The sequence below is a fragment of the Rousettus aegyptiacus genome, unplaced genomic scaffold (genome assembly GCF_014176215.1).
Source record: "Rousettus aegyptiacus isolate mRouAeg1 unplaced genomic scaffold, mRouAeg1.p scaffold_m13_p_5, whole genome shotgun sequence".
NCBI classification, from domain to species: Eukaryota; Metazoa; Chordata; class Mammalia; order Chiroptera; family Pteropodidae; genus Rousettus; species Rousettus aegyptiacus.
In genome coordinates, this window is record NW_023416308.1 from 108,161,489 (window position 1) to 109,306,449 (window position 1,144,961).

The window sequence follows — 1,144,961 nt, forward strand, 5'->3', positions numbered from 1 at the left end:
TATGGGAGAGTGGTTGGCAAAGCCTTACCAAGATGTGGAGATTCCAATAACACAACTATTGGCTACAGGACGAATTTGCTTCAAGTCCCTATCTTGAGTATGCAGAGAATAGAGATTGGCAAAGACTAGCTTGTCTCTTTAAAAGAGGAGGGACAATTCTTCGGGCCACTCCCTCTTCTCATTAATATGAAATTATTGTGAATATTGACGTGGGGGCGTGGCGCCCCGGCCAGCTGGGCTAAACGGCCAGGGGTTCCCAGTTTCACAGAGAAAAGTGACAGAAGCCGAGCAGAGGGAGACGCAGAGAGAGCAGAGCGCTCGGCCGCCACCCTTTCTCGGGGGAGCGCTCAGCTCCCCCACCCTGGGCTCCCACCCTGTCTAGGGGGCTCCTCAAGCCCTCAGCCCCACTCCCGGGCTCCCCATGGAAGCCAGCTGTGTCCCCGGAGGAGCTGGAGGAGGAGGAGTCGGCTAAATGCCCGCGGTGTTCCCGGGGCTCCTGAGCCCAGCTCGCTGTGCACAGCTGCCCTAAGGCCCCCGCGCCCCCTGCACCCCCTACCCCGGGCCGTGCAGCCTCCGCCCGCCCCTCCCCCGGGGCTTCGCCCCGGACCTGCCCCGCCCGCTTGCCAGTGCTCAGACAGGAGCTCTGGGCCCGGCGCGCCGCCGCCCTGGAGTAAGGGAAGCCCAGCCGAAGGGGGTCTCCGGAGCCAGCCGCGATGGACGCCGTCTTAGAACCCTTCCCGGCCGACAGGCTGTTCCCCGGATCCAGCTTCCTGGACTTGGGGGATCTGAACGAGTCGGATTTCCTCAACAATGCGGTAAGATGAAGGGTCTGCGTCCCCCTCCCACCACTCCGCACCCCTCTTTGACGCTTGCCTGAGCCCCGAAAGATGGGGCTGCACGTCACTGGGCAGAAACAGAGGAAGGGGCTGACTGCATGGTCCCCCGAAGGGACACGTGCTTAGAACTCTGAGATTTGGTGACTAGATCCCTCGACACCTCCCTAGTCCCCAAGCCTGGACCAGAGCCTCTGAGCCCGTGCCAGTGCGCGCCGCTCCTGGGAGGGGAGGGTCCATCGGTGGATGCAGTGTCCCTCGCCTTCTAGGGGAAGGGGACGTCGAGGCGCTGAAGCTATCCGATTCTCAGATATGAGCTGGAGACACCAATTTTGTCCCAACCCGGGATTCCAGGACCAGGCTGGGCGCATAGTGGACCTGAAGCTGGTTCTCCGCTGGGAGGCGCACAGGGAAGCGTTCCGAGGGCCAGACACCCAACGCCCCTTCGGGGTGGGAAGCAGAGCCAGACCCAGGCTCCAAATCAGACCCTTAAACTTAGGGGTACCGCCGCGGCTACCCCAAAGTCAGACCTGAGATCCCCCACAGCGAGGGACCTGACACTCAGCTGGTCAGAGCAGCGCGGGGCAATCGCTCAAGAGGAGGAAGGTCTTTCTCCCCATCTCTGTGTCTCTAGGTCTGTTTCTCTGTCCCTCGTGTCTCACTGACTTTGTCTCTCTTTCCTTGACTATCTCTGTCTCTATCTCTGGATTTGTCTTCTTTTTCTTTCTCCCCTTCCCTCCCTAAGGAAACGTGGCTTCTCTCTCTTCTTCCTTCCCTCCCTCTCTCAGGCTCAGCTGAGGGAGGGGCATGGGCTCAGTAACTGGGAAAATATATTTGGGTTCAGTTGAAATGTGGGCAGCTTGGGGAATCTCATAGGATCCCTCCATGCAGTGACCCACCAGTCTGGGTGCACACACATACACACACACAAACACACACATCCAAATATCACCTCAAGGGTCTCTACTTGCTGACTTCTACCTACTGGAACTAATATAAACTTGGCCAGACAAGAGCCAAATGCGTAGACTTAAAGGATTGGGTATCTTGGACTTCCATCTACCTGTCCCTGTTCACTAGACTGATGGTAGGGAAACCAGCCACGGGATAGGAACCTAAGTCAGGGAGGCATGGGTATGAGGTCTCCTTGTCCTTCATTAGGCAACAGAGCTCGGTCACCATGCTCTCTGAGGAAGGCTCCTGGGGAGCCTTCTCCAGCAGACAGGCCAAGTGGAGGAGGGCTTGAACTGGTTGTGAGGAGACCTGGGTTCTAGTCTTGCCTCCCACTGTGAGCCTGGGCCATGCCCTCCGGCTCTGGGCCTCAGTTTCTTTGTCTATGAAGCGCGCAAAAGTTGGATCAGGTCTTTCTCAGGATGGCCTGGCACAGATCCTAGGAATAAAGTGACAGGGATCTGGGTTCCACACACCCTTCCCGGAATTAATAACAGATACTGGTCAGAGAGAGGAGGCTTGTTGGAGCTTGTACCCTTGCAGACAAGGGGCTTTGTGGAGACCTGATGTGAGGTTCCCTCGCCCTCAGCAGCTCTCAGTTGGCCTTTCTTCTGAATGAACTCTGCCGCCTACAGCCTCTTCCTGCTGCTCCATTCAGCCTTGCATCCCAGCTGCTCATCTGGGCCTTAGGCCAGAGCAGAAAAGGAGGCATGATCAGACAGTGGTATCCAGCACTGGGACGGGGTAGGGAAAGCCCTGCTGGGGAAGTTCTCGACCTGGGGCCTAGGCCAGGCCAGGCCAGGCAGGGGGTGAGGAAAGGATTTCTAAGAGGAGAGAGAATGAACTCCTGGGCTGGGAACTGGGAAATTTGGTTCTAGCTGTACTTCTGCCACCAGCCGGCTGGGCAGTTCAGACGAGCAACTTTTCTTCCTCTGGGCCTTGGATTCCTCATCTGAAAATGGAGATATAGAACCTTCCCCATAGTGTTATTGTAGAGACTTAGTAACAAACTTAATTAAAGATTAATGTAGGGTGATGCCTGGCAGGTAAGTTTTCATAGTTAACTTGCTCCAGAGACTAGAGAGGGTGGCAGTAAGGACTACTCAGGTAGAGGTTGCTATGTGACTTTGAGCAAGTCACTTTCCTTCTCTGGTGCTTTCATTTAGATGTTTAAGGTCTCTTCCAGCTGGGACCCCATGTCAACCCCACCCCCAACTCCCTCTTCATTCTGCATGAGGATAGGAAAATATTTCCAGGGTTAAAGATCAAAAGGGATGGAGTCTGTGTGCTTCTCAGTCTGGAAGATAAAGAGCATGGTATTCACTATCCTTCTGAAAAATCCAGATAAAGGCCAATAAGTCGCATGTGCTCTGTTGCTCTGTGCAAAAAGCAAACATCAATAAGTATGCTCACCCTGAACACTACTATGTAAGAAACACATATTCTCTTGGATAGAGACAGGAGAATAAGTAAGCAAAAAGTCAAGTGTGCTTGGAAATGGCCAGAGGTACTTTATTTTTCCTTCTGTGGAGATATCTTCGTGCTATTGCAATCTTGTCTATGTGATTCTCAGAGAATCCCTCAGAAGGGGCTGCCCTTCCTGCCAGATGTGGGGGCCTCTCCTCTCCTCTCCTCCCCACCCCACTCTCCTACAGCTCCCCATGTGGCCGCTCTAGAGCCCTCTTCCCTGTACTCTGTGATTCTTCAGCCCCCAGGCAGGTATGAGAGGATCTGGTGCTCAAGGAACTGGGTGGGATAAAGGACCAGAGGGAGAACAGGTTATGTCTCCAGATAGGGACTAGGTCTGTATCTTCTTGCCTCATTCCTCTAGCTAAGGGGAAGGGATGACTCTGGTTTCTCTAGAGGGAAAATGGCTTTAGATCCCAGAGAAGCCCCAGCTGGGAGGGTGTGGAGAGAAGGAGGAGGAAGAGTTCTGTTGTCTCAGAGGGGAGCAGCAGGAAGCTTGGAGGATGTTTGCCCAGCACACTCATATACCTCCCAGCAGCTGGGGAGGCCAGGTATGGGAATGACAGGAACCCAGGCACCAGCCCGGGAGAAAGGAGGTGTGAGGGCCAAGCTTGATCACTGCTCGCCAGCCCCAAGACTGGCTTCTCCTGAGCTAAATGGGGAAGCAGAGAACCACCATCACCACCACCCCAGGCTTGGGGGGATTTAGGGAGATTAGAGAAGTATGCGAGTTTGAATGTTCCTATGTCTGTGTGTGGGCCTTTCACAGCTTTAAATGGGGAGGGGTGTGAGTGTGTGTGCTCATGCATGTTTCTCTTTAAATTCTCACCAACAGGAAAAAGGACCCAAGGGCCAAGGCACTCTGGTCTCAGAATAGAATCTACTAGAAAAGAACTAATGGAGAAAAACTAATGAAGGAGCCCAAATCTCAGGGCTCCTATTCAGGAAGAGAGACTCTCCCTGGATACCAACCTCTTTCTCCTCTAAAACATTGAGTTTGTTTGGGACAGGGGGTTTTAATTTTGTTTTTGCTTCCCTTACTGGGATATGAGTTCCTTGAGAGCAGGGGTTTATTTGTCTTGTCCGCTGCTGTATCCTCGGTGCCACACACAGTGCTCGGCACAGAATAGGCCCCAACCAACCACTGCTGAATGAATGAATGAATGGGAGCCCAGGCCAGACCCCACATTTTATAGAGGGGAGGAAAAAGGGTGCTTAAGCTCATTTACTTCCAGCCATCAGAGTCCTGCAGCCTGCACTGTTTCTAAAATTCAGGACGAGCTCTGCACGCTTTCCAATGCGTTGTCATTGCCTTGAGCCATCCTGTGTGTGGCATAGGCCCCCACAAGCCCCTGGTTCAGGACAGCCTAGAGCTGACTGAACCACAGTAGATTTGACCTTGTGGTTTAGGCCTCAGACTTTAGCACTGGCTTCCATTTTTCCCTGTTTCTTCTTGTTCAAGTTGCTTTGAGACTCCTGGATCCACAATCACCAACTTAAAACTAAGTCTTTCGTAGCCCTGCCTCAGGGCCTTTGCACATGCTGTTCCTGCCATCTAGAGTGTTTCCCCTGCAGTTCGCTCCATCTCATCTTCCTCAGCTCAAAGGTCACCGCTTTAAAGAAGGCTCCCCAACCCCCTCAGTTGGGACCCTCTGTAATTTTCTGTTTCAGTCCTTTGGTTTCTTCATAGTCCTTATCTAAGTTTGCAGTTTTTGTGTTGATTTATTGTCCATTTCCTCTGTGAAAAATCACATTCCATGAGAACCGACATCATGTCAGTTTTGTTCATTGCCAGAAACCTAGCACGGTACCATGATACAAAATAGTGCATAATATAGTAAAATTCTACCATAAAGCAATAAGCCAAGTCCCAGTTTTCAATCATGTAAAATATGGAGTTATGGTATTATAGGATCAATGAAAAACAATATTTTTAGTGAATCTGTACTATCATAAAAAGCACAAAAGTAAAGATTGTGAAAACTTACTGCCTGTAGCAAACCAAACTGAGAAAGTTCTCAAGGAGCATGAAGCAGTCAATTCTTTATCAACCCCACAGATAAGAGTTTTACCCACCTTTATTTGAGATGCACCCCAGGCGTAGGACAGAAGCCAAGGTTTGGTCACATTGTAGTGGACTTTGCTCCATTTCAAAGATTTACTGTATTTGTAAAGAAAACTACTTCAGACCGGGACAATCCCTGTAAGGGAAAGGAGAGAATGTTTTTTTAAAAGACAGGCCTGGGTAATCAATAAGATACTGATAATTCTGGAAGGGGCCCTGAGGTTCTGGGCCTGGCCCTGAGGGTGATGGGGATGCTGGATCCCAGGAAGATGCTGTCTGTGCCCTGATCTGCTCTGAGGTCCCTCCGGCTTCCCTGGGCCAGCTGGGGATTCATTTGGTTGTTCCTCAGTACACACGTCTTGTCCTTTAATAACTGGGCACCGAAGGAGCACCTATGCCAGTCACTATACATAGTGACCTCTGGCCGCTCGCAGCTAAATGAGAGAGACAGAGAGGGAAAGAGAAGAGGCACCATGATGGAGCATTGCGGGAGCCTGAGGAGGAGCAACCAGCTGAGCTGGAGGTCACAGAAGGTTTCTCCGCGGAGGCGACCTCTGCACCCTCCCTCCCCAATGTCTCCATCCACATTGGAAAAGGAATTACTGGAAAACATTGCAGCAGGAAGAGCTGAAGCTATGCCCCTTTCATTGAGACATCGTTGTCCCCTGTGCTGATGAAAAACTGAGAATTAGAGAAGAGGGGACATCTTAACTTTGTTCTTGGGTCCAGGGTCCCATGGAGTGAGTCAAAGAAGGGGCAGAACTGTCTTTTCTTCTGCTCTTGTACTGGTGTGAACTTTGCTCTCTAGAGGAAGGAAAGTTTGGGATATCAGATATGAAAGGGGCCCCACCTTCATCCTCACCTACTCCTATCCTTGGGGTACTGTGGTCGCCTAGAGAGTTAGAAGCAGAGCGAGCAGGCTGCCTGGCCAGTGAGAGGAGAGGCCCCACATCCCATCCAGTGCCCTCTCCTCACGCTCACTCTGGGATGCTGCTCCCTCGCCCACCTGGAAACTCAGACCTTTGCTCTCTGCAGCTCCCAGGACTCTCCATCTGGCCTGGCTACGTGGCTACTGTGCCAGGAGAGAGGAAGATGAAGGACATCCTGCTTTGTGGCTTCCCTCCGCATTTCATGTGCCCCCATAAGTCTTGGTACTGAGGCCCTCCCACAGCATCCCCCTCTAGGGCCTGGCTTGCCCTTGAACCTCCCTCAAGAAACCAGCTCCAGATGCTGGAGAACAGGCTGTTCTTCTGGAAGTCTCAGCACTCCAGGGGGCAGGATGGAGGAGGAAGATTTGGGTGGAGTTATAGTCAAGACTATGAGCATTGCTCTGGCTGGAACACTATGTAACCCCCTTGAGCAGAGTAAGGGAAGCCAGAGTAAGTGGCAGGACACTTGACCAGGACTAGGGAGAAGGTAGGGGTGGGGGTACCTGGTTCAGAAGAAGCTGGGAGAGGCAAGATATGGCCCACAACTCTGATCATCAGAGAAAACATGCTAAAAGTACTGATTCCCTTGGACTGTCAAAGATCCTGATCCTTTAACCTCAACACACCATATCATCCACATGGCCAACTGGACAGCTGCAGCAATAATCGGCTTCCCTGCTACTGAGTTCAATGTGCCTCCTCTCCCAACTCTCCTGGGACAGAGCCCTCACTGCAGCTTCCTTGGCCCTTGGCTTTTGGCCCAGGAGCCACTTCACCCATCACCGAGAGGCTGACACATCTGGGCTGGGCTCTGTGGTCCGACATAACAGCTGGACAGCAACAGCTGTCCGCGTCTTCCCCTTCCAAAAGAATAACAAAAATGAAAGCAGCAGTGGAGTAAGACAGGCTCTTCAGGCCCCTGAGGAGAGCCAGGAGGCAGTTCTAAAGCAGCGATGGAAGGGATTGCTTCAGAGGCAGGCAGGCCCAGGCCTTCGCCCGTGTGTCCCCCTCTGCCTGGAATCTCCGCCCTTCATTTCCCTAACTCGCTGTGTGACCTTGGGCAAATCACTTCCTTCTTCTGGGCCTTAGCTTCCTCACTGCTGAACTAGACTGAGAATTCTTTGAGGGCAGGGAGTGTCGCGCAGTTATTTTTGTCTATGGGCTGTAGTTATAGCTATAGTGAGCAAGTGCTCAGGAAATGTTTATTTATTGGATGGCTGGATGGCTGGATCTAAGGAAGGAAGAAATGGTGAGGTGATGATGGATGAATGGGGTAGGTGGATGGATCGTGGAAGAAAGGGCACTGCCACACTTCCAGCTTCGATGGCACTTTTTTTTAAAGTGAAGTTTATTTATTTACTTACTTACTTACTTATTTAAATAGTGAATATTAACCCAAATCCCACATCTACCCTCACTTTACCATGATGGCCTTTTCTATTACGAAATAGATTGTTCCCATAAAAGAATATACATAATGCATGCATGTGAATTATAAAGCAGAAGAAAATGGACACCTGAGTCTTCACTGCCCAGCTGAAAAAATAGACTCAGCTTTGAATATCTTGGTGTCTCAAAGCCGCATGAGTCGGAAGAAGTGAGCTGGAAACCCTGAATCCATCCACTCTGGGCAGATTCTGAACGGGAATGTCTTGAGACCTGGCATCTACTCCCAGATCCGACCTGACTAGACAGCGAATCCACAGGTCAAATGGCAATATCTAGACAAGAATGGGGAGCTGAGCCTTATCTGAGGTGGGGTGGCATGGCCATTAATGGTCACCTTCAGTTGCTCAGACCCAGGAGCAAACCCTGGCTCTCACAGTTTGTCATCTGTGTGAGCCTGAACCGGTACCTTCTCCTCTCCCAGCTTATTTTCCTCCTCCTTAAAGTTGGAGTGATCGTAGAACGTAGGGTTCGGATGAAAATTCAATTAGATAACTCTTGTAAAAAGCCTAGCACAGTGTGTGGCACATAGTAAACCCTCTCTAAACAATAGTTGTTGTTGCTGCTTTTATCCTGATTGTTGCTCTCATTACCTGAAAGGAAGGTCCCCAGCACTGGAAAGCCCTTGGAAGGATGTCTCACCTTCTCCATCCCTGAGCTGAGCCCTGATTATAGGAACCTTATTTTCTTATCTATCTGACCTCTCTGGAGCTTGAAAACTCTTTTGGACAAAGCCAAGAGATGCTGGGCCCCTTCTCAGGGCTCTGTCTTTCTGGGCATCAGGAGAGGGATGACCAGGGATAAGCAAAACGAGGGCCCCAGTGAGGACCCAGTGCATGGAGTAGGCAGGGGGCCCATATTTTGTTTCTAGTACTGTACTAGGTGTTAGGATGGGGCAGCAAGGTATCAACCATTCCTTCAACAACCAGTGTTGTGTGTGCTTAAGAGCACAAGCTCTGCAATCAGAGCTTGGGTTTAAATTCTGGCTCAACCTCTTGCTAACTGAATGAACCTGGGTAAGCTACTTAACTTCTCTGTGCCTTAGTTTTCTCAGCCACTAAGGGTGGCACTAACAGTACCTACCTAATCTTCTGAAACTTAAATTAGATAGATACTGTGTGGAAGGAGCTAGGATAGAGCCTGGGACAAAAATGTTAGCTATTATTATTATCATTATTATTAGGAATTACTATTAGGCATATCATTACTATTAGGCCCTGTGTGAGGCTCTGTAGATAAACTCTATCCTATATCCTCCCCTCAAGGAGGTTCAAGTTTAGAGTGAGATATGGGTCCCATTATGCATAATTAGAGTTCAAGGCATGATATTAGCCAGTGACCTAACAGTCTATAAGTGCTATAGTGGTACAAGAGGGAGAGGACACTTCCAGCTGGGTGATCAAGGGAGGCTTCCTGGAGGAAGTGGCATCCAAATTGGGCTTTATAGGATGATAGGAGTTGGAATAGGAAGATAAAGAGCAAGGGCATCCAGGAACAAGGAAGGGTACAAGCAAAGGTCCTGCAACAGTGGAACTCACAGCAGGTTCAAGTAGCTGGGAGTAGTCATTCAACCAGGCTGAAGGGAAGACAAAGATGAGTGGCTCCAGCTATAGTGATAAGTCAAGGTCCTTTTACAACAGACCTTGAATGCAGAACGTAAGAGCTGGGAGTTTTATCAACTGGCAGGAGGCAGCCAGTGACAGTTTTGAGCTAGACATGGTGGTGGTCATAGGAACTCTGAACTGTCTTAGTGCTGGGAGAGCTAGAGTCCATTAGGGGGTTGTCAGCTGTCAGCCTGTCTGGATGATGAAAGACCCTCCCCGAAAAAATATAGAATTGTGAGCCCTCCCTGAGCCCAGAGCAGCCCAAGGCAGCAGCTGACTTCCACCCTCTGCCCTGATGTGACTTTCTCACTGGGCCAGGAGTACCAGTTCCCTTCTGGCTCGTTCATCCCCAGCACTCAGGCCAGGCTGACCTGGGGAGGTCTAAGGCAACTCCGCCTTTGCAGAGGGACAGGCTGTCCCTCTTCATGCTGAGAGCCCTGGCTTGAACCACGTCCTTCCTCCTGGTCCAACCCTGGGATACTAACAAGGTTCTCCTACCCCTCCTGTAGCTCAGGACCCTCCACTATCAGGCAAAGCATGCCCCTATTGGCCCCAGAGACCTAGAAGGATTTGAGCCCTCCTTCTGAGCCCAGCCCAGCCTGGCACCTCACCTCCTTGGCCCTCCCACCCATCAGCTGGGACTAGATGCCCAGAGCTCCTTTCATCATCCTCCCAGAGAAGAAGCCCAGCCCTGCCCTCTGCCGCCCTAAAGCCTTCACCCCTTCCTCTCCCAGGGCTGCAAATCAGTTCCACATTGGGGATCTGGCATGTACTATCTGCTCAGAACTTTCCCTCCCAGTTAGCTCAGGCTCCCATTCCCCCCCCCCACCCGACATGGTCAGCCCATGGGGTCTGCAGAAGCGGAAGGGCTCCTGCCTCCAGTGACCCCTTCAGAAGTCTGAGAGGGAGGTGGACTGTGGCAAGGCATCTGAGGGACAGTGGACTGAGGCCCTCCCATGGAGAGATGAAAGAGGAAGGACAGAAAAGGGGAGGGGTAGTGGTGAAGGCAGTGCTTGAGCAAGCATATGAGGGGATGAGGGGTTGGGGGTGGTGAGGAAAGGAGCGAGGTAGTTCCCAGCTCAGCACATTCCTGAGACATCTGGACGCGCTGGAAGGGCCCCAGCTGGCCTGCATGGCTGTGGCTCCAGATTCTCTGCTCTGTGATGTCAGGACCCAGCGTTTTCCCCCTCCTCTGAGTCCTACTGGCCTGGGGTCCACCTTGGGGCTAAGTGCTGGGTTCTCTTCCCTGAACCCCTTACCCTCAGTGAACAAGAAAGAGGCCCCCGGGGCAGCGGTGAAAATGCCCACCCCAGAGGAGGGCCTTGGCTGGTGGTAGGAGACAGACCTGGAAGACCCAGGGGTTTGCCCAAGCAACTGGCTCAAGGAGACTCCTCCTTTGGGCAGATGCCAGCCCCTTCCCTTCTCCTTGGAAGGGAGATGGAGACAGAGGAAAGACTCTGGAAATGACTGCTTACCTTGAGCTGTGTGATCCTGGGCGAGTCCTCTCAGTTCTCCTCTCTGTAATAATGACAGCTACATTTAATGAGAGCCTTCTATGTGTCCTGCATTGTATAAAGCTCTTTACAAATGTTATCTCATTTCATCCTCACAGCAATCTGGTAGGGTAGATATAAGTGCCCCTATTTTATAGCTGAGACTGAGGCTTGGACAGGTTAAGTAATATGCCCAAGGCTACATAATAGGTAGCAGAGCCAGGATTAAGACCGGGTCTGTCTGTCTCCCTCACTCATAACCATTGAACTACACTGCCTCTGCAAATAAAAGGAAATGGACCTAATGATGCTAGAATTCCTTTGAGCTCTAAAATCGTAATGATTTCTTTTGGCTATCATGGGGATCTTCAAGAAGGGCAGGGGCAGGCATTAGTCATACACTGAGTTGGGGAAGGAAGGCAGAGGCATCTGGCTGTTAAGCATTAGATGGGGCAGGGGTCTTTGGAAGTCCCCATAGAGGTCCAGACCCCAGGGGCTGGAGTCACAGCCTGATCCCCAGCCGGGCCCAGGGGTCCCACACCTTCCCTAAAAGAAGGGAGTAAATAAGGAGAGAGAATGAGCTTCTTCCAAAAATAAAACCTGAGGACAACTCAGACAGGCCAGGACGCTGAGGAAGCCAAAGCTTGAATGCTGAGTGAACTGAGGAGAGGGAAGAGGCCAAGGGAATTCCAGCCAGAGCCCGGTGGCAGGCTCCAGCCAAGGAGGGCCTTCCAGCTGGCCAAAGGCTGGGAGCGCAGTTCAGCCGGTTGGCCACTGGGCTCTGTTTATATTCTTGGACCGGGCCTAAGCCTGAGGCAGCTCCTCCAGTGCTGAGTAGGGGGCTGTGGTTCCCATGTACCTGGTCTAGCTGGGGCTTAACAACAAAAAGGCCTTGAGGAAGAAAAACCTGGAGAATGGGTACAACAAGCCCCAATAAGGAGGAGCCGAGGGACGGAGTCCAGGCACATGGAAACTCTGCCTGGAGCGCGAGCAAGCTGGCACCAGAGTGGAATTCAGGGCAGTCATTCTTGGAGGCTCAGCTGTAGAAAAAAGGCCTCAGTTCTTCAGCTCACTGGCACATTCCTTCATTTAGCCACTCATTCAGTCAGCCAGTCAGTCAGCAAACATCTGAATATCTACAATGTACTGGGACCGATGCAAGGCTTTAGGGATACAGATGAGAATTGGACACATCAGGACATAAAGACAACATGGCTGGATCATTTCAAGCTACACTAAGGAACTGGGAAACCATCTTAAGAGCAGTAAGGAGTCATCAATGGGTATTGAGCAGAGGAGTCCCATAGTCATATTTGTGTTTAAAGATCCCTCTTGATGCAAGGTGGAGAATGCTCAGGAGACAGATCAGAATTCAAGCCTTAGACCTACCTTCATAAATGAAGTAGTCACACCACTAGTCAGAAACCTTTTGTGAGCATGGATTGTTTATCTCTGTATCCACAGGGCTGGGCACACAGTAGGTACTCAGTAAATACTGAACAAATGAATAAACGGATGTGATGGGATGCCTTTATCCTCTCCAGAGGTCCCCAGCGCCAGCCCTGGCACTTAGTCTTCAGTGTCCTGAGCTGTCCCATAGGGATCCTCTGGCCACTGCCTATAGAACAACATCTCCGACAGCCAAATCGTGGGCTGCTGTGCCCTTAGTGGTGCCAATCACAGCTAATCCCAGCCCTGGGCGGCGGCACTCACTGCCATCGCTTCCTCTTGCCCACACAGTACCTGGCATCCACGCCAGGTTGTGCCACAGCACATGGGCTGCCTGGTCAGAAGACGCCAGGGGCTGGGTAGGTACCTGCAGGCCAGCTCTCCACTTTCCTGAGGGATCCACGTCCTGGCCCGAGAAGGGTCACCAGTGTCGGAAGGGGGAACTAGAAAGCCAGGCTAAAAGGGCTGGGGGCTGGAGAAAACGCACGCCCTCCCCCTGGACCCTGCTCTACACAGAAGCGACCTTTGGTGGGTGCCAACCTGCCCTTTCCTCTCTCCCTTCCTTTCTCGAGCGCACGTGCACAGAAAAGCTCAGTCCCTGCATTCGCATTCCCCCTTCCTCCAGTCCTGGCCCTCACTATCCCAGCCCCAGGCAAGCCTGAGACTCCCAAAACTCCCTTGCTGGGGGTCACATGATTCAGCCATCTCAGGCACGTGGCTTGGCGCAGTCAGCATTTAGTTCTGTGGTCGTGTGAGATTTTGCGGGCGTCCATGTGAGAGTGTGCATGTCCACATCTGTGACTGTGTCGGGGGTGACTGCACATGTGTGCACATATGGGAGCCTGTGTCTGTCTGATCACATCTGAGGAGTGTGCCCTCATTAGGTCTGTGTTAGTGCCTGCCTGTGTCCGCCTGTGTGAGTCCATGACTGTGCATTAGCACCTATGCCAGGCTGTATATGGAACTGTCTGTGTCCATGGGTGTGGAACTTACATTGGGTGATGTTTCCCTGTGTAGGTAGGAACCTCACAGCCCATGTCTGTATAGCATGTGACATGTGCACGCACACACACACACAGAAGCATTTCTGCTTTTTTGGACTTGGGCTCTGTGGTGAATAGTTCAGTAGAGAGAAAATATGAAACCTCAGCAGCCGCCTTCCCTGGGCCTGTGGGGAATGGGGGATGAGTGAGGTCGGAGGTTGGAACAATGTGCTCCCCTTAAGCCCCTGGCCCTGCCAGGAAGGCTCAAGGAGGGGCTGGTTTCTGGGACAGGGAGAACTGGCTCCATCCCTTCCTACTCCCCCAGAGAGTCCAGGGCAGCAGAAAAGAGCCTACTTTCTGAGGATTAGTTTATCTCATCGCCTGCCACCCTTGCCTCAACAGGAGCACAGACTATAATAGATGGGAAACTGAGGCCTAGAGAGAAAACGCCACCTGCTCCTGGGGTCACCTGAGTCTGAGTCCAAGGCCTTTCCCCTTCACAAGACAGCCTTCAGGTCTAGCTCTGAGAAGGCAACCCCCAATGCCTGGGTGGTGATGCTTAAGGACAAAGGCTTGACAACTGAATACCTGGGGCCCATCTCCCCTTCCCCAAGCCCCTCTGTACTCTCTTGACCCTACTCACCACACACACACACACACACACACACACTGGGCATAGCAGTGACTCACACTGATGGCCCTTTAGCTTGTAATGGGGGCAATTTTCAAGTGACCACGAGGCAAGTAACCGTCCAGGAATGTATGGGTCAGTGTGTGCATGGCGGGGGGGGGGCGGTGAAGAGTGGGGGCCCAGCCTGCCAGGGAAGGGAAGGGAGAAATGTAAGAAGACTCTTCTCCCATCTCTCCCTAGAGCTCAACTGTCTCAGAAGGAATGTCAGGGCCAGGATTCCCCCTGACTCCTTACCCCACAACTCCACCCAGACCCACTCTGGTCTCCTCCCTCCTTTCCCCAAGCAGAAACTGAATAAGCCTGGGTCAGGGGAGGGGCAGAAATCAGAGATGGGGGTGCAGGCATCAAAGGGCTAGGGGCATGAGGGAAGGAAGGGAACTCTCTGAGCCACCTCAGGTCAGGGGGAGACCCTTTCTCTCACACACATCCTCGCAGACAGCGGCACCTCCAGAGATTTTCCCTCTCCGCGTTGACCCCAGTGGAGGAATTAGGGGAGGGAACTGAGGGAAGCCTCAGACAGCCCTACTGCCGGCTCGGTAGTGTCCCCCCACCCCCGCTAAGGACCGACACCCCGCTGCCCCAACAATGCGCCCCATGGTAGGGTTATTAGTGAAGGGGCAGAAGTTGCTGACCAGAAAAAGCTGCAAGATTTGGGGTCTGGCCTCCCCCTGGAGCCGGGGCGTCCAAGGAGATCCATGGGACCTCCGGGCCCACCCAGACGATCATTTCTGCCTCTGCCCCAGGCGCAGAAGGGGGCACGAGGCCAGACCCAGTATACCGTGCTCTTCCTGTCCCGTGACGGTCTGTTGGACCCTCGATCCTCCTCGGCGAGAGCCCTGCCCTCCTCCCGCCCCCTCCCGCAGCCGCGGCTGCGGCAAGCAGGCTTCTCGCAGCTTCCTCCCATTGGCCAGGAGCTCTGCAGGTTCCGCCAATGAGCAGGCCAGCTTTGGGCGCGGGGCGGCCCCAAGTGCACGGTGTTAACCTCCTGTGGCTGCGCCCCGCGGGCAGGTCCCGGGTCCTACTTTAAATTTAAAGCGCCGGCGGTAGAGACCGGCTTAGGGAGGGGCTGCAGTCGAGCGGGCGGTGGGGGAAGGGAGAGTCCACGCCGGAGAGCCCCGGTCTTCTCCTCCAAGATAGTGGAGCCGGCGCTGGCTGCGCGTGGCAGCTCAGAAGGAGCTTATGTTGGCATGCCTGTAGGAAAAAATCTTTAACGAGGAGGGAAACAAATCATAATACAGTATTTCCTCTCTGGCTTCCCATTCTCCGCCCCCCCCCCGCCCCGCCCCGCACACACACACCCCAGTTGCCTTGAAAGGTACCTCTGTAGACCGCTCATCCCCAGTAGAACCCTATCCCCCTCTGAAGGACTATTCACGACCCCCTGCTGTTTGTAGATTTCTTTTACTGCTCCCCGCCCCCGATAATTTCCATCAGTCTGAAACCTGAACTTTTTGTATGTAAACTGGAGGGAGAGTTGGGTGTGGCTACGGTGGGAAAGAGGGGTCCTTCTGGAGCTGAGGAAGCCTGAGCTCTCCAGAGAGGGCTTCCCAGGCCTGGGGAGAGGGTGGGTAAACAGAGAGGAAGAAGTGAAAAGACAAGAAGGAGAAGGTACCCCACATCTTATCAACCCCAGAGCTGGGAAGAACCCCTTCCTTCCGCATTACCAGCTCACTGTGTGACCCTGAGTAGGTGGCTTTCCCTCTCTTGATCTCAGTTTCCTCGTTAGCAAATGGGGGAGGAGGGCGTGGACCGTGAGCTTTATCAGGTCCCTTCTGCCTCCAACTTGATGATATAAACCAACCATAACTGAGCTGCTAAAAGTTCCCCAAAGGGAGTCCCTTCTGGCATGCTCCCACAAGCAGGGGGCGGGCCCAGGGGGGGAGCGGAATGGCACACATGAGCACTGTTGCCACCAGAGGTGGGCCCAGCTCACAAGGAAGTCCCAAGCAAAGACTGGATTTTCCGAGTGTCCTCCACCCCCACCCTGCCTGCCCCTTGGCCGCCCTCCCCTTCCATTTGGCTCCCACCCTTTGGAAGCTCCATCCTGCTGGGCCTTGGCTGCTATTTCCAGCAGGTGAGGTGGGGGCTGCTCCCAAAAGGGGACCAACTGAGCTCCCTTGGCAGGTTCCTATAGGCACCCCAAAAGGGGTCTCTGAGAAGGACTAGGCCCATGTGCCTGGAGCCAAGGCCTTCACGGACCCCAGCTCAGACTGGAGGAAGCATCTTTCCTTTCCCAGGCCCCAGGAACGGGCTTGGCAAACCCTTATCGCCTGAGAAGCAGCTGCTGGAGAAATACCTTAGCAGCTGACTCACTGCCCTGTCCTCTCTTCACAACCCCCTCCCACTGAGCCCCACAGCAGGCCTTCGAGAGACCCTGAGAGAGAGAGAGAGAGCAGGGGCAAAGCTCCCCCAGCTGTGCTGGCTCAGGCTCTGCAGAGGGTGTGGCTAGCACAGTCCTGCCTGTCCCTGCCTGGGTGGTTTGGGGGGAGTGGTTGTACCCTGTAAATGGCCATCATCTGGCATCACAGTTATTCTTAGAGACTTGTTCAGCCGAGGCCTCTGACCTCCTCATACTGCCTCCCCAACCCAAGCATTGATGGACAGTTGATATACTGGTGGCATTGCCTTCTAGGATACAAGGAAGGCCTTGTCCCTCCAGCAGGTGAGCAAGATAGACACCCTGCCTCAGGGAGTTTACTGTCTGGCCAACGGCAGTGTCTGCCGCAGTTGGGGAAAGACTGAGCAGTGAGTAATGGTGTGCTTTTCCCAGTTCTACTTGCCTCCTTGGGTCTCTATCTGTCAAATGTAGATATGCAACAACTTCCTTATCTCATTAAGTAATTGTGAGGACTGCATAAAATAGTGCATATGAAGGCACAACAACCTGGGAAGAGGAGAGAGAACCTCAGTCATTTTTTTCTGGATTCTCTGAGCATGCATTGCTTGGGGAGATCAGACCACCTCCCCACACTGGCTCCAAGCTCAGCTCACTTTGGGCCCAGAGTTAAGCTTCTCATAATAATGGCTAACAATTACTGAGCACTCACTACATACTAGGCGTTATTCCAAGTGTTAGATGTATTTACTGCATTTATGTATGAATGTGTTATATGTATACATATGTTTTATGTATTTATTCATTTTATCCTCATAATCCTATGAGGTAACTATTAAGTACCTCACAAATATTGGATCCTCATGACAACATTATGAGGTAGGAACTATTATTATTCTCTCTTTCAGATGAGAAAACCGAAGCACAGAGAGGTGAAATAACTTAGCAAATAGTGGAGCTAGGAGTCAAGAGGAAGTCTGTCTGCAGAGCTTGTGCTCATCCCCTGCTCCCCGCAGACAGATGCACACGTGGCTCTGAACCTTATTCTCAGATGCCTTTTCTGCTCATCCCTTCTAGACTGGGACAGGCTTTGAGTATTCTGAGTAACTCTAGACCTCAACCAATCCCCCAGAAGCCAGTCCTTAACCATTCACCAGGTGGAACCCCAGGAACCGAAGCAAATCTCCCCCACCATCTCTTCCAACCCATCAGCAAACTCATTCAGTTGATCAATAATGAATGAACAATGGTAACATTTACTTGTATGTTTATAATTCTTTAGAGAGAAAAAAAAATAAGTGCCTATATGTACCAGCCATTGGGTGCTTTATTAACAATAAGAGGAAACATTTGTTGAGTAATTACTATGTAACAGGTATTGTTATAAATGTTTTACATATATAGTTGGTCCTTGAACAACATGGGCATTAGGGGCACAACTGAAAATCTGTGTGTAGCTTTTGACTCCCAAAAACTTAACTACTAATAGCCTTACTGTTGACTGGAAGCCTTACCAATAACATACACAGTTGATTAACATATATTTTGTATGTTACATGTATTATATGCTATATTCTTACAGTAAAGTAAGCTTGAGAAAAGAAAATGTTATTAAGATCATAAAGAAGAGAAAATACATTTACAGTACTTACTGTACTTATCGATACCAAAAGTTTGTATCATCTGTTTACAGGATGAAAAATATCCATGCATAGTGGGCCTATACAGTTCAAAGCCATGTCGTTCAAGGGTCAACTGTATGAACTAGTTTAATCCTCACAGTAATCCTAGCAGAGAGGAACTATTATCATCCCCATTGTATAAAAGAAGAAATGAAACATAGAGAGATTAATTAGGTTAATCAATTTTCCCAGCATTACGAAGACTAATATTTTTCAGACTTTTTTGTTTCTAAGAAATATATTTTACATCATTACCAAGATGTAATGATGTAAAGACACAGACATAATGGAGATTTTTTTTTAAATGACACCAGGTATTTAACTTTTCTGTCTACTATGGACTCTGATACTTTCTACTCTATTTTTTCTGTTTTATTTTTTCTTAAATTCTGGTCATGACCTACTAAATTGATTTCACAACTCGTTAGTGAGTCACCACCACAGTTTGAACGGCACTGAGTCATAGCTAGAAGTACGGAGGCCAGGATTTGAATCCAGATAATATGATGCCAGAGCCTAATCTCTTGGGATAAAAAATGACTTGGAAAAGGAAAATGCTGGAGGTGTGAGGACAGGTGGGGACTGTGCTAATATGAGGGAAGTGGATGCCTCGATAATCCCACCACCACGCATCCCAGCAAAAGGTAATGCCGAAGTCACTAACACTGCCTTTGAGGCGCAAACTTGCCAGCATGAGCACACAATTGTTCTTTTACTCAGTCCTCTCATGAAGGAAATAGGGTGAGCCATGGGACAGACTCAGGCAATCTAAGTGATATGACCAAGGTCACAGAGCCAGAACTAGGGCCCTGCGTCCGTCACCTGGTCTAGGGAGACTTTGATGCCATCCACAGCTTACTCTTGAGGTTAATGGTAGTGAAGCCGGAAATGGCAGTGGAGGTGGCGGTGGAGGTCATGTGATGACAGTGGTGCCGGTAATAATAGAAATGATAATAGTTGGTACTGGTGATGTGGGTAGTGGGGAGGTTGGTGGTGCTGGTGGTGGTATTAATGATGGCGGAATGAGTAATGGGGAAGTTGCAGGGACAGTGGTGTTGGTGGCAGGACTGGAGGTACCACCACTGCAGCATCTGCACCCCCTTCTCGAGCTCAGCTGATGCCCCACCTCTCCCCTCATCCTTCCGCAGCACTTCCCTGAGCACCTGGACCACTTCGCGGAGAACATGGAAGACTTCTCCAACGACCTGTTCAGCAGTTTCTTTGATGACCCTGTGCTGGATGAGAAGAGCCCTCTACTGGACATGGAACTGGACTCCCCTACACCAGGCATCCAGGCTGAGCACAGCTACTCCCTGAGCGGTGACTCAGCGCCTCAGAGTCCCCTTGTGCCCATCAAGATGGAGGACACCACCCAAGGTAAGGAAGGATGGAAGGGCCCAGGGACAGCCCGGAAGGCCCACGAGGGAGGGACGCCTTTGAGTGAACTGCAGAGGGGGCACTGCAGGCAGAGATGCCCAGAGGCTCTCAGAGGAGGCACCCACAAATGCCTCTCAGGCAGGCTGCCTCCTGCCTTTTGGTTCTCCCTCAAATCAAACCCACATGGGCATTTCTCAAAAAGAGTTTATTGTTGACTTAGGTCAGTGGTGTGCAAAGGATGGTTCCCAGACCAGCAGCATCAACTGGGAATTTGTTAGAAATGCAAATTCTCAGGTCCCACCCAGACCTGCTGAATCAGAAACCCTGTCAATAGGGCCCAGCCTTCTAGGTGATTCTGAAGCACATTTGGGTCTGGGAACTACTGACTTAGAGAAACAGTGGCTGGGTTGGGGGGTGGGGGATTAAACAATAAATGTGGACAAGTTACCAAGACTGTAGAACCTTCCCACCTCCTCATACTGAGATGTCCTGTGAAATGCTACCTGGGAGAGACTCCTGTGCCTACTTTTATTACTGAAAATAGGGTTCTTTAAAGCTCCCCTCTTTCCCTAACTCCCCTGCTTTTAAGCAAAGGGCCCTTTGAGTCTTTTGTCTCAGGTAATCAACATTCGAGAACTCCAGACTGTGCCCCACCTAAAAATGATTGGTCCCTTTGGGCATTTTCTACAGGCCATCCTGGCCCTGTCAAATTTGGCTGGGCCATCATGGATACATCTTGTGACCTTGATAAGTCTTAGTTTCTTCATCCACAAATAGAAATAGCAATAAATATTTCTATAGCACTTCCAGTTTACAGTGCTTTCATGCTAATTATCTCACTTATTTTTCACAACTCATAGGTAAAGTAGGAATCACTTTTATCATAATCTTCATTTGACTGATAAGGAAAATGAGACTTTGGGAAAGCTGAGTTGTCTATGTTATACACACAATAAAATTCTGGGTAGGGACTTGGGGGCAAGCAAGCCCCATGATTCTAAACCTCATACCCTTCCCACCATCACATTTGCCAGCCTTGAAGGGTAGCAAAGGGTACTGGGTTTGGAACCAAACAGGCTTTAGTGTGCATCTTAGGGCCTCCGCCAGCTGCTGTGTGATCTTGGAAAAGTTGCTTAACTTCCCTGGGCTTCTGTTTCCTCAATTATAAAATGAAGATAATATGTACCTTGAGAATTCTAGACATGATTTAAAATGTGTATATATATTACTCAGCTCAGTGTCCAGCACATAATATGTATCAATAATTAGTGGCTATTTCATTGTGCTTAAAAAGTCCTATTAATACTGTAATGGTTCTTATTCCTCTTTTCCTTCAGAGGACAATGGTCTTGAGTGATTTTCTTAATATTCTTATCCATTAAATGGGGCAAATTACAGTGCCTGCCCCATAGGATTGTCGGGATGAATAAATGAGTTCATATGTATCAAGGGCTTAGAGCTATGCTCAGCACACAAAGCGTGAGCTGATTCTGAGGGTCTTTGAGATTCCCCCAGGCCAGAGACAGGCCTCCATACTGCTCCCTAACCCCACCCCTAAGGGCAAGGACACCTTCTGAGCTTTAAAATGGCTCCAGGGCTTGTGGTCGCTGAGGTCTCAGCTTCCCTTGGTGCCCTGGCCTCAACCAAGCCTCTGAGTCACCTCAATAAAGACTCAGGCCCCAGCCCTGGAAAGGGCAGGGTGTGGGGTGGGCTCCCTCCCATGGCAGGTTCTTCATCCGCCCCCACAGGGCCAGCCCAGCAACTCCTTGGACACCCCAAGTCTATTTTTAGAGTAATTTGTGGGCCCTTTGCAGGGGGCAGCTTCCCGGAGGCCAGCAGGCTGGCCCTATAATTTGGGAAGATTGTGGGTGTTCCCGGAGCCCAGGGGCAGCCAGCATGTGGCCCAGAGCTGGGGCACTCAGGCTCCCAGCAGGGTGGGGCCTGGCCTCTGAGGTGGAATCAGGCAGCCACTGACCCCTCTACCCACCTATAAAATGTCCCAAAGGCCAGAGTCCCCTCTAGCCCTATCCCTGAAAACTGGCTTCCCAGGCTCCTGCCTTACCACTGCTTCTCTGGCTCCCAGGTGCTGGGGCTGCCATGAGCAGGGCTGACTTGGGGTGGAGGACTGTGGGCACCCATCAGCAAAAGGGGTGATGTCTGCCAGCCCTGTGGCCCAGGCGAGGCCAGGAGGACCATAAAATGGAGAGGAGGTGGATGCTCACCCCCCACCTACACAGCTCACACCCCAGTCACCAGGTCCTATAGATCCTTTCTTCTAAATTTGTCTTCAGAGTGTTCCATCCTCTCTGTCCCCACGGCGACTGCCTTTGCTCAGGCCTCATCTTCTCTTGCTGGACAATTTCGACAGACTCCAATCACCTCCCTGCCTCCATCCCTCCTGCATCCAGTCCAGTCTCCACGCAGAGGCAGAGCGATCTTTTTTAACATACAGATCTGAACATAACTTAAAACTCTTCAGTAACACCTCATTACCTTTAGGACAAAGTCGCAGCTCTGAGCCCAGCCTCCCAAGCGGTGCCAGCCCTGCTGGCCTCTCTGACCCCATCTTCCCTTTCCTTTCCATTCCAACTGCTCTGAACTGCTTATGGCTCTCTTAGACCCCCGGTGCCCAGCACAGTGCTCAGCAAATGCTCGTTAAATTATAAAAATCATATTAACAATAGCTACCATTTATTAAACACCTACTTCTCATCAGGCACTTTTACGGATGAGGAAGCTGAGGCTTCAGAGAGGTTAAGCAACTTGCCCACGGTCATACAGTCAGTCAGGAGGGGTCCAGGTCTGATGTCCAAGCCCATTCCGTAAGCTGCTAAATGAAGAAGATGCCCCCACTTCCTCTGGCCTCAGCCCCCTCCACTCTCCCTCCTCACAAGCGCCCGCCAACTCCCTGCCTGGTCCTGCCGGCCTCCAGGCATGCCCTAGCATCCCTGCTCAGTCCAGTCCAGCACAGCTCCCAGGGGATAGGTGGGGGCTGAGCCCTCTGCTCTGGGAGTCCTCTGAGCCTGGGTCCTGCCCCTCCCCCCAGACATGGAACATGGAGCCTGGGTGCTGGGACACAAGCTGTGCTCCGTCATGGTGAAGCAGGAGCAGAGCCCAGATCTGCCCGTGGACCCTCTGGCTGCCTCCTCCGCCATGGCTGCCGCCGCTGCCGCCATGGCCAGCACCCCGCTGCTGGGCCTCAGCCCCCTGTCCAGGCTGCCCGTCCCCCACCAGGTGAGCAAGGGGTAGGGGGAGGCGCGGGGGGACTGTTTGCAGGGGCTGAGAGAGCGGGGAGGGGCGGTGGGTCTCTGTGGGAAGAAGCGGGCTCCGTGAACTGGGAGCAATGTGACCCTCGGAACTGAGGGTCGGAACTCCTGGACGGACGGGGCCTCTACCTTCTGCTCAGGCCACCCTCGCACCTCCTAGAATGTGCACAAACCACAGAACCCTCAGCTGGGGCCATCACCGTGAGTGGAAAAAGGCTCACAGGGCCCCAGGCAGGGCTGAGTGTCAGGGCCCAGATTCAGGGTCCCAGAGGTAAAGAGAGCCCAGGCCACTTAATTTTCTCAAAGTGACAGCATTTTTTAAAAAGAAGAAGAAGAAGAAGAAGAAGAAGAAGAAGAAGAAGAAGAAGAAGAAGAAGAAGAAGAAGAAGAGCCAAATTGGAAATATAAAATTTGTGCTGTATTTCAGTTGTTGACATGCATGAGATGAATACTTTTAGCCCACACTCTCGTGCCACCAGCACCCCGCACCCATCAGTGTATAGGTAACAGCATTAAGCCATAGAGCGATCCAAAGTTGACATCTGAGGACACTTCTGGGAATGTGAGGCCCAGAGCCCTGGCGCCTGGGAAAGGCCCTGCGTGGGGCCCAGCTTGGCACTCTGGGCGCGTTGCCTTCCCTCTTTCTTCTGCAGCCTCCTTCCCCGTAAAGTGGGAGCATGAGCTACCTCTAAGGAGCTCCTGACCCTGAATCTACAATACAAGGGTCTCTCAAGTCCCCAGTGTGGGTTGAGCCACCCTGCCCCCTGCTGGCCACATGGCTCGTCTGATTGGAATGTGGCCACAGGCAGATGAGTCAGCTCCTCCCCACCTCCCTACCCCACCACTGTCCCCAAAGATCAATGATTGGCTACAGATGTGGAGGATCTTTTGTGACCAGCTCCAAGTCTGGCTCAGTGACGCCCGGGGCCTTGGCAAAGGACAGCAGCAGCCAGGGTCTTAGAGGTTGGGCACTGTGCCTCGGAGAAGAAAACTGAGGCTCAAGGAGTTCACCAACTCGCTCCAAGTCACGTGGTCAGAAATAGTGACAACGCGCTCCACACTCAGCCGCCAGACCCCGAAGCCTGCACCTTCGTTCCAGGGAGGTCTCGACATCCTAGTGGAGGCACAGGAGCCAGGAGCTGGCATGGTCATAAATGCCATCATTCTTCTGCATCGCAGTCCCCTCATCCGTCACTTGAGGGCTGAGCCGGGGTATAGACCAGGGAAACTCCCAGGTCCCTGACAACTTTTGTGATTTTTACTCATCGGCCTAAATTTGGGATTCTGTGTGCCACCCATAATGTCGTCCTCTCTCTGCCGGCGTTGGACCCTGAAGGGAGAGAGTCCTAAAACCCAGTGCCCGCCGCGGCGCCTTCCTCAAAGAGGACGCCACACACGTGCGTGTCGTCAGTCAGGTGTAGGGAGCCACGAGTGTTCCTGAAGTCCTTTCTGGACCAGCAAGTTGGAATACAGAGAAATAAGAATGCATGTTTATTTCGAGTGTTAATCGAATTCGTTCAGTCCCTTGCTTAGAACTCACTAGGGCTCCTTACTGCTTCAAACTTCTCTGTCTGATTTCTACCCCCACACCCGCCCACCCTCAATCTTCGGGTCGTTTGCTGCCACTCCAGTCCTGACACACACCCCGCACGCTGCACACCCTGAAGGCTCGCAGTTTCCAGAAGCAGCCATGCTCTGTCTGACCTTTGCAGATGCTTCTCCCCCTGCTTCGAATGCCTTTCCTCTCACTCACTTCCTGCCCCGTTCTTTATCTGGAATACTCCTAAGTGTACCTCAGGATTCATTTCAAACTTCACTGCTCGGGAGCTTCCTCAGCCCCCAGCCAGTTAATGCCTCCTTCATGTCTGCTGTCGTTACCAAACAGCTACAGTGTAGCAGACATTATTTCTCTTTCTCATGGCAACCACGTACCAAGGCCTATGTGGCCTTCACATAGGGTCAGTCTCCACCAAGAAGATGGCACTGGCCTCAGAGGCCACAAGAAGCCCTCCTTCTCCGAGCTTAAGGCCTAAACTATACTACTTAGCCATCATTCTCTTATCTTAGGTCTGACACGGATTCTCCAAGTATAACTTACCTCTGCTCCCTCTGGGTGGCATGGTATCAGCCTCAGGGGCAGCTGATAGAGCTGGACCCATTTCTTCCTCAGGCCCCAGGAGAGATGACTCAGCTGCCAGTGATCAAAGCAGAGCCCCAGGAGATGAATCAGTTTCTCAAAGTGACACCAGGTGAGTGTGTCTAGGGAGGGACTCTTTCCTCTCCAGGCTTGGGCAAACAGCATCCCTACTGCCTTGGTCCAGCCCACCCATCTCCCTCTACAGCCCCTCCTCTCCCCAGAATATCCTCTCCTCCCTGCCTTGCCCACGCTCCAACCCTCCAGTTCCCTTCTTACCCGATCTCTGACTGTCCTCGCTATTATCGATACACTCTCACCCTCTTTGCTAATCTCCATCCCACCATTCACCCACTGAAGCCCACTCTATTGCTGCCCATTCACCCATCCATCTGTCCACCTGTCCATCTATCCTTCCATAAATCTGGGCACTCTGTGCTGCCCCGGGTGCTCTTCCTGCAGCTAGGCTCTTGGTCCCCTGGCGTTCTGCTCAGGCCTCTTCCTGACCACCCATAGAGCATCAGTCTCTCTGGTGCTGTGGCCACAGAGGGTCTGCATAGGGGAGAGGCTGGGGAGAGCAGTGCTCCTGGCTGGTCTGCTGAAAGCCCGGTGCCTTCTATCTCATTACCCTGAAGTCAGAAATGGAAACCCTGGGGTAGTTATGGCTGAACATCTTCGGGTGGAAGGAGGAAAAAGACAGAGGCTGCTGCTTGCTCGGCCTGATCCTCATGGGTCAGACTCATCACTTCCTGGAGTTGTCAAGCAGGAGGCTCAAAGACCCTGGGCTCTGTGAAGTCAGGGATGGGAGGAGGGGGTCTCCAAGAATCCAGCCTTTGCGATATCCACACCGAGAACCAGGCTTAAAGGAGCCATAGAGTGGCACTCAGGAGTCAGCTTCTGGGAGGTCAGCTCCCATCTGACACTGCGGAGGGGCTCCAGGTGTTACAGCTGGTCAGGGTCTCAGCAGACTTGACCACCACGTTGGGCTGCCTTAGGCCCCTGCTCTGCTGAACTCTGAGGTCCCAGCAAAGCTGGGGTGCAACCCTGCTAACCTGGCTTCCCCTGCTCTCCCCAGAGGACCTGGTGCAGATGCCTCCGACGCCCCCGAGCAGCCATGGCAGTGACAGTGATGGCTCCCAGAGTCCCCGATCTCTGCCCCCCTCCAGCCCTGTCCGGCCCATGGCCCGTTCCTCCACTGCCATCTCCACCTCCCCCCTCCTCACCGCCCCTCACGTAAGCAGCTGGGGGTGGTCTGGGGCAAAACATTGAGTAAATCCACCCTCACACACGACCAGCAGGGAAGGGTCTGGATGCTCCCTCCCGTTGGAATTCAGGTGCCTCCCTGGCGACTGGGGGTGAGGGTCTTTCTATGCCGCCTCGTGGTGGATAGGAAACAAGTAGAGCTCCTAGAGGCCTGCTGAACCCACACTGTTACAGAGTCAGGACGAGAACTTGACATTACTGACCTCCGGTGGGATGGCCCAGGCTGCCTCCAAGGAGCACTGTTTGGGGAGCAGTGCTCAAGAGGCCCAGAGTCCCCCCAGGAAATATGGAGCTAGGCCCTGATCCCTGGGATGGGTGCAGAGCCTTCCAAGTCAAGATTTTAGGCATATGAGGGGGTACTGTTTGGGGGGCCCTGGAGAAGTGGGCTTTGAGGCAGTGGATTCCAGAATGGGACCTGGGAAGCTCCCCAGCAATGTCCAGCATGCCGGGCTCCCAGCACTGTCCTAAGCACTTGAGATATGTTACTGGGTTTAATTCAGATCCGCCCATTTTTCAGATGAGGGAACTGAGGCTCAGAAAGTTGAGTGCTTTGCCTGGGTCACACAAAGAGTAAGTGGCAGAGCTTAACTTTGAACCTGGGGCTGTCTGGTTCATAACCATCATGTCCTATTTCCCACAGAAATTACAAGGGACATCAGGACCACTGCTTCTGACGGAGGAGGAGAAGCGCACCCTGATCGCTGAGGGCTACCCTATCCCCACGAAACTCCCCCTCACCAAAGCTGAGGAGAAGGCCTTGAAGAGGGTCCGGAGAAAAATCAAGAACAAGGTAAAGTATGAGCTGGACCCAGCCCCTGCCCTGGGGCTTCCTCGGTACACAGGAGCCTCTGATCCTTTGGCAATGCCAGCCCTTAAATTGGCGGTGGAGGGGGGGGCAAGAAGTAGATATGTAGCCATGGTAACCCCTCTTTTGGGGTCTCTCCCCTCCAGATCTCAGCCCAGGAGAGCCGCCGTAAGAAGAAGGAATACGTGGAGTGTCTAGAAAAGAAGTAAGGGTCCTGGGTAGGATGAGGGGCCTGGGTCCTACTCCCAGCCTGCCCTGCTCTCCCCCAGTCCTCTCCCACAGGGCGCCAGGGGCAGGAGCCACAAGGGGTGGGATCCGGGTAAGCAGGGCTGGGGGTCAGCAGTGAGTCTGGGGGCTGCCCCTAAGCCTGGGCCTGCTTTCTCCTGCAGAGTAGAGACATTTACATCGGAGAACAACGAACTGTGGAAGAAGGTGGAGACCCTGGAGAATGCCAACAGGTGGGTGGTGCCACCTGCATCCTGCCCTGCCCCTGCCTCTGTACCCAGTGCCTGGCATAGCTCTGGGAGGCAAGAGAAAGGAGTGGTAACTGAGTTCACGATGACAAGGACCCCAGAAACAGGGACCTTGCAGCCCAGGACTCCTGGCTTCCTATTCCTCTTTACACATAGCTCTAGACACCTGACGGGGTTCGTGAGATGCTTAAATGAGGTGGCACAGAGCAGCGGTTTTCAGAGTAGTCATAAGAACAGCAGCAGCAACGGCAGCGACAGCATCCCCTGGGAACTTATTAGAAATGCTTATTGTCAGGCCTCATGCCAGGGCTACTGAATCAGGAACTCCAGGGAGAGGGCACAGCAATCTGTGTTTTAATTAGCCCTCCAGGTAATTCTGATGCACCCTAAAATTAGAACCACTGATGTAGATGTTTGCCACTCAAAGCAAGCTTCTTGAACAAACAACATCAGCATCACCTGGGAGCTTATTAGAAATGCAGAATCTCGAGACTCTCCTGGACTTACTGAATCGGAATCTGCATTTCAACGAGATCGCTGGGCCACTCGAGTTAGTGTAGAGCCAGCACAGCGCCTGGCACGAAGCAGCCACATAAAGTCGCAGCTCTGGGTTCCTTTCCCACTCGGCCATTTTAGTGATTCCGGGAAAACTGTTCAACATTTCTGGGCCTCAGTTTCTTTGTCTCAGGGGAGATTATAGAAGCACCGTGTCACAGGATTCATGTGAAGGTTCAATGAGACAGTGCAACTGAAGGCCCAGCACTGGGCTCGACGTTTAAGAATGCTCAATTCATGTTAGTTTTTCTTTTTTCTTTGTTGCTATTACTCTGATTCTTGATAGTACCCAGCCATGAGCCCACAGTAGGTCTTTAACGATCATTTGCTGGGATTAATTAAAATAACACAGACAAGAGTTGGTATGTAGCAAGTGCTCAGCAGAAGGCTGTTTCCTTCTTCCTTCTCCCCCAGCTCCTCCAGCGGAATCCAGCTACTCCCCTGATTGACCTGGAGAATGTCCCCCACTCACCTCTCACTCCTCTACCTCTGGCCCAGATTCCCCTCTGGCCCCCAATCGGGCCAGGCCCTTGGAGCTATTTCGCCACCTGCTGTACATTGTGGGAACTGCAACCCCACCGCCAGGCTGGCTGGAGGACAGAGACGATTGAACATTTGTTCACCAAGCGTGGGCGGAGCACCCTCTGTGGGTACCCGAAGGACTCCACACAGGGTGGGACCCAGTCCTCACCCTCAGGGAGCCCAGAGTTAGCTGAGGAGACTGACATGGAAATCCACGAATAAACAAAGTGTTACAGGTGCTGTGATAACTGCAAAAATAGCAACAAAATTAACAAAAATGGTAGCTTCCGTTTGCTAAGTACCAGACAGCTTCCAGATGCGCCCTTCTTCTCATGCTCAGGATGTTGTGGGGTGCAAAGGAGGGAAGGTCAACTTAGCTGTGGCTGATGCGGGGTAAGAAAAAATAGGTGCCCTCAGGCCAGGCAAGACAGGCCCTCCTCCAGCCCCTACTTTGGCTAGGAACATCACAGAGCACCCTTGAGCTCCCATAGGGTGACCCGGCTATTCGCCATGAGGCAGGCCACAGGTGCCTGAGCTATGCCACCGAGAAGCCAAGCAGGAGGTGACCTTTTCTGTCTTGCCTGAAATGGGCACCTGGTGTGGAAGCCAAGTCTGGAGTCAGCCCAGGCGCTCCCCCAGAGAGCTCCAGGAGGCAGAGGTGCCTGCTGGGTCAGAGCCTGCTGGTGACAGCTGTGCCCTCCTCAGGACCCTGCTCCAGCAGCTGCAGAAACTCCAGACTCTGGTCACCAACAAGATCTCCAGACCTTACAAGATGGCTGCCACCCAGACTGGGACCTGCCTCATGGTAGGTGGTACCCTCTCACCACAGGGCCACATGAGGACACATCTTCCCCAGGCTGGATTTCAGAGTGGGAGATCAGAGCTTTGAAAGATTGTTGGTATTGTGAGCGATATTACCGGGGCACACCATCCTGGTGCATGGTTGGCTGGCTCCAGTAGACCTCAGCCTCTTTCACAAAGCCCATGGAACTTTCTAGAACATGACCTTCCCTGAGCAATTCTAACACGGTGTGGCTGGGGAGTGACAAACATGAACCTAGCTAGGGGATGGCAGGGCAAGTGCCTCGAAGAGACAGCTTCCACACTTTGTGGAGCGAAGGGCTTGGGGAGACACGTGGAAGTATGGACTTGGTTCTTTCTGGAATGAATGGTGGGGAGACGGCTGAACAAACCTCTAAAAACCCAGAAGAGTGCCCTGCTGGTGCCCCCTCCGGCCTCTCCTGGAAACGGACAGCCAGCGCATTCTCTGGCCCCCCTGAGATCCTCTTGCTGCCAGGTAGCAGAGCCATGCTGTGGGTGGGGATTAGTTTGGGCTTTGTGACTCTTAGCTCCTCCTGCTGAGAATCTGGTGTCATTCTGTGTCACTTTCCCTTGCCCCAGCCCCAGCCCCCACCTACCTCTGTCTTCCTTTCCTGAGTCCTCCACCCTTACAAGTGATAACTGCATTGGCCACTTCCCACTTTTTCCCAGCACTGCCTGTGATTGTCCCCCTACAACGGGCTAAGAAGGCCTGAGCAGTCTCCTCCACCTCCTCCAGAGAGGGTGGGATATCTCACATCTGGGGGTGAGGAGTAGTTGGTTCTGGGAGCTGCTTTCTTGGAAAAGTACTGAGCCTTTTGCACCCATTGGTTTGGGGGAAGAGGACCAGGGGTGGCCAGATTGTAGCCCTTCCCTGCCTGGGATCTGACTACCGCTCTCTCTCCACTGCCAGGTGGCAGCCTTGTGTTTCGTTCTGGTGCTGGGCTCCCTTGTGCCCTGCCTCCCTGAGTTCTCCTCCGGCTCCCAGACTGTGAAGGAAGACCCCATGGCCACTGACAGCATCTACACAGCCAGTCAGAGTGAGTGCCCCGAGCCAGACTGCCCTCCCGAGCCCCAACTTCTGGGCAGAAGCCAGATACAAGAGAGGAGCCAAGTTTTAGGTTGACATCATCTCATCCTATCTCCTCATACCGCAGATGGGGAAACTGAGGCCCTAAAAGGGTCTGTGATTTGTTCAATGTTAGTTATGGAATTGGGACTACAATTCAGACCCCCCGATTCCCAGCCCACCCAGGAGTGGTTTGGGGGCTAATAGGTATGTTCCTGCCATAGCCCCTATATGACATGGTGCCAGTGGTTATAGGGCCTCTGTTAGCACCGTCAGTATTTCACTATTGGGAAAGCAAATGAATTTCAGCTAAAAGGTCATTTCTAATAAGATGGTAACGGCTTCCCGAAGCTCTATTTTAAGGACTCTGAGGCATCACTCATGACCAACAGGAAGGAGTGCCGTGGTCCATTGGTAATGTCTGCCCTGGGCGGAGTAGGGGTAGTGGTAGTGTGGGTTCAGATATTTACCATCTCACAGAGGACCGTGCAGTACAGTGGTTAAGAGCATGGAGCTTCAGAGTCAGTCGTACTTGTCACTGCCACTTGCTAACTGTGTGACCTTGGGCATGCGCCTTAAGCTCTCTAAGCTTTAATTTCTTCATCTGAAAATGGGAGTTACAGTTCCACATTTACTGAGCATGGTTGTTGTGAGACTAAATAACATGGCGCACGACGCTCTCAACATAGATAAGACATGTGGGTGGCAAGGGGAGAACTGGTATAGGGCGCAGTGAAGAACAGAAGGGCTCTCCAGAGGCAGAAGATACTTCAGGTAGACCTACAGAGGAACTCCCTGACTGTGCTTTGTCATTCTCCAAGTGCGAGTTATCTGGCACAACAGGAGGAGGAAGAGGAAACGGATGGGCAGTCAGAAAGCAAGGAGATAGGGAGAGGGAGTTTCAAGGAGGGACACGCAGGGAGGATGAGCTAGGTCTGCTGGACTTTGAGGGGAGCTGATCAAAGGGAGTGTTAGGGGGAAAGGAAGTGGAAGTGGGGAGTGAGAACCACTCCCTGCATGTGTGCAGCCTGAGCAGAAGAGAACAGGACAGTTGCTAAGGGGTGTGGGCAGGGGAGAGGCAAGCTCTTAAGAACCACGTGTCTTGTTTCTGAAGCCAAAGGGGCCCTTGTGTATTTGGTGGTTATAGACCCAGTGTCTGGGCAGGGTGAAGAAGAGGACACATCTGTGGCAGGAAATGCTTTTGGAGAGGCTGGCGTACAGAGCTGGTACATTGCACAAGTCCAGCTTTCACACAGCCACATAGACTTTCACATAGGTCAGGACTACAGGGGCTAGAAAGGTGGTGGTGGATCCTGGTGGGTTTGTCCCTCGCCTTCAGCTCAGACTAGGAATCTCAATGACCTGTTCTGTGACACAGGGCTAAAAATATCCAGTTCCTGATTTTCTGTGAGATGTGAATGATTTCATATAGGTCCAAGGGCTTTGCACAGTGCCTGCCACATAGTAGATCTCCAGCAAATGGGTCTTCTTTCCCTTCATTGTCCTGAAGAGCATTCTAAGGCCTAGAATGGGGAAGAGGTTTATTCCAGGTCTAATGAAAAGTGAGTGGTAGAAGCGGGATTAGAACCCAGCTCTCATATGCCCCGGCCTGGTACCCTCTACTTACAAAAAGCTACTTTCTCTGGATGCTTATTAAATATAGTTTCAATCACTTCTCCTTTATTATCTCATTTAAACTTCATATCTACATGATGTTGGTCCTAGTATCCCTATTTTACAGATGAACAAACTGAGGCTCAGAAAGGTCAAAACAAAGGCATGACTCACCTGGAATTGTTAGAGCTGGGATTCAAATCCAGGCCTGTAAGATTCCAGGGCCCATGTCCATACCTATGAGGCTATGAATGTGGCCGGGATGGGGAGGGAGCCTCTTGTCACCTTGGCTCACCCCAAGTTCCCTCTCTAGTGCCCTCCCGAAACCTCCTGTTCTACGATGAGGGGCCAGGGTCCTGGGAGGATGGCCGCAGCACCCTAATGCCTGTGGAGCCCCCAGATGGCTGGGAAATCAAGCCCGGAGGGCCAGTGGAGCAGCGACCCCAGGACCACCTGCAACATGACCACCTGGACAGCACCCATGAGACCACCAAGTACCTGAGTGAAGCCTGGCCAAAAGATGTCGGAAATGGCACCAGCCCCAACTTCTCCCACCCCAAGGAGTGGTTCCATGAGAGGTAGGTAGAACCACAAGAGGTAGGGTGGCCCCTTCCCTTCTTGAGTTGCCAGGCTCCACCTGCCCACTGCCCACCCTGTGTCCCCATCCCTCAGTCACACCCTCCCAAGGCCCACCCCTCCGACGTCCAGATGCAGCTTACAGAGGGGCGAGAGGGTCCTCACTGGACAAAGTCACCCCTGACTTCTCTTCTCTCTTCAGGGATCTGGGCCCAAACACCACCATCAAGCTCTCATAGGCCATGCCAAGACCCAAGACACAGGATGTACACCCCCTGGCACCTGGAAGAGGAGTTGTCTTGCTCGCTAACCCGGATCCGGCTTGTACTCCTGAGCCCTGGGGTTCCATCCCAGGAGAAAGAGTTCCACTTCTCCCCCAGTTCTTCTTTGCCCCAGATCTTAACTGGGGCCTCTCCTCTCCCCTTCCCACATTTGGACTATTCCTTGGGCCGACCACTCCATTCCCACCCCCTCCCTCCCACAACCATCCGTCCTTCTCAGATAAACCACTCACTGGGCTGTCCTCCTCCTTTCTCACAATGACCATCACGACCACTGCCTCCCTGCCATCACACACACACACACACACACACACACGTCAGCATGCCGCCACACACACACACACACACACACACATGCACACACACGCACACACCCCTCACCCCCCCCCACTGTACAGAGACCAAGAACAGAAATTGTTTGTAAATAATGAACCTTATTTTTTATTATTGCCAACCCCCTAAGATATTGTATTTTACAAGTCTCCCTCCTACCTTGACCCCTCCCTTGTTTTATATTTTATACAGTTAGTGCGGGCTTTGCTGCTCCCTGGCCAGGAAAAGAGGCCCCCACCCCACCCCACCCCCTGCCTCACCTGGCCTCCCCTTGCCGCTGCCCAAGCCGCTGGGCCTTTATAATTGCCAAAACGCTTCCCCTGTCAGCTCAGCATATGCTTTAAGAAGGCAAAAGTAAAAAAAAAAAAAAAGATGCAGCATCAATTCCTGACTTTGTGCCTTTCTTCATTGAGGGGAGGGGTAGGTAGGACTGAGGGATGGGGGAGTGAGAAGGTAAATTTACTCTGTATTCTGATAGGGGTGATTGGGAGTATGGGGGTGTGGGGTGTGGGAAGGCATTTCTATTGGTTTTCCTCTTCCGGCCAGATGCAGAATTCAGCTAGACTGTCAAAGAATTCTGCTGCAATGGCCCTACCCCAAGGCTTTCCCAAGTACTTCCTGTTGCTGAGTACGGAATCAGAGAAGTATATAAGCCACCAGGTTGGCCTTCAGGGATGGGAACTGCAAGTACTGAGTGCCTACTGAGCCAGGTGCCATGTCAGGCACTTTACACACAGTACACAGGTGAGTCCTCCTAAGAAGACCTGCCAGTTTCTTCATTCTCATACTCTTTGCCTCAGCTGGATTAAAGACACGGACTTCCGAGTAAGAAGAGTTGTATTTGCCTACTGGAACTGCCACTTGCCAGCAGTATATGGAAGGTATAATTCTAATATGGCCCCCAAGGCTCCTGGTCCTGCCGTACATGCCCTGTTTAACCCCTTCCTCTAGAGTATGGAGGGGACCTGCAGAAATGAGCGGATGCCATTCTCATAATTAGATGACCTTTTAGGGCCAAAGTAAAGAGATTTTGCAGATGTAGTTAAGGTCAAAATCAGTTGATTTTGAGTTAAACAAAAGTGAGATTATGCTGGGCAAGCCTGACTTAATCGGGCGAAAGCCTTTATAAGAGGGACTGGGCTCTTCCTGAAGAGAAAGTATCTCCTCCTGGCCTTGAAAAACCAAAGAGCTATGTTGGGACTGCATGGAGAGGGACCACCCGCAGGAGCTGAGGGCCTCAGTGTCACAGTGATGAGGCACCGAACTCTGCCAAAACCTGAACAAGCCTGAGAAAGGACCCCAACTCCAGAAGAAAGCCCAGCCCAGCCAACACCTGGACAGCAGCCTGGTGAGAGCCTGTGCCGAGGACCCAGCTAAGCCATGCCCAGACTCTGAATCCTGGAAACTGATATCATATGTGTGTTGTGTTAGGCTGCTGTGTTTGTGGTGATTTGTTACGCAGCATAGGAAACTAAGACACTATGTAACCGGAATCTCTCTGCGCCTCCACGTCTCTATTTTTAAAACCAGGATACAACTAACACCCAACGCAGGAGGTTATTGTGGGGATTCAAAGAGATAAATTATATAAAGTGCCTAAAACAGGGCCCAGCACATAGTGACTCAAGAAAGATTAGCTGTGCATTTAGAGGCAATATCAATACCACGTGCTAAGGGCCAGGAAAGGGTGCTGTCCTAGCACAGAGGAGCGTGCCTCCCCTAGACTCGAGCAGCGAAGGCCTCCTGGAAAGGGTGACGTGAAGGACTGTTGGAAGCAGGCAGGAGAGAGAAAAATGTATTGGAAGGTCGAGGGCCAGGATGCTGAGCGCTGAGGCTGGATGGTGATCAGGGGCCTCGAATGCCTTGCTAAGGCACTTGGACTTTAACGTGCAAGCATGATGCGCTTGTGCGCAGAATCAGGGGCACAGTGGAGGGGTGGTGCCTACGCCAGCTGCCCACCAGAGGGAAAAAACTGGACGAGACCAGACAGAATCACGGAACCTCAAAACTGGCCATCAGGCCTCATCCTCTTTCCCCTTCCTTCCACAGCCTCATCTTGACCACCTCATAGGGACCTCATTGCCTGCAGCACCCTAGTTTTTGACCTTGATGAAAAGTATGGCCCTTTCAGGGATTTAAAGGAAGAATGCTTCATCCTGAAGGTGATGGGGAGCCACCGAATATTTTTGAGCCAGAGAGTGAGATAATCAGATTTGCCTGTCCCAGGGCTCTGCAGGGGATGTAGTGAGGATGAGACAGATTCCAGAAATAATTAGAAGGAATTACCAACAGGCTTCGACATCTAATTGGCTGTGGGGTGCAAGAGAGAGGACGAAGCCTAGGATGACATTTAGGTGTCTGACTTGAAGGCCTGGGTAGATGATGAGTTCGTTCACCAAGACAGGGGATTACAGAAGGAAGAAAGGGCTTGGAGAGAAAGAGAACTCATTTTAGCACAACTTGCATTTGAGTTGCTGTAGAATGTTCACGTTAACAGGCGAGTCTGGGGCTTGGGAAAAAGCGATCTCAGGTGGAGATTAGGAAATTGTCAGTGGGAAAAGAACTGCAGGGAGGATGGACATCAAGAGACAGTGGAGGGAGAGGTGTGAACAAGACGCCTGAGAAGGAATGGCCAGGGAGGAGAGGAAAACCGGGAGGGGCGAGTGTCCCGGAAACTGACGGAGGAGAGCGCTTCCCGGAGCCATGTTCAGGGGTGTCAAATGCCCTCTGAGAGTTTGGGAAAGATGAGAAGACAGAGTGTTCATTTGCTTTGATGGGGAGGCGGTCACCAGTAACCTTGGTTGGAGCCACGTGTGGGAAAAGTGGGGCAGAAGTGAGAATACAAGGGACTGACGCGAAGACGGGGGATGGAGGGGAACTCGCTCGGGGAGCTCGCGGAGAAGGAACGGAGGGTGATGACTAGAGGGCACTGTTCTTTCAGATGGTTATTTCTAGAAGATAAAGAGCGAACACGGTGAGAACGATGAATGACTGGGGTGGGGAGGGGATCTAGGGAACAGGTGGAGAGATTTACTTTGGACCTGAGTAGCCTTGAGAGAAAGGGAGGGCGTTCTGTGAGCGAAGAATGTGGGGAAACAGGAAACCGAGGGAGCCCCCCCATGGTTGTGAAGTTTGAGGGCGGGGCAATAGGGATGATTGGCATGGGAGCTGAACCGCGGCGGGGAAAGGGGAAAGTTCGAAGTAGTTCCTCGGAGGAATGGGAAACGAAGCTGACATTTCGTGTGACTTCTCCCCACTCATTCACTCAACCAACAACCAGTGATGGGATGTCGCCTGTGTTCATGGCACACCGCTAACAGCAGAGCACAAACAAGACCTGGCTCCCGATATCAAAGTGCTTGAAATCTAGCCCTTAATTTTCTCGTTCTGTTATTGACTAATTTACTCTGTGCCAGACACTGGACTGAGAATTTTACATGTCCCAATTGGGAATCGAAATAATCCTAAAGGGTGGGTATTGTTACAGATGAAGAGAGTGGGGTTCAGAGAGGCGAAAGGACTTGGCCAAGGTCATGTAGCAAGTAGCGGCAAAGTTGGTATTCGCACACAGGTCTCTTTGGCTTCAGAGCTCATACTGTCTCTCCAGCCTTCCACCCCTCATCCCAGCACCCCCTCCTCTCTCCTCCGGGTGCCCTCCCGCTGCGGCCCAGTTTCTTGTTCTTGCACATGATCCAAGAGCGTTTGGGGTTCCTGGAGCAACTACCCCAGAGAGTCCAGGATTTGGCAAGCTGGTCCAGGTGTGGTTGTCTATGACCATCACCCCATGCTGGTCCATCCAAGGCAGTCTTACCTGCCTATGTTAGGACACAAGGTTAATCCACTCACACAAACCACCCGTTAACACACCACCTCCTCAGGCCACTGCCCCTGAGACGGTGCATCTCCAGTGCGCCCCAGGTGATGGAGCTACAGCCTCCGCACTCTATTTTCAGCCCTGGCAACCGGCTTTGTCTCATGCACACATGTGATGGCTTCCACCCCGCCAGTCATCCTGCTCAAACTGCCACAACAAACCCTTTGTTGCAACAAACCCTTTGAAACCAAAGCTCTGGAGGCAGGGAGAGCAGCTGTGGGCAATGCCTGGAGCTGGGATGGGCCAGGGCAAGGTTCCAATTGCAAAGGCCAAATTGGTCACATATCTGATGTAGGTAATAGGTGCCCCTTGGGTCACTGGGTGGGAGGGAGTGGGGGAAAGAGACAGGCTGGAAACTTCCCCCAAAGGAGCCTAAGTTGCTTTGTCTTCAGAGTGGCAGTTAACAGCATGGGCACTGATGTCTGTGCTGCATTTCGATGTGTGCCCTTGGCAAGTTACCTAACCTCTTGAAGCCTCAGTGTCCTCATCTGGAAAATAGCACCCACCCTCATAAAGTTGCTGTGCAGGGCGACTGAAAGCTTGCACATAAAGCTCTTGGCACAAGGTCAGTTATGCAGTAAACACTCAAAAGGCATTAGCTATTATTTTCTGAGTGAAGCCCTGGGCTTGAGATGTTCAGAGGAGTGAGCTGCAGCTGGGAGAGGCTGCAGAAGGTGGTCAGGGGAGGGGGCCCTCATTTTTCCCTTGGATTCTTTGGAAGAGGGCAGAGCCACAGCTGAAAAATAATGCAGTCAGCAGCTGGTCCTAAATGGGGGCGGTGTGAGGACAGAGAAAAGCTTCACTTTTAAAAGGATTGAGTGGGGAGCGCTCAGCAGGAAAGAGCTGAACAAAACACCAACCTGGAAACCCAGCAGCTGGGCAGCTGGTAAGGGAATGTCAAACCCAGCCTGCACTACCATAATTCATGGTGTAGGAGGCTCCCCTGGACCAGGCTGCTTAGAAATCAGCAATCTCAAGGGCAATCTCAGGGGCAACAACTAAGAGACAGAGTGCCTGAGGGCCCTGCCCACCTCCTCCAGCATCTGGGCTTCTTTAGAATTTGGCTTTAGGGAAGAAGCTCTCCTGTGGCCAGGAAGTTTAATGCAATTCCATTTATTCCATTTATTCTATTTATCCACAATGGGATTGCTGGACCCAGAGAGAGGTGGGAGGCAGAAATTAAGCAGGCCCCTTCCTGCCGTTTGGGAGCTTATAAAGGAGGGTAACAAGCAAATTCAAGGCCGCTACTGCGTGGCAGGCAGCATGGGGAAGTGGAATCGGCATGAGTTCTGGGGCCAGAAGACCTGGCTTTAAATCCTGGTTCCACCACTCACCACCTGAGCTGTCTTGAACAAATAAATCGCTTGCCTGCTATCTCAGTGTCCTCATCTGTGACATGGAGGAAATGATAGTATCTACCACCCAGAATTGTGGTGAGAATCAAACGCGATATTAGTTATTGTAAGAGTGAGCAGGGGAGTGCCAGGAGAGAGGCCCAGGAAATAGTTCTGGGGCCGAAGGAGGAAGACAGCATCTGTACTGGAGTATCAGGGAGGGGTTCAAGGGGGATGTGGCTTTTGAGATGGGCCTTGATGATGGACCGGATTTCCATAGGCAGGACAGAGAAGGGCACCAACTCCAGGCAATGGCACAGAACAGACAGCCACTGGATGGATGGTGAGAGTCGGGGGAGCCATGAGTGGCCCAGCTGTCTCCCTTTGTAGCCGATTCTCTATCTCTGTTAGTCTGGTGCCTCCCACCTTCTTGGGCTCATAGTCAGCAGGGTAAGAGGAGACACAGGCTAGACTAAACACCTGGTGCAGAGGGCAATGGGGGCTAGGAGGAAGGACAGAGCCCTTCCACTAGAGCTATCCAGGGAGACTTCCTGGAAGAGAAGGGGGTATTTGCATATAGCCTCAGATTTTGAAGTCCATCAATAGAAAGAAACTTCAGGCAGAGGAGACAGTCTGAACAATGCTATACAGGCCTGATGCCAGTTCCCAGAATAAGGAGCACAGATTAGCAGGAGGAAAGGGGCAGAACCAGAGGATAGAATGTGGAAAAATCAAGGCAGGTCTTGAATGGCAAGCTCAAGTATAGGCAAGGGGGAGCCCTTAAATACTGTAGGGGGAGAACAGATGCCATGGTCAAAGGTCAACTTCAGAAAGATGAGTCTGGGGCAGTGAATAGGAGAAGTTAACCAGGATCCCGCCATCGTCCAGAAATAAGGTTCAGGTGACAAAACACCCCAAGGACAAGAGGAGATGATTCAAGGAGGAACCATGGGATTTGGAAGGTTAAGAAAAGTGGGGAGTCTAAAACCCAAGAGGCTGATTCAACCTTCTGGTAGACCCTGGCCCAGGAGCCTCAGAGGAGCAGGTCATAGAAGGCAGCTAGGCCTTGAGGAGGCGTACGGACTCCAGGGCCAGGAAGTTCTCCAACCCACCCCCACCCTCACCTGGGTCCTTCCCCCTTCAGGGTCCAGAAAAGCTCCAAGTCTAAAGACAACGGTATCGGCAATCAGGCGTCCCTGAGCGCGTTCCCCTTCCTGCGCCTCTTCACCAAATCCAGTTGGGCCTCTAAATTCCCCGCGGCGCGGACTGGGTTAAAGACCGCTCCCGTCACCGCCCCCGCCCCCGCCCTCCACCTGCCCGCCGCGGCAGCGAATGCGGAGGCCGGAAAGCGCGGGACCAGGGTTGGAGGGGTGGGCATCACAGCCGCTGAGTGACGGACGGGAGGTGATTGGCAGCTGCCGAGCGGCAGGATACCGGGAGGGGTGCGGGGGGCTCTGGCGGGCGCCCCACACCCCCCGCCTCGCGCCCGGGGCAGTGTTCGTGCCCACCGCGGGCCGTGCCGGGCTCTCTCCTTCAGTGTTCCTAGCCCAGCTGGCTGGGTGGGGCGGCGCCCTCCTCCCGGACCCCAAGGGCTGGCGGGTGTCTCTAAGGTGACACTCCGGTGCGCGGCAGCAGCGGCGGCTGCAAGAGCGCGCTCGCCGCCCCGGCTCCCGCTCCGCCCGCCCTGGCGCCGGCTCCAGCCGTCCGGGGGCCGCCCCAGGGAGCACGACGCAGCACCCAGACATCCACCGAGGACCCCCCGGGTCGCGGGAGGATCCCAGCGCCTTTCCCAGGCGCAACGCCCAGCGTCTCACTGCTCACGTCGTCTGAGCCCCGGCGTCGGGAGGGACGTGCGGGACTTGGCGCTCCCTTCCTTCCCCGCTTCGCGTCCTTGGGCCCAGGAGGAAGGGAGACTGAACTTTAGCAGGGACTCCGAAAGGCCGCAGGAGCCGCGGGAAGAGGACAGCCAGCCGCAGGATGGCCGAGGGGCCGGGCGGCGGAGGGCCCCGCGGGGACAGGGCTGGCGGTGGCTGGGCAGCCGAGGAGGAGGTGGTGCGGCGACGCTGCCGGAGGGGGGAGGAGGCTGAGGTCGCACAGCCCTGGCCCGAGGGACCCCGGGGCATGGCCGCTGGGCCCCCGCTGGAGGAGCGGTTCCGCCAGATGCACCTGCGAAAGCAGGTGTCTTACAGGTAAGGAGAACCGGGCAGAGGGGAGCGCCTGGGCCCACCCCCCTTTTCAATTGACATTTATTGAGTGGCCGCTGTTTGCCTGATGTTGGGGACTCATAAATGACTACCAGGGGTCTCAACCCTCCGTGTACATGGGGGAAGGGGAGCTTCTGGGACCCCTTCCCTGTATAAACCGTGAAAGCTCTATTGATTCAGCATGTAATTACTGATACCAACTGAGTGCCAGGCACTGTACTGGGCAGTGAGAAGAGACAAGACCAAGACATGAGCTTTACAAACCTCTAAAGATGTGAGGAGAGCTGGAAGAGCTGGGAGAGCAGGGAGACCCCCCCCCCCCTTGGCCCTTCTTCTGGGGAGAAAGAGGAACCTTATTCATTATGCCTTACTTGAATTTTCCTGTGGGCTGATCCTGTGCTAGGTACTGGCTTGTGGAAGGGACTGAGATGCTTCCTGCCACTACGGTTAAGACCCTGCTGCCTAGAAACGGGGAAAGAACCCCTTCCTGGACCCCTTTGCCCTAGCAGGCCCTCACTGGCCTCAGTGGTAGACTGTACCTTGCACCCTACCTGGCATCGTCTTCTGCCTGTGAAAGATACGCAGCCTCCTTGGTCCTGCCATCTCTGCTTAGGGGCTTCTTGGAGGAATCAGCTGAAATGAGTCCCAGAAACCACTTTCATTACCTGAGACGGAGTAAGACAGGGCTGCCCCTCAAACAAGTGTGGGTAAGTTACATAGAGAGGGGAAATATGGAGGGATGCAGGCAGGGCAGAGGCAGCCTTTACCTTCCTCTTCCTCTCCCAGACCACAGCCTCAACTTGGACTTGCTGCCCTTGTAAAGCCACTGGACCAGAGTGACCTCCTTTGGAGGGTCCAGCAGGGACATTGAGGCATCTGCAGTCCTTGGAGCCATCAGCCTGGTTAGAGAGGACAACTTTCCTGTCTGTTTACCACCACGAGGACTTGGGGTGTGTCTGAGGCTGCCCTGCTTCTCCCTGGGGCTTCTGGGAAGGTGTTTCGTAAAGCCAGCCCAGCCCAGGGAGCTCCAAGGGCCCCAGTATTCTTAATGGCTATGAATCATCAGGCCTCCATCATTTGCAGGCAGATAGAGAAGGGGAGGGGACTTCTTCGCCATCATAAAACGAGATGCTCAGAATAAATGGGAAGTAGGTTAGGTTCCCATGGGCCCTACCTTCACTTTGGGGGGGGGGTACATAAAGGGCACTCTGGGCTCCATTACCAAGTTCTCCCAAACGTGACACTGACAGGAGGGCATTATCTGTCCCACGCCCTGAAAGTGCTTTGGTGGAGGAAAGCATGAGGGTGGAGGGAGTGGGGGAGCCATAAAATGTAGAATTCTGGAAAAAATTTTAGTCTGGAAGCCAGGAGACCTGGTTTGAATTCTCATTTCTGCCAGTAACTTGCTGTGTGTCCTTGAACTAGACAATATCTCTTTGGGCCTCAGTTCTTTACCTGTAACATAAGGAGGTGACCCCAGGATTTTTTTTGGCTGTGGATCAAGGCCAAACAGCATCTGGAGCTGGAAAGGAGGCCAGAGTGGGGCAGATGCTTAAAGGATAGGGAGCAGAAAAAAAATTAAAAGGCTGAGATAGAAGAGGCCACACACACACACACACACACACACACACGCACATGTGCACAAAGGCAGCTTCAGAGCTGGGATTCTCCCAGGTGGTTCCTGAATGGAGGCCCCTCCACAGCCTAAACTTGAAGCCTCTAGTCCCCAAGGATGCAGGGTGACCAAGCTGTGGCTCCTCTCTGGCTGTGAGGGGATCAGGAGATCCCTGTGTGAGAGTTGCAGAAGATAACACCAGGGTGGGCTCCAGCTGTCACCCCTGGTCAGATCAGGTAAGGCACCTCCTCACACCTGGGTTAGACCAGGAACCCAGTCTTAGAACCAGAGCTGGACTAGGCCTGTAGACAAGGAGAAACCCATGGGGAGAGGACAAAGGAAGCCCTGTAATAAAGAAAGCAGCCGTTGGTCCTCAAAAACCTTTCCATGCCCAGGGGACCCCAGTGGAACAAGGTGTGCTTTCTGGCTAACCCTTCCCATAAGGCTGCAGTTCTGAGTGGAACCGATGACCGATGCAAGCTCTTCCTTGCACAGGCTGCCCAGGACTGGCAAGAGCTCAGGCCCATGGTGGCTCTTTTCACATCTTCTGCTTGCCACAATCCCATGCCACACAGGCTCACTGATAAACCTCCCACCCTGCTGTAAGGAGTTGCTAAGAAAAGCAATTGAACACCCTCCACAGAGAGAAAGAGCTTTTGGACAAAAATGCAGGGGCACAAAAATCTGAGGGCCAGGGGTGGAAACAGAAGCAAGATTGAGGCCTGGCTACCTCTGATGTAGATGAGGACAAGGACTTTCAGCAGGACAGTAGAAGCCTTTAAGGATGTGAGGGTTTCTAGAAAAATAGGTTTCTATCACCCCACAGCCCCAGTGTGGGCTGGAAACAGCCCTGGCAGCTTTACAGGTCTGTACCAATAGAACTCTTATAGAAGGAGGGGATGGGGGGACATTTCGAGCCTGCATCTGGGTGTGAGGAAAAATATCTCCCATACACTTGAGGATGTTCTAAGCTATCAGGGTTGGGCTCAAGAGCCCTTTGGAGAGATGTCCAGCCTCAAAGTAGCCACAGGGGTGCAAGGGACACTGGGTAGGGTCTGAAAGAACCAGTAAGAAGACACAGAGCTTTGACCCCCGGAGCTAAGCCCAGTGCTTCCCAAACCAGATCACCTGGGGGAATCTCTTAAAATCATTTCTAAAGCCTTATCCCTGAAGCCCTGATGCAGGTAATCTAAGGTTGGGCCTGAGCATCTCAACTTTAAAAAACCTCTCCCAGGTGATTTTGATAGTCATATAGGGTTGGAAACTACTGGTTTTACCTGTGAAAAAGCTGAACGGTATTGGGGGTGTAAGATGTGAGCTGAACCATTGGTGTGTGGCTCGTAGGGGGCTTTCCTGTGGTAGACCTTGAAGGAGGACCAGCACCTCTGCCTGGGGTTCTGACCCTGGGCGGTGCATTGTGTGACATGAAAGTCTGGGACATGGTCCCTTCCCTTACAAAGGTATGATTCAGTACATGGCCGGACAGTAAATATTTCAGGATTTGCAGGTGGCACACTCTGTCACTCTGCTCGGCCATTAGACAATATGTTAATGAGTGAGCATGGCTGTGTTCCAGCAAAACTTTATTTATAGACACGGAACTTTAAATTTCATATCATTTCCACTGTCACAAATATTATTCTTTTGTTATTTTCCAACCATTTCAAATTTTGAAATGTCATTTTTAGCTCATGGTCCAACCAAAAACAGGCAGCAGACTGGATGTGGCCCATGGAGCCCGGTTTGCCGATCCCTAATCCAGTAGATGGGACAAGACAGAGACGTGGGAAAGACAGCCAATGGTGGAACTTGAGAATCAACCTGAGCATTGAGCAAAGGGCACGTGCATTCGCTGAGAGAGGCAGCGCAAAATATACGCAATGCAGGTTTCAGGGTCAGAGAGACCTGGGTTCAGATTCCAGCCCTGCCCTTTCCTGGCTGGGTAAGTCGCTTTCACCTCTGACCCGATTTCCTCATATGGAAAATGGGGACAATAATACCTGTACAAGACGGTAGCTGGGGAGATTCAGGAAGATAAATGATTCCTGACTCATAGCAGGACTATGACACAAATTAGAAGATCTTTTGCCCCTGAAAGCCGAACCTCCTTGTAGGTTTGGGGGGTCCAGGAAGGCCCCTGAAGGAGACTGGCCCTGAGCAAGGGATGTTAGTGAGACCTGGGGGTGGCAGAGCTTAACAGAGAACTAAGAGTGGGGCCTGAGCCTGTGTGCATGTCTCAGCCTGCCCTCCCCCCTCCACCCCCACGGAGGGGCTGGGGGAAAGCCAGAGGCGGGGCGCGGTGTGTGTGTGTGTGTGTGTGTGTGTGTGTGTGTGTGTGTGTGTGACAACTGGCAGGGGAGAGTGCCCCCTGCTGCAGGCACATAGCAAGCTGGTACACAGCTCCTCCTGGGAGGGGTACCTGATCCAACTCTCCCTGCTGCTATTTACCAGAAGCTAAAAATAACTCAAGAGTGACAGGGAGATGGGGCCGATTTGTAATTTAAATAGCAACAGGATAAAGCAAGGAGCTGCAAGAGATCACATTCTGTCCTGAATTAAAAATGCAAAAACCGGGGGCAGAGAGCTGAGCTGGAGCTGGAGGAGGGGGACCGCTGCCAGAGGAAGCCGGAAGCCGGGGGTCTATCCATTTTCCTTCCTTTGAGAAGGGCGGGGCCCAAGCCCAGCCCGGAACTCCTTCTTCCCCGCAGGGAACTGAGGTTCTTGCTGACAAGTGAGTCAAAGGCCAAGGAAGGCAGTGCCCGGGAGTGGGGCCAGGTTCGTCCTAAAGGCAGCAGTGCAAGGATTGGGATCTCAATGAGAGATCCCAATTTTGACACAGGGTGTTTGGGACAGGTCCCCCAGCAGCTCATGCTCTCCACTGCCATTTGGGCATTTGGAAGGGGCTGGGAGGACCAGTTCAAGCAGAGGTGTTTGAACAGGTTCTTCTCTGGTGTGCTGCTGAGAATTCAGCCTGTGGGCCAGGCAACAGGAAGCCTGGGCTGGCGTCTTATTTTTGGCTCGGAGCAGAGGCCCCTCAAGGATCCATTCGAGAGGCCCCTCAAGGATCCAGGTTCCAAAGATAACAGTTAGCACAAGCTGGGAGACCTCTCTTCAAAGATACACCAAGTAGGTTGGGTAGGCACTGGGACTAAGCCTGGCTTCTGCTGGCTTCACTGTGCTTGACCAGTGCTCTTGCCTGTTAATGCTTAGGGAAGAAAGACTAAGTAGGTTGCATAGACTAGGTGGGCATTTGAAGGCCACTGGGAAGCATCTTACAGATGAAAAACTGAGCCTCAGAGAAGGTTAGCAATTTGCTAGGTCACACAGCCAGTAACTGGTAGAACCAGGATCCAGACGCAGATGGGTTTCACTCCAAAGCCCTTTTTACTCTGTCAGGCTTCCAAGGGCCTAGACTTTCACCTTTAAGGTTCTTTTATTTTGGCTGTATACTAAGTGCACATATTCCTGGGAGGGACAATATGATAGGGAGTGTGGCAGCTGAATGGCGATGCAGCATGTAGTCAGGGCTTATGAGCCAACAGATGGAGGTGGGAGCTTTGGAGGGCAGCAGGCCTGCTGACCCTGCTTTGGGGGCTTGGTGTTACACTCCAGGCTGGAAGCAAAAGGAAGCCAGCTCTTCAGGGCAGATCCAGCTGACCCAGAGTGAGAGGAGAGCCCCCCTCTCCAGGCTTTTTACACCTCCAGTCTGGGGACCTGGGAGGTGCCAAAGGCCAATTTCCATGAGAGATCATGGTTTGAGGGACCACCTTCGACTACTGAGCTCCCACAGCTCTCTTGGCCCATTGGGAAGCTCAGCCCACTTCCAAATGTCCTCCTGCGCATGACTTTGCTGAGGCTGCGCAGAAGGAACCTAATCAAATTTCCATCCATCCCTAGCCAGTGGCTCCTGCAGGTGCCTCTGTCTCTTCTGTGGGGCAGAGGCCCAGCACCTGCAATTAGCAGGTGCTCTTAGGTTCTGGGTCACTTCCAAGGTTTCAGCAGGTACCTGGATCACAAACTTAGCTGCTTGGGAGGGATTTAAACTTAAAAAAAAAAACATCCTCACCACAGCCACTCATGCAAACAGGAAGCCAGTTCCCCTCCCTCTGCTCAGCTTGTTGCACACCTGTATTCAGCTCATTTCAACTTCCATAGGAAGTTGCTGAGCACATACTTGCACTCGGCGTGGAGCTGGGGACAATGTAGGGTTCAAGAACCCTGTAAGGAGACAAAACTAATGTACACAAAAGGTCACATAATATAGAAATATTGTTGAGAACAATATTGTCGAGTGAGCGTCAGAGATCAATCAGTGGGGTGGGAGCGCTGGCTCTGGAATAGCATTTGACACTTAGTAGGTATTTATAAAATATTTGTCAAATGAATGAATGAGTGAAAACCTAAAGATGAAGGAAGGCGATTCAAATGAAACTGTCAGAGCCGAACAGGATCTTGGAAATCATCTGGTTTATCATCTAACTCAGAGATGTTAAGTGACTTGCCCAGAGTCACACCGCAAGGGCTAGAGTTTGAACCAATAGGCACTGGTCTGGCTCTCTTTCCACCTCCCCACTTAAGATTTGAGCTAGGGTTTTAAAGGATGGAGATTTTGATTGGCTGAACATTATGGGCAAGGAGAGCAGCATAGGCAGAATGGAATAGCAGAGGTGAGGGTGGCATGTTGAAGGAAGTGTGAAAAAAGAGGGAAGAAATGTTTATTGAGCACCTACTGTGAGTAGGCATCAGCATTGTGTGAGCTGAGAGAAAATCTCTTCAGGGAAAGCCTGGATTTAGAGGCAAAAAGAAAGGAACCAGAACATAAGGAGCCTTGAAGGTTAGGCCAAGGAGTCTGGCTTGGCTGGTTTTGAGAGCAGAGGCTGTCCGGATCGTGGGTTGAGTGTTTGGTGCCCTGGTACATTTCTTTTCCCCAGCTCCCACTTGCTCATCCAGGCCACAGAAAGTAGAACATCTCACCCTCTGGGGCCTCAACAAAGCCCAGAATAATTTTCTTACCCAGATTCCTCTTCCTGTGCGTATCTGGGTGGATTCTGAGGGGTCCCCAGCTCCCCAATGCTGGCACACATTGTCCTAGGAACTGCCAAGGGCATATTCCCTAGCCCTGTACACCTGTCCCTTCCAACCTTGTCCTCTCCACCCCACCTGGAAAATATTGACAGCTTAGAAGAGTACAAGCCCAAGGGGACCTTGGTCCCACAGTCAGGACTGCTCTGCCTCTCAGAGCCTCCAGCCTGCCCCGCTTCCCCTCCAGGAGCCGCATTTCCTGCTCTCTGCTGCTCCAGGGCTGCCAGAAGCCTCAGATGGAAAACAAGCCCAGCCCCATTTCCTCTGTTTAACTGTTCGAGCTACTTGCAGAATCCCTGAGAGAGGAGCACAGGACTCTGCAAAAGCCTCCTTCCAGAAGAGTCCTTGGCTTGGCTGGCAGAACCTCTGATGGGCTACAGCATACAGGATCCACTTTAAGGGATTCATAGATGATAAGCTGGAGGGAGAACAGCTGGAAAAGGGGGTGTTAGGCCTCAGGGAACATCACCTGGACATGCCCCCAACCCTAGAGGGGTAATAGAATGTCTTTTTCAAGGACATAGATTCTTACTTCTACCACTTACCAGCTGGGTGACCTTGGACAAATGAACTTAGCAGTTCTGTACCTCAGTTTCTCCATATGTAAAAGGAAAATAAGAGAATCTACCTCATAGGGTCATTATAAAGATCCAAAGGTTTCTGGCACAGAAGCGTCCAAGAAATATTAGCTATTGTTCTATTACTGGGTCCTAACTATTAAACAAATATTTATTGAGAAATATTATGTTCCAGTCACGAGGGACACCGGATGGAGGTTTCTAATGGCTGGGATGGTATCGTGTACATTCCTATGTCTGCAGGTTCTATAGTGTAAATGTTTATTAAACTGAACTGAACTGACATTGTTTCTGTCCTTGAGAAATTTACAGCTTTCCTGGGGTAACAAACACATATAGAGCTAAAAGAAAAAAAAACCCACCTTATTATAGAGTGCCGGAAGAAGGTACGATGTCCATCCCAGAACCACCTCTAATAATAAAAGAGTAAGTGCAGGCCTTATTATGTATATTTGCCAAATCTTCATGATGGCCCCAAAGTCCAGCACAGTGCGACCTTCTTGCTATTATTCTTCAGACACATCAACTACACTCCCTTCCTCAGGGCCTTTGCTCTTACTGTTCTTTCCACCTAAAATGCTGTTCTCCTGGATGGTCACATCATTTCCTCTTGATTCATTCAGGTCTGTTCTCAAATGTCACCTCCTCAGAGAGGCTTTCCCCGAGTCCCCCTAAGTGGCACCCCCACATCATCATTCCCATCTCCTTTTATCTTGGCTTCACTTTTTCCTATAGCATATCCTATTACCTGACATTATTTTGTATATCGATTATTTGCTTTCTAGATGTCTTCCCCACTAGAATCTAAGCTCTGCGAGTTAGGGCCCTGCTTCCTTGCTCACTGCTATGTAGTCTGATACAGCGCCTAATACATAGAAGGCACTCAATAAATAGTTATTGAATGAATTCATTTATAAACCCTTTCACCTTATTTAATCCTCATGAAATTCCATGAGCTCAGTTATTATCATCACCCCTCTTCCATTTTACAGATGTGAAAACTGAGTCTCAGAAAAGCTCCCTAGCACACATATTCATCAGTTTATCTGTTTATGTCCTACCTTGTTCCAGGCAGTTTTTAGGTGACTCAGAGAGGTAAACCTCTCTGACCTGATCTGGGTCACACAGCTGGTAAGTGGCAGAAACAAAACATGAGCCCACATCTTCTGGCTCCATTATGATTCATCTTTCCACTCGGCTACTATCTCATGTACCTGACCCTTGTTACTTGGTAGATGGTGTGATGCTCACAGGGGTGTTAAGAAGAGGGAGTTGCGTGTGGGCTGAGCCCCGCCCCCCATCGTACCCAGTAGTTATGATAAAGTGGGAGACCACAGCTAGACCAAGAGGTGAAGTTTGGCGAGGTTAAATGGAGAGAAAGGCCAGGCTGGAGCCGAGGTTCAGATTCCAGCCCGGGCAGGCCTAGTGGCTGCCTAGCAGCCTCTGACTCTTGGGGCTGTCTCCTGGCTGCTGGGCCGGGCTTGTCCTCACCTGCCTCTCACTCTCCTGTGTAGTTCTTCTCCCTGGCCAGCCTCCTGTCCCAGCTAACTGAAGGCGCCTATGAGGACTGTGGTCCTATACTGGGGCAGCCGGCCGGCCTCTCACAGGGCCCCCTGGTCAGGAAGTGCCAAAAGAGGAAGAGAGTCGCCGGCAGGATGAGCGTACTGGGGGCTGGCCACAGTACTGGGGGAGGCTGCGATGAGGCCACAGCTCTGGGCCCCGCTGAGGCTCTGGGGACTGAAGAAGGGGAGCGGCCGGGGGCACTGAGGCAGATGTGGCGCTACCGCTCCTGGGACGTGCCACAGATCCCAGCTGAGGCCCCCCAGACACAGTAGGTATTCAGGGTGGCCTGGGAATGGGCACCTCCAACCCTCAACTAATCTTTTATCTGGAATGGGGCATTGTGGCAGAAATGGGGTTACCCATTGGTTGTCTAGCAGCTCAGCAGAGGCTCAGAAAAAGGCAAAGGGGTCCTTGGCAGGGTGAGGGGATCTCTGGTGTTTTAATTGTTGCGGGGTATGTGGTGGAGTGCTGAGCTCTGCAGGAGACTAAGAGTTGAGGGCATTAACAGTAGGGGGATCTGGGAAGAGGAGGCTCCACAGGAATGTGGCACTGGATCTTGGATGCTCTATGGCCTTGTGCAAACTCAGCGGGGTCTTTGGCAGCCTCTGGTCTCCCTCAGAGCTTAGGGTCAGAACCATAAGGAAACTTCCCTAGAGGGGCCCATGCGCCCCAAGAGGACTGTGTCAGGCCCACTCAGGGATTTCATTACCCTCCTCCTCACCATCCTAGCATCTGCTGCTGGCTGGAGGGCTAGTGCCCCACCTATCTGGTCAGACCTCCAGGCCCACAGGAAACTTTAAGGAAGCTGGAAGGTTCTGAACTTCTGTGTGCTGGTTATTTCTCAAAATCGCAGGCTTGACTCAGGTCACAGATCCCACCGTTGGCCATACATGGCTAGCTAAGCCTGGAAAACAAGCTTCCAGAACCCCAGAGGAGAGGGTGGAACTGAAGGTGACACAAGATGTGGCTTTGCAGGAAGGAGTGCTAACAGAAACAGCGGGCAGCCAATGTGGACATCAGGGTGACCAGGTTTGGGAGGGAGAAGACCACGCACTCCAGCTTCCAGATCTCCCTGTGTCAGGCCAGCAGAAGCTATCAGAGGCTCCCCGAGCTGCTGATTCCCAAGCACGTGCACTGGCTGTGCCACCACAGGCCACTGCTCTGGTTCCAGTTGCTTTCCTTAGCTTTAGAGAGGACAACCTCTTCTGCCCTGAGGGTGTGTTTGAGTGTGTCTGAGAGGCCTACTTCTGGCGGGTGATGTATGTGTAAGAGATGTGGCAACCAGTGTCCTGGGGGGCATTTGTGCATAGGAGAAAGGTGTGTATGATCTGTGTGGGTGTGTGAGTCAGTGAATGAGAGTGCGCTCTTTATGTGTATATATTTACGAGTGTGTAAGAGGTATGCAGGCAATTCTAGCAGCATAATAGATCTGCAGGTTTTGTTGGATGTTGGGAAAATGCTATTAGGAGTGTGCAAAAGGGTTGGAAACAACTGTGAATAGCTGTGGAAAGATGACTTTATATGAGAAATGTGTATGTTCTTTGTTGATGTGTGCGAGGGTCACTTTGGTGTGACTTTGGTCCTGGTATATATTTCTGAGTGTGCGAGGCTAGGGTGGGAAGTGTCAGTTTTGGTAATGAGTGAGTGTAATTGTGTGATAGGTGTGTTTGTTCTGTGTATAGGGAACATTGTTTGACTTTTATTCCCGTCGGTGTTATTTGGGAGAGCCAAGGGGGTAAGGGTGGAATTCTGTGAGTGGCTGTGAACGGGCACTGGGTGTGCAAGAGAGGTGTCTGTCTATTCCGTGTGGCTGTAGGAGAGGTGGTGATCGCTGCCCTCGCGGGTGTTCTCTAGTGAGCAGGTAGGTTGTTTGGTGGTGGGGAGGGAGGGTTAAGGGAGGGAAAGATGGTATGTGTCTGAGTGGGCACAGTGCTGCTGTGTCAGGCCAGAGATTCTGTGAAATCCAGCGAGAGATCCGGGCGGACCAGCGATTGTGGAGGCGGGGCCTCGGTTGTCCCGCCCCCTCAGCCGGGTCCCCTCAGGCAGACCGAAGCGGGCTGCTGCGCGGCAGGCAGCCGGCAGAGGGCGCCGCGGGCCAGTGCCGCGGCGCAGCCGAGGGGGCGTGCTTGGCGGCGGGCAGGCAGCAGCCCGGCCAGCTATGCGGGGTCCTGCTGCCGCGGCTGGCGGCACTTCCTGGAGCGGCGGCGGCCGCTTCCCGGGCACCTGGGCGTGGGGCGCGGGGCCGCGCGGCGCGGGGCGGGCAGAGCGAGCGCGCGCCATGGCCGCAGCAGGCGGCGCCGAGCCGGCGTGTTGAGCCCCGGCCGCCGGCCCGGCATGGGCGTCTCCCGCGGGCCCGCCGCCGGCCGGGGCTAGGGCCGGATGGAGCCGCGGGACGGCAGCCCCGAGGCCCGGAGCAGCGACTCCGAGTCGGCCTCCGCCTCGTCCAGCGGCTCCGAGCGCGACGCGGGTCCCGAGCCGGACAAGGCGCCGCGGCGCCTCAGCAAGCGGCGTTTCCCAGGGCTGCGGCTCTTCGGTCACAGGTGAGCAGGGCGAGCATCGCGGCACCGGGCGGACAGCGCGCCTGGCCCCGGGAGGCATTCTTGAGCCGCCCCGGTGCTGACAGCGAGTGGAGGTCACCCCCCGCGCACCGCCGGTACGGGCTGTCTTGGCGTTGGCTCCGCATGGGGGCCATCCCCCAGCGTCTCGGCGCTGGCACCGAGCGGGGGTCGTTCCCTGGCAGTGGCAGCTTAGCGCGTCTCCTCCGTGTTACCGAGGCAGGGTGAGCTTCCAACTCTCCAGCAGGAAGACAGAATCACCTCAGTCCCCTAGCACCCGCAGGTAAAGCCCCATGACTTGTTACTTACTCCTTCTTGGCGCTGATAGAACAGGGCTCCCTCGCCGCCCCCCTGGACCTCGGTTGAGGCCAGGTTGCCTACCACCACCGCATGACATCTGCAGAACGTGGTCTCGCAGATACTGTCAAGGCACATGCCTGTCCCGGAGCACTGGTCACTGATTTAATCGCTCAGCGTTTTAAGCCTCTCCTTGGAGTTGAGGGTGTCTGGCCACCTTTTCTACGGTGGTGCTCTTGATTAGCACGGAGACCCCAGCATCTATCTCTGCTAGGCAGAAGGCGTCTCTACCCCTACCCGCTTCCAGTCCTTCCCTTGCTGGGAAAGGGATCGTGTGGGTTGCAGTGTGGAATCTATGCGAAACCTTCAAGCTCCATCATGCCCCCTCTCCCAGCACGCTAAATCTCACCATTTTGTGCCTGTGACAGGGCTTTGACCGGGACCCTGGTGAGGATTTGGGGTAGAGTGTGGAAAGATTGAGTGCAGGCAGCCCATGGCATGTGTGTGGAATTGGCTGGGAGTGCTTCCTATCAGTGCAACCCCCGTGTAAGGTGAGGGAAAGTGGAGCCCTACGAGTACCCCACCTGGCTCCTTGGCATTTCTCCTGACTGTCCCCTGCCCTCCAGTGGTGGAGGAGCTTGCCGCCAATCAGCTAAGGACCCCAGAGCCAACTCAAACTGGACTCTGACCACTTGGAGTCTGCCCAAGGCCTCCCTCTTCACTTTCCTTCAGTTGCTCAGGCTTTGTGGCATTCGGCCTCTCTGAACTCTACCCTGTGCCTCCCCAAGGTAGACTTTACCACCAATAACGTGGGCGCTTTTCTCCTGTTGGCGTCTCTGTAATGCTGACCTATACCCTCTGCCTGCATTGCCCTGACCAGGTCCCTGCTCTTTGTACCTGCACTATGTTGCCAAGCACACTCAGAGATTTGGATTGTCACACTGGCAGATGGAACTCCGTGGGCTTTTGTGAAGCCAGGCAGGCTTCAATGTCTTGTAAAACGGGGCAGGGAGCAAAGCTTCCAGTACCTCTGTTTTGTCACCCACAGCCCTACAAGATGGAGCAGTTTACACCCAGCTCTGCAGGATGTAGCCTCCAGTGTTCAGAGGCTTCTAAGGGGGAGGGAGGAGCTCCATCGGAGGCTTCCTGTCTCTGCCCACAGGGTACCAAGTGTTGGGCTCTCCTGACCTGTGGCTGTGCCCCTTCTGACAGGCACAGGTTTGTGCATATGGGAATGAACCTCAGGCACATTTCAGGAGGAAGAACAAGAAGCAAGAGAACCAGCAAGTACCTTTACATCAGTGGTCCCCAGCCTTTTTGGCACCAGGGACCAATGCTCCCATGAGAATCCAATGCCTGATGATCTGAGGTAGAGCTGAGGTGGTGAGGCTAGTGCTGGGAAGCGGCTGTAAATACAAATGAAGCTTTGCTCACTCACCACTTAGCTTGGTACTGGTTCATGGCCTGGGGGTTGGGGACCCCCGCTTTACATAAGTCTCTAAAATAACAGAATAGGTGTTATTTCTCCATTTTTTTATTAATGAGAAAAACAGTGTTTCAAAAAATATAAGTAATTTGTCCAGAGTCACATAGTAAGGGGCAGATATAGAAATTGAACTATATTCTTATCCTAAAACCCACATTTCTATCTCTGTACTAGCTTCCCAAACAGAACATCACAATGACTTAGGGAGCTTCAGGAAATAGATTCCTAGATCTTACCCTTGGCTTGTGTGACTCATCAGGTCTGGAGGTGGAGCCTGATGTTTTTTTACCTCTTCTCAAGTGTTTCTAACGTGCTACTAAGTTTGCGAACCACAATATTACATCACTCTGGGGATGCTAAGTGATCTAAGAGGATGCTTACTGAGAAGAAAATCGAACAGCACCTCTAGAAGCATGCAAGGAGTGTCCCCTGTGTAGTAGCCCTATGCTCTGGCAGTGAGACATTCAGAAATGGATTATTCGGAGAACCCAGTAGAGTCAAAGAGAGGTCAGTGGGGGAATAGACTTAACCCCGCCAGGCCTGGGAGCTCAGAGAATCAGATGCCCACTGGGACTGACTTCCCTCCCCTTTCTCTGATCGGAGGACGCCGAGACAAACATTTGTAACAATGCATCTGCTCTAAGCACTGCCTATTTAATGCTGTTTATTTGGTCCTGCCACCTTTACTGGTTGCCAGTCTCAGGTAAAAGTCCCTAGTGCTCCACTTGGAACCCACACTCCATCTTTTCCCCAGACTCCATGCTCATTTTTAACCTGTCTCTTTCTTCTGGTTGGGTGTCCACCCTTTGCAATTTCCCCATCCTGCTCCCCTCCCCTCCCATACACACCTCAAATCTTGGGACTGAGGGGCCTGATAAGCGAATAGACAGTGGCTAGAAGGGAGCATCAAGGATAACACTAAAGACATGTTGAGAAGTCTGCATTTGGAGCCTGGCTCAGTGGTAGAGTTCTATAATCAATGAGCAGTCTCCGCTGTGGGCTTGGTGGGGCGGAGGCGGGGAAGTGATGGTAGCTGGGCATCACGTTTGCCTCCCTGGTCCAGTCAGGAAGAACAGTCTCTGAATGGCAGCCTCTTTGGAATCTACTTACGAGACTTTTCCTTAAAGCCAACCTCAGCTCCCCACAACTGACTTTACCATCTTATAATCTGGGGAGCAGTTTGTCATCTCCCCTTTTTTAGCCCAGTAAGAAACAAAGCTGAGTCATGATGTTCCCCAGCTCCATTCTGCCCCACCTGTCCTTGCTGGGAACCATCATCCCCCTCCTGGGAGAGGAGGTACAGTTTGGGCCCTAGTCCCAGAGTCTGGCTTTTCCTTTATCCTTACCATTCAGATTCCTTTGGCCTAAGGGGTGGTCAGTCAGAAGGGAGGGATGTTAATTCTGTCTCCTCTTCCTGTTCCAGGGCCCACCTGGAGGGAAGACTTGCTTATCCTTTGGCCCAGTCCTGGCAGCCTGACCCTGGGCAGGTCACACAGCTTGTGGATTAGCTGGTTTTGCACTCTAGGGGCATCAGTAATTCCCTGGCAGTTTACACATCTAGAGATAAAGCGCCTTGGCCTGCAGAGGTCCTGCAGAGCCTGAGCGCTGGCTCTGCCACCCCTGCCCTTCTTTAATGCTCTAAGTCAGTAGTTCTCTGAGGGCAGGAAATGCACCTGTGGAACAAGTTTGAGACAATAGGTCCCTTTTAGAGGTGATGCCACATGGCCCCGAGTGAACATGATCCCAAAGTCTAAGCTGGCAGAGGGTGCCTGCTGGGCAGCCTGAGTGGAAGCAGCCCTGGTCTGGGTTGGTTTTGCAATGATTGGGAGGGACATGTTGATGGATGCCTCATGCTCAGATACAAGAATCCCTGTCCAGGCACTGAGATGCCTAGAGGAAAAGGAGTCTCTCTGAGTGGTTTGTCTTGCTCAAGCTAATACTGGGAGTGGCCCAGGTGGCCAAGGGAGGTGGGTACAAGACAGTCCCTGGGTTCACACCAGTTTGGGAAGAAAAAGGGACCTCAGTGGCTGAGCTGTGCATCAGCTCACCTCACTTGGCCAGCTCCTCAAACAACATGTGCCAATGTGTAGCTGGCCAAGATCAGGAATTAGGGTTGGACTCTGTCTTCCCGCCGCTGCCACACACCCACCAGTCTCTGGCTTACAGGTCCGGGAGTGGTTGGGCAACTCTTGTCATTTTCTTTCCATGCCATATTCTGGAAAGATCAACTCTCAGGATGTGGAGCCATCCAGGACACTCAAGTTGGCAGAAGAGAGCACGAGAGTGGGTGTCCTCTAGTCAAGGACAGAGGAAGGACTGAGTGGTCTTAGAGAAAGCTTAGGCTCTGGGCAGCTGGAACGGGGCTTGGGGGCAGAGAAACAGACCTACCCTCCTGGGCTTCCTGGATCCCTCTCCAGAAGTCACCAGTCACCACCTAAGCAGAGGTGGAGGTGAGTGGGCATGCTGGCGCTGAGGCTTGGCCTGTGCTGGATCCTAGGAGAAGCAGAGGTTGGATCCCTATACTGCAACAAAGGCAAGAGAGAGAGTTTCGAGGTCCAGGAGCTGATGAGGGAACTTGCCTTGCAGTATCCTAGAGCAACACAAGGGGGCGACAGCCACCATTGTGGGAAGGGTAGGGGAAGAGATTCTTTCTCCTAGTCCCCTTGCACCAAAGACCTACTGTGGGTGGACCCATAGACACCTCCTACTGCTGAGTTACCTGATACTCTGGCTGCCAGGGTGGAGCCAATCAGAATTCAGCAGAAGGCAGGCTGAGCAAGAGCTTCCACATTACCTGTCCTAACCCCTCCTCCTCCCTGAAGGTTGAGGCCTATGCTTGTTTCCAACTCCAGGGCCATGTCAGTTTGAGCCACATCACAGAACCCCGAAGCCTTCCCTGCTCTCTGAAAAATCCCCATCTGGAACCTTTCAGCCTGCCCTCCACCTGTCATCCCGGAGGCTGCTGCTGCCACCTGAGCAGTTCTATAAGTCGGCATCGGGAGTGGGAATAGAAGAGGGATGTACTGTACCTGCATCTACTGTTACACCTGCATCTAGGCTCACCAGCGCCCCTTGTTCCTGGGTGGGATTAGTAGTGTGCCCCTCTGGGTGGTGCCGCATGTCTTGCTCCCCTGGATTGCTTCCTCTGTGTTTCACGTGTGGGGCCCCCGATATCCTTAGGCGTCAGCCCCACATAGAGCCTGCAATTTGATCCCCCCACCCACCCACTGTGGTTCTCAGCATGGCCTGGCTGGTAGTCGGTCAGTAGTAGGTAGGAGCCTTGAAAGGCAGTTTCAGGTGGGGAAAGAGTAGGCCAGAGGTGACCAAATGCCCGCGAGGACCTGTCATTCTGCAGTTGTTCCTTTTTGCCTTCTTCCTCGGCTAAGACACCAGAGACAAGGTTAGGTGATGGAGAGGAGTTTCGGGTGAGACCGAGGGCTCTTTGTCCCAGAGAGAGGAGGGAGAGGCCGAGACGGGCCTTCCTATCCCCGCACCCCGTACTCCCGTGCATCCAGGTGAGTGAGGTGCTCGCTCGTCGTTCTTGGGCAATTAACTTGCCAGAAGCTTATCAATCCATCAATTTCAGACAATCACAACAACCTTGTAGTTGGTTTTATTCCTATTTACAGATGAGAAACCAAGGCTTGGAGAGATCGGGGTGTGGCCCAGGATTGCACAGCTCTCACTGGAGCCCAAACCCAAGGATCTTTCCACTACACCAGGCCGCCCTGCTTACTAGCACTCTTTCCTTTCATTCCTTTATTTTCCCATCCCTAATCTGGTGGAGCCTAAAAAGAGGTTTGTGGGATCCATGAGATGCAGTGAGAGAGATTTTTGTCTCACGTGGGAGTAGAGTAAGAGCCATGAAGTGATCTGCTCCTGGACCACCAGGAAAACTGCCACCAGGATCCTAACTTCAGGGGGAGCGACACTGGGCTGCGGGAGACCCTTGAGTAGGGAGACCTGGTTGTGAGCAGGTTGTCCTGTGGCTCCCTGGCTGGATCTGGAATGCAGGGGCAGGTCTGTGACCTTTTATCTTGCTTTCAGAGTGCACTGGACGTGTTTAAAGGAGCCCCCGATATCACCCCGGGGTCATCGGGTAACCTCTGGCCTGGGGAGAGGTGCTTTAGGACAGCACAATACATGGAACCTCATTTGTACCCAGCACCTCTTGGTGAGAGGTCTGAAGAGAGAGGGAGGGCCCCAGAGCCCTCCCCATCCAGTTTCAGAGGCCTCCTCCCCCTTGCCCCTGGCAGAGTGCCAGTTCAGAGCTCCCACAAAGAGGCCTCTCCCCTGCTGGGGCTGAGCCCAATCACAGCACATGCCAAAATAGCTGTCTGGGAGCCTGGGCCTGCGCCTCCCACGCCCCAGCATCTCTCAGGTTAACAGCTTGCCTGTCTCTCCGCCCCCCTTCCCCAGCTTGCTGACATTTTACTGAGGCGGGGGCAGTTGTGAAAGGGGGCAAGCTGGTTCCTGCTCCCCAGCCCACACAGACACCCCACTGACACAACCTGCCACCCACTTGCCCTCCTCTGCAAGACATCTTTTAAAGGGAGACCTTCCTTCTGGCCCTGCAGACGTGAGGTTTCCACTATGAGACAGTGTGAGGAACACACTCAGGGTTCCAGGCCATCCTCGGAAGGCCCAAGGCAACCTCAGAGAACTGTTGTCCTTTTGGGGGTCTTTTCGAAAAATTATTCAAGAATCTTTTTAAAAAGCATTAAGTATTTTGCAATAAAAACGTACACAGAATCATGTAACGCCGCCACTTGGCTTGCTCAGATGTTGCCATTGTGCCATCTTTGCTTTGCACAGAGCTGGAGGCCCCCATGTTTCCCTCCCCCAAGGAAACCACAGTCCTGGTTCTGGCGTTTGAATTCGCATGCCTGTTTTAAAATTTTTCCCTACATAGATATGCATCCATAGCAACATATAGTACTGTTTTGTATGTGTTTTCTCTTGATTTGAATGGCGTACTGTGCATATCTTGAGTTTAGGTTTTTCTCTGTGTATTGTTTTGGATATTTGACCATCTTGAAACAGCGTTAGTGAACTCTGTTAACTGCCACCTATTCCTTCTTGTAATTGCACAGCAGCTTATTTGCTTAATATCCTGTTGGTGGACATTTAGGTTGTTGGCAGTTTTTTTGCCCTTGCAAGCAGTCCCTCACGTCTCCTTGTGTTCTCTCGCCATCCGTGCTTGGTCATAGACAGGGTGGTAATATCTTCAGCTTAGATAGTTGCCAGATAGCACCCCAAACTGGTGGTCCTAATTTTTAGGCCTCTGAGTTATTTTCTTCAAAGTTTTGGTAAACTGAGGAATTGGTTATGAGGAAGCACTTTTTCAAGCTTGCAACAGCCCCACAAGAGAGAAAAGGTAGGTGTTACCCCTATTTATCAGATGAGGAAATTGAGGCTCAGGCAGAGTAAGAGACTTGGCTTGAGGTCAGATAGGTCAGGAGTCCCCAACCCCCAGGCCGTGGACCTGTAGGTCTGTGGCCTATTAGGAATGGGGCGGTGGGGGGGGGGCCCTCCCCGCTCCACTGGGCGACGCAGCAGGAGGTGAGCGGCCGGCGAGTGAGAGTGAGCAAAGCTTCATCTGTATTTGCAGCTGCTCCCCAGCGCTTGCATTTCCACCTCAGCCTCACCTCACATCAGCAGGCATTGGGTTCTCATGCGAGCACCAGTCCCTGGTGCCAAAAAGGTTGGGGACTACTGAAGATCAGAGGCAGAATCCCTGTGGAACTTACAGTCCAAATCCTCAAAAAAGACCACTCAGAAATTTGAGGCACAGTTTCTGGCTCAAAGGCAAAAACCCTTGTGTAGGGTGAATGGGAGCTTTGGGGGCCAGGTGGACCCCCAGGAGCTGACAACCGATTGTGAGTTCTTCTAGAGGATGGAAGAGCGGGCAACATCAGCAGAAGTTTCAGAGGGGGAGTTAAATTTTGAATGCAGGGTGAAGGGAAATACTGCTCCCGGCAGATGAGGAATGGGAGCCCGCTACAGACGCAGGAGAAGGCAACAAGAGGGACTGGTCACAAGAGAAGAGGGGGCCAGCAGAGGGTCGGGAGACTCATAGGGAGACATATCCGGCATCCCATCAGGAATCAGTTTCAGTATGTGCCTCTGAGACACACGAGCTCAGCCCAAACCAGCAACTTGTGCACCTGGTGTGCCAGCTGCTGGGTCCCTGTGCCGGCCTAAAGTCCTTTGCTCTAGCTTGAGCCATGCGGCTGAGTGGAGACCATTTACTTTTCCCTCCATTCACTCTTTAAACTGCTTCCGGCACTTCTAGACCCTGGGGATGCAATTAGGAGCAGTGCCGGCCTTAGTGGAGTGGAGGGGCGGAGCCTCGCAGTCTAGTAGGGGATACAGACTTGTAAACCAGCGCTGATGGCCCAGAATAACTGAGAGCCAGGAGCCAGAGCGTGGGAGCAGCTAACCCTTTGGGAAAGGGGGCTGGGAAGAACTTTACAGCAGAGCTGATGTGAGCCAACTCTCGAGAGGAAATAGATGAAGGCAAGTTCACTAAGCAGAAGAGGGGAGTGGTGTTCCAGGTAGAGAGACGACCGGTGCCAAATGTGCAGGCACCAGGAGACCCACAGTGCTTTGTCTGGCAGAAGCAGCTAGAGGTTGAGAGTGAGGGGGTGAGAGCGCGGACCTGGAGCAGGCTCCTGGGTTGGAATCCCAGCTCTGTCACTTACTAGCTGCATGACCGCAGGCAAGTTATTTTATGTCTTTATGCTTCAGTTTCCTGACCTATAAAGTGGGGATAACAATACTATATGAAATTAAATGAGTTAATATTTATAAAACTCTTGGAACAGTGCGTGGCACAGAGCGAGTTATATATTTGTCAAATAAAATGTAGAAAGTATGAAAGGGAGATGGGGGAGGATGCTGAGAGGCCTGTTGATTGCTAGATCCAGGTCTTTGCATTTTGCTCAGCTGACAATAGAGAGCCAATCAAGGGTAAGGGGACACTTTAGAATGAATTCTGGTGGCAGTGGGAGGATGACGTGGAGGAGAGGCTCTAAAGGAATGAGTTATTTTTTTCCACAAATAATTCTCCAGGGCTTACCAGACCCTGAGACAGCTACTTAGAGCATGAAAGAGACTGGGGATGTTTTAGCAAGGAGCTCAGAGCTAGGGCCCTGGCCCAACCCTCACGCATCTGATGCTGCCCCTCCCCCCTTCTCATCACCCTCCCTCTGTGACTTCATGTCGCCAGATCCTGTGGTCCAGGTTCAAAAGGAAAGCCATAAAGAACATGGAGTGGCAATGGCAATGGCACCTAATCAGAAAGGGACCTCAGTTGTTACTCTTTGGATCTTTTGGAGAAGAGAGGAAGGTAACTGATAAAACAAAGGCTGTTGCCATCCCCTTGTGCCCAGCAAAGAGAAGTGGTCTGGGCCAGTCTGGGCTTTGTGGTCAGCTCTTGGGTACAGTACCCAAAGTGGAGGAAGCCCTTCTCTTCCCTTATGGCTCTGGCCCCTCCTCCACGGAATTCCCTGTTCCTTCCTCCTGAGCTGATCTCAGTAAACACTGACTCAGTGCTAGCACTGAGCTGGGCGTGCCCAGATGCACTGGACCTGGTCCCTGCCCCACAGGAGCTCGTGGTTTGGTGGGTGAGAGAAACGAAGTGTATGGATTTGAAAGAATCGGGACTTCCAGGGGTCTAGTGGCAGAGGAGCCACGTGGGTGGTGTGAAGCTATCACTGAGAGGGGTGTATTGTTGGCCGAGGCAGCTGTGAGCAGGTGGGATTTTGATACAGGGTGGGAAAGGAGGCCAGTATTCCAAGCAGAGGGTAGGCCATGCACAGGGACACAGTAGTGAGCTCGGGCACAGCTAGATTGGGGGACAGAGAATAGCTTGGGTTGGTTAGAACCAAGGGCTTGCGTCAAGGCATAGGAGGCCAAGTCAGTGCCACAGTGCAGAAGCCACATTTGCCAGACTGGAGAATTTGGGATTCATTCTGAATTAGTGGTTCCCAAAGTATGGTCTGGGGGAGGTGAGGCTGGACTCTCAGAGGATTGGTGAGGTCAAAACTATTTTCATAATAGTACTTTCAGAGCTGCCCCGGTTCAGGCCCTTTTCACCGTGTTAACATTTGTACTGATCGTGCAAAAGCAATGGTGAGTAAAACTGCCGGAACCTCAGCACAGATCAAGGCAGCGGCCCCAACATAAACTATTAGCCATTGTACTCTTGACTCCATACTCACAACAGTGACAAAAAATACTATAAAAGTATTAATTTCTTCAAGCCTAGACCCTTGAGTGTATTTCTTTTTGAATATTCTGTGAAGAATAGTGAAATATAGATAAGGCACTTTAAACCATGGTAGATATCTTGATAAGAACTTTCGTGTGTTACAAGCTGTACTAGTCACTTTTTTAAAGGAATACCATTTTAACTAGGACCAGAAGTCTGAAAGAACACCTGACAGACAAAACTCTTTCAACTAGGCTATTTGGTAGACATTTTTTTCAAAATGAATGAAAAGAGCTTGTCAGATCAAAAACAGCATCAGTGTTTAGTATTGATAATAAAATTTGAGCTCCTAAGGGAAAATTAGAATTTTGGAAACCTTGTATCCACTATCTAGAGGCTGACAACTTCCCAGGACTTAAGGAGTCTTCTAATGAGATTAGAATGTAATGTTAGCAAGTGTGATTTCTTTGGTACTGTATAATGAAATGTGTCAGCACGTGGAAGATCTGTATAACTCAGTAAACCAATATTTTCTAATGACCAGTACTTGTTACAAGATTCAGAATGCAAGACAGACCAGTGAAAAGTTCACTGGTATAGTTTCACATTCCACATAGCCACTAACCTTTAAGAAAGTACCACGTGTCGTATTTGGGTGTAGTAGCAAAGAAAAATATCTGTAATTGCCTGAAAAGGCTAGTAAAATACCCCTTCCTTTTCTAGCTACTTGTCAGTAGGAGGCAGAATTTTCTTCATATATTTCAAAACAACATATCGCAACAGATTGACTGGCAAGGGGAGACATGAGAATCTAGTTGTCTTCTATTGAGGCAGCCATTAAAGAGATTTACAAAACTTAAAACTTGCCACCTTTCTCGCTAATGTTTTTGTTTGAGAAAATATAGTTTATTTTTCATAAAAGTATGTGATTTATATTAACATGTAATGGGCTTATTTTTTTAAAACAAATTAAGAAATATTTTAAACATTTCTCAGTTTTAATGTTTAATATAGTAAATATGAGTAGCTATAACCTACATAAACAAAACCTTCTTGGGATCTCCAATAATTTTTAAGGGTGTAAGAGGCTCCTAGGACCAGGAAGTTTGAGAGTTGCCACTCTAGTCCCTAGGGAGCCAGGAGCGTAAGGAGGAAGGCTTTCTGGGTGTGACATGGGCTGGTCTCTCCTGTATACAAGCCAAGGCAACTCTGACAGGACCCCTCGGCAGGACTGGGAGACGCAGAGTCAGGAATCCCAGCTCAGCCACTTTTGAGCTATAGGCAGTCACTTGCCTCCACGACCCTCTGGGTGTCCTGTTGTTCAGCTAGGACCAGAATGCTGCTCTTGAAGGGGAATTATAAGCCTCTTATCTGATAATGCTTGTAAAAAAGTGTAAGTTATGAAACCCTTGACGTATTTATTTTTGTGGTTATTTTGTTGAGCCAGTGTTTAGCTATCTCAGATCCTTTCCTCAGATCCCAGAAAACCTGTCCAGAGGATGTAAGAAGGCATTATGTAGCCAGGAGAGAGGGAAGCTGGCCTGACCTCCACTTCTTCCTCCCCAGGCCGCCCCCCCGCCACTCCAGAGCTGAGGCAGAGGCTGTGCTATAAGGGGCACCAGGTAGAGAGGAGGCTACTGGTCAATCGCTCACCCTAGCTCTGGGACTTTGGGGAGCTAAAGCCAAGAGGCAAGACTCTTGCATGTGTGGTGTGTGCACGCGTGCGTGCATGTGTGTGTGTGTGTGTGTGTGTGTGTGTGTGTGTGTGTGTCTGTGGGTGTGTCCGCCCACCAGCTGCCTGCTTACTGCAGGGCCGGGAGCCACTGCTGGGAGAGGAAGTTCAGTCGGTTACCAATTGGGTTATTTTCATAACGGCTGTCTCAGGCTGGGGGGGGGGGGAGGAGGGTGGTGAGGGGGAGGGGGCAGAGGAGCAGCCACAGCAGCTCGCTCTCCAAACTAGGACTTGCTCAGCCAGAGCCCGGCAGCCTGGAGCTGGAGCCAGAGCCGGGGGCTCGCCTGCCCACGGGGACCCCAGCCCCCACCAGCTCGCCCACCTCCTGCCTACAACCCTGCCTTCCAGATCAGGTCAAAGGGGGCTCTCCCAACCCTTCCTTGCCTTCTGCTTTCTCTCTCCTGTATCTGTCTGGGTGGGTTTGGGGAGGGGTGGATCCGGGTGGGCCCAGGCACCACTATCCCTAGAAGAGGCTCCTGAAGCTGATGGAAAAAGAAAGGAAAAGGGAAAGTGTAGGTGGGCCACCTGCCCTCAGCCAGGGCGGACCCATTGGAGGTCAGCGTCACTGGCCTGGTCTCCTTTACCATGCAGACCCACCTGCTCCCCGCTATACATTTTTATTTGTTTTGTTTTGCTTTGTCAGGATCCCCTTAGTGAGTAGAGATGTGGAGAAGGCGGGATCCTGCCTTCCTGCTGTCCCCGCTTGGGAGCACAGCAGCCAGAGGTGGCTTCTGAGCAGCAGCCCCTTGGGGAGATAGCTCCAGGACCTTGCTCTGTGGCTGCTGGGAGTGGGGCCCTGCTTACAGCATGGGACAGGCACTCTGGCTAACCCCACAGGGAGTCCTATTCAGGCACCTCTAGAGGCAGAGGAGTCCCTGGGGGCCAGGCCTGGTACCAGAGGCAGAGGACAGACCTCACAATATGAGCAGACACCCAGGTACTTCTGGTTGCCAGGTTCTGTTCCTCATGTGGTGGGTGGTGGCACCCTGGGTACTCCTGCTTCCCTTTCTGGGTTCCCATCCCCACTGTGGGCAGAGACAAACTCCACACGCCTTGTGTCTGCTGTGGGTGTAGGCCCTGCCACACCCCCTCTCTCTGCCAGGTGTCATATAATCAGGTATTTAATACCATCATCTCACCAGAACGTCTGTTATACCAACCCTCTGAACTTTTTATAGACGAGGACACTGAGACTCAGAAGGTTAGTTGATCAGTCCAGGAAAGCAATGGCAGATGCAGGATTTCAAAGCCTTTGGGCTTTTCCCCTTGAACTAACAGAGTGAGATAGTCTAGGCTGGGAGGTGAAGAGTCCTGACCTTTCTAGCTGGAGCACACATGCCGCTCACCCCCACTGGCAGCTGCCATGGCTCAGCTGCCCGCAGCCACATTCACTGCTCTTTATCAAAGGTGCATAGCCAGATACTACCATACGTGTCTCTCCTGTAGCGTCCTTTGTCCTCCCTAGGCCCCCAAAAGCCAGCTGGAGGTTGATGGAGCCCATGAGCCCTCTCCCAGCCGGTCCCCTCTGGGTGTGAGAGGCTGCCCCCAGGCCCTCCACTGGGAGGCTGGAGGACAGCCAGTTTGCTCTGCTGTTGGTGTCAGAACCCTGTGGGGCTTCCTTCAGTGACCTTTACACGTACTTCATACTTTATAGTGTGTTGAAGGTGACAGCATAAGGTGAGAAGAAGCTACTACTCAGAGCTGTGCTGTGGGAAAAGGCTCCAGGTCCAGGCAGGAAAAAGGCTGAGACAGGCCTGAGGCCAGGCTGGGCTTCTGACCAGACCCTGGAGAAGCTTCAGCAGAGATAGAAAAGTCAGAAGTCAGGCAGTTGCTGACTAGAGGACAGAGGTTTCTATGGAGACCAGAGGAACAGGAAGCATAGCGTCCAGGCGAAGGAAGTATTTGGAACATAGGGGCTTGGGTGCCAGGTAGGAGAGCTTGTCATAAAATGTCAAATCAGCCAGTGTAACAGCCTCCTTGGACAAATAAAGAAACTGAGGCCTGTGAACGGACAACTTGGCACATGGTCACGCAACACTGGCCCGGCCTGCCCTTGCTCCCATCTCTGAGTGACTGTACCTAGACAGATGTGGACCTGGGACTGCCCGGCAATGTGTGGGCCAGGGCACTGTGGGAGCACCCATAAGCTGGCCCCGTGTTGTAAGGCAAGGCGTGCAGGCGACCTCATCCTTCTGGCCCCTCTTGTCTGTGGGGCTCTGGGGCAGCAGGCCGGGCCCAGCCCTCACGGCTGTCCACAGAGTGCCTGCAGCACCTCCCCCTCCCCTGACTGTGGCCTTTTGTTTTCTGGGTGACACTAGCATCAGGCGGTATGTCCGGGTGACTAATCTCCTCCAGGCTGGGCAGCTGTCACAGGCCAGCCTGACCAGACGGGTGGAGAAAGCTGACACCCTGGGGGAATGCTGGCAAGCCAGTGAGTGCCTTGGCAGCAGTGGGCCGCTAGGCCTTCAGGCTCCTCTTCCTGGGTGCAGAGCAGACCCTAAGTCAAGGAGACCAGGGTTCAGGTCCTGGTTCTGCCACTGACCAGCTGCATGGCCTTGGGCACGTTGCTCCACCTCTTCAAGCCTCGGCTCCATCATCTCTGCAATGGAGCCCTCGTCCTGCTGCCTCACGTGGTTGTGGCAAGGATCCGGTGAGATGGTAACTGAGAGTGCTCAGCCGAGGGCCTGGCACTTAGTAGGTGTTCAGTAAATGGGACCATTATGGTTCTTATTCTGGTTCCCTTCCCTACCCCGTCCCACTTTAGTCGCAGCCTCGTGGCCCAAGAGGAAAGACCCTACTCCCCACAGCATCTCTGGAGTGCAGGCTTTGCCTTCACAGAGAGTTGGGTTCCAGCATTGGCACTAAACTGACTAGCTGTGGACTTCGGGCAAGTTACTTCTTTGTGCCTTAGTTTCCCATCAGGAACATGGCGTGACGCAATACCTATTTAGGGTTGCTATGGCTTATTAAACGATATACATGTTTGTAGAGAGCTCCGCCCAGTGCCTGACACATGGGGGAACTCCGTAAGTGTTAGCCAAGATGATATTGATTTTAGGAGGCAGCCAATAGCTCTGTCCTCTGGTCACCCACAGAGCTTACCTCCTGCCTTCTTCCCTATCAACTGCAGGGACTGGGACTGTAACAGGCAGAGAGCAAGAGCCGGGTCTTGAACACTGCTCCCTTAAGCATGGCAGCCTCCACTCCTCACTGATCACGGGAGCTCAGACACCTCGGCTCCCATCTGCCTCCCCTTCAGTATCTGTGCACCCATCCAGGCTCTGGCCTGACACTGCCTTCTCGGACCCATGGGGCAGTAGAAAATCAAAGGGAGGTGGGCAGGTAGGTGGGTGGGAGGAGTAGACAATAGACATGCAGCGAGGCCTTGCTCCTCAAGCGCCTCATCTCTCGCTGTTTTTCCAGGGCTGCCACCCACCCTGCCTAACTTCTGCCAGACCCTCAGCAGGCAAAAGTATTTCTCCTGTAGCCCCAGGCAGATGCCCCACGGCCATGACTTGGACCTCCCTGTGGCTGGCAGAGCCCCGGAGAGCATCTGATGGAGTGACACAGGCACCCCTGGGCACTCCAAGGCATTGCCCCCACCAAAGCCTGCCAGGCTTCCTGCCGTTCCTCTACTGTTAGGGAGAGAGGAGGGCATAGGTGATCCCAGTGACCTGTGAAGAAGAGGTGGCAGGAGCAGGTGAGCTGGCGAAGGGAAGCAGAGCACATGTTCAAGACCAGTCAAGGGGCGATGGTTTGAGCAGGGATGGTTGCCAAGGGCCCTGCCTCCTTGGAGGTGGCTCAGGGCAGCTCAGTTTGCAGTTGTGAGATTTGGGGCTTCTAGCATTGGCCCCCAGGACAAGGTACAGTTCACAGGCACCCTCAACAGCAGAGCTAGGAGGGTTTTCAGCCATCACCCAGTACTTTCACACGAGTTGATGTCTGTATTGTATGTCTTCAGAAGGGTGAGACAGAGCAGTCTAGTTCCAGAAAAGTTCTTACTTTCAGCCCCTCAGAGACACATACAGGCATGCGCTCACACGCAGAATCCAGAAGGCTTTTTCTCTTGGCTCAGGCCTCTTGTTGCTTCCCATACAGAGCCCCCCCCCCCCGGGTGAAGACTGGGGTGGCTTCTCTCCCTGTGCAGCTGCCTCTCCAGGTCTCTGAGTGTTTTATTTCCCCAGTGTCCTTTGATCCTTGAGGCAAATGTCAGACCCTCTCCATTTCTAGGTGCCACTCTCAGCCTGACCCCAGGACTGGGGCCGAGAGAGTCAGGGGGTCTTGTCAGGGCTGTTTCTTTTCAAAGAGCCTTGTTTTATTACCATGGCTTGGTTTGTGCCATGGCCCTACCTTATGTGGGCGCAAAACAAAGGCCTGACCCCTTTGAGGGGCCCTTGGCCCCTCAGTCTGTCTAGGCCAACTCCGAGCTAAAACCCAGGACCCCAGACTTCCAGTTTCCTTTTTCTTTTTATCAGCTTCAGGCAAGCGAGTCTAAGTCCTTTAGGCCAGGACTTTGTGGATTATGGTGCCTGGACAGGATAAGCCAGGATGGGTAGCCGGAAGCCCCTCCTACACATTACTCCTGGGGCAGGCAAGGGGTATAACTGGGGACAATGCTAGTGCTTCCAACAGTGGTAAATGTGGGCTCCTGAGGATTATCTGGTACCCTCGAACACCCCATTTTCTGAGTCAGAGGGCATAGGCCCCCCACCCCAAGTATCTCCTCCCTGCTCACAGGGCAGAGGCTGTGACTGGGCTCCTGGGCACAGGATGGGCCATGGCCTGGCCAGCTCCTGATGCATCTGGTCTCTGTGCCCAACAGCCACCCGCCCGCCCCTACATGGCGACCTTTTTTAGGAGACATTTCCAGCGGAAGGCCCCAGGCCCTGGAGAGGGGCAGCGGCGTCCCAGCGGTGTGGGGCTGCCCACGGGCAAGGCCCGGCGCCGCTCCCCGGCTGGGCAGGCCTCTTCCACGCTAGTCCAGCGGCGCCGCTCCAGCGCACAGGTCCAGGGCTGCCTCCTGGGCTGTGGGATGCGGGCCCGGGCCACCAGCCGCCGCCGATCAAGCACCGCACCCCCTGCCCGCAACCCCCGCTTCACCGTGGATGAGGTGCCCATCCCACCGCCTGCCAGTGTGCAAGCCCAGCTTCTGGGTGCACCCCTGCCGTTGGCCAAGCTTGTGGGCATGAGTGAAGAGGAGGAGGAGGAGGAGGAAAAGGAGGGGGTCCAGGAGGAGGATGTGACAGTTGCGGCATTGAGTTCCACCCAACAAGGCACCAAGAGACCAGGGCCACTCCCGTACCGGGGCATCCGGCCCCTTCTGCCCGTGCCCCGTTGCCTGCGCCGAGCCTCTTCCCACCTACTCCCTGCCGACGTGGTGTACGACCGCGCCCTCTGGGGCCTGCATGGTTGCTATCGGCGCCTCAGCCAGCACCCTGGCCTTGGGAGCCGAAGAGCCTCAGGCACCACAGCTGGCCCCGCGATGCCCGCCCGTGTGCGCCCGCTCTCCCGCAGGCGCCAGGTAGCCCTGCGGCGCAAGTCAGCCGGACCCCAGACCTGGAGCGCCCTGCTCGCGTAGGTATAGCTGCGGCTGGCAGGGCGAGCAATGCAGCCTCCAAGGGGCTGGCATGAAGCAAGGGCCTCGAGGCTGCCTGGCCTGAGGGCACCCCACTTCAGAACAGTGCACCCCAAAAGAGCTGTGAGGAGGGATGAGTGTCTTGCAGGAATCCTCTCAGAGTCTTGGGCTGCTATAGAGGGTACTCTACCCTCCCTATTGCTGTCCCTATCTTGGCCTTGGGTTGAGGTCTGAGGTCACAGTGAGAGCAGAGGTCCCAGGTGAGAAGGGAAGGAAGCTGAGTCACCAAGTGCTCAGTTGGCCTCAGCTGTCTCCTCTTCTGTAGGAAAGCCATCACCAAGTCAGGCCTCCAGCACCTGGCACCCCCTGCTCCTGCTCCCGGGGCCCTGTGCAGCGAGCCAGAGCGGCAGATCCGGAGCACTGTGGACTGGAGCGTGAGTGGCTGGTGCTGGGAGGGGTAGAAGGGTACCAGCCCCTCCCGGGCTGTGGGCCACAGGAGCAGACAGGGGTGGAGGTGCTATGGGCAGCTGCGAGAGGAACCCATGGGCCTCTGGGGTCAGGGCGAACCTCCTGGGAGGTGGCCATGTTAGAGCCATGCCTTCAGGAGTAGGGACAGTGGGGAAACAGGATGGAGCAAAGTAGATCAGGGTAGCTAGAGCAAGTTTGTTTTGGAGGAGAGAGGGTTGGTGGGCCAGGGCAGGGCTGATTAATGAGTTGGGTAGCAGGTATGCGCTAAGCATGCTCATCTCACGGTCTAGGAGTCGGCGACGTATGGGGAGCACATCTGGTTTGAGACCAACGTGTCAGGGGACTTCTGCTATGTTGGGGAGCAGTACTGTGTAGCTAAGATGCTGGTGAGTAAGCTATGTGTGGCACGCTGCCCCCTGGTGGTGGAGCCAGGTCTGGAAGCCTGTAGGCTGACCCCTGCTGGCTGGATGGCTTGCAGCCCCTCGGGGGAAAGAGGGAGCAAGACTCTCACCTGAGCACCCCCTTCTGTGGGCTGCCTGAGGATGGAGAGAGAAATGGGAGCTGTGTCCTGATGCCAGGAGCCAATACTGGGGGTTCCTGGTACACACAGAGGGCAGCCGTGCTGGTGCAGATGGGAGAATTTCTCTGCCTGCCCTGGAGCAGCATCCAGGGATGGAGTTGCCTGGTGCCTTAGGGGCCCTCTCTTCCCGCAGCAGAAATCAGTGTCCAGGAGAAAGTGCGCAGCCTGCAAGATCGTGGTGCACACCCCCTGCATTGAACAGCTGGAGAAGGTGAGTGTGGTTGCTCAGCCTTTCTCGCCCCTCCCCTTCGGGTGCTGAAGCCTCTCAGAGCACACACGTGTGTCCGTCCACACATACTCATGTTACAGAGCATCGCTTGCCAGGAACACCCTAGTGAGTGTGGCGGTGAAGAGCCAAGGACCCTGAACCCAAAATGCTTGCATTTGAATCTTGGCTTCCCCCTTTATTAGCTGCTGTATCCCTGCTGCCCAGAACAAGCCTGGCACAGAGTGGGGGCATATTGACTGTTACTCGGCAGGATGAATTAATGAATGATGGCTGTGACACCATTTTATCAGTATCCAATCTAACACTTAGAAGGGGCCATTGCCTTGCTGAAACTTCATAACTCAGCCATGGTCGGCTTAGTCCTGTGTCAAAGCTAGGCTCTGTCCCTTACACACTGCTACTCTACAGACCTTTTCAAAAAGCCCAATGTCCACAGTGTGTCTGCATCTGGGAGCATGTCTGGGCTCCGTGCTGCTGGAGGGAGGTGGCAGGAACAGTGGGCAGGAGGATCCAAGCAGAGGGCGGGAGGGCTCCCCAGGCAGTAGAAACCCAGACCAGCATACAGGAAAGCCTGGAGGACTGCGAATGGCATGAACAGGCTGCTGTGGCTGCATCCCCCAACTCCTGACTCATAAGATGAGGCTTCCCTATAACTTTGCTAAGGTTGAAGTGGGGACAGTTAGGAAAAGAGAAACAAATGCAGCCCCAGGTGTTATTGACCCATCACCGCCCCCTAAAGTGAAAATCAAACCAGGGTTCCATAAATTAGCTGAAAGTCTCCAGGAACTGGTCAGCACAAGTCTGCAGGCAAGGACCAGGGTGCCTTCATGTGCCTAGGTTGGGAGTGCTGGAGCTCAAGGAAAAAAACAGGAGGAGGACACCATGGCAACGTTCTAGTGGGGGAGATGGACAGTAAACTCCCAGTCTCTCTCCCACCCCAAGACACTGGGCAGAGAAAGGAAAGGTTCTTTCTGGCTAGTGGAGAGGAGGCAGGATGCAGAAGGCCTCTGAGAAAAGGCATCACATTCTGAAGGCTCCCAGGATGATTTGGGGCTATCCCTAGCTTGCGAGGATGACTCTGAGTGACCCTTTCCTGCAGGGGGCGGCCATATGCCTGACCCCAAAGGAGGTTCTGATGTTTTGGTGGTCACTGCAATCTTTCACAGATAAATTTCCGCTGTAAGCCGTCCTTCCGTGAATCAGGCTCCAGGAATGTTCGTGAGGTAAGTTCCCAAGGTGGCTTAGGGGCAAGGAAACCCCAAGTTTCCTGAATGGACTTCTCTGCAGTGTCTCCCAAGCGCCACCAGCACGCTCAGCTCCTTCTAGGCTGCTCTGGGGCCCGAGGAGGTACAAGGGATGAAGCTTTGAGACCATTTCAAAGGCGAAGGCCTGGCTGGCCCTGCCTGCAGATGGGGTGGGGCACCACAAGCCTCCCTGTGCCTCCTCTGAGCCTCAGCCTTGCTCCAGGCCACAAAGAAGTCATTGGCTCCTTCACCTCATGCACAGGACTGTGGAGAGCCTCTTGTGGCCCCTACCCCTCATCACTGATACATTGAGGGGGGCAGGCCATGCTCAGGGCTTGTTCCCTCCACCCCTCGCTCACCCCAATGACACTTCTCATCCTCCACCAGCCAACATTTGTGCGGCACCACTGGGTACACAGGCGACGCCAGGATGGCAAGTGTCGGCACTGCGGGAAGGTGAGAGGCCCTGCCCACTAGGCCCAGGCCCTGGGGCCCCCGAGCCCCATACTGCGTGTCCAGTGTGGCTTGAGGCTGTGAGTGAGCCCTCCGAGAATCACGTAGACTGACTTAGTCATTAACTCCGCGGATGTGTTGTTTAGCACTACCTGATGGGTTCCTGCCCTCTTGGAGGAGGGTGTGGCTCAAAGACAGACCACAAACGGGCTTCGAGCCCCAAAGCCACAGCAGTTTTGTTCACTTATTTGTTGTTTGCTTCTTGTTTGTGTCCCACCGTAAGCATAGGCTCCAAAAGGGACTCTTGTCCCCCTTTCGTCCATTGACTCTCAGTGCTCAGCATAGTGTCTGGCACATAGTGGGCCCTCAATAAATGTTTGTGGACCAGGCAAGGGAATGACCATGATAGGTACTATAAAGAAATGTAAAGTCCTTTGAGAGAGAGCCCACCAGGGGGCCCAGCAGGGTCTGGGGTCTGGAGGGAGGGGATAAGCGGCAAGCAGGAGTTAGCTGCGGCCTCTCTCCAGCAGGTCACACTTTGCACCTAACTTTAGAGTCTCATGAGCCCCTGGCTCAGCCTCCTTGCTCTAGGGGTTATAGTTGTTGGTTTGTTCGTTGTTTTTAAATTTTTTAAAAATGCGCTCAATTTGCCTTGGTGGAGAGAGGTTGGCAATAGAAGAGGGGCTGGGTCTGCTGCTCTGGGCCCAGCCTCTGGTGCCCCAACTGCCCTGTCCACCCTAGGGCTTCCAGCAGAAGTTTACCTTCCACCCCAAGGAGATCGTGGCCATCAGCTGCTCCTGGTGCAAGCAAGCAGTGAGTGGTGCTCACCCCACCCCCACAGGCCAGTCCTCATGCTGCGCGCTGAGTTGGGGTCCCTGGGCACAGCTTGACCCAGCTTAGCCACAACCTACCCCCCTTCCCCCAGTACCACAGCAAGGTGTCCTGCTTCATGCTGCAGCAAATAGAGGAGCCGTGCTCCCTGGGGGTCCATGCTGCCGTGGTCATCCCGCCTACCTGGATCCTCCGCGCCCGCAGGCCCCAGGTGAGACCCGCCTGCATCCTTGACACCCCCACACAATTGGGGTTTGCCAGCTACCCCAGGCCACCCACCTTGTCACCAACACCCCTGCCTCCCTTGCAGAACACCCTGAAGGCAAGCAAGAAGAAAAAGAGAGCATCCTTCAAGAGGAAATCCAGCAAGAAAGGGCCCGAGGTTAGACCTGGGGCCTGGCAGGCAGCTGGAGGGGCAGGAGAGAGGGGCCTGTTCCTTAGAAGAGCCCCTGGGCTGATGCTGCCCGGTTAGCTTTTGGTGGGTCATTTTGGGGTTTAGGGCCCTGAGGAGTGTGAGAAGTCAGATCCGAGTTGCCGCCCTATGGCCAGGCCCCCCAAAAGGTCTGACCCAGGGGTGGTACATGAGGGGCACCCAGGGCACCACTGAGCGTGAGGGCAGGGTCCTCCGGGACAGGAGGAGTCTTACGGGCTCTCTCTGTCTCCAAGGAGGGCCGCTGGAAGCCCTTCATCATCAGACCAACCCCATCCCCCCTCATGAAGCCCCTGCTGGTGTTTGTGAACCCCAAGAGTGGGGGCAACCAGGTACTCACAGCCTCCCCACTCCACAGAGGGCCTGGGGGGATGTGTGGGGTCAAGCTCCCTCCACCCACCCACCCCCATCACCCCACAGCTGTTCCCATTGATTCTGAAAAAAATCCAATCCTGTCTCCACCCCTCGCCCCTTACTGGGCCTGGTTCCCACAGCCACAGCCTTCTCCCTTTGCCTCCCCCTGCCTCAGCCCACCATGGCCTGACTGCCTCTTCCCTGTCCCTCTTGGTTCCTGTCCCTCACAGGGCGCTAAAATCATCCAGTCTTTCCTCTGGTATCTCAATCCCCGGCAAGTCTTTGACCTGAGCCAGGGCGGGCCCAAGGAGGCGTAAGTACCTGCTAGGGCTCTGTGGGGCCAGTGGTAGAGACTTGCCAGGCACTTGGGGTTCGTCCCATATGCCCTGACTCCACTCCTGTCTTTTGACCCCAGGCTGGAAATGTACCGCAAAGTGCATAACCTGCGGATCCTGGCGTGCGGAGGCGATGGCACTGTGAGTTCTCCCGCCCCTCCCGGGCCTGGGCCTGGGCCTGGGCCTGGGCCGAGCTGGCCTGACCTGGCCTCTTCTGCTCTGCCCTCTCCAGGTCGGCTGGATCCTGTCCACCCTGGACCAGCTGCGCCTCAAACCGCCACCGCCTGTTGCTATCCTGCCCCTGGGTACTGGCAATGACTTGGCCCGCACCCTCAACTGGGGCGGGGTAAGAGCCCACTGGAGGTGGGGACGCGGGGGCCAGCTGTGTGGTTGGGGAGGTCTGTCCTTGGGAGGAGCTCAGTTCCTACTTCCTTCCGCAGGGCTACACGGATGAGCCCGTGTCCAAGATCCTCTCCCATGTGGAGGAAGGGAACGTGGTGCAGCTGGACCGCTGGGACCTCCGTGTGGAGCCCAGTCCGGAGGCAGGGCCTGAGGAGCGTGATGAGGGGGCCACTGACCGGGTGTGTCAGCTGGGGCAGAGGCAGCGGGTGTCGGGGGGCCTCTTCATGCCTGATCGGGATTCCCAGGACACCTAGGCTAGGCCCCACATTCCCAATTACGGGTACTGGGACCTTGGGCGAGTATCTTCATTTCTCCAAACTCTGTCTTCATCCGTACGATGGGACTGTGGTGCTCACCTCACAATAGAGTTGTTATTCAGCCACTCGGCAGATACTTAACTAAGTACATGTCACCTGCAGCCACTGTTCTAAGCAGTGAACAAGACAAAGTCCCTGCTTACACAGCTCCTACAGAATATGACACATCAGGGAAGAAGTGTCATAGGGGAGAGAAAGCTGGGGAAGAGACTGCCAGCAGGGTGTGGGCTGCTCTCGTGTCCAGGGCACGTAGGGGACCCGAGCGTGCGAGGCCTGAGCGGGGCGGGCGGGCTGGGGAAGAGCTTTCTGGTGGATCTTTTTAACTGTGGGAAAGGCCGCTGCGAACATGCGGGCTGAGCCAGTGTGGTGCCCCTGGGCCGGGAGCAGGGTGGTGTCTGAGTCACAGTCCTCATGCTGGACCCTTGACCTTCTTCCAGCTACCTCTGGATGTCTTCAACAACTACTTCAGCCTGGGCTTTGATGCCCATGTCACCCTGGAGTTTCACGAGTCTCGAGGTTGGCAAGCTCTTGCTGAGGCAGCCTAGGGAGGCCGGGGAGGGAAGGACAAAGGAGTGTCCTCCAGAGGGTCAGGCCTTGCCCTAACCCACCCCCACCCCCAGTAAAAGGCCTTCATCCCCAGCCCTCCCACCTGCCCCAGCCTGGGAAGCCACAGCAGGCCCAGAATGACTGACTGTCCCCATTTCTTGTCGCCACCCAGAGGCCAACCCAGAGAAATTCAACAGCCGCTTTCGGAACAAGATGTTCTATGCTGGGGTGAGTCTGGAGTCTGCCAGCCCAGCAAAACCCCTCTTCCCACGCCTACCTATTCTACCGCCCGTGCCCCCTGCCCACTTGTGTCTGCCAGACCACAGGACCCATCAGGCAGTGGCGAGGGAAGGTCCCTGTCACCAGATGGTGATGCCTCTCTCTCCTACAGACAGCCTTCTCCGACTTCCTGATGGGCAGCTCCAAGGATCTGGCCAAGCACATCCGAGTGGTGGTGAGCAGGCCGAGCTGGCAGGCAGAGTGGGCAGGCCCAGATGGGAGGGAGGCTGCCTTGGTACCACACAGGTACCCCCAACACTCTGCCTCATACCTGCCTCCAGTGTGACGGAACTGACCTGACCCCCAAGATTCAGGACCTGAAACCCCAGTGCATTGTTTTCCTGAACATCCCCAGGTGAGGAGGGGCGGGCTCTGTGTGGGCCCAGCGGTCTCCATCCTGCACGGCCGTCCTCTGAAGCCTGCCGTGCTGCCTTCCCTTCAGGTACTGCGCGGGCACCATGCCTTGGGGCCACCCAGGGGATCACCACGACTTCGAGCCCCAGAGGCACGATGACGGCTACCTCGAAGTCATTGGCTTCACCATGACGTCCCTGGTGAGTAGGCCAGCATGGGGCCTGCCTGGGTCCCCAGCTCTACTTTGTACCTGGCCCTGAGATACAGCCCAGAAGGATGGAAGGGGGGTCACCAAACCTCTTCTCTGGAGGGGGCTCACTGTCACCTCCTCTCTCTGTGCCTGGAAGAATGCTTCCATCAACCTCTGGGGAAACACCCTCCTTGTCTCTGTTTGGATCTTGCCCTCCCCTCCCCTTCTTGTTTGGGTTTCACCTTCCCTCCACTTTCTGTCGGGGTCCCTCTCTATTTCTTTGGCCAGAGCCTCCCCAGGCCCCTCCACCCGACCCCGGCCCCTGACCTGAGCCTTCTGTGCCCACAGGCAGCGCTGCAGGTGGGTGGGCACGGCGAGCGGCTGACGCAGTGCCGCGAGGTGGTGCTCACCACGTCCAAGGCCATCCCAGTGCAGGTGGATGGCGAGCCCTGCAAGCTCGCCGCCTCCCGCATTCGCATCGCCCTGCGCAACCAGGCCACCATGGTGCAGAAGGCCAAGCGGCGCAGTGCTGCCCCCCTGCACAGCGAGTATGTCCCCCACACTCTCCTTGGGCCCAGGGCCAGACTCTGCCCCTCTCTGACCCTTGGTTTCCCCACCCGGAAAGGGAGCTAACAGTCCCTCTGCCCCAGGGCAGTTGGGAGGGGACACTTGTTTTGGTGCCTGGGCAGGGCCCTTGCTGAGTTCCCTCCTGGTGCCCCTGCCCTTAGCCAGCAGCCGGTGCCCGAGCAGCTTCGGATCCAGGTGAGCAGGGTCAGCATGCACGACTATGAGGCCCTGCATTACGACAAAGAGCAGCTCAAGGAGGCTTGTGAGTGGCACACGGGGCTGGAGTTGTGGTGGGGGGCACCGAGGAGCCACCGAGGCCCCTGAGGACCAGGCGGTGAGGCACAGCCAGCTGCTGACAGTCTGCTCTGTCCTCCAGCCGTGCCACTAGGCACTGTGGTGGTCCCAGGAGACAGTGACCTAGAGCTCTGCCGCGCCCACATTGAGAGGCTCCAGCAGGTGAGGGGCGGGGGCCTGCCCTGTGCCGTTCCCTCCTACTCCGAGTTCTGTTCTCACCCAGTCCTGGCCTTTGCTTCTCTCAGCAGGACCCTGAAGGTGCTGGAGCCAAGTCCCCGACATGCCAGAAACTGTCCCCAAAGTGGTGCTTTCTGGACGGTGAGTGGCCCTAAAGGGCCAGCTCCTGGCATTCCTGGGCCACATGCTCCCCTCCCTTGGGGGTGCTGGGTTGGAGCAGCAGAATACCTGGGCCTGGACAGGGCTTCCCGCGTCCTCAGCCAACTCACAGTCTCCCCCACAGCCACCACTGCCAGCCGCTTCTACAGGATCGACCGGGCCCAGGTGAGCACTCGCAGTCCTGCTCCATCCAATGCTGGCTCCAGGACACCCAGTGTCACCTTTCTCATTAGCCTGGCGCTCCACAGATGGGCTCACCCCATCTGCATTCTCTGTAGTGCACTAATATTGTCCTAGGTAGGGCATGGCCCTGCCCACCAGGCCGGAGTGCCCAGGGGTGGTGCCAACAGGGAAAGGGCACTGGCATGCCCAGAAAAGGATTGCTAGGTGGGTGGGAGGGCCTTGAAGTGCGGGTGCCACCCAGGGAGACATGGAAGAAAAGGCACTTCTGGCCGGGGCCAGGTTGCATGGGTAAAGGCTTAGCAGCAGGAAGGGGCTGGCAAGCTGGTGGGCCCAGGACATAGAGATCAGGGTCTGGGCTCCGCCGGTGGGAAGGGAGAGAGGTGATTGGGGAGGTGAGTGGAAGAGGGACCAGCAGAGCCACTTGCCTGGCTGCCTCTTGTTAGTGTTCATACCCAAAGCAGAGGCTTCGCCAGGTCTGCTGGCCTCGCGGCCCTTCATTCCACCACCGGCTACCCCGGAAGGCTATGACCCTCAGCCCTGACCCTCAGCGCTGGCCTCCCTATCCACAGGAACACCTCAACTATGTGACTGAAATCGCACAGGACGAGATTTATATCCTGGACCCAGAGCTGCTGGGGGCATCAGCCCGGCCTGACCTCCCAACTCCCACTTCCCCTCTTCCCCCCTCCCCCTGCTCACCCACGCCCCGGTGAGTCCCAAGGCTCCTCCAGTCCCCTGGCTATAAGTCCCCCCTATAAGCCGGCAGCTCCCGAAGTCCTGCCTTCAGTCCCTGCCGCTTCCCTGAGCACCAGCCGCACACATCCTGCTGCCTGCCTATATGGTCCCTGCTGGAGCCTCCCTGGCTCACTCATTGGCAGCAGACAACCTGGCCAAGGATCTGGGCTTCCTCCCACCCCAAATCTGACCCTTCAGCAAGTCCTGTCGGCTCTCCCCCAACATCTGATCACACCACCCACCCAAGCCACCATGCCTCTGGCTTCCCTTTCTCGTACTCCCCAGCCTAGAACCATCTCTTCGAGCACGCTACCTACAGTGATGTACCCTCCCTGTGTACCAGATCATTTCATCATACGCAGCTTGAGCCTGCCCACTCCGCCTCCATCGCCACCCACAGTCCAGCCCCACTCGCCTCTCGGTTGAGGCCTCAAGTTTGCTTGCCTCTGGACTTGCCCTTGCTGCCCTGGACGCCTCCCCGTTCTTCCCAGAGCTGCCCCCTCCATTCCCACCTCAGCTCGGGGGTTTCTTCCTCAGAGAAGTCTTCCCAGGAACCCCGTCTGAAATTACACTACCCCACCTTGTATTCTTCATAGCACTTCCTGCTCCCAAAATACTTTATTTATTTGTCCCTGGCTAGAATGTAAGCTCCCTGAGAGCCAGTTCTCCATCGTCCGTGTTCAATGCTGTATCGCCAGTGCCTAGAGCAGCACTTGATCTATAGGAGGCACTCAATAAACTGTTGAAAGAATGAAGGGTGCCACGTTTGGGGTAAGGGAGGGTGACAAGCTGGGCTTGTGCTGAAGCGGTGCCATATCCATCTCATCCTGCTCTGTTTGTAGGTCCCTGCCAGGGGATGCAGCTCCCCCTAAAGGTGAGGCCTCTCCCTGCAGGGCCCCTCCTTTTCTCCCTGGTCACAGGAGTGGAGCTGGTGGGGCAGGTGGGCCCATACACCTTACACAGACAACCGTTGAGGGCCATGTGGTCACATTCGCCATGAACCCAGCCCTCAGCACACACGCCCCAGCAGGCCCCCTTCTCTCCACATCACGTGTATGTTCACACACCAACACGAGCCCAGACCTCTAGCCCTGGTGTATAACAGGCAGGTGTTCCTGCAGGTGAAGAGCTGGTTGAGGCCGCCAAGAGGAACGACTTCTGTAAGGTACTAGTGCCCGGACTCCAGCTTCCTCCCCTTAGCAGCCCCCTCAGGCAGTGGAGAGTGGGGCCTCTGGGTAGGTCGAGAGCTGATCTGTTCGGGCACAGTTGTCTGGCCCGCCGTGGGGTCTCCGTGGTGATTGTCCCCTTCTGCCTTGCCCCTGTCCCTGTCCTGCCCACAATCCGTGTCCCTTCATAGGAGCTTCCTAGCTCTGTTGGTCTGTCCCTGGTGCTCAGAAGGAGTGAGTCTTCGAGGAAGAGAGGCTCCAGGGCCTGGTTGTCAGTGCTTCTGAGGAGTCCATGGGCACCTGGGGTGGGAGAGGCTCATTGTCTCTCCCCTGACCCTTCAAAAAGACCCCAGTGGCCCCTAGGGAGTGACGTGTTTGAGCACACTAGCGTCAGGCCTGTGAGTTTGGCATTTCCATGACTGGAAAGAGGGTGGCTCAGAGGAGCCCCATTCCTGCTCTGCCTCCTACCCTCAGCTTCAGGAGCTGCACCGAGCCGGGGGTGATCTCATGCACCGTGATGACCGGAGTCGCACGCTCCTGCACCACGCGGTTAGCACCGGCAGCAAGGAAGTGGTCCGCTACCTGCTGGACCATGGTAAGCTGTGCCTCTGGGGCCCCTAGGCCAGGCCGAGGTGGGAGGAAGAGAGGCTGCCAGCCCTCTATTGACTTCCCTCTCTCCTCTCCTCCAGCCCCCCCAGAGATCCTTGATGCTGTAGAGGAAAAGTGAGTATCTGGGCAGTGCAGGACCCTGGTTACCCTGGAAACCATCCTGTCTTCATCTAACCCTCCCATTTGGTCCCGTGGGAGCCCATAAATCTTTCCTGGCCACATCTGTCGTCCTCTGGGCCACCCTCCTTGCCCCAGTGCCCCGAACTTCCTGCCCTTTCTGATGGCCCTCGGGAGACAGACGGGAGGGCCCAGAGGACTGGATGGGGTCCACAGCCAGCTCCTGTGCCCCCAGCGGGGAGACCTGTCTACACCAGGCCGCGGCCCTGGGCCAGCGTACCATCTGCCACTACATCGTGGAGGCTGGGGCCTCGCTAATGAAGACAGACCAGCAGGTGAGAAGATTAGCAGGGCAGGCAGGGAGTTGAGAAGGGAACTTTGGGGGAGGGCCGCTTCTGGGGATTTGAAGCCTTCCTCAACCTTGAGAAACCTGAGCCAGCAAGGAGTGGGGCTGCCCTGGCCAACCAGGCCTTCTCTCCCCCACAGGCAGCCAGAGGGAAGACCCCCTACCCTCCCCTAAGCTTGATGTAGCTCTTCCCTCCTCCAGGGAGACACTCCCCGGCAGCGGGCAGAGAAGGCTCAGGACACGGAGCTGGCCGCCTACCTGGAGAACCGGCAGCACTACCAGATGATCCAGCGGGAGGACCAGGAGACGGCTGTGTAGCTGAGGCCAACACAGAGGAGGGACCGGACTGGCCAGAGCATGACCCCCTCCTCACCCACCTCACTGCCACATTCCAGTGGGACAGCCACGGGGGGACCCATGTCCTGGGGAAGGAGCCCCGTGCTGCCCCCTGAAGAGCTGCCCAGACCTAGGGCTGGACTCTGAGGAGCTGCGGCATCTCACCTAAGCCCCAGCCCAGCCTGGAGGCTCACAAAGGAGCAAGAAGCTGGACTGGACTAGGCAGGCCTTGGGTGGCTGGACCAGGCAGAGTGCCCTCCTGGAGTTTAGGGGCCAGAGGGGAAGGGCAGAGGGGCTTGAAGCCCTGTCAGGGAGCCTTCCTTAACCACCTGGTCCTGTAGGGTCCCTGCTGAGGCTCCTGGGATCTCACCCCCCTCTCCTGTCCTGACCCCATCTGCCCCAGGAATTCCTCCTGGAAACCCGCTGCACCCGCCTGCCCTCTGCCCTGCTTGGCACCTACCCCACTGACCCTCCCCAGTCATTTCATTGCAGACTGTGTGGCCTGGGGGTTGGGGTGGGGTTCTCACGGTGACATGTTTACAGCTGGGTGTGACTCAGTAAAAGTGGATTTTTTTCCTTTCTGCTTTCTTTTTCTTGTGGGAGAGGTCTTCCCAGAGGCAGCAGGGTCTGCTGGGTGATCCTTAGGTTGGAGGGAACTGAACACTTGTGGACCCTGACCCTTTCTTTACTGGAGGTCCTGTTTCTTGTTAGGGGGTGGGGTCCCAGGGCCTGCCCGAGGCCTGACCTCTGTCAAGCTGCCTGGCCGAAGGAGGAGCTAAGTTGCTCCGGCTTCCCGCTTCCCGCAGGGATAACAATGGAAATGAAAGAGGTGGGGCGGGGGCGAGGCCTAGATTCTTTGGCCCATTCGCCCTGTGGCCTTTGGCAAGCCCTCGCCCTCAGGCCTGTTACTTTCCCTTTTTAAGGGGATTGGGTAACGTGATCCCCAAGCTCCCAGGGTCATAAGGGGTGGGCAGCCGCCACCGGGGCCGATGTGGAACTTCTCAGACGGCTCTTGTCAGCTCCAAGTCTCAGCAAATCCAGGCCTGCGGGTTCCTCCCACTCCCCCACCTCCGCCCCCGCAAACCTGCGCTCCAAGATGGGCGCAGCGCGGTCCCATCCCCCGCCGACCCGTAGGCTTTCTGCTGGGGTTCCCGTCCCAGACTCCCCAACACTGAGCAGACCACCTCCCTGCAACTGGTGAAGCGGTCCGAGGCGGGGCTGGTGTGCCCTTAAGCAGCTAGAGGGGCGCTGGGGGCCGAGCAGGCCCTGGGAGGCGGGGCGGAGCCTCGACGGGGTTAAACAGGGCATCGGGAAGGGAGCCGCACACAGGCCGGAATGCGGGCCCCGCGCCGGGCCCAGTGACACAACGGGGCTCCATGCTCCCTCCTGGTCTCCATCGAAGGCTATGCCGCCGGGGAGGCTGGAGTCCTTTGAGAATCAGGGACGGCCCCTGGGAGGGGGCGGAAAGCTGGGCCTAGGGCCGGGGACGGCGCAGTGGGGAGAATCCCAGAGCAAGACGGAGGCCTGGGGCCGGGACACCCCTGGCTCGGAAGATGGGGGGCCAGGAGAGCCCGGCGTCTGAAGGTGGAAGGCACCAGCAGAGGGAAGAGAGGATGTGGGGCCAGGCGGCGAGAAGCCGGGGCGGAGGCGGGGACGCTGGGGTCGGGGGCGGCGCAGGTTTGAGGGGAGGGGGCGGGGCGGGTCCTTGGTGGAGGGGGAGGGGGCGGGGGCCCATGTGACCGGCTCAGACCGGTTCTGGAGACAAAAGGGGCCGCGGCAGCCGGAGCGGGACAGGCCCGGCGCGGGAGGGAGCTTAGCAGCGCGGGCAGCGAGCGAGTGAGCGCGTGGGGCCCGGAGGGGCCACTGCCCACCTGGGGGCTGGAGACGGGGTGGGGGTCTGAGCTGCGCCCCGGGCTCTGGGCATACCCCCCAGAGACGCCTCCCGGCTGTGCGCCGGGACTAGCAGCCGAGGGGCTGGCCCCTCAAGTCTCCCCGCCGCCGCCGCTGCGTGAACGGCCCGACTCTTTGGGCCTGAAAAATGGGGAAAGGGGTGGGCGGCCCATGCACGCGGCTCTCCAGTGGGGAAGAGGACGGGGTGGGGGGGGGCGGGATTCTGACCCGAGTTCTCCCCCCAGGATGCAGCACCGAGGTTTCTTCCTCCTCGTCCTTCTCACCCTGCTGGCGCTCGCCTCCGCGGTGGCCAAAAAGAAAGGTGATGTAGGGCTTGGGAGGAGGGCTGGAGACGGGCAGGTGAGGCCGGCAGCCTCAGGGCTGGCCGCCTGGGTTCCGAGGCCCGGGCCGCAGTTAGGGGTCCGCGAGTGAGTCTCTCCGTATCCTGGGTCCTGAGCTCTGTTCTCCGTGTGTTTTAGACAAAGTGAAGAAAGGCAGCCCGGGGAGCGAGTGCGCGGAGTGGGCCTGGGGGCCCTGCACCCCCAGCAGCAAGGACTGCGGCGCGGGTTTCCGCGAAGGTGCCTGTGGGACGCAGACTCAGCGCATCCGGTGCAGGGTGCCATGCAACTGGAAGAAGGAGTTTGGAGGTAAGGTGCGGCGCAGGTGGAGGGCAAGAAATGGGGGCAAAGCCTTAATGAAACCTGAGTAGGACTGGAGGGTGGCCTCAGGCCGCCCAGTCTGACCCTGGGCGCTCTCCCGCCAGCCGACTGCAAGTACAAGTTTGAGAACTGGGGATCGTGTGATGGGGGCTCAGGCACCAAAGCTCGCCAAGGCACCCTGAAGAAGGCGCGGTACAATGCCCAGTGCCAGGAGACCATCCGCGTGACCAAGCCCTGCACCCCCAAGACCAAAGCCAAGGCCAAAGGTCAGCCTAGGGAAGAGGGAGCGGGTCATGGCAGGGGGCTGCCCCCACCTGTGAGGAGAATGGTTAAACCTGAGGGTTTGTGTCCTAGTGAGTGACTTATTGACATCACTGCATTTGGTTTCCCCATCTATTAGAGATACCTTTACCTTAGGTGAGCATGTACTGAGGTCTCACAGAGGTACTCAAGAGACCGTTCATCCTTCTGGCCACAGTAAGAACAGTCACACTGTTCTGTTGGAGCAGCTGGCTTAGAATCCAGTGAAATTGCTCGGGGAGGGCCTAGGTTTGTCACCTCTCCGGCGGTACTGACCATTTGGTCTACCCTGCCCTTTATAGTATAGGAAGGACTTCACTGTCTATGCTTCCTCCATCCCTTAGCTCATTCCTGACTCAGCATCCCAGAGAAGCCAACAGGGCAGAGGTGAATCTGCCCACTCTCAGATGAGGAGGCCGAGGCTGTTGTCCCAGGCTGCTGGGACCAGGAACTTGGAGTTTATCTGATCCCCAGTGAAAGTATAAGTTGGAGGAGTGGGCGATAATGGCAGCGTAATAGCTGCCCTATCACACTGGCTTTCGGGTCAGCTGGTTGAGAGCCACTAGTGGGAAGGATTTTTTTCTCCCTGATGTGTAGGGGGATCTTTACCGGGTCACTTGAACTCTCCTAATTGGTATTTCTTTCTTGTTTTACAGCCAAGAAAGGGAAGGGAAAGGACTAGCAGCCAGGCCTGAATGCCAAAGAGCCCCTGGCCCACGCACACCCTCCTGCAGACCCAAGATGTAACCCGCCAGTGCCTTTTGTTACTCATCAGCTTTATCAATCATGCCCTGCCTCCTTCCATTACCCCCCACCCCCACCCCAAACCGCCCAGAGTGGGGAGGGGCAGGGATTCTGGGCAGCTTGAGCCTTCCTCCCAAAGGGATTTGACTCCCATTCCCCTTTTGTTCTTCCCCACAATGATGCCATCCCTAAAAAACAAATAAGTGGTCTTTTTTTTTCCCAATAAAAGCTTTTTTTTTTTTTTTTTTTTTAATATATAAAAGCCCCTTCCGGGGGAGTTTGCTGTGGTAACTTGTTGGGGGTGGGAGGGTGTAGGGGGAAGGGAAGGTTGGAGAGAATGGTGACTTTCTTGGAGGCTTGGTTCTCCCCAGAGCTCATGGAAAAAGCTCAACAGTTAAGAAAATTTGTTTCAGGGCCCTCTACTGGCCCATGCCTGAAAGGGTGCCCCCATCAAGTCCCCTGAGCCTTTCAGTCTTGGTTTCTCTGGGCAGGGGGAGGAGGAGGGCACACCAGAGCTGGGGGAGGGAACCCAGAAGACTCACTAGAGCTGATACTCCCATCTCAGCCTCACCCAGGCAAAGGTCTTTCTCTGGTCCAAACCAACGCCAACCGGGAAGGCTCTATCCACCGGCAAGGCAAGGATGGCGGTTGCTTCCCAGGCTTACAACCCATACCCTCACTGGTACTAAAGTTATGTGGGTAAAGTCCATTCCATTTTCTTGTTACCGAGGCCTCCTCAAACTGCAGAGACCTGGGGGAACACTGCCCCACCTTCCGTATGTGCCACCTGAGATGAGCCCTCTTGGGGGAGAGGGGAGGGCTCTTGAGAATCATTTGGGTCACTCCCTGCTCAGGCTGAGATCCCTGACTTTTCAGCTGGCCCATCCTGAACCTGCCGGGGCTGTGCTGGAGGGGGGAGCGAGATTGCCTCAGAGCCCACCCTGCCTGGCCTGTAGTAAGCCCACCCACCCATCCAACCAGAACCCGGCCGAGTAGCTGCAGCAAAAGGAGATTTCTACCCCTGGTGTGGGATTTGGGAGGAGAGGGCTGAGCCTACATGCGGGGTGCAGGGGGCAGAAAGCACCGATTATAACGGAATGAGGGACCCTACTCTTCCATTCCCTTCCCGAGCCTTCTTTCCCAAGCGCTGGCCTCTGCTCCTCCCAAGGGGGGTCCTGGGCTCCTGCTCCCCTCCAGACGTCCATTCCTTCAGCTACACTGGTTGGTCATAGTGGGGCAGGTGCCCACATAGGCTAGTGCTCCCCAGCTCCCTGAGGCAGGACAATAGAGATGAGTCAGGCAGTCCCGGATCAAACATCTGGGGCTGACCCTCCTCAGCCCGAATAGAGATCTGGTCTGTCTGCATCCAGCCGGAACCTCTTCCTGAGTCTCACAGCGTCTTGGGAACCTCAGTTCTCCTCTTCGGCACACATGAACATGGAGAGGTGCTTCCAAATCTCACCCCCACTGCAGCTGAGCCATGTGGTCCCCCAGTACACACATGCGACCACCAGCACCTCCTACGGCACCCCTGCCTGCCTACCTGGCAGTGCCGATGTTCCGATACTGGCAAAGCAGCAGGTGCCTGAAGGTTTTTTTGAAGGTGGCATTGCAGAGGGCATAGCAGGCAGGGTTGATGGTACTGTTGACATAGCAGAGCCAGTAGCCAATGGACCACACAGTGTCAGGGATGCAGCTCTGGCAGAAGGTGTTCACCAGGACCATGACGTTGTAGGGCGTCCAGGTGAGGATGAAGGCCAACAGAATGGCAAAGATGGTCCGTGTCACCTTGCGTTCCCGGGCCGCCATCTGCCGCTTCTTGCGCACCTGGTTTCGGGCGATGCTGGCAAATTTGCGGGCCACGTTGGCTGCCGGACGCATACCAGCTGGTGTGGCAGGCACAATCTCGATGGCTGTCACACACTCATTGCCTGTCTGCTTCGTCACTATCTGAATCTTGGACCATTTGGAGGCCGGGTTGAGGGCCCGTGGCTGTAGGGAAGGGGCGGGTGTGGCAGGCGTGGTGGCCTCTGTGGTTGACAGCTCTGTGAGTGGTCGTTCCTTGGTGTTCTGGGTGGCACTGCCTGAGCTGGACTCATTGGAAGTGTCCTTGTCGGCCATCGGGCGCGGCGGGGGTGGCAAGACTGGTGGAGGGGCCTCCTCTAGTTTCCCGTTGCGCAGCTCCTCTCGAGCAGCTTCTCCCGGCGGGGGTTTCTTGACGCTTTGCTTCATGAGGGGGCTCTTGAGGAAGGCCAGAGTCTTGGCCTTCTTCTCCTTAGGGCCTTCGGGCCGGTGCTTGTGAACTCGGCTGCGACTGGCCAGGGAGATGTGAATGTAGAGCACCGTCATGATGACCACGGGCAGGTAGAAGGCAGCGATGGCCGTGCCAAAGGTCACCGCCGGGTTGGACAGGAACTGGATGAAGCACTGATTGTCTGGCACTGTCCTCTTGCCCACCACAAACTGCCAGAACAGGATGGCAGGCGCCCAGAGCACAAAGGACAGGACCCAGGCAGCGGCGATCATGAGGCCTGCCATCTTGGTGGTGCGCCGGGCAGGGTAGGTGAGGGGCTTGGTGACGCAGAAGTACCGGTCAAAGCTGATAATGAGAAGGTTCATGACAGAGGCATTGCTCACCACATAGTCCAGGGCCAGCCACAGGTCACAGACCACGGCGCCCAGAGGCCAGTAGCCTTTGATGATGTACACGGTGTAGAGGTTCATGGAGAAAGCGCCTATGATGAGATCAGCACATGCCAGGCTGAAGAGGAAGTAGTTGTTGACTGTCTGCAGCTGCCTGTTGACCTTGATGGACAGCATCACCAAGATGTTACCCACGACGGTCACCAGGCTCAGCGAACCTGTCACCGTGGCGATGAACACCATTTCCACCGTCTCGTAGCGGTTATGGGCTGATGTGACCAGCCGCACCGACTGGTTGCCAGAGCTGCCATTGACTGGTGTGAAGTTCGCCATCTTGGTTAGTGGTATGAGTGGGCAGTGTCTGGAAGGGAAGGAGAGAAAAGGGGTGAACTGCGGAAGTGGGTTAGAAGGGTAACATGGGAGAAACGCGAGTCCAAGTGGCAGAGGAACATTGTCCTGCAGAGCCTCAGAGAAACGTCTCATCGCTTCCTCGTTCGTTCGTTCATCACTTGCCCAGTGCCCACTACGTGCAGCAGTGAGCGCTGCGGTTACAGACGTGAATAAGACACGTCATGGGGAGCTCGCAGTCTGATTGGGGGAGATGTACAAACACATAAGCAGCAAAAGCAGTGCTGGAAAGAGAGCGAGGCACGGTGATAGTGTAGTGAGTGGATCGGAAGACAGACGGGTGTTCCCTACTGCGTCATCGGTGAAGGCCTCTCAGGGGGGGTGATCTGGATGACGACAAGAAGGCAGCCGCATGAGGTGAAGAGCTGCGGAAAGCGGCCTAGTCAAGGGCAATGGCAAGAGCAAAGGCCCTGAGGCACGCGTGAGGCAAGGACAGTGGGTCAGCGTGGGTGGGGAGCACGGAATCTAGGGTGGGGAGGGGATGAGTGGTCCCAGATGTCCGCATGTGACTCTGGTCAGAAATGTTCATCCTTCACTCCCTTGGTCACTTCTTAAGCAAACATTACCGGGGGGCCTGCTCTCTAATCCCTACAGAAGGTACTAAGCACAGAAACAAGAGTATATATCAGCAGCTAACAGGTACTTTCTACACTTTTTCTAAGTATTAACTCATTTCATCTTCACAACAGACCTAGGAGATAAATACCATTATTTTTCACTACTTACAGGTGGGGAAATTGAGGCACAGAAGTGTTAACCTAACTAAGGTTCCACAGCTCCTTGTTCCAGAGCTAAGAGTTCTGGCAGAGGGAGGCCCAAAGAGTCACAGGAGCCAGTGATCCCACCTGGAGGAGGGCACCCAGAGGACCAAAGGAGGTGGCATGGAGCTTGGAGCATTGAGGACGAGGAAGAGAGTGCCATGCAGAGAAGCTCTGGGAGGTACACACCACTGCGGCCTCCCTCCCTGAGCCTCACCCCCACCCGAGGACATAGGGATGCAGCACAGGCTAGCTGGCGTCTGTTAGCAGCCAGGGGCTGAGACCCTTAGCAATCAGAAGCTAAAAGGCCCATCAGCTGAGGAAATACACACATGGCTTCCCAGAGGCCAGGGCCAGCCCCAAGGCCTCTAGGAGAATCCAAAGTGTGAGAGAGTGTTCCAGAGACAAGAGAGGAGCCTGTGGCCTGACCCTGAGGGTGGCCCTTGACCCACCAGCGTACCAGGTGGGGGTCCCCAAGCACAAGGCCCTTTCCCTGGGCCTGCGCTCCTTCCCACCCAGGCTCCTCTTCATCTCTCACCCCCCCTTTCCTCTCTCATGCATGTGAAGGAGGCCCACGCCCAGTGTGCTGTGCCAGGGCAGCCGCTCAGCCCAGCTCCTTCACACCCGCCAACACACGCACCATTACACACACGCACGGGCCCCATCACAGCCCCACCAGTCCCGCAGCGCACTGTCATATACGCAACTCTGTGCGTCTGTGTGTGAGAGAAACAGAAAGGGAGAGGCAGTGGGTGTGGAAGGAAGGAGAGAGGGAGAGAGGAAGGGAGAGGCACTCACCCTTCAGCCGCGGCTTCAAGGCCAGCGTGGGGTCTAGCTGTGTGGTCTTAGACAAGCCACCTCACTTTCCTGCACCTCTCTCATTTGCAAATATAAAGGGCTCCTTCTGGGACAACCTCCTACCTGAGTAGCTAGGGGGATCAGGAACTAAACTCCATCTCCAGTGTGAAGATGCCCTGGAGGCTGCAGCCAAGAGCCAGGGCGACCCCCCAAACCTGGCCTCAGGCCCCCTAATCCACCATCGCAGACACAGGCTCAGCCTCCTGGCCTGGTAGTTCAAATTCACATGCCCAAATCCTTGGTTCACCAGAGGAGAGACTCAGAGAGGGGTGATGCCATCCCCAAGGTCATAAATGAGTCAAGGGCAAAGACCAAATATCGCCCTCTCCCAGGGTGTCTAATAGCCCCTTTCATCTCTGAGAGCCTCTGAAATGGCACCTCAGGGGACACCCTCTGAGCTAGTAGGGCAGAACCACCCAGCATGGAGAGGATGCCCTCCTCAGGCATAGGTAGGTGGCCATGGTCTGGGCAAGAGCAATCTGTTAGCCAACCTGAAGGAAAGCCTGGCTTTGGCCCCTCAGAGCCAGGACACAGGCTAGCAAGATCAGAACCCGGCTGGAGATGCCAAATAGGAAAAACATAATAGCTCTTGTTTATGGAGTGTTAACTATGAGTCAGGAGTCCCTCTGAGCTTTATATATAGATTACCTGGTTTAATCCTTACAGCAACCTGAAAGGGCAGGTACTACTAGGATCCTCATCTTTATTACAGATGATGATAGTGTTAATTAACTTGCCCAAAGACACTCAGTGTGTAAGTAGGGGTGGGGGCAGGATTAGAACCCAGGAGCCACCTTCTCAACCCCAAGGTGGTAATGCATCAGAGCTGATTTTCCTGCCTCTGCTCTCCCCTCTTCCAAACCACACAACTAGGGGTAGGTCAGGGGAGACCTGGGTAGGGTCCCTTCCCATTCCCCGCCAGCTTCCCCTACTTAGCTTTCCCGGGAAAGATCTCTCTCTCTTATCTGCATTGGGGATATCTTGTCTCCAGTGATGTGGAGGGTGCTTTAGTCCCGCTCTGGGTCTGCTTGAGGAAACTGCCAGCTGCAGACAGGGTGAGGCGCAGTGTCTCCCCACCCCTTACCCCAATTGTCTTTCTGGACCCCTCAGGACCTTCCACAGGCATTCTGACCGCAACACTCCCCAGCGCGTTTCTCTGGGATCCAGGCCGGCCTGGAATCTGGGGAGGCGAGCAGCCCCGCCCAGGGCCGTGCTCACCGCTAGATGGCAATGTGGATTCCCGGGTGCCTGCTCCGGACCCAGAGCGGGAACAGCTCTTGGCCACCGCCCCCAACTCCAAGACCGCGAACACAGAAGAAGCCTCCGGCAGGGCCTCCCAGAGCGGAGACGTGAGGCCGCCTCACCAGGCCCCGCCCGGGGGGCTGCGCTCGGCTCCGCGCAGAGTTCAATGGTGAGAAAGTTAAGGGCGCCGGGATTCCACACGGCACCCGGTGAGGAACGTGTGGGCGGGAAGGCGAGTGCGAGTTCTGTTTGTGTGTGCTTACTGGGGATCGCGCGTAGAAGCTAGTAGCTGTCTGCATGTGCGTGTGTGTGCGCGCTCAGCCACGCCTGGATACCAGTGCGCCCCGAGAGCGCGTGAGCACGCCCGTGCCATGTGGACACGTGCATGTGCATGCCTGTGCGTGCCTGGAGTGCTGTGGCCTGAGGGTTGCCCATGGTTCGGGTGTGCCTGTGCCTGTTAGCTTGTGTCACGAGCAAATGCAGGGCAGTGAGTGACCCGCCACATTCCAAACACGCCTGCCAGGAGACTCAACCCAGACGTTGGCTGTCTGCGTGCAGAGAAAGTCCGGCCAAGAGCTGGGGTTTGGATCGCGCCTCGCCTGTGGGCTGGGGAAGGGTCCGGGGCAAGACAAGGCCTGACTATGCTCTGCTCTGGAAGGTCCCCTGAGCCTGGGGCAACATGTTAGCCGAGGGCTCAGAGGTGTCGTGTTTCCAAAGCCTCTGTGCGAAGTCCCAGCCTCGGACTGACTTATGTCAAGAAGCCACTGCTAGTCTCCCCACCCAGTCTTGCGGGACACCAGGCTCTGCTCATCGTACCCTCTGCGTGTTATTGCCAAAGGACACCCACAAGAGGGTGCGGGCAGCACCCCCATAACCGGGAGGCCCTGTCGGAGCTTGGGTTAGGGGAGAGCAAGATTTTCTTCCCACACTCCTGACCCTGTCCCACGCTGGAGGAGCACCATCTTGGCCCAGCCGCAAGAGTGGGCACCGATTTCTCAAGCCCAGGGATTGGGTGAGCCTCGGGGGCCTGGTTGGAAGTTATTACTGGGCCCATCTGGAGGCTCCTCCACGTCGCCATGGTGGTCGATGGGGCTCTGTCTCTCCAGTGCCCCGCCCTCCCCCAGCCCCTTAGCACGCAGTTCCTGCAGCCTCTGGGCGTGGGCACCATGCTTTGTCGGGTCCTGGAGCTCGCCCCAACCCCTTTTCCCTACCGAATGGGAGCGCGTGCTCTGGATGTCTTTGGGGGGTGGGGTGGGTTCTTACGATTTCACGCTAGGGCTCCGGTAAGGCTGGGCCCCTGGACGTGTCCCTGGGGTGCGAGAGGAGACTCAGGAGTTCAGTGCAGGAAGAAGGAATACAGGGGTTTGGCACCGACATTGCGCCTGACACTTCAACCACGGGGTTCGGGGTTGAGCCCTGGATCTCAGCAGCTGAGTCTGGGCAACAGCGAAGGGGTAGTCCTGGAGTGGGGGAGGGGCGCAAAGAGAGGGCAGGAGTGCTTTCCGTCGGGGTTCAAGGTCGCTGATGGAGGATTCCATGGCCAGGAGTGGGCTGGCAGTGCCGGGGGTGCGGGGAGACGGCGGGAAAAAGGCCCTTTGGGGCTCCACCGCCCGGCGCCCTGCAGAGCTGACACTGGGAGGGCTGGAGTGTGGGGTCCCGTCCCGGACGGCTGCCCCTGGCTCCTTGGGGGCTGTGAGTGGGCACACCCTACGGACCTCCTGAATGTCCGTTCTTTCTCAAAGGCGCACCTGGAGGAGCATCCGAGACAGCCGGCCTTTCTTCCAGCCTGTGCAGCTACTATCACCGCGCTCAACCCCCGAACAAGCCTAGGGCCCCATCCCAGTCGGATCTGACTCTGAGGAGCCTCAGAGGGTCCGGGAGCCCCGTGTCCTTCTCCCCCAACCGAGTCCCCCGCCCCCGCGCCGCCGCGGAGTCACTTACCAGACACCTCCTCCCCGCTCCCCTTGCACCTGACAGACGGCGGGATAGGAGGGTGGCCCCGCGGGCCAGCGGGTGGGGCAGGCGGCCGGGCCGCGGGCCGGGGGCGGGGATGGGGTGCCGAGGGGCGGCCCTTACTCCGCCCGCAGCTCCGGGCGCTGTGGCTCCGACTCGCGCTCACGCTCGCACTTTTCCCCGAGCCGCGTGATGTCACGGGGAAGCAGCCAATCCTAGTGGAGCCGCGCCGCCCGCCTCGGGCCGGCCACCCAACGAGGACGCGCAGGGGGCACCACCCGGGTGTTGGGGACCCCAGCTACGCGTGCCCATCACTGGAGAGGACCAGTAGCTCCCCCCTGCTCGGGCACTGTTGGGGCACCACCCACAGTCGAAAGTGCTGCTTAGCTGGGGGCTCTGCCCTCTTGTAGGCTGGGGGGTGGGGTGGGGTGTCCACGTTGTCATGGGGACGCGGCGCCCCCTCGCGGGCTGGGAAGAGAGCTAGCAGACCCGTCAGGCTGTGCTCCCCGCCTCCGCTCTGACCGGGAGCCTAGAGCAGGAGGTTGTCTCGCGCCGCGCCCGGACCTCACTCCCTACATCGCCCGGCGCAGTTGGACCGTGGAGGCGGGAGTGTTTGACCCCAACAGGAGGTTATACGTGGGTGGGGTCCTGCCGCCACTGTTCCGTCCGGGCAGAGAGCCGAGGGCCGGCAGTTTCCAGCCTCGGGGCTGCTTGCTGGCCCCGGGACAGCCAAAGAAGAGGGGCGCCGTCGGGGTTTGGGGAGGAGCTGGAGAGAGAAGATCGGAGAAGGTCCACCAGGGAGAGAGGAGCCCGCCCACAGTACGCAACCCCTACTCTCGCCCCCTGGCTCCCTGGTCCCACACTCCAGGCCGGGAAAGGGATGAGCTCCCTTTTTCCATTCCCGGGATGGGATGCGCAGCCCATTCAGCAGAGGCCTGAAGGGCAAGTTCGCCGATGCCTGTGAGGGAAAGCCGAGTGCCCAAGGTTGCCTGGTGTGGAGCCCAAAATGAGACCCCAGAGGGCGAGCTGCTGGTCTATTCAGGTCTCTGGGACCCGCACGAGCCGGAGCCTCGGGACTTGGGGCCTTGCCTGCAGTGAGCGGGAGGGCCCGGGAGTCCGCAGCTGAGCCGTCCGCGAGACAGAGAACCGGGCGGCTTCAGCACCTCGGAGAGCTCCGCCTCAGCCCTGACCCTGCATGCTCTGCTCCGCGCAACCAGGCAGGCACGCGCGCTTCTGCCTCCCTCTGAGACTGTCGTCCCTGGTGACAGCCAGGGTCCGATTCGCCCCCAACGCCTGGACTCGTGACAAGTCACCCCAAAGCCTCTGAGCGCAAACACCTTAAGACGGTTGGCTCCTACTTGGAAAACCAACTCAAGTCCTGCCCCTCCTTCACCCTCACCCAAGGACTGGGCAGGGGGCTGTGCGTGGGGTGGGGGTAGGGAGGTGGAGGCGGGTACGCAGTGGAAGAGAGGCAGCAGGAGCTGCCAGAAAAGGGGCGGGAACGCGAGCAAGAGCCAGCGCTTTCGGAACTCTTGGTATGCAGTTCTTAAGCCCAACGCAGAGGTAGAGGGCAGAGGTCGGGTCCTCAGTGCCCCCAAAGGCGCGGGCTAGAATTGGCTGGCTGCGCTAGAGAAGCCATTGTCTTTTATATAATTATCTGGTTTTTCATGATCCTCATAACCAAAGATGAAAGCAGCACTATTGTTCTTGTCCCCACTTCACAGATGAATAGGCTTAGTTGGTTCACATGACAATTAGGTGACAGTTCTGCAGAATGTTAAGTGTGTGTGCACAGGAGTGGGATCAGGGGAGGCCAAATACTTACAACAGTCAGATGGGGAGACAAGAAAGACCAAGAGGCCACAGAAAACAGAAATGCCTCCAACTGTGGCCTTGAGTTCTTCAGAAACTCAGCCAAAGCGGCTCCAGTTTTTCTGAAATCCTTATTATAGGGTAGGGCCTTTGGCCTTCCCCATTCCTGGAATCCACAGCAGAACTGTGGAGAGCTGAGCTGGGAACCAGAGACCTGGTTTAGTCTTTCTTCTCTGCCTTTGATCCAGCAGGGTCCAAAGACAACTTGGGTCCATTCAACTTCTCTGGACCTACTTCATCATCTCCAAATGGGATTGCCAAGCTCTGTCCTGCTGACTCCACAACCCTGTTAAGACATGCAAGGCCCCATGAAGGTTTTACTCCTGGGGAGGCTCTATCTGCTTGGCAATGGCTTTCTATGGAAAGGGGTTGGTGTGGAGACCAGAAGGTGTCGACAGGGGCCTCCAATGGGTAGGGCTGGGTTCATCCTTGGCTAGAGGGCAGAAGTGAGGCTACGCAGGGCCAAATTTGGATCACCTCATCCAAAAAGCCTCATATCCCCTTTTCCAAAATAACAGCAATTCAGGGTCCTATCTAGATTCAAACCATGGCTACACTAGGTGTGTAGTCTGGGGGTAATACCACTACCTACATCAGAGTCCACTGTTATACATCACTTTGTGATGAGGATTGAGAGATAATACACATTGAGTCCTTGGCACATGATTTACATTCAACAAATTCATAGTTCTGTCAGACCAAGTTCTTCCTTGAGTGCAGTGGGGCACCCTTCTCCTTCTACATTTCAGTGCTTAGCTCAAGCCCCACCTCCATAAGGAACCCTGCCCTAGTGACCTCATAGCTCCGAATGATTTGAGATTATAGAGCTAGAAGTAATTTTGAGAGGCTGCATAGTATAAGCTCTGTATCCTACTACAAGGGAGGAGAGTCAAGCAGAGAAAAGGCAAGTGGCTTGCCCTTGGTCATACAGCTAGCCGATGTGTCCTTTAGTCCAGAGTCCACTGTTATACATCACTTTGTAGAAAATTCATGTCCGTAACTATATAACTCTTCATGTTGTTTTGTATTACTTAATTGCTCATTTAATCTTTTGGTTTTGTCTCTGTTGGGGCATAATCTATAATTCTGCATGCCCCATAGTGTCTGGGAGAGTCGGGCACACACAAGATACTCAAGAAGTACTCATTAGCAAGAGCCATGGGGTGGCTCTGATTTTCCTATATATCTCTGTAAGATTTGGGGCAAATATCCTTTTCACACTAACTGGCTAGAAACTTGACATGGCCAAGGCCCATGAATAAAGCAGGCCTTTCAGTCACCATAAAGAGGACACAAAGGGAGACCTGCACAGCCAGCAAGGGCATCTTTGGGAGATGCCTGTAGATAAGACCAAGCTTCCTGCTTAGACCGCCCAGCTTCCCATAATGGGTGGTTTCCCAGGACTGGAGGGGTCAAGCTTTTTGCCAGTTAACACCTTCACTCCAGGCCCACAGTCCTGGGGAGGAAGCAATCAAGATAAGAGACATTCTGTCATTCCTACCTACCCACCGGTCACTGTTTAGGTTGCCCCGATCCTTAGCAGGCCCCCAGGAAGCAGAAGGTGGTGGTACAGAGACATAGTATGACGCAGAGATTGAAGTCCTTACCTGAGTGGCTTCTGCTGAGGCATTGGACAGGGCTCCCCACTTAGGACAACAGCACTAGAAACAGTGACTGGGAGACCTGGGCTCAACTCAGTTCATCCTAGGCCTGTTTGTCCACTTTGCCTCCCAATCACCACCCCGTCCTCCATCCTCCATAAAAACAAACGAGAGGAGTTTGGTGAGGGGCATGTCATCATTTAATGATGTAGATCTTTGGTGTTTCCCTCATTAGCAGTCAGACTATCCCCTCTCCTCCCACCACAATGTTTCTATGAGTTACAAACAGAAATCACATTTTCATACTAAAAACAAAATAATCAGAGCCTTGATTTTCTCCACTAGAAACTACACGTACAGTTCAAGATTCTACATGCAACACCTTAAATCACAGACCAAGACCTCACATTCTGACCTGGAGTCTCATCCCCTCTCCCAGCCTTGGGCTGGCTTTGGCCTAGGCTCAGGTAATACTGACACCCACAGGTGCTGCTCTGAGGGCCTTGGGGGATGCGGTGGGAGGAGCCTGGTGGACAAGCCCTGGGGGCTGGCCAGCCCACACCCCCCACTCCTGAGTGAAGACCTGCCCACCATCCCTGGACTCCGCCCTATAACAGGCAAGCAGGCTGCCCCTTCACTCCATGGTTGTCCCCCATTACCAAGTGCAGAAGTCCCTGTCCTCAGGAGTCCAGTAGCCTGGCCTGGCCCCTGACAGTGGTCTCTGTGGGGTAAAGTGAGAGAGAGGTTGAAGCTTTGAAAGGCTCAGGGATGGAGATGGTTTCTGGGGGCCAGGCCATTCCTCCTGCTCTTGGGCTCCTAGTGGCTCTGCCCACACGACAGGTGGACAAGACAAAGCTGCCCATTGGCCACTGTCCGGGGTGGTGTGGCCCACATGTGGAAGACTATTCACCCTTCTGGGGCTCTCTGCTGAGGGCTGAGCCCCTTGAGTCCTGTTTCTAGGAGAAAGGGAGATTCATGGCAGGGATAACCACTTCTTCCTCCATTCACACTCAGCACAGCAGTGTGACTCCCCTGGGCTCCAGCTCCTGGAAGGTTCTAGTCCCCTGAGGCAAGCCTTGCCCATTTGACTGCTTCGTGCCCGCTGACTCTGACTTCCTCGGGACCCCCCACCCTCTCGCTCCTGTTCCCTGCTGCAGCCCGAAGCTCCTCCATGTGTACAGCTCCCAGTCAGCTGTGAGGTCCGGTTTCTGCTCAGCGGTCCGAGGGGAAGCACCAGTGCACACGTTTGTCTCTACCTGTTCCGTGGCTCCCCACTGGGGCCAGCAGCTTCCCCCCTGCTGCTGCCACCGCCGCCGCCAGGAAGGGGGTTATTATTGGTCAGGTCGCAGTGCAGGGTTGGTCCCTCAGTGCCGGGAAGGGGAACAGGAGTAGGGGCAGGGGAGGAAGAGGGCAGGGGTGGCTGGGGTGGCTCCCGCCCAGGGGTACCAGGCTGGTCCCAGGAGGCTGTCCGAGGGCTTAGGCCTCGCTCTGCCAGTTGTCCAGGTTCCGGGAGCAGTCCCCGAGAGGTGGAGGGCTGGGGCGAGGAGGTACGGGCGGCACTGGGCTCAGTGCCTGTCTGAGAGCTGCGGTGAATGCGGTGGCTGACGATGATGTTGTTGCCGAAGCCACCCATGGAGGCCATGGTGGTGCTCTGCTCCCGCTGCACCACAGCTGTCATGCCCCCTTCTGCCATCAGCCGCTGGATCCTGCTGAGGGCGTCTTCCCCACTTGCACCGTACTCTGAGCCCTCACCTGGAAGGTATAAAGCAGGAGAGAGAGGGAATTAGTTGTTGGCTTGGTCCTCTGAGCCAGGCAGGCAACTGCCAGCAGGAGCTGGGGGAGTCTAGGCTGAAAGCAGAAACAAGAAGCCCACTCCCGCACTCTGGGAATCAATCAGACGAGAGCGATGACTCCTGGAATGATCCTAATTCACTTCTATTCTAGTGGTGGGAATCTGAGGCCTAGGATGGCATGAGGCAGCCAAAGCCACTCAGCCAGTTAGACAGAACTGGACCAGAAGGCAGGTGTTCGGCTTGAAGCCTTTTGTCACCAGTGGCAGGCTTGTCATTAAGCGGAAGGCTGAGCAGGGCCCAGCCAGCTTGCTTTGCTGCCTGCTCCCTGTCGGGGTGACCGGGTAGCCCTGGGATAGGGTATGATGACTGCTCTTTGGAAAGAACGGGCAAACCACAGGGTGTGTGGCCCAAAGGCGAACAGTCCGCTCTGCTTCATTTCATAGCTGGGCTCTTTCCTCAGTGCTGTTTTGTTACTTCCTAAAAGTCCAGGAGGAAGACTGGATTCTAAGTGTCCCCTAGAAGACATCCCATTGCCTTCTCTCCTCCCTCCCCCAGCAGCCTTCCTAAGTTATTTCCCACATACTGTTCTCCTGGGGCTGGATGCCCGATACCCTCGCCTTTTCCTGGAGACAGGCAACTGCCCAAGCCTGAGGTTTTAGCCTGCATCTCCGGGGAGGGAGAGAAGGTTCTACTTCTTCCCCACAAGGGCCTAGGCATTCCCTTGTGTGGTAGCAGACAAGGCTTTGGCTCAAATCTCAGTTCTGCCACTCAGCAGCTGTGTGATCCTGGACAATCCCTTAACATCCACATCCTTCGGTTTCCTGACTTTGTAAAAATGGGATGGAAACAACCAGCCCGTGTGGCGCTGAGGAAACGAGAGAATGCTGTGAGGCGCAGGGCGGACACTCGGCCCGTGGTGGTGGTGGTGACGAGCTTGGGGTCTGGAGAGGAGCTCTGTCCTGAGGGACCTCCCCTCTAGCCTGTGCGCAGCCCAAGCTGGAACTAGTGACTTGTTTCCCCTGGCTACTTGCTGGCAGTTTGGGATTTTGCAGATTTGGGGCTTTGACAAGGAATGTTTTCTTTTTGGGGGTACTCGTTGTCGACAGTTATTTTTGCAAGACTTTCCTCCCTGCCCAGTGCCTTCTGTTTGTTAGAGCTGGATTTCCAGGCAGCCAGTGTCACAGCGTGGTGGTGTCTAAGGCCCCTTCTGACCTCTTCCTCCTTGCTGGTGCTCAGCAGCCTCACGGGGTTGCTCTTCCTCAGGTCTTAATGAGGCAGTTCTCCTCGGCCCCAAGCAGTGGGGACTCCGCTTGGGCTTTTGCTTACGTCCAGCCGGCTTTTCTCCAGATCTCCTGGTAAACTCAGCCCATCCACCTTCTGCCCTCCAAGGCAGCTGCCCTTACATGCCTTCCCCTCAGATGGCTCAGTGCCAACTTCCAGGACAGAAACAAGAACTTGCAGGGCTCGTTTTCTCTCAGGGGACAAACCATCCAACAGTGGGGCAGAGCAGCAGAGGAAAGGTCAACTTAGGGCCCTGGCGCCAGCATGAATGGCTTCTATCCTGTGAGCCAAAAGGGCTGCCTGGGGAGGCCCACGAGGCCCTCCCTGTGCTCACTGCCACCTGCACCGCTTTCTAAGAACTCTGCCCTGAAGGCCTCCCCAGCCCGGTCTGGGATGTGCAGCGGGCTGGCCCGGGGCCTGCTGGCATTGGAGCTCACTGTGCTGGGCTCTGTGCCGGGTGAACTATCAAGCTCTTTTCTAGGTGTAGGACAGGGCTGCGCCGGACCCTAAGGGAGCTGCCGCAGCCAGGGCCTCGGGATCTGGCACTCATATCTGGGCCCTGGTACCCTCACGCTGCGCCTGTGGCTCCAGTCCTGGCTACCTCTCAGCCTGATGATGGCCATATTTCCTGCCTCATCTTGCTTTTTATATTGTCTCTTTTTACCCAGCCTCCATGCTGCTTCTATTACCATTCCAATTAAGCTCTGATTCACTGAGTTCTGGTTAAATCCATACTCTTCAAAACCTAGCAGCTCCAAGAGCCTCCAAGTAGTCAAGACTCCTTAGCTTGATATTTAAAGATCCTCTGGTCAGGTCCCAGTCACTTTCCCGAGTGCCCCTTTTTCCTGCACCCAGTGACCTTACTAGAGTCGACTCAGTGCTGCTGTCTGCCTGCCTGCCCTGCCCACACACACACAGGGACACACTGTGGACGCTCCATCTGCTCTGCACTTGTCCACTGCCTCATGCCTAAGACCCGCTTATTTCAAGGGCCAATGCGAATACCAACTGTCTCACTCAGACTCCTGTGGTCCCCTAGCTGGAAGTGGCTGCTCCTTCTCCAAGCCCTCCCAGTGCCCATACCTCTCTGTGTAACAGTTATCTGTGGCAGTGGCATCACCTTTCTGGGCTGTACATTCCTGAAGGCCTAAGGCTAAGTTGTATTCATCTTTGGGTCCAGTGTCTAACGTGTGGTTTTGCACTTGGTGTCTATTTGTCAGATGAATGTGTGAGTGAATAAAAGGGTCTCCAAGATGCTTACAGGTGCTCCTGACTTAAAGTGGCTTCTGAAAACTGATCACATGCTCCTCTCTGCTGTGGAAGAAGCACGTGTGTCTGTCTCCTTTCTGGATTCACTTTTTGAGGCAGGAAACAGGGCTTCTTCTCTGAATCTGATTCCCTCTGTAATACTTTTGGATGCATAGTCCCCAGCATAAGACCAGACGAAAAGTAAGTGCTCAAAAAAGACTGATGGAAGAATGAAAGATGTACACACAACAGCTTCAGCCTAGGAAGCTGTGAGCTGTGCTTCTCTCTTGGGAATTCTAAGCCAAGGCTAAGGGCCACTGAAGGCAGCCAGCACATCCTTCAAGAGGAAAACACACTAAGGGCCTGAGGGAAATGGTGGCCATGGCCGAGGATCCACGTTATCGGCTCCAGAAGCAGTGATGGCCAGGGGTCAATTCTGCTGTCTCCTTCCCTGTAGCAAAAGCATTTCTTTTTGTCTTTGAAAAATGGGAAATTGATTTAGTGTTGACGTGAGATCTTTCCTTGGCAAGTTCTAAGATACACTTTGGATGCAGAGGCCAGGGTGGAACCAGCAACTTCCCATAATGCCCGGTAACCTCACTTAATTCTGGGGGTTTCCCTGTAAAGAAGAGGGAAGAAAGGTTGAGTCAAAGGAGGAGTTGCCCTTTGCTTCCCTCAGGGGCCACTGTGGTCTTCTAGCCTTCCCTTCTCACATTTGCTTTTCCCTGGTCCAGGGCCCAGGCTACAGCAGCTGGTCTGTTGTCTTCACCAGACAAGAAAGAGGCCCAGGCAACCTCTTCCCAGTGGTCGGAGGCAGAGCCATAGCCACAGGCTCCCCAGTAGTGCAGCACAGCCAGGATCAGGGTCAGGGCCTTGCCTCTGCTCAATTCCTTCCTTCCACATACTTCCCGAGTGCCTACTGTATGCCAGCAGGCACTGGATCAGAGCTGGGAGCAAACAGTGAGCCCAGGGAATGGGCTCAGTGACAGGATAGGAAAGTTTCAAAACTGGACAAGCAAAAGAGCCGACACCTGCAAATCCCCTCTATGGAGGTCTCTTCCTAGAAGTCCTAGAGAGGGCTGAAAGGATTTTAATCAACTTTTTATAGAACAAGAAAATGAGAAGTAGCCTGGGGGCCCTCCGGTGCTAGCTGATGGGAACGGGCTGAGGGAGGGGCAGACCACAGAACAGTAATTACTACAAGGCAAGCTTGTTTCCCACACTAATAATGCAGGTGCCCGGAATGTGTATGTGTGGGAGGGGGTCGTGCAGGGGGTAATCCCCTCACCCTGGCCCCACCGTCTAGCTAAGCCTAGAAGAAGGTTTACCAGGGTTTCTTCTACATGTCCCTACAGATGCGGTCACCAGCTTGCAACCGTGGAGAGACGGGGCATAGGTTGGGGTGGTAGTGGTTTGCGAAGCAACTGTGCCTGCCTACTGGATGGGAAAGGTGGGACAGAGAGTCTAAGCCTAAGAAGACTCTTGATTCCTGGTCATTCTAAGCCTCACTATCAGAGCAGCAACAGTGGTCAGTGGTCAATGGGGTTAGCACCTCAGAACAAGGGTCCTGGCCCCAAGAGAGAGAAGGCTGGCCAGTGACACCATTCGTCAATCTACACACCCTTCCCTCAACCCGTACCTCTTCTCCTTCTACTTATTTCTAGGTGTGGGGTTTTCCGAAAGGGACTATGATGCTGTGAAGAGCTGAAGGTCCAAAGCCACAGGTCAAGTTCACAGGGCTAAAGGCAGCCGCAGCAAGTTGAGAGCCTACTCTGTCAAGGCGCCAGCTCCCAACTGCCACTCCTGCTGAAGAGAACCTCTGAAGGATTCACTCTCTATCACTGGCTCTCCTTTATGGGGACAAGACAGGGAAAGAATGAGGTTCTGGCCTTCTGAAAGGGAGCCTCCTTCGTCTGCCAGCCTAGCCCCCAAACAGGAAGAAAGAAACTTATTACTGACTGGAGGTCAGCAATAGGCTGATGTTAATCAAGAAAAAAGTAGAGCAATCACTTGGTAAATTATATAAATGTCTAACCACTATACTGTACACCTGAAACTAATATAATATTGAATGTCAACTGTAACTAAAAAAATTAAAGAAAAAAAAAAAAAAGTGGATTCTCTGGGAGGTGAAAACTAGAAGATGCCCTCGCCAGCTGGCATCTGATGTACTTTACCTCCAGGAGGAAGGCCTCACCCCAACCCAGGTCCCTGTGATCTGCCCTCCCAACTCGTCCAGCCTCAGTTCTCACCATGAGCTGACAGGCCACGAACATGAACCTGCCAGTGGTCAGCTGTGTACAGTGTGATGTTTTAGAAGTTGATGCCCTTACAGGTGCTGTCCCCTCTCCCAGAAATGGCTCTCTCACCCCTTCCCTGACCCCACTTTGCTTAACTAACTCCTACTCACCTTTGAAGGCTCAGCTCAGGATCACCTCTTCCAGAAGTCTTTGAGCCCCACAGACTGGACATGGTCCCTCTTTTGAGCTCCTGAGGTCCTTATCACAATAAATATCTTCCTCCCTCTCTAGACTGAGTTCCTCGGGGAAGCATCAAGGCCTACCTGTCTTTGCACCTTAAGTGGCTGATACATGGTAGACACTTAGTAAACAGCCATGAGATTAAATGCGAGAGACTAAGGCTCAGTCTTTAGCCTAGGGATGGCTGGAGGAAGCTTCAGCTCTTTCTTCCTCAGAGGCCTGAAGCTGCAGCTGGCTGCGGCAGCCGGCACTGCCAGCGGCTTACGTCCACCCGAAAAAGAGTCATGGGCCTCAGGTGCAGGAGGTGGCCTAGGCCACAGACCAAAATGGGACTTAATTTTTAAAACTTTCGGTTCACGGCAGCAAGAAGGACAGTGCCTGTGGGGGGAATGTCGCATAGAAAGCTGTTCCCTAGGGGTGACACAGGCAAATTTGTTACTCTTTGCCTGATGTACACCATGGCCTCTCCCATGGTCTTTTCAGCAAATGGCTTAACACAGACCTAGAAAATGCACGTCTGTTTTGAGGCTGGCTTGTTTGGAGCTCAGACCAGCAAGGGGGCTGGGGTAGGGGGTAAGGAGAGTGACTGAGTGAGAACAGCCTGTTTAACACAGCTGCTAACAGACTCCAAAGTGGCTTGAGCTCTATCGCTGGGAAGTGCTAATTGGTTCTTAGAATTGGTTCTTAGAGGTGTGAGGCCGGCAGAGAGCCAGGGCGGAGGCTGCTGAGCCACACCTGAATAAGTGAGAGGTGGATGGTGCTCCAGAAGCACAAGAGGGCCTCACCTGTGGCAGTCTCAAATCTGCCACACCTGCAGGGAGAAGACAAGCTACCCTGTGGGAGGCCTGGGGCGCATGTCACTGGAATGAGAGTTTGTAGGAGTGAGTCTCTCTTGTACCCTTTCCATCTAGGCTGCTTCCTTCGATCTCTCTCTCTGAAAGAAGGGCCTCTGTCCTCCCAAGTTTCAGAGGAGAGGGAGTTCAGGGTACTTGGTGGAAAAGCGGGATGAGCAGCTCGGCTGGCTGGAATCAGTGACCCAGATCAGGGAAATGATGTTCTTGCCTGAGCGGACTCTTAATGCCACCAGGAGGGCCTTACCCAAACAGGTGAGAGGTCCTCATTCTGACTGGGGAGTGGCATTCTCTTAGCACCACCTGTCTATGTGCGGGGACTGGGAGCCTTTGGGGGGGTTGATGATGGTCCCAATCACCCACCTCTAGACCCAGTTCCCCTCTGGCATGACGTGGCTCTTACCTTCCCCAGGACCTGGAGCTGCTGTTCCTGGCTCCTGTATCTCCCTCTCTGTCTGTGTTTCAGCATTCTGCAGCTGGAGGGCCAGAGTTTGGGTGCCCTGAGATGTTACTGAGGTGGTGGGGTTCCGGGGCTGCAGACCAATTGCATTCATCAGACCCATGTCTCTGTCTGTCCTCCATGTGGCTCTGCTGGTTCTAGGGAGAGTAAGGCAGACATGAGTCAGGCAGGGCTTGGGATAGCTCCCTGCACAGGTCTCTGTGGGCTCCATGCCACTCCTCATGGCACAGCCTTGGCCAGGCCTGCAAGCCGAGAAGAGAAGCCCTACACTCCCACGGCTCCCTCCTGATGGTGGTAACTCGTCGGTGTCCGTTCTTCTTCAGATTAGTCCACACTTCTAGCTGGTCAGTCACTCCCTTAAACAAAAAGGGCCTTCCTGAGGAAGACAGAGGTGGCTGGCCTTAGAAGATTCAGGAAGACACCAACTGAAATCCATGGGGCAGACTGAGCAACAGAAGGACCTTTCTCTCTAGCTTTTCCTTTTCCTTCCTTCTAACTATATCTGACAGGACTCCAGTGTAAATTCCTGGAATTTCCACCAGATCTCCCCTTTGGAGAAAAGGCACCGGGACTCTTAGGAGGCTGTTCTGGGATCCTCCTTCGGGACCTTCTGAAAACAGACCCTTGCAGGGAGGCAGCACAAGCTGCTCCATGAGTAAGGCCCAGGCCTAAGGCCGGCACCCCAATTCGCTTTGGCATTTCCCAGACCCTGACCATTGGGAGAGCTAAAGCTGGCAGCAGAGGAAGCCCAGGACTTCGGAGAGGGTCAGCAGCCACTCACACTTCTAGCTGAGAACTATTCCTCTAGCTATGCCCTGCAATGCCTCTAGGAAGCAGTGACTGCCTTTGTTTTTTCAAAATGTTCTAGTCTTTATTAATGAATTAAGTGATACGAGAATCAATCCCAGGTTCCTACTCTCTAACTGGTCCCCAAGCTGACGCTTTGGGCAGCTTGGTCTCTGAGGCCCTGGTCACCTGGGAGATCATCCACACATTCTCCCTGGGTCCCTGCACCACACACACACTTCCAAGGGAAAGGATCCCTCTCCAGTGCCCTGTCTTCTCCCCTCACACCAGTGTGCCCAGACACCATGGCCAGGAAGGGAGAGGACCAGAGGGTGTCCTAGCCTGTTCTGAATCAAGACTCTGAGAGCAGAGGTTTTATTCTTTCTTAGCCATGGAACACTTTACTCAAATGAAATCATGTGCAAAAGCTCAATGCATGAAGGAGATCAAAGAAGTCACTTTGGATGAGGAGATACACCCAGAGAGCCCTGGATCGAGTCTGAGGGCACTACCCGAGAGCCCATCAGACGCAGGACGGACAGGCCCCCAGCCAGCTGCACTGCTCCTCCTCCACAAACTCACCCAGGCCTTTCACTGCTTCGGCTGTTGGAGTGGACAGTGAAGACAGTCTCGTTCAGCTGGTCCCAGTAGTACTCAATACCAGAGTTTGAGGCTCTGAAAATCAGTTGGGAAGGATGGAAAAGATGCAAGGTGTTAAAGAGATGGAATAGCCAGAACTCTTTACAATTCCAAGGCTTTGTGGACCGTGGCCTGGTAGCCCTCTTTTCTCTCTCCTGGGGCTGTGCTGAGACCAGAACCAGAGACACTCCATCAGGATGTTATACAAATGCTCAGAGGTGGTTTTAGCCTCTTCCTTCCCACAAAGTCTACGCGGTTCCTCCTTCAGGCTCAGAGATAGCAAAAAAAAAAAAAAAAAAAAAAAAAAAAAAAAAAAAAAGCCACACTGGACATAGGCAGTGGGCTGAGTGTTCTTCAGGCATAGAGAAGGCGAATGGCAGGACAGAGAGGCCAGAGAGGCCCTGGAGAGACAGGGTGCCACAGACAGCCCTGCCTGCAGGGAATGCTTAGTGCTCAGTAACAGAGGCTCCAGAAACAGAAAAGTCTCAGGGTCCCTACTGCCATGGGGCAGGGAGAAAGGAAAATAAGAGTGCCTTCGCATTCTTCATTTCCTTGGAGTTCCTGCTGAGCTGGAAAGGCCTCCATCTCTTTCTATTCTAGACCTGGAGCCTCCTTTGCCGGAGTAGGCTGGACAAGCAGTTGGGGAAGGTGATCCTTGAGCTGAAGAAGACCCTAGCGGCGCTCACAAACATCTTACAACAAGGAGAGCGCCTTGAGTGGTGATGGGCTGGACTGCTGACAGCAGAGAAGAGCTTCTATCTGTCGAGTTCTCCAGGCCGCCGCGTCCCTGCTTCCTTCCCCTGCAATGGGCTGTCGAGCAGTTTCTTCCAACCTCACAGGGGCACAGCTGCCAGGAGGGAAGCAGTGGCCTCCCATCTTCTATGCCGATTTACCCCCTGAGGCAGCAGTTCTGGCTGCTGGCGGCGGGTCTCAAACACAAGACTGCTTAGAATTTTAGAGATTCCTCCCTAGACCGGCCACCATGGTTGAAGGTAGGGTACCGTTACTGGTGAGAGCAGGGGAAAGGGGTCTCTTTGAGCCCTTTTATTGGAACTCCAGATCCATGTAAAGATCCTAAAAGATACCCGAAGAAGCCAGCTCTGCTTCCAAATGGGACAGGACATGCACATGTGCTTGAAGGGCTCTCCTATGGACTGAAGTGCGTCCCCCAAATGCACGTGGAAACCCTATCCTCCAATGGGACTATCTAGAGACAGGGTCCTTAGGAGGTCATTACGGTTAAATGAGGTTATGAGAGTGGGACCCTAATCCGGTGGCACCCATGGCCGTATCACCATGTGAAGACATGGTGAGAAGGCAGTCATCTGCAAGCCGGGAAGTGAGTCTTCACCAGAACCCAACCATGCTGGCACCTTATCTCAGACTTCCAGCCTCCAGCATTAGGAGAAAATAAACTTCTGTTAATTAAACCACCCCAGTCTATGGCATTATATTATGGCAGCCTGAGCAGGCTAAACAGTCTCCAACAACAGCCAGTTTTTAAATCTACAAGCCTGGGTTACCTTCCTTTAAATGACAGAACTTCTCCAATGAAGAAGAGAGCAATCGAAATCTGTGGGTTCTGAAGGGGTTAGCCAGGAAGAAATGAGTTGTGCGTGTGTATGTGTGTGTGTGTGTGGGGGGGGGGGAGGTGGTGATGTAAGGTGCTTCCTTCCTAAACAGGAGGACTAGACAGGACAGGGACCTGACAGAGCTTGGATGATGAGGGGCTGTTATGTCAGGGGGCTGTTACCACAGGCCTAGGCACTGAGCCCCCAAGCCTGTCTTTGGAGGGAAAAAGCCACAGCCAAAGCAAAAGTGCTCTCGCTTTCCCTGCTCAGTACTAACCCTCTCAGCAACTCCCAAGGGCCCGCAGCGCTGTGGATTTGATGTGATCTTCTACAGACCACCCCTTTAAAGAGAGCCATCTCCTCCCTCCTCCAAACACTCAGCTGTTTTTGTGGTGGTTGTCTGAGAACGACAGGGGCACTGGAGAGTGAAGGGGAGAGGAGTGGACTTGATGTTAGGGAAGAGGCAAATGGCCAAAAGTCAACAGCAGAGGCCTCCAAAAACAAAGCCAACACTGCCAGCTGCCAGGGAGCCTCTGATTTACAAACTTGTCAAGATTTATTGACAGGTGGCAATACCACATGCGTCCCTGCCAAATCCTTCCTCTGTAATTCCTGCTAGCCAGGACTGGTTAGTGACAACAAACCGTCATACCAAACCTACACCAAACTAAGTAGTGCATGACTGGGACTCTTCCTTCCTATCTCAGAAAAGAGGCCACTGAAAGTCCACTCTCTAATCTGGGACTGTCAGCCTGATACTAATGGTCAAAGGGTGCCCTCAGACACTGTCCATCTGGCAGCTTATGTCATCAGCTCAGAGCTGTGGACTCTGGCCATTTACTAACAAGGTCAACTGCAGTTTAACCAGAACGGGGGCAACGGAGACTGTATCAGACACACTGCTCCCATCTCCCCACCACCCGATCCTTTCTGGTTCCACCAACAGGACTAATTCTAGCCCTGATTTGTTCTGCTTTCTGTGGTCAGAGTAGCTCAACTACGACAAGCTCACGGATTTAAAGATTTGGTTGAAATTCTAGGTTTCAAGGAACAACGTTGAAGACACCTTCTCTGTGGAAACTCTTACCCTTCAATACCCAATATCACAGATTTCCACCTATGAGCTAAAGAACAGTCCCAACGATCTCCTTCCTCCTCGAGTATTAATGAGGATGAATGAATCACTATTTGCTCTAGGTTCTTCCTGAAAGCTAGGAAAACACACAAAGGGACGAAGAAGAATGGGAAGGCCAATCAGGGTCAGCCTTGTCAGATGGACTTCTACCTGACACCTGGCTTCTTTCAGCAGCACCTGTAAACTGTGCTTCTGGGCTTGGCTCAATAACTCCCTCACAGCTGGGACCTTCCAGACTCCCTGAACCCAGCTAAGAGCCAGCCTGGCCTCCTCAGTAGTGACAATGCTCTCACAAGAAACTCTGGCTCTGAACTTCCCAAGTTCTATGGAATATTCCCTTTGAGAATATTCTTGGCTACACAGGCTGGGACCACATGGTTGTCTCTTTGGGAAAAAGGACTGTTTCTAAGAAGACCAGTGTTTATCCCTGCTAGCTCTGCAATGTGAGAAAGAGCTGGCACCTGCTTCTTGTGGAGCAGCCTAAAAGTAGTCTCTGTGGCTCCCCCTTTGATTCAGAGGCGAACCTTTCCCCTCCTCGGTCAGTGATGATTGACTGTAATCACTGCTGACGATGGTAGCTCCCTCCTGAGGGACAGAGCTGGTACCTTGTCAAGGGTCCCACACACAGCCAAGGGGCCAAATTGCCCCACAGTTCCAGCCTACTTTTTTCTGACAGGAGTCCCTGAATTCCATCTTCTGAGCTGACTGTGAGAAGAAGTGGTCTTCCCAGCAACACCTCCTTCCCATTTGTAGGGCTGATCTATGAAGCCGGAAGTGAGCAAGCACCCCCTCACATCAATCTGGTACTTCACACCCACTGTGGTTATTGGTGGGGGTGTTGGCTCGGCTGGCGGTCAGCCAGAGGCACAGCACCAGCTTGGGAGGAGTGGCGGGTGGGGAAGCAAAGCAAAGGAGGAAGGAGTACCTCACTGCTAGGAAGGGTGGGGTGACTGGGCTATCAGCCACTGTAATGGCTTTGCACAGGGGTTGAAGGGCCAGTTGTTCATCTCCTCACCTGTGCTAAGAATTTCCTTCCCTGGAGAGACAGAGCGTTTCCTTAGGCCTTTTTCTACTGTCTGTGGGGTTTTAGGAGCACACCAAGAGATGCCCAGGGCGCCTGTTACCTCTGTCTTGGCGCATGAAGAGGGTACTGATGCTAAGACAATGGAGGAGAAATAAATAGCACAAAATGAGGTGCAGCTGCTTGTGCCCGGGACAAGGGCAGACAACCACCTGTTTTGGAGGGAGGGTTTTAATCTTGGCTCAGCTGGCTGGCTGGATCCTGTGCCCTTGGGAATGGGTGTGTCACACAGGGACAGGCAGCAATCCTTAGGCAGCTGTCTACTAAAGAGACAACAACCCTGAGCTCCTACTTGCCTATTTTGTTCTCATTCTAGGCCAGAGATCAGCCATATAGACAACACAGAGAGACCAACCTCTCTGTAGCAATCACTTGACGAGCTTAAGTGTCTCACGCCATCTAGAGCTGCATTCTTTATCTGAAGTCTTAAGAGAGTTATAAAGTTATGTGTCCTTGTGGTACGTTTTTCTGTGGATGAGTAAACACTGCTTTCATCAGAATTTTAAAGGGGTTTTTTATTGAGAAAAGATTAAGAACCAGCTACAGAACAGAGCTCTGGATTGAAATTCTCTCACTGATCTGCTGGGAGACTCTGGGTGAGTCTTAACTTCCTTACCTGAATATTGTTCAGTCTCCTCTGCAAAACAACCATACAGATATGAAGGTGACTGGAGAAGCTCTGAACAACTTAGGACAAAGTCTGTCCACATTTTAATTTGTATGGTACCCTTACATATCTGGCCCTAAGATTTGGGGTATTTGCAAACACGACCCAAGAAATCAGGAGAAATGGCAACACCAGAACAGACAGGCTAAAGCAGCTCTCTCTAACCCAACACAACTTGGTATGTGATGGGGATGCTGTTTGCTGTGTCAAATGCTAGTGCCACCTTGCTTATGAAAGAGGCTTGAGTTCCTGGTGGGTAAGGAAATTCCCCAGGCAGTCCAAGATGGCTTCAGCCTGCTGAGACTCCGGACAATGAAGATGACATATGGGGAGAAGAGCGAGGCCAAAGCCAGCTTGATGTTTAGCTGAGGTGTCTGTGACTCACACCAAGTATGTAGGCTGGGGTTTCAGACATCGAAGCCTTTGTGGGGCCATGACAAACTGGAGGTAGAGATTCTGCCTCTATAAGAGCAGATCACTTTTGCAAGGGAGGGGGCCAGGAGTCTGGCAGGGACAAAGGTTAGTGGCTAGATCTACAGACAAGACAATAATGCTGAAGAAAGATGTCTTGGAGAAACAGGGAAGGAAAGGCATGTAACTACAACATTGGTAAGAGTAAAATTATGGTCCAGAATCCTGGGCCAGTTTTGGAAAAACATATCTATTAGATTCCTCTTATAAATTCCTAAGAAAAGAGGAAGATATAAGAGAATCAGTCCCATATGTTTTGGGGAAAAAATATTTCAGGGAAGACTGATTTTGGGACTGTGACAGGCCAGGGGGAAGAGCAGGAAGTGACAGTCTTAGTGCCTGGGCTAACAGTGGTACCGTCGTGAAAGAAGCAGGCTGTGTGCTGGAAAGGCACAAGGAGCTAGTGAAAGGGGGTGTCTGGGGACAGAGCCTGAGAAGAGCACAGCTAGCAGACCCAAGCAGTCTCCCAGCTCCAAGAGCAGCCTGACTAGGTCAGGCTGAGCTAGCAGCCTCTCTTTGGGAGGGACTCTGAAAATCCCAGATGGACTCAAAGAGCCGTCCTTAGAACCAGGTTTTTTCTCCTGGGCGCAATCACTAGTCATCTATCAGGCCACAAGAACTGACTCAAATACATACTCTATGAAAAATCACCAAGGGCCCTATCAAAAGGCAACGTGGACACTCCCAATAGCCAGAGACCCTACCAGCAGTCACACCATGCTCTGTGGTCTGTAAAACACCCTTGGAGAAGACTCTACACCAAGTGAGGGAAACATTAGGATGGCCTGGAGGCAGAAGTGGCATTTAGTCGGCTGGAACCCAGCAGCAGCCCACACAGCAATCAGCTTGATCTGTTCTGAAGCACAGAGCTTCACACTCCACACCTGGCTGTGTATGGAATTTGATGACAGACCTGGCTGACTCCCCGGGTCTTGAGTGAAAGGATGCCTGAATAGACCTCTATCTTCCAAAAGCCAGAGGAAGGGGAAGGGGTGTCATCAGGACTTAAGAGAGAAATGCTTTGGTTCCCTACCCACTCCGACCTCTACTTCAAGACCAGATAATAATCATTTTGATTTTAAATTGAGCTTTTGAATCTGCGTTTACTATTATGAGCCAGAGCCCCAAGCAGAAAGGAAAACAGGCAGAACACAGACAGAGCCAGGCAATCAGAGATCAGTGGCTTGACAAATTAGGGCTTTAACAATACTCTATTTCTAATTTTATTTCTTAAGTTAATGTCCATGGAATTTACACAAACCCAAGATTACCTGTTGAATTTTTCAAAAAGGGTTTAGAAAAGAATCTTTGATAACCATGCTTTTTTGCCTGTGGAGAAACTTTTATAATCACTAGGGAACCAGAGAACAAAAGAAAACAAACAAACAATACTGCCTTCAATATAAGAAGACATGATAGCTATATCAGTCTTTGAAGATTTCTGGAATGAAGTGCTAACCCTATCATCCTCTAAGTGAAAAGGACCCTTTAAGGAGTGAGGGTGAGAATAAGGCAGGCTCTAGCAGGAGTTAGATTTCCCATCTAAAAGACCCCACCTCACTGGCCAGATCCACACTGTGGTCAGAGGTAGATGACCACCCCCCAACCACCCCTGCCACCCCACTGAGCCACTCACTCTGGTCGGCAGATCACCAGGTCTCCTTTGTTGGTGCCATAGGCCAGGCCGAGCCCAGGCTCAGGCAGCCAACGTGCAGAGTTGATGCTGACATGTCTCCGCTGGTCAGCAGGCATGGGGTAAAGGACGTTGAAAACTCTCTAGTGGAGGAGAAAAGAGAGAACAAAAGAGAATGGGAGGAGAAACAATGTTACCAAGAATAACAAAATCCGGGGAAGAAACAAAGTCCCTTCTACGGCCTGAAGCAAGTTAAGGACAGGGAGGAAAGGAGCCGATTAGGCTGGGATGGGATGACCCCTATGACATCTTGGGGTAGCATCTTACTTTAGGTGAAGGCTAGGACTCTTTCAAGAAATACTAGGGGCATACTCGGACTTTCTGCATGAAGCTAAGTTGTGCTTTCCTCACAGCCTTTTAGCACCTCTCACACCACTGATTTAAGGAAACCCCCTGGAAAGCCCGACTGAGAGCCTAGCTCACCAGGAAGGACCACCTCTAAACGTCCTCTGACCAGACAAACCAGGGAGAGCCAAGCTTGACCACACAGTCCTTTACCATGGAACCCACAGCACTCTCACTGCAGCGGGAATCAAAAGTAATAGCGAGGTGGGAGGGGGTGATAACACTGGAGAACATTCTTAATTTGTCTAATTAAAAGCAATGTTAAAAATGCTACTGTTAAAGAAACCTAAGAGGTGCAATAAGGTGTAGGAGGCAGGATAGAGGGGAATCTTGAACACAGAGGTACTGGATTTCTTTCTACCTCGTACAAAGCACCATTAGCTAGATTGTTTCCATTTCTCAAAGACTGAGAGTTTCCTTTCAATAGTCTACATTTTTCCAAAGCTACTCTTTTCCCAGGGGGCGGCTTAGCTACTGCCAGCGTTTGGGCTGAAGGTGGAGGAAAGCCTCCTAGTCTGCCTGGCCACGGAGCTACAGAAACAACTGTAGTCAGGAGCAGCGACATGGCAGTGGAAGAACGAAGGACATGGACTCTAGAGTTCCAAAGCCCTGATGTCACTGCCTAACAACTTCTCTGGATCTCAGTTTAAAAAGAGCTAGCACCAACATTCAAATAATTAGCCAGATTAAAAGAATCAATGATGGATAAAAAATGCCTGGTGTGATGCAAACTTATAAACGGTAACTCCAGTTATTACCACGAACCTGCATCTGGGGCTTTAAAAAAAAGGTTGTTAGGGCCTATGAAGAGGACAGGAAGCTGAGATCATAAACTGGAGTTTTAGTCATGATGTTTCTCCTTTTAAGCCTCCTCAGGTTTTACCCTATAAAATAGGGACGAAATTCATCTGTCTGTAAGAATTGACAGAGAAGAAAAAGAGACTAAATGAACAGTATAATTTAGAAACTAATATTAAAAAATGAATTTAGGGTGGTATGATAATAAGTATTTTCCTGATTATCCTAATGAGAGGTTTTAAAAAAGGGAAAAGTAGTAAAAGCCGATCTAGAGGACCACTGTGTTTCTGCAAATCAAGTCATAAGCTGCCTTGGATTTGGGAATGCTTGTTCATGTGCCTTCTGTATCTAACTGAATGGCCTTTACCAGAACAAGCTCTAGAATGGCATGTGTTTTCGATGTGCTGACACAGAGAATCCTGCTATGAATATTTTTCCAGGTTTTGTGGTGCTGAAAAATGTGCATGGGCCCTGCTATGGTCCTGAGGTTGAACAGGTCTACAGATACGGAGCTGGCTCTGGTTTGAGGCATAAGGCTGCCCCACAGCTGCTGCTTGGTGAACCTCCTGTGTCCTTCCTGTCTGACTCAACTCCAAACGTAAGAATTAGCCAGGGCTCCTTAAATTTATGGTCTAACTAAGGAGACTACTAAAAAAAGAGCTCAGGAGTATATGAATTTCTAAACTAGCCATCTAGAACATGGTTGCTTGATCTCTGGATAATATCTTCCTTGCATATATATATCCGGCAGGAGCCTTGAACAAATTCATGACACCACTCTCCACCAGCCTCACTGCTGACTATCCCTGGAGACAGCAACCCCAGTCTTTCCTCTCTGTACCTAACCAACCCTTTTCCTTCAAATCGGGATGGAGTATGGTGCCTTCTTCCTTTCTCACAGAGGTTTTTCACATTTCCAGAAGACAACCGTTTTTGTCCCTCTGACAGGCAATATGGTATTATATACACTACAAGGACAAAGTGATTGTGATCACACAATTGTGGCTGGAATCAATCTGCTGATTTTTTCCTTCTCCTAAAGGTCAGATGGTGTGAATGGGGTATACCCAGAGTTAATGAGGGGTGCGTGTTAGTTTCAGTGGGATGGCTGAGGAGAGCCTTGGTCTTGGCCTGCGGCAGCTCTGCATAAACCTCACAACAACCTCTCCCCTAAAATCACAATGATTCATAACTGCAGGGAATGGGGCAGAAGGGCCAGAGATGCAAGAAGGAGGTCACACGGTTAGTGAAATGGATGCTTATGGTTGTGCTGTTTTCTGATGCGGCGGGAGGGGGGGGTGGGTCTCAAAGAAAAGAATAAGAGAACTCTTTTCTAAAAATGTTCCAGACCAGGAAAGAAGAAAACAAATCTCTCACATGTCACAAATTTACTTTTTATAGTCTGTTGCTGCAGAGGGATTAACAAGCAAATACTATCAATTTGCTTCTAAGTACAGAAACCTGCTTTGGGGACAAACCCTCAAGAGGCCAGTAGGACAAATGACTCAGCTTAGGCGAGACAAGGTCAGAGGTATTGGTGAGAAATAATTAAAGGTTGAGACCCCCAGACCTTACTGCACAGATATATTCACAACTTCCATGGCTCTAGGAGTCATGGGGCATCGATTTGTCCTCTGGCTCTGGCAGACTCCCCCCATGCTCCCCCCGCTGAAGTCCTTAAACAGTGTTGAAAAAGCGACTCCCAAGTGCCCATCTCCTCCAATGTTTGGGCATTAAGCTAAATCCTGCTTTGTGGCAGGAAGCCAGAAAATGCCATGTGAAGATCAGCAGCCTCCGGGATTCCTGATAAGTACTTGCTTATCACACACTAATGTGGGGGTGGGAAAGAGGGAAATGAGGGCAAAAAGTCCGGGAGTGGAGATGAGGGTGAAGGATGAGTAGGGATCACCCATTTATAGGTTCTGGGAGGTCATCTTGTCCAATACTCATTTCACACATGCCTGAATCTAAAGGACTCCAGAGGAATGAGAATCTGGACCATTTTGAAAACCACTGAGATGTAGTTCCCACTCCTTTCTCTGGCTGGAGTTTAACAGCTCTCAAAGCACCTCACTGAGGGGGAAATACTCCTCACAATTAGCCCAAGAGACAAGAGAGTATCTGGGCAACAAGTTCCCCAATGCTGACAGATGATTAGGTAGCACTGTCTACTTCCTAACCATTTAAGGCTTCAGCCATTAGTCTTTCCATCTCAGTGACGGTATGATCTGTGAGGATCCTCCAGATTTCAATGGGAATTGGCTCTGGCTCTGTAAACCCATGACAAGAAATAAGATCTGAGATAGTGTAAAGCAGTGGTCCCCAACCTTTTTGGTACCAAGGACTGGTGCTTCTATGAGAATCTAATGCCTGTTGATCTGATGTGGAGCTGAGATGGTGAGGCTAGCGCTGGGGAGCGGCTGCAAATACAGATCAAGTTTCACTTGCTCACCTGCCGCTCATCTGCCGCTCACCTGCCACTCACCTGCCAATCACCTCATGTTGTGCGGCCCTGTTCCTAACAGGCCACAGACTGGTACCAGTCCACAGCCCAGGGGTTCGGGACCCCTGGTGTAAAGGACCGATACAGCCTTAAAGGCACCTGAACTTAAAGGCACCCTAAATATATAATAAGTAAAGGTTTCCTTAACACTACTCAGGTGCCATGGAGCTTCCCACGGGATGGGATGTTAAGGACAAAGCTGGATGGCCTGTCAAAATCCCTTTCTCCCTCTGACAGAAGTGACACCCTAAGCTACAATATCAAGTTCCATTACATTGGAGGAGGATTTATTAGGACCTGGGGACCTTTTGTGGGGCTGGATACACAACTCAGCTGCTGACTCATGTTTGCAGAGTCCTGGTTTCACTTGACTCAACTGCACCTGCTCCCTGGTATATGACGAATGCTGACAGAAAACCCCCTCCCCAAGCAGACGTCTCATTTCTGTCTAACATCTAGGAAGGGAATTGGAATCAATATGCCAGAAGAAGCAAACTTTTTCGAGTCAGTGCCATCAGCACATCAACAGGGAATGAGTCAGGTCGCCAAGATCTTTATGGCTCTAAGGGTGTGCGAGAAGGTAATGATCCTTCTACTTCTGGGGTCCAAGACAATCTCTTATACTGCTGCCCCTGCATCTTTCAAACTCTAACAAGAAGGAGTAAAAGAAAACAGTTCCTAGATCAAAACTAAACGGGTCTTATTTCTTGTTCAAAGATAGACAGGAAAAGAATGAGGCAGTCAGAGGAGCTCAGTGGGAAACCTTCCTCTCTATCCTTTTAAAATTTAGAGGAAAAATGTATTGCTGCCCTCACCGAGATGCTTTCTCTTCCATTGCATGTCAATAAAGCTCAGACTATTAGTCCAAGCAGCAAACTGCACTGCTCAGATCAGGCCAGGTAAGAAGCTAAAAGAGAGAAGTTTATGCTTATCTTGTTTACATTTGGGAATCTCATCATCTGCAAAGCTGGAACCTCACCAAGGAGTCAAGAGGTCAAGTGCAGTTGGCAGATTTACCTTGTTTTAGCTAAGATAATGGAAGCTGATTGGAAGAAAGAAATAACTGGACAGGGAAGCTGGAGGGGCCGTGGAAGAAGGCGCAAGCCAAGGGGGCTTTGAGGAAGAAAAGAACTGTGAGGAGGAGAAATGCTTTCTGGGTAAGGATGGGAATCAAGGGAGGCTTTAAGCTTTTAGAGAGGGTTACCAGAGAAGGATTACTCTCTGTGAAGAGGAGAAAATCAATGGAAAGCAGATGCTAAGAGGTAGCTGACCTTTCCATTGGAAATGGATGACTACACATCTTGACACAGGCTGAGAAATGCACACATCCCAGAGTAGGCAGGGGAAGGGATACTATGGTCACCTTTTCTTCTTTTGAGTTGTTGATTTGCTTAGATTCAATGAATTATTGGTGTATCTTCATCCTCTAGGAAAATATGATTGTGTTTTAGATACTTTAATTTCTTTTACTGGCTCCAAGCTTTCTTTATAGTCTACTCTGGAATTTAGAACTCGCAGAATGTTGATTTTCAAGTAGCTATTTTAAAACAAGAATCAGAATACCAAAACATCTAACTCTCCCCTTTATTCAGTTGAAGCAGGAACAAATCTGCCTAGTTAACTCTTGTCCAAACTAAAGTTCTCCCAAGAGAAAAGAGCAAACACCTCCTTTTCTTAACTCTCTGGAATTTGTGGCCCTCCACTGCTATTATAATCTACTGTCTTCAAGTCATTTCTAGCCAACCTCTTATGATTTGTTGAGACCTATAAACTTTGTCTTATTTGTTCCTCTCAAAGATTTCCCAAGGACAGTCAGAGGATAATAATTTTCTTCCGAATCCCACATCTCTGAGCATAGCACAAGTTCCTGCTCTTCCTTGGCTTTCTTTCTAAATCTCAAAGGAAATGGCCAAATGAATAGCTATTCTAGATAGTCACCTTGGATAAGAGAATCTTTCAATATATTTCAATAAATTCAGTACATTTTGGTTGATTCATATTTTTTTTTGAGAGAAGTACAGGATGAGGGGTCACATCAAAAAACCCAAAATGTTTTGCCTTTCACTTCTGAATCGATATGCTGGGAATCTCTTACTATGTCTCAAGTGCTGGGACTAGAACCCTGAGAAACCCACTGATACTGGGCAGAATTGTGGAAACGAGTCAGAAATTCCCTATTTTCATAAAGATCACCTCATTAATATTTTTGTTCAATCACTGTTTACTGAGTCACACGTTAGGCACAATAATGATGGTGTTGAGTAGAGGTGTATGTTCACCTATGTGCAGGAAATACATGGTACATAAGATTTCAAAGTGACACTATTCCTGGAACAGAAGCTGAGTGCCTCCTGAGAACCGAGCCCAGTAAAGGCCAGGAACAGAGCAGTGAAAAATCCAGTTAAGAAGCCAGTCATCTAACATTTTTGCATCAGAGCAGGGACCAGGTCCACTTTGTTCTCTGTATTCCCAGACCTAGCGATGTGCCTACACCATGATAAGGGCTCACTAAAATTTTGCTGAGCGAGAATAATAATGTAGTACAGAACGCACTCTACTAAGAAACCATAGAGGAAAGAAACTGTTAGAGTGGAAGGAATCTGTCATGGAAAAATTTGCCTAATTTTTGGCTTTGACTGTAGCTCTAAAGTTATTTTTAATTTTTTATCTTGCCCCCTCCCTTCTCTGACAAATCACATCAGAGACACCCCTGACTTCTCTCTTACCTCCCCCCCATTTTCTATAATGTGCTGAAGAAAGGAACTTTTTGAGGATAGATGCTTTGTACCGCATCTCAGAAGTCAACTTTAAGATAATTGCAGCGGAAGCAGCTTTTAATCAACTGACAGACAGCTTTAAGAAAATTAATGAGGACATAATCTTAGGAAGGAGTACGTCATTTCTGACAACAAAGCTGTCTCTCTTTTATCCCAATCTCCCCTTGAAGAAATAGTACCCTTCCAGGATACAAAAATAAAATAACTTCTTTGGTTTTTACCACTCCCAAGGCCAGTTAAGATTACAAAACTCAGCTCCCTTAGATTTCTATAGAATACTCTAGACTGAACTAGAGTTATAGGTAACTTTTGAAAATCAAACTTTCAGAATCTAGGGAAGTATAGATGACTCAATTATATCACAGACTAAATTCAGGGCAAGGAGGGAGCTATAGTGAAGATTATATATTGAAGAATGGGGCTAGGATAGTACAAAAGAGCCTACACGTGTTAGTTACATCAATGCTGGTCACTGCTGACAGTGCTGGACACCCACCCTGACCCATGATCTAAGCTACAAGTTATGATTAATTTGAGTATTCTGGATACCAAGTTTTTGTGGTTCATTTTAATAAACTTTTAAAAATAATAGCCCGTCACCACTAGGCTCTGTGAAGATGGCTGTGAAATGGTATAAATGAAAGCAAGCCAACTCATGTTTATTATCAGGGTGACACAAAGATACCCATTAATGGGTATCACAGTGATGTTTCTAATCCAATGACAACGGAGTTCAATGTTGGAAAAAGGAACTCAAGAAATACTCCTTCCTTCAGACGGGGATGGGCCTAAAGAGGGTGATAAAGATAATGCTTCCCACCTTTTAAGCCAAAGCATTTCTGTATTCTATAACACTTAGACAAAAAGGCATGAGGTTGCAGTTAAGAGCCCAAGTCAACTGTGGGCAGGTAAGAATTTTAATCATGGGAAGAAGCCTCAGAGCATTAGTACATCACTAGAATGTTAGCAAGATTCTAAATGCTTGAAATCCTTAGGGCAGGAGGGACTCAACTTCCTGGAAGTATCTGAAAGATCTGGTTACTAAGAACCAGAAAGCTATATTGATAGGTGAGGTCTAACTAGCATCCCCAGGCAGTCAATGATTTGTTCTCAGTCTTGACTGAGCAGTCACCTGGAGGGCTTGGTAAAACAATGACAGCTGGGTCCCTCCCTCAGAGCTTCTGAATCAGCAGGTCTGATAATCTGCATTTCTATTAAGTTCTCTGGTGATGTTAAAAGGGGCCCAGGGGAATACGCATTGAGAACTATAGCCCAGTTAGATGTGAGTAGGTTGTAGGTCCATAAAAACTGTTAACAAATCTGCTTTCTTTCTCTGCTGCCTAGGAACTGTTGAGGATGGGAGGGATGCACATCTCCAGAGCTAGAGCTCTAGAGGGAGAAGTACAGGATGGGGGTCACATGGGGACAGTCCACCGCTGAAGAGTAGAACTCGGGGGTCAAGAAGTGAGGGAGTGGGGAGTGAACAGGAAGAGAGGGAAGAGAGGATGGGCAGGGAGGGTAGGGAAAGCAAGGGCAGGCTCTCTTTCCAATATCCACTCCAATCTAACGATCTATCTAGACAACAGTCACACAACACTTGAACACAGTTTTACCACATAGCCACAAAGAAAAAGCTTTCAACCAAATTGACCCTTAAGTAGTTGAGGCTTTGCCTTAAAAAGCTGTTCCATGGAAAAAAGAGAACTAAACTGCTTTCTGTCCTAGAGCTTCTTCTCTCAACCAAGTCAAAGGAAGTGTCCTTGTTCATCACCCATAAAATGACCGGAGAAAAAAGAAAATGAGCACTGGTGAGATTCAAGCAACCAGTGCCTCTTGGGTCTGCAGGGATTATGCAATGAGGATCCTTTTCAGTTCTTATTAAACCACTTATACGCCTACAATTCCCCACCTATTGGGGGAATGGTCTATGCACCTAGGAGAAAGAGTACACACCGCCTATTAATTCCTGTGTTGAAAGTACTAATCCTTATTCTTGTTTCCTAGTTCAAAATGCCCTAGCACATTCTCCCTGCTCCCCATTGCTGGCTTTGCTACCATTCTTAGGTAAAACTGCACTTACTACTGATAGAAACTGGAAGAACAGTTTGGTATACGACTATTTCTGGTTTCATCAGTAATTTTATATTTTTGTTATTATGCTTTTACTTGGTTACAACCAAAGTTTTTATAATGTGCAAGTTGCCACTATTTTAGAAAATTAATTGCAGTTTTCTGTTATAATACTGTGCCTTGTTCCAATTAGAAAATGAAAGCAGAGAGGGAACACAGGCAGTTTAGTGTTTGAGAATTTAGAAAAACCTCAGCTAACAATCTCTAAATGCCTAACTTAAAAAAAAACAAAACAGAAGTTAACAAAAAGCCCTCCCTGGCTCAACTGTGAGTGAGTCAGCAAGAAAATAAGACCCTGAGTCATTGAGCATAACCTATCCAGTCTGGAGGAGCATCAAATGGACAGAGGGAAGGGGGAGATGAAATACATGCCTAGTCTTATTTTTCCTGATTTGCCAATAATACTAAAATTGGGAAGACTAAATAACCTCAGCAAGCAGCGACAGGATATATCAAAAGGACCCTAGACCTTGGAAACAAGGATAAAAATTAAAATGACTCCACATGGGAAAGAAAAGAATCCAGCACAGAGATATTCAAGGGAGAACCCTGGAAAGCAAAAACAGTTGAGAAGAAATGGGAGGTGAAGCACAGACAGCCAAAAAGCTAAAAGTTTGGTAGGAAATGGAACATAAACGCCACTACGCCTGCAACAAAATTAGCAAAGGTGATATCAAAGCACCATGCATAAAATCACAAGTAAACCTGAGACTGTGTCTCTGCCTTGCTGAGGAGGCTGAAAGCAGAAACCTAAAATGAAGAAAGTAGTCATTAAAAACAGCAGTTCTCAAACTCAAGTGCATATCAGAATCATCTGGAAAGCTTGTTTTACATACACAAATACCTGGGTCCCTCCTGTCCCATTCTTATTCTGATTTCAGATCTGAAGTGGAATCTGTACTTTAACAAGGACTCCATGTATTCTAAGACAGGTCATCCGAGTAGCACAGTTTGAGAAGCACTGATGCAGAGGTCTGAAGAACTGCTTAGAATAAGTGCACCAAGGATAAGCACAATTAGCAACTCATTTCCAGAAGAGTTTTCATATGGGATTGTAGAAGAGATCATCTCTTGGGGAGAGATGTCACTTAGTGGGAATTCAAATCAGATAAGTCAATGCTCTGGAGGATGTTCCCTTAGGAAAGTCTGTTGGTTCAACACGCTCATCTTCCTGAACGTTACCACAGTGAGTTCTAAGAGGTAACACCAAAGAGAAGGGAAATTCTGGGTTGAGAAGCTCCAGGAAAGGCCCATTACCCACAACAGCATTCCTTCAAGGACAGAGCTTGACATTACAGATGCAGACACCCACCTATACTTACCTGTGCAAAGAGGGAGATGCTCTACTGTCCCATTAAACCCTTGCTCCCTGTTCTCAGACAAAAATGTACTTCTTGCCTTAAACGGTGATACAGCACAGCTATCCAAAAAAGCTGGTGTCTTCCCTTCCACCAATGACTGAATTCAGGGACATGTGCTGAGTGCTTTGGTGCCTTTGGACGTAAGGGGCAACCAAGACCTGGAAAACCAGAAACCTTTCTGTAGCATGGGGGTTTAAAGTCAGAATGGGTGGACATGGTGAGCAAAACCTTGCTGAGAAGCCTGGATCCTGTCTCTTGGGTGACAGGAACACTTCCCAAATGGGAGCTTTCTAGTTACTTCAGCTCCCTCTCCTAAGTAGCAGATGGTGCCTATTGAGAATCAAAAAAGCCTCACTGGGAGGCCTGAAAAATAGCTCTTGTCACGAGGCATGCAGCAGCTGGCTGGTTGCCTTGAGCCCCTTAGCAGGACAGCAGTGAATTACCACATCTCCTCAGCAGACTTCTCCAACTGCATTTCCTGAGCTGCCAGCCCCATTCGCAACAACATCTTGGCTCCTACCCTGTAGCTGGTTTGACCTTAGCCAGATGTTTCTGGCTACTTATGGAAAAGAGGAACCATGCTATGACTGAGGACTGCCAGGCTGTGCCCAGGAACTGGGCAGGAGATGGTTTCCAGAAGAGGCTGAAGATGTCCATTAGTGTTGACAAAATCAAATACTGTCTCTTAATGATTATAAACAATTATTCTATAATTAGGCAAGAAGGGTTAGAAAAATAGCTGTGGGGATCAGGATTCTAGGTGGCAAAAAGCAGGCACCATCCAAATCATAAGATAAGCAAAATAAGAATATTAAAACTAAAATTCAACTTCGATCCTTAAATATCTAGATAAGAAAATAGGCTTGATGAACTTCCTGTGAAGTCCTCTCCTGATCACTCAATGCCAAAATTTCCAGTCATATGGGATCCAAGAATCAGAGCTTTCCTGTCATTTACGATGTCAAGAGCAGAGAATACCTTGTTTCTGCCCTTTGAAAGGCATGGTAGGACATGATGTCATCCATCAGTGGTGCTGCTAGTTACCACCTAGAAATAAGTGGGACACTGTCGAGATTCTCTTTCATTTCACTCTGCTTCTCCCGTCAGGTTCCCTATTAGGTACCTGGACTTCAAAAAGATGAAACAGACATGATCTCTGCGCTCAAGGAGTTCACAGTCCAAGAAAGGAGGGTGGCATGGAAACAAATAACTGCAATATGGTGTGGTGAGTGTTAACGTGAGTGCGGCTATTAGGTACAGTGGTGGCAAAAGGAATGATCGGTTCTGTTGAGGAATCAGGTTCCACACTAGAGAAGAGCTCGTGGGCAGCTGGGTTTGAGGGAGAGGGGAGTATTCGAGGTAAAGGCACACTGTTAAGAAAGAGCCTTATTAAATTCAGGTTGCCTGGAAAGCGATTCGGCAGAGTTGGCTAGAGCGTCCCGATAAGAGACAGGAGGGAGAAGAGGACGGAGACAACCAAACCAGGCTGCCTACTTTCTATCACTCTGTATATAATGGGTCTTATCTCTAGTTTTTTCTTTAAAACCAATGCTTCCCGTTCCAGGCATTCAATAGCACTAAATGAGGGTGCTGGGGGACATGCCCCTAAGAAATTACACTAAACCTAACTGGGTGGATTAAACATACATACCACACAGCTAAAGAAAACACGACACAACACACAAACAAGTGCATAAAACTATAAATGGCAAAGCACAAAGTGCTAAGGAAATTCTCAGGTTCTGAGCTTGAGATAGAGCTTAAATACTATGTAAATTGGACTCCTTTTGACAAGACCCTGGTCAAATGAGGCCCCATGGGGGGATGTGGGAAGCTCAGTGAGAAATGAGTTGAGTCCAGAAGACCACTAACCACACAATGCCCAGGCGGCTTTTATGGCAATACGAGAGGTCTGCTACAGACAAGAAAGGGTCCTAAGAGCACAGCAGCTGCCCAAAGTTTTTATCTTCCATCATGATTATAACCCACAGAAAAGAACATTGCATAGTATACTATCTTTTCTTATAGCTTGCTTTCTCAAAAAAAAAAAAAAAAAAAAAAAAAAAAATTAAATAAGCATTAATATTTCATTGAGCTCTTTATTCTTTATGTTGAGGTTAAAGATGTATTCAGTTTGGTCTTTACCCAAAGATCCTTTCAGGCCTCTGGGGAAGCTAGCTCATCATCTGTCTAGGGTGTGAGAAAGTCCCTGCCATTTTACAGCTCAGAGCTTCCAAAAGTAAAGCTTGCTGGTGGACCTGGATGGGCCAGACTGGAGTCCTTCCTTATTCCTTATGAGCATGACATCTCTGGTCCTGGCTAGGAGATCACCCATGTCCTTCATTAACCCTGCCAAGCCCAGGAGAGCTGCCATACAGTGAAGGCACAAGCAGTGACACTCACCCTCATGGAGGTCTCACCACCATGGGCTTGCTGCAGCCTGAAGACCTGGGCCACCATGTGTTCCGTGGAGGGGTGCAGCAGGATCCTTCGTGAGGCCAGGCCCACCATTACATATCGGCCCATTGGGGACAGGCTCACTGAAATGGCATTGGGACCTGAGGGTCAAGATAAAAAAGATATTTCTCAGAGTACTTGCTGTTATAAAGAAATAATTCTTCCCCTTAGTCTTTTCTCTTTTTCTCCAATCTGCATCTTTGTTGGGTCATCCTGGGGTTATCTCATAGCACTGTAGTAAGGGGTGAAATGAGAAGGCATGTGAAGTACTGAGTACAGTGTCCGACATACAGAAAGTACTAAATATAAGTTAACCATTGCTATCGGAGAATCACATTTTAAAAAGTTGGTATCATACTGCAAATACTATTTTGAAATCTACTTTTTTCACTTCACACATTCTGAACATTTCCCACCATTAAATATTCTGTAAGAGCATTTTAAGGACTGAATGGTATTATGTCCTATCAATGCACCATCAGTTATTTAAGCAACTCTTCACAACTTTACATTTTTCTCTATGACAAATAAGAGTACTGTGAACATCGTTGCATATAAATTTTTGTATAGTTTTCTGATTATTTCCTTAGAAGCGAGATTGCTGAACCAAAGAGAACATATATTTTGGGGGCTTTAAATACATACTTCCAAACTGCCTTGCAGTTTATGAGTGTGCCCACTTCCCCAAGCCATGACAAAAGCTCAATCCTTATTCCTGGCCACCACGACAGCGGCATATCAGTGATGCTATTGTTGTGGGGAGGACTCTTTTTCTGAGAATCCTCTGCAATGCTACCAGCCAGGACTCCTGCAAGGCAATCTTCCTCTGGTCTGCGCTCCACGGAAGCAGGGGTAGCATGTGACCATTACTCCTACCTAAGCCATGCCTCACCTAGGAATGGCCCATGTACCAGCATCCCTCTGTCACAAGTTGGGCTTCCCATCCCTTACCAAATCGCTTGGTGTAGAGCATTTCACCCAAGTTGTGGGGGGCCAGGGAGTATACTGCCAAGATGCCTTCATCGGGAAAGCCCCTTTGGCTGCTGGGGATGAAAGCTGCCAGGAGCTGGCCATCTGCAGAAATGTCACAGCTGGCATCATTGTAGATTTTGCAGTTCTGCACCAGCACATTCACTGAGGCTGCATTAGACAAAGAGAGAAAAGAAGGTAAGAAAGTTTGGAGGTGATGGCATAAACAATTCTGTGCCAAGAAATTTGGGGGCCTTCCTAGGGCCTGAATCCTCTCTAGAACTGCTAAAAGCTGCTTTGTCAATCAAACTAAAATGTCATGGAACGAGAAACACAAGAGACACAGAAGACATCTCTCTCCGACCACTTTAAAAGAAAACTACAGATAAGTCAACACAATACAACCACCTACTGAGTCTCAGTTCACACTTAGGAAACATCATTTGAGAGATCAGATAAGGAAAAGTTATTATAAATTGTTCCTGGAGAGACACTCAATAGCTGTTATTGTCCAAAAGATCAAAACTAAGATGAATAAAAATGTAAACCCACTGATTCCAAGAAAAAAGGTGATATAGGTAAAGCTTCCTTGGGGCAAGATTCCTACTCTACCTGTGCTTTGTGACCTGAAAGAAGGAAGTCATTTCACGAATTTGCATCTTACTTTCTCATTTAAGAGGACTGAACATTTAGAGATGTAAATCTTCTGGACAGTTACTTGCTAATACTACTGTCTAAATCCACAAAGCGGGATAAGGAGAAATAAAGCCTGGCTAGCTCCCAACTGGACACCTAGAGCTCATTTCACTTCTCACTATGCTCTCTCTATGCCTTATCCATACCATAAGCCAATGTTCCCAAGCAGCCCCAGGCTGCACTTGGCAGTTACTGAGAATGAAGCATGGGTCAGCCAGGCACCAGGATTAGCACCAGGAGTGGGGTGGGGAGTGTTGGAATGTCTGTAGGTAGAGAAAATCTGCTCTTCACAGACCGGGACTGTGCTTGAAGGCATTGTTTTGGTTTTCATTTGAATCCCTCTCCAAGGCCCACTGTGCAATTCTCTGCCAGGATGTGAGCCTGAGCCTAGAACAACAGTGCCCACATCATGGGCGCAAGCAGAACAGCACAACACATCCAGAGGGGCCGAGGTGCTCTGGGCTTTGTCTCATTGAGATCTACTTTATATGCACATGCAAAGAGACTTTACTCAAGATTATCTGGATGTCCACTGTTGGAAGCATTACGGTTAAAGAAAAAAAAAAAAAAAAAAACTGCCCTCAGCTGCCCTCACCAGGTAGGTATCAGGTGATCTACTGCAGTAAGCCAACAGGCATGACCTGGGAAGTCAAGGGCAAGTTTCCCCAGGAAGTCAATTTAAGGAAAACAAAATAAAGAACTGCTTTTCAGGGGCCCTGAAACTTATGAGATTTGGGTCTTAGAGTTATTTCTAAAACTCTACATTCATCCCCCTTTCCCTGTGTGTTGCTAAGGAAGCCACAGAGATGACAGAGTAGATCGAAAAAGACATCGGAGCACATTGATTAGGCTATTGTGCCAACTCTCGGGGGCTGACACCAACAGCACTATTACGCATGAAACCGAGGAGGGACCACAAGGATGGCTGTGTTTGCTAACTAATAAAATAATGACATCCAAATACTCATTGCTATCACCATTAGGGCTCTGTACTGCTCAACTTCCAACCCACCATCTGCTCTAGCCTGTATGGCTGGGTTTATCTAGTTAGCACAGAGACTGTCTGCTCCTTACTCAGGGTCCCAAGCCTGCTGCCAAAATGATGAGTCTCCTTCCCTGGATTGACACATGATTCCATTTGGGTATACAGAACCAAAGGAACTGGGGGAAGCTTTCAGGAGTCCATCTTGGTTTTCTAACCTTGAGAGGCTGTCACAATCCTTAGATAAAAAACTGATCATTTATACTCTAACCATCAAAGGCAGAGAGAGAAACCAAGTGAAGAAATCATAAATATTAAGACATGAAAATAAACAGGGAAGGAGATGGGACTTTGGGAACTCTGAGACAGTTTTGCAGTTACTATTTTATCCACATTGAATGTCTCAAAAATGCATGGCAGGTATTTTATGAAAGGAGGTTTTCTATCTTGCTGTTACACAGATCTAGCTCATATGTGTTAATGTGCAATTCAGTCAAACATATTGATCCTATGATGACACTCAAAACGTACCACCAACATAAAAGCAGCATTAAATTGCTTACTGCCATATTAATTTCTAGGAGGGTGGGGGGTGAGGAGGAGAGTACAAGTAAGGTTTTCCTTCTTCTGGAAAGCCTGGCTCTAAGCCCCTGAAAAACTGGGCATATAGACAAAAAACATTTTGACAGCCTCAAATCCAAGCCACTATGTTTGTGTTTGTACTATATTATGATGATTCCAAGTCAATGGCCATCTTGTAAATTCTGTCTCCTCCCTATAACTCCATCCAATTTCACAACTGCTCCCCATTACAACAGTGAGCGCAGAGACAGATCTGCAAATAACAAATGAAAAACGAATGCTGAAAATTAAAACAGAGCTTCTCCAGCAGTATGTTCTGTTTCAGAAACTGTGCAGCTAGTGATCTAGGGTTTCGCTTCCACCCTAATGAAGGGATGTGGCAGGCGCGCAGTGATTTGGTAGTCTCATTTCAGCAAGCGCTGGGTGGTGTGTTTACAATTTCATTTTTATTTCAAAGCTCCAATTAGCAACTTACATTTGCTGCCTGTTGTCTATTAATTTCCCACATGGAAATGGAAATGTTCAGTTACAATAGTGAGTGGTCACTGCATCAGTTCACTCATGCAGCTTCTCAGAAGGCTGAAATTTTGATGAGTTAATTTATACAGGAAGAGATTTCTTGGATCCCTGTTACTAGTTTTCTCGGGCCGGAGGAAAGTAATTCACTAATGACAACTCATTTTTTTTGGACACAACAATAATGTAAGCAGGTAGAGAAAAAGGTGAAGTGAAATATAGCCTAAGACACTGGCAACTCAGGTACCACTAGAAACCTCTGTCCTCTGCCTTACCACAGTGGTTCTCAAGTGTTCTAATGCATCAGAATCACCTGGAGGGCTTATTTAAAAACAGAATGCCAAGGTAGGGCCTGAGGATCTGCATTTCTAACAAGTTCTCAGGTGTCTCTAATGCTGCTGGTCTGGGGCCACAACTAAACCCGGCTGCATTACCAACTGTCCTTGATCCCTGAGCGGTAGCTCCAGAAACCTACCCTGCACTAAAAAACAAAACACATGTGAGGAATGATGATGGGGCAGTTAGCTGTGCAGCACAGACTGGAAATAAAGGCTAGAAAAGAAAGGATTTTTCAAATCAAAACTGCTTAAGAGCTTCAGGGGGCAGCTCCAGGGGGAGAAAAAACGATGCGGAAGACAGCAGGAAGCCATGTTCCAGACTCTGCAATGTAATCTCCTCCTAATTATAAATGATTTCCAAGTGAAAATGCCCTAGTAGGGAATGGGAGGGGTTAGAAATACTGATGCCTGGAGGAGCAGATGGCTCTGCCTTCCTATCAGCTCCATAAATTATAAACAAACACCTTGTACAAAGATCGATCTGTAGCCTGTTGCTGGCTAGCCAGATGAGACCATGGGAGTGATTAGCAGTTGCAGTGCTTTTGAAAATGCATTAGATACCAATTTGGAAAACCCAAAGGGGTTTAAATCAGCAGGGAAACTTCCTTTTGGCTGTCTCCCCTCATATTTCAGAATAAGACTTCCTCCACAGAGCTCCAGGTGACACCGTAAGTCTTCTCCAAAGGCACCAGTTACTGTATCTCCTGTAGTGCAATCTGCCCCACACCACTCTGGGTACCTACCCATCCAATAAGAGTTTACTCTTTCAAAGTGTAATTCGCAGTGAACCTAATGAGGTCCTTTTTTTTTTCATGAAAGTGGGTGCAAAACTATACACTTGAGGCATTGTTCACAAACCTTTACAGACAGTAATTCAGTGATCCTGCCACCCAACTGAGAGAAACGGGTGGCAAGAAAATGTAGCCTAACTCCAGAAAACTGTTAAATGCAATTCAGATATGTCAGATGATCAGCAAAGTAGTGGCTGCTGAATGCATGACTAAAACTCAGGACCAATGGATCCCAGGCATGGGCTGTGCCCAAGCCAAAGGCTACTTTCAACTGGGAAGTAGGTGATATTCAAAAATGAATCCTACAGCAAAACAAAATAGAGTACCACCGTACTCAGCTGACAGCTCAATCTATCAAGAGTGAAGACCAAAACTGTAACTAGATTTTACTGAGAAAAACAAGGGAACACAATTAGTTAAGAGCTAATGACAGGAACCTCAGGTAAAAGTGACTATCATTCCTGAGGGTATTGGCTGTCATCAGACATATGTGCCCTAAACTCCTAGAATGCAGGTTTTTCTTAAGGCCAAAACTCTAAGAAAAACAGGGCACTCATAAAAAGCAGAATTCTAATACCACAGATGATTTAAATGAGGGGAAAAGGTCAGCCAAACCGAACGAGTCAGTCTGGTTGCACATGATGCTCTTTGATCAGCTCAGGTTTTACAAGAGCCATGATCAAAAGATGTAAGAAGGAACACAGAGGGAGAATGATAGGAAGTGGTAGTCAGAACAAGTTGAGTCTTGTATAAAAAATGTTAAGGGCATCCAGAAAGGCCTTGTGAGCTATGCTAGCAACATATCCAACGCCTTTATTCTTCTATTTTGTTCTCCTCTCAAGGAAAATGATCTCCAACTGGGTAGAAACGACATGAAGAAGGATCAGAAGCCCATTACAGATGCGGCTACAAATTAAGGGAGCAACTATCTTGTTTACAGGAACATCACTCTCTATTGACCATTTACTATAGTGAATGCCAGGTGCTGTTCAAAGTGCTTCTCATGACAATCCTATGAGGTTGTGCTATTATGATTCTCATTTTATAGACAAGGAAACTAAGGTGTGGAGAGATTAACTAACCAAGGTCGTGCTGCTAGAAGGTAGCTAAGCAGAGATCTGAACCTGTACAGTGTAACTCAAGAGTTCATGTGCTTAACTGACCATCACAGGACAACCGACAGAGAAAGTTATCAAAGAACTACCTCTCCCTATGCCTGGAAAAAAGCATCAGACCCAGACCTTTGTATAAAAAGTATAAGTAATTCCAATACTAATTAAACTGTTTCAGACAAAGAAAATGAAGAAAAACTCCAAATGAAAACACAGGCATAACACTGATACCAGAACCCATAGATTTTAAAACAAGAAAAGGACAGATCTATCTCAAGAATATTTATGGAAAAAACTCTATTAACGAGCTACATGAAAGGAATTTAGCATTAAAAATACATCATGAACCAGGTGGGGTGTATTCAAGGAATGTAAGGATGGGTTCACTAATACTGAATCTGTAACATAACAACACTACTATTAAATCAAAGGAAAGAAAAAACATGATCATCTTCATAGATGCAGAAAAGGTATGACTAAATTCAATATCCATTCTTGATAAAAACTCTCAGTAAAACAGGAATAGATTACGTCCTTACAATGATCAACATAGTTCAACCCAAAAGCCATGCTTACTGGGAAAAAGCTAGACGTTTTCCCACTAAAGTCAGAAACAATACGAGGGTGCTTGCTATTATTGTTCTGATGGTAGTAGCCAGTGCATTTAGACAAGAGAAGAAATCACAGGTGTAAAACTTGGAGTGGAGGAGGTAAATTACCACTATTTATACGTAACACACCTAGAAAACCCGTGAGATTTAACTGAGTAACAACACTAATTAGTAAACAAATTCGTTAAGATAGGATTTTAAAAATAAGCTTATGATAATAAACTTAAAGAAATGAATAGGATCTCTATGAAAAAACTTTAAAACATTCCTAAGAACACAAGACAGACTTGAAATTGAAAACCATACCATGTTCTTGCATTGGAAGGTATCATAAAGATATTTAATCTCATGTTAATTTATAAAGTTAATGTGATTGCAATAATTATACTAATAGCATTTTTTCAGGAGGCCGAAGGGAAGAAGTAAAGTAGTTTTAAAGTCCATGCAGAATAACAAAAATGCTTGAGCAGGCAGGAAATTTTGGATTAAAAAAATAACAAGGTGATTAGTCTTACCAGATCCTAAAACATAAAGCCTCAAAACTTAAACCTATGTGGTTATCTCCCATGAATAATCAGACAGATCACTGGGACAAAATAGTCTAGAAACACATCTAAATATACATAGAACTTCTTAACAGGATGAAAGTAGTATCTCAAATCAATGTGGGAAAATGAATTATTCTATAAATTATTTGGGACAAATGAGTAGCTATATTGAGGAAAAGTTAGATCATACTCTGCTTCTTTGAGACCAGGTTAAATTTCTTAGTGAATTAAAGTTTTAAAGGTAAAAAACTAAAACATGAAAGTACTAACTAATCTTTCTAATGATGACTCAAAATCTGGAAACCATAAAAGGAAAGCTGGATAATCCTGACTACTTAAAATAAATTCTATGAAGAAATAACCTTCAGCAAAGTCAAAAGACAAATGACAACTAGGAAATTCCTATTATAAGTTAATTTTCTGATTTATAAAGCACTCTTGCAGAACCGATAAGGAAAAGACCAGCGACACAATAGAAAAACAGGTAAAGAAAGCATATAGACAGGTCAAGACAAGGCAGCACACATAGCTTAGTGTATGAAGAAGCACATAACCTGATTTTTAATATGAGAAATACAAATTTAAAATATCTACATATTATTTTTCCTATCAGATTTTCAGATACCCCAAAATATAATAACACCTTCAACAAGCAAGAGTTTAGGGAAACAGGCACTCTCATAAAGTGCAGGTGGGAGTATAAATTGGCATTACCCCTGCAGTGTGATTGATATAGCAGTATCTACCAAAATCACGAATGTACATACTATTCCTCCCTACAATTCCATTTCTAGGAATTTATCCTATAGATATACTTGCACATGTGCAAAGTGACAAACTGCATTACAGTTATACAGCAAAACACTGAAAACAACTTAGAAGTACCTCATCAGAAGACTGGTTAAAAATGACAGTAAAACAATGGACTACTAGGCAGTTATTTAAAAAGAATGAGCAAACTCTTTACATACTAATATGGAAAGATCACCAAGATATACCATAAAGAAAACAAAGTACAGAAAGCATGTGTAACACACTCCCATTTGGGTTCAACAGAAGATGGAAAATCATACATTTGCATTTGCTTGTATATACATATAATATTTTTGAAACAATATAGAAGAAACTGCTAATTGAGGTTGCCTATGGGGAGGAGTGCTGGGTAGCTAGGAGCAGGGCTGGGAAACTTTTCAGTGTATATCCTTTTCTATTTTTAAAACTTTTGAATGGTGAACAAATTATAGTAGTTCAGATTATAATTATACAAAGTAAACAAAATAAAGCAACAACATAACTAGAAATAAATTTTGGTGAAACATGATCTGGGCCAGAAATATGGAGATGAACATGCGAACTTGGTACTAAGTGAAATGGCGGATTGCGGTTAATTCTCAGCAGAATGAAAGAACAGATTATCGAACATGTGGTTTATAAGTACTTTTTAGAAAAAAAGAAATGATTGCTACTTTAAGTTTCACTAAAAATGAGACATAAAAAATTAACCTCATTTTCATTGTCTGATAAGGATACCAAGAGTGGCATATCGGGAAATGCCACCAACAGAGAATATCTTATTTTAAGGCACCCGACAAACTCAATACTCTGTAGACAGGACAGAAAAATGTGGGCTATGGATGTGAACACCCAAGCGCAGGGTGCTAATTCATGAATCAACATCAACACAGAGGAAATCTACAGTGACATATATCACAAGGCATGGTACAATGTCCTGATTCACCACTTTTGCAACCAGTCCAAAGGAAGACAGAGAAAACATGTTCATCAAGTTACTAGACAACGTAAGATTGTGAGAAAGAACTGACTCAACGTTCAGAAAGATGTTGAGAGGCAGGAACTAGAAACTGCAATTGACAGTAGTAAGATAAAATTTAATAGAAACAAACATAAACATGCTTTGGTTTTTAAAAGATTTAAAGTGTATAAAAGTAAGTGTGAGATAGTAGAGTCCTGATTTATTAACAATTATCAAGGACTTCTAAGTGACTACAAACTCAGTAGCAGCTTCAGAAAATGCTGCCGAAATCTTAGGCTGCACTAACACTGTCCAAAGCATCACTGTACTTATTGGACAGCTCTCATCTGGGGTTTTTACTCTGTGCTAGGCCTCCAAAACTAAAAGAGAGGACGAGAAGAATTGTTAAGAATCTGGAAACCAGATCAGTAAAAGCTTGGCCTGAAAAGAAAGATTTAAAGGGAAAAGGCAATTTATTTTCAAACACTGGAGGACTATTACTTAGAAGAGGCATCGTTAGACCTATTTTATGGAATTCAGAGGTAGAACTAAGACCGACGGGAGGAAGTGACAACTTGGTACAAAAACTGGTGGCTTGGTACAAGGAAGATTTTAACAGGAATTTTTGCAGTGATAGATTAGGCTGTCCTATCAGACAGTGTGACCTATCATCAGAAGTATTTAAGTAGATAGAGGCTAAACTGCCTCTTCTCTGGAATGTGTGCATCCTTCATTACACAGAAGGTGAAATGAGATGTCCGAAATATGATTCCAATTGAACGACTGGGAGATGGGACTGCGAACTTCTTTATAAGCCAGGAAATTAGACTGTCAGGCAGACATATTTGTAAACATATAAACATATCAGTCATGATAGTCGATTGCATTCCACTCAGATCTGGCTTAATAAATGAGTTTAATATCACTAGTTTTTCCTCAAGGGTCACGAGGTCAGCTCTCAATTCCAACACTCCTTTCTCTTTCTCTTAGTTCCACCTAAACTTTTAGTCTTAGGACCAAGAACTACTAGTCAGTAGTTCAGTCCTCAGGGCAAAGATATCTTCATTTTTGTGTCCTCTTTAGCACTGTTTCTAGTCCAGTACAGAGCACTGCTCACTGCTCAGGGTTGGTGCTCTGTGCATGTTTGCTAATTAAGTGTGGCAGACGTTGGAACATGGCAATCAGCTTTTCGATGAAACGATGAAAAGTCCAATGCTACATGGATTTCTGAGTTCTGGCTCACCTGTAAGAGAATCTCCTTCCACCAGCACCCCAAGTTCTACCCTGGCTTACCATTACTGATTTCTGGGAGGTCAAATTTAGTGAAGTCCCACCACTGCAGCCGGTATGTAGTATTGGCAATGTTACTGGCCACAGCAGACTGTCCGTCACCAATTACCGCCCCTGGTTGGGGAGAAGACAAAGAGAGTACATTATAGTATTTACCCACATGTTTCCATTACAAACATAAATCAATATTGGGATTAGTAGGGGAGGGAGGGGAAGAAGCACAACTAGGGCTGAAGACAGCTGACGGATGCCATCTGTCAGGTCCCTATCTCGAAGAGAAACCAGACATGTTTCTCAAGAACAATTCTACGTGGAACTATATAATCCCATTCATCACCTCCTCTGATCATTACTTAACATTTACTTAGTGCCAACAATGTGGCAGGTACTGCACATATCCTGTTTGGTAGGCTCACAATCTAAAGACAGAAATGAATTTTCACAAAAATGTGGGAAAGGGAAAGGGAAAAATGGGAGGATACCATCAACACAGAAAAGCCACACAGAAAAGGATTTTAGTCCCTGGATGTCTTTGTACTGAGCAGTGCTCTTTGGGAGAAAGCATCTCCTCCTCTGTATAGGACCTTCTTCCTAATAAAACACCTCAAAAGGAGGCTTCCTCTAGGGAAGAGGCAGCCACTATACAGCTGACTGGATAGAGACAGTAAAAAATAAATGAGGTAATACTTGTTCATTTCTTCTGGACCCCTGGCATGTAACACAACATTAATTTATGAGCCTAGCTTTTCAGCATCAAAATATTTTTATTAAGACAATATTTTATAGCTCTCCCCCCACACTACCTCGTGAGAATTTCCTTGAATTCAGATTCACTTGTAACATCTCACGGTTTAACTTTCCCTGAGATATACACTTCTGTATGACATTTTTTCCTTGGTAACCAATTAAATAAAAAATGGATTTTTAACAGGGTGACACTTTAATTTGCAGTTGTATTTCATTTACATGAACATGTCATTTCCTCCTCCTCCTCCTGAGGTGCATTTCATACACAACCACCCTTCTGATCAGACAGAGCCAAACCCTCTTGGGGAAATAGAACATCCTTGCACGCTAGGCAACCCAAATGGTGTTCTCTGCTGCAAATCAACTCCTACTTTGGGAAACTGAACCTGTTACAGCTTACTAGTCTCGGAACGATGGACAATTTTATACCTAAATTATTCGGTATCACCATTTTCCTTCTCCGCGTGTCACTGCGAAAGGGTCTTGTCATCTGTATTTTTTTTTTTTCTCTTTAGCAAGCTGCATGTATTGCTCTGCTACTCTTGGTGTTACCCTATTTTTTCCTGAAATGGTCAAGAGATTGTTCAGAGAGAATATGTCCTCCACACAAGCCATGAAATATGAGAAAAGTACTCTCCTTACTCTTCTCCTGCCGTTGCAGGTTACTGCATAAGAAGACTCTTTTCAACATTAGTTTACTAATAATGTCCTCATCCCAATTTCAATTTGTAAAGAAAGGTACAAATATTATAAAAGCTCCTTTCCAAGATGATGATCCTTCTAGGTTATGTATTCTCAACATGGGCACTACTGCCCCCATGGGAGTGAAAACTAGCTCATGGGGGAAAAATCTTAGTACAATCACTAGTTCCCCTTCAAAGTACCGCAGTCTAAAACAGATATACAGCATATCTGGGACATTAAAATTTCTTGGGAAGAGAGATGACTGGGGAAAAAATGTCTAAAAAGGATCCTTAGGAGGGTAATAATGAAATAAAGTTTGAGAAATACCATTCTAGAGAAAACAATATCCTCCAAACAACATGTTCTTCAAAATCTTGCAGATTCAAAGACATAGATCCAAATAGTCATGATCTCCCTGAAGGCCTGAAGAAGACAGCATTTGGGGGTGCTGTCAATGAGCCCACTGACCTTAAACCCCTACCAAGGGTCCTGGGACATATCATTCAAATGAGGTAAGTATATGCCCTTGGTTTTAACCTTTATAGAAAGTTCTATAATTATTACATCTAACTGGGAACTTCTGCTGAACTTCTGGGTCAAAAGGAGGGTAAGTATCCTATAGGACTTTCTTAGTAGGAACATCCTTGATTTTTTTAGGTCTCCTCGATAATGAAAATCATTTTTTAACTCTAAGGTCTACCATTTCCCAAGAAAGAATTATTCGGTTTCACTCTGACCCAGGCTCAATTCTACTGAGTTTATGAATTGTTCCCCTGGCTTGCTTATCTACTAAATGGCTGACATCTTTCTTTGATCACTAGTTTCTCTCAAATTACTTTATTTCCTTATCATTTCCTCCAACTTTTAATAGAAAAGCATATAACCCAAAATGGAAGAATGATAAGCTGATTTCCTCAGTATATGATGAATGGAATGCTAGTTGCTAAAAGAAGGTAGAAAATAAAGAAAGAAACCCCATATTCTAGGAGCTTAAAATCTGGGGGAGAGGATAAGAGCTATGAACAGGAAAACAGTTAAGGAAAATACCAGATGCTTTAAGAGTGCTGTGGATCTGCAACTGGGAACACAAATAATTAAGAGTCCAACCCACAGCTCCAGAAGATCCTGTACATGCCTCAAGAAACATCTTCTTGAGAACAGCTGTGCAATAAAACAAACATGTATGGTCGTACTGTGTGGAAGAGACTTGGGAGGTGTTCCCTGCCAACAGTGCCAGAGTGCTGGGGAAAAAAGGAGCCTGGCACCAGGGAAAGTTGGTTTTAGGTGCCGTGTAAATATAGATTAGGGAGCTAAAGATGCCAGCAACAGATTAAAGCATTGTCACCAGCTTCTCTTCTCCAAGAACTGCAGGCCAACATCAGGAAGAAAAAGTATCACGCTATTAAAAAACGCCAACCATTTAATAGGCTTTTGGCCACTAGGCTGAAGGTATAAGAAATGTGCCAGAATGAGTTAATGGACTAAGCTACAAAGTATTTACATAGGAAGCACTCAGCTTCAGAAACCAAGTCCTGAGAGACTGCTGAAGGATTTCTGAGGCCTCAAGATTTTCTTGGTAATAAAAAAAAATGGAACAAGCTAGACAGAGTTTCTCAATCTCCACTCTTGGTATTTTGGGCCACATAATCCTTTGTTTAGGGGGTAAGGTGGGTCTTGTGAATTACAGGATGTTTAGCAGCATCCCTAGCCTCTACCCGCTGGATGCCAGTAGCACGACGCCCCCTCACCTAGTTGACAATGTCTCCAGACATTACCAAATGTTCCCTGGGGATCAAAATCATCCCTGTAGTTTAGGAGACTCCAAGCTACACAAATATAGCCTACATTTTAATTCCGAGATAGATGCTCTTACTAAGGGCCACTACTGGAATGCCCACTGCCAAAAACACCAAAACCATCAATGATACTGATTTTAGAAAGAAACTAATCAAAGGCACAGCATTATACTAATATTCCCTTAGCAAAGTTTTCCATTTCTGCTATGGGTTAGAGTCTGGCTTGAACTGGGATCTTATGACTTCTTGATTGTTTTTTTTTGCATGTTTCAAGGAATACAGTCTTCAGAACCAGACAGATGTAATTTTGACATTTCTTGCTAGTACCTACAGTAGTGTGACTTCATGTAAATTAATCTCTGATAAAGGTTTTCTTTATCTGTAAAACAGAGTGGGCCTTGTGCACTATAGGATGTTTAGAAGTATCCCCGGCCTCTCCTAATAAAGAAATCTGTATAGGTATAATAATAATACCTACGACCTCTCTGCTGGTGCGAACTTTTACTGAAACAATAAATCTAATATAATGGCAAATAATAAGTGTCTAATAAATAACTACTAGTAAAATTATTTTGATCATTTACTCTTATTTCTGTATGCTTTTCCTCTTCAGGTACAGCTCGGTAATCAACAACAGCTCATAGAGGTCATTTTGTAAGAGACTGGCCCAAATAATGTGCCAGCATCAAGAAAGAGAGGTAATTAAGAATTAAGGTCAAATGTCTAAGCCCTAGACTCTTTAGTAATTTCTCCTTGAAAAACAGACCACATTCTGGGCCACACTGTAACAAATTTAAAAGGCTATAAATCATATAAAGTATGCTGTCAGACTACAAGGGAATTAAACTTTAGAAATCAGTTAACAAAAAGATAACTGGAAAATATCAAAATACTTGGAGATTAAGCAAAACACTTTTAAAAGCACAGGCTCAAAGAGGACACCCCAAGAGAAATTTAAAACTATTTGAACTAAATGAAAACGAAAATACAACTTATTAACATTTGTGGGATACAGCAAAAACAGTGCTAAGAGGGAAATTTACCTCATTGAATGCATACATTAGAAAGAAGAAAATATCTAAAATCATTTAAGCTTCCCTCTTAGGAAACAAAAAGAAGCAAATTAAATCTGAAGTAAGCAGAATAAAATAAATAAATAAAAATTCAAGCAGAAATAGATGAAACTGAAAACAAGAAATCAACAGAGGGAAAAAAAAAATCAATGAAACCAAAAGCTGGTTCTTTGAAAAGATCAATGAAATCAACGAACTTCTAGCCAGGTCAACTAAAAAAACAAAAAAAAGGAAAGAACATACAAATTATTAATATCGGAAATAAAAGCGGGGACACTACTACTGATCCTATGGACACTACGAGGATAATAAAGGATTATTATAAACAACTCGACATCTGCAAATTTGATAACCCAGATGAAGTGGGCCAATTCCTTGAAAGACACAGTCCACCAAAATTTACACAAGAAATAGATAATCTGAATAGGTCTATATCTATTAAAGTGAATCAATCATTAATAACCCCCCAAAAGAGAAAGCACCTAGGCCCGGGTGGGTTCACTGGTAAGTTCTACCAAACATCTAAGGAAGAAATTCTACTAAATGTCTATAATCTCTTCCAGAAAACAGAAGTGGGACTATTTCCTAACTCATTCTATGAGGTCAACATTACCCCAATACCAAAACCAGGCAGAGACATTGAAGAAAGAAAAACTACAGACTAATTATCTCTTATGAACATAGAAACAAAAATCCTCAACAAAATATTAGCAAATCGAATCCAAGAATGTATCAAAAAATTATATACTATGATCAAATGGGATTTATCCCAGGTATGCAAGGCTTGTTTGACATTTGAAAATCAATTAATATAATCCAATACATCACAAGATAAAGAAAAAAAAATCCTGTGATCATATGAACAGACGGAGGGAAAGCATTTGACAAAATCCAACACCTATTTATGGGGGGAGGGGAGGGCGGATGGGGGAGGAACTACCAGCACACTAGGAAAGAGAACTTTTTCAACTCCATTAGATTAAAAACAAAAACAAAAACAAAAAAACAACCCTATAGCTGACACAATACTTAATGGTGAGAAACTATATGCTTTTCCTTCAAGGCTGGGAATAAGCAAGGACGTCTCCTCTTACCATCCTCTTCAACACTGTACTACAGTCCTAGCTAATGCTATAAGACAGGGGTCCCCAACCCTAGGCCATGGACTAGTACTAGTCCATAGCCTGTTAGGAATCAGGCCGCATAGCAGGAGGTGAGCAAGTGAAGCTTCATTTGCATTTGCAGCTGCTCCCCAGCACCAGCATCACCGCCTCAGCACCACCTCAGATCGTCAGGCATTAGATTCTCATAGGAATACCAGTCCCTGGTGCCAAAAAGGTTGGGGATCACTGCTATAAAACAAGAAAAGTAAATAAGAGATATATAGATTAGACAAAAAGAAAGAAACTGCCTTTATTCATAGATGACATGATTGTCTATGTAGAAAATTCAAAGGAAAAAAAATAACCCCTGGAACTATAAAGTGATTATATCAAGGTTGGAGTATAAAAGGTTAATATATAAAAAGTCAACTGCTTTCCTATATACCTACAATGAACAAATGAACAATTAGAATAGGAAATAGAAAATGAAATTAAAAACACAATATCATTTACATTAGCCCTAAAGAAGAAATACTTAGGTATAAATCTACATCATGAAAACTAAAACAATGATAAAAGAAATCACAAAGGATATGAATAAATATTAGAGAGATATCCCATGTTCATGGATAGAAGGACTCAAAACTGTTAAGATGTCAATTCTTCCCAACTGGATTTATAGAGTCAGTGCAATCCCAATCGAAATCTCAGAACATTAATTTGTGAACACTGACACACTGATCTTTAAGTTTATCTGAAAAGGCAAAAGATTCAGAGCCAATGCAAAGAACAGAAGTCAAGAATGACACTACCTGACTTCAAGACTTATTATAAAGTTATAGAAATAAAGATACTGAGGCCTTGGCCAAAGAATAGACAAATAGACCAATGGAAGAGAATAAAAAGCTCAGAAATTAACATACAAGTATAGTCAACTGGTCTTTGACAAAGACATAAAGACAATTCAATAGATAAGTTACAGTCTTTTCAAAAATGGTGCTGGAATGATTGAACATTCACATGTCAAAAAAATGAATCTAGACATAAACCTTACACTTCAGCAAAAATTAACTCAAATTGGATCATAAACCTAGACATAAAACATAAACTATTATTCCAAGGAGATAATGTAGGAGAAAATCTAGGTGACTATGGGTTGGATAGACTTTTAAGATTTAATGCCAAAAGCACAATCCATTAAGGAAAAAGCAGACAAATTTAACTGTATTAAAATTAAAAACTTCTGCTCTGTGAAAGCTCAATCTTTCTGTAAACCTGTGACTGCTCTTTAAAAAGACACTATTAAAAGAGAACGAATGACAGCAATAGTCTGGGAGAAAATCTTTGCCAAACATTTATAATGATAAAGAACTGGCATCCAAAATATATAAAGAACTCTCAAAATTCAACAGTAACAAAACAACCTATTTAAAAATGGACAAAGGATCTGAACAGACATCTCACCAAAGAAGATATATAGATCGCAAATAAACATAATCGAAACCACTGATAATACCAAATGCTGAAGAGGATGTAGACAACAGGAGCTCTTACTAATTGCTGGTGGGAATACAAAATGGTACAGTCACTTTGGAAGAATTTGGCAGTTTCTTGGAAAACTCAACATACTCTTACCATATGATTCAGCAATCATGACCCTTGGTATTTTACTCAAATGAGTTGAAAGCACATGCCCATACACAGATATTTATAGCAGCTTTATTCATAACTTCCCTAACTTAGAAGCAATGAAGATATGCTTTATTGGAGAATGGATAAACTCTGGCACATCCATTCAACGGAATATTATTCACCTTTAAAAAGAAATGAGCCATCAAGCTATGAAAAGACGTGGAGGAAATTTAAATGTATAGTACTAAGTGAAAGAAGCAAAAAGCTACATACTATATAATTTTAACTATGTAACTTTGGAAAAGTCAAAACTATGGACAGAAAAAGATCAGTGGTTGCCAAGGGTTTGTAGGAGACAGAGATCTACAAGGAGATTTTTTGGGCAGTGTAACTATTTTGTATGATACTACAATGGTAGACATATAGCATCAGTCATTTGACAAAACCCAGAGAACTACAACACTAAGAGCAAAACCTAATGTAATCTATGGACTTTGGATGATAATGATGTGTCAATGTTGGTTCATGGATTATAACAAATGTACCACTCTGGTGCAGGATGTTGATAGTGGGAGAGGCTATGGGTGTGTGTGCAGAAGGAGGTATACAGGTGCTCTTTGTACTTTCCACTCAATTTTTCTGTAAAGCTAAGAATGCTCTAAAAAAAAAAAAGTCTAGGGCGGGGGAGGGAGAGAGCTGGGGAGAGGGAGCGTGCATGTGTACATGCGTGCTCTCAAGAATCTCATTCATATTTTTTTGTTTTAGGAGACCGTGGAAACAGCAATTGTCCATAAGAATACTGTTAGTCATGACAGTTCACTTTTTATCACACAACCACAGAGTTCTTCCCCTGGAGCCTCAGAGCAAAAGAGAAAATAAGGATTATTCTGATGAGAAGCAAAACAAAGGAGAAAAGACACACTTACACCCAGTCATCCTGGCCAACTACCAAGGAACAACAAAGGCAAAAACCAATCTGTCAAGCCTCATTCTCGGAGTCAGGTCTTCAACCTGTTGACCAGAAACCTTGGGAATGTGTCTAGGGATAAAATCTTAATAACCACGCCTGTCACATGGTAGGTGCACTCTACCAAGCCTGAGCGCCTGCATGCATCTCCCTGCTTCTCTCAGACTCCTCTCTTCTGTTGCTTGGAAAGGAGAATTAGGAATCTTTTTTCCCAAAAAGGCTTTTTTAGCCTCTCTCCAAGATGTTCTAGGAGCAGGGGAATGAAGAGTATGATTCAACAGTATGGTGAAAATATGGAACAATGGGAATCATTAGCAAATCTATCAGAAAAGCTAATTTGAGAGGGTAAAAAAGGGCAAGTTACAAAGAAGGAAACGATTAAATTATATTTTCGTCCTATAAAATTGTTCAACATGAGGCTGTCTCATTCAAAATGGGCATCTCTGACTGTGCTGCTGCTAGGAAGCCAGAACAAGAACAGGGCTGGGGGCACAAACACTCATCAGCCTGAAAACACAATTCCTATCTTTCTGCTAGCTTATGATATGAAGCCAAGAACCAGCATGCTAACTGGTCAGTAGAACTGAGACTAGAAACCCCAGGGCAAGTATAACTGAACTACTTGTCAACTATTCAAAATTCTTAGAAAGCCAGTCACAAAGGACCACATACTGTATGATTCCATTTACATGAAATGTCTAGAACAGACAAAGCACTAGAGACGAAAAGTAGATCAGCGGTTGCCTAGGGCTGGAGGGTGCAGGGGAAGTGAAGGGGGAAGTGAATGCTAATGGGTCTGGGGTTTTCTACAAGGCGATAAAAATGTTCTAGAATACATAAATAGTGGCAATGGTTGCACAACTCTGTGAATATACTAAAAACCAATGAATGGTATATTTTTGACAGGTGAGCTATGTGGTATGTGAAGTATATCTCAGTAAGGCTATCATTACAAAATACTATTCAGTATAAATTTGGGTCATTTTGTGAAGTAAAAAATGGCAATCCCATTTTTGGTATTCCTTTGCATATCTTAAATAATTTCCAGTATTGGTGCGCAACTTTTTATTTGTTTATTAGCTCTTTGTATTTCTTATGATGTACACTGCCTACCCACATCTTATGTGTATTTTTATATTTGGTTATTTTAAGTTTCTTCTTATAGATTGTTTGAGCTCTTTATAATAAGCTGATTTCTGTCTATGAAAAATAACTTCTTACAGCAATAATACAACACAGGATTATTTAAACATAAAAAGCATTCTTCCTCTCTATGTACATACTGAATAACATCCTAGAAAGAATTTACTTCTTTCCAAAAAGTTTCATTCAAATGCAGTTTTTATATTTGTTCTAAGAAGGGGATATAACTAAGCACTTTGTCAAACTCACTTTGTTACCTTATCACCACTTAAAAAGTCTCATCTAAGAGCACAGTCAATTATTCTATAGCCTGGGGACCTGGAAAGAATCCCTGATGGCAGTAAACAAGAATTCCTCCAAGGGTAGAAGTTTCTCTTAGTTCTCATTTATGGTTTTGACATTGAGAAAAATGACCAAATTATAGTTTGTTTAAAAATATCAGCTTTGTCTATACATAATTCACATGCCACACAATTCACCTACTTTAAGTATATAATTCACGGGTTTTCACTATATCCACACAGCTGTACAACCATGATCAAAATCAATTTCATGAGAACCATCACTGCTATCCAATTTCAGAATATTTTCATCTCCCCACCCTCAATGCCTTACCCATTAGCAACCACCCCCCCCCCCGCCCACTCTACCCCACTCCCTCCTTAGCCCTAGGCAACCACTAATGTAGTTTCTGTCTCCAGTTTTGCCTCTCCTAGACAGTTCATATAAATGCAATCATAAAACAGGTGGCTATGTTTGGCTTCTTTCATTTAGCATAATGTTTTCCAAGTTCATCTATATCACAGCATGCATCAGTACTTCATTCCTTTTTATGGCTGAATAATGTTCCATTGTATGTTTAGAAGTGAACCACAGGTTCATAAGAGAATAAGATAATGTTTTTTATTTATAGAAAATAGACTGCACAGAATCCAGCAATCATAAGTGTCTTAGGAAAACAGAATTACTTCCTTTTGAAGGAAAAAATGGGTTTTCAAAGATCAATTCTGAGTATATTACCTATAGCTGAAACTGAGTCTTCACTTTTTCCTGAGGCTAAAATAAAAAATAAGAATATTAGGGGACATCATTTTCTGTAAAAACACAAAAATAAAATCCCAAACAGGTATCATGTGGGTGTTTATAATTCTGACACAGGAAATGTTCTTAGTAAGGTGTGTAGTCTACCAGATTTAGGCTGTTTTAATAACTGCTCTAGCTGGTCACTTACACTGATGACAGTCATTATACAACATATGTTTAAAATATATTTAACATAAGTGAAAGGGTAAATATTCTGTAGGTATATATGTCAACGACATTCTCTTAGTGAGAATTGGGTCCCTAAATCAACAAAATTTTATTATTGTCCAATAGACTGAAGGCTCCAAAGCTCTTGCTCCTAAGAATACGAACAGCATTACTTCACACACAAATCATGAACTTTAAGGGACAGATTTGAGAAAGACTCTGTTGGGGTCAAAGGCATGGGATGAGGCCGACAAAACAACAAATGATAATATAATAGTCTGAGAACTCAACAAGGAACTTAGTAAGGAATATTTAAAATATACAATTCAAGGCTTTTGACAGTGTGAAAGGGAAAAGAAACAGCTATGAAATATGTGTACATATCACAGCCTCATCAAAACTTTCTCAAAACAATTCAAACCAGGATTAAGTAGCCATAACAGAGTAAGCTTTATACAGGCCAATAGGAGGAAGAGAAATTAATCTGGTGTTCATTATGCCCAAAGCAGAAATAAAGCTTTCCTATCCAGAATAAGTAGTGCAAAGAATCTGCTATTAACAGTATTTATAAAAACTGTGGTAAAAAACACATAACATAAATTTACCATTTTAAGTGTATAGGGTCAGTAGTGTTAGGTATATTCACACTGTTGTGAAACAGAGCTCCAGAACTTTTACCTCTTGCAAATCTGAAACTCTGTACCTATTAAGCAACTCCCTCAAAGCCAGCCCCTGGTAACCACAGTTCTACTTCCTGTTTCTATTAATTTGACTACTTTAGATCACTTGCAGTATTTAGTTTATAACGTGCCTTGAAAGCGGAGATACACAACTAGAGAGCGTGTACACAAAGTCATTTACAGACTTGGTGTAACATCGGTCATTTTCAAATCTACACAAAAGTAATTAGGTCTGATGCAAGAATGTAACTTCTAAGACAGGCATGGCCATTTTCCCTTAACCCAAGCCATTCAAAAGGGTCAAACAGAGCACTGGTGAGCTTCAGAAAGTCCAAAGGTGGTAGGCTGCCATAAGATTATTCTGCTTCTTAATTTAAGGGTTGCTAATGATTCAATCACATTGCCTCGAAGGTAATAATGTCATCCAGAGTTCAGCAATGTATTACCACTCTACAGCAAAGGAAGTAAGCTGTTCTTTGCTGAGTCCTCGCACTCCTTCCTCCTATCACATTAAAACCCAGAATTAATCTTGACTGTTGACAGGATGGCTGGTACCTCCTAGCTCTCTGAAGGCAAGTTAAGATGCTCTTGTGTAGGAAGATGAAGAAGCTGAGGCCCGTTTTCATCATCATTCTGTAGACCTGCCTGCCTTCGATATATATATGTCCTAATGAAGCAGTGATCTACACTTACACTAATGACGTAATTGGGACAAGTAATTATGAAAGCAGAACATGAATTTTTAAAGAAACGAATATCATTACCTTTCTTCCACCCACAAACATTATTTAAGACAGAAACAAACAAGCTCACAAGAACACATGCTACTGAAAAATTATTAGGAACAGCATTCCAAAACCCACAGCCTTCAGGAGGAATGGAGAAAAAAGCCAAACCCCAAACAAAAAAAAAAAACCTAGCATTCACTTCCACCAGACAGGGATTTCCTCAAAGCCTCTAACTCTGACAGAAGACATGCAGGTGGGTAAGAGTGCGAAGAGTTCCCCCACTTCCACATCCCCCACAACCTGGCATTTTCTATATTTAGGTCCCAGCAACCCCTGTTGCTGGGAGGACACTGACTTAGGCAGGAGGTCCCGGAGTGAAGCCAGGAGAAAGGAAAGCAGTTATCCTCTCATTGGTGTACAATGGAGCTGCTTAAGGGAGTGCCTTGGCAGCATAAGGATGGGGAGAGGGGTGGGGGGGAAGGACTGAGGGAGAGAGTGGTGAGAGAACAAGAGAGCGACTGACTGACTCAAACACTGAACAGCTCTCACCAATCACTTGTCTTAAATTGCTGAGACTCCTGCAGCTTTTATTGTTTGGTGGAAGCACCAGTGAGTGGAATTGGACCAGAGGGTCTTGGGCTTGTCAGCAGCAGGAGGGAAACGACCTTTATTGCTGCAGAGAGGATGCAGATTTCAAAAGCCTAAAATCTGCAAAGAAGGGAAATGGAAATGTGCTGAACGTGGGTTTGACTGGCAGCTTTCCTCATCTGTCGATCACAGGGTAATAAACACTGGGAGATGGCAGAAATGAAGATAAATGCTTTCAGCAGCACCATTCCCCACCCTCCCCTCCTCTTCCGCCCCCACTCAGCACATGACAAGAGAGTTAAAGCAAGAAAATAAATCAGCTTCTTAACCAATTCTTTTGTTAAAACTTTCCTTTACAGGCCACCTACACGTGAATTATTGCTCTATGAGCCTACATTCTCATTAGGAGGCCCAGTTTGTAAAGGGTGAAAAGCTCCTGTCAAATAACACCTGTACATTTCAGGGTACAGCCTTAGTGGGCTGTTAGTCAGGGCCGACATGTAAGAAAAAGGCCAGGCCTGCAGCCAGAGGGGAAGGTACAGAACCCCCCGAAGCCTGTGAACTCTCTAATCCACTGCCTGGCTCACTCGGTTCAGAGGAAACTTTGAACAGCATGGTGTCGCTTCACTGCAATCACCACCACATTGCTATTTGCCCAGGGACAGAAAGGCTCAACTCTGAGGGCTAACAAAGAAGCCCCTTGGGTTTGGAAGTCAAAGGTGAAGTCAGATCAGAAAGTAAACTATAGAATACTCTCGCTTGACTACCAACCTCACATTTACTTTAGAATGAAGGAAATATTTATAGGATCAATGATCTTATGGGTTTCCCATGAGTAGGAAAGTAAGCCCGAGGAAAATACTGTAAATTTTGGGACTTTGAGATAAGGCAACCAGCCAACTCGGTTTTTGTCAAGGGACTGCAGTTTTTTGAGCAAGGTCAAAAGATTAGGAATTCCTAATGCATATGGTAGGGTTACTTATAAGAAGATGGTTTGGTATTTTGTAAAACCTACATTTTGATTTTGCTAAATAGGAGCTTGACAAAAATCTTAGTAACTAGAACCTTCAAGACATTCTGCCCTAATGGCCCAGCCAATCTATGTTCCCCTAGATCCTGCAGTGGGAAAAAAGATTCTACAACTTTGTTCTAAAGTGGAGGCACCAACTAGTGGAAAGCATGGAGCAAAAATAAGTGGGAAAGAGCATGGTGAATGGGTCTGTTTAAACCATGAATAGTTCAAAAACCTGAGTAGTCCCCAGAGTCATACATATGTGCTGTGGGATCCTAGGAGAATAACACTTGTCACATAAAGATAGTTAATTTAAAATAGTTTCTATTTAAAACCCACTGTTCAGACATTAATATTAGGCACAAAGTGGGAAAGCATTATTAACAAGCCCTAACACTGCTAAAAGGATGTACCTGGAAGCAAGACAACAACCCAGATTAGCCTTTCTAGTCTTTAAACCTAAATATAATCTCACCTCCTCCTAGAAGCTTTTCTGAATTAGAGAGAAATCCCTGTCAACACGATGTTAGCTATTTTCATATACAAAACATTTGTCATCTTTTAGGTTACCTGTAAGTACATAAAGTTTGCTCTGAGTGCTCTGTGTATGCTTAGCCATCAATTTTCAGTTGGTACTGCATGGTCTCTTTCCTTCCTTAAGGTAGTGAACTCCTTGAGAGAAGGGCTCAGCTTTTCACTTGGTCATAGGACTTAGAATATCGTCATTCATAGAGTAGACATGAAATACACAGGGTGAGGAACACTAATGTGGGCTGCAATGAATGTCACTGCCGGCCTTATAAATGTGAGAAATTTATATAAACTCTATCGGTGAGATGATTATGTCTCAGACAGTCTTTATTACCTATATCTACGATAGGGACAGGTTGAATTATAGAGAACCAAATCATATGTTAAGGATATTTTCAGTCAGGTATATCTATCCAGAAATGGAACTAAGGAACTACAGTTTGCAAAAGGAGCTTGTCTTTGTAAGTAAATCTAAACATCAAGAAGAAAAGAGTTAAACTGTGGTCAATTATACTATGGAACACCATACAGCCATAAAAAGAATAAAGTACATCTATATGTACTGATACAGAAAGATATCCTTGATATATTATTCTGTATGATCCCATCTCTACTAAAAAAATAAATGAAGAAAACTATGCAGATGTGTAAATGTACCTATATGTTTGATTATGCCTAGAAAAAAACTGAAAAGATATATTGCAAACCAATAATCTTTTGGGGAATGGGACTGGAAATGAGTGGTAAGGAAACTGTTTACAGTACATATTTTGATATTATCTGAATTATTTGCAATTAACCTGTATTATTCCACAAATTTTAAAAGCATTAAGTGTGAGAAACTACCTTTACAATGACCTATTAAAAATTATACATTTTACTATTTAATATCCCCTATATTCAACATATATTTATTTGTTCCATGAAGCTAACTAGTTGGAAGACTTGAGAAAAAAACTCTTTGGTCCTAGGTTTGCAATAAAATCCACAAATCTCATTTTCCGTTTTCACTGAGTGCCAGCCAGAATGGTACCCTGAGATGCCCTTCATTCATCTCAGAAGGTATGTCTGTGCTATGTGACAAAAGAAGAGCCAACACAATTCTACCCTTGGGTAAACATCTTAGAGAAAACACCACATAAGGAGATGTGTGTCAGGAAAGCTTAAGGCATGTTGTAATAGTAAAAATCTAGAAAGTTTAATGTCCATCAATAAGGGAATAGATAAAAACAGTATGAATAAAATTAGAATAATATACAACAGTTAAAAGGAATAAATCCAATCAAACTATGTCAATGTGGTTTAATAAAAAACATAACATTGATTTTTAAAAGTTGTAAAATGACATATAAGTATGATACCATCTATACAAATACAACTCTTAAACTATCATTTTACTAATATATTAAGTTATAAAAGATGAATGCAATTATATAAAACACATTCATTATAGCGATTGCCTCCATGTAGAGAAGAAAATATTAATTAAGGAGGTCAAAGGAAACCTCGTTTATCTGAAATAATTTTGTTTGTAAAAACTGAGGCAAATAAGACAAACTGGTAACAATGATTAAATCCTGTCTGTGGATGCGAACATGCTCACTCTCTCACTCTTTCTCTCTCTCTCTTTGTATGTATGTATGTATGTATGTATGTTTGTATGTATGTGTGTATAAGTATACATTTCTACTTTTTGTATTTTTTAAATTTCTTAGTACTGAAGAAAGGGGGAAATGCGGGTAGGAAGGAAATAAATAAGCAAGCCAGCAACTGGGGACACAAAGGGAAGACCTTTAAATGACTGCCTACCATCTTAAACCTTGCCCAATAGGTATGGGAGAGACAGTAACTGGCTAAAGTGAAATACTTTGGGATACAGAGTCCCACTAAATTCCAAAGGTGGGCAGATATGGCCATATTCCATTTACTTGAAATTCCTGCCATAAAAGACTGTGCTCGGAAATATGCCCTGAGTCCTACTGAGCAAAGTTTATCCTGTGTAAAGCCTGGGCTACTTCACTGGTGAAACCATCCAGCAGGCAGTCATGAATGGCATATGGTCTCTCAAACTTTGTACCCACAAACATGGAGATGTTAAGGCCATGGGCCTCCTGGGTTCATACTAGGAACAGTCTGTGTGTACAGACGAAACGTACAAACAGATGCCCAGCTCCAAGCTTTTCTCTTAGATGCCATCTTGATGCCTTACAATATCTTACCTTGAAGAAGGAAGGCTTATTTTTAATGCTAGGTTAGATAAATTTCTAAGAAAGCCCTGTGGCATTTCAGGTATTTCACAAGGGAAAGCAAAAGAATTGAGATTTTTAGTCTTTTTTTGCTAGAGATGCTTACATACACTTTCAGACAACATTGGACCTGCTATCACACTTCAAGGATGCCTGCAAGCTACTGAGCATGGTGGTGTACATGCCTTTTAAAGACTAACTGTTGCTGGTCGTCATAAAGAATGCATGACAGCCTGCAAACTTTTCTATCAGCCTCTTGGGGTGTGGAAAACATTATTATATTATCTTGCAGTTAACACTAGGCTATGGGCCCTTGTCCCTTACAAAATCACCTATATTCCTCTCTATTCTTCTCTATCCAATCCATCTTGCAACGTCACATTGATTATTTTTAAAAGCAAAGTTTTGATTGTGTTGCTCATCTGCACAAAAAGCTTTAATGGCTCCTCGTTGCCTAAATTGACCTAGATTCCTGGGTCTGCTATTCAAGGTCCTCGACAATCTCTGTAATCTACCTTTCTGTGCTTATCTTCCACTGCTCGTCACTCACAAAATTTTGCAAATATGTTTTAGATATATCCCTACTTTTTTTTTTTGCTCACAGTGTTCCTACTACCTGGGTGCCTTCCCCTCTCCTTTAATAAATGCTTACTAAAATCCCCCCATTCCTTATTCCCCGTTCAAGGACTCTCTCAATTTCGTTTTCCAAGAGTTCTTTTCTGTACTCACTAACTTGTTACAATCTTCTCTTTGGAAGCCCCATTACATTTGTTTCTCTCTCTTATTCTGTCATGTTCCTTCTGCTCTATCTCCTGCCATCGTTCACTCTACTTTGAGGACAGGTATGAAATTTAGCTCGCCAGAGGACCAACTCAAAACAATCCAAGTATACTTGCTCTGTTCCTACTCCACACTTTCCCTGAACCTGAATCACCACAGTACACTATAAATAGGTTCTTGACAGGAAGGACACATGCAATTTTCTTATCTTTATATGAAATATCCTGATGCTCTGCCAGAGAGAGAATGCAATAACTCTATATTAAACACAGAAACAAAGGGTTACTGAGTATGCGTGATTCTTACTATTAGATTGTTAGCCCTTAAGAGGAAGGACTATCTTAAACCCCTCGGTAGCTCTCAGTCCTTGTGCCCTGAAGATCTAAAAGGCACCTTGCAAAAAGCACATGGTTGCAACTCAATTTGTTGAGTTGGAGCCAAAGTACCTCTGGCTTTGAGAAATATCCACTCAACCGGCAGAAGGACACTTCCAGGACTCCTAAAACCCTTTTTGCTTGATTTCTGAAACTCGCACCCAACCTCTGGAAATCTACCCAGCATAGGACTCAGGGCACTAAGAAACTGATAGGAAAAACACTCCAAGACTTTATTTCCTTTTTAGGTGCAGTCAAAACTTTGTAAGCGGGTAGGTTTTCAACTGCAAGTTCACGTAACATTAAAAAGTTTCTCCTCTGGAGGATCCAAGCTGGGAGCAGGCCATCCTCTTTGTCTGCCTCTGCAAGGCTCTTGCCTTGAGGCCAACAGGCTTAGCACAGCCATTTCATGCTCTGAAAAGTTAGAAAAGGCAAAATGAGAAGCTTTTCACTCAAGGAAATGCCTAGTAGTCAGACGGTTCTGTTTCTGTTCAAAAGATAAGTGGGGATGCTGAGGTTAAAAAGCAAAATTTTCAACAATGCTTAATGAAAGGTTTGGAGACAATGCACAGAATTAGGCAATGGGATAAACTCCAAGAAGAGAGGAGCAGGTGCCAGAACAAATATGCAGCAGAGACTCAGCACCAGACGTTTTCATGCATTCAAAAATTTCCATGTATTTAAAATGTCATCAGGACGCCCTGTGAGGACAGACTTGATGCTGCAATTAGGGAATGCAGGCTTATCCCTCTTGGCACAAAATACCCACAAATAAGTTCTTAGCAGAAAAGTCAGAAGGAAAAAGAAATAAAAGCTCTACCATAAAAAAATTGAGTAGCTGCTACATTCTTTTGTCTTAATAGATAATTAACTATAGACCTTCCTGTGTTCTTTTGTCTTAATAGATAATCAACTATAGACCCTCCTGTAAAGAGGTAAACTAAATTCATATACTGTATTCAGAGGCACTGGATTCAAGGTTTAAAACCCAACTTGGGTCTACAGACAGGCTTCAGGATATCCAATAAACCACTGAAATAGCAAATAAAACTGTGTGCATGAACATTATGTATTAACTGTGTCTTTCGTTTTCTATATTTTATAGTGCTCTGACATCTTGGGGGCCTTGTGGACTGAGGGACTGCCCCTTTTAATGAATTCCTAGAGATATCAAGCAACTTGACTACAAGAATACAAAGCAAGCAACCTAGAGCCCATAACTCCAACCACTTTATCAAACCTTCATAGCAAGCCAATATTTCCTCTGCCCTGATCGCCCCAGGGCCAGGTACGATAATTAGCAACCACCCTGTAATCCAGAACCTACCCATATTATCCATATCTAATCCTAAACTTACTCATTGTAACTACCCTGCCTCACTCATTCCTTCCCCTGAAAACTCCAACAAGGGCTCCAGCTTATGTTTTTCCCTTGCCTCATTCTGCCTCCTGACTAACCCTGATACTTCACTTGTAGCCCTGTGTGGGGTAGTGAGTCCCCCTTCTCTTGGGAAATGTAAGTCACAAATGATCTTTTCAATGGCGATTGTCTCCTTACAGTTGACCTTACTGTACCTGAATAAAACCAAAATCCTGGGTACACTTTAATACAGCTTTGCGTAGGCATTTTTTCTGAGGGGTGGAACAAAGCTTTTAACACACATTCTTATAGAGTTCACTGTCCTAAATGATTAAGAACTAGTGACCTAAATGTTTCAGGTCACACTGGAGCTCTAGCTCAGTGGGTGAGAATATATTTTGATGAAGCCTCTCCAGGGCACATCTAAAGCCAGGTGCTTGTTCTTAGAGAGTGCAGAGAAACAGTGGAGACTGCAGAGGGCTTTGTTTGTTTTCTGTTTTTGTGGCTCTTTGGAGTGCAGGGGATAATAAGGCAAGGGAGTATAAAGGCAGACGCTTCATAATCCCCAAAGTGGTGATGATAATGACAAATCAACATTTCTCTCAAATAAGACAATATTTATGAAGTGCTTAAACATTCGCAGAGTTTGGGATATTAGAGACTGTCCATGTTACATTTTTTAAAAACAACTGGCACATTGCGCCGACCAAAGACAGTATCACCAGCAAAAAGATAAGGCCTTGGCCTTCAACCTCACTAAGGCTGACAGAGATAGAGAGATTTTTAGACCAAACTACAGAGTCTTGAGACATGCCCGGAATAAAGAGTAGTGATCTCAAAACAGAAAGCTTTTTGATGGCTGAGTGATGACTGAATATTAAACAGATATCTATCAAACATAGCACTGTGAAAGATGTATATAAAATGATAATAAGATGTCCTTCTTGCTTGGTCAGAGCCTATAAAGCAGTTGAATAGATAAGACTTACATCAAAAGCATCACAAACAAGAAAAGGCAATGTAAGTATCTAATGAGTGATAATGGACAACTAGAGCAACAGCTGTTTAGGAGGGGGGGGGGGGTCACTGGGCTGAGGGAGGGGAGACCAGGAAAGCTTAGGAAAGAAATAGGAGCTAGGGCTTAAAGAAAGGAGCAACAGGATTTGGAAAGGAGGAAAGGTGAAGAAGAATGGTACAGGATAGGAAAAGGCTCCTTCTCAAGATGATTCAGGGTTCAAAGGCTATTTGTTATCAGTTTTAGTAGGAAGCAAAAGCTCATATAAAGAATACAAAAATCAGGCTGAAAAAAGACAAGGAATTTGTCATCTATGCAACAGAAAATAGAAATCCTTTGAAATTTTTGAGTGAGGGAACTACAAAGAGAATAGCTTTTAAAATTTAAATTTTTATTAAAGTACTACATGTACATAATTTTAAAAGTTAACAAGTATTACAAAGCTATTAAGTTAAATAGCAGCCTCATGCCCAATCCTCTCCCTTGATTTCTGCTCTTCAGAAACAATTACTTTTCAAATCTTTTAGCTGTTTTTCTTCTGGTAATTAACTGTCATAGTTCTACTGTTACTAATTTTTCAATTTTGGCTATTATCTACTGGCTTCCTATAATGGGAGATGATTTCTCCTACTCTCTTTCTTCCACCTTCCTCCCAAAATAGTTTTATCACATTTTTAGGTTAAATAATGTTAACTATTTACTGTTTTATGACTATGTTCACAGCATATAGGAATAATGTAATACATCTATATTTCCTCTCACATAAAATTTTGTTTCTTCTAGAGGATAAATGTTCTTGTCATGACTAGCTAGTCATCACCATCCTTTTCCCATTCTCTTTAAACAATGAGCATGTACTTTTTTCTAATTCCTTTACTGTCATTTTAAAGGGGATTTGAGAGATAAGCACACTTGATCATTCTGTCATGTTTACCAGAAGTCTCTGGTCACATTTTATAAAGAGTCGTCTATCAAGTTTTCAAAGGTGAAAAGACTATAAACATGGAGGTACCAGTTAAGAACTGCTACAATATGATAATGGCCAGATCCAGGGTAGAACAGTGAGAAGAGAAAGGAGAAACAATTGAGAGATTCCTTTACGTATGAATCATCTGAACATGGTAGGAAAAAGAATATAGGGTATCTTGGGACAAGTAATAATCCATAAAAATTTACAGGCCTAGTACCTGGTAGTGTTAGTAAAAATAAGGAAGGAAGACTATTAAATAAAAGGTTGTGTTTTTTTTTAAATATTCAATATAAAACGACTGTAGATCTTCCAAAATAGAAAGAATTTAGAAAAACTGAATTATTTCCATAAAAGTGGTAACTCAGAAAACTGAAGACCAAAGTAAAAAGCAGAGCTTGAGTGTAGCTGGTAGACTAAAAAGAGGGAAATCAGAAGAGGAAAGCCTTTCAAACAAGAAAGTGATCAAAGGAAAGTGTTTAAGAGAGGGTAGTTCTTCATTGGCACATGAATGTTCATGACTTTATTCGTTAACAGTCGAAAGAGTGGAAATGGCTCCAATGTCCCTCAACTGTTGCATGGATAAGATGAAGTCTACAATGGAATATTACTTGGCTATAAAAAGAAATGAAAGCCTGACACTCATGACATGGACGAACACTGAAAACATTACACTCAGTGAAAGAAACCACACACGAAAGACCACATGTTGTATAATTCCATTTATCTGAATGTCCAGGAAAGGCAAAACCACAGAGACTGAAAGTAGTTGCCAGGGTCTGGGTGAGAGGGGAGGTATAGAAAGTAATTGCTGATGGGTATAGGGTTTCTTTTTAGGGTGATGAAAATGTTCTGGAATTATGCAGTGGTGATGGTTGCACAACTCTGAATATGCTTTGAAAGAGTGAATTTTATATGTGAATTATGTCTCAATAAATTAAAAGAGAGGAAAATAAATGAGCACTAGGAAAAAATAATTTAGGGGTAAAGCACTATGAAGGAATAAAAAAGATATGAAATCATCCACATTCTTATAGCAAACACTGAAAACAGGTCAATACAGCCAAAGTAGAAATCTAGAAAAGAAGAAATCTAAAAAATTGCTAAAACGCTCAACCTAACTACATGTTCTTTAATTGTCTGCCCTAAGCATTTGAATCAACTCTAAAATCACTTAGTAAGGAATGGAGAAAACATTCTGTCAATTGTTAACTAATTCATTAACTATGCGTGAATGATAAAAATATGTAAGTGCAGGAACTTAATCAAAATGCAAATTTTTATAAGCTAAATTGGATGAATTAACTAGGGAATAGGAATTTGATCCCCAAACCGGAATATTCAGTTTACTTGGAAAAACATGACTGCAGTATTGGCTGTGCCCAGGCCACAGGATGGTGAAGGTACACAGGAAGCTCTTAGACATTTGCTGAATAAAGGAATGTTAGGCAAACAGTGCTGCCTTCCAGTGGTTCTGTGTATTTTAAGACAATGAGTGATAAAGTTGATAAGAATGTGCAGTAAGCAGTGTGTGCTGGCAGTCTTAAAAAATAAAAATAAAAAGGCCAATGCATCACTCTTAAAGAAAGATGTAATCAAATGCCAGATTTAGTTGGTTTAGGCTTTATACTTATAGTCATACAGCTGTAATATATTTTAAATGAAAGTGCCCTGGGTAAAAATGTGTTGTTGTATGTTGAGCTCTCTAGCTCCTAATTGCCTCCCCAAAATGAAACAATTGTTTTTATAACAGTATTTTTTTATGACTCTAAATGTCTTAGGAATACAACCCTTGTATTATAGCAAAATAAACTATAATAGAAACACCGGGGACTGGAAATATAATAAAGACGAGGTTCCTGTCTTGAGGAAATTAATAATCTAGCAGGAGAGATAAAATATGTATATAAATAAAAATACAAGGAAAATATTATAGATACATTATACATCCTTGGTACAATCTGAATATGTTATCCTGAGAGTAAAATAAATCTAATAAGATACAGCAACATACATTTCATTTTTAAGTTATAATCATCTAATATCCATACTTCAGAATCTTGTATTACTGAGCACTGTGATTTATATTCATTTTTCAAAAGTATGTCACAAAATACTTTATATACTAATCAGTTTTATAAGACTTCTATTATCTTCCTTGGAGCCAAGGAAAACTTCATAATTGTTACCATTTTCTAAATGCTTAGTATGTGCCAAGGGCCACAATAAGTTCTTATTCAATCTTCAAAATTACCCTAAAGGAAGCTTGTTTATTCATTCGACAAATATTTGTTGAGTGCCTAATACATGCCAGACAATAAACAAAACAGACTAAAAGTCCTGCCTTCATGGAAATTACATTCTGGGGGGAGAAGAAGAAATCTAATGAAGAAATGAGTTCATCACATAAAATGCTAAATTATGTTAAGTACCATGAAGAAATATAAAACAGGGAAGAGAAATGAAAAGTGCAAACAGTGATGTGTTGGTAATTTTAAAAAGGGTTGTCACTAAAAGGCTTTACTGAATTTCTATTTTACAGATGAGGAAACTAAGGCTCAGATATGTTAAACAATTTGCCCATGGTCAGCCAATTAGTAAGAGGTCAGATGAAATTTGAATTCAGTTGTCTTTACTTTTAAGCTACACGGCCTCTCCCCAAGTCAGTAATAAATTCAGTTATACAATTTACTTTATCAGATATTTCTTTAAGATTATATTGGCATTTTTAATCTCCCAAAGAGTTTTAGGAATAAATTTCTATTTTAGTTTTTGACGTCTTATTTCACATTTGCAATAACTTTGACATTATGTGCGAACGCTGGGCAAGTTCTACTTACTTCTTACTGCTGCTAGGACCACCTCTATTTAGTTCATCATGAAGTATTTATTTTATGTCCCAAGGGTACTGAGCACAACTCAGATGTTCTTTAGCAACTCCTTTTATTAAGCTGAGATGCATCCTTTTCAGCCACCTGAGCCTATCTTTTAGCATTGAAGTGTTCCTGTCATGGGAACATCTAAAGTTGGCAGTCCCAGCTTCTCTCAAGTAGTTCAGGTACTGCAAATAACCTGGGTGCTAAGGCATATATCTACTTTTATTCCTTCTGACTTCAATAATGCCTTTTTCAAAGGAATTGAGAGTGCTTTGCCATTTTTTTCCTACTTAATCCCTGGAAAAAAGCATGGACGTTAAGTACCATATCCTCACATGTCAAGTGGACAAAAGAGACAAAATGACTCATTCGAATTATACAGCGAATTACTGAAGGAGCCAGAATGACAAGGGCCTGGCCATCAAATTCTATAGTTCAGCTTCCAACATACAAGATCGGTAGTTCATAATTTTTTTGTATTTGCAACATACATTTGGGTACTAGTTTTTTTATAAGTATATCTGAAGGGATTAAATGACTTAAAATAATAAAGTCAACAATAATAAAAATATAGGCACTTTTATAATAAGGGAATGTCTCAGAGTGCCTATCTGGTGGCCTTTGGTACTGTGTCAATGAGCAGAAATTTCTCCCTGCTTAACTGTTCACTCACTCACTCACCGGGCTAACTTCTCACATGCTTAGGAAATACATGCATTCTGTGACACCAGCCCTTAACTCTCACTCCTATCTACCTGTATTATACTTCAGAATCCAGTGTGAGACTTCCACAGCCCCGAAGTCAACCTGATATTGCAATAACAACTGTAGCAAAAGTGCATTTTGTGCATTGATCAAAACTTGGTGGCACACCAGTGTGCTAGGTTATGCAAGGAAAGCCAGCCTGCCTTCTGGAAAGCAAAGCTGCCTCGTCGACTAAAAAGCCAACTTGAATTTAGTGGTTAATTAATACTTTAATGCAACATAACCAGGAAATAAGCAATTGATAAGCAGTGCCAAAGGCATTCATTAAGGACTACATCCTCCTGTATCCCATCAGAATGACAGCCTCTGTGATAGCCAGGAGGAGAAAACTGACTTCATCTAACGAAGCCAAGCTGGAAAGACAGTGTACTTCCCCAAAAAAAGTTTGTTGAGGAAAAGAAGACTGTTTAAGTCTGGTTTGAGTGGTAGAAACTTTACTTTGGGTGTGGTCAAGAGACACAAGGAAAACTAGAGAAGTGATAACATGCATTTTTGTAATACATTTTTCTGAATGGATAAGCATTCTATTGACATCTTTAAGTAAAGCCTCATAATAGAACAAAGTTAATTATTTTCCTGTTACTTGTGAGGAAAATTGTGATAGAGTGATGTAACGATCAAGGGTAAGGAATCAGATAAAATCTAGAATTTCTAGATAGAGAAGAACAGTATTAATTCAAATTACTGAAATGGTAGAAAAATATTAATTGAATCTGGAAAGATTCTTAGTAAAGTTGACTTAAGTTTTCTGTTAAAAATTCTGGGCACTTAGCATAGGACCTAGCACAAAGAAGTATATGCCATTAAATTTATTACACACAAAGTTCAAAAGAGGAATAATATTATCCAATTGAACAGCAATGCATATAGTAGTAAAATCAGTTTTGGTATTTTTCTTGGTTGGGTAATTTCATAGTGAAGTTAGTAAATACTAGAACTGCTGAGGGAAATAGTTTCCGATGAATAAGGGAATAAATGCACAAATAATTGTTCTGAGGTATCAGAGTGATATGAACAGAATACATTAATGCACTTCTCGAACACAAAGAGAAACACTAATTTCTACCCAAATCCTACCCTTTGTTCTAACATAGCTATACTATCTTATTGGACTGAAGGGCGAAAATATTTACAAAGGTTTAGTATTCATTCTAGATTTTTTTCCTATGGCTAGCAGATAGGATTAGGCTCAAGAAGAGAAATACAATACTGGTTCACAGGGGACATCTAATTGCTATCTACCTTCTCCTAAGGAGATGCTGAACATGGTCTTTAGAGCCAGCAAGATGAAACGGGCAAGTGAAAAAGGTCAAAAGAGAAGTAACACAGCGTACAGTTGAGAAATGGAAATTCTGAGGCTTGAGAAGGTCCACAGATACATACAGCACAAGGAGGACGACTACGCTATGTTCCCGTATGACCTGGGGAGGAGAAAATAAGTGGGGTAGATTGGACTTATCAATGGCAAAATGTTAAATAAATGAACACATAAATAAATAAAAATGAAAGTCTTTTAGGTCCTTTTGAAGTGGAATAGTAACCTGACTAACTTTCAACCCTAGTCAATCTAGCTGGGAGGCTGCCTCCAGGGCCCAATGGTACGTATAATTTGGAGTGCGAAGGATTAATCATGATTAAAAGAAGAGTTCAAACCTTCGGTTTCTTGCAAGAAAGCAGCTATGGGTGAATCCTTGGTATTTCCTGATATTCAACATTTAAGAACATCAAAGTCAAAGTCAAAGGACAATAAGCAAACAGTCAAAGTTTAATGTCCCAAGGTGAAAAAAGAAGAGAGGTAAACATTAAGGTCCAGTAGACTGGATTTTAATCTCACCTTTATTAGTCTGCAATAGTCTTCGAATTGATGCACAGAAAAGAAATCCTTTCCATCACAGACTGCCCAATAGAGAAAAGAAATGAGGAGCTCTGAAGATAATTCAATTTGTCAAAATTATAAGGTCTAAGGACTCAGAAGTCCAACATTTTCCATTAGAGGCAGGGCCCCTGAGGCCATTCTACTTTGATAGTTTCAGTTATCTTCCTCACATAAAAGTTATGAGTCATGTAAAATGTCAAACTGTCAAATCGTAACCAACACTGCTTAGCTCTTGATATAAGAATTCCATAATTTCTTACCATATACTTTTCACTTTTACTTTAAGGTCTCAGATTTGGAGAGGTAGAATAGAAAACTATGGCATTCAAAATAAAGGAAAAGAAAGCAGACATATTTAAATTAAGGCTATCCCAAAATACCAAGACTAGGATTATTTTTTAAGGCTTTCTAAACTCTAACACCTTCTCTTTTAGTGTCAGAAAAGAGCGCTGTCTCTCTCCACAGCTGCGTGAGGCTTTCAGACAAAAGTCCCTCTCCCACGTAGGAGAGACACTAGTAACACAAAAGCAATGGAGGCAACTCCATTTGGTGCCTGAAAACAAAGAACAATAAGTCCATGCTGACTGAAACTAAATCATGGGGTACCTGGAAATAATGGTAGAAAGGGACAAAAAGTATACATGAAGTCAAGGGAAATAAAAGCCAGTCAGCCTTTCCTCGGAAAATCTTAAATTTTTAGGGCAATTGCTCTGTTACTTCCACCCAGGGGCAGCTTGAGAAATTCCATAAATGAATCACAGGGCTAGTAGTTTAATGAGTGGCTGTGAGGACAGGTCAGATCTTGAAGCTGCCAGCAGAACAAGTTCATAGTTTTTACTTCAATGGTATAATTTTAGGGGTGGCTTGGGCTGGATAATAGTGGCAGAGAGGTATCCAAATATTCCCAAGCTCTCCCTTGGTTGGTGCTGGCTGCTTCTACCCCACAGGACCTTCAAATTCTTCTTAGGTAAGACAAAAATTAGATGAGCTGAAAACTTCTTCAGAGCAGGTGTCCTAAGCTGTCCCTGTGGTCTCTCCACCTAGAGCATGAGAGAGACGAAACTGGGCATTCAGAAACAACATATTTCAGCTTTGCACTGATGCCTTTTGTTGTGATTAGTTTATCTACTAAGCAATATGACACTTTACCACTTTCTCCCAGTTAACTCTCTTCAGAAAAATCAGTGACAATATTTAGACCAAGAAATGCTTTGTGGCTTTTATAAGTTCTCAATTGCTCTTATGGTAGCTGTACTCACTTTGTCTTAAAGGAAATCAAGTTCAAATTCTGTGACCCATGACAGATAAAGGTAAATGGAGGAAGGGAAGGGGCACCAAGGAGCTAAGGCAGAAGAAAGGAAGGATATTGGCTGAATCTCATCACCACACATTCTAACCTCTTATCAAGCAATAAAAGATGAGCACTGGTTTTATTTGGGGATATTCTCTGCCTCTTCAAACAGTCTGTACATTTCCATTCTTAGTACCATTCTTCCTTCCCAAAGCACACCACTGCTCCACCTCCTCTTGGGAGTGCTCTCTACATTTCCCCATCCCAGATTCAGCTGAGTGTGTGACTTCCCTTCACTTTCTAGTAGCAAACATGGCCACACACACATAAACACACATTTTAAGATATGGCAGCAGCTCCCTTCTCGCCTCACAGTCATTTCATGAATCCTGGCTAAGCTTCAAGGCAATGCATAGATGTTTAATACGCACACTAACCCAGTGGGTGCCCTGTTGAGCTGGATGATAAAGTTCTTGTCAAAGCCAGCTTAAATCTCCAGTGACAAGTATGCATCTTTTTTTTGTACAGAGGCTATCATATTTGGAATACAATTGCCCAGTGCAAAATTCAGTGTTCATTAACAGCAGAGCCTGCACCCCACCAGTCACTGAGATGGCTCTGAAAGAACATCAAAGTACTAAAATGGTGAATATTAAATTTGTCTCTATGTGTCCTGAAGCCCAATCCATGCATTCATATGTGAAGCTCATAAAATAGTTTTTAACCAACCTCGTTAATAACAAGGCTAAGCAAAAGCGAAATCCCATGCTTGAGAAGGACTGAATTCTAGCTTCTCCCAACCACTGGTATAAGAAATCACAATGTGCCACAGTGATTTGGACACACAAAGACCCCTTGACTTAGTTATCAGGAACTTTTCTTCCAAGCCGCTTTTGTTAAAGGAGCTGTGGATTTTAAATGATGCTGTGGGTACAGGTTCACTTACAGCCCGTTTAGTAAGTGCTCGCACAGTTAATTCTGTCAGTCTTACTCCTACACAGAAATAAATGTGGCCCCAAGGGGCCCAACCACCCACAGAGCTCTTTTGCACATCTTTTTACCTTCCAGCACACAGAAATAGTGGGCTACATCCCAGAAAACACCTAGAGAAAGAGAAAAGGTAGTTTCTCTCAAACACGGTGTCTACAAAACCAGAATCCAGCTTCCTATTTGGATATAATTTCTAAATGCATTCTCTCTGAATAATCCAAATAATGATCTAAACTGTTTCTCTTAAGTTCCAAATCTATATAGATCTATATCCCTTGGTATGCTGAAAATTTCCTTTCATGTATACATAAGGACACTTAGAATTTGTTTAGAGTGAACTACCCAGCTAGCTACCCCAGATCTCAAAAATCTACTTAGTTATGACATAAGCGTAGACTTGAAAGTACTTGTGCACTGGGGCCTGACCTCCTTTGTGCCTCTTTGGAACTCTAACTATGGAAGCATGAGCTAGCTTACTGGTGAATAGAAGAAAGAAAACAGACAAGTCATCCTAGTTGAGGCCAATCACCCTTCCAACTGCTAGATATGTGAATGAAGCCATTCATGTTAGTTTCCTATAGCTACCATAACAAATCACCACAAACTTAGTGGCTTAACATAAATCTACTAGCTTTTAGTTCTGCAGGTCAGAAGTCCAACACAGGCCTTGAGGCTAAAATCAAGATGGTGGCAGGGCTGTATTCCTTTCTAGAGGCTCTAGGGGAGAATCTGTTTCTGGCTGGCTATTGTCTGAGGGCCATATATTCCCATCTTCTATCACTTCATCTCTCTGACTGACCCTTCTGCCTTTCTCTTCTATTTTTAAGGGCTCATATGATTAGATTGAGTCCACCTAGATTAATTCAGGTTCATCTCCCAATTTCAAAATCTGTAACCTTAATCACATCTGCAAAGTTCCTTTTGTTACATAAAATAACATATTCAAAGGTTGCAGGGATTCATGCGTGGCGATCTTTGGCAGGCCTTTATTCTGCCTACTGTTCCAACCATGACCATCCACATCCAGCCAAAACATCAATTGACCACAGAGAACAGCTGAGCTGGCCCAGATCAGATGAACTGCACATTGGACCCACAGAGTTGTGAGAAACAGTAAATGCTGTTTTAAGCCAGTAAATGTGGGAGGCTTCGGGGGGCAGCAAAAGCTCACTGATGCCATGACTAACGCTATACCACTTCCGAGGGGTCTGTGCAAACCCTTACCTCAATAATGTGGACCTTTCCCTCTTCTCTGCTCTAGTTCAACAAGCATGCCCAAGGAGCTACTGGCAGTTTTCTGTTCTCTAAATCATAAAACAAAACAAATTACTTCTATTTCTTCTTCCAGTCCATATCTAGAGATTATTGCTGAAATTTAAAAGAAGTTAGCCTTACTATCTCAATAGAACCATAGAGAGACTTTTTTGTTCATGACTGGAGGTTACATATGTGAACACACACACACACACACACACACACACACACACACACACAAAACTATTAGTCTTAGGGAAAGATCTGGAGAGACATCTTTTGATAGAGCAAAAGCTGTTGATGGAAGATAAAAATTTCATTGTCACACAACCGGCTCTCCTCTATGCATAAAGACCAATGAGGGCTTTGGGGGACAGCCTATAAGCAGGGGTCTCTAACCTTTCATCAGCTAAATAAATTTTCTCAAATGGGCTCTCCCTCAAATGTGCTGACACTTAAAGGTCTGGAAAACCTCAGTAAAAGGAAAATGCCAATAGCAAGTTAATGTCTTCTTGGCTCTTTTGGCTGACTTCCCTGTGCCTGGGTCTTGCCTATTAATTGAATGCTATTCGGATTCCATCTCAAAAACAAATGAGGATAGAGACCAGAGGCCTGCCTTCCCCAGACTGATAAGCTCAACACAGTGCAATTACACCCGAACAGCTTTGTTTGGAATGTAATCACCACCCCAGCCTTCTTCCCAATGGGAAGGCAACAGTGTAATTACCTCTTCAGGATTCATTGTTTGGGAATGTAATTCTTCTACAAGGCCCTCTTTCAGGGGAAAGAAGCTGCAACAAGAATATAAGAGTATTCATAGCCCCCTCCCCAGTTGCAGTCTTGTGAGTGGAACCAATTATTTTTGTTTTCTTAAAGTAATGTCAAAAAAATAAGTAAAGCCAGGGTTTAAATTTCAGCATCTTCTCCCAATAAGAAATCACCCATATCCTATGATGGTTCTGTTTGAAAAGTCCCAATCTAAAGCTAGAATGCTTGAGCTCGTTTCTATTCTATCAAGTACTAACTGTGGTCTTGGGCAAATTATTTATCTCTTAATTCCTCAGTGTTCTCATTTGTAAAAATGAGTAATAACAGGACATCATTGGAATGTTATGAAGAGCCTGTGAATCAGCGTGTGAGAAGTACTTAGAACAGTACTTGGCCTATGGTTAATTGCTCTTGGTTTCTTGTTTGTTTTCAGCACATTTGAAGCACCATATTCCATAGCCATGACATTTGCAAATATGATCTAATACTAATTCATGGTCAAATCTAAGCTTGAATTACTATGTTCTTTCTTTCCACAACCCCTTTTACCAGTTTAGCATGAGTGGCATGTCCTAGATCATTTTAAATGCTGCTATAGAACTGTCATAGTCTCTGAGCTATTTTCCTAGGTAAAGCTTCACTCTAACGGGCAGGAGTGACTGTGGATATTTCCAAGTCAGTCTTTTCATTTGTGTTGCTAATGCAAGGGAAATGACAATAAAGAGGTTTGTGAAATCTTGCTGTTGGGAAAATCAACAAGTATTACTAAGAGCAGCCATTGGTAATAAGGCAGATTCTGGAGAAAATTCATCTTTCTAACCATATTTATTTATATAAAATAAATGGTATATTTTCCTCATATACCGACAGGATGCCCCACCTCCCTGGATAATACTCTCGTTCCTACTGGGAAGTCTGACCTTTTATCTCCTGTCCAGCTTTTCTCCTGCTCCTCTGCAGTCTAGACTAGTTAAAATTCTCTGTTTAGAAAGGAATTTTTGGCTTGTGCTTCACCAGTTATGAGTCACTAGAGTAAAAATTATGAGTTTGCCAGGCAGCACCAAAGAATATAGCCCCAAAGCTCCAGACAGGAGGGGTGAAGCTTGGCCCCTTCTACAGGGCGCACAGCTGCCGGAAGTGGGGCTACGAAAATGCCAAGAACTCATCTCAGTAGCCCCACAAGATGAAGCTACAGTTACAGGGCATCAAGCTCTGGGATGACACTCAGCTCCTGGCCAAAAAGAAACACCCCATGGAGTCTCAACACTCCAAAAGGTCCCTGGTCACCCAACTGCAGGTGCCTCTTTCCACTTCATAGCTTATATCGAAACATCCCTGATTGCTCTGTGGCTTCCAGCTGAGTGGCACAAGGACCCTGGAGAAGAGCTGGCCTTGTATATCAGCAGGTGTTAAGGAAAGGAAATTAACACCCACAGGTTGGCTCTACTTTGGTAGAGAGGGTGAGAGGTGCTGTCTGCCAGCTTCCATGGCATTTCCAGCCAGTTTGGAATAAATGAGGCTGCTTGAGGGCATGAAAAGCGAGAGGGAAAGAAAAGCTAATGTGAGCTCAGTTTTAAAAAGGAGGAGGTGGAGGGTTAGTATTCATACTGATCACTCAGGTAAAAGCTGATGAGGCAGTTGGGGCTGCCAAGAGGACTGTTCCAAGTCTTTCCAGAGTTTGTAGAAGATTTCTAATTTAAAGTGAAGATTGGCTGCTGTCTCCACTGGATAAAATGGGCTTTGACCTCACATTTGGCTTTTTCTTTCCTCAAATCTTCTCCGTAGATTTCTATATTGTTGTATCATTTGTTCTGAGGGTTGCAAAACATGTCAAAGCACGTATTATTCATAAGCTAAGTAGGAAGAAATAAAAGGGTCCTAGCATTACATTGGGTACTTTTAGAGCAGAGGGTATCTTCAACTGGCACCTTCAAAAGGAGCGGTATTTCTAAAGGAGTACACAACTACGGGACTTAAACTCTGAGATCACTCTAGGTCTGGGGAAGCCCCAGAGTATAGGAAGCAAAGTACCAGTGGGTCTCAATCCAGAGATGTTGATAACATTTATTTTTCAGAAGGAATAATGGGAAAGAGCAGGAAACTGGTTAAGAAGTTAGAAAAAAGGTTATAGGTCAATTTCTCCTAGGAATAAACTCATAGCTGAGTGGACAAGAATCTGTTGACCAAGCATAAAAGCTTAATGGGCTTCTATTTTCTGCTATAGAAATGCTGTAGGGTCCTGAGCTCTTTCAGCTAGCTTTCTGTTTATGCTTCTCCTTTACCACTTAGCATAATACCCACTGTCCTATATAGCTGTTTATGAGCATAACAGGCTTGTTCAGTAGTTGGTAAGCTTATGGAGAGCGGAGATCATGTCCTGTTCATCTGGGTACTACCATATACCTTGCTTATCAGTCAAGATGGCTGATACACCAGCTGAGCACTCTGTAGGTAATTATATTCATTCTTTCTTTCCCCATTACTAACAACTCCAGATCAAGAAGAGTTATACATCAGGGGCTCACCAGCATGAACACATCTTCTATTCCTGGTATGCACACCCCTTTAATGTGTTACCAAGTCATCTCTTCCCATTCCTCTGTGTCTGTTCTTAATAAGCTAATGAGTTAATCTAGACCAGTGGTTCTCAAATTTTAAAGTGTACCAGGATCATCTAGAGACTCTTTAAAATACAAATTCCTGGGCTCCACAACCAGAGTTTCTGAGTCAGTGGGTCTGGGGTAGGGGCCAAGAATTTGCATTTATAACAAGTTCCCAAGTGATGCTGATGCTATTGGTCCAGGAACTATACTTTGAGAATCCCACGTTGCCATGGTTACATAACTGCACCTGGTCAGTGAGTATATGCTTATTTCTTCAGTACAGGTTCTGATGTGGGACAGAAAAGTTTTTCGAATGCAAACTCTGTGACCCCTCTATTCTTCCCACTTTGGGTGACAGGCAGGGAATGTTAGTGGACACATTAGCTTGTCAAACTATCAACACAAGGACCTTCAGTTTGCCATCTGTTGGTGCCATAGAGCACAAGCTCTCAGTTTGTTTGTTTGTTTGTTTGAACTCACTGACCACACAGCAAAGTGGAGAAAGCCCTGCTTGGGACCCAGGAAGAGCACCACCATGAAGGAATGCAGAGCAGTGAGAGATCAGTAGTAAGGTTATACTCAGTGAGTAGATGGCATAGCTCTAACTTACACTGGCCCCCCAAAAATTTGTAATAAAAATTATAACAATGACAATAGCTAATATCTGTTGAACACTGTGTGCCAAAATATACTGTAAGTGTTTCACATATATGAACTCATTTAATCCTTAAAACGATCCTATGAGCTATATACTGCTCTTATGCCTGTTTTATAGATAAAAAACCTGAGTCTCAAAAAAGATAAAATAAATTAACCAAGATTACATTGCTGGAAAGTAGCAGAGTGAGTATTTGAACCTAGACAGTCTGGATCCAGAGCCCAAATTCTTTGGGCTGTAAATGGCAGCTGTCCTTCTCGAGCTCCACTCACTCTTGCTCACAGACCCACTCAAAAGATGAATGGGGACACATTCAGTTTCTCCAAACTGTGCCAAAAGATATAAATCCTTGGTTCAAGCCCAGGTTTGAATTACATCCCCCTCAGCTAATCTATCAGGATTGGCAGTTAAAGTTTCAGGGGGAATTATTAAATTTTTAGCAGCAGGGCCAAAACAAAACATAGAAAATTAGGCCACTCCCTGGCTAGACTGTAAACTCTCTAAGAGCTTAACCATTTAATTTTTTTGTAAGACTCAAAGTGCTCTGCAAAATGCTAAGCCTGTAGAAAGTGCTGCGTACATTTCAAAGTGACAGTACAGAAAGGGTACAGGTGTAAAGCATCTGTGGGGAAAGATTACAAGAAAGTATTCGGGGAGTGGGTAGGAGGGAGACAGAGGCACAGAAAAACTTAGTCACGTGATATAAAAGAGACAGAAAAGTTCATTAACAAGGCCCAATATTTTCATCTAAAAAGCCCAAGAAGCACAGACAACTCAGCTTAGAAACCGGGACAAGGTTCTCAATGAGCACACCTCTCACGAGTGGTGTGTAGTATGAGGTATGTGGGTACAGTAAAGGACTGGGATAGAGAGTACATGGACGCTCCAGTGATCGGTAGACACCAAATAAGTAAAAGGCCTGGGGGCTGTAAGGCAGGGTTTTCTGGGAGGAGTGCTGCATGTATTTCTCTGTTTCCCAGCCAACCAAGCCAGCTCCTTATCGCCTTCCCTTTCATCACTGGAACAGAATGAAAGGTAACAGAGTTAATTATTAAAGGTTCCAACACCAGAATTACTATTCATTACTATTCATACTCATTTAGTATACCATGATAGCCTTTCAATGTATTCACTACTATTCTTCTTTCCCAGATCTGTCAATACAAGTGAAGATCTGGTATACAGTAATTAAACAATTTGTTGTATTAGAGAGCTGTGATATTAACTTCAGAAGTCAGACTGATTCCTAAAAGTCAGCAGGCCCAAGGCCCCAGATGCCCACCTAGTTGGCCAAACTAGACTAGACAGGCCTCCTAAAAGTAATTCCTTAAGGTACCAGGGAAGCAGGGAACATTTAAAAGAGAGGTTTTAAAGAGATGAGAGGGAAAAAAGACAACCAAAAATGAAGTTAATATGGAAAAGTAAATTCCTGCAAAAAAGGTAGCTTTGTCTTACTTACACAGGCAACAAACAGAAGGAGACCTGGGACATGAGATTAAATAAAGCAATAATTATAACACTGTACTGTTGGGTCTGTAACATATATATACCTACATGTAGACAGATATGGATGTAACATATATGACAACAGCACAAAGAAGGAGGAAAGGAATGTAGCTACACTGGAGCAAAGTTTCTGTTTCTTACCAGGATCAAATCTGTTTAGTCTGAAGCAGATCTTGATAAAATATAGCTTAAAATTAATAAATGAATTAAAATGGTACATCAGAAAATAACTACTTAATACAAAAGAATTCACTAAAGAAGGAACAAAGAAACAAAAAAGACATTAATAAACAAAACAGACAAAAACTCAACTATATCAACATTAGGTAATAAAAAAGATCTAACTATATGCTTTCTAAAAGAGATATACTTTAGAGTTAAAGGGAAAAAAAGCTGGAAATTAAAAAATGGAAAAAGATAGATCATGCGGTAAGAGTTGGTGTTGCTAGGCTAGTACAAAAAATTCTAGACTTAAAGACAAACAATATTACTAGAGACAGAGAGATGTTTTATAATGATATAAAAGTTAATTCATCAGGAAGATATAACAATTATAAGCATATGTACCTAACAAGGTCCCAAAATATATGAGGCAAAAACTGACAAAACTGAAGGGAGAAACACAATTCAGCAAAAGTGACTGGAAATTTCAATACCGTACTCTCAATGACAGGTAGAACCACCAGACAGAAAATCAGCATGGATACACAAAACTTGAACAACATTATCAACTAAACAGATCTTCCTGGCATCAACAGAACACTGCACACAACTGACAGGATACATAATCGTCTCGAACACACAGGTAACACTCTCCAGAACAGATGATATGCTGAGCCATAAAACAAATTTCGATAAATTTAAAATAACTGTTCTCAGATCACAACAGAAGGAAATTTGAGAAATTCACAAATGTGTGAAAACTGAAGAACACACTCCTAAACACTCCTGGAATACACTTGTAGAGTTGCAGTAGCTTTAAATGTATGTGTACCTCTTTAAGTACCAATACGGAATTTGGGTTGTCTAATGGGTTAAAGAAGAAATCTTAAGAAAAGTAGAATGGCTGGGCACAAAGCCATCTGTAGCCCAGGACACTTGACCAGGCCCCAATGACCTGTGGCTAGGAGCAAGAAAATCCTGACACTTCCCATTGGTTTTAATCAAAATACCAAATTAAGTACATCAGGCCCACCATCTGCTAGGAACAGATGCTCATTAGGATGAAAGTCAAAAAGATTAGGCAGGCCAGATAACTAATACCCTACATTACCCAGGTCCTTATCCCTCAGAAGTTTTTTATTCTTTCGGTAATTACCAGGAAGATGTCAAATGCCAGGGCTTCTCATTTCACTTTATGAGGTCTCAAACATGCAGAAAAATATTATAAACTTAAGAATCTTTTGGCAGATACTCCCTACTTGAACTCAGGTGAAACATGGCACAGAAGACAGTACACAGTTATTATAAGCCAGGCAGGCAGACATGGTTTAAAGTTCCAGGCCTGCCTCTGTGTTATACTGGGCAAGCGATATAACTTGTCTGAAGCTCGGTTTTCTTCCCTGCAGAATGGAAATGCACCATCTACTTCACAGGGTTATCACAATGATTAAAGGAGATAATGTATGGGAAAACACTTAGGACAGTATCTGGTTCAGTCAATAAACTTCATTTCCTTATTATCAGTTGCTTCTCTATCATCGGAGCTAGAGCTGTCTGCTAAAAAGTCAGCAGGGGGAGCTCCTCGGACTTCAGCATGTTTCCCCAAAAAGATACCTGGTAGAGTTGCTATAGCTTTAAATGTATTTATACCTCTTTAAGTACAAGTTCGGAATTTGTGTTGCTGAAGAAGGGGCATGACATGGGTTGATGGGTGACTGGAGGCCACCAGAAACCTATAGAATTGTGGGGACGGGACCAAGATAAGGCAGAAGAGATGAACATTAACAAAGTATCAAAACACTTCTCTGTAGTAGCTTCTGTTTTCTATTATCACTCTCAGGTTCTTGTGGAAGGAAGTGGGCAGAATGGATCTTAATTTTCTGCAAATCCATTTTTGTTGATTCAGAATGGCTTTGGCTAGGGTCCACTGGAGACTCATTTGCTACCATAGTACTGATCATGCCTTCTAAAATTATAGGTGTGTATATGCTTTGTCCCTCTAGGTCTGTCAAATTTCCATCCTTCGCCCCAACAAAAAGCCACTCACCATACAGAGTTCTGCTTTGCGTTTGTAGCTAAGAAGCAAACAGCAAGACTGAGGTATAGCTAACCACCTAGACTTTGAACTACAGGAAGGCAGGGATCATGTCCGTCTTTTTCACTCTGTTAACCTAGAACAGTGCCTGGCACATAGCTGCAGAACAAATATCTGTCGAACATAACTGTTGAGACCATAACAACCACATTCTAATCATATAAGAGAAAAGTACCTTTCCAGGGAAATTGAGAGTACTAAAAGGCCAATTTGTCTTCCATTTTAAAGCCATTATTATATCAGTTTTATTACATGATCACAAGTGTAATAAAAAGCAAAACATCTGTATCCAATAAGATTTTCCTCAGCAAGCACCACTGGGCCATGAAAAGCTATGTCTAGAAGCCACTTCAAATATAGGCATACTTCGTTTTATTGTGCTTCAATTTATTATGCTTCACAGATGTTGCCTTTTTGTTTTTTTTAAACACACTGAAGGTCAGACCCTCCACCAGCAAAAAGATTACAACTCGTTTTATTGTGATGGTCTGGAATGGAAAGTACAATATCTCCAAGATATGCATGCCTGTAGAGGAACTAAAACAAGTAAGAAAAAGCCTGAAGATCAGCCAAGTTCCCTGGGAGCTCTTTCCCTCTTCCAGATTAAGGTCCCGGAAGGAGAGTGCTATTTTTGATGCTTTGTCCTTTAAAATAACCATGAGGAGGCAGACTAGGAAGCTTTGGAATCCCACTGCCTGGTTCAGTTCTGACTCCTCTACTTCTAGCAGCATTACTCTGAGCAAGTTAGCCTTCTGGACTTTAGTTTCCACCACTGTCAATTAGATAACAGCACCCATCTCATAGGATTACAGGGAGAAAGAAATGAAATATGGCAAAAGCCCTAAAAACACTCCCTAGTGCTCAATAAGTGTTAGGCTTAGTTTCTGGTTGCTGCTACTGTTATTATTTTTTGGTCTTTTCTCAAGAGAAGGAAAAAAATAAGACAACTGTCAACAGAAAATGGAGGGACAGCCAAATATTTACAAATGATGAAGGCTTTTAAGAAAAGACCAATGGGTACTCTATGACATGTATCTTGAGAAAATGGGAGAAACTAGTTTAATCGTGAAGGGGAACCATCTGCTAATCTAACTCCTGAGTGAGATCCTTGAGAGTCTAGCTTTCCTTCCCTTCATGGCACTTCGCAACCTCTGTTCGAGAACTTTTCTCAGTAGATTTCATATCTGTAAACAACTTCCTGCTGGAACCCCTATATTCAAAGGTACCCATAAGTGAAATTGAGTCATTTGGGGTCAGACCTCTAGGCATAAAGTAGGCAACAGGAAATGGAGGTAGAGTTATTAAATCAAAGGAGGAAAAAAACAACATACAGCTGTTCCAAAAAGGCTAAATGCCAAGAATCAGAGATTTTCCAGCAGCAGAGGAGCAGGAGGTGCTGTGTGGGGTGGTGGAGGCAGATGTCTGGAACAAAGAAGGGTGGAGAAGAGCTCTGTAGTACTGCCTGGCAGCAAGTGATTATCTGCCAGTGAGGAGCTTCCACACGCTATCAGCCAAGCCACACGGAAGCGCCAAGCAAGGAGAAGCACAGAACCATGGGGCCTGTTTACTAACTCAGGCCAGAGCCTTCCTCAGATATGGTTGTCAGGAGACCATGCTCCCCAGCCAAGCCTGGGCCTATGAAGTCCTGGTGTCCAACAGAGAAACCACTGAGGTTTCTGTGATTTCTTGGCTTGATGTTGGGTCAAGGACACTACTGCTTAGGGGATGCCACATCTCATGGCCCATCAGCTGTCACAGTAGCTTAGTTAGAAGTCCTGTTCTCCCACCTGACAGAGCCACTGCCTCATACAGATCCCTCCTTACCTTTATCCACTTTAATCATCACGAGGCCCAGATTTTCTAAAACATAATTTCATTTTAAAAAATTTTCAATAAAGTCATTTATTAAAGATCACTTATTGATTTTTATACCTTTGATGCCTTCACATACATAAATTTACAAGTCGGCAGTGGAGGTGGGAGGAAGGGAGGAAAAGCGTGTGATGGGGAAACAATCTTTGTAAAAAAAAAAAAAAAAAAAGAATTCTGCTTTGTTTCCACCTTTAAAGCTTGCCCACCAGCACACACTCAAAGCCTAGTCACGTCATGCACCTTAGCCCCAAAACACTGGTCACGAAGCTATTCAGCCACCAAAAAAATGCCTTAGCTGGGCTTTTCCAGCCCATTTTCTGTTCTGTGGAGATTTCTGAGCCAGCTCTATGGATCTCTTCTCCTTCCTTGGAAGATTCCACAGTGCCTGGAAACTCCATGTGCTGCCAGCAGCAAAGGGTAGGAGAGGTGTGCATTAAACTCCTAATTAAATCACAGGATCTGGCTCATGACTATCTCACCAACTGAAACATGAACAAGACACCTTTATCATTCAATTAAAAGCATAGCCAGAATCTAATTGTTGGATTAAAAAACGAATGGTTTAAACAACATCACCGACAAAATTTTAAGATGAAATAAGTGAGAATGGGTAAGAAAATCACCTTTCTGCAATCCTGCAGTTTCCTGCTTTGAAGTAAGGAACTGAGTACAAGACTTCAAAAAAGAATTTTCAGCCAGGTGCCAAACTGTTATCACATCAACATAGGAAAAGGAGGGACAAGCTTTATCTGGCTCCCTGCCCCTCCAAATTTTCAAAATCCAAAGAAACATTTCCTTACCTGCCAGGACCCTGTTAACAGAAGAGTGAGTAGCCAAGCCAGGCTGTCCACGTTCATGGAAAATCCCAGCATAAGGCAAGTACTCAGGCAGCAGGAAACGCCTATAAGAAGGAATCACATGTGAAAAGCCCACTAAAGATGACCCTAAAATAAGGGAGATATATTATGAATCTACCCTCTAGAATCAAGGCTAGTGGATCCACAGATGCCCAGAGTGGAATAAATATTCCTATGATTTGTCTTTTCACAGATTTGTCCCTCCTTCCTGATTTCTATTCTAAGGTTTCCCAGGACTTCTATAATTGAATAAGATGCTCCCAATGCTACTATTATTCTATCTCCTTTTATTGTGGCCAATCATCTTCCACTGAGTCTTTCAGTAGCAAGGCTGGACTGTAGGTTCATTAGGAAATAATTCCAGATATGGACAATCCAAAGAGAGGAAAGTGGGTTTAAAAACTAAATCCCAAGCTCTCTCATAAAAGCTCCCTTATATGTCTTTCATTAAAGCTGACTACCCAGTTCTTACCTTGGGACAAAGCGTCCAAGTGAAGGTGCAGACATCCGGGCATTGCGTGGAGCTCGGTGCCTGGATCTGTCACCATTGTCCCTAGAGAAAATAAAAAAGACTGCATATAAGAGAGTCACTAAAGCAGAATCAGACACAAGCCCAAAAAGACAAATATCTCCCAAACTAAACTCCTTCACTTAGGAGAAGACCCCATAGAAACCAGTGATCCGGTTGCTTACAGATTTGGGTAGCACATTCACACACAGCATTTCTGGGGTACCTCAACTAAAAGATTCATAAACATCTATGAACAGTTCAGCAAGAAGGAGGAAGGGTTTCCTTGAGTTAATGTGGTCTCTGAGCTCTGCGGGTTCTGAAATTGAAGCCTGGTTTAGAGTCTAAGGGATATATGTATATATAAGCATATATATAAGGGATATGTATGTATGTATGTACGTACGTATGTATGTATGTGTGTGTGCGTGTGTGTGTGTGTGTGCACGCGTGTAAACTTTTTTCTAGATTGAAAGATACAGAGAAATTTGTGTTTTTGGGGATCTTGAAGGAAGAAAAATCCTCCCATCAATTTAATCTGGTTATCTTTCGATGAATCTGTTTAGGTCCTTGGTGTGAAAAAAATCATTGACAAGTGAAACTGAAAGCAAAACATTAAGCAGTCCCTTCTTTTAAAGACTGAAAAATTGACAACGATGAAAAATATCAGACAATGTAAACCTGTCAGGTCCACTGAGTGAAAAGAAAAAAGTCTAGGTTTTTTTTATGGTCTGTAATAATCATCATTTATTAAATATCTACTAAGTTCTAATATAAAGGTTATTAATATGTTATCCCATTTAATATTTCTTGCTATCTCATGAGGTTTTATTATCTCTGTTTTACAAATAAGGAAACTAAGAACCACAGAGGCAAGTGCCCAAGGTCACACAAATAGTAAGTGGTTGAGGCAGGATTCAAGGAAGCTCTGACTCTGAAGCACTTGCTCTTTGCAGTACACTTCACTGCTTCCTACAAGAAAAGAGGACAGACTTCACATGGCTTAGTTTCCACAGCATTAAAAGAATAATAAGCCAAAGGGCACTGGCTGGACAGAGCAGTTAATTGGCTGCTTATCCAACTCCACAAACTAAATGTGCCTTTGAGAGCTTGATTTGGGATATTTTCTGAATTCTCCCTTTGGATTATCTACTACTTAATGAGATAATCTTCAAACCTGTCCTGGAACCAAAATTAAGACAATACTTTGGCTTTCAAATGGACCACTGGGAGCTTTAGAAGTCAGAAATGAAAGCCTAGGAAGGTTTATATATCTTGGTGGAAACAAATGCTGAACATTTAGAGACAAATCAATACCAGGGATATTGGAAGCTGATCCATTAAAAGTCAGTACTTGGTTTTTATTCTCCCTAAAGAGAAAGCATACTATTGTTTTCCTTAACGTATCCTAGTCCTTTGACTTGAAACTCTACAGATGAAGGGAGGCAAAGAAAGAGAGAGGTAAGAATATATGGAAAGTAAAAAGGAGATTAAAATGTACAATGAGATCAGAAGTTCCCTACCAGTACACTGCAGCTCTGGGGAGCCCACATATGATTATAAGGTAGCCACATGTACACAAGGAATAGCTGAATATGAAACAATAAGATAGCTCTCAAATTATTTTTCAAATACATGTAGGGTCAAGTTATGATCAAAGTACCAATTCATTTAAAAGTACAAGTGAATTCACGACAGCTTTTCATAATAGCATAATTTACTTATCACTGGTGCTATAAGTACAACTAATTATTACGAGAGGAGTCAGAAAATGTTTTGAAGTTAAAAAGGGTCCTAAGCCTTAAATTAAAAAGGTTGCAAACTAAGTTACAGAAAGAAGTATCATGGGACAAATCCAATGACTTCATTCTATAGCTGTGAGAAGAGCTGGCTTTCCTAGAATCACATTGTGGAGCTGACAATTACTTCTCCAAGGTCCAAAGAGCTCTCTCTCTCTGGACAACTGACAGTACTCTCTCTGGTGTTAGCAGAGCAGGGAAGGAGAAGCCAGTGCCCAAACATGAGCTTGGTGAAACAACACTAGAAGACAACCTAGAAAAATGGACAAACATCAGAGCTAGGGGATAAGTTGGGCTCCTATGACATATTTCATAAGTCTTTTTTCATTGTTATAAAACCTTTTAAAAACAATCGACTTCTTTCTGATTCAGCTTCTCCCACTATTAAAAAACAAGGGGATGGGGGTTAAAACATGGCCAGAGATAACAGCTTTATAGTATCTAGAGATTACTGAAGGATATTTACCCACATATATATAATAAAGAAATAAGAATGAGATCCGCTGGCTCAGATAAAAGCAATGTCTCAGACAGTTATGTTAGATATTATAAAAGAGGCAATATATTCAGTGATTGGATATGTATTTTCTGATCCTCAGCTTAACATCTTAACTAATGATAGAGAAGTAGGAGGTAAACAGCATCTTAATAAAATGTACAGCCTTCAAATTGAAAGTGTTGAGAACCCTAGCAAAGACGATATGACAGAATGGGACCCAGAATGATTAGAAGAAAAAAGGAGAAACATGGTGAACACGTAAATGAGATGCTTCTATAGGGAGAAGAAAACAAAGACATCAAGGAGAAAACAGCCTGTAACAAAAACAGCTCAAACATTTAGTAACCTGGAAAACCCTTGAAAACAGGAATAGGTAAGACGGCAAAGGTCAGAATGTCCAACCAAAGGACAAATTAGGCAAGAAAGGGGAAAGAGGTATTGGGTTTTTGTGCTTCTGCAAAAATCCTGACTAAAGACACAGCTCCAATACCTAGAGGTAAAAAGACCAACCAATGACTTTAGATTCTACAGTCTAGAAAGAGGGGAGGATTCAGAAATAATAAGGAGTTGAGATGGGGAAACAAATTTCAACGCCAAGGATATCTGTGGGGACAGTGGGTAGAAGAGAAGGGAGAGGACTATTGGTAAGAGTTCCAAGAAAAGAGTAAAAGAATTAAAAGTACTTAAAATAATGTTTAAAAAACTACACAGACTCTGCCATTCACTTCAGTGCTGATACAAGATCAACATGAAGCAAGTCTCCATGAGATGAAGGGGCAAAATTAGTCAGGTAGAGACTGAATACGGGTGAATTGGAAGATGTTTGCCAGATGAACAGTGGGAGAAAGGCAGACCCAGAGAGGGTTTATCTTAGGAATAATGGAAGGTGCTAAATGCTGCGGCCTAATATAGCACATGCCTTTTTTCAAGGGGGAGCTCAAAAAATAAAACAAAACCAATAAAGACAGCAGTATGCAAAATGCTGGTACTGCTCCTCCACCACAGGAAAACTCTTCCTCAACAGAATACTTTTCAGGGAAACACCAGAGAAATCCTCATCAGTTTCATCAGCCAGAAGCTGCCTTTAAGCCAGCAGGATAGACGCTGGCTGATTTATTAATGGCTTTCCCAGTTGTTGAACTCTGTGCATCTCTGATTAACTCGCAGAGGGGTATTTGGGAAGGAGAGAAAAAAAAATAAGATTTTCTCGTAAAAGATTTTATAAAGTAAAAACATCCTTCAAACAATCAAGCAACTAAGACAAGTGCTGAACACCATAAAATACATCTCTGGAACAAGGGAGAAACACAGCAGCAACTCTTTCTAAATGCCTGGGATTAATTGCTTCAGAGAGAGGTTGTAATTTAAAGGAATGAAAAATACACCTACAGACTGCTGTCTCAGTCCTGACCAGACAGTCAGGTTGTCATTACTCCTCAGTGACAAACGGCTCTGAGTCGAGCCTTTATAAATGAAGCTTGTGTAGCAAAGAGCTCAAAAGGCCACTGTCCTCTTGACAATACACAACTGGCTTTGCTGAAAATTAGACTATTAAAAACATACTCGTTCCCCTATGCTCTTCTAGTTTCTACTCAATCTCTAGGCAACAGAAGGCTTAGTGGTATTCCTGTCCCCGGATGGCAAAGAGATCTTGGCCAAGTCCTTTCCTTAATCAGGTGCTGTTAGGAAATGACACCCCAGCCTCTACTGCCAAGGACTGTGCATGCATTTAAAGGCTTAGATTTCTGGGAGAAGGGCACAGGCCCACCTGGATAACAACTAACAGATAGGTCTGTTGGAATTGCAGAGCCTTAATTTTTCTCCAAGGAATAGTGATATAACAGATAATTCCCATCTACAATTCCTCTCTTTGTTTATTCTACCTTTAATTTCATCTGCATACATTATGAAAATCCATATTCCTACTATGCATTTTATTTAAAAAATATATATATACACACACAGTATATCTAAGTGATTATGTCCCCCTTTCACCCTCTCCCCTCCCGGCTGTTTAATTCTCTTCTGCATTTCTCGTGATAAATATTCATATGTATTTTACTTGCCCAGAAAGAGTACTAATTCTAAAGTTGCTGAGCAATATTATATACTTCTAAGCAACAGTAAAGAGCTAGAACTCAGGTAGGCATACATTGTATAAATATTTTAGGGCTCTACAGATACCAGATATCTGATTTCTAGTCCTCAGAAATCTCCTCACTTTCCTGAGACTTTTCATTATTCTACCTTTGCTGAATACAAGGGAAATTCTTCTCTAGTGGTTAGCTCTAACAAAGATCCAAGAACTTTAAGGCTAAAAGAAACTTCGGATTACTTAATGTCATTCTACAGATCAGAAATTGAGACCTAGGGTGGGAAAGGGACTAACCCAAGGACAAATAACAAATCACAGGCTCAACCAAAACTAGAACTCAGGGCTATTCCCTAGACAATGGTTGTCTGGTTGTGGGGACCAGGAAGCTTTGACAAATGACTCCAGTTCCAATTACTGCCGTTCTGGGGCTCACTTGCTATTTTATAAACTCAGTTTAAAACTGGTCTCAGTAAGAGTAAAAAAAAACTTGGCACATTTTATTTGGAGAAATAGGAAGTGAGACGGCTGAGCTCATTCCCCCAGGACCATTCACAAACAGGCTCCACTCTTACAGAACACCAAGGCCTCTCACACACCATACTTAACATTCAGTCCTTGTATGTTCGCACCTGTGTTTCACCCATGGCTTTCCAACTGGTCTTCCTGCATCTACATACTTGCCACTTTAGGTCACCCTAATCAGTGCTGTCGGTTAGCCTAAACTACATATTGAATAATGGCCACCCCCAGATAAAAATAAAGTAAAAACTTCTCAGCCAGGCATTCCAGGCCTGCCACAATTCAAGCCTTTCTGATCTTCTCTCTCTCATATTACAAACAACAAACACCCTATAGCTCCAGCCACAGATCTAGGCAGGGTTTTCAAATAAACTCTGTAAATCTCCTGTTTCTGGGCTTTTACATAAGCTACTCATTTTTTCTAGACTCTCCTTTCCTACTCCCAACCTTCACATCAATTCACTCAAGTCCTATGCAGTCTTCACACCCATGTGAAATCTGCAAAGCCTTTTTACATCTCCACAAATACTCTCCCTTCATACATGCCGTCCAGTACTTCAGTGGTACCTTGTAACGGTCTATCTTGAAAGATATTTATGTAAAAACCTGATCGTGTTATTCCATAGCTTAAAACTCTTCAATGACTTCCTCTCACCTATGGGATAAAGTTTACCTCCTTTGCAAGGCACATGAGACTGTCAAAGATCAGATGCCACTAGCTCTCAGGGCGCATCTCCTGCCACAAATCTTGGACCTTACAGTCTAGCCATGCTTATCAACAAGGAATTCCTGAAATAGTCCACGCTGTTTCATGTTTCTATGACTGTGCATTTATTTGCTTTTCTCCAAAGTATATCTGGAAGAACAGTCCTATTTTAAGATGTAAACCTTTCTCTATTATAAGCCCGCCATGTAAAAATTGACCACCACAAAAATCAAATAAATAAAATTATATAAAACTATTTGGAAAAAACGAAGGGAACAGTTTCTTATCTCATCTCACTCTAAGAACTACTTCTGTGTAACACTGCCACTCAACAAATGTAGTCGGTTGCCTGACTCTTGATTGCTTTGGCAGATCCTAGTATATAAAGAGAATAGTAACTTTACAGTGTGTTTCCTTAAGAGTTTCCCTCCCTCCTCCCTCCCTCCCCCTTTCCCTCTCTCCCTCTCTCTTTCTCTCTTTCTTTCTTCCTTTTTTCAGAGACATTTATTAATTGAATGAGTGCCTTCTTTATGCCAGCGACTTTAGGTGCTGGGCTTATAGCAGTAACAAACAGTCAACATCCTGGCACAACCCTAAGAGTTTCTCTCACACTTCTAATGATAAAGAGTCTATGGTTTGTAAGTCAAAGGAAGAGACAAAAGCAACTTCATTTCAAAACAAAGTAGACAACATCTCCCTCTGAAGATTCTTCCTTTTTGTGGCTACAAATTACGTATCTGCTTTTAGAAGTCACTGACTCCCACAGGGGTCCTGGACATTCTGGGCACAGAAGAGAGAGTAGCAGCAAGCACCACCAAAGACATGTGGCTTCATTCACTGGAATTTCTAGCCACGAGAACCTGAAGCAAGTACGAGTCTCACAAAGCTGTCAGATTTTGTTGATAGATGACAGCAGTATTATTACCTGGCTTGTAACTATTTTCTTTGCCACGGCTCAACTAAATTTCAGTTATGCTACAAGGGCAGATGCATATTAAATTCTGAACTAAAGGCAAGCAACTTTCCCTGTGCCACACCCAATCACTGGCAGAACTGAGTGACAGCCTTCAGAACTCTCTCCTCAGCTATATCATATGCCAAGAAGACCTTCTAATGACTTCCTTGCCAGAAGGTGTCTAGTGAGGCGACCATAAAAGGAGAAGCTCTAGTTGCATGATGCTCCTCTTACATGTTTATGAGATATTACATCATGCCAAATTGAGGAACGAGAGCCCATCTCAGGTACCCAGAAATGACTGTCATACTTAAATGAAACATCTTTGCATATTAGACTACAATATAAATGTCTGAGTAAAGGGAACCAAATACGACCAGATAAATCAGAAGAATTAAGAAAAAAAATGTATGGAAAAAATTAAAAAATTAAAAAATAAAATAACTGTAACAGACCTAAACAGATTTCATCTTGAGGCTAAAAGACTAGAATTCTCACAAAGATATTTTCTCCAAAGCACAGCCCAGTTTCACAACTGTGAATGAGACTTGTTCTCTTCCATGCTAGCAACAATTTTTAAGAAGTTGCATATAATTATCCAATAGCTGATATGTGTAGTGGAAATATCTGTGACTGACCTAATCTGAGACTTCTCTAGTTCTGTCTCTCACAAGCTCAGGGTATCCTTTGCCCTGGACGTCAGGAAGGGCAGGAACATGAACTAGGGATGATTCTGACATCATAATCACATTTAGAATAACAATATGTGCAAGGGGGAACAATATGTGGAAGGACAGCTGGAACAGCAGTCATAAAGTCACTTACGCCGTCCCTTTTTCAAGCCTTAGCGACAACTGGGACACAGCACTTAACCTGGGCTTCATAAAAACCTCCCTCCCTCTTTCCAAAGGAATGGTAGAAATGGAAATTTTCTTTATGCTTATTTGCCATCTACACTCTAGCAGGCAGACAGCAGTGTCACAGGCAGCCGCACCTTTACCCTGCTTCTGAACATCTTTATGCAAAGACAGATGCTGAGGGCTTCAGAACAGACCCATTGACAGCGAGTTTCTGGATGTCCTGTTTGTGCATTCTGACAAACACACAGAGCCTGCAGTCTCAATCCTTGTCGTAGACAGAGATGAATGGCAGGAGAAGAGGCCTGCCTAGGAAAATGATCATTAATCTGGACCACAAAAGAAAAGAAAATTTAACCTGATGCTGACTAACCATTAAAGCTATCTTCCCTAGAGATAAATCTAGATAGTCTTGTTCCAGAGCAAGATCATGGAGCAAGGGCTCAAATACGGCTGCACATCATTTATAAAGGTTTTTAAATCTGCAAGACAATAAAAGTCAAGACACTAAATATGCTTGCTCCTGTTCTCTAATCTTAGACATGTCTGATTTTGGTCGCTCCTGTTCTCTAATCTTAGACATGTCTGATTTTGGTCAAGTCTCAGTATCCTCATTTAGAATACCACAATGGAGTAAATAAATATCTCGTTGGGTTAATATAAGGATTAAACAAGATTTAAAAATGTTTGTTATATATATATTAATATATTTCTATATACTACAAATATTTTATATATTATAAATTAGTATACATATGAAAATTATAGTTGATACCTTTCATTCAGTGGATGATGGAAGAGAACCAAAATGAGGGGATCTGGGCAATGGCTTGCCTTCATTTTCTGGGGACTCTCTACACCTGGATGGGACAAGCTAGAGAAGGGCAAAATGATCTACCGCTTTGCAAATGGAAGTGGACTAAATAAAGAGGTCAAAGTGGGGTGCCAAAGGCGGGAGCACGATGTGCTGTGAAGGTGAAGAAACCCGACAGAACAGTCCCTTTTAATGGTACCCTACGTGCATCAGAAGGATTTCCGGACATGTCTAACTTACCTGAAAAAAACTATAAATTATGACTACATCATGCCTCTAACTTTCTTTCTAGTTATTAAAGCGAAGGAAAAGAATTGGGGCAGAGAAATTAAAATGAGCTGGCACACCCCCTAATTTCTCGCTCTCTTCTTCCCTGGTGCACCTAGAAATTAAGAAAAAGGAGCAACCGCAAGGAGCATTCAGTTTACAGTGGTGGGGAGAGGGCAAGGAAGGGTGCAGAGAAAGAATGAACAGACGGTAAAGCAACATCCTTCACCAGAAGACCTGGACTACTAATATTGAGGTGACTAATTCACAGCTGCTATTAAAAACAAGATTACAGTCTGCATCAGCCCATTGTTACTAACCAAGGAACAATATAGGACCCTTAGGAAAAAACAATGGTAAGTCAGTGCAGGAAAGGTGAAGGCAATGTAAATTCAGGTCGCGCTGAAGCCAGAGGGGAGGTGAGAGCACAGGTGGGCTGTGGGGAGCACAAGGAGGAGGCAGTCTGACATAGGAAAATCGAGGGGGAAGGAAGGGGAAAGGGAGGAGGTGGTAGCAAAAGAGAAGGTAAGATGAGAACAGAACATTTTAAACTAACCCAGAACTCCATTGTGAAGGACAAGTCACGAGGCAAGATACAGCTCAAAGGCACGAGCCCTGGTCCCACCACTGCAAAGAGATAACACAGCCTTCCAAACGTGCAAGGAGAGGGGCTAGGCAATCTGCACCGAGTCCCAGAGCTCCACAGGGTTACTGAGGCTTTTCGGCAGCACTAAGTCCTAGCAGCCTCGGCATTTACATTGAAACTGCTTCCTCGAATAGATCCCGGGCTGAAAAAAATAGTCATATCTACAGGGGAACATATTTCACCACAGGTGTCTGTCTGGCTAAGGGAGTGGGGACTCTCTTCCCCTTCGCACCCACCTTTCCCTAGAGTGGACAAAAGGGAGAATGACGCATGCTGAGAGTCAGAGATAGAGGACCACCACCCCTGCTCCATCTGCCACATCACAATTCTTCAGGACATCCCTGCATCTCTTTCACATTTACATCTTCCTCAGACAAATGAACCTCCCATTTAGCTTTCCTTCTGCTTCCAAGTACACAGTTGCTACTGTGCTTAAGGATCATATCAGGAAGGACTAATGGTACAAAGGTTGTCCCTGCCTTTTTAGTCTTCTCTGGCAAAGAGATGTCTCAAACACATCAAAATGCTCTGTTGCAAGATGACTCCTGGGGAAATATCCATTCAACTCACGCAAGAGGAAGGCTGAGGGGAAGCAAGAACTCCTAAGATCCCAGACCTGACCAGGCTATGTCAAGATGGAGGGGAAAAAAGGAAAATGACTGACAGACTGTCCTATTCCAATACTGCCAGCAAAAAAGAAGGGGGGGGGGACTTAACCATCCTTTCTCTCTCTCCTGTTTTACATGTTGAGAATATAAAAATATAGGAATCAAAACAAGAGCCAAATGTCCAATTTGACACAAACTAGAAAAGCTCAGTTTCAGAATGAAAAGAAACACAATGAATAGCTAAAAAGGTCAGGAGCCAGGTCAGAGAAGGCAAAACCCAGCAGTCAGGTTGGGGAGCCTGGGGTTGACCCTGCTCCTTTAGCTCACCCACATCACCTAACCAAAGACAAGAGGAAGGAATCACTTCTCAAACCACTACATCAATTTGATAGGCAATTTTCGAAGGATTCTTACTGGGGGTGGAGGGAGAGTAAGAAAGTTTAGGAAAGGGAGTAGGACCTCAAAGGATCAGTGTGACCAAAGGTAGTACTAAGAGAACCTGCCTTTTAGGGAAATCCAGGTACTTTCTTTACTTTTAATCTCTCTATACCTACTCTGCTTAAGAGAGAGAAAACACCAACCCTTCTGCCTCCTTGATGTTGGGAAGACAGTGCATACGATGCATTTCCATAGTCACTGTTCGTGCAAAAGGGAAATAAAAATGTTGCCTGAACAGTGGCAGCCATCTTCTCCCGGTCTGGCCTGGGGCCCAATGGGCTGTCTCCTTCCACAGGCTCCAGTGAATCAGCAATGCAACTAGCAGAGGTGGGAGTATCCTGGGCATGTTAACCCTCTGCCCCTCACCCCATCCTATTACTCGTAAATAATAACTGAAGGGTGTGAAGCAAGAATGTCAATCACTGCTGCTCAGACAGAGGCCACTTTGGAAGCACTTGCAGCGTGAGAGGAGAGGGAAGACAGCAAGTCGAGTGTGTACTTACTCAAAGTCCTCAAATTCCAAGTCGGTTCCCTCTACTGATGGACCCTGGTTGTCTGAGGAAGAGGAGGAGGTGGAAGAACGAAGACGGTTCTGTTGGTAGCGCATGGAGCGCTGGCGAATACTGTCTCTCCGTGAGAGATACTGGATCATCCTCTGGGCGTAGTATGCAGCAGGAGATAATCTGAGAGAGACAGAGATGGACAAACACAAACTAGCACTAATGTGGGGAAAACTGTGAGACAGTAAATCCAGTTCTCCCATGGCGTCTCCCTGCTGAGGCGAACTCCGGAGACATGAGAAATAAAAGGGCATTTAACTCACCAGGAGGTTTGTGCTGCACATTATGCTTATGAGACTGCCACCATTACTTCTGTTTTGAGATAAGGCAAAGAGACTGTTTAATCAGTCATTGTCTGATCAATGGCGGCACCCTCTGAAAAAAACACTGGACGTTTCTTTTTAGTCTCTTAAGGGACCCCTTTGAGCTTCTCAGGGTGCCCTTTACAGATTCACGGCTTTACCTCAATCATCCATACTCAAAATATAAGAAACGCAAGGGACCACCGCCTTCATCTACATGGCATCTCTTCTTCCACCTTAAAGATGAGAAAGGTGGCCAGGGAGGGTAAACCTGAGACACTAAAGAAGGGTTTATAGGCATCATCTTCACCAGGACTCCTTTCCTCCCTAACAAACGACACGCTCCAAATTTGCCCTAGCTCCTTAAAATGATCTATTTGAACCTCTTATCTCTCCTTTACAAATTATTCATACATATCTGTAACAGAGAAAACATTCAGGATAGAGACAGAGCAAAATATACTTGGAAGAACAGAAAATGTGAAAGGAAAAAAAGGAGATTTTTCTATTTCTTACAAAACAGCATCAGAGGCTATAAGGGCACTGAGCGATATAGAAGGCAACCGTCATTCCCTTTTCTTCCCCCTTACTATATCTGTCCTTAATAAATAGTTTAGACCTATATTTTTCCCACTATGGCTTAGGTCTTCATACTCCATGAAAATGTCTAGTGTCCCACACAACTTGTCACATTTCCTTCTTTGTCACGTGTTTCCTCCATCTTCACAACACTATTACATAATTTGAGGCTGTTAACTGAGAGAGTGAGCGAAGAACAATAACAGAAGAATGTTGTATATATGAAGTGGATTACTAAGAAATTTCCAGACTTAAACCTGCCTGAGCTACACACTTTGATTCAACAATTCCACTAAAAATTTTACCCTACAGAAACAGGCAAGGATACAAAGATATATATATATACACACACACACACATAGATATGTAGATAGAATTAGTAAAGAACTGGGAAACACCTCAAATGCTCATCAACAAATTAAACTATATCCAAAGAAATATTACTGTTGCTATTAAGAAGAATAAATTATCCCTATATATATGCACAAAGAAAACCCTTTAAAATAATGTGGGGGGAAAGGAGAGGATTTGAATAATGGTATATATACACTAAAATGTATAGAAGAACACATTTCTGTAATTAGAATAAAAAAACTAAAAGAAATATAGCATTCCTAATAAAGATTCCTTGGGACCTTAATTTCTATAATGTTTAAATATAAAAGAAAAAAAGCAGATATCATTTTTTAAAATGGAAATCTGGAAAAACTGATTGAAAGTAGGAATAAAAACAGTAATATCCAAATGGTAGGAAAAGTATTTACAAACATCTTGTGACTGACCTTTCATTACCCCTGGACAAAGTCTCTGGGACAATCCTCAGTAAATATACTAACTCAGGCCAAAGGAGATCTATAGTCAACTGCGAATACCTCTCTGAAATACCTGACCTCAGAGGCGGTGTCTTTCTCGCCAACCATCAGATGGAATTCCCGAGCAGGCCAGATGACAAGCTTTGGAACTCAAAAGTCTATGTTACAGAACAATATGCTGCATTTGGCACCCCTGAGTCCAACTCATCTTTATATAGCTATCTTTATGCAGCAGGTGGATGCACAGATGCTTTGGCCAAGATCATGAGAATACAAGAATGATTATCAAAAGTCTCAACTTGTAGAACTTTCATTATCCATTTGGGCCCCTGTTCCTATGCATTTTGCAAGGATGAATTTTCAACAGACAGAAGTCAATACTCTTGAGCTGTTCCTGTATCTACTATAAATATTTATATCCAATATCTATATCCAATATAAAGAAACCTTCCAGCAGAAATTAACAATTGTTGGGTAAATTCTCAAGTCAATCAGACTAGAAAAGGATTAAAAAAAGTTAAAAGGAGAATGAAGATTCCTTTTTTTTGAAATGGTTGTGAAAAGGGACCATAAGTACACTTATTGCTCAGTTCATCATCTACTTTAACTAAAGAGAAAATTATATTATTAGTGATACAGGCAGAAATAATGTTGATGTTGACAATAATAAAGACTGCTCTTTTATGTAGGGGCACAATTTCAGCACTAGATAACCCCTTTTAATTTCACAGGACAGGAATTTCCTAAGCTACAAAACTATGCATCAATTATTAAAAAAAAAAAATCCTGGCACAATTATTAAATACGAGTACATCCATAGTCTCATCTTTTTAGGTATCTAGAAGGAAGCTAAGGATCTGAATGTAGAGATGTCTCACAAAGGCTCTGACCCATACATATTGTGTAGGGTGAAGTCTGAGAGAGAAAAAAATTAAACCCCCAGTAATGCAGTAACCATCATCCTCCTACTGAAGAACTGGGTAACTATCACACTCTTAAGTGTTCCAAGTGAAATTTTTAGATGTTTAAATAAATCCTCAACTATTCTTCAAGGAAGAATACTTTCCTCTCCAAAAAAAACCCTCTTGTGTTCAAAGGGAAAATGTGAAAATACCAACACCACAAAGTGTGACACTTTCTGTGATAAAGAGATCTGAGCAGAAATAAATAACAGGTTTATTACATGAAAGGAGGACAAAATGGTCTTTAAGAATCACTGTTAAATTCTGTCAGGTTAAAAATTCTGAGGATGAGATTCCTACTGCTATCAAAAAGAAACTGTAAGAAGTTATCTCTTTCAGTGTTTCAGAGTATTTGATCCATGTGAAAAATTTCCTTTTTCTATTTAGGGCTTATTACTTTCAAATATGATTAGAAACTAACATAAACTTCCTTGCTTCAGTCATCATCTAAATCATCTACCTGCTTTAAAATCATTAATCCCCATGTTCCTTAATCCTTGGATTTGTCACATCTGGGTTATGCAAAAGGAAGTAAGAGGATAACAGAATCTTTTTACTAATATCTCAGAAAGAATGGTTGGTATCATGACACATAACTGTGCCAACAACAAAATCATTCAATATCTTTGTTATTAATGTTGTCTAAAGGTTTTTCCAGACTTGAAATTCTTAATCTAGAGCAAAGCTCACTTAGCTTCATCTGACCTAATTAACCAGCCAACCCCACTACTGGAACCCTTTTCTTTTGGCAAAGCCTCACAATGTGCTCTGGCATTGATTAAATAAATGCGCAGGTTGTTATCATTCCCTTTTGAGATCATAACAATCACTCAGTCTGGCTGTGACAACCCCAAAGGGCTTCTCTCACTATAATATTAAAAATCAACTCAATAACCCAAATTTGGTACTCAGTTATCAGTACCAGGTAAAGGCGGGCCTTGAACTCATCTGAAATTTTTTTATCTCTTAAAGAATTTTCGAATGTCTTCTATAAATGTAAGGCAAACACTTTAATAAAATGCCAGTTTATTCAGTTACCATTTTGTCAGTCATCTCTTCCTTCATATAGTCTCCAACTATTCACCATCTGAGCTTGATTTCTGCCTTTCGATATTCTAAGTTCTCGCCCACATGAGAGCAAATAAGATTTTTTTTTGTTTGTTTGAAATTGTAACCTCTCTATTAATAAAATTTTTTTTTCTCTTTTGGCTGTCCATCTTAATGGCAACAGCCTCTCTGATCAAAGAAAAGGAATATATCCTACAATTCTGATAGTGGCCTCCTCAGGTCCCTCCTCTAGTGCCCCATTTACAGAAATGAGCCCCAAAGGACAGAGCTCAGTCATAAGCCTCTGTCACCAGAGGTTCTGTTCACTTACCTGCAACACTTCCCAATCACCTGAACCACCTGTCTCAAAATTGTAACTGAAGAGTAAAAGAGCACCAGGACCAGAGAGGCACAGAATGGGGCTTCCAACAGCGTGGCACCCCAAGGGCAGCCCCTCCCCCCCACCTAGTGCCATTTCTCACTTTGGCCTTACCTCGCTGGGTCTGGGTAAATTGGGTGCTCTCTGGATCCTGCTCCATCATAACGGGATAATGAAATGAGGGAAGACTCCAGCAGCCTCCTAGCAGAGATTAAAAAAATGGCAATAATCCCTGTCAATTACCAACTCAGAGGTCATTCATAAGGGAAAATGGGGGAAAGATAAATAACATCCCCCTTTGCAACTAGCTAACACTTGTTATTTGGGATCGCACCCTTCCTACAAGCCAAGTATTTAGAGACATAAATAAATAAACAGCTACAGAGCTCCCATACTGGATAGGGCCACTGTATTACGTTGAATACTGCTCTTCAGTGAGAAATGAACAAGTGCTTTAGACACATGGTCTTATTTCTATTTGCAGTACCTCCGTAGACAAATAGGTGGTTGGGATCAACACAAGAGGGGAAAATTAAGCATACACAGAGATTATCATGTAGTGCCAACATTTATTTTGGTGTTCAGTTCTTCCATGTCATCCTAATCTACAACCCCTTCTACTCATTCTACTCTGCCCACACCGTTTTTTGTAAGAAAGAGTACTCCTGGGGCTCTCTTAATAACTGACAAAAACCTTCCATTATATGTAATCTAGCCCAATCATAAGTTCAACTGATCATTTATAATATATACACATTTTACTGAGCACCTAGCACCTTTTTTTGATGCCAGGCAAAAACTAAGCACTTCACACATATTTCTCTATTTAAACCTCACAATCTGGAAAAGTAGGCATTACTATACATACATGAGAACACTGGGCTGTGTGGCACAAAGCTCTTAAGTGGCAGTGCCAGGCCTCCAGTGAAGGTCTGTCAACTCCAAAGTGCTTCAAACCACTATGCTATATTGCAGGACCTTCCAGGCTCCAGGCAGGTAAAAAGCGCATACACATTCACTGTAAGTCTAAGCTAGAATGTGGGCTCAGTATTTCTGGATCGTCCTATTTTTTAAGGGTAGCCAGAAATCTGGATTTTTGCATGAAATCTGTTAAATTTTTGCTAAAACTTTTTTTTTTTTTTTTTTGCCTTTTTGTACAAGGGCCAGCTAAAAACACATCTGATAAATGTGGCCCAGGGGCTCCCCAGTTTGCCATGTCCACTACGCTGCTTCCCAACTCAAATGTGCCTCAGCAGCCAGACAAGCTCCTGCCGTGGCACATGTTTCTACTGGCCTCAGGAAGATATGCACATAGTTCCTCTCAGGCAGCATGCTGCCCAGCTCCCCCCAGGGAAAGGACTGCAGCTCCCTGCCAGCGTCTTCCGTAAAACAGATCTGCAGAACAAGGACAGCAGCTACCAATCTTTTCCAATTGAGTTAATTCAATTCATGTTTATTAAAACCAGCTGGCTTTACGTATAGTCATGTGCAGTCACTTTATCGCAGCAACTGGGTCACCTAAGTATTTCCCCTAACAGCCTGGAGAAGAGGTACAGCAAAGGCTCTATCGACCTGGCTTGCTACCTTCCCATTCCAACCAACTATTAAATTCTGTTTCCTATCTAGACAGGGTATATAATCTCCACACTTAAAACACTTTAAACCAGTCCTACCGCTGAAGGAAGAGAATATAATGTAACCAATCAGGAAAAGAAGAAAGCAATAATACTTATTTCTCTAGCGGAAGACCTGAATTTTCAATGATATCACTGTGTACAGCAACAGAAATATTGGTTCATCTCATCAATTCTAAGACAACCTCCCCCCCTCACACACACACATGTGTCTGAAATTGGGATGCATTTTATAATAGTGTGATACAGTTTAGTTGACAGGATTTTTTTCTTTCATTGAGGTAAACAATGGCATGTCTTGAGTCTTGAAATACAGAATGTTTGAGAGAGAAAAAGGGGAAGGGGTAGTGACAGGTACATAGACTGGAGAAAAGAAGAAAAGTGAAATTTTGAGAAGAGTATTCAGGACACTTGTGCTACCTTATATAATAGTTATTCATCACTAATAAATTAGTTCTATAGGAATTAGGTGGGAGTTGAAGATTGGAAGCAAGACCTGGGAGCAGCTGACTGCACTAGAACACCCAGAAGTTTGTTCCATCCCAAAGGACTCTGGAGTTAGTCATGAACCTCACTGAGCCCTGTCATTTTATCCCACAAATGGCTGCTTGGTAATCAGAGGCTCTTTGGCAAGGAGCATCCTCCAGAGTGATATCCTTCCTAAGTACTTCTGCCTGTAAAACAATCCTGCTAAGTTAGGAAGCCAATATGACCCTTTATTATGCCACGGCAGTGGCAGTATTCAGAGAGATGAGATGACTCCTGTAAAGGAGATTCTTTAACTAGAAGAGCTGGATTAGATAATTTCAATTTTAATGACTTCATTTTATAATCCTGCGAATTCTACTTCCTGCCCTAACGTACTATCTTTTTAGAAGACTTCTTTAAATCAGAGTAAAACCAAAATGTTAAACTTTGTCTCTGGGGAGTCTCTGATGAGTTTCTTTTGGAACATGCATCCCCTGTGCCTACTTACTACAGATCTGTTGGCATCATTTGCTCCCCAGACAATACAGTGGGCTGGCAAGTCATACATATGAAGCATTTTAACTGCTAATACACAAAATCAAGAGAGCCAATTACTATGAATAACACCCCCTACATACACATATCACTCATGAAACATTAAGTTCTCCGCAGTTACAGGTACTATCTGAAGGAAAAAAATAAGAGTTTTCCAACTGGTGTTGAATAAAGAACTAGAGTTACTAGACGAGTAAATAGTAGCCCCACTCCTAAGAACGCCAAATAAAGATCTTTCTCTCCTACAGTTAGCTTCTTGCAAGAGCCACCAATGGAAAATGACACGAGAAAATGGGTTGTAGGGCAGCAGAGCACCTTCTGCTCTAGCCACCATAATTTTGACTTAACGACCTATCTTCAAAATTGATAATGCAAAATCAGGTGGGGCTTTGGAAGGGCTTAGACAAGCTCGTTCAAGTTTGCAGCTAACATTTCATTTTAACCTACAATCTCAACTTAGAAATGTTTTAAAGAGTCACAGACACTCTGACAGGAAAAAAACAAAAACAAAAACAAACCTTTTCTTCACAAATTTACCTGGGTCATTCTCTATATCAGGTGTGTCCAAATAAGGTACACCAGGGGTTGTGCTATTTTGATCCACTGGAGAGCAGGAAGAAAATATTAGAACTTTTGATTTATAATGTATAACCATAATGTGTATCACAAACACACACACACACACACACACACACACACACACACACTGCTCAAAAGCCTTTTATTAACAGAGGTGTTTTTTTAAGTTTGGAGTCCACTGCTCTATCAAACTACACATTACTATAAGAAAATTCAATATTTAAGAAAATATAATAAGCACAAATATAAAAACCATAAATATAAAACCATAAACATAAATGCAGAACCATATTCATACACAGAGAGCACAAAAAAGAGAATGATAAAGCAAATGTGGTACAATTTTAATATTTAGGGAACATGAATAAAGAGTACATGAGAATTCTTTGCACTGTTTTTGCAACTTTTCTGCAAGTCTAAAATTATTTTAAAATTAAAAAATCCAAAAATCAAAATCTAAAAGTAAACAACTGAAACAAAAGTGAAAACTATTCATTTTCAAAAGAATTACTTCTTAAAAAGGATTTCTTCAAATAGCAAGTTGCCCTACTGCTCTAATACAGAGGTCCCCAACCCCCAGGCCACAGACCAGTACTATCTGTGGCCTGTTAGGAACCAGGCCACATAGCACGAGGTGAGCAACTGGCAAGCTAGCAAAGCCTCATCTGTATTTGCAGCTGCTCTCCAGCGCTAGCATCACCACCTTAGCTCCACCTCAGATCATCAAGCATGAGATTCTCATAGGAGCACAGTCCCTGGTGCCAAAATGGTTGGGGACTGCTGCTCTAAGAGGTTTGGTAAACTACAGGCCCTGGGCCAATTCCCTGTCTTTATAAAGTTTTTTCCAAAGATAGCCACATCCATTCATTTACTGCTGCTTTGGAGCCAACAAGTCAAAGCTAAGTAATGCTGATAGAGACAGGCCTAAAATATTTACTATCTGGCCCTTTACAGAAAAAATTTGTCCAACCCCACTCTAAAATATTTGTTTACATAAAATTCCTTGAACAATAGAGTCAGTAAGGAATAGGACAAAAAAAATATTTGAAATCAAAGTATTACACACTACAGTGAGTTATCAAAAATGATTAGCAAGCCCTGCTAAAATCATAAGTCATTAGGAACAAAATTTTAAATGAATATAACAATTTCTTCCTTCTCTAATTAATACTCTGAATATCCTTTGATGACTAGGAAAACAATAAAAAATAGTGGACGCAAGCTCTGGAAAATAACAAAGTTGTCAGGGCAAATGAGATGGGTTATCCAAAAAATAAACAAACTGTTGTTTTGAGAAGCAGAAAGTTTGGGTACTGATCTATACAGAATAAACAAGCCAATGACAATTCTTCCTTACTAAACAATTATATCCTGAAGATATTCTTTTCACTAGTTGCCAGATCACAGGGAAAATCAATATCCTAAGGCCAACAAACATGTTCCGACCTTCTCCAATCATTTAAAACAACCGCCGGAACTCTGATCTGGAAAGCTTGCTCCTAGAAACTAAAATGCTACTGTTGCCCCGTCTGGGTGACACCTGCTATTTCAATTCAGGGAAGCCAAACCTAAACTAATAGCACCCTTCTGCCTAGGAAATAAAACCCAATTCGTCAGTTTGACATCCAAAGCTGCGGAGCCAAATTTCTCAAGTCCAGTGATTTTCAAACTTTTTGGTCTTGGAACTCCTTTAACACTCAAAAATTATTGAGAACTCCAAGGAGCTTTTGTTTATTGGGTTTTATCTATCAATATTTACTGTATTTGAAATTAAAACTGAGAACATTTTAATACACAAGCATACAGTTCATTAGTCATCAGACTGATTATATAACCTCATTATATATCTTTGCCTCTAGAAAACTCTACTGAACACTCATGAAAGAATGAGAGTGAAAAAGACAAAGGACATCTGAGCATTATTACAAAAACGGTTTTGACTTCAAGAATCCCAGGCCATATTTGAGAACCACTGTTCTAGTTAAACTAAACACACCCCCACTATCTCATATATATATTTAGCTTGGCCATTTCGTCTTTCTGGGAAGTTCCTCCCCATCTCTGCCTATAAAAATCCTTCAAAGCTCCATTACCTGACTCTGCCAGGCAGAAGTTCACCCTCTTCCTTGATACCCCATAACATCTGAAACCTCTTTTAAAAGGCCTTCTCCCAAGTCCCCTTATACTGCAATTACTTGTAAGAGTGTCTTGTCTCTGCTACTAGACTACAAGCTATGTGATAGCGGTTATTGGGTCCAAGTCATCTTTTCATCCCTATTAACACTCATATCCTAAGTAACACATAATTGGAGACCAATGAACATCTAAGAGAATAAATCAGCAGGCCTAAGTAAATTTGGAAGAATAAGCAAAAAGACATATCCGATTGCCCCTTATTGACCCTGTGACATTTAAAGACTGCTTGATGTTGAAACACTCACACTAAAATTCCTGAAGGAATAAGGTTTACATAATTGCTTGCATCACCCTTCATCCCTCTGGTCACGTAAGTTGCTCAGGTTTAAGTGCTGACACAGTTGTCCTCATAAATGCAATGCAGCCTGGTCCCTGAGAGGCTTGTTAAATCATAAAGTCAGAGACTGGCTACTTGCCTCAGAAGTGACCACTAATGGTCCAGGACAGCGTATTGCCAAAACAGACCTCACAGGAGAAATAGGGCAATGTTTCCAGAGGGACGAAGGGGCAGGAGGCCAAAGAAATCTGGATGCCCTCTTGCCCTCTTCATTTCTGAATCCTGCTCTCCAAGCCCCAGATCTCTGCTTTGGCGCATGCCTGGGCTGGGAGATGACAAGCCCTTATTCTTTGTAAAAAAATAATTGTGTGTTCTGAAATGACACCTCTATTATGATTTCCAAATTGACATCTCTGTTTTAAAGCGGAGGCATCCAAGCCTCCCCATTTCACACACTAGTAATTATCGTTTAAGTTATCCAACGATAGGCACTCATCTGATCGCTGCAGGGCCGCCCCGCCCCAGTTTAGGGGTGCACTTGTGGCACATGATGCAGTTGCCAGCAGAGCCTGGCAGGCAATTCCTGCCCCTGCTAAGAGATAGACCAAGGCAAGGTGGTACTGCTAAAAGGCTAACCTCAGATAAAAACCAAACACATTACAGAAAGAACTCACAGCACCCACTGTGTGGACTGGTTTTATTTTACTATCATCAAGCATAAACAATTCATGGGGCTCAAAACAATGCCTTTTCATTAGAAAAGCTTTAAAACATCTTTACAAAGCATTAATGTATCCCTCAATACCTTCGTGTGGCGAGCTACAGCTGGTAAAACATCAGAGCACATCATAATCACAGACACCAAAAGGGAAGATACTGGAAACAGAACTCATGCATGGTATGCAATTGTATATCTAAAGGAACAAAAGTCTTGCCTGAAAAGTCAGCCAGGTACCTTTGGGAACATCTGAACCTCTGCTAATTTTTTGGTGGGTGGTTATTTATTTATTTTTTAAAATTTTTTCAGAGTAAACCATGATGTTATTTAAAAAAAAAAAGTGTGTGTGTGTGTATATAATATATATACTTATATATATATACACACTTATATATATAAGCATATATACTTATATATATAATGTATATATAAGTATATATATTACATAAGTATATATTATATATATAAGTATATATTATATTATATTATATTATATTATATTATATTATATTATATTATATTATATTATATATATGTATAAAATAAGACAATTACAGCACAAAACCAGGCACCTTCGACCAAATCACCACCTCTCCTTGGATCCCTCTTCACCCTAAGCCTCTTCTTCCATATTCTCCTTCCCGAGCTGGAAGACACAGCAGATGCCCCAAAGGTCAGCACAAAGTACTCCCAGCTCGGGTCACTCTGCCCCTTTCTCTTGGAGTGCAGGACCACTACCCTTACTTAACTCCTGTTCTAAAAGATTTTCCCTATTAGGAAGCTCATTTTAAAACTCTAAGCCAAAAGGAGTGATTGCGGGAGAGAAGAGGGCAGTCTTCATTTGGAAGGTACATCCCTTTCCTGCTCCAGTCCCTGGCTAGGGGTTCTAGAAAAGGCTGGCAGTGGGTTTCATATAAGTCCATTAGAAGACTGAGGCCCTGCTTTACCAAGGGCAGCTCCTGCAAAGGCCAGGACCCGGGCTCACTCTCTGTGACTGCACGAACTAAGGGAGGCTGTTTGGGTTCAAGGAACATACATGCCTAACCCCATTACAAGGAAGAGACTTAGCCAGGAAAACTGATGAGTTGCACATATGGAAGCTTGAGTGAGAGATGGTAGTTTTGGGGTAATTTAGACAAATTAAGTTAGTATAGCAGAAGCTCTGAAGTAGCAGAAGCTTCTCACCTGGACTATAGACTGAACACAGGACAGCAGAAATGAGCATGAAGTCAGGCTAAACCTTAGAAGGATGCAGGCTGGTCTCCTCACACAGGCCTTGGTACTGGCCAGGACAGACTCTTACAGGCTCTAAAAAGGCAGAAGCCACTGTAAAAAGGAATAGGAGATGAGCAGGGAAAAAAGCAACAACTAGATCATTTTTGGCATTTTAATATCAAGACGATGACAAGCAGTAACAATAGCAAAGCAAAAAAGAAAAAAAAAGACTAATGTTTAACTGTCTCATCCATCCAAGTCTCACTCTGAAGTTCTTGCCCCATCTCCCCCATAAGCACCACTGAACTACAAAATCTATTTTAAAGCACCTGAACCAGTACAGACCCGCTGGAAACCAAGAGCCCCAGGCAAAGCTATCGCCTCTCTTGGGCCCAAGTAAGATGAGGGTTCTGGGAAAAGCACCTCATAACTCATGCAGAGCAGCGCGACACCGGGGATGAACTTGGGCTAAGGGCACTTGGGAAGGAGTTGGGTGGCAGTCAGTATCTGCGCTGACACGCAGGGAAGGGGGACTTCTTCATAATCCCAACTGTTTGGTACCACAGCCAAGCAAATGTGACTAGAAAGAGCTAGATTAGCAGAACTAGAACTCTGAAACAGACTGGACCATTCCAGCAGAATCCAGCCAGGGGCTGGAGAGATAAGGATAGAAGCACAAAGGTGATAAAGGCTGGTACAGAAGGGCTGGTCCTTCTTTGCAAGGACACTAGAATGCACTTTTTGCTGCTGGCTGATCAATCTCTAATGGCGAGTGCTGGCGAGGCAGCCCCGGCTCCGCGGGAAACTTAAAGCTGGTTCTCAAACCAGATACACTGTCCCCACAACTGCCTACCCCCCAGGTCCCTACTGGTTCCACAATCACCTGATTTTCACTTGGACTTCCTTATAGCTAAAATAGATATAAACGGCTAAACACAGACCCCAGAGCCCCTACCAGGGGGGAAAGGGAAGATTCTATTAATGTCATAGCCAAGAGGGTGGTTATTTTTAATACAACTGTAAAATGACTGGTTGGTACTATGCTTAGCTCTTGTATATCCTCGACATATTACACTACAATTATAAAACTTTATTCCATAATTAAAACTCACTTTTGTCGGCATCTGAATTCAAAGGCCTAAGGTGATCTAAATGGACATGTTTACTCTGTCTCTGAATCCATTTTCTCTGGGAGAACTGGGAGGTCTGCTCATAGACCAACGACATTTTTTTTCCCCTAGGAATTTACATCAGAGGCTTTTCACCTAAAGATGGGTATATCAATGATAACAAGTTCCACAGCTAGTTCTGATACCACATGCACATATACCCTCACAAACAGCAGCTATGATATACAGGTTTAAACTTTAATTAAGAGGCAGTGCATCCTAAATGACTGATTTCCCCCAAAATTAAGAAGACATTTATAGAATTAAATAATCCTGAATTCTCAGCTAATTTTATTCAGAATAACAGACAATTCCAAAATATCTATTTCTAGAACCACTAGTTCTACAAAGAATATATGGGTAGAATTATTTATTGCTTCAATATCCGGTACGTTTCTTCTTAGGTGATTTTTCACATTCACATTCCTGACCTGAAATTTTAAAAACCATTGACCAAGGCCACTTGCTCTTAAGTTACAGGCTACTCACACTGGTATGTTGCAAACACTATATAATATGAAGCAAAACCTTAGGGCCAACATCAAGAGGGCAAAGAGTAAGTGAAGCCTTACAAAAATGAGAAAAAAGGAATGCACAGTGGGCTAGGGCATTTATCAACCAGAGGCAAAGAGGCAGCCTTCTTGACATGTCTGTTCAAGTAATGAGGTTTCTGCAGTCTACAGAAATAGGCAAGAGGACAGACTCCAGCTAGGCCTCCAAACAGTCCACTATTAGCCCTTGAGCTAACACAAAACTCTAACTACAATGGCTTTTCTTATATCCTGGGTTCATTCTGAACTGCTTCTTTTAGTGGCCTTTGACTTTGATTTGCCTCTGGGAGTATACTACTCGCCCTTTCATCCTGATCTCGACTTCAGCAACCTTAATTCCTTTTGGACTCAGCATTTGACTCCACTGGAATAATTTCTCGACCATTTCCCTCTGTCTAGACAACATGAAATTGTTATAAATGACACCTAAAGCACAATTAGTAGAGAAACTGCAATTTCCACTCTCCTCCCCCGTTCCCCAAAAGAATGGCACATTAACATCCTCCAGCATGTCAATCAATAGTACCCTGAAGATTAACTCTGTGGAGCCTGGAAACCATTGAATTCCCAGCTTGCTAAATATTTACATGCATTTCCCCCCCGTATTATAAATAGAAGGTAAATTGTCTTCTTTTCACTAGCACTGGTTACAATCTCAGAGATCTGAATGCTGCTGAATCGATACCTGGGTAAAAAGTTCCACAGTTTGATTTAGGGGAATCACAGACAAACACAAACAGACAAGGCAAAGGAGGAGAGAAGCAATGTGAGAAAGGCATGACTCAAGATCACTAGAACCAGGCAGTACTATTTTAACTATTGTAAGAAAAAGATGGTTGGGAGCCACTGCCAGTTTCTTGTGAGATGTAATATTAAAGAAACAGCAAAATCAAGGACAGCGAATTATGAAATAACTTATCAATGGGTTTAAATGGGAGGGGATTCCCCCTAGGGGACATATGGCAATGTCTGGAGACAGTTTTGGTTGCAGCAACAGGGTGAGGGGAATGTACCTCTATCTAGAGGGTAAAGGCCAGGGATGCTGCTAAACCTCCTACAATGCAGAGGACAGCCTCCCACAATAAAGAATAATCCAGCCCCAAATGTTAAAAGTACTGATGCTGAGAAACCTTCTACTATATCTTAATGATCTGAGACTAACCAAGAGAAATTCTTAATAACTAATATAGGAAACGAGTCAGTGCTTTAGCTTTAGAATAGATTGCAATTTAAATTCATCATCTTGTGTCACTTACTAGCTTAGCTGTGTGACCTTGGGCAAATTCATTATCCTCAGCATCCAAATTTAAGGGAAATTTAAGGGGAAATCTCTCTTTCACAAGGTTGTTATGATTAAGTAAGAACATATGTAGAGTAGCCAGCACAAAATCCAATAAATTGCAACTATTTTTTCCTTCCTTAAATTACAACTCCCAAAGTATATATAGAGAACATGATGTGCCCTGGCCACCCAAGTCACTATGCCTAAAAAGGTAATTTCTTAGAAAGAAAGACATGTGTTGAAGGATGAGTACTGTAAAGGCATAATCAGGGACATCCGCACCTTAAGAATCACATGAGCCTCACTCAAACGAAACAAGGGTAATCAGTCATCTGTCTGTCCACCAATCTGTCTATTGGTCTAGCCAACCACTGATTCAAACCACAAATATTTACTGAGTGTCTACTTTGGGCTATACATTTGTATATAAAATAGATATGGTCCCTATAATAGCTAGTCTCCAAAGCTGGACCCCAAAGAACCATAATTCCTAATCTTGTTGCCTTGTGTGGTCCCCTCCCAAATTCAAACTGGAGACAGTTTTGGTTGCAGCAACTGGGTGAGTGAGGGGAATGTACCTGTATCTAGTGGGTAAAGGCCAGGGATGCTGCTAAACCAGCCTGTTACTTGCTTTAACCAAGAGAATGTGGCAAGCTGTGCCTGCTGGGCCTAGCCTTAAAGAGAACTGACAGCTTCTGCTTCTTCCCTCTTGGAACTGTCACTTTTGGAGACCCTAAGCGGCTAAGTAAAAAGTCTGGCTTCTCTGCTGGAGAGACCACATGAAGAGAGGAGTCCCTGAGACTACATGAAGAGGGAAAGAGGCCTAGCTGTCTCAACTGAGCCTCCAAATGACTCTAGTGAGACCCCAAGCAAGACCAGCAGAAGAACTTCCCAACTGAGCACAGTCTACCCAAAGAACAATCAAAGATGATAAAACTGTTATTTTAAGTTATTAAGTTTTGTTATGTGGTTTGTTATGCATCAGTAGATGAACAAAATAGTTCCTGATCTTGTAGAACTTTTGAGATAGTCACAACAGCAACATTAGAAATAAGTCCCTGAAGTTAGCTTACTAGCCTATAGTAATCACGTCTGTACTCAAAGGAACCTTGGCTATGAAAGCAAAGCACCACATGAGACATCTGGAAACAAACCTTTAACAATTTCATATATAGTTTATGAAATGCCAAGGGGCCTCAGTACACCAGAGATTTGGGGGGAAGAGGTGGTGGTATTGTTAAAGAGTTCCTAAGTGCTCTAAAACCTTCTCTAACTTAGTGTGTATCAAAATCGCCTGAAAACCCTTGTTGTAAATGAAGAATGTATGCCCCTTGCCCCAAGTTTCTGATTCAGCCGATCTGAGGTGAGCCTAGAAACTTGAATTCTAACAAGTTCCCAGGAGATACTGATGCTCCTGGTCTGGGAACCACACTTTGAGAACCACTGACCAAAGATATCAAAATAAACACATGCTGATACATTTACTCTCTCTGACCTTATCACATCCAAAATAGTACCATCTAAGAGAGCTGTCAAATTTAGTGGCTCTATGGAGGACTAAAAATTCAGCAGCTCTATTAGGATATCACAGCAATGGTCCTTTGCCTTCGAGGAGCTAACAGAAAATGATCAACCCAATTTCTGCCTCAATTCTTTCTGAGAACTTGTAAGAGACAAGTATTAAAAGGAATCAGACAGGGGATGTAGAGTACAGCACAGGGAATATAGTCAATAGTATCCTGATGGCTATATGTAGAGCCAGATGGGTGACAGAGTAATTGGGGGGATCATTTCATAAACTATATAAATGTATAACCAATGTACTGTATAACTGAAACTAATTTTTTTAAATCAAATTAAAAAAAAAAAGAAATCAGAAAAGCATGCAGAGAAGAGTGCCAAACTTCTAGGAAGACACTAGATTTTAAAAGTTTAAAGGAAAAAAAGCGTTCCTTCTTGTTTAAATTTTAAAATGGTTATGTCTGCTGAAAAGGAAATTAAGAAAACAATCCTATTTACAATAGCATCAAAAAGAATAAAATATTTAGGAATAAATTTTACCAAAGAAGTGACACAAATAAATGGAAAGACATCCCATGTTCATGGATTGGAAGACTATATTGTTAAAATGTCAATAATATCAAAAGCAACCTACAGATTAAATGCAATCCCTATCAAAATCCAAAGGGCATTTTTTGCAGAAAGAGAAAAAATATCCTAAAACTCATATGAAACCTCAAAAGACCCCAAAGAGCCAAAATATTGAGAAATAAAGAACAAAGTTAGAGATGTGGCACTTCCTGATCTCAAAACATGTTACAATGCAGTTACAGTAATCACAACAGTATGGTGATTACTGGCATAAACACACATATATAGACCAATGGAACAGAATAGAGAGCCTAGATATAAACACTTGTATTTATGGTCAAATGATCTTTGTCAAGGGTGCCAAGACTACACAATAGGGAAAAGATAGTCTCTCCAACAAACAGTACTGAGAAACTGGCTATTCACATGCAAAAGATAAAGATGGGTCCTTTTCAAGCCATATTTAAAAAATGACTTAAAATAAATTAAAGACCTAAATGTAAGACCTGAAACTCTAAAACTCCTAGAAGAAAACATAGGGGAATAGCTTTATGACATTGGAATGGACAATAATTTCTTATATATGACATCAAAAGCACAGGCAACAAAAGCAAAAATAGACAAAAGACTGCATCAACTTAAAAAACTTGTATAAAGCAAACAATCAACAGAGAAAAGGCAATCTATAGGAGAAAATATTTGCAAACTATCAGATAAAGGGTTAATATCCAGAAATAAAGAACATTTATAATTTAATAACAACAAAAATGAGCAAAGGACTTGAACAAACATTTATCCAAAGAAGATATACAAATGGCCAACGAACATATAAAAAGATGCTCAACATCACTTATCATCTAGGAAATGTAAATCAAAACACAATGAGGTATCACCTCATGCCCCATAAGATGGCCACTCTCAAAAAAAAAACAAAATAACAATGTTGGCGAGAATGTAGAGATATTGGAATCCTCATGCACTGTTGGTGGGATTGTAAAATAGTGCAGCTGCTATGCAAAACAGTGTAGAAGTTCCTCAATTAAAAACAGAACTACCATATATGATCCAGCAACCTCATTTCTGAGTGTATATCCAAAAGAATTGAAAATAGGATCTCAGTGAGATTATTTGTACACCAATGTTCACTGCAGAATTACTCATAATAGCCAAGATGTAGAAGTAACCTAAATGTTCATTGACAGATGAATGGACAGAGAATGTGGTATATACATACAATGGAATAATATCATTCAGCCTTTAAAAAGAAGAAAATCCTGTCATATGCTACAACATGGATGAACCTTAAGGACATCATGCTAAGTGAAATAAGCCAGTCACAAAAATACATACTACATGATTCTACTTGAGGTTATTGAAAGCAATCGAACTAGGAGAAAAAGGAAAAAGAATGGTGGATGCTAGGGGATGGAGAGAGGAGGGAAATGAAGAATTGTTCAATGAGTATAGTATTTCACTTATGCAAAAAACTAAAGTTCTGGAGATCAGCTGTACAACTATATGCACATATTTAATACTGTACATTTAAAAATTGTTAAGGTAAATTTGTGTTATGTGTTTTTTTATCATAATAAGGGAGAAAAAAACAAAATGGATTACAATTGCCACCAGAAGAAAGAAAAATTTAAAAGCCAGCTTGCCGAGGCGAAGTGATCCAAGGAACAGCAGGAAGATAGAGGAAAACTGAGAATCATATGTGAACATGTGTGCGGTAGGATAAAAGTAAAAGAGACAAAAAGATTGACACCCATACCCTTTGATGCAACAGAAGAAGAGGGCACAATGTTAACAACAACGTTAACAAGCTGCAATTCTCCTTCTATGACAAGGTCATACTTTCAGCCTCTGATTCCTTTATTATTACAAATTTCTATCCTGGTCTAACTTGATTTTTAATTTTCTGGCAGGTGACACTCAAATCAAGCAGCCTTTTCACCAGAACTCACACCTCTGTCCAGGCCATTCTGCTCACAGGGAGAGAGGTGCAGATATTCTTCTCCAAGATTTTACATAGTTCATCATTAAGGGAAGGTTGCTTTCATACTGCATAACCTGACATAACAGAGATCTGCTCAGCCGGCAAAAAGCTTGGCACCCCCACTTTCCCTCTTTGGAAACAGAGGAGGAGTTTATTAATTGTTGCTATTAAAAAGTCAGGCAGCTTCTCAGGTGAGGGGGCTGTCAGCATGTCAGCCTACAGCAGCAGCAGACCCCCTTGTGGATGAATTAGGTAGGATGGGCAGGTACTGCAATGTCCAGTGCCTCCCCCTGGTGGAGCCCAGGGATAGGGCACTTAGGAAATACTTGCCTGTACATAAACATCAACAGCACATTTTGCTTGCGCTAATGGAATGATAACTAATACAAAATTGGAATTAAGTAGGAAACTGAAATGAGTGAAGTCACCTCAGTACAGGCTAAGGCACACAGAAGGACCATGCCTTGATCAAAAGGGTAATAACTACTCAACTCCTGCTGATTGTTATTATGTGCGAGTACAAGCCAGGTCTAATTTTTTTCAATAGAATCCAGAAATCTAGATTTTTATGATGGAAGAGAACGCAATTTTTAGAAACACTGTGAGGGCCAAATAAACATAGCTGAAGGTTATTTTGCGATCTCCGGGTTAATGTAACAGGCCCACATGCTAAAGCCAAATTTGCACACATGAACACATTGTCAGATGTGTTCCCAAGAAGGAGCAGAAGTAAGATGGAGTGGATTCTCCTTCTCCCCAAAAATATGTAAGAAATCCAAGGGGATGAAGAGGAGCTACCTGCACAGCTCTAATGGGCTGGGACCGATTACAATAAGCAAAATATATTATGCAAACAAAATCCCATACACCTGGTGTTATTGTCTTAGCAAAACCTCCAACGCACCGTTAGAACAAATACAGTAAATAAGGTGATCTGAAGGGGGAAGAATAAGTACATGGGAAATTGCTCCCCATGTATTTGCAGCACACATATAGATCCCACTGAAGTCCCTGAAGCACTCCAACACTCTGAGCTGACAAAAGCGATTACATCTTTTCAAGTTCTTAGTGTGTATACAAAGCACACAGCCTGCTATACACCATTCAGCCCCAGAGAGAATGATGATGGGGGATAATTTAGATCAGCCTACCAGACGTTAATTTGACCTGCAGTGGGGGAAGGGTTGCCTGTCAAGCACACTGCCTGGAGGACCTCGAGCAGCACAGCCTCCCCAGCTTGCTAACAATTCCCAAGACAGATATAGAGCTAGGTTAGAAAACCTTGCTTCAGGGCAGATAGCAGAAGAAACAAGACTCTATGCACTTATGCCTGCTCTCAACTGTCAAAAGAACCTTACAAGAGCCAATACTTAGGGCATCTAGTCCACAGTACTGAGAGGAGACAACTGTAAAAGTCCCATACCTAGCTCTTCCGGGCTCTCATTATCATAACACCTTCTATTACTATAGCACCTGACTCTATCAAATCACGCTCTCATAAAGCAGAGATTGGCAAACCACTGCCTGTCAGCCAAATCTGGCCTGCTGCCTATTTTTGTACAGCCCACGAACTAAGAATGATTTTTATATTTTTAAATAGCTGAAAAACATCAAAAGAAGACACGTGAAAATTGCATTTGTGTCCATAAATAAAGTTCTACTGGAACGCAGCCAAGCTCATTCACTTACATGTTGTCCATGGCTGCTTTCATGCTAGAACAAAGGTTCAGTAGTTGCGACAGACACAGTATGGCCTACAAAGCTTAAATTATTTACTACCTTGCTCTTCACAAAAAAAGTCTGCCAAATCCTGAAAGAGAGGGTATAACCAGGGATCATAGTCAAAATTCAAACAGGCTCAAATAAGGAGTGACCAGATGAGCAGCGAAGGTGAAAAAGGTTCACCACAATGGTACCTCTCTTTTAACCTATCCTCACTCTCTCTGCCAAAGAGAGAAAAGGGTTTTTAACTACCCGTGAAGTAAAGTCAAATATCTAAATGTTATTGCCTTATGATGGGGCAAAGGATGCCTGGATTCCCTCAATCATTTAACAAGACCAAGAAGACTACAGGGCCCAAAGCCAGTAAATAGTGAATGCCACAGGTGGAACCAAGGTTATGTCTCCCTCATACAAGGATATGGAGAAGAAAGATATGTGACACCTCTAGGTGGCAAATATTTAGAATTACTAAAACAAAAGTCCTTCTCAATCTGAGGAGTAGGTTCCTGAAAAACCCAGTGGTAGAAGAATTTACTACTGAAAAACTTAAGACCTTATGGGAGAAGGGAAAAAAAGCATTAGGAGTCCCAGTCTATAAGCTTACAAAATATCTATGAAATTACGTTCACTAAAAGAGAAAATAGAAAACGTCATTTTACACATTTTAAATTAGTAATAATAAATAGTATACAATTAATTTTTATTTACCACTAACAATGTTGAAAATCTGTGGCCCCAGCAATTAGAACCTGTAAAAATTCATCCTCCTTAGAAACACTACAAATACACAAAGATGCTGCAGCATTGTTTGTGAAAGCAAACATAAAGAATCCAGTCTACCAACAGGGAACTGATTAAATTAATTATGGTGCATCCAATTGCTGGAATACTATGCCACTGTTTAAAGATCTGTATGTATCAACATGGAAAAATGTCCATATATTAAGTGAAATATGTAAATGATGGAACTGTACATTTAGCATGATCCCATTTTCACAAAAAAAGGAAAACTATTTTTATTTGCATTAAAAAAAAATCTAGAGTTAACACAAATTGTTAAGTGGCTAGTACTGCAGAGGACGCTCACTTTCTATGTAATACATTTCTGTAATGTCTGGATTCTTACAAATGAATTTGTATTAGTTCTATAAGGAAAAAAAAACAGGCACCTTAAATTTTCACTTTATGATCCCCTGCTCACTATAAATTTTTCAGCCTCTCCCTTCCTCAAAGTTTCATCATAGCTGGGGGTGAGGGAGGCAGATAGCAGGGGTTTGTTGTATATAATAAAACTAAGAGGCTTTATTTATTTATTTAGTTGGCAGTTCTTCGCCCAAACATTTAAGGACTAATTCTGACATAATCATGGACTCCTGTCTTCTTGTTTTCACTGCGATCTCAAGATACAAATTAATCTACAAAGTGTGTGATGTTGGCCTAACTTTAATTTACCGCATTTAGCAGAGCCTCTTCAGTCTATTCTCAATTAGAAGCCACAGTGATCTTTTTAAAATATAAGATCATACTACTCTTCTGATGGCTTCCCAAATCACTCAAAGGAAGAGGTTAAATGCCTCAAATGGCTTAGAAGGTCATGCATAATCTGGTCCCCATTACCTAACTTCATCTTCTATCACCTCGTCTTTCACTGTGCTCCAGCCAAGCATCTCAGGGATTTTACATTTGCCCATCTCTCTGTCTAGAATACCCTTGCCCCATTACCTACAGTTTACTCCCTTACTTCCTTGAGGTCTCTGCTCCAATGTCATCAGACTTCCTCTGATGACCCCGTTTAACACTGCAAACTTCTACCTCAGCACCCCCTATGTTTTAAAAGTTTTCTCCAGAGAATTTATCACCCTTGACATCTTAGATATTTAATTTATTTTTTATTTTCTTTCTACCATTAGAATGAAAGATTTATTGCTGGTCTTTAAATAGTTTCTGGTACGTAGCAGGTGCTTAGTACATACTTGTTAACTGAATGAATGAACACATCGACCAATCAGTTATTTCTTCACCAGCCCAATTCCCAGGGTTTTAAGAGCCACACTCACACAAGGGGCAGCCCTTGTACATACTCTTCAGCTCCTTCCTCTAAGGCCTGGGTTTACCTTTCCTCAGCTTCTCTTACCTCTGCTAAAACAGCTGCTTAATTCCACCATCAGCTTTGTCTCTCTTTGATTTCTCAAATACCTGGTTCTCTCTTTTCCCAGAAGGAACAAGTCACGATTTGCTCATACCTCAAATTAAAATCTCTTGGTTGAGGATTATTCTCTATTCTTGGTCATCTAATACCAAACTTCTGAGTAGGAACTCAAAAGTTAGGAAGGGTTTATTGTAACTTGAATACCAAAGACAATAATTCCACCAGTTTTTTTTTAGGGACATAATTAGAGGTAAAGCAAAACTCTCATCATATAAGAATCTAAAATCATCTCAAAACTAAAAAAAGATTATTCTAATAATGCATGGACCCCCCCCCCCAAAAAAAAGGGTACCCACTTTCTCAAACCCAAAAATCTTACTTCCAAATTCAGTGAAAGCCTTCCACAGAAACTACAAGAAACATAAAGCACCAATGGGAAACATTCCCATTCACATTTAATTTGGTTTATTCACATCTAATTTGGACTTCAGCAAGACTTTATTAAGACCAAGTATGCCATCATTCAGACTGCGAAGAGTCTTCAAGGAGAAAAGCAAAACAGCAGCACTGACTGGCAGAGATATTATATCACAGAGATGCCAAGCCAAAGACCTACAAAATGGTCTCAAGAGAAAGCTGTATATGATGCCAGTGCACTCAAGGAGCATGTAGGCCCTGAGTCATCGTGAGTGGGAGCCAGCGTGACCAGGTGCATGAGACTTATTACAGGTTTCAGGACAACAAATACACAAGTCAGAAACATGGCACGACAGTGAAATATCAGAGGAATAAATTCTAGGAAACTCGAGCTCAAGTTACAGAAGGTGTCTTCCACATACAACTCTAGGCAATGCCACCTCACTTATTCGACAAGTATGTACTGAGCCAACAACTCTATAAGACTAAAGGATGTGATATAATAATGGGTATTTTTTTTTCTTTTTTACTGGAAAAGCCAAAAGGTTTACACTGTATACTGGGTCGAAGGGATATAATTTCAATTCCATTTTTTTCAACTAAAGTTTACTGAGCACCTACTATGTGCCAGGGAGTAGTCTAGGTACAGTAGGGATACAGACATAATCACTGCCTTCAGAGAGTTCACTGGCAGAAAGGGAAACAAATAATTTTCTGTCATGGTGCCATATTAAAAAGAAGGAAGTATCTATTTCTAGTACATAAGCAGCAAAGAAGAAGAAGTGATTACTCGAGGCAGTTAGGGAAGATTTCCCAAAGGAAAGGTGATAGCGGTTCTCAATTTTGAATAATAAATTGCGTATACTTTCAATCCAAAGAAACTGGGAGGGATTTTAGATAGAAAAACCCTTTAGACCCAGTTAGGTCAGTGGTACAAAAAAACTACTCAAGTTGGACCCTTCTCTGTTTTATAATGAAGCTGAAAAGACAAACTTTCCTAATTTCTGGGTTGCCTTCTCTCTCTTGTGGACCTATGACTAGCCCTACTAGATATATCCATTTATTTCCCCCTATCAATGATGTTTCTGCTGAAAGTTCCCTAGATAATTCTCATGTGACTAGTGCTGAAGGATCAAACAAGTTAGCTGACCCGTGAAGTCTCAAGAGGCTTCAGATTGCTCTACTCCAAAGCAATTCCCTCACAACAGTCTAAAAGAAATACTTTAGAAATCTAATGAGGACTTCCAACTCTAACCTTTAATTATCTGGGCCAAATTGCATGCTATAACCATCCATGTCTTCCCCAATCTTCATTTATCATAAGGAAAAGTAAAGATCAAAAGACATCAGTTCTCAGAACATACTCAATCTTACTAAATACTTCAGACCTAAGGCCTTGTTACCCATCTGGAGGAGTAGAGAAACAATTTAGTTGGGGAAGATTTAGCCTATTATTGATCTCCCACATGTTGGGATTTTAACAGTGAACTTCCCTGAGATTACTTTAGAAGAACTAAACATACATTTCTATGGAAAAATAACTAAAACAGTGTTTCTCCTATGTCCCTAAATACTGTGTTGGTTACATTTCTACCCAGAGACAGTAATTACAAATGATCTTTGAGACCTCCAATTTCTTACAAAGGACCTGAATGAAGAGCCCCTCAGTTAATGATCTACTGGAGCAACTGAAATTTTGATGGAGAAGCTGCTGTATGAAGGCACTAATTTCAAACCAAGTGTAGGAAAGAGTGGCCCCTTTAGGACCCAGGGATTCAAATCCCCACTTTGCTACAAGAGCCTCTTGAAAATTATTTCCTGTCTCTGCATCTAAGTTTTCTCACCTGTAGAAAAAGAGGCTGCCATTTTAAGCTCTAGGCTTTTTCCAGTTTTAAGATGCCATTTAAAAGTTTTCTCTCTTTCCTAATAACAGCCTTTGAAGGCGACTCCTGCTTCAAGCCACACACCTTGATCTTCTCCTGCTAGATCCTAGGCTATTCAACCCAAAAAGAAGTTTCTTGTAGTGAAGCAAAGGGCCTGTCACCCAAGTTATAAGTTGTAAGTTGAAGTCAGACTACACAGAGCTCACCTTCCAGTGCCCACACGGAAAAAGAGACAAATTGTGTACCTGTTATTATTGGTAACATAGATCTACACTGAAATACACATTAGTGTTTAATAATATCACTATTTGCAAACCCTATCAATTATATCAGCAGCACTGAGGGTCAAAACATGCCTCTTTAGTCTCTCTCCCACTGCCAAAGAATAAATCGTCTTCCTTCAAGCAGACCTACATATATAGCAGGAACACTTTCTTTTCTACTCAATCTAGCCTGATGGCAGCAGCAGCCCAACACTGACACCTGCTGGGGATATCCAAGTAAGGGCCGGCTCATCAGCTAGAGCACGTTGGCCCCTTTAGAAGGTGGTAGAAAATGCAGATTAGCACCTGTCAGTACTAGTATTTACACTAAAACGCAGCCACTCAATTATGAGAAAGTGGTGGCCCTTCTTTAAAAGGTGTGCACTTAGAATATTTTACGATATACTTCATTTTTGAGTAAAATGTCAGTCTTCATGGTTCGTCTAAAAGTGACTCCATAAAGAATGTAACTACTGTATTAAATATACAATTTTACAATAACCATGTACTATTTGTACATTTTAAGATAAAAAAGGCATTTATAAAACTGTTTATGGCAAGATGACAATGGACTTTTTCACCATACATTTTTAAATACTAGAACTTTATTTAAACCACAGACACAGTATTTTTTGTCTACATAAATTTTTCATAGATTTTTAATAGTTTCTGGATTTTAAATGGCTTTCTTTATTCAGAAGTGATTATTAATATTTTAGTTACATGTGGCTATTTACATTTAAATTAAAATTGAAAAATGTACATGTAGTTCCTGTCGCACTAGCCGCATTTCAAATGCTCAAATAGCCACATGTGGCTAGTTGCTACCATACAGACTCCCAGGCTCCAGAAGTAAGGCAAAATATCCCACGCAGGACACCATGGATATAGACTATGTGATTGCTCTAGAAAGTTTTACTGGACAGCATTTCTTTAGAAAAACATATGGAGTATTTTCAGACAAAATTATCTGATATCTAGGTGGGAGGATTAGATAGAGAATATAAATGAAAAAAGGCTGGCCAAGTATTGATAAATTATGAATCAAGTAGTAAGGGTATGAGAGTTAACTTATACTTTTCTCTTCATTCTTATATGTTTAAAGATTTCCACAGTAAAAAGTTAAAAGAAAAATAAATAAAAATGGTTCTCTAAAAATGATGTTACCACAGTATACCATGGAAGGCAGCTTGGAAAAATCTTTAATCATGCAGACCGGAGTTCAAATCCCCACTCGGTGACCTTTAACAAAACACTTAACTTCCCGCAGCCTCACTTTCTTTAACTATAAGATGGAAAACTTAATACCTGCCTTGCAAAGCTGTGGGAATTAGAAATAATTAATTCAAAGCAAGAACACAGTATCTAACACATAGTAAGCCCTCAGAAATTGGTATCTCTATTATCAAACATTTACTTTAAACCACTCAGGTATCTCTCAGAACAATGAAGAGGTCCTGCTAGAATAGGACAGACAAAGGCTGACGACAAGCCACTCATGCTAAGGAAACAGGCAATGGCAGGATTTTAGAGCAGTAATTGAAGGCAGTCCCTTCATGGCTACCTTTAATAAGCTTTTTGAAGGCCTATTATGTAAGTCAGGCACTGTGCTTGCTACCTTCTCATCTCTTTTGACAAAGAGGAAGCACAGAGTCTGAGGCTTCAGATGTAAGACACAATATTCCAAAGCCAGGAATTTAGATGTTATCCAGAACTGGTCTCAATCACATGCACAGTAACAACCTCTATTACTTTATCTTTCACGTCCAACCAAGTTTCCCTTTGTTCCCCTTAGCAACTGCCCTAGGTAACCACCTGCTATCTTGCATACACCATGCCTTTTCCTCCCTTAGTATGTGCTCTTCCACTAAAGTAAAAAGTTCTTTTCCTCTCTAAACCCTACCCATTTTTCAAGACTTGATTTTGTAAAGCCTTTTTTGATACTTCCCTTTTCCTGAAATTATACTACATTTAATCTCAGTACCATACAATAAAGCATTCAATCATCTACATTTTTTAACATAATTTCATGTAAATAAGTCTTGCCTCTACAATAACACTGTTTACTCCCAGTGGGCAAAGGCCAAGTACTGACTTCTGTGTTCCTCACAGTGCCTAGCACAGTTCTGGAACAATTGTAACCATTTAACAAATACTTATTAACTGGGTAACTCTCTAAAGCATCCTCTTAAAATAACAAGTACATTATGTGCACAATCCATATTCTCTCCCTTGCTAGAAGCTTATGTCAAAGAAATTTCAGTTGCTCCAATAGAGGATGCAGTGCAGAGCAATATGCTGTTTGGATCCAACAGGCATATTCTGGGAGCTGGTGATTACGCTAGATTCGACCTTTACAGATTTACAGAAAGAAGTCCCTAATAAATAAAGATAGATGTGCAGCAAACAGCCATACGTGGAGCATGTGGTGGGCGACTGACTACACCCACTCTGTTTCTGCCATGAAAGAGTTGACTGGGATGCCGATCTGAGTATGGAGAGGCTTTCCTTCTATGAATTATTCTTCTTCCTCACCCCAAGGTGAATGTCCATCTGGAATATCTACTCAAGAAATCTTAACTAAGCAACTAACCTGCTGTCAAAAATATATATATACCTAAAAAAATAGGAACTTTCCTTGATATACATATGTGCTATTTTCTTTTCTCTTTGTCAGGCTGCAACGTTCCAAAAGATAAGATTTAAGAGGTGAACACAAAGCGACACAAGAGCCAAAATACTAACCTGTCCCAAGCCGGGTTCTCTTTCACTACTAATTTCTAGGTACACTGGGACATTTTCCTATATCACAGTAACTAGACCTGAACACACAACCCTTTCAGAAGGTCAAGAAGCAGGGCAGAGGAAGTCAATGGTTCTACCTCCTTATGCCTCTCTAACTTCATTTACACTCTCTCCTTTAAGGCTAAAGGTCACCTGAGTTTAACCAGAAAAGAAGCTAGCAGATCCGACTGACTCATACTGCTAGGCCCTATTGTCTCTCTGCCACCAGAACAAGATTTTCCATGAAGATGCAATGGAAGCTAGGGAGGTCCAAACCAAATGCGTGGGTCCCAAACACTCCAGATCCAGCCACAACATCTATAGGACTGAAGGAAAAGACATAAGGAGGAAAGTGAGGGATACAGGAGACAGGAAAGCACCTGCTTACCTCCTGAGTGAATCTTCCTCAGCACTTTCCTCGGGCATATCCTGATGTAAGGCCTCCTGTGATATAGTTCCAGATCTGCTGGATTGGGTGTAAATTCTTTCCCAGTGGCCTGTCTCCTGGTTGAAGGCCACTCCCACAGTTCTCTCCTCCTGCGGACTAGCGGAGCTGCTCAACTCCAGCCTGCTGGAGCTCGGCGTTTGGCCCTCAGTCCGCTCGAGAGGTGGCAACTGGCTGCCACTCGATGGCATGCCCTCAAAGGTACCGGGGACCTGCCAGGATGAGCTGGCCTCGCCAGAGGAGTAGTTAGGTGTGGTTCTTTCCCAGCGCAGGGTATCGTTGTTGAAGGTCAGGAGATTGTGGCAAGCACGGCAGCGATTCAGGTGGCCGCGGGACAGGTTGGAGTTGTTCTCACTGCTGTGTGGGGTAGGCTGATGGGAGGGGCCGGGCCTCTCAGGTTCAATGTTATTGTTTAGCATTTCCTGGGCCTGTTGGGTCTGGGGCGCTTCCCCATTCAGGCTCTGGTCCAGCTCCTGAAGCCGGTCATACTCCAAAAAGAAGCGTCTCAGGTCACACTGAAGCTCATGGCGAATGCTGCCTGAGTTGTTTTGGCTGGAGCCATTCCCTCCATCTGACTCAGTTGCCAACCCTGAAGCGGGAAAACCCCTCCCTTCTGTAGCTGAAGTGTACACAGATGCTTGAGAGCCACCTTCCTGCTGTCTCAGCACAGACAGCAAACTCACAGATGAGGCACTGGTCCTGGGCGGGGGCATGGATTCCGCCTCAGAGCGGGAGTTCAGACTGAGAACTGTCCGGGTCCACTCAGATCCTGTCAGCCCGGGAGCTATTTCTCGGTGATACCTAGAAGGGTGGCTAGACAAAGGGCCTCCCAAAGAGCGACGGGTGGGACCCAGACTGAGGTTGCGGAGGGTGTTGCCGGCAGTGCTGCTCTGGACTGTACTGAAGGCAGACGGCCGGTTCAGGAGGCCCTGGTCCTGCTGCGCTGATGAGGCCTGCTCCGGGGGATGGAAGGGCTCGGTCTGTACAAAAGAAAAGGAAGGAGTAGTAGCCCTGGCAGAAGCAGGGGGAACACTGTCCTGGTGTGGCAAGAGGGAAGGAACTCGAGTGCCAGAGCAGCGGCTGCAAAGGCACAGGATCCCAAGGTGCTGGCAGCACTCAGCTGTGGGGTAACTGACCCGCTGTCGGAGCCTGATGTAAGCGGAAGTCCTGGGGCGCTCCATGGAGGGCTGAGGGGGAGGCGGTGGGGGTGAGGGGGTAGCAGAATCTTGCACTGTGCTTTGCTCTCCCACCTGGATGCCAGAGGAGCGGGAGGACAGCATGTGCAGGAAATTGTGGAGGAGAGGTGTCCGGCGAACTGGCTGTGACTGCAGGAGGGCACGCTGACGGTAGTGGGATAATTCTGTTCCGTCTATGGGGATCTCTGGTTCATCGTCACCCTGCAACGTGGACCAAGGCGGGGTGGAGGGTAGAACAAGGAAGTTAAGTAGAACCTCCAGGTAAATCAGAGAAAAACTACTGATATCATCCAAGGAAAACAATTTTCATAGATAAGCAACAAGTCTAGCCCCCCGAAGCACTGAGAACTGTGGCTTCAGATTCAGAATCATCATATGGCATTAAATTATTCATTTCCAATTAGCAACATTTCTGAATGAGTACATCTGGCAAACCAACTCTCTTATAAAAGGCGTCTCCATGACATGGAGGCAGTGAGGGAAAGCAAAATGTTAACCAGCCAGAGGCACATGAATGACAAGCTATCCAGCAGTGCCTGTTTACTTCTAATGAGGCAATCACTTGGGGGTTTCAAAACTGACTCCCTTGTCAAGAATATGGCTGTAACTTTGAATACACAGTCTGAAGCTAATTTTGAATCTGGACTGGGAAGAAACACTTGCGCACTGAAAATTAAAGTCCAATATAATCAAAATTAGAGCACTGGTTTAGAAAATAACCCACAGTTTAGATGGAGTTGGAACTGCTGACTAACATACCTGATGATTAGAGGGGTTAACGATTGCTGTGAGTAAGTAGTGTCCAAGAGGATCAAATCTCACCAGACTGAAAAGAGAAGAGACACATATACACATAGAGAGAGTATGTTAACTGAGAAGAGGACAGCTGTGTTCAAATTTATACTACTCTTTACTGGTAATTGTGGGATTACCCAGATATCCACTTCATTCTAGAGACTTTCAAAACTTTCAAACAGATTAAAATAGTAAAGCTCAACACTTCTTGTTACCTCCTCACACTTGCCAGAATAAGGGAATTTGTATCACAAAAATAATTACAACAAATATCTAGCTTCCATCCCAGGAAACTGCTACATTAAACACACATTTGCTCATATCTAAGAGCTCATCATAACAGTAAAGCATAGAATGCTCCCATCCTCTGCCACAAGTTCAGCTCTTCCCTCATGCAGCAGCTCCACTGGCAAGAGGCATGAGTACTGGTGACAATTAACAGTTTCAGCATCAAACAATATAGCTGATAGCTGAGACTAGAAAATTAGCTTATATCCAACTGCAAAACCAAGAGAACCAAAGGAAAACAATGCATCAACTTGAATTCAGGCAATGTGTGTTTTGATCTGGAAGGCTAAGTAAATATCGACTGGCAGATTTGATGTATACTTACATCTCCATCTTCCAGTTTGATAAACACAGATAATCAAGGAGGAGCAATTACTCATCAAGCTACCCACCACCTGAAGACTTTTCAGGTTTTTCAAAGAAGGGGCTCTACCCCAAACCCAGTTAGTTTTGAACCTAAAAAAGATTCTAACAACTCCAGTCTAGAGACCAGAAGATGATGCCAACAATGAACAAATAAAATGAACAAAATGAGCTGCTTCCCAGATGACTGGCCAGTTGCTTAAAAAGGAGAAGCCATAGGAATAACAACCTACCCTGATCAGGAATAACAATCTGTCTCCTGAGATAATAGCAAGTGTAAATGATCTCCACCACACCAATCCTATGCTAGACATTGCTGGTGGGCACGACACTCACCGGACCCGTTCCATCTCGCTAGCTGTCTTCACCACAGCAAAGGGCTCCCGTCGACTCCAATCCCAGAAGTGGATCTCATTGGCAGTAGCAATCAGCAGGAGCTGAGCCGTAGGGTGGAAAGCCAGAGAGGCAATGGCATTGTTGCTATCTGTGAACCAGCTTTCACTGCCACCCTATGAATGAACCAATCCCAAAAATTATCAGGTCATAAGCTACCAGCAAACTGGGATATCAACTTCAAGAACGATCCATTTAAGGTAAAATGACTATTGTAGGGCCTACTTTAAATATGTCCTCTGCAAAACAATGTAGAAAATTAGTGATCTGGCAGTGTTGCCAATTTATCAGAAAAATATTACAGTTCTTCAAGTCATCTACAATCTACAAGCAGTAAGCATCAGCACAGTTTCTGTTTCTGAAGCCTAGGAAAACTTGGTACATGATATGGTGCAAAACAACCCACCGGCCAGTCACCAGGACAAGGAGCATATTGCTTTGACAATCATGATCAGAGTACAGTACAATCCCTGCTCTAGGACAACAATAATCCATCCTGAACACATCTTAGAGCCTCCTGTGCTATGTCACAATGGGCACATAAAAGAATAGTTATATAGAGCAGTAATCCCCAACTTTTTTGGCACCAGAGACCAGGGCTCCTATGAGAATCTAATGCTTGACGATCTGAGCTCGAGCTGAGGTGATGATGCTAGCGCTGGGGAACGGTTGCAAATACAGATGAAGCTTCACTGGCTCACTCGCTCACCTTCTGCTGTGTGGCTCAGTTCCTAACAGGCCACAGACCAGTTCCAGTCCCTGACCCAGAGGTCAGGGACCCTTGAAACAGGGTATTCATCACAGAATGGGGGACTATGGGCTAGGCTTGCTATCAATTAAGGGGACAATGACCACCATTTACTCATATGTAGTCCTAAGAACCGGGCTAGTCTCTCCTCCAGAGTTAAGAGCCCAATGGTAAATGAATCTCTGCACTAAGATTACCAAGAAAAGGAAATACTTACATGTAAATCCCAAATCCTAACCTCCCCATCTAGGCATCCAGAAGCAATTAGGCCTGAGATGGTGGGATGAAAAGTGACACACCATGGAGTGCGACGGTGTCCAATCAGAGAATGAACACACTTGCCAGTCTTCACCTCCGTAATGTAGATATTATGGTTCACGTGGGTAGAAGCTAAAAGAGTCCTAGGGAATCAAAGCGCAGGAGATGAATGCGAAGTCCTGGGAACGTAACTAACTTTATCAGCTTTGGACACAGAGAAAATTGGTACTGTCCCAATTCCAGCATGAAAAAAAAAAAAAAAACTACACCTCGATCATTATAAACAATAGACATAGTCTAATCTTTAAAAGCTTTTGGCTTCCCCACACTGTCCCCAAATGACAATTATCCTCTTCGGGGAACATTTTTTTCTAGCTGGGAAAACTATCACACCACTGGTGGCCTGTATTACACAAAGAATCATTATTAAGAAACTTCCTAAGTTTTGATCCTTGATAGTCATAGTTCCCTTCACTTACTCCCATTATATTTACAGTTAGCACTGCTCATCTACTTTCTCTCCCTTTCTTATGCACTGGCAAAGTTCTGTTCATTAACTTGGAAGATCAAGGTAGGCCAAATATACAGAAAGCAATGATATCATGAGTCTTAGTTAAGTTACAGATAAGTACCAGTACCTGTCTGGGCTGAAGGCCAACAAGAAAGTAGAGCGTGGACTATCCGGCAGTTCTACTCTCTGGGAAACAAACAAAAAGAAAGTTAAAATTAATTATTTATAAACCATGGCCTACTCTATCTCAAAAGCACATAAACCATTCTAGATTAGTATTCACAGTGTAAGTTTAATGGACAATAGACTAGTGGTTAACAGAGAGTGGGGGGAAGGTAGATGGGATAAAAAGGGTCAAATATGTGGTGACAGAAAGAAATCTAACTATGGGCAGTGAACACACACTGCAATATATATATGCCTTACTTTTGAACTGTACACTTGAAACTTACTGGATATCATAAAACAATGTCACCATAATTTTAAAAAAAAAATAGGGATATAGTGATCAAGCTACAAATTGAGAGCTAAATCTAAATTATCTTTATAAAAAACATCTAACTCTAAAAGAAAGATATTTCTATTCCATAAATTCTTCCAGATTTGTTTAAAAAAGTAAATAACTCCTTAAGTTAGAGTATATCAATTCTCCGACACAAAATAAGTTACACCCCAACTTTATGTCATTAACCCAATCTAACACCCCATTCTATTGTCATCCCTGCAAACCTATGTCAAAATAACCATTTTTCTTACCTTGCCCTCCCATTTCATCCACCGGGTTTTGTCTTCCACTAGCTCCTGCAGAAGCCGCTGGGCTCCAAAGGCCCGAGTGCCCCGTTCTCGACCCCAGAGTATCCGCACAGCGTTCTTCTCTGGAACAACCTTCATGGCGCTCAGAAGCCACTGTCACACCAGGCACAGGAAGAGAAGGAGCAAGCAAGAGCTCCACACACTGAAGCAGCTAAAATGAGGCCATTCAGGTCCTTGTAAGTTGTCTTCATGGAAATCTACAGTATGGACAACAGTGTCAAAGAAAGTGTATTCTGCAATCAGAGAAGCTTCCCACTGCAAATACAAATCTAGCGAAGATGAAAGTATTCTTTTCATATTTAATGACACTTTCTCAGAAAAGACCCTTCTAGAACTTTTCTTCCAAAAATATTTCATCCTTAAATTCCTCTCTTATCCTCCATAGCTCAGCCTCATATAGAAAAGTTATTGTAACTATGTTATCAGGCAGGAAGAACTTTTGCGACTAATAAAAAAGTCTAATAACCTGTCAAAAACAAAGCAAACACTAGCCCTCCCATTCCATGCCACACTGCTTCCCTAGTCGCTGACGCCCCTCCTTATCATTCGGACGGCCTCTAAACTAAAGGACAAGTTACTGATTTTAAAAGGCTATTACTTGAGGTAGGTTCTTATTCTATCTCCTACAGTGCCTAAGGACTACACTGGGGCACCTTTCTCACTCTTTCTCTCACCTCCACTAAAGTTCCAGAGTGGAGGATAGAGGAGGAAAGAAAAAAATATTTTTAGTTCCTTTATCTCATCCACCACAAGCCTTAAGGATATAAAATTGTCACAAAATAAAACTACTAAAATGTCGACAAGTAGCAAAATGCACACATGTACAATTGAAGAACTGTGGCTCCTCTATATAATAGAATACGCAGCCCAATAAAATGTCATTTCAAAAGAAAATGTATGTAAATATTATTCATTGCAGTACTGTTTCTTTAACGCTATTATGAAAAATTTCAAATATATAGACAACTTTTAAAAACAGTAGAATAAACATACTAGTCACCATTCAGACACAAGAACTGTTAATATTTTATCAAATTTGCTTTATCTATGTCCACAAATAGAGAGATGTCTATATATGGAATTTAATTTTTTTTTTTTTTCTGACCCATTTCAGCAGGCATCCAGACAGTCTAACCCTATCTACCCCACTATGAATCTCCTAGGATTAAGGGCTTCATAACTACAATATCGTTATCACACCAATTATCCTCCGGTGCTCAGTCCTCATTCGAATTTCCAACTGTCCAAAAAACGTCTTTCATAGCTGGCTTTTTAAAAAAGCATTCCAGAATTCACTCAAGACTCAAGCAATGACTTTGGGTTATCTCTTTAGTCTCTTTTATTCTAGAATGGCCACCAAGTTTTGCTTTGGTTGGTTTTGCTTCTTTACTGATTTATTTACAACACAAGGTTTTCAAAAGCACTGGGATAGCTGACTTGCAGAATGTCTTATATTCTAGTTTTGTCTAATTGTTTCTTCACAGTGCCATTTAGCTTGCCTCTCTATTCCTTGTATTTCCTATAAACAGATTAGGTCTAAAACACTGATTAGATTCAGGGGAACTGTTTTCTGGCAGAATGCTTCATAGGTGATGTTATCTATGTACCTCCTGATGCAGTGCATCAGGTGGCATATATTCTCAGACTGTCCCACTTAGCAGGACTTGGTAACTTATATAACCACTTGGCAAAACATGATCATTTGGTTGAGTATATAACAGCCAGAGAGAGCTCTCTTTATAAAGGTATATATTTCCTCTCTACAATTAGCAATCTGTGGCTGACATTTGGCACCATGTGAATATCCTTTTCCTTCTGAACCTTTTTCTTACTGGTTTAGCAATCACTGATGCTTCTTTCTTGAAATAGTTCATTTGGCGACTGAAAAAAAAGTTGATTTAATTTCATCATTATTTCTACATTTCTACATTTATCACCTGACATTCTTCTGGAAAGAACTTTCCCTTAACTGAAGCAGGGTAAATGCTTATTTTTCTCCTGTAATTACTACTTCTGTCTTGTTTGTAATAGCAAAAACTGGGGACAACCCAAGCGTCTATCTAAAAGGGACTGAGGACTAATCTATGTAAGAAAAATTCTCTGGGTACTGACAATAAGAGATCTCCATGATTGTTAAGAGGGAAGAAAATATATAGTAATGCGACCTTCTGAATAAGAGGAGAAATTAACAGTCACTATTACAGACTGAAAGGACAAGGAGACAAAGATGGAAGCAGATTTCTTTGTTGTTGTTTTACGTCATTTTTATTTTTGAAATGTATTATATATTAAAAACTTATTTTTATTTTAAAAAGTGTAATGATGTGATAAAAAGCATTTTAAGTGAAAAAAGAATACAAAATTACATACATAGTATGATCTTAATTTTGTTTTTAAAAATGATCTTGGAGAATAATGATACAAATAAAATATAAAAAAATACTAACCACAGTTATTTTGGGGTGGTGGGACTCTAGGTAATTTAATAATTGGAAAAGGCAGTATTCTTTTTACTTTTTAAATTTAAGAATAAATGTTTCTTGTAAAAAGTCAAACAACAAATTGGCTCTTTACATTTCATGGAAGGCTACACTCTAAAAAGTACACAACTAGATGCATTCTAATACAGACAGAAATAAAAACATTTATAGCCTGTGCAGAAAAGAGTTTTCTCCCTGGAATATTAAAGTTTAAAAGTCTGAAAGGTTCTAACAAAAGACACAACTCCAAATTCCTAATCACATATAGCACATAGTTCCCTAAGAAATGACAAAGGAACAAATTCTAGCCTGTATCTTCATGATATAGCTCTCATCCCTCATGAAATTGAATACATGACATAAATAAGTACACACTGACAATGTCAACAAGCTACAAGCCAACCTCCTGAATAAACAAACTAACTGGATGAACTATTTGGAAGGAAATAATCTCCTTAGTGACCCTGACAACTCATGGTTTAGGACCAAAAGTCTGGAAGTGAAACTGCCACAGAGCTTAGTACTAGCTAACCAGGCCCCATTAGCTCACCTTAACCCTTTACTGAGTCTGTAGCTTTTTTTGAGCCTATAATTCTTTTACCTAATATAGAGAATTTAGGAAGAAATGAGTTTTGAGGGCCCCTTGTTCTTACAGTGCAATATAAAAGTATTTTCAGAGAAATACATTTAAACCATTTATAATCTTATAACATGTGGTAAAAACAGAAGCAATCTAATTCCTAAAAGAATTTTTTAATCTGACCTCTGCTCTCATGTAATTCAAGAGGAAGAAGAAAATACAGGTCACAAATATCATATGATTCAGAAAACTGTGATGCAACTTGAAGATTGTAAAGGAATCACAAGGAAGAGGAAAGAGTTGCTATAAATACCAATTATCGAAAAACTAAAAAACTAGAGCTTGCTTATCAATTCCTAGGGACATAAAAAACCGAAAGTTCAAACAAGAGAAAGTCTGAGTCAAAGGGACTAAAACAACTGCAGTTTTTCTTTGGTCTGAAGAGAAATATTTGCTGTTTCTTTAAAAGGATAAGGAACTTCTCTCCCGATAAACACCTTACAGTCACCTGAGAAGAGGATTTTACTTGGTTCTCTATAAAGAACAAAAGGAGCTAAATCAAACTGAAGTCAGACAGGCCTGTGCTGAAAAGGAAGTGACAGTCAAGTGTTTTTCATTCTTCTTTTTAAAAAGGAGGAAGAAACGAGTTTCCCAATCTGTCCCTTAAACCAGACTGAGACAAAGGGTGCCAAGAATAGTCTTTGCGATGCCATTACAGTCTTCAGAATCAATCCTCAATCACCAAAAGCCTCAAGTAGAACCAACAGGATGCAACATAACACAAATGTCAAGATTGTTCTCGATTTTCACCCTCCACCCCATAACATGACTATCACTCTTTAAAATATAGGAAGGTAAATCACCTTGAATGATTTTCTCTGCTTAATTCTAGGACATAATTATATTGAACAACTACTAAAAACAAAAACAAAAAACCCTGAAGTATGCCTTAACCCAGTGGGAACTAAAAGTTGAATTTACAGGTAGGTTCCCCTTGTAATTCTGATCATCTTATGCCAGCAGTTTTGCTCCACCTTCTAGCTAAAAGACTATAAGCAAGTTACTTAACCTCTTTGACACTTAGTGTCCTCCTATATAAAACAGAAATTGCAGTATCTGCTTCATCAGGTAGTTGTGAGGCTCCAATAAGAATGGCAGATCATTCACGCTGTTGCTGTTACTACTGTCATTAGTCAATCCTCTTTGGAGTTCACTGTGGTTTCTCCCTCACCATACTGACAACTAAAACCCCAGAGACCTGAGATGCCACAATTCTTAAGAGAAGCAGATTTCTAAGAAACATTTCAAAGGCTGTTACCAGACAATAAAGTAAAAAGTACTCAGGAAAATAAAGTATATTTGTGAGGTTTGGGCTACCTGTGTATAAGTAAACTGAATTAAAAAACAGAACCAACAACTTAGAGGTATAACTGCAACCTGGCTAATAATTTAGACCACAAATCCTCCCTTCCAACAGCATCCCAGGGATGTGAATCAGAAAATTATTATTAGACCTGGAAGGGACTTAAAATGGAATCCAATCACCTTGTGACTATCTAAGTAACTGCGCCTCTCTCCACATCACTATGCCCAGGTAGGCAAAGTCTAAGAGAAAAACTAGCTATGTGTACCAACATACATCCCATAACATACGAGGTTTGGCCCAAGGTTAATGCTTTAAAAGAAAAAAAAAATCCTTTAAATGCTAAATCTAGGATCACTTACGTAAGTAAAGTTCCCCCAACAACTAGAAAACTAACTACAAAATGTTAGGCCTTTCATTAGAGGCCTAAAAGTGACCCAGTACTTTTTAGAAACTCTACGTGGATGAAAATACACAGGGTTTTCTACAATTGGCAGCTTTGTTTTCATCAATAGGACTTTCTACAAGGCATTTCAGGACACTTCAAATAACACCATTTGGATCCAAGTCCAAAATATGAGCCCGCAGCCAGCAATCATCCTTGCCTCCGTATAGCTCCTGCCTGATTCCTAGACTGAACTCAAAGAGGGGCAGAGCAATTTGGGCAAAGCATCACATATCTAGAACTGTAAACAGGTAACACATTCTGAAGGCAAATACTTTTGGAAGCAGAAAACCTTCAACTATTATCTGAATTGTGTACCTACTATATGCACACTACCAAAGAATATCCTACAGTTGTGCCAAAGCACTAACTGTAGCTAAATCCAGACAGATAAATTTTAAGTAAAGTTTATTTTATTTTTTATTCCATTATTTCAAAACCCATAAACTACTGTACTATTTCTTATAGGTACAATAAGAGATTAACAATAACTAATAATACAACAGAACAATTATAACAATATACTGTAATAAAAATTATGTGAATGTGGTGTCTCTCAAAATATCTTACTGAACTATATTCACCCTTCTTGTGATGATGTGAGATGATACAATGCATACCTGGCGAGATAATACAGTGTCTCTGTGGTAAGAGATACGACACCTATATCATGAGATGAAGTGAAGTGGAATTTTCCATTTAATATTTTTTGGACTGCAGTGAATCATGGGTAACTGAAACCACAGTAAGCGAAAGTGGGGGACTACTATACTGACAGTATGTGTATGACAGGGTTACCACAAGGAGTAAAAGATCATTATTTATTAACTCCAACACTTGTACTAGCATAATCATTTCATTTTGTAATGAAGAATTAAAATTAAAATGGCAATAAGAAAAATAAAAATTTTTAGGGCACAAAGTCCTGTAAACAATTAGACAAACTAAATTTCAGATAAAGTCTTCTAGGTAAAATAAGATTGTCCACTGTAGATGTCTCCAAACTACTTCACATAAAACATCTTGCCATTGTCACCTTTAAAAAAATAAAAACCATAAGATAACAGTTAAAATTAATAACACTTTATAATGCTTTTTTGTGCCCCAGGCACTATTCTTAGTACTTTACATAAAGTAACTCATTTACAATCCTCACAGTCCACTCCATAAGGTACATGAGCTCCCAAGAGAGAGAACAAGTCACACTGTCAGTGGTAGACTCAGGATTCAAACCCAGGCAGTCTGGTTCTAGAGCCTCAACACTTCATTACTACAGAAAACTCCCTACTGCCTGAGACAAAACCTCCTATACTGTCGCTCTTCTATTTCATGTACTAGTCTCATATGTATTAAGCCCTCAATCAATGTTTCACTGCCTTACAACATCAATTGGAAATCTGCTTGCTTTATATTTTTAATGTTCACTTCTTTGAAGACGAAGAAATTAAAGAATGATGCTAAGGAAAAGTGAAAAAAATTCTCACTCCTTCCTTTACAGCAATTCATTTACATAGTTTTTGTAATTTTTTGTAATTTTGAAATTTCAAAACTTTTGACAAGAAATCACTCTAAATTTGATAAAGTACTAAATGAAACTATATCATGAAATTCAGCTGCACGCATTATCCTACAAAACTACCAACTCCATCAAAGTAAGAAAAATTACCTATCAGAAAATAGAGATAGATGCCACAGTAAATTTACTTTTGTCTGGGAACTAGGGTAGAAAATAAACCTTAAAATACATAATCAACAGAGGATGTGATTGTGCATACTGTCAAATCTGTGCATACCCTTTTGTCAAACATGAAATATGACCCAAACACACTAAGAAAAAGAGGAGTCTTCATGTTATTCCCACGTCAACCCTTTCTCATCCACATGGCAGAAACAAGTGCTAGTGACCTCCTCACACTGCCAAAGTTGGTCTCTCAAATCAGGATGCCCTATAACTTAGTTTTCCTGCCTATGCTAGATCTTCTCCAAGGACAGTAGCCATCGATTCCTTCCTACCCTATACTCATGCTACTCAAGAGATGAGAACACGTTTCTCTCCTCTTGAACGTAGGCTGACCTCTTTTGACCACAGAATGCAGCAGAAGCAATTATGTGCCAGTGCCAGGCCTGGCAGCTTCTACTTCCACTCTCAGAAACCAACCATTAAGCTGAAAAGAAATGTCCTGCTGTCAGGATGTCTTGCTGGAGAACGTGATCAGGAAGACAGGCCTTGGATGATAAGAACCACTTGGAGAGACGGAGGCCCCATGAAAGACTATCAAGGTGCCAGACCAATGAGTTGAAACTCTATTAAACCCTCTAACCCAGCCTAGTCACCAGACGAATGAGTGACCGATCCCAACTGATGCAACAAAGGGCAGAAGAACCATCCAGACAAGCCCTGCTCAAATTTCTAACTCTGGAATTCAAGATTGTGAGAAATAATAAATCATTACTGTTTAAGGCCACAAATTCTGAGGTGGTGCGATACTGTAATTTATAATAAGAAATACATATTTGGTCTTCTTCCCCATTCCAGGCACAGAGCACCTAAAACCCTTATTATTTCCTGAGTAAAAGGAGTATCTTTTGTCATTCATAAGGAGACCCCTTTGAATTTATGCTAATGAGGTGATAGGGTAGTGCTCCTAGAGGGCATCGTAATGGAACTGGGCACCAGAAATAAGAAATTAGAGGGTTGGAACTTTCAGTCCCATCCAAGGACCTCTAGAAAAGGAAAGAGAGTGGGAGAGGGCCTACAAATTAAGCTCTATAAAAACTCTTGAACAATATGACTTGGTGAGCTTCCAGGTTGGTAAACACATCTTCATGCCAGGAAGATAATGCACCCCAGTTCTTAAGAAGCTTCTGCACTTAGGACCCTTCTGGATCTCGCCCTATGTACCTCTTCATCTGGCTACTCATCTGTATTCTTTATAATAAACTGGAAAATCTGAGTAAATGTTTGAGTTCTGTGAACTGCTCTAGCAAATTAATCAAACCCTGGGAGGGGGTCGTAGGAACCTCCTATCTATCACCAGTCAATCAGAAGCATAGGTGACAACCTGAACTGGGGACTGGCATCTGAAGTTGGGGGAGATGTTGCAGTTCTGTGGGACTAAGCTCTTAAATTTGTGAGATCTGACACTATCTCTAGTTATTGACAGTGTTAGAACTGAGTTAAATTGTACTACACCCAGTCAGTATGTGCTGAGAATTAAAGAACTTTATGTTGGTACTGGGGGGGGAAAAACACATTAGAGATGGTTTTTGCACAGCAAAAATTCCTTCTTAGGCCTCTTTGTTCCTCACTAAACTATAAGCTCTGTGAAGGCAAAAACTATGTCTAGCAGAGTCCCAGTACCTAGCTAGCACAGAGCCTAGCATTGAAAAGAATAAACAGAATGACTATGTATTTATATCCAGTTATGAGGAAAATCCAAAACAAACCCCAAACTCTCATAAACATCTAGATGGAAAAAAAAGAATGTGGTCAGCTCTGGGGTAATGTTAATGAGTTCAGGTTATAAATTCAATTTCTACAAGTCTACAGCGCCAACCACTGCCAACCCAATCTCAACCAGTCATTTCATTATGCACGTGCCATTAATTACAACAAGTCCAGGCAACAGAGTATGCACAGGGCAAATCCATCCCCAGTTCTACTACAGAGGGAAAAAACACAAAACCTAAAAAAAATACATATCTCAGAGATGGCAGTAAGACTTTTTTATCATGATATTTGAAACATAGCATATTTAGAACAAAGTACAGAGGCAGTGGATATATTCTCAGATCGGGGGTGGGAATACGGGATATTACATTTTTCGAGCTTGAGGATGCAGATATAAATGTAGTGTGATTTAATGGGTAAAAAAAAAAAAATACTTTAGAAGAAGCTTCAATGACTGATTTTTACCACTGAGTTGTTTTTAATCTTGGACAAATCACACTCTTGCTGAATTTCAAGTTTTCCTCCACATATGAACTGAAAGTAATAACACCCTCTTTCTAACTTAAAGGAATAACAACAAACTCCTAGCTTGGAGTTTGTTAGAAGAAATGGGTTACAAAAAATTCAAGGCAGGATTACTACTTTTCGAAGTAAAAGCCAAGCTAGCAACCAATGATGACCAGAATACACAATAAATGAAAGTTTGTACAAAGTGTGGCAACCAACAGTTCTGAGAGAGTGCAAAGGAAACTACAAAAGCAGAACCACAGAGTACTTCTAATTAATCACCTGACAGATTGAAAGCAAATAATTTGACAGAATCAAAACCAATACAATAAAAAACATACAGTTCCTTTATAAGAAGTCAAAAGCCCAGAAATAAAATGCTTATAAAGAAACCTGTACCTCTACTGCTTTATGTTCAGAATTACAAAGACTCTAAAATATAATTGGTCTCCATCTAGAAAGTCAAGCTAAGGGGTAATAAAGAATCAAGTATCTGGTACAAAGATTGTCAGCCCAAATTTACCAGGAGAAAACTAAGCAATGAATCTCTTTGTTCTCATAACCACTGCCACCCTCAATGTTTTATATATAAAAACTCAGAATAAGGCAGATCTCTACAGGGTATGTCACAAATAGGCTAACAACTTTATAAAATGCTTTGACGATACAAAACTAAATAAACTCTAATTACTGTTATTATAATAAATAGGAAGAAAAAGCACCAGTTTTTCTGCTACGGATTTTGCTTACTAGGGCTTCCTAAAGTAAGTGACAATTATTAATCTAATGTCTAAAACACAGGAAAGGTTGTGCTCAAAAACAAAGAGTGATCAAAACTACAAACGGAAAACTATAGGTCCCAAATTTGAAACTGTCAATCTTCCTTACTCCCACTTACCTCAGAAGAATGAAGAAAAAAGAAATGACATTTTATCTGCAAACTATTCTGGGGAAAACAGTGTGCTGAGAACATAAGAATCCCTGAAAACTCAAGGAAGAAACCACTAAACTCAGAAGAAAATGAAGCACAAGTTTTGAGCCCCAAGCTATCAACAAAATCAAGACGACCAGGAAGACCACCCATAAGTGCACAAAAATGGCAAGAGATTTTCTATAGCGAGCAAAGAAAATGGGTAGCTTTTGACGGAAGAAACTTCAGAGGCAAAAACAGTTTATCCCAGAAATGGGAAATGACCCCAACTGCCTCAGGCAAACAGGCCTAATGACTTTTGCAACAACATACCTTTCATCCACCAACACTATTTAGAAGGCTGAAGTGGAGCCAAATCACGAAGGATCACATCTTTCTGTTTTCTACAGTCTTTGGGTCCAACTCTCCCCGCTTGGAGTACCACATTGCTCCCAACAGTTCTTGGAAACCCCGAGAGCCACAGCAACAGTATTGTAAAAAGCTTTGAGAATGTAAACCTAGGAATACTCACAAGCCCCAGGACAGATGAAATTACTCACCAGACAAATAAAACAAAACCTGGAAGAGGTTTAAAAATTCATCTAGGTTCACAAGATGAGTCAGTAGCCAAAGCAGGATTTGAATTCAGGCTTTTCCTTTAGATACTATCAGAGCTTGACTCCCAGTCCCTGGCTCAGCAGATACTGTGCTCAGTGTTCTCCAATGTTAGAGTCAGCCCAGGTCAGGTTCTTGGCTGACTAGAATAGGGAAAGGAAAAATTTCCCTCAAGGCTTCAGGAAAAGAAGTCAAATTATTAAATGTAGAGCTCTTATGCTAAAAGGTCCAGATGCCCAGCCACCATGCCAATCATATTTCTCAGCCAATCAAAATAAGACACTGGATCTAAGAATCTAGTCATTTTAAGCTTCAACTAGAAGCTGGATTCCATTTCTCCACCTTCCCAAATAAAAACACTTAAGAGGAGAAGAATGCAAAAGCAATGATGGACGACCAATGAGTGTTCGTTGAACATCTACTATGTACTCAGCACTATTCTAGACTATTCCTGCCCTCAAGAAGCTTATGTGATTATGTAACAAAAAACAGATACTTTCAAGTACTGATAATATTAGGAAAAAATATGGAAAATAATGTTTTGGGGGGAGCTCATTAAAAAGAGGAAACCAATAGTTTAGAATTACTTACTATTTTTCTATGACTATGAGACTGAGAAAATATGAATAACCCAGGACAAACTTTAAAATTCTTTCATATAAATTAATATTACAATAAATGTAATCCAATATTACTTCTCATTTTTAAGTAATTACATATGACTAAATTTGAAATAACACTCAAAGAAAGCATCCTTACCTCAAAAATAAAAGCAATCTTAAATCCTTATAAGTACATGGCAGAAAAACCCCAATATTTATCCAATTATCCACAAACTGATAAAGACAAGTGGCTAAATATAACATATTTAAAGCAATATTTTTATCTAACATTTAATGAATCTTTGCTACATACCTGGCAGTGCTAAGCACTTTTTCACATAGTATCTTTTATTTTCCACAATGACACTACGAAGAATGGTACTATCATTATCCCCATTTCACACATCACAAAACTGAGGCTTAGAGAGGTTAAATGATTTTCCCACATGGAGAATTCAAAATCAATCCAGTTGCCAAAGTGCATGCTCTAACAATTATACATACTATACTGCTTCTATAAAACAGGTACCGAACCTCATACATAAAAAAAACTTCTCGTGTCCTCACACCTAGAAGGTCATAGGTCATAATTATACAGAGTTGATTCAGGAGATAGAGAAGAGAATGAATAAATCCAAATGAATTTGAGCCAGAACACAGTGACTCATGCTATATAACCTTAGGCAAATTCCATAACATCTATAAAGGAGCTAACTTCGTCATAGCTAACCATTGCTTGGGTAGGGAGTGTTAATTAATATTTGTAATATATACACAGATCATCAGATGAAAGAGACAAGGAAAACTATAGCATTATTGCTTTCATGCTAGAGCAAAGCACCAGAAATCAAGGTAAAATAAGTTATGTGCGCCAAGAATGTAGGGTTTGAGTACTTTGAAAAGAACCATATAATTATTTTACCTTCAACTTTTTTTTTATTTAAAAAAATATATATCATATGACCTAGCAATTATACTTTTGAGCATTTATCCCCAAGAAACTTAAAAATTTTCATTCAAATATGTACATAAATGTTCATAGCAGCTTTATTCTTCATAGCCAAGAACTGGAAAAAACTCAGATGTTCTTCAATGGGCAAATGATTAAACAAACTGTGGCACATTCAAACCATGGAATACTACTCAGCAATTAAAAAGAAAAGAACTACTATGGAATGTCAACTGAAATTGAAACATTTTTTTTAATTAAAAAAAAATAACTATCAATATGTGCAACTTGGATGATCTCCAGGGAATCGTGTTGAGTGAAAAAGGCCAATCCGAAAGGTTACATAGCATATGATTATATTTACATAACATTCCTGAAATAACAAAGGGAGACACATCAGATATCCGCCAGGGATTACAGATAGGATTGACGGAGTAGAAGATAAACCACCTTCCCCCCTGGGTATTTCCCCTAGATTCTCTGCACAAAGCTTTTGCAACCTGAGCCACTGTTCTATCAGATCATTATGATTTGAAGGTGGGTGTGACTTTAAAAGAGCAGGAGAATAGTCCTTGTGGAGACATTCTGTATCTTAACTGTATCAATGGTAATACCCTAGTTGTGATAGTGTATACTATGGATCTGTAAAAATGTTACAGTTGGGAGAAACTGGGGAAAGTCTACATGGGATCTTTCACACACATCTTTTCTTGGTGGCTGTATGTAAATCTACAATAATCTTAAAGTCAAAATCATAACACGAGCTCCTTATAATAAGTTTGTGGTCAATCTCCCTTCCAACCCCTCCCACTCCCACTCTGAGATAAATATGCAAACTCACTACTCATACAAACACGCATGCAAGTAATAGTTTGTTTTCTGCATCAAAAGGGGATCATATATACTACAAATTACCCCGCAGCCTGCCTTCTTCACATATTATCACTATATCAGAGAACTAAAAATAAAAAATAAAAAATCTTTAAGCACCAAGCAGGATGGCAGGCATAGAATATTTTCTGACTGGGGAAAATCTGACAAATGTTTACCATGTTAATGTACAAAATCTGAGTCAGATGCATTCAGTAGAGTAAAACAGAGTGAGTATAACATAGAAGTAACATTCTAAAAAGGTCTGCAAAAAACAAGGTCTTCAGCAGCTATTCTAGGATCCCATCCCCCTCTATGACTCCTGTGGGCCCACAGAGGAAGAAATGCTAAATGAGATTTCAACAGAAAACTGCAAGAGGGGATAATGCTCCCACATACTCAAGCCACAGCAGAAAACTTCTATTAAAATACATTCCTCCTTCAAGAAGTACAAAATACATTACTGACAATTTTTAAAACATCCATTTGTAATAACAGCTACTAACACTATTAAATGCTGTTTTATATACTCCATCTCTAAAGCCCCCTTCCACCCTACTCCCATTTTACAAACAAACCTGGCTCAATGTGAAATTACTTGCTCATGATCAAACGGCCAGTAATTGGTAAAACTGGTATTCAAAGATAAAACTAGTGCCTTTTCTACTTTATCAGGTTTTTCTATGTTATCACATGCCAATGGAAAAGTTTAAATAAATTTAATAAGTGTATTTAGGTAGAAGTCATTTTCTAATACGTCTGCTGACTTTGATTCAACTTTTTTCCCATTTAGCATATTTGGGGGAGGGGTTACACTCTGTGCCAAGCTCTACTGTGGGTGACAGGGACAAAGGGATAAAAACAAACAAACAAAATTTTTAAAAAAAAGAAAAAGAAAAGGCCTCCAACCTCAAAGAGCTGTCAATCTAGTGGGCAGACTGCAACTGCAATACACTGCAACTGTAACTACCATACCGAAATGTGGCAATTGTGGCAATTGTTTCCCTGCAAGGAAGTACAAAGTGCTATGGGTTTGAAGACTCCAGCTATCCTCCCAAAAGCAAATGATAACCTCTCACATTAGCTTTCTTACAATTGTTCTTAGTTTCAATTCTGTTCTGATATTCTATTAAGTCACAGATATCCCTTCTTGATCCCTGGACAAAGATCTGCAATGTCCTTCTATACAAAACACTGTCCTTGACATGCTCAATAAGTATGAATGGAAGCTTGCCAGCTCGAATCAGCATTAGGGTCTTTCTCCAAAAATAATTCTGTAATTTTTTTTTTTTTTTTTGAAATGTTGGCAATGAAAATAAAGTATCTTTAACCTCTGGTCAAATCATGGATGTACAGAGTTAAAAGTGACTTAGACAACATTTTGAACATAAGATGTTAAAAAAAGTTAAATTCACATCTCCATTGTTACAAGACTCAATAAGCTCTGAGACAAAAGCCCAGGTCTCTCTCAACTCATTGTATGGGTTTTCTTTCCACAACTGCTTCTTCTTTTTAACTCCAATAAAAATAAACTGAATGAAATTTAAGTTTTCTCATTTCATCAATGATAGATGCATCCATGAATAAATAATCATTCACAATTTAAAGACTAACTTTAAAACTGCAGTTTAAAAAATAACTATCAAAAACAAACATGCTAAGCACCCATCATGGGTACATACAGAAGTAAAAGACTGCCTAATCTTGATATGGCAGAGGATCTTCAGGTATCTGAGAGCTATTCTAAGATCTCCCCGCCCACCCACCCCCCCACCCCCCCCCCCCCCCGTCTAGGGAGAAAAATGTCAATACACTCAAAAAATCGCCATCAACATCATCATCTAGCAACAGCTAGTATTTTGGGGGTATTTACTATGAGTTAGGCACTTTACATATCATTTCTCATCCCCCCATTGTGTATTTCTGCATACCAGGTTTAAAGAAGTATCCCAAATCCCAGAGGTGGGGCAAGAAATCCAACTCTAGAGTCCATGCTTTTCCTACTATCCTTTGCTCCCTAAGAACAGAATAACTGCATTGCACATGTGGCTGTGAAATCAAGTCACTTCGAACTGATATAATTTCCTGCCTGGCTGTTAGGTAACTTAGCCATGTTTTCAATCTTCAGGTTGTTCTAATTTTCTTTCAGGAGTCCTCAGTGGTCTTCCAGATTTTCTTTTTTCTTTTCTCCTCTCCTCTCCTCTTTTTCTTTCTTCTTTAAGAAGCAAATCCTTTTTTCAAATGAAACCTTATGTAAAAACACCAAAATATAAAACAGATTCAAAGTTTGAGCTGCTCTGGGCAGAGTAGTAGAACCAAAGCTCTTCCTTATTCTCACAGCCACCTTAGCACCTCCAAAGAACACAGCTGGACAAAAACACTAGCTTGAAACAGAAGACTGCCTTTTCCATCTCAGCTTTGCCACTGACCATTTATACAACCTTTGGCAAGAAAGGTTTACTTTTCCTTATCACTTAAAGATACCACCATCCACTTTATAGTTTTGTAATGAATATTACATGAAGGAACACACATAAAATTCCCAGCGTATGGCAAATATTCAAAAGTTGGCTCCCCTCTCTTTTATCCTGCAGAGGTAACAGTTGTTGCCAATTCAAGAAAGCTCAATAGATATATTTGATGATATTTTCAGTAGGAGGGAAATGAACAAGTAAATGCTCCCATAGCTCAACTAAAATAAACAAACCTAATAAATCCTTCATTAAAGGTACCAATGGTAATAACCTCCATCCAGCTTAACTTCCCAGTCAATCAATGAACCATAGACCTCAAAGCATGATTTTGATAAGAGTCAAGCGATCCCTTACGAGATGCCTTAATGTCAACCCTACGTGTCAAATGAATGAGTTAATATTGTTCTGAGAACCTTAACTTTGGCATTTCCTGAGCAAAGTATTTAAACTGGAGACTTAATATTGCATTTAATGAATATTTTTATGTTAATGTTCTGCAACAGAATCTAATGTTCATTTGCCATTCTTCTGGGCTTCTATTTCTCTAGGCACCACAAACCAAAAATATGTTGTCACATGCATCTTCACCTAAGCAATTTTAACCTGGCCCTTCCTAAACTAGTCATTAAGAATCTATTACCTTAGTCTGTTATTTATAATGTGGTCCCATGTCTACATATATTACAGGAAGCCAAATCAATTTTTATAGGAAAGAGATTCTCAGTCCGAATTTAAGCCCAGTAACAACTCCCAAATCACATACTCTATGGGAGCTACAAATGTTGGCTTTGATCCCCATGGTTCAGGAAGAAAATCGTAACAATACATCACACAGCCATGAAAAGACTCATTTATGATGAAGAACACATCTCTGAGCATAAGATTCAGAATGCTAATCATCTATTTTACCAGGAGATCTTAAGCAGTTCACCTACTCTCTTATGATTATAGCTTCATAAGGAAAATGAAAATAGACTCATTAAAATGCCAGAAATAGTGTTCTGATTAATCATCAAACAACTATGTTCTGGAGTTACCAGGGACCTCAGCAAGTCACCTTTGTCATTTCTCTTATTTCTTAACAAGCCCAAACCTAAATCATTCTAGTAAGATAGTTACTAAGTCTTTGGGTGAGACATTTCACAAACTCCCTTGGTAACATTCCAGTATCTTGTAGTCAGGAAGTTCTTCCTAATTTGTAATCTATATCCCTTCTGTTGCAATTAAAACATATTCCCTCTTGTCTTGTCCTCTATGGAAAGAGAACATCTGCTTAACACCACCTGAACAATATCCCTTCTTCAAGAGATTATAAAATATAGGAAGCCTATTTCAAACAGATTCATGTAAATGCAACATGGCTTTAAATGGGTCACTTTAGACAAAGAACATGATTAAGAGTCTTAAATTCCCAGTTCCATCACTGACTTGCTCTGAAGATTATAGGAAGTTAAAATGATGCAGATGTTGTACCTCAATTATCCCATCAGTAAAATGCAAATAATAAAAACAGTATGTTAGGAGAACTCAGTTCCTCAAAAAATTAAACATACAGGAAGGAGATTCTTAATCTCAATCTAAGCTCAGCCAAAATTCTCAAATCATACTTTATGGCCCTGCAATTCCATTCACAAGTATATACACCCAAAAAACTGAAAACAAGTACATATACATGCATGTTTACAGTAGCACTATCGACGATATCCAAAAGGTAGACAGTCCATGTGTTCAAAGGCTGAATGGATAAACAAATTATGGTATATGCATACACAAAAGGCCACATATTGTATGGTTCCATTATATAAAATATCCAGAATAGATCAATCCATGAAGGCAAAATGCAGATTGCTGGTTTCCAGGGGCTGGTGGAAAGGGGGAATGAAAGAAACGGCTTAATTGGAAAGAGAGTTTATTTTTGAGTTATGGAAATGTTCTGTAACTAGATAGAGATAGCAGTTGCACAGCACTGTTAAATGTACTAAATGTCAATGAATTGTTCACTTTCAAAATGGTTAATTCTGTGTTATGTGAATCTTACTTTAACATTTTTTTCCCTTAAAGAATGCTAGGAGAACCAAAGGGGATGATATCCATAAAATGCTTAGCCATTCCCAGGACAGTCATCATATAAAATTCTAGGTAGAGTGGTAACCAAAATGTTTACTATTATTTAAATATATCCAATTAGACTGAGAATATGTAAATGGGAAACGAAATAGAAACCAAAATAAAGTCTAGAGTCCAATTATACAGTATCCAGTATGGACATAAGAGCCAATAAATAGGTGAATGAATAAAGAGATAAAGTAAATAACCAAGCATATCAATAGCAACAACCATAGGAAAGCAGTAAGAAAAAACAAGTGTAAGGAATGAACTTTAAAAGCCAATAATACCAAAATACAAAGACCCATTAGGTAGCAAGTTGAAAAAAGAAAGGCTAACCAAAGCAAAGCTGAAAACTACATAAGGCCACCTATAAAGCCAATGAGAATCCTTACTCTGACCATCTTGCAAATACCCTAATTCTCTAGCCCCTTTCTCTTTTAGTAAAGCCTCCTGGCACGACACCAAGGCTAGGCAGCCAAGGACATAAAAATGAAAAGGTACTGTTCCTAACTTCATGGACCTCATTATATTACTTCTCAAAAGTATTACTTTTTATGGGGAGACACACATGCTAATAAACAAAGTATACAGACCATCTTCTCTTCCTCCCTTCCCATTTCTTAAACCCACTTCAATCTGGCTTCTGGCCCTACATTCCTCCAACATTACTCTTGCTATAATCATCAATGATCTCTGTGTTGCTAAAATAACAAAATACAGGTAATCACTTCTTGAAATAAGCTCTTCTTTCCATTTGAGATTTTTTCTTAGATTCTTTGGAGCTGGGTCTTGACCACTCTTCTCTTCCCAGTCTACACGTACCTTTCCTCTAGGTAATCTCATCCATTTTTCTTGGCTGTAAATACCTGCTATATACCAAAAGCATCCAGATTTATTTCCAGCACCACTTCTGAGCATTAGCTGAAAGACTGCTTACTTGATGTCTCCACTTTTATGTTTTCACAGGCAACTCACCCTTAGCATGTCTAAAATTGAGGTCTTCATTCCACTTTCCAACTCTAGTCAAAATCTGCTTCTCCTCCAATGTTTCCATCTCAAAAATGGCAACTTCATCTACCCAGATACTCATGCCAGAAATCTGGGAATCATACTTGACACCTCCCTCTTCCCACATAGCCAATCCATTAGGTCTTGCCTGTCCTAATTCTAAAGAATCTATTGAATCTTTCTGCTTCCTTCCATCTCCACTGCCTACAGGCTAATCCAAAACATTATCACCTTTTGCCTGGACCACTATAAGACATCCTATTTTAGTTTTCTCAATTCCTCTCTCCACAAATTTTCCACAATTTCCAAATTTTTTTCCACAAATTTCCACAATATAGCCAGAGTAATCTTTAAAATCACATACTAGGTCACAACACTCATTCTTTAAACCTTCGAAGGCCTCTGATTATACTTATGAAAAAAAATTCAAAATTCTTGACACAGTCCTGCCTAGGTCTCTGTCCTTTTCCTATGCCCCATCCCTTCTTCTCCCACTTACTCACTATGTTCCAGCCACACCAATCTCTTTTCGGTTTCTCAAATGTGCCAAGTTCTTTCCCACTCCAAGGTTTACTACATGTTGTTCCCTTTGCCTCCCCTTTTCACCTTCTAGTCTCTATTTAAATATCACTTCTTCAAAGTAACTTCCCCAAAGCTCTAATATAATTCAAGTTCCCTATTACAATCTCTTTTTTACTTCTCCATCATGGGACTTTACACACTTTGCAATTATATATTTATTGATGTATTTTTTTTGTTTACTGTCTCTCCTCTGGACTACAATCTCTACACAGGCATAGACAACATCCATTTTTTTCACTCTAGTCTTAGCAGTTTAGAAAGTTTAGAAATGTTTAAAGTAGTTCAGAATCAGGATAATTTAGAGATTAAGAGCAGGGGACTATGGAGCTAGGCTGCTTGGATTCAAATCCTGGTTCTGCCACTGACTAGCTCTATGACCTTGGCAAACTGCTTAACTTCTCTGTGCCACAATTTCCACATCTATAAAATGGGGAAAATAAAAGTACCTACACCATAAGGTTGTTATGAGAATAAGGAGAATCAATGGCACAAAGCACGTAGTACAGTACCTGGTACAAAGCATTACAATAAGCACTAGTTCTCCTCAGTTCTTACTGTACTCTTACTTCCTACCTACCACAGAGGCAGACATTCAGAAACATTCACTGAATGGATGTCTACCTTTTTTAACTTAATCTAATCATTAAATAGTTTTTTTTTTTTAATGACAGAGCAGAAATATTATAAATATTTAAAGAAAAAAATAGTTAAGGCAAAAATGAAACAACCTACAACTTATAATAGCATAAAGAAATAAGAGTAATAAAAAACTTACTCTACTGGATTCTTAGTCTTGAGCACTAAGCAAAAAGAGGTTCATTCTTCAGAAGTTATAGCCAAGGTTATTTGCTAACTTTGACTTTTCTCTAAATATCATTCTTTCGCATGCTTTTAGTCAACTTCAAAATCCTTCAAGTACCAAATACATATAGATGATAAATCAGTTAAAATGCCAACATTTTCTACCTGTTTTGCAAAGAAATATTCTTTTGTTCCTCAAATAGTTCTGGCCTGTTTTGCTACATATATTACAAAATCCTCAAATTTGCCATCTATCTTACATTTGGAACTCTTTCGGACACTGCTGCTTTCTAGGTTTCTCTTTCCCAGTAAGAACTCATCCTCTTACTTTAATTTGAAGAGTACTGAGAGGAAGAAGGGACAAATATGCTGCTTTAACTTCAATCTAAGCATCACTATTAACACCACTATTATTAATTCTCCTTTCAAAGAACACATAATCTTTATCTTGCTTTAATAATATTGAAAAAGGCAATAGCTGGCACATACAGTGCTATCTGCTATTCTAAATACTTTACACATAGTAACTCATTTAATTCTCACAACTGTATGCTATTTTACAGATGAGAAGAGGCACAAAGAGGTTAAGTAACTTGCCTAAGTCGCAGAGTTCCTAAGTAGTAGTGCTGGGATTTGGACCCAGACTGCCTAGCTTCAGTGCCACTATGCTGTTATTCAAGAGTCTGGGAAGACTTATTTTTCTGCCCTGTTTTCACTGGTCAGCTAGATTCTCTCCCCAAATCAAACATGTGTTATTAATCCTCTCCAACTCAGCAAAATTTTAGATGTTTCACTGTATCATAGGCATATATACCTAAAACAAAGTAATTTGGGTTCGTGGAAGAATATATGTTCTATCCTGGGAAGCAGAAACGAACAAATGATGAAATCAATTCTACAGATAGAAATAGGATTCCAGTAAGTAGTAGTAAAAAATGTTTGCAAAATACTTTCAATTCTTGGGAGAAAGGCACCTAACAAGATTGTAGGTATTATTATATACACACTCAGCGGAGGCCTACATTTTCCCTCTCAATTCCATGACAATTCTCCTAATGCTCCCCTTATATACAACTAAGTACATCAGCTTATTCTCTACTAGAAAAACACCTGAAGGCATGTATCTAGTGTTCAAATCCATTGAACTCAACTTCCAAAGAATAATTATTTTGGAAAAAATTAATAAATGAGAACTAATTAAATTCAGGTCACATTAGAATTTAAAACGTAAACTCATTAATCAGGCATGCTGGATAATTATATTATAACTAAGCCATAGTCATCCTTTACTATGCCAAACCCAGTGTCATCATACACTAAGTAAGAAACATTACATGTAGCAATCTTAAATGAAGACTTCCATTGTGATGGCAGTGGGGGAACCTTAATTTACTGAATTATGGTATGTTGTGATTGTAACTTTTTACAAGGATTAGGGATGCCATGATAGGTGACTTCGATCCCCATGAAGACTCAGTGCTCTCCTTGCTCCTTCATTTCTCTGTCAGCCCTGGTTTGTTTCCTTCAGAGCACAGTCTAAATTTCAGTATTTATCAGCTACCTGGTCAACTGTGCTACTCACTGGAATAAACTACGTAAGAGCAAGAACACTCATGTCTACCTTTGTATTCCACCATCTAATGAGCATTCAATAAATACTTGCTAGATGAACTATAGTCTGAAAAGGTAAGGGTTAAAATACAAAGTCACAATCAAGAAATAGTTTCAAAAGGTCTGATAGGAATAACTCATACCTCAGGAAAAACACAGTACAAGAAAATACTCAATGAAGAAAAAGTTTAGATGGAGAAGTGGAGATTATCAATCCTAAGAGCAAAGGAAAAAGAAGACAAGTTAGAAAAGATACATACTACACTAACCTACAGACACAGAAGCCAGGACTAATTGGAAGAGAGGGGGTAAATATGCTTAATCTCATCCAATCTTAATATGCAGCATCTAAAACTCACCTTTTACTAGCATGTCCAAGCCCTTACTCCTTTCCACATCATGTTAGTAAGCTCCTCCAGTGCTGGTTTAATGTCTGTCACCTCAACCCTCCAAAACCCTCAAGCATAATGTTGCCTGAAAAGAAGTTGTCTAAAAACCTAGATGACATATGTTCATTGCCACTGTAAGATAGCATGGAGGTTAACATTTGAAGAGCACTTTATCTTTTCGAAGCAGCTTCATGTACTCTTTTCAACAGAAGTATTATGTTAGAAGTATTATCCTTCCTGTTCTTAAATACAGACTCATAAAAGCATTCAAAGCCTTAGATTTGAAGCCCAGCTCTGCCATACACTTGCTGCGTGATCTTGGTCAAATTATTTACTCTCTGGGTTCAGTATCCATGGGGAAAATAATATCTACCTTAAAGGATTATTATGAGTATTAAATGAGATAACACATGTAAAGAACATGACAGTAAATGCTCAATAAAGAATTGTAGTAACCTTCCCTATGGCCTCCTTAAATAATTTGTACAAGATTTCTCAGCTAGTAAGCTGGTAAGCCTAGGACTTAAACCCTGGTCTCCTGATTCTTTAATCTGTTTTCTTCTTACCACATCACTTTGGCAGACTGCCACATACTACTGGGCACATAAATACATTTTGACAATAACTGATCACAATTATCAGCAACTCACTTTAGCTTTGTGAAAAGGGAAAAAAAATAGATCTAATTAACTTGGGGGGGAGAAGGGGCTTGAAAATATACAATATAAATTACCCCTGAACCACAGGACAGGTCGTACCACCGCACTTCTGTATAAACATAAATTATGAAAAGAAACAGAAAGTTCTCTTTGAGTTTATGAGGAACAACTGGATAAAGAAACAAGAATGACTATGATTAAAAGAACTTAAGGTTTTTGTCTTTTTTTTTTTTTTTTTTTGGTAAACCAAACCACTGGGCAAAAAGACTTGCTTCCCATTCCAAAATGACTCTATCAAGGCTGAGACATATCTTTAAAAAAAGACTTAGCTGTACTAACAACAAAACCTTTTCTCCAGGTCCTTTAAGAGTGAGATAAATGAGTAGAGTGAAAAATAATTGTCAACATAACCTGCTAATATTCATGAAAACCTTAGAAGACCATAATGTATGGATTCGGTATTAATATGCAGCTTAAAAGAGATCAAAAACATAAGTTTCATAAGTTTCCTAACACGTGTTGAAAATATTTTGAAATTATACAGTATAAAGCTAAGTTACTGGTGTTAATAAAAATAACCACTTAGTTTCAAGTGATATATATAACTAATCTTTTTCAAATGATACACATAACTCCTTCCAGAGAGAGTTCCATAAGACATTCAAAGAAGTTCACATCTTTAATAATCCCCAAGAACTTTCTTATTAAAAAAGATAGAATAATTAAGTCACATTCTGAGACTGTAAATTCCTGAAAGAGAATGCCAGAAGAGAGTGTGATCTGGCATTGACAGAACACAAGATTTAACCAAGGTAACAGTTGAGTGAATTTCTATCACAAAGCAAAGGAGAAGCTGGTAAGCTCTATCTCTGTAACTTCCTATCATCGTGACAGAATTTCTTGCCCTCCTCAATTCAATTTAAACCTCTAATTATTTCCTACAAAAACATAAGAAAATGTTCCTAAAATGTTTTTGTGACACTCTTAGCAAACTCCATTTATTAGTTAGCATTCATTAGGAGCCACTGAGATATTACGTTAACTCTAAATTCTATACAGAACCTATCAATCCCCAGGGGATGTTGATTCCTCTCTAAATTATTTCTTCTGATATAAATTCTCTTCTATCATGAAAACTTTTTCAGAGATCACACATTCTAAGCATAACTTCCCAATCTAGATTCTCCATAAAGATTAGTCTGGTGGCTCTTCGTTAATCCCTTTCTAGGAGCACTGAAGTCCTGGTAACTAAGAAATCGCTCACGATCAAGTCCCCTTCGTTTAAATCTTGCTGATCTCACACACACACAAAATAGAGGAACAATAATCTTTGCAAAACTCATAAGAGAATTCTAAAATTGTTTAAGGAACACACGCTTGCATAGTTTCCATTCAAGGACTAGGCATTTAATCTATTCTCCCTTAAAACCATTCTCCTACTGATTTTCCATACTATGGAAATACTTATTCAACCTAGAATGACCATTCGGCTTATTTTTTTTCCAACAAAAAAGTCAAATAAATTGGGATCATGACACTGAATCCAACGAAAATAAAATAAGTAAGAACACTAAGTACTCAAAGTTTTGGGAGACAAAAGGAAAACATAACTGAGCTCTAAAGATGTTAACTTTCAACTTAAATATCTCAATATTTAAATGATTCCTACAAACAGACTTTTTAACTATATTATACACAGTAACTAAACCCCTAATCAAAAATAACAAAACTTCTTAAAAAGACTTTTTGGGTTTCCTTTGGATTCTTCCTAGAAAGCAAACTCTCAGGACAAATATCTGACTTCAAAATCTTGATCGTCTTCCGTTAGACATTAACCTCTTAACACTACAGATGAAAGATTTTCACTGAAAAACAGGCTGAAGGAAAGGAGAATAAGTATCAACGAGAAAGCGAACTGAGTAGAAAACACAATTTTCTATTAAAAAAACAGAAACTGTCATTGCTACTCTTGCAGAAATAACAGACTTTGAAAAGCAAAACCAGCCAAAAGATCACATGGCCCCTTTACTTCTGAAGTTTTCAGTGACAGACTATAATTCTAGGAAGAAGGGGTTACAGACAATCAAACGACAAATCGCTGTGTGTATAAAGTGACTGGTAAAATGAAAAAGTGACCAGGTAAATGACAAAAATGACTTGTGGTGCATTTAAATGTCTGCAGAGGATACGGGGAAAGTCACATCTCATACCTTAGCCTCAGTTTCCCTACCAAAAAAAAGACGAGAACATGACACTTTGCTCACAGAAGCCAGAGGAACTGGTTCCATATGTCTCCACCTACTCAAGGGTCCCCTGAAAGGCTGTTCTCAGAGGGGGTCCCCAGTACAACTGAGTCATGACACCGGTGCCTTTGGCGGCTGGGGGAAGAAAGGGAGGGTCAAAGCGCGCAAAGGTCTATCCGTTCCTGGAAAGTGATTATCCCCCACACCGGAGGATGCCAACGCTCGCCCTAGACCGAGCATCCCCTCCCTACCGAAGCACACCGGGCAGCCCCAGCATCTCTCCTTCCTTCCGGCTTCCCCTTCAGTTCCCCTGCCGCCTCTCCGACCGCGCCCCCGTACGCAGCCGGGTAGCTCCTCCTCGGACCGCGTCTCCGCAGCCGACCCGCCCGCCACCCGCCGGCGCCAAGGTCTTCTCACCCCGGCGGCGGAAGGATGCCGGACCGGGCCTCCCAGGCTCCTCCCGGGCCTACCTGCAAGGCGGGCGGGGGCTCGGCTTGCAGCCCGGTGGGTGGTCTGAGCCACAGAGAGGAAGAAGAGGCAGGAAGGAAGCAAGGGTCCGCTCTACCGACCAGAGGGAGAAAGCAGCCTGAACGCAGGGCCTCGCGGATAAGTCAGCCTTCGACCCGGCGCCGCCGCCGTCGCCGCTGCCGCCGCCGCTCAGGAGACATCAAGCAAGAAGACGGCGCAAGAGATCACCGAATGCACGAACGTCCCAGACATCAATGGGAGAGCGCAGGCGCAATCGTTCAAGGAGCTGCAGTCGAGCGCCGAAAAACATCCCTGCTCTAACTCAAAGTCCGGCTCCTGTCCAAGGCATAAATAAACAAACCCAGATCACAAACCACGGAGTAAAGGAGACTGTGTTTCTGCCATTTTCTGTGTCGGTTGCCGGCAAAATTGTTAAGACAATTGGAGTTTTTCTTGAGATTGCTGAAGATCAAGTTAGCACAGTAACACTTGTCTAACTATAGTTCAGCAACTACCTATGGACTCCCAACACACTGTCTCAACTGAGCAAGTTCGATCGTTAGTTTCCTCACGCAACAGTGAGATGAATGAAGGGTAAAGATTATAATAATAAACACACGTACATGTGACAGAGGCACAGAGAGAGAATCTAAACTGAGGAACAAAGTGAAAAATCTACTAAAGCTCCAATTTAGTCCCTATAATCGTAGCAAGGAGAAGCTAGGAAAATTTAGGATTGTGTAAACTGATCTAAGGTAGAAAATTTTTTTTTAAGCACATTATTTTTTTTAAATTTTCTTCCGAAGGCCCAGAATCGCAGGCATGCTTCTTACCTAATGATCAAACGTCTCTGGGTTCAGAACCTGACTAAGAGTGTTGACATGTTCATTGTCACAAGAGCCCCTTTTTGAAGTCTCTCAGTGGGCGAACGAATATGCTCAGCACAAATATAGATTGATATGTACATCCTAGATACAATTAAATAAATCACATAGATCACTACAAATATAGATTACCGAGTGTGAGCAATAATAGTTTACCCCACCTCCTCCTAAAGAGGGAGGAGACCTGGAGAGCAAAGTTATAAAAAGAAAATGATAGTCCCAGCCTTTGAAGAGTTTATAATCTAATCAAAGTAAAAGACCACATCCTTATATTAGCTTTACTTACAAATTATTATAATTTTTTAAAAAATCTCCTTAGGTCTGTGAAAATACTTAAAGGACAACTTACATATGTAATGAAGGATCAGACCAGCATCCATAATATGAAGAGGAACACCCGAGCTTTTGTTCTCTACCACTGTTTTAGGATACTTTTTAAATGAGTAAACATTATAGCAACATTTGTGAAAGTCTAAAGAAAGAGTTTAATAATCTGCTTCCAAAATGCAAAGTTTTAATTTGTTCATGGTCCCTTGTAATCCTTGGAAATATCCTACATTATTTTTAGAAGTTTAATTTAAATACAGTGTTGTTGTTTTACATTATATCATTTCTCTATTAAAGTCTTTAATACTTCATTTTTAACAGTTGCACTGTATTCCAATGAGAGGATACAGTAATCATGCTCCCCATTGTTGCTTCCAAACATTGCTACTCTTGGAAAGAGGCAGTTATAACCTTACAATTAATGCTTAGAACCTATCACACATAAACAAAAAGAGTAAGGAAGTAGGGCAGAGGTTTACTTCTCTGTCACATAAAAGAAATCCAGAGATGTACAGCCTGGGGTACGGTGTGGCCATTCAGTGTCAGGGGCCAGGCTTCTATGTTGTTGCTTTGACATTTTCCCTAAGTGGCTTTCATCTCAGGTACAAGACAGCTGCTCAAGCTCTGGTTATCGTGTCTACATTCCAATCAGCAGGAAGCTGAAAGAAGAAAGGCATATCTCCTAGCCATAAGGACACATCTTGAAAATAGCACTGGACATTTTCACTTATATACATTCCACTGGCCAGAATTTAGTCACATCGCCAACCTAAGTGAGAATTAGTCTTTATTCTGGGCAGTTATGTACCCACCAAAAGTCAGGGGCAAATGGATTTGAGGTGACAACTAAATAAGCGTCTGTACCACATTCATGTAGCTGGTTGAGGAGGGGGCAAATAGACTTTTCTTTGCTCTCACCCTAGAGCTGAGTTTCTACTTCTAGAATACATGCTTTAGGAAAGCTTCCTTCTTGGAGAAGCTTGTGGAGCATAAATGTCTGGAACTACAATCCTCATTCAGACTTGACCAAATAACATAATTTTGAAACCTTGATTTCAGGGAGAAAAGCTAAAGAAAATAATTTTAAAGCTACAAGAAGTTTTCGGTTTTTCAAAAGCTAGAAACTTTTATTTTGGGGGAAACACACCTGAAGGTGATGCAAATATAAATCTTAAGCCATCCAAAAATGGAGATTTTGGAGAAGCTGAGGCTAGAATTCTCGGTGAAATCATTGAAAAATATATGGCTATTCTGCAGGAAGAGTTGCTCTCTACTGATAAATTTCTTGAGAGAACTATTTATTTTCAAGTATGGTTTAAGCTTCAATCTGATAGTACACTACTGCTTGTTTTCATGAGAGGTCTATTTGGATAGAAGAGATCAGCTGAAACCCTCAACCCTACAGGAATCTCCTCACATGGGAGGAAGACCTGAAAAAAGAAAACCAGGTGGGCAGAAGTAAAGATCATCCTGGAATACCCCAGTGATGCCTACGTGTTGGTATTAAGATTTAGTAACTCATCCTTATGTTGATTGTTGTGTTCTGATAGGATTCTCCTGGAGGAGCCACCACCTTGAAGGTAAGACAATGTTTTCCTGAAGTAGAATGACCACTGGCCCTGTTTCCTGAGGACTAAGGGGTTTCCCAGGACTCAAGAATTTCAGTCCTAAAACTGTGACAGCTCTGGGCAATCCAGGACAGTTAGTCACTCTATGAATGGATCTAGCCACTATTGATCACATGGAAAGAATTTGGAAAGACTAAACCAGGAAAAGAGGATTGGGGCATGTTGAACCGGGAACATTGCCTAGATTGAAAGGTGAAGGCAGGAGAAAGGAGAGTAGAGGAGTACAGAGGAGAGAGTAGTTCCTTACCTTGGCTCTGAGCTCTGAGAAACAAATCAGGCCTAAACCTAAGATGAGGTAACTCTAGCAGTAACATAAGTCTTATTAGGAAGCCCAGGAAGAGGAGGTAGACCTTAAGCAGCCAAAATGATGAGCCAGTGTAGGTTTCACTGTTGCAATTCTACTTTTGTACCCTGGTCTCACAGCACTGTACATACAGTGGGCTAATGTACATACTTTGAATGGTAAAGTTAGAAGCAGTGCGGTGATGTAGGAGCAACTCAGATCAATCCTGAAATGTATGAACATTTTAAGACTAGAATGGCAAAGAAATCAGCCTTTCCATAAAGAAAGCTGTATATGTAAGGGGTAGAGAAAGTCTTAACAGAATGATAGATCCCCAAATGTTTTGCTTAGCAAACATGGAGATTCCTTTCAAACACTTTTCCAAATTTACTAATTTATGATTTCAAGGTCTACTTTCCTTGCTCCTGTTTAGTATCAAGAGATCTTCTCTCTCGCATTTATCACAAAGGGAGTCTTAGATTGTAGTTATGTTTCTTAAAAAAAGCCTGTGAATTTTATGTGCCAGAGAACTGGGGTGTCCCCAGCCTTCAGCTAGCATTTTACCCTTCTTCCTGCATGGACATTTTCAGTCAACAACGTCTTATTTAATTCTGAGTCCATGATCTTTCTTATTTACAATTTTGTAAGATCTAAGTGGGATCTAGAGGGCAATATGGACCCTGGGGACATGTGAATGCACAATGGTTAAGACTCCTTGATTTCTTATTTTCTTGTCCTCATCCTCAATTTCCCTACATTGCCAGGGAAAGCAAGTGCTAAGCTTGGTCTTTGAAATGTTTTCAGTTTATTGTTTCAGGCAGGGCTACAATTGTAGTGTCTAACACCTGGTTTAGCCTCTATTTTGCCCCTTCCTACCTCTTACACATCTTCACTGTATGACTCCATTAAAATCGTGTCTTGTTTTTTGTTCCTAAATTAATTTACTACAGACCCTTACAGTCCACAGGTCAGGAAAGGAGCTCCCTGTCTGTTCAGTTTTTAAACTAAAAATATGTTTATGATCCCTCTTTTGTATAATTTGGAATTAGTAAACCAGTGATGACCCAATAGTAGTTTTCCTTTAACATACCCTCAGACTTTGCTATCTTGAAATATCTAAGGGCAAATCTGAAAAACTCATGCTGGTCAGATGGTCATCTATGGGAAGATGAGGCTTACATAAGACAGGCAAATTCTTGACTCTTGCCCAAAACTGTACCAGGAAGACATTATAAAACCACAATAAGAGCCTCAAGAAGAGAACTCTCAGGCACTTAGAAAAAGATTCTATGAGCAAATTCTTGGCTATTTGAAAGTACAGACCCTGATCCCTTCCCTGGATCATTTTGGGGAAAGCATAACTGTGAACTGAAAAAATCTTGGCCTGTAAAAATCCAGGTCAAAAAGAGATTAAAGGAAAATATTTGAACAGTTACTCTGTAGAATTATTAGGAAATAAAATGCTCCCGGGGAAAAACACTGCCAGTCAATGTTTGGTCAGTTCAGCACTTAGAAATCATCTTCAGTGTGCAAGTGATAGACTTGAAATTACTTTTGAAATCTCTCCAAGACTGTCCTTCCCACTCAGCCTTCATGTCACTATCTGGTGAGTTAAGTTGTGAAAACTCCAATTTTCCTTTAATGTAGCTTATTTTAGGCTAAAATACTAGGCACTTCCCAAGGCCACACTCTACCTTGCTACTTATAACATATGTGTGGTAGTAATCCTTTCCTCATACAATACTCAGAACCAAAACTTTATAGGGAAAAATCTCCATCTCAGGAAACTTGTAAAGACCGTGAGAGTCAAAATACTGCCTTATGAATGAGAAGACTAAGCAAGCTTGAGTCATAAGTTAAACTTTACAAATTAAAAAAAATATAACAGGGCACCTCTACCGCACAATGAATAGAGCTAAAGTTTTCAGTCACCTTTTTGTTGTCCTCTGCCATCTCAATGACACATTAATTCAACCTCATGCCAAATGGACCCACTCTTTATAGAGCGGATGATGATGGGAAATAGCATTTGGAGTAGAAATAAACAGCAGATAATAATCCATAATTGTGTTTAATCTTGAGGATGAGTCACCCTCAATTTATTTCCAAACTTCTCTGTCATCAGCTGTTCACTTCTTTACTTTGAATATCACCAGTTCAACGCTGCCAAAGGCAGGTAGGAAATGATCCAAGAGGACAATTCAGAGGCATCACATGGTGAGTACATGAAAAACTGGGAACAAGACAATCCTCAGGAAAGTCTCTTTTTGTCCCAGCAATGGCACAAATGTGTGAACCTAATTTACACTTTCATTATTCCAATCAGTTTATTTTTATATTAGTACAATTTTAGAACAAGACGTGGTGGGAGATCATTTTCTCGCAAATTCTGTCCATCACTTTGTACATAAGATTTTCAAGTAGGTCTAACTCCAAAATTCGTTTCAAATGAAATTATATTCTTCTTACTTCTCCTTTCTAATACTTTCATATGCCTTCTTTATTCTCTAAATCTTCCTTCTATATAAAGAATATCAAAGCTGAATGGCCAGACATTCTAACACCATAATCATAAGAAATGTGATCTAATGTGACCTATTTAAATGTAAGCTGTCAAAACTTGGATACATCTCCTCTATCAACCTATCGGGGTCTTTAGAGCTCCTGCAAAATGTAAGCTTGCTACTTTATCTATACTTGTCTTCTTTAAGCTGATTGTGTTTTTAAATCCACTTAGTATCTAACTCTGACTCAGGGTTGGAAATAGGAGTTGGAGTCCAGATGTTCTCCCTAGCAACTAAGTCCAGGTCATAGTACCATTATTGCAGAAAGACTAAAGATGGAGGTTTCAGACTGTCCCTAACATCCTCTTAAAAATACAAAGCTGCAAACTCAGATTAGTAGTCATTTACTTATGTCAGAAGACCATTCCCCAACTTAAATTCACTTTTTACACTTGTCTCAAATTATTCCTATAGGCAGCAAAATAGAAAAGCTGAAATGCCATCCAAGTAATTCAGGACAAGTAAATATTATTTTCATTTGAAATGTCCAAATAATTGAAACAAATAAAAAAGGTATCCTGGCTAGATACCATTTCCCCCTTTGCTTTAATTTTGTAGGTATGATCACAAATGTCTACAACCAGTGAGCTTTCACATGAGTGGTGTTCAGCCTGGAGTCTAATGCATAGTAGGGAACAGTTGTCTTGGTTTTGGTTTAGTTAATAAAATTGCAAACGAATAAAGATATTCTGGCATAGCTCCAACCCTTGTAAAACACACAGATTAAATGTCTATTTGTGACAAGTGTCCACACAGTCATGCTAAATGATGGAATTGTATAGGGGGTGATGAGGGAGGAACTTTGCACAACTCTTTCTGGAAAGTTTCCCTCCTCCTCACTTTCCACATTAGCTAAAATGAGTGAGCATCAGCTCCTGACGAATACGATCAGCCTCTGGGTCCAGGGACTCCATATGTTCATACTCTTCCTCAGGGGGCTGTTCCATGGGTCCTGTCATTGGAGAGGACCAAACATCCATCCCATGTTCCAGGGAAATGTTGTGGAGGACACAACAAGCCAGGATGATATGGCTGGACTTCTCCGGTGAGTACTGCAGTGCCCCCTTGGATCCATCCAGGCAGCGGAATCGGGAGCAGAGGGTTCGGAAAGTCTTCTCGATCACACTGTGAATCGCAGAATGGGCCATATTATAGCGATATTCGGCTGGAGTTTCAGGAATGTGAAGTGGGGTCATGAGCCAGGTACGGAGAAAGAAGGAACTGTCACCTGTGAGGAAGGCCCAAAGAAATCACGAGTGATTATAACTAGAATACAAACAGAAAGGAAAATCCAGGAATATAAAGAGAATGAACTAGAAAATGCAACAGCCTCTGGAGCCAAAGCACACCAGAAAAATCAAGAAGGAAAGGGAATGCTGTGGTGAAGAGAAAGCATGCCATAGTCATAAGCAGGTAGGTGTGAGTTTTTGCTGGGAACATCCTTGGTTAAAACCAACAGAGAACAAGACTGATAGCTAAAGAAAGCCAAGTCTGAAAAGGTACGGCTCTGGAGGAAATAAAATTCCTAGATTTTCTAAGCTTAGAGATATTTTTCTATAATAAAAGTTTAGTAAAAACTATCCCATAGCAAGCCAATATTCAAAATCTTGAAAGAGCAAATGTGCACAAGAGAGAGAATTCTGACACAAGATCTCAAAAACACTTATGAAAACAATTTCTAACTTTACCATTAAAAATGTCAGATCTGAAAGCGCTACCTGGGGATTTCAGATAATTCTTTCTCCCAGTGCTAAGAAAAATAAACGTGCTAGCATCTGTGGTAGACATCAGAATTCACGTGTTCTGCCTTCCTTAATACAACGTTCACTGAAAGAATGACTTTAAAACAGAGGAACTGGTAGAATTTCACATTAACAAAGAAAGCATTAATATAATGATGCAAAAGTAATAGTCAGTGATGAGGAAACAAAATCAGAAATCAATTAAAATAATACACATGAAGCATTTCCCTTAAGTGACTTCCTTATCAAATGTTCCTGGGAAGTGCTAAAACAAAATGCAAAACTGGGGTACAATGACCTAACACAACAGTACGATGTTTCTATAATGTTTAATTGTCCTGACTCACTACACCTGGCAGAAAAAATGTCTCACACGGAAGCATAACCTCTTAGAACTGAGATAAAAAGTACCTAGGAGTACCAACTTGCACAATTGCTGTGTTCCTGACCCAACAGCAATTTCAGTAAATAGTTATGGACTGTTCAGAGAGGGTTCGGCACTGTTCCAAAACATATAGTATTCTTCTCTTTTAGAAGCTTACAGTTCCGAGAACTGGATTAACTTTGTTTTTAATAGTTTTTAATTAAAATTTTTTATTGGGATATAATTGACATACAACATTAATTTCAGGTGTACTGGATATACTTGAAATATCTAAGAAATCTCATAAAAATTTCAAATTTTAATTTGGTTGACTTTTTTCCTATTTGCCCTAAGTACAACCTATATCTTAACTGAACTCACCACTACTAAATACTACATTTAAATAATCGATGTTGTAAATAATTAAAATAATATCTTTGCCTCACTGAATACCTACTGTGCAGTATGCACTGTGCTAGGTAATTTAAAAATATTATCTCTTATTATCCAATCCAAATTCTGCCAGGTTGGATATTATTGAACTCATTTTACAAACGAGAATATCAAAACAATCAGCCATCCTTTAATATGTCAGGCAAAGGAAAGGGAAGAAGCTAGTCACTAATGCTAATATCAGACTCAGAATCACAAAAACAATAGTGTAATTCTGTAAAAGAGATACCAAATGATATTTGTCCAACATTTCTGAGAAACAGTAAGGGCCTTAAATAGGGGAGACATACAGAACAAACTAGTTAATGTAGAACTTTTATAAAATACTCCATGGTCATTAACTGGTTATAACCGGTTACAATCCAAACACTACTGGAAGACAGACACACTCAGGAGGGGATTAGGATCCGAATTGCTAAACAGATTACAATTGCTTACATGATCAGTCATCCACAAGACATTCTGGCAGATCTTACCAAAGCTGCTTAACAAGACTAGACCAAGAGCTGAAGAAATAACTCAGCTGAATTGTTTGTAGGAACAGTTATATTTAGAGATGGAGAATTGGGTAATGCACTCTGAAGTGACAGATGAGAATGAAGACATGAAGGGATGACACCCACAGTAAAATATGCTAAACAAACAAAAAGGGAATCACAGCCAATCCTAGATTTGACAAATCTAGAACTATTCCACAAATCTAATGGTATCAAGATACAACTAGCCATCTTTTTTTTTTTTTAACATATTTTCATTCCTCATAATCTTGCCACTCTTCCCCTACATTCATTACCCCTTTGTCCACACATTCTCTAAAGACCAGTGTTTCCCAAACTTATGTATTAGGATGAATCATTTAGGGCACCTCTTAAAAATGGATGTCTAGATTCTTTCCTTGAAAATTACCACTCCCAAAGTTTGAAGTAGGGCCCAGTGATATACGTTTTTAATAAATCTCCAGATGACTCTTTTGATCTGGAAAATTTGCAAAACACAATACTAGTTCAGGGGTCTTCAAACTACATTTCCTGTTAGAATTCATGGAGGCTTTCCAACAGGTATGTGCCAGAACTGATAGTACCAAGAAAATCAATTTCCACTTGGGTCTACCTTCCCTATCCTTAGTGCCTAGCATGTAGCCTGGTACCAAAACTGGGCTTCATAAACATTTGTTAAATGTTACTGCAATATCCATCTCTCCCACTTCCACTCTTCCTGTAAAGAGGCGAATCAGAAACATATATAAAAATTTGCCAGAGTTTTTACTTATTTTCAACTATGTCCTGTAAACGACTCAAAAACTACTTTAAAGCCATGATTCCAACTGAATCTGAGGTGCCAAGATGTGAAGAGAAAGAAAATCAGTAATTCCTACACGACCTCGAAGTCCTGAAAAAAATAAAAATATCTGCCAAATAATTTCTCATATGATCTAGCTTTAAAACTTGAACATAGTAACTTAAATAGTCTGTGCCTTAATTTCCTCATGTGTAAATATATTAATATTAGTATATAACTTCCTTAAAAGTTAAGAGTTTTATAAGGATCCCAATGCAAAATGCTTACAACATTGCTTGATAAATTCTAAATGCTCAGTATATTTTAGATGCCTTTATAGTGAGGGTTCCAAAGTGATTTCACAAGAAATGAGCTTGGAACTCAAGTACTCCACAGCTGTGGAAGAAGTAGCTAGAAGAGACACTTGTAAAATCAACTTTCCTTCACTTCTTGGTGTGAGTTGTGGAAAATTTGAAAGTTCAAAGTAAGCACAAGGTGGGATTAAGATAAAGGTCCGGTAAAGTGAAAAGGTGGTGGTGCACTGCAAACAGTATGTAGAAGCAATAACTCAAGAAAATCATTAAGTTTCAAGATGTTACACATGGCACCCTGGCAGTGCCAAACCAATCAGTGCGACAGCAGTCTCTTCCTACTCGACAGGGAGGTTTCTCTTTCACGAATCAGTGAGCACATTAAAGAGCAACAAAACCCATTAAAGAGAAATAATTCCTGGGTGTCTATTACATGTTAAACAGTGTGTTATGAATATGTACAGTACACATATGATTAGTGGTTTTGAAAGAGAACTCCTCCAATCCTTAACGTATCATCTCTCACATCATGTTGTGTACAAGATAACTCCTGTTGCTCACATCAGAGCAGTACTTTAAAACACACAAACAAGCCAACAAAACTAAGCTGCCAGGCTCAAGGGTTTTATCACTGTTAACTAAATGCAAGGCTCACTATGAATGGGTTCTTGTCCTACTCATATCACTACACCTGTCTTTCCAATGGCACTTGGGCAGATCTGTGAAGTGAGTTCCTATAACTGTATGGTCTACTATCTTTTTCATATAGAGACAATCACCAACGGAAAAATAATATCTCATATTTATACAATACTCTATAGTGAACTTTCCTATATATTACCTATCCCTAACAACAGGTATTACTGCTGTTGACATTTTTTTCACCATTTTACAGATGATTAAAATAAGGCTTAATTGCATGGATGTACTATATTTAGCCAGATCTACTGATAAGTATTTTGGTTATATTTAAAGGGAATATTTTTGCAGGCTTCTGGTTTTCAACTACAAACAGTATTATAATGCAAATTCTTATATGTAATTTTGTTTTATATCACCAATGCTCATATTTATGAACATGCACCTCCAATATAAACTCTTAGAAGATCTAGGTCAAGTAATATGCTTTTAAACTTTAATATATTTTTTAAATGCTGATTTAAAAAAATTACAGCTCAGAGTTCTCACTTGAGGTCTCAGTAAAAAAAAAAAAAAAAAAAGGACAGGACTGAGACTAAAGTCTATAGACTGCCATATTTCATTCTAATTTTTCTATGGCTACAAAATGAAGCATTTCCCCCTACAAAACTTACCAAGCAGCCAGCTATCTTTGTGCATCCCGGCTTCAAACTGACTACTGAGAGAAGATTGCTGCAGCACAGCATAGTCCTGTAGGCTGCCCGGCCAGTTTGTCTCCACAGTCATTAGTGCCCCTCTGATATCACACACCATTAGGCAGTTTAAAGAATGCAGACCTTTGCGGTTCACATAGGAGAGGTCTTCAGCATTTGGTGCCTTGATTGCCACATGGATACAGTCAACCACCCCTATTACCCCTGGCATCCCTGCCAAAGCAAAGAATTCATCCTTCAGAGCCTGCACGGAGGCTTCATCAGCTGGAAAATGAATGAACTGTGAGGCTCTTTCCACAAGTGCTTCGGTGACATTGGCAACACATCGACTCATAGATGCCTGACTGATTCCAATAGCATCTCCCATCCGAGTCTGGAAGGAACCTGAGGTATAGAAGCCCAGTGCTGCAAGGATCTGTGTCTCTGGGCTAATAGCTCTAGATCTCTGAGTAGGTCTAGAAAGACTTGCCCCCAAGAGCTCTACCAAGTAATAAATGAACTGTCGAGGAAAACCATAAACAGACATCAAGTAGTCATCGGTCACATCATCCAGTTTAAAACGGTCCAATGTCCGGTGACCTCGGCCATACAATAAGAGATCACAGTCAAGCACTGTTATCGGTATAGCCATGGTACATGTAAATATTGACTCTCCTTCCTTCTGCTACTTTTCCTAAACTCTTTCCAGTGAAGATGTTGGTGCAAGAAGGTATTTAAAGAAATGTCAGAATTCGGCAACAACCATGTTAAACGACTCTGGCATTTATAATCTTCTCTCTGTAAAAGTTAAAAAAAAAAAAATTAGAAACATAACCAAAGACTTTAAAGTGATTCAAGGGCTACAAAATTCCTTTTCTCAAATTTCCATTTTGTTCAAGCAAAAGATGCTATACCTGTAACTCTGGTTTTTTCTCCACTAATTCATGGCTGCGCAAGACAGTCTTGTTTTTGGATTCAAGGACAATGGGAGTTGAATTTCGGTGGCTCATTTAATGCCTGGCATCTGTACTGAGAAGAGCAAAAGATTAATGGAAGTGTTGGCATAATTATCCACAAAGTAAATGAGGTCTGCTCCTAACTATCCAGGCCATGAAGCAGCTGACATAGGTCATAACCACCCAGGGCAGGAATTTAGTCACTGCGGGTTTCGTTACTCAAAGCCCTCCGGCTCCACCTGGTAAGTATAGGATGGATGCGAGAGGTGCTCCAACCAGTCTAACAAGGGAGGAAGGGCAAAAACACCGCCCACAACCGGGCCCGATGGACGTAAACTGTGTGCTCTAAGACTTGCGATGCTGAGGAAGTAGGGAAGACCCACAGGTTGGAAGGAAGGAAGGCGCGGAAGAAGAGTATGGGATAGTTAAGGTTAGGAGGCGACTCCGCCGCTTCTAAGAGGCACCTTAACTACGGAACAAGAAATGTTCCGGAAGTCTGACTGCGCCGGCCACTCAAGGTCAGCTAAAACCAGTCACCCACCTCTCGGAGGCTACCGGGTTACCAGCCGCACTTCCCACCCACCCATCCAGGTCCTGCCCTCCTCCGGAACCGGCAGTCGCACACAAGCCGCCACGGTGCTCAGCACAGGCACCGCCCCACTGCGTCAGCGTCCGCCCCACGCCGCGTCCTCGCTGCCTCTGTCGCGGCGACCGCAGGTTCGCCGGCGCACATTCCACACGCAGCCCAAACGTTCTCGCTGTTTTAAAGGCCTCTTCATTTACGTTTTTCTTTTCTTAGACGCTTGAAAAAAAATTGGCCAGGAAGCTCTATACAGGCAGGAAGCCAATTTTTCTAGAAATCTCGAAGAGGAAAGAGATTAAATAGGACGTTCATGCGTAGCGAAAGTGCGGCCGAGGTTAGACAGCAGTATTTCCCCCGTAGCCCTCTTCCACCCCACCGCCTTCATCGAAGCGGATGAAAACAAACACTAACGATGGCGGCGCCGGGAAGCGACCGGCTGCAAGGCTTAAGGCAGGAGTGACCGCCTGAGCGGTAAGGCGACGGTTGAGGAGCTCCCGTCGACGTGAGTGCGACAGCTCGCTCAGTCCTGAAAGCTAAACGCCCGGGGCCTGCGAGCCGCGAGCCACCCCTGAGGCGTGAAGTGTCTATCCGCGACCCGTGCTGTCACTGCAGCCCCGCGCGGAACCCTCAGCTAGGAGGCGCAGCTGGCCGGCCCCAGGCCCCGGCCTCCGTAATGAGAGCCCCGAGCCACTGTCTGTGTCGCAGCTTCGCAGGTACTAACTTTAGAGGAGACACCCCCACATCTCTCAGCGCCCCCGGGTGGGAGGCTGTGGACGTGCGGCCCGTCAGGTACCTCTTTGGGAAGCTGAAGCCGACCAGTTGCAGTTCCGACTCCTGAGCTATCTTTGGAGAGTCGGGTTGGTGTAGGCCTCATTGGCCCCCCCCCTTAATGGCTCCCAATCATAACAGAGATCCCCTGAGCTTTTACCTTCACCTTCTCAGTTCTTTGGGTCGAGTCCTAAGGCTTTTTGGAGATAATTTGTAGGTCCATAACTTCGGGGTTGGGCACCAGTGTGAGTGAGGTAGGTTTTCATTCAATCAAGATTTGTTGAGTGCCAAATATGTACTCCGCGTGTAGGTGAGGGTGACTGTTGACTAGTGAAAAAAGGGACCCAAGGTTCACGACTGTCTTCTTACTGGCAGTGGAACGACCTGTGGAAACCTGCGATCCATTCTCATTAAGTAAATCTCTGGGTAAGTGGCTAAGCATCTTCTTGGGCTCATCACTACTAACTCATCTCAGTTTTCACTTTCCCGGTCAGTTAGTGCCCAGTTTGCCTAGTCAAACTGCTTAGCATTTTACTTTCAGTATTTCTTCCTTTTCTGGACATACCACTGCCAGAGAGAGAGAGAGAGAGAGAGAGAGAGAGAGAGAGAGAGAGAGAGAGAGAGAAAGGGATATGAATGAATGACTATTAAAGGGAAAAAGCACCTATTTTCTTATTATATTTAGTTTAAAACTCATAAAGTGGTAGAATTTATTGGAACACCTTCAATAGAAGATGTACAATAATAAGAAACAACAGACCCTCCCTTTACACTAAATTAACTTCCAGATTTTCGTGTGTTTTATAAGTGTTAATTCTTTTCATGTTTGAATATTGTGACTCCAACTAAATTATAAGATTTTTGTTTTCAAATCCAATTTCAGCTGAGCAGAAGTCTTATAAATAAATGCTTGTGGAATGGAATCCCGAATTAACATTTTTAATACACAGTGGATGATAAGTGCCGAAGCAAGTGTCATATATACTGGTCTGTATAGTAAGATGCATGTAGTTAATTCAAGTACTATTTTCAAATTATGCCTCTTTGAGTATAAAATTAAGAAGGCTCTGGCAACCTTTGAGATTTATTTTTCATAAAAATTGCAAACCACTGGGTTTTCCATTACCGTACTTAACACTTAAAAGTTCTTGTATATTCGTATTTTTTTAAAAAGAGTGCTTATTAAAATTGAAGCAAAAGGCAGCTTTTTAGCTACTAAACACTCCAAATTGTTTTATTTAAGGACTAAATCAGCTGGGCACAGTGGAACCCTACTACATAAGCATACCGGAATTGTATGACAGTGGGAGCCATACATCTCTTTTATTCCCATTGTCTTTTCTGTCCCCAACTGCATTAGCTTATGATTTCTGTGACTCAGAGCAGGATATCCATAGCCTTAATGCAAAAAGTAGCCTAAGGCATTAACTTTTGAACTTCCAAACACCCGAGTCCTACTAAGTAAGTGATTTTTCAAGGATAATTTTGACTTTGGAATAAGTACCCACTGTAGAATATATTGCAGCCACTCAATAAGGTACATTCTGAATATTCTGCAATTATATTTTGCTCCAATGGGAATAGAAGGTATTTGTTTCAGAATTTTTACCTGGAGAGAAGTTATTTCGTCTTAGTTATGCCTAGATATCCCTAAAACTTCATTTTTAAATATTTCTTTTAAAATATTTTTTACTTTATTGTAGAAGAGATGAATAATTGCATTCATAACACTGATTGGAGTGCTGGTTAGATTAGAGGATATACGTCTAAAAAATTCGTCACTGATATGATCCTTTGTTATTCAACTTAAGTTTTTTTTTTTTGGTTTTGTTTTTGAATGGAAGAAAAGTATAGAGACTCAGTGAATAAAAAATGCAGGGTGTTCAACTAATTTTCAGGCTACCATTATTGTTTAAGGCTTTTTTGGCTTGTATGTTGACTTGAGAGCCTTAAAGTATGTATACGTTACTAAAAGTTTATTCTTGAACAAAGCTTAACTAAACTGTATGTGTGGATGATTTGGATTAATTTCCAACTTGGGGTGTTGAGCTGAGTAAGGTGAATTTTCGTAAGGCATCATTTTTTCACGAACATTTTCAATAAAAGGAAGGGTGCGTGGGGTTGCTGGTCCTTGCTTCCTCTCTGTCAAATTGTGGAGAACAACTGCAAGCAGTCCCTGATAGGATAAAGGCACTGTAGCCAGGAATTATGCAAAAGAGATTATTTTATCCTATTTGCACTGGGGGAATCTAGAAACTTTTCTTAAAGTTTAGGTTTTAAATCTTTAAAGGATTTTAAATCTTTAAAGGGATTTAAGATTAAATTTAAATAATTGTTTTTAAATGTAAAGTAAATGTGGGCCAGCTTATTAGAGAAATTCTCTAAATGCCAGTGTAGGTGATACAGGAAATTTGTCTTGCCCTAGTGATGTCCCCCATCTGCCCTTGGTTACAAGAGAAAAGATTGTGAACCACCGCTGCTTAGAAAAACAGCTTAATTAACAGCACAATTGACTGTCCCGCACCAGTATCTTCTTAGTATAAGTACAGGTAAATAAAGAATATAGAAGTAATGACTTAGTATTGTTATTTTTGGGAAATACTGCTTTTACTTTTGACTTTTGATTCATACAAATGTGAAAGAAATACAGAGTTAAAATCATTTTATAGTCTTTCCAGTCTTGTTCCTCCCCTCTATCCCTCAATTCCTTCTGCCTACAGCTATTATGTTATTAGGAGAGAGATTATGTGAAGAAATACTTGTTGGAATTTAGATGTCCTGTTTTAAATATAAGTGTAAGGGTATTTTTGCCCCTTCATCTGTTTCTGTTGGAATTTTCAAGAAACCAGATATTGGCCTTATTCTTTGGACTGGTTTTTGAATTGTTCCTAGTAAATTAAGCATGGCCTATATCTTTATTCCCACCTCCTATTTTCTTTTGGTTTATTTTACTTTCTGATTTCTTAAAGTGAATACGTATTTAAGTCTTTTTAAATTATAAAGACATTTAAGGCTGTAAATTTTCCTCTGAATTCTCCTTTTGCTTTATCTCATTTGTTTTGTCAAAATATTCTCCATTTTGTTAATTTTAGATAATTTGTAACTGATTTTTATTTCAAAGCTTATTTAAAAAGCTTCTTAATATATGTGTGGCTAACTTTATTGTTTGTTTCTGATTTATTGTATTATGGGCAATAACATTTTGGAACTGTTTTTTATGATCAAGAACATGATCAGGGAGCATTTGAGATCATTTGTTCCCCACAGTATCTCATCAGTTTGGCTAAAATAAACTCTTATAAAAATTTTAAAAAGAACATGATCAATTTCTAGTGTCCTTGAATCTGAGAGAAGAGTGTGAAAGGTAAAGTTATGTAACTAAGCTTTATTGAGAATCTCATATGTGGCAAGTACTCTTTATAAGAACTATCTCAGTTAATCCTCACCACAATCCTATGAGGTAGGTATTATTATTTATCAACATTTTATATGAAAGGAATGTGAATTACAGAAATATTGAGTGACTTGCCCCATGTACATTAGACTTGGTTTTATTATTCAGGTCCTCTGTGTTTTCATATATATCTGCTTGAGTTTTCAAATAGGTGTGTTAAATCTTCAGGTATACTTTCAGTTTTATCAAGTTCTTCTAGTATCTCCAGGAATTTTTGCTTCATGTATTATATTGCTATATTGTTTATGTATAAAGGTTTATGGCTATTATATTTTCAGAGATTATTGTTACTCAGTATCCCTTTTAATCTCATTTCATGTCATCACTTTTGGCCTGGAATTCAGTTATAAATATCGCCATTTCTGCTTTCTTTTCTTTTTCTTTCTTTCCTCTTCCTCTTTTTTTTTAAATTAAGTTTATCTGTTTATTTTCAAAGCTTTCTTCCTAACTTTTAAGTAAGAAGATGATTTCAGTTGTTTAAACTTTCTTGTTCTATTTATCATTTGCTACAAAGAACTTTCTAAATATAAAACAGGATTTTAGAATTTAGTAACTTCGATACCTGAAAGTGGGAAAATTACTGTTTTGTTTTCACTTGAACTTGTGCTTAACTTTTTTTGTGACCTGTTCCTAATTTACCAATTGAGCTTTTTAAGCCTGAATCCAAATATTAAAAAACTATGTTGTGTTTTGTTTGCCTGCATATGAAGACAGCACCTTTTCCTTTCTAATATATATATTTTTTTATTATTATTATTTTCTTGCTTTACTGGTTAAGACCACAGTACTATTTTGATTAGAAATGGTATGAGTGAAAATTTTTTGTTTTATTTCTAATCATAGGATAAAAACATTCCATAATATTAAATATCAGCTAGTCGTGGATTTTCTGGAAACGTACTTTATCAAGTTGAAGACGTTATCTTCTAGTCATAGTTCACCAATAAATTTAACATGAGTCCACATTGAATTTTAAAAAACTTTTTTCTGTACCTGTTGAGATGATTAAGTATTTTAAGTATTCTCTACTTTGTTACTTTAGACAATTCTATTTCCTTTAAATATTAAACCAATCTTGCTTTTTTTAAAAAAAAAACAGTTGGAAAACACAAATTATTTTTTCAGTAATTGATGCTAACTTCTCAGTTTTAAGGGCTGGAGATATTATCTAGTTATTTTTATATGATCTCTTGCCAAGTTATTCAGTTGTCTTTTTGAAATTATTTGCCCTTCATTTTTTTTTGCTGCTACCTTAATCCTTTGTGTAAATAATCCCACATTAATTTAGTAATGCTGATATTGCTAAACTACCTTCCTTGCTGGTCTCTCTGCTTCTTAGTCCCTTTACTTCATCTTTCCCTCTCTATATTCAAATTGATGTCCCTAAATATTTACCTACAGGAGAGTGTACAAGGATTCCCTATTAATCTGGCTAGACTGTACTTATCTACTTTATTTTTCTTTATCTCTTGACATGAAAATTCTGTTATATATTTCCTAATTTTGCTTCTCTCCTACTATTTCCTCTCTCTCTCTCTCTCTCTCTCTCTCTCTCTCTCTCTCTCTCTCTCTCGGACTCTAATTATACATATGTTAGACCTTTCCCTGTATCCTCAATGTCTCAAATTTATGTCTTATTTTGTACCTCTTACCATGGTATGATTAAATACCTTAAATAATGCCATTTCAGTCCCCAGAGTATCCCAGAAGTATATATTTATTTTGTGTCTCGTGTGCAGTTGTCTCTATTTTCTACCCTTTAACCTCTCTGTACATTGTTCTGGATATATTTCCTTTGGCTTGTATTCCCTTTCAGTATTTCTATCTTCTGTTGGTCTAATCTGTTAAATTCCTTTAGTTCTTCAGTTAGTGTTTTTTGTTTTTCAGTTCTAGAATTTCTGTTTTGTTCTTTTTATAGTTTCTAATTCTCTGTCAAATTCTCAATTTTTTGCTTTATTTAATTGAATGTATTAAGTATATTTTAAATTCTGTGTCCGATAACTCAATGTTTCTAATGTCTGTTCTCTCCGTTGGATTTTGGTCATTTGGGTTTGTCTCTTTGAATACCTAGTATATTTTAATATGTGCCAGATATTGTATATGAAAACTTATAAAGATAATATGTGGGCTTGGATGACATTATTTTCTTCCAAAGAGAAATCATGTATATTTCTGGCAGAGGCTAAAGGCAGACCTTATCTCAACTGTTGAAAGTCATACTTCTTTAATCACCTTTATTTTAAAACAATTCTTTAGCCTTTTTTCTCTTTATAAGGTTGACATTTTTGAAGAGTACAGGCCCATTATTTTGTAAAATACCCTGTCTTTCAATTTAAGCTCATCTGATGGTGTGTCGTGGTTAGATTTGTGTTACAGTTTTAGCAGGAAAGCTACATAAGTGATACATCCTTTTACTATGAGGGATGTAATGTCAATCAGTTGTTTTAATTACTTTGTTACGATTGTGTCCACCAGGCTTCTCTTTGTAATTAATAAGTAATCTTTGGGAAGATAGTGTAAATGTCCTATTTGTTAACAAACTTTCATTCAATGGTTTTATAATTGTTATTTGTTATATATTTACTAATTGGCCATCTACGATAAAGAGGTATTTAACCTTCTCCCTCCACCTCCACCCCCATTTATTATACAGCTGCTTTTGAAACCAGTTTTTGGGAAAATGTGAAAATCCTTGCTACAGAAAAAAAAATGACTATGGAGAGGAAAGATTGTCTCTGCTCCTCCAGTGTTGGCTGGAGAAGCAAATATAAAATTGTCAGTTTTAATTTCAGTGCTCCCCAGACCTACATATTTTTTCATGACAAACAAGCATTTAAAAGCACAATTGGTACAAGGTGTTATTTAAATCCTTGTTGATCTTGAAAATAATGTTTGTGCTGAGCATTTGTCAGCAAGTTTGTTTTTTTAATTGCAGACAGAATATGTTATTACCTCTGTGATCAGTTTGAGGTTGTATTTTGTAGTTTATGTGAATAGAAATAGGCATTATATGTAAATATGAAAACAATATTGTTAATATGCCAAGAGCTGTTACTCAAAACAACTGAATTTGGTTACTAACATTCATCCTTAAAATAAGTCAAGGAAATGTTAACTATTCAGTGTTAGATTAGTCCATATATAAACTCGTTTTTTAAAAAAGGCACATCTGATAAGACTATTATCCTCATAGATACAGACAACAGGATGGTGGTTACCAGAGGGGAATGGGGGTTGGAGGAGTATCAACAGGGTAAAGGGGGTCAAATACAAGGTGATAGAAAGATGAGACTTTGGATAGTGAGCAGACAGTAGAGTATACAGGTGCTGTATTATACAGTTTTATACCTGAAATGTATATAACGTTATTAACCAATGTTACCGCAGCATATTTACTTTAAAAATTAAAAAAAAAAAACTTACCTAAAACATACAAAAAGATCTTGAAACACAATACAATAGCAAACCCCATTAAAAAATGAGCCAAAGACCTTAACAGATACCTCACCAAAGATATACAGATGGCAAAGAAGCATATGAGAAGATACTTAAACATTATTTGTCATCAGTGAAATACAAATTAAAATAACAATGAGGTGCCACTACACACCTATTAAATTAAGATGGCCACAATCTAAAACATTGACCCCCAAATGCTTCTGAGGATATGAAGCATCAGGAACTTTTATTCCTTGCTGATGAGAATGCAAAATGGTACAGCCACTTTGGAAGACAATTTGAAGGTTTCTTCATAATTAAATATACTTTTATCATATGATCCAGCAATTGTATTCCTTAGTATTTACCCAAAGGAGTCGAAAACATGTCTCCAGCAGGAGATCGGAGACTTCTCTGGAGAAAGTGTTCTGAGAGGGTAAATTCACATAATCCTGTTTCGGCCTCATCTGCCACCCTACTTTAGAAGATATTTGGTACTGCTAATTCCTTAGCCTTTCTTGGGCCCTTTGGTTCAGAGGAGCCTGCTTTGTTTAGGGATTCCCTCACTGCTAGCTCGGATATTAGGTCTGCTCTGCTCAGTTATCTGTTCTGCTTTCCATCTTCCAGAACTTTGATTTTGTTATCTCCATGCCTGTTCCTGTCCATGTGTATATGGCTTTTTAGGCCCCCCCACCTTTTTGCAGTTTTAATAATGTTAAATCTGCTTGCTTAGGAGTAAGCAGAAATAAACATTGTAGCCTTTATATTTAACCAGTCACTTTCCTCTCTATGTTTTATTGACATCTTTCATTCGTTGTTTCCTCTTCTGAGTTTATTTATAGCTTTTGTATTTCTGCGCTTTTAATTGGAGATTGGGAAGATAGTTGAAGTAAATATTTTTATCTGCCTATTTAAGTAGAACTCATACTTTTTCATTTAAAATTAACATTTCAATATGAAAATAAGTAAAATGTCAAGAGAACTTGCCTATCCAGTTAAGCGTATTTTTCCTTTAATTATGTTATTTACACTTGAGCAATATTATAGGATCGTCTGTCTAATATTTGGGTACTGGCATTATCTACATCCACTACATAACAATGAGAATTGATTTAATGTTATCTTTTTTTGTTGTTAAAATATGAATAACAATTTACTGCATTAACCATTTTTAAGTGTTCATGTTGTTCAGTGGTATTAAATACATTCACATTGTAGTGCAGAGATCACCACCATGCATCCCCATAACTCTTTTCATTTTGTACAGCTAAAACTCTAGTACTATAAAGGGTCTGTTAAATAATTACTTTCCATTTTCTCCTTCACCTAGCTCCTGGCAACCACCATTATACTTTCTGCCTCTATGATTTTAACTTCTATAAGTACCTTATAGAAGAGGAATCATACAGTATTTATTTTTTTGTGACTGGCTTATTTCACTTAGCATAATGTCTTCAAGATTTATCTATATTATAGCTTGTGTCAGAATTTCCTTCCTTTTTAAGGCTGAATAATATTCCATTGTATTTATATACCACATGTTTTTTACTCATTATATTACTAAACTGTATGATACAAGTCTGTATATGTTCTAAAGACTTTGGGAACCTCAAAGGTTTATTTGTTATGAATTTCTATTAATGAAAATGATGTGCAAAGAATGTTGTTAAATTTAAACTGCTATTCAAGGTCCAATAAATAATTTTTGTTATTTGTTAAATGTCTTGAAGAAAAACCTTGATTAATGAGGTTTTTAGAGAAGAAAAACTATAATTGATGAGTCTGGGGAAAATGGGTGTTGATGAAACATGTAGGGACAGCAATATTAGTGGGAAGCATTGTGATGTATAAATATGTTTTTGACCTGCTTAAACCATTTTAGAAAAGGTGACACACTAAATTTAATCAACTATATGTGGTTGGGAACTACATAGAATTTTTAGTAAATATCTGATTATACATAGTAATTGGGTTATGTCCTTAGGGCAAAATATTTAATAAAGTAGTAAGTGGCTCTGATGAACTTACATATTTAGCATATTATCAGGAAAGGGACAACAAATGTGAAAGCTTATAGAGGAATTTGCAACAGAATCTAGAGACTAGAATGCTAAAAAGTAAAATGGCCTCGACTTGAACTAAGGTGATACTAGTGGTAACCGAAAAGCTCTACTTTGGCTTACTCTGTCTGACAGCAGCTGATGAATAGCCTTAAATCCCATCCCACCAGGGATTTCTGCCCTTAAGGTGAATAGTCATTGTGGCGATTATAACTTGTTGGTGACAGTAACTAATATAAGCAGTAATCTGCAAAGTCTAAAGAAAAGAAAATCAAATACATACATTGTCAGGTAAGAAGGCTTTCTAGACTCTTGGTGACAAAATTCAAACTTGCTTGCCCCTGAGGTGGAGAAGAGTTTATGAAGCTCATAGTGGAATGATACCAGTTAACCATCTGAAACCATTTTAGTTTCCTAAAATGACCTCTAAAGAAAGGTAACATGTTGATTGCTTCTCTTATGTCTGCTTGGCAGTTTTATTTCCCAATTAATAATTTGGATTTATATTTATAAACTGTCTCTTGTAACTGTCCCCAAAACCTTGACTGAACTAATACAATTAGTTTCCTGAGCATGTATGTGCACGGACTGGAACCTGGTCCAGGGTTACCATTTATTTGCTGTTTTCGGTGACAAAAACCTCACTTGAAAGTGCCAGCAGGCCTCTGATTACCTTTTCAAAATCACTTCACCTATTTTCCCTGATGATTTTGCATGAGGAGTCTTGAAGGTCAGACTGAGGAGTTTGCCGAAAGCTCCGGAGCATAAGAGCAACATGATGATATAATGCTTTACTAAGCTTATTTTCAGTAGCTTGCCTGAAGTTTACAGTATAATTTATAAGACAGAGTTGAGGAGGAAAACTTTTCCTGTACCCTCTTAGGTTCAGTAGGTGGGGGCCAAATTAAACTGACAAAGACACATTAGCAAGAGAAAAGACAAGTTTATTAACGCCTGCAAACTATACACCACTGGAGTGCTCAGTGATGACTAACTCAAAGAAATGGTTAGAATTTGGGCTGTATATGCCTAACTTAGTAGGAGCATGGAGTAGAGAGAAATGGCTTTTATGGGAAGAACAAATATGTTTCTTTAGGAAAGACAAATAGGTTTTTATGAGAACAAAGGAGATAAAAAGTCTGTGATAATATTTGTTTATGTAGGTGCAAAATAGTCTTTTCATCTTCTTCATGACCATGAAACTCCTCCAGAGAGGGGAATTTATGGTAGGTGTACTCTTGGTCTTTCTCCTGGGAATAGACGTCAACCTGTAATGGGAATTAATGGCAATCTTTCTCAGAAGTTTCTGTTTTTAGATAAGAGACGCTCTGAGTAGGTTTCTACATTTATTGAATCTCAAATGTCTTCATCTTAAAATAATCTTTATGCCATAGTGGCATATTTGGGAATGGCATATCCTGATGCTCTTCAAAGGTAAAGTAACTAACCAAGTGAGTCTGTTTCAGATATAAAATGAGACCTGGGTAAGGTGGCATCTGTGGAAATGAAAATGTAGCAAATATAAAGGATTTTGTACAAGCAAGAGTTTGAAGGATTTAGTAACTGGCTAGTATAGTAAAGGGCAGAAAAAAAAAGGAAAGAATTCAGTTGTATATCTCTTTTTATGTTTGTACCAAATTTCTCTTATTATTCCTTGGAGCACTCAAAGAGAAATTTTACAAAAAGCAAAGCATAGATAGAATAAATCTTATGTTAACCTAAAGTTGAAAAACTGAAATGAGAGGAAATAAAGTATTTGGGGTCAAAGAATTGTAATTCAAGGAGCTCAGATTCCAACCAAAAACCCAAATAGTGTCCTCATTACAAAGTGAAAGTTGGGTTTAAAAAAAAAAAACAAACCAAAAAAAAAAAACAGTAAAAGGAAAGGAATGATTACATGAAAAGAAGAAAAAAAATCCTATTGGTGCTAACAAGCTAAGCTTAACCTTGGCTATATGTGATTGGTTACTGATTCTAACTTCAGATTGAAAGTCCACAATAATCAGCCCTTGTGATCAAAATGTCAGCATTTTTGCTTACTTTAAAGATAATTGTTTATCAAACAATTGTGGTTTAGCCCAGTCCAAAGGTTTGGCCTAGTCCAGAGTTTCAAGGAACAAGATGAGCAATTCACTTGCTCTGGAATGGCAGCTCCAGCTCCATTTATGTTGTGGTTCTTAATTATATTACACTTATATTTTAAAGAATGAAGATTAGGCCCTCAGGGAACAACAAGCTCTGATGCCTGAGAGATAACTTGCTCCCCAGTGGAGACCTCACCCCTTTTGGCTCAGTAACTAATTCTGGTTACATAATTTTAGCGCTTTCAGTGGTACAAATTCACAAGAGTCATTGTGCCATTATAATATTTGCATTGGTAGATTCTCTGGTTGGTGGGCACACAATTCCCCACTTCAGTGTGAACTAAGAGCTGCACAGTCCTCTGGCACTATTCTTATCTCAGATCCTCAGTGTTGCTTCAGGGCTGTGAGCTGTTTAACCCTTTAAAAGGTCTTTTTATTTTTACTTTAACATTTGTTAGTATTCTTAACCAAAATTACGAAGGTCTGAGGGGGTATGTGTTTCAAATGCTGTCAACATACAAGTGATAGGCCACAAAAGATAAGTCCTTTATAATTTGGGTCACTTTAGACTTTAACCTGTTATTGATCACAGTGGACTCTCTTGTGACATCTTATTGTGACAATTATTTCTTCTCAGAGGCGTTTCTTTCTCCTTCATTGGTTTCTTCCCCTCCTTATAAATTTGCTCAGATATCCCTATCCTACAGGGAAAATTCTTTTAACGGAATAATAGCCTAACCCTTTTCCTGTCTAATTTTTCAGAAGAAGCTGAATCCATTTCTCACTAGCGCTTTAGGAAACCATCTTTTCAAAGGTCGTTAGCAACATAATGTCAAGTGCAGTGGCCTTTTTCTCACCTTTTGAGGATGAAGGAAACCAGAATATGTCACCCCAAAATATGCCTCTTTGACATAAAAATTATTTTGAGCTGAAAGTAAGCACTGAATGCAGACGAACCTCTTTCTACCCTCCCCCCTGTCTGCCTAAAGACAGGTTATAAATTCTCCTTTCACTGGACACAGACATGACATAGCAGCCCTGAACTGCAAACAAACCTTTAATAGTTTCCTCCCATTGTTTACCTTCCCAGGCTTTGTGGCCCATGCATGCCTAAAGGTGCTTTTGTCCTGTCATTGCTCTACAAATTTATTGTTCTTTGTTTATGATCCTGTATAAGCTGCAGTTGTATGCCGGCTTGAGTTATTTAAATTTCTCCTGGGTGACGTGTGCTGTACTTGTATATAAACTGTTTTCCTTTTGTTAATCTATCTTTTTGTTAAGAGGCCCACCTGAAAACCTAAGATGGGTTAAGTTTTGCCTCCTCCACAAGATCTTTATGTTGTTTGACCATCCCTTCAATCATAAAACTTTCATTTCCCTTCTATTTCAATGAAAGCTACTTAGAAATCACTTTGCCTATTCGATTAGTTCTTGCATTTCTCTTTATAGTTCTTTTATGCAGATATTCCCCTAAGGTCGCTTATTTTCCGTTTTCCATTTTATCCCTTGGTGATGTCATCTACTGCTATAGCTTTATACCTACTTTTTTGAGAATATCCACTTCTGTCTCCTTTAACCTCAGTCTTAACTTTTTCCTTCAGTTCCAGACTTGGCATTTTCAGATAGATCTTTAGGTGTGTCTAACTTCACCTATGAAAACTGAACTGATTGGCTAAAAATAATGAACTTCAATCTCAAACTTAAACCACGTATAGAAATTAATTTGCAAGGGTTCACGAATCTAAATGTAAAAGGTAATAATGCTTCTAGAAGAAAATGGAGAATGTTTTCATAACTTTGAGATCAGCAAAAAAATTATTAACAACACAGAGTGCTAACCATCTAAGGAAAGGTTAATAAATTGGACATGTTAAAGTTAAAGTAAAAAGACTCCGTAAGAGGCTACTACTCAGCAATAAAAAGAAATGAACTATGGACACAGAATACAACATGAATAAATGTCAAAATAGTTATACTGAGTGAAAGAAGCCAAACAAAGCATGCATAGTATATGATTTAATTTATATAGGACTAGAAAATGCAAATAGTGATTTATAGTGATAGAAAGCACACCAGAGGTTGTATAGAGATGGGGGATTGAGGAGGGGCCAAAGGGAAGGATTACCAAGGAATGAAGAACCTGAGAAATAATGGGTATGTTTACTATTTTCGTGTGGATATTTTTACAGTTATAAATAACAAAATTTATCAAATCTTACACTTCCAATATACTGTTTATTGTGAGTTATACTTCAGTAAGGCTGTTTTTAATGTGGAAATAAAGACCACCCAAATGAGAATGGGTAAAGGTCATTTATTCAGAGCTTATGGCAGACATTCAAAGGCAGATAGACCAGTAGGAAGCTTCGTAATAGAAAAGGGAAGGTATGTTCTGGTTTAGGACAATTGGCAGGGAGAAGCTATAGATAGCCTAACTGAAAGTGGGGGCATCCTGTGTGCTTGGTTAGGGGTGTATATTTGGCTTTCTACGGTTGGTCATAAGTTGGAAGCAGGAGCAAAAATTAGGGCTGCTGTCAGTTATTAATCAAATCCTGGCTGTTTGGGGCCAATTTCTATAGGGGTTATTGTTTGGCTTCTTGGACTAGTTGCTACAGATAGTCTGACTTCCTTGACTCATTACTATAGATAGTAGGCTGACTTCTTGAACTAGTTAGCGGAGTTATTAAGTTGGCTTCCGGGGCTAGTTTCTGCAGGTTGTGGGTCAGAGCTTTATTTTTATATATGTGATCTGGCCATTAGTATATTCAGACTTTCATGAAAAGAACAGTCCATAAGAAAGATAAGTCACAGACTGGGAGAAGATATTTGCAGAACATATCCAACAAAGTACTTAAATTTACTGTATATATTTTGAAAAATCCTACAATTCAGTAAGAAAAAGACAGCCTGATTTTTTAAATGAACAAAAGGTTTTAACTAGCACTTCACAAAAGAAGATACCCAAATAGCTAATAAACACATGAAAAGGTGCTAGTAGGAGATATGCAGTCATCATGTAACCACTAATTTAATCATTAACTATTTAATGCAAATTAAATGAGATACTACCATACCCATATCAAGATGGCCAAAATTAAAGACTTAGCAGTAACCTTGAAGTGGTGATACAGCTGTGCAGCAACTGGAACTCTCATACCCTGCTGTGGGGAGTGTATATTGGTACAGATTCTGGAAAAACTGTTTTGCAGTATCTATTACAGCTAAACGTGTATATTCTGTCACTCAACATTAAAACTCCTGGCTTTATGTCAGGTAGCAGTGAGTGTTTGTGTCTACCAAAGACTCATGCAAGAATATAAGCTAAAAAATAAAAAAAAGAAAAGAACATAATAAGCTAAAAACAAGAGACAACCCAAATATTTATCAACAGTAGAATTTAAAGATTATGGTATAGTCATAAAATGGAGTGCTACATAGCAATGAAGAATAAACACTATGTGTAGCATTATAAATGAATCTTACATATAAGCATACTGTTGAATAAAGGAAGCTACACACAAAAGAGTTAATACTCTTTGATTCCATTTATAAGAAATTCAAACAGATGAAACTAATCTATAATAATAGAAGTCAGAATAATGGTTCCCTTTTGGTGGACTTATCGACTGAGGGGACACAAAGGAGCCTTCTGGATTATTAAAATTCCATAACTTGGTCTGTATGTGGTTATAAGGGAGATAACATATAAAAATATTGAGCTGTACACCCAAGATTTGTACATTTCACTACAAATGAGTTATATCTCAATAAAGACATTGGGTTTTTAAAAAATACTTCTACTCCTTTCCTATTTCAATACTTTTGTTTACACTTTTCCTTAAAACTAGTTTTCTCTATAGCTTTTTGGCAGAAACCCTGTTAAACTGCAGTCAGTCCATAAATCCTGTCAGCTCTTCCTTTAAAATATCTTAATACTATTTGCAAATCATGTCTGTACTAGAGTTTTAGCCTTGACCACAAGCCTGAATTCTTGCCATGTACCTAATTGGCTTCCTTGCTTTTCATACTCAAAACTATTCTACAATATGCCAACTAAACTGTCTTTATAAAGCACCATTCAGATCCTAGCACTCTGTGTTACTTCCTCTCCTCAAAAGCCTTGAGGGGGCTGCCATTTCTGGCATACTAGAAGCAGATCAGGCTCTAGCATTGCATTTAGACTCTCATGGTCTGGCCCCAACCAACCATACTACTTCCTTATCCACACACAATCCTTCGGAAGACTGGAATACTTAATGGTTCAAACCCATCTTGCTCTCTGTTACTTATACCTCTGTTCAAGCTCTTCTCTTGATTAATGCTTTCTTCCTCAGGCCAGCCCCATTTCAGACCATTTCAACCATGTGGGGAGGAGGGAGTTAAGCTGTGCTTCACGAAATCCATGAATCCCCTGAAATTATATCCAACTATTTCTATACATGTGCATTTTTTTGGAAAAAAGAACTTGTCTTGCCATCAGATTCTCAAAAGGGGTCTATAAAGCCCCCAAAGTTAAATTGATTTAGTGCCCTTTTGAAGGAACGTAGATGAATTCATTTTATGTTTTAACAAAGATTTTGTCTTATTAAAACTTAGTTCTCAATATACTGGGTAATAAAACTTTTAAATAGATAAATTGTATTTAAGGCTTAGTTTCAGATTCAGAAAAATGGCTTGCCTTCATCCATTTTTTAAGTTCCTAGATTTAGCTCCTTGTGTGGAGTTTATTTTCCTCAAAAGATAGTATCTTAATATTTTTCACTTTGGTATCTTTAGCTAGGGGGGAGATTTTTCCCCTCTTCCACATGACTGTTTATGCAGCTAGTAGACAATACCATCTCTGTATGCTTTGCTGTAGCAATCCCTTTTAAAAGGTACTAGTCACATTTTTCAACTTTTTGTTTGTTTGTTTTAGATTATCATAGGCAATGGAAACTGATCTCAATTCCCAGGACAGAAAGGACCTGGACAAGTTCATTAAATTTTTTGCCCTCAAGGTAATATATCCATTCTCTTGAGCCTAGAACTGTTAGAAATAACTTCCGTGCTTTTCCGTTTTTGGAAATACAGCATAACAGCTTGCAGCTTGCCCATTTTAAGGAATACTTCTGTCTGTTGTAAACCAAACTGTGAAGTTTGGGGGTGGTACTGGGGGTGTAACTAAAAAGTAGCTTCCAATTTTCCACAGCTATTTGTTGTAAAAAATTTATTTTGCAAGGCTGTTTGCAGAAATGTCAAACTATTATGCCAGGTTATTGGCACAGTATGTCCCCTTGGGTGGGAACAAAGACTGTGGACTGGAATGGACAGCATTTTGAGCGTCTTTCTCAAACCATCAACTAACTCTGAAATGTCTAACTTTCATTTATGGCTCCATTCTGGGTAAATGAGGACTTCAAACTGAATTTTGAATGCTTTGGAAGTTATATTTTCCTAAATCTAAAAATCATTTCCACCTCTGTCACTCCCTCCTCTCAAACATTTGCCATGTAAGAAAATTTCATGCAGTAGGTTCTGGTTGTAAAATTAGTTGGAAGACTTTTACCATATGGGCCAAAAGATGAATAATTGTGGAATCCTTGGTTTAAATCTACTATGATTACATAAGTGTATGGCAGTGAATATTTAAACCTGCGGTTTGACTTGTTTCTTTATGAAAGTCAGAGCCACCATGTGCAACTTTCCTTCTGCCATGTTAGAAGATTATAGATTCCAAGCCTCAAACTATAATTCCTCTAATTGGTTGGTACTATATCTTCAGGAATATTTACAGTATTCTTTTTGTGTAGCATTTTTTCTATCTGTTCTTGAACGTTTTTAGTTCCTAAAGTATAGTTAAGATCATTGGCATCTTTTTAAGCCTACATTGGGAGGGTTTTAGACCTGATGGGGAGTCAATTTCTCTTGTTTGGTTGTTTTTTTTTTAGACTGTTCAAGTGATTGTTCAGGCTCGACTTGGTGAGAAGATTTGTACTCGTTCATCTTCATCCCCAACGGGTTCAGATTGGGTAAAATTCCTGTTCTTTGCTAAGGGGTATACTGTGGCATTTGTCACAACAAATCACAGTGCAGTAATAAGGAATACTATTAATAATATTACTAAATCATAACATTAAAATATCTAATTCTATTTGATTCATTCACTAGGAAAGTATTGTTCTTAATTGAATGTTAGTCCTGGATTTATTTTGGCTCTTGGCTTCCCACTGTAATAGGTGAATAGCTTAGTCTTTAGAAAACAAAAATACCTTGTTACCTAATCCTCGTAATAGGTCATTAGCATTTCCAACCACAGTTTGGGTCTAATCAGTCAAAGCAATACCTGCAGTACCCAACATAAAGTCTGACAACTTTATGTTTCCATAATGTTCCATGTGTGCACTTAACCCAAAATCTCTTTTTTTTCTAGTTCAATTTAGCAATCAAAGACATCCCAGAGGTTACACATGAAGCAAAGAAAGCACTGGCAGGGCAGCTTCCCGCCGTTGGGAGATCTATGTGTGTGGAGATCTCACTTAAGACTTCTGAGGTAAGGTTATGGCCAGGATAGGATCTTAATTTGACACTCAAAGCTCTTCACACTCTGGTTCCAGCTCAGACTGATTTCTGCCTGTTTCTTCTCTGAACTTCTCATTATTCTTGAAGAGGGGCGTGGTTTTTGTACTTATTCTTCCAACCACCTGGAATAGGCTTTGCCCTCATCTTCACATATATCATGTGTAATTGAGATGCTCTCATCCTTCAAGACTCATATGCTCTAGAGAATCTTGCCTTTCTAGAGTGAGGGGTAATGTTTTCCCTTAGACTTCCCATGTGCTTTGTTTATATTTGTTCCTGGAGAATAATTTGCTGTATTGTGATTTTTAAAAAATATTTTTTGCTCAATGTATTCTGTGTCAGGATCGAGGCAGATAGTGTTACTCATATGTGTATTAACTTTTTCCATTACAAGATTGTGAGGCTGCATGGTATAATGAAAGACAGATGGAATTTGGTGCTATATAGACCTAAGTTTAGGTCCCAGCTGAATGACTGTGGCCAAATTACTCAATCCCACTCTCACCAACACCATCAAACTAACATGATGCTTCAGTCTTGCAGGGCTACAGTATTTTTTCATTTAATCCTTATTTGTAAATTGGCTAATATGATATACAGTAGGCGATCATCATATGTTCCTACTCGTACTTGACACTTTTTTTCTGGAGGTCAGCAGCTATGCCGCATCTTATTTATCTTTGTAGTTCTTCAAATTCTTTTCTAAATGAGGCAGGGTATAAATAAATAACCATCTCTGTGCCTAACACAATGCCTAGGATGGCACATAGTAGGCTCTCAGTGAATTTTGTTGAATGAATGATGTCACTACTTATTCCATGGAAACCTTAGGACCAAATAAAAAAACTTCCTATTCTTCTTTATTGAATTGCCAGTTTACCCTATAATTTATTTTTCTTAGTAATCAATAGGGGATCCCAGAGGAATCCTTAGAAGGACTTTCTCTTCTCCCAGGCATCTGTGAAATCTGACTCTTAACTTCTGATTGTCATAGAGAAACCACACCAACTTGTCTTGGATTCTTCATGCTATCCAGTCATTCCTTAGTTCTTTTTGCAGTGGAGTGAGAAGGATATATACTAAGGATACATATTTAAATTTGATCTGGAACCAGTAGAAGTTCTCTGTTCCACAAACAGATCCAAGCTTACTCCCAATCCTAAAAGAATAGCCCTTTCAAACTAATTCGTAAGAAGGTTACTTGTTTTCAAAGGTATGGGACTATCTTTCTCACTCAGTGACACATAGGATTATAACCGGGTTGAGAGAGATTCTGGCTTTAGTCTTGTTTTTTTCTTTCCCATCCACTAGACTAAGTCTGTTCAGAGTAACACAGGGAAACTCTGAATAGTTTGGCTAAAGACATGAGATAAAAACATTTTAAGACGCTTGTTAAGGTATTCTTTAATTGTGGCTGTCACCTAAAAATACCCCCTATAGAGTTGGAGGGAAAGGCTCTCTCCATCATTGAAAGTGTAGGCCTTGTTGAAGAGTATATAGCAAAAGTCTTCGAAGTATGAATATTCTTTGATCTAACAATTCTAATTCTGGAAATTTGCCTTAAGAAATTAGTTCAGAGTGTGTGCAAAGTTTTAGTCTCAAGGCTGTTTATCACAATGTTGTTTGTAATAGTAAAAAATTAGAAACAACCCGTATGTCCAAGTATGGGGGAACTGATTGGATATAATGATTGCCTTATGGTGGAATACTATGCAACCGTTAAAAATAATGCAAAATTTTGACTTATAAGAAAAGTTCCATGTTGTATTTATTAATAAAAAATTGATAAAAATAGTATATGTTGTATAATTTCACTTTTATTTAGAAAAGTGAGTGATTGGATTATAAACTGATCTCTTTTTTGCTTATTCATACTTTCTAATATATTTTATAGTGACTATAAATAGTGCTTTGTTATAAGAAAAAAGAAGGTAACTAAAAAAATAATAGAATGAATATTTTTCATTGGTTCTGTCTGCAGGGAGATTCCATGGAGCTAGAAATTTGGTGTCTTGAAATGAATGAAAAGTAAGTGCTCTGTTTTAGGGTCGTTGGTTGTGGTGGCTGATGATAAAGCAGTGAAAAGCAGGGCTTCGTTATCAGCCCTACAGGGTGTTTTAACCACTTAAAACCAGTAGGTCTTTGCTACAGTTTGCTTCATGCTTGGCTTCCAGCCCAGGCACAGAGATGACCTTCAGAGGGAGTGTCAGTCCAGAGAGACTCAGACACCACAGGGAAAGGAGCAGAAAGAAAGCTAAAAAGGGTTTCTTGTTTTTCCAGAGTACAGATAGTTCTTTGAGTAAATCCTTTGGGATCTCTCATAACATGACTTCTCTCTTTTGTCTGTTTTCTATGTGGCAGACATCCAATAAGATGTCCCCTCATGACTCCTTTTTACATATTATGTTGGTCATAGGTTGGAAATGAATGTTTTTTCCCTCCTACATTTTCTTCTTTCAAGACAGATTAGCTTACTTCCTGTCTGAAGTTTCACTTTTCAAGAAGAGTATACATATAGGAAAATTGAGGAAATAGCAACACATCAAAAGAAAATTATTAGTAATAAGTATATGTGGTATGGACATTTTAAAAAAAGAGAAAGAAATTGCTTGGATAAAGTCCAAAATTTTAGTACCAGACTTTCCTTCAGATTTCCTGTTAGATATATAGAAGTAGACAGCTCATGAGCTAGTACATTGAAATTACGTTTGCACCTTCAGTAATGTAATTGCAACACTGAATTACTGTTTTTAAGTGTGTTTCTTTAATTCTTAGATAACTGCTTCAGAGCTAGAAAAAAACGTATCAGTTGCCTTTTGGGACCTATCTCCTAGTGTCTAATGCATAAGAAAGTGAAACTTTGGCTTGTCTCAACAATCCATTGATAAACTGACAAAGAGCTGTATAATAATTTTACTTTTAGTTCAAAGCATGTTTTCATAATAAATTTAATCTTATACAGTTCCAGTGCTTAATTTGCAATGATCTCTATTGACTGTAATACTCTGAATAGTATATTTGGACTACAAAGAAGTTTATGTTCCATCAGAATTTAGGAATAATGCCAACAAATTCTTCATCACTAGATGGAAAATAATATCTTTATATCATTTGCATTTCTGTTTTTCGTTTTACTTCAGTTGAATAGGAGAATGCTGATAGTTTCTTTGTGCTCTGCAGGTGTGATAAAGAAATCAAAGTTTCCTACACAGTGTACAACAGACTGTCGTTGCTGCTGAAGTCTCTCCTTGCTATTACTAGAGTGACACCAGCTTACAGACTCTCTAGAAAACAAGGGCATGAATATGTCATATTGTACAGGTAAACAGCGTGGCTGCTCACTTCTTGACTCACTGGTCGGCCTCATCATTTTGCATATTGCCTAACTGGCATTCAGGTATTATTCAGGTATTCTGTGCTTAATTTTCAGATGAATGATTGGGTAGTTGATGCTATAGCTTTACTTTGATTGTCTACCCATCCTCCCTTATGAACCTCAGCTTTCTAAAGCTACCAAGTTCTTTGTCCTTTTGTATTTTGTCCTTTTTGGATTTTGAGGTCCTACTGATACACATCTCAAAGCTGAAAAAGGAGCTTAAGACTTTAAAAAATAGGCTATTTTGGGAAGAGTCCATAGCCTTCTATATTCCCAAGTTAAATTAAAACTTTTTGTCTAACGAACTGCTGATACGGTTTGTTTTTAGTTAGTCATTTGTGGATGTAAAGAACCAAGTATCTTGGAATATTTTACTCCACACCTATTTATTGAGTACTTTTCTAAAGTAAGCATTGTCCTAGGCCCAAGGAAGAACTATACAGAGGCCCTACCTTTCAGGTCTTTCTAATCTAATGGGGGAAATAATTTGGTACTTGTATAATTACAGTAAAAAGCAGGATTTGAAAACTGCATAGCAGTATCAGGAAAAAAAATACTGGGAGAACGCAGGAAGGGAAAGTTTGTTCTGGCCAGGAGAAATGAGACAGGATTCATGGAGGAAATGGCCGTTAAGCTAGACCTTAAGGCAGAGAGAATTTCAGCTGGTAGAAGTGAGAAAGAAAGATCGTTATGGGTGAGGAGTACAACAGATGGCAAGGCACAGAAGTGGGGGGAGGGTGTGAGCTGTACTCAGATTGTCCAGTAGACCAGAGTGGTGTTCTAAAGGATATGTAGGAAATTGTGAGAGCAGAGCATGGAAAGCCAGTTCTCAAATCATCCAAGACTCTCTTCTTTCCTATTAGTGATGAACCATTGGTTTTAGCCTTTTGAGTACATGTATAGAGCTGATTTTGAGAAGAATTATAGTATAGTAGAATGGAAGGACTAAGAGTTAGAGACTTAACTAGTTCTGTTGAAACAATCCAGTATCTGAGATAATTATCAAGTTATTCTTTAACTTTCTTAGCAATAATCTAACAACCCTACCCATGTTTATCTTTCAAAGTCTTTAGTACATTTTTGTAGTCTTTCCTATAGTCTTCCTAGGTTTCAAGTTCAATATTCCATTTAAAAACTACTAGACTTTTCAGATACAACAGAAAGATTATTTTGTAACTCTTACCTCTCATTTACCTATGCTAAGGCCCCTTCACTTTTTTTTTTTTTTTATAAGTAGCCATACTACACTACTAGTCATCAGCTTAGTTAACTAGGACTTCTAGTTCTTTTCATATTAGTCTTTAAAGTCTTCTTTTATCCTATATCTCTGGTGTAATACAGTATTTATTACTCACTGTTTGTCATTTAGAAGTACTTTTGGATGCAAATAACTGTGGTTTAAACCATAGAAAAGTGGTTTCAGAGGTAGATTTGGCTCCTTTTTTTTCCATTTTATACTGTTGTCAACAGGTTGGCAGTATAGCTTTATACCATGAAAGAATAACCTTGTCTTTTTTTAAAAGCCGTGTTATTATTTTTCTCCTTGACCCTTTAGTCATTATGGAATTACGTTGTTATAAAAACTCATCCTGAATTTGTCATTCAAAACCGAATTAATGTTTTGTACTCTACTATCTGTGAAGAAAACTTTTGCTTAGCATCTAAATGGCATAAAGAGTCTAGCCAAAGAAAGGTTTAACATGATTAGGTTGTTTTAAGCACTGTACCAGTATTCAAATTTGTAGTGAGCTGATTAAGCGTCAGCTTTCATTAGAGGTTATCTAGCAAAATCTCTTTTGGCAACACTTCATTAAAGTCATTTCTGTATCACTCTATGGCAGGAGTCAGCAAAGTAGCCAACAGACCATCTTGCTTATTTTTATATTTTAAAACATAGCCGCCCTATTAGTTTACATATCATCAATGGTACTTTTGTAAGACAACAACAAAGATAAATAGTTGCCACCAACTGTATGGCCCAAGCCTAAAATATTTACTATTTAACCCTTTTAACAAAAGTTTGCTGATTTCTGCTTTATGGTGCTGTCACTTCAAGCATGTATTTCAGATATTTTTTCCCAAATGGGGCTATAATCTGAGACCTAGGATTCAGATTTATCCTGAAATTCATCCCTGAATTATCCTTATCTCATTTGTAACACATAACCATAGGGCTTTGTGTATTGTTGTTGTTTAGTTTTTAACAATATTACTTGAAAAATATATTTTGAGTGTTTTCTAATTCAGACTTTTAGCTAACATAGACTGGCCTTCCAAGATTTGTGGAAAGGTTCTATATATTTTTAGAATAGTCTTAATTATTCTATGGTGGAAAAGATTTTCCAATTTCTTAACCAATTTATTTTGGAATGACTTGACCAGCACAGAGAGCTCTTTTTAATTGAAAACCACTCTTCAAAATCTAGTACCTTCTGTTGCATATTTTAAAATTACTAAGAGATTCTTCTTAAAAGTTCTTATCACAAGAAAAAAAGTTCTATAAACTGTATGGTGACAGATATTAACTAGACTTATTGTGGTGATTATTTTGCAAGATATATAAATATTGAACTATGTCGTACATCTGAAGCTAATATGATGTTGTATGTCAATTATACTTCAATGCAAAGAAAACTAGTTCTTTCTGATATTAGTTCCAGATCTGTTTGCCAATTTTATTTATATATTCTTTATTATCTAGTAGATATACTTTAAAAACATGTTGCAGAAGTGGGAAGAAGAAACTTAAATAGTTTCCACTTGATTATTATTTTCCTCATTTTTTAACCAATCCTCTCTATGTACACTGCTAGGAGACGTGTTCATACAGATAAGAAGGGTTTATTTTGTTTATTTTGTTTCTAGGTGTTTCAGCTATAGAGGCCCTTAGAATAAAGAATCAGGTAACATTTCTTCTTCTTTCTTCCTTACAGAATATATTTTGGGGAAGTTCAGCTGAGTGGCTTAGGAGAAGGTATGTATTAGGTTAAAATGCATTTGTCGTGTTAAGAGCTTGTGTATTGCCCGTAATGATATGTACATTGTGATTTTAATATGTATAATATGAGTAAGATAAAGACAGGTAGGTGGTCAAAGAGCTGCCAGGGAAATGAGTGCATAATTTCCCCCATATTCCAATAACTCAGTATTCTTTCTTACTCTTTATACAATTGTTGGTTTCCTGATTTTCTACAATGAGCATGTTAAATGTTTGCGATGAACATCAGTTTTGAAAAATTGGAAATGAAACCAAGAAAACCAAGAAAGCTTGGTTGGAAGTATTACCTGCAAGGCCCTGGCTCTTTTCCATACTTAGTTCTGGGGTGGCAGCTTGAGTGGACTTGTGGTTACCTCTTAAATGTAAAGAATCATATTTACAAATATAAATATGAGTGACAAACTCCTAGTGCCTTTTTGCCATCTCATTGGGCATGTGACACATCTGGGCAGGGTTGGTTAGGACTCACTCAAGCTTCAGTATTAATAATTGTTTTATCTCTTTGAAGGTAGTTTTATCTGCAATTAGAATGCTGTTTCTCCTGATAATATTAGTTCAGTATAAAATTAATTGAAAGAAAAAATAATTTAATATACACACACACGGAGACATACACACGATATCAAGACTGCTGCCCTCAAGGTGCTAAGTGGATAATGCCAGAGATTGTATAAGTCAAATGATTCACAGAATGACAAGGGGGCAGGGGTAATGTCAGTATTCTCTGGGAAAAAAAAGCTAATTGTTTATCTCTTCTCCTAGGTTTCCAGACAGTTCGTGTTGGGACAGTGGGTACCCCTGTGGGCACCATTACTCTTTCTTGTGCCTACAGAATTAACTTGGCATTCATGTCCACCAGGTGAGGAACGGCTGTTGGAATCCAAAAGAACTCTTCCAAAGATATTAAAGTTTTTTTTGCCCAAACTCCATGGCTAAGCCTACAGTTCAGCTTTGCCATTGCTGAAATTAGTCCCCTTTTAAAGTATAAAATAGAGAGTTCAGATTCCAGATGAGAGAATCCGAGTGTTGCAGAGCCAACAATATAGAGATGGTGGTTTATATTTAGAAGTGCAATAGTTAAGGCTCTGGTAGTTCCTGCTAATAGGTATTGGGTGAGGGGCCTTCTAAGGCCTTCAAGGGGGCTGGCAAGCCATTCTAACAAATATCGTAATCTGCTTATTGCATTTCAGGCAATTTGAGAGGACCCCACCTATCATGGGGATTATCATTGATCACTTTGTGGACCGTCCCTATCCCAGCTCCTCTACCATGCACCCCTGCAATTACAGGTGAGGAATGTGACAGGTACCTTCTCAAACTGCTAGGCAGAAGCATCCATTTTTCACAGGTACATAGAGCACCTTTATTAGCAGTCACTGATGGACAGAAAGCACAGTTGGAGACGCCCCAAGGAGAGAGAAAGAATGGCTAGCTTCCCTTCTTGATACTGCCTATAAAGCACACCAAGACTTGGGGTATACAGAATGTCTCAGGAAATTTTTGGACATGTTGGATCTTGACAGTAGTGATTTGACTTTTCATTTGATTTTACCTAGAGACTATAAGAGTGGCAGTAAGTTATAGAATGCCCTTTGCAAATTAAATGGTTTTCGGGCTGCTATTTGTATAATTCAGTTGTACATCAGACTCAGACATCTCTAAGTCTAGGTCCCAGAAAACAGTATTCTCTAGAAGTTGGGATAGATGTGTATCAGGAAGGATACTACCTGCATGTGAAAGACCTGTGAAGTTGCATCGGTTTGTCTTTGGAGTCTAAACTTTTGTTTCCCTGAATTGTGTTGCTAACAGTTCTTTGGCCCCAACACTGGCTATGCCTAAGAAAATACTCTCAAATGATATGTCAGATAAGATGTTCGGGTTTAAAAAAAGCCCTTGTCAACCTCTTGTTGCTGCTTTCTGGAAATGTTTGAAATTCTAAAGGACAACACAGCTCTCTTGCCGTTGTGAACTTTGCCTGAAAGAATCGTCGTCACGGCTTGCATCCTTATCTAACCTCCCTTTGTGTTCCTTCTAAAATTGATTGCCATCACCATAAAATTCATGATTTCTTTCCCCCTCACTATAGAACTGCTGGCGAGGACACTGGAGTAACATATCCTTCTGTGGAAGATTCTCAAGAAGTGTGTACCACCTCTTTTTCCACCTCCCCTCCATCCCAGGTAGGGGGAAATGTGTTCTGTGGTGGTGGTAGTTATTTGGTTCATATATGGGCCTTATGAAATGGTGTCAAAATTTAGTTTCTTTCTGTGGTGGTAAGGGCGATTGTTTTGAGGGGCTTCTTTTAAGAGATGAGGGAGATCCTTTTATCCAGTAGGTAATATTGCAGTTTTTCTAGTTTGTAACCATTCTTAACCCGTAAGATTACATGTAACCTTTACCTTCCTGGGGACATCTTAAAATTCCCTAGAAAATCAGTCACAGAATTCCACATGCATTCTCATACCAGGGAGATCCTCTAACCTATACTTTTTAATTGGGTAGCTACTTCTCATTTGAAATGGTAAATATGGTTCCTACTAATGAAAGGAGCACAAAAGGAACAAATAACTGTTTAGCATAAATTGCCAGTATGAAGCCAGTGAGGCAGTGTTTCTTAATAGTTTACATAGATTTTTGTCTATCTACATCCTCTATCTGAACATTTTTAACCATTAACTTTTCCATTTGAGTCCATCTTCAATGTCAGACTGAATTTCAGGCCCCAAACAATATTAGCTTCCCAAGAGGAGGTACCTATGTAGCCTTGTTGTATAATATACATTCTATTGAGACTGCTTCAGCTAAGGAATCATTTTTGCCAGCCGACTGAATTTCAAGGCACATTTCTTTCTTTCTACCCTGTCATTCATCACCTGCCTCATCGCCTGCAGATTCCTGTTCTACCTGCCCATGGTCTCTCTTACTCCCTCTCCTGTCTTTCACTTCAGGCACTAGACCAATTCAGTTCTACTTTCCTTTAAACTAGCTCCAGAATACTCCTTTCACTCTCTTATTTTGGAGACTCAGCAAATTAATCGGCTATCTACAAGTTATTTTCTCTGTTTTTTAAATTAAGAAAAAATTTAAATTTATCTCATCCTGGCCATTAGGAGATACTGGATTACAATTATGGTTCTAATCCATTTCAAAAGTAGAAATTAGGCACAAAAACTAACTTAAATATGTGTGAAGGACATTACAGAATCCACCGATATTATTATTTCTATTGTCCCAATTTAGAGTTAAAGAGGTTCTTATTCTAAAGTTGCCTAATAGGTTGGCTTGGGAGGTGGGGGTGGGGATTGTTATTCCCCTCCCCCCATCAATATATGTAGGCGTGAGTGTTGCCATTGCCCTGGGAGTGTAGCTTCTGGCACACTACTGACCTGGAGCAAAACCGACCCAAAATGGAGGGAAAGTCCACTTCCTTAATAGTTCACATTAGTGAGAGTAGATTATTTTTTAGATAATCAAAATGTGAATATGTCAAGCTTAATGTTTATTAAACAGTTTTATTGCGTTTTACAAGTGATGAATTTATAAACAATAAAGTTGTGAACTTAGGAGCTATGAGGGATGGTGAAGCTGGGCCTTAGTAAATCAGTTTATCTCTTTCTCTGACACAGTGGACGTTTGAGCCACTCCAAAAGAAAAGGGAAGTTCAGTAGTTTCTGATGTTTTCATAAAAATTTGTTGACCTGTGTAAGAAGAACTTGTATTTTTCATGGATTTAGTGTCTTGTCACAAGTAGATCACACCAGATCTTATCAATATTGAGCACCCTATGGGTGAGCTCTTTTCCTATTCCTGAGCACCTCTAATCAAGCTGGTATAGTTCGGTGTAGAAATACTCATTTTGAACAGAGAAAATCATTTGCCATCAGGTCTTCTCATTCCTGTAAATACTGAAATTGTTTCTTCTTTGGTTTAGCTTAGGAAATTGCATAATTGTTCAACAACTTCTATTTGAGCTTTTGCTAGAGTCCAATAAATACATGTTAATGTGATGTTTATTTTGCCAACAAAATAAGGATCATCGTGTCATTTGGGCAGAGTTGAGTCAAATAGTTGTGACCTTGACCCTGCTGTTGTGACTTAAGGTTCCCACTGCAGTACTAAGCATTAATCAGCTAATTGGTGAGACCTATTAAAGATGGAACAGCAAGGTCCAAAATAATCATCATGTCCAGAATTCGCTTTGAAATCATAAGAGTTTTGAAAGTGCCCAGCTCTTACTCCATCAAGTCCTCCTACACCATCAGGGACTATAAGAACACACAGAGTTCCAGCCAACAATGTCAACTGTTTAAACCTGTCCCTGAAGATTCTGGGTTTCCAGAAAAAGACCTTCACTCTAACAGTTTAATCTCAATATCCTCATTCATCTTGAGCACACCTTATGTCTGCTCTCGGGCCCTTCCTATTGGAGACTGTTCTATAATGTCCTCCCAGTCCTTTTGACTAAACACACACCAATGCTTGGTTCAGGTTTCCCTGATTTGCCAAGTCATTCCAGCTTGACTCAGCTTTGTTTTCCACCTGTTCCTCAGGGAGGCATGCCTGCAGTGGAGCACCCTGGGATAAACGTCTCTTCAGACCCTTCCAAGTTGTCCTTTTGGGAAGGCGGTCATGCAGCTTTCTCCCTGCTTCACGCCTGACTTCCATTGTGTATTTCAGCTTCTATTGCTACTGCCCCTTCGGAGTTTTTTCACTTCTTTCTCAAGTCCTTTTTCTTTTTTCTTGTTCTCCTGTCTCTGTTTGTATCTGTGCACAGTGTGTGTTTACTGTCACAAAGGCACATTTTCAGACCCCTACTCCTGTGGTGACGGATACCCTGAGGGTCCCCATGGCTGGACTGGCCTTTTCCCATCAAGTGAGTCCGTACTGGGAATAAGGGGATATATCAGATGGTATCTTTTTATTTAAAAATTGTAAATAAAGTATAAAGTATAGCTATTTAAATGTCCCCAAGTGTTCTGTGGGTTATTTTGAGGCTTGGTAATTGATTTTTAACAGGACACATCCCTAGCAGAGCAGCCTAAAATAGGATTTTTCACTTGTCTCTCCTCCTCCTACCATTGATGTGAAAAATACAGGGAATTATTTATATCTTATTTCCAAATAAATAATCCATGAGTAGTATTCTTTCTTTTTCAACATAAATAGGAGCCTTCCCATACCCAGTGGCAATGGAGGGTGTGATTAGAGAAGACACCTTCTGTTTTAAAGGGTCCTCAAGGACAAAGGAGAAAATAGAATGGCCTGGGAAAAACTGATGACTTTGGCTCCAAGTTCTGCCCAGGCTTGTGTTCCACATTCTGCTTGGCTGGAAACCGAAACAGTTAGCTGAGCCCCTTTGTAAAGGAGAGCGAGGGGTTCATTTGAGGCCTTCGGAAGGCTGCAGAGCCAGAAACCTCAACCCCACTGCAACAAGTCTCTGATGTTTCATCTACAAAGTAATGACCTGATCTGTCTTGAATCCTTACATCAGGCCTCTGTACCATGAAGATGTGGGCTGGGATTCATTCCTCACTTCTCTACTGATCTGGATCATTAGTCATACTTCAGGATTGCCTGTTTTGTCCTCCTCCTTTCCTCTGCCCCTCTTTGTTTTTCTCTTGCTTAGCTCTCAAGCTCTCGCCTTTCCTATCAGCCTGCTGCCCTGGGCGTTGGATCAGCTGACCTGGCTTATCCAGTAGTGTTTGCTGCAGGCTTAAACACCACACACCCTCACCAGGTATCTTTAAAGATGGGGAGGACCCTATGGGCTCCTGTGCTGCCTCTCCCGCCCTGAGGCAGTTGAGGGGCCTCTTGAGACATCAGTTTTATTCTAAGTGTTTCGAAGCAAAGTTCTTTTGTGACTTTGGAGAACTAACATGACTCTGAGAAAAAGGGACCTGTTAGACTCCAGAAAGGAAAGAACAGCTTCCCAAGTGTTTTCTCTCTTTCCTTTTCCCTCTGTAGTCATTGCCTTGCATGTCTCCCATTAACTGAGCCCCAGAGAAGATAAAGAGCCAAGGCCTCTGCCCACTGGGTGGCAGCATTGGTGATGGAAAAGCTCGAAAGCAGATACCATCATGCTAGGCTGTGAGTGTCCCCTCCTGCCTGACACCGCCACGATTCACTGTATTTTTCCATTTTTCCCCAAAGCTAATGGTTCCTGGGAAGGACGGTGGGGTACCCCTTGCTCCCAACCAGCCTGCCCACGGTGCCCAGGCTGATCAGGAGAGATTGGCAACCTACACTCCTTCTGACGGGGCCCACTGTGCTGCCACACCTTCCAGCAGGTGAGTTCCCGTCTTGGCTCTGCCGCTGCTCAGGCCAGCGAGAGGCCTCTCCTCCTGACATGTGCGCTTATTTGCTGTTAGGAAAGAGTAGCTTTCAGCATTGGCTCAGGCTTGGCCTTTGCACCCAAAATGTGGAATCCTTTAAGTTCCTGATAAGAATCTTATACTGCAGCTGGTATGTAAGGAAGCTAACAGCAAACGGCAGGTGCTTGGTTCTTATCTTCCTTCAGTGAAGGGGTTTTTCAGATATTTTTCTCTTACTCCAAGATTTATTCCCTTAAAGTCAGTCTTCAGTGTTTCCTGAGGACCAGAGCAAGGTATTTATCATAATCCTGAAGCCTGGAGCCACAGTATGCCTGCGGTGGTAGTTGGGATTGATTTTTTGGTATGCAAGTGCCTCATGGAGATCCTTTAGAAACAATTGTTTTTACTCATTAAAATTGTTTTTTTAATTTTTGTCTATTTTGGTTACAGAAGTAATATTTTCTGTGAAATTCAAATTATAAAGACCGATTAGGTAGAAAATGAATGTTCTTATAATTCCACCCTGCATCTCCTTTTTAAAGACAAGAGGATCCCAGAAGGGTTAAGTAATTTGCCTAGAGCAGTTAGCTTGCAGAGTGGCCAGACACAAGCCTAGCTGTTTGGACTATAAGTCCAGCTCACTCTTTCCATTACACTCTTGAGTTCTCCCGTGGGAAGCTGAGGCGGTCTTGATCTGACCTGTCCTCCCTTGACTGGAAGGCCCCAGAGATAATGACGTTAGTTGCCCCACCACATCCTCATCCTCAGTGAACTTTCGGATAATAGAAATTCCTGTTATATATTTTTTTCATTCTCACAGTAGAGTGGTGGGAGGGGAATTGTTTGGGAAGATCTTTTTGCTCCATCCATCAAGAAGAATAATTACTTTCATTCCTGATTTCCCATACTTATCCTTCCCCCTGTTAGTAATCAGAGGAAGATCCTGTCAATCATTTTATACTTCAGTTTTCTGAGTCTCAACTCCTGGGGCACGTCTGAGGGTAGCTAAAGACGGTATCCCGTGTAGGGGATTCTTAAATGTGGGTGGTCCAAGCTCAGGCCTTTCTTTAGTGCAGGTCTTCCCTGCTGGCTGGAGTCCAGAGGACAGTCGGAGTGCACGGTCCTCCTCCCCACTTTTGGCTAGAGGAGCATTCCTATCCCTTGCTTCTTGAGGGCTATGACTGCTGGTCTGGCAGCCACAATATGGGTCCCTGTTTCTGCTGTTTGGAGCCTTCCTGTCATCCAGGATTCAGCATCAATCCGGAGGGCTGGAGATGGGGGACAATGGGAGCTGCCACATTGAATGTGTCCTTGCTAGACCTTGCTGAATGGAGGGATGATTGGGGGTGAGGAGAGGGGAAGGAACATGGTACAGAGCATGGAGGACCTCATCCTAGGTGATTTGTCATGGGTGGAGAAAGTTCTGGCTTTCTAGAGAGTCAAATCTTATGTAAGGTTTATATAATTGTAACACTAAATTTCACTCACATGTGTATAATTGTTAATTGTTCCAGGGAATGTAGTCCTCTGCTTTCAACTCCAAAGGGAGAGTGACAGTGGCAGCAGCTAGACCACATACTGCCATTTCCCACACGGGTGGGAAGGTGGGGGGTAACTCCTGCCCTAGGCTGCAGCCTAGGTGGATTTATGGGCTCTGCTGTGGTTTGAGAATGAGTACCAATGTTACCTGTCTTCTCCAGTGAGGATACCGAAACTGTGTCAAACAGCAGTGAGGGACGGGCCTCTCCCCATGATGTCCTGGAGACCATCTTTGCTCGAAAAGTGGGGGCTTTTGTCAACAAACCCATCAACCAGGTGATTTTTCTGCCACTGCCACATGTGAGCATGTCTGAGCCTTTAGAGTGAGGCCTTTACAGGCAGGTCTCAACCTGGGATCTGTACAGCCACTGAAATGACATGCAGATTGTGTGTCTGTGTGTGTGAATTTTTTGTGAAGAGGATTAATAACCTGCGACATCCCTCCAGAGAAAGTTAAGAACTATCGTTCTGTGATCTGCTGAGTCTCCCATCGGAGAGGGCGACTTGACGCCATTTAGTACAAACACAGTGCACTGATGTGTTGTTGCTTCAGCCTAACTCGAAATAGGATGTTCCTCCTCAGCTCTGCCAGTGAAGAACAACTGTGACTGAATACCTGGAGTCTGGGGGCCTGCCCTCTGTTTATGCTGTGGTCGTGTGATGAGAAGTGGAGGAGATTGGTGGGTTTCTGCCAGCACAGGAACCTGAGGGAGGTGTGGTCAGCCTGGGTGTGTCTACGTGCTGGACCTCCAGGCTTCTGGAGGCCTCTAAGGAAGTGTGCCAGCTAGTGGGGGGCAGGCTCTAATACTTTCTTCTGTGTCTCTTCAGGTGACCCTGACCAGTTTGGACATACCCTTTGCCATGTTCGCTCCCAAGAATTTAGAGCTGGAGGATGCCGACCCCATCGTGAGTCCACCATTGACTAAAGTTACCAGTGAGACGGGCAGAGTCGTCCTCCTTCCTGGGGCAGTCACTGTTCCTCCACAGACTGTTAGCCACACCCCTTAGCTTATGCATTTGTAGCCAGTGGTGGGTCCCCTCAAAACTCGTGATTATGAACAGTAACTTGCAACCAGTGCACAGAACCAGCCTCTACCTCTACTTCTTTCTGAACCAGGTGAATCCTCCAGATTCCCCAGAGACTGAGTCTCCTCTCCAGGGCAGCCTGCACTCTGATGGCTCCAGTGGGGGCAGCAATGGCAATACCCATGACGACTTCGTTATGATTGACTTTGTAAGTTGCCGTCACCTTCCTTGACCTCTGCTGTCCTGGGGGAAATAAACAAAGAAGCATCCATTGCACTCGAACCAGACTTCTTTCACAGGGATTAGATGGGCTGGTGTAGACAGAGGGGATGGAACAGGTGAGTTCCCCTCCCATGCAGTGTCTGTGGGGAACCTGCCCTCAAACCCTGCTTGGGGAGACATTTGGAGGCCAGTGAACAGTATTAGGCATCTTGTGCCATGCCTTTGGTTGAAATTCATAATGCAATTCAGCTCTAAAAGGGGATTTTCCACTGGTAGCCACGTTGGTCCTGATCATTGCCTGAGTGGATGGTCCTGTGGTAAGGAAAGGAGTTGGAAAGAAGGGGGCAAAACCCCAACCAGGGGAGAGGAATGTTCCTACCAGGATTAGAATTCAGCTATCTGGAAGGGAAAGGCGTAGGACTCCTCTCCCTCAGAGGAGCCCGGAGGAACCTCTTCTTTGATACTTGCTGGGAGGAATGAGGATTATTCTGTTTTTCTTCTCTGATTTTCCTCTGTGGTCCAAGGTAAGCTAAACTGAGTCTGTCTTGTTTTTGAAGAAACCGGCTTTTTCTAAAGATGACATTCTTCCGATGGATTTGGGGACCTTCTATCGTGAATTTCAGAACCCCCCACAGCTGAGCAGCCTCTCCATAGATGTCGGGGCACAGTCCATGGCCGAGGACTTGGTATGGAATCCTTCCCCACCCCACCTCAGCCCCTGATGTCCCTTCCCCCTTCGATGGCCATTCCTTTTCCACAGACCTAGAAATTTCTTCTTTACTTCCCCACTCCCACACCTCACATCCTCCCTATAACAGGACAGAGACACTTTTAGATTACATGAATCCAACAACCCAAAAGGTAGATTTTCTTATTATCCCAGTCTACAGATGAAAAAATGGACACTGTGAACAAATAACCTACCTATGGTCCCACTGAACCTGCAAAACAAAGCTTTGATCTCAGAGAGTCTGGCTTCTGATTTTAGGCTTTCAATCACTGACTTCCCGGCCTCTTATTTGAAATGCGCTTGGAAGGAACTGGAATCTGAGTCATGCTGCCAGTACCAGCTGTTGGCCCCACCTCCCAAACCCACCCAGGTTGTCTTGGTGTATCTGGGCTACTTTATAAATTCTGAGGCAGGAGAATGTCCCACCTCTTTCCAAATACCTTGTGCCTGTCAGGAAAAATTCCAGGATGGTTTAAATTCTTCAAATATAAATGTATCAGTGGATTAGGATCAGAGTTTTGTGTTTGTTTGTTTGTTTTTAGTTTATTTATACCTAAAGTACCTGGTCTTCCTAGGTGGAAGGTCTCCCTTCCTTCCAAGTACTAACGAGGCCCAGCCCTGCTTAGTTTCCAAGATCAGACATCGGGCTTGTTCAGGGGGCATGGCTGTCGAACATGGACCGTGGCTCTACTGGGCTGCAAACCCAGGACCTTCTGCATGTAAAGCAGACATGCTAACTGCTACACTATGGAACCAGGGCCCATGGATCAGAGTTTTTCGATAGTTGATACTTCTTGAGGGCAGTTAAACTTAACTCCTCATGTTTCTTTCTTCTTTTATTCTCTCTTAACCCCCTCTAGCTCACCCCCTTCTCAGCTAATATAAAGATGCAGATTCCTAGGCCTCACCACAGACCTGCTGAGTCAGAATCTCTTGAGAATGTGGTGCGGACTGCCTTGTTCCTGTGCCCCCTGGGGATTCTGATACTCAGCATAGGGTGTGAAGAAATCTTTTTGTAAATTTTTCTTAGTTTTGAGTATTCTAAACATAGTTTTATTCCACTGTCAGTCTAATCCTTGCCAAAGATATTTCACATTTAATTTTTCTGTGTCCTCCTATTGTTGGTGTGGTCCTTTTCTGTCTCGTTAAGAGTATGGTCCACTTGGATTTCCTAGGCTGTAGTGTCAAACTCGCCTCCCCAGCCCCCATAAAACCCTGCTGGACATAAGCCCTCTGTACGGTGCCTGCTCAGCTGCCCTGAATTCTCCTGCTCTCCCAGCCTAACACTGCTGAGCTGAGCATTGTGCTGCGTTCCTTTCTTCAGCCCAGGGTGACTGGACTGGTTGTCTCTTCAATGCCCTACCTGAATGAGCAGCTCTTCTCTCCCCTCCTCGTACAGGATTCACTACCAGAGAAGCTGGCTGTGCACGAGAAGAATGTCCGAGAATTTGATGCCTTTGTTGAAACCCTGCAGTAAAAGTTGGTGTCCTCAAGTACCAGCAGCACCCCCATTTTGCGATCCCAGGAGACAGAGAGTCTCCCACTCATCAGCTGCTCCCATCCCTCATCCTGCTCCAAGCCAGGTGGAGGGGAGGCTGGATTCCCCGATGGGGACCCAGAGGTCCCTGTTCGTGCACTTCCTAGAGACTCCATGGCAGCAGTCAAGCCCAGTAATAGCATTTGAGAGGACTCACCCTCTGGCCTTGGAGATGGGAAAACCCTTTGTAACAAAAGGGCCCTCTGCAGGGCCATCTGCTTTCACCACCCATCAGCAGCTGCTTCACAAAGGCTCTCATCTTGTTCCTCCTGCTGCTGGCCCCCTGCCCTGGGTCTTCCTTACAACTGGCCCCTCGCCTGCCTGCCATTACCACCAACCATTTGACATTCCAGCTGGTGGCCCAGAGTGGTGTGGAGGCAGAAAGAGGAAGGAAACAGTTCTGGGAGGAAGGAGGAAGGCTCTTTGTTGTCTCATTTAGTTCTGGCATCTTCCTCTCTCTCCCCCTCTGCCCCTGTGCCTATACTTTTGGCAATATGACAGGCCTCCTGCCCAAGATGATGAGAACTCCAAAGTCAGCCATTCCCCCCCTTGAAGGTTGTATTTTGCCCCTCCCTTAATAGAGGGTCCGAGCAGCCCTGGTGGCTGCCTGTGCTCAGCTCCTCAGCGACATGGAAACAGAACCCTGTGACTCTAGGGTTGGGAGTCACAGCAAAGGTTCTTTTCCTCTCCCGCCTCCCCCTGTTGCTGCTCCTTGGTTATAGAACATGGTAAATATTTATTACTTTCAGAGAACTCAGATATTTTATAGAGAAAATATGTTTGAGTTTAGATGTTTTCAGTTGGGGAAGGTAGAGTGCCTCTTCTTGGGGCAGGGCCTCCTGTGGGCGTTCCTCAGATTCTCGGTTGTTGCTCTGAGGATCTTCCTTCTCATATATATAAGGTGGGAGCCAAGAATAGGGCTGGCTGAAGGCAACGGAACCTCTCAGACTCTGCATTTGAACTGACAACAGGCTTTACCTTGGACACCTACGTATTCCCGGTGAGAGCCTTGGATCTTTCACAGCTTCTGTAAAGTGACTGACTTGGTTCTGGCGGCCCAGGAAGCCTTGGGTGCTAACAGTGATGACTCTCTAGAGTTTCCCAAGGGGCATTACGTGTGCTGTACTGGTGGGTCTGGGGAAGGCCAGACAGGTTCCCTCCTTCTAGGACACTTGTTCCTATTTCTCAGGGCTGGGTTATGGGCCTTTTCCTTCCTTTGATCCCAGGGCCTATACACTGCCCTGAAGTTTACTCATTGCATTGGTTCCTTGTTGAGAAACTAAAGCTGGGCATATGATTGACTTAACCCTTCAGGTGTTGTTACTTGAGTAGGTCAAGTGCCTAGTCTCACCCACCTACTATCTGTCCCTCCCCCAGCCTAACTGGTAGTCCTGACCTGGAAAAGTGGGCCTTCCCCGTTCTTCCTGGTCCATCCTGGATATTCTTCGGCAGAGCTGTTCTGTAGAGGGGCATATGGCCTTCAATTGCTTGTTCGACAAATGCATGTGACATTGTTCCCACCTAAAAGGCTGATCTCTGAGGGCTGGACGGGGCTCCGATGTCTCAGGCTGAGCCCTGCCCCTTGCATGCATTCTGCTGCCACAAAGAGATGTTCCCAGCAGTGGTAGTGAAGTAGCTGTCTTATCTTTGGGCCAGAGCACACCCACTGCCTACTGAATAATCCAGATTTACCCTCAGGGTCCCACCACTGAGAAGGCTGGAGGCCCATTGTAAGTTATTGATTGTCCCCTCGCCCCTCCCCCTAATGTCTCAGCCATTGCCCTTCTTTGAGGCCAAGCATGTGAAGGCCCATTAGCCATTGTCTTTGACTTCTAATTGGCATGTGCAGGCAGCAGCCTTTCTTCAGGACTCCATCAGTGAGAGGCCAAGGAGGCTGAGCCCTGACTCTGAGCTGAGCCTGGGAGGAGCAAAGCAATTGTCAAGGCTGGCCCTTACCCCTCAGCCCTGTTCAGTAAGAGGTATGAGCCCTAGACTGACTTCTGTAGCACCCTGGGACAGGGTGGGGACCAGTCATCTGTCTCCAGGTGGCGGAGTCCCTCCCCTCCTCCAGCCTCCTTGTTTGGGAATATTGAGTTATACTTTAAAATGTATTCAAGAGATTTCCAATAAAATTTTTTCTGTACTTTACAGTTTTCCGTTCTGCAAGTTGTCTAAAATCCTTGCCCACTGCTTCCCACTTCTGTGCAGGTCCTGGTCAGGTCCAGGTCAGCAGCAGGCTCCGGGGCAGGGGAAGAACAATGCAGTGGGAAACAGAAAGGCTTCCGAGTCAGGCAGGCTGTTTTGAGTCTTGCGGGGTGGGCCACTTAGCAGCTGTGTAAGCTTGGGTGTGTCATGAAACCTCTTGGAGCCTAGTTTTCCTGGGCTGTAATGCTCCCATTTCAGGGGCTTGAATGGTGAAAATTAAGTGAGATAATATGACATACACCATGCACATGAAGTACACGCATAGTAAATTCTCGGTAAAATGTAAGCCGTTACCATCAGCTCTTTCTTCCCCCCTACACCATGCAGCACACCACTCAGCCTGGAGGCGATGGCTTTTGGATTAGAGGGAAAGATGACTAACAGGTCTCTGCCACGTTTCTAGCAGAAGCAGGGCAGAGCGTGTGGGGCTCCTTAATTGTCTGTCTGGGATCCATTTGCCAATCAGTGTGATGGGCTGTGGCTGAGCAAACCAGGCCAAAGCGGTTGAGGGAAATAGCAGGAAGTCATGTGCCTGTGCCATTTTAGCTGCCCTGATCTGACAAGTTAAGCCAGGGTGGCCTTGAGGAGCCATGGAAAGTAGAAGATCCCAACAGGGACTTCCTGTTTGGCCCCTGAGGGCTTCAGCAGACATCTCAGCCCTGGCAAGGCTAGCTCCTGCCTTTCCATAGATATTGGGGCACGTTGGGGTAGTTTGTGCCCACAATGAAGGAAAGGAGCTGAAGGTGGAGCTGGTGTCCAAGAGGCAGAGGTGGTTCTAGAGGCAAGAGACCAACTGCCTGACACCCTGGCAACTACTGTCTGGGTTGCTTCCCCACCCACTTCAGGCTGAAGCCAGGCCCCAGGACAGAAATAGGCTAGTTATTAAAAATTCTAAATTCAGACCAACTGAAAAGAATAGGGCCCATCCACTGTTGCCACTGTGGGCCCTGGGAGCCCTTGCCTGTTAATAAACTGCAGGTGACACTGACCATGGTGCCTGACTGTGCAGCCAGTTAGGATAGAGTTGGCCAACCCCTGGGTCAGAAATGGTAGACTGTCCCTGGTGCCCTCACCTCAATTGCAATTCCCCAAAAGCAAAGTGTTCTGTTTCCCCATGTCTGACGATGGTGCCCTATCCCTTTAAAGCATCTCCTTATACTCCATCCCCAGAGACCTGCTGTTGCTAAGGCAGGGGTAAACTGGCTTTGCACTCCGCAGAGGCCCTGCCCGCGGCCCAACCCAAGTTAACAGCTGCCTCTGGATCCCCTCCTCGTTGCCCTGGGTCACAGCCCTTCTAAACAATCGCCCAGCTTAGAGCAGAGGAGAGCCAGTGAGAGAAGCCTCCAGTGCCTTCTGTTCCGGCTACCTGGATGAGGGCCACGGTTGTGCAACGGACGAGCTTCCCGGAGCTCAGTGCCTATGTTTATAACCATCGTCTATCACTGCCTGATCCTGCAGCCTCTGGTCCACCTCCCCCAGCCCAAGTAAGCAATGAGGAGAAAAAACAGGCCCGACGGAGGCCACCAGAGCCTCCTGATTGCAGTTGGCAGGCAAGAAGCAAACTGCTGGAACTTGACCACTGTGCCAGGCTCAGAATTACGATCACCAAGTGAAACTCTGGCCTGCCATCCCAGCGATTTTTAAATTATGGTAAAATATACAAATTTTACCATTGTAACCTTTAAAGCACAACAAAACCTGCTCAAAAGAGGAAAGGAAAACTGGCTCTTTCATAGCCTCTATGTGACTAAGTGGCGGGTGGAAAGAGCTGAGGCGCTCAAGCCAAGTGGAGGTGGGAGAGGAATGGAGTGGTTGGGAGGCGAGGGCTTCGATCCCGGCTGCTACACAGGTTGGGACTGTCACTTCCTTCACCTGTGAAACGGTCATTCTAATTACTACTGGACACTCCACCCCGTGTTATGTGCTGTACACATTATTTCTGATCCGAAGAAACCGTCTCAGACGGGGCCAATTATATGACTATCACCAGCTGGAGCTGGCAGTGAGCAATGGAACTAGGATTCAAACCCTGTCAAACTCTAAAACCCATACTGTTGTCCACCATAGCCCACTGCATTTTGGAGACAGAAAAGGCCCTGGTCATAGGATACAGCATATGGTTGTCAACTGGAATGCTGCAGGTGCCCAAAATGGAAGGTGACTTCGCACTTCTAAGCCTGGAAGATGGTCAGAAAGCTGGCCTCATACCCGCTCACAAGTGAACGAGATGAGGAAGGGGGTCACATGGACTTGGGAGGGACTTTCTGAGGCCCCATCTGCCAGTTCTAAACCTCCACGCCCACTTCCTTAACAGCCAGATGGGCAGTTTCCATCTCCATTTTTATTTGAAATATAAAAAGTGCAAAGGTGAAATACATGATTGGTGCCAAGGAAGTCATTAAGTGTGAATGTGAACACTTGATTCACAGTATAAGCTCTTCCCCTGACCCTTCCCCTGCCAGGTAGAGACCAGTGGAGCAGGGACAGGAGAAAGAACAAATAGATCCACAGGCTCCCCAGCCAAGGGGGCTGCGAACAACATCTGATATATGAAGGAGGAAAGCAGAGGCCCGAGCCCAGGCTAGAGCCACAGGGACTGACAGAACCAGCAGCCATGTCAGCGCCCTGGGGAGAGAGGCCCAACTCCCCGATGGAGCTGGGCTGGTGAGGACCCCTATAGTATAGGCTTTGGTCAAGGGGGCAGGGCCACTGCAGGTATTTCCCTGCTGCCAGGGGACAAGGCTACAAGAAGGTGGGTGGGTGGGGGGAGAATTTCCCAGCGTTCAGCAGGAAGGAGTGTAGTTCTAAAAGACATAGCTAGAAGGGATTTGCCATCATCATTGGGGTCTAGGTTTTCTAAAAGACAGGGCCCTGGGGCCCAACGCTCCCTGGGGGAGGTTGTTAGAACTCACCTGAAGGTCGCCAATCTAATTAGCAAAATCTCCGTCCAGCCCCTTCAGGAGTCCCCAGCTGGAGAAAAGAGCCATCACAGATTCTGAGGCACTGAGTCCCCTCTGGTCAGCGCAGGGACCAGTGTGACTCCACAACAGATGTGTCCCTAAGAACCTTAGGCCTAGGATCTGTCCTTAGGCAAAGCGTGGAAGCTGAGACTGCTTGTCACTGGTCTGACCAGACACTAGGGTCTCTCAGGGGAGGGAGTGGAGTGTCTACTCTGAATGGATGCTGGACTCAGCATGTCATCCAAGCTGCCAGTACTGGCAGAACCAGTTTAGAACATCCTGGGGAGCACTACCACTTGAGAAAGGCTGACCAGGATGTGTGGAAGAGAAGGAGGCGAAAATACCCAAGGCTGAGCCGGCAGAGGGGAGGGCAGGAGCAGGGTGCCTCTACTCAGGGCCTCACCCAGATAGGGAGGAGCCTCAGCAGGGCCCGCCTAAGCCAGCTCAGCCTTTCATCCCCCAGCAATAGAAGGAGGCGGACTGGCCCCTGCTACCAGCCCAGCCGGCAGTGATTTTGGCACCTGCAATTGCCAGGGAGAGGCAGGAGAAAGCAGGAAAGGGATGGCAAGAGCCAAGGCCAGCTCTGCATAGTCCCACAGGAACCAGGGATTCAGGAGGCAGTGAGAAGTATAAGGCGAAGAAAAATGTCTCATGGTAAGAGAGGCCTCCAGGGCCAGTGAGGTGGGCTGGACAGAAAGGGAGGAGGACTTGCCCAGTTGGCTGGCTCCAGCTTCTATCTCCTGGTGTCACAGAAGCCCTGGCCTCCTGTAAGGCTGATGCCAGGAGTTAGAGTCCAAACGGGGGCTATCAGAGAAGGGGGCTGGTGGGGCAGGGGCTGGGCTCAGAGCCCCTAGGAGTCAGGGCTAGGGAACAGCTCCGCTTGATGATCCAGGAGGAACTTGGTGAAGGTATTGATGGGATTAATGGCCTTCAGAGTGATGGCAGCATCCTTGGCCCACAGCAGGTTAGGGCCGAAGACAACGGCCAGGTTAGTGTTGGTCATCTTATTCTGGTCACTGTTGGCAGAAACCTGTGGAGGGAAATCAGAGAGCTGCAGCAGGCTGCCACAAACCCCGCCCCCACACCTGGCAACCAGCTGCCCTGGAGCAGCACAGGTGGCGGCTCCTCCCCGCCCCCCTCCAGGTGAGCAGCAGAGGCTTGGCTGAAGTCTCACCTGCACCAGGAAGGCAGTGAGGAAACGAAGCACCTGGTAGTTCTCCTCAGGCAGTGTCTGAAGGACCTGCAGCGTCACCTCCACTCTCTGGCTCTCATCAATGTCTATGAGGAATAGGGGCCCAGGTTACAGGGGCCAAGGGCTGGGCTGGTTCAGGAAGCCCTAATGTGAGGCTAGAGGGGAGAACCCAACCAGACCGTCCTTAGAGGACAGGCCAACCCTCCTGCTCCAAGTCCAGCCTAGATCCAGCAGAAGCACAGAGCTGCAAAGGACAGAGAGGACACTCACTAAGGAAGCCCACAACGTGGGGGTAGAGGTCAAAGGTGAGCAGGGGCTCAGGAAGCTCCCGCAGGAAGGTCTTGAGGATGACCGCTGGCAGATGCAAGTCATACTGGTTGAAGTCCACAGGCAGCCCTGGAGGTGGGGTGGGAGAGGGTAGAGACGAGCTGGGTCCAGCCCAGAAGCCAGCCCGGAACCCATCTCAAGGCCAAGTAGGCCTCACAGTCTGACTTCCCCTCAGTCATAAGCCTCCTCCCAGAGAGCTGCCTCTTGCACCCGCCTTCCCCTCTTCCTCCATGACAAGGGGACGCGGGTTCAGGCCATCTGGGTGGAGTGGGCCCCCCCACCCCGCCCCAGCACATACTCCGTTATTCCTTGTCTCTGAATGAACCTGAACCCAGGACCCGGGAGGCTGACCGATGAGACGGCAGGCCAGGTAGGAGTGGGACTCATGTAATTACACCCATGTCACAGAAACCTCTGACGGGAAATCTCTGACAGGAACAGAATCTGGGACCCCTGTTTAGAGGGCAGCCGGAGGCAGAGAAGTTCCCTAATAGTCACACACATGTCCCCAGCCCCACCCCCATCCACACACACGCCCTGTGGGCCTGGGCACGGCCCGGGCCGCTCACCCATGTTGTACTTCTGTTGCACTTCCCGTACAATCTGCGTGTTGGCCGACCTCCGGAAAATCCCCTCGGTGCTCAGAGCTGGGAAACAGTGGGGCCTGGTGAGTCTCGGAGACCTGGGGAAATGAGACTCCCCCACCCGCTCTCTGTCTTGGGGTTCCAGTGAGGGTCAGTGCGGGTGCTGGTACACGTGGAACCCCCCTCGGCCTTGCCTGGAAGTGTCCCGAGGGGAGCTGGGAGACCCAGCTGAGGGGGGAGGAGGGACGGGTGCTGGAGGCGCTGCGACAGGGGGGCCCTGGCTCTCACCTTGGGCCTGCAGGTAGGCAACGGTCTCCTGGAGCACCAGTGGGATGGGCTCCTGCTCTGGGCTCTTCTCCTGGAGGCTGCGGGGATGAGGGCAGTGAGCGGGGTCTGTAACCCTTCCCGGCCCCCAGGCACCAGGCTGCCCACTGCATACTCACTGCTGCAGGGAGACCCCAAACTGCTGGTTGGGCAGGGGGGGCCGTGGTGGCATGGGCTTGGGGGCTGTTGCAGGGCTCTTCTGTGTGGATTTCAGGAAGTCATCATACCTGGGGGAGCAGATGAGAGGGTCAGGCCCTCTGCCTGCCTCTGTACTCGCCACGGCAACCCTTGTTTGTCAGGCACTTACTATGCTATGTATGTTACATGGATTACTTCATTGAGTCCTCATAACAATTCTGCTTTACACATAAGAAAGTGAAGACTTTAAAGAGATTCAGTCACATAGCTTTTAAGTGACACACATGAAATTTGAACTCACTCTCTCTGACCCCATGTGCTGTCTCTTAATCTTTACACTTGCTTCCTCTGTTTATCCTGAGGTTCTCAAGGCTTTCCTCTCCCCTTGGCCGGCACCTCCTACCCGCCCCCCAAACATGATACACGTGTCCACAGATGCCATCCAGTGGGCACACACAGCCCTGCCCCAGCCTCACTTGAGCACTTGGCGAGGGATCCCCAGCTGCTCCAGCTTCACATGCTCGCTCAGCTCACTCAGGTAATTCACATAGAAGATCTTCTGCCCAAACTTGAAGCTGCCGACAGGGGAGAGCGCATGGGTCAGGGAGCACACCTGCTTCAGCAGCCTGCGCTGTCCCCTTGGCAGCACCCCCAGATCAGACAGAGGCCTAGCCCCAACTGCTCTGTCCCTAGGATGCTTGGCCATCTCAGGTGTCTGCTTCAGAGTTCGAGGCGAAGCATGAGGAGACTACCACCCTGTCCTCAGCCTGCTCACCTAATGATGGGCTTAAAGAGGATGAGCAAGGTCTTGATGATCATGGTGGGGTGCACGATGTACAGGGCCTTGATGTTCTTCTTGTACCTGTGGAGGCAGAACAGGAACTCAGGAGTGGGCGTGGCAGGCAAGGCACAGAGCTGGGTCCTTAACGCACATTTTCTGATGTGACTACTGGTGGCAGCCTGCACGGTAAGTGCCATTGTTGCTCCATCTTATAGATTAGGAAACGGAGGCTCAGGGAGGTTAAGGGAGATGAAAGGTCCCAGAGCGACTAAGCAGAGAAACTGGGATTTAAGCCCAGGCTCTTCCGACTTTAGATTCCTTACATTTACCCAGGTGGGGGCACCTGCCTCCTCACGCCATGGAATAAGCTCCTGCCCAAGCAGAAGGCAGCCCAGAACCCAGCAGAGCTGCTGGCTCCAGAGCCACCTGCCCCCCAGGCCACGGGGCCTCCAGGACCCCGCCCTGGAGCCCAGGCACAGGCCCCAACCCACTTGCGGTCAAACTCCCGGTAGGCATCCCGAAGCCAGCTGAGGGAGGGCTTGTTGTCGCTGGTCAGGCCGTGGTGCAGGTAGAGCAGCGTGTAGTCACTCTCCACGTACTGGTCCAGGGTGTGCTTCAGGTACCTTCAAGAGAAAAGACCTGCTCAGGCCTGCCCTGTACACAAGTGGGACCCCAGTAAGACAGAACCTGGCACCCCAGGAATCTCCTGCTTCTATCAGACCCCCTGCCCAAGAAATCCGGCCCTGCACTGTCTATCCTGGCTGCGTAATCAGCTGCCATGTTGTGGAGGGGCTGGAGCTGAGCTGGGTGGAGGAATAATAACAACAGCTCTCAGTTTTGAGCACTGACTAGAAGTCAGGAGACCAGGACTCTAAATGAAACCCTCTCACATACCTGCAGCGAAAATGGGAATAACATTTCCCCCACAGGATGGCCCTGAGTCAACAATAATGATGATAGTCACCACTAATCAATATTATGCTTTTAGTGTCTGCCAAGCACTTTGCATATATCATGTTATGCCTTCCTCATAACACCTGAGGCTGATATTATTCCCTTCTTACAAGTGAGGACAGTGAGGCTCGGGGGCTCAAGTGCTTATTCAAGGTCACACAGCTTGTAGTGGAGCCTGGAGGTGAACTGTCTAACTCCAAAGCCCATGTCGACCACAGCACAACTCTGCCTTTTTAACACGAATTCCCAGCACAGGTTATAAAGCACTGTGCTTATGAGAGGGGACTGGGTGGCCAGAGGGACCCCTCCCCTGCTCTAGTCTCTGGGCTTTTTGTGGACCAAAGACCCACATCGCAGGTTGCCTATGCTCACAACACAATACCCACCACCTCCAAAGAAGCACACACGCATGCACACACACACAGTGTTGAGCCCACCTGAGGTGGAGACGTATGAAGAGACTGAACAAGAATTCCAGAAAAGGAGAGGAGCCCAGTGGAATGCCCTCGTTCTGGCTGGCCAAGCCCATGCCTCAGCAGGGTCACCTCCACAGGCTGGGAGGCAAGAATGCTAAGGGTTTCCAAAGGAGGTAGGAAAGGAGGCAAGAAGCCTGGGGAAGTGCCCAAGGATTTGACTAAGTGCCCAGATGCCACCTGACCTAACCTGGAGAGAGTAACTTAACCAATGGGCTGTGGGTGCCAGGCTAGGCCAGCACAGGTGGCATGTGAGGTGTCTGTCTAGGGCTGGATTAGTATTGTGATGCCGATCATTATTACTACACAGCAACTCACACATCGAGTGCTTTGCAGTTTGCAAGGATGTAGTACATAAAAAGGTGGCATTTTTTTCAACTATAAAATAGCAATAATTGTGAAGATATATTTATCCTTTGATGGATGTTATGACCTTTAGAGGGGCAATCAAGTGATGTCCATTAGAAGCTATGAGATGTTCCTACTCTTTGACCCTGTAAATATGTACAGGGATTTATCCCAAGGAAATAATCAGAGATGAACAGAAACATTTTTGTAGAAGGTTGTTCACTGAAGCTTGTTTTATAATAGGGGAAAAAAAACCTAAGTGGCAAGCTAACTATCCAATAATGGAATTGGTTAAATCACAGGACATCCATAAATAGAATAACCTCACAGGATGCTTCTATAGACAGAACCGATCTGTGAAGTTAGATGTCAGAACAGTGGTTACCCTTTGGAGCAGAGACTGGAAAAGCAAAGGGAGGTTTGCGGGTGCGGCAGGCATGCGTGGGTTCAGTTTTTGCAAATTCATCAGGTAGTGTACATAGTGTTCACTTTATACATGTATGTCAATAAACATTTTTAAAAGATGTCTTTGAAAAATATTTAATGCTCAGGAGATAAAAACATTGTGTAAGATACAAAACTGACCACACAGTTCTGAATGTTACAGAAAAAAGCAAGCAGCAAATACACTAAAATACTAATAGTGGTTTTCTCTCTGGGTGATGGGTTTATGGGAGACCTTTCTATATATAATTGTCTATATTTTTTCTTTATAGCTACCTGCCTTTTAAAAAATTCTTGAAATTTGTAACACTTTACAAAAGAATACAATGGCATTTCATGTATATATGTTATCTAATGCCCCCAACAACCATGTGAGGTGGGCACAATTCTCTTTTTCTATAGGGCTCAAAAGAGACCTGCCCCCAGGCCCACAGCTAGTAAGAGGCAGAGCTGAAGTTCAATGGGTCTTCTGAATCCACACTTCTGACACTTTGTTTCGACCCCCAGATCTGGGTGGACAGCTAGGAAAGCCAAATTGGAGATAATCTACCGAAAACAAGAGGACAGGACTGATCTATCATGTAGGCACCTCCCTGTTCCCAGCAGGGACTGTGACCAGGTCAGGTGGGGGTGGAGAGATCCGTGTGGGAAGGGATGGAGAACAGGACGGAGGACAGAGGGCTTCCTGAAGCCAGAAGCAGCCCCAGAGTGGGTGCCACCTTGCTCATCACGCTCTCTCCTGAAAACTGGATGCTTTCCCAAACCCATCCTCCGACTTCCTCCTACTTGGACTATTATCGGGCCAGGAGTCTGTCACCTGCCTTGTCAGATGTGATAAAACCAGAGGAGAGGGCTTGTGACTCAGCTACCCCCGGGCTCAGCTCCTTGGCCTGTTCCTAGCGGGGCCACATGGTGGGCCTGGACAAGGCTCTGCCTGCCTGTCTGAGGAGCGGTAAGGAGGAGGGTCAGGAGGCCAGAGAGAAAAAAGTCACAGGCTGGAGGACTGGGGCCTGGCCCTGGCTCCCTAGGGCCACAGAGACACTGCACTCAGCCCCCCTCCCTTCTACCGCTGTACGCCTGGCCTGTCCCTGACCCCTCACCACGTCCTAAACACACAGCACCATTCAGGATCACCCAGAGCTGGTATGGGCAGTGAAGACATTCTAAATTTCAGGGAGTGCTTTAAACAGGTCAGAAAAGAAGCGCGGGATGGTAACTACACACACTGAGGCTGATCAGAGGAAGTCAGCTTCGTCTGTCTCCGCAGAGGTCCCACACATGCTGTGGGACCCGTGCTGGCTCCAGCGGCTCGGTGAGGAATGTTTACTGGAAAAGGGTTTGTCAAAATCCCACTTTCAATCGGCCTCCAGACTTGCATTAGATTTCTAGATTATCCAGACCTACTATATATATCTGGCTAACAGAATCTAGATACAGAAGTCATTGGTGCAAAATTTGGCACAAAATAACACTAACTATTCATATAAACGATGAACTGCAACCGCACCTGACATCGTATCATTATAATAACCAGCTCTCACATTTGGACAGTATTTTAGCCTGCAAAGCATTTTCCTGTGCTGTATCTCACTCCTGCAAGGAAGTAAGGCTGTATGATTACCCCTCAGAAAAGTGAAGAAAGAGAGGCTTAAAGAGATGGAGACACTTGCCTAGGTCACACAATTTCCAGGATTAGAAACCAGGTGTGACTCCTAAGCTAGGACTGACCCCTCCAAATGTCAAACAGCTCCCTCAGGAAAAGAGGGAAGGCATGGAGGGAGGTGCCTGGCACCTCCATGCAGGGAGAGACGGTGAGAAAAACTGCATCAGGCCAAAGTGGGGATCTGAGCACGGGTCCCACCACGTTCCCCATGAGTACTCACGCCAGGAGCTTGCTGTGGTCCAGTTGGTGACTTGGGGGCATCCGGCAGGCACTAAACACAATGATCTTTCGCCCATACTTGTCATCTCCTAGATGCAGAGAAAGATGGAGCATGGCAGGTTAAAGATAAATCAAGAGAAGTAGAATCCGCAACTGAAAGGTATGAGGCTGGAGACCATTTAGTACAGGGGCCAGAGTGGCCCATGCAGATATACCTCAGGGCAGCTACCTGCACTCAAAGGTATGTCACTGAAGAAAGAGGGACAGGTTGCTCTCAGGGCTGCTGAGCTGGGGTGTGAAGAAATAACGTGACTTTAAAAAGTCACGCCTGATGGAACAACCCAAAAGTCTATCAATGGATGAACGGGTAAAGAAAAGGTAGTATATCTATGCAATGGCATATTCTTTTTCAGCAATAAAAAAGAATGAGTACGGACACATGCTACCTTGTGAATGAACCTTGAAAACGTCAGGCTGAGTGAAAGAAGCCAGTCACAAAGGGCTGCATTGTATGATTCCATTTACACGAGCTATCTAGAGCAGGCAAATCCAGACACCGGAAGCAAATTACTGGTTGCCAGGGCCAGGGGGGCGGGCAAGAACAGAGACCGACTGCTAATGTGTACAGGTTTTGCATGGGTATGGATGAAATTCTGGAACTACACAGAGATATACAACATTGTGGATATGCTAAATACCACTGAATTATATATACACTTAAAAATGGTTAATTTCAATTAAAAAAAAAACTCCCACCCTCCAAAGCAATTGTTGTCTTGTCAGTCATCTCAAAAGTCCATGGTTATTCCAGAAGCAGCCCCTCTGAGCAGCGTGGCTTTGGGAAGCTACCTTCTCAGCAAGTCTGAGGCCACGGAGGAAATCAGCCTGATTACATAATGGTCATGTCTCATTCCTGACCACTGACAACACTTTGTGATTTTATTAGAATTATTGACCACACTTGGCTCTAACTTCTGGACATTTTAAAAAATCACAGCCTTCTTCACTAAAAAAATTATTAAGAACATGAAGTTGAGAGAAGTTTGTAATGCTGTAGGGAAAATGTTCATTTGGATGGAATCTCTCAGGGATGTTTGTCCAAAAGTAGTCATGATCTGATGGTCTGACCATCTGACTTTGTCATGAAGCTGGGAAGCGCCTGAGACGTATGCTATTTTCCCCCAAAATGAGATGTTCTTCCAGGGTCAGCATGGATCAGGGACCCCAAGCAAAGCTCAACAGGGCTAAGACCTGGTCCCTACTTCCTTATGTCCTAGGGCCCTCCCCTTTATCTCTACTGTCATGCCTTTCCAGAGACACCAAGTCACACTTGCTTAAGTCCGATTACTTCAGAGGTGAATAAGAAGACTACTTACCCAAACCATAAAATGCAGAGATTCTGTCCTCTATCTACCTCTGAGGACTAAGGATCCCCCACGCCTTGCTGAGTGTCTCCTCCATAGTTAAATAGCCATGACCTGATGATCCTTTTCAGTCAGTGATTCACCCAGTGCTTTTACAAAGTGGTTGTTTTCCCAAGGCTCTGACTCTTTTCTCTAGGGCTGGGGCCAGACTCAACAGAGAGGTTGAAGGAGGCTTCTGGAACGTGGACAATGTGGCCCTACTCTCCTGCTGGCTGTGTTGCTTCGAATGGCTCATAGGACTCTCCAGGAGTGGCCTCCACCTCCCTCTAGGCTCGACCATGCACAATTCCAACACAGAAGTGCTTGCAGACCTGTCCACATCAGGCTGTTTTGATCCTTTGCTGTTTCTCATGCCAGACAGACCTTTCTCTAGACAACTCTGCTCCCTCCTCTAAGCTAATGTTTTTGAATCCTTAAGACTCACCCCAGGCATAATCTCCTTCCAGAAGCTTGTGTCTTCTCCTCCTTCCCCCAGACAAGTTAGCCGTCCCTTTTCATGGCTCCTAGCATGAACCATCATCCATCTGTCATGACGCTTTGACTCTCCTGTATAATTGTTTATGTGCCTGTCTTCTCTATTGGCTTGTGAACAGCTCGAAGACAGGGACTTGTCTGTCATTGCATCTCTCATGCTAGTCCAGAGCCCAGCACATGGCAGATATTCAATAATAATTGACAGTCTGCACGGAGTCATCAGTCAGCATTACACGGTATGCACAGTTCTATTTCTGAGTTTGTTCACGATATCTAGGTCATAAGACTGCTTTGGACAGTGAGTTTCCCAAAGCCTGGGCAGAATTTTTCCAGACTTATAAGCAGAGAACTCTGTGCAAGGCTGTCTGAAGGGAAGAAGCTGCAGCTTCACCCAGCAGCAGCCCATTTTGAAGAAGTGGGTACTACCTACTCTCTTTCATACCCTAGCCTAGATCCTGGTGGGTTGGGTTCCTCCCAGGCCAGCTTTTGGTGGTTCTGGGGCCTACTCTGATTCACTTCCCATGGGCTCTGACAGGAGGAGGAAGAGTAGACGGGCAGGAGGTAGGGGTCATGGAGTAGCCTGGCCAGCCCAGCCTCATGTACAATCTGGAGGATCAGAAACTCCTGGGCCTCCTACCACTAGCCAGATTTGAGGACTTAGGCAGGGCAGAAACCTGAGCTTACATAGCTTTGGAATTTTAAGAACTAGTAACTAGTTAAGAGAAAGTGGAGTGAAGGTCCAGAGCCTGTGCGCCATCTCTCCACTGGCCCGAGCACCATGTAAATGAGAAACTTTGGGTCCTTAGCCAGGGCTCTACCCACAGGCGTCCACCAAAGCCATGATGTTATATGAAAATATTATAAGTGCACACACATGTTTTCTAGGGGCCCATACCTTTCACATCCTAAAAGACGGCTCTGACCAGTTTTAAGAACCACTTCCTTGAAGGAAAGAATTTTTCCTCACTGAATCCTCAGTGCTGACTACGGGGCTCATTCCAGAGTATCTGCTCTATAAATGCACGCTGAATGAATCAGGATGGGGATGGGGAGCAGTAGGCAGGGGACAGATGGCAAGACCCCTGGACACGCGAGGAATGACATATGCGCAACTTCAGGGTCTAGCCCCTGCCCCCCTCTCTGGGGCGGAGCCCCAGTGCTGAAGTCCTTCAGCGACCCAGGCATTCGCCAGCAGGCAGGGTGACTGCTGCTACAAGAACACTAGTACGAAGACCCAGAACACCCCTCCTGATCTCAGAAGAGAACAGATTTCTGTCCTGGAGTCTGAAGGGACAGAAGGAGCTGGCAGCACTGGTGTCCCCAGAGCAACGGAGGGGGAGGGCTCAGTGAGGAGGAGGCACAGTGTTGATGGAAAGTACCAGGAAAAGACCAGCCGCCTGAAATTGAAGGCTCTGCATTCCCCAGATACCGATCAGGAACTCTCCCAGGGTGGCCTGGGTGATAAATCTACGACAGCACAGCTCCTCTAGCAGGCATTCTGGGAAATGCCAGGCCAGCAGCCCCGCCCGCAACCCACAGCGCAGTCCAAGGAGATGGGAAGTGGGGGCTGAGTGCTGGAGCCAACTCACACATTTGTTAAATCGTGAAATTGTCAGGAATATTGGAAGCCAGTTGAAATCATGTTGGTAGCTTGAAACCTGCCATGGTAGAAACTGCAAATGCTACAAATAATAGCCTTTGTTTTCCCTTTCAGAAGTGTCATGTTTACCAGCACATCACTGGGAAGAACTCACTTGGACTGAGTCAAATGTGACACTGACGCATGACAGCCACTGCTAGCAAGGAAAACGGAGGCTGCAGAGGAGCTGGGAACATAACCCATCCTCCACTCCAACACCGGCTCTTTCTCTGGTTTCTAACGTCAGGAAACTAACCTCTAGAACATCACCATGGTCTCATCAAACAAGTCTCACTCTGGCGGTGCCAATCCAAGCTCCTCTCAGCCGTCGGAGAGGCACACACATGGGGGACAACCCCACCAGAGGGACCCTGAGCCTGCAGCACTCAGCTCAGGCTTGAGAAGCCAGCATGCAGGCCAGGCCATTCCTAAGAGCCAGCCAACCCCTGCTCACCCCCAGGGATAAGGCCCCTCCCTCCCTGAAGCTCTTTTCCCTTTGGCTCTGGAAGTATCCCCACACAGCCTCCACTCTGCCAAACATCTCAAAGTTCTTTGCTGTTTCTGGCCCCCAGGCACAGCCCACAGTTCCCTAGAGTGGGGCTGCAATTAAGCCGGCCCCACCTGGCCTCCACCTGCTCCACAGCCCAGAGGCCACAGCCCAGATTGGCTAAGCAGAGAGAGCCAGGAACACACCTACCTGGCTGGGCCCCCTCAGGCTCATCGCACCCTGGAGAAAGAGAAACATGTTGCAGCTCTGCTCGCAGGGAGGCGAGGAGTCACGAGGAGTCACGTATGGGAAGTGGGGGAGCCTGCCCTGCTTTGCCTTGTGACTTGGCCATATAGGCCAAGAGGATGTCAGGATAGAGGTTCCTTCACATCAGATACTCTCCACGCCCCAATCAGGTCCATCTCTGGTAGTGAGGAGAGAAAGTTCTGAAACCTCAGGTGACTCTCCTGTGCCTAGGTCAGGACCAGATCGGGAAAGAGAACACTCAGCCTTGCTTCTATAGGGGTGAGAGAGGCCACAGCCAGGCCCCCAACCCAGACCAGAGCAGGCTCCAGGAACACAGATGTCATGGAAACACCTCTGACATTAGGGATTACCCTCTGAGCCCAGCACTCAGGAGTGATGGAGCTCCTGCTGCTTCCTTATGGCCACATGCCCGCAGGGACCATGTGTTCCCAGGCTCCCCCTGCCCACTCCAATGCCTCAGAGCAGGGCTGTGCTGTCACCCTAGCTTATAGCTGCTGGGCCTAACTAGTCAGGACAGACAACCATTATGGAAAAGACAAAGGATCGTGCAATTCATTTCCTCTTCTAGTAATAGGACCCTAAGGGCAGAAACCAGGTCATCAACATCCCAGCTACCCACCCTGCTCCCCCCCCCCCCCCCCCCCCCCCCCCCCCCCCCCCCGTCTTCTGGATCCTGTATGATAAACCGGTGGGTAGGAGCACACTGAGGCTGAGACCCCAGAGGTGCTCCTCACCCATTCTCAGCAGGGGAGCACAACTGCAGGGGACTTAATGCTCCAGCCGGCACATGGCCCCTATCTTCCAGACTTCCTTGGAGGTAGGGCTTCCCAGGGGGGCTGGCACCTCCCTGCTCTCTAGGAAGCTGAATGGAGGGCAAAGGGAAAGGAGGCGAATGAACACTTATGCTCTGGCTCTGGGCTAGGCCCCAACACGCCTTCACTACTGTAACCTTCTCAGCAACCCTGTCAAGAAGAAATGAGTTCAGGGAGCAGAGCGGCAAGTCAAACCCAGGGCTTTCTGACTTTAAAGCCACTAGGCCACAATGCCTCCCACAGGCCATCTGCCAATGGAGATAGTGAGGTCACAGGTCAGGATGTGGTTGCAAATGAAGAGAACAAGTGCCACCGCAATCAAGTCTGTGAGTTTAAAGAACGGTGCATGTGCTCAGGAGCCCCAGGGTCAGGGGTCAGACCACAGTGGGCACGGCCCTTCCCCTATCCCCTTCCCCTGTGGCACAGGGGCTGGCTTCCTTAAGCCAGGAATGCAGACTATGAGGGAAAAGGTGCAGTACTGGTGTCCTCACCTGCCACCTCCACAATCTGGTGCCGGGCAATGTCGTAGTAAGGGTCATCCCACTTCAAGTGTGTGACAGGTTCCGGGGAGCTGCTTTTGGAGTCATCTGAGGAACATGGCAAAGTCAGGAGATAATCGGGGGGGCTGGCACAGTGCTCTCCCTGAGACTTGTGCTCTTTGGCTCCCCCCACCCCCCGCCCCCCGTAAGGTTTGTAATTCCGGCCCCAGCTTGTCCCCATGCTGCCCTCCTGAAGTCTCCCTTCAGCGGAAAGGGGGTCTTCCCTTCTAAGGTGCCAGTGGCTGCCTGGGATCCAGTGGTGCCCACCTGATTTGGGAAAGTCAGGCATTTCATCCGAGGGCCAGTTCTTCTCATCAATGGACGCTAGCTTCAGCTGGTTCAGAGCCTGGCTCGTGTCATCCAAGTTCAGGTCGTCCTGCAGCTCTGAAAGCGGGTCCATGGCCACAGAACCTAAAGAGAAACCTGAGAGAGGACAGGTGACAGGTCAGCGACACCCTCTTTTCACCTATAACTGCTACAGCAAGCTTCCTGCATCTACTCATTCCTCCCCCAAGCTCCGTTGTCCCAATTCCTCAACACTTCTCATTCTTGCCAAGATTTCCACGTGGCTCCTGGTTCTCCTGGATCCACAGTTCTCTGGCATGTTGTCAGAAAAGGCAGCTGGGGTAGAGGATGGCACAGCTCAGTGCCTGCCTTCAGGTCCTCCAGCTGGATAGAGAAGAACTATGCCAGGCCCTGTTCTGCCCACTGCCCAGCTGGTTGTCACGTGGTCCCAGCTGCAGAGGGTAGAGGTCCACACCCCTCTCCTCAGGTGTAATACAGTACGGAAGCTGTCCAGGCCCCAGCAGTTATGGCGTAGATGTTGCAAGAATGTAAGGAGCAGGGGATGATCCCAATCCCATGCCTGAAAAGGTCAGATGTGGCCCTGGCTACTCCATTCCTGACCTCTGGCCTGGAGGAGAGGAAGTGGCCAGAGACCATAGGGTCCCAGAAAACTGGCCATGGCTGAGGGGCCCCACTGAATTTGCTCCAGGACAGGAACCGGGAGCAGAGGATAAAATCTGCCTGCCAGTCAAAGCAGATAATCTGCAGGTTCCTGGGGGCTCCCAAACCCACTCTAATCTGTGGGAGAGCTCCTGACACTAACTTCAAGGTGGCAGAGGTCAACGGACTGCCCCAAGGATTGGGAGAAGTTCATGACATCATCAGAATGCTGAGATACAGGAAGTGAAAAACGACAGCAGCTACAGAAGGGAGGGAGGAGATGAAACTGGGTTTGCCCAGGTCTGGGGCCTGGCCATAGCATGTGGCTGCATGCGGCCTGAAGACAGCACATTCTGCTCTCAGCCCTAACCAGAAGCAAATCCCTCTCCCATCACAAGTTCACCATATGGATGAGGGAGGGGAGTGTCAATTCAACCCATCCAGTTCAACCCCAGAGAAAAGGCCGCTCTAAGGCCACTGCATTCCTGGAATCCAAAAAATGACATATATGGTCAGAGAACAAGCAGGGCAGATAAGGAATGCAGACAAGACCCAGGCGCGGGTAAGGAGAAAGGAAAATTGCCAGCTGACATCTAGACCCTGAACACCTCTGGACTCTGAGGCGACGTGACAACCTCCTTGCACATGTCACAGCCAAGGACTCTGGATGGTAAACTGGCTCCCTGTGCCTAGCAACGACCATCTTGTTACCAGGGCAACCACACTGATTCAGTGGCAAAAGCTGTTTCAAGCTCCTGAGCCAAAGCCGAACAGCCAAACAGTCAAAAAATATATGTATATATTTTTCTTCTTCCTCTCCTCTGGCCTTATCTGCTACCTTTATTCACTACCACTGCTTACCATCAAAATAGAAATCTCTTCCCACGAACACAGAGAATGATGGCCCTCTCCTATGTGTGAATGCATTTCTCTCACTCAGTGCAGCTTTGCCTCTCACCCCAGCTCCCCCATTCTCCTCCAACCTTCCAACCCTGTCTTGAGGAAACCACCTAATTCATCTACATGCTCCTCCCTCCGTTCAACTAGGAGGCTTGAGGGCTCTCCCAAAGGGGCCCCCAGCCGAATAACAGAGACAGAATTCAGCTCAAAGTAACCCTCTCTAAGCCTGAGCCTTTCTCCTCATCTCTTCTTTCCGTCACTGCCCAGGCACCAAGTGCTCCTTCAGCCCTGCCCATAGCTATCCAAGAGAAGTCTTTCTGCACACAGTGAGTGCTTGATGGAGTAAAAAAGACATGGGATGAGTTATATGAAGAACTGGATTATTGTCCTGCCTAAACCAGTGAGTTGCAAAGATGCTGAGCAGTCCTTTTCCCATCTGGGCCTAAATGTCCTTATCTATAGAAGTGAGGGCCCCTCCCAGAAATATAATTCTGCAGCGTTCTAAAATACTCGTGCTGAATTGAACAGGATTATAAAGAGCAGCTGGAAGCTTAAGTACATGTGAGGGAAGGAGAGGGACACCCTCTAAAAGGGAGCTGAACTTGAACTCCACCTCTTTTCCAGTAACTCCTCTATTTTGTCAGTTCTTCCAGAACTGACTCCTCCTCCGCTCCATAACCTCTTCTTCCAGAATAACTAATCGCAGCTGCTTCCACCTCCCAGGCTGACTGGCCTCTCTCACCGCCCTCCAACCCACAGCTGTTCCCCACTGTGAACCTGGAAGCTTAGTTCCCATTCAGTGTAGCGTGAGGGAAGCTAGCGTGGGGAAATTCTAATGTGAGTAGTGGAAATGTATCCTTGCTGTCTGAAGACTCCAGTCACCTACAGGCCCTGCTCCATTTATGCAAAATACTCCTTACTCCAAGATCCATTTTTTCCCTTCTCAGTAGGTAAAAATCTACCTATACAAAAATCTTTGAGACTCACTTTTGGCAGTTTTTATACAGAGGTTTTAACCTTTGGGAAGTCTGGATCTCTGAAATTCTGATGAAATTTGAGGTCCTTTTCCCTAAGAAAAATCAGCATGAAACCTTGCATGGAATTTTAAGGGGGTCACAGGCCCTCTGAGAATCCCTGTTTAAGAACCCCTGACCTATTCAGAATTACATCTGACACACGTAGATGCTCAATCGTTTGCTGAATGACAATGAATTAGTTCATCTTCTAAGTGGAGAAGGGAACCAACATTTGTTGAGGGCTGTATAGCACTATGAACTGGACACAAATTATCTTTTGACTTCACAACAGCACCAATGACTCATGTACCACTAAACCCATGTTAAAATTTGAAGAACGTGAGTGAGGACTAGAAAAATAAGCGAATTGCTTAGGGTCATACAATAGAGTCAAGATTTTAATCCATGTCTGTCTGAGGTGGTCTCTGTGCAGGTCAATCTCTCCATAATTCTCTAAATGACTTCATTCATGCGATTGTCAAGATTCAGAGAGGTTCTACAAGAAGGCAAACTAAAGGTCTCCTAATCTCCAAGAATAACTGATAACAACTTGAAATCACATTCTCTGGCATTGGGACCCTCCTCCTAGTTGGAGCTCCAAAATTGCGAAATGCGAAAACGCAAACCCCACAATACAAGCAAGACTTTCAGCTACAATCACGTTTGCATGGAGCTTCGAAGTGCAATTATCTCATTTCACAGATTAAGAGATAGGGATGAAAGCGTAACCTAATAGGTGGCAGGGTGGAGCACATCCCCCAAATTTCTTGTTTTTGGAGCTTCGACGGATTGGACCAGGGAGACGTCCCTTTCCCATGGGCTGGTTGTGACAGCGATCTGACTTGGACCTTGCCTTGCGAAAGGCAGGAGTAAGGTAGAGAAGGAAGCGAAATCCTTTCATCACAGGCCCGAGAGTGGGGCAGAATCCCGCAGCAGGACCGGCGGGCCCCCACACCCCATTCCACCCTTGCTCCCTTCCTCGGATCCCCTCGGATCCTCCCCATCCGGGTCCCCTCCCTTCCCTCACCACCACCCAGGGAGACCCCGCGCCCTGTAGCTCACCGTGGTCCAGCACAGCTCCCTCTGCCACGCCTGTCAAAGCTCGGCAAACATCCGGCTCGGCGGTAGAGTGGGATCCGCCCCCTCCCGTTCTCCCCACTCCCTAACCACTTCCGCCACACCTCCAATTCACTTCCGGCCCACTGCCCCGTCCAAACATGGCCTTGCCTGGAGCTCCGCCCACTTTCCGAGCGTGGCCGCCTGGCGGAAGGACAGCATAACTGTCCGACTCGTCCCTCCCAAAAGGAGGCGGCCAGAACAATTACGTCCTTGCTACTCAAGTCTCTGGGAGACCTGCGGAATGCTAAGCTCGTATTGTTCTCTGACAGAGTTATGCTTCATCACTACTGCCAAACTCCCGATCCTGTGCACCATGAGGTCTGACTCTTACGATTCTTTCCCGAGAGGAAATTTGGAAGTCAATGACTGTTTCCGGAGGAGCTGAGAAGGCGATGCTCACTTCCGGCGGAGGGAGGCTACTGACCCGGGATGGATAAGGCGGAGGAGCTGCTCTTGGAGGGGCAGAGGCTGCAGTTTGGTAAGTGAGCCGCGATGTCTCCGAGCCTCGGCCCTACTATAGATAGATACACTCGACGTTCTCTGGTCAACTCTCTCTCCCCCGACCCTTGTCCTCCTGAGCCCCGGAGCCTACTCTGGTGCCTTCGGAGTCTCTGGAGACTTCTGCAGAGCCCTCGACCCACACACCCCACTCCCCGTAAACCTCCGAGGGACTCCCTTAGAGTCCTTACCAGTCCGTCAGACTCCTGAGGCCAGGCTGGACCTGCGGTTTCCTTTCCCACTTCCTCCACCCCCCAGCCCACGACCTCTTGGGCCACTCCCTCACCGTCTTCCCATCTCCCTGCAGCCCCCAAGCCGCGCCTGGACCCGGGCTCAGGATGGAGCCCTTCCGGGGAAGGCCGTGCTCAGGGCCTCCAAGACTTCCCGCCCTGGCCGACCCGAGCCGTCCACGCTTTGAAGAGCCTCCCCCGGGGTTTGGCCCTTGGCCCCTCACTGACCGAGGAACAGCGCTTGGGCGTCTGGTGTGTCGGGGAGCCTCTGGAGCCGGGGCTGCTCTGGGGGCCGCTGGAAGAGGAGTCTGTCTCCGAGCAGAAGGACGAGGTTGTGAAGCCACGGCAGGAGAAGGTATGGAGGGATAGGGTCTCTTCTCTTTATCACTGCGAATTTGGAAGAGCTTCAAACGTTTCTGGACAGCTCTCCAGTTTAATAGAAGAAGCACGATATTTCAAGAGATAGGAAATGGTTTCATTCTTTCTCGCCAGAACTGTCTCTTCCCTCCACTTGCAGTAATGAGGGAATCGAGGCAAAAGCTGGATTAATATAGTATAATCAGTGATGAAAGTCAGGAGCAAAGGTTTTGGACTTAAATAGTATCAGTCCATCCTTAGTGCCTAGCTAGTTAAATGGCGTGCCTCATTTAGCATATGTAAAATAAAGGAATAGTTGTTTCCTTTATTGCAATCTTCCAGGACTATTTGGAGCAATAGATGAAATAGCACAAGTAGAAGGTTTTGTTGCATAATAAGTACTAAAAAAAAGAGTTGATGTTCCTCTTACTACTTTTTCTGTTCGGTCCTTACTGGAAGGCAGTAGTGTGTTTGGTTTAGTAATTCTCCACACCATTGGGAGGTAGGCGAGCGGACCCTCCTTTTGGTCTTTACTGAATGAAAAAATCAGACAACACAGTCCTGTAGAGGCAGAACAGAGACCATTTAACTGTCCACGGGCTTCACCATCTTGGTCTGCCTCGGGAGAAGTTACATGTGTTTCCTTGTTTTTGTCCCCACTCTGGCCCCCTCAAACACATGGGAGAAGGACTTTTATTGGTTTATTTCAGGACCTGTCACTAGGCCCATGGGGAGACGTGTGTGCTTGTGAGCAGAGTTCAGGCTGGCCCAGGTAAGTTCCAGGAGAGTATGTAGTAAAGTTGCTCTTTTGAGGCTTTCTATTGTGGCATGGGATGGAACTGGAACTGACCGTAATTCCCCACCCAGTAATCTTTTGCAGTGAGTGTTGTAAAGGCATGGGGTTCTTTTGGACTCAGACTGACCAGGAGCTGGGGCTTTCATGAATGACCGCTTGAAGAGTGTCTCCTGAACTAGCTCTTGTTCTGCTTTGCAGTTTGGTGCAGCGGGGCAGGCTGGAAGGTGAGGGAAACGTGGCCCCGGTGTGGATCGACGAGAGGCTCCACCTGCAGGTGTACCGGGTCGTGCAACCTGGCTTTGAGCTGCTCCTGTGGCCCAGGACCCCAGCTGAGGGCCTTAGCCCTGCCCAGCCCAGGCTAGAAGAAGAGGCAGCTGTGGCTATGGTGACAGGAGTGGAATCTGATGTACAACAGGAAGCGGCCTCTCCTGAGGAGGATGCAGCAGAACCTTGCACAGGTATGTCTGTCATATAAATGGCCGGCTTCCCAGATTATCACCAGAACAACTTGTTGATAAGACAAAGCAGAGCTTATGGCTCAAGAAAGTAAGGGGGAACACCCCAGAGTCTTAGTAGTTTTTCTGAGAAGGAAGGGCAAAGCCTGGAAATTTATTGAAATTTTGAAGTTGGGTATAAGGTGGATCTTTCACTATGGGATAAGGGGCAGGGCTTGATTTGGATTGATTAAGGATCATAACATAATAGTTTTGGATTCACGGACACAGGCAGCAAGGCTATAACTTTTAGGCAAAGGATTCCAAGATTCTTGGGGTATAAGCTATTAATTTGATGCTTTTTATTGAAGAGTCATGAGTCTGTTCCTTGGAATGAACAATATAGGATTTGCAAGTCTTATCTCCCTAAGTAAGTTTCCAGGAATAGTAAAGTCATGTTGGTGAAGATAGTATAAGGTTTCCAATTTCTTCTGTTTCTTCTTTCTGGGGTAGGAGTTCCTTCATTTTCAGATGAGCTAAGTTGAGGCGGTGCATTCTGAGTGCATGTCTCTACAGGGAGAACAAGGGGACTCGGATGGCCTTACTTTAGGGATTGTCTAGATGTCTAGGGCACTGTGGTTCCCAAGAGTACTTTCCCAGGAGGCACTTCCCCCTGAAGTTCAGGGGCTGAGGACACACATTCCTATAATTTCCTGACGACACCACCTTAACCACCTGCTGCAATCTCTGTTAACCCCAGCACTTCACTCTCGCCTTGCAGATCATGGTCACCAGTCACCTCCCAGCATCCAGGCAGAGCATACGGTGAGCTCTGGACTTAAGCTCCTAACCCAGGACCAACTTTCCAAGGAGAGCCAAACACTTGGTGCGTTGCCTCAGGATGGCAGTGTGTACAAGGAGTCCCCACCCCAGACACAGATGCCACCTGAACCTCAGAGCAGTGAGGCCACTTCTTCGTCTTCTCCTGGGGGCACCCAGTTGCATGCTTACCTGGTCAAGAAGTTACGTAGCCCCAGTAATCAGTGCCCACCCAGAGCAAAAACCTCAGAGCACAAGGTGCAGCAGGCTGGAGAGCAGCACCCCAGCTTCTCTGCACGCTTGAGGAACTCTTCTGGCCCGGTGAGAAGCTCTCCAAAACAGGGGCGACAGTACCGGTGTGGCGAGTGTGGCAAGGCGTTCCTGCAGCTGTGCCACCTGAAGAAGCATGCGTTCGTGCACACAGGCCACAAGCCCTTTCTTTGCACCGAGTGTGGCAAGAGCTATAGCTCAGAGGAGAGCTTCAAAGCCCACATGCTGGGACACCGCGGGGTACGGCCCTTCCCCTGCCCACAGTGTGACAAGGCCTATGGCACCCGACGAGACCTCAAAGAGCACCAAGTGGTGCATTCAGGTGCCCGACCCTTTGCTTGTGACCAGTGTGGCAAGACCTTTGCCCGCCGGCCCTCCCTGCGGCTGCATCGCAAGACCCACCAGGTGCCAGCTGCCCCAGCCCCGTGCCCGTGCCCCGTGTGTGGGCGGCCCCTGGCCAGCCAGGGCTCCCTGCGGAACCACATGCGGCTCCACACAGGGGAAAAGCCCTTCCTGTGCCCACACTGTGGCCGAGCGTTCCGCCAGCGGGGCAACCTGCGTGGGCACCTGCGGCTGCACACGGGGGAGCGCCCTTACCGCTGCCCGCACTGTGCCGACGCCTTCCCGCAGCTGCCAGAACTGAGGCGCCATCTCATCTCCCACACCGGGGAGGCCCACTTGTGCCCCGTGTGTGGGAAGGCCCTCCGAGACCCACATACACTGCGCGCTCACGAGCGCCTGCACTCGGGGGAGAGGCCCTTCCCGTGCCCCCAGTGTGGCCGTGCTTACACACTGGCCACCAAGCTGAGGCGCCACCTCAAATCCCACCTGGCTGACAAGCCCTACCGCTGCCCCACCTGTGGCATGGGCTACACCCTCCCCCAAAGCCTCAAGCGGCACCAGCTCAGTCACCAGCCCGGGGTGCGCTCTAGCCCCCCCTGTGCGCCTCCTTCTGAGCCCACTGTGGTGCTCCTGCAGACTGAGCCAGAACTGCTGGACACATGCAACAAACAGGACGCCTCCCCAGCCCGGGACGTCTTCGAGATCACCATTTCCGAGAGTCAGGATAAGTGCTTTGTGGTGCCGGAGGAGCCAGGCCCCGCGCCCAGCCTGGTGCTCATCCATAAGGACTTGGGCTTTAGCACCTGGGCAGAAGTGGTGGAGGTGGAGACAGGCACCTGACACCCTCGCCTTTCCCTGGCAGAGCTCTATATAAAGACGAGTGTTTTCTAGCTGCTTGGTGTCTGGATCTTTTCTCTTTGTGTTGCCTGATGGAAACTAGAACCTCCTAGGACAAGCAGGTCAAGGACTTGCCTTCCTGCTTATGACCCACCGAATTGTTTCCTGTAAGATAAACCTCTAGTTCTAGACTTAAGAGCTTTTTATTCACTTCCAATGGAGCTTTTTCTGCCTCTGCCTAGGAGCTCCATGAGGCTCCTGTTCTTTAACCATTGTAGAAGTCATCCGCTCAGTGAGGTCATCAGGTAGCTGGCAGCCCACTGCCCTTTGGGGTGCTTAGTGCTGGGACATTCACTCCCATCAAGCTCCCTGAGGAACAAGCTCTTTTATTTGGAACCAAGCCGAGGGTTAAAAGGCCAAAGGCTAAGCCTAGCTCACAGCTCACAAGTCTCTCTAACTCAAGCCGTAGGTTATTTTGGTAGATTTTCTCACTACTTGAGCGCTATGAAGTTGGTTTTCGTGCAGGTAGCTGCAGAGGGCCTGATCTATACCCTTCTGTGTCCCTGACCCATGGCAGCCCTGTCAAGGAAGGAGTGAGGTTCTGCATCTGCTGCAGGCCTGGCCTGCTTTAGGTGCTGGGGATGCAGTATTAGCAAGACAGGCAGTTCCCTTCACAGAGCTCATGAGCTACTGGGGCGAGAATGCCTTGGATAAGAGTTTGAAGAGGAGCACTATCTGGTGCTAAGGATGTGTTTTATGGGACAGTTTAACTTGGTCTGGGCCATCAGGGAAGGTCCCTGAGGAATAATAATGATACTAAACCCTAAGCTCTTACTGTGGGCCATTTCTTTATGTGAGTTTATTTAAATAATTTTCATAGCAACCACGTGAGGTAGGTGGTAGTTGTTTTACAGATGAGGAAACAGAAATAAAGAGGATTAAATATTCTGCCCAAGGTGACAAAGCTACAAGGTGGCAGAGCTGAGATTCAAACCCACATAGCGCTGGAGCGAGGGTCTTTAGCCTTTGCACTCTGCTGTCCCTCATTTCAGCTGCGACTTGATGTTTGAGTAGATGTCTGGCAGGTGTAGGTGTCAGGTGGGGCGTGGGGAGCTGCATGTGAGAAAAGCCCTGTGATGGGAGCCTCGTGGGTATGAGCAAAGAAGACGGAGCAGGGCTGGAGCAAAGACAATGAGGGGAGGGGGGTGCCAGGTCACAGAGACCTTGCTTCAGGAGTTTGGACTTTATTCTCAGGACATCAAGGCACTCCTCGAAGGGTTTTGAGCAGGGGAATAACGATCAGATTTGTGTGTGAAGAGACCACTGGAGAAGACTAGCAGGCAAGGTGCAGTTGTGGGGAAATTAATTCAGAGAATGCTGAGGTAGCTGGGAATGGGGTGGTAACAGTGGAAATACAGAGAAATGGAGTCAGCAAATATTTCTTGAGCACTTCCTGTATGTCGTTAGGGATCTAGCTGTAATTGTTTCTGCTCTTTCTAGTATAGAGAGAGACAATGGATACCTAATAGACTGGTAAATGCAGTGAAGAAAAGTAATGCAGGGAAGAGGTTAAGATGCGGAGTGATTTTACGGAGGGTGGTTGAGGAAGGGCTCTAATAATGTGATGCGAGCAGAGACCTGTGCTATGGAAGGGAGTGAGCCAGGTTGATGCCAGCAGAACCCAGTGAGTTCACAGAAGAGCAAGGAGCAGAGTGGCCAAGACAGAGCATGGAAGGAATCTGGAGGGGAAAGCCACACTATGCAAAGCCTGAAAAACAGCTGCTAATACTAAGTTTTAGTCAGCAAACCCTGTGTTTTCTTGAGCTTGCATGAGGCTCTGTAGGTCCTAATCTTTTCCAGCTCCTGCTTCAGACAGGATCATTTCAACTCAGGTAACCATTCATCAGTGTCTGCCTAGTGTTATTAGGTATCCCGGGGACATACTCATTGCTTGAGATAGAACTGTGCAGGGAAGAGAGGATGCTTTGGATTGTTGGAGAGACCTGTTGACACCCCCACAACAACCCTCAAGCCCAAACCTGGGATGCTTACACCCCTTGCCACTCTTAGCTAATATTTTCTCCCATGTTTTAAAAGACTAAAGAGAAATGAACTTACTCATTTTTTAAAAACTATCATTTATGCCTAAAGCACCAGGTCTTCCTAGGTGGTCTCCCATCCAAGTACTAACCAGGCCTGACCCTGCTTGCTTCACCGGATTAGACATTGGGCTTGTTCAGGGTGGCATGGCCATAGACCATGGACCGTGGCTCCACTGGAGGGTGAACCCTGTACCTTCTGCATGTAAAGCAGACGTGCTAACCACTACACTATGGAACCATGTTCTGGACTTACTCATTTTTAAAATTGAAATAGAAAACTGATCAGATCAAGATCAAATTTAAAGGTACCTGGTTTGGGAGCCTCTGCCAACTCTTATGGCTAAAGTGAGAATGAGTATCAGAGAGCATTGTCCAAGCCATTGTTACAGATAAAAAAAAAAAAAAAAAAAAATGGAGTCCTAGAGGAAAGTCACTTGCCAAGGCATGAAACCAGTCGGTGGCAGAGCCCAGACAGGGCCCAAGTCTTCTGACTCTTAATTTAATGCTCTTCCAGCTAAAATATAATACAGTGATTTTCTTGGAAAGACTGATCACTGGAATTTATTTTCATTGAGAAAATGTGTTTCCCTGATTTCAAAATAATTCTTGTTCATCATAATGTTGACAGTCTCTTAATCCCTACTTCTCCTTTCCTCCATCCCCTTATAAAGTCACTTTTAACAATTGGTGTATATAGTACTGAATTTGAACACTGCTTCCTGCTCTAGGGCATAGATGCTGTGAAAACATTGCTGGATGTCTTTTCACAGATGTAAGTTTAACCACCCAGTGTTTATAGCTGCTAAACCAAACGTCAGAAAGGGCAGATCTTTTATCCTGATTTGCAACTTTAATAGAATGAGAAAATCTTAGAAAAAAAATTGATTCATGTTTTGAGACCTTTAAGCAATGCAAAGCATCGTGAACTGTAAAGAGCTCCATTTCTAGACAGGTTCAAGTATGATCATGGCTCTGCCCTTGAAGATACTTAGCTTCTCACTGCCTCAGTTTCTTCATAAAATGGGCACAAATATGTACCTACCCCATCAGTACTGTGTACCTGGCACACAGCAATCAGTAAATTGTAGCTGAGTATTAATAAGATTGCAGTAAGCCCTCCTAAATTGGAGGACAAGATTGAGATACAATTTTCCTATAGGTAATACTTGTTTGGAGCAGGCTGACATCACACAATAGTTTTGTACTTGGGTGCATGTCCTCTAGGTATACTGCACAGTGACACTGTGCTCTACCAGAATGCCCGGGGATGAGGGTCATGTGAGGAGAAGAGCGAGGTGAAGAGGAGTGGGTCTCAGTCCTGAATTTACCACCAATTCTCTGTATGACTTTAATCAACTTTCTCACTCGGAGCCTTCCATTTTCTCATAGAGTGACATGGGGAATTTGGGCCAGATCACGGGTTCCCAGTCTCAGCTTTACCATGGAAACTTTTAGCTAATCTTTTCTTCTATAGACCCCATATTTTAAAAGATTTCTGTTAAAAGAGAAAAGGAATTACTCATTTAAAAAATTAAAATAGAAAACCGAACAGGTCGAGAAAAGCATAAGGTAAATTAACTGCTCAAAGAGACATAATTTCAGCCAGAAGGGAAAAACATTATTTTTTGTGTTAGGGTAAATTTACAATTTTGAGGTTTTTTGTTTTTGTTTTTTAATATGCAAAGGGACAAGCCACCCTGTAGCATATACACAAAGTCTAAGCTTCGACATGTCTGGATTTAATGATATCTGATCTTTCTTCCAGCTCTGAAATGCTCTATGTCTTGGAACATAATTTTACTGTTTTTCTGTAATTATAGAGCTTTAATTTATAACATAGTATTGCTCTTACCCTTGAATTTGTGTGACAACCTATTGGGCAGAAATACAACCCCCTACGGCCATGCCACCCTGAATGTGCCCAATCTCATCTGATCTCAGAAGCTAAGCAGGGTCGGCCCTGCTTAGTACTTGGATGGGAGACCACCTAGGAAGACCAGGTGCTGTAGGCATTAAAAAAAAAAAAAGAAAAGAAGTTTGAAAAATAAGCCAACAAGATCCTTGCAATCTGTGAGGTCAACCAAGGGGTGCCTTACCTAAAAAATAAAAGTGAAGAGAGAAATACACCCCCTCACTGTGGCCTTGCTCTTGGAGGGCAGTATGGTCTGCTTTAAGTATGCGGGCATGTTCGTGGTGAAAAACAGGAACGACATGCTCTTGCCCACAGGGCCCCAAGAGTTCCAAGGAGAATGGCTCCTGGAGGCTGGGGGTCTTCCACTGGACCCTGAAGACTAAGGGTGTGTTGGGTCTGTTGGAGCCCTGCGCCCACGGCGGTGCCACCATGGCCTGGCAGAACTCTTCGATCCTTCTGGGGCCGCTCCTTCTCAATCCTCTCTGCAAAGTCGAGAGTGTCGGTGTGACCTTCTGTTCACCCCGGGAAGCATGGAGCCCGTCTAACTAGAATCCACGTACTCCTTGCCGTGCTTGCGTCATCTGTTTGCTATCCATTCTTCAGTCTAATCTATATGTTGTGAGGATTTTAACAATATAACCACGCGTCGTGTAATACTAACTTTACAGTCCCTTCGTATTATTGAGAACCTAATCTATATTTAAATTTGTCAAAAAAAAAAATGTCCTTTTACAGTCAATTTGTTGAAATATTTAAACCAGTCATAGTAATTTGATTCCCTTTGTGCATTTGGTTGTTAGATCTCTCTTATTACTCTGAACAATTTCTCTCACTCCACCCCTTGTCAGAGAAACGGGTTATTTGTCCTGTTGAATGACCCTCACTCCTTGTGGTGGTATTCTATTCCTTTATTATCTGTATTTCCTATAAACTAGCAATTAAAGCTAGAGGTTTGATTTAATCCAGGTTTGCTATTTTCAGGAAGAACATTTCATGGCCAGCATTGTGTATTTCCTGTTGTATCATATCATGTATCTGTTGTTTATTGAGTGTTTACCATGTGACAGACATTATCATACTTCACAGACATATGTTTTATTTGAGGAGGGGAGTAGTTTAATTTTTATTTAATAATAATAAACCTAACTCTGAATCCAACTAGACCTGGAGGAGTTAAGGCTGGAATCCAAAGAATTGCAGTAAGCAAGAACACAAAGATTACAGGATCTGAGAGCTGGGTTATTCTCTTCAGGGACAAAAGGAATGAGGTAAAACATAAAATCAAAGTGAAAATGGCTTAAAGTCTTCTTGCTGGTCATGCCATTCCTATACCCAAAGTGCCCTTGGCTTCTACAATATTCACGCCATCTCTCTCCTGGCCAGAGCCCATGCTTGCCATCCAAACCATCGGTCTTAACTGTACAGATGACAATTGAGAGCCATTTGGGTTGGGTCTAGCATTTGCCATGGATGAGATGTCGGGACTCCTATTCTTTGAAATGAAGTTCTCATTAGCAAAGTTCTCCTGCTAGATAGACTTGCTGCTGGTACTCTTATGATAAACCCAGAAATAAGTCTGGGAAAGCAGTAACCCTTATAACCAAATCTCATCTTCCCGGTGCTCAGAGAACTGAAGTTTTCTGCTTTGGAACATTGTCTGCAAACAGCTTGAAGAAGACATGGCCCAATAATTTGCCTGTCACGGGCATGTCTGTACATGAACTCGGCAAGCCCGCAACGTTGAATACGAGTCAGCAAAGAGTCAGCAGATCTTATTTAAGTTCTTCCACAACAGCCTCATGAGGTGAATTTTGTTACAGTTTTGATTTTACAGATGATGAGACCAAGGACTGGCCTCCCAAGCCAGTACTCACTTCCATGCTGTGGTGCTGGTCTGTCGGGGCTGGGGATTTCTGACAGCGAGGGAGCAAGGGGGCAGTCAAGAAGAGGGCAGTCTCCCCACTCCCTCGCCTCCCCCCAAACCTTCAATAGAAGGGGCGCCCTGTGTTATGTTCCGTCCTCCATGCCAATGCCCCACACTCCACCCTCTTCTCCTTCTCCAGCCCCAGCCCAAGCTGGTCCTCAGACAAAGGAGACTCCCCTGCCTTCAGGCAGGAGGGGTGAAACCACACATCTCTCCACCTCACCCTTAATATGAAATTTTTAAAGAAATCAGTGAGGTGAGATCTTTTCACTATTCCACTCAAAAAAAAAAAAAAACACAAAAAACAAAAAAGTAGGCTCAGTGTCATTAGTAATAGAGATACAAACTAAAACCAAGATGAGACACCTACACATTCATCAAAATAGTTAATGTGAAATGGCTGGACAACATAAAGTGTTGGTGAGGATATGAGCAACTGGGAGTCTCAAACATTATTGGTGAGATTATAATCTAGCACTCGGGACAACTATTTGTCATAGTGACTTAAGCAAAAGATGTGCCTGCCTTATTACCAAGCAAATCCACTCCTGGGGCTGTACCCAACAGAAATAAGTGCTTATCTACACGAAAAGAGTTGTACACAAATATTTATAGCACTCTTCATAGCCCCAAACTGGAAACTAATCCAAATGCCCATTAAAAGGTGAATGGATAAATAAAATGTGCTATGGTCATGTGACGAGAGACTATGCAGCTTTAAAAGAAACGACTAATGATATGCACAACATGGATGAGTCTCAGAAACATACTGAGTGAGAGAAGCCAGACACAAACAGGTACTTGCTGCCGGTTTTCATTTAGATTAAGTTAAAAACTGATCTGTGGTGATGGTGGTTAGAATAGAGGTTATCTTAGGGACAGCACGAAGGAATCAGTTGGGCCCGGAAATGTTCTCTCTCGATTGGTGATGGTTACATGGGTGTATGCATAAAGATTTGAGTTAAACACTTAGGATTCACTTTAACATTATTGTATATAAGTTAAACTTCGATTTAAATATATAAAGAGAAAAATAGGAATATATAATATAAATATATGTAAATATAAATGTAGGACTGGGCTGCCCAGGAATTAAGCTGATTTGTGGGGAGTCCTAGTTCTAAGTTCTCTGCCAACCCTCTCTCTTTTCCCTCCTTGTGATCTTCTCAGACCATATATAACCGCAGTCCAGACCCTGGACAGCCAGGCTCGAAGGACAGCAAGGCAAGAAACTGTGCTACCTATGTTTCTGCTCTTTGTCCCTCTGTCCTAATCAGACCCAGGACTAATATTTACCTTGTGTACTGCAAACAGGAAATGGGGGAGGGACAGGAGCAGAGCTGGAAGATGGGCAGTGTAGGACCACCAGATGTTCTGGGTTGCCCAGGGCCTGCAGGGTGGGGAGAAGGAGGGGTCATGGTTATTTGGGGATTTGGGTTGGCCCCTGTTCCCAGCCAGCCAGCTGGGCAGCAGGTCCTGGGATATGGGAGGAAATAAAACAAAGGCCCAAGAGGCCCTGGCCCTGGCTCCCCTTAGGCAACCACTATACACAAACACTCTCCCACAGCTCCCCAGACATGCACGAGGGGAAATGGGAACCTCTATCACTGGCTGAGAGGCCGGGGCAAATGTTGGCCATTCCTGCCCCTCTGTGTCCTAGGGCAAGGAGAGCAGTGCTCATCTGACCACACCCCTCTATTTTCTTATATCTGTGTATTGTGGTCACACAAACCTCCCTGTGGGTTTGCATCCATGTATCCACTGATGATTAATCACTTACTATATTTCATGGGATTTACATTCATAATCTCCTTTAGTCCTCATATCAAAGTACTGTTCCCATTGTACAGATGAAGAAACAGAGGCATCCAAAGATTAAAGCAACCATCGCCATGTGTCAGGATTGGAAAGAGCCTTGGAAAGACCTTGTGACCCCACTGGCCCAAGCAGGCCCGTGCACCAGGGAAGGAGGGGCTGGATGACGCTGGTTATACTGGTCTTTCTTTTGTGACTTCCTCCCAGATCATCTATCTCTGGTCCCGGGAGGATCTGTCTTCCCAGAGAGTGGGGTGGACTATCTATTCACTTGTCCCCGTGGCCCTGACCTGCCAACCACTCCCTTTTAGCTGATTTCATGTTAGTTTAACATTAACTCAGAGGGGTCAGGACAAGCCCTCAGAGTCCCAAACCGACACACTATGGCACACGTCCGCGGCCCGTGGCTACCTGGCTGCCTGGCCTTGGCTGCCCTGTTTAGCTTTGTGCACAGTCAGCATGGTAAGGGGCGGGAGGCGGGGGGGTGGGCTTGAAGCTGGGACAAGCTGGCGGACGGGGATATGGGCCCACAGGCTGGGGTCCCCTAGCTTGACAGAGAACACAGGGCCATCTCCCAGGTGGACCTCAGCCTGTGGTTTCCAGCTTAGGGGAGGAGTCTGGTGCTCAGGGCTGAGCAGTGAGTGCTTCTCTCTTGCAATATGGGGAGTGGGCCAGGCGCGACCAACGAAAGGAGGGAAGCTAGCGGGTTGCTGTCAGGCATGCCCTTTCGGAAGGCTGCAAGGCAAGCCAGGCCTGCTTCCGGCTGCCACGAGGGCCAAGACGGCTGCGCTCCCTCAGGCCGCTGTCCCCTTCCTCTCCTACCGCAGTGTTCCTGGACCGGCGGCAAGCACTGTCGCTCCTCCGGCGGGTCCGACGTGCCAACGTCGGCTTCCTGGAGGAGATGCGCAAGGGCAACCTGGAGCGAGAGTGCGTGGAGGAAGTGTGCAACTACGAGGAGGCCTTCGAGGCCCTGGAGTCCTCCAGCGCTACGGTGAGGGAGGGCCAGGCCGTCATGGGGAGGGCCGGAGCCCTTCACACGGGCCAGCTCTAGGACCTCAGATGAGGGGAACGAAGAACATCGCGGCTCTTTAACTGTGATAACTTCATCTCTGGGTCCCATTTTACTGAGCTGCCAAGATGAACAACTTCACCTCTCTTGGAGGTCCTGATGGCTTGTCCCAGGGCCTCTCGGACTTCAGACATCTGTCTACATGGAGCTCCTGGTCCCCATGTCCTCTCGGCTCCAGCTTTTCTGTTAACTCTGTGCCACCCTTGGGGTGTGGGAGCCCTGGGCCTCGGCCTCAGTGTTCCAGGAGCCCTTTTGCAGCCTTTCCCTTCCTTGGGCCTCTGCCCAGGCCCCACTCCCCGGGCCCCACACCCTCCCTTCCCCAGTCTACCCCACCAGGGGTAATCCCTTTTGGGGAGCTCCCCTCTCCTCAGATGCCCTTCTCAGTGGGCTCAGGCTTATGGAAACGAAAGTAGGACACTCTGCCACAAACCTCCCCAGAGGCCGCCCCCCGAGTGACCAGGTCAGGGAAAGAACAAGGTATAAGGAGAAGGCCAAAAAACAAAATGGGGTCCTGCCACAGCCTCACACTCAGCCCTTGTTTTCCAGGATGCATTCTGGGCCAAGTACACAGGTGAGCACTGGGAAGGGTCTGCCTCAGGGAGTCCTGGGGACCCCAGTCAGAGGACATTCTACTCTAGAGAAAGAATCTGGTCCATCCAGTCAGTCATCCCTCCCACCCATCGTTTTTTCTTTCCATCTGTCTGTCCATCTCTCTGTTTCTAAATGTTGTTCTGCCCTTTACTTGAGCCCATCTTGTCCCTATCCGAATCCCAAAGCGTTTCTGGTTTTTTCCAGCTTGCGAGTCGGTGAGGAAAACTCGAGAAAAGCTGGTCGAATGTCTGGAAGGTGAGGAGTTGACGCAGAGGTGGGAGGTCAGCATATGAGGGGGACAGCGTGGGAAAAGTAGGGGCGGGTTAGGAGGTTGCCCAGTGGTGGCAGCACCTGGCAATCTGACATTGCCCTGTTCCTGTGGTTCAGGGTGTATCTTTGCCTGGCTCTGGGCCTGGCAGTCAGTAAGATAATGTTGGAGGAACACGTGAATGAAAGGATAATGAATTAATGTTTAAGGCCTCATTCTCATGAGAGCCCCTGTCTGTGCCAGTCGGTTTTTCCCATGTACCCAGGGCAGCGCTCCAATGATGTCACATTCGTTCCCAAAACCTTGAGTGGCTCCCCATTGCTCCCAGAATAAAGCACCAGCTTCTTAGCATGGTGAACTTTGTTGGTCTTGGCCTTAACCTCCCTTTCTAGCCCTATCTCCCATTGCACCAACCACGAACCCATACCCCCAGCTATTCTGACAGCAATAAACATGTCGAGGTGGTTCTACTTCCTAGCCCTACATTGTCACCTTCCCCTGGAATGTCCATCACAGCCTACCGAAAACCTCCCCATCCTTCAAGGACTAGCTCAAATGCCACCACTGTTAGTGTGACAATAGGCCCAACAACAAAAAATCTTTAATCACTAGCGACACTTTCATTTGTTCAATAAGTTATTCAGTTTTCGCTAAGTCCCTGCTATGAGCCAGGCACTACATCCAGTGTTAGGTGTTTCAAGAAGATCAAGGAGCTCACAATTTCATAAGGAAACAAAAACACAAAACATCAAAGTGATTGCTGGAAAAGTTCTGTTCCAGGTGCCAAGAGAATGCCAGGAGAAGGAGCCTTTAGTTTGCTGACAGAATCAGAGACAGCTCCCCAGAAGAAGTAGAGTTTTACCTGGATTTGTGGGATGTACTGATGAACATAGAGGAGAGCATGCCAAGGCAAAGAAAATAGCATGTGCAAAGGTCCTGAGGCACGAGGAGCTAAAATAACAGGACAGTAGACCAGAGCCATGAAGAGCCACAGAGTCTAAACTCCATGAGGGCAGGAGTGTGGCACCCGTGCCCGGTGCTACCTTGACTATAACTGTCTTATTCATCACTAGTACATGGCACAGTGCCTGTCAGAGGGTCATTACAGGATGGGCGCTCAGTCTATTTGGCAACCACTGGGAAATGGATTGGAGAACTGCTGAGTGCAGAGGAGGTGCTGAGTAAATGCAGGTTAAGGGTCATGAGCCAGGAGCTTGGAGCGGGTGGATAGACAGAGCTTTGCTAAGAGAGAGTGGGGACAAATGCTCGGGGTAAGAAAACTGGGGTCTCCACAGGTAACTGTGCTGAAGGTCTGGGTATGAACTACCGAGGGAACGTGAGTGTCACCCAGTCAGGCATTGAGTGCCAGCTGTGGAGGAGTCGCTACCCACATAAGCCTGAGTGAGTAATGCGCAGGCCTGTGTGCCAGGAGGCTGAGAATGGGGCGGGGGGGTGTGGGGGAGGGGCAGGAGACACTGGAGCGGGTGGTGGTGGGGATGGCCTCCTGCTAAGCAATGTCTTTTTCCAGAATCAACTCTACCACCCACCCTGAGGCTGACTTGCAGGAGAATTTCTGCCGCAACCCAGATAGCAGCAGCACTGGCCCTTGGTGTTATACTTCAGACCCCACCGTTCGGAGGGAGGAGTGCAGCGTCCCTGTCTGTGGTGAGCTGGGGTGATTAGATGGTCCATGGCCGTGGCCCAGGGGTCTTCATGGGGCCTGGAAGCCTGGGATAGAAACCAAGATCCTGACTCCCTTCGGGGGAGGGGAGCGGTAGTCATTTACAACATAGCATATTTGGGCCTGTTAGTGAAGTTAGGAGGCCAGAGAGAGCTGGTTTCCTCCGCTCTCTCCCATCTTCGCTTCCTTATGATCCAGGCTGCGACTCATTCCAGGGATGCTTTCCTTCCTGCTCGAGGCACTCTTCCCTCCAGGAAGCCCTCCCCGACCATTTCAGTCCACGTGCCCTTTTCTGAGCACCGTAGGGCAAGACTCCTATAGTCCAGCCCTGCATGATTCTGTCATTATTATTTCCTGTGATCTGTCAGTTAGCTATAAGCCACAATCATGCCACAAAACCCTCAAAATCACAAACCACGAAAGCTCAGGGGAGTATAGCAATAAGTATTTACTTCTTATTTGCATCAGGGTTGGCTGCGGTGGCACTGCTCATGTGTCTGTGGGGTCCATGATGCCACCTGGGCTTGGCGGGTGGCTTTGCTTCAAACGATGGGTCCAACTGAGCTTGGCTCCTTGTGTGGGTTGGGTCCAGGTCTGCTCTACATGTACTCACTCTGGGGCTGAAAGACACCATCTTCCCGTGGCGATGGCAGGAGTCCCAAACAATGAGCAGAAACACACATGTCTTCAGGCCTAGGCTCAGAACTGGCCTCGTCAGTTCTGCCCACGTTCCATTGGCCAGAGCAGCAGCACGGTCAAGGTCAAGGGGTGGAGAAAGCATGCCGAAATTGACCTACTGCTTTATGTAGACATCCTTAGCCATCCCAACGATATTTCCTGCTGTGCCTTTATGAAAACCCAGAATCCTTCTTTAAAAACTCCAGGCAGTCACTGCCAACAGTTTATAGGTAGCACTGTAGTAGATTACAGGAGGTGAAACCTGGTTACTATCTCCAGCTTATCATGCACCAGTCATGATGAATATTTTGTTAAAATCGCTCAACGACCCTGCAAGAATGGCATTAGCAACCTCCTTCACAGGCAAGCAAACTGAAGCACAGAGAGGTGAAGTTGCCGGAGGTCATACAGGAAGGAAGCTGCGAGGCAGGGGTTCAAATCCTGACTGTCTGGCTCCACGTATGGTCCCTGCCACTCTGCTCCCTTACCTCCTCACCCACCAGGCCAAGGGGGTGTCACTGTGGCGCTGACCCCACGCTCCAAAGGCCAAACCGTGAATGCGTCACCTCCATCTGAGCCGTGTGTCCCTGAGCGTGGCCGGCATTACCAGGGGCGCCTGGCGGTGACCCTGTTTGGGGCCCCCTGCCTGGCCTGGGACAGCCAGCAGGCCAAGGCCCTGAGCAAGGACCAGGACTTCAGCCCGGCTGTGCCGCTGCTGGAGAACTTCTGCCGCAACCCAGACGGGGACGAGGAGGGCGCGTGGTGCTACATTGGCGAGAAGACTGGCGACTTCGAGTACTGCGACCTCGACTACTGTGGTGAGAGGGCAGGGCTGGCGGGCCTGGGACAGGTGGCAAAGCCCGGCGGGAACAGCAGGAACAGCGCCTTCCCTAATCTAAGGCTTACCACGTAGCCCCAGGAGTGCGCTCATGACAGCCTTTCGTTACCCAGGGAGGAGTAGGTTCGGTCCCTGTTTCACCTGGCGGTGACGTTGCCAGGTGCGCCTGCGCTCTTAATCTCCACATCGGAAGGTGTCCCAGGCCGGGCGGTGGCTTGGGGAGGTCTCGGGCCCCGGCAAGGAATGGCCCAGCCCTGTCCCAGCTTTTGCCGCGGTCCCTGCAGAGGAGCCGATAGATGCGGAGACCGGCGACGAGCTGGGCGAGGACCCGGACGCGGCCATCGAGGGGCGCACCACCACCGAGGACTTCCAGCCCTTCTTCGATGAGAAGACCTTCGGCGCCGGGGAGGCAGGTGAGGCGGCGGGCGCGCGGCGCGGCCGCGGGGCGGGGGCTGCGCTCGGCCGCTCAGCGCCCGGCTCGCTCTGCAGACTGCGGGCTGCGGCCTCTGTTTGAAAAGAAGTCGATAGAGGACGCGACGGAGCAGGAGCTGCTGGAGTCCTACGTCGAAGGGCGCATCGTGGCGGGCCGGGACGCGGAGAAGGGCCTGGCGCCCTGGTGAGTCCCTGACGCGGTGCCGCCATCACTGTGCCGCAGCCCTCGCCCCCAGCCCCGGGAGACTTCGCTTCCCTCGGACGCCTAGGTTCAGGGGCACCGCGAGCCAAGCGTCGGCGTCTCATCCAGCCCTTTTCAGATTGGGTTTATTACTTCTCACGTGCAGAAAGCCATGCTGAGGCTCAGTTTAAGTGATGCTGCTAGTGGGTCGCACAGCAGGACTCGAACCCAAGTCCACTGACCCCAGAGCTGTGCTAAGCTGCGCAGGTCTGGACTGGGGGCAGTGTGCAAAAAGCAGGAGGCAGCCCCTGGCTGTCACGTGGGTGCCCCAGTCCCCAAGGGTGCCAGGTCAAGCTGGCGTCTGGGCCAGCAGGCAGCTCTGTCCAGTTATAGTTCTTAAATCTGGGACTTTCTGCTTTCTAGGGTGGGTGGTAGAGCAGCTCCCCAGCTCTAATGCTTCCCATTCCCCCTGCCAGGCAGGTGATGCTTTTCCGGAAGAATCCTCAGGAGCTGCTCTGTGGGGCCAGCCTCATCAGTGACCGCTGGGTCCTCACTGCTGCCCACTGTCTCCTGTACCCGCCTTGGGATAAGAATTTCACTGAGAATGATCTTCTGGTGCGCATTGGCAAGCATTCCCGCACCAGGTACAGCATGGGGGGACCAGGGATGTCTGGCAGGGGTCTGAGTTCTCTAGAGTGACTCTGAGGGGCCGTGGTGGCTCTGGGGCATGTGGGAGATGTCTGTCCCTCAGTAGAAACTCCAGCAGTCTCTGCTGTAGAGTCCATTCGGCCATGTCCTGCCCTTGTCTCAGGGTTGCGGTCAGAAAAACCGACTTGCAGAGAGTGAAATCCTGGCCTGCCCCTAGCTCTCCACCAGACACCAGGACATGGCCCAGGTGTGACTTCTGAGTAGAGGCTGTTCGTGTCATGGCCTACAGTCTGTGTCCCTTCCCCATCTTCAAGGGGTGTTTGACTCCAAAGCTTCTTCCAGGACAACTGCCAGGGAGCTGCCGGGTGCCACTTCACTGGTGACCTGCTGGTCACCCTGACTCCCAGACCTTGAAGGCAGGCAGTTTTTTTCTTCAGGGGACTGCTGCCCCAGGGAACTCACCGGGTGGCTTATGGCCTCTCCTCTCCTCTGCTGGGGTCTGCCCAGGTATGAGCGAGGCATTGAAAAGATCTCCATGCTAGAAAAGGTCTACATCCACCCCCGGTACAACTGGAGGGATATCCTGGACCGCGACATCGCCCTGCTGAAGCTCAAGAAGCCCATCTCGTTCAGCGACTACATCCACCCTGTGTGCCTCCCTGACAGGCAGACAGCAGCCAGGTGGGGTGGCCAAGTGGGGCGGCTGGGGGGCCGTTAGCGGAGGGGCCTGGAGTGAGTTCTGGGCCTGACTTGCCCTGTGTAGGCCTTGCAGAAGTTCCTTCCCTTCTCCAGGCCTCAGTTTCTTGCAGAAAACCGAGAAGTTCTTTTTGCACTGGTGGTTGAGATTCGGATCTTTAAGGGGTGGTGCTGCAGCCAGAGGCTCCTGGAGGAGTTGGTTCTCACTAGGTTTGTCTCCCTTCCCCAAAGGTTGCTCCAGGCTGGATACAAAGGGCGGGTGACCGGCTGGGGCAACCTGAAGGACACATGGACAGCCAGTGTTAGCGATGTGCAGCCCACTGTCCTGCAAGTGGTGAACGTGCCCATCGTGGAACGCCCAGTCTGCAAGGCCTCCACCCGGATCCGCATCACTGACAACATGTTCTGTGCTGGCAAGTCCCCTGTGGCTCGGCAGGAGGGGACAGCAGGGCCTCGGGGTTGGGTGGATAGAGACACGTTAAGAGCACAGACGTGTTCAAGTCCTGGCTCCAGTCACTTATGAGCGATATGACTTTGGGCAAAGTAACTTAACTTCTTGGAGGCTCAGTTTCTTTCTCTGTAAAATGGAGATAAAAGCCTCTGTTCCAAAAGGTTCTGTGAGGGTTCAACGAGACAGTATATAAAGTGTTAGGTGTGGTGCTGGTTGATAATTTGTATGTGTGAGCCCAGATAGCTGCAGGAGGTCATGGGGCAGGAAAAGCCATTCATTCATTCAGTTATTTAACTAATATTTATTGAGTGCCTACTGTGATCTAGACAGTATTCCAGGGTGTACAACAAGGACCCAAACAGACGATGCCTGTGTCCTTGGAGAGCTTCCTTCCTAGAAGTAGAGAAAGTTAATAAACATTTAGAATAGCAATCCCTGCTAGGAAGAAAAACGAAGCAGAGTAAGGGAGAAAGAGATGGGGACAGGGGTGATCTAAACAGAGTGGCTGGAGAAGGCCTCTCTGAGAAGGTGACGTTTGAGCAGGGACTGGAAGAAGTAAAGGAGTGAGCCAGTCTAGGGGCAGTGCGCTCCAGGCTGAGGGGAGAGCAGGTGCAAAGGCCCTGGGGTGAGAGCGTGCTTGGTGGGTCTGAGGAAGAACAGGGAGGCCTGAGTGGCTGGAGTGCAGTAAACACAGTCTCAGTTTGCGGTTTATTCTTCTTGTGTTTCTTTTTTTGCACAAATGAGCAGACATGCATATTATTTCCTTTTTCCTCACGACAGGGTAGCATACCATAGCTATTCTTTTGTACTTTGCTTTTTTCACTTTACGTGTCCTGGAAATTCACTCCATATTGGTTATAGAGTTCTTTCTCATTCTTTAAAAAAATTTTAATAGCCACATTATCCTTCTTGGAAATTCACTCCATATTGGTTATAGAGTTCTTTCTCATTCTTTAAAAAAATTTTAATAGCCACATTATCCTTCGTTGTGTGGATATATCCATATTTTATTCAGCCATTTCCTGTGTATGGACATTTAGATTGTTTCCTGTATTTTGAAGTCAAACATCTCTTCATATGCTTAATGACCATTTTTATATCTTTTTTTGAATTGTCTGTTCACTTTTAGCCCATTTTTTGTCCCTTTCCCATAAAATTTTAAGTTCTTCATATATCGATATTATTAGCCTTTATTTGTGATGTATGTTGCAAATATTTTCTCCCAGTTTGTTTTTTAACCTTATATATTTTTTTGCCACTCAATTAAAAATTTTTATGTAGTCAAATTTATTAATATTTTATTTTATTGCATCAGGATTTTCCGTCAGTTAGAAAAACCTTTCTTACACTCAGGTAGTAGAGAAATTCACTCATGTTTTCTTTTAGTACTTGGTTTCATTTTTCTTAGATCTGAGTCATTTGGACTTTATGCTTGTATACGATGCGAGATACGGATCAAATTTATCTTTCTCCAAATGGCTAACCAGCTATTGCTACACCATTTATTTAAAACTCCATCTTTGCCGTAATGATTTCAGATGTCATCTTCATCTCATCTGTACTCAAGTCTGTTTTTAGTCGAAGACATTCTGTTTGTTTTTTCTGGTCTGTTGTCTATTATATTAAAACACTGTCTTGTTTTAATTATAGAGGCTTTGGAGTATATTTTAATATCTGGTAGGGCTTGTTGTCTCTTAGTTTTTCTTTTCCAGCGTTTTCCTGGAAATGATTGCATGTTTGTTTTTCCATATGAACTTTGGCATCAACTTGTCTAGCTCCCAAGGCTTGTGGGTATTTTTATTGGGATTATGTTAAATTTAGAAATTTAGGAACAACTGACATCTTTTTGCTGTTGAGTTGTTTTATCTAAAAGCAAGAAATGTCTTCTCATTCATTCAGGTCTATGATGTATCTTTTCAGAGTGATGCAATAATATGTTATGATTATTTTCTGTGCGGCACCATATTTTATATATTTGTGTTTTTGTTCTTTTTATTTTTCTTGAGTAAATTCACTAAGGGTTACAAAAAACAAACAAAAGATATCTAGGAATTTGACTTATGAGGCCTATTGTTTTTCAATTCCGTACCTTGTTAATTTGTTTTTATCTTTAAAGTTTCTTTCTTGTGCTTTCTTTTGGTTTACTTCGCTGTCCTCTTTCTAGTCTTTAAAGCTGACAGTTTGATTTATTTTTTAAAGTTTTGAGTAGGGCTGTGCCTTTTCCTCTGTTCATAGACAACACTATGTAGTGTTTTCATTATTGTTTTTTAGAAATCCTATAATTTCAGTTTGTATTCCTCTTTCACTCAAGAGGAATAGGTAGTTTTTAACTTTTCAGATGGAGGGCCCTTTTGTATTTTGATTTTTGTTAATAATTTTGAGTTTCACTACATTAGATCTGAGAGTGTTGTTTGTAATATTTCTATTTTATGGAACTAATTTTTTTTAAGAAAACTGTTTAATTTCTGTGAATCAGCTTTATGAAAAGCTATCAGTTCTGTGAATATTATACATGTGCTTGAGGTGTGTAGGTGTGTTCTCTTATTCATGTGTAAAGTTTGATATATATTCATAAACAAACCTTAACACTTGTCATTTGGTTCATTTAATATTTTCAGTTCATTGGATCAGCTTTATACTGAGTTTGGTGTGTTAAATTCTATTAATGCATTTCTATCTGTCTCCTTGCTTTGCTTCTAGTTTATTTATTTATTTTTTTAACTTTATAAACATGGTTGCTGTGTTACTTGGTGCAGATATTCATAACTGTTATTTATTCATGGTGAATTTTGGCTTTTAGCATTAAAAGTGTTCTTTGAAGTATTTTCAATTTCAGGATTACTATCCCTGTTCTCTCTGTTTCCATTAGCTCAACATACCATTGCCCATCTCTTTAATTTTAGCCTCTCTAAATCAGTTTGTGTTATGTATAGCATAAATGAGTCTTGTTACGTAAGTCAAATTAAAAATCTTGTTCTTTTTAAATAAGTCCATTCATAATGATTGGTATAATTGAATTAGTATTGTCATATTATTTTGTAATATTTGTATTTCATTTGTTTTTTCTCTGATTTTTTAATATATATATATATTTGTGGTTTTGTTCTCTTTTTCTTGAGTATATATATATATATATTTTTTTTTTTTCTTGAGTTTATATATCTATATAAAGGTTGGCATTTTTGTTCTGATTATCTTTGGACTTACATCTCTTTGAAATGCCCTTAGTTCCTTATTTTCTTATATGACTTTTTAATTGTAACTCCTACCTATTGGCTATACGATCAATGAATTTCCTTTCCTTTCCTTTCTCTTCTCATATTTTTAGCTGCATTTTTTCCTACGCATCAGAACACTTAATCAATCCTTTTGTTTAAACATTCATCTCTTGGTTGGGTGAAGCTCAATATCTGCTAGTAGATTCTTCAAGAAGGGTTTTGAGTGTAGAATTTCCTGAGTTCTTATATAATTGATTTTCTGTAGCCTTGACACCTGATGGTCAGCTTGGTTGCGTATGAAATCTGTGGTTCACATTTTCCTTCCTCGACTTTTTGAAAATATGGCTTTATTTTGGGTTGCTTTGTATGTTGTTTTTGAAAAGTCTGATGGCAGTATAATTTTTGGGGCCTTGTAAGGTATTTGCTCTTTTTGCTTGGAGGCCTTGAGGGTTTTTCTTCATCTTTGAAGTCTGTTTTATTAGGATATGTCTCACATTGAATGTTTCAGGTCAATGTTGCCAAGTGCCCAATGGATATAGGAACATTCGATCTTATTTCTGTGAAGTTTTCTTTGATTATATTATAAATATTGGATCTGTTTCATTATTTTGTTTTTCTTCTCAAATTTCTTTGGTCTGAGGAGTTCCATTTCAACCACTTTTTGCTTGGTATTTCTTCCTATTGCTTTGTCCATTTATTTTTGATTTTTAATTTCGAAGTAAAGGTGTTTTGTCACATCCCAAAAATTTACTTGAGGAAATTCAATTCAGTTTCAGTTTTCTTTTGTTTCATGGTTGTGTTTTGGGGAGAATTTTTATTAGCTGAGATGTTTTTACTTATTCAATTACAGTTGACATTCAATATTATTTTATATTAGTTTCAGGTGTATGGCATAGTGGTTAGACATTTATATAATTTATGAAGTGATCCCCCTGATCAGTCTCGTATCTACCTGGTACCATAGTTATTACAATATCATTGACTATATTCTATATGCTATACTTTACATTCCCATGACTATTTTGTAAGTACCAATTTATATTTCTTAATCTCTTCCCTTTTTTAACCCAGCACCCCTAAACCTCCTCCTGCCTGGCAACCATCAGTTTGTTCTCCATGAGTCTGTTCCTGTTGTTCATTTATTTTGGTCTTTAGATTTGCATATAAGTGATACCATATGGTATTTGTCTTTCTGTCTCTTATTTCACTTAGCATTAATACCCTCTAGGTCCATACATGTTGTCACAAATGGTAAGATTTTATTCTTGTTTTTTTTTTTTTTTTACGGCTGAGTAATATTCCATTTATGTATGTACGTACTGAGGTGTGTTTATTCTTTTTTCTTCCTGTAGTCTCTTTGTATGGGTATATTTAGTTTTTGTCTATTCATTTTGTAGATTTGGGGTTATTTACAAGGTTTATATTTCAATTGCACTCGCTTCTTTTATTTGATATTTTTCCATCATCATCGCCACATAAGTTTTACTATTAGGTATACAATTAGATACATTAAATTGAAGTTGGGTGTTCTCTGTATCCCAGTTCTGTTAAAGGTGTGGTTTTTGTGTGGCTTCCATTGTTCTTCATGTTATTCTGCATTGTTTGTGGAGGATATGTGGGGAAATTTGGATAAAGGCTGCCGCCATTATCCTCAGCTACCTGTTAAGTCTAACGTTTATTTTTTTAAGATCTTCTGCCTGACGGGTGGAGAATGTAGGCGGGCAAAAGTAGAACTAGGAAAACTAGTAGTTCGGGGTAGAGGTGTAGGTGAAGCGACCAGGGGTAGAAGTGGTGAGAAGTGTTTGGGTTTGGGATACGTGAAGAGAGAGCTGACAAGATTTGCTAAAGGATGGGATGTGTGGGGTGCGCAAACGACAAGAATGACTAGCAGGCATCCAGTGGACACTCGCCAGTGTCTTGAAGGGGAGTAGCTGGAATATGAGCTATGCTCCTGAGTACCACTGTTCTCTCTTAAGGTTACAAGCCCGATGAAGGGAAACGAGGGGACGCTTGTGAAGGTGACAGTGGGGGACCCTTTGTCATGAAGGTAAGCTAGCTTCTCTAAAGGCCAGGAGCTAGTGGGTAGATCTAGGGAGTGGGGTGGGTATGGAGAAGCCCCCGTTTTCAGAAATAGTTGCCTGAGCGAGTAACACTGACAGTACCTTGGACTTGACTGTTCGAAACCCCTTGTTTCTTCCTCAGAGCCCCTTTAACAAACGCTGGTATCAAATGGGCATCGTCTCATGGGGTGAAGGCTGTGACAGGGATGGAAAATATGGCTTCTACACACATGTGTTCCGCCTGAAGAAGTGGATACAGAAGGTCATTGATCGGTTTGGAAGTTAGGGGGCCACCCACATTTCAGGCTCCTCACTGCGAAATCACAGAAAGCAATCCGGTGAAAGAATTATTTTTGTTGTTTGTTCCCCAAACTGTAGTTCTCAATAAAGACTCTATCTCTAAACCTCAGTGCTCCCAGCACTGTTCATGGGCAGCTCAGGCAAGGCCAGTACCACTACTGGATAAAGAGGACTTAATAGAATCCACTACCCCTAGATCAGGGCCAGGTGAGAGGTGAGATATATTTACAAATGTACCTTATCACTTGTTATTTAGGTCACTTATATCCTTATTTTCACTTCATTTGATCTGTCTGGTACAGCTATTCCTGTTAGGTGCATTTAGTCTCAGGGGGATGTAGGTATTACAGCCCACGGCAGGTGTGGAAGCGAGTTTCAGCTGGCACGGAATGTTAATCGGTTGGTAACCACCCAAAGGACTGTGTTCAGAAGGGTCAGCCCTGAGCTTGGAGCGGAAGAGTAAAGCCTGAATGTCTGCCATGGGGATAGGACAGAGGAGTGGAGCATGGATGCCATGTGGTTACCATTCCTAGCCTAGGTCTTCAACTAAGATCTTTAAACTTCATGGTTTAATGCAGGCAGGGACCTCAGGTAGGTACCTTTAACCCCAGCCCTTTCTCTTTTTGCTTCCTTTCCCACTTTCCTATTTTCAATACATTGGGTAACAGAATTAGGACTGAGTTCCTTGCCCTCATTCTTTGGTTCTGGTTGACTAGAAAGCAGGGTAAAAACTGGGAATTCAGTGAGCTTGCAGGAAGTTGGCAGCCCAGAGCTTTAACCAGAGCAGGGAGAAGGGATTAGGAATTACAACACCCCGAATCTTTTTAAACGAGGGCGCACGTTCTCACAGGACTGTGTCCCTCCAACACAGCTGTCAGCATTGTAAGCTCTGGGCACTTTGGTTTTTCATGTTAGTTGTGCTAATTCTAGACCCAAGCACAGCCATTATTTCTAAATATGTTCTATAGCAGTGAACTCCTCCATCCTCCCTTCAGTGAATGCCTATTCCCATGCCCCTCCCAGAAGGGTGAGAGGCAAGTTTAATTTCAGGCTGTGTAGGGGCCACCTGAAAATCACGACTGGAAGCAAGAGAGGATTCATTTTCCATCAACTTTACCTTTTCCTCAACTGCTATTCAAAAAATGAAGTCTACAAAAATTCCTTTGAACTTAATTATTGCCCAAAAAGTCTCCCATCTGAATTGAGAACCTTAGCACTGAGGTGTTTCTGACTGGAAAGAGGCCCTGTGGAACTGATTCCAGAGGTGACTCCTCAGTTCACTTTCTGGTCCTCACACAGACTGATGGGAAGCAGCTGTTAGTCTGGACTTAAGACTGATAACAAGGCAGGAAGCCCCTAAGAACTCCTGTATTCCTTTAGGCTAATGACTCCAAACAGGTCACCACCATCCCTGGGCACAATCTCACGTACATTTTGGAAGCAAAGTGGCAGGAAGCCAAGAGCTCCTTGGAACCACAGTTATAATGGGAGAAAGCTATGACAAAAACCTCAAAACTGGGAAGAATGAGGCTTCGTGCTTCCTTATGAGCTGCATGAAGAGAGCAGGACAGGCAAGTTCCTCCTGCTCCCAAGGAGTGAGAGGCGGCGCCCCTTAGGTAGGCATCTGAACTTTCCGCCTGGCCGGGTACTCAGCTAGTCCCAAGAACAGGTGACAGAAAGCTGCCCAACACTCACAGATATGGAACATCTTGGGAGACTGGTATAGTTAATGCAAACTTTATTTATAAACTTTATTTATTTAAATTAGTTGTATCATGCCATGCATTCATACAGAACACAGTGACCCTTCTGGGCTACAGGGAGAAGAGTTCACAAACTCAAAGGAAAACTATTAAGAGTCCCTAATAGTTAAAAGCTAGGAAAGATTAGGACAACTTTACAAATGAGCAATTAGAAAGAAAGAAAAAGGATATGGAAACTAGTCTGAGCTGAGGGTAGCTGTTTACAAGTCTGTACACTAAACTAATACACAGACAGTCTTCTAGAGAGGCAGATGCTCACGGAGAAGCAGAGTATGTACAAACACCTGTGCCACGATGACTCCTCCCCAGATCCACGGTATGATACATACAACCAGTCCGTGTACACCAGGCCCACCGAGGCCACTCTGAACTACAAGGACTCTAGTAAACTAAAGCTGCAGGGGCTGGGAAGTGGGCAGCTTCATTTGCGACTGCTCTTTATTCTCTCCAGTCTTTTTTTCAAGTCATCAATGTTAGCTGTGGAGGAGGAGGATGTGGTCACAGTTCCTGAAGAGTGGGTCTGGTTAGAATCCAGGTCTGAGTGCTGGTGCTGCTCCCGTGACTCCCGGAGCTGAGATAGTTTGCTATGCAGCATGTCTGTGGAAGAGGCGACAGTAGGAACTGCTGGTTTGGAGAGCAAAGAGGTCAACGGAGGTCGGTCATCTTGCTGTTGAGAAAAGAAGAGACATTGTCTAACCAGGTTAAGAGGCGGCTCTGGAACAACATATACTAAAACTGGGCCACTTCTCCGGGCTAGCCTGTCCCTGACCTGCTTGTCACTGCCCCAACTTCCCCAACCCAGACAGATGGAAAGGAGCAGTACCTTTGTATTGTCCAGGCCACATCGCTGTCGGAGGATTTTTAGCCTTTCCAGGTAGACAGAGGGTCCCACCTCTTCTCCATTTGTGTTACCTATGGAGGACACTGTGCTTGTGGCGGGCACACATGTGACCTCCATCTGAGAAGAGATGCCTAGAAATGTAGAAAGAATATTCAGATATACACGCAGCCCACTTCTAGTTTGCCCTCATTAATCTGCCATCATAGGATGATTTGGGGGCTGGAAGATCACCACTGTAATTGAAGACTTAAAAATCCACAAGAATCCACCTGGAGCTAGTGATAAAGGTATCTGAAATATACGAGATAAGCTTAGTGAGAACTTCAAGAATTGATACAGAAGAGCAGGTGCAAGATGGGCCATCCGCCTACATCCTGGGCTATGCAGGGCTGTATACCTAAAACCCCACAGCTGACCTGAGCGATCCAAAAAGCCACTCCTGAGTATATGGTCAGGGCCTGACTGAAGAACCTAAGGATTTTAAATGTTGGCAAGAATTAGACCAGGTTCGGACCAGGTGACACAGGGGAAAGTTCTTATTCAAACGGGGGAGGACAGCAAGGAGCCCAAGGCTCCAGTATATTCATGAGGAAAAAAACTGAGGTGTCCAACGAACACCCAAGGAAGGGCTAGATTCTGGAGCATCTGTAACCCTCAGCACTGAGATCGACATTCTAGTAGAAGAAGGGAAAACCAAAAGAATCCATTGCAGTTCCTAAGCTTCTCAGAAGAAACAATGGCAATATTAGGGCATTTAAAATACCCAATTTGATATCAATGAAAATATTACATAAGACAAAAATATCAAGCACTTAGAAGATACATTCCTTCATTGTAAACAGAAAAGTAAAACAGATTACTATGGGGAAAAAGGAATCCTTCGCTGTAGATGAGGCGAATACCCTGAGAGGGTGAAAAATGAGTGAAGAATGATGTAAAAGCTGCAGTAATGGATGCTTGAACACGTTAAGCACTCGGTAGTGGGGTCACAGGCTGGTGTTATACATGTGCTGTTTAGGTCAAAAGCATCACTCAAATATTGAACGTCGCCAGAAAGGGCTTTGGAAATGAGAAAAGGAGATCCTACCTGATTGACCCACCCCCAGTACATCTGCATGGGGCATGCTATTACACATTCTGCTTTAAAAATACCTCTTCAAGAGTTAACGACAAACAAAAATGACTTAAGAGAACATAAGTGAAGCTTAAGCCTAGCAAGATACGTGGTTTCATGGGCAAACAAGCCCTAGAAGGTAGGAGCAGGCAGAGTAGTTGACCGCCCCTGCACTCGGAAAGACAGGAACGCAGGGCAAATGTGTGAGCTCTGCTCTGCACCATGAGCGGGCCCTTTGTAGCTGCGTCTTTCCTTCTGCCTCTGGATCCTGTGAGCAGTAATTCTCAGATACTGGCTTTTTCACCGTGGGAACATGAACGTTTCAGCTTAACATTAGGATAAGCATTCATTCGTATCATTCAACAAATACCTACTGCATGTTCACTATGTGCCAGGCAACAAAACAAAAATCTTTACAAAATTCTAGCAGAGACAGACATTAAGCAACCTAATGAATACTACATTATATATGTTGGAGGCGGCTAAGTGCTAAGGGGAGAGGAGTAGGCTAGAAGTCTGAGATAGTGGTATTTGGACAAAGACTTGAAGGAGGAACGGGAGCTAGCTACAAGGCTGTCTTGGGGACGAACAATCTACACGTGGAAATGGCCAGTGCAAAGGCCCTAAGAGGGTGTGTGTCTGGTGTGTTGCAGGAACACCAAAGGGGCTGGAGTGGAATGAAAATCAGGGAGAGAGAAGCAGGGGCTGAGGTTTTAGAGGTACGGGGGGAGGCGGAGGGGCTTGTAGACTTTCGTAAGGCTTTTTGCTTTTGCTGAAAGGGAGAGCCTTGGGAAAATGAGAAGTGTTGTTTTGATGCTATGTGTGGAAGTGAATATAGGAAGGTGGGAGTGGACGTAGAGATCAGACAGGAGGAGCGTGCTACTACAATTCAGGGGAAAGAGGATATTCAGACTATGGTAGTGGTGGTGAAGGTGATAAGTGTGGGTGGATTCTGCATACAGTCTGTAGGTAAAGCCAAAAGGATTTCCTGACAGAGAGGAAGAGAAGGCTCAGAGTAAATGAAAAGGATGACGTTAACATCAACTGAGAATGCAAATGGAGGTTTTGGGCGAATAGTAAGAGCTTAGTCTTCAACATGTGGAGTTTACGATGTCTACCAGAGACCCAAGTGAAGATGTCATGCAGGATATGCAAGTTGAGATGAGGAAGGACGTCTGAGCTGGACGTCACACATATGGGACAGCAACATTAAGAGTTCAGGGGCAGGAAGAATCAGTCAGAAGAGAAGCCCAGGAGGAATAGCGAGCGAGGTGGGCGGAAACCAAAAGAGCAGGTGAACCAGAAGCCCTGGCGAGAAACTGTTTCAAAGGCAGAGAACAATGCCATTGTCAAACACTGATGATGGGTCAAGGCAAGTGACAGAGTTGACCACTGTCTGTAGCAATGTGGCCATCATTGGTGACCATTCAGTACTAAGGTGCATGGTTATAAATTTAAACCAATCAAAATCCCCAGTTCCTGAGCTGGAAGCTCCTTGGAGCTTATTCCTTGAGCTACCAGAGGAAGCATTACCTGTTGAAGTGGGAATACGGCCTTTGCCCTCCCTCTCCATCTCAATCACCCGAAGGCCTCTCTCAACATAGCTCTGGAAGAACTGTGAGGAATTTTTCAAAAATGGTTCGATGTCAGCATCTGAATATTTCTTCTTATATTCATATAACTCTGCTAGGCCCTGGTTAACAGAACAAGAAAGGCGGGGATGGATGTTAGTTTTCCATAAAGCAGATCCCCATTTGGTTCAACCCTTGCCCTCTCACCTCTTTAGTATTCTCTTTAGAGCCAATCTTCTTAAAAATCTCAGCTAAGAAATCATTCACTTTGGCCTTTGATGATTTTTCATCCTGAATAGTAGAAAGACAAGGAAGGATTGGCTGGTTAGACTTGAGTTATTAATTAGGAACGAATGGTTGGATAAGAACTGAAAATATCTCAAAGTCCGACCTTCCTGGTATGTTTTAGCAGATAACGGAAGGATCTACACTCCAGGGTCTGTAGCGAGCCACTAGCATCCTGGACTACTGAATGTCTTCAGTCTCAGGTTGTCAACTATACTTGATGGGAAGGACCTGGCCCATTCCTCCCTAATTAAATAGCGCTCACAGTGGATTTACCTGGCAGCCAATGCTTTAGGCACAGACACAGAAACCTTTCTTAGGGACCAAGAACCACATAGTTATAGTTTATATTTGAAATTTTCAAGGTGCACACGGTTACAGCACCACAGCAGGAGAGTGACAGGAACAATCCCTGAGCCTTCACCTTAGGCCCTCAGGCAGATAGGCTCCAGTGGTCTTTGACAAGATCACTTCTGCACAATCTCACCTCCCTCAATCTTTAAAGCCAGGACACTCACGATTCGAGATGCTCCCTTTTCTGTTTCCTTATCGGACTTGCTCCCGGTCTGGTCCATACTGTGCTTCATCATCCGGCAGAGGTGGGCCTCCAGCTCAGACTCGTTCTTATTGTCAATCATTGTTAGGTGGTCTAGGATCTGAGGGAAACACATGCACATTCAAATGGCACCAATGCCATTTCCATCAGGTTCTCTCAAATTCCCTCAGGGACTGGATGCTGTTCTCACTCACCTTGGGCCCTTTTAATTTGCATAAAGTGTGCAGTAGCGTCTTTAGGGTCCTTATGGGAAATTCACTTTTGCATTGCTTCAGTTTCTCTTTGGGGAAGACCTTCATGAAAATGTGTATATCCAGGAGAATTCTGTCCAGATTAATGCTGTTGATGGTATCAGGCAACAGCCGAACCATTCTCCAGAGACACTATTGAAAAAAGAAACAAAAGTTAGAAGGAGTAACTGAAGAATGAGGATCATTTCTGTCACCATTCATCTTAAGTCCAGAGATATAAATGTGGTACATCTTATCTTTTAGGTGTGGCTGGTGAAAGTGAATGATTTTACTCACTTCAACCATGTCACTGGCTAAAATATAACAAGTCATTCAAGTCATTTCCACTCCTCCCTTCCACTCCCCAGAGACAAGGGCCTTAAATCTGAAGAAAATGTGGAAATTCTGTCTCGGGTTTGCTGGGTTCATACTGCTTACCCAAATCTAACAAAAGACGACAAAATATTTTACACTTCCTACAGGGTTAACAACAGTTATGGAAATGTTCACTTGGAATTCTTCCATCAAAGCCAAAATATTTCAAGGCTATATATATCGTTTTCTCAAAAAGCAATGAAGTTTCCTTTGATTCTAGGAGAACTGGTGAATTATTTACAAAATAGCTCTTCCTTTTCACTGAGACCAGGAATTGTTTAGGCCTGACTAGGACTATAAATTGGAGGAAGGGAAAATAGAGACTAACTATATTTTTCAAATGTGTCTTTGTTGATTCATCTATGTCTAGTTCCAATACCTCTTTCTCGATACTTTAATAAAGTTTTGCATCTCTGAAAGAAAAGACATCAAATTGTTTCAACTTTACCTTCATAACAAGCTCTGAGAATTTTGGAGAACTGGCTGTTGCTAGCAGGCTGTCTTGGAGCAAAACAAGTAGGGCACTAGAGGAAAAAACCAGTAGCATTAATAACTTGCAAACCTGCATTCCAATTCAAATCAGTAACTGAAAAGCCAAGTGTAAATATTCTCTATTCATCTAATAAATTGAGAGCTCATGGATCAAGAACTGTCTTTGACATCTGATTATTATGAAAATAAACATCGATCATTTAAGCTTCATAAATTACCACTTGGTTAATGGTAAAGCTTGTCACTATTTTTCATTGTTACTGGTAGCTGAGAAAGAAAGAAATTTACATGAGAAGAGGTAACTGACAAACTTTATAGTCCTATTCTAGAAAATTCATGATATTAGCTGGCTTACTGAGTTGATACTAGTTTTAGCTCTTGTCCAGGCTGGAATATTTTTGGTTCTTGAGGAAAAGAGTAATAAATCGACTTCTTGGGCAAATCTAAAATTATAACTGATCTAGGGTCTTCTGGGTAGATACAAGAGAGACTGTCCTAGGCTGTAATGCTGAGAGTACAGATAGATATACCTCAGGATGTTGGTCTGGTCTGACTTCTCCAAAACCTTCACCACCAAGAGGTTCACAGAGCGGATCACCTGTTGTCCTTCTTCCAGATCCTCAATCCGAGAATCCAGCATTAAGGTGATGAGGCCGTGCATCAGGTCTTTCAAGACTCCAGTGGAGGCCTCCCGGGCCAGGCTCTCTATCTGAAACAGCTACCCAATCGTAATTGTGTTAGAGAAGTAATGGAACTCAATATCCGAAGCAAGTAAGATAAACATGGGTGGCTATTCTAGTGAATAATTATATTGTATTAAATTCAGAGTATTAGAAAAAATAAAAAATCACACTTCTTCCAAACTCTAATAGCCATAATTAACTGGTGTGCTTCCTTCCTGTTATAAAAACATTTTTACTGTAAGCAGCTATATGTGAAAAGCCAGGTAGGGCCCACCATGCCTAATGAAGAAACTGGCAGGAAGCAGAATTCTAGGTAGTGTGTAAGCATTCTACTTTGCATTCTAACAATAAGGTAAGCTGGAGTGTCGCCCAACATCCAATGGGAGTAGTCAGAACATGCATGTACATTTCTACAAGTGACATAGGACTTACTGGAACATCTACACTGATTCAGGCTTTAGAACCAGGGCAGAATGAGAGACTGAAGGTAAGCATGTAATCTGCAGAGATGCTCTTACCGAAATCATGTTGCCAATGATACAGCTATACAACTTGATGATCTCATCCTTCTCCAATTTCTCATCTGCCATATGTGTGTTGTAGATGAGTCTTAGCTGCATGAATGTGGCTATCAGAAACTGATCAATATGGCCAGACATAGCTTCGGCTTTGTCTTCCTGTCTTAGGACCTCATCGATCTGACAACAAAAATCCAAGATGTATATTCCAAGTTTCATACTTCTAAGTAGCAGGAAGACACTACAAGGGATGTCGAAAAGCATTTCCAATATCTTACCTTAGAAAACACCCAGTCACTTTACATATAAATAACTAGTCCTTAGGAATTCAATAATTCAATACATACTTACTTACTTAGCAAGTTACTGTTAGGGAAATTAGTTGCCCCTCCTAAGAGTCTAGTTCAGGAGGAGATAATTCCTATGTTTAAATGTCTAATTTATTAAAGATTGTTTATATCATTATCTCATTTGATCACTCCAGCAGCTATGAGAGGCAGATAGGGTTGGGAGTAAGATCTCCATTTACCATATGAGAAAAGTGAGGTTCAGAAAGATCAGATTACTTACTTCAAACTCAAAACTCGTTTCCCACATCTCGACCCCGTGTTCTTTTTGGTTTGGTACACTGGTTGTCAACTAATGGTGAAATGTTACTATGTATTTCCTATTCATTACTGTGGAAAGATCTTTATTTTTATGATTAAATAAATAACACCCTGAGACAACCATGTCGATATTCAGTGACCATCCTTTCATGCAGGACTGCCACACTGCACAACTCCAAGGCGCACCATTTATACAGACCACAAGACGAATGGTGCCCCCTGGTGTTGAGGAAGCCATTTATCTCTTTAAATAGATGCATACCCCATACAGAAGCACATACAATTTTATATGACTGGGACTGTTGAACGATGCTGTTTCAACAGGGACACCATAAAAAAAAAAATACTATTTTTTTGTGGGAGGGGCTTACTCCTCTTTTTCCAAGGTAATTAACATTTAATAACCTATATTCTTTCATGTTCACAGAATCATATACAACCACACACACACGGTCAAGATTTAGGGCATCGTTTATTCTATAAGAGCATTACAGTATATGTATATATTCTGCATTCAGCTGTTCTAACTCAATAGGAAATTGTGAAAATCCCTAAAGTAGACAAGAATACAGGCATACCTTATTTTATTGTACTTCATAGATAGTGCATTTTTTACAAATCAAAAGCAAGATCCTCCACAAGCAAAAAGATCACAGTCCACTTTACTGTGATACTTTATGGTTCCAAAACCCATAACAGCCCGTTTAAAGGCTCATAATAGTCCACATATGCCAAACTGAAATTTATTCAATCATTTCCCTTAGTGATAAACTTTCAACATGTTTCCAGTTTGGTTATTTTGTCCACTATAAATAATGTTACAATAAACATTTTTTGTATATACCCTAATGTATGTTTTTATTTCTAAAAGAAAGATTCTCAAGAGTATAACATTTTAGTCTGAAGGATAAAGCATTTTAAATTGTAGTAAAATAATTGGAAAAGAGTATGGAGGTTCCTTAAAAAACTAAGAATTGTTTTACTACATGATCCAGCAATCCCTCTATACTGGGTATTTACCCCAAAGACTTGAAAACCCATATCCAAAAAGAAATTTGCACACCAATGTTCATACATGGAAGCAACCGAAGTGTACTACGATAGGTAATTGGCTAAAGAAGCTGTGGTACACATATACAATGGAATATCACTTAGCCATAAGAAGAGATGAAATACTGCCATTTACGACAACATGGATGGACCTCGAGATACTCATGCTAAGAGAAATAAGCCAGACAGAAAAAAATGAAAATCACTTATATGTGGAATATAAACCTAAAGGCAACAAATGAACAGGACAAACAGAGACTCATGGACATGGACAATGGACTAGTGGTTACCAGAGGGTGGGGGGTGGGGAAGGAAGGGGTAGGGAGACAGTTAAAGAGAGTCAAATATAGCAGGGCAGGAGGAGGATGAAGTGGGTAAAGGGGATCAAATATATGGTAGTTGAAGGAAACTGGACTTTGGGTGGTAAACACACAATAGAATAATATATAGATGTCAAATTATAATGTACACCTGAAAAGTATATAATTGTATTAACCAATGTTACCCCAATAATTTAAAAAATAAAAACAAAAATAAATTGTGGAATAGATATTACTATACTGCTTTCTTTAAAAAGGCACTAACACGTATCACATTTCTATAGTTAATGCATGAGAGTACTTTTTCCAGCATCTCTATCAGCTATATGTGTTACTACTCTTTTTACTTTTTGCTACTTCGATGGTTTCTTTTTTAATCTCTGTTAGAAGTTCTCACTGAGTTCATCTATACTTCCCTAAGTTCATTGTGTATCTTTATAACCAGTGTTTTGAACTCTGCATCTGTTAGACTGCGTGACTCTATTATTTCTGATCTCTGTTCTGTTCTCTCATATGGTTTCTGCTTCTTTGTCTTCCCATTTTGGCTGCCTTTCTGTGTCTGTTTCAATGTACTAAGCAAAGATCCTAAGTCTTTCGGTCTTATTAGCATGTCTTTGTGCAGTAGGTGTCCAGCAGCACATTCCTGAGAGGGGTTCAGCTGCAGGCCAAATTTAGCCCGAGCCTGTGCCCCTCCAGGGCCACTTGTTAAGATTCAGCAAGCAATCCACAGATGCTGTGCTTATAGTTGCCTCAAGAAACCACGCCAGAAACCAAGGCCAGCTGCCACCAGCGTGAGTCTTGGTGCTGCTCAGCAAGGAACACCGGACTAGCAAGGACACAACTGGATGTGGCTTGGGTGGGGCTGCTATTGGGGGAGGAAGAGTTTCAGGCAATCCTCTGGGAGGGTCGACTTCTGTTATCCAGTTTGATGACTTCAACACTTTGGGAGGGGGTGAAGGCTAAACAGAGGAATGAAAGATACCACGGGCACTTCTGCCTGGGAGAGAGCCTCGCCTCTAGCCCTTACTCCACAACTCAGTGTCCCCCTGTAAGTCCCTGGTGACACCCGTGCAGCCCACCTGGCGCTGGTGCTAAAAGTGAGGGAGTCTTTCACCCAAGTCCACTCGTAGACATGGCCCCTTTAAGAGGCATCTGCCACTGCCCCAGTCTCTGTCTCACTCAGCTGCTCGGACTGGGCAGCCTTGCATCTTCGCCCCCTCCTACCTTCTACCGTTGCGGGGTGATTATTTTTCTCTCTAGTTGTGGTGCTTCTGTTCATCTAGAGCCCATGTAACTTTCTTTGCTCTTTACTCTGCTTCTGTCACAACTCTGATTTGGTCATAAGAGGGATAAACAAAGCCTTTATCATCTATGCCATTTTCTCCTAATTTATATTTTTTGATTGGATTTTTTTTTGGGGGAAGGATGTTTGGCATTTTTTGAAGTTAAAATTTTCTGTGATATTAATATGATTAAAAATTCTGTTGGGCTATCAACAAAGAATTTGGTCAGTATATATTTTATTTTTTGCATTTGTTGAGGTTTTCTTTGTGGACAAATATATATATATTTTTTGAAAATATTCAATGAAGATATGAGAAATATAAATTATCTTTTCAGAGATTGTATAATTCTCTACATATGAATATATTAAATCTGGTTTGTTATTTACTAATGCTGTATTCTTTTTTAGAGGTTTAACTTTCATATGGTACAATACAAATCCTGAAACAAACTCTACGCATGAAATAATTCCCTATTCCTATCCCCATAACCCCTGGTAACTGTTATTCTATTTTCTATCTTTATGTATTTGACTATCTTAGGTGTCTTATGTAAGCTGAATCATACAATATTTGTTCCTTTGTGCCTGATTTCACTTAGCATAATGTTTTCGATGTTCATCCATGTTGTAACATGTATCAGAATTTTATTCCTCTTCATTACTGGATAATATTTCATTGTATGTATACACCACATTTTGTCTATCCATGAATTCATCTGCTGATGGACATCTGGGTTGTATTCACCTTTCGGTTATTGCGAATGATGCTGCTATGAACATTGGTGCACAAGTATCTGTCTGAGTCTCTGCTTTCTAGGAGTGGTTTGGGGATCTTTTAACTCTATGTTTTCCTTTTTGAGGAACCACTGAACTGTTTTCCACAGTGGCTGCACCACTTTAGGTTCCCACCAGCAATGTAATTCATCCACATCCTTGCTAACGCTTGTCATTTCTCATTAAAAAAAAAAAAAATCCTAATGGGTGTGAACTGGTTAGCTCATTGAGGCTTTGATCTGCATTTCCCTAATGTCTAATGATAATGAACATCTTTTCATATGCTTATTGGTCCTCTGTATATCTTCTTTGGAAAAATGTCTATTCAAGTCCTTTGCCCATTTTGGAACTGAGTTGTTGTTGTTGTTGTTGTTTTTGTCATTGAGTTGCAGGAGTTTCTTCCCTATTCTGGATATTAATCTGTCATTAGTATATATTTTTTCTCATTCGGTAGGTTAGCTTTTCCCTCTTGTAATGTCTTTGGATGTAAAAACTTTTTAACTTTGATGAAGTGCAATTTAATTATTTTGTTGTTATTGTTGCCTATGATGTCATATCCAAGAGATATCTGCCAAATTCAACATGATGAAGATTTCCTATTTTTTTCTTTTAAGAGTTTTATAGTTTTAGCTCTTATATTTATGTCTATGATCCATTTTGAGTTAATTTTTATATATGAGTCCAACTTCATTTTTTTGTGTGTGGGTAAACATTTTCCCCAGCATCATTTGTTGAAAAGACTGTCCTTTCCCCACTGAATGGTCTTGTCACCCTTGTCATTCAGACCCCTGATTGGTTTCTATAGCGATCATCTTCTTCAGTCCATCTACTCAATTTTAAAATTCTATAACCATTTTTTTTTTTTTTTGCTTAGAAGAATCTTTGTAAATTCACCTTAAGCACTCTTTCTACTCCTCACTCCTCTCACCCTGTGGTCATCTTGGATCCTTTGGCGGTTTCATTTTGCCAGGATATTCCTGATCTGGTTATTTTTATTTTTCTTCCCAGCAACGGGGTTCTTTGAGGTGTGTTATTAATCTTTACCTGTTCAGGATTCATTGTCAGGTCTGCCTTTTGACAACCTTTAATAACGGCAATCTGAGAATGGGAAATACAGCAGTTTCTGCCCTTGTAGGTTTGTGGTACACCAGCTGTCAGTCCTATGGCAAAGCACCAAGAGCAGGCATTTCTGCTCTTTGTTCTCTGAAGGTACGCCACCAGAGATTTGCATTTCAGACAGTAAATTCGGTCTTTTTGCTCGGCTCCCTGTACAGCTCCTTGGGGGCCTCTTATTATCAATCACATAGGCCACCCTTGCCACTCCTTCAGGGGATCTACCAATCTCCACAGATGAAGGGAGCTCTCGCCCCAGGAATTCTGGTATGTTGATCCTCTTCCCTAGGCTCTATACTATTGAACTTCAGATTCTCCTTAGGCCCATATGGAAAAAAGTCTTATATAAGATAGAACTTGAGACTTGCTTACATACTTCACACATTACCTATCTGACCCAGCAGCTCCTCTGCTCATAAAAGGCAGATAGATGGGTTTAGATTGAAGTTGACAGAGAAAAGCAACAAGGGATACTATGCATTCAAGTCTTTATTTTCCAAAATCCCCTCCATTTGTTTTATCCAATACCACAACTGTTAATAGACTATTTGTCAAACAACAGTGAAAATCTTGTGCTAAGATTCCCAATTCTTCCCTTTCACTTCTAACCATCTGTCTTCATGGGGATGTCTACTGCTGCTCAAACTTAACGCAGCAAAGACACAGTTCTTGAATTCCAACCTCTCAAGCCTACTTTTCTCCTAGCCTCCTCCATCTCAGTACAAAGCACCACCATCCACTCAGCTGCTTAAGACAAAAATAAAGAAGTTGCTCCCAATTCTTCTCTTACATTTCATATCCAATCCGTCATTGAATCTTGTAGACTCTACTTCTGAAAGATACCCTGGAGCCATTCACTTTTCGCCCCTCCACCATGATCATCATAGTGCATATGTCATTTTTCATATGAATTTTGGCCGTAGCTTTCTAAAAGATCTCTCAGAATCCACTCTCACCCTCCCTGAAATCCAGTCTCTACAGAGTGGCCAGAGTGACATTTTCTTCAATAAAAACGAAGTTTCAAAAATTATAGAAATGTTGAAAGTATGGCAAAGAAACATTTTTATCCTGTATTATTTGAGACTAAGTTGTTGATCTGATGCTCCATGCCCCTCAGACTTCAGTGTGTATTTCTTCAAAATAAAGGCATTCTCCTTCATAATCATAATACAATGAGCAAAATCAGGAAATAAATATTAACATTACTACCATCCAATCTTCAGGCCCCATTCTATTTTCTCCAATTGCCCTGATAATGTTATTTATAACTAAAGGCCAGTCTAGAATCATGAACTGCATTTAATTGTCATGTCTGTCAGGCTCTCTGCAGTCTAGACCAGTCCTCTCAGTCTTTCCTTGGTTTTCTTGACCTTGACACCTTATAAAATATTCCTTAATTTACATTTGTTTGGTATTTCCTTATGATAAGATGACATTAGGAATATCGAGAAGCGATGCTAAATTCTCCTTGGCAGAATCCTATAATGTGGATCCTATAAGGTGGCATATGCTTTCATCTTCTCATATTATTGATGTTCATTTTGATCACTCGATTAAGGTGGTGTCTGCTAGCCTTCTGTACTGTCATATTACTCTCAGTATTCTGTATTTTTTGGCTATTTTTTGTATATTTGTCTTTTAATTTTGTGAGGAGGTATTATGAAACTAGGTAAACATCCCATTTCAATAAAATTTTAATTTATATGTGCATGAATTTATGATATCCTATTTTAACATTTTATTGAATCCAGTAAATTTACTAAATTTTATTGTTTGTTGGGTTATAAGTCATCACTATCATTATTTATTTTGATGCTGAAAATGTCTCCCTTTTAAGCAGGGAGTCTGTTCTAGTTGGCCTCTGGGTACTTCTGATATGTCCCTATTATTCCCTGAGCCTATTCCTGCTGTCTGGCACAATAAGATGTTTCAGGATCATCTCGTACTTTTCCTGATTCAGCCCTGGAATCAGCCACTTCTCCAAGATGCCCTTGTTCCTTTTAGTAGAAAGTGGTAATGGTATTTAGAAGACGAGATGTGGAAGTGCTCACTGCTGCTGAGATACTGCTGTTCCCAGGTCCTTTCAGTGAAAAGAGCTGGGGAATATACATATATTATCTATAACATACCTTTGTGCCACATACATATATTGATATGTCTATATCTACATATTAAAACCATGAATTCAGACTGATGCATCTAATTCTAGTCCAACATCAGAGTTCATTCTATCTGCTTTCCTCCCATATTTGTATTGCCCATCTCTGATAGTAGGAAACATGGCTATTTTCCTTGTATTTCTCTGACCAATCCCTTTGTGTGTAACCAATCTCCCAACCCTGCTAGCAGTCCTTCCCCATACAGATGCCCACTTGTGCTTCAGCTCTGATTCCCCATTCTGAGCCACCTGCATGCTACCCTGGCCCCTCTAACACACGTGGATGTCCTCCTCATCCTGCCTGGGGTCCTAATACCATGCTGGACAGATGGTCTGCACAGACATCCTCTTCATTCTACCTGGGCTCTAACTCCCAAATGCATGTCACCCCTTCTACATAACACCACCCCTACAAGGCTTGGGCTCTCAGACCATCACATTGGGCCACTGTGGCCCCACTACCACTCTCTTGCCACAAGGTAGATGCCTACCTTGCTCTATATGAGCTTTAGGACTAGACAGTCAGGGAAGGGAAGAAGATGAAGAAGAGGATGATTTTTTAAAAAACATGTACCTTCTTTACTTGAAATTCTTTAATGGTTTCCATCACACTTAAAATAAAGTCTAAACAAATTACCTTGGGGCTTTTAAAGCTCAACATGATCCAGTCTCATTCTATACCACTCTCCCCCTTGCCTATTAGGCTTCAGGCATATAGGCCTTGTGTTGTTTCCTTGATTTGCCAAGCTCATTGCTATCCTAGAACCCTGTACTAGCTGTTCCCTCTGTTTGAACCCCTGACTACCAAAGTAACTACTCAGTTCCTCTCTCTTATCACCCCATTTGAGTTATATTTACACCGAAGTTACTATCACCTGACATTTTCTTGTTTACTTTTTCTTCTCTGCCCACCAAACTCTAAGTAAGTTCCCTGAAAGTTGATCCTTACTTACTCACTGCTGTATTTCCAGTCTCTGGTGAATGAATGCAATTATAAATAGCAAGAATCTGTAAAAGCTATATCCTATGAGGCAAGTGATGACTATCCCTGTGCACCGTTTTCAGCAGAGTGGTACTGAACACTGCGACCAGTATGCAACCATTATTCTTACAGCCTTTCCATCCACCAGTGGCATTATTTTATGGGTATTACCCCTATTACCTGTGTCAGAGCTTGGATGCTTGTGTTGATGTCACCACTGGCTACTTGGGAGATAATGAAATTGATCGTAGATGCTGTATTGCTATGCATATCATCAAAATGTGGAGAAACGGCTCGGATTCTAGAGAGAAAAGCAAGGGGAAAAATTCAATCTTTTTATTACAAGACATCCCAATGAGTTGGAATTATGCAATTCCCCACTATATTCAGGTCTTAGTAAAGAACTGCTGTCAGCCAGGTAGTAATCAATTCTAAAAAGTTCTAATTGCACAGAGAGCTCTTTTCACATTAGCACTCTGATGATCATGAATTGCTTATCCTTAAATGAAAAAGGTTAACTTACTTGGGTTCAGGAATAAGGACCGGTTCAAAAATGTCATCCAGTTTGTGCTGAACAAGTTCTGGCATTTCACATCGGACTGTACCATTGTCATTCTCAATCTCATCTAGATCCAGCTGGAATTCTCGGCGTACCATCTGGGCTGCCTCCGGATGCCCACTCATGTTTCGAGCTTGGCTAAGGAGAGCAAAAGGAGGCTCCTGAACTAAAATACACTTCTTAACCAAAGGGCAAGAGTAGCACTGCCAGTTGCCCCAAAGCTTCAAGACAGATGTTCAACTTCTGGTTTCAGCCCCCCTGAACAATTTAAATCTTTGAGTCTAACCAAGGGCCTTTGATGGGCAACAACACTGGTTCATGGATACTCTGAGAGTGGATAGTTTTAATTTCCATTTATAGTCCCTGCCAAATTATAAGTATTTTCGCTAGTTCACTCAAGTCAACAAACCTTGTACTGTTATTTCAGATGGGACAGAAAATAATAAAATACACCTATATTGACTCAAAGCTACTTCTGGGCAAAAATTTAAGAAAAATCTGGACTGGCTGGTTCTTTCCTATCAAATTAACAAGTGTTTAACTTTTTCCAACCATAAGCATCATTCCATGCAGTATTCAGCACATTTTATAATTGGAGGGACAGTCAGTCACTTCTTTTTAGGAATATTCACTCTTGTTAGGTTAATGCCAGAATTATATCTAATAGGTATTTAAAGCTTCCGAATTCAAATTATTCAAAATACACTCGTGATACAACCCAAAACAGAGCTGTCTTGCTTAACAGGCAATATTTTGAGTCCCTAAGCCAATTCTGGGTTGCATGCATTTTACTTAGCATTATCTAAAAAATAGAAATCTGAGCATGACCAAATAAATAATAAATTTTACCCACACGACATTGAGTTGCCACTTCTGTTAGCTGGTGGACTTTTGTGGAAGGCTGGATCCATGGGATATTTATGGACACCCTCTACACTGGTTATAAACTCTAAGCTAATCACCCTCCAGAGGGGATGAATCCAAGTCAGAAGTTAGAAAGATATAAGAGCCCTGCTAATGAGAAATTAGCAGGCAGTACTTACATCCTATAAGTGCGATACATAATTCTGTCCACGGAAAAGCAGTGAAAGAAGGCACAAGACTATTTAGAAGTGGTTTTGAGACAAAGACATAGACAATGAAGACTGAAGAATTAAACATTTGGTTACAAGACATTTACCCAGACACTTTGTCATGCGTGATAATGGCTACAAGAACTCAAGATTATGTCACAGGATAAGCTCTGAGCACACAAGGCACAGTCCACAGAGATGCTCTCAGACAATGACCTCCATCTACATACTTGAGTTTGGAGGATATGTCCTCAACTGGTCCCTTGCGTAGCATGTTGGCATTGGAGTTTATGCTCTGTGTACGCTGAGGTTTCTCATCCACCTGTTTTACTGGTGCAGCAGAAGGCCTCTTTGCTGATCGCTTAATCCTTTCCTCGAGCATGCTCATATCCTTCTCAGAAAGCTGTAAAAAGAGGCCAAATTTAATTTATTAGCATACACTTCCACTATAATTAAAAACCTAATTAACTGGAGGACTCAAGAATATCCATGTTCAGATTGAAGCAAACAGAATGTATTATGTTAGGATAAATTTACTTTCAAAACACTATCTACACATTTAAATCAATTACTGTTAAATCCTGCCTTGCTATAAGAAAACGTATGAAAGAATACAAAAGTAAAGGCTATTAACAACTACAAACAGAAAAGTCAAAAATTAAATGAAGTATCCATACTTTTGCTGTGCAACCACTAGCTAGCTATATGACTATGAGCAAAAAGCTTCTCTTTTGGTCATCTGTAAAATTTCCATCTGCTTTAATGAGGATTTTAGTAAATTAATACAAGTAAAAAAATATAAGCACGGTGTAAACATCTAAGAGGTAAACAGAGTGAAGAACTGAGGTCTAGGCACAGTAATGACTGGCTCAAAGGAAGGAAGGAGTCAGAAGCAGAACCTAATGTGCCCGGGAGTCTGGCTCATGGCTATAGCTTAAGACTCTCTTGATCCAACAGGTACCAATGTCACATTATACACAGTGAGTATTTGTTCATCAAAAACTAAGTGCACTCACATTTACAGAGCAGATTGCCAGGTAGAACTGAAATCTCAGACTAGCCCAGATGTCTTGACTCAAAAATAGTTCTCATTTCTAAAGCAAACTGCTTTGAGTAAAATGCTCAGAAAAGGAAATCTGATTTCCAGTAAAAAAAAAGCCTAAATATCTTACAATAATCAGAGACACCCTCCAGGGTTTATCTGGATTCTAGGATACACTGATAGGTTGAATTTCGTACAAAGTGGTAAAAACTCAGCAAGAGTTGAGATGGCATTGAAACTGACATCTAAGTGATCTTGCAATTCACAACACGCTGACATGTTCAGAGAAAAAATCACTTACAGTTCCAATAAGTTTGAACACCTGATCCCCATGTACATTATATACTGTGACGATGGTGTTGAGGGCAGCATTGCGCACAGCGTTGTCACGGTCTCCTATGTGAATTGCTATCTCCTTTAAGGCTTTTCCTGGGGTCGGTTGGCAAACATTCATGCCATAGGACTCGACCAGGCACCCCAGTTCTTCCAGGCACTCTGATGGGGCAGAAAGGCTAGATTAATGAGACAAGGCACATTTGGCATAGAGACATATCTTTACTAGAAACATTTCCCTTGGCATAAATTAAGGACTAAAATCTTATTCTAGCTCTGCCTAGAATTTTTTACTGCCTTCTTATAAAACACGCAATGAAACAACGGTGCTAAAGCAAGTACTTCTGGAAGAAAGGGATGCCTGTGAGTCAGATGGCCCCTGTGCACTTGATTTTGTCACCAGGGTGGTACTGAGTGGTGCCTGTATCACCTGATACTGGGACTCCACCAGTGTGCAACTCATCACTCTCACAGTCCAAATCAGAAGGTTGGAATCAACCACACAGACAATGAAGACGTTTCCTTGTTCATCTATAAACTGTTTCTTTTAGAGGTCCCTGCTATACAGACTCATGCCTCAATTTAAATTGTTGTTTCACCTGCTCTCTGTTTTGAGTTTTTGGATTTGGTTCCTTCCATGATGAAGGGGAACATCTTGCTGGCTGGGTAGACAAGGCACATCCTGTTCAGGATGGCGCGGACATCTTTACGAATGACATCCTTTGGTTCTCCAACCTAGTCAACATAATGATTAAGTGAGGCATTTTCTGAATAGTGAAGGTCCCACCACCCATGTATCGCTAGATCTTTAAAGAATAAGGGCATGGAAATGAGTGGGGGAAGATATCTCGTAATACAATGGAAAAAGGGAGAAGGAATAAAAGTACAGGACCTGAGATCAGCTGAAAACTTGAGCAGTCTTCCAGAGTGAGAAAAACACATTACCTTGAGGATGAGATAGGGGATGAAGGAAGATGCTTCATTCTCAGTAAGATGATACTCCTCCTCACTTAGCAGGGTGAAGAGTAATTTTAAATATTCTAGGGCCTTCATTAGGACGCTTGTATTGGTGTCAAAAAACCGCAGGGTAAGCCACTTTAAGATAAGATCCAAGCAACCAATGACACCCTCTTTTTCGCTCTCCAAGTGCTTAAAACAAAATAAGTAAGACTGCATAAAAATTTAAGTTCTATTAGGCAAGTACTTAAATTTTACTAGAGACAGAAAAGAAAATGATAGATTTTTAAGTCTCCATTTAAGACCTAAAATTATAAACACAGTCATTTATTCTACCAAACAATAAGATAGCTTTATAGCTCTAAAAATAAAGAACATGGTGTACTCCAGTTCCTTCTCAAGTCATGCAAACTTCTGATTATTTCACTGGGCTCATCATTTCCACATGTATGAGACACATACACATTTATCTATTGCAAACTTACGTCGACCATGACAGCAAGGGCTTTGTTATGATGCTGAAAGTCTGAGTGAAACAACTCATCTTGTAACCATTTAGCCACACAGCTAGACATCTGAGTCTTTAGTTGCTCAATGTATTCATCTCGCGGAGTAGTAAAATTCCACTTCAGCACCTGAAAAAAAAAAAACAGCAGTGAAAAGGGGATGTAAGGTGTTCAACTGAAATAAAGCAGAGAACTCTATGTAAAGCAGCTGCAGGAATCAATAGAATATTTTAAAATTAACAAGATTAATTTGTAATTAAATATGGATGAAAATGTACTCTTTAAGCTGTCATACCTCTGGAAGCTTAACTCTGAAAATCAACTATGAATAGAACTGTTGGCAATTCTTATTTACTAAAAAAATCAATGTTCTAATTCTATATTACATGGTGGATCCTTTAATAAAATAAGGTACAATTTTAATAAAAGAAAAATCTGAAACATCAAAATATAAAACATACATAACAATTCTAGGAGTTCAGTACAGATACACTTGCAAATGTGCACAAAGGTCACCTTCAAAGACGCGTTTGGCAGTGTACTTTATAACATTGAAGGACTAGAGGCAACCTAACTGTTCAACGTAGTGGGCCGAGGTTAAAGACAGGTACATACATATGCTGTACCAATAAAAAAAATGAATGTACATATGCAATATAGTTATGGAATGATCTTTAAGATATTTCAAATATTATTAAAAGAAAAAAGATACAAAACAAAGGGTATGGCATGTTCTCATTTGTGCAAAAGGCCAAAAATTTATTCATATCTGAATGCGTAGGTATGGGATATTAATATTCCTGGAGTAATACACACACACACAGACACAAAATAGTAATAATATCCTCCCTGTGGAGGGAGACTGGAATGGGAGACATACTTTTCATACTACACTCTGCACTTTTTGTACTGCTTGAATTTTTTTTTAAAACAATGTATACAATAAAAAAAATTTTAACTACCTAATAAAACCAAAACGACATCAAAAGAGGAATGATTAAACTAGCTGTATATAGCCAGTAATCTGTCTTTTAAGGTATCAGGTACAAGAAGGATTAAAGAAATAGCTTGCTACATATGTGAAGTTGATAAAAATCCATTAATACTTTCCAGTCTTTGATTCTACAAATTAAAACAACTTCTATTTCTTTCTATTTATAGGAAAAATAGGCAATAGTTCCATTTTGTAGTTTTTTCTGTAGGAATTAATGCTCCCATAGTCTCAGAGAAACAAGACATACTTAAGCAAAAGATTCACTTAATTATTAGATATTTCTCAATAATATGAATTTCAGATAGCAAAATTATTCCTGATTATAAAACAAAACAACAAAAACAAACAAAAAACTCCTGAGGAGTCTTATTCCTTCCTTACCTTTAATCCCTTTTCATCTTTCATTCTTTGCTCCTTTCCATTTGGAACAACAATAAAAATAGGACCAGATTTGTCTTCATCCTCCTTTAAGCTGGTTTTGCTCGGCACTTTCTTTCCTTGTGCACTCTACAGCCATGGTTCAGGGTACACTGGTTAGAGAGGCTACTGTTCCTTAAGAATATGATGTTGCTGCCTAGTAAAAGGGCACTACACTAACCACAGCACCTCTCTACATTATATTCCGCACGAAAGAAACAGATGAGCCATAGAATCCTGCACTTACTACATTTCTGTACGGGTTTTCTAGACATGTTTCTAATAACATTCTTAAGTAACTGTTGGTTAGTCCTTGAACTGGCATGTAATATAGTTGGAAAAGCTCTATTATCTGTCACTGGTCTGGGTCACAGGCTATTTTTGTTTATTGAATAGTTTTCTTTCTTGAGATCTTGAACACTATTTATAGCTATCCATATTAATGACATTTTGAATGGTATTCACACATTTCACATCATTTATTTGAGAAAGCTTTTCCCTTTCGCTTCATATAACATACATCTCTATCACAGGACTATAACTGGAGACCCTTTGAACCTGTTTCTAGAAACATTCAAAATACTTAAGTTATTACAGTGGTTTTTAAAAATAATCTAAGATTTAGAATCTTTGTATCAGATGGAAAGAAAATAATGAACACTCAATATATATAATATGTGAATTTCTCTATTGAATCTATCTATTGTTATAAAAGTAGCAAGAGTGCACTATTTTAGTAGGTCAGAATTTCTTTCCACTTTTAACACTGAAGTCATTCAGTTAAAACAAATATGAGATCATATGTGAAACTGCTTTATAAACTGCAAAGGACTGAAAAAAAAAGTATGGCATTAAGAACAAAGTCAAAAATACTACATAGCCCTTGTGATCAAAATACTAAAATAAGTCCTTGTTAAATATGGGATGAGGACAGGGAGAAGAAGAGGAAAAAAACAGCTTCACTGGTTAGTTTAGAAGATAATTACCCCTTTAAATTAACTTGCTGAGTTAAATGGCCCATGCGTAGGGAAGGAAAACAAAGAATTATAGTATCAGACCAACGGTCACAGAGCACCCACTCTATAATGAGCATATAACACTAAATGTGCTAGGTAATAAACAGTTCCCACTCTGATGTTTTTTCATCAGTTACATGCAGCTAAATGAAATAGTTTTCTCTATTTATATTTATTATTAATTTGCTATTTATTGCTTAGTTCTAGAATTTTTTGGTAATTATTAAATAATCATTACTCTAAATACAGTGATAAGCTTTGAATCTTGATATAAAAACTGATAATTTGCAGTGATTAAAAAATTTAAGAGAATATTTAAAATTTAGTATTTGAACATATTTCTTTAAATTGTCCAACTCTGCATGGATGCTAAACAGATTGGTGATAAGTCCCACTGGTGTAGTGACTAAATGTTCTTGTAGACTAATTGGAACACCTTTTGATGACTAAACTGTGCCAAATTTAAAGGAAGTTAATTACCTTCCTTTTCTCAAATTAAAATCATCCAAGGTGATGATTCCATCTGAACAACATATGATTTCCTTCTCTCTTCACTACTGAAAATTGTCCCCCAAAGATCTGCATGACAGAAATCATGACAACACCTCCTGAGAACAGGATATCTCTGTTTGGAGGTCTTATTAAAAAATTAGCCTCAAAATCTTATATATATAAGTACTTTAAAATTTGATATGAAGAGTAGTAATGTTCTTTCTTTATAATATGTTTCCTAGAATGACTCAGTGTATAAAACACACTTAAAAGTAATTCTACATCTAAGTATGAAGAGCTAACATACCTTTGCTTTAGAGGAAACTCCTACAGTTTTGGCTTTTTTCAGATCAGGCTTGGGTTCTACAGTGCTGGAAACAGAATCTTCAACAGGTGCTTTGAGAAAAAAAGCATGTACTATAAATATAAACTCTGAAATCTCTTTATTCTTGGTAGGTTAAATATATAATAATGAGAAAGCTTGCAGTTTTAAATGTATCAATTTATAAAGTCAGTTAGATTTTCCCCCCAATCTTTTTTCTTCCTGAATTCCTTTTCAAGCACAACCTCAATCAATTAAGTCCATAAATCTATACTTGCTTTACCAACATTTAAACTGCAGTTCTAAAACTATTTTCTAAATAGCAGTTTAAAAAACCTTTTTGCCAAATTGATACTTCAAGGGTAGGGCTTGTCATTTTTGATACTCAGCATTTACTACAGAGCAAGATCTCAATGTTATAATTAAATTTATACTTTGATACCAATAATTTTACACATGTAAGATTTCTAACATTATAGTATCAACAATTTCTATCCCACTCAGCAGAATAATATTATATAAGCCTAGAAGAGAAGTGGTTACTATTTAGAATTTTATTTTATATAATGAAATTTTAACATTGGGATGAAGAAATCAAGAGTTTTCCCTTAAAGATGATTAACAAATATTAGCATGAATGAGTAAATCACCAAAATCAGAAGAACTCATTTAGGAATGAGCAAGTATTAGAGTTCTATGCTGGTTCAGGAACTTGCTGACTGTCTGGCTTTGATGAAGCCACTTAACCTTTTGCATTTCCTTATCTGTTAGTAATGGGGATTAAACTAGATGGTCCCAATTCTTCCTCTAATTATAATATTCAGTAACGGAAAACAGTTGTGGAAACCTTCCTGGAGTATTTCAATGTGCTACTCCCGAATTCCTTTTTGGACTTGGAAATCAAACGGATCATCTTTGTAACCTCAGTACAGTTCCTGGCATGAAATAGGTATTTGACAAATACGAGATGGAGGGAGCGCTTGGGATCTGAGCTATGAGGAAGTGTAATAAAAAATGAAGGCTGGATTTCTTTTAGAGTTCCCTAGTGCTATTTCCTTCCCCTTTAACAGTCTCGAAATAGAGTTACCTGAGGAAGCCTGGAATTTGGCTGGAGCTGACCCTCCCACTGGTTTGGAAGTTGCTTTAGCAGGTGCAGCAGGCTTGGCTGGCATGTTAGCTTTGGCTTTCTCTAGCATGGCCAATACCTGATCTTTAGAAGTTGGCTATGAAGACAATATAACAGAAGTGAGAGGCACATAAATGATACACTCATGCTATGCTTACTAACATATCTGCTGTCAAACAAATCCTTGAGGTTCCAGTTTTGAAATACCAGTGAAGTATGGGAGGCAGTACACAGTACAAGAGAAATAACACACATTATGAAGTCACACTAAATTAGCTACCATTCTAGAAGGCCACAAATTTCACTCCTGCAGAGTCAACACGTTCTTGAGAAGTTCTACACTGCTAAATATTTTATTTTTGCTCTTAATAGGATTTTAAATTTAAACTCCTAGGACATAATATGGTCCTTTGTGTTTATAAATTCATGTTCAGTATTTTTCCGACAGCTTTTAACAATAGCAGCAGCAGCAGCAGCAGCAACAAGGTATAGTACCTTTAGTTTCCCCGTAGCTTTGGCCATTTTCTCATATCCTAAATGCATCATGAAGAATGGCAAGGCATCTTGGGCCTTCTTTCGCACATCTCCATTGCGATCCTCTAGGCAGGAGTAGAGATGGGGAACACACAGGATAAGGTCTGTGGGGGTGGAACGAAGAGTTGGCAGTTTCTCAGCCAGCCAGCCCAGAAGCTGTCAAAAGAAATGAAGACTGATTACACACTTCAAGTGGAAAATTGTTATTATTTATGACCTCAGGTTTAATGATTCTATCAGTACAAAACAGTGAATTAGTTCTTACACTACAACTTCCCAATATGAAATCAGTAATTTTTATTAAGAACTGTGCTATGTATTTATATATATGCAAAGATGACAATCTTAAAATAGGGACACAGTTCTTTGAACTATACTTGGGCATTAAATCTCATTTATCCTGTTTCCTTTAAATTCAAGAGCTATTCAACTGACTGGAAAAGGCACAAAACCTTTATTTGATCAGAAGATGACAAGTTCTACCAGGACTTCCGTTTTCAGCCTTATAGTGACAGTTTTCCTCTATACCTCTAAAATAATTTATATCTATATTTATTTTTGAATTTTGAGATTATAGATTCACATGCAGTTCTAAGAAATAGAGATTCCCACGCTCTTTTTATTCAGTTTCCTCTAATAAGTAGCACTTTATAAAACTATAGTATCACAACCAGTATATTGACATTGATAAAAGCCATCTTTTATCAATCTGATCTTATTCAGATTGTTTCTGCTTTAGTTATTTGTGTATGTGTGTAGATTCCATACAATTTTATCACATATATGTTAGTACATCTGCCACCAGTCATGATTTTGAACAGTTCCATTGTAAGGACCCCCGTGCCCCTTTTAAAACCACTCATTTGTCTCTTCCTTTGCTCCTCTCTAATCTCTGTAACTACTAATTTGTTCTCCAATTTAAAAATTTTGTCATTTCAAACATGTTTTGTATTAATGAAATCATACAATATGTAACTGGGATTGGTTTTGATTACTCAGCATAATTCCTTAGAGACTTGTCTAAATTGTTCTATGTATCAATGATTTGTTTCTTTTATTGCTAAATAGTATTTATTACCCGTATGGATATACAACAGTTTACTTACCTGTTGAAGGATATCTGGGCTGTTATGAGTTTTCTTGGCTATTATGAATGAAGCCCTATAAACATCTGTGCATAGGTTTTTGTGTAAACATAAATTTTTCTTTTCTGGAATAAATGCCCAAGATCACAATTACTGGATCATACAGTAATTGCATGCTGAGTTTTACATGTAACTGCCAAACTGTTTTCCAGAGTGGCTATACCATTTTACATTTCCATCAGCAATGTTGTTTCTCGACAGCCTTGCCAGCATTATTACTATTTTTTAATTTAGTAATCCTAATAGGTGATTAGAGATATTTTATTGTGGCTTTAATTTGCATTTCCCTGATAACTATCTAGAATATAAAATTTAGAATTTGCTTGTCTTTGTCTATATAAAAAAAGTGCTGCCACTTTGATTAGACTTTTTTTTTTTTTTAGGTGAGGCAACCTCACAGATTGCAAGGACCGTGTCAGCTTACAATTCCTTATTTTTTAATTTTTTACACCTACAGCACCTGGTCTTCCTGGGTGGTCTCCCATCCAAGTACTAACCGGGACTGACCCTGCTTAGCTTCTAAGACCAGCCAAGATCGGGCTTGTTCAGAGTAGCATGGCCTATACATTACTTTGGTGAGAAGTGACATCTCTACGGCATTGAGTCTAATCCATGAACATGGCATATCTCTCCATCTTTTTAGGTCTTCCTTGAATTCCTTCATCAGTATTCTATTATCTTCAGTATACGTATTCTGTATTTGTTTTGTAAAATGTATATCTAAGGATTTTCTTTAGAGTGATTGTAAATGGTATTGTTTTTAATTTTGATTTCTCCATGTTCATTGTAATTAAAGGAAATGTGACTAATTTTTGTGTATTGATTTTATATCCTGCAATCTTATTGAACTCGATTAGTTCTAGGAGTTTATTTGTTGATTCCTTGTGATTTTCTATGTAGACAGTCATGTTTTCTGCAATTATGGATAGTTTATATTTTTCTAATTTGTGTTATTTTTTCTTTTTCGTGCCTTACTACAGTGACTAGAACTTCCAACCCTATGCTAAATAATAGTAGTGAAAGTGGACATTGTTGTCTTGTTCCTGACCTTAGGGGGAAAGCATCCAGGCTTTCACCATTAAGTATGATGATATCTGCAGAGGTTTTGTAGACACTCTTTATCAAGCTGAGGTAATTCTCTTCTATATTAACTTGCTGAGAGCTTTTATCATGCATAGGTGTTGGATTTTCTCAAATCTTTTTATGTCAATTGATATGATCTTATGATTCTTTTTCTTTAGCCTATTGGTATAATGGATTACACTGATGGATTTTTGAATGTTAACTGTATTTTAATGGTCTGATTAAAACCTCTTTTTTCACCATTTAAGAGTACAATTTCAAAAAAGGCTAGTCCTTTAAAAAGTTTTATTGGTAAAAAAGCACATGAAAGGGGGGAAAAAAGCATATGAATACAAAAGCTTCATGAATTTGTTTTAATTTTATTAACTGTTTTATAATGAAACACATTCTGTCCATGCAAGTATAATTATTAAGTAGGTCTAAGCCTCTAAAAAGGAAAAAGACACAAGCCCAAGTATTTGTAGTACTAACCTCTTGCCTCAGGAAAGGATTTTCCTTTTTGAGCTCTTCAGAAAGATCTTCTCCCTCCAGCCATTCCTTCATGCCTGTCTGTTCTGCCCAAGCATTGACAGTCGCTAAGGCAGCAGCTCGAACATTGTTCTGAATGGAAGAGAGAATTAGTAAAGATAACATCAACCAGGTTTAGAAGTAACAAATAAAAAGCTTATTATTTTGTGAACAATGGAGGTTTCTCTAAGGTCCACATGAACATACTTGGAACCATTTCCTTTGAAATATAATCTAGTTGAACAGCTGTATTTATTAAAACACATTAAAGTAAAAACATAAAACTCCAAACTATAAAGATCTTGTACTGTTACTTAGGCAAAATAGTGACCTAGGTTGGCAAAAATATTACGTAAGAGGAATAAACTCTTAGGTTTTGTTTCCTGAATCTCGGGGTTTTTAAGTCCATGATTATCTGTTAAAGGATGTAATTTTATGTGCCAGAGAACTCATAATGGTTATGACTTGTCCTGACATTTAAGTTTTTATATTAGTTTGCATTCATAGAATAAGAAGGACATACTGACATAAACAATATTAAAATAACCCAATTCCTCACATTAAATGAATCACATAAAAATAAGAGAGACATTCAAATATTCAATCTAGGGCTAAATATAACAGGCCTGCAACATTTAATGAGACAAATTCTAGGACTGTGAAACTGCCAATACCTTACTAAAGTACTAGAGGATCCTGCCGTGGCAGTTCAGGGAAAAAGGTAGACATGATCTCAAAATTCACATGTTTATTCACTCTTTATACCAATACTTTTAACAATGATGTCATAATTATAATAGCAACCATTTTTTGAGCGCATACTATATGAAATAGGTGCAGGTACTTTATGTACAGACTCTTTTTTAATTATTTAAGAATGGAAATTCACAGATAAAGAAAATGAATCTCAAAAGATAACTTATTTAAGGGTCACAAAACTAGTAAGTGATATATCTGGTCACATTAATACTGTCTGGGATGGAAAAATGTTTACTATTTTCCTCCTAATATTCTCTTCTCTACAAAGCTTATAAACTGTTTACATGTATTCTTACATATAAGAAAAGAGAATTATTCTTAGCCCCAGAGTGTGGCTGGCTTATTCCAGGATGAAGCTGTAGTGAAGAGTCAGGTTTACCTTGCTGTCTCCAAGGACTGTGATGATAGGGATGCCTAAGTTCTTCACATGTTGCTTGATGTTTGGGCCCATGGCTACTGCCAACTGTTGGAGGATATTCAACGTCTGCTGCACCTGCGTGGAAAGAGCCAACATTTTAAGTTATAAGCAAGCTGTATACAGAGTTTTATAAGTCTGCTGTTATGTAGTCAATGCATTAGGGAGTAACTGGTGTACTTAAAAGACAGGAAATCAGCTCTTTATGTTATTCTAATCAGCTTATGAATAATTTTTAGGTGGTGGCCTTTTTATCATCAGCTCATAAAATGGAGTATTAGAATTTTAGACCAAAGATTATACTGCTTTCTAACTTTAAAGTAAAGCCTAATTTAAGAAAATCCTGACATAAGAATCCAAATTTAAAAATTAGAAATTAAGCATGGTTGTGTATTACAAGTGGTTTTATTTAAAGATACTTAATATGAGTCTTCTAAAGGAAATCTGAGATTCATGAAAATTTGATTAATAAACCTGCTGTCTACCAAACATATCTTGAGGCACACTTAAGAAATTAAAGGAAGCTATTTCTAATTCAAGGCAAATAAAGTGACCACTGATTTTTTTTGCTGGTGATGGTGATATTGAAAAGCAACCTCCTACAGGAGGATGAGGAGAGAGAAAAAGAACAAGCAAACGTTCTACGTACCAAGATTTTATTTGAATCATTGAGTCGACCCTTCAAGGCAGTTGGAAGTTCACCTATATTTGGTTGGATAAATTTTGCTTCATTGATAATACCTGCCACTTCATCTAGGCCTTCTTTCCTGATCTTCCAATTTTTGTCACTAATCTTAGACACCAACTCTGAAGTGATTTTATCACTGAAAAAACAAAAGAGAGATCCCTTAATCCCAGACTCCTAAAAAAATGATGATGTCACAGAAATAACCCTGACTGAGAAAGAGAAAGGCACCATATTAACAATTTAGTACAATAAATCAAATAAACCATTTCCAGCAAACCTACCTGATTTCTGTCCTTGGTAAAAGATCCACAACATCATTGCCCCCATCATCTGGCTCATCTCCCTCTTCTCCTTCATCTGTACCACTTGTGGTGTGTTTGGAAATCCCTCTGGTTGGAGCAGGTGGGCTTTGTCCCTGCATCTACACAAAAACAAATAAACCAATGAGGCTAATGAACTTGAAGGATATTAGAGCAAATAAGTTAGAGAATGGTGTTTGTGTCAAATTTTCATATTCCTTCACAATACTCAATATTTACACAGTACATGTCTTAATTCCTATTTAGATTTCAATTCTGACACTACAAGGCAAAGATACTTTTATACGAATCTGTTAGAATCTTAACTTCTCAATCATGAAGCTGTCTTTTGACTTGTGTGCCCAAGACAATATAGAGCAAGTCTATTAAAACTTAGCAATTTCTATTAGAAAGTTAATTCAAGGAGGGTCAAGATTTTTTATTTTAAAATTTTTAAATGTTACATTTAATGTATGTTTAGAATAGATCATACATTGAAAATGCTTGAGGTTCCAAAGGCACAAAGGATATAAAGAGGAAACTCTCCCATCCTATACCAGAGCCACCCTGTTCTGTTCTCTTCCGCACAAAGTCATCAATTTCTTACAAACTCTTCCTGGGGAGACTTCATACATATAAAAGCAAATACATATTCTTCATTCCAAAGGGTTAAAAGTTTAAACAACTAATATGAGCTTTCTCAAGTCTATCAATAGATTGTATAATTTGTGGAATCTTTACCTTCTCAAACTCTGCGTCTATTTGGGATAGGAGGGCAGGCTTCTCATCCTCAAAGAACATTCGCAAGGAGGGACCAACATACAGGTACATCACACCAAGCAGGGTGATGGCAGAAGTCCTCACAGCCTGGGGGAAAGAACAAAAATAATTTTCCAAATCAGAGCAGAACCACATAGATGGCTGTACTGTTCCTATACATGCTGTATGTACTCACTGGGTTTGTTGCAGCGAGAGCTGTCTTCACATTGCTAATGAAAGCTTTCACATTCAATCTAGAAGAAATAACATTCGTAATTAAAAATAAACCCTCAAAACATTCAATAGAGTTTTATAGAGGCAGACTCTAGAACCAGCTCCTTTCGGCTATGTCCCCAGAATGTCACCTATTTTCTTTCTACACTCACTTTATTTAAAGTGAGCTTTAAATACTACCTAAAATGCTAATTACTCCTAAATCGCATGCTGACTTCTCTCCTGAACTTGATTCAGATAACCAACTCTTTGTGACATTTCCATTTGTATGTCTAGAAGATGTCATCCTGTATCTATTAAAACCTGACTGTTCACACCCCAACTCCCAAACCGGTTCTCCCCACAGTCTTTCCCTCAGTAAAGAGCCACAGCATCCTTCAAGTTGTCCAGGCCATCCCTGACTCCTCTCTTATGCCCAATATCCTGCTCAGTTCCACTTTTGAAACATGTTCTGAGTCACACCACTACCATCTCTACAAAGTATGTCCAAGCCACTATAATTTCTTAAAAGGATTATTGCAATTACCTACTAAGTAGTCTCCTGCTTTTGCCCTTGATCCTGTATTCTCTCACTATAGTCAGAATGATCCTATTACTCTTGTGCTCAAAATCCTCTCACGGTTTCCACCTTATTCAAAACTTAGAGGCCCTGCATGACTTGGCCCCTGTTCTGTTCTCTAATCTTATTTCCTACCACTCCCTACCCCCTCACTTATTCTTCTCCAGCTACATTCTGAAGAACAATAATTCCTTGCTATTGTTAAATACATCACGTGTTCCTACCACAGGGTTTCTGTACTTGCTGCTATTCCCTTGGTCTAGAATGTTCTTCTCCTAGACTATCACAGCTAGTTCCCTCAGGTCCTAAAGGTCTCAAACTTCATTGTTTCAAGAAGTACTCTTGTTTTATTCTATAGAAAATTAACACCATCCTAGGTGTTACTACCTGACTCCTTATTATGTACTTTTATTCTGTTGTTCTTATACCTTATATTGTTTACTGTCAACTCCCTTACTCAAATATAAGTCCCATGAAAGCTGGATTTTAATCTTGTTCATGATGTATTCCCAGGGCCTGGAACAAATGACCAAGTATCACAGGTGCTCATATGTAGTTGCTGAATAAATGAATTAAGATCATGGATAAAGAAAAAAACAGAAAAATATTCACCTGGCTTTTATGTTATGCCAAGAGATTATTTCTACTTTAAAGACTAAGTAATTATGAAAGGATTATAATAATATCCTCAACTATGGGAGGACACTTTAGATACTGACATAACAAATAATTCTTTGCTTGAATGAAATCTGAATGATACCTGCTACAGAAGTATTTCTTCATTTGGTAGAACTTAGAACACTGTTTTACAAGATATTAAGAGGCATGTTGTAAAAAGCAGCATGGCACAGAGAAAGCGACACAGCATAGCAGTTATAATATTCTCTCCTAAAACCAGAATATCTACATTCAAATTTTGGCTTTCCCACGTCCTAGCTGTAACTTGGGTAGATTAATTAAGCTCTCTGTGCCCTAGTTTACTCATCTATAACATAAAGATAACAATACCTCACATGGTTTTTATGAGGGTTAAATCAAATGAATTATTTAGAAAGTGCTTGGCATAAAATAAGCTCTATAAAATTTTGTTAAATAAAAAAAACCCCAAGACTGAGAAACACTGGGTTAAACAAAGTTAAATAAGCTTCTCTGTTGGCATGTCCTCTGAGAGCCTTTAATTCATCAATGTGCACTATAGGTCTCTAAACAAATGTGATTATATGTAGTGATTTCCAAATGTATTTGACCAGAAATCCTTGGAATTGGCTTTTCTGTGGCACAGTTAATAACATTTGAGAAAAAACAACTTAGACAATGCTGTTAGTGGATATTAAAATGAAGAAGCACAGGCCAATATAGATGGCCCCTGACTTATGATGGTTTGATTTTTTTTTACTTTATGATGGTGCAAAAGAGATACATATTCTTAATTACATGAGCTATTCAACAGTTTGTTAAAAAACAGGCTTTGTGTTAGATGACTTTACCCAACTAGAAGACAATGTAAGTGTTCTGAGCATGGTTAAGGTAATCTAGGCTAAGCTTTGATATATAGTAGGTTAGGTATATTAAATGCATTTTTGACTTATGATATTTTCAATGTACAATGAGTTTATCAGGATGTAATTCATCCTAAGTCAAAGAGCAACTATACAGACTTTTGAGAAATAAACATAGTTTTTGTTTTATATAAATTAGATAACCCAGCTCTGGCTTTTTAGAAATTAAGCAGAAATAGCTACAATATAATCATCAGTTAAAGACTAGCAAAATATTTAATTATTTTGTATTGGATTTTTCTGACTTACCCAGAAAAACCAAATTCTTTTATTGCATTTGACAGCCAGTTTAGAGTTTCTGATTGATTCTTGGGATTCTTCTGTGAGAAGGCCATTGACATAACCTAGAACAGGAGAAAAAAAAAAAATCTGTGTTTTCTCTCATATTTCTCATAGAAATATATAGCATGACACCAAGGCAGAAGTAGATTAAGCATGGTTTTTCCGATGCTAAAACAATTGCAAGAATGCTTTTAAGAATAAAATATTTAACTTATACAAGAAAATGAGGTGAGTGACAGTATAATAGCATTCTGGACTGTTTATAACTTTTCCTTAGTGAATACTCTGGATTATAATGTCTTGAGAGAAAATTACTCTCATCTTTAATATTCTTTGTTCTTTATTTAATTTTTATATTTCAATTAGAGTTGACATTCAATATTATTTTATATTAGTTTTAGGAGTTCAGAATTGTGGTTAGACATTTATATAATTTATAAAGTGATCTGCCTATATTATAATATTCTTGACTTAGACAGAGTTTAATTATCAGGTAATAATGTATTATTAAAAGTAACAATAAATACACAGTATCAAAAAAATGGCTTTACTTGAGAAGACAAGAACTAAAGCTTAATTAGTAACTTTAAATTAAAATTTGGAAAAAAACCAGGAAAACTTAGGTAAAGAGACCTCTGTGTCACTGACCTGCTCAGCTGTCCATGGCAACATACAAGCTTCGGCTATTGCTGTCATAGCTTCTTTTGCATTGTTCCCACATTTCACATCTCCAATCTTGTCTACAAGGCCATCCAAGACAATCTGAGCTGAAGTTTTTGAAAAATTTCCCTTCTGGGCAATCAAAGCAACTATGTGAAGCTTCATCTGCATCACCTGAACAAGAATACAGTTATCATAAAGCTATGAGTAAGCTAAAGACATTTATTTATGTACTTATTTTTATAGCAGCTTGAAGATACAACACAGTTAAGGACAACTGAGAACATGATCAATCTAAAATCAGAATTTTAAATAAAGATACAAAATAATTTTTGTCCTTGGTTATTGAGTAAAGTAGCTAAGTAACAGCTGAGAGGGAAAAAACCAAACTATTCAATGTTTTGAAATATTAACAATGTTACAACATGAAAAGTTCATGAATTCAAAATATGAATTTCTATATTCTCCTCCTGATTACTGCCCCAAAGTACTGAATACATATCTTGCAATACCTAATAAATGACCATTCTAACTACAGAACTCTGAGTGCCTATTAGAGTTGCCAACAAAAAACTATAACCCTTAATGTACACACACACAACAGAACTTGAGAGATTTAAAGAACTTGTAGTTTTTTAAGTGGAAGAATGAAAGAAGCTGGGAAAAACGATTTCATGAGGTTAATGTGATGACAGATGTTTAAGACTTGGGACCCCTTTACCTATACATATTTCCCTTTGTCCTTGTTTGAATATTTAAATAACAAATGTTGGCAAGGACAGAGAGAAATTGGAACTTTTTGCATTGCTGGTATTAATACAAAATAGTGCAAAAACTTTGGAAAAGTTAGGCAGTTCTTCGAAAAAGTTAAACATAAAGTTATCATGTGACCCAGCAATTCGACTTCTAGGTATATACCCAAGAGAATTAAAAACATGTTCACACAAAAATGTATACACATATGTTCACTGCAGCATTAGTCATAATAGCCAAAGAGTAGAAACAAGGCAAATGTCCATCAACTTATGATTGGGTAAATAAAATATTGTATATCCATATAATAGAATATTATTTACCAATTGATAAATACTACAACATGGATGAACAGTGAAATATCATACTAAAAGCCAGACAACAAAAGGCCACATATTGTTTCATTCTATTTATATGAAATGTCTAGAAGTACTCTATACAGACAGAAAGGAGATTAATAGTTGCCAGGGACTTGGGGAGGAATAAAGAGTGACTCCTGATGGGTATAGGGGTTCTCTGTGGAGTGACAAAAATACTCTAAAATTATATGGTGGCAGGAGTTGCATAACTATGTGACCATACTAAAACTCGCTGTATTGTACACTTTAAATTGGTAAGTTTTATACTCTCAATAAAGTTGTTATAAAGGAAAAAAAAGTATATATGTATATAAAATAAAATTATCCCTTGTTATGGATCAAACACATGGGCGTGTTAGCTCAAATCAGGTGTGTTTCTTTCACCTGAGAAGCTACACAAAAGGGAGTTTTAAAAATGACGTGAGGGGAAGAGGGCAGCCTTTGTGGAACAGGATGGTATAGATGAGGTGATGTCACATAGTGCTAAGGGAACACAGTGTGCGAGGAAGCTAGGATCCAAAAGAGGGAAGAGGTGGTAGAAGAGAAGCAAAAAAGAGACTAGCAGGATGCCAAAAATAGACCTGATACATTTAAAAAATTTTCTTTACATGAGGTCTGTGTATATCTAGAAGAAGAGAAGGAAACACTTTCCTTGTTTTCCTTCTTACATCACTTTCCTATTCTTTCCTTTACACCTAATTTTTTAGACTAAATAACAGTACTGCTAAATTTCATCTCTATTATCAGTTAATTAGTTAAACAGACAATGTGGTAATTTTTCATTGCCAGTTTAAAGACTGCATTTATTTTTTATCCAAATAAGAAGCTATCTCACTGTTTACCCCTCTTTTGAATATGTAAAGGTTAGAGTAGAGGACTTCTAGGCCTAAATAATGAGAATATGCACGGATATCAATTACACGAACAATGTATATTCATTCATTTAAAATTGGATGACACATTGGCTGAGTGATTAAAAAGTAAAAAGCTAAAAATCATTTGCAAAATTACACTTCTCTGTTACTCCACAGAATGATGTAATGGAAATTACTTCAATAAAAGACAACGTCTTCAATTTAAAAATACCTGAAAATTAGTTTCCTTCCATCCAGGTTTCTTGGCCAACATCCTCACTAATGCCTGGCATGGCATTTCGGTTCGGTCCATTAGTTCAACAGCCTTGAAGCAAAACCAAAGAATAAGAGTTAAGGGTAATGATTAGTTCCAAAGGAACAATATTGACTAAAATCAGGTAGTGGTTATCTTTGAAGAGGGAGCAAAATGGAATGAAGAGGGTTATAGAAGGAGCTTATAGAATTTCTGTTATAAAGCTTTGTTTCTTAAGTTAGATGTTTGGTGTATAGTTATTATATTAATACCATTGAAACTGTTTTTTTTCACATTTTAGGAATTCACAGATAACTGGCTCAAAGAAAAGTAATAGTAACACAGTTTTCATTTGCCTAGGTGTGTGGCAGAAACTACCTAATTTGACTTTCCTAAAATCACAACGAAGTATCATAGGTTAGAAATGGTTAAGTATTAAATTTCAAAGGTGCACAAACTCAGGTTTAAACCCGACATGTGGCAGATGCAGGAATGGTAACCAGGCTTCCTGCCTCAAGTCCAGGGCTCTTCTGGTTTCTCTACACCTCTCCTCATTAGGATCACACAGAGTATAAACCAAAATGAACCATCAGCCTCTTTTTCTGCAACATAGATTTTTGAGAGGAGCTTCTCACACTAAGTGATAATGTCTGTTCTTCCAAGAATGACGCCAAAGAGGGAAACAGAACTGGATGAGGTGTGGTTCAGGTGGAAAGATCTGTTTGCCTCATAATATTATTGAACAAATACTATAATATTAAAATTGATCCAAACCTTATAATTCAGAATAAATCTAATTTTCTTAAGTACTAATTTATGAGCTTATAGAAACCACAAGAAGCAGATGTTGAAAGATAAACACTACATAGCTAAAAAACAAACAAAAAACCCCACCTCATCTTTAGGTGTTAATATGCTCACTGGTTATAAAACACAGCAATCAGGATGAGGCCTTCATTTGTCAATTTTGCCACTTCTATATAATGTAGTTTTCTTTCCCACTCAACTCATCCTTATGTATCTACCTTTTGGAACTCTTCCATACAGGCCAGCCTTTCCTTCCAGTTACTGCTGTCCAGAAGCTGTATACAGGTAGCAGGCAGGACAGCTGAAGCTTTTTCTTCACATACTTCTATCTGTAAGATACAAAAACATTAAAATTAAAAAATTGCTTAGGGAAACAGATGATAAGAATGTAAAAATACCCCAGAGAAAACTAAAAGAACACTTCTATAGGTATGCTACAGTATCTGAGGCTTCTATTTTACCACAGTGAAGGGGAAGTCTAAGGCAGTTTCAGGGAACTAAGAAGTATCAATTAACTATGTGCTGTAGAACTCAGCAAAGAACAAACTCGAATCTTCTCATAGGTATTGCCTTTCCATGGTTTTGCGGATCTCAGGCATACTCTATAATACTGACCGAGAGTTCAGATTCCACTATTTCTTTGGTCTCCAATCCTTTCTTGTTCTTGGTTCCGGCACTCCCTGTGCCTCCTGGTGCAGTTGGTTTCCCCTTTTTAGGTGGCCCGCCAGCCTAAAAGCAATTTAAAAATAATTATACCAATTAAGGATTTAGAACAGTGGTTCTTAAATTTCTGGGGCCCCTCTTGATTAAAATGAGGGATCACTGTAACTATGTACAGTGACAGATGATAACTAGACTTCTATGGTGACTATTTCAAAATATATACAAATATCAAATCATTATGTTGCACATATGAAACTACTATAATGTTGCATGCCAATTATACCTCAGTAAAAAATTTTTAAATAAGGGATCATTCAACCAACAAAAAACCCACAACAACATATTTTTGGTGACCACAGAATTTAACAGTTTCAAAAGCAGACAGACCTGAAGATCCCATTTTAAGAACCTCTAAACTCAGAACAAGCTACTGAAGTAAATGAAAGAAAAGTGATGGACTGGAATTATATTACACTTACAGATTAAGAATTAATATTTGCTGCCTCTAAAGCTTTCTTATAAGAGTAAGGGACAATTTCTAAGTTATAGCATTTACTCACTACTTAATCACAAGGTACTCCAGTTACAGAAGAATAAGTGTTCCAGTTATGCTGAAGATGGCCACCTCACGAAATCTTTTTATTGTAATTTTTCAGTATATTTGCTTGGGTTTACCAAGTACATAATCACATAATCTACAAAAGTGATAATTTTGCCTTTTCCTTCCTCATACACCTCTTACTTTATTCTTTTAATTGCAGAGCATTAGTAAGCAATAATGGTACCAGTAGACATTGTTTTACTTCTCACTTGAATAGGAATACTTCTAGTATTTCATTAAGTATGGTGTTGACTTTTGGTTTGCTATGTTTACTGCTATCAGTAGATCTCTTTCTAGACTTAATTATGTCAAGGTGTTCATCCATTTCTATGTGGTTAAGAATTTTTATCAAGAAGAGATGTTAAATTTTACTATACTCCTTCTCAGTGTCTGAAATTAGATTTCTTGTCATCTATAAATTTAGTAAGTTTTCTAATGTTAATATTGAACCATTCTTGCAATCCTGGAATAAACTTCAGTTGGTCATATTTTTACTGTACCCACTAGATTCTATGTGTGAATATTCTATTTAAACATCTCGATTTAAACTTATTTCACCCAGTTTTGAAAGGTCACACAAGAAAATGGCAGTTTATCACAAAGTACACAGCCAATCGCAGTAACATTGATATGACAACACACATCGCTATTATTATTCCTTCTACCTAGACTGAATATCTGTTAAGCGATGTCTTAAACCTAAAAAGAAAAGATAAAATGACAGAGGACCAAATTAGTTTTCAACATCCATACCTGCTCTGAACCCAGTGTTATCCTGAACATATTCCAAGCTCTTAAGGTGCAGTTAACAAAAACTAAGATGCTGGTTTTTATTTAATGGAAACCTCTAATACTTGCTTGTCTACATCAGTAGTATGATCTCATTGTTTCACAATAATAACCCCATAATGAGAGATTTAATTGTTTTCTAATTCTAAAAATGGAGATTCTATACTCTCTGATTAACTAGAACACCTCTTCTGGATCCTTTCCTGTAATAGCACTCTCTGTATAGAGAGGTACCTCAATTAATAAATCTACTTTTTTTCTTCTTTAACATACATATGTTTATTGGTTTAGTAGGTTTCCTGGCTGATACTGTCCTACTGATCTTTTCAAAAGAGGAATCAAAGCAGGTTGCCATTATTCCCCTTCATCTATTTTTTGAAAAAAGAATTCTCAAGGTATTGTGCCCAGGTCATTGTCCAGAGACAGGAGCTGGTGACAAAGGAGAAAACAGTGGCCAACACCTTGCACTAGATGCTGAAGAGACCACATAATATGAAAGTACACAGACTCTTTAGCTAGAGACACCTGGGTTGGTTCAAGCTTCAGTTGTGCAACTCTCGTCATTCAACAGATAAATGCTAAGTTCCTGCTGTATCCCAAAGCCTCTCCATGCACAAGAGATCAAGTGGTGATAAGATCTCTATCCTTTAAAGTTTACAATATAGTGTGGGGAGACAGAGTAAACAAACAAACAAATGAACAATAAAAAAACAAGAGTGAATTGTCAGAGCCTGTGCCGAACACTTAACCTTGCTGAGTCTTAGTTTCCTTTTCTGGAAAAACAGGGATCATAAAACACTTATCTCAAGGATTGTTGGTGATGATCAAATGAGATTATGTATGTGAAATGCTTCACAAAGTGATGCTCATGCACTAAATTATCAGTTCTCTTCTCCTAACCCTATGCTTGGGTCCTGGGTGGGGAAAGAGAATCAAACTTTTTGGATCTGCAGTAGATAACTTTATGCTTAAGAGAGTCCACAGGACAAGCGTTCACTAAAGGGATGCCCTATTTGCATTTGGGCATTTTACCCTCTTCTACACTGTTCAAATGAGACTTGAACTGGAGACTCAGTAATGCAATTCGGCAGCATTATTAGCAAAATGACGAAGGTAATATTATTCATGTTAAGTGCCTTGCCACATTTTATTTAATTTCATGATCCCGATACCTTAAAATTTACTCTTGTACTTTCATTACCATTTTTATCTCTACTAAAGTTCCAAATAACCAAATGTATTGTTGGAATCCTCTGTCTTCATGAATAGATGTTCTGCTGTATTTTGAATATGGTAATGAGTTCCTTTCTCAAATGAAGTCATATTGGAAGGATAACCATGAACCTGAGACCCTACCTTATATATTCTAATTTTTAAATCATATCTTCTAAGTCATCTATTAACCTTAGTAGCAGGTGCCTTTTTTAAGGGCCCTGGTTTGGGTGCTGAAATGTCCTTTGTGTCCTTATCTCCTGCAGCCCCTGAAACAGCAGTCCTTCCGGGAACAGGCTTGAATTCCTTCTTTTCAGCTGCCAGGCCAGCTTTCTTACCATTTACCAGCTCTACTTTTTCTGAACATTCTTTGATCTAGAGAATGAGATTGAGATGAACATCATTAAGCCCAGCTTAGAAACACAATCACCACATTATTACTTAATAGGTCATCTAAACCATAACTACATGAGAATTCAGAGAGAAAAGTTCCCTTTTCAATGCATATAAATTATCTAGACTTTCTTACATTTTATTTCTACACAAATTGGAATTACAAGGAACTTAAAATAACCATATTTCTGATAAAAGATATTAATATTTAGAGATGTAATTTTCTAGATAACAGAAATAATTTTAATCTTAAAACATTTTTTTCACCTCTTCTACAGATTGTGGTGACTCGGCTCATTTTTTGTGTGTGTTAAAATCCAAAAGATATTTCTACTATTATGATCATTGCAGTTTGAGATGAAATTTAAATCTTCAAAATCTATGCTGTCAAACTCTAGGTTTGAACCACTAGTGGTGATGAAATAAATTGGTGTCAGTATTTTTGTCTTAATGAAACAGAACAGACAAAATTGAAACAAAATTGTAATTCAGAGACAGAACTGTTATCCAATTTCATCATAATCCATTACTAACCTACCTTATCAAGCTTGAGTTTGTCTACATCAACTAAGAATGGGTTTACTGCTTTCTCACCAACCACCTTCAAAGCAGTACCCAAAGCTTCAAATGCAGCATCTCTGACTTCAGGAGCAGAATCATTGATGTGCTATAGTCCGGAAGTAAACAAAATGATCTTAAAACCAGGTACTTTAGTTATTACTGATTTTTAATTCAGACTGATGATTACTGGATAAAGAATTTGCCTTTTATAATTCGCTGAAACTAAGCATAGTTTTCCTTTTGCCGATTAACAGTTACTCTTTCCAAATTCTTTTTGGGTTAAGGAAACCTCTGATAATCCATTCAACATATAAGTGCTTCCTTTTCCTCCTTCCTCTATCGAAAACACCTCACACTCAAATGATCTTCTGATACTCCAAACTGCGTGCCTGAGCTTGGCCAGATCCAGCTGAACACCAGTAAACGGGCCAAATAAGAAACAAAATGTTTAGCAGTTAGTGGAATCATAAAGCTAATCTGTGCTTCGAAACTAGGAACACAACAGTACAAGAATTTGGATTCAGTTTCCTCAAAAGACCATCATCTATAGTTTAATAGTTGAGTAGTCACTGTACATAATTAGTAGGGGGAAAAAATCTTTCCTAGATATATAAAATAGTCCCCCAATTTCAAAGGGAGTCTATACCTTAAGTAGAGCAGCACAAAAGGGCTTTAGCAAGCTCTTTGGCAGGGTAGAGGCAGTGCAGTGGCGGAAGCTTCTTGCAATAAAAAGAGATGTCTGTTGCTTGATGGTTGGATTCTTGTTATCCATTACTGCTAAAACATCCTCACTGATGTTCTGTAGTGTGGTCTTTAAAAAGAAAATGTGGTCAATGAGGTTTTCTCAACTCTAAAGAACAATCAACATATTATATTGACAAAACACACTTTACACAAAAGCACAAACTCATGCTGTCAACTTACAGTAAGGAAGATTGCATCAATCGCCTCTTGCAGGGCTTGTACTACTTGAGGCTTCTTCTCTTTGAATTTCTCCAAAATGGTGGGCACGACCTATGAAAATAAACAGCTAGAATATTATCTGGCAACAGAAAAGAATGAAATACTGATAAATGCTACAGCATGGATGAACCTTGAAAACTTTATACTAAGTGTAAGAAGTCAGTCACAAAAGACCACATATGTATGATTCTATTTGTACGAAATGTCAATTCCATAGATAGAGGAGGTAGATTAGTGGTTGCAGAGTATGGGGGAGAGGAGAATGGGGAGCAACTGCTAAAGGGCATAGGCTTTCTTTTGGGGGTGATGAAATGTTCAGGAATTAGACAGTGGTAATGGTTACACAACCTTGCGACTATATTAAAACCAATGAATTATACACTTATTTTAAGAGGGTAAATTTTATAGTATGTAAGTTATATTTCAATAAACCTATCATTAAAGCAATGTTTGGCTCTACCAAAACAAACAAAAAATCGAACATCTAAATTGGATAAAAAGTCATTTATTTTTTGAAGGGCACAAGAACCTTATACTAGAACAATGAAGGATTTCCATTCTACATCACCATGGCAGTGCTTCTCAACCTTTTTTCTTCATCTACATCTCATATGCAACCATAAACCCAGTAACCTTCTCTTATCAGACAAAATGATTCTCACCTAGGTGGATTTACAGGTATAATATGTAATTCTTCCTCCCCACCCAAGATTCTACTATACCACACTAGACTGGGATGTCTCCTGGCCCTTCACTACACTGAAGAAAAAAGAAAGTACCAGAAATTACAGCAATTTTATATCTTCTTATTGAAAATTGAGTTTAGATTAGTAAAACTGAAATTTTTATAATTGTTATTTTGCCTTGTAAACTATCACTAATTCATTAAATATTTATTGAATGCCTAATATATCTATTGAGTGCCAGGCACTGTGCCAGCAGGCAAATCAAAGTTGTTTTTTAAAGTCCAAAAGATACAGGCAATGCTCAGTGGCATCTCCTCCAATTTTCTTTTTTCAAGATTTCATGGAAATGATACAGATTGGAATGAGTATGGTTTCCATGAAAAATATAAAAGACTTTTTAATACTAAGAGTTAGTTATGAACTTAAAAATCAAATATTTTAATGGCTATAAAGCTAAAGTTTACTTTTAAATGTATTACCAAAAAGGTAGTTTATAAATAGCTAAAGAAAATGAAGCTGAACCACTAACACACTTGTTATCAGTTTTAAGGGGTATGGGCAGGAATCCCCAAACTATAAAGCACTGGAGACATTCTTTAAGCTGCACAACGAAAAGTCACAAAGCCAGAATCAGAACTCAAACTAGAGGGCCAGACAATCATCCAACTATAATTTAGTAAATTAAAATGTATTTAAAAAATTGTTTTCTAGCTTGAATAGTTCTTCCTAACACAAAAGAATAAAATATTCTATTATGTAACAGAAAATTGACCAAAAGCTAATTAACATACCAATTGCACACACACACATTTTATGAAATATTGATTGCTATAAAAATATTAATTATAATTTTACTCCATTTTATGATTTATATATCTAAGTCTTTTTATAGACTCTTATCTTTATTTCCCTAGTTAACAAGCTAGTCATGATTTATTTTTATTTGGTACTGTCTTTTTTTCAGTTAAGTTTTCTGAAATTATTTTTAATACTATGAGTAAGCAAGTTCCAAATGCCATACTAAGTGAGGTTAGGTATTAGCTTCACAATATAAAACTGACACATGACTGTGGGCTATTAGGAGACTCTTAAGTCAATCTAGGAAATCAAACGATCAAGTGGCTAGCAAGTTCAAAGCTCAGCACAGCCAATTTTCAGGATGCTGAACCACTCTAAGTAATTCAGACCAGATTTAGAGGCCAACTGACAGATGCCACAGTCAAACATCTCAATTTATTAAAACTGTTATCAAACTTGATTGCTTCCAAATTTATGCAAAGAAAATAGTATACTCAACAAATGTCTCCAATCAGATTTTCTTAGAATTAATTAATCACCAATAGTGTAACCGATATAAAATGTCTCAAGTATATGAGTAAATTATTATTTTTTTAAATAAGAAAACACTATAAAATACATTTTCTATATTAGTTTCACTTCTGGTTTTATATCGCCTTTCCTATTCTCATTTTTACTCTATCCTGTTTATCATAAATTTTATTTTATTGTTATACTGTATATAATGTTGAAAGAACAAAGCAAGATATTAATGATAAGTAAATCAACTCAAGTATTTTAGGTCAAGTACCTGATTTTCTATATAAAGCTAATGAATTTAGTTATAACTGACATCTATTGAAATGTTGTGAGAAATTTACTTTTCCAATATTAAAGATCTATGTCAAAGAGCTGTTTTAAAGCATACAGCAATTGGCCTGATATTTTTGATGATATTGTTGATTTATACTTAAAAGGGAATGTTACTTACGTGTCCTGCATATTGTCCAAATTTCTTCCTTAGCCCAACAGCCAGGCCAGTAAGACATTTTGCTGCCAAAGCCACCAACATGACATTGGTGTCTTTTCCAACTACCTACAAAAGAGGAAAACGAGACACCCAAAATAGTCACAGCCCTGTAGAAAGGAACTTAAAACATAATCTTAAAACAACTCTGAAAGTTATTATGCTAATGGACAACCAATTGTATTTCCTACAAAAAAGGAAAGATTCTTACTTAACAATATCAAATCTGGGAGATTCCCTTCAGTATGTTTTGTCTTCTATCTCAAAGTTCAATCAATAAAATATACATAAAACCACAACTTCAAATCACTAGTGGTTATCTGGGCCATCAGTGCTGCATAACAGTGGAGGAGGTGACTCTGATAATGGCGGAGAAGCTGGAGGCCTGCTGACTTTGCTTTGGGCCAGGGAAAGCCAAGAGAGAATGTGTTTCTGGAAACCACGGGGCAGCAGCTCTAATATTTATGCCAAAGGAGCACCAGTAGAAACTGCTGTAGGTACCTTCAAGAAGTTCATGGGAACTCTAAATTGTAAATGCTACTGCAATCACTCCTCTGAGGGGGCCCTGCAGCTGCCATCTTAGTTACCTAATAAGCAAGTCTACATTTAGAGCCTCTTGGCAGAGTGTCTTTCAGCACTGTTTATACTACCACCTTCCTACATCATATCCCGCAGAGCCTAGTATTTATCAAAACTCACAAGTAGTACCTCTATCTGTATCAATTTAGTATGACAGTGACTATGCCTGGGTTCCTTTCTGTTAAGATATTACTGCAGTATACTGCCCCAAGTCAGCTGGTGTTAAAAAGCTTTATTTTTAAGTACTCCGAACCTTTGTTTTTCACTCTTTTCCCCGAAGAAGTAATGCTTCCATTTTACTTTGGTTTTTAACTAGTCCCTAAGATCTTATAATTCCTAAAATCTGGTCATCTCCAGGCATCTCTAGATTTCCTGGATTAAACAACTCCTAACACACAGCATGCGAAAAAGTAGTTCTAGCTGACACCTATGTGTACTCCCCTAAGGGCTGAAGAGTAAGGATTAACACTTCTTAAAAACAGGTTAGATGACATAATTTTATAGGTGCTTTGTAATCCTTATTTCATTTAATAGTCACCCAAATCCTAAAAAGTAGGTACTATTATGTCAACTTTGCAGATTCCAAAAATTAAAGAGATTAATTTGCTCAAGGTCACAGGGCTAGCAAATAGTGCTGTGGTTCAAATTGTCTATTTTAACATCAAAGCTTTTGCTCTCTTTACTAAAGCATATTCTCTCTGTAAACTGCTGTTATGGCAAATTCATTTTCTTTATGAGAAGATAAGATCAGGGTCCTAATCAACATTCTGTTAACATTCTAATTAATTACTATAAATCTATGGAGAAAAAAATCCCATTTCCTTCTGTACTAAAATCGCTATTGGCATTTGTAAATGTTTGGATTAGTTTTCCTTACCAAAACACCCCTCAGGTATTACTTAGATGTTAAACTTTATATTCGCCATTTAAATATACATTTTAGGTATGGTCATCAAACACATAACCAACCTCATTCCAAGAAATCCTAGTTCAATGAATCTGGGGTGGGATTTGGACATCAATGGTTTTGTTAACTTGCCCCAGGTAAAGGCCATCATTCTATCCCATTCTTAGAAGAACACTGCACCTTGCCCACTATTAGAACGGTAACCAGTGGGAACTGAACCCTAGATACAATGATCCCAATATAAAGTTATGAAAAGGATCCTGTGAACCTATTATAGTTCAAGATGGTAAAGGATTTTATGAACTTAGAAGTGAGTGATGGACTAGGCACCTAGTACGATATCTATCAATCAGCACTGTCACACTTCCTAGTTTGACTAAAAAAGTTATTTTCAACTGAGAAATGGGAGTGAAGAAGGTGGTAAAAGGTTTATTTTTAAGAAAACTAGAATATGTGGGGGAACTCTGCTCTAGGGTTGAAAAACTCTGTTACTGTTCTAGACTGGGGTAGGGAAGTTAGCTCACAATGTTAATTTAATCTAAATAATGGAAAATAGTCTATAATTAAAGGTGCTGTCACTTCTCCCATATGTGATTTGAAGTAATTATCAATTAGTATTTATCTTTACTTAGTAATATAAGCCACTAGTTAATAGTAATCAAAACACTCCTCCGACAGAGGGAGAAATCAATGAAACCCATCATTACTGTGTTTAGAAAACTATAATAAATATAAGCAATAATTAAGGGGGGAAATGTAGAAAGACTAAGGTAAAAAAGGTTAATAACACATTTAAGTCTGGAGATTATATAACAAAACACCCTAGAAACCCAAATCTTACTCTAAAGATTAAAAATACGTATAAATTAATCAACATCTATAGGTAATTGGCAAAGTCAAAAAAACTACTTGGGGGGTAGAAGAGTAGGGGAGGTGAGAGGGCATCTTATAAATTACAGAACTATATCTTGTAAGAACAGGAAAGCCCACATAATAGACTAAGACAGGTGGCAACTTGAAAGAAGACAGTTTAATAAATGATGTCAAACAGTACTTTACTACTTGCATTAAAGGAAAAAATTGGGAAATGAGTGGGATTACTTGCTATAGACACCAGAAAGGAGAGACTAATTATGGAGGGAAGAAGGGTCAGTCTAGATTTTATCCCTTCAGTCTCAATCTCTTCCATTTCCCCATTTTTAATGTGTCTACTAAGTCAACATAATATGTATATGAAGTTCATTTGTGTTTATGCCTAAGTAAAATCACATATAAAATATTTTTTAAATGTTATGTTCAGGTTTATACAACTTTATACAACTGAGGTTAACTTTTCATTGTTTTAAATATTTTAGCCATAAAATTAAGTGTCTTCTTGTTTCTGTAGCCTTTGATTGACTGCCTATCCATTCCACCATGTGAAGAGGGAAAGAAATTTCTCCTGCTACCCTAGATCTCACAGAAATCTTCCTTGGTTGACCTCATAGACTGCAAAGATCTTGTCAGCTAACAATCTCTTATTTTTTATTTTTTACGCCTACAGCACCTGGTCTTCCTAGGTGGTCTCTCATCTAAGTACTAACCAGGTCCGACCCTGCTTATTAGCTTCTGAGATGAGACAGGACGGGGCTTGTTCAGGGCGGCATAGCCATAGACCAGAAATCTACTATCTATGTCTACTCAAATATGATCTTCTTTGTAAAGAATATAGCAAGAGATTGTTTATGTTCACAATGTCAATGGAAATCACAGACCGGACTTTATTTGAAAACTAATATCCTAAGAAAATGCATATAGGGAACATCAATTAATATTCTTAGTTGTTAGGTAAGAAAAAAATAAAAGCTCTTATTTGAGGCACTGAGAATTCAGTGATGAAGCAATAAGATTCCTCATAAAAATTATATGCTAGAATTTACAAAGAATCTGAAAATCTCTTTAAGGCCACTAGAACCCCACTTCCCTCTCTTAGTGCCTTTTACCCCTTCCTCTTTCCTCCCAGGCTCCAGATAGGTGAAATCTTTTCCCTCAGGGCAACTCCCTTTTCATTAATCTTGCCTGGGTCTATGGCTCTTCAAAGATGGAAGACTGATGACTAAACGGATTTTGACAAATCATGTTCCAGCCACCAAATCCCACTGAGAGGAAAGCATAGGAGGGCTGACTGAGGAAACATGGACCATCCCCATTATTCATGGAGTTCGTATCTGTGAATTCACCTACTTGTTAAAATTTATTTATCACCCTCAAATCAATACTCGTAGCACTTTCCTGGTCATTCACAAAAAAGCGCAGAGCTACAAAAAACCTGATTGCCTGCTATGCACATTCCCAGCTGAGACTGAACAAAGCAGCACTCTGCCTTCTTACTTCAGCTCTCATACAGTAAACAAGTACCTTTTATCATGGTCTATTAAAAGTGCTATGTTTGGTTTTGTTTTTTGCATTTTAGTACTTTTTGTTGGTGTCTTCACTGTTTAAAATGACCCCTTACTGCAGTGCTCAACTTCTACACAGAGTTCCTAAGCGTAAAAACACTGTGAAGTACCTTATACAGAAATTATGTGTGTTAGATAAGCTTTGTTCAGCACGAGTTATAGTGCTGTTGGCTGTGAGTTCAATGTTAATGAATGAATCATATATATCAAATAAGATGTCTTCAAACAGAACAAGGTTCTATATTGTCTTATATATGTCCAAAGGGTTGCATGACTCTAAACCTATACTTCCCCTAGAAACAATGGTTCAGTATTTTCTAATTCAGCATTTGTGGTGACTACCACAAAACATGACTACCAGGAATAATGAGAATATGGTGCTTACAAGTATATATAATTAAAGATTAACCTCTTCCTCCCACTAGGTAATCCTCTGTAATTTCAGGATGAAGGAGCAAACAAAATTTTCAACCTGTTATATTCAAAACTATGTCTTCATTTTGTTCTTAAGCTCTGTAACTATATCTGTAATGTCTGATCTATACTTTCAGATTTTATGAAAAGCCACTATATACAAAAATATCTACCAGTAGCGTCCAACTTGGTTAGACTTAAGCAACACCATAGGAATATTTTCTAAAAATATTTCTTTTTCATTTACTATTTGCCTGCTTTACAATTAAGCGCGTCCCACATTCTTTGCTTTACATGCTGATACAATATAGTGTGGCATCATTTTGCTATCTAACAAAAAAATTCTTCACATTTAATATCTGTCCCATTAAATGAAGCCCTCCAAACTAACCTAGGACAATCATCTTAAACAATCCTTTAAAAATGAATGCGTTTAATTTAAAAATCATGAATAGTGTTCCTTAAATGGCAATGTAGTTGTGATAAAAAATAATGACCAATAAAGAGAAATTGAATGGCCTGGACTGTTGCTGGGATACCAATGTTGAAACTCCTCATATTTACCTTCTTTAATGCTTTTACTAAATCCGCATAATCGCCTGCTTCCAATTTGGGGTTTTTCACTAGTACTTCCACAGCCTCCAGGGCTTCTTTTCTCTCTTGCCATTTTTTTGCCTCCTGCAACACACAATTTGAGTCACTTATAAGAAAAACAGAAAATAAGTGAGCAAAATAAGTTTATTTCTTGCATGCTACTAATTAAAAGATAAATAATTTTTTGTTTTTGGAAGCTTTTTCTAAAGCTGGTTAAAAAACAAAATTGCAAAACTGTGCAGCCAATCAGAATGTTTTGCTTATATTTATAAAATTTTATTCATTGTAAAAAGTATTTTCATGACATTTCAAAACCCTAAAGTTCTATAATAAGTAAACAGAATGAGATGCCAGAAATTTTTTCCTTCTCATTCTCTTGGCGAATATTAGAAAGCAGATATTAAACAGAAAACATTGACGGAAAGCATTTCCAGCATATCTGAGAGTGGCACAACTACAGAAGAAAAAAATTTCCATATTGACAATACTGAAAAGTTCAGAAAAGAACGATCACATAACCAACAATCAAAACTGTTCTAATTTTGAAGATTAGTTTTCCATTGGGGGTAAAATGCTAATCATTTTGTTTACGGTCATAAAGTAGAATACGCTCTACTAGAGATCAAGTGATTATTCAATAATTTTAACATGTACTATTTGAAAGAACTGGGGATACAAAGAAGATGACCAGCTAGTTACAGTTCAATTCAATTTATCGAATATTTATTTGTTAATAAGAAGTTTACAGGATATTCGAAAAGCTGATAAACAGAACTGGGAAGATTTTTAATAAATAGCTACCACATCATGACCACTAGGAAAGAAGTACAAGCTGCTCTGGTAATACAGCAGGAGGATTTAACCTAGCTAAGGCTGAAAGGTAGGATCTCCCCTAAAAAGTGATACTTAAGGTGAGATCTGGAAGATAAAAAAGTATTACTTGGTGAATGGGGGCGGGGAGGGGGGATGTCATAGGCAGAAAGAACAACAACATTAAGGCCCAGAGTTTAGGGGGAAAAAGTGTGGCACATCTGATACTGGGAGAAGTTTGGTATGACTGGAGTGCAGAGAGTGAAAGCAAGTAGAGATGTGGCTGGAAGGTAAGCACAGCCTCAAAAGTGTCATAGATGGCCTCAAGGGCCACAAATTTCAAACATCTTAAAACTTATGGAAGCCATTTTAGTAAGGCATCTCTAATTATATTGAAATATGATAGGAAGGAAAAGGAGGCAAGAGCAGAGACAGTCTTTTTATAAAAAGACTATTATAGCACGAAAGGCAAGCAATAACAGTGAGATGACACTGCTTCTCAACGGGGGATAATTTTGTCTCTGGGGGTACATTTAGCAATGTCTGGAGACATTTTTGATTATCATGACTTAGGGGAATGGTATTACTGATATCTGGTGGGTAAAGGCCAGAGATGCTGCTAAACATCCTACAATGCACAGGACAGTCCCCCAAAACAAAGAATTTTCTGGGAAAAAATGTCAACAGTGCCAAGGTCAAGAAACTGTGGGGTAAAGTAGTAGCAGCGGGATGGAAAAAAGGAAAGAATTGGAGACATATTTAAAGGTAAAACCAGAAAGACAATGAGGAAAATGAGAAGTCAAGAATAATGTTTGAGTTTTTGGTAAGGGGTGTAAAAAGAAGAACAAAACTAGGTATATATACAAAGTAGTATGAGAACAAAGATGAAGAAGCAGCTGATTGACTCTATGAGGGAAGATACGAGATGGAAGGTGTACACCAGGAAATGGCTCAGCTAACATTCTCTAATTACACTCTAGTAATTATTTAAAATGAAACAAATGAAAGAAGTTTACTATTACTTACAATTTTGTCATAAAAGTCTTTGGGAAGTTTGGAAAGAATTTCTACTGCTTCCAAAAGTTCATAAGCATCTATCTGCGGTACCTCGTCACCATCATCACCACCTTCCAAGAGAAAAACAAACCTTAAAAACGGATGGTTTTACTTATCAGTTATCTGACCTTTCATACCCCTGATGAAATCTTGACACAGAAGGGATCAGCATTATTAGTGTCATATACAACTTATGTTTTATTAAATGGCGGTGCTTCAAAATGTGCCTAGTAAACATAGGTTCTTGTGGTAGGGCCCGTTCTTGCTAATTTTTATAGAAACTAGTGTTTAAAATTGGCTTACCTCCCTCAGCATCTCCACCAGCAGACTGTTGCTGTTCCAATTTCGCTTCTAGTTCTTGCTGGGAACGTAGAAACCGAGTTGGTTTAGGAGCACCTGTTGGTAGTTTGACCCATTCTTCTTCTAGTTCTTTCAACTGTGAATATAAAATATTTTTAAAATATATTTACATCTCCACTGTTAGAAAACATATTTAACATTCATATTTACTGTTATATCAGAACTTAATTTCTTATTTGTGATTCTAAAAAGGTAAACGAGAAAAATAAATATTAATTGTATACATCTGGTAGCATAGGTCGACTGACTTCTATTTACTACATTGAAGATGTATAACTAAGCATATTGAAAAAAGAACAAAATCTATTTTTTTAGGACACACTCATAAATTCACATATATTAGTATTAAAGTCTCCAAAACCAATTGAAACTAAAAAAGAAAGAACACCGACATACTGGCCGCACCGAATGCATGGTATTTAACTTTAGAGGACAAAGTAACAGCTGAGGCAGTTGGCTATGCTGAGAAAATCAATTGATTTCAAAATGATTAAATATAATTACTGTAAGGACAGACTATCAACAATAATGACAGGAAGGAAAGAGCTTCTTCATATTAACCTTATGCAAACACAACCAAAACTTTTATACCTCACCTGGACAGAGTTTATATTTTGTAAGGGGGGTCTCAGAGCATCCCGAATCCATCTGTAAATCTCCACAGCAATTAGTTTGGCTTCATCTCGAACAGCCTTCTCTCGAGACTCAAAAAGTTTTGGCAACACTTTGATAATTGGCTTAAGCAAGATGATTTTGGAACCAAATTCACTATAGGTAAAGAATTGAAAAAAAAATTGTCAACATGCAACATTCTTGGGTGAAGTGTTAGTTTTTATTCACTCAAACACAGTTCATACCTATAAATATATTTATAAAATTTATTGAGGTGATACTGGTTAATAAAATTTCATAAGGTTTCAAGTGTGCAATTCAATACTACATCATATGTATACTGCATTGTGTATTTACCACCCAAAGTTAAATTTCCTTCCATCACCATATTTTACACCCTTTACACTTATCTGCCCCACACCCGCCTTCTCTCTGGTATATATTTAATTGTTGTCTGTGTCTATGAGTTTTTGTTTGTCTTGTTCGTTTGTTGCTTTCAGTTTTATATCCCACATATAAGTAAAATCATATGGTTCTCAACTTTTTCTGTCTGACTTACTGCGCTTAGAATGATATGTTAAGTTTTAAGGCAGAAAAAAAAAAAACTCATAACCACATCTATGTTTAGATGTCATTCTTCCAAGAATATTATTTATTACCTAGGGTCCAAAATATTATTACCATTTTAAAACTAACTTTCTAGGTAACTAGACTAGGAATAATTCAAGTCTACAAAGGACAAACATGGTAATATCTTAAATATTTATGTATATACATATAAAAACTTAAAAATATAAACAAGTCAGTTTATAAATATTTAGATGAGAGAAATCTGCTTTTAATTGTTTACGGTGATTCACATGCAACTCGACAGACCACTAATCCTGGCAGTATGTTTCATTCCTGACTTTGACGTTATTGCGCTGTAACTCTAAGCAACTTAAATCTCATTGCTTCCATGGGGAAAATAGTTGCATTCTGACTTTTTTTAAAGGTAACATGTTTAACCTCATATCTGTCATCTATTATATTTTTAAGTTCCCAACTGGCCAATTTTAGCTTTCCGATTCATTGTTAACATTTCTAAATAACAAATTCTGGAGTAAGAGAGATTTAGTTATGAAAGAACACTGAAATATTTATGTGTGCAAATTTATCTCACAAGAATAAACGCAAAAAAATTTTTCAGTAATAGCTACTGACAATACTCAATAAGCTAAAGAAGGAGACTGTGAAAATACCCTCCCTAGAAAGTAATATTTAATAAGACTCTTGGTTGTGTAAATAGTCTAAATATAGATATCAACATGAAACTAAACTAGATGACCTCTAAGACTGGCTTTAAAATCTCTTTTATTTAATAGAAAAAAATATTTTAATTTGGCTTAGATGACTTTTAAGAATAAAGAGAAGTAAGAATTATGGTGATGATAAACCATTCTTTTAAGGATAGTCATCATGGTTCCTTAAGAACTTAACATTTGGGATTCTCTTAATTTCCTTTATATTACTACTGTTTCATCTGTTTTTTGTTTGTTTCACTATCCTAGCCTGCGTCTGAAAGGAAACAAAACAAACAAAACAAAACAAAAAAGATGGATCAGGTCCACATGAAAAACTGACTTAACAAAAGCTAATCTTGATACTAAACATATTACTACAGAAAAAAATGAAAGGGTTCTAGAAGCCTGTTTTAGGGGCCACGGAACATTTTTGGTCTCTTGAAGCTAAAACTAACATAGATAGCTTGAGAAATCCCTGGAACCTATGACAGAACAGTTTGGCCTCAATGGTTCTTTAAAGTCCCAGAAAGCTATATAGTTCTACTACTACAAATTCTAAGATACTTTAGGACAAATAAAGAATCATACAGGAGTGGGACTAAATAACATCTATAAGGAAGACAGAAGAAGATACATCGAATTCATTCTTTTTCTACCCTTATTCTCCCACTCAGCTTAAAATGAAGTAACAGAGTTTACAGCATTCTAGATTATAAACTACTAATTTAAAGGTAGAAGATTATAGTATAATATATTTTTTATTAGAAATCTACTGATACAAGTAGTTTTGATACCCAAGTAAATTCACTTAATTTCTAAGATGATAGAATTAAGCATACTATTTATTATTCAAAAACATACATGCCTACTATTCTAAAATAGGCTGGAAACGAAGAAAGATTTAGCAAACAAGAACCTAAGTGAAAGCCAAATTTCATAAAAGAATATTATGAACCAAGCAAAAGACAATGTAAAAGTTTAAGACTTATAAATTGAGGATGGTTTAACAAAATTTAAGAATTCTGATACTTTCGCGTTAAGATAAACACCAAAGGAAGCATTTACTCCAAGATGTAGGTCATATTCAAAATCACGAGAGAGTTGAGTTGGGATGATCTTCACTCCTGAATATGTCACACACATTTAGGGTTTCACTAGAGCTGCTTTCTAAAGCATCTCATGTGGCTAATGCCGGGGACAAGAGATCAGATTAGAAGGACTGCCAAATTAGAACAAACTAGTGGTTTGTCTAATTCAGATTTCCTTAACAAATTACAACCATTTATTCCTGAAAGAGATCCCATTCATGAAAAACTTCACAGCCAAACAACAAGAAATTTTAGGGTTGAAAAAAACTTATTACATAAGTTATTTTCTATTTGCTGTTGCTGTACTTCTGTTTAATGACATACTGCATTTGCTTCTACTTTGCTAAAAAGGCACCAAAACAAAGGTTTGCTTTTGCCAACAAACAGTTTCTTTAGCCAACATTTCAAAGTATATAAATTTATGCTTGAGGCTAGTAAGAGAAAGAGCTGCTTAAATACCCTGAGGAGTGCTTTTCCACAAAAAGGCCAATTTATAATCTGAGAACAGGTCAGAAATACCCCCTGTTCATCTTCATTACAAGGGGATTTAGATAAAATAACAATGCAACACACTTGAAGGCTAAAATTACTGAATACAAAGTGCCACACTTAAGGAATGACTTTACCTTTTCCAGGTCACTTTCTTGGTTGGTATAGCATGCCAGGTCAAGTCTAGCAGTTTTCATTTCTGTTTAAACCAGGAGCCCAAGCTTAACTGAAATATTCCAGTTAATAAAACTAAAGCAGAAAGTCTTACCTTAAGGCTTTCCTTAGTGTCTCTATACAGGCCACTATGATCTTGGGGTTCTTATTGTCCAGGCCTTTTAGAAGCTCTTCTTGCACAGCTTCTCCTTTTTCAATCTCTATGTACATCAGACAAATCTCGATGCCTAGCTCCTTGGCTTTGGCTTTGGGTTGGTTGAACACTTTACTTACAACACCTGACACTACTTCTCCTGTGGTTCTGTAATATAGATTACAAACAACCACCACACACAAAAAAACACACTTTAGTAAAAAGAGCTGGAAAAACGTTCATGGAAGGCAGTAGGGGGAAGGGAGGAACACATGTACTTTTTAAAATGCTTAATATAAACAAGCCTCTAATTTTTAAATTTATGCTCAAGAACATTAAACTTATACAAACCATAAACATTTAAGACATGTCAAACCACACAATTAACATAGAACAACGGATTGTTATAAATGTAGAAAATTCAAATAAGAAAGCAAAAATCCCTTAAAAATCTCACTACCCAGAAACAACTACTTTCAACTTTTTGGTATCCATCTTTCCAGATCTGTCTATATGCGTACACACACGTGCATGCACGTGTGCGATGTATTTTAAGATTACTGAATTCTTGCTTTTTAAATACATTTTTTTAAAGAGTCATTTTAGATACTCCTTAAGAGAACTGCTTTTCAGAGGGATTGGATATGCAGGGTATGCACCTTTAGTAACAAAAGGCTGCTTCCAACTCCTTGGCAAGACTTTACAGTAACTTTATTGCTCTGAGTCTCTTCTAAATTAAATAAAACCTGTACTATTGGAAATTAGAGGAATTGAGTGGGTTGGAATGACACATAGCATTTGTCTAAAAAGGTTCTGGTATCAGAAGAGAAATGAAAATTTTTTTTAGGCAAGGCAACCCTTGGTTGATCTCAGATTGCAAGGATCTTGTCAGCTTACAATCCCTTATTTTTCTATTTATTTTTTACACCTATAGCACCTGGTCTTCCTAGGTGGTCTCCCATCCAAGTACTAACCAGGCCCAACCCTGCTTAGCTTCCAAGATCAGATGGGATCAGGCTTGTTCAGGGTAGCATGGCTGTAGACAAAAATGAAATTTAAAAAGCAATGATTTCACTAATGGCAAGAAAAAACTGGTGGTGCTGGTTAACAAAACTGTCAAATTATGATTGTCTTTATTACTATAGTCTTTGAAGTAAGCCAAATATATATTTCTTGTGCAATTAAGTCAAGAGTCCCCATTTGTCTGTGTAGGGCTCCTTTCAATGACATAAAGACTAGAGTTATAAAAATAAGGTTTATGAGGTATGGGAGAGCAGTGACTAGAAACATCTATCATGCATAACTCAAGTCATATAGGCTGAGAGTCACGGAGGTTGATTAGTTAGCATTATCTCTCCTAAGAGGTAAACATGCCTAATGACCATAGAGAGAAAGATATGATTCTAAGATCTCGTAGCTGGGAACGCTTGCACAAAAAGATTTTTACCATGCTCAAATATTTTCAGTGAAATTTTGATATTTCCTTTGCTCTCAGTATTCTTTAAGTTCCTTAATATAATCCTTCTCAGTCTAGAGTCATTTCTATACAAAAAGCCCAAAAGGAAAAAAACCTTAAAGTAAAAACTCAAGATGACTTCGAATTTGCTTTTCTCTAGAGGTCTCATGTACCATTTAGAGTTCTGAGAACAGATAAAGACTGAATGAAAAAAAGTATCCAGGAAAGTATCAAGTATGAAAGTAAGAAAATTAAATAACTAAGGACAGTGATCCATAAACACACAGACAGGAGTTTTTACCAGAATAGTTGGAAAGAAATTACTTACTTTCCTGCTACATGGGCATTTTCGACATAAACAAGTGCAGCTTCTAATCCTTTCAGTTGAACCACTGCATTGGAATCAGTTACAAATTTTTTGATCAATCCTAAAAATTTGGACCATTCTGGGCTCTTTTCATCCTTTATTTTCTGGAAGACCTTTAGGGCCTCTTCATACCCATTTAATCTTGCTTTCCACAGCTAAAACAGTTTTGAAAAAAAGAAAAAGATATTCTCATTTACTGTTAATTAGTAGGGAGGTAAAAATAACTACCCTATACCAGGTCATTGAAACAAAGGACCCCATGACTGGAAACAAGAAGGAACTTGAGAAATTCAGACAGTTTTCAAAAAGATTTTTAATAAACTTTTCCTTAAGTGTTTAATATGTATTTTATTCTGCCAAGACCATTTAAAATTCATAACAGGACATTATAAATGTATCTTGCTTTATATCCAAGTATTATATTACTTCTTTATAATATAGAATTAAAAATGTGACAGTTCAAACATGGGAAATCACCCTGCTGAAAACGCCTAATCTCCAAAGTATGTTGTTTTTTGGTTGTACTGTGCAATCATTAGGCAGCTTTATACTATACTATACAGTATAATTGCTGATAAAACAAGCCAATGACACTGAAATTTGAGTTCCAGAAAAAGTCTCACCTTGTGTTCACATTTCTGATCAACCGGCAATTTTATCCACTCACTGTCATCTCCCATTGTGCTTTGTTTCTCCTTAGAATTAAGAGTAATTCCTGGTCAGATAAAAAATTGATACTTATTAACTCTAGCATCAAGCAGTCTCTTAAGACAAAATGACTTTCCTGAGATTATTTTATCATGCATGCAGCAGTAAGATTAAAAGGCCTATTTTTTGTTTATATGCCCATTTAATTGCATTAACAGAACATTTAAAAAGGAAAAAGAAAAAAAGTCAATCAAAAAATCTAAACAAATCTAGAAAGGAAAGATATTAAAAAAAAAAAAATGTTTATATATTTCCCAAATGGGAACTTCTTAGATAGATGACAATGCTAGGATAAAACTGAAGAGCTGAGCTACGTGGCCTTTTAAAAGAGCAAGAGAAGAGTTTCAAAGAAAGTCATACTTTCAAATGTTTACCTAAAATTCCTTATAGAAAATAATCAATAAGGAAAAATTTCAATGCTACCCAGCTCGCTACCTAATTCTAGTAAATATGACTTTAGTCAATATGGTTATATAAACTAGTAAAAACTTCGATCCCTGAACTATTCCTTATAAACTTTATGTTTAAACCATTTTTTAGTTAGTGAAGTTTACAGTCAACATTCTTTAATAACTTTATGCTATTCATTTAGAAAACAATTTGTCTGATTATAAAAGTAATGTATGTTAACTGTAGAAAATCTGGAAAGTACAGGAAATACATAAGTAGTGAAGTATTAAAACACGATTTCACCACCAATTAGTAACCATGATGAACACTGATGTACCCACTTGAGTCCTTCCAGATTTTTTTAATGCACATACAGTACATGAATTATGCTTAAAAAAAAAAAAAAGAGGGATAATTATCTTACAATCTTTTTCTTATATGGTCAAAATTTTTTCCCATATTTGAGAAGATGATGATTAAACAGGTGCAGAGCACACCATTTTATCATCAATCTTACCTATGGATATTTAAATTGTTTCTACTTTTTCAATATTATAAACAACATAGAAGGGATTCTGCTTATTTATGCATCCTAAGTCCTAGTCTGACATAAAATATATCTTCAATACAGTTTTGTTTAATGAATATGTACCTTGATAGTGTCTAGTACTTGATAGTGTGCAAAGTACTTTTTAAACATGTTGATTCACAATGACTACATGAAAGATATTCTCCCCACTTTATTTCACAAATATTAAATAACTTGCCAAAAACAATAAAACTGGTAGGCAGTGAGATCATATTAAGATTCAAAGCCTATGCCTTTTCCTTTACAAGTTGTTTCCTACCATCAAAATGCAGGAAATATTCCAGGTAAAGTTAAATACTCAAAGACTGAATTATAAAACTTATTAAAGTAAGTGGAACTTTCATTAAGACCTCTCCAAAATCTCCCGGACCCTGTGAAACAACAGCAGCATATTTTATAGTAGGAGTCAGACCTTAATAGAGAATCTATAGGAACACTGATACAGAAATGGCATGAGATGAAACAGAACAACAGTTTGGAAAACAGTATGGCATTATTTAAGGTGAAGATGCATATAGCCTACTCTAGCAACTCTATACCTAGGTATATATCCTAGATATTGATGCCAATGGCACCAGAAGACCTATACAAGAATATTCATAGCACTACTGTTCAAAAAGTCAAAAATTGGAAACACTTCACGAGTTCATCAAAAAGAGAATGAATAAATAGCAGTATATCCACTCAGTGCAATTCATACAGCAACAAAAATGAATGAACTAGGTATTGCTTCTCAAACTCTATAGTGAAGGACCAGTCTTAAAAAAAATTTTTTTTCCAAATAATTGTACACTGATGTTTGTAAAATACAGTAAAATTATTAGATCTGTATAATTTTAAAGTTCCTCAAGTAAATGTAAAACAGTTCAGTCACCATGTAAAACAATTTAGTAGTTCCTCAAAAAGTAAAACAGAATTATCAGAAGGCTATGCAATTCTACTCCTAGATATATACTCCAAAGAACTGAAAACAAGTACTCCAACAAGTACATATACATGCATGTTCACAGCAGCACTATTCAAAATAGCCAAAGAAAAACCAGTCCACATGTCCATCAAATGGATGGAATAAACAAATTGTGGTATGTACATACAATGGACTATTAACCAGCCATAAGAGAGTGAAATATATTCACAGTACAACAGGGATGAACATCACAAACATGATGCTAAGTGAAAGAAGCAGAACACAAAATGTTGTATGATTCAATTATATGAAATATCCAAAATAGATCAATCTATAGAGACAGAATGCAGACTGGTTGCCAGGGGTTGGGGCGAGCAGGAAACTGGGTAGAAACTGCTTAATGGGTAAGAAGTTTTACTGTGGAGTGATGGAAATGTTTTAGAACTAGCTAGATGTGGTAGTTGTACAATATTGTGTATGTACAAAATGCCATTTGAACTATTCACTTTAAAATGGTTAAGTTTTATGTTACGTGGATTTCACTTCAATAAATTATTTTTTTAAGTTCCGACATGATTTGAATGTGCAACCTGAGTTAAAAACCTCTAACGTTACTTCCTTCGCACAAGTTTGAGCTGCAAAAGCAATCTTTCCCATCTGTTTTTCAAAGAAAAACACTCAATGAAAGCTTTTAAAACACTTTCCAACCAAGAGAATGTGAGCAATAATATTTGATTGTTGGTAGTCTATGAATTCACTATAATACTTTTCTTTTTTCCTCTATTGGTTCCTTTTGGAAAAATGAAGAAACAGGTTATCCAACCTAACTGCCTCATATAAAATTTAGACGCCATTGTGTTATACTTTCTAAAATGACTTATACTACTTAATCGTTTTTAAAAGTTAGTATTTATGATCTTCCTATCAAAGGGAAAGGCTTACTTCATACCAACCCCCCCCCCCACGCCACTGAAATAATGAATACAGTGTTTTTTTTAAGTATGTGACACTGAGGAGTCTTGCTCTTTGTATTTGTCTTTTTCTAGGATTGATAATACTAAGAAAAAAAGCACTTCTTCACTAACTTTTTCCCTAATAATTATTTTAATTATAAAATTAATTTTAGAATTTAATTTTTTACAGATACAAGAATATATACATAGGGTATATGAATTATAAAGCATACAATAAAACTGACCTACCACCCAATCTGAAAACTAGAACACTACCAATATTATTACTGTACCTGTGCTGTGCATTTCCTTCCTACCCCATCTTTCTTTCCATAGAAGCATGTTCCTGAAGTTTGTTTAGTTCTATGCCATAGATAGTCACATATCCCTAAATATCATAATTAATTGCGCTTGTTTGTGAGCTTTAGAAAAATGCTATTATACTTTCTGTAATATTCCATAACTTCATTCAAAATTTCATTTGCAAAATTCATTAAACTAACCACTCTTTGAAAGCTAAACTTTGCCTCCATCTGCAAATTTTAACCATTATCACAAAGGAAAGTAAAGGTCTTGGAGACATTCAGAACATATTCAGGAAGCAATGGAGGGGAAGCTCAGAGTCTGTATAAAATGGAATACATGTAGAATAAAACAACCATTTCATGAAAAGTCACACAAGTTAAAGGCCTGAAAAATCTCTTCAGAGAAATACAGTACTATTTTCAAGATACACAGCAAATTAAAACTAAACTAACATTCATAACAGCCAGAGTGGTAACAAGCCAAATGTTCATCCACTGATAAATAAAATGGGAAATCAATACAATTGAATATTATTCAGTAATAAAAAGAAATGAAGTATTATAAAGAACTACTAAAACTCAACAATAAAACCCCATTAAAAAATGGGAAAAGGATTTGAATAGACATTTTTGAAAGAAGATATACAAATGGCCAATAAGCACATGAAAAGATGATCAACATTACTAATGATTAAAAGAAATGCAACTCAAAACTACAATTAAATACCACTTCACACCCATTAGGATGCTACTATGAAAAAAAAAAAAGACGAAAAACAGTATTGACAAGGAAATGGAGAAACTGGAACCCTTGTACACTATTGGTGGGAATGTGAAATAGTACAACTGCTGTGGAAAACAGTATGGCAGTGGCTCAAAAAAATTAAAAATAGAATTACCATATGATCCAGCTATTCTACTTCTATGTATATGCCCAAAATAATTGAAAGCAAGGTCTTAAAGAGATTTGTACACCCATGGTTATAGTATTATTCACAATAGCTAAGTGTGGAAGCAACCCAAATGTTCATCAACAGATGAATGGATAAGCAAAATGCTGTTTACCACAGCCTTAAAAAGGAAAGAAATTCTGACACATGCTATAACCTGGATGAACCTTGAGGACATTGTGCTAAGTGAAATAAGCTACTCACAAAGAAAAAAATACTGTACAATTCCACTTACATGGGGTACTTAAAGTAGTCAAAATCATACAGAAAGTAGAATGGTTATTGCCAGCAGGAGATAGAGAAGGGGAATAGTGGGTTGTTTTACACTTAAAAATGATTAAGATGGTAAATTTTTTGTTGTGTTTGTTTTACCACAATACAAAAAAATGAGGTACAGATACATGGTACAACATGGATGAACCTTGAAAATATGTGAAGAAGCCAGTCACAAAGGACCACATATTGTATGATTCCATTTACATGAAATGTCCAGAATAGGCAAATCTATAGAGACAGAAAGTAGATCCGTGGTTCTACAGGGCTAGGATTTTTGAGGATATATTAGAAGGATTATAGATAAGGAATGTGGGGTTTCTTTTGAAATAATAAAAACATTCTAAAATTCATTGTGATGATGGTTGCACAACTCTATGAATATATGAGTGAAGAGTATGTGAATTATTTATCTCAAAACTTTAAATCCAAACTAACAAAGTTTACTAACAAAATTCATTTAGAGATAAGAATTATTTGTTAAAGCTAACAGTCATTTTACATGTGCATAGTTTGGCTATCAAAGTTAGAGTTCTAATAGTAGGATCCAGCAATAAGGAATTACTCCATTCCAATTTTAACTAAATTATTCATTCATTGAATTTCCACAAGGGTAAATCATGATATGTTCACAGGAGTAAAAGTAAAACATGTAAACAAATAATTGTACTACAAAATGTATTGTATGTAGAAAGTGACATTAGCCAGGGACAAATAAGGGTTATGATGGTTCAAAAACAGGATAAACTACCAGTGAGTAAGGGATGGTCAGTGAAAATCTCATAGAAAAGATGGCAACTGAACTCAGTGGGCTTTTCCAAAACAAAACAAAACCAACAGGAGACATTCTACCCTGAGACAACAAGAAAGGCAAAGTCTTGGATTTAGAAGAGTGCTGAGCATGTTTATGGAACAATGAATGGCTCCATTTATTGGGTTGTAAGACCAGAAAGGTAGACCAGGGTCAGATTGTGAAGAATCTCAAATATTAAGCTAAACAGCAGAGGATGCTAATAAACTGAATCAGGGCAGGAATGTGATCCTATCTACTTCAGAAAATCTATGTAGAATGAAGTGGAAGAGAAAGTAGAGAGTCTTTATAGAAAATTATTGCAGTATTCCAGGACAAAGATAAATAGGAGCCAGAAATAGGGGTCTTGACAGTAGGAATGGAAAGGGTGGGCAGATGAGATGGAAAGGAGTTACAATAATGAAGTAGAATCAATGAGCCTTAGCCACTAAAAATGTGAAAGTAAGAAGGGTCTAGTAGCAGACTCCAGGCAGGGTGATAAGGGAACAGGGGTACCAGTCACAGAAAAATATGTAAGAAAGTTTAGGTTGTTTGTTTGGGGGATGTGAAGAAGGGTTGAGGTGAGGAATACTGTGTTTGGTTTTAGACTTCAAGTGGTTAGAATTATGGCGCCAGGGATAAAGAGGGTTCTGGATTCTATAAACATGGACATAGGAAACCAAGTTTTCAATATATATCAAGGTTTGATGCTTTAAGAGAATAAAATTGTCAACAAAGAGAGGCATTAATAAAATTAATTTGATTAACTGCATATATGATGCTTGCTATGGTTCATTTGATCCAGTCCATATTACAAATATTTGGAAATTTGAAATTACTTAGAGCTCTCAGATTTTACCCTAGCCTGAAACACAGGCAAAGGTAGGGAAACCAGCTATAAAATAAATATCTGTTCCACAGAAATATTATAATCTTACACTACTAATGTATCTAAAATGACTTCCAAAGAGCTCAAGTACCAGATAGCCTACACTATTGCTGAAAAAGGTTTAAATGTAATTGTTTATTTTTAGACTAGAAATGTTTTCCAAGATCATACATAGAAGCAGAACTTAGAATTTCAAACTGATTTTTCAGTTTGCTATTCAATTAAATAATAAATTCTCTATTAATAGGTATTATGTACTATCATAACATATAGACTCAAGCAATCTGCATTTTCTCATTCATCAAACAGCTAAATGTAAGGTACCAAAGAGATCAATTCATGAGTACTGTCAGAGCTAGACCTAGAACCTATGTCTCCTATTTCTCAGTCCACTACCCTTCCCCACCATCCAAGGGTCTAAGTGTGGTGGCCTTTTATTTTAAATTTCTGTACCTCGACAGTCTATGAGAATAATTATACAGCTACTAAACAGACTGTTTTTGCTTTCTACTTGGGAAAAAATTATGGCAGTGAAACTATTTTATGGCTAATTTACAAGCCTTTGACCTACAAAGCTCTTCACTATCACAATGTAAGAGATCTGGATCTGATTACCATTCCTAGACTCTCCCTTCTGGCTAAGAAAATGCTATTGCAGAAGCATAGAATGAATCTGAGGGAAGTTTGAGGAAAATTTTTGCCCACTCAAAAAGCGACCCTTTTGAATGACCAATGAGGTGTGATGACAGACTCACTCTAAAAAAGAAAATAATTATAAAACAAGGATACAACTGAGTACACATACATGCCCAGAAATCTTTACTCGAACCATGTCTTAGAAGAACTGGATTAAAGAAGCCTAACAATTATGTAACTGGCATACAAAATTTAAGTTTATTAGTTGGCCATGCCAGACAAAATGGCAAGTCTTTCCTTTTAAAAAACCTCACTGCTTCTGGGTAATTCCCATTAATAAGGATCTAGCTGGAGTATTCTGCAGTATCAGGGGGCCAGAAATCTGAACTGCTTCTCTAGCAGGTTATCTCAACAAACTTGGATGTGCTTGCTGTCCTAATCCTGGGATGGTGGCCTCCCAATAAATTCCTTCAAAGAGGAAGAATAAAGAGCTGTCTCTTTCACATCATGCTGCATATCAGCAGGAAAGATTAACTGAACTCTCCTAACAGATAATCACTGTCAATGTCTCCAAAAGGTGGACCTGACACCAACACAGGCCTCTGGGGACATGGAAAGCTAAACCTGACTTGAATGAGGTCAACTTTATTACTGCTCAATTGTACCAAGGTAGCTGAAAACCTAAAGCTTACTCATCCTGAAACTACTCAGGTCTCCAAATCCCAGGATAAGAACCCCAAGGCCCAGGGCACTAGATCCAGCTCCACCCATCCAGCTCAATGGAGTTACATCTGGGTAACTGCAATTCTTTGCTCTCTCCATGTAGGAAGCAGACTGGGGCAAAGCCAGGTCGTGGGCACCACTCAACCACTGCATACCCAAACAAGCCCCCTAGGGCCGCTGTCACCACCCAAAAGTAGAGCAGATACCCCAGGCTTTAGCTCATTGCAGCCGGCATTGTTTATGCTCTTTCGCCGCCTTAGCTTCTGATAGGCGAGGAAAGTCCCCTGTACTGTCCACCAGGACTTCCGGCATGGGCACGGGATGCTTGACCCTCACCCGCAGTTTGACACTTACGCTCCCCAGGCAGGGAGAGGTCGGGGGCCCTAAGGTCCGAGCAGAATCAGCAAGAATACCTGGCAGGCGGCAGCATTGGTGCGGCGGGCCGCCGGGAAACGCCTCCTCCGGGGGCGGGGCCCAGAGCGTGCTGTCAGAGTGCTCGCCCCAGTCCTCCTCCCCGCACACACTGAAGGCTTAAAGGGGCCGCAGCCTTTCGCCCAGAGGTCTGCAGGACTCAGGGTGCTCCCTCCAGCCCACAGGGTTTCCGAAGCAAAAGGCAAATGGAGGACCCACTAGAAGACTCTACCGCAGTTGGGTGGACCTCTTTTTTGGTAGCAACACAGGTAATGTTCCAGAAACAAAGGAGATGACCAGTTCCTACTATCACAATCCTAATCACTCCTCCAGGGGTGAAAAAAATTGCTGCAAGAAATAGCCAAAGCATCAGGGTAAATACATAGCTCCCATTATGTAAGCTGCTCACTTCATTACCTTGAGCAGTGTTCTTCAAATGGCAACTCAAAGGGCCAGAAAAAAATCTGACAGCCTGCATTACTTCACCTCCCCCTTTCACGGACTTCCTTTTTTTCTCTACAACATCAGGAATCCCAGACAGTGATACAAGACAGATAGGAAGGTAAAAGGAGGAGAAATAGAAAAATAACACTCTCCTTCTTGTGAGTAAAATGTGATCTTTCAAAAATTGACCCAGAATTCACTAAAGTCTACGTAGATAAAGAAATCTTGCATGCAATACAACTGTGATACACAATCATCTAATTTATTATGAAGAGTTCTTGAGAAAATTGGAGAAACTGGATTAATAGCATAGGGATTTAAGTAGTGGTCTCTGAGCTCTTCATAGCTTATCACTGAGTTTTAATTTTTTTTTTTAATACAAGGAATTTTCCCTCCATCTCAGCCTACAAGGTTTCACTGCATTTTGTTTCCTTCATATGTCAAGAAAGAGATTTATGTGTTTTTTAAGCCTGCATTCTTCTCCACTTAAACAAGGTGAACAAATGCATCTTACTAAAGCCTTGAATCACCACCAGATCTTGCATTGTCACCAATATGGGATGCAATTTAGTGAGGCTAACAACCACTTATGAGTGCCCTAAAATCTTACATCCTGAGCAGGGGTTCAAATGAAAATTTAGATTCCAAAGGACAGGCATGAAGACTGGTGTGCTGGGGAGCAGACCCAGTTGCCCTCATTCAGAAGATCTTAGAGAAGTCAAGGCTAAGTAAACAATACTTTTTGAGTTAGGTAATTAAGATCTTTGTATCCCCATCAAGCTTATCACACTATACTGAAGGTAATAATGGTTTGCAGATCAGCCTTCCCGTGAGCACCTCAAATGCAAGGGCTAGAATTTATCTTAATCTTTTTCTTCCAATGTGTGATACGAAATGAATTCTCAATAAATATTTATCACAAAAGGTATGACCAACACTTTCTCTGACACAGGAATCCAGATAACCTCAATAAGCATAGTACAGTGCACACAAATGGATAATACCTAGTGCAGTGCTTATTAGTGAATTAAAAATTGAGAAAGAAAAAAATTCACTGATAGTACAGCTCAGTCTGATATTAGAGCTCAGGATTATTATAGAGATTTCTACCTTTTGTCTCAAATGCACAGACGTTTTATATAAATATTCCTCAAGAACTCTTAGTTATCTTACCAAATATCACAGTCCAAACACAGCTCATCTTATTTTGGTTATTGCTCTCTTTCTTTACTATAGAATAAATAAACTAAACTGGACATGTAAAACCTTCATAATTCAACAAATTACTGGGTAGTAATATTCTCTTTGACATGGCAAAGTAGAAACTGTTTAGGAAATGATTTAGTAAATAGCTATGTATATAAGTAAAAAAATGGAAGAGAACATAGGAAAATAATAACAATTCATGTATCAGGAAGGTGGCATTTCTTGTACTTTATAAAAAAAATCTTCACTGGAATTTTTCTGCAACAAATTAAACATAGAGAAATATTTAGTGCACACATTACCAGTGAAGGAAAAGGAAGTTTTAAGCATAACTAGAATTCTGTATTAGATCACAGTCAATGAAGGAAACAAGCCAAGTTAGTGACTAAGAGCATGGACTCAGGACCTAGAATGCTTAGTTTGAATCCTGATTGTTTCATTTATTAGCTGTGTGGCTTTGGACAAATTCTTACCTCTCTGTGCTTCTATTTTCTATTTGTAAAATGGAAAGAATAACACTACCTACTTCGCTATGTTATTTGATTAAAAGATGCAAATTTATTACAGTAGTAAAGCACTTAGAACAGTGCCTAAAATAAAGTGCTATATCTAAGTTCTTGTTAAATAAAATATACAATGTTCAGCAAGTATTTATTGTCTAGCTTTTCTAAAACTAAAAAGCAAATATATAGCTCCTTCTCACTGGTTGTTTATTGTCCCTCATGTTCTAGTTGTCAAAAGCAGTGTTAATGAGGATCAGGGAGAGAAGAGAGATTCCTTGAGCTTAAGTTAGATTTACAGAGGTATAACTTACTTACAGTAAAATTCACTCTCTTTAGTACACACTTCTATGAGTTTTGAGAAAAACAGAGTCATGTATCCATCACCACAATTAAGAACATCTATCTCTATTATCACAAAAATTCCCTTATGCCCCTTTGTAGTCAATCTCTCTACCAGGCATTCACTGATCCTTTTTCTGTCACTACTATTTTGCCTTTTCCACAATGTCATATAAAAAAGAATCATTCAGTAGGCAGTCTGGATTTTTTCACTCAGTATAACACAGCTGAGATTACCCATGCTGTCCACACATATCAGTATTTTATTCCTTTTTATCACTGAGTAGTATTCCATTGTATGATCCAACACATTTTGCACCTTTTCCAGTTGAAGGACATGTTGGTTATTTCCAGTTTTTAGCAATTCTGAAAAAAAATTGCTACAGATTTTTGTAGAAACACAAGTTGGGCAAATATCCAGGAGTGGGAAGCTGGGTACTATGTTAAGTTTAATTTTATACATAACCAGCAAACTGTTTTCCATAATGACTTGTACAAACCATTTTGCACTCCTCCACCACTAGTGATGTGTGTGAGTTCAAATGTAACTGGATTATTTAGTATTAATTTCCAGTACGAATCTGTATTTTTAAACCTATGAATTTAAGCCAGTTCTTTCTGCAATTCAGTATTAATGGTTTGTAATGTACTCTTCTATTTACAAACCAGGCATTGATCATTAGGGATGAATCTTACACGTTACTCTAAAACACTTACAAAAGGAAATATCAATAAAATTTCTCTTTCAAATTTCATCCAAGAGTAGTCGAATCTGTTTTTTTTTTTTGGTCTGGATCAGTAAACTATAAAAATATACAAAGAGTACTCCTAGTAGGTAGAATAAACCAAAAAATACATTACAAATCTGTCAGACTGGTTTTCCAACATTCGGATGAGTTTTTCTGCAATCTAAACAAAATTTCTCAACAATGTCTTTATATAGCAAGTTATATTAAATATCTTTATCAAAAGCATAATTCTCTTGATTAGGAAGCAAAAAGAAGTTTACAGCAAAATGTTAAGAAATTTATTATAAATACTATGTCCAATATTACCAAAAAAAATGCTCTTAAAAAGGGGATCTGGAATTTTTGTACATCATTGATTGGCAGATAAATTGGGAAATATTTGATAGTAACAACCTATTCCCAAGACAACTGAAAGTTTATGTCTACACAAAAACTTGCACATAAATGTTAATAGCAGCATTATTCATAATGTCTTCAAAATGCAAACCACCCAAAAATCCATCAACTGATGAATGGTAACACGAAATGTGGTATATCCATATAATGGAATATCATTAATCCATGAAAAAGAATGAAGTAGTGATACACACTACAACATGGGTAAAGCTTGATAACATTGTTAAGTGAAAAATGCCAGACATAAAAGACAATATATATGTTGTATGATTCCATCGGTATAAAATGCCCAGGTTAGGCAAATCCAGAGACAGCAAATAGAGTAGTAGCTGTCTGGGGCTGGGGAGAAGGGAAAGGTTGGGAAAGGGGGAATAGGGAGTAACTGCTATGAAGTCTTTTGGGGAGGTGATAAAAATGTTCTGGAATTAAGATAGTGGTAATTGGCTGGAATATGTTTAAAAGCCACTGATTATATGTATACTTTAAAAGAATAAATTTTATGGTATGTGAATTATATCTCAATTAAAAATCCCACTGACAGGAGAATAAATAAACAAGCTGTGCTATGGTCTCAAAAAAGATATTATATAACAGTGAAAACAAATGAAGATAGCTATTAGCAAAAACAAAAACAAAAAAAAATCCATGAATTTTACAAGCCATGCTGAGAGAAAAATAGCTAGTTACTGAAGAACATATGTTATGATTATATACACCCAAAAATATACTGTTTAGGGATACATATATTTATGGTTAAATTAAAAAGTACAGAGTGGGGAAAAAAATGGTGTAAATCATAGAGGCTCTGTTCATCCCTCTGATGACCACATCAAAGTTGTGACAGAAACAAGGGGCAAACAGCAAGATCCCAACAATCATCTGGGATCTAGATGAACAAGCCATACAACTGGGGAGAAATCTAAGAAATCACCTTGCAATGGCAGAAGGTAGGATGGGGCGAGGATGCAAGGCAGCAGCAGATGCCTCTTAAGGGGGCTGCGTCCAGAGTGGACTTCTGCACTGACATACTTGTTCATTCTGAGCACCAGTGCCTGCCTGGTCAGCTGCTCAGGGAGGTGCCAGGGACTTCCAGGGGGACACTGAGTTGTCAGAGTGAGAGCTGCAGATGAGGATCTCTCCCAGACAGAAGTGCCTGCAGTATCCACTGTTTCTCCACTTCCCAGTACTTGGACCAGCACCGCCATAGCGGAGACATCATCAAACTGGATAACAAAGATCACACTGCCCAGAGGATTCCCTGAAACTCCACCTCTCCCAACTTGCGGCCCCATCCAAGCCACATCCAGTTGTACTCTCAGCAAGTCAAGTACTCCTTGATGAGCAGGACCTAGACACAGGCTGATGGCAGCTGGCCTCAGTTTCTAGTGTGATCTTTTAAGGCAACTATAAGTACAGCATTTGTGGTTTGCTTGCTGAATCTAAACAGGTAGCCCTGGAGGGGCATAGGCTTGGGCTAAATTTGGCCTGCAGCTGAACCCCTCTCAGGACTACGCCACTGGACACCTACTACACAAATCTGCCCTGATTAGACCAGGAGGCTTAGGAGCTTTGCTTAGTATATAGAAACAGACACAGAAAGGCAGCCAAAATGGGAAGACAAAGAAGCAGAAACCATATGCGAGAACAGAACAGAGATCCAGAAATAATGGAGTCGAGCAATCTAACAGACGCAGAGTTCAAAACACTGGTTATAAAGATACTCAATTAATTTATGGGAAGTGTAGATGAATTCAGTGAGAACTTCAACAAAGAGATAAAAAACATAAAAATGGAAATGGAAATTATGAGTGAGAACCAGTCAGAAATAAAGAACACATTATCTGAGATGAGAAGTATATTACATGTAAAAAACAAAGTGAATAAAGAGGATCAAATGACATATATAGAGGATGGGAAAGCCAAGGACACTCAATCAGAATGGCAAGAAAAAAAAAGACAAGACTATAATAATAATTTAAGGAGCCTTGGGGACACTATTAAAGGTAAAAATACCCATGTCATAGGGGTACCTGAAGGAAAACATGATGTTGAAGAGATATTTGAAGAAATAATGATGGAAAACTTCTCTTACCTGGTGAAGGAAATAGACATAAACCTCAGGAAGCTCAGAGTCCCAAAAACCAGAAACTCAATAAGGTCCACACCAAGACACATCATAATTAAATTGCCAAAGGTTAAATACAAAGAGAGAATCTTGATTTGAGTGAAAGAACAGATAAAGAGCTTCCCAGACAAAAATAAGCTTAAGGAATTTATCATCACCAAGTCAGTATGACAGAAAATGTTGGAGGGACTTCTTTAAGAAGAAAAATCATGTATCAAAAACAGGAATAAAGAATGTAATTGCTACATTCCTATCAAGAAGTACCTCAAATGAAAAAGAATTAAGTGCTCCAACCAAAAGACAGAGTGGCTGAAGAGATAAGAAAACAAGACCCCTACATACGCTGCCTACAAGAAACTCACTTCAGATTATAAGACACGCACAGACTAAAAGGAAGGGGATGGAAAAAAAATATTGCCTTGATGGACCTAGAGGGTATTGCACTGAATGAAATGGGTCGGATAGAAAATGACAAATATTGCATGATTTCACATCCACGTAGAATCTAAAGAACAAAATCAACAACAGCAACAACAAAAGTGGAAATAAACTCATAGATACAGAGAATATTTAGAGGCATACTAGATGGGAGGGAGTTGGGGGTGGACCATAAAAAAAGGGCAGAGGAATTAAGAGCTACAAATGGATAGCTGCGGAATAGACATGGAGATGTAGAGTATAGCATGGGGAAGATGGTTAATAATGTTGTAATAAATATGTAAAGGGAAAAGGGGTACTAGATTTAGTGGGGTGATCACTTTGTGACTTACGTAGATTTCTGATCACTATGCTATACAACTGAAACTAGTATATTATTGTGTGCCAACTATAATTGAAAAAAAGTCATTGAATTGTACAATGTAAATACAAGCAACTGTCTATTATATTTCAACAAAGACAAAGTTAAGAAACTGAACTGAAGAAAAGCAAAATGTTTCTTTTATTATTTTTTAAAGCTATACACTGAAATATTCTAAAGAATGAGAGTTCAAAATTTAAAAACTTGCATTATATAATAATTGACACATTTTAAAAATTTTCCTTTACTTGTAAAAGATTTTGGAAAATAAATATTATTACCTCAAAAAAAAAAAAAGTACAAGGTAGATATACTGAAAACTCAACACAGTAGAGAAAGAAGAGAATACAATCCAGGATGCAATCAAGGAGGGTTACACAGGATACTGGTAATGATCTATTTCTTAAACTGGGTGGTAGGACCATTGGTGTTTCCTTTTTAAAATTTATAACAAATAATTTATTATTTTAAAATATATTAAATATTCCATGAGTTTAAAAATGAAAGAAAAAGAGCTCTGCCTCGTTAGTAAGACAGAATTTAGAAAGTTACATATGTAGGGTTCAAGAAGTGCAGAAAGGCACTTTTTTTCAATTGGAGAGAAGTGCACTGAGCTAGAAAGAATATTTACATTCCCAACTCCCTCCTCCGCTATTGTTAACTAGCTGTGAAACCTCAGAGAAGCCATTTAATCTTTGGGGGCTTCAGTGTTCTCATGCATAAAACAAGGAGTTTGTATCGACAACTTTCCCACCTCTAAATTTTATGAAGCAGTACTCTACAACAACTAATTATATATAATAACAGCATGCTTGCAATTCCAAGTTCTTCAGTACTCATGTATCTATAGCTAAAGTTAAATGTGTGGAAAGTCCTCTACTTCAGTGGTAAAAATCTCAAAGCCCCATTCTCTATGGCCATTGGTTAAATTACTACAAGGGAATGGTAGTTTGCTTTATGCTAGAATCACAGAGGTAGTGATAATCTAAAACCATAGTTTGCATGCATGGAGGTTCTACCATCATTTTCCTTTTTCAAGCACCCTAACCCCGGTAGAATATGTTATATCCCAAAGTCAAAAAGTAGGGATTAACACAAGTCACTCAAAAAGCAAAATTTTAATTATTAGATTCTTGTGTCTGGCAAAGAAAGTCATGTGGTAAAATATAAAAACACTGATTCAAGAAGTCAGAAATATGAATTTTATTTCCTTCTCCATATATATAGTACTGAGAAGAAGAGTTTCTGAGTCATTTAGTCACATCTAGCACAATTTATGGCACCAAGTAGTCAATATCACACTCAGCGCAGGCCTTCCTATGATCTGTACTCAGGGTGCCACAACCAGCTGAACATTCTGTCAATCATCACAGAAAAGTGATACATGAAAACCCCATGACAGATGGCTTTACTGAAGAATTCTACCAAACATTTAAAGAATTAACACCAATCCTCCTGAAATTCTTCCAAAAACTGAAGAGAGAACACCTCCAAGCTCATTCTATGAGACTAGTATTACCCTGATACCAAAGCCAGACAAAGACACTACAAGAAAAGTACAGACCAATATCACTGATAAATATTAATGTAAAAAATCTTAACAAAATACTAGTAAACCCAGCTCAATAGCATACTAAAAGGATCATACATCCTAACCAAGTGGGATTTATTCCTGAAATGCAAGGATGGTTCAACCTACTAAAATTAATCGATGTAATACACCATAACATTATTCTTCAGTAAAAGAAGGACAAAACCCGCATGGTCATCTCAACTGATGCAGCAGAGCATGTGACAAGACTTAACATCCTCCATAAGATTAAAAAATACAATCAAACTAGAAACAGAAGAAATACCTCAACATAATAAAGGCAAATTTATGAATAGCCCACACCTAATATCATACTCAATGAAGAAAGACAAAGCTTTTTCTCTAATATCAGGAACAAGGCAAGGATGCTCATGCTAGCCATTCCTATTTAATATAGTATTAGAAGTCGTAGCCAGAGCAATTAGGCAACTGAAAGAAATAAAAGGCATCTAAACTGGAAATGAAGTAAAATTATCTGTTTGCAGATGACATAATCTTATGTGTAGAAAACCCTAGAGATTTCAAAAAAGAGAATTGCTAGGATAAATGAATTCAGCAGTTTCGAGATATAAAATCAACACACAAAAATCAGTTATTTCTAAAAATTGACAATGAACAATCTGAAAAGGAAATTAAAAAAAAAAAACTCCACTTACAATAGCATCGAAAGGGATAAAATAATTAGGAAAAACCCTAAGGAAGGAAGTGAAAGACCTGTACATTGAAAACCACAAAACAATCCTGAAAGAAATCAAAAAAGACACAAATGATTGGAAAGACATCCATGTCCATGGATTGGAAGACTTAATATTATTAAGATGTCCATACTACCAAAAGTGATCTATAGATTCAAACACACTTTCTATCAAAATCCCAATAGCACTTTTTGCAGAAATAGAAAAATTCATCCTAAAATTCACATGGACCCTGAATAGCCAAAACAATTTTGAAAAAGAACAATGCTGGAAGACTCACACTTTCTGACTTCAAAATATATTATAAAGCTACAGCAATCAAATACAGTAGAGTACAATAATTAAGACAATTAGACCAGTGGAATAAATTAGAGAAACCAAAAATGAACCCTCATATATAGGGTCAAATGATCTTTAACAAAGGGTGCCAAGACTACTCAATGCAAGAAGGACAGTCTCTTCAACAAACTGGAAAAACTGGATATCCACGTGCAAAATAATGAAGGCAGATCTTTATTTTAGATCACATATATAAAAAATTAACTCAAAATGATTAAAGACACAAAAATGGTAAGATTTAAAACTGTAAAACTCCTAGAAGAAAACTCCTAGAAGGAAAAGCTTCATGACATTGGAATGGGTGATGATTTCTTAGACATGATGCCAAAAGCAAAGGCAAGAAAAGCAAAAACAAACAAACAAACGGGACTATATCAAACTTAAAAACTTTTGTGCATCAAAGGATACAAATTCGTAGATGACCTACAGAATTGAAGAAAATATCTGCAAATCATATATTTGATAAGGAATTAAAATCCAGAAAATATAAAGAACTCCTATAACAACGAAAACCCAATTTTAAAAATGGGCAAAAGAGTTGAGTAGATATTTCTCCAAAAATTATATAAATGGCCAACAAACCCATGAAAAAATACTCAACATCACTAATCATCAGAGAAAGGCAAGTCAAAACCACAGTGAGGTAGCACCTCACACACATTAGGATGGTTACTATCAACCCCTCCTCCCCCAAAAAATAAAACAGAAAATAACAAATGTTGGCAAGAATGTAGAGAAGTTGGAACCCTGTGCACTGCTGAGATTGTAAAATGGTGCAATTTCTATGCAAAACAGTATAGAGGTTGCTCAAAAAATTAAATACAGAATACCATACTTCCATACAATCCAGCAATCCCACTTCCATAGGATCCCAATTCAACCCAAAAGAACCTAAAGCTGGGTTTAAAAGAGATTTGTACACCCATGTTCAAAACAGCACTATTCACAACAACACTATTCACAACAGCCAAGAAGTAGAAGCAACTCACATGTCTATCAAAGGATGAATGGGTAAACAAAATGTGGTATATACATATGATGGACTATTAGCCTTAAAAAGGAAGGAAATCCTGTCACATGCTAACAATATAGATGAACTTTAAGGGCATTAAGCTAAGTGAAAAAGCCAGTTACAAAGAGACAAATACTATATGATTCCACTTAATACGAGGTATCTAAACTAGTAAAATTCATAGAAACAGAAAGTAGAATGGTACATGGTAGTTATCAAGGGCTGAGGGAAGGGAGAAATGGACAGTTGCTTAATGAATACAGTTTCAGATTTGCAAGATGAAAAAGTTCTGGAGATCTATTTCACAACAATGTACTTAATCATCCTAAATTTCAGACTTCTGACTTCAAGAACTCTAAGAATAAATTTCAATTGTTTTTAGCCACCAAATTTGTGGCAATTTGTTACATGCAGCCATAGAAAACTAACACATTGTACATATTTGAGGGCACATAAAAATTTCTGTAAGGGTCCACAGAAAACTGTTAACTATGGCTATTTCTAAGAAGTGTGTCTAAGGGGCTAGCTAAAGAACTTCTCACTTTACTATGTAGCAATGCCTTGTTTTTACACACTCCAGTATTTTTATAACATTTTTAAAAGCTCCAACTTGGAACCTCAAAGCTGGTTCTGTCTCTACTTATCCCATAAGCAAAGCCTCACTTCTCCCCCTTAACAGTTTCTGGGCACCATGTACCTTTGAAAGAAGGAACTGAGTCTTACTTATTACCCCAGCATCTAGCAGAGTGATTTTCACTGTAATATATAATTCCTAAAACAGCACAATTTCACCAAATAATAGAAGTCTTAAATATATATGTTCCTTGAGTTGTTTATAGAATTTTGTATGTTGAATGTGTATTTCAAATGAGTCAGGAAAAAATATATTTCATATATTTAATGGAACTCAGAAGTACAATTTTTTCAAAGTGAAAATTCGCTCAGCAATAGATTTTGAAATTTTATAAGATTTTTGACATTGTTTTCTTAATTACCTACTTTTTGATTATAAAATCCATTAAAAGAGAGTAATTTTAATTTTAGAATCTTTCATTTTGGCAAAGGCGTGGCAGTAGAACAGCTGCTTGCAACAAATCTTATTGTAGTGACCTCTGGTCAAGATTAAATTCAATCTAAATCTGACACATTGGGCTCTGGGTTAGACAGACCTGAGCTCTAAAACTTGCTCTGTCACACATTAGCTGAGTCTCAGTTTCATTATCCATCATAACAGTACAATCTTCATATGGTTCTTTATTTAACAAACACTTCTAAAGCATTATGTGCCAGGCTCTATACTAAGCACTTCATATGTACTAACTCATTTAATTCTCCTAACTCTAAGTTGATATTCTCATCCCCATTTTACAGAAGAGTAAATTGAGGCATAGGGTTAAATAATGTGTCTATGGTATTTAACTAATTGTTGTTGTGAAGATTAAATAAGATTTTCTTATATATGTTAAGAATCCCCCCAAGTATCCATATTATTCCCCTGCTCCAAAAGTATACTTGTACTTGTCAGATTATGTAAGGTTACTCTGTGGTGGGTACTCAACCCACCACAATACAGTAGCCTGAGAGCAAGGTAGTATGAGGGTATAACAGGGGTACCTAATCTAGACTGGAGGGTCAGAGAAAGTTTCCTGAGAAAGTCCTATTTTTAAGGGTGAGCACTGAATGACATTAATAGGAATTAGCCAGGCAAAGGCAAAAAGTATAGAGATAACAGGGGATGTTACAGGCACATGCGTGAAAGCCTAAAAGAGCTAGCTAGGCAAGAGTAATAAACAGAACTGTAATATGAATGTGGTCAAAGGGGCTGAGAGAGGGACAGACAGATCAAATAAACCCAGGGACTTTATGCAAGGAAGTAATACTAACAGAGTGTCTGGCAAATACAAAGCACTTAGGAAATGGTAGCTATCATTATTGTTATTATTATAAGCACCACCTCAGAGTAATTTAGGGATTTTAGATTGACTTCAGACTTAACCAAACCCATATTTCAGCCCCCCACCCCCCCCACCCCCCCCCCTGGGCGGAAGAAAGCCCTAATCAACTTCGAGCTCTTAGAACCAAGTAAGCACGCTTTCTCTGGTTTAAAGCAAGCTGCTTTGGGTGTATGAGCACTTTATTCCCTTTTATCCCATAGAAAGCAAATTTACTATTAAACAAGTAAATGCCATTTTATAATACTGAAAGAGATTGTCTATATTTTGTTTGAAGGAATCTCCCATATTAAACATTGCTCAAAATAAGCAGGCAGTCCTCTAAAGCATAAAAAACTTTTTATTTACTGCACAGAGAGATTCTGGATGTAGAATTTGGTCTTTACTTCCAAATGAAGCACTTGTGCTAGTTCTAGGCTGGGGGATTTTCATGAGATTTTTTATTTTTTAAGGAATACATCACATTTTTAAAAAGGACCAAAAGAAAAGTGTATCATTATAGTACTGAAAAAAATTCCTAAAATTTACAAATGAGACTTCATACTTCAAGTACATAAGGACATAAAATGATAAAACAGCCCAGTTTGCCAGGTATCAGAGGTTTATCCCTGAAACACCAATTATTTTAGGTAACCTTTTTTTCACATTAATCTAAGAAAATACATAAACCTTAGTCTTCTTAAACAAAGTGTACTGATAATCATTTAAACTTGTCAGGATAATCCATTAGAGCAATCAACAACACATCAATACCCTCGAGATCTATGGCCACAGAGGTATGAGGGACTCTTGCACCAAAACTAAATGATTCCAATGTGGCTTTCTTGAATTTTAATGTTTTATATTTTGTAGCTTTCTTTCTTCAACCTTTGTGATCAAGCTAGCACTTCTAGTTAGCTTGTAGCAGTGCCACCTTTCTAATTTTAGCTCTTGATTTAAAGAACCAAGGAGTACTGTGCATAAAATTATGCATAAAGAGGGAGCTGGATCAATATGAACGAAGTTAATAAAATCTGTGATACCTATTTAGGCTGCCAAAAAGATGTTTTCGGTTTATTTCCTGGGAGTTGACTTTCAGATAAATAAAATGCTACTTTTAAGTCTTATGATTGAAAAAAGAAAAAAGACATCCGCATTAAACAAATGAATTTCATTCCAAAAATACTTGAGACTATGCAACTTTTTTCTCCTCTTTATAGAAAGGATCTAAAAGTCATTTTCATTAATAACAAACCTCTAAGAAACATAATCGAGACATCAAAAAAGTTAAATTTATCTAAAAAAAAAAATCATGTTGAAAGAGGCACGAGGTCATCATGGCTTATTTGACATCCTCTCTATGCCAAAAATGTATGACTGTTCCAACTAAGTCAGAATTTATACTTTGAATGCATCTCTAAGCAAAGATTATATCCCAGAAACAAGCAACTATTTACCAAACCATGGTAAACAATATTTTCTGTGGCACTTAAAGAGTGTTATCAGGAGAAGAAAGTTAGATCTTGGTAAAGAGTAAATTATAAAAAGGACTTTTGTTTGGAACATAAGTTTCCTCTAAAAACTGGGGAAAACTGTATGAATTCATGTTTAGCTTAATATAAACAAACAGACATGGAAACAACTATGTGTATGTACATATTCATGGGTCAGTACACATACATGTATTAGCTCTGTCCACTGAGAGGGCCTAGGAACAATGACACTCCAGGAATGAGCACAATGAGGACCCAGATCCTGGTTTCTATGTACCACTGTCCAAGAAAAGGAACCAGGGCTACTTAGAGAAATGGCTGATTCTAAGGCTGGGGCAGGGGAAATACAAGATGAGCCCGAAGCATCTTGTAGTACCAGAAATTTACCCAAATTAATTGAAAATTTATATGCACACAAAAACCTGTATACAAATTTGTATAACAGCTTTGCTCATAACTGTCAAAAACTGGAAGTGCCCAAGATATCCTTCAACGGGTGAATGGATAAACCATGATACATTTATACAGTGTTATATTATTCAGCCAAAAAAAAAAAGAGCTATCAAGCTACAAAGACATGAGAATGTTAGATATTGCTAAATGAAAGGAGCCAGTCTGAAAAGGGTATATATTACATGATCCCAATTATATGACATTCTGGAAAAGGCAAAACTATGTAAACAATAAAATGACCAGTGGTTGCCAGGGATGGAGAAGGGAAAGGACGAATAGGTGAAGTACAAGGAATGTCCAGGGCAGTGAAACTATTCTTATGAATTTGTAATGGTTGGATAAATGACATTATGCACTTATCTAAAGCTACAGCACTTTACAACATAAAGAATGAACTTTAATGTATGCTAATTTTAAAATAGGAGGTTGGGGGATCCCAGAAAAGAATGCAGACTGTGACAAAAGAATCTAGCTGTATTACAAATGAAAACAGCCTCCCTGCAGGGGGTGGGTGGGTGAAAAGGTGTCGACCTAGGTAAACTTTGGAAATTTATAGAGTATGTAAGACTAAGGGCAAAGGAACTAACTGCACATAAGCACTGAATTCTAGTTGATAAAGTTACTTCCTATGGGAATATGGGTTAACAATTGATACTGCTATACGTGTATACTGGAATTGAACAATTTAGTAAATGGATTGGACGGTGAGTGGTGAAAGCCAGATTTTTTTCTCACTGTTGAAGTGGATATTCAGAGATCAGCAAGAGGAAAAGTCTAGAATGACCTATGTGTAACAGATTAGAGCTGGAGATACCAGCAAGAACTAGTGTTTAACTTAATGTAGTTACAGATGGCTACATATAGAAATATTTATAAACACTTCTATATACCTCAGTTAGCACATACATATTTTTTTGCTTTGTTAGCTGAGAGGACTTCAAAGAAACAAAAATCCAGTAGCAGAATACTTAGTGCCCAGATCTTGGTTTCTTATTCCATTTTCCAATAAAAGGAACCAGAGCTTCTTGGAGAAATGCTGGTTTTAGCACTGTGACAAGAAATATACAAGATGACCCTGGAGCCTGGTGCCAGTAAGAAAATGCTAAAAAAATAATAATAATAATTAATAAATCAACACACACACACACACACACACACACACACACACACACACACACTGCTCTGCTTTCATTTCTGTGAGGAAACCAGACAATATACAAGCAAACAATAAACGACCTCTCAGATAGCAATAAATGCTATGAAGTAAATAAAGAAGTAAAGTAAAAGTGACCAAGAGGGCTACTCTAATTGGGAGCTTATAAAATGCCTCTTTAAGAAGATGACATTTGAGTTGAGACCTGAGTACAGCCTGAATACAAAGACAGGATTGAGGTAGGGGTAGAACAGAGTGGGAAGTTTTAGGAAGAGAACAGCAAACTCAAAGGCCAAAAAGAATGAACTTAAATGTTTGAGCTATTTCAAGTAGACAGGGAAACTGCACTGACAGGAATGAACTAAGTAACACATCCTGAACTCTAGAGGTAAAGAATATGAGAATCATTTAAGAATCGCAAACCTCTCCAACACTGACCACCAGGATTCCATCAATGATAATTAGATTAAAATCTTAATTTTATGCTCTCCCTCCACTGTCACAGTTGTCCATCTCTCATACAGTAAATACTGTATATTGAACTGCCCCATCTTCCCTCTAAAAACTACCATGCCTATCATCCATATTTCATCATATCTCTGACAGAAGTATTAATAAAACAAAGATTCTACCCAGAAATTGCTCCTGAATTCTCCTTAACAGATCCCATTACTTCACATAGTACCACCATATATTAAAAGCAAAGATCCTGGAGACAGACTAACTTGGGTTCAAATTCAGGTTCTATCTGTTGTATGATCTTGAACAAGTTTCAAAACCTTCCTAAGACTCAGTTTCCTTATCTGTAAAAAAGTCATGAGGATTGAAAATGATAAAATGTGGCACCAGTGAATATTCAATAAATGTCAGCCACTGCTGGTAAAAGTATTTGAGCATTAATTTTGTTCAAGAACCAGAACTAGGCCAGAGGGATTACAGAAACTACAATTTGCTAGAGCAAATTGTTCGAGATAAAATTGTCAAACTCTCTTAGGTCAGGGACTTTGTCTTTTTCTGGTTCACTAGTCTACTTCCATACTCTAGAACAATATCTAACACACAGTAGGCACCAATTTCAATATTTGTTGAATGAACAAATGAGACTCCATTAAGTCAAAGGAGCCTAAGACAGCCTAGCTTTACTTCAATATAAAGAAAGTTTTCATTCCTCATCAAGATTTCCCAACAATATCCTACGGCATTGTTAAAAATGTTTATTATTTTTAATTGCCTCCCCAAAACCTAGGACAGTATTCATAGTATTAAGGTATTCAAATTTATGGCAATTAAAACTCTGCTGCCAAAATTGAGCTGTCATGTCAGTTGTAGAAGGCTATAGCACTATTCATAATTCAAAGTTGACTGTCAAAACTTTAAAAGTAATAAAGTTACATTGTTATGAAATACCTTTGCTTGACATTGCCTGAATGAAGACTTTTAAAAACTTCTCATGAGTTTACCAGCTAGATTTAATTTAAACTGGCAAAATATACTGATTTCACTCTTCCCTATATCATTACATTTTATAAAACCAACATTACACTTTGTTCGGTCACTTAAGAAAAGTCCAAACCTTTCAGATTTCTTAAAATTTTCTAAAGATTAGTAGCTTAATTTATTAGCTCTTTAGGTCAAAGAAGGCTTTTCAGAGTAATGAAAGCAGAGACAGGAATTCACCTCTCCAAAAATGAATTCTGAATTACTATAATTATGTATAAAATAAGACAGGCAGTATTTCTGGGCCAAGATTTGATGCCTTGGTTCCCATGAGAATTATATTAGAGCCATGCATAAATTGGGGGCAAGTTCTGCAAAAACCACTTCATCCTCTATTGATGCTGAATGAAAAACTCATTGTTAAGATTCATCAACGCGAATGTTTTCTAACACTCAGTAGCCACTCTGGCAACATCACTTTCATCATTTTCAATTCCAGAAACAAAACGGGATGCATTTAAATCCTGCCTGACAATTACCACGATTGCAGGGTAGTTATCTCAACAAAGAGTAAGAGCTATAACAGTAAGAATCTAGTTCACCGAGCCGCCACTTTCAAGTACCAAGGTGTGCTTAACCTAAACTGCTGGCTATGGTATTGGTTCCCCAAACCTTCAGAACTGGAAAGATACCTGAACTCTCCAGGCACATCTGCGAGAGAAAGTAGGCGTAAGGGCGGAGCGGTATGAGCGGAATTGGACCCAGGTCCGGTTCCCACGAGAATTATATTAGAGCCATGCATAATTTGGGGGCAAGGTCTGCAAAAACCACTTCATCCTCTATTGATGCTGAATGAAAAACTCATTGCTAAGATTCATCAACGAGAATGTTTTCTAACACTCAGTAGCCACTCTGGCAACATCACTTTCATCATTTTCAATTCCAGAAACAAAACGGGATGCATTTAAATCCTGCCTGACAATTACCACGATTGCAGGGTAGCTATCTCAACAGTCAAAGAGTAAGAGCTATAACAGTAAGAGTCTAGTTCACCGAGCCACCACCTTCAAGTACCAAGGTGTGCTTAACCTAAACTGCTGCCTATGGTATTGGTTCCCCAAACCTTCAGAACTGGAAAGATACCTGAACTCTCCAGGCACATCTGCGAGAGAAAGTAGGGGGGAGCGGTATGAGCGGAATTGGACCCAGGTGCGCAGGCAGGCCCCAGTGCCGCTGTCCTTGCCACGCTGAGGCGACCAGGCCCTGCACAACCACCACGGCCCTCATAGGCTCTTATTCACTCATTCATTCATTTAACAATTACGCGATGGGCACTGTCGCCAGACCATTTCATAGGGTCCCCGCCCCAGTCCCGGAACACCCTCAGCGGCCAGGCGCGGCCCTGCGCCTCCCGCATCCCTCAGAAGCTGCCGCCCGCACCCTGCCGCGGCGCGCTCGGGTCACCCGGATTCCTGTCCCGGCCTCCACCGCTCACGAGCGCCCGCGCCCCACGCCCTCCCAGCCGCGGGTCCCCCGGCCTCCGCCCCACTTCGCCGCTTCAGACCCGCCGGGTTCGTGGGGCGAGGGAGGCGCGCGTCCGTCGAGGCCTCCCGCCCGGGGTTCAGGGATCGTCGGCGCGCGCGACGCTGGGACCTCAGGGCCGGGGTTGGCGGGTCGAGCCCACCTCCCACTCACCTCCGCCGGGTCAGAACCGAGCGGCCTGCTCTAAGCCGTTTGAAACCGCTTGGGCCGCCGCACACCCCGCAGTGTCCTCGTTGTTTATTGGTCCTCGACAGACCGCCCATCGCCCTTTCATTGGTCCATTTGAAGGGACTGTGGGCACGCGCCGCCCGCAGCCTTAAAGGGGCCGCGCGCAGCCGTGTTTCCGTGGGGACTCGCTCTGCCTCGGCGGGTGGGGATGGGGTCCCTGGAGCGGAAACTGTAGACCACCTGGCAAATATATCGCGAAAGGTGTGTGGAAAGTTAGTTGTGCGTTCTCGACCTTCAACACGTTTGCTTTATTTAATTACGGATGTTTAAGCTGCTGTCAACACCTGGCAATTTTTTCAAAAGTCATTTCGTTCGCTAAATAATGTGTGTGCAGCTCAATGCGTGAGGGAAACAAGAGGAGCAGCCGGGATATAGTGGAATGAGCAGTGAATGGAGCAGGATATTAGAGTCCAGTCTTGGACCTGCTCTAAGGAAATCACTTTCTTAATCTGGAGCTTAGTTTCTCATCTGTAAGAGGGGATAACGATGTTTCATTACAAGCTTAACGTGAAGATATAATATAACTACTTGTCTAGGAAACTCCTTTGAACGCTAACCCATTCTGCAAAAGCTTTAATACTCCTGTTATTTATAAAAATGAGAGACTTGGTTAATATGATCTCTAAAATTATTTTTCAGCTGTACAATCAGTGTTCCTATGGATAAGATCACGATCTTACTTCCAAGAAATTTGCAGACTACACTGGTCAGAGGAATAAGACATGTAGTCATTAAAATTCAAAGCAGCATGAGACTATATGAAAGAAAAGCTGTAGATACTTAGCGATGGGAGAAATCTGATGAGGGATCTGTGAAGGGGGTAGACTTTTTATTTGAGATTTAAAGGACATGTAATTATTCAACAGGTTAAAAAATGGAAAGAGAATGGGTAAAAGTAATTAAACAAGCATTTTTTTAATCTATGAATTTGGCAAAGATGAAGAAGTTTAACAATTTTTTGTTACCCAAGATTTTAAGAAACAGATACTCAAACTCATTGTTTGTGAGGGTATTGTAGGGTTCAGGAGCCAGTCTCCCCAGAATGTGCCACTACCTAGCATGCAGATTATTTCAAGCTGAAAACAATTAAAGCCCAACAAATACAGGAAGAATTTTTTTTTTTACCTTCCCCTGAAGAGATTTAGATGAAAAAACATGCTTCAGGAAAGGGACCTTAAATATTCACCTTAGCATGTATGAATGAAGTGTGGCAGACAGGGAAGATCCAAGCAAAAATCTGTTCTGATAGATTCTCCTTTGTCCCATTGTTTCTGGGTGGCCCTGTAAGAATTTGTTTACCAAATGTTTGCCCTTTCTCATCTATCTGTGAATTGCCTACCTCCCCCTCCTTAGTCCAAAATGACATGTATAACTCATTTTGTCTCACTCTCTTTGGAATTGTTTATGTGAATTCCCTGTGAGTATATATTAAAATTTGATTTTCTCCTGTTAATCTGCTGTATGCCATTTGAAATATTCCACCAGCCAGAAGAACTAAAGGGAAAAATTTCCCAGACAGACAGTATACTTGGTGCAAACTTTTAGAAGGATGAGTTAATAGTTACTAAAATGTAAAATGTACATAATCGCTGGCCCAATAACGCCACTGTTAGGGATTTGTCCTATGGATCTATGTGACTATGAAAAAAAAGTTCAAAGATATTCACTGCTTAATCTAGAGGGGGGAAAAAAAAACCCTAGAAATTACATGTCCATTCATAGAATACTTATTATATAAATTACAGTACATACAACTGTTAAAACAAATGTGATTAATCTGTGCTGGTGTCGAAAATGCACAAATTTTATTTGATTGAAAAAAAGTAAGTTGCAGAAAAGCACATATGGAAAGATTCTATTATGGTTATAAATATATGTGTATCTGTGTGCATGCCTGAAAATGGTTTTAAAAAATTCCTGGAATTTCAAGACACTAATAGGGGGACTTGGTAGGGAGGGAAACGATTTACCATTGACATTATTATTTTTTTTTAATAGAAGGAGCAGGGAGAATGTCTAGTAGCAGGAAAAGCAGGAGCAAGGGCACAAAGACAAGAAAGTGCATTGTATGCAGGGAGTTGAACATGTGGATTTGATTTTAGAACAGGGTTCATATTAGGAAGTAGTGGGACACAAACTTGAGAAAGTTGAGAACAATACTTGTAGGGTCTTGAGTACTAGGGTAAGGAATTTGTACTTTAGGAAATGGGGAGCAGTTGAAGGTTTCTAAGCAAGGGAGTAACAAACTCAGAATTGCACTTTGAGAAAAATAATTATCTTAATTGTCTAAAATGGGTTAGAGTTGGGAGCCGAGTTAGGGGTCTGATGTGAGTTAACAGCCTTGGAAATGATGAGAACAGATTCAAGAAAGAATGAAGGATTTGGTAACCAACCAGATTAGGTGTAAAGTTGAGGGTGGGGCCATTTAGGGAAATGAGTCAAAGAGTATGCTGGGATTTGAGACTAGGGACTGGGAGGTGGTAATTGCCCAAATGGAAGTAGAAAGTCAGGAGGAGCCAGTCTCTAAGGGATGACAAAGAGGTTAGTCTTAGACCTGTTTATTTTAGGTACCAATGAGACATTCAAATGGTGTTGTCTAACTAAGCCTAGGAAATAAAGGATGAGAGCTAGGAGAAGAGACTAGAGTTCACATGATATAGATTTGGGAATCACCTCTTTGGAGTGAAAAATGAACTTGTGGTAATGGATGAGACCAGAGTGAGAAAGTGAAGAGAGCGAGAAGATGGGAGCCCGAGGACAGTTCCATAGGTAGGGGAAGGAGAGGAACAAATTAGAGTAAAAAGGTCACAGAAACCTTTTAAAAATGGGCTATGAATATACAGAAATAGTCTTCTCCAAGTTGTTGGCCATCGGTATGTTTACTTTATTTAAATATTATCAGAAATAAATGGAGGATTACATGTAAGGAGAGGGTGATGGTGACCTGAAATGTGCTCAATAAAGCACGTGTGGAGTCTGGGTCACAGAGAGTTTTAGAACAAGATGTCAAAATTCCTTTTTATTTCAGATCGTTTAGGTGCAGCCCTACTACAAGGTGGACAATTGTTGTGCGATTCCATTCATTTGCTCATTCATTCAACAAATATTTATTGAGCACCTAGTATGTGCAGGGATTGTTTTAGGCACTTGGGATAATCAGTGAACAAAACAAATGAACAAACAAAATCCCTCCTCTCATGGAGCTCACATTATAATAAGGACACAGACAACACAAATATATGGTATTAGACAATGTGTGCAATGGTAAAAGAAAAAATACAATATAAAAGGGATTTGGAAGTGGGATCAGAAAGACTATAATTTTATAAAGGGTGGTCAGAGTAGGCTTCATTGGGATTACATTTGAGCAAAAGTCTTGAAGGCGAAGGAGTTAGTCCTGAGTATATCTGGAGGAAGGAAGTGCCAACCAGAGGAACAGCTATGTAATGATCCTCAGTTGGGAGTGTCCCTAGCAGGTTTGAGAAACAGGCAGGCCAGTATAGCTGGAGCAGAGTATGTAATTGGCAGTAGGAGGATAGTAGATGAGGTCAGATAGAAAATGGAGAGGAATGCCAAATCCTGTAGTGTCTTGTAGAAACCTCATACAGCACCTTGCCCATAGTAGGTGTTCAATTAATGTTTAGCTAGTCATCTTTTACAGTCCAGAATTATCATGAGATAGCATTTATCTATATATTTATTAGAGTGATGTGTGCCTGCTTACTCCAGGGGCCTCTCAATAGTGCTACACAAGTATTAATAGGCCAATGAAACCCTTGTGGACATTAGAGATCAAAGTGAACACTGTATTATTGCAACCAGAAGCAGGAAACAAATGTCAAACATTGTGGTTGCTGAATAACTGTACTGGGTATTTCTGAAAAGCCTGCTAGGGTTGGGACAGTGCTCATTCCATCAAAATCACAAGCTGCATTCTTCTGGAACCATACCTGCCATGGGACATAGATCCATGTATCCAGGCTGAGAGGAACAGCTTCAGTGATTAACTTCCTTTCACCTTTCAGTCCAGTTACCCCCTGCATTATTCCTTGGAGACAGCAGTGGGGACATTAACACAGATCTCAAGTGGCTACAGGTTTTAGTGCCTTGACTGGCCTCCAAGACTGCAAAGCCCATCCTGGCTTGCACTTGGTTGCATTTAATAGGTGCTGTTTGAATGAAGGAATTAACAGCCTTTTTTCTTTTCTCAGCCCATTTTCCCATAGCCCTCAAATGCAGTCTTTCCAAGAATTTTGACCACAGAAATGTCAGCCCCACCAAAGAGGAAAGAGGTAGAAGGGAGAGATAGGGACCTCATTAGAAGGTTGTCAACAGCATTTTAGGAGCTGAAGAGAAAAACCACTGAGCATGGCAAGATAAGTAAGTTCTTAGCTTTTTGTGTCTTGTAAGATGAAATAAGCGGATTGTGTAGCTTGGGGCTAACTTCAGCCTTTGGTTTAAACTCAGACCCTTAATTAGGCTGCCTGGATCTGTTTTAACATCACGTCATGGAGTCCAAAGTTGTAAGTTGGAGCCTTGACTGAAAATAAAATTCTCTTTCCTATGCTGAGCTCTGCTTAGCCTCTGCCAGCTGGTGAACAGGAGAAAGATCTGGAGAGAAAATGAATAGGTGAATGAGGGAATGTTTCAAAACAAAGGCTGCCTGAAACATCCCTAACACACATCCTATTAAGCGGACCAGCTGAGTCTTCTTCAAACTTGTAGACTGTTTCTTAGCTATATAAAGGGTTTAAACCACATTGAAAAAATCATGTCCATAAGTAGAAATAACTAAAGCTTACTAGATGCCCTTGGACCTTATGCACCCTTCATGCTTTTTCTAAGTTTCTATGCAGCACTGACTTTGTTTTATGTAGGCCTGGGTTTGGTGAAACCTTCAGCTTATTCCATGGACACCTCTTTATGGGCCACAGAGATCTTTCATCTTAGCTTCCACAATTTGTTCGTATAACATAGCAAGAAGGGCAGTGACTGTACTGTGAACATAATTAGTTGGTAAAAATATGCCTAGTTTGTTAGAATTTGACTTATAAATCCCCCTACTTATCAGGTTTTATATCCAGAGAATCAGACAAGGAATTCTCAACCCTTGTTTTATCCCCAGGATTTCTTGGAAGGAACATAATACAAATTTCAGGCTAGAAATGACCTTAGCAATCATTTGTTTCAACTTTTTCATTTTACTGATCCGGAAAGGAAACTAAGAGCCACCACATTTTTATCACCTGAAAATGCTGTTACTAAATTCTCATTTGCCACCAGCCAAGTTCTTGTCAAGACCTGGGCCATCAGGCCAGCCTGGTTCTCCTCTCCCATCCCCTGCTGAAGTGACAGGACAATCAAAGGTTAGCAGGACCTCTATGGTTACACAGTGCTAAATGCCTGACTAAATTGGCTGAGGTGGCCACAAGGTAGAAAAATGCATTCACTAAACCTCGTTCTCCTGGAAACATCTCCAGTTTTCCAAGCAAATAGTGTGTGTTCAATGCATTCATTTCTTTTTCCTTCCCATTTGAAAAGTTCTTCCTGAGTTTCTGACTTTCAAGGTCATTGTTCATGGTCTGGCCCGTAACCCTGAGGGTTTGGGAGGGGGCGCTTCCTACAGGTAGGTATACAGGCTTGTGCTTTAGGCTGGGCTTTAAAACTTTGTATTTTTTTCCCCCCTAAAAAAAATTGTGGAGTGAGGAGATGGTTGTCCTTGAGTTATTCTACTTGTTTTTGTCCTTGCATACCTATCCCTCGCCCAAGTTGTAAGAACTATATACTATAATTTATACTCAGGTTTCTTGTCACTTAAATATGAGGTTTCAGTATATCTTGATTTCTTTTCTTTTCTTCTGTTTTTGGGGGAGGAGGGGAGAACTCTGTTCCCAGACCCTAAGCTCTTTGGTCAGTCTTGAGCAGTGCTTGGCTCACAGTAGGAGAAATGAATGGGAGCATTATTCTTAAAATGTTTTGTGGTTTAGAAAATGAACTATTGAGTCTTAACACCAAATTTTATATCTTATATGATTCCCAATCTTCATTGAGAGGTATGTCCAGAGAACCTGAGAGGGGATCACTAGCTTCTTGTTCTAGCCTTGAGATGTAGTGAATGAGTTAAGAGGAGACAGCTCTTTAGAAATAAGAGGAATCTTAGTGTGTGTTTGATCCTTTCTCAGATAACTATGAAACTTTACTAAAATTAAACAGAGCTAGTGGCAGATCTAGGACTGGAATCAGCTCTTCTTGTCCCCATTCCTGTACTTTTCTTACATCAGGTAGTCTTGCCAGTGACCATCATGGCAAAGCAAAGTCAAGTTGTGTGACACTGAAGTTCTTCTCATAGACCTAGAACAGGAATAGAAGATAGACATACATGCTATATACGCCATGACACTTCCTTCTGGTGCCGAAGGAGATGTCACTAAAGACTGTGACATTTTTCCCACTGAGTCAGGACAGGATGTCGAGCAGCCATTACCAATCAATTAGAGTTGGTACTCAAAATGAAACCTATCTGCCATCCTTCCTTAGAGGAAATAAAGATTTCAGAAACCGATGAACTCTGGTCTTCACCTGTCTTCTCGAGATGAGCCGAACCTCCAGCCAGGAACCTCATACTGTTTATTGCTCTTCACCATCCTTACATCCTCAGAGGACATAGGGGTGATACCTGCAAGCAGGTTTCCCACAGAGTGGGTCTTCCAGAGAGAGCAGGCGCAGTTATTAGTCATGACTTCAAGCCAGGCAAGGTGATTAAGAAAAGCTAAATTTATATTAAATTATCATAAAGTCCTAAAATACTGAACATAGTGGTTAAATAACTCCAGAAAGTCCAATCTCTCTGATGAGTAACGTTCAAACCATTACACATGAGCGCAGGAGAATCACTTCCATTAGTTTAGGACAGAGAGATTTTGCTTTTTACATAGTAAATCAGTGCTCAAATAGATATTTCTTCAAATATGTCCTTTCTACATTCTGAAGAGCCCAAGTGCAATAAGATCCTTCCCCCTTTTCAATCAAGAAAATGCCACTTTTCTACTTTCTCCAGTCCCCAGCTGTGATTCTGAGGACCCAAAGTGCTCCTTCTTTTACTGCCCCATCAAGTGTAGAAGAAATATCCCCTTTTGTCCCGGAAGTGGCACCCCGCCTTTCTAGTGCCATGCACTGGAAAAGCCTTCTTGGCTTGGCCTGGCTGTCCTGTGCAGGCCTAGACCTGAGGCTGGCTGCCGAGAGCAGGGCTAAAGGCTTGGCTCCTGTCTCTAGCAGTCTTTGAACTAGCCAGGAAGGGTTTGCTCTTATCTTCCTTTTCCACTCACGTTTGACAGCTGATTTCTCAATACCAATAACCACAGGAGATATTTCAAATCGGGAAACTTCATGTAGAAGCCCTCCCCTCCATCCTCAGACCCTGTTGTCTTCTGTAGTTTCTAATTCCTGGTGGAAGAGGTCTGGATCTGCCTCAGGTCGAGATGGCTACATCAGTTGGTTCTCTCTACGTTTTTAGTCCTTGCCCCCATTGAGCATCTTCAGGTAGCCCTCCTCACCAGAGGTGCCAGAAGGCTAGGTTAGAAAAACCAAATTAGGCAGAGAGAGAAAAGGAGAGAGGGAGGGAGGGAGGGAAAGAATAAGGGAGAGTGGGCGGGAGGGAGAAAGAAGAGCTAGGTGGAAGTTTTAGGACAGAATAAAGTCTCAACTCCCCTGATACTAGCATGAGACACACGCCCTTTGTGGAAATAGAGGGCATCTCAGCATGGAAAGTAAGTCACTCAGCTGGGAAAAGAGTTGGAACGGGAACTTCACCATCCATAGCTACAGGCTCCCTGTTCACTAACTTCGATCCCTGAGCACCTGAGAGAGAACACAGGAAGTTCGACCTCATAGGTACTTCCCTTTAGGCCCTGGGAACCCTAAGTCTCTTACCCACTCTTCCTGACCATTTGTGAAAACGTCTGGCCCTTCTTTGAAAGGTTGTTTCAGGATCTCTGTGCTCAGAATCCCAGAGAATGAGGAGGGGGGAGAGTGGCAGAACATTAAAGTTCAGGTGATATGCTATGTTTGGGCCAGGCAGTGCTTCTCAGACACCGCAGAGGCTTAGTTAGCCCTCAGGGCCCCACATTCATTCAAGCCACTAGCTCACAACCTGGTAACTTAGAGTCAAAGACTTAGGAAGGTACTGGCAAGTGGTGGCGCCAGGAGGGAATTCATGTCAGCCAGCTGCCACACTGGGGCCTCCAGGCATCTGAAGGTAGAAAAGGCTCCAGACATTCTAACAGGAGGAAGAATAGCTTGAGCCATACCCATATCTCACCAGTTGAAACACAGCAACTCTTAGAGTGAAAATAATACCCATTGCCAGCAATGGACGGGACACACCTAGCCCCAACCACCCCTGAAAGCTTTTTTGTGTTACCAATGCACTCGAGGCTAGAGGTTTCCCAGATGCCCATACCAACGGGGCTGACTCCTCCTCCTCCTCTTAGCCTCTATCCTTCATCTCTCTCTACCCATGACCCCCTGCCCCTGCCCCTGGTGGGCCACTTCTCTCAGAGAAGTGGTCAGCCCAGCTCTGACAGAGGAGTATGCAGTCTTGGATCATTAGCTCTTGTGGGGCAGGCGCTGAGGACACCAGGGGAAGGGGAAGTGAAGCTCAGTACTGACGAGGAATCATTACTGAGCCTAGTTTCGGGGGGCTCAGGATGGAGTGCAAGAGGTGAGGTTCGTGGTAAGATCCAGGTCTAAATTCTCGGATGTGCCATCATTTCCTGTGCAAAGGTAGTTATGGACTCAGACGGAAATAGCTCCTGTGCAGGGCTCAGGAACAGTTATGGGGCGGGATGAGGAGGAGTGGATTCGGCACATAGGAAGGGGCCTGTTGTATAAGTGAGCACAAGGACTGGACATCCATAAAGGAGAAGGAAGAGGCAGGGAGGGAGGGGAACGCGGGCGCTTAGACCTGGCTCTCTGAGGAGAGCTTGCGTTCGTGTTTCCAGCCTGTGTCTGGCAGAGAGCCCCGTCTTTCGGGAGTGGCTGCGGTATGGACACTGCTACATTCAGACTGCTCTTCTTGCAATAGCTGCTCCGTTTCCGTGTCATCCAGGGAGCCAGAGCTGGCCTGGATGGACACTGTGTCTGTCTTCATGCATACGTGATCCCGAAGAAGGCCCCCCCTTGAGCTGCGCAGTTGCTTGAGGTCATCCCACTCAGCATCGTCCCCAGACAGGAGGCAGATTCCCTCTACAATCTTGACCTTCTCCTTAGTGTAGTTATGGTCAGGTCCACCCTAGGGTGGAGAATGGGGAGACATGGTCAGTTGGTTGGCGCTCTATAAAGGATCCCATGGTGAATTAAAAAAGGAAGTGGATGGGGTAAGAGCGGGCAGGAAGAGCACAGAGATACCACAAATGAGGAAACTTGATCAGGGCAAAGAGATGAGGTTTAGCCTAAAAGGAGAGGAGCGGCTGTAATGATTATTAATTACCCAGTATCACACGGGGAGGAGGCTTCCAGTCCTACAACGGCCACCTACTGACTATGTCACCCGAGGCAAATTACGTACTATCTCTAAAACTCGGCCTCCACATTTGCAGTGTGGGGAGAATAACAGTATCCATACCTCATAACCAGTTGCTGAGGGGAAACTGAGGCGATACATGGAATGCAGATAGTAGATGCTTGACACATAAGATGCACTAAATCATGTTAGCTACTATTACACTGTTACTGTAGTTTATTAATAGGATAGCATGCTGATCCACATGATTAGAAGGAATTAACAAAAGCAATTAAATGAACATTTCTTCAGGATTTTAAGCTATTTTTTTGCTATCTTATTCTTAATCCTCTTTCTAGTTTTGTTCAGGGGGAAAGTTTTGGGAGGTAAGACAGGAGGAAGTTAGAAATATCCTCTTATTTGGATTTTAAGTGTCTATCGATTGGCATCCTGCAGCTTATAAGCTTTCGTGGGAGGTTATTCTGGTTCTGCTCCTATGAGCCTTGGGGCTGTTCCCCCACAACTTGGGATGGTTCCAAGGACAGTCTTAAGTTCTACTCAGGCTTCTCCCTTTCTGGGTTCCTCAATGGGTAGCCATGCTCCGGGTTCCTGGGGGATACCAACCAACATGCTGCAGCTGCCAGGAGAAACTGGGCCATGGCTTGGGTTCTGCCCCTGGGATAGCATTCCTGCCAAGAGCCCTGCCACTGCTGCTCTATTTTAGTAACAATTCAGGTGCACAGATATTTATTGAGCTCTTACGTTAAGCAGGATACTTAGGTGATTACACAATATAAAATGGTCCCTCCCCTCTGGGAGTGACAACTCCCTGGATCAAGCAGAGAGAGAGACATAGCACCCATGCACGCACACACTTGTGCACAGTCACCCAGCACACCCTCCAAGCTGAAATCAGTGTAAGAGAAGATGCAGGCCACTCAGTCTTCATCACAGAGACACGCTGGGTAAGTGAGGGAGAGGTGGGGGACATGGCACTAGCAACTTGGGGCATAACACTCCCTCTACAAACACACAGGTACCTGAAATCAAGAGGAAATCAGAAGAGAAAGGGTGAGAGACTATCAGAGGGGTGAAAAAGCTGCTGAGGAAAAAGCATACAACAGAAGAAAGCGGTCACATGATTTTAATTTCTAACCCCTGGCTTTTATTGAGGTTCTTTTCTGGGGCATCTGACACTCTAGGAACCCAGGAGTCTTCGAGTCTCTCAAAGACATTTACTGAGAAGGAGGCTAATGTCCCTAAATCTGCCAGCTATCCCCACAGCTTCTGTTCGGCTTATCATGGAAGCTTTTTAAATAGGGAAATTAAGGGATCCAGAAAGTACCTGATTATTATGTAAAGTGTATTCATTATGCATGGAAGCCCTACAGGTGTGAGGGCAGGTTTTGACTGTGCTAGAGAGGACAAGAGAGTAGACTAATTACGGTCTCACAAGGGATAACTTTTGATGAAGTTTACAGGAGTTTAGAAAAAACAAGGGTCATATCAGACTAGACAATCTTAAACCCCAGACTATAGATCCCTAGTGGAAATGGGACTATTTTTCATGCCAAAACATCTAGCAAATAATTTTTCACTGAAGCAACGAAGGAGTTAAAAGAACAAAAGCATGTAAATCTGAAGAATTCTAGAGAAATCCCATGAGCTCTGTGACAAGGGGAAGAATAAATAGCAGAACACCAGCCATTCCCAGCCACAGGTGCCAACAGCTTGGATCGGAGATTAGAAAAGAAAGAATCCGGGAGCTCTTGGTTTTTTTGGGTGCTGTCTAAGAGTCAGGGGTTGTTTCAGGGGCACGCAGCCTCACTGCAGGGGAATGACAACTCCAGGAGGGAAAGAAGCTATGAGGCTGGGAAAAGACCTCCTGGAGGGAGAGGCACACACAGGCTTTCAGACCTAACCCTTCTGCAATCTGCTTTCTAAACTTGCTCTCACTAGGATCTCTTACACTGCTCCATCGGAGATTGTAGACCTAGAAAACCAACAGATCTATGATTCTAGATTCCGGAATCCCAAATCACATTAAGTTCTTCTGTTCACTATAACGTCCACAGCAGTAGATGGGTCTAGGCAACTTGAGAATGACAACTGCCCCTCTCCCCCAAAAGCCCTTCAGTATAAAGTTTAATTTTTACCTCTTTCTTGTAGCACAGTTGATTGTACATGGCTGGTTTCGGGATTGCTTCAATTTTTACCTCCTGAGTGGAAGTTCGGTAGGAGGGGTTGCTGTAGGTAAGGTTCCCCATTCCAGGATCAGTTAGCTTGGATTTTTTATGCCTTTAGGAGGAAAAGGTGATGAGGAATTAGTTCAGATCTTTATGAGAGTGATATCCGTGGAAGTTATAACCTGAGTGAGATGGCCCAGGGATCCCCGCCTCCTGGTACTCGTATCTTCTGAGTTCCTGCCCCTTGAGTGTGGGCTGAATCTGGTGACTCACTTCTGGGTAATATATTATGCAAAATTGATAGATGCTAGATTAGGTTACAAAGAAATTTGTGGCTTGCATCTGAGGTTGCCCTCTTTTCCTCACTCTATTTTACTCTTGCTATGGGGGAAGCAATTTGCCATATTGTAAGCTGTCCTATGGAAAGGCCCACAGGCAAGGAACTGATGAGGGAGTATCCCGCCAACTGCCAGCAAGAAACTGAGGCCCTCACTCTAACAGCCAGTGAGGAACTGAATCCTGCCGACAGCTACATCAATGCTCTTAGAAGGGAATCCTTCTCCAGTCAAGCCTTGAGATAAGACCACAACCTGGGCTTACATCTGAATTGCAGCCCTGTGAGAGACCTTGAGGCAGAGGCAACCAGCTTAACTGCATCCAGATTACAGACCCACAAAAATTGTGAGATAATAAATGGTTATCATTTTAAGTTGCTAAGTTTTGGGGTAATTTGTTATACAGCAGTAGGCCACACCAACAAGCTTTAGAGTCGAGGCAGAGCTGTGTCTCAAACCCATCTCTGTTACTTACTAGCTGGGATCTTGGTGAACATAATCTAAACTTTCTGAGCCTCAGATCCTCATCTGTAAAGTGAAGAATAATAATGCCTGTTGTGGCATCGATACATATTCATTAAATGGCAACTGTTGTTTTTGTTGTGAGCAGGAGCCGCAGAAGCAGCAATAAAATCCTGACATTTTTTTGCTGCAAGTTGTGTTTAAAACATTTAGTGGGGAGGAAAGATGATAGATAGATAGATAGATAGATAGATAGATAGGATCATAAAAAGATTATAAATTGATAATGACACACTCTACCTTCCCAGGATTATCCCTACCGAGCAACCTATATCAACCAATATTGCAGTAAAGGGCTATGTTTGTGTGAAGAGAAAATCATTTCCAACTTTAATGGTTCGAAGTAGTGTGGGGTTGTGGAAAAAGCAGATGTTAGAGTCCATCCCAGCTTTGCCACTTCCTGTGTGACCTTGAGTGACACCCTCCATGTCCTCAGCATCCTAGTTTATAAAGCAAATCCCAAGGGTTGCTGCTGGTCATGAAATGAGGGCTTGGGCTGTGACTAGGGAAGAGGAGTAAGAATTCAGATTTCTGTCTTTTCCTTCTGCTGCTCTGACCAGGGACTAGCTTTGGAATGAGGCTGGTCAGAGGTCAAATTAGTGAGTTGTGGAGCTTCAGAAGATCCCAGATGCGCTGATGAAGACCAACAAACGTATGGCCCCTGAAGAGAGGCTAAGCTTACCTGTATAGCATCAAAGCTGCAATCACCACCAGAATCAGCAGAATACTGAGGAGTCCACCGATGACATAGCTGACGTGAAGTCCTTCCCCTAGGAAGAACAAAGAAACATTACACGAGGACCACTGACAGTCAGCATCTCTAATCCTAATTCTACCACTTACTGGCTGCGAACTTAGGGCAAGATGCTTAACTTCTAAGCCTATGTTTTCTCATTAGTTAAATGTAAATAATAAATGACTCATAGGGTGGTAGAGGTTACGTGTGTGTATATATAAATGTATATACGTAAACATACACATACGAATATATAGGACTTAACAAATGCCTGGTATGTGGAAAGCATTCCATAAGTAGTGACTATTATAATTATTCTTTCTGTGGATTTAGTCTAAGAAAAGGGTCGATGTACCCTTTTCTTAGACTAAACCTCCATGAAGGTTCTGGAAGATATCAGTTAAGATTTATATTCCTTAAATCTTCTTTTTCAAAATAGTCGGCCACTGGGGGCTTACCTGGAGCAGCAGGTACGGCCTCATTGGAATGTTCACAGAGACCCAGCTGGGCATCCTTTTCAGAGCATCTGTGGGGCACAGAAAACTGAATGTGCATCCTACTGGTATTTGATAAAGATCTTACCTTACTCCAGGAAAGAGGGAAAGTCCTGTGAAGGACATAATGAAAGGCCTGTGAGTAGGACTTTCAGATATGAGAGGCCATACCAGATGAGAGATACCGGAAACATGGAGAGAACAAGACCAGGAAGTACAGAGAAAAATCAGTGTGAGTTAACTGTCTTCAAGATGTTATACCATGTTTAAATGTGGTTTTTCAAATATGTACCCTTTTAAAAGGATTCCTTTAAAAAGGAGAAGCAGGAATGAGCTGGAAGTCTGCTGAAAGAGTACAAAGGACATAAATAGTAGGCTTTATTAAACTACCAGGATGAGTTGAAAAAAGCTACCAGCCAAGCAAAAATGGTTACCTAAAGATTATCACAAGGTCTAAATAGGCCTTAAAAAATTGTTTCCTTCCTTTAATTCTTTCACAAGGGAATGTGAAAGACATACAGAGTGAAGGCTCAAATAACTTGAAATGCTAAGAAGGTAACTTCCTTGTGGCATATTATGAGTAGGCAATTAAAGGCATCTCCTAAAAGCTGAAATGCTAAGAAGGTAACTTCCTTGTGGCATATTATGAGTAGGCAATTAAAGGCATCTCCTAAAAGCCTAGTGAAAAGGTACTTGCAAGAGCATCGGAAACCAAGGTGCACTGAATCTTCAAATAGAACTCTGACAGTAAGAAAATATCTGAGTAGGGTTCAAAAGTTTTCTATATAAACCAAGAGAAAATCAGATTAATAATGAACAATAAATAGTACTTGAAAGTTAGTGAGAAGGGTACAGGTTTATATCTGGGTGTTTGCTTTTCTATATAAACTCTTCTAAAAAGAGAAAATGGGACATATAGAGTGAATCTGATCATGTGCAAATTTTATAATTTTAGGGACATGAGTCTGAAGTTCTTATTTGGGATTATTACTATGTTTCTGCTTTTAGAACTGAAATCAAGTATTAATTATCTTTTAGGCTACAGTTGATATTAAAAATAAAGACATCGGTATATTATAATGAAAAAAACTATTCTAACAAAAAAATGTTAGAAAGCTAGACATCAAAATAGCAAGAGTAGAATATGAAATCACTATCTCAAAAAGATATTTGCACCACTGTGTTCACTGCAGCATTATTTACAATAACCAAGACATGGAGACAACCTAAGTGTCCATCAACAAATGAATGGATATAATATGTATCTATTGGAATATTGGTCAGCCATAAAAAAGAAGGAAATCCTGCCATTTGCAACAACATGGATTGACCTTGAGGGCATTAAGCTATGTGAAATAAGTCAGAGAAAGACAAATACTGTATGCTATCACCTATATGTGGACTCTAAAAACAAATCAAACTCATAGATACAGAGAACAGATTGATGATTGCCAGAGATGGACGTGGGAGTTGGACGAACAGGGTGAAGGGGCTCAAAAGGTACAAACTTCCAGTTATAAAAAAAAAATAAGTTCTGGGGATGTACTATACAGCATGGTGACTATAGTTAATAATACTCTACCGCATGTTTGACAAAGTTGCTAAGAGAGATCTTAAAAGTTCTCATCCAAAGGAAAAAGAATTATAATTGTGGTAACGGATTACTGTGGCAAACATTTTGCAATTCATACATAATAACAAAGTTAAAAAATATTAAGAGTAATTATATATGGGTATATGGGTATTTATATCTTCTTTTTTCTATCTGCATTTCCAGATTATTTTTTTGAAAGTGTAAATAAAAACATTAGAATTTCTCTAAATGGGAAAAAAAGAAACAAAAGTAAATTAAAAATTAAAAAGAATTTGTCAAAATTGAATTTAACATATTTCATCAATTTTAAGATGTGCATTTTTTTCTATATTCTAACCGCTCGCATTAGGAATATGTCATACAATAAATGGCATCTCAAAACTGCTGTTGGTCATATTTTCAGTTTAATCTCTCAAATTGGGATGCATCTTAAATTGATAGCACCTTTAATTTAATAAATTTCAATATTTTGTACTTTACTTAGGACCAGTTTGTGTTATGCTTATTTAATAATGGCGTGTGTGTGTGGGCGCGTCTGTACGTGTGCACACACACATCCATGCACAGGTGTTTGAATGTTACAGGTCATTATAAGCTAAGGTCATAACATTCCTGGGCATCTTTCAAGTCATAAATCCACACTCCAGAGATCACTCAAATTTGATGGTTTCTAAGTAAGTGTAGGATAGGACCAAACACTAAACCTGTGGTGTGAAAGCAAATGTCACAGAAAGAAAGGAAACTCAGCTTAAGTGATTTCTCTACAAAGTTGCTCTTAAACCACCTTGTCTTCAAATCACGTGCAATAATCTATAAATCTAAATATCATCTCCTGTCCCAAATGCAGAGATTGGTGGCTAATGATGCAATCTACCTCCCACTTGCCACAATTACCAAGGATGGGACCATGGTCTTCTGCTGGCAGGAGATGGTGATTTGAATCAAAGGGCCCTCAATCCCATATTGAACCCACTTACCTTCCCTCCGCCTCCTCCAGAGACGTGCGGGTCCGAGTGGTCGAAGAACGCAAGGTGGTAGGCAGTGTGTTGGTTAGCACTGGGCTCCTTCCACTCATGCTGGTAGCCCTAGGGGGTGGGGGCACCAGGCCAGGTACTGGAGAGAAAAAGAAAACTGGAGTGGGGCGCTGGAGCCCCCAAGCTCTACATAAGGACCAAGAGTAGCATCTAGAGAACATGACAAAGTAATCTTTCAGCTGCCCTGATCTTAGGCATCCTCATAAGAGGCCCTTCTCAATACTGTAAATAAAAAGGATTTGATTTCCAATATTAATAGCTCTGGATGGGCTAGCCAGCCCACAAAGGTCAGGGGTGGAGAGAGTAATGCACAGGCCAGAGAAGAAAGCACAGAATCAGGAGACCTGGAGTCCATGCTTAGTAAATAAATGCTAGAGGCCAGACAAACTCAGATCCATGCCATTCCAAAGTCAAACTCATTACTCCAGTCGCTTTGCTATCAGACCCCCTGAGGGGGATCCCACCCACAAGGACAAAGCTGAGGCTGCTGGTTCTCTGCCCTTCCAAGGGCTCTGCTGTTTAGGGGGCTGTTTATTCCAGCTCACCAAGGGAGCAGGGCCGGCCATCAGGCTCATCAGGGCAGGCACACACAAAGTCCAAGGTCCTGGCAAAGCAGAGGTGGGTGCAGCCACCATTGTTCACACCACAGGCATTGGTCCCTGGGGGCAAAGCAGGAGAATGTATGACCTGGGACAAAATCAAGTCTCCCAGTTCGACACTTCTCTAGAAGGCAGATATCCAGGGCTACCTCGTTTCCATGGACAGAAGGGCAGGAGGGCTATAACCACGTCTTGGTCATGAACAGTCCCTGGGTGACCACCCACCCTCACCAGTGGTAAGGGAGCAGGCTTAGGACCCAGGAGCCCACCTGTCTGCCGCTGAGGGGAAACCACAATGATATCCATGAGTCCTTCCACATTCGCCAACACTGTCTCCTTGTTCCGGCCTGAGTACTTGTCAACACGCTGGATTGACTTGGTCTGCCAGTCTGTCCAGTAGATCCACTTGTCCTGCTGCTCAATAGGGAAACCCCAGAAAGAACAAATATTATTTAAAAGTCCAACCCTGGTAAAGCTTCTGTGCCTTGGCATGTGCATTCCCGCTGCTGCAGCACCCTCATCTCTTATCCATCAGGTCGGCTTCTATGCATCCCCAGATATGACACTGTCCAGGAAATCTCCCCCCTCTGTGTAGCATTTACCATTCTCTCCTCCATGCTGTCCTGTGCCTTGTCTTCCCTTCTACAAGTGAGTATTGACACTCTACGGTCATTTGTTTACATGTCTGTCTGTTCTGCCAGATTAGGTTCTTCAAGAACAAGAATATGTTTCATTCATCTCTCAATTTCTGGTACCTAACACTTAGTCTTCAGTCCATGGCTCAATGAATAAATGGGTTTCTGTACCTAGTAAATTGGAGTAAATTGGAGGGCCCTTCTAAGGTCCCTTTTCTCCTGGGCTCTTCATTCAGAGCCCTGGCACATCTTCTAGTGCAGCGATCCTGAGAGTCTCAACCAGGGGAAACTTGTAGATTGAAAACCATATTCAATAGTATCCTGTAGTTTAATATTTGTAGTATTGGTGGGGTAGGAGGAGGCTATTATTAAGTAAAGCCAGACAAAATCTTATTGGCTGGTAGGATAGAATGCAGAGTATAGATAAGTGGATGTTTGTCAAAAAGAAACAAAGATTTTTAAATAATTAGGAATTCCTGTTTGGGCTCTAGGCTTTGTAGATCTCCTTTTTTTCCTGGCCTGAATTATTTTACAGGGTTAGAACTCTCAAGAATGACAGCCAGTAATAAATAAAATGATGAGAAATAATGCACAATGAGTGCCAAATATTGTGCTAATGATGCTTTGTATATATTTCAGGAGGCTACTAATATTAAACTCATTTCTTAAACTTATTTCTAGGTAAGTGAAGTTTAGAGAAGTTCAATATCTTGTTCAAAGTAGCAGATATTTAATGGCAGAGGCAGAACTTGAACCCACAGAGCTGGCACATTGGAGGTACTCCATAAACACTGACTGGCTAACTGCCTCAAAACTCTGGCTCCCAGCCACTCGACCCCACTGCCATCAAGCGAGATAACTGAGCTCAGATGCTGGGACCACGGCATGAGGATCAACTGAGGAAATCATTAAAATGCATATTCCTGAGCCCAACCCTCACGAAGCCGTCTTTATATCCAGGAACATGCATTTTAACACGCTCCACAGCTGATTCTGCACAACCAGCGCTTGAAAGCTATGCCTTCGAATGCTAGAACATGGGAGCAGTGGGGCAGGACTAGCAGGGCACACGCTGGCAAGGTTTCTGTGTCCAAGAAAAACCTCTAAAATGAGCTTCCACAGCGCCTGTCCAGCAGCACCTAGGGCTGAGGCTGCCGACTTAGAACCCCGAGGAAACACCCATTAAGGAGTTTTAGTTACCTCTCCTGAGACAGTACCTGAGTGAGGGCAAAGGGGTGTGACACGTGGCTGACCAAGACCTGCCGTAGCTTCCCATTGAGGTCAGCACTCTCAATTCTGTCCAGATGTGCATCTACCCAGTAGATCCTGTGAAGGAAAGGAGATAAGGGCAGCTGCTCAAAACACTTGCCAGGGAGACCAGCCCTTCTGCCTAAGGAGCTGTCTGTCCCTTCCTGAGCTGAAATGGCAAGGGCTGTGAGCAGTTAAGAAGTACCCTCGATGAGAGGTCATTGTGAGTCCCAAAGCCGGAAAGGGGAAGTTGATGACTCATAATTGGGGACGCCAGAGCTGTTCTGAGGAGGGGCACAATGTCTAACGACCTCAGAGAAGCCATAACCCAGTCCCATCTTCAGCAACTTGATCACCCTTGGATTCCGACCCAAGAATCTAAGCTCAAATTCTTATTAACACTCTTTAAGAAGAGACTTGGTCCATAAGAATATTACTGAGGTTAAAGGAAGAGGGCATTCCTCTTCTCCACTCCAACCCCCCAGGTGACTTTGATGCCTTTTCCTTCTTCTGAGGGTAGAAAGGGGAACTGACTGCTTCAGAGCCACTTTCATCCTCTTCTCCTGCCCTTCAGCATTTTTTTCTAGGCCAGGAGTTATGAACTCCAATGTCTGAAGGTATCAGGAAAGGAACAAATGTGAAGAATCAGCTTTTAAATGGATGGGGGTAGGGAGACCTGTGGTCCAGTCAGAAGATGTGTTCTGCTAAAGACACTCAAATTAAAACCATGTAAACCAGGCAAATAAAACCCACCTGAGGGCTGAGGGTTGGATCCAGCAATCCCTGCTCTAAGAATGTTTCCTCAGCCTTCTCTCTGCTTTCTCGTCCCCAGCTATCACAAAGCTTTCTATCTTTTTTTTTTTTTTTTTCCCCTATTTCAATCTCAACCATCTTCTCCTCTGCCCACCTGATTTTCAGGAGGCTGTTTGGGACAGGATTCCCACCTGCGGGTATCATAGTCCAGGGTAAGGCCATTGGGCCAGCCCAGGTCTGTGTTTATGAGAACCTTCCGCTCAGAGCCATCCAGGTTCGCCCGCTCGATCTTGGCAATGTGGCCCCAGTCCGTCCAGAAGAGGTACCTGAGACACAACATCGTCACTGAGACACGGGAAGATGGCACCCAGAGGTTGAGAGAATGCAGGGGACACCGTGATATTATTAAAAGACAGGCATCCTCCAAGGGCCCCTTCACCAGGCCCTTCTTCCCTGGGTCTCTTTTCTGTTGGCCAGAAACTCACCCCTTCCTGGGGAAAACAGCAATGGCCCGAGGCTCGTCCAGGCTGTTGTTGACCAGCACTTTGCGGCAAGAACCATCTAGCCTCGATGCTTCGATGGTATTTCGGCCTGTATCTGTCCAATACAGATTCCTGGCCACCCAGTCCACTGCCAGCCCATCGGTGGTCTTCAGGCCATGCCCGATCACTGTCTCCATGTTGCTGCCATTCAGATCTGCTCGCCTTGGGGAAGAGCCCAGGGTTGGATGACTGACCAGATTGACTGGCAATAGGCTGAAACCCCTTTAATCCATGCTCCCGTGATTGGATTCCCATTAGACTTAAAGCTCCATAGGGGCAGAGACCAAGTGTCTATAAGTACATTCCTCAGCACTTGGCAAAGTAGGTACTGAAGGTCCTATGCCAGGGAATTCAACCTGTCCCCAGCACGATTTTCTAACACACCTCCAGGGAGAAAACAGGGGATGCCCTTCTTCCCACACATGAGAATCTTTGCCATGGTAACCCTTCTTACTGGTGGCGGGGATCACAGTCCTCAGCTGTGTTTGGGTAAAAACCTCAAGTAAAAGTAAAACAAATAATGTAAAAACAAAACAACACTGTGAACAACCATAAGCCCTGGCATTTGGCCAGGGCTCCTGTATTACAATGAAGATATATGGTTTAGCTACATGCCTACTCTTCAGTGAGTCTTAGAGGATTCTTGGGGCCAGGTCCTCAGGCCCCCAGCCTGACTTTATCTAATTTTTCTTTTGTGTGTTTGTTTTATATACTGGGCTTCTATTAATCTTTAAATAAACAAAAAAGGCCACAAACATTTGAAACTCTGCTGTAAGTAATAACAATACAAACTGGGCAAGTCAGGATCAGAAGAAGCACTATCCAAGCTGCCAAATCACTGAGATCAATACAGACCAGCACCTCATCCAGCAGAAGCAGGTCTGTGTCCTCTGGAGGTTCCAGGGATGTTCATACCTGATAACATCCAGGAACACGTCTGTGTAATAGACTTTTCCATCCACACTGTCATAGTCCAGGGAGATAACATTATTGAGCTCAGGAACAGGGACGTGTACATCTGTGTGGTCGCTGGTGTCTAGTGAGATACGCCGGATGGAGCCGCGGCTAGAGAAGAGCAGGTAGGTCTCAGGAGAGGGATCACAGGTCTTTCCATCTCCCTTCAGCTGGATGCCAGTGGGGCAGGCACAAGAGAAGCCAGAGGGCCGAGGCAAGCAGAGGTGGGAGCAGCCACCATTTCTCAAGCCACATTTGTTAAAACCTGGTGATGAGAGAGAGAGAGAAGTGTGAGCTTGGACACCCAGCCCGGAATACTGTCTGAATCTTACAAGGCTCTAGTTTCTTATGAATGATTTTTCTGCTGTTCTAAATAACAGGGTTGGATGAGGTAGAAGAAGCAGGGGTGTCTCTAGGAGTCCTTTGAAAGTGACAGCATGATGCAGTTGTAGTACCAGCCCTACCCAGAGGGAACACAGCCTGTTCCTAGAAGGGGGCTTAGGTAGGTCCCTGTCTCTGTGACTATAAAAGAATTTCTGTGCCCTACTATATCCCTGATGTTGAGATACCCCCAGAACGCCAGAGGCTCTGGCTCACAGCCCTAGAGGTCTTCTCACCCAGTGGATGTGCTCGGTCCACAGCCTGTATGTCCATGAGTCCTGGCAGGTTAGACCTCACCAGGATGACATTGCTGCCAGTACCCTTGTCAGCACGGTGGATGCTACGAGTCTGCCAGTCAGTCCAGTAGATATAGGAGTCGAGCAGGGTGAGGCCATATGGGTGCTGAACGGGTGACACCAATGTGTGCCTATTGGCACCATTCAGGTCAGCGGCCTCAATTCGCTGTAAAGGAAGGAGAGGGTGGGGGTGGGAGCCCTCAGTGGAGATGCCAAATAGGCCTCTGCCGTCTTCCGAGGCTCCCGGGAAGCAACAGGAGCAGGACTCTCACCTCGGTGTGCGCATCGGCCCAGAGCAGCTGGGAGCTGGCCTTGTCCACGGTCAGTCCATTGGGCCACCCTAGGTTGTTATTGATGAGCACGGTCCGGTCTGAGCCATCCATTCCGGACCGCTCTAACTTAGCGTTTTCTCCCCAGTCTGTCCAGTACATGAACCTGGGCAAGGAAGAACACCAGCTGGTTATTCCTGCAGTTCCTGAATACCAATATGTCAACACTGTGAAAAGCATTTTACATGCAAAGAGAGGAGTTGTTGTTTAATGGGTGTACAGTTTCAGATTTGCAAGATAAAAAAGTTCTGAATATCTGATTCACAATAATATGAACATACTTACACACTGAACTGTATACTTCAAAGTGGTTAAAATGGGAAATTTGCTATTTTTTTTACCGTTATTTTAAAAAAGTACTTTCCATGGATTATCTCAATCCTCACAAGAGCCATGATGTATGTATTTTCACAATTACCCCTAATTTACAGGTAAGGAAGCCGAAGAACAAAGAGGTTAAATACTAAACTCAAAGTGACAGATGCAGCTAATAAATTGTGAAGGAATTTGAACCCTGGATTTCTGACTCCAAGGTTCATGCTTTTAACCTCTAGGGCATGCTGCCGCCCTAAAAGAAATCACAAGGGAGTAAAACAGCCCTAGGGAAGTCAGTCTCCGTGTTCCCGTGAAGCATGCTTGCTCTCCATTGCTCAATTCCACTCCATCCGTAGCCCCAGCTTAGCTCGGCTGAGCCCATCCTACTGCCCAGAGCCACATAGCCAGCTCTCACCCCATCTCATGGTACAGTACAATGGCCCGGGGGCTGTCAAGGTTCTGCCACACCAACACTTTCCGCATGGACCCATCCAGGTTGCCCACTTCAATCCGGTTGGTTCCCGTGTCTGTCCAATATACTTTCCGGCCGATGGCATCCACTGCGAGACCATCTGTGGTTTGCAGCCCTGCAGGAAGTCAAGAGAGCATGCTGGCTCCTGCCTTAAAACAGATGGGATTTCTCCCTAGCTCTGTAGCTAGACAGGAGCTCCCTGGGCTGGGAGCAAGGCCCACCTGTGGTGATGATGTCCTCGTGCTGTGAGCCATCCAGATTGGCACGGCTGATCTTGTGCAGCGTGCTGTCCGACCAGTACACTTTTCCTGGAAAGAGAAAGCTTGGCTCAGTCTGGACCCTCACCACCTCCCACAAAAGGGATGTATATAGCTGACTCAGGGCCTGAGACACCAGCACATGCCAGAGTGCCCTGTAACCCCTAGCAGACAAAATCAATGGGAATGTAGAAATGTCATAACAACATAGAGAAGGAAACGAGGGCCCCAGACCACGCCCTCATAACCAAAGAGGAAGTGCTGTAGAGACAGGAGCAGGGGCTGCACTAGAGGGAATGGCAAGCCCGAGCCCCCAAGCACCAAGCAGGAGGAAGAGGGGGTAGGAAAGGAAGGAGAGCAGTTGCTATAGGGCAGGGACAGAGGTCCAGGGGCAGGGGAGAGCCACACGGACCTTCCTGGGGATCCACTCCAATGGCAATGGTGTTCTTCATGGTAACATTGATTGGTACTACCACATCGGCAAAATAAGGGATGTCCAGGGAGACCATGCGTACATCTATCCTCCTGGCGAAGATGAGGAAACTGTTCATGCCTGCCCGAGTGGGGAGAGAAGGAAAGATGACAGTCACCCTAACATACCCACGAAGAGGATTTAGAGTAATGAGAACTGAAGTTCGTGCTCTGTTAGTTTCTAGTTGTGTGATCCAGGGCAAGTTATTTAAATTGTTTAAGCCTCAGCTTCATCATCGATATGATGGAGACAACAACAGGGTGGCTATAGAATTAAAAGAGATCATGTGCAGAGAGCACGGAGTATTGGGTTTGATGCGCAGTCATAAATGATAGCTCTTTATTAACATTACGGAAGGACTCTCCTGAAGGACTCTTTACTATGGAGTTTAAGAAACCTCGTGTTAAGTCAGAGGGGGCTTTTCCCCCAGCCTGGGAGGCACAATTCATGGCTCTTTTCTAATTTAAATTTCCTAGGAAGTTAGGGTTCAAACCCAGCCCACCATGCAGCATCCCCTAAAGAGAAACGCTGACTGCCGATATCTGGGCAGCCGGGCCCTGCTTCTGGGACCCTCCACTTAAGGTTGTTGCTATCATTGTGCTAGTTACACATTTGCAAAAGTGCCTCATCCAAGGCAAGGTACCATTACATTGTAGATATCATACGTTTTAATATTTATTATGAGCGATTTGGGGCAGATGGAACAAAAGTTACTTATTCTAACCAAATCAGTATATTAGGACAATTTTCCAACAGATGAACATAAACTATCTGAGAAGGGGGCATCTTTTTCTAACAAGCATGAAGATATCATGAATACTAGTTGAAGCTTGCCTCTAATCCTGTCTACCTGCTCCCCTGGGCCTCTCCCCTAGACTCTCTTTTCTAAAAGCTGTCTCTCCCCTAAGCCTCTAGAAGCACCAGGACTCACGATTTCTCAGACCACACTGGAGTCCATCTGCAGAGAAGGAAGAGAGCCACTGCCTCTCCCAGAGAGGCTCGCTCCAGCTCTCTGATGCTTAGACTCACCTGGTGAACAGGTCTTGCCATCAGGCATTAGGTTGATGCCAGTGGGGCAGGTACAGCTGAAGCCGCTTGGATTTGGGGACCGAAGACACAAGTGACTGCAGCCGCCATTCTCTGTGGCACATGGTGTGTACACTGAGTAGGGAAGAGAAAGAAGGAAGTCAATGATGAAGACTATGGCAGAGAAAGGCAGAGAAGCCAGTTCCGGCCAAGGGCTGCTCACCTGGGGGCCGCCGGCGGTGGAAGACATGGATGTCCATGAGGTTTTCCAAATTCTCCTGCAGGGTCTCCCGATCCAGCCCTGTCAGCCGGTCAGCGCTCTGTATACTCTTGGTCTGCCAGTCCGTCCAATAGATGCGCTCTCCATAGAGGGTCAACCCAAATGGGTGGGGGAGCTGGCTTCCAATCAGCACCTACCAGGGACCCAGCACTTGTGTCATCACCCACCAAGGTCTGGTACACAGCAGTGGTCAAGAGCTTGGGCAAAGAGTCAGAATGCAGCTTGGCCACTACTACCGCCTGCCTATGACCTTGAACAAGAGCTGGTTATAAAATCTCTCTGAGCCTTGATTTGCTGATCTATGATATGATCGTGATAGCGCCTGGTTCCAGGGTTGTGTGATGATTCTAAAAGATCATGAATTAGGTACATAATTTCAAAGTATCTCTGCACAAATTACTTATTAATTACAAAAGAAAAAACAGCACTTATACAGTGGATATCACCTTAACTATGCAATCAAAGTTAATATCACAATAATAGGACAAACCATCTATGCCTACCGATGGGACGCACTGAGAACACGGGATGTGACTTCACTTAATATAGTTCGCCTGTCTCAAACACATATGCTGACTCTACTTGCAAAGAAATGTCAGGCAAATTGAGGAAAATTCTACAAAATAACTGGCATTTATTCTTTAAAAATACAAAGATCAAGAAAAACATAAAAAGGCTGACAAATATTCCAGATTAAAAAGCCATGATAACTAAACATGGTTGTGATCTGGGATTAGATTCTGGACTAAAAAAGAAAAAAGGAAAAAAAGTTATTGGTAGTGAAATTGAATAGGAACTGTGGATTAGATAGTAATATTATATCAATGTTAAATTTCCTTATTTTGAGCATTGTACTGTGGTTATGTAAGGTGATGTCCCTGTTTTTAGGAAATATGCACTGGAATGTTTTGGGGTCAAGGGCAGATGTCTCCAGTTTAATGTTACATGGTTCAGAAAAATAATAATAATGTGTGTATATGTGTATGTGTGGTACGTGTATATAGAGAATAAGAATGGTATAATGTGGTAAAATGTTATTGGTTCTTTTGATTGTCCTTGCAACCCTTCTTTAAGTTTGAAATTATACCAAAATAAACAATAAAAGCAAAGAGAGAGAGAGAGAGAGAGAGAGAGAGAGAGAGAGAGAGAGATCATGGCTCCTATACGCAATTGATGATTAATTAAAGTTAGTTGTGATGGTTCTTAGGAAGGCACTTATGTCCCCAGCCCACAAGCCACATGAATCTCTAGTTTCCCTTCATCATCAAAAAGCAGCCCCCCACCCCCAGGCTCTAGTGTGCAGCACATAAAGAAATAGCACATATCCCATGCTGGGTCACCCTGGGTCCCCTTGGCACCCGTCAGCTGCCAGTCAGGAAATAATGCCCTGGAGGCTGTCCGGGCTGTGGGAGGGTGCCTTAGCACCATCCTTACCTTCCTTTTGCTGCCATCCAGTCCAGCAAATTCAATCGTCTTCATGCCGGCATCAGCCCAGTACAGCCGCTGCGACCCATAGTCAATGGCTAATCCATTAGGCCAGGTCAGATTGGAAGAGATGATGACCTGGCGGCCTGAGGCATCCATGCCAGCTCGTTCAATCTTGGGGCTTGCACCCCAGTCAGTCCAATACATGTACCTGAGCATAGGAAGGGAGGTCATATAAGCCTTTCGGTAAACACCCAGTGGGGATTCAGAGTACCTAGGGTTTTAGGGTTTCTGCTGCCCCGGCATCCTGCCTTGGTCCCCAGCCCCATCCTACACTCAGAGCTATCTTTGAAGGTCTTGTATCTTCCATCACTATGAAAAGGCACCCAAAGTCTAAATAAAGGCTGAGCCCATGACTCAAGGAGGGCTCGGCAAATAAGGCCTATTTGAGAATAAAGAAAGAGGGGAAGTGAGGATGGGGAATAAGAAATGCTTCCTCAGCTGGATGGGTTAAATAATTATGGTACATAAATTCAATAGGATTCTGTATAACCATTAAGAAGAACTATATATAGATCTAAATAATCAAATGGAAAGATCTATACAATATGTATATTCAAATGGAAAAACATCCAAGATACATAGCCAAGTGAAAAAAACCTAGTAACAAAAAAGTATGACATTGCCATAAAACTGAAACCACCACCACCAATAAATGTATATGTATACACAGAAGAAAATCTGGAAAAAATAGCCTCAACTGTTAACAATGGTTATTGCTAGAGTGAGATTATAGAAAAATCTTTATTTTCCATTGATTTGTTTATCTACTTATTTTTTAACAATGAGTTTTATAAGCAGACCAAAGAAAAACAAAAAGAAAAAATTTAAAGGTTTCTTTGTCCACTGAGGAGACATAGTTGTCACTATGCTCTGTGGTTTCTGCAGCTGCCCTTGCTGCCTGGTGTGCCTGTGAGATGTGGCCACCCTCGCTAATCTCCAGACTCTCCTCTAGCACTCAAGTCTGGGGGGTGGGTGGAGAGGGGGATGGAGTTCATTCCAAAGGAGCAGGTGCTCACCCGCCCATGGGTTCTACCACGATGTCTCGGGGACGATCAAGGTTCTCCCAGATGAGCACTGTCCTCATGCTGCCATCTGTGTTGGCCACTTCAATCCGGTCTGTCCCTACCAAGAAGTAGGGGGCAAAGACATTAGCTCTAATCTTGTTCATTTACCTTCTTACCTTCCATGCCCAGCGCAGAGCCTGGCATGCAGTAGATGCTCAAGAAATACTTTGTGATAAATGCACAGTAGATAGTTAGCAAATTGAATTTCAAGAAAAAATTAAAAGATGTGATCAGTTCCATTTCTTTGAAGAGCGAGGCTTCCTCAATCTAAGCAACCCACTCTGTCCTATAACTTAAAGCAATGTTTCTCAAACTTTAGTGGGCATAAGAATCAGGAGCGCTTGTTAAAATACAGATTCCTGAACCTAATCCCCAAAGATTCTTATTCAGCAGGTTTGAGGTAGGGCCCAAGAATTTGCATTTCTAACAAGTTCCCAAGTAATGTTGATGCTGCTAGTCCAGGGACCACACTTTGAGTAGCTCTGGTTTAAGGCACTGCCCTTGCCTCCTGCCCACACTTACCTGGCTAATAGAAAATACCTGTTTTACCAATACAGTAATGGAAGAAAAATCACAGGGCATAGTTTCCTTATCTGAAATGGCTCAAAACATTCTCAAGCATCAGTTACACAGCAGAAGTAGCTGTCATTTGATTGGCGAATGCCAAACTGTCAGAAGTGAGCTTCTAGCTTCAGTTTGACAGCAGCCCCACCACTCCTGATCTACCAAGGACTTTTGGGTCAATATAGAAGTGGTCTAGGAGGGGCACTGGGCTCCTTCTATCTGAGGTCAAGGTTTTAAATAAGAGGAGTCCCAGAGAGCAAGGCCATGGCAGCCCTGTACATACCTGCATCTGTCCAGTACAGCTTGTTGGTGACCCAATCAATGGCCAGGCCTGCTGGGCTCTCCAAACTGGTATCCACTACCACCTGGGCAGGAAGCAAAGCTATATCACCAACTTGACTTGCACCCCAGCTCTGAGGCCTAAACTCTACCAATTCTTAGGCGAATATATGGGAAGCTCTCACCCAGGAGAAGAAAACTTCTACCCCTTAATCTCTGTCCTTCTTAAGGGCCTTGTCCCATGTTGGGCCCTACCTCCTGTCCTGTTCCATCCCACTTGGCCCTGCTGATGGTGTCAGTGCTGACATCTGTCCAGTACACGTGGTCATCCCGCGAGTCCCAGTCAAGGGCCACAGCACTGCGCACGTCAGCCAGTGGGATGACATCGTCGGACAGGTCCTCTGTGTCGAAGCTGATCCGACGGATGTCCATCCTTCGGGCAAAAAGCAGGAACTTGTCAAGACCTGATCAAAGGCCGAAAGGGGTCTTCTTTTAATGCTCTAAATGCAATAACAGTGACAGACACAGATGCTGACCTGTGTGACATCTGGTTCAATCGCACTTCCTGGGGTCTGGTGCCCTTTGTCGCCTACTCTTCATACCTCGGGCCCCTTGAGCACTAGGCAGCCCATGCTGGCAGAATCATACTTGAGGTTCAGGTGGAAATAGACTCTACCCAGGGCCCAGAAGTACACTGTCTGTCAGCTTCATCTAAAGTTCTCTCCTCTTCCTTTGCCCGTCTCCTCCAGGGCACTGGCTAAATCACCACCAACTCCCAACCCGCCCCCTCTGACCTCCGTGTCTGCTTCAGAGCGTCTGTTGCTCCACTCCATCATCTAGATCTTCTCTTCACAACTTTAGTCAGTAGTTACTATTTATTGAGCACTTACTCTGTGCCAAGCACAGAGCTTGGTGCTTTTCTTGCTTTGTCTCCTTTACCCTCATAGCAAGTCTGTGGTTCATGTTATCCTTATTCTCATTTTCTAGAGCAACCCTGGGGCTAGGAGAGGTCAAGTATCCTGCCTGAGATCCTCTGGCTACAAAGCACCTGAGCTAGGACTTGAACTCAGGTCTGACTGGCCACTCCCCTACATAGCCTTTTCCCAGTTAGCTCTTCTTCAACCCTTGTCCCTATTCTCGTCTGTCTGAATGTTTCCCAGCATACTTTTTCACCTGGAAAAGCACTTGCTCTGCCTAAATTCGCTGTCTTCTTTTAAGATCTGGAAAACCCGTAAGGGGAAGCTCCTAAAAAACCTTTTGCACCTCACTAAGACAATATAGAAGAGCTGGGCCCAAAAGGATGCTAGGAAACAAGGTTCTCAATCAAAGTGTGTTACATGAGCATCACCCCTAATCCTCCAAATAGTTTCCCTAATCTCAATCTCTGGAAAAGGACTCATAACCCAAGAGAAATTTGATTTTAACCAGAGATAAGGGGATCAGTGTTTACATGGTGGTAACCGAGAGAAGCTGATGTGTGATGAATTACCCCAGGGCCCGTGAGGGCCATGTCATGTGCCTGGATCACTACTCCCTGGATTACCCTTAGGAAAAGTTGCCGATGGCTCTGAGCTAGACAGGGCCACCCTCTGAAGGCAATGCCCCTGCAGGAGCTCAAAGGAAGCCAAAGTAGCAATTCAGGGAGGAACCAGGGAATCCCATTGTCTTTCATCAATAGGCACATATTTATCCAGGGTCTATGTATACCGAGCATCATCAGAAGCCCTAATCTTGTCTTTAACAGGGTGAAGCTAAACATAAAGAGGTAGGAAACCATTCCTCGGCTTTCTAGAAGGGCCTGGGACCCTTTTGCTGCCTATATATAAATCATCCTACCTGGTGAAATGATACACATGCCTGGTTGCAGGTGTTCATACTTGACTAGGTGGTATCACTGAGCCTTTAGCAATTACTGCTGCATCCTCGGCCATCACTTAGATATAGGAGCCCTCAGATTCTTATGTCCTTTCTCTCCAGGTACCTGAGATGCCTGGCTCCTTCCCATGACAGGCAATCCCTCAAACTTGTATCCCTGTTCCTTCCACCCATCCTCACAAGGCACATCCATTGAGGCAAGTGCCCCAGACCCACTTACTCTGGGCACAGGCGTGGCTGCTGATCTTGCGGAAGCCAGTGGGGCAGGCACAGGTGTAGTTCTGGCCACTGGGCAGACACAGGTGGGTGCAGCCTCCATTGTTGTCCCCACAGCGGTTTTTCCCTGCTCAAAGAGCCCAGAGCAAGAGGGTCAGGTAAGACCAAGGCTAGTGAGTAGGAGTTCAGCTATGGCGTGAGCTCCATGTAGGGAGAAACTATGTCTTACTATTTTTATGTCTGCCCCTGTTCAATGAGCACATTGAACACCTGATAAATAGGAGAAGCCCTATAAATATCTGCGAATTCGGTGGGGACAGTGAAATTGAATGAGTCTTTCATGAATTGTGAATCTTGATGTGGTACCACCTTAAATGTCCAGCAGAGGGAGGCATTAGCCCATGTCAGTGCCAACCTCAAATTTCCTGGTCAGAAACAGTGGCAATTGACAGGCGCAGGGAAGGTTCTCAGAGGCACCAGAGGCTCACCAGGTGGGTATTTTTTTTTTTTTTACCTGCAGGCTGGCGCTGGGGGTGCAATGTATGGATGTCCATGGGGAAGTGGAGTTTGTTGCGAATGATCTCCTGGTTCTTGCCAGTGAATTTGTTAGCACTATTGATACTCTTGGTGTGCCAGTCTGTCCAGTATAGGCTGTCTTCAAACACCGTGATGGCAAAGGGGTGAGGGAGGCCTGGGGAAAGTCCAAAAAGACCTCAGTCCAGACATGGCCCAGACATGGCCTGCCATGGCCCCTGGGCCCAAGCCTGGAAACTGCACAAATCTCACCCTCTGCCAAGGCTCCTGGGGGCCAGGACGGGGAAAGGAGGATGAGAGATAAAGGAGAGTGAAGGAAGGGCCTCACCCTGGCTAATGACAGCCTTGCGGTGACTCCCGTCCAGATTGGCCCTCTCGATGACGTGGTGCTTAGCATCCACCCAGTACATACGATGCCCAGCATAGTCAATGGTGAGACCATTGGGCCAAAAGAGATGGGTATCGGCAATGATGTGGCGTCCAGAGCCATCCATGCTGGAGGCTTCGATGCGGGGGGTGTTACCCCAGTCTGTCCAGTAAATGGTACTAGGAAGAGAGACCAGGACATTGAAACACAGGCATTAGAGGGCGAGTAGGTAATTGGGAGAGTAATCAGGCAAGCGGCTGTTATCCGTTTAACCCAGGAGATTCCAACTGATAGAAAATACATGCTGTTTGGTCCAGAGAGTGTTTTTTAACTGTCCTAATTGAAATGTCGCTAGACAGGGCATTTAACAATTTTGGTGGGGGTGACATGCTATGGGCAGGGTACAGGAGTACAGCAGTAAACAAAACAGACAAAAGTTCCAACCCTTGTAGAACTGACAATCTAGTATAATATTAGGACAGGTACTTTCTTCTTGGTCACAGTCGCTACCACTGCCTTTGTATTTCACACACACACACACACACACACACACACACACACACACAGTGTTTCTAAAGTTGCTGACCTACAACTGCAGGATCCTCATATGACTGACTGCATTGAATTTTTAAAAGCCAGAGGTAAAAATGTCCATTTCAGGAGACTTTTCTTCTAATAATAAAAATTATTATTAATTAGCTCAACTGTACGCAATAATAATAAAAATACTAAATACCTACAACTTGTCTAGCATGTATTATGCCATTTAAAATGCATCTTCTCATTTAATCTTCACACAGCTATAAGGTAGGTTTGTTCTTATCACCGATTTACACATGAACAAATGGAGGCAGAGAGAGATTAACTAGCCTAATGCCACACAGCCAGTTACTACAGAGGCAGGACTCAAATCCAGGTTTGCAGAGCCTATGCTGTTAATACCACACTGTGAAGATGGTCCCCAATAAAGTCTGGCTCAGGTGGCCTCAAAACTGTCCCTAGAGGTTACAAGAGGGATTTAGGGAACTTGAGATACAACTCACTCACCCCTCCATAGGGTGTAAGGCAATGGCCCGGGGCTTCTCAAGGTTCTGCCAAAGCAGCACCTTCCGATGGGCCCCGTCCAGGTTGGCCACCTCAATCCTCGATGTCCCTGAGTCTGTCCAGTAGAGTTTGTCATGGACCCAATCCACAGCCAGGCCCCCTGGTGGAGAAAGGCAGTGGGAAATTGTCAAGGATTCAGCCCAGGCTCTTCCGTGCCATAGTAACAAGAGCAAACTCTTACTCAACGCAGTTTCTTGGGTCTGGCACTGTTCTATCCGTTATACATACAAACTCGTGTAACCAGCACAACAGCTCTGTGAGTTAGGTACTACAGCCCCATGAAGATGAAGAAACTGAGGCACAGAGAAGTAATGACCCCAGGTTGTGCATTTCCTCCTCCTAGCCAACCCTGTTACGCTTCCTGAATTCTGGCTCCCTAATCCGCATCTAAGGTCCCCCACTGTACTGGCTCAGGGGTTTGCTAAGTGTGGCTTAGGGTTTTGCAGAAGCACTTCAGAAATTCCATAACTTGAGTCAAATGTACTCAATACTGCCCTCTGACCCACGTCATCTGCTTGTAGAATGGCCTGAGATTACAAAGCGAGCTGTGTTTTTTTTTCCAACTGTAAACATTAAGATTTATTTATGTGCATCCATCAGACTACTCTTAACACTAAGCAATCAAAACAAAATTCAGAAGTAAACTGGATGCAAAGGCTGATAGAGAACTGTAACTGTCATCCATAAAGCTCAAAAGATTATAATTTCAAAAGATTGTATTTATCACAATGGTCTCATTCTCGCTGATAGAGCTCAATAATGAGCAAATCTGAATCTATAAAATTAATGTATACTAACAAATGTTATCAATATTATTAGTTCCATTAAAGATTGCACTGGAAGAAAAAAAGTTCTGCTGCCTAAGGTTTGCAGGCTGCTGGCCTGCTTCTCCCAGAGTTACTTCTCCCATGGTGTGGCCCTGCACCTTCCCTCGGAGCCTGGTTCCCCACCTGGGCTCTCGAGCCCCGTAGACACAACCTCCTCCACATTGCTGCCATTGAGGTTGGCCCGGAGGATCCGGTCCAGGGTGACATCCGACCAGAAGACAAGCTCGCGCCGGTGGTGGAAATCAAGGGCGATGGCGTTCTCCAGGTTATTGAGCAGCAGCGTGTACTCAGAGCGGTGCGGCAGCACCTGCCGGATGTCGATGCGATTGGCGAACAGTAGCACAGGCTCCGGCCCTGGGACACGGCATAGAAATGGGGCCCCCACTGGGCTCCAGAGCTGCACCCTTTGGCGTGCACCCCCGGCTTCTCTGCTGACAGATGGGGCATCTGGCTCACTGGGGCTTGTCCTGAGCTGCTGATATCAGTACTAGAAGAATGGGAGCTTCTAAAGTATACTCCCTGAACCCAGCCCACCTGCCCCACTCCAGCAGGTTTTTAGGAAACCCAGAATGCACCTTGCAGCTCCATTTTACTGATGGAAATCTCTCTAGCCCTCAGCAAATCCATGAGCACTGGAGCGCCTGGCTGTCTCCACACTCAGCCCTCTGCCCACCCAGCCAATGCCAACACCCGCCCTTACCCAGAGCCTTGCAGCTGCGCCGGTCAGGCCGGAGTTCGTAGCCTGCCTCGCACCAGCACTGGAAAGCCCCTTCGCTGTTGGTGCAGCCCTGGCTGCAATACCCTTCCTCGGCACATTCATTCACATCTGTGAGGACCAGGCAGGTCAGGAGCTCTCTCTTCTGCCACCCTCCCACCCCCAACTCCCAGGCGATTAGCTGCTATCCCCCCACATGCCCATCTGCTTCCTAGGCCTAGCGAAAAGGCTAGACAACAAGTAGTTAAGGGCTTCGAGGTCATGTGGTCTTAGGCTGGAATCCCAGCTATGCCACTCACTAGCTCTGTGTCCTTTGATAAGTTACTTAACCTCTCTGACTTCAGTTTCCCCGTGTGTGAAACGTGAGGGACAATCCCCACCTCCTAGGGTTATTGTAATGATGAAATGAGGTCATGTCCATCAAATGTCTGACCCATAGGAAACACAGCTGCCTGTCTGTGCCCCTGCCCAGCATCTTGGTCCTGCTCCAAGCCAGGCTCCAGCTCACCCTGGCACATGCGCCCGTCCTCTGTGAGCCGGTAACCAGTGTGGCAGGTACACTGCACTGCTCCCCGCACCATCTGGCACTTCTGGGCACAGCCGCCGTTGTTAGCATTGCAGTTCTCCTCGCCCGTCCGGGGCCCTGTGCCAGCCAAGCCAGAGATGGGAGTTGAGCCCAGAATCCTCCCCCAGACAGCCAACTTGGCATTCCACCTGGACCACGAAGAACAGCTCCCGAGGCTGCATGAGTCCCTAGGGAGGATTCTCTTTGAACCGTATGGGTGGGGTTCAGCCACAAACCATGGGCCAGGCCCGCCCACTGGGGACACTCACGACAGTTCTGCTGTGGGCTTTCATCGCTGCTGTCACCACAGTCATTGACCCCATTGCACAGCTTCCTCTGTCCGATGCAGCGCCCGTTCCAACACAGGAACTGGTCCGAGGCGCACTGGGGGCTTCCTTGAGAAGAAGAGAGAGGTGGGAGGGAGGGTGGGAGGGAGAGTCAGGTCACAGCAGGGCAGGGCTTGGGTCAACAAAAGGACGGGAGCCTGTCATTTTCTAGGGCTGAGCTGGAGACAGATGAGACTCAAGGTGGGAGGGTCAGGGTCCAAGGCAGGAAACAGCTCAGACAGGGCTGGCTGAATATCTCCATTCGTTTCTCCCCAGGACACCTCAGTGGATGGTGAGGGATGTGGGACAGAATGAGAAACTGTGTCCATGTGCCCGGCACCTGGTGTGGCCAGGGGAGTGGATGTAAGGCCGTCAACCAGAGAGAGTAAGTAGTCCTTGCTCACTAGGCCAGAGCAACAGGAGCTAGCTGCGGGTGAGTTAGATAGAATGTGAGAGGCAATTGAAACCCACAGCCCTGATGTTGTGTTCCAGGCCATAAGGCTGTAGGTCAAGAAATGCACCTGGATTTGACACGAGTAACTGAGAAGGGCAGGAAAAATCCAGGCCACGAGCAAGAATTGACTCAAGCCTCACCTTGGCCCCAACTGGAACAGTAGCAGTAACACCCTGTTTCTACCCGTCCTCCACCTAAGCTGTAGGCTGAGGGGCCTGGGGTACCCCTGGGAGACCCCACCTGTGTTCTCACAGTTCTCTTCATCACTGTTGTCTGCACAGTCGTCCTCCCCATCACAGCGCCAGGACAGGCGGACGCAGCGGCCTGACCGACAGCGGAACTGCTCTGCTGTACACATTGAGGTGGCTGGCAAAACAGAGGCCTAATGAAAGGCTGGCTCCACGCTGCCACCCAAAATTGCACTTTATGCCAGTATGCATGCCACTCGTCTTGACATCCGCATCACGGTCGGTCTATGGGACATCTTTGTGCAAATTAGGAAAAGGTGCCCTTTTCTTGAGACCCTTCACTACCACCTGCTGGAAAACTACCATGATAAATACATTAATCTATATAATTATAGAATATATGTCTATTATGGGACTGACATCCCTTTGGACGTAGCGTCTCTGTGCAGTACACAACCTGCATAACTATGCTCGGTGGTCCTGTCCAACCTGTCTTCATGCTTTGTTGGTCGTGGCCTCTTTGGCTCCATGGCCCCTCTCCCCTCTCCCTACTTCCAGCTCAGACCCTGAGCTCTATCCCCCACTCACTGCAGTTGCGCTCATCGGATTGGTCATCGCAGTCTGCATCACCATCGCAGCGCCAGCCTGCATTGATGCACAGGCCACTGTCACACATGAACTCCCCAGAACGGCAGGGCTGGTGGGAGGCTGGGGGAACATGACACACTTCTGTCTCCAGCCAGTCCATGCATAGAGTGTCTCGCGGCAGACCAGAAAGCCACAGCCCTGGCACTCTGGGCTCCTCCATCTCTTCCCAAGAGGGACCAGGAAATCCAGAAAGTCCCCCTCTGAGTTCCTGCCCCAGTTGGCACCTGTGCCTTGCCACCCCAGCCTGGCCTCCTCCCCTCCTCCACCCAGCTGGCCAGAGTACTCACAGCAGTCAGACTCGTCTGACCAGTCTCCACAGTCATCGTCACCATCACAGTGGTAGATGTCGAGGATGCAGCGGCCGTAGGCACACTGGAACTCCTCCAGGTTGCAGGGGGGTGCTGGCACTGCTGAGGCTGGAAGGAAGGCATGGGTGAAGAGGGGCACACACTCAGGCCTGGGCAGAGGAGAGGGGCCCTGACTCCTCAAGGGCCAAGCTGCTAAGGCAAGGTGCCTTTCTTCCTCAAGTGAAATGTAACCGGGTTTCAGCTGGGATGGCCCTTACAGGCTCCCATACTCAGAGAGACCTTGCTTCGCACCTGGGGAACCTGCTTCTACCCTAGCTTGACCTGGGAGGAGCTACCTAAGACCCCACCCTCCTTGCCCACTGTCCACGCACTGCTCAGCCTGGCCCTCGGCCCATGGCGTGGAGCCCTCTGCCCCATCCCAGCCCAACAGCCTGAGGTCTGGAGCCACTCACGACAGCTTTCCTCATCAGAGCCATCTTTGCAGTCAGTGTCACCATCACAGTACCAGTGTTCAGCAATACAGCTTCCATCACTGCAGCGGAACTCCTTGTCGGAGCACTTGCGCATGTCTGGGTTAGGGGACACAAGATGGGACAGCAGTCCTGAGGGAGCCCTACAGGCGACCCTCTCACATCCTCCCTGACTCCCACCCTTACTGCCCCTGGGGGTCTGACCCAGCCCAACAAGACACTCCAGAGTCCCTGCAGACTCTCCAGGGGAAGCCAACGCTGTGGAGAGACTGGGCCTCAGGCTCCTGCTCCGTGATTACTGGGGGCTCTGGGCGATTGTGTCTCGCCTGCTTTCCTCCAGCTGCTTCAGACACAAAGACACCCAGGCAAGTTCGAGGTTTGGGCAGTTCTAGAGCCATCGCTGCACTCTCTGCCCACGGCCAGCCATCCTGCCCGCCTCCCTGGTGCAGCACTCACCACACTGCTCATCGCTATTGTCGCCGCAGTCATTGTCGCCATCACAGTGCCACAGGCTCCGGATGCAGTAGCCATTCTGGCAGGGGAACTCGTCCTCCTCACACTCCCGGGGGGCTGAGGGCAGAGAGCAGTCAGGCTGCTGCAGGCAGTGGGGGCCACTACCTGGAAGCCCAACAGAAAGCCTCGCAGAGCGGAGCAGTCAGACACCTCCAAGGCTGCCCTGAGGGACCTGAAGCAGGTGGCTGTCCCTTGGGGGTGCTTCTCTGACCAAGAGAGGAGATAAACGGACAGAGCTAAAGACCCACGAGCCGACATGGGCCTGGGACGTCACTTTCTGATTGAACATCCCTTTCCACCAGAGCCTGACGGAGCCCGCCTGGCCTGCCAGCACTCACGGCAGTCCTGCTCATCCGAGTCATCCTCGCAGTCGTTGTCCCCGTCGCACACCCAGGAGCGGCGGATGCACTTGCCATTGTCACAGTGAAAGTCAAGAGGGGAGCAGGTGGGCAGCACTGAGTCCCGGGAAAAAGAAGGGAAAAGGGAATCAGCGTGGTATACTTACGCCGACAGGCTCAGCCAGGCCAGAATCCTTTCCCAGCAGCCCTTGTTCCAAGTCTCCCATCTGAATTACAGTCTTCCTTCAGATTCCTGCGCCTGCCCCGAGCTGATGGAGAAGCTAAGCAGACTCTGAAACAGGGCATGACGTTGAGGGGTTCACGGGCCAGAACAGCCCAAGGAACTCAAAACCACTAAGAAAGCAGTAAGAAAAACATGAGCAAGTGAAAGAGTGTTTTTTTTTTTTTCTTTTCCTCTTGTTAAATGATGATTGACACTTCTGGGCTCAATTTCCAGTTCTAGAACTCATTACTTATCACACTGAGCAACTCAGTTCCCCTCTCTGAGCTGTAGGTTCCTCCACTGTACAATGGGGATAATTATACTCGGCTCACAGAGGTCTTTTGAGAGAACGCATGTGAAAGAGCTACATGAAAGTGAGCCATTTACCATCACTGCAATTAGCTGAAATGGTTAGGGTTAATAAGGTCCAGGTTGTAGCTTCATTCTTATTAGACTAATTAGCCACCCTCAGAAGTAGGTGCTGCAGGTTGCACCCCTAAACCCAGATGACTGACTCAGCAGTGATATTTCTGTATATCCAAGACAGGACCCTGCAGCCTGTGCTGCATATGTTACTACACTAGTAGAAACGAGAGATTTAAAGAAAATATGAGATTTCTGACAAAGTTTATGTTATTAAAAAAAGACGTGATTATACAGAACACCAATATAAGAAACAGAAATAATCTGCATCCATGTATAGTATGCACATTAAAAAATGCACAAATATGCAGTGAAAATATACCGACACATATTCACATAAATACAGACTAATCTATTTAAAGAGGCTACTTGTAGTTTCAAGGGTGTTTTCCTCTATACTTGTTTTGAAGTTTGTTTTACTGGACATGTGTGCATGGAAATATGGGAAATGCAGGAGGGTTGGAGCCATATATGTTGTGAAGGAACCACCCAGCTGTCATATCTGTCACCCTCGCAAGAGTGCAAAGCTCTGAGCCTGACATAGCTGATGCACAGAACATGCCAGACTTGTCCTTGCTCCCCTACCCCCGGGGTCCTCTTCTACCACTTCCCACCACCCTGTGGGGAGGTTCTTACTACATCCGTCCTCATCGCTGTGGTCCCCGCAGTCGTTGTCTCCATCACACTGCCACTGGGCGGGGATGCAGGTACACTCGCCAAGGGCACTCACCGCACAGGTGAAGTGGCTCCGGCCACAAGCACACTCGGGGCTGCTGGCTAGGCCTGGGCGGAGGGAAAAGGAACCAGTGAGGGCTCAGCTCCTGCCCAACCAAAGCCCATTCCAGGGTGGAAGGCAGAGGAGCCAAGTCTAGGACCACTGTCATCCAGGTGACACAGTGACACTACGGAGAGATGTGGTCCCTGTAATCGTGACTTCCCCTCTTCCAAGGCACAGATGATCAATAAGATGGCCTCTGACTCTGGGCTCACAAAGAGTCCAGGTACCGCCTCTATGACGGGCAATTTTATACAGCACCCAAAAAGGCCCAGAGACAAATGATGCCACCTGGAGAGTTGGTGCTCTTGGGAAAGGGGAGCAGGGGACAGAAGGGATGATGTGGATGAGGCCTCTGTGTCCTTCCCTCCCAAACTAGGTTGAGATATAGATGTTTCTGCCTATAAGCAGGAGCAGGCCCTTAGCGTGGGCCAGGGAAGGTAAGGAAAGTAGAATTAAAATGCTAGACCATCTTTAGGGATAAGGAGTCTACACCGGGGGGCCGGAAGCAGCACAGCCTGCCGTTAGAGCTCACTTTTGAGAAAGGTAACCACTTTTGAGAAGGAGGAGGGGACCAGGCCACCACAGGGCAGAGTGACTGGGACCAGTCAAGGCCTTCCTGTCTGTGGGACAGACCACAGCCTGAAGGATGGATGGCAGAAGCAGCCCTTCCCCCAGCCTCAGCAGCACGCAGCTGGGCTTTCCTATTGAGCATCAAGCTATCTGCCTGGCCAAGTCCCATGACCGGCTGCTATGCCCCCTCCCCAGAGTGCCCAGCAGGATGCCCTGGGATGGCGTGTGAATGGCTCAGTGCCCCTGCTCCAGCCTCAGCTGGAACAAAGGGTTCTGCCAGGGTCATTCTCCCCCTCCCAGTATTCATCTAACCCGCTGGGCTGTTGCAGCTGGGAAAAAAAGGGGGCCACTGCTCATTGCTCATCTCTCCCCCTCGCTTTCTTTTCCCCTTCCTCTCCTCAGCTGGGCCTTACCCTCAGGCTGGGCTGGAACGTGGAAGGAGTCAGCTCCTAAATTACCACCTCTCTTCCTTTCCTATTTACCGGGGCCAGATTCTCTTTCTTGGCTCATCTCCTTGATGTACGCCCTCACTGCACATTACAATTACTCAGCCTGGCTTAGGGCTTAGGGCCCAGAATGAAAAGGTATACTGCTAGCCCCTCCAAAAGCAAGGAGAAAGCCCTATACACCTCCCCTCTTCACTTCAAACCCAAGGGTGAGTGTGAGCAAAAGGCAGGGGTTCCTAACCTGCAGATAGATGGATGGGTGGATGGGCATTTATGAACCCTGGAAGCTGTACATTTTAGTTTAAAAATGTACATTTCTGAAGTGAAGCACTACAGTTTTCACAAGATCCTCAACTGAGGCATTTGCCCTCCCCTCCACATGTTAAGGGAATCAGCTGCCCTTGAAAAGATGCAAGATTCCCTGTGGAAACTAAAGGAATCCATTTGAAAGGTGCAGCATCTCTAAAGCTCACAGGAAGACCTTACTCCAAGCCCAGTGCCATTGTCTCTCCAGGTCTCTCTGCAAGTGCATGACAGAGGATTCTTCCCCAGGGAAACCAAAGACCCAGCTTCTCCAGCTCCAGCCCCATCCTCCTGCACAAGTTCTGAGAAGGAATGGATGGGGACTTTTTTCATTCAGACCCTGAGCCCCAGAGCCAGAGGAACTTTTGTAATGTGACCGCCTCATCATGGCTATAGGCATTACTTTAGGATATCGCTGCTAGTCAGTTGAAACAGCAAGAACTAAGGAGGACTCCTTAGTTTTCCGGAGGACTCTGTGTGGCAGGGCTCCCATGCATGCTGACCCCCTTCATGGAGAGGAACGGAGAAGAGGAAAGATAAGGCTAACTCACTAGTTCTCAGCAAGAATGGCTTCCCCCATCCTGCAGGTAGGGGACATTCGGCAAGGTGTGATGACGTTTTTGGTCATCATGATGGGTGGTATTCCTGGCATCTACTGGATAAAGCCAGGAACACTACTAAATATCCTCCAATATACAGGACAGGCCCTGGCAACAAACAAATTATCTGGCCCAAAATGTCAACAGAGATTGAGAAATGCCGCTAGCTACACAGCAGGGAGCAGCACTGCATCAACAAGAAGTTCGGGGTCAGGGGGTGACAAGAACAGGGAGGAGGAAGAAGGAATTGCGGGGAGAGGAGACAGGAAGAGCATCTGACCGGGAGCAGACCTGGGTTCCCCTGACCAGATGTATGACCTTGTACAAATCACTTAGCTTCCTAAACCTCAGTTTCTTCATTTGTTAAAAAAAAAAAAAAAAAAAATTTTAAAAGGCCACAAGAATTGAACAAGAAGATAAACATGGAAGAAGCTGACCTCATGCCTTGGCACACCAAAAATGCTCAATAAATACAGATCAGAGTGTGCAGGTGTAAAGATGCAGGGGCTACATTTTTCCAAAAGGCCTTGATTTTAAGAACCCAAGTACCAGAACTGGGAGAGCAAAAACAGCAGTATCCATACTAAAAATAAAGAGGAGCCTTCAGCCCACCCCCTCTTTTTCTTTTTTAGGCCCCACCTCCACCTCCACCTCTGGCAGAATAATAGTAAAAGTCCTGATTTCCTCATGCAAACTTTATGAACAAAGCATGCCATCAGGTGGGCATTGAGTCAGTTGCAGGCTGCTGAAGACTCAAGATTTCCTGCACGTCAGAGCAACATCTGAACATCAGCATGCGGAGGTCGGGCAGCCAGGCAAACCCTTGTCTTGGGCCGTTTGTACAGTAAACAGATGCATTATATTCCAAAAAACAGCTCTCCTGGACAATTGCTGCCCCTCTGGGATCCCCAGAGATGGAATTCTGCCTTTTCACTCAAGTTCTAGCTGTGGTCATAAAGGACAGCTTTTAACCCTTTTAAACTAAAAGAATGGTGAGTGAAGAAAGGAAACAAATAACCACAGGTGGCAAAACACAGTGTTCATTTTAAGAAGTGTTGAGTTAGAATACTCAGCTCTGCTTCTGGCCTTGAAAGCTATTTGTCAGCCGCACTGCACTTAATGCAATTCAACAAGTAAAAGATCTCTCCCTAAAGTGTTCACTATCCCAGATCAGTAAGTCATCTAGCTTTTGAGATATTTATGTAGTTAATGTGCTCGTAAGGCCTCACTGGAAAGTTTCATCAAAATCTCAGCCATCTTACCAATTTCTCGCAGCTTTCTTTAAAAGGAAAGATGGGAAACATCCATCTTGTATACCAGACAACAGTGTAAGAAGTGAGAGAGCACAACTTCTTGAGTCAGAGAGACTAGAGTTCAAATCCTGGTTCTTCTGCTAATTGTAACACTTTGAACAAGTTAGTCAATACCTCTGAGCCTCAGTTTTCTCATCCACAAAATGGAAATAATAGTTCTACCACAAAAGGTTTTATGAAGATTAAATCAAATAATGCATGTAAATTGCCTGGCACAGGGCTGGCACACTGCAAAAGCTTCATAATAATAGAGCCATCATTTACTGAGTACTTACCAGGTGCTCTCCAAGCCCATTTCTAAGTGCTTTTGAAACGCTCTCGACAACCCTGGGAGGTGGCACTGCTTTTATTATCACCACTTTACAGCTGAGGTCACTGAGACACAGAGAGCTGGAGTCTGTCAATTGGTCACACAAGTACTAAGGGCTGGAGCCAGCATCCACACCCAGGCAGGGTGATCCCGGAGCCTCTGCTCTTAAGCACTTTTTTTATACTGCCTCCCAATAATGGTATTGCTGTAATGGGAATTTTCCAAAACCCAGACTCAAAAAGGGAATTTATAACCCTGGGACTCCTGGGTCCCTCTTTATGTATTCTCGATGAGCAAGTACTCAGTGAGGGTATGGATCTCTCAAGCAGGGACCTCTCCTTCTGGTGACTGCTAAGGCTGATTTCCCTCGCCTTCAGATAAAGTTGTGAAGCAGGGACAGTCCGGAGCCCAAGTCCTTTGAACCAGGGCTTCAATGTTGTGCTGGTCCAGAAAGGAACGGGGCTGACAACAATTTATATTATGTAGTTTCTCTTTATAGCTCACAAGCTACTTTTGCATACATACTTGCATTCTCATTTCATCATTATAATAACCCTGAGTAGTTTTACTATAGTGCCCACTTAACAGGTAAGGTTACCTGCTTTGGCCAAGCTGATAGGGTTAAGTAGGAAAGCCAGGATGGCAGTCCTGTTCTGACTCTTACACCAGTAGTCTTCTCTTAATGTGATCTTAGAATGTGGATTTTTGATAAGCTTCCTGGCTGACACTGATACACACTCAAGTTAGAGAGGCACTGATCTCCGCCATCCTGTAGAATGCTCAGCTGACAGGGGACCACACCTTGTCACTTGGAAGCTCAAGGTAGACGGTGAGTACATTTAGCTACATAACAGCTTTTTCAAGTTGAACCAGAGATGGGAGGCTTAAGGAGTGTACTGTGAGTGCTAGAATATGACAGGGACTCCAGTGTGAAAGGGATGACAATGGGAACGGGAGGAATCATTACTCATATATGTGAACTCATATATATTTTCCTTATAGCATGCTAAAGCCCTCCCCTCTCCTCCTGTCCACTAGCAATGGTGAGGCTATAAACTTTATTTAACGAGGATAAGTTATACGAAATGACCCTAAACTACAGCCAGGCCAATTAAGGGACTAATCCACTGATTTCAGGTAGCCTACGTTAGTAAGCGTCTCTCACTGAAAGGGAGGCCTATGTGGCAAGGCAAAACTGACCTAACTGAAAGGAGTGGTAGCAAGGAGCCACATGGAAACAGATCTACCCTCATCCAAGAGATACCTGGAATCTGGAGAGAGCTTGGGTGCCTAGAAACAGCCTCTTGTTTGAGAGGACAGAGCATGCACAGGAAACATCAAAAGCAATACAAAAAAAAAAAAAAGAAAGGTAAATGGTTGGCAGCAGGAGGCCAGGAAGTGAACCCTTTCCTGTTGCTGCTCCACCCTAGCCAAATTGAAAGTTCTTGCTCCGTACCGCAGAGACCCTTTGTGCCTCCTCCTATGGTAGTAGCATTTAGTGCGCTGTGGGATCACTGTTCACTTACTAGACCATAGGCTTCTTGGCAGTTGGAATCATGTAATCTAGAGTTTTGCATTTGTATTCGCAGTGCATAGCTCAATCTTTGGCATAGAGTAGACTATCGATATAAGTTTGTAAAATGAATGAATGAATGATACATTCCTCTAGAGTCTTGTGAGAGCTGCAGTCAAAGGAAAAGAGAGGTCTAATATATAAGAAAAGAAAATAGTTATTTCCTACTTAACCTGTACTTACTTACTCAAGATAATAGGAATCTTCTTTTTAAGGCAGCTTCCTAGTCTCATCTAGTTCACTCCTTTCTACTATAAGAGTTCCTTTCACTCACTGTATTATCAGGCTATGATACAGACATGCCTTGACTCTACTTAGTTCTGTTCCTACACCCCTACAGGCCAGCCAGACCTGGGTTGGTTTGAAAATCTACCTGGTGAAGTCTTCTGCTAGTGGGCCCTCCCAAAAGCGGCATCACCATGAGACACCATCAGACACATGATGACTGGTCCCAGCAAGTTCGGATCTGTCTTCTCCTCTTAAACACAAGTTTAAGTTCTTAACGGTCAGCCTCCGAAGTTATAAGGCAGAAGAGCATAATATTAAGCACATAGGAACAAAATAAAGCTAATCTCTGGCTGTCTATCCCTGGGCACATTACTTAATCTTTTTATACCTTAGTTTCCCATCAGGAAAATTGGGATAACAAAATGCCCTAGGGGTCTCATATAAACGTTATGAGAATTAAATTAGTTAATTCATAAAAAGTACTTAGCATAATGCCTGGCACATACTAAGCTCTTGATAAATGATAGCTCTTGCTATTACTATTATGGAATAGTTCAGTGTCTTATCTAGGCCCATAATCAAGGCCTTCTATTTCAGGGCTAGAGATGTCTAAAAACCCTACTATGTGTCACTCCCGTGAGTTAAGTTGGTGGTGTGAATGACCACAGGAAGAGGTGGAAGAGAGTGCTTCAGCAAGAGTCCCACATCGCCTTCCTTTGGGGGAGCTCTAGGCACCTGGTCCCCTTTATCCTTGCCTAACTTATCACCAGCCAATTCCTAGGAGACGAGTATAGAAAAGAGCATTCAGAAACTAAATTACAGAGCAATTCAGAAATGGATCCCTCTATTTTATTATTATTATTTTTTTACGCCTACAGCGCCTGGTCTTCCAAGTACTACCCAGGCCCATCCTTGCTTAGCTTCCGAGATCAGACGTCAGCCTTGTTCAGGGTGGCATGGCCATAAACCATGGATCATGGCTCCACTGGGACACGAAACCAGTACCTTCCGCATGTAAATCAGATATGCTAACCACTACACTATGGAACCACATCCTGGATTCCGCTTTTTTAAAATGGGGGTAATCACAGTATCTATTTCATAGGATTGTTGGGAGATTAAACAAGATAGTACATATGAAGTACATAGTAAGCAAGAGTTGTTATTATAGTGTCCCTCCTTACCTGCAGTTTGTTACCCGAAGTCAAGTGGTCTGAAAATGTTAAGTGGAAAATTCCAGAAATAAACAATTCACAAGTTTTAAATTGCATGCCATTTTGAGGAGCATGATAGTATCTCACACCATTCCCTCCATCTGCCCGGGATGTGAATCGTCACTTTGCCTAGTGTATCCACACTGTATGTACAACACAACAAGATATTTTAAGAAAGAGATGAAATTCACAAAACTTTTATTACAATATAATGTTATAATTGTTCTATTTTATTATTGTTGCTAATCTCTTACTACACTTTATTTATAAATTAAACTTTATCATAGGTATGCAGGTAGAGAAAAAAACATAGTATATATATGGTTTAGTACTATCCGCGGTTTCAGGCCTCTACTGAGGGGCTTGGAACATATTCTCTGTATCCCTTGCGGATAAGGGGGGATTACTACATTATCATCAACCCCATCATCTTCAGGTGGATGTGTCCCTCTCTCTCAACCTGGTAACATAGCTATGGTACTAGGCTGCTCCCATATAGGTCCTGAAAAGTCTACTTACCCTCCCCAGGAGCTCAGTCAACATATTTCACAAATCCAGTAGGGCTTAAGTGGGATTGTGCTTTGTGAAGGGCTGCTCAAAATATTGCCTTCCTCTCTCCTCACATCTCAAAATACAAGTTAACACGTGGCTTCAGGGAGCAATGAACCAAATCTCTCCTTCAGAGAGCCCTTTTAATTTTCCCTCCATCGAAAAACACCTGAAAAGTAATGCTTTGTGCATTAGGATTCCCTAAAAAGATGAGATCTAAAAACAGAGAGGAGAGGTCAGTCTAAAATAAAATATGGATATTCCCAACCTAGATCTTCTGGAATAGCTTGGATATAAAATATTCTGTTCTATGAGGTAGTATAGGTTAGAGAGTTAACAGCTGAGGCTCTGGGTTCAATGTCTGGCTCACTTACTAGCTGTGTGACAGCAAACTGCTCTAGTTTTAGTTTCCCATCTGTCAGACAGGCACCTAACAGTATCTATCTCATAAGGACACTGTGAGGAGTAAATGTGACCATACATTCTATACATGTATCATAGTGTCAGGGATATAGCAAAATATTTTAAAATATTAACTGCCCCAGGAGTACATTTATATTTTTTTTAGATCACATGTCCCAGTGTGTGGTGCAAAACTGGTCACGAGAAGAGATCATTTCCACAAGGACAGCAATTCTCATTTGAGGGAGACATACTTTAGAGTCATTCATTCTTATTGCCTCTCTGAACCTGCAGTTGAAACTTCTTGTTTAAACTGCCGGGGTTAAGGGCGGTGGGGAGTAGAAAGAGGAGAAGGGAGCACCTCTTTCTTACTTGCTAGGCTTATGGATATTATAACCAGGCATTTCTACTTGTTTTCCAGAAGGCTGTAGTCAATCCAACAGAGAAACTGTCTCTCATCCTCATCCATGCTCAAAAGGTGGTGGCAGTAAGTCTCCCAAGGCTGGAGTCAATAAAGGGGACATTTGGAATACTTCCCCCACCCCTGCCCTGCAGGCCTGGCAGGAAGTGGAGCTGCTGAGGAGGCCCTTACCACCTTCAAATTTATTTCACGTGCTAATAAGGTGTATCTCTCAATACTGTATTTCTGCATTTGCCTGGTCCTACACTAGACAGGGGAGGATCCTCCCCACCCACTCCCACCCACTCCCACCTCCTCCACCACTACCACCCCCCTACCCCTTTTCCCGAAAAGGCTCTGCCTGGAGCCACGAGCTTCCTGGCCCCAGAAAACCTCCGGTGATAAATTATGCAGCAGCACCTTTGTGTCGCTGCCTCTCAGCCAGATGGGTTTGCTCCCAGTCTTTTGTTTCCGGCTTTTGCTCGCAGCTCTGATCCTCTGCTCTGCACAGAGGTGAGGCGGGGAGCTCCCTTAGGCCAAGTCAGGACTTGCAGCAACTCTCAGTCAGTAAGTCTTTCCCAGCTGGGTCTCAGGCAGCACCCTTCCCTTCCTCACTCTAACCTGAGTGAGCAAAGGGAACAAGGTGTTAGTGATGCTTACAGTCAATCCACTCAACTGTGAGCAAGGATGAGAATGCTGTGAGCAAGGATGAGAATGCCTACGTGCAGTGAAAGAATGAAGTTTGCTAAGAAGGGACGCTTATGAGAGGTGCCCAGGGGCACCTAGGATGTTTGCTTTTTGCTAAATCAAAAATGCAAAACAGAAAATGGACATGACTGCCAGGAAAGCTAAAGAATCAGCTCTTTTTTAACAGCTGCTCTTGGTTACGGTCAACTTTCCGCAGCCCCCAAAAACATCACATCACTGGCACCAACTTAAAAGGAAGAAACAAAGAGACAACAGGGGTCAAACTTTGGGGTAGAGGAGCTGGGGGCATGTTGGGGGCTAGAGACTCACATCAATTATCCCTGCACACTGACAGGATTCCCGATTGAAGACTGCAGTCGTGAAGGACAGCGGCTCCACAACAGCCCAGCCCCCAAATTGGGGCAATTACTACCTTATGAGCTCTGGGGCCTGACTCCTTTCCCAGGCCAGTGGGAGGGTGAGCTTGGAATTCTAAACGGTTCCAGCTACAAGAGACCTCAGCCAGCATCTCTCACCCCGGGTCATTGCAACCATAGCAGGAGATGCCTGGCTGCATCCCTGACCACAGGACTTTAGCAGGGAAGCTCTGGGAGGAAAGCCCCTTCTCCCAGAACCTCTCCCAGGAGAACTAAGGCAGAGTGGACTCCCAGACTCATGGTATAGCTTAACAGTCCTCTTTTCTGGAAGTGTGCACAGGAGAGAACTATGCTTAGATTTCATTAGGTTTTCAAGGGGCAGTGGGGAAGAAGCAGCAAGATCTTTAAAAGAATCAAGCAAAAAACTAGCTGAAATGAATGAGGATCTGAGCTTTCATTTTAGCACATGACATGGTAGTATAATGATTTGTTTACCTGGCTCCCATAGTACAAAGGCAAGAACCATCTCTAATCCACTTATGCGAGCTTGCTAACAAACAGCTAACATTTATCCAGATCTTTAGTAACACAGTAGTTGTCAGGCTCTATACTGAATGGCCTGAACATACTATTATCTCATTCAATTTTTACAATATTCTCTCATGATAACTTATTACTACTCATCCACCCGCCCTCAAGTTACATCTAAGAACCATGAAGTTCAGGGAGATTAAATGTTTTGCACAGAGTCATTAGGATGTACCAAGATTCAAACCCATGCTGGCCTGTGCTTCTTAATCACTGACCTCTGTCTGCATGCAGCGATAAGATTAGTGTCTGACAAATGTGCATTTGAGAAATGAATGAACAAATGAATGGTTGCCGAACTCAGTTTAGGGAATGAGTTTATGGGGGAGAAGGAACCTGACCCTGCCAGCTTTAAGCTGGAGGAAGAACAGCAAACGCAGGCATTCATCAGAGCTATTTATAGGGCCAAAGTGGGGCTCTGCCAGCCAATCACTCAGCACCAAGTCTTCCCTGGGACACTGAATCCCACCAGGCTGAGTAGGGGAGAAGGGCTTCTGCTGCTGAAGATGAGATGGTAAGCCAGACATAGTCTGGGGCCCAGATGTCCCATGCCCAGGCAACTGTGACAAAACTCATGGCTAAGCTGAGTCAAGGAACGTAGAGACTGTGGCTGGAACAGGCTACAAGACCTAGCAACCAAGGGAATGGAACTGTCTCATAATTATGAGTTGTGCTCAATCATAAAAAGACAATACTGCTTCTTAAAGTAGTCCCCAAAATTCTGTCCCTATTCAGGAAGCCCCTAGTATTGGTCTTCTCTTTAAAGCAGAAGCAACATAGCCAATCCTGTCCATCTTCCTTCTTCTTGGGGATCAAGATTAGCAGTCAATCAGTAGGAAGTGAGCAAAGACCCACAAAACATACCCTGTCCTCTGAAATCTCCTGTTCTTTGCTGACCCAGAAGATGGACATACCCAACATGCTCTGCGTCAGACATGGCCAGACTTGGTTTCCTTGCACCTGTCATTCTTAATACCATGTGCCAGTCCCAAAGATGTTATCTGATATTCAACAGGGGACAGAAGAGGAAATTCACAATCAGTGACAAGCCAAGCATCTTTCACAAGTCCAATAAGATCAGGGACAAGGTCGACCAAGCGCCATGACAACAGCCAGACAGAAAGGAGACCAGTCTCAGCTCCACTCTTTTGCATTCATCCTCAGAAACAGCCCTTTAAGTACCTAATTACTCCTAGGCAGAATTTTCAACTTTTTGCTTAACCTGGAAGAAACCTCTAAGATGAGCACAGTTTCTTTTCACTCTTCAAATGGTAGTAGATTGGCCAAGGTCTCACCTCAACCCTCAGGAGAAAGATATCCAGGAATCGAGTTTCCTTCCAAAACCTTTAAGGTTGGAATGTTATAAAGGTTCAGACTAACAGCATCCAGATAGCACCTTAAACTTCAGTGTCTAGCTGAGGTCAGGTCAGCCTAACTGATCTACTACGACACACTGTCTTTGCCCTGAGCCCCTGGAACGTAGTGTTAGGGATACTGGCGGTGGTATTTTTGGTTGACCAACTGCCCGGTCTCACTGGTAAAGCATGAATCTGTGCCCTCCAGGCCTCCAAGGCTAGACAAAGTTTAGATCTTCATGCCACTGACCGTCCTTACACATGTGCACAGAAAGCCTCTCATGCTTAGAAGTTTCCATTAAACGTTTCGTCTTTAAAAAGAACCCAAAAAGTTACCAAGAACTCTCCCATCTTTTCTATGAAGCATTAATATTCACAATTCTCTATCCCCATTCTCAGTGCTAATGCAGTGTGTGCAGTTTTGACAGCTCTGGAACAGTTAAATCGTCTTGGCCAGTCTCAGCCCCGAAACTTCCAGCTCCCCTTCTTTCCCTGGGGCAGAAGGCGACAATCTCTTCTCCGGCTTTGTTGGTATCAGTCTTACCCCCCTCCCCCTTTTTTTCCAGCGCCTTGCCATTTCCCTTGATCTTTTTCAAAACTTCCTCCAGGGGGCGGAAAGGAAAGTTCCATCCCCTTCCCTTGCAGCCCAAAGGGGAAAACCCCCCAAAAGCATAGCTGTCCCTTTAAGGGGCCCATGTGGTGGGAAGAGGAGCTACATTCCTACCCCAGTAGGGCCGCTGTCCCGACACGCCAAAGAGGCTACAAATAACCTTCTAGGAGAGAGCCCAGGAGGGGGAGAGCACCGTGAGAAGAGGAACGTGTGTCGGCCAGAGAGGAAGAATCGGGAGCGGAGAGAAAGTTCAGTCGGCGTTAGAGAGGGCATGGAAAAAGTTATTTAAAACCTACGGGTAGTTTAAATAACAGATATGAGAACTCTGTGTTGGATTTGAGAGGTAAATCATCTTTAAAACAAGTGCCTAGGCATCCCCACGCCCTGTTAGGCAAGTTTTGAAATCTGCACTATTTCCACACGATCTCTCCTACGCTAAAGAAACAACCCGTGCAAGGCCAAGGTCTACGGACCCCTCCATTCCCAGCCCCATCACCTCATTCCGGCTGCAGAGAGAATGGGAAGATTCGGATTTCCCCGTCGTGGAACAGTGGTGGGTGAATGCAGTTTGGGTTCAAAGATCAAAATTCTTTGATCTTTGGGAACAAACTAGAGGCAGCTGCTAAATCACGGGGTGCACCCACGGTCCTGGCGGCTGCTGTAAAACAGATTCCACCGGGGCCCTAATCACACACAAAGATTCCATTCGGGCACCGAACAGCTTAGTAATAAGGAGCAGACGAAGCAGCACTCCTGCTGCCATCCGTCCGGGTCCCCCGAGGGCCACTGCGCGGGCCGGACGCTGCTTTCTAAGGGTCGGCGATACCCGCCCCCCTACCCCGACCAGGACAGATCTGCGGGTGCTCTTCAGCAGTTTCTTCCTTGTGTCCCTTCTCTGCCCCTTTTTCAACCCTGTTTCCCCCTCCGCCCCCTCCGGGAAGGATCCAGGGTAGGGAGCTGATTGGTCGCAGCCAGGAGAGGGAACCCAAAAACACCACTAAGGGGAGATGCTGCAAGCAAGCAGTGCCCAAAGACCTTAGGTGGGAGCAAGGTCTTGAGTTCGAGGGACTGTTCCCCCAGTAGTGGAATCCCCAGAGCTCAAGTGTTCAGGTTCCACTGGGGCCCCTCTCCGCGATCCGCGCGAGACCTCCAGCTCTTGGGAGGAAGGCTATTTACAACTGATGGTTTAGCGACCATCCTCCCCGCCTCCTTCTCTTCACACACTTTCACTCACACCAAGGACACAGAGACCCCGTCTTAACCTGAAAGGGAAGTAGCCCAGGTCTTCGAGGAGCAGCGCGGGCAGGCGAGCGCCTCGGATCTCACCCCAGCCCGGCCCAGACCCGGCCCGGGGAACTCTTCCACCGCTGCTGCCCCCTCCCAGACTTGAGGAGCTGGGGGAGCTCGTGCTCTCCTCCCCGGCACGCAATCTCAGGGCTACTGCTCGGAGTGAGGGAGAGGGGTCCCAGGCCCCAGTTTGCGCCGTTCTGCTCCCGGGAGGTGAGTCCTGCAGCAGCCGGACCCGTGGACAAACTTTCCCCGCGGGCCGGTTGGCGCGGGCGCGACGGCGCCGCTTACCGTGTGCGAAGAGCAGGGCGCCAAGCAGCAGCGCGCCCCACGGCCGCCTCATGGTGCCGCGGCCGACGCCGGCGCTCCCTGCCGGCCGAGGGTCCCGCCGGCTCCCGCGGGACGCGCGGCGGAAGGAATCCGCAAAGGTCCCCGGAGGAGAAGTGTCCCGGTCCACTGCGACAGGCGCGCGCTGCAAGTCGCCCTCCGGCCGTTGCTGCCTCCAGTGCTGCGGGAGCCGAAGCCGCCCCGCCAGGGGGCCGGGAGGGGGGTGTCCCGGGCCGGGCCGCCCCGCCCCCCGCGCCGCAGCCCCCGCCACCGCCACCGCGCCTGGTCCCGCCTCCAGCGCCGGCCCAGCCCCTTCCAGCCCTCGGCCCCCGCCCCCCGGTCCCCAGACCCCACCCGCCGGTGCCTCGCGCTCTGTCCCCGCTCCTCTTCAGGCCGCCCCCGCATTCCGAGCGCTCTAGAGAGCCCCGCTCCCGGTCCCCATTAGTACTGCTCGAATGTCCCTAACTTAAAAATTATCTCGCGGCCCAGATATTCTAGCTCTGTGCCGGAATGGAGCAACCGGGGTGACCCAAGTCTCCTGAACGTGACCCCGGCCCCCCTACTGGCCCCAAGTCCAGACTTTATTGATGTCTCAGAATATGCAAGGCTTGCTAATGCATAATCCTCTCTGGCTTTATTGACATCAAACAAGGGACATCAGGGGGCCTGGAGTGCTGTATCTTAACTCGTATTCTCACTGTCAAAATTCCTTTTCTGAGATTTTCTTCTTGCTCCACCCCCGCCCCACACCCCACTCCCGTCTGGGCAGCGTTGTTCTAAGGGCTAAATAATTCCACGACCTCCCCTTCTCATTTACTCATTTCCTGAGGTGGTTGTCTGGGTCCTGTCGCCCAGTTCAGACGTCCAGAATTGGCCCAGACAGACATAGTTCCTTCTCTCTGTCTTTGTAAATCAACGTTGTTAGCCTCTTCACCTTCTCTGACTTTCTGATCCTGGCAAGGAAGGAAGAGGGTAAGGAAGTGAGTCTTTACTTGCAGTTGCACTCTCGCAAAGACCTTGGCCTCCTCCCAGCTTCAGTCTGTAGAGCCTTCCAGCCATATTTAACTTTTGAGTTACTACATAAGGTTATAAACTCCTCTTTTGCCTTAGCTTTGTGGCCTCTGCCTCTCCCCAGTACATATTAATAATATGCGTTAATTTTGTTACCACCTTCCATTTTCTAGATTGAATCTTGTCTTGTTACTTTTATCCAAGTCCCCAACTTCCTTAGGGTCCTGTGTATCACTTTTCCCTCCTCCTTGGTACGCCCACTTTCCTGGCTTTGGATCTTTCTTTATTTGGTTAAGCCACTTTCCTCTCACTGGTAAATAGTCAGGAAGACCCAAATGAGCCATGTTAGCTGAGGGGAAAGTCATTTGGTGTAGTGCAAAGAATAGAGTAGGAGATTTCTGCAGTGGATTGGTTGACATTTCATCACTCGTGCGTTTTCAATTTTTCAAAGGACTTCACTTCATATCACCATCTTTGACCAAAGCTACCATTAACTTTGCAAAAGCAACCAAAAAACGTGGAGTGTTATTCCTTCTCAGCCAGTACTTCTCTATACCGTTTTGCTTGAAATTTTTACCAAGATGAAATGTGCTTCCACTAGCATCACCATGGTAACATATACTGAGGCATTTGTGTATATGTAGTTCTTCTTGCTGACTGAAGGCGGCAGTCGAGTCAGGTCAGCTTTACTTCACCTTACTCTAGGAAAGACAGTTCCCCCTTACCACCTATGTCACCTTAGCCTAAAGTCCAAGGAGAAAAAAGTGAAAAGTAGAGGCTGATTCTCAGCACATACACTCCCCACCTTCTCCTTCCCCCACCCAATTAACCTCCATCACCCCCCATTTTTGATGCAGCCATGGTTGTTCTCAGGATTTCAATATATGTTGCTTACAAAGACTTACTTTTCTGTTTGTTGAGAATGACCTTATGATTCTGGATACTGTATTTTTTTTTCCACGTGAAAACTAAGGACATGTGGTATAATGAATACATTTGTCCCCGAAAATTCAGGCAGTCACCATACTTTCAATTTCAGGGGATTATGGATTTATAAACAGTTACTACTCTGTATGCAAAGGACAGTTTCCTTTCCAGAAGGCATGATTTGTATTGTTTTTCTGGGATAGAGGAGGAAGGGGGAGGCTGGCTATACCAGACCAACACAGGCTCAAGAAACTGTTACCTGTGTGCACCCCAAGTCGTCCTCCTCTATGGTTCAGCACAGTTCTGGTGCACAGAGCCATCCCTGGCCGCTGTTAGTTACTGGGAATATCAATAGGTAGAAACGAACTTTGTGCATAGTCGCTGCCTGGGTCACCCCCTATGGTGAGTTAAGTCTTGGCTGTCAGAAACTGCTCTTGTGCCAGGAGTGCTAAGCCATATTTATTTTTACCAGGCCTCTCAGACTTTCTTGTTTGGAGTGAGAGATCCTGAAAAGCATGCCAGAATGAGCTGTTTGTCTCCCTTTTATTGTCCTCTGGGACATGCCCCTAGAAAAGTTGTAGGGGACTGCCAACTCCAAAGGGGTCTCAGAGGCATTGGTTTCCTCAGAAACACCACCAGTTTCCTTCATCCTTCTAGGACAGACCTGGGAACTGAATTTCCAAGATCGGAATATTACCCTGAATTAGACCATCACTAATAGCCTTTTCAAAGGAAACATGGGCAATGCCGCAGAAACAAGATAGAAATGGGCACAATTTCGATCTAGTTGGGTTGGTAGAATTCTCTTATAACCAAGGCACCATTTAACAACTTGAATTTCTAGACAAAATTCTTCTGAAAGAGTTAAAGGTTTGAAGTTTCACACTTTAAAATGGTGTTCCTCAATCAGAAGTGATTTGGCAGACATGGGGCAAGACTTGACATTTTGGGGGGTGGGTATTACTAGCAAATAATGAGTAGAGGCCAAGGATCCTGCCTGCTAAACAGCCTACAATGAGCAGGCCGTTCCTCCCACAGCAAAAAATTATATAGCCCCAAATATTCAATAGTTCTGAGGTTGAAAGACCCTGATTTAAAAGATAAAGAAGATGAATCTGCAAAGAATTGCTCCATATTTTCTCTAGAACCACTTTCTTGTCAAGGCAATGTAAATGGAGGGCAAGAATTCTTAAAGCTATAGAAGGGAAAACAAGAGAAAGCACAGGTGAAGGTGCTAAGGGAGTCCTATATCTATTTGCCTAGAGAAGCCTATTTTCAGTATTCATTCAGTTAGTAAGAGTAAGTATTTAATGTATTATGTGCCAGGCACATAATACACTGCTGATGAAGCAGTGGTAAACAGAGATATTAGGTCCCTGGAACTTATAGTCTAATGGGTGTGGAGGCTACAAGTATGCAAAGGCATTAAAAGAATGATCTCACAAATGAATGTAAAGCTACAAATGATAGGGGCATTCAAGGAAAAGTACAGGGTTCTATGAAGAGACTTGATTTAAATTTGGGGTTTCAAGGAAAGCCTTTCAGAGGCAATGACACTTGAGTTGATTACGAGTCATTAGACAAAGAGTAGATGGGGGAGGGTCTTCCAGGAAGCAGGAACAGTATGTGCAAAGGCCCTGAGACAGGAAATAGTCCATAGGATTATGAAAAAGTATCATTAACTTTTAGCAATGGGTGTGATTTTATCCAGGTGCAGGGGGCTACTACTGGAGACTGGAGGGGTTCGGGGTGGGGGAGAGAAAGAAAGAATAAGGGAATAGTCTGATTTACATTTTTGTGCTATCTTTAATTGCAAATCCTCCATACCACCATTTCTAACACCAGCACTTTTCATGTCCCAGCTTAGCAGTAATATTTCCATCAGGATCTGGGGTATGATGGCTGATTCAGTTCTCTGGACTAACTCGGGAAATACCCTGAAAATGAGACAGTTTTATCTCCTGAAAGCTTGATATTCATATACCTGGCACATATAAATAGACCCTTTGCAGCAAATATCTCAGTATATCTTGCTTATTTCAGTAGCAAAGATAAGTTTAGAATGGTGGATAAAGAAATGTATCAGTAAATAAATACTTGTTTAATAACAAACATGAATCAAGCATTATGTAAATAGTCTGTTCCCACACTTGCCCCTTTATAATTCATTCTCTACACAGCAACCAAAGTGACTTCTTAAAAAAACATAAATCAGATAATGTCATTACTGGGCGTAAAACCTTACAATGGCTTCCTATTACACTGAGAATAATATCCATACTTTTTGCCTGGCCTTTAGGTTCCTTCATGATGTGGCCTCTGCCTACTTCTTTGACTGATTTTCCCTTTACTCAATTGTGCTCTAGTCGCAATGGCTTTCTTTCAGCTCTGCAACATGCTGTAATTTCTGTCTTCCAACTTTTGCATGAGCTGTCTCCTCTACTTAGAATGCTGTTTCCCCATGGCAGGTCTCCACCCAATGTCACAGCCTCAGAGAAGGCTTACCATACCGCTCTAAATTTGCCTTGTTCTCACTTACTGCCTTTACCTTATTTTACTTAGGAGATCGAATAAGGTTTCATGGAGGTGGTAGCATTTAGCCTACGTCTTACAGGATGTGTAAGAGTTTACCGGGGAAGAAATGTGAGAGAGGTACATTCTAGGTGGAGAGAAGAGCTTATGCCAAAGCAGGAGGGTGTGAAAGAACTCAGTATATTTGGAAATAGTGAGTAATAGTGAGTAGGAAAGTATGGCTGGAGTTTTAAGTATGTAGGGGAGAGTCAGTGGCAAGATGGCTAGAAAAGCAGGTTGAGACCAGACTGTAAAGGGATAAATATGTCTGCAGGTTAAGGAGTTTTGCTTCATCCTAGTAATAGTGGGTCAGCAACACTTTTTTAAGTAAAGAAGTAACATGGTAAAATTTGAATCTTAGAACAATAAACTCTTGTCACAATGTAGAAGATAGCTTGGAGGAGAAAGAATAGACAGAGATTTTTTTGTCCTAAGATTCTAAAATTTGGGACTCCTGATTCGTATCCTAAGTTTATTTAATATTCCTATTATATTCCCTTTCATACTGCTGAACTAATTCCCTTAGCTTGTCTACATGTAGTGTTGTCTCTCTGTCTTTTGTTGAGTTAGTAGCTTTTTTCCTGGCATTTCTTAAGATCTGGCGACCTGTCACACACAGTATTTAGGTGTCAGAAGGATATGCCAGTGCTTTCTGATTGATTTTAAATGCCCTTCTCAGTGATGCCTTACATTTTGCCAGACTTTTTATTTGATGAATTAGTTTTGTGAATTGATTCCTATGAGGCAACCATAAATTCTATGGATTAGATGGTCTTTGTTTTCTAGACTTTTAATTTACAGGGAGGAAAATCTATTTATGGTATTCAGGCATTTATTTTGTCAGGCACTGTGCATGGTCCTACAAATTTAAAGATAAATAAAGACTGTCTTTGCCTTCAAGGAATTCACAGTCTAGTAGAAGAAGTCATATAATTTTTTTAAATGACATAAGTGTTTATCAAAGTGCATAGTCTAGGCCAAAGGAAGGTGCCGCTATTTTTGTGGGCTAACAAGAAGAATCAGAAAATCTTCCTCCCTTTCAAGTTATATGAAAGTGTAATTCCCAACTCTTTTTGCAGCATTTGAAAATATAAAATAACAAGAAGGTACAAGTCTGTAATTTCCTTTGGGCTTCAGTTTAATTTAAGCCATGTCCTCTTAATCACTTTCTCATAATGCATTAGTTATTCTTAACAGTCCAAGAGTTTGTGGACATTTCTTTTTCTTCATAAATTCTCCCAAAGATCTGGTCCATTAAACCATGGCAGTCCAAAATGGCTTGTCTGTTAATAACATTTTTAATTTAAACATGTTAATCCCATACAATGACGTCTCAGTTTCTACTTTGCTGTTAAGGAAGATAAGTCTTTTTAAAAGAGCCTGGTGACTCAGAATGAATTTCTTGACCTGTATTTCTTAGTAGCTACTTCGCCTTTAGCATCTTTTCTGCTTGAGGAGTTGATAAAAGCTTGTCCTAGTTTCTCCAACCTGTTTTGTAGCAATAATTCAGCCTGAATTGTTTCTTTCTTTATTGTTTCCTAGCGATTTAAAACCATTTAGTACATTTATGTTTGCTTTTCTGTAGTTTTCAATTCCAGAGAAGATTTTATTCCCAATCAATCTCTTCATAGGTCCTTGGAAGAGCCAAAGATGTATATTAATTTTCTATTTATAATTAGGAATTACGACCTGATAAGTTGACATCTCAACACACCCTCTCTCATAGGTGTTTCCTCAATTGTTTTGTATCTGCTGCTTCCATTCCTTATGCTGTAATACTTTAATATTCATGCTCCCTCTATGTTTCGGTCAATTTCATATCACCTGCTTATTTTCAGGATTGTGGAGTTGTCTTCTGATTTACTGGATGATTATTTGCTTAGATAAAATTTTCATAAATACATTACGATAATTTAAGAACTTGAAAAGCCCATCTAAATTGAAGGCTGACTTTTTTTTTTCTTTTCTTAACATTCAACGGAGTCACAAAAATACACTTAGCTTTAATAACTCTTCTGTATTTCCACTCTTCTTAAGACCTGTTTTGTATGTTTCACTGAAAATTTTCCTCCACCACTGATGTGTTGCCAAAATCTATTATCATGTAATCTATGGCAGCAGAGAAATCTAAAAGTAGTGGCAATTTCTTGGGAAAAACAAACATTATCTGGAAGGTCATCACTTCTGCTTAAGGAATATTTTAAAGATTTTGAAGCCACTAATTTATTGTTTGTTTTCAGGTTATAATACATGTCTATTACAGAAAAATTTTGAGAATATGGGAAAGTATAAAGAAGAAAAGTATAAATGGTCAGTAATTCTACCACCAGTAAAAGGTTACCTGTTATTTCTATGCAACCTCAAATTTTCTTGAAGCCTTAGTCTAGCAACCACCTACCCCTTTCTAAGTCTTCTTCCTCAATAGACTTCTCAGGACATTAAGAATGGAAGACTGACTTTAAATATAAGGGTCCTTAGGATTTTTATGGAAGGGATGGAGCTGTAGGAAAAACCTACAAATTGCTCCAGAGATGACATCTTGTTCTTATTTAGCTTTCTTTGAGTCATTAACAGTCGGGCGCCACTGGTGCTGAAACTTGTCATTATTATAACCGCAAATGGGTTAATGCCCAAACAAAGCTATATTCTTGGGGCTGGTTCCCAGCTCCACCACACAGACCTCAGCAGCAGCACCCTCCAAGTCCCTGGACAATGATCCACAAATAAGAGAATGTCAAATGTTCAGCCTAGACTCAAATTTTTCTTCTTTTATCTGGGAGCTACCAGTTGCTGGCAGGGCAGAGCAAAAGGAAAAATAAATAAATAAAAACCAAGCCAACAACTCCTAAAAAAAGAGACTGTGTGGTTTAGTGGTCAGACCACTAGCCTGGAGGTTGGGATAGCTGCGATCCAGTTCTAGCTCTCCCGCCGATTGGCTGGATGATGCTAGACAAGTCATTTTCATGATATGTTCTTTAGTTTTCCTACACTTAGACAAGGGAGAGGTGACTTAGAAAGTTCATATGGACAAATAAAACGATCTACAAATAGCTTCAGATTGCTTGAAAATAAAATAAAATTGTAATCCTTAATACTTAATTACTGTCCTATAACTTTATTAATAATTTAGTAATAAGCCACAGGTGTGAAAATAATGAAACTCCCATATCCTCAAGCTGGAGGATGAGAGAACAGGGGTGGGGGGTCGAGGGCAGAGAAAGAAGGCAAATACTTTTTTACCTAATTTGCATCAAATATCAAATGAGTAAATTCATTATCTCAAGATAATAAATGCTGCTTTTACTTTGGATCTGTCCCTCTATCCTTACTGCATCCAAACTCAGAGTGACTCACAGGAGCCTAGAAATGAGACACATATACAATTTTAAGGGAAAGGGAGAATTAGGAGGTTTGAAGGTCCTGCTGTAGGAGGCTAAGAATAGACCACTTAAAACACAAAGAGAAGAACCTTCTCTTTCCTTTTCCTCCCAATGTAGGTGGTCCACTGGTTTCCCAGTCATTCCCTTTGATAGCAGGATTTTTGTTTTCACAACACCTCACCTTGTTTTTTTTTTGGGGGGGGGGAGGTTGTGGGAGCCTAGCTAAAAAAGTGAGAACAGAATGACTTTTTCTAACAGGTTTCAACTGTGACAGTGCTACAGACAGATGCCTTGTGTTGAGAGTGGAGGGAAGCAAAAAGTGAAATATCTGGAACTCTAAGAATTTGAAAACCAACAAATGTTCTCCCCTCTTAAGGAAGCGAGCTTTTAGGCATATGAGGGAAAAAATCAAATAGGTGTTCTGGTTTGTGTACCCTCTCCCCTTGAGAAGTGAAGTGTCTAGGCAGGAAAAAAAAAAAAAGACATTGGAAAGGGTACCAAATAATACCAAATAAGGGATGGGATTGGAAGCAGGGACTAAAGGTAAAGAGGAATTTGAGAGAAGGTCAATGAACTCTTAGAGAATTTAAGGAGCACTTTCTGTGTGTCCACCCTTGTTAGCTGGACACACATACATACCTGACATCAAGGAACTGCCAAGATATACGCACGTGAAAGCACTTTGTAGCAACTAACGATAAGAAATAATAAAGAGCTAAAAATGTAATATTAAGAGCTAATAATGTAATATTAAGTGTTTATGGAAATTTAGGGGTGACAGCCTCTGTGTTAGGACAACAGCTGTATAAAACAGGAATCGCTATGAAATTCAAAAACTGAAGATATGGAGGGCTAGCAATAATTCTTCGACACTGGGAAATATGACCGATCCAAAAAAACTCTCCACCTCAAATTCCTCTAAAACCAGCTCCTCAAGAATGGGAGTCCTAAGAAGCCTCCAACGCTGCGAAGCGACCGTTCCCGGAACTGGAGTGGCCAGCTTGGCGTTGCAATACGGAGGTTGTTTGCGTGAACACTCCCTCCGTCTCCCGCCTGTTCTCCTGCTGCGTGGGTGCTATGGCAACGGACAGAGAGCGCAACCTGGGTTCCGGAAGCTGGAAGGCTAAAGCTTGGAAGCTACCCGGGTCAAAGGATGCTGAGTCCGGAGCGCCTAGCCCTACCGGACTACGAGTATCTGGGTAGGAGCTTCTTCAGCTTTGGGGAAGGAAAAAAGTGCAGACGAATTAAGCCGGGGTTTGAGAAGAGACAGGGGCGGTGTCTGAGCGAGAATGGGTTAGGGTGGAATGGGGAGGGGTGGGGAGAGGGGCGCGTTATAGGGCCTGAGCTGTAAGGCCGAGCGAGGCGGAGATCTGCATCTAGGGGATGGTGTGGGTTGGGGGTTATAAAGACTTTCTGAAGTGTATGGGCTAGAGTTCAGGCAATGCGGGTTGTGTTAAAGTGGGATAGATTGGAGTTGAGAATTTGCGGCCCTTTGGGGGTGTTATTGATATACTGGTAGTTAAGTAACCTTGGAACCTGAAGTGCCAAATCAGTCATTCGGTCATTTTGTTATAGCTACAACGAACATTTTTGAACTTTTCTTTTATATTAGGCACTGTACTAAGCATTTTACGTGCATTCTTTATTGAATCATCACAACCACCCTAGGAGGAAATACGGTGTGTTTTCTTCCATTTTGCAGACGGAGAAACTGAGACCGAAGAGGTAACTCACATAAAAGAGGCCACACAGCTAAAAAATGTAGAGCTCGGATCAGAACCTAAGTTGCCCACTCCAGAACTTGAGCTCTTGACCACTATGGCTATAGCTCTTTATTGAGCACCTTCAGTTGTGTAAGGCATTTACTGGATAAAATGAGGATGTGTGCACACAGGTATTTTCAAATTAAGACTTTATTTTCTAGAACAGTTTTAAGGTTACAGAAAATTGAGCAGGTAATTTATACAGCATTCCTATATACTCCCTCTCCACCCCCTACTCAGAGTTAGTACATTAATGTAGTACATTTGTTAAAATTGATGAACTGGTATCAATACATTATTATTAACTAAGGTCCATAGTTTACATATGGTTCAGTCTTTGTGTTGTCAGTTTTGTGGATTTTAACAAATGCATAATGTCAATGTATCTGCCATTATAGTATCAGGCAGAATAGTTTCACTGCCCTAAAAATCATCTGTAGTCCACCTATTCATCTTTACCCCTGATCCCCAACCCTTGGCAACCGTTAATCTTCTAAATGCCTTCAAAGTTTTACTTTTCCAGAATATCACAGAGTTAGAGTCAGACAGTATGTTACCTTTTATATATTGTGAAAGAAGTGGCATCTTTCATTAAGCAATATGCATTAAGTTTTCTTAGCTTGATTTTTTTTTATCACTAAATAATTTTATGGACATACTGTACACATTTTTAAATGAAAAAATGCGGGTTAAATTTTTTGAATTGGTAATATGGAAACGATTAAAAATATTAAAAAGTTTATAGCGAAAAGTCTCCTTTCATCCCTTTCCTACCATCTGCCAGTTCTTATCCGTACTTAGCCCCTCACCAGTAACCACTATTACTGGTTTCCTATGTATCCTCCCAGAGTTTATTTTATTATGTACATAAGGGACAATACAGTGACTACTTTTTTTTTATTTAATATCTCAGTAATTTCTCAGTAGAGAGCTTCCTCATTCTTATTTTACTTTTAAGCTGCATAGTATAAATAATTTAACCAATTCTCTATTGGTAGACAACAGTTGTTTTGAGCATTTTGCTATTACTAAAAAATACTGCCTTGCATAATCTGCAATTTTGTTCCTTTACTAGTGTATCTGCAGGGATCAATTCCACAAAGTGAAATTGGCAGGTCAGGGAGATATGTACTATAAATATTGATAGATATTGCCAAATTGCCCTTCCTAGGGGTTGTACCATTTTATGCTGCCACTAGCAATGTAAGAGTATGCCTGTTTCTTCATAGTCTTCCCAACGGAATGTATCAAACTTTTGGATACTTTCAACCTGTTAAGTGACAGATAGTCTCAGGGTAGATTTAATATGCACTTTTTAATGAAGTTGAACTTCTCTCACCAAGTTTAAGAGCTATTTTATTTTTCGTAAGATATATATTATGTATATGTATAGTATAAAGAGAGGTGTGTGTGTGTGTGTTTAGAGAGAGACGGAGAGATTAATCGACCACATCTATTAATCAGCCAAAAGGGCATAAGTTGTATGACAGATAAGTTTGCATCCAATGAATAATAATATCAATGTCTAGCAATACCTAGACTTATGCTAAGGATTTTACATATTTTACCTTATTTATCCAGTATTCAATGAATCTATGAAATATTTGAAAAGCCTAGTCCACTGTTTCTTTGGGTGTTTGCCATTTAAATTATGCATTTAAATGTCTTAACTCCTTGTCCTAATCATCATCCGGACATTTAGATTACCCTAAGCAGGGTCATACTACTTACTTACTTACTGGCTTCCTCATGGTTCATCAAACCATTCAACTCTGCTGAAATGCATTTGTCTGTAGTCGAGAACAACCCCTGCCCATTACAATTTGGTCTCTGTTAGAGGCATAAGTTTTTTAAGCATTCACTTTCAATTTAATGACCATTTAAAACCACTTCCCATAAATTAATAAAATATTTCATGATTTAAAAATTTCAATACCTGTGATTTTTTTTCTTTTAATTCTTTTTCCTTTAAAAAACAAATCACATCTGTAGGCCTAGAGAAGAAAATACATTTAGAGAAAAGAAAATTACAGAGACTGGAATGCTCTAAGCATTCAGTGAAGCATAAAAGCCAAAGCTGAGTACCCCTTGGTAAGTGTGTCTGGGACCTCTTTTCAGTATTGTGTAAATTACAGGGATACCTATTCAATGAATACATATAGAGTTCCTTTTCTACCTGCTACCTTGGGCTTATATTTGCCCTATCAGCTACTAGTGAAGAAAACAATCTTTCATCATGTTGGGTAAACTGATCTGTTCTTCCACTGACTTTGTGGATTAGGAACCTGTAATCACAGCCTGGAATGGCTTAGGGTCTTAAGATCATCATTACAGAATCAGCTCAGTGATGTTCATGCAGCAGTCATCAGAATGTAGTGATAGAGATTGTGCTAATGCCCCGGCCTAAATAGGGAGATGAGAGTCTGTTAAGGGAGAGTCTGGTAAGGAGATGAAATAAGTATCTCCTTGAAAGATTTCCAGCCTTAGAAATACTTCTTGGAAGCTTCTGCCAGAGGCTAAGGTGTGTTTCTGTGTCTGATTGGGTGTGGAAAGCTCTCTCTAGAGCCCAAGGGCATCCTGTTCTGGTCCCAGGTGTACAAAACATAGCACCTACGTGCTGACCTGAGTATAAGCATGAGGGTGTGAAGTTTATTTTTTACTCCACCTAATTTGGTGAGGTACGTGCTTTTACTTATGCTCCAAGTTGCCTCTTCTGTTTCCATGGAACTTGCTTATTTTCACTAAAGTTGGTAGTGGTTGGCATAATAGATAACTCTAGGAAGTCAGAGATGGTCTTTCTCCTTCGGAGGCTATACTTTTAAAGGAATCACAATAAATTGGTTAGTTTTTTTTAAGCTATAGTTTTTGAGTACTTCATATATGTTGAGCACTGTGCTTTATCTCATTTAATCTTCACAATCACTACACGAGATAGGTATTATTATTAGTCCTGTTTAGTAATTATTAATATCTCATTTTACACATAAGAAAACTAGGGCTTGGAAAGGCTAACTGATTTGTGCAAAGTCACATAGGTGATACTGCATGGCAAAGCATGAATTCAATAGTGTGTTTTATCCTCTCTACTAAGAAGATAAAAACAAACCAAAACACCTAGTACCTGTAAAGGGCAGTGGTCCTTGCCTCTCTCTTAGGATGGAATGCTTAAGCAGTTCATTAGTTGCAAATAAATTTCCTGAGAACAAGAATTTTGTCTTACTCACTTTGTATACCTACCCATCTTTTACAACATAGACATTTAATACACATATCTTAAATTGAATATGAATAATCTGACTTTAGGGTAACCCAAATGTGAGCAGCTAACAACAGCAGCTAAGATTTATTAAGCACTTACTATATACCAGGTAACATTTTACTCGTTTTACATATATTAATGCATATTTATGCACAGTTTCAATTGTCTTCATTTCACAGATAAGGAAACTGCAGCACAGAGATATGAAATAACTGGTTAGTAAATCATGGAGGCAGAATTTGAATCCAGCAGCCTGACTCCAGAGTCCACACTGTTAAAGTCCATGCTGTAAATACCTGGAGCAACTCCAAAAATGAGGCCCTGGCTATTACATAGACCTATGCATGGATCCTGGAGTAAGTTCAGGTGGCTCCAAAGGCTTAATTTAACATTTCTGCCAGGAGGGGGCATTCTAGGAATCAGGATGGATCAGGAAATAGTAAAAGTCCAGTTTCCTCTTGCCACTGGCTCACTCATCTCTTAGAGGCAGGCAAGAGGAAGATAACTTCTAAAAATAAACCACTTGGCAGAGTTTTTTTGAGTAGCTGTGTGGCCTTGAAGAAGTTACTTAACCTCTCTGTGCCTTAGTTTCCTTATCTGCAAAACGTGAATAATATAGTACTTAACCTCATACAGGTAAACTTTTAGAGCAGCGTCTGGCTGCTACATTGTGTCTACATTGTGAAAAGAGGGTATACAAAGATGAGCAAGATATTTTTCCTTTTAGAGCACCTGGGTAGATGCTCAATAAATACTAGCTGCTATTATTACTATACTTTTATAAAAATATGTTATGCATATGTGGCAGCCATGAACACGTGCCTTTATGATCTCCTACTGTGGGAAGGGGAGAGAGATTGACTCCCACCCCCAGCTTTGAATCCAACACCTTATTCACACTGAGGTCACACTTCCCATAGGCTCCTCCCAGCCAATGACTGGGTAGCATAGAACCACTTCTGGGAGATGTGTGACTCTGATGGGGACTTTGGCTTGAGGAGTCCCACTGCACTGCAGTCTAATTTTCCCACTCTCTCTTTTTTATAAGAGTCAGCCCTGCTTTGTGGTCTTTCAGCTCTCCCAGCCTCCTCCAGCTTTCTCCCCATTTTATCCCATGGGTGTTTCCCACAGTATATCTTTTGCGAGTCTGATCCTGTCTTGATGTCTGCTTCTCAGAGTACCTGGATTCAGACAACATCCAACAGTCACTGATATAGTCCCTTCCAGCCATGAGGTTAATGCAATTTCTTCAAGCTTTGGCAAAGGCTCTGATACATGATTCTTTCCATGTGGAGGACTCTTAAGTGTTACTAACATTTTTTTTGTATTTGTTGATATGTACATGATATTTACTCATCTTACTGCCAGACTTTTTTTTTTTTTTTTTCGCTTTTGGATAAATCCTGATAAGCAAACTTATCGTGAGTATAATTAGTGAACTTTCCAAACCCAACTGTATGCTACGAAACATTGCTATTTATTGTAAGTTAACCGAAATACTCTTAGGACTTCAAAGCACTTGGGTTGTTACAGAAAGGAAATGAAATAAAATATAGATGTCACACTGACTTTCTAAATCTTTGGAAACTAGGTTTATAATATAAGAAATAGCTTACTTTAAAATAATAATGAACATGCAAAATCATCCCTTCTTTCCCCCTTCTCCATCTTTCCCTTTCTTCCTAATTTTCCTTCCTTCCTTCCTTCCTTCTTTCCTTCCTTCTTTCCTTCCTTCCTTCCTTCTTTCCTTCCTTCCTTCCTTCCTTCCTTCCTTCCTTCCTTCCTTCCTTCCTTCCTTCCTTCCTTCCTTCCTTCCTTCCTGAATACCCTCTTTATATAATACAAGGCATGAATATAAAGTATTCCTCCCCCCAGACAACTTACACCGTAGAAAGGAGATAGGACATATTCAGAAATGAGTGTAACACAGAGTGACCGTGTAATAAATGCCGTTAGAGAGTGGGTGAACTTTATGTATGCAGCTGTGATGGTGCTTTCCCATTTTGGTCAGCAGCTTATCAGTCATGGCAGGGGCCTCAGTTCCCTAGGTGGCCCAGTTCTGAGATGTGCCCTTAGGAATTGTTCCTGGAAGTTTAGCCTAGACTCTGTTTCTTCTGCCTTTTCATGGAGTCTGTAAGCTATTTAATAAATGTAATAAATATTCTTTTGTTGGGGGATAAAAAAAGAGCAAGTGAGTTTTAAAGGCACGTTGTTCCCAACTTTCACTCACCCTTATTTCTCCAAGGTAACTAAATTACAGATTATTTCAGTGTTATTCTAGGGTTTTAAAATAGTTCTGTATTATTTTGACCTTGCTTATCATTTATATATTTAAGTAATGTTAAAATTTTTCCTCCAACTGCTATCCAAAAGTTGGGGATCACTTTTATTTGCACAAATACCATGTTTGCTAACTGAGTAATCTTAGGAAGCTGAGTAGGTAATAAAAGTTTTAAAAAGTAATAATAGTGGATCAGAAAAGATAAATGATCCATTAGCTTAACTCTAGTTCATCATCCTGTGTTATATCCTTAGCAGTTATCACAGTTATCTTGTTCATCTATTTGTGTATTATTGGTTTTTGTTTCTTACTAGAACTGAAGCCATAGGGCAGGCTTATTCTCTTAGTATCTCCAAAATCTAGCACAGTGCTTGGCCCAAGTTAAGTGCTCAGTTGTTAAATGAATGGTCTGCTGAATAGCAGAATAAATATTTTTTTAAATGAGAGAAAGGAATTCAGTCCAACAAATAGTTATTGAATTCCTACCATGTGAGAGAGACACTAGACTTTTTTTCTTTTGCCTCTTTCCATGGATGGAAAAAAGGATGACTGATTAATATCTGCCCTGGATCCTTCTGGTTTTAAACTCTGATTATATCTAAGGTTAGTTTCTTGGTTGATACTCTAGTTTCTATGTTTTGGTTACACAACAGTAATATTTTATACATTTTTTAAAATGGTATTTGAAGAAGGAAGCAAATTTTATACAATTTTGGGGCATCTCCATGAGATCCTGTCATTTAGTTGGGCAGATTAATCTGCTTTAATTAAGACTGGAATTACTCTCATAAACTAACCCTTAGGTCCGCTGTGTTGGGATCACCCTTATACTGCTTTCCTAGGGGCCTTTGGAAATAGCTCATTCTATGATTGGAATTTCAAGTCAAAACACATTTATCTGAGCAGAATTTTAATGATTTATCAAAGAAGGGAGGAATTTCCCAAACATCTGAATTTACCAAATTACCGATCCCATCAGCTATGTTTTTTCTTAAGCACTTTTCTTTAAACAAAGCAATTACTGTTGAAATCATCAAATGTATTTTTCATAAAAGCTTTTGACTAAGTTTTGTTTGATTAGCAGGAATCCAGTAAAAGTAAATATTGTTAGAGAAGGTACTTTCAGAGCCCTTTCTTTTTATTCATTGAATTAGCTTTTTAAAAGCACTATTCTTTGGAGAGAGTAAGAGCCTTTTTTCCAGCTGTCCTATTGTGTAGCTCAAGGTCTTGCTAATACTATTATCTGGGCCTGAGATTACAGGTAATTGTGATAAAGCATAAGCTTCAGTTTCTGTAATCTCAGACAGAAATCTGTTTGTGCCCCAGGCATTCATGTCAGGTGTTTTTAAATGCAGACTCCTCTCACCTGGGATAGCCCCACTAGTCCCGAGTAAACAGAGTAAACAGAGGTATGTGGCAGGGAAAGGGCTGTATGAGGGCCATTGTCTTTTCTTTCTTTCTTTTTTTTTAATCATGTGGCAGAATCTTAAATACAACATGTGCTAAATGGGAAAATTACGTATTTTAAAATTGGCATGTTTGAAACAATGACACTTTTGAATGTGACTAAAGGCCACATGTCTTCAGCTTTGCTTGTCAAATGGAGAGGCTGCCAGAACCACTCTGCTCCTTGGTTCTCATGCCCCAAAGTCCTGCAAATTGACACGTAAGTAGGCAACACACAAAGACGTTCGGCCCCTTGAGAAAGTGAGTTTGGGCCCTTGGGCTGGCCTCCTTTTTCTCTGTGTGGAGTTCTTTCCAGCTTTGGTTCTTCTGTCTCATCTTAGCTTTTCAGAAAGGAGAGATTAAATGTGTCTGGTATTTCAGCATGTAAACGTCACAGGCAACATGAGGCTAGCACTCGGGCTGCTTACTGTTCAGCCTGTCATATGGAAGGAGTTGCCTCTTAGGGAGATTATAACTGTGTATGTAGCCACACAAATGCACATTCTGCCTGGGGGAAAATGCATAGAATAGGAAGCCTTATGCTGCCACTCAGGTCTCTTTGTGGAGGGCTACATAAGAAGCCCTTACTGGCACAGTCAACTCTTGGGTTTAATGAGTCATCTTTTTGTGTGATGCCTACTTAAAAAAAAAAAAAAAAAAGGAAGGAAGAAGACCCGCGTGCACTCTTCACCAAGTGATTTGCTCTTACTGGCCCTGGAGCTTTGTCTAAGAGTTTTGTACGTTCTCGATGACATCATTTACAATGCTAGGACACAGACAGTAAACAAAAAATAACTTAGCTTTCGGGCATCTAGACAAAACTTAAACGGTCCAATTTAGAGAAATGATAATTAACTTTATAAACAGTGAGCACATGAACTTAAACAACAAGCATGACCCCAATCCTTTTTGGAATGCGATACATTGAAAGATGGCTGTAGAGAAAACCCGAGCTTGACGCTCTTGAGTTATATGCAGTTCAGACTTGAGTCCATGGTCTAGTGTTACTCTCAAGCAAAATGTTCTAGGTAGTGGATAAAATACAGGCTGCCATGTGAGTAATCATTAAGCTCCTTGAGCTATAACATTTCACCTTTAAGAAAGGAAAAGGTAATATTGCCACCTACCTCACAGGAATGTTAGAAGATGGAAAAGATAAACATGTGGAGCCCTTTATAAGGAAGGTGTTTTGTAAATAGATAATACTATTATTATTCTCCTTGATCAAATTTCCCCAACAAATGGAGTTGATAAAACTACCACACAGGGGGTTGAGAGGGTGAATTAATTAATATATGTCAAATATTTTAAAGTAAACTATTTAATGAGACCTAAAATTGATCATCTTTCTTGATAGTCTATAAACCACCAGACTGATGTTTAGAAACACGATTGACTTATAAAATCTTACATATGTAGTGCAGTCAGTCTTTTGTCTTGTTTTCAAGGGTCAGCATGGTAGAGAATGGTGACTATATAGTTAGAAGAAAATAGATTAGGTCTTTAGAGAGAATGGCCCTGCCTTTTTCTCTTCAAGGTTATGCCTACAAATAGCTTTTGGAGTCTTGCTAATCTTTTTTTGCCATGTCTAGGCATAGGCACTGTTTTGACCTTTGCTCTTCCAGTAAATATTTGTTTTTGATCTTATATTTCTAAAGGAGAAACAAACTTAAGGAAAAGAAGTGGTTGATTTGTCTCACATTGTGAACTTTTCCTTATCATGTTTCCTAGTAGTTAAGAGAAAAATAACTATTGTTGAAGGTCCTGACATTGGTTGCCTACCCTGGAAAGTTTTTAAACTCAGCCAAGTAATAAAAATACCTTTAGAGGAGAAGGGATACCAGAAAATATTTTATGTTTATAAATTACAAAATTATCACTGACATCTCTTCCTTTTCTGTTGGTATTTTCATAGGATTTTAGGCAACAAAACGTGAGAAGACCTGTGAAGTAGGCACCAGGCTGATCCCCACTTTTCTGTGAGGAAATCAAGGTTTAGATTATATAACTTGCCCAAGATCACTAAGCTAGTAGATGTGGGGGTGAAGCTTGAATGAAGTTTATCTGACTCTAAAGCCTGTGTTAGCTGCTTCACTTTCTTTTAGGTCCTGTTATTTCTATAGGTTCTCTTTCCTATTCAGTTCAGTAAGGATGAAGTGTCAGAACTTAATACTTTAACAGAAATTTCTACAGAATATGTGATATATTCTCTAGATTCTTTGATATAATATCTAGAACATAATTTAACATTTTTTAAAAAATTATTTTATTTTTTTATTATTTATTATTATTTGCACCTATAGCACCTAGTCTTCCTAGGTGGTCTTCCATTCAAGTACTAACCGGGCCCAACCCTGCTTAGCTTCCAAGATCAGACATCAGGCTTGTTCATGGTAGTATGGCTGTAGAACATGGACCATGGCTCCACTGGGGCACGAACCCAGAACCCTTCTGCATGTAAAGTAGACCTGCTAACTGCAATACTATGGAACCACGTCCAATTTAACATTTTCTTTATGATGTGGTTTTATTTTTTAAAACATTTATTATGTTGTACTATAGATACATTATGACATATACTAATGATAATGGATGTCAGGAAATGGAATGAGCTGCTGTTATAACCCCCCACCCCCACCCACCAATGCAGTGGCTCATACAAGAGAGAACTTTATTTCTCTCTAACTTAACCTAAGTCCAGGATGTGGAAGGCAGGATCTGCTCTAGGGAGCTACCACAAAATTTCAGGCTAGCAGGGCAATCATGCCATTTGAAACACATGGTTTTTGAGGATGCCCCACTCGTAGTCATTTCCAGTCAGCAGAAAGGAAAAAGAGAGTGATTCTAGGGCAAACACCTTTTAAGCAAGTAAGGCAGTGATTACTTGTGCTCACATTTCATAATGAAATGAGAACTTAATAAGAGGCCCTTGCTAATTGCGGAGGAGCCTGGGAAACAAAGTCCAGAAGAAGGAAGGGATGATTAGCTGATGGAATACATTTTCAGAAGAGGCGGGAGGTAATTCTGGGATCAGAGGCAGAGACACAAGATTGTTTTGGAGGTGAGAGCCATATTTATCTATTAGGCATTGTAGGCATTGTGCCTAAACTGTAATCTCTTTTGAGATCTTCAAAAATATTTAAGGACGTGGTTCCATAGTGTAGTGGTTAGCACATCTGCTTTACATGCAGAATGTCCTGGGTTCATGTCCCACTGGAGCCACAGTCCATGCCACCCTGAACAAGTTCAATGTCTGATCTCAGAAGCTAAGCAGAGTTGGGCCTGGTTAGTACTTGGATGGGAGACCATCTAGGAAGACCAGGTGATATAGGCATAAAAAATAATAATAATAACAACAGTAATAATATTTGAGATCTAAAAAAATATGCTAACCCTAAAATATGGATATTTAATTATATGTCTCTAAAACATAATGTAATTCATTGTTATATTTATATTTATTGTTATATTTATATGGACAAACATTATATTTGAAAGCAATTTATAGGTAAGAGTTTTCTCAATTAGCAGAAATTCCCAAGTGAGAAATCAGGTCTTACAATGACGCTACAAGGATATTACTCAGCAATAAAAAGGAAGGAAATCCTGCTATTTGCAACAACACGGATGGACTGGGAGGGCATTATGCTAAGTGAATAAGTCAGACAGAGAAAGACAAGTACTATATGGATTCACTAATATGTAGAATCTAAAAATGAAACAAAACAACCTCCCCACCACACCCACAAAAATCAGACTCAAAGATGCAGAGAACAGATTGGTGGTTGTCAGAGATGGGGAGTTGGGGTATGTGAAATGGGTGAAAGTGGAAAAAGGTACAAACTTTCAGTTATACCATAAATCCTGGGGATGTACACTGTGGTAACTACAGTTAATAATATACTGTATTGTATATTTGAAAGTTGTTAACAGTAGATCTTAAAAGTTCTCATCACAAGAGAAAAATTTTTGTAACTTTGTGCGTGGTGATGGATGTTAACTAGACCAATGTAGTGATCATTTCTCAATATATACAAATATCAAATCATTATGTTGTATACCTGAAACTAATATAATATTATAGGTCAATTATATCTCAATAAAAAAGCAAACAATGAAAACCCCTGACTCTACAAAGAATAATTGTATTTTTTTAAATTAAGTTCATTGGAGTAACATTGGTTAATACAATTATATAATTTTCAGGTGTACATTATAATTTGACATCTACATATTCTATTGTGTGATTACCACCCAGGGTTTAGTTTCCTTCAGCTACCATATATTTGATCCCCTTTACCTACTTCACCCTCCCCCAGGAATAATTGTATTTGAACAACAGAAAAAGTAAGGATGGTGAATGACAGAGTTAAGCTTAGAAATGGAGCTGAAATTTGATGTTCTTTACATGACCATCTCTTCTTAGTCTTTGAAGTAAGAGTTAAGGTTATCTCTTTAGAGTTAGGGAAACAGAAGCAAAAGGTTTAGGAGAGCAAAGAAGTTTGTATTAGTTGCTGTGGGAAAGAAGATAGCTTGACAAGGCACAAGTACAAGATTTTATAGCAGCATTAAGACAGTTGTGATAAGGATACATAAATCTATTGAAAACAACAAAACTTAGTCATAAATGTGACTACATAAATTTATAAAAGAAAAAATATGAAAGTATTGCAAAGTAATAATTAGATGAAACAATTGAAAAACTATTTTAGGAAAGCAAGATGTCACAAATAATGAGTCAGGAGAGGGAAGATCCAAATAGCACAAAAATTGTTTGATGTTTATTTTTATTAACTACAGAATTTTATCAGTCAAATAGATCTGTAAGAATTTTAACAAGACACAGCAGTACCATACCCCACAAACTTCTCACTTCTAAGTCCTACTCCTTAAACTGCTTTCAATTTTTTTCACCATTTCTTTTGATATTTTGCTGCATATTTTTAACAACATACTTGAACCGCTCTTCTTGATTTTTCAGTTTTAGATAGATATTATCTAACGACTTCCTGTGATGGATTTAGTGCTTGTATGCCCCTAACTTCCCTCTCATCCTAGCCTCCTGATAAAATTATGATTTTTGGTTAAGTCAGTATTCAGTGTTTATTATGACTATGGAAATGGTATGTATACATTAGCTATGTAGTGTACTATGATTACATTTTCTCTTTTTGCTTAGTTTTTTTCTGGTTCCTGGAGTTAATAATTGCCTTGTCTTTTGTTTGGTTAGTTTTCTATAAATTTGTCTCTAATTTAAACTCTCCAACCAAAAGGTCGGTCTTCTCTCAGTTCATGTAAACACATTAGGTATTCCCTAAGTTTCAATTTATTTTTTCAAGATAACTCTCCTAGAGTACTCCTTCACTTAATTTATCCTCCTGCTTTAATTCAGCCCAGTTGCTCTCTAAATCGTTTATCTTTATCATGGGTATTACTTGTCTTTCAGCAGTTCTATTCCATATTTCCTGGAGCCTTTGTTTTTCTTTTTCCTTATACTTTTAAAAAAAATTAAATTACATCCTCCAGTAGTTTTCTGAGAAAGGATGCATGCAAAATAAAATTTGTAGGATCTTGTGTCTTTGAAAATGTCTTTATACTACTCTTACACTTGATCGATAGTTTGTGTAGGTATAAAATTCTATGTTGCAGATAGTTTTCCCTTAGAATTTTTAAGACATTTCTCCCTTATCTTTTAGCTTTCCATATTGCTCTTAAAAAATCCAATGCCATTCTCATTTATGATCTTTCACAAAGTAACCATTGGTGTGAATCTTCTTTCATTGTCTTGAGACCCTTTTGGTGTGGAAATTCATATCTTTTAGTTCTGAGAAGTTTTTTGGAATTACATGTTTGATATCTGTCTCTGGAATTGTTACTCAGACATTGGACCTTATGAATTCATGCTCTAATTTTTTTATCTTTCACTCGCTTTTACATATTTTTTTATTGTACTTTCTGTGAGTATCTTTAACCTTTCCAATTCTGTTGAATTCTTAAAATATCTACTACTGTATTTAAAATTTTTATTCATTTTTTTTTTGTCTTGAATTCATGAATAGAAGCTTTTACCTTGCCTTTTCGAGACTACTGTAGTATTTCTTTTCTTGTTTTGTTGTTCTCGTTGTTGTTTGCTTGTGTATATGTCTTCTCCATTTTTTCTTTTTCTTTGAATTTCTTTTTTTGTTTGTTATTTTTTATGTGTTTTTCATATAAGAAGCTTTCCTCAAGTTTTTGGAGCTTCTGGATATCTGTTCAAGTACTGAGCAGGGAAGGGTATTACAGGTGAGTATGTAGATTTTAATGTAATTATTCTGTTTTTAGTAGAGAAGCTCTTCCTTCATCTGTTCTTGGTGTTCCTAAATTCAGAGTCCTAATGATTCAGCCTCTTAATGGAAAATAAACCTTTAATGTTATATCTGGATGGAGGAAGGGTAGTAACTTTGCTACACAAAGTTGGGGAGAGAATCTAGAAATAATAACTGCTTCTTATTACAGACTTTTCACCTAACTATATTATCTCAGGCTGCCACAACAAAAGATCGCAGACTGTGTGACTCAAACAACAAAAATTATTTTCTCACAGCCCTGGAGGCTCAAGATCAAGGTCAAGCAGGGTTCAGTTTCTGGTGATGACTCTCTCCCTGGCTTGTAGACAGTTGCCTTCTTATTGTGTGCTCATATGCCTTTCTTGGTGTGTACATGTGTTGAGAGGGATCTCTTCTAATACCTCCTTCTTATAAGGACACTAATCCTACTGGATTAGGGCTCCCACCCTTCTGACTTCATTTAACCTTAATTATTTCTTTACTTGAAATACAGACTGTGGGTTACATTACATTAGCTTCAACACACGAATTTGGAGAGAGAAAAACATTGAGTCCATAATACCAACCTTCTGCTTTTACCTTTATTTATACCCATGCCTTCAGAGGTACTTGTACCTACAGTTTCTAAGTCTTTCTAGTATTATGTAAAAGGTGGGCTTGCTTTTTGTTTCCTAAATACAGACAATTTTTTAGCATCTTTTAGTCTACCATAATAGTTATTACTTGTTTGTCTAATTTCTATCTTCCAAAATTTTCTTAATAACCCTTATCTGCTATCTTCAATTCTTTGAGTCTCTATCTTCTTTTATTGAGATATAATTAACATACCATAAAATTTACCCTTTTAAAGTATACAATTCAGTGGTTTTTACACTGTTCACCACATTGTGCAACCACCAATTCCAAAACATTTTCATCATCCCAAAAAGGAAACCCATACCAATTAGCAGTCATTTCCACTTCTCCCTACACCCAACCCCTGGCAAGCACTAATCTATTCTCTGGACATTTCATATAAACAGTTCTTTCTGTCAACAAGGGAATTGATATACTGTAACATATTCGACAATGGAATATTATGCTGCAATAAGAATTAATGCACAACTACTCACAGCTACATGGATGAACCTTTCAGTGGAATAGCAATGCAGGGCTGGGATCAATTCACTGTTAAAGATCTGGACTGGAGGTCAGTTCACCTTTCCTTGATGAGTTGGATTATTTGAGCCATGTGAGTTTTCTCAGGAAAGATTTCTGCAGTCAATTACAGAAGTGTCTTATACTACCAACAGGTGAACTGGATAGAATCTTGCCCAGATTGTCCAAAGAGAAGTGGTCATTAGAGAGAAGTTCTACTTCTTTGCTACCTCTTACTTCATGTGCTGCCCTTCATTTGTTCATTTTCTTCTCAAGTGCAAAATGCAGGATCCGAGAAAGAAATGGTGCCGTCATCAATTCTAAAATTGAACAGAATGTTTCCTCAGTTAGTAAATGGAAAAATTAACTTTAAAATGTCTTTATATAAGTTCTGAAAAATACCAAGACGTTAATTTGTGGTCTACTTTGCAATCATGATATTTTTGTTTATATCAATTAATTAGTATTAATCATGGTCATTTTAAACTTTCTAAATTTCTCTAAGAATGTTCCTAATTCTCTAATTCAGTGGAAAATATTTGTACTCATGAGATTAAAGTTCAGGGTTTTGCCCTACCACTTACAAGTTGTGTGACCCTGAGCAATTTCCTCACTTGTAAAATGGAGATATTTTACTGACTCCCAGATTGGCGGCAAGATTCCATGAGATAATATATGTAAAAGTTTTTAGTAAACTGTTGTTCAAGTTATAAAAGTGATTAAGACATTACCCTGTTTACAACCATGATAAGCATTGAAGATAGGAATATCTCTCTCTAGATGCTAGGACAGTGTCTAGAAACACTTTATCCTATCGTAGTATGCACCTGTCTCCATGAATAGGCCAATGAGCATCCTGATTGGTACATTAGTTTGATCCTTTCATTTATACTATTGGGAAAATACATAGATGCTTTATGTTAACATTTAGTTTGCATATCACAGAAAAAAACAAAAACAAAAATAACATGGTTTTAAAAAGTTAGAAGATTATTTCTCTTTTGTGGATAAGAAGTCTGAAGAGAGGCATCCCACAGCTGGTATGGTATTTTCTAAGATGTAATCAGGGACTCAGGCTTCTTTTTCCTACAGTATCCTAACCATAGGGTCTTTACCTCATGACCCATGAGGACTGAAGGAGCTCTTTATTATCCCCCAGTGTAAATAAGAGACAGCTTTCAGTAGAATCAGTTCTATTTAAGTGCTTTCTAGAAGACCCAAATGATATCGTGGTTATATTTCGTAGGTTAATCACATGACTAAAGCCTAGCTGCAAGAGAAGCCTGAGAAATACGCTCTTTATGCCAGTAGTCATGAGCCCAGGTAAAAGTTGGAGTATATTTGTAAGGAGGAAGAGGTTGCTGGAGTTGACAACAGTCTTTGCAACAGCATTATGTAAATTTATGGATATTTGTTACAAACTACTCTCCCCTTCCCTCCTAACACACAAATGTGCATGTGCACACACGTACACCCCTTACATTTATATATGCACTGCCTATTTCATTTTGTTTCCTGGTTAAATTAGTCTACTTCAGTGATCCTGTGCCCAGGAATTCTTTACTGGAGTCAACTTTAGAAGAGTGACCAATTGTGGTCATTAAGCAAAAGGATCTGTGGTCTTTTTTTAAGTCAGCCAGTTGGCCAACAGTATGACTATGTGTGTGCTTAGCACTATGCTTGATACTGCAAAAGATACAGAAGGGGTATAATACAGACCTTTCCTCCTGTATTTGGTCTTTATGAATACAGAGCTATCATATTCTCAAATGCCCAAGAAAGGAATCCAGAAATCATCCTAAATTCCTTCTCATTCTTTACCTCTCATTCCCAGCCAATTACCAACCTCCATTGATTCTCCCTCTTTTGTTTTGATCCGTCATTCCCATTGCTACTTCCCTAGTGCAGGCCTTTATTATCTCTCACCTGGACTATTTCATTAACTGCTTTACTTATATCTGTACCTCTAATCTTTCTTTCTCCAGTCCTTCCACAGTGCTACTAGAATGATCTTTCAGAAATAGTAATTTAATTGTCGCTCTCTTGCTCAAAATCCTTCACTGGTTTCCTAAAATCTATTATCCTTGTAAGAGTCTTTATGATGATGACCTTGTCCAGCCTTATCTCCTAGCAATACTGAACTATTTGTAGCTTTCCAGATTTACTATGCTTTTCACATCTTTACGCTTCTGCATGTGCTGATATGTCTGTATTGAATATCCTTCCTCCACTTGTGTACTTGGCAAATTCTTTCACATTGTTTCTCAACTTAATTGATTCTCCTTCTTTAAAATTCTTTCTCCAAGGCAGTCATAGGCACTCTTTCTCTTCACACTTTTTATACACCTCCTTTATAACAATTACCATACTGTATTGTGATTGTTATTTTGTACATCTGCTTCTTTAGTAGATGGCAAGCTCTCGAAGGACAAGGATGATGCTTAGATATGAAGTAATTATTAAACAATGAAAGGAATGTCTTCGATTGTAATTTAGTTGAGGATACCAGCAGATGAAATAAGTGGAATGCTTTAAGTTAGTGTGCAATCAAGTGCTATGTAATAGATAATAGGAGTTCAGGAAAAGAGGAGATCACTGGAGACTGGCGGAATTAGGGAAGCAACCGAAGAGAAGGTATCTCTATAGGGACCACATATCTCCATAGGGAGGCTATCTCTCCTTAGGGAGATGCAAAGTGGTTTGAGCAAGGAGAACTAAATTCTAGGCACATATTTTTATACTCAGCTATATTTGTCTAAAGAAGTATTTATAATATCAAAGCAAAATACTACATTAAAATTGGAAAAATATAGTATTGAGTAAGCAAAAATGGAAGGAAAACCCTAAAAAATACAAGAGGTATACTGACTTAGTTTCGAACTTTCTTTTCTATAAATGTCTTTAGTTCCTTTTACTTTAGCTTTTTCTCATCTCTGAGGAAATCAAAGTTTCATTGTATAAGTGCTTTATTAATACTATTTTATCACTTATAAGAATTCACATTGTATCAACCTGCAATGTTTTAAAAATGTGTAAACATACACAGTATCAATACATGCTTTTATATGTATACACACATATATATAAATATATGCTTTGTCCAGGTAACACATTCACACTTTCAAAAAATATGTAGGAAGGTGTACCTGGAGAGGAATTGTTCCCATCCCGTCCCATTTTACCCCTTTTTCCCCTTCTTCCTGTGTTCTGTTGACAATTGCTTATATTTTATTCAACCAGCTCTTTTAAGTCCATATGATATGATTATGTTTTGATTCATCAAGTTTCCAGTACTGTTGAGCTTTGTCATTTTTTTCCTTGAAATAACCTCCTTCTTTACTTTTTCTAGAATACCCTCTTTTTCTGCCTTTTATCTACCTCCTCAGGTTGTCTCCAAATTAAGGGCTCAACATAATCCGGTAATCTGATTATCAATACTTAGATTATCTTCCAGTCAACCTTTATGGTAAAGAAAATTAACTTTATTATACTTATTATCTCTTATATCGCTTATTATACTTATTACTTATATCACATATCACTTTTATTGTAGGACAAAAAAAATTATTTAAAATTGTTCCTGGATTATGATTGGCCCCAGAGACTTGAATGGACTCTCAATAGGATAAAAGAAGCCTGGATAATATCATTTGACTATTTCATTTTAAAAATTATGTCCACTCAGGGAGTATGAAAAAATATTTGAAAATAATTTTGTTGTTGCCATGATTTATTTTGCTTGCTTTGTTAAAAGAAGAACTTTGGCAATGAGGTTATAGATAAAATTATGGAAAATTTGAGGGCTTCTTTTGAGCAAGCCCAAGAACTTTCCATCACTGATTAAGAGGGAAAAGAATGAGGAAAGACTTCAGTTTCTTTATCTGTAAAATGAAGGGAGTTGAATGATATGATAAAGAGCTGCTCCTTGAGCTTTTGTAATTGAGGAGCACTGGTGAGGATAGTAATGAAGTGACTGGCTACTGGTACAACCAAGAGAGGCCAGTGGGACAGTCTGTGGGAGCACGTAAGTGAATTCAAGTCCTGTCGAAGAGGAAGAGTGTGTTCAATGGAAATTGAGAAGGACAAGGAATTTTCATTTCAGGGGACTCGATAGGTCCCCATTGTGAAAGAAAACTGACCAGGTACTCCTGGAAAGAGAGAAATGGGAGTTTTGGGTTTTGAGGTTTTTTTCGTTTTTTAACATATAGGCTATGAACTCTCAGGGAAGCTATAGATGAACCTAGGAGGTTCTTGAATGCTCTAAAATTATACACAACGTATTAAATTATATCCACTTTTCTGTGAGAAAGCATCTGTAGCTTTAATTAGATTCTTATCATGACCTAACTAAAAGACCACTCACTCTTAAAAATGAATGGTAAAGACTCCAGATGATTAAAATGGAGAAAGAGTGACACTTTAATGGTCCTTCAGTGGGTTGTGGTCATTGTGATGTTTTCAGAGTAAGCTAGGTTTCAGTCACAAAAGACACAAAAGTAAGTGGTGAGAACAGTGTGTAGAATGGAGAGGAAGCTTAATAGGGACCTTATTAACTTCCCAAGGTCACGCAACTAATAATGGCAAGCCAGGATTCAAAACCGATGGTTTTATTATTAGCCCTGTGTGACCTTGGGCAAGTTAATAAGCTCCCTAAGCCTCAATTTCCTCAGCTGTAAAATGGGGATAATAAGTACTGCAAATGGTAGTCGTGAAGATTACATGAGATAATGCAGATTGAGCACTCAGTACAGTGCTTGGCACATAGTAGGTATTAGGTAAATACCTCTCCCCTCACTAGGTTTTAAATTTTCTATATTTAAGGCCCTTATTTTTTATTTCGCTTTTGAAAAACTGGCCCTCAGTAAGTCCACCTTCTGAAAACTACTCGGTGATGCTCACACTCAAGATCATATCTTATTAAGTGGTTAGTTTAGAGGTTCTTTCCTATTCAGATTTGTAAGCTGAGTGTACAATAATCACACGTGGGACTTGTTGCCTGGCAGCACGTGTCCTTGAGTGGTAGTACATGGCTTGCATTGTAATGTCATCAGTGCAGGGGCCAGCTGGCTGGACATGTACTGCCACATGAGCTTGGGACTCCATTCCTCAACAAAACAGCAGCCAGCGTTAGGGTTAACAGAAAATGACAAACCAGGCATGGATGAGGGAGGCGCCAGTAGAGCAGCGGGATGTCCTTTGATTTGCTTCTGTTATTTGCATGTCTTTCTTGTGATGTCTGTGAAATGTTCAGAATGACAAAGTTTTTAAAAGACCTGCTGACTCCGCCTGAAAAATGTGAAAAACCTCCCGTTTAGAGACCTATTATGTCCAGCTAGCCTGCATTTTCTATATCTTTTTTCTTCATTTTTTATTAATGCAAACATTTGCATGAAGACAGAACCTTTGTTTCTTAAAGAGTTCATCTGCTCCTGCTGCTTACTGGCCCTGCTATGCAAGAACACAACAGAACCTTTGTTACACTTTCAGCAAAGCTGTTTATGAACGGTGGCTTACTGAGGACTGCTTCCTGTGCTGTGTGCTTCCATTTTGTCTAAGATGAGAAAAAGAAAATAGTTCTTGGAAGTGAAAAGAATTTGGACTTTCTTTTATTCAAGTCCTGGATGTTGAAATGACAAGTAGCCCCCAAATTTGTGAGGAACTGGTAATTGCATTGAGTGTATTTTTTTACTTTACCTTGAACATAATGAGGCTCTTAGTAATAATGGAAGGGACAAGTGCTTTCTCATTGGAATAGGGAGAAGGAACAGTAAAAAGGCAACAGAAAGAGGAGTTGAGAACAGGACAAAAGTGGCTTCCTGTAAGAACGCTAATATTGTAACAGAATGTATTTTGGTACTTAGCGTTTCCCACCTGGGAGGCACAGTCCTAAAATGGTTGAGTTGAATAAAGAATAGCATTGCTGTGTATAAATAGTAATCCAGTTTATGTATTCATTTAGTAAATATTTGAATGATGGCTATGTGAGAGACCCTGAATGGTCCTGAGTGTTAAGGGGAGGAAAAGACAAACAAGTCAATGTACCTATCTGTCTTTAAGGACTAGGACAGAAATAACTCTACATAACAGAAATAACTATCTTAAGATAGAAATGTAACAGAAATAACTCTATATCAAGGTAGAAAATACCATGGGAAATATTAAAATAGGTGTTTAGGGAGTCCAGGAAAAGGAAGATTGCCTCTGACTGGGAGAGAATTAGGGAACGCTTCATGAAGAAGGTGGCATTTAAGTTGAGCATGGCAGGAAAGGTGGGCTTGGGCATTGCAATATTCCTAAGAATGATGACCCAAAAATGATGTTGGTCTGGTAAAAATAGAGTTCGAAGTATATTTTTATAGGGTACTTTGGTGTTTTACACCATTAATTTAGATGGTATGTTCAGTGTTGAGATGAGTTTTCTACGTAAACTAAACTAGGGCCTCTATATCAAGCCTATGCTGGTCTAATCATTCACCCCATATGACTTTCGTGCCCTTTGGCCTAGGCTTTTGGGGCGTCTATAAATATCTACACTAGCATTCTTTACTTTCATAACTAAAATAGAAACTCAAAGGGATTATTGAGCATTATTGCAGCCATATCCTATAAGTAGGGTGTAGACATAATTCTGAGTGGGGATTTGAAAACTCGCACTTGAAAAAGAATCCCCACCTTTATACAGAGCCCAGGAGGGGATCAGGAATTCAAAGCCCATGAATTTCAACAGCCTTAAATTAGGACTCTTTTGTATCTTTCCGCCATTTGATTAAATGAGATCCTATTACTGTTACGTGAGTTACTGTGACAACTAATTTTTATGAAATAGTTTGAATATAAAACGTCGAGTAATTGATGTTATTGCATTAGTACTTTGTTTCAGTAATATCACTAATCCATATATTCATAGTTACATTGCATATTATCAAATATAATTGCTGATAATCTATAAATGCACGATTTTCCCCAACTGCTACAACTGTTGATGATTATATAACACAATTTTTACCCTGTAACTTCCCTCCCTGACATGACATAATGATTGGTACATGATTTATTCCATGTTTGTCAATTTATAGTTGTTGTTTTTTTTTAACCTGTGCTGCTTTGGGGAAAATAGTTTTGTGAATGTTTATGGAGTCAACTTGATAACTGTACTGCTCTACAAGTCACTATTTTTGCAAAGCTAACGTCATGACAATTATTACTTGGGTTCTTCATGTATCCCATGGATTGTAACTGTGGGAAACTTAAGTACTACCTTAGATTTCTCTGACATTCAGGCTATACAGTTTGTTATGGTCAGCTAGCTGAGTGCTTTAAGTTTGGAGCTCTGTGAAAGCCTCCTTAAAAAATACAAGACTCCAACCTACCAATTCTGTATTATGAGATTTAGGCTCGACATACTGGAGCAGTAGAATTTAAGCACTTAGCCTTAATTGACATCCCCAAAATATCAAATATCACTAGTTTTAGGAAGGAGAAGGGAAGAGGGAAGGATTAATAGTTGTCTAGAGACTGTTTGAATGTCAAAACACTCAGCTTTGCACAGCTGTTAACTTGTACAATACCCTTATTGGTTGGGAGAAGTGAACTTTAACTTTTCATTCCCTACTTTACATAAAGATCTTTAGTCACCTCTAGTGTTCTGGTTGTCACAGGTGATGTTAACACATGTGTAATGCTTTGTCCTTAGCTTGTCTCTTAGTATTTAAGTTTGACTAGCTGTATAGCAACACTTTGGTGGTTTGGATGCCTAAGTGCAATTTATTAGTTTTGTCTGTTTTATAATTAACTATTAATGTAAAAGGTCTTTCCTTAATTTTTAAACTTGTTCTTAGAAAATTCCATCTGATACATGTCATACTGTATAGCACTTTAAGAGCTGCAGTATAGTGCTGTGTAAACCAAAGGCCTGCATTCAAATCCTGTCTCTGTTGCTGACCAGCCCTTTAGGCGAATTACACATTTGAGTCTTCCTTTATTTAACTATAAAATGGAGATAAAATAAAAGTACCCATTTCATAGGATTGTCGTGAGGATTAAATAAGTGAATACCAATAAAATGCTTAGAATGCTATTAGTGGGAATTGGGATTGGTTTTTAGCTTTTTCTTTATTGTTTGACTCTTTAAAAATAATTACATGTTTCCTTAGAGATAAAATTTTTTTTTAAATTTAAAGATCATGCCAATACTTCAACTGTCTGATTTACTAATTTAAGCTGCTTTTCTATGTTAACAATGGAGAGCTGAAATTTCTAGATAATAATGTTAAATGGGATACATTGTAGGTTTTTAGATCTTTCTTGTTTTTGAGAGGTAGTGGGAGGGCACGAGCTTTGAATCAAATCTAAGTTTGAATCCCAGCCCAGCCACCGATCAGATTCCTTAACCTCTCTGAGCTTCAAAAAACATCTGTTACCTACCTCATTGGGTTATATAAGGATTATATGTGCTAGTTTTTCTCATTTCCCCATATGCTTTGGTCAAAGGAAATTGGTCTAGTGTGGTCTAAGATCAAAGTTAGTTGTATATGGGAGATAAAATATTTCTTCAGAACATACTGTATCTCTAGATCAGGACATACCAGTAAAGGTAGAGTGTGTAAATAATTAATTTTAGAGGTCTATTAACTTTTTAAACCATTGAGCTATCGATTTGTACTTCACAAGATCAAATACTATATCATATTAGTGATTTATAAATGATATTGAACTTGAAGCTTCTTAACAGTTTACATGACAGGTCATTGATTAACAGCATTACTTTTCTTATCTCAGAGGACGGTCTTGATATAATTCAACATTTATTTGTGCCAACTGGCATCTGAATCTCAGAGACGTCAAAAACCAAACTGTGTCTCAGAAGGACTCTGGCAAAGGAGAAAAAAGTCATATTTAAAGTTGAATACATGTATATACTCCGCTTTTCTCTTACACTGCTATTGCTCTTGTATATGTCAATATCACATATAGTAATTCATGTGAATATTTTTCAGTAAGACTTGTTTTTTCTAGAATAGAGACTGTATACTAAATAATAATAATAATAATAATAATAATAATAATAAGTGTTCTAACTAATGTTGTAGGTGGAAATTCTAGTCCCCTCAAGCAAAAATTTCCAAATGGGACCCCTTATCATTTAATTACAAAGTAAACAGCTAATACTTTGATGGTATTTATGCTTTGGAAGGGAATTAAAAGGAATCGTTTTGGACTTTCCCCATATAAACTAGAGCCTCCTGAGTAGCAGTTAATAAGTGAATGCTTCCCACAAGTTTAAAGGCTATAGGTAAAATGAGTATATGATTGTGTACTATTATTATCTGTGTAGGGTTTTATATAGCCCAGGAAATTTTGGAGATAATGTTTAAACATCCTTGGCTGGATGAACAGAACTTTAAATAAGTGAGTAAGGGGTTATAGTAGGCTGGTCTCGGTGTCCATGAGTGTTAAAACCCTATTGTCTTGTGAGTTTTATAGTGTCTGAGAGGGTACATAGTATCAATTATAATAATAACAATAATAAAAATAGCTAATATTTATTACACACTTACTATGTGCCAAGTACTATGCTAAGATTATTACATGAATTCTTTTTTAATCCTCAGTACAACTGTAGGTGGTAGGTACTATGCCCCAGTTTTATAGAAAAGGGCAGAGAGATTAGGTGACTTGCTTAAAGTCTCACAGTTGATATTTCCAGAGCTAGAAATCAAATCCAGGTCATCTTGATTGCAGCTTACATTTTTAGCCATTGCAATAAATTGCTACATCATTTTAACCTGTAGAATCAGTATGTAGCAATAATAATACAATCATTAATATGTTACCTCTATACACATGTAATGTTTTCTTAAGAAGTTGTTTATTATTAGACATATCATTCTTAGTATCATACCCATTTTATAGCAGGAATGTCTGTGATATGAGATTAAGTGATCAGTAAGAGATGATTCAACAGAACCAAGAAGTTTCTGATCTACAATTGCCTTCACTTGAGAAGATCATGTAAAGATCATACAGTGTTTACTAATATTTCACTTAGATTTTTTCAGTGACTCATGTTTAAGTTATAAGTGCTTATCTCAGACAGCGATGCTATTGAGCAAGACATGGATGCTTGGGCTTTAGTATGAATTTCAGAACAACAGTCTCATTGGGACCTGTTACAAAACATACTTAATCCTGGTCTTGTGGAAATTGAAGCAAAGCAGAAGAGAAAAACCAATCTGAAATGTTTTTCCTTTTCTAAGAGGGCAGCCAAGGTGCCCAGATATCTTTGCCCTCCAGGGGTGCAGGTGTGCAGTTTTTATTCTTTAATCATTCACATAAATGATTATTCCTTTGCATTTAAAAAAATAATATAAAGCGACACTCTCCGTGTTTTATTGCCAGGCAAGAGCTTTGAACTTCTGTCCTATTGAAGTTTGATAAACTACAAGGGTTTTCCAGGGTTGGGTGGTGCACATAACCACAGAGGGAACATTGGACTGATAAGAGCTGCAGGTGAAGGAAGCTGCCAGAGAGCAGCAATTAGAGCTCTTCGCGCTGGCTTGTGTGAAATTCTCCACAGGGAGGAACCTTTTTCTGCTTCTGTTGGCTCTTCTTAGCTTTTTCCCTTCTCTCACAGATGAAAAGAGCACCGGGCTTTCTGTTTCCACTTTGCGAACTAGGGATGAGTGGGGTGAATACTTTGGGTGGTTCTTTGTAAAAAACTTTGAAATTTGAGGGCAAGTTCTAACTTCATACAAATGCTGATTGGCATGCATACCTGTGCAGGTGGGGACAGAACCCTCCTCCCCCAAACTGTGGATTCGCGTAGACACAAATGGACCACATCTCTCAGGTAGTTTTACTATCAACATCCACGCTTGCCTTTGTGCTGTGTGTAAGAAAAATAAAGGTCATATTTACTTCCAAAACTGATGAGGCAGTATGGTACAGTGTTAAGAGCATGGATTCCTGGTATGAGATAAACTTTGGTTTGAATCTTGGCTTGTTTTACCAGATGTGTGATCTTGAGCAAGTTTCTTTAGATTTATAAATCTCAGTTGTAAAATGGAAGTAATCAAAATACCTACCATAGAATTATTGTGAAAACAAATAAAATAATGCATGTGAAACAGCACGGTGTCTGGCACATTGTTGTTCAGTAAGTTGCACAAGTGGTCAAAATCATTATTATATGTAATATTAAACTCTAAAAATCTAATTGGTAGATGAATATATTAAATAGGTATAATCCTTTATTTGTCTTTCTTTTCTTCACCCCCACCCCCTTTTTTTTAGTCTGTTTTCAAGAAAATTCCTCTTTTCTTTCTAGGAGGACAAAAGTACCTTGATTTTAATTGCTCTGAAAACATTTCTCCCTTGAAGGGCCTGCATATTGACTTTTAGTCCTCGAAGCTAAGGAGGAGAAATAGCAGGATTTGTTTCTAGGTATGGTAGAGCTCTTTCATTTCTACCATTAAAAAAAAAAAAATCCCATATTAGCCTTAAGTAGATCTAAGTCATAAAAGCCAATGTAGCCCAAATAAGAAATCTTTTTCTTTTTTTTTTTTTCTCTTATAAGATCAGGATAAGTGGGTGGAAGAAGGGAAAGAGAATACAGAGGTGAAAATATAGCTGGTATTAGTTTAGTTTGGCTGTTTTTCCTTCCAATTTAATACATACTTAATTATAAAACAACCAATACCAAAAATGGCAGGTATTATCTCACAGCTTCACTCAATTTGGCCATTGCTTAGAGAAATAGTTTTCCAGTTGGAAGAGCTATTGATGAAACACTGATTTTGTCTTCACACCTTTTGGGGCCTGGGAGGCTGGGGAATGTTTGCAGTGATTGATGGTTGTTAGCTTTGGGAAGCACTCAATAGAATACGTAATGGAATGTAAACATCTCATTCATCTGGACTTTAGGCTGGTGCAAATGTGGTGGAACCTTAGGTCACCATAGTCAAATGAAGACTCTTGAGCAAGGCTTGGGTAGATAAACTTATTTGCTTTATACGTTTCACTGGACCACCAGGACTTCAGGAATAGTATTTGGAAACACTCATTTTTATTAATTTTAGGTAATTTTTATTAATTAAAGGTATTTTCTCCATAATTTCTTGAGGGATAAAACTGTGAAAGAGACAAATATTCATCTTGGCAATAACTTCATGGAACTGCTTTTTGTCAAGATCTTCATCATTTTAGGGTTTTTTTTTTCTCACTCTCCAAAAGAAAGTTGTGGTTTTTTTGTTCTTTTTAAAATTGTTTTTGGATGGTAAATGGAAACACTAAATTGGACGTTTCTATGTGAAGTGTGCCAAGATACATTGTCATACCTAAAGATAAAATTCAGTCAGAAGGAACAAGCATTTGTTGAGCGCTGGCTATGGTGTATGTTGTTTATTTCAGTAACCCTTTGAGGTAGGCTTTTAAGAAAACATATTATCAAGTAAGCTGGGTACTGTGGTGTTTTACATGCATTACCTTACTTAATTCTTATAACCCTATAATGTAGGTACATATAATATTATTATTACAAACAGTAAATATATTATTATTCACATTTTATAATAAGGCAATAGGCTTGGAGAGTAATTTGCTCAGGGTCACACAGCCAGGAATTGGTAGAGCTGAAAATGGGATTCAGGTCTCTCTGAATTCCAAAACTCAAGTTCTTAACCAGTGATTATTAAATTTTAGGGTACAGAAGCACCACCATGGGTACTTTTATTTTTTTTAGGCAAGGCAACCCTTGGTTGACCTCACAAATTGCAAGGACCTTGTCAGTTTACAATCCCTTATTTTTTTATTTTTTGCACCTACAGCACCTGGTGGTCTCCCATCCAAGTACTAACCAGGCCCGACCCTGCTTAGTTTCCAAGATCAGATGGGATCGGGTTTGTTCAGGGTAGCATGGCCATAGACACCATGGGTACTTTTAAAGATTACTGGGCTCTAGTTAGAAATTTGTCATTAAGTCTGGGATGGTGCCAGATTATAAACAAGATTATTTAATAAGAAAGATATCTTAGGTGATTTAGATCAACAAATTGATTGACTATATTTTGAGAAAGAGTTAAATTCTATCTCTTTCCATACTGGATAAAGAAGAAAAGAGGTACAGATTAAATAACTATCTAAGATTAAGTTACCAAAGACAGAGCTATGATTCAAACCCAGTTCTACCTAATTCTGCTACTCACATTCTTTCTTATAAACCCATGATTAATTCACACATTTACCAGTCACAACAAATGCAGAAAACAATGATTTCTGATAATCAAGCTACACAGATTTCATGGCCTTATTATTTTTCAAGGTTAATAACTTATAACACTAATACTGAAATTTTCATGGTCCTTAAACTTTTCAGTGACTTTTTTTTAATTAAAGAGTTTTTTTATTTGCAGCCAGATCATTTATGCTTTACACATGGAATCACTCTTTTCTGGGATAAGTTTCTGAGACCTGCAGAAGCGGAAGAGGGTGGAAGAAAAGAACTTCAGGCATAGTTGCTTAACGGTGCTCATCTTCAGCTCACCCTCATCACTGAAATGAAGAGTGAAGGGTTGATGTTAATACTGACAGCCAATCAGATGGCAGTAGGTCACATTCTACATCATCTTCCATTGTGCCCTTTGGAAATAAAACTCCGTTAGGGCCAGCAAGTTTAGTTAGCCTGTCCTAGTCCACTTCCGAGGGCAGAGCCAACACCTTGATTGACTTTTATTTTATTTTTTTGTCTGTCTCTCACTTTTTTTTTTTTTTTTTCTCTCTCTCTCTTTTTTTGCAGCTCAGCGACATGTCCTCACGTACATGGAGGATGCAGTGTGCCAGCTGCTAGAGAATAAGGAAGATATTAGCCAATATGGCATTGCGAGGTTCTTCACTGAATAGTAAGTATGTAAATGTTTTGCCAATAGGGTGAACCCAGAGGAGGCAGTTGAGAGCAGGCAAGGTACATGAAGAATAGAGCAGGACAATGCTGACTGTGTAGTGGCAGTGAATGCTTAGTTTTGGTAGTTTGGTCCAGGGCTGCCTAAGCATGTTTTGGAACATGCCATTGGAGCAGCTAGTTTTGTCTAGTAATAAGTCTCATGAGTGGTCATGATTACAGAAATTCAACAACCGCTTGTTCGATCTATGAGATCTGTTTCTGTAGGTCCCTCTTATAATTTTTAACTTTCTATATTATTCAAAATAGTCACTCTGATTTCCTTTGATGAGTATACCTTTAGCCTGTGTTTTTCATGGCCGGTTCTTTTTCATTTAAATGTTTAGGATGATGTTTCTCTGCAGTTTTCATTCTGTAGCATCCAGTATCAACCACTTGTGATTTAAGAGTATTTCTAGAGGCAGGACATCTTCATAGGTTATATCTTTCAAGGGTTATACTTCTTCGTAAAGCGTGCTTGGGGTGTGTCAAAGTCAAAATGCTTACTACTTTTTTAACATCATGGAACTGTTTTTAGGCTGAATCAGATAATCACTTTAAAACACGTTGGCCTTCATGAAAGGATTTGCTAAAGAAATACAAAGCATTATTTTTATTACCGACATGCCATTACATATTTATATAATCATTTGGATTCTCTTTCCTTTTGTTCTAGTTTATTAGGAGCATTCTAAGAATGGATGAGTAACCTCTTACAGGCTTTTGTTTAAGGTAAATCATGAACTCAAGTCCATCCTCCTTGAAAACAGATTTTGTTTCTTTCCGTTCTCCAGAGGTTCCTTGGAGATCAGACAGCTGTTCTAATGGCCTAAACTTGGGTCGCTCTTAATGGAATTCTCTATTCCCCTTAACTCTTCTGCTGAGCTATAGGGCTTGCAAATAAAATATAGATTTTTATGGATTGGAATTTCAAGTTTCTGGGAAAAATAGAGAAGGAGAGCTTGTTCCTTCTTCCAGTGTTCTATTAGAACACTGATGAAGTAGAGAAAGGAATCCTACTTGTTCTCATGGTGTGGGCTGAAGCAAATAAGGTGGGCAGAGAATAAAGACAGATTGAATAGCCTTGCTTGCTTTTACAGAACTGACAAGCTTAGGGGTTAAGTTTCTAGGCCATTTAATCTGTACCAACACTCTTGAGTCTTCTTGCCAAGTGAAATATGATTCTTCAGGGACAATGTTTCTTCCTGGCTCTTTTCGTTTTACTTCCTACCTCCCTACACCCATCTCCTTTATAAGTCTTTTCCCTATTCCATTGGCTCCTTGAAGGTAGGATTCATTTCTTCTTCATCTTTGTATTCCCGGTGCCTGGCACAATGCTTAGTAAATAATAGATGTTAGGTAAATGTTTGTTGAATCTACAGCTATATCTATATTTTAAATTATTGCAGTACTATACTGTTATGCTCAACCTTGTTGATAATAAAGAATATCTTTTGTTCTCTTTTTAGTTGACCTTTTTTGATAAAGCTTTATATTCTGCCATTTAAGAAGCTACCTGCCATGTATGTAGCACTCAAAAACGAACCCCACTGGTCTGTGTAACTGATACTGAACTCTAGAGAGTCAGTGGTAAGGCTCATAACTGTTTCAGAATGCCTTTGACTATAGCTTTTATCTACCTGATGAAAAAAACTTAAAATTTTCCACAGCCTTGATAGAAATCTAGTTGCCAAGTGATCTGTTTCTTGTTCTCAGGAAACTAAAAAGTATGCAATATATGTGAATGGCACATAACTAACCCTTCTATAACTCTAAGATACCATGTTGGCCTGAGGCAAGTTATTTTGAGAAGTGAACTAGCATCGAAGCTCTAAAACCCTTAAAAAAAAAAAAAGGACTTGAAAGATGTGGATGTATGATAGAATGGGAAGCAGTATTTTGTAGATAAGACCTGAATAGCAGGAGCCACTGATTTTACTTTGACTGTGAATTTTATTTCTCTAGTGAAAACCCTTCTTTCTCAGGCCTCCATTTTATATTGATTGATAGAAACGATGAAGTAAAAAGCACTGCCCCAAGAAGAAGAGATTCTTACTCTTATAAGTCCTCCCTCTGTAATCTTGAGCAAATTTCTGGGCTTCAATTACCTTACTATGAAATGGGTATAATAAAGTCTTACATGATGATGATAACAATGTAATTATATTTTATAATAAACTTTTAAAATTAAACTCATACTATCTCAGCCACTATAGTTCTTTGACTTAGGTACCATAATTATCTCTATTTTGTAGACGAGGAAACAGAGATTCAGGAAGGTTAGAATAGCTTCTTTAAATTCTTGGGCTAATAGATGGCAGAGTTAGGAATCAGGCCTTGTCTGCAGTATTACAAAAGCGGTGCTCTCTACTGTCTCCAAGTCACTATACTGCCTAATGTTGCTTCAGGCCTAACCAGGTAATACTTTGAGGTCTCTTCTAGCTATACTTTCTACATTCTTTGAATTTTCTCTTATGAACTGAACTTCACAAAATTTATTAAATAGCCTTAAATGGTGATTTCAATTCATTGCCATTTAAATCTTTAGTATTGGCCTTTGGGGGGATACAGTTGGAGCTGGTTCTAAACAATAGGAAGCATTTTTTTTTTTTTTAAATGTGTTAACTGTGCACTTCCATCTCTGTTTCAATTTTACAACTTGCGATTTTCACACATGTAAGGATGGATTTACTTTTAAATGATGATAAAAGTACTCTTTGAAATTGTTTTTGGAAGACTTTTCTGCTGATTTTCTCCTCTGGGTCTGCTTGCCTTCTCACCTGTGCTGTCACTCCTTGGTTGTTGGTGTTTTCTAACAAATCCAGGATTGTTCCAGCAAATGTGGATAAGCTGTAAAATATGAGTAGCTGAGCTGTACTGTGCAAAACTGTGAGCTCTTTAGATCATATTCCTCTGGACACTGTCGAAAGAAGGATTCTAAATCCCCGAGGATTTTCTTTTATGTCGTATGCAACCTCTGCCTCTGAATGTTGTCTTTCAACCAGTGGAAGGTAAAAGGAATTAATATGTCGAGGTGCCACTCTAAGAATAGACCAAGTGTCAGCACTGGGTCAGGACCTCTGAAGAAGTCTGTCCAAGAAAATGAGGCTACAGTAGCTGTAACTGAGAAACCACAGCAGAGTGTGACCAGGTTTTGTGGTAAAGATAAAATGAGAAATATAGCTTTTTTAAGACATTGGAAAATAATAAGAAGAGAAAAACAGACTGAAATCTGAGAATTCCTATCAGAATTGGGAACCATTCTTTATAGGCTAAATTGATGGTTACAACACTGTGGCATCAGAGAGCTTGACCCTCACATACTAATATAGAAAAGAATCATACTCTGTGGTCTTGGTTGGTGGGCCCAGGAAGGCTCTTTCTTATGATCAAGTGTCTTCTTTTTGTTGCTGTTTTTGTTTTTTTAAATGATAATTTTAGCTTCCTAGGGAAGTTTTCTTGATGACTGTTTTGGTTACAAGTACACAAATTACCTTCATTCTGGAAGTTAATTTTAAGGATATGTGAGAATATAAGACGATGTTTATTCAGGAATTATTTTTGAGCCCCTACTATTTGCCTCTGTGTACTAGGCAATGGGAATATAGTGATGAACAAAGCGAACAAAGAAATTACCCTGATAGACCTAAAGATTTAGTGAGGGAGATGGTCAATAAGCAAGTAAACTGATGATGACATAGCTAATAGTTAATAAATACTTGCTATGTGCTAAGCACTGTTCTAATCATATGACATGTATTATCTCATTTAAGTTCACAGTACTCTGAGGTGGGGTAGTAGTATTATCTTTATTTTACACATTAGGAAATTAAGGTACACAAAAGTCATTCCCAAGGTTACACAGCTCATAACTATAATGAGATAAATAACAAGGAAATAACTAAGGTAATATGATATCTAGGATGGCCAGGAAGGCCTCCTGGAAGAGATGGCATTTGAGGGCTTATCTGATGGAATGATTGACTCATCCGGTCAGAGATCAACTGAGTTATCTCAGCTTAGGTACTCACCTTCTCTTTTTCCACCTTTATTACCTGTGCTTTCTGTGTCCAAAAATTTGATTTTACTTGCTGCTACACAGGATGGATGCACTTAATAAGTGGTGGTCACAGAAAGCCACCTTACAGTTAATTGGTTTCTCTCATATGCGGCTTATATACAAGTGAAAGTAATAAAATAGAGAAATTATTTGTTTCTAATATATAATATAAATATGGAGTAGAAGTCTTTCAGTTTTTAGAAAAGTCCATTCTAATACATATTAATCATTGGAATTCGGTTGGGAAGTTGTATCCCTTTTCTTATATATTCTTGTAAAAGGTACCAGCATCAAACTTCTTTTTCACGTTTTGATTAGAATAAATCCATGAAATGTGAACTCTTGGAGAAAAAAGGAGTGTCTAATAGTGCACATTCTTAAATAACTTAAAATGTAACTCTAATGGAAACAGTCCATAATTATAAAATATGTATTATTTCTTCTTTTTTTGAACAGGTGCTCTAAGCACTATGAAAACATGACCCACTTCTCTCTCAAGTAATCTACAACAATCAGGGCGTAAACTTTCATTTCTAAATTTGGCAGATTTTTTTTTAGGATAATCTACCATCTAGCATTTAAGTAATGTTTTGGGTTCTTCTTGTGCCCATAGTAACTAAAGAGTGGAGATTTGGAGCAACAAGAAACACATCAGAATAAATCAGGACTTCCCTGATTTCCAGGCTCATAGCTTTGAGTGAGGGATGGACTTAAGACTTTTCTGGGCCATTTCTGCTTCATGTTTTTCCTACTTATTGTTGTCAAATTGAGCCAAAATGTGGTATGCTGAAGTAATGGTGACTAATCCTATTATAGGCTTCTTCAAAAGGGGTTCTGCTTCTCCCTGTCCCCCCACCCCAGCTTTTTTCCATAGTTCAGTTCTTAGCTGGAGTTGACACTTTGTAACAGAAAATTACCCATTTCTCATTGTCAGCATCTGGATTCTCATAGACTCAGATAATTGCCAGGAATAGATTTAGCCTTGAGCTAAAGCAATCCTATCCCCACTGTTAGTGGCCCAGGCACTTCTATTAAGCCATCATTTGTGAAACCTATAAAGCATTTTGGTTCTTTTCTATATTACCAGTGGTATACGACAGCAAAAGGACTCCAGGGAGACCTAGTGGTAAGTTTAGTCACCCAGATCTATTTTGAAACTTAAAAATCCAGGTTCATTGAGGATATAAGAAGCTGCTTATTTGCTGAGAATCCATCTCTCTTCTTCAGGTCCCTTCATGTTTTGATTACAGGAAACCATCCAGCAGCACTTGACCTGGTAACTGAGGAAGCCATTTCACAGCCCACTGGTCCCCTGACTCATTTAGAAGTCAGAGTCAAAGGTTACAGAAGTAGTAATTGGGCCCAGATTCTCCCTGTCAGGAAAGACCTAACTTCCCTACCCCCTTCTTTCTACAGTGAAGAGAAATTTAGCTGTTGTGAAACTGTTCAATAAGGAAATGTAGGAACTCCATCCTTGGCCGAAGTATTCTCAAGACCCAGTGATATCTCTGTGTTCATGGGCGCTGCTTTTACAGCTAGCTAATATAAAATGTAGGTCTAATTCTCCATGCTAAAATATTTTCCCTTGGAGAAATTACTTGATTTATTTTAATCTATAAATAATACAAAGAATCTTTACTTGGTCCAATCCAAGTCCTGCTATTCCTTCTCATACCACCACTCTGACAATTCCCTGAGTACTCCTCTGGCAATCAGGTAGACACTCACAAACCCAAATTAACATAATAGTGCTGCTAATAGTGTGAAAAGCTCATCAGAAGTTAAGAAACTTCATCAGCAGTAGAACAATGTAAATTCATCAGTGCTTTTAATGTCTTCCATGATTTGCTCAGAATGCTAGATCTGTGGCGCTGGCGGCACAGGCCTGGCACACGAGCAGGAAAGAATGACACAATCTGGCACCTTTAACCAGAAGGTTTTAATGAACTGGGCTGGGGGTGGAGGGGATAGAGGGGAAGAAGGAGGGACAGTTAGGATTTTGGCAGCCACACAAAGGTTCTTCTTCCCTGAGAAAGTGAAATGAAAGTCAAATGAAGCTTCTCTCTGTTATTATGATTTGCTAAGATGTTTGTCTGTCTCTCAGCTTCCAGCCCCATGGCAGGTGCATCTTTACAGTCAATGACTTCCCCACAAAACAAATTGTTTCTCAGGATCCCTCAAGAGGGTCATGTTCAACTAATTTCCTGTCTGAGGCCATAACTATGATTCCTTTCTTCAGCTATCAGATGCAGTTCTGACCAGCACAGTGGAAACTATCTTATCAGAAAATGTCATGAGCATGTAAATTTATTTTAGGACATGTCGATTCAGGATTGCTGAGTTCTAGGGCTGTAACAGAGGGTGATACTGTTTCCAGGGCGGCCATGCAAGCAGTCTTGAATTCATCCCTCTGGCATTAAATAACATTAACAACAAATGTCTTTGCTAATGTTCTTATGTTATATTTTCCAAGTCAAGATCATTGCAAGGAATGATAATACCTATCTCATAGGGCTGCACAAATCAAGTGAAATGACGTGCAAAATGTCTCACTAGATATAATTCATTTTCATTATGCTTTATTTCCTTTTAGCTCCAACTTTCTGGGATTTTTGCTTCTTACCTACTTCATGGATCTCTTAGAAAGTAATTGTTTTCCTCTCTTTTCTCTTTAAGTGATATCATATTGAAGATCTTAAGGACTGTTTAGTCTCGTTTTCTATAATATCTTTTGCCTACCTTGCATTTTTAATACTTTTTTTTAGATTAAAAGCATTTGATGATTTCCTGCATGACTATTAGCCATTTAGTGTTAACCACTTTACTCATTATTCACTGCATTCAGAAAGTAGCCTAAGAAAGCTTTTCTTTCTTTTTTTCCCCCCACCTATAAGCCATTTCCTCACTTCCTGTCTGTACCCTCTTTCTTCTGGCTGCCAACATTAAAAAAAAATTCAAGGTGTAATGAGAGACCTGAGCTGGTTAAGTCTAGTTAACTTGTATTGTTCATACTCTTAGCTCTACTGGTACAGTGATGTGCTCAGGGTAATGAAAAGCAGACATTCTCTGCTGAGGTCATTGCTTCTCACACTGGCAGCCTGCTCCAGGAAGCTGTTTATCTGTGCTTGCCGAGCCAAGCTCCAGCCTCCAAATAGTTGGAATGTATTGAGAAACCACAGAGCCCAAAGAGAGAATGTTACACAGGCAGTTCCACGCAAAGAGAGTATATTTACACCACACAAGCTGTAGTTTACATGTGTGGGGATAATTGTTCATCTGCACACTCTCATACTTCACCTTCTATGCAATATATATGCCCTCTCAAGGGGTTTTAACCAAGAGAACTATATGGCTATGTCCAAATCATAGAAAATTTTGTGGAAAAACCACCTTTTTAATGTAGCATTTTTCTGAGCCAAATTTAATGTTTAGAATCTTAAACCATACAGGCCTGATCTCTAAAGCATCCCCAAACCCTGTTTCTTACATGGTTTTTCTGACTAAATATTTTTCTTCATCCCTTTACCACAATATCAAGTATCGTTACAGAGCTTCAGATGTGGCCTATATCAGTATAAATATAAGATACAGTCACTTGCTTATAAGGGGATATAATCTGATTTAGGAGATAATGCTTATTGATTGACAAACAATTTGAGAACAATTTAAGACCTTATCTAATGGCATTAACTTGTGCTCTGAGAGTAAGGAGAAATATGGGTACTAAAGTAGTTAAATAAGGCATCATAGAATGGTTTGTCTTGACCTGTGTATGTGGGTCAACTTGACCAGGCAAATATGTGCCCAGATAGCTGGTAAAACATTTCCGGGTGTGTCTGTGAGGGTGTTTTCAGAAGAGATTGTCATTTGAATTGGCGGATTAAATAAAGAAGATTGCCCTCACCAGTGTGGATAGGATCCTCAGCCCATTGAGGGCCTGACTAGAGCGAGAAGGTGGAGGAAGGGTGAATTTGTTCTTTATGCTTGACCTGGGACATTCATTTTCTCCTGCCCTGAAACATCGTCACTCCTGGTTCTTGGGCCTTGAATCTTAGACTAGAATTTAGGCCATTAACCACCCGTACCCCCATTCTTGGGCTTTTGGACTAGGACTGGGACTTAAACCATTGGCTCCCTTGGCTCTTAGGCCTTCAGACTTAGATTGAATTACACCATGACTTTCTTGGTTCTCCAGATTGAAGATTGTGAGATTTCTTGGTCTCTATAATCACATGAGCCAATTCCATGGTCATATAAGTTAAATCAGGTGTGTGTGTGTGTGTGTGTGTGTGTGTGTGTGTGTGTATTGTGTTTTTCTGGAGAACGCTGACTAATGCAACCTGGAAGGGTGAGTAGGATAATCAAAAAAGAAAAGTATTTTTATGTGACATGAAAACACTAGCATAATGGTTAAGAACACAGACTTTGGAGTGAGATCTGTGTTTGAGGACCTGATACTTATTAATATATTATCCAGGGCAAGTCGCTTAGCCTCATCTATAAAATAGGGAGAGTTTTATATAAAATATAAATATATTTTTTATATACATAAAATATAAAATTCTATGTTCCATGATTATTAGAAGGATTAAATGAGATAGTGAATGTCAAGTACTTAGCATTCTACCTAAGATATACTCAGTGTTGAATAAATGATAGCTACTGCTACGGTTGTTTATTCGCTCAACAAATATTTACTGAGTTGCCTATGTGTCAGTGTTCTAGACAACAGAGGATACAGCAGTAAACAAAACAGACTAGATATCCTATCCTTCTTTGAGCTTCCATTCTGAAACTATATTTCATCTTTTTTCCTCTCCTAATAATTTTAGACTTACAGAAAAGTTGCAAAAATAATATACAGTTTACATATCCCTTTCACCCAGTTTCACTAATGTTATCATCTATAAGCCTAATAGAAATATGAAAATCAGAAACTTGTTAGATGAAAACTATTAACTGTAAACCTTATTTGAATATCCACCTTTAATTTTGAAGGTCAGTTTTTTCTTATATAAATTCTAGATTGGCCGTTATTTTCTTGTAGCACTTTGAATATACCATGCCATTATCTTCTAGTTTTCACTGTTTCTGTTGAGAAGTCAGCCATCAGTCTTATTCTTACGTCTTTGAAAATAACTGTCCTTTATCTCTGGCTATTTTTGGATATTTCTTCTTGGTCTTTGGTTTTTGGTAGTTTTACTATGATGCCTACTTTGCTATTCTTTATATTTAAACTGTTTGGAGTACTTAGTGCTTCTTGAACATGAAAATTGATGCCTTTTATCAATTTTGGAAAGTTTTCAAATTTTAGCTTATCAGTTTTACTTCTGTTCTACTATTTTTACTCTTGGGATTCCACTTACATAAACATTAGAACTTTTTATGATATCCCGTCTGTCTCTTAACACTTTTTTTGCATTTTTCATCATTTTGTCTTTTATGCTTCATTCTGGATTTTTTTTTTAACTTTTTAAAAATTAAGTTTATTGAGAATTTCTGGAAATTTTGAACCTATTTTCCAGTTCAGTAATTCTCTTTTCATTTATGTCTAATTTGCTATTAAACCCATCTACTAAATTCCTAATTCCAATATTGTTTTGTTTTTGTTTTGTACCTTACTATGGCACTTTTAATCAGTCTGTTGTAAATACAGAAGAAGGAAAAAAAGAAATTGCACTCTGAGGAAACTATCAGAAAGTTTGAAGAAAGCTTAGAATCTCTTTACTGGTCTTTCTCATTATTTCTCGTAGTCTTGTCCCCCACAGTGCTTCATTCTTTCTTCTTTATTATTCCCAGCAGCAGAGAAGATTTTAATTAGCTTTACTTTCAATATAGGTTATTCACATACTATATTGTGAAAACCTTATGCAGTTTAAGTATGCTTTGTTTGTTTTTTAGAGACTTTACTTTTTTTAAAAGTAGTTTTAGGTTCACAGCAAAATTAAGAGGAAGGTAAAGATTTCCCATATTGCCCCTGACCCCCCAAACATGCACAGCCTCCTTCATTACCAATATCCCCTATCAGAGTGGTGCATTTGTGACAACTGATGAACCTTCACTGACACATCTTTATCACCTAAAGTCCATAGTTTACCTTAGGGTTCACTCTTGATGAACATTCTGTGGGTTTGGACAAATGTATAATGACATATACTCATCATTATAGTATTGTACAGAGTACTTTCACTGATCTAAAAATCCTCTGTGCTCTGCCTGTTTATCCTCCCCGCAACCCCAGGCAACCACTGATGTTTTACTGTCTTCATAGTTTTGCGTTTTCCAGGATGTCGTATAGTTGGAATCATACAATATGTATAGCCTTTTTTAATTATTATATTTTCAGTTCAAGAATTACCATTCAGTTCTTTTTTTACGGTTTCTTCCTTAGCTCTTATCTTTCATTTGCTTGAACATAGTAAAGTATAATTATTAAAAATCCATGATTAATTGTCTGAATTCACTGTGGGTCAGTGTCTATTATCTATTCTATCTCTTGGTTTTTTACTCCATTGTCTTATAGAATACTTCCCCGCCTTTAGTTGTGTGTTTACAGTGTATATGAAAAATTATAAAGATAATGCAAGGCTTAGAGTAATGTTATCTTTCTTTAGAGAGGATTTGCATTTGCTTCTGGCAGATGGCTGTGCAGTAGTGATCCTGGATTACCTCAATTCAATTAGTTGTTGAAATCATTTGAAGCTAGGCTTAAGTATCAGGGAGAGCTGATATGTTTTTAGATGTAGCTTTAGAGAATGCCAACCAGAACCTTCAAGATTTAACAGAGTCCCTGACTTTAGCCTGGGTGGGTCCTGAACTCCAGTTTTTTCACCACCAAGTCTCAGAAATCATTTGAAAATTCAGAAATTTAACTTTAATTCAAAACTATTACTTGCTCAGTTTATCAGCAGCTGCCTCTTTCATGACTGGCAGTGACCCTTGGAACTACTAGTGGGCGTAATAATACCTTATTTTTGAAGTGGCGATGAATGTAAATGATATTATGAGATATCTGGAATCACTTTAATGTGATATGAAAATATCAGAGGTTACTATTACTGAAAAATAGTCACAGGTACTGCTAATTCTATGTTTACATTCATAATTGAAGGACACACTAAATTCCAGTTAGAAGTTAGTAAAACTAAAGATTTAATTTTTACATCCACAAGTTTGTAGATCCCTAGAATTTAACACATGGACCCTTGTATTTAGAGATCTTGCCCATGGAGAAAAGAGGCCCCACATGCTGGGCTCACCTCTGTGGGTTTTTCCTCCTCTTATAACTTGGCCTTGTCATTCTTCATTTGCCTTGGTAGCTCGCTGATAACTTCACACAGATGCTTTTAATAATTCATTTAGTTTTTCTCAGCCAAGAGAGTGGGTCTAGGTTACCCAGGCTATTTTTATTGTAAGAGGAAGTATTTTGGAACTTTCATTCTAGTGGATTATATCAGCAGAAGTAGAAAATATACACTGCAAGAGGTCATAAAGGAGTCTAACTTGACTCGTAGAAGACTAGTGCATGTTGAAAAGGAACAAACAGGAAATATATAATTACGATACGGCCAGTTTGTGGAAGGCTCAATTACGTTGAGATAATAAGGGCAAAAACAGTACCCAATAAAGGCAAAGAAAAAAATTCACTACCTGGTCTTCTTTTAATTTTTTAAAACTTAATAACTATTTGTTAAACACCTACTATATGCCAATCACTATGCCAGACATGATCCTCAAGGAGTTCAGTCTCATTCTCATGAGAGACAGAAATAATGGCAGTTTACATACCAGAAAACACATAGTGGAGGGTATAAGATGAATAAGCTAACTGAACTTGAGAAACTTATGTACTCAGGGAGGAAATCAGATGTATGCATAACAACATAATTATTAAGATGCTCTTAAATATGTGTCAAGTAGAACTTCAGGCAACATGTTTTGGGGTAAGTAAAGAGATTTATTCTGACCTACAAATTTTGAGGAAACCTTCATAAATAGAGGTAGTACTTCAAGTGGTCCTTAGAAGATGATAATAGAGAATGGAAATTGAGCAGAGAAGGCATCTCTAGCCAAGTGAACAGCTTGGGCAAGGGCACGGAAACTTGGTGTATTTAAAGAATGACAGAATCTGCGATCAGTGCATTAGTTTATTTGAGCTGCTAAAACAAACTCTTAAAGATTAGGCAGCTTATAAACAACAGAAATTTTTCATGATTCTGTGTGTGTTGAGACCTGCTTCCTGGTTCATAGATGAGTATCTTTTCACTGTATACGCACATGGTAAAAGAGGCAAGGGCTCTCCCCCGGGCCTTCTTTAGAAAAGCACCGATCCCATTCACGAGGGCTCCACACCCATGACCTAATCACCCCCCAAAGACCCCACCTCCAGCTACTCTTACATTGGGGATTAGGTCTCAACATGTGAATTTTGAGGAAGACACAAATATTCAGTCTAAAATAGCGAGGTAATAGAGCTCAGGAAGATATGTAAGTAAGGTCTCAGAAAGATAGTTTGGTCATACAAGTTTTCTACCCTGTGTTATTGGTAGGATGTTGGTGCCATTGACTGAAATCATTCAATTTAGGAAACATTTCTTACATATTCCTTATAGGCCTGCGTTAATGACAGGTGCTGGGGAAACAGCAATTAATAAGGCATGGTCCCTACCTTGAGATACTCATAGTCAAATTAGCCAGTAATTAAATTACTTGTGATTTGAGTTAAATAGAGGTTTTGCTTTTGTGTTTTGTGGGTTTTTGTTTTTTTTTTTTTTAAACTGGAGGTTTAAAGTGCTAAGAATAAGAATGTCCCCAGGAGTCAGGGAAGGTGGCCACTTTTTGATTTTTTTTAATATCAGGCATTATGTATTGACTTCACACTAAGAGGTAAATCTAATTCTCTTTAATACATTTTACCACATATATTACTCTTCCTTAGCCCCCAACTTCCTAATATATTTAAATCGAGATTTTGGTTATATCAATATTCAGTGTTTATATATTTAGAACTATATAAACACTGTTGACACTGAACTACGTTGCACCCCGGCTCTGCCTTTTTTATTTTCCTTTTTGGCTAATTTCCTATAAACTTACCACCAATTTATTTTCAAACTCTACCCAATTGAATAAATTTCCCTTTTAGTACTGTGCTATTTATTTTCCATTTGTCCCTGCAGATCTACTCTCTACATTTCTCTACTCTGGAGGGCTGATCTGTATGGACTCTAATCCATAGATTCTCTTGCCCTGTGGCTTCCATTTGGGTACAAGCCAGTTTGGAGGTATTGGTAGGAGACCGAAGGGCAAGAGGAAAGAGTTAGACTGTGGTATTTATTCTCTTGTTTCTCTCCCTTCCAGTTTGCTGTGAGTGGGGTTGGTTCTGTTCCTCTGCTGCAGGTGACAGCCATGTTGAATGGTCCCTACTCTTTGTAGATTAAAGAAACCACTTCCTCCACTTGTCTCTTCAGGCCTAGGGTAAAAACAGATGCTGACTCTTGCTAGCCCTAAGGAAATCCATTTTCCCTTAACTTTGTTCATCCCTCTGGAAGTATTCTCTTTTTAAAACTTTTCCCAACTGCCCTTTTAAAATGAATTATCTGTTAATTGCCAGAACTCTGACTGAAGCAAGTACATTCATTATTGTATGTATTCATTCTCTCTCAGTTTTGTCTTCTTAAAGAAGTCTCTCCTAGAATCTTCTCATCTGCTTTATATTATTTTATCTCTGTGCCTGCTATATAGCAGTTATCTAGTGATCTGATCTCGAGACTTTCACCGTTAACCTTGGGATTCCCCGACTTCTTTCTTCCTTGTTTTTGGTGTAGTGGTTTTAAAACAGATACTGTATTCTTCGACTTATTCCCACCTTTGGAAGGGTCTATATCCCCTTCCATTAAGTGTAAATATGATAGAAATAAAACTATGTGACTTTCAAGGCCCGGTCACAAAAGGCCACTTTGGTCTCTGGGAACTCACTTTTCAGACATTCCCTTAGGATAGCCTACCCCCTCTTATTAACCAGATGCCATGCTGCAAGAAGCTCAGCCACAAGCCTGATTTCAGCTGCCTGACATGTGAGTGAAGAAGCTCCAGATGATTCCATCCTCAACCATTTGAGTCAACCCCAGCCATTCGAGTCTTCTAGTTCAGGTTCTACATGTCAAAGAGACAAGCCATCTTGGCTTCACTCTGTATAATTCCTGACCTACTGAATCCATGAACATAAGAAAATTGTTATTTTTTTACACCACTAAGTTTGGTATAGTTTGTTATGCATAATTAGATGACTGGAACAAAATTTGTTACTGGGAGTAAGGTGCTACAGTAACAAAACTTAAAACAAGTGTCATTGTTTTAAGACCAGGCAGCAGGCAGAAACCAGAAGGACCTTGAAGAGACCATTAGTGAAAGTCTGAAGGGCCTCAAGGAGACTATCAATGAAGGCCTAAAAGAGAATGAGGAAAATGTTATGGGAAACTGGAGGTAACAGGATCCTTACTATGTAATGACAGAAAGTTTGGCAATACTGTCACATTTAGTAATGTGAAAAATAGGGACTATACCTAGTGAACATGATGATCTAGCTGTGGAGATTTCTAGACTGCCTGTCTTTTTCTAGCTGCCTACAGTAAAATGTGAGAGAGGTGAAGTAGAAATGAACTATTTTGTTTTCAAGTAGAATTTAGAGGAAATATAGATAACTCAGGACAGTTTTCTCAAACAGCAAAAAGTACTCGAAGTAAGAAAGCATCTCAGGACAAAGATCAAATCCAGAGTGCCATCAGAGAAATGTGGTCGTAGGGTAAAGATGGGCCCTTTGTTAAGACCTCAGAAAGAGTTCAAGGTGGAGCCTCATAGATTTTTTCAGGTAGATAAAAGGCCTAAGAATCTTAAGGGTGTGGTCCAACAGCAGCCTCAGAGGGAGCTCAAATAGGGAAGGGCTTGTCTCAGAGAGATTTGTGGGTGTAGCTTTTTTGTCTAATGAAGTAAACACCAGTAAAGTTAACAGAAAAACCATCTCTTTTCAAGAGAATCATACTGGCGGAAGCACCACCAGTTTGGATTAAAGAAGATAGAGATAATACAAAATAAAAGTGGCCTTTGGACCACCCCCCAGACTTCTATGAGCAGGAAGCAAGCTGAGAAGGCTACTTAGCTGCAAACTGAGGCTATGCTTTGTGGAAATAAAAGTGTGATTCAGAAGATGGAACCAAAAACTCAGAAACAGAGGCAAAAACCATGGAAAATTATAACCAGGGAGAGGTACTGGGCCCAAATCAAGGAAATAAGTCATGTACATGGATGGATTTCAGAATTGCAATGGACCAATGATTGCTATATTGCTGCATGTTCTTGCTCTTTTTGAATGGAAGTCTTTTGTGGTTATCCTACCCTGTATCACCATTGTATATACGGGGTGTGTGGGAGCATATCACTCGTCTCTTTAGTTTACAGGTATTCAAAAAGAAGAACCATATTTGAGGAGCTGTACCCAAGAAATTGCATTTGAACTTCATCTGTACCTGGACTTGATTTATACGACAAGATCCTGGAGTTCAAGTCGATGCTAAAATGGAACTAGACTTTGGGGGTCTAGAGGAGCAGGGTATATTTTATTTTGCATTTGGGAGGAATGTAAATTGTGGTAGCAGGAGGCCAACTGTGGCAGATTATATTTTCCAAAGATAGCTGTACCAATATCTCCTATCCTTATGTTCTTCTATAAAGCGATCTTGCCATGCCCCCAATAAAAGTTGGAGTCTGATTTTTTACAGTGAAGTGCCTTGTGCATTATGTTAATTTATTGTGCTAGGCTTTTAAGAATGCTTTCAATCTGGGGACTCATGTCTTTCAGTTCTGAGGAATTTTCTTTAATTTTTTTCCCCCTCCCTCCATTTTCACTATTTTTTCAGACATCTTGTCCACTTACATATACACCCATAGATATGTAGTTTTATATAAATGGTATACTGCACATGCTCTTCTGTTTAATGAATTCTATTTTTCAGATTACATAGGCTGTATATCTTTTAAGATTTATCGAATATGACATTGAATGTTTATCAATTAATGTGGCATTTAAACATATCCAATTATTATACTTATATACATGTATAACATTTTTAGGCTGATTCTCACATCTATACACCAACTTAAACCTTTTTAGACTATATGTCCCAATTTGAACTTCTGAAAATATGGTCACCATGTGCTAAGGCATCAACTGAGGAATGAGCATGGCGTTTGGTGCTCTCCATTGCTCTTCATTTCTCATCCCTCCCCCCACATGATGACACCATCTGAAATGAACAGAGTCTGCATATTGTAGAGTTGTTTAGAATTGCAATATTTTATGGAAACAATTATCTCTAATAACTTTCTGTAAAAATAATATGTTTATCTTGGAATCTTAAGTCTAGTGGTGATGAAAATTTTTTTCTTGGGAATCCAGAACTCTTTAATCAGCAAAACCCTGTAATTTGCTCCAAATCTATTTCGAGTCCTGTTGACCACTTAGTAGAATAAGCAAGTGTTAAGAGATCCATTGTGTGTTTTTTTTTCTCTAGTTGTGAATTCCATCAAACTAGTCCATTAATTGCAATGGATAGGAACTAGAGAGCTGTTCATTTGGAAATTAGCAAAGGATGACAGATGGAAGAAAAATATCTTTCTGGTATTTTTGCTTAGGAATCTAGGAATTCAGAATTTAGTCATAAACAAGTAGATTAATGTGCTTGAATACCTTGAACTACTCTTAACTCATTCCTTGTTTTGTAACATACAAGATCTCACAGATAGCTAAAACAGTAGTTGAGAAATTCTTTTGTGAATTTAAGGTCTTCCAAAAACACTGATAGGCAGAACTTTGGTGATAGATAAGCAGACATGGGTTAACTAGTAAATACATGGCTTAGCTAATAGAGGAAGAAGTCTTGTGTCCTGTGGTTACTGCGGTATCTGAGGAGGGGTGTAGAATAGACAAGAGGCAAATTCTTTGGGGTCCGCTGTCTGTTTTGCAGAGCTTTTTTTTTTTTCTTTTTTAATCTCATAGATAATAAGAACATTCAGTGGCACTAGGTGGTATTCATCTGGAGTTTAGGATGTTGTTCAAAAGGATTACTTTTTGCCAGCTGCATCATTCCTGGCAAGAGCTTGTTACTTTGCTGCTTGTTTTGTTGTTGTTAACCCGTTAGAGAAACTAACCTCTGCATTGGTTCCAGCCAAATCTTTGTCATCATTGGCCCTAAAAACTTCACACCTGGCCATTCTGAAAGCCTCTATCCTCAGTGATTGATGCTCTTCCCCACAGGCTCCCCAAAGCTCTCCTCCTTTTTTTCCTGCAGCACCTTCAAGCATTTCTGCATGGCTACCCACTGTCTTCTATTATATCTCCTCCTCCTGCCTTACTGAATACTGGATTTCCCAGCTCACAACTCTTAAGAAGGAGCTTTATTTCAGAGTAGAAAGGAGCCCCCATATGTGGCCTATTATATCCATATCAACTTGCTTACCCTTTTCAAACAGCTATTGTCTTTTAATAGGGTCCTGCCTGGCAGGGGGAGTCCTTAATTCCTGCCATATAAGAATGGGCAGCTTGAGTTACAGCGAACTGCAGTTTGGTGCTCTGATCAAAAGGCCTCTGTTGTTTTTAGTGTTTTTTTCCCTCCCTCTCTCTCTCTTTCTGTATCCTGGGCTAATAATTCAGCACAGCGAGGTCATTACAGGCTTTGAATTGAGAGCTGAGAGTGTTAAATTACTGACCTAGAATAAAAGAGATCTGGGGGGCTCTCAAGAAAGATAAAGGGATTCCGGATAGTAAAGTGCAAGCCCAGCAACCTCACTTCTTAACAATATTATTTTTTTTTAATCCTCTCTGTCTCCAAAAGTCTTTTCTGGGACAAGGAAAGATCTCCTGCCAGAGAGATTAGGTTAGGAACTCCACATCTTGTGAGCGCTATGGCCCAGGTGCTAGCAGTTCGTAGGCGCCCGTGTAGCTAGCTGTCTCATTTGTCTCCCCCCTTGTCAATATTTCACTCTCTTCCACATTGCTCCCTCAGACATAGATTTGGTCTTTTATCACATAAATCAAATATACTTGTGGTATTTCAGCTGAAAAAGTTATATCCCATGTGGGGATTTCAGACATGTGAAAAACATACTACTTGGCCCCCAAAATATCTTAAAAATATGATAGTGTCTCATTAAAAGCTGCTTCCATTCTATTTATACTTTGTAAATAATATTAGTCTGGTTCTCCCTACTTTAACAAGAAAAAGATTGCCCTATTATGAATGAATTTGACACCTCTACTGTATTGGGGTTTCTGAGGAAAGTATTTCCATTTCTTCATACCTTGCTAAAACTGTTACTTCTCATGTATCCTTCTTTATAATTTTCTCTTAAAGCCAGGCACTATTCTTATCCTCTGGAAAATATCGACTTCCTAAGTCTACAATTTTTAGAAAAATTCCCTGAAATCATCTTTCACAGATTTTCTGCACAGCAAAATAATAATAATAGCTAATAGTCCCTGAATGTGCCAGGTATCATACAGCATGCATTATTATCATACTTACTCTTTGGCAACCTTATGTAGTAGGCATTCCTGTTACCACCATTTTACAGATAAAAGATAATTGAAGCACGAAGTGGTAAAGTACCTGGCCCAAAGTCACACAACTAGGAAGCTGTTAGATTTGCTTCTCAGACTTTGATATGCATGTGAGTCACTTGGGGATCTTGTTAAAATGCACAATCAGGTTTAGTAGGTCTGGGATGGGGCCCGACAGGCTTCTCAGTGATACCAGTGCTGCTGTCCTTGGTCCACACCTTTAGCAGCAAGGCTGTAGTCATTCTTATTACAGGACCACTCTAAAACATTGTGTTCGTCATAACTTCCAATTTCTCATTCCATCAGGCAATTCTATAAATATATATATATCGAGCATTTGACATCAATATCTTACTTTTTAAAATTTGTATTGTAAAATATACATAATGAAATTTTAACCATTTTTAAGTATACAGTTCTGTAGCACTAAGTGCATTCACATTGTTCTGCAGCCATCACTACCATCCGTCTCCATAACCTTTTCATCTTCCCAAACTGAAACTCCATACCCACTAAACACTCAATAACATTCAATATTATATTAGTTTCAGGTGTACACTGACTCCCCATTCCGCCCACCCTGGCCCTCTGATAACCATCATTCTACTTTCTCTCTATGAATTTGACTACTCTAGGTACTTCATATAAGTGGAATCATACTATATTTGTCCTTTGGGGACAGGCTTATTTTATTTAGCATAATGTCTTCTGATACATACACATTGTAGAATGTATCAGAATTTCCTTCTTTTTTGAGGCTTAATAATATTTCATTGTATGCATATATCACATTTCATTTAACCATTCATCTGTTAATGACACTTGGATTGCTTCCCCATTTTGGCTATTGTGAATAATGCTTCCATGAACATGAGTATACAAATATCTAAGTCCCCACTTTCATTTTTTTTTTTTTTTACTGTAAACTCAGAAGTAGATTTGCTGGATCATATGGTAATTCTACCAATTTTACTTTCTAAGATGTAAATTTATGTTCAAGTTATTGTTTATGTTCCTTTTTTTTTTAACATTTCTTTCTTAAAGTAAAGGAAAAGTGAGTTTTCACTACAGATTTTCACTAAGTTGTTTGATCTATAGCTGTTTTGTGATTTTCAGTCAATCACAAAAGAATATTAAGAAATGTCCTTTGGTCTTTAGGAGATTGGTAGTTGCTTGAATGACACCATGTCGAGAATTAAAGAGTGCTCATGTTCTAAAATAAATCAATATTAAGAAAATTTATGTCACAGAGAATGTTCTGTATGAATGAATTCGAGACTTCACCTGACAAACAGGTGTTCAGGGAATACGGAAGCCCCTTGTAAATTTTTATGTTCGTTCTTTAAGACTTCCTGGAGCAACTATACCAGGATCTTCAGAAACTTTATAGCACCTCTTTCTCTGAGGTCTTTAACCAAATAACACATTAGAGTCTCATCTGTTCACACAAGTTTGGTGCAAGATGCTGCCTACTATCTGGAGTTTTTTCCTCTTATATCTTTATTTTTATTTTTCAATTACAGTTAACATTCAATATTATATTAGTTTCAGGTGTACAGCCTAGTGATTAGACATTTATGTAATTTATGAAGTGATCCCCCTTATCCTCTTATATTTTTAAACTTTTAAAGGTACATTTTAAAGATACACTTTTGAACTTTTTTGTTAAAAATAAGAAAAATCAAGTAACATTAAAATCTGATGCGTTAATAAGAAAATTCGAAGGGATTTTTACAAAGCTATCAGGATTTTTTTTTCATCAGAGACTACTGAATCCTTAAGACTACTTTAATCATGTATGCCTAGGGCTCTTTTATTTTAGGAGTTCCTAATTAATGCAAAATATTGGGAAGAATGAATTTGAACTTGGAAAGATAAAACAACACAAAATATCCTTCAACTAAAGTCAGGAAAATGAGTGCTTTAAAAGTATACATAATTTACCAGAAGCTTTTAAAGCTTTTGCTTGGCTACTGAAAGAACCTGCATTTATTTTCTAAAAAGTGAGACTAGCTTTGGAGATAAAATAAAAAATAGCAAAAAGAAAGTGACTCTGAAAATAATGGTAGCAATGTAACACAATACATGATAAGACAATAGCCATGAAGAAGAGCATGGAATCAGCAGCCACAAGTCTGATATGTGTGGCTCTGCATCCCAACCACTTTAATTTTATCATCATCTTGAATTATAATCAAATCCAAGAAAACTTGGCCTATGACTAAAGCATTTATATGGAGCATTTTTTTTTTTCAACCTAATTCATAACATCTTGAACAAGAACAAAGGATGGTGTTTTGAGAATTACTCACTGGACTTTGAAACAAGAGAGTTGATAGATGTAATACCTCCAGCTCTTGAATGGGGTGGTATGGAGGAAGGGGTTTGTAACATTTAAGGGACCCATAAAAATAGTGTTGTGTTTTCAGTGAAATCTGCAGGTGATACTAATGGGAACATTTTGGGGATTCTAGTGAGAACAAAGGATGACATAAAAAGACCTAAAAGCTATAGCTGTAGGCAGAAAATAGAATAGAATTTATCTTAAAATGTTGTCTGGTACTGTACAAAGCACAGATATGCAACGGACGAGGAAAACCTAGAAGGAAATTTGTATTGAGTTCAAAAAGCTAATGAAGAAAACTGATGAAAAATTAGATGAGAATATGATATGTGATCTGGCAGTAAAACAGACAAAAGCTATTTTTGCTCTCTGGGGGTAGAGAGGAGCCATATTGTGGGGAAGGGATGGTAGGGTCTGTCATCTGACTAAGGGGAGCCTGACCTGTAATACTCAATTCAGCTTCAGTAGAAGAAAATAGTACAGACAGTGGACAAAAGTGACTTGAAGGTTGAAGGAACTGTGTAGAAAGAAATACCAGCTGACAGGTTAGAGACCACATAAGAATGTGAGATGTAACGTGTAGCAGGAGATGAGATATAACACAAATATTACAACATCCTAAAGAGAAACATGCTTTGCCTAGAAACTTTTCCTGCAAGACTAGTGATGTTTCCCCAGAGAAACCATGGAAACACGATTACTCTGGATTTCAAGTGAAATTAGGCAAGCTCCTGGAAGTACTGTTATCAACAGCTCTGTTTAGAGTCCTTGTAGGAATGAGACAAACTAGAGATTTATGTTAAGTGTTGTTTTAGAAAAATTTTTATTACTCAATTTAACATATAACAATATTGCAGAATATTTGGAAGACAGGAAGAAATCAATTACAAGCCAGCAACCCTAATACAATTAGTAAATATAATTGTCTTAAATTTTTAATCATTTTCCTTATGCATATCTACTTAAATACAGTTAAAATTATAATGAACACACAATTTTGTTTTCTGGGTTTTTTAAATAATGTATAAAAAGCATTTTCTAAATTGCTACATCATCTTTTTATAACTTAAATTTCTAACATACTATAAAGGATATGCATGTAGTAACCTTCTCCCAGTGTTTTGTACATTGATTTCCCATCCCGAGGTATATGTATTTATTTGCCTGTTTCTATTGGCACAGAGTAAGCAGCCTTATAAAAGAGATATTTCTTCACACTTAAAACTTCAAGGAGTAAGCAGATGGTAATGAATCATCTTACTTCAGCTCTGATCCTCAGTGGGTAAGGCGCTATATACAATTGGGAGTTTACCATAGCATGCCAGACCTTCAGCAATACGTTTTGAAGTTTGAAGTCTTCAAAAGAGAGTTTGAAACATTTTTAACTCTGGCAGCGGGCCTAACTGAATTATAAATAAAGAGCCAGTGGAGAGCAGTTTACTTTTGGGAAGCAGTGTGTGAGAACTAAGTCCTTTGGGGAAAATTTGCTTGGAGATCATCCTACCTGGAAGCAGTCTCCTTTCCCCGTAGCATCAGCCCAGGATGGAACAAGTACTTTTAAGAAGATTCTTTCTGGGGTTTGTTGACAGAAGAGCACTTGATGAAATAACCAAGGAAAGAAAACTCAGTATTGCTTATATTTAACCATTGCAGAAGCTTTCCAGAGCTCTCGGGGCCTATGAAGCTGTCTCGTGAGTTTTTCTCTTCAAAATGCAGTAAAATACAATCTCACTGATGTCATCTTCTGAAAACTAGCTGTGCTACTGAGAATTAGTCAGAAAAAAGTCTTGGTTTAAGGCATTAGAGTGAACCGATAAGCTTCTGATGTAGTTGTTTTGCTGTTGCAGAAATTATGAATCCTGTTCACCATAGTGGCAACTCAGTTCTCATGAATTAGTCCACCTATCCCCAGACAGTGACTGAAGATTGATTAGTCCCTGTTGGATTTCTTCCTAAGTCTGGGATTTTTTTTTTTTTTTTTTTAGAAGCCAATGATCTAATTTAACTAATGCTTGGCTTGAGAAGATGAAGAGAATTTGAGCACTCACCTGTAGTGTGGCAGTTTTCTATTTTCTCTACTGCTTACACTTATTTCTTCCTGGCCAGTAGAGAACCTGCACTTGATTCATCTGATACATATCCATGGGCAAACCCTTATTCCAAAGGTACCATGTGTGAAAGCTGCACTTTGTCAAGTTTCTCCTTGGATACAGGATCATATTGTTCACTTACTTTTTCCTGTAACAGGTGTGTTGTATGTTTGAATAATGGATAACAACAGCCCAGTAGAGAGAAGTTCTTAGAAATTCAGCATTAAACTTTTGTGTGGAAACTTCTTAAAACACCATAAGCAAGATATTGGTGTGAGGCAACTTCTGTTCAAGTGTGCTGTGTAAACTACTTTGAGATTCTATAATGTAGACCAAACTGACATGCTCCTCTGATTTCTCTCATCAAGTTAGCATTGTCAAATCCTGTAGCAGATAGGAAATGGAAAGAAAAGAAATATTTAAGGGCCTTAGGCGTCACCTGAGTTTCACAAGGAAGAAAAGAATAAATCCAGGGATTGGTAATTCAGGGGACCAAATCATGCCACAGGAATATATCTTTAGGGTTTGGTGACTTTTTGCGAAATAAAACTTCGGTCTGCTCATTTTGCCAATCTGTTAGTAGGAAATATGCCACGAAAGTTTTATTTCCTTTCCCCCTACACAGAATGTGTTTTTTCCTTCAGCTTATAGAAGCAACAAAAGGTTCCTTTGAAGCACAATTCTTTCTAAGATTTGCGTCTTTGCTCTTATTTACTTTTCAGAGCATGATCCTGGTGTGGCCAGTTTGTGTTGCATAATTGGATGTGATCTGTTCTCATTTTATTTTGGTAGAAGTGTTTAGGATTCCTTACAAATAAAGTTCATCTCAAAATAGCAGAAGACAACTCCAATCCTGATAGAGGAAGTCTGCTCTAATGAGCTGGCCTGGTTTTAGAAAGAAAAGAAAGGTGATAAGAGACTGAACTGCTGCAGTAAAATCTAATTGAGTAGATCAAGGCTTATAGGCCATTTTCACTTTGAGAGCAAATTTGTACTTAGACCATTTCATTTTAATAAATCTATACCTTTAAGATATATATATATCTGTATATATATATATGTAATTCATAAAGAAATTTTAATGTTGATGTGTCTGGTTCTCTTGTGGCCAGAAGATCCAGAGATTTCCTAAACTTCCTATTCATGACAGCTAAAAAAGTAATCAGATCCCTATAAATTGGACAAAAGAGCATCTTTATTATGCTCCCTTTTGCATAAGAAAGATGGGGAAATAAAAATATGTACGAGTATTTGCTCATGGGGGAAAAACAATGCATACAGGAAGAATAAGGTAGAGACCAATGAGACTCATTACCTATAGGACATTGCTGGAAATGGAGTGAAAAGGTAAAAGTGGGAGGGGGGCCAAGGGAAGATGACACTTATTTTTGGAACTGTGTTAATATTTCACACAGGCAGGATATCTATATCCATGTATGTCATCAACAAGGATGAGGGGCCCTAAAATTGAAAACAGACAAAGCAAACTTTTTTAAATGAATAACATAAACATACTAAAGGGAACAGGGGAGACTAAGTAAATTTTGAACACAGAATTGAGACTGTATGCCCTCCCTCAGGCTAAAAACAAACAAAAAAAAGCTCTGAACAAGTGTTGAACTATAATTAGTAGTCTGTTTTTCACAGAGGCATGAGTTAGCAATTGCTGTACATTTTAGAACTGAGCAAAATAAAAATATATTATGGTTAATGGGAGCCAGATTTCTCACTGTGAGAAGAGGAAGTTTCAGATACAAAAAAGGAGAATAGAATGTACCCTGTAGCAATGAATTGAAATTGAATCAGTGTTAACTAGTGAGGTTGTAATAGATAGATAGAAAGAAATGAATAAAGGTGTGTACGTGTATGTGTGTGTATGCACACGTGCAGAGTATCTGTATACAGACCATCTGTTTCTTAACTCTTCTGAGAAAGCCTAGAAGCAAAGACACATTAGGAGCAGTAAGCATATCCAGCTTCTACCTAGATCTAAACACTGTTTTCTACTAAAGCAGCTCACACTTCTTGGAGAAATAACTAGTTTCATGATAGAGTAGGAAACATGTTATTCTATCAAAAATTAAGGAAGTGACCAAAGAATTGTGTGGACATGTCAAAAAGACATAGAAGTCAGCTTAAAGGGGCTTCCATAGCCAAGCCTGGGATAATTTGAGCATCAAAATAAATGACAATTGTCTACGGCCATGCTACCCTGAACAGGCCCAATCCCGTCTGATCTCAGAAGCTAAGTAGGGTTGGGCCTTGTTAGTACTTGGATGGGAGACTACTTAGGAAGACCAGGTGCTGTGGGCATAAAAAATTTAAAAAATAAGGGATTGTAAACTGACACGGTCCTTGTAATCTGTGAGGTCAACCAAGGATTGCCTTGCCTAAAAAAAAAAAAAAATTAAAATTAAATAAATAAATAAGTACATGGCAATGAAGGGTTATAACCTATTGAATAAAGTAAGAATCCATGAGTCCAGAATGATAAAAGTAAATAATGAATGAATGAGAAAGTTAAGCTCTTCTCTACCGTAGAAAGTCAACTTGTAAATGTAGATGAAATGATGTAACTAGGGAGAAAATGCCATTTGGCAAACCCCATCATAATTGTTATTGCTTCTGGCAAGAATAATCAATAGATCCTGAAACTAGGAAACGAAAGTTTAAAGAGTAACAATATATCTCCACAGCCTCAAAATATCTCCCCACTTATTAATAAAATACTTATTAAGTACTACCTAATTGCTCACTCTATAGACCTTATAGTCTAGTAGGGAAAATAAGTCTAGTAACTTTAAAACAAAGCAGCAAATCATGAACACCGTTAGAGAGTTATAAATGAGATCATGAGAATTGGGCATGAGGGGTGGATGCAGAAGAGGTCATGTAAAACATGGCTTTTGAGATGGTCCTGAAAGATTAGATAGAATTTTAACAGATGGAGGTAGAAAAAAGATACTTCAGGTTGAGAAAGAAACAGTAAAGTTTTGAGCAATATTACGTTTTCTGGGTTTTTTTTTCCTTATAGCCATCTTACCTAAAAAGAATTATCACTTAATATTAATATTAAGATTATATAAAGAGTCAATTAACATTGACTTTTGAGGTGAGTGAGTATGACTTCTGTAATGACCAGCTGCCACCCTAATCAAACATTTCTAATTTTTTTTAATTAAAAGTGATTTTATTGGTATGGATTATCTAAAGGCAGTACTGTAAATACAATTATAAATCTTTTTGTGTTCAATATTAAATGCTTTTGCCCTATCAATTTGTTTTATAAAATTCCTATTTCGTAAATTCTTGTGTAATTTTTACCTATCTGAGGCTCAGTTGGATTCTTTAATACATGAATTATTCCCTAGTTTCAAAAAAAAAATAGACTTTTAAAAAGCTAGACTAAGGATATAATTTCACTAGTATTATTTCTTTACAGACTAGACCGTGGCCTAGACACCAGCTTTTTCCTTTCTTGGGTATGAAGCACACTTTGGGACTAATTCTTTGCTGGATAGCTTCATAAATTTAGGCTAGAATGTTATCATTTTAGACTTCACTTGCTAGAAATGTGGCCTACTCTATTTACCTATAACAGCTCATTTGCTTTCTTTTTCATTTTTCTTTGCTCAAGACAATAGCGCTGCCACAAACTATATGGTTAGCTTAATGCTTTCATTGCTTTTTAAAAATCTCTTTTCTAACCCAATTCTTTGCCAGGTATTGTCCTCATACTTTCTCATAGTGTCTTTGAAGTAGATTTCGACACTACTTTTCCATGAGAGAAGAGTGTGTAATATGCTTCTTCATACAGCATCATTAATAGAAAGAGGTTAATTTTATCCTAAGTGATAGCATACTCTGTGTTAAAAACTTGGTAAGGGAAAAAAAAAATGGAATAGATGGCTCCTGAAATTTTTTCCTGTTTAGTTCAGAGGTTCAGATTGTTTCCCCTTTAAATGGTCGACAAATGAAAAGTAGCATTTGGAATTACCGCTGTCCCTCTATTGCTTGCCATCTTTGGTTTAATGCCTGCTTCTCTGTAAAGATTAACACATTCTCCACTCATGATTTACTTGTCAGAGAATTTAGGAGTTTTCTGGAACCTAAAATCTGCCTTCGGTCATGTTGATTACTGGATAATTGCCTATTCTTTGGTGGAATTTCCATTTTTAGATTACGCCAGGCTCTACAGCCTTTATTTCTCTGGCAAAAGAATCCAAAAATGATGGAGTATATATTTTTTTCCCCTTTTCCCCGGCCCAGCTTAAACAATGATTCACTTGGGCCCTGGGGCTTTGCTCCATACTTTCATTCAGGGGCCACGTTCTACCCTTGTTCTTATTTGCCTTTAGTGTTCTATCTGGAACCTTTTATATCCTTTGGCACATGGATTTTCCTCTGAGGTTATTGTCAGAGAAGTATGCAACACCACCCCCAAACTGGAACAGACAATCTAGTTATGTCCCACAAGCCCTGTTATTCCTATAGCAGCTGATATAGGTCAGAGAGTACAAAAAGAATATCTTTAAGGAAACATAATTCCAAATAAGGTAGGGGGCGAAGTAGTCTCTAAAAAGATATGAGTGCCAGTGTCATCCAATTTAAGACTGAAAGATTTCCCTCTCCATGAAATGCTCTAGTGACTGATGAAAACTTCCTCAGTGTATATATGTGAGAGGTGAGAAACACTCGGGGAATTAGACTCCGACAGTTTTCAGAGGGATGTGTTATGTGAAGAGACTTTCTTATAGAAGGGTTTGGTCTAATCTATAATTTAGAGTTTCGTGGGAGAAAAGGTATTTCCCCCCTTTTTGGCAGTGGTTCTGTCTGGTCTTGATTTTTCATTCTGATTTTAGACTTCCATAACCAGCCATCTAATGATGATTTCTTGATTTTTTTCTCTATGCAGTTTTAACAGTGTATGTCAGGGAACTCACATTCTCTTTCGGGAATTCAGCTTCATCCAAGCCACCCCTCACAACAGGGCATCGTTCTTACGGGCCTTCTGGAGATGCTTCCGATCGGTGGGCAAAAATGGTGGTAAGTCTTCCCAAATTCTTTTCTTCCTTCTAAATTTCTTTCTTTTGTTCCTATAAATATAGTTGGAGTACATGCTATCCAAGGCTGTAGGCACAACTTACTTTTGACGAGCTGTTTGTCTTGTGTCAAAGATACTGCCTTCATTACTACCACCATCACCATCATTAATGAGTGTGTTAAGAGCTCTAAGCACTTTACATGTACTAATTTATTTACTCTTCACAACATCTCTCTGTGGTGGATACTGTAACTCCCATTTTATAACCAGTGAAACTGAGGATCAGAGGGGTTAAGCAACTTGGCAAGGTTAAACAGTAAATGCTGGGGCCAGATTCATACCCAGGCAGTCTGGCTCCAGAGCCTCTGCTTCTGGCAAATATTAAAATACCATGCAGTGAATTCAAGAATGATGCGAATGCAAAGGAGGAAACTCCTGAGTCGGGGATGGGATGGGGATACACTTGTTACAGAAGGGGAAGAGAATGGATTAGAGAAGGTTCTCCTGAGAATTGGCCTGATCTAAGTTGGGAAGGAAGAGTAGGATAAAGGAGAGAAGGGCATTCAAGGTAGAGCCTGTGCAGTGGTGTAGAAACATAAAAGAACCTGGAATATTTAAGAAACTGAGAAGGTCAGAATGGCTAGAGTTTGCAGAGGAGGTGAGAGGAGATGAGCCTGTAATGGAATGAAAGAGTCAGGTCCTAGAGTACCATTTTTGCCATAAAAAAGAACTTGGATTTTATTCTGTAGGTACTATTTGAAGGATTTTAGACAGAAGAGCGGTGTGATAATAATTGCATTCTAGAAAGAGCATTCAAAAAGTAGTGTGGAAATGGCTCAGAGGGCACAACTAGGGGCAGGGAGCATCGTTAGGAGACTTGCAGTTGAGGTGAGATAACAAGAGCCAAAGCTAAGGCAGCATCCCTGGAGATGGAAGGGATTTGGTGATGTGGTTTGTCACGTAAGGTGAATGACAATACCAGTGATAGATTCCCAGATAAGCATCCAGTTCTGTAGTATTAAGTACACTCACTGAAACCATCCCTACCAGTCACCTCTGGAACTTTTTCATCTTTCTGAACTGAAACTCTGTATCCATTAAACATTGGCTTTTCATTCTCTTCCCCTAGCCCCTGGCAGCCACTGTTCTACCTTCTGCTTCTATGAATTGGACTATTCTGGGTATCTCATGGTAGTGGAATCATATAATTTTTATCATTTTATAAACGACTGACTTCATTTAGCATCATATCCTCAGAGTTAATGCACGTTGTGGCAATTGTCAATGTCTTTCCTCTTTAAGGCTAAACTATATTCCATTGTATGTGTATACATTTTTTTTATCTGTTGATGGACACTTGCATTTCTTCCACCTTTTGGCTAATGTGAATAATATGATACGTTAAGTTTTCAGAAAGTTGATATTTCTTTGGGACACAGTTAAAAAGCTTCATTTAGCATTAGGAAATATAGTTAAGGTTCTAGAAATATAGATTGGGGGAAGTAGAATAAAGTTCACTAAAATAAGTTTTTCATTTCATCTTAAAAATTCTTGAGAGAAGAGCTATGTGCACTGGAAAATGCAAGTCATTTTTACACTTACATACTGTTATTTTGACATATTCTGATTATATTCTAAGGAAAATATTAAGAAACCACTGATTGAAACTGTATTTTTTGAGACTATCTTAATAAGATGAAGGGCAAAAGATGCCCATCGAGAGCCCCTTTTTAAAAACGGCTTTAGATTCTTATGTTCAGAATATTAAAATAGATTGAATTGCTCCAAAATTTTCAGGTTTAGAACTTCTACATCAAAACCTTTGTTCACCCCTGTTTTCAAGGGCCTATTTGTAGTCCCACCTTCATATTATGTGTTATTCCAAATCAGTGTCAAATACCTTTAAGACAATTTCTTTAGCGATCCTAACTTAAAGTAGAGGCAGGCCTAAACTATTTCCTTATTCATTCAACAGATATTTCTGGTATACTTACCATGTACCTGACACTGGGGTTAGACTAAGTGAAGAGGTCCACACTCTGCTTTTGTTGAATTTCTAAGATTCCCCCATCTTGCTCTAATGGATGCTACTGCCACTTTACATATAGCTGCTGAAACTTTTTCACTAAAACTTCTACATAGTATCTTATTAGATATTTCTACTATCCTACTAAGTAGGTAAAGTAGGTATTATTGTGCCCATTTTATAAATAAACTGTGTAGCTTATACAGTTGCACAGTGAATTAGTAACAAAGTTGGAAATAGAACTCAGATTTACTAATTTGCCAATGCACTGTTTCTACTATTTCTACTCCAGTCACACAGAGCTTCTGTGACATGAACCCTAGAGATCACCTCAGTTACACTATTATGCAAGAAGTACTTAGTGTACTGAGAATAGCATCACCTCCTTTATAGAATATATGTACTAGTGGGTGAAAATTAATGTGACCCAATTTTAAGTGAACTACCTCGGAAAAACTAACCCATTGGTCTCTACGTAAACAAAACTGGGAGCCATGAATGTATAGGTGAAGTTTGTACTATTTCATCAGAACCTATCTTTCCCAGTCCTTTCCCAGTCCCTTAATCAGTCGGCAAATGTTTATTGAATTCTCCCTATATAGAAGAATGATGCATACAGCTAGAGCTGGTTTCTGTGAAATAGTACATGGAGATAACTATGGAAAATCATCTTTAAATAGCCTTAGTTATTTTCCTGATTTAAGGGTGGTGCCTCTTCAAGAGTTTATTTACTATCACAAGGGATCCATATAGCATTTGGATTCTAAGCAGATGTGGGTTTCTTTATCTTTCTTATAGCAGCTGCCAGTGATTCATCCAGCTGCTGAAAGAGAGCACCTCCAAGTTCTCTCTGTTTTCCCTGTGCCATAAACAAGACCTAGATTTTATGCTAGATATTTATTGCTATGCATCTTAATCAGACAGCCTCTGATTTCTTAAAGACCAAATGCAACATTTGTATGTAGGTGATCCTAAAATCTTTAAAATATATTAAAATAGTTTTAATATATTTTCATTTTCTTCCAGGAAACTTTAGAATATCTGTTAGTCCCAGAATGTGTCAGTCCCCAATTTTAATCCAAACTGAGCAAAAACATTCAAAAGCAAGGCTCCAAAAGAAAGGATCTATTAAGCCCCATTTTTTTTTTTTCAGTTAGAATGCAAGTACCGCACTCCTACTCAGTGGAGCTGCTACTATGTTATTCTCCTGCAGATAACTTCCTTAGAACATCATGCACATATTTTAACATTATCAAGAGGAAAGTAATTCTTTTGGGAGGTGGGAAAAAAAGAGCAGAGTTTCAGCATAACAATATGTCAACATGAAGCCACCTGTAGAAGACTAAGAACCCGATCCCTTCTGGCAAGAAATAGTTCATCCATTTTAAGCAAGTACAGAGATGCACTGTCATTTCTGCATATCTGAGTACTGAATGGTGCTAATGTGCCAATGTCTGAATTTCAAATGACCTCATGAAGACTATAGTGAACCTCTTGCTATCTAAGCAACTTAGACTCTTAGAAGCAAAAAAGATCTATTCAAAGGCAATAAGCCTTTAAAACTCAATTTCTCACTTTGGTATTTCTTTCAGTGTAAAAAGATTAATCTGAATTTTCCAAGTCTGGCAAAGATTGAAATTTCCTTGAAGTAAATCTTCACTTCTGTTTAGGGATATTGGCTCAGAAGAGCTTTTTTCCACCATTTATTTTCACAGTTCATTAGAATTTAATTTCGAGCTTTGTGCTTTTACCAATGAATATACATATTTCATTTAATAACACAATGATAGGCACTTTATGTTCTATCCATGAAGAAGTACCTACTAAGGGAATTGTCCTCTAGCCATAAACAACTAGAAAATCTGCTTCAGTCATTGGACAAGTCAGTGCAGGGATGTAGTCCCTGAGAGGCAACTGCCAAGCAACAGGAAGGAAGATCATCAAAGAGCCTGGCAGTCTTTGACTGTTGGGGAGTCGAGTTGAGATTGGGGTTTAGAGAGACCAGAGGGGCCGGAATTTGCAGGGCAAAGTACCAGAGAGGCTTCCTATGTAGATTATCCCATTTTTCTTCACAACAGTCCTGTGTGGTAGGTAAATAGTTTTATTATCTTCTTTGTATAGGAAATTAAACCAAGATTTAGAAGTTAAATAACTTGTTCTAGGTCACACACCTGATAAGTGAAAAAGCCAACGCCAATGAAGGCAGAAAGCTGACTAGAAAGAGTACTGTTTTTTTTTAATGTGTTCTCCATCAGATGGTGTATGAGATGCTTGAAATACAAATGAGTAAATGGCAGTTTGCCCTTAAGGAGCTCAGATTCCAGGAGAAGAAACAGAGTTTTCATAAAGTATAAGTGATTATTAGAACCATGTATAAGATTCAATGATAGCACAAGGGCAGAAATAGTTCTTCCTGCAGAAGTTGGGGAAGGCTATAAAGGAGCAAAAACAGTTGGGATAGATCTTGGAGTAGTGAAAGCTGTTAAATAAATAAGGAATATGTTCTAAAAAGGAAATGAGATTTTTTCAAGTATGATGATATGAAACAAGGTTCCTTTGGGAAACACTAGTTCATTATGGCTGATGGTACTTATCACATAAGAAGGAAACCTCACAGTCAATCAATCGGTAGGACCTTATCAATTCATATGGTATTTTCAATATGGCAATGACAAAAGTATGGAAAATAGAATGGAAGGCAGGTAGTAAGACTGAAGACAAAGACCAGTTAGGAGCCGATTACCATAGAACAGGAAGTGGTCTGGAGATGATTTAAGGAGGTGATTTGACAGGACTTGCCTGATTCATAGGGTGTGAGATGTAGGAAAGGAGTCAAGAATGAATTATATGTAGAATCTAAGGAACAAAATAAAGGAATAAACAAAACGAAAACAGACTCGCAGATACAGAGAACAAACTGGTGATTGCCAGATTGGAGAGGGGCTGGGGGCCAGGGTGAAAAAGGTGACAGGATGAAGAAGCACAAATTAGTAGTTCCAAAACAGTCATGAGGATGGGAGTACAGCGTAGGGAATATAGTCAATAATGTTATAATAACTACGTATAGTGCCAGGTGGGTACCAGAATAATCGGGGGGAGCACTTTGTAAATTATATCAATGTCTAACCATTGTGCTATATAACTGAAACTAATACAAATTTTTTTAAAAAGCTATCAATATTAATATAATTTGGAGAGCATGCTTTCTTTCTCTGTTTCTCCTCACAGTAGGCATGGAATTCATGAAATGAAATTAATATTTAAAATAAAAAACTAAAGAACGAATGCTAATTTTATCCCTTTTTTTTCTCCTCCCTCCTTTTTTTTTATACCTTTTAGGTTTTACTTTGAATTCACTGTGGTTTTGTCTTCATAGTCTAGGTATATTCATCATTCAACAAACAATTGCTAGTAATAAAGCAGTGAGTAGAAGAGGCAGAAATTCCTGCTCTAAAGAGATGTAGTCTAATAATCTGAGATTTGAAAAAGATCCCTGTTTTTATAAAAGGAGCTCACATTCTAGGAATCAGGGAAGTGCAGTGGGTCTATATGACCATATGATAAAAACTTACTTTTTCCTAAAATATCTAACATTCTAGTGGGAGAAGTGATCTCAAGCGAAAATGCAGACAGTGCCAAAAGCTTTTGGTCTGATTTCTCTGTAATTGCCTCAAACTTCCACTTGATTTTGCTTGTCACTAATCGTTATCCTCACCCCTAAAAACCATTCTGTGAGGATTAAACAGTCCTTACTTCAGGAGTGGGGTGGCTGTCTTGTTTGAAATATTAAAGAGTACTTGTTACTTTTGTATTTTTTACGCAAACAGCGATCTTCCATGTAATCTCTTCACTCCTATGGTTTCCTCTGGCCAGTCACCTTCACCGGCTCCCATCAGTGCTTCACCCCTCCTCATTTCCCCCAACTTCTTCAACCTCAAATTCCTGTTTCCTATCTCCCATTTCGCTTATTTCTTTTTCAGTTCCTAATTTAAAAAAAAAAAAAAATTTTTTTTTTTCAGTTTACTTCCTTCCTCAGGATCTTCTCTCCAGGAAGAACATTGACATCTGATGTCCCCTCAAATTTTTCACCTCTCCACCTCCAATAAGTTTAATCTTTCCTTCTCTTTAACTTTCCCTTACTATTTCAGTTATTTGTGTCTGTCACACATGTCACACAAGCATTCCTGGAATGCTTTTGTCACAACCTCTTCTCCCACCCAACCCTCTTCATGCTCCATACACAATGAGGTTGCTAACCTCTCTTTCTTCATCCTTTTAGGTCTTGGTTTAAAGGTCAGCTCCTTAAATGAGCCTTCTCTGTGACTTCCTTTCTCATCTGAATTAGATCCTTTCATTATTCTATTTCAAATCATCCTATAATCTTTAGTCATATTCATTATAGTTTCCAACTAAATACTTTTGGATGACTCTTAATATCCACCTCCCTTATTAAATTGTAAGCTTTGTGAGGACAAGAACCTTGTTTATTATTGCCAATAACTGTATTTCTTGTTCCTAAATACATAAATGATTTTTCTTTTTTTGGTCATTTAATATCAAGGCTTACCATTTCCCAATCATTATGCAGAGGATAAATTGTTGAATAGATTATATGATCATCTCTTTTGTTAGAGGGTAGCCTTGGTTTTAAAAATCTGCTTTATACTAACTTTTCAATTGTATAAGAGCCATGATTTAAAATAATAATAGCCAGTTATTAACCACCTACTATGTACAAGGCACTTGTATGTTTGAACTTCATGTTCAAAGCTCTACTGTATTAAATGATACCTAACTGAAATATTTAGTACCCACTGGTACTTCCAAACAAGGATTAGAAAGATTTAGATCACTGTTGGTATGTTGACTTTAAACATTGGTGAGGATCTGACTAGAATTAACTCCTTTCCTTCTTTTGTATTCTGGATCCATCCTTTTTGCTGTGAAATAGATTACAAGCTAGCAGTCAGCCGACTACATGTGCTGCGGCCTGCAGTTATATTTTCTTTGGCTTGCGACGTTAAATATAATTTTTTTAAAAATTAGATGTCAACATTTAACAAAAATTATAATTTGATTTCACTAAAAAATGGAAGATCCTCTCCAAACCATGCCCACATTCCAACAGGGAGCCAGTTCACCAGGGCAGAAGTGCAGCTGCTCCCTTCAGACAGGGCATGTGGCCTCAGATTCTCCACCATCCCCAGCTGCCTTGCTTCATCTCCTTGTGTTTCCTGCCTGGCCTCTGTAGGCATCTGAGTTTGCTACCATTGCTAGAACTTCTTGGTCCGTTTGTAATCACTTGAAAGGTAGTTATACTCTTAATTCAGAACGTGGAATCAGGAGCTTATTTTCAACTACATTCTATTTTTCTTTTCTCCTTGTTATCATGATGTCTCAAAAAAATTTAGAATTAGAAGGGATCTTAGAAGTCATCTAGTCTTGAAACTAGGTCTAGGGATTTTTTAATATATATGGTTTTCTCTTTATTGTGGTAAAATATATACAAATAAAATTTACCATTCTAACCACTTTTTAAATTGAGAAATCTTTTTTGATGGCAACATATAAATAACATAGAATTTACCATTTTAACCATTTTTAAGTGTATAGTTCAGTGGCATTAACAATATTCACATTGTTATGCAACCATTACCACCATCCATTTCCCTTTTTTCTTTCCAAACTGAAACATTTTACTCATTAAAAAATAACTCCCTATTGTCCCCTTCCATCTCCTAATAACCAATGTTTCACTTTCTGACTCTATATATTTGACTATTATAAGGACTTCATATAAATGAAATCATACAAAATTTGTCCTTTTGTGTCTGACTTATTTCACTGAGCATGATGTTTTCACAATTTATCCGTGTTGTAGGATTTCGTTCCTTTCTATGGCTGAATAATATTCCATATTGTGTATATATCATGTTTTGTTTATCCATTCATCTGTCAATAAACACTTAGGTTGTCTCTACCTTTTTGGCTATTGTGAATACCACTGCTATGAACATGAATATACAAGTATCTGTTTGACTGCCTGTCTTTGATTCTTAGGTATATACTTAGGAGTGGAATTTCTGGATTATATGATGATTCTGTGTTTAATTTTTTAAGAAATTGCCATATTGTTTTACACAGCGGCTGCACTGTTTTATATTCTCACTAATTCGTAAGAGTTCCAATTTCTCTGGATCCTCACCAACACTTGCTATTTATTTCCTGTTGTTGTGATAATAGGCATCCAGATGGATATAAAGTAGTATCTCATTGTGGTTTTGATTTGCAGTTCCGTAATGACTAATGATGTTGAACATCTTTTTATGTGCTTGTTGTCTATTTGTGTATCTTCTTTGCCCATTTTTGGATTACATTGTTTGTTATTGTTGTTGTTATTGTTGTTGTTTGAATTGTGGGAATTCTTTATATATTACGGATATGAATCCCTTATTAGATATATGATTTACATATATTTCTCTCATTCTGTAGGTTGTTATCTTGTTCTTTGGTAGTATCTTTTGATGCACAAAAGGTCTTAATTTTCATGAAGTTCAATTTATCTATTTTTTCTTTTCTTCTTTGTGCTTTGGGTGTCATATCTATGAAATCATTGCCAAATCTAACATCTGTTTTCATCTGAGTTTTATAGTTTTAGCTCCAAAGTTTAGGTCTTTGATCTACTTTGAGTTAATTTTTGTATAAAGTGTAAGGTAAGGGTCCAACTTCTTTCTTTTGCATGTGGATATCCAGTTTTCCCAGAACCATTTGTTGTAAAAACTTATTGGACAGTCCTTTCCCCAATGAATAGTACCTTTGGCACTCGTTTTGAAAATCAGTTGAGCATACATGTGAGCATTTATTTCTGGGCTCTCTATTCTATTCCAGAGGTCCTTATGTCTATCTTAATGCCAATACCTTACTGTTTAATTACTGTGGCTTTGTATTAAATTTCAAAGTGGAGAAGTTTGAGTCCTCCAACTTTATTCTTTTTCAATATTGTCCTAGCTTTTTGGGACTCCTTGCAATTCCTTATGAATTTGAGGATTAGCCATTCTAATTCTGTGAAAAAGTATGCGAGAATTTTTGTAGAGATTGTGTTGGATCTGTAGATTGCTTTGGGTAGTATTGACATCTTACCAATGTGAAGTACTCCTAACCATACGCATTGGATGTCTTTCCATTTACTTAGGTCTTCTTTCATTCAGCAATATTTTGTTGTTTTCAGTGTACATCTTCCACCTCCTTGGTTAATAAATGTATCTTTTTATTCTCTTCCTGCTATTGTAAATGGGACTGTTTTTCTTCATTTCCTTTTCACATTTTTCATTGCTAGTTTGTAGAAATGTAATTGACTTTCGTATGTCGATTTTGTATCTTGCATCTTTACAGAATTCATTCATTAGCTGTAACAGTTTGTCTGTGTACGTGTGTGTAATCTTTAGGGTTTTTTACATAGAAGATCATGTCGTTCTCAAATAAAGATAGTTTTACCTTTTTCTTTCTAATTTGGATCCCTTTTATTTATTTTTCTTGCCTAATTGCTCTAGTTAGAACTTCCCATACTGTGTTATATAGAAGTGGCAAAAGTAGGCATGCTTGTCTTGTTCCTGATGTAGGGGAAAAACTTTTCAGCATTTGGTTTTAAAATAAAAATGTGTCAAGAAAATTGTGATTCACACGGATAAGTAGCTGCAAATGCCTATAAATTTGTTTTTAGTATCTTGACATAGTCACTTTTTAAAGTTACATTGATCCAAATATTCAAAAAAGGAATGATAGTAAATTTTTGTATTAAAGTTGAGTTACTAATGTACCTGACAATTGCTCACATTCCTAATTGTTGAATAGTCACTTTGGAGAAATCAGTGAATGATTTTCTCAGCTAGTTTAAAAACCTTATCATTTGAAGAAAAATAAATGTATCTTATAACATCACATATGAGTTGTTCTGTTGTTCTGACAATTGCCTTATGTCAAAAATTTTAATAAAAGAATAAGTTCTGGTATCACTACTGACATCTCTGCAAGTAACTCAGAAAAGACTGAAGTTTAAAAACATCATCCTTATATAGATGTCAAATTATAATGTACACCTGGAAATTATATAATTGTATTAACCAATGTTAACCCAATAAAGTTAATAAAAAAATAAAAAATAAAAATAAATAAATGAAAATAAAGGGAGATCCTGCAAGCATTCTACAACTAAAACAGACACTAAAAGACAATTTAACAAAAACAAAAAACTTTTTATCTACCAAAGGGGAAAAGCTTTGTCTCTGCAGTATTAAATTATAGAAGAAAAAATGTTTGAGTGTAGGAGGTATGACCTAAAATCTGTATGCCTAGCCAAGCTAAATGTAACCCAACCCCCAAGACATACTGCGTAAATAAATGCAGAATTAATTTTTTAATTAAAAAATTTAAAAAATATATTAAAATAAAAGCATCATCCTAATAAAATCTATAGTCTGTATCAACTTGTATAAAATTATCCAATAGTGTTTTGAAAATGCTTGCCTAATTTTAACTGCTAGTGCTTATCTACACATCAGATGACATTTTAAGCCCTTGTCTTTTAGATGATCCACTACACCATAAATATTTCCTGCCATCGCTTTTCCAGTCCCAGTACAAAAGCAATTACCTTTTTACCATTTTATTTGTTAGTATCTTAACATTTAAAGACTTCTGCTTTATAATTGTCAACCATTTTATAAAATAATAACTCTATTTTATTTGGTTCTGTAACCACATCATATAGGAACAAGTAAAAAGAAAGTTTGATAACATTTGTACTCTCACCCAATAGAATTTAAAGACTTTATATATATTTGTGGAGCAGGAGAAAGTACATAGTGGGTTAACCTGAGAGCACAGGTTGATAGTATCAATATATTATAATTTACTGGGTAACATTTTGGTGTGCATTTTCTTATAGATTTTAAGTAAAGGGGTGTTTTTAATAAGAAAAATATTAAAATTAAACATTTATAGAGCCTTATAAGTGTCTCTGAAAAATGCTAGGCTTCTGGTTTGAAAGCTGCTGATGTTCTTCAGCCCTTGCCCTTTTGTATAGATACTGTATAAAACCGAGGCCCTAGGTAAATTCATGTCTTCTGACTCTGAGTCAGGTGCTCTTGCTATTAGCATCAAGTGCTCTTGGCCTGTTACTAGATAAACATAAATATATTTTACGTCATTTAATCTCTAAGATCAATTTATAATTTCCTAGTCTAAAATGTAATCAAAGTAGTTAACACAGAAGAATGTGTTGCACTCGTCTGTAATTTTACATCTTCTTTCACTCTTATACTTGGAAGAAAGGTAACTATAAGTTCTTTAATTTTTTTCGAGTTCTTTAATTTTAAGTTCCATTTTACATGTCTTTAAGAGAAGAAAATGAAGTTATTTCATCTTTTATTTAAAATTTAAAAATCATGATTCTTATTACTGAGGGGAGTATACTACTTCCTATATTGCATATGTAACGCTTTGAAGGACATAATAAGAGAGTTTGAAAGTTCTTTGAAAATACAGCCAAGGTTTTTTTTAAAGTTAGGCAAAGTGAGACTTTACCATGAGATGTTATTAAACCTATATTCTAAAGTAGGTTTATCAGAAAACAGAATGGTATCTCTTAGGCTTCAAAAATCTCTTGCTGTCATGATCCTCTTCGAAACAAAAGTAAATGACAAAATTAAAGTTTACACACTATGAATCACAATAAAGCCACCTTAAGTTAAAAATGTCAGTTTAATAAACCATACTCAAATTTGGTTGTTTTGGTGGGTTTTAAGCTGTAAGTATATAAAAGCAAGTATAAGTAGTGTTGAAAATTTAATCTTTTCCAGTTTTATTTTGCTTGGCACAACCTACCCATCATTCCTACTGCCGCCACCTGACCCTAATTTAGACCTCAAATTAAACATATCAGAGAGGTAGTCAAAAAGACAGATTCCTTGATCCCTTCTCCAACCTACTGAACCAGCAGGGAAGGGACCTGGAAATTTATTTTTTAACAAACATTTCAGGTGATTCTTATTATCATTCAAGTGTGGGAAACATTGACTAACTTAACTTTTTTTCTTTGCTCCTTCTTGCTTTGCATTAGTGGCTTTCAACTCTGGGTCACTTAGGGAGCTTTAAAAAAAATACTAATGCCAGGCCAATTAGACTATTTAATCAGACCAATTTAATCAGAATCTTTTGGTTTAGGGCCTCCTCATTTTTTTGAAATGTTTTAAGTAAAAAGTTTTTATTGCAGTATAGCATATGTAGAGAAATGTGCAAAATAATAAACATACAGCTCAAGGGATTCCTACAAAATAAACATGTAATGTCTATCCAGATAAAGACAGAGAACATCACCAGCACCCCAAGTGCCTCCTCTCCCAGGCGCCCTTCCAGTCATTAATCCCCTCTTGGATAACCACTAGTCTAATAACTTTTATCACCATAAACTAGATGTTCCTGATTTTGAACTTCACGTAGCCAGAACCTTAGAACATGTACTCTTTGGGGTCTGGCTTTTGCTCTCGTTATATTTCTGGTTCGTTGTTGGGTTTAGCTACAGTTTGTTCTTTCTCGTTGTTGTACAGAATCCCGTTTTACATGTAAACCACAGTTTATTCATTTTTCAGTAGGTGGCATTAGGGTTGTTTTCAGTTTGGGGCTAGTATAAACATTGTTGCTCTAAACATACTTTTATATGTCTCTTGGTGTATAGATTTCTCTTAGGTGTGTGCTTACAAGTGAATTGCTGGGAATGTATGTGTTCAGCTTTAGCACATTTTCCCAGATTTTCATAGTGATTGTATCATTTTCCACATTTAACCGCAGTTTATGAGAGTTCCTGTTGCTCTGCAACTTTTCGTGGGGCCCACGCATTTTAAAAGCTCTGCAGGTGATTCTGATACACACTGAAGCTTGAGAACTACTGTGGGACCTTTTCTAAATATAATTCCATAAAGCACAGGCCTGGGCTTGTCACCCCTGGTTCTGTTTTGCCTACTAATGAAATATGGATTCCATTACCTTACATTTTAGGCCACTCACGGTCTAACTCAGCCTTTCCAACCCCTGCTCCCTGACTCAGCCTACACTCTCACTGCAAAGACCCTCACTTTCCCCAAACACTCCTTAAGCTTTTCCCCTCGCACACCTTCGTTTATGTTTTTCTATCTGTGTAGAATGTTTTCACATTCCTGCGCATCGGATCCCCATCCCTCGGGCCGCGGACTGGTGCCTGTCCAGTGGTCCATTAGGAGCCAGGCCACACAGCAGGAGGTGAGCGGCGGGAGGGCAAGCTAAATAAGCTTCATCTGTATTTGCTGCCGCTCCCCAGTGCTAGCATCACCACCCCAGCTCCACCTCAGATCATCAGGCATTAGATTCTCATAGGAGCACCGGTCCCTGGTGCCAAAAAGGTACATCATCTAAAAGCCCATGTGATTCCCACTCTCCTCTCCTTGCCCTCACTTACCTCAATTCAAAAGTTAGCTCTCATGCTACTTATTTATCATACTTTATATTGTTATTAGCAAATATAATCTCTTTCGTAAGATATATTGCATGGGGTTAAGAATCAATCGATTTCTATGACTTTCCTACCTCCCCATCTAGATTGTAAATTTGTACTATCAAGTTCCATGGAAACCATTAAAAAGACAGACTTTAATGTTAATGGCCCTAGGTTCAAGTGGCCTTTTTATTGGATATAGCTATGTGGTCATTGTCAGGTTACTTTTTCCAGGCCTTTTCTCATCGGGGATATAGATTGTATACCACTTCAATGATATTAAAACTACATGAAATAACGGACTGAAGCATTTAGTAATTTTGGCACATAATAGCAGCTCCATCAATGCCAGTCGCTTTTGTTATTGTTATAAGTGTCATTGTTAGCTCCCGTGAGGGCTGAGACGCATGTTTTATCTCAATGTTCATTTGGTGGCTTGATTTGTTGTAGGTGCTCAGTAAATGCTGAGTGAATAAGTTAATAAATGCTGCTGGATGATTGGATGGGCCATGTTTATCCATAGTCCATTTCCAATAAGTTCAGCCTGTCTGAGAAGGAGCAGTTGAAATTTCAATTTAATCATCAGATGTAGACAGAAAGTAGGGCTTCTACTAGAAACTTTAAAATCTGTGTTTAAAAAAAAAACCAAATCCCCAGTTTAACCATGCAACAGCTGCTCTCCTTCTGCTGCCAGGAAATAGGGAAAACCCTCCAAGAGCTATTTGCTGTTTGTTTGTTCATCTTCTAATAAACATGCCGTGACTTGGGAAAGCATACACTTCCCCTGCAGGCAAGCGTGGGTTTGGGAAGTTGCATGTAGCAGCAATAGGAAGAAATCCCCCACTCTGCGGGAGAGGTTCCCACAGGGACTCGGCTAAGCCCATTTGCAGTTTTGCTGAGTTATTTACTAAGATGAAGGGACTGGGTGTGGCAGGTCTGAGATTCCTCCTGGGAAGTCACTTCAAGAATCTCCTTAATTTCCTCGCCCTTCATCTTTGTTCTCTGGCTTTGGTGCAAGGGTGCAGTCAGTCGCACCCAGTTGGCTGCTGTTCCCAGCACCGAATTCTTTGAGGCTGGCTGTTGCAGCCAAGGATTCCCTACCCTGTTCTTTTCTTCTTGCTCTGATTTAAAAAACAGTTCTGGAAATTCTCATCTGGCATGGAGATTGATGAGAAGGAGCGTTGTGGTTTGCAAGCTGTTTTTCTAGATACATGGGACCAAAAAGGACCTTTGGAGCTTTAAATGATCATTTCTCAAAAACCCTACATGGATGAATTTTACATGAACAAATTTTACAAAGTAGGCTCTGCCATCACCACTATCATTTTTAAGTATTTTAATGCTAAGAGGCTGTACAAATGAGATAGAACTGGTACCAGAGAGCATTTACCACTACCTATGTCATGTGTCACGTGCGGGAAGAATGTAAGAATGTATTAACTGATTGAAATTTCACGAAAGATGTATACCGATCTGCAAAGATTAATGGGTAGTCCACAAAAATGTTTACTAGTTGACCAATGTTTTTTTAAAATATGAACAAATGAATTTAACCATGTTATAATCACAGCGGGTCTGATGACAAAAGAATCAGTAGTCTGAAAAAAATATAATTCTAGTGTTCAAAACCTTATTTGTCATGCTAATTGACCAATGATGCCTTGGAAGCACATATCTACTTTTAAAATAAAATTAAATTCAGGAAGAAATGGTGAATAAGGAAGCAGTAAAAGTCTTAAGTTGCAGAACAGCATGATGCTATAATACCATATGTATAAAGTTATATGTTTTTATGTCTGTATAGGTTCATATGCATACTAATATGCATATGAACCTATGCATTGGAAAGAGGTTGACCAAAATAAGTGGTTTTCTCTCAGTACTGGGATTTTACTTTTTTTCCCCACACTTTTCTATATTGTTCAAGATTTTAAATAATGACCATGTAACATTTTTATAATCACAATAAGAATAAAGCTATTTTTATTTTTAAAATGTTTTTTGTTTGAACGTCTGCTATGTGCACGAAGCAGCACTGGCAGTTATGAGGTATAGAGAAGAGAGCCATGGCCTGGCCACAATCTAGTTGGGGAGACAACTAACTACAGGGTGAGATAGGGTAGAGTTTAATCAGGTGTCAGGATATATCGTTCAAAGAAGTGCTTCAGGCCACTAGGAAGAGCAGAAGTCAAGTGGAAGCTTTCATTGAAGAGGGGAAACTCAGGTTGGACCTTGAAAGATGTGCAGAATTTGACTGGGAGGAAGGAAGAGGGAATTTTAAGCAGTTTGAACATTGAAGTGATAACAACAATAATGGTGTTTGAACAGATAGCGAGGAAACCAGCTTATATAGAGTAATAAGCAAATATGATTTGTGGTAGAGAAATTTGTTTTATTGCCAAGTATATTTTGTAAGATATCTTTAATATATTGTAAACTATATTTAAATGTACTTGAGCATTTAAAAAAGCAAATCTTAGAAAACTAAATGTAATTTTTCTATATCACTCTATAGGAAGGAAGACTTCAGTATATGTGCTCTGTAATCCTGTGATCTGTATCCATACGATTGTTCTCAGTTCAGCCAGTGGCTTTTTGTATAGTCTTTTAATTTGTAATTAACATGTTCCTGCACCTTTCTTCTATTAAAAAATCAAAAAGTGGAGCATGAAGGAAGGGAGCCAAACCAATAACAAAAAAAAAAAAAGTGTATTTAAAGAAGACAGTGTGCTCACTCTGACATTAAGGTTGAGACATTAAGATTGAGACTTTTCAAACAATGGAGTCTGAATTCACTTTCACTCCTTAATTGGTTAACATGCCTACATTAAATTTATAGTACACATCCTAAATACTGTAGCTATAGCTATGTCACTATACTCACTATGCAAGTCTTTCTGAGGATCATATATTTAAAAATTTAAATACAGCATGTCTTCTTTGTCAGGTATCATTCTAGATGCTAGAACTAAAAGGATAGGGAGGATATAGTTCTATTTTTAAGGAGCGTATAGTCTAGTTGGAGAGAAAATGGACATGTAAATAAACAGTTACAGATCACTGGTAGAAAGTATCAGGTCAAATATACATGTTTGTTTGCTCTCTTAATAGAAGACACTAAAATTATAATAAAGGGGGGAGAAAGATAAAAAGCCAAAAGGACAAAGAGAATAGAAGAGGTGATAGTCAATGATAGGTGTGAACCACATTTTAGAAGGAGAGCAGATATATAAGTAGGAACTGCGTTAGCAGAGAAAGCCAATGACCGTTTATAAAAGAGACAGGCATCTGTTTTTCCACAGAGGTCTGGAAGGATTCAAGAACTGGAAATGTCAGGTACTCTGAAATGAAGGGTGAAGGGAGAGCTCGAAACAGGAGGATTTTTTGAAAGTCTTTATAAGGGGCAAAGATATCCCCAGATCCTCTCCCCATATCAGCTTCAAAGTTACTGCCCTTCTTCACCAGTAGAAAATTGGAGAAACTAAACCGGAAGAACTCTTGCTTCAAGAATGCTAGGCAGAGGTGAGATGGCCTAGTGAAAACAGGAGGGTAAGCGAGTGTCAATATGCTAAATGTTGACACCCCCTTCCTTTTCCTTCCCTTGCTTAGCTCTCAGAATGCTGGCTGCCAAATGCATACCCCCCAGGCACGAGTCCAGAATATTTTCTGGAGAAACTGAAGTGGCCCCAGAAAAAGCCTTTGAAAAAGCAATATTTAGGCATTTACAGTGAAATGACTAAATCTTAACCTATTGATTCTACACTGAAGCTCAATGTGAGCAAGTTCCACCCATTCAGATAACCAGTTTTTTAGTAATTTCGCTCCAAATATGAATGGACATATTCAAGGATTACTAGACATTTGGGGTAAGTCTCTAACGTGATAGGCAGAAAACAAGACAAAACAAACAAGATAGAGGAGGAGAGAGCTCAGAAGAATCAGTGACAATACAAGGAGCAGAAGAACACTTTAAGAAAGCTATTATATGATGTCATAATATTCTCAGGGAAAAAAAAGAAGATAATTGGATTAATTAAATAAGACTAGCCTCTATAAAAAGAATAAGAAAGACTTCTTAGATATTAAACATATAATAGCAGAAATAAAAAATGCAATAGAAGGGCTGAAAAGTAAAGTTGAGAAATTGCCCAAAACAGACAAATAAATAGAAAATAAGAGAAAAAAAATGCAAGAAAATTAGAGGCCCAGTTTAGGAGTAGAACATCTAAAAAATTGGACTTCCAAAATGAGAGACTAGAAGAACTATAATGCCATCAGGCTTCTCAACAGCGACACTAGAAGCTATAAACAACAGAGCAATTTTTTCAGAATTTTAAGGGAAAATTATTTCCAACCTAAAATTATGTACCAAACCAAACTATCAATCAACTGTGAGAGTAGAATATAGATTTTTAGATGGGCAAGAGCTTATAAATTTTAGCTCCCGTGTAGTTTTTCTCAGGAAACTACTGGATGATATGTGTCGTCAATAAATGGAAATAAATCTAAGAAGATGAAATTATGAGATCTAGAAATAAGGGCTCCAACATGGGAGAGAAGTAAAGAAAATTCTTAGGATGATAATGAAGGCTAGTCTCAGGACAACCATTTGTGCAGGAGAGCTAGAAAGCAGCTAGTTCAGATTGGAGCAGCAAGACAGTAAGCTCCAGGAGGAATGTCTGCAGGAAAATAAAAAAATAGAACTGATAAAACTGTTGCGTTAGAGTACGTTCCATTGGAAAATTAGAGACTAATACTTCATTTGAAGAATCAGTGATTAATTTATATTTAGAAACTCCAAGCAAACCAAGAAAGGTAATTATTCCAAGGAAAACAAAAGGTTGTATAAAAAATAAAATGGACTCATAATACACCTTGTGGGTTGGCTGTGAATAATATTTACAGTCATAAAAATGTAAATACTGAATATTTTAAGCTAAAATTGATATTGTATCTATATTGGAAAGATGGGGGATGGGAAGTGTATGTGGGTGGTGAAAAAGATAATTTATCATCTTTAAATAAGAATGTAGAAATAATGTCTAAAATTCAAAAATCAAGAAATAGCAGCATAAGCATATTATTAAAAAATGCAAAGTGAAAAACAGAAGACTCAGTGAGTTTGTTAAGTGAAGTTGGTTAAAACAGTCACTGATATAGTTTGGTTTAGAGTCAAATGAGTTTGAAAAGCCAAACAACCTCTCCAACAAACTTGTCCAAGAGGGATTCAAGACTCACATAGAGATTGCAAGTAGAAATATAGTCAGTAGTTAAATCATGTGAGTGGATGAGATCACTGAGGAATGAAAGTATAGTGAGAGGGAAGAATAAGGGCAGAACTTTGGGGAATGCTTATATTTAAAGGTAAAAGAAAGAAGCAGAATCAGGGAAGAACAATCAGAATGTAGGAAGAGAAATAACATAATATGACATTACAAAGCCAACGGAGAGTTTCAAGGAAGGGATGGGCAACAGTATGAGTTGTCACAGGTAGAGAACTAAGAAAAGGTGTTTTGAATATATGGTTATTGGGAGATCATCATTTTCAAGTTTTAGTTGAATGATGGAAACAACACTACTGAGTGGATTAATGAATGAGTGGTCAGATAGAAGAAATAATGAATATAGCACACTCTTCTAAGAAATTTGGCTTTGAAAAACAAAGGGAGAAAAAAGTAGCTTTAGTGAGTAGTGTTTGAAAGATTTTTTAGATTAAGGGACCACTTAAATATTTGTGGAGAGACAGCAAGGAGTTAATGGACAAGGCAAGATTAAAGGTACAAGTGTAAGATGGATAATTGATAGAGCGAGGTCCCAGAGAAACTGAGACGGCATGGATTCAAGAGCACAGATGGAGAGATTAATCCTAGTAAGAGAAGGGAAAGATTTCTTTCTCTGAGAGAGGGAAGAAAGAAGTGAGGATAAGTGAAGATATAGAGAAATACTAAGCTATAGAGGAAAGAAATTGAAGGATTAAAAGATCAGATGGCTTTGAACTTCTCAATAAAATGGGTCATCTGCTTATAGAGTTGGGGATTGGGGCAAAGGGTTAAATTGGAAATTTGATAATGGAAAATGTCTGGGGCAGCTGCTATGAGGAATGAAATACAACGTTAAAAGGAGATGATTTAAAAGGATTACTCAGTAGCCATGAATGGCCAGTTGAGGTTAGATAGTACGAATTTGTAACAAAGCCAGTCAGTATGGTTTCTGGACTTTCTTCAAGAACACTATATTCCAACAGTTGTATTAATCATCGTCTCTTGCCTAGGGAAATGTATCTTTGGAGTGTCTTGGGAGCCATCTCAGGATTCAAAGAGTTTAGAAAAATGCTTACCTAAGGAGAATTAATGCTCAGGAGAACCAAAGACCAGGTTTGCTTGTGGGGTACTTCCATCCATGGATCATTCAGAGGTCTTGTGGGGAGAATCATGAGCAACAAAAAAAGAAACATGAAAGAGAACGAAGACAAGCAAAGCAGTTTGGTATCAAGAAGATCTATAGCTGCATAGATATCTAGACGCAAATCTGAGGGTGGGAGCATGTTAGAGAACATCTGGATTCAGATGAAAGAAGAGCAGAAGAGAAGTGACATCATAGTGAGATTACACTGTAGACTACCTAGCCAGATAGAAAAAATAGTTAAAGCATTCTTGGTGCAGATCACACAACTGGCCTGAGCTGGGAAAGCATGGCGATAGGGATTCCGAATGTCAGGACACAAGCACCAAGTCACATTCAGCCAAAAATCAGTATACCTGATTAATTCTTTTTTTTTTTTTCCTGTTTGTATTTTTCTGATCATTAAATACTTATTGTAGAAATGTAATAGTACAGAAAACTATAATGAAGCAGGAAAACAATTATCCATAAACCCACTACTGATAGCACTCACCAGTAATATACTTGCTAATTATTTGTAGGGTTTCCATTTTGTTTTGTTTTTGGCTTAAACAACAGAAATTTGTTTTTTTCACAGTCTTGAAGCTAGAAGTCCAAATCAAGGTATCAGCAGATTTGGTTTCTCCTGAGGCCTCTCTTCTTGTTCTAATATTTTTTCTACATTGTTGTTTTTACATAGTAGAGATTATACTGAATATATATTTATATAATCTGTTTTTTTTTAACATGGAAGCTTTTTCTCATGTATATTTTTCATATATCACATATACATTCATATATATCTGAAATGCTTTCTAAATTTTAAATCTTTGATTTACCTTCATATTATATTACCTTTCAGAGGAAATATGAGATAGGAGTTCTAGATATAATTATGGAAACAATTTTATTATTTACTGTTTCTTAGCATTTTTTACATTTTCCTAAAGATGCCAGTCAAATTATTAAGCAGAAGAAAGAAATGAGAGGCATAAAAATTTTAAAGGCGAAGGAAAAATTACATTATTACCCACCTGGAAAGCCCAAGATAAATTGAAATCTATTATAAACATGAAAATTCAACAAGATTGTTGGTCAAAATATACTAAAACCAATAATTTACTTAAAAAATAATAGTCTTTATATATACAAACAAGAAAAAAAAACTCCCTTTTTATAATCACAAAAGAAGATAAAATACCTAGGAATAAATCCAACAAGAATTTGCAAGAACTATATGAAGAAAGCTTTAAAACACTACCAAAGGACCTGAAATAAGACTTAGGCATATGGAAAGGCATACTTTGTTCTTAGAAAAGAAGACTTTAACATCATAAAGCTGTCAGTGCTTCCTAATTTAATCCATAATTAGCTTGATCTCAGTAAAAAATACCAAAGGATTTAATTTTGTTTGATTGCTTATTTTGTTGAGACAGAAAAATTAAATAGACTAGAATAACCAGGAATATTTTGAGGAAAAAAAAATAATGGGGTACTAGGTCTACCAGATGCTAGAATCTATTATGAGGCTATAATAATTCTACCAATAATAGCTAACAGAAAACACTATGTGCCAGGCACTAATCTAAGCACTTTAGATATAGTAGTTCATTTAATCTTTACAACAGCTCACTGAGATTAACTTGCTCAAACTCGCAGAGCCAATAAGTGGCAGAAGTTGAATTTAATTAAGCTCAGGTGCTCTGGCTCTAGTGTACAAGCTCTTCATCACCATGCTCTATAAAAATTCATTATTGGCACATGCATAGATAGATAAAAATCAATAGACCAGAATGAGAAGACCAGAAATTGACCCAAATATCAAAATAGAATTAACCTATCATGGGGGAGGAAGGGCATTTTAAGTCAGTGAGCACCACTGGTAGCCATCTTAAAAAAAAAAAAAAAAGTTGGATTCCTTCCTCACACCTTACACCAAAATAAATTCCAGATGGCTCAGAACTTTCGATGTAAAAAATGAAACCATAAACATACTCAAAGAAACCACAGGAAAATGTTTTTATAATCTCACAGAGAGAAAAGCCTTCCTAATTATGACTGACAAAAAGCCTGGAAGCTATAAAAGAAAAGATTGATATATTTCATTAGATTTAAAAAAAAGAAAAATCTGCTTGACAGAAATATCCTATAAATAAAGACAAAAGATTAACAACACACAGGAAGAAATATTTACAACTTAAAATCTATCAAAGATAAAGGGCTAATTTCCTTACATACCAAGTTCCTAAAAATCAGTAATAAAAATACTAAAAACTCGGTAGAAAATTGAGTGAAAGAAATGAAGAGTTTCATCACTTCCCCCCCCACTAAAAACCCTCCAGTACTCGTTAGCAGGAACTCCCCTTCTCTCCCACCTACCCACCCCCAGCCCTAGGCAACCACTTAATCTTTCTGTCTCTATGTATTTGCCTATTCCGAACATTTCATATAGATGGAATCATACAATATAGGGGCTTCTGTGTCTGGTTTATTTCACTTAGAATAATGGTTTCAAGGTTCATATATGTTGTAACTTATGTCATATTCCTATCTTTTTCCTTTTCTATGGTTGAATAATGTTCCATGTATGGATATACCACATTTTGTTTATCTACTCATCCATTGATAGACATTTGAGTTGTTTCTACTTTTTGGCTCTTATGAGTATGCTGCTATGAACATATGTTTCTTGTAAGAGCTTTTTCAAGCACTTATCATGCATATAATTGCTTAAATAATTTATCTGTTTTGCTTACCTTGTATTCCTAGCATCTAGCCAAGTGCCTTGTTCAAAGTATATATAAATGATTGTTTACTGAATTGTATTTAATTGAAGGGAAAATAAGAAACTAGGAAAACTGAAAATTGTGGCAAAATTCTGAAGATAATATAAAAGTCTTCCTTTTAAAAATATTACATTGGAGCAAAAAGAACAATGAAGCCTAGGCGGATGGTATAATATTAATGAATGAAAGAAAGAAAACAGAGCATTACATTCTATTTTGATTTAGTCTTCTGAGTCAGAGAGGATGCTCTTTGAACTGGAAAAGATAAAATAAATACTGGTTCCAGGGAATGAAATCAAACATAGCTGAGATTGTAAAAGAACACCTGACTGCTTTGAGTTCACATTCCTGGACCTAATTTACATTCCAGGGTACTGAGGTCTAGTAGTAGAAGAGCGGGCTGAACCTCTCCTGGCAGTCTTTGAGAAAGTATGCATGTCGTGGGGAGGGAATGGGGATGAAGGGGGGTAGTTTCAGAAGGTCATTTTAGCAGACCAAAGGCTGATGACCTTGACGTTCATCTTGGGTGGAAATCTTCATCTGTTTATTAAAAAGAATAAATTACGTAAATATTCAGAAAAGGAAATTGTGATCACGCTAAGGCTGTCAGTTTATTGCAGAAGGGGATAAGGGGAGAAGAAAACACAAGGAGGGAAGAGAAAGAGAGGAAAAGGAAAAGAAAAGGAGCCCAGGCTTGGTGGGTAAAGGCCTGATTTCAACTCTAGTTCTTTCACTTTTTAGTAAAATGACATTGGGTAAGTTATTTAATCTCTATAAGCCAACTTTCCTTATTTGTAAAATAGAAATAATGAAAGAACCTACTTCTTAGGGTAGTCCTGAGGTTAAATCAAATAATGCATCTAAAGTGCTCATTTATTTATTGAAATCAGGGATAATTGTGAAGGGAACAATAGTGATTAATGATGGTAATGGCAATAATACTGAAGGAGGAGGAAGAGTAATGGTCAATGCAAACTTATTTCCTTTTCTAAGGGGTTACTAGACTGGTGAATTGAGAGAGAACTATATGTAGTATAGCTACATTTATTATTTTGTTTAGTTTAATTGGATTTCAATAAGACCTTGACAACATCTCCGTGATATCCTTGTGAACAAGCAGAAGGAACATTGGCTAGATGATGTATACCAGTCTAATTAATGGGTTAATGTCAGACAGAACGGAAGTCTCCGGAAGAATAATTCTAGACTATATTCTTCGCCAGCCAAAGTTGAGGGAGATAGCTGATAAACTGGCTGAAAGAAACAGTACCTGAAAAGAGATGGTATAACATAGTGCAAAGCATTTGGGCTTGGTGTCATGGGTCTATCACTACTAGCTGTGTGGCCTTGCGTAAATTACTTAGCCACCTGAGCCTTTGTTTCCTCATTTGCATGGAAATAATACCAGTTATTTCATGGCAGTAGTGAGAACAAAAAAGACAACATATGTGTATTAGTTGCCCCCATCCTTGGAGGTCTAAAACAAGAAACATTCATTATTTCACAGTTTCTGAGGGTCAGGAATCCAAGAGCAGCTTACTTGTGTAGTTCTGCCTCTTAGATTGAAGTCAAGATTTGGGTTGCAGCTGCAGTCATCTGCAAGCCTGAATAGGACTGGAAGATTTGTGTCTAAGCTCACTTATGTCACTGTTGGCAGAAGGCCTCAGTTCTTCACCACATGTTCCTCATGATGTGGTGTGGCTTCCCCAGAAAGAGTGGTCCGAGAGACAGAGAGAGAGAGGGAAGTCATGGTACCTTTTATGACCTGGTCTCTAAAGTCACATACTGTCACTTTCATTATTCTAGTCATTAGAAGTGAATCACTAAGCTTAGAGCATACCCAAGGAGAAGGGGATTCAGATCCATCTCTGAAGGAAGGGGAGTATTATAGAATTCCGTGGACAGATCTTAAAACCACTGCAATATAAAAAGTACTATGCACAGTGTTTAGCACACAGTAGGTACTCCATAAATAGCAGTTGTTGTTATGCTGCTATTAATATATACCTAATATATATGGTCCTTACCACAAAGCCATTGTGGGTAGGACAGGAAAAACTCATGTTTTTTCAAATTTCTGCAAAATACAAAGAAAGAAGCATCATATATCACTATATTCATTACATCTGTTTTGTAAACTAAAACAAATGGACTCCTTTTGTTCTGCATATATTGCATCAAGAGCAGTACTAGTTTCAGAAACTCTTAATAGGCATACTTAAAATGTGTAGTCAGCCTGTAAATACCAGTGATGTGGCTAATTTCAATGACAGTTAATCCAAAAATTGATTTCGCTTGTTTTTTTAAGTTTTATATTTAAATACGTAGATATTGCTCATCTGAGAATTCATCAAATTTTAACTGTGTACTATACTAGCTTCTCTTTCTGAGTGTCCTGCTCTCCTTTCCATTTAAAAATGGGCCACAGCTAAGACTGACAGGCCACAGTCTACAGTAAGGATAAGACTTGCTAGTTCACACACCTTCCCTGAGGGCAAAGAGTAATGGGAGAGAGGGAGGTAAATCAACAAACAAAAAGTATTATATCAAAGAGCTCAATTAAACTAGAGAATTGATGTTGATGTTAAAAATTTAGAAGCAAGAATTAATATAGCTAAGTCTCTGGGTAATCTAGATTTCTTCTGTTTATGTATACATTTGTATACATACAGGTACATAATGTTCATAGTCTGATGTTCATTGTAAACAAAAACATAAGAACCCTGGAACTCCAGGTGGACAGAGTAAATTTACTGGGCCACATTGGTAAGATAAGATCATTAAATTAAAGATATCGTCACGCCTTAAACTGGTGTTTTAATCTGCGTTTAAAGCTAGTGTTTTAATTTGCATTAAATTTAGACAGAATCTCAGGTTAGTGTCTTACATGGTTGAACTCTCCTTAGTATCTCACCAACATAGCAATCAAACTTCTAAGATTTCAGAACATAGTCACCAATTTGAAAGTAAGTAAAGATGGTACCTGAAGAGCCAGTGTTACTGAGTTTATGTGTCCTTGTAGGCAAGGCGGGAAGTCTCCTGAGAGTTTCACAGGGAGCCTCCTCGCTTACAAATACATAACTCTCAAGTACTGACGGTCAGGTCAGCAGCAGAAAATAAAAAGTAATGAGGGGGGTCTAAAGTGTTGCTAGCCTTAGCCACACACTGACAATTGTGATAAATGTTATCTGAAGAGTCACTAGTCAAAGGACCCAAAAACATACAATGGAGAAAAGAAAGCCTCTTTAGTAACTGGTGCTGGGAAAATTGGAAAGCCGCATGCAAAAGAATGCAGACTGCTGTCTGTCACCATACACCAAAATTAACTCAAAATGGATCAAAGACCGAAATATAAGACCTGAAACAATAAGTTGCATAGAAGAAAACATAGGTACCAAACTCATAGACCTTAGTGTAAGAGAGGATTTTATGAATTTGACCTGAAAGGCGAGGGAGATAAAGGCAAAAATAAATGAATGGGACTGTATCAAACTAAAAAGCTTCTGCAAAACAAAAGAAACCATCAACAAAACAAAAAGGCAGCCAAGTGAATGGGAGAAGATATTTGCAAACAGTGCCTCTGATAAGGGGCTAGTATCCAAAATATATAAAGAACTCATACAACTCAACAATGATAAAACAGTCCAATTAAAAAATGGGCATAGGACCTGAACAGACGCTTTTCCCGAAAAATCATAAACGACAATGAGATACCCTTTCACACCTGTTAGAATGGCTTTTATCAACAAGACAAGTTACAACACGTGTTGGAGAGCTTGTGAGTGAAAAAGGAGCCCTCACACACTGCTGGTGGGAATATAAATTGGTATAGCCACTAAGGGAAACAGTATGAAGGTTCCTCAAAAAATAGAATTACCATATGACCCAGAAATCCTATTTCTGAGTATCTACCCAAAAAATTTAAAAACGTTTATCCGTAAAGATATATGCACCCCAATGTTCATTGCATCATTATTCACAGTGGCCAAGACATGGAAACAACGAAAATGCCCTTTGATAGATGATTGGATAAAGACGCGGTACATATATACAATGGACCATTACTCAGCTATAAGAAAAGATGAAACACTGCCATTTGCAACAACATGGGTAGATTTTGAGAATATCATACTAGGTGAGAAGTAAGTCAGAAAAAGTTGAGAACCATATGATTTCACTCATACGTGGGACATAAAACTGAAAGCAACAAACAAGACAGACAAAAACTCACAGACACAGACAACAGTTTAGTGATTACCAGAGGGAAAGCGAGGAGTGGGAGGTAGAAAAGGGTTAAGGGGGTCAAATATGTGGTGACGGAAGGAGATTTGACTTGGGGCAGTGAACACACGATATAATATACAGATGATTTATTATAGAATTGTAAACATGAAACCTATATAATTTTATTAAACAATGTCACCTCAATAAATTTTAAAAAGGAAAGAACGAAGTCACTAGAGATCCTAACAGTGAAGAGAAAATCCATATACAAAACAAACAAGAGAAAACCCATATTAAAAATAAGCAAACAGTATATTAAAGTCATTTACCATGTAGGGGACAAATTAATGGTTTTATTAATCTTTTTGTTCTTTGAGGGTATCTTTCTATTTTGATCTAAGACAATAAGCAATATTTATAATGTTGAACCAGAATTAATAAGCAAAAGGTAACTTATGTTCACTATCGTCTTTTTAGTAAGCCAAAGAAGTTTATGATGCTTAAAATTTTTTTAAAAATTTAACACTTGAGTAAGCTTCATTTATTGACTTATATAGAAAGCACACAGAAGAAGGGGGTCTCTAGAGACCTCTGGAAAGATCATGTACTGATTCAGCATAATAAGGGCTGCACAGCCTGTTCTGTGAATAATAAAATAATTATAGTAAGAGCTGTCATTTAATGAATACTTCCCATGTGTCAGGAACTATGTTAAATCTTTACATGCATTATAGCAGGGGTCCCCAGCTCCTGGGCCACAGACTAACACTGGTCCATGGCCTGTTAGGAACCAAACCACACAGCAGGAGGTAAGCGGTAAGCAGTGGGGGAGCAAACAAAGCTTCATCTGTATTTGCAGCCACTCCCCAGCACCAACATCACCACCTCAGCTCCACCTCAGATCATCAGGCATTAGATTCTCGTAGGAGCACCGGTCCCTGGTGCCAAAAAGGTTGGGGACCGCTGCTGTACTATTTTGTTTTTCACGACATGTTTTTCTTGTGTTTTTCCCAACCCTCCCTGCACTCACGTGTAAACTCCACAGGGGCAGGGATTTTAGTCCCTTTTGTTTATTGCTGTATCCTCAGAACTGAGAATGTACCTGGCACATCGTAAGACTTAGTAATAAATAGATGAGTAAATGAATAAGGAGTACAAGTACAATGACTGTCATAAAAGGTGATTTAGAGAATGCCAAGGGGGCTGAGAATCTAACAGTGTACGTGTTCCAGGCTTGAGCAACAGGCTCATTTTAAGTATCGAATGGGAAAATGTAAATAAAAATTGAGTTCTAAAAACACCCAGATGAAAAAGTTGGTCAAGAAAAAGAGGCACGATAATGTGCACCTTAACAGTAAAACTACAAGAGAATGAAACTGAGTTTTGCACAAGGCAATGTGACTATCAAGAAGCTGGTTTAGCCCTAGGTTAACAGAAAAGGACAGAGGCCATAAGGAAAAGGTGATCGTTTTGCTCTGTTTATACATTCTTTCACTCACCAAGTATGTATTGAGTGCCTATTGTATGCTAGGCACTACTTTATAGATTCTTGAAGGGCATCTCATTGAATTAACCATGCAATAATAGTAGAGAGTCACAGTTTCATTTTGGAATAAAGGAAGGTAATGATCACAGAAATAAAACTATTGTGTTATTTGGATATAGTTTTGTTTTGATTGACTTCAGAATTGCTCCTTTAAAAAAATGACTCCTTTTCAGCCCATCACTCTAATTAGAGAAATAAGTTTCTGAGGGGAAATGGCTTACCCATGGCATGACCAAGACAAAGTACAGCCATCATTGCATCTTTTTCCTGAAAGAACTTTCCCATGAATGTGTTTAGTTCAGCCTAAGAGCCTTTTGTGACATTTAAAAATTGCTGGGGGCGGGGGAGGGGGGGGTGCGCAGAAAAAGAGAGAGACTGAGCTGGGTCAGTTTTTTAAAGGACGTAAGGGGTGAGTTTGTTTCAGTTGCCAGTATTAGACGAGATTTCATCTATAAACTTTGTTCTCTTGTCCAACTCCAGTTTCCGCAGGTTTCCATTTTCCTTTGCTCTCCAGTCAAAAGGAAAAATACATGATTATTAGAAATACTGGAGCAATAAATTGTTTGAGGGACTTGAAACACCTTTTTTCTCTCTTCAAAGCTTTAAATGATACTTGCTTCATTGAAGCTTACAGATCATTAAAAGCAGTCCTGCCAGGGTGATGTAATACATGTTTTAACTTCCAAAAAAAAAAAAAAAAAAATCTGCACTAAACTAATCTTTGAGTCATACAGAATTTTCTTTTTTCTGATTTTAGTGTTTTGGGGCATTCCAGCACATTTTGATCACCTGCCATATACAAAAAATTAGCCAAAAATGAATCTGGTGTCACATCTAGCAACTGTGAGTTCCTGGTCCTTTTCAAATATGTTATTTTCATTTTATTCATTGCAGAGCATCTCTCAAGGACTAGTGTTCTGGAAAAAGAGAAATAACAATGGAAGAGTAGTAGTTATACAGACACTGAGAATACTATTGCAAACCTAAATTTGTTTACATCTTCTTGGCTTCAATTTAGAGTGACTGTCAATTGACAAAGGCCAATCCATCTCCACTTTGACACTCAGTTAAGCTAAAAACATGTAACAACTAAGGATACCCTACTTCCTGGTAATTTCAGAGAGAGAAACAAGAGGGCCAGACTAATTAAAAAAAAAAAATTAGGAAGTAACATTTGTTGAATGCCTACGATGAGGTAGGCATGGTAAAAGGCACTTTTTAAAGTTATACTTCATATAGTGTCACAGTTAATCCTCATCACGATCTGCACAGTATTATTATCTCTATATTATAGACAGAAAACTGAGGCTTACAACTAATTTGTTCAGGGCTATACAATAAGTGGAAATTCTAAACTGATTCTGTTCAGCTTCAAAGTTATACCTTTTCCACTACCTCTTTCTTCCTATGCCTCTGACCAGTCCTCCTCCATGTCTTTCACAAGTTACTCTTTCTCTGTCCTTGTTTTCAATGTTATTTCCCAGTGTTCTGTACTTGGCTCATGACTTTTCTCACCACACAGTTACTGAGCAGTCTCAGTTTTTTTTTTTAAGACTTTTCCTACTACCTTAGACAAATGACTTCTAAATTTATGTTACTAGCCCCAAACTCCCCCTGACCCATACATCTAGTATCCTCACACTTCACTATGTGGATGTCTGACAGTCACCGCATTTGAACATGTCAGAGACAGAACTCCTCAGCCTTCACCCTTGAATCTGCCTCTCCTCTTTGGTTTCCCATATCAGTGCGCAGAGTTACACTCTATCATTCTAGACTCCTCCTTCCCCCCCGCCCCCACACGTTGTCAGCTAAGAAGTTTTACTGATCCTACATTCAGAATAGTTCTTGAGTCTGTGGCCATGCTACCCTGAACAAGCTCAATCCCATCTGATCTCAGAAGCTAAGCAAGGTCAATCCTGGTTAGTACTTGGATGGGAGACCACCTAGGAAGACCAAGTGCTGTAGGCGTAAAAAATAAAAGATTGTAAACTGACAAGATCCTTGCAATCTGTGAGGTCAACCAAGGGTTGCCTCGCCTAAAAAAAAAAAAAAAAAAAAAAAAACAAAACAGTTCTTCCCAGACCTTTCCTCTTGATTCCCATCATTGCTTAATTCTCACTCGAACTTTTGCAGTCTCTCCCATTCATTTTACTGTAAAGTCATGAGCTCCATTTATGAAGAAGATCTGACTATGCTGCTATTCTTCTTTTACTTAAAACAATTTAAAGGTATCTCCATCACCTATAGAATGAGTCACACAAGGCTTTCTGTGTCCTGATCTCTGCCTCTCTCTTCAGCCTCAATTCCAGCCACAACTTGCCTTAAAAACTACTCGTCATCTACACTGAACTCAAGTCCTGGTAGTTCTCCTTATCTCATGTTGTCTCTCATCAGGATGCCTTGTTTAGGCCCTGTCTGTGACACGACCACCCCATCTTTTCACCTGTATAAACTCCCACTGCAGCATTCATCTCAGGTAACACCTTCTCCAGAACACCTTTCCTCAGCAGTCCTCTACCTCAACCCACCAAGTGGGCTAAACCTTGTCTTTATATTTCTAAAGCTCCCTGTCATTACATTATCCACATATTTTGAAATCAGTTTGTCTTCTCTATTAAACTTTTAGTCCTTTAAGCACAGAACCCATGCTTTATTGAATTCTATTATCCTAAGTGCCTAGACCAGTCCCTGGTACAGAGAGGGCTCTTAAAAACTGTTTAACCTTCACAAAACTACAGCACGTTATCTTTCAAAAACAAACTTCTATATCAGGGGCTCAAACCAGACCATTCTCTATGTGAATTAAATCTGACAACTATTAAAATACAGGGACATCAACCACAAAATAGAACAACTCAATAAAAAAATCCTAAAGAACTTGAATAGACATTTCTCCAAAGAAAATATACAAATGACCAGTAAGCCATGATGAAATGACAAATGCAGTGAAAAGATGCTCAACACCACTAATCATTGGAGAAATGCAAATCAAAACTGCAGTGAGATACCACCTCACACCTATTAGGATGGCTACTATTAAAATAATAATAACAAATATTGGCAAGGATGTGGAGAAACTAGAATCCTTGTATACTATCATTGGAAATGTAAAATGGTACAGCCACCATGGCAAACAATATGGTGGTTCTTCATAAAATTAAATATAGAATTATAATATTCAGCAATCCCACCTCTGGGTCTATATTCAAAAGAATTGAAAGCAGGGACTCAAAGAAATATTTGTGCACCCATGTTCATAGAAGCATTATTCACAGTAGCTAAAATGTGGAAGCAACCCAAGTGATTATTTTTTTATTGTAGTAAGTACACATAATAAATTTGCCAGTTTAACCATGGATAAGTGTACAATTAAGTGGTGTTACATACATTCACAGTGTTGTGCAACCATCACTGCTATCCATTTCTAGAACTTTTTCATCATCTGAAATTAAAACTTAGTACTCTGTTAAACAATAACTCCTCATTTCTCACTACCCCACCCCCAGCTCCTGGTAACCTCTATTCTACTTTCTGTCTCTATGAATTTGTCTATTCTAGGTACATTATAAATGTGGACAGATAATTGATTTTTAACGAAAGTTTAATTGCTTTCTTGCCTAGAGGCATGAGTCTGGGCGAAGGGGAGCAAACATTAATTGGGTACCTTAACTTAACAAGCAAGGTCACATTCAGATTTACTGGGTTTATCTCAAGCAATAGAAAATTGTATTTATAAACTTTGGTTTCATGGAATCATAAAGGTTTCTTTTATCCCAGTTATTTTTATCATGACCTTATATATGTGTTCATCATAAAGTCTACTCATTCAAAATAGTTACTGATTAGCTGGTAATATGCAATCTGATTTTCTCATAAAAATTAATAAGCATCTTTTTTTGTATGTACAAAAGTTATTTTTATTATTTTTAATTTTTTTTATTTTTCAATTACAGCTGGCATATATTATATTAGTTTCAGGTGTACAACATAGTGATTAGACATTTATATAACTTACGAAGTGATCACCCCAATGAGTCTAGTACCCACCTGACATCATACATTGTTATTACAATATTATTGGCTGTATTCCCTATGCCGTACTTTCCATCCCTGTGACTGTTTTTATAACTGGAAATTTGTACATAATCATCTTTTGAAAAATCTCTTTTCAGTTATATCATTCTAAGGTTTTTATGCAATATCAAGGTTTAGCAGAAAAAAAAGATTACTATTAAAATGGTTCCAAAATTCAAAAACAGAGGAATTAGGGCTTTATAGTTTCTTTTCATAAAAGATGTCTATACTTCAAGCCATCGCAGAATTGAAATTTCAAATCATCCTGTCCACAACATTTAGACACCCCAACGAGGCAAGGGACTTCTTCAGCGTGCAGCATACTGCTCGGAGGAGAAAATCTCTTCATCTTGGCTAGAGCAGATACTTCAGACTTTTGTGCTGAGGTCCAGGAAAGATCCACTACTTGGAATATAGAGCAAAGAAAATGACTATTTTGTCTATTTTAACCATATTCCTCAAACTTTTCAAGCCAACTATCTGTGACATACTCACTACCTTTACTTCCTGAGAGTGTAAGTCTGACCCATCAATAATGTAGTATGACAGCACCAAATTCTGTGTTTTGTACAAAAATGTGGAACAAGTAGTACTACATGTTACTTACTTAAACCTTGCATTGTAAAATTGTATTTGATATCGGTTCCCCTGAGGTTGGACCACTGTATTGTGATAAACCATTGGTCTACTAGGTCTTCCTACTCATTCCTGTTCTCCATTTAAAAACGAAGAAGTATTCTAGCATCCAATTCTCAAACCTCTAAGGGCTCTTCTGATAACCTACATCAATCAGATGTTGACCCCTGGATTCTATAATTCTCTTTGTTACAGACCTTCTTTGTAACTTTGAACAAATAATTTATCTTAAACACTTAACTTTCCACACCACTGTTCACTGAGCATAAAACCAGGGTAATAATACCACCTCTAGAAAAAAGGATTCATGATTTAGTGAGTCTGTTTCCTTACTTATATGGGGATAGGAAAATGCCTTCTTACTCTTCCTTCTGAATTCTCCCTTTGGGTTTCTGGCCCAAATGAAGAATTGCTCCTCTTGCCAGCATCCGTGGTGGCTGCCAAGAGGAACTTGACTGCACTGCCTTTAAAGTGGTGGAGCACAGCCTTTACCGGCATGCTTGGAGGATCTGGCACCCTGGAGAACCCCAGGAGGCCACACCCACACCCTCTTTGGGAGGTTCTTTTCCTAAAGTTGTAGTGGGACTTGCATCAATATGCAGAGGAGACATCTTTCCTACAAAAAGCTTCCTTTTCCTCCCACAGTTATGGGGAAGGTGGTGAGGGGGAAGTAGGAACTGGGTATAATATTGGCAGATGTTTTGAGTGCTCCAGATAAAAATGTTTGATAAATAGTCTTGTTTTTATTGCCTTACTATACTGCTCGTTGGGGAATTGTGTTTTCTTTGGTCACTTGCCAATGAAAAAGGTTAGCGTTTTCCTGAATGTAGGAATGTTTCTTTAACTAGTTATGTTGATGTAGAACAAGATAGATAACTGCTGCTGAAATTAACAAATCAAGATTGGATCATGGCGATGCTCATTTCTGCTCAGTCCCCTTTCCAGTTCAGTGACAGCTGCTGCAACCAATATGAACAAGATTTGGGTGGGGCTGTCTTTTCTCACCTAGTCGGAGTTGGAGTATTTTTAATTTAGTTCCTTCGCTCTGATATCCAAGACTTTAAAGGATTTGCTCTCTGTCGCCTTCCCCCAATTTGTTCCTGTTTTGTGGCATCCAGTCGGAAATGATTTCTCATTTAAATGCCTCATGTAAAAGAAGGGTCACTTTTTAAATTTCTATACCTTGTATCCTCTAGTTTCTAATTTAGTCCAATGTAGTTATAGTTTCATTTTCTTTGAGGCTAAATGTGTTTTTTTGTTGTTTTGTTTTTTGGTTGGTTTTTTTTTTTTTTTTTTTTTTTTTTGGCCCTCTCTCAAATTTCTTTCCCGGTTCACAGCAAAAGAAGCAGCTAGCATAACTTTTCTGAATCAGAAGCTGGTAGAACTAAATGTGTGTAGCACTTTGATCTTTGCCTTAATGTGTTTGTATTGATCTAGGGTGTATCTTTTGGCTCTGGGCATTCAAAATTAAAGTTAAAGCCTTTAACCCATCTCTTAAAACAAAAAGGAAACAAACTCTATTGCAGTGTGAAGGACCGAGGTCACACATGAGGGTTAATTTATTAGAGCTGACGTATTTTAATGTCATACTGGGTTCCTAAGCAATACTGTAGAATGTCCTTCCCTGAAGCTCTTTGTTTTGTTTTTAATAGAATAGAGAGTCTGGCTATGAGGAATGAATTATGTACACTTCTGCTTGAAAGCATGGGATGGACAAGTTATTGCTTGAAGTCACTTACCCTTTAGAACAAATAAGTTGTATTTAGCTCTGAGAGAATTTTAACACTGGCTTATTTGGGAGAATTAAATGAGCCTGAGGCTAGTTTATGGAGAAGAGCCCTTCTAGATAGTATTTTTTATTCTTTGCCAACCCCTAATTCCCACTCACTTATGGTAAGTTTCAAGTATGGACAGTTCTAAGATGTGGTCAGTTCCCATGACTGCTAAATAAAATACGAATTTCTCACGTTACTTGAAAGACTATATGTGGGAGGTCTTGATTTGGTCTTTGCATCTTCTGACGAGTACATCATGGTTTAATAAGTCTCTTCCAAACTCCACAAAGATGGTGATGTTCATCTTAGAAAAGAAAAAAAATCGCGTACCTCCCTATACTGTGTTCTATGCTACCTAAGCCATTTACTTATGAAACTAACCTTTGACAATAGCCTGAGTTCTCTTCCTTTCCCCTCAGTCAGTTCTTATCTGTTAGTGCCTTCTTTGGCTTTTCTACTGTCAGATGAAGAAAAGTTGTTGGAGGCAGAACAACCTTTATAAACTTTTCTGTAGCTGGATACCAAGATCCTAGATTAATGTAGGAAACAGAAGATATAAGGTCTAGAAATCCTCAGAGTGACCTTATATGACAGATAAGATATTTATATGAAGAAACATCAGCCCCTGTGACCTAAATTAAGCTCCCTAATCTCTCAATGTCATTATTTCTCTGCTTGTAAAAGGGTAATAGCAATACCAATCGCTATCTTCCTCTGGAGTTTGGGAGAAATTTAATGAGATAATGAACTTAATTTTCTTACAAGGGAATATATTGTTGATTTTTAGCAGAGTGAACTATTTGGGGGTCCCTCAGGGACCTGACCCTCTATTACCTTTTCTACCACTCAAATAGAACTATTGTAGACAGCTAACCCACTGCCAAAAAAGTAAGCCATTTATTCAGCAGATAGATCAGGTCCAGTGTGAAAAAAACGGATTTTGATCTTTTCTTTGGAAGAGCTATCCCTAGAAAGGCACAAAGATGTCCTTTTTTTCTTTTATAAAAAATCAGAACAGACGTGTAATTGTGTTTGATGGCTCACTTTGAGAGAATGTTAGGTTCAATCCTGGAACACGTTAAATCAGATGATATACTTTTTAAAAGTCTCTAGAAAATGCATTCTAAATGAGAGTAATATTGCCCCCAAGGAGGCAAATATTGTTTCTTTGAGAGGCAAAACAAAATTAGATATTTACAAGCTTCCTGGCCCTCCAGTACACACACACTTACACACACACACACACACACACACACGCACATGCACACACACATCTATGTATATATTCAGTATATCTAGTGTATTAAAAGTTCATGGAGGGGTGGACACTTAGAAAAAAATATCTAAAAATTAAAGAAAAAAAAGGTTGAGAAAACTGCTGTAGTCTAGAACAAGCATATGGTTGTCAATTACTCTTCCAGACATGTTTGTCCCTAAGCATAGGTAAGCTGCAGATTGTCAAATCAAATGCAGATTGCTATTGGTTCCTTCCGACGAACAGGAACTGAGTTCATAGAAAACTTGAAAGAAATGAAATTCATACCCTAAGGGATGATGATCTCAGAGAAACAAACATAAAATCTACCGGTTAGAACCAATACTTTGTACTTAAATAAATGTGGTTAAATCTTTAAGGTAAGAGATTCCTTTTTTCTCCTGCCTATTTAGCCTTTACAGAAAGGCACATCAAGGGTAGAATGATCTTCAAAGTACTTCAGGGAAAAAGCCAGATTGGGAGAAAGGAGAGGGTGTGGACCCCACAGGCAAGAAGGGAATAATGATCTAAATAGTAATGTAAAGTGCAAAGCAGCAAAGACAAGAAATACAGTGGGAATTGGCACTGAAGTATTTAAGAAATTTTAAGTTTGATGTTGTTGCTGATATTAATAGGCATTTGTATATCCAAAGTATTTTTCCTTCCATCCCCCTCATATGTCATATAGTTTTTTCATACCTTTTGAATGGATGTGATGACCCAAAATTGACTTGCTGTGTGCTATGGAATTTGGAAGAGGCCCTGTGTGATGTTAGCCCTAAAGCAATAGAATGGCCTTATTTTTTTTAAAAAAAAATATTTTTCCCCAGTCTCTGATCCTTACTTGCTTAATCTTTCTATGTTTTGATACACATCACCATAACTCAGAAGAGAGGCAGTGATTATTCCTCTCTGCTACCCATTTCACAGTGGTGCTCTCAACACTGAGTATTCTTTCTCTAAGTCAGGCATTTGCGAAGCATTAGTTGCTGTGGGCATTTAACTTTCTTACAGTCTCCTGTTTATTGATTTCTTAAAATTATAAAAGAAAATGAAGTGAATTGGAGAAAGACCTTCAAGCCCCCTGATCTCCACTCCTACCCTAATTTCAAAATCTAACATATTGTCCTTCTAGTAGTTCTTAAGATCCCCGCCCTTCAACTTCTCTTTGTTACCCACTGGGTGGGTGTAACCAAACCCCAGTCACACTGTGGCCCCAGCAGCTGGGCTGCTCTCTCTCCCCCATCACATTGCAGACATTCTTTTCACATCATTTTGTCCCCTCTGCTGCATTCCCTCCATTTGGCATCATTCCCTCCACACAACCTTCAGTTTCAAGGGACAGGAGTTTGCCAAGGAGATGCTGGCAGAAAGGGTCCAGTTCTTTCCTTTCTCTCTGAAGAGCCCAGTGTCACTCATTAGCATATGAGAAGAATGGTTGTAAATAAACATCAAATGAGGTTAAGGAGCTGCAGCTCATCAATATTAATGAAGTCCACCTCACAGCCTTGGAGCGAGGTACTGATGGCTCTAATCACAAGAAGCTGTTTCATAAAGCCTCCAGTTACAAGACAGGAAGGGTTAGATTCGGCCGGTTGGAATGTTTGTCGTTTTACAACCCCAGGAATGCTTCAGAGAAAGGCTGTCTGATACCAGATCTGTGTTTGCAAGGCCTCTCTTGTGTTCAGATTACATCTGTTTGTCTCAACAGGTGGAAGGCTAGAGGAAGAAGGCTGTATCTGCTAAGCACACTCTGGGGTGGGAACACTCCAGGTCAGTCTGCAGTTCCCAAGTCAAAAATGAGGTTCCAGAGTACTAGGAATTGGTCTCTTTGCGCCTTTCATCATTAACCCCATGGAACTCAAACTCTTGTTTCCAGTACACTGATGGAAGATCTAGAGACCTTCTAAGCCCAGCCTAATAAAGGGATGAAGAAATTCCTGTTTCCTCATGTGCCAACTACCAGTAAGGCCCCTTCTCAGAACGTGTTTGATTCCTGTGCCTTTAATTAGAAGATTCAAAGGATAATAAGTACAGCTATTATTTATTGAACACTTACTATGTCCTAAGCACTGCGCTCAACATTTTTGATATGTTATATAATTCTCACACTAAGCTTGTGAAGATGATTCTCATTTCACAAGTGAGGAAAGTGAAGCTCACAGAGTTTATTTATGTAATGTGTGTAAGATCACATATGCAGCAAGTGACAGATCTAGATCTAACTCAGCGGTCCATGCTCTTAATCACCGCCCTCTCTGGCATCACAGAGTCAGTCGTGTAAAGTATGTGAGCTTTTGTGCGTTTCTTCTCTTTTGTAAGAAGTGTGCCCTTTCTTCTGCAGCTCAGGAGACCAAATAGTTCTCTGAAAGTAGAATCGGAAGATTTTTGAATTAATTTTTTAAAAATCAAAGCCTTTGAAATTACTTTAGAAAGGAAACTTTCACTAGATGTGTTTTTCTTTGTATATATATAAATTTGGGGCAGTGGGATGTGTGCTATGAGTGTGTGTGTGTGGCAGGGGATGAAGGGTGGCAGTGACACTGATTTACCCACTTCCTCAGGCCAGTTCTTTTTATCGTGAAGCACACACCTTGCGTGGGGTCAGTGATTGTGGAGCACAAAGAAGCCGCCTGGCCCTCCTGGCTGATTTGAGTCTATGATCCTAGCCTCAATTACGCTGTTTCAACAATTGAACCCTGGTTTATTGCCTAAAGTTCATACTATCAACTTCTTTATCTCTGATTTCTTTGGAGCCCCCAAGGAGAACCTCATGCTTCATCAAATGGTCGTTATCACAAAAGGTACACCTGACTGTTTTTAAAGCAACTCTAGTGAAAGGATCTGAGACTGAAACAGCCACTTATCTTTCCTCTCCTTTCCTCCTCGAGAGCTCAGGGACTTTACTTGGTAATTTTTACTTAGGCAAAATGCCCAGGAATGTTTCCACGGAATGGCACCCAAAGCCCACCCATGCAGGAGTCCTTCCTGCCACCAAGTAACCAAGACCGGGAAGCAATTGAAACTGGCCCTTCCTTTCCCAGGCCTGTGGCTGTCAACTTGGCTCAGAAAGAGGCAGACTGATGACTTTGTCTCCTCACCCAGTCACACTACCACACAGTTCTCATTTGAGCTTGAAGTCACATGGTTATGCTGCTTATGGCCAAACAAGGATGCGCTGTTTCCAGTTCTTTGCACCCTGGGTTTGGCCTGGGCATCCTTGGTTGAAACTATCGGGGCCCCCAACCCCTGAAGCTTTTCCGGGGACAAATTGCATGCAGTGGTGGAGAGGAGGAGCTGAGCTGTGTGTGCAGTGAAGCAGTGGATGGTGTGCAGTCGGGATGTTTGCGAGAGCCAAGGGGTTAGTTCATAGCTGCTTTGTATACTCAGGCACACCAGAAAACTCAGATTAATAGGCTGTTTATTCTTCAGCATGTTCCTTGAATCAAAGGCTCTGGATGGTATTATTAAAGAGTGTTTGTGAGAGCGCCCTGGAACACTCCTCCTGGGCTCCGCTCACTGAAGAGGAACAATTTGAGTCCTTTCATTTCCTGGGCAGCATCCCTCACGCTTATTGCTCACTGTAGTGTAAAGGTCTGCAGAACCTTTGTTAGAAATAGAATCTTTTGTTCTGTCTTTCTGAAGTCCCGTTACCTACAGCACCTTGGTCTGTTGAGTCTAATTATTTAATGTTTTTGTCTTCAAGCTACCTGAACCTGATGAATGCAGTCCACTCTACCCCAGGGAGTTTTTCTGTTTAGGGTTTTTGAGGGATTTTTTTGGTTTTGTTGGCTCTATTTGGCACTAGTTGTCTGTCTAGGCAGTATTGTCATCTAGATTTTTCATGGATTTTTGCCAGGAGGATAGGGAACATCCACCTGAACCCTATTTTGTGAAGCAAATGAAGTCTTTTTTTGGCTATTAGAAGATTCCCCTAAATTGTAATTTTAAAACTATAATGTAACCATCAAACCTTAGGATTGAACGTTGGAGTCTATTGAATTGTGGAAGAATTATTTCCTCCACTATCACCCCCTGAAGTAAAGATTTATATTGGAGAGGGCCAAAAAATTAGGGGGAAACTGCTTCTCCACCCCCTCTCCCAGCTCCCTTTCAGCAGCAGCATGTGATTGTCAACTATACCATGTTCTCGCTGGCAGTTAATGTTTCCTGTGGCCTGGAAAATATTGTGTTTTGGGCCTTCCACAACTTCTGTACACGCACATACACACACAACACACAACCACACCCCTCATGGGCTTGCCTTTAACACAGAGGCATCCAGTGTATTACAAAGGTGCTCAAAGCTCACCAGTCACTATAGACACTGCAAACACTCGGCACCTTACAGGCACCCATATTTATCAGACAAATGCAGTACAAATCATAAGCAATAGTTTTGAATCTGGCACAACCCTTCATTACCGCAGCCAGAGGCCAGAACATGAAATTGAGGTCATATATCTGGGGTTAGAACTCTAGAAACCATCTGGTATCCCATAGCCCAGGGTTTCCCCAGGGAGGTGCACCATGGAGCAAAGGGAGTCCTGTCATCCAGAAGATACTGTCCCCTCACGTCCCTCCAAAACCAGCACAGCTGTGTGGACGAGGACTATCTGCCATATATATACTGAGACCAAGATATATATACACACCCTGGCGTTCCGCCGGATTCCTTCCATGAAGTCCATCTGTTTATCCACTTCCAAATCCCAGAAGGCAGTCACCAAAAAGTAAATAGTGAGCAGGGACAGGGTTTTTTTCTTTCTTTCTAGATAAACATGTTCCAATGAACAAAACAGATTTTGCAAACACATTCCATCTAGTAAATCTTACCTAACAGCTGTGCGAGGAAGGTTTGGAGCAAAGAAGGATGAGGCGTGAGGGGGTGGGGGGAGTCTTAGGACTCGATTAGGAGAATTAGAAAGTTCAGAAATCTACAAGGCCTGGGCAGTTAGATGGAAATGTGCTTCTTTCCTTCATTCTGTCCCCCCATTCCAAACCTGGATCTGCGGTGGGCTTGCCAAAGACAAAGGCCTGGCTGCAGATACCAGCTTCTTCAGCTGCAAAACCAATCTATCACAACTTTAGGGGCCATGTCCTGCATTTCTGACTGAACCCTCTTCCTGCCCTACTGGTCCTGCTCTCCCCCACTCCTGCTGTAAAGCTCCTCTGGAATCAGACAGTGGAATATTGCCCCATCAGCCCTGCTAGGCTTCACATCTAGCCCTCTGGCTGGGACAGTGAAGGACTGAGTATAGATCAAGAACATGGATTCTGAAGATTGGGGACAAGCACAAGAAATCGACCTTATGCCTCAGAGGCAGCTGGATATTTGTGTGTCTCTGTTCGATGTCAAACTGGCTCACTATTGAGGAGTTGTTTTGTTTTGTTTTTTAATGTTCTCCTCACTCCTCATTTGCGGGTCAGATGCTTTGGATAATCCAGTGGAATTCTCTCTGCTGGACTGCTGGTTGCTGCCAGACACAGAGTGCTAAATCCTGTCAGTTGGTGACTTGAAATGATGATGTGTGGAACAGTGCTCCAGTTTGGACATCCTGCGCTCATTTGCACAGACTGCTTTGCCAATTAACCACAGTAGTGAATTGTGGCGACAAAGAGGGGACAAGCAGTTTCTGCAGCCTTTGCCTTATCTCCACTCTGAGATCAGAGTACCTGCTCATTCTCCCACCCACCCCTCTTCCCCAACGTCAATATGTGTCTCAAGTAATCTGTAAGCCTTAGAATTCTGGTCTGTTCAATATTGTTCCTTTCTCAGGCCTCATAGAGCAATTTCTCTAACAGAGTGTAACATGCCAGAGACAAGAAAGAGCATTTATGTACAGAATAGGCAAGTGGAAAGCAAAGCACTTGCTGCTCGTTCCCTTCTTCAGTCTTTGCATCCGCCGTTCTCTCTCTCCCCAGATCACATGCCTCTCTCCTTCTCATCTGGTTAGGTCTCAGCTCAAAAGATACCTTCTCCAAAAGGATATCCTTGACCACCCCGCCTTGTAATGTCACCCAATCTCAGTCACTCCATCTCACACCATCCTGTTTTATGTATAGCATTGCCTGATTACTTTCTATAAGTATTTTATTTATTTGTCTACTTATTGGTTATCTCTCTCCCCACACGCACATACTAGAATTTGAATTCCATGAAAATAGGGATTTTGTCTATCATAGCTACTGCTATTGCCACAGAACCTAGCATAGCCTCTTAATATTTGGCACTTAATATTTATTAACTGAATAAATAGGTAGGGCTGTAGCAATTAAGAACTTCCAAAGCAAATATATGTTTATTATCAGGAGATAGTAAAGGCAGACAAATAGTTTGAGGAATGGAATAAAAATACAAGGTTTCTCATACTGATTTTTTATAATGTTTTTAATTACAAATTGAATGTGTTGAGTCAAAGATCACATAAATTGAGTCACTCTTCATTTCTTCTGATTCAGAATAAACTGCTCCTTGTTGAGTAGGTTAAGTCAGGGTCATGAGGACCAAGTACTGCACTCTTCCTTTGCAAGCCAGCATAATTGAGGCCACAGAGGATGCCCAATTCCAGATCTCCACTGGACAGTGCTTTCTTTGCTTTCCCCAGAGCAAGTGCCAGAGGAAACTGGCTCAACAATTTAAGGCAGTATAAAGTCCAGCCTGGGTGTCTTCATCCGGGCTTTATTTATTACATTCTTGCCTGCCTTCCGTTCCCAAAGAGACCACATTCCTCTCCGCAGCTCAGGGTCCCTGCAGCTCTTTCCATGGCGAGAACCGTGGAGGGTGGGTGGGTGTGTCTTATATCTGACCTGCCCAGTTGTGACACAGTATGACTGAGAGAACTTGTCCTTTTGGCCGGGCAGACACATGGCACTCATCTCCTCAGAAGTCCTTCACCCGAACAAGAAGTGGTAGCTTCTCAGAAGTTATCCTTTGTCTTGTTGGGGCAAGATCAGTGCCTAGTGTCAAGAGAGAGATATTAAAGATTAAAGAGCCTCCACCAGGAAAGGGGATAGTTTTGCCTGAATCTCTTAATTTGTTTTTCCCCCCCGTACAAGTGCATTCATGTTGCTGGGCTCCCGGGCTTACTCCCCAGCAGTTTGTAGTCATTATTCTCATGACTTGTGGTCTCATTGATATTAGAATGTGTTTCAACAGCTGTAGGTGATGCTTCCACGCTCCACTGCTTTTTCTCTTATGTTGCTAACAACTCTTCTGTTGGTTTCAGCCTTTAGCCAAGCCCACCCCATCCACACCCCACTCTTTCCCTGTCTTTTATTGATGCCGTGTTGACTTTGTATGGTTCTGTTAGTTCAGTTTTCCTGAGCACCTGCAGCGAATTAGCCATTTCTGCTTGCTGCTAGGGATCACCCAGGCCTTTGATCTTTTTGATATCTGTACTTTTGGACATGTTGAAGGACTCTGTAACCCCACCAAAGTACATAAAAGGTGCTATAGTCTCTGTAGCCCAACCTTCCAGACCAGCATGGCTTAGAACCAGAAGATATTATTGTAAATACAGATGTGGATACAATCTATTAAATGTTTACTATGTACCGTATATGTTCTAAGCACTTAACATGACTATGCCATTTAGTCTTTACTTGTAGGCCTAAAGGGACATGCGTTATTTCTCTAACTGCATCCCTTATTCCTTTCCCTCTCGTTCTCTTAGCTCCAGCTACACTGGCTTCTATGCTCTTCCTCTTACCCAATAGGCACGCTCCTTCCTTAAGGCCTTTGCAGTGGCTGTGCTCTCTGCCGAGGGTGCTCTTCCCTCATATGTCTGCCTAGGTTACTTCTTAACCCCCTTCTATTCTTTGCTTAGATGTTACCTTCTCCGTGACTGTTAACTAGACTACTCTATAAAATTGTATCACCACTAGCACCTCACACTCCCTGTGCCACTTGCTCTATTCTATTTTTTTCCATTATTTGTATCATAATTTACTATGTAGTCTATTTTGTTTATTATTTATCATCTGTTTCTCCAATATAAGATAAGTTTCATGAGGGAAAGGTGCTTTTCTATTCCCTAATGTATCCGAAGTTCCTAAAAAGCAATATCTGGCACATAGTAGGTGCTCCATAATTGCTGGCACATGAATGAACTTTGCCTCTTCAAAACCCTGAGGTAGTTGTTTCTGGTTGCCTCATTTCAAAGATGATGGAATTGAAGCTCAAAGAATATAAGTAACTAACTTGCCCCAGATCATCCTTCTAATAAGTAGTGGAGCTGGGATCTGAACTCAGGATTGACTAATTCCAAAGAATGTGCTTTCAAGCTCTAGGTCAAAAGTCCTCAGATTTTAGTATGCATAAGAATCATCTGAGCTATTTGTTTAATTGCTGGTCCGTACACTGTGAAGCTAAGGATTCTGATTCCAAAGGCCTGGGATATAGACGATCCATGAATCATACTCGGAGATACATTGGGATATACTACATTGTCTTTAAGGCTTGGGATCTCCATAGGGAGTCATAGAGATGAAGTCCATTGAACATTTTTGAGTACCTGCTATATTACTGGGTCCTTTCCTGTGGCATATAAAAGCAAGGGAGATAGAATACTTACTCTCAAGACATGGTCTGTTGGTGGTAATGGGGCAAACAGATACACATATCATAATTAGACTATCAGTAAATCATGGAATACTTAAAATAACATTCTTTGGATTCAGGTAGACCCATGATTTCAGAGCCTGAATGTGCTACCCAGTAGTTATGACACTGGACAAATGACTTAACCTCCCTGTGTCTACAGGTAATATGAGAACAATGTTTATCCCATGGGACTAAGTGAAGTAATGGGTGTACAGCACTCAGGAAAGTAGCTTACAAACATAACTAACGCCAGGAGGCTATATATAAGAAGTGATAAATAAATGGCTTAGAGACAGTAAATATAGAAAAACTCAGAAGAAGAGTTTTAAAGTCTTACAGCCTACTATTTTAAAGTTTGAGTACCAATTTTTTTGTTTTTAATATGAACTACATGGAAATCTTTTCAAAATATACTTAAATGTAATACTCTTCCCTGCATTAAGTATAATTTAACTTATCGTGGCATCTAAGTATCAGCTTTATAAACAAATTATTTTATTGTGCTGGAAAACACTGTTGTCTTCAGAACTTATCGAAGTGTACCCTAAATGCATCTAGATTGTATTTTAACTTTTTTTCCTACTTCTCTGTTTCTGTCATACTGTTAATGCCTAATTCCTCACTGCTATTCTGGCACCTGCCTTTTATAGTTCCTTTTTTCTCTCCCAGTTTACTTTGTCTAATCTGTATTGAGCTTAAAAACTAGATGGCCAAGCTTATTAAAACTCTATCATCAGAGCTTATCTTCAAAGCCTGTATTTAACCTCATAAGCTTTAGTGTGTGAACTTTGTGACATCAGTTTTGCCCACTTAGAGACTTATTAGCATCTAGATGTTTGAGATCGCCTATTAGTTAAGTTTCGAATACATTAAGTATTACTGTGTAGGGTACACACACCTGGAGAAAACATTTTCATTGTTCTCAGCATTAGAAGTTAGTCCATTTTGTAACTCCACAACTTAGAAAAGCCTTGAGAATCACAGAGTCGTAGATCTGGCCTCTTGTTCTCAAGTATGTATTTGATTGTTATCTTCATTTTACAGATGGAGAAACTAACACCTAAAGAGGAAGTAGCTTGCTCAGGTGAGCTAGTCTGGCCATACCAAGACTGGGTTTCAAGTCTCCTAAGGTTTTCCTTCTGCTCAGCCACACTGTTCCCAAGAGGAAAAAAATCATCTCAGTCTGTAGAGAGGAAGGAAAACCATCAATAAATATGATGAGAGATGAGAAAAATGAAATCTTATTATATTGTAACTAATCAGTTTTAGCCCTGACTTTGATAAGGGGTTTTCCTCCCCACCCCTGCTGTCATTTGAAGGGATGTATAACCTCGCTGTGCCCCCAGTAACCCTGGACTGTGAGCATATAAAGGCAGGACCAAGGGGCATTATAATAAGATCCAGAAGCATATAAAGGACTATAAAATATGGTTATCAGCATTGTACCCTCTTTTCATTATGGACAAAACAAGGTGATAGAGCTACTGAGAAAGAGGGACATGGAAATATTCTGAAGGAAGGTGCAGAGTTGACAATTTCTCTGGTGGCTGGCTGGCTGGCTTTCCTTCTTTCTTTCTTTGGCAGCTTTATTGAGATAAAATTTTCATGCCATAAATCTGGGTAGCTTTTTATGAAATAAATTTTATTCTTCTGACGGCAAGAAAATACTAATTTCCCATAATCCCCAAACCCAGAATTAACCACCATTATTAACACTTCGATGTAACCCATTCTTTTTTTCTATGTAAATTTATATATATGTTAAAAAGCAAAGAACGGATTATGTTTTACATATTTATATATATATATTTTTTGCTCTTTCCCTTTAATATCATGATGTCATCTAGTTCCTTTTCATCTTGAACTCATTTCGGCAGATGAATTAAATCTTTATTGTAAATGCTTCCAGAGAGAAACTCTACAGTCAGGGGTTGAAAATTCAGATGCCTGCAGCAGCCAAACAGGTGATGTAAGAAAGAATCACAGGTGTTATTCAGTGGGATGCAGCAGGGTCTGTAGCAAACTAACAAGGGCATCTTCTGCCTCAGCTCCACCTGATTGTAGCCCTGCAGGAATGCTGGCCCAGCACTGCCAGGTCTTCTGATTTTTTTTTTTCTTTTAAAAAAGAGATATCTGAAATATAGATTGTATTGTGGGAAATGTCTTGATTTTTTAAATATTTTAGTTCAAAAATTTAAAAATAAAGTTCAAGCGAAACAACACCCGTGTCTCAGACAGCGAGTGCTTGAAGCTTCACAAGCATTATCTCACTTAATCGTCACAGCATTCTTGCTCCTTTAGCAATAATTTACTGAGAACCAACAAGGAACAAAAGAGTCAGAATCTTTGCCTTCTTGGAGCTTACATTCTAAGACAGTTTAAAAATATACAGTAGATCATATAGTGATAAATACTATGAGAAAAATGAAGCAGGAAAATGAGACAGGGAGTAGGGCAAGAGTTGCTGTTTTACATACTAAGGCCAGGGTTGGCCTTAGTGGTATTTGAGCAGAGACCTGAAAGAGGTAAGAACTATGCAGGTATCTAGAGGCAGAGCGGCCAACAGGTATAATAGCCCAAGACAGAGCAGGCTTGTCATGTTCAAGAATCAGCAAAACCGGTGTGGCTGGAATGGTCAGAGCAAGGGGCAAATAGAAGGAAATGTAGTTAGCAAGGGCCCCCATTGTGTAGAGTCTGAGAAGGAAGAAGTATTATCCCATTTTACAGATGAGAAAACTAGGCTCAAAGAATTTTGCCCATGCCGCATAGCTAGGAGATAACAGAGGCATTTTGAACCCTGTCTTAATTCCAAATCTTATGTTCTTAACTACTGTGCGTGCTACACGATAAAGCAACAACGTGGGTTTCCTAGAATTCCCACTCTCCTAGCAAGTTAAGTGCTACCTGGATTCAAATTATGTCCTACCTTGGGTTTATGCTACTGCCTCAACCACAGAGAATTACAGTGAAGAATCCCAGAATGTTGGACCCAAATAGAACCCTGAGGATTATTGAGACAAAAAAGTTTGCACGTTTTTACACCCACCCCCTAGTTTGCACATTTTTTAATAGTTTCGAATTGTTGTGCTCTTATTAAGACCCTGTGATGTCTTCCCACTTCTCATTCTTTTGTTTGTTTTCCTAATTTTTAAAAGTGGTTATACAGAAATGTGACAAAAATTAAACAGTCAATAGGGTATACAATCTTATATACTTTAAAATAAATTTAACTTAGTCTAGTCAACCGTGACCGTTCATATGTGAGGCATGACGGAGGAAAAAACTGAGGCAGGAAGAGTTAGTGTCCAGTCGAAGGCCACCGATCAGTGGGGAAAACAGGTACCTTATCCAGACTCCAATGAGTAAGACCAGACTTTGTCTTTTAGGACACTTGTGCATAAAAGAAATTGGGTGGGTTCATCCACTGTTGCCACTGGGGTGTTTTCATCTTTTTCCTTTCTTTTTGTAGGCCTGCCAGTCCCACTGAAAGATAAGGATCGGGGTTCAGAAAGCCTAACCATTGTGTCATTTCCCAGGACGGAGAGCCACTGTCATTTGGTTCACATTTTTATTAAAATAAGATGAGTGATTCACTCACATTACAGGCAGAGAGTCTTTTACCAGGAAAACCATACTTTGAAAAACAAAGCTGATGGCTTTAAGGAACAGTAACTGCTAACATCAATTTCCTTTCCCATCCAGTCCCAGAACAGTCAGACACTCTTCAGTCTCTAGCTGCCTCTTTCTCTTACCCACACTTATACATATAATTATAGCCATGGTACATTATATATGCCCACAAACGACAGAAAACAGCACGAAAGACAAAGGTGGATTCATCTGGAGGGATATATGTATTTATCTATATCCAATTCTCTTTCCGGTTCCTGCTGTTTTTGTTTCCTAAGTCTGTTTTTTTTTAGTTGATGGGTAGCCATAAATCCATCACCATTGGTGCAAGTTAGTGGATTCTGACGAGAGAACAGGCTGTGGTCTTTATAAATACGCCTACATGCTGGCAACAGCCTTTCCCTACTCATACAATCATCAAGAACCAGGGAACTTTAGATTGGTTTTTTATTTTTAGTCTGTCTTGGTTCCACTCACCCTCAGTGAGTAACTCCATTATATTTATTTAGAAAAGAAGGAAAATGCATTTTAAGCAAATCAAATGCATAATCTGTTCCACTTCTTATTTATTCTATGGCTACTCTGGACAGCGGAAACCCCAGAGAAATAATAACTTTTTTTGGTTTTTGTTTTCTGTGGCTTGCTTTCTCAGACAAGTCCTCATCAGACAGTTTTGCTGATAGCTTATAGAATTTGATTCCAACTACTGGCCTATTTTAAATTGGAAAGGAAAAAATCAGAAATATTTTTTATGTACATTACACTTTTCTCTTGCTAATCTGTGTCTCATCCTATTAAATTCAGATACAGGCTTATAATGGTTTGAAATGTTTGTTTTTTTGTTATCTCTTCCCTATTTTCTTATAGAGATTAACAGCAAGTCACCTAACCTTGAAAGGGTTTGTCAGTTTGTTTTGGGGAGAGCAAGGAAGCTGGAAGCCAGTTAGACTACATCTAACCCAAGAACGAGCCTAGGAGAAGGATGATTGCAATGGAATAGCTGGTGGCAGATTTAAATAATAATAATAATAATAATAATAACAGTTGCAGCTAACATTTACTGCATTCTCATTATGGAATTTACTATGCTAGGTGTTTTTCATCCATAGAAAAAATAAAAGTGGGCTGAGTTCCCAGGGCCCAAGGGGTCATATGTTAAAAAAGAAAAGGACATAGGGACCCTGGAGTGAGAAGGCTTGATTTGATCTTGGCTCTACCATTTACTTGGTGATTATTTTCATTGCTGAGGCTCATTTTGTCTACAAAAATAGAAATAATACCATTGCCTTCTCCCTGCCCCCCGAAGTTCTTGCAGAGATCAGAAGTTGATAATGCATATGAAAATGCTTTGCATAATTCTATAGTCTCTACCAACATGACTCATCAGCACATTTAATAGTGAGATGATAGAGGATCGGCAGTACGTTGATTATCAAGAAAAGTATTGTGCACCTGCTTGAAGGCAGGAAGTCTGTTATTCACTCATCAATGAAGAACAAAGGCAAGATAAAATAATTATGAGATAAGGAATAAGATTGTTTCAGCCACCCACTGGCTAGAGCTGGACACTTTCCATGAATTCTGCCGTCTGTTATGCAGGCGCCACCCCACCTGTGTGCCGCCAGTGAAGGAGAGTGGGAACGGGAGCAGGTACTGCCTGGCGAACACCTCCCCTGTGCCACATACTACCACTTCCCATTTACTTTCTCTTTTTTAATCATTTCTTTTAATCCTCTCAAAAGCCTCATGATTAATAACGGTATTACCACTATTCATATTATCATTATTCACTCTTATTTCTAATTGGCTTGCTCAATGTCACATGACTAGCTAGCTGAAGAACCAAGATTTGGATCCTGTTGGCTGACTCGGGAGCTTTTATTCTTAACCTAGCATTACAGAAGACTCACTTAGGAGTTAGACCAGGTTTTTTTTTTTTTTTTTTTTTTAACTGTCCTCTACAGAACCCTAAATTTTGAAAGCAGTGCCTTAGGCCTTCTGTCCCCTCAACCTCATTCCTCATACCTTTAGCCTGGGTGATGGCTAATGAGGAGAAAGTTGGGTAAGAAAGACTGTTTTTATCTGTTTTATACACTGAGGGTCCTTATGAGATTTCCATTGGGGGGGGGGGCGGGGAAGGAAGCATATCCATTTAAAATTTTTTTCAACCTTCACTTACCACAACTTCCTTATTTTATGGGTGAGAAAATGGAGGCCTAGGAAAGTTGTGTCCAGAACAATGTGGTTAGTTCTCTAAAGAAAACACACAAAGTTTTTTTTTCACTGTATCATGGTGCGTCTTTGTGGTAAAACAGAATATTCTCCCCCTAAAACAACATGAAAGCCCTCATTCTGGCCATAAAACCTGTATAAGGAAATTTAAAATACCGCCTCTCTTTCAAAGGTTGAGTAAGGTATTCCAGATATACTGCCACTGAGAGAGTAGACTTTTCCTTTCTCCTTCAGTTACCATGAGGAAGTACTGAGTTTATTTTCCACCTTAGCTCTTGCGCCTGTTGAACCATTTCTCTTCAATTAAGAATGAGAGTGGGTCACAGGAGTTCGCAACAGCACCTGCATCTTCCTGGATGAGAATTACACCTCAACCCTGAGGTCCCTGTTTCAAAGGGCACACCCTGATCTTTTATTTCCAAACAAAAACGTGAAGTAGCAACACCTGGTAGAACTGGTCCAGTTGATCTCTGGATTAAAATGAATGGTGGCGCAAATGCTAGGCTTGAAATAACTTTCCTGGACCCTTTGGAAGCTTATGGTGCCAAGATCCTGCTCCACATTTTGATATCCAAAGCTGCCTTCCATTTCCTCAATAAATGGTCAGGTGACCATGCCCATGCCAGAGTAACCGGCTCTGGTGCTATTAGAGAAATGCCTTCTTTTCTCCAGGCACCAGTGTCTCCTTCCATGTGCTACCCTGGGCATGCGCAAGCCCGTTGTGTTTTGTGCCATCAGCTGTCTAAGACAGTGATCTCCCCCTAAACCAAGCACTGCTTTGGTCCTCCAGCTCTCGACAGCTCCATCGTGATGGACAGGCGATAGGGCAACAGCCCAGGGTCTGACATAGGGAGGTTTTTATCAAACCAGGCCTCCGGTTCAGTCCCACAGTGGCATCTAGGGATGGCCACGGTTATCCTGAAAATCTGATCGGGTTGCCACGATGTGTCATACATAATCCCAGGGGAAGAATTTCAGACCCTGATTAGAAATGCTCACATTTCTTCAAATCTTTATACAAAATAAACATTTCCTAGGTATTTGCTTCTAAAATTTGCCATGAAATTGTTACTATGTTTGCTTTAATACTTTGCCTAGAATATATATACTGGTCAAATAGAAAGTTACTTGATATTGGGCTTAGTCATAATAAAATATAAGACTAAAGAGTCTGGCCTTCTGCCCCTATTTGAACATACTAATCATGCTCTGGGGAGTAATGAGTTGGCAAAAGATAGTATTAATAATAGCCCAAGTGCTTTACTCCACAGGTGTCACTGGAAGCCATTGCTTCTCATTCTTTTCGTAAAATCATTTCCCTTTCCGTAAACTAATTATCGTTTCCCTCCATTTATAACATAAAACAACAATACTGCCTAATAAGATAAAATTTAAGAACACGGCCTGCTCGTCTTCTCGGGCTATGCTTGACAGGAGCATGGCCCTAGGATGTTAGAGTCTTCCTGTGATTTGTGGTACCAAGTGCTACATGGGGACTGAAGCTGTCGGATGTCTTGCCTCCCCCCTCTCCCTGCCCACACTCTCCATCACTCCCTACCCCTTCCTTACAGAGTAGCATGAGGACTATTTACTCAGCTGTGGATGGTACCAAAGCCTCAGTGCCCTGGGAATTGGAAGGAGTGGTATGGTCATGCCCTGAAGGGGTGGTATGGTCGTGCCCTGAACTGTCCACGTCCTTCCGAGCATCTCTTGGCAGAGCAGCCTGGCCGAGGGTGAGTGTCATTTAGAATGAGCCTTCACAACCCCTGCATAAAAGAACATAAAAACAATTGCAACTGAAAATTGGAGAGTCCACTCATGGGCTGTGGTGTTTTCTGGCCTTTGTGGTAGCTCCTACTGAGATCATGCAGCCAACCAACTAGAAGTTGTTCAGTCCTCTGGGATTCCCCGTGGCTTGGTAGCATTTTATCGTCTCCAGCTCTTGTCCCACCACTAGCTTACCCAGCTATCAACACACAAATGAATTGAGAGTGAACACCATTACATACTCCTTACTTTTGGAGCTAAAACCCCTTGATTAAGGCTTTGAGGAAGACTTTCTCTGAGTAAGGGACAAAGAGATGGCCCTAGTTCCTTCTATCTGGCACTTCTCCATTGATTTCCTTTAATGACACCACTTCGACCCTGGAAAAGGTATCATTTCTCAGGAGAAACAGACATCTGAGTCTGCAATCACATACCTGCAGTTTTGACCAAATGTAGACACAGTGGTCTGCAAGGAGTTTGTAGAGATGAAGCTGCCCCCACAGCGCTTCAGAGGCAGGAATTTTCACAGCAAAAAGGCAAACCAGATATAGGAAAGACAAGAGAACATCTTCATGCTTCTTTTCCAAGAAAAAAAATGAGAACAAGTTAGCCCTGAATATATTGGGCATTAATAATTTCCAACTACATTAATTTTCTTAGCCAAAATAACCTCATCTATAACTCTCTGGGTTTAGAGTAAAGATAACCAACAGAAGAATATTTTGAGTTGGGGTATGCTTATCTTAAAAACTACAGTATTCATGCTAGAGTTGTAACGGTGGTAGACTGAATTACTGGGAAGTAAACCCAGTGAACTAGGGCCATCTCTTTGTCCCTTCCTCTGATTTTCAAGATAAAATTGATATTACATTCCTATGAAAATAAACATTTAAGCTGATCGAATTGAGCTCTCGAGGAGAAGGTGCTAGGAGTCAGCGAGCCCATTAAATGTAATACACCTGCTGTGATTTATCGTGTTTCCTAAAAGTTCTGGGACCTACCAAACAGGACATTTTCCTTGTCAGCACTTTATAGCTCCTCGCATCCCCCCACACCCCGCTAACTTGGTGGGCGTGCCCCTTGTGCCTAGAGAGTCCCCATCTCTGTGTTCATACAGTGACCAGAACTTTGTCCCTCCAAACTTTCATCTGAGTCACTGTGCAATTTATGTTTTCATTCATTCATTCCTTCAACAGATATTTAATACTAGGTGCCAGGAATTGTGCTCAGGGCTTTAGTTAAGTCCAAAGATTCCTCAATTTCAAGACTTCAAATTTTAATCAGTTAATAATTATAAAACAATACTGCCACTTTTTGAACACTTTGCTAATTTTTCAGAAAAGTGCCTTAGATATAAATCACCTCATTTGACTTTTACAACGATCCCATTAGGTGGGTACTGCAGTTGTTCACACTTTTAAGATGAGAAACCAAGGTTCAGAAAAGTTGTATAACTTGTCCAAGGCATACTAGGTGTGAAGTAGTGGAGCCAGGTTGCCTGATTGCAAAGCCTGGGCTCTGAACTAGTGCGACTGCCCTGCCCAGCTACTCTGCCCTGTTTAATGTGGAGCGTATCCGTATGTTTCACTTAGCTATTAAGTCTGTCAATCACCTGACATGAACAACCCTGTCTTCAGAATTCAAGGCCTCCACTAACCAACTGGACTCCGCTTACAGGACCTTTGGAGCTAGGCACGCTTAGGTCTGAATCTCCTTCCTCCCTCCTCTCATTAGTTGTTTCTTGAGAAAGTAATTAACCTTAAAGAAACCTGACCTTATTTCTAAAACAATAATAGCAAATACCAACAGAGCACTTATGACAGGCCATGGTTCTAAGTACATCACATTAATTCAAAACAACTGTATGATGTTGGTACTATCATTATCACCATTTTATAGATGGGAAAACCAAGACACTAAGAGTTTAAAGGTCAGGTAATTTGAAGTCAGTGGCAAAGCTCAGATTTGGACCCAGGCAGGCTCTCTGAAGTCCATGCTATTAGCCACAATACTACACTGGAGATGATAGAATCAAGAGTGTAAAACCCTCTGGTCCAGAGCCAAGCAGAGTCGATGGGACAATAACAAGGTTTAGAGTAAGAAAGTTTAACAGCTTTGACCACCCACAAAAAGAGAAACACCAATTTGAGGAGAGTATTCTGATTTTGATCTTAATGTCTTTTGCCTTTGAACTTTCAGGACTTGCTGGCTGTAGCTTTCCTAATTGTGGGGATTCCTTCAGAGAAGGCATCTGTTGGTACACACTACTTAGCTTCCCTGCACCTGCCAAGGTGCAGAGTGGCTGGCAAGTGGGCAGGGATGAGAAATGGTGGAGCGGCCACCAGCACAGGTGTACTCACCCTCCGCCCTCCCATTGCCTCCAGCCCAGCACTGGCTCTGGTGCTGGAGCTGCAGTCTTCCCTGTTGAGAGTAATTAGAACCTTGCAGACTCCATTTCTCACATGCAAAAATTCTCAAGTCATTTGAATTGTCTCCTTGATCCAGTTCACCTGGAGCTGTTTGGTTTCTGTAGTTTGTTTGGAGGGGAAGAAGGCTCTTAAGCCTTCACACATTATGGTTGATAAGATTAAGGTGCTGAAAATGTTAGTTGGGTAAACTTTGGAGCCAGACACCTGAGTTTGAATTCCACTTCTCCATCCTAAGCATGTACCATCTGAGTTTGTGTCTGTGGAATGAGGATAATAATGAAGATTACATGAGCTGACACTTGTGGACCCGTGGGAGAACAGTGCCTGGCCCACAGTAAGTGCTCAGTAAATGTTAGCTGCTAGTATTATTACTGAGCCCATCCAGCCCTCAGTCCTCGTTCTTTCCCTCCCAGCCTGGAGTCTTGCTCTGGAAAGTCGGGTCCCCTTTCCGTCCCCCAGGCTCTGGACCCTTCTTTCCTCACTCACCAGATTATTTCATCCCTCTAAGCCTTGTCTGTGAAGTGAGACTGGGAATAGTGGAGTCTACTTCATGAGGTAGTTGTGAGAGTTGAGTGAGCTAATTCAAGGCCTGAGTATAGAGCTCAGTGACTGCTCGGTCTAGTTACTGTTGCTCCTGAACAATCACCTGACATGGGACGCCTGGAAGGGCCTTTGAGATCTTGGAGAGTTCTGAGAGCCCAGGGACCCAAAGTAGACAGGAGCATTTTGAATTAATGCCTGAGTGTGCACCACTGGGAACTAGGTGGACTGACAGCTTGTTCAAGCTGTAATGCTGCGCCTGGAACCAAGGAGGCACATGGTGATATCAAATGAGTGAACACTGCAGAAGAGTATCAAAAACAGGTTTGGCTCAGACAGCCTGACAGAATTTTCAGGGCAGAACACTTCAAGGCATTTAAGCATTTAAATTCAGCAAGAAACACCTTCCTCTCCTCTCCTCTCCTGTCTTTGCTCCAAGGATTTAAAAACAAAAACCAAATAACTCCCATTGTTTGGTGTTACTATGTTCTAGACATTCTGCTAAGAATGTCATCTCTTTTCATCATGACTTCAACTCTGATAAGTAAGTGTCATCATTTCCATTTTACAGACAAGACACTAAGAGAGAGAGATTGAGCAATTTTCCCAAGGTTACATACCTGGTAAATTGCAGAGGCAAGATTTGAACCCTGGTTTGTGGGACAGGAAGGAGACAGCTCCCATTTGCTCATCATTGTTCTGATTTTGGAACAAGTCTTACCCCTCACCATTCTCCTAAATACTCACTGTACAACCAAGAAATGTCTCCAAGTGACAAATCATCTGGCCTTAATGTTATCTAACCACTATATTAATAGAAGTAGAACCACTGCCTTCCACAGTTAAGGTGGTAAAAGTTATTCATTTGTCTGATTTTCATTCATCTCTTTATCAGACTATAGTCTTTACATTTAGGAAAGTAAAGTTTTAGAAGTGGTGAATAGGACATATTCTGTTTTCCTCATGCATTTAATATTTCTGAGAACTTGTTGCGACATTAGAGAAATACAGAATGATTTTTTGTACATCATTCTTCTCTTTGGGAATATTGAAGTACATGAGTTATCAAGAACCTAAAGGGAGCTGAGGGGCATTGTCTTTCTTGGCTACATATGGGGGTTTCGCAGCGCGCGCGCTCTCTCTCTCTCTCTCTCTCTCAGCTTCTCGCTTTCCTTCACCCTGTTTATCTTCCCAAGGACATTTTATAGGTAATTATGGGGATAGATGTGAATTCCTACAAAACACTTTGACTCCCCTCCCCAAGAATGGTATCAAATAAGCCCACCAAAGTTTAGCCTAGAAAAGCACTGATGATTCAAAGGTAGAACTTTCCTTTATTTACTTCCTGCCAGAAATCACTCCTCTTTCTATATAGGGCGTTCTGGAGTGAGATTAAAGTTGGAACACATTAGATTCAGTGGCTTTTCTCCCTTCCCTTTGTCTTTCCTGTTCCTCACCCCAAATTGTGAGACCACGAGTGACTATCACTCCTTCCCTTGAAGAGTAAAACCTCCTAGCAAGCTGTGCCCGAGGTCAGGGAAGTGAGGAGAGGAAAGTGCACACCCTATTGTGGCCAAGTCCAAGGCCACAAAAGCCATCTTGATCCTTTGACCTACATTGACGCTGATTCTGTTCCTTGGTGTCCTTGACTTTGGCAATGTGGTTAGTTTAACTCTCTGCCCCCACCTTGAATTGAGCTTTGATGACAAAGTAGTAGGAACCCAGGCCTGTCTCTGAGGATTTGGGGTTTTTATCTTGGAAAAGCATCAACCAAACTAGCAGGGGCAGGAGATCTGGATTCCTGTGGCTTGGGCTAACTTAGGTCCAAAGAAACCAAGTGCCTATGATCATCATCTTCATTCCTCAAATGTGGCCATGGCCTTTGGATTCCCTTCTCTCGCTCGTTCTCCCAGTTAGGATGGCTTCCAGGTTGCTTGCTCTTGCTTTGTCATTAGCCTGTCCTTCCATATTTGAAATGCTTTGGTATGTTGAATACTTGGGCATCACTGCTTCTTGACTGATCAAAAAATCTTTTGGAATAGTACGTGCAGTACCCAAACATTTCAACATCAATGTATTTCCTCTCCCTTTGGATTCTATAAACCTCCCTGAGAGTTATCTCCTGGGTTTTCTGCTGGGCCATAGAGCCTCATCCTGGCTCAGCTCTCCCAAAGCACTGCTTCTTTGTATCAGGAATCATTTGGTTGCCTTTATTGTATACCTTGGACCTCTGACTTGGCTTCCTATAATACGATGACCAGATTTATATTCAGGCATCAAAAAGAAGCCAGCCTGAGCGATATTGGATGACAGAGTAATAAGGCCTGTGGGTTGCTATATTGTATTCTTCTCCATACATTGCAGGACTGTGATTGCCTTAGTACTGCTTCCAGACAATCTGTGGATGGTCTTTGGGCAGGTTGTGGTAAATGTTACCATGCCAGAGAATTTCAGCAGATTTAACCAGCTTCGAAATGACTCATTCTTGCAGATTTTTATATGCAAGGAAAACCAAACTAAGTACCCCTTTTGTTTCCTCTTCTCACCCCACCATTTTTCAAAACCAGTGAAGCTCCTTTGGCCAAAATGTTGCAGGTGGTGCCTCCCACCCAGGAAAAGCTTTGTATAAATAGATCTTAAAATCTCACCCCTAAAGGTCAGTAGCTAGCACACCCTTAACTCTCTTACCTTTAAAAGAGCAGCTCCACTGAGACTAGATCTGAAACCCATGAAATGACCAAAAAGAAAGTAGTGAATTCACACGCCAGAGACCTAATGTGTTTCTCTCCATTTCCACTTCAGATTTGCTGACCATGAAAGAATATCACTGTTTGCTGCAATTACTGTGCCCGGATTTCCCACTGGAGCTTACTCAGAAAGCAGCCAGGTACGTCTCCTGAGCTCTTGAAACCAACTCAGCCCTGTGTGAGACAGGGCTTCTTAGAGAAACCTGAAATATATACAGATAAACAAACAAACCATTAGGGAAGAATAAAACCATTAGGAAAGAAACTGGCATTTGGAGAGATGTCTATTTGGGATTTGCACAAAGACATAGCAAGGGAAGCCAAACGATCCTTTGTGGTTTCTGCAGGGAGCCCTTAGGGTCTGCAGATAGAATTTGGGGGTGGCAATATGAAGAGGAATGCGCACACATGCACGCTTGCACACACACGCACACACACGCATGAAAACCCCTAGAGGATATTCTGAGAAAAGAAGAGGCAAGAGTTGGCAGCAACTTGTGATGAAGAGGGTTAAGGCTGGAGACTGGAAAGGCATGAAGGTGATAATACCCAACTGAGGTGGAATAAATTGAGTTATTTATGCTAACAGAAGGTTTTCAAGATTATTCGAGGACCAGGAATAGTTAGAACCCCCTAATTACTGCGTTTGGTTTCACCGTCATTCACATTTTATAACCAAATGAGGTTGTTGTACTATGTATGCCTCGGTTAACTTTTACTTATTTAACACAGAACCTGAGCTAAGGTGGCAAATGGAAGTGTGGCAAAAAATCTTGTTTTTTGAAAAATGCCACATAACAGAGGATTTGGAGGGAAATACTCTTTATAGGCATATCTCGTTTTATCGTGCTTCGCTTTCTTGCTTGTTGCAGATAATTGCTTTTTTACAAACTGAAGATTTGTAGCAACCCTGTGTTGAGCAAGTCTATATGCCATTTTTTCTGACAGCATTTGCTCACTTCGTTTCTTTGTGTCACATTCCAGTTAATTCTCATAATATTTCAAATTCTTTCATGATTGTTATACTTGTTATGGTGATCCGTGACCAGTGATCTGGGATGTTACTATCGTAATTGTTTTGGGACACTACAAACTGCCCGTGTAAGACAGCTTAATAAATGTGTGTGTTCTGACTGCTCTACCTATTGGTCATTCCCCCATCTCTCTCCCTCTCCTGTGGTCTCCCTATTCCTGAGACACAACAGTATTGAAATTAGGCCAATTAATAACCCTACAATGGCATCTAAGTACGCACATGAAAGAAAGAGCAGCACGCCTCTTGCTTTAAATCAAAAGCTAGAGATGATTAAGCTTAATGAGGAAGGCATGTTGAAAGCTGAGATAGGCTGAAAGCTAGGCCTCCTGCATCAAACAGCCAGGCTGTGAACGCAAAGGAAAAGTTCTTGAAGGAAATTAAAAGTGATACTCTCCAGCGAATGTAATAATGATGAGAAAGGAAAACAGCCTTATTGCTGATATAAAGAAAGTTTTAGTAGTCTTGATAGAAGATCAAGTCAGCTACAAAATTCCCTTAAGCCAAAACCTAATCCAGAGCTAGGCCCTACCTCTCTTCAAGTCTATGAAGGCTTAGAGAGGTGAAAAAGCTGCTGGTTCATAAGGTTTAAGGAAAGAAGCTGTCCTTGTAACATAAAAGTGCAAGGTGAAGTAGCAAATGCTGACATAGAAGCTGCAGCCAAGTTATCCAGAAAATCTAGCTTAGATAATTAATGAAGGTGGCTGCACTAAACAACAGTTTCAATGTGGACGAAACAGCCTTTTATTGGAAGAAGATGCCATCTGGGACTTTCGCAGCTAGAGAAGAGAACTCAATGCCTGGTTTCAAAGGACAGGCTGCCCCTCCTGTTAGGGGCTAACGCAACTGGTGGCTTTAAGTTGAAGCCAATGCTCATTTACCATTCTAAAAATCCCGGGGCTCTTAAGAATTATTCTAAAGTTGGTTTTTCTGTGCTCTATAAATGGAACAACAAAACCTGGATGACAGCACATCTTTTAACAATATGGTTTGCTAAATATTTTAAGCCCACTGTTGAAACCTACTGCTCAGAAAAAAAGATTTCTTTCAAATTATTACTGCTCATTGACAATGCACCGGGTCACCCAAGAGCTCTAATGGAGATGTGCAACAAGATTTATGTTATTTTCATGCCTGCTAACACAACATCCATTCTGCAGTTCATAGATCAAGGAGTAATTTCAACTTTCAAGTCTTATCATTTAAGAAATACATTTCATAAGGCTATAGCTACCATACATAGTGATTCCTCTGATGGGTCTGGGTAATGTAAAATGAAAACCTTCTAGAAAGGATTCACCATTCTAGATGCCATTAAGAACATTCATGATTCATGCGAAGAGGTCAAAGTATCAACATTAATGAGTTTGGAAGAAGTTGATTGCAACCCTCATGGATGACTTTGAGGAGTTCAAGACTTCAGTGAAGGAAGTAACTGCAGATGTGATGAAAGTAGCAAGAAAACTAGAATTAGAAGTGGAGCCTGAAGATGTGACTGAATTGCTGCGGTCTCATGGTAAAACTTTAACAGATGGGGAGTTGCTTCTTAAGCAAAGAAAGTAGTTTCTTGAGATGGAATCTACTCCTGGCAAAGATGCCGTGAAGATTGTTGAAATGACAACAAAGGATTTAGAATATTGCATAAATTTAGTTGATAAAGCAACAGTAGGGCTTGAGAGAATTGATCCCAGTTTTGAAAAAAGTTCTGGTGTAGATAAAATGCTAGCAAATAGCACTGCATTCTACAGAGAAATTGTTCGTGAAAAGAAGAGTCAGTCGATGCCGCAAACTTCATTGTTGTCTCATTTTAAGAAATTGCCCCAGCCGTCCGGCCTTCAGCAAACGCCACCCTGACCAGTCAGCAGCCATCAGCTTCAAGGCCAGACCTTCCACCAGCAAGATTATGACTTGCTGAAGGCTCAGATGATGGTTAGCGTTTTTTATCAATAAAGTATTTTTAAGTTAAGATATGTACAATGTTTTTTAGCCATAAGGCTGTTGCACACTTATCAGACTACAGTATAACGTAAACATAAATTTTATATGCATTGGGAAACCAAATAATTTGTGCGACTTGCTTATCACAATATTTGCTTTATTGCGGTGGAACTGAACCTGCAGTATCCCCAAGGAATGCCTGTATTACAGCATACATGCCGTTATATATTTGTCCAAACTCAGAATGTATAATAACAAGAGTGAACCGTAATGTAAACTATGAACTTTGGGTGATGATGTGTCAGTGTAGGTTCATTGATTGTAACAAATGTACCACTGTGTTAGAGACTGTCGATAATAGGGGAGGCTGTGCATGTGTGGGAGCAAGGGGTATATAGGAAACCTCTGTACCTTCCCCTCAGTTTCACTGTGAACCTAAAACTGCTCTAAAAAAGTAAAGTTTTAATAATAATTTTTTAAAATGCCCAGATACCCTAAATTATAAGGAATGAATATACTTTTATTATTTCATTTAAATTCACTTACTGTAATTATCTAACTTAATCCTTATAAAAACTATTACTTCCCATTTTGCTGAAGAGGATAATGCTGTATTTCAGTTTTTTAAAAAAGGAAACTGAGGCTCAAAGGGGTTATGTTGCCTGAACTTATTGATAGCTCATAAATAGCAGAGGCATGACTTAAAGCCAGGCTCTCCTGAACCCAGAGACTTTGCTCTCAATCTCCTTACACACCTGCCTCCCTATGTCATGACATCATTTCTACTTGCTGGTTTGACCCATTGAAACCAAAGCTGCATGGGCCACACTGCACCAAGAATCACCTCACTCCCGAAATGAGCCAGCCACTCCTGCCAGCAACAGACAGCAGCTTCACACTGGGGCAGCTGTTTTGCAATTCACAGTTTGTGAACTAATTTTGCTGATCATGTGCAAAACCTGTTTAGTGATCACACACCCAAAATTTTATAGGATTTTCCCCCCCCCTAATTGTTCAGTGGATACTTACCTTTCCAGTGACAACTGGCGCCTGGTAAAAGCTGCTGTTCAGGTATTATAATTTTAATTTATCTGCTATCCAAAGGAAATTTAGATTTTTTTCCTTTAGCTGAAAAAAAATGTTGGAAATTATCTCTTGTAATTTAAAAGCAGCCAAGTGGAGTTAGCATCATATTTCTAGTGATAGTTTCTCTTTGGGGTCAGATCATTTTAAGGAAGATTCAGCCCCCCATTTTTTTTTTTTTTTTTGCAAGGGAGACTCAATGTACTTAAAGACTGGACAAAATAAAAAATCAGCTACAATTTCTATATAGCCGAATAATAAAAATCGTCAATGGTCTCTAACTAAAAAATTCCTTAAGAATTATTAGAGAAAAGGAACCACGAGTGTGAGTCTGTGTACTCCATGAGGGCAGTCTTGTTTGCTGCTGGGTCACTGTCACTTAGCACAGTACCTAAATACACGCTAGACACTCCATAAATGTCTCCACAGTGAATGAATGTGTGAATCAGTACTCCTTGTCTGGCAGTTTGCATGGTGCTAATAGTCCCTGGTTCTAAATAACTCTTAAGGACAAAAGTCAGAAACTATCCTATGTTCATTTGTTCATTTATATATTCATCAAATACTCCTTTTTAACAACTTTTTGGGATATCATATAACTCACCTATTTAAAGGATAAAATTCAATGGCTTTTAATATATTTATAGAGTATATTCACATCAATCACCACAATAAATTTTAGAACATTTTAATTAATCCAGAAATAAATCCTGCACCCCTTAGCCATTACTCCCTGACACCTTCATTCTCTCCACCCCTAGGTGACCAATAACTTACTTTCTGTCTCTATAAATTTGCCTGTTCTAGAAATTTAAAATAAATGGAATCATGTAATATGTGGTCCTTTGCGACTGCTTTCTTTCACTTAGCATGTTTTCAGGGTTCTTCTGTGTTGTAGCCTATGTCGGTACTACATTTCATCAAATATTTCTTGAGTACAAATTTTGTGCCAGGAGCTGTTGTGCACACTGAGAATACAGTGGTAAGTTATAGTTCCTGCCCCTTAAAGAGCTTGACATTTGGTTTAGAAGAGGCTCGCTTGGGTACCAGTCACTGCCTGCCACTACTTTGTGACATGTCACCATGGTTTCTGTCACTCCAGAATAGCCACTGTCTTCCTATCCCATTCCTGAAATGTAGGGGACAAGTTTAGGAGGGTGAACCTTCTGTATGATTTTGAACCCCCAGCAGCCACAGCTTTACATTCGCCCCGCCCATCTCCCAGACCCTTCCAAACAATCTGATACGTGTAAACGCAAGATTAGAGTAGAAGTAATAGGGTCCTCTGAAATCCACAGGTTCTTACAGTTCTTGGTATGAAGGGGCTTCTGGAGTGATTCCCCTAGCTGTGGCCAGCAGCTTAACCCCTCCCTCACCAAGAGGCCTGTTGTTTGATAGAAATTTCAGACCTTTCGATTTGAGGAGGAGGCATGGTAACGAGTTCAATCAATGGCAGTGTGAGGGAGTTGTGGGAAAACAAGTATAAACAATAGAAGGGCCTAGGGTAATGCTCAGGATACTGGCTGTAAAATTAGAGATGAATTCAGAACTAGGGGGAAGTTTGTTTTCTCCCCGTGTATGACCATCAGATGTCAACCCCACCTCCCCAACGCCATTCTTTCCTCGCCCCACTCCAGCTGGTGTGTGTGTAGAAAGACGGTCTATATCCCAGAAAGTGCACTGATTGTGTACGCTATTCTCATTTTGTCCAGGATCCCAACCTCCCCACACATGAGCCCAGGCTTCTGACCAGAATGGCAAATGGAGATGCTTAGTCCTTTAAGGCAGTCACTATTGCCGGAAGAGGCACTGCCCTCTCCCCTCTCACTGCTGGGCTCCCTTTACTCAGGGCTCTGAGGTCTGGAGACAGACCGCAGAAAGAGGCTCCAGAGTGTGATGATGTGTGCGTAAAAGAATGTAATCCACAAGCAACTGTCCTCCAAAGCCTGTTCAGGGGCATGGCATTTCTGCATGCGCCTGACTTATGTGCTGCAAGCACCGTTGCCAGGCTCTGGGGCAGCAGGTGTGAGCTGCAAACACAGGAAAGGAAAGAACAAACTCCATGGCAGTGCCCAGCCAGAGCTCCTCCCCACGTCCCACGGTCCTGCAGCAGTGGGCGTCATTAAGTAATTTTATCCCCAGATGATCACCAAAGCATCTCTGTCTCCATCCCTCATGGACTGGGAGGCTTTCTTGGTGCTTCAGACCATGCGTTTAGAGCCAGACTTATTTTTTCTTGTTGTTTTTATTATCATCTTTTTTTTTATTGAAGTATAATTGACATAGAACATTATATTAGTTTAAGGTATTCAACATCAGTTTTGTATATATTTACAAAAGGATCAGCACAGTAAGTCCAGTTAATATCTGTCACCATAAACAATTATAAAATTGTTTTATGATGAGAACTTTTAAGATCTACTGTCTTAGCAACTTTCAAATATGCAGTACAGTGTTATTAACCATAGTCACCATGCTGTACAATATATTCCCAGGATTTATTTATTTTATAGCTGGAAGTTTGTACCTTTTGAACCCCTTCACCCATTTCACCTACCCACCCCCAACTCCCTCACCAACCGCGAATCTGTTTTCTGTGTAAGCTTTGGTTTTGTTTTTTCTGTTGTTTTTTTAGAGTTTACAGTAAGTGAGATCATACCGTATTTGTCTTTCTCTGTCTGACTTATTTTGCTTAGCATAATGCTCTCGAGCTCCATCCATGTTGTCACAAATGGCAAGATTTCATTCATTATTTATGGATAAATAATATTTCATTGTGTGTGTAATATATAATATATATGTACATTAATCATGTTTTATACATTCATCTATCATGGATACTTAGGTTGATTCCATTCCTTGGCTTTTATAAATAATGCAGCAGTGAAGATGGGGGTGCATGTATCCTTCTGAGTTAGTGTTTTCATTTTCTTCAAATAAATACACAGAAGTGGAATTGCTTCTGGATCATATGGTAGTTCTAGTTTTCATTTTTTGAGGAACCACTTCCATAATGGCTGTAAGAGCCAAACTTCTTGAGTTCAAATCTTGGTTTATGATTTATTAGCTTTTGCCCTAGGGAAAGTTATTTAATTTCTCTGAGCCTCAGTTTCCTCATTTGTAAAAGGGGACTAGTAAGAGTTGAAATAATTGAAGAAGTATGTAATGTGCTTAAAATAATGCCTGGCACAAAGTAAACTTTCAACATTAGAAGTAACAGTATTCACCATGACCTATAAAAGCACAGGTGTCATAGGGTTAGAAAGACCTGTGTGTACATGCCACCTGGATGACCTTGAGGATCTCAGCTTCACCAAGCCCTGTTTCCCTATCTGTAAAATGACGATAATAATAACATTTAACTCAAAGGGTGGTTGTAAGATTTGAACAAAAAAAAATATATACATGTAAATTGCTTAGCATGTTGTAGACAGTAAATAATTTCTTGCTATTAAAATAATGTTGGCATTATTATTATAAGATTTTTTTTTTTAAATAAATAAGTTTCTGGATTTTCTGCGGTAGTACTTACTGGCCTTTTTCCACTTCACGACACTGACACTCAGAAAATAATATATAACAAAAAGTAGAGTCAAGACAAGACTGCCTGTGATTAGCCTGCAGGCTCTGGCCTCCTCCCAGCTGGGCCAAGGGGACCATCACACCTGTAACCCATTCAAGGCCCAAGTGACACAGGACTGGGAAGCTCTATTCCAAGGGTGACCATTTAAAACAGTGCATCAGAATCACCTGCAGGGTTTATTAAACCACAGACTTAACTCATTTCTCCCTCACCGAAGGCCTGATTCCCTAGTTAGTAATATGTTTCATAGGAAAAGCTCCTTTATTATGGTTATATGCTGAATATGCTTCAAAAGCACATAAAGTCCTAAAGAATGTAATTTTAGACATAGCAACTCACCCCCGTTGAAGAGAGTCACTTTTTAGCTGGTCTCTGTTTCATGAAGCCAGGATAGCCTAAGGGTGAAGGACTCGGGTCCCAGAGCCAGAGACCCCTGGATTCAAATTCCAGTTCCTTCACTTACTGGCTTGTGACACTGAGCAACTTCTCTGAGCCTCTCAGTTCCTTCATCTGTAAAATGGAAATAATAATAGCGCCTGGCTCATAGAGTTGTTTTGGGGATTTAATGAGATAATGCATGTAAAATACCTGTCACAGAGCCCTCAAAAATATTGCCTATTTTTAAAAATTATAATTAGTGAATGGAGAGTGTGTTTCATTCCAATATTCATTTTTCAGACATTTACTGCGCATTTCCTATCAAACAGATCTCATGCCATTCGCTGCGGGTACAGCTGTATGCTTTCTTGGTTATGCCTCTCCCCAGCAATATCTTCCTGCATAGAAATCCTCCCTGGATCTGACTTTGCCATCGAACAGTATTGCTGTGGCCTGAAAAGGTCTTTCTCCAAAACAGACTGTCCTTTCCCTTCTCATGCTTCCATTCACCAAATATTTATTGCGTGCCTGTTACGTACCAGGCATTGTGCTTGTGGAGGAGCTAGGACAGCAAGCAAAAGAAACGGTATTCTAGCCCTCGAGGAACTTACAGCCTGATAGAGCAGCAGACATTATTAAATGACGTGCTATAGGAACATATAAAGGGAGACCCAGGCTAACCCAGGGAATCATGAAAGCCTTTTCCATGAGGAAGAGATATTGAATTGGGGACCTGAAGGATTAGTAATAGATGAACTTGCCCTCTCAGCTATCAAGACTTATCACAAAGTCATCATAAGTAAGGTAGTATGTTACTAGAGTAAGGATAGACAAGTAGATCATACTATACAGGCCTGTATGATCTGTGCATTTATAAAAACTTGATTTATAAAAAGGTTGCATTACAGAGCAGTGGGAAAAGGGACGATTCAATAAGTAGTGGTAGGGCAATTGTTCATATAGGATAAAATAGATCCCTACTTCATACCATATTCAGAAGTCAGTTTCACGTAGATTATAGACCTAAGTGTGAAATGCAAAGCTATAATACTCTTAAAAGAGAATGGAGAAAAATATTTTTATGGCTACAAGGTAGTTAAAGAGTTCTTAAATAATATACAAAAAAAAAAAAAAAAAACCCAGTGGACAATATTGATAAACTTGACCACAAGCAAAATAGCATTCATTTATTTAAATCATTGTTTCATTGATTCATTGTTTCATTTATTTATTCATTCATTGAGAGTGCCTGTTATGTGCCAGGCACTCTTCCAGATGCTGAGGACAGAGCAGTGCACAAAACAAAATCCTTGTCCTCGTGGAGCTGACATTCTAGAGAGAGGAGAAATATCAACTAGGAATCAAGAATTCCCTGATGGCAAATTGAACCCTGGCCACAGCAGTCAAAATGCTGAACCAGAAACCACTGGACTACCAAGCAATTAAGAATTTAAATTTTTATTCAACAAAAAATACCATAAACAAAGTTGAAAGACAAGCTAGAGACTAGAAGAGGACATTTGTCATGTAAATAACAACAGATTAGTCTGCAGAAGTTTGTAGTCTCAAGATTTTTTTTACAAATAACTCCCACAAATCAATAAGAAAATTATAACCTCAGTAGAAAAATAATCCAAAGGTATGAACAGGTAATACACAGAAGAGAAAACTCTAATAGCTAAGATACATAGGCATATTTATGCACAAACTCGCTAGTAATCATAGAAATGCTAATTAAAGTTGAGATGCTACCTCACACCCATAAAATTAGCAAAAACTTAGAAGTCTGACAATACAAATATTGGCAAGGATGTAGAACAGTTTGAATTCTCATAAGCTGCTGGTGGGAGTATAAATTGGTGTAATCACTTTGAAACAATGGGGGCAAATCTTAAAAAGTTCAAGTGTAGCTGGTTGTAAGGAAACGTGCAGCACTGCTTGTAATAGGTGCCGTCGGAACAATCTGTGTGTCCCCTGCGGTAGAAAGGATAGAGTGTGGTACCTCTGTAGAGTGGAATTCTATACAGTATCTAAAATGAATACAGGGACATACATATGCATCAACATTGATAAATCTCAAAATATCAAGTTATGGAATGATACCTAGAGTTTGAAAACAAGCAAAAAAAAAGCTATATAATGTTTGAAGAATATAGCCATTTGTGTGAGTTAATATAATATAAAAATATGCAGAAGGATGCTAAGCCACCACGTTTCAGAAAATGAATGTGAAAGCCCCAAGTTTCAGTGGTGGTCTCTGAGGAAGAGGGTAGAGGAATGGGATGAGGGAGGGGTACACAGGTGGCTTGAATGATGTATATAATATTTTACAAAGCTTTTAAAAATTGAAACAAGAATGGCAAAAGGTTAAGGTTTGATAAAGTTAGCTGGTAGGTACACAGGTGTTTGTTACGTTATTCTCTGTCATTTTCTAATTTAAATATTTCTCCTCAAACAAAAAAGATGAGAGGATTTAGGTAGAGAGTGGTGAGAGGGGAAAGCAAACTAGGGAAAGTAAACAGCCTGGAGGGAGACAGGCCATCACCAATGATGATCTAGAGGAACTTCGATAAACCAGTGGGCCTGGAGTTTGAGGAGTTTGGGGCCATGCGTTGGATTTGGGTACAGGCATACCTCAGAGACATTATGCGTTCCGTTCCAGACTACCACAATGAAGCGAGTATTGATTGCATTGCATTAAAGCGAATAGTAATCTTTTTGCTAGTGGCGGATCTTGCCTACAATTTTCTCAAGTTTCTCAACCTCTCTGAATCTTTATGTTCTCAGAAAAGGTATTCACTGAGCTTACTCACAGGATTAGTGTGAGAGGAAAACGAAATGACCGATGTATAGTGCTGACAGAGGAAGCCCCTGATGAACAGCAGCTGTCGTTGTCACCCACACTCTCTGGAGCCAGCTTCTTAGGCACTACAGGGCAGGCGGAGCGTGGGGTACCCTGGAGATGGGGGCTGGCGCCAGGGCACAGCAGTGCCTGGAGACCCCCCATGGCTTTGACGGCCTGGACTTGTGGCAGTTTGTGCAGCATGACGATGCCTCCAACCTAGTCCAGAAGAGGGGCGGCCCTAACCAGGAGTCCTGGGAAGCCTTGACAACAGTCTTTCTCCTCCAACCTGGACAAGGTAACCAGAGTGTGAGTCATTCTCACTCATGGCCTGACATTAAAACAGACTATGAGCCCAAACAGACTTGGAGACCCAGTTCAGCTACACCCATGAAGGAGACTGGGCATGTGACTTCCCAAAAGACATGCAGTCATGGAAGGTAGCTCTTCTTTCGGGCTCTGGCTGAGCCCTGGCCTCTCCCAAAAGTGGACGCGAAACAAGATAGCTTCCGCCTCTGCCTGCTGGGTGCTGGCAGCATCTACTTCCTCTGAGACTGATTTTATATATATACACACACACATCTATATTTTTTCTTTTTGGCTATTTTGAGCTCTCCCAGCATCTTAAACCAGCTAGAATACACTTATTGATCGCAATGAACACTTATTTTGGTACTTATTATACACTAATACATCATCATGTCAACTCTTTACAAGAATTCTGTGAAAAAGGAACTGTGATTATCTCTTCTTTACGGATAAGGAAACTGAGGCCCAGAGAGAAAAGGTAGCTTGGCTAGTGAGAAATGGAGCTGGGATCTAATCCCAGGGCTGCGAAACCCAGAACTGTAGGAAAACGGGCACAGCTCGTGCCACTAGACCAGGGGCAGATAGGAAATTGGCAAGTCAGTAGGTTCAGACTGGAAGCTGTTGCTTCCCTGGCACCCACCAAACTCCCAGCCAGCCAGCGCATCCAGCTGTTGGAGGTCAGCAAGGGAGGGATAGAACGCCAGCCCCTCGGGATTAGCACAGACCCTGCCAAGTGCTGTTTTTCCATTCCAGTCGCCTGCGCTAGACTCCACCCTTCACATGGTTCTGCTCAGAGCCAGCCTGAACTGGAGTGCCTTCGCCTCTCCCCCGGAGTCCCTCTGTCTGGCCCAGAGGCGCGGCCTGCAAGGATCCTTCCACAACCCAAGAGGTTTGTACAGACTCTTGTTGGCAGCAGCTCCCAGTTGGCTGCACTTCAAAGCGGGGATGGCCTGGCTCCTCCAGGTGTCAGAAGCAGCTGGCACGTTAGCAGAAGGCCTCTGGCAGGAAGGGGTGTTGAGCCAGCTGCCATCAACTGGAAAACAGCACATACGCACATATGGGTGACTTCGTCTCCAAGCGCTTCCTCCTTGAGGCCTCCGGGGGTGGTGACAAGTTTGAGTTCAGGGGGAAGGAGCTATCTGCAGGATGTAGGGGCTGCAACCTAGAGTTGTCTGTCACCAAAGGCAAAGGTAGACCTGTAAGCCTCCTGCCTGCCTTCTCCCACAGTTCTGCCGAGATTCCAGCGCCAGGTGCCAGAACTCTCATGGCTCAGAGCATGCGTGTGGAGATGACAGTGTGGCGCCTGATGCCGCTAAAAGCACTTTTGTATGAGTCTTTCAGACTTTTCTGCCATCACAGTCCTCCGAACAGCAAACGTTTCCCCCACCAGAACCAGCACGACCAGGAGATGCTGTTCTGTCCGCACTTGGGACAACACTGTCAGCTGGAAGAAGCTGCTTTGGGGAAGTACAAGCCTTCAGGCTTCCGACTGAATTTCTGCAGCAACGAAAAAGCTCGCTCCTTCACCAGGCAGCCACTATCTCAGAGCTGAGCAGCTTGAAAAAGTCTTGTACTCCAGATCCTTGTGACATCTCTCTCGGAGGCAGGCCTTCAAAAGTCGGGTCTCAGCCCTCATTTCCTCCTTAGTCTTCTCTTCTAAGCCGAAGGGTCTAAATGCGGTCACTTGTTGCATATCCTGGTCTGAAGACTCTCTGCCACTCTGACCCCTCATTCTATGCCTCTGGTTTATTCCTCTTAAATGAACTGCCCAGAGCTGAAGTAGTATCCAGAGGTCACCCGGCCAGGGGAATGGAAAGAGTATTGTGGCTTCTCTTATTCATTTATTCAGGCTTCTCCTCATTCAACAAATATGTACTGAGTGACTGCTATGTGCCCTGCACTATGCTGGACCCTGGAGTCGAATAACAAGCAGAGAGACAGAGGTATCACCTGGTGGACCTTATAGTCCAGGGTCAAAGACAGACATGAGGAGGTGGCAGAGAACCATGGAAGCCAGCAGCAGGGAGCCCTACCCTAGTCTGGGGTAGGGAAGGCTTCCCAGAGAGGTGCTGTGTAGGCTACAACCTGAGGAATTCGCATCGGGTAGGTGAGGCGAGGGGCATGGAAGGTGGGAAGCGTTAGAGTCACTGGCTTGTCTAGCGGGCTGGGGGAAGGAGGGAGCATTGGGTAGAACCGAAGGGCTGTGCGGTGGAACATAGAGAGGGCTGCTGCCTGTGTCCTCCGTGAGTCCACAGAGGAGAGAAGAGGCAGAGGGCGGAACACGTGGGTGAGGATGGGGGACTCTGTTCTCGGGGCAATGGGAAGCCCATAGAGGGCTTTACACAGAGTCGTAGAGCGGTTAGAGTCTCTCATTTTAAAAAAGGCCTTTCCGACCCCAATATGGATACTCAATTAGAAGGAGGCAGGAGTGGTTGCGGGAAACTGGGTAGGTCACCCAGTTGTCCAGGAAAAGGAAGGTGGAGGTGGGTGTCAGATGGTAGCCATGGAAGTGGAAAGAAGTAGGTGGGCTCAAGGAACATGTCAGGGGTGAGGCCGATAGGACTTGGTGAGTGACTGATGTGGGCGGGCAAGGGAGGGGGTTTCCAGGATGTCAGGAGGACTCCCAGGTTTCTGGCTGAGCGGGGTGGTGGGTGGTATTGCCGTTAATGAAAGCGGAGATCCAGGCGGCTTTCCTGGCAGCCAGTCTCACTGGTTGCAATCAAGAAAACCCCTCAGTCCTTTTCACACATACTGCTGGGACCCAGCCATTTGTCCCACAGGAAGAAAACCCCTGCCACTCTCTGCCTCCCCCAGCTATCCCGATGGTCCCACCTGACCTGTATAAGTTTCAGCCCACCAAAAAGCAGGGTCAAGACCAGAGCACACACAGCTGCCCCTCTCCGCAGAGGCTGCCGCCCTTGCACCCGGGTGGGGCGGGGGGGGGGGGTCCTGCCCTCTGCCGGCTGTGTGTCGTTCTTCCCCTGCTGATGTTCGCAGTCAAGAATGGCCTCGGACCGGAAGCTGCAGGCCAGCTCCGAGGCTGGCAGGGCGGACCCTGTCTGCAGCTTCTAGCCTGGCTGTGGCTGAGAGAGGAGGATGCTTGCGGCAGTTGTCCTCGAAGCCCTGGTGTGGCAGGGCTTGTCTCGGGAGCATATTAGTCAGCAGGAATTACAAGTTCTGCAATTAGACAGTGGTGATGGCTGCACAACTTTGCGAATATACTTAAAAACAATATATACTTTTAAAAGGTGAATTTTATGGTATTTAAATTCTACTGCGATATAAATAGATGGATAGGTAAAGTAGGAAATAGTAAATGGAGGTAACTGCTATAAACAGGAGCGCTGGGTCCAGGTTGATGATAAACAAGAGAAGCCAAGAAACAGCTTCAAAGGCTTTGGGTCTCCTTCGTGGTTTCCTGCTTGGGGATGTTCTCAGCCTAGTGCTCTTCCTTAGTAATTAACTTCAGGCCATTCGGGTTCTTAGCTGTCCTGGGAATAGGGTGGGAAGGAAAGGTCACTGGCCTCTCTCCTCTGGGGACTTTTCCTTCTCTGCCAAGCCTGGGACAGAAAAGCTTTGGGGTGCTGGTGGCTCTTCCCGAGCATTCTTGGAGCTCACTCTTCCAAAGAAGTTTGGGCATCTTTGCTAACTCAGGTCCACCTTACCTGCCCTCAATCTCTACATCCCTCGTCTCTCCCTCTCCATCCAGATAGGGCTTTGTGCCCACTCTCATCCTTTTTTGCTTGCCTGTCTTCTCCCCAGGTTATGAGAAATCGGGGTGACTAAGTTGGCCCATGGCTCTGCACTTGGTTCCACAAGCCACTGATCGAGGGACTAGGGCACCCTCCTGTGGCAATCAGGAGCATTGCTTCTTTCCACCCTTTGGCCTTGAATATATTTATTTTCTAGCTAGAATTTTAATGTGTGAGTCTATTAGTTGGGGCAGTTTTTAATTCCCCAAGAGATATATGAGGAACAGTTAGGCCATAGGCATAGGTTAAAAGAAAGAAGATGGATTAGCCACAGAGACTAAGAAATAAATGTTAACGTTTATGCTCTATTTTTATTTTTGAAATAGTGAGACCTAAAAGAAAGTATATGGTCCATGGGTAAGGCAAACTCACCAGCTTTGTAACGTAAGCGAGTTAACATCTCTGAGACTTAGTCTCGTCTCTTGTAAAGTGGGAATAATAACAAGACCTACCTCATAGCATTGTTGTGGGATAAAATTTAATTAATGTAGGTTAAATACTTTGTACAGTGCCTGCTATGAAACTGGGAAACCTATTTCTACTGTTATCGTTGTACAACTAAAGACTACGTATAGGAACCATTTTCGCTTTCCGGGGAGATCAGAAACCAGGGCTAGCTGCCTTGCAAAATTCCAGAGGCCCCGCTCCCATTATATTCTCTCGAAAGCCCCTTCCCCAGGGTGGGCAGTGTTGGCTTTCTCTGGAGCTGATGCAGTTGCCAGTTTGGGGACCCTCTGATGTGGCAGGGAGGTAGAGAGAGATTTAGAAAAGTACATGAGAGAGCAAAGGAAAACAATTTTAAAAAGTAAAGATAAAGCCAGAAGGACAGCTAGAAACAGATTGGGGGCCCAACTCCCCTTCAGTAGATGAGTTCGGCACCCTGCCTGGCATGGGATGGAGCTCAGAAGGTGCTCATTTCCTTGCCTTCCTGTCCTCTCTCTGATGAGGCCCTGAGCAAAGTATGAATATGGCCTTGGTCTGAGCCCTTTCATAGTCACGTGGGTTTTTTTCCTGCGAGATGGATGCACAGTTGGAGGTATGAGAGAAAAGAAAAACCAGGAGGTGGTCAGCTTATGAGAGTGGACAGCAGGGAGGAGCAGTGGCCACAACAACATCCCAAGATAGGGTGTGTTCTTTGAGCCTCTCCGGTGCAGCGTCTCCAAAGCTCCTTACCCTTGTCCGCCATCTGTGTCCCAGGATGGAGGTGCCTGTAGCTCTTCTGGCCCTTGGTAGCTTATTAAAACTCAGTACCACTTGCCAAGACTCCCTGAAAACCCTTGGCTGTTCTTTTTGCCTTTTCTGATCAGCGGTATTTATTCTGAACTAAATGGTCCTCACTGCAGGATGAAAGGATTTACTGCTTAAGTATATGAAGAGAAATCTTGGCCGCATTACAACTGCACCCTCTCCTTGCTGCCCACCCCTACTCCTGCCTCATGCTCCATCCACTGCCTGGTGCCACAGAGACCAAACTGGAGCCTGCCCTTGGTAGTACGGTGACTGGGAAGAGCCTGTTTAGGGGGAGCCCTCAAAGGAGAACCTTTTCTCCTTGCTGCCTCCTGGGCCTCCTTCTCTCGTTGATCCCAGGACAGGGATCAATGTCTTGCTGCCCTACGGAAGACTAGAGCCCCAGGAATGGCTCACTCTCACACACGCATTTTTCTCTCTTTCCCCCTCAGGATTGTGCTGATGGATGATGCCATGGACTGCTTGATGTCTTTTTCAGATTTCCTTTTTGCTTTCCAGATCCAGTTTTACTACTCAGGTGAGAGTCTTCCGGCGCCCCACGTGGCCCCCGTGAGACCACGTCTCCCTCTCCTACCCTGCCGCCCCTTCCGTCTGTGGGCCTGGCGCACACACTTCTCTCCCATGCTTCCGCCGGTGGTGTGCTTCACTGTGGGTCCCTAAGTGGATGTCTAGATCTTGTCACTGGCAATCACAAGATTCAGTCTCCAGAGCCTACACCCTCAGCCTCCTCAAGACATGGAAAACCACAGCGTTTCTAGCCAGCAATGCAACAAATCTGTTTAAATGATGATGACAGTAACAACAACAATACGCATCACTGTAACAATACATAAATTCATTATCAAAAACTTACTGTGTGCTAGGCAGAGCACTAAGGATTTTAATCCTTACAACAGCCCTAAGAAGTTGGTCTTTTAAGAGACAAGCTTATAGAGGTAAGCAGCCAAAGTCACCGAGCTGGTAAGTAGCAAAGCCCAATCTTGAACAGAGGGCTCACTTCCAAGCCGGTGCTCATAGGCCTTCTGCTGCGTTACTGCCGTCAGCACGCTCTCCCTCCGCCCTGACTCGTGTGGGCACACATCTTCCACCCACACAACTTTAAATAAGCACACACCAGTCCTATCTCACAGCCCCGCCCTGCTCCCCAGTACACACCAGCTGTGCCCTTAAACTCCTTCTGGGATCAGGTGGATTAAAAATAGATGAATAAATACAAATGTGCAGCAGCTCACACACAGCAACATCAAACGGAATGTCGGGTTTAGAAATTGCTGACTATGTCCATAAACAAACTTACTTAAAATGGCTCTTCCAGTAAACTTGGAGCCTGGACGTGGACTTCCTGCCAACTGGTGGCCCCAGCCAGCCCGGGCCCCACTCAGGCGCTGCATTCTGTGTCCTCGATGGCAGCCCCAGGGCCTGGTCAGGCAGGGGCTGGGGCCTGGGGACTCCTCACTGCTCTTAGGAGCTCCAGGCTTTTATCTCCCCTTTCTCTGAAGCTCTTGGGCCCTAGAGAAGCAGCAGCCATGTTTGGGAGAACCTTTTCTCCTTGCTGCCTCCTGGGCCTCCTTCTCTCGTTGATCCCAGGACAGGGCAGCAGCGTTGGGCCCCAAGCATCACGACCGCACAGCAGTGTGTCAGTCAGAGGTGAGATGGGCCTAAGTCACTGCTTACTAACAGTGGCTCTACTACTAAACGTTGAAAATGAGTTCAAATGTCTAATAAATTGGCAGCTTGCAGCTCTCTCTTCCACACTGGTATTCTAGCATGCGTTCTTGAGTCACAGAGGCAGGTGGCCTCATAAGATGGGGCTCACCAATGAGAGCATGCACATCTTCACTCTTCTAAAAAATACTTAGAGTCATTTAATATGTGCCAGGCCCAGTGCCAGGTGCTGGGGCAGGCAGGTTGACGAGGCATGTGCCTGCCTTTGTACAAGGATCTTCCATTCTAGCAGGGAGACAGAGTAAACAAATAATTACCCAGGAAATTCATCGTCAAGTAAGTGGTACAAAGAGGTGCAGGGTGCTGTGAAAGTCTGTAATGGGAGATCTCACCTGGTCTAGGAACAGATGCCCAGAGGAAGGGACATTTGAGCTAAAGTGCATGTCATTGTCACCTCTCGTGAGTGCAGTGGTCACACGAGGTGAAGGATTTCAGCTCCCAGGACACCATGCACTGAGCGCTGATGCTGGTGAGCTGAGCTAACAGAGAAGGGAAGACGGTGAAGGGATAAAAGTATGTCCTGTCTGTCTTGACCTGTGCCCCCTCCATCCGTGGCACCCAGAATTCCTGGAGAGTGTGGCAGCCATCTATCAGGACCTACTGTCAGGCAAGAACCCCAAGACGGTGATTGTGCCAACGTCATCCAGCGGGCAGCACCGCCAGCGGCCTACCTTGTGTGAGGCCAGCATGCTGGAGGGAGTCGAGGCATCGCTGTTCTCCCAGTGCCTGGAGAACTTGTGTGACCGGCACAAGTACAGGTGAGAAATGGGCACCTAGACCCCACTTTGTGCCCGGGAATCAGGCTGCTCGCCCCGGAACACATCTCTAGCAGGATGTTCTGATTGGTCCAGGGCTTCTAGGGCCCTTGATGGTCACAGTATAAATCAGAACAGTGCCATCTGCCCCTGGACCAGGCTGCTGACTGAAAGGCTCCCCAGCTGGCTCACCTAGGGAGGATTGCTTTCATTTGGGCAAGACCAGCTGTAGGTGACCATCTTGGCCCCCTTCCCCTTCCCTGGAGATAGATTGGCCTTGGCTTTTTAGAGAGAAGAAAAAAAACATGGACCGTACAAAAATTTACTCTGCAGACAGGGAGGTGAAGCTGTCCTGTGTGGCACAAAATCCCTTTAGGGAGAGAGTAGCCATTCTGGGTTTCTTCCAAGAGGCTGTCACTTATTGCCATTTCCCCATCCCCTTCCTCCCACTTCCCCCTAGTGAAAGCACCAATTGGCGAACATGCCGGCCCTTTATGTCCATCGTTAAGGCCTTGCTCCTGGACATCTGCTATACTCCCCCAGGTCTTAGGGCCCCAGGACAGGCAGGCCCCTCCTCTTGGCTTTGGTCATCCCCCTAAGCCTGAAGGTATGGACGACAAGATGGCACTCTGCCTTGCTAGTCTTTGACTCTGGCACGTATTCTCTCTTCTAGCTGCCCACCCCCAGCACTTGTCAAAGAAGTCCTAAGCAACGTTCAGAGACTGACCTTCTATGGATTCCTTGTGGCTCTCTCCAAGCATCATGGAATCAACCAAGCCCTGGGTAAGCCAGAGCTGGCTGTGGCCAGCCTCTCCGGGCCCCACAATACAAAGCCATGTAGGAGCTAGCCTCTATTGGCAGACTGGTCCCTTGAGGAGTGGGTATTACCATCTCTGCCTTGACTTCCCAGGGCCAGACTCCAAGGCCTAGGGACAAGACTGTGCCCTCTTAGGTCTCTCACACTCCCATGGTAAGGGACTGCTTTCCCTGCCCGAGGCCCTGCCCCAACATGAAGGAGCTTCTCCATGGCAGAGGCATGCCCAGCCCCTCCCCATAGAATCCCCAGTTCTGCTGTGGGGAGTGGCCTATAGGTTGGGCAGACACAGGGCTGTTTATTCAGGGGCTTTGGAGATTAAATATCAAAGAGACCTGAATCCCATTTGTAAACAGGGCAAAGGTGTATCTGGGGAGGCCTTTTTCCCAACTGGCAAAAAACTCTGACTAATCTAAAAGGGAGCAAAATGGGAGGTGGAGTTGGAAGGCCTGCACTGGCCCAGTTTTTTCTGTTCATTGTTTTATTCTCAGTGGTTGGCCTTACCCTCCAATTCCCCTCCCACACCCAATGGCTCTTCTAGAATAGTCACCAGGCCACCATCCAGTGGAGCCTGAGGGGTTTCTTATTTGTCCCCCCTCAAGTGGCATCCAGGTGTGCTTGGAATCCCCAGTTCCTGAGTCTCAAAGAAGAGAAATACATCATTCCCCTCCCTTTGCCAGTTGAGGGAATGGGGTAAAGGGAAGAAAATTCAACACTCATTAAATGCCAATCACAGTAGGCCAAGTACTGGGCTAGATGCTTTAGCTCTTAAATGATATAGAGCCTCTTGGGGTGCTCTGGGGTACACAGGAACACACACCCCAGCAGGACTGACTGGGGGTCCACTCCTGCATGATGCCACCTGGCAGCCTAGTTACTTTCAGTCAGTGCTTGAGGCCTGCACAGGTCTGGAGACCCCTCAGCCAAGTGAGGTTGGTAGCCAAGGTCACCAGATGGAAAACTAGACAGGAGGCAAATAGGGGCCAGAAGAGCAAAGGGGTGGCAGGTGGGGATTTGCTTAGCTCTTCTTTCATACTCCTAGGTAACTGACTACCCTCCCTTCCTTTCCTCCAATCACAGCCATCAGGAAGAAAAGGCAAAGCTAATTAGCATCTGAGTCACAGCCTGCACTAACCACATGCCCTCACTTTTTCTAAGGCCTTTAACAAGGACAATCATTCAGCTACTTTTACGGAGCACTAATTCTGGGTAGAGTGGGAGAGGAAAAGAAGCATGCGGTCTCTGCCCTCACCTGAGTCTCCAGTGTATGAGAGCGAGATCTGGAGATACCCTGGCTGCGGCCGGTTGTCAGCCATATGCGGACAGTGGTTGTCCCCTTCCCTTAGTCCACAAGGCACCCCACTAACAGCACTAAATGAGAGGGTTCCATGGAACACGGCTTGAAAACCACTGACTTAGAGCAAAAGGGACCTGGAGGCAGCATCCGAAAAAGTTTTGGAGAAGTCAGGGATTAAACTAGAGCCCAATGGGTACTTTTAAGAGTGAGGCTTTCTAGAGACCAACATTGTTAAGCACCAGAACTAAGTTCTGACCACCAGAGCGCTCCTTTCCCTTGGCAATTTGCTGGTGAGAATCTCTGTATCTGCAAACTTCAGCTCCATCTTCCCTCCCACTGTTAACAGCTCCCAGGAGCACCCAAGACTCTCCTCTCACCTTTCCCCAATATCAAAGAATAAATTCCCTTAGTTTAGAGCTGAGGAAACCAACTCAGAGATGGGACAGCTCTTCTCCTGGTGGTTTCTGGCCATGCGGAGTTTGTTCTGCCCCTGACCCAGCCTTCTCTTCTTATCCTGAAGACCCTCCCTGGAGGAGCTGAGGCAGCATTTTTTACCATTGTCTTCAAAGTGCAGTCACTGTGATTTAGGGGCACAAATCTGGGTAATTTCTGGTCTTTGTCATTAGCCCGGGCCATATCCTGTATCTCTGGCATCTTTTCATCACAGTACTGGGGCCTCAAGGAGGGACTCAACCCCAACACCAGCCCACAACCCACCATCTAGTGTTGGAAGGGGATCACCTTGTCTGTGCAGTGACCTTGAGGTTTGGGGATGTCTCCTTTGCTGTGGTCTCTGCCCCAAGTAGGGGAGGGCAGGCAGCTGGTTATTGAATGTAATAAAAATTAAATGTATCCAGCAGTCCCCAAGACTCCCTCCCCGCTAGCAGTTCCCTTAAGAGCCCTTCCCCATGTCTTGTGAATTAGCCCTCCGAGGGTCAGCAGAATAGGCAAACATGAGGGCGAGGGGCACGGAGGTATCTGCTGGGAGAGGGGATGACTGGAGCCGGGCTGAAGAACCCTCATATTAAGTTTTATGCCCCCAATTACCTCTTAGGAGCTTTGCCTGACAAAGGGGACCTGATGCATGACCCGGCCATGGACGAGGAGCTGGAACGCTTGTAAGTGCCGGGTGGGATGATGCCGCCCCCTTGTGGGGGCCAGACCTGCCAGACATGGCAGTGCACCCTCACGGGTCACACAGTGTTCGTCCATAACACTCCGCGTTGGTTAGGGAAGGGCTTGGGGGCAGCAGAGGCCCGAGGTATCCCGAGCCCCTTGGGAATACAGCCCATGGTTTCATCTAAATGCAGGAGTGAGGAGGTCCTGGTCTCTGGACAGGAGGCACCTTGCTGCCCTCTGGGCTTCTTCCCTCCTTCAGGCTGGCCCAGATCCCAGGCCTGGTCAACTCAGTCACTGCCAGTCCAGAGGTCAGCTGCCTGCCTTCTCGGACCCCTCACCGGGCTGGCTTTTCCTGGAGACCCCTCCATCACGCCCGCAAAGTGGACACAGAGAGTGATGGCTCCACTGAAGAGACAGATGAGTCTGAGACTTGAGGAGTCTGAAGGGTCTCCTCTACAACACCCTGCACCCAGCTCCACCCAGCCCTTGAGACTCCAGCCCAACCTCCTCTCCCACCCCTGTGCCATGCTTCCCTCTGCTGGCGAAAAGGCTGAACAGCAGCTACAGCCCAAGACTTGCCAGAGGGGTTCTGATACCAGCCAACCCCAAGCAGTGACCCAAGAAAGTTAATGGCCTCCTCTCCCTGTACCTGTCAGCCTTTGCGCTTTAGTCAGGCCCCAAGCTGACAGCAGATTGAACCGAGACCACCGGGAAGGTAACTTGGCCTTAGCCTTTTGCTGGCAGTCCCCCACATAAAGTTCATCTCCTCACAGCAACTCTGGAAAGCAGGAAGACCAGGAATAGCCACATGGGGCCTTGCATGCTCAGGGGTGATACCAGTGCAAGTATTGGGAGGACATAATCACAGTGGCCTTCTGCTGCAGGAACAGTCACTAGCCATGAAGGGTGGGCAAGTAGACAATTTCTTTCAAAAACTGCTTCAAGTCTCCTATCAGTTAAATGTGAAATGAATAAAGTCCCTTGTGTCTGGTAAGAGGTGAGTCTAAAGCCACTAAACTGAAGAGGGGGTGAAGGGAAGGTGTGAGTTTGGGTTTTGGGGGCCGAGTCCCAGCTCTTCCGGTGGGACTGGGAGGAGCGGGCCAGAGGCGCGCCCGTGCTGGAGACCTGCCTCAGAGAATGAACAGGGCATCCCTCCTGCACAGGAGAGCAGCCTTTCAAAGGGAAGGTTCTCACAGCTGGAAGGGGTCTTCAGGAAACAAGCTCAGAGGGTCCAAGACCAGGTTCCCATAAGTTTAACCCGTTTCCCGTGTGCCCCGAGAACACTCGCCCGTAGCGCGTGCAGCTGCATTTATCTGAAGATAACTCACAGATGAGTCCTAACCCTACCCCCAAAGTTTGCCATGAAATACCTCACTTTTATTATTTTCACATCGCTCTAGTATATCTAGTCTTTGGAAACAAATGACATCATTCTATTTATAGCATTGTTTTTAGTAGTGATATTTCCATTTACAAAATATAGTAATTCTCAATCACTGAAAATGTCAAATCCTAGAAATACGTAGCATTCCTATGCATAACATCGTTTTGTTAGCTGAAGATTCATTTGATGAATCAAATTTACGTATATATTTGTTAAATTAGGATGAGACAAATTGTTTAGAAATAACTCCAAGAAGTTTTTATATTTTATTTTCACATTGGAAACCAATCAGATTTGCTTCAGCTTCAAAGAGCATGTTTATGGAAAATTAACACTAGCAGGGAGCTGCACTTTTTTTCTGAATGGGAAACGGGTTAAAGACCCTGGCCGCAAAGGGTCGGCACTGCACAGCCTTCTAGCCAGTTTCATTAAACACTGGCCAAGCACCTGCTCAGCATCAGGACAGTGGGGTGCAGCTGTGAACAAGACAGGCATGAGGGATACGAGCCTCCAGCCAAGACTGAAGGAAGGCGAGACAAGTGATCTTCAACTCCCTTGAATTAGCCAGGGGTCCTCCGGAAAGTAAAACCCACCGAGGGGCGCAGGCAGAGCAGGTTGTCTCCTCTGAAGTGAAACCAGGGGTCACCACCACTGGGCACACACATGTTCCTGGGCTCGTTTCTGCCCAGACCAGCCCCCTGCCAGGAACTGGATCCAAAGCCCTGCAGTGCCAGGCTAGGTAGGACTAGAAGTTCCAGGCCTCGCAAAGCTCCGGGTCCTACTAACATCTCCAGCTGATGAAACACAGCTGGAAAATCCTACTGTGCATCTGAATCATCAGGGGAGCTTGCTTACAATGCATATCACTGAACACCGGCTTGAGACAGGGCACAGGATCTGGATTAGAACACTCCGGACCATTCCAAAGCTGGAAGTCCCAGATCCATGCTTCGGAAATCACTGGCTCAGAGCCCTACGGCTCCCTCCACCCATCCTTTCTCAACCATCCATCTTCCAGCTCAGTGCTTTACAGCGGTACCCCGAGGACCCCTAAGGTGGCAGAGGGGTTCCAACAGCCCCTATAGGGGAGAGTGGTTACCAAGCCAGGGGATTATACACATATACATCCTTTCTTCCTGGAGTTAAAAGGATTCCATTAAGGTCTGTATATTTTATTTATTATTAAATTCCACTGAGAAACATGCCCCCACTCAAGCCTACTGTTGGGACGAGGCACAGGGCTGCTGAGGTGGCTCACCTGCCCACAGCCACATGGCACTGCGGATGGGAGTTAAAGGGCCAACTAATACCAGCTCTTTCCTCCGCGTGCAACAGGGTGGTGAGGTCGAGGCTGCACCGGACCTCGCGGCAGCACAGGGCCAAGGAGCCAGGGGCCTTTGGCTTTCAGAGGAGAGACAAGCTGGAGGCCCTGGAGAAAGTGCCCTCGGCTTCGGCACCAACGCCCTACCCATATCGGTGGGAGCCCAGAGAGTGAGGCGAGGGGCCCGCACTGGGCAGGGAGGCAGGATCCAGAGAGGACACTACTACACTCCAACAGGGGCGCAGGGCCCTGTAGGGGCTTTATTTGACATTACTGTTTCAATACAAACAGTCCAGAAAGAAAGTCAAGTCCCTTTGGGGCAGGGTGTGGTGGGAAGAGTGGTTTGTGTTGCTTGGGATCCCAACCCTCAACCCAAAGGGGGTGGGGTGGGCCCAGAATGCCAGCATGGCTGGGAAAGATGGCACCAAGGATGACACAGTGCATGGCCCAAGGACCAAGGGGTGAGGCTTGCAGCTCTGTAGGCACCTCAAGCTCTCACTGGTGGGGCGCTGGCCAGACCCCCCTGAGCCCAAGATGATGCAGAGAAAGTGCTGAGCCAGGAGCCTGCTTCTGTCCCTCATGGCCTCTGCTTTCTTGGCCATCATTATGCTCGTAGCATAGCATCCAGAGCAGGGTGCCACAAGGCAGATGAGACCCACCACGGCCACCAAGCGGAAGAGGAAAGGACAGAGTCCCAGGAGGGGGGAGAGGGTCCTGTGGTCCATATGGATGGTAAGGACTCCAAGACACTCAAGAGGAAAAGTAATCCTCCAAGTGACCACGGTAAAGTGGGGTAGTGAGACAGCAGATCATCACTCAGGCCTCCAGTCTGATCCCAAATGAAATCTTTAGGTACCAGGTAGTTTCTAGCCCTTAGTAAGGCCCAGACGAAGTCGTTCCCGTCCCCTGCCCTCTCACAGTGCCCAGAAGAGGCCACTGGAGCAGCAACAGCAGCAGCAAGTCCAGAGCCTCTCTCCCTGGGGGCTGGTCTACAGCTTAACTGTAGACCACCCCACTGGTTCCAGAGAGCAGGGGCCAACCCCTAGGTGACCTAGAAGGATCCTAGAGCTGGTGAAAAAACCTTATACTTTTCAGGTGCCCTACTCGAGGAAGGGCTGGACCCAGACAAGCCATCCTGAGGGAACGCCCTCCCCTTACTCCATGTGGTAGGACAAGCGAGCAGCAGCATTGGGGGTAGGACTGGAAGGACAATAACCTAGCACGCGGGAGGGGTGTGAGGAGAGAAGGGCTCAGTTTACGGGCAGAGGTCAGGGGCTGGTACTGCCCATCCCCCTCACCCAAGATCCTCAAAGGCCACCCGACTCACACACCACATATAAGTAACAATTCCTCCCCAGCTTCCAAAGGCAAGCATCCCTGGCCTGGTAACCAGGGGGTTTTGCTGCTGTCACCACGGTGCCTGAGCCACGAGCTTGAATCAGTAGGAACCATAGCGATCCTGAGGGGAGTGAGGGGGGGAGAAGGGGAAACAAAGTCAGCATTGCCAACCCCAGCAGCTTCCCAGCATGCACACACTCCCTCAACACAGCCGGCAGTGCTCGGGTACTGGGGCCAGGGGGTAGAGAACACCAATCTCAACATAGCAGAGATTGTTTTATATTTACTGTGGCCAATGAACAGGGTTGTGGCCAGGTCCCAAAGGGGAAGCCCTGCCTGATCTCACAGAAGCTGAGGAAAGAGAAGAGTAGTCCGGGTAACAAGACCGGGGGAAAATCAGTACAGATGTGGCTTCATCTTCAGGAGAAGCCCGGTCCTAGTACTGAGCTCAAAGGAAGCTGCTCCTCCCTCCTTTGGGCTGGATGTGGTGAGCAGGCCAACCTCCCAGCACTACTCTTAGGCCCACCCACCCCAAGTCAAGCACCCCCAACCTCACCTGCAAAGAATTCATCACACCATTGGCCAGCACAGCCATCTTCCCGGCCACAGACTTGACACCCTGCTTAAACTGGGCAATGTCAGCTGTGGGGAGCACATTCCCCAGAGATACACTACCTGTAAAAGCAAAGGAAGGGGTGACCCAGAGCCCTAAGGGAAGTCCTCCAGCTCACTCATAAGCCTCGCTTGGTGCCCACCACACCACTGGGGTCTTACCTCCTCCATGAGCTCCATCCACGTCCCCAAAGAGGTCTGAAGAGCTGATGGCGCTACTGCCTGAGAGCTGCTGTAGCCGAGACCTGGCTTCATACTGTGGTGAAGAAAATGCAAGGCCTGGAGAGCTTTTGGGTGATGACCCAAGAACTCAAACAGGCAAGCAATCCCTGGTGCTGAAGCCCACAGCACTGGCAGGGAGGAAGGTCTTGCTTCTAGCTGCTGCCTCCCACATCAGGATGGACACTCTACTTACCTCCGAATCCACCTCCCGCCCAAAGAACATGTCAGATGAGATGGCTTTGGCTCCTGCAAATTTCTGACGTGCTTCACTGGACTCGAGGCCCGAGCTCCGGCTGTCCACTTCCCTCCGGTTTGTGACTCTGAGGGTGGATGTGGGACACTGACTCTGACCCTTCCCTTTACTATCAGTGGACAGTATTGTCACTCCATTACTAGCAGCGGCAAATCTGGGGGTGCTTACCTAGGCCCTATCTGACTGGCTCTCTGGCACTCATGAGCCCTCTCCCCTGGATGAGGCCCCTGTCTTCTCCACATTGAAGCCAAGGCACAGAGAACTTGTGTCATCTCCCCCAGGCAGCATGGAAATGTGGTTTGGAGGGGCCTAGGCTTCTGCCCCAAACCACTCGTTTCTTCAAGGTCAAGGATGTCATGTCGTCACTACCACTACTCTACTCCTAATTAAAACTAGCCTAACACTAGGGTAACCACAGGTCTCAGTTTGCCTGGGTTTATACTTACACTCCTGGCACAATTAATAGTACCCCCTTTCACTCTCGAAAGCATCCAGTATAGACAAAAAGGCACTGTATGGCCACTTCTACCTAGCACTGATACACAGACACTGGGCTCAGTGGTTTCAAGTTTCATTACAGTTAATCTTAATCCTTCAGCGGTCCTGTGAAGTCACTGCTTATGTTCCCATTTTACAAATGGATGACTTGCGGATAATTTGTTAATTAAACATTGCTCAAATTAAGATGGAATAAACTTTTAAGGAAATAAATACGATGGGGGTCAGAGACACATAACCCTTAGGAAGTCAGAATGAAGCAGAAAATCAGGCTCCTGCTGCCGGAGAAACAGACCTTGAACAAGAGGCTGCTAGGCCCTCTGTGATGATACGCACAGCTCAAACCAAAGCCCGATCGCGGTCTCATCTGGTAGCCACTAGCCACATGTGGCTATTTAAATTTATTTAAATTAAATTAAAAATATACTTCCTCAGTTTCATTAGCCACATTTTAAGAACTCAGTAGCCACACCTAGTGACTACCACACCGGACACTGCAGACAGGGAACACCTCCATTGTCACAGCAAGTTCAACGGCACAGTACTGCCCTAGACCACTCCACCTTTCTGAAATAGGCCGGATGCTTGAGATGGTCACTTCTGGCTCCTTCTCCTCCATCCTGTCCACACCCCAGGTGGCATCTGTATCCCAGCGGGAACCAAAACTTTCCCCCAAGGAAAACGGGTTGTCCTTGTACCTAGGGAGACAGTAGAGTGGCTCAGAGAAGCCTGATGAGGAAATGGTGGGTAAGTCTGTGGCCCAACAATAGCCTTACTTTGGGGGTCCGGAGGCGAAGGTACCAACATCGTCAAACAAGTCCAGCTGCGAGCGGGAGGATTTTGCACTCACTGGGGTTTCTTGCTCAATAACCTGCATCTCAGACAGCACCGAGTGGGAGATGGAGCTGTGGAGAAACGCAGAACCAGGCACTAGTGTCACTGCCCAAGAGAAGATGCCCAGCGGTTGGCATCAACCTGAGTTCTCCTTCACTGGGCACCACCCAGAGCCTTCTCCCTCTACCTGTGCACAGGGCTGGGCAAGGCCCAGCAGGGAGCACTCAGAACTGTGCTGAACTAGAGAGCACACCCTCAACTATCACACATTTGCTTTATTTTTCTCGAAATAAGGTTTCCCTAACAAATGCCCATTTACCTGTTATAATTCTAATGTGCACCAAATGATAATGCTGTCTTTAGAAACAATGACCAGACTTGCTGCACTATATCCTTCACCACATCCTTCACCAAGATAGATGCATACACACAAAAAGGAAAAGATAAAAAATGCCCCAGAATCAGGAAAGGCATGAAAGGATGGGTTCTTAATCATCCCGTCCTTTTTAAAAGAAAACATTTCAAGGTACAGAGAGCCTGGCCTTACGCAGGAAGACCTGGATCTGCCGTGTGGCTGCCCAGTGGGAAGCACCAAGTTGGGCAGGCAGGAGCAACTCCCAATGCCTCTCCTTCCTGTGGTGTGATCCACAGAGCTGTTTTAAGGATTTCACTAAATTCACTAAAAAATATCTGTAGCTTTTAGCTGGCAGAACCCCAAGGAGTGAATATTTTGCTACAGGGCTTTAAATCGAGTGGACTGGGTTTAAATAAAAGAGCCTCCTCTTACACTACCATTTAAAAAAAAAAAACAAAACTGTTCACACCCTTTAACCCAGTAATTCCTGCGACCAAAGGAGGGAAAGGGAGAAGACCTACAGTTCTTTTCGGGATTAAAACTGTATTTCCCTGGTTAGCTGTGGATTACACTAGGAGCACACAGGCTGGAAGGGAATCACTAAAGTCCAATTGGCACACGTTCTGAAAGACTAAGCAGAAATACCCAGCCTTATCTTCTTCTAGAGAACGCACATAACGGCCAAATACACTGCATTTGGAATCAAACAGCTGTGTTCAAAACCTATTTGTGCCAATTACTAGATCTGTGGGCTCCAGACAAGTTGCTTAATTGCTCTGAGTCTCGATTTTCTCATCTGTAAAAAGGGATAACAACACCTTCTGCAGTGGACTGTTGTGTTTAAGTAATTAAGGCCAATGGTGGGGCTCGTGCCCCCTCAAAAGCAGCAACATAAGCTAACTGCAGCCAGGATTACTGGCTCCACCACTGGCAGGTATTCCAATTTTTAAGAGATCAAAAATCCAGTATTACTGCAATCTCTAGTTAATGCTTAGTACAGGGCAAACAAAATACGTAAGAGACTGAGAGACTGGTTTGTAGCTTTGTTTTTGTTTAGGAAAACCAGAGCAACACAAAGCCAGTGGTCCTGAGACAGGAAGGGTACTGTCAACTAGAGGGCATTTCAATGTCGGAATGTCGGGTGTATTCCTGGGTGTTAGTGTCTGGCAGTACTACTGGCATTGAGAGGGCAGGGATTAGAGATGCTAAAAGCAATTCTCATCAGGCAGGTCTTGAAAAACAAAGAACTGCCCCACCACTCAAAGTGCCATTAGCACTCTCATTAAGAAATACCACCTCAGACTTGGATAAATCGAAAGAGCAGCTGATCCTGTGTTTCATTCATTCAACAAATAGTGAGCACATACCTGTTATGTGCCAAGCACTGTACTAGGTGCTTTAAGACAATAAGCAAAGCCATCTATTCAGGCAGACTAAGCTGAGAGCCCCAAACTGCTGGCAGGACCTGCAGTGCTTCCCAGAACGATGGCATTTCCCAGCCACACCCCAGAGCTGAGCCTCACCTTCGGGATACCAAGCCCATGCCCAACCTCTCTGCCTGCTCTCGCTTCTTCCCTTCCAAGTTCTGCAGCTTCTTTTCCTCCTTCTTGCGGTCAATCTGGAGCTCCTGGTAGGCCAGACGCATGGAGGCGACCCTTGGAGGGAACAAACGTTGTCAGAGCAGCACCCATCCCGACCTGTCCTACCTGCCCACCCAATCCCACAGGAGCCACAGGGCCAGGGCCCCTCTGGCAGACACTCACACCGACTCCTCGGCCTGCTTCTTGGCATCAGCCACCTGCTGCTCACGGAGCTTCTCTGCCACCTGGGCCTGCCGCTCAATCTCACTGAAGCTCTGGCTGCTCACCTTCTGGGCCCCTAAGCCTTTCTTGGCGCCCAGCTGGGAGGAAAATTATGTGATGGGGACTTGCCAACCACGACGTCCTCTGTTCCCTCCCAGGCATAGGAACTCTAGCTACACCCACAAGGAAAGGGTTCCTTCTTAAAGTTCAAATCAGTCAAAAAGGAGAACAGGGCCTCTGCTAGAGCTGGGTATGAGGTGGCTCACACAACCCCGGCAGAGGCCTCAGGGCCTGACAACAGCTAACGTTGACAGGGCCCCCCCCACATTCCAAGCACCCCAGGTACACGATCTCGGACTCCTCCCCTTCAAAGAGCTCCTTAAAGAGAGGCATCTTGACAGCCCTTGCACAGTTAGGATTCAGAGGAGTACCTTTGCCAAAGTCATGTAGCCAGTAAGTGGTAGGGTCAAGGGGTGAACCAGGCAGTCTAACTCTGGCTCCTAAGCACTCCACCAGACTGCCTCTCCTCACCTACCCCTTTCTTAGCTGCTGCTGGTTTCTTCTTGCCAATGAGGGAGGTTTTCAATTCTGCATGAAAAAGCAAGTGGGGCATGAGTGAAGACAAAGGGAGGTCAGAGGCAGCAACTCAGTCCACGCCATGCAGTTTCTTGGCAAGAGCTTCTAAAAGGAACAGCTTCAGGCAGGGAAAGGCAAAGCTGCCACCACCAGTTCCGACTAATGGTGCTGGGACAATCCAAGCCAAAGGCAGACAAGATGAGGGGAGGTTACTGACTCCCAGCAGATTAAAACAAGAACTAGGCCTGGGGCAGCAGAGACCAAGTCCCTGAACCAACATGAAGACGGCTAGGCAGGGGGCAGGTGCTGAACATCAGCCTTGGTTCCTAAAGCGGGGAGCTGGCGTGCAGGGAGCCAGGCTCCCAAGCAGCTGTTGGTTACCTCTGGCAGGAAGGGACCCTTTAGGTGACAGATACATGGACTCTGGAGAAAAACAGACCTATGGCTAAGAGCCTCCACACAGCTCCCAAGCCCAGAGGCCAAAGTTGTTCCCAGAGCCCCTACAGAACCTCACTTTAGACCAAGCCATGCCAGTCTTCTCATAGTCATCTGCTGGCTTCCTGCCCCAATCCCCAAGGGTCAACACAGTAAACTGAGGTCAGCAAATGGATCGTTCACCCTGAACCAAGTTTGAAGGACAGTAAGGAAAGAGTAGAAAAGAGCTAAAAGGCCAGGGACTAGCTGAGAAAGGGCAATGTCGCCTCCAGCCATGAGCAGCTCAGAGCTGCTCCCATCCCATGAAATGAACCAGACAAACCAATCCCACCTCAGACCTCAGGGCTCAGCATCCAGTTTCATACTGGCCTCCCCACACTTTGGCTAGACCCAGCCCCACACCCAGAGGCAGACCCCAGGCCTTGCGCACCAGCCCACCCATGTTCGCCATTCAAAGGGCCGGGTTCTACAGTCCTTGTAGTCAACACTGCAGCCACAAATTCAACCCCAGTCCCTGCTCCAGAAAGTTAAGGTGCTCAGCCTCCTGGGGCCTCAGTCCCCAAGACCAGGCAGCAGCACATCTGAGAAGAGCCCTCAAGACCCACCCTCTCCCAGTCACCCCACACCTGTCAGTTATAATACTGACCCAGAGAGGCTTTGGGTGATGTGCCAAGCAGGTCCGTGTTGGGGCCATGCTCCTGCTCTGTGGATACAATGGTGGGAGTGAGGTTGTAAGGCTCAAAGCCTCCTGTAACTTCTCCTTAAAGAACATGATAGAATAAGAGTAAGGGGCACTGACTTTCCTCAGCTTGCTGAGGCCACTAAATAAAAATAATGCCCACCACTTTCTCCAAGGGACTGAAATGAATCCCAGCCCACTCAAAAGATATAGGACACACCCCCACTCCTAGTCCCTTGACCAGGTGTCCCGTTCCCAGCCCTGACTCCTTTGCCAGGACCAGGACACTTGGTGAATCCTGGCTCAACTCACGTGCCAGTCCACTGTTCTCTGCGGACAGGGCTGACTGCTGCATCTCTGCTGAATCAGGAGCTGGTGCATTCCAGGCAGGAGGCTGAAAAGGAGGCCAGATCACAGAAGCCTCAGTGAGCCACTCCTGCTGACCAGAAGCACCAAGAACCTACAAGTACTTAAGCCCTACTCCAAGCCCATGAGGAAAGGAGACTAGAGATTAGAGAGCATAATTATAGTTGCTATTCACTATGGAAGGAAGAAGTAGGAAACTAGCAGCCATATCCATGCCTCCACTGTTTACTTAGAACCAGAACCCATTCCCCTAATTTAATAACAACTACTGGGCACTTACAATGTGCCAGGCACAAGTCTAAGAGCCTTTCACACATAACCACATTTAATTACAACAAACCCTGTGAGGTACATACATCTCTATTGTAAAGATGGGGTTTTGATGCGTTAAGTGACTTAGCCATTATCCTAAAAAAGACAAATAGAGGAGTAGAAATTCAAACTGAGAGTCTGGCATCAGCACCCGGTGCCAAAAGAGAGGAAACCTTCTCCCATGGTGGGTTGCTGGGGAGGGAATCCTTTCACTGTCACCAACCACAGTGCCTTTCTATAGGGAAAGAATCCAGGAGTTGTTTGGGGCTCCCAACAGCTCTTGAACCTTCAAGAAGCTTCCTCTCCTCTTTACCACCTACGTTTATAGGGTCCATTCCTAAGGAGCACCCCCTGTTTATGGGAGAGGGAGAAACACCTGGGCCTATCTAGTAGGCCTCAGACATTCCCTGTCTGAGGTATCACACTAAAACAAATGAAATCCACGCTCATGACCGCAGAAGACCTTAGCCTTGATTAAGTAAACCACCTTCCAGGAACAATCATGGAAACATTCCTTTGGGCACTCACTTGAGTGTGTTCCGTGAAGAAATCAGAGTCCTTCTTCTCCGGGGAATGAATGGGAGCACTACTCATATTGTCTATCCAAAGCTAGAAAGGAGAAAACACCCTAGAAACACAGGGCTCTAAATATTCCCACTCACCCCACGACCCCAGCCCCAGGAACCAGGCACTTACATCAGTGCCATGCCTAGCCAAGGCCGCATTCCCCAGCTGCCGGATCTTTTCCCGGTACATCTGGGCAGCTCGGCTATTATATTTGGTGTTGGCATCATTGGCTGTGCATCCATGTTGGCGGAAAAAAGCTGTCTGGAGAATAAAGAAGAGAAGAGTGTACCACAGGAGATTCTCCCCAGAGCAAAAAAGGCACCCCCTTATAGCAGCCCAGTTGTTATTTATACAGGATGATGCACTCTATTGACAGCAACAATTTTTCATAAAGTTCCTCAGAAATTCCTGCAGAAAACACAGCCTCCCATCCTGAGATGACTGACTGAAGCCCAGCTCTCACTCATCCCTACCCGAGGACAGCATGCCATTCCTGCTCTGCCATCCTTCTTTATCCAGGGTCCTAAGACCTGGATGACTGCAGAGGCCCTAACTCCCTTGGCCTTTCCTCAAGAACATCTGCTCAGTTTACTTTGAATCTGAAGCTCCTTTAAGAAGAACACTGACCAATTTCCAAGTTTAGAGAATAGTGTACAGTGTTGCTTTAGAGAATTCTCTAAACAGAGAAATTGAGGCGGCCTCCTAAGAAGTCATCCTAAAGTTAGTATCCAGACAGAAGAGTAGGGGCAGGAAAGATGGCAAGAAAGATCTTTACCGCATTGGCATTCCCGCCGACCTGCATACACCTCAGCTGGTACCAGCTCCAGTTGGAATCCAACTCTGTGGATCTGTGTGCAAGGGCTGCATGTCATTCACCAGCAGATACCAGTAGACACTTTCCTAGCAGACCCATCCACACTTATCATTCGATCTGGGGTTGCAGTAGGCACCCAGGAAACATTACTCAGCCACCGCCCTGCTTGCTCCGCTCTACCCTGTCCATGAAAGCTTTGCTCTTCATTTATCTAGTTAATAGGGTCCTAATTATTTCCCGGGTCCGAAAGGAGGTCGAATTCTCAGGCACTCAAGCTTGGATTTGGCTTTCCCCTTAAGGACGGCCACAGTCTCACTTCAAATATACTTGACCAATATGTCAGCTACGACAAAGTCAATGTTAGGTCTCTAGAACTAACTCGGAGAGTCAAGTCTGGCCGCCAGGAAAGAAGGGAGTTTTGACCCAATCGCAGAGACAACAGCCTATGTGACAAGGGGCCCACACAGGCGGTTCCCTCCCGTGAGAAGCTAAGGATCTCCCCAGGATGTTTCCAAACACCAAATTCAGGACGGTCCAGGACGGCTCAAGGCGAGGCAGCCACTCTCCCTTGCTGAGCACACAGCCTCGGCCCAGCAGAAGCACAGCAGCCGCAAAGAGACCCCACCTGATGAAGCTGAGATGGACACCCAGGGAGCGGTGTACCCCGGAGCAGTCGATGCACAAGAAAACACCGTATGTGATGCTGGCCCAACTCGGATTCTTGGCACCACAGTCGAAGCAGGCCTGGGTGGAGGAAGCGATGAACGAACGATCAAGGGCCCCGAGTCGAGGCCGAGGGCTGACACTCCAGGAAAACAGCCCACGTACGCCCCTCTCCCTCCCTTGGTCCCCAGGGGGGCCCGGAGAGTCGCTCTTGGCGGCGCAAGACCCCGCCCGCTTCCCACTCACGCACCTTGTTGGTCGGAACTGCGCGAAGCCTCTTAAAAAGAGTCTGGATTTCGGTCTTACTCGGCTCCGCCGCCATTTTCTCTCCTTCCCAGACACCAGCGCGACCGACGGGCCCCGTCAAGGGCCAATCCGCGGCCGGGAAGGCAGAGTCCCCACGTCGGCCTTAGCCACGCCCACGCAAGCCGAGGGGTGGGGCCATTTGTCCCGAGCTGGACCAATGAGCAGCCGGCGGAACATTCGCAGAGACGTCAGCCTCCCTTGTCCCACAATAGTCTCCTGAATCCACGCCGCTCCACTCTGGGGCCAATCCGTGGCCAGGGCCGTGTGACGGCCCGCTGGTCAACCCCAGCCACGCCAGAGCGCTATCCTTGGAAGGTGGAGCCACCTCCCAGAAAGCGTAGGCTGCAAGGCCAGGGACCTGGGCCTTAGTTCGAGCCAGTTCACAATGGACGAGTAATGACAGGGTCCCACCAGCCTGAACGGGAAGACAAACTGGCCGGGTTCCCGCCCAGCTCAGAACTCAGCACCCAGGCCGATTCACACCACGCCTGATCTCAAATCCCTTCCACCCAGGTTAGAGTCCCGAAGTTCCAGAGCAGATACCACGCGGCAAACCTTTGCCCAACCCCAGCCCCCATGACATCTTCTAGGCCCACGGACTTTCCTTTAGTGCCTCTCCGGATGCCCTCTGCAGCCTGGCAAGGTCAGAGTATCAAAAAAGATGCACACAATGCTTTTTTTCCTCAAGTTTAATACACACTAGAACAAGCCACAAAAGAGTGCTGCTAGTCCAGAACTACACTCAACCCAAGCCCACCCAGGAACCCCAAAACTCAGAGACTAGGAACTGGTTCCCGGGTCCGAAAGGAGGTGCTTCGGGGAGACCGAAGCACTCCTGGGGAGGCCCAGGTATCCCTGAGCCCTTCTGTCACTTCCTGACCTCCCCATCTTACCCTCAGCCTAGACTCAATTGGCCCGTCCCTACCAATCCCTTCCTGGACACGTGACCCTCCCCTCCTTGGGTCCCTGGACTTCCTCCTTCCGCAAGGGCAGCAGGGGTACAATGGTTCAGGGTCCTCAGGTCTCACTTTCCAGGAGAAGCTAGGCTCTGGTTCAGGGTGGAGAAATGTCACAGAAGGGCTGTCAAGGTGGTCAGGCCCCCACACACTCCACATAATTGGCAGGGTACAGGCCAATGCGGCCACTCTGCAGCTGGCCCTGGCACCAGCCCTGCTCATCCTCCTCACTCATCTTCAGCAGCTCCTCACCTGGGAGAAAGGGGATTGATCATTACTAACTGCCCTAGCCCAGACCCATTCCTGCAATTGGGTCAAGGACTGGCGGGGGGCTGGGGGTGGGGCAATAACCTAGAGAATCCAACTAGAGGAAGAGACATGGTTCAGGCAGAGGGAGGTGAAAGTCAGCAAGCCACCCCACCCCAACCCTGAATGCAGCAATCAGGCCCCAGCTGGTGGTTTTGAGAGGCAGGTGAGGGCTCAAAGCAGACATTCTATCTAGTGCAGGTTGGACCCAAAACAACCTTAAGAGTTAGAGAACTGGCCCTTGAGAAGTAACTGGCTTGCCTTTTCCACACCCTTGCTCAGGCCAGTAAAAGGGGAGGGGAGGCTGAAGCCGGGAAAGGAACAGGAAAGGGGTCCCAGAGTACCTGCTCGGAAGCTCAGCTCATCAGCTTCTTGGCCAGCGTAGTCATAGAGTGCCCGAACCCGCACCCCAGTGGCAACCTTCCGGGAGCTCTCCTCATCTGACCAGTCCTCATCCTGCCCACCACTGGAGAGGGGAGGCAGAAGAGGGCAGGCTTAGGGCACAAGGAATACCTTGCACGAGAGCCTAGGACCCCGGGCTAAGCGCTCACCCCCTTGGAGGAACCCTGGGAGATGCAGGTGGGGAAGAACTGAAAGATTCTAGTCTGACCTCTGCCACACAGTGCTGATGTGAGCAGTAGATGAGAGGGAACATGAGAAACACCTGGCAAACGTAAACCACCGTGAAAAGTGGTATTACAGCTACTAAGTAGGTCCTAAGGTCCCTGACACCAATTTTCAACCCACTTCAGGTGTGAAGTGATTGAAGGAAAGGAGACCGGGGAAAAGAGGGCAGAGCAGGGGGCAGAGCTGCACAGCCAGGTGATTGGCTCTCACCCTGAGGACCCCGGGGACTGAGGTGGGGGCACAGCGCCATCTCTTGTGGGCACGATGCTGGTCAGAGTAACCTCATCAGGGCTCCGGCCACCCTTCTCCTTCCGGCTGATTATCCTCTGTGTGTCCAAGGACCACTCCTGTGGGAACAGTGCTTAGGGTCAGGCTGGGCTACAGGCTGTGGTAGCAGCCAGAGCCATCCAGACCACTTTCACCTACTTCATTCAAGTCCTAGCTTCCCTCCTGAAATCCAGGTTGAGCCCTGTGGGAGCCCACCCTGCCTCCCAGCCCCGCCTGGAACACATACCTCAAACTGTGGCCAGTTCATGGCCATGCCTGGCCCATGGGTGCTGCGCCACCAGCGCAGATCTTCTTCGTCACTGGCTGCCTCAATACCCTGATGCAGGTCTTTGTGGAGCTCATGGAATCTATGGCCCAAGGCACAACCCTCAGACTAGGAAGTCCTGGGCTCCTGCACCCCCACCTCCAATCTCATTCAGCTCAGCCAGAGCCCGGGTGAGATGGAAGAGACCCAGCGTTACCCCAGATCTCCACGCCTACCCCGCAGCCCATACCTCTCACTGCTGGAGAGGTCGAGGTGCTGGTGTACGGTGAGCAGCATATCTTTGAAGAAGAGCAGCCGCTGGCGCTCAGCGGCCTGGCAGGTCTCGAAGGCCTGCTCCATGTCCTCCATGTAGCGCGGGGTGTAGCGATGCAGCTCTGCCAGCGTCTGCTCATACTGCGTTTTCATCTGGGTGGGAAAGGAGGAGGCCCAGTGAGGACGATGAGACCTTCTTCTACTCGGGACTCTGCTAGTATTTACTAAGTACCTGTCATGGACCAGCTCTGGCCTAGACACCAGGGGCAATCAGTCACAAGACCTAGTTCCTGCCCCTAAGACCCAGCAGCCTAACAAGAGAGGTGACATTCCGGCACACTAGCTTTAAGAGTCTGGTGAGTGGAGATTAAGAGTGAAAGAAGAGATGGAGAATCAAAGATGAGATGAGGTCAACTGATGAGGGGAAGGAGAAATCAGAAAAAGCTTCACGGAGGAGGTGGAAACTGAGCAGAGGACAGGAGGATTTGGATATGCTGAGCTTTAGGAAAGAGCACTCTGGCAGAACAGGCAACATGAGAAGTTGTCCCAGGTGGTACACAGGGAAAGGAAGAGGACTGGGAAGGTCCCATCAACTATTAAACTCATCCCGATGCCTGAAATTGCACCATGTCTTTCCCTGGGTAAACCATCATCTTTTCTCAGGTTCCTCCTTTAAATGATAACCTGGAGAGAGAGTGGCAGGTAACATGAGAGCAGTAAGACTGCTGGGGACTGGGAAAGGCATTCAGGAAGCCCCAAGCTGGGCTGGCTGGTTCAGGGCCAGTACCTTCTCGGCCTCCTTGGTGCAGCGTTCCACCCGTTCCTGCAGCTTGCGCAGCTGCTCCTGGGAGACCGTGTTGTCTGCCTTTGCGTGGCTCTCCCGAGTCTGGGCTGTTTTCTCCTCCTTCCGGGCTCCATGGTAGCTCTTCTTGGAAGCCTCAACCTGGCACACACAGGGACAACTCTGGACCCTGCACACCATACCCCAGCCCCTTCGAACCCCTGGCAGGCCCAGGAAAGGGGGTGCCTCTGATGCCCATCCCTCCCGGGCTCACCTCCTTCAGCCTCTTCAGCCAGGGCTTCTGGGCCTTACGGAAGCTGTCCTCAGCAGCCCGGCTCTCACGGAAGCCACCCAGCACTGGCCGGTGGAAGGCGCCCCGCTGCCAAGCACGCACCCGCTCGCTGTCCTGCCCCTGCAGCTTCTCCCGCACCTCCAGGTGCAACGTGCTTAGCCGCTCAGCCGCCGTGAAGAAGGCGTGCCATGCCTTCTCCAGCGTGCCGTACTGGGGGCCTGCAGGGAGGGATGGGGCTTAGGCCAGGCCAGGAATATCACCGGAAATGAGCCCTCTCCCTCTCATTGGGTGCTGTTCTGGGTACCAGGCATGGAGGGTGGGATGCAAAGATGAGCAACAACACTAGCTGCCGCTTGCTGAATACTTGCTCTGTGCCTTGACATACCAGATTTCACTGAATCTTTGCCTCAACCACCACTGTGAAAACAGTGGCATGATCGACATTTAACAGATGAAAAAAAGGTGCCCCAGAGAAATGACGCTAATTGCCCAAAGCATTACAGCTATAGATGAAGCTGAGATTCAAACTCAGGTCTGTAATATAAACCACTACATTCTGTTACCTCAGACGGAAGAACCAGTATCTGTTCTCAAGGAGGGCAGCTCGTTAGGGCGGAAAGGTCCCAAGCTCCCAAATCAGAAGGCCTGGCTCAAGCTTCAGCTCTTTCTAGCTATCTGGCTTCAGACAAGTCACTTAGCCTCCGTGAACTTCTAGACTGTTCTCTAGAAAATGTGTAGATCAGAACTACCACCATCATAGGGCTGTTAGAAATAACAAAATGACGACTACTTTGCAAACTCTAACAGCACAACTGTAAGAATAACCACGAGGATCTTCCCTTTAAAGGGAAGGCAGACATGGAAGCCTCAACCTTTCCACAACAGGTGCAAAAAGAAGCTGCCCTGCCTGGTCTCCCCATCCTTGGTGGCCCTTTGTTCCCTGCCGGGCCTGCATGCCGGCTCACCCTTTTCCACAGCGCCCCTCCACTTTCGGGCCCAGTCAGCCAGCTGCTGGGCGTAGGCCTTCTCGATGCGGGCACGTTCCTGGAAGCAGGTGACCAGGTCCCCGCACAGCCGATGCCCGTCTTCCACCCGCTGCACTGTCCGCCTGTAGTTGCCGGCCTGGGGCATATATGAAAAGGACAGTGTGTCCAGGGAGAAGCCCCCTCAAGGGCTGGGGCTGACAGCTATATAATTTCCCTGGACAGGTAGCTAGGCCCAAAGGAGGGTGGGCATTTCGGTGCCACCCCCAAACCTGGAACCCAGCTGCTCACCTCCCAAAAACTGCCCTCTAGGGCCTCCCCTCCGGCATCTTCCTCTGGAGCCATGGTGTCCCCGCAGCAAGGAATGGTGGCAGATTGAGGCTATGGAGCACAGAAGGGTAAGCAGGGAAGCTGGACATACACTTTGAGGAATAGGAAAAGACCCTCTCCTATCCATGGGCTTTTTCCCCACTACCATTCTCACCACCCAGAAAGCTGTTGGAGCTCGGACTTATCAGGCACGGATCTGGAAGTCCCCAAGAGGAGCTGCCATAGGGGCAAGGATAGCAGTTCCGAAGCTCCTCCACTCACCCTGGGCCAGCACTCCGCTCCCTCCATCTCACTCACGTACCTGGAGCCTAGAGATCTCTTCAGGGATCTGGGTGTCCAACTTTCAAAGCTGCCACTGTGACTCTGCCTTGAAGCTGATGGGAGCAAAGCAGGGAGTGAGGGTGGGGGCCTAGAGTGTCCAGGGCGGTGCCCAGCTCCCCCGATATAGCAACTGCTGTCAGAAGCGCCAGATTCCAGCCAGGAGAATGCCAGGCAGGTCACACGATCCAGCTGGGGATTAAATGGCAGGCGGGGGTGGGCAGTGGGCAGAGGGCCCCACTCCCCTGACTGCAGATGAGAGAAGAGGACGCCTGTCCAAGTCAATACCCTGCTGCCTTTCTTTGAACAATAAAGTGACCTTTTTCTAGACTAGGCCAAGTCAGGGTGCCCAGCCACACCCTAGTAGTTCCCTATACTGGGAAGAGCAGACTGGGAGCCAGAAGGCCTGAATCCTATCTTGGCCAAGAAGCTTGAACAAGTGCATTTTACTATCCCCTCCTAAAGGAGCCTCAGCTCCCTCCTAAGGTGGAAATTCTGCCTCCTGGTCTGCTTCCGTACCAGGGCTGGTTTAACACTCAAACCAGGCAATGAACAAGCCAATGTGAGGGGCCTAACAGTCACAAGGAGACACTCACCCTGTTCCACAGCATCCACTGAGGTCCCACAAAGCTCTATGGGTAATGAGCAACAAATCCTTGCCCTCGAAAGCCCAGAGTCTGGGGCAGCATGAGGGAATCAAACAGGTGATCAGTTCTAAGAGTGTTCTCCAGAATCACAGAAGAGGCCAAGGCAGATTCCAACCCAGAGCCGCCACCCCAGGGGCTAGAAGTCACAGTGGCACATAGCCACTCCCCTCCTGCCTCTGTGCAGGGTCTCAGCTGTCCCCAGCACCGACTCAAGCCCGTAGAAGGAAATTGCTTCCTCTTCTGAGCAAGCCCAGAGGACATAGCTGGGACCAATGACAACAGAGTGTGCCTCTTGCCCCCAAAGCAGGGCTCCATTACAGTACTCCCGTCCAAATTGGTGAACCTCTATCCTCTGTTTAAAACTCAAATCGAAGCATCTTCTCCACAGTCACCCCCTCTAATTCCTCCACCCTCATTCTCAAAGCCACTATATACCCATTCAGTCAGGGTGTACATCCCACTGGGGTTGTAACGGGTAAGACAGGATCAGTCCGCAGTCATTGACAGAGGCTTCCTGAGAATCCAATTTGGGTTTCTCCAGACACTGGAGTTAGTAGTTGAATGAAAAAAACAAATGACATCCCCCTGAAGACTGGGAAACCCACTGGCTATAGCAGCTGTGAGAAAGCTTGACCTGAGTAAGCTTCTACCCCTAAGCTAACAGGAGGGAGAGCTAAGGCCTGCAGTAGGGATGCCTGGGCACAGAGCAGGAGAGGGGCAGAGCAATTGGCCCCACCAGAGTTCTCAGCACTTCACCTTGCTTCCTCTTGAGTCTGTCCCATTTGCTCAGAAACAACTTGTCAACCAGATGGAGAGAACCAGAGCTGCAGCTGTAAATCACAGGGCCTTTGGAGCTGTCCCAGTCAGGCATCCAGGGGCCCAGGGCCCCTGCCTGCTCCAGCCTCCATGCTCCCAACTCCCGGGAGAGCTGCCCCCCACCCATTCCCTTTCACTGGCCCCAGAACAGAGCATGCTGTGTGTACAGGGTTGGCACTGCTCCCTCCAGCCTCCCAGAGCAAACACAAGCCCGAACCCCAAGCACAGCCAGGCCCCACAGACCAGGATTGATCTAGCTATAGGAGTGGGCCTTGCGCCTTGGCCGGTTATGGAAGGCCAGCACCCTGTGCCTCCTGACCTTAGCAGAGACTCTAATGGGTCCCCAGAACACACTGCCACAGACAAGGGCTCAGAAAGCAAATAGTGAACGCTTCCCAGCCCAGGGAGCCAGCAATTCCCGGGCCCAGACAGGTTGGCTGGGGCTTGGCAGGGTCTCCTCATGGGTGCCTGGGTCAAGATAAGGAGTCCTGGGATTTTCAGGGAAGAACCCACTCTCCTTTCTTGAAATGATAAGTCACCCCTGCCGGGACCAGCTCCCACCCTTTCCAGAAGCTGGGGCATGCCCCTGGGAGGTAGCATTGCCGTCCTGCCCTACCCATCTTCTGCCCTGAGTCACAGGCTGCACCTAAGGGCCTCTCCTCCTAGCAGCTCCTCCCGGCAGGCTGGCAACTCTAGAATTTTAATGCACAGGAGGTGGCAGAACACTGATCCAGAGAGAGACATCTAAGCTAGAGCGGCGGGGACCCGCGGCCCTAGTGGTTGGGGGAGGGGGTGGCGCGGGGAAAGGAGAGGAGGCAGGGCCAGGGAGGGGCATAACAAAGGGGCACTTTTGGAAACCCGACCTGCCGGCCAAGGTGCCTGCTCCCCTGATGACGCACTCCAAACCCAGAGCCTCCAAACCAAACCCTAGAACCCAAGGGCCGCCGGGCTCTGGTCTCAACCCTGTGGACGGCGCCCGTGAACCGGTCTCTCTTGCCGGCCGGGCACTGCACAACTCGGAGCCCGTGGAGTCCACGCGGAGCTGCCTGGCCAGGCCTAGCCATGTAGGGTCTGGGACTTCTTGGCCAAACTTGTTGAACTCGGTCTCGGCGGGGGTGGGACCCTGCCGTGGACTCCAGAGAGCGACCCAGGGCAGCGACACCAGGAATTGGGGCTCTTTGCATAGGGTAAAGGGTCATCGGGGAGCCCTGGGAGGTCTGGGGCCCTTAAGAGGCCCCAGGAGAGATGGTGTGGCCCTCCTGTAGCGACGCCCCCATCCCCCGGCCCGCCCACGGAATTGCAGGGTACTCAGCGCCGCAAATGAGACACCCCCTCGGTTCAGAGGCAGCTCTTCTCGTCCTCGCTCAGAACAGGGTGGCCAGGGGCTTCTGGGGCGGGAGCTGGTCCCATTGCAAACTTCAGGAGTGGGAGGGTGGAGAGAGCGGGCTCGAGCCGGCGGTCCCGCCACCGCCTCCCACCGGTCCCCGCCGGGGCAGTACTCACCGCGTCCCCTCTGCGAGCCTCGGCTAGAGGGGGTCCGGCCACGCTCCGGCCCGAGTCCTGACACTCCCCAGCCCCGGCTGCCGCCTCCCGGAGCGCGCCGGGCCCTCCCCCGGGAAGCCCAGCCCCCGGCCCCGCCCTCTCCTTGTCGCCGCGGCCCCAACCCCACCGGCCATCGGCGGGCGCAGGGGCTGCAGGCATAGCGGCAAACCGCGGCTCCCGCGTGAGAAAAGCCAGGGCCGAGTCCCCAGGGTGGAGCCGTGCCGCTGCAGGGAGTCCGATTTCAGCTTTGCCCCTCCCTGCCTTTGTAGAATCTGGGAGACCGGTGGAGCAGGGAAGGGACTGGGCCTGCACGGACACCCCTCAGAAGGAGGCCTGAGGGTTATACTGCCTTACATTTTTTTGCTGATCACAGATTTCTTAAAAGTTAGCTCCGGCATGGCTCACAACCATCCCCTTGTAAGCATTGGGATTCCCACTGTACAGACGCGGAAACTGAGTCTCGGAGACCTTCAGCGACTTGCACAAGATCTGTAGTCGATCACGGCCAGGACTCCAAAGCCATGCCCTTTCCACGCACAGACCTGCCTGCCAATCTGGGGCGAATTCCGAGGCCTGCGACAGACACGCGGTGGGGGTGGGGCCAAATGCATGAGCTCCTCCCCCTTCGAGTTCTTATTGCCAGATTTTGTACTACTATTTACTCTTAAATCCCTTCGCCCTTCCTGCCCCTTGTCAGTCGCCAGCTTTGGTGGATTTTTCCAGATCGCCAAGATGCCACCTCACCCTAAATAAATCCCTTCTTCCTCACCCCTTTACCCCCACCTAGGATTTTTCGGAGGCTGCTCGTCAGTTATTTATATCCACTGGAGCGGTCCAAGAATGTTCCCAAGCTGACCTAAGCGCCACCTGCTAGGCCTCCCCGCCCCTCTCATTCGCTCCTGGGCCGGTGACCCGGCGGCGGCCGTGCCCTCCATGTAGCAGGCAAGAGTAGGCGCGAGCGGGCGGGGTCAGACGCCCGGGGCGCTCGGAGGGTCCAGACGGTGCAAATTTGCTCGCAATTGGAGAGGCGGGGGTGACCTCCAAGGAGTGCACCCCCAGGGGGACGGCATGGCGCTCTGGGAGGCCGAGGGTCACACTGTTCTCTCTCCAGCACGTACTCTCCCTTCCCACCCCCTATCTCGCTCCTCCCCGCCCCCCCCCAAATACTCATATACTCCCTGAGGGGTGTGCCTACAGCAGCATTAAAAATAGCAAAATTATGTTTCTAAATCCAGGAGGAATCACTGACGCATTCTTCATGCAGATAATACACTCATAACATGGGAAAAGACCTGAAGAGAATGAATGGGGTAATTTCAAGTGGTAGTGTTAGCTAATGAGGGCGGACGTGCTCTGTAGTCCTTGTGGGAGGGTGAAACTGTCTCCCCAAGATGCCTGTGAGGCCCACAAGATGTGCCACCTTTGGCCTGGGGCCTCTGGCCGCTTGGCAAGTAGTACTTGAGTAGTGGATCCTTGCCTTGGTGCTCACAAGGGTGTGTACCCAGCAGGATGTGCTTCTGAAACCAGTTTCAACACCCACTCCGTGGGGCTTGGTCAAGTCCCTTTTCTCTATATCTCTGTTTCTGCCTCCATAAAACATGACAGATGACCGGGCGGACCTCCCAAATAGGCCATGTGTCCCAGCTAATTAATAATTGTAAAACAACTGCAAATAAGAGCTGTGATAATGTCTAATGACAGCCACAGTGTTTGGTATTATTTAAAATCATTTAACATTCCACCTAATGCCTGGGGGCCTTTAGGCACCTACACAGAAAGAGTGAAAACACAAGAATGAAATTAATTACAGGAGCCACCTATTAAATCCCCATTAAAAACAAAGGCTGCAAGCCATGCTCTGAGATCTGAAGAAGCCAGGTCCCAGAGAGACTCAGAAAACTGGGCTGTTCAACAGACCACAAGGAGTGGGTGCAGGGTAGAAAACATCTGGCTTGTCTTAGGTTCAGTCTGGAAGCAGAAAGCAAAAATGTTGCAGCTGATCCTAATTGCCCCCTGGGGAGAAAAAATAAAACAAATCACAGAGCATCTCCTGCTGCTTCAAGGTGAAAGGAGATAGAGTTGCCCTTGGAAAGCCAAACCCCCTGCTAGTGCTGCTCCCAGGGCTCAGATTTCTATGCTCTGCAACCAGAGCCCCTACATACTCATCCTGCTCTATCAGTGTGGTACCTAACTGGAACTGAATTCGAGATGCACAAGGTCAGAGGGCTAGATAGATAGAAACCTAGAGAGGCAGCTTGGGCCAGAGCACCTGGTGGTACATAGATCCAAAGCCCAAGCTCACAATACTCACAGACTCACCTTGAACTTCTGGAATGTCCTAACCACTGTGCCTTCACTTTTGTTTGTTTGTTCTTTCATTCGTTCATTCATTTATCCACTCAAGGAAACATTTGAATTTTTGCTCTATGCTAAGCCCTATGCTGAGTATTGGGAATACAGACATAAATAAGGCAGAGCCCTAAGTGTACAATAATGATACAATGAGGACATGAAATACTATGGGAAAAGAGAGGAAGAGACCGCCTTTCACAAGGCATGACACTTGATTGGTCTTGATGAGCAGAAATTAGTCATCTGGAGAGGCATTCTAGGCGGGAGCACCAGGGTGTGCCAAGCCCCAGAGGTATTAGCATACGACTTGGTGACCCAGCAATTCCACTTTTAGGTATCTACCTTAAAAAAAAACATGTACAAGTGCAGAAAAACATACAAAGATGTTTGCATATCGTATTGTTTGCAATAAGGAAAAACTGGAAACAAATGTGCATAGGAGGGCAATGGTTAAATAACCTAAAGTTCATTCATGTTTCGGATTACTCTGTAATAACTTAAGCACAAAGTAGAGAGAGATATGTTCTTATATGAAGACCTCCAAGATGCTGTTGAATAAAAAAGCAAAGGGCAGAACACACAAAATATACAGAAATAATATATACCAGACTGATTTCAGTGGTTATCTCTAGGGAGAGGTCTAGAATTAATAAAGGAGAGTTTTGTAATGTTAGAAAATTAACAATGAGAATGTACTTATGTATAAATTGTATAATTAAAATAGTCATTTTAGAAGATGGTGAGTGGGTCTTCTTATCTAAAACAGTTGTGTCCAAATAGAATTTTCAGCACTGATGGAAACATTCTATAGCTGCACCGTTCAATACCAATATGGTAGCCACATGTGGTTACTAAGCACTTGAAATATGGCTAGTGTGATCAAGGAACTGAATTTTAAATTTAATCTAATTTTAATTAATTAAAAATTTAACAGCCACAAGTGGCTAGTGGCAACTGTATTGAACAGTTCCAGTCTTGACTATCTAGAGTATTGAGTTCAGGATGGAGTGGGAGCAGATGTAAGATGAGGCTGGAAAGATGGGTTGCAAAGTAGGTTAAGGAATTTAGACTTATCCTATAGGCAATGGGAAGTATGGATAGGAGTGACTGGATCAGATCTAGCTTTTTAAAAGGTAACTCTGGCAGTCGTGCAGAGGACAGATTAGGGCAGGCAGAAGGCTGAGGGCTTCTGTGTTTCTCTCCGTGGCCTCTGGATACTGCTGCAGCTGAGTAAAGTATTCTGATACAACAGCTATGTTTTTAAGATCTCAGGCAACCCCAGAGTTATTGAGAGGGAGGCTCTTTCTGGGTTGGAGCACAGGAAGAAGAGCAGATGGATAGCATTAGAGTGAAAATGCATAGCAGGTTTCAGAGTGGGGCCTTTAGGAAAAGCTTCTCCAGGGTCAGGAATTTGCCCGGAGCAGATTCTTCAGAAGGTTCCACAGACTTGCCACTGCATAGTCCAGGTATCAGCTTGGTAGGCCAGGAGAATTCTGCTTAGGAAATGCCCTGGTTCATTTGGCCATTCCCTGAAGTCCACTGGCATCCTCCTTACTGGTAAAAGAGGAGTACTGGTAGAGACTCCATTAATTTAGCTGACTCCAAAGGAAATACCCGCTATGCCAGACACCGTGCTTGGTGCTTGGTCCACAATGCAAACAAAGCAGACAGAAACAGACCCTGACTTCATGGAGTTTTCCACTAAAATCAAATTAAGGCCCAAATACATAATTACCAGTTGTGACAAGTGTTTTAAGGGAAAGAAAAAAAATAAAAAAGACACGGTGCTATAAGAGAATAATAAGAGGGGTATAATTTCAATGAGGGGCGGAGGGAGGGTCAGAGAAGACGTCTCTAAGAAGTTTAAGGTTCTCTACCCAAAAAGGCCCCAAACCCAAAAGACAAATGGAACTTATCTAGGTAAAGAGGGAACCTAGGAGAGGGCATTCCAGGTAGAAAGACTGATGTGGTCAAAGGCCCTGAAATGGGAACTTGACCTTCTGGGACAGAAGAGTAGAGAGAATGAGTGGTCCAGGGTGATGTAAGAGGGGCGGGCAGCACCCTGCTGCTTTGTTTTATTCCGAATGCAGAATTCAAGCAGAAGGAAGATCTGACTATCTTTCTAGATGTTGTGTGAGAACTGGACTAGAGCAGGGGATCAGCAAATAGTGGCCTGGACCACCTACAAGCTAAGGGTAGTTTTCACATTTTTAAATGGCTGAAAAAAATCAAAAGAAGAATAATACTTCATGATATATGAAGGTTATAGAAAATTCAAATTTCTGTGCCCACAGATAAATTTTTATTGAAATATAGCCACACTCATTTGTTTACAAATTGTCTATGGCTGCTTTTGCACTGCAATGGCACAATTGAGTAGTTGCAACAGAGACTGTATGACTCACAAAGCCTAGAATATTTACTATCAGTACTTTTACTCCGAAACTCTGCTGACCCCTGGATTAGAGGGATATAAAAAGTAGGAAGACAAGTTGGGGGCGGGGCTGCTGCAGTCATTTGGTTGCAAGATCATAGTGGCTTTTTCTAGGGTAGTAACCATGGAAGTGCTCAGTGCATGGACTGAAGAAGTATTTAGGGGAAAGAATCTATAGAACTTGCTGATGGATTAAACGTGAATGGTAAGAGGGAGAGATTTCAAAATGACTCCCAACCTATGATCTCAGATTAAACTCTGGACCAGAGTAGGACATTAGTGGGGTACTTGGCAAAATTTGCATAAAGTTTATAGATTAGATAGATAATAGTGTTACTAGTATTAATTTCCTCATTTTGATAATTGTATATGATGTTACATTTGGAGAATTAAGAAAAAGTATATTAAAATTCTTTGTGACCTTTTTGCAACTCTTTGTAAATCTGAGATTATTTGAAAAGGAAAAGTCAAAAAATAAAAATAAATTCAAAAAAATTTAAAAAAATGACTTCCTGAGTTTTAGCTTGAAGTTCCACTTACCAAGATGGGGGGAAATGTGAAAGAGGCAAGCAAAGAAAGAGGAAGATCAAGATCTCACTCTTGAACATTGGGTTTGAGATACTGATGAGATGTCCAAGTGTCAAGATGATGTGGCCAAGCACTATTCTGGACATCACGGATGAGCCCTAAAACCTGGGGGAAGATAAAAAAAACCATACAACTCAACCTCGGAATGAGAGCTCTATCCCTGAGGTGGGACAGGACCAGGTGGCAAAGGAGGAGCACGGAGAACGTGTGTATGGAATGTCCACGGTAAAATGGGCGTTCTGCTCAGCATTTGGTCACCCTGTCCGTAGGACTTATTCTTCTCAGTTTACAAAGGAGGAAACAGGCTCAGAGAGGTGCTAAGATTAGTTCAAGGACACAGCTAGGAAGTGGGAATGAGAGAGCTGTCTGACCCCAACACCTGCAAGGGATTTTCCCACTCAGTAATGCTGAGCATTCATGGTAGAGATGGGTTTATTAGTTCCCCGGGGCTGCTGTAACAAATGAGCATAGGCTGGTGGCTTTAAACAGCAGAAATCACTTGTCTTACAGTTCTGGAGGCCAGAAATCCAAAATCAAACTGTTAGCAGGTATACACTCCCTCCCCAGCCTCTGGGGGTGAGTCTTTACCTGCCCTTCTCCCAGCTTCTGGTGGCTGCTAGCAGTCTGGCAATCTTTGGCATCTCTGGGGTTTTAGCCATATGACTCCAATCTCTGCCTCTATCTTCAACATCATCTTCTCTTGCCACTGGATTTAGGGCCTACTCAGATAATCCAGGATGAGCTCCTCATCTTAAAATCCTTAACTACATCTGCAAAGATCCTTTTGCTAAATAAAGTAACATTCACAGGTTTTGGGGATTAGAATGTGGGTATATATTTTCAAGGATCACCATTCAGCCCACCACACTGGGCTAGAGGAGACCATAGCTGTTATCCTTGGAAATCTAGTAAAAAAAAACTTCTTGAATTTGATGAAAAAAAAAAAAATTCTTGAACTTAAAAAGCAGCTGTCTTTCAAAGTTTCTCCTTATCTAGTTTCACAAATATGTTTCTTTGCAGAATGGATCAGGGGCCTAAATGTTGCCAACGCAAATGTGGCTTGGTCTTCTAGACTGCCTATAATTATGAAAAAACTCTCAGATTCTGGGGCCTTATGACACAGGGATAGTCAAGGACAAAGAGTAGTATACAGTAAACGTGTCTGGGAAGATGCCCACTCGGAGTTTGGAATGTTGCAGAAAGTGCGTGTGATGAAACCTCCCTCACTCCTTCCAGGCTATCGGCTTCACCAAGAACCACAGGTACTCGGGCAGCTCACTGCCTTCCTCTACAGGGACAAACTTAGCTGGGGTTCCTTGGGCGAGTGTTTCGTCACATGCTTCTGGAGTTAACATGTCATAGTAGGGACAGGAGTGAAAGCTGGGCAGTGGAGAAGGGAGTGGGATGAGGGGAATGTAAAGGAATGCAAATGTAGTTCTCCCGGTCCCACTAGCGTTGACACACCCACTCATAGGAAACTGGCAGTCTTCATTGGCATTACAAGAGTGAGTAGAAGGTACTGCCAGAACTCATAACCCTGGTTTCTGATTCTCTGGTCCTCATTCTTTCCATGATGGCTATTTGATTGGTGAGAACTCTTTGGAACAGCAAAGAACTTCCTCACCACCTTTATCAGAACTTATCAGATCAGTAAACGAGTATCACCAGGAGATTATGTAACAACTTCTATTTATAGAACACTTTACAGTCTGCAAAGTACTTTCACATACATTATCTCAGCACTCAGGCAAATGCCCTGAGAATCCGGCTGCCTAGGGAAGTCTCCTGGAATCCTGTACCTATGGTGTTTCATGACGGGATGTTGATTTAGTGTAGGGATGGTGCTTCATCCCTCACAGTAAAGACAGAAGATAGGTTTTTTGGTGTGTACACAGCTGTCTGACCACTTCCAAAGCTACTCAAAATTGTATTTTTGAAAAGAATGCCAGACTTCCCAGAGGGTGGGACTCATGCCTTCATTTAGCATTATTATGAATGTATTCATATTTGGGCATTTAAATATGTATTGGAGGTGTCAAGCAACAAGGACTCTGGATGCTGTATTCAGTCCGTTTCCCATCCTTTAGGAGGAATTTAAACTTCAGTTCCCTGAAAACTCTGCAGAATCCTTGAAGCTGTCATTTGCAAACCTCTGGATGCAGTAACTGTGTGGGAAGCCTGCACACACCACCCACATGGATTAAAGATAGTTTTGAAGACTCAGCAGTGTTTGCATCCCTAGACAGCTTGATCAGAATCCTAGTCATGTATCAGCCTGCACCAGAAAAGTGATTCCTGCTAGATGGAAATTTCCCACAGGGAGGCCAGGGTTCAAAGCAGTCACTGGTTTCTTCTATTTTCACAGCAAGTTACAGGATCATGGATTTTAAAGCTGGAAGAGATCTGAGCCACTTAGTCCCTCCCTTTGATTTTATGATGAGGAAACTTAGGCACAAAAAAATGAAATGATGAACCCAAGATCACATAGTCTAAGAACAATGCTCTTCTCACTGTGCTATATTTTTTGTTCCAGAAAACACTAAGCCACATGTTGTTTTGCATATCAAAGAAACTAGCATTATTTAGGGTCATGCTTTTGGTCTGCCCCGCCTCCAGTGCGAACACGAGACCTTGATTTGCTATCACCAGCAACTTTTGAATGAATTGCCTTGTGATGCCTTATGTCAAAGGTAGTGTCACAAATAGGACCAAAACATCTATAAACGGGGTTTCATGGCACAGCCACTCCTCGGCATGAAACCTGAACAATGCTGCACCATTCACCTCATTATCAGATTAGCAGCATCAAAAAATGTATATTAAAGGTTTCTGTCCTTGCACCTGATCATTCATCAGATGGGAATAGATGACATCAAGCCCCTAGGCAGTTATTTTGTGGTGAAACAAACCACAACCTGAAACAAAGCACTTTACTGGACTGCGATAGGCAGGTTTCCACTGGTCACATGCAATCTGTTTAATCCACCATGGGAAACTCCTCAATCCTAAAAGTGGATTCTGGGGAAACCTGGCATTAAGCAAGAAATTTCCTTTGCTCATGAATCCATCATGGCTAAGTTTCACTTCCCTGCCTTTCCATTTCATACTTCCTCTGCCTAGAATGCTTGCCCCTTCTCCCCTCCCCATCTCTCAAAATTCAGTTTAAGTGTCACCTTCTCTGGGAAAACTTCTTTGACACTGTCCCTTCTTTGCCCCACTCCAAGATGAGTTAAAATGTCCCTTTTCTGTGCCTCCCACTCTCTACGGTAGCTGTAAGTTTCCTTGCCTATTAAAAGGCACACTCTATGGGGGCAAAGAGCATTTTTCATTTCAGCATTCTCTTTAACCAGGATAGGGACGGGAACAGAGTAGGTTTTTGATGTCAGTAGAATATATGAAATTTAAATTCTATCTGCTATTCAACCTCTCCCTTTATTTGGCCTCTCTTATTCTGCACAGATCTTCAATGAAATCAATCTTATCCTCTTCAAGCTGTCTCTTACCCTACTCATAAATGTTAATGTCCCCAAGCCAAACACCACCAGGAACACTCCTGTATACAGTTGAACTTTGGATTTACCACTCACAGCAACAGAGGATGGGAAATGAAGGGACATCTCTGTAAGGTGTTAGAAAGAACTTATAGGATTGGTTTGTGTTAGATGATTTGGATAAGGGTTCAAAGAAGTGGGGCTTTGCTCTGGATTGGAGGCTGTCAGGAAATGGAGGTAATTCCAAGATTGGATATCAATAAATTTTATCTGTAAAGTGGCAGGAATGAAGCAAAGCTAAAGCTGTGATTGGCAAAGAAGCTGCGGTCATTCATATTAGCCCGAATAATAGGGGGAGTTTTGGTCATTTTTGTCATTTGGACAATGTTCATACTTTTGCCTGTGTTCAAATGTGAGTGATGTTTCTGCATTGATCTATCACAGTCACAGAGTGGCCTTGTCTGGTATTGTTTATTGTGAATTTATTTCCACAAAACACCAAGGCCTGCCACTACCAGGCCAGCTCCCAGATGCCAGGGGCTGCTTTTCTCTTTCTCATAACGCACACCCATTCCTAACTTTTATCAAGCTATTTCTCCACCTCCCTCTCCTAGCCAACTCTATGAAATTCCGGTTTCTCTGTGAGGCTTCTCTAAATACTTTCTCCATTTGATTATCTTTTCTGAATGCATCTGAAAGTCTTGGTTGGCATGCCACAATTTACTACTCAACTATGTTCTAAATTCAATTGTTTGACTTGTTTCACATTATTTTTCTTCTCTTCTAAGTTGTAAACATTTTAGGGTATTTCAATATCCCCTAGAAATGAGCAAGCACCCTACTGAGGTGACACCACTAGCGGTTCTGAGTAAAGGGAACAAGCTTGCTTTTGTAACACAGCTCTGAAAACAAAGCTACTAGCCAGCAGGGGAGAAGCCACCAGCTCGCTCCCCTGGTGGTCACCATTAATAACACCCTGAGGTGACCTTCCCATCAGAAAAGCATTTTCGAATTTTCTTTCTGGAGCATTCATTTCTTTCTAAAACTTATATTTTGAAATGTCTTTCATCTGTACCTGTACTTGAGTGCAGGTTCCACCGAGCGGGTGGAAGAAAAGGCCCAGCAGTCTCCAACTGACCCCAGCTCCTGCCCGACTCGTCGCAGAAAGTTGCATCCGAACTGTCTCCTCTCGGGTCAGTGGGACAGTGCAACAACACCTCTGAGGCTCGCTGCCTTGGCGTTTGACTGAAGTCTGGGCACACAAGCCCTCTGAGCCGGGTTAGCCCGCACTTCCTCCGGCCCATTATCGCCCTAGGCTGCTCCCTAGAAGGACACTCAGCAGGTGTGGGGGAAGAAACTCAGTTAAAAGCTGCGAGTTTCAACCGCTCTCCACAGAGAAGCTAAAATTCCACTAAGCGGGAGAACTGTCACTACTCGACACGCATCGCAAAGCTTCCACTTGGGAAGAGCTTGGTTTCCACCGCGGCGAAGTAGCGAGCTTTCTACAAAGCTGTCTCTCGCCAACCAGGAATCAGCCAATCCCAAAGCTCGAGCGGGAGTGGCCACCAATTAGAAGACAGGGAAGGTGAAGCCGAAGCTTTGATTGGTACCTAATCTTCTGTGACCCTCAGAAGCCTGGCAGCGCTGTGTCTGAAGAGGCTTCAGGTTGGGTGGCCTAGCACTGGCTGCCATCTTTATTTCTGGCAGGTCTGCTGACTTTCGACTGGATTAGGGCCAACACGTAGGCTGTATCCCGTTTCTCTAGCGAGCGCCACCCTTCATATCCTTCCCATCTTTCCGTGCGCACCCCCGGCTTCCCAAAAGAGGCGGGACCTCTTACAGGAGGGCGGGGCCGGAACTAGAAGCCGGTTAGGAACCCGTGAGCTTGTTTGGCGGGAAGCTGGCTTGTTTGGCGGGAAGTTGGACCAGTTCCCCGGTCTCCGCCTTTTTTCTCCCCAGAGTGTTTTCAATCTTACCTCTTTAATCTTGTCATAGGGTATAGTACCCCTTCGCACGGAGGACGCGATGGCTTCCAGGAAACGCCCAGAAACCCGGAAGACCCCTGAGGTGGTTGTGCGCCGCAAAAGCAAGAGGAGCAGAAGCCCCCGAGAGTTGGAGCCCGAGGCCAAGAAGCTCTGTGTGAAGGGCCCCGGTACTGCCTGTGCCTGCTGCTTTAATAATTCCGCCATTTGGGGTTCTCACGCAGGAGGCTGGAGTGGGGGATGGGTGCTTCTAGGTCTTGAGGCTGTCCCAAGTTTCAGATGCCTCAGAGTGTGCATTTTGTCTGCAGGACCTTTGACACCAGAGAGATTGGGCTTGACCTACCACAGGTGACGGGCGAGGCCGATAAGCTTCATTACATCAGACACAATCGACTCCAAATTCCTTGTTTGTACCAGGATTTTTACACACTGAGAACTACTTAAAATAATCCTACCTAGCCTGGTGGTGTGTGTGTGTGCTGAATTTTGGTAGTCCTGGTTGTTGTTAGCTGTACTCTAGTTTTAGGTGTGAGGGCCCTCAATTTCCTTCCTTAGAAAACATTCCCTGAGGGTTATTGGAGATTGAACCTAGGGCTATAAGGAGTGTGGGGGAACTCAAAAGATTGAGCAGGGGGTTGAAATATTTTTTGTCCAGGAGAAAAATTGGTTGTCAAGAAGCCAGATTCATAGAGATCAGATTCTCAAATACATCTTGGTAATCCAGAATTGTTTCATTACTAGTCTCAAGTGGATCTCACTCCCCGAAAGTAGCCTCCTTTATTTTGAGCCATGCCAGATGCTCTGGATCCTGCAGGTTTTCAGGAGAACAGATTGGACTTGGGCCAACAACCGGTCACCCCTTCATTATTTTAATGTAGAATTTAAAGATCCTTCTTTTCCCAGTCACTTCTACTGTGCCGTTGTAAAATCTTTTTATTATGTATTAGGTGATTTTAAAATCGTCACTCAACCTTATCCTGAGTTTTCCAACCCAAACTGGGAAGAGCTTTTAATGTACTTTATTATTGTGTGTTTCTTTGGCTCAGTTCTCAGGAGCTCTGCAAGATCATATTTTCACTTCAGAAGTACTCTTTTGAGGAAGGGGTTGAGTCTCTATGCACTATTTATTTCTTGTGTTGGTTGAAACTGAGCAGACCATGGAAAAGCCTTATGAGGTAATGAGAGATACTGGCTATGCCAGATGAAACAACAAGGAAGGCCTTTCTGGGATTTCGGCAGAAAACCCTTTCTTGAGTGAGATCAGAGGAGAAAACATTTGTTTGTTCCACTTGGCAGGTTCTAGCAGAAGATTTGACTCAGGCTGCCTTTGGGCGGGGTTGGCTAGCCTGCAGGTCTCATCACCATGCAGGAATATCGTCAGGGCCCTCCATCACCATAAGTTGGGCAAAGCTGCTTGGCCATCAGTACAGCAGGTGAGGAGTTTCCTGGCTGAAGTGCTCAAGGGTTTGCATGGGTCCTTTTTATAATTGGATGCTCCAAATTTAGATGCTAGATTGGTTCAGCGGGTTGTCAGAGTGGTCAGATCACCCCCACCTTGGTGACTGGCCTACCAGACACTCAGCCAGGTAGAAGTCTTATGCTGTAGAGGTCCCAGCTGGAATGTACTCTGCCCTCTTGCTTCCCTGGATTAGTTTGTGTATATTGCAAATATTTTCATGCACAGAGCCAGGAAGTTAGTTTTCCCTTGGTGGGAGGATTTGGCCCCAGGGCTCATCTGTGGAGGAGGTAGAGATTAGCAATTTACCAATGACTTGGATTTTAATTCAACTTAATTCTTTTCTCTCTGTGTCAGAGTCTCCAGCAGTCCTTTTTGCAGTCTCTGGCTTCTTACCGGATATTCCAAAAGGCTGCCCCCTTTGACAGGAGGGCCACATCCTTGGCATGGCACCCAACTCACCCCAGCACCCTGGCTGTAGGTTCCAAAGGGGGAGATATCATGCTCTGGAACTTTGGCATAAAGGACAAACCTACCTTCATTAAAGGGGTGAGCAGTTCAGATAATGGTGCTGAAGAAGTGCTGAAGGAGTGTAAAGTCATCCAGTAAAAAAGAGATGATTCGGATCAAAAGTAACTGGGTATTTTTAAACGAGTAAATGGTGATGATACTCAAATCTTTATTGAATGCCTGCTCTTAAAATATTAGAAGCTACAAAATATTGATTACCCTTTAGTAAGTCACCGTGCAGAATAGAATCTAAGCCCCTTCGTGACTCTTGACCTAATACACTGCTGCATTTCCTCACTTCCTATACTTTCGCCACACTGACTATTTCTATTCCTGAAATTGAGTCTTGGCACTTGCTGTTCCCTTTGGCTGGAGTGCTTTTTCCCACGGTCTTTTCATGGCTGGCTTCCTCTTAATATTCAGGTCTCCCCTCAATATACTTCTTCGAAGAGATTTCACTGACCACTCTGTCTAAAGTAGCCTCTATCTCACCCAGTCACTCCCTATCTCATTACCCTGCTTTACTTTCCCCTTTCAATGTTCATCAATATCTGATATGATTTACTTATGACTTACTTTGCCTACTGGAAAGTCAGCTTCAAGACAGCAGGGACCATGTCTTTCTGGTGCTCCACGGTATTCCGCATTGTCTAGAACGATATTTGGCCTTGAGTAACTGCTTTATATTTGTTGAATGAATGAGGGGCTTGAAGTGTAACCAGGTAGATCAGATGTATGCATACATGGTAACTAGTACTGCATATGCTAAATGCTACGGTACATGAGAGAAGGAAGAACCTCTTGCAAATTAGAGTCAATAGAGAAGGCTTCACGGATGAGAGAAGAGTAGAGAAGAACAGTATTTACATAAATTGAGATGAAAAAGAGGAAAGGCAGAATGTTTTGGACAAGGTTTGGCGCAGAGCTTTTTCAAGATGGTCTTGATCATGCTAGTGTTCTATCAATTGCTGAGGGGCGAGGGTGCTGGCCCTTCAGCTGAAGAGAAGATCCTTAGCTTGCCCAGCTGAGGGCTGACATTGGAGGGCTGTACTATCAAAAGTGACGCTCTGGGCTTAGGACAGGAACCACAAACCCACATCCTAAGGAGGTCAAACAGATAAAAGAATGAGGTAAGGCAGTAGGGTCATTGATAAACTGGAGGTAGTTGACATACAAGAATCTAGGTCCCATAGTTATCAGACCTGATTTTTTTTCAAATGAAGCCTAAAATACTGATTTTTTTTACATGAAATGTTCTGATCTTTTAAAATCGTGATAAAATACATGTAATTTTACCATCTTAGCCATTTTTAAATGCACAGTTCAATGGAATTAAGTACATTTACTTTATTGTATAACCAATTCCCAGAATTTTTTCATCTTGAAAATCTGAAACTCTGTACTCATTAAACACTAAGTCCTTCTCCTCTGTCCCCCTCAGCCCCTAGCAAGCAGCATTCTAATTCCTGTTTCTATGATTTCGACTATTCTAAGTATCTCATATAAGTGGAATCATATAATATTTATTCTTTTGTGACTGGCTTATTTCACTTACCATAATGTCCTCAAAGTTCATCCATGTCATAACATGTGTCAGAATATCCTTTCTTTTCAAGGCTGGATAATATTCTACTGTATGTATTGACTACATTTTGCTTATCCATTCATCTCTCAGTGGACACTTATACCTTAACTATTATGAATACTGATGCTATCTATGGACATAGGTATAATCTCTTTGAGTCCCTGCTTTTAGTTTTTTTGGGTATATACTCAGAAGTGGAATTGCTAGGTCATATGGTAACTTTATTTTTAAATTTTTGAGGAACTGGCATACTGTTTAAATGGTACATAGAGGCTGCACCGTTTTACATTCCCACCAACAGTGCACAGGGTTTCAATTTAAAATATCTGGATTTTTCATGTCAAGAACTAAATAAAATTAAACGTGTTCTGTAGCTAAACAAAACACATCTGTGATCTTCAGCTGAGTTTTCCTCTCTCTGCTTTAGAGATAGATGATGCCAAGGGTGAACCCAGGATGAGTTCTCTTAAGTGGAGAGTTAAGAGAGCAGCCCATCAGAAAAGGCCAGGTTAGACAGGCTTGGGAGTTTAGGATCCAAGGTACTAGATGGGTGTTAAAGCAAACAGGGACCTGAAGCCAGAAGAAAGGCAGCCGAAAGGCAGCCAGGGGGAGTGCTGTGGATAGAGCTCAGTGGGATTCCTGCCCAGGAAGTGAGCCAGTACTAGGAGGGGCAGCTTTAAATTGAAGTCAGAACCAGACAGAGCTCAGGCAGCATGAGATTTGTTTTTTTTTTCTTTCTAGGAATCCAGGACATGAGAATAGAGAAAATTAAGAAGTAGCATAAAGGTGCTGTAGGGAAAGAGCTTCTCAACCAAAAGGGGGATGACAACTGCTTTGAACTTGTGCCAGTCTGAGACTGCTTTTGGTTTATATCACCTTTTATTACAATATGTATTTAGATGAAGTTTCTTCATACTCTTTAGGAGATTGGTCTGGGCATTTGAACTTTGTGATTAGCAGGGAGCTAGGTAGGTTAGAACAGAAAAAGGGTATGGTAGTCTGGAGAATTTTGTGTTTTCACTCCCAGATACTGGCAGCAGAATGTTGATTTGAGACCCGTGACTGGGGGAGCAGCAGTGCCTCATTTCGTTACTTCTTTAGTCATCTGACTTTGTTTTGATCTTTACATCATTCAGACCCTTGGCAAGGGAACATGTATTACATTTTAAAATTGAAGATAACTATATTTTATTCTCATTATAAAAATGATCCATACTCATCATAAGAAATTCAAACAAAACAGGGAAAAGTATAATAAATCGAGCAAATATTACCTGAAATCCTCATTTAGTACATCTTTGTGCATATACACTATTGCACACATCCATACTTAGATTAGTCTATAAATATAGAAAAGAATCTGTTGTATATTACTTATCACATTAGATATTCTAGTTTAATCATGCCATACCAGATAATGCTCACTTAAAAATATCCTATAATTCTCTTTTATAAAAAAATACCTTTGATTTTGGTATCAGGATAATGCAGACCTCATAAAAAGAGTTGAGGAGTGTTCTCTCTTGTATTTCGTGGAGTACTTTGCATAGAATTGGTATTGTTTCTTAAATTTTTCATAGGATTCACTAGGCAAGCCACTTGGGCCTGAAATTTTTTTTGTTGGAATATTTTAATTATATAGTCAATTTCTTTAATAGATATAGGGCAATTTAGGTTATCTGTTTTTTCCTGAATGAGCCTATGAGCCTAGTATTTTATTTTTCAAGTAATTTATCCATTTTATGTAAGTTTTTAATTTAGTGGCATAAAGTTGTTCATAGTATTTTCTTATTACCTTTTTAATTTCTATATGATGTGCAGTGATTCCCACCTCCTTACCTTTTCGGTATTGGTAATTCGTGTTCTTCTCTATTGTTTCCTGCTCAGTCTTGCTAGAGGTTTATCAGTTTTAGTTTCATTGATTTTCTTTATAGTTTTTCTGTTTTCTTTTTCATTGATTTTTGCTCTATTTTCTTTTCTATGCTTACCTTGGATTTAATTTGCTCTTCTTTTTCTCATTTCTTAAGATGGAGGCTTAGACTGTTTATTTGAGACCTTCTTTTTTAATTAACCATTTAATGCTATAAATTTCCCTCTAAATAATTCTTTAACTGCATATCACAGATTTTGTTGTGTTTTTGTTTTCATGCAGTTCAAATTATTTTCCAAATTCTTCATGATTTCTTCTTTGACCTGTGGGTTATTCTGAAGTATGTTGTTTAATTTCCTACTATTTGGGGATTGTTAAAATATATTATTGATTTCTAGTTCTATTCTGTTATGAACAGAAAACATTTTATATGATTCCAGTTTTTTTACATTTTAAACTTTTTTTATGCCCCAGCATATGGGCTGTCTTGGTGAATATTCCATTTGGAAATTATGTATTCTGCTGTTCTGGGAATGCATTTGCATTTGGAAATTATGTATTCTGCTGTTCTGGGAATGCATTATCCTCTAAATGTCAATTAGGTCATTAGTTGATAATGTTCAAATGTTCTATATCTTTACTGATTTTCTTTTATTAGTTACTGAGAGGGGAATGTTGGAATCTCAACTATAAAATCGTGGCTCTATTTTCCTTTAGGTTTTGCCTCAAGCATTTGAAAACTCTGTTATTAGGTGCTTATGTGTTTAGAAGTACGTCCTTTTAACAAACTGACCCCTTGGTAAATGTGAGATGTCTTCCTGTATCCCTTGTAATATTTCTTGTTATGAAATCTTTGATATTAATATAGCCATTCCAGCTTTCTAATGATTCATGTTTGCATGGTATATCTTTTTCCATCCTTTTATTTTTAACTTATGTGTGCCTTTGTATATAAAATGGATTTCCTATAGACAGCATTTTTGAAAAATCCAATCTGACAATCTCTGGCTTTTAACCAGAGCATTTGATAATTTACATTTAATAGGATTATAAATATGATTGAGTTTAAATCTATCATCTTGCTATTTCTTTGTATTTGTTCCATCTCTCTGTTACATTGTTCTTTTTTTCCCTTTTTGGTAGAATACTTTTTATGATTCCATTTTATCTCTACTATTGGATTATTAGTTATACTTCTCTTTTTTCTCTTTTAGTAGTTGTTCCTAGGTTTCCCATAAACAGCCTTAACTCAGTGAACCTTCAAATAATATACCACTTTAGATGTATTGTAATAATCTTGAAACTATATATTTACTTTCATTTTTTCTTTTTTCTCTTTGTCCTACATTTCATATTTATATATGTTACAAACCTCACAATACAGTATTATTTTTGCTTCATATAATCAATTGTCTTTTTGTTTTTTGTTAAATTTTTATTGAGTATAATTCACCTGTGATAAATTACAGATAATTAAAGTATAAATTTGATGAGTCTTGACATGTATACAGTCATGAAACCATCACCACAATTAAAATAACGAACATACCTACCGTCATCCCCAAAGTTTTCTTATGCCCCTTTGCAAACCATCTCTTTTACCCTGTGTCATGTCCCCTGAAAACCATTGGTCTGCTTTCTATCTTTATTGATTAATTTGCATTTTCTAGTCTGTAATATAAATGGCATCATACAATATACTTTTTTTCTGGTTTCTTTCACCCAGTATTAATTATTTGAGATTCATTTACATTATTGTGAGTATCAATAGTTTTTGTTTCTTTCTGAATGGTGTTCCAATGTATTGCTCTACCACAATTTATCCATTCACCTACTGAAGGACATTTGGATTTTTTTCAGTTTTTGACTGTTGCAAATAAAGCTGCTGTAAAAGTTCATGTACAAGTCTTTGTGTGGATACATGTTTTTATTTTTCTTGAGTAAATACCTAGTTGTGGAATGGCTGGATGGGTTGTGGGGTAGATATCTTTTAAAGATATTTTTTAAATGAGGGAAAAAAAACTAATAAACCCCCATATACTTGCCATTTCCATGCTTTTCATTCCTTTGTGTGATCCACATTTCCTTTTGGTAACATTTTCCCTTCACCTGAAGAAATTCCTTTAACATTTCTTATAATGTAGGTTGGTGATATATTTCTTTCATTTTGTTTGTCTGAAAGTCTTTGTTTTTTGGAAGAAAGACGGTTTTGCTGGGTATGGAATTCTGGATTCAAAGGTTTTTTTTAATCTTTGAGTACTTTAAAGATGATGTGTAATATGAGTACTGCTCTCGTGTTTCTCTTCTCGTGATTTTTCCTTTTTTTTTTTTTTTTCCTGGCCACTTTAAAAATGATTAGGATGTGCTTGGTGTCTTTTTCTACATGTTTCTTCTGTTTGAGGTTCATTGAGCTTGGAACTGTTGTCAGCAAATTTGGAAAATTTTAGGCTACTATTTATTCAAATAATTTCCCCCCTCCTTTTTTTTGAAGGGGACACTCCATATATATATTAGACTTCAAGGTATCTTCCTACATGTCACTGTTGTGCTATTCATGGTTGGAAGCAGAAATCCACACTTATTAATTTTAATAGTTTATTTCATGATTTAAAATTTTTCCTATACAATCTCGTCTATAAATAATAAGAGTTTGATTTCTTCCTTTACCATTCTTTTGCTTCTTTTTTGCCTTATTCCATTGGCAAAGATCTCTAATACATTGTTGAAGATTGGCGATAGCAGACATCTTTGTCCTGTTCTTGAGCATAGAAAGCTTTTATAGTTTATTATTAAGTATGATTTTTCCTATTTCTTATTGTGCTAAAATATTCATAACAAAATCTACCATTTTAACTATTCTTAAGTGTACAATTCGGTGGCATTAAGTACATTTACGTTGTGGTGCAACCATGACCACTATCCATTTCTAGAACTTTTTCATCACTCCAAATAAAACTCTGTACCCATTGAACAATGACTCTCTAATACCCCTTCCCCCAGCCCTACTAATCTGCTTTCTGTCTCTATGAATTTGACTGTTCTAGGTATCTAATATAAATGGAATCATATAGTATTTGTCCTTTTGGGTCCAGCTTCACTTAGCATAATGTTTTCAGGGTCCATCCAGGTTGTAGCATATATCAGTACTTCACTCTTTTTTATAGCTGAGTAATATCTCATCATATCGATATACCACATTTTATTTATTCATTCATCTCTTGATAGACATTTAGGTTGTTTCTACGTTTTGCTATTATTAATGCAAATGCTATGAATGTTCATGTACAAGTTTTTTTTTAACATTTGCTTTCAGTTCTTTGGGGATTGTACCTAGGAACTTGTTTGTTTTTAAGCATCCTTTATTAGATTAAGTAAGTTCCCCTTTTATTCCTAGTTTGTTGGACGTTTTATTTGCATGATATTGAATTTCATCAAATACTTTTTGTATCTATTGAGGTTAACATTTGATTCTTTTACTTTATTCTGTTAATGCGGTAAATTATACTGATTTTTTGTTTGTTTTGGTTTATTAGTTATATTCCATTGTTTTTCGTTTAAATTTTATTTTTCACTTTTCTACTTTTCTATTTACAGTTATATCTCTAGCAAGTGATGCTGCTTTTTAAAAAATTATAAAAGGACAAACTAAAATTTATCATCTGAACCATTTTTAAGTGTACAGTTTAGTTGTGTTAACTCTATTCACATTATTGTGCAACAAATCTCTAGAACTTTTCACCTTGTAAAAGTGAAACTGTATACTCATTGAATAACAATTCCCCACTTCCCCTGCCCCCTAGCCCTTGGCAACCACAATTCTTTCTGTTTCTGTGAATTTGTACTACTTTAGATATGCCCCCAAGTTTTGATGGTCATATGTGGTTAGGTAGGAAAATGTTCTTGTAAGAATACACAGTGAAGTATTTGAGGATGCTGAGACATCATGTTGGCAATTTATTGTCAAGTGGTTCCAGAAAAAAAGTTATTTGTGCTATTCTTGCAACTTTTCTCTGAGTTTGAGATAGTCTGAAAATAAAGTTTCAAAAAATATACTGATAGTATTTCTTCCTTAAATATTTGGTATATTCACCAGTGAAACCACCATGATCTAAATTTACTTTGCAAGAAAGATTTTAGTTGTGAATTCAATTTCTCTAATAGGTATCAGACTATTTAGATTTTCTCTTTTCCCTTCTGTCATTTTGGCAAGTTTGTATTTTTCTAGGAATTTGCCCTTTCATCTACATTTTCAAATTCATGGGCATAATATTGTGTATATCCTTTTATTATCTTTTAAACTGTCTAAGGTTTATATTGATGTTCCCTTTACATCCATTAATTGGCTGTTTGTGCGTTCTTGTTTGTTTGGTCAATCTCACCAGGGATTTATCAATTTTATTAGTCTTTTCATGGAACCAGCTTTTGGCTATGTTGACACCCCACAGTGTATTTGTTTCTTGTTTCATTAATTTTTGTTCTTTTTTCTACTTTCTTTGCCTTTAGCTTCCTGTTAGGTGTACAATTTCTTGAGATGGATGTTTGAGTCATTGATTTTTAGCCTTCCGTTGTGATGGGTAATGCTGCTGTGAGTATTTGCGTACAAGCTCCTGCAAGAACATATGTAGTCATTTCCTTTGGGTATATATTAGGATCGGAATTGCTAGGTCATATGGTAACTTTATGTTTAATTTTTTTCCAAACTGTTTTCCAAAGTGACTGCACCATTTCACCTTCCCACAACCAATGTAGGAGGGCTTCAGTTTCTCTACATTTTTACCAAGACCTGTTTTTTTCCTCCCAAGCTTTACTTAAGTATAATTGACAAAAATTTTATGTTTTTAAGATGTACAACATGACATTTGAATACACATATATATTGTGAAATGATTACCACAATTAAGCTAATTAACATCCATCACCTCACAGTTATCTTTTTGTGGGAGTATGCTGAGAACACTTAGCAATCTTAGCAAATTTCAAGTATATTTATTCATCCTGCATAATTGAAACTTTGCCCACATTGACCAACATTTCCACATTTTCCCCATCCCCTAGCCCTTGGCTACTACCATTCTTCTGTCTGCTTTTATGAGTTAGACTTTTTTAGATTCCACATGTATGTGAGATCATGCAGTATTTGTCTTTCTGTGTCTTACGTATTGTACTTAGCATAACGTCCTTCAGTTTCATTCATGTTGCACATGGCAAGATTTCTTTCTCTTTAAAGGCTGAATAAAATTCCTTTACATACACCACGTTTTCTTTATCCCTTCATCCATCGACAGACACTTCGGTCATTTTCATATCTTGGCTATTGTGAATAACAAACAGTAAACACAGGATGACAGATAACTCTTTGAAAAACTGATTTCATTTCATTTAGATATATACACAGAAGTGGGATTACTGGATCATATGGTAGTTCTATTTTAAATTTTTTGAGGACCTCCATACTGTTTTCCATGATGCCTCTATGAATTTACATTCCCATTAACAGGGTACAAGAGTTCCTTTTCCTCCACACCCTTGCTAACACTTGTTATTTTTTGTCATTTTGATAATAGGCCATTCTCACAAGTGTGAAGTGATATCTCACCGTAGTTTTGATTTGCATTTCCCTGATGATTAATGATGTTCAGCACCTTTTAATATTCCTATTGGCCATTTGTATGTCATATTTGGAAAAAAACCTGTTCAGGTCCTTTGCCCATTTTAAAATCAGGTTTGTTTTTTTTCCCTATTGAGTTGTTTGAGTTCCTTACATATTTTTTTTTATATTAACCCCTTATATCCGATACGTAGTTTGCAAATATCTTCTCACATTCCATAGGTTGTCTTGCCAACACTTGTTATTGTTCATCTTTTTGATTAGTGCCATCCTAGTAAGTGTGAAATAGTATCTCACTGTGCTTTCGATTTGCATTTCGAAAACAACTAAGATGTTGAGCATCTCTTTTTGTGTGCTACTGGCCATTTTTATATCTTCTTTGGAGAAATATCTATTCAAATCTTTTGTCCATTTTTTGATTAAGTCTATTTTTTTAATGTATATATAATCACAATTATCTTAAAACATGTATCTAATAGCTCCAATATCTGGATCTCATGTGTCTTACAACTGTTGTTTTTTTCTCTTAGTTATTGGTTATTTGTCTTGCCTTCTGATATGCTGGATAATTTTAGATTTAATGCCAAATATTGCATGTGAAAACTTCCAGAGATAATTTGAAGTTTTGAGTGGTGTTATTTCCTTCCAGAGAGAATTAATTTTTTTCCTCTACGGGCAGAATCAGATCATCTCAATCTGATCAGAGATTGAATTTATTTAAATCTGGGCTTCAGCCTTTGTGAGGGATGGCCTTTTTTCCAGTTCTTCTAGGGTCAGGGATCCTAACTAAAAGCTGGATTTTTTTCCAAGCTCTCTCCTCCTCACCAGGTCTGAACTCCAGTTTTTGTCCTTTTTCCCCTGACAAAACCTCTGCTCAGCTTTGAAGCTTTGAAGCCACCACTTTCGATTCAGCTTCTCTGCAGTTTGGTGCCCCTGCTTTTCAGTCCCAGCTTTCTAATCGGAAAAGCAGCAGCCACACGTTGGACTTACCCTGCTGCTTCTCTGCTCTCTAGGATGTTGGCCTGCAAGTCCTTATGCCTTGAAAGTTCTGCATTGACTTCAAAAACTTTGTTTAAAGACGCATTTTATCTACCTTTTCTAGTTGTTCTCAACAGAAAGTTGGCCTAACACAAGCTAACCCACCATCATTGGAATTAGAAGTCTCAAATATATTTCTTTTTCATATTTTGCCCAAGTTTTGTTAGTTCTTCTCAGTGCACGAGTTGGTCATAACCACTTAGTCCACCCTTGCTAGAAGGACACTTATACATTTTAACTTAAAATGTTTATGTCCGTCTTTATTACTAATGTTTTGATGTAGAATCTGTCCTTTCCTTGGAGTAAGGATCCTCTGCTTAGACCCTATATTCTTTATGGGGTCTAGTTTCCATTTCCCTAAACTGGAGAAATAATTTTAAAGATAGTTCTAAGTAACCTGACTGCAGATTCTTTTTAATTTTTTATTATTTCCTACCCGGATTGTAAGTATCTCACCATGCTTAATTTGACAAGTATTATTTTTGGCAATTTATTTTTGTCTAATTTTTCCAAAGCATTCCACATGGCTTTCATAGAAATAACAATGGTCTTTCTTTTTGTATGTATTTCACAGGTTAATTAAATTATGCATTTAATTAAATGTTTAATTATTTAATTACATGTTTAATAAATTACATATGATTAAATTACATGTTTAATTAAATAATTACAATAAGAATTACAACTGGCATATGCAAGTTTGCGAACAAACACAACTAACACTTGCTAAGCATAGAACTCAACTGGTAGGTGCAGAAGATTATCTTACTAGCAGCAAGGGTTTGCCAGACCATAGACATCAATTAGAATGTTTTATAGAGCAAAGACCCCCAACCTCTGGGTCACAGACTGGTTCCTAGTCCATGTCCTGTTAGGAACTGGGCCACACAGCAGGAGGTGAACAGCAGAAGGAGCGAGGCTTCATCTGTATTTTGCAGCCACTCCCCAGCACTGGCATCACCGCCTAAGCTCCACTTCACATCAGCAGGCATTAGATTCTCATAGAAGCACTGGTCCCTGGTGCCGAAAAGGTTGGGAACCACTGCTATAGAGGGAATGGAAAGTGCGAGTTAGCATGTTGAGTGATATGGATGTCGTGTAAGAGACCTGGCAGAGGTCTGTGAGGCTGGGACAGTAGCAGCACAAAGAAGTGGAGGAAGATCTATTGGCGGTGTACAATTCTTAAAACAATGCCTGATGCATAGTAAACACTAAGATTAAGCTAGTAATGTTATCATGCTTATTCTCATCATCGTTATTGGAGATGTCTAGAAAAAATAAGGATATCAGATCTGTCTCCTGTGCTCCTAACTCAGCCACTATTCCCAGCTGAAACTCTCCTAAAAAAAAAGCAGTGTGTGATCAACTATGACACATCCACACAGTGGAGTACTAGGCAATAAAATAGAATGAAATATAGGTACACACAGCAACTTAGATGACTCTCAGGGGCATTATGCTGAGTGAAATGAAAGAAGGTTGTTTCAAAAGGCTGTGTACTGTGTGATCATTTATATGACAGTTTATCAAAGGCAAAACCGTAGTGATGGAGAACAGATCAGAAGCTGCCAGGGTTAGAGGTGGGGGGAGTTATGACTACAGTGGGAGAACACAGCACGAAGGACTTTTTTGGGGGTGACTGAACTGTTGTGCATCCTGATTTTGGTGGTGGTTATTCAAATCTATACGCGAATTAACATTTATAGAACTGTAAACCAAAACAACCAAATTTACTATATGTTAATTAAAAAATAAAATTAAAACTAAAACTTCAAGAAATAAAGAGCATTGTGGAGAGCATCCTAGTATCTAGGGATATAAGCTGGCTTGGCCCCAAGTGCTGCCTGTCTGGCCCTTCTCTTGGGGCAGAGTATGTACACCTAGCTCTCGTCCTCTTCCTGGGCCATCATCACTCACTGGCATTTCTCTTCCTTATGTTAGATTGGAGCTGGAGGGAGCATCACTGGGCTGAAGTTTAACCCTCTCAATACCCACCAGTTTTTCACCTCCTCAATGGAGGGAATGACTAGGCTACAAGACTTTAAAGGCAACACTCTCCAAGTTTTTACCAGCTACAGCATCTGCAAGTGAGTAGTTTAGTTGGGAAAAGGGCTTCTAGGCTCTTGGTATAGTTCTGGGGAGAGCATCCAGATCCCATTTCTTTTACCCAAACCTACAATGAAAGGAAAGGTGTTAGCCATTTTCCAATCTTCCCCCTCTTCTCAAACTCTTCAGCTGTTCTTACTGTGGTCCAGGTGGGTTACTGGTTTGGGGAGGAGTTCTGGAGCCTCAGCTTACCTGTAAGTCATTCCTATATTAGATGAGACCTTGATTTTCACTGGACAAATCAACATGATGTTGGCCCAGAAAGCCACTTAAAGCCAAGAGCAGGAACTAAGAACTTAAGATTTCATTTTCTACATTCACTGGGGTGTAATGACCTGACCAGTTCCATGATGGAAGCGTAAATTGATAGAATCACGTCCATAAAGAACTTTGGACACCCCAAGAGCAAGTGGCTGCAGAAATTAAAAAATGCTTGTCACTTCAATTTCTAGTAGAGACATGACCTTGCTTCCTAAGGAATTGAGGGTGTGGGGGTCTAACTAGCACCGTTATCCTGGGCTGCCCCACGGGGGGAAGAATACATGAGTAGTCAGGACAGGTGATGGCGTAGACTCAGCTCGAGGTTTCTCTTCCACAAGAAACCCTCTGAAATTGATAGGGGATGCAAAAGGCAGAGTAGCAAGGATTTGATTATATGAGAGAAACGTGAATCTGAGCTGTCCAGACTGGGTATTGAGATCCCTGAAGCACTCCCGCTCCCCATCCCCTTAATGAGTCAGGGACCAAAAATGTAAGACAGCTTCTGGGTTGTGTGTGCTTTCTTCTCTAAATGCTCAGAAGGGGGCAGAAGTTCCTTTCTAGCCAGCTCTCAGGAACAGAGCTGGGCAGTCCCTGTTTGGTTTGTCACCTTCTTTAGCCCAACAGGTAGAAAGTGAAGGGAGAAAGCTATAAAGGAGTCTTCATGAGAACCTAGGGCTATAGGGGCCAAGCTAGCTCAGGGACTTGCCTTATGGCTCAGAGGTTTGGCTGCTTCAGGGACTCTTGTACTTGCCGAGGATCCTGGGTAACTGGACACATTTATAAGCCTCTTAACGCTCATACCCTCTGTCTGGACAGCAGACAAGCCTGAGTATTCTTTACTGGGAGTCCATGGTAAGACATTCATTCAATAAATATTTATTGAATGTCTACTATGCGTCAGATACTGGAGCAACAGCAGTGAGTAAATGGACCTTGCCTCTATCCCCAAGAATCTTACAGCACAGTCTCTCCCCCCAGCTTCTGGTTTTGCAGCCTGGATGTGTCTGCCACAAGCCGAGTGGTGGTCACAGGAGACAATGTAGGGAACGTGATCCTGCTGAACATGGACGGCAAGGAGGTGCGTTCTTGGGAGCTTGGGTCCTCCCTCTCCTTCCCTTATCCCCAGCCTCCGTTCTCTGCCTCCACCTGAACCGAGCTCTTCTCTGCAGCTTTGGAATCTGAGAATGCACAAAAAGAAAGTGACCCATGTGGCCCTGAACCCATGCTGTGATCAGTTCCTGGCCACAGCCTCTGTAGATCAAACAGTGAAAATCTGGGACCTGCGCCAGGTTAAAGGGAAATCCAGCTTCCTCTACTCGCTGCCACACAGGCATCCTGTCAACGCAGGTGTGATATACCAGACCTCATCCTGCAGACCCTGCCCACCCTACTGCTTCTGCGGTTTTCTCTCAAAGTTTAGGAGCCTCTGGGTCAGATTTTTATCCTCCATAGCAGCCAAAATGACATCTGGGAACCTTTCTGACTCTAGCTGCCCTCATCGGCTGCTGAGTTTCTAGGATGTTTTTGTTCACAGCCCAGATTCACCTCTTCCCTTCCACCCCTGTCTAGAGAGGAGTGAGAGGGAGGGTGCTCCCACGAGAGCAGTCTTGTGAAGGCCAGGACAACAGGGGGCCCGTGGTTCCTTCAGCTCAGGGGCTTTTCACTTGCCAGCTCATTTCAGTCCCGATGGAGCCCAGCTGCTGACCACTGACCAGAACAGTGAGATCCGGGTTTACTCTGCCTCCCAGTGGGACCGCCCCCCGAGCCTGATCCCGCACCCTCACCGCCACTTCCAGCACTTGACGCCCATCAAGGTAAGTAAAGAGTCTTGATCATGAGGACAGATTGAGCCTGCCCAAGGTAGAGAGAAGGTGCAGACAGAAGCAATTAATCCCAGATCTCTTCCTGCCCTGATATAAAGTGGTCTCTTATTCCCTGGCTTGTTCTGCTTCTTTTGTCCCACTTCTGCAATCCCATTTTGCTGAGTTTTGTCTTTATTTTTTATGTTTATTATGGTGGCATTGGTTAATGAAGTATTGTCTTTCTGATAAGCTATTTTCCAGCCCCGATTTCCTCGCCGTGGGCATTTTCTAAGATGCTGACCCTCTGTTCTGCCCTATCAGTCACCCTGTGTGTGGTTCATCTATAAGCTAACCTCGGCCTTTCTTTTTTTTAATAGGTTTTTTATTTTTTAATTACAGTCGGCATATGATGTTATATTAGTTTCAGGTGTACAACAGTGATTAGAGGTTTACATAACTTACAAAGTGATAACCCTGACAAATCTAGTACCCATCTGAACCCATACAGTTAATACAATATTGTTTATATTTCTTATGGTATACTTTACATCCCCATAACTATTCGTAACTACCAATTTGTACTTCTTAATCCCATCTACTTTTTCTCACACACACACACACACACACACACACACCCCCGCCAACCCACTTTCCATCTGCTAACCATCAAAATGTTCTCTCAGTTTTTTTGTTCTATAGTTTCCATATGTAAGTAAAATCACATGGCATTTGTCTTTCTTTGTCCAACCTAGTCCACTCATCACAGGACCCTCCAGTTCCGTTCATGTTGTTGCAGATGGCGAGATTTCATTGTTTTTAGGGCTGCAACCTCATCCTTCTTGTTAACAGCCTCTCCAGCCTCAGTCCCCAAGGCTTACAATCTTTGAATCCTGTGATTCCTTCCTGCCCATGCCCTCCTAAGCAGTGTGAACTCTGCCAGTTCTTCCACTCTACATTTATATTCTTTTCTAGAACCACAGCCCCTCTTCAGACCTCCAGGTTTCATACCTGTACTTCTTTGGCCAGTATAGCACAGTGGCGGGGGCACCAGCTTCAGGCAGGCAGACCCCAACCCACTGTTAGAATCTTGGGCAAATTACTTCAAGTTTGGCTCTCAGTTTCCTTATCCATAAAAAGGGAATAATAGTATCTGACAGCTGTCGTCAGGCTGAATCAGTGTACTCAAAGCCCATGGCATGGCGCCATGCCTGGTGCCTGGTGGGCACTCAGTAAAACAATGATGATTCACTATTGGTGTGATCCCCACATACCTCTAATCAAATCCAAGCTCTTACTAGCAAGGCCCTTTGCCATTTGTGTTTCCACGGATCCGTCTGTTCTCATCCCTCGCTTCATACCCAACCAAGCCAACTTACAGCTTCCCAGGTGTGACTCGTTTGTGACTTACTTCCAAGCCATTGCATTTGTCTTCCTTCTTGCTTACCATATCTTTCCTTCTTCAAAACTTCCTTGTTAAGTTTCTTAGAAAAATCCCATCCAATCTGTCATTCCAGTAACAATCAGATTTGTTTTGAGTGGGGTAATCTGGGGAACACAGGTTTCCTTCTCTTTTCAGCCACTAGCCATTTTCTGCTCAACTCTCCATCATTCACATTGATGGAAGAGATAGTAGTGGGGTGACTTGAGAACTTATGTCCTATTTGGCTTTGGTTACCAGTGGTCTTTTGCTTTGTTGTAGGTTACCTCTTTGGTTAATGTCCGGGTCAGTCTGACATTAAAACATTTATCAGTTGCTATGATCTCAAGGGAGAGAAGGCCTGAAGGTATCTTAAGGGCCAGGGAGGCCAGCTAGGAATTTAAAATTTGCAATGGTAGATGTACGTGCAATTGAAAACCATTCTTGTAGTTTCGGTGTAGATCCCATCTTCATGATTAAATTGTTGGCAACGGTATTAACAATCGTTAGTGGTAAAGAATACTTTTGATATGCCTCTTAATAGTGTTCTGCATTTACTCTCGTGACCAGTTTCTCCATCTCCTAGGCAGCCTGGCATCCTCGGTACAATTTCATTGTTGTGGGCCGATACCCAGATCCTAATTTCAAAAGCTGTACCCCCTATGAATTAAGGACAATCGATGTATTTGATGGAAGCTCAGGGAAGTTGATGCATCAGCTCTATGACCCAGAATCTTCTGGTATCATTTCGGTGAGGCTCGGGCCCTCAAATGATGGGAGGAAGCAGGGATTCAACCTACCTTATTGACCAAAAATTATCATAAATTTGTCCTCTTGTGGCCTTTGCACAATACCTTCACCCCCTCTTCATACTTATCCTCTTATCTTTGCAGCTCAATGAGTTCAATCCTATGGGAGACACGCTGGCCTCTGTGATGGGTGAGTGAAGTAGGCTGTATTTCAGACTGACTTAAGCCCAACCTTACTCCCCAAGGTTTAGTGCAGGCTAACCTCACTAGCCCTGCCACATTCACTCCATGACACCAGTCAGTAAAGAAGATAACCAGGAGCAGTGGCCTCTTAGCCTAGCTAGGCTCTCCACCCCCTCTTGCTTTGTCTTAGTCATGGTAATGGCTGGCTGCTGTCCAGTTTCTTGGTATTTCCTTCCCAAGTTCTAGGTTCCCTAGGCCAGCCCTAAGCTCTGAGACTGATAATGGAAGATAAGAGTCAGACTGGTTTCACTCCTCCTAGGTTATCACATTCTCATTTGGAGCCAAGAGGAAGCTGGGATGCAAAAATGAGACATTAAAGAAGGTATGGATCAAGCCAGGGCTTGGAGCCACATAAAAACAAGTCCTGCGAGAAGAGGTGGCTATGTGTTAAGGGCCAAAGGCATCCAAGTCTTAGGACTGGAGCAGGGATGCTGTGGCATGGAATACTGTGTGGCGGCGACACTGGCATGTTATTGCTCTAGACTTAGCTCTGGAAACTTCTCCAGAGTTGGTGACTCAGTTGCCCCAAGGGTCCCTGCTTGTATCTAGCCTGGAGCCAAACTTCTCCTGGAGCCAAGGAACTTTTCTTCTTCCTGACATGTGACGGCAGAGTGATCAGGTGGTGGTTTTTGATATGTGTTCACTATTGACATGGCCAATAAAATCATACCCAACTAAGCTTCTGTGTGGACCTTTTAGGACTGACCTGGTCAGAGGGCTCTTTGGGTCCCCAAAATGAAGAAAAGGCACAGAAACAGTGTAAGAGTCTAAAACTTTCATTTTCTCAAGCTGCCTCAGCTCTAGTCTGGGTCATAGTCAATAGTTATCCAGCTCACAACCTGCATTTACCTCACATCCCTGAAGACCCCAGGCCAGCTGAGAGAGATAGTACTTTCATGACTCTGTACCACAATTTACTCTCCTCCCAGGTTCCCCACGCCCTCCCAGGTACAAATGCCCTTCCATCCTGCTCAGGCTGCAGGGGTGACCAGGATACCTGAAGCATTATGTCTGACTCTAATGGTGGCTCCAGCTAAACAAAGGAAAATTTGATTGGCTGACTGTTGGGTAATCTAGTTCCCTGGTGACCATTGTTTGTACCCCCAATGTTGTGCAATGTTAAGCACTGAAAGGCAAAACTGTATCCTCTGAGCCATTTGCCAAGGATTCCAGGCTCCAAGAGAAAGAGCAGGACTTGATGGAGGGGTGAGGGTGGGGAGCCCAAGGCAGATCAAGCACCAACTCCTTCATTTAGTTTAATCCTAGGTCTGGAGCAAAACTTGAATTCCTTTTCTACATTTCAGGTCCTTAGGGAGCATGGAGGCGGCAAATCCTGTTTGGAGAGAGCCAGTGTCCAACACAGTACTTGGTAAACATCAGGCACATGAATATTGAGTGACAGGTGCCATGGGCCAAGCCAAGCCCGACTTGTTCATCTACGCTGGGGTAAAATCAGGGAGGCCCAACCCAGGGTCTCCTGTCCATGGGCTGGGAGCAGCAACAGTCAGGAGTAAGGGCCAAGCCCACCTCCCCTAGGAGGCAGAGGGAAGGGGGCTGAGTGGTTGTCAGGCGTGATCCTCCCCATCTGCAACGTGGCGGTAGCCAGGAGGCTGGGCCTGCATCCGGAAGAGGACGGTGAGTAGTAGCACTATGAGAAGGAAGAGGATGGAGCCACATACAGCCAAGGCCACGATCACCTCTGGGCATGGGGATGGGAAGAAAAAGGGCAGGTCAGCGTTCATTCAACAAATATTTGAGTGCCTACCATATGTCAGGTGCTTTTCTTACAATGGGTATATCCATGGTTAGTGACAAATGCCATAAAGCAAAGCAAGGTAAGGAGAGAAGGATGGAGAGGTAGGTCAGTCTGGGAAGGCGTCACTGAGGATAATGTGAACAAAGACCTGGAGTCACTTAGTGAGACATACAAAGATCTAGGGAGAGTGTCCAGTGGCAGGGGTGGGGGTGGGGAGTAGACTGGAAAGAAATGTAAAAGGCTGATATGGGAAGAGATTGGCATGTGTGAGATTCATCGAGAAAGTATCGTTAGAGCAAAGTAAGTGGTGGCAAGTAAAAGATGAGAGTGGAGGACCAGGCTGACTGGGGCCTGAAGGCCATGGTGAAGAACTTGGATTTTATCCCAAATGTGATGGGAAGCCACTGGAAGATGCTGAGAAGGGTGGTGATGCAAAATGATTTACATTTTAAAGAAAGTAACTCTGCTGTGCTGAGAGACTGGTAGAAACAAGAGAATCAGAACATTAGGAAGCTTATCAATAGTTCAGGCAAGAGATGATGGTAGATTGGACTAAAGCAAGAGCATGTATTTTAAAGGCTGAGATGATAGCATCTGCTAGTGGATTGGTTGTGGGGTCTAAGAGAGTAGTCAAGATAACTCCTAGGATTATACCATGTAACTAGGTGACTAACGTGGCATTTACTAAGACTGGAAAGCCTGGAGGAAGAACAGATTTGGTTTCAGACATCAACTTTGAGATCTCACATCCATATAGAGATCTCAAGTCAGGAGCTGGCTAGATATGTTAGTCTAGCTTAGAGAAGAGATCATGTATCTGTGAGTCATAAAAAGACCAAACCTCACATAGAGATGGTACGTAAAGCCATGAGGTTGGATGAGATCACCTTGGGAGTGGGCATCGATGGGGAAAGGGCCAGGATGAGCCCTGGGCCAACCACTGTTTAGCGGGGAGCAGCCAGTAAGGAAGCTGCCTATAAGAAAAACCAGAGAAGTCAAGAATTTAAGGAGGAAGTGACCGATTTTATGTAATGCTGCTGAAAAATGAGAGACGCTGACTAAGAATTGGTCACTGACTTTGGGAAGAGAAAGTCATTGGTCCTAACAAAAGTGGCTTCAGTGGAGTAGAAGGTGACATAAGACTGAGAGAATGGGCAGTGAGGAAGCAAAACCAGAGTCTAGGCAACTCACTGAAGGATTGTATTCTAACAAGGAACAGAGAAACAGAGTGGTAGATGGGGGCCTGAGAGGTTTTTGTTGGGCTTTTGAGATGGGGCTGACCTAATAGAGAGGAAACACTGACATCAGAGGTCCTGCAGAGGTGAGAAGAGACGGGCCCAGAGTATAAATGGAGAGGTTGGCCTTAAGTAGCTGCTTGTACCAGCAAGTAAGTTGGAAGATCTAGTGGTGGGAGAATGGGGCAATTCTTTCCTGATTGCTTTTATTTTCTCAGTGTATAAGAAGTGAGGGCATCACCTGAGCACGAGGGGTAAGAAGAAGGTGAAAAATGGCCTCAGGGTGGGGAAGTGAACGGTCATGGGAAATAGGAAAGATGGCTGGAAGTGCGACAGCTCTCTTGAGACCTGTGGATATGAATTTAAAGTTGTTCTGGAACACGACTAGCACAAGCAAGCAGCAGCTCACCTGTGTCTGCAGGACCACTTGCCAGCTGGCATTCCTGCTGCCAATCCTTGGGCACGACAGGCTCTGTGAGGCGAAGGAAGTCCTGCAGTGGGCAGCGGTGAGAGCAGCCAGGCAGGCTGAGCGGCCAGGGGGCCTTGTTACTCTCATTCCGAAAGTACATCTCCACTGAGAAATTCCTGAGAGTTGATAGGAGACAAGATGAAAGCCGGTCACCAGGCCTTTAATGGAGTCCTTGGACTGCCTGCAGCCACCACGCAAGTACCCCTCCAGCGGGCAGACTGGTAACTCCACTCACCCATTATCTTCCTGGTACAGTTCAAATATGTGGCAGGAGGCATAGGGGGCTTGTTCACCATTGTAGACATACAGCGCCATTTGCAACGCAACCAGGGTCGTGTCGTGCTGTAAGGGACAGGATCTCCCCATTAACACTGCTCTCCCGCAACCCCCAAGCACTGAATAGAGAAGAAATCCAGCTCCTTGCTTGACGTTAGCATGCTGGGGACTATGGGAGCTTACCGCAGAGTAAACCAGCAGCTTAGGGAGTTGGGAGGAGGTTGCCATCAGGGTCAGGTTCGTCCGTATCTGAGCCAGCAGGACTCCTGAAAGAGAAAAGTCCCCAGTGTCAGTGGCTGCAGCCATCACTGTCCTCTGATCAGACCTATCTGTGGTCCTCTCACTCGCTGCTAGTCCTGGTGTGATCACCAGCACAGAGAACTCTTTAGATACATGTAGGAACTATATATCGCACGCTATGCTCTTTAAACAACTTTCAGATTTACAGAGAGAAGTAAGATAAAACTAGTTCTTTATACTTCAACGCAGATGTAGAAACCTGTCCATTTATAAATGAGCCATGAGGCCTTGCCCATGTTTGAAGAATTCTTCCAATTTGGAAAAATATAAACTTCAGATTGCTTCAGAATGCACAGATGGTTGGTGGCTCCAGACCAGGAGAGCTCTGCCATATGCAGGCTCTGAAAACCACTGAGATGTCAAAAAGGTTTGACAGCTGGCACTCCCTCGGGTGCTCAAATCAGGAACTGGCATGCATATTACTCAGCCTTTCAAAGTGGCCCCCAGTGGTTGTCTGGAGGGAGGCATTCGTTTAAGGGGGAAGGGTCTTCTGACATGGGTGAAACTTAAGAATATGATTGGCAGAAAAGAAGCATGCAAACCTGATTTTGGTCATTCGTACAGTGACAAACATGCTAAGCATTCGGAGAAGTGGGAAGACTGACCTGATGACTGGGGGGCTCTGGTTTTTAAAAAGCAGAGAATTTCAGATGGAAAAGTGAGACGCCCCCAATAGATTTTTAATGGTGTAGGGTCCTGAGGAGGGGAGTGACATGCTGCTCTTGTCACTCACCCCCCTGAAGCCGGGCCTTCTCTGCCTGCTCGTAGATCCCGAAGAGGAAGCGGAAGCTGAAGTCCTTTAGCCGGCTCAGACGCTGCATGGTTTGGGATGAGGCCCAGGGCGGCAGGACCAGCCCGTGTGTTTTCTGCATATCGCAGCGGGCAGGTTAGCTTCCCAGGCCTAGGCCAGAGTCTCTCCCAGGGCATCTCTGTTCCCCAGTGACAAGGTGCCTGTGTGTGTGTGTGAAGGGAAGGAGAGGAGAGGAGAGGAGAGCTGAGGCAGAGGGACTGTAACCAGAGACATGGTGGACAGTTAAGGCTGCAGGGCACGGGAAAGGAGGCTCAGGCACAAAAGCATGACTCAGCAAAATGGAGTCAGATACCACCAGTGCTCTGGGTGGAGAGGGACAGAAACTGCTGACCATTAATAAACTATTTCCCACTCTGGGGTTCTTTTTTACCACTGAGGGAATTTCCTTGTTTCACAAGAAGCAGGCGACTTGCCTGAACCTCCCCAGTGGGAATGGTAGCCAGGCACTGTATTCTACTTGTCCTGGTCACTTGGGCCTGCTGAATGTGAGAACAGTTACATTGGGGACCCTAAGCAGACTCACCTCACAGAAGAGTGTGTCGTAGACATTCCAGACGGTCTCCAACGTCAAGTCCGTTAGCCCTGTCTCGTTGGCCACCATATCCAGAAATTGCTATGAAAAATGGATCAGGGGATCAGTCCTGCCCTGGGAGAAAGGACAGTGTGATGACCCTCCACCTCAGCCCCACTCACTGCATTCTGAATACTCTCATTCTGATACTCTGGGGTCTGCCGGGTCTCGTTCTGCAGCTGCTCGTAACGGGGACATGGACCCAATGGGAACTTCAGCAGCTGCAGACCAAAAGTGGGAAGCAGAGGCAGAGGAGTCGGTGATCAGCAGGCCCATGGCCAGAGCTGTCCCTCTCACTGCCTTCTGGGAAGGGCTGGCCAGTCTTACCCTGTCCTCGGTGATGGGCACAGTGTGGACAGGGATAGGCTGCCAAGAGATGTTTGGGTTGAAGCGCTGCATCCCACTGGGAGGGAAGAGTCCAGCCAAGTTGGCCTCAGCACTCATGAGAGTACGGTCAAAGTCTGTGCTTCGCACATAAACCTGCAGATGTGATAACATGAGTCTCACCTGTGGGTGTGGGGTGGGGGGCCCTAAGGGGAGAACTTGTTCTTGATGGTTACCCAGCAAATTGTAACCCCACCATGCATCTGGCCCTTGCACCCTCTCTGGCCCTCCCCATCCCTCCTCCCAGCAAATGCCCAAACACTCAACTGGGGACTAGCTGTTACATTCAGAATGGCTCCTATAGGAATGGCTCCAGTTCAAATGCCCCTCCCAGGCCAAAGTGCTTAGTCAGAAGGCTGGGGTCTGTTTATAATGCCTGTCTCCCTATCTAGGCCAGGATCTTTGAAGGCAGAAACTATCTCAATGTACACCCCCTTTTATAAACTGGCTTAGAAACTAAAGAGAGGAAATAAGATAAAGAACAGAGATAAATGCTTGTAGAAAAGGGAGGAGGAAGCTGTAGGAAAGGGCAAGATCAGGGTAGAGCTGGCCCTCAAGGGAACAATAACAACATCTAGAGAGTCTTGAGACAGCTATGGCTGAGTGGTAACCAGAGGAACAGCTATCCCCATCCTTCGGATGGAGAGAGGGCCTCAAGGAGCCAGCACACTTGCCAGTCTTTCCTGGCATGCTCTCTCTTTGTATGTCTTCCCTGCTACCTTTATTTCTTGGTCCTGTGTGATTTATCATCTGTCACCCCCACTACATTCTGAGCTCCACAAAGACGTCAAATGCAAAGTGTTCATTCACATAGTGCTTGGCCCATAGTAGAGACTTGATAAGTGTCTTGGATGGAAAGCCTGAGTTCACAGTCAGAAACTACTCTGCCAGACCCTCCTTAAGTCTGAACTTAGATGCTTGATAAGTTTTGCTTCTTCCCAGGTAAGCATGGCAACTCAGCATTTAGGGTTTATTTTAGACAGCCCTGGGATATCTTGTCCTGTGGTGTAAACAAAACTGCATGGAGGGAGGCCAAAGTGCCCAGCCTCACCCTTAGGCTCCCTAAGGACCAACGCTGAGGATGGCACATCGCATTCCCCTTGCTTCTTGAGCTCCCACCCTTACCTCTTGACGGTGGTAAGAGGTGTTAAGAAAGCCATGGTAGCGCTGCCGCAGAGCCTGGCCCAGCTCCCAGTGCTGTAGCATCCCCTCCTATGGGCAAACCAAAGGGTGAAGAGGGTTCAGAGGAAAGGATGGTTTGCAAGTCTCACAAGGCTTAGGCACTGCTGCTTTCCAAGTTTATTCTTGGCAGGAAGTAGGAGTGGATTAATTTGATACCAGTAGTCAATACATGGCCAATTGTGGGTGGCACTGTCTTGGGCACAGGAAAGTAAGCTTAAGAAATCTGATCAAAGTCAGCACCTATGTGAGACGAGGCAGTTTGGTGGGGACCCAAGTTCTACAGCTCATGCTAAGGAAGGACTGACTTCTGACCCACCTTGGTTAGCTGACCAAACCCCTGGGGCCATTCGTCTTCCTGGTAGGGGTCCTTGGGATATGTTTTAACTGGTGACCGGTCTCCATGTCGATACAGCTAAGGAAAGAAAATGATTTGCCTAAGGGTCAGAAGGGTCTCCTTGATGGAGACAGAGAGCCCAATTTTGCCCCATGTTGGGGAGGGAAGTTTCACTCCCTTTGAGAAGCCTTAATTCTACCCACTGCAAAAGACCCCAACTCAGAAGTTGGTAATTGCCTTCAGGTTCCAGAATTCATTGGCTAAGCAATGACACCGGAGACCATAAACAAAACTAAAGATACATATGGTTAAGGAAAAGAGAAAAACAATGTCAATGGTGGGGAGAACTGGAAAAAAGATCACCAAGTTTCTGTAGGGGTGAGTCTCTTAACCATTCAATTACATCCCTGTTCCAGGGCAGATTCATCCGACCTATCCCTTGATATAGAACTTCTTACCCGCTATACCCCCGCCAAAAAAAAAAAAAAAAAAAAATCCAGGGCTCCGTATGAATTCCGAACCCTGACTCCCAACCCCGCAGGTCAGTCGTTTCCTAAACCAGCTTCTTCTCCAGACCCCCTACCCTAGCACAAGCCCCGCCCCTCCCTCTACCAGCAAGCCCGTGCCCTTCTAATTCGAGCGAGCCCTTTGGCGACCTCATCTCTCATTACCAAAGTAACGAAGCGCAGACTCCGGGCCTGGGTGGGTGTCATCACCATCAGGTTCACGCCAAGAATCAGCTGGAGAAGAGCCGCCTGGATCCAACCAAACTGCCCGCCCGCCATCACCGTTATAGTCTATGCAGCAAAGAGACTGGAACCCGTTGGGCAGCACCTGCAGCAGCCACCCGGACGCACCCTTAAGGACACACGCCGGAAGTGCGCTCGCCGCCATCTTGCTAAAGGAGGGGCAGGGATGGTACGAGAAAGAGGAATCTAGGAGGAACTGCTTCTAGGGAACTGGTGATCTGGCCTTGGCGGATGAGTGTAGGAATGTAGCGCGACCTCACATGTCCGAAAAGGCTTGAAGACTTTGTCTTGGTAAAGAGAGCACTGAACTCGGGTTTGCCTCTGCCAGCGGAAACGCTGTACCAAGGTGGCGCTTGCACAGGGCCGGACTGTGGCCGGGAGAGCGAGCGCCCCCGAGGGCCCGGGTGCTGCCGGCCTGACCCTAGAGCCAGAGCGGGTGCAGAATTGGGGCGACGGGTGGTATAGGGCGCCTCTCTCCACAACCCTGCCTTCGGGTGGAATTTGAGACTTGGCCCTGGTTCTTTTCCCAGGAAGAGGTCGTGTTTGGGGTGCAGGGCACAGCGTGTAAACAGCCCTTTGGACTCCTTATGTCCTTCAGGTTGGTCCCAGTTTAGCCTACTGCTCATGCGCTGAGCAAAGCTTCAGTTCTCTCACTTTCTCTTACAGTCCTTTCCCTGTCCTCCCACCCGTCTATTTTCAGGTTTACTTCATTAGAATCAGGATGTCATGCCTCTTCCCAAAGAAGTCGAGTTGCACAGTATGTTCAAATTTTGTAAAACCAAAGTAGTGAATCCCTAAGAAGAATGTGAGACCAGTAGGGAGCTATATAAGGGTAAGGGGAAAGAACTTATCAAGTGGGAGTAGATGGTGTTTCCCAGAATCAGAGACCCTCTTGGCATTGGCCATCGGGGTCCAGGTGCAGCCAATTTGGTCTCAAGCTTTGTGACTGATCTTGGAGTGACTCACAAATCTAGGAGGTCAGATCATAGGTCATTGGGATGCTTTGATTCAATCTAGAAGCAAATCACCTCAGATCATCACAAAAATAAAACCTGATCAGAACTATATGGGAGAAAGCAGGGTCATTATCTTGCCCTAAGACTACAGATGCAGTTTTTATATATACCTCAGGATCTAAACTTTGCTGCCAGAGTTGTTACGGAGCAGTGAACAGTGTGAAAGCTGAAGTCCTGGTAGCCAAATAGTTCTTGACCTTATTCAGTCACAAGCTCTTTTATAATCAGATGAAAATTTAGTACCCTCCTGCAGAAAAATGGCCACACACATAAACACTGGTGGTTCACAAAGACCATCCAGAGGCTTCATAAATCAGCATCTTTGAATCCCTGCTCTAACCTAGTCCTCTACAAATAAACCTAGAGAGGAAGGGACTTTTCTAAGGTCACACCGTTTAGGAGAATAAATTAAAATTCAAAAAAACGTTTCCTGATTCTTAGTCAAGAAATCTTTGTAATGGGATATTTCTCACAGGCTACTCAAATTGCATTGCTTAAATATTTGGTGGCCCCAATCCCAGTCAAATAGTTTTTATAATGGACTATTTCTACTCAGACTACATTGCAAAACTATATTTGGTGGTCCCCAAATACCTTCAATAAAGAGATTTTAACAAAGAAAACTTCAAGTTGGTGGGGTCGAATGGGCACAACTAATTGTAAAATACTGCATATTAGAGTTTTCGAGTGGTTTAATATGCCCCTACTCTTCTTGTGGACTAGCCAGACCATTGTGATTTCAGATTGTAAATCTTTGGCTCCCTAAATTTTGGCAAGTAGAACAAAAATTCCTCAAATTCATCTTTTGCCTTCGTACTTGGTCAAATATTTCTACATTCTTTATGCCTGCAAGTATCCCGTGTAGAAAGGATTAATGGAGCCGATATCATTTTAGCTTTCATAGTTAAAAATCCAGAAAGGGTGAGGGTCACACCACAAGTATGTGGTGGAGCCAAGAGCTGAGCCTTGGTTTCTGGACCACCAACTTCTGCATATTTTTACCAGTTGATTCTGTGGTCCCCACACCTTGGTCCCTAACTGCAGATGCAAAAAAAAAAAAAAAAAAAAAAAAAGAGAGAGAGAAAGGAAGGAAGGAAGGGGTGAAGGGGGGTGGGGAAAGAAAGAAAAGAGAGAGAGAAAGAAAAGAAAAGAAAGAAAGACAAAAAAAAAGAAAGAGAAAGAAAGAAAGAAAGAAAGCAAGCAAGCAAGCAAGCAAAAGAAAAGAAAGAAAGAAAAATGTAGTTGGGCAGATAGATGGATATATGGGCCTACCCAGACCAAATAAATAAAATCTCTGAAAGTGAGGCCAGGTTTGGGAACCACTGCTCTACCCTGCATCGGCAGAAGCAAACCTAAATTCAGTGAATTAACCATTTTTACCATCTAGGGAGGCAGTTTTGTGTAAAGAGATGAGGAAGGTAATCTTTTTGCTTGAATTTGAGCTTTTGAGTCAGCCATACCTGTATCCAAATTTGATATTTGCCCTGTCAGTAGTAACTATCTTCTAGGTGAATCACAAAGATACATAATACATGCAGGGCCTAAATAAGTTACTTTTCTTTCCTATTTATCATCTCTGAATTCATTGGTCTGCGAAGCAGGAATTCCTGAGTTGTTTTCAATCTTGCAACTGGAAAGAAGTCATCTGAGGGGCCTGCAAGATACTCCCACACTCTATACTTTTCAAAAATAGAGAGGGAGCCAGAAGCAGTTGCCCTGGTCCATCCTTGCAAACTGTACCTTCTGGCCTGCTTCATGGGAATTTGAGTGCTTTCGAAGGAATTATTCAGTAGTGCATACGATCATGGGCTTGTGAATGTTCCTATTTTTGCCCCAAGGTTCCCCTTGCTGCCATGAGGAGCCTTCAGAGGTTCCAGGGGTCAGAAGTGTGATTTGGAAGATTGCTGAAGGTGTTTCCAGGAATAGCGTCTCCTCTAGGATCCAAGAAACATGGGAAAGACCCCACGGGACTGGGTGGCTTTGCACCTAACATCTCTGTGCTAGCAGGACTATGCTGTGGGGTGGGACTGGCAAAGTGGGACATGATTTCAGCTGCCAATCACCTGATTACTTGCCATGCCTTGGAGGAGAAGACCAGTGGTTGTGATGCAGCATAGGGCAGATTTTCCCAAGTAGGTGGAGCTCAAGCCCTGCACCGAGAGTTCCTGGCTCAGCACGAGAAAGAATTCAAGCACACACTAGAGTTAGAGTCAAAAGGAAAGTTTATTAGAGGAATAATGCTCCATAAACAGCATGGTCTCCTCTCAGAGTCAGCGAGTGAGAGAGGCTGGGAGAGACTCAGGGACAGAGAGAGAGAGAGGGACAGAGTAAAGACACCGAGAGGACTGAGAAAAAGACTGAGAGGGACCCAGAGAATTCCTGCTTCGCAGACCAATGAATTCAGAGATGATAAGTAGGAGAGAATGACATTCTTCCTTTCTGTGAATTGCAGTTTAAAGATTTTGTTTACCCATTTTCCTTTGATGGTATAGATATACAGTGAGAAAAGATAAAAGTATGTAGTGTGAAAAGAGTAGTGTGAAAGGCCTGCTGGCAATTCCCAGCCTTTGATCCATAGGTTCCCCATGCTTTTAGCCAAAAAGAATGAATGATTTTATTTTGTGTAGGACACCACTTAAGGACTCTTTCTGTTTCCCCTTCACTGGTCTGGGTAAATGGTTTGTTAGCAATCCCAGCAGAAATCTTTGTTCTGCAGGTTTCCTCCTGGTATGGCTATAGGGCTGATCAGTGTATTGCGGTCTCTGAATATAGCTTGATTTAACATTTAAAATGTTCTCCTGCGTCCTCTCTACATTTGTTGGTCTCCAGAAACTCTGTGGAGATATTACCAACAGGTTTTGGTCATCCCCCATTTTTCTCTCCCTTCCCCTCTTGGGCGGGGATCACTTCTGAATTCCTGGAACCTGAAGGGGTAGCTCTGGCAGTAATGTTTCCCCTCCCCCACCCCATACTTGAGGCAAGACTGAGGCCGACTCCCTGGCTTGGGGGAGGTGGGACCCTAAGCTGCTTATTCAGCAGCTGGCTCTAGCCTGAGTCAGAGGGCTCCAGATGGGGCTCGTGTGTGGTCCCAGGCTGTGGGGAGACCAGGGAGTTAAGTGAGTGAGAGAGGCTTTTCCCAGCTCCCAGAAGATAAGTCATCAGGCCCAGACCAATGTTCCATCCTAAGTTCCTTATAAGCAGGTGTTTCGATGACATCTCTGACTATGTTCCTATGCTGGAGCTTCTGAGAAAGGGGAATGGCAGAGGAGGGAGCTGGATCAATGACGTGGGTGCCGGGACAGAATAGGTCCAGTTTCTCAGGGCCTTGAGTCCCTGGTTTCTACTTTCCCAGGACAGCTGGAGCCTTTTGAAAATTGAGGAAGGAACATGTGCAAAAGGAATAGAGAGCCTTGTGCTCATGACTCAGAGATGAAAGTGGGAGCCTTGTTGAGGGGCTGACCTTGTGATGAAAGGGAACAAGTAAAAGCTGGAGGCAGAACTTTGAGATGGGGGGTGTCAGAGGGGCTTTTCTGAAATGTGAAAATGAGTACATGGGCAGATTTTGCAACACCACCCAGCCTGCTGTCTTCTCAAGTCTCTGCTCCCCATCCCCCACCTGTTCCCCCTGCCCCGCCCTGTGCTTCCTCCCATCTTTCACCAAGTTTCTGTTTTATTTCTGCTTTTCCCATCCTTATCCCATCCTGCTTCCCCCGCACTCCCCTGTCCACTCTTTCCCTGTTCCCTCTGCCCTCTTCCCTGGTTCCCTGTTCATTTCTGTTTCAGTCCCTCTGGCTGCCTGCCCTGGCCCCCTGTCCTATGTTTTAGTGTGGGGCCCATGGGAACTGGAGTTCACAGCAAAACAGGAAGAGCCTGTAAGCAGGAAGATGGGAGTGGGGCAGGGGGTGAACAGCCAGCAGTAACCTCAGCTCCTCGCCTCCCACATCTGGACTGAAGCATCCTCAGGGCTCTCTGCCTCTCCCACTGCAGCCCCCCAGGCCTGGCTTCTTCCATGTCAGCACTTCACTGGTCCAGCAGACTCGAGAGGCAACAAGACAGGAGCATCCTGGACTCTGACACAGGAGAAAGAAAGAGTACAGGGCCTGGAGGGAGGACATCTGGATTCTGATCCCAGGTTGGCCACTGTGTGTGGTCTTCGAGAAGCCCTTCCATGAGCTTAGGGTTCTTTTTTGTAAAATGGAGCTTGTGTTATTTACTGTCCTTGCTGGGGCTGCTCTAAGGACCGAAAAGATAGTGAGGGGTTCGTATATGGAAATAAGCACTGGAAAGTTAACAATGTACAGATTCAAAGTGATGGGAAGTCTCATAGCTGAAAAGATGGGAAATTTAATGGTAACTGCTATCATTTCTTCAACACTTACTGTGTATCATATATTGTGATATATTGTCTAATTCTCACAAAACCTCATGTGGCAAAAAAAAAAATTATTATTCCTATTTTAAATATTGGGAAACAAGTTCAGAGACATTAAGTAACTTGCTTAATCTTGATCACACAGAGGGAGAGGCAAGGCCAGGATTTGAACCCAAATTTTGAACCCAGAGCCCAAAAGATAAATCAACATGCTGAGATGAAATCGACTAGAGCTAACAAGTATAGGATAAAAGGGAATCATGTTGTTCTCTTATTTATTTAACAAGTGGGATCATAGAGCCTATGCTAGGCCCTGATCCATGGGCTACAGAAGAGACAAAATCAATAAAACATGGTGTCTATCTTCAGGGACAGATCTCATGTTCCAAGCAACAGGGCAGGAACGCTATGGCTATAATCTCCCTAGTCGCTTGACAGAGTCTGCTGTCACTTCCTTAGATGAGGGAACTTGCATACCTTCTCAGGTCCATCCTAGGCTGGTACTTGGGTCACCCACCATCTCTACCTCCACCCATCCAGGCCTGCCATTGCTCCTCTCCTGGCCTCCTTTCAGTGGCCTTCACAGGGCACCCACATTCAGAGTCTCCCAGGAAGGCCCAGCACATGCCTCTGTCCACTCCAGAAGCTCTGCCAGCTTGTCTGAGGCCTAGGGCTGGTGGGGAAAGCTTCTTGGCTTCTTCCCAGAGGCAGGGGAGGAGGATGGTGACTAGGAAAGCAGGCTAGGGCTCCATGTTGCAATTTCAGGCTGTACTGGGACCTTTGCTCCATGATCTGTCTATGGAGGGGAGGGAACACCAACTCTGGAGGCTGCTGGGATTGGGGTGGGGGTTCATGGGAGGCAGTCCTTCTGTAAGAGCAGCTAAGAGCAGCTGGGGTAAGGAGAGGAAGGGGAGAAGCATGAACTGGGTTGGTCCGCAGGGAAATGCCACTGTCCTGTAGGGAGGCAGGGGTGGTGCTGGGCTGAGGGGGTGGCTGGCTGGGGAGGAGTCAGTGTGGTGGGGAAGCTGCCCCGGGGGCGGGGGTGAAGACGCCAGGGCTCTGTTCTCTCTCCGGCTGGGCTCCGGCTCATTCTGCCTGGCAGGAAGGAGCAGTGGCCCGACCCCTTGGCAGTCCCTCCCCTCAGCCTTTCCCCATATTACTTCCCTGGGGCTCTGGGTCCCTCTCTTGTTCAGCTCCTGCTCCTCCTAGGCTGCTGCCTGCTGAAGCCTCTGGACAAGGGACTGCACCATCCTCTTCTCTCAGCAAAGGGGCTCCAGAGACAGTCCCAGCCAGGAAGTCTGGTGGCCTGGGCATTCGGTGGGTCTTCCCCTCAGCACTGGCCTGGGGCTCTGTGTATGTGTGTCTGGTGCATAGTGGGGGGGCCAGTGGATATTAGAAAGGGGTCTTTGGGGAGAAGGGAGAGATGATGATGCCAATGGAAGCTTGAGCAGTGACAGGATTCTATTTAGGTCCTAGAATAACTCCTGAGGGGCCATGAGTGAGGAAGTACTGTATGTGAATGGGGGCAACACTTCGAGGCAACAGGTTTGTGCTGGGATCCTGGGAAGTGGCAGGAGTGAGATTGTCTAGCAAGATGTTTCACTGGGTGGAGAGAACCTCGATCGCATGTCCTGGTCCTGCCCAACTTTAGCTGTCCCCAGTGCTGGAGTGAGGGGGAAAGGGCTCTGACAGAACCAGGGCAGATGTGCTCAAACAGTCCCTGATGGCCTGGAGATAGGCCCTGCGGAGAAAAGATGGCATGGTGGCTGAGAGCTCAGACTTTGGAGTCAAAGAGACTAGACTTGGAATCTTAGTCAAACTGCTTAACAGTGTGGCCATAGGCAATTTAGTTAATCTCTTTGAACTTCAGTTTTCTCATCTGTAAAATGGGCATAAAAATAGTCTGACCTCATAAAGGTACTATGAAGAAGGTATGTGAAGCCTTAACACAGGCCGATATCTCAAGTAAATGTTAGCACTGATGAAGAAGGAGCCCAGTTTTGGAAGAGTATAACCTGGGTTGTTCCTGCAGGACAGTTCCTTGGTAATGTACAGGGCTCCAGGAAGAGATGTCCTTGTGGCTGGAGGCCCCTGTGCCTGACGTTTCTCCTGGTAAGCTGCTTTACTCCAGCCCTCTCCCCTGAGCCAGGCCCCAGCCAGGCCCCAGCTGCTCTCCTCCCGCAGGAATCAGCCTCCTTCAATACCTGCCTTCTGCCCTTCCCCAGAGAGATGTTCTTGCCTCCTCTTGCCCAGGGTACCTCTGCCCTGGTTCTGGTGCCTTGACCTTTGCAGGCACCTACTGGTTCTTCTCAATCTGGGTTTGTGACTGGGAAGAACCTGGTGGCAGGCCCAGTGCTTACTAGCTCTGGCTTTGAAGAGTTCTATCTGATGTCTAAAATAGATGCATATCAGCCCCTCACGGGAACCAAGGTTAACATCCGAGGGGCAGGGAACTGCAAGCTGCAAGCGGCTAGTTCTAGAGGCCTACAGAAATCCCAGGGTCCTGAAGTCTGAGCTGATGTTTTGCCGCCCTCTATGGGTGGAGATAAGTTTGCAGTTTCCCACGAGGAACACCAGGAAAGTGGTGGGGGAGGACCTGAGACCCCCTTGCACCTCTCTTTCCAGGCTCAGACTCCGCTGTGGAGCTGTGGGAAGCAGACGCACAAGATGCAAACAGCCAGGAGCTGGGAGGCAGCAACTTCACCCTCAGAGAGGAAGCCCGCCTGCCTCAATCAGCTAGGAGCACTTTGGGGGTGGGGCTGGAGGCAGCAGAGCCCACATCCCTGCACCCTGGGGTGGAGGCCCCTCCAGAGTCCACAGGTGAGGAGCTACTGGATTTGGAGGAGGTAGGGGCTCCATGAATCTGAGAGGGGTACCTGGAGGCTCTTTACCTTATAAGAGCATGATTAAGTCTGAAGGCTTTGGTGTCAAGGAGACCTGAGTGATCTGAGTGAATTTTGTCTCTAGCTTAAGCCTTTCTGAGCCTCAGTCTCCTTATTTATAAAATGGAAATAATAATAGTACTTATCTCTTATGGTTGTCAGGATTGATGCACATAAAGAGCTCACATAGTACCTGGGACGTAATAAATAGCACTTGGCATACGAGAGCTACTTTCTTATAATAGAGAGGCTAAACTGCGTATTAAAAGGGCATGAGCACTGAGCACTGAGTGCTCAGGGCAGTGGCCAGCTGGGCACCAAGCTCGTTCCTTGGAGAAGAACATTAAGACACTTCTCTGTATCCAGAGCTCCGTCCACAAAAGCGGAAAAAGGGGCCAGCCCCCAAAATGCTGGGGAATGAGCTGTGCAGTGTGTGTGGAGACAAGGCATCTGGCTTCCACTACAACGTGCTGAGTTGCGAAGGTTGCAAGGGATTCTTCCGCCGCAGTGTCATCAAAGGGGCACGCTACGTCTGCCACAGTGGGGGCCACTGCCCCATGGATACCTATATGCGTCGCAAGTGCCAGGAGTGTCGCCTTCGCAAATGCCGCCAGGCTGGCATGCGGGAGGAGTGTGAGTACCTGAGGATGGAGTTGGGGAGGGGCCGATGGGAAAGAGGGCACAGGCAGGTGCCAGGATGTGAGGGCAGACAGGCAGCTGAGTCTACAGGGCCTTCTGACGCTGTCTGTAAATGTGGATTTGAATATCTTCCTTGCCCTTACCCAATGATCTCTGCTCTTCTGGAGCCTCAAACTACCTCTCAGGCCCATCCTTGCTTCCTTCCTCCCCCTCTTCTGCCCTCCTTATGTCTGGTCCCATCCTTAGGTGTCCTGTCAGAAGAACAGATTCGCCTGAAGAAACTGAAGCGGCAAGAGGAAGAAAAGGCTCAGGCCACATCCTTACCCCCAGGGGCATCCTCACCTCCCCAAGTCCTGCCCCAGCTCAGCCCAGAACAACTCGACATGATTGAGAAGCTGGTGGCTGCCCAGCAACAGTGTAACAGACGCTCCTTTTCTGACCGGCTTCGAGTCACGGTACCTGAGGGACCTGGGGAGAGGTGGCTGTGGCCAGAATGTCAGCTGGCTTCTTGGTATTTGACCGAGAGTGGTTTGTTTTTTTTCCTTCCTTGCCCTCCGGGTAGCCTTGGCCCATGGCACCAGATCCCCAGAGCCGGGAGGCCCGTCAGCAGCGCTTTGCCCACTTCACTGAGTTGGCCATTGTCTCAGTGCAGGAGATCGTGGATTTTGCCAAACAGCTGCCTGGCTTCCTGCAGCTCAGTCGGGAGGACCAGATTGCCCTGCTGAAGACCTCTGCGATCGAGGTGGCTGGCAGGGTGGAGGGGTGAAGGGAGAACCAGAGTAGGATTATCTGTGGGAGGGGCCCCCAGACAGCCAGCTAGGAAGCCAGATCCACAGGGAAGTAGGGATGAGGGGCTTGACCTTCCCTCGAAGGTGCCCCATGCCAAGACCAGCCCGCTGCATCCCTGTTTGAGGTTTGCTACTTGTGTGCAGGTGATGCTTCTGGAGACATCTCGGAGGTACAACCCTGGGAGTGAGAGTATCACCTTCCTCAAAGATTTCAGTTATAACCGGGAAGACTTTGCCAAAGCAGGTGAGAACTGAGATCACAAAGAGACTGCATCGGATGGACAGTTCTTGTCCTGGGGCCCGTAGTGACTCCAGGGCCACAGGTCCAAGGTTTGAGTGGCTATAAAGAGAATGCTTCACTTCTTTTTTCCAAGACAGAAAGTTGGAATGCTAACTGGCCTTTCTCAACTGCCCCAAGTAGAATCCTGTCTGTTGTATTAGGCCGGTGGTTCTCAGATTGTGTTCCAAGGAACCTGAGCGGAGGGAGTTCCGTGGAAGTGTCACCTTAGAGGAGAAACAAGGAGGGACAGTAATGTCCTTTATCTTTAGCCAAACAATAAGCTCCATTTAAATCTGCTTTATATATAGTGCTTCTGCATAATGTTTTGCTTCAAGAAAAGATTTTACAGCTAGAAAGAAAAAGCGAAAACAACCATGCCAAGCCTTTTAGTAGTCACTAATAAGCGAATCTTTCTCAGATGTGCTCTTTAAGGATCATTTAGACTAATTTCCTCCTATTTTTTAATTGCTCTTTCTGATGAGCCATCAAACTGGAGCTGAAACCTGGCAAACGTGCCTAGATGGGGAAGCTTTAGGATAAGAGTGGCTGCTTCTATCCCCATTCTGTACCTGGAGTATTTTCTCCAAGAATTTGTTCCCATTGCGACCGTCTAACTGATGCTGGCTTGCAGGCTAAGCAGTGTTGGTTTCCTCATATTCAGTTACTGGTAATATTTGTGTTATGAGAGCAGGGTTGGGAAAGGATGGAAAGCTGGGGGACTTGAACTGAGGCTCAACTGGGTAAGTGAGTCTATAAAATATGGCTGATGTTGTGACTTGGTTCTTGAAGTTGATAGATCCTGGTTTCCAGGGCAGAGCTCATAAAGTCTCCTCTGGTGTCTGGTCACTCAGGCCAGGTCATGTGCCTCTTGTCCCAACACAGCCAGTGAGCTTTCTAGGAAGGCCTCCCTTAACTATAGGGCATGGCAGGGTTGTGTTGGCACCTCTTGCCTTCAGTGTGCTGCCTGAATATATGGGCATCTAATAGGAACAGTTTAATGACTTTTCCCAGCTTAAAAAACCCACGCCTACCCTCTTTCTCTACCAAAACGTCTTTCCTCCAAGTGGTTATTATCCCAATCTTTAACCACGGCCTTCTCCTTCATAACATCCTTCTCTCTGAACCCTTCCCAGTTTTCATGTCTGTGTGTTCCTTCAGTACTCATGGACTTGTGCTGTCCGAATCTGTACCTATTTATAGATCCATTCATATAAGCAGTTTTGACATCATGTTTGCCTTTCACTGGTCATTTTGTCAGTGAGGTCTTAGGGAGAAAGAATGGGCTCATTTTTCCTGGTCTCCTTCTCCCTCTACATGACTAATGATGTGGATTGGAGGTGTTCATTTAGCAAGTAGCAGCAGACACTTGCAGGGTGCATAACCCAACTCTAGAACCTCCTAGTCCTCCCTGTACAAATAAACTGTTCAGTACAATTCAAGGCTCAGTACTACAACGAATGCTTTATAAAATGGGGCTTGTCCATTAAGTGGATCAACACATTTGATAAACATCCGGGGAAACTACAGGAAGTGACTAATCTTGCAAGAAGCTTCAAATGGAAAAGTTAGCAGATGGTTGCTAAAAGAAATTTGAGAAAGCCTAGGGAACAGCGTGGGGTGGGGAGACTTTTGACTGTGTGTGGGAGAAGTGTTCTTTAGATGTCATGACTGAAGGTCATGGTTTGTTGAACTTCAGTCTCCTCAGCAAGAAGACTGGTTCTATTTTTAAATTTTTATTATCAAAAACTCATATAGTAGTTACCATATATGCCACACATTATTCTAAGGACCCATTGTGAGGTAGGTACTATTATCACCATTTTACAGATGGAAAAACCAAAGCTCAGAGAGGTTAAATAACTTACCGAAGGTCACACAGCCTAGTAAATGGTAGAGCCAGGACTTAAATCCAGATATTCTGGCACCATAGTCTACACCCTCAACCACGTTGCTAATTTCCCCCAGGAAGCGAAACGTGAAATGTATCTCTAGTACTCAAACAAGTAAGGCTAATTGCTAGTGAAAAAGTCTTTTTTATAAACAAAAACAAGTTGCCTCTATTTCTAGTAATGTGGGGCTCTCAATAATTTTAATCAGAATAACAGAATTATTATTATCATCTAATTCACCACCCCTTATACATCAGCATAGTGCTTAGTGCTCTGCCTGCTGTATCGTTTAACCACACAACAGTCTTACGAGTTTAGAGATGATTCCCATATCACAGGTGAAGCTTAGAGAGGTTAAGAAACTGGCCCAAGGTTATAGAGCAGAGCCATAGAGACTTCTTATTGAGTTCCTAGTTGTTCCCTAAGTTGTGAAGTTGGAGGAGGGAAGGAAGTTCCTTCTACTAGTGCCACATGCCTAGCCTCTCTTCTTCCTCCCCAGGACTGCAAGTGGAGTTCATCAACCCCATCTTCGAGTTCTCCAGAGCCATGAATGAGCTGCAACTCAATGATGCTGAGTTTGCTTTGCTCATTGCCATCAGCATCTTTTCTGCAGGTGTGGAGAAGGGGCAAGAAGGAAAATGAGCAAGAGACTTGAACTAAGGAGGGCTGAAGGCCCCATAGGGCAGATATCATAGGGATAGAAGCACTTGCTGTGTTATTTTGGGATGGGAGAGGTTGGGTGGGGCATGTCCCTATTTTTTGGTTGCTCCTCAACTCTGTTGGTGACCTATAGACCGGCCCAACGTGCAGGACCAGCTCCAGGTAGAGAGGCTGCAACACACATATGTGGAGGCCCTGCATGCCTACGTCTCCATCCACCACCCCCATGTGAGTCTCCCCTTTGTACCCTTTTCCTCCTCTCCACAGGATCATTCCCTGACACACTACTTCTCCTTCAAAGATCCCTCCCACTAGATCTTGCAGACAATTCTCTACCTCTCCCACAACTCTCCTACCCTTGCCCTCTATCCTGGGGAGAGACAAAAGCTATACTTGTTCCTTCCCCTCTCCCAGGACCGGCTGATGTTCCCAAGGATGCTAATGAAGCTGGTGAGCCTCAGGACACTGAGCAGTGTCCACTCAGAGCAAGTGTTTGCGCTACGCCTGGAGGACAAAAAGCTTCCCCCGCTGCTCTCTGAGATCTGGGATGTGCACGAATAACAGTCCTTTACCCTTTTCTGTTTTCCTGGTTGGCCGTGAGGCCCTGTGGTTGCCTCCGAGAGGTGGAACAGACTGAGAAGGGCAAACATTCCTGGGAGCTGGGCAAAGGAGAGCCTTGTGTGGCATTAAAGGAGAGTCAAAGCGTTGGGAGTTTTGTGGCTGCTGGGCAGAGGGTTCCTGCCAAAGCTGTGCTCCATTTGAACACTGTGCTGACCCTACCAAATGGATGAACTTGGGGGCCACTTTGCACAAGGTTCTCCAGGGCCCTGCCCATCCTGCCTCCACCACTTCCTGTTTTCCCCAAAGGGCCCCAAGAGAAATTCTCCACTGTCACTCTGCGGCTTGGCTATAAATGCCTTGGGGCTGCCTCACTGATAGGTCCGGCACTGTTTGTACAGGAAGACCAAAATAAATAAAAAATGAGAGAAACACTTTCCAGTTAGGGAGTGGGGGAACGGCAATAGAGGAATGCCTGAGTCCTTTAGGATTGCTCCCAGACTCAGAAGAAGGAAACAAGTTACAAGTGCTTAGCAGTGACACAGGACCGACCTCCTTTTACTAGTCCCATTGCGCTGTTAGGGTATATAAAATGCCAAAGCTCAGATGCCCCTTCCGTTTCATGATCCGGGGGAGGATCATGTTGTCTTTCCATGCACCTGTGTTCGCGTGCGCGCGTGTATGCTTTGATTTTTCTGTTGGCATCTAAAAGAGAGGGCACAGCAGACCCTCCTGTGGGACAGGAAGAAAAGCACCCGAGGCCAGAGGTAAGCTGCCCAGTCTCGGATAGGACGTCTCAGGAAGACTGGACTCCATTTCCCAGCGGGCACCGCGGTACTGCTCACGCCCCCTTCCCTTGAAGCGCACCCGGTGTAGGTGATACTGCGCCGCGCCTTCCGGCCTTAATTCCCCCCGCCGCCCCTGAATTGGTATGCTCCACCGCCGGAGCAGTCGGCTTTTCAGCCCAGGAGGTTGGGCACTTCCAAGCCGTGTGCAGGGGGAGAAAGGTGAGGTGTGGAGGGGGTGGTCACAAGTCTCAGGGGCCGTTTATCTTACGAAGTCTCTTCTCGATTAATCCACCTTTCATTGCAATGGGCTTTATTACCATGTGGAATTAAAATTTGCGCAACCTAAACAAAAGGTATTCCTTTGGGTTCTCCCCTTGGCCCGCAGGGGCGCTGGGCTGGCCCCGCGCTCCCCTTTACGTCCCGACTCACACACGTATAGGTGTGTGCGTCGCCGCCTTCCTCCCGAGGTCGGCTCCACCCTCGGCGCTCGGCTTAGTGCCGCTCTGTCCCCCCTCCCCGGGGGGCGAATGGTACAGCCCCTGGCCCCCCTAGCCTCCCCTTCTTCACCGGATCGGAGTTGTACGTGCCCCCCGGTGCAGACGCGGAACTGGCGTGCGCTCCGAGCGGCGCCCGCGCCGGGGAGTTAATGACGCTCCGCTGCCGGCGTACATCTGACTGGGCCTGGCCAATGCCCCGAGTCTTGGGAGGTAGGAAGGTCCGGGCCACTGGGGGCCCTGAAGGGGTCTTTATTTGGGACGGGGATCCTAGGAAGAAACGGGCTCTGAGAGGAAACAGGGGCTCTAGGGGCGGGGGGCGGGGGTAATCTAGGGAGGCCCTAAAGGAGCGTGAGGAAGCTTGCGGTCTCGAGAGCAAGTGGGGGTCCGAAGAGAAGGGGCGGGCTAGAAGTGGGGGCGCTCCGAGCTGCCGAGGGGGTGTGGGCCGTGGGCCTGGGCGCAGCTCGCGGCGGCTGGGCTCGATTCTTGCCGGTCTGGCTGGCGGCACTGGTTCCGGGGCGGAGGCGGGGGAGAACTGTCCAGCAGGTGAGGGGGCGGCCAGAGCTGTCCAGCCCCGGGGCCGATCCGGGATTGGCACCTGGCACGCGCGCGCGTGAGCGTGTGTGTGTGTGTGTGTGTGTGTGTGTGTGTGTGTGTGCGCGCGCGCCTTATTTTTGGTTAGGGTTTAAAGAACCACCTCTGGTTCTTAAAACATTTTTTTTTTTAATTTTAATTTGGTGTTTCAAAATTGGCTTGTTAGGTGGAGACACTGTAATCTTTTCTGCAACTGCTTCCCTCTGCATCCTCGTGCATCTCTAAATTCTTCCACTTTTTCCTGCCTTACCCTCTTCTCCAGCCCTGCCTATTGCCTGCCTCATTGCTCTCGTTCTCCCCCCACGCTGGACCAGTCTGTGCTGATATGCTTGCAAGGTCACTGCCTTGGGAGGGGGAGGAGATGAGAGAGCCTCCTCTAGTGCTCATGTCAGCAAAGATGTCATATCGTTCTCTGGTTCCTGTGGTTTTACTATGACATCCTGCCCCAAACGAGGGACGAGTCCAAAAGGCTGGTTAATGTAGCCATTTGTAGGCAGAAAAGACGTCAATAGCTTAAAGAAAGGTCTATAGATTCTAAATCTGCTTCTGGATGAAGTGGACGGTGGTGTAGGACTTCAGCAGATAGGTATGTATTTCGAACTTGATGCCTTTGGAATATAGGAGCTAGAAACCTGGAGTTCCACGTTAGTAAATGTGGTTGAGGCAGGAGGCAGAGTCTGAGTTTGGGTGGACGTGAAGACTGTGAGTTATAGGTGGTGTTAGAAGATTTGTGAGGAGGGGAGAGAATAGGAAGAAAAACCTTGGTTGTCTGCAATCCGAATAACCAAAGGCAGTGGCTGTTGATGAGATAGGAATTGTAACTAAAAATTTATTCTATTGCTAGTAGCTAGAATAATCATAAGATTTCAGGGTCTTTGTAGCTTTAGAGGGAGATGAGCACTGTAGAGCATGATAATGACTTGAGTTTTAGAAAATATTTCTCGGTGGAGAGGGCTGGGATACTACCAAGGTTACAGGCCTGATGCCTAATATACTAGTGGAGGATGCTTCAGATGTGATCTTTGAAATTTTAGCAGGAAAGGGCTCCTGGCTTTCAATGTAAACATAGATTTCAAGGCTTAGCCTTAAGCTCTGGTCCTGTAGATTCTGTTTTAAGATGCAGTGGGTCCTCGAATAATGTCGTTTTATTCAACATCATTTAGTTATAAAGTTGATGAGATGCTATAAGAACTTAACTCTTGTTTATGTCAATTAGCCTATGTTAAAATTGGTTTTGTTATACATCGTTTCACTTAAAAATGAAGAACCTATTGACGATGTTAAGTGAGGATTTACTGTACTTTGGCTCTCACCCTAGGCATTTTCCACTTATTCGTTATAGAATGAATTATGCTTTTATTCATCTCCCATTGCATTTCTCTGTTTCTCTCCTTTTCTCATTCTACTTGGGAGAAACTGAATTCAGCTCTGTAACAGTGCTTCACGTTCTCTAGGATGCTCATGGCTCCATAGCATTGGAGAGAACCAGAGAACTTTCTGGGTGGCAGTGATGCCTAGAAATGAGTATATAGCATGCTTGGGAACTTGGTTTTGGTTGTGTGGAAAGGAGATATCTCTTTCAAACTCTAGAATTAGGACAAAGGGCAAACTAAAGACAAGTGAGGGAGAAGAAAACCTAATAATTAGCAGGTGCTATCAGTGGAAGAGGTGTCTCCAGATTCAAGGAGAGTGAATTGTTATGGTCCCTGGCCGACTCTGGAGTAGCAGCTGCTAGCACTGTGCGGTCACCAAGCAGAGGAGGGGCTGTGGCTCTGTTATAAATAGTACTGGGAGCCAGAGTTGCTATGGAGACAAAACTGAATCCTATTACCTGCTGGTCCTCTATTGGGAGCACTGGGAAAGGAGGGGGCAGTATTTTGAGGATTTGAGAGGTATTGCAAATAGGTCTTTTTAATTTAATTATTATTATTAAGTAGGGGAGAAAAAAGATAGAACTTCTACTCATTATCTGAATCAAATAGGACCTTGAGCATACAGGAAGTGTGTATGTCTGTGTGTGTAGGAGTGCATGAAGCCCCAAAGAAGGGAGCGGCGTGTGAGTGTGTGTGTGTAATGTAGTGGGATCCTCTCTGTGTGTATAGTGAACAGGTCTTAGTGTGTGGCCATGTGTAGAGCATAGAGGTGGAATTCTGGAAGTGTTGAAAATAGCCTTGTAGGGGACTGAAACATTTTATTACAGAAGTATTTGGAGACCCAAGAGGAAATAAATTATAATTAAGAACATAAAAGCTTTTCCTAATTTTTGGACTATAGTTTAGAAATTCCTCTGAGCATCTCTCCCTGTCTTTGCATAAATCCTGTCATTTCCATATCTAATTCCTAATCTTTGTAAGGTATAGAAGGAATAGGTCTCATTTTGTGTATAATATTACTGATTCCAATCCTGGGACTAAAATAGAGGACTATGATTCAGCACCAAGGGCAGAGCTAGTAGCAGTAGCCACTGGGCCCCTTTCTTGCTTGAAGAGGGAAGAAAAATGGTTTAGATAAAGAGGGTGGGACATAGATATTCTTCATTTGAGATTGCATGAGGTAGAATAGCCAGCCATTATTGTCTGGCTGCAATTAACCATACAGTATACATGCTAGTTTTACATCAAACTGAATGCAGAATATTGGAACAGAGAATAATTAGGTTTCCACTTAGAGCAAGGAGTGCAGATTAGTACTGATAGAGAGTATGGTTTGATCATGATCCACCCTGGAGTGGTCCTGAAAGTGACTTAATTTTTGTTATCATAATGACTGAGTCCAGATTAGACTAACTAGGTCTGTTTTTCAGAAACAGAGCCTCAGGGGCAAGGCTGGGAATGAACTGCTTTATAGGGATGGAAAAGTGAGCCATTATTTATCCTACTTCTTGACATTTGACTCTTAGAGCTCATAAACCTACACCAAACTCTAGGCTTGGGAAAGTGTCAGGTTCTTCTATCTTTAGTACTAAAATGAAAGACCTTCTGACCTATGCCCCTGGCTGGGATGAAGCTGAGAGGGCTGAGTCCCTTAGGCACAGCAGTGGATTTTATCAGTACTTTTTTCCTATTAGACTTGGATTTTCAGATCATATCAGAATTCCTCCTGGGGACACTGACTCCTTGCTTGGTGCCTTGAAGTTTCTTTGAAATGAACTGATGAATTGGAACCATGGTGCAAAAGAAGAAGTTCTGTCCTCGGTTACTTGACTATCTAGTGATCGTAGGCGCCAGGTAACCAAGAAAAGACTTGATTTTTGCTTTATCCTCAGGGATGGCCCTCAAATCTGCATTATTCCCTCTTCCTCATTTCCATATTGATTTGCGTATCTCATTCTTCCCCTCTTATTTTACTCTGATGAGATCCCTGATGCCAGTAATAAAAACACAGGCGGATTGAGAGTAGTGGCCTAGAGGAAAAAGACAGAGTAAAACTCTGCACTTAACTAGCATCTTTGTGATCTTGAAGAAATATACTCCATATACCCCAATTTCCTTGTTTTGTAAAAAAGGTAAAAGTACATTGTGCTCCTTCTCTCTCAATATATGCTCATTTGGTAATTCATTAGCTAACATACCTTGAAAGACACTAATTATCGTAAAGTGTCAGTGATTCTTTTATTGTCAGTTTTTCTCTCATTTCAGGATAGGTGTCTCCATGACAGTACAGGCCTCATTTAGCTTACCAGCTAAATATTTGCAAGCAGCACCCATAGTTTCCAAGATCCCAAAGTTCAAAAAATAACATTCTGAAATTTATTTGTTGACTGTGGTAAAATTTGATAGAGCACTTTATCCTTTCAGACTGCCGAATTTGTCTTTATATTCTCCAGGCACCCAAGCAGTGATAGCGTGGCCCAGACCCCTGAGTTGCTTCGGCGATACCCATTAGAGGATCACGCTGAGTTTCCACTGCCCCCAGATGTAGTGTTCTTCTGCCAGCCAGAGGGCTGTCTGAGTGTGCGGCAGCGGCGTATGAGCCTGCGGGATGATACCTCTTTTGTCTTCACCCTCACTGACAAGGACACTGGAGTCACGCGTTATGGCATCTGTGTTAACTTCTACCGCTCCTTTCAGAAGCGAATGCCTAAGGAAAAGGGGGAAGCTGGGACAGGGTCCCGTGGGAAGGAAGGACCCAAGGCCACCTGTGCCTCAGAAGAGGTTGGCACTGAGAGCTTGGAGAGCGGCTCATCCCTACAGCCTCCCAGCACTGACTCTACCCCTGATGTGAACCAGTCTCCTCATGGAAAACGCCGGGCCAAGGCAGGGAGCCGTTCCCGCAACAGTACTCTGACGTCCCTGTGCGTGCTCAGCCACTACCCCTTCTTCTCCACCTTCCGAGAGTGTCTGTACACCCTCAAACGTCTGGTGGACTGCTGTAGTGAGCGACTGCTGGGCAAGAAACTGGGCATCCCTCGAGGCATACAAAGGTACAGTTGGCCACTGATGCTCAGAAGAGGGGGAGCATTTAAGAGATGAGATATAATAGTCTGTGAGGGGCATAAGAAATTTCCTCTAAAGCCTGAGGTCCTTCAGACCTACCTAAGCATATTATGTTAGTCCTTAAGCAAAAGACTCCTGCTGAGTTAAACCTCTTACCATAATTGCGTTTGGAGTGATGTTGAGGAATTTGATGTTTCATGGTGGGCAGAACAAAAAGTCCTGCCATGTGTATGTTTTTACATTTGTTCTTACCCTCGTATCTACCCTCTCTCTGGTCTGAGCCCAAAGGATGGGCTTTTCCATTTGTCATCATTATACACTCTGCGGTTACACTGGGTTGCAGTGGGGTTATCAGCTCCTGGTGCTTATGTTTCTGTTTCCTGCTGTCCGCTCCTCAGGGACACCATGTGGCGCATCTTTACTGGATCACTGCTAGTGGAGGAGAAGTCAAGTGCCCTTCTGCACGACCTTCGAGAGATTGAGGCCTGGATCTATCGATTGCTGCGCTCCCCAGTACCCATTTCTGGGCAGAAGCGAGTAGACATTGAGGTTCTACCCCAGGAGCTCCAGCAAGCTCTGACCTTCGCTCTTCCAGACCCCTCTCGATTCACCCTGGTTGATTTCCCACTGCATCTTCCCTTGGAACTTCTGGGCGTGGATGCCTGTCTTCAGGTGCTAACCTGCATCCTGTTAGAGCACAAGGTGAGAAACGAGCTTTCTAGACCTTTTTAGAGAAGGAGCTCTGAATTATGGGAGAAGCTAGACCATGCGCTTTCTGAGGACAGGGACTATATCTTTTTAATTTTTTTAATTTTTAATTTTTTCAATTTTTAAGGCAAGGCAGCCCTTGGTTGACCTTATAGATTGCAGGACCTTGTGAACTTACAATCCCTTATTTTTTATTTTTTACGCCTACAGCACCTGGTATTCCTAGGTGGTCTTCCATCCAAGTACTAACCAGGCCCAACCCTGCTTAGCTTCCGAGATCAGAAGGGATCGGGCTTGTTCAGGGTGGCATGGTTGTAGACTTCTTTTTCATTTTTTTGAAAGGGAGGTAACACAATGCCAGGTATACAGCAGGTACTCAGTAGGTATGGGTTAAATTAAGGTACTGATATCATCTGGGATGTATTCAGAGGGCTTGCCACTCAGTTGAATTATCTTGAACTATACTGACCAAATTCTCTGGAAATATCAGTAGTTCTGTTCCAATGTGTGGTCCCTGGGGTTGGGGTTGCTAGAACTAGGAACATAGGAAGTGATTCAAGGGAGGATTACTACAGTTCTTGGGGTGGGAAGTTGCAAGCAGGGTGGGGTGCAGAGCAGTGGTAATTGTGGAAACTAAGCTCCTGGAGCTATAGGCATGGTGAAACGGAAATTAAATTGTAGTATTGGAAGCTGTTTTCTTGTAAACCTTATGCTGTCGAGTGATCCTTATGGCATGGCTTGTGGCAGGTGGTGCTACAGTCCCGAGACTATAATGCACTGTCCATGTCTGTGATGGCATTTGTGGCAATGATCTACCCACTGGAGTATATGTTTCCTGTTATCCCACTGCTGCCCACCTGCATGGCGTCGGCAGAGCAGGTGAGTCTCAAGGTGTCTTCTGTCTTTGTCACCTCTATCTTACAACTCTGTCCAGCTCTAGAGGAGAAGGCTCAATGCCCAAAGAGGTTGTAAATCTATACTGGTTTTCGGTCCTTTATTACCACTTATTTGTCTGCAAAATCTGACCTAACTTGAACTTATCTGGTGGTCACAGTTAATGTTAATAATTATAGGCTATTGGCTAGGTTACAGGTATTACAGAATCTACAGAATTTGCACTGTTACCTTTCTAAAATCTGAAAAATTCGTAATTTTTAACACATCTACCCTCAAAGGTTTTGGATAAGGGATTATTTCCTTTTCTAGAAAAATCCTGACTTGATAAGTGATCACGATAGGTTTTGTTTTTATTTCTTATCCTCTTTATCTTTTCCACAGCTGCTGTTGGCTCCAACCCCATACATTATCGGGGTCCCTGCCAGCTTCTTCCTCTACAAACTGGACTTCAAAATGCCTGATGATGTGTGGCTAGTGGATCTGGACAGCAATAGGGTGAGATTCTTGGCTGAGGCATCATAGGGTCTAGAATGGTGTTCTGTTTTTCTAGATTACTCCCAGGAGGTCCTGAGTTAGTGATTGATTTCTATTGTGTGAGTCATTGAAAAGTATGTATTTTTATTTCTGCTTTTATTTTATTAGTTTAATAGGCTCTTGGTTAGGACTCAAAGAATGACAAGATTTAGTTTTCCAGAGTCAAGTGCTCCCCTGCATCTAAGAGCAGTAGGGTAGTTGTGGTTATGGGACCATTATACGTGTGGTGTAGATCATCTGATGGTTTTCTGGGGGTATAGTTTCTAGTAAGAAACTGTCTTTCCATGCACTTTAATAAATATATATTAACATCTGAGTACAAACTTTGGTAGGAAGTCCTTATATGTATTAATTATAAAAACTTTAGAAAGTACAAATAAGTATAAAGAAGTAAATAAAAACCATAATCCTGTTATCTAGAGATAGTCACCAATAATGTTTAGATACATTTCCTTTCAGGTGTGTATGTACATCATATACATGTGTATATGTAAATCTCATATGTTGGCATATAATATATATATTCATATACATATGATAATATTGTATGTACAACTTCCTATCCTTGTCACTTACCCTTATGTAAGAGGAACTCCTAAGCAATTGATTCTAAGGTGGTGTCTTTTATCTTTTCTCTGATGCAGGTGATTGCCCCCACCAATGTAGAAGTGCTACCTGTCCTGCCAGAACCAGAATCATTAGAGTTGAAAAAACATTTAAAGCAGGTAGGTGGAGAGTGAAGTAAAGGAAGGCGAGCAGTGCTGCTATAGGACTGCTCTAGGCAGGCAGCTGCTGTAGGGGCCTGTTTCCTTTTGGACTTCAGGAAGAGTAGGTATTCTTTGCCTTGGGTGGGCTTAAGAGGAGGTGTATCCCATTTCTGGGTGGCAGGGTGAATCTTAAAAAGGGCTTTTCAGCTTCTTTCTAATTCACTGTATTTCCTCCCACCCTCTAATGCTTATAATGCTGACTAAAACAACCCTTCGCTTTCTGTTTCTTGTCGCATCTGCATTCTTTATGGCCTTGGATCATTCTTGCAGTCTTGTAAGGAGTTAGGACAAGCTGGCATTTTTTCTGTGTTCCTCTTGAATTGATCCCTAGGTCCCTATAGAATCCTTTCTTCAAAAATTCCTTTCTTTGAGTAATCCCTTAAATGCATTTTTCATTAATTGATTTTCTTCTTCTTCTGCATGCTGAACACAGTACCTGAAGGTAAAACATGACAAGGCCTCATTCCTTTGTCTTGCTGTATGTGTTATGTAGGACCACCAGTAGATAGCTCTGTCTTTTTTTTTTTTTTTTTTTTTAGGAATCCCTGCTCTCATTTGAAGGGTCTTCAGGAATCTCTCTCTCTGTGCTGTTTGAGTTGCTTAGCAGTACCTCTAGATGATATCCGCTCGAACTTAAATGGGTCATCTTTCTCACTCTCACTTGCTTCACCACTGCTGATGTAATATGATATCTTGTTACTGCAGTCCGGTTGCAAGTTCAGAAAGTTCTTTAGCTGTCTTCCTTTGCCGTGTTTTCATTCTTGATGATTGCTGTAGTATGACTAATGAGATGTGGAGGTTGATATATGGAACTGTACTTTGAATGTTTGTAGGAGCTAAGAATCTTGGGCTCATTGATCCTGTATTCTTACCCCAGCTACTCAGTGTCGTCCATGGACCAGCAGCACTAGCATCACCTGGGCTTGATAAAAGCCTATTGCATCAGAATCTGCATTTTAACAACCTTCCCAAGTAATTCTTATGCTCATTAACATTTAAGAAGCTCGCTGGTCTAGACCAGTTGTTTTCAAACTGCCTTATGGAGTCTCATGTTGGGAGCACCGAGCATGTGAGGCTCTGGGTTCCTTATGTCCTTCAGAGAAGGTGAAGTTTCAGTTGTTTATATTTCCACATAGATTTCAATTGAAAAACAAGATTTCATGGCTAAAATAAATTTGAAAACTATTGCCCTGGATTTGATCAAGTTGCCTTGAGCCAGGTTGGCTTAAGCTGAAGATCTACATAATGTAGATTATTTTCTAAAGGCTAAAATATTTGGATTCTTATTTTAAAGATGAAGGCTCTTTCCTAGGAGGTGAGATTGGCTAGCTACCCAGGATCCTGCCTTCAGTAAGAGATTTCTTGTTCCATAGGCCCTTGCCAGCATGAGTCTCAACACCCAGCCAATCCTCAATCTGGAAAAATTCCATGAGGGCCAGGAGATCCCCCTTCTCTTGGGAAGGCCTTCTAATGACCTGCAGTCCACACCTTCCACTGAATTCAACCCACTCATCTATGGCAATGATGTAGATTCTGTGGATGTTGCAACCAGGTATGACCACACAGACTAGACAATCGTGAATTCTTAAATTGGTCTCTGCTTACACAGTGATCTTGGGGCAGACTACTTCCCTGAGCCAGAGTTTCTTTACATATAAATATATGTAATATTGGGTTATAGTTGCCATCTTAATAAAAGCAAAGAGAAGAAATAGTTCATCTTTCTGACAGGCCTTTTAGGCCTTGAGTGAAAAAGAGGATTGATGATTCTTTAAGATGTCTCTCCCTTCGATGTTGGAAACTCGTTATCCAATGGCTCTGGGAGGTGGTCCGAGACCTTGGATCGTAGAAATCCTCACTCTTCTGGGTGTGGGACTCATATTGTCTCACCTCCCCTTCCTCCCCAGAGTGGCTATGGTTCGTTTCTTCAACTCCCCCAACGTGCTGCAGGGCTTTCAGATGCACACCCGCACCCTGCGTCTCTTCCCTCGGCCTGTGGTAGCTTTTCAGGCAGGCTCCTTTCTAGCCTCACGTCCCCGGCAGACTCCTTTTGCTGAGAAATTGGCCAGGACTCAGGCTGTGGAGTACTTTGGAGAATGGATCCTTAACCCCACCAACTATGCCTTTCAGCGAATTCATAACAGTGAGTCCCCCTACCTTCTCCCTACCTCTGCTCTGCCCTACTTCAGCTTTTGTCCTCCTGATGGCCCTTCCCTTCCTTTACTTTTTCCCTTTCCAATCTTTTGGCCCACCCCTTCTATTCCTATTTTGCTTTAGACTTTCCTGCCTTCCTTTTATGTTTTGCTTGCTTTTTGCTCGCAATGTTGCTAACTTTATTCTTTTTCCTCTTTGGGTAGACATGTTCGATCCGGCCCTGATCGGTGACAAGCCAAAGTGGTATGCTCATCAGCTGCAGCCCATCCATTATCGCGTCTACGATAGCAATTCCCAGCTGGCTGAGGCGCTGAGTCTGCCGCCAGAGCGTGACTCTGACTCTGACCCTACTGATGATAGGTGAGCGGTCCCTTAAGGCAGCAAAACAGTTTTTTAAGCTAAAGGGGCTCTCACTTGCCCTTGTGTAGCACAGTGCCCAAATCTCAGAGGAGTTAGACTTCAGCCTTTGAAACCTTGGGTTATATCTTGGTTGATTGTTTTGTGTTAGCTTCCTTATTTTATATTGTTCCCTGCCCTTGAGTTAAGGGTGATCCACTTTTTATTTTTCCTAATGCTGATGGGCTGATTCTTTTCCTGCCCTTTCTTTATTTTTTATTTCTTTTATTTTTATGTTCTTCACTCTGCAGTGGCAGTGATAGCATGGATTATGATGACTCAAGCTCTTCTTACTCCTCCCTTGGTGACTTTGTCAGTGAAATGATGAAATGTGACATCAATGGCGATACTCCTAGTAAGTGTACTTAGAGAAATCGGCCAGCGCTGGGCAGGGTATGGGGTTTTGGAATGGTGTGCTCTATACCTGCCACCCTTGGGTTTTGGCAGACGTGGATCCCCTGACACATGCGGCACTGGGGGATGCCAGCGAGGTGGAGATTGATGAGCTGCAGAACCAGAAGGAAGCAGAGGAACCAGGCCCAGACAGTGAGAACTCTCAGGAAAACCCCCCACCACGCTCTGGCTCCAGCACCACTGCCAGTAGTAGCTCCAGTACCATCATCCATGGAGCCAGTTCTGTACGTAAGGACCGGAAGGGGTGGATAAGTAAGGACTGCTGGGAGGCGGGCCTCACTTTCATTAGGAAAGCTCTGATGAAGCTATTAATTTGCTTCTTTCTTTATAATCTTCCTGTCTTCCTCTCTATAGGTCTTATAGCTTACAGCCTATGAGATATAGTTTTGATCCCAGAGGAGGTTGTTAGACTTTGTTCAAATATTAGCTAAAATCCCCCTTGTGTAGTTTGTGAGGACAGAGAATAGGGTGGTCATAGAGATCTTTCTCACACATTCCTTAGGACAGGAATCTGACAGGCCTGGCGTGGCCTTGCCGAGCTGAGAAAATGGGATGGCATCATTGAGCACCAGGTGACTAGTTTTCATTTAATACGGCCCTTAGGAAACTGCTGACTCAACGGAGATGGATGATAAGGCAGCAGTAGGCGTCTCCAAGCCCCTCCCTACCGTGCTTCCCAGCACTGGCAAATCGAACGTGGACAGGCGTCAGACAGAAATTGGAGAGGGGTCAGTGCGCCAGCGAACCTATGACAGTCCATACTTCGAGCCCCAATATGGCTTTCCCCCTGAGGAAGATGATGATGAGCAGGGGGAAAGTTACACTCCCCGATTCAGCCAACATGTCAATGGCAATCGGTGAGAGCCTGGGAATTCCTTCTAGATGGGTGAGTGAAGGACCTCACTGCAGTGGACCCTGGGTGAGGGTTAATCAGCAAGTCCAAGAAGTCTGAATGCACTCGTGGTCCTCCCAACCCCAGAGGCTGGTGCTTTGATCTGGGCTTTTAGAAATTGTGGGAAGGGAGCGGTGACTGCAGTGTAGCATCAGGCCCACATGCCCAAGATTAGGTACCCCGGCCTGGGGCTCATAGGTGCCACTGTGCATTCAAGGGCTCAAAAGCTGCTGCGGCCCAACAGCTTGAAACTGGCAAGCGACTCAGACGCAGAGTCAGACTCTCGAGCGAGCTCTCCCACCTCTACCGTCTCCAACACCAGCACCGAGGGCTTCGGGGGCATCATGTCTTTTGCCAGTAAGTGCTTTCAGCTCTCTCATGCCTCTGTCCCACTTTCTCTCCAGTAAGGCCTGCCCATGGCAGATGCCGCTTAGAACTTCAGATATAGGGCTGACATTACCAAGTCCCAATTCAGGTCATTTGGGTGATACCAAATAAGGTGTTTTCAATGGAGGTCAATAAAGAACAGGGACAGATTGTTCATTATCTTTATACTCAAAGGTTTTAGTCTATTTCAGGTAAAATATCTGGTCAACTGAAAAATAATCATTATATTAAAAATCATACACTTATACATACATTTTGCGGAAATATTCTGATCAGATTTGATTTGGGTATCTATCTAATATCTATTTTGTGTCCCGAAGGACTTTTTCATGAACATGCTTTGAAATCTATGTGAGATTCAATATTTCCAGAAATGAGGGGTGGTGTCAGTTAAAGATTGAAGACAGACAAGGAACCAGAGAAAATCAACATAGGAGATCATTGTGACTGAGATTTTTCAGAAGCGGGGGGGAGACAGCACCAACTTCAGACCAGAAGTGCGTCACCTTTCATGCCGAGTCAGCAGTAGACGAGAGACTTGGATATTATCATGGAAAATAGAGAAAGTTGTTACTGGGCTTGGAGCAATCTTGGCAGTGGCCCCTTTGTTTTCTCTTAAGTTGGACTTGGTCCTTTCTAACATTAGATCAGAGGCACTTGGGATTACGTTTGAAACAGAGAAAGGTGAAGGTGATGGTACAGTCATCGGAGTGTAATGCTTTGATTCTTTATCTCCTTAAGTCATTGCTCTCACACCCTCCCTTTGGTAGGCAGCCTGTATCGGAACCACAGTACAAGCTTCAGTCTTTCAAACCTCACACTGCCCACCAAAGGTGCTCGGGAGAAGACCACGCCCTTCCCCAGTCTAAAAGGTAACTCCAGCTCTCCTTTTGCCAAGCTGGGATTCTCTGAGATATATTTCAGACCTACGAGTGCTTGTCAGGAACCCTGTGTATGATGAATCATTTGATCTGGTCATTACCCTTTATATCGCTTCTCATGGCTTTCACTGCACATCATGGGCTCTTGCTGGATTTCAGATAGAAACTGTCTTCGTAGCTTAAGAGAAGGCCTTGTGATATATCATTTAGGATAATGGCAGCTGTGAGATTACTGCTGCTTCTAGGGGGAACTTTGTGAGAGGTACATAACTAACATAGAGATCATCTGGTGCCATCAGTTATCTGCCAGGTTTCTACTGCTTGAGCTTAAGACAAATTCCATCCCAAGGAGCTGGCCCACTGGAGATGGTTGTAAAGAGCCTGACAGTGTTTACAGAGTCAAGGAGCCTCTTTCTTTGGCTTCATGTCAACTTAGGGCCTATGAGTGGGCCAGGTGATATTGGATGGCTTCTAGGGACAGTATTTGATTTTTATTAGTGATCTCTGACAGTTTGAGAGGCTCTTCTAAGTTTATTGACTTTTGTTTTCTCTAGATATTGTGCTGAAACATTTAACCACAGTAGAAAGCACTAAAATATTTAGTCACATTAGAAAGCACAGTAAGAAGCAGCTTTATGTATTTTTTTTAGCTGACTTCCCTTCCCAGTGATTAAAAATGTCAGGAATCTAAGGAATGTTCTTGGGAGCAGGGTAGGAACATAGGACAGATGGGCAAAAGGACATCAGAACTAGTGGTGTAGGGAAGTAAGGACATCAGAGATAGTGGGGTAGAGCACTGTAGAGTGAATCCACACATGCTCAGTAGGTTAGGAATGGAAAGGTGTTAGTGTTACTGGCTTCATCTGATACAGTTGAAGAGAACAGTTGAAACACTTACATTGCATGCTGATGCTTCACTTCATTTGTTGCACTTGTCACTCCCATCCACCACCCATCCTCACACCTCTACCCCACTTCCCATGACAGCATCTGCAAGATGGGTCTCTTCCCTCTGCATACCCGCAGGCCCTCTGGACCCCTGTGCTAGATGTTTCATGAAAACCAGTGGTCCCTCTTTCATGCATGTGCCTGTTTAATACCTGAAGGCTCCTCGTGTCATTTACCTTGCCCCTGGCTTTGAGAGGCCGTAGTCTTAGGGATGGTCTTTCCTAGAGCCTTGGTTGTCTCCTGATCTCTTGGCTTCCAGCTCTGAGGTGCCTAAGAACCAAAGTTATATGCACTAAGCTTTGGGAGAATGCTCAGATTACCTGATTTATAGCGCCACTGAGGGATATAGGGGTTGTGGTATCGTGGCACACCTACTAATTGTGTATTTTGTGTCCCAGTATTTGGGCTAAATACTCTAATGGAGATTGTTACTGAAGCCGGCCCCGGGAGTGGTGAAGGTGGGTCTTGCCCGTGAGCTGTGCATGATCTTTTTTTCCTAGCATCTTCTGTGCCTACCTGACGGCCATCCTCCTCATGGAGCAAGCGGCATCACATGAGTGACCTGCCTTGCCCCGCCCCACCCCGTGACGCCCATGCTTGCCCATGGGGCATGCTGCTGGTGCATGCAGAGTGGCCTGAGTCTCCATCCCCACTTCCACATTACCATGGCTGGTTCCTACCTATGTGTGATGCCCTGGTGCCACCCTCATCCAGCCCTTCTGGGAAATGGGTGCAGAACATAGCTCCCTGGGGCTGTGCTGACACTAGCTGCTGGGCTACAGCAGTGACATCTCTCGTTCCTACTTTCCTGGCTGTAGGAAACAGGAGGGCCTTAGTGGACCAGAAGTCATCTGTCATTAAACACAGCCCAACAGTGAAGAGAGAGCCTCCATCACCACAGGGTCGATCCAGCAATTCTAGGTAACAAATGTCAGAGATATTTTTAAAGTTCTTGGATAGAGGTCATGATTCCTGTACCAAACATTAGGGATGCTCAAGAGTGGGAGACAAGCTCTCAGTTGGGTACATGAAATCAGTTCTTGCCAGCACTTCCCATTCCGACTCAATCTCATGCAACAGCAATAGCTCATGGTGCTGAGGAGAGAGACAGCAGTGTTGGGTACTCGGGCAAACCAGGCTCTCGGGAGAGGTGGGGGTGCAGTGCGGTGGACTTGGACATTCAGAGACTTGTCTTTGTGTTTTGCCCCGGAGGCAGACAGCTAGTCTGGTGAAAGGGGGGATGCTCTGCAAAGGGGCTGATCACCACAAAAGTGATATGTGGGACCCATAGTGAGAACCAGCAGTTCCTGAAGGAGGTGGTGCACAGTGTGCTGGATGGCCAGGGAGTTGGCTGGCTCAACATGAAGAAGGTACGACGGCTGCTGGAGAGCGAGCAGCTGCGAGTCTTTGTCCTGAGCAAGCTGAACCGCACAGTGCAGTCAGAGGACGACGCACGGCAGGACATCATCCCGGACGTGGTCAGTGTTTGGGGTTGGGAGCTGGGATCAACGGGGCAGAGGGATGTGGACACCAAAGGCAGTTTGCCAATTCTAGCCCTGGGTTATTGTTGCAGGAGATCAGTCGAAAGGTGTACAAGGGAATGTTGGACCTGCTCAAGTGCATGATACTCAGTCTGGAGCAGTCCTATGCTCACGCGGGTCTGGGCGGCATGGCCAGCATCTTTGGGCTTCTGGAGATCGCTCAGACCCACTACTACAGCAAAGGTGAGGCTTGCACCAGCCGGGCAGCGTGCTGTCCGCAGCTCTCGCATTTGTCTCTCAAGAAAATGAACTTGTCCCCTTGACAAATTTCCCAGTGCCAAGCTGTTTTTATTCAGGCTTTGGGGTTTTATTTTCTAGTGTATGTTTATATGTAGTTGCTATTTTTCTGTCACGAAATGTAAGATGTCAGTTTTTCTTTCTTCGTACTTCCATTCCTCCTGTGTCTATGCTTTCACCTCATTTTCATACCTTGATTTTCACTCGCTCTTTCAACCTCTTTCAATGTTTCATCTCTTCCTCAGAACCAGACAAGCGGAAGAGAAGTCCAACAGAGAGTGGACATACACTCGTTGGCAAGGATCCTGGCCTGGCTGGGCGGGGGGACCCAAAGGCTATGGCACAGCTGAGAGTTCCCCAGCTGGAACCACGAGCACCAAGTGCTACAGGAAAGGGTCCTAAGGAACCGGACACCAGAAGTTTAAAAGAAGAGAACTTTGTAGCATCTATTGGTATGTATTGCTGTGTTTGGAGTGGTGGAGGGGTCTGGCTTCTTAACTATCTCTCCCTCCTTTCAATTCATCCAGAATCCTGCCTTTCTCTTTCCCATGCTTTGCTTTCTAGAGAGGAAGGGAGATCTGTGTCCATTTCTGATGGTACCTCTTTATACTTCTCTATCCCCTATGCTTCATTTACGGCCACCCCCACCTACATCTTAACATGGAAGTTTTACTCACAGGGCCCATTGAGGCTTAGTGCAGAGAGTCAGAGCTGTACTCCTCGTCCCTCTTTCTGTTTACATCTGGATTTCTTCACATAGTGGAGAGGCCACGTGAGCTCTTGAAAGTGATAAGGAAGTGTATAGATGCATCTGTGGGCTATAAAATTATGATCGTCTGGGTCTTAAAGTCAGTTTTCCCCCATCCAACCATTACACTGCCCTCAGGTTTGCTCCTTTGGTGTGTGTCTAGCAACCCCATTTTCCTGGGTTCTGGACCTCAAGGTATAGATTATGAGTCAGCTTTTCTTTAAACCTTTCCTTACTGGAATTAAGAGCTTGTTTATGTTTGGTGTTTCTCCGTCCCCACTGAGGTAGAGCCTATTAAACTCTCTGGGTGTCACCTCTATTTGACTCACTCCCTACTTGACCTTGAATCATGTAGGTCATATCTTTTTCTGGTTTTAGGTCCCCGGGCAATATGCTTCTAAAGGATGCCTCTTTGCCACAACCATTAGCAATTGCCTTATGCTCTCATAAATGATAGTGAGAAATCAGTTTCCTTTTTAGGGGAGCTGCACTTCTATAGGCAGCAAAATATTGTCCTAGAGGCAATCAACCCTGCCTTTCTTCTGCCTAACGTGATAGTCTAGAGAAAGTACTGACCTGTCCCCAACCAAGAGTGCAGCTTTGGGCAAATCACTTCCCATCTCAGGGTCTCTACTCCTCCTCTGGGAAACGAGGGCATTGAACTAAGAAGACTCTAAAATTCTTCTGGGAAAAGAATTGCTAGGATCACTATTCTCTCCTCTTTACCCCTCCTTAAAGATGCTATTCTCGACCATTTCATGTTCTCTTCCCTCTACCGGATTTTCAGATGGCTGACTGAGAATGGGTCTCTTGTTAGGACAGGCACTGATTCTGAGGATAAGTTGGGTTTTTTGGTAGGAGGAATGCCAGCTGCCTGCATGAGTGACCTCTGTGCAATCCAGTGAATCAAACAGATTTATGCTCGTGCTTCTGAAAACCCTTTGGCTGCTTGAGGTGATCATCTATCTTATCTGAAATCTTTCAAAATTGATGTTGCCCAGCTCATTTGGCAGAGAGAGAATGGTGCGGTGGACGTTTAAACTGATCCTAAGTGACGTGATCTTGATGAAGTGCTCCAGCCTCTGTAGGATCAGTTTCCTCATGCCAGAATCAAAGAGCTTGATTAAAGACCCTTCAAGCTCTAACATTCTGCAGAGGTTTTACTACCACACTGAGGTTAGGGTTAGGAATTTGGAGTCTTCGGTTCACGAGCGGGGGTAATACATTAGATCTCTTGGTTTTTAGCCCCCCCGAAATGAAGATCTCTTCTTTTGTAATCTTATGCCTGAGACCGATCAGCTTGGGTGGGTGGGTTTCCATTTCGCCGGTCTGACCAGCCTCTGACACTCTCTGTCTTTCTCTCCTGCTTACATTGCATCTGGGGTAGAATTGTGGAACAAGCACCAGGAAGTGAAAAAGCAAAAAGCTATGGAAAAACAGAGTAAGGAACAAATGCCCCTTCCTGTTCCCAAGTCTCCCATACCTGCCAACTCCCCAGGCCCTGTTGGGGCAGGCTCCCTTTGTCAGCCCCACCCCAAATTTGCTCTAGAGGGGTATTCAGAATGAAAGCAGGTAGGTACTTTGTGACTCACAGGTAATGTGGCTTATAGGCTGTTTCTTTTTCCCTCCCCTCATAGCAATCAGGCTATAATCAAGGCATCTACTGAGTAAAATCCTTTAGAACTTGGTTTTCTATTGCTTCAGAGTTGGTGGGGAGAACTTTTGCCTATTTCAGTGCCCCTCATTGGCTGATATCTCCCTCACCCATTAGAAGGCCTGTGGGCACAGTTGGCAGAGATGGTTGCTGTCCCTCCGTGTTGAGTCTGTAGCTTCCCAACTCTCTCTGGTGGCTTGCCTAGGCACGCTTTCTTGCTTTCTGTCATTCTGTCCTTCTGCCATACCACTGTGGGTGGGTGGGGAAAATGGGGGTGGTTTTTATCTCAAATGTGGAAGTTGTAGGGCGGGAGTAGGCAGTGTCCATGGACACAACTGGTATCTCACTGGGCCCATTTTTTTCTAACTCCTTTAGACACATTTGTTTGGGAAGCACTGAGTGATCTGGGGACCCTTAAATAGTTTCAGGCACCACTGAAGCTCTGACTCTGAGTACAGTGGAATTCGGTTCAGACATTTGTTTGTGGAGCTTTTCTGTTTTAAGATGATGTGCTCAGAATTTTCTCAGGTTTGGAACACGGCTATAGAACCCCTTGAGGGGCTCTAATTTTTCCTACCTGGTTCTTAAGGCATCTGGGGACCACTTTTCCCAGTGGGGCCTGGGGGCGGGGGATAGGCTCTGGAAAGGTGACTGGGACAAGCTGAACAGGTCTGGGACCAGGCCATGCTGCTGTCTCACTCCCTTCACCAGCCTGCCCCTAGCCTTTGCGTACTGAGTAACAGAAGTCTTCCCTTACTCAGGACCTGAAGTAATCAAACCTGTATTTGACCTTGGTGAGACAGAGGAGAAAAAGTCCCAGATCAGCGCAGATAGTGGTGTGAGCCTGACATCTGGTTCCCAGGTTTGTGACACTCTTGTTGAGAATTACAAGCATTAAATGTACTATCTCAGAATACTTCTTTAAGTTAAAGAACAAAACAAGAAACCTTGAAATAATATAAATATCCAGTATTAGGAAAATGAGGAAATAACATATCCATGCAATGTAATACTAGTATCTGTTAACAATTATATTTTTTTTTAATTTAGTGGCATGGAAAAATGTTGACAAAGCTATATACAATATGACTCCAGTTTTATTTTTTAGAATGTATACAAATACCGAAAGGAAATGTACTAAATGAAAATTGCTTAACAGTGATTAATGTAGGTGGTCAGTTTACGGCTTATTTTTATTTCCTTATACTTTAATGTATTTTCTGTAGTGAGCATGTATTTCTTTAGTGTATATTATTTGTCTTATTATATGTCATATACACTTTATATTCAGGAAAAAATGACCTGCCTAGGGATGATAATAGAAGGACGGGAATGGGGAGAATGAAGAAGGTACAATATTTCTTAGGGAAACCGAAAATAGATTGGACACCTCCCCTAACGTGTCTTGAGTCCCTGCATCTTGTTTCAGAGGACTGATGCAGACTCTGTCATCGGTGCGAGCCCAGCTGTTATGATCCGGAGCTCAAGTCAGGATTCTGAAGTTAGCACCGTGGTAGGGGAACACCACGCTGGCATCTTGGTGGGTGGGGTATGGGTTCCTCTTTGGAAAAGGGGGCTCCTTTTCCCTTTGGAGGCTGTGCTTAGTCTCAGGTCAGCTCTTGGTTCTCATGGTGGAGGTATTTACTTGTCATAGGTCTTTGTACTCGGGATCAGACCCTGAGATTTCACCCAGGGCTTCTCCTCCTCAAGTAAAGAAGGTACTTTCAGAGACTATCTGGCACGTGTTTGAAATTTGATACTTTTCGATGGCAGCAGAGAGCCCTAACAGCTTGGCATTTCTGGGACCCTTCCCTGGGGAATATGCCTTACTACCTTTTTTCCTTTCCAGGTGAGTAATAGTTCTGGAGAGACCCTTGGAGCAGATAGTGACTTGAGCAGCAATGCAGGTGATGGACCAGGTGGCGAGGGAAGCACCCACTTGACAAGTTCTAGGGCCACTTTGTCTGATAGTGAAATTGAGACCAACTCTGTCACCAGCGCCATCTTTGTAAGCTTCATTTACTAACAAAAGGAGACTATCTTTATGGGGGATGAGTAGAAAAGAATAAAAAGTTAGGAGGTAATTAAAAGGAAAAGAGAAAGTTAGGAATGGATATCTTCATATATTAGGCTTTAAAGAAAATATTTCTTAAGGCTTTTTTAAGAGTCATTTGACTCTGTGATTTAGGGCCTTTAGAACCCTCTCTAATCGCTTCTCGGCCTTTTGGCTAAGATCAAGCATAAAACCCTCTCCAGAATCACTGCTGAGTTAGGCTCCCCACGCAGTCAGATAAGGGCCTTGAATCCTGTGTATTGATAACCCCCATGTTTAAAATAGACAAAATGATACCTTTATGCCAATGTCAGGGCAATTATAGCTCTCATTTAGTACCAGGTTACCTATTTATGTGGACTAGTTGTTTTATTCTGGTCACTGCTCTATTTATATAGCACCTTAAAGTAGAATTTCACTTTAATACATTCCTCACAGTTATTTGAAGTTTTCACTCAATAAACATCTATCAAGGGATTTGCTGAATGCCAGATTCCATACTAAAGAAACAGGGATAAGTAAGGCACGAGTCCCAAGAAGTTTGCCGTTTAGTAGATTGCTATGGCTAATTTCTTCTAACAGGTAAGGGGAGCAAAGCCTTAGGAAGAGAACTCGCCCAAGGTCACACAATAAGTCAGTGATCAATTGGAATTAAAATCTTTTTTGTCCTTGCCTTTAGATACTCTGCTTTTCAGTGTGTACATGCCACTTTAAGCAGTGAGTATTAAGCAGTCTGATACACTAGGTCCTTAGCTTTGGTCTATGGGGAGAATGGAAGATGAAATTTAAATAAAATCAATTATTTAACATTGGCGATCATTCCAACCCCCAGGTCTCCCGTATATGTGTTTCTAATAGAGCAAGTGACATCCCAGAATGAACATAAGGAATAGAATCTAGTCAGCAGAGCCATTCAAGTTAATGGACCTTAACACCCCCTGAGTCTAACAGACCATTTTAATAAGAATATTTTAAATCCCTCTAGTGTGCTTCCATTCTGGAGGTTAAGATAGCTGTAATGGAGCAGTAGTCTTCCAAGAAGCCATTCAGCTGATTGCTGCCTTCCCTGGCACCTTCCTGACAAATTCTTACTTGTTCTGTGCTGGTGGGCAAGGACTTTTTATACAGTTGAGTTGCTGAGAGCAGTTACCTAAATTTCTTGGCTCAAAAAAGGCTGTTGTAGCAGGAAATACATTACATTAAATCAGTATGATCCAGTGAACAAAGAGTCAGTGAACCAGGAGACTGGCATTTATTTAGACATACTAATTAGGTATTGCCTAATCTCGGATAAATTGCTTCTCTGCATATGCTGCTGCATATTTTGTGAAATGGGCATGAAACCTACCTCTTATCCAGTGGAAAAAATTTTTAAATGAATAGAAAGTCTAATATTGTAGAAGTGGCAGATAAAGTTAGTGATATTTCTAAGGGGCAGATATTTTTAGAGATGGTAGGAAAGAGTGAATTAGCACTTATTAAAAATACCAACCATGTGCCAGGCACTATTAAGTGCTTTATATGTATTTTCTAATCTAATTCCTGTAATAGTTTTATGAGGTAGGTATTATAACTTTGCTTTTTTCAGGTGGAAAATGAGACTCAGAGGAGCTAAGTTTCATGCCTGAGGTCACACAGCTAGTAAGAGGCAGGGCTGTTAACTTTGGTTAGTCTGACTTCAGACTCGATATTTTTTTTTACTACATCAGCTGCTACAAAGAATTTGCCTAAATTTTTTTTTTTTTTTTTTTGGACCAGAGGTTTTATACAGACCAAAGAGCAAAGATAAGTTAAGATGAAAACTCTAACACATGTTTTAGGAGGCAGTAACAGAAAGCAGGATTATCAACGTGGCCTCTGGTCAGATCCTTGAGACCAGCAGAGTAGCGGAAGCAGAGCTACTGGAGAATATGTTGCTAATGATGACAATTGGTGTGTGAGCCTCTTAATGAGCTGCTTGGTTTACTTTGTCCCTCTTCATTGATCCCTTGGGTGGCTGACCTAGCATCTCTTCTCCATAGGGTAAAGCCCACAGCTTGAAGCCGAGCGTAAAGGAGAAGCTGGTGGGCAGCCCGGTACGTTCTTCTGAAGATGTAAGCCAGCGAGTCTATCTCTACGAGGGACTCCTAGGTGAGAAACAGACCAGGAAGGTCCCTTGCATGGAAGAAAGCTGGACTCAGCCGGGGCAGAGGGTAGCAGTAAACAGGTAGCTGCTTGGCTTTTTGCTGATCTCAGTGTTGATGTTAGAGGGCAGTTTTACATCTGAAGCAGGCGACTTACTGGGCCTGGAAAGAGCAGTGGGTGAAAACTAGAAGAAACTGGATTTTGGTATTAATCAACAGCCTCTGTCTTTCTGTCTTCCTTTGTTTCCTTTCTTGCTACCATGGTCCTTCCTGCTCATAAATTGGCAGGAAGGGACAAAGGATCCATGTGGGACCAGTTAGAGGATGCTGCTATGGAGACCTTTTCTATAAGTAACCACCTTTCTTTGTGTGCTGTGTTCATCCCTCCTCCTTGGGAGGGATTGGGCCTCACATAGAGGCAGCTGGGGCTGGTGGCAGGATATTAGATCTGGGGTGGAGCGGCTTGGGTTTCTTTTGCCTTGGAATTTGTAATGAATCCCTTTTATCTGGAGTTTACTCTGTTTTGGTTTGGCAGCTATGTTCTTTACATTATATAAGCACCCTAAAAAACTCTATTCTATACAGGCAAAGAACGTTCTACTTTATGGGACCAAATGCAGTTCTGGGAAGATGCATTCTTAGATGCTGTGATGTTGGAGAGAGAAGGGATGGGTATGGACCAGGGTCCTCAGGAAATGATAGACAGGTATGAGACTCAGGAAACCCTTGGGAAAAGGCAAATTCAGCCTTTTGCCAATTAGTTCTGTGGTTTCCTACCTGAGGGCCGATTTGTCCTCTGTCTCCTGCTTAGGTATCTCTCCCTGGGAGACCATGACCGGAAGCGCCTGGAGGATGACGAAGATCGTTTGCTGGCCACGCTCTTGCACAACCTCATCTCCTACATGCTGCTGATGAAGGTGATGTTGATTTTGCTTATGTCCAGCTACTGCTAATGCCGGAAAGGCAAGGATTGTTCCTGTCACCTAAATTCTAGGGCATTTAGAAAGCTGTCAGAGCATCTTACTAGGTCTCTCTCTTTCTGATTGAAAGTCTGAAACCTCTCTGCAGTTCATACATGATCCATTTATCTGAAGCTGTCAGGCTATTGTGCTAAGAAATGTTGTAAAGGTGATTAATGATTCGATACCATTTGTTTATTTTGAATTTTAAATGGGCTTCCTTTGCTAAGTAGTTTTAGGATGCCAGTAAAGCTACCCACAGAATACAATGAATTTAAAAAAATTTTTTAGGTAGTAAGTTCTAAAACCTTAGAGAAGATGCTCAGAATTTACTTTCTAGCACTACCCCTTTGTCAGATAGAATTTTCCATAGATATAAAAATGTGAGGCTCTAGTTTGACTTGGTCTTACTTGGTTTTTATAGCTGTGGAAAAAGTATGTTACCAAATAGAAGAGTCCTGCTCTGAAAGGCACTTAGTGGGCAGAAGAGAGTTGTTTTGACAGTGAGCTCCTGGGTTTCTCCCAGCCTCTCGAAATGTGAAGGAATTTATTGATCAAATGCAGAGCATGTCCTACAGGCCCTCTTGGTTTGTTTCATTTTCTGTTGCAAGGCTCACTGTACTCCGCTGAACTCCAGGGGTGCCATGAACTCTGGTTGGGGAAGGATGTTGATCTTTAACTTTAGAGAGGTGTCTTGGCTACAGCTGAGTCCAGTGTTGCTACTCTAAATTGTTTCTGAATTATGCTCTGGGGACTCCCAGGGTTTTTAGGCCACTTTTAGGGTGAATGTTATGATATTGGTTAGGGATAGGGAGGAATGTCCCCTTAAGCCCCAGGCATTTCAACCACACTGCTGTAAGAGCCACTTTCCTGTTGAAGCCACCCAGAGACAGAACCAGGTTTTTTTCTTCCCAGCCTGTTGGCAGAACACACAGTCGAATGTTTTCTCTCTCACATTCAGTGATATGGTCTTCTGGAATTCCACTTCTCTCGGACAATAGGAAACTTACTTGGACATTTCCTCTGCCTCAGTTGAGAGGAAAACAGATCCTTTATGAAGGTCCTATTTTGGTTTTCCAGGTAAATAAGAATGACATCCGGAAGAAAGTGAGACGTCTAATGGGAAAGTCCCACATTGGGCTTGTGTACAGCCAGCAAATCAATGAAGTGCTTGATCAGCTGGCGAACCTGGTAAGCATATCTGGGTCGTCCCTTAGGCTCCTGTTCACTGCATTTGTCAGCCACCCAGGCTTGGGCCTTGTGCCCTAATGCAGAGGCTTCCCCATGGGTCGTTTCTTGGTTAGTATATTTTCAAAATCCCCAGTTCTGAAAATTGGGCTATTACTCCATGTGAGGCTTTAGCCCTTCTGCTCCGAGATAGGATTCTCTGTACTGAAACTGTCTCAGTACAGCCATGTCAACATGTGATCTGTGGAACCCGAGGATCCACAAGGTGAAAAAACTACCTTCACAATAATACCAAAATGTTATTCGCTATTTTTACCATTGTCATTTACCCTGACAGTGCCAAAAGCAATACGGGGTAAAACCACTGGTGTCTTAACACGGTGGAGACAGTCGCACCAAACTGTACTAGTGGCCAGAAGAGTCCTCATCTCCACACACTCACAGTTGAAAAAGACAAACTCGGTTTCACTTACGCCCTTGATGAAGCAAGTTAAAATCATTAATATTATAAAATCTGATTCTTGATTATATATCTTTTTAATAGTCTATGTAACAAATGAGAAATATACATAAAACGTTTCTACAAAGTATAACGATCATTTTGAGGAAAATTAATTGTGACAGTTGCAAGGTGAACTGGCAGCATTGTTCATAGGACATCATTTTTACTTGGAAAAATGATTACCAAATTACAGTTTGCTCAAAGTTGGGTATTTGGCAGTCTTTTGAGTTTGAAGCTTCCTGATATTTAAAGACTTTTCTAATGAGATTGATGATAGTATTAATGTGAATTTTTTGATATTGTGTAATAAAATGTGTCAATTTTTGGAATAGGTGTTTAACTTGGTGAACCAGTATTTTCCATATGATCAATGTATGATGCTACAAATTAAAGTGTGGGTAAAAAATTCACTCAAAACGTAAGGTAGAAAAATGGATTTTAATATAACAAAGTACAAAATGTTCACTGATGTGTTTTTAGATTCTACGTTGCAATTAACTTTAAGAAACTGCTACTTCTCTAGTTTTGGTATAGTATCAAAAAAGAATATATTTATTTATCTGGAAAGGCTTTAAAATATGCTTTTCCTTTTTCAAATATACATCTGTGAGGCCAGATTTTCTCTAGGTCTCTTAACCAAAGCAATATATCACAGCAGATTGAATGCAGAAGCAAATGTGAGACTCTAGGTTTTTTTATTAGCCAAACATTAGATTTACAAAAGTGTAAAATAGTGCCACTCTTCTCATTTTTTTGTCTTGGGAAATATAGTTATTATTTTGTCTTGGGAAAGATATTTATATTACCATGTAATAGGATTTATTATTAATGAATTATTAGTTACTTTTAAATGAATTAATGAGCATTTAAAATTTTTCAGTTTTAATTTCTAGTGTGGTAAACATCTATAAACATAACACATAGAAACATAAGCTTTTGGGGGTCATCAGTGATTTTTAAGAATTCTAGGAGTCCTGAGACCACAAAGTTTGCAAACACTTCCTTGGTGGCCTATGGCCAGCAGATAGTACTGTGCCAAGAAAGCTGTTATAAATTTAATTGCCGACTGGGGGATTGTTGGCCCAGGGTGCCCTGTGAGAGGAATGGATGGATGTCCCTGAAAGAGCTCTCTTTCCTCAGAGTGGACGTGATCTCTCAATCCGGTCCAGTGGCAGCCGGCACATGAAGAAGCAGACATTTGTGGTACATGCGGGGACAGACACAAATGGAGATATCTTTTTTATGGAGGTAGGTACTGGTTCATGCTAGGGGCCCAAAGGAACATTTGAGCGTTACAAGGAACTCCTAGAACTGATGCTAGAATATTTCCCATTTATCTCATTCATCTTCATGATCCATTTATTATTAAATTGTCAGGCTCTTATGCAAATCAGTTAATATGATAGATGATTCCCTATCATTTCTCATATATAATAGATGATGTAGTCACAATGTCCATAAGTCAGAACAACATAGAAATGATGCACATTGGGAGATCTTGCTCTCCTTCTTATCCCCACCCACCTCACACCTTCCTCCTGTAGGTAACCACTTTAATCGGTTTCCTTTGTATCTTCCAGTTTTTTCAATGCAAACACTGTACACTATGAACATAAATTGTTGTTTTTCTCCTTTCTTAGCACATCATATCCACTGATCTGTACCTTGCATTTTTCATTAAACAATATCCTGGTGATCTTCTGTATGAGAACAAAAAGAGCTTTCTCAATCTCTCTACAGCTGCAGAGTATCCCACTGTGCGACTATACCATAGTTTATTTAACCAGTCAGTATATACAGTTTTCTTCCACATTTTTGCTGTTGCTAATTGTCATACTATGAATAATGCTACACCTGCTTCATTTAGTATGTGTGCAGGTTTATTTAAGAATTCCCAGAAGTGGGATCGCTGGGTCAAAGGGAAAATGCATTTATAATTTTGTTTGATAGGACTCTGAAGTATCTCTTAACATATACTAGTCCCCCTCGTATTCTGCCAGTAATTTCGTTGAAGAAATTTGTCCTAGGGAGTATCTCACGTTCTAGATTTTTTTGCTCATTGCATCTCCTTGGTAGTAACACTTGTATTTCTTATAAATGAGTAGGTCAATTTAGAGGTTCGATCAGTTTCAGTGTCAGTGTTTTAGCAAGAATATGTCGTAAGTGGTGCTGTGTATTTCCCATTGCCTCATCTGGCCGTCTCTCTCCTAGTGATCAGGGGATTCAGATGTGGGCAGCATGACCTATGCTCTCTTAGGTAGTTGATTGAACTTGGTAGTCTTGTGTATGCCTTATTCATTTACCTGATATTTATGGAGCACATAGTATGTGGTAGGCACTCTTCTGGGTTTAGGGTTACAGCCCTATGAGGGAGACATGGTTTTTGTTGCCTTTACTGGGTTGACATACCATCATGAAAGTCACATAATTAAACAGTATCATAAAGTATAATGAGCAGTATGAGAGCACATGTTCAGGGGCAAGTGTTTTAAGAATACATAACGGAGGGTCTAGGAGTTGTGGAGGACCCCTCAGAAGTGACCCTTGAACTTAGACCTGAGGAATAAGAGTTAATGGCTAGAGTGGGGGAGGGGAAGAATGTTCCCGGGGTGTTCGAGGTAGAATAGATGGGACTGGATGGCGCAGTTAGCGGGAAAGGAAAAGCCTTGTGACTCCTTCATTTCTGGCTTGAGCAGCTGGGTGGATGGTGATGCTATTTACCCAAATATCGGGCTTAGAAGGAGGATCTGCCCAGGAGGAGATTTTGAATTGAAATTGAATGTGTTGAGTTTGCGATGCTGCCCATGAGACCTCCAAAAAAAGGGAAGTCAGGAGCTCGGGAAGACAGGTCTTACATGGAGAGAGTTGAGAGCCATCCATATGATCATAATAATTATAATATTTCTAACATCACAATCACATTATTGTTATAGCAGCTAATGCCAGGGTACTTTCTATGTGTCTGGCTTTATTCTAAGAAGTTTATGCACAATCACTTATTTAATTTTCATAATTACTCCATAAAGTTCTTACTGTTACTCTTATCTTACTCCCGAGGAAATATAGACATGGATTAACTTATTCAAGGTGGCACAGCTAAGTCAGGAGACAGCCAGAATCTGTCTCAGGCAATCTGATTTTAGCTCTGTGCTTATAACCATTGTGCTGTCATTTCTCCCATAAAAATTGAAACCGTAGAATGGATACCTTCACCAGAGGGAGAATGTTGAGCAAGAAAAAGATGTGAAGGAGGACTTTGTCTTTTAATTTATATTATTCTGTATTATATAATTTTTTTTTTTGCAATAAGCATTGTCCTTGTGTCACTCGTGTAATTGATGTTTTAAAAGATTTATGCAGCACTAGGGCCAGCCAGGATTAGAAATGTGTTGGTTCCCTTTTTTCTCCTTGGTTAAGCCTCCCACGATCCCTTGCCTTCATCCTTGTCAACAGAGATAACTTCTAAGGTTGTAACATGGAGGAATGCACTATCATCTGAATATTTTAAGTCCAGAACATATAAGAGGTGATAAACATCGAAGTGAAAATGAGCCTCTTCCCTGCCTACCGTTTCCTTTCAGTGACTCCTTTACTTTCAGTAAACCTTTCAGTGGACACTATGTTTAGCAGTTTAGTGTTTGTGTCTCTACCTGAGGAAGACTGTGAGCATAAGTCCCAACAGTGGAGTCGAGCCTGGGATGCGAGAGACTCGACAAGAGTCACTGAACAGCTGTGTGCACTTCTGCAGGTGTGCGATGACTGCGTGGTGTTACGTAGTAACATCGGGACAGTGTACGAACGCTGGTGGTATGAGAAGCTCATCAACATGACCTACTGTCCCAAGACCAAGGTGTTGTGCTTATGGCGTAGAAACGGCTCTGAAACCCAGCTCAACAAATTTTATACTAAGAAGGTACCCACAAACTCTGTTTGGATTGGGAGTGGGCATTGAGAGCAAAGTGTTGAGTTTCTTATAAGGCAGTTAAAATTCCAGACTCCAAGTCTGCAGCCCCTCTTTTGCCCCTGACTATTGTGCGGGATAAGGATAGGTAAAGCTGTCTCTGAGGTGCTGGCATCGGCCCAGGCCTTCAGCAGCCATTATGGAACAGGGTGGGGAGCCCTAGGAAGCACATGTGACAGGCCGCTCTCTCCCCTCTGTGCCGCAGTGTCGGGAGCTGTACTACTGCGTGAAGGATAGCATGGAGCGTGCTGCTGCCCGACAGCAAAGCATCAAACCTGGTGAGGACAGAACAACTTACGTTTATTTTCACCAGTCCTTACACCAGTCCTTCCGAGCATCAGAGGCCTGGCGACGAAGTTAGGCTGTGGGATTTCCCACCTCTCAGCTGATAACCTCCTCCCTCACCACAGGACCTGAACTAGGTGGCGAGTTCCCTGTGCAGGACATGAAGACTGGTGAGGGTGGCTTGCTGCAGGTCACCCTAGAAGGGATCAATCTCAAGTTCATGCACAATCAGGTGGGTGCAAGTGGCATCACAAGGCTTTCTAGCCCTATTGTTCCAGCTGCAGTGAGAATCAGTGTCCGGCTCCCCCAGTGCTTTTCCAGTGAGCATGAGAGAGGGCCCTGGGGCTAGTGGGAGAATTGGAGCAGCTGGACCAGAGACAAATCAGAGAGGAGGGCACAGTGATACTGACAACCAGCTCGAAGGTGCAGCAGGGAGCTAATGCGAGAGACTGGGAAAGAGAGGGAGCCCGGGTAGCTGGGCTGCCAACATCCGTTAGACTCAGCACAGTGTGAGTGGGAGCGTCTCACCTGGCCCTTCTTCGCACAGTGTCTGCCTTCCCTATTCCCAGGATATGCTTTGCTTGGTGATTTTGCTTTGAAAGTCTATCTAGATCAGCTGATCTTGCTCACGTGTCTGGAGTGTGTAAAATTTGCACGCACGCGTGTGTGTGCGTGTGTGTGTGTGTGTGAGTAGCTTGTGTCTGTCCTATCTGGAGTGTATGTTTATTTGCCTTTTTCTCCTGCTGATTCTTCTTCCTATTCTTTTCCTTCCTCTGGGTGTCCCCACTCTGTCCCTGTGTCACAGCCCCGCTCCCCTTCTTTTGAGTGGGGAACACTTCAGGATACATTTTTCTCTCACTGTGATTCCACCATCGGAGCTGACTTTTCTCTTTCTCTTGGTCTTTTAACACAGTGTTACTTTTTCTCTCAGTGGACATTCCTTAAGCTAATTCCTTTCTGAGGCCAACGCATCATCCCAGGTCCGTCCCCAGTCTAACTCTTCACACAAGTGCCTTCCCTCCCCCTTCCCTGCTGTCCTGGTTCCTCTCCTTGAGACTTTGAGCCAGATCCCAATCGTGAAGCACTACAGCCCCTGGCCAGGCAGCAGATTCCCAGGGGAGGCGAACATGTGGACTGTGGCTTTCTCCCTCCACTTGCCATTCGAGTTCTTCAGGAATCTAGCTGGTCAGCTTTGGTGTGATGGGAAACAGCTGCCCAAGCTTCTTGGCAGTATGTTTTCAACAGTATATTTACTATTAGTAATATTAATATTTTAAATAGTATACTTAAGACCTTAAGGTCAGTCTAAAGAGGGATTTACCTAAGTACTTTTCTGGACCATGGAGGTGCTGGCACTTCTTGGAGAGCAGGCTTCTGACCACATTTTAGTGCTTTGGACTTCCTTGTTGCCACACCTTCTGAAGAAGAGATTTTGTTGACACCCAGATGCCCTCTTCCGGGTCTGGCACTTTGGACTGACCTAACATCTGTACAAAGCATGTACAAGCTGGTCTCGAGCCTAAGGCTCTGCCCCAGAAGAAAGATCCTGTAGAGAGGGGAACTCAAACCCTGACTGACAAGAGTAAGGGCCATGGGGTCCACCTTCTCCTACATAACAGTCAGTTAGAGTTGAGGGGGCCTGAGACCCTCCGATGGAGTCACACAGTTGGGGGGACAAATAGAAAGTCTTTAGACGTGGATTCAGAGCCCAGGTTCATTATTCACGTGCAAATAAACTTTCTGATCCTCAGTGTCCTCAACTGTAACATGAGGGTAGTACTCTATACTGTGCCACATAGGTATAAGGATTGCAAATAGTTTTTGTAGAATTCCTAGTAGGTGCCCATAAGTGGTAGCTGTTATTATGACCACCTCGTGCTTCTTGGGAGAGCCTGGATCCTGTTTCAAGGAAGATAGCAACGCCTCCACCCCAAGGACATTCTGAGGGGAGCTTTGCGCCCGTGCCTGCCCTCTGCGCCGGAGGAGGATGTATGGAAGGGTAGAGAGCTGATGGGCTGAGTGGGGGAGACCCGTGGGGCACAGTGTCCGACAAACGCTGCTCCGGACACAGGGTATGGGCGGGCAGCCCAGGCCAGCAGAGGGGCCTTTGGGTTGGGTTTGTCCATTAAAACTAACTCCTTCATTTCTCTCCCATGCTTTCTCCTCCGGCCAGGAGCGGAAGGTACATGCCCTTTCTGCTGTCTTCGCTTCTTAGCGCCTTTGAGTTGTGTGTGTGTGGATTCTTCTGTCCTCCCTTTGGGAAATAGCTTTTCTGTGTGTGGGTGGGGCTGTAGCTGGGAAAGTGGGCTTTGTGGGGCTAGAGGGGAGCCTCTGGACCTTACCCCACCTTCCCTCCCTCTCTTGCAGGTTTTCATAGAGCTGAATCACATTAAAAAGTGCAATACAGTTCGAGGCGTCTTTGTCCTGGAGGAATTTGGTAATTACACTATTTTGCTCTTAGGTCTGGACTCACATGGCAGTAACTCAAACCTCGGAGCTCCAGAGGAGGGACTAGAGCCAGAGAGAAGCAGCAGCTCTGCAGAATCCAGAGGGGCCGGAGTGATAGGGGAGAAAAGGGAACCCCGAGATGAGCGAAGAAGAGAAGGAAGGGAGACAATGGCAGCTAGGGAGTGGGTCACAGAAGAGCAAGTGGCCTTAGACAGGGTTAGCGTTCAGAGGTGGCACTAAAAGGGCTCAACGAACTAGCTCCAGCTTCCCTCACTCGGCCAGCCGGGCAGTGGTCAGAAAGTTCTGGGGCAGGGCAGACAGGCAGTCCCCAAGCTCTGCTGTGTTCGTGCCGCCTGCTGAGATCCTCCTCGTAGCCCAGTGCTCCATCTAGCCACCCTGGTGCCACTCTGGTGTCCGCCTAACCTCTGTGCTAGTAGAGGAGAGGCATGCGGCGGTCCAGGCAGACTCACTCTAGAGGGCAGAGAAGCCAGGTGGGCCTCAGAGGCAGATGGGGCAGTTGTAGCTGGAAGCTGAGAGCCAGCCTCCCCCCAGCCAAGTGCTGGCGTGCGGTGAGGTGGGTTCTCACCCCGGGGCTTTGAGTTCCTGCTGTGTTTGTGCTTCATTCTTTTGTGCCCCTCATCGCTGCTATGAAAACCTTCGTTCTCCAGCAGGTAAAGTGACCTCGGCTCGGCTCGTGCTGCCTCTCCCCAGGCCCCGTCTTGGGCCCTGCAGTGGGTGGGGCGGGCTCCCTTCAGCCAAACTGGCCGCTCACATGGCCAGTTTGTCTCTTCCTTTCTCTCCCCACCCTCTTCCTTTCCAACCTGCCTCCACCCTGGCGCTGGCTCACTGATTCTGAGTTTTCTCCCCATGTGCTCCCTTCTCTCTCCTGCCAGAGAGATGTTGGGGAATCTTCCGACTCAGGAGAGGACCTGGGCTTCTTCCTCCACTTTTGATGAGTTTTTTCCCTGTTAACTCTGGGTCCCCTGAATTCTACCCGCCAGGTCAGAAGGAGGGGTGGCCAACTTTCATTCTACGTTCTCTGGCTCCCAGGGGGATGCCATGCCCCTCTGCTCCCATCTCCAGGGGCCATGGTGATGGCTATTCCCTGGGAGCCTTGCTCCTTCCTCTGGCCAAGCAGAGCCCCTGCATGGCTGGGGCAGAGGTGACTCTTAGTGTTGCATTCTGGGCTGTGGACATGTGTGTATTTCGCCTGATGCTCCCTATCACCTCCCTCCTGAGTGCTGTACTCGCCTGTCTCTTCTGCTCAGTGTGTCTGCTCCAGAGCCCTCTGACGCTCTCCCTCACACGGGCAGGCCTGGGCCTCTCCTGCCACTCAGGGAAGGAATCACAGGTCTGGCGGGTTTAGTGTCATGCCACTTCATCCAGCCTCAGGACCCTCTGTGTAGGTGCCGGGAGTACAGGGAACCGTGCTTAACACAGCCAGAGTTTCGGGCATCTGAGCAAGGTGAGGTAGAGGCTAGACAACTCTTCCCCAACCCAAGCCCAGGAATATGCCACTGTACTTCTCAGGGGCCTCGGACAGTAGCAGTGATCAGGCTGGCGAGAGGCTAACCTGCTCCATGCTGGGCTCTCAGAGAAGTGCGTAGAGTCACAGCCATCAAGCAAGGAGCCACTGGAGACCTCAGAGGGCAGTGTCTGGGGCAGTGTCTTCTCATCCTGCAGGGGCTAGACAGAAGTCGTCATAGCCTAAGCTGCTGTAGCCACTGGGAGAGGCCACTGAGGGGAAGGGGACCCTGGTGCCGGGCGCTGCCGCCTGGGGGAGCATGGCACTATTGCTCTTAGTTTTGAACTTTCTGTTTTGTCTCTTGCCCGTCCGGTTTTAGTTCCTGAAATTAAAGAAGTGGTGAGCCACAAGTACAAGACACCAATGGTGAGTGTGCCGCCCAGCCCTGATGGGCCAGTCTGCACAGGGCTCCCTGGGGACCTTCAGACAGGAGGAATGTGGGGCCTCTGAGAGCACAGGGCGAGGGGCAATTAGGAACGATTTGAAGGGCAAATTTGGTCAGATGCCAAAGAGTCAACTGAAGCTGAAACAGGTTTTTGGCCCTGGGGAAGAGACATACTAACCCCCGCTCCCACTGGCCAGCTCTGAGGCCTCGCTTAGGCCTGAGCCATGTTAAGACAGTTTTCCACTTGGCAGATCTACGTGAGTGAAGAGATGAAGTCTTTGATGTTGATCTGTCTGGTTTTCTCTCCTTAGGCCCACGAGATCTGCTACTCTGTGTTGTGTCTCTTCTCATATGTGGCTGCAGTTCGTAGCAGTGAGGAAGATCTCAGAACCCCACCCCGGCCCGTCTCTAGCTGATGGAGGGGGGCTAAGGCTGCCCCCGCCCAGGGGATGCCCCTTGCCATTTCCAAGTGCGCAATGCTGCTATGACAAGTGGATGACACGTGTATGTTCTCTGCAAGCACCTTGCCGTGGCTTAGTTGGTTCCCAGTTATGTGTCTTTCTCACTGTGTCCATCATAGGGCTGAGCTAGTCTCTTCTGCTCTCACCCTCTCCCGCCCAGAAGACCAGCAGCCTACTGCCCTTCTGGGCTCAAGAGTGTGTGTGTATGTGTGTGTGTGTCTGTCCGTCTTATTGGGCCAATGGCTTTTAAGAACTCTGAGTATAAGCCACTGCGAGTCCACTACTGTGTGTCCTTGAGACATTTGTGTTGTGGTTGGCATTGTGACCTTCAATGGAGGACTCTGGCTCTCCATCCTCTGTGATCCAGCATGACTAGGTGCCTGGAGCAGTCCCACTCTGTGAGGAATGAGGCCTGTCCTCCCAGACAAGGTGTGGGCAGGGAGGGGGAGGGAGACCCAAGGGGCAGCAGAGTGAGTGGCAGCCTCCCTGCTTCCCTATGCATTTCCTAAGCTGGCAGCTACCGCCCATGGGCCGCAAGCCTTGCTGCTGCCTACCATGGCCTCCACCACTGCAGTGGAGCAGCACAGAGGGGCTGCTTTTTGCTGAGCGGCGATTTCCAATAGCCTGCCTTGCCTTAGGCATGAGAGAACAGAGTGGTTGGAGCTAGGAGAGTCCCAGGGACCACTGGCTGCACACCCAGGAACCCGGAGGGGTGGGAAGAGGCCAAATTCTGCAGGCAGCATCTCTTGGCACTGGGTGCCAGAGGGAAAGATGGCCTGGGAGTGGGCAAGGATGATTGTACATATTTCAGTTCCACATTATTTATAGAAAATGTACAGACGTGCAAATGTGAAATAAATGTCCTTAATTCCCCTTGGGCTCCTGGCATTAAATGATGCCTCCTCAGCCTGACCGGGAAGGCTGACTGTGGCCTCTACAAAGGACCTCTGGTCTAAAGGAAGCAGGGAGGAGACCATGCCTATCCAGCTCTGGCTCACTGAAGCTCAGCCTCCCACTCCTCTGGCCCAGTGGGGCTCCTCGCCACACTTCTGGCCTGCCAGAGAGGGGCAGTGGGAAGGGACTTCCCGGTGCCACCTCAGGGCTCCTAGAGGGCTGCTGGACTATGAATTGGCCACTAGAGGGAGCAGCCAAACTGGCTTTGACACTTGAGCAGAGATGAATTTAGCAGTGGAGGAATCACGGCTGGGGGCCCAGCTCCTGATTTTCCTTACAGATATGGTCCAGAGAGTACTATGACTTAGCCAGTGGGACTTCCCACAGGCCCTGGATCCCTGAGCTCTGGGATCTTGGCCAAGAGTGTCTTAGATTGGGTAGAACTCTGAGAAGCAGCCCTGGGACCAGCCCTCTTGGAATTTTTTTTCTATGCCATGGAACACCCTGGTACTCTGGGCAGGAAGGACCCTCTACACTCTATCAGGGCACCTCTGAGAACTGGCTTCTTCCTCCAAAAAGGAAACTGATGATCAGTCTAGGGGAAGGAAGAGCAGAGTATAGCCCTAGCCCGACATCTTCCTGTTCCCAGTGTCTTCTGCTGGACAGGGTCACTCTCTCCCAGTGGGATACGGGTGTACATGGGCTTTGGGCTTATTAACCACTGGGTCTCCAAAACAGCTCAGTGCAGCTCCACTCCAGGCCTTAAGGGCACAGAACCACATTGAGATTCAGCAGTGCCCCACATCTGGGCTGCTGGACAAAGATAGTACTGAGCACATGAGACCAGGCAGGAGAGCCTTGGGCTTCTGGCTGCGTTTCTAATACACTTTCCTGTCACAGCTCCTCAGATTCTTCATTTGAAGACTGTATACAGTGAGGGAAGACTGAGGTTCCTTCTAGCATTAACATTTTATGAATTTGGGATTCCACTCTGGGCCTTATTTCACTCTTCTGGGAGACAGGATACCGGCCTTTAGTTTGCTCTGATGATCAACTAAATTCTCCTGTGCTTTGTGTGAAAACAAGCACATTGGACAAGAAGAGTCAGTCCTCCACGAGTGCACTGATCTTTTATTGCCCTTATACGCTAAGAAACACGACAGGCCAGAAAGACGGGTCTGCAGCCATCGTTTCTTGAATCCACTCATTTTTCACCCAGAAGATCTGAAATTTCCAACAGGCGCTCTAGACAGGTCAGTCTGTGTAGAGTCCTTTCCACACCTGCTTGTGACTATGCTGCGCTACTGATGCCTCCCCCAGCCCAGCCCCAAGATACACACTTGCACACACACACACGTCCAACAGCAGGAAGGTAGCTTGTCCGCTTCCTTCCAGGCTCCTGGCACATGGGCCGGCATCTGGTTGCACCTGTGACACAGGTTCCCTTGTGAGTGAACTGGACTGAAACCTTGCTAAGAGCCACCGGCACCCTCATTTTCTGATGGCTGCCCCTAGACCGAGGGCCAGGGCTCAGCCTCTGATTTGGGCCCTAATTGTCAGGGTGGTCTGGAGTACATACCTGGCCTTCCCTGGCGAGCCAGCCTGGTCACTGAGGTACTGCAGGAGAGAAGGAGGCCGTGTCGTTTGTGTGCTGCACCTTCCAGCACCACGTGTGTCCTACCAGATTCTGGGAGGCTGGGGGAGCAGCTCTAACAACAGAGCCCAGAAGCCAGAACCCATCTGGACGTGGCAAGGTCATTGCCCTTTCAGCCAGAGCAGCTGCTTGGGCCAGGAAGCAGAGGCCCGGCTGGTGCCCTGCCTCCTCCACCACCCCAGGCTCTGGCCCAGCGGGTTCCTCACCTCGCACCTCCAGGCGGCATTCACACTGTGCCTCGCCTTGTAAGTTGGTGGCCCTGCAGATGTAGACACCCCCGTCAAAGGGGCAGGGTTTTCTGATCTCCAGGGTCAACACTCCCTGCTTGCTGAACATGCGGAAGCGGGCATCTTCTCCCAGGTCCAGGCCATTCTTGAACCAGGAAACCTTGGGCTATAAATCAGGTAGTGAGAGAAAGAAAAACCCTCAGGTGGACAGGGGACTTAGCAGGCATGGAGAAAGAGTGGTGTTGGTGTTCCTACTCCAGGGGCTCCCCCTGGGTCCGAAACTGCCAAAGAGTGAGAATGGACAAGGAGCCAACGGTGAGCATTGAGACCCTGCTCAGGAGGAGGAACTTGGCCCCGATTCCAGAGGCAGAGAGGAAGCAGGGGCACAGGCTGGGGAGAGGACCGCTCAAGGCTGGAGCCGCTGAGCCCTGTCTCGTGGGTCTGCCTGGACCTGGGCCCGAAGTTCCCTACCTTGGGGCTACCCCGGACGGCACAGCAGAGGGTAGCATTGTAGCCGGCGATGACTGAGCGGTTCACCAGGGGGTGGGTGAAGCTTGGGGCCTCAGAAAAGTCCAGGGCCTTGTAGTTGGGTGGCTCATATGTGATGCCTGTTGGTAACAGGACTTTGTGCCAGGAGGGCCACACCAAGCCAGGCACCCCTCCTTTGCCCCCACCGCCTCCCTGCCTCCGCTCCCCCAGGTGAAAGTGAGGATACGGCACCTGGTCTGGGGATGAAGACAGGCTCCTTGGTGGTGGCAGCACTGTCGCTGGGCCCCACCATGTTATGACTGAAGACCCGGAAGTAGTAGCCATTGCCAATGATAAGCTCTGACACCACGCAGTGGGTTCGGCGGTAGTGCTCCAAGACAGTGAACCACTCCTGCAGGTGTAGAGGAAAGGGAGGGGTCTCTGGGGGCAGGTCCTACTTCCTGCGGAGGCCCTCTCTTGGGTACCCCAACGTGAAGGGAACCAGATCAGAGAGGGAGGACGAGAGGAAGGCCCATTCTCAGGCCAGGGGAAAGGCACCTGGGGCCCGGGTCTGCCTGGCCCTAGGGAGGGTATATGTGGGGCCCAGCCCCCCAGGCTCACCATGGTCTTCTTGTCAGCTTTCTGTACTGTGTAACCCAAGATCTCTGTGTTGCCATCATCTTGGGGTGGCTTCCACTCCAAAGCCACATTGAAACCCCACGTTTCTGTGACCCGAATATCCACTGGAGGACTTGGCTTGTCTGCAGAATATAGAGCCAGTTGGAACACCACAGCTCCTGATATTGCCTGGGCAAGAGCAGGGGACGCCAGGCACAAGGGGCCCCGTGGCCCGCCATCCTGGACCTGGCTGTGGCCTTCTGCAGGACTCTGGGCATCCCAGAGCAGGGGCCCCAGGACTGGAAGATGCAAAGCCCTGGGTTGGGTCCAGCTCAGGGGCAGGAAATGAGGGGGCTCAGAGGGAGGCCCCGGTGCCACACACCAATGATCTGCAGGACCAGTGTCGCCTTGTCCTCCATGTTCTCAATGCGCAGAGCCACCTGGTAGGTGCCGGAGTGGGTGCGGCGAGCAGCCCGGATGAACAGGATGGTGTCCGTAGAGCTGTTTCGGATGCTCACCTCCTCGCCGGCCAGTGGCTGCCCCTCTTTGGTCCAGGTCACCTGAGGCCGGGGCTTGCCCTGTGCGGAGGAACAGCTCACTCCCAAGCCTGGCTCTTCCTGAGGGCCGGCCACCACTGCAGCCTCGCATGCCCAGGTGAGGTCCCGGGGTGTGGCCAGCCCTGAGACATACCCCTCTGCTAGGCACGAACACCACACTGCGAGGCGGAGAAGGGGGCCAGCCCTACCTGGAAAGGAATGAGGAGGTTCACGGGCTCCCCGACCCTCCTCTGGATGGTCTGGCGTAGGTGCCTGGGCAGCTGGAGCCGTGGCCGCTCTGTGGAAACAGAGTGGGTGGCTCAGTGGGGACCAACCACGGCCCAAGGCCTGAGAAGCGCCACCAGTCCGTTCTCTCTTGAGGCAGAGCCCAGAGAGCTACAAAGAAAAATGCTGCCTCCTGGGCCCATCTCCCCACCTTTAGCTCCCCCAAACCCTAGCCGGAGCGGTGCACACAGCTCCTGCTTCCACCTGAGCCTCACCACACCGATACAAGAGGAGGCAGGGACAGAGGGGGTGAGCAATTTGTTTGCGGTCACACAGGCCAGGATACAAATCTAGGCTTTTGGATCCTATAACCCGTGCTGTTTCCACCCCAGATTCCTGCCTCTTTCCGCCTTGAGAACCAGTGCTTAAACAACTGATCCTTTTTTGGGAATAAAGGAATGGGAAGTGGATCCCAGATCAGCCAATCTGACCCCGAGTGGCCTCGCTGCTCAGTCCTGAGCACGTGGAAAATACCTGCCTGTTGAAGCTGAGAGACACAGACTAGAGCTGGGAGATGATGATATATGACCTACATGCCCCTGTTCCAGACGGGTGGGCGTGGAAAACCAAGAGGACACTTTCCGCATAGGTTTGCCCTGGGCTTGGGCATGGAGAAGGGCTCCAACCCCTCCTGCCCAGCATTTAGCTCCTCCCTCTAGTAGGGTCTCCTGGACTGTCCCAACCTCCGCTGGCACCAAGGGTCAGGGTATCGGTGGCGGGTTTTGTGACTGCACGAGGGGGCACTCACGCAGTATCTCCTGCACCGTCACAGGCTCCTTGGTGGTGACAGGGGCTCCAGGCCCTGCCACATTGTGTGCCCGCACCCGAAAGAGCAGCCGGGCCCCGGTGGGCAGGTCCTTCACCAGCATGGATGTGCGCTCTGTCAGCCCCTGCAGGGCAGGCACCCACTCTGAGCCTGAGGGTGGGGTGGGGAGGCAAGACATGGGCAGTGTCAACACTGACACCCCTCTGCCCATTGCCCACCCTCTGGTGGCTATCTGGGGCCTCCACTGCAGATAGGGAGGGCCCTGCGGGGTGACAGGCGCCTGGCCTGGGGGCCACTTTGGAGAAGAGTGCTGGCCGCGGGCCCCGGGCTGGGCAGGGGACACTCACAGCCCTCTTGGCAGTACTCCACACTGTAGCCGTCCAGGCCTCCAGCTCCCTCACGCTCCGGGGGCCGCCACTTGAGGGAGACCGTGGTATCAGAGACATCCTCCACTGCCAGGTGGGTGGGCTCACTGGGGGGCCCTGGGCAGAGAGGTCAGAGAGGGGCCTGAGTCAGACGGGGGTGGGGAGGGGGAGACTTCCTCTTTGGCTAGCTTTTAAGTATTTTAAGAAATAGGTCAGTTCCATTAAAATACATGTCTCCAGATAGGCTTAAAAACAAACAATTACAAAGGAAGGCTGTGAATAGGAAAAGACACCCAAAGAACACAAAGAGCTTAGAAGGAGCCATTTCTGTCAGATAGCATAGGAAATGCTATAATGTAATTCGAGGGAAAACTAGTCTGAAACACGGGAGTTTCACGGTGCTGTATGATTAGGTGAGTTGATGAAGAGCTGAGCAAACTGGAAGTCAGCCCCTAAACAGAGAGGACTGGACCCTTCTTCCCACAGGCACCCCCTTCCTGCCATCTCCCCAAGCCGTGCCCCCTCCCTGAGGTGGAGGGGGTGCCTGCCCCTCCCTCAGACAGCTGCCCTTGAAGGTGCGCGCATCTTAGTAGGGACAGGTGTCTTCAAGAGCCTGCCACACCCTCAGCATCTTTTCTACCTTCTCTGCTTTCATCATACAGATGAGGGACCTGAGGCTTCAGGGGGAGACAATGACTCCAGATGGCCCTCTCGGGGATGATGGAGCCGGCCCTGCGAACCGATCTCCAGCTCCTGGTCCAGGGCCATTTCCACAGACAGATGTCCCTCTGTCCCTCAGGCACCCACTGCCCTTACCTTGTTCCACATATGACAAGCCCCAGTTGAAAGGAGTGGGGAGCAGGGGACGATTAATATTTATCGGACACCTACCGCATGCCAGCTGCTCTGCCTGCATCATCTCATTTCATCCTGACAACAGTTCTCTAAAGCAGGTATCGTCATCACTCCCGCATTATAGATATGAAAAGTGAGGCTCAAGAGACGAACCAAGGGTGAGAGCGGTGCGAGTCTCAGCTCCACCCTCTACCCGCTGGGTAACCTTGAGCAAGTCGCTTAATTTCTGTGAACCTCACTTTCTTCATCTATGACATGAAGAGGATTACCCCTGACTGTTGATTAAAGACTAGGGATGTAAATGCCTAGTGTGGCGGCCGCCCTCACAAAGCAGCTGCTATTTATTATTGGGTCCGGTCGCCAGGGACAGCACCGGGGTCAGTGCCAGGCCGGGCGGGCTTACCCACGGGCATGAAGGGCTGGGAGGCGGGGCTGGGCCTAGACATGCCGATGGCGTTGACCGCGTAGACGCGCATCTCGTAAACCACGCCCTCGATCATGCGCCTCGCCTCGTGTCTCAGCTCCCGCAGCAGGTCGAAGTTCAGCCGCATCCACCGGTAGCTCTTCTTCTTCTTGCGCTCCAGGATGTAACCTGAGCAAAGGAGGCTAATGCTCCGGTCTGGCGCCCAGACACCCTCACCCCGTCTGGCCTCGGCTCTACCCGGGTGCCATCCACTCACCCAGGACTGGCTGCCCGCCGTCATAGGCGGGCGGCTCCCAATGCACCGTGCAGGAGTCCTCGCCCACGTTACTGATCTTGGGGGCTGCAGGGGCGTCCGGCACGTCTAACGGGAGTGGACCCACATCAGCCCGGCCCAGGGCCAACGTCGCTGGTCCCCTCACCACCTCAATCAAAGGCTACAGGCTCACTCCCACCCCCAGAGCCAAAGAGATCTTTCAGGAATGCAGTTCTGATCATGTCACAACCAACCTTTCATGGCTCCCCGCCATTTATATTCACCTGTGTCCTAGTCCCAATCCTCTCCATGGACCTGAGAATGTGCCCCTTGATGTTCATTGAGTGACTAAATGAGTACGTGTACGGGCCCTCCCTGGTTGGCCCTCTGTCTTCCCCTACTGGATCCTGGCTAGCCAGCCTCACCGATGACCTTGACTGTCAGGTTGACCTGGTCCTCGCCCACAGGGTTCTTCACCGTGACGGTGTAGACACCCTCGTCTTCCTTCTCTGCCCCCTCGACCGTGAAGATGCTGCGGTCCTTGGTGGTCTCCACTCGGACCCGGCCCTCGGTCTCACACAGCAGCTGGAAGGGGGGGCAGGGTGAGGGAAAGGACCCAAGTTGGACTCCAGAGGCTTCTGCAGCCTCTGGAATGGCCAGCCATTCTGAGCTGGGAAAGGAGCTCAGCTCAGGGTCCACGGGGAAGGCAAGCCTGAATGGAACCTGCATCCACACGAGCACCTTGTCCCAAAACCTTTCCTGAACACCTGCCGTGGGCAAGGCGCCAGAGCAAGGGTCTCAGGCTCTAGCTCTATCTTTGTCGTGGAATTTTAGACAATCATTTATCCTCTTTGTGCCTCAGTTTCTTTATCTGCTGAATGGGAATAACATGACCTCACAGAGCTATTGTGAGGATCCCACAAAGACCTCAGCCGGATAGAAGAACAGGGCGAGGAGGAGGAAAAGCTGCTCTGAGTGGCCCTCCAGCAGCTATTCACGCTAAAAAGTGCCAGGGAAACCCACCCCTGAGGTGGGAGGAAGCATGAAGTAACAGTCGGCTCAGCAGGATGGGAGCCAAGTTGTGGCTTATCAGGCGGGTAGCTTCCTGGAGACCCTGCCTGGGGCAGCAGCACAACTGGCCAAATGTGGCACCTTCACAGAGGCCTTGCCCAAGGGTGGATAGAGCCTCACCCCACCTTCGGCCTCGCTTACCTTCTTGTCAAACACCCACTCCTCACTGGCACCTGCATCCCCGGAGGCATCTGGGGCTGGCCCAGCAGGGGCCTTTTTCCCCTGGGAACACAGCAAGAGGGAAGGAGGGGAAAGCAGACTGGCTCAGCCTGGAGGGAATCCCTGCCAGTGCCCCCTCCCCGCCCCGTCTCTCCTTTGCCCGCCCCCACGTCTGCCTGCTTTGCCCACCTCCCTGCCAGCTGAGCCTCTGCACTCCCAGTCAGTGGGCAACTGCAGGGTGTGCCCATGTGGGGTGCGGAGTAGGTCCTAATGCTCATTGGTCTCCATGGGGAAGTGGAGGAATGATCCACAGTACCTGTGTGACTGTCTTCTGCCAAATCACAGTGGGAGCAGGGTCCCCAGAAATAGGGACATCCAGGCGTAGCTTGTTCCCAGCCACGACCACAATGGTATCCGATGTGCGACCTGGGCAGTCCAGGTGGATCTTCGGAGGTTCTGATGGGGGGAGATGGCATAGATTGGAAAAAGGGGAAGGGCCTGAGGCCCATAAAATGGGGGGAAACTGGAGGGAGCACATGCCCATTTTTTTTTCATCAATTTTATTAAGGTATAATTTACATATAATAAGATGCCAAAATTTGAGCATACAGCTCGATGAGTTTTGACAAACGTATATACCTGTGCAATCGCCACCTGATCAAGCTCTAGAACATTCTGTCACCCCAAGAAGTTCCCGGGGAGTTTGTAACATCAGGTCACCGAGTGTAATGTTTCTCAAACTGTTTCTGGGAACTTCAACATCCTGCTGGGCAGAGGGGGGAAGCTCCCAAGGCCAAATAATTTAGGAAAACCTTGGACTAAAGAAAGTTAAGCACATTTCTTTACCGCAGGTTTTTCAGAGTCTTGGCCATGGTAATAATGCACCTCCTGAATTAGTAAGATGCGGGACAGGTGTTCAGTGTTTCCCAAACTTATTGTACCATGGAACCCTTTTTAAATGGAGTATCTTGTATTAAGTGAACCCAGTTTGGAAAACACTGATCTAGAGCATGCCTCAGCCTGGACTACTCTGAAGTTAGGATTCTAAAATGCCCGACTAAAGTTTAATCTAAAAGTAGGAGAGATACTTCTAAAAATGGAAAAGATTTCATAGTAAAAGCTCACATATGTTCTGTCACCTGACAGCTCACACACAGCATCTCTTCTCACCTTTCCTGGCACCCATGAAGGAAGCACTATCAGGATCCTCATTTTAGAGATGAGGAGACTGAGGCGCGGAGAGATTATAATTGGCCCATGGTCCTGACTGGCAGGGCTAGGGCTGGGCTTCAGAGCCCCTTTCCCAGATCTTTGCTCTTCCATCTGTGAGTGGAGGGAGCCATGTTGGATGAGTGCAGAGGTGGCGCACAGGGGCCCTGAGACTCACCTTGCCTGGGCACGAAGTCGATCTTGACCTCTGCAAGATAAGGAAGAGCAGGTGACACCCGGGCAAAGGCAGGGCCCAGCGACAGAGGCCCCGGCCCACCCCGGCCACCGGCTCACCCATGAAGTGGAGCTTGGCGGACAGGTTGCAGGCAAAGCCCTCAGGCACGAAGCTGTAGTCAGCCTCGTCTGCAGGTGTGACGTCATCAATGGTCAGTTTGTGGACTCTGCAGGACAGCGGTGGTTCAGAGGGCCCCATTGGGCCACACACCCTCAGCCCCACCGGACACCCTAGCCAGGGGGCCCTTGGCCCATCCTAGCTCACTGGTGTTCTAGCGTTTTAAGTCCTTTCTTTATTTTTGAATTGTCCAGCTTCCTCACACGTTTTCAGAGGTAAGAGTATAAAAGTGTTACCTTGGCCGGGCCCTTGGAAACAGGGCAGGGGTTGGTCTCATCAACCTCCATGGCCTTAGGCCCAGCACGGGCCAGCCCAGATGCTCGGGGTGTGAGTAAGAGACTGGGAGAAAGCAAGGGCCCCTAGCCAGAGCCTGCCTCCCGTGGCCTCCTGCCCTGCCCTGGTCACCAGTGACGGGGAGGGGGCCGGGGTCTCTGAGCCCTGTCTGGCTCTCTCACTGCTCCTTCTCTGTCTCCGATGGACTCTCCTCTGCATGCTTCTGTCTCTCCATAGCTTTCTGTCTCTCTGTCTCTGTCTCTGTCCTTTTCGGTTTCTCCCTGTCTCTCTGTCTGTCTTTCTCTGTGTGTGTGCGTCTGTCTCTCTGTCTGTCTCTGTCTCAGTCTCTGCCCATCCCATATGCCTGTCCCCCATCGGCATTGGGGCCAAGCCCTGCACACTCACCGCCCAATGTGGGACACTTTTATTCGGCTGTCAGGCACCAGCTCCTTCCCATTTTTCAGCCACACGCCCCGCACGTTCTCATCTGACACCTCACACTTGAACACGGCCTGGTCCTTTGCACCCACCGTCAGGTCCGCGATGCTCTGGTACACCTCCAGCTTTTTCTCTGGGGGGCAGGGCCGAGCCAGTGAGCTAAGGAGGGACTGTGTGGGTGTGGGTGTGAATCCCTGTGGAGATCACGTGGGCATGTGAAAACACATGTGTGCATGTGTGAGTGTGACTCATGTGTGCATATGATGGCGCAGGGTACACAAGGAACCTCAAGTGTGTGTGTGTGTGTGTGTCGGGGGGGCAGTGACACTAACCAGGGCCCCCTGATTCTCTGATGACCTCTGAGATGGCCACCGCAGCATCCTATTTTACAGATTAGAAAGGTGAGGCTCAGGGCGTGAAAGTGACTTGCCCCAGGTCACACAGGCCTCGATCCTGGGTTTGCCTGATTCCCATACGTGGTTGGGGGGCTGGAGCCGAGGAGGCCCAAGGCCCTGCGGCCTTGTGTGCTCCTTCTCCTGTCCCCACGGGCCTCACCCTGCACGATGAGCTCGGCCAGCGCCTGGCCCCCACTGGTGCGCAGTGCGTAATGCCCAGCGTCCTCCAGCGTCACCTCGTTGATGATCAAGTGGTGTTTCTGGCCATCCTTCTTGAAGCGGTATTTGAAGGTCTCCTCCCGGGTCAGCTCCACCCCATCCTTCAGCCTGGCCGGCGGGTGGGCAGCAGGTGCTGTGGCCTCCTCTGGGGCTGCCCCCAGGCCTCCCAGCCCTGCCCCATGTCCCCATGTCCCAGCACTCACCATTTGACCTGGGCCCCCTCCTCAGAGACTTCGCACTCGAACTCCACTCGCTGTCCCACCATCACCAGCTGGTCCTCCAGGGGCCGCGTGATCAGCACCGGGGGCTCTGCCACGGCAAGGAGGGTGTGACGGGCAGGCCCCTCTGTGGCCCTCCCGTCCCGGGGCCCCCAGCCCACCTTTCACGAAGAGCTCGGTGCTGCACTTCTCGCCGCCCACCACGCACTGGTAGGCCGCGTCATCCGCCAGCGAGCACTGGCTGATGGTCAGGGTACGCTTGGCGCCATTGGACTCGAAGATGTACCTGGGCAGGGGCCACAGAGCAGCGGTGGAAGAGCCATGGAGTCACCTCCCGGTGCTCCATCAAACCCTCCCCCGGTCAGGCCCCCCCGTGCCCCCACCCCAGCCCTTCCAGAAGCTGGATCTTACTTGCTGTGGAACAGAAGAGGCCATTAGAGTATCCCCGGTGGGAGGAAGTGAGACCCAGAGGAAAAGAGCGAGGAAGAGAGACGGGCAGAAACAGAAAGATGGGAAGTTAGACCCAGGGAGAGAGAAATGGAGGGAGATGGAGAGACGGGTACCGAGAGACAGAGACAGAGAACACCGGTGGAGAGAGAGCAGGGCTGGGAGCAGCCCTCTCTCCTGAGGCCCCTCCCCACACCCCTAGCCCCCCTCACCCCACCCCGCTTCACCCCCTGGCCGCACCTGCCACTCATCTGGATCTCCTGTCCATTCTTAAGCCATTTGACCTCGGCGTCGGGGTCTGCCAGCTCCACACTCAGCCGGATCTTGTGGCCCTTGCTCACCTGGTAGGCGGGCTCCAGCTTCTTCTGAAAGGCTGAGTGCCACCCCTCAGCCTCGCCTCCCTGCCGCCCCTGCCCTCCCGCCCCCAGCCTGGTCTCGCACCAGCGCAGAAGGTTCGCACCCCAGGGCGACCGGCAGAGGGCCAGGGTCCTGCCTCCCCCTTCTCTCTCTGGGCCTCCACTGGGACTGTGTATTTCTGTCTGTTCTACGTGTCTGCCGTCTCCATGTCTCTCTCTTTGTCCAACCATCTTCTTTGGGGTCTTCTCCACGTGCTCAGCTCAGGGACAGGGTTAGGGGCTTCCAGAATGACAGAAGCTTGTCAGGAGAACAAGTGAAGGAACCAGCGGAGCTGCTCTACCTCTGGACTCTGTCTGAACAGCATTTGCACTCCGGTATTGGCACGCCAGCTGCCCCCACCTAGCCGGCAGGCGAGGCCCCTGCTTTCCCAGCTCGCTGTGCAGGAGGCCGACATCCGCCCTGCCAAAACCTTGGTGGGGAAGGGCTGGCCCGAGCCCCCTCCTATGGCCTGCCTTGGGGTAAGGGGGCTGGCTAGCCTTGGCCTGCCTGTTTTGTTTTGTTCTGTTTGCCTGTGAGGAAGACTTGACCCCAGGCTTGACCCTTTTCCCAGCTGTGGGTCTTTGGCCTAAACTGGCTTCTTCCCTTTTTCTCGTGTTGCAAGGGTTAAGCAGGTTTTTCTTTTTAAGGGCAGGTGGGGGAAGAAGGGATCACCTGGTCTTTACCAGCTGAGGAGGGCTAACCTGTGCTCAGTCCTTTTCCTCAAGGTGTCTCTGGGCTAACCTTTGCCCTTCTCTTTTTTCTGTGTGGAAATCGCTAACCTGGGCGCTCCTGTTTTTTCTCTGTTTGGTTGGTTGGGTTTTTTTTCCTACACAAGAGTGGGGTTAACGTGCGCTCTTGTCCCTTGCAGGGCTAAGCGGCACCCTCTGTCTCCGCGCGCGCGGCGGGGTTGGCGGGGCCGCGGCCCCTCGGTCTGCGCGGAGGGAGGGCAAACCTGTGCTCTTCTTCTCGTCGCGCTTCATGCCCTTGAGCCGCTTGAGCATGCCGCGCAGGTCCGTGACGCCGTGCTGGAAGGCGATGCGCTCGTACTCCGACGCGGGCGCCTGCCGCAGGATCTCCCACACGTCCTCCTCGGCCGGAGCCTCCAGCTTCGAGTCCCTGTGCCCCGCAGTCCGCGAGGAGAGGCCTCAGGGGACGCCGCGTGGCCAGGGGCAGGACTGCAGACCCCTCCCCTAGCGCGGGGCTTCTTGGGGCCAAGACCAAGGGGTCGTAGCTGCCGCGGCCGCTCTGCCCCTTCCCTTCTGGTGGGGCAGCTTGAGCCTGCGGGAGTGTCCGCCAGTTCCAGGGGTCCAGGGGGCTTAAGGCTCAGTGTGGGGGCTGGGGCTAGGAAGGGGTTCTTGATGGAAGTAAGGGTGACACGGGTGCTGGGCGTCACAGGGCACTCACCGCGGGGTCCGGAAACTGCTGCTCCAGGTGGGGCAGAAAGGCAGGGGACCCGTTAGAGGAGTGGTCTACTGCCCCGAAGACGCGGGGTTGGCGCCCATGGCCCTCCCGCCTCCCGCCTCCCTGCGCTCACGCCCTTCCGCTTCTCCTTGTTTACTCCTCCTGAGCTCTGGCAGGTGGGTATCAGCACCTCACCCAGGTCTGTCTGATGACCAGCCTCATCCATCTCTCACCCACTGTGGTGGGGATGGGGACGGGATCCTGCTAGCATCCTGCCCCCCCAAAACACCCGACCCCAATGCTTACTTACTCTCTGGGCCACAGCAGCATCAGCCGTAATGCAGGGTCCAGGGGGGAAAGGGAGGGAGGGGGCACAGAGGACATGAGTCAGCTGGGCTGAGCTGGGCGAGCAATTCCTGGGGCTCCAGGGCCCTCTCCTAGCATCTTCTGGGTCCCCGAAACCTACTGAGGTGAGCTATTGCAGACTCGAGTGTGGGGTGGTCATGGGGGAACGCTGCGAGGATGTTCGTTCACAGGACATAATATCTACAGAGCCCTCTGACTCTTCCCAGCACCAGGATTGTTCCACTTGACCGACAATGAAACCAGCTCAGAGGCGCATGACCCGCTCAGCGACACACAGCTGCAAAGCCGCAGTGCCAGGATTTTTAAACTGGGTCTTGCCACCTTCCCTGGGAGCTGCTACCCGGGGACTCACCTCTTCTTCAGCAGTGAACTGAAGTCCAGAATCCCGGCATCCTCGTGGCTGTCACTGTGGAAAGGAATCCCCAGTGAGGTTGAAGCAGAGCCCACTAGAAGGGGCTGGGAGCAGGTAGTGGTAGGGGTAGAGTGACAGCAAGGGACACTGGCCAGATGGCGGCTCTTTGCCTGTCTCAGACGCCTAGGGTCTGTGTACAGTGCATGTAGGGCTGAGGGAGGGGTACCTGATCCGACGACCGCCTCCGGCCAGGCTCCTGTGGGGGTTAGAACCAGTTCCTCAGCTGCCCAGGGAGCTTGCTCTCCCCTACACCCATCAACTTCAACCCTGACCCCCACAGCACCCCAGCCCTGATCCCGGCAGCACCCAGCCCTGACCCTGAGGCTGGCCACCCCTAGGACCCCAGGAGACATGGCCACTCACGTGCGGCGGAAAGCTGATCGGAGGTCCAGGTCTCCAGGGCCAATGGCCTCTGGGTTCAAAGAGGGAGATGAAACAGGGAAGGGGACTTCAGAGGGAACCATCCCAGGATCCCTGCCCTGGGTTCTGGTATCACAGACCTGCCCATCCCTGACCCCTTGGGAGTGGGCACCTGCCCCCGGACCCCACATCCTGAGCCTTGCCAGGGTCAAGTTATCAGGGAGGGGGACAGGTAATCTTAGAGGTGGTTGATCATCCACTCATCTCTCAGTTTACCCGTTCACCTGTGCCAGGAGCCTGGTACACCAAGATAAGACCCAAACAAGATCTAGACGTGGCTGTCACCCCACTCCAGCCCTAGAAGCCTCCATGGATTTCTTTCATGCCCCTGGATGAGCAGCTTAGGGCATGTGGCCAGCAGTTGTCTGGCCAGGACTAGGCATCCTCCTTAGCATTGGGAAGTGGAGGCAGGTGCGGGGGACAGGACCCATGGGGAGCCCGAGCTCAGGCCAGAGGCCAGGGCACGCTCCTCACCGTGGACTGTGAGATTGAAGTTGCAGCTGTCGAATTTGTCCTTGGTGGACACCTCACAGCGGTAGCCACCAGCAAATGTGGCCTGGGCATCTGAGATGTGCAGCTCGAACAGGTAGATCTATGGGGGTGAGGTGCCAGGGGAGATAGGGGCTAGAAGACGAGGCCCTTCACCCCTAAAGGAGACTGGGGGTGGCTAATGGCCACCACCCTTCTCACACTTCAGGGTTTAGTTAACCCATAGTTTTGTGTAACTAGCAAAAGGAACCTCTTCTCAAGACATGCCACTGCCATCTGTTGGCATAAGGTGGTGATAAAATATAAACCTGTGATGGCTATAAGGCAGATGGCATTCACTTCAGACGAGGCACTTTTGTGCAGTGCACAGCGCATGCAACTGAACGTGTCAGCCCTGCCCTGCCAGAGGCCACCTGGCCTGGGCCAGAAAGAGTGGGAGAGTGTGAGGCTGCAAGTCAAGGCACAGGTTCTCGGCCTGGCTCTGAGTGACCTCAGACCAGCAACGACAAACTCGCAAGCTTCGATTTCCTCGTCTTTATGATGGATTGTTCTGGTTGGCCACTGAGGCCATTAGCTCTGATACCCATCCATCCAGGGGCTGTTCACCCTCCCTGGCTAGTGCTCCCCATGCTTCACCATGTGAAGCTCCCTGGGACCCCAAGTCTTATTATGCCCCCTTGAGACTTTCTTGCCCTGCAAGCTCTGCATGTCTCACAGGTCCCCTGGGCCTCCCCATAACCCTCCTTTGAGCTGCCCCATGCTCCTCGTGTGCACTCGGCTCCCCAACCTACTTCCCAAGCACCCTGGCCCCTTCTTTGCACCCTCCATGTGCCTCCAGTGTCATGGTGCCCCCCCCCATGCCTCCCAGGGCTCTCAGGACCCTTTACATGTGTCCGCATGACCCCTGTGCCCCCGGGCTTCTGTGCCCTGCAGGCCCCACCTTGCTGGCCCGGTCGTAGCTGTCATGCAGCTGCAGGTGTTGGCCCACCTTGCTGCTCAGGTCCACCCACTTGCCCTTGAACCATTTGACCATGGGTGGTTTCAGAAGGCTGGCCCCAGCCACTTGGGCTGAGAAGGTGATGCTGCCTCCTGCAAGAGAGGGTGTCGGGATGGGCTTGGGGATGCCCTGACGCCTCCCACCCGCCCCCACACCTTTGGCTGTATCGGCTCCACACTCACCCACAGTCACCTCGCCATCCTGCGGCCGTGTCACAAAGAGGCCGATTGGGTCATCGGCGGCACCATGGCCATTGGGGACTGCTGAACTTGATCCTGTGAGCAGAGACCTTTGAGACCTGCCCTGGGACATTCCCATTCGCTGACCCTGGCTTTCCCGCCCAGCCCCTCTCACCTTCCGGACCTGAGGAGCCTCCTTCTACCTCAGTGGCTGAGGCCACGGCTTCTCCGGGAACTCCGGGAGCCTCGGGGGCAGCGGGGGCAGGAGCGGGGCCTGGCACAGGCTCCACCTTCTCTGCTGGGATCATTGGGGCATCATGGAGCAGCTTCTAAACAGAGACCCCTCCTGTCCCTGGTCCCTCCTCAGTCTTTATCGACTCATTAAATACCGCAGTGTGTGGAGAGCTTCACCTGGTCCCTCTCTTCTCACTCACCCATGACCCCATCTGTCCCCTAAATTCTCTCCCTTTTCTGCCCACCACCTCTATGAGCTCATGCACCCACTCCTCTCCTTTGCCCCCACCTCTCCTGAGGGTCACACCTAAGAATACACACTGTCTACGAGGCATCTCGCTTGGATGAAGATTCCAAAAGCCCTCCTCTTGTCTCATCCCCCAGGAGCCTGTCAGAGGTGGCTCATGCTGAGCTGGGGAGCCAGCCTGCATTTCGCCTTCTCCTGCCCTCACAGACCGTCTGTGCCCACACCCCCGTGAGTCTGCCCTGACCAGCTTTGAAGTACATCGTTCCTCCCCTTTCCCAGGCTCTGGCCTTGGTCCAGGCCCCAGGCTGGGCGGGGCTCCCTCCACCCCGCAGCTCCCAGGACTTCCCTGGCAGCACACAACACGCCGGCTGTGTGTGGGTGTCCAGTGGGAGGACAGGGTCATGTCTTGTTCAGCTCTGAATTTCCCCCACCTCCACAATGTCTGGAACGAGCCAGAGAACCACATGGGGGCACTCAGAGAGCTCTCGCTGCAGGAAAGGGGGCTTTCCTGGCAGAGGGCACAGCCAAAGCAAACGCAAGAAAGTGGGAAAGCACCTCCTACGCCCCGGGTGATGGAGGGCTGGCGGGGCTGTCCCTGAACCCAGAAGCTCAAACCCTAGGGAAGACTGACCAGGGCCTTACCTGCTTCTATGACCTTGAGGTCAAACTTGACCTTGGAGGAGCCAGCGATGACTGCGTAAGACCCCTGATCAGCGGGGCGCACGTCCCGCACCGTCAGCGTGTGCCGCGTGCCTTCGGCTGCCAGGCCGAACTTGTCGCTGGCGCTGATGTCACTGCCCCCTCGTTGCCAGCGCACTTTCACTCCTGCCCGCTCCGTCTCGGCCTCGAACACTGCAGGGCTGCCAGCGGCCACCTCTGCTGACCGTGGCTTCTTGCTGAAGGCTGAGCCTGAGGGGCCAATGGAGGCGGTAGGGGCCCTTGGCTTGCCCACGCACCCCACGCCTGCAGCCCCTCTTATTAAATGTGATGACGACCCCTTTAATGCATCACCTTAGTTAATATTCCAATAGCTCTAGGAGAGAGGTGCAATTATTATGCCCATTTCTCATGTGAGGACACCAAAGACAAGAGAAGCGACTTACCAACATCACACAGCCAGCCGGCGTGAGAGCCTAACCTCCAAACAAGACTTTGGCTAAGTGCATCCCTGGGTACCATCCCCAGGGAAACCAATGATGAGCCCAGCTGCTCCCCCACACCATCTGGGGCCCTTGGCAAGGAACAGGTACTCTGCCTACTCGGATGTGGCTAAATTTGTCCTCCAAGGGCCTCAGGCTGAGAATCGGCAATTGAGATAAAGCTGGCCTGGGAGGGGGCTGGGGGCTGGGGGGCTGGATCCGTGCCCTGGACAGCCTTGATAAGGATGCAGGTCAGGACCAGGACCCTGTGGTCCTGTGAAAGGCTGTGACTTTCTCTGCCCTTGGCCACGGCTCAGGGCCCTCTTGACCGTCCTCTCCCAGAGCAGAGTATGCATTACCTCAATGTGGGGCCACGCCTGGTGTGGGGGCCGCAGGCGGGCAGGCTCATAAAGCAGAGACTCTCAGAGCTAGAAGGAACCAACCCAACTCCTCCTTGTATAGATGGGGAAACTGAGCCCCAGCGCGGGGTGGGACTTGTCCAGGAGCATTCGGTGAGCCTGGGTGCCTGCCTGCAGCGGCCTTTCCCCAAAAGGCAAGCCAGGCCTAACCTTGCCGCAGAAGACAGAGGTTGGGGCAGGGAAGGGTCCTTCTGTCTCCTGAGAGTGAGGGGGTGACCCCAGGAGCCTCCTGCCTTGGCTCCCTCCCCTCTGTGCGCCAGGCCCTGGTTCACCCTCACTCTCATCAGAAGGATGGGAAGGAGAAACTGAGAGCCAGAAAAGGACCCAGGAGGACAGTCCCCTCTCAGGAACTTGACCCCAGTCCTGCTCCCCGCCAATTGTAGATGCCCCCAGCCCTCTGTGCCCCACACTCAGCCCGACCCCAGACCCGGAGCTACCTGGTTTCTTCCCCGGCTCAGGCATCTCGATAGAGGTCACACCAGGAACTGAGCAGACACAGGCCACCCACAGAGGATCTGAGCAGGGACCCGTCCCCACACTATATAAGGGGCGCTCCCCCTCCCCAGGCCCTCCTTATCTGCCTCCTTCCCAGCTACCTGCTAAATATAGACAAATTCCAGAGAGTGAGTTTCTCTCCAGGAGAAGGTGGGGCCGCGTTGTTCCTGGTTGGGCCCTGTTCCTACCGCCGCCAGCCCAGTATGATGGCTTCTGCCTTCCCAACCTTCAGTGAACCTCAGGGGTACCCCAAACCCTGTCTATGTATGTCCGCCTGACGGGAAAATTATGCAGTGGGAGTGTGCTGGGCCCATGAGCCTGAAGCATCCTCGCTGGGCGGTGTGGTCACAGCACACAGCCTTGAGTCCTGGCGCTGCCACTCCCTCAACTTCCCAGTGCCTTAGTTTCCTCATCTGTAAAGTGGGGTTACTGATAGCAGCGCCCACCACGTAGGATTGTTCCATGAATGAAGCAGGTTTACCGATAAAAATGCTAGAGCAGCGTTGGGCATGCAGAAAACGCTGAAGGAATGTTTGCTTTTATTAGTTGGTCCCTAGTTTCGCAGCTCTCAAGAACCTAGGCTGGCTTCCTGGGTGTGCTCAGTCCAGGGCCGCGTGGGAAGGAGACAACAGTGAGGCCGACATCCCCCAAGGGGAAGGGCTGGGTGATCCAGCAGGGGAGGGCTTGGGGATAAATCTCTAAAAGCACCCCAAAGTGAAAGAGCTGGCGTTTGGCCAAAGTCACAAGGATTCACGCAAAAATTACTGTTAGAATGTTCCAAATCCCCTCACGCCCCACTTCGAACTTTCCTCTGCGACCTCTGTCCCCTGTAACAGACCCCCTTGCTCATCCCCCTCACATCAGGGGCATCAGCTGCTACCCGGAAAAAAAGCGAATCACAGATGACACACTCCAAGCGAGACCCGCTATCAAGAAAGGTCATTTGTTACCCATGGTCGAGAAGACACAATTCTCCTCTCCTTAGTACCTGGTCTTCCTAGGTACTAACCAAGGTAATATCCAAGTACTAACCAGGCCTGACTCTTCTTGGCTTCTGAGATCAGACAAGATCGGGCACGTTTAGGGCGGCATGACCGTAGACCTGCACCTTCTTTAAGAGAGGACTGTGCGCCACTGACCTGCTCTCCGGGGTCTCTCTACCTAAGGAACGTCACGATTGGGCTTCCATGAGCCAGAGCCCTTGGGATGAGGAGGTGTGTGGGGTATGGCCCAACACTAGTAGCCCCGAGTCTGGGTTCTCTGAGGGCTGCAGGGAGTTTCTTCACCCCCGGGCTGTCGGCCGGCCGCAGCTTCCTGCTCCTGGGTGACAGTCAGGAGCAAGAAGCTTCTAGGCCGCCGGGCTCATCTTTTGCTGTTTCTCCTCTGCTGTGGGCTGGAAGCCAGAGGACATAAGACACTGGGCTTCACCCCAGGGGTCCACCTGTGTCCGGAGTCCTGCTCACATGGACGCTGTAAGGACACCTCGTGGCGCACTGGAGTTCTGGGGCCTAATTCCTGCCCGGCCCACCTCTCGCCAGCTGTGTGACATTGGACAAATTACTGGACTTCTTTGAGCCTCAGTTTCCCAGTCTATAAAATGGGACGATTTTAGACTTCCCTTCTCAAGGCCAGAAAATCCAGCGTTGTGGCCGTTACCATCATCATCATCATCATCATCATCATCACATTGGGGTCATAAACTAAAGACTATGAGCTGAAGCCTCCCTGAGGTGTTAAAAGAAAAACTATTTTTCAGATTTGGAGAAGTTTTCAACGATTTATTTCCCTCACAACAGCTGGGGATCCGTTCTCTCCGCCAGGTCTCATTCCTGGTCAGGCACGGTGTGTCCTTGGGCCTCACGCCCCCGCCATCCTCAGTGAATGCCTGAGGGACCAGTGAGGAAAACGGAGATCACACGGGCCCACACAAGGTGCGCAAACAATTTTAAGGATTCACTGAGAATAACTTTAATTATACGGTTTCTTCGGGAAGCTAAGAAGGGAGAAGTGTGGGAAGGGAGAAAGGCTTAAATTTACAGATATAGTGACTTCCAACTCCCAAGGAAGCACCCTGGTTGTACGAAGCAAGGCTGACTCTTCCTTGCCTGGGGTCGGACGCCCCAACGGCCTTCTGAGGGTGGGGCTGGAGTCCTGGTGGGAGATGAAGTAGGGACCTGGGTAGGGAACTTTGGGGTGGCGGTGAGGCGAGGCCCGGCCGCCACAGTCCTGCCCCAGCCCCGGGGAGCTTTGCTCCCTGTGTCCGGCTGGGCGAGGGATTAATGCTATGGCCAGCGGGGAGGCCCGGCGGGCCCGGCGGGTCTGCGGGCCCGGACTCAGTGGGCCGGGTGGCGCCGCTCCGCCAGGCCCCCGCGGCCCAGCACCTCCCCGCTGAACTGGTAGGTGAGCTTCTTCTTCACCTTCTTGACCTCGCCTGTCTTGCTGTAGTTGCGCAGCGCGCGGGCCATCTTCTGGTAGGTCATCTTCTTGCGGTTGCCTTTCTGGATGCCCCAGCGGTGTGCCAGCGCCTCCTTGTGCTTGGACGAGAACTGGAAGGTGCCCTTGTCCTTGTCTACCCACCAGATGCTGTCCTTCATGTCCCCGCTGCGCAGCAGGTCGAGCAGGAACTGGTACAGGCGGATCTTCTTCTTGCTGCCTGTGGGCGGAGGCGGTCAGGGCGCCAGCACGCGGACCCACGCCCGCCACTCTACGGGGTCCCCTGGGGTGTGGTCTTGGGGAAGGATGCGGTCAGCAGAGGTCCATGGGGAACCGGGTCCCCCACTGCATGCCTAGTACACACACTCACACTCACACACACAGCACAGAGCGCTACCACACACACACACACACACACACACTGAGCTCTGTGGTGCGACTGCGCGTCAGCTGGCCTTGGCTGGGGTGGGCCTAAGCACGAATACGGCCAGGGGCCGGGCTGGGGCTGGGGCGGGGGCCGCCTACCTGTTTCCCCGTGCACGAGGCCGGGCCCCGGCTCCAGGACATCCGCTTCCCCATCCGACACCTCCAGTGGGGGGCTGTGTCGCTCTCCCTCCTCCTCATCAGAGCTAGGCTGGGCCGGGGACAGCGAGGGGTATGGGAGGCACATGCGGGGTATATAGGGGACCTGGAAAGGTGGGAGAAAGAGTTGAGGCCAGTGAGGGACATTGGAAACTCAGGGCCGCAGGGCAGGGGTCAGCGGAGGAGAACGGAGCGTCCTGAGGGTGGGGCGGTCAGCGGGGGCCAGGGACATGTGAAGGGAGGGGACTTGGAGGGCAGGCAGGGTACAGAGGTCAAGCAGGGTCACCACACATAGGGTGCAGGTTGTGGGGACGAGGGGCTGCTGAAACCCCGCCAAGCTCGGGCCCCTGGTTCCGGGCTGTGACTCAGGGAAAAGGCTCCTTTCACATGCACAAAGGTGCCGAATGGACTGGCGGTCGCCCCTGGGTGAGAAGTGGGGGTGTGGAGAGGCCTACGAGTCAGGTACCAGAGTGCATGAGCCAGGAGTGAGGGAAGAAGCAGTCAAGGTCGTGAGGGGAGATAGAGATCAACGGAGGTCACCGGTTGGGATTAGGGTCAGCGGGTCTGAGCAGGGTCAGTAAAGGGCGTCGTTGGGGAGAGAGAGGGGCCAGCAGAGGTCAGTGGAGGTCAGTGCTCAATGACTCAGATGCTAGATCCATGAGGGGCCAGCAAATGGGGGTTGCAGCCAGCGAGGGTCAGGAAGGCCCATTCTTTGGGTTGAAGTCGGGCGAGTCAGTGTGGGGGGTGGGAATTATCTGGGCTCTGTCCGTCATGGGGAGAGAGGAGATAAGGGGCAGGGGTTCACAAGGTCAGTCAGAGGGTCAGGAGGAGCCGTTGGGTCTTCAGCCACCGTTGGCGTTGGCGCCGTAGGGCAGGAAGCGAGTTGAGTAAGAGCCTATATCAGCTTCCTGTGAAGCCCGGGCCCCACCACGGGCCGTGGGCTCCTTCGGGCCAGGCTGGACTGCACGCACCTGGTGGCCGAGGCTGGCATGGGTGGGCGCCATGGAGGTGTCGAGCACGTGCATCTGCTCCAGCTCCATGTGGCGGTAAAGCTGCTGCAGCTGCGGGGGCTGCACGCTCTGCAGCTCCGTGAAGTGGTTCTCTGCGAAGCTTTCGAACTCACTGTGCACGTGGTGCGGGTGGAAGTCCCAGTAATGGTCTGTGGGGAACAGCCAGGCAGTGAGGGGTGAGCCCAGGGGTGGGCAGGGCAGGAAAAGGTTAGAATAATGTAAAAATAAGACTGCCCAGATGAATGGGGCTATTACCGCAGGCCAGGCTGGACTACAAGGTGACATTAATCACCTCACCATTCTGCTCGTTATCTGATGACCCTATTTTATAGATGAGGACCCTGAGGCTCTGAGGGGCTACATATACAACATGTCCATGCTCCAAGGCCTTGTCAGTGGCAGAGCTGGGACGTAGGCCTGAAGCAAAGCCTGTGTTATCAATGACATTTCCATTTTGCCTCCCACACGGCCACCAGGACACAGGCTTTTGAACCAGAGGCTGAATCCTGACTCTGCCATTAACTTCCTGTGTGACCTCAGTCACACGCACGGACCTCTCTGGCCTCTGTTGACTCACCTGTGAAATGGGGATAATAGTCATCAAGAGAATACCAATGAGTTCACATTTGTAAAACTCTTAGCCTCCAAGTAGGCCCTGGGGGAAAGTTGGCTCCCCTCCCCTCCCCTTAAGATCTCGCAGTGGTTCCTGAGCTGACTGGCTGCCTGCCCACAGTCACGTGCATACGGCCTTGTCACATGGCCAAGGTGTGTGACTGCAAAGTCACAGGGCTGACATTCCTCACACACCAGAACTAGTCCAGGCTCATGTTCAAAGCCATGCCCTTGGGCAGCTGCATCTGTGCTCCAGTGGGGTTACTAGGACCCAAGGCTTTCCTGGAAACTCCCTCATGGGTGCTTTCAGAGCCTGCGGTGGCGTGGGTTCAAGTTTGGGGAACAGCCACATGCCACTGGGAGCCCTGTCTTGAAACTCGGGTAGGTCTTCAACGAGGTTCCTCTGGGCACCCTTTCCAGGAACAAAAACTGCCAAAGGTCTAAGGACTTCCTGGGTGCAGTTTGGGGTCCGAAAGAAGATATGGGGAGAGAGCGACAAGAGGAGTGTTTTCATGTGACCCAAAGAGAGAGTGTACAGGATGCTAGCCCAGTGTCTCTGAGACGAGCACAAGGCCCTGCAGGGGGACCATCGCCAGCCCCGCGTGTGTATCCGTGTGTGACACACGCGTGTTTGTCTGTCTCCCTCTTTTTTTTCTCTCTCACACAAGTATATACCCATTCACGCATTCCTAAGAAATGACATGGGTTTTTTTTTTTTTTTTTTGGCTCTGGACTTTTTATCAGAAGACTTGCTTTCTAATCCTACTCTGTGGTGGCTTTGCCATGTGACCCTGGATGAGACAGTCTATCTCCCTGGGCCTCTGATTCCCCATTCTCCAGTTACTGACATCCTGTCCACGTGTGAAATCATTTGAACCCTCAGTCTAGACTTCCCCCTCTGTGAGGCTGCCTGGCACAGAGGAGAGAAAGTACATGATTTGGGAGTCAGGTAGAGCTGGGTTCACACCTGGCTCAGCCATTTACCATTGTATGACATTGGACAGGTCATTCCACTTCCCTAAGCCTCAATTTCTTCACCTGTAAAATAGGGCTAATAATTACACCTATGTCATAGGCTTGTCGAAAGATTAAATGAGTCTAAAAAATGCTTAAAATAGAACCTAGCACAAACTAAGTTTCAATAAACATTAACCATTATTATTGTTAATATTATTATGAGCCTGGTTTAGCACCCGCGCAAACAGCAAGATGCTTTAATATATGTTTATTTCCTCTTCTTACCCCTGCTCCTGCCTCCTTGGTCAGTGGCTCAGAGAAATAGTTTCAGGGACCCTGGCTGCCACTTTCTCCCAGAGCCTGGAGTTGAGGCCCCAGCATTGCACCACGACGGCAGTGACCGCTTTTACTCAGCTCTGTGTTCCCAGTGCCTAGACCCAGTAGGTCCTCCACAAACATTTCCTGAATGAATGAACGAGGCTTATTCTCTTAAGAGCTCTCCCTGACTCTCCTCCACAAAATCATATAAACCTGAGGGAAGACAAAACACTTAATTTGTACGTTCATCTTGCACTGAGTTAACGAGATCCAGAAACTCTCCACTTGCTGTGGGAAAGTTGGATCTGTCTTTTAGAGACAGGCCTTTTGGGGGCTCTGGGATATGGTGAGCAGATCCGAGATCCTCTTTAGCTATATAGATGGGCTCTTCAGCCCCACTCCTGGCCCTTCCCGTTTTTGCCTTCTCCTGCCTAGGCTGAAGCTCCCAGATCTTTGTAGAATGCCCCATCAATCCTGCTCACCAACCTCCCATTCTCACACCCACTCCAGCTCAGGGTTGGGGTCCCCTGAGTGCCTGCAGCTCTCCAGGTGTAGGACGAAGGCCCCTCATTGCTCTTTCCCTCCTGCTATCCACCTCTGTTCTAATTTCATCTGAGACTCATGGGCTCATTCTGGTGGTCCCAGCCTGAGGCCAGCATTTCTCAAAGCGGGTCACAGTGGACCTTCTTCATCAGAGTCATTTGAAGAGCTGGAAAAGCCTGCAGGTTTGGGGCTTACTGAAGACTCACTGAATTAGAAGCGCTGAGAGGGAAGCTGGGAATCCGGACTCTAACAGGGTCCCAGGAAGGTTCCTTTGCTCACTGAAGTTCTGGAAGCCTGCCCCAGGGTCCCCGGAAAGCAACGACAGAGACTCTTAAGCTACAATTAAAGTTTCAAAAGGTCCAACGGAAACCTCACCTTTACCCTTGATTTGGGCACTCAGGCAATTATGTAATAAACGTTGTCTGGTAGGCAGAGAAGAAAGTCCAAGTAAGGGGCTCTCTGAAGGAACACAATACATACAAGGAGTACTTCCTAGTGCAAAGGTCAGCACTCCTGGGCAATTTGACCCTCATTTCTGGATGGCTGTTCACAAATGCATTACTTTACCCCTTTTTGTCCCTTCAATGGGCCACCCAGGCCATCTGCTCTTTAGCATGACTCTCTGCTCCTTAAAAAAATATAATGTCATTTGCATATCTGGAGATAAGTCTGGACCCTCCCTTCTGTAGCTGTTAGGCACCCAACACATGATAGGTCTCAATTAATATTTGATTAAATGACAAAAAAAGGATAACTTTTAATGTGTTTTTTATGTACCAGGCACTGAGCTGAGTACTTAATCCACATGATTTAATTTAATCTTCACCTTAGCTCTGACCAGGTGGCCAATATAGTATGATCTTCCTTTTTAGCACATGAGGAAATTCTGACTCAAAAAGACTAAGTCCCTCCTCCACAGGCAGTCATAGTAGAGTCAGGCCCAAACCTACCTGTGTATGACTCCGGGGACTGAACTCTTACAACTATACCATACCACCTCTGAGGAACAAGATCGTTAATGAAAGCTTTAAGTAAGACCCATGGTGGCAGAGAGACTTTACCGACTGCTCTTATCCATCTGTCTCCACTATCCACCTTTCATCTTCATCCATCATCCATCGTCCATCCTTCATCCACTCATCATCCAACCATTATCCATCCATCACCCAGCCAGCAATGACTCATTCATCTAAATCTCTCATTTCTTCCCTTTCAAACCAGCTCCCAATCTGGGACCAAAGTCCTGCCCACACATCTCTATTTTTTACTCAATTTTTTGGTGTCACTAATACCTGTGCATCACCAGGACCAAAATAAAATAATATTCAAAACAATGCCACACACACACAAAAAAATCAAGTCTAAAGTGTCATTCAGTTGACCTTCTCTCTTTAGCGCAGAAATCCCAGCTGAAGCCAGGGCTCCCCCAGGGGAACAGAAGATCGAGACAGAGAAGGAAGATGAGGAATTAAGAAAGCAAGAGCTGAGAAGAAACCTTCTCAGGAAATCACAGACCATTGGACGAGGGCTCTTGAAGGCCAGCCTCCTGCATATTGTTCAGAGATAGAAACTAAGGGCCCAGAGCAGAGAGCTCCAGCTCTCATGGTCCTTGTTACTCTCTACCTTGTCTCCTAGTTATTAAGGCTTTGGCTATTCCCTTCAATGTAAAGATAAATCTGACAGGACCTGAGTTTCATTAATTGCACAGCACCTAGCAATGAGAGAGAGAGAGAGAGAGAGAGAGAGAGAGAGAGAGAGAGAGAGAGAGAGAGAGAGATTGGTGGAAGATGGATGGAGGGTTCAGTAGGTGGGGGGAAGGACAATTGGAAAGGTGAACGAGTGGATGATTTAGATTGACTGCTCTAAATTGGTGGATGGTTAGGGGTATGAGAGAAGGAAAGAGTATATGGAAAGATGGATAGAGAGAAGGACTCATACTTTGAAACTCTACTTCCTTTACCAATCCCATCTCAAATAGCAAATCCTATCAAACCCAGTAGGATGGCGATTATCAAAGAACAGAAAATGACAAGTGTTGGCAAGGATGTGGAGAAGTTGGAACCCTTGTGCACTGTTGCTGAGAATGTAAAATGGTGCAGCCACTACAGAAAAAAGAATGGTGGTTCCTCAAAATACTACATAAAATTACCATATGATCCAGAAATTCCACTTCTGGGTATATCCCCAAAAGAACTGAAAGCAGAGTCTCAAAGACATATGTGTACACCCATGTTCACAACAGCATTATTTAGAATAGCCAAAGGCAACCCAGCTGTCCATGGACAGATGAATAGGTAAACAACATGTAGTACATACACACACTCAAATATTATTCAGCCTTAAAAAGGAAGAAAATTCTGACACATGCCGCAACGTGGATGAGCCTTGAGGACATTATACCAAGTGAAATAAGCCGGTCACAAAGAGAAATACTGTATGATTCCACTCATGTGAGGTACATAATGTAGTGATATTTAGAGAAACAAAAAGTAGGACTGTGGTTGCCAGGGGCTGAGGGGAGGGGGCAGCAGGGACTTATTGTTTAATGGGTTCAGAGTTTCAGTCTTGCAAGATGGAGGTGGAGGACAGTGATGGTTATATAACAGGGTGAGTGTACTTAAGGCCACGGAACTGTATACTTGGCTAAGATGCTAAATTTTATATTATATGTATTTCACCACAATTAATAATGATAATAATAAACCACAAATTCTATGAGCCCTGCCTTCAAAATCTATGCTGAATCTGTCCACTCCTTTCTGTCTCTGGTGGCACCACCACTGTCTAAGACACTGTCATCTCTTGCCTGGATAATTTCAGTAATTTCATGACTGACTGTTCTCTGTCTTCCTATTCTTGCTTCCCCTCCATCTGTTCTCCAACAAAGCAGCCAAAGTAACCTTTTAAAACGCTTATTCCAGAGTCAAAACAAAACTAAATGAACAGAAAAAAATAAACAAGCAAAAATATAGGTTACACTGAAAAAAGTGGACGTGGAAAGGCAACAGGCTTCATAAGAAAAATTCTAGTAACCAGAAGACGGTAGAGAATTACTTTCAAATTTCTAAGGGAAAAAAACGATTTTCAACCCAGATTTTTATACATAGCCAAGCTACTATTAACCAAGTGAGAGCATAGATTAAAGACATGAATGGGGTAAAACAAACAACCACAAAGCCTTACCTCCCACACATCCTGTCTTAGAAGACTATACTGATAAGAATAACAAATCCTTATGTAACATTCACTGTCCTAAGCGTTTTACCGGCAGTAACTGACTACACCAATCCTGTGAAGTAGGTATCATTATGAGAAAGCTGAGGCACAGAGAGGTAAAATATCTTGCCCATGGTCACCCCAGAGAGTAATGGGGAGTTGGGGTGCAAACCCTAGCAGCCTGGTTCCAGAGTGAGGGCTCTTATATCCTTGCAACACTGCCGCTCAAAAATGCAGGGACGAGAAAGTATTGGTACCAAAAGTACTCCTTGTGGCCCAGTTGTAATATTCACATGGTCATAATAATGGAAAATTTGGATACTGATTTGACAAAAATTACTATACAGAGAAAGGCAGACACTGGATGATTTCACTTATATGTGGAATCTTCAAAAAGACACACACACACACACACACACACACACACACACGAAACCAAACGCGTAGAAAAAGTGATCAGAGTGGTGGTTGCCAGAGGCAGGGGGCAAGGAGAAGTGGGTGAAGGTGGTCAAAAGACACAGACTTTCCGGCTGTAAGGTAAGTCAGTCCTGGGACGGCTGTAAGGTAAGTCAGTCCTGGGACGTGACGGGCAGCGCGGCGATGGTAGGCTGACTGCTGTGTGCTACATGTGAAAGGCGTTGGGAGAGGGGACCCTAAAAGTTCTCAGCACAAGGAGAAAGAATGTTTTGTAACTGTATGAAGTGATGAATGTTAACTAGACTTGTGGCAACCATTTCTCAGGATATACATGTGTGACGTCATCATGCCGTACACCTTAAATTTATATGGCACTGTATGTCCGTTATATCAATAACACTAGAAAACAAGAAAAAGGCTACTATATAATTATCTTGGTATATATGGAGAAGTGTGCGTGTGCATGTGTGTGTGTGTGTGCATGCGTGCTGTGATGACTAAAGACTCTAATTCTCATGGTTCATAGTACAATTAAATAGATAATGTCTCAAATTTAAAAATCAAGCTGGATTCCTCTCTACCTAGCAGATAAAAGTTACTCAATAAATGTTTCTAAACGAATAAATGAATGATTTTCTAGGTCTATATTTCAAATATGCATGCATACAGTTACATACGACTGTAATAGGAAGACTTGGAAAATAAATTTCAATCTATCTTTAATATGCTATGTATGTCACAGAGAAAAGTCTATAAGTTTAAGTAAAAAATAGCCAAGAGTAGAACAGCATGATACCACAATTCCATTTTTGAATGAGTAGATTATGTACATGTTTACAAACATACCAGATTATATATGTAGAATAAAATGTCTGTGAGGATAAACTAAGATGCTAGTAGTGGACAGTGAGATTCAGCAGTGAGGGAAATATTTTACTTGATATATTGTTGTATTTGTTATTTTAAAAATTAATAAAAATTTAACATGTACTTAGATTTTCACCAAACACACACACAGAAGCATACATGCCCACACACAATCACACACACACACAAAGTTATTTGGATCATGTCATTTCCCTGCTCAAAACCATCCAATGGCTTCCATTGGTTGTAGGATAAAATCAAACTCCTGCCATGGTCTCCAGGACCCGTATGGCTTGCCCTCTGCAGACCCCCAGCTTCATTTCACCTCCATTCCCCCCTGTCTCATGCGCACCACCACCCTGGCTCTCTGCCAAGGTCACTCTTGTTTTTGTGCTTATTCTCTGCCTAGGACACCTCGCCCCACCCCCACACGCCTTTGCACGCATGCTCCTCCTCTTCTCTCAGATTTCCACTCAACTGCCGCCTCCTCAGAGACCCTCCCCGATCACCTAAATTACAGTAACCCCCTCACATAGGCACATCACATTAATTACTCTGCTTTTTCTAGGACTTATGGTTACATGTCTGCTTATTTGATTGTTCACTGTCTCCCTCACTGGGATGTAAGCTCCAAGACAGTGGCTTTGTCTGTCTTGCTCACCCTGGAACCTCCAGTGCCTAAAACAGTGTCTGGTACATGGCATATAATCAGAGGCTATTTGGCAGGTGAGTACACAAGCAGACTGGACAATGAGTGTTGGATGGATGAGTAGGTGGACGGCTGGTTGACTGTCAGCTAAGTCAATTAAAATGACCCAATTGATCTGTCACAGAGTCCTCTGTGCTTCTCCTGCTCTCCCAGCTGCTTCATCTTCCCTGCCTGGGGGCTGCAGTAAAGCTAACATCGCAGGTCCTGAAAATTTACCAGGCTTGGTACTCAGCATATTACCTCATACACTACGTGCGTTGCCTCATATAATTGTCACAACTCTATGTGGTAAGTATTTTTATGCTTTCAGTTTTATAGATGGGGAAACGGGCTCAGAGAGGTTGTCACTTGCTCTCAGGTTACACACAGCCGAGTGATGGAGCCTGGACTAGACCCAGGCCCCGCCCCTGCGTCTTTGCACTAAGCCTCGCTTGAGTCTTCAGCGAATTTCCCCCAACAGTACTAGGAAGGGGTAGAACGGATACCCAGATCACGGGTGATGGAGAGGCAGTATGGGAGGAAAAGGAGCTGGGACTCGCGGGGACACCGGAGAAGTCTTTACAGGAACTGGGGATTCATGATCCAAATGGGGCGCTCAGATACTCAATCAGGAGTCACTCCTAGAACCCTGTCGCAAATAGAAGGGAGCTGCCTGGGCGCTGAGCCAGGAAAGGCTTTCTCTAAAGTGCTCACTCCATCAGCCAGCTCCAGGTCTAGCTCATTTCTAGATGTATGAACAGCAGCCCCATATTACAGAAAGGAAAACTGAAGCTTCACTAGATCCAAAGGGAATGCACTCAAACCCAGTGAAACTGAAAGGGGGTCAGGCTCAACGCTAAAGGATCCCCAAAGCTGAAAGGAGTCCCAGGCAGCCCTGGGCTCGCCGGAACTCAAGCCGTCCTGCTGCCTGGAGCCACCAGGGGGCGCCAGTCCTCAGGCCCAGTGGGCTTGACTGCGCAGGCCCTGACGGCTAGGTGTGCGTGGTGGTCTCCGGGTCATGGAGACTCGACTTTGATCCTGGCTGGGGTAGCTGGGGCTAGAGTTAGATGAGGGAGACTGGCTCCCTAAATTGTCTAGCTTTATCACAGGCAGGGTGCGTTTCTTATAGAATTGTAAATAAGCTTAAAAGGATGAAAAAGAGGATATTTTAAAGCCTTTCTAGCCCTGGGTTTCTGAAAGAAGCCTGTGTGTTCCCTGATGTGGCCTTGAGATGTCTCCACCACCTCTTCCCAAGACATGGCTTCCAGGTATGTTCTTTATAACAGTCGTCAGGCATGAGTTCCAGGCGAAGCTGCTCACAGGTTTGACATCCCAGTGTGAGAGCCCTAAGTAAAGACTCGCTGCATGTCACACCCCTGGGTGTGGCCTTCAGGTTGAGACTGCCATAGACAAGCCTGCAGAATGGAGCTACTCCGGGTGTGATTGGCCCCCAGGTGTCGTGTTCAAGTATGAAACTTGCCTCAGCTGGGCGTGCAGACACCCCAGTGTCTGGCATGCCCAGGCCTTGGAACCCCTGGAGAATGTCTTAGTGAGTACCTCACCTTTGGTTCAGGGGTGTCCCCATCAATATGCCAAGATCCACTTCAGGTGACCTCTCACGGCCCCCTGCCCAGGTCCCTGGCACCTAACCCTTTTCTCTCCTCCCCTGAATCTGCTGCTCCAGGATGGAGGCTGGGCCTTGGCGTGGACAGTTAGACCCAGACAGAAGGCTCTCCCGCCCAGGCCCCATTCTCACTCGCACCCTGACAAACTGGGCTTTCAGCCCCTGCTGAATGAGGGGGTCCTCAGAGCCTTTGCTTTAGCTCAGCAGTTCTCAGATTGGAGTTATTCTGCATGTACCCCCCACCGAGGGACATTTGGCAATGTGTGGAGACATTTTTGGTTGCCGTGACTAGTGGTCCTACTGTCATCTAGTGAGTTGAAGCCAGGGACACTGCTAAATATCCCACAGTATACAGAAGAGGCCTCATAGCATAGAATTATGTGGTCTCAAGTGTCAGTAGAAGTTGAGAAACGCTGCCAGCTACACACAGCAGGGGGCTGTACCAACAGTTCAGGAGGAGGGAGTGACGAAAACAGAGAGGAGGCATTAGGGGAGGAGGGAGAGGACAAAGCACTTGACCTGGAGCGGACAGACCCCCTGACTAGATGTATGACATTGTCCAAATTGCTTCATTCCCTAAGCCTCTTTCCTCATTTGTAAAAAGGCCACGAGCATTGGACAAGAAGGTAAACATGGAAGAAGCTGACTTGTGCCTTGGCACACCAAAGATGCTCAGTAAATGCAGGCTGGGGTATGGGGTGTGTGGGAGCAGGAACGTGGGGGTTTAGGGTAGTGAATTCACAACCCCTGGGAACTAGCTTGATCCAATTCTCAGAATTCCAAAGAAGCCCTGGGAACCATTTCTTTTTTCTCTCCAGACCCCAGGAGTCACTCCGGCGCCCAAGCCAGGCTGGGGAAGTGGGGTGGGGCCAGCCTCCCGCTCTGTACTCACCATTGTGGCTTTCTCCATCACTGCTGAGATAGGGGTAATATTCGTGCGTTGGGCGTTGGTACAGATCTGTGTCATAGGGAACCAAGTCTTCCGAAGCCTGCTGACAGAGGAGGGTGTCAGGACTCAGACTGTGGCAGGGAGACCCCAGTGTGTTAAGCCCCGTCCCAGACAGAGCGGCCACATCGGGCCTGCAGCCCTCTCTGCTGGGAAGTGGGAGAAGCCACAGAGTAGGAGCAGGGACTCAGGAGAGCAAGAGCCTAGGTTCCTGCAGAAAGGGAGTGACGGGGACCCTGGAGGTCAGAGGTCAAAATAGGACCAGGGCTGAGGGGAGAGCACAGCCTCCCTCCACTCAGCCCCGCCCCCGCGCCCGCCCTCTTCACAGGCGCCACACACTCACACACACCTGCGTGACTGAGTTCCAGCCTCACATACTCACTGTCTCACATTCACAATGATGCACCTGCAGCCCCCAAACGCACACATGCTCCCCATGACACACTCACCTACACACTCCTGCAAGGGAACTGACGCCCACACGTCCACTCACACTCGCTCTCACACTCACTCTAAAGGTCACTCGCATTCACACCTGCTTGTGGTCACACGCACACTCCATTATACGCTCACCCCCTAGGCCTAGGCAGAGGCACACGCATTAACACACGTACCCCCATATTCAACGTCAAGCACGTTAACACTCACATCCGTGCTATACCCTTTCACAATCACTCATGCTCCGCTTGCACACTCATCCTCACAGCCCACATGCTCGTCCTCCGGCCCCAGTGCCCACAGCCCATACCCCACTGCCCGTTCTCCCTCATCGCCTGTGTCCAGGCCCCACGCATGCGTGGGGCCACCGTGACGACCAGGGGCCGTTCGCACTGATGGGCGTTACCGCATTCACCCAGGTGGGCTTTGGGGGCCACGAGGTGGCCAGAGCCCTGATCCCTCACTCTCCCTCATCCATCATCCTTCTGCCGCCCTCACTGGGATCCTCCCTTCTCTTCCTCCCTGCCTCCCCGCCCCCTTCCCTCCGCCCCCTCCCTCCTCACTCCTCTCTGTCCTGCTTCTTCCCTCCTCCTCCTCCTCCTCCTCCTCACTAACTGGCACAGGCACAGGGACATGCACACCCAGTCTTCCCAGCAGTCATCAGGCCTCTCCCCGCCCTGCAGTGCGTGCCCAAAGATTGCACAACAGTGACTCTGGCCCTCAAGGCTTGGGTTGGGGGCCAGGGCCGCCCTGGGAGCCCACACTCCCAGGAGTACTTAGAGTCCCCTGGGCTGGGGAGAGGGGCCGAAGAGTTTGGCACGGGAGCCCAAGATGTGCCTCCTACTCAGCTCCATCTGAAGTTCAGGGATTGAGGGGTCAAGGGTCAGAGACAGTGTGGCCAAGCCCCTAGGTCTTTAGTTTTCTTGAAGCAGAGTTGGCTCTTCCTGGGACCATCTTTGTTACTCCCTGCCTGCCCCCCACCTTCTTGATCTCAGGACGGGGAAGGGTAGGACAGGGCCAGGCTGGGGGGCTAGCTGGCTGGTGGTGTGTCTGGCCCAGCAAGGAGGCCAAGGAGCCCAGCACCAGTTTCTGGGCAGAGCGGCCCAGCAGCGGGATGTCAGACCTGGGGTGCCTGTGAGCTGGGATGGGCCGGAGAAGGAGCTGCCTCTAGGCTAGGCAAGCTGAGTCAGGTAGGCAGGTCCTGACAGGCCCTTCCCTGCTCCCCTCAGGGCTCCCCGCCCTTGCTGAGTGGAGAAGGGCTAGGAAAACAGAGAGGGGTCGTCGCAGAGGGGCCCTGGTCTGACACCTAAGACTGAAACTGTCTCCCAGAGCAGGAGCAGGCTGCGGGCTCTGCCCCAGCCTGCTGCCCTGTCCTCCCTGGGATCCCCTGTGTCATGCTTCTCCACCTCCGGTCCGTCCCTGTCCTCGCCTCAGTCCCTGTCCTAAGTCCAGTCCCACACTCGACCAAGTCCTGCCCCAGCCCCGGTCCCAGCCCCGGCCCCAGCCCCAGCCCTCTTCTCCCCGCTCCCCAGCCCTAGCTCCAACCTCGACTGCGGCCCTAGTCTCTGCTCCACTCCTTGCTGCTGCCTAGACCAGCCCCTGGCCCAGCGTCCTGGGGATCTGCAGGCCCAAGGCCCAGACCCTCTAGTCAACAACCATGTCCTCTGTGCCAGGTCTCAGACTGGGCACTGGGGACCCAGATTTATAGCAGCCTCAGTCCCCAGGATCTCCTAGACCATGGGCCGAGACTTCTGGCCCATTGCCTCCTGCTCTCAAGCCTTTACTGTCCCGAGGACCAGCTTCCCCCAACACCAGTCCTCCCATCGCCTCCTCTACCACCTCTCTGCTGCCTCTCTCACCATCCCCGGCCCAGCACCCTGCCCTGGAGCTCCGGCCTGCCACCCAAACCCCATCTATAAATAACCGTTCAGGGCCCACCGATCACAGCCCCACCACGGGCCCAGCCCTCAGGCCTGCAGGGCATGCTCTGAGGACCCAATGGCCCCCTCGCTGGGTCTCAGGCCAGGAGCCCCGGGAGGAAACACCAACTTCCCACTGATAGCAAGCCAGGAGGGCAGCCGAGGGGCTGGCGGGCTGGTGGGCAGGGGGATGGGTGTCCGAGGGCCGCGGGTTGGGCTAGTGGAAGAGTCCCAGTACTCACAGTGGGGACGAGGGGAAACCCTTCCATTTTGCACGCCTGTAACATCCAGCCGAGCTCCGAGCCGGTCAGGTCGCCTGCCTCGGTTGGGGCCAGTGCGGAGCCCCTTGAGATAGGGTGCCCCGCCTGGGGCTTGACGGACTTGGGTGGGCGCAGGGCTCAGGCCTGCCCCCTGAGCTACAGGAGCCCTGGGTGAGCCCCCTCCCTTGACATTGCAGGGCCAACTCAAGTTCCTGATTTTATCGAAGGGCCTGCCGCTGGAAGATAGTCCCCTTGGGGTGACATCACCGCCCCAGCCCTTTGCATAAATCTCTTGCGCTACAGGAAGTCTCTGGCCGACTGGGGCAGGTGGTGCTCCAGGGGCTGGCCTGGGAGGCCATGGGGGCCAGGCCCCCTGCCCAGAGGAAGCTGGGACTGTGAGGGGCGGCCTTGGGGGCTGGTTGGGGAGGAAGACTGGGAAGAATAAGGCTAGCTCTACCACAGGGAGGCTTTTGCTGCCCCTGGGCTCTGCTCAGGCTCTGACCCCAAACCCCACAAATGCCTCCTTCTCTTGAGAGCCCCCCGCCCCATGTCACCAACAGTCACTCCCTTGGGGTCAGAGCTGGTAGGGTGGCCTCTTGGGGCCTCCACTTTCTGGGGTCAGCCTGACTGGCTGAGGGCTCTGATCCAGCATCCTGCCAGGCCTGGCTCTTCCTGTGCTGGGGGCCCCAAAGCCTAGGTTCTACCCCGCCTGGGGCTGGGCTCTGGGGCAGGGTCCTCTGCACAGTGTGCTTTCCCCTCCCGCGAACCCGGTCCCTTCATGGCTGCTTTCCTTCCACCAAAGGAGGGTCCTGGCTTCTTATACCACCCCTCTCACTCCTCTCAGCACCACTGCTTCTTCCAAACCCCCGGGGCTCTATTCTCAGCCCAGATTTCTGTTTTCCCACCCTGAACATCATAGTCTTCCTAGCTTGCTCACCTTTCTTGTCTGTCCGTCCATACATCTATTTTCCCATCCATTTGTTTATCTGTTTGTCCATCCATCTACCGCCCATCGAGTCAGGCATAAATTCATTTATCTATTAGTTTATCTAACTGTCCATTCATTCATTTATCTGTTTCTGCATCATCCATTCTCCCCTTTGTCCACTTGTCCATCTAGCCATCTATGCATTTATATATCATCACCCTTATTCATTAATTATTAATCTGTCGGTTTATATATTTCCATCTGTTTATCCACTGTATATACAGCTTTCAGTCTGTCCATCCATTGTCCATTCATCCAGGTACTCATCCGTCCACCCATCCTCATAATCATCCATTCTTTCATCCATCCATCCATTCATCCATCTACCGTCCATCCAACCATCCATTTACCTGTGTGTGACCAGTATTAACTGAGTTCAAGGCTCTCTGTGAGTGCCGGGAAAATAGGAAAGTATTGGACAAGATCCCTGACTTCAGAGGGCTGCTGATCTAGTCTGGAGGGAAGAGGGATGAATAGAGATATGTTTTGATCCGTTAATCTTTAATGAGTCCACTCTGCTTGGGAAGAACTCCTTGAGCATTTGGTTTCCTCCCCTGTGTAGTCTGACCCTTTGCTTTACATCCCCCTCCCCACTAAGACTAGCTTGCTTCCTTCCTGTCAGAGGAACCCCAGGCCCCCACATGTTTCTTCACTGGCAGCAAATACCAAGGATTCACAGGCCTAGGTTCGCCATTAGATCACTTCTATCGTCACTGATTTTTTTTTACATCTGAACTTGGGCCTCCGCAAGGGGTCCAGGTCACAAGTTCCTGAGACTCTCTAGGAACCTTGCCCAGGCCCCTCTCCAAGAGGAGGGGAGAGGTGGGCCGACTCGACATCAACTCTATCCCTGCTCCCCGTTTCCCAGTCTAGAAGGCAGAGTCCCAGCTGGATGTGTGTGGAGGTGAGTCTACTCCACGAGAGCCAGGTCCTGCTTGATGTCTCCATTCATTCATTCATTCGTTTGTTTTTTCATTCATTCATTCATTCATTCCTGTCTTGGTTTGGTTGGTTTCTATGCCTATTAATCTACTAATTAATTCATTTCATCACTAACTTTTTATTAAGGATCTTCCATGTGCTGAACACAAACATGAATGAGGTATGCCCTGGGCGTCCAGGAGCTCACAGGCCTGCAGAGAGAACAGACATGTAAACAGACATATAAATAGTAGAGTTCTTTGAGGAGATGGGGGGCACAAGAGTGAGGTGCTAGGTTAATTAATTCAGGAACAATCAATTTGGTCAGGACCCCAGGTGGGAAAGCATGCAAGGGAAAGGGCCTGTCTGGCTGAGGAACCGGCTGAGCAAAGGCAAGGAGGTAAAAAAGAACAAGGGAACAGTGAGCCACCGTCCTTGTGGCTAGAAGCAAGACAGGACGGCAGAGCAAAGAGCCTTGAGTGCCAAGGCGAGGAGCCTGGGCCGCACCCAGGGGCAACTGTGGAGCCTCTGCTGGGCAGGGAGGGCGGTGCTCTTCTCCGTGCTGCAGGCGGCAGACCCGGTCAGCTACGTGTTCCTGAGGCCTAAGTCTCAAGGGACTGCAGCAGAAAAAAGAAATTCCACCATCCCAAGTCTGGCCAAGCCCAAGGGACCTAAGTAAGGAAGCCCCCAAAAGATCCAAGTCCCCAAATCTCTGGAAATGGGCAGAATGACTTTCACTTTCTGTCCATTCACACACCAGCAAGTCCTCCCCATGCTCCCTCCCTCTTCTTCTCCTCCCGAAGTACACCAGAGGCCTCCTCCAGAGACCTCGCATCCCCAGGACCTGCTGTTAGTTGAAGTCTTTAGAACAGTAGGACCCAGATTCTACGCAATTCCAAGCAGAACAGGAAGGGTCTGATCATCCACAACCGTGGGGCTAACAGCGCCTTGAAAAGGAAGGAAATTATTTTGAGTGCCCAGCATTGTGCCGGGCACTTCCACTCTTGCGATCTCACATAACCAAGACAATCTCCTGTAATGTTGAGGCCCAAGAGGTCAGTGACTAACTCAAGGTCATACAGCTTGGGAGTGGAAAGTCAGGGCATGACACCTGCCTTCTGAGGCCTGAGGAGGGGCTGGATCCTGGCAGGAAGCAGAAGGAAGAAAGAAAAAGGACCGAGAAGCCAAGCGCAGAGACGGCAGGGAGGACAGAGAGGGGAAAAGGCAGAGAGGACTGGAGGGGAAGAGAAAGAGAAACAAAATAGGAGAAAGGGTCAAAGGAGGGAAGTGAGGCAGCCCGAACCCCGGGCAAGGAAGACAGAGAGCAGGGCGAGGGTGGCAGGAAAGGAGGACAAAGGAGAGGGGCGGGAGGAGAGGCGCGGCCTGGCCTCCTCCTTCTGTAGTGGAGGGAGCAGGGGTCAGAGAGGGTCCCAACGTGCTGTTTGAAACTAGTAAACCTTGGAGACTCCAGGGAATGAGAAGTCAAAAAAATTGTTTTTAATTATTTTATTTTTTGAATACGTAATAAATGCACGTGGCGCGAAACTCAAAGGGTACAAAAATGGAAACGGCTGCCTAGTTCCCCTTCCACAGGTTCCCCCGCCACCACGTACCTGAGTCTCATGCATTTTTCTAGTCTAAGCAGGCACGAGCACAGAGGTGCACGTGTTCTTTTTAAAATTTGACACGAAAGGTAACATACTGAACACACTGTACTTCTCCTTTGGTTCGTTTGTTTTTCTTTTCCCTAAACCCATTCCACGCCCATGCACATAGAACTGTTGTGTTCATTTTAATCACTCTATACTATTCCACTGTTCGGATGGACTGTGATGTTTTTAAATCAGGAGAGAACACCATTCATATTAAAGAGCGCACAGAACATACAACTACAGTTTAAAGAATACCTGTTAAGCTAATACTTATGTAACCACCATCCAGGTTAAGAAGTAAAACGTTTCTAGCATTCCAGAAGCAATCCCAAAATGTCCTCTTACAGACCCCTCTTGTGTAGAAGTAACACTATCCTAACTTTTTCAGTAATTACTTCCTTGCTTTTCTTTATAGTTTTACCACTTATGTAAACATTCCTAACAATATAGTTAAGTTTCTACGTTAACAGACTTTATATAAAGAGAATCAGATATTCTTTTGGGTCCTACTTCTTTTTGCCCGCTGTGTTGTGGTATGTAGCTGTGGTCCGTTTTCATTGCTGTATAGTATTTCAATTGTTTATTAAAATTTTTAATGAACCAGAATCATATCGATGGACATTCAGATCGTTTCCAGTCTTTTGCTATTACAAATAATACTACAGTCAAAAAAATTTGCTAATTTACACATATGCAAGTATGTGTCCAAAGTTGAAATGCTGGGTCAAAGGGCAATGCCTTTTTCCTTTTCTTTTTTCAGGAAAGCTAGAGAGGAGTCTCTGCTGAAATAGTCAGAGGAAGATCTGAGTTCCACATTGTTTCCTGGGCTGGCCCGGGGTGGCAGTCCTCATGCTTTTACGTTTGTTTTTCTCTAAGAAAGCGCCCTTCAACAGCGAAGAACAAAACATATTTTTCTACCTTCAGCAAAAACGATGGAGGAGAAAGGCCTACTTCTGCGGAAGTAAATATTCGAAGGGAAACTAAAATACTTTAAATTCTCCTTTTTCTATATTTAACTTTTCAATGCTAATCTTGATGGTTAAGAGATTAAGACTAAAAAGAAAATCACCACAAGTAAATACAGGTCAAGTCAAAAACCTGCATGTGCCTCCCTTAGACGGTAATACATAGCATCAGAAATTACTTAAATAGAAATAAAAAGCCTTCAATTATAAGTAATTTTGAAAATGACATAACTCTATCTTAACTCATTAGAACTGAGATAACTTATTTAGATTTTATAACACGTGCACAGGGATTTTTGATTCCCTCTTTTGATGTCGAAGGAGATATATTTTTTTACTGAGATATAACCAACACATATTGTATTAAGTTTTAGGTGCATTACCTTTTAAATTTTGAGATAGATGATAGATAAATATAGATAGATGATAGATGATAGGTAAATAGAAAGATGATAGATAGATGATAGATAGATAGATGATAGATAGATAGATAGATAGATAGATAGATAGATAGATAGATAGAAGATAGAAGAGAGAGAGAGAGGAGAGAGAGAGAGAGAGATTGTCACGTTGCCCCTGATAAAAGTTTTACCCACTTACTCTCCTACCAACAGCGCAAGTGTTGTTTCTCCACCCCCCGCCCCTGCAAAAGTGGGTGGCCCTGTAGGGCTGAGCCCTGCAAAATAACGTGGAGGCCAAGCAGGCCTGGGGTGGTGGAGGGCTGGGTGGCCCTTTGCTCCCACTGGGCTGGGTGGCTGACGGGGGTAGGTTGGGTACTATTGCAATCGCGAGGTGGGCGGGCAACAGGAAACGTGGGTGCTGTGTTCTCGAAGCTAAATCCACAGAGGGGACACAGCCCCTAAACTTGCAGACCCCTCAACTTCGGCCAAAAAAGAGCTCTAAAATGAGGGAATGCAATCCCTCCCCCTACCCACCGCCACTTTCCTGGCAACTGGTTCTCATGGGGAATGACAGGGCAAGTGGTAAAACTCAGGCCTCAGACCATGAGCTGGGAAAGTTGACCAAAAAGAGCTGAACCCGTGTACAGAAATGGCCGTCTTGCAACTTCCTCTCATGGTTGAGACACTGGGAGAGGCTCCTTGGGCCCCAGCTTGGGTTGCCTGGGCCCCTCAGAGCTCCCCGAGCGCTGGACAGGGCACCGGGCTGGCTCTTTACTGCATTAGGACATCCAACAAATGTTTACTCACAGCCTCCATGGGCCAGGAGACCCCAACAGGCAACCCCGCCCCCTGCCTGCCCTCGTGGGGCTCGTTCTGGGATGGGGGGACGGCGATAAGCGTGGCAGATGAGAGCAGTTCACTGCATGTTAAGAAGGAATAAACGCTATAGGAAGAGAGAGCGCACGCCGGGCAAGGGGGATCCCGGGCGGGCAGGGCGGGTGGGGGGCGGTTCGCAGCGCTGAGGAGGGTGTGCGGGGCAGGCCTCACCAGGAAGGGGCAGGCGATCAAACCCGGGAAGCAAGCGAGGGAGCGAGCCAAGCAGATACGTGGGGGAAGAGCCCCAGGCAGGGGACCGGCCTACACAGACGCCAGGCAGGAGCGTGGAGCGGACCGTGAGGGGGCCCTGTGTGCGAAGAGGGGAGAGGCGAGGGGCTGGGTCAGGTAGGGCCTCGGGGGATGCTGTAAGAAATCTGGTGTTAACTCCAGGGAAAACGGGGGCACCATAACATTCTCGTTTATTCAATCTGAGGGTGGTGCCATTATCACCCCTGTGATACGGGAGAGAAAACTAAGGCTCAGAAGGGGTCCGCAACTTGCGCAGCATGTCTCAGCCAACTTGGGGTACGGGAGAGGCTTAAAGCCAGGTCTGCCAGCTCGCATCTCCAGCAAGCATTCATAAAGTGCTGTGGGCCACGACGAGGGCAGGGGGCGAGGGGCAGGCGTCTGTCCAGTCCCTCCTGTCTACCCGCTGTGGTAACTCACTTCGGCCTCACGTAATCGCGTGGGGCAGGCATCTCGTTATCAGTGCCATTTTGCAAGTGAGGAGAACGAGGCTCAGGCTGGTGAGAAGACGCGCCCTAGACGCGCGGCTGGTGAATGACGCGGGAGAGGACGGACCGCGGTTCCGAAAGGCCCCGTTTCCTCCACGGTCCCTATCTCGAGGTTCTCCCGTGGCTACTCCCCTACCTAAAAGTCTGGCTTACTCTCGCTTTCCCACAGGCTGAAGTCCAAACCTCTGAGGCCTGTGTGGATCCCCTAATGCCTGGAGGCCAGCCAGCCTTCTGCCCACCGTACCCCAAGTGGGCCAGCCCCACCCCCACCTCCAGCCAGAAGATACTTCTCAACATTCCCAGAACCTCTTTCTCAATCTGCCACAGCCTTTGCTCACAGGCCACCCACTTCTACACCCTACGGCCACTCAGTCTTTCAAGGGCTTGCCTCCTCCAGGCTGCCCCCCGAGACTTCCCCTTCTCCGTTTACCTCCATCTCTCCCCAGCCCCCTGAGTCCTCTCATCTATGCCAGCTCCTGTCCCCTGTTCCCCAGTCCCGACAACAGGAGGCACAGATCTCTAGACCAGGCCAACCTCCAGTGGGCCTTGAATCACGGCCACCCCACCACACCCTTGTCTCCTGCTGACCAGGCCGACATACGGAGAGCTCACCTCCTGGCCACATCACTCAGCCTCCGGCACCTCAAACCCACCACCACCCACAGCGACTTCCTCTGCTCACCACGGGCAGCACCCCCCACCCCCCGCTTGCTCACCAAGGACGAGCACTGCTTCCCCTCAGGCCCCCTCGTCTGTGGAACCCCTGGCACCATCCTCTTCTTTCTAGACACCCCTGAATGTGTGGCCTCTGAGCCAGTTCCTGCCCCTCACCAAAGTTCAGATGCTGCTTCTCCAGAGGGGTCGGGAAGACCCACCCCCCAGCACGGCTCAGAACTGTGCCAGCCTTTACCCGGTATGCAATAGGGGTTCAATGAGTACACGTTTCCCTCATTGGTCTCCACAAACGCTTACTGAGCCTTGAAAAGCTTAGGAGCGTGGCTCTGGAGACTTGGATTTGGATCCCGTCCCCATCTTTTGTTCACTGTGCAGCTAAAGGCCGACCCCTTCTCAAGCCTCGGTATTGGTGTCTTCACCTGTGAACCGGGGGCAACAACAGGATGCACCCCACAGGGGTGCGAGAATTAGATGAGATCCCGTGTGTGATGTTCGTGTGTGAGGTGCGTCCCTCGAGAGGCAGAGGGGCTTGGCCCTGTCCCTGAGGCTCAGGATCTCTGCAGCCCTCAGCTTCTCTGAACTCCCGCCGCAGTCTCTCCACAGTCTCCTCGGAAAAACTGAGAAATGCGGGGAGACGGGAAGCTGGCAGAGGAGAGCCCAGACGCAGCAGCCCCCTCCTCTCCCTTCCCTTCCCCGTGCTTCTCTCTCACCCTGTCCGAGCAACCAGCTCTCGGCAGGGAAAAGCGAGGCTGAGGAAAGGGCCCGGGTCTGGAGTAAGGACCCTGCGATGGGATAAGGGGCCCCTTGAAAAGAAAAAGGAAAAAGGAATCATTATTGAGCCCCTATCACGGGACCGGCACACTGGATCTTTACAAGGCTATGGGGCAGGAATTACCTCCGTTTTACAGATGAGAACTGGGGTTCAGAGTAGATACTCACCCTGCTCCAGCTCAGAGCAGAAAGGGCCAAAATCAGGATTAGCCCTAGGCTTCCGTTACTCCAAAGCCTGTGCTTTCAGCCCAAAGCTGCCCCCGTGTTTGTGCCATGAGCCTTTGGGGCAGGGGTCTCTGTGCACATAATGGGAATGAGAGGGTCCCGAGGGGACCAGTGAGCGAGAGGCTGACTTTGGGTTCCAGACTGAGAGGCCCAAGGCCAGTATGAGGCTGCCCGCGGGTCCCAGGCAGGGCGGGGGGCAGCCCAGGGTGCAGGAGCAGAAGGCACAGGGCCGGAAGGAGTTAACTGCGTGAGGGGCCTGAGTGAATCAGAGGCTCCACAGGCTATGATGGAAATTCCCTGTGCATGGCGTGTGGTCACCCAGAAAAGGGAAACGGTGTTTTTCGGAGCAGGGGACAAAGGCGGGGGCTGGAGCTCAGGAGCAGATGCCGGCCTGGGTGGGGCTGACAAGGGCGTTGTGGCCAAGAAAGCCTGACCTCCGGGTCTGCTTAGGCCCTGGGTGGGAAAGGGGAGGTGAGGAGCTGCCACGCCAGGCCAGACCTGGTCATGCTATGGTGTGCCCATGGGCCCTGACGGATGGCTAGGAGTTCACCAGGCTCAGAGGAAGGAAGGACACTCAGACCGTGGGAACTGCTGAGGCCAAGGCACAGGGGTGTGACTCAGAATGGAGAGCCCTTCCCCCCTGCTTTTCTTGGGGAACTCTTTCCTGTCCCTCAGGGCCCATCCCACCCCAGGAAGCATTAATTACTCCCTCTCGGTGTCCCATGGCCTCAGTTTCCCTCTCAGAGATCTCAGGATTTCATCTCCCTTTTCCGTGGGACTGTGGACAGGGGCTGCGCCCTAGCTTTACAGACAGCTCACACTCGTCGTAGAGCTGGCACCAAGTAGGTGCTCACTGTTTACGAACTGACAATTTCACAGAAGAGGATTCGGAAGCTCAAAGAGGTTAGGAGACACTCAGTCAGCCTGCTGGCTAGGGCTGAGCAGGGCTCAGGCCAGGACTTTTGCCTAATCTGGGACGTGGTGGGAGGGAAGGAAGGGGGAAGACAGATCCTTCCCTTGAGGCACTAGGCACCAATGGCCTGGCGAGGGATGGCCATCTGACAACTCTGCTGTCCAAACCCTGCTCCCCTCAGCTTCAGGCCAGCCCTGTTTCTGCCCTGTGACAGTGCCGAGAAGCTTCTGTCCCCCCAGGTGGGAGACCGAGGCATGAGCTGAAGCAAGGGGGCAGTCAGACAGAGAAAGGGATTGGGTGTTTGAAAACCTCGAACCTCAGTCCGGACACTTTCTGGCTGTGTGGCGTCAGACACATGGTTTCCCCTCTGAGCCTCAGTATCCACTTTATGATGGAGATAAAGGGAAGGCTTGTTCTGGGGACAGAAAGAATTTACTGATATAAATTGTAAACCTCCGCACCGACATGAGGGAGTGCGTCGATTCTCAGTAATGAGTATCATGTCATCTGTTTTCTCTCCGTGGAGCAGTCCCCTGCTGCAGCACCATTCTGCCTGCCAGGTCCTAAGCAGGGTATGCTGTGGTCGCGGGCCCAGGGTCTGTCCCAGCTCGATTCTGCACCACACGAGGCCCTACGACCCACGCCAGCTAGAAGAGTGGGCTGAAACTCACCTTGAGAGTGGTGACTGAGGCCTCCTACCCAGAAACATGCCCCCAGAAATCCCCAGGTGCCCCAGATTCCTCCACAGCACCCAGATTCCTTGGTCCCTTGTGAAAGAGGGTGCTCAGTGAAGCCATCCTCAGGCAGGGACGGCCAGCGTGGTGGTGGCCATTAGTGTTGGAGCTTCTCCAAGCACGAAAGGGAACTGAGAACTGTGGGAATGTGCCTCAGGCAGGCGACTGTGATGGGCCCGGGTGGGAGAGGGGTGCTCTAAGGAGCCCAGACTGATGGGGTCCTGGGGGCAAAGAGGAGAAGGGCACCTGCAGGCTGGCAGCCATGGGGCTGGGGGTCACTGGGAGGTATCTGCAGGTTGTCCAGAGAGAGCTGGCCAAACAGCGGGAGGTTGAGGAGCTGTGTGGGGAAGGAAAGAGGAAGCCATGGGGAGAGGGGGATGGGGTGCTGGGCATGGAGTGGGAGTGGGGGCTGGGGGCCTGGAGCCACTTTGGCCGCAGCCACTTCACTTCTCCCCGTTTCGGTTTGTAAATAGCTGCTGGCTCCGTGCAGGCAGGATGGGCCCTGCCCCTTCTGTGGCCTGTGTCCAGGGAGGCCTAGGTCTGAGTAGCTGCAGATGCTCGAACCCTGGATTTGAGGACCCCAGCAGGCATCAAGGCCAGCCCGGCCTTTGGCCTGGGTAGGCCGGTTCTGGTGGGTCCAGCTCTGAGGAGCCCCAACCTGTGGTCACTGAGGTAATTCAGCTGAGACAGAACTTGATGACTTGGCCACATTGGGCTTATTTATAACTGGGCCTCTGTGGGCAGAAGCAGCTGTTGAGCCGCCAACTCAGCACTTGGGTTGGCCCAGGGCACCAAGGCTAGGGACAGGATGGTGGAACCCAGGCTGGCCTGATGGCCCCTCAGCGTGTGCCTTGGGGTCTTGGATCCTCGAGACCTCTCTGCTGTCTCTGTGCTGTCTGTGATGGGCAGGCCTAGAGATGCAGGGGGAGCTCCTGGGGAGGCAGGCATCTCAGAACCTCCTGCACCAAGTGGGTAGCTGAACTCAGTCAGTGGACCGGTCAGTTCCCAGAGGGCTTAGGCCTTAGCCTTCCTGCAAAAAAACAAATACAAAACAAACAGGAAAAAAAACTAAACTCTTCCTCGAAGAGGTCAGATGCCGTCAAGAAGCAAATTCGACAAGAAGCAAAGTCATCTGCCCCCCCACCCCCCACTTCTTGCAATAGCAGCTTAAAAACAAAACAAAGGACATTCGGGAAGAGGGCAGCGTCTCATCCTAAGGCCTGACCCTCACGGTGGAGCTCCAGGCACCTGACAGATGGCGAAAGGCTCGGGTCCCTCCTGAGGCCCCCGCATCATGCCACAGGGGCACTCATCTTCTTGTCCCACTGGAGGCGCCGGCCCTGCCCCCACCCTCCGAACAATCGCTCGCCTTTCTTCTGTGGAAGAATGCGAGGGGTAGGGTGTGTCGAACACTTTCCGCACACATTCCTTGGGTTTGCAGGAATAAAGATGTTTCTAAAATCTTCCTCTCATTTTTGAATCCTTCTGGATCAACCTTGTCCCCTACTACTCTGTCGGTCCCATCAACACCCCTGACTCCCAAATTGGGTCCTGGCATCCCACCTCCAAGCCTTGTTCCAGGGTGGCCTTCTGCCTGGCATGCTCTTTCTGTCCCCCAATCTACCCAAGTCCCCGCTCTGTGCAGGCCTATGCTGAGCCCCCTTTGAGGGTCCCACTTACGATGCTCATCCTGTTCCCAAAGCTGAGGTTCTTGGGATATAAATATCAAGAAATGTCAGAATTGGGGCAGAAATGGATGAGGGGGGATGAGGGAGCTTAGATTATGGGAGCCATGATCACTGCACAACAGAGAAGACCAAGGCCTGGAGTGGGTCAGGGATGGCCAAAGGTATTCGACAAACAAAGGACAGAGCTGAGACTGAAGCCACGTGCCCTCATCCCTGGGCCTCTGACCTCTTGGGCCACCTGCTTGGCCTTGAATGACAGCCCTGCATGGCCCCTTCCTCTTGGCAGAAGCTGTTGGGGATGGGAAAAATGAGGGCCTAGTGTGGGGGGTAACTCAGGCCACCCACTGATCAGCCTGGGACCTGGGGTGGCCAGCCCACTGAGGCCTCTCTGGGCAGAGTCGGGGCACCCAGCGGGGAGCCACCCGGGCTGCAGCTGCCCCTGTTTCCACATCGGCAGTAGCAAGTCCGGCGCCTGAGAAAACAGGAAGCGCCCAGTCACCACAGGAAGCATGTGTATGCAGCCTCCCCACCCCCAGCCCATTGCAAAACGCCAACAGCCCCATTACCACAGGCACCGCACAGTGGTGGGCAGAAACGCTCCGACCGTCAGGCCTGCCGAGAGCCGGACAGATAAACTCCGGCCCTCGCCCACTGGGGCCAAGCCACCGAATGATGTCCAGCTGTGGCCTTGAGGAGCCTGGGGTCTCCCAGGCTTCCAGCCTCATTCCATCCTCTGAGTTCTCAGCTCCATCCCCAGACTGGCCTGAGCTGGGCCTCCTTTGGCCATTATTAAATCAAAACATGGGGTCAGGGGTCACAGATAGCCATTTCTCTGACCTAATGGTCGGCATTTGAGAACTCTGTGCCTGGCCTTCAGACCCTGACAAGGCGCAATCCCCAAGCCTCACTGAGGCCGTTGGCCCAGAGCCCGCCACCCCCACGACCCCAGGAAGCCATCTGCTGTCAAGTCCACACCTGCCACACCCTCTGCCCAGCCCCAGCCCTTCCCAACTGAGACTCTGCCAGCCCCTGGGGTCCTACCCAGGCCAGGCTTTAGGAGGCCTGGGCCCCTCCTCAGCCCGCCCTGCCTGCCCTGACTCACCTCCCGTTTCTGGGCCCCCGGGCTCAACCCCTGGAAGGAGATGGGAGTCCAGCGAGGTGGAGGCCGGGTGCCTGGGGAGGCCTGTGCTCCTCCAGCCCCGAGGACAGCAAGGAAAAGAGAAGAGAGCAGAGCATTTCATGGCTATAATAAATCAAAGGGGGAAGTCGAGCAGGAGAAATAAGAAACTTCCCTACCCTGGGCACAGGGGCCTGCCAGGCAGCAGCCTACCCTGGGCACAGGGGCCTGCCAGGCAGCACCCCTAGTGCCCCACGGCCTTCCCTCCTCCCCCGCCTCCCTGGCCAGGGCCCAGATCTGGTGCCCTCTCCTCAGGTCTAGGCCCCCACCTGCCCAGAGAGCCCACCCCAAACCTCTTGCTGTGCTCCCTGGGGCCAGGCGCCTCTCGTCTCTGGGCCTCGGTTTCCTCGTAATGGGCACAGACATCCCCGAGTCACCGTCTGGTCATGCACAGCGAGAGCTGAAGATGGGCAGTGCCCCTTTGGACAAGGAGATGAAGGGAGGGGTGAGGCATCCTGGGAATTCCTAGTGGGAGTGTTGGGCCGGGTTGGACAGATGTCTGTGAGAGGAGACAGGAGGGCCCGAGGCACGAGGCAGGAGCGTGGAGCAGAGGCAGGGAGAGCCCTAGACGCCTTTGACCTCCACTCTGCACTCAAACCAGGTCAAGGGACCCAAGGACTGGGCTCCACTGTGCAGTCACTGGGTCTACTCAGCCACTGTGTGCGCCATGGCATGTCTTCCTGGAGCATCCACCCAGGCATAGACTTGGGGGGTGAAACTTTAGAAAAAAGGGGGAGGAGTAAAGCCAATATAGTAAAAAGAAGGACACAAATCTGTATGAATTTTTAAGATTAAAATAAGGAACTTCAGAAACATTTTGGCTAGTTTTGGGGCTGCTATGAGCCATGCCCTCAGATGCCTAGCAGACCTTCCTCCAGCTCCTCAGCTATCTGGGTTCACTGGAGGAGACTCAGGATGCCTCTACTTGAAGCTCTCCGAAGGCGGTGCGATCACTCCCTTACTCCCCCAGTCTCTGCCCTCACTAGGAGCTGTCTCTGGGACAGCTGCTAGCCTGGAGCTCAGCCTCGGATCCCTGAGTCTCTGAGATCACGCTGTTTCACTCACAACCTTACAGATAAGATAAGAAAGTGGCAGTGACTGTTGGGAGTCCAGACTGCAGAGCCAGACAGATCCAACAGCGTGCAGTGGTAAACATGGGCAAGTGATCTCGCCTCTCTGAGCCTCAGTTTCCCCATCTGGAGAATGCCTACCTTGAAAATTTGCAAAGAGAGACAAAGGAGCTCATGGAATGGGGCCTCACGGTGTTCGTGTGTGGCCCGCATCACACAGCAGCGGCCACTCCCGGCTCCTCCCAGGAGCCCCGCTTCCTCCCTCCTTTCTCCTTCTCCTGCCTGAGTCAGGGTGAGAACCTCTGCTCCCTGTTCTTCTCTGCCCCTGGCCTCACTCTGCCCTGTCCCGATCCGGGAGACCGCTGGAGCTGTGGTTCCCATCCCTCCCTCGGATAGAGACCTTGGAGGCCCAAACTCCTGCCCTGGCAGGACACCCCACTTCTGCTCGAACACCTCCTACTCTCACAAGATATCCCCTTTCAAAGCTCCGACAGCCACAACTGTTTTAACAACTGGTGCCATTCACCAGGCACTTCACATACACAACATCTTGTGATCCTCACAGCTGCAGATAGTCTTCTCCCCATTTCGCAGATAAGGAAACTGAGGCTCAGAAGGGCGCAGTGACTTTAAGGTCAGCTAGCAAGAAAGGTGAAGCTGTGAGATGAGAATTCAGTTCTGGCCACCAATCCAGTGGGCATCCTCTTCAAGCCAGAAGACAAAGCAGCACCACTTTGTTTGGAAGAAGACTTTGACCCTTTTGGGGTGTCACTACTGCTTATTCCCAGTTCCCCTGTTTTCCCCCATCACCAGAATCTCCTGCTTTTCCTGGTCCAGGTTGTAGGATGTCAAAGTTGGAAAGATTCCAGCTTTGGGAATTTTGAGATGGTAAAATTCAGCAAGGTGAGCAGCTCCCTGAATCAGAGGCCCCCTTGGCTCCCTGCTCTGCCCCGCACACCTAGCAGTGGCACTTAACTCCCTGCGAAGATAGACCCAAGGGGGCAGCATTCTCTGGCAGTTAGAAACAGGGTGTTGGTTCCAGACAGTCACAGGTTTAAATCTCAACTGTTCATCTGAGAGACTTGTATTTGTGACTCTGTCATCTTTTTTTTAAGGGGGCCTCAGGGTAAGTGACTTCACCCTAAAATGGAAAAAAAAAAAAAAAAAAAAAAAAGGCCTCTCCTGGCCCAGAGGCTTCACAGAAGGGAAATTTGTTTCTAAGGGTTCAGCCCTTCTTCACGCATGGTCTCATTTAAACATCATGACAGCTGATAAGTAGGTACTATTATTACTCCCATTTTATAAATGAAAAAACCGAGGTGCAGGAGTCTTCTAAAGGTCACATGGCCTTACAGGGGCTTAACCCCAGCCCCATGTACCTCCAAGTCAGATGCACTTACATTGCCCCAGAAAGGTGCCCCTTCCTTTTCTCCTAGGAATTATCCCCTACTACCCCAGCCCACAGGGTCAGAGGCCCTAATCAGGACTAGATGGGACTGGGAGGTTTGGCCCTGCTCAGCTATGGTGCAGCCCCCAAATGCCAGGTTGTCCTTGCTCTTGGGTTGGGCTGACAGCTGCCTGAACAAGCAAGGGTGGGGACCAGCCGCAGCAGGGCCTCCTCCAGGCAGTTCCCCTGCCCTGCTAGGCTGCCCCATCTCCTGTAGCTACGGCGGTGTAAGTGGGGTGTAAGCCTTTCAGGGGCCTGCAGAGCGGGGCCAGAAAACCAAGAAACTAGACTTGAGCTTCTCACTTGCCTGCATCCTTTCCAAGGCCCTGGAAGACAGGCCTCAGCAAATTTGTATTTGTGACTTTGTCACCTTTTCTTGAAGGGGGCCTCAATATTATATAAGCATCACGCTTCATGGAACCTAGCTCTGTCCCCAGGTCGGGGTCAGTGGAAAGAGTTTCGCGGTCCACCCCACTTGCTTTGTGATGGCTGACTTTCGGCGAGTCCCCACTTTCCCATCTATACAGTGGTGATGAAGCCTGGAGAGTCACGGGGCGACAGCGGGGGCCATGAGAGGAGCGTGGGGTAGCCACCCTTTACCAAACGCCCAAATCCACAGAGGTCCTTCACCAGCCAGCGCCAGTTCCACCTTCAGCAGCCCTGTAGAGTAACTGGAGGCTCCCGCCCCCATTTTCCAGGTGAGATAACTGAGGTCTGGAACGGAATGAGCACGCTGGAGCCCATCCCCCACTGCTTCCTGAGTGCTCAGCCCAGGCTGCTGAGCCCTAAGCTGAGAGCAGGGGACGCCAGACAGACCTCGGCTCCGGGAGTAGGAGACAGGGAGTGCGGGGGCGGGCTCCTCGGAGGCGTGGGAGGAGGCAGCGTCCCGCACCGTCTCACCGCGGGGCCGACCTCGGCCCTTATCTGCTCCGGCAGCTTCCGCCCCCGACCCGAGCCCCGCCGCAGGCCTGGCCCCCGCCCCCGCCTCCGGAGGGCCTGCCCGGAGCGCCCCTCCCCCACGGCCGCTGCCCCCAGGGAGCGCAGACTGCAGCGCGCTGTGCCCAGCGGAGCAGAGAGGGGCCCGGCCCCCAGGTGAGGGGCCGGAAGTGATAAATAACTCGGGGGTGGAGGGGGTGCAGCATCGCAGTGACGCCTTCCCCGCTCCAGCTTGCCCACCCCAACGACAGAGGGCCCCCCACCACCAGGCCACCTCAGCCAAAGCTGGGAATTTGAGGTCCCTTAAAGCCCCAGGGAGCAGGAGCAGCAGTGGGGTCGGTCTCCACAGGGGCAACATGAGAACCACAACCCCTTTCCCCTTCTCCCCCACCCCCCCGCCCACTGGCCCAACGCCATGGGCGTCCTTGGCACAGGTGTAGGAGGGAGGAGAGAAGTGGAGACACCTTAGAGAAAGTGAAAAGCAAGCCGCAAACTGGAGGAGACGTCCGCCACGGACGACCCAAACGATAAGCATCAACGATACGTACAGAACTCTTTCAATTTCATAGAAAAAAAAAAAACACAAGTGATCCCACAGAAAAATAGATAAAAGACATGAAAGGACTTTTTTTTTTTTTTTTTTTACAGAGAGGGAAACATATTTGTTCGATGCACATCTAAGGGATGCTCAAGCTCGTTCGTGAGGAGAGAAATGCAAATGAAGACCTCAATGAGATGCTATTTACACCATTCTGAGAGCAAAACTTAACAAGCCTGACAGCACCAAGTGTTGGAGAAGAGGTGGAGCCTCGGGCTCTCCAGCGTGTTCCCAGAGTGCAACCGATGGAACCGCGGGCTGGTGGCACGGATGACCGCACACGCAATCGACCCTTATAAAGCTCGGGTCCGGCATATCCCCTCTCCGCATAAAATAAAGAAAAACTTTGGCGTGTGCTCCAAGAGACTTGGACGAGAATGTTCAAAGCTGCACTGTTCTTAACGGAAATCTGGAAACAACCCAAATGCCCATGGAAAAGAGAATGGCTAAATAAATTACAGTAGATTCATTCACACGGCGGCACGTCATTCAGCAGTGCAAGCAAATGAACCAGTTTCAGGCGATATCATGAATGAATCTTAGTACCATATTGTTGAATGAAAAAGCCAGTCCCAGAAAACAAATACCTTTCCTGTGACGTGTGAAACCGAGCCAAACCATACCTCCACAAATAATACTTTTGTTATTAGGTGATGATAGTATTACCCACCCAGGAGAGTCAAAAGTATACTCAAGACTCAGGAATAATACTGAGAGGTTACAACCAGTAAGAAAATGTAGTTGGCACCTGTGCACTAACAACAGGTCGTTCAAAATGTAATGGGAAATATCCTGTTTGAAATAGCCGCAAAAATCTAAGATTCCTAGAAGTAAACGTTTTAACACCTACGAAGGACCTATATGAAAATTCTAAAGATCACTGAGTAATATAAAAGAAAACCTTAAAACAGCTTTTTCCTGTATTAAAAGCCAAATCAGAATATCGTTTAGACATATAAATGTATGTATGTGAAAACTTTATTTCAAAAAAAGACTGATCATCAAAAAATTCAAGTTCCCCCAAGAAGGAGGCCGGACGATGGGATGGGGCAGGGTAACAAGTAAGCAGTTATACCGTTGAACACACAAATTAAATAAAAGAGGGCCCCACAAAGGCTCAGATGACGATGCCTAATGCACAGGATTTCACCCCAATTTGCGCTCCCAAGGTTGGCGTGAAGAAAGGGAGACATTAAACTCATTCAGACAGACTTTTATTCAGGGCACAAACAAAGTTGTCTTCCCTTCCAGAAACCCAAGGGGGGTGGGGGAGGCCTGTGTATACACAGGACAAGACTAAGCACCCAGAAGATACACAACACTAGGGGCTCCCAGGCTAGACAGATCCAGAAGGCTTCAGGGCAGAGGCGTCATTGTAAACAGACTGGATTTCAATCCACAGAGATAGTGGAAGCGAAAGAACAGGCCAGGCCTGCCAGGGGTGGGCTGGGGGATACAAAGGGGGGGGGGGGTGGTCAGAAAGGTAGAGAAGCCAGACAAAAAATAGTGAGGCATGGCTGCACATGGGCTGCCCATGGAAGAGTTGTTGGGTAGTGAGGGAAGAGGAGGGAGAGGCCCTGTGGAGTTATGGGACATCATCTGGCCAGGTCTCGGGATTCGGGGGAGAAAGCACCCCAGCAACTCATGGAGGAGCTAAGGCTGCTCTGGAAAGAACAACATGAGAGAGGGTTAGGGTCAGGGGTTCCAGCAGGCCAGGTCCCCTGTAGGAGCAGCAGGCCTTGTCTGAGCACAAGGCTCTGCCTCGTTTTACCTGTGACCTGGGACCTGAGCCTCAGATGCCTTTCTACAAGAGATTGCTACCTGCCTGCACAGACCCCCACAGAAAGCCCTCAAAAGAAGGCCACGCCCCAGAAGCAGAACATACAGCCCTGCACTGCCAGAAGTGGGGGAAAGATGGCAGAGCATTGGCAATGCCAGGCAATGCCAGGCCATGCTGGCCTCTCAGGCACCACCTGGTCAGCGGGCCTGGGCAGTCCCACGTTCTGAAAATAAAAGGCTGAGGCCTTGTTGCTAATAAAGGCCCCAGTAAAAGTACCAGAACCAAGAAGAACGTGTTGAAGTCAGATGCTGGACAACCCAGTGGAGTCAAAGAAATGGGGTCTGCAGCCCCCCAGCCACTCAGAGCCAAGCAGTGTCCGGGCCCATCCTCCTCTGCTGAAGTGTGTCTGTTCCTGAGGCCTCCACACTGACCGATGGATGTTGGAAAACATTCAACTGTGCTCAGCAAGGAGAGGAGAGAGGAGAGAGGGTGGCCCCCTGTTCTTTTCATTGATATAACATTTTCTTTATACTAATGTATCTACACATGTAAATAATAATAATATCTAACCCTTAAATAGACCTTCCCAAACACCAGACATAGTCCTAAGTGCTTTATGTATGTCTATTCATTCATTTAATCTTCGCAACAATCCAATACAGTAATCCATTTTAGAGATGAGGAAACAGACATAGGGAGTTACATAATTTGCCCGAGAAAGTCTAATACCAGAATCTGGTTTGTCTTAACCATCAAGCTAGGAGGCCATTACATATATATACACATGCAGTCATGAGCTGCAGAATAATAACATTTTGGTCAATGAGGGACTGCATACACCATGATGGTATACCATGTAACTGAGGCATATAGTAGGCTATATCCTCCAGGATTGTGTAAGTGCACTCTATGATGTTCAAATGACAAAATCACCTAATGACATGTTTCTCGGAACATATCCCCATCTTTAAGTGGTGCATGACTGTATGTATGTATACACATATGAGATTTTATATCATTTTTACATAATTGCATAAACGTGATCATGTATATGTTTTAACATTTTCCTTTTATATTTTCCCTCCTCCCACCATGGAATTCATTTTATCACCCTAATGTGTGATCTTCTATATTTTTATTTACTCACATTTATACATGGACTTACATAGACTGATACTTCTAATCACATGCACATATACAAGGTTCCTTTTTGTCATTGTTTTAAAATAGTGGATTACATTAAATATTTCTGCATCTTATGTCTCATCTATACCTGGAAGTTCCTGGGAGATCTAATTTACTGTTTTTAATAGTCACACATTCGTCCACCCACTGTGCCTTTCCAACTGGCTCTCCTACTCTTGGTCAGTGAGAATGCTCGTGGTCCCATTCCCATCCCCAAAGCACTTGTTTCTTTCATCCATTTGGGAGTCTGATGTTGGAAATTCCAGGCCTGGTGAAAGCAAAGTCCAGTGAGAAGGTAGCAAGTGGCATTTCTGGTTGGGTCTTGCCCATCCCCTGGCTGCTGGCCCACAGCCCTCAGCCTCCAGAGACAGGAATGCTGACTGTGTTATTGTGAAATCATTTGTATATTGTGAAGTGCTTTGCATATGATGGAGTAATTTTCATACAGGGCAGGGGGCATCTTAAAGATCCCAGAGTAGCATTCCTGAGTGTCTTCCTCCCTTTGCAAAGAAACCAACCCAGGGCTTCCACTTCGGAACTCAGGGAGGGGCATATGAGCGTAATCTGGCAGACCTATGGGACTGGTGGGGTAAGGTGACAGGGGCTTTCAGAGGAAAGCTGATCCCACCTGGGGGGAGGTGAGGGTCTAAGAAGGGCAGACATTGGAATGTGAAGTGGAACAGGGCATCGGGTGCAGCATATGAGAGCCAAATGAGTCCTCAGAGCCCCTATGAGAGAACAACTCAGGACAGGTGAAGTGAGCTGTCATGGGAGGCAGATGAATGTCAGAAGCTTGGAGAACCACAACTCATCACTCTTTCTGCCCAAGGGAGTACCCACAGGCTCCTCCCTGAATATTCTATAGTCCCAGTTGATTCCCAGAGTAGAATACAAAGAAGAAATGCCAAGCCAGATTCCTACACCCTACAACATGCTCTAGGTTCAGAGACACCCAGGTTTGAATCCTGGTTCTGCCATCTACGCCATTGTTTCACCCTGAGCAAACAGTACCCACCGTAATGAGATAGAATGAGGATTCAATGAGAATGCCAAGTAGAGTGAATGATGCATAGTAGGTGTTCAACAAATTTCAGTTATAATAATAATGCTAGTGTTTCCTGCCCTAGCCTAAGAGGTCAGGCCAACTTCCTCTAGGTGAGGGGAGCAGACCCTTTGTCCCCTCAGGTTTGGAGTTCAGAGCAGCAGTGTCAAGCCACCATGCCTTGGACCCCAAAGGGTTACAAGCTCTGGAGACAAAGGCCTGAGGTTCCCAGTGAAAAACCAAAGCATAAAAATAATTCGATGAGTAAGAATAAAATTCCCTCTTCTGAGGTTCCCGGGGCTAGGCCCCTCCCTGCGGCAGGCACTTCCCCTTTTCCCTTGACATGGAGGAGCCAGGCCGGGCTGACTCAGAGCTGGAGTGCCGCAGCCATCCTCCCACCCGGGACCGGGGCTGGTGCTGCCGGGCGCTGTGAGCCTGGCAGTCGAGCGCGCCCCCGTGCGGACGCGGCAGGGACTGCAGCCCTACAGAAGAACCGGCGGCCGGACCCGCAAGCCCAGCCGCCCGGCCGCTCGCGGTCTCTGTGGGGCCACCGCCTCCGCCCTGCCCAGCCGGCTGAGCGCGGTGACCACGGGTCTCCCACTTCCGCCCGTCCCTCCCCGTCGTGCCCGAGCGGAAGTGCGGCGGCAGCTCGGGTCCCCCATGGTCCCGAAGCGGAAGCGCGCCCCGAGAGCCGCTCCCCGCGACCCCGCAGCGCGCGGCGCGACGAGTTCCGGATGGGTCCCGTGTGACGTGGCTGCACGCAGGGGGCGGCTCCCGGCGAGGGGCTGGCCTGCCGGGACGGGCGGGGCAGACCCGGGACGGGGCGCGGCGCCACAGCTGGATGGCAGGGGCCGCCAGGAGCGCCATCGCCGCAGCCGTACGGTGAGTGACCGTCCGACCCTCAGGGTCTGCGACCCAGGCGGGACAGACCAGGCAATCCCCCCGACCCTGGCCCGGCTCGTCTTGGGCTGAGCAGATTCTCTCGTCAGAGCCCAGAGTTAAACTTCCTTGGGCTCTTCTTCCCTGTCGCCCGCACATCGCTCTCCATCTCTCCCTTGCTCTCCGCCTCCTCATCTCTTTCCCACTATTTCTGGCTTGCTCTCTCTGACTCTCTTACTTTCTCCCCTTTCTTTCCTCTTTTACTATCTCCGTGCCCATTCCCCTCTCCCAAACCTGTGGTCCCCTCACCTCTACGTGACCCATCTCAGCCTCCAAGCCCTGCCTGGCCCAGTCCTGCTTTTGGTCCCCAGTAGAGCCCAGCGGATTTCATCAGGGTCTCCCGTTCAGGCCTGGAGGTCCTGGACCTGGGCATTTTTCCATGGCCGGAGGCAGCTGCTTTCCTCCCTTCCACCTCCAGCATCATAGGAGGACACTGAGGCAGGGACATTACCAGTTAGCTCAAGGTCATGGCCAGCGCGAGGCAGAACAGACCACATTTAGAACTCATGCCTGAGTTTCCAAATTGAACTTCTCTCTTGGTTGACTCACATCCTCCTGTGATTACAGGCTGGGCACACTCCTGCTGCCCAGTGCTCCTGGCCCCCTGCAACTTAAGGAGGGTACTCTGTGCCTTCTCCATACTAGGCACGTTAACCTGCATTAGCAAGCTCATCTCATCTGCACAGCTGTGTGAGGGAGGCAGTCCTTATTTTTATCCTATAGATGAGGAAACTGAGGCCCAGAGAGGGGGCTTCAGGGACTTGCCCGCAGTCAGACAGCAGTAAGTGCAGAGCACAAAGTTGATGGCGAGTCTCCAAAGCCAGTGTCTGAGCATCTGAGAGGCAGCTCCTGACTGAAGGAGCCTTTCTCTTCAGTCCCACCGCCTATCTGTCTCCATGCCCCAGGGACAGTGGGCTCATTTCCTACGAAGAAACTCTACTGGCTATGCCGTAGCCCAGCTGCTTGGTTCCCCACCTGCGCATCTCGTAATGTCACGCCATCAAGCTAGATAGTGCCAGCCTCAGTCCCTAGGGTGTTCTCACAAGGCACATCCTGGCAGCCAGAGATACCGGGCCTGCCGGTGGCCGAGGGGCACCCAGCCAGCGCCTCACCCTGTCATTAGGGAAAGTTTAGCCTCAGGCGGACATGCTGACACACAGTCTGGAGCTGGCTCAGAAGGAAAAAATGTGTGGTCCTTGGGAGTAGAGTGTGGAGCAGCAAAGTCCCTTCGATTTGTGTACCCACCATTCCGATCCTGGGCCAGGCAAGCAGGAAGGTGGATTCCACGGCACATGGGGTGTGGGGAAGGGTAAGATGCCACGTTTCAAAAGTAGGTGTTTGGCCAAGGGTGGCAGCTCAGGTAAGTGGCCTTTGTGTTTTTCAGCACGTGGCATGCCTGGATGTCCCTGTCTTGGCTGCGGCATGGCAGGCCAAAGGCTCCTCTTGCTCACTGCTGTTGCCCTGGAACTCCTGGGAGGGGCTGGGGGTTCCCAGCAGGACCTCTGGAACCGGGGGGCTGCAGCGGCCTGTCGCCTAGACAGCAAGGAAAGCGAGTCCTGGGGATCCCTGCTGAGCGGGGAGAAGCTAGACACCTGGATCTGCTCCCTGCTGGGCTCACTCATGGTAGGACTCAGCGGAGTCTTCCCATTGCTGGTCATTCCCCTGGAGATGGGGACCACGCTGCACTCAGAAGGTGGGTGACCCTCCTCTGGCACCTCAGGGCAGCCAGCAGTGTGGGAAACGTTGCTGCTCTTCCGTGGAGAGCTAGGTCTCACCTTCTAGGTTACATTGCATCTGAGGAGGAGGGTGAGGACAGAATACAATTTCTTACCTTGGTCCTATGAGACCAGGGTGTACCATGTCCATTTGTTTATTCATTTGTGCGTTCATTTATTCTGAAAGAATAAGAGTCAGCAAACATTCACCAAGAATAGTGTAGATAGTGGTTAGAAAGATGGATGTCAGTCTGTCTGGGTTCAAATCATGGCTCTGCCACTTACCAGCTGGGTGCCATTGGGCAAGTTTCTTAACTTCACTCTGCCTCAGGCTCCCAACCTTAAATGGGGATAATAGTATCTACCTCATAGGTAATAAATACTGTGACCACTAAATGACTCAAATCAGTAAAGCACTTAAAGACTGCCTGGTACAGGGAAGGCTACATGTTTGTGGGCCCCTTGCTCGGTTTGGGGATGCAGTGGCCCACAAAGCACTGCCTCTCTCTTCAGTCTCTGCTCATCGTGCACAAGAACTCTCAGACCAAAAGTCCCTGGAACACACGAGAGGCTGATTGCAGGCCTGCCTCTGGGGAGGGGGTTTGGGAGGTGGGGCACGGGCTTCTCCTTGGCTGCTCTTTCATACAGTGTGCATGTACTATCTATCCACAAATGACATGTGATGAGAAGTACACAGGATTGGATGGGTAGCTGCTAAACATACAAGTGTCTGTTGCCCACCCCCACCTGAGAGTATGACATAGTGGGTCTGCACCATGGCCCCAAGAATCTCTGAAACAAGGGCCCCAGAGGCTCGTGCTCCCTTCTTCATTCAGCAGATGGTTGTGAACACGTCCGTGCCAGGCACTGGGCTGAGGGCTGGTGCTGCGGCTGTGAACGGAGCCCTCCTGGGCCCTGCTGTCACACATCAGCTCACTCCCTCTCATGGCATCCCTGCGAGGTCAGTGTAGATAGCACTTACATTATTAGCTCCATGTCATAAATGGAGAAGCACAGGCACAGAGAGGTTCTTTGACCAGCCTAAGGTCACACAGCCTAGAAGCAGCAGCTTTCCTAGGAATGCATGCTACCCCACCCCCAACCTGCCTCTGCCCTCTGGGCCTCAGTTTCTCTATGAAACCAAGAGTTAGACATGGCCCTCTCAAGCACTTCCAACTCTGGATGCTGCAAGTCAGCAAAAGTCCCCAAATCTCTGTCACTTTTCTAAGAGTGAACAGTGGCTGAGAAAAGAAAATTCCCATTTAATGAGCCTTTACTATGTGCATTGTCACTTAATTCCCACACGATTCCTGTCAGATAGGTTATCCACAGTTTATAGAAGGGGAACTGAGTCCCAGAAGTAACCTGCCCAAGGTCACCAGCTGGTTCGTGGGTTGGGGAGCTGGGACCGCAGTCTTGAGGCAGCAGTGATTCCACAGTTGTTCAGCAGGTCGTGCCATATTCCGGCTGAGCACCCAGCCCTTGCTGGGCCTGGGGGACAGGGTCCTAGGAAGGGCAGCAGCCCATTTCCAGCCGTCCAGAGGCTTGCATTCTGGTTGGGACAAGAGAGCCTAGTAAGTTGGGTGAGGCAGAGGTCAAGCCAGTGGCCCTGGCGGGTCAGCCCCAGGCCCAGAATCTTTGCCTTGCAGCTGGGGCCCGGCGCCTGAAGCAGCTGCTCAGCTTTGCCCTGGGTGGACTCCTGGGCAATGTGTTTCTCCACTTGCTGCCCGAGGCCTGGGCCTACACGTACAGCGCCAACCCTGGTAAGGCTGCGGACTGGGCGTAGGAGGGTAGAGTTTGGGGGGAGCTGGTACCCATGCCCGGGGATGGCCTAGGCCCTGCCCACTCTGCCAGAATGACTCCGAGAGGGGTTCTAGGCATTTGGCAGGGAACTTGTCCCCGTCCCACTGCCCTAGTCCCTGTGGGAGTCCCTGGGGCCCAGCTGCCCCACCAGCCAGTCCTGCCCCCGAGTCCTGCCTCCCCCAACCCCCACCCCTGTCCCTGCCCTGGACTAGGGCCCATTCCAAACACCCGCCTTCTGTGGCCCTGGCTTGGCCTGGCCTGTCAGTGCTGCCCCCTGCAGGTGGTGAGGGGCGCAGCCTGCAGCAGCAACAACAACTGGGGCTATGGGTCATTGCTGGCTTCCTGACCTTCCTGGCTTTGGAGAAGATGTTCCTGGACAGCAAGGAGCAGGAAGAGAGCAGCCAGGTGAGCCCCGAACCCCAGAACCTGGATACCTCAGCATCTGTCGTGTGGTGGTGCCAGGGCCTAGAGGCCCAGGTTCTGAGCTGAACCCTGAAGAGAGGGTCTCTTGGCCTTTTCTTGGGAGTTCTGGGAGGCTGGGCCAGCTTGTTTTGGGAGTGAAGGCGTCAGCCCCTGCCATGGCATGTTCTCATAGACTGACAGTGACAGCAGTGCGGGAGGTGGACAATCTGTTGAGTTGGGGAGCACCCACCAGCCGACAGCAGCAGAGAATTCTAGCCAGACTAAAGGGCTGTTCCCTGTGTCTCCATCTCTCGCTCCCCTTCTGTGTCTACCCTGGCTGAGTGGGGGGCATCTAATGTCACCTCTCCCCCCTTCTCCCGGCCCTAGGCCCCCAGCAAAGACCCTGCTGCTGCTGCCGAGCTCAATGGAGGCCACTATCTGGCCCAGCCGGCTGCAGAACCCGGCCTGAGCGCCGTGGTCCGGAACATCAAAGTGAGTGGCCTGCTCAGGGCCCCCTCTTCCTGCAGCTGCCCCACCCTGAGTGGCCAGCCCAGCTCAACCCTTCCTGTCTGGTTTAACCCGGCTTTCTCTCCCCTCACTTAGGTCAGTGGCTATCTCAACCTGCTGGCCAATACCATAGACAACTTCACTCATGGGTTGGCTGTGGCTGCCAGCTTCCTTGTGAGCAAGAAGGTGAGTGGCGGTCAGGGCAGGTGGGGCCCAGGCATTTCTGGTGGGAATGACCCGGTACCTGTGTTGACCAGTTGGCTCTGCCTTCAAAATAGGTCTTTAGTCCATCATTTCGTATCCCCTGTTTCAGCAACACTCTCATCTGAGTCCCCAGTTTTCCCTGGGGGACAGCTCTACTGGACACAGCCTTCTATTGTCCCGAGGCACTGGTCTGTTCTTGCTGTGAACACTCCTTGTTGGGATCACAGCCCCTGCCTGCCTCTAAATGCCTCTCCCCCACCTTCTCCCTCTGCCCTCTGTGCTCTGGCCCCAGCAGTCTGCCTACTCTTGAGCCGGCCAAGCTCTTTGCGCCCTCATGGCTTGCACCTCACACTATTCCATCTTCTTGGAACGTTCTTCCTCCCACTCTTTGAATAGCTGGCTCCTCTTCCTCAAACTTTGGCTTAAACCCACTTCCCCAAAGCTGCTTTTGCTGACCCTTTGTCTGAACTAGGACCCCATTATTTATGCTCCATGGCACCCAGTCCCTGCTTTCCTCCACACCTGTTACAGTGTGCGATCACACGTTTTTTTGTGTGTTTACTCAGTCCTGGCCTCTCTGCTCCAGACCGTTAGTTTCATGAGGGTAGGTTTTATCTGTTTGATTGGCTGCTGTATTTCCAGTTGGCAAACGGTGGCCAGCCAGAGCCTCAGAGCAAAGCGAATACTGGTAGAATTAGTGGATAAGTGGGTGCCTTGGCCCTCGGCACAGACGCCCACAGACTCCCTTTTGTGCAGATTGGGCTCCTGACCACCATGGCCATCCTTCTGCACGAGATCCCCCACGAGGTACGTGCCAGAGGGTCCCATGTCAGCTCCATGGGGGCCCGGAGCTTGGGGAAGGGGTTTGGGGGGGACAGCCTGGCAGTGGCAGGCTCAGGGACTGCACTTTGGAGGCCTGGAACTGCTCAGCTCACCAGTCTGCAGCCACCGTCTCAGCCATGCTCCGGCCTCCTCAGGTTGGGGTCCCGCCAAGGGATGTGGGCTGGGGGGCCCAGCAGCAGGCTGGTGCAGGGGGCTTGGTGTGCATGTCCATACCTGAGGCATTCAGGGGGTCTGGCCCAACTGAGGCCCAGAGTGATCATCTGGACCTCCCCTCAGGTGGGCGACTTTGCCATTCTGCTCCGGGCCGGCTTTGACCGATGGAGCGCAGCCAAGCTGCAGCTCTCGACGGCACTGGGGGGCCTGCTGGGCGCCTGCTTCGCCATCTGTACGCAGTCCCCCAAGGGAGTAGGTACGGGCGTGGTGGGTGGTGGCGGCAGGTGGCGGTCAGCAGAGGGGCCTCAGCCAAGGGCGCACCTGCCCCACCCCTGGCATCCAGGCCGGTTCTGCCCCTGGTCCACCCTGTGGGAGGGGGCGTGGTACACACGGCTCTCCTGGGCTCCCAAACAGTCGGGCCTTCTCCTGCTGCAGAGGAGACTGTGGCCTGCATCCTGCCTTTTACCTCTGGTGGCTTTCTCTACATTGCTCTGGTGAACGTACTGCCTGACCTCTTGGAGGAAGATGACCCATGGTGAGTGACCCACTGGGACTGCCACTCACAGGGTCATTAGGGGATCAAGGGAGAGGAGCTTCTGGTCCCTGCCCCTCTCCCTTCCTAGTGCCAACTCCTCCCTAGTCACTCCCTCCCCGCTGCTGCTTCCCTGAACCCCGGCCCCTCTCCCCACAGGCACTCCCTGCAGCAAGTACTTCTGCTCTGCATGGGCATCGTGGTGATGGTGCTGTTCTCGCTCTTCGTGGAGTAATCACCCCGACACCCACCCCCCCGCACAGCAATAAGAGACTTGGATTTACTCTGTGACCACGTGTGAGGCAGAGGGGGCGAGTGCCTGTGTGAACGAGCGAGCCTCTAACCAGACAAGAGGACAGGTGGATGTGTGTATGACGTGTGCACGTGTGACCAGAGGTGTGTGTGAGACCGACACTGTGATCCCTTGTGCACTGGGCCTCGGTTGGGCCCAATGCCTGCACTTGCCACTAGGCACGCTGTGGTCCTCTCTCCTTGACATCCTGTCATCTTGGACATCCTGGAGTAAGCAGTGAGGAAACAGCAGCATTGGCCCCAAGCAGAAGCCTTTCCCTACCAGAACCCTAAGGGGAATGAGGGCAGCCCAAGGAGCCCTGGGCTGCAGGGAGCCCCAAAGCTATCTTCCGCTGGGGCCTCGTGGGCCCCGGACTGAGGGATAAACTCCTCTGCTCATGCACTCAGCCTTGGGCAGCCTAGGGGTGAGGCTGGGTTAACCGCTCTGCTACGCCAATCATCTTGGCCCATCCTTTGCCAGCTCTAAGGCCAAAGAAAGGAGAGGCAGGTGCTCGTGTAGCCCCCCCAGCCCCACTTAGCACTGACAGTCCTCTCTGTCCCAGCATGGAGCTGGGAGATGCTTTCTAAGACCTTTTTCCTCATGGCTACCTTCCCTGGGTCAGCTTCTGTTCCCCCAGTGAATGCTCCCTGGCAGCACCAGCAGCTCTTGCCACCTCCAGCTGCCAAACAGCAGCCCGCAGGGCAGCCAACAGTCCCAGGCAAGAGAGGCCTCCCGGTCCAGCTCAGGGATGCTCGTGCCAGCACAGGGTCCAGGCAGATATTCTGGGGGCAGGAAGAGAATGAGCCAGGGCTGTCTCTCCCTGCCGGGGCCCCTTTGCCTTTCCCACTGCGGGTGGAAGTAAGGTGGGGGTGGTGAGGGCTCCATGTTGTCAGCACTCAAGAATGTGCTCTGGGAGAATGCTGAAGCCATAATCCCCAGCTATTTCCCTTGGCTGGCGCCCAGGTACTCAGCTGGCCCAATCCACAGCCAGGCTCCAGCCCTGCTGCTCAACTGTGGACGTTCTGAGAAGTGGCCATCGAGAGGGTCTGAATGGCAGCAGTTTTGCTGTGGTTCCCATTGTATCTATAAATATGTGTTCTATAGATAAGATGCAAATAAATATTATACACAAACCTGCTGCCTCTGTTCCTCAGACCGTCATCTGTGGTCAGGCAGGGCTTCCTGGGTGCCCGTGCTCTGGCCAGGTTGTCTGCTCCTTGGCCCCAGCTCCTGCTGGCCGCCTGCCGGTCTCCTGTCATCTCCATCTTCCGTCCTGCTTTGTGCTCGTCTCTGAACCTTGCAGTGCTTCTTGGCACAGGGGATGGCATATCATGTTTCCCTGGCTTGTTTTGTTGTTTGCTTTTTATCCTAATAAAACAAGCCTGGCACTGTGCCGCTGTAGCCCCTGGCACCAAAGGTGGCCTTTCATATCGACCTATAAGCCAGGGCTTTTTCCCAGCCCGCCGCCTGATAAATTTAAGAAAGTGCCATCATAAAGTCATCTCCAAGTTTGGCCTCAATGAAATTATTTTTCATTAAAAAGAAAAAATATGGGATTCTTATTCTAAACCACACACCCCCATCTCCGAATGTGCCGAGTGTAAAGACAGCATCAGGCACCGGAGGGCGCTGCTTCCCGACAGTGCTATCAGCAGAACGCCGAAGGGCTCCGGAAGTGGAATCTCACCCACTCCAAGCCAACCAGGACCCCTCCTGTAGCCTGCTGGCCGCCAAGTGCAGCATGTCTGCACAGCATCACAGACTCCTACAGGGGCTGTGAAGTCCAAATCGCAGCACCCTCAGCTGTGAGTGCCTGGCTTTGAACCAGGATCTTCTCAGCACAAAGAGATCGGCTTCAGCTAATTGTGACGCACCCAGGATCTGGCGGGTCTGTGCCTGATCCGTCAAGAAAGGAATGTAGGGCTGTCTGGCCAGCCTCCATCCTCCTTTTAACAGTTCTGGGGGTCCAGTGTTGAGCCTCAGGTGGTAACTGTGGGTTCACTCGGGTGCCATGGCCAGATGAATGCCCCTACTGGCTAGAAAACAGGGAATGCAGGAGTGGGGGTGGCTGACCCCGGAGGAGACAGACCAGAAGCACTTCAGAGGCTGTGCTGGGGGCTCCTCAAGCAGGGGGTGGAAAGTCAATGGGATTGCCAAGGACAGCGACGTGAGGACGCATTCGGTAGGTGGCTCAGGTGGGTTTGGAAGTGGCAGGAGGGGATCAGAGCTAGGACAGAGTCCAGACTTCCAAAACAGGCTGAGGCCCAGTCAGTAGTTCATGGTGGACATGTCCCCTTGGTGGGGAGTGGGGGCAGGGGAAAGAGGGTGTAGGGGCTTTTGCCAGAGCACAAATGAGAGCTGATGGAGAGTTCTGGAAAGCTGTTACTCTGAAAGGCCATTCAAAGGGCCTTTCCAAGGATATGGGACAGAGAATGGGGCTTATGGCAGAATTGCAGGGAGGGCAAGAACACAGCATGACCAAAGGTTAGGCTCACAGTGGGTCTTGCTAGAGGTTCATTTTTCAGCCAGAGGAAATGGGCCAAAAGAGCTAATGGGGGCATGTCGAGAAACAGGAGGCTCGGGGGCCAAGAAACAAGGCCCAGAGCCACAGCACCAAAACATGAAAAGGGAAGGCTGGCTCTATTTAGGCCCTTCATTCCAGAGCTGACGGGCCGCAACTTCTGAAGCTCGGGGAGGGGGAAAACGGGGAGTGGAGAGAGTCAGGTCTGAAGGGACACAGTGAGAGAGGCCAGGAGTCCCCCATGACAGCTGCAACACACGCCCATCCCTCCCAGAGGGCCTCGCCCTGACAACTGGTTTGAGGCTGTCTCAGGTTTCTAGGCAGCAGCACCTAGGGAAGGGGTCTCATGCACGGACCCCTCCTCTTCCACTCAGAGCCCAGGGAAGGTGAGACAGACGGGTGGCAGGACCTGAAACCATCTTTTATTATAAATTTTAAACACCAAGATACCAGGCAGTGGTGTGGCAGGTGACACACTAGGCGTAGTACTGCAGGTTGGCTTTCTTCTTGGCCTGCACCTCCAGGATGCCCTCCATGTAGTCCTCGTGGGTGAGCTCTGTGGCACCCCTGCGTAGTGCGATCATGCCCTGCACCCAGGACAGACAGGCTCTAGGGTGCTTCTGGAGATCCCTGGTCCAGCTCCCAGGAGCCCTAGCCTTCTCGGCTTCTTCCCCTCAGTAGTCTATACCAGCCAAATTCCCCTGCCTGGTCCAGGGAAGGGGCCAAAAAGGCATGAAACATCCACCCACCCTCCTCACCCCACCACTCACCGCCTCCACACACACGGCCTTGCACTGGGCCCCGTTGAAGTCATCTGTACAGCGGGCCAGCTCCTCATAGTTCACATCAGGACTGGGCTGGGGGGGGGGGGAGCGGGGGGGAGGAAGGAGGCAGGGGGGAGAGATGCCACAGGGCTCAGTTACTTGTGGGGAGGGGCGGGGGGCAGCAGATGTGCTCCCACACTGCCCCCATCAAGCTGTGAGAACAACTCGCCCTGTGACTGTAGGCAAGTCCCTTCCCCACGGTGCCTTGTTCTCTTCTTGGTACAAGATGGGGTGCGGGGGGCGGGGGGGACAGTTTCAAAGCAGGTTAGACCAGGTTATTTCTGTATCTCTTGAGCTCTAGCCTTCTGGCAATCTGTACCTGAGACCCCCAGGGACTGATTCAGCCTCTGACAGGTGAGTGGGAGGGTGTGGAGACAAAGGATGGCTGTCTCCCCCTCTCCTGCGTAACGTGGGCCCTGTGTTAGCACCACTCTGCCACTCAATGGTCTCCTGTGCCAAGCACTGTGCTTGATGTTGCCACAACCCCATAAGGTCAGTGTCATTATCTCCAAGTCCCACATAAGAAAAATGAGGCTGAGAGAAGTTATGCCACTTGCTGAAGGTCACAGAGATATGAATCCGGGTCCCTGGCGGGTTCCCCTGGGCCATGTTAAACTGTGTTCATCTGCTGGGGTAGGGAAGGCTGGGAAACTGAGGGCCTTTGGCCTGCAGACCTTCCAATCAGGAGAAGGTAGACTCTAAGGAGCAAAGCACCCACAATTAGGGCCTGGGCTCCAGCAAGACTCTACTCCAGGTACTTGAGAGCAATGGAAGTTGCTGTGTAGAATAGTGCTGTGTGTGAACAGGATTTGGAGAAGGGGTGGGTGGAGGCATGGGGAAGCTCAGGACAAAGAGACAATGACCGCTTTGCTGCTGCCTCTTTGGGGCACGGCACCTTGCTCATGGTGTCCTTGCTCACCTGACGTTCATCTTTCGAGAGTGGATCTGCATGATTCTGGCCCGGGCCTCCTCGTTGGGCATTGGGAACTCAATCTTTCGGTCCAGGCGGCCTGAGCGAAGCAAGGCAGGGTCCAGGATGTCCACCCTGTTAGTGGCTGCAATTACCTGAGTAAGGAAAGCAGCAGCAACTTGAATTGAGGAAGAAGGGGTTCACAGACAAGCAAGTCATGGCCATGACAGGCAGAGAGGCAACCCAGAGATCAGGTGAAAGGGCAGATGTTCAAGAATGACCCCAATTCCAATTCTAACTGAACTAACTAGGTGACCAAGGTCCCCTGACCTCAAAGCCCAATGTTCTTTATCTGTGAAGTGATGATGATACTCACCTTTACTTGGGTGTTAGGCTGGAACCCATCCAGCTGGTTCAGAAGCTCCAGCATCGTCCTCTGCACCTCCCGGTCCCCGGCCTTCTCACTGTCAAAGCTGAGGCACACAGGAGGCCCGAGATGCTGATGAGAACACAGCTCAGGCTGAGCCCTCCTCTCCTCCACCCACCAGAAGCCAAACCTTACCCACCAAAGGCAAGGAAATGTCTTGCTAAACTTAGGGCCCCCAGCCCAGGGATTGTCACAGGTAAGGTGTCAGTAACTGCTGATTACAACAGAGCCCAGAGAGGCTGCTGGGATCAGGTGCCAAACTTAAGATAAAACAGTGAGCAAAACCAGCCACTGCCTGGGTTATCCCCTGATGAACATGCCGTTGCAAATGGAGCTAAAGCTTAGAAATACAGGGACCCGGCCCAGTCTTGGAACGTAAGGGAGAGTTCAGGCAGGCAGGCATCCCTGGGGAAGTGTTCCTCAGCTGAGACCCACAGGCTGAAAACCCACTGGCTGGGCAACCAATCATTGGAGAAGGGGGAAAATGGAAAAGCACATTCCAGAGAAGCAATAGCAGGTGTAAAATCTCTCCCACCACAGAACCACAGTAGGCCTGCAAGCCGAGGGGACACTGTGGAGAGTCCAAGGGACAGGGGAGGCAGGGGCAGGAACAGGATGAGCCTGGAGGGGAGCACGGACAGCCACACAGGGATAAAAGCCCAGCATTTACCCCAAGGAGCAACAGGGAGGCCCAGGAAGGGTTTTAAGTAAGATCTGTTTACATGAGGAACTATCAGTGTGTGTGAGTGACGTGACCAGGTTTTGTAAGAAACATGCTGCCAGTTGTGAGAATGGACAATCAAGGGAAAAAAGAAAAGCAGCAGGGAGGGTAGTCAGCGGAGAATTTAGGCAGTAAAACCACAAAAATAGCGTTGCCACCATCGCAGGGGAGGAGACAGAAATATAGAAAAATCCCCTTGGTGGCACCCACCCCCTTACCGCTTGGTGCCAATGGCATCCAGCTCATCAATGAAGATAATAGATGGAGCTTTCTCTTTGGCCAGGGCAAAGGCGTCACGGACCAGCTTGGCACCATCCCCGATGAACATCTGCACCAGCTGGGGGCCAGCCAGCTTCAGAAAGGTGGCCTTGGTGGGGCAAAGATAGGGAATGACGAGAGTCACAAGAAGTCCCTGTGAGCCTGCAGTGCTCAGCTCCTGCCCATTTCCTCCTCATTCCTCCCAAAGTACTCACCTTGGTCTGTGCAGCACAGGCTCGGGCCAGTAGGGTCTTCCCTGTACCTGGGGGCCCGTACATCAGAACCCCCTTTGGAGGTTGGATCCCCAAGTTCTCAAACTTCTCTTTGTGGTTCATTGGCAGGACAATGGCCTCCACCAGCTGCCAGGAAGAAGTCCTCAGTAAGGAGAGTGAAGCCCTGACAGCTCCTACAGCCCAACCTTTAATGGCTTCAACCACAATCTCCAACCCTCCTATTCTGATCCCAGGACACTGGCCTCCCCTTTCCCCTGGCTCACGCCCTCCAAGGCTAACTATGGTCTCTCCAGGTACAACAGGTTATGGTAGACACTGAGTCCAAGTTGCAGTCCTGGCTCTGGCCCTACCTATCTATGACCCTAGGCAAGTCCTTCACTCTCTCTGGATCTCAGTTTCCCAAACTGTTACATGGCATCCCTCTCACCTCCCTAGGGTGCTGTGAGGACAAGAGGCGCATTAGGGGGAAGTGCTCTGGTCAGTGAAGCAGAGATACAAAAAAGCTGTGGAGGCTGCTGGTGGCCACGCCTCCCTCACCTCCTGAATCTGCTTGTCCAGGCCCCCAATGTCACTGTATTGTTCTGTAGGCCTCTCGTCCACTTCCATGGCCTTTACCCGTGAGTCATATTCTGTGGGCAGGGTCTCCAGGATCAGGTAGGAGTCTTTGTTCACACCCTGGGGACACAGCACAAAGCCTTCAGATTCATCTCAACTCAATGCCTAACTAATTAATTGGGTGACTGATGTCTGTAGAGTAAAAAAAAAATGATATGGGACTGGACAACACAAGATTCAAAGAGCAGGTAGATAGGAGAGAAACCTCATTGGAAAAGCTCTGCCTGGGCTCAGGGACACCACTCACCACCAAGTCTCCTGGCTTTAGCTTTTCAGCATCCACCAACCCAATCACAGGCAGGAAGTATGTCTGTAGGAAAGGTTCCAGATGCAGCCTCAGTTACTGCCCTCAGTAAGGTTCCCTGAGCCTTTCTCACATCCACTGCCCATCCTCCCCAATTCTCCTATCGTTGAGGCAGCCTCACCTGTCGTGTAGAGGTTTTGATCACTGCACACTTGCCCTTCCTCTGGGAGTCCAGGTCAATATTGGCACCATCCTCCTCTTGGTCATTGGGATCAACATCCAAAAGCTGGGAAGGGAAAAAGCTCAGATCAAGAGGCCCAACTCAGCCCACTGAACTCCCCAGAGCCAGGTGCTTCCTGGATTGAGACTGTCTCAAAACCTGCAGGGCAGGCCATCTCTACCTCACTCCTCAGACTAGCCCTGAGCCAGCAAGTGCAATTGATAAGCCAGCACATTGACAAGATTTGTCTAGGTGTTGCTTCTCTTCGTAAAGCTCATCTACCCCCAGGAAGAATGACCACTACAAAGAAGACGTGTTACGCCTCTGAGGCCTTTTAGGGCCCTATATATCCCCTCTGGAAATGCACATTGGGAAAAGGGCCCTAGGAGGGGTAGCCCATCATGCACTTTGGGCCTCAAAACTTCCACCCACTCTTTCTCCAACTGCCCCATCACAGGCTGTTTCCAAGCCCTGTTGACCTCTCTTCCCCTCCACATACACACACACCTCGATGACATTGGAGACAAGGTATGGCAGGGTCTTGTTCACTTTGATTTTCTCACTGTTCTCTTTGATCTTGTCCTTCATGGCTTGAAGCTCATGCGTAACTCGTAACACTTCGCTCTTCATAATCTGGGATGAAAGTAAATGGAAACAAATGTTCAACCTTGGCTCAGCTGACCCCAGGGCCTTGTAATTGGTTAGGTCCAGGCTGCCCAGGGGACCCTCCCGCATCTGCTCACTCAGCTCTCAGGCTGACCGCTGAGCCTATGTCCACATCCCCCACAGATTAAAGCAGGAGGCCAGTCTGGAGGCCTCCTGGTAAAGTAATTGTAGTACAGGGGAAAAAAGCAGGACTTTGAGTCAAACAAATACAGGTTTTAGATTCTGCCTTTCATTAAGGGCTGGATACTTCACAATAAAAACCTCTCTGAGCCTGTTTCTTCATCTGTAAAATGAGGATTTCCTAAAAGAAGGATTTCTGAGGGGAATACTTAAAGACCTCGTTGGGAAAGACAGTCTGACGACTCCTGTTCGCAGGCCTGGTCTGCCAACACCCAGTCCCTCTTCTGGTCCCTCCTAAGCTTTAGTTTTCTTTTCTTTCTTCCTGGTCCAAGGAGGAAACCGCGTTCCCCAGTCCTCTCCTAAGGAGACAGCTAGGGTCACCGGGGCCTGACCTGTATGCCCACCTTGATTTCACTGTCCAGCAGCCGTGTGCGCTGGATAATCTCTTCTGTGGACATCTTGAGCACCTCCTCCCCGATTCCATCTTGCTGTTAAGAAAATAATTTTTTTTTTTTTTAACTCAGAGAAGGTATCCTGCTTCCTCCGAGACCACCCAGTCTGTTTCCTTGCCCATAACACTAAAATGAAAGACTCGGGACTTCTGCCCACATCTCAAGCGGCAGTCCTTGGCCCCCAGGCACCGCCTTCCCTCCCGCCAAGAGCGTCTCCCCGCGGGCTCCGGCTCCAGGACTCCCAGCTCTCACAGCGCGCACCTCAGCCTCGTCCCACACGGTAGCCATCTTCTCCTGCCGAGTCACTGGACTCTCGACTTTCGGCAGCACATTCATTTCCTGAAGGAAAACGCCGAAGATCGGACTGGGCAGAAGCAATGGCGGAAAATTAATATTTTCTTTCTTAACACCAGCTCTTGACTAGTGGCAGACCTCGTTCTTCGGGTCCTGACTGTTAACGGATTTAGCTCCGGCCACGTTGCCACGGCGAATCTGCTTCTCCGGTTCATAAGACGAAGCGCGGGCCACAGGACCCGCCCCCACGGCTCCTGAAACGTTCCCACCTTCGTCCTGTTTACGCCCGGCGCGACAGGTGGACGTGCTATTGGTCGGCGCTTGCAGTGGGCGGGGCCTGGATGTATAACCGGAAAAAAGGAGGGAGAAAGTACGGGCGCCGCAAAGGCCTTTGGGAAATGTAGTCCTCGTCTGGCTCAGAAAGAGCGTTTTCAAAGCGGTGGTTCAATCGTAGCCAGTTAGGAATTAGGGGATTCGCATAATAGCCCTGCCTCCCAAACCATAAACAACAAACTCCAGCCGTGTACGAAGAGCAAAAAAAAAGAGCATGATACCGCAGACTGCATTTTTATAATTATTTATTAAAATAAACGCTACCTGAGAGAATCATTAACCAGTTTTTAAATCGCTGCTCCTGCTAACTTCCAAGCAGATGCCGCAGAACTGCTCACGTGGGAGGAGCTCAACTAGCAATCAGCCTCTGCAATTAAAAACGTTGTTTCAAGCAGAGGCCCATGGACGTGGACTATAGACTAGTGGTTACCAGAGGACTATAGAGTAGTGTTCACTAGTGGGATGGAGGAGGAGGGGGGGACGTAGATGGGGTAAAGGGGGTCAAATGTAGGGGGGTAGGGGTTGGGTGAAGTGGGTAAAGGGAATCAAATAAATGGTAGCAGAAGGAAACTGGACTTTGGGTAGTGAACACACAATAGAATATACAGATGTCAAGTAATGTACACCTGAAAATTATGTGATTGTATTAACCGATGTTATCCCAATAAACTTAACCTAAAAATAAAATAATTATAGCCGTAAAAAAATAGAATTAGCATATTATCCAGTAATTCCACTTCTAGGTGTATACCGAAAAGCAATGAAACCAGGATTTCGAAGAGATACTTGCATACCCATGTTCATAGTAACTTTATTCATAATAGCTTAAACGTGGAAGCAAAATAAATGGTCACTGGCATTTAAATGTATAAGTAAAACGCGGAATATACATATAATGAAATATTATTCAGCCTTGGAAGAAAATTCTGCAATATGCACAACATGGATGAAACTTGAGGACATTAAGCTGAGTGAAATAAGCCAATCACAAGAAGGCAAATACTATATGATTCCCCTTATATGAAGTACTTAGAGTTGTCGCAATCATAAAGACAGAAGGTATAATAGTATAATGGTGGTTGCCACGAGCTGGGGTGGGCAGGAATGGGAGAGGAGAGAAATGAGAGTTATTGTTTAAAGAGTATATAGTTCCAGTTCTACAAGATGAAAGAGTTTGGGGATGGGTGCTGGTGATGATTGCACAACACTGTAAATGTACTTAATGCCACTAAATTTAACACTTAAAAATGGTTAAGAAGGTATATTGTATGTTAGGCATATTTTACCACGATGAAAAAAAATTAAGATCATTCCAAAAAACAACAATAACATTGTTTCACCTCTGTAATTGTTTCTTTTCATCTCACTGAGTAAGAAAGATCTCTTTGGTTTATAGGAGACTCATTTGTTATTCTTGTGTCCCTTTTCTGGAGAATCTCTGCTTATCACTCCATGGTGAGCCCCAGGGCTCCCCTAAAATGAACTTCGTGTAAGCCATATAGTGTATAGTTTACATCAAGCCATCACAGATACCCACTAAACTCGGTGAGAATCTGTCCAGTATTTTTCTTGGAATACAACTGAAGGCATTTCACTTGCAGCTGTTTGCCCAGGCTGACAAAGCACCCTCATGGTAACAGCATATATCCCGTCTTCTCAACAGCCCTGCCTGTGGACAGATTGAATTATCATTCTCAATGCTAGATAAGATGCAGTGGATCAGGGAGGCTAAGTGACTTGCCCGAGTTTGTTCAGTGAGTCAGTGTCAGCACAGGGGCTGCTAACTGCAAATTTACACTTTTCAGAGTTGCCTGACAAGAGTCAAGAAGTCCAGTTAGGGAAGGAGCTGTCCTGTCTGCTGATCTCACCACACCTGGAGCAGGTGGATCCTGTTCTAGGGCCTACATCTGGAGATCTCAACAAATAGAAATATGTTTAGAATGCCTCCAGCCTGGGCCCGTGATCGGTGGTGACAGTCTCTCCTTGACCAACCTTTAGACAGGATCCCCTGAGACCTTTTTTTTTTTTTTTTTTTTTTTTTAGGCGAGGCAACCCTTGGTTGACCTCACAGATTGCAAGGACCTTGTCAACTTAGAATCCTTTATTTATTATTATTATTTTTTAAATTTTTTACGCTTATAGCACTTGGTCTTCCTAGGTGGTCTCCCATCCAAGTACTAACCAAGCCTCACCCTGCTTAGCTTCCGAGGTCAGACGGGATCAATGAGCCCTCTTTTCCACTAGGTCTTGTCCTTGGGCCCTATCTAACCCGATTTTAGCAAGAATCTTGCTAAGTCAATTTATTAAGACCCCAAATCTTCCTTGATATCTGATTAAGTTCCTCAGCACCCACCTTTGATATAGAAATCCTTGGCCTGCCTGTAGCAAGAATCTTGTTAGGCTAGATTAGCAAGAATCCCCTACCACGATGTCTCCTCTTAGTAATTTCCTACCCACTGACCCCCTCACTCTTCTTGTTGACTATAAATCCATAGTTGTCTTTGCTGTATTGGGAATTTAATTCTGTTCTATACTGAATTCTCCTTCCTTTATTACAACTGACACTTCTCATGACCTCCATGGCCTATTACTCTGGTTCAAACCAACATCATGTCTCACCCAGATTATTGCAGCGCCTCTTCATTAGTCAGCCTCCTTCTACCACAACACCCCTGTGATGGTTAATTTTATGGGTCAATTTGACTGGGCCATGGGGTGCCCAGGTTTTTGGTCAAACATTATTCTGGATGTTTTTCTGTGAGGCTATTCTAGATGAGATTAACATTTAAACTGGTAGACTGAGTAAAGCAGATTACTCTCCTTATTATGGTGGGCTCCATCTAATCAGTTGAAGACCTGAATAGAACAAAAAAGCTGACCCTCCACAAGTAAGGGGGAACTCCTTCTGCCTGGCTGCCTCGATCTGGGTCATTGGTCTTTTCCCGCCTTCAGACACAGACTGAAAGATCAACTCTTCTTGGGTCTTGACCCTGCCCGATTTCAGACTGGAATTACACCCTCCTGGATGTCAGGCCTTCTGACTCATACTGGAACTAAAGCATCAATCTTTCTGTGTTTCCAGCTGGCCAACTCACACTGCAGATCTTGGGACCTGCCAAAAAGCCAGGTCCTTATAATAAATTTCCTTACACATCTCTATCTCTATCTCTATCTCTATCTCTATCTCTATCTCTATCTCTATCTCTATCTCTATCTCTATCTCTATATAGACAGGTATTCATTGCCTATTTTTTCAACTTTTTTACATATTTAGATATATCTATCTTTATATAGAGATAGATAGAGATAGAGATAGATATATAAATAGATATAGATGTATCTCCTACTGGTTCTGTTCCTCTGGAGAACCCTGACTAATATACTTCCTAAGGTTTGTTATTTTGAAAAATGTTACATACATAAAAATGTTGAAAGAATAGACAATGAATACCTGTATGCCTTTCACCTAGATTCACCAATTAATCACATTTTACACATTTGCTTTTTCTCTATGCATTTTTCTGAACCATTTCAAAATTAGTTGCAACGTCGATTCACTATATTGTACAACTGAACTTAAAATAATATTGTATGCCAACTATACTTATGTAACTATAATACATTGTCATACCTAAGAAATTTAATATTGATACAACAATATCTAATATAAAGTCCATATTAAGTTTTCTTCAATTATCCTGAAAACATCCCTATGGCCTCAAAAAACATTCGGCATCAAGTCAAGGATCACACAGTATTTAGTTACCACATCTCTTTAGCCTCCTTTAATCTAGAATGGTCCCCCGTCCTTTTTCAATCTTTCATCATGTTGACATTTTTGAAACATTTGAGCCAGTTGTCTGGTGCAGTCTGTTCTCAACACAGCAACCGAAGGAATTCTTCTAAAACCTAGTCAGATCGTGTCACCCCTCTGCTCAAACCCCTGCAGCAGCTGCCCATCTCACTCAAAGTACAGTCCTTGCAGTGGCCCACAGGACCCTGGGTGTTTTCACTCCGGTATGAGCTCCTCCAGGGCCTCGGCTGCACCTCCCTCCCTCCCTGCTCACAGTTACAGGCCTCCTGTCTGCTTTGCTCCCAGACCAGGCCAGGCCAACTCTTATCTAGGACTCTGTTCCCTTTTCCTGGAATGCTCTTTCCAGAATATTTGCCTGGTTCACCCCCTCACCTCCTTCAAATCTTTGCTCAAATGCCTCCTTCTCATCCAGGCCCACTCTTACAGACCTTTACTGCTGCAGCCTGCCTCTCACTGCCCCAACCCTTTCCCACACTCCTGTTTCCTTACTATACTCCTTTTTTTTTTAATGACATACTTTTATGCTGAAAAAAAAAAAAAAATCTCAAACTTAGAGAGCAGTTCGAAATACAATACAAATAACTTTTCTCCTTGCACTGACTGAGAGTATATTACTGACCGGCTATCCGATAGCCTCAAACACTTTGATAGGAATTTCCAACAGTCAAGATCATTTGCTTACTTAACTGCAACACAACTTTTAATATCAGAAAGCTAACACTGATATGCTTTTACCTTATGATTCTCAGACCCCATTCACGTTTCACCAATTGTCCCAATAATGTCCTTTACAGCAAAGGGATTCAGTCCAGAATCAAGATCAGAATCTGGAACAGTTCCCCAGTCTTTCCTTGGTTTCATGACCTTGACACTTTTGAAGATTACAGTTACTTTGCAGAATATTTCTAAATTTGTGTTTATTTGGTGTTCCTCATGATTTTACATCCAGGTGGTTCATTTTTGGCAGGAATATCACAGAAGAGATATTTAGTTTATCATTGCGTTAATTCAAGTAGCATCTGATTTCATTTTGTCCCATGACTGGAGACGTTAACTTTTCTCATTTGATTAATCTTGTATCTGTCAAACTTCTCCTCTGTAAAGTCACTCTTTTTTTCCCTTGAAGTTAATAAATATTTTGCATGGGAGCATTTTGGAAGTACGTAAATATCTCATTTTTCATCAGATTTTTTATCTAATCACTTATATATTTGTATCAGTATGAATTCTTATTTTATCTAGTAAAATCTGTTAGCATCATTGCTACAGACTAAATATTCGCATTCCCCCAAAATTCATATGTCGAAACCCTAACCTCCAATGTGATGGTATTTGGAAATGAAACTTTTCGGAGGTAATTAGGGTTAGATTAGGTCGTGAGGGCAGCAACCTCATGATGGGATTAGGGGTTTAGAAGAGAGAGAAACCTTTCCACCCTCAAGCACAGAGAAAAGATCATGTGAAGTCACATTGAGAAGGTGGCCATCTGCAACCCAAAGACAGAGTCCTCACCAACATAAGCTCTACTTGCACCTTGATCTTGCACTACCAGTCTCTAGAAATGTTTAAGCCACCCAGTCTGTGGTCCTGTGTTATGGTCCTGTGGTCCTTGAATGGGCCACTGGGAGCCCATTCAAGCTGGCTCTTGTGCCCTTTTGAATTATCCTCATCATTCTTTCAGCTTTCTTTGCTGTCCGATTCAAGATATCCAGGCTCATCATATACCCTCCCTGGACCAGACCTAGAATCAGCCATCTCCCTAAAGAGTCTTGATTCCTTTTAGTGGAACATGATATTTAGAAGCCAAAATCTGGGTACTAGATGTGCTCATTGTTATTGGCACGTCACTGCTCCCAGGCCAGTACACACACACATGACCGTATTTATTTCTCTCTTTAGCTGTATATTTTGAAATCCAGAGTTTACACTGGTCCCTACAATTCCGATTCAACACCACAGAGTCCCTTCGGGATTTTTCCCTTTTATTTGTAACTCTCTTCTTCAGAAGTGACCTGACTCACATTACCCTTAATATATTTACTTATTTGATAAATCTCCTCTACGTAACAATTTCTCATTGCCACTCCCTTCTGTGCACAGGTCCCTCGTTACCCTATCTTGGTTCTGATACCCGCATGCTGGCCCTATTCACTGTACTCAAGCCCTGACACCTCAGAGTTGACCTCCCTGAACCTGGCTGCCTCCTTACCCTGCTCAGGTCCCAACGGCCTGTGCCAGGCTGCCCCTCCTTACCCGCCTTGCTGCTCTTCACTGGGCCACACCCCACCCATCACCACGTGTGTGACGTCCTCACTTGGCTCCTCACTTTGCTCAGGCTTCAGTTCCCCGTGCTAGGCCCTTCTCTTCCAGGGTGTCCTCACCACCCTGCTCTGGCTCTGACACACTGCGCCAGGCTGCCGCGTGCGCAGATGCCCTCCTCAGGCTCCGTCCCCAGACCGCGCATCTGCACGGACGTCTTCTCACGCTGCTTGGCTCCAGCACCCAGCACCGGGCCTTGCCCTCGCGTCAGCTCCTTTCTCACCTACCCGGGCTCTGACACTCCAGGATGAGGCACGCACATGTGCGGTCACCCCTCTCTCGCCGTGCAGGCTCTTCCCACACTGGGGCTTCCCCTGAGTGGACACCTCCTCACTCTGCTTGAGTTCCACCACTCCACACCAGGCCACGCCTCCACACGGCTGCCTGTCTTACTCTGTTGCTCCTAACGGTTTTAGGACTGAAGTGAAGGAAAGCGGGCGAGGAAGAGGAAGAGGAATGCTGCTCTCTTCTTTACTATTCCAAAGCATTATTGGGCGTTTTGTATTAGTCCACTAGTTTTTGCCATTAGTTTTGCCGTAACAAAATATCAGAGAAGAGGTGGCTTATACAACAGAAATTTACTTCCTCACAGTTCTTGTGGCTGAGAAGTCTAAGATCAAGGCGCCAGAAAATGCGATTTGGGGTGAAGGCTCTCTTCTTGGCTTGCAGGTGGCTGTCTTAGTACTGTGTCCTCACATGATCTTTTCTCTGTGCAGCACAGAGGGAGGAAGGGAGAGAGGGCAAGACAAGAGAGAGAGGGAGGGAGGGAGGGAGGACAGGAGGGTAGAGAGAAAGCTCTCTGGTGTCTCTGCCTCTTTTCATAAGGACACCAGTCTAACGGATTAGAGTCCCACCCTATGACCTCATTTAATCTTAATTACCTCCTTAAAGGCCCTATCTCCGAATATTCTCATTAGGGGTTAGGGATTCAACACATGAACTTTGGGGGACACAATTCAGTCCATAACATCTTTCTATTAGACATTCTATATTTACTGTTTATTGCACCCCCCTACCCACCCCTGTGTGTCAGGAGCTCCTTACCGGCAGGGATCTTTGTCTCTGGCTCACTGGCACCCCCAGAACCTGGCAGGGCTGCTGGAGGCACTCACACCTGTGTTCGGAGGGGCACTTGTGTCTGAGGAAGCTGACACAGGGAGCCTCACTCCCACTCTGCCCCAGCTCCTCAGACCTCAGGCAGGGACAGTCAGAATCACTGGGACCAGGTACAAATGGTTTATTTTTCTATAAAGAGCAAAATACAAAGAGGCAGGGGAGGGCAGCTGGGCCTTAAGGAGCAGCAGCGGGCAAGCCCCAGACCCCAGTGGAGGCCTGAGGAGGCCCTGGCAGCTGCACCAGGAATAAACAGGCATCCAAGATACGGCCAGTCAGGGGTCTCCAGCATGATGGTGGAAAAGGAGCAGTGGAGGTGAGGCGGGCCCCCAGGACTGTTGGCGGAGTCACACGAAGCCAGGCTTCATGGAAGAGCGGCGGCAGTTGGGGCAGCTTCTTGTCCCGTTGTTCTGCAGGCACCTTGGGAGTCAAAGGGCTCTGTTTACTCAGAGTCAGTCTTTTCAACCTGGGCCCAGCCTCTCCTCCCCTCCCCTCTGCAGGGTTGAGCCTGGGCCTGGCATTAAGAGGTGGGGATGGAGGCCTGTACCTGCCACAGCCCTGAGGCAAGTCTGGCCCTGGTGTCTGAATCCCTCGACTTTCAAGAGGCCTCTCTGAATTCTCTTAGGGGAGAATAATAGTAAGAATGGCCATCTCATAGGGCTGCTGGGAGGATTCAGTGAGTTAATATATAGAAAGCTCTTAGGACTTGCTTGGGACACAGAAAGCACTTTGTAAGTGTCTCTGTTCATATTGTTATTGTGATCTAGGCCCCAGAGCACCCAAAGAGGCCTGTGTGCCCCTCCTGGCCAGCCGGAGCCCTCACCGGAAGTGGAAGATGTGGGAGCAGGGCAGGGCCTGCAGCCGGCTGTTTTTCTCGCCTATGGACTCGCCACACAGGCCACAGTAGAGCTCCGTCTCCTCTACGCACTCGTGGAAGCGCACGACGTGGGCACGCAGCTCCCGCTGCAGCCCCTTGCTGCGGTAGATGCTCTCGCTCAAACAGTGCAGCTTCAGCTGGCTCAGCTGGGCCAGCAAAGAGGACAGAGCGGGGACAGGGGAGTAGGTGGAGAGGATGAGACCAAGTCAGCACTGGTGAGCGGCTGTCCCGCTTCCCTCCTTTGCCCGGCCCAAGAAGATGCCCCTGCCAGGTCACTGGGTCGCCGGGCCATCGGTTGACAGGGCATCCAGTCCTGGCTGCTTTCCTGCCTTGCTGACGAACCTAGGAAAAACATCCTGCCCTCTCTTGGACTTGGCTTCCCCTCATGCAGAATGAGGGGGTGGGTGAGGTCAGTGGTCCCCATCCATAGAACCAGCTAGGGACTCCATGTTTTTGAAGGGTTTTATTAACCAAACCTGCTGCATTCACTCCATAATAATTATTTTTTTTTGTTTTCATTTATTAAATACACGCATCAGCATTTCTGATCAGCCCAAGTCACGTGGGTAAATCCGAGTGGCTCTAATCCAGCCGAAGGCATGTGTAGTTGCCATTTCAGTTGGACTGCATACCCAATCCCAGAGAAATGCACAGTTTCTAGAAGACTTTGAGAAACACTGAGGCCATTTTCAACATTTAAAGGTTCGGATACTATTATTAAAAGTGAAGAGGCCACACATCTTTGAAGTGAAGACAGGCCATTTTACCAGGTAAATACCCTCTGAGCCTCACTTTCCTCATCTGTGAAATGGGGCCCACTGTACCTACCTTGCAGGGGGACAGTGAGGACGGAAAGTGGTACCCACAAGAGGCCTGTGGTGCCTGCCCATTTCTCAGTGAGTGGAGCCCACTGTTAGGAGTTTTAGTAACCATCAGGAAGCCTCTGAGGAAATCTGATATCCTTTGGGCTGTAGAATTCTTGCCCTGCCCTTTGAAGCACTCTCTGGGTAGAAGAGAAACGGCTGGGGTCTGGGGATGGCAGGGGGCAACTCCTGGAGATCAGGTAGGGCTCAGGGCATGAGTGGGCTCAGGGGGTCCCTCCCCACGCACCCAAGATCCCACCTTGGGCTCTTGACTCTAGACCCAGGAGATGAAATCAGGTCTGACCTTGTTCCCCACCTCTTCAGCCAGGTCCTGGGCTCTCTCGATGGCATCCAGAGCCTGCAAGATGAGCACAGGCCAGGGCTGTGGACGGACCTGTCTGACAGAGGCCTTGACTTATAGGAAAGGAAGGGGTAGGGAGAGGTTGGCGTTGGGAGGGCGACATGGCTGGGCAGTTGTCCTGTGTGTGAAGGTAGCGGAAGGAAACTGGGCATGGGCAAGAGGACTCCTGCCTGAGCTTACTCAGATACAGAAAAGAAGAATATTCCTGTCTTGAGGGGTGTCGTGAAATCATGGGAGGCAGTTAAAGAATCCTGAGTTCAAACTCCAGCTTGGCCCCTTAACTGGCTAAGTGACTGGGAAAGTCATGGGCCTTCTCTGAGCCTGGAAAATGGCTTGGAGTGTCCTAGCCTCATGAGCCTGGGGTGAGGCTGATGTTAGACAATGTGTTTGAAAGAGTCCCACCCAGAACCAGCCCCACAGATTGTTGGCTGACCTACTGACGCCATTCGGGAGCCCTGGGGAGAGCTGGGGCTGTAGGACAGGGCCCAACCTCACCTTGTCCAGCGCCTTCCTGGCCACCCAGCATTTGGCCACCCCCAGCAGCACCTGCACTTGCCCTAGGCGGTTTCCGATCTCAGTCATGATGCTCATGGCGGAGTCGTACCTGGGGAAGGCTGTCTGCACAGCCGATTGGGGGTGGGGTCAGGCTGAGCCAGGCCTGAACCCCCATGCCACCCTGCATCCTGATGACCTCACCTCTAGGTCCCCACGGCTACGGTGGATGTCAGCAAAACAGAGCAAGCAGAGTGCCTGGAGTGGCCGGTCCCCATGCTGCAGTGCAATCTTCATAGACTCCTGCGAGGGAGGCTGGTCACTCGGTCCTGCTCATCTGCCCCCTACCACTGGGACAGCCTCACCCAGGGATCACCAACCTCCTCAGAGCCCAAAACCAATCATGGTGCTCAGGCCCCACGCACCAAACCAATGAGGCCTCACGGCATCCAGCAAAGTAGAAACTGAGAGAACAGAAGTGACTTCATCAAGGGCATGTGATTAATAGGGATTTGAGCCCAGGTCAGTGGCACTTCCTGCTTAAAGTGCCCCACAGAGGGTGGACAGAGGGAAGCCTCCTCTCCCCTAGAATGGACCAGAAGGGAGTGAGTTTTGGGGCAGGAGAAACATGCATCCTTCAGGGGTTCAGCTATAGAGAAGCTGGGCTGGGGTCAAGCCTTGGGGTCTCGGCAGGCTGATTGGGAAGGAAGAGGCTCTTCTGCCCTGGGTCCCAGACCATCACCTGCCCCCTTTCCCTGCTGCCCCACCTCACAACACTCCATGGCACTGCCCAGGTGGCCCAGCAGACGATAGGCCACGGCCATGTGGTACTGGCTCATGGCCCGGTACTTGAGGCTCCAGCCTTTGCCGTAGTCGTTCACGAGCTCTGCAGCCTTGCAGGGGAAGAACAGGGCTTTCTCGTAGTCCTGCAGGGGCATAGAGGGGGAGCGGGGTGGCAGGGGGCACACTGAGTGGCAGGAGCTGCCCCTTGGTCAAGGGCTCCAGGTGTTGCCTTCTCCAGCAGCCAGGGGCCCATAGGCCCCACTGGGTATTCATTCATTCATTCATTCATTCACTCATGCATTCTGGAATCCAGGGAAAGTGATCCAAGCAGAGGTAGCCGGTGCAAAGGTGTGGGCTCCATGAACACAAGGGCTTTTCATCTGGTTTGTTGATGTTTGATAATATCCCACTGCTCAATTCCTGGCTCTTAGTATATGCACAATAAGTAATTGTCGAATGCATGAATGAAAAGGCAAGAAAATACAGTTGGCTTCTCTCTCACCCAGACCAGGTTGGGCCTCTCAGCTTCGGAGACTCACAGAAGGGTGGGGGTGGGAGGGATACCAGAACCCCACTCGGTGCCTCCTGGACCCAGCAGCAGCTGCCCCCGGAAGGCTCTGTGACTGATTGCCAGAGCAGTCGGCTCAAAAGATCAGGACAGACTCACCAAGGCAAGGAAATCATTCTCTCATCCTTTCTTTCTCCTCAAACCTCCAAATGCCCTTTCTACCTGACCTCGCCTCACACTCCATTGGGAAAACAGAAGAAAATTAGAGAGGAGATCCATTATCCAGCTGATCCATGGATCCACCAGATCCACCCCTCTGCTCGCCTCTACCCCCCTCCCCTCCCCCACCACCAGGGAGGAGGGCTCCCTGCTCCTGCCAAGTGTGAGCCCCTCCTCCGGGCTCAGGACTGAATCCCCCCACCCCTCCTCCAGTCTCATTCTACTAAACCGTTCCCATCAGCATTTCTCATCTCATTTAAAATATAAAACAAAAATCAAAATCAATCTTCTTTTGACCTCATGTCCTCTTCGGCTACAACTCCATTTCTGTTCTTTCTCATAGAAAACCTATCTGATCTTTGACTGTATATCTACCAAGCATCTCTGAGTTAATATGACCAGAAGAAAAGTCTCAATATCCCCAATAAAAACTTGTTCCTAACAGATTTCTTACGTACTTCCTAATCTGAAGCCATGTAAATGTTCCACAATTTCAAAAAAACTTATATTTGACCCATGGCAGATGTTACTACATAGTGGCATGTATTTTAAAGACAAAAGAATAGTAAAAAGAAATCTTAAGCTTCCTTCAGTTGTCTTTTTTTTCTTTTCTTTTCTCTTTTTTAATTTTTTTACAGCGAATTTATTTGTTTGTTTTTTATTTTTAATTGAAGAAATAATTTAAATCCCCCTTCCTTCTGTCTATCTCCCCCTTCCCCCTTCCTCCCTACCCTCTGGTGTCTTTTTTCTTTCTTTTTTTTTTTTTTTTTTAGTAATATCGGCATTGTCTTTTGAAAGTATTTTATGTATTTTGTAGGACGAAGTAAACATTTAATTGTGTTGTTAGAAACCAAGATTTTCAGTCTAAGAGTTGAAGATAAATTAAGGAAAATCCTGAAACATTAGATTTGAATCGGAAATATCAGTATAAACTTCAGTTGTCCTGGCAACTGAAAACATTTAGAAGCGATGACAACTCAGTAGCAATGAGGTCCCCAAGAGGCCACATTTTGTCTTTAGATCAATTTCCTACTAAAAAAAACCCCAGAGAAATGGCTGAATTCAGGTCTGAGGCAGGGAATACACAAAATGAGCCCCAGACAGTTTACTGGTCCAGAAAGCAAATGCTTTCAAGGACTAAGTAAACTTCTCAAAAGGACAATGGAGCCATATTGAAGGGAATTTCATCGTCTACAGTTAAAATAATATGAGCATCAAAAGGAACAATAATTGCAATTGATTGAAGAATACTGAATATAAAAAAAACCCGTGATTTCATAAAGATACTGCAAAAAGAGGAAGCAAAACAAACTGATAAGTGTGAGCACTGAAGGCAGCTATTATATCAACTCCTTATTCTGAAAAGTGGTAATTAAAGGAAAGGGAAAAAGCGTTTATTCTGCCTTCCCTTTACGAACTGTACTTCAGAGTAACCAACTTGCCCCAGTTGATGAGGGAAAGTTCTTCTGCATAGAAAAATCCCAGCTAATAATTGTAGCAGGAATGATAGAACCTGGAAATGGCCATTTCATTGGAATTGAAATGAAAGAATCGATCCAGCCAACAAATATCAATAGATGCTAAAACCATTACAGAAAATGTAACTGCAAAATCGAATAGTCACAGGATGCCAAAGTGTCAGCCCATGAGTTACCCCGATGGTCATAAAAGGAAAAACGCAAACTCTATGAACAGAGGGATCAGGTTGTTACTCCCCCAGCCACCCGATATGATGCGACATGAAGAATGCAGCATCGCTTATTCTTACAAAAAATGTATGACCCAAATCTGATCAAGTCATTCGAGTTCCAGTTCAAAGGGAGTAAAAGGGATAAAGGAACAAGTCACACGATTCCTTGAGGAAGCGAAGAGACAATGAGATGGGAAATTCTACAAGACGGTTAATTTGGCTTCTTCAATAAATCATGGAGAATAAAAGCGGAGGGTAGGAAGTTTTTTATCAAAAGAGACTTAAAAGTCATAATAACCACTGCAGTGCGTGGCTCTTGTTTGTGTTTCAATTTAAAGGAGCAGAGGGTAAAGGCACATTTTCAGGATAAGTAGAGAAATTTAAGAGATAATTGTTCATTATGGTGTGTGTGATAATATTATAGTCATTGTATAAGAAATTGTCCTTATATAAGAAAATGTCCCTTTTTTTCCGCCCCAGAGATGTATACTGAACTACTTCAAGGGAAGATATCATGATGCCTATAATTTGATATCACAACACTTCATTTTAAAATATATAAATCAAATATGGCAAAATATTAATCATTGTTAAATCATAGTGGTAGGTATATAAAGATTCATTATGTTCTTTTCTTTATTTTCTCACACGGTTAATTTTCTCCATGATAAAAAAGGTTTGGAAACACCACTCTTCCTCTCCAATCCTGTCGCATCTCACTGAATGGCTCCCCCTTCCGTCTAGTTGCTGCAAACACCCTATCTCCGATCCATCAGCATCCACACACTCATTTACCACTGTATTTATTAAGCATCGGTTATGTGCTAAGCATAAACATCTGTCATGGGCCGATCACAGCCTGGATGCCTAGAGGAAGGACAACAGATGCTCAGGACCACCAACCTGTGGTCAGTGGCCCCATCGGTTTGTTCACAACCTGCCTGCTCCCCTCACCCTTACCTCTCTGACCCCGCCACCGCGCATCTCCTCATCCCGTGCCTGCTGCAGCCACGCTGGCCTCCATCCTTCCTGGAGCGTGCCGGGTACGCTCCCCCCAGGCAGAGCTTTGCTTCAGCTCTTCTTGCTTTTTCACTCGTTACCAGATTTCTGCATGGCTCACTCTCTCATCTCCTTCAGGGCATCAGACAGCGCCTCTGAGAGACCTTCCGACACCCTGTTTGAAATGGCGATGCCCCCTCCTCGGCACTCCCCATCCCCCTTTCCCTGCTCTGCTTTCTCCGAAGCACTTTCTGGCATGCTACGTAGTTGACTTTCTCATGGCGTTTATCGTCTTTCTCCCCAAGTAGAAGGTAAGCTTCATGAGGCCAGGGACCTTGCTGTTGTTCTTATTGCTACGCCCCAGGCCAACAGTACCCAGAGTACAGGAAATGCTCAATAAATATTTGATGAATAAATCCTTACAACCATGCTGTACGGTGGGTCCTATTCTCCCTAGTTATACAGACAAGCCTACCAAGGTTCAGAGAGGAGAGGTGACATGTCCAAGATCACACAAGCACATGGTACTGTCCTCACAGAGGAGCCTCCCATTTCCCCAGACAGACCAAGGTATGAATTCTGGCTCTGCCCTTCCTGACCTACTCTTTACCCGCCTGGGTAAGTGTGTTCCCTCTCAGACCCGTCCACCTCATCCCTACCTAAACAGGAGGACTAAATAAGACCATGCAACAGGGAGCACGGCTCATAAGAGGCTCTCAGGGAGGCTGAGCCCACCATCGGCCTCCACCTGGGGCCCAGACCCACCTTGACCTGGGCATAGAAACTGCCCAGGCTGCAGCAGACGCGGCACTCGAGCATGGCGTCGTCATTGTTGTGGGCATAGCGCAGGGCCTTCTCGAAGCTCTCCAGGGCCTTCTGGAAGAGGCTGAGGCCCAGGAAGGCATTTCCCATGCTCAGGCTGACCTGGCCTCCAAGCTGGGCACCTGCCCTGGTGCAAGGCAGTCCGAGGCAGGTCTTGCAGTAGGAGATGGTCTTGTGAAACTCACACAGCTTCTCGTTGCTGCGCGCCAGGTTCAGGTAGCTCTCCAGGAGGAAGTTGGCATCCTCCAGCTCCCGAGCTGTGTCGATCTGCACCACAGCAAACTGCCCACAGGGGTGGTGGACAGGAGGCTGTCAACTTAGACCTGGACCTGAGTCTCCCTCCATCCCGCCACGACGCACATGACAAAGCTTCAGACCTAGAACTTTCTCACTCCATCAAAGACCAGAAGCTTCAGCCCTGGAGCCTCCACCTCCCAAGCTCAGACCCAGAACTTTCACTTTCTCCACCCCAGCCCAGATCTGCAGTCTCCACCCCCACCCACTCCCAACCTAGAGCGAGTGCCCCCACCCCAAACAGGAAGGCTGGAACCTAGACTCTGAGACCTGGCCTCAAGATCTCCAAACCCCAAAGCTGAGAAACTCAGTCTGAGTCTCACACACTGAAGTCCAAGGCCACAGGCCCAAGTCCGAAGCCTAGACCCAGCATCGAAGACCTGCGGCCTTATACATGGATTCAGGGCCTTGGTCCTGTGCTACTAGCTTGTGGGACACAGGGGAGCCTGAGGGGCCCGGAGGGAGGCCCGGAAGCCTGGGAGAACGCCAGCCCTGGCCCCACCCTCCCGCGCCAGCCACTGGGCACTCCCACCTTCAGCATCTCCTTGTAGCGGCCCATCTCTGAGTGGGCTGTGACCAGGCAGCCCAGCACGCGAAAGCGCCCCACGAGGTCTGAGCTCTTCTCCAGCACCTTCATCCACACCTGCAGAGCCTTCTCTGTCTGGTTAGACTGATACAGCTGGAGCCCCTTCTCGATCTGCTGCTTCGTCTGGTCCTGCCCCATCTTCCCAGAACCCCGCGCCCCGCACGGACAGACCCTGGTGGCTCTGTCCCTCTAGGCACTCATGGCGGAGGACACGCTGTGCCAGCTGCCCACTGAGCCCTGGGGAGGAAGGCAGTGGCGGACAGGAGCCGAGCAGGGCCTGATGGAAAGCGGGTGCCACCCTGGGAACAAAGCTGGTTCGGCCCCTGTCTGCAGCTGTCCCTGCCATTTGGAGCCACGTGGCCGCTGAGGAATGTCAGCCGCAAGGTCACGCGGGCCTCTGCTGCATCCACGCCCTAAGCTGGGAGGTGGCTTCCTGGGGATGCAGGAACCTTGTCCCCTGGGCACCCCGTCGGGCATCTCTCCGACACCTCTAACGCTGGCCCAGACCCTCCTGGCGGGGCAGGCCCTCCTGCAGCCTTGCCGAGGAGCTGCCTCCAGGGCTAGGCTAAGAGCTGGGAGGAAGCAGGGGCGGCTGGGTACGCAGGCATCAGAGAGGTGGGGGCAGTGTCCAGCCCTGCGCCCTGCCTCTTTCCATCGCTGCCTTCCCCAGCCCTTCTGCTCCCGACCCATCCTCCCTCAGGCTTTATTCCTGTGATTTCCTGGGCACCAAGGTCACTTACCCATGCACATGTCCACATCTGATGCCCTAATTCATAGTGTGACCCACTATGGCCAAATCACTCGCCTCTCTGGGCCTCGGTTTCCTCATCTGTAAGATGAGGGTAACCATAGGCTGAAAAATCCTAACTTACAAGGTCATTAGGAGGCTGCATAATGTCATGGGTAACAGTGTGGACCATGGACCGAGGCTGCCGGAGTGTGAATTCTGACTCTGCCATTCATTCGCTGTATGGGCAGCATGACTTTGGGCGAGAGAGAGATGGTACCCACCTCACTGGATCGTTAGGAGAGCTAAATGATGTACTAGTTGACATGAACTTAAGAACAGTGCCTGGCACACAGGAAACACTCTGCATGTTGACAACCAAGAGGTCGCCCTGAACTGTGTCTACTCCATGGCAAACCACCCGCCGGGGATGGAAGTTGGCCCTTGAAGGTTAAAAAGTGTCCTTATTCCAATCGAAGCCCCAGTCTGAAAGGGTTCCTAATAATGAGATTTAATGTCAGATATTGTGGAAAAGGGAAAGTCTTTGGGGCTGAGAGAGAGGCCCTGGGTAATGGGCCTCAGTCAACCTGCCAGCTCATCTCCCCCCATTTTTCTCCCTTTCTGCAAACCAGGCTCCTTCTTGCCTCAGGGCAAAGTTCATTCTTTTAGAACAGAGAGTGCTTTTTAGCATAGTCACAAATTTGTGCACCGATCACCACTAATTCCAGAACCGTTTTCATCTGAATCCTGCGGGGGTGGGGGGGGGGGGCATTCATATGCTGATGTCTTAACCCCCTGTACATCATGTGACTCGCTTGGAGACGCTGTCTTTACAGAGGTAAAGTGAGGTCACTAGAATGGTCCTAATCCGATATGACTAGTGTCATAAGAAATTAGGACACAGTCACACAGAGGCATGTGAAGACAAGGGAAAAATACAGCCACCTACAAGTCAAGGAGAGAGGCCTCCGAAGGAAATTGACCCTTTCCATAAATACCTTGATCTCCTTCTGGCCGCCACAACTGTGAGAAAACGAATTTCTGGTGTTTAAGCTCCCAGCCTGTGGCGCTTTGCTACGTATGGCAGCTTGAGTAGACTAATGCACCTCGTGACTACAGCCTGCCTTCTAAGGGATGGTCTATTCTGGACATTTCATATAAATGGAGTCATGCAACATGTGGCCTTTTGTGACTGGTTTCTTTCACTTAGCATCACGTTTTCAAGGTTTATCCATATTACAGCATGAATTGGTACTTCATTCCCTCTAATGGCTGGATAGTAGTCATTGTATGGCTATACTATTTTGTTTATCCATTCGCTCATCAGTGGATGGACATTTGGGTTCTTTTACTTTTTTGGCTATGATGAATAATGATGCTATAAACATTCATGTACAAGTTTCCATGTGAACATATGTTCATTTTTCTTGGAATTGAAATATGACCTAGGAGTGGAATTGCTGAGTCGCGTAGTGATTCTGCGTCCAGCTTTTCAGGACCTTTTCACAACCCGTTCGTCCCAGGGCCTTTGCACCTCTTCATCCCTCTCCTCCTTTTCCCCCAATGATCTGGGGTTAAGTCCTAATTTGGGTGAATCAGCTTATTACACTCTCAGAGAATTATATTCCATTCTGATACAGTATTCATCTCTATAGTTTCACATTTGTTGATGAGGTTATTTGCTTAATGTCTGCTTCTCCCATTCAAATGTGTGGGCAGGGACTTTGTCTCATTTATCGTTGACTGTATCCTCAGAGCAAAACCTGGCACAGTGGCCGCTCAATAAATAAGCTGAATGAATGAATGGGGAAACAAGGGAGGGATGACAGTTTAATTTTGAAATTTATGGTAACTGCTGCAGACTTAGCCCGCCTGCCATGCCCGGCCCCATGCCCAGGAAACTGAGCACAGGGAGAGATGACCTGTTTACTGGGAGCCAGATGGGTCCAGAGAGGGGTAATCTGAGAGTGGGTGGGGGGTGGTGCATGGCCAGCTCAGGGGCCCATGCCCCAGGGTTCTGGCCCAGCAGAGGTAGAAGGGATATAGGAGTGGGCCTATGAAACTAGACGAAGCCACCAGGACTTCTCGGGAGGAAGTGCACATGAACCTAGAGCACGGAAAGCTGGGAAATAGGGGGAGAGAGGGAGGTACTATGGCCAGTTGGGGAGCCACAGGCATAAAAGAGTTGGCTGGGATCTTCCTCTCATCTGGGAGGTGGTACTTGGGTTGAAGTTAACCTCCAGAGGGGAAGGAAACTGGGCCCATACGAAAAATGCCGGCGAGCCAGCAGATTCTCTCCCATTCAGTAATCCAGACACAAATTCACCTTGAGTCTTTGGCAGAAAGGAAAAAAGATAAGCAGCCTGCAGCCGTACCCTAAAAGAGTCTGGGACCACAGCCTTTCAAGCATCTGGGAACTCAAGTGATCTCAAAACTTGAAAACTTGACAGAAGAGCTTCCTCCACCTCAGAGTCGGCTGTCTGCTGAATATTGCACACAGTTAGGTCAAGGTCATGCTCATTTAGGGGAAGGGCTGTGGTTTGTCTTTATACCACTAGCACCTGCACAGCCCATGGCAAAGTGAGAGGAGACCAACAGAAGAATGTTAACAATGAACATCGCCGGAGCCAAGCATTTCCTCCAGTTTACAGAAAGAAACTGAGGCACGAGAAGTACCACAGTGCTAGAGACCACACTGCCCAAGACCACACTGCTAGAGACAGAGCACAGACCGGCCCGCAAACAGTGTGATTCTGGAGGTCCCACTCTTAACCAGGATACTGTCCTAGGAGGAGAGGGAAAGGGAGAAAAGTGAGGGGGGACTGGACACATTTTCAGGAATCATGATCTTTACCTGACACACAACTCACTGGGAACACGCACACACTGAAGGCCCTGGCACGGGTGGGCAATAGTGTATACAAAGGAGACAGTGGACAGAGTTAAGCCTTGCTCACTAACGCCCAGCAAGGAAGGTGGACAAGAGGACCCCGGAAGTCGAGAGGACAAACCACAAAACACAAGGGGCTTTTCTGGGCCACATAACCTTACAGGGACAGCAGGGCCCGGGGGCGCCTCCCGTGTCAGGTGCCAGCCGTGGGCCTCACATTTTAGATCCCTGTTTTATAATCAAAAGTAGAATATTAAGTTTGAGCCTGAAACAGGGGTCACGATCTGGCACGCGAGGGCTTAAGATTTCTCATTTGGTTGGCTACGTTTGTTATCTGGGAGATTTCATAAAAAATCTGCATTTCCTGCTCCTCATGGAGACTGAAGCCCAAGCAACACCGGGCCTGTGATTCTGTGTCAACCAGTCAAATGGAAGGTGTCTGGCCCCAAGAGACCAAGAATGCACCCACCACTCTCTAGTCTTGCCTTGACGCTGAAGCCAGGTGTCACCTGCCATCTTAGATTGGCTTCCTTTCACACACCTGCATCACCTGCCTGGCCTCTGCAGACACGTACATTTGCAGCTTCTGCTCCAGGAGCATGACAAACGTAACCGGAGGGGACAGTCTCAGGCCCCCTCTGCCACAACTTGCGATTACCGGGATCCTTGGGAAGTCTGTCCCTCTCGACAAATTCGTTTTGCCAGTTGTAAATGGGGTATCACCAATCTGGTAAGGTTTCTGTGAAAACTAAAGGAAAGGATAAGAACTCACTTTGAAAACAAGACACTGAACTAGTGTGTCCCTCTCATGGACCTCCCAAACCTTTCTTAAATTGTTTCTGTTTATAATAAATGAAAAACAAAACAAAACGCCCACTAGGAGAGTGATTGAGAAACCATGAAATGCTATGTAGCCTCTAAAAGTGAAAGTTGTGGATACCGGAATATGGACCCAGTAGAGGGGCACTCACGACACAGCACCCGAAATAATGCAAGCTGCAGAACATTCTGTACGTGATGGCATGATCTCACTTTTTTTTTTTTAAACAAAAATTACATATGTACATATTTTGGTATACAGGGCAAATTTCTGGAAGCATACCTACCCCATCTGAGGACGTTATCAATGGGCTGTGGGATGAGAAAATGCTTACTTATAACTTTTATGTACTTAGGGTTGGTAGCAACTTAGACAAGCGTCCGCCAAGGTAGCACGGTGCCAAGTGTTTGGGACAATCTCTTAACTTCCCAACTCTCCTGGGCAGGTGTTTTCATTTTCATTTCACAGATGAGGAATCTGAGGCTGAGAGAACCAAGTCACTTGCCCAAGGTCACAGTTGGTATTACAGCCAAATTAAGAGACTCCTAAACACAAGCTTTTCTAAGGCCTCCTCTATAACAACGTGAATGTTTTTGCATAAAAAAATACCGTCAAACCCTAAAATGACGTTTTAAAATTGCTGTTGTGTCACATAAGCCTCAGGCTCTGGGCACGCTTCATGCTTGGGCACATTTTAGGGGTGACTGGGTCAGTGACACTCTCAGGGATGGAGGGTTTTAGGTAGGTTCCCCCCTTCCTCAGGGGCCTTCCTTTCCAAAGGGGTGGTCTGCAGCTAAACGCCCCACAAACAGGAGCTGGCACCGACTTCGTCGAGCCCCTGGCGAACTGCTTCGGCTGCATTAGCAGGATTCCTGTAAAGTGGCTCCAAGAAACTGGGCTGTCATTCGTTTCATGGTCACTGAGGGCTTCTAAAGAATCTGGGTACTGGCTGGTAGCTCAGCCAGGTATGAGAATAAATTATTCCCTTTCTTCTGGAATGAATGGAAATTTCTAAATAAAACTCTAAGGTAGTATGTGGCTGGGGAGGGGAGAGAAAACTCTTGGATAAAAGCAGTTGTCATCTTTCGTATTTGTTCATTGACTCACTCACTGTTTCCTGAATACTTATTATCCGCCAGCCCGGGGGACCAGTAAGGAATAAGACATGGTCTTTGCCTTTATGACGCACCATTCTAGAAGCAGATTTTCAACCAGAGCACCCAGGGTCCACCACAGACGCTCCTAAGAGTATGCTGTATAGGACCTTGGTCAGGCTGACCTGGGTTCAACTCCAGCTCTCCTACTTATAGTCATGTGACAGAGGAACTGCAGCTTCTCTGAGCCTCTCTACCCTCCTATGCTGCCTTCAAAAACAGTAGTTATTTTGTATTCCTAAAAGCAGTTAACTGTCCAGAACAGTCCTGACCACTGTATCTGACTGCGATGATGAAAATGTCCTGTCCAATGCAGTAGCCACTAGTCACACGTGGCTTCACTGTGAAACTGAGTAATGAAGTTTCATTAAATAGCTACAGTGGCTAGTGGGTCATCATACCGGGCAATGCAGGCAGGTCTAGAAGACTGCCAGCCCCAGGGTGAGGGAGATGATGTAGCGGGTCAACAGGGGCTGGGAGAAGCGGAAGGGACAGGGCGGCTGCAGTAACGCGGCTGGATTGCGAGAAGACAAGCTCAGGAGGGCTAGGAATGGCAGGAGCAGGTGGTACAAGGTTAGTGCGGAGTTGTTTTCGAGTCGGGGGAGGAAAGGAGGGCATGCCTCAGGAGGCAGGTTAAGAAAGCCAGACACAAAACGGCACATACTGTACGACTGCATTTACACGGCACGTCCAGAATAGGCAGATCTGTAACAGAGCAGAAAGACTGGTGGCCCAGGGATGGCGGTGTGGGGGAAAGGGGAGTGACTGCTAATGAGAACGGGGTGTGTGTATGTGTGTGTGTGGAGGGGGGGGGGAGGGTTGATGAACATGTTCTAAAATTAGACTGTGGTGATGGTTGCACAAAGCTAAAAACCAATGACTTGCATGCTTTAAATGGGTGAATTTATAGTGTGAATTCTCTCCGAGTGGTTTAAAAACACCAAAACCTCAGGCCTCACTCAGGTCAGTGGGACCCCCGCAGGGGGGTGGGGATAGAGGCAGGGTCCGAGTCTTGGCTCAAGAGTGTCAGGACGGGCCTCTCCAATTGAGATGTGTTCAATTTCCCAGCCCAAGACTTTGACTTTGACTTCAAAAACAAGGGCCTTCCCTATAGCTGGAGCCTTTACCAGTAAAGAGAAAGTCAATGTATGCAAGAGGAATTAAACACCAGCTGGTGGGGGTTGGAAAGGACTCCTGAGAGAGAAGAAAATGCTTAAAAAAAAAAAAAAAGAGGAAAATGCAGAAGCCTTCCTTCCTGGCAGGGCTACGTTATCAGACATTACTTTGACATTCCCAAGGTGAAGGGACAAACCTGGTCTTCATTTCCTTCCCGATGGCTGTTCTTCATCAGGGACTGAGATGCTTGGGCGGGCACAGCATGTACACAACCTGGAGGGTTGGGGAAGCTGTGTGCCGACCAAGAAAGGCAGTGCCGAGGCCGTCTCTGCAGTGCACCAGGAGTGGGGCAGAAATTAGGTAGAGGAATCTATTCAAAAGTAAAAGGTGACTAAACGTGTTTTTCAAAGGAATAGTTTAATTAAGACACAGCCAATATGATTATAAAGATACACAAGTTTTAGAAGTTTAAAAACAGTACTTCTGGCATATTCCTTTGTGTAAAATTTAAAGAAACAACAGCCTTTAAGTACGATGTTAAATTGGAAGATGTTCAAGTTGTGCTTAGCATTTATTTTTATATCAAGTTGTCTCAGGAACACAGGAGTTCTAAGGCAAAGACTTAGAGAAGATCTAGATCACCCTGATCTTGAGTCAGAAAAACCTGTGCTAACATGGAGGTGTAAAGAACATAGGGTATAATCAATAACACTGTAATAACTTTTGTATGGTGTAAAAAGGTAACCATACTTATGGCGCTCACTTTGTAATGTATCTAAGCATCATATCACTGTTGTACACCTGAAACTAATATGCTGGCACTCAATTATACTTCAATTAAGAGAGAAAATCAACATGGGAGAGAACTTCCGGTTCAATCACCCCCGAATGATAAACAAGTCTGGGAAGGGAGTCCACAGAAAAAGCCCGACTCATCATCCTCACCCAAACTCCTGAAGTGTGAAATGCAGACCTGCAATGGCGTGCAATGGCCACACACAAGAGAATGGTTATGTGGCTTGATGTGTATTTTAAAACATATACTTAGGATGCTGAAATTGTGATTTCACACATACTAATAGAACAAGGTGGATTTCGAATTGCTTTAGAACATTAGGTGATGGTTGTACAACACAGTGAATGTACCGAATATCCCTGAAAAATGGTTGAAGTGGAAATTTTTATAGTGTGTGTGTTAAAAGAGTAAGAAAATCTAACAGGCCAATAGTTCTGGTGGTAGCAGGTCTTGGGAGGACTCACGTGGCGGGGATGCCATCCGGAAAGCTGTCCTCGCAGGACGTGCCCCCACAGGAGCACGCTATTAGGGTACACCGAGTCACCAATGAATCCCCCCTAGACACCAAGGCAGCTGCTCTGAGGGCAAAGCCATAATGACTCACCGCCCAAGGGAGCCACGTTTGCACGGTCCCCCAAGCTCCTTTCACTAGAGCGTAGGGGACACTGTGCAACCACGTGCGGTGAGACCGCGCAGGTTAACTAAGCACATTTATTTGCTTTTACTGAGTTACTTCTCCTCAGCTGTGGCTGAGAGGGCTCGGGAGTCAGGCAGATCTGGCTTGGTTATCGGTGCGTGCCACTTTCTAGTAGGCAACTCAATTTCTTTTAACCTAGGTTTGCTCATCTGCAAATGGGGATGGGAACACGGACGTTATAAAGACTGGAACATGTAATGTATATCGAGCGTTTCCCACAGCACCTGGACTGTGCTCAACAAACATTAGCTTGGATAATTGCTTCATATTAATACAAAGTTTTGGTTTTTGAATGAATACAAATGACAAGGCAACATTCCCAAGTTTATCTCTGTTCAGAACCCTTACCTGACGGAACATTTCATGGCTAGTCCTCAGGGCAACCGCCACCAGGAAATGCTCCTCCAGACGCAGCCAACATAGGGGACTCTGAGGCGGCTGACTGGCTGCTCGCAGGCCTGGTGCTGGCTGCGCGCCTCCAGACAGGCACCAGCTTTCCAAGGGCTGGCCTCCTGGGGGAGTGACAGTGGCAGTAGCAGTAGCAGCAAAGGAGCAGGTAAGGAGCAGACAAGCTTATACCTTTGGCCAGAGGGCCTGAGACTCCCCGCCCAGTGGCTGAGCCTGGTGTTCACAGAGGACCAAGGCCGCCCAGGTGTAGAATTACTGGAGAGTAAATCCAAGGAACCTTAGAAATGCCCTTCGTGACACTGTTCTGGGGTGCAAATAAGCGGGAAAGGAGCTGGACCACGTGGGGCTAGAATGTTTGTAAAGGCCTGGAGAGGAAGTGTGCCAGGTCCCGTGCTGGTTGGCTGCCTCCCTGGGCACAGGACTCCGCAGCCCATGGAAGGGATTTGCACTCACAGGGCCAATTCTGCGAGCAGCAGCCACTGTTGAGAATAGAAGCACAAAAGAAGGTGGCCAAAAAAGTTTTAAGGTGCTGCCCTATCAGCAGGAATATGCTGCAAAAGGATAGAGGATATTGGAGAAGGCAGTTTTCTGGGAGAAATTTTCCTCTTTTGGGAGCCTTTGGTGAGTTCAGCTGCATGCAAACAGGTACATCAAGATGACACCTTACCAGGGCACCCACCCTTCTCCACGATGCCACCAACCCCACCAGCCCCAGAGACCCGCCACTCACCACCAACAGTCAATAACTCTGAAGACAACATTAATTCTTCTCAAACAGTTTAATAGCAAATAAACAAAGGAAGGTACCACACTTGGCAGATACAAAATGACTTTTTGTCCGTGTGTCTGTGCAATTAAAACAGATTTAGGTTCCCCATTGGGACAAAAGGAAAAACACACAAAAAAAGGAAGGAGATTCCTTTTAAACACATACTCCCTTGCTCCAAACTTTTAACATTTTTTTTTTCTTTTTTAATCCACTACACAAACTCTGTGATCAGGTCAGAAAAGCGACAAGGGCTCTTCTTGCCTTTTTTTTTTTAAACCATTAAAGTAAAATCCATAATTTTCTACATAGTACAACACAAGTTCACACAAAAAAGACATTTTCTTTTGCAAATCAAAACAGGAAAGAAAGGAAAAGCTCAAACAAGGTAAAGGAAAAGCATTTCTACGGCTGAATCACGACTTTGAGTTGATTGAATCCCGTTGTTGCTGCAGAACAGACTGTGCGTTTGGTCATAGTGGCAATTTTTTTTCTCTTCACATTGTGAAATCACTTTACATTGTTTTCTAGTAGAAAAGGCAAAAAACTGTACAAAACCCCTAGTGTTAAATACAACGTTTGTACCAATAAAAAACTCACACAGGTTTGTCTCCAAAATGTAAAGTTTCTTTTTTTTTTCTTTTTAAATTATTCACAAAAAGCAGCTGGAAATCAGAAAGGCAGCTGCCGCTCCAGGGTCTCAAATCCATTAAAACCACCACAGAACAATTAAAACAATCAGAGAGAGAAATGGAAAAGGAAACAACGTCCAACGTTTGGCATTTGGTTTTATCCACAGGTTTTCCCAGAGCTCCTCTTGGAATTAAAAGCAAAATATATTGGCAAACACGGATTCTGAATACACAGGAAGGGGAGCCTCAGCGCCTTCTGCCAACAGAGGCGGCTCTGTGCAGTCAGACTGTGGGGTGCCCGGCAGTCTTGCTCAGGCCGGGGTTCCTGGCCTCTTTCCATCCAATCGCCCCTTCCAGGAAATTAAGCAGCCTACCATACTGGGCCTCCAACTGGCCACCCTTTCCTCCTCGTAAGAGAGGCCTCGAGCGTGACACTAGGCAACCCGCTGGGTCCCACAGCAGAAATCCTGCTGGGATCCCTTCCCTCATCAGCCAGCATGGACGATGCTAACAGTGCTTCTACCTTCCCCGCCCCCTCCCACATCCCTCAGCTACCCCTCTCCGTCCTTCCCTGGACAGTCCTACTTCCCAGCTCTCCCACCCACCCACGGCTTAGGTCTGAGTGGGCTCTGTCACCAACTCCTCCCTCTGCAACCTCTTACCTCCACGGCTCCATCCTGTGACCTCCCACTCCTCTGGCCTCAACCTCTGCCATTCACATTCTTACTCAAGTTCCCAACACCCTGAGGCTGGATGGTACCACAAGAGAGGAGGGCAAGTTCCCCTCAGGGAACCAAGGAACTGGCTTGCCTGGCACCCAGGGACAGTAGCTATTTGGCTCTTCACCTGGTTTAAAAAAACAAACCCCCGCCCCTACCCCACCCCACTAGCTAAGCAAGAGCAGAGCTGGGGTGAAGAGCCAGTGTGGGGTGGCTGGTGGCTAGGGTTGTAAACAGTGTGAAGACTGTAGTATTGTGCTTGTCACCTAGGAAAAGCGCTGGCAGGTGTACTGCCACTTAGTGCACAGATGGCCTCCTCAGAGTGGTTTGGAGCTCCCTCCTCCTCCCCGGCTGAGGGATGCTCTCTACCCCTAATGCGCTAAGCCTCTTGCCCACCCGCGGCCACCTTCTGGATTCTACCTCTGCTCCTCATGCCTCCCCGGGCACACTCCCAACCCGTTTCTGAGCAGAGCAGCCAGCCTCCTGGACGCCCTGCTGAGGCCTGGAGGCCAAATGAGGTGACAGTCTAAGTGCACAGGCGAACGCTCTAAGGGCAATAGAGGAGAAAGTTGCCACTCCAAAATTAAACAATACAATCTTGAAAAAAATCAACCCCACAACAATTTAAAACAGCTTCTTTGAAACCCTTTTAAATCAGTCAGTTTTTGCACAAACTATAGAAAACAGAGAGGTGAAGGTGATATATACGAAGGTGTGAAGAAACAGCAGGAAACATGCAAAACTTGCTTTTTCCGGGCATAATCTTAGTAGGAAAGGAAAAAAATTCAAAACAAAAACACAAAAACAATACAAAAACAAAAACAAAAAAATCAAAGCATCACATTTTGCTGTGGAGACTGTAGGAACAAGCATGGTGGTGGGGACGGCAGGCCGAAGGGAAGGGGCCGGGGGGTCTGAAGGCTCCAGGCAGGGTCACTGCAGTGAGAAGCCACAAAAGAAAAAAAGAAAAAAAAAAAAGGGAAAAAGAAAAAAAAAAAAAAGAAAAAAAAAGGCCGGCTGGGGCCCAAATCGCAGCCTGCTGTCAAAAAAGGAAAGGGGTTCAGGTGTTTTCTGCAGTTGAGAACTCAGAAAAACAAAAATAAGAATACATGCGGTCTCCTCAAGCCCCACAAACTATTTCAGCAAAATGTGCTCAGGAGCCTCAAAGGTTTTAGTGACATCTTTTATTTCATTGTTTACTTCAAAGTTGTCTTTGAAACTAAGCACACAGAAACAAAGCCTAGAAACGGACTGGCTGTGTGTTCACAGAAATACAAACACCACACGGTATGTGCTAGTAGGGCTGCTCTGAAGACAATTACAAAGAATTGGAATCACAAAATCAAGTGGTTATCTTATGAAGTTCTAGAAAAATAGATTTTTTTATATTCAAATGCAAGTTTAAATATTTCCCCTTCAGCAGTCGTTCTAGCAAAACCAATTTGGCAGCACAAAAAGAAAAAAAAAAAGAAAAAAAAAGAAAGAAAAAAGGAAAAACAAAGAAAGAAACAAACATAATAAAAATACATGTCAGCATCAAAGGTCAACACAAGGTCAAAGGTGAGAGTTCAAGCATCAGAGAAGCTGAAGAGACAGGGATTTGGACGATGTACTTGACGCCACATCGACATGCTTTAGGCACAACGATGAACAAACGGCAGGAATCTAGAAAAAAAAACAAACCAGAAAGAGGGAGACCCACTGAGTTACACAGAGCAATACATCCAAACAAAGAGAGAGAGAACAGGAACACTCACTGTGTACAGCCCTGAAATGAGGAGGCGGGTTGGGGAGGGGCTGGGCAATGACAGTGAACTTTTGCACATGCTAACGATGGACACAGGGAAAAGTCAAAAAGGACATGGAGGACACCAAGAAAACATCCGACTGCCAGAGACAGAAGGGAACCTAAGGCTTGGATTTCCCCCGAAGTGTCCGAACTCGTCCAAGAAGGTCTCTGGTGGAGCAGAGCCTCGGCCTCTTGCCCAACTCCCCGGTAAACACCCAGGAAGAAATCAGAAGATGCTGGCGGGGACACGAGAATTCTTTAGGGGAGCGGGCCAGGATTTCTCCTCAATCCTATAGGAATGGCCCTTTCTTCCCAGAAATCCAAGCTCTTAGCTTCCATGCAGGCCCTGGCCACTCATGTGGGACCCAGGAGACAGTGTCTGGCTGCATTCAAGGCAAATCAATTTCATGATGAAACCCAAGTAAGAAAGAAAACTATAGCAGAAAACACATTTGTGTAAGTGAACCCCACACAACAGTAAAGGATTGCTTAAGACTTGACTGCAAGTCTCCACTCCCCGAGCTGAACCCTTTCGCACCATGAGACTGGTAGGGGCGCAGCTTCTTCACAAAACCATCTTTGGCCTGGGGAGAGAACTGTGCTCAAGGGCAGTGCTGCCGTGCTCACTCACCGGGTAGGGGAGAAGAGGACAGACAGCAGTGCCCAGTCTCACCAGCTGGCTGCTGTGGCTGTCCGGGGCCCTGCCAGGGCACATGCTCCTTTTAGAAAAGAGAACCCACACACAGGTACGAAATCTCAGGGTCTAGTATCGAAGGCGGGTTGGTCGCACCTCTGCCTTCCATGTCATTTGAAAAGGGGGTTCTTAAGGTCCCAGAGCACAAGACGAATCCATGGACAATAATGATGAAAGGGGGGAGGAGGGAGAGAAAGGGGAGAAAGTGGGAATGGAGTTCTGGGCTTTGAAAAACCCCACGATGGCCAAGGAGGAAGACAGAACAGAAGGTTAGCGATCACAGCACCGCAGCGCCCCAGAGAGCACAGCTCTCTCCTCCGCCAATTCACAGCGTTAACTCCTTCCCCCTCTGGCAGATTAGCTGGGCTGCAAACAGGCCACAGAAAGTCAGTAGTTTCAATCATACACAGCACCCTGTGTGTATAACAATCACATTCTGGATTCTACAAAATCCTGGCCTTTTCCAGAGATATAATTTAGGTAATAAATATTCTCCACCCCGGAGCTGTATAAAACTTCTATAAAAATAGAAACGACATTCTTGGTTCCAGCTGGTTGGGATTCAGAACAGCGCCTCCCCAACCTAGCATTTTTTTCTTTTTTTGTTTTCTTTTTTCTTTTTTATTTTTATTTTTTTGCATTTATTTAAAAAATCCCATCATGACCCTGGAAGCCTTTGGAACAGTTTTATCCTTGAAACACAGGACACATTTCACCCAGTGCGCAGAATTCAAGTTTACGTGGTTCAGCTTAAGAAGTATGTTTCACGTTTTCTTAGAGGACAACAGACCCAAGTTATCACTACGAGAAGGGAACAGCTGTCCCAGCTTCAATGGGATAATCCACCACCACCAACTACCTGTATAACAGCAAGATGGGTCAATCCTTGTCTGTGACCCAAATGGATAGCATGATGAGAGAGCCCCTATCCGACTTACTAGCAAACCAACCCCTGTCATCTCATCTCTGCTGCTAGGGATCAGAACTGATGTTTGTGAAGTTTAAAATCCCAGGGACCTAGTCCTGGCCTTGGCTTATAGTCACACCTAACAGGGCTACCTGTACCCAGGTGCACATTCCCAACAGCGTGTCCTTCCTGGCTCTCCACCCGCCCCCCACAGCATTTCTTGGAGCAGAGGCAGAGCCCAGAGGCTGGGTGGGTCACAGGCAAAAACTGGAGTGAGACCTGTGGGGAAGCAGCAGGGAGCTAACTGTAAGCGCGAGGACACATATGAACACGGTAATACTGAGGTAAATGAACACTAAATCCATACGGAAGCTGTAAACATCCTGTGTCTCTTCTGTCCCCAAGAGCAGAAGATGGGGCTAGAGTTGTATAGAAGAGGGGCCTGCCTTGGTGAGACTACTATGTCTGGGACACCTCAACCAAGGAGGCTAGCGTGGATATCTTAAATCCTTTTAAGTGCTGGCCACTGGCAAATGCAACACTCTGACCTGAAGGGACCTTCTGATGTAGGTACACCAAGAAGCAGGCCCCTCCTCCCCCAACTCAATGGCTTTTGATCACTCTGCCCAGGAGAGGTGCCCCCTTCAGCTAGGTACTATAGACTCTTCTTGGTTTTGCCCTCATGAGAATACTGTGGCTTGGGATGGAAGTGGCGTTCCTTGTTATGGTCAACTACAAGGAAGAAAAACCAGAGTGTTTCCCTAGAAGCCTTCTTTAGAAGGACCTCTTAGGAATGGGCCATGGCCTAATGATTTGGTGTTGAAGTAAACTGAAGAGGACCTCTTTGATTGGCTGCTTCTTCCGAACAGCCACCAGCCAGGCAGGGCCAACCCAATACTAATGGCTGGCTGACAAAGTTGATAAGAGTGATGTCTCCCTGCTTTTTGCATATGTCAGGCTAATTTATCAAGTGTTTTATTTCTAGAGAATTGTCAACCCCTTCTCAGGAAAGAGGGGCAGAAATCCTAGACAAGAATCTGAAAAATTGGTGGCAAAAACTCAGAAGGCAGCTATGGAGGAGTTTCAGCCTGCAGCTCCCAGGGTTGTTGGGTGTCGAGTTCCTCACTCTCCCCACCTGCCAACCCCACCGGCTCCACTCCCTACCGCTCTTGATGTTACTTCTCGTTTCCTCTACCACTCTCGCATTCAGGGAGATTCTGGGGGTCAGTTTTTGGTTTCACTCAGTCCTCTCTCTTGGGGTAGTCTGGGGCAAGTTCCAATCTTTTAAAATGTTTCTCCATTCCCCCTCCTCCCCCAGGGCGATTTGATGTTGTTGGTCCTTCTCAACACACACTGGTTACAAACACAGCAAACTTTAAATAAAGAAAAAAAAAAACTCAGGATATGGCACCTAAACTCCAAAGTAAAACACTGGAAACCAAAGCACAAACTTGTCCTCTGTACGAAGCGAAACTCCCACAGAAGGCAGTAGCTGAGTCTTCAGGGCAAGCTGTGCCTGCGAGAGTGGCAGGGATCAGGGTCCAGGGCTGTCAACACACAGCCTCAGGGCTTCGAATCATTAAGGGTGCTCCTCCCCAACTTACCAGAAGACCCTCTCACTCCAGTCTCAGAGGGGAGCACGCTCAGTAGGGCTTGCTGTCATTCTTCGAACGTTTGAGCTGCACTTTAAGTCGCTTCATGCCAATCTGAAAGCCGTTCATGGACTGGATGGCAGCTTGAGCCGAAACAGGATTGTCGTAACTTACAAAACCTGTGTGTCCAAGCAGAAACCTAGGTGAGGGACATAACGAGGCAAGGAGATTCTCAGTCCTCCTTATGCAAGAGATACCTTACGAGCTTAGTCTCAAATCCCAATTTTCCTCAGGATGGACAAGAATTCTGGGAGTTATATCACGTGAAATAAATTAGGTTACTAACGGTACCACTTGACATTGACTTGGTACTTTTAAGTGTTTTTGGCCAAGCCATTTTCTACACATTACTTTAACCCCTGGAGTGACAGTGCGAGCAGAAATCTTGCCCACTACAGAAATGAAAAGAAATGGGAAAAATACTGAGGCTCAAAAAGAAGTCATGTACTCTGCTCAAGACTGAGTTAAACAATAACCCAAACTCCATCCCCGCTTCCTGCTATCAGCCCCTTCTCTTTCTTTCTCAGTGCTAATACTTACCACCCCTGCCTCCCACATACCCGAAGAGAAGCCAACATACCAAAACACTTGCTCAGGTTTGTCTGCTTGTCTATAAAAACCTTGGCAGACACGACATTCCCAAAGGGCATAAACATCTGCAGCAGGTCCTGATCTCCAAACTCCTGGGGCAGGTGGTAGATGAAAAGGTTGGCTCCCTCTGGACCTTTAAGACACCCATGGATTGAAAAGGTATCAGTGTCAAGCATGTTCATCCGCCTGCACCAACTGTCTATTTCCCCGTGTTAAAACTGTCAGCACCCCAATATAGAGAGGTTCACTTGGAGAACTAAATAGATTCTCTAAATGCAAGGCAGGGAACTGAAGGGTGATCACTGAAACAGACTCCTTCCTTTATGTTTAGCCATGCTCCGTCTCATTGAGGGATTTGACCTTGTGGGAGGGGAGGAAGGTATGCTGAGACAATAAAGTAGACAGACCTGCATGTGGAGCAATAAAACCAGAGACTAGGGGCTTGTAAAGGAATACAGAAAAGGAGGTAGAGTTTATAAACAAAACAGGTTTCGAAACTGCCTAGAAACTACAGAGAAAGCAAACAGATTGGCAGTTGAGGCAAGGAACATAAGAGAATTTCTGGGGGTGATAGAAATGCTCTACATCTGTGATGGTGATCATGTGACTGTATGTGTCAGTCAAAGAGCTACAGTCCAAAAAAGGTGAGTTTTACCATGTGTAAAATGCACCTCAGTAAAGAGAAAATTACATTTAACCCGTTCCCCATTTGCTCCAAGAATACTTGCTAGTGGTGCATGGGGATGCAGCGTTTACCCCAAGATAACTCACAGATTACAGTCCTAACCCTACCCCCAAAGTTTGCCATGAAACATCTCACTTTTATTATTTTCACATCGCTCTAGTATATCAGTAATCTTTGGAAACAAATGACATCATTCTGTTTACAGTATTGTTTTTAGTAGTTCGATCACTGAAAATGTCAAATTCTAGAAAACACAGAATTCCTCTGTGTGATATTAAATGAACGCTGACAGCAAGCTGCACTTTTTTTAAATGGTAAAAGGGTTAAAAAAATGTGTGCCTATGATTAACACTGAACTAAAAAATAGAATATGCTTTCCTCTTCCAACCACTCAAGTCACCGATGTTCTGATAATCAAGGAGGAGTTTCATTAAAATAACAGTCCAGCCATTCTCCAGCCATCTTAGCCTCTTGGATATTGCCAAACACATTAAGGAATATTGCTGCCTCAGGGCCTTTGCACTTGCTGTTCCTGGGCCCCATTACTCTTCTTCCTCTGCATCAATACTTCCTTCAGGTCTCTGATTAAAAGGCGACTTAGAGAAACCTTCTCTAACCATCCTACATAAAATGTGGTACCTCTAGCAACCCCTTTCCTCTTTCCTGTTCCTCATTCTTCAGAGCACATTTGGAACACCTCAGGCTTTTACTTACTACTGTCTGTCTCCACAGTTCCATCAGTTCCTCCGCTACCACATCTTAGCGCACACAAGCATATGATTCAGAAAATTAGGAAAAGCACAGATGAGAAAATAAGGAAAATGCCAACTGATACAGCTAAAAGAGATACCTACATAGACAACGTCCTGACAGATTTATAATACACAGAGAAGACTTCCTAATAAAAACAAATTGTCAAACTGGTGTTGGACACAGTCAGGTCGGTATGTTTCTTCGTCTAAGAATGGCAGCCCCATCCCAGGAGGGCATACAGAGATTCTGATCTGAGCCATATCCAGAAAACACTCAAATGCAGACCACACTTTAGTTTCCCAGTCTACCCCTGACAGTGTCAAAGAAGTGGTGGTCTGACCACCCCAATGCTTCTCTTGGCCTGTGCCCTGCCTTGAAATTCTAGGGCAGATAGAGAGAGCACTCCCACTCCCGACTCCAGCCTCCCTTCGCACTTACCTTCCTTCTGGCTCCCAGCAGCACCAATACTCTGCTGTGTCAACAGATTCTGGTTGTACAGAGTGGGGAGCGCCGCGGCAGCATACTGTTGGATCCCCGAGTATGCCTGTGTGAGGGCCTCCATGGTGCTCCCAGTGCCATTGGAAAGGCCACTGCTGCCCAGGCCACCATTTAAAGCGGCCATCCCTTGGTTGCAGGGGGGAAGAGGGGAAGGGGAGCGGGGTGTGGAGAGAATTGAATTAACAGACTGGAGAGACTCAACTGATGCCCAAGACAAACTCCAAAGTCTTCCCTTTCATCTCCCTCTTAGCTTCAGCATGAGAAGAAATACCCATCTGAGTGGTCAGATTTCACGACACTCACCAGGCCTTACTGGTAATGGGGACATTTAAAAATGCCACACCCAGGTATGCCTCTTCCCTATTACCTTCCTCCAACCTGTGCAAGAAGTGATCCCACACATATATGACTTGCCCCATTTTCTCTTTGGCTTTTCTGCTACTTTCTTACACAGAGCTAGAATCTGATAAAATTAAGAGTCCTGGGACTGGGGACTAAAAGGGCACATGTCTATGATAAGATGTGGGTAAACTGTATTGTAAAAACAGCACCTAACATTACTGAGTACATTCTATATGCCAGACACTGTGCTGAGCAATGTGCTTAGAACTTTACCTATGTTCTCATTTAGCTTCCTAATAACCCTCAAGGTATTCTGCTCCCACTTCAAAGGAAATGACCTTAGATAGGTGGTCCAAATTTACAGCTAAAGGAAAGAGGTGGGATTAAATTCAAGCCTGAACTGAAATCCCATGATTATTTCTAAATTTAGTGGGCCACCCAGTCATTCTAACAACGCTCTTACCAGGGTTGTTTAAAATGTGCTACCTGCACAAAGAATGGCTTGATGACATCCAAGGGCTGCCTCTCACCTGCCAAAGAGCTGACATTGAGGCCTGCTGTTGCTCCAGCTAATGTCTGCAAGGCTCCAAGGGAGGCAATAGGGTTGACAGAGCTGCTGCTGCTGGAGCTCGGTGAAGACCCTGCTGTCAGAAATCCATGAGTTAAACTCAAGTCAACACTTGCCTTCTTATGTCAATAGGAACCAAAGCCCAAGAGTGACACAACTTAAGTATTCTCTCTGTAAAGAGATTTTCAGTTACTAATTTTGATAACTATCCTTGTTGGACATAGAGTCAAATGATGGTCACAAGAAATGAAAAAGTATGAGATTTCTTTTAAGTCTGAAGACGGCATTTGAAAATTTATTCATAATCCCACCCCTTTGGAAATGGGTGTCAACTCCTCTCCAGAATGACATACCCCTTTCTTGGGATTCTGCCCAAGGCACACAGGACACACTGGCCCTGATTACACGCTTACCTGAACTGGTGAGTACGCTGAGGGGACTGCTGGATGTAGTGAGAGCATTGGTACCACTTGGTGTGTTCTGAGCAGCGCTAGCTGCAGCAGCTAGTGCAGCCAAATTCTGTAACTGCATTGCATTTAACCCTGCAATATCCAAAACAAGAGATCAGCCAGCGGGTAAGGGTGCCTCCTATCTGCTCCAGCAATGACAGCACACACTGGCAGAAGGCTGGTTCCAAAGAGGAACTGTTCTACATAAGCCTTACAAGCAATCCTACAGGGCTCCAAAAAGATTAAGATATCCCTCAGCTCAATAAGAAACTTGGCATCATTTCCTCAAGAGAAGAGGTATCTAATCCAACAGCATGCCACCCCGAGCATTAATAAAGGGATGGGCAATCAGAAAACTAGGAAAGAGGGTAGGTCTGTGGCATACCTTGGGGCCACGTGTCCAAGAGAATAACAATGCCAAAACTCATGGCACAGAATGGGGCTGTGTCTGAGCCCCTCACTCAGACTTTACAAGGGATGTGTTCTTTGAAATGGAGGTCAATAAGCAGAAAATGTAGCAGAGATCCAGAAGGCCAAGGGAGGAACGACAGGGGAGAATACAAGTGAGAACAATAGGAGAAAGTAGAAAAACCACCACCTGAATTGGAGATTAGTCATCAGAAGGAGACAAAAAAAATACACTGAGGGAAAGAGTTCCAAGTAGAACCTAGACAACACAGTTAAAAGGAGAGCAAGAAATCTTAACTGTGCTGACACACTGTTGCAAACCATTTACTAGATGATGGAAAGGCAGAGGCGTTAGAGCGGGGCGGGGGGGGGGGTAGTTAATGGGAATAAAAAACTACAACACTACCACTTTCTAAGTACCTAGGACAAACTGAACCACTATCGAAATTTTTCAAATAGCAAAACGCTGTTCACCTAAGACCACCTCTTTCTCAAATGCACGTGCCTAGCCTAATCCCACTGCCAAAGGGGCAGGCAGCTCAGGAGCTGCCCCACTCCCTAGCCCCACTAACTAACTGTTCTAATGGCCCCTGCCTCAGGTTTGTCTGTGGAGCTCAAGACAAATAAAGTCAAGTGTTTGTCAATTAAGTTCCACATGCATGTTCAAAGCAGCAAAAGGTAATTCACCTAAGAAACAACATGTATACGACACAGAGGTAAACTAACTGCCTGGGTTCTAGCAATTTCAGGGTAAACCATATGCATGGAACCCATCTTAAGATTTTTCTTCAGAGTTGCTGGAAAAGTCACGGAAGGAAAGACGGAAGGACGGAAGGAAGGAAGGAAGGAAGGAAGGAAGGAAGGAAGGAAGGAAGGATTGATTCTTGTGATTTTCTCCTGATTGCAATGGCCTCAGATAGTCTGAAAGTGCATAGAGCTCTTTTCCATCTTTTGTACAACAGACAGAGACTTAAAGGGGTGGGCACAGTAAACAACCTCGGAGCAATCTGTCATCAAGGACTAAGAGAACCACCTTCTAGAGACAAGGCAGTTGAGTCCTGGGATGTTCATCTTATGTCAGCTTTACATGACTGAAAAAAAAAAATCTCCCCCCCCCCCACCACAAACAGTGCAAAACTCTCAGACTGTTGTTAGCTGGGTCTGCTGGCCTGGTTGCTGCTGCTCCTCCACAGCAGTGAAAAACACTTACCTCCCATTGGGTGGAGGCTGCTCAGGGTGTTGAGGTTCCCAGAGGAGGCAGTCTGCTGAAGGAGCTGCAAATAAAGCTAGACATTACACCAAAAAACAGAACAAGAGTGAGAGTGAGGGCTGGTTCTGCATCTGGGATAACTTTACAGCACAGCAAAGCGAGAGTGCAGAGGCCCCCAGAGAGAAGAATGTTGAAGACAAGAACCCAAGCCAACGCAATAGAAACATAAGGCTTATGACAGGACAATATGACACAGTTAAAGCCCTGGCCCAGAAGACAAAGTTATGTTCACTGAGTACTGAGCCAAGCTCAAGTCCCTGGGCAACGGAATGTAGCTGAGGAGAGGTCAAAAGTAGAGCAAGGAACTAAACATCACTCAAGCAGCTATGTAGTCGACTGTGATGAGTGTCTGCATCTGGATCAATGCCATTTCTATTTCCTCTCTCCCAAGTTCTCCTTAGTTAGGTCCAAACAACTCATTTTGCAGATTGCTTCCATCTGGATACCCAATTTCTACTTCACACAGCTACTTTAAACATAAAATCTGACCATTTCAGGGTATTTCTTGGAGTCATCCTTTACCAGCCACGACAGACCCATACCTAGATCAATCTCTCCCATGCTACACATTCACTGAGCCGCATTTACGTCCTCTTCTCCAAATTGGTCTTCACTGTTGCAGATAACCAAATGATTGATGGATCAGTCCAAATCAGTCCAGTGTACATTCTCTTTTGATATAGTTGCCCCATTACATATGAAACAAGAAGAGCTATTGTCCATGAGCTTTTGTATGGATCTCCTTTACCTTATTTTGTCTTAGTAAACCACAACCACCACCTAAACAAACTGCTGAAAACCTTTGCTCAATTCAAATGCAATCACTGTTCCTTATGGACAGCTAGTATTCTTGTTTCTAGATCCTTTATTTAACCTGTTGTCCATTCCCCAAACATCTGACCTAGTTTTCCCATGATCACGAATCCCTTTTGTCCATAGGTTTTAGGAGGTCCACAAATCTCCAGAAATAGAATAGAAAAAATGTGTATACACACAATTATTATCAGATTCTCAAAAGGGTCCACAAATATTAAGAACCTCTGCTTTAGTCCAACGGAGATCAGGTTCAAGTCACATGTTCCAGAAAGAACCTAAGTAATGATGATGCACTATCACTTATACAGACCATCAGCACCCCAAGGCTTCACTTTTTTCTTCCTAAATACCTTGGGAGCTATGTTCAGTCCTGGTGGACTGAACTGGCTGGTAAATTGTGCGCACTATACTTAGCATCTTCATTTCCTCTCTAAATGAGAACAACTCTTGGGGAAGGGATCACATTTAACCTAAAGAGACCATAGCTTTCACCGCCATACACCATGTGATTGCCAAATGTGGCAATGACAATAAAAAGGCGAGTGCTCCCAGAAAAGAGGCTGTAAAACTCTGTAAAGTAATGCATTATCACGAAGATCATTCTCAAAGCATTATTATTTGGCAAAAGACTAAAATCTCTGCATTTTCTGAACTTTTAAGTAATGTTCTAGCACTAAGAAACAATTTAATCTGTTGAAATAAAACAACCATCTACACGTTTCGACTTCAGAGAAACACTAGCTAGAAGAAACTGGGATTTCCTCTAACATTTTATAACTATGGAGACCAGGGAGTGTCAAATTGGCCAAAACTCAGTACGGGGGGACAGAAACCACTGTCCTCCTTCTGTTTCTATATAGAATAATCTTTGGAAGGAGAAGAGTTGAATAACTATAATTACTCCTGTGTATGTATTTTTGGACAATCCACATAAATCTAGTGGTTTCACTATTTATTTTCCTTCACTGGTAGCTTCTTCATGACCTGTTCTGATTCACAGATGACACTTCTGATTCACAGATGACACAGTTTTAATTGTCCTTTCTGCAATTCTTTTAAAGGTTAAAGCAGTGATAATCTCCTATAACATCTTGTAGACTTGGTAAATCAAAATAACAAACTGGAACCTGCCCCTCTTTGGGACTGTATTACTCAAACAGAGAGAGAGAGAGAGAGATAAAAGAAATCTATTTCCGATATAATGAACTCACACACCTGTAATACTAATTTAATGTCCATGCTTGATAGCTCAGCAAAAATAACATTTATCATACTCTTTAAGGAGACTAAAAAAGGTTTTTGACGATGCCCTCTACATCTGGTTAAAAGAGATATGGAGAAAAGGTATTTGGTAGTTAAGATTGAATTTTTTTCTTGGGAGTAGGGACACATGAGATATTTCTAAACCTTTTTATCAGGAAATTAGGATTTCACTTTAATTACAGCAGAAGCCTGAAGATATAACCAAAGATGTGTGACCAGAGAGATAGAGAGAGTAACACGACATAAGAATATTGCACTACCTGAATTTTTACATGAAATTTCAATGTGCTAAAAGTTGTAAATGTCATTGTGTCTATTAGCTGGGGATAGCAGAAGAAACAGCTGGGAGCTTGCACAATCTGCAGAAAGCAAACCACAAAGACTCACTGCTAAATACTGGGGTCCAAGAGTATTTAGACCAGCAAGGTTTCCCCACACAGATGCTGCGCTGATCTGCTGCATCTGTTGCTGGAGCTGCTGGGCCATTCTCTTCTGTTCTTTGTCCTTCTGCGTATCAGCAAATTTTACCACCATGGGGGATGAACAACCCTATGAAAACACCAAAACCAAAGGGTTAAATTCCTCCTTCTGGGTGAAGGAAAAAACCTCCTTTCTAGTGACACACAGGCTGCACTCACAGTTCATTCACTGTTAAATGATTCTTTTCCTGATACACATTAAGTGACAAAAGATAATTTAAAAGGGCAACTAGTTCCAATATGTTAATTTCAACATTAACTTAAGATGTTGGGCCTGCTTAACTTTTAGGACAACCAGATGCTGTACATGCTGTTGGGCTACGAAGGTCAAATGTCCTAGCACTCTCGATCTAAGGAACTTCCCCCTTTCATTCATTTGCTCCCTACCTCCATAGTCTGTGCTTGGTGCATTGCCTTGATGGCCGTCTGTGCCATGGCTCTTGTTGTAAAAGTCACAAATGCACAACCTGTTAAGAGAACAGTAAAAAACTCAGTCATTTGCTTATTTATTTAGAGACAGTTCCTGAGCACCTACCATGTGCCAAGTACCATGCTAGCAATACAGACAAGGTTCCTGGCTTTGGAAGTTTATGAACTAGTGGAAAAGAGAGATACGTTACATCAGGGTGGTAAGTGTTATAATGAAAAATCGGACAGGAAACAAAATGATTGATGAAAGGAGGATCCACACAGATGCCTCTAGCTCCTCTTGAGAAGGAAGTGTTTCCATTTGGCATCAAGAACTTCTCCAAAAGGGGTGGGGGGGGGGGCGGGGGGGCGAGGAGAGTCAACACCTCTAAGCCAAAAAGAGAGAATTTTAGGTCTACAGCCATGCCACCCTGAACATGCCCAGTCCCGTCTGATCTCAGAAGCTAAGCAGGGTTGGGCCTGGTTAGTACTTGGATGGGAGACCACCTAGGAAGACCAGGTGCTATAGGTGTAAACAACAACAACAACAAAAAAAACCAAACAAACAAAAAAAAAAAAAGGAGAGAGAGAGAATTTTAATATATGATACAGAAGTGCAGAATATAGACTTCTTAAGAAGGTTGAAGAGAATACAAAAGGGATCAGTTGATGGGAAGAGTTGTTAAGGTTACCGAGCTACATAACACCAAGCCCAAACTCTACACCATGACACAGCCATGTTTGCTAAGGTCACTGGTTTCCACTGGTCTAAATTTCAGAAGAGTATCTTTGAAGGCTAAAAATGTACCCACCTCGGCTCAGTCCATCAGGCCCCCGCAATATCCGGCATTCTTCAATCTGTCCAAATGAAGAGAACATGACTCGGATGTCATTTTCAGTGCACTTCTTTGAAATCATACCAATAAAGAGCTTCCTGTCTTCCACTGCTAAGAGAGTAAAACACAAAAAGCTTGAACATTACTACTACAAGAGGTAGTGTAGCACAGTTTGAGCTCAGGTTCTGTGCCTTTATACCATATTTCATATATTCTAAGATACACACTTTTTTTTCAAAATTTAGCACCTCTTCTCATAAACAATAGTATCTTAAAATTATAACTGAAAGCATTTAGATGAAATATTGTAGCTTTGCGATTTTATGAAAGTTACCAAACTGTGCCTGTTTCTTCATCAGATTTAAAGGGACAACAGGATTTATCTCACAGGTAGCTCTAGGTATTAAATGCACAGTGCTTAGATTCCTGCCTAGCACTTAGTAAATGTTTGCTCTTACTAGCAATACTTTACTAAAGAATAAATGTTCACAATCGATATGACAAGAGAAACAGAACACACCTTTCAGAGAGTCTAACTGTCCACTTTCTTTTCTGACTATATCCTCTTGAGGACTAAGTTCTCCTTCCTAACTTGTTCATTTCTTCCCTTCACTTTTGTCTGTAAGAAATTATACTGATCATAGACATTCCAGTTCACTCTAAAATGTTCTTGTAAGCTTCCCTATCAACTATTTGTTATTTACTATACTTTAAGAAAAAAAATACACAATTTAGATGACAGATCAGAGCGCTGAACACCACTATCTATACCATACACAAAAATAAACTAAAATGGATTAGACTTGAATGTTAGGACCTGAAACCATAAAACTTCTAGAAGCAAACCATAGGAGGTAAAGCTCCTTGATATTGGTTTTGGGGATGACTTCTTGGATCTGACTCCAAATGCAAAAAGCAACAAAAGCAAAAATAAACAAGTGAGACTATATCAAACTAAAAAGTTCTGCACAGCAAAGGAATTAACTAAATGAAAAGGCGACCGACTGGGAGAAATATTTGCAAATCATATATCTGATAAGGGTTAACATCCAAAATAAAGAACTCATATATATCTCAAGCAAAACAAAACAAAACAAAAACAAACAAAAAATCTTATTAAAAAATGGGGAGAGGATCTGAAGACATTTTCCCAAAAGATATACAGATGGACTACAGGTCATAAACAAAAAAATGTTCTATATCATTCATCACCAGGAAAATGCAAATCGAAACCACAATTAGATATTATCACCTTACACCTGTTAGAATGCCCATTATCAAAAAGATAATAACAAATATTGGCAAGAAAGTGGAGAAAAGAGAACACTTGTGTTCTGTTGGTGGTAATGTAAATTAGTGCAACCATTACAGAAAACAGCATGGGGGTTCCTCAAAAAATTAAAACTGGAACTACCATATGATCCAGCAATTCCACTTTGAGTAATTTACCTGAAGAAAATAACGCCGCTAGCTTTTACGCACCCCTATGTTCACTGCAGCATTATCTGCAATAGCTAAGACATGGAAACAACCTGAGTGACCACACATGAATAATAATGTGGTGTTTATACAATGGAATATTATTCAGCCATAAAAAAGAATGTGATCTTTCCATTACCAATGACATATTATTCTAAACCAGTCAGGCAGAGAAAGACAAATACAGTATTCTCTCTTATATACAGAACTTTAAAAGAAAACAAAAACCCGAGTTCATCCAAAGAACAAACTAATAGTTGCCAGAAATAGTAGGTGAGAGGTGGACAAAAAGAATGAAGGGGCTCGAAAGGTACAAACTTACAGTTATAAAATAAATCATGGGGATAAGATACAGCATGGTGACAACAGTTGATAATACTGTATTGCACATCTGAAAGTTGCTAAGAACGTAGATCTTAAAAATTCTCATCACGAAAAAAATCTGTAACCATGTATGGTGATAGATGTTAACTGGACTAATTGTGATCATTTCATAAGATACACGATTATCGAAACATTATGTTGTACACCTGGAACTTAAATGTTATGTCAATTCTACCTCAAAAAGAAATTGCTTAGAACACAATGCGAACCACATGCCACGAGAATAGCAAACTAGAAAGAAACCTGATCAAGGCAAGCTTATATGTTTACTTACCATTATTCTTCTCACTGTCGGCAGGTTTCATCTGTATAGGATGATGCATCTAAAAAGGAAAACACATGAATGTTACCAGTGTACGCACTGAAGGCATTCAGAAAAACAAATGAGACTCCAAGGAATACCAAAACTAAAGCCTTAACAGTTCTCTTGCACTCACATCTGCCTCATGATCTTTCCCTCACAAAATATCAGAATAGACAAAATGCTGAGTTAAGAAGTCAAAATTCTCTTGGCTGAGAAAGAACAATTTTGAGCCTACCTTCTTTGAAATATTCCCTTTACATCAATTCCTATGGCAGTCACCCTTTTCCCAAAATGGTTTTCAGTGTGTGTCTGATATGCATAAGTATGTTTCACATGTCAAAACCACCACAGTTTTACTAACTAGTTAGTAGGAGCTTTCTTACCCCTGGGAGGACTTTCATGTTGTGAAGAGCATTCTGTGCTTCTAATGCAGCTTTTCGGGTGTAAAATGTAACAAAACAGCACCCTGCAATAAATGAGATTTCATAAAATCAAGCCAGTCCTTTGAAAGCAGACAATTCTTAGAGTATTCTGTTCTCCCTGGACATACTAGAACTTAGAAAAAAAGGGCAGGTTTATTAAAATTAGCCAGGGAGAGACAGAGAGACAAAACTTAGCAGAGGAAAAAAACACATTATTTTCTATGCATTTTCTTTATTGTTATAATCTCTTAGTTCTATTAAAATTCGTTTTTAGCTGTTCCTACAACTCTCTGGGAAAGACGACTTCCCTTAACAAAAGTCATGGTACCATGCCATTCAACCCACTCTACTTGGAACACCAGGTAGTGTGCTAGCCAAGATGACTCTGCCACAAAGAAGATGCGGCCCTTGCACTCCTGCGGCTTGTAGTCTACTAGAAACTTTCTTTCTCAGAATACGTCACTCCTTATACTGCAGCCAACATTTACCGAATACCTCAAATGTAATATTTGATAAATTATAAAATGACTTAAGAATCTTGGATCTTTTTTTGGACCCTTGGTTCTCATCAAATGTAAGTAGGCTTCTATAGCACACGGCACTGACTGAGTCTGCAGATTTTGTGCTTTCTATCTTTACTGGGGATAGGAGGGAGGAAGTGTATCTCGTAAATCTTGGGTCCGTAGTCCCATGAGATATAACATAGATTTTTTTTCAAAATCACTCTGCAGTTAAGATTTTAAATCTGCATGTTATACTGCTATTTTAAGAAACTACAGTGTTTTTATATTTCTGGTTAGCTATGTCAAAAAGAGAAAATAATTCCTGTTTCTAGATCCTGTTTTTAAGCTGGTTCCGAACATGACACTCATACTTGCTCACATTTACACTGTAAAATAGCTTTCACAAAAAAATGACTCTGAATCAGTCACTTGGAAAAATAAGAGTATTTGTATGTGCGTATGTAAGGTGCTAGTGCCTTATCTACCATCAGTCCTGTGAAACATCTCCTCTGCTGGGCATTTCTGGAAGAAGCCCAGCTTTTCTTCTCCTGTTCATTTATAGGCTATAGCAAACATGTTACTTACAAAACAAGTCCCTCCTAGTTGCTGGGCTACCTTGTAAGGCCTCTACATACACCAACAAAAATCCACAGGTACATGGACAGTTTTTTCTTTCAGCTTACTCTAGCCAAAACACTGAAGAAAATCTTATGTGGTTGGTTTACTTAAACTTTATTTCTGTCAATCCCAAGATGGAATGAGACAATCGCATGAGTCTGTCTCTTGAATTTAGAGCTCTCACAAAGGACTCCCTAAGATCCAATTTACAAATCATCCTCATGTGCCACCTTAACCTTTAATTTTTTAAGCCATAAATTGTGTTTGGGTTGGAATATATAGTGACTATAAAAAGACAAATGTTTCCCCCTACACGACCATAGGAAGGAACACTCTGGCAATGTGAGACGGCATGCACACGACAGAAATTACATATAAAACCCCAAGCCCTCACCTTTGCTCTGAGGAGGGTTCTGGCTCCTATCCCTTAGGACGTTGATTTCATAGACAGCACCATACTGTTCAAAGAGTTCCCTCAAGTCCTTCTCAGACCAGGTCCTTGGAACCTGGCCCACAAACATCTTGATAGCATCAAGATCCGGTTGGTCTGGGTGGTCCAGGGTGCCGTTCATTTTCTTTGAGCTGCATTAGATAAAATAAAACAATTATGTATTCATGTTGCTTTCTAGAGGGAGTTTTCTCGGCTTTAAAGATCTCAACTACTTCCTATAAAAGCAAAAAAAAATTCTACTTCCTTTCACTATTTCCACTCAATTTATCAGGATTACCAGAGTTCCCCGGTCCTCACCCTTATCATGGCCACTCCTTTTCATTAGCATTAAATCCCAAACTAAAGACACCATTCTGATGAGGACCATCCTGGATTTTAACTAAGAAATGGAATGTTACTCATTACTTATCTAGCATGAGAATTCTCAGAACTTACCAAGTTCTTAAAGCAAATTTTAACAATTTTTAAGCATAGTTAACTTTGTAAATGTCCATAAAAATCACAAAGTACTATTGATTATGAATAAGATACAGGACTCTCGATGTATACAATGAAAAGTAAAGTTTTCTTTAAACATTTGATCAGAAGCACTTGATTTCCAAGGCCTAAACTAAAGACTAACTAGAATGCCGGGCTTTGAATGTGGCTGTGTCATGTTAATCTTGGTGCTCTTGAGTTAGGTCTCCAGATCAAAACAAAGCTCTGCTTCTTAAACTCTAACAAACAACTGTGATATAAACATAAACAATGATGCCATCATTCCAGGTTTTTATTGTTTAAGTTATCCAATTTACTGGTATTTTCTCAAGACTCTACCAGTTAATTTCCTTACGAACTGTAACTATTACAACATGGACAAATTCCAATCCTATCACAGCAAACTTATAATGCTCCTGCTTTAATACCTTCATTGCTACCCCTGCAACTGCCAAGAACCAAGTAGGATTTCTTGTACTATAAATATTTCCACCACTCAAAAAAAAAAGACCTTCTCTTATGGCTATTTCAAGATCTTATCTAAACTAAGTACTTAAATTCCAAAGAGCCAGCACAGTTAACTTTTCTATATGTTTGCTACTTAATCCAGAATCACATCTTCAGTCAAATTTGCCACGTTTTAACAGTCAATCCTAAATAAACTGCTAGTTTTCATTAAAGGAAAAACAAGTTTTTCCAACACAATTTTTTGAATAGTATTTAAAGATTCTTGAGAATGCTGAATCTATCAAAACAGCTCAACCTCTGTCTTTTAATTCCTAAATCTTTTCGAACTAAACACCCACAGGTGCTATTCTCACATCACCTTTGCTGAACCCAGTACTAACTAAATATCAAAAGCTATTAAGACAAGTCGTATATAGACCACCAACTCTTGTTGCTATGTCTGTGAAGGCTCCCCATACTCTAGTCTAGCGCTCCTAGAAGGCAAAAACTTTATTTTCTATTTATTCTTGTAGCCACACCTGGTATGGTGTCTGGTTTATAGTAAGTACTCAATAGTAAGTACTCAATGTGAGAAATTTTGTGTTCTCAACAATTCCCTTTATTTAAGCAACTAACCCTGATAAAAAATGAATGTTGTACATAAAGGCTCACAAATTAAAGAGCAGCCATTATTTCCTATGATTACTTGTTACAGGATCAATCTACCTTTTTTTTTTTCAACTTTTAAGTGTTCTGGGATGAACTATTTTATTGGTTTTCCTTTAATCTATTAATTTAAAAGCACATGTGGCATGTCGTTGTAAAAATGTAAATGCTTTTAGAAGCCTAGTTCTAATGTTCTCACAGAAATCATGCTACCATGATAAAAAACAAAAAGCACTAGGACTAGTGAAACATGAGCATCACTCCCTACACCTACCCCTAACAACTTTGATTACCAATTTTAATATTTTATTAAAATGTTGCTAATCTTTAATCATATTTCTAATCTACGGAAGGTTAACATATAACCCCAGTGGTGCTCAGAATGTTTTGATGATAAGGAAACCGACAGTTGTTTCTGAAAACAGGCAGGAGTTTATTAATTTGTATCACACTGTCCCTTCCTTCTGTATTTGCATGCTGTTTCTAAACTTTCTACATCACTGTTTAGTGCAAAAGCATAAACACAGTCAATACACATGGATTACGGTTTATCCAAAGGTTCAGTTGAGACTCAGCATTCCAAACGAATGCTGTTCCTTTCTCTCTCTACTCTCTAAATCTCTCTCCATTTCTTAATTCCACCCACTCCAGGAACAACCCCGCCCCCACCCCAATACCAATTCACCAGAAGAATCCCCAAGAGCAGTGCTACTCCAAGTGCCTGAAGACCAGGGGCAATCTTCAAACCTAACTGTTTAGAACCTTTGACAGAGACTGGACCAAGTAATTTTATAAATGTTCAATCTAATAATAATAATGACACACAAAATGCAAACTTACATCTTACTGTTTTCCTACTCAATTGTTTTTACTGTATTTTACCAGTCGGGGTGGGAGATAGGGTGTGGTCCTTTCATCAGTTTGAGAAATACTTCTTGAGCACAGCAAATTATCAGGAGAGACTCAAGATGCTGCTGACATTATGCAGCTGGAATTATAACATTGGCTTATTCCTTCCTCCAATACTGGGCACCTACTTACACAGGTCAGGCATTGTGTTAGATGTGGTATACAGAGGTGAATAATGAAAATATTTCTTTGAAACACATGAAGACAAGAGTTAGAAATAAAAGTGGCAACATCAGCTAAGATGAAAAAAGAAAAGGGAGAAGCAACCACTTGTATACCTAGGTATGTGCGGTAAGCAGTCACAAACTTTCTCACCAACTGCTACTGTGTCTAAACAGAGGAGCAACAGAGCTCTTCCTCAGTCTTCTACACACACCTACAGCATGCACAGCTGTCTTCAAGTTAAAAGTAACCACTGCATAAAAAGTCTCCTGGGGACAAGACTCTCAGTGTGATACGCCAAGGATCCCATAGCGTCCAGGTATGGCATTTACTCTATATATCACTAAATCCACTCTCAAATTTGTGCCTTACCTCCTTATGGATGAAGCACTCCTCAGGGTCAGTGATCATGAATTCTGCATGTTTAGTATGCCTGCTCAAGAACCAAGGAATTCAGCAGCCCCCTGGAAAAATGTCTACAGTGTCCCTGTCATTCTTAAGACTTAAGTCTATGGAAGTCTTATCTTCTGTGGAAGCACTGTCAGTATTTCTATGAAATACTGAACTGGGAATAAGATGAAGAGAGGAAAAGCAGGATCTGCAGCAGCAAGGAAAGAAAGGAGATGAGAAGGCAGCAAATGTTTCAGGGGAAAGGCATGGCACCAACCACCTCTTTTTATGTTGTTTCTGGCTCATTAAGAATGAGAAACTATGAGAAACCAGGACCAGAGGCTGCCTTGTCTACCTGATTCTCAATGGAACATGCCATAGGAAAATAGAGCAGAGAATCAACTTGGAACAGAAACATAAGGGAAAACAAAGAACTTTATTTTGAAAGCACACCAGCTCAAAATTCCTAAACCCTCTCTCTCGCTTATCTCTCTCTCTCTCTCTAACTTCCTAGCCCCAGGCCCAGCTCAGGGGGGCGCAGAGCTGATGTTCTCTTCTACTTCTTTCCCATCCCCAGGCCCTAGCTGACTGGACCAGGGAGTGGATATAAACCCAACAAGCTGACCCACTGGCTGGCCAGAAACAACACTACAACCCATGCTTAAAACAGAAAGACAGGCCTGGCTAATCAAGTTCTTCTGCAGATGCACTGAACAAGACAACAGCCACTAGCTAGATGTGGCTATTTAATCAAAAAATCTAGTTCCTCAGTCACATTAACCACATGTGACTAGCAGCTACTGCAAAAAATGGCAGAGATATAGAACATTTTTATCACCACAGAAAGTTCTATTGCACAGCACTGCTCCATGGAATCTGGAAATGGTTACGAGAAATAGGCAGTTAGTGGTAAAGTCAGAAGCAGAAAAGATGCTACTGGAGTAGTGAGTTAAGCTGACAAGATGAAAAGGCAGTGGCAAGAGATCACAGGGGTCATGCTACAATACAGATGAAGTCTGAAAACGTTATGCTAAGTGAAAGAAGCCAATCACAAAAGGCAACACATTGTGTGATTCCATTTATAGGAAATATCCAGAATTTGCCAATCCATAGACACAGAAAGTAGGCTGGCGATTTTCTAGGAGTGAGGGGGGAGAAAGGGGAGGCAATGATTGCTAAGGGGTACAGGGTTTCTTTTTAGGGTGATGAAAATGTTCTGGAATTAGCAGTGATAATTCGACATTGTGGGTAAAGTAAAAATCACTGAATTATATAGTTTATAAGGGTAAATTTTACATTATGTGAATTCTAAATGAAAGAGAGACAAAGGGAAAGAGAAATCAAAAGACAGGCTGGAAGGATAGTGGTAAGGCAAAGAAAGCCATGCTGCAACCAAAGTTACAACATAGATGAAGTAGCAGCACATGTAAAGAGAGCAGAACATGTGTTCAGAGTCAGAAAGAGAGTTTGCAGGTTTTCCAGCTGTGGGGTTCCTGATTACATCATAGCCCAGTCCACATGTGTCCTTACAAGAAAGCCTTGCAAATGTGCTAGCTTGAGTGGGTATCTGTTCCTTGCAGCCACATCTGTTTAAAAATCATTTCCAAAACCTTTCATTACTCATTTTTTTTTAACTTTCTTGTTACCTGTTGGCCTTCATTTTTCAACAAACTGAAAAATTTCAGATACTTACCAATCCCTCCACCTCCCCTCCCCAGCAGGCATAAATACTTGTTCATCCCAATTTCCAGCCACCACCCACTCTTAACCAGGTCCCTCTGTCTCACATACTGTGCTGTGAAAAAACTGACACAGAAGAACATCAGAATAAAAAGGACCCAGAAACACTAGCCTGAGTTACTTACCAGCTGTTCTCTAGTGAGAACAAGACAGAATATGTCTATGCTGGAAGGAAGTAATTTTCATTTGGCTAAAAGGAGATTTTCCTATGTTAGTTGGGGTGTTAGGTGCTAGAAAAAGCTATCAATAAAGGTTTTTAAGGCAATTCAACAACAGAATAGCTAACAATCTACTTGTGAAGGTTTTCATATTTCTTTCCTGTGGTATTGAGATAATGTCTAAAGCCCTTATCTCTGTAATCATATCTGATTATTAAAAAAACAAAAAACAAAAAACACCTCACAGGGCATATCATTCGTTTACCTGATTTTCCAAGCTTCTACTACATGTCAGACTATATAGGTCTATTAAAGTAGACTGAACAACTGCCCTGGAGGCAATGGCACTGAACAGGTGGAAGGACTATAACACCCTACAGATGAAAAAAAGTTCTGTGAAAAAACTCACTGATATGGTTTTATTTTATTTGGAAGAGGGGCGTGTGTGTGTGTGTGCAGAGATTTAGGCTGAATGGACTAAGCAGTTGGAGAAAGTGCAGTAGAGCAAGTATAAAAAGCCTAAGAGGTGTGGAGAAAATGGTAAGGTCTCATAAGGGAGAAAAGAGTGAAAGAACATTAGAAAGATAGAAAAAGCACTTAAGTTAGGAATATTTTTTAACGTATTAGAAAACAGAAGAGAATAGATACGTCAGAGAGACCCACTGAGGGGTTTTCCATATTATACTGGAAAGGCCTACAATTTATTCAAAAATTTTTAAACAAGTGATCGCATCTGTCTTTTAAAAGACATCTGGCAATAACCTAGGGGATGAAATAAAGTGAGGAAATGTGGAGATCAAGAAGCTCTTGAAAGACCTAGCTCCTGAGGTTAGCAACCAGTCTCAGGCAATGCTGAAAAATTCAGGGGGCAGGATCCACTAGAACTTGGAGATCACTGGATAAAGGAGATGAGAAAAAGGAAAAAATTACTGATCACGCTTGAATTCTACTACAGACAATACTGGGGATCATTTTTGCATGGGGAAGCTTCCAGATGGAGGTAGTCAATTCTTACAGTCACAGAGCTCAGGGGATGTTTAGGAGATAGATAGAGATATGAGAATCAGAAAAGCACATCAATTCCCCCTTAAGCAATGAGAGAACCAAGAGCAAAGGCCTGGGATAGAAGCCCTGGTCAACATTCATCTCTTAAGAGTGTAATGCAAGCAAAGTGAGAGGATCCAGGGGAAGCTGAACAGTGGTCAGAGTAGAATCAAGGACACTGTTAAAAGTGAGAACAGGAACTAGAGCTCAGGTGCCTAGGGCCCTTCCACAGCTCCTCCATCAATTCTTCTCTGCTGTGAAAAAATTTTTAAGTACGATACACTGCTAGATCCCATTCCTAGGCAATATCACTTCAGAGAGAAAAATCTCTGATGTCAAGCCTCCTGCTTAAGTAATATGAGTGAAGAGGGCTCTGAATCCAAGGGAGAGTTGGCAAGCACACACCATTCTCAAGAACTTTCTTCTTCCTAACTCTGTGGAGTGTTTTAGTGTATGGTGTCCACTTGGGACTGAGGACTCGCAATAATGAGAAGAGCTGATGGCTAACTGTTCAAGGACACCTAAGGCCTGGTCTAGTGGGCAAAAATAGTATATCATTAAACTTGCATTTTTAAGCCCAAGATTGACACCAGTTCTCCTTAGGCAAGTTATAGCCTCTTTCAACTGGGTTTCTCATCTCTAAAATAGGAGCAATAGCCTATGCCCAATTAATCTCACAAAGCTTTTGTGAAGATAGATGACTAAAACGGACGTGAATGTACTTGGGGGAAAAAATGATAAAAGAGCCCTGATTACCTCTACTCAGAATAACCTGTATTCAGCCCGCTAGTTCTCAAACTTTACTATGCATGAAAACCACATGAGATACTGTTAAAATGCAGATTCTTGGGCTCCATTCCAGCATAAGAATATCTGAGAATGGGTACAGGAATCTGCATTATGTTCCAGGTAATATTCATGCAAGTGTTCCATGGTCCAGACTTCATGGGATACAGAATCAGTCTGACCTCTTAAAAGATGAGAAAACAAGACTAAGGAAAAATGTTCTAAGAATTGAATACTAGGCAGTGGCAAAGCCTAGAGAGAGTGTTACAGCGAAAGATAATTTGAGCAGCAAAGACTAATTTCTAGGGATCATATCTGATACATGGAAATATTTTCATTATGTAGTTAAGTCTTTATGATGGCATTCATTGTGATTTTACCTGTTATCTACTGATTAAATAGATTTTAATCAGTAAAGAACTCTCATAAAAAGACATCTATGTCACTACTATTTTGGAGATTACAGATGGCTAGGATTTACTTCAAATGAGCAAGCCATATAACTCTGAGGACTACTCTATGAAGAACTACTCAGAATCTGCTATTATTCACACCTGTTACACCTAACCCCAGGGTAGCCTGACTTGCACATGGAGGCCTAAATTAAAAGACCAGCAACTACCACCTGTTATTTAGGGAGTATTTTACCATTTAATACTCTTAGCTTTGAATAACCGAAGACTCATTTACTTGAGGTTCCAAAACATTCTGAAGCTTGGTTAAAGTAACTGAAATGAGGAGTAAGGAATGTGGTCTCTACAAAACCCACAACTCAGGTTCCCTGTAGCTACGACTCAGGGCCAGGTTAGTATTTTTGCTGTGTATAATGGCAGCATCTCTTCTTGAACACTAGTGCAAACTGATGAGGCTTCTCATTTCCACATTTGAAATTTATTTGGGCAAACTGCCAATTAAATTCAATCTATTTTTTTGGAGGGGGAACATATGACACCTCCCAAATCATGTATTGTGTTTCATTTTCAATTAGGTTGGGAAAAATAAAAATCCAGAATTACACTTCGCATGTCAATATAGCATCTTGTATACACTACTAAATATATCCTCTGTAATATGAGTCTACCAGTCTCCTCTGTGATGAGTCTTAGAATTTGATCATTAATAAGTAACTTCCCAAAAGATTATTTGAAATTATATATCCAACCCAAAGCAATAAAGCTAGAGTAAGCCAGCACACTTGAGTTGATGTTTCTGGTCATGTATCAAATACATCCTTATGTACAGAAGTTAGTTATAGCCTGGAGGAAATCAGCAACAATGAGATAGATCAGACTACAATAGAAAATAACCATAGCGTGGACTTTGCTTCCTCATCCAATTTTTTCTTCTCTGTTTAAAGGAAAGGGACCAGTTTCATTAAATAACAAAGAAGACAACCCAGTTCCTCTGCTTTTGATAAAAAAAATGAGACAACAAAAATACTTACACGGGACTGGAATTCAAAGAGCAATGATCCACCATCATTTCTGGAAGGAAATCCAACTTAAACGCAGCCATCACCTCACTCTCCCCTTCAGAAGCCAATGATATTAACTTGCTGCACTTGTCTGATCCACAAATACACACAGCTTTAGCTTCCTGGGCCCCACAAAAAACACAAAGTGGAAACAGGAGCTCAGGGAAACCAGCATTAAGTGCCACAGAAACAGGCAGGACTGGGGAAGGGAAAGGGAGTACTGGATTAAAAGGGGGATGTGACCATGTGAAGGGAGGCTCAGCCCAGCACACAATGAAAGTGCTGATGCGCCAGGCTTGTTTTGTGTGATTTTCCCTGGCGAAGCAGTACTAAGTGCACTGTCAGATAAATAGAGTGTCAGATCCATGAAGATAGCAGTGGCTAACAGAGCAGAAGAAACATAAACTTGTTTCACGTCTTCCAAACTCCTCCCTGCAAATCAATTTTGAGGACCCCCAAAAAGCCCAAAACTGCCAGAAGAAGGGGGGAAAAAAAAAAAGGCGCGCTCACCTCATATTGTCTGAAAATGTTTTTGAGAACAACTTGGTTGTTAGCCTTGGTCTGGTCCAAACTTAGTTTCCATGTGCTAAAGACAGCAATGAACACAATCCTTGGGGCCAAACTAACTCAGAATACTCAAATAAGGAGGAAGAGTTCAGCCCTTCAGAAGCAGGCCAGAAGCAAGCTGGCCAAAGAAGGGCCACCAGAAACTTCTTGCTTACATACTAATACCTGCACTGGACCATGCTGAAAGCAAAGTGTGCTTCATCAGAGTGATGGACTTTAAATATTGCTGCTTCCGTGACATTCATTAGGTGACACAAGGCGGAACTTCTTTATTAACTCTGAATCTTAATTTGTCAGAAAATTTAAAAGGTAAAAATAAAAAGGGAACTATAGTATTCTGTCTCTTGATAAAGTACTAGGAAATAGTGTCTTTTCAGTTGTTTGACCTAATGATGAAAAAGAACTGGGGTCTGCTAGGGATAAACACTCAAACATGAAAGGAAGGACAGAGAAATGTAAACTAAGCCTCTTCTCTGTCCTCCTTTAAACTTCTGCTAAAACCAAGATTAATGAATGCACACATAAAAATTCTATTGTGGGTGAGCAGCAGAGATGGATATACTTAGCAGTCAAGGCAGATGTGGTGCTCCCGTTCTCAATTTAGCTCCACATCCCTTCAAACAACAAATGGTGGCATTTCAATATTTAGGCAGTGACTCTAAAACTATCTCTGAAGGCTCCCAAATTTCCCAGGCCTTCTTTCCATTTTTATCATTAGGGTTGCCTTACCTCAAAGATTTCACTTGACTCAAGCTGAGTTCACAACACAGTGAACTTTGAAAAAAGAAGTTATGTTCAGCCTGTAAGGAGGTAAATGGATGAACTCCTAAACTTGGAGAGTTGTTTAAAAAAAAAATGAAAGGCAGAATGTCATGGTACAGGCCTAAATGATCTAGTCCGTGTTAAGAGCAGCTGACACCTGTCTACGTTTGACTGAGGAAGGTAGAAACTGTCTCTTCAGTCCAATATCCAGACATAAGCACCCAAAATTTAGAAAAGCAGCAAACTGCTTTTCTATTTTGTCAGAGACTCTGGCTCATTTGATCTACTGCTTTAGAGACAGAGGTGGCAGGAGCTCTCTTCCATCCTCCTAGAGGAGGAAGCAAAAACATGTTACAAGTGAGAGGAGACTATGCAACCGGCACACAATACACCAAGCCGATTCCCAGATAGATGATGGTAACCCAAGCAGGGACTGGTTAAGTTACTGGTTAGGTTTGTCCTTGTTTCTCCTATGTACACTGGAGCTTTTAGTTCAAGGATTCCTTTAAAAAGGAATCAACAAATTTTAAGGAATCCCACTGGTAATTGTTATACTTTTACTATTCACTAAAAATACACAGCTTTTAATTACATCTCTATTTCAAATTGGTAAGAGAGTACTTAAATGTGGGATACTTTCGTGAGTATCCAGGCCTGCTTGGTGTATGAAAAGGTGTGCACTCCTCACAGTACTTTTTACCAAGCCAAATGTTGGGAAGCATTGATTTAGAGTAATATTTTAAAATCCATTTTATGATTTATAAAGCAATACTGCTTTAGAAACCTACAAAATGAAAATGTTATTACATGAAGGAGGTCATAAGCGTTATCGCAGTATAATCAAACTGAACATGCTTGTGCGGGGGGGAAGCACAGATATTAATCACAAGCCACTCAATTTTAGAAAAGGGTTACAAAGTTAAATGATGATAAAAACAACTATGGGAATATAAAAATGTAGGTATTAAAAGAGAAAATTAAAAACTAGAATTAAAAGTTATTTACAGAAATTTGCCCATAAGTTTTTTTTAAATTTCTTAACCAAAATCACATTTCAGGCTACTGCCACAAACAATGCATTAAAAATAAAGAAATAGCAGGAAAGGTTAAAAACCTGCAAAAGGCCTTAAACTTTTCCTCGATTCCCTTTTACCATGGGTCCTCTCATTACAAATTTATATTCATGGGTTCCTCTTCTCAACTAGTTGTCTGTTTCCTTCGCCTTGAATAGTCTCTACTTCTTTTCTAAGAGCAACTGTTCAAAACCTGATTATGAGAGGGTAAAGGCAATCAGCCTGGTATAATCATTAAGATCCCAGATCATTAAAAATGATCAGTAGGGAAACCCTCAAAAGAACAGCACACCCTGCATTTAGAATATTGGAATGAAATGAACAGTTTAAAAACTGGATTAAGAGAGAGAAATGCTAGAAATCACAGCAGTTGGTTTTATTGAAAGAGTAAAAGCAAAGAAAAGCACAGGCGAGCAAAGAAAACCAAAAACCAAACAAAAAACCAAAAAACCCAGGTGGCAAGTGCAAATGTCAGGCTATCTTAATGTAACCAGGGAGTTCAATGACAGGTAAAGAGATTTTATGCTTCCACCTCGATATTCTAAATGTGTTTTAAAGGGCAAAAATGTAATAAGGTCATCTGGTTAAATGACCTTATAGGAAATTAGAGACTACTAGTAAATTATAAAAGAGAATCCATGGCACTAAAAATCACTGTCGGTCTAAGTAAAGTCTAAAAATCTAAGGCAGTCATAACCTCAGTTAAATGGACTAGATATTTTTCTCTCCCCAAGCTTCTGCCAGTTAGATGACATAAGGGATGTAGAAAAGAAGCAATTGATACACCTTGAAAATAACCAGCTAGAATAACTACCTTTGTGAGTTTCCAGGAAGTCTCTAAACAATGAAAAAATTTCTGAACTTTGGGGAAAGGGAGTTTTAAAGAAGAAATAGAAATATTGCAAAAATATTTTTTCTACTTCAAATCTAAAATCACTGTAAGACAAAAAGCACTAAGTTTAGTAATTGTTGTATGCAAGCTGGTTTGTCTGTAAAATTGTCATATATGATATACTGAGAGGATACGACAAAGATGAAGGAAGGAAAACTACCTTTTTTGAAATCTAAAAGGTTTTCCGTTTCCCCCTCCATTCTTAAATCACTACTGTCTCCTCACCCAATCAGTGTCAAAGATAAGCACAGCAGAAAGACCCTGTCTCTGCTTAGTGCAGTCAGCAAAAGCATAAGCTCAGTCTTCCTTTGGAGTTTCTAGGACTAACCCTGACCTAATGAATTGTCCTGTCAAATGGTGAACACCTTCAAATCAGGTCATATTTTCAGATCCCAAATTAGTTCTGGAACTTAAGTGTAATTCTTTATTTAAGCTTTAAGGCTGATTTAAAAATCAGTAATGTTGAACAAATTTTGGTTCCATGAGGGTACTGTTATCTGTGAAATCCATTAAGTTCTGTCCTCACCCTTGTTCTAGCTTACTTGGGATCTTCCAGCTATGGAGGAAAATTGGGGGAGGGGGAGTTAGCTGGGTAGCTACTGTGTGAAATACAGCTCACTCCCCAACACACAAATACAGACACACTCCCTTCCTCCCTCCCCACCCTCCAGCTGTTAGAACTAAGCAGCAGCTAGTTCACCTGGGAGATAAGCCTGCCTTGGAAGATACCTAAGGAGAAAGAGTTGGGAAAAAGCAAGAAAATACTTCGGTTCCTAAGAACAGGAAGTTATATCCCATAATGGGGTATGTGTGTGTGTGGGGGGAAGGTCATTCCCTTTCTAAAGGCAATTTTTTCTATCTGCACAACAGGCCTCATGCAAGGTTAAAAAGATGCCCGTGGAACACACCCATCCAGCAGTTAGCCCATACCTGTAGCTTTACACCTCCCTCTCTTGACTATGTCTTCACTCTAAAAAACCAAGGAAAGAAAAATAAGTGGGCCACGCCTACATTTCTCATAATTCCAGGCATCTAAGTTCCTTCCAAAGTAAAGCCCCCTTTGTCACCATGGCTCAAGATCTTTTAAAAAATTTAAACAGCCCCTCCCTCTCCCATTTTTAAAGTACACAATACCTTAAAGATAAATTGCTTTTTACATCTCAAAGCTAATTTAAAAACACCGGCAACTTAAAAGATGGGAATTTAAAGTACTAAAAGGCTTAAAACTGGCTTGCCCCAAAATGTGACAACGAACAGTATGACAATGACTAGGATTTAAGAGGTTGAATTTCAATACATCTATCATTTTAAAAATCTGCTTTTGGATGGGAAACTACAATAATAAAGCTAAAGGTTCTGTAATTCTTTCAGCAATTAAAGATCATGTTATTAATGCAGAGAGGCTGCACTATTTCCCCAAATCAACCTCCCTGAAGAGGTGCCAGGCATAACTCTTCAAAGGCAATAAAGATCCTGCCTGTGTAAATGCATCTTGCTGGCCCAGTAAATGCAGGGTGGTGGTGAACCACTAAAATAAAAAATAAAAATAAAAAAAACGCAGGAGATGGGGAAGTTAATTGAAGGTAAAAGCAAACAGGAACCACAAAATCAATTTGTTTTATTTTTAAACATTATCAAACATCTTGCAACTAAAAACTCATTTTGTAAAGCAGTCTGAATTCCTACAAACCATCTACAACCTCTGCCAGCTGTACTTCTATCTGACCCTAGCTACACACAGGTAACTGCTCAAAGTCACCAAGGACGAGGTCTACACTGGAATAAGAAGAACCCTGAAGGACAAAACCCTCCCTGTAGACAACGATGTCTCTTGACTGGCATAAAATCATACACTAAATCTACAATACCTCATTCAATTCTGTACCATTATCATCATTGAAACTGGGGACTACTCTAAGGATTTACATGCTAAAATAATCTGCGTGACAGATTCTAACCCCAGAGCCCATAGTCTGTCTGTCTTGAGAAATGTGACCATCATCTAGGAGGTACAAAATTTTATTAAAACAGTGTCTTGAGAGGGCACTGAAGTAGTGGTTACCTTGGAGGGTAGAAAGCAAGTTAAATTTCTACTGGTTTTATTCTGAAAGATGTAAAGGGCAATGAAAAGACCAAAGATGTGTGGAACAGTTGAGAAGCACTGCTGTTCTGTGACCCTGCATGAGTGGACTCGGATTGCATGCTAGTTGAGAAATCTCCAGCATACAGAGGGTAAAGGGGAGGCCTAGGGTTGTTAAGAAGGGCAGATGTATGAAAAGAGGGAGGGACACCTATCTAGATCCCAGAGAACACAGCAGCCCAAATGGGCTAAGGAACACCTGTTTGACCAGCCAAGCGTAAGAGAAAAATGGATTCATCCTACTCCTAGGTCACCCAGAGACTTTTTAAGGGTAAACTCAAACACACAAAAAAGGACCATTTTCCTCCATACAGGCCCTGGTCACTTGAAGGAGGACAGTGGGAAGCCTAATACACAAGAACGTATTATCTTTAAAGGCTCTGTTTTCCCAGTTTTGCTTTTCCTACATTCTGTTGCCTAGTCTGTAAGAAAACAGAAATGCCTTGAGAAGAGGGGAAAGCTAAATGCAAACTAAAAGCTTTAGGTTTGAGTTTTTTACATCTTTTGAAATGCATTAAGCTCTCAGAGGAAGCCTGTATCTCCTTGGAGATCCACAGAAATGTTTCTATTAACATTACTGCTACCTTTCTCAATCACCATGCAGGGGGGTATAAAGGTGGTTCTAAAGAGAGGTGAAAAGAGGTAAGGGGGAAAAGAAGCACCAAAAAAGGTGGGGAGAAGGAAGCAAGAGAGGAGAGAAAGATGAAGGGCAAGCTACATCTGAGGGAAGCAAGCAGTATCACCTTCTTGTGACATGTTAATTGTTCAAAGTATGGGAGACAAGCTGGTGTTGGTGGTATAGTGGTGAGCATAGCTGCCTTCCAAAATATGGAAGACATCAGGCACGCACACACACAGAGGGAAGGCCATGTGAGGACACCGTGAAAAGATGGCCATCTGCAAGCTATCAAGAGAGGCCTCAGAACAACAGACTTGGCGATACCTTGACTTCTACACTCCAGAAGTATGAAAAAATAAACTTTTGTAATTTAAACGCCCCCCCCCCCAATGTTCAAACTATGACTTCTTTTGAAGTTTTAAAATTCCACTTGGAAAGTCAATAGTACAGGGGACTCTAAAAGGCAAACTACCCATCTCACAATTTCCTCAAAGAAAGATAACCTGTAAGGAACTTACATTTGGCTTTGGAATTTACCTTGGAACTTATACATGACCTTGACTTTTTTAAAGGATGTATGAACATCATCTCTCAGGACTGGTACAAAAGCTCTCAGATCTCCTACATACCTTCCTTATCGTAGGTAAGGTAACGGGCATTTTTCATTCCTCAGTTTTCTGTTGGCCTATGGAGCCTGTAAGTCGAGTAAATAACAAAATACTGTCCTTCCCAGGAAGATGGCCACTGACTCACTCACCATCAGCAGCTCTTACACAGTATGCACTGACTCACAAACTCCAGATAGAGGGGCTGATAGCAGACACAGTAATGCTCAGTGACCTACATAAAGCCTGAACCCATGGCTTTGGCCTCATTAGCACGACTAACTCTTTAAATTTTTTTATTGAAGTAACACTAACAACAGTATATAAATGTCAGGTGTACATTATAATTCAGTATCTGTATACTCTATTGTGAACTCACCACCAAATGTCTGGTTTCTAACCCATTATCATGTATTTGACCTCCTTTACCCATTTTGCCCTTCCCTTTCCACTCTGGTAACCACTATTCTGTTAAGACTGATGAAGTTTTCTTACTAACAATAGTTAGTAAGTAAGTGCCCTCAATACCTTGAAAGACTTTGTTGATATAAAGCAGGGAGCTAATGAAGAAATGTACAACTGTCCAAATCAGAGGTTTTCAAACATTTTTAAAACATTGTTTTTCCTCTAGACATTAAAGTGAAGCAGTTCAGGTTGAAGACAAAGGAGGGCAAGGCAAGTCTCACTTGTTTATTTCTCCTGGCCCTCAAGGTAACTAACCCTAACCCTAGGTCTCCCGGGAAATATGAAAACAGGTCTAGATAATTCAAAACAATAACTTACTGATTTTATATCCAGCTTTGAGATGAAGAGATTTTTGAACAGCAGATTTCTCTATCTTACAGAATCTAACAGATTACTATGAATCAAGGAACTTAAGATTCCATCAACGGTAATAAATATGCATCCTCAAATTAATGGAATATGGTACTTAAAATTCATAAACCTTATCACCTGAAAGTGGGGAGAAATGTCCAAACATTTACGAAGTGATAATAAGAACATTTTTGAGCATTTACTACGTGCCATACAATGTCCTGTGTGCTTTATATTCAATCCTCACACCTACCCTATCCTTATTTACAGATGAGAAAAGACACAAAGAAATGAAGTAACTTTCAAAATCTCCTGAATCCAGGCAATGATGGGGTTGGAATATAAAGCCAGGCACTTCGATCCTTAGTCAAAGGCTGACTCAGGTTAAAAACTGTGTAAAGGCAGATCATGCACACAAACCACACAAAAGGATGTTTAAATGCTTGAGGGTCATAAAGTTGAGCCTGATCATTTTTCTAAGACAAATCGTATAAGTAGGTAAATGTCCACAACTATCATGAGAAAGGATTAAAGGTAGTGAAAACTTCCTGCTGTTACTCAGTGGATGTGTGACTCTGAGCAAGTAGCATCTGTAAATGCCAGTTTCCTCACCTAGAGAAGACTTAACTACCTATCTCAAAAGGAACCAAATGGATGCCCAGAATTCAATCAACCCATTGTACAAATTTCTAATCAGAAGAAGAGACAAGTAGAAATGATTTGGGGAAAATGTGTTCTTTTTCTAAAATGTCTGTCACCTTTCAGATCGCTTGCAATGTCTTCCTTCTTTTCCTCCTATTATGTGGCTGGCTCAATAAGGCTGGGCTTACTGCTCTGAAAAACTGCATGTCCTCCCACTCCCATACCCTGGAAAGCCAAGTAACCAGATAAAAAGATCAACTGGGAAGCTTTCCAGGCTAGGATGGCTCATCCCGATGCAAAACTGCACCAGGGATTGGTGCTAAAATCCAGAACAGTTTTCCTGAAGTAGCCAGTCTATCTTCCTTGGGAACCTATAGCAGCAGGGAAATAATAGTTGCCACCAGATTCTAAGGATCCTGGGCACACACATCACAACCAAGAGGTTAGCATCTACCTCAAAGGCTAGTGAATTAAACAAAATATGTAAATACACTCATGACAAACAGGTGGACCCAAGACTGACCATAGAGAAACTATGTAACCACTGTTTTGTTCATCTGTAAAATGGGGGTGATTAGGTAGATTCAATAGATACACTGAAGCACACAGTAAATTCCTTCTAGTCCCATCATTTCCAGAGCAACTCCTTCCCCGGTACTAAGCTGCTCTATGTACAGTCCAGGTCCCGTATTGCACCAGGCTTAGTTCTGACTTGTTGTGGCTGGCAGGGATAGAATTTAACACTTTCTCTGTGGGATATACAAAAATCTTTTTTTTCTCTTGTGACATGTGCTCTGTGGCTATTATTTTCATGATTCAGGCTTAAGTCTGGGGTTTCTGACTCTTTACTGAGTCAACTGTGTATATCCTCTCTCTGACCCTAGAAGAATTTATAAACAGATCTCAATCTCATATCCTTCTCTAATGGCCAGTGTGCTCATCCCTTCTTTAGTGGCAACTCTTTTTTTTTTCCAGCTTGAAAAAGAAACTGGTAAGAAACACATACATTAAATTTACCATCTTAACCATTTTTTAAGTGCATAGTTCAGTATGTTAACACTGCTGTACAATGTGGAAGCAATTTTAAAACCTTTCCTTTTTCATCATGATTCTTAATCTGGGACCTTCAGATCACTTCAAAGTTTATAGATGGGCTTTGGGGAAAGAGGAGGTAGGTCTGTGAACCCTAGGACACTTTTGGCTAAACTGTGTGAAGATGGAGGTTTCCTGAAGATAAAATCCAAAGTTTTCAACAGACTCTCTGAGGGGCTCATGACCACTGCTAGGATGGTCTCCCACTCTGACTCACTCTGCTGGCAAGGTAACAAAACAGATAGTATGTTATAGACAAAAGCCTGATGCCATTTGTATGATCTTGAGTAACTTTTTCTGGGCCTCAGTTTCCTCATCTATAAAACCAGAGGACAAGACGATCCAGACTATCACTAAATCAGCTAAAAGCATGATTCCATTTCCTCCCAACTGATTTAAAAGTTATCCAAAGTCTAGTTTGATCCTTACCACATAAAAGATACATCTGGGAAAAACCAAGTGTAAATGTCATTTCTAAATTTTTTTAATGAAATGTTACAAATGCTACCATTTTGTAAACAAGTAACAAGGTTCTCCTTCTTTTTTCTATTTATATCCCCAGGACACGCAGAATAATATCAGATCTTCAACTGTTCAATTGGAATTCTCTAGTTTATCTATTCTAACTTCTAAATTGAGATATTTACATAAATATTTGTACTTTTTAGTAAAAAAAAAATGTCCCTCCCCTTTAAATAGTGGCTATCTGGATAAAAGCAACATTGTAAGCAGAACCTTGCCAAGCATTTATTTCCTTTTAATTTTTCTACTTTCAGGACTTAAAAAATTTACCCATTTATTCACTTTAACATAAATTCACATTTTGGTTTAATTCCTACCAGGGTTTTTTCTATGAATATATTAAGATGCACGCACAAAGACACACGATTACTATCAAATTAAATATTCTGCACATACTATTGCATAACCTATTTTTTTCACTTAACAATTATAAACATTTTTCTTGTGAGCAGCCATATTTAAGAATCAGAGTCAAAAGTGGCCTAAAGTCTGACTTTGCCAATAGCATCTTTCTACATGTCACAACCAATAAATTTAACATCTATTTTACAAAGCCATCATAATTATTAAATTCTCTTAAACTGCTACAAAAAAAGTGGCACACTAAAGTTGGATAGGGGTGGGTGAGTTGGCTCTCTGTTCATTTCCCTGATCTGCCATCTCATCTCCTGTTTACTTATATGATCTTTCCATATGACTATATGTACATCTAAACAAAAGGACATCTCACCTGACAGGTATCTAACCCCATTTTGAAGATGCTCAGGTTAAGAAAAAGAGGGAATACAAAACATATTTTTAAAAATCTGTTTTCCTACTTCCTTCCAAAATGTCTATACTCTCAAATTCCCTACAGCTCTCTACTGGGGGCCAAGGGTGGAGTATAGGAATCTCATTCGGCTTAAGCTCCTCCTGTTTCCTTGGCAGCACCGTCAGAACTGGGCAACAAATTGCTGGATATAGCAGTAGCGATTTACATATGGTAGCTAGGCTAATACACAGCTTCTCTGGAGAGAACTGCTACCTTTTCTATATCTTTCTAGGCTGAACCCAATGTTCAGACATATCAATGTTAAATAGTTGCCTAGTGGCTTCTACTTCCATAGACACAGGGAGCTATGTACAGAAGTTAGAGGAAGCAAAGGTTTACTGCTGTGGGGGCTCTGAAAACACAAAAGGGGCCTATCTACAGGGTCTGAGACAGGACAAAGCACCAAATCCAAACACCAAGCCTCAGTCATTCTACTTTGCCATAATATTCAAGTATCACTTGTTCAAATTTGGCATGTTCTAAGACCACCAGTTCCGCCTTAGTTTTACTGTCCTGCCATAAGGCCAAATTTGTCTCATCCAGTGAGTCACTACTGCTCCTCTCTCCAACTGCATTTTAATTTCAGCCCACTTGTGCAGCTCATCGAGGCTGCACCATATGTTAGTACCATGTAGGCAGAATGTGACTAATTTTTTTCTAAAACACTGTCAAGAGTTACTTTTAAAATTACCTTATAATCTTGATGTCTCTGAAGAGTCATTTCTATAATACATAACCTTCTGGAGATGACTTTGTAATTATTTTTCTGAGTGCTCACAGGAGATTCTTTAGCATTTTCACCCCCATTTTCAGAGGAAATTCAAGTGAAAAGAACAAATTAAGTAACCCAGGGTCCACAACCAGCCAATGAGACATGTACTTTCTGGAGTGGCAGCATTCAATTTGGTAAAATATGTCTGTCTGTAAAATACTTTTTGGGGGGGGAAATTCAAAATATTACTTTGCTTTTATTTTCTGAGGTGATTATTAAACTTTAGCTAGAACAACGACTTGGAATTTAAAAGCTAATTCTGATCACGAAATGGATTCTTGATTTCTATCTGAATAATTTAAGAGTAAAGGACTTAATGAGCCACGGACCACAAACGTTTTTCTGCTTGGCAGAGAGCATAAATAGGTGAAACTAATATTTTGAAGGTAAACAAGATAGCTGACTTGCAGATTCAGCTATCATCACCAAATTCCCTTAAAATTAAAAAAAAGGGGTGGGGATAGATACTCCAGCTTACTCTAGGCAACCTGGCTCTTCTCCCGCAATGATTGTTAGGTTTGATAATGAAGCTTATCTCCAGAAGGTTTCTTAAATCTTCCATTGCAGGTCACGTGTTCATTTTAGAAGCTGTCTGGGGTGGTAGTTTGACTGCCATTGTATTGCGACTTTTCTGATCACAAGTAATAGTCTTCAATGGATAATATCACTTGCAAAATATAAGAGAATCTTTATCTTATCACTTTTGAAAGCTGCACATGCACTCTGAATCCAGCAATTCATTTTAGAAACATAGCCTTCAAATAAACTTGCATCGATGTACAGTGAGTATGCAAAGGAGCATTCATAAGAACATTGTTTAGTAATAGCAAAAAACAGAAACATATATCCATCAGTTGAGTACTGGTTAAATAAATGACAATACTGTGAAACAAGAGAACACTGTAGCTATTAAAGAGAATAAGGCAGTTTTAGCCACTGTTAAGGGCTGACCAAAATATATAATAAAGGAATTACGCACAGCTTGTATTTAAACAGAACATCTCTGGAAAGATAAAGAAAAAACTGCTAACAAGGTTGCAGATGAAGAATACTGGTAGAATTGTTTATATATGAATGTGCTGCCTTTTCTACAGATAATTTTTAAAATAAAACTCTTGAAACTATGAAGGACAAAGCAAAAAAAAAAATCCTAACGCATGCTCTGTCCCAAAACAGGCACTTTGCTATTGTATTTTTTTTTTCTGGCTTTGCCTGAAACTTTTGTGTGGAAACAGTCACTGTCCAGGTGAAGCAGCAGTTTACCACACATAAGCTGGGCAATTACACTACATCATTTGAAATGACCTTAGCAACTCAACTGATGCTCATGCAGCTTGGACTGCAAACCTTACGCCTGGCCTATTTTCAAAGTTTGGAACTATTTTCAATCAGTCAGCTGTATATATGTGTACATTTTCTTCAATCAACCTTTCCTGCCAGGCAGAGTGCACCATTAGCTGGATTCCAGTAAGGAAGGCAAGGGACACGGAGAAATAATATGTCAAAACAAGTTCTATAAATACAGCTTTGGCCTAGTATCTCAAAAAGAAATCAAAACAAATTTAAGCTTAAATAGAAAAAACCCTACAGTCCTGCAATATCTTACTTAAAAGCTCTAGAGAACAGAAGAGGCTAGGAATATGGATTCCTGTTTCTTACACCATCTCGTCTCCCTTTCCCTAATCTCAGGGGGAGGTTAAGATCGAATTACAGGTATCATTCCAGGTCAGCATCTCTCCACCTCGTCCCTTATTTTACCCTTGCACTATCCAACACATCAATATCCTTTCACTGAGCTCACTCCATCTCTTAGGCAGACGTGTCCAATACATACAACACACAATGGCCCTTCCACAGCACCTAGCATCTAACTTCTGTCATCTCCAAAACCCTTAACCAAGCAGCCAAGAACCCTGCCTGTACCATCTGCCCCAACCTCACCCCCAAACACATGGGCACTCATGCAGGATGTTTCCATATGGCCTTGTCTCAGGAGGTTTATCCTGTCCTGTTGAAGAGCAAGAAACTTTATTTAATTCCTTTCTATTCTTAATGTCATAATCCTACAAAACCAGAAAAGACTTCTATCCTTGGAGATGCTTCCTGAGATAGCTAGGTTACATGCCAAAAAGTACAAAAATTACACTTTTACTCAGCCAATCAGAGAGTATTTTGGCATAGCTTTATTAATCTCAAAAGATGCACAACCCTAGGGCAAATCCTAAACATCTTTAATATCGTCATTTAAAAAAAAAAAGTTACTTCAATTATCATGCTTTCATCACTCCCAAGTTGTGCTCTTCAAAGTGCTTCTCACATTTAAATACCCATTTATACGATCTCCTTTACCTCCTTCAAATCACTCCTAAAAAATCCCACTGTTCCACAAAATTAAACTTGTCAGTGCTTTGATTTCATTTTTATATAAACAAGCTCTTTATAAAATGGGAGCTCTATCAATCAAAAATGCATGTAGAGAACAGAACATCCACTATTAACCTAGAACTAGAGAAGGTACAAAAGAGGCCCAATCTCCGTCCTTAATGAGTTTATAGTCTTGTTCAGAAGACGTGACTTACATGAGAAACAAAAACCATAGATAGGATAGCATACATCCAAAGGAAAGCAAATATGGCAAGGGACAATCTGCTACCAATGTGAGAGAGACAAAAACATCTTAAAAGAGCTGGTTCTTATTTCCCTGTTGAAATCAAACTTTTGCGCTATTCAATCACATTTGTCTCAGACAATAACATTTTTGCTGCCCTCCCCTGAAATTACTCAGCCTACCAATAATTCTCCCAACGTTTCTTCTGAACAGATCTCCCTGTTACCTTGTTATACTCACATAAATTATTGTTAATGGATTAGGCAAAACTTGCCAGTCCTGCCTTCTCATGCTCCCCCTGTAAGAGCATCTCTTGAAGATGTGTAGGGCAGGGAACAAGAGTTAAAGAAGCTAAAATTCAGCTTTCAATATCTTCAATAAATAGTCTGGCACTAGCAAAGATAAACTAATAATTTGGGGGATACTCCATGGACTTGCTATTTGCCTTGCAGCTCTGTATCATCAATAAATGAATTGCTTGCCAGTGGCCTGCAAAACCAAAATTATACAGTCATTTTCATAAGGAAATTCTAAAAAGCAACTGGGTTAGACTGATTCATGATTCAATAATCCCAAATAATATTCTGAATGTGTTAATTTAACAGATAAATATTCACTGTAAGACTACGATATATTCTTCTCTCAGATTCCGGAGTCACAACACTGCTTTCTAATCCCAATTTTGCAGTTTACTAGCCAGGTAACTTTGGGTAAATTGTTTACTTTCTTCATACTAGTTTCCTAATCTGGAAAAGGGTTATAGGAGTAGTATCTACCATACAGGGTGTTTGTTCGAATTGAAGGATTTACATATGTAAAGCATTTAGAACAGTGCAAACATTTTCCATCATCATTATTCCAGGTTCTAAGGTTAGTGTCTATGGTGAGATAGGATGAGTCTCAAAGTTGAGAAGATATTTCTCTTCAAAACGGAGTCCCAAAATTATACAGAAGTATTTCCTATCAGAAGGAAGGGAAGAAGAGAAGGTAATGACTGGCTGATGACCTTCAACCTCCAAGTGGGCTCATCAGCATCCAGTTTATATGTAAACTTCAATATGACATACTGAACTACTTGTTCTAAAAGTATTTATTTATAATCATTTATTTATCACCCTAATCATACCAAAAAGGATTGCAGAAGCTTTCAAAATGCATATAAAAAATATATATAAACTAATAAAATGAGGCCAGGGAAATTATAAATTTCTTTAAACGATCAAGAATAAAAGGGAAGCTAACCATAGTGTCCTTTACTGAGGCTGGGCTGTAAAACCAAAGAGCTGCCATTGAGTTTAATCTCCAATGACAGCCCCTACACAGAGGGTGTACAGTGATTCACGGTATAAATAGGAAAACATTACTAGGATGGTAAAATGAGATGGGCACTGCGAGTTGGCAAGAGAGAGAAAGTGAAGCTGAAGCCTATTTAATGCCACACTCAACAGAACTTTAGAAAGTCATTAAGTATGCAGGACTTATCAGGGACTCTGCACGGGGTCCTAGGCCCTAAACAAACACATACACCCAAAGCCAACAATGCACAAGTGGCAGAACAGATTCCTAAGTGACTCGAGTCAGAATACACTGGCGAATGGTCCCACAGAACTCAGCAACCATACCACACAGCCACAGGAAGAAGCTGCCTCGGTGAATGTGTTTCTCCAGCATTTAAAGACCTTTTCTCTCCTCATCTGCCACAGTCACAAATATATGCAGAGAACTGTCTCATCCCTACTCAGCTGACAAATTCTATTACCAACTCTGCATGCTTATGACTCATTGGGGAGAGGGGGACTGTAAAACAAAGAAATAAACTTGAATTTAAACTTTAATTGATCAAGGACAAGGAATTCATTTCTGTCTAATCAGAATATTTCATAACAAACCAAGAAACCATCCTTTAAAAATATAGTAACAAACTCAATACTGTTTGCAAATAGCCTGAAATCTGTCTACATGTCATGGCCCCTACTATTCCTTAAATAGACAAGACACCAAAACACACTGCAAGCCCTCTGTAAGGCCAAACTTTACAAAGCACTCTGAAACAGCGCAAACAGCACAGGCCACAGTGAAGCCCAAAGCAAAAGGGCATTTCCCACAGTTCCTTTCCCAGCCAACAGCCAAGTTAAGAAGCATAGCCCCTACTGGAACCTCCTCCAAAAAGATGTGTACAGAATCATTTCCTAAGGGGGTAGAAGTGTCTCAGCCTTTTCTACTCAAATTTATATCTGCAAATTTGTGTGCCAGGAAAGGAATTCACTTCTACCCCAAAGAACTGATCTTTGTGACCAGTAAAAAAACAAAAGGGAAAAAAACATTACTATTTTAATGAGGTAAGTTTGTAAGAGACCCCGAAGACCACTTCTGACACTATATTTACCAGTTTGGCATCCTTTACCCTAGAACGTATGTTGAATAACATAAATCTTGCCTCCTCATCCCATTCCGAAGATTCTGAAGCATGCTCTACAATTCATAATCGACAAAACAAAACAAGACAAACAAGTCACCTCTTTAACTTGTTGAAAACCTGAGTCCTCCACAGAAACGTACACAGACAGACAGATGGATGCACTTAAGAACATAAAGTTCCAGTCCTGAGCAGGCCAGAACCAGTTATGGGTGCACAGGGCAGCCACACAGCCTAGCTAGTGGGCTGCTCCTGCTGTTGCTGTACAAATATAGAAAACTGAAAAGTGGAACAGCAGCTTCAGCAGAACAGATTCTGCTCCGTGCTCAGAGAGGGAGGAGCAGGGACCTGAACAGCTTTATCCATACATGGTTGCTGAAAGGGGGCCATTAGTGAAAGCCCAATTATCTTGCACACATGCACTGTGTTCACATGCTCCAAACAAGAAACAGAAACACACAAGCTGTACTTGAAGAAAGGTTTGAGAGATTCTATTTCAGTCAAGGAACTTCCCAATAATTTCAGTCACTTACAGCAAGAATTCCTCAGCCATGAGAAACAGAAAAGACATTACAAAAACTTTACTAGGTCAGATTCTTACCAGATCAGCAGTAACAATGAGGCTTAACTTATTTAAATTCTGGAATTTAACACACAAAAAAGGTTATTCCCCATTTGTGTGAATCATCCTAACCTTTAATAGCCCTTTGCTGTTTTTAGAAAGATGGTCTCATTTCAACTCTCGGACTATATTTTGGAGTCTCTCTTATTTTTTCTGGTTAGTACAAGTTAAAATAAATTCTAATATTAAAAATATATTCCCAGGATGCTGGCTTATATAATCAGAAGCCAAATATTTATATTCCAAAAATTACTTTGCTCAGAACAATTCATTCGGATTTATCTCCATGGAAAATATATGAAAAGCTTAATTTCTAAGCAGAGTAAACTCTCCAAAGAAATGTATGACCATTTTGCTTAAATGATTCTGTGCACTAACTCTTAAGTCATTAACCAAGTACTTACTGCATACTGTCTATACATTCAGTATTCTATGAGCTGCAGAACAAACATTAAGCCATATTATCATTGACCTCCAATACTTATAATCTAGTTCTTAGATAAGATTAACACATGAGATAATAAAGGTTGACAGTATAAGACTACAGCTAAAAGTATGGAGTACAAACTATGAATGCTGTGCGAATTTAAGAGAGACTGAAGACGGACTGGCCTAGACCTTCCAGGGATCCCACCTAACACTGTTATCTTAAATGTGAGGATACAGCATTTGTACTAGATGATTTCTAGACCCCTCCATTCCTGAAATTTCTTGAGTTTATAATTTAAAAATGTAACATAACTTAAACCTAAAATGTTTATAATTTATAAACATTTTATATTTTATAATTTAAAAATGTAACATAACTTAAACCTAAAATGTTTCACAGTAGTAGGAAATTAATACCACATTGCTCATGTAACCAAAATTATAGTTTTTGCCCATTGTAGAGAAAATATACTCTCAAGAAAGATAAAAATGAACTCAGACCATAATTCAGCATCTCTCACATAACACTTTCAGGAAAATAGTTTTCCATATCAGAACTTGGCCTAGCCTTTTGAGGAAATTTTATACCGCTATTAAAAGAAAAACAAAAACACAAACACATAGCTGCCATAGGGAAAACAAAAGGGTATAACTAAAAATGTTGATGCTGATATACTCTGAGATCTGTTACAAAACACTGCTAAGTCATCCAGTCATAACGAGGAGCTCCAGAGAAAAAAGGCATTGCCCAGCTACTTTCCATCATTGAACTGTCTGGTACATATGTGTGCACAATCCCAAGCCTATGGGGCATAGATATGCAAATATACGAGGTAGTCCCCAACATGTTTTCCCTAAAACTTAAAGAAAACCCTTCATATTCTTACGATATAATTGGCCCATCGTAATTACTTACTTTAATACATTTATCAGCAAATTAACGGTTTGAAATTTTTAAATTTTCTCTTTGCCCCTTGTAGGTAGTACAGTATATGCAAAGGATGCTTGATGATAATGAAACTTGATCTTTCAATCTCACTACCTAAATCTCCTAGTGCAAGGCAGAGTCATGTCCACACCCTGTTTGATTATACTGAAAAGGAAAAGAACACAGCAGGATTCCTACAGTAGAGGCACTTTCATCTCCCATAAAACACAAGCACACAAGTGGTCAGTACTTAATTAAAAACCTCTGAACTGTGTATAGTGGCTTATATATTTAATTTTTTTTTAGCAGCCCTGTTATAGCAACTTTGATTTCCAAAAGAGTAGCTTACTGTGAATTGATATGCTACCTTTCGGGGTATGATCAAAGTTTTAATTATCAGTTATGTACTTTATTAAGATTACTATGAGAGGATAACTAAGTAAAAATAAAGAACACATTGCAAAACACTATGACTGTATATACTAAAGCTGATTACTCAGTGTAGACCCTCAAAATCAAAACAGCTATAAACACACAGTATAGCCTTTGGCAAGTTACTTCTCCTCTCTGGATCCAGTTCCTCAAGTGAAAACTCGTACTGGATCAAATCAAAATATTTCACGAATTCCATGAACTCTCTTATGTGCAAAATTTTATATATACATATAAACTATATTTATGTACTTATTTATATTTATAGGAAAGTGGATCCATGCTGTTTACCAGATTTTCAAAGGTGGTCCATGATCCACAACAGTTTTAAGAACCCAAGACTAAACAAAACAGTTTATTGGACGTGGCCCCATAGCGTAGCGGTTAACACGTCTGCCTTACACACAGAAGGTCCTGGGTTCACGCATCAGTGGAGCCACAGTCCATAGTCTATGTCATGCCACCTTGAACAAGCCCAATCACATCTGATCTAGGAAACTAAGCAGGGTTGGGCCTGATTAGTGCCTGAATGGGAGACCACCTAGGAAGATCAGGTGCTGTAGGCATAAATAATAATAAAAACAAAACAAACAACAACAAAAAAAATAGTTTGTTCCCTAACATCCTGTCACCTCCTCTTACACTTCTGGTTCAAAAAGAAAATCTTCATGACTAAATCCAGTCAAGAATAAACAAGTTACCCTGGCCAAGAAATTATTCAAAATAATGTGTTCCAATTCAAACTAAATCTGAACTGTTTTTAGATGAGAGACTAACTTCACAATGCTTAAAAAAAAAAAAAAAATGTTTTCAAGCAAATTTTACCACTACAGCTTATCTCAGGGGGCTTACATGAGAGAATTCCTTAGGTATACTTAGGGATACCTCACTAGATAGTTCCTTTCTTACCCGGAGGAGTTCCTTTCTTACCCGGTGTACTTTTTAAGAAGGGTAAAGCGTCCAGTTTCCTACTTCTAAAACTATCCTGTAGCAAAGAGAGTAATTGGAGACAGGTACAGAGGGAAAAAACTAGAGCACAAAAGATTGGAATGAAGGAGACTGATAAAAGGCAAACAAAGAAGCTACCCATCCTGTTTGCAACAGGTGATACATGAGAATGGCCACTGTCTAATATCTCAATTTCCAAAAAATATATATTAAAGAAAAAAACAGCTTTCCTAAGACAATAAAAGAAAAAAAGATGTGTCTTTTACTGAACCATTTAAGCCTAAAATTTTTAGGTTCTCATGGCAACCTAAGTCATCACACTGCACATACTGTATATAAAGCACATATTTAGAGGCTTAACTAGTAAACTCAAAATGTGACATATGTGCAATGTGGGCGACAACATTATTCTGGGTACTTTAACTTTAAAATCTTCCAACTTTTATTTTGCATCCCCAAAGATGATATAATAGAGTCAACTATGCAGAAGGTGCAAGCTCAAGGAAGAAGAGATACAAAGAACATAAATAGAAGCAAAGAGATGAAAGACAAGACAATTTAGGCTATCAGAAAAAGTTTCTGAACATGGCTCTCCCCACTGTGAATCAACTTGCAAATGGAGGCTTCAAAAAACAAGACTGCTAGTCAGGACATATATCAAGATAGCACTTGGTATCCTCTTCAATGTGGGCCCAATCAAAAGAGGACTTGATCACAGATCAGATCATTTTACTAAAGGTGGCCTGGAAAGGTTGGCTTTTTCTTTCTTCTTTCTCTAGGAGGTTATGGGAATATGGCTGTTTAGATTTAAGAAGCAGTATCAGAGCCAAAAGGATGGCTGTGGGTCTTGGGAGTGGGGAAAGGGGAACCAGATTTTAAGAGGAAAATATTAAAAAGGAGATGGCAGCCTTTTATGTCACATCACATCTCACTAGGGAATCAAATAAAGATGATTCCTCTTTATTATCTACTAAATAACTCATCGAATGGATACCTCCACCTGTCTGCCTATAGGAACTCCATTATGATCCACGGATTTCTTTTAAAAGACCTGAAGATTCTATTCATGAATGCTACCTACCTTAAAACCACATTTCCATGCCGCTTCTGTTCGGGTTAAATTGTTCCTACTTTACAATAAGAAAACAGATAAACAGTTTAGGTTTAGGGTGCACAAATATATATCAACAGGGTGGTTAAAGAGGAGCGTGTTTTCCTAAAGTTCTCAAAGGTAAGAACTTCTAGAATGAGACTAAATTTACATTACTAATAGTTAAAAATTATACTGATACACAAAAGGGAATAGTTATAAAAATAAATTATCCTATTACTGTTATGAGACTGGGCCTCAATAAGCAAGAAAAGTAAAGGAAAATAGCACAGTTTTGGAGTGTAGACTGGTAGGTAGCCTGGTCCTGTCCTACCACTTAATAGCTGGATGCCCCTACGTGACTCTCTTCACTGAGTTTCCTAACCTAGAGTTTCCTTACATACAAAATGGTAAGGATGCAACCACATCTCTCTCCCTCCCCGTTGGTTTATCTGTCTGTCCACCCTCAACTCACCCCACTAATATAAAGTCCAACAGATAGTTTATTCATTACACTATAACATGGCATATTTCTTACCAAAGAAAACTTTGGACGGTGAACTTTTATGCAAAATCCCTGGTCAAATTAAGAACCAGAACGGAAACTAAATGATAAATACATTTTAGAGCAGATACGGGGAAAAGACACTGGAAATGAAGCTAGGATTAGAGATTTCTTTCAGAGTCCAGCCATGATCCACGGATCTAATGACTAAAATATCTGATTACCTTAATTATCTTGGCTGCACACCAAGAAGTGCTGGTGGTCATGAAATTCCAGAATATTAAAAACTCAGCCACATTGTCATTATAGCATTCTCTAATGTGTTGAGGTCAAGACAGCAAAAGACTGCCAACAGCATTTCACTTTAAATTTCTGGTAAGACAAAAAGAAAAATTAATATTGGAGCCAAATTCTCCATTTCTAGGTATGGTAAATTCTTATGGAAAATTCCAGGAAAAACATCTGTGGTTTTCAGAAACTGAAAACATTTCTGTACCTCTTACTAGAAAATAAATATTTGTGCTTTGCTTAGAAAGCATTTAAAAAACTCAAGCTAATAAGCAGTTCTTAAAGAGAAAAAGTAAAATAAAAGCTGAAGCACTTACTAACAAGGGCATTAAATGACTGCCATACTGAGCAACATGACATCCAAAAAAATGGACCTAAAAATCACTTTGGTGTATGTAATTAATAATTGCCATTTACACTTCTATGTAAATGAAGCTACTCTAAACAATGGCAAAAGCATTCATAAATACACCACAAAAAATGTCCAAAACAATACGTCAGTTTGGCTTTTAATTTTGCTTTTAAAATACTTTGAGGACTCTCGATCCTCTTTCACTCACAGTCATCCCATCTTATTAAGCACATTATAGAGTACTTTAAGTTGAATATAGCATTTATCATTGCTTCCCTCCCACCTGTTAAAGAACTAGCTTACTCCAAATATGGTGTTATCTTTTCAAAGTTCTAGGCTGGGTATGACATAATTCTCTTAAAGAATTATCTGCCTTGTCATGACTGACAAGCATGACTTAAATGGAGATAAACAGGCTAATGAAAAACATTTGGGTCTGACTTTCAACTGTCGTTTTAAAAGGAGAGAAAAAGCGTGTATCTCGAAAATGGGAAATCCATGTAAAACTATCTTCTCCTTGAACAGACAGTGGGGTTTTGCTAACTAGACAGATAACTCCTACCTGAGGGTAGAGGAAAAGTCTGCCTGTCCAGATGGTGTAAAAGAGATTCCTTCCCTGGGTAGAAAGTTTCCCTGCATGACCTCTAAGGTCCTTTCCTAATCTTAGAAACTGAGACTTCATTTATGAAAAGTAGAGGCATGGTAAATGCAATGCATGGATGGAGACAAAGAACAGTATGCTGGAAAATTAAAAGGCCTGGGCTGGAATTCTGCTACCGCTTCTATGTGAACCTAACTAAGGCATTTCACTTCCCTCATTTGCAAAATGAGAGGACTAGAGAAGAAAAATCTCTGAGGATTCTAACGTTCTAGGCCTATGGCTTCCTTCTATGCCTGCCTCAGCCACCCACCAGCTTCCCACTGCTGCACCTTACCATAATTAGGCAGCTTTTTAAAGCATCTAATTAATGGAACACGAAAATTAAAACCTTTAACTTTCTATTTCTAGCTTGTTGCAAATGTGCAACAGTACTTTATCAAGGACTAGTAAATGCCACACAGTTCTTGAACCCCAGGGACAGTTACACAGTGACAAATTGTAAGCAAGGAGTTTGTTACCATGGGTACCCACCAGGATTCCTGGGGGTGGATCCAGCAGACTTCTGGGGGAGGGGGGGGGTCAAAGCATTTTTTGATCTTCTCAATCTGGCAATTCAGAAAACCCAATCTGATTTTTCTTCAGGAAGCTACCTTTAAGAAATATTACTGTCTACAGCCATGCCACCCTGACAAGCCCAATCCCATCTGATCTCGGAAGCTAAGCAGGGTCGGGCCTGGTTAGTACTTGGATGGGAGACCACCAAAGAAGACCAGGTGCTGTAGGCATAAAAAATAAGGGACTGTAAACTAACAAGGTCCTTGCAACCTGTGAGGTCAATCAAGGGTTGCTTCGCTTTAAAAAAAAAAAAAGAAGAAATTACCATGTAGTATACAGTTCTGAAGAAATACTAAACTCTTTTAGTGACTCTCTTTTGTGAAAGAGTTAAATATATTTAAATCTTACTCTTTCCCCTCCTTATTCATAAAAACAATTACATACAAATTCAAGTTTCAGTGACCTATGTATGACGCTGTTTCTTTCCATATCACCATATTACATGAATTATTTAGTATTTTTCTTATCAAGACTTCACAAAGTTCTTCAAAGCAAGTTCTACTCAAGAAATTTCAGCTACCCTATATACATTAGAAATATCAAACACACAATATATAATTATAATAAAACTTATTATTAAATAAATGAAACCGATTAAAGGAGAACAAAAGTTTAATTTTAAATTCCAAGTCAGTTCCAAAGCTGCTGTGCGTGGACAAAGAAGATGTAATTCAGGGAGATGAGCTGCCACTCCCCACTAAATGTGGACTGACACTCAGCTCCCCCGGGGACACATTCTGTTAGAAGATACCTTAAGAAAACAGATCATTTACAAGTCTGATCTGTGGATCTGGTTTGTTTAGAGAAAAGGAGCAGTCAGAATTCAAAAGAAAACATTTTTCTAAGTTGTACACTTCTTGGAACAGAGTGAAGTCTTTCTCAAGGTCTTACTCAGCCAGAGTAAAGCTACACCAGACAAATAAACATTAATAAACAAAAATAGCACTTGATTTCATAGTAATCTAGAACTTCAACTTTCCTAGGCTTGATCCACAATAACTTGAAAGCTAGAAAGTACCTGGACCAAAGCTCAAGCAGTGTCCTAGAACTCATAAAGGTCTTTCTTTGATCTCAAACTAATAATTATTGAAGCACCTAAATATAAATGCCACTAAGATAATATTTGTTGAAAACCAATTCATAATCATATTACAAAACAGAAATTCACAAGCCTAAAAAATTTTATCTAAGGAGATAAGGTATACCATCAGCTAAAGGTAAGCAGTTGACATTAAAATATTCCATAGAAATAGTGTATCTTGTTTTGATATACTTATTCACTTAAGCTTTCCTGTAGCAGGTCCAAAAGGATTATTTTTAAATAGCTTCCCACTCCTATAGCCACAGTCAATAACCAAAATTAGTTCAGTAAAGAAGTTTAGAAGTTTTTTTAATTGCACTTGTAAATGTATGCAGAAACAGATAGAAACACATATGATAAAAAGAATAAATACATTAATAAAATGGTGCCTATCCATGATTTCCCTTAAACTTAAAAGAGCAGGTACAAAGGACAAGCCTCAGAGGGGAGTTTTGCCACATCAGTTTAATATGAGAGAGTCTAAAGACAAAAAGGAGAGACTGAGGCCACGGGACATGAAAGGAGGCAAACTCCTGGATGCTTTATTCTTTTTTTACTACTGGTTTACAATTTCCTTGATTTTATTTTTAAATGCATGTCTTGGCCCAGAAAAGCAAGACAGCATAGATTGCCAGCAGTATCAGATTCTCCTTTCCTTATTCTCTGGAGCTACAGAAAACAGAGCCAGAATCAGGGTTGTCTAGGAGCCTTCTGATTTCATCCAAGCAATATTCAATATGAGGTTTCAAGATCACAGAGCTACACAAAGGCTTTTTTATAGTACAAATCTTAGCCAACTTAATGTCTTTCAAAGGAAAAAGAAAGCTGCTTACTTTTTTTCCCAGAAAATTCCTTGGAACTTTGAAGTACTTTATCTTCAAAAAGCAATGATTTGAATAAGCAAGAAATTCACAGAATTTCAATTTCAAATGTCTTCCTCCTACTCCTAGTCCTTAGTAATGAACTGTCTCAAAACATAAAATTAAAGTGTCATTAGAAGGGTATGGGCTATTTAACAAATATTTGAGTATCTACTTTGTGCAAGGCCCCAATATAAGCAAGCACTACAGACTAAAACTTTCATGTACGTCAGTTCATAACTATACACACAATGCATGAAAGCATAACATTGTTTAGGTGCAGTCACAACGTGGCCTCCAATGTCAAATAATGTCTTCCAGCTTTTTCTACCCTGCAAATCTATTCCTTCCTGGTTGTATACAAATCCATATTTCAAAACTGGCTCATTAATATTACAGGGGAATTTTACATTTCTCTGGATTAAAGTCTTTCAACTTAACAGGAACCAAATAATCGCAGGAAGAAAAAAAATCAAATTAGAAGCATTAAACTGTTTTTCTCAGAGCTTCTCTCTCCCCTCATTAACATTTCTCAAAGAGAAAAACTCCACTGTGATGCTCCTATTACAAATCATTCATGAAGTTACTGAGTAGAGACCAGACTCCATCAGCTGGGCACACAGCCACTCACCATTACCCTTTGTTTAAAGTCTCAACTGCCGTTCAACCCACATTATTGTGTTCCACTCAAGTCCATCAACGTTGTTTTTTTTTTTCCTCCCTAAAGAGGAAACCACCAGGAAACTAAAACAAATGTGGTACTTAACTAGAAAAGAAAAAAGGGCCTAATCCATATGCCTCACAAAAAATTCTGTGAAAGCAATGGCTCACTTTAAGTTTCCTATCTGAAACAGCAGTATTATCTGGCTTGTATGCCAAAAAGAACTAGTTATAAACACATAATTAAAACTTGTAAAAAACAAAACTTCTGTCTTGATCTGGCAAAGCATCAGAGAGAAGCACTCTATAAACCAAAAAGCAACAACACAGGTACATGTCTATACTACAAACTGCGGAACCAAGACCCCAAGCAGCCTAAGCCTGGGGATGGGGAGGCTGTTGGAAAGAAAGGGGCAATAATCTTCCAAAGAGACACGATCCTATGCCTAACTATTCTAAAATTCAAATGAAATTAAGAAATATTAGGCAAGCTCTGTACTAAAGTGTCTTATTCAAAGCTCTATTTGGTTGTAACTAAGAGGAAACCTCCTTCAAACTAAAGCAAGAAGTAAAATTAATTGAAAGGTTACCAGAGTATCTCAAGAAATCCAAAGGCAGAAAGTACGACAAGGCCACGGGCTGAAAGCCTTTACACACATTCTATTCTGCATGTGGATAACTGACTCTCCCTCCAAAACTGCATCTCTCATTTATACATCTTTCTGGATGAACCTACTTAATTCTCCTTGGAGATAGGCCTTCACTGCTTCTACATGCATGAACCTGAACGTGGCCATGGCCCAGGATGAATTTTTATGTCCCAAATTCTCTGAATTCAGGTGATCTGTCTGTTCCCTATAGACCTGAATGTCAATTCCAATCTCGGATTCCTAGGAGAAACAGATTTGTCCAGCCTGGGCCAAGAGTCCACCCCTGGTCCAATAAGCTGTTAAAAGAAGAGCTAAGTCACAGAATGTAACTAGGGTATACTAATTATACCTATATCTTTTGAGGAGTCAGATTGTGTGCCTAACTCCTCAAAAGATGTGTAATACGCTCAGTAATAAAGCCACCTCCATCCTCAAAAAGCTTAATATCTTGCTGAAATGAAAAAAAAAGTATCATTAACAAAATACTAAATATCCTTGATACAGTATTGAAATGAATAAAGAAAAGCTTTGTGAGAAAACTCTAGGTGTTTGCTGAAAGACAAACAGAAATTGAACCATAAGCAGGGAAGTGCTAAATAACATGAAATGCAATGCCTGTTCCTCTTGCTCTAGCCACTTAAAGAAATATGAATCGAAAGAATCATCTTTTAGCACATAAACAGTCTCTAGTGAAATATCCCTGTTGAACACCTGCAACAACAAAGCTTAACAGGACTATCCGACTATCCGACTATCCGTCTATCCGTCTATCCGTCCATAAAGGAGTATTGCTTTAATGTGCAAATTAACAGCCAGCTAGCTGATGAATGTCACCACCACCCTGACTTCCTTTCACCCCCTGGACCACCTAACACTCTTGCTCAGACAGCATTCTGAACCAAGCAGGCAGCTATAAGACAACACAGGTGTTTCTCACTGGTAATATCCCACCTAACCTAGCATGGTAAGTTGGCGGCATCGCACAGACAGAATTCAGACAGGAAGGAAACACTGGCCAAGATGTGTGATGGTAGTGTGGCGGGAGGGGATTAAGCAGAAAAGAGGACCATTTCCCACACACAAAGCTACAAACACAAAAACAATACGTTAAATTTTTGCCAGTTTCAAAAAAACTCAACAGATGTCCAAATAACACTGGATTAAAAAAGTCTACTCAGAGTAGACTATTAGTTACCCCACATTATCACCAAAATGTCACACAGTCCCAAGTCACTGCAAGAGCTTGCTTCAATCTCACCGGAAACAAAAAGATAAAAGAACAATGAGAAAGTGGTGACAGTTTCTAACTTAGGGATTCTTTTGCTAGAGAGCAGCAATGTTATGTAAATGGAAATGACCTTCCTAAATTAAAACACTATAAAATTAAACAGCTCTGGAACCAAATATCTTCATTTTGTAAACCCCCAAACAAGGTATCTCCCAACTCAAAAATTAAGTATCAGTGTTGGTTCAATATGGGGATAACGATATTCAATTCCACTTTGTCAAAGCTGAACATCGCTGTAAAAAGAGCTGGCAGTCTGTGGAGGTCGGAAAGTTAGCCAACAGTTCTTCCTAAAGCCACACTCCGCACCTATGAACACATCCCAAAAGTGACACATTAAAATCGATTAGGTGAGATCTCTCAGATCTCACTGCAGCCTCTAAACTAACTCGCCTTTCCTCTTTATATTTGGTGCTATATTTTCTAAGTGGAGGAAAGAAAAATCAAAGTGTTACAATTCAAAAGCTGTTCTGAAAATGAGTCCATTTCCTGCAAAGTGGGGGAAAAGGTCAGCTGTCACATCAGAATTTCACAGAGCTCTCTCTGAGTTAAAATGCTTTAAATCATTTAAGATGCTGAAATATCTTATATTCACAGTCTCCTCCCCTTTCTCAACCCTTGAGAAGTTTAATTTTAATGTAACTTTTCATATTTGTGAAATTCATATACCCTGTATAAAAATTTTAAAATGCTAAGTATAAAGAAAAAAAATCACCCATGCCCCAATGCCCAGAGAAATTGTTGGTATTTATCCTTCTGGCCTGTGAAATAAAATTTATAGGAAAATTAAAGATTGCCTTAGCAGAAAGAATATGTTAAATCAATATGGAGTTTATGATGGATATAAAAGCATTCTTGGAAAATTTTACAGGTCTGGAACTCAAAGAAGTTTAAAATAGATATATATATGCTCATGGCCTCCACATCATAGCAGAGGTTAAAAAATAACTATAGAACAATCCTTCCAATTAATTCTGTAAGGAAACCCCTACTTTAAGGAGATTCTAACCGCCAATTTCATGACAAGGATAAAGTTAAAATTACAATCTCATCAAGAAAACTCTTTAGCAAGTTACAAAGCTTGGATAAGAATTCTTGATACAATATAGTTTACAAAGCAAACAGCTAAAACTGGTTAACTCTTCTTTCATTTACAATACAACTCTAAATATTAGAGCCCTCCCTCCCTCAAACTAGTTACCTACTTAGGAAGAGACTCAGGTGTCCTTATTACAAATCCAATAATATACTCATCTATATTTTTCAGTTTTCTATCAATAGACTCTCACATGAAGTAGACAGTGAAGAAGAATCTAGGAAACCACATTACCCAAGGATTCCACAGGGAACAATGAGCTAAAAGGTTCTATGGAGAAGAATGCCTTGTGTAGCAAATCACTTCAGATGCAGGAATTGGACATTAGGAAACAATCTTATCTCTTAAGCCACAAGAGACAAAGAAAAATGCAAAACAAAAAATACCCAAAAGGGGAAACCAAAGGAACACTGACTTAGTAGCTACTGCCTATTTGTAGCAACAGGAGGCATTTTCACTGTGTCCTTTCACTTAGCTGAACTGCATTATGGCCCATGTGGTAAGCTGTATGCCCATTTCTACAGATGAAAAAAGTAAATGGCATCATCAACACTGTACCAAGCACACTATTCGGTGCCTGGCATAAGTTATCTCAATTAAATCACACGTTACCATTCTATTTTAAAAATGGAAAAATAGGCCCAGAAATGTTAAGTTCACATAGTGATGGCACCAATTTTTAAGCTCACTGGCTGGAGCTGTCACACCTATCCCTTCCAGTCTATGCTTATAATTCCCCGTTCGAGTCACATCATTCTTTCAAATAACAGGTTTTCATTTTAAGAACTCGAAAATCAAAGAATCGACTCTCAATAATGGGAGATTACTTCTCCAGTTTTCTTCCAAAAATTTCTTATTTCTATTTTACTTGCCTTCTGACTATTTTAGTGTTCCTCGGCACCTCTAAGAGTGTACAGGTAAATATTACTACCAATCAACTCTGGAATTTGTTAGATGCTCCAATCAAAAAGCTACATAAAGTTAATTCTTGGTTCAAATTATATTTCTGAAATACTTGAACTTCCATGACACGTTCCATTTCTAACTATTATTAAAAATTATCAAGAATCGAAAATAGTTTTGAACAAAAAAACAGTTCATGTTGTTTTGGGGAAAAGTATGTATGTCTTCCTTGACCCTAAAATAACATCTTATGTGTTAGGTACTGTGAGGGCTCTAATATATCATGTGACAATATGGTTGAGAGAATAAAACTTCCAGTTCATCTCATTTCCCAAGGATTAATATGAAATCTCCTTTCTTGCTAGAGAGGAGAAAAATGTAGTAAGAAGCAAGGTCCAAAAAGCAAAGAAGAGGAAAAGAAGACAATCAGGCAGTTCAAAATCAGTCATGAATCTCCAAGTAAGGAGAAGCTCATCTTAATAAGAAAGCTTTTGGTGCATGAGAATACTCTGAATAGCTTTGTTCCTACCGAAACAAACTGAGAAACCCGTGACTACCTTCAAAATACTCTTACCCTGAAAGTATTAGTTATTTAACCAAACTAGGCCATTAAATGTCAGGTCTTTAAACTTATCTGTACACAATATGGAATATCTAGAGATCAGTCTACCCTGTGATCAAAAAAAAAAAAAAAAAAAAAAGGAAAATGAAAAAAAGAGACAACACTCATATATTATTGTTATAAAGCAATTTCCAATGTACAATTCTATAATACATAATCTGTATATTGCATTGTGTACTCACAACCCAGTCTAGTCTCCTTCCATCACAAAGTATCTGGCCCTCTTTACCCTTTTCATCTACCTCCACCCCCCTTCCTCTCTGGTATCCACCTTACAGTTTGTGTCTATGAGTTTGTTTGCTTTGTTCATCTGCTGCTTTCTTAAAACTTGCCCATTCTTGTTCTCTTCGTGTAACATTTTTTCTGTACACAACCATACCCTGAAGATGCTGTACATTCAAAGACTAGAAATTATTAGATTAGAAATTAGAAATGATGCTATTATGATTTGGTTTATTGTTATATACTTTTATGCACACTGATATGTTTGAATTTTCAAGATATTTGAGAGCATGTTAGTGGACATCCCTATGTATGGCAATCCACACAAAAAGCATGAATTCTAATCAATGCAACAGTTTTTATAAAGCTCCAAGAGAGGGAGAGATATCAAGAGACATCCCTGACCTCAAGAAGCACAGGAATTCAGCCACAGAAAGGAATGAAATCCCATACTTGACATGGATGAACCTTAAATCTTCATGCTAAGTGAAATAAGACACAAAAGGACAAATATTGTATGATTCCAGTTACATGAACTATCTAGAATAGGCATACTCAGACAGAAAGTAGACTAGAGGTTACTAGGGGCTGGGAGAAAGGAGAGTTATTGCTTAATGACTACAGAGTTTCTCTGCTTGGAGTGAAGAAAACATTTTGGAAAAAGTGGTGGTGATTGCACAACACTGTGAATACACTCAATGCCACTGAACTATACTCTTTAAAATGGTTAAAACGACTTAAACCTAAAAATCTAAAATTAAAAAACTCCCAGAAGAAAACATAGGGGGAAAAGCTTCATGGTTTTGGACTTGGCAATGATTTCTTGGATATAAAAGTACAAATGGGACTACACCAAACTTAAAAACTAAGTTTTTAAAGGACATAATCAACAAAGTGAAAAGGCAACCTACCATATGGGAGAAAGTATTTGCAAATCATGTATCTGATTAGGAGTTAACATTCAGAATATATTATATTAAAAACTACAACTCAAAAACAAACAAAAAAACAAATGATTAAAAAATGGTCAAAACTTAGATATTTTTACAATGATGATATTGGCCAACAAGCAAATGAAAAGATGTTCAACATTATTAATAAGAGAAATGACAATCAAAATTACAATATCTCTCTCTCTCACACACACATACACACACACCCCCACTCATACCCATTAGGATGGCTACAATTTTTAATTTAAAAACACAGAAAATAACAAATATTGGTGAGCATGTGGAAATACCTAAGCCCTTGTGTTGTTAGTGCGCTTGTAAAATGGTGTAACCACTATGGAAAACAGTATGATGGTTCCTCAAAAAATTAAAAATAGAACTACCATAAGATCCAGTAATCCCATTTCTGGGTGTCTATCCGAAAGAACTGAAAGCAGGGTCTCAAAAAGATATTTACCTACCCACGTTCACAGCGGCACTAATCAAAACGGCCAAAAAAGTGAAAAAACTCAGGTCCATCAGTGGATGGATTAAACAAATCGTAGTACATACATACAAGATTATTATTTAGTCATTAAAAGAAAATCCTGTTACATGCTACAAAGTGAATGAATCTCATACATTACACTAAGTGAAATAGCCAGTCATGAAAAGACAAATACTATCATGACTCCACTTACATGGTCACATTCACAGAAACACAAAATAGAATGGTGATTATCAAAGGCTGAGGGGAGGTGAAAAGGGGAGCTGTTTAATAGGTATAAACTTTCAGATTTGCGAGATGAAAATTTTGTAGCTGTTTCCCAACAATGTTAATATACTTTATGCTACAGAACCATACATTCAAAAATCGTTATGATAATTTTTTTTGTACTTTACTACATAAAATGTGCAAATATAAAAAATGGTTAAGTGGCAAATTTTAAAAATAATGCAATATACCAAAAACCATTAAATTGTATATTATGTGAATTATATCTCAAAAAAGCTGGGGGGTTTTTTTGTGTGTTTTTTTAAGAAGGGGAGAGAGAGGAGAGGGAGGGGGAGGGGAGAAAGAGGGAGAGAAAGGGAGGGAGGGGAGGGAGAGGAAACAGCAATTTGTTGAGCCTAATGCTCCTACTTCCTCCAACTTCACCCTGGCCTCCAGGTGACAGCTCTTCTCTTTCCCTGTCCAAGGCACATTAACACCTTTTAAACTCCCACTTCCTTATTAGGTCCAGCCTCACAATAAAATTAAGTTAAAGCTGCAGTGGCAGTCACAGGAAAGGGCACGTAATTCAGAACTCATACTCTACATTCAGCAGCAGAGCCCAAATCTTTATTTAATATATATATATATATTTAACATAGTAGATATACAATAAATGTTAGGCCTCTGCCCCTCTTCTCCTCTTCCAGCCAGCATATGTTTAAAAGAGCAACTTCTCTGCTCCTGTGCTGGGATATTCACTGGCCTTACCTCACATGTGCTAGAGCTGTTAAATACAAAGCATCATTTAGAACTTGGTTGTTAAACCATGCCTACTGCCTATTATTAAATCTCAAAAACATCACAAAACTGTTACAAGGATAAGCCCCTTTTCGTAAAATAATAAACATTTCTATAGCACATGAAAAGGATAAGATAAAGTCAAATATTAATAATCACCTTTAAGTGGTGAGACTAAGGGTGAGTTTCTTCCTTTATGGATCATCTGTTTTTTATAATGAATTCGTAACTTCTTTAAATAAGAAAAATAGAAATCTTCCTAAAAATCATCAGGCTCAAAATTTCCCTGTTTGCCTCTTACGCTACAGGCACTTTCACATGCTACAGCACCGAAGCTGAATTAGCACCACGTGAGGTAGATACTATTTCCTCCATTTTGCAGATGAGCATAAACTGAGGCTCAGAACAGTGACCTGGTCAAAGATATATAGCTAGTAACTAACTGACAGAGCAAGGATTACAACCCAGGCCTCCTAACTTTAAGCCCAGGACCCTTTCCATTCCATCATATCTTAAAGGGCAATCTGCATTACTGCTCGGAACACTTAAAAATATATATATCTCTTCAGACTGTTTTAAGAGTACTTCCTATATAACCTTGGGCCAAAGTCATTTTACTCTCTGGGGGCCTCAGTTTTTTCATCTGAAAAGTGAAGGGGTTGGAAAAGGTATTCTATCTCTAACAGCTCCATCTGCTAATGGATTTTAAGACCAGACACTACCTGGGAGATAATATCTAGAGAAGAAAACCCCAAGGGCAAGAATGAATGCTGGAAAGAAGTTGAGGCCTACGTTCTGGGCCAAGAATCATTTTTAATGGAAACAGGTGGCGGATACTCAAGAAGGAAAAACCAATGCGGGAACCATAAACTTCCTGGTTAAAGCAACAGCTGAAAGCTCTAGATTCAATCTTGGCTAAATCATGATCAGAAACCACACATTATAGAGTTACAAGAATATTAACACTGGCATGGGAGTGTGGGGGAACTGTATCAATAGTTTATGCATGCTATAACTCCCTGATTTCCCAAGTGGGCTCCTTAATGTTAAAACAGAAAGAGCCCTGGGTGATTCTAAGTGGAGACACCACCTCCAGCAAAAATTTCAGGAGAGGCTGAAACTTGCAAAGCACTCTAGGAGATACCACACTTGAAAAGAGCCGACCGAACATTTGTGGAAAAGGTGAAAGAATGCAATAAAAGCCTCTCCAATCCACAGACTCAAAGACAGTGAAAAGGTGAAGTTCCTGTAAAGAATTCTTTATCTATAACCTCTTACACTGCAGACGTTACAGCAGTCCACATTATTTAAAACTGTTATACAGCCTTTCTACTCGAAGGTAATAAAAGTACAGCAGTAACTCTGCTGGCGAGAAAAAAGATTCCATTTTGCTCAAACAGGCTCCGACCAAATTCTCACCACCTTCTCCTCAAATGTGGTGAGCCTTAACCAACGAGAAGCTCCTTAAACCCTGAACAATAGTCTTAGACAATTTAAACAATATCCTGCCCGGAGGGCCACAACCAAAACTGCAGTAACTTTAAATCCAAAGGTAAGTGCCTAACAGAAAGCTCTTCACTGGGCTCTCCGCTCTCCCGGGTGCGAGATTCCAGCCCTGCTTCTAGGCCACGACTGGGTGAACACCTGATGTGTGTGTGGGGGTGGGGTGGGGGGGGGAGAGCCAAGGCCCTAGCGGATATGAGGCGAGAAACGGGGGCCCTCGAGGCTCCTGAGAAGCGCTGCGCCCCAAAGGCAGGAGGTCACCCCCCAGGGGTGAGCACCAACAACACGTGGGGCGACAGGAGCAGGGAAGGGGTGTCCCGGGCCGGCAGCCTGGGTCTGGCACGGCGGCCGGAAAAAGAGGACAGAGCTACCCCTGGGCAGGGGACGAAGACTTCTGGGCCCAAAGGGTGAAGGCAAAGGGCGCGGGGAGAAAGGAGCGAGGCCACGAGGAGGGCGGGTCTCCCTGGCCGCAGGGGCACGCGCCGGGCAAGCGCGGCGGGACCCGGGGAACAGAGAACCCCGACACGCGGGAGGAGATAGTGGACCTGCCCCCGGGGCGCGGGGAACGAAGAGCGGCCGCGCCCGGAGGGCCCTGTGCCCGGCGGCCTCCCGGACCAGACCCGCCCCGCGGCGCCTCCCTCTTGCCTTCTTTCCCTCCCTCCCTCTCACCCTCCCACCCGCGACCCGTTATCCCGCGGCCGCCCCACTCACCAGCGGCTGCACCTGAGCTCGCCGCTGCCTCAGCTGCTGCCTGAGCCTCCGCAGCCGCCGCCGCCGCCTCGCTGCTGAGGCCGAGTCCCGGGGGTGCCTCCGAGTCCCGCCGCCGCTGCCGCTGCCGCCAGAGCAGAACACCCCAAAATGGCGGCACTTCCGGCACCTACCACCGGCGGGGAGGGCCGAGGAGGAGGGGGAGGGCGGCGAAGGAGGAACGTACCACCGCGGTGCCGCCCGCAGCGCCGATCAGAGCGGAGCGCGACGCAGGGGCGGGCCGAGCGCCCGGCGCTGCAGCGCCCCCTCGGGCTGGGGAGTGGAGAAGCAGCCGGGCCGGAGCCCCCCGGGCCGTGGGCGGAACCCTCAGCCCCGGGAGCTGCAGGGGTTCGTCTCTTTGTCTCCGAGCTCTCCCGGAGAGAAGGGTGGGAGACCCTGGTCTGGGAATCTGAAGTTCTCGGCTCTGCATGCCTCATCCAACAGAAACTCTGAATGACCTGGTGGGCAAGGACCCCTGCTTGGCACTGAATATGCGCATAATAAAATCTTTGTTGAATTAATGAATGAGTTCAATGGAATGGTGTTTGGCTCAGGTTGAGCACCTGACACACCCTCCTTTCTGCCCTTGCAGAGGAGCAACGGGATCCAGGTCTTCTTCCATTGATGAGGTGTGGAATGTGAATATATTGCAAGCTTTCAGAATTAAGGGAGTGCTTTCTAGGAGGGTTGATCTGCCGTGTGAACGCTCGACCTTGCAAAAATCCCTGTAGCGCCAGGAAGGGTTCTATTAAGAGAACCCTGACGGCCCAGCCATAAACTGCTTTTCCTAGGAAAAAAAAATTTCTAAACAACTCACGACCCTAAAGATCTCCTTCAGAGTAACTGAGGAATCCCAGGATCTAGGTAGAATACAACAATTTGTTTTCTAAAAAGGCTAATAACATCGTTTATTCAGCGGTTTCTACATCCTGTGGGACAGTGAAATACAGATGGAGAAAGAAGACTTAGTTCTGGGACTTTTTGGCCGCAGCAACATGCAAATAACTCATGGGTTTGCAAATGATTTCTCTGTAACATCATCTGGCTTCCCAAAGCAAATAATTTTCATGCCCGCAAATACAGATTATACCCTGCCTTTCCACAAAAAAAAAAAAAAAAAAAGTGGACTCCCAAGCAGAAGCCTCAAGGGTTTTCCCATGTGTTGGAAGCACCTCTTCTCTCCCTAAGAGGAAAAAAAAACGAACCATAGTTTTTCTGGTAACAAAGACCAGAACAGTTAGCCTCTAAATTGTACACTCTCATATTCCCTAATCGTACTGTGTAATTTATCATTTTGTATATTTATTGTGCTGTGATATGACCTTAATAGTTTTATGTGTAATTTACTAAAAGCATTCTATATTTATAGACCATTATAGCTTATAAAGTGTCATCAGATACATTACTGCAATTAATTTTATATTTGTCTCCCAGCTATCATAGATTGTAGAAACCTTTTAAGCAGAGAATCTGTCTCATTCTTTGGTGAACCATAGAATCATCCAGATATCCATATAGTTCACTTCCTCACCCTTCTTTGGGTCTGGACTTAAATGTCACCTTCTCAATAGGGCCTCCTCAGACCACCGTATTTAAATTTACACACATATACATCCGTGCTTTCAATCTCCCTTTCCTGTTTTGTTTTTATCCAAAGCATTTATCACCATCTTAACATGGTATATTTTGTACTTCATACTTTACTTATTTTATTTGCAGTCTTCCCCACCGGGAAATAAGCTCTGTGGAGATAGAGATTTTGTTTGTTTGATATCCTCAGGGCCTAAAATAATGCCTGACCCATAGTAGGTGCTCAATAAATATTGTTTTTTATTTGATTTATATATATTGTGAAACGATTACCACGGTAAGTTTAGTTAACATCCGTTATCTCGTACAGATAAGAAAGAAAAAAAATGATATTTTCTCGAAATGAGAACTCTTGGGATCTTTTCCCTTAATTTTCAAATATCCCATACAGCAATGTTAAGTCATCACATTGATACAATTCACCTTTTTGTCCACCTTCGCCCAATTCCTCCCCCGCCCCATCATAAATATTGTTGAATTAATGAAGAGGTATATCTAGGTGCTGGGTATGAAAAAAGAGAATGAGTTATTTGGTCTTCAGAAGCTTCCTAAAACCTGCCCATGAGCTAAATGAGAGAGAGATCACGCCTGTCTTGTTATTCTCTTGTCTAACCAGTGTTTTTCATAGTGTCTGGTTCAACAGATGTTTCTCAAAAGGCACCCAAAAACGTTTCCTATTTGATCTGCCTCAATTTAGAGCTCTCGTTGGCAAAGAGGAACTGCCACTCCTTGCAGGGTCACTTTCGCATCTAGGTACCTAGGAAGGTCATAGGCCCAAAGTTGGGGTAAGAACAATTACATGAAGAATGCCAATGGGCTCTTATAACTTCAAATGGCTTCACAGCATAGACAAAAATACTAAAGAATCCAAGTACAAAAAAGCCAGATGTGAGATGTAAACAAGTATTAAAAACTTCCTGTTTTGTTTTTGCCTTCCTAATTGATTAAGATTTGTTTTTTAAAATAGCCAATGATAGCAAAGGTGCAGAGAAACAAGCCCTCTCCAAGTGCTGGTGGAAATGAAATTTAAATAGTCTGTCTGAATGAATTTGAAATTTTACATGGCTTTCTAGGAACTTATCTTAAAGAAATAACCAGAGATGAAGAGATGTACTGATGTATGTGGTTCATAACATTATTGAAATAACAAAATTTGATACAAAAGGAGATTGATAAAACATATGTTCATAGCATAGAAGATAATTTCAAATAATGATACAGAAAAATATTAAGTTGTGGGAAAATGTTAACATGATACAAGCTTAACGAATAAGTAGATAACTAATTAATAAGTACAATATGATCCCAACTTTGTTAGAGAGTGCGTTCGTTGGAAAAGACAAAACCCACGAAGAAAATTGGTTTAAGTGATAACAGTGCTCCGCATCCTCACCACCACTTGGTATTATCAATCCTTTCAAATTTAGTCATTTTGGTAGGGGTGTAGTGGTATTTGTGGTTTAAATTTCTATTTCCCTAATGGCCAGTGATGTCAAGAAACTTTACATATATAATGTTTATTGACCATTTGGATATTCTCTTTTGTGAATTGCCTAATCAAGCTTCACTCCACTCCTTTCTCATTCTCACTCTTGTTCTCTCACTGTCTATCTCTGATCTGCAGGAGGAGTTCTTTATATATTTTGAGTACAAGTTCCTTGTTGGGAACTCTTTTCCCAGTCTGTGGCTTGTCTTTTACCCTCTTAATGGTTTCTTTTGATAAACAAAAAATTCTAATTTTGCTAAGTCCTTATTTTTTGATTGGTTATTTTCATGTTCTATTTTAGAAACCTATGTTTACTCAGGTTGGGAATCTTTTCTTATTCATTTTTAATCTTTCACATTTAGATCTAGAATCCATCTCCAATTTCTGTATATGGTGTGAGATAGGGGTCAAGTTTCTTTTCTTTTTCTTTCATGTGGGTATCCAGTTGATCCATCACCATTTGAAAAGACCACCTTTTCCCTCTTGAAATTGGCAGTGAAGCCTTTTTTTTTTTTAACTCTCATATATTGTCAGTAGGAATAAGAATTAATACAACCATTTTAGAACACTGACTGTATCTACTAAATCCAAACAACTAAATGACTTGTGCCATATGATGCAGCAATTCTACTCCCAACAGAAATTACAAACTTATTTCCACCAAATAAATGGCAATACCCTTAATAATAGACCAAACTGTAAATGATAAATTATGAAGCATATTTATAATGGACTACTTATATAGTGCTGAAAAAGAACAAACTGCTTTGACATAAAATAACATGGATGAATATACAGACATAACAGTGAGCTTTAATTGAAGTTTGAGAATAGGCAAAAATAATAAGAAAAGTCAGAAAAAAGGTTAACTTGGCCAGGGAGATGGGATTGACTGACTGGAGCAAGCATAAGAGAGCTTTCTGGAGAGCAGAATGTTTTATATCAGTTTGGGTGGTGGTCACACAAGTGTAGAGACATATAAAATTTATCAAGCTATACGTTTAGAATTTGTGCACCTTCTATGGCCGAGAAGAATAACAGCAATCAAGACATCAGACAAATGGGCAAAGGAAATGAACACGCAATTCTTAGGGAGAATAGGAATGGCCAGTAAACATAAAATATTCAATCTCAGCTCACAAATAATTAAAGATATTCAAATTAAAATGTGGATTTATTTTTTACTATAAGATTGGGGATAAATTAAGTAATTAAATTTTATTGATAAAATTATAAGAAACTGGCACTCTCAATGTATACAGACATAGCCATAGGGGAGGAAAATTTAACAGGAGTCATTAAAATTATAAATATTCACATGTTTTATATAAAATTCCAGAAAATGTTAATTAATCTGTAGTGGATCAGCGGTTGCCAGAGATTGTGGTGATGGCTGTACAACTCTGTGACTATACTAAAAACCATTGAACAGAACACCTTAAACGGGTGAATTGTATGGTATCTCAATAAAGCTATTATTAAAAAATTTAATGGTACACATAGAAAACAAAGTTGGAGGAAAAAATAAATGTAATATATTTGAGGTGGTAGGATTATGGGTGATTAAAGTAAAATTTTACTTTCCAGTTGTTGTGGTATGTATTTTCTAAGAAGAAATAGACCTGTTTTAAAAGAGCCAGTTGAATATCTCGGACTATTTAAATGCAAATAAGCAACATTACAATTATCCCTTTTATCTCTTTGTGGGTTGTGGGTTTTATATTTAAGCTGATATTTTTCTTAATGAAATAGTATTTTTTTATTATTATTTTTTTAAGGCGAGGCAACCTTTGGTTGATCTTACTAGATTGCAAGGAACTTGTCAGCTTACAATCTCTTATTTTATTTTTACTCCTAAAGCATTTGGTCTTCCTAGGTGATCTCCCCAACTACTAACCAGGCCCGACCCTGCTTAGCTTCTGAGATCAGAGAGAATCGGGCTGGTTCAGGGTAGGACTGCAGTAGACTCTTAATGATATATTAATGTATTTTCATAATATATTAAAGACATTACATTTTGTCATAGTATATGCATATGCGCGGTTTGGTCAGGAGGCGGAGGGAGTCATAACTTTAGGCAGATGGGGGTGCGGAAAGGGGGAGGGTCTCTGTCAACCTAGGTTCACTGTTTGCCCGTAATCAGGCCTTCTCCACCAAGGTGGTCCCTCTGCTTAAAAGCTGAAAGCTCAAGGCCCCTTTCACCCGCCGCTTCAAGGTTACCCCACCCGCAGAGGCTCGTCCAGGTCTTGTCTTCTCCTTTGGAGCAGGGGGGTCACAGCCCCCTCTCGAGGGAGCGGGGGTCACAGGCTGCAGGCAGGGGTCACAGTGTCACACGCAGCAGTCACGGGCCTCTAGCCTAGGACGCGCCCCGCCTGGGCCGGAGTCCTGGTTTCCCTCCCAGGAGGCCTTGGTCCCTCCCCCGAGGTCGGCGGCCCCTCCCCCAGGACCATGCCGCGGGTCCCAGGCTCCCCGCGCTCTAAGGCGGAGTCCCCGGGAGCCGGGCCCGAGGTCCCGCAGCCTGAGGGGCCTGCGCCGACCGCGTCGCGGTCCGCGTTCTCCTCGTCCTCCTTTCCCTCCGCGCGGCCGCCCTCCGCGAGCCCGGCCGTGGACGGGTCGCTGCTGCGCCAGGCCGCGTGGGGCGGGATGGCGGCCGGTGGGTTGCTGGAGGCCGGCCTGGCCCGGGTGCTCTTCTACCCGACGCTGCTGTACACGATGTTCCGCGGGAAGGTGCCGGGCCGCGCACACCGCGACTGGTACCACCGTATCGACCACACCGTGTTGTTGGGCGCGCTGCCGCTGCGGAGCATGACGCGCCGGGTGAGCCGGGCCGGGAGGCCGGACCGCTCCGGGCCTGGGAGCTGGGCGAGCGCCGCCCGGGCCTCGGCGTCCGGTTCTGAGCCCCCTCTTTACCTCGGCAGCTGATACAGGACGAGAACGTGCGCGGGGTGATCACCATGAACGAGGAGTATGAGACCAGGTTCCTGTGCAACTCCTCAAAGGTGAGGGGCTGGGGGCGCCTGCCAGCCTCACCCACCCCGGGGCCTGGGAGAGCCGAAGGAAGTTGGGGGAGGGGCCATTCAGGTCACCGTGCCCCAGAGACAGGTGTCCCAGGCTTTTTTGCCTCCTCCAGGAGGGTCTGGTGCTCTAGGCTTAAATGGCTGCGGCTGGGGATAGAAACTGTGAAATAGAAACTATTATGAAAGCCATTTAAAAGTAGAGTTGACAAAGTCAGATAACTTTCTACATAGATGTATTCTTAACTTGGGTAACTCACATCAGTAAGCAAAATTGAAGGGCAACTTTTCTGTGGGTTGATTTCATTCATTCAACAGTTAATGAGCACTAAGTATGCATCTGTAAGCGCTAACGCACTGCCCTAGGCATTTAAGATGAAGGCCATATAAACTCTAAGAAAAGCTATCCTTGCCCCTCCACCTCCCGCAGAGAGTGAATTTTTATCATAAAACTCTCCGTTGAAAAACTGCAGAGAGTTTATTTGGCTCTGGTTTAAGGGAATTTTTATTCCTATGTTAGGGCTATAATGGAATTTGAACGTACTATCATAACAAAGTTCAGGCCTAAAACATAATTTTCATTAAATGTGAGGTTTGTAGAACTCTCCAAATTGTTATTAGCCGTCGCCCTATGTTTATATAAAGATGTTGCCTTATCTTTATAGTGTGACATCTATTAGCACTACACAATTATCTTTCTTGTTTACTGATCTAGCCAGATGAAAATGCTGTTACTTTAACCTGTAGATATTCTGAAACCTTAAAAATATTTGTCATATTTAAAATATATTGATTAGTGATGGCACACATTTTTAAGAAATGGATAACAGTTCCTTGAATTTCCCAAAGGACCTTGCCACAAGGTCTCAGGAGCTATTAGTCAAAATGATAAATGTTCCTTAGCGTGGTCAGTCCTGCGGAGCAAGAGGAGTCGCAAAAAGTGGTTGGTCTCTTGATGTGATGTGTTGGCATTTATATGATGCAGCTATATCATCCCATCAGCTTACAGAAGTCTCCAAGGCAGTGGTTCTCACATTTTAATTTATCTAAAAATGATCTGACAGTCTTGTTAAAATGGCAGATTCCTAGGTACAACCCCAAGAAATTCTGAGTCAGGAACTTTAGGGTGGGGCTCAGGAATCTGAATATTTAGCAAGTTCCCCAGCTGTTTCTCGTGTAATTGATGCATAAGTCACATGTTGCAAAACTGCTATTATTTTTAATTTCATTAGCAACTTAAATATTGACCGGCATTCATAGTCATAAATTTTCTGGTTCCAGCTAGAGATTAATAACAAGAGTAGCTGGAGCCTATCAGAAGTCTAAAAGGAAAAAAAAAATGGGTTGCCCAGTTTGCCAGAGGCCTTATTTCTCCTGTTTGTGATTAAGTGATAATTGCACTAGCAAAGGTAGGTGCATTGTTTCAATTTTAAAATAACTATTTTCTACCACATATCCTCTCAAGAAAAAAGTGGTAAAAAAGAGACTTTAAGATAGAGTAATGAAAGTTCTTGTAAAATATAGTAGCCCAATCCTGCAACTAGATCACTGCACACATTATGCAAAAACAGTCGCACAACTTTTGTAGATGAATTTTATACAGCTAATATTTTGCACCTAAAGGTTCAAAGTGTCGGAAGGGCACTTTAAGGACACTTTAAGTCTTGGACATAATTCTAACTCAGCAGCTTAGCTATTTGATGAAAGACCAACCATGTAGGTCAGCCATTTAAAAAACATCTGTAAGAAGTTTCTTGTTTTTTAAAATAATAAAAAAAAGACAAACAAAACGAACAAAAACAAGAAAATAATAAATGGTATAGTCACTTGGTAGTAAACACTGAAGCTGCTTTGTTGCCTTTCTGCCTCTTGGGAGCTCATCTTCATACCACTAACATCAGGCTTTTTTCATCCTCTTTTATGCTGATGGACCTGGTTCCAGGAGTGGAAGAAACTAGGAGTTGAGCAGCTGCGACTCAGCACAGTAGACATGACTGGAATCCCAACCTTGGCTAACCTCCAGAAAGGAGTCCAGTTTGTTCTCAAGTACCAGTCGCTGGGCCAGAGTGTTTACGTGCATTGTAAGGCTGGGCGCTCCCGAAGTGCCACAATGGTGGCAGCTTATCTGATTCAGGTAGGAAAGGCCTTCCTGGACTGGTCCCATTTACAGCAGATTTCCAGAACTTCCGTAGCATGGTCTACTGGTGGGGCCTTGCTGGAAGGAGGCATGTCTCCAGTTTAAGGCTGTTGGGAGGTAGAAAGCACCTGATCTTTGTGGACAGGCTGATCTGTGGCTTTGCCACCTGCCAGCTATTAGACCTTAGGCAAAAGTGCGTTCCTCTCTCTGATGCTGTTTCCTCAAACTAAATGTGTTATGAGGCTTGAATGAGAAAGTACATCAAACACTGACAGCACATATTCAAAATCAGAGTTGAAAAGGATGTTAACACCAGCAAAAGGCTAGAAACACTTGTGATAAATAGCATGTCAGGAAATCTAGTACTGTAAATAGTACCATAGAGATAGTACTACAGATTTCTTCGAGTATTTCAGAGTGAAGTTCTGGATATTAGTTGTTAGAAACAGGACTCAATGGAATTTTGCCTATCAATTTGTTATGGTCAGCAGGTGGGAATGCTTACAAAAATATTTAAAAGCAAGTACTCTAGTCCATCATTCCATTACACACCCCCTGCTTGACTCATTTTTACCTGTTGGCACCTGCATTTACCAAGTTATGTGGATAGTTTAAGGAAAAAGGAAATGTAAAGATTACTAGCCTGGCCTTGTTTGTTTTACTGTGGACTGGTGAGTATATGATTTAACAATACTAACGCTGGAAACAGGGTCTCAGGAGGATATTTTACCTGAGAATTGAACCAGCCAGTTAGAAATCTGTATTTTCTTGGTTCTTTTGAGTTCTAAACCAGTAAGAATCCTTAGGACACAAAGATAACTCTTCTAGTCAATTGTAAAAAGTGCTCTGTTTTTCTAGCCATGGTGACAAGTTACTTAAAAATATCACTTTCTAGGAAACTTGTAACCACCTGTCCATCCAGCTCAGGGAGGACATCTAGTAAGCCTAGGCAGGCTTGAATTTAGGATTTAAGCTTCATGTTTGACCTTTTTCCAGGATTTGGTAGAGCAAGAATTAGGTAGAAAGACTGACTTGAGCCCCCCAGCCCATTACATAGGAATTTTGGACCAGTTAATTAAGGGCATTAAAGTGCTCTCATACACTTATATCTAGCATGGTGTTTAACTCCTCACAAAATGGAATTTTTGTTAAAAATGAAATTCTGGGAGCCCTTTAGCACTTGTCATTTGGTCAAGGACACCTTATACCTGCTTGTATCTCTGATTACCCAACCTTGAACTTCAGATGTACAACTGGAGTCCAGAGGAGGCTGTAACAGCCATCACCAAGATCCGGTCACACATCTACATCAGACCTGGCCAGATGGAAATTCTCAAGGAGTTCCACAGGGAGATTATTACAGAGGCAGCAAAGGATGAGACGTCATACATCACAGACATGAAGCATGTGGATTAGAAAGAACTCAAGACAACCCTGCTGGCTGCAGAATAAAAAAGTTTAACAGGACCAAAGGGGCTTAAGCCCAGACTTAACATAACAGAAATGTGCTAAGTAATGGATAATTTTGCTCCTTTTGTCTTGTTTCATTTTCTTGAAATAACACTGTTGTATGCCTAGAAAGATTTAGCATGGCTTCTTCTGTTCACATGGTATGGGGATGAGGGTGTCATCTTCTTTTTTCTTTCTTTTTTTTTTTTAATAAGGTCAACGAAATCTATTGTGCACCTACCATACCTAATGATATTTAGCACCATAACTCGAAGACATCTAACACCAGGAAAAGAGGAAAAATACTCAGCTCTGGCTTTTTGTCACTGTCAGAACCTCAATTCACTGGCCCCTCACTTTTGAACCACTGATCCTGTGTGTAGAAAGGGAAGTATGCGATTCAATCAGTATTGTGGCTGACTTAGAAATGTATGGGCATGTAATTAGTCTCCCTTAGGAAGTCATGCTTTCAGAATTCAAAACAGAGACATCTCTCTTCAAAAATGTTTATTTGTATGAACAGTTCCTAGCTCTTGACTTGGCTTAGAACTTTTTAAGAGTAGAGAGACCTTACATATTTGAGTTTGAAAAATGTTTCTGCTGTTGATTAGAGAGAATCCCTTCTACTTTTTTCTGGCTTACCCTTAGAGTAAGCCAAAAATCAAACCAAAGTATACATTTCCTGAAAGATAGATGAAAAAACAATAGATGGAATGTCCTGAATTCTAGAGTTGACTTGCTGGTGAAGGGCACTTTCAGTTTAGTCCATTCTCCTAACCAAAGCCTGAAAGAAAACTCTTAACACCTAACTCTTTGTGGAAAAATTACCAAGTAGCCACTCTACAGGCTACAGAAAGAAAAAGGAAGATTAGGCATTTTTCCTTCTGTCCAGGAGCCGGACGCTTCTATTTAACATTGATCAGGTCAGGGAAAGGGGGGAGGCTGTGCCTAAGATCCAAGAAGAGGCTTGACCTAAGCAACCTGCAGTGACGCATAGGATTGCCAGATGGCAGAAAACAGGCTGGCCTACTCTCAGTTCAAGCAGCCAGCTGAGCAACAGCAGTCTAAAAAGCCCCAAATGGGCCACCTCTATGGGTTCAGGGAAGGGCTGAGTGCTGCTTTTTGAATATGTGCCGAAAAATAACATCGTACTCTGAACTGGAGCCTTGGGGACTTCCAAGTTTGGATGGGTAAATGCTGGAAAAGGGAAGGACAAACCTCAGCTGTTTGTCTCTCCACAGCCTTAGGCCAACACAAACTGCAAATTGGTAAGCAGCACCTTAATGCCTCTGGTGACAGTTATAGCTGAAGTGGCAGGATCAAGCTTGTAGGTGTTGGCATCCTCCTTTTTATATCGGTCCCGAAAAACATAAATGCTCCCATTACAGCTGGCAATCTTCCAGAGGGAAGGAGCAGAGCTCCAGGCTTCAGGAAGGCAAAGCCTTGTAAAGCTATCTAGCAGGGGATTATAGCACACCAGGGAGTCCCCTTCAGCCACGATGAACACCAGATCCTTATGCACAGCTGCATGCATGCGGCCTGCGAAAGGCAGCACATAGGGCTTCACGTGGCACTTGTCTGTCTCTGTGTCAAAGCACTGGATGAGTCGGGAAGGTTTGGTAAACAAGTCCAGGTCACCCTCCTCCCCCCCTAGTAAGTAGATGATCCCGTTGAGGTTGGCTCCAGCGGCCCCTGACACAGCTACCTCTAGCTGGGTTGTCTCTGTCCAGACGTTATCACCTACCCGATAATAGATAACTGCATTGGAGAGGCTATCCTTCAGTGTCTTGCCACCCAGTGAATATATGGCATCTTTCTCAGGCACAGACACCAGGGTGTGCTGGAGCCGGTCTCGGGGCAAGGGCGCACACCACTCCCAGTCCACAGTGGCGTTGTTGCACTTCCACATGCGCCGTGGGATGGACCCTCCCACCACGTACAAGTCTCCACCATGCTTGCAGGCTGCAGTGATCTGGTGGCACAAGCTGTTTTGGCCACTTACACTGATGGAGTCGTCTTCTGCACAGTGCAAGGACACAGCCAACGAGTGAGTACGAGATGACTCTTTCCCGATCAGATAAATGTGCACATTCTCCCCAATTTCCTATTGACGAAATTAAAATTATAAATGATATCGGTTCTAGGCTAAGGGTCAGCTGAGATGCATATCCTTAAGGTACTGGACCACACACTTATCTTACTTTAACATATTCCCTTTTAGTTTTGTCATCCTGCTCTCTTCCAATAACTTTCTTTCAGGAATTTTATGCTAGAACAGAGAATGTGTCATATTCGTCCTTTCAGCTTTTAAAAAACTATCACGAGCTGGTGCTTCAGACAAAGTGTGCTTAAGATTGTTAAAGCAATGATGAAAGTAGTTCTCTCAAGGAGCTTTGGAGCTCAGAGGCTGGTGGCTTCTTGGCTCATACATACATCCTCCTTCACAGCTCTTAGTAACTTCAAGCCAGAGACCTTATTCACCAGCCACCAAAGAGGCCAGGCTAATTGAAGGCTATAATGTGTGGCTATTACAGTGTCCCAACTCTAAACAAATCTGCCTTACCTTTAAGCTAGTCCTGAGTGACTCTGCAAAAGCCTCTCTTTCTTCTTTATTAAAATTGATCCAGGCTTCTATTGCCTCTGTTGGGTTCTGGGAACATGGAACTCCATCTGTCAGAGTCAGAGGAAAGGCATGGTCAACAGGAATCTGACAGAGAAATTTAAAGCCAAAGGGTTTTAAAGATGTGAACCACTTTGTTAGACTACCACCATGTAGGTGTGTGTGTTTGTGTATGAGAAATTAACCTAAAATTGCCTTTTTAAAAAAATGATGGTTTGATGCACTCCCATTTCCCATAGAAGTAATCTACTAGGCTGCAGCACTCATATGTAAAGTATGATTATACCTCAGTTGCAGAGTCAGGATTACCAAAAGTTGGCCTGTAACTTAAAAGGTTTTTTAGATATCTCAACTTGTCCATCGTTAATTTACTTAGGTGACTAGTCCCATAGGTGTATGCAAAGTGCAGGACAGATGAGTAAGTACACTTATGCACAGGAGAGATTTGAGTATATGTATCAATGGTTCTTCACTTCCTTTTGTGGATAAGTGCTGCTTCTTTCGTTTTCCTAGCATCTTCCTCAGTAAAGGCCTCTGTCTCTAACAGCAACTACACTAAATCTTAACTCAGTTTCTTCCAGAAAGTATCTAAATTCCTACCAATAATACTATACACTAATACTGGGAAGCCTGAGGGTTCCTTTGTCCTGAACTAAACATCTATTGAACATCATGCCCAAGTAGCTGGGTATGATATCCCTCCTCCCTCAACTTACCCGAGATGATATCAGTGAGTAGATGGTGGGGCAAGTGGAGAAATTCCTCTGTGCTCTGCAGCTGGGCCAGGTGGGCCTTGGCACAGTGTTTGGCAGCAGTGTAGAGCTCAGGATCACTGTGCCGATCTGCCAGCCACATCACCTGAAGGCAATTCCCCACCTGCACTGTGCGGGCCAAAAACCGAGAACACTCCTCAAAGAGAGATGTCAGCTGATACATATCTGACACCTCATAAATTTCCTGCAGCTCGTCAGCTCGAAGTTTCACAGTCCCGTGGTAGATATAATCAACCAGGAGCTGGAAAACAGACTCACTGACATCCTGCAGCACTATCACCCGGTTGTGGGCCTCCTTCAGGTTGGAAGTGAACATGGACCTGAAGAAGCAGCTCTGAGCTGAGAGCACCAGCCTGTGGAGCTGAAACTCCCGGCCTTCCACTGAAATGGTGACATCAGCAAAGAGCTCTTCCTCCAGACACAGTTTCATGATGCCCTGAACCACACGGCCTGAGTGTGAACGATCTTTGAAAGTGTAGTTCACAAAGTAGTTCTCATCCATGGATGCTCCAGGCTCCTCTGGTGATTCCATGGTAGCCAACTTCTCTCTCTGCCAGCTGTCTGCAAAGCAACACCACCCTCAGTAACTTGGGGAATCCACAGCCACAGTCCATTAATCAAACAGTCCAAATTCAGGGAAGAAGAAGGAAAAAGCAAAGTAGGTCCATATTGGCCTTAGTCCTGGCTTTGTCAGTAACAGCTTTGATGCTCTCCTCCAACCACAACTGGGTTCATTCTCCTGCAGTGGCAACCTCATCCCTAATAAGTCAATGAAATTTCCTACTCTGAGTGTTTCCCTGAGAAAACACTGAATATTCCTTTCCACGATGTAACAAAAGGCTTGGTATTTAGGTCAATGTAGGGAGAAAGCCTATGATCTTAAAAGCCTGGCAAAAAGCCTTACAAACCAAGTAACTATTGGATATAAAACTAGTGAGGCATTGGGGAGCAGAACTAAACAACAAAGGCTCCCAAGACCTAGTGGGTGTCCAGGCAGGTCCCCCATACCCGCTCTGAAGCCGCGCGCAGGGAGTTCAAATTCCAATGAGAGGCTTAGCTGGGACATCGGTCAGGCCCACATTTGTTTTCTTGTGAGCTTTCTCCCCCGCCCTTCCCCTTATCTCCCTAATGACTCCCCAAGGATCCCTCCCAGAACTCGAGACAGTCCAGACGTCCCCAGCCCGGGGCACGAGGAGGCCTACTGCTACGTGTAGTGTCGCCGCTCCACCTATAGTTACTTAGGAAACGGTCGCCAGGGAAACCGTTCTTCTCTCCCGTCCCCTACTCACTATGCCCCGCAGCCCCTGTCAAAAGCTTAGTTTAGGGAACAAGGGAGGGATATGGAATGTAGAACCAGAATGCCTTCCCCTCATCTCACCCGTCCGGTTCTTTAGAGTCCTCGCTTTCTTTCCAGCCGCTGCCAAGCTAGGGCTCTGTTCACCTCACAGTTTCCTCACCTGCTTGCCTTGTTTTCTCACCTGCGTTCCCTCCTTTCATTCCGAAGCCCAGAAACCGGAATCTCTGCTTCCTACCCCGCGACTGCCCGGAAGAATATGTGATGCACACTTCCGCTTCCGGTCCGTGCCCTTGAGGCTCCGTGTCCTGTGGGTTTTGCTCCGCTGCTTGATCTGCATCCGGAAAACATGGCGGCGGTAGCGGCAAGGGGCTGTTGGCGGAGGCTTGTGGGGGCCGTGGCGCTGCCCAGGGGTGAGCAGGAGACAGTCGGATGAGGCCCGAGGCAGGAGCAGCAGCGCTGCCTGCTCAGGGAGCCCCTCAGGACTCACCTTGCGCTCTTGTGCCTTTTATCTCCCCGTACAGTGGCAGGGAGACCCTCGGTGCTGTTGCTGCCGATGAGAAGGGAAAGCACGGCGGCTGACTCGCGCCGTGAGTATGTGCGAGCCCGGCCCTTCTCGGGACTACAGATGGGAGCCCTTTCATTCCTTTTGTCAGCTGTTTGTCCTTGCTCTGGGATGCCCTTTCTCGTGTCCTGGCAAATCTCTGCTTGTCCTTGGAGACCTAATTGCAATGGTCTTTACTCCGCAGGCAGAATCGGGCCCTCCTGGAGTCCTTAGAGCCGGTCCCTTATGGCCCTGATTGCCCCCATGTTCATTTCTGTGATTACTTTTTTCTTTGATTAAACTGTCAGTAATTTGAGAGCTGAAAACATAACCTTTGGGCCTCAGCGTAGTGTAGAGCTTGCTCACATTAATTGAGTGCTTATTTTGTGCTGGTCACTTTACAAAGTGTTTTAGCGAATGCTCTTATTTAGTCCTCACAACAGTCTTATGAAGTAGATAGTATTGTGCTCCTCATACTATAGATCAGGAAACTATCCAGAGAAGTAAGTTGCCCAGGGTCATAGCACCAGCTGAGTGACAGAGCAAACCTGCCTGCTGCCAAGGCAGAGAACACTGAACCATTACCTTGCAGTCAATGATATGTGGGTACTCAGTGATTTCGAGCTGCATGAATGAGATATGTGACAGTCAACATAAGCCGACTGGGAGTCAGAAGACCTGCATTTTCCCCTTTTTGGGCCTCAGTTTCCTCGTCTTTGTAAAAAAAAAAAAAAAATAGGAAGGAGGTTCCACTAGATAATCTGTGAGGGATCTTAAGCCCTGAAATTCTTAGCTTGAGAACCTGCTATGAGCCTGGTGCTAAGGAGATTCACAGAAACCCAAGAGACTGGATGCAGGGCTGGCTGCTGCCTTTGCCATTCCTTGGTTAAATATGCCTTCTCCTTCCAGCCACTGTCAGACCACGGAATGATGTGGCCCACAAACAGCTCTCAGCTTTTGGAGAATATGTGGCTGAAATCCTTCCCAAGTATGTCCAACAAGTTCAGGTAATATTCACTACTGTTGTTTGGTCTGGGACAAGAAAAACCATATTCTCAGGTCATGTGGGAGTGAGCATCCCGGTATCAAAAAAACCCACAGATCCTTTCATCCCATCTTAGGCTTCTTTCTCTACCTTAAACCAGGAGAATCAGCTGAAGTTAGCTGTTCCCTCAGTAGCCCTTTGTTGTCTCTCCCCTCCTGTTCCATGCCTGCAGGTGTCCTGCTTCAATGAGTTAGAGATCTGTATCCATCCTGATGGAGTCATCCCAGTGCTCACTTTTCTCAAGGATCACAGTAACGCACAGTTCAAATCTTTGGCTGACCTGACAGCAGTGGACATCCCCACACGGCAGAACCGTTTTGAGGTCAGTGAGGAGATTTGAGAAGGTTTGGGAAGAAAAGAAGGGACAGGAAGGTGACAGCTACCACTGGGATCCATAGCCTTCTTAGTTTCAGTCTGGGTCAGAGACTTCAACACAGCAGTTAAACTGGGGCCTCAGAAGCAGGCAGACCTCAAGTTTGAATCCTGGATCTGCCACTCATAGGCTGTGTAACTTCAAACATTTTGTTTAATCTTTCTGAGTTTTAGTTTTCTTATGTACAAAATAAGTATAAAATTGTCCTTACCTCATAGAGTGGTGTGAGGATTATATAAGATAGTACAGATAGATTGCTAGCATACAATAAGTTTTTAATACTTACTGATATTTACTGATCATGTACTGTTGCCAGATCCTGGGATTGAGAAAGAAATAATACTGAATACCTGTTCTGGAGTCTCCCATAGTCCCCCTGTGAGGGAGGACACATAAACAGCTTACTGTAATAAACATATAACACATGGGATGTTATAGAAATGCTGTAGGAATGCCAGCCCTGTCTGAGAGGCTTCTTTGAAGAGAGAGAATTTTTGTGCTGAATCTTAAGGGATGACCAGGAGACCAGGAATTAGCCCAGTAAGGATTGGGGTTTGGAGATGGGGTCAGACAACACCCCAGACAAAGGGAATAGCATAAACAAAGATAAACGTGCTGACATGCTGAGCTATTGCATGGCTTAGGCCTTTCAAAGTAGTTATAAGTATAGGAGGATCTTGAGGTTTTGAGCTTTGGACGGAAGGCAGGTTCACAGAGTGGAACCCAACCCACCCTATATCTTCATCATCATTGGTGCTCCCACTCAGGGACTCCTGCCTCAGACCCTTCAGCCTGTGGCCATCTTGGTTTTCCAGCTCCCTCTGTTCTCCTAGATTGTTTACAACCTACTCTCTCTGCGCTTCAACTCCCGGATCCGTGTAAAGACTTACACGGATGAGCTGACACCCATTGAGTCCACTGTCTCTGTGCACAAGGCAGCCAACTGGTATGAGAGGGAGGTAAGTTAAAATAGACACATTAGTCTAAGCCATGCCTCCCTGAACATGCTCAATCTCATCTGATCTCAGAAGCTAAGCAGGGTCACGCCTGGTTAGTACTTAGATGGGAGACCACCTAGGAATACCAGGTGCTTTAGGTGTTTTAATGGATGGATGGATGGATGGATGGATGGATGGATGGATGGATGAAAGAAATAAAATAGACATGTTGGATCCTGCCTCTGGGCTAGAGTTGCAGAATTGGTTGAAACTACTGGATGCAGCATAGCACCTCACCCCTGTGTTGCCACTGATGGACTAGTTGCTTGAGGGCCTCTTTTTTCTAGATATGGGACATGTTTGGAGTCTTCTTTGCTAACCACCCTGACCTAAGAAGGATCCTGACAGACTATGGCTTTGAAGGACATCCTTTCCGGAAAGACTTCCCCCTGTCTGGCTACGTTGAGGTGGGAGCCTTGGAACTGGGGTAGCAGCTCAGGGAGGGACTGGCAGGGAATGTGGGGGATCATGGGTGTGGCAGGAAGAACGGTTCGTGGATTGTGGTGGTTTAAGAGCATTGGCTCCAGATTCAATTCCTGACTCCATTTTTGTAATCTGAGGCAAGTTTTCTCATCTACAAAATGGACACAGTAATAGTACTTAAGATTTGCGGCATGCTAAATGATTTATGTGTAAACCCTGGTGTGTTATAAATGCTTAGTTGATGTTAGCCATTATTGTAGTCATTTTAATGACCAGGGCAACCTTGAGGACATACTTAGTCTGTCCACAAGATCTGAAAGTGGAGTATCATTTTACCCTGTCCTGGATCTCTGAGAAGGGAGCTGACGAAGAAGACACTAAATGTTCAGCCCTTGAAAATGGCCGGAGGCAGGAGCAGTAAGGTGACTACAAAGGCCTTACAAAGAATTCAGTGCTGCAGGTTGTTTACTAGTAGGAGGATGGACTATGGTATACATACAGGTAATTTTGTAGCAAAGTAATCTTTTAGAAATGTTGAGAGTGGCAATCCAGCCCTTCTCTTTAGTACCCAAATGCTCCTCTTGTGCATGGTTCCATTTCCTTCTCAGGCTACTTCTGGTCAGGGCTACTTCACTCTCATCTCACCTTCAGTCGCCCCTACGGTCCCCCTAATCTGATTTGCCTCTTCACTCCAGTACCTGTTTGTCCTTACCATGTCCAGCTGATCCTCCAATAACAAGAAAAGCCAGATTGATTGCCTTACATCTTGACAGTGATAATGCCAAGGCCACAGGGTCTGAACTTGAGTGCTTGCTAGTTTAGGTTTACTCTCTTTCAGTTACTGATTTGCTTCCTAATCCTGGGCAAATGCTTACTATTACCTTATGAGAATGCGGATGGGTGAGCAAAGTCAGTTCTGCTGGAACAGACGCTCAGAGCTCATGATGTGGGGGTGGTGGGCAGGGGAGCCTGACTGGGTGATGGTAGGGCATGAGGTAGAGGCCATTTTGGACTGTGACTGAGACGTGACTTGATAGATAACACAGATGTGGACGGAGACTTAGTGACAGAGACTGGGACAAGAGCCAAGGACAGAGAAGTAAAGGAGCTGGAGAAATCACCCATGGCCTTGGAAAAAGTGTGCTTCTTACTGGAACAAGGCCTTCCCCAGTGCACAGACCTGCCTTTCTCTTCTGCAGTTACGCTATGACGATGAAGTGAAACGAGTGGTGGCCGAGCCAGTGGAGTTGGCCCAAGAGTTCCGCAAGTTTGACCTGAATAGTCCATGGGAGGCTTTTCCTGCCTATCGCCAGCCTCCTGAGAGTCTCAAGCTGGAAGCCGGAGACAAGAAACCCGAAACCAAGTAGCTTCAGGGAAGGCATGTGGATCCTAGAAAGCGCCTTATCTATAACTGAGTGTGTAAATAAAATCCTACTTAAAACTCCCCACTTCCTCTGTGCTCATGAAGCTTTGACTCAGGAGAGAGGAGATGCAGACGGGTTTTCCTTGCTCCCTTAGACTAACAAAACACAGTCTGTTTTAATGGGACTAAATAGTGCAGTTGTAGACATGATGACCTGTAGTCGTGGATATATTTCTGAAAGAGGGATTCTGGAGCTGAAATTAAAAGATCCCATAGTCCACTGGGCTCAGGATGGGTGTGGCATGGCCCTTCTGGAAAACTGGAGGGGGTCCCAACAACTTCTGGAGAAAGCCCTTTGTCTGGTGGTAGCTGATGGATCCAGGAGCCTGGGTGGAACAAGGAAACCCTGACCTACCCTCATCCCATCCAAACAGCCACAGGGATCCATGAGCCAACAGCCAGAACCAGGAAGAGTTGCAGCTCATTTTTGAGGCTTAAACCCTGCATCCTGCTCCTTGAAACCTGATAGCCCATCATGCTAGGGCTAAGGAATCTTCTTGGACTCTGGTCTGAGCCAAGAATGTTGTAAGCAAGCAAAGGAGGTCCCAGAGATTGGGCAAAAGACAGGAACTGTAGATCTGTCTCCCAGGGGATAAGACGCCCTAACCCAGCTGGTCAGGGGTCTCTTAAGCCATGGCTGAGTGCCAGAGGTACTCGGCTCTGCCAGTCCATTGGCTGGCCGGCCATGCAGTTGGAGGACCAGGCTTTGCAGCTGATGCTCTTGGCTGCTGAGGGGCTCCCTGGAGGCTGGGCTGGACTGGCTGTCAGGACTTGGGCACAGCTGTAGGATGTCTTGGATGTGAGGACAGAAAGCAAGGTAGTGTTATTGCATGGGCTCTTCCTTACCTCTTGGGAGGGTCAAGCTAGAGCTGTTTGCTACCAAACATTTTTCTATTAACTAAGCATCCCGCCCATCTGGGCAGGAACAGGCTGAAGGCCTGACAAGCAGCAGGGAGCTAGGCTCCTACTGCCAACACCAAAGATTCCACATTTGTAAGGGATGGAAAGAGCCCCTGGGAAGCCAGAACCAGCCCCTCCCTGTTTAGCCTTGAAGACTGACACGAAAAGCAGGGAACGCCTGGGCAGCCTGCAGTGGAAAGTTGGAGCCATGGTGTGTGGCAAACGGATGCAGGAGCAGAGAGCAGCTAGGAAGAGTAAGACTCAGAGGACGTGGTGGGGCATGGCAGGGAAAATGCGGTTCCTGGCCTCCCTAATAGTTGCCACTTGCCTCCTCCCTGGGGTGACTACAACCCAGCACCATGCAGGTACCGGGACTTCAGGGTGGGGTGGATGGGAACCAAGGAAGGCGGCTGGCTGATAGTTAATAGTTGGTTCTATTTGAGCTTAGCAGGGCCTAGGAACTGTGGGCAGGTTCAGTACCAGGCTGACCTGTGCTGTGGGGGCTGTGGGGGCCCCACCCTCAGAACTGGAGAAGTCCAGGTAAAGTCAGGGAGGTAGTCCTAGGTGCTCTCAATGCCGGCCCTGGATAGAATTGGGCCTGGGCTTATTCCAAATGTTGCACAAAGCAGCACCTCTTGACCTGCCCTGGGCTTGGAACAAGCATTCCAAGGGCCTGGCAGCACCCTGGGGTGGGATGAAGGAAGCTGAAACAGACATCCTGCCTTCCACACCATCACTGCTGAGGAGCAAGGAAGAAGTGGGTTCTTCCTAAAGGGGTCTTCAACCTTTGGGGAGGGTCAGCGGCATTGTTAGGTTACACTGTCCCCAGATGCTTATAGGGAGGGGAAGTGGAAGTAAAGTGTCTTGTGACCCGTTGGCCTGGAGCTCTTGGCCAAGGGAACTGTAGAAGTTCAAGGAGGAGTCCTGGACATTTGCCAAGGTGGTATCTGGGTTTGGGATGATGATTCTGGGATCATAAGACCTATGCCTGGGAGGGTGAATGTCAATGTGCATGTGCGTGTAGGGGGAGGGGACGTGGGATGGCATTCTTGCTCTTTTGCAGCTAGAAGAACCTCTAGGCACCCTTGCCAGGCAGCTGAGGGGCACTCCTGGGAGGCTGGGGTGTTCAGGGCAGAGCTTGGCAGGGGCCTGACTTCTCTCTGCTGCCCCAGGGCAGCCCATGGACAGCACCAACGTGGGAGGTGGCCTGCAGGAGCCAGAGGCCCCGGAAGTGATGTTTGAGGTCTCTCCTCCAGCCTGGGACAGGGGGGGTGGGAGTGTCCAAAGGTCCCTAAGTTCAGGGTTGGGAAGGGGGATGTCTCAAGCTGTGTCTGCTAGAGGATGGGAGGCAACCTAGCATGGGCCCTAATGCCTGCTTATGCCCCCCCCCCGCCCACTCTTGCTCCCTGCCTTGCCCCCCGGGACCCCAGCCCACCCCTGACATAGATCCCCTTGCAGCTGCTCTGGGCTGGGCTGGAGCTGGATGTCATGGGGCAGCTGCACATCCAGGACGAGGAACTGGCGTCCACACGTCCAGGCCACCGACTCAGGCTTCTTCTGCAGCACAACGTGCCCAGTGACTTGGAGGGTGCTAAGCAGCGGCTGCAGCAGTTCCAGGACCTACGGAAGGGGCCTCCTCTTAGCCCTTGGGACTTTGAAAATCTGCTCCTCACAGGTCTATCCTGTGTCTACCGGCTCCACAAGGCTGGCGAGGCTGAGGAGAGGGGTCGCTGGGCCCAGGTCTTTGCCCTCCTGGCACAGGAAACACTCTGGGACCTGTGTAAGGGCTTCTGCCCCCATGACCAGCCCCCTTCCCTGGGACCCTGGGCTTTGATCCTTGACCCCTTCCCCTGACCCTTCCCTTTCACTTGCCTGCCTCTCCACCCACACCCCCAAGCCAGACCTATCCTGGGAAAGGGCTTCCATCTGGTACCTAGTTCTTCCTGTGTCCTGGTCTCTGGGCTTGACTTGTACCCTGGACCCCTGTTTACTCCTCCCCCATCTTCTTCCCTGGGTCCTGACAGGCTAAGAGCCAGGGCTCTAGGTTGTAGGCAGCAGGTGCAGGGCTAAAGGCAGAGTTGCACATTTTTGGAGGTTGAGCAGTGTGTTTAAGAGATGTTAAAAGCAAAGCTGCCAAGTAAGGCCAGGTCAGACCCTCCAGCTCCCGGCAGTTGGTGAGAAGACTTGTAGAATCTAACAGGAACCTGGTAAGTGCTCAGCACCCATTCCTAATTTAGATACCACTTTTAAACCCAACCAGTCCTCTGGGATCCCTGAACCTCCAAGTTCCCCATTTGGGCTGGGAGAAAAGATTGGACATTTTTAGTTTGGTCTGTTGGAGAAAAGAAAGGTAACAGAGGAATACACTTTTCTTGGTGGGGGGGGGGATTTTTTTTTTTGTTTAGTCCCTCGACAAGGCTTATGAGATGAACACCTTAGAACGAAGTGAGGCTGGGAGGGGGCTGATGGAGAGACGAGCTGCGGCTGGCTGGTATAGCCCTGATCCTGTGTTGCTCATCCTATAAAATGTTCTGTTGCGGCCTCTTGGAGCCTGTATCCTTCCATGTCAGAGTAAGCTGTTTAACCCCTGTCCTGAGAGAATCACCCTCCTTCTCCTGGGAGGGCAGGAATTGGGGCAACCAGGTATCAACTGCTCATCCCATTCACATGCCCTACTGGAAGAAGGCATGTGCTGTGTCTTCGAATCCCATACCCCCGGAGAGGTAGCAGGGTGTTGCCCCTTGTCACAAAAGGGAATCACCCATCAGTGGGCCCTAAATATGACGTCGAAGGTCAATGGGGAGGAGTCAGAGGGACTGCCTGGAAAGGGACCTGAAGGGGAGGCCCACAACGGCTTAGGTTAGTAGGGTTCAATCAAATTCCCACCTACTTGCCCTCCCAGGGCCTCACCGAATCCTGCCCTCTGACCTCTCACCCTGACCCTGCACCTGTATTAGTCAGTGCCTTCCCACCCCGCCCAGAAACAAAAGTGTCGCAGTCAAGAGAGAGCGCAGGACCCTGGGGGACAACCGCCGGCGCAGGCCCACTTTATTGGCAGAGTCCAGCCGCGCAGGCCGTCATGCTAGCGCCGGCGGGGCGTTCGGGACAGGGTCCCGGCTCCTCTCCCGGCGGCAGCTCAGAGCTCCAAGGGCCCGAGGCCCGGCGGGCCGGCGGGGGCGAGGTCGGGGTACACCAGGAAGCCGGAGAAGGTGATGTACTTGCCGTGGTTGCTGTAGGCGCCGTAGCCGTCGTGGTCGTGGCTGAGCAGCCACACGGCGTCGCCGCGCCGCAGCGCCAGCATCACGCTCTGGCTCTGCATCTCGCGGCGCCGCGACGCGCCGTCGTCGTAAATCATGGCCTGCACCTCATCGTGGTTCTTCATCAGCTTCACCGACAGCGTCTTGCGCGGCAGTTTGCCCAGCGTGAAGGAGAAGAAGTAGGCGCCGGGCAGGCGGCAGCGGAACACGCCGGCCGCGGCGTCGAAGTCGCCGCCGATGTTGACGAGCTCGGTGTCGAAGGCGAGCGGCCGGTGCCGCGGCCCCGGGCCGGCGTCCGAGCCCACCAGGCTGCGCGTGCGCGCCGCCGAGAAGGCCGAGCGCGGCTCGGGGGGCGCGGGCGGGCCGCGCGCAGGCGCGTCGGCGTAGGCGTACACCAGGTAGCCGCTGAAGGTGGCGCCCGGCGCGCCTAACGCGTACTGCGGGGCGCCGTGAAGCCGCAGCCACACCGTGTCGCCGTAGTCCAGCTGCAGCATGGCGCTCTGGCTGGCGGCGCGCCGCGTGTCGGGCCGCCGCTGCTCGTCGAAGGCTAGCGCCTGCACCTCGTCGCGGTTGCGCACCAGCATCACCGACAGGCTCTTATGCGGGGCCTTGCCGGCGGTGAAGGAGAAGAAGTAGGCTCCGGGCACGCGGCAGCGGAACTGGCCCGTGGCAGCATCGAAGTCGCCCCCGATGTTCACGTACACCTTGTCGAAGGTCACTGCCATCTCCGATGTGCCCTCCAGCGGAGTGGTGCGTGCCGCTGAGAAGGCCGAGCGCAGCTCAGTGGGGCTGGGAGCCGGGCTCAGGGCCCAGCTGGTGGCCAGGCCCAGCAAGCCCAGCAGGAGAGGCAGCATGGTGCCTGGGAGAGGAAGGAGAAGGGGAAGGAGGAGAAGGTTGGGAAGGGGCTGCCTCCAAATGTCCATAGCTCTCCGGTCGAGAGACGGATTCTCTTCCCAGCGCTGCCCTTGACCCACAATTAGAATTCCGTTTCCTATACACTTGGACTAGATCAGTGATTCTTAAACTTTAGTAGGACTGTATGTCTGTCATCTGGAGGGCTAGTTAAAACACACATTGTTGGGCCCCAGAGTTATTTAGTAGGTCTGGGATGATGCCTGAGAATTTGCCTTTCTAACAAATACCGGGGTAATACAGATGTTACTGGTCCAACATTTTGGGAACCATTAGATTGGACCAGTGATTCTTAAAACTTTTTTTTTTTTTTTTTGTAAGCGCCGGCTCCCCTTTCTCAGGTGAAAACTCACACACATATAACACAGACAAGCGGAGACCCTCTGTTTGAAGGAGCCTGTAGCCCTGTCTACTGGGCTTACCCAATCCTCCCCGCACCTCTTGGTACCCAGGGATCCTGGAAACGCAATGGATGGTTAGGGGGTCCATGAGTTTCCTTTAGCCTCCAGGTTGCTGCATTTTCCTGTGGGTCTTCTTTGGTCCTTAACTTACCTCTCAAGCACTGGCTCTCTGTACTGATGTCCTCCATGACGGCCATTGTTTTAGTCTCCATATGGGCAGGAAAAGAAATAGCTGCTCCCTGACCTTTCCTGGCCTCTGACCTACTCAAAGGTCAGCTTCTACACTGGACCTCTGGACTCCCCAGGGCCCTTCTTGCACTAAAGAGGCCAGAACAGTTAGGCTTTGAAGCAGCTCCCTCCCCCGCCATGAAATCAGAGCAAGTGAAAGTGACTCCTTCATCTGGGCTTAGGGGCTGGTCACTGAGGGGAAGGAGAGAGCCAGGAGTTGCTAGGGACAGAGAGGGAGAGTAACAGTTCCAGCAGAGCTCTGGCAAGACTGTGAGGTCCGTACCTTCGTTCCTCAGTGGTGGAGTGGAGAGGACAGATGGCTAGACCTGGGCTTGAGTCTTGCTTTGCCACTTACACACTTTGCAACCTTAGGCAAGTTCCTTAACTTCTCAGGGCATGGCTGCTACTGTGTAGATGGGAGGAGACCTGCCTCCCAAGCTTACTCTGAGGTAACAGGTTTCAACAGTTTGTGAACAGCTGTGCCACCCAGGTGTGCAGAAGCTTCTGCTCTTGGCCTTGAGAAAAGCAATCTCTCTGATCAAGTTCTTGACATAGGGGTTAGGGACTCAGTAACTCCTAACCCTGGGAGCTTGATGAAGGCACTGCTTAATTCAAAGGAGTCACTGTCTGATCGGATTCCATCATGCTTCCTAGTAGTGCATAGGCTTTGGGCATTGACTACCCAAAGGCCCTGAAGTTAAAGCAGGACAGAAAATGAGCTGGCAACAGCCTAGGGTATGGCCTTCTATGGGCAATACCCTGAGAGTGTGTGTAGCTTTGTGTCTTTTAGAGACACTGGGGGCCTGCTGAGAAGGGTTGAGGGTGCAGCTGTGCAGACGTGCCCACCTAAGGGTAGGTGGGCTCTGGAATCTAGCCCACATTCTACTTGCCCAAATGTGTGGGGTGCTGCACCTGGCGAAAAGTGTGCCTTTTCTTCTCCTACTAAAGACCCCAGGTCCTTAGCCCAGCCGAACACACTTTTTCTCCAGAAGAGGTACCTTTCCTAATTCCTACGAAGGTGCCCCAAGACCCTTAGGGCAAGGAGGTGGGAGGGAGCCCATCTACAGCGGTGACGATTGCACGCACAAGTACTGATGCATTTTCTTTCGTAAAACTCTTTGGACATGTCTGGTCACAGCACACCTGGGACACAGGTGGGCCCTCTCTCCTTTTATAGATGAGAAAGCTGAGGCCCCCAAATAGAAAGAGTTTTGGGCCAAGGTCACCTAAGGAGCACTGAAGCAAATCTTGAACTGCGGTCTTTTGACTCCAAATTCAGAGTGCCATTCTCTCCACCACCTTTCCTTCCTAGACACAGATATTGCTAGCCACCTTGTCCTCTGCCTCAGTTTCCCTTTTTGAAAAAACAGAAGGGGATCCAAGGTGAAGGAGAAAGAAGGCAAAACCAAATAAAACCAACCGAACAAAAACTCGAGCGTTTTGCCTTTAGAGTATGGGAACACCTCACCTCTTCCCGGCCCTGCTGCATTCCTAGCAGGTCCTGCCCCAGAAGCACCTTCCCCCTCTAACCAGCAATCTCCCATCCGCCAGCGCCAGAGGGTCCTCCTGTGTGTCCAGACCATTTCCCAGACCCTTAAGTCCCCTCCTTCCCTAGACCCCCCTTCCCTGAGCAGGTCAGAGGTAGGAGGGTGTCAGGTGGGCCTCAGAGCTGCAGGCAAGGAAATGGCTGTTTCTAGCTCTGTCCAGGTGGGGCTCACAATAGTCATCTTCAAAGAGAAAAAAACTGGGACACAGAGGTGGACAGACCCAGAGCCCTGGAACTGACGGGGGAGGTGCAGCGATGTCAGGTAAAGGGATCTCACAACCCCCCCCTCTCAGCCCAGCTCCGCTCCCCAATTACCTCCTCCCTCAAGCCTGGCCAGAACCTCCCTTCCCACCTACCTTGAAAGCCCCTCATGCTCCCAAGATAAGTACCCCTTTCACAGAAGCTAATCGATCATTTCTCATGAAAAAAAAAAAATCCCTCAAAAAGAGGTACCCCAGACCCTCTGCCAGCCCGCCCCCCGCAACCCCAGACCTTCCTTTATCCATTCCTTCGGAGAAAAAGCCCTTGAGCCTCTTTCGTGAAAAAAGCTCCTAGGTCCTCCTTTTAGAGAGCTGCCCGATCCCACCGCGTCTTCCTCTCCTCCAATAAAGGAGACCTGGCCGTCCCCCCACTGCCACCCCACCCCGCCACGAGTTGCCCTCACCTGGCTGGGGCGGCGGTCGGATCGGGCTCTCTGCGAGCCGGTGGTCCGGCTCGGGCTCGGGGAGGGCGCCGGGCTCCGCACTGGCCGCCCGCGCTGCGGTGGGCCGGGCCTGGTGGGGCGGCGGGGGCTCGGGCTGCTCCTCCCGGCCCAAGGCTGCGGCGGCTGGGCGCTGGGACCCCGAGGTGGGCGCGGGGCTGCGAGGCGTTGAGAGGCGCCAAGGAAAGAGGACAGCTAGAGAGCTAGCGGAACAGACTGGCGGGAGGAGATGTAGGGGAGAGGCGGGAAGGGGAGAGCGGCGAGGAGAAGCGAGAGGGAGGGGCGTGCTGCAGAGGGGGAGCCGAGTGGCGGGGCCTAGGGGCACTGCACGCAGGAAGCCCCTGCGCAGGCCCTGCCAAGCTGTGGGCCCTTCCTCATCTGTGACCTCCCTGGAGCTTCATCCCTCTGGATCTAGCACGCAGGTATTAGTCCAAATTAGCAGGTGGGGAAACTGAGGCTGAAGAGTTAAAACTGAGGCCTGAGGCAGAAGCCGAACTGGGGGTGGCCCAGGGCACTCTACAGATCACCGTCTTCCCTGGTTTAAGGACAGGGGACTGAAGCAGGACACAGAGACTAGACTAGCGTCTGGGCTGCAAGGACAGTGGAAGGTGAGATTTTGGCTGGGACAGATGTCCAGGCTGAGGGGCATTGGGGCAGAGGGTCTGAGGAAAGAGGATGAATGAGTCAATGTCATCAGTTAAAGGAAGGGCCTAAAGTGACCTAATTTTTCTTCCTCACCTTCAAATCTGGAAATGCCCACAGTTGGTTAGTAAGGAATGAGGAAGAGAAAGCTCTCGACATTAGCGGGTCAGTCTTGGCCCCCCATGGAGAGCGGGTGAGGAAGAAAGGGAGTCCTTGGGGCAGGATTGGGCTTGGGCTAGAAAGGCTGCTCTTCCAGTGCCTGTAAGGGCAATGGCAGAGCTTGAAGGGCCTGTTTGCAGAGGAACGCTGACAGCCTGCCTAGCTGGGGCAGGGGTGGCGGCATCCAGGACAGCAGGGCTGGAACAGCTGTCTTTCCACCTCAGCACTCACCAGAGGCCCTGGGGGGCTCCAACTCCCTTCATCAGAGTGGCTGCCCTCTCATGACCGCTGTGGAGGTGACTACCTGCCTGGCACTAGGTAGACTGTGTAGATGACCTTTGCAGAGCCCCACCCTGAGCTTCCAGTTGCTGGTGCCCTTTGCCTGCCCTCAGTGACTCAGGCGGGAGGCCTGGTCTCCAGTCCTGGCTCTGCCACACATCTGTGTGGTCCCCAAGAATCCTGGTGCCACGTGAAACTCCCTGCCCTCTGGAGCTTCTCTTCTGTCACTCCCCAAACTTACATAATCCTAATTAATTTGATAGGTGTTAGTCCTCATGAAGGCATTGATAACGATTGGTTCACTGAGTTTTCTTCAGGGTGTTAGGTAAATGATGAATGAATGTGTGCCTTAAAACAGCGGTCCCCGACCTTTTTGGCAATAAGGACCAACGCTCCTATAAAAATCAAATGCCTGATGATCCCAGTGGAGCTGAGTTGTTGATGCTAGCGCTGGGGAGCGGCTGCAAACACAGATGAAGCTTCGCTTGCTTTTGCCTGCAGCTCACCTCCTGCTGCGTGGCCTGGTTCCTAACAGGCCACAGACAGGTACCAGTCCATAGCCTGGGGGTTGGGACTCCTGCCTTAAAAGAGAGGAGTGAGCAGAGGCGTCTCAGGCTGGGCATGAGAGTATTTCGGGGCATAGGGCGAAGCACCTGTTTAGCCCTGTCTCCTTCACCAGTTTGAAAAGGTCTGTGAGGCGGGTAAGAGGCAGGATGAGAGGGAGACAAGCCACACGGGGATGTTGCAGGAGGTTCCAGGGAAGGAAGAAAACCACCTCTAGTAACGATAGCCCTCCTGAGGGCAGAGGTCTGTTGTGAGAGACACTGGCAGTCCTGGCAGGATGCCTGGTGCTTAGAGCAACAAGGTCACACTACAGAGAGGGAACATAGGCCTTACCCATTCTGGGACTTCTTGCTCTAGGCACAAGGGATAAGAAAAGGAAAGGGAGCAGCTGATAACACGGTGGTGGCCTTGAGGCTGAATTTGGGAGTTGGCTGTAACCTGTAATTACTAATTTTACAAACCAGCTTTGTGAGTGGGAGAATAAAAAGCCAGGGAGACAGGGGTGGGGAAGCTGGCGTGGCCATTCATCCCCTCTCCCTTATCCATGTTAGTTAATGCAATTCCAGACTCCACTCTTCTTCTTCCTAACCGTCTCCACAACAGAGATCCTTTTTTGACCAGGAGGGCAGGGCTCCCATCTTGAAGGTGCCTTTTGGAGGTGTGATTCCAATGGTGGGAAGAGAGGGAAGGGGACAGGACTCTCCAGGTAGGACCATTAAATCCCAGCGGGGGCCTGGCTCTGGGTGAAAACCATGTGACACTCCCCTCCAGGTAAGTCAGGGCTGGGGGTGGAGACAGGTGACTGAGGTGGATGACAGCAGGTTGGCTTCAGTGGACTGGGAGTGGGTGGAGGCCACTGGGAAAGGGACATGGAGGTGGTGGTGCCATGAGCTGACGAGTGTCTAGGGCAGCCTGGGTGGTGGGTGTGGGGTGCGTCAGAATGGAAGTCAGGAGGTGGCACAGGGTTGAGAGAAGAGCCCTGGGCCAGGCTGTAGGTCCTTGGTTGTACAGCTCCACAACGCACTAATACTTTTACTAGCAGGTCCTTTTACTGAGTGTAGCAGATGCTATCAGTGCACCGCCTACAAGCCCAGGCCTACATACAGGTCATCTGCAAATACTTCTAGAACCCGCCAAACTTCCTGGGTCTCCCCTGGGGCATTTTTAGCTGGGGAAGTGAGTGTGGGGCAGGCTGGAGATAGAGATTTAATACCCCAGGGCAACCCTCAACCAAGGAGGCTCCAGTGTCTTTGGATAAACACTCCAGGTTTGTGTCCCTCGGTGGGGCAGTTACCAATTCCCAGTCATGTTCTGATCTGCAAAGACTCCAGAGGAATGAAACCTCAGTCAACCATGGGGAAAAACTACTTTTATCTGTATGTTTATTTGCTTTTCTCTCTCCCTTGTCTCACTTGCTCACTCCCTCACTCTGCTTCTTGAGATCACCTAAATCAACTAATTGCACCCAAGTCTTTGTCTCAGGGTCTGAGAGAACCCAAACTAGGACAGTGAACAGTGACTGTGTTTCTTACTGTGTTAAGTGCTTTTTCACATCTATGGCCTTGTTTAATTTTCGTAACATCCCCTGCAGTAGGTACCATGAATCCAATTCTACAAATGAGGAATAGAGGTTGATACAGGAGGATTCAAACTCAGGTCTGTCAATCTACAAAACTCGGTCTTTAACTACTATGCTCTACAGCCTCTCTAATCTAATCCTCTCTGGGCATTATCTTTTCATCTGTAAAATGAGAGATGAGCTCTTGAGTTTGAAGGGAGTCAGTGTAGCCAGTTTCTCCTGCAGCTAGGCATGATCAATGAGATGTAAGCAGTGTATTGAAAGAGAAAGGGCTTTACAAGGACGGACTCAGCTGGGATGTCCATTCTTTTTGCCCTCCCTCTTCTCTTCCTGGAATGTATACATGAAGGCTGGAGCTCCAGCTGCCACTTAGAGCCTGGAGAAAACGGTGAAGTGATCTAAGGCACAGTTTTAGGTAGGTGCTCAGAAGCTGAGGTGAATAAGACTTAGAGACCGTGCCCTAAAGGAGCTAATTATTTAGTGAGAGTGGCTGGATGTGGACATAAGAAACCATAAGAGGTGAAAAAGAGATCAGAGTCAGGAGAGAACTGTAAAGTACTTTGAGAGCTCAGGGAGGGAGAGAATTCCCCTTGGGGGAATCAGGGACAGTGTCACAGGGGAGGCTATTCCTAAATAATGGTGAGGATCTGACATAATGGGATGGAGGAGTGAAGGGGTGGGATCCAGTCAAAGATTAAGAATCTGAACAAAGAGGTGGAGGTGGCATAGTGGGAGCTTGGGGAGGGAACTGTATGCTCACTTCAGGAGGACAAGGTTTGCAGAGGGAAGTTATGGCAGCTAAGGTATGTGGGGCTTAAATGCGAGCTAAGGAGCTCGGTTTATCTGGCAGCAGAGGGGAAGAGTGCTCAGAGCTGTGCTGTAAGATTACTCTGGCTGCAGAGTGACAGACAAGAGACAGAAGAATGGTGAGGCGGGGAGATATGCGAGAAAGCACTCAAAAGTATCCAGGATCTGACAAGGTGCTAGTAAGAAAAGGAAAGTGAGGTTCAGAGATTGACAGAGTGAGCGCACAAACTCACAATTTAATTAGCTTCCTGGCCTGCCAGGGGATTACAGGGGAATTAACAGAGCTGAGAGTCTAGGGACCTTGCTGGGAGTTGAGGGGAAGTTAATGAGAAAGACAACAATATGCCCTAGGGAGATATGAAAGAAGAATCATCATTAGCCAAGCAGAGATGCCGGCAGGAGAAACAGATGTCAGGGTGCTGAGTCCCTGCCTTCCTCAGAGATGTCAGCCCTCCAGGGGAGTAGACATTCAGAGCTCCGGACCTGATGGGCAGGGTTCCAGATCCTCTGAGTACTTGGTAAATGACCTGGGAGGGAGAAAGCTGGGAGGAGCTTCAAGGACCAAGGTCCCAACTCTTCCATGGCTTTTTTTCCCAGAGGGGAACTGAACCCCAAGGCTCCTTCTGCAGATGGGGAGGTTCAGGCCAGGGATGGGGACTGCTCATGACCACATGGGGCAAACTGCATTATTCAAAGACAGCTGTAGCAGTATCTCCCATCCCATGTGCTCTTCTTACACTGTGACCCTGCCACTCTAAGAGGAGGGTTTAGGTTAAGTCATAAAAGGTGACACTGCCTCTGCCTAGCTTTCTCTCTTGAAACTCTCACACTCTGGAATCCAGCCATCATGAGAATGCCCAGGCCACATAGTAAGGCCACAGGTAGATAGATACTGTGGCCAACAGCCCCAGTCAGGACTGGCTACCTAATTATCGAGGTCCATTACAAAATGAAAATACAGGGCCTCTTATTTAAGAATTAAGAATTTAAATGGTGATAACAGAGAATCACATCAAATATAGACTCCTTCTAAGTGTGGGGCCTTGTGCAGCTGCACGAATGACATCCCATGAAGTTAGCCCTGACCCCAACTGGGGTTCCAGTATCAACTGCTCGAAATATGAGTGAGAAAGCCTCCAAGACAGCCCTGGGCCCAGTTGCTGATTGCAACTGTATGAAGAACCCTGAATGGGAACTACCTAGCTGAACTCAGTCACCTGCAGACCCACAAAGGATAGAAATGTTTGCTGTGCTAAGCCAGAAACTTTTGGGTTACGACAGCATGATAGTTGGAATACTGGGAGAACCAGAACTGCTCAAAAACAGGGTGAAGATGCAAGACCGTCACCCAGTTTCTCCCTTGACCTGTGGTGGCAGAGGAGATTAGAAGCACAAGTAACTCCAGATGGTCAGAAGACCTAAATTCTGTACATCTGGCCACGGAATGGTGTATGTTGACACCGTAACTGGCACATCTTTGGGGGCAAATGTCAGATTTTCTGATGGGGCAGGCTAGGACCCCGGCAGCCACTTCCTGTGAGCTGAAACTGTGGTGGCAGTGGCCCAGGCAGGAGACAGTGGTTAGGTCTCCACGGCCCGTAGAAGCGTGAGGGAGTGACAGTTACTGGAAAAGAGGAAGGGAGAGATGGAAGGTTATGTCCTACCAAGGTGGGTAAGGGAGAGAATCCCTGAGGCATTTCGATCCCTGTTCCTGACAATAAAGTGTCCTTTTGATGACATTACATTCTGATTATAAACTGTGTGTGTGTGTGTGTGTGTGTGTGTGTCTCTGAATCAGTTTGCTTGTGTTTACCTCAGTGCCAGCCAGTGGGTGAGTTGGGACAGTCTTGATGATTGGGGGTGGTAGCCTGGGATGTAAACATAATCCATAACATAGCTGAGTAACCGTTGGAGAAGGAGAGGCATGAACAGCATCTAGCAACTTAGCACCCCAGTTTTTAAAAGTGTAAAAATAATAAAAACCATAGATCAGGTGCAATGGGAGCACTAGGGAAAGAAATTAATTCCAAGTGGAGGGATCCAGCAAGGATAAATGAAGTGACATCAAAAATGAAGTTGGAAAGGCTGTACTACTTTGACAGAGAACAAGAGATGGGAAGAGCATTCCAGGAGAAAGGACCAGGGAGCCAGGGGTATTCCCCTAGGAGGCAATAGTCTCAGTGAAGAGCAGTGACTGGCACTTAGATTGCTTTGGTTTGAATCCCAGCTCCATCACTAATTGTGACCTCAGTTGTCCTACTTGTACAATGGGGGTAAGAAAAGTATCTATGCCTCACTGGCTTGTCTCAGTCATTAAAAAGACGTCCTTAAGGTAAAGCACATAGCCTGACATATTGAAAGCACTATGTGCTATCACTATTGCTTGGTGTGTTTGAAAAATAAAATAATTACCTTGGTACGGCTGAAGGATGAGGTCCAGGGATGTTGCCAGGAGACAGGTCCAGAAAAGTGGGTTTTGGATCTGATTAGAAAGGATTTTAAGCACCAGGCTATCTAGATTTTATTCTGGAAGCTAGTGGATCTCGATTTTGTCTGATCTAACTTCTTTCATTATCAAGTATTTTGTAATGCCTCCCCCTTCCTATGCTGAAATGAAATTCATAGAAAATGAAATATGACACACATACTCAAAAATCCATACAATGATCCAAGTATAATATAAAGAAGAAATAAAAGGGTAATGATTTTAATAAAATAACCTGATTTTTTGATATGTCAATATTTGGACATTGCTACCCCAGAGTAACCAAATAGAGAAGTTGGGTGTCTAACCTTCTACACAGAATCACGAGAGCAACAGTTACAAACACAGGCTGATGCAAGGGTACACAATCTGGAACCTCAACACCACTAGGAACACTGATGTCTAAAATAGTGAATACTGGTGAAGTTCCAAACAAAAACCTACAATCCTTCCTCAATTTATAGGGAAGTTACATTCCTGAAAAATTCAGCATACATTAAAACCAGGCAAAAAATAGTTTTAGTATATAAAAAGAGAGTTAGGTTCTGTTTTTTTTTTTTTTTTTCACCTACATGAACATCGTGAGGAATGAGAGGTAATGTTTTATTCGATCGATGGTCCTAAACATTATAGGACATCTAGCATATCTGTCCAACCCTTCCCCCCCCACCCCTGCCCGCCACTAAATGCCAGTGGTATTCCTCAATCACTGTGACAACCAAAACCACCCTCCTGCATTTCCCAGATACTCCTCATCTGCTTTGGGCAACATGGAATTAGGAAGGGCACTCTCTTCTGACTTTTATGTAGTATTATGTGAGATGACACTTGGAGCTACTGCCACCATCTTGCAATCAGATGGGGAAATGGGGAAAAAGCCAATACACTGGGGATGGCAGGATGGACGGACGGCAAGGATCAGGATCTGTGATGATATCACTGAGCCACCGAGTTAACACATCCTGGATTGACCCTACCAATGCTAGAAGTTGACAAATCTACTTCTTGGCTGAGCCATTTTGAGCAGAATCCTGTTTCTTTTAGTTAAAAGTATTCTCACTTTGACAAGTTATTTCTCCCTCTCTAGGACCTGGTGTCTTCATTTGTATGTTGAGACGGTTTCTCAGTCTAGGGCCTGAGTCTATGCAGGGAAAATGTGAAGGTCTTGGTGACTAGAATGAACAGGGGAGTAAAGGAGCTGAAAGACTCAAAAGCTGACTCTACCTCTTGCATTTCTGGGAGGATGGTGAAGGAGGAGTAGGTTCGGTCTGGGTAAGATGACAAATAGTTCCACTTCGGGCATTTAGATCACACTAGATTTGGGGGATGGAAAATTAGATGTACGTAGTTTCAGCTCAACTGGGTAAAAATTATAATTACACAGGAAAAGACTGGATGAATAAACACCAAAATATTTCGTTATTTGGTAGGTTCAGGGATGATATTTATTTTTTTCTGTACAAGTTTTCCTATTTCCCAAACTTTCTACAACAAATATTTATTGCTTTCATTTCAAAATTAACAATATCAATAAAAACTATAATTCCTTTGAAATGTATCAAAAGAAGTAGATCAATGGAACAGAATATAAAATCCAGTATTAGATCCAAATATATATTAGAACTAGAATATTATAAAAGTGGGATTTTAAATCAGAGGAGGAAAGACACAAGATTTAGTAAATTACATGGGAACAACTAGGTAACCACCTGGAAAAAAATTAAATTGGATCCATATTATTGTGCCTTATACCAAATCAAATTCCAAAATGGATCACATATTTAAATATAAAAATGAAACCGGAAAAGTACTGAAAGTAATTTAATGATGTATATTTTTAAAATTTAGAGTGAGGAAGAACTTTGAACTATAACATATATTCCAGAAGTCATAAAAAAAAAAATGGTTATATTTTGCTACAGCTTACAAGGAAAATGTATTTACATGGCAAAATTGCCAGAAATAAAATCAAAAGACAAACTACAAACTGGAAAACATCTTTGTAACTCATATTACAAAGAGCAGAGCTCGAAGAGAAAGACAACTCAGTAGAAAAATGGGTAAAATATATTAACAGTTAATAAAAAAGACAATATAAATTATTAGAATAAGAAAATTACAGGAAGGTGTCATTACATTTATGCCTCTCAGGTTGTCAAAAAGCAATATGATTTGTATTTGTAACGCACTGTATCCGTGAGGAGGTGGAAAAACACAGTCATTCGTTGTTAGTGGGCGAGCACAACTGGGCAACTGGACAATATCTACCAAATTCAAAAATGCGCATCCTTTAACTTAGTGACTCCACTTCTGGAAAAGCTGTTTTTCAGATACATGTTTGAAACAAGTTATTCATTGCAGCATTGTTTTTAACAGCAGAATACTAGAAACAGTCTACAGGTCCAGTAGTAGAGGGCCCATTAAATAAATTCTGATACATATAAACCATAGGACACTATACACCCTTTATAAAAGAATGAGGAATCATTTTGCACATTGATATGAAATAATCTCTGAGGTTTACTGTTATGTGGAAAACAAGGTGTGCAGCACGCTACCATTTATGTAAAGGAAAAGAAAGCATGCGTTTGCTTTTATGTGCATAGAATACATCTCAGTGTCTACTAGAAACCCTTATCAGCAGGTACCTCCTGGGAAGAGGAATGGTTACGGAAGACATGCTTTTCACTGTTCCACCCTTTCGTGCCTCAAATAAAAATGAGCAGGAAGGACCACTATCTTTTTAAGGAGCTGCTCCATTCCTACTGGCTTATTCGAGCTGAGGTGGGCTGAAAGCCCTCAGCCTGTCCCGCATGCACCACTGTCAAACCAAACTTACTTCATCCTGTGCTTGTGCAGCTGATTAAAAAATATATGTAAAAATGCAGGTCTTTCCACTTCTTTTAAATTCACCCTGTTGGTTTCAGCTCACTGTTTGAAGATACTTTAGAATCTTGGTTCTGACATTCAAATATTAGCTTTTGCTCTCAATAGTGGTGCCATCTGCAAACACAATGATTGTGGCAAGCACCGATATCTAATGAGCTGACCAAATGCAGAGTCTAGAGGCTTCTCTCCATATTTGCCTCAATTGCACAATGAACTGGGGGAAGAGGTATAGTGGTTAAAAGGGCTTCGAACCCACCCAAAGAGCAATCTGAGATCACCGTTATCGTAGGTGTCTCCTCAATCAGGAGGCATTTGATGTCTAACTGGAAACAGGTATACTATGTCCAAGGTTTTTCTAGCGGCCTTCCAAATAAATAATAGATTGTTGTTGGTATTATTATTTACTGAATCTTGTTCTTCGTGAAAGTACCAATCCTTTTTCTAGGTGCTCTCACACCCACAGTTTAATATTATATTCTAGAATAAATTTTTGGGGAAATTCACCTCAAATATACCCACCTAGAGTTTCCAGAATCTACCTGTCCTCTTTTCCGACTATGAGAACACCGGCCACCATCTGGCCGCTCTCTTTTTCTCCACGGCTTTCTCAGCGACACTGCAAAGGTTCCGGGGTTGTATCTGCCAAGGGTTTTTCAACGCCTTGAGATTTGTATTTCATTTTAAATGGCCAGGTGCTTAGGTTTTCTCTTAGCATCATCTCTTCTATTTGGGGTTTCGATTTCTTTAAACCTTGTTTTGCTTTACTCATCCCAGTGCATAAATGCTTTTCCTTGGGGGAGAATGAAGACGATCAAAGTTGAACATTGTTTTCTGACAGATGCCAACCGAAAACCTTCATTCCCGAGGGGAACCCTGTCCTCTCTAGTCCTCTGGGTCTTAACATGATCAACGTCTTTTATTGTCTGCACGTTTTCCAAGTCTCAAATTACCAAGGACTACACCCTTCCTGCCATCTCTCATCCCGCCTTTTAATTTCTGAGCCTGTCAGAGAGCTCTTACTCCCCTTTTCTGTACGAGGACTTTCTCCAGGGGGGCAACCCTCAAATTTTATTTTAGAGCTTCCTTTTCCTCCTGTGCTATATTCCCACTTGAAGTCTCTAAACTTGGGTGTCCTAACTTTTCTCTATTTCTCTCAAATTGTTTTCTAGGCCTATTTATTCGTTCATCCATTCATTCCATGCCCCATATGCCCTTTCTTCTCGACTGAACTTTCTCCTGTGGTTCCTGTGACATTGACAGCGCCAGGCAATTCTTTCCCATGGTCAGAAGTAAGGTTTTTGGAGCAGCTCCCTGGTGGCTTTTCTTCTCTAGAGAGTCCCTGATACAGGTGAATTTCTCAGCTGCTCAGTGGAGAGCTGTGCAGAACTCTGGTTGCCAGGGAGGGGAGGCCTTCCAGCCCGGTGTTGGTGTTGTACTGTCCTCAGAGCATGGCTGGGCATCCCAGGGACATGGCTTCCTTCCAAGCACTCATCCTTCGGTCTCACCAAGGGCTCCGTGTGTGGCCCCTCCCAGATTAGCAGTGCGCTGAGGTGTAAAGCACGTAGGATTCGGAGTCAAACATATCCAGGGCTGAATGCATACTCTGGCCCTTGCTAGTAAGTTGTTTAAATCTCGGAGCTTCAATTTTTCCTCATTTGAAAAATGGAGATATTTTCTGGTTGGCAAGGTGTTTAACACATGTACCTACCTGTGCATAGTAGGTTTCAAGACACACCAGTCCTTGTGATCATCTCAGGTTCATGGATTTTCAGAGGTTATAGGCTCTTGTTGGACTGTGTTCCTTTCTTTCCTATTCTATTCAAGCTGTTTCTGAAACAGGTTGCAGTATGTGTCTCTCCCGGCGAACGTTCCTTTGAGGAGCTATGCTGCTCCAGCTCAATGTATAAGGGTCCCGTGGGGCTGACCCTGGATTCTGATCCCTTCAGGCTGGGCCTGAGACTCAGGTCTGACCAGTAGACAGTACTTCAGATACACTGAATGGTTTACAGATGGATGTGTGTTTCAAGCCAGAGTCCTCCAGATTTTTGCTGGGGCATCCCTAAGAGATATTTGCTCATTCTATGGAATTATAAGATCTAAGCAGCCACGTGCATGAAGCTGCCATTTGGCATGTTGTTGCCACATGAAGTGAGCCTGTATGAGAGGGAAACCAGGCAGAGGCAGGCAGACCCCAGGGATGAGAATGGGAGCCCTGATGCCCCTTTTTGAACCAGTGGACTAACCACTGGTCATTTCTGTTACTTGTACCAATAAATTCCTTTTCTTAAGCCAGTTCGTTGGGCTTCTGAGTATGCAACCATAATATACAATGATGACCCTTTTATTTTTATAAAATCATGGGTTCCTGCTCATCATTTCATGTTTAACTCCTTAAATCTGTTCCCCTATTTTTATACAGAAGAACAGTAGGATTCATTGCATGGCATATTATTAGAAATTCCCCAGACTTGTAGACCCAGGTCTGAATCCCGCTTTTGAAATTTTCCAGTCTTGGGCAAAGCAGTTAATCCTTCTAAGCTTCACTGTTCTATCAGTAAAATATAGGTGATATTTTCCTTATATGGCTGTTTTATGGGTTGGAACTAATGGATATACGGGTAGTGGGGCAATGCCCTACTACTGGGTGGTAAATGCACTTGTTATTTCAATAGCTTTTACTCTGTACAGTTGTTTGTAGGTGAAGAATCCATTTATATTTCCCACACGTCTTCCCAGGTCACATCTCTTAGCCATCATGGTCGCCATGTTCATTGTGGCCTTAACAAGGAGGGGGCAGGAATTCACAGATTTTGGCAAAAGAGGGAAAATGAAGAGGTGGACAGAATCTCAAAGCTCAAATGGAGGAGATGGAATTAGCCTTGTTTAAAACATTTGCAGAACTTTCCACCCACTTTCTATTTATAAATATCCTTGTCTCTCAGCTCGGCTCCTCCCACACAAGGCTTCAGTGGAAGATAACAAACACAGACGGCAGCTGCCAGTGAGTACACATGTGCGGACCAGAGGCCAGAGGAGAAGTAGGACTGAATGGCTTGGCCTCTGGGTGTACGGATTTAGGATGCTACGCCAAGAAGTCTTAAGAAACATAAGTCAGAAAGGAGTATTTTGCCCCTTGGAGGAGCTTGTGTAAGCAGTTGTAGCTGTCCTCCACACTCTGTCATACCATAGTGTGCCAGCTTATCTACTGCCTCCTGTCCTGTGCTGATGGCAGAAAGACAAGATAAAAGGCTGCTGTAACAGCTGAGCAGAGATGAGCCACCAACGTGGTGGAGGGAGGGGGGAATGACAAATTTGAGGCATTTCCGAGAACCTAGAAGTGACTTCTTAGGAGTAGAGGGAGGGGTAGATGACTCAGTCATCTCCAGGGTTTTTAGCTTGAGAAACAGGGTGATAATGAAGTGTTTAATAGTTTGAGAATGCAAGTACTACTGCAGGCTTGGGGAGAGGGGTTGAGATGCAATTCAATATCATGATCCCGAAGGACATGTATTCATTCACAAACACTGAGTGCTATGTGGTAGATACTGTTCTGGATGCTCATTATTCAAATATGGCTTTGAAGAAAGGTCAGGACCGCTTCACAACTCTGACCACATTATCTATTCTTGTAAAGTATCCTCTCCCCTTCTAATTCTTAAATATTAACAGCTACCACATACCAAACATTACAGACACTATACTAAATTTAATACTACAGTAAGAGGAGAATCATTCTCATTTTAGGGATGAGGAACCAGAGGCTTAAAACAATCAAGGTCACAAGGCTGCTAAGTGACAAGAGCTGAGAATTGCTCCCATCCTGCCTCCAGTATCCTCACTCTCCTTAAAAAAAAACTCGAATGCTACTCCTCCATGAAGTCTTCCTCGAGTTCCCCCAACCAGATGTGGGCTTTTCCTCTTGTGGATCCCACAGTGCATGGTTTCAACGTCTCCTGGCATATACTGCCTTGTACGACAGTCACCACGGCAAGGGTTTAGGGGATTCAATGAGTGTCCTCTTTCAGTGTACCAGGCTTTGCTGTTCTACATATGGTTCCAGTTAATCTTGCCAACATTCCTAGCTTTTATGTGCTTGTAATACTGCGTCCCTCTCGGTGCACAGTAAGCACCACAGACAGGGAGACTGAGGCTCGCCTCTGCGTCCTCCCTGCCCCAACCTGCCCCGACCACAGCTTTGCACAGGCTGCACACTTATAAACTCCACACGTGGGCCCCTCAGGGAGAGGAAAAGGCATGAGATACTGAAGTCCAGTGGGAGGCGAGCAGTCTGAAGTGGGGCGCTGCTTCGCTGTTTCTGTTTTCACCCTCCTTTTTCGTTTCCAGCCAAAGGACATTCTCACCAGTCCTTCTGATGTCTGGAAGGCAGGGCTCCAGACTGGATGGAAAGCGATCAGGTACAATTCTGTTTCTTGTCCTTATTTAACCTCTGGCTCCTCACGCTAGTCTGTTTGGAAATAAGCCGCAACACCTAACAGGTTTTCCATGAAAATGCGGCATTATAAAACAGCCCATTCCGGCGGCCTCAATTAGCAGAGTTGGTGCTAGAAAACTTTCTCACCATTCTTGGAGACTTTGGGAGGGCAAGGTTTATTTGCTCTTCCTCTCTGGAAGTTGTTGAGTCTTGAATAGCACCCCCAGGTCACATTTTTGTTTTTCTCCTTTTTCCTTGATGCTCTCTAAAGCAGGGGTCCCCAGTCCCTGGGCCACACAGCAGGAGATGAGCCACAGGCCAGTGAGAAGCTTCACCTGTGTCTGCAGCCGCTCCCCAGCGCTAGCATCACAGCCTCAGCCCCACCTCAGATCACCAGGCATCAGATTCTCTCTCGTAGGAGCACCGGTCCCTGGTGCTAAAACTGTTGGCAACCGCTGCTCTAAAGCAGTTCTCCAACTGCAGAGTTAAATCAATTTGAAAACATTTCTTTTTCAGGGTTGCAGTAAGTTGATTCCAGAACAACTGTGGTTTTAATATAAAATCTGCCTAATTAGTCCCAGATAGGAAATTTTGGGCCTGGACTACAGAAGAATCTACTTATGAGATTAAGGCAAAAATGGGCTTTTCATGATTTTATCTCATGGCCATGGTATCATGGAAGACTAGTATAGTATATGGCGCCTAACACACGCAGTGCTAGGGGCCCCCCCAAAATGTCTCTTTAGGCGGTAAAGAGATAAGGAAGCTGATTTACAGGGACAAAATTAGTCGGAAAACACTCAGTTGCTTTAGAAAATTAATTGCTGTTACCATAAAAAATATCCTCCTGAAAAGGAGGTATTTGTTGGTGGCAAAAGAACCTTTCATTTGCAACTTTCCCCTTAAGGAAAAATCAGAGTGTAAGAGTGCAAGATTCTGACTCTCTCAAGTCTGAAGAGCCAACGAGATGAAGAAGGGCCAAAAGAAGAGGAAAAAGTAAAATGAGATGTCACACGTGACATCCTTAGGTAAGCCTAAATATCTCTGCAAGGGAGACAAAACATATCTTTGTCTATATTTAAAACAGAACCAAAAAACAAACAAACAAAAAAACAATCATAAGTTACTTTGGCACTTATTAAGGCAGCATGAATGAACCCATCCAATATGTAAGGATGTTCTAGAAGAAACCATTATAGGAGCTGACACATAGATCACTTTCAGGAAAAGTTATCCACCGAATGCAGAAGTCCAAACACAATGGATTGATGAAACTTTTAGGAATAAATCCTGACTTTACATAACCTTTGCCTTCCAGCTGCACAAACCATATGATAATCCGGAAAAGTAATGGTGATCATTTTTATTTTCAGGTGCTTTACCTACTTATCACTCTGCAGAGGCAAGAATTGTTTATCTCCTGATTTAAGACCATTCCACTCTGTGGGAGGCCTGTTCTTAGTTCACTGCTTTGACTAAAATGCAGGGCCTTTTTCCTCAGATGGATGAATTACTCATCATTTGGTTCATCGAATCCCCCCTCCCCCTGCCAGCATTTCAAGGCCTCCATGAAGCAGTAAACATGTCTTAGAATTTGAAACTGCAATTTGAAACCAGCTCTGAAACCTGCTATGTAATTTTGAATGAGTTAATCTGAATCTCATTTTATTTCTAAAAGGGAGATTTTACCTACTCTACCAAAGAGTACAACAATTAAAACTTACACGACAGGCTTGGCAGTCATTACTGCCCAATGTTTGTTCTCTCTTCTCGCTCCCTTACCTGCCACAGCATCTTAGACTGCCCAGCTGCATGTACTGCTGCTCGACCAGCTAGGTTTTGTCAAGCGCAGTGTTTTAGTGGGCCTGTTTAAAGGGCTAGATATATTTTTTTGCACAGATTTCAAAAACTGAGAGAAGTAATGCCACTGTCGTGTAAGCCTTAAACTTGGTGTCGGATGTTATTTCCGTTTTGTTAGTTTAGTTTGTACTATAATTACGAGATCTGGAGGAGGGGAGAGTGAAGGTAAATACCTTGTCTGGTTGGACTATGACAGACTTCAAGAGATGGCACTAGAACTGAATCTTACCATGTGGAAAAATTCAACAGAGAGGAGAAAGAACATTTCTAGAGTAGGAGATTATAGCAAAGCCAAGGTATGTTTAGGTAGTGGTAAGAAGCTGAGATGTAGGGCTACGTTTAAAGTTTATTTCACTCTAAGGTTGTTTTTATACTCTGGTATTTTTATAACTCCAAAAGTTTTAGGAAACCCCTCGTTCTTTACTTTAATTAAAGCTTCAGTGACTATCACACTCCCTAGGGGGAATATTTCCTGGCACTTCAGCTCAACACTGCCAAGGCAAACTGCTTGCCCAGTTTTATAGGTGCAGCTTACTAGATAATCCTCATCTAAGTCTATATTATTTACACACATAATGAGTTAGTTCATTATTTCTTGCATGTGTATCTTAAAAGTACCTACCTAAATTTACTAGCCCCTTAATCAACTTCATGCTTTTGATTATGTTAACAGCTTATAAAATTTTTCAGACCACAGGTATAGTACCCTTATTGAATGAACCTATAGCTCGGATGCACTTGGATTGATTGTCTGGACTAGCACTTTGAAGCACCACAGGCCTTGGTGAAAATTTTCGACAGCCCAACTTCCATAGACAAAAACCAAAGCCTTGGCGCCCTCTGGTGGTAGATTGGTTGTCACAGTTAACTACGAATAGGCAGGTGTGTATGAGCACAGAAGCCACAGGATAATAAACATGGCACATTTTCCTAGATCATCTTTACTTGAAGATTTTTTTTTGGGAAAAAAAGTGGGTAATGCAAAACATTTTTATATTATAACAAATGCAAATAATATTGAATAGAATATAAAATTTACATTACTTTTTGAGACAAAGAGACATCAAAGACATTTCCTGGTAAGCTACTCATGAGCTTCAGGCTGTATTCCTAAACCCTGGGGGAGGGAGGAGTCCCCTGCTCGCTCACGCTAATATGGGTGCTGCTGCTTTGACAGAGAAGTCTGAGAAGCAGCACATTAAGTGCTTACGCATTTGGCAACATCCTAGTGGATTATTTAAGTAAAACCATACGCTTTCTCATTTTTGAGCATTTTAATCTGCTTTAAAAAGGCTTGTGTATATAGGAGCTTTATACTTGAGTTGAAATTCATTTCCTTCTAAAGTGATTTTTTTCCTTCTATAAATGTTGTTAACATGCCTAACAGATGACATGCAAGGTGGTCAAGATCTTAAGAACACTGTGGTCTTAAGTCTGAATCGCCTGATAAGAAGTTATATACTTTTTCCAAGGGTGCCATTAGGAATGAAAAACTACTCACCTTCTGCAATAACAACAAGAAGGAAACGAAATAAAAACTGAAGAACAAAAGAGTATAGACAATTAGAACAGTATAACGATGTCATTTAGGGACTGGCAAAGACTGAGCTCTTAGAGAAGGGGGCAACTACTGCAGTATTTGCTTTTCATATTTCAAATGACAAGAATTCCTTTTGGAAAAAAGAAAGACATGCTTCCTTTCCAAATTCTGCTTATTCTCTGTAATTGTCTTTTTTTTTTTTGCTGTTGTTGGTGACAATTTATTACTTTGCAATAATAGACTGATGGTGTGGATGCCTCATGTAGAGATTTTTCTAGGGTAATTTCGCAATGCATTGTCATTTTCATGAAGTATAAGTAACAGGGTTAATCAAATGTGCTTAGAAGCATATAATGGGAGGAAGATTCTGGTGGATGCTGTTGAATTTTTAGGATCTACTAAAGAAGAGGTCACTCATACCCTCCCCCCACCCCATATAGTTTGCCTTATTACTTTTCTTAAGATTTACAGAATTATTTCCCTTTCTTCTTGGGATTGTATTCTTCATTTTACAAAGCCTTAAATTATAGATCAAATCACATGACAACCTTTAAGAAAATGCAACTTTTTTTTTTTCTGTTTAAATACAGAGCCTGGAGCAAAAATATCCTATTTCAGAATAACTAAAGGAGGATTATCAGTGGCAAATTGCGTGTGCTGAGAAAAAGAACAAAAAAGGCAGACACCAAACACCTCCATTTTCCCAAGATTAAATGATTATTAAAAAAGCGCGCCACACTGTATAGAAATCAACATTCTCGCCCATAATTCTGTGCATCTGGGACTATAGAAATGTCACTGTCCCTGCCCCACATCTTCATATTAACATTCTCAGGTCACAACAATAAGTCTTCCCAAAGGGGACCTTCCGGAAAAACAAGCTATTTCCTCGGCTCATATTTCCCTGGGGAAAAAAAATACAAATAGTCTAGTGTGAAGATGAGATCTGTTAGTCCAAATCAGCAGAGCTCCAACCGGACATGTTTCTGGGAGACATAACTAAACAGCCAGGACGAAACTGGGACTCTTACTAGAGTAGCAATTTGTATTCTGACTCAAGCTGAGCTTTTGTGGAACAAACTACAATTTTGCCACAAGGATAAGGCAAAAATTTCTTTCTTGTTTAGACAGAATTCCAAGTCTGGATTCTGGCTCTGCCATTTGTCAGCTGAGCCATTAAATGAGATAACTGACATAAAGTGCTGCGAACAGTCCTAAAACTCAGTAAATGCTAGTTTTTGTTTTGTAATGGAATGGCCAGGTCTTTAGGGAATACTTATAGAACCTTAAAATGAAAGTAATAATGTCGTGAGCTTAACTGAGTAGACGCTGCAGTTAAGACAGCCTGCACGCAGACTCTGCTCTCCCCAGTACAAGCTGTGTAACCTTGGGTTACATAAATGATGTTATTTAATTGTTCAAACTTGTTCAAACTCCCACATCTCACATGAAGTGGGCTGATAAAAAAATGGTACCTTACTTATTTTGAGGATTACCTGAGCTGATATGTGGAAAGCTCTTAGCATGATGCTTGATGGAGAGTAAATTTCCAGTCAAGGTTTCCTGTTGTCTTAAGTACTCACAGGTGCCTGATACCTTTATACATTTTATGTCTACTTTCTTCCTATAGCAGGGGGTTAATTAGAAAGTAGGAAAAGAGCCATCTTTCCTTTTAAATTGAGACAACAGGAGATTGTCCAAACGAGAACGTAAAACTCAGAGTGAAACCCAGATGCTTACATTAGGTCTGCGTGGACATCACTCACATGCTCTCGTCTGGATTCACAGAGGGGACGGTTGGGTGTGTGCCCTGAGCAACAGCAACCTCAGCTTAGGGGAAGCCTGAGCTCTGTGAAAAAGGCCTTTTTCATATGTCTCACCAGCGCTATAACATAATGTAACAAAGAGCTGTTTCTTATACTTTCTCCTATAATCCTGTAAAAAGTGCTTTCCATTCAAAAATAGCTTTTTAAGTGATGGCCATTTTAAGTGATCCTGTATTCAGTTTAGTACACAGCCGTCCATTATGTTGGTTCCTAATAAAGCTTTGCCTAGACTGATAAAGAAATTTTGGTTGCAGATGATATACCTCAGAGCAATAACAAAGAATACATGGGAGTCTGAACAAAATCACCCACTAATGAGACTCTAGCAGCAAGAGATCAGCTTTAACACTGTGACTAATAATGTCATAAATAAACAACTTATTTCTCAGTTTCCTCTACTATACTATACTGTAGGAAAACACTTGAATATATAAGGAGATACTGAGAAGTTACGAAAAGTTGCATTTGAAAAAATATATGAAATCAAGGCCATTATTCTAACAACCAGGATAACTATCTACCCACACTCCATCTGTAATCTGAAAGTGACCACTCGAATGGCTCCTGGATCACATCTGGTGGGTCCTTGTTACCCTTCCTGATGATTTCTAAGGAGCATACTTTAGTACAATGCCACAGTGACAAGGAACATTGTAAGGGGCACACTAATTGGTAGCTAAAAGATAAGCTACAAGAATCAATCTGGGATTCCAGAGACATTATTTTAAAGAAACAAACACAAACGAAATAAAATATATTGAGTGGAAGGTAAGAGAGGGTGAGAGAGAAAGGAGAAGTACCTCTTTTTGTAGCATGCACCAGCAATCTATCCAAGAAGTATATAATGGGGAGTAAGGAGGGCATCCACCAGCAAGCCTGAAAGAGGGGAAAAAAAAGATTAGCTACTCAGGCCAATATTTACAAAACATTCTCCCAAGAGTTCAATAAATCTTTGTCAAAATAGTCTCCTACCTAGAAGTTTCCCTAAGAGTCAATTTTAGTTCCAATGAATTCCACCCTCTTATATTTAGGTTTTGAATCAACAAATAAATAGAAAATTCAATCAATTGTGTATTTTTTAAAATATCTAGTTTTTCCTTTGTGGACAAATGAAATTCTAGAATACAGTAATTAGATGATTAAAGAGCAGGGAAAGGGGGTTTTAAAACTAAGTAGTATTTAAAAGAACCAAAATGACAATGGATACAAACAGTGGTGACTACATTCTCCTACTTGGGTGTAACCCGTGATCTCTTCCCTCTCTAAGAAATTGTAAAGAATAATAATATATTTAGTTCATCCTTTAAGTATGGTCTGGGCTAAAACTGGCAGCTGTCCTATAAATCACAAAACAAACAGAATGTAGCATGGTATGATATATAATAATTTAAAACTCCACAGAGCTGTCTGATATCTTATTTGAAATCAATGATGTGTCTCATGGTATACTACATCGGGTACTGTACTGGAACAGAGTTTTGAGTGAAGTCAAGAAGCAAAACCTCTGTACAACTTGGTATGGTCACTTGGCAACTAGAAGTTGGAACTCAAGGGTGTCCGTCACCACTCACCCTTCCCAACCAATATAGTGAGGTTAAGAAACTTTCTATAGATCAAATTTACTATTTTTCTTTCTTAAAAACTCACTCCATGAAGCCCCCAGGAAAAACAAATGTTAAGTTGTCATTCAATCCTTAACATATCTTTTGTAACTTTCAAGAAAAAGGGGATAAAGATTTAAAATAAAGGAAATATGTGAAAATGGAGTAATCTGATAATTACTCCGCCTTTTTCAGAGTAGAGCCTATACCACTGGCAAATGCATACTATTTATAAGTACTTGAGAAATCCTATTTATGTTTTTCCTTATTCCAAAAAAAGGGTAGGAAGTGCCATTTATAACATAAATTAATGCCACTGCTGGTACGTGGGGACATATAAAAAAAAATTAGGAAATCTGGTAACAGCATAAATGGTACTTTTCTTCCCCAAATTTCTACTAAGACTCCTCTGCCTGTCAAGTATACAAGCAGCCAACTACTAGGACAAGAAAAGCAAAACACTTACCCACAGTTGTTGACAGCCATAAGATTAGAGACAAGCACAAAGGGATAGGTCAACATACTGGCAAAAAACTGTAAAATGGTAAAAAGACAGCTAAGTTATTGGGTCATTCCTAGTCTTCGTTATTCTTTTCTTTCCTCTCCCTTAAAGTCTTAGTGCCACTGTGGTCAAATACGCCAACACGGGTTTTGCTCTCCGGGCATCCCAGCAAAGACTAAGTTACATATTTTGAAGCCTGAAGACTCTTCCTTTTCTTAATACACCACTATATCTAACATTTTAACAAAAAGCCAGAAGACTTCTCTTCTACGATTGAGCCCTCATTCAAATAAAACTGAAATATGATATTTAAAGGAAAAAGTAAATGTGACTACATGTAATTTCAAAACACCCCTGAAGAAAATAAGAAAACAGAGCATGCTTTCAAAGACAACAAAAATGACTTCAGAAGGCAACGACTGGAAGCCCACAGGACCAAAGAGGGTGACGACCTCCACGTGGGATCGGCGGGTTTGGTGAGAAGCAGGCAGAGAACTGTGATGGAAAACCGTCCTCCACCCCCGAAACTTGAACAGCACCAAACCACCGGACTTGTTATTGCTGTTAGTGTGATGCAGAGACTGGGTTATTCTTACCTCTGACAAAGATTAACAACTTTGAGAGACTATCTGACTATCCTGCAGGACATCTGGCTGCTTTAAAGTAGTGATAATACAGGCCAAATTTAAAACAGAACAATTCCTAAAAGATGAAAAGGATTAAAAGAGAAACTCACTCCTGTGACAGCTTGGGAATAACTCTTCATTTCATTCATGGTGGAAACCTAAAATGGAAAGCAAAGCTTTATGAAAATGAGGAAGAAAATCAAGCTGATATTAACAGCTAAATGTCCTCGACCATATCAATATAGTTTATCTCTAAATTATTAATTTCTTTGACAGTCTGAAAATTAATTTTGATGAAAATATAAAATACTGATTATGAGCATCAAAAAGTAGTGGTCAGAATGACCAACTTGATTCAACATTTGTAAATTCATAGTAGATGAATTTATAAGATGGCTTAGAAACAGATGTCATAGCTTCAGGATTTAAAAAAAAAAAAAAAAAGAAATACAATCACTGGAAACCGCATTTACAGTGCATCTGAGGAATAAGTCACTACCTCTATATACACCTAGCTGTGTAGCAGATGCTTTGGAGATCAGTCTCCACACTCAAGAAGCTTACTACATGGGTTTAGTCTCACCCCTGGGACTAAACTGTTCTATTTTCCATCCTGCCGTGGGGCTGCCTGTACAAAGAGGCCCAGAACGGCTGAGGCAGGGGAAACAGTACTTGGGAAAGGTTGATTCCCAAAACCTCCCAGGCCAAGGTTTCTAGAAAGCCCAATACACAAGTCCCTTTAACATTTCAGATTAGACGAAACACCATGAATGCACTATAAAATTGCCTTCCTTCACGGTTATCGATAACGAAGCGATCTCCTTACAGCACAGAGACAGGGCCAGGTACCTTGGGCTTACTTTTTAGGTGCATCTCTCCATGGTAAATAGTATGGGTCATCCCACTGGCCTTTGGAAACTTGACTGATGTCCAGCTACATGAGTCTGGCATATAACAAATTGCCATCTTACTTTAAAGCTAACCTAGGTGCCAGGTGAATACAATAGTCAGTGCCAACACATCTCATCAAGGTCACAACCTACCCCACTGTCCAGTGCATAGGTATTGACGAGGTAGGCCAGTGAGTTACAGAGCCACAAAGAAATGATGTCACCTAGGAGGCGAGGAATAAGACCCCTACATGAAGAAACAATAAGACGAATCAAGAAACGTGACCAGTAAAAAGATAATCCACTCAATACAAAACAAATACTTCTCAGAGAGTTAGAAATTTTAAAACATTCTTAAAAAACTGAAAAAGACATCAAATACCAGAACCCAGCTCTCATAACTAGTTCATACTAGTTGATAAAACTGTAGTGGAAGCTAATCTCTAATGACTTTTGTTTCTATTTTTAAAATGCAGGTCAGCTATACCCCTCTAAGCTATGGCCAATGGCTCGCTTTACTATTAATAACTATAGGCAGGGAGCCAAAAACCTGCCTCCTTTGGAGAAGAGACTTAAATATGGTTTTGACAATTCTAATTGTCAGGGCAAAGGATGAGAAAAATTACAAAATGAGAATGGTCCAACATAGATTTAGCTGAGAGAAATTAAAAACCAGTTTTGAGAGCCTGGATGATGAGGTGAGGCAGCATGGAATATGAGATAAACATTACCCCACAGACTGAAGGCTAGGGTTCAAATGCCACTTCTATTACTTATCACCTATATGACCGGCAGCAAATGAACGCCCCAGAGCATCCATTTTTTTAAATCTCTAAAATGAGAATAATTGTCGCTGTTCTGTCTATGGCCCAGAGTATTTATGATATTCAAATAAAATCAATTACATGGAAACACTCTGAAAATTAAAAAGGACCATTTACTTAGTAATGCCATTTTTACTGTCAATAAAAAAAATGAGGATAGCAGTCCAAGTCATTCTGATGTAAATTCAAGGGAACAGTACACCCTTGCAAAAACGTATCCTCTCAGGATAAAGAAGCTACATGTTAGATGATTTTTCCCTTTTTAAAACATTAATTTCCCTCATTTTATCAACTGTACATAATCGGAAACTTAACTGTGAGGGTAGGAACTTAGAATAAATTTGTTACCAACAAACAAACAAACAAGCAAACTCATTCCAAATGCTTTAGATATCCAGAAACAAAAGTCTGAGATCTTTACAAGAGAATAAGCCAGAGGGGCCTAAATAGAGCTTAATATGAAGTAAACCCAGCACACACATTTTCCCCAGGGATTAAACAGAGTCATGTCCTTATTTTCATTAAAGCCTTCCACTCACACAGATCACAGACACAAATCAACAATTTACTCACGCAAAAAATCCTAGTATGCCCTCTTCCCGATATATGGTTACTATGGAGTCACAAAGTCCACTAGGTAGGTACAGAAAAAGAAAACGTAAAATCATTAGATTATTTTGGAGCTATTTAAAAAATGTTCAATTATCACTTTTGACGAGGTCAAATTTACATGCCCCTGCCCCCTTTTCTACTACTCCCACTCTGCAAAGACAGTTGACTGTGGGCTTAGAAGTGGAGACAGTACTGCCTAAGGATGCAGTCACAGGGAGTCAGGGGGAATTTTGGCTTCGTTGGCTCTGTAACTTATCCTGAGATCCCAGGCAGACTCCTAAAATTGCCTGGGCCATTTTCTTTTATTTACTGGTTTATGTACAGATGAAATGATATAAGATACATGAATTTGTTCTGTAAACTCTAAGGCATCATAAAAATGTAAAGCACTAGTATTCTAGTACTTTGGCTTCCACAGATCTTAAATACTTGAAAACAAAAACACTTACCAGTACTTGGATTCTCTGCCAATGAATTGTACCATAGATCTCAGAGTGATCACTACAGAATACAGAGAAAAGATTTTAAAACTACATTGAGACAAATTTTGATTGCCACCCCCCCCCCCCAAAATAAAATAAAAAGGGTTTTTCCATCTAAAGACACTACTATCTGGATAAACTGGATAAAAGCCAAAACAAGCAAATAAACAAAAACATGCAGGCAAGGCACTTCCGTGAACTCCCACGTCAACTGTCTAAAGCAATCAGGAGAGGTCATATTGTAGAAGGTAAGAAATTAGATTTCGGTTATCAGCTGCAAACATACCGTGGAAGGGATGTGTGATGAGGGTAGCAGCAGAACGAGCCATCATCTCACGTGTTGTCTAGAAACAATCAACACACACTGCTGAAATCTAAATAAATGACACTCAAATTCCTGTGGGAAGTTATGTGTGGGATACTGCAGAACAAGGAAAGTGAGCAAGGGCACTCTTGCCTGGAGTCAGAAAGAGGAGCTTGAATGCGATACAATGTAATACACTGTTACTCCATCATACCTTTTACTCATGGATTTCAATGTTCTGTTACAGTTACTTCTCAACTTTCTTCAGCAAAGCAGATTTCTATTACCATCTCAATTTTACAGATAAGAAAAATGAAAGCAAAGCAACAGGGAGGGTTGCCAGCAAACAGTAACCAGAGATGGAGTAACACTATGAGGCCTGTGTTTAGATTATTAAATCGCTCTCTCATCGTGAGTGATTTCAGAGACACACCTACACCAGACAAATGTCAGGCTCCACTGCATCTGCACCAGCATCTTAGGGAGAACTAAACAACTATGATTTGTTTTTGGACTACAACCCCATAACCCAAAGCATCTTAGAGCTGTTTTATTTATCCTGGTTCATCCTTCTCTTTACAGGACTCTGTAAAAAGGTAGGAAAGAATTAAATTACAGTATTTGGAGGGAGGTTTGCCATCCATTTTTGTATTTAAACATGATCTTCAGTCACTCAGTTAATTGCTCCTCATCCCTACTCCGATGGTAGTTCTGAGAAGATTCTGTGGGATAGGACAGGCTAATCGAAATTAAGAAAATACAACATGCATATTAATACATGTCTCTCTACTTTTAAATAAACTCCCTTCATGAAAATTTATAGAAAACCAACCTGATTCATCTAAGGTATAAGGTTTGTTTTAGAATATATATTTTAATGACAGCATTTCCTGGAAAATCGTGACCTCGCTAAAGACAATCAGACAACTTATAAAAAGTAAGCAATAAAAGTAGTTCTGAAAGCCATAAATATTAAGTCAGACATGAAACAAACTCTGGCGGCAGAGTATGAGAGTGTGAAATCTAAAGTAAGAATGCTATAAAAGCATTTCTGGATACATGATATGAACACACAAAAGTCTTGACCACTATTTCAATACTTTTGTACCAGAGGTTTTCAATTTTATTAGATTTTCAGTAGACATCTCTTCGATTTTATGAAATGAGTGAACAAAATTAGTTTCCTTGAAATTCATCTATTCCAAACAGCGAGCGATGTTTTTTTCTCTTTTTTTGTTATACATACAGTAAAGCCCAAATCAAGGTGAAGGTTTAACTTCATTTGGAACAGATAACGAACATACAGGCCTGATAATCCTGATTCCACAACTGCCATACTGCACACACTGATTCAGGGAAATAGTGTAGGACATAATTCATCTCTTACCTCCTTGATAACTCGGTCGAAGGAAGAAGAGACGTCTTTCTGTACATTTCCAGGTCCTAACTCCTGGAAATCAAATGAAAAAGACAGATACCTTGATGGTTTTAAATAGAACTGTTCAAACTAGAGGCCACCCTGTACTCCAACACTCACTGAGATGAAAAAGAAACAACTGACTGCTTGTCCCTTCTCCTAAAGAGGACCAAAGAGTGATAACAACTTGCATGGAAAATAGGCCCATGCATACAAAGCTCCAACATACCTCAACCTTGTCTCTCTCCTGGTAATGCTGCAAAGGAAGAAGAGAGAAAAAAAAAAAAAAAGAAAGAAAGAAAGAAAAAAAGAAAGGATGATTAGAGTAATCACAGTGTCATTGAAAGAGGATATGAAATGAAAACTCTATTGGTAGAAAGCAAAATAGTTGATTCTTTTTTGCTGCAACTATTCAAATAACTTCTAATTCTAATTAATCAAGTATAAATAAGTATTTGGTAGGATGATTTTGTTGTTAAGTTTAACACACTAATCAGCTAGAGGAACAAGCAAATGCTCATGAAAACTCTCACCGAAAAGAAGTAAAAGGAAAACAAAATAAAAACCTAAGAACATTTACGAAACATACACATTTAACAGAAAGGAAACTGGCAAAAACATAGCCTAGGTCTAAGGCTATGGAAAAAGCCGTACCAATACCAAACTAGGGCAAAACTCTTTTCTTCCCTGTACAAAAGAACAGAGAATTGGTGCTAAGTCTGAATAGCTGAAATCACCTCATTTTTCCTTTTGTATCTGACAATTTCTGAAACAAGCAAGAAAGGTTTTTTTCTCTTCTAGAGAACATGAATATGGCCAGAGTTCAGATTATACTGGAAGAGGAAATAGTATTTGTGAGATATTTCAGAAATAGAAGATGGGTTAGGTAAAACAAAAGGATCAATTATACTCCTAGTAATGCCAGATAAAATAAAACAGACAACACTTTCTTTTCTAAAAAGAATTGTTTTTAAAGATCAGAGGCAAGAGAAAATCAAGATTAAACAAAATGGTGTTTTTTGGTCAAATTACAGGTCTTTGGCTAGAAGTAATTCTAGTTCTTTCAGGCACCTTTAAAAATTATCACTTATCTCTAGACTATACTTTTTACTGCATTAATAAAAATTTCTACCTGTCTCTTCTACATTCCGAACAGATTTCAATTTGAATTCTTGTTCAGTTACATAGAACTCTTTCTTACAGAGGTTAACAGTTTCATCAACCCTGGATTGCTCTGTCTTCTTGACTGTACAAGCTGCTTTCGACACTAAGTGTAGTACCAATCTGTTATATTCATTTGACTACATGTAAAAACACACATTCAAAAGGGTACTTGGTTACATCAAGTTTGTCTTACTTTTCCTGTCATAAAGGAACTCGGTTTCAAGCAGTAATTTCACTTTCGCCCTATGTCTATATATATGAACCTCTGACTAGATGACAACTGCCTTTCTATATGTAAATTTTACCTTCCTAACAGCAAAACTTTCACTGAGCCAAGAGTAGGTGTGACTGGAGAACAAAGACTAGTAATCAATACACTAAAAACATGAACCCATTAAGACTCCATCACTCTGATCCATGGGACACTGGGAATGGTGCTTCTAAATTCAGTCCACAGGCAGGACAACAAGAATAATGTAAAGAATAACAAAATGACTGAAGGGTGAAACAGCTTGCATGTGAGGAAATGACTGAAAAACCTCTCCAATTCAAATCACTGAAGGCTGAACAGCATTTAAAATCTAAGCCAATTAGATCATGATACTGTCTAACAAAATCATGATGTGCTTCTCAGATAATAAAACATTAGAATTGGGGTAACATTAAAGTCTCAAAACGTACATAGAGGACTGTATTAAACAGTTAGTAAATGTTTGGAATTTAGCACATCTGATATATTATACAGGTTGAATATAGATTGGGTTAGCATACACTGCTACATTTTTTAGAGTTATAGTGTGATAACCCATCCTTGGTGTCAGTAGGAAACAGAATGATGCACTAGAAAAAAACCCGTTAGTTTTATATTCTCAACCATACTTATGCTGAACAACCTTCCCATGGACTGTTCTACATGGTACAGAATTTGTATTCATAACACCTTTATAAATAGAACAAAGGGCAATTCTGTTAGACCTACATCGTAACTGAGGAGCTAGTACAATCAAAATTATAAGCTTTAGCATCTGAAGTTAAAAGAAGCTGCAAAACAAAATGGTCACTAAGAAAGAAAGAAATGTAACTCTGATGTTTCAAAAAACGTTTTATGAAGCATCTCAAACATATGGAAAAATTAAGAAAATAATCCACCTAGATATCCAGCACCAAAGTTAAACAGGTGTCAATATTTTGTCCTTTGTGCTTAAGATCTCTCACCTTAAGATAAAACACCACAGATATAGCTAAAGTCCCACCCTCACCTCTCCCCCACTTCTCCAAATTAACCACTAACCCATACTTCATGCATACTTTAGGGCGAGGTTAAAAAGAAAAACTTTCAAATTTATGCAAATAATAACGGGTATAGAAAACAGTGCACAAAATACAAATGTTCAATATAATACGTAATTAAAAGACAAAACCCATATAGCCATGATCCAGGTCAAGGAAAAACTTATTTCCATTACCCCATAACTGCACACATGGGGTCTCCCTCCCCTGCCACCCCAAATAACCACTATCCTGACTTTTATGTTTATTGTGTTAAGTTTTTTTTTTTTAAATAAGTTTGTGACAGGCAACATTTTACTACAGGTAACTCTAGAAATAAGAGGAAAATAAATTCAGAAAGCAATATGTTTAATCAGAGAAATAAAATTCTTCCTTCAAAGAAATAAAATTAGCTATATATGAGATTGAATAAGTGTATTTAATTTCCACTCAGAACAACTGGTTCAGAGGAAGAATGCTGTGTAAATCAAAATCAATTACTTCATTTTATACAAATTCCCCTTGCTTCCCTGGAAAGAATTATGAATGGGTATTCCATGTAAATGATTTTCAAGAGGAAGAAAGAAACATATATCTTTGAAACTGCTCTTGAACTGCCTAAAAGGAAATCTAAATCTATGGGAAGATGAATTGATTTTCTTCTTACCTGTAAAACTTTACCATGGACCACAGTTCCAAGGACTCCTGAACACAGTCTTGGAGTTAAGCCTGTGAACAACCCACGCTTCCCATCGATGCTCGCAATGTGCTGAGCTAAGAATGCAAGTCAGAGATTTAAATTCCAGTAGAAGGAAATGGTTATAGAGAAATTTCAACAAATATGCTTTCTACATATACTCTTTCAGTAACTCCTGCCTAACATAGTCCTCAATGTCATCCAATTTTGAATAAATCAGACACTTACCATAACAAAAGAGACCAGGAAGCTGACAAACTTGCCGCCCAAAAATATTTCGTCCTATTGTTGGAGGAAGAGGCTCATATCCCACCTTTCAAAACAAGAGAATATATCAATATAAGCAATATTCCCATGAATGCTTTGATTGCGAGGTCTTGAAGAACACTGGGTTAATTTGTAACACAAGTTAAAATGCAGTGTAGGTTTTCCAAGGCAATGATGAAGCATCATCCTTGTCAGTTTTTTATTTTGTCAACTGATAAGACTGGTTTCAAGAAACTCCAAGTTTCCTTTTGGTTCAGACTCTACAGATTAAGCCATGTAGCTGAGAAAGACTAATATAAAACTGAAAATAGAATAAGAGAATCTTCTGTTAGGAAAGCGACAGTTTACTGAGGAGGCTCCAAAATAGTTTCTTAAGAAAATTTAGCATGTTTCTTATACTTGGACAAAATGAAAAGACTAAGCCATCAACTTCATATTTGGTTAGTAAGACAGAACATAAAAAAGGCAAATTCATTTGGGAAGTAATTACAAGCTAAGGCCATGTAAAACAGCAGATGTCATTAACAATCAATGAAGGACTCTAGAAAAATGACTGTCATTTTATTTCTACAATATATTCAGCATTTTTAGTACTAAGGGATACTTGAAAGAATGCAAATGTTGTAGGACATGGTTTTGACTGTATTGCTACAATTCTTGCTCAGTTAAATAACTCCTGCCTGAGCTCCCTGAAAGTGTTACCATACAACTATTTTTAAAAACTGAATATTTGTGACTTTCACAGAGACTTGACACACTTGGCAAAATGTAGATGTTGTGTAATCAGGATTATGCATATTCAAGTTTTGAGGCAAGAGCTCTGAACGTCACTTGAAAACTCTGCCTCTTGTAAAAGCAGAGTAATGGGCTCATTCCAGGTTTACTGCAAAATGTTGTCATCTCAGATACTACCTAGCTACACGTGCCCATTTTGTTTTAGACGTCATAGTACATTTCGATCAAAGTCTATGTTCTTGGTTCAAATAACTTATTTTACAATAGCCTTTTACATATAGAATCTGAACCCACAAGGGTCAGCTAAGCAACACATAATTTGCATTAGCATTAACTCAAGAATAAGAAATGTAGCCCTCGCCTCATGTCTTGCATATTTTTGACAGAAAGGTAGATGGTGAAGACAGGGCTTCTAAAAGCTCCTCCCTTCCTCCATACAGTGCAAGATATAATTATGTTAACTCTCAAAGGTTTAAAAAAAATGAATGACTTGCCCATCATAGGGGAATTCAGATTGAAAATACTACCTAATAGTTTATCATCAGCTAAAACTTGGCCTCCTTGCCTGGTATATACAATACCATTTAAGAATTATTTTGCAGTAGATTGGAAACTAATATATATACTGAAACTCGCCAAAACTCTTCCAGCTGAACTGATTTCCAGCTCAGACAGTTGGGGTTTTCACTGTCAGGAGCCACATGGGCGGCTGTTGTTGAGGGCGCTCAGTGGATCCTTCCGAAATTGGACTCGGCAACCACTTCGTTATCACTTCTGAAAGAGCTCCTGTGTTTATGTGGGTATCTGGTGCTAAAATCTCGGAGAATAGCATCAGTAACGGTAGCAAAAAAAAAAAAAAAAAAAAGAGTGGGAAAGAGAATGAAATCTTGGCTCCCCTCTTTATTTTTAATTTCAACAGATTTCATGTCTTGTGTTTGCGGGGGGGGGGGGGAGGGAGGGAGGTGAATACTAATTTCAGAGGGGCAAAAGGGGAGGGTTGGGGAGCCCTTGACGGCGACCCGGCCAAGATCAACCTCACAGAATGAAAAACAAAGTTCAGAGGAACCACGGAGCAAGGCAGGACGGCAGTTGACTACCGGGAAAGGAGCGGGCCTCGCCGCTTGGCGGAGAGGCGAGACCTCGGGAAGGCCCATGGGCAGTGGAAGGTTAGCGGGCGGTGGAAGGTGTCCCTGCGGAGAGGGAAGGGCAGCAGAGAAGCAGCAGCATCTAGGGAGACTGAAGGCCCGGGACGGCTGGAGCCGATCCTCAGGCGCCGTGGACAGCGGCGACCGAACAGGGCGCCGCGCAGGGAAGGGAATGGCGACGACTCATACCTGGATGAGCACCTTCACGTACATGAGCGGCTGGGACAGGATGGTGAGACCGGAGCCCAGGAGCACCTGACTGGCCGCGTCCGCCATGATGGCACCCGCGGACGGACAGACAGACGGAGCCACCAAGCAACCGAGCCGGTCCCGGATCACGTGCCAGGGCCGCCGGCTTCACTGGCCCGCCGGCGGCGCGCGCGCACGCACGGACTGGCGCGCGCGGCCCCGCCCCGGCCCCGCCCACCGCCCCGCCCCGAGAAACGGCAGGCGCTCGCGAGTCTGCTCAGGGGGCGGGGCGGGGCCTACGGGCTGAGGGCGCACGCGTTTCGTAGGGATCTGCGCCCTCCGCTAGGAACGGCAGTTTCTGTTGCGCTTGCGCAGGCCGAAGCGCCCGGAAGGAGGAGAATGGGCGTGGCGACGGGGGAATGTGACCCTGACGGCTAAGGCAAGGTCAGGAGAATAGAAAGGATTGAAAGGACTCTTCGTTATGCTTCGCCTCTGCACATGAGCAGTATAAAGTCCAAAGGGTATTTACCGTCAGAACCATAAACAATCTAATGGCTAACGAAAACTAGATAAGTCTGATACAGAATAACGAATCCATCAGCCGGTTGCTACTGGTGCATTCATTCAATTCATTCTCAGAAATGCCTTCTCTGATCCCTGTCTTAATTTACCTCTCCCCTATTTCCTACCACATCGTCCTGTAGCACATTGAAATTGATCTGTCTCCTTCACTGTACTCAGCACAGTGTACTCAGCACAGTGTTAGGTTATATTGGGAGGCAGTTTACAGAGCATGGTCTTTGAAGTTCAATAAACTTGGTTCAAATTCCACCTCTATCAGTTAATAACAGTGTGACTTTAGTTAGGCAAAACACAGGAACTCTTTGAATTTTGGACAAATTAGTATGGCAATGTCTATTTCGTACCTGTGAAGATTGAGTTATGTAATATGCCTACCCATCAGTAGCACACAAAGGTACAATATCAAATTTTAGCTTTTAGAGTTACAAGAAATTTGCGAGTTACTTCTAACTAAATCCAGAAATCTTTAGACAGCAATACAATCAATATCTAAACAACAGTGTCTAACCAGACAATGTCTGATGTCTAACCAGAGACCATTTAGCAAGGAGACTCCTTATGCATGAATTTGTGCTTTGGTGTTGCCAATAAAATATTCACTGTTTCTGCCCCACTGATACCTGTGGGCACTGAGAGGTACAGAGCTTCTTGCAAGAGTGTGTGATTGAGGCATGCAGGATGCTCCACCATATTATCCAATGGATCACGGCAGAAGCTGCCCATGAAGTTTGGGGTAAAATCTGCAGAGGAAAAAGTACTAAAGTCAGCAGCATAGATAAGAGAAGTGCAAAAGGTATAAAGTTACTATATACTGATGCCTGGGCTGTGTATTGCACTACTCCAAAGAATGTCATCACAAAGCCTATGATATGAATGAATGGTGTTCCCTGATATAGTACAATATGGTGACTCCATACGATGGATTGTATTTGGTGACTCATATTCAAGTAGTGAGAGGAATAAGAAAAGTTTCAAAAGGGGCAGAACTAATTGGGAAGGGAAACAGAACTAGAACGGCATAATGTTGCTGAAGTCAAGAGAAAAGTTTGGAAAAGGAAGGGATGATTAGTAATGTCAAAAGCTGCCAAGAGGTCAATAAAAATAATGAAGCTCAGAGAAAGATGAGTGCCTTTCTCAGTTAAAAGACTCCTGAGCTTATAGGCAGTCTGACCTGGGAGAGAGATCAAATGTCCTGTAACTTTTCCCCCATTTTCCAATTCTGATTCTGCCACTCACTAGTTGATGATCTTGTGTGAGTCATTTAATCTGTTTGTGTTGAATTTGAGGTGAATAAACCTCCTTCAATGATGGTTCATTGTGATAAGTATCAAAAGCGATCTGGTGTTCCCTATTTCCCTTCTTTGTTTTATTTTTCTCCAAAGTACTATTTAATTACATTTTTAATTTGTTCTTACCCACATACTAGAATATGAAGTCCAAGAGGGCAGGGATTTTTGTCATTTTTTTTTTGTTCACTACTATATTCTCGGTACCTGGGGTATACCAGGCATATAGTAGGTACTCAATAAGTATTCATTGGAATAATTATTCCAGTGAGAACCTCTGAGATTTACTAGGGAGTGGGTCCAGGCTGTTTATTCTTCCTCTGAATTCCTTCATATACCTCAGTTAACTATAGATGTACTCTGTCATGGATCTGCTTTTGAAACTGCATTAGTCTCAACTGAAATACTCCTCTATTGTCTTAATTAGAACTTTTTGAGTGCAAGTGACATCAAATGCTACTCAAACTTCTTTGGGGCGGAGTCGAGGAGGGAGAGAATTTATTGATTTATATAAATGGATGACTTCAGGCATGGCTGAATCCAGGATATAAAGGTTGTACCTGGACTAGGCTTCCCTTTAAAATTCTGTTTTCTTCTTTATTGGCTTTATTCTCAGAGGGAATCACTCCTCAGGGAAGTCTCCTGAAGCTCCCACCTCATACTGTCATAGTCCTAAGACCAGACAAATGAGCTACTCTCAACCCTAAGATCCATCAGACATCTGAGGGTCTGGATTGGATTGCATACACGTTCCTAAACTATTCACTGTGATCAGAGGGATGGGATATACAGCCTGCCTGAGGTGTAGAACACACACCTTTCCTTGGAGCTGGAATGGAGCTTATATCCTTGTAAGGAGTCCACTCGAAGTACATGATTGAGAGTGGCATGATTTCTCCCAATGGAAAGTTGGGATGCTAGTATAAAAAAAGACAAATGTCCACTGGACAGTCAAAAACAACATTGTGTTTAACTACAATGGTGCTATGAGAATTAACCTCTGCCTAGAAATTGGCAGGTTTTCACTAAATATTGGTTCTCGCTTCTTTAACTGGTCAACAGTTATTGAACCTACTATAATACCAATACCTTATATTTTCAGAACAGGTTACAATTTCCAGTGCTTAGTCACATACAATATCTCATTTGAATGTCATAACAACCTTATGAAGTGGGCTGGCAAGGGATCATTTCTGTGTTTCAAGATGAGGAGACAACTTCAGAAAAGTTGGTGACTCTACCAAGTTGCACAGTTAGAAATACAACTCCCAGCACAGTGCTGGGAACTGAATTTCATCTCACGTGGGTCCTGCAAAATGTACAATCTGGTTAGAGACAGAAAGCTAAGATACATGAAACTGTTGAGAACTGAATTGTATCACCAATGAATAGGGAAAGCAGAGAATGGAGAAATCTGGGGAAGCAGATTTAGATCTGGGCGGGGTTCACAGAGGAAGTAGGAACTCAAATAAGATTTGAAGGAGAGTAAATTCCATCCATACATGCATTCATCCATCCATCCATCCATCTATCCATCCATCTATCCATCCATCCATGTATCTATCTATCCATTCTCTCATTCAATAAATATTTTTTGAGCGCCTTCATCTAGTTGCTGGGTCTTTACTGGGGAAAGGCATATGAGCAGTTCTGGAGAAAGCCAGGAGCATATTATTGCTTCCCCTCACCTCAAATGATTACTATACTGTTGTGGTGGCTGAAAAATGACTGCTAGAAATTTATTACTTGCAGTAAATTATTGCTTGGCTATCACCATGGGAACATAGGCTATCACACATAGGAACATAACATTCTAACAATAAGCTTTCTGCTTCTGTACCCCACTTGCACAACCGACCTGTGGGTTGATAGGTAGTGAATACAAGAAAAATAGACCTTTGCATTTAGACAGAATGAAGAATGAGATTCGAGGCTTAAAAACCCTGTACCTCTACATTTCAGAGCTGCTTAATTTGGGGTCTGCGTACCCCTGGCAGACCCAGCTGGCTGAATAAAGAGTATGTTTCCTATAACTTGCTGAGTTCTGGTGGTCCGCGTGTCTTTCGGGGGCTGGCGGCTACAACACTGTTGGATGAAAACAGTAAGAGCAAATGAAAGGTCTTGCCACTGGCGGATGAAAACAAAAGTTTTAATGCAGAAGATAGGAAAGCTAGACAGAAAAGAGTTAAGCAGATCTACATGACAGTGCTCACAGCTCAGAAAGACCACGTAGCAGCAGAGAATGAGTGCATTTATGATTCCTTTCATGGCAGAGAGGAAAAAGCTTCTGCAGCTCATCTACTACTTGGGTTTATTATATTTTAGAAATTAGAAAGGTAGCTATTTTTAAAGCCAAGCTTACTTGTTATGTAAAGAATTTTCTTGTTTTAGAAATATGCCTTTGTCCTTTACTGCCTTGCCTGTCCTTGGCCACTGGCCCAGGAGAGGCTCATGAAACTTAGGGAATGTTTTAGACTCCCTGCCATGTCATGTAGGATCCACTGCAGTTCAAGCAGCTCGCAGGTGTGTTGACTACTTTCTGTTTGTCCTCCAATTAATCATTTTCTTTTTTTTTAATTCTTAATTCCTTCTATTTGCTTTCCTTGGCTTTATTTAGTTGTTCTTTTTCTAACTTCTTAAATTAGTTGCTGTATTAGTTTTATAGTGCTGCCATAATAAATTCCCGCTTAGCGGCTTAAAATAACATAAATTTATTATGTCACAATTTTGCAGATTGGAGGTCCCTTTGGCTTGTCTGATTTCTCAACTCTGGGTTCTGCAAGGCTGAAATCAAGGTGTTGGCTCACTGGGTTCTTATCTGAAGACTGGGGCAAAATCTATTAGGCTCATTCAGATTGTTGGCGAATTCAAGCTCAGTTTCATGTGATCATAAGATCAAGGTTCTCGTTTCCTTGCTGGCTATTGTCCAGGGGTTGTCTTCAGTGTCTAGAGGCTGTTAATATTCCCAGGCTCAGGGCCCACTTCTTCCAAATTCAAAGCCAGCAATGGTGGGTGAAGTCTTATCTCTGACCTCCCCTGATAACCTCTTTTGCCTCTTCTTCCATTCTGTCTCTCTGATAAACTCTTGTGCCTTTCTCTTCTGTTTTTTAAGATTTCATGAGATTACGCCTGATCTCCCTGGATAATCTCATTTTAAAGTCAGCTGATTAAATAACCTTAATTCCATCTAGAAAATCCTTTCCTAGCAGTACTTAGATTTGTGTTTGATAAAATAACCAGAAGACAGGACTCTTGGGGGAGACCTTTAGAATTCTGCCTACTATAGATGCTTACTTCATTGTTATCCTTTCTTACTCATTACTGTAAGTATTTAAGTATGAACTTGCGTTTGAGCACTGTGTTAGCTTGTAGATTCTAATGTGTTCTTCAGAAGATGGCAATTATGGTTTTGATTTCTTCTTTGACCAATGATTTGTTTGAAAGAGTTTTTTGATTTCTCAGTGGCAGTTTTTGTTTTCACCTCCCAGATAACATTATTCATTATTAGTATGGTTTTGTCTTCAGAGAATATTGTCTTTTCTATTTCTACTTTTTTAGAATTTTATAAATTAATTTATTTCTCTGTGGCTTAATATATGAGTGATTTTGGGGAGTGTTCCATGAGCATTTGCAAGGGTATGTTTTTTTTTTCAGGTTTTAGTGTTTTGTGTGTGTGTGTGTGTGTGTGTCTTACTTTTTGTCCACTTCATCGAAGAAAGGTGAAATAAAATCTTCAATATTAATGTATATTGGTTAATTATCCTTGCATTTCTAGTAGTTTTTCTCTTTTTGAATGTTAATACAATGTTATTTGGTATAGAGAATTTGTAACTATTAGAGCTTAATTGATTGTATATTGCACTCTTTCAGTCAGTTTGTCTTGTAAAATGCTTTTGGCCTTGAATTCTCTCTTATCTGATATTAAGGCTATGGCCCTTTATTATTTATTTGTAGTTGCCTATTGCTCCTCTGTCCTTTCTTTCATTTTCAGTCTTTCTCAGTTATTTTGTTTTAGGTGAGTCTCTTGTATATGCCATATAATTTGTGGGGTTTGTTTTGTAATTCAACCTCAAAATCTACTTTCTTTTGATAGAATGAATTTGTTGTAGCTGCCATTCCCCGAAAGACACACGGACCACCAGAACTCAGTGAGTTATAGGGAATACACTCTTTATTCAGCCAGCTGGGTCTGCCAGGGGTACACAGACCCCAAATTAGCAGCTCCGAAATGTAGAGGATTTTTAAGCCCCAAATCCCATTCTTCATTCTGTCTAAACACAAAGGTCTATTTTTCTTCTATTCATTACCTGTCGACCCACAGGTTGGGTGTGCAAGTGAGGGTACAGAAGCAGAAAGCTTATTGTTAGAATGTTATGTTCCTATGGGCGACAGCCTATGTTCCCATGGCGATAGCCATGTTCCCATGGGCAATAGCCACGCAGTAATTTCCTGCAAGCAATAAATTTTTAGCAGCCATTTTTCAGCCACCACAAATTTAGCCAATTTATATTTCTTGATATGAGAAATGTTTGTACTTCTATTATACTTTACGATTTTTTTATAACATTAAAAAAAAGTGTTTACAACTTTTAAAATAGCTTTTTGCCAATGCCTTAAAAATCAATTTTTACTGTATGAACTATTTGGTCTGTAGGTGTATGGGGGTATATTTGAAAGATTTCTATTTTAGATATAGTGGTTACGTTTGTGACCACAACTTCATCTACTATACCTTATTCTCTCTTTAGTAGAGAGTATCTATTGATTCCCTATTCAGAGCAATGATGAAATAAATTTATATTCACTTCTTTCCTTTTCCCATCTCTATCACCTTCCTGCCTTCTGAGTTCCACATAATTGTATATTTCATATTCCATAGTATTCACCTTTATACCTTTAAATATATTTATATTTCTATTACTTATCAGCCTTTCTTTTCTTTTTTTTTTAGTATGCAAATTTTATTGTATCTTTAAAATATCAGAAATAAGTTTGAGGAATCATACGACATCTTGGCATTTCTGTAGCTGGACAACTTAGGCCTTATTCATTAGCCTGCTGAACTGTTCTTTTTTCAGAAACAGATACCATTAAAATCCTTGTTTTTAATGGTGTGGCTTGTTGAATCAAAGCAGCTGAATTTGATACAAGCTCTGTGCCATTTCCTTCAAGAATTAACTTATTTTTCTGGGCTCGAGATAGTGAACAAGCAACACCTGACCTCATCTGAACCCTACAGATGTATTTTTCACCCAAGAAATTTCAGATTTCAACAAGAGAACCCTTCCCTTGAAAAATATTGACGAGGTAGTGAGCATACACAGACCTCATCTTGTAACGGAAGCCCAGCGTGACAGTCTTGATCATAGTCTGTACTTGAGTACACATGGTGCGAACGGTAGCCAGTTCCTTTCTGTTTCCCCACCATCTGGCAACCCAAATCTCTTCTTTTTTCCAAGGAGACTGAGTTCTACATCAATGCAACTGAAATCCCTCCGCAGGGTGCCTCTGGGGCTCCTCACACAATAACTGCGCTTCCCTTCAGAGTGACATCCCCATTTTCTGTAATGTCAATAGTCTGATTGCTGAGAATGAGTCTTCGTCCACACAATAGATACAGCATAGAGCTCATTTCTTTTGATGTAATCAGCATGGTCACACTATTTTTTACCTTTATTTGTCCTTCTCCCTCAGCTATTATTATGAATATAATTTATGCATTGCTAGGTTTATAATATTTTCATTCCATTCTACAACAATACATTTTCAAATTTTAAAAAGCCCCTGTGAGTCCTCTTGATGTCGTCTATGTTCATCTCTTGGTTGGTTGACTAAAGTTTATTCTCTGGTTGATCTTCTTTCAAAAAAGGAGAATGAAAAATATACTCCTTTACATATTAAATTATTTTATCTTTTGTGCCTGGATGCCTTAATTTCACTTTGAATTTCAATAACTTTACTAAGACATGTCTTAGTGCAGTTTTATTTTTGTTGTTAATTTTTCTGAGACAAGGCATGATCTTTCAATACACAGATTCAGGAATTTTCTTATGCTGGGATCATTGATTGAATTATATCTTCTTTTAAAAAATGTAATATTATGTTTTCTATAGATATTCTATTTACTTAATTCAAAAATAAAAACAACTATGGAAGGTAAGGACTGTTAATTAAACCAGGTTATGAAACAGTATATAAAACAAAAAAAAATTTTTTAAAGAATTGAAAAGGTTAAAAACTAGAGTGTTAACTCTACAATCATTTCTGAGTGATGGAAATGTTTTGTTTTTATTTCCTTATTTTTGTTTAACTGAATTTATAATTTTCTATAATAAACATATTGTTTTTACAATAAATAAAGGTAAAAATCAAATAATTTTACTTGTTTCTTATTTATTCTCTTGGTTTCTTTGTGTAAAAACAAGCAAATTCAAATATATATTGATATTCAATCCTTACACGACATATAGCATTTTTATCATACATACTGTTTTTTACTGTATTTTTTTTATTTGAAAACATATTCCATAGTATATTCTAGGCCAAAAAAGCAAGTCTCAATAAATTTAAAAGAACTGAAATCACACAACATATAATTTTCAAAATGGAATTAAATTAGAAATAAAACAAGAAATTTAGAAAATCCCTAAATACTTGGAATTTTAATAATATATTTATAAGTAATACATGGATCAAAAAGAAATGACAAAGGAAATTAGAAAATATCTTCAACTGAATGATAACAAAAACACAATACATTAAATTAATGGGATGTAGCTAAAGTAGTATATAAAGGAAAATTTATAGATTCAAATATTAATTCTAATCAGCTTCTACCTCAGGAATCTAGAAAAAGACGAGCAAAACAAATCCGAAGTAGAAGAAAGGAAATAATAAAGATCAGAGTGAGAACTGATCAAACAGTAAGCAGAAACAATAGAGAAAATCAATGGAACCAAAAGTCGGTTCTTTGAAAAAGATAACAAATTTAAGCTATACTAACGATTAAAAAAAAAAAAAAGAACGAATTACCCAAATTACAAATGTAATAGGGGATAGCAACATAAACTCTGCAGAAATGAAAAAAGGTTATATAAAGGAATATTAGGACAACTTCATACCAACAAATTAGATAATTCAGATGAAATGGACAAAGTCTAATAAAGACAAATTATCAAAACTGATTCAAGGAGAAATTAAAAAACTGATTAGACGATAACAAAAAAATAGGTAATTTAAAATCTTTCCACAAAGAAAAACCTTGGCCCAAATAGTTTTACTTAAAAGTTATATCAAATATTTAGGAAAAAAAATATCAATCTTGCAAAATTCTTTCAAAAAATAGAGGGGCAGAATACTTCTCAACTCATACTATGAGGCTTATATAACCTTGATATAAAAGCTGGTGGATTCTGGCCAATGAGGCATAAGCAGAAATCTTCCCCTAGGGCTTTTGGGAAGGTTTCCCTGACTTTGAAAAGAGACCCGATCACCAGTGATGCCATGTGGACAGCAAGTGCCCCTGATTAATGCGATGAGAAGACTAATTTTCTGTAGTAATCCTTCCAACCCCCGCCCCCGCCAAATCGTGAGAAAACAAGACAAATCCAATTTGAAGACCATTTTACAGAATACCTAATCAGTACTCTTCGAAACTGTCAGTCATAAAAATAAGACTGGAAATGATCACAGACCAAAGGAGACTAGGGAGACATGACAATGGAATGCATGCTCTGGATTAGATTCTGGAAGAGAAAAAGGACGTTAAGGGAAACATCGGTGAAATCCAAATAAAGTCTGGAGTTTAGCTAACAGTAATGTACCAAAGTTTTCTTGGTTTTATCAAATGCGCTACGGTAATGTAAGATAACATGAGGGGAAACTGAAATCGAGCGAGGGTACATGGGAACTCTCCCTCTGCAACTTTTCTGTAAATAAAAAATTGCAAAAATAAAAGGTTATTAAAAAAATGAAAAGACACACAGAGACAGGTGTTCTCTTTCACTGGGCATTGTTGGGTCTGGTGGTTTGCCTGGACCTGCTACAGGGATCCAGCCAACAAAGCTGGACAAATTTGGCCCCGAAGGTGGCAGAGCTGGAAGATGGTAAAGCCTGGATCTTTTGCTTTTTTTTTTTTTTTTTTTTGAATTTTCGTAAAAATGTATTTGAGCCCAAAAGAGGATATACCTGGAAGCAAGATTTCACCAGACTGAGACAGAATGCTTCCACAGCCTGGATCTTTCTTGATGGTGCCAATGAGCCGCTGAATAAATTAGCAAGTCCTGGAGCTGTCCTGTATGTGGACTACTTATGTAAAGCAATAACTGCATTTTGCTTGAGTTTCCCCCCACTCCTGTGGGTAGTAGTTAAAATCATTCTGGTCAGAAAAGGCAGATGAATAAACAAATTGTGCATTAAAGCATTTCAAGTGCTGAGGTAGAAGCCTGCAGGGCACAAAGGAAGGATTAATGAGTTCAGGAAACAGCATCAAGACCAGTTTCAAAAAGCGGGCTACTCTTTGAGCTGAGTCCTTTTTTTTAAATTGAGGTATAATTGACACAGCTGAGCTGAGTCTTGAAAGATTACGGGTGTTTATAAAATAATGGAAGGCGATATGAAGGGAGCAGGGAGAGACACTTTATATTCCACATTCATAGGGAGCAGGAGGAATTCAGAGGTGGGGGCTGAGGGGGCAGAAGGGCCACATCAGAGATGGACTGTCCTGCAGAAGAGAGGCACCTGTATTGGGTCTGACATGATCAGTTTTGCCTTGTAATTGGCTCCCCTCTATCAACCAAAGCTCAGAATCCATAAGACTGGAGGCTGAGAGCCTGGATTTAGTAATTTAGGAGAACAACGGTAACCTGAACTAAAAGGGTGGGGAGAAGTGTATGGATTTATCAGGAGCTAGAGTCAATAAGATGTGGTCTCTGACTGTATGTGAGGTGCAGGGGAGGGAGACCAGCATCACCGAGCTTATAAGCATGGTAATGATGGAGGTGCCGTTAGCTGAGAGAGAATGCGGAGGAAGGCTCTAGTTTAAGGAAAATATAATAGAATAAATCCATTTTGGACTTGTTGCCTTTGAAATACAGAAGAGAACTAAGTGGAGATGGAGGGGAGATGGTGTAGGAGGTGCCTGACCCCACATCATCATGAAGCACGGGCACCAAGGGTGGGCAGAGATCACCCAAGTAAGTATGTAGAGGGAGAAGCCCCAGAGCCCGGGGTGTATTCAGGGAGCTGAGATCAGTGGTGTTGCAGAAGGCAAGAGGCCATAATTCATTGTGAGATGAATGTTCTACATCAGTGCTGTCCAATAGAAATCTAATGCCAGCCACATATATAATTTCAATATTTTAGTAGCTACATTAAAGTGAAATGAAACAGGTAAAATTTATTTTAACAATATATTTTATTTTGCCTGAAATATCCAAAATATCCCAGTTGGCGCTTTTGTTGTGTGAGATGCATTTTTGTGTTTTTTAAAAGTACTCTTACTTTTTGGTATAGCGAAATGTTCCAGGCTCCACACCTCATAGCTATAATGCCCAGCCCTGGAATCATTTTTCTAATGCACCCCGATTCCACTTAGTGGAAAATGGTGTTAGAAAACAAGATCTCAGTGCAAAATGTGCTTATTGCTAATGGATATATCTGACGTTAGGTCCTTTTAGTAAACAGAGCTGAATATACATATGTGTGTGTGTGTGTGTGTGTGTATGTATATACATATACATGAATATACATACATATACATTTAGAAATCATGAGTTCACCCTGACCTCTCCAATTCCAACCCATTTTCACAGCCTGTTTTTTTTTTTTAATTTCCCTCCATCAAATATTTGTATGTTTCTTCTTCCAGAATGAAAACCCTGGCTCTTAACATCACACATTTACTCATTCGCTCAATTGTATAATACATCTAAAATGGTTTCAGAATCATCTGCCAATACTAGTATAGAAACAAACCTGCTACAAAGAGTTCAGAATTTGTGGTTTTCTCCATACATACTCTCCCCACCCTCCGCCCCCCACAACCAATAGAGCCTAGCCCCTTAACCACTACCTCCTAGCAAGCTAGTTTGCTGGGAGGAACATGGTAGCAGGGAGCGAGCAGGGGACTTGAGGAAATGGAGAAGGTGTAAAATCATCGGGAAGGAGAGTGGTGGGGGAACTTCCATTTCGGAAGCAGAGGGTAAATCTCCGAGGCTGGAGGAGACATGTAAGCAGTGGCCCTGGTCCACATGATGGCATATTTTCCTGCAGCCATCTTGGCAGCCTGGGTGTAGGAGAAGAGAAGACAGATGGTTGGGGTGGCTGGACAGATCCAAAGCCGGGGAACTACCAGGTGGATGTGGCAGGATGACAGTGGGGTGCTGGCAAGAGAGTGGTTGACGCAATGCACCCTGAAGTCTGGGCTGAATGGAGGAGGAAGTGAAGCCAAGGAGAAAGGAGAGTGACTAAAGCTTGAGCCGGGCTGATCACGGGTTCACCGATGTGATTTCCGGTCACCGAATCCAACAGTCTAGGGATAGCCAGTGCAGGGGACTATGGGAGAGACGGTTTGTACCAAACTTGGAGGCAAGATGGGAGGGGCTGTACTTAGAGCAACCAGTCTTTGTTGCCCCAAGGACCGGACACCGAGCGAGAGGAGCCCTAGCTGTCCTAGGCTGAAGCAGAAAGCTGTGACAGGCACATTACTGCGATGTATTATCAACAGCCGAGAGAAGTATTCAAATAAATGTGATTTCATAAAAATAAAGAGACCTTAGAGACCATGTCACCTGGACGGTCACTTCATTTTTGAGGCCAGGAAATGAAAATCCAGAGACATTAAGCGACTGCCCCTTTTGCCCCTTCCTGCCCTCCCATTCTGGGTGAGATTCAAACCCAGTGTCTTAAATTCCAAGTTGGCAGCTCTCTTTAACCCACCGCCATGTTCTGAAGCTATTGGAGTGTCTTACTGACTGGTTCGTTCTGGTACACTAGTCTTTGTTCACCACTTGAGTTTTACTGGCAAAGGCAGGAGTGGAGTCTTACACTGCCTTCCCCATAGTTCCTAAATCAATTACTGCTGAATACATTCTTTTTTGATTGATGAATTTGTGGGAATGGCCCATATCTTAAGGGAATAGCCCATAGCATTGGCAGGGAGTCAGAATTTTCAAGTAGCATTATTCCTTTCTACATTCTTAGGGATCTTCATTTCTTCTGACCTTTATTAATCAAGCATTACTCTGGACATGTGGCATATACTTTGTCACCAGAACTTGTCCATTAACATACTTAAAACATTAACTTTTCTCAACCTAATTTCACAATAAAGCTTGTTTCTCGAAGACCACATGACCTAGCTGTATAGAGCCACTTAAAGGTGAAAATAAATCCTAAACTTCTTTTTAGTTGATCAGGCAGCATCAAGATAAGGCAAAGGGGATAAAGATGTTGGACCTCAGCGAACATGAATAGTAATGAGTTTATCCTCCCCAGGAGTATTCCACTAAGAAATGGGCAAAAATGTCACTGGTGGAAGGCAGTTCAACTAAACCAACCCAGCCGTGCCGCACAGTTTGTCTTTATGTTTAAAGGACAGAATCGGCTTTGTAGCTTCAAAGGCATCACGTGCAGAAGGTGCCAAGTGTCTGTGCGTTGGAATCACCTCTGCTGTTCTAGGTAATTGAACCAGAACTCATCTGAGAACATCCTGGAAAACCAGAAGTTTGCAGTTCTACTTCTGCAAAGCAGAGCCTTTTGCGTGGCATTTTTGCTAATAGCTGGGATCAAATTTGGCAATGACATAACTAAACCAGTGATCAGTGGTCATTTTGGAGTGGCCAGGTACCGATAGAGGTCCAAAATTCTTGCACTTTTTAAATGACAAAAAAAAAAAAATCTAGAATTTTTGTTTTCAAGAACCTATGTATCTGTAAAGAGTTCCTATATGTAATGTTCTACTTTGGATGCTCACCTGAGCAGAACAAACCTGAGAAGGTGAAGCTACATGTGACCACTCCTCCAAGTCACATAACATATTTCAAACCAAAAAGCTTCTTAAGAGTGGAGTAATATTTACTGCCATCTCCTTACCTGAGTAGACGCATTTCAACCACTTTCAAGAGGTGTTATTTCTCCCAAAACAGAAAGGGGTATGTCACCAGCAGATAGTAACAGGACCTCAGTTATGACCACGGGGTCCCAAATATATGGCTTCTGAAGGAAATGTGTTCAAAGTGACATGCACTTTGAGTCTCAAAAAATTACTTTTATTAGTGACTATGCATTTAGTTTATAAAGAAAACAAAATATTAAGATACATCCAGTATTTTCCCCTTATAGCCTTAACCTTTGTTGACAACTATTAGATGTAAAGTTGATCTTATCTTCTGACCTGACTAACATGCTATTTTTCTGCTTTGCCCTGATTCCATTCTCATGTTTCAGTCTTAGTGGTTGAGATGCTTCGGGTCTTTTCTCCTGCAGGATGCGATTTATTATGTTCACACAGAATTGATTACCTTAGGTTGTCATTTTAAAGTTCCTAGCCAGAGTCAACCCTCATAGCCTTCTATCAAAAGCAGAATGAGAAATGACAGGAACACCGGTTTCTAGACAATGCAGCACATAAACTCCCTGTGGGGCACTTCTTTCTAATCTAAGCAGGTAAACTTGCTTCTCTTTTCTAAAGAAAATGAATAGCTACTCCTTTATAGGACTGACCATGTGCTGCGAAGGCTCAAAACTGAACTGTTGAGGCCTTTTGGCAATTATCAGAAATGGAGGCTCTGCCTGGATTGCACAGAATTCGCCTCCTTTTGCCCCTTCAATATCTTAGCATCCAAACCACATCTCTCAGGCAGCTCTTTGCTCTTAAAATACACTTTTAAAAAATCTGATCATGAATTCTGATTTTTTGATTCCGAAAATATCATCATACTGGCTCGCTTTTTATGAACTTTCTCCAGAATCATTCGGGGCAGAAACAAGTATTTCTGAACTGCTTTCAAACACGGTTTTCACCAGTGGTGTGTAACTGCTTGGGGACTTGTCCTTTAAAGATACCCTTTTAGAGACGAAGAGTGGGGGTTTGGCTGCTGCTTTCTAGATACTTAAAATGCACGCAGATTAATAGTTCAGAGTGTGAGTAAGGTGTGAACTAGGAGAAGGTCATTTGCAAACTCCTAAGTAAAGAGCACCACTCCCTTTAAAAAGCCTCACACACTATGTGTGAGGGGTGGGTGGGGGATGGGGACAGTATATGGGAACTCTACTATCTGTACAGTTTCTCTGTAAATCTAAAACTGTTCTTCAAATAATTAAAGAAAAAAAAAAAAAAGGCCCGGACACTGGGATTGTAATAAAATCTGTGTTGCCATGTGGTTCTGATCACTAGTCATCCAGGTAGTCGTGCTGGCCGAAAGAGCATAAAAGTGATCGTGAAAAACATGCTAGGAAACTTTTAGTCCAATGTGAGAGGAAGATGGTAAAGTCAAAATAGGAGGCCTGGCGTGAACTGGTGTGACGCTTCTTTAACTTGACTCTCGCGCGCTGACAGGACGGGCTGTAGATGGCAGACGGTGCTTGTGAGGAAAATAAAATATAAAACATCTGTTTGCATAGATTACGCAGCGAATCAATCAAAGGAAACAACTGGTTAGAGAGAAAGAATTTTAATCAATGGGTTAAAAAACTTATATAACTGTGTTGAACATAATATATGCAACATTAAATTCTGGGTAGTACAGGAATTGTTTCCTGTATGTGGGAACACCTCACCCTGAGCAGACCTGACATACCACAGTCCGACTGATCATCTGTTGCTAGAAAGCTTCGACACAGACATTTCTAACATAGCACACTCCCAGAATATGTATAAAACAGAGTTTGATCTTTTAAAATGGATTTGCACATAATTTTAGAGAGACTATCGGTTAAGATGAGGTGTATTTGTGCTGTTGTTCCGTGAGCACACATTTGGATTTCTGATAAAGGAAGCTTTTCTTTATGTCATAATAAAATTTCATTCTACGAAAAAGCAATTTCATTCGTGAAGTACGCACCTCGAAGGCACGCACGCAGTGTGAACACAGAGTGTAAGGTCAGTGGACGATGAACGCACAACACAGTTTATCACAGAGGACCGTAGCTCTCAAGCACACTACTCCCCTCATTACAGAGTGTGTTTAGCCCCAAGCACGTCAAGGAAGCGTCTGTGTGGTGTGGCCCAGACCCCCTACGGGTATGTGTATATGTGCAAGGAAGGGTACACGGCCATGGTGGAGCGGCCCTTCTTTGTGCCAAGAAACCTGCTCCTGGACCAGTTTGGCTTCACATCTGCAGCTGGATCTTGGCTGGTGTTGGTGCTGTTCTTTGATGAGGAGCATGATACTATGAATCCTGGCTTCTCTCTCTGTGTAAACGAATACAGAAGTTGAACTTTATCTCACAATTTCTGAAGTTACGATAAGGGTTTGGGTTGGTTTTACAGGAGTTAGTGAGACGTAGTTGCATTTCCCCTCCAACACCAAAGCAGCTGATTGTTGTCGCAGGGGGGAGGTGAATCAAGCAAGCATTTGCCCTAGAGCCTCGGACCACCAGCAGTCCATAGGCAATATCTTAATTGCCCTGAGAAGTCCTGGGACTGACTGCATTTTATAAGCTGTCTAGAAATGTTACATAAAGGAAGAGAAGGACTTTATCTACCAAGGTGGGAGACTACTCCATTTTTTTCAACTCTCCTTATCTGACGTGCCATGGAAGTTAAATGCCTACATCTCTGTTAGAGAAATATTACGCTAGGAATTTTAAGAAAATGAAATAAAGGTAAAGGTTTAGATGTCATTCATCCAGTACATTGGGTTTAAGTAACCCCTGACTACATGTTACAGCCTAACTAGCAAGTTTCAGTTGTGAGATATGGTTTTAGCAACTCACAGACATCTTCATGCTGAATGAAGAAAAAGGACAAGTTCACCACTTATCAGTCTGTCAGGAAAGAAACTCTCTTTGATTGGACTTTATTTAAACCTCTCTTTTCACTGCTCTTCAGTTTCTGTTACACCATTGTGGTTGGACTATCTTGTCAGAGGATCACTGCTTTAAGGGAGGGATCACATCTCACAGTCCTCAAAGGGTGCTGATGGGTAAATGAGAACATCAAACCGAGAAGTCCCAAACAACAGATTTAAGAAAGCAGGGACTTCACATTGGGAGAACTGTGTGTTCTGTATCTAGTATACCTACGTTCACGCAGTGGCTTTCAGCCTTTACCTGGACACATGTGAGCAGAGACCTCCCACAGATGTCCCCAGGGCTATCTGAAACAACAGCTTATAGCTATCTCCCCAAGTGCAAACCAGCAAGAACAATGTCAGAGGGGTAGATGTGAATCCACTTTAACCTATTGTATTTAAAAATCAAGTAATTCACAAACCTCCTCATTGAACAATCACTGGTCACACTGCATGTGACGTGTACCTCGTTTTGGATGGTGGCACCCCCCTTGTTTGTTAATATCTCCTAAGGCTGAGAACTGCTACATTATTCACTATCACTGTTTAACCCAGAATGGTGCCAGGGAGTTACAAAATAAGAGCTGCCTAACAAATATTTGTTGAAATAAGACCACATTCTCCCTGGCAAGCTTTTAGCTCTGGGCGGGCTTCCTCTGTCCTGTGGTGCCCTGTGGGCTGCGCCCCACAGTGGTCAGGTGGTTTATAGCCTGAGGGTCAAATTAGCTTGGGTGTTCACTTGAGCAGAATAAATCTGAGAAGGTGAAACTGGGTGGACTGAGGTTCACCACCCCTCCAAATCTCACAACGCCTTTCAAACCCAAATAAAATGAATCAATGAAATATGTGTATACGTATTAGGTGAAATACCTGCATTGTCTCTTTATTCTTAGTCAGAATCAAGGTGGTCGTTTTTGATGAGTCCAGGGAGGTGCCTTTATCTTTTCCATTTACCTGTGACCAAAATAAATGAACATGTTCTCACTAAAATTTCTACTTGGACAAATGTGATTATATAGAATATATATTACTTCAGTATTTTTTATTCATGCATGTTGATTCATTATGCTATTCTAACACAAAAAGAGAGGCAGGACACAGATAAAGATTCAAAGAAAAAAAAGGAAACTAATATTTATTGAATGCCTACCATGTGCCAGGCACTTTACATACAGTTTCGCATCTAATTTTCTTAACAAACTTTATGATGTAGATTGATTATTACCCCAATATTTTAGATGCAAAACTGAGTCCCAGGGTGGGTAAGTAATTCACAGAAATTTACACAGTGGGGCTGGAATGTGAACTCGCAACAGACTTCAAAGCCTGTGCCCTTATCACCATAACACTAGACATCAAATGGCCCTCCCTACCAAACCGAGGTGGCTGTGCTCTGTGGGGTTCCTCATTGTGACACAGTGGGATCTCATTATATTACCATTAATCCATGTTAGCATCTGAGTGAGGGTTTTACACCCTATCCTTTAGGAATTAGCTACTGTTGTACCAAAAGCTATTTTTATACATAAAAGAATCAAGGATTTTATAGCCACAAAACTCCAAAGGACTGAAAGTTGGTTAGATGCCTCTGCATTCTATTCTGTTACGTAATTTCCTGTTTAATTGTTTAAATTCCCAGTAGACGCCAAGGTCCCTGAGGCAGGGACAGTGTTTTGTTCGGTGTTGCATTCCGAGCACCCAGTAGAGGGCCTGGCATGTAGTAGTTGCCTAATACAATTCGTCGAATAAATGAACAGATGGATAATAAAGCAGCCTGTTCTTATGTTCTGGGTATAAAGTCACAAATCACCCATATCTGATGTCAGACTTCAGTGGTGTCTAATCCGAAGCAGAGCCACTGTCCCCATCAATTTTGTTCTCCCGTTCCCAGGGGCACTGACAGGTAAGGGCAACGTACAGAGCTATTATGTTCCTCACTCTCTGGGAGAGATATGCTAATTGGAAAAATCAGAGAATCTGTGTGACAGAGTCAAGGATGGAACAGAATATAGAGCCCAGAAATAAACTCATGCATATGAATTTTCGACAAAGGAGCCAAGAATATATAACGGGGAAAAAATAGTTTCTTCAATAGTGTTGGGAAAACTAGATATCCACATGCAAAAGAATGTACCCCTATCTTATACCATACACAAAAGTCATCTCAAAATGGATTAAAAGTTTAAATTCAAGATCTGAAACCACAGAACTCCCAGAAGAAAATATAGTACGCTCCTTGATGTAGGCCTTGGCAATGATTTTTTGGATTTGACACCAGTAGCAAAGCCAACAAGAGAAAAAATAAAAAGGTGATCAGTAGCTGGTCGGACATGAGTGACAGGGAGCAAAGGAACAAGGGCCCAGTCTAGAATCTGCTCAAAGAACACCCTATCGATAGTCAGAGAATCCCTCCTGCACCCCTACAGACAAAGGATAGGAGGGTCATAATCTTAGCTGGCCTGATCCCGCTACAGACACCAGCGCAGAAGGTACTGCCCTAATTTGCCCACCATTTAAGCTTCATTACAATACTATGTTTATGCCTGGAAGTTCATGAATCTAATTGTAACAGACTGAATTCTGGCTAAGCACATGCGCAGTAGGCAAAGTGTTATATATAACAGCCAGCTGTCGTCCAGGACCTAGGACCACCCCTCTCCTCCCCATCACAGCTCAAATATAAACAGACCTTCCCACTTCTGAGTGGTTACAGGTCTCTTTGCTGAAAACCCACTCCTCCCTTGTGGTGTACTCTATCTTATCTTTTCACCTCCCACATTCCACAGGGCTGCAGCCTTCCTTAGCATGGCCAGTCTCCTAAAAACAACATCACAGTCCTCCTCCTCCATGTCGCTGGACGAAGCCAGATTTCACATTACCCCATAGATAACACAGGTGAGACTACATCAAACTAAAAAGCTTCTGTGCAACACAGGAAATCACCAACAAAATGAAAAGGCATGACATGGTTCCATACTGTAGCAGTTAGCGCATCTGCCTTACACGCAGAAGGTCCTGGATTCACTCCCCAGAAGAGCCATGGGTCTATGGTCTATGGCCATGCCATCCTGAACCAGCCCAATGTTTGGTGTCAGAAGCTAAGCAGGATCAGGCCTGGTTAGTACTTGGATGGGAGACCACCTAGGAAGACCGGGTGCTGTAAGCATAAATTATAATAATAAAAAGAAAAACAAAAAGGCAATCTATGAAATGGGAGAAAATATTTGCAAACGATATATTATTTAGCCTTAAAAGAAGAGGGAAATACTGCTATTTGTGACAACATAGATGAACATGGAAGGCATTACGCTAAGTGAAAAAAGCCAGACAGGAAGACAAATACTGTACGGTATTGCTTATATGTGGAAACTAAAACAGACAGACATATGTTAACAGAGTAAAATGGAGGTTGCCAGGGGCTGGGAAGTGGGAGTGATAGGGACAGAATGATAAAGGGGTAAGAACCTTCGGTTATAATATGAATGAGATCTGAGGATCTAATGTATAACATGGTGACTATAGTTAATAATACTGTATTGCATAATTGAAATCTGCTAAGAGTAGAACTTAAGTGTTCCAAAAGAAAAAAAAAGGTAAATATGTGAGGAAATGAATGTGTTACTTAACTCAATGGTGGGCATCTTTTCGCAATGTATATGTATATCAAATCATCGTGTACACTTTAAATATAATACAAAGAAAAGTTTTAATACATTTTCTATTGAGGAGTTAAAAAAAGTCAAGCAAAAATACTACCTCATTCATCCTTGGTTTTTCATTTTTTATTGTTGAAGAACTGGTATTCTCTGAAGTTTTGAAAAAGGTAGGTTGCTTTTGCAGAGTGGAAGCAAATCCTGCCCTTTCCTAGAAGGATCGAGTGCAAAGAGAACTTTTTTCAATTGATCAGTTGCAATTAACCGACTCATAATTGACCCAACAATTTACCCAACAGTAAAACCCACAGTCTGAAAGCAGTTTCATCTTTAGAAAGTTGGCAGCAAAAAGGAAGATTAAGGAGGACCGGGCCTGATCCTTCGGCACCCAGCAACTCTATACTAGTTCTAGACACCACTTTTCCAGCCAGAACTGCCTCTTCCCTCTGGAAATCCAGACTCTGTCGAGAACTAGACTTACTATGCCAGAGCAGCCTCCGGGCTAAGACCGGAAGCTGCTCAGAGATCTCCAGAGGACTCATAGAAGAACTCTGAGCTCAAAACAGCAAGCTTCCCCCTGACCCCCCCTTTCTGGTTTAGAGTAAACCTTAACCCCTGTCCTGCTCTCTCCGTGGAGTACGCTTTCACCAGACAGTGGAATGCAGCCGAGCTTTCTTACTGGGGTATCTTCTGTTGACTTTAACTCCCGTATCAAATTATTTCTCTGATACTGTTCATTTCGCTGTTTCCTAGTCTGAAGTGGCTTCTGTTTTTTCTTCTTATGCATCTTCTTCTTATTCAACTATTCCAGAAGGTAGAGAGAAACTAGTCATTGAAGATTCCACGGGAACCCCCACCTGCATGTAGCACTCCTTTCACACACCGCTCAAGAAGCAATGGCTAACCAGTATGAGGCCCTCATAGGGTTAGATGGCTGTTGGTTTGAAGAACAGTTCAGTTACCTTCTTACCAGAGGCTGCTCCCTAGTTAAAACCCAGAATTACACTATTAGAGAGAAATTGCCAAAGGGGCACCTATACCAAATATCTGTGATTTATTATATAAAACCAGATTCTTATGGCAAGAATGTTGGGTACAGATAATAATGATTATTAGATGTGTGGTTAAAAGATCAGTTACTACAAGGTGACTTTAATAATTAAGTAATGAAGCTCAGGACTCATTATCTAGGTACCTGTGGTAGGGTGAAGCTTAATCTGATGTTGCTGTAAATCTAGCCAAAGAAAGTGTAGGGTCTAGTCTAATTTGACTGGCTCCTCCTGACACAACCTTAATTTCATTCTGTGATGGAGATACTTCTTAATGCAACTAGGAAATCATGTGTATAATGAACCACAACAAAATACTCTGTTGTTTCTAAAGCTCTTATAGTATCTATGTGAGGAAAAAGTCTGTAAGCAGATGGGGCAAAAAAATTCTTAATATATGGAAGTATAAAAAAAACTATCTAAGACTATATGAATAAAGAAATGCTTTTTAAAAAAAGTAGGTGTCATTTTTAAAAACCTCTATCTGTTAACATGATTTTCACTTTTAAACTTTTTTTTTCTTTTTTACTTTCAGTTAACTTTGGAATAAATATAGAGTCCTCACATTTTTTTTTTAATCCCTTAGATTTGTAAAACAAAAGTTATAAAGGGCAAAATGAAAGACTCCAGGGCAGGGTAACCAGTTAGGGTGCCATGGCTATATTTTCTGTAGATCTTAGGACAGTTGGAAAATTCCGCCAAATTACCCAGTAGTGTCATGCTTTTTTTTGAGGCTGCTACCTCCTGGGTGTAAGAGTCTATATAACCTTACCTCATCTGCCATGTTCAGGAGATGAACAGGGAGGCCATCTGAGAAGGAACTGTCAGAACCACTGGTGCTGTTTTCAAAGGGAGAGAAGAAAGAGAAATATCTGTTATTAATGTCAGAAGTGTAGCATTTACCAGACCAGCCGCATGGGGCTCAGCTATCTAGTCCGCTACTTGCCCGCACCGTCTGTGTTTCAATTATGAAGAATTCTTGATGAGTGCATTCATTCATTCATTCATTCATTTGGAATGCCAACTGCATTCCAGGCAGCGCATCAGGCACTGGAAACAGAGACCGCATGACAGAGCCCCTGCCCCAAGGAGCTTGCCATCAGTGTGGCAAAATAAATACTGGCCGGATGGGGGAGGTGGCCTCGGCAGCAACTGCAAGAGGCTGCAGGATTCTTACAGAATACTAGGGAACTGTGATTTGTTTGAAAGCAGAGGCTTTATCTCATTCATTCCTGTCTGGCCAGTACCAGTTCAGAGGGCAAAGTTTCCACCAGGTACTCATTAAAAATGTGTTCAATATATAGTAAACAAATATATTTAATGACAAAGAATCCGTAGGTCAGAGACTAGAAATATTACTTCTATCACCCCAATTCCCCCTTCAAAAGTGTTGGGTTCATGACTAGGCTTATTTAAGGTCTTCCCCGCAGATGGTCCCTTTTCCTGTTCTCCGAGGGCTAGGATGGATGAGGACTCCGATAATCGATCCTTCCTTCCTTCATCCTATGTCACACTCTATTTTCCCTTTTCCTAGGGCGTGGCTGGCCAGAACTGAGAGCTGTGCTCTATGACACGGCCTCCAGACAGAAAAAAAATGTCTTAGGCACAGAACTCAAATTTAGGAAAAGACAGCATTTCAAACCGCTCCTCTGCTAGGCTCTTTCATTCTAGTCGTGCGCCCCCTCCCTCCCTTCAGTGCACAGGGAGGAGCCCCACAGCAAGGGAGCGGGAAGAAAGCCCTCTCCTTCTCTGATCTAATTCCCAATTCCCTGTTCTCACAAGGCTTTTCCAGTCTAAGGAGCGGCCTTTGAGGCCACTGGATAATAGTCTCTTAAGTCCCTTTCAGAGATAAAACAAATAGGATAAAAGCATTAGATGCAGAATGCCCCAGAAATGTTGCACACGCAGACAGCAAAGTCAAACTGGGCTTGCATACTCTCCACCCGCTTTTCTGTGTAATGGTGAGAGTGGAAAGGTGGCGCCCTGTGCAGGCTGGTGATTGCCGGCTTCCCGAGGCAGAAGCTTGGGAGGCAGTGGCTGGCAAACTCGGTTCAGCCGTTCTTAACTAAATAGGTCAGAGTATCCCTGCTGAGCTATCTAGAATTCAGTCTGGCTGTTTCTGAGTCGACTCCCCCTGGGCTCTATGAGTTGCTAGGCAGGAAACATTTGCTTCGGGGTCCAGATGTCAATGTGTCACATGGAGTGAGTGAGAGAGTCATCTGCTTCCCAATGTCCACCAGTGACTACGGTGTAGTCTCAGGCAGAATACCTTCGTGCCCAGGTCGGAAACCTTCTGACAGAGGGCAGCTGGTTCAGGCTTGAGGTGCCTTGGCCAGTAAGCTGGAGGAAGAGGTATTCTTGCACACAGCGAGACACCCGCCCCCCGGGAGCTTCTTAAAAAAGCTGTGGAGACTATGAGGATGGGGCTGCGATCCCACATACTCAATTAATTCGACAAATATTTATTGAGCTCTCTCCATGCATCAAGTACTGTTCTAGATGCACGAGATACAGAGGTGAACAAAATAAATATCACTGACCTTGCAGAACCTATATCCTAGTAGGGGGAGACAGATAATAAATAATAGACATAATAGAGCTGTAAATTATACAGAAAGACAGAAGGTGATAAAATGCTATGGAAAAAATTGAACCACCTAAGGGGAGGTAAGGAAAGGCAGGAGGGTGAAGGCAGGGGAGCACATTGCAGTATTAGAGCAATGAGGGAAGGCCGCAATGAAAAAGTTAACATTTAGGCAAAGACTTGAAGGAGGAGAAGGAATTAGTCATGTGGACATCTGGGGGGAGAGTTCAGGCGGCTGGAAATGCTAGTGCAAAGGCCATGATGCAGAAGAGGACTTGACAAGTCTGAGGAAGAGTGGGGAGGCTAGTTTAGCTATAGCAGCATGTGAGGGAGCGAGGGTGGAGATCACAGAGGCCCTACATCAACTGCCTGCCCATCTCCCTAACCGTTCTGGTACCTAGAAAATAGGCTGTCAAAGAACGGGCACTCAGTCCATAGCTGTTGAAGGAATGACATGTATTTAGTGTGCCATAATTTACTCAGTATTTCACATTTGAGGTTCAAAACAAAACAACAGAACAAATAAAACAATTAAAAAATAGAACTTCTCTGGTTTTTCTTTGCAATGAAGTTTGTTACCTGGATTCAATGTCAGACAAAGAGATATCATTCCAACTTCCTTCTAAATCCATATCTTGTCCAAGTTCGTAGAACTTCTTGTGGATTTCCTGTTGTAAGAGCTCCTTAAGCTCTTCTAGACACTGTGTGAACTGTAGAAGTAAAAAAAGAACTATTTTTGCTTACTCATTTATTTATTTGTCAAATATTTACTAGGTATATGCTGAAAGGCACTTTATTACTGGAGACGTAAAGATGAGTAAACTGTAATCTGCTATTAAGGACATTTAACAAATAAATTACATGAGCTGTAAGAACAAATGGAAGTGATTTTAGGGTAGAATACCAGTGAGAACTGCTTTAGCCACTTTTTCCTGGCTATAGCCAATAATAAACTTCTTAGGCAATGCAAAGGTCTGGTTTTATTTTTTGAGTTGTAAGGAAGGAAAAGTTAGAATGGGGCTGTTCAGATTTTGGCCTATGGCAAATATGATTTAACAGGCCATGTTGTAGTCAAAGGCTCCTTTAAACATTTTTTTACTGAACAGTTGCATCCAGAGTGGTGCATGTCATGTGTTCCCAGGGCCGACATTTCAGAGCGAGACTGAGAGATGAGTTAGAGACCACGGGTACAGACTTCCTTTTAAGATGCTGAGGGAAGGGAACTAGAAATAACCTGCCAAAGAAAAGTTGTCTGTGATTTAGGACAGAAGCAGCTTGAGAACAGTTAAGGGGAAGAAGGTAAGGGGAAGAAGTAAAAAGAGGGAAAAATTGAGGACATAGAAAAGAAAGGAGGTTATTGATGAGGCAAGACCTCAGGGAGGCCATGGGGGAGGCTGGCAAGTGCACAAAGAGCAGCGCGAGTTTTGGAAAAGAGAAAGGATAGCTGATTTTCTGAAACGGGAGAAAAGGAAGTAAGAATTGGTGCTGCCATGGTTAAGTCTGGAGGCGAGGGAGAGGTGTGCTCGAGGGAAGCTGGCATGATGGTCTCTATCTTCTTGGTGAATTATGAGGTCTTACCATTTGCTGAGGGTGTGCAGGCTCGGGGCTTTCTTATTTCCTTTGGCTATAAACACTTTAGAAAAATATGAAGAAGAAAATTAAGATCACCTGTCATCCCGCTGAGCCGACTTCGGAACCAGGTGAAACTGATCACACTTCTTGAAACCCCATCTTTACCTTGGTTTGGTCGGGATCACAGAAATCCAGAAGGGTGTCACAGACATGATAACCTAGGGACTTCAGATCCTCCGTGGTAAAGTGAGTGTCTTTTTTATTGCCTGGGGAAAAAAAAATCCATATACATTTCTTATTAAATCTTAATGAGGAAATACAAATCTAATTCACGAATATCTCATCAAAAATACCATTTCTGATTCTAGAACATTATGCTTCTGGACAGGGTCTTTCTCCTAGAGTTTTAGTTTGGTTCAGAAAAATCTTTGACAATGACAAAGTTTACAATCATGATGGCTATAATTATGGAGTGTAATTATAAAGTTTTACTGTGTGGTAAACACAATCTCATTAAGTAGTACCTATAATGCAGGTACTATTGTTGACAGTTAAGGAAAAATGAGGGTCACAGAGTTAAATAACTTACCCAGGATCACACAACTTGTAAATGGAGCTGAAATTCAAACCCAGATCTGCCTGATCCCAAGTCCTCAGCAACCACTATGCTATAATGACCCATCAAGTATATTTCACACTCCTATTTTGGGTATGCAAATTAGCATCAGACACAGACAAGAAAATCCCCTAGATCAATGCTCTCCTTGACATTTAAAGGGATTTCATCTCCCCAGTGCTTGGCTTGGCTTCCCCTTGCCATACTGACCTATGATTTACAGAAGAGAGCTTACCCAGGGTGGAGCCGCCGAAGGTAGACTCCATGGTATAGCTGTTTAGGATTCCCATCCGCCACATCACGACTCGTCCTGTTCCTTCTTTGCACTTTTGGACCTTAAAATTACAACTACGAAAAGAAAACTAAAGAGAAATCCAAACCCTTCGTTAATTGTAAACTGGCAAGTGTAAGACGTCTAAGATTCATTAATATCATATAAGAACAGTTCCCTCAGAGTCTATATGTATTATTTCCTAAAATGTGTTCCATAAAATACTAACTCTAAGGGATGTTAACAGGTATTACAGAGGAAAATACGAGTTCTGTGGTCATGCTAGTCAGGAGATGAAGGATTAACAAAATTAAGCAGGACTCTACAGACTAGTTAATATGTTATTGTGGACCGTGACCCTTTGAAGGGGAGTATATTCTGTTTTTCTTTGCCCATGTACCCTCCTTCCCTTCCCCACCTCCCCAGGGATATTTTACAGGACTAGGGTTCCTTGAATACCTGTTTGGGAATGCTGGTTTATGTTGGCATTCAAGGTCCCAGCCACCCTTTCTAAGACTTATTTTCTACCTTTTCCCAACTTAAATCCTTGGATCTAGTTGGGTTTATTCTCCATAGGCGACTGTGTATGCCTCACCCCTGCAATCTCTGCCTGGAACTCTCTGCTCTGGGAGAATTCAATGTTCTCTACTGTCTTTCAGGACCACCCCACCCAAGCCTCTGACAGACTTGGTGTCTATCCCAGCATATCCTAGTCTATCCTACTGAAAATGCTTTACAGTTAGGAGGTGTCTCACTACCCAGTGGTTTCTAAATTGCGCTCTATGGAATCTGGGGGCGGGGGTGGTGGTGGTGGTGGTGGTGGTGGTGGTGGTGGTGGTGGTTGTTCTCCTGAATAGCCTCAGGGCATTCCTGCCCAAGGACTGAAGGAGGAGGCAGAATGGGCAGGGTTCCAAGCCCTCTACCCCTCCTTCTATTAGCGTAGCTCTGCTTTTAATTGTTTTAGATACTGCGTTCTGGATGTGATTTCATTTGAAGAAAAAGAGATCCTTGGCAAAAATAGACAGGGAAGACTGAAAAAAGAGAAGAAAAAAGAAAGGAAGGAAAGGAGGCAGGGAGAGAGGGAAGGAGGCAGGCAGAAAAGCTTCCTTTTTTTTTTTTTTATGGATAAGAATAGCAGATACAAAATATTTGTCTTATGTATCTTTATATGAGAAAATGTGCACTATCATTTAAATACTTTTCTAAATCCAACCTAATTTCTTCTTTCTAATGACAGTTACATTTTGTGGATGTATTTATGATACTGGAAACCAACTTCTAAACCAATGCAGATACTCTGTATATGTCCAATTGTCACAGAGCTGTTACTTAGCCAACTAATAAAGACTTAAGTTGTTTTCATTAGTCCTTTAATATCTTACAGTTACTTGTGATCTCGTATTACATAAAATTTTCTGTGGAGACTCATATAACATTAGCATTTTGTTTCTCCTTCAATCCTTGCTTCCATTGCAAATCACAGGATTAAAGATGATAGATAATTCTACTATTGACAGTTTGAACTTGTGCCCATGCAAAGCAGCCACAAGTTTTAAAAATCACCTTACTGAGATATCATTCACACACCATAAAATTCACACATTTAAAGTACACAATTCAATAGTTTAAGTATATTCACAGAATTGTGTTGTCATGGCCACAATCTAAGTTTAGAACATTTTCAATACCCCTAAGAAAACCCAGTACCCACGGGCCATCATTCTCCATGCCACCCTTCCCCCACCAGCCCTAGGTGACCACTAAACTACTTTGCCTCCATGGATCTGACTCTTCTGAACATTTCGTAGAATGAAATCATACAATATGTGGCCTTTTGTGTCTATTTTCTGTCATTTAGCATCATGTTTTCAAGGTTCATCCCTGTCCTAGTGTTATCTGTAGTTAATTCTTTTTATTGCCAAACAACAATCCATTGTGTGGATATACTACATTTTATTTATGTTTATTTGGTTGATGGACACAGAGCAATTCTTAAAGCCACAACTTTCTTGAAGTCTAGGTTGCTGGGATTTATCCAAGATCATGGAAAGAGGTTCAAGTGGCAAATTAAACACTACACATGGGAAGTGATAAGTTCCCTTCTCCCCTAGTCAATGGAAAGAAAATTACCTCCTTTGCTCACCTTATCTGGTGCGTTTTTGCTTAACATTAAAGGAAAGACTCGCTCGTGCAGCCAGTACTTGTGATCGTTGTTATTACAGCCGTACAGGAAGATGTTGTTCTTACGGCTGTGGCCATGGAAATCACAATACAAGAGAACCTCCCTTTCTTCAAGAAGTCTATTGAGAGGGGCAAACAAAAGACTCAGCGGACATCCAAATGCATGGGAATGATTGAAGATCTTTTGGAATCTCTTCCTTAACTATGTCTGCTGATACCTTCCCTCCTAAGAAAATGTCAACCCCCTAATGGCCTTCAAAGGACCCCATACCTAGTCTCAGCCACTGTTGTAAACATGCCATCACCATTCTGTGCCCCTGACAGTCAGCAGGACTTGGGATGGAAAAGTCCTGACGTGGAAAGGGGTGGGAGGAAGGCCTTGTACAAGTTGACAAGGAAGTGGAGAAAAATCTATTTATTTAAATCTATTTAAATAAAGGGCACCTGTAGTGCAGACCTGCGGAAAGAGGGGGAGAGGTAGAGAGCCTGTAATGCAGGGCTGAAAAAAGCAGAACCAAAGAGAGCCTTGGTTCCGGGCTTTCCCGGGCTAGTTCCTGTAAGGCTCAGCTCTTCTTGGTCTCCTGATCACCCAGGACTCCTACTCAATCTTCCCCACAATCGTGTTGAGAGGATGAAGGTGTTAACAATAATGGCATACTTTTTAAAATTTATTATTTATTATTTGTTTGTTTGCTTATTTTAGGCGAGGCAACCTTTGGTTGACCTCAGAGATTACAAGGACCTTGTCAGTTTACAATCCCTTATTTGTTTATTTTTTTACGCCTACAGCACCTGGTCTTCCTAGGTGGTCTCTCATCCAAGTACTAACCAGGCCCGACCCTGCTTAGCTTCCGAGATCAGACGGGATCGGGCTTGTTCAGGGTGGCATGGCCGTAGACAATGCCATGCTTTTTTAATGTGCTGGGTACTATGCTAAATAGATTACAAGGACTACCTCATTTGTTCCTCACGGCAACCACCCAAGACAGGTATTATTATCCCCACTCTACAGATGAGAAAGCTGAAGCAGACATTAGATCACTCCCAAGGTCACAGAACCAGCCAGCAACTAAACCAGGTCTCACACCCGGGCCTGTCTGACTCCCAAACACATGCCCTTGACATTTTACTACCATCCCAACACTACGCCCGCCATTCCGCACAGATACGGTTAGAGGGTATGTGCGTTCACATATTATTATACGCTAGAGCTTCATTTCCAGTGAAATGGAAGCTCCTTTATGCTGCTGGGCGCTATTACATCATAGCCTTCAACTGCTTTAACACAGGCTTGGAAAATGCTAACTGACTTATTATTGTTTCTTTGTGATAGGCAATATGAGATGGTAAGAAGGGCTCAGACTCTGGAGCCAGAGAGCCTGTGTTTGAATATCTCTTCTGTCACTTACTAGGCTGTATGATTATGGAAAAGTTACTGAACCTTTCTGGGCCTTAATTTCCTCATCATATACAAAATGGGGATATTGATTGTTCCTACCCCATGGGTTAATGTGAGGATTAGATGGGTCATAAGTGTAAAGCACTGAGAACACTGCCTGTCACCTCATACACAAGTACGAATACAGAACTGTCATTATTACATGTCTCATCATGAAAAACTATGAACTCCTTTGACTTCTGACCTTCTTGATTCAATCATTTCACTTATAAGTGAAATACCTCTAGTTGAAATGTTGCATGTCCAGTTTCAACCCAAAGGTAAGATCTGATTTAAGAGTTTAAAAATGAACAAACCCATGAGTGCATGGTAAAGACTCGCCCTCCAGAGCCTTCTCAATTCCTGCAACATTGGACCTTGCCTCCCAGCAGATGGTACTCACGGCGTTCAGAGGAAGAGCAATAAAGGGTCTCACCTCTTGATCATGTTCCTGGTGTGCCAGATGCAAGGGAAAGACTCCTTCAGAATGGTTTTATAATGCCTGTTCAAGTCCCTTCCAGCCAACGAACACCGGTAATTCCCCACAATTACTCCGTCGGGGTTTAACATGGGAATCACTTTGAAGACAAAAATATCTCTGAGGAGCTCAGCATCTGGGGAGTTGCTAAGGATAAAGTCCAAAAAGCCTTTCATGATCCAGGAGCCATTACTTTCCCCAGGGTGGACCCTGGCGCTCAGGACCACGGCTTTCTTTGCAGCTGCTTCTTGAGGGGTCCGGGATGGGTTGGTGATGGTGAGCAGGTAGACGGTATTTCCTGCTAGGCTCCTGCATAAAGTTCGGAGTTTGCAGAATTGAGATTGGATGGGGTTGTTTGCCACTGACAGAAGGTAGCACTGCAAATCAGTGTACGTGTACGGGTAGAAGTGCGCAAAGAAGCAGGTGTCCTGGTCATGTGGAAACTGAACGGTCCACGTGAGGCAGTAGAAGGGCTGCTGCCCATCGTCCATGTTGTTCTTATAGTACTTGATTTCATTTCCTTCTCTCCTCCAGCCGATGTTGTGGGTGTTGGCATCTAACTGGGAGTACATGAGTGGCTTCATCCCTAAAGTGTACAGGCTCTTGGGTTTCAGCAAGTTGACAATGGTGAAGCGATAGGTGACATCTTTTCTGGTGTTCTGAACTCGAAAATAAAACCACTGAGTGTGTTTGTTAGTGTAGAGGTCAGTTCGCAAGGTGAGCTCATACTCGTAGGTGTCTCTGTAATGGAGAAAATAGAAGAGTATCTCTGTAAACCCACGCTCCACAAAAAACAAATCTGGGAAAATATTGTTTTTCCCTGGTAAAAATAAATCTTATCACAAGAGAAAGCCTGCTACATCAACCGTTTATTTTCTCATTTACCTAGTTCTCCATCTCATATATGAAGCTAATGGGATCTTGGAGAAAGAAAGTTTATTCGGGCTGGGATAGGAAGAGTCTCAAAATTCACACTGCTGCACAGGATGCTTTGGAGCACTGTGAGCTTCTTGGTATCTTTCTAGACTACCTAGGAGCAGTTTCTAACCACTTCACTACATTCCCTGAAACACACGGGACAGGAGGGGAGCTGGAGCCCTCTGTTGGCGGCTAGCTATAACCTGGACATCGCCAGTGTACAGCCCCTCGAACCTCTGTGCTGTTATTATCTCTGATAGTCCATTATTTGAAGATGAGGGGGCATCTCTGGAATGCACGCACCTTGTTGAAAAGAAGCAGGACTAACTTGCAGAAGAGGAAATACGAATTCCCAAAACATGAGAACATACTCACTCACGTGCATCACTAAAGAAACGCAAACTAAAACTGGATGTCATTTTATGCTCCATCTCATCAACGCTCCACCAATGGCAACAGCACTCTCATACACTGTTGATGGGAACTGAAATCATGCTGGAGGGCAATGTGGCAAAAGCTAACAATACTTAGTGTTCACACACTTTGACTCAACAAGTTTACTTCTAAAATTTATCCCATAAAGCCACAAATACTTAAAAATATAAAAGCATAAGGGTTTAATTCTGTCAATTCGCTAAACAAAAAATTGTCAATGTCTCAGTCTCCTATCAGCTGGGGACAGGGTAAATGAGGTATGGAATATCCATACGATAGAAAAATTGAACTATTATAAATAAGGAGATGTATCTGTAGTACTGCCATAGAAAAAGATCTAAAATTAAGTGGATAAAAGCAATTTGCAAAACAGTATGTATATATAGCATTATCCTAGTTTTAAAAACATGTAACTTGTATGTATTACAAATACAAAAGAGAGAGAGAAAAAAAATGAATGCATATACATCAAACTATTACTAGCTGCTTCATTAGGAGGTATGATTATAGGACCCCAATTTTTATATTATGTATTTTTATTAATAATAATTCTAAATGAGCACTAAGTTCTTTTATAAGCAGAAAGAACAATTAAAATTTTTATTCTGGGGGAAAATATGAGTCACAATTATTCCATTCTTCTTAATCATCCTCATAACCATTTCCCTTCACCTCTCTCTTTTTCAAAAACACGACTCCTAATATGATTCTTGAAGACACTTCTCAGTCACTTCAATCATCATCCCTTTGGGATAATCCGCTTTGTTACTCACACTCTGACGGCTTTTTGCAGATTGCCACTCTCAAACCTTGATTCAAACAGTAGAGTGTTATCTTCTGGTCCTTGCAACGTGACAGCGAGTTCCTTAATGATTCCCCGTTTGCCTCCCACTCTGGAACTGCTGAAATAGGAACCTTCGGTGGGCACTGCAGATGACAGATATATTGAGGCCACATTCCTCTCAGAATCCATTCATCCAGCAAATATTCACTGAGCCCCTCTATGTGTTCAGCACTATTCTAGGTTAATGAATGTTCAAATTTTCAATTGTCCTTGCTGAGGCTTTTAATTTTAAACAGTATATTTCTTTGAAAGCCCATATATGGTTTTAGAGCAATGGTTCTCAACCTTTTTGGCACTAGGGACTGGTGCTCCTATGAGAATCTAATGCCTGATGATCTCAGGTGGAGCAGAGGTGGTGATGCTAGCTAGAGCTGGGGAGCGGCTGCAGACACAGCTGAAGCTCCGCTAGCTTGCACTCTGCTCACCTGCCATGTGGCCTAGTTCCTGACAAGCCACCAACCAGTACCGTTCTGTTCTGTTCGCAGCCTGGGAGTTAGGGACCCCTGAAGAGTGCTTTCTTTTGCTGCATGGGTACCTGTGGCATCTCAGATACTACTTATATACCCATTTAAACCCTAATTTAAAAGGATATTGGCAAAATAATATTCTAAATGAAAACAACAAAAATAGCGCCTATTAATTTAAAAAAAGATAAAGAGGAAAACAAAAAAAGAGAAAATAAAGTATACGCCATATAATTTTTTGGTACATCGTTCTGACTTTAGATATAATAAAAAGAGAAGTTTGAGAAGAACTGGCATAGATGAATTTCCCTAAGAGGGGAACCAAAATATCATAGTAATTAGAGAAAAGAAAAGGTTAGGATTGAAATTTTATCTTTAAAATGAAAGTAAAAGAAAAAATTATAAAATTTATCTACTTAAGAAAACTTAGATTAAAACCACAATCTCTTTCTACTCTTTGGAATAATAAGCAATTGTTAAATTTTTTTTGGTGGGGTTGTAATTTTCCAGACTTCAGTGATCGTGCCACGCCACCTTTGCTTTGGGCAGTCACTCTTGCAAAACTCTTTTAGGGCTTCAGAGTTTTCCCAAAGACTTCTCTTAGCACCACAGTATTCCTATCATTGTGCCTAGAAGAACCTGTTTTGCCATCTTTTGTTGACTTTCTCTTCATTGACCGATACAGAGATTTATCGGTTCTCATTAGTCAGTGACTTTGCAAGTGATTCAAACAATTCTCTAACATTCATCAACTTCCCAAAATCCTGCATTTCTTATTAAGAATTATACATTTCACTTAGCAATTAATTTTTACCTTATTTGCATTATATCATCAGATGTTAACAGTATCTTCCAATCAGCAAGAAACTGATATCAACGAAGATGCTGACCATGGGACAGGATGCTAACAGTAAATGAACAGTAATATGTTTGGGGCCTGATTATATACATAGTCAGATCATTAGTAAATAGAGTAATATTATAACGACTTTTGCTCCTATTTGCAAACCATGTCACGGTGGAGTCTGAGATAATGGATAACGGATGAGAGCAAAGTAGCGAGCATGCAAAGAAGCGAGTGAAAGAAGAAATCAAGCACAGAGGAAGCAGGAATGAAGCAACAGCAAGAGTACATGTAATTAAAAACCGTAAGTAAAAGCTGGGGCCCCGTATGGTTTGGTCACTTCATGGAACCACAATCACAGTACACACCAGCAACCCGGTGTCGTTAACACAGAAATTGCAGTATTTTTTTGAGTCTCTCAGGTAACATTAAAGACGGCCCGATTCACAGCCCACGGCAACATTTTTCAAAAAAATGAAACCCCGAATATTCTCAAAGCACGTAGTGGCTCTGGGGCCCCTAAACTGACAAACTCCCAGCTCCTCCTTAGAGCCCCATCTTCTCAGTTTTGTTTCTTTATTCCTCTAATAAGGTGGGTTCAGCTCTCCTTGATGGATCCACAGGAAAGGATCAAGGCAGCTGCCACAGTTGTGTGTTAAGAGGACAAGGACAACTCACAAAACCTGCCATGTCAGAATGAGCTCTCAGCCTCAGGGTTTTCTCCTGCGGAAGATATGCAGAAATCTCTCTGAACAGAACAGATGAAGCAATGTGGATTCCTGGTTGTCTGGTTTATTGAAAATGACTACAATCAGGTAAAACAGGTGGGAAATCCTGAGAATTTCTTGAGGTTGTAAGAGCAGTATAGCCCCTATTATTTATAACCTAAGTCTACCCACTTAAGATCTCATACTTTACCTCCTTCTCAGACATTCCATAAGATGCAGCTAGGTAGACCGAGTTGCTCCACCTTATTTACTTCCTTGCATATAGCTTTTTCTACCACAATATTATTAACAATGAGGACAGCTCATAATTAAGGCAACTGCGAGCGGAGCGTGTGCAATCACATCTCAGTTGGGCCCTCTGCAACAACTGGCTCATTTCATCCTTCCAGTTGTAGAATGTAAACACACTGCAGTCCCTCCCTCCTGCCTCTGGTTGTTTCTCCAAAACCTCCCCTTATTTCACTGATATAGCACATTGTTTCTACTAACGAAACATATTCCTCTTCCGATAAAATAGATTTCCTTTCTGATAATTACCTAGAAGAGATTGATTTTTAAAGTATGAGGATATTTTTCTTGCTTTCTGTTCCTTGCATACAGCATTTCCCAACTGCGGAAAACTCTTTTTTTTTTAAGTCCTAATTGGCTGTGGTACCTGTGTGTGCAATGAGCATGAGATGAATTTTGGTGACAGCAAAGGATGCCCCTGTTAGCAGCTTCTTTACCTCCTCATGTCTCCTACTCTGGCGTCCTGACATGAATTCAAAATTTACTTCCCTTTCCTTGGGAGTAAAGAATTTACTTACATTTCTTGGTTCATTGCTCTTCAGTATTACCTTTCCTTTCTGTCTCAAATGTTAGTATTAGGACCCGCTCCACATCCTCCCCAGCACTTCCATTGTCTGTATTTTAATTACAGCTATTTCAGTGGGTGTGAATTAGATCCATTCTTTCCCTAAATACTGTTTATCAAGTTGAGGAAATTCTCTTCTATTCCTAGTTTTCTGAATGTTCTTATCATGAAAGCCTGGATTTTGTCCAATGCTTTTTCTACACTGAGATGATTGTTGTTGTTTTTCCCTTTGTTGTATTAATGTGGTGTGTTACACTGATTTTCTCATGTTGAACCAACCACTCTTGCACTCCCGGGAAAAATCCCCCTTGGTCGTGTTGTATAAGCCTTTTAATATGTTGTTGCATATGGTATTTTGTTGCAAATTTTTGCATTTATATTCATGAGGAATATTGATAAGAAAATAATAGTTTTCTCATGATGTCTTTGGCTGGCTTAGTATCAGGGCGATACTGGCTTCATAAAAGAGTAGGGAAACAGTTCCTTCTCTTCCTCTGTTTTCAGAATTTATGAAGAATTAGCACTATTTCATCTTTAAATGTTTGATACCATTCAAACAAACCCTGTCAAGCTATCTGAGCCAGAGATTTCTTTGTGGGAAGATTTTTAATTACTAATTCAACTTCTTTGTTATAATCTAGTCAGATTTTTAATTTCTTCCTGAATTAGTTTTGGTAATTTGTTCTAGCAATTATTTCCGTTCATCTATGTCTTCTAATTTGTTAGTATAAAGTTATTACCAGCATTACTTTGAAATTCTTTTCATTTCTGTACAGTGATGTTTATATTTCCTTTCATTTCTGATTTAGATCATTTGTGTCTCCTCTCCTTTTTTCTTGGTTGGGCTAGCTAAACTTTGGTCAATTTTGTTGATGTTTCCAAAGAACCAGCTTTTGGTTTGATTTTCTCTATTATTTTTCTATTTTTCTAATTGACTGATTTTATTGTTATCTGTATCATTTCCTTCCTTCTGCTTGCTTAGGATTTAAATTGCTCTGATTTTTCTAATTTGTTAAGATAGAAGCGTAGGTAATTTATTTGAGATCTTTCTTCTATTTGAATATAGGCATTTAAAGCCATAAATTTACCTTGCAGTGCTTTAGTGATATTCCATAAATTTTGATATGCTTTTTGACTTTGTCACTTCAAAATATTGTTTAACTCTCCTTGTGATTTAACTCATGGGTTTCTCAGAAATGTGTTGCTCAATTTCCAAATATTTGTAGATTTCCTGAATGTCATTCTGTTGTTGATTTCTAATTTAATTTTATATCATTTAATATCATTTGAATCCTTTAATTTATTTATTTATTAAATATCAGAGAAAAGAGTATTTATTTATTCGTTTATTTATTTATTTCAATCCTTTTAAATAATATGTATTAAGACTTGCATTACAACCTAGCATATGGTGTATCCTGGGGAATCTACCATGTGCCCTTGAAACAATGTGTATTTTGTTGTTGTTGGGTACAGTGTTCCACACATTTTTATAAAAGACACAGATTCTACCCCTAGGAAGCCTGAAACTGAACGCGGAAAACCACATAGTCAATGACAGTCATGTGCACCTAATATAAAGTACTCACTGAAGTACATACAGGAGGTGGAGAAAAGAAGTGTGAGTTCCCCAAAGATCCAACATCTAAATTTCAGGAAGGGGAATGACAAGGAAGAAGCTATACAATGGACTTAGAACTATTCATAAAAAAGTACTGTCATTAAAAAAAAAAAAAAGATTAAAATTTTAAAGCTGACTGGTCATGAATACCAGAGCTCTCATTCAGATGGGTCTGGAAAAGACAATTTATCACTAAACTACGGATTTAAAAAAATCACATTTATTATAGAATATATTTATAATCTTGTCATGATTATTTATTATAACTTTGTCATGATTAATTGCCCACTGTTCAGTGTAATGACAATACCTGTATCTAATTGATAGACAACTGTGCCTTGTTCCTCTCCTACAATTTCTGGTACCTTTTCATTTCCTGTAGGTTGATAGAAATATTCTGGTTCGGGTGGAACTCCCTCTGAAACAAGACATTTAAAAAGTACAAAATAAGAAATACTGTAAAAGGTACTTTATCAGAACTGATATAAAATTATCATAATATTTAAATGGCTAGTTTTGTTGAATCAAATCTAATCCCCACCGTAAGCTTCTAGTTTGTTTATAAATTATGTCTTGCTTCTTTCCATAAAGAATATGGGGAGACTTTTAACAAAGAGCATATATAATAAAAGCATAAACTTTAAATGGAAGACTAAAAAATAACCAGGAAAGTCAAAATAGTTGCTTCAACAACGCTTCAATATTTGGTAATGAACTTCCTTTTAAAATCAGGAAAATATGATCAGATACATATTTTTATTACCACAGAGCAACAAGGATATCAATTGTTTTAGAGGAAACAAGACTTTTTCATCAACACTCAGTTTTAAAGGATTTTTTATATGGAATTCGGGCAATTTCTCAATATCATTTTAAGTACAGTAGCCACTGATGAAAGCCAAGGGCATAAAGAGACACAACTCAGTAAGACAATGCTGTTTTCTTTCCTTTAAGGTGATGGGGAGTGATGAGGCTTTGACAACTTGGTTTAAACAGTAAAGCAATTGCTAGTAAATTTCCTTACATTTTTTTAAAAATTACTTTTTTAAAGAGTTAGTGGTTTAGTGGATTACCACTGCAATAACTTGGATATTAAATTCCAGTTTCCCTCTTCTGTTTCCCTCTTAGAATCAAGTCCAAAATCCTCACAGGAATTTTCTTAGTCTATTTTATAAAGAGAATAGTAAAATCCTATTGTCTGGCTGGATTGACTTGGACTTTTCTCTAAAAATTATACAGGGTAGGAACAAATGACCTTAAGACTGTTTGGCTACTGTGCCAATTCAAAATGTACCCCACCCCCAACACATGCATTTCTGAACCCAAAGAGCAGTTCTGTGTCTGGTTAAGACACAGAGCCTGTCTCTACATTTTCATCATTATCTCGTTTTTCATGCTCAGTGCTCCATGGTTGTTCAAACACGTCATGCTCTTTTTGTTTCTTCTAATTGGAATACTTTTCTTTGACCCCTTCAACTGGATCACTTAACTCATCCTTTAGAGCTCAGATACATGTAACTCTTGGAAACCCTCATTGATCTTCCAGGCTGGGGCTAAGTGCTCCCAAAGAGACAAGCTCTCTGCTTAACTTCATACTAGTCTATGAGCTCTGGGTGTCTCCATCGTGTTCATCATTATATCTCTAACACCAAGCGCTGTACTTATCACATGGTAGATGCTTCATAAATATTTATTGAATGAATATTATAAGAGGGAAGGGAGAAAATCAGAAACATCCAGGAGTTTATCTAGCAGTCTAGAGCGGAGACATGAAGTTCGGCAGATATAAATGTTCCAGCAATTAGAAACGTCTCCACTTTTTAATGCAACCTGCTTCTGAAAATGTTTCATAAAATGAATACTAAAGATTGTACTTGCACCAATAGCTCATAGGTATGACCGGCAATGTCATAAAAGAAGTCTTTACCATTTCTATAAAAAAACCCCATAAACTCAAAATATAATTAAGAATAGTAAAAGATATGCTCTGGCATATTTAATGTTTGTTAATTATACCAAGGCTAGTAAAAACACAACTTTTATAAACTCGACCAAGCATATTAATACTGAGATTGGAATAATCTAGAAAACAGATCGAAGTGTATTTGGCTTCTCACAGGGTCTCCTCCCATCCCGATGAACTCAGAAACAGTTCAGTTTACACATGAGTGTAACGTTTGACTTTGGTGAGTGTGTATCAGTTTCCTAGGGCTTCACCACTTCGGGGTGAGCTAAGAGATGTTGAATCTGTCCTGCCTTGTACTTCAGCATTCAGGGCTGTGAGGTCTCATAATAAAGTCTGTCAGAACAGCAAGACCATGACGCATAAGTCACATTACCAATATGATGAATGTTTTCCTTGATGACCTCACATTCTATCGGCCACCTTGGAGCCTGCAGTGGCCCATTGCCAGAGAAAAATGCAAAGAGATCTCGGGGTTCTCGAAGACGTGTGTTTACTTCACCAAACTCATCATGAAGAAGCTGTCTGCTCTTGAGAAGTGGTGAACTCAGCATAAAGGAATCTGCTAAAGGGAAAGAGAAAGAGTGAACAGCTTCCTTTTCTTCCTTGGGGACTTTTGCGCTCAATTGTAACAGCTCAGTAACTTTAAGCACTGTGTTGAAATATGGGCACAGGTGTGCAATCCTATGGTATGTTTCTCCTTCAAGGAGATTTTAGCCTAGGATGACAGCATCGAAATTATAAAATTCTAAGTTATAATTCTGCATAGTCTATTAAGTGTTGTAATGTAAGCTTTAAGAGTAAGTTAGAAGAAACTTGTTTGTTTTTTAAATCAGAGGTAAGGAGTCTAAGACATTCCAATAATGAGTTACAAATGACTAAAAATAATGTGTTTTATTACTTTTGTCTAGGGCGAAGTGAGAAGAAACTTTCGTTTTGCCCATGAGCATTTTAGAAGAATGTACATAAAATTATTAACTTCAGTGAGACAACCTACAAATTAAATGTCAAGTCCATAATACAACTGTTCAAAGGACAGACTTATAAAACGGGATAAAAAGAGGAGGGGCGGAGGAGTGAGAATGCGAGGAAGAGAAGAGCTCTTGGGAAATAGAGAATGAGGAAAAAGGGAAGAAAAGAAAGGCTTTCACAGATAACAAAAAAGAAAGGAAATGAGAGGAGGAATAAAAAGAAAGAAAATGGAAGGGGGAAGGAAAGGCTGAAGGCCCCTTGGCGTGGTGGTGATTCTCAGGTGGGGAGAGGAGGGGGCGAGGACATGTTCCCATAAAGGAGTTTACATTTTCTAGTCTGGAAGGACGTGAAATACCTCTGCTCACAGCTTCTATCTGTCTGTGCATAGCTGAAGAGAGACAGGAGGGCCCTAGAAAGAGAAAGGAGGCAGCACGGTTTGTCTTAGGGAACTTTGTCTTTTCTCTGTCCTCTTTCCCCTACCTTTTCCACCCTTTACCCCCACTATTTCCATCTCTAAATCTTTAACCCACTATTTAACTGGGGGGAGGAGAGAGGCAATAAACATTTGAAAATATGGTAAAGCTACTCAATCGTACTTATAAAGAAATGTAAATCAAAATGACAAGGAAATACTAGTTTACCTAATAAGAAAAACATTTACACGTTTTCACATGCATCCTGGCAAAGGTGTAAGTAAACGGTACTCTTGGTACTCTCGGAAACTGCTTCCAAGATGGCAAATTGGTGCAACCATTCTGGAAAGCACTTTGACAATATGTGGTAAAATTTAAAATATACATACTCTTGTTCCAGGAATCCCACTGCTTCATAGATTTTCTCACAAAAACTCGTCAAGGTACATACAAAGATGCTCATTGCAACAATGATCAAAATAATAAAAATGTGGAACTAACCATTCACCGAAAGGGAAGTTAAAGTAATTATGACACATTAATGAGATGGAATACTGCAAGTCCCCCCACCTTAAAAGGAATGAGGTAGCCTTTTCTGCGTGTGCTCATATGGAAGGCTTTATTATTAAACAAAAAAACCAAAGTAAAGATTGTGTATAGGATCCCCTGTGAGCAATTAAAAAGAAAGTATAGACACATGAGGAGATATATATATATATATATATATATATATATAAATTTTTTTTCGTGGCTATATTGGGGATGGAATTAGGGAGGGCTTTTAGTTTAATTTTTGTTTTTTTTTTCCTACTATTTGAATGTAACTCATTCCTTTTTGCCCTTGTACTTTTTCATTAAAAAACCCCACACATAATAAATGCTTTCCTATAAAGAAAAAAAATATCTTTCTCACTCTGATGATCAAAACAGGAAAAAAAAGGGTATCAGGTTATCAATTACACTCTAAAACTCACTCACATTGTGTGTGTACTTCTACAAGCTGATTTTTCATTTTATGTTTTTTATTACATTGAGACTGGCAGTTGTTTCTTATCAATGGTATTCTGAGTGTCAGCAAATAGAGCAGGAGGAGACTGAGCCATCCCACCCTGCCCAGCATGTCCTTTGTTCAATCCTTGCCTTTCAACTCCTTGCCAGGGGCTCTGGGACACAGAATGCAAGAGCCTTCCAGGCACAAGGGCGGAGTAAACATATAAGATACATATATGAAAATGGAATTACTATATCAAGGGGTAAGCACTGTTTCAAATTTCCCAAGTATTACCAAATTGCCTTCCTAAAACAGTCTACCTACCCACATACCTAACAGCAGTGTTGGAGAGTGCTCCCTCATACACTGTCCCGCACTTGGTATAATTTTTTTTAAAAAAGTTTTTGGCCCAAATCTCATAATTTAAAAAATGGTACCTTGATATTTTGATTTGTATCTTTGAATACAGGTGAAATTAAGCATCTTTTCATAAAGCTTATTGATCATCTGTATTTGTTTTTCTATTACCAGCTTGCTCATGTCTCTTGACCATTTTTCTGTTTGGTCATTTTTTATATATTGATTTGTAACAGCTGTATGTTAAGGAAGTTAATACTTTGATGTATTTGTCACAGATATTTTTTTCGGTTTGTTATTTTCCTTTATTGATGGTACTTTTTGCTTTTCTGTATTGAAAAAAATTATAATTAATTCTCTAGAATCCTAGCCATCTAGGACAGGAAAAAATTTATCTAGTGGAACACTTCAGTATTTTAAAAAAACGTAAAGACATATCTGACTTGAGGATGACAGTAAAAATTTAAAAAATATAAACTTAAGCTTTCTCACATTTTCCATAAAGCAATTAAATAAAAACATTTCAAGAAATAGATGACATAATACCTCGATACAAAACTCCAAAGTCGAATAGTCACTTACTGATGGCACTTTTTTCAATACAAAGTTAAAATGTTTGCTGTAAACATTATCGATATTATATTTTATGGCTTTTGGGTCTTTATCATTCAAAAGTTTTAACTAGAACAGGGACACAAACAGATTTTCAAATAAGAAAAGCACACTGCTGTGTAAAAATGCATTGGAAAGAGGGATCAAGGAACAAGAGAAGAAGCCAGGAGAATAATTATGCAGCTGCTTCAATAGTGAGAAATAATGGTAGAATGGACTGGGGATGGGGAGGATGTGGAGCAAAGAGAAGTGAATTGATGTTTCATTGGATATGTATTGAGGGAGAAATTCAACTGCATCCTTGTCCTTAGATTCTAGAATAAACATATGGAATCCTCGTGAAAAATTATTTTTGCTTATGCTAGATGGAATTGATTTTTGCCACTCTTAAACAAATATGTCTATCAAAACTGGTGAAAAGTCAATGTTTTACAGTTGACAAACAACTGAGAGGAAGATAATCCAGAAAGCACAGTATTTTAATTTAAATCTACAGTCCAAATAGATCTAGAGAGAATGTTTTTAAGTGACATCAGAAACTGGCCAAGGTTGCTCCTTTGGCTTCTCCTATGTTAGGCCATGTTCTCTTGAATACCTGGTGCAGTTGCTCAAGGCAGTGAAGGTTTTGGAGGTCATACACACTGATTATTACTTACATAGAAGCTTCTCCTTTTGCAGAGGGTCTGGTATCAACTCATCTCTTTCCCCAAAAGAGCCACTCAAGACGAATCTGGGATTATTCTTCCAAACATGCTGTTGCGTAGCTGAGTTTGGTAAATTGCCTTTCTGAGCTAAGAACAGGCAGTTGAATTAAAGGTGCTGGAAAGCTAGCTCATCACTTCTAACACCTAGGTCAATACCAAAACCCCAACTACCATAGGACTTTACAATAAAAACTTCCCATTTTCCAAAGAGCTTTCGCATTCCAATTTACTTTAGTTAAACAGTATTTTCTCCATTTTATAGTGCGGAAGAGACTTGAGAAGCAGCATGGTATACTGGAAAAGAGAAAGAGTTTGGGAGGTAGAAAGACCTGGTAGCTATCAGAGCAGCCAAGAGGCCATAGCCAAGTGAAGGCTGGTGCTGAGTGGAGCCCCGATGCCCAAAGCTGCTTTGTCCTGCGGGTTCTGCTGAATCTGGCAAACTGGATATTCAGTTTTTAACAAATTTGTAATCACTTAAAAAATGAAATAGTTAATAAGGAAGTTTAACAAGATTGATAGAAATAAAATCAATATAAAAACTTAATTTTATTTCTAAATATGAGGAACAAAGAAAAGCAAAATTTAAAAAGATACCATTTATAATAGCATAAAGAAATGAAGTTCTATGAAAAAAATTAAATCTTTATTGGGAGATAGTAAGGAAGACCTAAATAAAATGGAGAATTGGATTATGTACATAGATTGGAGAACCCAGTATTGGCAAATTCTCAGTTCTTGTGAAATTAGATTCTAATATATTTAATGCGATCTCAATAATATTTTAACATCACATGACAATTCTAAAATTATATAAGAAGGCAAGAGTAGTCAAGACACTTCTGAAGAACAGTAAGATTGAAGGACATGTCTTTTCAGATATCAAGACCATTTTAATGTCATATAATGTATTAACAACAGGTAGTATTACTGCAAGGATAGACAAGCAGACCTTTGTATACATGTACCCTCAACAGAGATCACATAGCAGATCAATGGGGAAAGGAAGTACTTTTCATTAACAGTGCTGGAAAGTTCACCATTAGTTTATTCAAGTATAACTCTCCCAGTTAATCAAACGATTTACTTCATGAACCCAGGAAGGGTGATGCTAGATAAGAATGAGATATTACCTTTAAAGTAGCCATAGTACTGGAGGTGACGGTACATAAAGTCTTCATAGGGATCAGGAAGAGTCTGTGAAAGGAAAGGCCATCTCAATCAGGAAAGTCCCTTTAAAGAATACTGAACTCTTAACAAAGGGTACCCAAGCAGGGTTGCAGAGGACAGTATACCTGAGGAATTCTGTAACCAAATCAAGTGAAAGACATTCATGCAAATTATTCTATCTTGGGGATCAAAATCTTCAGCTAGAAAAAGATGTCACCAGAACACATCTCTGATTTAGTATTGGATTTCTGTGGGGTTCCTGGAGAAGGGCGTGTACAGACCTCCTGCTTTAGCTCTGTTTCCAGTGCTGGGAACATGTTACTTCTGTATTGGTATACTGAAGACCAGTCAGTGACATCGGGCATCCAGCCACAACGCCTGACTGCGCGATTTCCAAGAGGGCAGCTGATTACATAGGAGAAGCTAAAAAACAGAACAAGCCTTCTGAAAAAACCGTCCGTATTCTCCACTCCCATCCCGCACTCCCGCAGCACAAGCGATTTTAGGAAACCCTGACAACTCAGCCTCTCCTCAGAAAGGCCTGGCTGGTGGTTCCCACTCTGAGGCCCGGAGGCGCACCTGAGGAATTAGGAAGGGCAGCATGCCGTCCAGCCTTCTCCTCCCGAGGCGCCAGAACCATAGCAGGCCCCATGTTTCCCTCTCCCAGAGGAGAAAGATGAGAAAGATGGCCAACACCAGGACGCCGCAGAAAAGTGAAAAAACGGGGATATGGAGAGTTGTTTCGGGCTAGAAGAAAACGAAATATAAGGTACCCAGAGAGTGGGCTCTAAAAACGAAATTCAGGGGTTCAGGACTTCCCGGTCTGGGGGAAGGTGGTGAAGGGGTTCCCAAAGGGTGAGGGGTGTGGCGTAGGTTTCCTAGACAGGCAGAGGGAAGGGTGCGATTGCCTCCGCGCTTCGGTCCGTCCTGGGGAATAGGTGTGGGTGCGGAGCCTGCAGCAAGTCCTGGGTGAGGTGGGAGGCCACCTCTGGGGAGGTACGAAGCCCAGAAGACTACCGTGCAGAGGACACGGAGGACACGCTGCCCCGCCGCTTTCTGCTAGGGCCCTGGTAGCCTAGCAACTGTGAAACGGAAGCGGGAAGGCGGGGCGGTCCCGAGCTTCCGGGGAGCGAGGCTCTGCCTCCAGGAAAGTGGGGAACCTGGGAAAGGTAGACTAGCATTGTTGCAGCTACAGCTGATTCAGACTCAATCTTCCTTTCCTGCAGTACTGCAGACCCGCTTCTGGGGACTCGCTATTGGGTTGATGAATACAAAGCCAGCAGTCTTCAGCCTATTCTAAACTTCTTGGCTGTCCCTTAGCTGTCGGTAACCGTTACGTATTGCTCAAAGGGTGCTGCTCTCCTTTCACCTTATGTTCTCTCCACCTCAGAGCTAGAATTTGAAAAATTACTTTCTACATTGAAAAAAAAACATTGAGTTAACATATTAAAACTGCACATTTTGTCTACCAAATTGCCAGATTTTTAAAAATGCTTCATTCTGGTAGGATAGTGACAGAAGGCACTGGTGCTCTGTAGACATTTCTACAAGTCTGGAATACTGTGACAGCACAAGCTTTAGCAGCTCTATTTCCAGAAATCTGCTCTATGCGATTACAAGAGAAACAATTTATATGCCAAATGGTCACTCCGATATTTGCATAATGGGGTAAAATCCAACACACTAGAAGACATGACATTAGATAGAAGTTTTAAATTACATGCATTTAAGAATACTGGAATAAAATTCACTCTTAATTGTTCTTTGGTTAAATTTATATGATTAACCATAATGATGTATTACTTTTATAATCAGAGGGAAACAAAGCTTTATTTATTCAAAATGTTAACCACATTGACAGGAATTTCATAGGTCAAACATTAGCTAATATTATAGAATATAAACTTCAAAGTTTGTCATGCAGCATTTTCTGGTTCTAATATATGTTTTGTAAATGCCTACAGCACCTGGTCTTCCTAGGTGGTCTCCCATCCATGTCCTAACCAGGCCAGACTCTGCTTAGCTTCTGAGATCAGACCTTGAGCTTGCTCAGGGTGGCATGGCCACCCTGATTGTGGCTCCAACTGGGACATGAACCCAGGACCTTCTGCATGTACAGCAGACATGCTAACCACTACACTATGGAACCACGCCCTGCATTTTCTGGTTCTAGAAGCATTTTTCTAACTCTGCCCTCCTACAGGCCCTCCACCCCACGACTGACTCAAGATTCTGCTGCTCCTTTTTCTTGAGGACTGTTCTTGAATGTTTGGGCACACCTTATATTTGATTAGAGAAAAACGATTAAGAATTGACTTAAAATGTCTTAGTTATATAATTATGGAGTAAAAGGTTTAAAAGAGCAAAAGGATATAAAAGGAGTCATTCAGAAGTATAAAAAAAGCTTTATTAATGCATATATACAAATTTACAAGGTCAGAAACTGGAGAAATACAAACAGCTTTAAAACACAATTTGCCTTTTCTTCAGTTTAAAGTGACTTTTACCTGATTGTGATACAATAGAAAGTACAGAACAGTAAACTGCTTTTTAAATACTGGAATTTTATGGACAATACGTTCACACATAAAAGGTAAGTGAATCTCAGAAAGAACAATGGAGACACATCAATACATACAGTGGCTCTTGTTACATTTACTGCCACAGATGTGAGGGGGAAATTCTCAAAATCAAAGACATGAACATCTGCTGCTGCTGCTGCCTGTTCTGAAATTTGAATATTTCACCTAATATATGAAATGACTGAGCTATCAGTTCTAGAATGTGAGAAAGAACTCTATTGTGTGGCCATCTGTCAGCACAAGGTAAACAACCTGATATACCTCTGCACTTCAGGGGTGGCAGACTAGAGGAAGAGGTCAGAAAGAGATTCTGATAATCCCAGGTAAGCAAGGTAGAATACAGAGCTGCCTTCTTAATTGCACTTGTTCTGAAGAAGTTACGAGGGAGAGGCACACTAGGAACTAAATGAGCCTCCATTATGCAGGAAAATCCTTCACTTTTGGTCAGTGAGTCCTCTAGAGAGGTGTCATACTCATGAGCCACATCACATGTTCGAGACTGATGAGGTTAGTGTACCTAGCATGCTGAGTTTGCCAGTGTGAGAATAAAGGCAGCCAAGTGAAAGCATTCAGTCACCTCACCTCAGCAAAACAGAAAAATTACATTTCACAAATGTGAAAACTTTGTATGTGTATGCTCTTGCCCAGGAAATTCATTTACTCTCCCTCATAACAGTTATAGTTTATTGACAACAGTAAAACAGGTTAAGACTGAATTGAACACACACACACAAAAAAATCAATAATAAAAATTAAAAAATTAAAAAAAAAACTATGTGTTTGGAGCCATTTTCCTTCTCTTCAGTCTTGCTCGCCAATCCTCAGGAAGGGCTTCAAAATTAGCATTTCTCTCTGCCATGCCACTGTGAAAACAACACACATTACTTCACTGGAAAGAAAAAGACTGAAACTCTTCATTTCCCAGCAAGTAAAAATCTCTAATTGAAACCGAAAATCTGATATATCACATTTACGTTTATGAAAATGCTTCAAGTTTCTCAGCCAAGTACTAGCATATTCATTAAATTTCCTCTGATGGGTCGACCAAAGACACATTCACATTTCATAATTTCATGTACATGTAACTGCATATTTATTTTTATGTATCTTCAGTAACCATTAAAGTCACACTGAAGGAATAAAACATATTTTTGTAAAAGTTTTTCTTGGTCCTTAGAAGTTCTGATTCTTTAAGGAAGATATATTTAACCTCAAATACAGTATAAGGACCTTTGGACCTAATTTTTTTGAGATTCTCTTTTGATTGGTTGTATTTGTAAGAACTGATAACCTCATGGTTTTTTCAATTATTTAAAAATTAGATTAAAACTCGGGTTTATCTACTAGAATGGATGCACTAGACTCTTATAAATCTAAAATAATCTAAGATACATTATAGAATCTTTGTGATTTTCCCCCTACCATCTTGAAATATAGTCTGTTATTTCATCACTGTAGGAATTAATCATCATTCAATTCCCAGCAATATTAAAAATGACTAAAATTTAAAAAATGAATAGAATCACCTACAAGGATGACGCAAAAGTAAAATAAATGTCACTAATACCATCCCCTCAGTTTTCTTATTTTGTGCCCAAATAGTGCATCATCCTTCAAAGAAGTAAAAAGTAAGTCTGGAGACATCTTCAGAGTCTTGTTTTCTTTTGCAAATATTAGACAAACCAAAAGATAAATGCAGAGAAAGACAGTGGCACTGTAGCTTCTAATTATGATAAAATTGATCAAAAAAGTAAAATCTCAGACTATAGGTGTTAAGAGAACTATATTCAAGATGAATTTTCTCAAATTTAAGATTGATGAGTAAACATTTTCTAAGGACAGAGAGGAAATATAATATTCTCATTCAAAACAAACCATTTCGCCCAATATTTTGTTACAAGAACCTGAACCATCTCATTTTCAGGTTTTATGATGCTGTATGATAAAATTTATTTGATAGGATTCATAAGTAGACAAACACTGAAATCAGGTGTAGAGAAATAGATATTTTAGAAACAAGTAAAATTCATTGGAATGATTATTCCCATGGTGTTTATATATCTAAAAATGAAAATGTTTCACCATAACAAAATAATTAATTTATAAAAAGGAAAAATAAGGCAAAAAAAAATGTTTTGAATTATGAAGCAAAGAATGGTAATCCTCTCCCAATTATTTTCCTAGTAGTTCATTTATGGATGTTGCAAGTACAAGAGCCAGAAGTGAGGATAAGTCAGAACCTGTCAAAGATGGATTTGAACTCTAGCATTGCTACTTATGAAATGAGTATATTCCAGGTAATGCAGGACAACTGAACAATTAAGTGCATTAGAAGAATATTGCTCATTTCCGTATGTACATCTTCAAAATCAGGAAAATAAAAAATAAAAATTTGGGTAGCTATGTTTAAATTCTTATTAAAATTTCTAATGATGTTTTCTTCTCTTTATTTTACTTATGTAAAATTTATATAAAAGGAATGAAAAAAACATATAAAAGAGTATAATGTCTCTAGGTGGTAAATGGAAATGCCTATTTCTTTTCTGGTATGCTGTGTTAAGATAGTCCTTTGTCTAAGATGAACAACCGGTGAGAGAAAGTATCACAATACTGATAATTCTGATTTTGAAAAAAGGCTAAGCTATAATTTTTATAAGTATTTTTATGAATTAACCACAACCCACCCCACCTGTGGTCTCCTTTCTTTTACCTGACCAGCTGCTGCTGTTTCCACTCTTCAATTCGCTTCTGTGCAGTTGATTCCCGGTCCTCTTCACTGGAACTAGAGTTCTCCTCTTCATCTAACTCACGCTGGATACTCTGCCACTTCTTTACCAGAGATGGCATTTTGGTTTTGCTCTTCTTCGCCTGTAACAAAGTTTAAAGGTCAGAAGGAGTATAATACACAAAGAAATGAGTCCTCCACATGACATCAGGATCTTTCTCTAGCGCTAAGGAATAAGTGAACTTTAACATCAAAAGAACAGAAACACAAAGTAAATACCATTCTAAGTTCTTGCCAGACTGTAAATGTGGTCATTTCATAAAATCAGGCCAGAAAAATTTCCTTTAGCCTTATTTCATGGAATTCAAAACTGCAGCCTTTATCTCATCTCAGAAATAGTGTTCCTTTTCACAAATTTTAAATAGACTGTGTTAACATCAAGTGAAAAATAAAGCTGAGAAACAAATGATCAGCTTCTCTGGAAAGAGCAACAAAGTCATGCCAAATTATTAAATACGAAAAAGAACAAGGAGATATAACAAAATATGAACAATGAGATTAGTTCTAACAGGAGGTATATTAAATTTTATTTTATTTTTTTGGCTTACCTTCATTTTCTAAATTGTCTATGATAAAGGTGTACTCTTATAGTAAATAAAATACTTGTGATACTTGCAAAAATAGAACTATACATCCCAGATGGCTTGCCCTTTCACTATCTTCAGGCTCTCATCAATGGCATCCTAGCAAAGTGACCTTCCCTCAACACCCTATCTGAAATAGCGACACCTCCCAAACACCACTTTCTGTCCTCTTACACTAATATTTTTACTACATTTTAAAACACTGAAGCTTTACTTGTTTATCTATCTCACCAGCTCTGTTCCTACTTCTCCCTCGTCTGGCCATGAGGGAAGCTCTACAAAAGCCAAGATTTTGTTTGTTTGATTTATTACTATACCCCAAGCTCTTAGGGAGAATTCCTGACAAATAGTGTGCACTGGAAATACACTTGTTGACATGTAACTGAAAGCCTATGTGAAATTAGAGAGCCACTGTATGTATTAGACACTGATAAAACCAATTTGTATCCCTGTTCAAACTGTATGCTTAAAGATCTGACCAGGCTACACTATAGGCACAACGAGCAGGCACTCAAATGGTAGGTGTGGTTGCAAGCTGTGCTTGTGTGAGAACTGGATATGAGGTCCAGGCTGTTTTTCCAGCCTGTATTCAAGGCAAACACATATCTTGATTAAGTCTCCAAAGATCTGAAGAAAAAAAAAATAAGCTTAATATTTTTAACTTTTTAAAGAATTACATGGCTCCCTGCTCCATACTCTATTTTTTGACCATCATTGACAGTTCTTAACTTTCCAGGGAAATGACTGCCCATCTACCATCTACCTTCAGCTCCACGTATCTTCCCATATTTCACTCTGTCATTTCATCTGTGGTACAACCTGACTCACTACATATACAACCTTCAAGCAAGGCCCATTCTGGGCTAGCATGGAACCAAATGAGTACAAAGTAACATGGATGAATAATGGTCAAGTGTGCATAGAGGGCTCACTGGGGTGTACTCTCTCACTGAACATCTGCAAATATGATTAAAAGCTACAGATTTAGGTAGAGTCACTGCTGTTTCATTGAGATTTCTATGAGGTTTCATGTATTCTTGGCACAGTTGATTCATCTCTGTTATGATAAAATAAGTTTTGCTTTAGAAGTTATATTTTGTCTATCACATTCGAAACATGGATCCAGAGTTGCACTGGCTGTTTGAGCACATTTTAAAATAGGGGAACACTGAAGTCAAAGGATTAAAGATTAAATGGTTAGAACTTCTTTTTCTAGTTTATTTTCAATTAAGTTGCATACAAAACTTCAGCAAAAAGACTGCAAATATATATTGGTCTCAAATATTCTTGAACATTAGAGGCATTAAGTATATATCTTATATTCTTTAAAAATGCCTTATAACAACAAAGAGAAGGGGCATTGTTTGTTTTCAGATATCAGGTATGTAAAAATGATATAGCTTACAATTCTGTATTTTTAAAACTATTAGACCATAAAAGCATTACTGGCTAAAAAATTACTTGTTGAATGAACAGAGGAGGAAGTAGTTAACTACCTCTCTTGAAGGACTGGAAGCAGTACACCAAGGAAGGCCATAAAATAAATGATTCCTGAGTACTTGTTCTAACATTTAATTGTGTAAATAATGAACAGTATAGTGGGACTGGTAGATAAACTAAAGACATGGATGTGATAAAACAATATGTTGGCTCAAGAGACCTGTATATGCTACTCACCACAGTGAGTACCTTGACAACAGTCTATTCAAGACACTGTCCTAATTGTCACTGTTAATATATTTACTTCACTTCTAGATAATTTCTGGAATCATGGCACCAACCTGGACCAGTGATTCAATCTGGAAATATCTTGTCTATTTTGTGTGAACTCAATACTCAAGAAAGTTCCTTGAACCATTATAAAGCAAATGAATTTGCCTTGTTAACCCTTGGGGGGTTACAGCTGAGGCAGTCAACACACTACCAACATGGAGAAGAAAAACTGTTGAGAAAGTTTTTTGGGGCAATTAAGGCCCTCAAGGGTGCCCATGAGGATGATGTCTAAAAGATGGCTGAACAGGAAGCTCCAGGCCCTTATTCCTCCATGGAAACATTACATGAATAAATATAGACCAACTAAAATGGCATTGTGGGAACTCTGGGAAACAGTCAAAGATCTGCAGCAACCAAAAGAATACAATCAAGAAAAAGCCACTCAAACGTTAAGAAATTTTGTGGTATGTTTGCTCACACTTGCAGGACTGTCATCCCCAGTGGGGTTAGAATAAAGTTGCCCAATTCTCAGCTCCCTCCCTCGGGACTGAAGGAAGAGTGGAATGTATAAAATGTTCTGGCCTGTCACTGCCTCATTAACCAAGGTCTTCCTCTATACAGAGCCAGTGTGCAAAGATTGGGAGAGGCAGCTGTTCTGTCAAATGCCCAATTTTCAAGAAAAGATTGCGAAGCATACAAAAAAACTGAGAAACATTCCCAAAGGAACAAAATAAATCTCCAGAAATGAACTATAAAGAAACACTTGCTTCAGACTTACTAGACAGTATTTAAAAGAACTCTCTTAGAAGTGCTCAAGGAGCTAAAAGAAAACATAGGCAAAAAAAAAAAAAAAAAAAAAGTTAAAGAAAACGATATATAAATAAACATCAACAAAGAGTTAGATAATTATATAAAAAAGAACCAAAGAACCAATTCTACAGACTCCAGGTCAGAAAAAAGATCAGCAAAATTAGTAAGTAATTTGAAATTGAGTCTGAGGAGCAAAAAAGATAAAACAAAGTGAAGAGTTTAATGACCTATAGGACACTATCAATTAGACCAATATATGCATTATGGGAATCCCAGAAGGACAGAAAAGGGCAGAGAGCTCATCTGAACAAATAATGGCCAAAAACTTTCCACATTTAAGGAAATACATGGATATACATATACAAGTGGGCTAATTAACTCCATGTAGGTCAACTCCAAAAGACCCTACACTTAGATATATAATTAGTCAAAATCCAAAGATAGAATCTTAAAAGCAGCATAAGAAAAGTGACTTGTTTGTATGAGGGATTCTCAATAACATAGCAAGATTTCTGGCTGAAACGTGTAGGCTATAAGGCAGGGAGATGATATATTTAAAGTGAACAAAGAAAAAATTATCAACTGAGAATTCTATGCCAGGCAAAACTGTCCTTCAAAAATGAGGGAGAAATTAAGCCCTTCTTAGAGATAAACAAAAGCTGAGGAAGTTCATTATTGCTAGATTTGTCCTATGAGAAATGCTAAAGGACTTAAATTTAGCCTGTAATATAAAATTCCCACAATGATCACAAAGAAAATATAAAAGACACACAAAGGAAACAAAAATGGAATAAAAATGTCACTGAAAAATCTTAAAGGTAGGCAGTAAGAGAGGAAACGAAGGACAAAAAAGCTGTAAGACATGCAAACACACATAGTGATAGTAAGTCATTACCTATTAGTAATTACTAATATTAAAATAGTAATTTACTATTGTAAATGGATTAAATTATTCTTATGCTGGAAGAATGGATTAAAAAAAAAAAAAAGAATCCAACTGATGATGCCTGTAAGAAATCCATTCTACATCTAAGAACACACACAGGTTTGAGGTGAAGGGATGGAAAAATATATTCCACGCTAACAGTAAACAAGAATAACTATATATCAAGGGTAACCATAACAACATAAGACAAAACAGACTAAGTTAAAAAAACAGTTACAAAAGATAAAGAACATAATGATATTAAGAGTAAATTCAAGTAAATTGAAACAATATCACTTATAATAGCATCCAAAAGAATAAAATAACTGAGAATTAATTTAACCAAGGTGAAAGACTTGTACACTGAAAACTATCAAACACTACTGTAATAAATTGAAAACCTAAATAAATACAAAGGAATCTTGTGTTCATGGACTGAAAAATTCACTCAGTACTGTTAAGACAGCAATGGGACTCAAGCGATCAAAAGATTAAATGCAATTCCTATTAAAATTCCACTGGCCCTTTAGGCAGAACTAGAAAAGCGGACCTTTAAATTCATGTAAAATTATTAAAGGGCCTGAATAGCCAATATTGAAAAAGTATAAAGTTAGAGAACTCTCACTTCTCAATTTCAAAACATATCATAAAGCTATAGTAATCAAAACATTGTGGTACTGGCATACAGACTAATGGAATAGAACCGAAAGTCCAGAAATAAACCTATACATCTATGGTGAACTGATTTTAGATAAAGTCTTCCATTCAATGGGGAAATAATGGTCTTTTAAACAAATGGTGCCGAGACAAAAGTACATCCACATTCAGGAGGATGAAATGGACCTTACCTGACACCATAAACAAAAATTACCTAAAAATGGATGAGCAATCTAAATTTAAGTACTAAAACTATATAACTCTTAGAAGAAAACATAGGGGTAAATTTTCATAACCTTGGATTTGGCAATGAATTCTTAGATATGACACAAAAAGCACAAGCAAAAATGAGAAAAAAAGTACAGTTGGAGTTTATCGAAATTAAAATCTTTTGTGTACCAAAGGACACTATCAGAATGAAAAGGCAACCCACAGAGTGGAATAAAATATTTGCAAATGATATATCTTATAAGGGCATGTACCTATGATATATATGTAAGTCTTTACAATTCAACAACAAAAGACAAACCATCCAATTAAAAAACAAATGACGTACATAGATAATTCTACAAAGATAAACAAATGGCCAAAAGGAAAATGAAAAGATGTGCAACGTAATTACTCACTAGAGAAATAGAAATCAAAACCATGCTAAGATACCACGTAATAGCCACTAAGATTGGTATAATAGTTTTTTTTTAATGGGAAATAATGTGTTGGTGAGCATTTGGAGACATGGAACCTCTGTACATTGCTGGTGGTACTGTAAAATGGTTTGGCCACTATGAAAAAACTCTGGCAGTGCCTCAAAAAGTTAAAACATAGGATTATCATATGACCCAGCAATTCTACTTCTAAATATACACCCCCCCAAAAATGAAAACAAGTACTCAATATTCATGTACTCATATGCGTGTTCATATTGGTACTACTCCCAATAGCCGAAAGGTATAAAACAATCCATATGTCTACCAATGGATGAAAGGATAAACAAACTGTGGCATATACACACAATGGACTATTGTTATTCAGCAATAGAAAGAAATGAAATACTGATACATGCTACAACATGGATGAATCTCGAAAATAATGTGCTAACTAAAGGAAGCCAGACATAAAAGTTCACATATACATGACTGCAGAATAGGTAAATCCAGAGAGACAGAAAGTAGATTGGTGGTTCCCACAGCCTGGGGTAAAGGGGTGATGGGGAGTGACTACCTAATGGGTACAAGGTTTTTTCTTGAGATAATGAAGATGGTATGTAACTAGACAGGTGGTGGCTGCACATTGTAAATGTACTAAATGCCACTAAATTGTATATTTTAACATGGTTAATTTTATATGAATATCGCCTTAATAAGAATTTTTAAAAATAAAAATGTAAAGAGATTTACATACCTTATCTTTCTTTCCTTTTTTCGTCTTCTCAGGTGGTGGCATTTTGGGAGCTGGTGGTGGTGGAGGAGGAGGGGGAGGGGGAGGAGGAGGTGGTGGTTCTATAATGGCAGTGGTAGGCACAGCACTTCGGGCCTGGACTGGCTGCAATGTAGGCGCAGTCACTGCCATTGGGACAGAACATTCGGCATAGCTCATAATTGCAGAAGCTGATGCTAATCCTAGGTAATTGGACTGCAGGCTCAGTCCTCTGGCCTGATGACCCATTCCTGTTGCTGAATGACTAACAGATATTGTCTGGTGTCCAATCCCTGCAGACTGTTGTCCAGTTCCTGTTGTCTGGTGACCTAACACAGAAATCAACATGAAACTTTATGATAAAGCCATAAATAAGGAAAAGAAAAGAGAATTGAAGACTTTCCTTTAATCACCTACAAAATAATATACCTTTTCCTCAAAAAATATAGCTATATTTTCTAGTAGTAAAGTTATTAATTTCTGAATACTTTAGTATTAAAGTACTTAAGCGTCAAAATCACTGATGGAAATGTACAGAAAACCTGGAAGGATACATGCCAAACAGTTTAGTAACTGAACTGAACTATTTAGTAACTGAAATGTATATAGTTTTATAATGAAAAGTCTTTTCACATTAATTTCCAGTCTGGAAACAAAGATTTATCTATTGAGGAAAACACATTTTAATCACAGTGCTTACCTGTAGCTATAGCTGACTGGCTGTAGAGGACCGGAGAACTACCAATGGTAGCTGACCTTTGAACTACTGCAGTATTAATTTCTGTAGCTTTTCTCTTTATCGCTTTAGTGGAAGGAGAACTAGAGACGGTAGAATCGACTGAACTCTGAAACACAAAAGATTCTAGTCAGTGGCTAGAGGTCCTGGTTAAACATTCTCTTCTAAAATAAAACATGGTGTTAATCATGTCTTGGTCCCCAAAAACTCTGCAGAGTGCCAAATGGCATTTCTCACCTGGCTAGTTACAACTGTGGTTTGCGTAGAGGGTTTCAGTGGAGTATCCTCCTCCGTTCCTGGGGCAGGAGGCTCCTCACTTCCCTCATCCTCCATCTCTACCTCCTGGATCTCGCCATCTTCCACAGGAGGCGGGGGAGGGGGAGGAGGTGGAGGAGATTCTGGGGGTGGAGGTGGGGGTGGTGGCATTTCCAAAGGTAATGGAGGTTGAAGCACAGGCACATTTGACTGAAGGAGGGTCCAAAATGGAGTAAGTGGCATGAGTGATGAAGAAGAAACTTGGCCAGAAAAAGACTCTTTACAAAGAGAACCTATGAAAACAAACAGGAGTCAGGGAAAAAGCAAGACAAAAACTCCATGGTTTATATTTACAGAAATGTTCAATTGCTTGGTGAGATCAAATCTAATACACAGATCTATTCTACATTGAGGTCACTGAAATATTAAATAACTCAATTCAAAAATGGTTTCCATGGAAAGATAAACTTATAAACCTCATGTTAGTACTCACTCCAGCTATGAAATACTAGTCTTGTTCTTTGGGTCTAGATTTATGGATGAGTAAATGAAGCACATCACATCAACCCAATGAGAAATTTGGTCATCTGAACCTACATTCAGTTTTAACATACAGAATAGAAGGTAAAACACTGTGTCATTAAACGTGACGAGGGGAGTGAATGATGTGCATTTGCAATACTAATTCCATGTATTTTATTTTTCAGCGAGCTAAATAAGGATAACCCAGAGAAATACTTATTCTAAACACACAAATTCAACCTATTTTAATTAATTTGGGTTACTAAAATTTAAAAATCCATTTGCAAGGTGCTATTGTCATTCCTTCGCACCTTTGTGTGAATTACATTCATCTGATAAATCATAGCAACACAAATCAGGGAGTGTAATTTATTTCTGTAATGAGAAAAGGAAAATTTAGGAGAACCAAATCTTCAAGGTAAACGATAAGACACCCACAAGAGGTGTTAGAAGATGCAGAGGATTTGAAATTGCTGTTGAAATCTGAGTTATGAAATTACAACTGACAAGTTCTGGGATCAACTTTCCTCTATTTTGCAAAAGCCACAGTTAATTCTATTCCTTTTCTGCTGGGAAAAGCTTTAAGGATTAGAGAAAATAGGAGGATATACTTACTTGTAGCCTTCCCCATCCCTCTTTATCGTCAATAGGGAAGTTTCACAATATATGGGACTATTAGGTATATATCCCAGGAATGCTGAAGGGGTTTTTCTCCCTAAAAACCATAGAATTTAGGAGTAGAAGAGACATGAGAAATCATCTAGTTTAACTCTCTCATTTTAAAGGTAGTGAAACCCAGGAGGGAGATAACTTGCCCAAGATCAAACAGCTCTTAGTGGCCAGGTATGACTTCTAGTCTAGTGCTATTTTACCAAGATGTTCTGGTGAAATATCAGGAGTCCAAGAGCTTTAGAAATTTTGGTCAAATAAATCTCACTTTTCATGGAGTAGAGATCCAGATGCAGCCACCTGTTAAATTTCACGGTCAAAAGCGGTGGATTAGATAAGAGTTGTATCTATAAAAGGCTCCGGGACAAGGATAAGGCCTTCTACTTTACTTTGCTCAAAACACACCACACTGGCACTCGACAAGGTAAAACTGAAGTGACCATGAAACATTTGGCTTTTAAAATAGCTTTTCATGAAACAGATAAATGATACATTATGTAAAAGACTTTAAGAACATGATTCACATGGTTGGTTACTGTTGTTAAATTTTGAGTTCTTTACTACTAAGGAAAAGAGCACTGAAAAAATTCACCAGAAAACAGGAATGCAGTTTTCTAGATAAGACTTCAAATGTATCATTTAACTTTTGTATTTGATCATATAAAATATGAATTTACACAATAACTTTTTATTTTTATTTTATTTTGAACACCTACAGCACCTGGCATTCCTAGGTGGTCTCCCTTCCAAGTACTAATCAGGCCTGACCCTGCTTAGCTTCTAAGATCAGACAAGATCAGGCACATTCAGGGTGGCAAGGCTGTAATAACACAACAACCTTTAGACAAATAAAGTCTGGGTAAGACCATGCAGTCTATTACATTACATAACAGTATATCGAGATTACCTCAGAACGAAGGTAATAAACAATGGAGATTAATATCTTAAATTAAACTTCCTCTACTAAACAGCCACAATGTGTCAGTAAATTAAAATGTCAAATTTTATATATTGGTAGATTTCACAACTAGAAGCATAATGCACTAGAGACAATTACGATGGTAATATGTTGCTATGCAGAAGAACTCAAGGAAACACAGCAGGTTCAAGACTAATAATGTGGTTTACAACCTCCATCAAAGCTAAATGTGATAAACTGGACTTAATAAATTTAGCAGCAAATAAGGAGCACTTTAGAGTTAATATCTGAACCAAAAACTACAGTAACTCAAAACATAAAAGCTGTGTCTTAATATTCATAATTATTTCCTTTAGCTTAAATATGAAAAACTTCAAGAAATTGTAGTCTGAATATCCGTAGACATCACTATTATGTTGCTTTTCTTTACTTCTAAATTTAACCCCATTGGTATATTCAACCATTTAGGAGAACATTTAGTTTGAAGTTCAAGGAGAGAGTAAAATGGTATAAATAGCTTTTATTGTGTGCTAATAGATTTTAAAACTATGAGTTTAAGGACATCTTTATTTCTATTTATAGTAGGTTCCTGTATTCTTCCCAAAATTTTGCTTAAAGAGTCAAGAGGCTGGTTTAGCAATTTAAAGCAAAAAGTTATTATATAAATAATAGATTCTATATAGACTTTTTTTGAAAAGCAGTTAAATTTATCCAAGTGACAAGCCCAGTAAGACAGACAAATATACTGGGTATCTTGAAAGATCACTCATCTTTAAAAACATATTAAATTAAAAAACTAAACAATAAATAAGAATTTGTATAAACAGAACTCTGGAACTTCCTTGCTCCTCATAATGCAGTCATTTTTCTTCTTTAAAAAGTGGTCTTAACCACTGCTAGGCTGATGAAAAGCATATATTATATCAACTTTCTTTATAGGTTTAAAATAGTGATTGGAATTGCTCTTGAAGCCCAAAGACCTAAGTACAAATTTGGATTTTATTTAGATCAAGTTTATCAGGTGGTTTTAGTGGCTTTCAATTAAGAGGCTGAAGAATATGAGCTGGTTTATCAAGGGCTTTTTTCTGTAGCATAACTACGTTTGTTTTAATCATCAGATAAGAATGTCTCAAGGTCTTTACTTTACCAGACAGTACCAACTGTGTGTATCATCAATGAAAGGAGCCAATAACTTAATATTTAACTAAGGTGATCACAGAACACTTAGAGTTGGTAATTCTAGAATATTCAGCTTTGGAACATACAAGAAAGGAACATTAGACAGTGGTCAAGAGTGGAATCACCTACCCAAAACCACCATCAAGCCTCTTCAGTTCACTAACCACTAAAAAGCAAACAATAAAACCAACTTACTAGAAATATCTATCATTGCTACCAAAAGAACAGGGAAAAAAATAAGTTATCTTTGTGAAAATAGTTAATACCCTGTAACTTGAGAAAATAAACTTCTGAAATATGAAGTAAATAAAACCATCCTTTTGGTATGCTATAAAATTATCACTGCAGTCATACGTGGCTTTTTATTTAGAGTGATCAGTTAACAATTCCTAGGCTATTTAAGAAGTTAAAATCATTACAAGTTTCACTTGGTACATTATCAGAATTTTTGTACTGGGATCAGAGAACCAATATGGTACAAGGCATCATTTTTGATAAGAGGACAAAAGAATTTAGCTCTTTACTCCCTATCTTACCACAAATTCCATGTCTTTTTATCTTCAAAGGTTTATTACTTTAGAAACTGCTCCATAGACTCTTGCTTTCATATGTCATCATTTTAATAGATACCTTTTTTTAGATCAAAAGGTTGTTAATCATAGTCTTCTGACTATGCTTCATTATTCACTTATTTTTGTCATTCCAAGATGGACTTAAGAGGAAAAAAAATGAATCCTTTTCCATAAAGTGAAGATCAAGCCATGGCTCTCAAAGAACTATCAGATTCTCAGAGTTAACTGAGGAGCTATAAAAGCCCCTTTCTAAAGGTACAGGTCCTTGATTAACGTTCTAAATAACGTTAATGAGATGCTGTAAGAACATAACTAGTTTGTAACGTAATTCTTACTTAGCCTGTGGTAAAACTGGTTTCGTTATACACTGTTTTGCTTAAAGTCACAGAATCTATTGAAGATATTAAGTGAGGACTTACTGTATATAACTAAAGTGCTTTAAATGGGTTGAGCCATTCTGATTGTTTTACACAAGAATATTGTTGGCTGTTTGCAATGATCAATTATTTTGCTTCTCTGAAATAAATATGATCTTAGTTTCACTGCATTTCTTCAGATCATTCTGATTTGTAGCAATCATGCTTCTTATAAGACTTCTTATAAGACTTCTTATAAGTGGAGTTGAAAAATGAGGTTGCAATATCAATAGATTTCTACAGAAAGGTGAAACAAATCTCACAGTATCACTCAAGATGTATTGACAATTCAACTATCTAATTCTTAAGTATTAATTAAGATTTCTGTTATTAGAAATCTGTTATTAGAAATTCTGCTTTGTATGCAGAATGACTGGTTATAGAAAAATCTTTTAAAAATCAAAATATATTGGGTCATCATTTGATTTTTAGCAGAGACTGGTATCAACATTATGTTGATTTCCAACTAGTCACTACCTTAGTTTCTTCAGTATAACTTCTAAATTCTTTTTTTAGGTAGAGCCACTATTTTTTAACCAGAAATTTATGTCATGGTTTAAAGTTTTTTCTTTTTTTATAACATTAATTAATATGTCTTTTTTCTCTAAAAACATTTCTCTGCAATTAGTACAGAGTAAATTCTCCCACCTGTGGAATTCTCAGAGGATTCTGTAGAATGTGAATCGGTGCCAGTTTTGTCTTTCAAGGTCTGTTTAGGAAGAGTCTCGTCTCTACTTTCTTGTGCTTGGCTTTCTTCCTCCTCTTCCTCACCATCTGGGAACTCCCACTGAGATTCGCCCGACTGTTCGTTTACATAGAAATATCGTCTATGATCCCTAAATTACAAGAAAGAAAACACATGTTTTAAGACCCATTCTCCTACAAAGACACTTCCATTTGGTCCTGTCCCAGGACAGCAGTCTGCTCTCACAGGGACGAACCTCTTCTTAATGGACTGCTATTCACAAAGGCAACAAAGAGCTTTGACATTTGAAGATGGAGAACCAAGGATAATTCAAAGCTATTTGCACTGCCAGCAGCTCTGTGAATACAGCCCTGAGCCCTCTCACTCCAACAGATGACTTAGAAAACACCTCTCACATCTTATTGTTTTTTTTTTTTTTGGCCAATGCTTAACAGGGTTTCAAGTTTCATTAACGGAGGGACTCAATTTCCTAGAACACTAATTTCCCTTCCAAAGAAGAGAACAACGAAGTTTGCGAAAGGTGACTCTTCCCCTCTTGGACCGTGGAATTCACATTTCATACTCTTGATATCAAACACAGTGAAAGCTAAAGAGAGGGAGAGGATCTGGGAGCTGAAAAATAAAAGAGCAAAGATTTCAAATAACGAAAAAAAAATCAAGAAAAGCCAAATATAAAAAGAAATGTTTTCATCTGACCTGCTGGCCGAAGATAGTAATCTTGTTCTTCATTCACATCTTCAGCCACGAAGCTTTCCTTAACTTCACCGAGGTTAATCAGGAGTAGTTGCTTCCAGAGGTCCTGTAAAGCGCACAGAGCTCTCGCATGCGCTTAACCCCCAAGCCCGCCCTACTCCGTGCAACACTCTGGAGAGTAAAAACCAGCTTTGTCCAATCTTGGAAAAAAATCCGTTACATGGAACACTTTAAACATTGTTTTTTGTTTCTCCAACGCGTGGCTGGCCCAAACTCTGTAAGGGCTTGCGGTGCTTTGCCTGCCAAGCACCGCTAACTGCAGCTGCTCTCAGTCTCCAGACAGGCTGTCATGTTGTCAGGTGGTGGTGATCACAAATCATGTTTGAGATGTCAAAGGTGAAAGGTGAAAAGGGGAGAAGAGTGCGTACCTGTCCCAGTGGCAGGACCAGCCTTTAGGAGTGGCGTTTATTTCATACTGTTTTAGTTGTTCTGCTGCATCCTGAAGTTTTCGTTTAAGGTAGTTTCCATTAAGAGCCCCTTCCCGCCAGTCTGCAATCCGAGTCTAAGATCAACAAACAGCCAATTAGTTTTAAAGAAATCCCATCTTAATTTCATAAAGAATCTTGTTTGCTCTGTAGATTTTGAAAAATGAGACTGGATTCCCAGTATATTTTTACACTGTCAACTCTCCAACAATGCAAAATGAGTTTCAGTTTTGCTTTCCCCTTTAGACTATATGAAGATTGGTTCCCCAGTAATTTTACCTTCAATGTGGGTAGACAGTTCATTCAGTTCAGTAATGTTATTAACCAGACTCAGAGGTTCAGTTTTTTAGGGAAATCAGCCAGCTTCCTACAGAACTTCCTTACCTAATCCCACTCTGCAATTCTGTTAGTATATTGGTTACAAATAGGACTAAGAACTTTTCTTTTTAAAAAGATTTCTAATGCTTTAACACTTATGAAGTACTTTTACCATTATATGGCCTCAGCTGATCATTAATAATAGAATTTTAATATATTAGAAAAAAAATCTGTATTAAAATATATGCCTATTAAGTTGTACACCTGAAATTTATATTAACCAGTTACCCCAATAAATTTAATAAAATATATATGCCTACTGAAGGTGGTAAGTTTAAGTATCGACATTATATATCAACTCTCAGGATTTATCTCTGTAATTATATTTTGCTTTGGCTAATACATAGTTTTATTTCCTGGTTTGGTGCTTCAAACATGCAACAAGGGTAAACATTTAAATTTCCTCACACATACAGCATTCATTCAAACATACTATTTATACCAAAAATGGCTAAATTACCTCAGTCTGTAAGAGCAGCACATGAAAGTTGGAGATGGACTGTCTGTTAATTCCTAAAAATTCAAATTTACTTGTCAGGGTATTCGCCAGTTCTCCAATCTGAAACTGAAACGTGAGAAAGAAAAATGTTAAAATAAAAATAGAATGAGTGCTACTTTCTGTATCATGTAAAATCTCTTATTGTTATAGATACTAGAAAAATGATTCTGCCTGTAAATTATACAGCCTTTATCAAATAGCTTACTCCAAATAGTTACACAGAAGATTCTAGATTCCAATAAAATAATTCACATAACAAAGTGATGAATGACAGGTCTAGAGAAATTAAAAGTATATCTATTCTAACAAAAGATGAAATTCAACAGCTTGTTCTAAATGATAGAATTCCTAATATTATTCAAATTATCATTTATCCATTACTACTTATATTAGCCATATACTGAACAGTATTAGTTCTCCCAGTCCATTCTCATGGTTGTATACTAGCTAATAACTGAATAAACTTTCTCAAATCAATAGAACATGCTATGTGGTTTTCCCAACAGATCACCATCCTTAAACAGCCACATACTCATGTGTTCTAATTCACATGTTCTTAAAAACAGAAGTGAAATGGAACCAAATTTGCCTTTGTCTAAGGACATGTAGTTCATACTGGAATTAAATTTATGACTTTTAGTTTCTTTAATACTTCCAAACTAGAGAAGTCTGTTATTTGATAAGCTATTGCTTTCCAATAAGGACTTACTTTTAACAAAGTAATTACACATTTAGAATTCATTTTTAGATAATTATTTTATACCAAGTCAGTCTTATAATTCCTTATCTCAGCCTTACATATGATCTTTCCACGTAATCAAGTAAGTTATTTATATTTGGAGATAGTAAAGATTACTTTTACTACTCGCTAGTAGAAGGCAGTTTAATGGTTAGTCAATTTAAAAATATTGGTCAAGTTGCATTAAGTAATATGTATATATACTTTTAAATCCTGTTCTTCTTCTACTTTAGGTGCTGTTTGTCCTTTCATCTTCTCTGGAGATTCTTCTACTTCCATCTCTTTGTCTGAATTCTCATCTATTTTTTCTGAATTTTCAGCACCATTTGCTGCAAAAGAAAACATGTGAAATCAAATCAAAAGGACTGATACCAACAGGGCCCCACTTACATTTTTTTACTGCTGTAGCAGAGAGATCTGAAAAAGGTTAAATTTCTCTCTGTTGCCTATGTTTGCTACTTGTTAAAGAAGCCCTGTCTTTATAAAGCTAAAAAACTTTATTAATAATCACCTTTCTTAAAATGAGTCTATGAATAAAACTTTGTTTTACTATGTTATTCTGTAGTTTGTCCTTTATTAATCTTTTCTAATCCTCTGTTCCATAATACCATAGCTTCAATTACTTATAAAAACTAGGCCTCAAACTTGGGATATATAAAAGTTCTTTACCAAGTGGGTTTTGAAAAAAAAGGCTTTAAAAGTCAGAGCATTTAAAACTACCTGATAATTCCTTTCCTAAACTAGTTAAGACCTGCAGACAATCTACGTTGGACCAACCTACTTACTTTTCTGGTTGTTTGTAGGTAGTGGGAATCTCCAAAAGAGAATAGGTTTACCACCAACCACCAACTTGAATGGAGTAGAAGATAAAAACTCTTTTTGTTATGCTTCCTTTGTAACACCTGCTTACCATACTAATCACCATGTGAATACAATGTGAATCATTCTGTCATAAGGTTCACAGATTTTATTAGGCTAAGAATTTTATATTAAGTACTTAACCTTATCATATAATGGCTTTGCTCTCTTCTTCCTTGATCAATAATGTTTCTTTGGCATTTTCGAATTGTCTGAAACCAAATCTTTCTACTTTACTTACTAGTTTGTAATTAATTATATATTAGACATCTTGCATTTGGTGGCAGGTATAAAAAATTATACCTTAGAGCACCATTAGTGCTCTAAAACTTGGATAATTTAGAGGACAATTAGAAAGGATCTATCAAATTAAGATGCACACCCCCTGACCTAGCAATACACCACTAAGAATCTATACTATAGTGATACTAAAATATGCACAAAGAAGTAGGTACCAGGATATTTTATTACAGCATTATTTTTATTATGAAATGTAATAAATATGTGTGAAGTATCATAAATGCATATAATGTAGTTTAAAGAAATAAAATGAACACTCAAGGAACTACAACCCAGCTTAACACAAAACTATTAGAACCTTTGAATCTCCCTGTACCTTTCTGCCCTAACATTCATCCACACCAGACATAACTTCTACCCTGATGGTTATTAGTAATAAGTACCTTTTAGTTCCATCATGCATTGACCTTTAAACACAGTATTTCTCCCTATTTTCCAACTTATATATATAGAATATTAACATATGCATTCTTCTACGGCTCTTTTTATTCAACATTATTGTTTCTGAGATTAAGCCATATAACTATGCATCATTCATTTTTCATTATTTAGAATTTACTAGCAAGAAATACCCTGCTATCCATTCTACCTTTGATGGACACTGGAATGGGTTGTAGATTTTTGAATAATATAAATGTTATTTGTTAAAGAAGCCCTGATAACTTATTAACCTACTGTCTTTATAAGAGTGAAACATGAACACAATTTAAATGTCCATCAATGGGGAAAGAGTTAAATGAAGACATCTATACCATTCAGTGGTTAAAAACAATAATTTGCAAGCTTTGTTAAATGAAAAAATTATTTTGCCTGACAATCCATATGGTTAATTTCATCAATGGTAAAATTTACATGTGCAGATGTACTTAAGTAAAGAGAGGAAAAGCTCTAAAAAGATATATGTAGATAAAAGGACAGAGAAAATGAACCTTAGGGGTAGGGAATGAGAAAAGGGAAAAGAAGAAGGTGGACTTGTAGAATTCTACTCATATTCTTTTATACTGTTGATAGAAAAAAAGAAAATTCTAACAAAGATGTTTCCATTTATTGCTTGTATTTTTATGTGCTGTTTTTTAAACACAACCTGTAAGGTAGCTTCTGCTAGATATACTCAACTAAGGTTTGGTGTTCAAATCTTATTGGTTGCCAACTTTCTACTACAGAATTAGGACCAAATGAAGAGTCAAAAATTAGTTCTGATAATAGACCGGAAAAAATGCAGCAGTGTCTCTTCTACATTACCCTGAATGAAAATAACTTGGTTCCTCATGACAGGACCAAACTACACAGCCAACCAGAGTCTGGGCAACTTGTACAAAGAGCAGAGATGAAGCTGGGCTTGCCTGCCTTGCTTATCAATTGGAAATAGTGAGCTAAATAAGCAGAGCCACGGTCTTTATACAGATCAAGACAACTATTGTGCAAGAGATTAAAAAAAAAAAGGTGGGGGAGTCAATCTTGTTTTTCTGTTTTTTAGGGAGAAATAACCTCCCAATCAGTAGTGAATATGCAACCCAATGAATGCCTGCCTTTCAGAATCATACACTTCCATTAGAGATGGGGCAGGAAAAAGTGAAGTAAAAGGAAGCTTCCTTCACAGCATTTCGGTAAAAGGGTAAAAGTGCTGTCTTTCTTTTTGAAGAGGGAACAAAAAACTGTAAAACAAGAATTTCTTCCCTATATCTTACACCTCTGAAGTTTAATATAAAGCATGAATTACCAGTTTCTCCATTTTCTGGAGTCTCCCGTCCAGTTTTGCTAGAACTCCGGCTGGTAGACTCTGGACTGGTAGCTCGAACAAACATTTTCCATTTCCCTTTTTTAGACATAAGTCTACGCATCCCATCTTGAGATGCTGGCTGGCTGCTATCAGAACAGGGACTAGACCCTGACACACTGCCATCTCCTTCCTCCAAGGCTCGCAACTCTGCCTACAACGAACATGAAAATAAAGTTAGAGTGTCATTAACTGTTTAACGTTTGAGTCTGTGCATAGCGAGGGTAATACAGCCATGTGTTCTCAGAATTTAAGTCTTTCAAAAACAGGAAGGATTTAATACATTTTTCTATGTTCCATTTTCAATTTGAAGAAGGTAAGTTCTAGAGATCCACTAACAGACAAATTTTTCAGTATGTGCACACAGCGGATAAAGCTTAACTTAGCTAATCCCTCTCCACAGCTTCAAGGAGATAATACTGTTATACAACTGTAAAAAATTTGCTTCATACTCAAGGCAGCAAATGAAACTTTCAAGAAAATCAGGGCTGTTCCAAGAAAACATGTAAAAATCAACTTTTTCAGGGAAGTTTCCTATGGACCACTTTCTTTTAAATGGTGCTTTTATCTTTTATAAAAGGAAAGCATGAAATTATGGGTTCCTCTTATCTTACAAGGCCCATTTAACTATCCAAGCAATGTTATGGCTGATAAATGGAATCGACATATACTTATAGCAAGGACGTTCCTCAATGTATCTATCCTTAAATCAGAACAATGTCAGTCTTTATTGGTTGTTAACTACCAAAAGCATCATTAGGGACCAAAAGAACTACAAGTCCATTGCTCAAGATTTTATTGCAAATACTTAAATCACATCTAGATGAAAGGGTAAGAAAAACAAAATCCCAATTGTGCTGTACAAATTGAGGACAATGATCCCAGAGTGTGACAGTACTGAGGAAAGAAAATGTACTTAAAACTTTGAATACTTACTTTTTTCCTTTCCAAAACTAGTTCTAGCTCAAGGGTATCTTGCTCTTCTTCCTCTTCACTTTCTCCAGATTGAACGACACTGCAAAGATCCTCCTGAGAAGGGTCTTCTATATTGTCCAATACAATTTCCTGTGGCTTGACTATTGTTGCTGCTTCTTCTGTTGTACTTGTTTCTTTCACTTCTGAAACTGGCTCTACTTCTTTACAAATTACTTTTCTTCTCCATCTCTCTTCTTCCTCTTTTATTCCCTCTGGCAATAAAGGAGCAAGCAGTGATGCTGCCACCCCTTTCTTCTCTTCCTCATTATTTGAGAGAGCCTGAATGCCTTCATTTACTTCCTACAAAGAATAAAATAATCTCACTTAATTTTCAAAGAAATCTCACTTCAGTATATATTTGTTAAGAAGCTAACACTTTCATGTGTCTGTATTTTTCGGTCATCGGCTATTCTTAAAAACCAATTCCCAAAAGATTAGCAAACTTTTGTACATTTTTCTTACGTATATATAATGGAAACAGTGCTACTTTAGAAAAGCAGTGTAACTAGATGCTAACTGTGGGTGCGACTCAAACACATCCTCATCCCATTCTCCATATGTCAAAAGATGAACTAGTAAGAAGCACAGGCAGATTTAAAGATCAGAGTCTTGTCAACACTACATGACTAGATAAATCTTTGCCTTCCTCTTCTGAATGATTAGGTAACCTCACATTTATACTTTGAAAGTAACAGAGAAAAATGAAATATTTCTAAAATAAAATGTGATTATATTTAAAGTGTTTATTTCCCACATTGGGATACTTATTCTACCTTCCTCCTGGAGTTATAAAGATTAAATTATTCTAAAAGTACTTTCTAATATAACCCCCATCATCTGAAAATTCAAGATAAATGAAAATTGCTCATACACTGTAGAATACAACTTACTTTTCTTACTGATGAGGCTACAGAAATGCTCAAGTTTCACTAGTAGTTTTTGTTAAGGTAGCTAATCTTTTTATTAAAAAAAGAAACTTCACATGTCAGAATGGCTATTCTCAAAAGATCAATAACAAGTACTGTGAGGATGTAGAGAAAAGGGAACCCTGGTACACTGTAGGTGGGACTGCAAATTGGTGTAGCCACTATGGAAAACAGTATGGAGGTTCCTCAAAAAATTAAAATAGAACTACTATACAACCTAGCAATCCCACTTCTGGGTATTTATCCGAAGAAAATGCAAATGCTAATTTGAAAAGAGATAGGCACTCATATGTTCATTGTAGCATTATTTACAATAGCCAAGATATGGAAGCAACCCTAGGTGTCCATCGATAGATGAATGGATAAAGAAAATGTGGTATATGCATATAAGGGAATATTAACCATAAAAAAGAATGAAATGTTGCTATTTGCAACAACATGGATGGCTGAGTGAGAAGTCAAAACCAACAAAAAAACTGAAATAGACTCATAGAAACAGAGAACAAACTGATGACTGTGGGGGTAGGAGAGGTGAAGGAAAATAAGAGGTATAAACTTCAGTTATAAATACATCATGGGGATATTACACAGTCAGTAACATTGTAGTAACTTTGATGACAGATGGTAACTAGACATCGTGGTGAATCACTATGTTGTAAAACTAATTAATAATATACTGTCAATTACACTTACGTGGAATCTCAAAATAGAGCTATTCAGGAGTGGAGAAGGGGACCTGAAGCTCTGCCTAACTGACTGCTCCCACATCCTTCACAATGACCCGGGGAGCCTCGAGGGCACACAAAAGCTCTAAAAGAACCACTGAAATGATTAACTGTTGTAAATGCCACATAATAAACAGAAACAGATTACGGAAGACTTTAAGAAACAGAAGTTACCTATTTCACAATTGTGTTGTAAATTAACAGAAGGCTTCTTCTATACCTGTGCCAGAGTAACATTCGAGTTCCTTAGATTTGAAAATAAATAAATGAAGTAGTTACAACACTAACCTTTTTAACTTCTCGCTTGGCTATGACTGGTCCACTTTTACTACTGGAAACAGAAACATTTTTCTCCTTCGCATACATGTCTGTATTTACCACAAAACCAGCTTCAGCACCTGTTACAGAACTTTAAAAAAATAAAATGCTTAGCGAGATCAATAGCAGGCAAATGTTATCAGCAAAAGATAAAGATGCTAATTTCCTTCTAGATAATTCCTTTTTCAAGTCGATTCTTACCTGGGCTGGTAATGTTGTATTCCCTGAACCTGGGTGGCAAGATACTGGGGCAATTCCCATGTAACTTCATTTGTTTGTGTGTTCCAATAATAATGGCATCCTGTGTTCTCATCCCACACTTCTTGCCAATCTCCCATCTCAATTCCAACTAGAAGAAAATAAAACAGATTTTAAGAAGCACAAATTCCTCCACAATTCTAACCTTATATACCCAAAGTTATGTCTAATGCCATAACAATCTAACACAAGGTTTCTTATCCTTAGCACTGTTAACACTTGGGCAGGGTAGTTTTTGTTGTGGGGGGCAGTCCTATGTAGCGTTTAGCAGTATCCTGGCTTCTACTCACCAGATTCAGTAACACTCCCCCATTTTGTGACAACCAAAACTGTCGCTAGACAAAAGGCTCCTTCAAATAATGGTTTCAATTATTCATCAGACACAATGCCACTGGTTAAAAGGGCAAACAATTATCTTTCAAAAAATAAAAATATATCCTAGAAGTTCTTAGAGGTAACTACTCAAATTTTCCAAATAATGTATTTAAAAAGGGAAAGTCCTTAAGTCTGGGGCTAAACCATATGGGCTTTCATCTTTGGGAATCTCAGTGCCAAGATGCCTTTAAGGATTGCACTTTAGATTCCTTTAAAAATCAAAGGATCAAGCTTACCTCCTGCCAGGGAACACTGAGTATCATACTGCCACCCTGATGTCTGGGCTGAGTCTGTTCCATTTGAAGTAGTGGAAGAAAGGGCAGATGTTGCTGATTCCTTTGGCTCTGGTCGAGGAGGAGTTGGAGGTGGAGCAGAAGCTCCTACAGGAGCAGCAGGCTGAGGAGCTGTTATGGCATCGATCTCCTTTAGAGTGATAACAGTTACAAATGCATTAACCACATCAAAACCAGAAAACTGAAGAAATGATAATTACTTTTTAAAAAATCCTACATGCTCAGTTCTTAGTTTCTCAAATCAAAACCTCCTCTTCCAATTACACAAATTCCTCAAATCCTTCTATTCTCCATTTTTCTCCTTACAACCTTAACAAAGAGAAGAAGGCAAGAGAAGGGGAAGGATTCAGGATGAGGTAATAGGGGAGAAGAATGGAGAAACACAGATTGATAAGTAGGCTATTCGAGCTCTGATTCCCAAAGTGGCTTCAATAACTGAAAAATCCAAATAAAGCACCACTAACCGCTAGGAAGTTGGCCAATGTACTATCAATATCAGTTGACTGGCTTCCATTTGACTCTTTAGATTGTGCTGCTTTTTCTGAAACATCACTCTCTTCATCATCACTGTCAGCATAGGCACCAAGTAAGCATAAACCTCCTAGAAACAAAAAGGTAAACAACATTAGTTAATAACAATGCCAATATGCCCTAGGTAGCATCCAAGAGAAAAAATAAAATGTGGTTCCACACAGTTTATTTTTTTTAAAAGAATTTTTATTAGATTTTATTTCACCAAGCTGACAACTGCCAGGAAGCAAGATCTCAAATGCTCCCTAGCCAAACAGTTCACATTTAGTTTACTTACAGATTAGAACAAAACCTCAAAATAGATCATCAATGAAATACCAGAGAGGTATAAATTACATTATGCACTTAGCGCTAATAAAACCAATCTGCACAGCTATTTGACATTTCTTTCAAAATATATGTTCAATTATTCAACTCCATATTCTCTCTCTACTCTTGTTTGTTGATTTGTGTCCATTTCAAACAAGTAAACCACTTAAGGTTTAGTAGATGAAATAAAGAGATCGCCAAAGTTAAAAACAAAGTTCTTCTAGGGTGATTTTTCCTCAAACAAGAAGTGATGAACCAAAACAAAACCAAAAGCCCAGCTAGAATCAATTATCAGTGTCTTCCTAAACTTATCAGGTATGGCCTCTAAAGCTTCCATGTGTGTTCTATTTCCTTTTGTATTGCCTGTGGCCACCCTAATGTTACAAATTAAGTGAGCACACACTTCCTCTTTATATATCATTATTATAGGTACATAAAATGTTAAAGCCTCATTAGACTTTTTAGCTTTATTACTAAGACTAAATTTTCCAGTGCCTAGCACATTCTATGTTCTCATTAAATATTTGGTAAATGAACAGATTTATCAGGGAATAAAATCTACTTTTGCTATAAATCCATAAGTGAATTCATGGGTTCACAATAAAGTAAACATAAATTGCTTCATTTGTCACACAAGAGTCACATTCAATGTTTTAGTCATACAAATTTTGCCTTTTTTTTTTTTACTATATAAGTTCTTACACTAAATATTAATTTCCAAAATTAACTAGAAGAATTCGAAGTGGCTATTTGACAGTGTTTCTATTTTCCAATTACCAAATATTTTATTTCTTATTGTTTTGGAGGATGCCAGTAATTTTCCTTGTTTTCTGAACAAGAGGTAAATAGCCTCGTAGGTGTAGAGCTACAAACGGAGACATTTCTGTATGGAAAAAATCTGCGCTTTGGCACTCAGCATTGATGGTTTTTATGGGGGGGAGGAGGAAGATGGAAAATTCGTATTTTTACATAAAAAATTCTTAGAATCAATCATAGATATAATCGTCCAGATCACTGGCCTTAATTTTACGTATACCCTTTGGTAAAAGGTTCCAACAGGTGAGCTGTGTGGAATTCTGATTACAAAATTCCCCAAGCAGAGGTAATACCTCATGCTCGGAGAGGGTTTCACAAGCAATAGGTTTAGTCAGCTCCACTTATTCTTCTTTTCTCAGAGCTTTCCATAGCACGTGTGGAAAGCTCTGAGAAAAGCTTTTCACACCTCTTCTAAGCTCCTAACAACGTAATGACTATTGAATAGCAAAGTAAATAAAAATGATTAAACCTAGTATTTGGGGGAAAGAGGCATATGTAATACTTTCAGAGACATCATAAATTGATTCAATATTTCTTAAGAACAATCTGGTATCAAGAACTACTTTAAGGTTCTTTTAGCTAGATAATCTCATCTTTGAGGGTAAAACCCCCAGAAATAATTCAAAAAATTTTTTTTGCAGAAAGCTTCTAGTAACTTTACTTACATAACTAAAAGCTGTAAATAACTAAAATGCTCTCAAATAGGGGACTGGCAAAGTAAACTACGGCACAGTACCAGATGCAATATTATTTTATGATATTACAATTGGACCATTATATGATTACATGAAATTATGCTAAGGGGACAAAAAGTAATGTTAAAGGAATAACAGCAAGATAAAAGCAAGTCATGAAATGCATATAGTTCTAACTATATCTCTGAAAATTTAATCTATACACTGATAAAAACAAGCAAGAATTTAGAATACTAAAGGAAAATTTTTACAATATGTGAAATTGCTTAACCTTAGAAAAATAAACTAAAGTCTCACAGGAACATGTCCTAGACTACTGTTGAGATGATGATGCTACCTGAAATCAGAGAAAGCAAGACCATTCTTCATAGCCATAGTCCTTAGTCTTTTTTTGAGAGGAGTGCTGCCTCCTCAAACCCCAATATGCTTACCTTTAATACATGGTGCAACACAATCTGCAAATCAACTATATCAGGCAGTAAATTATTTCTCAGATTATACATCTTTCCTGATAAGCTTCAAACAGTAACTGTGCCTTATACTTCTAGTAACTATCATTTCCTCATAACATTGTTTGAACAGTGGTTTCTAACCCTTTTAGTCACAGAAACAATAATCAATACAGTAAAAGCTACAGACCTTCTCCCAGGAAAACACACTTGAGTGTGCCATCTCCAGAGATTCACAAACCTCTGACACTCACCTGTGGAACCACAATAAGTACCATCTTCTAGAAGATGCTTAAAATACTGATTGACTATTATAGTAGTCTACTGATCTAATTTAATAGAGCTTGTTTTAAAATTTTCCTTAGATAATTTCACATGCACATACAATGTTATTTTAGCACAGAAGTAGGAGATATGAGATATGTTTGCTCTTTTATATTATAAAAGCAAACTTCAATAACTAAAATTTTTTATTTTTGTGGAAAGAAATCTGATATGTTTATAAATGATAAAGGTAAAATTGTAAAATCACCTCAAGAAAAAACAAGTCGATTCTTAAATACCTACTCTATTTGTTACGCAAAGCCATGCAAATAATGGAAAATTATTTTCCTGTTTTTTGTCAGATAAACTTTTTCCTATGTATTATACCAACCAGTAGGTTAAGAACTGAATAAAGCCGATACCCTGCAAGATGATGATGATGGACGGAATGGAAACTTTTTTGATCACAAGGTATAGAAAGGGCTAAAGTGCTAACAGACTCAGCAATTAAGGAAATTTCTCTTAGGAACATTTAAATCTATCTTACATGATTCTTAGAAGACTCAAATGAAATAGCGTATGTAGTTTGCAAATACAAAACAGTATTTCCTAGTTTGGAAATTTCTCTCACAACCAAGTTTTAGCTTTTTTAACCCATGCTATTTTTGTTTAAGTTGCAAATGGGAGGAGGGGGGAACATGCATCTCTTATTTCAGGAGTCATATAGTACAGAAAGTACTTCAGAATGAAAAGAACAAAATTATTACCAATTATAGGATATTTAGTATCAAAACATTTTAATCTTTTAAGATATATAAAGATAGAAAACTAATACTTTTGGCACTTGCTGTGTCAAAACTGTATAAACATCGTTCAATTTAAACATCAAAATAACTTTGGGCTATAAGATCTATTTTACAGTGAATTGAGGTCCTGGAGCCTTAGAATGAATGCTAGAGTGGTGATTTGAACTCGGGTTTATCTACAAAACCACTGCTGCAAATATTTCTTACTGCTTAATAAATATTTACTAAGAGCAATTTTCAGCTACACAAACATTTGCTAGGTATCAATCAAAGCAGTGTTAGAAAAGAAATAGGATGAAAAGACATGGTGTCCATAAAGAACACCGAACTAGTGGGGGAGCCAGAAAACTTGTTAGAAAATGGCATTAGAACAAAAAGCAAAGTATTTTGGGTACAGATAAAAAGCAATTAATTTTACAATGGTTGAAGTGTATTACCAATAAGCTCTCACAGATTTAAATTTCCATTTTTATGGGCGAAAGATAAATTAGCAACACTGAAGCATTCAACAAAACACTATATAGAAACCTAGTGAAAGATATCGTAGAAAAGATGTTAAAAAAAAAAAAAAGATCTATACCTGTTGCTTTAACGGCTGTGGGTCTGGTGGTCATGACTGGTTTTGGAGGATTCTGAACAACTCTGGGAACCTCCACCACCACTTCCTGTTCATCTGGATTCCGAAAACGAACAAAAGTAAACTACAGTCAGATTATGGATCAGAGAATACACTACAGGTGACAAAATAATCTTTGATTTAACCTTTCGAATCTAGAGTTCATCAATTCAAAAGCAGGGTGTATGTATGTGTATAATCCATCATTGACCCAAATAAGTGGGAGATGATAAACAAGCAAAGCTAGAACCTTCCATCTGCTTAGTGACTTTAACACCAAGGAGCTGAGCGTTATCTGTAAAAACTACATCTAAAACAATTTTTTAAAAATACACAAACAATAAACCTTCTCCAGGCTACCATAGGGCCTTTACGACAAACATAGCTATAGCATTTTTTCCCGCATGAGCTACCTAATATGTTATTTTTTTAACACCTGAAATGATCGCTGCTTCCCCGGCGTCTGGCCCCTGTAGGAGCGTTGTGCAGTTACTCTCAATCTAAGTATCATTCGGGAAGAAACACCCAAGTACTTGGGAACCCACAAGCTCCACTTCTCCAGGAATTTTTGGGCATACCTGCTAATCTGGGATTACTTACACTTTCGCTGGAATGATAAAAATGGTCTGATTACTTCTAAAGGGTCTCTCTCGGTTTCGACAAAAACGAAAGGAAAAGTAGATGACGCGCAGAAAAGGCCAGGTTCCACTGTCACCAAGCCTCAGAGGCGGAAACTCACACTCTCACATACACCCCGTAAGTTATCCAAAACGGGCGTGGACGCTGACGAGACGCGGGGCGCACGGGCCAATCCTCGCACCACAGATGGCGCCTCCTGGGATCGGCGCGCACGGCTCCGCCGCCTTGGGGCCCGCGGCCCAACTCCTCGCAGGCCCCGCGCAGTAGGCCTCGGATGCAGACGCCGCCCGCCGCGTTTCTCTTCCTCCCAGGGCCCTGCCTGAGATGTGTAGGCCGCGAGCCTCGATCGACCTCGGGTTTCGGACGCCCCACCTAGGCGTCGGGGCCCCTCGCTCACCCTTACCTTCTGAAGGCGACTCTTCCGGAGCCGCGGCGGCAGTCACCGCGGTAGTCACCGCGGCAGTCGTTGGCGGCGGCGGCGTCGGCGGAGTTGGCTGGTTGGGGGCCGTCGCCGTCGACTCCAGCTCGGCGTCGGGTTCCGGCTCCGGGTCTCGGCCCGGTGTGCTGCTCCGGGGACCCGGCGGAGAGAGCTGTAGGATAGGCCTGCGGCCGGGTACCGCCCGAGACTTCTTCCCCATCGCGAGCCCAAGCGCGAGCCGCAAGCGTCGGACAGTCGGGAGGGGCGGGCGCTTTGCGCCGCGCTGCGTAATCAATATTCATACACCGCGACACCGCCTCATGCGAGGACCCGCCTGTAACCGGCGAGGCGCGCGCTCGCGTCAGCGCCTTGGGTCCGGGACGTTCTTCTGGCTCCGCCCCCCAGGGAGGCGGGGCGGGCTTTACCCACGGCGCTCGACTACTGGCAATTTTGAACGATTGAAGAAGCCTAAAGCCAATGGGAAAGGAAAACGAATGAGAAGCCAATAGTGCGGAAGGGCCTGAGTATAGAATTTCTTCTCCATCACGTAGGGCTCCACCCATGCGATTTTTGCGGACTCTCTCTCTTTCTCTCCCTCCCTCCCTCCCTCCTTCGCTCGCGCGCTCTCTCTCTCTCCCTCCCTCCCTCTCCCTTCCTCCCTCGCTCGCTCTCTTTTTTTTTTTTTTTTTTGCCTCCTTGTCCTCCATCTTGTTCCTGTTCTTGACTAGCTGTTCGTCTTCGTTGATCTTCTACGAAGCTGTCCAGCTTCCCGGGCTTTCCCCCAAGTTTCGCCCTGGTTATCGTAGCTTACTTTGGGTATAGCATTGAACAGTAGTAAATAAAATAGTGGGTCTTTTATGCTTTTGTGAATTTTAGAGCACAAAGATGATGCCTCATATAACATTGCTTATCAGCCGAAAAAAAAATCTCCAGAAGTTTTACTGCATACGAGGAAAACGCCTGAATTGTGGTAGAATACAGAAGCCTTCCCAGACTGACCCACTGGTATCCTCAACTTGCTTTCTGAGTCTTTCTTGAACACTTCCATCCCCTGTCCGTGTCCACCCCCATTCCCCGATCCCCTTTCTGAAGCCAGCCACTTGGAACATCACCTCTCTCACCTTCAGTCCTTCACGCAGCTGGAATACTGCATCACATGGCGAAATTTTTCAATTGCTCAAGACCTAATGCAGGCATTACCTCTTTAAACCTTTAATCTCAATGCCGAGCCCCTCCCCAGCACTCGACATTCCCACTGTCGATACTCCTCTTCCACTTCTAAATTGAGTTTAAGACTAAATTCAGTGGTATTTTTATATTCCTGGCTGCGGACTCGGTTTTATTAGAGCATAGTAATATCTAAAACATTTTTCGTGCACTTACTATGTGTCAGGCAGTGTCTAAGCTGTTTACATGTAGAATTAATTTGGTTCTCACCACAACCTAAATACTACTATCCACTATTTATAGGTGAATTCTCAGATTGTTTGTTGAATGCAAAAGCTGTGAAAGTAGCGACTTGTCTGTTTTGTTCCCTGTATATGAAATGCACATTCTGGAACATAAGCACTCAGTTTTTGAATGAATATAGTACATGAATATATACAAACTTGAAATAAGTAGTAAAAGTTATTTCCTTTTCTTGCCTATGCAAGGAATATGTGGATTGAAGTGCCCTGAGATTAGACTCCCAAGAATTGAAAAATTAACAGCTAGAAATGGGAGAATTTGCTGTTTTGAAGCTATTAGCAATTTCTGGATTTATTTCTTGAGGGGAGAGGCACTGAAATACGGAAGTTGTGTATAGGAGTTCTGAAACCGAACATCTGGATTCACAACTCAGCCAGCACCTTCCAGGTATGATCACTGGAACAAGTTTAACTTCTCTAAACTTGTTTTTGCAACTGTAAAAAGTGTTAGTACCAGTATCCATAGGGTTGTTGCAAAGTTTAAATGCCATCATAGTTTTAAGCTCTTTACATTGTACCAGGAATGAAATAAGCAATCATTATATGGTAGCTATTTTTACTATTAATGAGCCTTTTGTTTAGGTAAAAGTCCAGATCCTATTATAAAACTGGCTGTACCCAAGCTGCGATTATGAGCCAAATCACAATGCATATATATGTGAAAGGCTGCTTTTTGGGGGTTAAACTTAAATTTCTGGAGGTGGCTGTCAAGTTTATAACCAGAGTTCTCGACCCTAGCTGTTCTTAGAACCATCTAGAGAGTATTAAGATAATATAAGAATCTGAATCAGTTGAATGGAGGTGGGAGTGTAGGGCCCATATCAATTATTTTTTAAAAAGCTCTTAGGTTATTTTAATGCTTAGCCAGTGTTGAGAGGGAAACATGTTTTGCTGTTGTTGGCCTCACAGGTGTTAAGGATCTGGACCAGGGGTGGGCAAATTATGGCTGAATTGGGCCTGCCTTTTAAAGGGTTATACAAAGAAACAAACAAAAATATATATGCCAGAGACTGTATGCAGACTACAAAGCCCCATCTATTTATTACCTGGCTCTTTAGAATTGGTATTTGATGTTAATTTCCAAAAACAAAACAAAACAAAACAAAAAAACCCCCTGACCTTCCTGAATCCTTTTTAAAGCTCTAACTCTTGGAACTTCAACATGAGGTTACCTGTAGAGGTGGACTGTCCACAGAAGTCCCAGCTTCAGTAGGGAAGAGTGAAGTGTTGTGTGTGTTGATTTATCTGCACTGTTAATTCTGTCATGCCCCCGAATGGGCATACGCTGATCAGCTTAATTCTGATCGTGATCTCTGGACATTAGCCTGACTTCACAGGTTTAAGGGCTCAGTCCCCTAAAGGGCTGCTCTCACTTCAGAAGCCAGCTCCAGGTGAGGTCCCCAGGCCACCACAGTTCTGACTGGCTATAAAGTCAGGGGTTCCCATGACCTCTTCAAGTTTGCTAATAATCTAGAACCATCCACAGAATTCTGGAAAGTACTCATGATTATAGTTTATTATAAATGATACATATAGGGCAAGGTCTAGGAGGAAGCACAGAGCTTTCATATTGCCTCCCTATGGAATCAGGGTCTGGTGCCCTCCCAGCACATCAATGTTCTCCCATCAGGAAGCTCTATTTAGTGTCCAAAATTGGTGTCCAATTTTTTTCTGGGAATTCATTACTTAGGCATGGTTAATTAAATCATTGGCCACTGTGACTGTGATTGAACTCAATATCCAGGCCCCCTGTCCTCCCAGGAGGCTGGGCTGGCCCAAAGGTCCAACCCTATAATCATTATCACAGGGTTGGTCTTTCCAGTGACTGGCCCTGTTTTGAAACGAAGGCCCCGCCAAAAATCACCTCATTAGCATAATATTCCATCATTCAGGAAATTCCATGGGTTTTTGATTTCTGTGCCAGGAATCCGGGTCAAGGACCAGATACTATATATTTTTTATTAAACCACATTATTTGACCTTGTATTCTGATGTTCATTTAAACTGTGACATGTCATTTACTGAAACAAACATCTACTTTGGTCCTTTGAATAATAAATTGATCTTATGATGTTGGAGTTCTGTGTAGATTCTTGTGGCTTGGGGATTAATGATGAGTTACTGATTATGTTGTTGCTCTTAATTTGAGAAAAATAATTATACAGGACTATCTTTGTTTTTAGGTACACAGTTGGAAAGAATGGAGATTAAAGGAAACTTTAGAACTTTCTATAATTTATACTGTGTTCCAGTAGAAAAAATGTTGTATAGGTTGAGGTAAATTAGGTTGTCACCTGGAATATGTTCAGTGATCCTTTTTGTTGACTAATTATGAATCTCCCTTATATTTACATTCCCCTTAGCAAGGGGAAGGTTGATATCTGCCAGACCAGAGCATGCTGGGAACTTAAGAGTGGCCAATAGAAGAATCTATGAGGGTGGGCACAGTTGATGGTTTCTCTAAGCTTCCAATCCTGTACCAGGTTTTTAAGATTTTGTTTTTCTTTACCCCTAACTGTTCAGTGAAGTTTTAGGAAACAATACGGCCTGGACTTTGGGAGGGAATCAGAATGGGGCAAAGAGAGCCAGTAGTGAACTGGTGAGAGTTGAGCACTAGGGCTCTCAAACTGTTTTGGTGAGGAGAGCTGGCAGAGGTGACAAGATACTGCCAAGGTGGCTTTGTAGAATATATTAGCTTTATTGGAAGGTCACAAAAATCATAGTGATAAAGCTGGTAAGAATGGTTAATATGAGACTCAGTATGTCATAAACTGTATTAACAGAAATGACATCTATTTTTATTGTCATAGGCTGGTAAGGTAAGGACTTATCGATTACATTTTGTTAAATTATTTAAGAACTATAGAGTATTCCTCTAAGAGTCACACTGTTATTTAATGGCAGTGAAGTACTGAAAAAGGAAGGAGCCCTTTTAACATTTTTTGTATTCAAAAAAATGCCTGAGTTGGAAAAAACAAGGAATAATGATGCTTATATGGACTATTAAAATATAACATTGTCCAGAAAACAAAAATGCAGACCAAAACCAGTGAGAAAATGAAGTGAGAGAATGTGGGCACCTTCTGCTTTGGTTGGGAAACAAAGTGAGGAAGGTGGAAGAAAACAGACAGAAGAGCTGGGTTGGCTCCTGCATGGGTTCTAGGTCTTGAACCAAAACAGTGAGGACAGGAAAAGCCGGTCAGTCTTGTGAACTGCCACCATGGAAACCGCTGCTTTTATCAGCAACGCACATGGACAGCTCTGTAACAGAGCTGATCTCAAGTTACTTTTTGGCCTCCAGAAATGGCTACAACAGGGTTTGATATTTTCCAGATGTGGGTTTTGATCCATTAGTCACGCCTGAAGACATCAGGGTACATAGTAAGTGATGATACATTTTCTGTGAAACCTTTTTTTTGGTGATAAATGTGTATATAGGTCAAAATATATTTCTGGCCTGAGTTAGAAGACACAGGTTCAGAGAGCTTGAAGGGCAAGGGCTCTCTCAATCCCCAGTTGCCTCAAACTCTTCATATTAATCATGGCAGAGCTAAAATGTAAAAAGAACCATACACCGCAATATCTACCAATAACAGTACAAGAAAACTCACATTGTTATTTAAAATATATAATGTAAATATGGTATTGATAGTATAAAAATTAAAGGCTTATGAAAAACTCAAGAAAGGTTAAAGGGCATACAAGCAAGTAGTATACAGATCATTTCCTTAAAAGATAAATTTTAACATACAGAATAAAATACAAGATTTTGTTTTTCATTACCCCAAATTTGTGGGCATGAATGCTTTTGAATCTGACCAGGAATGTTTATATTTTGATCCAATACATTATTAGACTAACTGTATGATCAAGTCCGGCTTGATTATCATAAATCATAGAAGTTACAGAATTCACTTTGAAAATCTGTTATTTTACAAAATGGAGTTCTAATTTTTTCTTAGCTAAGAGTTTGCTCAACTTTAGCTTCAGAACCACATTCAATATAAGATATCTTCTTTGACAGCTGGTCATCATTTTAGGCTTCATCTAGGCAAATTGTTAAATACTTTATTGAAGATCATACAAAAACTCCACAATAAATAATGAAGAGAGTACATAAAATCATTAGCCTCTGTTCACAATACAGAAAATACATGTCAGTTCTGGACCAAAATAATTCCGTTGAAATACAAAAAGTGATAAGGAAGAATGAAAGGATTAGCAGTGACTGCTTTTGGTGGTCAGCTACAACAAACCAACAACCATCAGCTACTTTGGAAAGTGAAAGTGGGTTTTGATTTGCAGATAATGTCTTCGGTAGTTTAAAAAAATATAAACTCTAAGAAAGCTTGAGAATCATATACAAAAGCAGCTGTTTGAGACCAGGGTTGAAACCAGAAATTGTGTTAGCACCACCAGCAAGCACAGGTCCTGTGACTCACGTGCACTTCTCTCCTGCACAGAATGGCGACTTGAACGTTGTACACATCATTTATGGGTCTAAAAACCAGGTTGGAGGACAGGGTTCCTGTAGGGTAAAGTCTTAAGCCCTAAGAGGCACCAAGTGGTTACAAAGGCTAGGCAACCATCCAGATCACAAATTCCGACGATATAATAAATCCCGTGTTGCCGTATCGACTTTTTGCTGGTAGTCTTCCAATTTGTCAAGTATTTTCTGAGACAGCTGTAGGAGAAAAGGAAATCAGTACAGAATAAGTCAAGGACCAACAAAGATTGAGGTTAAGTCACTCTGACTTCACCAACCAGAGCTCCCCTAATAAAGATGTTAGTCATTCTGCTTCGTTTAATCACTATTCAGTATAGGAGTCTGCTTTGTGATTCTACTGATACAACTAGACTTCTCCGTTTTCCTTAATCTTTGAGAACTGAAGAGCAAGCTAGAAGGTATAACTTGGTGACTTACTGCAATGTTGTGACCGTTGGCACTGTTCTCTCTTAGAGCTTGGAGAAGCTGATCGATAGAAGAGTATGGAAGCCACACCATTGGAGCCGTTGCAGACAGTGGAAACTAAAAAGAAAAATATTGTTTGAAGAAAATCTGCAAATTGGACCATTTCTCCTAGGAAGTTACTGTCACAAAACCTGATTACATAAAATGCTTTACTTATTTTTTTTCACTATAAGAAACTGAATGTGTGCATAAGTATATACATATATACACATACGAAGTTAGAACCCCTCTCCTCTTTTCAACTGGGAACTTGTCCTTTTCTCAGTTAAATCGAATATATTTTTAAACTTATGCCATTTCTTATCTTAAAGGAGCCCTAAGGCTCCCAAGTTTATCCTATTAAGGATAAACACATTCAACGAAACTCTAAACTGTCAATGAGTGAAACTATTTTTAGTGTAAAATTTAGATTCAAATTATATGGAAAAATATTTAGAAAAGGAAAGCTCAACTTTTGAGGTTCTGAATACTTACTTTCCTTAGAGTTGAAGAGTTTGGCTCTACAGTTAACGAGACCTGGATTTTAGACCTACCTCTTCTATTTACCATCTGTCTGAGCTTTGGTAACTTATTTAAATTCTCAACCTCTCTTGGGTTTAAAAAAAAAAAAAAAGGATTAAAACAATCTCTCATACATTGTTGTAAGGATCAAATGAGAATACACTGGTAGAGACTCGGCAGGGACTTTGGCACACAAAAAATACCATTTTCTTCTTATTTACCTCCCGCCTCCAAATACTAACGAAAACCACATTCCTTTGATAGAGAAAAAATGAAATGTATTCCCATTTTATAAACAGGAAACTGGATCTTGGAGAAAACTAGTTGTATAACTATTACTAGTAAAGGTTAAATCCACCATTCTATTTATTTTCAGATCCTGGTTTTACTTAGTGTGATGATATAGAATTAAAGAAATGCGTACACATGCCTACCTCAATTCCAAAGTACTGATGTCCTTTCCCCAGAACAGCATCCACATATTCTGAAACCAAATCCACAGCTTCTTCTAAAAGGTCATAGTTTAAGTACAGACGCAGCAACTCAGCAGCATCAACTTTCTGTAAAGAGTCAGTGAATAATAACATCTATCTGTTTCCACCTCACCTGGGCAATGACCAAAGGGTGTTGAGTGCCTGTCTCCCTTGCATTTCTACTTCTCAATATGAATAAATGAGCACCTTTGTTTACTTATCTTGGTTTATTTATCTTGGGATACAAGCTGGATTCCCAACAGCCCAGTTACCCTCTAAACACCTTGTGAGACCCTATCTGTTAAGGTATTTCTCCTGTTTTGTGATCTAAGATACATATTAATTATTTTCAACTGTGTCCGCATTAGTGAAATTCAACAAACCTTCCCAGAAGTGCTGAGAACTAAAAAGACAGAATGTTCACATTAATTCTCAGAAATGTATGACTGACAAATGCAAAAGAAGTTAAAAGAATCATCACTTTAAAAACCTGAGTCAAATCTGTAATAACTTAGGGTGAAAGAAAAGTAAATAGAGCCTCAGTTTGGAAGGGTTCTACTTACATTAACTGCGCTTTCTATATTCTGACTGATCACAATCAACCTTTACCATCTTAGCTGATTCTCTATTTTCTAACTTAAAAAAAAAAAAAAAAACCAACGAATCAATTTTCTGGATTTTAAGCTTACATTCTTTCTTTCCCTATTCTTTCCAATTGATTTCAGATAAGAGTAGTTCTCAAACACAGGAGTTCATCAAATCAAATTAAGGGCTTGTTAAAAAATAGATCCTGGTCCTAGATCTGATACTTTGATTCTGTAAGTGCAGGACGAGGCACAATAATCTATATTTTGAAGAAGCCCATTACCCAAATAATTCTAATGCAAGCAATCCAAAAATCCAATTTTGACAAAAACTGAAAGAAACACTGTTATAAGTTATTTGAAGACTACTCTATCCACTCCTGCGAATTTCTTGAGTAATGTATAGTAAATACTGTGCCATGCATATACTCATTGTTCTAAATATACACTCATTGTTCAGTGAAGGCACAAGCAAACATTAACTTACTAACCTGCAGAGCTTAAAATCTAATCACCTGGTACTTCATGTGAAACTGAAGTCAAACTATTTCGTTTTTAGCTATGATTGAGAAGCTGCCCAAAGTGCATGTCCGCAGATTATCACTTTTTTTTTTTTAATCATCTTATGAGGTTATTCTGAATGATAGAGATCAGCTTCTTAGTCTCTACAAGTGAAGATACCACTTACCTTATAACTGTTTATAAGCCAATTTGGCAGAGGTACTCCATGAGACAAAAGCTTGTTGATTACACAGTGGTGGTATAAGTTATTTTGGACTTTGTACCTTTCCAGGTAAGCTGACAGTAGTCGCCATGCTTCATCTGTAGCACTTGATAAAAGCGAAAGGACTAATGAGTTCCAGATTCTTAACAGGTATTTACAGTACCATTCAAAGCACATATTTACAAGGAAAAAAATTGCAGAGGTTCACAACTGAATTGATAATATAGCTAAATGGCAACTAATATTACTAGGGTCAATGTGATTTAGGGGTAGTACTAGAAAAAAACTAAATGACTTGGGCTCTTATATTTCTCTCCCACTAATTGCATATATAACTTGACTACACAATTCGCTTAACTTCTTTGTTCCAAATTTCCAAAATACAAACAATTCTGAGGTTGAAAGACTCCCAAACTGTAAAATGCTATATTTCTAAAGTGCTAAGCTGCATAATACAAATTGTAAATGCAATTCAAGGAAGGGAAGTTTCCTGAGGGTTGTTAGAGGAGGATACCAAATACACTGAAGTAGAGACAGGCAGACACTAATTGGGCGCACCAGGGAAGTATCTGGAGGCTAAACCCCCACAGGGTCAGGTGAACACCAGGGCTGTACCTGGACTCCTTCGTGGTGATGATGGTTGAGAGCTGATTGGTTGCTAGCCAGGCCCAGGCTTCTGCTTGTGCTGTCTCTCCTCCAAACTGCAATTTGATGCATCTGCAAAAAAAAAAAAGTTCCACACACACAATAAACTAATTTGCTAAAAAGTACCACCTAATTTTGTTACTAAAACTAGAGATAAGAAGACAACTTTAGCTCTGGTCTATTGCCAAATCACTGCTGGGGCACTGGCTCTTCCCTCCCCTCAGAGCCTCATGACTGAATGCCCCACAAGGCCATCAATTAAGAGATAATTTATTTCAAAGAGAAAACTGATGATAAAAAACTCTGAACTTTAAAAAGCAAACTATTTGACTAAGTTTAAAGTAACTTCGATACGGAGGATTTTTAAATAATGCTTACAGAAGCCAAAAGATGTCCTAAAGGACTAGAGAGAACATGTGCCTTGTCTAAAATGGACACTACCACTTAACCTAGGTTATCTACTGTCATTTGGGAATGTGGGTCAATGCCAGGTCTTCTGATTTCTCAAGAGAAGCTAGAAATCAAGATTTAAAAAATCACGATCAACTAAAGAAACATAAAAAACATCTTTGTATGGACTAAAGAAAAACACTTCTTTAAAGCACAACTGGTTTACAGGGTACTGGCTCATGTGACCACTGCTACACACTAAACAACAGTTATTTCTGCATTAGAAAATTAAGACCATAAAAGACAATGTCATACATACTTGAAAGCAAGTCCCTCAAAGATTGGTGATAAGGGAAGCTTAAAAGTCTGACAGAGCATTATGGCAGTGTCGAAAAGGCCAGCCTGAACCAAGAGAGTGACAATCTCTTCTGCTGATGAACTTCCTGTGGAAACAGAAAAGTGCTATTTAGTGCAACAAGCAGTCTATGCCAATGAGACCAAAGACCCCAAAGATGGCTTGTTAATGAATATCTCAGAATAACAATGACATGCTTTACACTCACATCCTAGGTCCTCTGCCTGACCCTAAAATATGCTGCTGGTACTGACAAACTGAACTCCTACCTGCAACTGCAACTGCTGACGGTTCATGCTGAGCCAAAGTGAGGCGAATGCGAGCCAGGGAACACTCTTTCTCCAGATCTTCCAGTTCTAGGATTTCAATCTGCCGATTTGCTATAAGCCAAAGATAAACATTTTCAATTTTAAAAGTACAAAAGAAGTGCCAATCAGACTAACTCAACTTGTTAATTTCCATTAAACATTAAGGAACATTCAGTTTAATTTCCAAAGGCATGAAGATGGGGAAAAAACAGAAGGGTCAATAAAACTTCACTTAAAAAATAAAGCAACATCCCTGCTTTACATGTACAGCTGAGTCAAGTCAAAGCAGTGCTCTAATAACAGTAACTGCAGTTGGGGAGGTACTGAGACGGCACTTTACATATAATGTCACTTAACTCTTACGACCGTGAAATATTATTATCTCTACCAGCAAAAAAGGATCATGCCCAATGTGAGAGGCAGAACTAAAACCAAGAGTGTCCAGCTCTAGAGCCCATGCTCTTTAAGAAGGGTTATCATGCCTCCGTGGTAATATCAAAGGAACCTGATTAAACAGAAGTTTGGTACTAAGCTGATTTAAATATAACAAGCAATAAAAACACACTTTTTAAAAGCATTTTCATGTCTCATACAGCCAAAGTTTTCAAAAGGCTATGAAATGACAAACCTTTAGCAAATTAAAATATTGAAAATACACCAAAAAGGAATATTGCAACATTTTTAATATAACTGCAATGTATATAACATATAATATACAATATATATACTATAACATAAATACTAGATATATAAATACTACTACTATAATACTACAATTTAATTACTGTCTGGCCAAGATCAGTGTGAGACCCCAACTCACTTGGGGCAGCTGTGCATTCTCCGTCATGATTCCTCTTAGGGGATGCTCCAGGGCGATCATACTGAAAATACAAACGACTTATTTGTGAAAACTTATTTATTTTATTTCTGATGTAATTAACTATGATCCAGAGCATCCATGCTTAAATTCTCTCAATATAAATCATGTTTATTTCAACTAGCATAGCTCTTCTTACAAAGCTACTGTAACTAGCAGACAAAGAAATGGAGTGTGCGCCAAGCTGGCTCACTTGGCTATAACACGCAACTGAGTCCAGGAACATAGATTTGATCTCCATATAAACCACCTGACTTTCTTTGGTTCCAGAGTTATAGTCTCCACCCGTAACCCTGGAAAACAGCCTAGGAAATGCAAGAACTTTTGAATATAAGCAGCTGGTCATATAAACTCCATCAGAATGACAGGAAAAATTCCAAGTGCATGTCCTTTAAAAAAGTAACTGTAGACTGAATTTACAGAAATAAATGAAGTAAAAGCAGCTACTACCATCTATTGAGCACTTTTTGTAGGCCAGGCACTGTCACAGGTCTAAGCAATTTCTATATGTATTACTTCATTTAATACCCAAACATTCTGATAATGTAGACATTATTATGATCATCCCTATTTTATGCAAAAGGATAACTGGACAGCAAAAGATTAATTTACCTGAAGTTAGTCTAATCTAACTCTAAAACCACTCAGCAATACTTGTTCTTAAAATAATTCTAAACTGGGGTACTAAAGGGGTAGTAATTTATAACAATTGAATTGCTGCAAAAATGGATTAAGTTTATAATACCCCAGCAGAAATTTTAAATGAAATGAAGCAAAATGAGGTAATAGTTTTGAAAAGACCAAATCAAATAAATTAAATGATCCTCAGATCCCAAGAGGGAAAGTTTTCATACCACTGCACCAGATGCTGGCTGCACAATCCACGCATATTCTGGACGAATAAGTCGTAAACAATTAATAGCAGCCAGGTAACAGTTGCCTTGCTTCTCAAGTCCTCGGAGAGTTCGAACCTCTCTGCCAAGACGCATTCCGTACTCAAACATCACTGTGCCAGCTATGAGGCAACAATAAATCAGACATTAGAATTACAAAAATGTTTCTTTAGAGACACAGAATTGCTTTACTTATCAAATTTAAATTAAAATTTAAAACAAAATTGAGCTTAAAGACACAGAAAATCATGTTAGTAAGGATGTAGAAAAACTGGAACCCTTGTGCACTGCTGGACAGAATGTAAATTGGTGCAGCCGCTACGGAAAACAGTATGGCAGTTCCTCAAAGAATCAAAAATGTAATTAATTACCTTATGATCCAGCAATTCCATTTTTACGTATGTATTTCACAAAATTGAAAGCAAGATCTTGAAGAGATAGTTGTACACCTTTGTTCATGGTAGCAATATACATAATAGCCAAAAGATGGCAGGAACCCAAGTGCCCATTGATGGATAAATAAAATGTGAATATGTATACAATGGAATACTATACAGTGGGAGTCTTAAAAGGGAAGGGAATTCTGACATGCTACAGCATGGATGATCCTTGAAGACATTATGCTAAGTGAAATAAGTCAGTCAAACACAAAAAAATACTGTATGATTCCAGTAGCCAAATTCAAGGAGACAGAAAGTGGAATGGCGGTGGTTGCCAAGGGCTGTGGGAGAGGGGAATAGAGGGTTGTTTAATGAGTATAGAGTTTCAGTTTTGCAAGATGAAAAAATTGGGGGTGGGGGGAGGGTTGGTTGCATAATAATGTAGATGTACTTAATTAACACTACTGAACTGTACACTTAAAAACAGTTAAGAGGGTAAATGTTATGTGTAATTTACCACACTTAAAAAAACTGGTTTCTGAATGCTAATAACTCTTATTATCAACTTATGTTTTAACACAAGATTAAAAAAACAATGGGATGTTGTTTAATGAGTATAGAGTTTCTGTTTTGCAAGATGAAAAGAGGTCTGGAGATTGGTTACACAGTAACACAAATTACTTAACCCTACGGACCACTTAAAAATGGTTAAGATTGTAAAGTTTATGCTATATATATACTTTACCACAATTTTTAAAAAATCATGTAAAACGTTACTTTTGACTTTTAAGTATTACATTTCCAGATAGGGCAGAAGATTAGCTTAGAGAGCTAATCTCAGCCAAACTGTCATTTATCCCTACCCAGGATTCTGAGACCAAGAAATGTTTGCATGCTCTGCTCAAGAATACACTCTTATTTTTATAATGCTTTACACAGGTTGAAAAAATATTTTTCTGAGACAACATGGGACTCCAGAAACTAAACAGCATTTAAAAATTTTCTTTCAGTTTTCAAATGAAACCATTTTATTCCAACCAATATTTTTGAGTGCTTGTAATATGTATGACATTTTGTTAGAAAAACAGTTTTGCTCAAGAAAGACCTTAACATTAATCTAGCTAAACTGGTATTAAACAGACTGATATAATGGATGTTGTTATTGTGGAAGCAAACGGTGGGAGATCTTTAACCTGTATTTCCCTTCCTGCATGATTCAAGAAAATAAAAAATGTGCAAACATGTTCAGCCATTAGGAATATTAAGAACATGCCTACAAAATTACTTCCATCCATTCTTTCCAATGAGAATTAGCAAGAAACCTAATGAAAAATTCTGGGTGAAATGGTAGACGTTCCAAAAGGGACTACAATGCTTATCTTGTAAAGTATGATCTTAACACAGACCTGCAATTCCGTTGTTTTAGCTGTTCTGATAAAGACTTTGGTCATCATAGAAATTCCAATTGAAATATATTCTACAAAAATGACTGGACTATAGTCTTCAAAACTATGAGTGTCCTTAAAGGGAAAGTAAGGCTAAATGAAGTGATTCAGATTAAAAGAGACTATGATGAATAAATGCAGTACATGATTCTAGATCAGAGGGTAAGGAAAATAGTGAGGTATGTACTAATAAAAATCATTATGACAATTGGCACAGTTTAAGTACGAGCAGCACATCAGATTATAGCACTACATGTACATTTAATTCACAAAATTCGTTACATTTCATTAATTTGATAATTGCACTGAAGTTATATAAAAAATGTCCTTAGGAGACACATCGGAAGTATTTCTGCATTGAGTCCTGATGTCTGCAACTTACTCTCAAAAGGATCGGCAAAATTAAGTAAGGAAAAAGAGGTCAATGCAAAATGGCACAGGAACTCAACAACCAGCCACAAGAATGCAAGATACCTGTAACTGAAAAAGTTTCTTTTATAATTAGATAAATGAGTCTATGGCCATGCCACCTGAACAAGCCTGATCCCTCTGATCTTGGAAGCTAAGCAGGGTTGGGCCTGGTTAGTACTTGGATGGGAGACTACCTAGGAAGACCAAGTAATGTAGGTGTAAAAAAAAAAAAATAAGGGATTGTAAGCTGACAAGGTCCTTGCAATCTGTGAGGTCAATCAATGGTTGCCTCGCCTAAAATAATAAAATAAAAAAACAAAATCAGATAAATGATATATGTATAATGCCATCTCACTGGAAATGCCTCAAGAATGTTCTAGAATGAAAGTACGTATCTTTAATGCTAACAGGTAATCTTCAAAAGATGAAGCTTATATTGCCCTTAAACATAATTTCCCCAAGTGCTTGTAGAGAACACTTGTCCAATGGTAAAAGGTAAAAATTACATAGGTCGAATACAATATTTTTGTAAAACATGATTAAACTGATAAGGTTGACACTAAGTGTGACTGTCAGTTTCAACTGCTTACCCTTTCGATAATTGTGGCGATAGATGTGAAAGGCATATAGAAGCTCATAGTAATTATGAGTCATAAGGTCTACAGCTCTGGCCCGTGATTCAATTATCCCCACAACCTAAGGAAGGGGAAGCAATCAGATATCAAAGTTAGAAGCTATCAGGACAAGCACCACAGTTGTGTCTGGTCATCAGGGGAAAAATAAAATTACCTCGTTATGCAGATTCACATAGGGAAACTCTACAAGATCCTGGAGCTGAGAGCGTTCACAGAGAACCACCACCAGCTGTCGTAAACAATCTAACTGCCTAAGAGGAAAGAAAGGGACATGAAGATGAATTCTTAGTGGATTAAAAAGGGTTGGCAAACTGCCTTCTCTAAAAGACTGAGGCTGACTACCTACCTGCTAGAATCAGGAATTTGGGTTAAGGCCTCATACGCTTCACTATTGTGACCCAAATCCAAATGATGTTTGAAAATGCATGTCCTTAAAGTAGCCTAAAGTATCAAAAATATGGGGTAAAAGGACAACTGAAATTAAAATATCACATCCATGACAAACCTCAAGAAAAATAACTAGATTATAGCTAGTTCTTACCTGACTTTTCCAGTCATCGCCTGCTTCAGTAATTGCTGATGTAGCCAACTGAATAACCAGTTCAGGCAAACCAATAACATCTAGTAGACGTAAAACCTACGGAGAAATAAAAGAAATTTCCATTAAAATTAATATGCTAGTGCACTTCAAATTGAAAAATGACTTTAAATCAATCAGATAACTTGGCAAAGTCAAGATTAAATCAAAAGTGCCAAGATGAACAGGATTATCTAGTCAATATTTAAGATTTTCCTTTAGATTCTACTGTTTAATAACAGGCTTGTTGTAAAAACTTTCTATTGGTCTTTTCTGTTCTCAGCTCTGTCTTCAGTGTTCATAATAGGCTTATAGTTGTTGAATGAAGGAACATAGACAATTTTGCTACTAACTTTTCCTATTGCTGTTTAGGTCACAGATGAATTTAAACCCTAGTAAATAAATTAGCACCACTGCCTTATAAAAACCCTAAAAAATATACATTAATGTTTGATACGACTCATTTCTAATACAACACAGAACAGCACTCTTCAAACTTTTAAAAGTGTCCACCCTATTAACAGAGTCCATGTAATACTCCTCCTGACGTGTACATTTATACACACACATTCTCTAATATGTGTATAACACACTCAAAATATAAATTTATAAAGAATGAAAGATAAAAATAGCTTAACATTTTATTTATTAGTACTTATTATTTGCTTTTTCTTTATTCACAGTACAAAAACAACCTTTTTTTGTTCTGGATGTTTAGCTTTTTTTTTTAAGGTTATACTTTTCACTGAAGTGTAACATATATTTAGAAATGTAAACAAATCCTAAGTATATAGCTGGTTGGCTGTTCACGAAGTAAACATATTCATTCCCAGAACCCAAATTAAGCATTCTGAAGCCCTCATGTGACTTCCTCCAGGCACTACTGACTTTTAATAGTTTTGTTTTTAATTTTATGGAAAAAACCTTGTGGTATGTATTTTCTGTGTCTGCCTTCTTTTGCCTGACATGTTTGTAAGATCGATCTATGTTATTACATGCAGCAATTCATTTCATTGAAAAAAATATACCATAGTTCATTGATCCATTCTGTTAATGAACACGAGTTGTTTCTTATACATGACTTTTATGAATATGCTGCTTGAAACATAATCACACAACTCTTTCAGTTAGTATGTATGTCTGTCTAGATATATTTAGAGCTGCAGTTACTCAGTTATAAAGTATGACTGGAGCTACCAGATACTGACAGTTTCCCACAGAGGCTGTAACTGATTTATACTCCACCACAAGTGATTAGGATGCTTAATGTCTTGATAATTTTCATGGTTTTGTACTATCTTGAATTGACATTTCAATTCAAGGTATACTTAGATTTTAAAATAGCATTCCTGAAAAGTTCAAGTGTTTCTGGCTGATTCTTGTCAGAACTGAGTATAGATTGTTACTGTTTTTACCTTGCAACATGGCTGATGAAGAGCCTGTGTCAAAGGCAGAAGTGTTAGCCCTAAATTTTCTTCATTTGGTTGTACTTTCTTTGTTATTATCTTCAATCTGGCTTCACTGCAAACATTTTAAAAGCCACATCCATATTGTAAAGGTGATTTTCATGAAAATTAAGCAATATAATGTGTAATCAATTTAATCAGGCAAACGTAACCTACTGAAATCAAATGATGAGAGTGCCACCATGCACCCGTGCTGCTAGCTGTGGCACACGCACTCTTCCCGCAGATGCCTAACTTGAGACTAAGTGATAAGTGACCACATGGTAAAAGGACAGACTAAGGGCACCAGAGTCAATCCTTATATTAAATATTAGCACACCCTGATTTATTTCTTCTGTGAGTGAGAATTCTAGTATTTTCTTTTCAAGCCTCACTGTGGGGTCCACTAGAGCAGTGATTCTTAATGTTTTTGAACTGTAAATCAGTAAATTTCTTCTAATGAAAGCCATCAAGCCTCTCCACAGGAAAAAACACAAACATTTTGCACATAATTCCAGGGGATTTATTAATCCTTCAACTCTATCTGGCTTCCTATTAAAAATCCTTACTTAGAATTCAAAATAACTTTCTCATTAGTAGAATGGTAGAAGGTTATTAAGAGCTACAAATCTACTTTAGTATAAATTCATTCATCTCTTTAACAAGCAATGAACAGCCCTTGGTTGCAATTACTTTTGGGCGGAAAATCCAAATAACAAATAACACATAAATACCTAAAAATACGATATCAAGAAGAGCTAAATGTTATAAAGAAGAATAAGATGGGCAAGGAGATTGAAAACCATGCCTCAGTCTGCATGTGTGCACGTATGGGAGAGAGAACAAGCAGGCACGAGTGCGTGAGCACAGAGTTATTCCACACAGGTGAGGCAGGGAGGAACTCGCTGAGGAGGTGACACATGAGCAGTGACCTGAATGAAATGAGGGTGTGACAAACCTGCCTATCTGGCAGAAGACCATTCCAGGCAGAGGGAACAGCAGGAAGAAAGGTCCTGAAGGAAAAAAGGTATGTGCCTGGCTCGCAGGAGATGGCAGAAAGGCCACTATCATTACAGCTGATTTACCAGAGAAAAGAGTGGTTGGTGGAAGGGTCAGGAGAGTCACCCACCCAAGGGCCAAAGCATGAACTAAGGCCACATAAACATCACAGGCTAACTTTTTGAGATAGCAGTAAGACTAATATTAAGTAATAAAATTCTAATGATGATTGGGCTAATAAAATGATATGAAGTGTACTTTGTTCAAGTTAAAAACGCTTATCAAATTTAATTAAAAATATGTTTCTTTAATTTCCTAGGCAAATTCATTTTCTCTTTAGTTGGAGGTTCAAGGAACAATTAAATTTCTGTATTATTCTCCAAAAATACCCGAGCAATACATTTCGGATACAGTTCTACATAGGGTGGGGGAAGAAGGGCCAAACTGTGACATAAGGCACCTTATCATAATACTGCAGCCTGGGGCTGGACACGACCTCCCCGTCCTCTGACCGGATCAAGCGATCCAAGAATTCCTCTTTGCCCACTTCAGATGCTGCCTGGCAGAAACATTCCAGAGCCTAGAAAATAAAAGAATGCAAAGTGACTTATAATGAATCGTCCTAATTCTAGGTGCCTATGTACTAGGGAAAGCCAAAAAAACCCACCCCATATTGTTTAAGACTATTGACTACATTCACAAGTTTTGCCATTCTAAATTCTAACTGATGCATTAATATTTATTTATCTTACTTTTAAACTTAAATGCTATTAAGAAGTAAACTTTAATAACTGATGGATAAATATACAATAAAGCAACTACAGCAATATGTTAACATTTGTAGAATTTGAGTGGTAAGTATATAATTGTTTAATGGGGAAAACAGCAACATTAAAAAAAGGTGTAATGGACATATAAAGAAATAAATTTTATTTACAAAAAATGCACCCCTAAAAACATTTGCACAAGGGCAGGAAGGTTTTACTGTTTTCTTTATATTTTCCTCTGTCCTAACTATTCTGTAAAGTACATAAAGCTGAACAGTCCGCACAGGTATATCGTGCTCCTCTACGGCACTCGTCGTCCTCTTTATCCTTATCTAGAGGATTCTGTGCATCCCCTCCCACTTAGTTAGGTGGAAACTAAATGTCCTCCTTGCACTAAAGTTTGTTCATCACTCAAATGCAGTTTACCTTCTGTCCCTCTCCTGTAACCAGGTAACATCGTCCCAGCATAAATCGACAGGAACCAACATTTACTTGACACCAGGGATGTAGCAGTTGAATATAATCCTTAAAGATATAAAAGGTGCTTTCTGATTAAGAAAATAAATACTATTTAAAGAGATACTCATTTCCAAGTTCTTCACAGAGAGAGAGAAAATAGTGGCCAATCAATATAAAAGTTGTATTTCCTGAAATCGCCTGGAGAGTAAAACCTAATCCTGTGAATCAATTCTCATATTAGGCTATGAGACACTTTAAGAAAGCAAACAGGACACCAATAACAATACACACGTAAACACAAAAAGGTTTTCTACCTTAGCACTTTTGGTATTTACTGCTTCAATGACTAGATTCCAGTAAAAGATTAATATGAAGGCAATGCTATATTTGTTTTACTACAAAGAGAACCTAATAGAGATCATTTTAAAAAGGGGCTCTTTCAGAAAAAATTGTATTAGGAATGATACAATAAAGATGAAGTAGAGATAATCTTTCTGGAGTATCTTTTGGTGCAATCATTTATAAATTATTGTGGTTCTTATTATCAGCACAATTAAAATAAAGGTAACATTTACAAAGAAAAAAATTCCAGAAATCTCATTCTTTACAAAAATATATCTGAAATATTCGCTAGTACTCACCTGCAATTGTATATACTGACAATTTCCCATCAAACATTCTAGAAAGAGGCAACCGGGATTGCTAGGCCATCTAGTCACTAATTAAGGAGATTTTTCACTTTTCAAGCAAAGCTTAAACGTCCACATTGGGTTGTCAAACTCCATGAAATGGCTTAATTTTAAAAAAAAGGAACAGATAAGGTGGCAGAGCACATATTCTTCTGACATACTATGTAACCTTAATACTAGACAAAGATAATGAAAAGGTCATATACTAGGATCCTACTCATCTAGATTAGAACTCAATTAACCACAGGATAAATCACGTATTTCATCCCTAGGTGGTCATTTCTAATTCCAGCTAATAAACTGCACGAGACTGCTGTTGGTACTAGTGGACACCCAGCATCTAACACAGTCTCCAACATACAGAGACATTCAAATACACTCGATGAATAATGATTTAAAAGAGAACTAGGTATTAAATATGTGCACACCAATAAAATGTGGCTCAACTCCTGAGCAAGAAGAGGAGTCACAGACCAGTGGTCCCCAACCTTTTTGGCACCAGGGACTGGTGCTCCTATGCGAATCTAATGCCTGATGATCTCAAGTGGCGCTCAGGCGGTGATGCTAGTGCTGGGGAGTGGCTGCAAATACAGAGAAGCTTCGCTTGCCAGCCCGCTGCTCACATCCTGTTGTGTGGCTCGGTTCCTAACAGGCTATGGACTGGTACCAGTCTGTGGTCTGGGGGCTGGGGACCCCTGCCTTAGATTTAGATAGAAGAAACCTTTCTAGTGGCTTTTAAATAAAAGGATACAAGAGCTGCAATAAATAATTGGTAATTGCAGTAATCATCTCAGGCCAATTCAATCCAGTTTGGCTCAGAGGTGCCTTTGGTTGAGAGAAGAGATGAGATATAATGTGTTTTCTGGCAACTTCTTGGAAGAATAATTCCACAATTGTCTGAGGGCTAGATACTTAAAAAGAAAAAGTTATAACAATCACCAACTTGTGATAGTAATATCAATATTCAATTCATTTTATGCCCATAATAAAGAACATTTATTATTTCAAAATATAAAACACATAACTGGTATAATGGCAATAAAAATAAGTTTGTTAACTGTAAAGTACTATACCAATGCAATAAAAAAGCCACTTAAATCAACATTGCAGTCATTTCTTTTCACTAGTCTCTTATGTATCCTCCCTACAAAATGCTGACAATAAATACAGTCCCAAGCGTCCAAGTGTTATGCCAAAATACCACAAAACGAATTCTCCAGAATGGTTCTCAAGCATGAGCGGGGCTGATTCTGAATATCTGCTGATTAATACGAGATTACAAAAGCTACCTAAAGTAAATTTAAAAAGTGATTTTGTTAAATTTATCAGTGGAATATCAATACACAACCAAAAAGCTGCAGTGTGAATACACATACACACATCTTTCATTTATATCTGACTGGAACTATGGTTTCACAAGACCCCTTGTCACAACCAGAGGTCTTAGGTCACAGCTTTCTTACACCCTCTCACAATGACAGCAGCAGTGCCTAGCCAAACTTTTTACAGCAAAGGTGGCAAAGGACCACTTCAGTGAATATGTATTAAGTGCCACATTTAAATCAAATGCATATACAAGCCAATCCTTACCAAACTTATTTGCCATTAAAGCACCAGAGTCAGTTAGTTCCAGTACTGATAAGTGTTGGAGATTAGACTCCCTATGAGAAAAGGGAAAAAAGCAGTTTAATAACTTCTATGCCAAATATTACTTCAACCAAGTTATCTTATCAAGAAGTTATTATAAACAGCAAATTGAACATGAAAACTCCATTCAAATCATGAAAAAATCCAGAATAGTTATAGTTTAGATTGTTGCCCTCAATATTATACAGTGATCCTTCGATGAAAAGCCAGAGCAGAAATTTCTCTTAGACTTTCCCATGTCAGAGAAAATAATGGTTTATTTGATTGAAAATGTGAATCCTGTGAATTTTCTTTCTTCTTTTGGTTATAAAGAATCTTAGGTTCCCTTTAATAACTAGTACAATGTTTTATATATGGCCTAATTTTCCCTCTGACCTCATTTTATCATTTTGCCTTCAACAGGATTTATCTTTATGTTGTACACACACAAATGAAGCCTCCAAAAGCTCTCTGAATTTTAAAGGCAAAATATATGACAGCATAATATATATAATTTTTTTTTCTTACAAGACAATGAAAAAATATAAACTCACAGTGTGTCAACTGGAACATCAGTTGCCAAGCACTGACTTCCCCACTTAATGAGATAATAGGATAAGAGTAGGGGAGCTGTTCGGTGTAGTAGGTCTTGCTGTGCTTGAAAAAGCTGACCGACTCCCAAAATCACCTACATGTGACAGGTGGGTGGGTGAGACAGTAAACAGCAATTAGTAATAACTCTTACAGTTTAGATGGAGATAAAATATAATCACAAATACAAAAGGCATATAAAAAAACAACATGTATACATAAATATAAGCAACATACCTATTACATTTTGGGGTAGCAGGTGGCAAAAATCTCTACCCAAACAGTAAGTCTAAAAATAATCAAAAACAGCTCACCAAGCCATGAAAGCTGAAGGGGGGGGGGTTGCGGGGGGGACACTGAAAAGCTTAACTTTCATTAAATCTGTGGGTTCAGAACTGAAGAACTGAAGCAGAGAAAAAGGGAAATCTAAGTCTTTCTGGTCTTGAGTAAAAATATGACCATATGACCATTTGAGGAAAATTTGGCAATACTACTTAAAGCCTTAAAAACCGTGCCTGTGACCAATCAAGTCTAGTTCTTAGACCTATCCTAGAAATATCATCAAAGGTATAAAGTTACAGCTATAAGGGAAAAACTGGCGACAATCTGGTGGTCAGAAATGGGATTGGTTGAATAAATTAGAATTGTACTAGATAACAATTAAAACTAATGTTACAGAAGACTATGTAATAATGTGAAAATGCTGATGAAATTTGTGAAATGGAATAAAAATCACCAGATTACCAAAAAATACACGTAACATATACTAATTTTATAAATAAAACAAAAAACAATTTGCACAGAAGGGTGTACATCGAAACATAAATAGTGGTTATCACTATTTAGAGAGTCACAAATGAATTTCTATTTTCTTTCTGCTTACATGTAAAGGCTTACAGACAAAAGGTTTACAATCAATCTCTATTACTTCTGTGTTTAGGAAAAAATGACAAAGATTATAATTTAAAAAAAACCCCAAAACCCCGAAAGAAATGGAAGAATCTATAAAGACTGAAAAGAACTTAATAAGGGCTGCCCTAAGTGATGGACTTCCAGGAAAGGTCCTGTTGCTCCCTGGTGGCCCTAAACAAATAATCTTCCTAAATATTTTTCCTTATTTTCACCTGAAATTCTACCATAAGCAACGTATCTGAGTTAATAAATCCTAATTTAAAAGGATTAGTACCTCCAGGAACCCCAAAGGCCTTTCAGTTATTTACATACTAACATGATATAGTTTAATCAGATTGCTTGTCAGGCTCAGAAAAGACTACTGATGAAGAGACAAAAGGATTTCTGGCTGTGGGCAGAAAGGTAATTTTGAGCATGAAACATCCAGCAGGGTGGGAGACCAGGACTGCAGGATGTCTGGTGTATAGTCTTTAGTCTGGCAGCCTAAGAAGAGCAGGATGGAAAAGGAAGCACAAAATGGAATTGGGAGAATCCTAACGACAAACTCCGCAATCTCAAAACTGTGCTTGGGGTAAATCCTATATTGCAGAAAGAGGGCAGTTTTTTTTCCTTATTCTCTCCTCCATAGCTATCAGATCCAAAAACAGTACCAATAATACTCAATTTTGGGAGAGCCAATTTGAGAACATTTCCCACCACTAGACATACAAATGGTAATAGTGAGACAATCTGCTTCACCTATGTTCTTGATTTATAATTTTGGATTACAATGCTTACTCATTCCTAATTCACAACTATTTATAGAGCAACTACTAAGAGTCAAGCATGGGGGACAAAGCAGTGAACAAAGACAAAAGTCTCCGTGCGGGTAGAGCTGACTTTCCGTTATGCGCCTTGGGGTAACACCTAGTTTTAGATTTCACGAGTTTTCCCTTGAGTAGTACTTACTGAATCTCCTAGCCTCATTAATAGCTGCTGCAAGATCAAAAGGTCTCGGCAGATGAGGAAGCGAGTACTGGCAATTTTGCACACGCCTCTGCATACAATATACCCTGCTGTGCTACTCCCATAAAGCTGGGAAAGATTCATTCGAACATTCAAAGGCTGAGCTGTAATTTATCAAAAAAAAAAAAAAAAAAAAAAAAAAAGGAGTTAAATTTATCATTGTTTTTTAGAAATCTTAGACATCTTTGTTGTTGTCATTTACCTGGATTGAAGCCCTTTTCCATTTCCACTTCTGTTTCATAATCCATTTCCCGTATGAGAAGCCCAATGGCATGGACTGGGTTCCTAATTTCCTGAAGTTTACTACAAATATCCTCCATTACATTTTCTCTATAAGAACAAGCAAAAAACTCCTATTACTACCAAGACCACATCAGACAAACCATATAAGTCCTAAAAGCTAAATGGTTTATGAAACAGGAAAACTAGTCACATAACAAAGGAGTAGAGATAATCACTGTGACATATAACATACTTTCACTCCACGTATTGAATTTCTCCTTATTTTTTTATACATGACAATATAAATGTGAGAAAAATACTTTTGTGCTTTAAAATTTATAGGTCAGTTAAAAGTTACTAGCTAGACCATAATTTATGAGTCTATTTACAGACCTGAATTCATGTGTTAGATTTTGTTTAAAAGCTGAAAACACCAATTAAGAATCATGGCAACTCCCTGTAACTTTAAGCCACTACTTTGTACATATTTGAATGTACATGAAAAACCTGACTTGGACGCTAAAAATTGCTAAATTTCCATTAGGAAATGCACTTTACCCTAAATTCTCCTTACACATCAGTAGTGATCAAATCTTCCAGAATCTGTTCTGCAGCTTTTTCTGGAGACTGTAGGTTGTAACAGCTCATCTCCATCATTACTGACATATCCATAGTCACTGACTCTCCAATCAGCCGAAGGCATTTTATAAGACATATGACATCTCGAGCAACATCCACATCTGTGAGAGAAAGTTAACATTAAACATCTCAAGCCAATGAAGAATTGATTAATATTATGCTAACATAAAATATTAATAATTAAATACCAAGGATCTATGTGAGGTCTTGGAGATGCTTAGGTCTCTTAAGTTTTCCTTAAAATATCTACAGTATGACCTAATCAGGAAAGGTCACAGTGGCAAACAATGTTTTTTTGCATCCATTTGAAAAAAAACATAGGGCTCATATAGAAAGGGGATTAAATACGGACATAATAACTATTACCATCAGATATAGTCGTCTCATCCTCTGTCAAAAGGTTCTCATCAGGCAGGAGATACAAATGATCCACTAAGGAGGAAGGTGCAAAGAAAGACAGGTACCCCTGGAAAAACAAATCTTCCAGTTATATTCTTTTCAGTGAATGTTTAAAGGTATAAAATTATGAACCGAATCTTATCACAAGGAAACATCAGACAATCCAAATTAATGGACACTCAAAAAAGATATAGTCTTCAAAACACGTTGATGTCATGAAAGATAAAGAAAGGCAGACGACAGGTCTCGATTCAGCTAAAGAAACATGACAAATAAACATACACAAGTTTTTGGACTAGATCCTAGATCAAGAAAAATAATAGGTACAATTGGTAAAATATGAACATGAACTGTATATGTCAATCACGTTGCTTGACAGTTAAATTGCGCTGTGGTTATATAAGAATATCCTTGATCTTTGATATATGCTAAAATATATAATGTCAATGGGGTGCAATGTCTATAACTCTCAAGTGGTCCAGGAAAAAAAATTATTGAAAGAAGAAAAGCACGTGGAAGTTGACAAACGGTGCATCTGGGTATACAGAAGTTCTTCGTGCTATTCTTGTAACTCTTAAACCTTAAGTTTGAAATCACTTCTGTAGATGAGGTAAATGAAATGCAAAAAAGTATAAATAATGCAGAAACTATCTAAATACAAATGAACTATAATTTTAGGAAAAAAACAAAAACAAAACGAAGTCCTAAAAGCTAACTGTGACATACAACAGACTAGCATTCTGAAAGACCTGGTGAACTGTCTAAAAGTTTTTCTGTATGCTTCAGTTCCCTTACTTTTTTCAGCAGGCACACCATGTTTGTGTGAGGATTCAAAAGTAGGGCAAGAGGATGAGAGAGCGCTTCTTGATACTGAAGACAGCAGGCATAAAACTTGCACCAGAATTCCCGTTGTAAATTTCGAAACTCTTCCTGGGAAAATTCATACTCTGTTACACTTCCTTGGAGCTGGCAAAGAAAAAAAACAAAACAAAACTTGATACCATTTGAAATCTTTCTATCCCCAAACATAACAGTCTAGTAGTTTACTAAGCTACAGCCAATGAATATTCCTTTAATATTTAGTAATGATACATATGCATTATAAGCCATAGACTATGTAAATAGGTATCTAGTTCTCTAAATAAAAGATTTAAACATTTATACTTCCTACTAACAAGTTCCAGTGAATAATTTAACAGTTCCTCAGTATCAATCTGCCAACATCAAAATGGAAGAATATATTCTTTCTTTATCCAAACTCACCTCACTTTCAACAGCTAAAGTAACTTCTTTCTTTAGTTCACTCCAGGAGAGATCTAAATTCCTCTCAGTTCCTCGACAGAAAATCTAAAATTAAAGGAGAAATGGGAGTGGGTTACATAATACCCCAAACTGAACGAAAAATACTTTATAGTTTTAGAAGGCATTGAAGCAATAGACAACAATCCAATAGAGACTGTACATGCCCAGAATACACATTTACCCCTGACGCTGTCCATGTAATTTCTATAAGCGAAAGTATAGCAAGTTTGAAAAAGTTTACATAGACCAGAGTAACTACAGAAATCCACAAATATGAAGGAATTGTGGATTCTTTCAATTCAATTATGGAATTTGGCACATTTGGATCTTTACGAAAAGCTAAAAGAAACAGAACAGCTATTGCTCAGCCAGAAGAAAGCTGTAAGACCATACTAAACATATACATCCTGAGACTGGCACAGAGGTAAGCGAAAGGAGTGACGAGGCTGGCTCACTACTGCAAATAATTCTGCAAAAGGAAAGCATCTGATTAATGCCTTACTGATAATTTAATGTCTCACTGTGCAAGAAATATCCAAAGAAGTAATATTATACATTGGATTATTGTTAAGAAAAAAGTGCTGATGAGATGAAAGAAAAAACACCATAGGACAAAGTGACCATGTCATTCTAAAGCTTTTTTAGAAAGAAAACAGAAAACATGAAATAGTCAGATATTCGAGAATATACGTAGAAGAAAAGTCCAGGGTCTAGAAACTATATTACCTGAAAGTTACAGAACTGGGTGTATTTAGTCTGGAGAAAGACAATATATTAAGAGAGCCTTAAAATATCTGAAGGGTTGCTTTATAGAAAAGAGACATATTCTATAAAGCTCCCAAACAAAGAAGCCATCGAAAGGATGGGGGTTAAATTTCATCCAATACTGAGAACTTTTAAATAACACAATTCGGGAACAATAACTCACAAGAGCTAGTGAGAAACTCTTCAATGGACGCAGAGACATCTAGAAATTGAACAGCTTTCTTTTAGAGAAGCCACAGAAAATATCTCTGCTTTGTAATGGGAGGTCGGATCAGGAGATTCTAAGGCATTTTCTGATTCTATGAGTGACTATTCTTTAAAGAATCCTTTTAAAAGTTATAAGCATGTCTTAATCCATGTGATTTTGAAGCTAAGATTTTTAGAGTTTCCTTGAACCTGAGCCATTTAGATCTTCATTGTACTAACAAAAGGGTTAAAAACAAAGTACCACCAAAACTAACTGGAAAATATTTTAAATTTCTTTCAAGTATAGAGATTATATGTAGCATGATACAATATATTTTTATAACAGGGTAGGCACAAGTTTCTCTTTTTACTACTGACATGCTTCACTAGTCACTGGGAAAGTTCTCATCCTACCTTCCCACTGGCAGTCTTGCTTAATGGAAAGAACATTTATAAAAATTACAATAGTATTTATAAACACATTTATAAATGGTAACTATAAGAAAACCTTAAAATGTTATGCAACTGCAGAAATATACTTAGTGTTTACTATATGCAAAACAACAAAAATTAATAGCAATCAGTAATTATACAATAGTAATAAAATGTCTCTTTTTTTGTTTTTTTAAGAGATAGTCTTGGATGAACATTATTCTCCCACTTACCTGTAAAGCTTTACATAAAGCTGCAGTTACGAATTGTCCTGGGGTAAATAGAGTCCGCAAATACATCTCCTGTTAGAATGTTAAAAATAAAAATTAATGTCATTCTAAAAAGATACAATTTGGAAAAATTTGAAGAATTCAACACCTTAGCTTCAAAGTTGAGTTTCTAGTGTATGAACGTGGAAACCTGGCCTCTCTACATGTGAGCAATAACAAGTAGTAGAGCATATCTACATTGTCACACTGAAAAGTGAAGATGGCTAGATGTACTATTCTGAAAACACAGTGCTCCTCAGGAGCGCCTCACTGGGTTCTACTGGAAAACAGCTTGTCAAATCCCAACTGCGGATGAAAAAAGGGGTTCTATGGAAGGTAACCCTCACCGGGGGGGGGGGGGGGGGACTGATCATAAATTCCTGACTGGGCAGGTTGCGGGTGAGTAGTCACGCCCCAAGCGTATAACTTCATTAGTAAAAGGTTTAACTTTGCCTTAATAAACTGTCCATTGTTCCTGTGCATCTAGGTTAACACACCTTAGAAATAAGCTGTAACTACCCTCTACAGAGCACATAATCTTGGTAACTATCCTGCAATCCAATCTCTCACCTCCATGTACTCTTCCTTAATCTCAAATGCATAAAAGCAGCTGCAAAACTGTTATTCTCGGGAGCATTTAAGACCTTGCTCCCAGGCATATGTCATCTATTTGGCTCAAATAAACTCTTACAAAAATTCCACATGGGTTTGGGCATTTCTCATGTGAACACAATCTTAAATGGAAGAGGTGGATCTAGGTTACTGGCAATATGTAGTGGTAAGAGAACAATTAAACTAAACTGCTTTCTACACCATCCACTTCATTCTATGGCTCACATATTAAAGAAAATGAACCAAGAATAACAGGCATTATACGTAAAAACAAATAACTGTAATAAGCTCTCAAGTAGGGAAATGAATTAGAGAGAAAAAGATAAATAATCTCACATTGCCTAATTACTTTGACCAAATTTCATAAGCCAGATTTGCCAGTAAGTAGCAAACCTGAGACTAATCTTCATTCAAGTTTCCTTCCTTCTACTCAGGTTCTGGGGGATGATAAAATGACCAAGATGAAGGAGAAAAACAAGGATTTTAATATTCAGCATATAATTTTGGCTTTTAGACAAAAGTGAAGTGCCAATAAAGTTTTGCTATTAAAAACATAGCAATATTCAATTTCATATCTGGAAAGTAGGATTTCCGTCCAATTATGAGTCTCTGTTTGAGACTCACAGCCCATAATTTTTAATCTTATTTTAATAATAAGGTATCAACTGAACACTTTTTCTTCCATTTATCGTGAGAGTATCCCTGGAAAACAGACTGACCTGTTTTGTCCTCTATTGCCTTACCTTTTAAAGCCATTTTCTTCCATAGCATATAGCTCTATCAGAATTTACCTTATTTCTAGTTTATACGCATGTACCAACATGGTTAGTACAGTGGACAACTAGTGTTTGTACCTGCCCAGAATCCACTTCCCCTTCTTTTACTAACGAATCCCTTATCTTCCTCTGGGGAACCACTCCTCCACAACTAATTTCACCAACCTCCCTCCACAAGAGCCAGACCCAGGCTGGACATGTTTCCCATGACAAGCTAGACTAGTCTATTTCTTCTGATCAAAGTGACAGTGTCAGGAATTAGCACATGACTCAAGTAGGCCAGTGGGTGTCTATTTCAGGACCTGGGACAGAGATGCTCTCATTCCTCTGGGGTTGCTTCACATTCACAGAATGCACAGGATCAGGAAGCTTGCCTGAGAGTAAACCCAACAAGAAAGCAGAACACAGACAGAAGATAGATCAAGCCCTAAAAGCACTGTCCAGCCATGGCGGAAGCCAGGTAACTGTACTTCTTGGCTGCACAAGCTTAAGTCAGTTTGAGGTGAATTTCTTTCATCTACAGCAAAAAACTTCTAATACAACTGGTTCCTCTCAAACTAATGATCAGGGCAAATCATCCTGTTATGTATAAGACTTGAGCATTGCTTACTCTGGGTTCCTGATCATCTCTGATAACGATCTCTTCCCCTGGCAGAGGCTGCATAAAAACCGGATTCCACTGACCTGCAACATTACTACAGACAAAAAAGTCCATCAGTCTACACAAAAATGATAAAGATGAAGCTTATGCTGTTGGCAGTATCTGGGCAGGGAGGGTCCCATCCCTGAAACCCTGTGATGACTGCTTGATCAATTCTATTAAAAATGTTTCAGAAAAGAGAAACTTATTCTAAGCAGAGTCTGGTTTTACAGAAGTGCTCTTGCCAGTTTTAAGTTACCTTTCTGAAATTAAAACTCCAAACACAAATCTACAATAGTTAAGTTTTATTTCGCATTTACTATATACTAGACATTATATTATGTACAGTTCTAGTTATTATTCGTGTATGCCTTATAACTTTGAAGGATGTATTAACCCCATTTCACAGATGTGGAAAGTGAGGCTTAGGATATCTCATAACTAGTAAGTTGCACGGCCAGGATTCAACCCCAGAGTCTTTGTTTTTTTTATCATTTTGCTTGAATGCCATCTATCGGAGTCCACTCAGATTTTCTGAGGTGTGGCTGCTCAGGGTCAATCTGGGGGGGGGGGCAAGCATTCCAGAACTCTATTCTAGAATACAGGGTTATCAGGGACCCCTAAGATTCAATTGATTTATTCCAGGTACATCAAGCTATATCCCAGGGAATCCTGCACAGGTGTTTCAGGGGTTACATAAGTGTTTGATTCAAAATTGGCTTTAAAAACGTATTTTGTGACTATTAAAAAATTTAAACTGGTATCATGTAAATTAAAAATATCAGATACCAAATATATCTAATACTTAGAATTATCAACACATTAAATTGTGTTATAATTTCATTCTTATTAAACACTAGTTTTGTTATACAAGAGTTCATTATCTTTTGAAGAAAAGGGTCTCTTGTTTTTAAAAAAGTTTGAGAAGCACTGTACATCTGCAATCTGTTTTTCATCTTTTTGATGAGAAAATTGAGAATCCAAAGTGGCTGCAGTGTCTTTTGGACTTTGTGGTTATCAGAAATTCTGTTTTCTGAGAAGCAAAAAATAACCCTCCTGGGTTAGAAGTATTTTGGATACATGCTGTCTCTCCCAAGAAATACGGTATTTTATCTCATTCTAACCCCAAGATTCCTCATTTTGTCCTAAAACTAAAAGGTAAGACAATACAAAATGCAAAAGATGTTTCAGAAAACAGTCAACAATAGGCAAACCCAGGGCTGTATCCTTTAAATGCAAACCCTTGACTTTGTTTCTATATAAAAAAGCTCTCATGTATTCATAGTATGAAACTGCTTTGGGTAAGGAAGATGATGGAGGTAAGCGATACATACTGTTCAAAGTTGATGTATTTCACAAGCGTTTGGTTCTCAGCATCATGCCACAGGGCCCAGATATCCGTAGGGGTTAAGGCAAAGTCAATTAGTGTCTCCTAGGAGGAAATGTGGGGTAGAAAGGGTAGGTTAAAATAGAAAGGATAGCAGTTTAAGGCAACTTACATTTGTATTGGTAGAAGAGGTAAAAGCATATGAAAGAGTAGCACATAAAATAAAATTTTGTTTGCATACATCATGAAATATTTCATTTTAAGGTTTCGATCTCATTATAATGTAGTTGAGTCAGTCAATTCTTCTTTCCTATACTTATATACAAAGGATGATCTAACCTACCTGAGAAGTGAATAGGGAGGAAATGTGATCTAGACTGTAGCGGTTATTCTCAGTGCTCACAAGCTGGAAAATGCAGAACTGTTAAAACACAAATTGATAATTTATTATTTGAAATAATCAGTGTTATTAGCATTCAGAAACTAATTTGAAAAAAGTATGGTCAAATACACATTACATTTATACCACCTTAATGAGTGGTGTTAAGTACATTCACATTATTGTGCAATCGATCTCCCAAACTTTTCATCTTGCAAAACTGAAACTCTATACGTGTTAAAATGACTCCCCGTTCTCCTCTCCCCCAAGCCTTTGGTTGCTAATCTTTTCTGTATTGTTCCAATTTTAGTATATGTGCTGCCAAAGCAAGCACTGCAAGACTTTTGTTTGAGATTTTTATAAATTTCTTAGATGGAAATACAGACAGCATGCTTATTACATCAGTGAGAACCTACTGAATTAATACACTTATTAACAGACTTAGAATCCAAAGAACCAAAAGAAAAACAAGAACAAATAAAATTAATAGAAATGGATGAAAATATGAGAGATTAAAAAATACAAAGGTGCAACTATGCAGATTAGGGAGAGAAAGCCATGCTGAAGAGCAGTTTTTGTAAAGTGAAGAAGAGAAAAGACTATAAATTCATTATAATCTGAACGGGCACGAGAGTTACATGGCTGCCAAAAAAAGCTTCCCTGATAGAACCACAGTGTTCAAAACAAAGGAGGTAAGAGGTCTGCTCAATCTGACACCACTCCTAGAATACCACATTCAACTCTGGATCGAACTTTTAGGGCACTGGTTCTCAAAACGTGGTCCACAGACTCTTATAGGTGCCTGAGACTGTTTCAGGGGGTCATTGAGGTTAAAACTCCTTTCAAAATAATACTATGACGTTATTTGGCCTTTTCACTGTGTTGATATTTGCATTGATGATGCAAAAGCAAATGGTGAGTAAAAACGTCTTAACGTGATTCAAGATAACAACACCAAACTGAACACATTTTCATAAAAACTAGGAGTAGAAACTCTCCCGACCCAATAAATGGCATTTATGAAAATTTCACAACTAATATATACTCAATAGTGAAACACTGAAAGCTTTTTCCTTTAGATCAAGCTAGAAGACAATGATATCAGGCCTTGCCACTTCTATTTAACACTGTGCTGGAGTATATGTCCAGGGCAATAAGCAAAGAAATAAAAGGAGAAAAAGAAAGAAAAGGCATCCATATTGGAAAGGAAGTAGTAAGACCTGTTTTTAGAAAGTCCTAAGGATTCCAGTACAACACTATTGAACTAATAAAAGTTCAATAAGGTTGTAGGATTCGTGGTCAATATATAAAAAGCAACTGTTTTTCTATAAATTTGCAATGAACCACCTGAAAATGAAATTAAGAAAATAATTCCATTTATGATAGAATCAAAAAGAATAAAATACCTAGGAATAAAATGATCAAAAGAACAGCAAAATTTGTATTCTGAAAACTATAAAACATTGATAACAAAATTATAGATTTAAATAAACAGAAAAACATCCAATGTTCATGGTAAAAGGCTTGATACTAAGATGGCAATACTTTCCAGTATGATTTAAACACTCTCTTAGGAGCTGTGAAATAATTATCTATATATATATTGCTCTCTGCCCCTGGTTCCTAACACTAAAGCTCCTAAAACGCTTACAATCCCTTGAATGACATGGGTACCAGGAGCATCTTTTGTTCTAATATTTGGTCTTTGATCCCAGTTCCTGACACAGAGATCCTAAGTCTCTTGTAACTTCCTGGATGATAGGGATGAGGTTAACTCCTGGATAACTTCAGGATGGGGGCTAGTCAACAGCAAGACATAACCATAATTGGAAGCTTGGAACTTTCAGTCCAACCTTCATCCTCCAGGGAGGAGAGAGAGGCTAAAGACTGAGTTAATGGCTCATGCCTACACGACAAAGCCTCCATAAAAACCCCTAAAGTATAGGACTTGGAGAATTTCTGGGCTGGTGAACACATCCCTGTGCTGGGAGGGTGGCATACCCCACCCTAATACCATGGAGAAGCCCTTGCACTCAGGACCTTTCTGGACCTCACTCTATATACCTTTTCATCTGGCTGTTTCTCTAGATCCTTTGTCTTATAATAAACCAGCAAATGTAAGTGATTCTCTGAGTTCTGTGAGTTGTTCCAGCAAATTATTGAGCCCCCAGAAGGGGTCATGGGATGAATCAAGAGCCCAAGGAGGTGAGAACAGTGTCCACCTTTGGGAGTAGCCTGGCTTAGGGTGTAGGAGCATGAGCAGGGTGAGAGGGCTTCCACACATATGAAGGGCCCGACAGGGTGGAAACTCAATAGGTCTAGAAAGGTGTCCACATAGAGTAGCAGCCTGCAGTCTGCTGTGGGGATTAGAGTCCAAGTAGGCGAGAATGGTGTCCATTGCATGTGGGTGGCCTAGTGCACAGAATCAGTGCCCAAACAATGTGGAGGGCAACCTGGAATGGGATATCAGAGCCTAACAGAAATGTGGGCACCCAGGCAGGGCAGCAGCCAGCATGGGGGATCCATGCAGAGTGAGGACAAACCTCACTGGAATGTTAATAAGAGGAAGTAGATAACATGTAATGTGTGAGCTGAGTAAGCATAGTCTAAGCATTTGCTGTTAATGTACATAAAGGGCTGGGCACTGTGCCAAACACAATACCCAAGAAACGGCTATTTATTATATGATTATGCCATTGTATTATATCCTAAATATCTCATTTTCACACAACAGCTAGTGTTTGGATGATGAGCAAATTATTTCTAAAAATTAACTTCCCCTATGTCCCTTAAATAACTCCATTTTTTCATAGACCTAAATTTGCTTTCTCGTTTGGTTAACTTTTCCTGTCATATTCCTTTAAATTCTCTACCCACTTTTATCCTGACTTCTCCTTCAAGACCTTTTAATTCACATATTAACACAAAACCTACCATCTCAGTGGAAACAACACATGACACATCTAGGTTGGTGTGAAGAGCTGAAATTGACTCAATGAATCTACAGCTCCTCCCCACATCAGTACATAGAGAATAACCTGATATGTGTCATGTTTCATACCTGTCCTCGTTTTGGTGCATGCATGTATATCCCTAGATAGAGTCCCATGGAAGGGGAATAAGCAAGTCGTAATTTGTGTCCAGTCCCAGCCGTGAGCCGAAGGTCTTTATTCACAGGGACATACTCCAGCATGTCAGCTACCATTAGGCACATCTGGTCCTGCCCGAGATAGAAGAGTTAATAACTGGTATCAAAGAATATTTAGGTTAGAAAACAAATCTCCTTCCTCTTTAAAGGATACACATCCACTATGTCTAGCACTCTAGTTTGTTTGCTGAAGGACCCTACAGGTTTCTTTTTGAGGGCTAAGATAAAATTATCTCTTAATCTGATAGATAAAACTATCAGTTTTTTGGTGAATCTTGAAAACTATTTTACGAACTTGAACTTCTAAAGCATATTTGTTCTTAAGTGAATGGTATACTCTGTACTGTTATCTCAACTTTTCAGTTAAGACTCATAATTTTCAAAATATAAAGACAAGAAGGGGAGAAATATAAGAAAAATAAAGCCAAATGAAACTGTCTAAATCTGGAAATGGCCTATAATTTTCAAACTAAGTGAGCTGATAATCTAAGGGAAGCAGCAAGATTTACTTCAATTCTCTAACAATTTGCAGTCCTATTTTAACTTATAGAAACTATAAATGTAGCATTTACCTTATAAGACCACATTCGTAGTTTATGATCCTGGCACAGAGCAAAGATGAAGGCATCATGCTCGACACAATGAATGGCAAGGCTAAGAGGACGATCTGAAGGCCCCTGATCACCTCTGAAAACAAAAGGCCAGTTTAGAGTTTGACTATTGCAAATCATCTGATTGTTAGTATTTGCAATTTAAGAGATAAAATTAGAAATGTATACTTTTAATCAACAGAAGGAGCAAATGTTTATATGTTGGTATAAGACCACTACACTTTCTATTTGATTTGTAATCGATTACTAAGATAAATTTTAAAAGGCTCTATGTAAAAATGGAATACTGGCCTGCCTAATCATCAAAAACTTTCTACTTCAAATATTACACAAAATTGATTTGGCAAGTCAAGGCAGAATGCTGAAATGGATATTGGGAAGACATATACAGTAAGCTACTTTTTGCTGTCAGGGTGGCTAGTTGCAAATGAGGTGGGCTCTGGAGTGCAGCTCTCCTCAGATGGACTGTGATATTGTGCAGACTCTCCTTTCCAGCGTAATCTTTCCCTGCCTTGGAGTGAAAACTGGAAGCAGTAACAGGTGCTGACCCATGTAAAATTAAATTCTCAGGCCTCCTGATTTACCTGCCAGATAGCACTCACCTGATAGCGGTTGGCATCCAGCCTATAAGCAATCGTTGCATTACTGAACTCTGTTTCAGTTCCACAACTGACACCATCCCTAAAAGATTGAAAACACATCAATGACATTCAAGACACCTCTTCACGATACTTCGTGAAACCCAAAGACAAGAAAGATGCAACAATAATAAGCTCTTTATAACAAGTGATAGGCTTCTACATTTGTATTAAGGAAGTCTGAAGTTGTACCTTTTCATGTATATCACACCTAAAATATTTTGAATCATTATTGGGTCAATAAAAATAGCTTTTTTAGATTCCCAGGGAAAAATTTTGCCATTTATGAATAACTCATATTACTCAGAAAAAATACTTTATTCTTTGATAAAGAATCAATGGGTACCTTTCGTGTGTCAGGCAGTGCTAGGTGCTGGAGATGGAGCAGTAAACAAACAAAATCCTGCCTTCATGGAACTTATTCCATTGAGAGGTAGGAGAAGCAAGACAGTTAATAAATTAAGTAGAATTAGCAATAAGAGAAAAATAAAACACGTAAAGTGAATGCTAGGGCAGGGTGTGTGTGTAATTTTGAAAAGGGTGGTCAGGGAAGGCCTAGGTGAGGGGGCATTGAGTAAAGACCTAAAGGAGCTGAGGGATGGAGCCAAGCTGGTAGCTGGGGAGACTATTCCAGGCAAAAGCCCTGAGGAAGGTGTGCCCATATGTTCAAGGGACTGCAGAAAGGGATGTGGCTGGTGCCGAGAAGGTGAGGGGTCACTCTTCGCCAACATTAAGGACTGTGGGTTGATTCAGAGTGAGGTAAGAACCACCCTCATTCGAGGGCTTTGTGCAGTATACTGACATGACTTGGTTTAGGTTTTAAGTGTTTCAGTCTGCCCGAGAAGTTTTTGTGTAGGGGTTAAGGACAGATCTGGGGAGATATTGAGGAACGCGATACAATAATCCAGGCAAGAGATAGTGGTGGCTTGAAGCAGGATATCAGCAACTCGACTTCCTTGTTTTCATTAATTAATTTTAGTTATAGTACCTCAATCTAAAGGTAGTCCGCTGATCTCTACAAGAGACCTTAGAATAGGCTGTCTTAGTTATGTGTTCCCATATTCCAGTAAGCTTTACAGTTCCTCATCCACTGTACAAAATCATGCCCTCTTGGAAGAAAACAGTGAGGCATTCGGGATGTTATGGAAGCAATTACTGTGTTGAGTGATGAGTGTGGATCTCCAACGTCTGTGTTTATGCCAACTTTCCTTGTTTAAAGTTATATCCATGTTCAGTTTCCATTCTTACCAGGTACGTAGTAAGGAGGTAGTTTAAGAACAAAGATTCCTCCAGCAGCAGAAGGTAGAGCAAACAGGGCTTCCCCATCATTGCTAAGCCAGGCTGCCGAGGTGGTAGAATTAGGGGGGAGTCCGGGGACTGCTGGAATTAACTGATTGTTGCAAGGATCTCTGAAATCAACTTTTCCAATGTCAGTGAATATTGATTGCATCTGACTTTCAACTACTAACTCCTGTGGAGTAATTACAAAGAAAAATCTGTTAAATCAGAATAAGCTTAATTTTGTATAGTTCTTCTCAATTGCTACCAAAGCTTCTAGAGCAAAAAAAATCATCCAGCATAAAAAGAAAACCATTTTTTTTAAATGAAAACTATTTCTTCAACCTACAATGTGTCTGATCATTTTAAATAGTAACTATCAAACTGTGTGTGGTGAGGGCTAACAAGGAATTCAAATTTCCTTCAATTTCAAAGGCTATTGCTCCAGTACTTATGTGTGACAGCCAGAGGAATCTAATAAAGGACTTAATCAACTTACGCTCCTATACATCCGGGAAGGGTGTGGTAAAAGCAACCTGTGTACTGTTTGATTGGTTAATATCAAGATTATCACATGATTCTGAGTCTCAGAGACATGAACCCCTCCGGGTAAGAGGCTGCAATTTTGGAATTTGAGGCGAACTGCATTATTCAACAAATTTATATCCAATGACTCTTCCACCAGCTCCAGTGTATCTCCAGAGGTCTTCCTGTTAAAAAAAAGTACATTTCTTTAAAAAGTTTATGCTGTTCTTTCTAATTGTAGCATTGAAATACATGGAAATAGTTTCCTGGTAAACTCTCCCAATTTGAAAACTTTAGATAAACATATTCAGACCAATTTTTACACCCTGAACCACATCAAATAGATTTACAAAGCATAATATAAAATTCAAATCTTATTATATGACTCTTAAATGAAGACATTTCTAAACTTGACAGTCCACTTATTTAGAACTATATTCAATGCAATTACGTTCCACGATAATGAAAATCATGCCACAGACCCCCATTACTTGTGGTGGAACATGACCTCCACATATATAACTACAGCCTCAAACTATAGTGACCTTAATACATATGGGTATTTCCCTTCCCCTTCCTTCTGCTACTTCTTCCTGCTAGGATGCAGGGCAAACTCTTCACCAAGTGCAACTGCCATGTAGTAGCTCTGGAACTATAGAAGGCACCAAGCTGGGAATGCCATAACACCTCATCACCTCGATTACCATATTACCCTAAGAGCAGGTCTCCTTCCAGCAATTAAAGGTCAATCTCTGACTTTCTCAAGAATATCCCTCCTGCATCCATCTCTCCTTCTTCCAGAGCCTTCTACCAACATGCAAATATGCTCTTCTAAGGCCTCTCTCTTTCCATCGCCCCATTCCAGCTCCCATCCAACTATTACATTCTCTTCATTGCCCTCCACAGCCAAACTTTCTCTATTTCCTCACCTCCCTAATACACTTCAACCTACCCTCTTCTTACCAAAGTCACCAGACCAATTCCAAAGGACTCTCAGTCCTTCTCTTACTTGACCTCTTTGCAATAATCCACATACTTAACCATGCCATCTTTAAAACTCTCCTCTTTCGACTTCCATACCATCTCTTCCAGTTTTACTCCGACACCCCTGGGCATTCCCTCTCTTTCTCCTTGACCAGACCCCCTACATGCTAGTCCCTCAAACCCTGACCTGGATCCTATTCTCTGCTCACTGTACACATTTTTCCAACGCTGCAAGCCCCACTGAAGCCCCGATGACTCCCCAGAGCTACTTTGGTAACTCATGGTGTGTCCTAAGCACAATTTTCTGGATCTTCAACTTCAACCCTGAACAATCGCTTCACTTTCCTGCCTTATGGTTAAAATTAGGCGCTGGATATTACTGTAGGACACTGCCCACCCCCCATCCCTCTCTAAGTTTTCTCTACCACGCTCCTTGTAGTGGAGCCTCAGGGCAGAGCACAGCTATCTTGCTTGCTTCCCGTTGCCCCCTAGGCCATTATTCCTCACTCGCTGCCCAAACCACTCAGCTCTGAAGCTCAGGCAATCAGATACCACCTGCTACCAGGCATACTGCAGTTATGTACAGATCTCTCTCATTCCTTGAAGGCTTTAGCTCCTGGCTCACTCTCATTTCTCCTGCCATATTCTGAATGATTTCAGTATCCATGTGTTTTGTAACACCTCACCTTCTCAGCTTCTTCAATTCCTCTCCTCTAGTGGTTACCCTTGCCCGCATATAAACATACTATTATACATCTCCTATACCATCACCTTCCCACTGCCACTTAACTTTGCTGCTTCCCTCACAGCAATGCTCCTTGAAGGGGTTGTTCTCCGCTCACAATTCCACGCCCTCTTGAACCCATTTCATTCAGCAGTTCCTGACAAAGTCACTGATGTCCTCCATGGTGCAATGTCGATTTTCATTTCTCTGACTTATATGCAGCATTTAATAGATTTTTCCCTCTACTCCTTCTTGAAACAGTTCCTTGACTTTTGGGACACAACTCTCTTTTTGTTCAGTTCTTACTAGCTACTCCTTCTCCATTTCCTTCATTGGTTCCTCAACTTCCTAAATATAGGAGTGACCCAGAGTTCGGTCCTCTTCTCTTCCCTCATCTACACAGTGGTTCTCAACTGTGGGCCATTCTACCCTAATCCTCAAGAACAAACAGCAATATCTGGAGATTTTTGCTTCTCACAACTGAATGTTGTGCGTGCACATGTGTGCACGATTGCTACGTAGTGGGCGGAGGCCAGGGATGTTGCTTAACGTACAGGACAGCTCCCACCACAAAGACTTACCTGCCTCCAAATGCTCATACTGCAGATCCTAAGAAACCCCTATTTATACTCATTCCCTGAGTGGCTTCATTCAGTAGAACAGCTTTAAATGCCATCTAATGCCAACAATTCCCAAATATGTATCTGCTGCCCAAAGTCTCCACTAAACTCCTGACCTTTGCCTTAACACTTCCACTTGGTTGAATATCTAACAGGGTCTCAAACGAAACCTGTCCAAAACAGATTTCCTGGACCCAGCAAATCCAAAAAACAAAGAAACAAAAACACTTGCTTCACTTACACTCCTTCAACTAAGTTAATGGCATCTCTATAACTTTCAGTTGCTCAATCCAGAAATCTGTATCCAAAAGTAAATTCTAACAAATTCACCTTCAAAACATCCACAATCAGAATATTTCTCACTGCCTCTACCAAGGCCACCCTGGTCTAAGCCAGCATCATTTCTTGTCTGGATTGTGGCACCGACTTCCTAACTGGTCTCCATGCTCCTACCCTTTTCCCACCACAGTGTTCTCAACCCACAGCCACAGTAATCCTTTAAAAATGCAACTTAGATTATGCCATTCCTTCATTTAAAACTCTCAAATGGCTTCTTTCCATCTCAGAGTAAAAGTCGAAGGCTTAAAATAACTGACAAAGTCCTGACCTGGTCCTTGGCTACCTTTCTTATTACTCTATCCTTTGTTCACTCATCTACAGATTCGTGGCCTTTGACATTCTTTGAATACAACATACAAGTTCCTGTCTCAAAGTGTTTTGCACTTTTTTTTCTTGGAATGCTCTACATGAAATTCTTGTCATCTAGATTTCTTTACTTTCTCTGCTCAAATGTCACCATATCGGTGCATCTTGCCCGACTATCCTATATAAAATATTATCTCCCATAGGCATTTCTCGTCCCTCTTACCTTGTTTGCCTATTCTCTATTCCATTTATCACCTGACAAACCATACTGACTTTTTTTCCTGTAACTTGTTTATTGGCTGTTTCCCTTCATGGGAGCAGGGACTCTTGTCTGCTTTGTTCCCTGCCATATTCCCAGTATTTAAACATTGACTAAAACACATTAGACACTCAAAAATATCTCTTAAGTGAGATTTTTATCTCTAATATAGGTCTCTTTTCTGAGCCTGAGACACGTAAATTTCAATACCTACCTGACATTGCCAAAAGGCTGCAACAAAGATACTTCACATTTAGTACATCTAAAAGAATTATTCAAATCTCTCAAAACCCCTGCCCTATGTACCTGGTGAGTCACACCAAAAACCAATGAGTTGTCCTTGCTCCTTCATTTTCCCTTACCATCCCCCACTCCATAGTCAATCTATCATTAAGTCCTAATGAATCTACTTTCTCAGTGTATGTTGAATTCATCTATTTCTCTTTTCCTAGTCATTCCCACAACGGAGTTACCAGTATCTCTTACTTGGGTTATCATAAAAGCAAATCATTCTTTTGTATTATTCCCATCCAAAAGCCACTTTCCACAAAGTAGACTGATTTTTTAAAAAAATGAAATTCTGATCACGTTAGCAATCCTTTGAAACTCTTCAATAATTGTTCAGTGTACCTAGGATAAATTCAAAATCCTTAAAAAGATCTCAGGGTCCCTTGTAATGAATCCTGCCTAACTTTTTGGTCTCAGCATCTCTCATATCACTTTGTTTTCCCCATTGCACTTAAGCCACACAGACCTTCAGTTAGTTCCTAAACCTGCCAAGTTCTTTCCACCTCATGGATTTTGCATATGGTGACCCCACTTGCTAACTGTTCTCTCTCACAACACCCTGCCTAGCTAACCATTTACCTTTCAGATACCAGGTTAAATGTGACTTCCTTAAAGGCCTTCCAAGCCCCACCAATAAAACTTGATCCTCCCATGACCCTCTCATAGCCCCTACACTTTTCCTATGAGGCAAGTAGAAAAAATTTGTATTGATATACCTATGTTGTGATCATTAGTTTAATGTCTCTTTTCTTAAAACTGCCCTGTGAAATATGAGTCCACATCTAAACTGCTACATCTTGCATGGTAATTTCTGTTCACTACTTCATCCCTAGCACACCTAGCACAGTGCTTGACACGTAAAAGCTCAAACATATTTGTAGAATGAAGCTGTAAAGCACTGTAATAACATAGTGAGTTAACGTTTAAAACTGGTCTTTACAACTCTATCCCCCAAGCTACATTTCACCTGCTTTTAGTGCAACCCTGGGAGGGTACCTCTCCTAGAATTCTGGTCTCCTTAATTTTCTCTTAATTCAGATATTAGAAAACAATCTTTCTCTTTCTGTCAATTACCGCTTTGGAGAATGTCACTTTTCGAACAACCACGAAAATTCAGACGCCGAACAACCCGACCTTCCAGAGGGTTTGGCGAACACAGCACTTACCAATGGATGAACCTGTTTCTGGTGACAGAGAACAACTTGTCACTTTCCACATAATAGAAGCCTCCAGCGCTCTCACTGTATTTCACGGTTCCGGTCAAGGCATTTACAGTCCCTGCAAAAGGAGAGAGGCCAGACTTAGCGTGGTTCTCTGGGGATAACAGAGACTGAGGACGCCGAGAAAGCAAAGAGTGACAGACTGACAATCCATACAAAGAGAAAGAGGAAAAAGAGAAAGACAAAATAGGACCCTAAGGAGGCTCTGATCCCGGGGTTATAGGCATGTGGACTTAGGATGATGAACAGGGGATCAGAGGTTTAGGGACTCATGGTAGGAGCCCGAGGGGAAGGACAGGCTGGCGCCCTCCTCGCCTACTTTCGTACCGACGCCGCAGACTGTGAATTCCCGGAAGCGCCTCGGCTTTTCGCGCTCAGCACCGCTGAGCTCCACGAAGCTCCGTTCCAGGGCTCCCGCCGCCGCCATCTTCGCGCCGCCGCCGCGAGGCCCGACGGGACACCAGCAGTGTCTGTCGTCACTTCCGGGGGAGGGGTGGGCCGTGGCGCGGCCCAGTGATGAACCCTGGGGAAGCGATCGGCGGCTTCCACTCTGTCTTGCGGGGCTACCAGCGAGTTGGCTGGAGAAAAGGGTGGGCAGGGAGGAAGCCAAAAGAGAAAGGGGCACGAGTAGCTGACCTGCAGGAACCTCCGTGTAACAGGCCCGGAGGCCGCCGGGGGCGGGCCCTTTTACCCGGCGGTCCCAGGGCGCGGGGCGGGGCCGGGTTTGTTTCCATTTTGAAAATGACGGCGCGGGCTGAACCTCCCGGGAGTGCGAGGTCCCGGAGGCCTGGCGGGTCAGCGCCCCCTGGCGATATCGAGTTTACGGTCCCCTCTCCCAGCTCCTGGGCGTCGGTCGGCCTGTGAATCTCCACCTGCTCTCCTTAACCCTACTGCGACGCGTTGGATCGAGGCAAGGAGGTGTGAAGGGCAGAGGGGCCTTTTGTTTTGCGTTGGAATTTTTAAAAGAGACTATTCCCGTATTCTTGTATAATGAAGCATAATGGGTTCAATTAAACATTGATGCTGTAATCTGCTGAAATTCCCTAAATGCTGCTCACTTGATACATGAAAGGAATTTGCCCTTTGTTCCACCCGTTGTTTGGATGTGTGGAAAATACTGAGGCTTTATCCGGGTCTGTGGCAGAGTAGATGCTCAATATTGAGGAAAATGCTAATATTCATGGGATAAGGTTTTTCCCCCTTGAGGTCAACGTTTGTGAACGTTCGTTAAGCACTTCTGTTACTACTTCTTGTCATTACCACATCCCTTCTCTGTCCTGTTTCATCCATCCTATTCTGATCGCTCTGCAGTTCACTCCTCTAGCAATGCAATTCCTTCATTCCACGTAATATTGTTCCTACCACCTTTTTGCTGTCCCTCACTTCCCTGATGCTTCCTTCTTGCTCTGCTTAAATTATTTAAATTACTCCCTAATTTGTGATTAAATCCAAATCTATAGTTGATCAGTCCTGGAGAAAAATGTACACTCACACTGATATGTCTCCCTCGACCTCTATCATGACTCTGAACCCTACTGCTTCCTGGCAAACACAGTGTCTATTCCTTGTCCTCTTACTGTCCTAGATGAGTATTTCACAGCTCCTCTAACCAACAACACCTAATCTCCCATCCTCACTATCAACTTTTTTCTGTACTTAGAAAAATGAGTTTCCCCCCTACCACCTCTTCCTACTTCTCAGCATCTTTACGCACATATTCAGCCTTTCTTTCCTGTTACTATATCCAACTGTCCCTGAGCTTATGGAAGGACAACTTTCTACTTTTCCCCTAGAAACCTGCATTCCAGAAATTCTCTCCTCTCTCCTACATCTTCATCCCCCCATTTTATTGTTTCTCTAAGGATACAAATATGCTGTTATTTCTCCTTGCCGCTACAAAAAGCCCATAAGAGGCATTCAGTAAATATTTGATGAATGAATGGTCCAGATGAGAGTTGATGAGACCCTGAGTGGCATGTAGAAGACTAGATAAGTTTGAAGGAACATTTAGGAGGTAAATCAGTTGGACCTGGTGAGTGAGCATTATGTAAAAGAGAGAAAGCCAAGCCTAGGATGACTCCTGTTTTTGTCTCAGCAACTGGGTGAATGGTAGGTGCCATTAATTGAGTGGGAATGCTAGAAGAGGAGCTGTGGAATGGGAGAAAGCTGGGTTGTATTTCCTTGTAGGAACAATTGATATTGGTGACAAAGGTTCTAATGTGAATGAAAATGCTGCATTATTGAACAGAGGTACCATTTAAAATATTTTTCCTAAACCAGGATTTTAAGCTCCTGAGATTCCACCCAGATAATAAAAAGTAATTTTCTTATCTCTAGATTCTTAAACTTAATCTCATCTGCAAAGTTCCTTTTACTATAAAGTAACACATTTGTAGATTCTAGGGATCAGGATGTGAACATCTTTCTTCAGGGGCCAGAGATGTGTGGCGGCTTCTTCTACTTACTATATTTATGATTTACTCAATATGTCACATTCTAATTTCATCCTCATAACATCCTTATAAGGTAGCATTATTCCTGTAAAGTAGATAAATTTTCTGAAGCACTTGTTAAAAAATATAGTTTCCATCTATGGCCATGCCACCCTGAACATGCCCGATCTTGTTTGATCTCAGAAGCTAAGCAGAGTTGGGCCTGGTTAGTACTTGAATGGGAGACCACCTCGGAAAACCAGGTGCCATCAGTTGTCATCACCTTAACCCAGAGTTCAATCTTAACATTTCTCACGAATAAGGACAACCATCTATGAAATGCCTCCTGGTGTGATACAAAGTGAAGAATACAGCATCATCTGTAAAGGATTTTCAGACAACTTTATTAAGATATTCACATGCCATACAATCTACCTCTCTGAAGTGTTCAGTTAAATGACTTTTGTTCATTCACATAGTTGTGTGACCATCACCACAATCTAGAAGCTGGAAAAAGCACAGAAATAGATTTTCCCCTAGAGCCTCCAGAAGGGAATGAAACCCTGCCAGTACCTTGATTTTAATCCTCTGAGTTTTGTTCTTAGCTGGAAGGAGTTATCTTGCTTATGGTTATACCCCCTGCATCCAGTGAGGGTTCACTGTGGAAAGGTTTAAGATCCTGCCCCCTTGCCTTGATCTAAGACTGCTCTGAAGGACCATCTCAGCTCCAGAGTGCTGTGTAGGATCACCTGTGGCCTCAACTTCTCTTTCTGCCCAGTCTTGTCCCCCTTAGTTCCTTTGAGGTGTTGTTCTTGAGAGCACGCTCCAGGATACCTCCTGAATGCAAATCTCTGCCTCAGAGTCGGTTCCCTGGGGAATCCAACAACAACAACAACAACAACAACAACAACAACAATGCGCGCGCGCGCGCACACACACACACACACACACACACACACATCTTGTCTAAGAATGGGCAGCCAGGAACCAGAAGGGAGAAAGATTTTGAGAAGGGAAAGAGTTTAAGGGAAGATCTATTCTAAATTCCAAAATTGATGATGAAATATTGGAAGACTATAGATTCAAGTTCTAGCTCTGTTTCAACTAACCTCTTGTCACTTGGCAGGACACCCAACAGCTCTATGCCTCAATTTCTCAGAAAAGGGTTTCGTATGTGTTGATTTTCAAGCTCTCTTCTGGCACTAAGCTCTAGGTCTGTGGCCTAAAAGCTGGAGACAGGCTGGATCTTTACCTTGATCTCTGCTTAATTTCCAGGCTCTGAACTCAGCCTGTCCCTAGGACTGAGGACAGGCATGTCCTCCCTGAGTCATGCAATCCACGTGCATGTTTAATGTCATATTTCTTTCCTATTTTTAAAAACTGGTTGCTAAATTAATGGGGCATCTTACAGTTTCCTGGGAATCCAAGAATTATAATTTTGGGCAGTGAACTGTCTCATTCCTCTTTATATCTTCAGTATCCATCAGAGTTCTCAGAAGTTAAAAATTCCTAATAAGTATTGGAAGGAATGACTAAATGAATGAATAAATGCACATATGCATTCTTAGAAAACTCAAATGCCTTTTGAACTATTGATAACGCTGGTTGGTATAGTTGTAACATAAATGGAATCCTATTGCCATCTAGTGGTTAAGTGGTGACTTCATTTAGAAACAAAATGCAGAATGTTACCAAGATTATTGTTTGTGCAGCAAATTTCATTCACAGATACTTTCATAAGAAAAATATTTTTAGTACTTGACATTGTATTCTTGGAATGTCTTGGTTTGCCAGATCACCACTAATGAATATGTATGTATAAGTGAACAGTATGGTAAATTGAACTTTAAAGTAGACTTTCCTAAACTAACTTAATAGCTATTCCTTGAAAGAAGAATTCGTGGTTTAAATAAGTATGAGAAATGATGATAATAAAGTTAAATATGTTATTTCCTGCAGGACTTTTCAGAGATTTAATGCAATGTTGTGCTCTGTGAAGCTTCAAGAGGGGCTTATGCATGATGCGTTTTCCAGACTCTGTACTCTTTTCAAGAACAACTCATTGGACCATTGTTCTATGGGAAAATACTTTGGGAAACACTGCTTTATTGTCATTTTCACCATATGTTAAATATATCTGTTGGTGCACAGTGTTCTCCTGGCTACAGAGCCTTCTTTGACCTTCATATCCATATTCCAGACACAGCGAATTCAAGTAGCATCGTCGGAAATCAGTAGTCATACCTTACATTTATGTGGATCTTAGTTTTTAGGTAATAATTTCTTTAATCAAAATCAGTATTAGTTCGCATCAAATACTTTTTTCGTAATCTCTTTTCATTTAGTTTCTAGGAGTGTGGTCTCCTGTCCCTTGGACAGTTACTTTCAATGACTGCTGTGATAGCAGAAATGACCTGGGATGCAATCACAATGTAAATGACTTAAGGTTTTCTATTTGTGTAGGTTTTTTTTTTATTATTGCCTTTTACCTATGTGTTGCCGTATTAACTATAGCGACTAAATCTCAAATTCCTGTCAGGAGCTCCATTTATGGCTCATTTATTCTTTCAGTCTTGATTGTGTGCCTACCATGTGCCAGGCATAGGGGTTAGAAAGATCCCTCAGAATAGGAGCTCATGCCATCAGGGATCTCGTCTCCTTGTTTTCTGTCATATCTCTGGTTCCTAGTGCAGTGCTTAGCACTGCCTAGGTGTTCATAAAGTATTTGTGGACAGAATCAAAACTTCTCACTCTGCTACTAAGGCTCTCCCAATTTAACAGAGAGAAAAAGGAGAAAGGCAGAAAACAGTAAACTATGGTAGCTAGTATAAAAGAGATATGTACAAAAGAGAAAAAAAGGCATTCCAGGCAAAAAAGTCTTGAAAGCATAAGGAGAACTGGTGTGAAGAATGATTGAGAAGGCTTGGGTCATCTTAGGAAGAGCTTTTTCTTTCTTGCCGAAGAATTTAGATTTACTTAAAAGTCTTTTCTTACAACTCAGTCCTTAAAGTACTTAGTAAATTCTTTTTGTAGATTTGGTATAAGAATTTTATTTTATCTCAAATCAAACTTTGTAAATCGTTAAAAGCTCTGTGTCTCAAGAGGGCCTGCAAGAATCTTGCTGCAAGCGGGTCAGCATCACTGTAAGGTTAGTAATTCCTGGGGAAGCCAGGATGATATCGTAGGCACTTAGCAATTGCCCTCGCATACTGTCTAGAATTTTGAAATTCTCCCCAGGAAACCCCCAAAGCAGAACCCTACAGGAAAATATTCTTTGAAAAGCAAAATGTGGAATAAGTGAAGTATATCGGTGACTTCTCATTTCCCTTTTCATCATTCTTTCTCCCCAATTGCTTCAGACACCAGGGCCCTCTGATGGCCCCTGACAGCTCAGGGTTTCCACCCAGATCTGACTTTCCTGTTCTTTGGACTTATCCTTGGGGACATATGTCCTGGATTTTTTTTTTTTCACCTTTGATGTTATAGTTACCATAAATTTCGATATGTTGTGATTCATTACATGCTTAATTAAATGTTATTTTTATACTTTGTAAGAGCTTGCACATAATTTAATTCACAAAATCAGAGAAAAAAATCCTTGCTTGAACCATATGTCCTGAGTTATGCTTCTAAAAATATAAGTGCTATACCTATCAAAACCAGCTGTGGTATAATAGGAAGTGACCTGACACGGATCCACACAGAGGTGCCAATAATATAAAATCTTATTCAGTTGCCCTTCCCAGAAGTAGGGGTACTACATATACATCACCTTAACCCACAGACATCGACACTTTGCCCTTTCTTGTTCATCAGCTGAGAGGTCCTTTCCTACCTCGATGCCATTTTAAACACAGTGAAGCGGCTATCAGTTGACTGGAATTCGCATGTGATATACAATTGATTTTTCATCTAATATGAGGGAATGGAACTTCAGTGGTGGAATTGGAGGCATCAGCAAGGAACCGGATGTGTAGGTAGGCTTAACAGGTACAGTTAACTCACCTTTATAAAATGCGAATAATATTGACCTTGAAGACCAAGATCAAAGCCAATACAGTAAAGAGTTTTATTTGTATGTCTAGATACCAGAGCTGCTTTTTGTGTAAAAGCACGCAGTTCAAATAAAAAGCTAGAGAATCAGATTTTTAAATATAGATTCTTAGAGCTACACTTGTCTGAAGTTGCACCAACTTCAGGTGATCCCTCCTCATTCTGTCTTTTCTTAAAAGCTCAGAGATGTCACTTCTTTTGTTGTCACTCAGCCACAGGCCATCTGTTTAATTCTTTTCTCCTTTCATCTTCTCCTGAAAGTTCTCTAATGTCTTTCTCCCATTCTCATCCTTCAAAGAGTAAAAAGGTTCAAATCATAAAAATAGGAAGCGTTTTTAGAAATATTAGCTTTTCCTCATTCTGCCTGCCAAATTTCAATTCAGCTCAGGTGCTGACAGATGTTTATAGGCAAATAAAATAAGTCATTTTCATATTGCAGAGCAAGGATGCTCATTGACCTGAGTAAAAGACAGGACTCTGATTAGAGGCTCCAGTTTGAGGTCAGAGGTCAATGCTTTTCTAAATCCCAGACAGTAGTTTTGTTTTAGCTTGCCTTTGTCATAACCCAAATCCTGCAAGAATGTCTGGAAATTCAGTAAATCAAAATGTCTGCCTGGCAAAGCTTCTATAGGCAACCGCAGGTCCGCGCCCAACGATTGTTTATATTTCTCCTGCATCCTCCAGGATCCTGCTTACGCACCAGTTTCTGTTGAGTAACGGTTTGTGGAGCCAAGTCGGATGGTAATGTTCCTCGTCTGCCTTCTTGGGTTGCTCCTGACGCTGGCCCCTGACAATGCCAGGCTCGGGAACGATTTGTTTCTGATCTCCAGCCAAGAAGTCTAACAATTCTCTCCCTTCCTTTCCATCGCCCTTGTCTTCCTTACCCATGCCAAGTCTGGGATTTTCCTTGTCTAGAGATCATGCAGGCAAGGAAATGAACTTCTTGGGATAGGACAGACCGCTTAATAGAAAATATGCCCTTTGTTCTCATTTAATTGCCTTCTCCTTAAATGACATTTCTCTCTAAGGCTTCTGCAGATATATCTGCACTAACTACTCAATTTCTACGAGTTCTCTGGCAGACGACTAAGAAGGGGGCAATGGAATTCTGATTTTTTTCTGATTGGGAAGCAGTAGCTCAGAAAGGAAAATTAATTTGTCCATGGATTTAGTAAATTCTGTTAGTTGTGTCTGAATCCATTTTTTAAACTTATTGAAAACTCCTTTTAGCTCTTAGTACCTACGTCCAAGATTTAGGAAGCAAATCCTTATATTTACCTACAGAAAACAGAACTACACAGTTCTGACTGTTGGTCACTGATTACACCATGAGTTAGAAAATCTTAGTTCATTTGGACACACCCAGTGACTGCCGAGCAGGGATTAGAGTCACTAGGAATCTGGGTTCTTCTTCCCACTATTAACAAGGCACTTGATCTTGGGCAAGTCACTTCACTTCTCTGGGCCTCAGTCTCCTCATCTGGAGAGCCAGGCACTTGGGTTTCATGATCTTGTAGGTTTCCTTCCAGCACCAGGAGTCTACAACTAGGAAGATGGTAAGATAAAGGCATAAAGCTTCAACATCTCTGAAAAGTCCACCAAACAACTAAATATAACACTTTAAAAAGAATCTCAAAATAAAAATAAAAAATCTCTAGTAAATAAAAATGTGTCTATACTTTGATTCAGTAATTTTACTCTTGGGGCTTTATCTAAGTAAATAATCAGAGATGTGCCTCAGGATACAAAGATGACTGTTACAGTAGTGTATGTGTGTGTATAATAAATTTTGAATTTTAGGGTAATTTTAGATTACAGAAATTACAAAGAGTATAGAGAGTTCCTGGAAACGCCATCAGCCCTCCCTCCCCATTTCCTTCACTGTGAACAACTTACATTAGTACAATGCATTTATCACAACTAATGAGCTAATAGTGACACATTATTAACTAAAATCCATACTTTATTCATATTTCCTTACTTTTTACCTATGACTTTTTTTTTCCTGTTCCAGAATTCTATCCAGAACAACATATTACATTTAGTTGTCATTCTCCCTACGTTCCTCAAGACTGTGACAGTTTCTCAGATTTTCCTTATTTTTGATGACCTTAGTTTTGAGGAGCAATGGTCAAGTATTTGGAAAAAAAAAAAATCCTTGTTAGATTGAAGTGCTTGGTTCTCAGGAGGGAGGCCACAGAGGTAAGGTGCCATTCTTGTCTCATCATCTCAGGGGTACAAACTGTCTGCATGACTTGTCACCAAGTGATGTTAAGCTAAATCACATAACACGGGTAGTGTTTGCCAGATTTCACCCTGCTATTTTTTTTTAAATAATAAAAGGTCTCAAATAAGGTAGAGGTCAATCATAGGACTGTGGATTCCATGAGGGCAGAGATTTTGCCCATTTCACTCCCTACTGTGCACCTAGTGCCAAGCACAGTTCTGACACACAGTAGGTGTTCCATGAATAAATTTGTTGAATGGAGACAGCGATTAAATAAATTAATGCCTATGATGGAATACTAGCAGTCATCATAGATATTTGGTGAAATGGGAAAAATACTAATGATATATTCAGTGAACAAAACATTAAAAAACAATTTCTATACATTCTATCTTCTATAAAGTGTGTGTATGTGTGTGTGTGTGGGTGCACATGTAAAAAAGAATAATATTATCAACATATTAACAGTGGTCACTGGTTATTCCTGGGTAGAAGGAATATGCAGGATAATTTTATTCAAAATTGTTCACAAACTTTACCAATAAAAATGAATTACTTTTGAAATCAGAAAAAAATACAATAAAAATGGAGAGAAGTTTTCACTTTCAAAAAGATTCTCAAGCAAGAAAAACAGATGTTCTGACAATGCCCAGCAACCACATTATTTAGCTGTGTATTAGTATCTGTGAAGGAACTGAAATCAGAGGGTGTTGTCCTCAAAATCTTGCAGTTTCTAGGAAACAGGGTACACTAGGCACCATCTGGTTCTGATTTAGAGCATTAGAGTTGCAAGATCATGAACTGTATCTTTGTTATTCTCATAACAAATTGTTTAAAGTTAAAAAAAAAAAAAGAGCAAAACCAAATGCACAGGATGCCATAGTGAATGGCATTATTGTATCGTTTGCTTTCTCCTCCTGGGGGCTTTGCATTTTAAAAACACATGTTGTGGTTTTTCTATGATTATCTTCCCACTTCCTGTGTTGTATCTCCCTTACTGTAAATATCCTTTTGTACAGTCATGCTTTTCTTTCCTTGTGTCTTCCATGCGTGTCTTTCTTAATACTCACTAACTTTCTCCAAACGTCCACTGCATGTTTTTCCTAATATTAAGTTGTTTGAGTCTAATGATATTTTTATTCTCCGAAGAGATTTTTAGGACCCTAGTTTCAAATCCTAGTTTTATCTTTTATTAGCTGTGTGACCTAGAGGTAAGTCACTTAACCTCTCTGAGTTTTCCACCTCAGAAAATGAGGACAATGTTATGCACCCACTGTGAGTATTGCAAGGATTAAGTGAGATTTAATAGAAATAGGGAAAGGATCTATCGTAGTGCTAGTCACAAACAGGGCACTTAACCTTTGGTGTCTTTTATTCCCTTCTCCATGCCTGCTCTTTACTGTATCTCGAAGTCTTTCTAAAATGCCTATATATACTAAAGGATCAAGTCTAAACTAAGACTTTCAGGGTCCTCCTCAAATGAGCCCCAACCCATCTCTGTGGTCTCACTAACTTCCAGGCACATTCCGTATACACATTATTCTTAGCCGCACTAAATGACTAGCTGTTGCCTAAGTACACATTACTCTTCTCTCCATGCCTTTCCATATGCTATCTTCTGTGTCTGGAATTCCTTTGTGCTCCTGCCTGACAAACTTTTTCGTGATGCCTTCTCTGCCAGCTTGAGGTCCCCACGTTCCCCTCTGAATATGGTAATTTTTTTTTTTAGGATTTTATTATTACAATGCCTTTCTCAACTGTCTATATTATTCAGCCCCTAATTCAACAAATAGTTATCCAGCCCCATCTGTGTGCCGGGCAACTGTTAGTTAAATTGTGGATTCCTTAAGGACAGAGGTCTTGTCTTATTTTTCCCCTCAGTGCTCAGTACAGAAGACAAGCAAACACTCAAAGTTTGTTCGTTCAATGCTGAACAAAATTGGAGCATTTTTTTTCCAATGATGAAACTGAAAATCATAATGCTACCAGGTACTTCCTCGCTTGCCCTTTAAAGGCAAAGATAAAAGACACATTTTCTTTTACATGTAACATATTGTTATGCTTACTAACAATTTCAGGGGTCTCAGAAATGTTCCTTTGCTTTGAATGTTCTCCATCTGGAAGAGTTTAGCTAATTAAACCAAAGACTGCAGATGAGTTGGCCCCATTTATCTCCAATGGATGAAGTCCTTTTCTCTCTAAAGGATTGCTCAGACAAATATCAAGGGTCAGTGTTATTTTTAGTAACATGTAATTTTGAAAGTCTTAAATTTTTTTTTTTAGTTTCTCAATTTGGTAACATATACTCTTGAAACTCTGTTCATTAGAGAAATTGAATTTACTGGTAAACTGACTCAACTCTAGATGATGTTGAATTACCACACTGGAGATTAAGTTAATCATTAATTTACAAAAAATAAGTTGAAAAAAATGCTTTATCTTTTTTTTCCTTTGGAAGTGTAGGATTCCAGTTGGCAATGATATTTTGTGCAGATTGAATGGTGATTCAGAGAATGCTATTATTATCTTTTCATTTCAGGGATTTTAAATTTTTCACAATTACTATTTGTCATTTTTTCTGAGCTCTTATTTCTGTCTTACCCTCTCCCCTTTTTTATTCTCTCCTAATGCAGAGAAATGTATAGGCTTTGTTTTTTGGATTCATTTGGATCCCCCTTGTACACTTCATAGGATAATAATGAAAATTCATGTGCCAATTACTTAATAATTTCTTTGACCTTCAGCGTGAAAACACTTTATAACTTCACATTAACAATCATTAAAAAATGGCCGCAAGTATGATTTTACTGAAATAATTCAATTTTTTTCTCCAGTTGGAAACAATTTGTCCATCTCTTAGATTATAGCATGAGATTTAAACCGACAGGCCTGATAAGGAGCTAAATTAGGTTTTATTGAAAATGATACTATGTGAGCTTTGTTAGTGAATAACCCAAGTTTAATGTCTAAGACTGCCATCTTTGCTAGGCAGTATCGGCATGCACAATGAACTCGAATGAGTTTCATTAAAAGCTAAAAACTAACAAAGAAAGTGGGGGCCAAAGAACCCATAAAAGGTCACCCTACCCTAGTTAAGTGAGGCCTCTTTCACATCCCTTCCTAGGATTGTCCCTCAGGCTTACTCAGTCAAGACCTGACCTCCTCCTTTTCTGTTCTTCTGGGGGGACAATAGGATCCGGCAAGGACAAGGGTTGTGGGGCGGTGGCTGTGGAATTCAGGTCCCTGAGTTGAATAAAACAAGCAGATTCTATGGTCTTCACTGCCCCAAATAATAGATTGGAGCAAATATCTAATTCCTGAGTGATGCTTGGCATTTTACAATGCCCCAAGCAGCAGAGGGCTGTCATCAGACGCTTTTCTCATTTCTCGTCTCTGAGGCCCTCACAGTATTTCCATCGAGGCCATGCCATCTGCTCTTCTCTTCTGATAGTGTCCGAGGAGGTTAGTCACATTTTACAGCCTCAGGTAGCAATGCTTCTGCTAACTTGTGCTTTGATATTATAAGGAGGGCCCAGGAAATCATTCACTTTGCTTCGAGAAAGATATTATTAGGACACTTCACTGAAGACCCATGGGAGACACTGCAGTTTTAGAGCAGTTGTGCTGAGCTGATGCAACCTGCATTTATCTTTAGGGACACTGTGCATCTGTAACTTAAATTTCTCCCTTTGTGTTAGTTATCAGTGGGCTCTGAGCCAACTTTTGTCCCATCTATAGCAAAGACTTCCTGACTTGCATCTTCTACACCTTCGCTTTCCTTTTGCTACATGTTTATTTTGATTTTATTTTATCTTGCGAAAGTGTTTGCATTTTTATAAGCAACCTTAAATTCTTCTTGTAAGAAGACAGGTATAGGAAAATAAGTAAAATAAACATTTGCAGATAGGAAAATCCAGAGACAGTGAGTTCTGGCAGGCAAAAGACAGCTACATCGATAGGACCTAGGGATACTCATTGCACAGGGCAGATCCCCTGAGCACCATGGCAACCCTTAGGCCATGGATAAATTTGGCAATGGATGTGAGAATGGCACCTAAGTCATGAAGCCCGGGAAGCGCTGAATGAATGAATGGTAAAGCAGGGATCTAGCAAGATCTTTTTCAACTTTGTTGTTGAAAAAAAGATTTGATTCTCCTACAGGAGAAAAACGCAAGTGATCCAAAGGAAATGATTTGCAGGGGATGAAACTAGAGAGTGGTGAAAAAAAGGCTAAAGATGTTATCCCAGAGGAAATGCGGGAAGTGCCAAGCAGAAACTACAAAAAAATAAATAAGCTCTGGCTGAAAGGCGAGTACCTAAGCCATCCAAACCAGGGTCACAAGCTCCCAGCAAAGTGGCTAGAATTTCTGCTGTTGAATTGAAGGAAATTTGCAATAAGGAAAAATACACCCATCTGAAAAGAAATCCAGTTCATAAGGTCAGCCTGACCCAAACAACATCAGTGAACAGGAATTTTATTCCCTGAACAATACCAATCTTAGCCTGACCGTGGCCAACTCATTTCTTTCCACAGTGCACATAGTTCACACCTATTTTTGTACTAAAAATTCTACAAAGAACTTTTGAAAAAAAAGTCCTGGACAGTCAAGAACCCTCAAAAAAAATGTGATTTTGTTTCCTTGTACAGCTGCATGCTGGCACAGGTCCTTTGACTGTGAGCAATTGCCAACTCCACTAGACTGCACAAATGAGGGTAGTGAAACTGCCAGTCACCTCACACATAGAAACTCTCCCAGAGAAGGGAGACAATGTCGCATTGTACATTTAAATCACATTTAAATGTGATTTAAATCCCACCAAATAACAAACCACCACAACCTCTCACAAGGACATATAAATAATATCAATCTCTTACAGATATGATGCCTAGAATAATCAGTTCATACTTACACAGTGGTAACTCTGTGCTGGACAAGGCACTAAGCTTTTAACACATATCAACTCATTTCATTTATACCTCTCAACACTTCCCTTGGAGGAAGTGATAAGTAAAATAAACATTTGCAGATAGGAAAATCCAGAGACAGTGAGTTCTGGCAGGCAAAAGACAGCTACATCGATAGGACCTAGGGATACTCACTGCACAGGGTAGATGCCCTGAGCACCATGGCAACCCTTAGGCCATGGATAAATTTGGCAATGGATGTGAGAATTGCACCTAAGTCATGAAGCCCTTTAATCACTTCCCTTTAAGATAGTCACATGGTACACAGGCTTTACCATTTCGACGTGTCTCCATTTATACATGTCATTACCATACACTAGGCACAATGTCCTCCGAGTCTGAACATTTTTCAGCCCCTTCAAATTTTTAGGGCAAGTGGGTAAGGATGTACCAGGTTGATTCTTTATTGAGTCCCTGCTCTGGGCCCACCATCTGCCCGGCACACACATGCATCACAACGCTCAGCCTTTACAACTACCGTTTGAGGTACTATATACTATTAAACCCATTTTACATTTGTATGAACTAACTTAAAAAGGTTAAGTGCATACAGTACCTTGCAGAAGGTTGCACAGCCAGCAAGTGGTGAAGTTGGAATTCAAACCCAGATTTGTTGAGCCCTTGGAATTTTTGTTCTTGACTGTGATTCTATATTGTCACTCTAGTAGGCTCCAGTTGAGAGGGCAGGTGTCCCAATTGCTTTCAGGTTTGAAAGGACGCAGAGTGAGGAAGGGAGCCTGTGGTTAAGTCATTTGAGGCCCTCCCAATTTTACCACCTGTCGAGGCAGCCCATAATATTAGCTACTGAAACATGTAATGGATCAAAGCCAGGTTATATAGCCCTCTTAACGATAATATGACTCCCAGAGCTTCAGTTTAAGTTGGTTGAAAGTCTTAAGTAGAAATAAAGAATGTGTTAATTAAATACGGATTTGACGAGATAAGGAAATGGAACATTTTCTGCTCACTCGAGCACAAACCGAGGAAGACTCAGCCAATATATTTGTAGGATTTCTGCTCCCTCGTTGTGGAGATAGATGTATCTGATTATCAGAGCCTGATGTGATTAAGCTTGCAGCCTCGGTCTCCACAGCAAGCACCTTCCTGTTCATTCTTTCCTGCATTCAACAGATTTAATCAACATGTAATTATTATTTGCCGAGGCCTGCTGGGCTCCGGGTGCTACGCTCAGGCACTAAGCATGCCCTGGAGAAGAAGGGCTGACCATTCCTGGACTTCGTGGGACTTCTAGCCCAGTCAGGGACAGATATAAAGCAATTGAAAGGACACTGAAATAAATGCCATGAGTGAAAAAAAAAACCAGGATGCTTTGAGGAAAGTAACAAGAACTACATGAATTGCCGCCTGTCCACTCCTCCTGCATCATCTCATGCCTTTGTCCTCTTCTCCGTAAGTTCCGGGCCCACTGGTCTCGCACTTTTTTTCCCTGAGGTATACTTGTCACAGTTTATAATTACAGTGAATTTTATCTTTTAAAAAAATGTATACTTGTTTTTTAACGATCACCCTCATTAGAATGCGAGCTCTTCGAAGACAGTAATTATGGATACTGTGTCACTGTCACTAGCATATTCCTGGCTCTTAGGAGGCGTTAAAACAAAATCATTTTTCCAATTAATGAATGTACAAGGTGACCCGGATAGGGTTGGGATGAGTCAGGGAAGATATCTCAGTCAGTTTTTATCCTTCACTTCTTCACTTCTCTCTCATTCCGGATCTGTGTGGGGGGCTAATGATTTCACGCAGGTGCGACCTGACAGCACACTGCTCCCAGTCTGTACCTCACATCTCTGGCTTCCTGGAAGCCTCTTCAGCACCCATGATCCCACGTGCAGAGCCTAGAAACGCAGGAGGAGTTAACGTCCCACGAGTGAACCTTTGAGCATCCAGAGACAGAAGCCAGAGGATATCTCCCCTTTGCTCGCCTGTGAAGGATGGTCCCAAGACATAGTCCATTTGACTTGTGGGAGATGCGGTCTTGCAGATTAGGTCATCAGTTGCATTTGGAGATGGCCAGCACATCTGCACATTAGCTCTTCCTCCTTCTTTGTATCTTTCCTTCATATTCCTCCCTTCTGCTTTTTGGATTGTCTTCCCCATTAAAATAATAGCCCAGCAGACTCTTGCCTTGGGCTTTACTTTCTGGGGAACCCAGGCTAACATGGAAGCTTCTTTAAGGTTGTGATACTTGAGCTGAGAGACCTGTCAGATGGGGGTGGGGGGGAAAGCTGGGGGGAGGTGTGGGAATTGGTTTCTAGATGAGAAAACTCAAAACTTGCATTCTCATGCAGTAGAGAGGCCAGTGCATTGGGAAACAGAAAGTCTCTGTGCCATTGCCTGGGGTGAGGAAGGGGTGAATGGGGCAAAGGAGAGAAAAAGAGGAAGAGGCAGTGAGAGGTCAGTTAATGCAGAGCTCGTAGGATCTGGGGTTTGTTCTAGTGCAATCAGAGTCGTTGACGCAGGGACATGGCCTAAACCACATGATTTATTTTAAAAGACCACTTGGGGTGCTATGTGGAAAATAGGCCATTTTTAGCTTTGGGAAAGGGGCAAGACTTGTGAGGTGGGGACACCAGCTAAGAGTTTCTACAGTAGTCTAGATAAGAAATGATAACTGCTTGGACCAGGGTAGCAGCAGTGGCAATGGAGGAAAGTGGGTCAACCAGAAACATATTTTTGAAGTACCATTCTCATTACTTACTGGGAGGTTGTTTGAGGGAGAGAGAAGGGGAGAGAGAGGAAAGTATGGCTCCCAGGTTTCTGGTTGGAATGGTGGGCAAGAATGAAGTACAGAAAGGCAAGTTTGGCTTTGGATATGTTGGTTTGGGGAATACCTTTAAATCATCCAACTGGAGACATGAAGTAGACAGTTATATGACATGGAGGGCTCAAAAGAGAAGTCCAGGGTTGTTACACATTTGGATGCAGGATTGGCTATGTAATTTGTAGGACGAGCTACATAATTTGCAGTACCCAGTGCAAAATAAACATGCAGGCCCCCTTATTAACAATTATTAAGAATTTCAGGTTGGGGAGAGCAGAGCATTAAACCATGCAGTGACCTCTAACATGGGGGCTCTGTGTGACTGCCCAGGTCACACACCCATGACGTCTACAGGTGGGATTTTAAGCCAGGGAAATGGATGAGATACTTAGAGAGTTAAAAGGGAGAGGAAGGAGGACCTAGGATTGGACCTTGAAAGTCTGTGTCTCCACTGAACTTCAGATCCCTGTGTCTAACTGCCTACTCAACATCTCCACTCGGATATCTAATAGATAACTCAAATGAAATGTTCAAAGCCCAACCTTGATTTTCACCCTTAAACTTGCTCATCCCAGTCTTCTCCAACTTTGCAAATGACACTCCATCCTTCTAGGTGTTCACACCCAAAACTTTGAATCATCTGGTCAGTCCTCTTTTTCTTATACCTCATATTCAATCTGTCAACACATTTTCCCTTCAGGAGATATCCAGAATTTCCCACTTCTTATTCTGTCTGCCACTGCCTCTCTGGCCCAGGGCACCTTCTCGCACCTAGGCTATTGAAGTAGTCTCCTGCTTCGACCCTTCCCTTCTACAGTCCATCTCGACACCCAGAATGACCCTGTTAGCACACCAGTCAGATCATGTCACTCTTCTGCTCCAAACACTCCATTTGCTTCCCATCTCACTCAGACTAAAGCTGTTTCCTAGGCTCTTTATGACCAGCATCCCCTACCCCCCATTGCCTCTCCCGATAAGGTTCTATTCCAGTCGTCCTGGCCTCTTTGCTGTTCTTGAAGGCGTTAAACTCTATTCTGCCTCAAGGCCCTTTCACTTGTGATCTGCTTAGAAAGCTCCTTTATGTAACACCATTGCTTATTTCCTCATTGCCTTTAGTTAACTGTTCAAATGTAACCTTATCAGATCATTCTGTAAAAATAGTAAACCCATCCCTAGCTCTTATGATCTTCCTTATCCTGCTTTATTTTTTTCTGTAGCTCTTAGCACCATCTAACATACTGCATGTTTACTAGTTTATTTGTTTATAGATCATATCCTATCCAGTAAGAACATATGCTCCATTAGGAGAAACTGTGTATCTTTTATTCACTACTTATTTTCAGCGTACGATAGACACTTAAATATTTGTTGAAGGGAGAAAGGAAGGGCCCCAGCATTTCTCATTCAGATAGAGAAGGAATTGATTAGGAGACTCAGAAATGGCCAGAGAGGTACGAAAAGAAAAACCAGAAGCATGAAGGGTAACAGAAGTTTAGGGAGAAAGCCTTTTTTACTGTAGTCAAAATACATCACCTAAAATCAACCATTTTAACCATTTTAAAGTGTACAGTTCAGTGGCTTTAAGTACATTTACATTGTTCTGAAACCATCACCACTATCTATCTTCAGAACTTTTTCATCTTCCCAAACTGAAACGCCATATCAATTAAATGATTAACTCCCCATTCTCTCTTCACCCCAGCCCCAGGCAATCCCCATTCCACTTTCTGTCCCTAGGATTTTGACTACTCTAGGTACTTCATGTAAATGAAATCAAACAGTATTTGTCGTTCTGTGATTGGTTTATTTCACTTAGCATAATGTCTTCAAAGTTCATCCATGTTCATTCATCTTTTGTTTTTAAAGCTGAATAATATTCCATTGTATGTATATACTACATTTGTTTCTCCATTCATCTATTCATGGACAGTTTGGGTTGTTTCCACCTTTTGGTTATAGTGACTAATGCTGCTATAAATATGCTGCTATAAATCTCTTTGAGACCTTGCTTTGAGTTTTTGGGGGGGTATATACCCAGAAGTGGAGTTGCTGGATCATATGATAATTCTATGACTAATTTCTTGAGGGACCACCATACTGTTTTTCATGGCAGCTGCACCAATGTATTAGAGTTTTAATTCCTACACATCTTTGCCAACACTTATTATTTTCTAAAATTTTTTTAAAAATCACCATTCTAAGGGGTATGAAGGGGTATGTATCTCACTGTGATTACAGGAAAGCATTTTTAAACCCAAGGGAGTGGTTAACTGTGTCAAGAGCTGCTCCAAAATCTAGTGACTCACGACCGAGAGTACCCTTTGCGTTTGGCAATGGGGAGGTGGTGGCGACTCCAACAGAATGATGGAGGGTCACCAGATCAGAAGAGGTAGATAAATGAATGGGTGGTGAAGAAGAAAGATAACTTGAAAAGCTTGTCTGTGCTCAGGAGAAGAGAACAATTATTTATTGAATATTTTCCATGCTCGGACATGTGTGAGATGCCAGGGTTGGCAGAAGAGCCAACAGATGTGGTTCTTGTTCTTGTAGAGATGACAGTCCAGCAGAGGAAAGAGACAGTCAACAAATTTATTTAACTCTAATTTGATAAGTGCTAAAAGAGAGAAGCAGAAGGTGCTGCGTTTATATTATAGTGAGATGGTTCTGAAGAAGGATAGGGAGGAAAGGATCAGAGGAGGCGTTTTGAGGAATTGACACTCAAATGGATTATGATTTGAGCTCCCCTGTGGGTCCATCTTCATGGAGAGAATGCCTTGGTCCTGCTGACATGGGTATTTGGATCCCCAAAGCAATTGCTCTTATACAGTGTCACCTCCATTAGAACCAGAACATGCAAATGGCAGTCGGTTACATATGCTGAAATTACACTGGCTACGTGCTCAAGGAGGAACTTAGCCCTGACTGCTAAAGTATTCTCAAATAACTTCTGTGAGCCCTCAGAGAAGTACGTCCCACTCACTCTCAAACCAGCCTGTCTGTCTGCTTTCTCTTCAACTCTAGTTTTCATTTGTCCAGATCCCTTGCCCACCAGGCTAGTTTATGGAGCCTCATGGTGGCCAAAGTTGAATGGTCACAATGTGAAGACACCCGAGTATGTGCCAATACCTTCTCCCCAGGCTTCTAAAACCACCTGTCTTCCAGGCGAGGATCAGAGCAGGGTTTGCGTGGAGGTGTGGAGGTGTGAGGTGCTCTACCTACTCCCCAAAGCAATAATACTTGTGCTCACTAAGTCTCTCATTCAAGTTTCCCGCCAACTTTCTGTGCTGTTAAATTCCAGTTCAAGGGCCAAGTGGAGAGCAGACATATGACCTTGGGCAAATTACATTTTCTCATCTGTAGTGTAAGTATAGTAAAGTATCTATTTCGGAGTAAGTGAAAAAAAAGTCACGTAAAGCAGTAGCACAGTGACTAGCACATAATAGGTGCTCAGTCAATGTTAACTTCTATTATTCCTTTTACTATTTTGATTATGCTTTGGAGAGTTTGGCTGCATCAAGCATCTGAGCCCCAGCCCAGCTAGCTAAAGTCTACTGTTCAAAGTCTACGGTTTAAGAAATTGGCATCTAGTTTCATCCATCAGCCTTACAAGCTTAGCTAGTGTATACCTGCCTCTGAGAGCTAAAGCCACGCGCCCTCCCCCCACCTGGGCACTGACAAGATCCGGATTCTGAATGGCAAGTCTGAGGACAGAGGAGGCATATTCATCAGAGTAGTGAGGTTTCTCAGGAACCAGCTCACTACCTTCTCTGATCTGCCCACCTCCCATTATCTTTCCATTTGCAACTCCCGTGCACTAATGCCAGCCCTGCTTTTAACATCCCCACAAGAAAAGAATGTGTTTTTAAGCACAGTGGTACCCACATGGTAAAGATTTGTAAATGTCTCAAGAGTTCGGGGAGATTTTTTTTTTTTTTTTGCACCACTGCTTCGCTTGATTCAGTGGGCCTCCTGCTCTCTTCCTGAGCCGGGCAATGTGGTACTGAGCCCCAGAAAACTCCCAAGGAAAACCCTCTGCCAAAATGCAAACCGAGGGTAAAAAAATTAAAGCAACCATTTTGGACCAGGCCGGCATAAACCCTGAGCCCCGTCTGCCATATTTACTTTTTCTTAATCTAAAATAACTGAGATAACATACACAATGGACTTTCTAACTTGCCACTTTTCCCTTATCTTTTTTCCCTTTGCGAGCCTAAGACATCATGTTCTTTCATACAATCCTTCACAAAAAAAAAAAAAAAAAAATCCACCCTTTGGCCATTCCATTCCTTACTGCCCATGGAGAAGAACAGGCTCTATCTGATATTTCAGCTGGAAGGCAGGGTGGCAGATTCTTTCCAGTGGGGTGGCGACTTCCTCCCAACATTCAGAACACACCCCTTCCCAAAAATCCGCCCTCTCAGGCAAGCAGCACAAAGGGAGCAGACCCAGTTCTGGGCGTCAGCGAATGCCCACATCCCTTCCTTTTCCTTTTACACCCAGTGGCCTGGGAATGGCACAAGAGCTTAGGGAATGTGCACCGCCAATCTGTGTATAGCCCTGTCAAGCCTGGACTTGGCCTTGCTCTCATCTCTCACCTTCCCCGGGCTGCCTTCCAAACCAACTGCCATAGTGATAATCCTTCATCCCATATCCGATCATTATTTTATTCTATCTACTTAAGAGCTTGCCATAGATGAAACGTTCTAGAGCTGGATAGTGCTGATGGTTGCACAGCATTGTGAATGCACTAAATGCCATTAAATTGTACACTTTAAAATAGCTAAAAAGGAGAATTTTATAGTACGTGATTTTTACCACAATATTTAAAAAAGCACAATGTCCAGTTGTCGCTCTTTTAACAGCCGTTAATGATCATTGCCTAGGTCTATTACTTCATCAGGAGTTAGGGGTTACAGAACAGTGGGATGGTAGATCTATAATTCCTTCCTCATTTATTAGCTGGAATGCTTCTATCCAAAGAAAATTTCCTGCATCGACCACTTTGGTTTTCCTGAGGTGCAATTCATACCCCCTCATCCCCCATGTCTGTATGTGCCAGTCTATCAGCCCAGAATACTTTCCTTTCTCCTCTTTGCCTGATTGATTCTTAATTCAGACAGATCCTTCATGATCTAGCTACAGAGTTACCACAGTGAACCTCTACTATCTTGATCATAGCGCTCATTGTCCTTTATTGTTTTCTCTGTCTCTTTTACTGACTGTTAGCTCATTAAGGGCAAGTTCTGTCTCCTGTTCTTCAATTCTGCCCCAATAGAAGAGTTGGTGTTCAATCAGCATTGGTGAAATGAAGGTGAGCTGCTTTATTGCAAGCAATGGCCAAAAGTTAAGAACTAGTTATCTACTTTATATTAGTGTGTTGTCTTTATATTGCTGTGTAACTAATTACCACAGATCTAGAAGCTTAAAATAACACATTTATTACCCCATAGTCCTATGTGTCCGGATTCTGGCATGGTTTGGCTGGGTCCCCTGCTCAGGATCTCATCAGGCTGTCATCAAGGTGGCAGCTGGACTGCATCCTAACCTGCGGGCTCCACTAGGGGAGAATTAATTTCCAGACTCACTCAGGTTGTTGGCAGAATTCATTTCCTTATGTTGGTATGACTGAGGTCTCTGTTTTCTCACTGTAGCTAATAGAGGCCACTCACAAGTCCTGGCCATGTGGCCCTATCACAACACGGCAGCTTACTTCTTCCAAGCCAGCAATGGAGAGTGGCTCTTATGCATATTTTTGTAACTCCTACCACGCTTGCCACATTCTACTGGTTGCGAGCAAGTTGAAGGTCCCATCTGCACCCACACAGGGAATGAACCCAGGTTCCGCCCTAAGGCTTGTCTTCCATAATTAGTTATGGCTCACTGAGAATCTACTGAGTGCCAGACCCTGTGTGAGGCACTTTTCATTATTTCATTAAATCCTCAAACTTCCCTGAGATACAGACTGTTTTTATAGTCTTTAAGCATAAAATTTATACTGTTTTTTTATGATTTTTATAGTATAAAGAGTCATTTTACAGATTTGGAAATTAAAGCTCAGAGAAATTACTATTTAACTTGTTCAAGGTCCCACAGCCAGTAAATGACAAATCTGGGATTCAAACCCAAGTTTGACCTTACAATCAATCACATTCTACCCTTTGAACCTCACTTTTTAAATAGTTTGTCTCAGAAAACTCTTTAAAAATTATCCCCTTCTTCCTCTTTCTCTAGGATAACAACAGAAATAGGAAATACACATCCCTTGCTTCTTGGATTCATATTTTCGAGCATAGTCAGAATGAATTCTTCCTGCTAAGAGGAAACGTCCACATCAGAGCTGGCCCTTCTAGGAAATGCTATGTTGCAGAATTAGGGCAGGCTGCCAAAGCAGGGAATGAGACCTGGCCTGGATTTTCTCCATGCCATTAGAAAATAACCATAATCATACCTCATAGCTCTATAGTGAGTTATCACATCCTATCTCATCCATTCTCAGTATCCCTGTGAGTCAACCAGAGTAGGGGTTTTACCTATGCAGTGCAGAGATCATTCTGATATATAATTTTGTATTTTGGATTTAAAACTTCATGTGAACATTTTCCCATACTCCTATGTCTTCTCCAGACATAATTTAAAGTGGCTGCTTAATATTTAACTGAATAGATATATCCAAGATTCCTAAAGCTTTGTTTTTTCCTAATTGGGGCCATTTAGGTTTCTTCTTGTTTTTCATGATTACAAAAAGTATCGTGATGAACATTTTTGATGGTCAAAATTTTTCCCACACTTCTATATGTACATATACTAAGGACAGAGTCTCAGAAAACAGCTGGCGGATGTCAGTCTTATTATAATCCCCATTTTTCAGATGAGGAAACAGATTTAAAGTGAAACTGACCCAAGTTCACATGGCTTATGAATGCATAACTGAGACTTGGATCTAAGTCTTCTGCTTCCTCGATGACGTTCTTCCTTTAGTTACTCAGAGTGTGCTCCCTGGACTAGCAGCCTTGGTAAACCAAGAGTATTAGAAATGCATAATCTCAGGTCCCCCTCCCCAAGACCTTGTAAATCACAATCTGCTTTCATCATGATTCTAAGATGACTTCATATATATTTATTTTTATTTTTATTTTTTTTTAGACTTAACACATATTTACATCTGAGAAGCACTGCTTTGAAATGAGGCAAAACACCCCTGGGTTTGTTGTTACTATTTTTCTCCAGTTTTGAGAGACCTCTTTCTTTCTCTCTTTCTTTCTCTCTCTCTCTCTCTCTCTCTCTCTCTCTCTCTCTCTCTCTCTCTCTCTCTCTTTCTTTCTTTCTTTCTTTCTTTCTTTCTTCGAGGCAGCCCTTGGTTGACCTCACAGATTGCAAGGACCTTGTCAGTTTACAATCCTTTATTTTTTATTTTTTATGCCTACAGCACCTGGTCTCCCATCCAAGTACTAACCAGGTCTAACCCTGCGTAGCTTCTGAGATCAGATGGGATTGGGCTTGTTCAGGGTGACATGGCCATAGACTGAGATGCCTCTTTCATATTTCCTTGTTTAAGGGCTGTGTGCAGTGTGTCTACCTCATGAAGGGATTTGTTAATTTAATTGTAAAACAACAGAATCTTTAACTTGTCTCCATATTATTCCTGCACATGGCCAAATCCTTTTGCTCAGAATTGTATAAATAGCATTTAAAAATAATTTTCAGTAAGAAATTGTTAAGGGGAGGAGGAAAGAGCATCACACCGGGAGTTCTGGTCCAGGTTCCACCATTAACAAGCTGGGTGACCTTGGAGAGCCGTTGAATCATTTTTCATTGAATTAGAGACAGCGATGAGAGCACGCTTTGAACATCATAAAGCACTGGATACATCTGTGGGAGAGCTATATTTAGAGATCATCTTCCTTGTGAGAGAAAAAGAAGGTGTTTAGACCAGATGATCCTCGGGGCAAATATTCAGAGGAACGAATCCTTCTGAGGAAGCCTCTTTTGGGTTGGATTCCACCTGTGCTCTCCAGGAATATAATGACAGAGCGATATGAGTCAAAGCAGGAAGGGAAAGAGTGAGAGCTTGGAGTAACTGATCTTCAAAGTCCCTTTTAGATCTAAAAATTTATGATTGTCTCCCATTCCAACATGGAAAAAGAATCATAGAATTCTAGCGTCAGCTGGTCATTTTGTGCAGCTACTGCTTCCAGGAAAGAAAGCAGCTATTCTATTCTTTAAGAATTTGGATTTATTTCAAATCCCATTTCTGGTATTAAAGTAGTCTTTCTTTTTTGCATGTGACTTGATTAATTTTCCTTAAGCACATTAAGCAAGCAGAGAAGGAGCTCAGGTCTTCCCAGTCAAATGTAATTACTGAAGACACTGACCTCTGGTCTGTTTTCTTTTTTCTATCCACACATTACTTTTCTTAGAGGAAGAATGTTAAAAGCTTTACGTAGACTCTCTGTTTTGTAACCACATTTCTCAGAGTTGGAGTTGAACATTACTATGACAAAATAAGTAGCCCTGATTCAGCCTCCTGGAAAACTAGATAGTTAAAACAATGTATATATCACATGCAGCAAATTTCAAAGAAAGGTCAACGATGGCCAATTCTGAGGACACCACAATAATGACCTCAGAAAAAGGAAATGCATTTTTGAGACTAAATCCAAAGGGTTCCTTTTGTTTTTAACATATTGCATAATCCGTTTTCTTATAATAAATCAGATTATTTACATTTTTCTTAAAGTCCCTTTGATATGGACAGGGGTGTTAAATTGAGCTTTCTGATACTGAGAGATCAATAATTCTAAAATACCCAGGTTCCAAAAGAAGAAAAAAAAAAGGAAGAGAGATTATTTCTATTACTTTCAGCAGCAGAATAGTTGCACAAGTGTCTATTACTTAATGCTCCCTATTTAGGTACTGGTGGGAGAATAACCACTCGTTCATTTTACACATATTCAGTAAAACCCTATTAGGTGTCAGGTACACTTAGAGATACCCCGTGAAAGACATGGATCCGGCCCTCAAGGAGCTGAGAGTGGAAGGATGTACTGGGTATTAGGATAAGGGTAGGCACAATATAGTATTGCATGGAGATGTCAAGGACAGACAATTCTTCCCAAGGAGTTGAAGAATACTTCTTAGAAGAGATGTCCCTTGGGCTGAGGAGGAGATAGACAGGAAGACGAAGGAGTGAAGGGTGCTTTAAACAGAGGGAAAAACAAACACAGAAGGAAAAGCAAATGCAACAGTGTAGAGGCGACAGGGCACGGCGAAGAATTAAGCAGGACGGGATCACAACAGACATGGGGAAGACTGAGAAAGATGCAGGAGTGGGTGCTAAGATACAATGCGGCGTTTGCTGAAATAAATCAGACAAATTGATCTTCATTGTATGAAGATTTCGGAGAGTGAAGTTACTTTTAGGCACTTTACCAATAACACCCGCGAGGAGTGAGCTTTAGTTTGGAGAAGGTGCCATGGTGAAAAATCCATTGACATTATTCTAAAGTAGAGATTATAATTCTTATTTTGCCTGGGCTTACTCTTCCCAACCCCCCACCCTCCACCCCTCTGAGCGTAACTGCTTCATCTTTCTTTGGAAGAGAAGTTTCAGCACAGGCAGCATTTGATGCAGTGCTCATTTGATCTGGTTGATTCAGGAAACAGATGCATCCTCTTGGTTTCAGCATAAATCGTTGAGTTTTTTTTTAATTTTTTTTTTTTTATTTCACCAAAGCCAGATCTATGTCTCGATCAGCACAGAGGAAAAAAGTAATTACCGAAGTATTAGTGTGATTATTATTTCCTGATATGAACTGCTGCATTCCTTCCTTGTATCTGGTTCTCTCCCTGGTCCAGGGGTAGAAAATTTAAAACACACTCTTTTGAGACAAAGCCTATGTTAATTATTTTTAACCTTGTTTGCATTGGAGAACTCTTTGAGAATTTAATGAAAAAGATAAACCCTCTCCTTAGAAAAATTCATATTTTTTCACAGCCACAAAATGAAACATGGTCGCAATAGGTTCACAAGCCTCTTGAAGCCCAGAGGATCCTTGAGGAATTCGTAGACCTTGGTCAAGATCCATAGACCTCTGATCTAGACATAAAATGGAAGAACTGCTTTTGAAATTGGACTGTGATAGTTGTCTGCTAATTCTGGCAGTACATTTTGAGAAGTCAGAATAAACACAAACCGCACTAGCCATATGGATGCTCAAGTCTCTGCTACGGCATTGAATCAGAGGGTGGGCCTCAGCTTCCCAAATGTCCCCACCTCCATGCCAACTCAAACATGAGTGAAGGTCCTTGAGAGGAGGAAATGAAGTAGGAAATCACTCCAGTGATTTTTCATTTTTTAAGTTAAGTCTCCTTAGCCTTGGAGTTAGAAGACCAGGTTTTAATCTTAGTTCTACCACTTTCTATATGAGTAATCTCGTCGAGTCCTTTACTTTTTTTTGAGTATCAGCTTCCTCATCTATAAAATTGGGGATAATTTTAATACCCATCTCAGGGCTGTTGTGAGCACTTAATGAAATAATGAGTGTGAAGATGTTGTTGACTTTATAAAAATATAGTCAGATATTTCTCCAGCAAAATGGGTATATTTGGGAATAACAAAGAATTGCAATTTAGAACATGCAGTCTCATGCCATACCACATACAAGTCTGGAGAAACAAAGGAGAGAAAGCTCTTTTATGAACTTGGGAGGTGCTGTTGTAAGCCAAGAGTCCGTTGGAGGACCTGAAAATTTGAAGTATAGTGACCTTTCATTGGCCGAGCTGTGGCAGTCTCCCATTGGTTGAGTTGTTACTGGGCGAGGAGGAGTCTTCTCTTCTTGCTGAGGTCCTATAGCAGTATCGCTTCCTGTCGGAGATGCAAGGTACAGTTTCTTCCTGCTGGGGTCAGTGGTGTGCATTAAGAGATTAATGCATGAAAGTTCTCTCTTCTTCTAGGCTCTGAACTCCATTTTAAACAAGATTTTTATTTATTCATTTTCACAGGACTTAACAGACATCTGGCTCATAGACGGTGCTGGATAAATATTAACTGAAATTCAATTCTCCCAAGGCAGTGTAAAACCTTTTAGAGACCCTAAGTACTGAAAAAATTATGATGAGGGACCTTCAGTTTCTTGTCTGGCATGTAAGGAGCTTAGAAATTGCTGCTCTGTCTTAACAACAATTAAAAAGCTGAACGAACTAAAAAATTGAAACTTTTCTTAGGTCCATCGGAAAAGCGAGCTAACAGGGCAAACTGCTGTCCCCCAAATTGTAAAGACAGATGTATGCAGGCGGATACAGAGAATCACGATCTTCAGGTATAGAAACCTCCAGGGGACTCAATGGTAGAGCAGGAAAACCTGAAATGTAATTGACAAATTGCCTGAGGCTCAGGGTGGGAGACTCTGAGAGGTAAGAACTCCAGGGGAATCCAGTCATTGGGGGACTCCCATACTTTTGTGAGTTCTACCTGTTGGACCTCTACCAGGTCCTCTCAGTGAACACAGGAGAAAAATACTCATACTTCCAGCAGATGGAGGTGAAAAAAACAAATAATTTTGAAATATGCCAGAGCATTCTGATTTTTTGTTTGTTTGTTTGTTTTTTAAACAAGGTCTGCCCTTAGGACAAACCACCAGAGCTTAACCTACTAGGGTTTGATCAGAGCCTAACCTACCTGGGGAAAGCGGAAGTACCCAACTCCACCCCCCTCTAGCCTTCCATGTGGGGAAAGGGAAATACATAACTCCAGACCATTTAACCATCTGGTGCCACCTAAGGCGGGGGAAAAGCAGATGCATTGGTGAAGTGGCTGGTCCAGGGGCAGAGGCTCACCAGAAGGATTGAGATCTCATCATAGAACCATGGAAATGATATAGGTGAGAATCTTGGATCCATAAAAAGAAAAAGATTTTGGAGAATGAATAAGTGAAGGTAAAATAAAAACAGTTATTTTGTAAATTCTTAAGTGATCTAACAGATAATAGCAATAATGCATTTGATTATGTATGCTTAGGTATCTACATATGCTTATATATGCTTACGTATGAGTGAAGTGAATGACAGCAATGATACAAGAGCTAGGAGGAAGGAATTAGAACTATTTTATTTTTATAAGGGACTTGCATTACCTCTGAAGTGGTATAGTCTTATTTGAAGATGGACTTGGATTAGTTATAACTGTGTATTGCAAACTCTAGGGAAACCACTAAAAAAAGTTTAAAAGAATAACTGATATGCTAAAAAAGGAGAGAAAATGGAAGCATAAAATACTTAGCAAAAACCATAGAAGGCAGAAAAAGTGTGGAAGAAAAAAACAGGAATAAAGAACAAGAGCAACAAATTTTCAACAGTAACAAATATGGTACCTAATAATCCAACTATATCACTGGTCACCTTAAACATCAATTGTTTAAATACACCAATTAAAACACAGAGATTGTCAGAATGAATGAAAAACAAGACCTAAGTATATGTTATCAATAAGAAACCCATTTTATTTTTATTTTTTAATGCCTACAGCACCTGGTATTCCTAGGTAGTCTCCCACAAGTACTAACTAGGCCCGACCCTGCTTAGCTTCCGAGATCAGACGAGATTGGGCATGTTCAGGGGGGCATGGCTGTAGACAAGAAACCCATTTTAAATGTAAAGAAACATATAGATTAAAAGTAAAGGGATGGAGAAAGACATATTATGCTAACACTAGTCAAAAGAAAGTGGGAGCAGCTCTCTTTGTTTCAGACAGAGCAGACTTCAGAGCAAGGAAAGTTAATGGGAAGAAGGGCATTATGTAATGATGATAAAGGGGTCAATGCTGAAAGAAGACAAGCAATCCTTAATGTGTATGCACTTAAGAAAAGAGTACCAAAATATACGAGGCAAAAACTGATAGAGCTGCAAGGAGAAACAGATGAATCCACTATTATAGTTCAAGACTTTAACATCCCTCTGTCAGAAATATATAGATCCAGCAGGCAGAAATTCAGTAAGGACATAGTTGAACTCAACAGCACCACCAGTCAACCAGATGTAATTGACATTTACAGACTACTTCAACAACAGGAGAGCACACATTCTTCTCAAGTTCACATGGAACATTCACCCAAAGAGATCAAATTCTGGGCCATAAAACACATCTTAACAAATTCAAGAAATATAAATCATATATGATCTACTTTCAGACTATAACACAGATCTAAATAAATAACACATGGTCAAAGAAGAAATCTCAAGAGAAATTAACAAATATTTTGAACTACATGAAAATGAAAACACAACTTATCAAAATTTGTGGTATGCAATGAAAGCAGTGTTTAGAGGGAAATTTATCGCATTGTATGCATAGATTAGAAAAGGTCTAAAATCAATCAAGTGGAACTTCATCAAAGAAGATATATAGATGGCAAGTAAGCATATGAAATGATGTTCAGCAGCATATGTCATTAGGAAATTGCAAATTAAAACAACAAAGAGATATCACTAGCCCGAATCCAAAACACTGACAACACCAAATGCTGTGAAGCATGTGGAGGAGCAAAAGGAATTCTCATCCATCGCTAGTGAGAATGTGAACTGAAAGACAGTTTGGCATTTTCTTACAAAACTAAACATATTCGTACTATGTGATCCCACAGGAATACTTCATAGTATTTACCCAAATGAATTGAAAACTTATGTCCATATGTCCACACCAAAATCTGCACACAGATGTTTATAACAGTTTTGTTCATAACTGTCAGAACTTAGAGGCAACTAAGATGTCCTTCAATAGGTGAATGGATAAACAAACTGTGATCCATCTAGACAATGGAATATTGTTCAGCTCTGAAAGAAACGAGCTATCAAGCCATGAAAAGACATGGAGGAAACTTAAATATATATTACTAAGTGAAAGAAGCCAACCTGAAAAGGCTACATACTGTATGATTCTAACTATGCAACATTCTGGAAAAGACAAAACTATGAAGACGGCAAAAAGATTAATGGTTGCCAGGAGTTGGTTGCGGGGATGGGGGAGTAAATCGGCAGAGCACCAAGGATTTTTAAGGTAGTGAAACTAAATTGTGCACTGGTGGATACGTGTCATCTTACATCTCTCCAGACCCACAGAATGTACAACAGCAAGAGTGAGCCCTAACGCATAGTGATGAAGATTCATCGATTGTAACAAATGATTCAGGCATGTTGATAGTGGGGGAAGTTATGCTTGTTTGAGGACCGGGGTATATGAGAACTCTGTACCTCTGCTCCATTGTGCTGTGAATCTAAAAGCGCCCTAAAAAGTAAAGTTTATTAATTACAAAAAAAAAAGCAAAAAAAAAATTGTGTTGCACTTCCACTCCCACAAGTAATTCGAACTAAGAAAAATATATAATAAATAACCCTAAGGGAAAATATTTTTTCCACAGAAAAAAATCAGAGCTTTTAGAAAATATATCAAGCTCTTTCTTTTTTTTTTTTTTTCATTCTTGTGTGTGTTCATGTGTATGCTTGCCTTGCTGGTGTCCTACAAACATGGTTCATCTTCCAGTTCAGTACCCAGCACCAAATACTCCAAATACATAGGTCATAACCAAGGAGGTTAGGAAGGAGGAGTCCGTCGGTGGGTGTGGGCACAGGTGGGAGAAGGATTTGTCATTAGGACTCCTGCTCATGGGCCACTCTCCTGGCCAGGCCGCCCCCTTCCCTCTGCCTGCACCTTTGCGGTGGCCATCTTAGTGGCTGGATGGTGCTCACACAGCGTCGGTGACCTTGGGTCTCAGGTGCCTTTTCTCTTTCTAAAGCAGAATTGAAATCTCACGTGGGCAGTCAGCTCTAGCGACCACAGAACTTTCATTTCCTTTTTATTGTAGGGAGAAAGTTCTGAGCAGTATTATTTCACCAAGAGAAACTGGGTACTGGATGGTGAGTAGAGGATGGGCGGGGGCTTGGTTCACACCTGTGGTTCCTAACCAGCAAATTATGTGGGGGAACTCCTTATGATGCAAATTCTTAGGCTCCACACCAGGAGCGGACTGTGGCGGGCAGGAGTCTGTAATTATTTTTTCTGATTTTTTTTTTTATTGTTGTTTGTTTAGTTTTAAATTATTACTTGTTTTATCCTAGTTTTATTGAAATATAACTGACAAACAGCACTGTATAAGTTTAGTGTACAGAATGGTTTGACTTACATATATTATGAGATAATGAATTGTGAAATAATTACAATATAGTTATCTCATATAGATACATATATATATTTTCTTTGTGATGAGAACTCTTAGGATTTGCATTTAACAACTTTCCTATATATCATGCAATAGTGTTAATAATAGTCATCGTGAGCTACATTACATTCCTAGTATTTAAATAAATTTTTGTAACTGGAAGTTTGTGCCTTTGACCATCTTTATGCAACTTCTCCTCCCCTGGCCCCTGCCCCTCTGGTAACCACAAATCTGATCTCTCTCTCTCACTCTCTCTTTTTTTAAAAAAAGATTCCACATGTAAGTGAGATCATACAGTATTTGTCTGATTTATTTCACTTAGTGTAATGCCCTCAAGGTCCATCCACATTGCCGCAGAACTGTAGCAGAATTTCCTCATTTTCTAAGGGCTCCTCAAGTGATTCTGATGACCTTCCAGGCGTGGGAACCCCTGGTGTAGAAAAATAAAGCTATTATCCTATTCTGCCCAAGCACATTCAGTCTTCCTTAAACTGGCCACATGTTTTCATGCCTCATTATCTCTGATCACATCTCCCTCTTACTGCTCTCTCATAATATTTGAACATAACTTTATTATGTTGCTTATAGGAAATTGTATGTGTTCCTTTCTTTCTTTCCTTGACCAGATGAGCTCTTCAAGGGCAGAGATCATATCTTGTTCATCTCCGAGTTTCCTGCGCTCAGGGTTGGCACATAGAGTGAGCAGGTTGTTCACTGTACAAAGGAGCTCAGTGTGAGGCTGAAAGCTTGCCTGACTCACCAAATCATGAGCCCTGATGATGATGGTCTAGAGGACAGAGGACGGATGCGTTTTCCAACAGTACAACAGTGCTATTCGGGCTAGTGCTGGCCCCGTCTGCACCAGCATTGTAATAATAGTGCATCGGCAGAAAGAAGCTCTTCTTAGGGCTATAATGGAATTGCAGAAACGCCTTCTGAGTTAAAGACTAAAGCTCCTAATGGAAGAGATGGTGCTTATTCGCCACTGAATCTGTAGCACCTGCCAAATATGGGCACTCAGAATAAGTGTATTGACTTTACAAATGAAATAGATAAAATATTCAAATCAAGGTGGTATTATTTGGATAGACTGAAGGAATAGAAGCCCATGGTGAATGATTTGAAACTAGGATGTGGATCACTTAATTTTTAGGTATATTTGAGGAGTGTTTTTGGACCAACCTGCCTACACAACTTCAGATCTGCGGAGAAGAGCTCCCATCAGGATCTTACATACACGTTTTCAACTCCACTCAAATGTATTGGAAGTGTTCCATACTTGTGGAAGGGTTTTGGCTCAGGGCTTTACGAATTTCTCATCAGTAATATCCTCATCACAATAGAATCCCAAGCCATCTGACTGAGTATCCCCGGGACAGCCACTTGTTTCAACACTGTATCCCATGGTTAGTTGGACCCGGCCATGTGCATGAACTCCTCAGACTCATGATACCAGCTTGTTAAGCAAGTTAAGGATTTGTTTGGTGTTTTACAGATGTGTCATGGCCAAAAGAAAGGCTAAAGATGATAATCTGTTATGAATACTACTGATGCTGATAAAAAGAAAATGAAGCAAAAACCTCAGAATGCTTGTATCCTAAGGCAAATAGAATAACTCCATTTGTCTTTCCATTTTGGAGGTAGCAGTGAACAATGGAAAGAGCTTTGGAGTCAGTCAGTCGTGACTATACATGTTAGAGAACCACGGCTTTGCATGGTTGACTTCATCTTAGTTTCACATCTCAAGGTTGAGAGAATAAAATGAATCCATGTAAAAGAAAGTATCTAGCACAGTGCTGCTGTGACCTACGGTTGGGTGGGAGTGGGGGAACGTCTTGAGAAACGAGAAGCTATTGTGGGGTGAGTAGCCTCCCCAGAGGGCTCTCTGGAATGGCTTTCTTCCAGGGCTTTGCCTTCTCATCATGGCTGAGAGTAGATGAAAACTGTACCTGATCAGGGTATGATGTGGGGAAAGGTTCCTGGACAGTCTTGGAAGGAGTGACCAAAGGACTAATGGATAGGGAGAGAAGCCCCGAGTGCCCATCCCAGGGAAAGGAGCCACCAACAATGTCCTTTTTGTTCATTCCCTATTCACATTTCCCTCTGTTAGCTTGTATAATAAGAATTTGTCTGTGCCAAATGTAAAACAGTTGCTCTGGTAGCAATTTGAGAATATGGAGTGCTGGTTGGGGGAGTCAGCTTTACACTTAGAGTACCTGTTGGCAACTTAGTTGTTTCTCTGAGTCTCTACGTTCTTATTCTTGAGGATAATAGTGTTCCTTCTCTACCCTCTGTGTCTTTTCCTTGTATGTGGCTTCCGCCTCCTTGTTGCCGCTCACCCAGAGCCTTCAAAGCTGATTACTGAGGTCTCTGGGTAGAAATGATCATTTTGGACCTCTTGGAAGCTGCTGGCCAGCCTACGATTGCCTGTCTTTGGGTCAAGTGCTCAGCCCAGACCTAATCAGCACGACCAGCAGGGAGACAGGGTGGATATGGTCATACAAAGTAACCCAGAGCTGGCTGCTTAGCCAGGGGCTATGGACAGGGCCATTTCTGAGAGGAGACTGTAGTGTGGTATGCACCATGATTGATGTCCAGGACACAGAGGTTTAAGACGGAGAGCTTAAATACAGGGTAGAGAGCGGTCACTTCATTAGAAGAAATGCTGATAAAGAGCTTTACACGTTCAGATGAGAAAGAATTTCCTTTCTAGTTAAGGTAATAAGAGAAAAGCTTTATGGAAGAAAGGGCCTCCAGAGCATCTACTATCCTTGGTCAGTCAGGGTCTATCCCTGAACTTGAAGGTGGGGGTCAGTCCTTCCCAAACCTCATGACTGGGTAATACAGAGAGTTTCTAAAGCAGCCAATCTCATCCCATTGCTACAAGTGATAATTCAAGGATGGATGTATGAGCAAAGTCGGGCCAGTCAGGGACAATGAGATCTACCAGGAAACAGACATTTTTCTTTTCTGCTGACTGTGATCCTGAAAGCATGTGGCCTTAGAAACCACTGGCAATTATCTTACAGGCGCAAGGGGAGAGACTTCTGCAAAGAGAACCCTCACTGAGGAAGTAGAACTGGGAGGGAGGAAGAGGGGGAGGGAAAAATTGAAAGAGAGAGAGAGAGAGAAGAAGAGAGAGAGAGAGAGACATAAGCTGGGCCATGGACATATCGTTTTGGGAAAATATGGGGGAGTAGAGAACAATAGTGAAAAATACGACGTGCTGGGAGCACTGGAGCAGAGATGTCAAAATTGGAAAGGCAGATTAGAAAGAGATCTTTGAAGGTCCTGAATGGGGCCTAAGAGGCTCTTTTCTATAGGCAATGGGAAATATTGGGAGTATTTAAGTGCTGCGATATGAGTAGTATTGGGGATATATTAATCAGCAGTGTGTACAAAATAGATTGGAATGGAGAGAGGATGCAGGTGGGGAACTGTTGGAGTTTATTGAAATAATCTGAAGATCTGAACTACAGCAACGTCAGCTGGGCTGGAAAGAAGAGAAGGATGTGGAAAAATAAGACCACAGATGCAAGATTTTAGAGTAAGATTTTGTCATTTGTTAAAGGCTGCGTGAATGAAGGAGGGAGGGAGAGTACCCACACACAAGCGAAGCTGGAAGAGCACCACGCCTCCAGTTCGTGGATGGTTCCTTTAAGCAAGCAGCTTATGACCTTAAAAGATGCATGTTAAAGATTAGACAACAGAGAAGATAAAATATTTTCTTTAGGTGCATTGCCACAATGCAAATGGACGATGATGAAATTTACAACTTTACAAAATAGCCTGTGGTGTTGACTCGTGAGCCTTACATTCAGCAAACTTCAGGAGCTATTTATAGAGAGTGCTTGCAACATACTTTTGAAAGAGATGGCACAAAACACACGTTATCTGTTGAAATTTGAACTCTTCTCTGTGACTCTGGGGAAATCACTTACCCTCTCAGAGCTGTAGTTTCCTCAACTGTAAAAAAGGGAGAGATAAAACTCCTTCCCAGGCTTGTGGTCCTCACATGATCTCATAGACAACCCCCCTGCCAGTTTCTAACAAATAAAAAACAAAAATATTAAAAATAATAAATAAAAGGTAAATGTTTTCAAACCTCCCTCCTTTTCTTTCTCTTTTCTTCTTTCCTGAATATGCTTTGTATTTGCAGGCTGAGCTTCCACAAGTACTTTTGGTGTTGTCATAGCTTGTCCATAGGTTTCATGTAGCTTTTTTGGTTTCTTGTACCATCTGCATTACGGAATTGGGATGGCCTTTCCTTGCCCTATATTCTATAATGAGGGAATAACTAATACATAGCATTTTATTATGATGATTTGCTTAAAGAGCTGAAAACTACCCCTGGCATATCAAATGGGGGATAGGGTAGTGTACCTCAGCAAGGGGCTGTGGGTATGGCCGGCACTGTGATTGACGTGTCTAGAGCAGGAAATAAAGTGGATGGCTAAAATGGAAGGGAAAGTGATGAGAGCCAAAGAAGAAGCATAGATGAAGTACCATGGCGAGGGGAGAGCCATGATTGTGGATCCAGTGTCATTGATCTGTCCCCATTTTCCCTCTAGCATCACTTATTGAATGCTTACTATGTGCTAAGAGTTTGTACTATTTTGTTCAATTATGAAAATAACCCTATGAAATATGGAATCATTATTATTCTCATTTGACAGATGAGAAAACTGAAGCTTAGGTCACTTGTCCAAGGTCACAAAGACAACTAGTAAGTGACAGAGCAAGGACTTAAACTGGGCTTTATTGATTCTAGAACCCATGGTTTTCACTGTAGTCTCAGATTGCCTGTGCTGAGGTTTCCCAGGAAACCCTCTCTTTTCTTTTATTGGCATATGATTTATATCACCCATCTAGAATGGGATGGATTGAAAAAGGGAATTCGGGGAACTATTGCCTCTCCAGGTTTACGCAGCTCTTTGATTTCTCCCCTAGGAGCCACACTGCCTGTCAGCTGGAAGGTGCTGGATAGAATTAGATTGCTCCAGGGAGTTCACTTGCATGCAATTTATTATTTCTAAAGATAAGACCTAAGGAGACCTCTACGTTGCATTGTATTTCTTCCAATGAATGAAAGCAGAAGGGCATCTGTTTAGCATTTGAGACATACACCTGGCTCACTTTGGTTAAAACAGAAAAATAAATACTAAAATATAGTAATCCAGAGAATCACTCCTTCTGTGACTGGTTCGCCCACTGCTTTGAGTATGGGACTCAGTGGTGATAATTTAAATTTGAGGCTGCCAGAAGAGGATGTCCTTGCCATTGATCGATTGGGAAGACTAAAGGTCTCTCTCGGAAAGGGCTTGGACTTCCTCTTGGGTCTAACCCTCCTAGGTCTGAATCTGAAGCTTGGAAAAAGTCCTGAGACTCTATCAGAGGGTGGGATATAAGGAGACATCATCTCATGCAATACCTTCCTTTAACTGTGGAATACACTGAAGCACAGTGTGCTGGGTACCTGTCAATTGCCCCTGCAGACGTGCTCCCCACCATGCTCCACCTTGTGCTGTATCCTGGGAGGCCACCCTGTGTGGGCTGCATCGATGGGTTCCCTCACCCTCTTGCATCCAGTTTAGTTAGGCCACAGGGAAGCACCCACAGGAGATCATAGGGCAAGAGGAGAGTGGGGAAAGGGTACTATTTTTTAACTCCTTCCCTGTTTGAGTGCCCTGGGTGGGCTGCATCCTTCCACTGACAGCTAGGCTCCTAGCACATGGCCCTCTCCATATAGCTGCCCTCTCTGGTCCAAGTGACTCCTTCTCCTTTGTTCCTCTGAGGCCTAGGAGTAGTAAGGGCTCCTCGTAGTAACTAGCACTGCGATATCTCACTGCCCATTTTGTGCACACTTCTTTGGAAATAGTCCAGTTATCACACTCTAATCAAATTACTCTGTTAGGATGCAGTTGTTTCCTGCTGGGGCCCTGACTGATATACCCAGAGAGGTTAATGACTTGTCTGAGGTCTCAGGAGGATTTGATTCATCTCAGGATGTGCTAATAAGGAGAGAAAACACTGGCATGTTTTACAGTTTACGAAGCGTGTTCACAACCATAATCTCAGGTGCAGGCCCGGGATGAACCTCTAATTCTTTTCTAGCACAACTCCACACCTGGAGCATCAGGGAAGCAAACATACCCAGAATTCCATCTTCCAGGCCCAAAGGTAATGATGCTACATATGCAATCTGACAACTTGTGAGGCAAGCAGTGTTATCCCGGTTTTACAGATGAGGAAAGTGAGGTTCAGAAGCTAAGTATCTTACCCAAAGTCATGCAGCTGAAGCAGCTGGAATTTGAATCCAGGCCTGTCTGCCTGCTCTTTCCACTACCCACGCTGCAACTGTGTGCAGAGATGTGGATTTCTGAAGGTACTGCAGACTGCACATCCTCTGTGTTTTCTCACATCAAACAAGTCCCAGCCTGGCCTTCAAACTGACTCTGGGACCTTGGCCTGGCTTTTTGTTGGGCAGCCAAGGAGGCTTTTGTGGATAAAACATGGCAGAAAATGGAGCACAGCTGATTATGACCAAGAGATAACAAGGCCAGGCCAGGCGGGCTCTTTGTCTGAGATAGCCTGGGAAAAATGCAGCCAGGGTCAGAACCACCTCTGCTCTTACTCCTCAGGGGATTAGGGTGCCACAGCAGCTATCACAAGCATTTGATCAGCAAGGCTGAAGGGTCCATCTGATGTACCAACCTAGTGGCAAAAAATTTTTCTGGGCCCATCAACTTTCATGACATAAAAGCAGAGTCAGGGGCTTTCGTTGGCTACACCCTGACCTGGGGTCACCTACTCTCTGTGTGGCTTGAAGGACTCACTTCCCTAGTTTGGGCCTCAGTTTCTTCACCTGAAATGTGGAGGAGATGGGTGAAATCAATGCTCAGCCACCTGTCTTCCCAGTCTGATCTTTATGAGTTTGGGAGTCTGGGGCAGAAAGTGATCCTTCTGCGACCTCCGCACTGGTCCGCTGTTCCACCTCCCCTGCCTGGTCCCTTAGCAGGACATCACGGTTGTATTATTGATGGATTTGCATCAATCAATTCACATATTCTTTCCCATTTACTCACATCCATAAACAGCCAAAATCAGGTGGCGGCCTGTGATTGTGAAGGGGGCAGGATGGGCCTGGAGACTTTCTCTCAACAGCATTTTCACCAGCTGCCAATCCTTGAGTGGTGTTCTGCAGTCTTGGGAAGTAGTATAGGCAAATTGCTGGTCCAGTTTCCCCTTACTTTTCAACAGTGACAGGCATAGCCTGGGATACTAAGTGACTTTCCCAAGATATGCAGAGACTCGGTGATAGATCGGGGCCTCCATTCTCTCCACTATGCTGTACTCTCATCACCAAAGTAAACCATTACTATGCTTGGTGATGGTCTCCATTTGAAGTTACTGCTTTGAGGAAGAAACAGATACAATGAATATTCAGCATAAAGGGAAAAACGTAGAAAATAGGTAGCAAAAAGAAGAAAACAAAATGGGATGATTCAATGCCCTGCCATTTTGGGTTCAACAGAGCAGAGCTGTTGTGAGATGAACTGGAGCCTGGCTTAAAACCCAACAGAGACTGAACTTCTTGTTCTTTTGGCAGGTTCAAGGGATAGTGGTCACTCTGCTTTCTGTTTTAGGAGGGCGCCTGGCCAGAGTTTCTGAGTACACAACTCAAGCCAAGTGATGAAGCAATTATCAGTAGACAGAGAAAAGGAGACTACTTCTCCTGGCTGCATGAGGATGGGGTGGTGCTCTGGGACAGTTGCTGTGAGGGAAGATATGTCTCTCTCTAATGCTTACGTTCAGGTTTTAGTCTTTCTTTCATGTATCCTAAGAAATAGATGCTTCCGGATGTATTTAGCACTGAAGGCTGTGCTTCCTATGGCCAATTTAAAAACTCCACTCAAGGCTTAAGGTATAGAATTTCAGAGTGTCAGAGCCCAGAAGGATCTAATAGTCCTTGTAGTTACAACCCACTTAACACATGGGGAAACTGAAGTTCATAGATGGCAGTCGAGTCAGTGAATATCATGCAGTTATTGGCAGTGCCAGGCCTCAGACATAAGCCTTCTGAATACATTCTGTGTGCTCTCGTGCTGGACATCAACTTCAAACACATGGGAAATGTGTTCCAGCCAGCATGAGACGATGAAAGGAAGTCAGTGCTTATAAATAAGTAATAATAGGCTTAATTCCATAAATATAATAATAACTTATTATATGCTAGCAATTTTACAGTCTTTACTTCATTTAATGTCCATAGTAGCCTATGAAGGAGATGCTATTACTGGGCAAGTTTTTCAAATGAGAAAACTGAGGCTCAAAGAAGTGACACAACTTGACCAAATTAAACACAAGGTAGCGAAGGTTAGAACTTAAGTTGGTTTGATGCAAAGCCCTGTTTCCATGTCACTAGATTAACCTAAAATGATCCTGTAACATTTGGTCTGAAATGAGATACAACTTTTAGACATCTTTTCCCTTCATATTTGAATGTTTTAAGTAAATCTACATAGGACTGAACTTAATGGTTTGAAGCAATAGTTCTCAAGCTCTAATGAGCCTTGGAATCACCTGGAGAGCTTCTGAAACTCCAGACTTCTGGCCCCTCTCCCAGAGTTTCTAATACAGTCTGTGGACCATGCACAGAAAGTCCCTGATTTAAAGACTGTATCGTCAGCTGAATTTTCTTACATTGGGTCCCTTTTTTCAAGTAACTATTCAGGAGCAAAGCTATTATTCCTCAGTGAAAGAGATTCTTGTTAGGAACTAAGGGAAAAAATATTATTACTTGATTTTCTAACTCCTATCTCAAAAGGATTGCTGAGGGGTCTTCAGTTGTGATGAATTGTTAGGAAGGCTAAAGATTTAGATTAAAAAGCACAGGCTACCACAGCAGAAAGGAATAACTCCAGCCATTTCTTCAGCTCCTACGTTATTCCCGGGGGAGAAAGTGTGACTGGCTGAGCTTAGGTCACATGTCCATTTCTTAGCCAATCACTGTGGCCTGGGAAATGTGATGCTCTGATTGGCCAAACCTGAGTCACATGCCCACTCCTAAAGCAGGAAGTGAAATGAACTCCAGAGCCTGAGAAGTGGGTGTAAGTAGTTCACCTAGAGGGTGCCTGGGGAGAAGGATACCAGAAAGAAGGATAAATGGATGCCAGGGAGTAAAACCACACATGCCCACCTTCCTAGTTGCCAAGCAACCTTTTACAGTGTTCTGGTTACTCTTCTCCCAAAAGCTTTTGTGGCACAGTAGCCGAACTTTCTGTAGATGGAAGAGGGCCAAACCCAGGAAGCCTTTAGTGAAATGGAAAGAGAACTGGGCTAGAGATTTGAATTTTAGTCCTGATTTTGCCATGAACTTCCTTCTCTCTGTGCCTCTGTTTTTGCTTCATCTGTAAAATGATGAGACTCTGGGCTTTTGCAACTCTGATAGGCTGTGGTTCTGGGTAGTGTCACAGGCCGTGGGGCCCTCTCAGTGCTTTTTGTATGATATCTCGGAAGTGAAGTCAGCTTTCTCTAAACATGGGTGGACTCTACAAAGGAATAATACGGCTTAATAGAAAGAGCTTTGAACTTGTCATCAGATAGACTTATTTTGCTTCCTGACTATGATTCCTGATTCCTCTATCCTCTATGTATTATCCGTATGACTGAGGCAAATTAGATTAACCTCTCTGAAACTCCTTATATAGAGTAGAATTAATGATCATTTCTGTCTGATCTTAAAGTTTGTTGAGAGAATGAGATAATGGATGTGAAGTGATTGGTAAGCCCCCAAGTGCTGTGATGATGGAGGACGCACCCACCCAGGACTCCTGCCCCAGGCCAGTGTGATTTAGGAACTCTGTGCTCCTGAGAAAAGGCTGCTGCCCACATTCAACGAGCATGAGCCCTTCCACAAGGCACATGTCTGCTACTTGGAGTGCACTTGTCCTAAACCTCATTATTTTCCACATGAGTACCATATCAGATGGTAAACTGAGGCAACTGAGAAGAGGATAAGAGAGACAGGGCACTCGCTGATGATTCTAAATCTTGCAGGCAGAATTTGTCCTGGAGTCTCAGTGTGGAGTCCCAGGACCCGCTGGCTGGCAGCGAGGGAGCAGGAAGCTTAGTTCTGCCCTTCTCTTCTGATCATTCTGTCCCTCCAAGTGGGGAGAGGCCTCCCTCTGACTTGTCTTGTGGGGAGTGGGATAACCATCTCCACTCTGATATCTCAGAGTCATCTCAAATTAATATGTTCTGGATGGGTATTCCCATCTCAGTCCCTACCTCCAAAATTTGTTTTTTCCTAATTCTGTAAATGTCACCTGCAGCCATCCAATCCAGTCTCCCATGCCAGATACCTGTGGGCCATAACCCTTGACATCTCTCTTTCCCCTTCAAATTCCTCTCTCCCCAACCCATTATCAAATCCTATTTCCTCTCTAAAGTATATTTTATTTCTTCCTATTTCCATGACTACCACCCCATCTGAGACACGGTCATCTTTTACCTACGACTGCCTCCTAACTAGTTTTATCATTTGGGGTTCTGTCCCCTTCCATTCCTGTGTACATATGTCAGCCAGAGTAAGCTTTCCAAAATGCAAATCTACTGGCATTATTATCCATCTTATAAATCTTCAAAGATAATCTGTGGTATTTTGAATGAAGCCCAAGTTTCCCAGCGGGGCCTATCAAGTCCTCCTGGAACTGGCCCCTGCCTACTTCTCCTGCCCAGACACCTCTCACTGCATTCGCCACCCTGCTCTCTACACTCTGGCCACACTGGCCTTCATCTATTTCATGGGCCGGCCAGATGCCTGCACATTCTAGCATCCCGATGTCCTTTCCAAGGCTGTTCCCCTTCCTTGTTGGCCCTTTCTCCTTTCTTCACATAGCTGCTTCTGTTCATCCTTCAGGTCTCAGTTGAAGAGTTGAGTTTGCAGAGAGGCCTCCCTAATCACCCTATCCAACTATTCTCTTTGTACCTCCCCACTTCTCACTAATTATTCTCTCTTGAGGTCTATTTGTTTCCTCCACAGTACTTACTGCAATTCATATTTGTCACTGTGTTCATTTAGTCGCATACTGTCCAGCTCCACTACACTATAAGCTTCATGAGGGCAAGCCATGTGCCTTCCTATTGTATGCCTAGCATCTATTTGCTCAATAAACAGTTCTTGAATCAAAGAATAAATGCAAAAATTAGAGGCCTTGCCCCTGTTACTTCTTTGGAATTTCCTCAAAGGTGCTACCCTGTGAATCTGTAATTTTAGGCACCCTGTGGGAGGCAGGAATAAAGAGAAATGCTGACAGTGCCTGGTTGTACCCAAGTTGGTAAGATTCCCTTGGCCCATCCCATCCCTTAACTTTGACTTTGACCTTGACTGTGCTCTTCCCCTCCCACATGTCCACAGGTGCACAGCATGACCCTTAAGCTTTCCTAAAATGGCTTTCAGGAAAAGATCTGATAAACTCAGGTACACTAAGAATGAGAACAGACAGGTTTTTTCTTTTTTTAATTTTTTATTTTTTTTACAACAAACAATAAATCAGGATACTTGAGATGACAAGGATTTTTGTGACACTTCCTGCAGGACTAATTACATCATTTGCAGGGCCCAATACAAAATGAAAGTGTGGGCCTCTTGTTAAAAATGTATTAAGAGTTTCAAATGGTGTCAGCAGAGCATTAAGAAGTGCAGGGACCCTTCTAAATGCAGGTCACACTCCGAGAAGCTGGCTCTGCTTGCTGCCAGAGGCCGGTCAGATTAGTTTGGATTCTCTGAGCTGGCCCTGCTGTTGTAGGCTTCCAAGTGACCCTTTCCAATCGGCTCAAGAATGACACTGGTTCTAGACAGGACTCCCAGGATATACCAGGCACGGCAGGCAAGAGGCTACTGCCACTTTTTCATCCCAAATTTCCCTCAGATCCATGATTTCCAGCTAAGCCAGTCAACTCAGAACAGAACCAAGTTTATTTTCTTTTATCTTGTAGTTTAAGGAAGCAGGAAAGTTGCTTTTGTAAAATTCCCTAGAAGGTAAACATGACAACATTCTTTTATTCTATTTACTGGAACACACTGGCACAGAGAGAATTTCTGTTGCCACCACAAGCCATTGTTTACCTGTCCTTCACATACCTCCCGCCAGCAAGTACGACAGCCTTGTGCAGGGGCTCAACCTTCAGGAATTTGGCCTTATTTTAGGGGCAGGGAGAGGCAGGGAGAGGAAGAATGAGGGGTGTGACCCTGAATGAGAATGGGAGGGGACACTGGCTTACATTTCCTGCAAGCCACCAAGGGAAACTCTGAACTACATTCATCAAATTATTCAATCAAGATATGTTGTAAATATATGAATATGCTTGATTTAATTGATTTTATTTTTGAATAGGCAGTAGTTCTCATGGTTCAAAATTCACAAGTTACACACAGGTTTATGGCAAAAAATCTTCTGTACTCCCCAATAATCCAGTTTCCCTCCCTGCAGGTAGTCATTATAACCAGTGCTTTTGCACCTAGGTGGAAATAGCGTTTGCATAGACAAACAAATATGAATCCAGCTTCCATGATTTTTTTTTTTCACCAATGATAACATACTTTGACATTGTCCTGTGCTTTGATTTTTTCACTTAAGATTATATCTGGGAAATCTTTCTGTACTAGTTTACAAAGAACTTCCTGTTCTTTTATAGATATGCATAGTATCCTCATTGTATAACTGTTCTACAATCTATTTAACCATGAGGACATGTAGGTTTTTCCAACCTTGTGTTATTACAGACAGTGGTGTAATAAATTACTTAGATGATTGAGGTTCAGAGCTTCTCTTGGTTCATTTGAGGAAAACAAGTCAAATTCACCCTCCTGATCTCATCTGCAGTCACTCTGAGTTGAGGGCATGTGCATTTTATAAGTTTGACGGATACTACTTTTCAGCTCTTTGTGGATTTCCATAAATGTTTATTGAGTGCCCACTTCATTCTAATACTGTTGCAAAAAACACTGGGGATACTACAGTGCCATGACAGACCCTGATTTTTTTGGGACACAGTCTGGTTGGGGGCTAGGGAAGGAGACCTAGGATCAACAAGCACCCAAATGAATGAACAAGAGAATTCCAGATAGTGATCAGTGCCAGGGAAGGAAGGGGTGAGGGGTGGAATCAGACTCAGGTGATGTGATAGAGTATGTGTTTTGGGGGGCAGAGGTGACAGTTAAATGAGGACCAATGATGGCCTTTCTTGGATAACTGAGATGTGCTTGGCAGGATGATTCCAGAAGAGGTGCCGATCAGCCCCGCACTTTGAATTTGTGTGACCTGTAAAGGTCTTTCAGACTTTCCCCATTAATTGGTTGTCTGAATAGCAGAGATTATTTTGTTGAGATGGAGAGATTGGAGGCATTTTCTTTTTTCTCTCTCTATATTTCTGTTTTTGTGAGAGAGGAAATAATTTTCAACTACCTACTCTGAGGAGGGCAGCATTCAAATGTCTGGAGAGAACAGACCATGGGGCAGCAGCCTCAGGCTAGTTCTGGGGATACCTGGGTCTCAGTCATTCAAGTCACCAGAGCTCTAGGCTTTCATCTATTCTGCTGGCATGCAGGGTGCAGAAATTGGGTCTCGTGGAGGTGCCCATGGTGGCTGCAGTTCAGCTGCAAAGATCCTGAGTGTTCCTCTGGCTCACTTCCCTCAACAGTGTGACTTGTCTTGTTCAGATGCTGTCAGAGCCAGACAGATGTAACGTAGGAAACATGGATGGGCATGGAAGGTGGCGATCCTTCCGTCTATTTAGGGATCATGTTAAAAACTTCGACCCATCAGCCCAGCACCAACCCTGACCAATCAGGCAGAAGGCGGCTGCTGAACCAGATGGGAACAGCCCTCCCACTCCCCACCCCTATGACGTTTTTCTGTTGTCCTTTACTTTGGTGAGGCAGGCAGTTCCTTACTATTTCTGCCCTTTAAAATCCTTCCCATCTTTTGAGTCCCAGGTCCAATGCCCCTCCTCCATGAAACCTCTACTCCTTATGGCCTGGTCTGGTCCAGAGCCTTAGTTTAGGGCAGACTTCATCTTTATTTCCTACAGGGTCCCTCCAGGTCAAAGCCTTGACATCCATGTCCACTCTGTCTCTCTGGAGGTTGGCACAATAGAGCTTCATTTGTAGTAGAAGCTCAGCATGTGCATATTGTCCAAGGGCTAGAAGTGCTGCCCTCGCGGTTTGTAAGGTGACACTAAGTCCATAAATGGAGGAGCTAGGGATGCTTAGGGGAGTGCGATTAGCACATTGCTGTTACTTGAAGTTGTTCTAGCCGGTCTACTTCCCATCCAAATAAGCACTCTCTTGTTTTCTATTTTGGGTCCTATTTCACTAGAATGATTAAACAAAGGGGAAATAATCAAAAACCACATCAGAGTCTTACGGTCAGAGGAAAAGGCAGAAATGAGTATGCGGGGCGTAGGGGAGGGTGATAAAAATACAGTCAGTGAGTGAGGATACCAGGGACCAGTACAGGATCATATAGCAGAATCTTTGGGGAAGTGCTTTACGGAAAGGGGCTGAGTCCAAATAACTTCACTCTGGGAACTGGTCGATTGTCCTGATTTGTAAAAGAAAGAAGCCCAAATTGCTCCAGAATCTTTTTTTTTCCCCTGGAAAGTAGCACGAAGAGAAATTCCAGCTGAAGGGCCAGTTTCCCGCTTTCCTCTTCATTTCTGGGGTTGGGCAGGCAGCTCCTTTCTCTGGAGAAGAGAAACCGTGTGTCTGCATTCTGTTCCTGGGGTGGCGGAGCGGGGCTGATGTGGGATATGCCCCCTGCAGAGGATCTGGGACCCTAATGAGTCATGGGAGTGTCATGGTGGTGGGGGGGGATACTTTGATGTAGAAGAGACCTGAAAGGAGCAGGCACCCACAGCACCCAAGAGAGATCCAAGAGCCTAAAGTAGCCTAGTGCAGGGGCTGGGGGAAGGAGAGGGGAGGAAGCTTGGTTGCCACTGGAGCTTCTGCTGAGGCGAGCTTTTTTACCAGCCCTTTTGGTCAGAGGCGCAAAGCTCCTGCTCTGGCTCCATGAACCCCACACAGTCTCCGCCAGATGCCGCTGAGCTGCAATACCCTACTGTGGCTCCAAGTGGAGATGAGCTATAGGTATGAAATACATCCTGAACTTGGAAGTTTTTGTACAAAAAGAGAATGTGAAATATCTTTATCGCTTTTATGATATCGATTACATGTTGCAATGTGACATTTGGTTATACTGAGTTACATAAACTATATTAAAATTAGTTTCACCTATCTCTTGTTGACTTTTTTTTCAGGGCTACTAGAAAATTTTAAGTTATATATGTGGTCTGCATTCTATTTCTCTTGGCCAGTGTTGGTCCAGAGTGTCTGTGTCTGAGGATGGGTATGATAGGCCTGCAGGGGGCCAGATTTTAAACTGGGAGGTGTAACTGCTTTAAATACAACAGAAACAGAAACAAAAACAAAAACAAACCCCATCATTTTACTAAATCAGCCACCTGTGAGCAATAACAAAAATCAAGGGATCGTAGAGAGGAGGGGGTTCTGTCACATTAACTGTGTCAGGAGATAGACCCCAAATCTGGAAGAGGACCCATAAGAGAGTGGAGCTCAATGTTCATTCTACATTTAATAAAAAATAGATATGTTGCATGCTTTGCTATGTGCATGTTCTAGGGGTCCAGCATCCAGCAGGGAACAAAGCAAGGATTCCCGCTCTCTTGGAAAGGGTTAGTCTAGATAGGAGACAGGTGGTACCTAGTCTAAATGCACACAAAAAATGCAAGAAAAGACACTATGTTAGAAGGGGGTAGGGTGAAAAGCAAGTAACAGGGCTTTGAATTTGAATATGGTGGTCAGGGAAGGCTTCATGGAGAAGGGGACATTGGAGCCAAAACTTAAGGAGGTGAGGGAGTCAACTACACAGGTGCTGGGGAGGAGCATTCCAGCAGAGCAGCCTGGAAACGGGCGGTGGGTCCGAGCATTTGGGAACCAGGAGGAGGCCAGTGGTGTGGAGAGCACAGGAGAGTAGGGAGAGACAAGGACAGGGAAGTAGCAGGGAGCAGACCGCTTAGGGCCTCGTAGGCCTTCACGATGCCTTTGGGTTTTCCTCTAAGTGAAATGGGGCGGCTGGGGAGTTATGGCCTGAGGCATGGAGCACTGATCATTGGGGCCCCTGAGTAGAGAATAGACTCTGGGGGGAAGGGGAGGCCCGGGTGGAAGCAGGAGGCCAGGTGGAAGGCTGTGCTTTAGGGTAAGATAAAAGGGCGGTTCCACTGGGTGGCCTGAGGAGAGCTGCCAGGGTGGCCCTCTGGGATTTCTTTTCTTTCCTTTTCTCACCCGGAGCTGAGGTGGCTGTATTCCCACAGCCCAGGACTTCCTCCCCCACCTCGTGGCCTCTGGGCTGGTGTCCTTGCCGTCCTCTAGTCCACCTCAGGGTATTTGCACTGTTAATGACTCTGCTCTCCCTAGGGCTGGCTCCTCCTCATCATTCAGCCCTCAGCTTAAGTGTCACCTCTCAGAAAGGCGTCCCCCAAACCCCCAATGCTTCAAGGAGCTCCTTCCCTTTTGATGTCTATATGACCCTAATTTATTCATTTCTTTGCATTGGTCACTGGCTGAAATGTTGCCTTTATCTGCTTACTGGGTCAGTCCTCTCACCTGCTCGGTCACATTGCGTTCTCAGTGCCTAGGGCAATGCAGAGAAGATGACAGGCCAGGTAGGGTCTCTTGCAACCAGCCAGAGCAGAAGTCTGTCTGTCTTGCTCCTTAAAGTTGAAGAAAGGAATCAACAGGCATAGACTCTGGTGCTGGGTAGACTGGGTTTACTTGCTTGCTGTGTGATCTCAGACAATTTCACCTCTTTAAGCCTCAGTTTTACTATATGTGAAATGGGGATAATACACGTATTTACCTCATGAGGATGATTTAAGGAGTGAGTAACAGAATGCACATAAATTGCTTAATCCAGTCCCTGGAACTATTGTAATCATTAACCTCTGCCTTTTACATCATTCCTATTATCTTATTGTCTAATTTTCTCTCGAATGTTCTAAACTTCATTTCCCTTGGTCAAACACTCTACAACAATGCCGTCCAATAGTTAAAACGTTATATGCCTGCACTGTCCAGCATGGTAGCTACTAGCTTCACGAGGCTCTTGAGCCCTTGACATATGGTCAGTATGACTGAAGAGCCGATTTTTACATTTTATTTCATTTTAATTAACTTAAATTTACATTTAAATAGCCACACGTGGTTAGTAGCTACCATTTTGGATATGGCAGCTTTAGAAACTATGAGTGATGGGAAGAAAAAGATTTTCCTTTAATGAAAACGTTTGGGAGAATTTTAAATAAATGCAGTAGTTTTAAAGTGTGTTTTACAGATCTAAATTCACTGTATCCAATTTGGAACACAAGAATATATTATGTAGATTTGGATTTGCTTACACAATGTTGGGATGTTTAAATATATGAAAATCCTTAACAAAAAAGGACATCTTTCCCCTTCGCTTTGTTTCTGCTCCTCCACTTTCTCAACTCGAATTACTCTGCTTCCTTTCTGTTTTACTTTTTTCCTTCTGGGGCCGTATTCTCCGGCTGAGAGCTGAGAGTGGCCTCAGTGAATGGAGGGTTGACAGAGAGAAAAGAGCCTTGATTCACTTCTTTTCTGTTTTCCAGTGACATCTCAGAACTAGGAGGGGACTGCTACTCTGGTTGTTCATTAGATTCAGGTGATACAGAACAACACAGGACAATCTAGTTGTAAAATGAATTTTTGAGCTGGGAGGTGCCCTAGAGGTTGCCTGGTTCACTCCCTCAATTTTATAAATAAAAAGCTAGACAGGTTAAGTGACTTAACCCAAACCCAGGTCTCTGACCCTTATTCCTGTGCTTGTCCTATAACTCATACTGGGCAGCCCACGTATTTTTCCAATTTTTTTTTTTCTTAAAAACAAAAGCAATTAAAACTCAACTACATTAAACCAAATCAGATTTTAGATTTTGTATTCTTATTCCTGAGTCTTTTAGACAAATCTGAGTAAAAATTCTTGGTCTTGATGCACGGGGAAAAAACATTAAAGATATTTGGGGAATCAAGGTGAAGGATGTAGTGTAATTCTTGTATTATTCTTATATTATTTTTGTAAGTCTGAAATTATGTTAAAATAAATATTTTTTAAAAAACTAAACTTTTACAAGGTCCTAAAAAATAGGAACAGTATTTTAAAATGTAAAAAATAAAACTTCTTTCTTTGGTAAAAATAATCCATATCTGCATGGAGAGAGTTGTTAAGAAGAGATTGCTCTCCGAATATATATAGTTAGGGAGGTCTGGGCTTCTGTTGGAGCATCTGCTGGTTTCAGGATCCAACAAATGCTGGTGTAGTTACTTCCAATAGAGGGCGCTGCAACATTGTGAAGAATACATCACATCACCTGAGTTTAGGGTAACTACTTAAAGTGGATTCTAAAGCGCTAACAAATAGAACAGAGGAATTGAGAATCCTAGAGCTGAGTTCTGTCTACATCCCGTTTTACAGATGAGCAAACTGAGACTCGAAGAGAGAAAGCAACTTGCCCAAAGTCACAGCCATAGCAGAACAATTGACTTGCAAAGAATAGCTATTGCCATCATTTACAGCTCCCTACATGCCAGGCACCGCATGTACTAGATGCTTTATATACTTTTTCTATTGAATCACACCTCTGCCACCTCCACTACCACCCTTTAAAAAAAAAAATTCTGAAGCTGAGGCTCAGAGAAGTCAGTAACTCATCTGATGTCACCAACACACGAGATTCTGGCTGTGCTCATGGCTAACGTGCCATTTTGTTCTAAAATTTTGCTGGAATACCAACGCTTAAAGAAGTGATGACTTACTAGGGGAAGACAGGGAAGAGCCATCAGAAGAGAACTTGAGCTCAGTGCCTGCTGGTGGATACACACGTACAAGCACCCAGAGATTCAGTGAAGGAAGGTTTCTGAGCCTGGACATGCAGAAAAGGAAGGTGCCATTGTAATGGCGGGGGTGTGAGAGGCCTATGACAGTGGTAGGTTTAGAGATGGTGAAGAGAAAGCAGCGGGGAAAGCGTAGAATCTGGTTGGGTTAACACAATAAATCTAAAATCCTGACTTCTCTCTCAGCTACCCATATCAACCTCTATGAGTCCCTCAGCTAGTCTCACTCTCTCTGCTTCCAGAAACATCCATGCTCCCTCCACTTCTCTCCACTTGCACTGCCATCCCGTGGTTCAAGTCACATCATCCTCCTCACCTTGACTCTTCGAAAGCCTCCCAAGTGATCACCTTGCTTCTTACACTTTCCACGATTTGTTCTCTACACAACGGCCAGAGTCTTCTTTTTAAAACATGGATCAGATCATGTCACTCTCCTATGAGCATCTGCTAATAGCTTCTCACGCACTTAGAATAAAATCCAAACTTCTGACCAGGCTCAGCTTGAGCTGGCCCTTGCCCACCTCCCTCACCTGGTCTTCTGCAAACCTCTTCTTGCATGTTATGTTGCTTCAGCCATAGGGCCTTCTTTCTGCCCAGAGGACATGTGAAACTTTGTGGCCACCTTAGAGCCTTTGCACTTGCTATTTCTTTTGTCTGGAGTGCTCTGCTCCCAGGTCTCCATGTGGCTATCCCTTTCTTACTCAGGCCTTCCCGACCACCGGGTCTGAGGCGGTCCTCCTGACTTTCTATCACTGTATCCTACTTTGTTTGTGCTGTTTGTTGTACGTGCTAGTGTGATCTTAGCACAATAGTGATGTTATATCTTCATCACTATCTGAAATCATTTTGTTTCCTTGTTGGCCTATTTCTTGTTCATTTTTCCCCTCTAGAATGTATGCTTTATGAGGACGGGAACTTGTTTATCACAGTGAAGCCTAGAGCTGTGAATGCCTGGCACATAGCAGGGATGTAACACATAGTTATTGAATGAGTGAATGAGTTGAATTGATTGAAGCAGAGAATTCTGGTACAACAAAGCAGGGTGAGTGGGGAGATAGATGTGTTTAAAGGGGTCAGGGCAAGAGTGAGTAGGCTAAACCCTTCAACTGCATTCTGTAGGCAGTAGGGAGCCACTGAAGGTTTTGACTTCCTGAAAACAAAGTTTGTTCATTTAGTTTTCAAGTAGTGTGTGAAATGGATTGAAAGGGAGAGCCTGGAGACAGGCAGTTGAGTTAGGGGACAAGCGGAAACCCAGCCAAATGCAGAGAGATTTAGGAAAAAAAACCTAAATAAATCACCTGTTTTGATCATGTATCAACAACAACTACCACAGCTTATTATGTAGAACTTACAGTGCGCTTTTGTTTGTCTCAGCAGACCCAGCAGGAGTGAGGTCCAGGAGAGAACTGGAAATTGAATCAGAGAAACAGAGGTTTCAGCTCGTCCTGATTCTGCAGTTACAGTTTATTGGATAATATCATTTGACTCAGTCTTTAAAGGGTAAATCAACAGGTGGGTCATAGTATTTAAGAATTTAAAAGTCTTAGCCTCAGAAGGCAGGTAGTCCACATCTTTTCATTTTACAGATAAGAAAAGGTGAGATTAGAGGAAGAAAGTGACTTGCCCTAGGCCAGGAGGCCTGGAGAGCTTCCTCTGCCTTCCTGAGTTTAGAAACATTTCATCTCTCTGAGATAGGTTTCTTCACCTAGAAAATGCAAAGACACAGTCTTCTGCACGAGATCAAATAAATGTCTCATGAGAAGACTTTGCAAACTGTGAAATGAGGGTTCATGTGATGTCTTTTTATTATTTGGCCACGATTGCCAGCTTGGCTTTAGTTTGGGCCCAGATTCATTCTTTCAATACATTTTTTTTAGTGCCTACTAATGCAGGTCTTGTTCTCAGCACTGGAGACACTGCAGTGAACATAGCCCCTAATCCTCTTGGGGCTTACATTCTGGCGGGTGTGTGTGTGTGTGTGTGTGTGTTCTGTGTTCATGTTCTGTGATGTTCTCTGGTAATAAGCACTATAGAGAAAAGTAAAGCAGGAAAGGGGAATGGGGAGTTGTCAGAGGTGGGAGAAGAGCTGGAATTATGAATGGTGGGTGGGTGGGAGGGTCAAAGGGGGCCTCTCAGAGAAAGTGACCCAGATTCTGGACTACACTGAGCACTCAAGGGGGACTTTTTAAATTAAAAAAATTTTTTTAAAAAAATAAATATGTTTGTTCTTGGGCAGCAGAGTCTTGAGGGAACGGCAGATTTTGCTGGGGTGTGCGGTGGTGACCATCTGACACTGGCTGGAACCGTAAGCTGCAGAAACGAAACCTTTATTATCAGCACTCTTTTAGACTGTCAGCTGCACTTTCTGCTTCTTTCTCACAAACCAAAACCAAGTAGAAAAAAATCTCAGGGGTTAGCAGAAATAATTTGCATAAAGATTCGTCCTCACACCTTCTTTGCATAGTTTGGGAAGGGGGCAGGAAGTGACATTGGTGGAGCCCCACTGTGTGCTGAGTGCAGTGTTAGGTTTCTACCCAGGCCGCCCCATTTTACCCTCTAGGCGCCCTACGAGGGAGATGTTATTGTACTGTTTCGTGGGTGAGGGAACTGGGCCTCAGAGTGCCCGTGTGACTTGCCCAACGTCAGCACAGCTGGAAAGTGGCAGACCAGTGACTGAAACCCGGTTCGGCCTGGCTGCATATCCTGTGTTCTCTGTGAGGTGACAGCTCCTGCCCTGGACTGAGAGCTGGAGGTTTCGAAACCTTTCCCAGAGATGATCCAGAAATTACATAGGTCAACTCGCTCGTTTTACAGATCAGATGCGTAAACAGTATGAATGTGGGCCTACGCGCCTGGTAGCATGGATGCAAAGAGTCTTGGTTCCCTCTCTTTGCAGGTTTGAAAACAAGTTTAGAAAGATGACCAAGGTACTCACCTGAGGTTACACAGCAGGTTAGCTGCAAAGTCATACTCTAAGGCAGCTCTCTCTGGTCATCTGGATCTTTTCACCACCTTCTGAGCCACGGAAGGCTTAGAGGCCAAAGGCTGTAGAGTCAATGACAGAGAGAAAGAAGGAAGACTGTGGGGCTTACGGAGGTGCTAATGTCCACTCCACAGGCCCCATGGGGAGGTGGAAATTGAGAAGAAAGTCTGGAGGCCCCTCCCCCTCAGGCCTGTCCTCCATTCCCCCTAGATAGGGTGGGATGGAGATTCAGGAGGAAATCTCTCCATGTGGCTTTCTTTCAGATTTACAGCCGCGCAATATTATTTAGCCCTCCTGGGTGCCAGGCACTCAGCCCCAGCCCTGCGGGCCCTGGCGGGTTAGTGCAGGGCAGGTTAGGAAACGGACACTGGAACCTGCACCTTGAGCGCTTCCACTGGGCTCAGCACTAGGTGCTGCGGGGCTCAGAAAAAGGCTGAGCGGTGTCTTCAAGGCCACTGGAGCCGGCAGGCACTTCCTGTGATGTCTTCGCGGGTTATGCTTCTGGCAGAAATTCCCTGAAGATATCCACTCCTGTGTTTGTTTCTCAATGAGCAGTTATCTTTTAAGGTGTCTATAAAAATGATTATGACCAGGGAATGGCAGGGCGGGTGGGGATGAGGCCACTAACCGGAAGCAGCCGTGACCCGGTAGATGATGCCGAAGTCACTCCTGAGCTCTGGCTCTGCTGGCGCCGCATAAACACACATCTGTGATTATACCGGATTTGCTATTCCAAGTGCATTGCTTTGAGCAGCAGGGTGGTGGTGGGCACTGAGGGCTGCCGATATGTGGGCTGGTTGTCTTGGCTCCAAATTTGCTGGGTGAACCGAAATAGCGATAATAATGGCAATAGCACACATTTAGTTGGCCTACATGCAGAGGCTGGGGAACTGGGGCTTGTGTGTGTGTGTGTGTGTGTGTGTGTGTGTGTGTGTCTCACTGAATGCCTTGTGGAGGGGGCCCCTCCTAAAGCTTGGGGGAGGAGCTAAATCAAGAGGAGGCTTGGCTCACGTTTACTCTTCCCAGTGCCAAATCAGGTTACTTGATTTTTCTTCCTGGTTCACAGATGATAAGGCAGAGACTCAGGGATCTTCCAGGGCCCACGGCCTGTGAAGCTTAGAACTCAAGTTTGTTTAGACTCTGTTTCCCCATCTGTACAGTGTGCGTGTGAGAGAGGGGGACTCAGTTCCTTCTATTTTAATGAGAAAATGCCATGGGTTAGGGGGTGAGGGGCGAGGGAGGGATGCCTGCAAACTTCCTTTCCAGGAGTAAAGGTTCTCTACTTTTGGAGCTGTCTCTCTTTCTTTGGGAAATTTGCCAAGGTGGGCCTTTATACAAACATCGTCCTTGGGAAGGAGGATGAGGTCACTCCAGTCTCCACATAGATGCAGAGGATTGCCTTGAAAGTTCTCTTTAATGCAGCAAACCTTCACCCTTGAGCAGAGTGGGGAATGGTCTTCCTGGAGAGACATTCCAACTGGACAGTAAGTGCCTCCCTGGGAGGCTATTGAAGATGAAATAATGGAGACCAGGAAGGTGCCTTCGGCCTTCGTGACTCCCTAGTCCGAGCCATCAAGGCATTCATTTATTCATTCACTCATTCCTGTATGTCACCAGCTCGGCTAGGCTTTGGGAATACACTGGTCGGTAGCCCCTGGCTGAACTTTGGAGAGTTAAAAAGTCAGTAAAAAAAAAAAAAAAAACCCAAATGTGCTATCTAAGATTGGAATTGACTGTTAGACCTATGAAGTCCACCTGGGGTCTTGGTGTCAGGTGGTAGGGAAATGGGAGGCTCCGGGTCATGTTAATATTTGGATATTTTAAAATCGGGATGATCAAGTGGCTGATAAATTTATAGTTAGAGTCTGGAGTCAGGAAAATGAAGCTTAGAGACAGGTTCGGCTAGTAGAGAGGATCTTTTAATTTGAGTTTAAGTGTCTTTAGGTGGGGACTGCGTTCTCAACTTCCTTGTTTCTCACCACTCCCTATTGGCGCCATCTGATTCATATATTTACATATCGGCCATCTGCCCAGACCCTGTGGCTAAAAGCATTTTCCACCCTAATCGTAGATGTCTCCAAGCTTGGAGAGTCTATTTATTCAAGTATTAATTAACCAAAGGTAGATTTGCAGAATGCCATGTGGTTTTAAACTTTGAACCTTCCTCTGATTCTTACCGTAATAGAATAATCATGGTGATCTTTACTTATGATCTTTATTGATGATAACGATAATTGGTGATAAATAATGATGAATAACCTGACATTTCCATTCATCCCACAAATGTCTGTTGAGGGCTGCTGTGTGTCAGCACTTTTCTAGGTCTAGGGGATACAGCAGTGAAGAAAGCAGACAAAAGTGGAACTTGGATTCCAGTAGGGGGTGGAGGGAGATGGACAATAGAGACCATGCCTGATTAAAATACATAGTCTATTAAATGATGATAAGTACTAAGGAGAAAGATGGGAAGAGAGTAGGAGGTGTTGGAAAAGGAGGGGTTGGATAGGATAGCCATTGGAGGCTTCTGAGAAAATGAATATTTAGTAAAGACCTGAATTAAGTGAGGGAGCGGGCTATCTGAGACAAAAACACTCAGAAAGAGAAAACAGCAAGTCCAAAGGCCCTGAGGTGGGACCAGGCGTAGTATGCTAGAGAAAAGTTATCAGCATACCATGCACTGTTCTAAGCTCTTTCTCCCCGTGAGGGAGGTGCTGCCATTGCTCCCATTTACAGATGGGCAAACTGTGGCCAGAGACTCTAAGACACTTGCACCAGGTTAAATAAGGCACAGAGCCAGGCATCTAACGCAGGCAGTCTGACACCAGAGTGCCCGCTCTTAACTCCTAAGCTATGTTAAAGGTGATTTCATTGTCCTGGGTAGAACCTGGTACAAAGATTTACACCTCCAGCTCTAAGCAGCCTTCCTAGCCCTAGAGGAAAACCCTGGGTGTGGTGGTAGGGGAGGGAGTGACTCAGGCCTTGGCTGGCTTCCTGATGAGTCACTGCTGATGCTCCTTGAAGGGAGGCAAGTGACACTAAGCCTTCCTACTCACACTAGCAGGTTCCTGCCCTTTGGGGGAGTTGCCGGGTGACAGGCCTTAACCATAACACCTTTGTGGGTGAATCCTCCTGACTTTCTTAAGAGCCCCGTTGTGAAATTGTGGGTGGGCTCCATTTCCCGGTGTAGCCCCACTGCTGGTAAGAGGGAACAGTCTTGGAGACTGACTCCCTGTACTCTCCAACATGTCCTGGATGGACACATTCTGTCCTTTGTCAGGCTGTCTGTCTGTTATGTCGGGTGAACTACTTAAGAACAGCTGTGAGCTTGGCAAGCCACTACAAAGAAGTACAAGAAGTAGAGGGCAGCCACACACATCCCCCTGGGCCTCATACTGTTCACCGTCTTGACATATTCATTCACAAATACAGCAAGGAAGGAATGTGTAGGTGCTGTAATATGTACATCAAGTTCGTTCAGGTTTCAAAGCGGGGATTAGTGCATAATGACAGTTAACATGTATCGAGCACTGACTATGTGCCAGGAAGTATTCTAAGCACTTAACATGTTTAACCTCATTTCTGTAACTCTCAACACATAGTACTTCCCATTTTATGGGTAAGGAAGGAGAGGCTCAAAGAGGTCACAGCTAGGAAAGGGCAGAAAGGACTAGGGGAGCAAACTCCTGGAGTCAGGAAGGTGCAGGCTGGACTTAGGGAGCTGTGAGGAGCTGGAGCAAGAGGCTGGAGGCGTTCCAGGGAGATGAGAGCACAGCGGGACCAGGCGGTGAAGCTGGACGAGAGTTCGTGGTGGTGCGAAACCACTGAAGATTTTTCAGCACGTTTCTCTTGGGGGCCCCAGAGCTGGAGCTGTGTTGCTTGGTTTAGGGTTGCCTGGGAGCACAAATGGTCAGGATGGAACAAAACCAGTAGAAGGAACTCAGGCTCTCTGTGTGGTGACGAGACCTCTCACTTGTTTCTTGCTCACCGAGAACTTCTGTGTTTGCTGAACTTCTGCTCCAGAATAGTCTTAGATAAGAACCGTGTGTTCCAGGAAATGTCCTGACTGGTGCCGCCCACAGCTGGCTGGTCTTCTCCCTCTGGGCCCCTGATTCATCTCTTTTCCTGGCTTTCACCTTCTTGCTCCCCAGTTCTAATGTGCATACTAGTCGTATGTGTCTAGCTGCCATCTCTACTTCTGTGCGAAGCTTCTCCTTCCTGTTCTTGTTACGTGATCTGCTGAGGTGACCTCACAACACCTTTTTGTGGTAACACTATTAGTTACCTACCTAATCTGGTCTCTCTTCTTCCTGGCTTAAGAAACCCCAATTTTGTTCAGAGTGACTACATGGCTAGCCCTAGTCAATGGATCATGATACGTCTAAGCCGATGACAACCGTGTTTCCTACTTTCCCAGACTCCCTTGCAGCTAGGGATATCTATGGGACCCCACTTTTGCTAATAAGACCTGAGGGGAAGTCTGCTCTGGGGCTTCTGAGAAAGCTGCTGATGTTTGATAAAAAGGGAACAGTCACAGCTTCCTCCCCGGACAGGCCCTTCCCCCTGCCCCCAACTTAAACAGAGTCGTAATAGCCCGAGCTCTCTTTGACTGGAAGGGTGTCACCTGAGGGCTGTCGGCAATCATCATTTGAGAAGGCCTGCCTTCAGAGGAGAGAGGATGATCAAACAGAGAGAAGAGCATCAGGGCAGGGAGAGAGAAAGAGTTAAGGCCTTATTTGAATGTTGGGATTTATACCCGAAACCAGCACACCCATGGAATTCCAAGTTATGTGACCAATAATACATGCCTTTCTTTTTTCCTTATGCTTGTTTGGGATGGGTATCTGTAATTTAACCAAAGGCCCAGGTTTTTTATCTTGACAGTAAATGTCTAGCAGGGCTCTCAATCTTCTTCTGCCTCCAATACCTATAACCTCGACTGAGTGTTAGGATATGTACGAGGGCTCCAGTCACACACATCATCTACCTGCCTGCCCTCAACCTCCTCCCCAACACACACACACACACACACACACACACACACACACACACACACACACCCTTGCTGGTCAGTTGCAGAGCCTGGCTTTGAGCTCAGTCTGGCCATGGAGCCTGTACTTGTAACCAATTCACTTCCTGCTGCTATTATTGGTAAAATAGAGATAACTGCCTGCTTCTAATCACTAGAGAGGATAGTAAAGGGCAAGAAGCATGGGCCCTAGAGCCAGAATGCTTCCATGGTTCAAATCTCAGGTTTATCACTCATTAGCTGTGTGACCTGAGTTGTTATGAGCAAGTCATTTATATTCTCTATCTCTGTCTTGATTTCCTCATCTATAAAATGGAGCTGATAATATATGTTCTTAGAGTTTTTATGACGAGCGAGTGAGTTAACACAATAAACTTGGAATTGTACCTGCTACCCGCTAAAGTCTCAATAAATGCTGCCTATCTTTCAGGTGTCATCACTTCTTCAGGGAAGACTCCCCTCCCATTCTGAATTATGTTCCTCTTAGCATCCTATTCCCTTCCTATATGGCACTTAGGACAATTTACAATCGCATATAAAAGTAATCACCTTACAGAGTTGTTATAATAGTTCAGCGAGTAAAACATAGAGCTTGGTGCGTGTTTGGCTCTTGGCAAGTATAAATTATTATCATTATTTACACTGGATTCCTTCCTTGGTTAAAATTGCTGACACATCTACATATTGATAATTTCAGCAAATCTAAAGCATCGAATGTAACCCATACCATTACTGATGTATTTCTTAAAAATAGGAAACCATGACAAAGCTTTCCTATCACATTTTCATTGTATGCATATTAAAAGAGCTCTTTTAAGTCTTAATTAGACATAGATTTTTATCATCTATCAAGCTGCTCTGTTTCCCTGTCTTTTTTGCACACAATACCTTTTCATTTCAGTGCTTAATTAGCATGGAATCTTTTTGAAGACAGTGTAAGTACTGATTGAACTCCATACCTGCAGCGCTAACAATGCTCGAAGCTCAAGGGAACCAACAGGACGGAGAGCTGTGACCAAATTTGTGCATGAACCGAGGATGGTGACTGCATCATGACTATCTATCTCCTTGCTGTCAGCAATTTGAGATGCCATCAACCCACAACATTATTTCAGAGGTGTAAAAATATGGAAAAGAAAGTGTTATAAATGTGATGAAATACAATATTAAACTTTAAATGTTTCCCCTAACAGTTGTATGGTTCCTTATTTGGTTTTCCAAAAGCCGCTGTGGTTTAAATCAAACCTATTTAGGTTATCCTTCTAAGTAATGACTTCATCGTTCATATTCGGCTTTGCATTGGTCAAAGCAATGCTGGCTGCTGTAAAAGATAAACCCAAAAACCACATCGGTGAACACTATAAGGGTTTATTTCTTGTTCGTGTAAAGTCCAAATCAGGTATTTCTCATTGGCAGCAAGGGCTCGACCCCATGGTTTCAATGGGTCATTTCAAGGGTTGCCTGGGCCTGTAAGTGTAGAAGGTTTTAGGGGCCGAGGCTGGAGGTGGCTTCCGCAGCATACTTTTTCTCACATTCTGCTGTCGGAACTTGATCCCCTGGCTTGATCAAGTTAGCTTGATCACATCTAACTGCAGGGGTGGCTGGGAAATGCCTCTAGCCCTGTCTCCAGGGAGAAGGGGAACTGAGTTTGGTAATTAGGTACAAATTTCTGCTTGGAGCTCTATAGTGAATCAAAGCACTGTGACTGGCATGGTGTATAAATTAATTTATTTCATTCTCACAGCAACCCTACTAGTAGGTATTACCCTTATTTTACAGATAAAGAAACTGAAGCTCAAAGAGGTGAAATCACTTGCCTGAGGCCACGTTGCTCCACAGTCATGGAGTTAAGAGTTGAAGCCTTGTCTCTCTACGTTCCTCCCATTATATCCACTTGCCTATTTGAGTTATGCAAGAAAGGCAAGGGGAGAGATTGAGACTCTAGTCCTTGCCATACAAGGCTGAATCACATAAAAGCCATCCTTTGTTTTTTTTTCCAAGGCCAGAGATTTCACATGTAGTCAGTCAGTGGGTGGGAGGGGACAAGGCTATGGTGTTTGTTACCCACTAATAGTGTGGGCTTCTTTTGGCTGGGTCTCTATGGTGCGTCCCTTTCTGGATACATAACATTCGGGAGCAGCCATATTGACAATAGAGCAGATGCATATGCAGATGTAAAAAAGAGACGTAATTGTAAAAACAACCAAAGCATGCAATATGTAGAAGCTGATTGTATCCCAGTTTGAAAAACCAGCATTAAAAAATATTTGGGGAATGATTGTGTATATTTGCGTATGGACAGGATATTTGCTTATATTAAGGAATTATTGTCAATTTTGTGATGATGGTGATGTGGCTAAGTAAAATATGTCTTTTTTAGAGAGGCATACTGAAGTATTTAAGGGTGAGATGTCATGACGTGTGTACTTTAAAACACAACAGCAACAAAAACAGTAACAGAAAAACACATGAAACAAACTAGGCAAAGTATTGAGAACTGTTAAAAGTCAGTAGTAAGTATGAGGATGTTCATTATATTATTTTTTCTCTGTGACATACACTGTTTGATGTAAGACATTGGGAATGTTTGGATGAGGCTTAAAAATGAACAGTGCTTACCAGTGTCTGCTGTTTTTCTTGTTATGTTTATTTATTGACCGATCGGTCAATTTTCTCGACGCTTTTTCTCTTGACCTGTAACTCCGTGAGAACAGAGACCTAGCTAGTTTCAATCATTTCTAGCACCAGTGTCCCACCTAGCACAGCACCTAGTACAAAGTTGCATTTTTAACTTTTTTCTTCTGTTAAGCTCAATTCTCACTGATAGCATAGGCTCTTCGTCCATCATTGCCAGACTTTGTTCTGGTTCTCCCCGGTTCCCATTGGATCCTGGCTCTCCCACTTCCCCCAGCCACAGCTCTCCCCTGGCTCATCTTGGTCACAGGAAGCAGAAGGCAGCCCTTGGTGCCCACCACAGTCTCAGCAGGGGCTTGCAGTCATCTCCCTCCTCTGTGATTTGCCGCCGTCATGTTGCTGACTCCCGGTAGTTGCTGGAGCAGCAGGTGCTGCACACAACTGCTGCTCTGAAATCATCTGTTGATCGATCGCTTGTATTCATCTCCCTCCTGGACCCACCGCACTCTTTATTGATGAGGAATGTTTTTCATGCATTCACTTCTTTTCTCCCGTTATTTTTAATTATATAAGGAACACATGGCCATCGTAGAAAAATTAGGAAATGCGAATAAACTAAAAGAGAAAGGGTTAAGTGATCGGAGACCTCATCTCATAGTTATTAGTATGGGGCATTATTAATTTTTGTGCATGTATTAAAATGCGTTTCTCTATAAAATAAGATTATGTTCATCTTGCTCCCTGCCAACAAAATATTGAGAACATTCTTCCAAAGCAATAAGTATAAATCCATGTCATTATTAATATCCGTAAAGTATTCTCTTATAATGCTGTACGATACTTCATTTAACCAGTCTCTTGGCGGGCATTTCGGTCGTTTCTAATTTGCTTGTGTGCTGGCTATCCTTGTATCGTCTAGTCATTCATTCAGTAGTTTTTTATCGAGTCCCTTCTCTGTGTGAGGCTCTTTTCCAGGCAGTGGAGATATAAAAACAGCAGATTATTTGCCTTTATTATTAGTGTTGTTATTATAAAGGCTTCTAATATATATTGCCAAACTGCCTCCAAAGAGACTGGATTGGTTTCCATTCCCACCTGCAACATGCGTGGTCCTGGGCCCCATCCCACCATTGTCCTTAGGCGCCAGCTCCCGAAGCCTCTGCAGGGAAGTGTGCAGCAGTGTGTCCCGCATCCTTCCCCTGATCTCCCCTCCTTTGGCTACATCCCCTGCCTCTCAGTAGCAGCTTTGGCTCAATGACCTCCCAGCTTCCTGCCTGCTTCTGAGTGGGCCTTGAATTTTGAGGTTCCCTGCAGATAATCCCTCCACCTGCCCTGGCCCCATGCAGTGCTCCCAAGAGATTCAGTCACCATTCTGAGGCCCCATTTGGGGCTCAGACAATGGGAGAGCAAGGACAAGGCAGGAGTCGGGGGCTCCAGGCTCCACATTTTATCTTGCCTTCTCTTCTCTGCTTAATTTTATCAGTGCTCTCAGGAACCAATCAGGGGATCGCCCTTGACCTGATTGCAGGAGACCTAGCCACAGCTGGAACTGAATTTCAGCCCTTGACCTATGCCCTTCCTGGGTAGCAGGACATCCCTTGACTCCCAAGGATTAGTGCAGAGTGAGCAGCCATGTGTTTGGGTGTGGCCTTCGAGTAGAGAGGTCAGTGGTCCCATGGAAAGAACATTTTGTTCTGAGAGTCCAAGGACGGTGGCCTCAGTCCCGTCTCCTCATGTCCTGTGTGGCCATAGTAGACACACTTTGGGGGGTCTGCTCAGCTCACTGTCACACTCCTTGACTGTGCATCTGCCTCCCAGTGGGGATGGTCTTTGGTAGCCATCGTTATAAAATATGACCCTGTCCCCTCAGCCACATTGATTGGACCAGAGTGAGCATGAGATCCAAGCTAGGCCAATCGGATTCCTTCTGGGCACTGGAATTTGAAACGGACTAGGTAGGAGTCACTGTCAGAATCTGAAACAGAGGTGAGGAAACTGGGAAGAAGTGCACAGAGACACAGCAAAGGGTGCCCTGTGGGGAGGAGCAAGAGGCAGATGGGCAGAGACAACTGGCATGGGCCCTAGGTGGCTTTCCGGTTCTCGGTGCCAGGCCTGGGGGAGGCCCCTGTACATTCCTGCCTTGGAAAGTCTGCCCGACACCACGCTGTTCTCATAATAAAGCCCTGCTTTTTATTTAAGCTGTTTCTGTAACCTGCAAACAAATGAACACAAATCTCACCTAACATGGTGAACAGGGCCAAACATCAATCTTCACTTATAGGAAAAATCAGGGGTTGAATACATGACCTCTAAACTCACTTCCAGCTCTGGGAGCGGAAGGTCGAGTTGGCTGGCTAACACCTGGTGTGGGCCACACGTGCAGAGCACACCGAGCTGGGGATGGTGCTGAAGGCCAGGGCACCGGAACCCAGCGATCCTCCCAGGGAACAAATGCCAGGTTGAGTTAGGGACTTGGGCAGGATCCCTGCACTGTTCTGCCCTGTTTAGGTTTATGGTTCTGCTATATAGATGTCTTGCTCTGGGCATAAGGAGTCTCCATCTTGTCCTTGTGTCAACAGGGATCAGAGAAAGGGAAATCTGGCTTTGCCAGTAAAGCCAAGACCTTGAGGCCACCTGCCGTAGCCTTACCTACGTCAGGATCACAGCTGGTCTACAAACTCCTTCCTGTTAGATTCTTCAGCTTGAGACCATGGCCAAATCAGAACCAGGCCCAGGATCAGCCCAGCCCAGCCTAACGTGCTCTCCCAGGGCCCAGAGGCTTAAGGCAAAAATTCTTCATGTTCTGTATGCTTTGGTGACTGCAAACTTCTAGGCTTGGCTAAATCAAGCATACTGACATTACTTAACAGCCCAGAAATGATTGGAGGTCAGTAGAGAAAGGTAGAGGCCCAGAATGAGGGAGATCTTGTTTTTTTCCCTGCCAGTCACACAGAGGAGAGGAAACAGAGCAGAAGCCTCTTGCTAGAGCACTGCTGATACCTAGACCAGCTGTGTTACCATTCAGAAGCCACTTAACCTCTCTGAGCCTCAGTTTCTTCATCCGCAGAAGGAGCAGGTTGGACTGGATGGTTCTTTGCCATGTGTTACATTTGACAATTCCCTGAATATCAGAATGAAAACCCTGAGAACAGCAGCGGCATCTTTCAGCAGAGTGGATGCAAGGCTCAGAAAAAATTGCCTGATAACGATGTCAGCAATAGAGGAAATGACAGCAACAGATGAATGAGGATTGAGCAAGATGAGAAATTCGCGTATATGCTCTTGTCTTGAAATTGTTCATTTACTGTGTACGGGTAGGAAATCCAGGAGTCTCTGTATCATGTTGCCCTTGGCAAGAGGCCGGAGGTTAGAGCACCGTGTAGGAGACGCCAAGGGTGGGAAATAAATTCTACAGAGGGACCTCCTTAGGCCAGGATGCCTGCCCTGGGAAGCCATCACGTAGTGGTTAACACGAGCGTCGGCTCCAGGCAGATCTGAGTCTACTCCTTGTTTTGCCTCCTGTGTGTCTTTGAGCAAGGTCTTTAAACTGTACATGCCGTAGTTCCCTTAACCTTAAAGTGGGGGTCATGACAGTGCCCCTGGTACTGGGTTGTGGACGAAACAAGACCAAGTGTATTAAGTGGCTTGCATGGAGCCTGGGACATCGTTAGCTGCCAGTAATGGCAGTAGCTACGATTACTCAGGTTTTTACCTTCTCTCTATCTTGAATTATAGTTTCCACGTATATGAAAGGAAGCTCTCGAGATAAGCTGCTTATATGCAATAGTCTAGGCCTTCTAAAATTCATTTCATTTCATAGGAAAAAAAAATCCCACAGACTCTGAACAAACCTGAGAGGATTTTCTCAAAGTGTAGTTGCACCTGGATCACCCGTGTGCTGCTTAGTTCAGGGTCCTGAGCTCTAATTCCAATTAGAAATAAAACTCTGATTCTGAGTCTCTGAGGGCAGCTTAGGAACAAGTGAAGTAACCGAATCCACTGATGGAGGCCGAGAGCCAGCCGAGCTTTGAAGCAGCTTGCCGACCCGCCACCCAGGACACCAGGCTGGTCCTTCTTCAACTTCACATCTGTAGGAATTTACTAGGGATCTCGTTAGAATGCAGATTCTGATTTAGGTGTGTTAGGCAGAATTCTCCAGAGAAACAGAATCACTAGTATGATGTGTGTGCATGCGCCCGTGTGCACGCACATATGTGTATAAGAAGGCATTGGCTCCTGTGTTTATAAAGGCTGAGAAGCCCCCACGACATGCCGACTGCCAGCTGGAAACCCAGGAGAGCTGGTGGTGTGGTTCAAATCTGAGAGCTAGAGAGCTAATGGTGTAGATTCTAGTTTGATTGTGAAGGTCTGAGGACCAGGAACCCTGAGGGCAGGAGAAGATCGATGTTTCCGCTCAGTCAGGGAGAGAGAGGATTCCACCGTCCTCCTCCTTTTGGTTCTATTCAGGCCTTCAACAGATCGGGCGAGGCCCACCCACACTGGGGAGGGCCATCTGCTTCACTCAATCCAAATGCCAATCTCTTCCACAAGCACCTGTAAGGTAAACGTGTGGCATGCCGAGAGAAGTTTTAAAAGCAAGTCTTTATTGGGAGAGGGCTCCGGGGCGAGGTTCGCTGGTCCAGAGAGGAGAGGGGCCAGAGAAGTCACGCCCTGGGGCAGGAGGGCGTAGTTTTTATGGGGTTATGAGGGGTAGGGTATAGAATGGGGGAATGTTAATTAAATGTTAGTTGAGCATCTGGATTAGGGTGGTGGTGCCAGGGCTTTAGGGTGGATCCTTATCAGCTGGACTCCAGATTTTGATGTCCGGCTGGAAGGTCTGGATTCCAATATCAAGCTGGAAAGTCTCCTGGCAGGCATCTGGCTGCCCACCCCGCCCCCGCCCCCGCCTACTGCACCCTTACAGACTCACCCAGAAATCATGTTTAACCAGCTACCTGGGCATCCTGTGGCCCACTCAAGTTGATACCTAAAACTAACCATCATAATAAGTCTTGGGTGGGGCTAGAAATTTTGTATTTTTAACAAGCTCCCAGGGGACATCCATGCGGCTGGTCAGTGGACCACAGTTTTAATAGCAAAATTTTAGAGGCCCTGTAACTGTGCTGGTCATGAGTGCCATTTTCTAGACTTTTCTGGGTTTGCTTTCTGGGCACATGGTAGGGTTGTCCTTCCTGGCCCCTCATAGTTGGGTGGGGCCACATGACCAGTTCTGGATAGATTTGTGTTGGAAGGAGAAGAGTGTCACTTTCAGTGCAGAGTATTTAATTGCTTGTTCAAGATTCTCCAAAGTTCGTTTTCTCTTTGCCACAGCAATTGGCCACGTTTAAGGTAGTGCCTGCTCTAGCAGATGGCCCCTGGGGTGGGGATGACGTAGAGCCCAGCCCTTACATGACCTGTGAGGACATGGAGCAAGAACAAGACATACATGATTGTTGTTTTCAGTCATTGAGATTTGCGGAGGTGTTTGTTACTGCAGCATAACCCAGCCCATCCTAACTGACACGCTCATCTAACCTCCATTTACAAAAGAAACTAAGCCCAAGAGGAGTGACTTGTGTGCTGACACCTGGTTAATGAAGTCTCAGAGCTCTGACGCCCAATCTCCTCTTTCTGTCTATTATTATTCGTCTACTACTTGGGGCTCCTGGAGTACACGGCCAGTCACTTTTGCATGTGTCATTTCCTGTCACTCTCACAACGCGTTATCCTCCCATTTCTTATGTGAGGAAATGAAGGCCCGAATCGTGTAGCAAGTATATGGGATCGAACCTATGATCGTCTGATCCAAAGCACATACTCTTCCTTTTACACCATCTGCCTGATATCTGCCAAAAAGATATTTTAATAATGGCAAATGATATTTACTTTTCTTCATGCAGTATTATCGGTGTTTTATCTTAATATTTGTAACAATTTTATGAAGTACATGCCATCATCAAGAACATCCTTGATTACAAATAAGGATATTGAGGCACAGAGAACTGAAATAACTTGTCCAGGGTCACACAGCTAATAAATGGCAGGACGAGGGTTTGAAAGTAGCTGACTCGAGTCCGTACTCACACCCATTACAGTTTATTGCTGTGAACAAAGTTCATGTATCTATCTATCAACTATGATATATATGTACGTGTGTTCAGATATGATTTATATACGTAATATATCGTCAAATATGATTTATGTTTATTTAGATTGTTTCAAGTTGATTTCTTACCCTAATTCTTTTATCCTAACCCTTACCCAGGTGTTCTATACATTTGGCATAATGTGATCAAGAATTTTTTTTCAACCTGAAAAAAAAAATTCATTTCTTTGCAAATCCGAACAAAGTTAATTTATTTTTAACAAGCCTGGAAGGATCCAGCTGCCAAGAAGCCCTGGGACTCTGAACCTCCTGCTAACTCCTTCTCTTCTTGTCTTCACACCTCTCAGTCCTTTCTTTTGTTTGAGGTGATGTTTCTGCTGCAGGCTTGACTGCCTCCTGCCTCCTGCCTCCTGCCCCCTGCCTGCCACTTATGGTCTCTGTGCGGAAGTCTTTTTCAAGCCCTGGACTAATAATGCCCCTGGTCCCCCAGGCTCCAAATCTCCTTGTCATACACTCTCTGTGTTTCCGGGTGCCCTAAGACCATGGATCCTGGGTCCTTCAGAACATGAAGGTACTGGGATCACTGGTACCTTGACTTTGGACCTAACAACTGTGAGTGCAGGGGCCAGTGGGCTCATCCCTGTGGGTGCCTAAACTTGGGGAAAGGGTGGGGACTCTTGAGGGTAATGGCTGTTTCTGTTCTCTATACCCTGAGTCTGCTACGATAGGCTTTCTTTCCTGCACTGAATATTACATGCACTGTTTCTTTGTTAGTCAAAGTTTGCTCCCTATCTTCACAAACACACACACACACACACACACACACACACACACACTCACACACATGTGCTTAAATGTTGCAAGTGCTTGAAGAAAGAAACAGAAAAGGCACTCCCTGGCTTCTGCACTGGCAGGTGAGTAAGGCTCTGTTTAGGGAGGAACTGAGGTCTGAGGGACAAACATGGAGTTCTAACCACAGCCCAGTTATTAGTCCACAGGAAACATCCTGTTACTATTATAAAGATGAAGAGCTACTTCTTTTTTTTTTTTTCTAAAGAACTTTCTAAAAGTCTTCCTTTCCATTCTGATTCAGTTCAAGTCTCAGGGCAGCCATGCCTGCAACATTAGCTAATCAGACTCCCAAGAAACATTCCATTCCGCTTAGGAGGGCTCTGGAGAATGGTTTGCTCATGGTGGCTTTTAAAATAAACTGAGGGTTGCCAGGCTGAATGGACTCCCTGTGGGGCCGGTGACCTGGTTCCAGGCTAGTGCCCAGCAGGCCTGCCTCCCGGTGGGATGGTGGATGTGCCATTAAATATGTTTCCAGTTCTTGGGGGATGAAGTAGAAAGTCTTGTACCCTTTATCCTTCCTCATTTTAAAATTGGGAAAACTGAGGCTCAGGAGAGTAATAATAAAAATAATAACCATAGCCAACACTTAGAGCACTTTATATTAACTTATGTACAAATGTCAAGAGGCGGGGCGCCATGGCATAACAGCAAGAAAGACATGGTTTCATCCTGGTTTTGCCACTATGAAGCCGTGTGACCTAGTCTGAGTAACTAAGACTCTCTGCGACTCAGTTTCCCTGATTGTAAAATATTGATAATGATACCTATTCTATAGGGCTGTTGTAAGTAGTAGAAATAATGGGTGTAAAATACCTAGAGTCGTGCCTAGCAGGTACCTCATCAATGGTCTTTATTTCTGTTAGGGACACAGTACAGGCTGGTCATGTGAACAGTGTTTTCTAATCTGGCTCGACATCAAGAATTACCCAAGGAGGTGGTTAAAAATACAGATTCCCTGACCTCATTCTCCTGAGATATGCATAGGCATGACAACCTGTATTATAACAAGGCACTGGGTGACTCCTATCAGGCGCTTTTTGAATACATCCAGGAACCCTCCACTCCAACCTTTTTGTTTGGCTCTTTTGTTCTTCGTGCACCTGACCCCTGTGTTCAGTAAAGCTGTAGCTTTTTTATGAAGGTGGACATAATTAAAAGGCCAAAGATCATTATATATTCTCAAAGAATATATAACGTGCCCTGAACTTTGCACAGTAGATTTATCCTGGAAAACTGTTTGCAAATGGAATTTGTTGTGTGTGTGTAAGAGAATAAGCATATATTTAATATCTTAGTTTGCAATTCAAAAGGATACATTTGATAAACTAAATAAATATTATTTGAGTGACTGTTATGTGCTGGGCATATAATGATAAGATGCAGGCCCCATCTTTAAGGGGGCCTGCATCTTACTTAAAGTCCAATGGGGAAGATGGTCAAATAAACAGGCAATTACAACACTGTGGGTAGATCAGGTTCACAGAGGGACCTAGGAGAGCCTGGAGGGGGAAGTGCACCCAACTTAGGGTTGGGGCATCTGGGAAGTTCCAGGGGAAGTGACATCTGAGGAAGAGACCTATAAATTGGACTCTAGTCTCACATTTATTCGCAAAGTGAATGATCCTTCCCTAATTTATCCTCGTGGAAAAATAAACTTTCGCATCATGGTACCCCTGGCTGCATTTATACCAGTACTTAGTGGTACAAATAATGAGTTCCTGCCAGGAGCAAGGCACTAAGTGAGGGGTGGCAGGGCACCCAGGGGGAGAAAGGCCTAATCCCTGCCCTCAAGGAGTTTATACCACACCTCCTCTGGATTAACTTCTTTTTCACCTAAATCGTTAATCCAGTGTGATTCTTTTATGGCTGACCAGGTAGTTTACTGTTCAGGTCTTAACTCCCTTCACCGAAAAGGCTGTTTATTCTCTTTCATCACCATGTGGTGGGGAAACCTGGTTGCAACCAACCCTTCAGGGCGGGCATACATTTTATCCAGGAGAAAAAGTGAAGTGCACACTTGAGTTCATAGAGCTGTCTGCAGACCCAGGCCATGAAACCACGGAGGCGCTGTAGGGTCTGTAGCGTCAGTGAGCGTGGGGGCAGCCTGCAGACCAGGTAGTATTAGCAGGAAGTCAAGCTCTCCTTCCCTCTGGGGATCATGGACATAAATGCCTTTCAAATCACCTGTCTCTGCCCAAGAAGGAGAGGAGGCAGGGAGGACCAGAATTCCTTGTAAATTATGATTCCATCATGTTTAAAAAAAAGAAGGCAAGGTGTGGAAGTCAACGGGTAAGGTCCCCTTACCTTCTCTGCTGGCCTGGGTGTGTGGTCTGGTAGGAGCCACTCATACACTTCAGGTGAAAGTCTTTTCTCATCTCCAAGGTGGGAAACCTGAGGTACAGAGGTGCCTGGAGGCAGTGTTGGTCATCTGGCAGTTTGCACCCTGCTGCACAGAGCCCAACCCAAACTCCTTATTCTGGCTTTCAAAGTCGCCCCCCATTCGCAGCTTCTCAGAAGGCCAAGCCCGAAGCATCCACTTCCTTTTTTTTTTTTTTTTTGCCAAATTGCTTCCACTTCCTGAGACATTGCCCCCCTCTACCAGCCTGGTGAAATTCAACCGGCCCTTCAAAGCTCAGCTCAGGTGTCACTTCCCCCCCCTGGATGGGATTCATTTCTCTCC

The 1,144,961-nt window shown here is 43.4% G+C and overlaps 34 protein-coding genes, 3 long non-coding RNA genes, 3 other non-coding genes and 11 pseudogenes across 182 annotated transcripts; 23 read left to right on the forward strand and 28 right to left on the reverse strand.

Annotated features, from left to right (window-relative positions):
• The first annotated feature begins 284 nt into the window (after nt 1-284).
• On the forward strand, nt 285-33,395 carry CREB3L1 (cAMP responsive element binding protein 3 like 1). 2 transcript variants are annotated; one of them, XM_016146753.2, is made up of 12 exons: nt 285-815; nt 19,077-19,305; nt 22,352-22,539; nt 24,742-24,820; nt 25,781-25,938; nt 26,609-26,758; nt 26,920-26,978; nt 27,163-27,231; nt 29,029-29,128; nt 30,056-30,182; nt 32,139-32,403; nt 32,604-33,395. In XM_016146753.2, the coding sequence occupies exons 1-12, from the start codon at nt 714-716 to the stop codon at nt 32,638-32,640; spliced, it is 1,563 nt and encodes a 520-aa protein (XP_016002239.1). In that variant the 5' UTR covers nt 285-713; the 3' UTR covers nt 32,641-33,395. The 2 variants fall into 2 exon arrangements, with proteins under 2 accessions (XP_016002239.1, XP_036076834.1); XM_036220941.1 differs by lacking the exon at nt 285-815 and adding an exon at nt 16,445-16,573.
• On the reverse strand, nt 13,211-15,854 carry LOC118602841. Its single transcript, XR_004950886.1, has 2 exons — nt 15,576-15,854; nt 13,211-15,102 (listed from the first exon to the last, which is right to left on the reverse strand). It is a non-coding gene; the product is annotated as an uncharacterized LOC118602841 (long non-coding RNA).
• A 6,427-nt stretch (nt 33,396-39,822) lies between the features above and the next one.
• Nucleotides 39,823-81,405, forward strand: DGKZ (diacylglycerol kinase zeta). 18 transcript variants are annotated; one of them, XM_036220733.1, is made up of 33 exons: nt 51,685-51,805; nt 63,779-63,903; nt 68,373-69,124; nt 69,451-69,559; nt 69,884-69,979; nt 70,307-70,384; nt 71,569-71,625; nt 72,034-72,102; nt 72,841-72,912; nt 73,025-73,141; nt 73,241-73,312; nt 73,597-73,692; nt 73,945-74,027; nt 74,130-74,190; nt 74,282-74,395; nt 74,490-74,630; nt 75,206-75,284; nt 75,487-75,542; nt 75,706-75,768; nt 75,875-75,948; nt 76,036-76,147; nt 76,486-76,685; nt 76,866-76,966; nt 77,081-77,160; nt 77,244-77,316; nt 77,459-77,499; nt 78,087-78,226; nt 79,095-79,126; nt 79,374-79,417; nt 79,893-80,013; nt 80,108-80,141; nt 80,283-80,479; nt 80,692-81,405. In XM_036220733.1, the coding sequence occupies exons 3-33, from the start codon at nt 68,391-68,393 to the stop codon at nt 80,940-80,942; spliced, it is 3,597 nt and encodes a 1,198-aa protein (XP_036076626.1). In that variant the 5' UTR covers nt 51,685-51,805; nt 63,779-63,903; nt 68,373-68,390; the 3' UTR covers nt 80,943-81,405. The 18 variants fall into 18 exon arrangements, with proteins under 18 accessions (XP_016002234.1, XP_036076627.1, XP_016002233.1 ...); XM_016146742.2 differs by having other exon boundaries at nt 51,679-51,805; nt 63,779-69,124; nt 80,326-80,479; nt 80,692-80,942; XM_016146744.2 differs by having other exon boundaries at nt 51,679-51,805; nt 63,779-69,124; nt 77,247-77,316; nt 80,380-80,479; nt 80,692-80,942.
• Nucleotides 81,406-82,556: 1,151 nt separating this feature from the next.
• MDK (midkine) lies at nt 82,557-84,667 on the forward strand. Its single transcript, XM_016146756.2, has 5 exons — nt 82,557-82,662; nt 82,962-83,038; nt 83,196-83,363; nt 83,480-83,641; nt 84,332-84,667. Exons 2-5 carry the CDS (start codon nt 82,963-82,965, stop codon nt 84,355-84,357), a joined length of 432 nt encoding a protein of 143 aa, XP_016002242.2. The 5' UTR covers nt 82,557-82,662; nt 82,962; the 3' UTR covers nt 84,358-84,667.
• A 25-nt stretch (nt 84,668-84,692) lies between these two features.
• CHRM4 (cholinergic receptor muscarinic 4) lies at nt 84,693-92,338 on the reverse strand. The gene is made up of 2 exons (XM_016146754.2): nt 92,270-92,338; nt 84,693-87,423 (listed from the first exon to the last, which is right to left on the reverse strand). The coding sequence occupies exon 2, from the start codon at nt 87,393-87,395 to the stop codon at nt 85,959-85,961; it is 1,437 nt and encodes a 478-aa protein (XP_016002240.1). The 5' UTR covers nt 87,396-87,423; nt 92,270-92,338; the 3' UTR covers nt 84,693-85,958.
• A 3,593-nt stretch (nt 92,339-95,931) lies between these two features.
• AMBRA1 (autophagy and beclin 1 regulator 1) lies at nt 95,932-245,177 on the reverse strand. Of its 9 annotated transcripts, none has more exons than XM_016146736.2 (19): nt 244,949-245,175; nt 219,774-220,027; nt 219,145-219,203; nt 218,466-218,649; nt 217,444-217,616; nt 216,421-216,487; nt 215,602-215,862; nt 214,409-215,445; nt 190,186-190,272; nt 185,934-186,113; nt 175,192-175,272; nt 174,663-174,763; nt 134,473-134,583; nt 125,233-125,421; nt 124,228-124,382; nt 111,854-111,993; nt 105,236-105,328; nt 103,811-104,004; nt 95,932-97,506 (listed from the first exon to the last, which is right to left on the reverse strand). In XM_016146736.2, exons 2-19 carry the CDS (start codon nt 219,906-219,908, stop codon nt 97,007-97,009), a joined length of 3,747 nt encoding a protein of 1,248 aa, XP_016002222.2. In that variant the 5' UTR covers nt 219,909-220,027; nt 244,949-245,175; the 3' UTR covers nt 95,932-97,006. The 9 variants fall into 9 exon arrangements, 8 of the variants coding, with proteins under 8 accessions (XP_016002222.2, XP_016002224.2, XP_016002218.2 ...); XM_016146738.2 differs by having other exon boundaries at nt 215,716-215,862; nt 244,949-245,173; XM_016146732.2 differs by having other exon boundaries at nt 214,409-215,862; nt 244,949-245,176.
• Nucleotides 245,178-250,133: 4,956 nt separating this feature from the next.
• On the reverse strand, nt 250,134-257,736 carry HARBI1 (harbinger transposase derived 1). Of its 4 annotated transcripts, none has more exons than XM_016146728.2 (4): nt 257,609-257,736; nt 257,026-257,135; nt 256,094-256,909; nt 250,134-251,860 (listed from the first exon to the last, which is right to left on the reverse strand). In XM_016146728.2, exons 3-4 carry the CDS (start codon nt 256,761-256,763, stop codon nt 251,481-251,483), a joined length of 1,050 nt encoding a protein of 349 aa, XP_016002214.1. In that variant the 5' UTR covers nt 256,764-256,909; nt 257,026-257,135; nt 257,609-257,736; the 3' UTR covers nt 250,134-251,480. The 4 variants fall into 4 exon arrangements, with proteins under 4 accessions (XP_016002214.1, XP_016002215.1, XP_016002216.1 ...); XM_016146729.2 differs by having other exon boundaries at nt 251,272-251,860; nt 257,026-257,140; nt 257,609-257,707; XM_016146730.2 differs by lacking the exon at nt 257,609-257,736 and adding an exon at nt 257,451-257,595 and having other exon boundaries at nt 251,272-251,860.
• Nucleotides 257,737-257,846: 110 nt separating this feature from the next.
• ATG13 (autophagy related 13) lies at nt 257,847-298,891 on the forward strand. 14 transcript variants are annotated; one of them, XM_036220627.1, is made up of 20 exons: nt 257,847-258,363; nt 258,729-258,844; nt 260,844-260,967; nt 274,370-274,451; nt 275,382-275,462; nt 275,864-275,983; nt 277,994-278,040; nt 279,193-279,333; nt 282,322-282,362; nt 283,149-283,245; nt 283,577-283,675; nt 284,473-284,566; nt 287,161-287,259; nt 288,013-288,123; nt 288,537-288,673; nt 290,398-290,512; nt 291,065-291,142; nt 291,354-291,470; nt 292,042-292,170; nt 293,614-298,891. In XM_036220627.1, exons 4-20 carry the CDS (start codon nt 274,383-274,385, stop codon nt 293,689-293,691), a joined length of 1,653 nt encoding a protein of 550 aa, XP_036076520.1. In that variant the 5' UTR covers nt 257,847-258,363; nt 258,729-258,844; nt 260,844-260,967; nt 274,370-274,382; the 3' UTR covers nt 293,692-298,891. The 14 variants fall into 14 exon arrangements, with proteins under 14 accessions (XP_036076520.1, XP_016002205.1, XP_036076519.1 ...); XM_016146719.2 differs by having other exon boundaries at nt 258,794-258,844; XM_036220626.1 differs by lacking the exon at nt 260,844-260,967.
• Nucleotides 298,280-316,052, reverse strand: ARHGAP1 (Rho GTPase activating protein 1). 2 transcript variants are annotated; one of them, XM_016146726.2, is made up of 14 exons: nt 315,929-316,048; nt 312,273-312,428; nt 311,958-312,053; nt 310,598-310,627; nt 306,365-306,452; nt 302,754-302,885; nt 302,257-302,343; nt 301,958-302,056; nt 301,463-301,570; nt 301,308-301,384; nt 301,005-301,082; nt 300,379-300,504; nt 300,091-300,194; nt 298,280-299,946 (listed from the first exon to the last, which is right to left on the reverse strand). In XM_016146726.2, the coding sequence occupies exons 2-14, from the start codon at nt 312,403-312,405 to the stop codon at nt 299,767-299,769; spliced, it is 1,338 nt and encodes a 445-aa protein (XP_016002212.1). In that variant the 5' UTR covers nt 312,406-312,428; nt 315,929-316,048; the 3' UTR covers nt 298,280-299,766. The 2 variants fall into 2 exon arrangements, with proteins under 2 accessions (XP_016002212.1, XP_016002213.1); XM_016146727.2 differs by lacking the exon at nt 310,598-310,627 and having other exon boundaries at nt 315,929-316,052.
• A 75-nt stretch (nt 316,053-316,127) lies between these two features.
• ZNF408 (zinc finger protein 408) lies at nt 316,128-320,623 on the forward strand. Its single transcript, XM_016146712.2, has 5 exons — nt 316,128-316,463; nt 316,791-317,068; nt 317,781-317,842; nt 318,065-318,324; nt 319,082-320,623. Exons 1-5 carry the CDS (start codon nt 316,415-316,417, stop codon nt 320,569-320,571), a joined length of 2,139 nt encoding a protein of 712 aa, XP_016002198.2. The 5' UTR covers nt 316,128-316,414; the 3' UTR covers nt 320,572-320,623.
• A 3,940-nt stretch (nt 320,624-324,563) lies between these two features.
• LOC118603355 lies at nt 324,564-324,682 on the forward strand (annotated as a pseudogene).
• Nucleotides 324,683-328,649: 3,967 nt separating this feature from the next.
• On the forward strand, nt 328,650-341,541 carry F2 (coagulation factor II, thrombin). The gene is made up of 14 exons (XM_016146711.2): nt 328,650-328,783; nt 329,149-329,312; nt 329,937-329,961; nt 330,186-330,236; nt 331,545-331,650; nt 331,778-331,914; nt 333,112-333,426; nt 333,731-333,859; nt 333,936-334,062; nt 334,536-334,703; nt 335,215-335,388; nt 335,635-335,816; nt 341,049-341,119; nt 341,275-341,541. The coding sequence occupies exons 1-14, from the start codon at nt 328,705-328,707 to the stop codon at nt 341,416-341,418; spliced, it is 1,872 nt and encodes a 623-aa protein (XP_016002197.1). The 5' UTR covers nt 328,650-328,704; the 3' UTR covers nt 341,419-341,541.
• Nucleotides 341,542-343,153: 1,612 nt separating this feature from the next.
• CKAP5 (cytoskeleton associated protein 5) lies at nt 343,154-426,917 on the reverse strand. The gene is made up of 44 exons (XM_016146709.2): nt 426,813-426,917; nt 400,552-400,643; nt 399,890-400,083; nt 398,067-398,273; nt 394,923-395,094; nt 394,270-394,402; nt 393,937-394,037; nt 392,071-392,184; nt 387,133-387,237; nt 384,640-384,729; nt 384,362-384,526; nt 383,693-383,821; nt 382,954-383,136; nt 380,112-380,225; nt 379,715-379,825; nt 378,669-378,761; nt 376,459-376,644; nt 375,778-375,872; nt 373,373-373,430; nt 373,159-373,284; nt 372,400-372,539; nt 372,080-372,254; nt 371,395-371,508; nt 370,221-370,349; nt 367,483-367,677; nt 366,949-367,084; nt 365,847-365,935; nt 363,996-364,121; nt 362,600-362,749; nt 362,103-362,306; nt 361,757-361,892; nt 361,126-361,319; nt 360,013-360,185; nt 358,674-358,847; nt 358,331-358,451; nt 349,861-350,040; nt 349,190-349,377; nt 348,616-348,691; nt 347,757-347,945; nt 347,525-347,662; nt 346,929-347,012; nt 346,684-346,843; nt 344,019-344,167; nt 343,154-343,862 (listed from the first exon to the last, which is right to left on the reverse strand). Exons 2-44 carry the CDS (start codon nt 400,606-400,608, stop codon nt 343,617-343,619), a joined length of 6,099 nt encoding a protein of 2,032 aa, XP_016002195.2. The 5' UTR covers nt 400,609-400,643; nt 426,813-426,917; the 3' UTR covers nt 343,154-343,616.
• On the reverse strand, nt 361,520-361,630 carry LOC118603317. Its single transcript, XR_004951191.1, has one exon. It is a non-coding gene; the product is annotated as a small nucleolar RNA SNORD67 (small nucleolar RNA).
• LOC118603169 lies at nt 399,031-399,149 on the reverse strand (annotated as a pseudogene).
• Nucleotides 426,918-433,643: 6,726 nt separating the features above from the next.
• Nucleotides 433,644-480,310, reverse strand: LRP4 (LDL receptor related protein 4). The gene is made up of 39 exons (XM_016146589.2): nt 480,244-480,310; nt 479,216-479,533; nt 465,972-466,118; nt 464,690-464,806; nt 464,295-464,408; nt 463,821-463,937; nt 463,348-463,476; nt 463,001-463,120; nt 462,465-462,590; nt 461,714-461,839; nt 461,388-461,522; nt 460,865-460,990; nt 460,288-460,518; nt 459,281-459,437; nt 458,195-458,412; nt 457,847-458,023; nt 457,337-457,459; nt 455,497-455,705; nt 455,246-455,327; nt 454,351-454,456; nt 453,281-453,482; nt 451,790-451,979; nt 451,570-451,701; nt 450,481-450,621; nt 450,033-450,119; nt 449,755-449,926; nt 448,968-449,130; nt 448,636-448,861; nt 447,980-448,283; nt 447,008-447,226; nt 446,714-446,848; nt 445,739-445,847; nt 444,156-444,300; nt 443,833-443,946; nt 443,231-443,366; nt 440,624-440,691; nt 440,112-440,199; nt 438,543-438,684; nt 433,644-436,176 (listed from the first exon to the last, which is right to left on the reverse strand). Exons 1-39 carry the CDS (start codon nt 480,308-480,310, stop codon nt 435,844-435,846), a joined length of 6,051 nt encoding a protein of 2,016 aa, XP_016002075.2. The 3' UTR covers nt 433,644-435,843.
• A 7,889-nt stretch (nt 480,311-488,199) lies between these two features.
• On the forward strand, nt 488,200-632,764 carry CUNH11orf49 (chromosome unknown C11orf49 homolog). Of its 5 annotated transcripts, none has more exons than XM_036220858.1 (10): nt 488,253-488,339; nt 514,679-514,794; nt 517,145-517,247; nt 545,309-545,439; nt 603,673-603,757; nt 620,215-620,300; nt 622,071-622,266; nt 622,937-623,046; nt 625,429-625,492; nt 625,685-626,487. In XM_036220858.1, exons 3-10 carry the CDS (start codon nt 517,168-517,170, stop codon nt 626,121-626,123), a joined length of 1,191 nt encoding a protein of 396 aa, XP_036076751.1. In that variant the 5' UTR covers nt 488,253-488,339; nt 514,679-514,794; nt 517,145-517,167; the 3' UTR covers nt 626,124-626,487. The 5 variants fall into 5 exon arrangements, with proteins under 5 accessions (XP_036076752.1, XP_036076749.1, XP_016002194.1 ...); XM_036220857.1 differs by lacking the exon at nt 514,679-514,794 and adding an exon at nt 488,843-488,865 and having other exon boundaries at nt 488,294-488,339; XM_036220859.1 differs by lacking the exons at nt 514,679-514,794; nt 625,685-626,487 and adding an exon at nt 628,213-632,764 and having other exon boundaries at nt 488,200-488,339.
• On the forward strand, nt 542,588-542,706 carry LOC118603652 (annotated as a pseudogene).
• On the forward strand, nt 575,777-575,895 carry LOC118603154 (annotated as a pseudogene).
• ARFGAP2 (ADP ribosylation factor GTPase activating protein 2) lies at nt 628,034-638,933 on the reverse strand. 2 transcript variants are annotated; one of them, XM_016146698.2, is made up of 16 exons: nt 638,775-638,933; nt 638,487-638,605; nt 637,823-637,895; nt 637,177-637,308; nt 637,009-637,089; nt 636,115-636,196; nt 635,770-635,826; nt 634,648-634,700; nt 634,074-634,210; nt 633,834-633,965; nt 631,898-632,026; nt 631,685-631,819; nt 630,564-630,690; nt 630,311-630,404; nt 630,093-630,211; nt 628,034-629,657 (listed from the first exon to the last, which is right to left on the reverse strand). In XM_016146698.2, the coding sequence occupies exons 1-16, from the start codon at nt 638,844-638,846 to the stop codon at nt 629,637-629,639; spliced, it is 1,563 nt and encodes a 520-aa protein (XP_016002184.1). In that variant the 5' UTR covers nt 638,847-638,933; the 3' UTR covers nt 628,034-629,636. The 2 variants fall into 2 exon arrangements, with proteins under 2 accessions (XP_016002184.1, XP_016002183.1); XM_016146697.2 differs by having other exon boundaries at nt 635,770-635,883.
• A 568-nt stretch (nt 638,934-639,501) lies between these two features.
• Nucleotides 639,502-657,561, reverse strand: PACSIN3 (protein kinase C and casein kinase substrate in neurons 3). Of its 3 annotated transcripts, none has more exons than XM_016146704.2 (11): nt 657,174-657,561; nt 644,212-644,284; nt 643,872-643,961; nt 643,563-643,719; nt 642,580-642,815; nt 642,312-642,467; nt 641,502-641,677; nt 641,234-641,354; nt 640,930-641,066; nt 640,437-640,558; nt 639,502-640,038 (listed from the first exon to the last, which is right to left on the reverse strand). In XM_016146704.2, the coding sequence occupies exons 3-11, from the start codon at nt 643,923-643,925 to the stop codon at nt 639,923-639,925; spliced, it is 1,275 nt and encodes a 424-aa protein (XP_016002190.2). In that variant the 5' UTR covers nt 643,926-643,961; nt 644,212-644,284; nt 657,174-657,561; the 3' UTR covers nt 639,502-639,922. The 3 variants fall into 3 exon arrangements, with proteins under 3 accessions (XP_016002190.2, XP_016002189.2, XP_016002188.2); XM_016146703.2 differs by lacking the exon at nt 657,174-657,561 and adding an exon at nt 647,588-647,776; XM_016146702.2 differs by lacking the exon at nt 657,174-657,561 and adding an exon at nt 647,195-647,323.
• Nucleotides 657,562-657,845: 284 nt separating this feature from the next.
• Nucleotides 657,846-677,403, forward strand: DDB2 (damage specific DNA binding protein 2). 2 transcript variants are annotated; one of them, XM_016146700.2, is made up of 11 exons: nt 657,846-657,966; nt 658,094-658,250; nt 659,377-659,513; nt 659,894-660,085; nt 672,089-672,234; nt 673,493-673,592; nt 673,684-673,861; nt 674,186-674,328; nt 676,320-676,484; nt 676,627-676,672; nt 676,985-677,403. In XM_016146700.2, the coding sequence occupies exons 2-11, from the start codon at nt 658,124-658,126 to the stop codon at nt 677,032-677,034; spliced, it is 1,284 nt and encodes a 427-aa protein (XP_016002186.1). In that variant the 5' UTR covers nt 657,846-657,966; nt 658,094-658,123; the 3' UTR covers nt 677,035-677,403. The 2 variants fall into 2 exon arrangements, with proteins under 2 accessions (XP_016002186.1, XP_016002187.1); XM_016146701.2 differs by lacking the exon at nt 657,846-657,966 and having other exon boundaries at nt 657,975-658,250.
• ACP2 (acid phosphatase 2, lysosomal) lies at nt 673,525-684,857 on the reverse strand. 3 transcript variants are annotated; one of them, XM_016146707.2, is made up of 11 exons: nt 684,715-684,857; nt 684,026-684,121; nt 683,653-683,739; nt 682,471-682,623; nt 682,266-682,364; nt 682,096-682,185; nt 681,495-681,627; nt 680,645-680,727; nt 680,421-680,527; nt 680,126-680,301; nt 673,525-673,692 (listed from the first exon to the last, which is right to left on the reverse strand). In XM_016146707.2, exons 1-11 carry the CDS (start codon nt 684,826-684,828, stop codon nt 673,631-673,633), a joined length of 1,200 nt encoding a protein of 399 aa, XP_016002193.1. In that variant the 5' UTR covers nt 684,829-684,857; the 3' UTR covers nt 673,525-673,630. The 3 variants fall into 3 exon arrangements, with proteins under 3 accessions (XP_016002193.1, XP_016002191.1, XP_036076748.1); XM_016146705.2 differs by lacking the exon at nt 673,525-673,692 and adding an exon at nt 677,959-678,424; XM_036220855.1 differs by lacking the exons at nt 673,525-673,692; nt 682,266-682,364; nt 682,471-682,623 and adding an exon at nt 677,959-678,424.
• On the forward strand, nt 684,857-686,771 carry LOC118602827. The gene is made up of 2 exons (XR_004950874.1): nt 684,857-685,083; nt 685,493-686,771. It is a non-coding gene; the product is annotated as an uncharacterized LOC118602827 (long non-coding RNA).
• A 4,246-nt stretch (nt 686,772-691,017) lies between these two features.
• Nucleotides 691,018-698,029, forward strand: NR1H3 (nuclear receptor subfamily 1 group H member 3). 3 transcript variants are annotated; one of them, XM_036220853.1, is made up of 10 exons: nt 691,018-691,075; nt 691,390-691,497; nt 692,806-693,000; nt 693,429-693,695; nt 693,948-694,156; nt 694,264-694,443; nt 694,634-694,733; nt 697,158-697,271; nt 697,452-697,546; nt 697,733-698,029. In XM_036220853.1, the coding sequence occupies exons 1-10, from the start codon at nt 691,033-691,035 to the stop codon at nt 697,877-697,879; spliced, it is 1,458 nt and encodes a 485-aa protein (XP_036076746.1). In that variant the 5' UTR covers nt 691,018-691,032; the 3' UTR covers nt 697,880-698,029. The 3 variants fall into 3 exon arrangements, with proteins under 3 accessions (XP_036076746.1, XP_036076747.1, XP_016002182.1); XM_016146696.2 differs by lacking the exon at nt 691,018-691,075 and adding an exon at nt 692,213-692,292; XM_036220854.1 differs by lacking the exon at nt 697,452-697,546 and having other exon boundaries at nt 697,733-698,025.
• Nucleotides 698,030-699,025: 996 nt separating this feature from the next.
• Nucleotides 699,026-734,109, forward strand: MADD (MAP kinase activating death domain). Of its 50 annotated transcripts, none has more exons than XM_016146658.2 (36): nt 699,027-699,371; nt 702,820-702,979; nt 703,579-704,175; nt 704,587-704,890; nt 705,644-705,775; nt 706,175-706,288; nt 706,972-707,052; nt 708,468-708,646; nt 709,002-709,237; nt 709,452-709,608; nt 709,896-709,999; nt 710,092-710,282; nt 710,662-710,915; nt 711,168-711,307; nt 712,108-712,209; nt 713,565-713,624; nt 713,985-714,087; nt 714,458-714,644; nt 714,740-714,890; nt 715,190-715,396; nt 717,080-717,133; nt 718,108-718,208; nt 718,776-718,859; nt 719,196-719,354; nt 721,421-721,529; nt 721,811-721,873; nt 722,108-722,228; nt 722,334-722,439; nt 723,562-723,672; nt 725,312-725,419; nt 727,920-728,084; nt 728,338-728,410; nt 728,543-728,649; nt 730,785-730,854; nt 732,710-732,756; nt 733,087-734,109. In XM_016146658.2, the coding sequence occupies exons 2-36, from the start codon at nt 702,918-702,920 to the stop codon at nt 733,189-733,191; spliced, it is 4,944 nt and encodes a 1,647-aa protein (XP_016002144.2). In that variant the 5' UTR covers nt 699,027-699,371; nt 702,820-702,917; the 3' UTR covers nt 733,192-734,109. The 50 variants fall into 50 exon arrangements, with proteins under 50 accessions (XP_036076715.1, XP_016002144.2, XP_016002145.2 ...); XM_016146659.2 differs by having other exon boundaries at nt 718,776-718,847; XM_036220826.1 differs by having other exon boundaries at nt 710,662-710,786; nt 718,776-718,847.
• LOC118603422 lies at nt 705,098-705,216 on the reverse strand. Its single transcript, XR_004951211.1, has one exon. It is a non-coding gene; the product is annotated as a 5S ribosomal RNA (ribosomal RNA).
• Nucleotides 734,110-735,233: 1,124 nt separating the features above from the next.
• On the reverse strand, nt 735,234-752,613 carry MYBPC3 (myosin binding protein C3). 6 transcript variants are annotated; one of them, XM_036220849.1, is made up of 35 exons: nt 752,499-752,613; nt 751,146-751,412; nt 750,198-750,317; nt 750,026-750,118; nt 749,787-749,935; nt 748,832-748,949; nt 748,301-748,349; nt 748,104-748,133; nt 747,878-747,931; nt 747,470-747,472; nt 747,163-747,180; nt 746,711-746,874; nt 745,603-745,735; nt 745,327-745,329; nt 745,077-745,201; nt 744,901-745,006; nt 744,639-744,805; nt 744,051-744,216; nt 743,315-743,421; nt 743,199-743,228; nt 742,128-742,267; nt 741,794-741,874; nt 741,007-741,166; nt 740,585-740,689; nt 740,308-740,496; nt 739,032-739,166; nt 738,667-738,834; nt 737,843-737,931; nt 737,480-737,675; nt 737,101-737,240; nt 736,732-736,891; nt 736,483-736,619; nt 735,991-736,177; nt 735,710-735,747; nt 735,234-735,558 (listed from the first exon to the last, which is right to left on the reverse strand). In XM_036220849.1, exons 1-34 carry the CDS (start codon nt 752,521-752,523, stop codon nt 735,737-735,739), a joined length of 3,825 nt encoding a protein of 1,274 aa, XP_036076742.1. In that variant the 5' UTR covers nt 752,524-752,613; the 3' UTR covers nt 735,234-735,558; nt 735,710-735,736. The 6 variants fall into 6 exon arrangements, with proteins under 6 accessions (XP_036076742.1, XP_036076743.1, XP_036076741.1 ...); XM_036220850.1 differs by having other exon boundaries at nt 750,207-750,320; XM_036220848.1 differs by having other exon boundaries at nt 750,198-750,320.
• Nucleotides 752,614-754,319: 1,706 nt separating this feature from the next.
• Nucleotides 754,320-769,645, reverse strand: SPI1 (Spi-1 proto-oncogene). 4 transcript variants are annotated; one of them, XM_016146631.2, is made up of 6 exons: nt 769,369-769,645; nt 766,716-766,815; nt 756,543-756,730; nt 755,515-755,677; nt 754,936-755,209; nt 754,320-754,871 (listed from the first exon to the last, which is right to left on the reverse strand). In XM_016146631.2, the coding sequence occupies exons 1-6, from the start codon at nt 769,411-769,413 to the stop codon at nt 754,550-754,552; spliced, it is 1,092 nt and encodes a 363-aa protein (XP_016002117.2). In that variant the 5' UTR covers nt 769,414-769,645; the 3' UTR covers nt 754,320-754,549. The 4 variants fall into 4 exon arrangements, with proteins under 4 accessions (XP_016002117.2, XP_016002118.2, XP_016002120.2 ...); XM_016146632.2 differs by having other exon boundaries at nt 766,716-766,812; nt 769,369-769,643; XM_016146634.2 differs by having other exon boundaries at nt 754,754-755,209; nt 769,369-769,644.
• A 21,250-nt stretch (nt 769,646-790,895) lies between these two features.
• Nucleotides 790,896-798,687, forward strand: SLC39A13 (solute carrier family 39 member 13). 5 transcript variants are annotated; one of them, XM_036221099.1, is made up of 10 exons: nt 790,896-791,046; nt 792,488-792,796; nt 794,468-794,581; nt 794,834-795,026; nt 795,411-795,515; nt 795,627-795,716; nt 796,491-796,541; nt 796,854-796,986; nt 797,166-797,265; nt 797,422-798,687. In XM_036221099.1, the coding sequence occupies exons 1-10, from the start codon at nt 791,006-791,008 to the stop codon at nt 797,495-797,497; spliced, it is 1,212 nt and encodes a 403-aa protein (XP_036076992.1). In that variant the 5' UTR covers nt 790,896-791,005; the 3' UTR covers nt 797,498-798,687. The 5 variants fall into 5 exon arrangements, with proteins under 5 accessions (XP_036076992.1, XP_036076993.1, XP_016002111.1 ...); XM_016146625.2 differs by having other exon boundaries at nt 790,897-791,046; nt 794,887-795,026; XM_016146626.2 differs by having other exon boundaries at nt 790,897-791,046; nt 794,902-795,026.
• A 1,788-nt stretch (nt 798,688-800,475) lies between these two features.
• Nucleotides 800,476-806,301, reverse strand: PSMC3 (proteasome 26S subunit, ATPase 3). Its single transcript, XM_016146624.2, has 12 exons — nt 806,027-806,301; nt 805,718-805,801; nt 805,035-805,160; nt 804,489-804,593; nt 804,311-804,373; nt 803,986-804,123; nt 803,431-803,574; nt 803,176-803,324; nt 802,186-802,282; nt 801,819-801,964; nt 800,846-800,927; nt 800,476-800,662 (listed from the first exon to the last, which is right to left on the reverse strand). The coding sequence occupies exons 1-12, from the start codon at nt 806,099-806,101 to the stop codon at nt 800,552-800,554; spliced, it is 1,320 nt and encodes a 439-aa protein (XP_016002110.1). The 5' UTR covers nt 806,102-806,301; the 3' UTR covers nt 800,476-800,551.
• A 7,465-nt stretch (nt 806,302-813,766) lies between these two features.
• Nucleotides 813,767-822,646, reverse strand: RAPSN (receptor associated protein of the synapse). 2 transcript variants are annotated; one of them, XM_016146623.2, is made up of 8 exons: nt 822,079-822,646; nt 821,196-821,534; nt 816,999-817,157; nt 816,436-816,534; nt 816,235-816,357; nt 815,683-815,736; nt 814,462-814,661; nt 813,767-814,058 (listed from the first exon to the last, which is right to left on the reverse strand). In XM_016146623.2, exons 1-8 carry the CDS (start codon nt 822,268-822,270, stop codon nt 813,986-813,988), a joined length of 1,239 nt encoding a protein of 412 aa, XP_016002109.1. In that variant the 5' UTR covers nt 822,271-822,646; the 3' UTR covers nt 813,767-813,985. The 2 variants fall into 2 exon arrangements, with proteins under 2 accessions (XP_016002109.1, XP_036077434.1); XM_036221541.1 differs by lacking the exon at nt 813,767-814,058 and having other exon boundaries at nt 814,560-815,518.
• An 8,854-nt stretch (nt 822,647-831,500) lies between these two features.
• On the reverse strand, nt 831,501-895,007 carry CELF1 (CUGBP Elav-like family member 1). 15 transcript variants are annotated; one of them, XM_016146620.2, is made up of 15 exons: nt 894,865-894,999; nt 859,650-859,801; nt 851,370-851,557; nt 849,816-849,898; nt 849,403-849,451; nt 847,242-847,376; nt 846,409-846,488; nt 845,930-846,091; nt 843,404-843,467; nt 841,750-841,878; nt 841,299-841,409; nt 840,367-840,552; nt 838,480-838,623; nt 837,852-838,018; nt 831,501-834,522 (listed from the first exon to the last, which is right to left on the reverse strand). In XM_016146620.2, the coding sequence occupies exons 2-14, from the start codon at nt 859,718-859,720 to the stop codon at nt 837,891-837,893; spliced, it is 1,530 nt and encodes a 509-aa protein (XP_016002106.1). In that variant the 5' UTR covers nt 859,721-859,801; nt 894,865-894,999; the 3' UTR covers nt 831,501-834,522; nt 837,852-837,890. The 15 variants fall into 15 exon arrangements, with proteins under 15 accessions (XP_016002106.1, XP_036076033.1, XP_016002104.1 ...); XM_036220140.1 differs by having other exon boundaries at nt 831,501-837,763; XM_016146618.2 differs by having other exon boundaries at nt 841,299-841,412.
• Nucleotides 846,843-846,961, forward strand: LOC118603255 (annotated as a pseudogene).
• LOC118603035 lies at nt 878,876-878,993 on the forward strand (annotated as a pseudogene).
• Nucleotides 882,879-882,996, forward strand: LOC118603135 (annotated as a pseudogene).
• A 5,190-nt stretch (nt 895,008-900,197) lies between the features above and the next one.
• Nucleotides 900,198-905,029, forward strand: PTPMT1 (protein tyrosine phosphatase mitochondrial 1). Of its 2 annotated transcripts, XR_001597146.2 has the most exons (5): nt 900,198-900,793; nt 900,895-900,975; nt 902,933-903,124; nt 904,373-904,639; nt 904,792-905,029. XR_001597146.2 is itself a non-coding variant. In XM_016146607.2 (4 exons), the coding sequence occupies exons 1-4, from the start codon at nt 900,425-900,427 to the stop codon at nt 904,541-904,543; spliced, it is 813 nt and encodes a 270-aa protein (XP_016002093.1). In that variant the 5' UTR covers nt 900,198-900,424; the 3' UTR covers nt 904,544-904,708. The 2 variants fall into 2 exon arrangements, 1 of the variants encoding a protein (XP_016002093.1); XM_016146607.2 differs by lacking the exon at nt 904,792-905,029 and having other exon boundaries at nt 904,373-904,708.
• Nucleotides 905,030-905,068: 39 nt separating this feature from the next.
• On the reverse strand, nt 905,069-909,550 carry KBTBD4 (kelch repeat and BTB domain containing 4). 5 transcript variants are annotated; one of them, XM_016146603.2, is made up of 4 exons: nt 909,448-909,550; nt 907,913-908,530; nt 907,140-907,246; nt 905,069-906,680 (listed from the first exon to the last, which is right to left on the reverse strand). In XM_016146603.2, the coding sequence occupies exons 1-4, from the start codon at nt 909,464-909,466 to the stop codon at nt 905,820-905,822; spliced, it is 1,605 nt and encodes a 534-aa protein (XP_016002089.1). In that variant the 5' UTR covers nt 909,467-909,550; the 3' UTR covers nt 905,069-905,819. The 5 variants fall into 5 exon arrangements, with proteins under 5 accessions (XP_016002089.1, XP_016002090.1, XP_016002088.1 ...); XM_016146604.2 differs by having other exon boundaries at nt 909,348-909,531; XM_016146602.2 differs by having other exon boundaries at nt 909,427-909,525.
• NDUFS3 (NADH:ubiquinone oxidoreductase core subunit S3) lies at nt 909,546-914,094 on the forward strand. Its single transcript, XM_036220220.1, has 7 exons — nt 909,546-909,676; nt 909,788-909,853; nt 910,717-910,814; nt 911,025-911,174; nt 912,059-912,184; nt 912,511-912,630; nt 913,846-914,094. Exons 1-7 carry the CDS (start codon nt 909,613-909,615, stop codon nt 914,011-914,013), a joined length of 792 nt encoding a protein of 263 aa, XP_036076113.1. The 5' UTR covers nt 909,546-909,612; the 3' UTR covers nt 914,014-914,094.
• A 123-nt stretch (nt 914,095-914,217) lies between these two features.
• On the forward strand, nt 914,218-917,895 carry FAM180B (family with sequence similarity 180 member B). Its single transcript, XM_016146608.2, has 3 exons — nt 914,218-915,334; nt 916,142-916,212; nt 916,428-917,895. The coding sequence occupies exons 1-3, from the start codon at nt 915,070-915,072 to the stop codon at nt 916,821-916,823; spliced, it is 732 nt and encodes a 243-aa protein (XP_016002094.2). The 5' UTR covers nt 914,218-915,069; the 3' UTR covers nt 916,824-917,895.
• Nucleotides 917,896-917,988: 93 nt separating this feature from the next.
• Nucleotides 917,989-922,236, reverse strand: C1QTNF4 (C1q and TNF related 4). Its single transcript, XM_016146605.2, has 2 exons — nt 921,978-922,236; nt 917,989-919,085 (listed from the first exon to the last, which is right to left on the reverse strand). Exon 2 carries the CDS (start codon nt 919,078-919,080, stop codon nt 918,106-918,108), a length of 975 nt encoding a protein of 324 aa, XP_016002091.2. The 5' UTR covers nt 919,081-919,085; nt 921,978-922,236; the 3' UTR covers nt 917,989-918,105.
• A 16,395-nt stretch (nt 922,237-938,631) lies between these two features.
• On the reverse strand, nt 938,632-954,003 carry MTCH2 (mitochondrial carrier 2). Of its 2 annotated transcripts, XM_016146600.2 has the most exons (13): nt 953,800-954,003; nt 951,692-951,776; nt 951,434-951,540; nt 948,563-948,589; nt 948,304-948,366; nt 946,899-946,956; nt 946,580-946,631; nt 946,092-946,151; nt 944,848-944,941; nt 943,915-943,962; nt 943,143-943,210; nt 941,876-941,951; nt 938,632-940,153 (listed from the first exon to the last, which is right to left on the reverse strand). In XM_016146600.2, exons 1-13 carry the CDS (start codon nt 953,884-953,886, stop codon nt 940,067-940,069), a joined length of 912 nt encoding a protein of 303 aa, XP_016002086.1. In that variant the 5' UTR covers nt 953,887-954,003; the 3' UTR covers nt 938,632-940,066. The 2 variants fall into 2 exon arrangements, with proteins under 2 accessions (XP_016002086.1, XP_016002087.1); XM_016146601.2 differs by lacking the exon at nt 948,563-948,589 and having other exon boundaries at nt 953,800-953,976.
• A 6,707-nt stretch (nt 954,004-960,710) lies between these two features.
• Nucleotides 960,711-961,329, reverse strand: LOC107511823 (annotated as a pseudogene).
• Nucleotides 961,330-969,324: 7,995 nt separating this feature from the next.
• AGBL2 (ATP/GTP binding protein like 2) lies at nt 969,325-1,000,739 on the reverse strand. Of its 5 annotated transcripts, none has more exons than XM_016146599.2 (18): nt 998,989-1,000,739; nt 998,691-998,832; nt 998,373-998,436; nt 997,195-997,329; nt 994,521-994,574; nt 993,570-993,755; nt 991,541-991,648; nt 986,650-986,803; nt 984,482-985,264; nt 982,570-982,726; nt 980,391-980,517; nt 979,705-979,805; nt 978,547-978,677; nt 976,156-976,222; nt 975,014-975,136; nt 974,438-974,545; nt 971,552-971,635; nt 969,325-970,080 (listed from the first exon to the last, which is right to left on the reverse strand). In XM_016146599.2, exons 2-18 carry the CDS (start codon nt 998,772-998,774, stop codon nt 969,904-969,906), a joined length of 2,643 nt encoding a protein of 880 aa, XP_016002085.2. In that variant the 5' UTR covers nt 998,775-998,832; nt 998,989-1,000,739; the 3' UTR covers nt 969,325-969,903. The 5 variants fall into 5 exon arrangements, with proteins under 5 accessions (XP_016002085.2, XP_036076309.1, XP_036076311.1 ...); XM_036220416.1 differs by having other exon boundaries at nt 993,570-993,758; XM_036220418.1 differs by lacking the exon at nt 994,521-994,574.
• Nucleotides 983,388-983,506, reverse strand: LOC118603694. The gene has a single exon (XR_004951232.1). It is a non-coding gene; the product is annotated as a 5S ribosomal RNA (ribosomal RNA).
• Nucleotides 1,000,740-1,000,798: 59 nt separating the features above from the next.
• Nucleotides 1,000,799-1,031,246, reverse strand: FNBP4 (formin binding protein 4). 2 transcript variants are annotated; one of them, XM_016146598.2, is made up of 17 exons: nt 1,030,983-1,031,246; nt 1,029,905-1,029,997; nt 1,025,919-1,026,055; nt 1,025,398-1,025,584; nt 1,024,730-1,024,877; nt 1,024,499-1,024,619; nt 1,022,521-1,022,859; nt 1,021,528-1,021,738; nt 1,018,854-1,018,978; nt 1,017,872-1,017,976; nt 1,016,977-1,017,110; nt 1,015,798-1,015,985; nt 1,010,855-1,011,165; nt 1,010,582-1,010,726; nt 1,009,867-1,010,210; nt 1,003,702-1,003,859; nt 1,000,799-1,001,854 (listed from the first exon to the last, which is right to left on the reverse strand). In XM_016146598.2, the coding sequence occupies exons 1-17, from the start codon at nt 1,031,215-1,031,217 to the stop codon at nt 1,001,764-1,001,766; spliced, it is 3,072 nt and encodes a 1,023-aa protein (XP_016002084.2). In that variant the 5' UTR covers nt 1,031,218-1,031,246; the 3' UTR covers nt 1,000,799-1,001,763. The 2 variants fall into 2 exon arrangements, with proteins under 2 accessions (XP_016002084.2, XP_036076308.1); XM_036220415.1 differs by lacking the exon at nt 1,030,983-1,031,246 and adding an exon at nt 1,030,541-1,030,960 and having other exon boundaries at nt 1,001,727-1,001,854.
• On the reverse strand, nt 1,012,773-1,012,891 carry LOC118603672 (annotated as a pseudogene).
• Nucleotides 1,031,247-1,036,073: 4,827 nt separating the features above from the next.
• NUP160 (nucleoporin 160) lies at nt 1,036,074-1,074,660 on the reverse strand. The gene is made up of 36 exons (XM_016146594.2): nt 1,074,345-1,074,660; nt 1,073,964-1,074,075; nt 1,069,252-1,069,462; nt 1,068,723-1,068,945; nt 1,067,439-1,067,517; nt 1,066,798-1,066,912; nt 1,066,139-1,066,297; nt 1,063,042-1,063,119; nt 1,062,706-1,062,803; nt 1,061,342-1,061,426; nt 1,059,308-1,059,376; nt 1,057,653-1,057,736; nt 1,057,185-1,057,355; nt 1,056,357-1,056,456; nt 1,055,926-1,056,091; nt 1,055,332-1,055,459; nt 1,055,073-1,055,233; nt 1,053,176-1,053,309; nt 1,052,586-1,052,656; nt 1,051,747-1,051,906; nt 1,050,948-1,051,017; nt 1,050,274-1,050,372; nt 1,049,541-1,049,660; nt 1,046,601-1,046,696; nt 1,046,406-1,046,500; nt 1,046,214-1,046,310; nt 1,046,015-1,046,120; nt 1,043,150-1,043,310; nt 1,042,239-1,042,299; nt 1,041,380-1,041,490; nt 1,041,075-1,041,198; nt 1,040,336-1,040,437; nt 1,039,685-1,039,826; nt 1,038,374-1,038,499; nt 1,037,391-1,037,495; nt 1,036,074-1,037,150 (listed from the first exon to the last, which is right to left on the reverse strand). Exons 1-36 carry the CDS (start codon nt 1,074,442-1,074,444, stop codon nt 1,037,061-1,037,063), a joined length of 4,209 nt encoding a protein of 1,402 aa, XP_016002080.2. The 5' UTR covers nt 1,074,445-1,074,660; the 3' UTR covers nt 1,036,074-1,037,060.
• Nucleotides 1,074,661-1,074,767: 107 nt separating this feature from the next.
• On the forward strand, nt 1,074,768-1,133,879 carry LOC107511829. Its single transcript, XR_001597145.2, has 3 exons — nt 1,074,768-1,074,935; nt 1,126,058-1,126,192; nt 1,133,591-1,133,879. It is a non-coding gene; the product is annotated as an uncharacterized LOC107511829 (long non-coding RNA).
• On the forward strand, nt 1,076,606-1,076,724 carry LOC118603520 (annotated as a pseudogene).
• On the reverse strand, nt 1,102,994-1,103,110 carry LOC118603499 (annotated as a pseudogene).
• Nucleotides 1,133,880-1,144,961: the final 11,082 nt, after the last annotated feature.

Bases quoted from the DNA above. Each gene is read 5' to 3' on its own strand.
- KBTBD4 (XM_016146602.2), bottom strand. From the start codon at position 909,466: ATGAAAGGAGGGAACGCAGGTGAGAAAACAAGGCAAGCAG. The intron at 908,531-909,426 runs GTGAGGAAACTG...GTTGCTTTGCAG, and splicing joins TGAGAAAACAAGGCAAGCAG to ACAGCTGGCAGAGAGAGAAG. The intron at 907,247-907,912 runs GTAAGTTGAGGG...TGACTCTGACAG, and splicing joins ACTCACTGATATCATCTCGG to ATGGAGTTCCATGTTCCCAG.
- NR1H3 (XM_036220853.1), top strand. From the start codon at position 691,033: ATGGGAGGCAGTCCTTCTGTAAGAGCAGCTAAGAGCAGCTGGG. The intron at 691,498-692,805 runs GTGGGTCTTCCC...CTCTCTTTCCAG, and splicing joins TCTGGTGGCCTGGGCATTCG to GCTCAGACTCCGCTGTGGAG. The intron at 693,696-693,947 runs GTGAGTACCTGA...TCCCATCCTTAG, and splicing joins GGCTGGCATGCGGGAGGAGT to GTGTCCTGTCAGAAGAACAG.
- FAM180B (XM_016146608.2), top strand. From the start codon at position 915,070: ATGGAAAGAGCCCCTGGGAAGCCAGAACCAGCCCCTCCCTGTTTAGCC. The intron at 915,335-916,141 runs GTACCGGGACTT...CTGCTGCCCCAG, and splicing joins TACAACCCAGCACCATGCAG to GGCAGCCCATGGACAGCACC. The intron at 916,213-916,427 runs GTCTCTCCTCCA...ATCCCCTTGCAG, and splicing joins CCCCGGAAGTGATGTTTGAG to CTGCTCTGGGCTGGGCTGGA.
- DDB2 (XM_016146700.2), top strand. From the start codon at position 658,124: ATGGCTTCCAGGAAACGCCCAGAAACCCGGAAGACCCCTGAGGTGGTT. The intron at 659,514-659,893 runs GTGAGGAGTTTC...TCTCTGTGTCAG, and splicing joins CTTGGCCATCAGTACAGCAG to AGTCTCCAGCAGTCCTTTTT. The intron at 660,086-672,088 runs GTGAGCAGTTCA...TCCTTATGTTAG, and splicing joins AACCTACCTTCATTAAAGGG to ATTGGAGCTGGAGGGAGCAT.
- CREB3L1 (XM_016146753.2), top strand. From the start codon at position 714: ATGGACGCCGTCTTAGAACCCTTCCCGGCCGACAGGCTGTTCCCCGGA. The intron at 19,306-22,351 runs GTAAGGAAGGAT...CCCTCCCCCCAG, and splicing joins GATGGAGGACACCACCCAAG to ACATGGAACATGGAGCCTGG. The intron at 30,183-32,138 runs GTGAGTGCCCCG...TTCCCTCTCTAG, and splicing joins CATCTACACAGCCAGTCAGA to TGCCCTCCCGAAACCTCCTG.
- MADD (XM_016146644.2), top strand. From the start codon at position 702,918: ATGGTGCAAAAGAAGAAGTTCTGTCCTCGGTTACTTGACTATCTAGTG. The intron at 709,238-709,451 runs GTGAGTCCCCCT...CTCTTTGGGTAG, and splicing joins CTTTCAGCGAATTCATAACA to ACATGTTCGATCCGGCCCTG. The intron at 711,308-712,107 runs GTAAGTGCTTTC...TCCCTTTGGTAG, and splicing joins GGGCATCATGTCTTTTGCCA to GCAGCCTGTATCGGAACCAC.
- CUNH11orf49 (XM_036220856.1), top strand. From the start codon at position 488,294: ATGCTGAGTCCGGAGCGCCTAGCCCTACCGGACTACGAGTATCTGG. The intron at 603,758-620,214 runs GTACGTCTCCTG...TTTCCCCCTCAG, and splicing joins CTTACTCAGAAAGCAGCCAG to GATTGTGCTGATGGATGATG. The intron at 625,493-625,684 runs GTAAGTGCCGGG...ATCTAAATGCAG, and splicing joins GACGAGGAGCTGGAACGCTT to GAGTGAGGAGGTCCTGGTCT.
- MTCH2 (XM_016146600.2), bottom strand. From the start codon at position 953,886: ATGGCGGACGCGGCCAGTCAGGTGCTCCTGGGCTCCGGTCTCACCATC. The intron at 951,541-951,691 runs GTAAGTGTCTGA...TTGCATTCTTAG, and splicing joins TCCTGGTCTCTTTTGTTATG to CTCAGCACATTGCGAGCATC. The intron at 946,632-946,898 runs GTATGTTTGCAG...TGTATTCTGTAG, and splicing joins CATCACACATCCCTTCCACG to TGATCACTCTGAGATCTATG.
- FNBP4 (XM_016146598.2), bottom strand. From the start codon at position 1,031,217: ATGGGGAAGAAGTCTCGGGCGGTACCCGGCCGCAGGCCTATCCTACAG. The intron at 1,015,986-1,016,976 runs GTACGCACTCTT...CTTGTAATTTAG, and splicing joins TGGTCCTGCCACTGGGACAG to GGATCATAGACGATATTTCT. The intron at 1,011,166-1,015,797 runs GTGGGAGAATTT...TTGTTTTCATAG, and splicing joins ATCCTCTGAGAATTCCACAG to GTTCTCTTTGTAAAGAGTCT.
- CHRM4 (XM_016146754.2), bottom strand. From the start codon at position 87,395: ATGGCGAACTTCACACCAGTCAATGGCAGCTCTGGCAACCAGTCGGTG.
- NUP160 (XM_016146594.2), bottom strand. From the start codon at position 1,074,444: ATGGCGGCGGCGGGAGCCCTGGAACGGAGCTTCGTGGAGCTCAGCGGT. The intron at 1,056,457-1,057,184 runs GTAAGGGAACTG...TTGTTTTTCCAG, and splicing joins TGGTGTGCCTGCTGAAAAAA to GGGTACCTGTCTTTCTTTGC. The intron at 1,037,496-1,038,373 runs GTAGGCATGTGT...TTTTCTTTTTAG, and splicing joins ATCAGTACTTTGGAATTGAG to TTTCCACTGTCTGCAACGGC.
- PACSIN3 (XM_016146704.2), bottom strand. From the start codon at position 643,925: ATGGCTCCAGAGGAAGATGCCGGAGGGGAGGCCCTAGAGGGCAGTTTT. The intron at 643,720-643,871 runs GTGAGCAGCTGG...TATATGCCCCAG, and splicing joins TAGAGGGCAGTTTTTGGGAG to GCCGGCAACTACAGGCGGAC. The intron at 642,468-642,579 runs GTGAGCCCGGGA...TGTGTGTGCCAG, and splicing joins GGCTGAAGAGGCTGAAGGAG to GTTGAGGCTTCCAAGAAGAG.
- LRP4 (XM_016146589.2), bottom strand. From the start codon at position 480,310: ATGGCTGGAAGGCTCTACAGACTGAAGCTGGGAGGAGGCCAAGGTCTT. The intron at 463,121-463,347 runs GTGAGTACTCTG...ATGTTCCCCCAG, and splicing joins GTCAGACGAGTCTGACTGCT to CCTCCCACCAGCCCTGCCGT. The intron at 462,591-463,000 runs GTGAGTGGGGGA...CTGTTTTGCCAG, and splicing joins ATCCGATGAGCGCAACTGCA to CCACCTCAATGTGTACAGCA.
- ATG13 (XM_036220627.1), top strand. From the start codon at position 274,383: ATGGAAACTGATCTCAATTCCCAGGACAGAAAGGACCTGGACAAGTTC. The intron at 275,984-277,993 runs GTAAGGTTATGG...TTCTGTCTGCAG, and splicing joins TCTCACTTAAGACTTCTGAG to GGAGATTCCATGGAGCTAGA. The intron at 291,471-292,041 runs GTAAGTTGCCGT...TTGTTTTTGAAG, and splicing joins ACTTCGTTATGATTGACTTT to AAACCGGCTTTTTCTAAAGA.
- NDUFS3 (XM_036220220.1), top strand. From the start codon at position 909,613: ATGGCGGCGGTAGCGGCAAGGGGCTGTTGGCGGAGGCTTGTGGGGGCC. The intron at 909,677-909,787 runs GTGAGCAGGAGA...CTCCCCGTACAG, and splicing joins GGCCGTGGCGCTGCCCAGGG to TGGCAGGGAGACCCTCGGTG. The intron at 911,175-912,058 runs GTCAGTGAGGAG...CTGTTCTCCTAG, and splicing joins CACGGCAGAACCGTTTTGAG to ATTGTTTACAACCTACTCTC.
- AMBRA1 (XM_016146732.2), bottom strand. From the start codon at position 219,908: ATGAAGGTTGTTCCAGAGAAGAACGCTGTGCGGATACTCTGGGGTCGA. The intron at 190,273-214,408 runs GTAAGCAGGTGC...AATCTCTGCTAG, and splicing joins GAGGAAGATTCACTCAGGAG to GAGGCTGCTGGAGTCTTCCC. The intron at 104,005-105,235 runs GTGAGTTTGTGG...TACTCTCCCTAG, and splicing joins CGAAGCAGTGAAAGGCCTGG to AACCAGCAGAGCCACATGGA.
- HARBI1 (XM_016146728.2), bottom strand. From the start codon at position 256,763: ATGGCTATACCGATAACAGTGCTTGACTGTGATCTCTTATTGTATGGC. The intron at 251,861-256,093 runs GTAAGTTTTGTA...CCTTCCTCACAG, and splicing joins CAAAGATAGCTGGCTGCTTG to GTGACAGTTCCTTCTTTCTC.
- CELF1 (XM_036220138.1), bottom strand. From the start codon at position 859,720: ATGGCTGCGTTTAAGTTGGATTTCCTTCCAGAAATGATGGTGGATCAT. The intron at 849,899-851,369 runs GTGAGGGCTTGG...CATTTATTGCAG, and splicing joins GAACCCTCCTCAGAGCAAAG to GGTGCTGTTTTGTTACATTT. The intron at 838,624-840,366 runs GTAAGTGCGAAG...GGTGTCTTAAAG, and splicing joins TGCTGGGAGCCAGAAGGAAG to GTCCAGAGGGAGCCAACCTT.
- PSMC3 (XM_016146624.2), bottom strand. From the start codon at position 806,101: ATGAATGTGCTGCCGAAAGTCGAGAGTCCAGTGACTCGGCAGGAGAAG. The intron at 805,161-805,717 runs GTGGGCATACAG...CTTTCATCCCAG, and splicing joins TGCTGGACAGTGAAATCAAG to ATTATGAAGAGCGAAGTGTT. The intron at 804,374-804,488 runs GTGAGGCTGCCT...CCTTTCCTACAG, and splicing joins TCAAAACCTCTACACGACAG to ACATACTTCCTGCCTGTGAT.
- DGKZ (XM_036220733.1), top strand. From the start codon at position 68,391: ATGGCGACCTTTTTTAGGAGACATTTCCAGCGGAAGGCCCCAGGCCCT. The intron at 76,148-76,485 runs GTGAGTAGGCCA...CTGTGCCCACAG, and splicing joins GCTTCACCATGACGTCCCTG to GCAGCGCTGCAGGTGGGTGG. The intron at 77,317-77,458 runs GTGAGTGGCCCT...TCTCCCCCACAG, and splicing joins AAAGTGGTGCTTTCTGGACG to CCACCACTGCCAGCCGCTTC.
- ARFGAP2 (XM_016146697.2), bottom strand. From the start codon at position 638,846: ATGGCGGCGGAGCCGAGTAAGACCGAAATCCAGACTCTTTTTAAGAGG. The intron at 635,884-636,114 runs GTGAGTTGAGCC...ATGTTCTTTAAG, and splicing joins AGAGAACAGTGGACTGGCAC to GAGAAGTTACAGGAGGCTTT. The intron at 630,691-631,684 runs GTGGAGTGGTCT...ATCCACCCTCAG, and splicing joins ATCCGGCCTATTTCAGAAAG to AGTCACAAACCGGAGGGAAG.
- CKAP5 (XM_016146709.2), bottom strand. From the start codon at position 400,608: ATGGGAGATGACAGTGAGTGGATAAAATTGCCGGTTGATCAGAAATGT. The intron at 367,085-367,482 runs GTACTATACCTT...TTGTCTTCATAG, and splicing joins AAGCTACGGGGAAACTAAAG to CCAACTTCTAAAGATCAGGT. The intron at 343,863-344,018 runs GTACTGCTCCTT...TTTTCTCAACAG, and splicing joins GTGGCCTGGACAATACAAAG to CAAGATGACCGACCTCCGTT.
- PTPMT1 (XM_016146607.2), top strand. From the start codon at position 900,425: ATGCCGCGGGTCCCAGGCTCCCCGCGCTCTAAGGCGGAGTCCCCGGGA. The intron at 900,794-900,894 runs GTGAGCCGGGCC...TTACCTCGGCAG, and splicing joins TGCGGAGCATGACGCGCCGG to CTGATACAGGACGAGAACGT. The intron at 900,976-902,932 runs GTGAGGGGCTGG...ACCTGGTTCCAG, and splicing joins TCCTGTGCAACTCCTCAAAG to GAGTGGAAGAAACTAGGAGT.
- SLC39A13 (XM_036221099.1), top strand. From the start codon at position 791,006: ATGGCAGGGGCCGCCAGGAGCGCCATCGCCGCAGCCGTACG. The intron at 792,797-794,467 runs GTGGGTGACCCT...TTTGCCTTGCAG, and splicing joins GACCACGCTGCACTCAGAAG to CTGGGGCCCGGCGCCTGAAG. The intron at 795,717-796,490 runs GTGAGTGGCGGT...CCTTTTGTGCAG, and splicing joins GCTTCCTTGTGAGCAAGAAG to ATTGGGCTCCTGACCACCAT.
- C1QTNF4 (XM_016146605.2), bottom strand. From the start codon at position 919,080: ATGCTGCCTCTCCTGCTGGGCTTGCTGGGCCTGGCCACCAGCTGGGCC.
- AGBL2 (XM_036220416.1), bottom strand. From the start codon at position 998,774: ATGCCCGATGTCACTGACTGGTCTTCAGTATACCAATACAGAAGTAAC. The intron at 997,330-998,372 runs GTAATATCTCAT...GCCTGTTCTTAG, and splicing joins GTACTATGGCTACTTTAAAG to CTCAGAAAGGCAATTTACCA. The intron at 994,575-997,194 runs GTAAGTAATAAT...TTCTCTTTCTAG, and splicing joins GCAAAAGGAGAAGCTTCTAT to GGCCCTCCTGTCTCTCTTCA.
- MYBPC3 (XM_016146690.2), bottom strand. From the start codon at position 750,906: ATGACCCTGTCCTCCCACTGGACACCCACACACAGCCGGCGTGTTGTG. The intron at 750,318-750,563 runs GTGTGACCCTCA...TGATCCCAGCAG, and splicing joins TAGACAGTGTGTATTCTTAG to AGAAGGTGGAGCCTGTGCCA. The intron at 738,835-739,031 runs GTGAGTGTCCCC...CCCCACCCTCAG, and splicing joins GGAGTACTGCCAAGAGGGCT to GCTCAGAGTGGGTGCCTGCC.
- ZNF408 (XM_016146712.2), top strand. From the start codon at position 316,415: ATGGATAAGGCGGAGGAGCTGCTCTTGGAGGGGCAGAGGCTGCAGTTT. The intron at 316,464-316,790 runs GTAAGTGAGCCG...ATCTCCCTGCAG, and splicing joins GGGGCAGAGGCTGCAGTTTG to CCCCCAAGCCGCGCCTGGAC. The intron at 317,069-317,780 runs GTATGGAGGGAT...GGTTTATTTCAG, and splicing joins TGAAGCCACGGCAGGAGAAG to GACCTGTCACTAGGCCCATG.
- RAPSN (XM_016146623.2), bottom strand. From the start codon at position 822,270: ATGGGGCAGGACCAGACGAAGCAGCAGATCGAGAAGGGGCTCCAGCTG. The intron at 816,535-816,998 runs GTGGGGCAGCAG...CCTCCCTCGCAG, and splicing joins GTGCCATGGAGTGTTGTGAG to GAGTCTATGAAGATTGCACT. The intron at 815,737-816,234 runs GTGAGGTTGGGC...CTCATCTTGCAG, and splicing joins CCAGGAAGGCGCTGGACAAG to GCTCTGGATGCCATCGAGAG.
- ACP2 (XM_016146705.2), bottom strand. From the start codon at position 684,828: ATGGCGGGCGGGCAGTTTGGTTGGATCCAGGCGGCTCTTCTCCAGCTG. The intron at 684,122-684,714 runs GTAATGAGAGAT...TTCTTTCCTTAG, and splicing joins GTCTGCGCTTCGTTACTTTG to CTGTATCGACATGGAGACCG. The intron at 682,365-682,470 runs GTAAGACTGGCC...TTTGGTCTGCAG, and splicing joins TGCCCATCACCGAGGACAGG to CTGCTGAAGTTCCCATTGGG.
- MDK (XM_016146756.2), top strand. From the start codon at position 82,963: ATGCAGCACCGAGGTTTCTTCCTCCTCGTCCTTCTCACCCTGCTGGCG. The intron at 83,039-83,195 runs GTGATGTAGGGC...CGTGTGTTTTAG, and splicing joins CGCGGTGGCCAAAAAGAAAG to ACAAAGTGAAGAAAGGCAGC. The intron at 83,364-83,479 runs GTAAGGTGCGGC...CTCTCCCGCCAG, and splicing joins CTGGAAGAAGGAGTTTGGAG to CCGACTGCAAGTACAAGTTT.
- ARHGAP1 (XM_016146726.2), bottom strand. From the start codon at position 312,405: ATGGACCCGCTTTCAGAGCTGCAGGACGACCTGAACTTGGATGACACG. The intron at 306,453-310,597 runs GTAGGTGTGTTC...CTCTGCATCTAG, and splicing joins GCCTGAGGGGGCCCAGCCAG to GAGATGACAAGTATGGGCGA. The intron at 302,344-302,753 runs GTGGGTTGGGGC...CTGCCTCCACAG, and splicing joins TACCGGGAGTTTGACCGCAA to GTACAAGAAGAACATCAAGG.
- SPI1 (XM_016146631.2), bottom strand. From the start codon at position 769,413: ATGTTACAGGCGTGCAAAATGGAAGGGTTTCCCCTCGTCCCCACT. The intron at 755,678-756,542 runs GTGCGTGCAGTC...CCACCTTTCCAG, and splicing joins ATGCCAGCCTCGGCCACCAG to GTCCCCTATATACCCCGCAT. The intron at 754,872-754,935 runs GCTGGGCCGCGG...GCCCGCAGACCC, and splicing joins TACCAGTTCAGCGGGGAGGT to GCCGGGCCCGCCGGGCCTCC.
- F2 (XM_016146711.2), top strand. From the start codon at position 328,705: ATGGCACACGTCCGCGGCCCGTGGCTACCTGGCTGCCTGGCCTTGGCT. The intron at 329,962-330,185 runs GTGAGCACTGGG...GGTTTTTTCCAG, and splicing joins ATTCTGGGCCAAGTACACAG to CTTGCGAGTCGGTGAGGAAA. The intron at 331,915-333,111 runs GTGAGCTGGGGT...CTCACCCACCAG, and splicing joins GTGCAGCGTCCCTGTCTGTG to GCCAAGGGGGTGTCACTGTG.